The 1,153,433-nt window shown below is 38.2% G+C and overlaps 3 protein-coding genes, 2 long non-coding RNA genes and 1 other non-coding gene across 9 annotated transcripts; 5 read left to right on the plus strand and 1 right to left on the minus strand.

Moving 5' to 3' along the window:
• The first annotated feature begins 540 nt into the window (after positions 1-540).
• On the plus strand, positions 541-128,620 carry PAWR (pro-apoptotic WT1 regulator). The gene is given in 8 exon segments (XM_027543293.1): positions 541-701; positions 1,172-1,655; positions 1,658-1,843; positions 81,861-81,992; positions 93,456-93,490; positions 116,243-116,393; positions 118,712-118,816; positions 120,945-128,620. Coding segments are annotated over 7 exon segments (1,032 nt in total). The 5' UTR covers positions 541-701; positions 1,172-1,319; the 3' UTR covers positions 121,032-128,620.
• LOC113893843 lies at positions 101,137-101,272 on the plus strand. The gene has a single exon (XR_003511366.1). It is a non-coding gene; the product is annotated as a small nucleolar RNA SNORA5 (small nucleolar RNA).
• An 80,327-nt stretch (positions 128,621-208,947) lies between the features above and the next one.
• SYT1 (synaptotagmin 1) lies at positions 208,948-814,988 on the minus strand. Of its 3 annotated transcripts, XM_027543294.1 has the most exons (11): positions 814,600-814,986; positions 695,561-695,665; positions 609,923-609,981; positions 435,952-436,134; positions 377,979-378,163; positions 371,459-371,581; positions 367,049-367,216; positions 363,770-363,937; positions 316,716-316,833; positions 217,588-217,721; positions 208,948-212,022 (listed from the first exon to the last, which is right to left on the minus strand). In XM_027543294.1, the coding sequence occupies exons 4-11, from the start codon at positions 436,115-436,117 to the stop codon at positions 211,816-211,818; spliced, it is 1,269 nt and encodes a 422-aa protein (XP_027399095.1). In that variant the 5' UTR covers positions 436,118-436,134; positions 609,923-609,981; positions 695,561-695,665; positions 814,600-814,986; the 3' UTR covers positions 208,948-211,815. The 3 variants fall into 3 exon arrangements, with proteins under 3 accessions (XP_027399095.1, XP_027399096.1, XP_027399097.1); XM_027543295.1 differs by lacking the exon at positions 609,923-609,981 and having other exon boundaries at positions 814,600-814,988; XM_027543296.1 differs by lacking the exons at positions 695,561-695,665; positions 814,600-814,986 and having other exon boundaries at positions 371,459-371,572.
• Positions 227,160-259,011, plus strand: LOC113893336. 2 transcript variants are annotated; one of them, XR_003511291.1, is made up of 3 exons: positions 227,160-228,994; positions 253,137-253,257; positions 257,319-259,011. It is a non-coding gene; the product is annotated as an uncharacterized LOC113893336 (long non-coding RNA). The 2 variants fall into 2 exon arrangements; XR_003511290.1 differs by lacking the exon at positions 227,160-228,994 and adding an exon at positions 251,800-251,841.
• Positions 402,043-446,413, plus strand: LOC113893337. The gene is made up of 4 exons (XR_003511292.1): positions 402,043-402,899; positions 405,593-405,722; positions 445,874-445,974; positions 446,373-446,413. It is a non-coding gene; the product is annotated as an uncharacterized LOC113893337 (long non-coding RNA).
• Positions 814,989-836,472: 21,484 nt separating the features above from the next.
• LOC113893593 (P3 protein-like) lies at positions 836,473-837,068 on the plus strand (the record flags this gene model as incomplete). Its single annotated transcript, XM_027543505.1, has 1 exon — positions 836,473-837,068. A coding segment is annotated over one exon (486 nt), but the record flags the coding sequence as incomplete, so codon positions are not given.
• Positions 837,069-1,153,433: the final 316,365 nt, after the last annotated feature.

The raw sequence follows: 1,153,433 nt of genomic DNA on the forward strand, positions 1-1,153,433 counted from the left end.
ACTGACAATTGAAGCCCCTCCTTTCAGCCGACACTCTCACCTGAGACCACAGACATAGAAGGAGGGGGCCTGGGTTTCAGTTCTTCCTACTCTTCTGCCTGCCACCCTAGTGCATCTGAAAAGGAGGCAGCGACGAGGAAAAGAGAGGCGAGAGTCTTTTCCCATCCTGGCTAGTCAGGCCCTAAATCATCACCAGTTGATTGCCTTTTCCCCTTTAGCCAGCAGCATTTGAGATTTTTCCCTGGAAGAGGATGTCTTGTACTTAAAAGGAAGAGTGGTGGGAGACAGGAGAGGCGGAGAACGACGTGCAGGGCCTTTGGCGCTCCAGAGTCGGAGGCGCCCGGAGGTCGGACGCCGCGCGGCTGCGCGCCCAGGAATGCGTGGTTGCCGCGGCGTCCGCGGGGCTGGCGGCGGCGGGCCGGACCCGGCGTCGCGCACCTGAGCGCCGTGGGGCGGGGCGTCGGCGGGCACAGCCCCCCGCCGCGCGCCGCGCCCCTCGCGCGCCGCCTCGGTCCTTTCCGCCCGCCCTTCGGCGTCGCTCGGCTCGGCTCCTTCCCCTCCCTCCTTCCCTCCCTCCCAGCCCGGGAGAACCGCGGGCTCCGGACGGCGAGTTGGCCGTGGCTTCTCGCGCGCGGCCGCTTCGGCTCACCTGGGCGCCTGCTCCCAGCCCCGATCCTCGTCCCCCCCACAACTCCGCTCAGGTAAGGGGCCTCCGGGGCACTGCGCGCTCTCCACGCGAACCTGTGCCCCTGGACTCGGCTGGACGGCTGAGTCAGGACACGTCCCGCCTCCTCCGCGAGTCGGTCAGGGGGCTCGGCGCCTCGCCCCGCGATGGTGAGGGTGTCGGCGGCTGGCACCCTGGAGCGGAGCGAGGGCTGGAGATGCGACGGGCCGACAGGTGGCGGGTCTGGCTCGGGTCCCCCGCGACCGCCGGAGACGGGGACCCTGCCTCTCTCTTCCCCTCCAGGGGCGGCTACCGTCCGGGCCCCGCCGTGTAGGTGCGTCGGAGAAAGGCGGCGGGGTGGCGACTCGGCGACTCCTCGCCTGCGGGGCTGAGTGGGGGCGCTCTCGGGGAGGAGGGCCCTGAGGGGCGCGGCCCCGGGGCAGACCCTCGAGCCGGGCGAGGACCTCACGCTTCCCTTCCCCGCCCCCTTTTGTGTTTCCCCTGCAGACCAGCGGGTCCCGGCGGGAGGCGCAGCCGCCCCAGCGCCCGGGGGTCGTTCCCTCGCCTCCTCCGGGCGGCGGGAAGGGAGAGGCGGCGGCGGCCGGAGTCGGGGCGGGCGGCCTGAGGTGAGAGCCCGGCCGGCCCCGCTGGGAATATGGCGACCGGTGGCTACCGGACCGGCGGCGGCGGCAGCACCACAGACTTCCTGGAGGAGTGGAAGGCGAAGCGCGAGAAGATGCGCGCCAAGCAGAATCCCCCGGGCCCGGCCGCCCCCGCCGGGGGGACCGGCGACGCGGCTGGAAAGCTCCCGCCGGGGGCCCTGGGCACCTCGGCCGCCGCCGCGGCGGCCAACGAGCTCAACAACAACCTCCCGGGCGGCGGCACAGCCGCCGCCGCACCTGCCGCCCCCGGCCCCGGGGGCGTGAACTGCGCCGTGGGCCCCGCGCAGCTGAGCCGTGCCGCCCCCGGCCCGCGGCGGCCGGAGGACGAGTCCCCCCCGCCGCCGCCGCCACTTCGGGGGCAGCGCCCGCCCGGGGCGGCGAGGAGGAGCGGGACTGCGCCCCGGAGAAGAGCAAGAGCTCGGGCCCCAGCGCCAGGAAAGGCAAAGGACAGATCGAGAAGAGGAAGCTGCGGGAGAAGCGGCGATCCACCGGCGTGGTCAACATCCCCGCCGCAGAGGTGAGCCGGGCGGGGCCGCGGCCGGACCTGGGAGGGCTGCCGCCTCCTGGTCTTCTCTCTCCGGGACCCAGAGCTTTCCCCCTCGAGCCTGCACTTCTTAGCCTTTCTCTGAGTAGGCAGGCAGGGGGTGATGGAGTTTTACTCTCAACAAACGCTTCCTGGGAAGTTCCCCAACCCAGAGTCGGACACGTGCTTTTCAGGCTTCCTGGCTAAGATCTCAGACACCAGAGCCTTTTTTTTTACTGGTGGAAGGATAGCATGGGGCTTAAGAACTTGCCTACTTCGTTTCTGCTTGATCAGTTAGAAAAATTGGTGGACGGTGATGACGACGTACTCTAGTTTCCCAGGTGTCGGTCTTAAGTTATCGGATCGTTTATCTCTTCTTCCCTCTTAGCAGTGTTTAACAGCACCTGTAAAGAAAACTTGGCCTTAGCACTACCCCAGACAGCTTTATCTTTGAATGAACCCAAGATAAGTATATCCAACCTAGCATATGTACTACTTCATATATACACCAGCTGTTGGAAATAGGGCGCGCGCACGCGCGCACACACACACACACACACACACACACACACACACACACTTTTTTCCTGAGTGGTATTCTGGACAATAGGAACGCTCTAGCAACCCACAGTTCTTTTGCTCTCTCCATGTGTTGAAGTATTTGACCCTATGAATTCTGGAAAACATTTGTGGTAGGTTTGGGAATTTTTTTTGGAGCGGGGGGAGTGGTGGTTGATTTTTGTTTGTTTGTTTGTTTTTTGAGCAGTCTCATAAACATTTCTGTGGGCAGCAGCAGCATCTTCCCATTAGAATGCCTGGTGAAACTTTTTTACTTATGGTATAACAGCATTTCTCTCAACTCAACAGAACAATCGTAAACAAGTTTTTAGTTGCTTTAATAGTAACTCACCGGCTTGGGGAAGTGATTGAACAATCCTCTTTCACCCTAAGCAGTTGCATCTTTTGCTCATTGGCTGTAAGGTTTTAACCTTTTTTTTTTTTCCCCTCCTGGCCTTCTAATTTATTCAATTTTGACACACAGTAAGTAAATAGTAAGAATTCACCAACTTTAATTGTGGTTCAGATAAAAACATCTGCAATAAGTTAGGGTGTGTATCAAGCATACCAAATTTTTGAGTCTTAATATGATTTCCATACCTAGAAAATCAGTTTGTCTTTGAAGGGTGTATTTTTATGCATGTTTCAGGAAGATTTTTATCAGCCGGCAAAACTGTCCTCTGTGGTTTGCTACTTGCACAAAAGATCTGTTATTCATTAAATTGCTTTAAAAGGAATTCATGAGAGTGGTAATCAAATTTCTAGTGGTAATCAAAATTTTTTTTTAAGTTAAAAATATGAAGATTAAGGGGAAACTGAAGACAAGGCTTTGGAAAAGTTACATTCCTCAGCGTTATTTTTAAATATAGCTGATGGTCCAAATAAAATAATTTGTCATTTCCAATCTTTTCCTCATTGTTCATTTGACAGGGATCTTATTTTGGGAGATCTCTTGGCAGATTGTTAAAACTTCATTTTTTTGTCTGGCTGGATGTGCTAAAATTGTTATTTCTCAATACCTTTTTGTGTTTGTTTTTTTAACAAGGGTAATGTTTACTGGGAGAAATAAGTATGGTGTATCTTGTGAGGTCCTAAGAAACATCCTTTGTTAATTTTCGTGTTTTGGGTAAGGGAACACAGTGCTGAGAATGTAGATGACTCCCTGTTACAATTGAGTCTAATACTCTGGAATGTTTTTCGTTTGGGTGTTGGCAACTCCTAAATTTAATCTTCCTTAAAAACAAACAACCCAGGGTACCATTTTTTTGTCTGTGGAATTTGAACCTTTTTTATTGAATAGGGAATTGAGTACTGCTTTCTTTTTGTGGTAACTATGGCTCTATCTGTTTCATGCTGTAGGACCCAACAAAACATGGTAATGTTTTACCAGAGTATCTAATTAGCAGGCATGTTTTTTGAGTTCCTCCTCCCCATATTTTCAGTTTTTAAAAAAATAAAGTCTTTCAGATTATGTTAGTCATGTGCCATTTATTTCTCTTAGTAGTTTCAACATTGTAAATGCCAGTTGCTGTGGAGTTTCTTGTATAATACAGTTTAGCACTACTATTTTTTAAAGTCATATAATATTTTATGAAATTTTCAGGCATAGAAATATAAAAATATTATAAAATATTTTATAATACTATAAAATATAAGAAGATCATCAGTCAATATTCAAAAGTAGAGTTTTTATATATATATATATATATATATATATATGTATATAGTCTTGAATGACTAATCTCTTATTTTCAGGCAGTATTCCCAACCAAGTTTATATTAGTAGATTAGCATGTAACTTACATGCAGAGAGTCTGTTTTAGTGTTTGATAAACATTAAATTTCTTCAAAAGTATTTATTAAGCATCTGTGTAAAACATGTGTTGTGACTTTCATTAACTTATTTACTAATGACAGAGTAACTATAAAATTGTTACAAAAGAACTTGACAGCAGATAAAGATGATACAAGCAACTGGAAGATAGTTTTAGTAAGGAAGCAGTTCAGAATCCTGAAGTGTAGGTGGTGGGGGGATACTGCATGTGATGGCTATAATAAATGCAAATATGCAGATGCTCATTAATGAGATAAACTTCAGTTGCTCTTGTTTACTAAGTAAGAGTTTTTTTTTTTTTAACTTTTTTATAAATATTTACCTTTTCTGTTTTTTTGAGTACTAGCCCAAATTGGATAACGAATGTAACATACTGCTGATATTTTTTATACATTTATTGGATGAGCCACATATTTATTACATGTCTCTGTTCAAGGCACTATCACAAGCACTCTGGAGAAAATAAGAATAAGGCAGTGTATATTTTCAAGTAGCAAGACTGTAATCTAGGAAGAAGGCATAATTACATGAAGAAACTTAAGTACGCACTGAGTTAACAGTTTAAAAGCCATCTTAACACAGCATGTAGCTAATTGTTAATTAAAATTGTTGTCTGTTTAAAGGAAAGAGATGATGGGGCTAAGAGTAGCTATTGAGGTTGAGGGTCTTGAACTGAGACATTTCTTTACTTATATGTTTATACATATATTCACACATAAATGCATATATACCTGTTTGTATAGTTTTTTAAATGTCAAAGTGCGGTGGTTCTTAGCTGTGGCAGCGTATCAACACTATGTGAGGATATTAAATGCTTCCCCTTTGCTGATTGTTTGCCTTCTCCCTCCTTGACCCCTTACATTTAATGGGTCTGGGATGGATCCCGGGTATTAATATTTTGATAAGCTCCCCATGTGAGTCAGGATTTAGAATTATTGGGTTTCATTCTAGGGATGCAGAAATGAATAGGACACAGGCCTTGCCCACAAAAGGGTTCTTAAGTAATACAGGGAACTGTATTGAGTAGTACAGTGTTAAGTACAGGCTGTTTCCTGAGCAGGGTACCTAACTCAAGAGGGTTAGTTGGGGAAGGCTTCCTCGACGCTTTTGCCCACGTTTTCAGAGTGCTTATGAGGTTATTGCGGTTTCCCATGGATGGAGGAGCCTGGTAGGCTGCAGTCCGTGGGGTCGTGAAGAGTCGGACATGACTGAGCGACTTCCCTTTCACTTTTCACTTTCATGCATTGGACAAGGAAATGGCAACCCACTCCAGTGTTCTTGCCTGGAGAATCCCAGTGACGGGGGAGCCTGGTGGGGCTCACTATGTGTGACCGTCTATGGGGTCACACAGAGTCGGACACGACTGAAGTGACTTAGCAGCAGCAGGTGTGCATGAATGGATTAACAGAGGTGGTTTTCATAGAAAATATAATCTTTCAATAGATAGAGATCTAGCGCTGAGTCGCTTTCAGTCATGAAAACTCGTTGCTACTCCGTGGACTGTAGCCAGCAGGCTCATCTGTCTGTGGGATTCTCCAGGCAAGAATAGTGGAGTGGGTTGCCATTTCCTTCTCCAGGGGATTTTCCTGACCCAGGGATTGAACTCAAATCTCTTACATCTCCTGCATTGGCACACTGGTTCTTTACCACTTCCGCCACCTGGGAAGTCTCAGATAGAGGTCAAATGATACTAAAATTTGGATTTAAATATAAAAGTTAAAATTTATTGAAACTTAACTGTTTTCATTGTGGTCAGCTAAGTGTTTTATGTGTTGTCTTAACTAATGCTCGCGGAGAAGGCAATGGCACCCCACTCCAGTACTGTCGCCTGGAAAATCCCATGGACGGAGGAGCCTGGTGGGCTGCAGTCCATGGGGTCTCTAAGAGTCGACACGACTGAGCGACTTCACTTTCACTTTTCACTTTCATGCATTGGAGAAGGAAATGGCAACTCACTCCAGTGTTCTTGTCTGGAGAATCCCAGGGACGGGGGAGCCTGGTGGGCTGCGGTCTATGGGGTCGCACAGAGTCGGACACGACTGAAGTGACTTAGCAGCAGCAACTAATGCTCACAGCAATCCCCAGTGGTAGTTATACTGTTTTCATCCTCATTTCCAGAGGAGAAAATGGAGGCTTAGAGAGTTTAAATGACTCAAGATCACATGGGAAGTGAACAAATGGTAGAGTAGTATTTTAAAAGTTTTTGGTTTTTTGTGTACGTGTGTGTCTAGGGAAAAAGGAGTTTTAAAGAGTTAATCAGTCTTGCATTATTTAGCTTATTTCTCTAGATTTTTTTCAATAACTTTATTAGAGGTTTATCTTAAATGATTTAAACATATAAATGGGGAAAACAATGAAAGTATGAAATTGAATAGAAATTAAGGTCAAATTTGTAGGCTCAGATTTTGCTTCTAACCCTGTACTCCGTAGTTTGCTTAGCAAAATTTTGAACACTGAATCATCAGCAAAATACAAACCTGCTTTTGGCTAGCAGTCAGAAAGTGTGGATCTTTGATTTGACTTAAGTGATACCTTGTTTTTCAGTCAAGATGGGATTATAACACCTACTCCATAGTTTGAAGGAACATTTGATATATAGAAACTCTTCTAAGTGAACACAATTTAAGTGGCAATTATTCAGCATATTTATTAACCATTATATAGGACAGGTTCCACTTAGTAAGTCTTATAAATCCAGGAAGCTTAAGAAATGCCTTTTGGTATGCCCATTATATTCTAGACTGTCTACCTTTCAATGCGATGAGTCAGGGGAAGGACTAATAGTGATTCAGAGTTGGAGAAAATTGGAGTGGTGAATAGAGTAGATACAGGGTAAATACTGAGGTTTCTTAATAAGATTTTAGTCCTAGCCTTTCTAAATGTTGAGCTCATTGATAAATTGAAACATTTAGTATTATCAGAATTTTTAATGAGTTTTCTAAGCTGAGAGGCCTTTTTCCATAAAAATAATAATTATGTAGTTAAAGCAGATGATACATATGGTATGTTTATTAAGCACCCAGGCACTGATTTAAGCGCCTTATATGTATTGGTGCATTTAATTCTTACTACAGCCTATGGGGAAATGGGACAGAAAGGGCCAGTTACTTGCCTGAGGGGCAAAAGAGAATCTGTCTTCAAAGCCTGGTTCTTAAGAACTATTTTATTATATTTCACTGTATTGTATAAGTATATACCCAGTTTAAGAAATACAAAGATTATTTTATAAGAAGCTAATAAATTACTGTAGAATTTGAAAATGACCATGTTACAAAAGACAGATGAAGTGGGACTTTCTTGGAAAAATTCAAGAGCAAATAAATACATAAACAGTGGCATTAAAATTCTTATTTAAAATTTTTGTCAAGCTAGTGGCCTTACGAACGCTCTTCGTTATTTCTCCACTGGTTTACAGCACATGTGATATGGGTCAGAAAATAATTATGCTCTTTAATAGTGGTGCTGACATCTTAGAAGTTTAAAATTACTGGAAATATTAGAGTTTGAAATTTTCCAACACTTTGTTCTTTTCAAAAAGTGAGGTATAATTTACATATCATGAAATTCACCTTTTTAAGGTGTACGTCAGTGGGTTTTAGTATGTTCACAAAGTTGTGCTCTAAGTGCTTTTACATTTTCATCTTAATTTTTTATTATGTTCATAGAACCTGTGGTTTTTGTGGTAAATTTTAGCTTCCTACTCGGTAAAATGCAACAGTATTCAACAGGAGAAGTTATTAAATTAATATACTGTCTGCTTTTCCTGCATTTCACAGAGAAAATGAAATTGTAGAATCTTCTGTTTTTAGTTTCTTAAAACTTAGACCTCTACTACCACTTGTCTTTACTAGAATTTAGTATAAGAGGTACATAATTTAACTGAATGTAGTAGTTCAGCTTGTTTAAAATTTTACATATCTTTCATGGAGATCTGCAAAAAAAATTTGGGAACTTTGATTCAGAGTAAACATGGAGTTTTAGGCGATTAAACTTTAGTCTTTAGTCATTTATTACTTAAGTCAGGGTCCTAAAAGATGTGGCTGTGGATGGGGGTATCTGTACCATTATCATCTACGTTATTTATTTAAAATGCAGATTTCTGGGATCTACCTCAGGGAAGAGTTACCTGAGACTTCGTTTTAACATATGCTCACGTGATTCTTGTACTGAAGTTCAAGAACTGACTTAAATTTCTTATACTGGCTTACTGATCTGTGAAATGAAATTTATACTGATTATTTTATTAATTCATTTAATAGTCCTGTGAGATAATGTTTCTGAAAATGCTTAAGAATGACTAAATGATGAATTATAGTTATTATATAGGTATAATACATTGATAAGTAGTTGTTGATGTCTAATGGAAATTTCTTACAGGGATGTTAAACATTCTTACTTTTTCCACTTAATTAAGAACTTTATAGATATTTTAACAGAGGCAACTTGAGATACTTGGAAATTGAGAGTTTCTTAAACATCTATGTAACGTCATATATTTAGTACAAAATGTGTCTGCCTGGCTTCTTGAAGAAGCCTCGCCTACAGTAAAAACCTCTAATACTTAATGTGTAATTTGAACTTTATGTTCACTCATTTTTCTTTTTTGTATTCTTTTAAGGGAAAGTGTATGTTTGTAAATGTTTACTAATTAGTTCAAACCTTTGAAACAGGTTTTGTCCATCTTATTAAAGTATTCTCAAGTGAAGTCTTTCCCTTTTGTTTACTACTCTTACATATTTGACCTGTTGGCACCCATAACTAGCCAGTTGATTCTTAACATATTTGCTTATTGCTGAGGCAGCTTTCAGTGTAAGTCATATGCGTTTTTGTTTATAGCTGCATACAGACTGGTGTTACAGTTGAGCATCAGCCATGTATTACAGTCTCCTTAGGTTACTTACAAATATACCAGGCTCCATGTCACAATGAAGTTAGAGGAACATTTAATTTTTAAAAACAGTCAAATTATTTACTTAAAGGGTAAAAACAGCTCCAATGAGTTAGAAACTTAGCATATGAATTGGTTAATAAACATTTATTCCATGATAGTCTTTAGAAATTTCCTTCACCAGAATTGTATGGGTTACAATGTTTTTCAATAATAATTTTATTTGCTTTATAAGTTGAATTTAAAGAAAAAGGGCCATTGTGTTCTGAAAGTGAATATTTTTTAGAGTTTTGCTGAAATGAGCAGGTAGGAGAGGACTTATGTTGTAGATTACAGTTCTGTGACTGCTAAAGTTTGTTTGCAGACTTTTTTTTTTTAATTGTAAGATACTAACTGAATAAGATAAATAAGAATAATAAAATATCAGTTTGAGATACAGTTGAAAACAAGTTTTGTAATAAAATTAACTTTAAAAGATACCTTTTAATATTCAGCTAATCTTTGGGCATATAAGTGAACTACTTAATCTTATTTGTTTGAGAAATTTTCAGGTTGTATGAAATGATTTTTCTATTACTTTTGGAATTCTTTGCAGTATATTAGTAGTATTTAAAAAAAATGGAAATCTGAGTTATGAAGAGCAAAATTAACATTCAGAAGATGGTGCTTGAGAAATATGATTAAAAAATATTTTAGCTGACATAGTCAAAGAAGCTGCATTAAGTCTCAAATTCTTGACAAGACTTCTTGATATTTTATAATGCAAGCAAAAGTTGATCCGAACCAGATTTGTATAAACTTATTTTTTTTCCTCCTGCTGGTAAAAACTGTGTTAAAAAAGTAATGTGTTCTTTGTAGTTCTCCTGTGTAAATACAGAAGAAGATAGTGAAACCTGTCAACTCTTATCTTATACATTTTATTTGTTTCTAATCTTTTGTCTCCATAAAAAATGGAGCCACACTATACAGATTTGTATGTATATTTAGTCTTTCATTATGAGTACTTTTATGGTGTTATTCTTCAAAAATAAGGATGGATTTTTTAAAAAATTGGGGTAAAATACCATACAGAAGATCTTAAATCATTTTTATTCAGTGCTATTAAATACATTCAGGTTGTTGTGCAGAAATTACCACTAGCCATCCCCATGACTCTTTCATCTTATAAAATTGAAGCTGTATACTTGTTAAACAATAACTCTCCATTCTACCCTCCTTCCAGCCTCAGACAACCACCAATATACTTCTGTCTTTAGGAACAGATATGTTTGTGTGGTTTGATATTAAAATATTTAAGCATTGCTTTATTGGGAAAAGACCCTACTGTTAAACAGCTATTTATTTCTTTTCATATATTGTGTTTCCTGAATCATTCAAGAAAAATGTTTGGGTCATTCAAAGCATCTTATAGGTATGGGCACCTTCAGATAATTGTGAAGGATGCCCAGAGATTTTTTTTTTTTTAATCTCCTCTATTGCCTTTGATTTTGGTGGGACACTGAGTAGAACTGTAGTAATTACGAGTGTGTGTAAGCTGTAACTCAGCCTATAAGTTCATAAAACTCAACATGGTATGCAGAAGTCACATGATTAAATACCATAGGGCATATGGAAAAATGGAGTTTAGGGGAGTAACACTCAAAAACTTTGTCAGTGACATGTGAAAAGACAGAAACCTTGTAAGGACTAGTGCAATTTTATACATGTTAAATGGTTAAGAAATATAAAAGTACTCGAATTAATATGACATGACTTTGTAAAAGCGCTGAAGTTTGCTTATAGAAGTGGGTCTCCAAAGGGTTGCAATTTGTGAAGTGATGGAAGAAGGGTCATCTGAAGTTGGATTGAAAGTGTAACACCAGATTCAGAGGAGTGTGGCTCATAACACATGCAGTGAACTTAGCTGCATGGCGGAAGTTTGTGGTGTGTGTATTTTGTGAGTTTCTTTGCAGCTGAGTTGTGTTTTCTCTGCTTACCTAGTGTTTCTTGCAGTTGTACAGAAGCAAATGTGAAATTTGGGTTATGCTTAACTTGTTCCGTAACATACTAGTTGCTTAGGAGCAAATTGAATTTTCTAAGCAAGAGTTACAGTATGTGGTGTGTGTGTGTGTGTGTGTGTGTGTGTGTGTATGCCCATACATGTACATCTATATTTCTGTCTATATCTATATGCATGTGTGTGTGTGTGTGAGCTCAGTGTCTTGACTCTTCAACCCATGGACTGTAGCCTGCCAGGCTCCTCTGTCCATGGAATTTTTTAGGCAAGACTACTGGAGTGGATCGGCACTTCCTCCTTCAAGAGATCTTCTTGACCCAGGGATCAAACCCATGTCACTTGCATCTCCTGCATTGGCAGGCAGTTTCTTTACCACTGCACCACTTGGGAAATGCATATCTGTATGCATAATCATAAATCCGATAATCTAATATGTAAAGTCCAGGTAATGAGGTAGAGAAAGGTCTAGAACGGAGAATGCTTGTTTAAGAGTTTATACTGATTGCTAGGACACAGGTAGTGGACAAGGAAAACAGTGGATGGATTTTAGAGGTTTTTTATTGGCATTTGAAAATTACATAACTGGATGTTTTGAACTGGAAAAGTCTTTAGAGATCATCTCTTCCATACAAAAAAGTATTAATTTGGTACTCCCAGACTACTCCTAAAACTGAAGTTGTCTGTCAGCCTCACTCTTAACTCCAGCTGAGTGTTGCTCTCTCCCACCTGCCCTTCAGCTCTATCCTGGTTACTATTCAGAATCTTGCTGATTTTATTCCTTCTTCTTAAATACTCAACCTCTCTCTCTCATCTTGCCATTAAGGAATGTTCCCTTAATTCTCCTTCACCTTTCAACTTTCTTTTCTTCCTTAATTGCTCAACTTAAAGGCATTGTTTCCACCTGCCAACTCCCATTTCGCTGCTTAGTCTCACTACTTCTTAAAAATCGATTTTGCCAAGTTTGCTTGTAGCCTTATAATTGCCAAACGCGACAGCTTCTTTTCGATTTTCGTGCTACCTAACCTTTCTTTTGAGGAAGGCAATGGCACCCCACTCCAGTAGTCTTGCCTGGAAAATCCCATGGGTGGAGGAGCCTGGTGGGCTGCAGTCCATGGGGTCGCAGAGAGTCAGGCACGACTGAGTGACTTCACTTTCACTTTCCTGCATTAGAGAAGGAAATGGCAACCCACTCCAGTGTTCTTGCCTGGAGAATCCCAGGGATGGGGAAGCCTGGTGGGCTGCCATCTATGGGGTTGCACAGAGTCGGACACGACTGAAGCTACTTAGCAGCAGCAGCCTTTCTCAAGCATTTGCCTTTGTCAGTCCTCTCCCTTGGGGGCTGCAGCACTTTTGGTAGATTCTTTTTCAGTTGGTTTACTCAAAAACATTGGCCAGCCTTCTCTGGGCCCCAGGCACAGGGCTAGCTGATACAGTGAGTCACGTTATCCATTATCACCCGTCTTTAAGGAACTTCTTCTCTCAGGGATTAAAAAAAAATACTGTCTTAGTTTAGGCAGCTATCATAAGAGTATCATAGACTGGGTGGTTTATAGACAACAGAAGTTCATTTCTCACAGTTCTGGAGGCTGAGAGTCCAAAATCAAGGCTGCAGCAGAATCTGCGTTTGTTGAGGGCCTGCTTTCTAGTTCACTTGTCCTCACAGGGTGGAAGGGGATGAGGGAGATCTCTGGGGTCTTTCTTATCTGAACACTGATCCCATCCATGAGGACTCTAGCCTTGTGACCTAATCTCCTCCCCAAGGCCCCATCTTCTAGTATCACGTTGGAGTTGATGGTCCCCACCCACATAGGGATGTTAGGGAAGTACACTCACTCAGCCCATAGCAGGTAATTATCAATTTGGTGTTACAAAAACTATGATGGAGAAAAGAACAAAGTACTGAACTAGCTCAGAAAAGGGAGCCACCAGTTCTGTAAGGGAGTCAGGGAGGGCTTTATATATGGTGGCTTGACTAATGAGGGCTTCCCAAGTGCAGAGGGGACACACGAACACAAGGCCCAGAACCAGGAGATAATAGCATTATATTGTGTGCATACTGTGTGCCCAGCACTGTGCTGGGGGGTTCCTGTGCATTATTTCCTCGTCTTCGCATTAGCTCACAACACAGATTTTAAAAAATTCTTTTTTTTCTCATTTTACAAGATGAGGAAGTTCAGCCTCAGAGAAGTTGTGACTTGCCCAAAGGTTATACTGGCAAACTTGGATATGACTCCACATTTTTTTGGGTGCCAGTGCCCACATGTTGGTTATCATTGTTGGAAAGAGGGAGGGATATGTTCTAACTGAGGGAATTTTGGTGTGCAGCGAATTCATGGTTGGGAGTGAATGGAGAACACGCAGTAAGAATGATATGGACCAATTGTAACAGATCTGAATGTCACGCCGGGGAATTCAGACTTTATTCTGCTATTCTTTGTTAGTATTGTTGGCTGGGCATTTCCTTCCTTTGTCCATATCTATTTATACAATAAGTCTGACAGCTTTTGAAATAAGCTTTGCCTGCATAATTTGCAGTTATTAAGGGAATTTTCTTGTTCAGAGACAGGTACCTATTCAAGCATGGTAAACAATATAAAATCCTATAAAAATAATATGCATATAATAGAATAGTTAAATGCATATTTTCACATGGGTTTAAAAAAATGAGAGGGTAGGCTCTAAGCAAAGTTATACCAAGTGACTATTACAATAATAATTCTGTACTGAAAATAGATTTGGGGATGCCTTTGGGGAGCAGGATGGAGTGAAGATGGATGCTCTGGTGACATTAAATTGTCAGAGTCTGTTCTGAGTGTAATTATGGGGAGGTTTATAGCTTAATATGATTCCTTGGTTTAGATTTTTCCTTGTATTTCTTGTAAAAGCAGGTGTTAATTTCCATTCCCAGATTCTTTTCTAGTTCATCCTGGGATATAGATGCTTGGAATACAGGTGCTAAAGGATGGGCATCACCTTTGTCTCTTTACTGCTTATTCTTCTCTCAGCTCTACAGATGTTCCCTTTCCCCTTCCTTCTGCCTTCTCTTACTTTGAGGAAGTGCTTCTCTAAATCACATTTTAGGAGTATTTATATTTGATAATTTAAAGGTAATATCTTTTTATTGTATAAAATTTGAAATTAAACAGCCAAAATAGGATTGTGCACGTATCAGCTATAGATTACTGTTATCAATTTGACATATATTCTTTCATTTTTATTTTTATTAATTGGGATTATACCCTATATACATTTTTACAACCGATCTTTAAACTTTATATCATAAATATTATTATTCCCTTTTAAAATTTGTTTTGAAAGCAAAGATGTTAACTGCTGCATTTGGTTTTATAAATATAATTTCCACTATCCAATGATAGCTATTACTTTAGAGTTTTAATATACAATTCCTGAGGATATTTTTGGACATACACCTAAAATAAATATCTAAATCCAGACATTTAGTCATTGTACAAATATTATAAACTTTTTCTTATCAGTATAGTTTTCTTCTTTTTATTTATTTTCGGCTGTGCTGAGTCTTTGTTGCTGTGCAGGTTTCTCTCTGGTTGTGTTGAGTAGAGGCTGCTCTTCATTATGGTGCACTGGCTTCTTACTGCGATTGCTTCTCCTGTTGCAGAGCATGGGCTCTGGGGTGCCTAGGCTTTAGTAGGTGTGGCGCGTGGGCTCTGGAGCACAGGCTCCTTAGTTGTGGTACATTGGGCTTAGTTGCTCTGAAGCCTCTCTTAGATCATCTTTATATGTCAGTGAATATGTAACTGTGTTGTGATTCTTAGTGGCTATAGAATATTTCATAATTTAGATGTTTCAGTAAAGCTGCAACACATTTCACTTCCTTCTTAGTGGCTACAGAATATTTAATAATTTAGATGTTTCAGTAAAGCTGCAACACATTTCACTTCCTTAGATTATCTGTTAGACACTGAACTTGGCCTTTGGGCATTTGTGTTGCTGTATCTGTTCTGTTCTCAGCATTGCTAGGATTTGGATAAACTCTTAATTCCTTGAGAATTTGAAATCTAATTTGGAGGAATAAGGTTATATGAGATAATTTTGAAACATTTAAAACATGTATAATAAGGTGTTGAATATTGTGCCATCCTGTTGGTATAGAGAAGTGAGAGTTCCCAAAGAGGACTGAATAGTCCAGAAAATTTCATCGAGGGTGTATGATGTTTACGTTGATCTTGAAGGACTGATTAGAAATGGGCAGATGAAAAGGAGAATCATACTTCAGACTGAGAGAGAGCAGAGTGGGCTGTGGTAGAAAGGTGGGAATTAGCAGCCCTTGGGGCTTTGTTTGTTTATTTATTGGCTACGCCGTGCAGCTTGCAGTATCTTAGTTCTCCAGTCAGGATTAGAACACAGGACCTGGTGGCAAGAGCACTGAGTTCTAACCACTGGACTACCAAGGATTTCCTGGAGTAAAGGGTTTATGTTAGAAAATATGTCTCTACTTTCAAACACACAGAGTAGAAGGATGCAGATATTATAGTTGGTACTTGGATGTTACCTTCAAAGCTCTACTGTGTAGATCATTTGAAGCACTGAAGTTTATTCATAGTAATACTCCTTCTTTTTAAATTACAGGCATACTTCAGATTTTGTTCTAGATCACCATACTAAACATTGCAATGAAGCAAATCACATGGATTTTTTGGTTTCTTAGTGCATGTAAAAGTTATGAGTACACTATAGGAATACTATAGTTTCTTAGCATTATATCTTTAAAAATGTACATACCATAATTAAGTACTTAATTGCTGAAAAATGCTAACCATCTGAGCTTCCAGCAAGTCATGATTGTTCTTTGTTGGTAGAGCGTCTTGCCTCAGTATTGATGCCTGCTGAATGATCTGGGTGGTAGTTTCTGCAGATTATGGTGACTGGCAATTTCTTAAAACAAGACAATGAAGTTTGCCCCATCAGTTAACTCTTCCTTTCACTAATGATTTCTCTGTAGCATGCAATGCTGTTTCATAGCGTTTTACCCACAGAATTTCTTTCAAAGTTGGAGTAAATCTTCTCAAACCCTGCCACTGCTTTATCAACTAAGTTTATGTAAAGTCTAAATCCTTTTTTGTCATTTCAACAGTCTTCACAGCATCTTCACCAGGAGTAGATTCCATCCCAAGAAACCACTTTTCTTTGCTCATACATAAGAAGCAACTCCTTATCCGTTCCAAGTTTTTTCATGAAATTGCAGGAACTCAGTCACATCTTCAGGTTTCACTTCTAATTCTAGTTCTCTTGCTCTTTTCACCACATCTGCAGTTACTTTCTTCACTGAAATCTCCCATGGGGGTTGGCATCAACTTCTTCCAAATTCCTGTTAATGTTGGTATTTTGACCTCTTCTCGTAAATCACGAATGTTTTAAATGGCATCTGTATAGTGACTCCTTTCCAGAGATTTTCAGTGTGCACTTGGCTGCCGAGACCCATCAGAGGAATCATGTCTTATGGTAGCTATTAGTCCTTGATCCTTGGGTCGCAGAATGAATGTTGTATTGGCAGGAATGAAAATAAAATAAATCTCATTGTCCGTCTCTGTCAGAGCTCTTGGGTGACCAGGTGCATTGTCAGTGAGCAGTCATATTTTGAAAGGAATCTTCATTTCTGAGCAGTAGGTCTCAACAGTGGGCTAACCATGTTGTAAATACATGTGCTGTTATCCAGATTTTGTTGTTCCTTTTATAGAGCTCAAGGGCCCTGGGATTTTCAGAATGGTAAGTGAACACTGGTTTTAACTTCAGTCTGTATAAGCTCTGACAAGAGAGTCAGCCTGTCCTTTGAGACCAGGCACTGACCTCTTACTTCTGATTGTGAAAGTCCTTAATGGCATCTTCTTCCAGAATAAGGCTGCTTTTTTCCTTCATTGAAAATCTGTTGTTCAGCATAGCCACCTTCATTAATGAACTTAGGTAGATCTTCTGAATAAATTGCTGCAGCTTCTAAATCAGCACTTACTTGCTCTTTCACCTTATCCTTTTATGTTAGAGGGATGGCTTGCTTGCTTCAACTTCATCAGCCATCCCATGCTAGCTTTAAACTTTCTTTCTGTAGTTGCCTCACCTTAGCCTTCGTAGAATTGAAAAGAGTTAGAGCCTTGTTTTGGGTTAGGGTTTAGATTAATGAAATATTGTGGCCTGGTTTGATCTATCCAGACCACTGAAACTTTCTCCGTGTTAGCAGTAGAGCTGTTTTGTTTCCTAATCATTCAATTCACTTGAATAGCACTGTTAATTTCCTTCAAGAAGTTTTCCTTTGCATTCACAAGTTGGCTGACTGTCTAGCATGAGAAGGCTACCTTTAAGCTTGTCTTGGCTTTCAGCATTTCTTTCTCAGTAAGCTTAATCCTTCCTAACGTTTAGTTTAAAATGAGAGTCTTGGGACTATTCGTCTTACTTAAACACTTAGAAACCATTGTAGGGTTATTAACTGGCTTAATTTCAATATTGTGTCTCAGGGAATAGGGAAGCCTGAGGAGAGGGCGAGAGATAGGGGACGTGCTGGTTGGTGAAGCAGTCAAAACACACAGCATTTATCAAAGTTCATTGTCTTATATGATTGCAGTTTTATTGTTGTTCAGTTGCTCAGTTGTGTCCAACTCTTTGTGACTCCATGGATCCCAAAACATTAAAGATCATTGATCACAGATTATAACAACAAATAATGAATAAGTTTAAACTATTGTGAAAATTTCCAAAATCTGACACAGAGATAGGAAGTGAGCAAAAGCTATTGGAAAAAATGGTTCTGAAAGACTTGCTCAACTCAGGGTTGGTGAAAGAAAATGCAATATTTGCAAAGTGAGGCAAAGCAAAACAGTAAAATGAGATATGCCTGTAATAGACTGTTAAAGCTGCTTTAGTTTATAGAGAAATTGAGTAGAAAGTAGAGAATTCTCATACTCTCTCCTACTGCCTGGTTTTCCATATCATTAATGTCTTGCATTGGTGTGGCACATTTGTTACAACTGGTGACCAATGTTGATGAACCAATATTAAATAAAATCCACAGTTTACGTTACTGTTCACTCTTTGTTATACAGCTTTTATATATATAGAGAGAGAGATCATTGAATGTGTAATATCGTGTATCTACCATTGCAGTATCATAGGGAGTAGTTTGCTGCCCCCAAAATTCCTTATGCTTCACCTCCTCCTCTTCCCTGGCAACCACTAATCTATCTACTTTCTCTATAGTTTTGCCTAATCCAAATGTCATATGATTGGAATCCCGCTATGCAGTCTTTTCAGACTGGCTTCTTTGATTTTAGCAACATGCATTTAAGGTTCTAACATTTCATTTTTTAAAATCATAATAATTATATTAATTAACCTAATCACCTAAGTTACCCCAGGATGATCTGGGATAGTTATTTTCAGAGAGTCTATCTACCCTCAGCTGCCAAACATTTGTTACTAGTACAGAGTTACAGCATAAACGAGGTGATGAATCAATGTTTATCAGATGAACAGTTTTTTCAGAAGAATATGCCAGAGCTGTAGTGGAAATTCCAAAAGAGCACTAAAAATATTTTGGTTAATGATGGTATTTTCATAAAATGTGTGCAACTTCATAAGTTGTATATAAAGCCTTGAGAAAGTCCTATTGCTTATTTGATCATGTCAATTAGAATATGTTTGTTAAAATATTAATCACATTGCTTTTGCTTTCTAGTCCACATTTGTAACTTTTATGTGGTTTTTCACCAAATATCTAAACCTATGTTTTCACAGTCTGTCGAAATCTTTGACTTTCCAAAGATCCTTAGAAAGGGATGTTCATTTTTCTTACTTATTCAGTGAAGTGTCAGAAGGGTAAACAATCTAGAGCTTAAGTGCTGTTTTCTTTCCACCTGACTTCATTTCTAGATGACAGTATATTTGAATTAAGAAAGTTATTTCCACCTTCAGTATATAGAACTTAAGACCAAGTTAATTCCAGCACAAGTTGGAATCAAGATTGCCGAGAGAGGTATCAGTAACCTCAAATATGTAGATAACACCACTCTTGCAGAAAGGGAAGAGGAGTTAAGGAGCCTCTTGATGAAGGTGAAAGAGGAGAGTGAAAAAAAAAAAAAGAGGAGAGTGAAAAATTGGCTTAAAGCTCAACATTCAAAAAACTAAGATCGTGGCATCCAGTCCCATCAATTCATGGCAAATAGATGGGGAAAAAAATGGAAATAGTGAGAGACTTTATTTTCTTGGGCTTCAAAATCACTGCAGACGGTGACTGCAGCCATGAAATTAAAAGGTGCTTGCTCCTTGGAAGAGAAGCTTTGACCAACCTAGACAGCATTAAAAAGCAGAGACATTACTTTGCCAACAAAAGTCCGTCTAGTCAAAGCTATGGTTTTTCCAGTAGTCATGTGTGGATATGAGAGTTGGACCATAAAGAAGGCTGAGCATCGAAGAATTGATGCTTTTGAACTGTGGTGTTGGAGAAGACTCTTGAGAGTCTTGGACTGCAGAGAGATCAAACCAGTCCATCCTAAAGGAAATCAACCCTGAATATTCATTGGAAAGGCTGACGCAAAGCTGAAACTCCAATACTTTGGCCACCTGATGCAAAGAACTAACTCACTGGAAAAGACCCTGATGCTGGGAAAGATTGAAGGCGGGAGGAGAAAGGGACAACAGAAGATGAGATGGTTGGATGGCATCACCAACTCAATGGACATGAGTTTGAGCAAATTCTGGGAGATGGTGAAGGACAGGGAAAGCAGGTGTGCTGCAGTCCATGGGGTTGCAGAGTCAGACACGACTGAGTGGTTGAACAAGGCCTGTTTCTAGCTTATTGATTAAACCTTTCCTGTATCAATTAAATGTATCCACTTGCTTCTTCCAGAGAAGAGAGTCAATCTTGAGTTTGGTGGAATATTTTAGGTGGTAAAATGATTAGAGAAAGGGACTTTAATTACATTCCTCAAATTTTCATTTTGTTGAATCCAAGATTAAAAGAGTAAACACAAGGACTTCCCAGATGGTACAATGGATGAGAGTCTGCCTGCCAATGCAGGGGACACAGGTTTGATCCCTGGTTGGGGAAAATTCTACATCTCATAGAACAATTAACTTATGCACCACAACTGCTGAGCCCACATGCTGCAACTGCTGAAGCCTGCACTCCTAGAGCCTGTGCTCTGCAACACGAGAAACCAGCCACTGCAGTGAGAAGCCCATGCACCACGACAAAGAGTAGCCTGCATGCAGCAATGAAGACCCCGTGCAACAACAATAAAAAAAGAGAATAAAAGAGTAAAAACAAAGCAACTGTAAGCTGTACCTGCTTCTGAAATAATTATTTGAATGTAGTGTTTTCCTTTTTGACGCTTACCCTTCATTGATACACCATTTATTTTAATGTCCTCAACTCTTAGCTCATTGCTTGCTAATGCGTAATTAAGACTTTATTGAGAATGAGGCAGTTATGTCTGAATAAATGATTTTGTTTATAAATTATACTTCCTCCTGGATTCCTGCTCTAAAAATCACAAAATCTTGAAATTGACTTGAAATTGGAGTTCAGTTGATGATAACCCTTTTTTATTGTGAACTACAGTAGGTAATGTTACCCATTCCAGTAAATAGTTGAGGATAACAAATACTAGAAAATATCTGCCAAAAAATTTGTGGGCATAAGAGTCAGTTACAGTAATTGCTGTTATTTTGCAATTTTGTAAATTATTCCCTTTGTATCATTTGTGTCTCAGGAAACCATTTTTTTTTTTAATGTCAAGTGGAATTTTTTAGAATGAAACTGCATTAAAGATATTTTTAGCATTTTATAACTGACTAATTTTTCTATGAAGAGTTTCATTGTTACTGATTGGAATTTTTTGTTCAGGAGAAAAAACTTTGTAATAGAATCACATAAGATGGGCATGATAATGATAAAATATTTTGCCCATTTAGTTTTATTTTGACAAATCTAGGGACAGATTTGATAGTTTCATTTGTTGTTGTTTTTCAGTAGTCTTTATTTTTAAGAGCAGTCTTAGGGTCACAGTAAACTTGAGTGTGAATTGTAGACATTTCCCACATAGCTTCTCCCCTTCCATGTGCAGAGCTTTCCCCATTATCAACATTCCCTACCAGAGCAGTATATTCGTAAGAACTGATGAACCTACACAGACACCCTAACTCCATGGTTTACATCCTGGTTCTCTCTTGGTGTTGTAAGTTCTATGGGTTTGGGTAAGTGTATAATGTTACATATCTATCGACATAGTACTGTACAGAGCAGTTCCACTGCCCTAAAAATCATCTGTGCTCTGCCTGTACAGATCTGCTCCTGACCCTTGGCAAACACTGATCTTGCTACTGTCTCCACAGTTTTGCCTTTTCTAGTACATCATATAGGAGCAATCATGCAGTAGGTAGTCTTTTCATACTGGCTTCTTTTCTTAGGTAATAGGCATTTAAGTTTCTTCCACATCTTTTCATGGCTTGATAGGTCATATCTTTTTAGCACTGAATCATAGTCCGTTGTCTGGTTTATTTATCCATTCATCTACTGAAGGACATCTTGGTTGCTTCTGCATTTTGGCAGTTATGAATAAAGCTGTTACAAACATCCATGTGCAGGTTTTTGTGTGGACACAGTTTTCAGCTTCTTTGGGTAAATACCAAGGAGCATGATCTATAAATTATATGGTAAGACTATGTTTAGCTTTTTAAGAAACTGTCAAACTATCTTTAAGAGTGGCTGTAGTATTTCCATCAGCAATCAATAAAAGTTTCTGTTGCTCTGTATCTTCAACAGTATTTGGGGTTTTTACTGTTCCTGATTTTGACCATTCTAATAGATGTGTGATGATACCTTGTTTTAATTTATATTTCCCTGATGACTCGTAATGTGGAGCATCTTTTTATATGCTTGTTTGCCATCTGTGTATCTTTCTGATGAAGTGTCTGTTAACAGGTCTTTGGCCCATTTTTAAATTGGCTTGTTTACTTTGTTGAGCTTTAAGAGTTCTTTGCATATTTAGGATAACAGTCCTTTTTCAGACTTGTCTGTTTTTTGGCCATGCCACATGGCATGCAAGGCATCTGGGATCTTAGTTCCCTACCAGAGATGGAACCTGTGGTCCCTTCAGTGGAAGCGTGGAAGTCTTAGCCACTAGACTGCCAGGGAAGTTCTAAGATGTGTCTTTTGTAAATGTTTTCTCTCAAACTGTGATTTGTCTTCTTGTCCTCTTGACAGTGTCTTTTGCAGAGCAGAAAGTTTTAATGTCTAGTTTGTCAGTTATTTCTCTTCGTAGATTGTACCTTTGCTGTTGTATCTAAAACATCATTGCCAGGGACTTCCTGGTGGTTCACTGGTTAAGAATCTGTGCTTTCACTGCAGGGGACCCAGGTTTGATTCCTGGTCGGGAAGCTGAGATCCCATGTGCCTGGGGGCAACTAAGCCCACTTGCCACAACTCGAGTAGCCTCTGCTCACTGCGACTAGAGAGGAAAAGCCCAAGCACTGCAATTAAGATCCACTGCAGCCAAAAAAAATGTAAAAAATTAAATAAAAAAAAAAACAAGTCATTGCCAAACCCAAGGTCATCTAGAGTTTCTTCTGTGTGAGTTGTCTTCTATAGCTTTATAATTTTAAGCTTTGCATTTAGATTTGTGATGCATTTTGAGTTAATTTTAATGAAAGGTACAGGTCTGAATCTTGATTCTTTTTTTGCACGTGGATGTTGAGTTGTTACAGACCATTTTGTCTTTACTCCTTTGTCAGTTAACTGTATTTATGCGGACCTGTTTCTGGGCTCTCTGTTTCGTCTCTCCTGTTGGCCTGTTCTTTCACCGGTGCCACAGTGTCTTGATTACTGTCACTTTATACTAAGTCTTGGAGTTGGATCGTGTCAGTCCTCCAACTTTGATCCTCTTCTTCAATACTGTGTTGACTACTCTGGGTCTTTGGCCTCTCTGTATAAACTTTAGAATCAGTTTGTCAATATCATTGAAAATAATTTGCTGGTCTTTTGATTGTGCTCTCAGTGAATCCATACATGAAGTTGGAAAGAACTGAAATTTTGACAGTGTTGAATTTTTCTAATTGTGAACACAGAATATCTGTATTTAGTTATTCTGGTATCGTTTCATCTGAATTGTTTTCCTCATGTAGATGCTGTACATATTTTGTTATATACTATATATACTAAGTCACTTCAGTCGTGTCCGACTCTGTGTGACCCCATAGACGGCAGCCCACCAGGCTTCCCTGTCCATGGGATTCTCCAGGCAAGAACACTGGAGTGGGTTGCCATTTCCTTCTCCAATGCATGAAAGTGAAGTTGCTCAGTTGTGTCTGACCCTCAGCGACCCCATGGACTGCAGCCTTTTAGGCTCCTCCATCCATGGGATTTTCCAGGCGAGAGTACTGGAGTGGGGTGCCATTGCCTTCTCCAACATATTTTGTTAGATGTACCTAAATATTTCATTTTAGGGGGAGCTAATGTAAAATATTTTGTTTTTAATTTCAAATTCCACTTGTTCATTGCTGGTATATAGGAAAAGTATTGACTTTGAAAATACTAAGCATATATTCTGCAGCCTTGCTGTAATTGATCATTAGTTCTAGAGATTTTTTGATGATTCTTTCAGTTTTTATATATAGGTGATCATGTCATCTGTGAACAGTATTATTTCTTCCTTGCAAATCTGTATACATTTCATTTCCTTTTCTTACTGCATTAACTGAGATGATAGTTTGACTTTTTAAGTTTAAATTACCTGATTGCATTGTAATCTTTGAGAATAGTTTTAAAAACAGTAAGATCTCTTATTGACTATGCCAAAGCCTTTGACCGTGTGGATCACAATAAACTGTGGAAAATTCTGAAAGAGATGGGAATACCAGACCACCTGATCTGCCTCTTGAATTTGTATGCAGGTCAGGAAGCAACAGTTAGAACTGGACATGGAACAACAGACTGGTTCCAAATAGGGAAAGGAGTACGTCAAGGCTGTCACCCTGTTTGTTTAACTTCTATGCAGAGTACATCATGAGAAACGCTGGACTGGAAGAAACACAAGCTGGGATCAAGATTGCCGGGAGAAATATCAATAACCTCAGCTATGCAGATGACATCACCCTTATGGCAGGAAGTGAAGAGGAACTCAAAAGCCTCTTGATGAAAGTGAAAGTGGAGGGTGAAAAAGTTGGCTTCAAGCTCAACATTCAGAAAATGAAGATCATGGCATCCGGTCCCATCACTTCATGGGAAATAGATGGGGAAACAGTGGAAACAGTGTCAGACTTTATTTTTCTGGGCTCCAAAATCACTACAGATGGTGACTACAGCCATGAAATTAAAAGACGCTTACTCCTTGGAAGGAAAGTTATGACCAACCTAGATAGCATATTCAAGAGCAGAGACATTACTTTGCCAACAAAGGTTCGCCTAGTCAAGGCTATGGTTTTTCCTGTGGTCATGTATGGATGTGAGAGTTGGACTGTGAAGAAGGCTGAGCGCCGAAGAATTGATGCTTTTGAACTGTGGTGTTGGAGAAGACTCTTGAGAGTCCCTTGGACTGCAAAGAGAACCAACCAGTCCATTCTGAAGGAGATCAGCCCTGGGATTTCTTTGGAAGGAATGATGCTAAAGCTGAAACTCCGACACTTTGGCCACCTCATGTGAAGAGTTGACTCATTGGAAAAGACTCTGATGCTGGGAGGGATTGGGGGCAAGAGGAGAAGGGGACGACAGAGGTTGAGATGGCTGGATGGCATCACTGACTCGATGGACGTGAGTCTAGGTGAACTCTGGGAGTTGGTGATGGACAGGGAGGCCTGGCGTGCTGCGATTCACGGGGTCGCAAAGAGTTGGACATGACTGAGCGACTGATCGGATCTGATCTGATCTGAAGATCTCTTTGTAATTTATTAATTTTCCATGCATTTTTCTTTTATTTTTTATTTTTTAAATTTTTTTTTGCATTTTTCTTTTAGACTTTGCTTACATACTATCAAACATGCAAGTTTTAAAAATGTTGTTGTTAAAACTGTTTACTTTGTTAAATGGGGAAAAATAATCCAAATTTGCTTTGGTGCAAAGAATGAAACAATGTGTGATTAACAACTTTCATTTCTTTCTTGTTTAAAACAAACATCTATCTTTAGCTTTTTATGCACCCACAGCTTAAAAATACTGGCATTCTTTTTTTAGAAAAGTAATCCATTAAAAGCAAAGAATAACTGGTATTTATAGAGAATAAGTTATACAAAATTTGGTCCACTGGAGAAGGAAATGGCATACCACTTCAGTATTCTTGCCTTGAGAACCCCATGAACAGTATGAAAAGGCAAAAAGATAGGACACTGAAAGATGAACTCCACAGGGTGGTAGGTGCCCAGTATGCTACTGAAAATCAGTGGAGAAATAACTCCAAAAGAATGAAGTGACAGAACCAAAGCAAAAACAACACCCAGTTGTGGATGTGACTGGTGATAAAGCAAGGTCTGATGCTCTAAAGAGCAATATTGCATAGGAACCTGGAATGGTAGGTCTATGAATCAAGGCAAATTGGAAGTGGTCAAATAGGAGATGGAAGAGTGAACATTGACATTTTAGGAATCAAAGAACTAAAATGGACTGGAATCGGTGAATTTAATTCAGATGCCCATTATACTACATTATATCTAAGGACAAGAATCCCTTAGAAGAAGTGGAGTGGCCATCATGGTCAACAAAAGAGTCTGAAATGCAGTACTTGGATGCAATCTCAAAAATGACAGAATGATCTCTGTTCGTTTCCAAGGCAAACCATTCAGTGTCACAGTAATCCAAGTCTATGCCCCAACCAGTAATGCTGAAGAAGCTGAAGTTGAATGGTTCTGTGGAAACCTACAAGACCTTCTAAAACTAGCACCCAAAAAAGATGTCCTTTTCTTTTCTTTCTTCTTTTTTTTTTTTTAAAGATGTCCTTTTCATGATAGGGGACTGGAATGCAAAAGTAGGAAGTCGAGAAACACCTGGAGTAACAGGCAAATTTGGCCTTGGACTACAGAATGAAGTAGGGCAAAGGCTAATAGAGTTTTGCCAAGAGAACACACTGGTCATAGCAAACACCCTCTTCCAACAACACAAGAGAATACTCTATACATGGACATCACCAGATGGTCAATGCCAAAATCAGATTGATTATATTCTTTGTAGCCAAAGATGGAGAAGCTCTATACAGTCAGCCAAAACAAGACTGGGAGCTGACTGAGGCTCAGATCATGAACTCCTTATTGCCAAATTCAGACTTAAATTGAAGAGAGTGGGGAAAACCATTAGACCATCCAGGTATGACCTAAATCAAATCCCTTACAATTATACAGTGGAAGTGAGAAATAGATTTAAGGGACTAGATCTGATAGAGTGCCTGATTAACTATGGACGGAGGTTTGAGACATTGTATAGGAAACAGGGATCAAAACCATCCCCAAGAAAAAGAAATGCAGAAAGGCAAAATGGCTTTTGAGGAGGCCTTACAAATAGCTGTGAAAAGAAGAGAAGTGAAAAGAAAAGTAGAAAAGGAAAGATATACCCATTTGAATGCAGAGTTCCAAACAATAGCACGGAGAGATAAGAAAGCCTTCCTCAGTGATCAGTGCAAAGAAATAGAGGAAAACAACAGAATGGAAAAGACTAGAGATCTCTTTAAGAAAATCAGAGATACCAAGGGAACATTTCATGCAAGATGGGCACAATAAAAGACAAATGGTATGGACCTAACAAGCAGAAGATATTAAGAACAGATGGCAAGAATACACAGAAGAACTGTACAAAAAATATCTTCACGACCTAGATAATGACGATGGTGAGATCACTCACCTAGAGCCAGACATCCTGGAATGCGAAGTCAAATGGGCCTCAGGAAGCATCACTACCAACAAAGCTAGTGGAGGTGATGGAATTCCACTTGATGATGATGCTGTGAAAGTGCTGCACTCAATATGCCAGCAAATCTAGAAAACTCAGCAGTGGCTACAGGACTGGAAAAGGTCAGTTTTCATTCCAATCCCAAAGAAAGGCAATGCCAAACAATGCTCAAACTACCACACAATTGCATTCATCTCACACACTAGTAAAGTAATGCTCAAAATTCTCCCATCCAGGCTTCAGCAATACATGAACCGTGAACTTCCAGATGTTCAAGCTGGTTTTAGAAAAGGCAGAGGAACCAGAGATCAAATTGCCAACATCCGCTGGATCATCGAAAAAGCAAGAGAGTTCCAGAAAAACATCTATTTCTGCTTTCTTGACTATGCCAAAGCCTTTGACTGTGTGGATCACAATAAACTGTGGAAAATTCTGAAAGAGATGGCAATACCAGACCACCTGACCTGCCTCTTGAGAAATTTGTATGCAGGTCAGGAAGCAACAGTTAGAACTGGATATGGAACAACAGACTGGTTCCAAATAGGAAAAGGAGTCCGTCAAGGCTGTATATTGTCACCCTGCTTATTTAACTTCTATGCAGAGTACATCCTGAGAAACACTGGGCTGGATGAAGCACAAGCTGGAATCAAGATTGCCGGGAGAAATATCAATAACCTCAGATATGCAGATGACACCACCCTTATGGCAGAAAGTGAAGAACTGAAAAGCCTCTTGACAAAAGAGAAAGAGGATACTGAAAAAGTTGGCTTAAAACTTAGCATTCAGAAAACTAAGATCATGGCATCCTGTCCCATCACTTCATGGGAAATAGATGGGGAAACAGTGGAAACAGTGACTGACTTTATTTTTGGGGGCTCCCAAATCACTGCAGATCGTGATTGCAGCCATGAAATTAAAAGATGCTTACTCCTTGGAAGAAAAGTTATGACCAGCCTAGATAGCATATTCAAAAGCAGAGATATTACTTTGTCAACAAAGGTCCATCTAGTCAAGGCTACGGTTTTTCCAGTGGTCATGTATGGATGTGAGAGTTGGACTATAAAGAAAGCTGAGCCCCGAAGAATTGATTCTTTTGAACTGTGGTGTTGGGGAAGACTCTTGAGAGTCCCTTGGACTGCAAGGAGGTCCAACCAGTCCATCCTAAAGGAGATCAGTCCTGGGTGTTCTTTGGAAGGACTTATGTTGAAGCTGAAAATCCAATACTCCGGCCACCTGATGCGAAGAGCTGACTCATTTGAAAGACCCTGAATCTCGGAAAGATGAAGGTAGGAGGAGAAGGGGACGACAGAGGATGAGATGGTTGGATAGCATCACCGACTCAATGGAGATAAGTTTGAGTAAGCTCTGGGAGTTGGTGATGGACAGGGATGCCTGCCATGCTGCAGCCCATTGTGTCGCGAAGAGTTGGACACGACTGAGCGACTGAACTGAAGTTATTTAACAGTTTCGTCATACTTTTCCATTTATTACCTTATTTTTTATTTTAAAGAATGTTTGAGAGTTGTTCAACTAATAGTGCATTATCAAGATATTTGTTAGAGTTGCTTCTTTTGGAGCACTTGAAAATGAAGCCTAATTTGGGGTGATTATTGGATGGGGAGATGCTATTTAAATATGTTTCTTAGTTCTATGCTTATGATGACTGTATTTCTCAAACCAATAATAATGATATATGACCTGATGACAAGATAAAGTATTTGAAACTTGGATGATTCTGGAAGAAGAGACGTGAGCCTCGTCTATGATATGGCTTACTCTTGTCATGTGGAGAACGTTTTGAGGTTTGCATGATTCATGAATCTGTACTGCAAGTTACTTAAAATTCTATTAAAATCATAGTGCAGGAAACCATCAGTGTAATATTACTGGTCTTACATCCTTGATCTTTACGTAGCCTCCATTGGATGGGGAATCTTATATATAGCTCAAGCCAATAACTTTCAGGACTAGTCTTTCAGCACCTCTAGGACTGAAGACTTTGAGAGCAAAATGTAAAGAAGGCTCATCAAAGCCCGTATCTGAAATAGAAAAGGACGAGAGTGCATTTTTAGCGTGCACCCATTCCTTCCTTTCCATGGCTTGGTTTTGACGTTTTTCTTCCTTTCAGGGTCTTGGCCATAGCACACAATTAGAAACACATGTGTGTAAGCATGTTGGTGTTTGTATTGGAGGACACAGTATGCTTCTAGTGAGAAGTCCCCAACGTGCTGTCCAGATCCTTCTCTTTACATTTGTCCTGTCTGTAACCTTCCTTTCTTACCAGGTGTTGTTTTGTTTTGATACTCTTGGAGGTGAAGAGTTCAGAAATAAGATGCTGGAGTAACCAAAAACAAACTGTTCAGGACTACGGGCGGCTTAATGGGAAGAAATACTGGTTATAAGTATGTACCCTGTGTGTAAATATAATACCCAGGTCAATAATTTTAAACTTTGGGCAATCTTATTTCATCTATTTCCCCCAGTTTCCATTATTTGAGGCAATTCTAGAATCTTGCCACTTCATTGTAAACAGTATAAATTTATAAAGATAAGAATTCTTTAATAAAAATCACAATACCACTATTATACAAATAATTCCTTAATATCATATATCCGGTGTTCAGATTTCCATGATTATCTCATGCATGTTTTTTTACATTTTGCCCAAATAAGATCTGTAGTACAGTGCAATTGGTTGCTGCACCTCTTAAATTTCTTTTAATCTTCACATTCGTCCTCTTTTATTCTTTTGCAGTTTATTGTTTGATTAAAGCTGATTGTCCTGTGCTGACTGCATCCGCATGGTGGTGTTTAATATAATCCTCTGAATTTGTATTTCCTGTAAACACGTAGATTTTGATTTAAACTAGATGTTTGATCAGATTCATGTTCAGTTTTATTTTCTCAAGAATACTTAATAGGTAGTACTTTGTATTCCTAGGAGGATTAAAACCCTGGTCAGCTCTTACGTTAGCAGATGGTGATGAATTCCCTAGATCATCTGTCCCCAAGCTTTTTAGTTTCAGGATATCTTTATCTTCTTTGTTGTTGTTCAGTCATTCAGTTGTGTCCAACTCTTTGCAACCCTAGGGACTGCAGTCAGGCTTCCCTGTCCTTCACTATCTCCTGAAACTTGCTCAAACTCATGTCCATTGAGTCAGTGATGCCATCCAACCATATCATCCTCTGTCGGCCCCTTCTACTCCTGGCCTCAATCTTTCCCAGTGAGTTGACTCTTTGCTCAGGTGGCCGAAGTATTGGAGCTTCAGCTATAGTATCAGTCCTGTCAGTGAATATTCAGGGTTGGTTTTCTTTAGGATTGACTGGTTTGATCTCCTTGATGTCCTTGGGGCTCTCAAGAGTCTTGTCCAACACCACAGTTCAAAAGCATCAATTCTTTGGTGCTCAGCTTTCTTTATAGTCCAACTCTCACATCCATACATGACCACTGGAAAAACCACAGGTTTGACTAGACAGACCTTGGTGGGCAAGTTATGTCTCTGCTTTTTAATATACTGTCTAGATTGGTCACAGCTTTTCTTCCAAGGTGCAAGCGTCTTTTAATTACATGGCTGCAGTCAGCATCCACAGTGATTTTGGAGCCCAAGAAAATAAAGTCTCTCACTGTTTCCATTTTTTCCCCTTGTATTTGACATGAAGTGATGGGATTGGATGCCATGATCTTAGTTTTTGGAATGTGGAGTTCGAAGCCAGCTTTGTCAGTGAATTTTTATATTCTTAAAAATCATTAAAAACTCTAAGGACATTTTGTTTATTGTAAATGTTATTATATCTATTGGTGTTTACTTTATTAGAAAAAAAGCTAAAAAAATTTAGAAATGTCTGTTATTTATTTAAAAATAACAATAATAAACTCACTGTATGCTTAAATAAACATTTTCCTGAAAACTGTTTTCCAAAACAGAAAGTTAGTGAGAAGAGTGGTCTTATTTTACGTTTTTATACATCTCTTTATTGTTTGGCATAAAAGAAGATAGCTGGATTCTCACATCTGCTTTATTCTTTAGTCTGTTATGATATTACTTATGTAATCTTTGGAAACTTCATGTACACTCATGAGAGTGTGTGTGTGGGGGGGAAGTGAGTAACATCTTAGTGTCATTATAATAATACTTAGTATCACTGTAATAATATAGTCTAAAGCTGTCATTTTTCTAGTAGTCATGTATGGATGTGAAAGTTTGACCATAAAGAAGGCTGAGCGCCAAAGAGTTAACGGTCTCGAATTGTGGTGCTGGAGAAAACTCGAGAGGCCTCTGTCTGCAGTGAGATCAAATCAGTCCATCCGAAAGGAGATCAGCACTGAATATTCATTGGAAGGACTGATGCTGAACCTCCACTGCTTTGGCCACTTGATTCCAAGAGCTGACTCATTGGAGAGACCCTGATGCTGACAAAGATTGAAGGCAAAAGGAGAAGAGGGCGGCAGAGGATGAGGTGGTTAGAGAGCATCCCTGACTCAGTGGACATGAGTTAGAGCCAACTCTGGGAGATTGTGAAAGACAGGGAAGCCACGGGATCGCACAGAGTGGGACACAACAGCTGAACAACAACAACAATTATTGTAGAATATTTTTGATTCTGCACATTCTCTGAAAGGGTTTTGGGAACCCACAGGGGTTCCTTTGGACCTTGTTTTGGGGTCTGCTAGTTTATCTTCATTTTATTAGGGGGTTGCAAAATGGTGATACTCCAATTCTTATTACGTTGGAATTTGTTAGTTGGAGAGTTTTATAAATAATGCTTCTCTTTTATCACCTGTTTATTAGTAATTACCTTGAGATGTTATTTGTACAAATAAGATAGGCTCAGTGCTTGTTTCTTTCCCTTTAGAGAGATGGAAGCTTTATTGTATGTTTCACCATGTAAGAGAAAGGACCATGAAGCCCCCCTTTGTACTAATTGAAACCATTGCTTACCGTTAGAATCTCCTAGAAGGGAAGGGAAGCCCTCTGCTAATACATTTGAGTTGCCTTCTTAAATTATTAAGGTGTAGTTTGTATCTTACAGGTTGCTTATTTAGTAATATATCATATAACATTGTAATCTCTTTAAGAAACTACTAGAAGAAGCTAAAAAGGATTGAAGGCTTCCAGGGTATCTGATGCTTTGAGAAATGTGTGAAGATTAACAAGATTATGTCTGTGAATTGTTTAAAGCTGTTGTATATTGTGAGATATATTACTGTTAACTCCATAGAGGGAAGAATATAGGCTATCTTATGGAATGTTAAGTTTTGCTACAGTTAGATTTTAGAAAACTGAACTTTCTAATCTAATTCCAGAATTGCTTCCCCAATTTGAGCACTCTTGAAGTGAGACTGGGAGTTGTAAGCTGTCATAAATGATAAAATCCAGAAACTGAAACTGGAATGGAATGAAGTCTGGAGAGAGAAGATATGTGTCAGAGCAGTATAAGCAATAGATTAATTAGGCATAATAAAACTTAATTTCTTAATTCATCTTCCCCACAAATGAAAGGGGAAAGTCATCTTAATTTCTTACTTGTGTGTACTTGAGATGAAATGTAGAGTCAGTTTTCCTGTACTAAACAGTTTTTATTTTAATTGGCTTTTGGAATTTTTATGATACAATAGAAATATGTTGAGATGAGTTTATTGAGCCAACCATCTATAGATCTTAAAATATTTGGCAGTTTAAATAGCTATTTAATGTGGCCTGGAAGTGAGAAGGATGTGAGTTGAAGGATATAAGTTGAACCAAACAGAATAATCTGTCAGCAAAATAAATTTTTTCTAGTAGACTTAATGTCTTGTTTTTGGACCTGGTGAAAATTATTTTAGAGATTAAAATTTAATAGCATAGTTGTGGTTAGACGGTATCTGTTTTAGTTTTATTTGTAGACTATAAGAAAAATTTTAAAATATTTATATATATATATTTTGAATAATATTTGCATAATAATATTCAATAAATATTGAATAATATTTGTATTTATAGAAGTTCATTGAAAAAAGTTAACATTTTTTGGGAGAATCGTTTGAGTAGCCACCATTATTCCATGGAAAAATACCTGTTTGGAAAATAAATTAAATCTTTTCATTGTTTTTTTTTTTTTTTAAACTTTACATAATTGTATTAGTTTTGCCAAATATCAAAATGAATCCATCACAGGTATACATGTGCTCCCCATCCTGAACCCTCCTCCCTTAAATCTTTTCATTGTTTTAATAGTTTTTTCCCCCTTATATATTGGGGGTAATATATCAAACCTCTTTATAGTTGAACCTTATAAATGTTGTTGAATTTTGGAAAAATATTTGGTGAGCTTGTCCTTCCTTCCTGGAAGCTGAAGAATTTTCTAGTTTTTAATGAAGAATGCAGTGATTGGATGTTCACTACAAAGTTAAAATTTTTTTTGATTAAAGTAGTGAGGATGCACATTTACTATGTTTACACAATTATCAATATATGTTTGTTTTCAGTCTTTTTTTTTCTTAAAGGATAAGCTTTGGAACTTTACCAAAAAAAATGCTTACTTTGACTTTGAAATACTTTAGTATCACATTTAGAACTTTAAAATAGTTTGGTATCACATTTAGGACTTTCTTCTTAATGCTGTATTTAAAAGCTTTAAATAACTTTTGAAAAACAATATATGACCCCAAACAAGCTAATTCCATGGGTTTAAAAACGTAAACAAAAATATACTTGCAGCGCATGTTCAAGTAAATATAGATTCAATTTCTTAGTTTTTTTTTTTAATTGAGATGTAATTGACATATAATATTGTATTTGGTATGCAACATAATGATTTGATATGTATATCAATTCAAAATGATTACCACAATAAAATTAGTTATCATCCATCACTAAAAAAAAACACGTGGTATGATAGTTTATAGTAACTGATAATCTGTCTAAAAGTATGACATGACCCTAAAGGGTCAACATTTAGAGAAGACGTAAGGCAGTAAAGAACCTTTTTTGGGTTTAATTTGTTACTTTTTTGGGTTTTAATGGAGGATTTTGTAGAGGTGCAGTGAAAGACTGGGACTTCCCTAGTGGCTCAGACAGTAAAGAACTTGCCTAACACATAGTGAAAAATAGGGTCATTCTGGTCTTCCTGGGATCCCAGGTGGCACAGTGATAAAGAATTCTGCCAATTGCACCAGGAGGTGCAGGAGACATGGGTGGATCCCTAGGTCGGGCAGATCTCCTGGAGTTGGAAACGGCAACCTGCTCCAGTGTTCTTGCCTCATGGACACAGAAGCCTGGAGGGCTGCAGTCCATGGGGTCCAAAAGAGTCAGATGTGACTGAGCACCTGAGCATGCACATAGCCTTTCAAGTAAGGAAAACTTACTTCAGAAAAACACTTGGGAATTAGTTACAGCCCCAGACCTTGATTTGGTAGTCTCTAGTGACTGACTATTTAAAGGGCTGTTTTTAGCTTTGTATAGCTTTTTGAAAATAATCATTTATGAAAAACAGGTAAATAGTCCTGTTAAATTTCTTACTAAGTCTGGTTATTTTTAATAGGCAAATTTTTGTTTAGCATGTAAAATAAACTTCTTTACTATAAGCTGCTACTGCTGAATGTTCGTGTTCTCCCTAAATTTTTATATTGAAGTCTAGTCCCCAGTGTGCTGGTACCTGAAGGAGGAGTCTTTGGGAATTGATTGGGTCATGAAGATGGAGGCCTCATGAATGGGCTTAGGGCCCTATAAAGGAGGTTCTAGTGATTCACCTTGCTCCTTCCACCACGTAAGAAGAGCAGAGAGACCTTCCTCTGTGACCTGGGAAGTGGCTCTCAACAGAAGACGCAGTCTGCCCGGGCCTTGATCCTAGCCTCAAGACTGTGAGAAATGAATTTCTGTTTGTAAGTCACCTAGTCTGTGGTATTTTGTTTATGGCAGCCCAAAGGGAGTAAGACATGAACTATTATTCTCTTTGATAATTTCATATTTGCCAAGACTTAGTACTTCTCCTCGGAGAAGGCAATGGCACCCCACTCCAGTACTCTGGCCTGGAAAATCGCATGGATGGAGGAGCCTGGTAGGCTGCAGTCTGTGGGGTTGCTAAGAGTCGGACACTACTGAGCGACTTCACTTTCACTTTTCACTTTCATGCATTGGAGAAGGAAATGGCAACCCACTCCAGTGTTCTTGCCTGGAGAATCCCAGGGGCAGGGGAGCCTGGTGGGCTTCTGTCTGTGGGGTCGCACAGAGTCAGACACGACTGAAGTGACTTAGCAGCAGCAGCAGTACTTCTCTTGGAATGTTTATTTTGCATGTGCTTTGTAGTTGGATTTGCTTTTAATTTTTTAATTTATTTTATTACACTATAAACACATAGCCTAGTATAGTATGACTTTATTTCATTTATACGTTGCTGTGTCAGAAGTTCACACTAGCCTGTTTAAAACAAATTTATAAAACTTTAGTTGCCAAATAATCACTAAGGGAGATTTAGTAAGTTTAGGATAGGACCCATGAATTTGCATTTTAAAGATTGTACCAGATAATTTTGGTGAATGTGGACCACCAGCAGTACCTTTGAAAAATTCTGATTTACAGAATTTATTAATAACTTCATGTTAGCTGAAACATATTACTCAGTTTAAATCTCCAGTTTATTTATCTTGGCTTTCAAAGTTTACTTTTTAAAAGACTTCTTAGAGTTATTGGTATTTTGCCTGTGAAGATAGAGTAAGGAAGCATTAAGAAAATGTTATTTAAACAATGCTGATCCCTAATCTTAAATAATGAAAATGATATTGTGTTGTCATTGTAAATAAAAATAGCCACCACTTACTTGAGGGCTTTTACTTGACAAATATTTTAGGTAAGCACATTTAATTTATTTAACCCTAACCTTAAAAGATAGGTGAGCGAATCTCCACCTTCCTAATGAGAAATCTGCTCTTGATCAGTTTTATACAAGTAATAACTGATGTAACCAAGGTTGAAATCCATGTCTTGAAGAAAGGATAAAGGGAAGCAAGCTGAGCTGAATTCTAGTTTATCTCATCCCAGAATCCATCTTTCTTAAAAATTAGCATTGTTAATAGTTAACAATATTCAATAGTACTTATTAAGAATATTATGAAGAATAAATATTTGAAATTAATAATTCTTAATAATTATCCGTACATTCGGAGAACACAATGGCACCCCACTCCAGTATTCTTGCCTGGAAAATCCCATGGGTGGAGGAGCCTAGTAGGCTGCAGTCCATGGGGTTGCTAGGAGTCGGACACAACTGAGCGACTTCACTTTCACTTTTCACTTTCATGCACTGGAGGAGGAAATGGCAACCCACTCCAGTGTTCTTGCCTGGAGAATCCCATGGACAGGGAAGCCTGGTGGGCTGCCGTCTATGGGGTTGCACAGGGTCGGGCACAACTGAAGCGACTTAGCAGCAGTAGCAGCAGCATCCTTACATTAACAAAATTTGTATAATGAGAAAATGATGAGTAGATAGGTATTTGTTAATGTTATGTTTATGTTCCCTCTCAGATTGCTCCCTTGGTGTTTCCTTGGAACCCCAGTCACTTACTCTGAATTTACCATCTTTTTCATAGGGAATATAGAGAATGCTGAGATTCTTTTTGGTTTCCTGCCCATTTTTCCTATCTCTCTTATGATTTTAGGTGTTGATTCCACATTTTAGAATTTATCTTCTGTCCTCTGGAAATAGACATGATGGGAATGAGTGCCATTTTATGACTTGAAGTTTGCTGATGCATACATAAATGGACGTTATATGATTTGGTGTAAGCCATTGTGGATTTCTTACTCTGGAATCTGTTAAGAGTTGGGTTCTTCCTTTGATCTTAATGTGTGAATGATGCTTTTGTCTTGAAGAAAGGATAAAGGGAAGCAAGCTGAACTGAATTCTAGTTCACTTTGATGATGTGGTAGGTCCAATTAGTGATGGGCCAGGAGAAGGATGTAAGATATTAGTAATCCCAGGCTATTTTGATTTACCGATAGGGGAGATGCAGAAGAAAGGGCTAGATACATTGGAAAGATCCAGGCTAAAGACTTTAAAGATGTTTGATTTTTCTGTAGCTTTTCCCTAGCTTTCCTAATCTTTGACTTCTTTATTTGTTAGGATACATCTTAATGTAGTTATTCTGTTTAATACCACAGCCTATTTACAGGACTATTGTGAGAATCAAATGAATGTAAAGTATTTTCCCTGCAAATGATTTTTATCATCGTTCCTGTCTCAGATGTCTGGATATTTTAAGCTCTTCTTATTGACTGGGATTTTTCTGTATTTCAGATAACGTTTACTGCATTTCAGCCTCTTTTGAAAAGGTTGTTTTTTAGCTTGAGAATATTTTCTAGCATTTTTGCAAGTGGCAACATTTGGGTTTTCGTTTAGTATATTTTAATTTATTTTTACTTTTTATTGCTTTCCCATTTTACTTTGTAAATGTGATTAACCAGGCTGTATATAACCCTTCTATAATTCCCTGAATCCTGTCTCATCTGAGCCCTGCTTAAAGGTATGGCCCTTTTGACTGTAGTATCTTTTTTACTGAAGATACACAGGCTTTTCGTAACTGTTTATGGAGATAAGGGAAAGTGATGAAGGGAGGGAGCTTTAGTTTAATGTAACATGATGCAAACGCAGCATTGAACTTGGTAGTTAACAAATTTCCTAGTTCTAATAGGGCTTTAAATTTAGGTGTTACTAATACAAGAATCTGGGGGGAGTAAATAAGAAAGCTATCTTCTTAAAACTAAAAGTGAAATAGTACCTTACATGTAATGAATTGACTTTTAAGCTACATGCCCATGATAAAACTTCAAATGGTGCAGGCAACAGTGTTCCTTTCTTGTGTGCCTTCCAGAGTTACTCTACTTTTGCCAATAAATATGTATGGATATCCTAAGATTCTTTCTTTCAAGGCTGATGATGAACACTGTCATGAATTTGAAATCTTTTGTTAGTAATTTCCTAGTTAGAAATATTATGGCTAAGAGTTTGAAGTATAAGTTCTTAAGAGCAGATTTTTTTCCTTAGCTTTAAGTATATAATACAGTTACTATTTGTATTCTCCAGTTTGTAAGATTTCATCTTTTTTTCCAAGTCCAATAAAATGCTTTTTTACAGTGTTGCTATAAAGACTGCATCTGGATTTTAGGGAAGAGGTCTGGCCTAGAGATAACAGTTTGGAGGTACTCAGTCTACAGTAGTGGTTTTCGTGTTTTAGCACGTATCATCACTTGGAGATGGAGAAGGAAATGGTACCCCACTCCAGTACTCTTGCCTGGAAAATCCCATGGACAGAGGAGCGTAGTAGGCTACAGTCCATGGGGTCGCAAAGAGTCGGACACGACTGAGCGACTTCACTTCACTTCACTTGGAGAGCTTGTTATACACACATTACTGAGGTCCACCCAGTGTCCAATTCAGTAGGTCTGGGCTGGTATCCAAGAATTGCATTTCTAACTTGTTCCAAAGTAATACTGATGCTACTATGATTCCACACTTTGAGCATCAGTGATCTGTTCTGTTTAAACCATGTGAAAGTAGACAGATTGAGTTAGCTTGGGTGTAAAAGAGCTGACAGTTCTGAGGGCTGAGGCCCTTTAATTAATGGAGGCAAGGGGTGGGGTTCGGTAGGGTGAGGTGCTGCCAGGTGAAGGAGGAAAGTTCAGGTAGTAAAGTAAATGTGGAAGAAGATCTTTTGTGTTTTATCACTCTCTTGAAAGTTTCAGAATACACACAGACGCAAAGGACTTAAATTCCTAAGAAAAGAATCAGCTGGTTTAAAGAATGGTTCAGTATGTCTGCCTTGAGGGCAGAAAGAAAGGGTTGCAGTAGGGACTGTTTACTCTTTCCTCTTGGCCTGGGGAGGTTTGGCAGTTACCAAAAGCAAAGTCCTCTGAGTGTATGACAGAGGACGTGGTACCGGAGCAAAGGGCCTAGCAGAGTCTCCTAATTGTGAAGGCAGCTTGCCTGTGCTTGAATTCCAGCCATGTTTGTGAATCACTGATCCTTGTATTTGTAATGTTTTTTTTTTTAATATAATGTTAGACACAATCAGTTCAGTTCAGTCGCTCCCCATGGACTGCAGCACACCAGGCCTCCCTGACCATCACCAACTCCCAGAGATTACTCAAACTCATGTCCATTGAGTCAGTGATGCCATCCAACCATCTCATCCTCTGTCGTCCCCTTCTCCTCCTGCCCTCAATCTTTCCCAGCATCAGGGTCTTTTCAAGTGGGTCAGCTCTTCACATCGGGAGCCAAAGTATTGGAGTTTCAGCTTCAACATCAGTCCTTCCAATGAACATTGAGGACTGATTTCCTTTAGGATGGACTGGTTGGATCTCCTTGCAGTCCAAGGGGCTCTCAAGAGTCTTCTCCAACACCACAGTTCAAAAGCATCAGTTCTTCAGCACTCGGCTTTCTTTATAGTTCAACTCTCACATCCATACATGACCACTGGAAAAACCATAGCCTTGACTGGACAGACCTAGTAGAGTAAAGTAATGTCTCTGCTTTGTTGGTTAAAGTAATGTCTCTGCTTTTTAATATGCTGTCTAGGTTGGTCATAACTTTTCTTCCAAGGAGTAAGCCTCTTTTAATTTCATGGCTGCAGTCACCATCTGCAGTGATTTTGGAGCCCCAAAAATAAAGTCTGCCACTGTTAGACACAATAGGTACTCAATAAATTATAACTTTCACCAGATAATCTTTTTTTGGTTCCTGGTTTGTTGATATACCACAGAATCTTTTTTAATTTTGCTAGTATAGAGATTTATACTTTTTGTATTAATTTCTTGAATTACTCATACCCTTTTTGCATTAAGTTTTGCAGTTTTACTGTGGTACAGAATACAAGGAGAGGGAAGAAATACAGGCCTTCTCTTTTAGTGGCTTAAGCAGAACAGGTGGCGTGATGTCAGGGGTTTGCGGCCTCAGGCCAGAGGGGCTCTTTGTTGGCACCACCGCACACTGTCTCCCGGCCTAGCAGAACTGCCATAGGCAGCCGCCGAGTCCCTGAGATGGCACTAGTTGGGATACGCTGAGAGCTTAAAAGACACACAAATTTAATATTAACATTGTTTTCAAAGTCTTCCAAATCCAGTGTGTCTTTTAAAATATTAAAATATTGTATATAATTCTTTATATGAATTATATATTGAAATGATAATTTTGAGCTATTTGATTAAAATATATTATTAAAATTAATTTTCTCTGTGTTTATTTTTACTTTTTTTAATGTGGCTACTAGAAAATATAATATTGCCTGTGGCTTACATTTTGTTTCCATTTGACAGCATGGATATGGGAAGAGGAAGAGCACAGTGGAAACATCCAACTTTATGACTCTAGCATTTGTCAGTGGATGAAAGGGAAAGGAGAAGATAACTAGACAGTGAATCTTACGAAAAGATGAACACAAATCTGTTATCTTTAAATTGCTTGGCAATAGCAATTAGCATGTGTATTCAAAAGATGTAGAGACTCTTCTATAAATATTTTTGTGTGTTTTTTTTAGTGAGCATTAATTATATAAATGACTTTGGAGAGAGAAAACAGCTGTTTATTAATGTGCCCTTTCCTCAAAGAGGTGAGCCAGAGTTTTTAAAAAACAAATCAGACATTTATTCTAATTTATATAGATAAGGCTTGACAGTTTGAAGAAAATAAACATGTATTATCTGATCATATTGACCTCATTTTTGGTAATTGTAGAAACAGATTTAATGTTAATGCCACTAATAGGTTTATTATACAAACCAGTGGTACTCATACTGCCACAAGCAACTCTTGAGCAGGAGAAGACATAGTTTATATCCCAGGGGGTCTGCATGGTACTAGTATAGCTGCCCAATTCTTTGAGGTCTTCTGTACTATTCAACAGGATTCCCAGGTGCCTCAGAGGTACAGAATCCGCCTGGCAGTGCAGGAGATGACATGTTTGCTCTTTGGGTCGGGAAGATCCCCTAGAGAAGGAAATGGTAACCCACTCCCGTATTCTTGCCAGGAGAATCCCATGGACAGAGGAGCCTGACAGGCTACAGTCCGTGGGATAACAGAGTCAGACACGACTGAGGGACTGAATAGCATGTGCTATTCAACTCCTCCCACCCCCAGTCTTTGAATACATTTAGTGCTTTAGGAATAGGTCCTGTGTGTACTGTGCCTCTGTATGCCATGATGTGTATTTCCAGGAAGAGTGTGTGTACCCTCAAATAAGTACAGCTTCGAAGAAAGTAGAACTAGATCAGATCAAGTGTTCCTTGAAGGCCTCTTTTATGAGTTCTGGATATAATATAGGAGAAGATGATGCCTCTGCTTTCTTTTTTACAGTATTGAAACTATTCTTAATTGGAGGTTAATTCTGTTACACAGTGTCTCCCTCTATCCCATCACATATACAAAATTTTCTCTTATAAATGGTAAGACTAAATACTCTGTTTATAAATTGCAATTTTTAAAAACAAAATTTTAGTTAACACTTTTAGTATAGGTAAAATAACCAAATTCACCAAGTACCTAACTAGTTACAGTAATTACAAATCCGAGGACTTAATCTCTTTTAACCTCAATTTGCTCTCTTATAAAATGGGACTAATTCATCTTGGTATTGATGTATGCGTTAGTAGTAATAATGACATTGATGATAATGACAGTAGAAGTTACTACGTTTTATTACCAGACTCTCTTCCAGGCCTTGGGTGGTTGGTGTTATTACTCCTGTTTTATAAATGAAGAAATTGGCTTTATTTGGAATTCAGATCCATGCACTGTTGTTTTCCTTTAATTTACACATTAATGCCCTTGACCCCATGTTATTTAGCACACCGTTATTGTTGGGCTTCCCTGACGTACTCCTGATAGCTTACAGTGAATGGTGTCGGATTCGTGATTTCAGAAGAAGATTTAGCTTTCAGACCAGGGACCAGGCTTGGTCACTCAAGAGCTTTTGTGTAACAGAGTTTTATTAAAGTAAGAAAAGGGACAGAGGAAGCTTCTGATGTAGACATCAGAAGGGGGTGGAGAGTGCCCCCCTTGCTAGTCTTATCAAGGCTTTATATATATTTTACCAGACCCACTCCCACAACATAAGTCTTAAGATATTGGGATTAGAACTAACAGTAGAAAGATCTTACCAGACCCATGGGCTTCCCTGGTGGCTCAGTTGGTAAAGAATCCACCTGCAATGCAGGAGACCCTGGTTCTATTCCTGGGTCAGGAAGATCCCCTGGAGAAGGGAATGGCTACCCGCTCCAATATTCTTGGGCTTCCCTTGCAGCTCAGCTGGTAAAGAATTCGCCTGCAATGTGGGAGAGCTGGGTTCAATCCCTGGGTTGGGAAGATCCCCTGGAGAAGGGAATGGCTACCCACTCCAGTATTCTGGCCTGGAAAATTCCATGGACTGTATAGTCCATGGGGTCAGAGTCAGATGCAACTGAGCAACTTTCACTTTCACTATTGTTGTTTGGTCACTAAATTGTCTCTCACTCTGCGACTCCAAAGACTGTACCCTTCCAGCACACAGAGGACTCATTAAATGGTAATAAGTTAATAAATAAGCACAAAACAAAATGGCTCTAACAAAAAACACTGACGGAATAGAAAGAGTGACAGTCAAGCCAGAGGTTAAAAGGCCAAAACTTTTGCCCAAGGCCATTCTACTAGGTGGAGAAGGGCATGGGAACCCACCCCAGTCCTCTTGCCTGGAGAATCCATGGACAGAGGAGCCTGGTAGGCTGCAGTCCATGGGGTTGCAAAGAGTCGGACACGACTACAGTGACTTAGCACTCATGCACGCATTCTCCTAGGAGATAATGTATGAAAAACAGAGATTTGAGCCCGGGGATCCATTTGACTCTAAAGGCAAATGATTTCATTACTTAGAGCTTAGTTATGTTGTTCTTCAGTCGGTAAGTCGTGTCCTACTCTTTTGTGACCCCAGTAACTGTAGCCTACCAGGCTCCTCTCTCCATGGGATTTCCCAGGAAGAATATTGGGCTGGGTTGTCATTTCCTTCTCCAGAAGGTATTCCTGACCCAGCAATTAAGCCTGGGTCTCCTTCCTTGGCAGACAGATTATTTACCACTGAGCCACCTGGGAAGCCCCTAGTTATCTCTAAAATGTGGAGAATAGTTATCTGGAGTGGTTGAGTAAATTTAACTGTTAAGTGTTACTCTCTGACTCATAGATACTTAGTGACTTTTAGTGATGATGATTAAGATCATAGCTATCTAATGGTAGTATATCCATAAGGAATTCTCTTCTCTTCTTGAATTTATCACTCTTGCTGTTTAAAAATATCATCTTTATAATGATGCAAAATATTCATTGGTTTTTCTTCTTTTACTTCTAACTTTTTTGCTTTTTCTGCATTTGTTGAATTTCTATGGCTTATGCCCTCCCTATGAAATTAGATTGATGTCCAGTTACTGCCATTCTCATTAAGACTTGGACAGTTCTTTTTGCAAATACTTGTACATTTATATTGTGCTTTTGTTTTCTGTGTCTTTATACTTGTATTTCCCTCTCACCCCATTCACACTACATTCCGTGTTTTTCACAATGGTCTTTATTCAGTAAACAATATTTGGAGACTTATTATATATTCGGTATTGTGCTAGGTGATAGGGATACAGTGATGGGTTTAATAGAGTTTTTCCCTGCTTTCGAGACAACAAATATTAAATAAGTGATCATGAGTGGGATGAGTGTCACAAAAGGCTAAGAATAGGGCAGTGCGTCTTAAAGTGTGGTTTTGGGTCTAACATTATTGTCACCTGGGATCTTGTGAAAAATGCAGATTCTTGGGCTTCTCTCCAGACCTGCTGTCTTACTTAGCGAGCTCTCCAGGTAATGCTTGTGGGTGGTAGAGCTCAAAAACTTTGATGTATGCTGTTAGTAAACCGTGTAACACAGCAGAGTATTCTTATCTTCTGAGTTGATGAGGGTGGTGGTTGTGGTGTGTGCATATGAAGGCTATCCCCATGAAGTATTTTTTAAGCTGTGTTTTCTCCCATTCTCTCCCTCCTCTTTGCTTTTCTCAGTCCCAGCGCTTCTGCTGCTCATTTTTCTCTGTTATCCTGAATTGTCCTGTGGTACTTCAGTGTCTGCTTCCATTCCCGGTTTCTAACATGGTCAGGAAAGAACCAGATTCCCGTCAATGCCACATTGAAGTTTACTCTTGAAAAAAAGATTTTATTTGTGCTGTCTTCTGTTTCCTTCATTCATTTCCTCTGATCCTCCTGACTAGGGTAAACCAGCCAGAGGCTGCTCATCAGAGCTGATTGCAGAACTCCGAGTACTTGTATTTATAACCCACCATGTCTGTTGGAGAAGGGAATGGCACCCCACTCCAGTACTCTTGCCTGGAGAATCCCATGGGCAGAGGAGGCTACAGTCCATGGGGTCACAAAGAGTTGGACACGACTGTAGCGATTTAGCACCATGTCTGTGGTAGATTTGCTTTTAATGGCTAGCTATGTCTCCTAAACTGCTATCATGGGCCAGGCACTAAACATAATGAACTATATTGTCTTCAGCTTTTTTTTTTTAAACTTTATTTGTTGCACCCATGTCTAATAAAATAGTTGATTAGAAGGAATGAATCTTGGGACTTCTTGGTGGTCCATTGGCTAAGACTTGGTGCTTCCAGTATAGGGGGTCCAAGTTTGATCCCATCAGGAAACTAGATCCCACATGCCACAACTAAGACCTTGTGCAGCCAAATAAATAAAATAAGTGAGTATTTAATAATAACATGTGTGTGCTCAGTTGTGTCTGACTCTTTGAGACTGTGGACTCTAGCCCACCAGTCTCTCCTCTGTCCATGGAACTCTCCAGGTGAAAATACTGGAGTGGGTAGCCATTCCCTTCTCTAGGGGATCTTCCTGACCCAGGGATTGAACCTATGTCTTGTGCATTGGCACATTGGCACGTGGATTCTTTACCAGTGAGCCACTTGGGAAGCCCAATAATAATAATATGTCCACCCCACCCCACCCCCGCCACCATGCACGCCAAAAAAAAGAGTGAATCTTTTGTCTCCAGGCCCACCCCTCCCACCTCCGCCTTTCAGTTCAGTTCAGTCGCTCAGTCTTGTCCGACTCTTTGCGACCCCATGAACCGCAGCACATCAGGCCTCACTGTCCATCACCAACTCCCGGAGTCCACCCAAACCCACGTCCATTGAGTCTGTGATGCCATCCAACCATCTCCTCCTCTGTTATCTCCCTCTCCTCCTGCCCTCAATCTTTCCCAGCATAATCTCTCATATAATTTGTAAAACTTCTTTTGGGGAGTATGTAGTCTTTTAAACCCAAATATTCTCTTTTGTTAAATATCAGGAAAAAAATGAAAACAGGATGAGCCACTGACTCCTTACTGAAAATCACAGAAAATAACTTTTTAGAACTTCTCATGCTGTTTGTTTCATTGGTAAGTTTTTAATGAATGTCTGGTCTCAAGCTACTGTAGCTTATTTCCTTTCTCTTAAATTATATAAGAATATAATTGATGTTATGATTACAGATAGAAATGTTTGTATTTTTAAAATCAGATTTACTGTGAAATTTTTTAACATTTTAGTTTTTTCTAGAATTGGTTCATCTGGATAATAAAGTGAGCTCAGGGGCTTTCTCCAGACATTTATTACTACTGTATACATGGAGATGAAGCTCCTGAGATGAGGTAGAGAGCAGGGCAAGTGTTGTTTTTTGTTTGTTTTAAATTAAGTTTTTATTGAATTTGTTACAGTATTGCTTCTGTTGTTTATGTCTTGGTTTCTTGGCCATAGGGCGAATGAGATCTTAGCTTCCCGACCAGGGATCGAACCTGCACCCTCTGCATTGGAAGGCGAAGTGTTAACCACTAGACCAGCAGAGAAGTCCCAGGGCCAGTGTTTGTAATGATAGGAACAAATAAAGCGGGACTTCCTCGGTGGTCCAGTGGCTGAGACTCCATGCTCCCTAGTCAGGGAACTAGATCTCACATGCCCCAACTAAGACATGGCACAGCCAAATAAATAAATAATAAAAAAATAAACAGACAAATAAAGATTGCTTCTGTTTGTGAATAATAAACAGAATTTGGCCTTCTACATTGACCTATTTAATCGACTATCTAAAATGCTCCTGCTGCAAAGTATTAGAGATTTTTACCTCGAGCTTAGATTTTTATAAGTATGTTAATAGTCAAGAGACTTAACAGATGGAATTTAATAAATATTCCAAAATGAAACAAAAACAGTTACAATTCTGTCTGTGTAAACATTTTAAAGAAGCATTAAAACAGGACTACTTACTGGTATTATTTACTTTGAAGGATGACTAGTTTAGTCTCTTGGAATTTTAATGTTAGATATATAAATCTGCATTTGTTTGGAAGATAGTTCATTTAATTTACTAAATTAAATTCTTATGTGTACTGATGTGCATCTGTATATAAACATAATTTTTTATTCTAACATGAGGCAAAAAAATTTTACTCTGCTTGGTTGGCTGATAGGATGAACATAAATAACCCCATTACTCATCAAAAAAGAAAAACTGGAAGAATTTCAAGTATTTAGTTGCCTATGAAATTTAGATGGGAAGATAGACCTTCAAGTTGGACTTCCTCTCATGCTTAATGAGTATATGCATTAATAACTCTTAGCTTGAATCTGAATTAATTTCCTTTAAAAACTCAAGGACAGTTAATTACTGTTGTTTATGTTAAATATAACATATTAGTTAGGAGGGTGCCAAGGCCAGATGAAAAATAATCTACTAGCATCTAGGATTCATGATTTTTCTTAACTGTATTAACTTTAAATACATTTTTTACTGTCTTTCTAGTTAAAGAAGCATATTATCTGATCAAGGATGACTACCTTGGTGTTCTTTCTCCTGCCTTTGAGGTGCACCAACCCTGCCTCATAATCTTCTCTTTTGTACATTGAACTTTTTCGAGGATTTATCTTACATTTGACATTATAGTTTGCTCTTTCCTTGAAAGACTCCCTGAGAGAAAACTTTTTTCTTTGCTTCAGTTATGACTCATTCTCCAAGTTTCTCCTCTAATTCTTTGAACACACTCCATAATTTCTTTGCTTTATTACTTATTAAATGTTGGTGTTCTTTGTGGTCCTTTCCTAGGCCTTCTTCTGAATCTGTATATAATTGCTCAGCAATCTCAACCACTCCTGTAGCTTTAGTTCCTGTATATATGTTGATAATTTAATTTCTTTGTGGAGATAGATTGACATATGATAAACTGCATAAATTTGAAATGTACCATTTGATAAGTTTTGACATGTGTATACCCATAAAACCATTATAACAATCAAGATATTGAACACATCCATCACCCCCAAAAGTTTACCCATGATCCTTTGTAATTTCTCCCCCATCCAAGGAAACCACTGATTTACTGTCTGTTACAATAGAATATTTGGCATTTTCTAGAATTTTATATAAATGTAATCATACAGGGTATACTCTTTAAAATCTGGCTTTGAGACTTCCCTGGTGGTCCGCTGGCTAAGACTGTGCTCCCAGTGCAAAGGACTCAGGTTCAAATCCTGGTCAGGGAGCTAGATCCTACATGCCGCAACTAGGAGTTCACGTGGCACAACTGAATGTACTGCATGCTGCAGCTAAGACCTGGCTCAGCCCAAATAAATAAATACTAAAGAAAAGAATCTGGCTTCATTTAGCATAGTTGTTTGGCTTGTATTAGTTTCCCACTAATCCTTTCAGATGGGTTAGCCTCGGGGTGCATCCTCATGTGGATGCACTGGTCAGCGTTGTTGTTTAGTTGCTGAATTGTGTCTGCCGACTCTTGCAAACTCATAAACTGTAGCCTGCCAGGCTCCTCTGTCCATGGGATTCTCCACACAAGAACACCGGAATGGGTTGCTATTTCCTTCTCCAGGGGATCTTCCTAATCCAGGCATCGAAGCTGAATTTCCTGCATTGGCAGGTGGGTTCTTTACCTCTGAACTACCAGGGAAGCCTCAATGCCTAGCTTAAATCTAGAGAGGAGACCCTTCCAGGTCCCTGGAGATTTTGTGCCGTTGTATTCAGAACTCTGCTCTGCCTACTCTAGCTACCTTGGCCTTTCTGGACTCCCACATCCACTTCTTCAGTTCAGGGAGATGATTGGTCTCTGCCCAGGTTCCTTCTCACTGTGCTGTACTCTGGAGACTCTAAGAAGTAATTACAGAGTCACCCTTAGTTTTCTGTCTCTCATTATGCATTATTGTGTGCTTATAGTTACTGTCTGAAAACCATTGTTTCATGCATTTTATCTATGTTGTTGTTTCAGGCAGGCAGATAAATCTGGTCCTTGTTTCTCCAACTTGGCCAGAGTGGATGTCATTTCTGTTAATTGATGAATCTGTATTTCCAGTGCCTCTTTTTCTCTAGAGCTTAATACTTGTGTCAGTCTGCCTACTAAATGTTTCTGCTTTTTTCCCCTAAAAATATATAGTCTTCTCTGCTAAACCTTGTTCTTGTGTTCCTTAGCTTGTGAATGAATAGTACAGCCATCTACCTAGCTTTTCCAATTTACTGATATTATTATTCTGAATTACATGAATATCTTCCATATTTCCCTGCCCCACCTCCATGTCACATCCATTCATTCACTGCATGTTGTCAACTGTCGTTCCTAGATATTGCTCGGATTCATCTACTTCTCTCATATCCTAATGACTACTGTACTATTTCATGCCACTGATATCACTCATTTGGATCATGGTAGTAGCCAGAGAAAGCGATGGCACCCCACTCCAGTACTCTTGCCTGGAAAATCCCATGGACGGAGGAGCCTGGTAGGCTGCAGTCCATGGGGTCGCAAAGAGTCGGACACTACTGAGCGACTTCACTTTCACTTTTCACTTTCATGCATTGGAGAAGGAATTGGCAACCCACTCCAGTGTTCTTGCCTGGAGAATCCCAGGGACGGGGAAGCCTGGTGGGCTGCCATCTATGGGGTTGCACAGAGTTGGACACGACTGAAGCGACTTAGCAGCAGCAGCAGCAGCAGTAGCTCCTAATTAATTTATCTGCCGCCAGTCTATTCTCCATCTTGTCAGAGCTAGATTTCAAAACACAAATGCATACAATTTTCCTCTTGGAAAAGGATTTAGGAAGTCCATAATTTTTAGTGAGGTCAACATTTCCTCCAGTATCAGAGCTATGTTCAGATTTTGAGTTGCTTTCATACTTCCTTTCTGAAATTTTAAAATAATGGAAAGTAGTAATATATAATGAGGTACGGGACTTTTGGATGTCCCGCTGTCAGGATCCCTCAGATTTAATCTTATGTGCGAATCACTTGAAGCTTTTGTAAAAATGCAGATTTTGTTGAAAGTTAGGGTGAGGTGAGGTGGGATGCGGCCTGTGATTGTACTTTTTTAGCAAGAGTAAATGCATTAGAAAACTAACCGTGATGTTAAGAAATTTTAATGAAAATAAACTTGTACTTCCTTTTATTTCCTTGATTTTTTTTTCCGCTCAGTACAGCGGCAGTACTTCACGTGCTGAAACTGTTGTAGATTCCTTCAGTGTTACTGAGCAGAAAAGAAAGGGCATTTAAATATTGCAGTCCCCAGAACCTAAGTGATAATTCCCTCTCCCAAGGGGTGGTAAAGCAACACCAGAATTAGGCTTTTTGAGGAGCTTTTCATCTTAAGAGTCTTCCTTGGTTGGTTGATTTTATGGGAAGGAGGAACACGTTTTACACAGAGGAACAAGAGGGCTATCTTTGAGCCATTGTTTTAGAATTATTGCAAAGCTTTGTCTGTTATACTTGACCATAGCCTCTCTTTTTAATATATTGATTATAGGTACTACCTTATTACTGATATTCTTGTTTTTATTTTTGGCCATAGTACAACTGTTTTGGATTGGCTAGTCCAAGTGTTCCCCCCTGGGGAAGCACACACATTCTTTGCTGATACTTTAGTGAAATAGTATTTGTAATTAAGATAAAATTTAAATATAGTCACATTTAACTAAACATATTATTTATACAAATGGAGGGTGCTGCGATTGTGGGTAGACTTTCATCCATTAGTCTAATCCCTATTTTTGTGCCAATAAGGGTATTATTTCTCTGAGTCATAGTACTGGGATATTCCACTGTTATCACAAGCATCTTCTTGGTTTTCCCCATTTCTGTTCTTCAAGTACTGTCAATTTATTTTTGTTAATCTTGTTCTCTCAGGTTTGCAGTAGCTCTTCAACATGTTTGACTACTTAAATTAAGCTGATGTGACAGTTTGACTCTTACAGGAAGAGTGCATATTATTCACACAGTACCTCTAGAGTACTTGCATTTCTGCGATTTACCATGCTACGTGTAATGATCCTTTAGAACAACTTGAGTTTGTAGGCCTAAACTAAAAATTACGAATTAAATTAAGTTGCCTGTTGTCTACAATTAAAATAATTTGTCAAACAGTTTAAAAAGTAAATTAGAATTTGAAATTGATGAAAGATAGTGTTTTTTAAAAATAAATACTGATATATTCACATGAAAAGTGTTTAAGGAGTTTGAAATTGCATCAATTAAAAAAATTATCCTACTTTGTGGTAGAGAACTCTTGTAAATAGATCAGTTCAGAATTTTAAGTGATACAGTTGAAACAGGATTTTCTGCATTTGGAATATTTAATTTAGTCCCCTTTTTGCTTAAAGTAGAAATGTGATCTCATATACTGTATTGTTGTAGACAGATAACACAATAATGTGTAGAAAATTATCAAAGGATTGTTTTCATTGAGATTCTTTGTTATTTTGTGTCTTTGCTAATGATGGAGAAAATAAATGTGAAAACTCACAATAGAACCTGTTAAGTTCCTCAGAAAAGAAACTCTTTGTCAAATCCTAAATCCAATTCTTTGCTTTTAAGCCAGGTTTCCGTCCCTCACAAACTAATTTAAATCCTCCCAGGAATGCACAGTGTCCCTGCCAAAGGTTTTCTCATGGTGATTGATGAAAAGATTTGCTGCATTCTTTGTAAATACATTTTAGGGACAGGTTAACGTAGAGGTTGGAAAATGAAGTAAGTGCACGATGGTCCATATTTTTGTCTTTTTTTTTTATAATTAAACTCTTTCCAAAGAGCTTTGAAAAGACATTCCCTACAGAATCACAAATCTGAAGCTTTTTTATATAAACAATTCAGAATGACTCTCTTTGAAAACTTTTCTTTAATCAGCTCAAATACTCATATTTGTCAGGTTGTGGTCTGCATTACAAGGTATATTTAGCCAATGAGCCTCTCTGTGTTGCTTGGTGTATTAAATACTTAAATGCCACTAATGTTCTTCAAAGTTTTTTAGGGTCTTTGCAGATGTGGGCTTAAATTGTTTTTATCTTCCCTTTTTCTCTTTTTATTGTGGTAAAATACATAATACATAACATAAAATTTGCCATGTTAACTATCTTAAAATATACAGTTCAGTGCATTAAGTATATTTACATTGTCAAGCAACCACTTTTTTATTCATCTTCCCAAACTGAAACTCCATCAAACAGTAACTCCTTATTTTTCCTGCCTGCTGTCTCCTACTCCTAACAGCCACCATTCTTTCTGTCCGTGAATTTGAGTACTTCAGGTACCTCACACAAGTAGATTCATATCTACATATTTGTTCATTACTGGCTTATTTCATTTAGCATAATATCTTCAAAGTTTCATCTGTGTTGTAGCATGTGTCAGAATTTCCTTATCAAGGGTGAATAATATTCCACTGTACATCTATATGATTTTTTTGTTTATCCATTCATGGGTCAAATGACACTGAGTTGCTTCCTTTTCTTTCCTTTTGTGCTGAATTTATTATAGAACAAATTCAAGATACTGATTGTATCAGTCGCTTCTAGTGTTTTACAAAAGTGGTTCAGAAATCCACTATAGAAGGGGATCAAGGGACCTAAGCTTCAGGACTCACTCTTTCTTCCTTGATTTTTCTCATTGTCACTTGAGGCTTTACTTCGTGAGTCCAGCCTGGATTTGAGAACAGTCTGATGATCCAGCCAGATCTAAGCTGAAATACCACATGAGACAACTGTGTTGAAAGACTGAGCTGAGATAGGAAAGCCTGAGGGCTGGGATCCAGGATTCAGGCCTAGAAGGGAAAGCTTCAAATGCAAATTGTATATGTGCCATAATTTCTGTAACCAATTCTCTTTTGTTTGTAATTTGCCCTTCTTTGAAATTGTACATATTTACATCCCAATTACTTACTGTTTGTATTTTCCGAATTGCCTGTTCATGTTTATGGTATATATTCTGTTCATCACATAGCATAAAAATCTAAGTGTGAAGAAAGAAAATGACTTTAAACTTCAGATGTGAAAATTTGCTTTATTTTAAAATTTGTATTTATTTCTTGTGATTATGCTTTATTCATTTCTCAGGCATCTGGTTTTCTCTGTTCAAGATCATTTACTCTAGTATCCAAGTTTCCTAGATTTATTGGTTACAGATTCATAGCTATAAAATGTGTTTGTATTGAATTGTTTCTTCCCATGCCATACTAGCTTCATTCACATCGCTGTTCTGTAATACAGTGAAGGAGTGCTATGACGTTAAAGTTTGAATTGGGTCTCACAAGCTATTCTTCTCTGAGAACACTGGTGAGATATTATAACATGCGAATTGAATGTTTGCATAATCAAAATGGAAAAGCATGGAGTATAAAAATCAGCTTTTTGTAAATCCTAAACCAGAAAACTAACATCTAAGTCTGTTGACTAGTTTAGCTAAATCTTGACTCAGGGTATGGACTCAGTTGGAAGTACAGTAAAAAGGAGCAGATGTTGATTATGTTTAAAGTATTAGCTCAACCTTTGGGTTTTATGTGAAGGGGTAATTCAGATAATATGATCTCCCGTTGCTCTATGTAACAAGGAGATTTTAAAAGTTAAATGGAGATTGGCTTCCACTTAGGGAAGAATGCTCATCTAGAGCCAGTGGTATTTACCAACTGCGCCTGTGAAAACATTCCTTTTACCCTCAGATGCTCACTCAGCTTCCTGTTATCCAAGTGACATTATTATAGCCTTTAGTAGTCAGAGAAATTAAAAGCACATTTTAAAAGCATGAATAACAGAATCTCCCTTCAGTTTTACAGAATTACTGCTTTTTATGATAATTCAAATATCAGAGGATTTCTGAAAATGTAGAGAGTTTGTTTAACTGCTAAACTTTCTGTGACCTTTTAAAGACACAGATCATAGAATTAGAAAGCATATGTCAGTTGTTTTTGTTGTTTGGTTGAGCTGCTCAGTAATTCTGACTTCATTTAATTGAAAGTGTGACCATTTGAGAAGTTTGGGCCATTTTTTGGCTATGTTTTTTCATTGGCTGAACTATCAATGTAATTAAGTCTTCAGCTATGATAAGATGAACATATGAATATACTTTATCAAATCAAAGTTTTTTATCTGGGTACAGTACCTCTGTGGAGTGCAAAATGGAGTAAGTTTAGTTTATTGGCCATTTGCTTACCTACTAGTCTTTAGTCTTTGTTTACCTATTAGTCTTTAGTCATTTACTCTATGGATTTTTATGCAGATTTCTAAATGTTAGGAGTGTAGGAATGTAGAAAACTTTAGTATTGGGAATGTAATTCTGAAACTTAGTGGATTAATAAATATTTTTTCCCCTTATATCACACTTTTTCCTGTTCAGCTACCCTTCTTTCCCCCAACTGGAAGGATAAGTAAATTCCTTCTGAGTCTGCCTGCAATGCGGGAGATGTGGGTTTGATTCCTGGTTCGGGAAGATCCCCTGGAGAAGGGAGAGGCTACCCACTCCAGTATACTTGCCTGGAGAATTCCATGGACAGAGGAGCCTGGTGGGCTGCAGTCCATGGGGTCACAAAGAGTCAGACACGACTGAGTGACTAGCACTTTCTGAGTCTTAGAATTTTAGTTTGTAAAAGGGAGTTGTGTAAAGACTTCCTCTATTGCCTGGCTAACTCGGTGCCTAATGTGTAGTAGAAGCTCCGTAAATGATAGTTTCAGTGGGGGAAGGAATGGATGGGATGAAGTGAGAGAGTAACATTGAAGTATATACATTACCGGGTGGAAAAGAGATAGCTAGTGGGAAATTGCTGTGTAACACAGGTAGCTCAGCCTGGTGCTCTGTGACCTCCCAGATGGGTGGGATTGGCAATTGGGAGGCAGGCCTGAGAGGGGGGAGATACATGTATGCTTATGGCTGATTCACGGTTATGGCAGAAGCCAACACAACATTGTTAGACAATTATCCTTCAGTTAAAATTTAAAAAAAAAAGGTTCCGTTCAGTTCACTCACTCAGAAGTGTCTGACTCTTTGTGACCCCATGAACCACAGCACGCCAGGTCTCCCTGTCCATCACCAACTCCCAGAGTTTACCCAAACTCATGTCCATTGAGTTGGTGATGCCATCCAACCATCTCATCCTCTGTCGTCCCCTTCTCCTCCCACCTTCAGTCTTTCCCAGCATCAGGGTCTTTTCAAATGAGTCAGCTCTTCGCATCAGGTGGCCTAAGTATTGGAATTTCAGCTTCAACATCAGTCCTTCCAATGAACACCCCGGAGTGGTCTCCTTTAGGATGGACTGGTTGGATCTCCTTGCAGTCCAAGGGACTCTCAAGAGTCTTCTCCAACACCACAGTTCAAAAGCATCAATTCTTCGGTGCTCAGCTTTCTTTATAGTCCAACTCTCACATCCACGCATGACTACTGGAAAAACCATAGCCTTGACTAGACGGACCTTTGTTCACAAAATAATGTCTCTGCTTTTTAATGTGCTGTCTAGGTTGGTCATAACTTTCCTTCCAAGGAGTAAACATCTTTTAATATCATGGCTGCAGTCACCATCCGCAGTGATTTTGGAGCCCAGAAAAATAAAGTGAGCCACTTGTTTCCACTGTTTCCCCCTCTATTTGCCATGAAGTGATGGGACCAGATGCCACGATCTTAGTTTTCTGAATGTTGAGCTTTAAGCCAACTTTTTCACTCTCCTCTTTCACTTTCATCAAGAGGCTCTTTAGTCCTTCACTTTCTGCCTTAAGGGTGGTGTCATCTGCATATCTGTTATTGATATTTCTCCCGGCAGTCTTGATTCCAGCTTGTGCTTCCTCCAGCCCAGCGTTTCTCATGATGTACTCTGCATATAAGTTAAATAAGTAGGGTGATAATATACAGCCTTGATGTACTCCTTTTCCTATTTGGAACCAGTCTGTTGTTCCATGTCCAGTTCTAACTGTTGCTTCTTGACCTACATACAGATATCTCAGTAGGCAGGTCAGGTGGTCTGGTATTCCTATCTCTTTTAAGAATTTACCACAATTTGCTGTGATTCACACAGTCAGAGGCTCTGGCATTGTCAATAAAGCAGAAATAGATGTTTTTCTGGAACTCTCTTGCTTTTTCGATGATCCAGCAGATGTTTGCAATTTGATCTCTGGTTCCTCTGCGTTTTCTAAAACCGGGTTGAACATCTGGAAGTTCACGGTTCACATATTGCTGGTAGTTTCTATTAATTTAATTTACAGTTTTCCTCTTTCCTACCTTATCTAAAGTGTGAAAATTGCTCAGTCATGTCCGACTCTTTGCAACCCCATGGACCCCTGCCAGGCTCCTCTGTCCATGGAATTCTCCAGGCCAGAGTATTGGAGTGGGTATCCGTTCCCTTCTCCAGGGGATCTTCCCAACCAAGGGATTGAACCCAGGTCTCCAGCATTGCAGGCAGATTCTTTATCATCTGAGCCACCGCGGAAGCCCCTACCTTATCTAAGTGCTTTCTTATTCATGTAACCTATTTTCCAATTTTTAGAACTTTAAGCTACTATAGCTCAAAGAATACTTTCTATCTAATGCTGTATCTTGGGAAAATGTGTCTGAAAAAGCACCACTTTGTTTAACCTGTGTTATGTCAGTGTACTTCCAGAAAACTTTGCTTCCTAAAGTATATCATTAAAAATATTCCTAGAATCAGAATTGAAGGCATCTTTGGAGTTTGAAGTAATTTTCGTTTACCTGGCCTTAATTTACCATCCAGTTTAGTCATTGTCTCTGCGGTAGTATGCCTCAAAGTTTAGACATTCACATAACATCTGCTGTTTCTGCGAAGTGCTTAAGTTAATAGTTACTTAATAGTTTTTAAACTTGGCCTTAGATAAGCAATAATAGTTTTGAAGTTATAGGTTCTGTAAACTAGCTATATTATTTCTAATGTATATTAAAACAATTATATAACATTTTGTGATTGTTTAAAATTGTATTGATTTACCTTTTATTAATTGCCTGAAGTTTCCCTGACAAGATGATCATCTAGCCTCTGAATGTAATTCCCTTTCTTTCTTGTTTCTATCCCTTTCTATATAAACTTGAACATAATAAATCTTTTTTTTTTAATAGTGAAATATGGCTCTTTGGTGAACAGTGTTAGTTGCTCTGCTGCTGCTGCTAAGTCACTTTAGTCGTGTCTGATTCTGTGCAACCCCATAGATGGCAGCCCACCAGGCTTCCCCGTCCCTGGGATTCTCCAGGCAAGAACACTGGAGTGGGTTGCCATTTCCTTCTCCAGTGCATGAAAGTGAAGTTGCTCAGTCTTGTCCAGTCATGTCTGATTCTTTGCCGCCCCATGGCCTGCCAGGCTCCTCTGTCCATGGGATTTTCCAGGCAAGAATACTGGAGTGGATTGCCATTCCCTTCTCCAGGGGATCTTACCAGCCCAGGGATTGAACCTGTGTCTCCCGAATCACAGGCAGATTCTTTACTTCCTGAGCCACCAGGGAAACAGGAACCATTATAAATACTGCATACAGCTATCTGTTAAGTCTCAAAATACGGGGAATATTTAATATACTTTTTTCACTTAAATATTTTAAGATATTCACTTGGGGAAGGAGACTAGAAATACCCCTATTTTATATGTAGATTTTCCATTCTTTGCAGCCAAAGATGGCATCACCGACTCGATGGACATGAGTTTGAGTGAACTCCAGGAGTTGGTGATGGACAGGGTGGCCTGGCATGCTGTGATTCATGGGGTCTCAAAGAGTCGGACACGACTGAGCCACTGAACTGAACTGATATGTAGATTTTCACTGGTTTCAGCAGGATCCCTGCCTCACCTCCACCCTTGACTATTACTAATATCTTAGAGTCAGGCGCTTCTTTGGTTCAGTGTTTGTTCAGTTCAGTTCAGTTGCTTAGTCGTGTTCAACTCTTTGTGACCCCATGGACTGTAGCACTCCAGGCTTCCCTGTCCATCAGCAACTCCTGGAGCCTGCTCAAACTCAAGTCCATCGTGTTGTTGATGCCATCCAACTATCTCCCACCTTCAATCTTTCCCAGCATCAGGGTCTTTTCCAGTGAGTCGGTTCTTCGCATCAGGTGGCCATAGTATTGGAGTTTCAGCTTCAGCATCAGTCCTTCCAATGAATATTCAGGACTGGTTTCCTTTACAATGGACAAGTTGGATCTCCTTGCAGTCCAAAGGACTCTCAAGAGTCTTTTCCAACACCACAGTTCAAAAGCATCAATTCTTCAGTGCTTAGCTTTATTTATAGTCCAATTCTCACATTCACACATGACTACTGGAAAAACAATAGCTTTGACTAGATGAACCTTTGTTGGAAAGTAATGTCTCTGCTTTTTAATATGCTCTCTAGGTTGGTCATAGCTTTTCTTCCAAGGAGCAGGTGTCTTTTAATTTCATGACTGCAGTCACCATCTGCAGTGATTTTGGAGCCCAAAAAATAGCCTGTCACTGTTACCGCTGTTTCCCCATCTATTTCCCATGAAGTGATGGGACCAGATGCCATGATCTTAGTTTTCTGAATGTTGAGTTTTAAGGCAACTTTTTAACTCTCCTCTTTCACTTTCATCAAAAGGACTCTTTAGTTCTTCTTCACTTTCTGCCATAAGGGTGGTGTCGTCTGCACATCTAAGGTTATTGATATTTTTCCAGCAATCTTGATTCCAGCTTGTGCTTCAGTCAGCCCAACATTTTGCATGATGTACTTTGATATAAGTTAAATAAGCAGGGTGACAATATACAGCCTTGATGTACTTCTTTCCCGATTTGGAACCAGTCTGTTGTTCCATGTCTGGTTCTAACTGTTGCTTCTTGACCTGCATACAGATATCTCAGTAGGCAGGTGGTCTGGTATTCCCACCTCTTTTAAGAATTTTCCGCAGTTTGCTGTGATCCACACAATGAAAGGCTTTGGCGTAGTCAATAAAGGAGAAGTAGATGTTTTTCTGGAGTCTCTCTTGCTTTTTCGATGATCCAGCGGATGTTGGCAATTTGATCTTTGGTTCCTCTGCCTTTTCTAAATCGAGCTAGAATATCTGGAAGTTCATGGTTCACGTCCTATTGAAGCCTGGCTTGGAAAATTTTGAGTGTTTGTAGAGTAAACCTTTTCCATGGGGATAAGATAGTTGCCTGAAGAGGACAGGGAGTGGGGTGTCCTAACTCCCTCTTAAACAGACTTCTCACCATTCCCCCTGGTTTTGCCCAGTCCTCTCCCTTGCCTTTAGGGACTTCTGAACTTTCAGTTCCCAAATCTTTTCCCCAATTTCTTGGTATAATTTTTCCTCCCTTTTCTGGTTGAAATGTAGATTTCAGCTTTTTCTGCTCTGTGAAATAAGCAGTTCATCTGTATTTTAAAGCCAGAATTTAGCTGTCAGGTCTCTTTTGTCTCGATTTTTGTTGATAAGTGCTAATTTGTTTTTAAACATTTCTTCATTGTGATTTTAGTGGAAGGGAGCTGGGATTAAATATATATTTCCCAACTATCAATCGAATCTGAATTCCATGAGGAGAGAATTATTTGTCTTGTTTTTTTTTTTTTTTTGCTCCATTGCTATTTGCATGTATATGTTTGGAAGAATGAGGAATCCATTTGTTTGTATAATAAGTAGCATATTATGAAGTGCTTAATAAGCATAATTTCATTTGAATATTCTTCAATGTGGTTATAAAAACAAATGACCCTGCTTATGGTTGAAAATACTGGTACTTGGGAGGAAGTGGAACTTGCTTAAAGTTAGTGGTAGCAGATCTTGACTGCTACCCCTTGTTCTTAATTGAGACCCTGAGCTTGGTTCAACTGAAAAGCCTTTTCAATTGCTATGACCAGATCAACATTGGGCTTTGTGGGCCTTGAAATTTTTCAGAGGAACACTATTGTTGGGATAATGAACATACTGTTATGTCAGAATAGGGTTCTGAAAGTATTATACTTCGGAGAACTTTTGTATAATATTGACATTGTCAATGTTATGTTTATTGTTACCACGACCCATGTGAATTTGTTGAAGAAGCTGAGTCTTTATCATAAGAATACTATGTAGTTGTTTTCCCTATTAGGGAGAAAAGAAGATGAATTTGTGGCAGCCCAAATGAAGGCTTAGGAGTATTTTGTTCCAGAGATAGCTGCAGAGGGGCTAAACTCTGTAGACAAGAACTGGACTTCAGCTGAGCAACAGGGAGGGATGGAGAATGTTCTTTGAAAAGGTGAGGAATATTTTAGACATTTGTAGATAGAGTTAATAGAGCCTACATGGTAACTTTTATATATGGTCTTTTGAGGATAATATAGTCATTTAATGTTTCATTAAGTTTATTGGTAGTCCCCACAGAGAATGTCATCAACTTTTGCCTTTTTAGATTTACATATTATTATTTAGGGGGAAATACTTAGGCTACACATAAAATCTAGTTCTCTGTGGTAATCTAAGGAGACACCAACCGAGGTCTGCAGCAGATTGTGTCATTGATGATATGTACCCTATTTTAGATTTGTAGGAAAAAAGAGACACCCCCAATTTCAGGGACTTAAAGGAAAAAAAGGATTCCACCGTCTTTTAAAGGGTCTTAAGGTTGTTAGAAAGAAGCAACATAAAGCAGGAGGGAGATTTCTAAGTTTTATCCATATAACCCTCTGCTACCTCTCTTCTTCCCAATAAATAAAACAAGAGGCAAGGTTAAGGAAAAAAAAATTTAGTGACAGTCCCAGTGGCATTTCATTTTAGACTCAAGAAGGTTCCCAAACTTTCTCAGTTTACCACACCCCTAGTGTGCCAGTAATTCCTTCAAAGAAATACCAAATCACACCATTTATTAATACTTAGTAGTTAGGTCTAAACAGGTTAAGTATTTATGTTCTAACGACTAAATAATGAATATGAATTCTTTTACTTTTTCTTTGAAGAAAATTTTTTTTTTTTTTTTTTACTTCAGCTGAGCTGCACTGCATGTGGAATCTTAGTTCCTTGACTAGGGATCAAACCCATGGCCCCTCCAGTGGAAGCATAGAGTCCTAACCACTGGACTCCCAAGGACTTACCCCAAGAAATACTATAATTTTATTCTTAAATAGCTAAAATTTTTTTCTAATGGGATGTATACATCTTATATTAATACCAGACCACTTCTTAAAACGTAGAATGAAATGAGATGGGAACTTCTGTCATTTCATTTTACACATTTATTTTTTGTTTTGGCCATTATTTTTTTCTTTCCTTTTAAAAAATTTTTGTTTAGTTCCAGAGGCTTAGTTTTGCAAGATAATGAGTACGTGTAAAGGAATGCAGTAGGATCTAATTTGAAACTGAACTCTTTTGAGCTCGTGGCTCATACAGTGTTCCATAGATGGCACAAGTATTTGTTTCCCTTGGAGCTTGTGGGTTTACTGTACCTTAGTGTGCTGTTTGGGGACCATCGTCCCTATTTAAGGGTTATTAGAGATAGAGGGTGTAGACTCAAGTGTATTTAAAATCTAACTTTCAAGTGAAATCCTGGTCTCAATTTAGACTTCACATAAGTTGTCTTTTAGGTTTCTAGTCTTAAAGGGAAAATATATTTATAGTCAAAGTAACAAATATACAAAACTTCCTCTCTCTGCTCACAGACTTTAAAAGTTAATCATTGTTGTAAGTAAAAGTTGTTTTTTTAAACTTTCTGTAAAAGGACAATATTGAAATACTAGTTGTTTGATAAAGGGAATAGGAAAACAGCTAAGGCAAGGAGAAATGGAATTTTTGTTACCTAGTGTCCTATTTAAATCTTTTATGTAAGTGATTTGGTGAACAGTAAATGCGTTCTGAACACTGAAGGAAGGTATGTAAATGAATACTTCATGCTTGTAATTGTTAGGCATATAATTTGATCTGAACTATGTAATGGGAAAGGCATATTATTATCATTCCTTAAAAGACTTTGAAAGTAGGCTACGCAAGAACATTTTTCAGTAAATGTCAGAATTAAGACAAAATGAACTTATCATTTACTATAGACATTTTGTTTTCTGTCTCATTATAAAAGTCTGGTTCATTTCTTCTGACAATGAGTTCAAGAACTTTGGATCCTTGTAAAATAAACTGAAACTCAATGATATGGGATTTTGGCAATTTAAACCAATCTTAAATTTCAATTATAAAGAAAAGAAACCACATAATAAGCATATTTGTACTGAAGGAATGCTCTCCTTTCTAAATAATAAGTAACTATTGTTTGTCAACGTTCATTGATTCAGATGTGTGAGATTAAGCGTTATTATCTTAATATTTGTTTTTATACTAAATAGTCTGTATTTATAAAGAAGACATGGACACAAATCAAATAGTAGACCAAAAATGATCCACCTTAGTTTATGTATCTGTTATTCAGTCCAGTAGCATTGAAATTTTTCTCATATGGTTAAGATCCTAATGAAACATTTAAATATTGCTTTCTTTCTGATATTCCTTAACAGTTGAAAATATTACATGGCTCTAGCTTCTCTTCACATGTTTTAAAATAATGGTATATTATAGTTTGGTGAAATTTTCTTTCTCAGTGGCACATAAAAATAATGGTATTAGAACCGGCAATCACTTTATGGCAAATAGATGGCATCACTGACTCAATGGATGTGAGTGTAAGCAAGCTCCAGGAGTTCGTGAGGGACAGGGAGGCCTTGCATGCTGCAGTGCAGGGGGTCACAGAGAGCTGGACACACTGATTAGAACCAGACGTGGAGCAACAGACTGTTTCAAAATTGAGAAAGGAGTACGTCAGGGCTGTATATTGTCACCCTCCTTATTTAACTTCTGTACTGAGTACATCATGCGAAATACCGGACTGGATGAAGTACAGGCTGGAATCAAGATTGCTGGGAGAAATAGCAATAACCTCAGGTATGTAGATGACAGCACCCTAATGACAGAAAGTGAAGAGGAACTAAAGAGCCTCTTGATGAAGGTGAAACAAGAGAGAGAAAAGGTGCCTTAAAACTCAACATTCAAAAAACTAAGATCACAGCATTTGGTCCCATCGCTTTGTGGCAAATAAATGGGGAAACAGTAAAAACAGTGACAGGCTTTATTTTCTTGGGCTCCAAAATCATTGTGGATGGTGACCACAGCCAAGAAATTAAAAGACGCTTGCTCCTTGGAAGAAAAGCTATGACAAACCTAGAGAGCATATTAAAAAACAGAGACGTCACTTTGCTGACAAAGGTCCATGTAGTCAGAGCTGTGGTTTTTCCCGGTAGTCATGTATAGATGTGAGAGTTGGACCATAAAGAAGGCTGAGCGCTGAAGAATTGATGCTTTTGAACTGTGGTGCTGGAGAAGACTCTTGAGAGTCCCTGCAAGGAGATCAAACCAGTCAATCCTAAAGGAAATCAGTCTTGAATATTCATTGGAAGAAATGATGCTGAAGCTGAAGCTCCAGTACTTTGGCCACCTGAATTGAAGAGCTAACTCATTGGAAAAGACCTTGATGCTGGAAAGGATTGAGGCAGGAGGCAAAGGGGGCACCAGAGGATGCGACGGATGGCACCGCCGACTCAATGGACATGAGTTTGAGCAAGCTCTGGGAAATAGGAAAGTTGGTGGGCTGCAGTCCATAGGGTCCCCCGAATCGAACACAACTGACTGAACAGCAGCAACAGTGTTTTCAATCAATGGCACCTTTAGATTCAGTGAGATATTTTTCTGATCATCTGCTCCCCAGCCATTCACCCTATAGTATCTCAGATAAATGAATGTTTATGATTCCTGAAAATGCTCAGGAAAGAGTTGTTACTCAGATTCCCATGGTTAAATCATTAGACATTCTTAATCCTATTAGTAAACATTGTATAAAATACCTGCTGTATTTGAGACCCTTTTTTATAACAGTGAAAGTAAGAAACAAGCTCAGTCACACAGAATAGTAAATACGGCCTAGTGATTAAGAACGTAGGTTCTGCAGCCAACTTGTTTGTGTTTAAGTAGCAGTTCCTTCACTTGTTAGGTGTGTGACTTGAGGCAAATTGCTTGTGAGTGTATATGTGCTCAGTCATGTCCAATTCTTTGTGACTCTCTGGATTGCAGCCTGCCAGGTTCCTCTGCAAGTTGCTTAACTGCTTGCAAATGTGTAAAATAAGGATGATAATAGTTTCTATCTTACAGGGTTGTTGTCTAAATTAAAAGACTTATGCTCTGAAAAATACTTCAAACAGTGCCTGGCTTATAGTTGCTATATAAATGTCATGTTCTTGTCATTTTTGTATTTGCGTTAGCATGAATAGTGTTCTCTCTAAAAACATTTAAAAAATAGCACTTAGCTAACTTTGTATATGGAGAAGGCAGTGGCACCCCACTCCAGTGTTCTTGCCTGGAGAATCCCAGGGACGGGGGAGCCTGGTGGGCTGCTGTCTATGGGGTCGCACAGAGTTGGACACGACTGAAGCGACTTAGCAGCAGCAACAACTTTGTATAATCAGTATACTTGAGAATTAAGGACACAAATAGAGTTTGTTATTTAATGAAAGTTAAGGCAAAATGAACCTGTTTGTCTAATACGGTAATTAGACAAAACTTGTTTAAGTGTTTAGTTCTCTTTTTATTGATTCTTTTTCTAGCCACTGCCAATACAGTTCAGTTATTTCCCCTAACTTCCGACTCTTAGATGCACATACACATATACTCATAATTTCTCATCCAGGATTCCTTCCTATCGAACCATTCCAGGATTGAGTTTCTTTAAGCTGCATTCATATACTCCCGGCTGCTCAGTTCTCTCCCAGTTCCTGTATCCTCTTCGTACCCAAGATATGTGTATCCAAAGTATAAAAGAGCTTGAGAAATTGGAATCTCCTGGTCATACAGGTTGGGTTGCTTACTTGGGTCATGTTATGACTAGAAGCCCGGGATAAAGGAAGATGGTACAGCAACTAGGACTGAGTCCTTGAGTCTTGGGGCCAAGGGATGAGGGAGACATAAAAGAGTTAGGACTAAGGGAGTGCTAAGGAGAGAGAGGCTTGGTGGGTGGGGAGCATGCTACGCTCAAGTAGATTAGTTTACTTGTGAAGTTGCTCATTCATTTATTAGTATTCAGGTACCTGTAGTATGCCCACCTCTGTATTAAGTGCTAACTTAGATTCAAGATCAGTTTTAGTTTTTTTACATAGACAAAACTTTGTATTTTTCTGTGAGAGAAGCTGTTCTTAAAAACGGAAGTATATATTAGTATGAATGATTTATATGATAAATTGCTTTCAGATTGACTATTTGGGGGATGAGAGGATATGCATAGGGGATAGGTCAGTTCAGTTCAGTCGCTCAGTCGTGTCCGACTCTTTGTGACCCCATGAATCACAGCACGCCAGGCCTCCCTGTCCATCACCAACTCCCGGAGTTCACTCAGACTCACATCCAATGAGTCAGTGATGCCATCCAGCCATCTCATCCTCTGTCATCCCCTTCTCCTCCTGCCCCCAATCCCTCCCAGCATCAGAGTCTTTTCCAATGAGTCAACACTTCGCATGAGGTGGCCAAAGTACTGGAGTTTCAGCTTTGGCATCATTCCTTCCAAAGAAATCCCAGGGCTGATCTCCTTCAGAATGGACTGGTTGGATCTCCTTGCAGTCCAAGGGACTCTCAAGAGTCTTCTCCAACACCACAGTTCAAAAGCATCAATTCTTCGGCACTCAGCCTTCTTCACAGTCCAATTCTCACATCCATACATGACCACAGGAAAAACCATAGCCTTGACTAGATGGACCTTTGTTGGCAAAATAATGTCTCTGCTTTTGAATATGCTGTCTAGGTTGGTCATAACTTTCCTTCCAAGGAGTAAGCGTCTTTTAATTTCATGGCTGCAGTCACCATCTGCAGTGATTTTGGAGCCCCCCAAAATAAAGTCTGACACTGTTTCCACTGTTTCCCCATCTATTTCACATGAAGTGATGGGACGGGATGCCATGATCTTCGTTTTCTGAATGTTGAGCTTTAAGGCAACTTTTTCACTCTCCACTTTTACTTTCATCAAGAGGCTTTTGAGTTCCTCTTCACTTTCTGCCATAGGATGGTGTCATCTGCATATCTGAGGTGATTGATATTTCTCCTGGCAGTCTTGATTCCAGCTTGTGCTTCTTCCAGTCCAGCATTTCTCATGATGTACTCTGCATAGAAGTTAAATAAGCAGGGTGACAATATACAGCCTTGACGAACTCCTTTTCCTATTTGGAACCTGTCTGTTGTTCCATGTCCAGTTCTAACTGTTGCTTCCTGACCTGCATACAGATTTCTCAAGAGGCAGGTCAGGTAGTCTGGCATTCCCATTTCTTTCAGAATTTCCCACAGTTTATTGTGATCCACACAGTCAAAGGCTCTGGCATAGTCAATAAAGCAGAAATAGATGCTGTTCTGAAACTCTCTTGCTTTTTCGATGATCCAGCGGATGTTGGCAATTTGATCTCTGGTTCCTCTGCCTTTTCTAAAACCAGCTTGAACATCAGGAAATTCACGGTTCACATATTGCTGAAGCCTGGCTTGGAGAATTTTGAGCGTTACTTTCCTAGCATGTGAGATGAGTGCAATTGAGCGGTAGTTTGACAAGGAAATTTAAACAGAAATGTAAAGCTTCTTAATGGGGCTAGACAAATGCTCCTGAAGGAGAGAGAGGACTGAAAATGAGATTTATAGATGCCACATCAAAAAGCTACATTGTCTTTGTAGGACCTGTACAGAGCTTTAGCTGTACATGTGGACCCTGTACCATAATTATAACTCTCCCCATATTCTTCTCTAGGATCCCTTTTCCTATAACCTTTCCTTATTTAGTTACTTTTTAATAGTACTGACCATTGGTGGAAATTCTGGCCAAAGGAAACAGAGAAGGTGTTTGGTGGCTTTGTTTCTATAAGCAGAAAAGAGGATTCCAGGACAATTGTTCATTTTCAGAGGATTCGGTTCTATCATTCTTTTTTGTTCAAATATGTATACAAATTATTCTTCATTGTGTTTTTCCATTTCTGAATTCTCAGAGAAGCAAATTTCATTGGGGAAATCTCATCGTGTGTTAGATTGCCTTCTGTTCTATTGAATAATCTTTTTTCTCCCTGCCCCCTGAAACTTCAACAGGTGGTTTGACTATAGGAAATTCTGAGTGTTTTTATAAATACCCATACTCACAAAAGCTAGTAAGATAACTTATTTTAAAAGTTTCAGGGCTTCTGCCGATAGTCCTTTTAGAGTCATTTTAGTTTTGGGTCCTCTGAATTTATTAATCACTAGTTTTCATTCTTCAAGAGAAGGGATTTGACGCTGAGAATGATCCATATTCATTATGTAAGAGGAAAGTGTTGCTTGTTCATTGCTGAAGAAATGCGTCTTTACTGAATTTACATAGTGTTTCTCACAGTATTCTGTATACAGCGAGGTTTTGAAAATCCTGTTTCTCGTTAGAATCTGTAATGAAATTGACTGTGATTATCAGAAGTTACTTCAAACTGATTACAGATTTTTCAAAATGTATTTTTAAGCAGAAGGAATGTTTTTGAATAAAAATGAATAAATATGCTGTTAAAATTGTTGAAAAATTTTATAGGCCAGTTTTCTTGTTGTTTAGTAGCTAAGTTGAGTCCAACTCTTCCGTGAGTTGGACTACCCCATGGACTGTAGCCCAGCAGGCTCCTCCGTCCATAGGATTTCCCAGGCAAGGATACTGGTGTGGTTTACCATTTCCTTTGCCAGAGGATCTTCCCAACCTAGGGATCAAACTCGCCTCCCCTGCTTTGATAGATACTTTCTTTACCACTGAGCCATCAGGGAAGCCGTAGGACAGTCTTTGGAAAGATTTTAGGGAATTTGCATGTATATTCATTATGTTCCCATTATATAGGTGTTACTGACAAGAAGCTGAAAGATCCAGAAATAATACTGGATGAGGTCTCTGCAGTTTGGAAACTTTGAGACTTAATTAAGTAGGCAGAATTTCCAACATAAAAGGCACCAGAGCTATATATATATAGTGTATATAATCAAGAACTAGAATGAGTTAAAAATTAAGGAATTAAGAATTTATAATCTGATGTTTTACATTTGAAATAATTAGACAAGGTTTCATTTGGTAAATACAAAGCACCTACCATGCTTGTGGTTGGATTAACACAGAAGAGAAGGGAGAAAGCGATTCCAGTTGAAACAGCATTGAGCAAAGGAATCTGTACTAGTACGTACCTGTGAGGATTAAATGTAATAATCCAAATAAAGTATTAAAATAGTGCCTAGTACATTGTAAATTTCCAATAAAAGTTAGCTATTATCAGCTTGTTTACTTGTACATCTGAGTGTTCTCTGATGGGAGTTGTTATAATGATAATAAAACATTTACTAAGTTGTAATGTTGCTTTGTGCATCACTAATTTTTAGCTTTTTGTGAACCTATTTCCTTTAATCCTTAAAATTTTATGGGACATAATTATTGTCATCCCCATATTAAGATTAAAAAAACCGAAGCATAGACTAATTAAATATATTATTGCCCAAACGTCCAGGAAGTTGAAGAGTGGTCATATGGCCTCGCATGCATCATTGGATGTAGCTGAGGAAAGGTTGTGAATACTGGAGTGCTTAAGTCAGATAATGTGCTCAGTCGCGCCCAACATTTTGCAACCCCTCCGTTTGTAGCCTGCCAGGCTCCTCTGTCCATCGTATTTCCCAAGCAAGAATACTGGAATGGCTTGTCATTTCCTCCTCCAGGGTATTTTCCCAACTTAGGGATCGAACCCGGGTCTGTTGCATCTCCTGCATTGGCAGGTGAATTCTTTACTACTGAACCACCTGGGAATCCCAGTACAGAAATTTGGAACCTCTAATAAGCTGTACCGTATATTTTCGAGTATATTAAACGGGTGTGCTGTGTGCTCAGTTGTGTCCAAGTCTTTGCAACCCCATGGAGTGTAGCACATCCCAGGCTCCTCTGTCCATGGAATTCTCCAGGCAAGACTATTGGAGTAGGAAAAAGACATGAACCCATGTCTTTTGCATTGGCAGGTGGATTCTTTACCACCAACACTACCAGGGAAGCCCATGTTAAACAAGACATGTTCATAAATATGCCACCTGGATCTTTAGCTAATTTCATCTAGGCTGAGTATCTCCATCTTTCTACCCTTTGCTAAAACTTGTTTATACACATAGCCAATTACTCCCTAGCTAGGGTTTCAGAAATAAAGTGATTTTTAATTAAAAAAAAAAAAGAGAGAAATTATGGCATTGACATAAGTGACATTACTTTTAAAATATAAGCGTCAATCAAATGTTCAAAGTGTGAAAGTGTTAGTCGCTTAGTCATTGTCTGACTCTTAGGGACCCCATGGACTGTAGCCTGCCAGGCTCCTCTGTCCATGGGATTCTCCAGGCAAGAATAGAGGAGTGGGTTGCCATCCCCTTCTCCATGGGATCTTCCCAACCCAGGGATTGAACTCAGGTCTCCTCATTGCAGGCAGATTCTTTATCATCTGAGCCACCAGGATACTCTAAATGTTCACATGTATCTCTAAAATAAAAAAAGAAGAAGAAATGTTCACAGGTTTCACTATTTTTATTTTCATTTAAACCAAGTATGTTGTGAGCTGAAAATCTTAGACAAGGTGTATATCTATTGAAAGCTAAATATAGGTATTTTGCATTGTGTGTTTTCTTTGATTACTCATTGCTTCTCTGGGAGTATAATCAATAGCTTTTGAACTACTGAGCTTTAAGAGCGTGATGTTTGTTTTTCCAGCCTCAGCACTAAACTTACTAAGAACCATCGTTGATACTTTTAAGATAGAATATACTTTACGTATTTGTCTCTCTTTTTGTAGTTCCTTTTGAAGATAGTCTCTCTCCTTATTTTACTGCCTAGTTTGTTTTCCTAGCATTGTTTGTGTGACTCATGTTGAGGAATTTTTGTGGTGTAAATACCAAAGCCTAGTACTTGGAATTACTAATCATTAAAACAAATGCAGTTATGTTGAGACTTGGGTTGTAGTTAATAAAAGAAAGTGTATAGTATAAAGATTGTAGAAAGAATTTTCACCTAAAACTAGTATGATTCTGGAGTCTTTCTTACTAAGTTTGGTAACTTAAAAAATCCAGTGGGAGAATGTCAGATATTGATAGAAGATGATATTAATAAAGTTGTTATGTTCAAGTATAATTGCACAAATAATGTGTTGGATAAGACTTGCTTCTGAGTTACCTGTTTGAACAGCTAAAGGATATGCAGAGACCCTCCTCCTCACTCATTCCAAAAATTAGACAACTTCCTGAAAATATTTATGAATTAAGTTTATACAGTAGAATTGGACTTGCAGCAGTGATGAGCTTTAAATTAGTAACAGCTGATCTGTGAAAAGAAGAGACACGAAAAGCAAAGGAGAAAAGGAAAGATATAAGCATCTGAATGCAGAATTCTAGAGTAGCAAGGAAAGATAAGAAAGTCTTCCTCAGCGATCAATGCAAAGAAATAGAGGAAAACAACACAATGGGAAAGACTAGAGATCTCTTCAAGAAAATTAGAGATACCAAGGGAACATTTCATGAAAAGATGGGCTCGATAAAGGACAGAAATAGTATGGACAGAAATACCTAACAGAAACAGAAGATATTAAGAAGAGGTGGCAAAAATACACAGAAGAACTGTACAAAAAAGATCTTCACAACCAAGATAATGATGATGGTGTGATCACTCACCTAGAGCCAGACATCCTGGAAAGTGAAGTCAAGTGGGCCTTAGAAAACATCACTACAAACAAAGCTAGTGGGGGTGATGGAATTCCAGTTGAGTTATTTCAAATCCTGAAAGATGATGCTGTGAAAGTGCTGCACTCAATATGCCAGAAAATTTGGAAAACTCAGCAGTGGCCACAGGACTGGAAAAGGTCAGTTTTCATTCCAATCCCAAAGAAAGGCAATGCCAAAGAATGCTCAAACTACCGCACAGTTGCACTCATCTCACACACTAGTAAAGTAATGCTCGAAATTCTCCAAGCCAGGCTTCAGCAATACATGAACCGTGAACTCCAGATGTTCAAGCTGGTTTTAGAAAAGGCAGAGGAACCAGAGATCAAATTGCCAACATCCTCTGGATCATGGAAAAAGCAAGAGAGTTCCAGAAAAACATCTATTTCTGCTTTATTGACTATGCCAGAGCCTTTGACTGTGTGGATCACAATAAACTGTGGGAAATTCTGAAAGAGTTGGGAATACCAGACCACCTGACCTGCCTCTGAAGAAATCTGTATGCAGGTCAGGAAGCAACAGTTAGAACTGGACATGGAACAACAGACAGGTTCCAAATAGGAAAAGGAGTTCGTCAAGGCTGTATATTGTCACCCTGCTTATTTAACTTCTATGCAGAGTATGTCATGAGAAACGCTGGACTGGAAGAAGCACAAGCTGGAATCAAGATTGCCAGGAGAAATATCAATCACCTCAGATATGCAGATGACACCACCCTTATGGCAGAAAGTGAAGAAGAACTCAAAAGCCTCTTGATGAAAGTGAAAGTGGAGAGTGAAAAAGTTGACTTAAAGCTCAACATTCAGAAAACTATAAGATCATGGCATCTGGTCCCATCACTTCATGTGAAATAGATGGGGAAACAGTGGAAACAATGTCAGACTTTATTTTGGGGGGCTCCAAAATCACTGCAGATTGTGACTGCAGCCATGAAATTAAAAGACACTTACTCCTTGGAAGGAAAGTTACGACCACCCTAGATAGCATATTCAAAAGCAGAGACATTACTTTGCCAACAAAGGTCCATCTAGTCAAGGCTATGGTTTTTCCTGTGGTCATGTATGGATGTGAGAGTTGGACTATAAAGAAAGCTGAGCACCGAAGAATTGATGCTTTTGAACTGTGGTGTTGGAGAAGACTCTTGAGAGTCCCTTGGACTGCAAGGAGATCCACCCAGTCCATTCTAAAGGAGAACAGTGCTGGGTGTTCTTTGGAAGGAATGATGCCAAAGCTGAAACTCCAGTACTTTGGCCACCTCATGCGAAGAGTTGACTCACTGGAAAAGACTCTGATGTTGGGAGGGATTGAGGGCACAAGAGAAGGGGATGGCAGAGGATGAGATGGCTGGATGGCATCACTGACTTGATGGACATGAGTTTGAGTGAACTCCGGGAGATGGTGATGGACAGGGAGGCCTGGCATGCTGCAATTCATGGGGTTGCAAAGAGTCAGACACGACTGAGCCACTGAACTAAACTGAACTGATATGACAGATTGATGCCATTTTTGAAGTCTTAGGGTTTTCCTTCTGAGCTGGACCCTCAGTACTTGTCTGGAAATCCTTTACGTATTTTTAACTCAGTTTCATATTTTCCTGCAAAAAAGAGATCAGTCCTGGGTGTTCATTGGAAGGACTGATGTTGAAGCTGAAACTCCAGTACTTTGGCCACCTGATGCGAAGAGCTGACTCATTGGAAAAGACCGTGATGCTGGGAAAGATTGAGGGCAGGAGGAGAAGGGGACGAGAGAGGGTGAGATGTTGGATGGCATCACCGCCTCAATGGACATGGGTTTTGGTGGACTCCGGGAGTTGGTGATGGACAGTGAGGCCTGGTGTGCTGTGATTCATGGGGTCGCAAAGAGTCGAACGTGACTGAGCCACTGAACTGAACGTATTTTAAACTTTGAAGCCTATATCCCACTACCTCGTCCTTAACTTTTACCCATGTTTGTCAGCAGGTAAACACAGTTACTTCTCAGAGAAGCTAGAGAACCCTCAGTCAGAACTGTTTTAATATTTATTTGCCTGTATTGTCTTACTTATCTGCGTTTGAGCCATCTTGAGAGCCTCCCCTTGCGCTTTTTAGAAAAGGTTTAGCCTTTGACTTCTCCCTTGGTCCTTCCTTTCCTCTTACATATGCTACAAATATTTTAGATGCTCCACACCAAACTTCTCATCATTTCTTCTCTTTCTAAATTATCTGTGTGCCAGAATGATACCATGAACTAGAAATCCAAAAGTTGTCGTGTTACCACTGCTTACTGCTTTTCAGGTTCAGTTCATTCAGATCCCACTGCTGTTTGCCGTCTGTCCACAATTCTTATCTACTTTCATTTCCTTAGTTCTAACTCATTGCACAGCCCTGTAGTGCTCCCATTTTATAAGATCACACAGCTAATTAATGTTGTTTGGTTTCTCCAAATAATTTATACATTAATTCAAATGTATTGAAATAATTATTCTACCAGGAGAATTTGCTGTCTGGAAATGGCCAGTTTTGAGAATGAATACTATTGAAGGGAAACTGCTAGAGACAGTGTGTGTGTGTGTTAGTCACTCAGTCGTGTCCAACTCTTTGCAACCCCAGGGACTGCAGTCTGCCAGGCTCTTCTTGTCCATGGGATTTCCCAGGCAAGAATACTGGAGTGGGTGGCCATTTCCTTCTCTAGGGGATCTTCCCCACCCAGTGATCAAACCTGGGTCTCCAGCTTTGATTCTTTACTGTCTGAGCCACCAGGGAAACCCTTAATCCTATTAACTTTTAATGATAAAAATAATGTGATTTGGGCATTATCATAAATTGATCAGTAGAACATAATAGAAAGCTAAAACATAGCCATATATAGAAATACAAAGATGCCATTTTGAATTGGTGGTGCAGAGTTAGGGATTGCTTAGAGCCCCAGAGGGTGAACCTAGAACTGTTACTCATACAGCCTCCTGCCAGTGCAGGAGGGGGTTATCCATGTCTGTGACTAGAACACTTGCTTATAAAAAAAATTATTAGAATCCAGACTCACTGTACAAGAAATTAAATATGAGATGAAAAAGTTTAAAAATGAGATGGTAAAAATTAAAGTATGTGTTTACTAGGTCTTAAAGTGGGAAAAACATTTTATTAACATAAAACCACAGGAAGAAAATCCCAGAAGGAAAACTTAAACAATTAAAAGGTGAGCTAGAACAATAAATTGACAATATGCTAGACAAGGATTACCATTTTATTATATGAAGAGCTTTTGGAAATACTAAAGAAATGAATAAACCAGAATAAAAATTGAGAGAGGGTGTCAGTAACAAAAAGTGAAAATATGTAAAGAACTACATAAAGCCACTAAAAAGAGAACAGAAGTTCATCCTGCTAACTGGGATTCAGTGAAGCCATTATTTGTCTAATACGTTCGGCGAGAGTTAAAACAATCTTAATAACGGTGTGTTCAGTTGTGTCCAACTCTTTGTGACCCCATGGACTGTAGTCTGCCCAGTTCCTCTGTCCATGGAATTTTCCAGGCAAGAATACTAAAGTGGGTGGCCATTTTCTACTCCATTAGATCTTCCTGACCCAGGGATCAAACCCTTGTCTCTAGCATCTCCAGCATTGGCAGGGGATTCTTTACCACTGGGCCACCTGGGAAGGCCAGTGAGACAACCTTAATATTCTTGCAGGAAAATTTGGCAGCATGTTTAAAGAGCTATAAAAATTAGAGATGGGCACACAAATTTATTTGAAAGGCTATTTAGCTTGTATGTCCCACCACACAGATCTGATTAAATAAATCATGCTGTGTTCATAATCTAATATCATACTCTGTAGCTACTAACATTTTTGTGAAAATGAAGAGGTGGATTCCCAGGTGGCTCTAGTGGTAAAGATACCGCTGCCAACTCAGGAGACGCCTGGGTCAGGAAGATCCCCGGGTCAGGAAGATCCCCTGGAGGAGGTCATGGCATCCCACTCCAGTATTCTTCTTGGGGAAATTCCTTGGACAGAGGAGGCTGGCAGGCTATGGTCTGTGGGGTTGCAGAGTTGGATATGACTGAAGCGACTTAGCATGCACACATGATATGACTAAGTCTCAAAACAAGATGCCTACAATTATAGATTTATGGGTTTAAAAAAGAAAAAAGTTCTAGTAGAGTGATCTGTATCAAAGTGATGATGGTTGTTTATTTTAAAATAAAGGGTGATTTTTATTTTCTTTTCTCTATTTTAAAGTTTCTTATAATGTACATTAATTTTGTAATTAGAAAAAAAATGTCATTTTCTGTTTAAAAAGTAACTGTAGTTTTTAGGCTGTTATTATTATTTGTTGAGTTTGCTGAAAATGAGAGTGCTGCCTCTCTAATCATGAATGTTGTTGCTCTTCAAAGACCTTGAAACTGCTGAGCCCTGAGATCTGATGGGATCCCAGCAGGAGGTAGTATGGTTGAATTGTCCTTGCCTGAGTCATGTCTGATAGTATCAGTGTAGAATCTGTTGGTGGGCAAGGTACTTTAAAACTGTGGAAAATGAAATTCTGTTTTCATTTTCTGTTTTTTAGAGTATTATATTTTTAGGTTCTTTACAAGTAAGATTGCTTTTTTAGTCTAATGGTGCAAATTCAGCTTTTAAATGCATGAACTCAAAGTATTTATGTTGTATGTTACCAAGTTGTTAGACAGCATAACTGATTCAGTGTGATAGATGAAATTGGTTGCTAGTTTACAAAGTTAATCAGGATGTTTCATGATTAGTCTTGAAAATTTATACATTTTAATTTACCCCACTTTTTCTGGCTTGAGGCTGTGTATGTGTGTGTGTGTGTATGTGTGTGTGTGTGTGTGTGTGTGTCTACGTGTGCACGTGCATGTTTGTAGCAGTTTACAGTCATTGTATTATAGATAGATGTGACCTTTTTCAGCTACCTAATGTGAGAACCACAGTTGTTTATTTTGCTTAGTTCGTTTTACATAAAAATGCTTATATTAATTTGATCTTATTTCCGTATTCTTTTTGCTGTGCTGTAAAGGTTCTTTTGTTAACCATTTCTTGACTTAGGAGCAGAGTGGGAAGGCTAGGAAAAGCTAGGAAGAGGTTGAGTGATGACAGAGTAGTACATGCTAGATACAGGACTAATGGAGGATGGAAAAAAGTGTATTACCAAGAGGGAGGCAGATAAAGCGGCAGTGGTGCTGGCAGGATTGGCATGGTCTGTCTGAAGAAAGCAAGTGGAATCTGTCTTTAAACTCTCCTAATACCGTTCCTGGACATAGTAACTTTCATTTTGGGGAACACAGTCACTTATCCAAATTCGTGGTTTATAATTGTGTGATCCCAAATACAGAATTTTTTCCCCTCCCCTGGAGCTGTGTAGTTATTTCTTTTTTCCAAAAGCTTTGCTTAGATTGCTTAATTGATTTTCTTCTAAATGTGAAGGGAAATGAGCATGCTTTTAGAGCCACATTTGTATGATTTATGGTACATTGATACAATTAAGCTTACTTGGGTGTTTAGTTCTGTTGTAATTATGTTCCTTGTTCTGATTCATATGATGAAAATGTACTGCTATTCCCTAGTCTTAGCATCTTATAGAGAAGTAATTGTGCAAAAATTTACTGAAAAACTAGAACACGTGAAGAATTTGTATGGATTCCTTATATTAGGATCAGATGTGCATAGATCACAGAGACTGAGGCATTTGGAAAGAAAAATATGGTATTACGTTTTGGGGCGGGATTCTGAAAATTAAGGGAACTAATATTTTTAAATCGATTTTATGAACTAGTGTTTGGAGGTGAATGAATTGCTCGATTCATTTGTAAGACTCCTCACTTATGATAGGGAATAAATAAGAAAAAGGAATGTGAAGCAGTCTGTAGCTGCTGCTGCTGCTAAGTCGATTTAGTCGTGTCCGACTCTGCACGACCCCATAGACGGCAGCCCACCAGGCTCCCCTGTCCCTGGGATTCTCCAGGCAAGAACACTGGAGTGGGTTGCCATTTCCTTCTCCAGGCATGAAAGTGAAAAGTGAAAGTGAAGTCACTCAGTCGTGTCCAACTCAGCGACCCCAGGGACTGCAACCTACCAGGCTCCTCTGTCCGTGGGATTTTCCAGGCAAGAGTACTGGAGTGGGTCGCCATTGCCTTCTCCAGTCTCTAACTAGGTTTTCCAAAAACTACATAGTAGACCACACAATTTATTCTAATTATGGAAGTGTCAAAACTTGGCTTAGGCATTTATTGTATTAAAAATTAAATAATTTTTAATGCATATGACATTTTTAAAAATTGTACTTTCTTTAGTTGAATGTGCGTAGTTTCAGAAAAATAATAGCTCTGAGTGATGATTGTTGTGCTTAGGTATACCTTTACTGTCCAAGAATTCTAACTGATGTAAGTACAAAGCTCTGCTGAATATATCTCTTCTCCATATATGTAAGCACGCCAAGTCGCTTCAGTCATGTCAGACGCTTGAGACCGTATGGACTGTAACCTCCAGGCTCCTCTGTCCCTGGGATTCTCCAAGCAAGAATACTGGAGTAGATTGCCATGTGCTCCTCCAGGAGATCCTGCTGACCCAGGGATCGAACCTGCATCTCTTCTGTCTCCCCCATTGGTCAGCAGGTTCTTTACCATTAGTGTTGCCATGGAAGCCCCTCTCCATATACTAAAAGCATTTAAAAAGGTTATTGTGAAGAAAGAAAAAATAAGTTAATACATGTTGTGTTTAAAGTAGGCAAATGATACGTTGGTTGCTTTTTTCTGGATTCTTGAGTTCTGTGGGAATCTCCTTTTTAAAATTGGTAGTGAAAAGCTATTGTGAAATGGGTCTTCTTTAGTTATTTTGGTCTTTGAACTTACTAAATGTTTGATATTTTAAAAACCTTTTTTTGGACTGATAAAAATGTGTTTTATTAGTGAGTCAAATACCACAAATAGCTTTGCTGCCAGTGACATTTTCCAAAATGTTGAGCAACTTAAAAAAATTATTATTAACAAAAATGAAATATCTTATTCTCTGCTTTTAAAGGTTAGTTATCTTTTGGGGAAAAAATCCGCATGTAATTTAAAATCCTGAAACCTCTACCCCCAACACCCTCCCCCCACCCCCATAAAACGTGTTTCGGCTCAGGTAATTTTTGTGCTCCAAGATCACTGCAGATGGTGACTGCAGCCATGAAATTAAAAAACGCTCCTTGGAAGAATGACCAACCTAGGCAGCATATTAAAAAGCATAGACATTACTTTGCCAGCAAAAGTTCGTCTAAGTCTCAAAGCTGTGGTTTTTCCAGTAGTCATATATGGATGTGAGAGCTGGACTATAAAGAAAGCTGAGCACCAAAGAATTGATACTTTTGAACTGTGGTGTTGGAGAAAACTCTTTAGAGTCCCCTGGACTGCAAGGAGATCCAACCAGTCCATCCTAAAGGAAATCAGTCCTGAGCATTCATTGGAAGGACTGATGCTGAAGCTGAAACTCCAAAAGTTTGGCCACCTGATGTGAAAAGCTGACTCATTGGAAAAGACCCTGAGGCTGGGAAAGACTGAAGGCGGGTGGAGAACGGACGACAGAGGATGAGATGGTTGGATGGCATCACCGACTCAATGGACATGAGTTTGAGTAAACTCTGGGAGCTGGTGATGGACAGGGAGGCCTGGCGTGCTGCAGTCCATGAGGTCGCAGAGAGTTGGACATGGCTGAGTAACTGAACTGACTAAATTACAAATAGATTTTTCTTCTGCATGGCTGTTCAGTATTACAGTCTACGTTTGGATGGAATGTGAGTCAGTTCTTTCTTAGAGGGACTAATTTTTCAAATTATACATTTTTAAATTATGCAAGATATCCATTTCATGCTTCTGATCCATAAACAAGTAATATATATTTTAAAATTATCAACATGAGCAGAAATTCCTCCACAAAATTGCTTGCTTCTTAGGGAGTGGTATTGACTGAATAAGAATCATTGGCCAGAGAAACAGTCAAACAATAGGGAATCCTTTCACCAGGCCCAAAGATATGAAAGAACTTCAAAAACAAATAGCTTCAAGTTGAGTGAAACTTACTGGAGAAAGGTCTTTTTCAAGGAGCCAACTAAGTTTCATTCTGTAGCTGAGAAAAGCAAAATGTTAATCAGGAGGAATTCCAGAGGGCACTGAAGGATGATTTAGAAGGGAGAGGAGGGACAAAGGACTGGGTCAGATTAAGGAATGTACCGGGCAGTATGGAAAGAAGAGTCTGCCAGTGTTGGGGTGAGACCTGGGGAAGTTTGGTCTGCTGTCAGTGACTGAAATAAACATGGAAATGAGACCTGATAGAATTTCTAGAAGTCCCTTTAAAATGAAAAAAAAAAAAAAAAGTAAAAATCTTAACATATACAGAACTACAGAGTAGATGAATCTTTATATAACTATTATCCAGCTATAACAACAGTTAGCTCTTAGCTACTCCATTTGTCCTGTAACTTCCAGTAATTTTGTGTTCTGCAAGGTGACCTAAGACCCTCACAAATAATATGAAACCAGAATTCCACTGAAAAGTGCTCACTGATATTTTCTTTTTTCTTCGTTTGAACTCTGGGTTATGGTGCAGTAAATGGATTTCATGAGTGATAAATAGGTTATATGTGGTAGTTGGAAAATTGAGTTTGTGGTTTGTCTTTAAATGGCTTGGGCTGGAGTTCTTACTGCACCCCTCAACAACTTTGTGTCCTTCAGCCTCTTACTTAATTCTCATCCTCACATTCTTCTTATATAAAGTAGTACATACCTCCTGTACTTTTTGTGAAAATTACTTGTGTTTGAAGTACTAGCTGTCAGTGTTTAACAGCAGTCGACGCACCTAGATGATACTCAGTTACTAGTAGACGCTATTACTATTTTAAGTGACCAACCTGGAATTTGAATCTTGGTCTCTCAGATTCCAAATTCCAAATTCTTATAATTTTTTAATCTAACATAGAACTCATTTTAATACCTCCACTAACATTTCTTTCTTTGTGAAGTGAAAGTGTTCGTTACTTAGTTGTGTCCAACTCTTTGCAACCCCATAAACTGTAACCTGCCAGGCTCCTCTGTCCGTGGAATTTTCCAGGCAAGAGTACTGGAGTGGGTTGCCATTTCCTTCTCCAGGGATCTTCCTGACCCAGGGATTGAACCCGTGTCTCTTGCATCACCTGCATTGGCAGGTGGGTTATTTACCACTAGCACCCCCTGGGAAGCCTCTGTTGACCTCTTGTCCTGTACTCCTTTCTCTTTTCTAGCATCATAAGTCTTCATACACTTGAAATGATGAAAATTTATCATCATGTATGTAAGTTGGTGCAGCCACTATAGAAAACAGTATGGAAGTTCCTCAGTAAGCTAAAAATAGAATTACCGTATGCTCCAGCAATCCTACTCCTGGGCATATATCCAGACAAAACTATAATTCGGAAAGATACATGCACCCCTATGTTCACAGGAGCCCTATTTACAATAGCCAACACATGGAAACAAAGTAAATGCCCACCAACAGACGAATCAAGAGAGAAGATGCAGGGTGTATGCACAGTGGAATACGACACCCATCAAGTCCACTCCCAGTGGAATACTACAGTCATAAAAAAGAACAAAAGAATGCCATTTGCAGCAACATGGTGGGAGAAAAAAAAAAAACACATTTATCTGTTGGTTTGAAGAAGTCTTTTTAAAAGTCCTAAGAGAGATTCTTCTTCTAATCAATATTAATTTCTTAAACTTTGGTACCCTTTACTAGATTTCTTTTATTGAGTCTGTCTCCAACCTCAGATATATCTTTTTTTTTTTTTTTTTTTGCCCCTGCTGCATGGCTCGTGGGATCTTAGTTCCCCAACCAGGGATTGAATGTGGGCCCCAGAAGTGAAAGCACTGAGTCTTAACCACTGGATCGACAGGGAATTCCGAATATATCATTTTTCATAGGACCACATTGCCTACTGTGTTGTTTAACTAGTCTTTCCACTTTTGGTCCCTGTCCCTATTAATCAGAACTCTGAATTGCTGGTACAAGTTCCTGCCCCAAGTCAGCCTTGATCATGCTTTATTTATATTCCAGGGAATTGTATCACTAGAACATCTTTCCATGTTACGTAATGAAAAGTGCAGACTTCTAAGGCTATTTATTATCTGTATTTCTTTGTGAACAGAGCATATGCCTTTCCATTACTCGCCTCTGTCAAGAACTTTAAAGGATCTGAGATCTTAGCCTCTCACAGGCTAACAAGTTAGCCTCCTATGGGTTCATGGATCCTGGTAGAAGACACTAGTCTCCTGGGTCAGAGTCAAGAACAGTTTGTTACAGCAATAGCAGCAGCCACAATCTTATCATATTTCTTGTACCAGTTACCTAAGCCCCAGTTCCCACAGATTGAGGAGATGAGGGCCAGGTGACACCTGTACACAGTTAGCTGCATTACAGGAGGGCCCCTGAGCATTTTCTGGAATCTCAACCTACCTGTTTTTTTAATTCATCCCTTCCATTCCTTCCCCCAGCTTTCTCTCCATAACATCTTGATGTAAGACCGCGTCTCAGCAGATGCTTCTTCCATGCCCGCCGTGTGGCCCCTGTGTCTGTGAACGTGCCGCTGATTTTCTGTGTTCTCCTGTACTGTAAGCTCCAGTGACCCTTGCTTTGCACGGTGGCTTCAGTTTTTCTTTGTGCACAATATGTAAATCCTATTGCCTTTCCTGCTGTCCTGCCATTGGTATATCTCAGAGTGCCTGCAGAGAGATTATTTATTTTTTGTCTCTTATAGAACACACAAAGGCACTGTATTGGTTAAGAATGTGTTCAGTTACAAGGATTAGATGACCACCATTTCACATTGGGTGTAATGGATAGAGTTTTGTTTTCTGTTTGTGGGTTTTTTCCCGCCATGTACGAAGCCTGGAGGTAGGTAATGCAGGTGTTGCTTTCAATTTTTTAAACAGTCCTTTTTCATGCAAGCTTTTTCATATGCTCTTCCCATCATCTGAAATTCTTTTTTCTGTATTTGCAATTCCAAATTAAACTCATTTTTTAAGTTACAAGTTCTACAGAGTCTTTTGTTGGAGATTTACTCTTGAAGTGAAAATACTCATAGGTACTACTAAGGTAGAAAAAGGGCCACTATCATTGAGTTATCTATGCACATACACACATGTGCGTACACATCTTCCCATTAGATTCTGCATTCTGTGTCTGTGTGGTGTGTCTGCTGCTGCTGCTAAGTTGCTTCAGTCATGTCTGACTCTGTGCGACCCCATAGATGGCAGCCCACCAGGCTCCCCCATCCCTGGGATTCTCCAGGCAAGAACACTGGAGTGGGTTGCCATTTCCTTCTCCAATGCATGAAAGTGAAAAGGGAAAGTGAAGTCGCTCAGTCATGTCTGACTCTTAGCGACCCCATGGACCACAATCTACCAGGCTCCTCTGTCTACAGGATTTTCTAGGCAAGAGTACGGGAATGGGGTGCCATTGCCTTCTGTGTGTCTGTTATTACCCTCCAAAAAGTGCTTTAAGATACACAGTCTATGTACTTGAAGATAGAGTGATACAGAATAAATGAACCCTGGCTTTAAGCAAACCCTGTCACTAGTGGTTAGAGCCTCAAGAAAAGATGTTGACAGAGGTGTGAATGTGGAGGTTTGGGTTTTAAGTGGATAATTTAGTTTATAGGAATTAAATGCACCTGTTGTTGAAAGGAACACTTTTATTGTGTAGTTTCTGAATGCTCCATATTTCTATTTGCTATCAAATTTATCTTACGTACTTTTAATAAAAACATTTTATTAATATTATATAGAGATAAAATGAAAACTATTCTTTCTTTCAGTGCTTAGATGAATATGAAGATGACGAAGCTGGGCAGAAAGAGCGGAAACGAGAAGATGCGATTACACAACAGAACACAATGCAAAATGAGGCTGTAAGCTTGTTAGATCCAGGAAGTTCTTACCTGCTACAAGTGAGTATTTAGAAATTCTAGACTGTCACTAGCTATTTTAACAATAGTTTTTTTAAGTTACTGGTAATAATTTTTCCAATTTTATTTTAATTGCATCAGCTCCCCTGAAGTACTTTAAATGAATTTAACTATGTATTTTCCTTATGTCTAAATACCTTTTGATGTAAGCAGTATTTGGTCCTTAGATCCTGATCAATGAATATTTACTGATTAACCAAGCAGGTTTAAACAGTATCCATTGTGAAAATAACCAGGAAAAGTAATTAGCTCTTTTGCTCTTAAGTAAGGTTTAGCAGACAGTTCTGTTCTCAGCTGATATTTGCTTTAGAATTACATAGCAAGTAGAGTTGAATAACAAGTTTCTACTAAGTGAAATGTTTAAACATAATAAAACACAATATGTAGTATTGTGAATTTCCAGATACTTCAGTGTTTCTGTGTAGTTATAAAATACTTTTTAAAAGAAAATTTAGGTCAGTTTCTAATTAGCTGTTATCTTGGCTTCTTGTGGCACAGAGAATTGGAAGATGTTGGCATTGGAGTACCTCAGTTTAAAGCAGATTGCTCTGCAGAATCATTCCATGCAAACTGTCATTTGGGAATGATCTGTATATATTTAATCTTAAATTAATTTGGCGATATTTTGAGATGTTAAGCTGCTATGTTGTCTTTTCAGCGTTTTATTTTTTTTTTAATGCATTTTATTATGATACCACTTTAAAAGGGGGTTTCCAAGCAGTACATGCATCTCCCTGTTTTATTGATGAAAAAAGATGAAATATAAGGTTGTCTGTTAACTTGCAGGGTTATAATAGAAGGCATTTAACTGAGAGAGGCAAAATGTTTTGAAGTGGTTTGGATATGAATGCAAAATTTCTCTTTCCTCTTCTCTTCGAGGCAGATTTTGAGGTGGTGAATGGTAGAGTAACACGGGTTTGTCTGTTCCCCTGTATTGCAGTTGCTACTACTAGGAGAAGTAGTACCCTATTACATTAAACTATCTTTGTATCCTTTGTGTATCACAACAAAGTTGAAATGAAACCTGTACATATTCCAGGTCAAGAAATAGGCTTACTTTGTTAGGATAGAGACAGTATAGCATTTAGATTAAGAATCTAGACCTGGTTTCAGTTCTTGATCATGTCACTTAACATCAGGCAACAACTTTTGGAAAGAGAGCTGATTTATTTCTGTTGAATGAAGTCCTTACCCTTTCGAAGCTGGGGAGCTTAGTGTTTAGGTTATTCCCAGGTTTAAACCCAGATACGGAGAAGTGTCAACTGATCTGGCCTCTTGCAGTTTAACTTCTTTCCTATAGCTTTACTAGTCTCTTCCTAGATCTACCCTTCATTTCTCTCATTTTCATTTGTTTCATTAGCAATTAGGATGTGACTCACTGGTGATCGTGGTTTTAAGTATCTATTTTTCAGGCTGTGTGCTTAGGATGAAAGAGAAGCAGAGAGTCTCCCGTGGATTCCAGACTGCCACACTGAAGTGGGAATGGGAACAAGAACTCTTCTGTCTACATAGCTGGCCTCTCTCCGAGTTCCTACCTAAACTCATATTCTGTTACTCTAAGACAGGATAGATTTTATTTATAATTCCAACTTCAAAAATAGTAAATAGAAAGAAAACACTGGCATTTAAAAATACGTATTATGTATTTATGGCTGCGCTGGGTCTCCATGGCTGCATGAGGGCTTTCTCGAGTGGTGGCAAGTGGAGGCTCCTCTCTAGTTGCGGGGCAGGGGCTTCGCATTGTGGAGGCTTCTCTTGATGTAGAGCACTGGCCTGGGGTGCTCAGGCTCAGTAGTTGTGGTGAATGGACTTGGTTGCCCTGCAGCCTGTGGAATCTTCCTGGACCAGGGATTGAACCCATGTTGCCTGTATTGGCAGGCAGATTCTTAACCACTGGACCACCAAGGAAGTCTCCATTGGTTGTTTTAAGGCTTTCTTTCTTTTTTTTTTTAAACAGACCAGAGAGAAAGACTTTGTTTCTTAGCATTGTCTATGTGGTAGCACAGTTGTCAAGAATCCACCTACAGTGCAGGAGACACAAGAGACACAGGTTCCATCCCTGGGTCAGGAAGATCCCCTGGAGGAGGAAATGGCAACCCATTCTAGGATTCTTACCTGGGAAATCCCATGGGCAGAAGAGCCTGGCAGGCTACAGTCCATGGGGTCACCAAGAGTCCCGCACAGCTGAGCACACAGGGCACATGTGAATCTTCGCCATTCAGTGAAACAGATTTTTTGAAATGAAGAATGAAATGGGAACATGGATTTGGGGTAATAGTATGCTTTATGAAAGGTTAGAGTATTTTAAGTTTCTGTTTGGCTTTTTTCAAGTAATATGGAATAGTAGTAATAAAATATGAGCCTTTAAATTTTTTTCTTTCATTTTTACCTATGATTTTACACATTTTAACCATGTTTTTCCCTAGGTAGTCATGCCTAATCCTGTCAGTTTTTAAAGTAATATATTAAATCTCTGATTAAATAATACAGGATCAATGGAAAATATGAAAGATAGGAAAGTACCTTTCTTTTTGTATTTTTTAAATTGTTTATTAAATTTTAAACATTAGGCTTAATTAATTTAAAAGGAAACATATGTCACATGCTAAAAAATGCAAAAAGCATAGAAAGGAAAAAAATAGTAAAAAGTCTCTCTCACCTACCTGGTTACCTTCTTTGGAGGCGACTAGTGCTTTCTTTTGGAGAAGGAACTGGCAACCCACTCCAGTGTTCTTGCCTGGAGAATCCCAGGGACGGGGGAGCCTGGTGGGCTGCTGTCTCTGGGGTTGCACAGAGTCGGACACGACTGAAGTGACTTAGCAGCAGCAGCAGCAGCAGCAGCAGCAGTGCTTTCTTTTCTTGTACATTCTTCTCAAGGCAGTGTGTGTGTATAATATACATATTCCTAATTTTAGGTGCACTCTTGCAGCTTGTTCTTTTCATTTAATATTGTGGAGAGACTTCTGCGATAGTACATAAAGAGCTTCCTTATTATCTTTTTTTGTAACCACAGAATATTCTGTTTTATAGATGTATCATAATTTTTCTGACTTGATCATTTAGTTGAAACATGTACGTTTTTGATGCTACAAACAATGTAGTGGTAAAAACCTTTCAATATGTAAGCAACTTACAGTCTTTTGTATATGTGTGTATAAATCAGTAGGATAAAACCCTAGCACTGGAATCTCTGAGTGAAAAGGAATACATGTTTGTAATTTTGATGATATTGCCAAAATTCTCTTTGTAGGTGTTAGAGCATGAACATTTTTTTCATGTTATTCAAATCTCTTTATATATTATTTTCACTGGCATAGAATTTTTTTTTAATGTGAATAGTAGTTGACACAAATTTCCCATTAATAGGATGCCTCAGTGGTTAAACATTTTTGCTATTATAAGTACTACTGAAAGTAATATCTGTGTAAATTGAACTTGTTTTGAATTATTTTCTTTGGCCAGATTACCAGAGATAAACTTATTGGGTCAAAGGTCATAACAATTTTTAAAAATTATTTATTAGCTATCCCTCATGACTTGCGGGATTTTAGTTCCCCACCAGGGATTGAACTGGTTCTTCTTGCAGTGGAAGCACAAAATCCTAATTACTGGACCACCAGTGAAAGTGGAACTTGCTCAGTCGTGTCCAACTCTGCAACACCATGGACTATACAGTCCCTGGAATTCTCCAGGCCAGAATATTGCAGTGGGTAGCCCTTCCCTTCTCCAGGGGATCTTCCCAACCCAGGGATTGAACCCAGGTCTCCCGCATTGCAGGTGGATTCTTTACCAGCTGAATCACAAGGGACCCCCAGGGAATTCCCTATAATTCATATTTAAGACTAAAAATTTCTCAACATATTGCCTAAATTACTTATAAAGAAAAGTTTATCAGTTTATGTAATCAATAGCATTTTATGAGAGGGCATTTATGAATTTTATTTTACTTCTTTCTTTGATTCATTTATTGATTTTCCTTTTAAAACATTCTCAGGCTAACTGAAAAGTTACAAGTACTGTGTAGAGAATTTTTTTCCCCTTAAAATGTTTGAGACTAAGTTGCTAACTTGATGCCTTATTACCCCCAATACTTCCCTGTGTGTTTTCTGCAATGAAGATCTCCTGCATAACTGCAACATAGCTCTTCAAGATAGAAAATTAAAATTGACATTGACACATTTTTTTACCATCTAGTTCCTTCAGATACCATCAAGTTTCACCAATTGTCCCAATCATTTCCTAAATTATAGCAAAGGGTCTAGTTCAGAATCACATATTCTGTTTAGTTGCTGTATCTCCTTAGTTTCTAGTTTGATCCATCTTTCTTTAGCTTTCTTAATCTTAACACTTTTTAAGATTATAGGTCATTTATTTTTGTCAAACGACCTTCAGTTTGGGTTATCTACTATTTACTTCTGATGAGATTCATGTTGTGTATATCACAGAACTGACGCCGTGTTTTTCTCAGTGTGTAGTCCATCAGGTGACACATTGTTTTAATGTGTTCCGTTGCTGCTGCTGATCACTTTGGTCATGTGATTAAGGTAGTGTTTGCCAGGCTTCCCTGCTGCTGCTTAATAAGTGCTTTGTGGCTAAGTCCTCTGAGCCATGTAGATGACTTTGTCTCCATCAAACTCTCTATTCTCTGCACCCATTTGTCATCTATTTATGTCTGTATATCTGTATCAACTCACTACTCGCCATTTTATCTGATGGGTTTTACCCATTTGTATTAGCTTGATTGCCACAAATTTGGTATCTTAAAACGCCACAAATTTGGTATCTTAAAACAACACAAGTTTATCAACTTACAGTGTTTTTAGTTGGCAGTCTCATTGGACTGGTAAAACTGTGGATGGAAATCAAAGGGTAAAATCAGGACTGCATTCCTTTTTGGATGCTATAGGAGAGAATCCATTTCCTTGCCTCTTCCAGCTCTTAGCAGCTACCTGAATTCCTTGTCCCTCTTCCTTCTTCAAAGTCAAAATTGTGACTTTTCTGCTTTGCTCTATTTCCCTCTGACTTTCTGCCCCTTTCTTCCACTTTGAGTGACCATTGTGATTACAATGGGCCCATTAGATAACGCAGTACAATCTCCCTATTTAAGGTCATTGATTAGCTACCTTAATTTCCCTTTGCTGTGTAACCTAATATGTTGGAAGGTTTTAGAAATTAAGATGTGAACATCTTTGAGGGTCATTAGTCTACCTTGTTGTTCAGTTGCTAAGTCGTATCTGACTCCTTGCAGCCCCATGAACTGCAGCACACCAGGCTTCCCTGTCTTTCACTATCTCCCTGAGTTTGCTCTACCACAGCATCACTGTTTGTTTATTTTAATATTCACAGTATCCCAGATTTGGCCAGTGGGAGCCCCTGTAACCTTTTGTATCGTTTGCTGCATCTCCGTCTTTCTTAGAATACTTCTTTGTTTTCTGGTGTAATAAGGTATTGCAGACTCATCTGGAGCTTTCTTACTCCAGCCTTGAAAGCAGCTGTGTCTCTAAGGAGCCCTGATTCCTTTTATTGAAAATGATAGTATGAAGCCAAGGTCTGGGCTGTAGTTGTGTTCATGTTGTTGAGGTGTCACCGTTCCTAGTCCCGCTCTATGTACAGACCTACTTTGTGTGTCTATATGCGCATACATACGTATGCATATCTGTTTGCTGCTTACTTAGCTGTCTAGCTAGCTACATCTATTTATGCAGATATTAAAACTAATTTATACCAGTATGGCCAATTGTAATCTGATATCGCAAGGCTTAGTCTAGTATTTGTAACTCCCTTTTCTGACATTGGGTAACCTGTTTCACATTATTCTTAATATGTTTTCTTATTTATTCAGTTCCCCTGTATGTAACCTCTCTCCCATTGTCACTCCTTCCTCACGCTGATGCTTTCCTCACCGCAAATGGGTTCTGACGTCACACATTGGCTTTGCCTTCTGCATGAACACTCTTCACTTTCTTCAGGCTTGGCCATTCCCTTGTGAGGCTGCAGATACCCTCTTTCCCTGCTTGGTTCTGACTCCTCATAGCAGGTCACTCCCCCTGTGGATCCCCTGCCACCTGCTTGGCTCCTGCCGTCCCATGAGGGCTGCTCTTCCCTCAGGTCTTTCTTTGCCCTGCGCAGACTGAGACCTCATGCTGGATTACTCCTCCCTGGGGTGCCTTATCAACCTGACTGGGTTTTCACCCATTCAGGCCAGGCTACCACTCTGTGGATGCTCTCTTCATCCTATTTATTGTGGCTCTAGCACATCTCCCCTGCTCATTCCCTACAGAGATCCTCTCCACACCCTGCACAGGCTGTGAATTCTCCATGCCAGGCCGCCTCTTCGGGGGAATACCTTCTTTACCCTTATGGGCAAAACCCCCATTTTGGGCCACCCTCCTCCGTGGATGACCATCATGCCCTCACACTCTGTTTGGGGCGCTCAGTATCCCTTCATGGGGCTCCCTTTCTGACCTCTCCTCAGGCCTGATATCCTGACTTCCCTTTCCTGCATTGTCCACCTCTCGTCGTTGTGCTCAGGCTCTGATTTCTTATACCAGGCCAAGTTCCCCCGCTGTATGTACATTATGTTCGGTTTTCTTATTTTCATTTTTAAGTTATTTTATCAGTTATACCTTATAGATGTTCCATTCTTCATTCATCTTCAACTTTGTATCTTTAGTATCAATACATTGTGTATACCAGTATAGGTATTTTAATTTACTCCTGAAAGTCAGTTAACGTGGTATACCATAGTCTTATCGGGGGCTCAAATAAATTTGAATAACTTGAGTATTATTTTACTATATTCTACTGGGCCTGTATTTGTCTAATCTTATTTCACATTTGCTTTTATATTTGTTCATACTTTACAAGTTGTGATCTCCCATTGCACCTGTAAAGACAAAGTTTGTGGGATTTCCTTATTGAGCATTGTAAGCTTGAATGAAGCAGAATGTTTTATTTAAACTTACATAAACCAATTTGCTTTGCCAACATTTTCTAAGCTCTACATAGATCTTTCTCCTTTCCTTTTGTAATATAAACCATCCCATTGCAAGGAAGATTATTTTAGGAAAAGTATATTTTAAATCAGTAGTATAATAGACTTTGGAGTTATTGAAGGTCTAATTACATCGTCTTTGAAACTTTAAAGACCAGTATAATCTTAACATTTGTATTTTTTATAAGCAGTTTCAGTGATACTGAAAGTGTTTCTTCTCCCCCGCCCCTACATTTAGACTAAAATTGTCAACTTTTTAACAGTTATAGTAATTGTTATCACTGTTTGCTCAGAAGTCTTTGTGGTCCCTGAAATACAGAGGCTTATAGTTATATTTGTATAGAATTGTGTATTAATACATAGAAGCGTCAAGCATTTTCCTCCTCAAAATTGTAAGGGACTGTTCAGTTCTGTTGCTCAGTCGTGTCCGACTCTGCGACCCCATGAATTGCAGCACACCAGGCCTCCCTGTCCATCACCAACTCCCGGAGTTCACCCAGACTCACGTCCATTGAGTCAGTGATACCATGCAGCCATCTCATCCTCTGTCATCCCCTTCTCCTCCTGCCCCCAATCCCTCCCAGCATCAGAGTCTTTTCCAGTGAGTCAACTCTTCTCATGAGGTGGCCAAAGTACTGGAGTTTCAGCTTTAGCATCATTCCTTCCAAAGAAATCCCAGGGCTGATCTCCTTCAGAATGGACTGGTTGGATCTCCTTGCAGTCCAAGGAGACTCTTGAGAGTCTTCAACACCACAGTTCAAAAGCATCAATTCTTCAGCGCTCAGCCTTCTTCACAGTCCAACTCTCAAATCCATACATGACCACAGGAAAAACCATAGCCTTGACTAGACGAAGCTTTGTTGGCAAAGTAATGTCTCTGCTTTTGAATATGCTATCTAGGTTGGTCATAACTTTCCTTCTAAGGAGTAAATGTCACTGCACTATAGGTGTTGAATTTTTTTTCCCTTCTAATATTTCAGTTTTGTCTTTTTGTCAGGGTGTAAAGATGGCTTTAAACTCCCATCTCCTACATATCAGTTTTGAATACACTTGAGAAGCAGGCTGCCACCCCTCCCAATCTCTGCTGACACTAATGTAGTCTGTCTGATTTGAGGAACATTTGGTTGTTAAGCAATGAAATTTGGTACCAGAGTCACTGTGAAATAATATTTAGCTACAAAATGTATAATCTAATAAAAACAGTTTTCAAATCTGGCCAGTAAGCAATAAGCTGAGGAGTGTTGGTCTGCTTTAGAATCTTAACTTGAATATAAGTTATATAGAAATAGACTTAAATCTGATGGTTAACATATCTTGGACTTGAGCATGGAGTGGTTTGGTCAAGTATGTCTGAGTTTATAATTTTATCAGTTGTACCAGACGAGTTGTACAGAAAATACTGTAAAACTTGAGATATGTTTTAAGTGACTGTGTGCTCAGTCGCTCAAATATGTCTGACTCTTTGCAATCCCATGGACTATAGCCCGCCAGGCTCTGCTGCCCATGGAATTTTTCCAGGCAAGAATAATGAAATGGATTGCCATTTCCTACTCCAGAGGATCTTCCCTACCCAGGGATTGAACCTGCATCTCCTGCATTGGCAGGCGGATTCTTTACCACTGTGCCACCTGGGAAGTGCCTTTTAAGTGACTAGTTGTTTTTTAAAAAGCTGTAAGAAATGTAAAACATTAGTAACATACAACTTCTTCTTATTAATAGTACACTTCAATGGTGCTTTTAAGTCATTTATAGGTAGGTCAGTGTAACAGTAGTATCATGCTACTTACTGTAGTGCAGTGTTGCTAAAAACATCCTGCATTTCACATTTCTGTACAGATTAAAATTCTAATCTAAATGTGTATTAGTCTCTAGTTCTACCATGTAAGGGGAAAATGCCTACATGAAGCCTCAAATATTTTTTATTGCCAGGTTTCCATACCATTACAGTCAATATATCAGCTACATACAAATCCGTAAATGTAACAGAGGCTCTTATCATTTAGCAGTTATGCTAATTTCATTGCACTAAGAAGTAGTCTGGATAATCAGGCTATGTCATTTTTTGAAATATTTCAGTTATAACCCAAATCAGAGAGGTGTTTATGTTTTGGACCTTACTGTGTCATTAGCATCTTTTCTAGTGCATATTTAATTTAGATGGACATCCTTTAAGGTCTGTGCCTAAAGTTTTAGTTCATATATAATAAGATTAGGGAATATTATGAAAGAAAACCTTGATAAAATATCAATTGGAATACTGCTTATAAAACTTAAGGGGAAAAGTTGCATTTGAAATCATTACTTTGAGTGCATACACATAACTTTAGTATTTCTTTCTGCTTTATCTAAATACTAGGATTAAACATTTTAATCTAGTTACTGTGGTTTAAAAAATAGTTTTAAAAAACTAGATTTTATAAAGTATATTCTTTCTTATTCACTTAGAGCTATCATATTTTTGTAAATAGGAGCTCTGTTTTACATGTTTGGTGTTAGAGTACAAAGATTCATCTGTCTTATCTTTAGGGTCTCATAGTTTAATGACAGGTAGATAAGAAACTGTTTAAAGTTGACTTGCTAGGCTTTTGTTATTGTCCCTGCTATGAGATCAGTTGGTGCCCAGAGGAGGGTAAAATGTCTTTGAACCAACTGTCGGACCAAGGCTCCTCCAGGGGTGATCCTATTAAAGGGCCAGGCCCACACACATGGGCACTTCTTGTATCGTATCACCTGGTTACTTTCGAAAACTTTTTAATTCCAAGGTGGTGCTTTTTCTATAACTGTAGATTACCAGGGAAGTTATTTCTATAGGTTGTCAATATATATTTATTGCATACTGTTTATACTGAGGTTTTGGGGGAGAAAGAAAGGTGAGAGACCCCTGCTGCCCCTTTATCGCATTCCTTAAAAATGCCGTAAAGTCATATTTAAATAAGCGATGTAGGCTGTTGTGGTGTGTGCTGTGTGTGCTCAGTCGTGTCTAACTCTCTGTGACTCCATGGACTGGAGCCCACTAGGCTCCTCTGTCCATGGAATTTCCCAGGCAAGAATACTGGAGTGGGATGCCATTTGCTAGTAGGCTGCAGTAATGGGACTTTATTGATTTGGAGGAATTAAGTCAGATTTATTAAAGTTCTGCTCAGAAAATTCAGTAAATATTCTTCCACATCCTAGGTTTTTTTAAAAAAAAAAACCTTCACTGTTAATTTTAAATTATTCACCTGTTGTAAAAGAGTTTTGCTAATTGTTTTTATCACTTCTATCATTTAATCCTCACAACAACCTGGTAAAGTAGACATTGTTTTTATTCCTATTTTAGAGATGAAGAAACTGAGACTAATGGAAGTTAAATAACTTACCACAGTCTCACAGCTACTGGGTAGCCTGTCTGGTTGGAACTTGAATCTAAGTCTTAGTCATAACTGTATGACTTTTCTATCTTGTTTTTCCACATTGATACATTCTTTACCATGTAGTATTTGCTGTTTTAGGCTGGAATCTGATCATCTTCTGGGCTTCCCTAGTGGCTCACATGGTAAAGAATCTGCCTGCAATGCAGGAGATCAGGATTTGATCCCTGGGTCTGGAAGATGTCCTGGAGAAGGGAATGCCTACCCACTCCAGTATTCTTGCCTGGAAATTCCATGGACAGAGGAATCTGGTTGGCTGCAGTCCATGGGCTTGCAGAGTCAAAGACTTACTTATTTAAAAAATTAAAAAAAAAAAAATTATAGGAGTATAGTTGATTTGTAATCTGTTAATTAAGACTTATCATTTAGTTTTGACTATGTGTTAGTTGCTCAGTCGTGTCCATCTCTTTGCTACCCCATGGATTGTAGTCCCCCAGGCTCCTCCATCAATTTGATTTTCCATGGGGTTGTGAAAGAGTCCATGGGGTTGTGAAAGAGTCGGGCATGACTTAGCAACTAAATAGCAATAACAATAGTTTTCTCACCCCAGTGCTTAATATTAACTTACAGCTATCTTTTTTGGGGGGAGGTCTAGCTTAGAATCAGCATAAAAAATATTTTCTCACCTTTTATTTTTAGCTATTTTAAAAATAAGCATTAATCATTATACGTCTGTGGTGAATTGTACCCCTCCCTCCTTTTTTTTTAAACTGAGGGCATAGAAAACACTAGAAGGGGGATATGTTGTGTTTTTTAATGCTCGACTTCCAAAAAGGTTTAGATTGGTTGATGAATGATAACCCTTTAAAATATTTTTCTAAGCTTTTAAAATGTTTCCAAATTAAAGATATAATCTTTAAACAGTGATTGGTTTTGTCTGAAAAATCAAATGTAGGATATTGTTTTGTTTGATTGGCAATGTGAATTTTTAAAAGTAATGGTAATTGTTCCAACATTCTCTATCAATTGTTTTATATAACCTGGAATTGTGTGTGCTTTTACACATACCCAAACTGATATGTTGTTATTTTTACTTTACAGGAGCCATCTAGAACAGTTTCAGGCAGATACAAAAGGTAAGAATCCTTAAGTTAAGACTAAGAACATATTGTAGACATATGTGTAATGTCAGAAACTTTAATTGTCCTCTTAAAAAGAAACTGCATTGTAGGCAGACCACAACTTATTCTCACATACTCTGCAGTCTGAAAACTGCACACAGCATGGATTTGTAAAGGTTTGATGAACTTAGCAAAAGAAACAGAGTCATTTTCACTTGTGTATTTAAACACTGAAAAGATAAGTATAAACCCTGTACTAGTCAGCTTGGAATGCCATAACAAAATGCTGTAGACAGGATAGCTAAAATAGAAATTTATTTTCTCACAGTTCTGGAGGCTGTGAAGTCCAAAATCAGTCAGAGTGCCAGCATGGTCTGGTTCTCATGAGGGTTCTCTTCCTGACTCTCAGAGAACTGCCTGCTCACTGTGACCTCATGTGATGGAGAGAGTGGGTAATTTGGTCCGATTCTGTTGGTGAAGGCCTGCCTGCCAGTTGCAGACTTAACAGCTCGCCACTGTGTCCTCACGTAGTGGAAGGGGCTAGAGAGCTCTGCGGTGGCAGTGCTCTTATACACGTGCAGAAGGGCTCCAACTTTGTGACCTAGGCACCTCCCGCAGCCTCACCTCCCAGTGCCCTTACGTTGGACATTAGGGTTTCAGAATAAGAATTTGGAGGGACGCAAGCATTCAAACCATAGCAAGTCCATAGTACCACCTATTCACAATTAAATAATGCTTTTTACCAGAAAATGTGTTTGAGTGTATGTGCTTATGTATAGGAGGAAGAATGTTTGAGTGTGTGTGCTTATGTATAGGAGGAAGATCAGAATTAAGTATGAGAAGTTGTTTAACAGAGATGGCTGAAGTAGTGGTGTCCTTCCCTGTTGAAGCCATAAAGTTGCAGAAGATGTGGTCATCATGCTTGTGCTAATAATTATAGTATAATGGTAAATCTTATCAAGTCTTATAATGTCCAGGGTACTTTATGGAGATCTCATTCAATTCTTGCAACAGTTATCTTATAAAGAAGGTACTGTTGGTAAAATATTTACTTTTACTTTGTAGGTGAGGGAAATGAGACAAAGAGGTAGAATGATTTCACTGTGGTTACAGAACTAGTCAGTATGAGTCCAGATTTGAACTCAGGCAACCTGACTCCAGAACCCACATGCCTGTGCAAGACCATCTACTTAGATTTATATGTATAAAACCTCTGTTTTCCTCTGTTTTATGTTAAGTTTAAAATATATGGTTAAAAGTTGTGGTTGTTATAGTGTATATAAATAAAATATTGATTAAGAAGAGCTGTTATTTTATTATTGTTATTAAATAGAAAAGATTTAAATGTTTACTAATAAAACAATGTTTAAGAAGGCTAAGGTTATCAAGGACTAAGTAAATCTGACATGTTTGCCACTGCTGCTGCTTTTTATTTTAATTTCTGAGTAATTTTGATATAGGTATAATGAAACCTGTGATTCCTTTCAACTTCTAACATGTAAGCATTGTTTGGTAATTTTTACTTAGCATGACTAGTTTAAACTGGAAAGAATCTTTTTTTGTTTACTAGCAAGCATTGTCAATCAAAAAGCTTTGATTTGGCCCATTTGCAGGCCACATTCTCAAACCAAAGTATTTTTATCAGTTTTTGTTTTGGGAAATAAAAATGAACTTCAGTAACTTACCACATTTGTTGTATCATTCATACACATTTAGTTCTTAAGTCAGTTCAGTTCAGTTCAGTCACTCAGTCATGTCCGACTCTTTGCGACCCCATGAATCGCAGCACGCCAGGCCTCCCTATCCACCAACTCCCGGAGTTCACTCAGACTCATGTCCATCGAGTCAGTGATGCCATCCAGCCATCTCATCCTCTGTTGTCCCCTTCGCCTCCTGCCCTCAGTCCTTCCCAGCATCAGAGTCTTTTCCAATGAGTCAACTCTTCGCATGATACACCTTAAATTATAATTGGCACTTTTCAGATTTGCATTCTTTACTTAGGGTCATTAGGGGAATAATTTCCTTACAGATCTTCATCAAAAGCTTTATCATTGATCATTTATTTACCATTTATCATTGTGTTAAATCAGGAAGACAATTGATTTCACAGGGTGTATGTTTTTATTTTTAAGCTTTTTAGACCATTATTTTACTTGTGACCTGTTCGTACACTTGTTGCTTCTTTTATTTTCATAGCCTAGAACATGTGGTTTGTTACGTTTCAACTCTTAAAGGTTTAGCTATGTTTAGTACTAGTAAAAAAGTTTTTTTAAGTTACTAATTATTATTCACAAACTCATTGCGACTCAGACACAAGATAAAAAACAAACAAAATCTAGATCTGAACTTATCAATGCCTTATCTAGAGGAATTTGTTGTATTGTATATCAACAGTTAATTACATTCATTAACCTGTCAACAAGTTGCAACAAAGATTGGAGAATGTATATTTCTTGGAGAGGGTGTCTGCTGATTAATGGGGATGAAAAAAAGGAGGAATGGGCTAAAGGATGGATATTTGGCATTATATGTTAGAAAATATTTTCAGTAAACCAAATAACTTACACATATGGCTACACAAACTTAAAAAGTCATCAGAGGATATAGCCATCCACAAGATCAGTTTGTGTGTTCTTATAAATTATGAATTAAATATTAATTTTTTATTACAGTTATCAAGGATGCATTGAATTTGTTAAGCAGTGACTCTATGTAAATGAGAAGAGTAAATGACTCTTCTCATTTATGTAGAACATTTCTTAAATATTCACTGAACTCCTTTTTATAAAGCATGTTTAAATGGGGCTTCCCTGGTGATCTAGTGGTTGAGGCTTTGCGCTCCCAGTGCAGGTCCGATCCCTGATCAGGGAACTAGATCCCACGTGCCACAACTAAGAGTTTGTATGCTGCAGCTAAAGGCTCCGCATGCCACAGCAGAGGGTGCAGATCCCTGTGTGCTGCAAGTAAAACCCGACACAGCCAAGGACATAAATATTGTTTTAAAAAAAACAACTATGTTTCAATAACTTTGGAAAATTATTTGGGGGTGGGGGTCATAAAGTTTCTGAAACTTAAGGTTTAGGAAGGGTGGACCAGTGGTCATGTATTTGTGGGGGTTTTTTCTCCCCAATGTGTAATTTTCATAATAGAATGTTTCCTTAGTTAAGTTTATAGTTATCTCTTTAAGGTAATTTACTGTATTTAACATATAAGAAAAGAACATGTATGATAGCCCCTAACAGAAAAACTGAAATTTGTAACAATGAAATAGCATATATGCTGTAATATATTAATGTAAAGTTACAATATGGACATTAAACTGATGTTGTAGAAAACATTACCTATAAGAATTAATAATTATTGGAAAATTATTACCTATTTATATTAAACAAGTGGAGGGAGAGCATATAACAAAGGGTATGATAATAAAACAGTGTCTCATATAAAGTGTTCTAAACTTGAACTCTATTGACAAGCTGCTAAATTTCTATGTAAAAGAATATCATGCTTATTTCGGAGAAGAGCTATATTTTTCACCAGATTTTCAAAGGGATCTGCAATCCAAAAAGGTTATGAACTACTAATAATTGATACATTATGGAATTGTGGCTCAGCTGGTAAAGAATCCACCTGCAATACAGGAGACCTGGGTTCGATCCCTTGGTTGGGAAGATCCCCTGGAGAAGGGAAAGGCTACCCACTCCGGTAGTCTGACCTGGAGAATTCCATGGACTGTATAGTTCATGGGGTTGCAAAGAGTTGGACACAACTGAGCGACTTTCACTTTCATAACATCTGTTGTCTCTGGGTTATTGGGGTTACTGGAGAGATTGATCATGTTATCTGTTTCCCACAGTGAATGTGTACCATAACTCTAATAGAGTCTGAGAAATGACTTTTGTATTCAATTGTTGCTCTGTTTATGTGTGTGTGTTTAAAGGGAGAGAGAAAGCCTACCCATCGGGTGGGGCTATTTGGGACAGGGACTGCAGTGGTGGAGTACAGTCAGGCAGAGAGCATATTGAGAATGCAGAGGTCAGGCTGGTGCTTGTTGGTTATTTAATTAAGGATCTTACAGTTTATCCAGTACTCCTGAATATTTGATATCCTTTCTAAAAGGAGGATTTTACTCAGGAGTCTTGTGTTACTTCTAATTGTGAAACTTTAAAGTATCTTATTTTATTGTTGGCCCACACAAGGGCCAACAAGTTCCAAAGCAAGATATACCATGCAATTCTCTAGCAACATAGGAACACAGCCCTGAGCTCCAATATACAGGCTGTCCAAAGTTACTACAAAACCATAGACATCGCATAACTCATTACTGGACACTTCATTGCACTCCAGAGAGAAGAAATCCAGCTCCACCCACCAGAACACCGACACAAGCTTCCCTAACCAAGAAACCTTGACAAGCCACCTGTACAAACCCACCCACAGTGAGGAAACTCCACAATAAAGAGAACTCCACAAACTGCCAGAATACAGAAAGGACACCCCAAACTCAGCAATATAAACAAGATGAAGAGACAGAGGAATATTCAGCAGGTAAAGGAACAGGATAAATGCCCACCAAACCAAACAAAAGAGGAAGAGATAGGGAATCTACCTGATAAAGAATTCCAAATAATGATAGTGAAAATGATCTAAAATCTTGAAATCAAAATGGAATCACAGATAAATAGCCTGGAGACAAAGATTGAGAAGATGCAGGAAAGGTTTAATAAGGACCTAGAAGAAATAAAAAAGAGTCAATATATAATGAATAATGCAATAAATGAGATCAAAATCACTCTGGAGGCAACAAATAGTAGAATAACAGAGGCAGAAGATAGGATTAGTGAATTAGAAGATAGAATGGTAGAAATAAATGAATCAGAGAGGAAAAAAGAAAAACGAATTAAAAGAAATGAGGACAATCTCAGAGACCTCCAGGACAATATTAAACGCTCCAACATTCGAATCATAGGAGTCCCAGAAGAAGAAGACAAAAAGAAAGACCATGAGAAAATACTTGAGGAAATAATAGTTGAAAACTTCCCTAAAATGGGGAAGGAAATAATCACCCAAGTCCAAGAAACCCAGAGAGTCCCAAACAGGATAAACCCAAGGCGAAACACCCCAAGACACATATTAATCAAATTAACAAAGATCAAACACAAAGAACAAATATTAAAAGCAGCAGGGGAAAACAACAAATATCACACAAAGGGATTCCCATAAGGATAACAGCTGATCTTTCAATAGAAACTCTTCAGGCCAGGAGGGAATGGCAAGACACACTTAAAGTGATGAAAGAAAATAACCTACAGCCCAGATTACTGTACCCAGCAAGAATCTCATTCAAATATGAAGGAGAGATTAAAATATTGTATTTTAGTGTAAAATTCCTCTAGTTGTAATCTCATGGTGCTGCCAGTCTTGTCCTCATGGTAGTTGTAGAATAACAGTGTTTATCCCCCAACACAACACCTTCTATTCTTCCCACAGAAGATATAAAAATTCCCAGAGGGAGAAAATTTTCAGTAAACAGTGGTGTTTATCCTTGATAATACTGTTTATTCTTTTTCCTTTTCTGAACATTTCAGTTAATAACTTTGTAACTAAGGGCAGAAGAGGATTCTTTTTGGAGGTGTATTAGTTAGAGATTTGTGTTAACATTCCTGAGTAGAACGTTGCAATCTTTTTGGAGTTAATAAAACAATCTTTTATTCTGGGTATTGTGCACTGTACATATCTAGCCCTGAAAATCGGTTAAAACATTTCTGTTTTTAAAATAAACAGAGCTAAATTTGGCAATAAGAGCTAGTAACACAATTATTCACAATTATGACAGTATTCTTTACAAACATAATACATAGTAGGGATAAATGACTGATTTTTTTTTTCAGTAATATTATTTTGAATTTGTATATTATCATTTGTATAAAGCAGTAATAAGGATTTTTAATTAATAGGTTAAACTTCTTGAAATCTTATTTTAAGCTTGTATGTACATCAAGCAAATACAAACATATTAGGGTATATCCACATGTTTAGGTTTTTATTTGTAGTTGTCAGCATTGTAGTTTGTATTTGAATAATCATGTGGTTGATGCAGGTGTGTGGACTTTTTTTAAGTGAAAAGAGGCCTTTAAAAGGATTCTAGTTCTCTTTTATATATGCTGCAACTTAGGTGATAACCTTACTCTCTTGATTTTCTTTCTACCGCTCTGCTGGTATTTCCCAGTTTTATTTGTATTTCTTCCTTTCCTGTACTTATTCTTTATGTGTTGGTGTTACTCAGCACTTTGTCTTATTATTTTTGTTCTGTTTATTTGTACTAGAATTTATTTTCACACTGATGACTTCAGTTATTATATTTACCTATGCTGATGATTCCAAATCATTAGCTCCATTCCTATATAACCGACAACTTTAAAATACCTGTTTTTAGATATCATAGAAGCATCTTAAACTCAGCATGTTCAAAAGCAAACTTGTGAAGCTTAGATTTCAGTGAAAGTGAATGTGATGTTGCTCAGTTGTGTCCGACTCTTTGTGACCCTATGGACTGTAGCCTACTAGGCTCCTCTGTCCATGGGATTTTCCAGGCAAGAGTACTGGAGTGGGCTGCCATTTCCTTCTCCAGGGGATTTTCCTGACCCAGGGATCGAGCCCAGGTCTCCTGTGTTGCAGGCAGACGCTTCACCATCTGAACCATCAGGGAAGCCCTAGATTTCAGTTCAGTTCAGTTCAGTTCAGTTCAGTCGCTCAGTCGTGTCCGACTCTTTGCGACCCCATGAATTGCAGCACGCCAGGCCTCCCTGTCTATCCCCAACTCCCGGAGTTCACTCATACTCAGGTCCATCGAGTTGGTGATGCATGCCTCTCATCCTCTGTCGTTCCCTTTTCCTCCTGGCCCCAATCCCTCCCAGCATCAGGGTGTTTTCCACTGAGTCAGCTCTTTGCGTGAGGCGGCCAAAGTACTGGAGTTTCAGCTTTAGCATCAGTCCTTCCAAAGAAATCCCAGGGCTGATCTCCTTTAGAATGGACCAATTGGATCTCCTTGCAGTCTAAGGGACTCTCAAGAGTCTTCTCCAACACCACAGTTCAAAAGCATCACTTCTTCAGTGCTCAGCTTTCTTCACAGTCCAACTCTCACATCTATACATGACCACTGGAAAAACCATAGCCTTGACTAGACAGACCTTTGTTGGCAAAGTAATGTCTCTGCTTTTGAATATGCTATCTAGGTTGGTCATAACTTTCCTTCCAAGGAGTAAGCGTCTTTTAATTTCATGACTGCAGTCACCATCTGCAGTGATTTTGGAGCCCAAAAAAATAAAGTCTGACACTGTTTCCACTGTTTCCCCATCTATTTGCCATGAAGTGATGGGACCAGATGCCATGATCTTCATTTTCTGAATGTTGAGCTTTAAGCCAACTTTTTCACTCTCCTCTTTCACCTTCATCAAGAGGCTTTTTACTTTACTTTCTGCCATAAGGGTGGTGTCATCTACACATCTGAGGTTATTGATATTTCTCCCAGCAATCATAAAATCAGATGTGTTTTTACAAATTAGAAAAAATTATTTTGATGCTTTGGATTTTCAAGTGAAAATTTTAAAAACTCTGTGAGGCATCTCTTTCTGTTATAGCCATTAAAAATAAAAAATGCCCACAGTCAAGTCAAATTCAGCCCTGTTCCCGTGGTAGCAGGGGCTGGCCCGGATGACTGCCACAGCAAACTCTGCAGCTCATGGGCCCTGGGTCCCCTGCCCTGGGACCTGGGGATAAGTTTGGCTATGGACACAGTATGCCTGGTCTGGGGACTCGCTGGGGTGGGAGCAGAGGCAGGCCCTGCCCAGATGGGACATATGTTTAGTAAGCTCAGGCCTAGTTGCTATCTCGCAGGGCCTGCACTGTATGGGACCCCTGGCCCGCGGGCCATCAAGCTGACCCCTGCGGGAAAGAAAAATAAATAAATAAAAATAAAAAATGCATGCTCATCTTAGAACTGTACCTTCGAATCTTTATATTTCATAAGTTAAAATAAGTTCCTCAGAAGTAAAGAAGCATCTTCAAATTATACTTTCATTAAGAACATTATAGTCAATTTTTGTGAAAACAAAGAAAACTTACACCATAGTTAAAATGTACACTTAAAATTCTTTTCATCCCTTTATGTTCTACTTTTTGTGATACAGTAATAATATTTTAATAATACCATGTTCTAAATCATAGTATTTAATTTACATATATATTTGTATGATAAATTATATGAGTATATTATATATAATCACATATAATAGTATAAATCATAATATAAAATAGATAAATATACATACCAATGTGTATATAGTGAATAAATTTAGAAACCATTCATTGAAATTCTTCTCAAAATAGTTTTCAGTCTCCTGCTTGCTTTTCCAGTGTCATATCTTATCACTCCTATGTTTACATTTCATGCTGTAGCCATATTGGATTTTTCTGTTTCTCAATAGACCACATACTCTTTCATATTTGCACATTCTTATTCCTCTTTTAAGTCTTGAGTTTAAACATTCTTTTAATGCTGTTCAAAGTGTGGTCCTTGAACTGTTTGTTTCTAACCCATGACAAAGTAAGAATAAAACATAAAAGTAAATATTTAGAAGCCTGAATTTCATTTTGACATTGTTATCATCACACCCAGGTTCATGATAAGTGGACTCCTTTATGAACAGGATATTGACTAATTCAAGTACCATGGTACATATGTGTTTGTTGTTTTTTTTTTTAAACTTTTGCTCTAACTTTTTAGAGCAAAATTGAGGAAAAGGTACACAGGTTTCCCATCTAAACCTGTCCTCACACATGGATAGCTTCCTTCCTATAGGCAGGCGTATTTGTTACAGTTGATGAACTTACACTGACACATCGTAACCAAAGTCCCTAGTTTATGTGGTTCTCTCTTGGTGGTGTACCTTCTGTCAGATCAGATCAGATCAGATCAGTCGCTCAGTCGTGTCCGACTCTTTGCAACCCCATGAATTGCATCACGCCAGGCCTCCCTGTCCATCACCAACTCCCGGAGTTCACTCAGACTCACGTCCATCAAGTCAGTGAGGCCATCCGGCCATCTCATCCTCTGTCGTCCCCTTCTCCTCCTGCCCCCAATCCCTCCCAGCATCAGAGTCTTTTCCAATGAGTCAACTCTTCGCATGAGGTGGCCAAAGTACTGGAGTTTCAGCTTTAGCATCATTCCTTCCAAAGAAATCCCAGGGCTGATCTCCTTCAGAATGGACTGATTGGATCTCCTTGCAGTCCAAGGGACCCTCAAGAGTCTTCTCCAACACTACAGTTCAATAGCATCAATTCTTCAGCGCTCAGCCTTCTTCACAGTCCAACTCTCACATCCATACATGACCACAGGAAAAACCATAGCCTTGACTAGACGAACCTTTGTTGGCAAAGTAATGTCTCTGCTTTTGAATATTCTATCTAGGTTGGTCATAACTTTCCTTCCAAGGAGTAAGCGTCTTTTAATTTCATGGCTGCAGTCACCATCTGTAGTGATTTTGGAGCCCCAAAAAATAAAGTCTGACACTGTTTCCAGAAGTCGTGGGACCAGATGCCATGATCTTCGTTTTCTGAATGTTGAGCTTTAAGCCAACTTTTTCACTCTCCACTTTCACTTTCATCAAGAGGCTTTTGAGTTCCTCTTCACTTTCTGCCATAAGGGTGGTGTCATCTGCATATCTGAGGTGATTGATATTTCTCCAGCAATCTTGATTCCAGTTTGTGTTTCTTCGAGTCCAGCGTTTCTCATGATGTACTCTGCATAGAAGTTAAATAAGCAGGGTGACAGTATACAGCCTTGACGGACTGCTCTTCCTATTTGGAACCAGTCTGTTGTTCCCTGTCCAGTTCTAACTGTTGCTTCCTGACTTGTATACAGGTTTCTCAAGAGGCAGGTCAGGTGGTCTGATATTCCCATCTCTTTCAGAATTTTCCACAGTTTATTGTGATGCACACAGTCAAAGGCTTTGGCATAGTCAAGAAAGCAGAAATAGATGTTTTTCTGGAACTCTCTTGCTTTTTCGATGATTCAGCGGATGTTGGCAATTTGATCTCTGGTTCCTCTGCCTTTTCTAAAACCAGCTTGAACATCAGGAAGTTCACGGTTCACATATTGCTGAAGCCTGGCTTGGAGAATTTTGAGCATTACTTTACTAGTGTGTGAGATGAGTGCAATTGTGCAGTAGTTTGAGCATTCTTTGGCATTGCCTTTCTTTGGGATTGGAATGAAAACTGACCTTTTCCAGTCCTGTGGCCACTGCTGAGTTTTCCAAATTTTCTGGCATATTGAGTGCAGCACTTTCACAGCATCATCTTTCAGGATTTGGAATAGTTCAACTGGAATTCCATCACCTCCACTAGCTTTGTTCGTAGTGATGCTTTCTAAAGCCCACTTGACTTCACATTCTAGGATGTCTGGCTCTAGGTGAGTGATCACACCATCGTGATTATCTGGGTGGTGAAGATCTTTGTTGTACAGTTCTTCTGTGTATTCTTCCCACCTCTTCTTAGTATCTTCTGCTTCTGTTAGGTCCATACCATTTCTGTCCTTTATCGAGCCCATCTTTGCATGAAATGTTCCTTTGGTATCTCTGATTTTCTTGAAGAGATCCCTAGTCTTTCCTATTCTGTTGTTTTCCTCTATTTCTTTGCATTGATCGCTGAAGAAGCCTTTCTTATCTCTTCTTACTATTCTTTGGAACTCTGCATTCAGATGTTTATATCTTTCCTTTTCTCCTTTGCTTTTCACTTCTCTTCTTTTCACAGCTATTTGTAAGGCCTCCCCAGACAGCCATTTTGCTTTTTTGCATTTCTTTTCTATGGGAATAGTCTTGATCCCTGTCTCCTGTACAGTGTCACGAACCTCATTCCATAGTTCATCAGGTACTCTATCTATCAGATCTAGGCCCTTAAATCTATGTCTCACTTCCACTGTATAATCATAAGGGATTTGATTTAGGTCATACCTGAATGGTCTAGTGGTTTTCCCTACTTTGTTCAATTTAAGTCTGAATTTGGCAATAAGGAGTTCATGGTCTGAGCCACAGTCAGCTCCTGGTCTTGTTTTTGCTGACTGTATAGAGCTTCTCCATCTTTGGCTGCAAAGAATATAATCACTGATTTCAGTGTTGACCATCTGGTGATGTCCATGTATAGAGTCTGCTTTTGTGTTGTTGGAAGAGGGTGTTTGCTATGACCAGTGCATTTTCTTGGCAAAACTCTATTAGTCTTTGCCCTGCTTCATTCCGTATTCCAAGGCCAAATTTGCCTGTTACTCCAGGTGTTTCTTCCTACTTTTGCATTCCAGTCCCGTATAATGAAAAGGACATGTTTTTTGGGTGTTAGTTTTAAAAGGTCTTGTAGGTCTTCATAGAACCGTTCGACTTCAGCTTCTTCAGCGTTACTGGTTGGGGCATAGACTTGGATTACTGTGATACTGAATGGTTTGCCTTGTAAATGAACAGAGATCATTCTGTCGTTTTTGAGATTGCATCCAAGTACTGCATTTCGAACTCTTTTGTTGACCATGATGGCCACTCCATTTCTTCTGAGGGATTCCTGCCTGCAGTAGTAGATATAATGGTCATCTGAGTTAAATTCACCCATTCCAGTCCATTTCAGTTAGCTGATTCCTAGAATGTCGACATTCACTCTTGCCATCTCTTGTTTGACCACTTCCAATTTACCTTGATTCATGGACCTGACATTCCAGGTTCCTATGGAATATTGCTCTTTACAGCATCAGACCTTGCTTCTATCACTAGTTACATCCACAGCTAGGTATTGTTTTTGCTTCAGCTCCATCCCTTCATTCTTTCTGGAGTTATTTCTCCACTGATCTCCAGTAGCATATTGGGCACCTCCTGACCTGGGGAGTTCCTCTTTTAGTATCCTATCATTTTGCCTTTTCATACTGTTCATGGGGTTCTCAAGGCAAGAATACTAAAGTGGTTTGCCATTCCCTTCTCCAGTAGACCACATTCTGTCAAATCTCTTCACCATGACCTGCCCGTCTTGGGTTGCCCCACGGGCATGGCTTAGTTCATTGAGTTAGACAAGGCTGTGGTCCTAGTGTGATTAGATTGACTGTTTTCTGTGAGTATGGTTTCAGTGTGTTTGCCCTCTGATGCCCTCTTGCAACACCTACCGTCTTACTTGGGTTTCTCTTACCTTGGGCGTGGGGTATCTCTTCACGGCTGCTCCAGCAAAGCACAGCCATTGCTCCTTACCTTGGACGAGGGGTATCTCCTCACCCCTGCCCTTCTTGACCTTCAATGTGGGATAGCTCCTCTAGGCCCTCCTGCGCCCATGCAGCCACGGCTCCTTGGATGTGGGATTGGTCTTCCTGGCCACCACCCCTGGCCTCGGGCTTAGGGGCGTGGGGTAGCTCTTTCCGCCCATCGCTCCTGGCCTCGGGCTTAGGGGCATGGGGTAGCTCCTCCTGGCCGCCGGCCCTGACCTCGGACGTGGGGTAACTCCTCTTGTCACCACCCCTGACCTCAGACGCTGGGTATCTCCTCTCGGCCGCCTGCCTGACCTCGGACGCAGGGTAGCTCCTCTTGGCCATTCCTGCGCCATCGCAGTCTGGTGGTACTCTCGGCTGCTGCCCCTGACCTCAGACGTGGGGTGGCTCCTCTCGGCCGCGCTAATGTGTAATGCCATGTCTCCATCGCTATGTAAAATGATACTATGGTATGATACTGCGGTATCATTTTAGTTTCTGATCTTTTTATGCTCCATGTGCCTTTGCCACAGAGTCATATAATTGAAACCAAACAGTATATAGCCTTCTCAGCTTGGCTTCTTTCACTTAGTAATATACAATTTAAATTTCCTCCATATTGTTTCATGGTTTAATAGCCCATTTCTTTTTATGTGCTGAATAATATTCCATTTTCTGGATATACCACAGTTTATTTATCCACTTACTTATTAAAGGGCAGTGTGATTGCTCTCAAGTTTTGGCAGTTATAAATAAAGCTTCTGTAAACATCCATGCATAGGTTTGTGTGTAGACATATGTTTTCAGCTCCTTTAGATTAATACCAAGGAGCATGATCCATGGTAAGAGTATGTTTAGTTTTATAGGAAAACCACCAAAGTGTCTCAGAAGCAGCTGTACCAGTTTACATTCCAACCAGCAGTGAATAAGAGTTAATGTTGCTCTATATCCTCACCAGTGTTGATCCTGATTTTAGCCATTTTAATGTGTGTGTAGCAGTATCTGATTTTAATTTGCATTTCCCTGATTACAGATGATATGGAAAATCTTCCTATATGCTATTTCACCATCTGTATATCTTATTTTCTTATGAGGTGTCTATTAAGTTCTTTGGCTCATTTTTCAGTCTGGTGGTTTGTTATTGTTAAATTGTAGAATTATCTGTATATTTTGGATAATAGTTCTTTATCAGATATATCCTTTTGTAAATATTTTCTTCCAGGCTAGCTTGTCTTGTTCTTTTAACATTGTCTTTCACAGAGCAGAGATATTTAAAATTTTAATGAAGTTCAGCTATCAATCATGGCTTCCCAGGTGGCTCAGTGGTAAAGAATCTGCCTGCCAGTGCACGAGACGAAGGTTTGATCCCTGGGTCAGGAAGGTCTCCTGGAGAAGGAAAAGGCAACCCACTCCAGTATTCTTGCCTCGGAAATCCAATGGATAGAGGAGCCTGGTGGACTACAGTCCAAGGGGTTGCCAAAGAATCAGATACGACTTAGTGACTAAAGAGCAACAACTATCAACTATTTTTCATGGATTGTGCCTTTGATGTTTTACCTAAGAAGTCATCAGCATACCCAGAGTCTTCTGCATTTCTCCTATGTTAGTTGTCTTCTATGAGATTATATATTAATAGTTTTGCATTTTTCATTTAAGTCTTGATCCATTTTGAGTTAACTTTTGTTAAGGGTATGAGTTCTTTGTTTTATTTTTCATTGCATGCACATGTCCAGTTGTTTTCCATTTGTTGAAAAGACAGTTTTGTTCCATTATATTGCCTGTACCCCTTGTCAAAGAGTTGTGGCTTATTTATGTGAGTCTCTTTCTGCTTCTGTTGCTGTTCCATTGCTCTGTTTGTCTCTTCTTTTACCAGTACTGCACTGTCATGATTACTATAGCTTCAAACTAAGTCTTAAGTTGGGTGGTGTTAGCCCGCCAACTTTGTTAATTAATATTGTGTTGCCTATTCTGGATCTGGCCTCTCCATGTAAACTTTAGAATTAGTTTGTCAGTACCAAAAAATAGCTTGTTAGGATTTTTTTTTTTTTTTAGATTTTGAAACCAGTTTATTTAAGCTTCACAACAATGATGAAAAAGTAGAGACCAGTGGCAGTAGCAACAGATGGATGGTATAGGTGAGGGCTGAGCTTTAAGCCTTCCAGAATCACCAGGAATCAACTTTTATTTCCTATAAAGTTTCAACAGAAGAAACTTATACACCAAAAAACTCAGCTTCGAGAGATGTTCCCTTATGCAGAAATTCTGGAACCTCAGTAATGAAGATGGTTCCCACATTAATACCACAGGCTGAGTCTATTTTCCAGTGTTATGCATTTTCTTACTTTTTGTTTTTGAGTTAGTTTTCTGAGTTTAAGATTCACAGCAAAACTGCTAAGAAGGTACAGAAATTTGCCATATGCCCCTTGCCCACACAAATGTATACTGCTAAGTCGCTTCAGTCGTGTCCGACTCTGTAGACGGCAGCCCACCAGGCTCCCCCGTCCCTGGGATTCTCCAGGCAAGAACACTGGAGTAGGTTGCCATTTCCTTCTCCAGCTTGTTAGGATTTTGATTGGGCTTGCATTGAGCCAAGAGATCGATGGGAAATCAAAGTTGGGAAGAAGTGGCACGTACCAACATTGACTCTTCCTGTCCACTAACTGGTTTCTCCATTTACTTAGTTCTTCTTTGGTGTCTTTCATCAGTTTTTGTTCTTTTCCTCATATAGATGTTATACATTTTGTCAGATTTATACAGAAGTATCTCATTTTGTAGAGAGCTAATGTAAATGTGTTGTTTTAAATTTCAGATCTCACTTGTTCATTTCTAGTGTGTAGGAAAGGGATTGACTTTTGTGTATTAGCCTTATGTCTTGCAGACTAGCTATAATTACTTATTCATTTCAGGAATTTTTTTGTGTTGGTCCTTTCACATTTTCTCCATAGGTGATCATATCATCTGTGAACAAAGGCAGTTTTATCTCTTCCTTCCCCGTCTGTATACCTTTTATTTCCTTTTCTTATTGTATTACCTAGACTTCCAGTAAGATACTGAAAAGGAGTTGGTGAAGGGAGACATTCTTGCCTTGTTGATCATAGCAGGAAAGCTTTGAGTGTCTCACCACTAGGTATGATGTAGGTTTGTGTGTGTGTTTGTGTGTGTGTGTAGATATTCTTTATCAGGTTTAGGAAATTCCTTTCTGTGCTTAGTTGTATTTTTTTTTTTTTTTTAATCATATATAGATGTTATAGGCTCCTCCGTCCTTGGGAGTTTCCAGGCATGAATACTGGAGTGGGTTGCCATTTCCTTCTCCAGGGGATCTTCCCGACCCAGGGATTGAACCTGGGTCTCCCGCATTGTAGGCATTGTAGGCAGATGCTTTACCGTCCAAGCTACCAGGGAAGCCATATAGATGTTAGATTTTGTCAAATGCTTTTTCTGTGTCTGTGTGACATGTGATCCTTCTTTAGCCTGTTACTGCAATAGATTACATAATTGTGTATATGTGTGTTTTTTTAAACAGAATCAGCCTTGAATAAATGCCATTTGATTTTTGGTGGATAATTTTTTTCTATACATTCTCAAATTCAATGTGCAAATATTTTGTTGAGGATTTTTGCATCAGTGTTCATGAGAGATCTTAATCTTTATTTTTTAGTTTTCTTATGGTATCTGTCTGATTTTGGTATTAGAGTAATGCTGGCCTCATAAATTAAAATGTATTCCTGCTATTTTTACTTCTGAAAGAGATTTTAGTAATCTGTATAATTTCTTCCTTAGATTTTGGATGGATTCACTAGTGAACCCATCTGGGCCTGATACTTTCTATTTTGCAAAGTTATTAATTATTGATTTAATTTCTTTAATACATACCAGCCTATTGAAATTATTTGTTTCTTGTGTGAATTTTGGCAGATTGTAGCTTCCAAGCAATTGATCTGTTTCATCGAGGTTATCAAATTTGTGGTCAGAGTATTACTTTATTATTATTTGCATGTCCATGGAATCTTCAGTGATATCCCTCTTTCATTTCTGTTGGTAGTCTGTGTCCTCTCTTTTTCTTAGCTTGGCTATAGGCCTGTTGGTTTTGTTGATATTTTTAAAGAAATAGTTACTGGTTCTTTGATTATTCTGTATTGGTTTCTTGTTTTCAGTTTCATTAATTTCTGCTCTAGTTCTTGTTATTCTTTTATCTGCTTATTTTGGATTTAAAATGCTCTTTCTTTCCTAGTTTCCTAGGGTAGAAACTTAGAGTATTGATTTTAGATCTGTCTTTTCTAATACATGCGTTCAGTGTACACGTTCCTTTCTAAGCACTACTTTCACTGCATTCCACAGATGATAAGTTGTAAATTTTTTTTTGTTTTGTTCAAAATACTTTAAAATTTCTCTTGAGATTTCTTCTTTGACCCATGTGTTATTTAGAAGTGCATTGTTTAATCTCCATGTTATTCGGGAGTTGTCCAGTTATCTTTCTGTTATTAGTTCTGGTCTAATTCCATTGTGCTCTAAGACCAGGCACAATATGATTTCTAATCTTTTAAATTTGTGATGGTGGGTTTTATGACCCAGAGTTTGGTTTATCTTGGTCATCTTGCAAGCTAGTAAAGAATGTATATTCTGCTATGCCTGTGTTATTTTTATGTTGCTGCTGCTGCTGCTAAGTCAGTTCAGTCATGTCTGACTCTGTGTGACCCCATAGATGGCAGCCTACCAGGCCTCCCCGTCCCTGGGATTCTCCAGGCAAGAACACTGGAGTGGGTTGCCATTTCCTTCTCCAACATTTTTATGTTTGTCATTTGTAAACCAAAATGTGTAAGAATTGAAGAAAATGTGAAGATATATTTACCTTAGAAATCTTGTGTTAAATTTAATCAGACATATTCTTGTTCCATAAATAAAACAATTAAGAAGTAGACATATACTTAAAATAAATAAGTAAAAGCTAAAAATCTTTTTTTATTCTTTTCAGTTTCTGCTTTTGTTAGTATTATCTAAATCTAAGAAGTAAATTTTACATTCTTTATTTTTAATCTTAATTTACTTAGGATAAAACAAACTTTATTAGACTTTTTAAAAGAAAAGATACATCTTTTTTGAATGTGACAGAAGTAGTAGACCAAAGTATGATAATGATGGAAGTAATTTCAAAGAGATACAGACCAAAAGAGTTTGTACTTGTTTTGTTGAGAAGAAGTATCCCTCCTATAGTGAGTTCAGTTTTTAGCCATTATTGATAGGGAGGTGCTAAAACCACCCTTATGGCAGAAAGTGAAGAGGAACTCAAAAGCCTCTTGATGAAAGTAAAAGAGGAGAGTGAAAAAGTTGGCTTAAAGCTCAACATTCAGAAAACGAAGATCATGGCATCTGGTCCCATCACTTCATGGGAAGTAGATGGGGAAACAGTGGAAACAGTGTCAGACTTTATTTTTTTGGGCTCCAAAATCACTGCAGATGGCGACTGCAGCCATGAAATTAAAAGATGCTTACTCCTCGGAAGAAAAGTTATGACCAACCTAGATAGCATATTGAAAAGCAAAGACAGTACTTTGCCAACAAAGGTCCGTCTAGTCAAGGCTATGGTTTTTCCTGTGGTCATGTACGGAGAAGGCAATGGCACCCCACTCCAGTACTCTTGCCTGGAGAATCCATGGATGGAGGAGCCTGGTTGGCTGCAGTCCATGGGGTTGCTAAGAGTCAGACACGACTGAGCGACTTCACTTTCACTTTTTACTTTCACGCATTGGAGAAGGAAATGGCAATCCACTCCACTGTTCTTGCCTGGAGAATCCCAGGGACAGGGAAGCCTGGTGGGCTGCCGTCTATGGGGTCGCACAGAGTCGGACACGACTGAAGCGACTTAGCAGCAGCAGCATGTATGGATGTGAGAGCTGGACTGTGAAGAAAACTGAGCGCCAAAGAATTGATGCTTTTGAACTGTGATGTTGAAGAAGACTCTTGAGAGTCCCTTGGACTGCAAGGCGATCCAACCAGTCCATTCTAAAGGAGATCAGCCATGGGATTTCTTTGGAAGGACTGATGCTAAAGCTGAAACTCCAGTACTTTGGCCACCTCATGCGAAGAGTTGACTCATTGGAAAAGACTCTGATGCTGGGAGGGATTGGGGGCAGGAGGAGAAGGGGACGACAGAGGGTGAGATGGCTGGATGGCATCACTGACTCGATGGACGTGAGTCTGAGTGAACTCCGGGAGTTGGTGATGGACAGGGAGGCCTGGCGTGCTGCAATTCATGGGGTCACAAAGAGTAGGACACAACTGAGCGACTGAACTGAACTGAACTGAAAACCATAGTGGGATTATTTGCAGTAATGTACTGGCTGCTGAAACAATAAAACCACCAAATTTAAGTGGCATTTACATGCACGGCGTTACATTCACAACCACAAATGTCTTATTTGAAAGAAAGACTGTCACAGTTAAGAAGCTGACAGAAGCAGATCATCAGGATTTCATTAGTGTTTTGTGAGTTTCTTTTCCAGTCTGACTTCAGGTTGCTGACATTAAAAACTAGGTATGAAAAGTGAAAGATGTTTGCTGGAAGTTGTTGGATGAGTCTGTAGCAAAGTAGATAGTTCATGTAATGCTTCTCAGCTATGCCATAATTTGTTATATTTAGGGATACAGAAGACCAATTCTTTGACAAAGCAGGATAACAGGAATTTTTGTTACAGTATGATCAATACCTTGATTTTGCTGACATAACAGTAATGTGAAGAAAGAAGTTACTTTTCATTTTCTTTGTTGACAAACAGTGCTTGCTGTGAAGTATATAAAACTTTGAAGGACCAACAGATGCGGTTTGGAATGTTTGTTTGTTTTGCAGGAGTGTGTTCTGATTAGATAGAGACAGTGACAGGGAGCAGTGTTGCAGCCTGTGCCAGAGCACAGATAAATGTCTCCTGCTTTCATTGACAAAGTCTGGTTAGGCCGGCTGAGATAAACAGTCACTACAGGCATGAATTACTGAGACGCTGATACATTAAAGTTGTGGTTTAAAGAAAATTAAAAGATATGAACTGTTACCCTATGCTGACGTATACAGTGATTTTTAGAGGGAAACATTCTGACAAAAGTGTTTGACTTTTGGGATGAACTTCATGTTTTTACAAGCAAAAACCAGGTTTTATAAATCAGCTATACTTCAGTCTTCATTCTAATCCCCAAAAAAGGCAGTGCCAAAGAACACTCAAACTACCGCACAGTTGTGCTCATTTCTCATGCTAGCAAAGTAATGCTGAGAATTCTCCAAGCCAGGCTTCAATAGTACGTGAACCAAGAACTTCAGATGATCAAGCTGGATTTCGAAAAGGTAGAGGAACCAGAGATCAAATTGCCAACATCCCATCATAGAAGAAGCAAGAGAATTCCAGAAAAACATCTACTTCTGCTTCATTGACTATGCTAAAGCCTTTGACTCTGTGGATCACAACCAACTGTGGAAATTTCTGAAAGAGATGGGAATACCAGACCACCTGACCTGCCTCTTGAGAAACCTGTATGCAGGTCAGGAAGCAACAGTTGGAACTGGACATGGAACAACAGACTGGTTCCAATTAGGAAAAGGAGTCCGTCAAGGCTGTATATTGTCACCCTGCTTATTTAACTTATATACAGAGTACATCATGCAAAATGTCGGGCTGGATGAAGCCCAAGCTGGAATGAAGATAGCTAGGATAAATGTCAATAACCTCAGATACACAGATAACACCACCATTATGACCGAAATCGAAGAGGAACTAAAGAGCCTCTTGATAAAAGTGAAAGAGGAGAATGAAGAAGTTGGCCTAAAACTCAACATTCAGAAAACAAAGGTCAAGGCATCTGGTCCCATCAGTTCATGACAAATAGATGGGGAAACAATGGGAACAGTGACGGACTTATTTTCTTGGGCTTCAGAATCACTGCAGATGGTGACTGCAGCCGTGAAATTAAAAGACACTTGCTCCTTGGAAGGAAAGCTATGACAAATTTAGACAGCATATCAAAAAGCAGAGACATCACTTTGCCAACAAAGGTCCGTTAGTTAAATCTGTGATTTTTCCAGTAGTCACATATGGATGGGAGAGTTGGACCATAAAGAAGGCTGAGCGCTGAAGAATTGATGCTTTTGAACTGTGGTGTTGGAGAAGACTTTTGAGAGTCCCTTGGACAGCAAGGAGATCAAACCAGTCAATCCTAAAGGAAATCAACCCTGAATATTCATTGGAAGAACTGATGCTGAAGCTGAAGCTCCAGTACTTTGGCCACCTGACGTGAAGAGCCAACTCATTAGAAAAGACCCTAATGCTGGGAAAGATTGAAGGCAGGAGGAGGAGACGACAGAGGATGAGATGGTTGGATGACATCATTGACTAAATGGACATGAGTTTGAGCAAGCTCTGGGAGTTGGTGAAGGACAGGGAAGTCTGGCGTGCCACAGTCCATGGGATTGCAAAGAGTCAGACACGACTGAGCAACTGAACAACTAGAAATATTTCAGTTTTAAAAGAGGAAACTAGTTTGATCCCCAGCCTTTTAAATATGTGTATGAGACTTATTTGTCTGATAGCATCATTCTTTAAAAAAAAAAATGATATTAATTAGCCTTTTGTGCAAGAAAGAAATGCCATATTTTTAGTGTTACATAAAGACAAAGAAAAAAAATGAAAGTTAGAAATTTGGGGGGGAAAGATTTTTCAAATTGTTATGGTTCATTCTCCAATACATCAGTAAGTAAGTGATGATTTTAGTATTGCACATTTGCAAAATGTTATAATCCATTACCTTACAAATTTGATAAGATACACTTTGAATTTTATTTTCCATCAAAAGAAAACCCTTGCATAGGGAGTTAATGGATCAGAATTCTATTATTTTCATCAAAAATTGTCTCAGATTTAGCAATAATTTTGATAGATAAATGATTAGAACTGGCTACCAGTAAAGGATTGGGGACAAATTTTGAAAAGTGTCATTTTCTGCATAGTGGATAATAATGAGTATCCTGAGCTTGCTCAAATCGCTTTGAAGTCTCTTCTGGTCAGTATACATTGGTGAAACTAATTTTTCTATTGTGAATGCTATTAAATCATAGAGGTAGTTTAGATATACTTTACCCTTTGTGATCAGCATTGTCATCAGTCTAAGCTAGAGTAGGTTGATGAGCAAGAATGATTCTAGTCTCCACGAAAGCCCCCAGGAAGCTCTGCCTCCCAGTGTTTTTACCGTATGTAATCCTTTCCCACATCCCACGCAGGGCTGACGTGGTAGTGTGTCACTTGTGAGCTTCGGTCACAAGAGACTGCAGTGTGTCTTGGTGGTTGTGTCACTTTGTCTCTGGAAGCAGCTGTCTTGTGAACAACCCAGTAGAGAAGCCCACATACTGAGTAACTGAGGCTTTTGACCAGTTGCCGGTTTGAAACTGAGGCGTTTTGCCATCAGTCCTGTGAATGAGCTTACAGCCAAATTCTCCTCCAGACCAGGCAAGCCTTCAGATGACTGTAGTCCTGACCAACGTCTTGACTAAAACCTCATAAGAGACCCTGAAATATAAACACCCAGCTAATGTGCTTCCAGATTCCTGACCAACAGAAGCTGTCAAATAATTGTGTTGTTTCAAGCCACTAAATTTTGGCATAATTTTTTATGCAGTAATAGATAACTAATGCAAAAAAATAAGAAGGAAGCTTATTATATTAAAGACTTACATACTATTAGTTCAGAGTATGAATTGCTGTTTAATATGAAGAATTGCTATTTCACTGATAAATTTTGGTTAAATAATTAAGAATTACAAAATGACAGAAGTTGCCAGTTTGACAGCTGTTTTTAAATAATAATTGCCTATATGCATACTTCCAATGATGATGACTCATTTTCATGTAATTCTTTTTCTTGTTTATCCTATTACTGAAATATAATTTTACGGGTCTGAATCTATTGCAACATTTAGGCATACATTTTGTATGATGTTTTTCACTTTTATCTTTCCAATTCAATTCTACTTGATCTTACTAAAATATTGGCCCATGATGTAATGGAATTTAAAAATAAAAGGAGAAAGAAAGTAGTTCTTCACTACTTCACACATTTCTACTAGTCTGCATTAGGTCCCCTCTCATAGTTCTCAGAGTACCTTACGCTTAACCTTACTGTGATGGTTGTCTTGGTTTATTGTCATTGATCGTGTTCTTGTTACCGGGAAGTTCTGTGAAAGTCACAGTCCATGTCTGTGCTTCCTTGTTCCACCCTCAGTGCTCAAAACAATGTCTGGTACTTAGCAGCTTCTCAGTAGACAGATGAGTCAAAAGAATTAATTTTTTTGTATTTTTATTATATTGAAATAATGATTAACTTCTATAATTATAAATAATTTGGCTATCATAATCATGTGTCCTCAGGGGAATGGTAATTGTTTATGGTAAATAGAAAATACTCTTTGCACTCTTCCTGCTGAATATGAGGTATCTTTAAAAAAATGTGTATCTTTTTAATTTCCATAGCACAACCACCGCCTCTGAAGAAGATGTCTCAAGTAGATTTCCCCGAACAGATAGAAGTGGATTCAGCAGGTATAACAGGGATGCAAATGCTTCAGGTAATTTGGTCTCAAGTAGCAGCACATTGGAAAAGAAAATTGAAGATCTTGAAAAGGTATGAATTACAAATTATTTAAGATCTATGAAATTAATATACCATTAGGATTCCTTTTTCACTTTCATAGCAGCTGAGAGAGAAAAATTGAAATGTGTAAGGATGAGGCAGTACCAGGAAAGGGAAGAAAATGAGGGGCATGATGGGAGATACTGTTAGTGTTCATTGGTACTTGTACGTGTAGTCAAACAGCAGCTTTGAATCAGTCTTAATTATGTATTTCCTAGATGCATAGTGGCTAAGCATTTTCTGATTTCTTAGTGCTGTTCTATCCAGTTCTGTTGATGTTAAAACTTTTAGAAATGGAGTCAGTTCTTGAATTGCTTAGTATTTAATGGCTCCTCTCATTCTGCCAAGAGTTGTCTTTAATACTAATATATTGAACACAGTCTTCACCTTTGAAACGGTTGGAAGCATATGCTAGCAGTGTGTACCACTGTATGTTTATTATTACATACTCTATTCAGTTTGTAGACTTTCCTCTATGTTCTGAGTTAGAGCCTAGAGCCGCTGTGATGTCTACAACGATTTTAAGAGTAAACCTGTTTAAGAGTATCTTTGTGGCTCAGACAGTAAAGAATCGGCCTGCAATGAAGGAACTGTGGATTTCATCCCTGGGTCAGGAAGGTCCACGCTGGAGAAGGGAATGGCTACCCAGTCCAGTATTCTTGCCTGGAGAACTCAATGGACAGAGGAGCCTGACGGGCCACAGTCCATGGAGTCATCAAGAGTCGGACATGACTGAGTGACTAACACTTGAGAACATGTCAAATGAATATTGGCATTAATTTATTAACCATGGGTTTTCAAGTTTGTTCTGTAGACATTCAATCTCTAAAATTAATAATGGTGCTGAATTACTTTCTGATTGTTCAAAGCATATCTTGTTGAATTGAAATTATTCCTTGTAAGATAAAAGTTGCTTTAAGTAGAGATTGAATTTTACTCTTTTTTATAACATTATGATTATTTTTAGTTCACATTTGAACTTTAACACTAGTTTCTGTGAGTTTAAATTGAAAAACTTTAAGGGATATATAGTATACTAGTTTTCAAGTCTGTGCATGCTCAGTCGCTCAGTTGTGTCTGACTCTTTGTAACCCTTTCAACTGCTTCTCCATCCTTGGGTTTGTTAGGCAAGAATACTGCAATGGGTTGCCATTTTCTCCTCCAGGGGATCTTCCTGACCCAGGGATTGAACCTGCATCTCCTGCATTGCATGCAGATTCTTTACCTCCGAGCCATCTGGGAAGTCTTAATAGTTTTCAAGGGGGTTCATCAAAAAAGGCTTTTAAAGTTCACAGAAGTTTGGACTGAGTTGTTGGCAGCAGCAGATTAATGAGACTGTCTGACTGCTTTCCTCTGAGGTCATAAGAAAGAAGCCAAATTCTGGCTGAGACTTTTTCAGTTCGGCTTCACTTTTGCTTCTCAGATGGCTGACCCAGCCTAAAGTCCTGGATTCTAAGCAAGATTTCTCTGAAAAAGGTGTTGCATTGTTTCTTTTTGTTTGTTTGTTTTGGTTTTGGCCGTACACGGCTTGGTGGATCTCAATTTCCCCAACCAGGGATCAGACCCACACTCCCTGCAGTTAGAAGTGTAGGGTCTTAACTACTGGATGGCTGGGGAAGTCACTGCATTGTTTAAGGGGGAAAAAAGTTTAAAAGCTAATATCATTTTCAGCTCCTTCATTTTACCCATTTGTCAATTAACTGGCAGAGCCAAAAGTAAAATGGAGGATCACTATTTTTCTGTTTTCCACAGAGCAATCTCCTTATCTTAAACTTTGTGTTTTGAACAAAAGTTTTGAATTTCCTTCAGCAGGGTATTAGTCCTTTAATATTAAGAGATACTAAAGAGCTAAAGTCATTGTGCTTAATTGCTGAGCCATGTCTGACTCTTTGCAACCCTATGGACTGTAGCCCGCCAGGCTCATCTGTCCATGGGGATTCTCCAGGCAAGAAGACTGGAGTGGGTTGCCATGCCCTTAGCCAAGGGATCTTCCCAACCCAGGTCCCTGCATTGTATGCAGATCATTTACCATCTGAGCCACCAGGGAAGCCCATTTGAGTATTGGTATTTGTTAAAAACTTGGGTAAACATTGATTTAATCAGAAGTATATTTTACAATCCTGTTTCCTCTCATTCCCTGGTTCTTTTCTGTGGGATGGGTTCCTCCTTCCCTCCCCAAGTGACTTAAGAAAGTCACTGGAAATTTTCATATATCTAAGGTACTTCACCAGATTTAGTGGATGTATTCTATTTAAGATTAGAAACAACTTGTTACTTCTCAATTAATGCTTTGTAATTTTATGTACCAGGAGGTGGTAAGAGAGAGGCAAGAAAACTTAAGACTTGTGAGACTAATGCAAGATAAAGAAGAAATGATTGGAAAACTCAAAGAAGAAATTGATTTGTTAAATAGAGTGAGTACTCACATATTTCATTTTAATGGTTTTGTTTTTTCCTCTCAATTGGATGAAAATACAGAAATATGAATAAGTAATTTTATTTAATAATGTGAACTGAATAGTTCATTCCTTTGTTAATGTCACAGTAATTTGTGGTCGTCAGGACTGTCATTTCATTCCATAAACTGATTCTTCTGGCCAATTATCAGTTGTATTTATATTATTCTTCTGGGAATGGACCAGTGAATGGATTTGTTTTGTGTTTTGTTGGAGTCTGGATGTAAGAGGCAGCTTGGTCAGCACCACACATAACATGTACAACAGTACTGGCAGAGTTGCCTCAAAGAAGAACTGAAATTGCTCTTTCTTGCTATAAGAAACGCCACGTGTCTCTGTTTTTGTGGTATTTTGACCACTTTTGCCCGCCCCAGTTATACGTATTCATCCCCCATTTTAGGTTTAGCCTTACTCCAAGTTCTCTATTACTACTAGTCATAACACTTTTTCCCTTTCAGCCCTAGTATTTACTTCCTGCTTAAGAAGTAGGTATTAATGCTAGGCCATACTTAGGTAATGGTTATGAGAAGTGATTTCGTAGTTTTCCTATTTTGAAGGCTTTACATAAGATGGAGGAAAGAAATTTGTTTCAGGGGAAAAAGGAACAAATTCTTAATCCAGTCTTAACTCTAATTCTAAAAGCAGAGAAAATAGAAAGCTGCATTATGTGCAGACTCATTCTAATACAGCTCCATGGATTAACTGTAGGGTGTACAGGAGGACACTGAAACTCAGGCCGGGTATAGGAATTGCATAGTTATATGCTGAGCCAGTAATTGACCTTCAGGTATTCAATAGTGTAATTTTAAGTAAGCTCTTTCATTCTTGATGACTGCCTTTCATCTTGGTTCAGAACATGGGCATTCCTCTATTGGCTATAGAATGTGATTTAATAAAATCTGCAAATATGTTTGACTTCTGTGATGTACTGACACTGTCTTAGGCACTGTGTTTATTAAAAAGCATAACACACCTGCCTTTACAGAGTTTATAACCTAATAATGATATATGAACGTATTATTTTATCATTTAATGATAAATCTTAGATAGGTCTCAGTTGTGGTACTTTTAAAAAGGAATCTCATATCTTTATTATTGTTTTTTTTTTTTTTCAGCAAATTACTTTCCTAATATCATTTATTTAGTTTGTGAGTAAATACAAATTCTGTGTTTGTACTTTTAGAACTCAATTCAAAGACAGTATACTAAATGTATCAGAATGCTGCTGTCCAATAGTGTGCTTAGAATTCAGATTTATCTCTCCAAGTTTAGTATTTTGAATTGCAAGGGTAAATCTATAAATGTCTGCTTTTCCAACCATCAGTAAATAGTCTGCCTTGAAATCGTGTTTCTTCAAACTAAAAATTACAGTGGATTGTCTTTGTATTTATCGAGTGATTGTATTTATGGCACTGGGATTAATATAGGCAACAGAGACCTGGAATCTGATAGCTTTAAAGCTGGAGGGTAATTACATAGTGGCTTTTGCATTTTTGTAAACTCGAAAACCTTTCTCTCAACTCGGTAAGCCCCAGATCTCCTTTTCTGTATGCCTCAGTTATGTCACCTCCCCAGAGTCTCACTCCCCAACATGAACACTTGTTAAGATCACCCAAGGTGGTGGAAGTCTATATAGAACTTGTACTTGGGTCCTTCCTAATGCCTGATGTGACACACGTTTGCAGTCCGAGGCCCCAGACCTCTTACTGACTGCATATGTATTTAGCCCTCAATTTGTGGAAGGAGGGATTTTTTTTTAACTAAAGACTTGTCATTTTTTATTAGAAATTGGAAGGTTCACAACAAACAGTTCTGCTTTCTGACTTCTCTTTAAAAACTGAAAGATCTGACAAGAGCTGGCCTGCATTATCATGATGCCAGTGAGGAGTCTAAGAGTGCATGCTGCCTTTACCTGAGGCGCATATTCCTTCTGAAATTGTTTTCAGAACTAGTCCATGTATCCAAATTAATTGTTTATATGAATTATCTTTGAATGTGCATTTTGAAGTGTTTTTTTAAATCACCTTCAGAATATTTTTAAGCATTTAAAAAACGTATGTATTATTTTCCTTTTTGTTTCCTAAAGGACCTAGATGACATAGAAGATGAAAATGAACAACTAAAGCAGGAGAATAAAACTCTTTTGAAGGTTGTTGGGCAGCTAACAAGGTAGAAGATTCAAGGCTCAGTGTGGAAAAATATTTTAAAACTACTGAATGTTATGTTAATGCTAGGACAATATTCCTATCCTGTAATGCATTAAACTAACTATGTATATTTATTTCTAGAAAACAGTGGGTGTTTCTTTTCAAAATATTTCTTTGTCATTATCAGTTTCAAAAAGTATCAACCTTTTACTCCATGAATAAGTAACATCTTTTAGTTACTAAACTGGTAGGTTAGGCCTCTTTTGGTTTTGTGTGATATTCAAATACTATATGGTTTAAACTCACAACCATCTGAATATATTGCATGTATGGTAGTATGTTTTCCCCCTCGAAGAATATACCTAGTGTTTGTTTACATGAATTCAGATACTTTTGGGGGAATTACCTGCAAATGCCTTATTACTGATGTGTGCAACTTGTTATATGTTGATGATATTTCATAAAGGTCTTTGGCTACTGTCATTTTTTCTTTTAGCTTATTCTAAGCATTTAGAAGAACATGGAGTCACACTTTTATAACAGTCATCTTTAAAAAGGAAAGCTGAAAAAGTCACTTAATATCAAGTACTAGTTGGCTAAATATAAAATTGAAGAGAATACTTGAATTGTGCTATATAGTAAATTAAAATGTACTATTTTGTATTCAGATATTGAAAAAAATTTTAAATCACTTTGACTTTGGAAAAACATACAGTTGTAATTTTAATGTATAATTTCTTATGTAGGTACTCCTTTTTTTATAATTATTCCAAGGTTTATAAGTGAACATGGAATATTTTAAAGGTGGTTTATTCATCAAGCCTAAAAACTATATATAATTTCAGTGACTGTATAAGAAAAACAATTCATATTTTTAACTACATGCATTAGAATCAAACCAAAATATTTATCCACATTTAAAACATTTATATTTACAGTAACAAAGCAGTACATAAACAGAAATAGTACTGAAATATTTTGTTAGTTTCTGACTTGGCAGATAACACTGTGACACCGTTGTTCTCATATGAGAAAATTATTCCCCTACCTCAAATTTAAGGACTTTCCTCTTAACTTTGGATTTTTAAAAACAGAATTATTTTGAAGAATTATGAAAAATTTCTCTTTGATCAAATAATAATAGTATTTAGACTTGTTTTATGTTACGTTTTCATGTTGAGTAAAGAAATTGTCTCCTTTAAGATACATTAAGAATGGTCTGTCTGATGTTGAATCTCTAATAGTACAGCAGTTAATGTATGTAAATAGCTTGAATATAGTAAAATCCATTTTGGGTACCTACCGACTCTTCACTTGCTATGTCACTACATGATTCACTGTTAGAAGATAGGGAGGGAAATTGCAGAGTAAATGGTGAGTATCAGATGTTGAATTCTGAAACTCTCTTCAGTAGCCTAGATTGCACCCTCTTGCCTGCCACAGTCCCCCACTTCAGAAGTTCAGTCTTGAGTAATCATCAGAGTCACCTGGATTGCTTAAAAGGAGTTCCTAGGTTACCACTTCTAGGTAGGTTTAAGTTGAGACCTTGGATAGAATAAGCTCAACATGTGGTGATTTGGATCATAATTTCGATTTGCAGACAGCTCCTCGTGCCTCTTTCCCCCCATAACTTCCATTGGAATCACTGAAATTAACATAATTTTAGCTATCAGCATTATTTCACCCTTTAGTTTATTTAATAATTAACTTTGTCTCTGGAAAACTTCTCATATGTCCATATATATATATTTACCGAAAAGTTCATTGATAGATTACCAAACTTGATATAGTTGTAGAATTACTGCATAATGGCATCCTTTGGGAGAATATTCCCAGCGTGGGAGTAGTGGTTTGCTGCCCGCTTGTCAAAGTGGCGTGCCAGGCTCAGTCACTGGCTTTGGCTGGGAAGTCCTCATCTCCCTTTCTTTACCCTTGGATGTATGGCAGAAATATCAGTATTGCCTTGTTTCCCATCCGTAGTTTGGATATTGTGAAAATGCTGTCAGTATCCAGCTTTAAAATATATTAGTGTACTCATTCTCCAAATAAGAGAAGTATTTTGAATTTTTTGTTTAACCCATTGGGAAGTAAAGAAATATCTCATTTCCCTCTTTAAATTTATACCAGGTATTAATGCTTTTAAAGACCAAGCCGTTTAAAAATTTTCCCTTTATTTCAGTTTACCAGGAACGTTTGCAATGATGAACTTTTTACATAGTGGTACGTAGTACAGATGCAGGGAGGAGCCTGACCACTTTGGCAAAGCAGTTCATGTGCTGTCTTCCCTTCCATCCTTAAAATGTGCATATATATCACATACAGGTTTGACACTGAATGTTGAAACGCAAAGTAGGATCTGCTACAGGTTCCCTTTAAATTTTATAAAAAACATTGACATTTTTAAAAGGTTACTTAAATGTACACTATCTTAAAATACTTGACTGTTGTCAATAAAGTGTTAGTTTTTGTGAAATTATTAGTCCCATTCAGAAATATTTCTTATATTTCCTGGAAATTTGTGGCATAATAAAGCATATCCAGAGTGTATGTGTTTATGATATTATTTTCCAAACAATAAGTTTATTATCTTTAGGATAGACATGACTTGCTTCCTTGATTTCTGGCATATATTAACTTGTGAATTACTGAAGTTATCGTTTCATCTTTCTAAAATTGTTACTGATTTTATTGCACTACATTTATCTTTAGAGAGGAAGAGGAAGGCTTTCTGGTGTGTATTTCTAAGGGAATTTACTAAATGTAAATAGCTTGTCAAACCTGCTCAAGTAGCTTATGACATAGAAAATTAAGCATCAGTAGATACCTGAAGCAGTGTATCTTTTAAAATAACTTTTTAATTCCAGTAGAAAGCAGTGTATTCCTAAAGGTGAAAATCCTACCTCAATTACATGTCGTTTATATTTTCTGGATTAATCTGGATTTTTATAATTAGAAACTAAGATGTAAGTTTTAAAGTCCACTAATACTTTGTGGAAAACAATGCAAGTCAATGTAGTAGAATGTCCATATGTTCAACACTGAAAGACACAATAGGAAGGACTTTGGGTTCGATGATCAATTGGATGTCCTAGACAATATTGCTATGTATAGTGATAGTCATCTTTCGTATTTTTGTAATTCTTTGATCTTGACTCAGTACCTAGTAAGTTCATGCAGTATTGGCACTTATTTAATAACTACTCATAATGTTGTTAATAACCTGTTATAAGATTCAGGCATGTGTTTTCATCTTGCAACACAAGAAACAAACATACCAGCTTTTCACTGAGGAGAATTTATTAAGTGAGGAGGAACTAGCATTTGGGAATTAGACCTTTAAGATAACATGGTAAAGTCGGTGGTAAATGTTATTATATCTAAACCATTCCTAATATGTAACAATAAACTTTCTTTTGCACTGGAACTGTGCTCTCATGAACAAAGGACTTCCCATTGATTAGGATTGTAACTAGTATTACTTATCTGAGAACTAGTGACACTTTTCTTTTGTTGTTTTAATGAACTGAAGACATAGTACTAGTTAGACAGCAAACACTTTGCTTATCAAATCCTTCAACAAAGGCACTTCCCCCCATGCTGTTGGTTTTCTCACTGATGTATAGAAGTTGGTCTTTTGATTCTCAGTGTAGGCTTGAATCATTGCCCAAGAAAACCTGAGCCCACGTTGTTTTTTTTTAGTTTACTTAGCTAGAATCTCACAGCATATTAAAGTCATATCCCCACCCCCACCCCCAAATAATTATGTTTGAGTATGTGAAAAAGGTATGGTTACAGGGGTATGTTAAATTTTCATACTTACTCTTTTAGCAAGTATTTATTAGTCAACTGGGTATACAGTTCTAGATATTACAGAAGTTTCCAAAAAATGGACATGGACCAGCACTTATATCTAGAGTGTATAATCTGTAATGGTATATAAGTAGCAGTAGCTGGTCTAATCTGAATAGTTCATTCAAAAGTATTTTGTATTAATTATCCAGCCATTGTATTTAAGCTCTGGATAATAGGTACTGTTTAATTTGCTGCAGCATATACTGAATGGTGGAAAGACTGAACATATTGGGATGTATCTTTCCATGTTTCTTTCAGATAATTATATATTATGAAAAGAACATTTTAAAGCATTTGGAGCAGTAATGAAGTAAAAACAATTCAATGTATGTCAGATACACCCAACAGTTGATGCTATTCAAATGTGATTTTGTTAGTTTTTCTGTATACATTATTGATTACTGATTTGTTTTTAGGTATTTAAGTCTAATAAACAGTTCACATATTGGCAGTCACTTTGATAATAATAGAATATTAGTGATGATCACTTGATGGACATTTATTACATGCTTGTTTTGTTTCCCCTTCTGCATGCCTGATAGATGTATATTACTTTTTTTTGGTGAACTTGTTTCTTGAAAGTTTTGACCATGCTATTCAGGGTGTTTAATGTTATGCTTTTCTTCTAAATTTAAGTCTAAGATGTCTGCTGTTACTAGTAAAGATCATATGAAAGCTAAAATTTACTGTTTTGTTGAAAAATCAGCTAATTCAGGTTATCCAATTATTTGTAGAGAAGCATCTGATAATTTATTGATCACTTTAGTATTGTGTAGACAACTCTCATAATTCTCATTGCATAGGTTTTTACTGGGGTAGTCAACATGATAAAGATTCACTTCTAATATGCTTTGCATGGAAAATAACAAATATTCAATAAAAAAGTAAATTTTCATTTAATTTTTAACACTGGTTAATTTTTTATTCTTTCCTCTACCATCAGTAAAACCCTGACCTTGAGTTTTATTTTCAAAGTTAAAGGACAGTGCTAATATTCTAATTAACTTTTGTGCCTCTTACTGAAACAATATGTAATACTTTAAAATCTTTAGAATATTATTGTAGCAGGAATTGTGTTCTAAAAGAAAAAAATATAGTATTAATAAATCTGAATATATTTGTGGTGGGGCTTTTTGAAATAGTGAGGAAGTGTACACATAATTGTCTTTGTTTTGAAACTACACAAATAATTTCTTAATCCAAACTTGGATCTATCATCCACTAAGTCAGATGGTGGTCAAAGAATTTCAGGTCCCTTACAGTTAGAAAAGATAAGTAGAGATCTGGGAACGTAAAAATCCAGTCTGTTTGTTTGTTTGTTTGTTTTTTGTAAATGGTTTACAGAACCTTTTGCCTGATGTGTCATTCTTCATACACCTGCACGGGCTAATCGGTCTTTACTTCTAGAACTGTAGATTAATCTTCTCAGTAATGTCATAGATGTCTAACAAGTGAGCAGGCATCTTTCAGTCAGGCTGTTTAGATAATGTCTCAAGTCCTTATGTAAGAATGTGCTCCATTAGCAAGTTTATTAAAAAAATTTTGCAAAGTCTCCTAGTCTGCACTGGAACTGGAGCCCTTTATCTTAGACGTCATCAAATCCCACTCCCCCTTTTTTTTCTCTCTCTGTCTCTTCTAGATTCACTCAGTGGGTGCACACAATTCTATGAGTAGCTTTAAACTACCTACATAATTTTTTAATCTCATGCCTCTAGTTTTCTCTTCCCACTTCTACAAGAGGTTACATTTTATTTCTGGTCAGCTTCTTGGAAAGAACTATGTAATATTAAACCTTTATGTTAAAGAAACAGAAATAGTTATAATACCCTTTACAATCTCCCTCCCCCTTTTTTGGATGTCTAACCATATAAGGCTAAAAAGAAAGCAAAATGTATCTCTTAATTCTGGATCAAATGCATAATTCAGCTGTCACTTCCAAAAAACTACTGTGACTGAATAAAGATGCTTTTAATAAAGGAGAAAGCTACTTGGTGTCAGTTGAGCCATATGGAAAAAAAAAAAAAAAGAATATGATCCAGTTAGGAAAGGTAGATTTAAATCACTAAAGAAAATTATGCCAGTAATTTTCATGTTAACTGTATTCTGTGTTGAAGTATGCAAAACTACTCAGTATAAATTATAGTCAATCCATATATGATCAGCTGCTGTACATGTTTAGATATATACTATGGGACATGAAATTTACAGTGTTTATATGACCATATAGGCTTTTATCCAGGGAAATATTTGTGTTTCTTTAAAATGTAAACTATTAATATTTTCTATGATTAAAGGTAAATGATGTCATCAGTGGACATTTTAGCTTTATGGAAGCAAATTTTTAAGAAAAATAGTAGAAAGGTGTCTGATTCCTTTTATTATTCTTGTAGTGCAGAAGTATAAACAAAGATATCAGTTAGAGGCATAGGAAAGTTCATTTGAAGAACCTGCAAATCACTTTTGGTAAGAATACATTCATCTTATACAAGTGTTCAGAAAATTGGGAAAATTATAGCCTTTTGTAGCAGATTGAAAGTTTCATGTATAAGTAGTTCAGGACAGAAACATCACTAACTTGAAGTAAAATTTTGCCAGTAATTTTCACATTAACCGTATTTATTATTTGATGTAAATCAGTTAATCAGTGAAAATTGTAATTGAATGAATGGACATTTCAGAATGCTAATTAATGATCAATAGAAGCCTAAGAGTACCTCTTGTAACTCTTTTGAGAGCAGTATATCTTCAGTTTTGTTAAGCAGAGTAACTCAGTTAACAATTTGAACATAACTGTAACCCTAATTTCGTATAGGGCATCCTGAGTGGCTCAGTGGTAAAGAATCTGCCTGCCATTGCAGGAGTCTTGGGTTCGATCCCTAGGTCAGGAAGATCCCCTGGAAAAGGAAATGGCAACCCACTCCATACTTCTCTTACCTGGAGAAGTCCATGGATAGAGGAGCCCGGTAGGCTGCAGTCCATGGAATTGCAAAAGGGTCAGTCATGACCTCTAGTGCCTTAACAATTTCATATATCGTGAAAACATTTGGTGGTTAGTTACTCGGTAGCCATATATGCCAGGCATTGTGTTCAGTGCTGTATTTATTTGATTCCTTAAACTTACGCAAGAAAGAGATTGGGAGATTAATTTGCTCAAGGTGACAAAGCAGTGTTTTGTACCTTTTGCTATGACATACTTTTATGACATAATCACTGTCCTATTAAATATTTTCCCAGTGGTTCTCAGAGTCTGGTCCCCACACTGGTATCCTTGGCTTCACTTAGAAACCTGTTAGAATACAAATTCTTGGGCCCCACCCAACAACAGAATGAGGTGAGGCCCAACAATCTGTTTTAACAAGCCCTTCAAATGATTCTGATGCAGGTCAAAGCTTGCAAATTTGCATTATGCATTTCTATTTTTAAGCAAAGATCTTTGGTCTTTCTTTTGTTTTTGGACATTGTATAAGCAATATAACAAGAACTTGTGGGGGGAAAAAAGTGATCTTTTCAGTGTTGCTTATGTTGCAAAAGATTATATCAGGAAAAGCCTCAGCATGGATACTGGCAGCTTGACATAAACCTATTAGTTTAGTATTATCTCTGGAACTCAAATGAATTCTTAAGTCCAAGAGTCTGTAAATGAAATCTTTGTTTTTCTGTGTTAAGGTCGATCTCTTATTGCCTGAAGCTTTTTGGTATCAGAAATGCATTTTTGTTAAACTTTAAACCTTAATGGGAGCAAATAAATGTATGTTTCATCAGAGTTATGGGTTTGTTTTTGTTTTCTTGCGTGTACAGGTACTGTGGGGTAGTCCATAGGGAGACTGAATTTTCAATTTACTCTCTGTGGAGCCAGAAATTGAATAGCATTTTCTCCTTAATTGGCCAGTGATGGGAAATCCACAAACTTGCATCTCAATGAGTAAAGAAAATTAAAGTCTATTTGGGTTAATTGTTTTCTTATATTATGAGGTAGTTAAAGAATTACTTTTTTTTGTTTTAACTTTCTAAAAGCTCTGGAGCAGGTTTTGATGACAGAATTCTTATGAAGACATGACAGAGAGTACTCGAATACCCCCACACCCGTTTCCCTCTGTTACTAATGTCTGACATTAGTGTGGTGCATTTGTAACAACTAATGAGTCGTATTGGTGCATTATCATTTACTGAAGTTCATACTTGGTTCAAATAGTCTCACTTTTCCCCTAATGTCCTTTCTCTGTTCCAGGATCCACTCTACGGTAGCACATGACATTTAGCTGTTATTTCTCCTCCTTACACCCTAAATTCTGACAGTTTCTTAGACTTTGTTTGTTTTGATGACCTCAACAGTTCTGAGGTATTACTGGTTAGGTATTTTTCGTATCTTACTATGGACATTTCAGATATACACAAAAGGAGAAAAATTACCCAATCTTAGTTTATCTATGCCCCCTTTTTTTTTTCTTTTTTTTGCTGAGGTATTTTACAGTTAAATTTCACCTGTAAATACCTGAGTATGTGTGTCTAATAGATAAGGGCTTAAAAAATAACCACAGTATGATCATACCCAACATATTTAATGGTCATTTCTTGATATCATCTGTTTAGTTTGGATTCTCCTGGAAGGCCTGCAAGATATTTAGTGGGGAAAACACCTGTGAGGAAACATGGGGAAGGAGCTAGGGCTGGTTGGGAAACCTCGGTACAGATCTGACTGCAGCGAAGAAGAGAGGGAGGAAGGATGGTTGAGCAGGAAGTCTTCATCCACAGTGAAGTCTGAAGAAAGTTTTAGCAAGTCTTAAAAAGTCCTCCTGCCGAAGATGCTCATTCATCAGAGTACAGTCCTGCATCTTGCAGGAGTGGGCTTGCCTTTGTATTCCTGCTATGCTCCTTTGTTGGCAGGGAGTAGTCAGTAGGAAGCAGGGTCTTAGCTGAACACCGTGGCAGATTCAGATCACAGCAGCTGTCAGTTAATTACCCAGCCTACAGTAGGAGAGTAGAGAAGCCCATTTTCATGGCTGTCTCATGCTGTAATACTGTATGTTCAAATTTCTGCATATACCTCAAAAAACATTCTTTTACTGTTTATTCAAATAAAGATCCAAATGAGAGTCATTCATTGCATTTGGTTGCTATGTCTCTTAAGTCTTTTTTAACCTCTAAATTACACACACCTCCCACTTTTGTACCATTTTTCAGGTTAAAATTAGACCATTTGTCTTGTAGAATTTCTCACATTTTGGATTTGACTGATTCTGTCTTTAAGATGGTGTTAAACTTGTCCATCTATCCCCTCTGTTATCTGTAAATTGTTAATTAGATGTAAGGGAGTTTATTAGATTCAATATATACCTTTTGGGCAGTAATTTTATAGGTACTGTGTACTTCTGTTGAATCATATTAGAAGGTACATAATGTCTGGGTTGTCTCATTTTTAATGATGCTAGGACAGATGGACAGATTCAGATGTTATTAGATTGATTTCTCTATTTAAAAATTTCATAGCAACCTTTTATGTAATGGTTTTAGCAAACTTTGATAGGTATTGCAGTGATAATTTTCAGATTCTTTCATTCTCTTTACGTAAGTAGTTAGAATTCTTTAAAAAGAAACTCTTCCATCAATTACTTGGTTTCCCTAGAACATAAGGAAGGTAAGATCACATCCTTTTCCTTTATTTACCAGTTTTACAGTAATGGACCAGAGCCCAGGCAACCTCCAAAGGTAAGTCATATATTTGTTTTATGTAGTTAAAGTGTTTAATTCATTGCAATATTTTTATTGTGCCCAGATTATCTCGTATTTGGCCCCTGGGTGCCCCTTCCAAGTTGGCTTCTGTGTCCTTTTTGTCATGGATAGCCTCCTTGTTTTTTTCTGGCATTAGTTGTTCCAGTCTCATCTTGTGCATTTCCTTTTTAGAACCTGGAATTAAGAGCTACCTTTCTTTTGTAGAAAATTAAAGCCTTGATAATCATCTAAATAATCAAATGAAATAAAAACCCGAGAGCGTTTGCAGAGCTCTTAACTGTAAGAGCTGTAAGAACTTTGAAATATTTTCCAACTGGCACTTTTACTGGAAAATTTTAAAATGATGGAAAGCTCCTTGTTGCTTTGCAATTTCTCATTCATTCATTTTCTGTGCAAGTGGTAAGCAGTTCTTAGATATCTTGACTTGAAAAAAAATTTAAATCTATTCATGTCTATTAAGCATCTCAGGACGTTACTATAAAAATTAAGTTTTTTTGGTAGTTAAATCCCATTAAAATGGTGTTCAAATTAGAATGCAGCGCAGAAGTAATGTCAACATGTATAGATGTTCATTGAGTTGGATGTGAAATACAAGACAGCTTATACAATAAGGTATGCTAATAAAATCATAATAAAAGTGGTACCCAAATTGTGACTCCTCCCCCCCCCAATTAGATTTGGCCCAACAGACAGCTTATACAATAAGGTATGCTAATAAAATCATAATAAAAGTGGTACCCAAATTGTGACACACACACCGCCATTTAAATTTGGCCCAATAGACACTAAACACTTCCGTCTCTAGTCACATCTGAATGAGGGTCAGTTCTGAAGTGCAAGCCAAGTAAGTTTTCACAGCTGTTGTGAGGCAGTTGTGGTGAGGAGGAGGAGAAGGAGCGTTGGATGACGACTAGAGGCAGGTTGTGAAGTTGCCCTGTGACTGAGCCCCCAGGAGTCCTTGCTCTTTAGAGTAAAGCCTGGTTGCTGGCAGCTGTCAACCTTGGGCACCACTTGATAATGAGCATTGACAAACCTTTTCTTCTATTCCTGCCCACATCTCCATCCAGAAAGAAGGACCCTCTCTTTTCTTCCCAAATATGGAAACCACCTGTGGTGCTTGTGGTGCATGGCCTTCTCAGTGCGGGAGCGTCTCTCGTTGCAGAGAAGTGCAGGCTTTAGAGTGCAGGCTTTAGAGTGCAGGTTCAGTAGTTGTGGTACATGGATTTAGTTGCTTCACAGTATGTGGAATCTTCTCGGGACCAGGGATTGAACCTATGTCCTCTGCATTGATAGGCAGATTCTTAACCACTGGACCACCAGGGAAGTTCTAGAATTCTTGTATTTTGCATCTTGCATTGGCTCACAAATATTCATTGTATATTACTTTGTACTAGTCTCTGATTCTGGGTACTCAGTACATCACAGTGAAGTAAAAGACAAATCCTAGCCTACACGAATTTCTTTCTTTGTTGCCCCCAAGAGAATGTTGGCACAGGGTGACTGCTTCCTAGAATGTCCTTTGGAACTTTCCAAAAGATGAGAATTGAAATTCACTGATCTTTTGACAGAGAGTAACCTTAATACATATCACAGACTATAGTTTGCATCATAAAAATCATGCTGATAGGTCTAATGTTGGGGAAAGACAAATTTATTCTCCTAATTTTGAGAAATTAGGGATTTTGAGCATAAATTCATACTTCCATTCATTTAATTTGTTGTATGAATTTTTTTTGTCTCCATATCATATCCTTAATGGCCAGTGCTAGTAAGTTCTCACTGGAGGTCAGGATTCTACATTTTCCAGTACAGTCTGATCATCTGAAGCATTTGTAATTATTTCCCATTTCTGTGCTTAATTTTATAATGGATTTCCAAATATGGATCTGTATTCCTGTAGCTCATAAAATTCCCAAAGTCAACCATGGTTAAATAAAACTTCTTCTTGTGTTTTTCTTTCCTTCAGAGCTCTGCAGTTGAGGTGGAACTAAGCTACAGTGTACTTTATAAGCTTTTGGTATCTAGTTAGTTGAGAAACCTCCTGTGGTGAAATCATCATCCATTTACTTTTTTTTGCTTTTTTGTGATTGAGTGATCAGGACACTTTATCCTTTTCCTGTGATTTTTGCCTAAAGATTTATTTATTTTGGGAAGAACCTATGTAGGGGAAGTAGAACCAGTTTTGCAAGGATAAATCTTTGATTCACTTATAAACCCAGGATAGCACTTTCCCTTTTATACTTATATTTTTAAAAACACTCTTAAAGTAACTTAAATTGGTAAGAGTTATTTCCCTTTCCCAGGATATTTGAGACGTTTCTCTTATTTTGTCTCAGACAGGTTTATAACCTCTTCCTAACTTTGAAAAGGTGAATATCTCCATGTTGTTGGGGAAATAAGACTGAGAGGAGTGTTTCACCTTGAGATCACATGGTGATATAAACAGAATCAGATACCTGTCTAGTACCTGAAAATGGATGTGTCAACCACTAATAAGATTATCCTGCAACACTGGTCTGTTTAGAGAAAGGTCAGGGATCAAATAATACCATAAAGCCATGTTGTTGTTCAGTCGCTAAGTCATGTCCGACTCGGCCACCTCCTGGACTGCAGCCCACCAGGCTCCTTTGTCCATGGGATTTCTCAGGCAAGAGTACTGGAGTGGGTTGCCATTTCCTTCTCCAGGGGATCTTCCCGCCCCAGGGATCAAGTCCCAGCCTCCTCTTGGCAGGCAGATTCTGTATCATTGAGCCACCTGGGAAGCTTACTATAAAATCATAAGATAGAGGAAATCATAAAAATCATTTGAGTGGAGGGAGAATGGAAATTAACTTTTCTCCTTATCTCTCCTTATCTCTTGAGAGCATGATTTCAATTCATGTGTCCGAGGTCACTCCGGTAGTAGTGGTATAGCCAGATTCTGAATTTGAGGAGGTCTAACTTGGAAGCCAACCTTCCCAGGTGGCACTAGTGGTAAAGAACCTGCCTGCCAATGCAGGAAAGGTAAGAGACACGGGTTGGATTCCTGGGTTGGGAAGATCCCTTGGAGAAGGAAATGGCAACTCACTACACTGTTCTTGCCTAGGAAATCTCATGGACAGAGGACCCTGGCAGTCAACCGTCCATGGGGTCACAGAGTTGGACGTGACTGAAGCAACTTAGCACGTGACATGTGAACTTGGAAGCCAGCACTTCATTAGGTGGTGAAGAACCTTAGCTGCTGCCTTTGGGTGGGAAACCATGGTTCATCAGATGTTGAGTATATTTTGCCAAATAACCCTGACTATGACTGACACCAACCCTCCCTCCCCAATTCCTTCAAACAGCTCCTAAAGAGGTCTCCTCAGTCCGTTAAGGGATTAATCTCTTCTAGTTGTGCACCTCCCGTCTAATCCTTTAACCATATATGTGCATTTTGACAACAGTCTGACTCATGTGAGTGTCCCTATGAACTCCAGGTGATTCTGAGGCAGGGTTGGAGAGACTACCACACTTCAAGAAACACCTCCTTGAATTTAGAATCTGGCTATACCACTGCTCTCTGAGTAACCTCGGACACACTGCTTTATAATTTCCTCATCTGCTGCCAGGACAAACCAGTGCCTAACTTGGCTGTCTCATTCTGAAGGTTAAATGAAAATGTGATGCAGTGCCTGTTTATGACTGATGGGAGAAGAATGAAAATGAAGTACCTTTTATAGTGTGATTTTTACCAATGAAGAAATTGAGATTATAATGATTATCTTCCCTGAAATTAAGCAAAAAGGAGTCAGGAAGCTCTAATGAGTAATAAAACTGCCATCTAGTCTTACATATCTGTTTTGCTAGGGAGACTATCTGTACTCAGAAGTCCAATGGAAGTAAGTCAGAACTCTGTCCTAAAAAAGACTGTTGCACTGTGTTGATACAAATGTAACATGATCTCTATAGCCCCTGGAAAATTGTGACTACTCAAGAAACACTGAAGGAAATCTTGTTTGGAGGCAAACATATTTTAGAAAGAAAGAGCTTCTTGATTAGTTTACTTGAGAAGCTCAGACTATGATTTCTCAGTTAGCTTTCTCTTCCTTTCAAATCCCCAGGCTCAACCTGGGCCTGTTTCTCTACCAAGAAATATCTCTGCCTGGACTCCTGAACAAATATATTCCAGAGGAGTATCATTAACCGAGCTGATACGGAAACTAAACACGGTGAATCAGCTTGAGTTCAGAAAGGCTGGCAACAGGTCAGTTTCTTTTCTGTACTTCTCCTCTTGTTTTTTTCAGTGCACCTGATTACTAGAGACTGGTATGTCCTGATAGCGGAGAACAGGAAGTATATCAAAGCAAGGGGCTGTTTGTCCTCTGACCTGCTCCTGTATAACAGCAAGCAGTTTCTGTTGACTTGGATATGTGTACTGTTAATATAAGGCGGCAGAGCAGAGGAGGGCAGTTCCAGGTGTCCTACTAGGGATTTTTTTTTTATTAAGTCACTGAGGCAGAACACCACAGTGGCAACCGAAAGGGCTAGAACATCCCCAACCCCCCACCTCCTGAATTGCACAAGTTTGAAAGTAATGTTTGTCTTATGACCTAGAAAAAGAATCTTAACCGGAATGTGGGTGTTTTGTTTTTCTAGTTATATGTATGTATTTGAAATAGTACACACAGCATAATTCCTTTTGTTGTATTTTCTCCTCAGATATTATCTTGGATCTTAACGCTTGACCATTCTTACACCTAACGTACATTATTACTCAAGTAGAAAAATACTCTGCTCAGCTTAAACGTGTGTATTGTCGTAAGAAATCTGTGGAGTATAAAAACGAAAGTTTAATCTCTATTTTAATTAAGTTCAGAAATAATAGGAATGGCTTTTTTCTCCATGAATGATATTGATGAGAAAAATTAAAGCAAGTGAGAGACTTTTCAACTAAAAATATTTGGAACTTCAGTTAAATTGGTGGGAGTTATGAAAGGTAATGGGCTTCCCTGGTGGGTCAGCGGGAAAGAATCTGATTGCAGTGCAGGAGAGGCAGGAGATGTGGGTTCCCTGAGTTGGAAAGATCCCCTGGAGGAGGGCATGGCAACCCACTCCAGTATTCTTGCCTGGAGAATCCCATGACAGAGGAACCTAGCGGACTACAGTCCATAGGGTTGCAAAGAGTCAGATATGACTGAAGTGACTTAGCACGCACGCATACATAATACGGTAATATGGATTTAGATAGATGGATTACTTTGAAGGGTTAGTAAAACTTCTTAAGGATCTAGCATTTTTAAGGAATTAAATAAGATTTTTTTTAAAAAATTGAGGTCAAATATGTGTTATTCATACATGGTGAATGTAGAACTATTAGTATTATTTCCACATATGCTTTGTCTATCTACATGTTTCTTACTAATCTTTTATGGACAGTGTCTATATTTTTCAGTAGCTCTTAAGTCAATTTATAAATTTCTTTGACTAGATTACTTTTTCTGAAAGATTTTTGTGACTTTTTAGTTTTGTCTTGGGATTGAGTTCTGACCAGTATTTTTTCTTTCTCTTTCTGTAGGCCAATTTACGCATTTTCTTACCTTAATTTTGTGACTCTAAATTTTTTTTTCATGAAAATAAAATTCTAATACAGATTTCCATTGTAGCCTGCTGAATCCTGGAACTCGTAATATGATTTAAGAAAACTCACTTTCTAAACTGTAGAAAAGAAATCCATTTAGTTAACTCTTGTTTAGTCAGGTTTTTTTTGGTTTGTGGATTATCCATATTCTTTGCTCCACATTTACAGCTTTGCTTTATCTGTTTGTTTGCTTGTTAAGCATGAATAGAGAAACAGAAAGAAGCAGATCTGGTAAGATTTAGCATGGGAACTGAAAAAAAAAAAAAAACCCAACTGATGGCCAAAATAAGGCTTGGCTTGGAGCATTCTGTTGATAGTAAAAGAGAGTGTGACAGTTTTATCTTACTAGCAAACTGTGACCTGTTGATCCTGACACAGTTAGGTTATCGATCAGGGATTTTGTCCTTTGATCCTGCTGCTAAGTTACTGTGTAGCCTGTGCAAACCCATCAGTCTAATAGTGTAATAGGGAAAATGCCTACATAATTTTGGGTTCATGGTCCAAAGGGATGTTTGTAAGAGGAATTTAAAGAATTCACTGATTGTGATTATGATATTCTAGATACTATATAAGAAACCTCAAAAAAAAAAAGGTACCTTCTCTCCTAAGATATTGCTGGGCTGAAACTGGTAATGGGCTTTTTTCTCTCGCTCTTCAGAATTTGTGTAACAGTAGCACTATAGAAAATATTTTAGAGTTAATGATTTTGTTCTTCGTATACAATTTAAAGAACACTTTTTATACACATTTTATAGTGTGTAAAACTGTGTCACAGAGCTTGACTCAGAGGATTAATTAGCTGAATAATGCCGAAATGGAAACTAAAATAGTTTTCCTGATTTCCTATTCATCGAAATGACATACTCTAAATAGGAGCATTTTTGTTCTATTTATGGAAGTCTGATATACCTGTGGTCTGCTGTTACCATGTGTTTAATTTTTTTGTTTTTAGTTCAAATGGGGTGGATGGTATGTTGTTAAAGCCAAAGATTTAGGACTAAGCAGGAATCTTCTGAATCATGTGTTTGTAGCATAACAGAATCCCACTCCCTAAGTACAAACAGCCAAAAGTTAACATTTTAAACTGAACTTAGATTGAGGAAAAGTAGAAAAGCACACTGTTGAGATAGTCTTTAAGATTTTGATGCACCACCTACTGAGTGATCTTGGATGTGTCATTTCTCCTTCTTTAGCCTCCACTTCTTAATCTACAAAATACACCACATCGTAATAATATCTTTCCTGTTTCATGAAAGTGATTTTGAGGATTCAAAATACAGTGGAAGTTTGTGACATGAGCCATGACGATGTTAGTGATTTATCACTAGTATAAAACCATATGTAGCTGTTATATTAGCTCTTATATTGATAGCAAATGAAATTGACTTTATGTTAGAGGTAAATCTTATGACTTCAAAAGATTTTTTTTTTAAAGTCTAAAATCCCAGAGATGAAAAAAATCCAAAAGTTATTGGTTGCCAGAATTAAAAGGAAAGTTTTTAATTCAGCTTCTAAATTATCAAAAGATAGAAGCAGGTAAAATGTAAAGCTTATGTTCACAGGTTTCACAATGTACACAACGAATACTGAAGGCCAGAGGGGAGACGGACTTCAGTGCAGAAAAGCAAATAGTCTCCTAAAATCCCTTTTACTATAGTAAGGCCCATCAGTGTAGAGGTCTCATTGTATAACAGGTGCTCAATAAATATTTGTCCAGTGAGTGAATGAATGAATGATGAGTAAATGTACATAAATGCATCTGCTTCTCCCTTGGCTGCTTCTCCTGTTGAAAGACAATCTTTTCACATTGAAATTCCACAAGAAACTTCTTAACCAAGTCATGTGTTTGGGTCAGTCTGTTTCTAGGCTTGTTTGTGTTTTTCACATTCTTTTTTTTTTTTTGGCCTGCAATACTATTCTGTGACCTCTTTCATGAATTCCAGAAGGTCATTCAGTTGGGCCCCAAGGAAGTTAGTAAATTAAACTTGATTTGGAATGAAATACATAGGGTGTGTGGCTTGGATTGGAATCAAATTAGGTCTGGCTAATCTTATTTTGGTTTAATCTATGTGGGAAAAAATAGAAATAGAGGAAAAACAAATAAACAGAAAATAGTGGGAACTATTCTTGTATAACGATAAGCAGTTTCTGTAAGGAATAGTTCCAAGGGTCAAAACCTGAATTATTTTTATTAAAAGCTCGGGGACAAGATTCAGCAATGGAAAGGCTAACTTCTCCAGTCTTCATAGCTGGTGTTTACTTTTCTAGTTTTTCCAAGCCAGAATCTCTCAGCTTTTAAAATATGGATACTCCATACAGAAGGCATACTACTTAATATATTTCATGCTTTTTAATCTTCTCCAGGGCTCTGCAAATGGAAAAGCCCAATCTTCGGGAAACCTCAGCTACTAGGGAGGCAAAAAAAGTATCTAGTTAAATCATCCAGACTCAAGTCTTGAGCCTCTGACGCGGTCCACAGGCAAAGAAATGTTGAGAAGGTGCTCTCGATTCTTGCACTAACATAATTTCTTTAAGCTGACCTCCCTTCAGTCATTTCCAGCTTTCAATATATTGGATGACTGAAGACTTAACCTTGGTGCTCAGAGTTCAGGAAATCCCCTTTCATGGCTGGCTGAGAGCATTTGAATAAAATGGGAAACATCTTCAAAGCTACCTGGGAAGAGGAGGGTGGCAGGAAGGAGTAAGGTAAAGCCACTGAGAGTGAGAAGCCGTTTAGTCTGGAGTTCTAACTGGGGCCAGGAGTCTGAATGGGGTTGTTAAATGTTTTTTAGTATATATTTATTTGGCTGTCCTGGGTCTTGGTGGTGGCACGTAGGATCTTTATTTGGGACATGAGAATTCTTAGTTGTAGCATGTAAACTCTTAGTAATGTCATGTGGGATCTAGTTCCCTGACCAAGGATTGAACCCAGGTCCCCTATATTGGGAGTGCGGAGTCTTAAGCACTGAATCACCAGGGAAATCTGAATGAGACTGTTTCCTGAAGAAAGTTTCATGTGATTGCCTAATAAGTACTTATAAAGGAGAGAATGAAGATTTACCATTGGAGTTTCTGGAATGTAGTAATATTTGTTCTTGACAATTGAATTTCCCCTCCCATGGAAGTCAATATTTTGTTCCTTTAATAAAGCAAATTAAGTTTTCACTTTAAAAGGGGAAAGAGTCATTACTTAATTTTTCATATTTAACCTGTGGATCAAAGGGATGAATTAAGGATGACAGTAATGAAACATGGGGAGATGATGTGAAATATATCCCGTGCTTCCTACAGCATTCTAAGTACCGTCTCCCACTTGGTTGTCTGCTGTTGTTGAAGCCTTCATTTGCCTGAGTAGAGGGAAATAATAATGGTTTTTCTGTTGTCTAAAGCAGGCAGCTAGACCAAATGGTTTTGTGCAGTTCTTTTAAGAACTCAGATTAATGATTCCAAAGCAGCAAATAAATGATGGCTTTGGTTAGTTTTCCAGGAGCAGATCTAGTTAGTGACAATTTTCTAAAAGTATAAAGGATTTTTGGCTGCTTGAGCAATACTTTATTTTAAAAAATATTTTGTTAGGTAATATTTTGTGTATATATAAAATTATGCACATATATACAGTTATACATTCACTTGTAAAATACGTGGGCTTCCCTGATGCCTAAGCTGGCAAAAAACCCACCTGCAATGTGGGAGACCTGGGTTGGGAAGATCCCTTGGAAAAGGGAACAGGTACCCACTCCAGTATTCTTGGAGAAGGAAATGGCAACCCACTCCAGTGTTCTTTCCTGGAGAATCCCAGGGACGGGGGAGCCTGATGGGCTGCTGTCTATGGGGTCGCACAAAGTCGGACACGACTGAAGCGACTTAGCAGCAGCAGCCAGTATTCTGGCCTGGAGAATTTCATGGCTGTACAGGGTCACAGTGAGTTGGACACGACTGAGTGATTTTCACCTTCATACATACACTTGTAAAATACGTATTATGCACTATTGATACAGGTTTTAAAATAAAACGAAGATCCAAGTACATACAGGCCAGCTAAAGAAATAATACATTCTGTACTGTTTTAACTGGAGTACGAAGGTCTTAGCACAAATGCTGTTCCTACAGAAAGGATACCATGATTTCATTTTCTGTTTTAGGAATGAAGAGATGGTTACCATTTCGTTAGTTCAGTTCTGATATTCCCTGATAACTAGCTTTTTTTGTTTTTACAGCTTAGAAATGTAGACTTACTCCCTCAGGCACTGCTGACAATATTTTACTTAAAGTAACTGTTGAAATGGTTGGATTAAACAAGCTGCATTCTAATAAATGATATCTTTAAAGGGTTTATAAAAATATGGAGGGATACATACAGATGCCTTAAATCTTTTTTGAAACAAGGGGATGCATGAATAAAAAAGATTTTTAAATGCTCACTTTGCTAAAGTTTAAGAGAGCACATCTAGTATAATCACAACTACTCAGCATGGCAGGAAGAAGAATTAAACATTTGTCCTTATCTCTGGGTGACAGAATTCTCTTTTTTCATAGTCATATTTTCCAAACTTTGAGCATATTTGTTTTTATAATGGAAAAATCTTTTATTATCTTTATTATTTTTAATTAAAGGATGGACTTCCCTGGTGGCTCAGAGGTTAAAGCATCTGCCTGCAATGCAGGAGACCTGGGTTCGGTCCCTGGGTCGTGAAGATCCCCTGGAGAAGGAAATGGCAACCCACTCCAGTATTCCTGCCTGGAGAATCCCATGGACGGAGGAACCTGGTGGGCTACAGTCCACTGGGTCGCAAAGAGTTGGACACGACTGAACGACTTCACTCACTCACTCAAAGGATAGTTGCTTTACAATATTGTATTGGTTTCTGCCATACCACAGCACGCATCAGCCATAAGGATATGTATCTCTCCCCTCCCTCTTGAGCCTTCCTCCCACCCCCGCCCCCCGGGGTGGCAGCGCCGGGCTGAGCTCCCTGTGTCACAGCTCCCCACTAGCTCTCTATTGCATGTGTATATGTCATTGCTACTCTCACTTCATCCCACCCTCTCCTTCACCTGCTGTGTCCACAAATCCAGTCTCTACGTCTTGCCCCGCAGATAGGTTCAACAGTACCATGAAAAGCCTCTCTTATTTTTATGAAAATGCATCGATTGCTGCTGCAGTTCCATGATGCCCAGGAGCATTTCTAGTGTGCTTCTGCCACCTTGTGCTTTCTGCAACCCATTGCAGTGATCAAAGAAGGAAGAAAAGCTCTTAGGCAGGTGGGCATTTCCTTGGTGATGCATTTTCATCATGGAGGAGGATGAGGGGGGAACATTTAAGACACATGAAAGGTACATTGTGTGTGAGAGAGAGGTTTTTTTAAAGTTCTGGGGGACTGTTTACTAGATGACATCAGCATTAAAATTTTAGTTTGTGAGTAGGACCTGCAACCTGGCAAAGGAGAAGAGTAAAGACTTTGGTTTCAGTGTTGATAACAGTAAGCTCCTTAATAAGGTTTTAAAACATTTTGACACTTTGTATTCTCCTGTTTTTTAAATGTGTTCCTTTCACTTGTACGTCCAGAGCTCTAGGTAGTTTATTGTTAAATGAGCTTCTTTAAATTAAATCGCCCGCTGTGTTTACATGACTGTTATTCTCTTTTCACATTATCATTCCAGACGACATTCCATTTGTTGAGTTCCTCCAACTATTTATATGGTCTGCTGCCCTGGAGTTATGCTGAGCTCCTGCAAAGGGCATCTCACCTGGAACTTTGGCCTTCCTGCTAGAGCGTAAACAAGTCCAGTTCCATGACCTGTCTGAGGAGCTCTCACATCTTTCTTTTTAGGAATTAATTTAAATACATTTGATTTTGAAATGGTATTTAAAGAACCTGGATGCAAATGACTTATCTTTGTCATCTGAGCAAACACCTATTTCTAGGATAGTGGAAGTGTTTCCTCGTTCACTAATATATTGACAGCAGAAGGCCAGAGGCAGGCTTTTATTTACCCTTTAGACTCAACGGTTGCATTGAAGAATTATGACTTTGACTAAAAACACAGTTACAATCTTAGGAGGGCTTGAAATGTCCAGAAAAAACAAGTTTATTGAGCATCCATGACAGAACAGGCCTGGTACAAGGTTTTTTTTAATATATATAGTTATTTATGTTGTTGTTCAGTGGCTAAGTCGTGGCCTTTTGTAACCCATGGGCTGTAGAGCGCCAGGCCCCTCTATCCATGGGATTTTCCAGGCAAGAATACTGGAGTGGGTTGCCATTTCCTACTCTGAGGATCATCCTGACCTGGGGATTGAACTCACATCTCCTGCTTTGGCAGGCAGATTCTCTGAGCCACCAGGGAAACTCGCAGTTATATAGAGTTTTAAATAAAAACTGTGAGATACGTACTTTCTTCCTCCTTCCACATTTAAGGAAACTGAGCTCAGAGATGAGATGACTTACTGAGGATCAGGTAGCTTGAAAATGTCAGAGCAGGAATTTGAACTCAGTGTCCCTGCCTCCAGCTCTATAGCCAATAAAGAGCAGACTGTGTTTCCAAGGCAGACAGGCTCTTTGGTCCTGGTGCTCTGAAAAGGGAAGGCCCAGCTACAGGAAGTGGGTAGGACCCACCAGGAGGCATGTGGGCAGCTTCAGTACCGCCTCTTCAGGAGAGGGCTTCTGGCTTCCCAGCCCCGCCCAGCGTACCTTCCAGTTCTCCCTGTATGCTCAGTTCTGACTTATTTCAGAGAAATAACCTCACTAATCTCCCAGCCTCTCTGGACTCTCAATAAAGTCCAGATTCCTCGGCCTGGCCGGTTAGCCCCTCCAACCCCAGACCTCGCTTCTCTCTGCTGCCCACCACAAGCATTACTTCAGCTCACGGGACAATTCAGTGTTTACCCTCCTCAGCATCCGGCTGCTCTGCTGGTCCTAGAGTGTTGCTCATTCTTCCTCCTCTGTCCTCCTTCCTCCTACTTGTCTTTTATGGTCTCTGTTTAAAAGTCCTCCTTTCAGAAAACACTCATCAGACTGCCTTATAAATACTTCATCTTACTGAGATTTGCCACATTCCATAAAACTCACCCTTTTAAAGTGTATACAGTTCAGATGGAATCATCGCCACTATCTAATTTCAGAACATTTTCATCACCCCAGAAAAAGCCCCACACCCATCAAGCCCCTCCTCACTCCCCTATGACCCCATGCACTGGCAAGTAGCAGTTTAATGTCTGTGTCTTATGGGTTTGTCTCTTCTGGGCCTTTCATGTAAATGAAATCTCATAATATTTCTCCTTTGGTGTCTGGCTTCTTCCTTTGAGCATAATGTGTTCAGGGTTCATCCATGTAGCATGTAACAGCACTGCATTCCTTTCTATGGCGGGACATTATTCCATTTATGGAAAAGCGACATTTTGTTTATTCCTTCATCAGTCAATGAACGTTTGCATTGTTTTCTCTTTTTGGTCATTATGAACAATGCTTCTCTGCATATCTGTGTACAAGTTTTTGTCTGATCATATGTTTCTAATTTTCTTGCATGTGTACTTGTATGTTGTGCGTGCTCAGTTGCGTCAGTCATGTCCGACTCTTTGCCACCCCATGGACTGTAGTCCCCCAGACTCTGTCCATGGGATTCTCTAGGCAAGAATCCTGGAGTGGGTTGCCATGCCCTCCTCCAGGGGAGCTTCCCAACCCAGGGACCTAACCTGTGTCTCTTACTGTGTCTCCTGCACTGGCAGGCAGGGGCCTCCCAGGAGCACCACCTGGGAAGCCCGTATGGTAGCTCTGTTTTCCGCAGCAGCAGTAACGTGTTACGATTCCTGCTGGCAGTGTATGGGCGTTCTCATTTCTCCACATCCTTAACTATCATTTGTTATTTTTTTTTTCTTTCCTTTTGTTTTGTTTTAGAAGGTTACAGCCACCTTTGTAGGTGTGAAGTTATAATTGACTTTTAACTGGCTTGTTTATCTCATGACTAAACTCTATGAAGGCAAAGACTAGGCTAGATCTTACTCATTATTGTTCTCCAATGCCTAACACAGTGAGTAGTTGTGCAATTAATATCTGCAAAATGAGTGAGAAGACCCGCAGCTTAGCTGTTTGCTTTGTGTCTGTAGGTCCAGGAAAGATAGGCACTGGAATGGGAGAGACGTGCTGTGCCAGTGCACAGTTTTTACGAGGGTGCTGCAGGATTTTTATAACCTCACTAAGCAGCTGATTCCATGGCTTTAATAGTCTTACCTGAGAAACTCCCCACATGGAGAACGGCATGAGTGCTCATTTCAGCAGTTCAGAATGGGGAGAATATGCTCTGCTCAGCTCAGCTCTGCTGGCATTTTAATCTGTGATTCCAGGGAGTCTTTCTATTCCAAACACATTTTCTGAGGGCAAGTGAACATTGCCTAATGAGAAACCCATTCATTGCAAGTGAAACTGGAGAAGAAAAAGAACAAAAGTTCCTTTCCTGGAAACAGACAGACCACATTGAGTATACATTCCAAATAATACAGATGGCAGCTTGGTTGTCATGTTCTGAAACCACTCTATTTAGCCAAGTTATAGCTGGGATCTCATCTACTGTTTATCCTTTCCGAGCTCTCTGTTTTAACATGTCCTCAAATCTTGGATTTGTAAAGGTGAGCTGGAAGCAAAGAGGTGCTTCTTCCCTCATTTACTGGAGCAGGCGATGTCCTGTAAGGAAAGTGCCTGTTAAAGAAATAGCCATGGTGCCTTCTTGGTAATGTTCCTGGGGTGAGTGGGTGTGAGGGCCACAGGAGCCACCTGCAAAACTGTTGAATCGGGTCTCCACCCTTTGTCAACATTCTGCCTAGTCAGGTTTTGCTCCATCGGGAGTCATCCTCCATAGCATTTTCTTCTGTCTTTGTTTTTCTGTACTTTTTTCTCTATTCATCTGCTGTGAAACAGAGTGCCCAACCCTAGGAGCTTCCTCTTCAAATACTTTTAAATTTTGGGAGTAGTTTTCAGCTTCTATCTTCCCGTCAGTACATGTGGATTCCCAGAGTTACAAATCCTCACCCGACTCATTTCAATAAACTTTTCCTGTATTTTATTTCCCCCCCTCTAAAGTACAGTATAGACTCATGATCCTTTGAGGGAAGAGAATGGGAAAGGAGAAGAGAGACCTTTGGGAAAGTCTTAGGTAAATAGTACTGACCTTGTTTAAAGAGTGTTAATGTTATTATATGGCAGTGAAAACACAAAAGAGAAAAAAAGAAACCAAACAGCAACCTCTGTCCAAATATGGCCCACTTGAACTCTGGACAGTATTTCAGCATTGTAGGAAAATTACAGCTATCCCTCTGGCTGCAAATACTTCACCTTATCTGCCTCTGCTGACAGACTGAAGATGAGCTGGATGTTAGCAGGTGTTGGCTGTTTCCAGAAGTACAGCACCAGTGTTGGGGCAGCGATATCCATGCCCCTGCCCCAGCCCTAACCTGGTACCTCTGTTCCTCCCTGATGTATCACTTCCCCCCAGACCTTCAGTCAGTGGGTTCCTTTGCATGGCTTCTTCAAATACTAATCTCAGAAGTCAGATAGGAGCCTGTCCCCTGGGCCTCAGAGCACCAGTGGAACTCATAGGAAGGGGAATTTTGCCAAAGAAGCTCAAAGCTTCCAGCAACTTTGCTTTTCTTGGCACACTAGTAGGACTGAATCTACTGGGCTCCAGCTCACACTCCCAGTCTCCAGCAGAAACATGTCCGTCCCTCCCCCACACCTCCAACCCCCATCCCCTCGTTTGCACACATGACTAATCTACTAAATCGCTTCTGACCAGCCTCGCTTTTGAGCAAGCTGATCTTTTGCAACTTGAACACGAAGAGCAGAGTTTTGTACAAAAAAGGCTGTGCATGACTGTTTAACCGTTCATTCCTTTGAAAATTCCTTTTGTTCCTGAGGGCAGAGGAATTCCGGAATGCAGGCAGAAATTCAGGAGGACCAACATGCAAGTTGAAAGCTCCGGCTTCTGACCTGTACCACGTGGTTCAGCAAGATGGTTACAGATAGCCCGGAAACTTTCGCCCGGGCAGTTCATGCTGGGCTGGGCAGTTCATGCTGGGCTGTGCAGTGCATCTGGATGGATCCACCCCGAAGTTGTTTGTTTACAATGAGTGGAAGGAAAAGTTCTGAAACATCCTGTCACAGGATGTGCGGCCCGGCCTGCCCGAACCCTGCCGCCAGAGGAGACCCGGAACGCTTAGTGGATTAGTGACGACACTGCCCCCCAGTGGTGCGCCTGAGGCCTAGGCGAGTCAGCCGCAGGAGTCCTGCAGTTTCCCTGGGAAGTTTAGCCCGGGAAACTCCCAGCGGGTGTGTGAGAAAGGGGGCGGTGGGGGGTAGAGGCGGGAAGCGAGAGGAAAGCGAGAGGGTTCTTGCCAGTGGAGCTCGTCTCTGAGGCTCTAGTGACCGGGCTCCCGAGATCCACTTAGGGCCTCAGCGAAAACTTTTCTCCCCACCGTTCCAGCATGTGATACTAGGGAAAATCCTGATTAAAGATTCGTGCTAGGGCCCTGGGTTTTCCTCCAGCCTCGGAAGCTTCCCCTGGCCCATGTGCCTTTCCCTAACCAGGCTGAGCGGGAACCAGCTGGTGCAAAGGCTCCCCTAGACCAAACTCCCTCTGTGGCACCCTGCGTGAGTGTTTGACCAGACTCCCTCTGTGGCTCCGTCCTCCCTAATACACTGGCTGCCCTGTGCTTCCTTCCACCTTCCTTCAGATGAACTGTGGCCCAATTCCTCAGGTGCCTGTGGGCAGGAATGTTTATAGAGAGCTGCCTCAGGCCTGGGGGAATGACAGGAATGCTGAGAATTTGAGGCACTACTTTTCAGCCCTGGGGAAAGAAAGTTTGGGCCCAGAGGGAGAGGGAGGGGCTTTCGAAAACACCTAAGATCAAAATGACCTTTGGCTAAGGAACCGGCTCTGAAACCGGAGTCTCCTCCAGGAGCCCTTCTCTGGACCTGGGAACTGTTACCCCTGGGCACGGTGGTGGGGGTGGTGGCGGCTGTATAGCTGACTGTAGATATGCTGTATGTATGTGTTTACTCGATCACTCGTGTCCGACTCTCTGCAACTCTGTGGACCTAGCCCACCAGGCTCTTCTGTCTGTGGGATTCTCCAGGCAAGAATACCGGGGTGGGTTGCCATTTCCTCCTTCAGGGAATCTTCCCGCCCCAGGGATCGAACCCCGGTCTCCTGTGTCTCTGGCATGGCAGGCGGGTTCTTCACCTGCTGAGCCATTCTGCCAGCATTATGCCATAGACACACGTTAGTTGCATCCAACATAATTGGTAAACAAACTGAGGCAACGTTGTGTTGTAGCCACCAGTCTCCCTGGTTTGAGCTGTAAGTACTGTTCCTGGGTTTGCTCCATCCTGGAACTTGCCTTCATTCATGACCGGAAAGAAGGGGGGAAATGGCGATAGCTTGACTCAGAACTCGACTCAGAACTCTCACCAGAGCCTTGCTATTCACACTAACTTTTTTATTCGGTAATTTTTTTTAATGTCTTGCACTTAACTCACATAATTGTGAGAATGACCATCATGCTCTCAATCCCTTTTGTAACAATCAGAAGAATCTCACATGGGGAACGTGATTTGGTTGGTTGCTTAATGTGAGGCTCCTGTTTCAAATTTATCATCCTAGGCATGTCTGGCTCCTGAGAGTTTAAGTTTACCTTCAAACACTGCAGCCACCTCACCCCACCACCCTGGTTCGCCTTTGTCCCCATAAACATCTCCTTGGAAACATGAATGTGTTACTTAGGGTAGGAGCACTGCCCCTCACATTCAAGGAGTGCAAACATGAACATGTGTAACCAGTTTTGTGAGAATCTTTCCTTGAGCGAGGGAATAAACGTGAAAGGGTCTTTATCTTTCCCGTAATTGCTACTGTGTTCTGTCAAAACTCTTCTCCTTCTGGGTTGTGAGCGCTTTTAATGGTATCTCTTCAGGATTATAATTGCTTTTTTTTTTTAATTTACAATTCAGCAAACATTTATTAAAATTTTTCTTAAAATTTATTTAAAAAATTAATTCTGATAGAAGTATAGTTGATATGTAATATTATATGTTATTATATTGTAAGTGCTTTTTAATGTTATTTCAGCCCAATTCCATGACTTGTGTTACTCCCAGTTTATTGAAACAAGGTCACTGAAATCTTAAGACTCAGTCATGTTCATTTTAAACATTAAATTATTTTTACTTTAAAAATAATTTTCTCTTCAAAGGCCGTCTTCTCTCTGTTGCCCACATTGCTAGAGGAACCAGTCATCTTACGTGCTGAAGGGCGGGATGGGGGTCTTTGTGCCCTCACACCCCAGTGCTCTTTGCTCTGCTTGCCCCCTCTGATGTAGGAGCAGAAGATGGCAATGGCTCCTCTTAGCAGTCTGCTTCCACAGGAGGTCTGGACTCAGCTCTCCTTGCTGTAGGCTGTGGCACCTTTCTGGCCAACGCTGACTGCCCTTTGCTCGAGTCTGTGTAGAAGGAGGCAGAGCGCAGTGTCTCTGTTGGGGGGCATGTGCTGGCTCTTCAGTGGGTTCTCCAGATTTTCCCTGGCCAGGCTCCAGGTGGAGATCTCTCTCAGGTGCAGTGTTCTCCTTTAGACCATGTTACACATAGCTGCATGGGCAAGCATGATGGCCAAAGCCCAGTCACCTTCTTTGAAGTCTGTCAGAGCCAAGTGCAACCCTTGTCTTGCTGCTCCAAAGAGCCCAACTCAGCCCATCATCTTGCGCTGCCTGTCAGCTTCAGCATCTCTTTTGCTCCCCTTTCCACTCTTGCAAGGCTCAGATGTTGTGCCAGAACAATGATTTGCCAACTGTCAGACCACAGCCCTTCTCCGGTGCTCTACTTAGCAGTTGTGGTGGGAAGTGACATTTCAGCCTCAATCTTATTGTGTGGGGAGCTCAGATTGAATACTAAGTTTCTAAACAGTGAGGGGCAATGGAAGGGATGGTTGCCACTCTGCAGAATGCATTCCTCCCAAGAGGTACTCCCTGTCTCTCTCCCATTCTATTTCATCAAAGAAGTGAGTCTTCTGGCATGTTGACTATCTCCAATGCTTTTGACTTGTGGTGCTGGAAAAGACTCTTGAGAGTCCCTTTGGACCACCAGGAGATCAAACCAGTCCATTCTAAAGGTAATCAACCCTGAATAGTCATTGGAAGGACTGATGTTGAAGCTCCAATACTTTGGCTACTTGATGTGAAGATCCGACTCAGGGAAAGATTGAGAGCAGGAGGAGAATGAGGTGACAGAGGACAAGATGGTTGGATGGCATCGTTGATTCAATGGACCTAAGTTTGAGCAAACTGTGGGAGATAGTGAAGGACAGGGAAGCCTGGCGTGCTGCAGTCCATGGGGTCACAAGGAGTTGGACATGACTGAGTGACTGAACGCAACAATCCTGCATAAAGGCTTCTGTTTCCTATATCTGTGAGTTCTCAGGACATGTTTCCTGTATCTGAGTTCTCAGGACTATGGTGGGGTGAAATTTTGTTTGTTGCTACAGGCCTTCCTCAACAGTTCTTGAGCTTCAGTGGCAACAACTGTGTATCATCTAGTGATACCTTTGTTCTCGGTTCTGGTTTCATACTAGATTCAATTCGTCTGAAGTGGGACCTGAGTCTTAATAGTTAAGAAAAAAAAAAAAACTAGTGATTTTGGTTTACACGAGGGTTAGAAACTTGACGTGACCAGTGGAAGACAAAACAGGATCTGGAAGGGACCGCATGTAGAATTAATTCTCAAGTCAGGGTGGGTAGTATAGGAAAAATGTGGTTCTTGAGCTGCAACTAAAAAAAAGCAGGCCTCCTAGCAGAAAGCAGATTGAGGGATGAAGGATTTTGGGGAGGGGGCCAAGAATAGCGCTGCTGCTGCTACTGCTAAGTCACTTCAGTCGTGTCTGACCCTGTGCGACCCCATAAACAGCAGCCCACCAGGCTCCCCCGTCCATCCCTGGGATTCTCCAGGCAAGAACACTGGAGTGGGTTGCCATTTCCTTCTCCAGTGCATGAAAGTGAAAAGTGAAAGTGAAGCCGCTCAGTTGTGTCCGACTCTTGGCGACCCCATGGACTGCAGCCCACCAGGCTCCTCCATCCATGGGATTGTCCAGGCAAGAGTACTGGAGTGGGGTGCCATTGCCTTCTCCAATGCATGAAAGTAAAAAGTGAAAGTGAAGTCGCTCAGTTGTGTCCGACTCTTCTCAACCCCATGGACTGCAGCCCACCAGGCTCCTCCGCCCATGGGATTTGCCAGGCAAGAGTACTGGAGTGGGGTGCCATTGCCTTCTCCAGTGCCTGAAAGTAAAAAGTGAAAGTGAAGCCGCTCAGTTGTGTCCGACTCTTAGCGACCCCATGGACTGCAGCCCACCAGGCTCCTCCGCCCATGGGATTTGCCAGGCAAGAGTACTGGAGTGGGGTGCCATTGCCTTCTCCGGCAAGAGTACTAGTTCCCCCCAAATCTGTCTTTCTAATCATTTTGTTTTTCTTACCATCAAATACCCAATCCTACTCTTTGAAAAAGATTTATTGCTCTTGAACTGCTTCTGAGCACTGCTGACTGGGTTGCACAGGGCACTGTGTCCAAGGCCTTGCTGTCAACATGGTCCTTGTCCTATAACATAGCAGACAGTAGGAGTAGGAATAGATGTTTGCAGATAGTTATCAGACAGGGACCTCCCCTACTTCCAATGCAAAGCGTGCAGATTCGATCCCCAATAAAGGAACTGGGATCCCACATTCCTGTGGCAATAAAAACAACAAAGTTCTATAAAGCAATTATCCTTCAATTAAAAAATAAATTTAAAAATAAATAATAATCATAGATCACTCATTTTTAAAAAATGGTTATCGGACAAGCAGCAACCTCTTTGAAGAGGCTTAGCTCCTGCCTGTGAGAATGATTGCCATTAAATACGTTTTCCTTTGGCACTTAACATACGGCTACTCAGATACCTAGCTTTTTCTCCTTTCTGGACCTTCTTTTTCACCTGCTAAAACTGTAAGCCCACTGCGTAGGTGGTTGACCCCAAAGTCAGGAAGAGTGGGAACATCTCTTTTTGTGTCTCTGTTTTAGGAATGAGAAAACATTCCACTTCTTTCCATGTCTTGGTAACCGAGATTGGCTCATGTCCATTTTAGACCAGTGACTGGTAAAAGGCATGGGATTCCTGTAGGTGGATTAGTCTATTCCTGTGGAGAAGAGTCAGCATTGGAGAGTCAAGCTCCAAGAGCACTTCACTCTGCTTCTCTCTCTTACAGCACTGCTCACACAATTTTGTAGTGTTCTCTTCACTTATCTGTTTTCCCTAATAGGTCTAGACCTTGTCTTACTGATCTTTTTCTCTTCATATCCTCCTAGAATTTATAATATGGTTAGAAATATAATACCCACCTACACATGAACCATGAAGTGAAGTCGCTCAGTCGTGTCCGACTCTTTGCAACCCCATGGACTGTAGCCTACCAGGCTCCCCTGTCCATGGGATTTTCCAGGCAATAGTACTGGAGTGGATTGCCGTTTCCTTCTCCAGGGGATCTTCCAGACCCAGGGATCGAACCCGGGTCCCCCGAATTGGGAAGTCCATAGACACTTTAAATAGATACCTCACATAGTGGCACGGTTTTGTTCTTCAACTTGGGTACCCTAAAGGAATCAGCGTTATAGGCGGCCGCTATAGCAAAGACTATTGGAGATGCATTTGCACCTGGTAGATTGGCAGTAGCTTTTCCAGTCTCTCCAGCTCCCCTGAAGTTCCAGTACAGCTGGAGGTGCCTCCAGCAGTATCTTCTGCTAGCTGCATAGTCACGTGATGGTTGGTCAATCCGCCATAGATGCAGTAATGTTGATGAGGATGTTCATAAAGGCAAAGGACTTCTGAGTAAGTCTTATTGACTATTGTGTTTCCTTGAAGGTGCCTGGAGCTGCAGGCATTTGAAGGTCTCCTGTGCTGCTCTTCCTTGCTCTGGTTGGGAAGTGCAGTACTGTCATTTGAACAGCTTTTCTCAGGCATTATTGATCGGGTCTATTTGCCAGAGCACAGAATGAATAGAGACCATACTGGGCTAAATAAGACACTAAACTCAGGGCAGCATGACGGAGCTCTCAGTGGCTGAAAGAGTGTAGTACGAACAGCACTTGGCAGAGGGGGAAACATGCATCTGCCAATTATGGGGAAGACATAGAAACAGTTATTTATAAAGTGCTTTTGAGGTATAATTCAGAAAAATGGGCTTAGAATACATGCTACATGGAATGACATTAACTGTCCTAATATACCAAGTGGTGGCATAGATAACTAGTTTGGGGTGCCTGTTCTACTCGTATCTCCTTTTTCAGTTGTAAATGTATAGCCCTGCTGAAAGGATGGGTTCAGGTGGCCAGGTTTGTACCATGGAACCTACACACCTGCCCCCAAATATTGCACCAGGGATGTGGAAACCTGACCTAAGCTGAAGTAATTAGATTTTCTTAGTTTCCTAATGACCCTAAAATGATGGTCCAGTAATGTTGAGTTAGGTCCAGTACCCCAGTTGAGTTTGCCTTTGAGGGATAGAAAGCAAAAATTGTAATTTCTTAACAAGATAGAGACTTAGGGCTCCTGTGGCAGGCTACTTCATTGCCATCAGGGACTCAGGTTTCTTTTGTCCTACTGCTCTGCTGTCTTCAGCACGTGCTGCTTTCTATCCAGTGGTGTGCTGGTAAACTAGTTCTCAGGAGTGCAGTGGGGCATGGGAGTAGAAAGTCTGGACTTGTAATGTTTGCCTGATTCCTGTGTTGACAATATTCCCACTATGGCCAATATCAAGCTACCAGTGATTTAATCACTAGTTTGCAGAATTCTTGAATTTTAACAGTCTGCCCTCTTCTAGCTGGTTCTTCCTCATGGTCCAGAATGGCTGCCTCATCTCCAGCCATTAGAACTGCATTTCAACCAGTAGGGAAGAAGAAATCAAAAAGAAGAGCAAACTCCTTTCCCTTTAACGTATCTCCCAGAAGTTGTGCACAGCCCTTCCACTTAAATCTCCTTGGACAGAACTTAATCACATGACCATGTCTACTTGGGGTATGTATTGTTCTGAATTTCCATGTGCTCAGCTAAAATTTGTTTTTGTTTTTGTTTTTTTTTACTAAAGAAGAAGAAGGGAATAAATGTGGGGGAATATTAGCAGTGTCTATCACTCATCGTGACACCCAGTTCCACATCCATGACTAAGTTCATGAGGAGCAGAAGTCCACGTTAAAAAGAAGTTCATTTTCAGGAGGAGAAGAATTTAGTGGATGATAAATAGGTGGTTCCAGATAGAGAGGGAATTGCTACTTATTTTTATGTTTTGGCTGACCAGTGAGAATACTCCTTTCTCTTCTGAGTTGGAACCAGTTGAGGGACAGATAGATAAGGCAGATGGAGCTAAAGTGTCATCTTTATTACTGATTAAACTGTTTGATGAACAACCCTGCAGTAACAAAGGGTTCACTCACTTCACCGCCCAAATAAACTTACCTACCTAGTCCAAGCAGGACTGCCCAACTCTTTGCCCTGGGCACCTGCCCTTGAATGCTTCTTACAGAAGGTCCCCTTCCCCCCCCCCCCCCCCACCACCGCCCCAGCCAAAAAAAAGAACAAAAGGCTACACGAAGCATGGACTTTCTTCTCCCAAATTAACCAGACAGGTAACTGAGATTGATTGAGGGGCAGGGAGAGAAGCCATGCTATGTCCATCCATTACTAAATCATGAGGAAAAAGTGTTCCTGTCTGCTCTTTGTGACCTTTCAAACCTGTTGAGGTTTAGCCAGTCATCCTACAGTTGGTTTATATGAAATCTCTGAAATCTTATAGCTATCTCTGTTTTTTTAAACCAACACAGATGGTTTCTCTTAAAACAAAACTGTCTAATTAAGAAGTGTTACTAAAGGCCATCTTGTGTGGGTCAGACCCTGAATGCTGTAGAATTTTACAAGAAAGATTGTGAGAGAGGATTGGAGCACACAATGGGTTTTTCATGGAAGTGGTAAAACTTGAACTTGTTCTTAAAGTCTGGGCAGGATTTTGCTAGGTTGAGGGGATGGAAGTGTTTCAGTCATGGGGAATTTCACAGGGGAAATGAGAATCAGTTCAGTTCAGTAGCTCAGTCATGTCCGACTCTTTGCGACCCATGAATCGCAGCACGCCAGGCCTCCCTGTCCATCACCAACTCCCAGAGTCTATTTAAACTCATGTCCATCGAGTCGGTGATGCCATCCAGCCATCTCATCCTCTGTTGTCCCCTTCTCCTCCTGCTCCCAATCCCTCCCAGCATTAGTCTTTTCCAATGAGTCAACTCTTCGCATGAGGTGGCCAAAGTACTGGAGTTTCAGCTTAGCAACATTCCTTCCAAAAAACACCCAGGACTGATCTCCTTTAGAATGGACTGGATGGATCTCCTTGCAGTTCAAGGGAGTCTCAAGAGTCTTCTCCAACACCACAGTTCAAAAGCATCAATTCTTCGGTGCTCAGCCTTCTTCACAGTCCAACTTTCACATCCATACATGACCACAGGAAAAACCATGGCCTTGACTAGATGAACCTTTGTTGGCAAAGTAATGTCTCTGCTTTTGAACATGCTATCTAGGTTGGTCATAACTTTCCTTCCAAGGAGTAAGCGTCTTTTAATTTCATGGCTGCAGTCACCATCTACAGTGATTTTGGAGCCCAATAAAATAAAGTCTGACACTGTTTCCACTGTTTCCCCATCTATTTCCCATGAAGTGATGGGATCAGATGCCATGATCTACGTTTTCTGAATATTGAGCTTTAAGCCAACTTTTTCACTCTCCTCTTTCATCTTCATCCAGAGGCTTTTTAGTTCCTTTTCACTTTCTGCCATAAGGGTGGTGTCATCTGCATATCTGAGGTTCTTGATATTTCTCCCGGCAATCTTGATTCCAGCTTGTGTTTCTTCCAGCCCAGCGTTTCTCATGATGTACTCTGCATAGAAGTTAAATAAGCAGGGTGACAATATACAGCCTTGACGTACTCCTTTCCCTATTTGGAACAGTCTGTTGTTCCATGTCCAGTTCTAACTGTTGCTTCCTGACTTGTATACAAATTTCTCAAGAGGCCGATTAGGTGGTCTGGTATTCCTATCACTTTCAGAATTTTCCACAGTTTATTGTGATCCACACAGTCAAAGGCTTTGGCATAGTCAATAAAGCAGAAATAGATGTTTTTCTGGAACTCTTTTGCTTTTACCATGATCCAGCAGATGTTGGCAATTTGATCTCTGGTTCCTCTGCCTTTTCTGAAACCAGCTTGAACATCTGGAAGTTCACAGTTCACCTATTGCTGAAGCCTGGATGGGAGAATTTTGAGCATTAGGAGCGTGTGAGATGAATGCAATTGTGCAGTAGTTTGAGCATTCTTTGGCATTGCCTTTCTTTGGGATTGGAATGAAAACTGACCTTTTCCAGTCCTGTGGCCACTGCTGAGTTTTCCTAATTTGCTGGCATATTGAGTGCAGCACTTTCACAGCATCATCTTTCAGGATTTGAAATAGCTCAACTGGAATTCCATCACCTCCACTAGCTTTGTTCATAGTGATGCTTTCTAAGGCCCACTTGACTTCACATTCCAGGATGTCTGGCTCTAGGTCAGTGATCACACCATCGTGATTATCTGGGTCGTGAAGATCTTTTTTGTACAGTTCTTCTGTGTATTCTTGCCACCTCTTCTTAGTATCTGCTGCTTCTGTTAGGTCCATACCATTTCTGTCCTTTATCGAGTCCATCATTGCATGAAATGTTCCCTTGGTTTCTCTCATTTTCTTGAAGAAACCTCTAGTCTTTCCCATTCTTTTGTTTTCCTCTATTTCTTTGCATTGATCACTGAGCATAGGGGAATAGATATAGTTTTGTCAGTTCACTGGTGGTGTTGGTGGGAGACATATTCAGATCATATCAGCCGCTCAGTCATGTCCGACTCTTTGCGACCCCATGAATCGCAGCACACCAGGCCTCCCTGTCCATCACCAACACCCGGAGTTCACTGAGACTCACGTCCATTGAGTCAGTGATGCCATCCAGCCATCTCATCCTCTGTCATCCCCTTCTCCTCCTGCCCCCAATCCCTCCCAGCATCAGTCTTTTCCAATGAGTCAACTCTTCGCATGAGGTGGCCAAAGTACTGGAGTTTCAGCTTTAGCATCATTCCTTCCAAAGAAATCCCAGGGCTGATCTCCTTCAGAATGGACTGGTTGGATCTCCTTTCAGTCCAAGGGACTCTAAAGAGTCTTCTCCAACACCACAGTTCAAAAGCATCAATTCTTCGGTGCTCAGCCTTCTTCACAGTCCAACTTTCACATCCATACATGACCACAGGAAAAACCATGGCCTTGAATAGACGAACCTTTGTTGGCAAAGTAATGTCTCTGCTTTTGAACATGCTATCTAGGTTGGTCATAATTTTCCTTCCAAGGAGTAAGCGTCTTTTAATTTCATGGCTGCAGTCACCATCTGCGGTGATTTTGGAGCCCAGAAAAATAAAGTCTGACACTGTTTCCACTGTTTCCCCATCTATTTCCCATGAAGTGGTGGGACCGGATGCCATGATCTTCATTTTCTGAATGTTGAGCTTTAAGCCAACTTTTTCACTCTCCACTTTGACTTTCATCAAGAGGCTTTTGAGTTCCTCTTCACTTTCTGCCATAAGGGTGGTGTCATCTGCATAGCTGAGGTTCTTGATATTTCTCCCGGCAATCTTGATTCCAGCTTGTGTTTCTTCCAGCCCAGCGTTTCTCATGATGTACTCTGCATATAAGTTAAATAAACAGGGTGACAATAGACAGCCTTGACGAACTCCTTTTCCTATTTGGAACCAGTCTGTTGTTCCATGTCCAGTTCTAACTGTTGCTTCCTGACCTGCATACAAATTTCTCAAGAGGCAGATCCAGGTGGTCTGGTATTCCCATCTCTTGAAGAATTTTCCACAGTTTATTGTGATCCACACAGTCAAAGGCTTTGGCATAGTCAGGAAAGCAGAAATAGATATTTTTCTGGAACTCTCTTGCTTTTTCCATGATCCAGCGGATGTTGGCAATTTGATCTCTGGTTCATCTGCCTTTTCTAAAACCAGCTTGAACATCAGGAAATTCACGGTTCACATATTACTCAGCCATTAAAAAGAATGAGATGATGCCACTTGCAGCAATGTGGCTGGACCTAGAGATTATCATACTAAGTGAAATAAGTTCAAACAGAGCAAGACAAATATCATATGATATGATTTATGTGTGGAACTAAAAAATAATACAAATGAACTTACTTACAAAACAGAAATAGACTCAGAGACATAGAAAACTGTGGTTACGAAAGGCAGTAGCTGTCGGTGGGGGAAGAGGAGATAAATTAGGAGTTTGGAATTAACATATACTCACTACTATATATAAAATAAGTAACCAACAAGGACCCATTCTATAGCACAGGGAACTATACTCAGTATCTTGTAACAGCCTATAATGGAAAAGAATTTCAAATAGAATGTGTGAAATAGAATAAACCGTGAGTCTGTTTGCCATACACTTGTGATTAACCCAATATTGTAAATTAAGTATACTTCAATTAAAAAAAAAAGACATGGGTGGTGGTGGGGAACCATAAAGATTCTAGCTGTGGTACCTTTTGGAGACCAGTGAGAAACCAGGTTAGAAAGAGAGCTTGGGAAAACTCTAACACAGAAGTAGCTGATGGAGATAGAAGTTTGTAGCCATTGAAGAAGAACTAAATATAATGTTTTTCCCAGATTATTCTGGAGGAAAAATTACTCTTTGAATTTTTTAGCTGTACAGACCAACAGATTTTTGTTGTTGTTGTTTAATCCATTTGAAATAAATAGCCCTGACTAATACATTCCACTTACAGAATAAAGGGAACTGACTCTCAAACTTTTGTGTGCCTGGAAGACTTGTTAACATACAGATTGCTGATGGCACTTACCCCCGCACTTTCTGATGCAGTAGTTTGGGGAAGGGCTCAGAATTTTCATTTTTATAAGGTCCCTGTGATGCTGCTGCTGGTGGTCCTGGGATCACACTCTGGGAATCACTGGATGAATGAATGAATGAAGGAGAATGAATTCCCTAAGTCGTAAAATGAGAGCTTAGATGAGATCATCTCTGAAGTCTTTTTGAGTCTATGCTTCTTCTAGGTGAGAGGATAACCCATTTATAATTTTTTCCATATAGTAAAAATTTCAGTGTTTACTGAGGTTGCTTTTATCCCCTGCTTGTGAACTAATTTCACATTTTACATGTGGGCTTCCCTGGTGGCTCAGAGGTTAAAGCATCTGCCTGCAATGCGGGAGACCCGGGTTCAATCCCTGGGTCGGGAAGATCCCCTGGAGAAGGAAATGGCAACCCACTCCAGTACTGTTGCCTGGAAAATTCCATGGACTGAGGCTCCTGGTAAGCTACAGTCCATGGGGTCACAAAGAGTCGGACACGACTGAGTGACTTCACTGCACTTCATGTCATTACATAGGTGGGAATCTGAAGGCATGTGATTGGATTGGAGATGCTTTCTCAAGACAAAAGACCCTCAGAACATGGGCTTCCCACATTTTCATGGCTTCGCGCTTTTCTTTCAAGAAAAGAAAAACAGGAAAAAAAGGTAGTAGCTACTTCAAATAGTGTCCACACTACTTTCACAGATAAAAAGAGAAGGGGTGAGACTTTTCCTGTAAAGGAAAAGCACATTTGACCCAGTACTTGAAGCTTTGAAGAGCATTTACTCAAACTGTTAAAAACATTCAACCTCAAGAAAATATTTACCTGATTCATAATTGTCCAAAACTACCAGCTGGATGTCTGGCCCCAGAGGTTTGAGGCTTCCTAGGTCAAACTTAACATAGAACCACGGCAGGCTGATCCCACCACAGGTGGAGGGACTGTCGTCAACATTTGCAGCAGCAGCAGAAGCAGCAGCAAAGCTCTCCCCGCTCCGCGTGGCCTGCATACTGCTGGTTGAGTGAAGGTGGCCGACGACAGCTGTGGGCAGCCAGATGGCAAGCTCCACCGAGATTGGGGGCTTTCCAGAGTCGTACCCTGAGTGATCTTTACATGCGGCCCCACGTCAGGGAGAGGAGGCAGACAGCTGATGTATCCAAGACAACTGGATGACGGGAACACGAAGCTCTCAGCAGCAGAGGCAAGATTCTGAGGGATCAGCAGGATGATGATTTTTTTTTTTTTCTTCCTAGTAAGATGGGTTTTGTGGTTCCAGCAAATGAGGAAGTGGTTACTCTTTTTGCTGAGAACTCGCCCACATGATTTCAGCTGTGGGTGAATTCTCCCATGATCAGGAATTCTTCCATGATAAGTTAGCAACTGTGGAAAATCTAAAACCCTTGGGTCTCTGTCCTGAGCCTGGAGAACCTGATCTTTGACCCAGGTTTTTTTCAGCAAATGGAAACATGAGGGTGGAGTGGAAGGCAGACAAGTCTATCCACTCGGTCCTTCTGACTCAGGCAGGACTTGACAACATTGACCTCGCCACTGGATAGGAGTTTATTTTCTGATTTTAATTTATTTATTTTGGATAGGATTTTAAATGCTCTTCGCACTGTGACTTCCTATTTGGGATCTAGGCTGACTGATTTTATGGCTAGCTGGCTTTACAGCCAGTTCACAATCCATTCTCTCTTCCTCTTAGTCTTGACTCTCTAGTGTTCTATCTCCATCCGTTATATTGTGAATTGCTTTTCGATTAGGCTGTGTGTTACTATTCATTATATTCTGTACAGTGAATGTCCCTCACTAATATTCTCAGTCCATAGCTATGTTCTAAATCTGATCTCTTGGTTTTGAAAACATAGTTCAATTCAAAGCTTTGATTCCTATTTGTTCCCTTAGCTCCTGGAGACAGTCATCCTGGAAGCTCCTTTGTTGTTGCTCAGTCGTGTCTGACTCTGTGACCCCATGGACTGCAGCATGCCAGGCTTCCCTGTCCTTCTGTCTCCCAGAGTTTGCTCAACCTCATGTCCATTGAGTCGGTGATGCCGTCCAAACATCTCATTCTCTGTCACCCCTTTCTCTTCCTGCCCTCAGTCTTTCTTAGCATCAGGGACTTTTCCAGTGAGTCAGCTGTTTGCATCAGGTGGCCAAAGTATTGGAGCTTCAGTTTCAGCATCAGTCCTTCCAATGAATATTCAGGATTGATTTCCTTTACGATTGACTGGTTTGATCTCCTTGCAGTCCAAGGGACTCTCAAGAGTTCTCCAACACCACAGTTCAAAAGCATCAATTCTATGGTCAGCCTTCTTTATGGTCCAACTCTCCCATCCATAAATGACCACTGGAAAAACCATACCTTTGACTATATGGACCTTTGTTGGAAAAGTGATATCTCTGCTTTTTACTGTGCTGTCTAGATTTTTCATGGCTTTTCTTCCCAGGAAGAAGCATCTTTTAATTTCATGGCTGCAGTTATGCAGTCTGCAATGATTTTGGAGCCCAAGAAAATAAATTCTGTCACTGTTCCCATGGTTTCCCCATCTATTTGCCATGAAGTGATGGGATCAGATACAATGACCTTAGTTGTTTGAATGTTGAGTTTTAAGCCAACTTTTTCACTCTCTTCTTTCACCTTCATCAAGAGGCTCTTTAGTTCCTCTTCGCTTTCTGCCATAAGGGTGGTATCATCTAGGGAAGCTCCTCAGTTCAGTTCAGTTCAGTTCAGTCACTCAGTCATGTCTGACTGTTTGCTACTCCATGAATTGCAGCAAGCCAGGCCTCCCTGTCCATCACCAACTCCCGGAGTTCACCCAAACTCTTGTCCATCGAATCGATGATGCCATCTAGCCATCTCATCCTCTGTCATTTCCTTCTCCTCCTGCCTCCAATCCCTCCCAGCATCAGAGTCTTTTCCAATGAGTTACCTCTTCGCATGAGGTGGCCAAAGTATTGGAGTTTCAGCTTTAGCATCAGTCCTTCCAAAGAACACCCAGGACTAATCTCCTTTAGAATGGACTAGCTGGATCTCCTTGCAGTCCAAGGGACTCTCAAGAGTCTTCTCCAACACCACAGTTCAAAAGCATCAATTCGTTGGCTCTCAGCTTTCTTCACAGTCCAACTCTCACATCCATACATGACCACTGGAAAAACCATAGCCTTCACTAGACAGACCTTTGTTGGCAAAGTAATGTCTCTGCTTTTGAATATGCTATCTAGGTTGGTCATAACTTTTCTTCCAAGGAGTAAGTGTCTTTTAATTTTATGGCTGCAATCACCATCTGCAGTGATTTTGGAGCCCAAAAAAATAGTCTGACACTGTTTCCACTGTTTCCCCATCTATTTCCCATGAAGTGGTGGGACCAGATGCCATGATCTTCGTTTTCTGAATATTGAGCTTTAAGCCAACTTTTTCACTCTCTACTTTTCCTTTCATCAGGAGGCTTTTTAGTTCCTCTTCACTTTCTGCCATAAGGGTGGTGTCATCTGCATATATGAGGTTATTGATATTCCTCCCGGAAATCTTGATTCCAGCTTGTGCTTCCTCTAGCCCAGCGTTTCTCATGATGTACTCTGCATAGAAGTTAAATAAACAGGGTGACAATACACAGCCTTGACGTACTCCTTTTCCTATTTGGAACCAGTCTGTTTTTCCATGTCCAGTTCTAACTCTTGCTTCCTGACCTGCATACAGGTTTCTCAAGAGGCAGATCAGGTGGTCTGGTATTCCCATCTTTGAAGAATTTTCCAGAGTTTGTTGTGGTCCACACATCAAAGGCTTTGGCATAGTCAATAAAGCAGATTCTGGAACCCTCTTGCTTTTTCGATGATCCAGCGGATGTTGGCAATTTGATCTCTGGTTCTTCTGCGTTCTCTAAAACCAGCTTGATCATCTGGAAGTTCACGTTCACCTATTGCTGAAGCCTGGATGGGAGAATTTTGAGCATCACTTTACTAGTGTGTGAGATGAGTGCAATTGTGCGGTAGTTTGAGCATTCTTTGGCATTGCCTTTCTTTGGGACTGGAATGAAAACTGCCCTTTTCCAGTCCTGTGGCCACTGCTGAGTTTTCCCAATTTGCTGGCATATTGAGTGCAGCACTTTCACAGCATCATCTTCCAGGATTTGAAATAGCTCCACTGAAATTCCATCACCTCCACTAGCTTTGTTCGTAGTGATGCTTCCTAATGCCCACTTGACTTCACATTCCAGGATGTCTGGCTCTAGATGAGTGATCACACCATCATTATTATCTAGTAGAGGTTAATTTTAGTGCCAAGGAATTCAGATGTTTTCTTTAGAGGTTGTTAGGGAAAGAACTTGAGAGCAAAACAGGGACAGGAGCATGGGGGAAGGTGGAGATGAAGGGTTTGTCTTGGGTTACCTAAGATATACTCTGCCTACTTTCTAATTTCACAAAAGGTTGAAGCCTACTAATGAGTTAGTCTGATGAAAACCCCAGTGTAAAGTGGAGCCTGAATCCCACTCCTTGAAGCTAGAAAAGAGACAATTGGTATTACATCCATCAATCACAGATTAAAACTTCCTCTGAAATGGCTTTAAAATCTTTAGATGCCAAAGTGGTGGCAGCCTTGAAGCTCTTTTAGTGTTGCTGTGTTGCCAGAAACCGGGCTAAGCTTTGATTTTTGGAGACCCCGCGTTGCAGTATACTAAAGCCTCTGTGTCTGTGTGCATGCTTAGTCATTCAGGCGTGTCTGACTCCTGATGGCCCTGGGGCCCGCGGCCTGCCGGGCTCCTCCGTCCATAGGATTCTCCCAGCGAGAGCCCCGGGGCGCACTGCCACTCCCCCCCGCCCCCCCAGGTGCTCATCCTCACCCAGCGACTGAACCCAAGCCTTCTGCTCCTCCTGCACTGACAGGCAGACTCTACTGAGCCACCGGGGAGGCCTCGTATTAAATCCTGCAGTGCAGTTCAGTTGCTCAGTCGTGTCTGACTCTCTACGACCCCATGAATCGCAGCACGCCAGGCCTCCCTGTCCATCGCCAACTCCTGCAGTTCACCCAAACTCATGTCCATTGTGTCAGTGATGCCATCCAGCCATCTCATCCTCTGTCATCCCCTTCTCCTCCTGCCCCCAATCCCTCCCGGCATCAGGGTCTTTTCCAGTGAGTCAACTCTTCTCATGAGGTGGCCAGAGTATTGGAGTTTCAGCCTCAGCATCAGTCCTTCCATTGAACGCCCAGGACTGATCTCCTTTAGGATGGACTGGTTGGATCTCCTTGCAGTCCAATGGACTCTCAAGAAAGTGAAAGAGGAGAGTGAGAAAGTTGGCTTAAAGCTCAACATTCAGAAAACTAAGATCATGGCATCTGGTCCCATCACTTCTTGGGAAATAGATGGGGAAACAGTGGAAACAGTGACAGACTATTTTTTGGGGCTCCAAAATCACTGCAGATGGTAATTGCAGTCATGAAATTAAAAGACGCTTACTCCTTGGAAGGAAAGTTATGACCAACTTAGACAGCATATTAAAAACCAGAGACATTACTTTGCCAACAAAGGTTCGTCTAGTGAAGGCTATGGTTTTTCCAGTGGTCATATATGGATGTGAGAGTTGGACTGTGAAGAAAGTTGAGTGCCAAAGAATTGATGCTTTTGAACTGTGGTGTTGGAGAAGACTCTTGAGAGTCCCTTGGACTGCAAGGAGATCTGTTAAAATATTCCTAGACTTTTCTGAGAAAGATCATCAAGTCCTTTCTGTCCCTTTTCTCCTGGAAGCTGGGCCAGTTGGATATTAATTAGGTCTTTATTTGACATTCTCATAACTATTGGTAGCTTCATGAACAATCTTTTCCCCTAGGCAAGGCTTGAGGGATACCAGTTTGTGAAAATGTTCTTTTTCTTTTAAGAAAAGTTAGTACTGCCTCTGCTAGTTTCCATGGCTGCATCTCTGTGCATCTGGATATAGGAAATCATTTGCTTTTTTTTTTAAAGTAATTTTATTTGTTTATTTTGACTGTGATGGGTCATCGTTGCTGTGAGGGCATGTCTCTAGTTGGAACGAGCAAGGGCTACTTCTTAGTCATGGTGCTCAGGCTTCTCATTGCAGAGGCTTCTCTTGTTGGGGACTGCAGGCGCTAGCGCGTTGGCTCAGTCGTTGTGGCACATGGGCTCAGTTACCCCTCAACATGCGGGATTTTCTTGGATCAGAGATGGAACACTTGTTTCCTGCATTGGCAGGCAGATTCTTTACTGAGCCACCGGGGAAGCCTGAACATCATTTGCCTTTAATCGTATCATTCTGGGGTCTGGCCAGAGTGAGCTTTGTGTTCTGTATTTGTGGTTTTTATACATGTCGCAGTGTCTACTGACAGAGATACATCACTTAGAAGAGAACACTACTGAACAGTTGCAAGCCTGCAATGGAAATAAAAGAGGTGGGAAGATGGGCTAGAATGCAAACAAATTAATCAGTCACTGAGACGCCTGGGATTCATGTTTAAAATGCTTAGAGATTGTGCCACATGTAAGTAAGAATACAGCGCGTGTCATTGTTCTGCTGCTCTGTGCGTGTTTTTGCAGACCGTGCCCCTGCTGCTGCCTCCCAGTTTTCTCATTGCTCACAGGTGACACACCTTTCCTGTGTTGCTTGCCTTCCCCGTTTTTCCACAGAGTGGAGCTGTAACTGCACCGAGATGAGGCCAACAAAATTCCAGAGATCAAATGATAATGAGAACGACCACAAGTGTCTGTTTATCTATTGACAGGCGAGGGGAAAAAACTCATCAGGTTTCGTTTGAAGATCTCAGGGTGTGGAAATCAGACTTTTAGATCTTAATCCAGTGAGAATAAAAGATGAACCACCTCTCATGTCTGCTCATGACAAGTCATTTCTTTACTCTGGGAACGAATCTCATCCTCAGTGGTCTGAAATATGCCTTTCAAAGACATAAGTTGTTTGTTTTTCAGATGACGGCACCTCACAGGTGTGCTCAGCCTGGCAGGACGATAGCATCTGATATGTGGAAAAGAAGAGCCTTTCTTGTGTGTGTTGTTCAGTAAGTTGGCAAATACTTATTGATGCAGTTTGTGCCAAGAGGTGTTCTTAGTGTTCCCGAGGGTAGAGCAGAGAACTGAACAGGTGAGTCTCTGACCTTAAGGAGCTTCTACTTGAGTGGAAGGAGACAGTTAATAAAAGTTTATCCGTGCAAGAAATAAAATAGGGTCACATGTTTCAGATTGGCCTAGACTGATCAGGAAAGACCTCTGAGGAGAGACTTCTGAACTGAGGTCTGAACGTTGGGAAGAAACCAACCAACTGACAATTTTGAGGGAACAGGGGCCGAGCTCAACATGTTGGATAGAAACAAGGTCCCTGTATCGGGATGTGATAAGGGAGGAAGAAGGTAGGATGAGGTGGGAGAGGGAGGCAGGGGCTGGGTACCAAAGGCTTTAGAGGCCCTGATGAGGAGTTGGGAGTTTCTTCATGATGCCATGCGAAGTCATTGAGTGGCACAGGAACGGGGTGTGGGCTGATTTAATTGGAATAAATAATGTGGCTGCTGTGGAGAGGATGGACAAACAGGACAGGTGTGGTGGTGATGGAGAACTGTTAGTAGGCTTACACTAGGTGGGTAGCAGACGGGGAAGGGAAGAGGTCAGGTTAGAGATACTTACATATTGTAATCAGAGCTTTCAGACTATAGATGGACTGGCTGTAGGATATGAGTGAGAAGAACGGGATGGCTAGTACGTTTTTGACCCGAGCAGCTAGTAAATGGTGGTGCTGTTGGTTTTAAAGCTTCTGGTGGTTTTGGGGAGAGAGGAGAATTTGGCAGAGAAATGATACTCTGCAGAGTTCTTTTCAAATCTGCGTAAAGGACTTAAGTCTTTTTGTGCCAAGCTACTCCACTGATGTAATGAGAGATGCATTAATACTTCTAGCCTATAGGGGGCACTTTTGCATGATAGTTTGATTCCTAGTACTTCGTGATCTATAATGAATGGCCTGAGTGAAGCATTAATATCAGTAACGGGATTTCTTTAGTTAGAATTTTTCCCCCAAGACTAAAATGGTACTAAGGAAGTGAGTTGGAACTGTAATTAATTCTCTAGGCAATAGAGGACTAGCTTACAATTTTATTTTCAGTCAACTAACTGGTTTGTTTATCGGCTCCAGGACTTTTGGAATGTTAAGGGACTGATTAAAATTAGCCTTGAGGATAAGAAAATAAATACAAATAAATTCCTCACATTCTTGGAGCAAAGAATCCCCACTGAAAAGAGCAACTAGATCTAAAATGCCTGATTTTGTTGGGCTATCAGAGATGATAGATACATATATATATATGCATAATCTTTTTTTCCTATGAATATATATTTCCTATGAATATATTTCTTGCCTAGATTCACAGGGAAAGAATGATATTTCTATCTACCTATCAATCATCTCCTCCCCTGCCTTTTTCCTGTGAATATGAGACAGCAGGAACAGCCACAATTTTGAATCAAAACAACTGAACAGCATCTTGTAAGAATAATGTCTCAGTCTTCTGTCTATTTCTTCTTTCATTTTTCAGTCATTTGGTCAGTCAATAAGCATCTACTGTATTCTAAGCACTCTCTTGCCCTCTGTGGGTACAAAGACTTAGTCTACTGTTTCTTATTATCAGTTACTATGAGCCCTTTTATAGTTAAAATGAGTAATAGCAACAAGTTTAGTTTGATGGATCCTAGATGGAGAATTTTGTGTCAGATCCTGAGAGTAAGTAGACAGCATATTAAGGGGTTATCTTGAAGGCAGTGGGAACCACTGAAGCCTTCTACATGTGGAAGAGATTTGATCTAGCTTTGCACATTAGAAAGATTGCTATGGCAACAGTACAAAGATGAAAAGTAAATGAGTCTGTGTACCCGTCACCTGCTCCCAGACCTTTGCCTTCCCTTCCAGGTCACTACGTGTATATAGGCTTGGGACTTGCCACCCTTAATTAGTATATTCTGTGACTCTTAGAAAAGACAGATGCAAAATATGTGCCTTCTTGAAATTCCCTTAGTAAATGCTTCTAGATCAGAGTAAGAAAACTGCCAAACCAGTTAATAACAGTAGCTTTTAAATCTCATCATAATTGCTTTATTAGATGCTATCACCTGAGTAATTTTCCAATTCAAGGATATTTCAAGGAAAAATGTGGTTGAACTTTTACTTTACCAGTCTTTTCTTGTCTTTCCTCTAAGCCCTTTCTTATGAAGTCAAGCAAAGGAAGTAAGCTGGGTGGAGAGTATTACCTTACAACTGAAGATGTGTAGTAGAGTTCAAGTGAGGTTCCCCCCGTGGCTTAGAGACTCCTTTGCAATTAACTGTATCTGTACTTTGGCCATTCTCTATTTTGTTTTGTTTCCTTTTCTTCTTTGATCCTGAGACTTTGGTTTTCTGGAAACATCTTAGAAGCAGCCCAGTGAATTTTCTCTCTGATGGGTTATGTATCTTCCTATTTGTAGGGAATGCAGATACCATGACTCAGGGACCAGTAGCCCAGGCAGAGAAATTAGAAGGAGATGAAAAAGGAGAGATATAAATGTCCAGTTTCCACTCCACAGTACTTATGTAATATTGTCAGGGAATGAATGACAGTAAGTTGCTGTGATCATCCAATTCGTCATTCACTTCCTCAGCAGACATCTGTGGAGTACCTCATCCAGCACCCAGCAATGCCAGTTCAGCTCTTATCCTCATGGTTATTTTGGCACAGCCTTGGAGAGGGTTTGGTGCACTTATGAAGAAAAAAAAATGAGTTCCTTAAAACTTTAAAGTCATTACTGCTTTACTCTGCTAGCTTATTTAAAGATTCATTTATTAACTCACTCAGCAAATATATTTATTTTGATTAATTACTGTAGAAAAGACTATGCTAGGTTTCAGGATTCATGAAAAAAACAAAAAGATGCTGCTTTCAAAGAGCAAAGAAGCTCACTGCATTTCAGTGGTTCCCATGGTGTCAATAAACACATCACTCGAGTTACATCCAATTTAATAACCAGCAGTGGTTTGGAACACTCATTTGAAACGTCCTGGGGCTAGAATAAATAATGAATCATTATTATGAAGTGCGAGGTCCCTGGGGAGTATGATCTTCGGACTAGCCAGCGATGGGATGAAAGGCGTTTCTGGTCACTGTGGTCGTGTGAGGAGATGGCATCTGTAATAATCCACTCACAGCTCAGGGGCCACAACGGGAGACAGTGCTGCTGCCTCTCTGATATCTGCCGCGTGTTCCCAGGTCTTATTTACTGTGCTTTGCATCATCTAAACCCTCCTGATGTTTCCTCTTTGGCTGTAATGGACATTTTTTTTTTCTCCAGAAACTGTTGCCCACTGTCCCTCTCACAGAGTTGCTAACAAGTCTCACAAGTTTCAAGGCCGGAAATGAAAAACCATGTGCAAGCAGAGCAGGAAAAAAAAAATTCTGGAGTCAAGTGAGCATCAGTTCACAATATTTTTGTCTTTGTGAATCTACAAAGCATCAAAACATCCCTGCAGGGAATGTTGTGCAGGGATACTAAAGGAATAAGATCTTAGCCTTTGAAAGTTGGGAGAGGAGCTTTAGTATTGAAGGGTCTGTTGTTATTTCAGGTCTGGAGAAACCTAGAGAATTCAGAGAGATATCACCAAGATAATTAAAAAAAAAAAATAGGTTGAAGGTAGAAGATAGGGTGGGAAGAGTGTGGCTTTGAGTAACAGAGGACACGATGGCTTGTGAAGGACAGTTGTCTTGGGAGGCGAGCATGAGTGGAAGGGGAGGCAACATTGAAGCTGGTCTCCTGTGATTCTTTTTCAACATCTCTGCAAGGGCGGTTTTAGGCTCCCCCAGTATGTACCATTTCCATTGCAAAACTCATTGCATTTGAAGTGAGGTGAGTGATTCAGCTTAGAAACATGTTCTTAATAGATGTGCTACAGTCCCAGGAAGGCACATGCTTTCCAGCTCCATCCGCTTGGAATCCTGAGTAGGCTGCTTGGTGGATTTGTGTTATCTTGTTTACATTATTTCATATTCTCGTCTGCACAACTGACCTAAAGAAGCCTGTGCTGTAATTGAAAGACGAAGTAGGTAACTGTATGGGAGACACCCATATCAGGCACATGTTAGCTTTTCTACTAAATGGAAACTATTATTATCACACAGTTACAGAAGACGTTTGCAAAATCCTTATTTCCTGAAGATAGTGAAAAACTACACAGATTTTCATGAAATTGCAATATTAGATGTGATCCTGGAAGAGGTAATTTGAAAACCCTCTGTACATTCCCAACAAATACACTTTATTTTATTTCCTCAGTGTAAAATAATGTGGAGTTGACATAATTCAAAATATTTACTAGTATATAAAGTAAAATTATATCCCCTCTAATTCTATGCTTAAGGTGATCACCATGAACAGCTTGATGTATACCCTTTCATATCTTTCTCTGGTTACATGAAAAAAAAAAAAAACCCACACATACACATACGCATATATATATACTTTAAAAAAAATAGAATTATATTGTACACGTATTTTTGCTTTTTTTTTTATGTAACAATGTATCACGGACATCTTTCTATGACATCTCATGGGGTTCTATCTAGTTTTTATTTTATTTTTGTTTAAATAGCTATATAATATTCCCTAGTGTGGATATATCATTCTTTGTTCAATCAATCTCTTTCTGTTTGACTTTTAGATTGTTGCTTTTTTTTTTTTTTTTTGCTATAACAAATGATCCTGCAATGCACAACTGTGTAAGTTTTATTTTTGTAGGATTTAGTCCTAGAAATATGCATGGCTATGTCAATGCATATTTGATGTCGTAATAGGTTAGTTTTCAGAAGACATTGTTAGTTTCTGGTTAGGATTTATTTTAACTGACTTTAAACCAGTGTGTATGGCTTACATTACTGAAAAACAGCTTAAAAGAAATGGCCTATTGACCAATGAGCTAAATGGGACACCAAGTGGATAAAGTTGAAGTCTTTATTTCTCTTGAACTCTGGCAGTTACAAGATTGTCCTCTTCCTAGAGCTTGTTTCAGTAATTCTGATCCCCTGGGAACTAAATCACAGCTCTGGGAACTTTGGGATTTGCTGAGGAAGAATGTTCTTAGATGCTTTAAAGCTATGCTGGCGGCTCCAGTTAGATCGTCAGTACCTTTCAGTCAGCAGTGTCACAGAGGTAGGGGAGATGCGGTTTGGAGTGTGGTCTTTGTTCATATCCCTGAGGACTCTGTCAAGATAACCAAGGCGATTTTCTCTTGTACTTGTAACAGTGAAATCAGCTTGGAGAAAATTGGTAGCTTATTGTACTTTAGTGGGAGAAATGTAGCATGCTTAGTTATCCAACTCATATACCTGCCACCTATTGTAGGAAAATGGAATCTGAGAGCCTGTGTCATTTGCATGGTGCGGAGCAAGAGGAAAACTGGTTGTACTGTAGCTGGGGTACTGTTTCTTTGCCCTCCTAGCTCCCTTATCTCCTCTTTCAAACACTTTCACTGCCAAGTCCCTAATCCACGTCTGCACACAGAGAACGCTGCTCCACTGCCAGCACGAGGAAAGCTCTGGGGCCCTTAGAACTCTCCCCGGGCTAAAAGTGCTCCTATTAACTTGTTTGTTGATTTGTTTCTGATAAAGAGCCCTATTTTCTCTCTAGTGGCTCCAGAAGAGGAAATTAATTTCTAGTTTTGAATTCATTTTCTTCTTTATGTAAATAAAGCTTTTATAAAATATAATGCATGCACATAGTTTAAACATAAAATAATGCAAAAAGACTTATAATGGGAAATAATTTCCCCACTCCTTTCCCTGTCAGTTCTGATAGCATTGTTAACTTCTGTTTCTTCTGATGACTGCTTCCATCCCTCTAAACAGAATTCCTACACTGCTCCTTCCTTTCTTTTGTTAAAATTAATTGTATACATATATGTATACTTCACTTACATTTCCTCTTTCCTCTTTTTTCCTTCTTCCCAGTACATTTAAATCATCATTTTACAATTCTGCAATGGGTTATCATATTTAGGTTGTTTCCATGTCTAGAAAGAGAAAATCAATTCCAAGTATTTAAGCAGTAAGAAAAATGTATTTTCCCACAATAGGATGTTCCAAAATAGGTTGGCTACAAGGTTAATTAATTTAGATAATGTCTAAAAGAATATGGAAGGTCCCTTGGAAAAGGAAATGGCAACCCACTGCAGTATTCTTGCCTGGAAAATTCCATGGACAGAGGAGCCTGGCAGGCTAGAGTCCATGGAGTCACAGAGAGTCGGACATGACTGAGCAGGCATGCAAAAGAATGTGAGAGGCTGTTTCCTCCTTAATATCTTTCCCAGAAGCTCAATGCAGATTTTTCTTTCCTGTAGCTTTGGCCGAAACCAACCACATATTCACCGCTATTGGCTGACAAGGGGTGTGCAGTTATCATGATTTAGATCAATCATGATTTACCCTTGATTTTTCTGAGCGCATGATTCTAAAGAATAATGTGGACACGTGAACATGATCTGGGCTCCGCTAACAAGCCAGAAGCAGGGGGAAGGGGAGGTGGCGATGGGTCAGGCACCAGTCACGTCCACTCTAATTACCTTGGTGGCGTGAATTCCTTTTGTACCTTTAGTTGCTCCCCTGTGGGTTCCCCAGCCTTTCTCCTCCACAGTCTTCCCTTCCTTTCACTTCCCAGCATTTGTCAGCTGTGCTTTTACATCATTTGCTACCATTCACACTCTGCTGTGTATATTTAAAAAAAAAAATCTTAAAGTTTTGTGTGTAGATTGACTGACCAAAAATCAATAATCGATGTTTGCAATGCAGTATATAATTCTCTTTGAAAATCAAAATTCTATCTTCCTAGCCTACTGTGCCAGGTGCATAACGGGCATCTGTATTTGCTGAGTGAATGAATGTGCCCGAGTTACTTACAGATAGATTCTACCTGTAATGTCAAGTCCAATAGGGTGGAGAGAGGGTGCAGGAAGGGTGAGGAAAGGGATGTAGGAACATACATAAATTCGGCAACCCAGCCATCTCACATGGGGTTCTGATATGAAGGTGGTTAAAGCTACTATAGAAACAAAATCTTTGGCTTGAAGGAAGTCTCAGCTTGCATATGTAAATTGCAACTCTCTATGATTCCTCTTCTCCCCAAGAATTGGAAGAATCTTCCTTCCAAAACAGGACAGGGCATGCGTTACTGCCAGCTGGTGGGACTTTGTCCAGTTCTGGACCAGAAATCTGTGTGCAGAATAATTTCCTTTGCTCAGGGCTGGAGAACACACAGCTTTCACACAGGAGATCATACAGGCTTTCAATTAGGATTTACCTCAACAGGCCAGCTCCCTGTGATAAATGACCCACAGGGAAAGACAAATGAAGCCCTGCACTGGGCAAGCTGTTCTCTCAGAATAACTCTGCTCTCTGGGTATTGTCAGTGAGAATTCCTGGTGAGGGGAAATGGATTGTGTCCCAGGGAGAAAAAACACACAGGAGTGAGGACTGCTGTGAGAACGGTGGGTGAGGTGGCTTCAAGGAAGAATCAATAACAGATGGATGGAGAGTTAGAAATGTGAGGTTTTATAGAGGAAATCTTTGTAGCTCTAATTAGAAGCGGAATATGGACTCTGCTCAGAAGGCAGCTCTGGAATACTTGCACTCTGTTTCCCTGTTCGTGCAGTTCACATGATTTAGCATATTGGTGCGCAGAAGCCCTGGTTACACTGACGCTAATTAGAGTGTCTGTCCTCGCACCGAGTGGACCGTTTCCCCCGGCTTTGCATCTCAAGCAGTGAATGGAAGAGGGAATTTTAATGATGTCCTATTAAGGCAGCTAAACAGTGCAACAAATAGTTCTCACTTCCTCAGCTGGCATTGTTAAGAAAATAATTTGTTCTAGCGAAATTCTAGGTCCTTAACAATTGAGGGTTATTGTTGGTTCTCAGAGGACCACGGATTCAGATACCTTTTCAGGTGGATGTAGGGGGAAAGGTGGAAAATGTTTCTTTGTTTTGCACAGAGGAGAGGAATAATTCTTTTCCTCTCATTGACATTCTTTCTCCTTATGATAATTATTTTGGAATAATTTTCTCCCACCACGGGCCAACTTAGAGTAACTGTGGAAACTGAATTACATAGAAGTGGTGAGGCAAAATTCCTGCATCATTAAATTTAGAATCAGTTAATAACATGGGTTCTTCTAGCAAGTAGCCATTTAAGCAGCCTGCTGCTATTTCAAACCAAAAAAGTTTGAATTGACCCTTGAGATTCAGGGCTGTTCAATCTGGATCTTGGAACCTCTCTGAAATGGGCGCAGCTCTTCCCTGTCCCGCCTCTCTCCTTCATCTTAGGATGAGCCCGTATTAACGCTTAGATGACTAACCTCAACCTGGGCCAATTCTCTTGCCTTCCTCAGCTCCAGGCCTCAGTGTGTGGGTGAGTTGCCCGCTGGAATCTGATTGGACTTGGTGGTAGAGCAGTAGGGCCAGGGTGAATGCTATGATTCACACCATGCCAGGTTCCTTTCAGGATACATTTATCACTTGGAATCGCTGTCTCTCTGCTCTTTGTATCTGTGTCTTCACTCTCTTTTTCCTCCTTTTTATTGGTAGCCTGGGCCCTCCAGTGTCAGGCCTGACAGCAAAGAGCTCCATCCCATGATGGCGATGGCTATGTCTGCCTGAGACGGGTGGGCCGAGGCTGGAAGGAGAGCTGGAGAGGTTGCTCATCTGATATGGGTGGTGTGAAGATAGCTTCTCTGGCTCTAACTGATGGCTGAGTCAGCTCTCCTGTTAGGACCCGTCAGAAGTTTTAACCTAGTATCTCTTCTGGTTCGCTTTTTCAGTCTTTCTCCCTCCACTGGCTTCTTCCTTTAGGACCCACAGATGTGTTTTGATTTCCTTATAGTTGGCCAAGTCATAAGATATGTAGCTCAGTTGATAAAGAATCTGCCTGCAATGCAGGAGACCTGGGTTCAATCCCTGGGTTGGGAAGACCCCCTGGAGAAGGAAATGGCAACCCACTCCAGTATTCTTGCATGGAGAATCCCATGGACAGAGAAGCCTGACGGGCTACAGTCCATGGGGTTCCAAGAGTCGGACATGACTTAGCAACTAAACCACCACCATATAATTGGCCGAACCATGTTTATTTCTGTATATGCATTTATCTCTATCTCTGTCTCCATTTTCTCAACCCAAGACTCCCCAGCGCTATGGCCAACATTCTTGAGTCAAGTCTTCATATTTCATTACCCATGTACTCTTTGACCCTTTTAAATCTGTCTTCTCCCTGTAATATTTATCTGAAATGGCTTCCTTCAAGGTCACAAGCAACATTTTATATTTAAATATTTTTATTATAGAAAATGCCAAACATACATAAAAGTAGAGAGAAGGTTATTCTCATTGAATGCCTGTCGATTTCCTTTTTATAATACTTCCTTTTGTAATCATCACTCTCACACTTATCCCATTTCCATTGTAAAGTAACTAATGATGTTGGACTCTGTATCTTTAACAGAATGGTATTAAAGAAAATACAACTACCATATATCTCACTTATCAAAATGAACAATTCTTTTATATCTTCTGATTCCCAGGTATATATTTAAGTTTTTCTGTAACTAATTACCTTTTAACTGCCAATACCAATGAACTTTTGCTTTTATTCCTTTGATTTAATAGTCATAGTGGTAACATTAAACTCTGGGTATAATAATCCCCTTATCTCAATTCCAGCTGTCGTCACTTTCCCTTTTCTCAAGTGAGGATTGAGAAAATAGCCTAGATAGTCTCTGAGGTTCCTTCCAGTTCAGCTGTGTGTCTCAGAGTCTGCAATAGTTCCTCAAGGAAGCCTGCCTTCCCCAGCTTTCACCTTACCAGGTCCAATTCCTATCCAGGTGTTCCTTGAATATATATATATATATATATATATATATATATATATATTCCCTGAGGAGAGATCTCTATTGGTCTATCTACCTGTGTATTCCCATCATTGCTATTCTAGATTCCTGAATTTGTTACTTGTTTAACTGTCTGGAGAAGGGAATGGCAATCCACTCCAGTAGTCTTGCCTGGAGAATCCCCATGGACAGAGGAGCCTGGCGGGTCACAGTCCATGGGGTCGCAAAGAGTCGGACACAACTGAGCGACTAACACACGAACACTTAACTGTCTGTCACTCGTGGAGAATGGACTTCACTGGTGGTTCAAATGGTAAGGAATTCACCTGCAATGCAGGAGACCCAGGTTCGATCCCCGGATTTGGAAGATCCCCTGCATAAGGAAATGACTACCCACTCCAGTATTCCTGCCTGGAGAATTCCATGGACAGAGAAGCCTGGTGGGTTACAGTCCTTGGGTTGCAAAGAGTTAGACACGACTGAGCAATTAACACTTCCACCTCCTGGACAATGTCCTCATAGTCATTCTTGTATTTCTAGTGCCTGGTTAAATAGTACTGAACTGTCTAATTAATTCTTAATATTAACATTGCTGTTACTGATATATAGCAGTTATTGATTGCTTACTATATGTTATGTTGTATGCTAAGTGCTATGCGTGCTTTATTTCATTTAATCCTGATAACTCTTTGAATAAAGCCCCATCATCATTATTATTACTTTACAAAAGGCAGAGGAACCAAAGATCAAATTGCCAACATCTGTTGGATCATAGAAAAAGTAAGAGAGTTCCAGAAAAACATCTACTTCTGCTTTACTGACTATGCCAAAGCCTTTAACTGTGTGGATCACAACAAACTGGAAAATTCTGAAAGAGATGGGAATACCAGACCACCTGAACTGCCTCCTGAGAAATCCATATGCAGGTCAAGAAGAAACAGAACCAAACATGGAACAATGTTCCAAACTGGGAAAGGAGTATGTCAAGGCTGTAGGTTGTTACCTTGCTTATTTAACTCATATGCAGAGTATATCATGTGAAATGCTGGGCTGGATGAAGCCCAAACTGGAATCAAGATTGCTGGGAGAAATATCAATAACCTCAGATATGCAGATGACACCACCGTTATGGCAGAAAAGTGAAGAGGAACAAAAGAGCCCCTTGATGAAGGTGAAAGAGGAGAGTGCAAAACCTGGCTTGAAACTCAGCATTCAAAAAAACGAAGATTATGGCATCTGGTTCCATCACTTCATGGCAAATCAATGGGGAAACAGTGACAGACTTTATTTTCTTAAGCTCCAAAATCACTGCAGATGGTGACTGCAGCTATGAAATTAAAAGATGCTTGCTCCTTGGAAGAAAAACTACGATAAACCTAGAAGACATATTAAAAAGCAGAGACATTTCTTTGCCGACAAAGGTCCATTGAGTCAAAGCTATGGTTTTTCCAGTAGTCATGTATGGATGTGAGAGGTGGATCATAAAGAAAGCTGAGTGCCGAAAAATAGATGCTTTAGAACTATGATGCTGAAGAAGACTCTCAAGAGTCCCTTGGACAGCAAGGAGATAAAACCAGCCCATCCTAAAGGAAATCAGTCCTGAATATTCATTAGAAGGACTCTCGAGAGTCCCTTGGACAGCAAGGAGATAAAACCAGTCCATCCTAAAGGAAATCAGTCCTGAATATTCATTAGAAGGACTAATGCTGAAGCTGAAGCTCCAATACTTTTGGCCACCTAATGCAAAGAAATGACTCACTGGAAAAGACCTTGATGCTGGGAAAGATTGAAGGCAGGAAGAGAAGGGGACAACAGAGGATAAGATGGTTGGATGGCATCACTGACTCAATGGACATGAGTCTGAGCAAGCTCCAGGAGTTGGTGATCGACAGGGAAGACTTGCGTGCTGCAGTCCATGGGATCCTCAAGAATTGGACATGACTGAGCGACTGAACTGAACTGACAAGTGAAGAAGCTGAGGCTTAGTGAGGTCACGAGGCCAAGATAAGAGAAAGAGTGGAACAGAGAGGTCATATGATGTAGAGTTTTTGAGTCCCAAGTATGCTACTCCTTGACTGTGAGATTATGGATGAGCTTTGTTAGAGCCTGCAGACCTCTGCTTCTCCACTGGCAACATAAGGATTGTGACAAATCTTTGCCTTACAGAATGGTGATGACTAAATGGGGTGGTGCATTTGAAGGTGCTTGAAAGCTGTTAGGTTTGTGAGAAAATCACACATAATCTTTCAACTATAATTTACTGTTCTTATTTGCAAATAACTGCCTTCCATTCTTTCCCCTAGTCATGTAATGCACAGAGTTGTAATCATAGCATGCATTCTGTTCCGTGACCTACTTTTCCAGTTATGGACATTATTACGTTGCTATATATTTTTCCTTTTTATTGTGAAGTATATCACATACATAGAGTGTATAAAATGCATAAACATAGTTTAAAGAATAATTATAAAATGAAAAGTTGTAATACACGAACTAGATCAAAACATTACCAGCACTTTAGTAATGGATCTGTGTCCCTCTGTGGTTGTACCCTCTTTTTAAAAAATTTTAAAATTTATTTTATTTGCATTTGGCTGTGCTGGGTCTTCATTGCTGTGCCCATACTTTCTCTAGTTGCTGCGAGTAAGGGCTGCTCTGCTGTCGTGTGTGGGCTTCTCATTCCCGTGTCTTCTCTTGTTGAGGAGCACAGGGCCTAGGCGTGCAGGCTTCATAGTCGTGGCGTGAAGGCTTAGGTATCCCAAGGCATGTGGGATCTTCCGGGACCAGGGATTGAAGCCATGACCCCTGCACTGGCAGGCATATTCTCAACCACTGGACCACCAGAGAAGTCCTTGTACCCTCTTTAAAAGGTTATCCTTTTAATCTAAAGGAACCCCTGTGTTAGCTCTGTGTTCACCGTGGTGTTTCTCATTATAGCTTTATCACCTATGTGTGTATACTTCAACAACACAAGCACAAACCTAGCTGTGTAAGGAAAGAGCAATATTGCCCCTTTTAGATGAAACATAAAACATATAACTTTCTCAGAGTCCCTGAATTATAGCCTGGTCTCAGATTTCCTAAAAGTTTTTAGGAGCCCCTTTTTGGGAAGTCGTGGGGCATGGTCACGAGTGAATCCTAGGAAGCAGAGCTTGCACAGTTAGGGCGTCTGGCAGGAGTACAGATGGGCCAGGGACTGGATATATAGTAGGAAAATGTGGAGGGGAGAGAATGCTTTGTGTTCTCCACTTTGAAGCTACAATGGCCTGCTTCAGACTTTCAGGAAGACATCAAAGCAAAACGTTTCTCTAGGAAGAAATGAGTATTCCAAGCTGATCCAAGAGTCAAGGTGCAGAGTAGAGAAGAGAATCATCAAAGTGAAAGTGAAACTTTTAAGTTTAATTAGGTCCCATTTGTTTATTTTTGCTTTTATTTCCAATATTCTGGGAGGTGGGTCATAGAGGATCCTGCTGTGATGTATGTCAGAGAGTGTTTTGCCTATGTTCTCCTCTAGGAGTTTTATAGTTTCTGGTCTTACGTTGAGATCTTTAATCCATTTTGAGTTTATTTTTGTGTATGGTGTTAGAAAGTGCTCTAGTTTCATTCTTTTATAAGTGGTTGACCAGATTTCCCAGCACCACTTGTTAAAGAGATTGTCTTTAATCCATTGTATATTCTTGCCTCCTTTGTCAAAGATAAGGTGTCCATATGTGCGTGGATTTATCTCTGGGCTTTCTATTTTGTTCCATTGATCTATATTTCTGTCTTTGTGCCAGTACCATACTGTCTTGATAACTGTGGCTTTGTAGTAGAGCCTGAAGTCAGGTAGGTTGATTCCTCCAGTTCCATTCTTTTTTCTCAAGATAGCTTTGGCTATTCGAGGTTTTTTGTATTCCATACAAATTGTGAAATTATTTGTTCTAGCTCTGTAAAGAAGCTTCTGTACATCAAAGGAAATTATTAGCTAGGTGAAAAGGCAGCCTTCACAATGGGAGAAAATAATAGCAAATGAAGCAACAGACAAACAACTAATCTCAAAAATATACAAACAACTCCTACAGCTCAACTCCAGAAAAATAAATAACCCAATCAAAAAATGGGCCAAAGAACTAAATAGACCTTTCTCCAAAGAAGACATATAGATGGCTAACAAACACATGAAAAGATGCTCAACATCACTCATTATCAGAGAAATGCAAATCAAAACCACTATGAGGTACCATTTCACGCCAGTCAGAATGGCTGCGATCCAAAAGTCTACAAGCAATAAATGCTGGAGAGGGTGTGTAGAAAAGGGAACCCTCTTACACTGTTGGTGGGAATGCAAACTAGTACAGCCACTATGGAGAACAGTGTGGAGATTCCTTAAAAAACTGGAAATAGAACTGCCTTATGATCCAGCAATCCCACTGCTGGGCATACACACTGAGGAAACCAGAATTCAAAGAGACACGTGTACCCCAATGTTCATCGCAGCACTGTTTATAATAGCCAGGACATGGAAGCAACCTAGATGTCCATCAGCAGATGAATGGATAAGAAAGCAGTGGTACATATACACAATGGAGTATTACTCAGCCATTAAAAAGAATACATTTGAATCAGTTCTAATGAGGTGGATGAAACTGGAGCCTATTATACAGAGTGAAGTAAGCCAGAAAGAAAAACACCAATACAGTATACTAACACATATATATGGAATTTAGAAAGATGGTAACAATAACCCCGTGTACGAGATAGCAAAAGAGACACTGATGTATAGAACAGTCTTATGGACTCTGTTGGAGAGGGAGAGGGTGGGAAGATTTGGGAGAATGGCATTGAAACATGTATAATATCATGTATGAAATGAGTTGCCAGTCCAGGTTCGATGCACGATACTGGATGCTTGGGGCTGGTGCACTGGGATGACCCAGAGGGATGGTATGGGGAGGGAGGAGGGAGGAGGGTTCAGAATGGGGAGCACATGTATACCTGTGGCGGATTCATTTCGATGTTTGGCAAAACTAATACAATATTATAAAGTTTAAAAATAAAATTAAACTAGAAAAAAAAAAACAAGAAAAAAAAAGTGAAAGCGAAGTCGCTCAGTCGTGTCTGACTCTTTACGATCCTACAGACTGTAGTCTACCAGGCTCCTCTGTCATGGGATTGTCCAGGCAAGAGTACTGGAGTGGGTTGCCATTGCCTTCTCCAGAGGATCTTCCCGACCCAGGGATGCAACCCAGGTCTCCCGAATTGTAGGCAGACGCTTTACCATCTGAGCCACCAGGGAAGTCCCCAGAATCACCAATGCATGGTTCAAATAAGCCAAGTGTGCATGGGCAGAGGCTTTAAACCCTCAGATTATAATGATGACAGAAAGGCAGGGGGACCTTGCTAATTAACGGTAGCTCTCCACATGTCAGTGTTTTGAATAAGACTGTTCTAGTTGCTGCTCTATACTTGTTCTGTAACTATCTTCTTGGGATCTTTCTTCACTTTTCTCCTGAGAATTCCTTTTTCTTTCTTTACTTTGAATCTCCTATTTTCTCAAACCCCATGTTTTTCTCTTTTTTGGTTTACTTCGTCATTTCAGTAGAACTAATAAGTCAGTTTTACTCAATAATGGGTTAGTGGGAGTTTTGGGTTTTTTTTTTTTTTTTTGAGAACACGGATGTCTGAAAATGCCTATATCCCATCGTCTCATCTGTTTGATAGTTTGGTTGTCCTTTGAAGCCTATTCTCCAGTGTCTTCTCTCTGCCAGTGTAGCTGCTGAAATGTCCAGAGTGATAGGGATTTCTTCTCCTTTCCTGTCCTCCTCCTCCTTTCTCCCTCTCGCTCTCTGAAAACTTATAGAATCTTTTCCTTGCCCCACTGTTTTGAAGGAATGTGTACAAAAATGTTCACAATAATGTGCCTCATTCTAGGTTACTTTCACTCGCTACTGGCAGACAGTGGATCTTTTCAAGCTGGCATCTCGATTTTGGGAATGTTCCTTAATTATTTTGTGGATGATTTTCTCCTCTTTGTTTCTATGTTTCTGGAGCTTGGATTTCCTGGATTGATTCTCTTATTTTTCTTATCTTTTTCTCTTATTTCCCAGATTTTTATCTTTCTTATGTGTGATAGTGCTCAGTTCAGTCACTCAGTCGTGTCCAACTCTTGCAACCCCATGAACTGCAGCATGCCAGGCCTCCCTGTCCATCACCAACTCCTGGAGTCCACCCAAACCCATGTCCATTGATTCGGTGATGCCATCCAACCAACTCATCCTCTGTTGTCCCCTTCTCCTCCTGCCCCTAGTCTTTCCCAGCATCAGGGTCTTTTCCAATGAGTCAGCTCTTCACATTAGGTGGCCAAAGTATTGGAGTTTCAGCTTCAGCATCAGTCCTTCCAATGAACACTCAGGACTGATCTCCTTTAGGATGGACTGGTTGGATCTCCTTGCAGTCCAAGGGACTCTCAAGAGTCTTCTCCAATATCACAGTTCAAAAGCATCAATTCTCTGGTGCTCAGCTTTCTTTATAGTCCAACTCTCACATCCATACATGACCACTGGAAAAAACCATAGCCTTGACTGGATGGACCTTCGTTGACCAAGTAATGTCTCTGCTTTTCAATATGCTGTCTAGGTTGGTCATAACTTTCCTTCCAAAGAGTAAGCATTTTTTTATTTCATGGCTGCAATCACCATCTGCAGTGATTTTATAACCCAGAAAAATAAAGTCAGCTACTGTTTCCCCATCTATTTCCCATGAAGTGATGGGACCGGATGCCATGATCTTAGTTTTCTGAATGTTGAGCTTTAAGCCAACTTTTTCACTCTCCTCTTTTACCTTCATCAAGAGGCTCTTTAGTTCTTCACTTTCTGCCATAGGAAATTTCCTCAACCCTTCTATTTTTTTTTAACTTTTGGTGATCACATTTCTAACTTTCGAGAGCATTTATGCTGTTCTCTGAAGATCTCTTTTAAAAAATAGCATCCTATTTTTGTTTTATGCCCACAATATCTTATCTGATTAATAACAAATTGTTCATATGTTTTCTCTTTTTGCATCATCTCTATTTATACTAGTTCTTTTCCCCTAATTTTGTGTTTTGGGTCTCTATATTCTGTGCAGGATTGAGCATGTTTTCATATATTCAAAGTCATTTGTATTTCCCACACTCTTATTACTATCTATCCATATCTAGTATTTTAAGGTTGACAATCATTAGTATCGGCATGAATGCAGAACTCTTATTGGAGTATAAATTTATTTTGGAGAGAAAGTAGCAGTGTCTCTCAAAATTTTGAAATGTACATACCCTTTGATCAAGAATTTAGTATCAGAGAAATGCAAATTAAAGGTACATTGAGAGGTTTCTGGTCAAGAAAAAAATGAAGGGACAAGATTTAACTTGTTACCATAACTGAAAAACTGGGCAGAACCTACAAAACAATCATTTTAAGGCCTTGAATCATAGGCAGTGGGAGATATACTCCTGAGAGAAGGACAATAAACACAAAACTGCCGTGACTGTAGCAGCTCACTCCCTAGGCACTTTCTAGGCCACAGCACAGGAAGGGAACCTGGCAGTCGCAGTTAACTGGGGAGACAGAGATCGGAGTTTGGGGAGGCAATTGTTGCCAACATGGCAACAATTTGTGAGTCAGAGTTCCCTAGAGAATGGGCAGAAAGGAAGGAGACAGAGAAGGAGAGGGAGAGAGGGAGCCGCAGGAGGCCCTCCTGAGAGTTTGGCCCAGTACTAAGTGTGAAGGGGGAACTCTCTAAGAGCAGAAAAAATGACCATCAAAGGAGGAAAGCGTTTCCCTGGTGGTTCAGTGGTTAAGAATCAACCTGCCAGTGCAGGGAATGTGGGTTCAACCCCTACCCTGGGCAGATCCCACACTGCTGCGTGGTAACTAGGCCTGAGCACCACAGCTACTGGGCCCATGCAGTGCAACTGTTGAAGCCCATGCTCTGCAACAGGAGAGGCCACTGTGGTGAGACGCCCAGGCCGTGCAGCTGGAGAGTAGACCCTGCTCACCGCAACGGAGAAAGTCCATGCACAGCCACGGAGACCCAGCCCAGCCAGAACCAAATAAACAAATGAGAGAGTGAGCGAAAGTCGCTCAGTCATGTCTGACTCTTGGTGACCCCGTGGACTATACAGTCCATGGAATTCTCCAGGCCAGAATACCGGAGCGGGTAGCCTTTCACTTCTCCAGGGCAAGTTCCCAACCCAGGGATCGAACCCAGGTCTCCTGCACTGCAGGTGGATTCTTTACCAACTGAGCTATCAGGGAAGCCCAAATAAATAAATAAATCTTAAAAAAAAAAAAAAAATGAAATAGGAAGAACAATTGCTGGGATTCAAACAGGCTGGGAATAGTTCATGTTCCCACAAGCCATAGTGGAAAGACCTCATTATATACACATTGGATAGAAACCTCCAAAGAATATGATCTTAGTACTAGAACTAAATTAGCTCTTGACTAATGACTGCCCTGGATACAACTTAACAAAGCTTAAAAGTAGGTCTTAAAAGTATTCTGCTTATTCCAATAAATTACCTGTGTGTCAGAAAAATATCCAATCTTATTTAAAGGAATACATAGACTCCAGAGATGGTAGAACTAGCAGAAAAGGATACTAAAGCATCTAAATAGATACATGCCATATGTTAAAAAAGGTAGAAGAAAATATGAGTGTGTTTAGGAGAGAAATGGTAGTATAGATATGTATTCCAAAAGGAATTTTTAAAGATGAAAAGATACTGTATCTAAGATAAAAAACAGACCAGGTAGGAGTAACAGCAGGTGAGGCAATGGAGAAGACGTGTTCAGTACACTTTAAGGCAGTAACAGAAACCACCCAAAAGAAAGAGCAGGAAATGAGAAGACTAAAGAAAAAACTCAAGTAGAGCATTATGTTCTGTGGGACAATATTAAGCAGCCTAAACTTTATGTAATTGGACTTCTGGAAATAAAGGGGAAGGAGAGGGAGAAATATTCATATGGCTCTGGCCATTACCAGTCATTGGAGGGACTTTGGACAATTTCAGAGGGGCTTTTGGTGACCAAGGCCCATGCTGGACCAGGTCCAGAGTTGGAGTGCCTTGTGTGCATGGCACCGCTGTCTCTGGCAGGTCCAGGCAGCAGACTTAGAAAATTTCAGGGAAGATGCTCCAGAGCACAGGGATCCTTGAGTGGCAAGACGCAGGACAGGGTCCGCACTGGCCTCCAGTCTAATGGTGTGACTGTATCCACTACATTTTATCCCAGGGAAAAGTGCTGGGGCCCTTTTCCTTTTACGCCCAGTTGCATCTCTGCTGCTGATGGAGTGAGATGTAAATAAGGGTAATGAACTTTTATTGTATTAAGTCAGTGAGATTTCAGGGCATGTCTATGGTAGTAGCTACACAATAATTATTCAAATTAATCATTCCACTTCTTTCATGTTTTAATTACCTTTGAACTTGGGTAACCTCCAGAATGGCTAGTATCTTGTTCTGGTCTTTTTTCCTCATGCTCGTTTGAGTGTCCTCCATCCACCCACTGCACTGTGCTTTTTATAGTTCAAGAACTTCACAACACTTCTAGTTGGCTGATGGCACTTTGTTCTGGTTTCTTTATATCATTCCTGTCATTTTGGGAATTCGGGGTTAAGAAAGTAATTAAATTGTGTGCTTAATCCACCAGCTTGAGTCGATCTTCCTCTCACTGTATTAATTTGCATTTTTTGATTCCTTATAAGCCTGAACATTTCCCCATATGTTTGTTTCCTGATTACTTCCTCATTTGTGAGTTTGCTGCTCATGTCCTTTGCTTTTTCTTTATTGTGATATTCATTTATTATTAAGAATTGAGAACTGCTGCATTCAAATTTATTAATTCAAAAATGTGCCCTGTGCATTTCTGTTTCTCTTTATTTACTCATGTTGGTTCTATTCACTCTCCTCTATCCTCTGCTTGTTTAAATTGAACCCTTTGCAACATATCTGAGAGACTTCCTGTTCAGTTACAGACCCAGTCTTCAGTTATCATTCCTCCAATAGTGTCAGGCATATCTCATTTTATTTAGCTTCACTTTACTGCATTTTACAGATTCTGAGTTTTTACAGATTAAAGTTTTGTAAGCACTTTGTGGCAAGCAACTCAGTCGGCACCATTTTTCCTATAGTACCTGCTCACTTTGGGTCTTTGTATCACATTCTGCCAATTCTTGCAGTATTTCAAAGCTTTTCGTTATTATTATATTTGTTACGGTGATCTGTGATCAGTGATCTTTGGTGTTGCTATTATAATTGGGGGGGGGTGGACAAGGAGTCACACCCATGTAAGGCAGAGAACTTAGTAGATAAATGTTATATGTGTTCTGCTGCCTAGCTGTTCTTCATCTCTCTCCCTTTTCTCAGGACTCCCTGTTCCCTGGGACATATTGATATGGAAACTGGACCACTTAATAACCCTGCACTGGCTTCTAGGGGTTCAAGTAAAAAGAAGAGTCACTTAAAAGTCTTTTAAATGACTTTAAAAGAGTCATTTAAAGTCATATCTCTCACTTTAAATCAAAAGCTAGAAGCTTAGCGAAGAAGGCATGTCAGAAGACAAAAGAAAAGGTAGTCAGAAGTGCCTATTATCCAAGGTGTGAATGCAAAGGAGAAGTTCTTGAAGGAAATTAAAACTGCTGCCCCAGTGAACACACAGGTAATAGGATAGAGAAACAGCCTTATTGGTGATCTGGAAGAAGCTGTAGTGGTCTCGATGGAAGATCAAGCCAGCTACAACATTCCCTCATGCCAAAGCCTACTCCAGAGGAAGGTCCCAACTTTCTCCCCTTTTACGGAAGTTGAGAGAGGTTAGGAAACTGTGGAAGTAAAGTTTGAAGCTAGCAGAGGTGGGTTCATAAAGTTTAAGGAAAGAAGCCATTTCTATAATATAGAAGTACAGGTAAAGCAGCAAGTGCTAATATACAAGCTGCAGCAAGGTATCCAGATAATCTAGCTAAGATAATTAACAAAGTTGGCTATGGCTACACTAAACTAGGTTTTCAATGTAGACGATAAATTGAAATGTAGGTGATACATTAACGTTACGTCAACTAGATGATACATTAACTCTGTTAGAAGAAGACGGCATATAGGACTTTCATAGTTGGAGAGGAGAAGTTAATGCCTGGTTTCAAAGCATCCAAGGACAGACCAATTTTTCTTTTAGGGGCTGGTGCCTTGAAGTTGAAGCCAGTGCTCACTTACCATTCCCCTAATCCTAAGGCTCTTAAGAATTATGCTAAACCTACTCTATCTGGGCTCTATAAATGGGACAACAAAGCCTGGATGACAGCACATCTATTTACAACATTGTTTCCTGAGAATTTTAAGCCCACTGTTGAGATCTACTGCTCAGAAAACAAGCTTCTTTTCAAAATATTACTTCTTACTGACAATGCACCTGGTCACCCAAGAGCTCTGATGGAGATGTACAATGAGATTCATGTTATTTTCATGCTGCTAACACAACATTCATTGTGCAGCCTATGGATCAAGGAATAGTTTTAATTTTTAAGTTTTATTATTTAAGAAATATATTGTGTAAGGCCATAGACAGTGATTCCTCTGACGGGACTGGGCAAAGTAAATTGAAAACCTTCTGGAAAGAAGTCACTATATAGATGCCATTAAGAACATTCATGCTTCATGAGAAGAGGTATACCAACATTAACAGGAGTTTGGAAGAAGCTGATCCCAATTCCCGTGGCAGATTTCAGTGGAGAAAGTAACTGCAGATGTGGTGAAAGCAGCAAGAGAACCAGAATTAAAGGTGAAGCCTGAAGATGTGACTGAGTTGCTGCAATTTCATGATAAAACTTGAATGAATGGGGAGTTGCTTCTTATGGATGAGCAAAGAAAGTAGTTTCTTGAGATTGAATCTACTCCTGTTGAAAATGCTGTGAAGACTGTTGAAAAGACAACAAATTTAGAATATTATATAAACTTAGTTGATAAAACAGTGGCAGGGTTTGAGAGGATTAACTCCAATTTTGAAAGGAGTTCAACCATGGGTAAAATGCTTATCAAATAGCACTGATGCTACAGAGAAATAGTTTGTGAAAAGAAAAGTCAGTTGATTCAGCAAACTTCATTGTTGTCTTATTTTGACACAAAATTGCCAAACCCACCCCAGCCCTCAGCAACCACCACCCTCATCAGTCAGTAACCATCAACATTGAGGCAAGGCCCTCTTCTAGCAAAAATATTATGACTCACTAAGACCCTAGTGATGATTAGCACTTTTAGCAATAAAGTATTTTTATATTAAGGTATGTACATTGTTTTTCAAGACATAGTGCTATAAACACTTAATAGACTGCGATATATTGTAAATATAACTTTAAATATGCGTGGTACCAAAACTTTCATATGACTTGCTTTATTGTGATATTCACTTTATTATAGTGTTCTGGAACTGAACCCATGATCCCTCTGAGGTAAGGCTGTATTTGTAATGGGAATATATATTGTGTACTTATTCTCACTAGACTTCATACCATGCATTTTATCTATGTTACCATATTTAATTCTTTTTTTTAGAGTTCTATTGAATTTTTAAAAATGTTTAATTGGAGGATAATTGCTTTGCACTGTTGTGTTGGTTTCTGCCATACAACAGTATAAATCAGTCATCAGTCATATTTAATTCTTAAAACAACTTTGCAATAGTTACAATTATTAAACCTGTTTTACAGATGAGGAAACTGAGGTATAGACAGCTAAATTGCCTAAAGTTGCACAGGTGAAGTGAGATGGGACAGGGACTCAAGTCCATTCTGCCTGTTTGCAAAGCCCTTAAACACAACACCTTGCTGATTCCTTTGAATTCCTATTGTCCCTTTGGCCGTGTCACTTGCGTGCAGCATACTTAATTTATGTATAATTATTTATTTTGTGCTGTGTATAGCCTAAATTTCCTATTTGGTTGTAAACTTTTCATGGTTACCCACTTTTGCCATAGAACTGCTCTTCATAACCTCTGTGCGGATCTCAGGGATAACAAATAATAGGCCTTCAGTGAAGTTTGTTAACTGTATTAATTGTTCAGGATCACTTTGGGGTTAGTTAATTACTATTCCACATTCAAGGTCAGGAGGGGCGGCTGTGAGGAGACACCCTTCGTCCAAGGTAAGGAGCAGTGGCTCTGCTTTGCTGGAGCAGCCATGAAGAGATACCCCACGTCCAAGGTAAGAGAAACCCAAGTAAGATGGTAGGTGTTGCGAGAGGGCATCAGAGGGCAGACACACTGAAACCATAATCACAGAAAACTAGTCAATCTAATCACACTAGGACCACAGCCTTGTCTAACTCAATGAAACTAGGCCATGGCCGTGGGGCAACCCAAGACGGGCAGGTCACGGTGGAGAGATTTGACAGAATGGGGTCCACTGGAGAGGGGAATGGCAAACCACTTCAGTATTCTTGCCTTGAGAACCCCATGAACAGTATGAAAAGGCAAAATGATAGGATACTGAAAGAGGAACTCCCCAGGTCAGTAGGTGCCCAATATGCTACTGGAGATCAGTGGAGAAATAACTCCAGAAAGAATGAAGGGATGGAGCTGAAGCAAAAACAATACCCAGCTGTGGATTTGACTGGAGATAGAAGCAAGGTCCGATGCTGTAAAGAGCAATATTGCATAGGAACCTGAAATGTCAGATCCATGAATCAAGGTAAATTGGAAGTGGTCAAACAGGAGATGGCAAGAGTGAACGTCAACATTCTAGGAATCAGGGAACCAAAACGGACTGGAATGGGTGAATTTAACTCAGATGACCATTATATCTATTACTGAGGACAGGAGTCCCTTAGAAGAAATGGAGTAGCCATCATGGTCAACAAAAGTCTGAAATGCAGTACTTGGATGCAATCTCAAAACCAACAGAATGATCTCTGTTCGTTTCCAAGGCAAACCATTCAGTATCACAGTAATTCAAGTCTACGCCCCAACCAGTAACGCTGAAGAAGCTGAAGTTGAACGGTTCTATGAAGACATACAAGACCTTTTAGAACTAACACCCAAAAAAGATGTCCTTTTCATTATAGGGGACTGGAATGCAAAAGTAGGAAGTCAAGAAACACCTGTAGTAACAGGCAAATTTGGCCTTGGAATACGGAATGAAGCAAGGCAAAGGCTAATAGAGTTTTGCCAAGAAAATGCACTGGTCATAGCAAACACCCTCTTCCAACAACACAAGAGAATACTCTACACATGGACATCACCAGATGGTCAACACCGAAATCAGATTGATTATATTCTTTGCAGCCAAAGATGGAGAAGCTCTATACAGTCAACAAAAACAAGACCAAAGCTGACTGTGGCTCAGATCATGAACTCCTTATTGAAAATTCAGACTTAATTGAAGAAAGTAGGGAAAACCACTAAACCATTCAGGTATGACCTAAATCAAATCCCTTATGATTATACAGTGGAAGTGAGACGTAGATTTAAGGGCCTAGATCTGATAGATAGAGTGCCTGATGAACTATGGAATGAGGTTCGTGACACTGTACAGGAGACAGAGATCAAGACCATCCCCATGGAAAAGAAATGCAAAATGGCTGTCTGAGGAGGCCTTACAAATAGCTGTGAAAAGAAGAGAAGCGAAAAGCAAAGGAGAAAAGGAAAGATATAAGCATCTGAATGCAGAGTTCCAAAGAATAGCAAGAAGAGATAAGAAAGTCTTCTTGAGCGATCAATGCAAAGAAATAGAGGAAAATAACAGAATGGGAAAGACTAGAGCTCTCTTCAAGAAAATTAGAGATACCAAGGGAATATTTCATGCAAAGATGGGCTCGATAAAGGACAGAAATGGTATGGACCTAACAGAAGCAGAAGATACTAAGAAGAGGTGGGAAGAATACACAGAAGAACTATACAAAAAAGATCTTCACAACCAAGATAATCACGATGGTATGATCACTGACCTAGAGCCAGACATCCTGGAATGTGAAGTCAAGTGGGCTTTAGAAAGCATCACTACGAACAAAGCTAGTGGAGGTGATGGAATTCCAGTTGAGCTATTCCAAATCCTGCAAGATGATGCTGTGAAAGTGCTGCACTCAACATGCCAGCAAATTTGGAAAACTCAGCAGTGGCCACAGGACTGGAAAAGGGCAGTTTTTATTCCAATCCCAAAGAAAGGCAATGCCCAAGAATGCTCAAACTACCGCACAATTGCACTCATCTCACACACTAGTAAAGTAATGCTAAAAATTCTCCCATCCAGGCTTCAGCAATACGTAAACTGTGAACTTCCAGATGTTCAAGCTGGTTTTAGAAAAGGCAGAGGAACCAGAGATCAAATTGCCAACATCCGCTGGATCATAGAAAAAGCAAGAGAGTTCCAGAAAAATATCTATTTCTGCTTTATTGACTATGCCAAAGCCTTTGACTGTGTGGATCACAATAAACTGTGGAAAATTCTGAAAGAGATGGGAATACCAAACCACCTGATCTGCCTCTTGAGAAATCTGTATGCAGGTCAGGAAGTGACAGTTAGAACTGGACATGGAACAACAGACTGGTTCCAAATAGGAAAAGGAGTACGTCAAGGCTGTATATTGTCACCCTGCTTATTTAACTTCTATGCAAAGTACATCATGAGAAACGCTGGGCTGGAAGAAGCACAAGCTGGAATCAAGATTTCTGGGAGGAATATCAAGAACCTCATATATGCAGATGACACCACCCTTATGGCAGAAAGTGAAGAGGAACTCAAAAGCCTCTTGATGAAAGTGAAAGTGGAGAGTGGAAAAGTTGGTTTAAAGCTCATCATTCAGAAAATGATCATGGCATCTGGTCCCATCACTTCATGGGAAATAGATGGGCAAACAGTGGAAACAGTGTCAGACTTTATTTTTTGTCATCACTGCAGATGGTGACTGCAGCCATGAAATTAAAAGACGCTTACTCCTTGGAAGAAAAGTTATAGCATATTGAAAAGCAGAGATATAACTTTGCCAATAAAGGTCCGTCTAGTCAAGGCTATGGTTTTTCCAGTGGTCCTGTATGGATGTGAGAGTTGTACTGTGAAGAAAGCTGAGCACCAAAGAATTGATGCTTTTGAACTGTGGTGTTGGAGAAGACTCTTGAGAGTCCCTTGGCCTGCAAGGAGATCCAACCAGTCCATTCTGAAGGAGATCAGCCCTGGGATTTCTTTGGAAGGAATTATGCTAAGGCTGAAACTCCAGTGCTTTGGCCACCTCATGCAAAGAGTTGACTCATTGGAAAAGACTCTGATGCTGGGAGGGATTGGGGGCAGGAGGAGAAGGGGACAACAGAGGATGAGATGGCTGGATGGCATCACTGACTCGATGGACGTGAGTCTGAGTGAACTCCGGGAGTTGGTGATGGACAGGGAGGCCTCGCGTGTTGAGATTCATGGGGTCACAAAGAGTCAGACACGACTGAGCTACTGAACTGAACTGAACTGAATTACTTAATGGAGATTCTTTTTGCATGCAAATCTGAGAGGCACCTTCTTTGTATTTATCTCTGATAACTCTTGCCACACATTAACTATCACTCCTCTTTGATATGCCTCTTTTTATGGCCATTTATTTAGAAAGTCCTTATGTGACAACAATCCTTCAGCACTCCATGGAATTCCGCTTGTAATTATGAAGAACTAATATGCATGAAAGTTTCCATAAGTGGGCTTGCTTTTCTTGGCCCTTTTTCAATCAGGTGAAACTTCTTAAAAGAGCCTAGATTCTGTCTCATCAAATTTCCTCTGGTAAAAATTTTCAAGTCTCTGTAGTTACCTTTGAAAATTGCAGGGCAATTTGTCATAATGGCAAAGCAGCCTGTCTTCAATAGAACCTCTAGAGTGGCTTGGGTTATTGCCCTTCCATTCTTACAGAGACTAACAGAGTTCAATCATATCTCCTTTCCCAGCCACTGACTGTCTAAAGAAGAGAGAAAAGATTACAGTGCCATCAAGATGATGATAATACTCAGCAATTTATATCCCCTACATTTCCCCACGTATTTTAGACCTACCCATTCCACAGCATCTTCAAGGCCAGTTGTGCTGGGAACTGAGATGAAGTCCCATTTTCTCCATTCCAAAAGAACAAAGTAGAATTAAAGATATGTATCTAGATCATGGCATCCCAACAGAAGATAATAATACTTAAGGATAGTTATTGTTTTTTACAAAATATGAAATAAAACACTACAAAATCTATTTTCATTATTTAAATTATGAATAGAACTATATTTACAAATAGAATTTATAGAAGACAATTGCTACAGAGTTAAAACTAATGGTTTTGGATTCTTTGATCAATATTCAGGTTTCGAAAAACTTTTACAGACCAATTGTATATTTATTTCTAATTGCTGACCTACAGAAATTTGCAGTGTAGAGCTTGTGATGGTTATAAATAGATATATATATATATATTTTTTTGAAGGTGCAGGATGATTTTTATGGTGCACAGTTTGTGTAACTTTTTTGAAAACATGCAAAATGAAACCATGCAAACATGTTAATAGCATGTTACATGTGTAACATGTTAGTTACGTGTAAGTAACATGTAAACAACAGAAGTTTAAAAGCACAAGAGAATGATAAATAACAGATTCAGGAGGGGGCAATCTTAGTGGGGTGGGGGGCAAAAGAAATTAGGACAAGCTCATAAGGGTCTTCAAAACATTAGTCACAGAGATCTAAGTGAAAGATCCAGTGCAAATATCTGTTCAGATTCAAAAGAACTAGGGGTGGATTCTTGGGTGTTTATTATGCTTTTAAATACATATATTTTTATTGATTAATATACAATATACCTATTGCCAAGAAGGGTTTGGGGTGATATACAATAAAGTATAGGAATAATAAGTCTAAAATACAGACAACTCTTTGCAAGATAAAAATGATGGGAAATGTGTTTGTAAATGTGACTCGAATAATTAAAAGGAAATGTGATAGACAATTGCTTAAATGAGAAAGAAGTTTATTTTTCTGAAACAGAAAGAAGTTCTGGAGCCCAGGGCAGCCCCGTAATGCCTGCAGCAGACCAGGCTTCTTCCCTCTTGCTGCTTCCCTCTTCTTAGACTGTGCCTTTCAGTGTCATGGTACAAGGTGCTGGCTGCCCCTCAGTGTCGTGACTGTGTTCCAGGCAGGGAACAGAGACAGAAGCAAAAGCCTTTGTGGGCACACTGGCAGAATTTCCATGTTTGAAATAGCTTGCCTAGAAGCCATACCTAGTTACTCCTGCTTAGATTTCATTCGCTAAAACTTGGTCACAATATCACAAAGGGATGTAGATTCCATGTGTGCTTGTAACTGAAAACTTGGCCACATTGGACAAAAGGGATTTGTAAGGGCAGAAGGGAAAAATGTATATGAAAATATAACTTGCAATGTTTGTTACAGTGACTGATTTTAGTAACTGATTTTAAAAGAAGTATATCTAAAATATATATGTTCAAGTGTTCTAAAAAATTACTCACGAAAATCATGTGTTACTTTAAAGTAAAATTTTCTTGTTTCATGTCAATTATACCTCAATAATTTTGTTCTAATGTTGATAAACATTTTTTTAAAAAGGCGTCTGAGTCAAATTAGTTTGGGACTCCATAATTAAGCAGCAAGAGCCAATAACGTAATTGAAATCTGCTTGTAAATCTCCAGGGTGGAGAATAGGATGAAATAATTCCTAAACTTTTTGGCCCCAGAACTCTTCTTTTGGTTTATTTTTAAGACTAGTGTTTCTCAATTTGAGAAATGCTGAGTAGAATTTTATCTTGTGACTGACCAAGAGAAATTTTTATCTTTATTGTATCCAAAAACTTTAGTTAAACCTATCTTTAGGGTATTTTTTATGAATAGTTTTACCAGAGGAATTTTAAAGATGTTTTGAGCCATAGCAAATTCATTGGAACTCTCCCTCCTTCACATACACCACACACACACACAGAATCTTTTCCTTAAACAACCAGTCATGTCAATTTCTATCTTCTTGTTTGACATTATTATTAGTTTTTAATGGCACATGGTACTTTTTAATGGCACATGGCTCAAGAGCTGTTGGAGAAGACTCTAGGTCTAAAGACACGACTGAGTGACTAAGCACACATCTACACAGTTGTCTTCATGGCTGCTTTAGCTGTTCTTGAGCACAGCCTTTCTGGGAGTTTCTACCAAATGCCCAAGTTGTTCAACATGGTCTCTTTACTCTGACTGGCTGGAGCTCAAAATACGTCCTAGGCTCATGTGGGCTTTGGTGGTGTTCAGCTCACAGCATCCCAGTGGCTGTTCCTTCCCTGAGTATTCTTTTTGGCCCGGCCTCATGGAGTCTCATCTTGCACACACATAGTTTAGTATTTGGCCAAAAACTCAAGGGACACCTATGCAGAATTTTGGAGCTCCTTTGCTCCTTCTTTTTTTTTTTTCCTAGTACTCTGCCCTACAAATTTCAGCTGCCTCAGTAGCTATGAGCTTTGATCTCTGTTTCCTCAGTTCAGCAAGACCCCCATAATTTGTGTGGTCCCCACGTCTTTCCTTGTGGCTCAGATGGTAAAGAATCTGCCTGCAATGCAGGAGAGCCAGGTTCATTCCTTGGGTCAGGAAGATCCCCTGGAGAAGGGAATGGCAACCCACTCCAGTATTCTTGCCTGGAGAATTCCATGGTCAGAAGAGCCCTGTGGGCTACAGTCCATGGGGTTGCAAAGAGTCAGACAGAACTGAGCAGCTAACATGTATTACCCTTCTTTTAGTATCAGAGTTTCTCCAGGAAGAAACCTGAGATGGTTGTGTGATTCATCTCCTTTGTTTTCTTTTATCCACAAACTCAGTCCTGTGTATCCTGTTTTTCAATATATAAAAATAGTCACTTCAAATATTTTCTCTAGTTTTATAATTGTTCACTGGGAGAGGGTTAGTCCAGTAGCATTTACTTTCATTTATTGCTGTTGTTGTTGTTGTTCAGTTGCTAAGTTGTGTCTGACTCTTCCCGATCCCGTGGACTGTAGCACAAACTCATGTCCATTGTGTGAGTGATGTCATCCAACCATCTCATCTCATCCTCTGTCATCCCCTTCTCCCCCTACCTTCAATCTTTCCCAGTATCATGGTCTTTTCTACTGAGTTGGCTCTTCTCATCAGTGGCCAAAGTATTGGAGTTTCAGCTTCAGCATCAGTCCTTCCAATGAATATTCACGATTGATTTTCTTTGGACTTGAGTGGTTTGATCTCCTTGCAGTCCAAGGGACTCTCAAGAGTTTTCTCCAACACCACAGTTCTCCTTGCAGTCCAAGGGACTTTCAAAAGTGTTCTCCAACACCACAGCTTCCAGCCTTCTTTATGGTCCAACTCTCACATCCATACATGACTACTGGAAAAACCATAGGTTTGACTGTACATAACTTTGTCTGCAAAGTTAACATCTCTGGTCTTTAATATGCTGCCTAGGTTTGTCATAGCTTTTTCTTCCAAGGAGCAAGCGTTTATTAATTTCATGGCTGCAGTCACCATCTGCAGTGATTTTGGAGCCCAAGAAAATAAAGTCTGTCACTGTTTCCATTATTTCCCCATCTATTTGCCACAAAGTGATGGGTCCAGATGCCATGATCTTCATTTTTTGAATGTTGAGTTTTAAGACAACTTTTTCACTCTCCTCTTTCTCCTTCTTCAAGAGACTCTTCAGTTCCTCTTTGTTTTTCTGCCATAAGGGGGGTGTCATTTGCATATCTGAGGTTATTGATATTTCTTCCGGCAATCTTGATTCCAGTTTTTGCTACATCCAGCCCAGCATTTCACATGATGTACTCTGCGTGTAAGTCAAATAAGCAAGGTGACAATATACGGCCTTGACGTACTCCTTTCCCAGTTTGGAACCAGTCCATTGTTCCATGTCTGATTCTAGCTGTTGCTTCTTGACCTGCATATGATTTCTCAAGAGGCAGGTAAGGTGATCTAGTGTTCCCATCTCTTTTAAGAATTTAAAAAGTTCTTGGTTCATGTACTGTTGAAGCTTGGCTTGGAGAATTTTGAGCATTACTTTGCTAGCATGTGAGATGAGTGCAACTGTGTAGTAGTTTGAACATTCTCTGGCATTGACCTTTTTTGGGACTGGAATGAAAACTGATCTTTTCCAGTCCTGTGGCCACTGCTGAGTTTTCCAAATTTGCTGACATATTGACATATCACAGCATCATCTTGTAGGATTTGAAATAGCTCAACTAGAATTCCATCAATTCCACTAGCTTTGTTCATAGTGATGCTAAGGCCCACTTGACTTCACACTCCAAAATGTCTGGTTCTAGGTGAGTGATCACACCATCATGGTTATCTGGATCATGAAGATCTTTTTTTTTGTATAGTTCTGTGTATTCTTGCCACCTCTTCTTAATATCTTCTGCTTCTGTTAAGTCCATACTGTTTCTGTCCTTTATTTGCATGAAATGTTCCCTTGGTATCTCTAACTTTCTTGAAGAGCTCTCTAGTCTTTCCTATTCTGTTATTTTCCTCTATTTCTTTTCATTGTTCACTTAGGAAGGCTTTCTTATATCTCTTTGCTATTCTTTGAAACTCTACATTCAGATGGATATATCTTTCCTTTTCTCCTTTCCCTTTTGCTTCTCTTCTTTTCTCAGCTATTTGTAAGGCCTCCTCAGACAGCCATTTTGCCTTTTTGCATTTCTTTTCCTTGGGGATGGTTTTGATCACCACCTCTTGTACAATGTCACAAACCTCTGTCCATAGCTCTTCAGGCACTCTGTCTATCCGATCTAATCTATTTGTCACTTCTGCTGTATAGTCATAATTATGGCCAAAAGCATATGTCTGATATGAATGACTAAGGATGTGGTTTCTTATCTTTTCTGTTTTCTACCTCTCAACCACAGAGAATGAAAAAGTCAGATACTTTTCATTAAGTAAGCCTTCATCCTTTTCAACAAGGAATGGTCTGGATCCCACCTAGTCAATGAAACAGGAGGATTTCTTCTAGGGTTTTTCTGGAAAGACAGCTTAACTTTCTGATAAAAGGAGAAAGACACTAAGGGGGAGTTCTCTCTCACTGGCCTGACCTACCTCTACCTCTTGCTTCAGTTTATGAGCCCTTGATGTCTTCAGTTATGACAGCTATTTTGGATGATGAGACAACCAACCCAAGGACAGAAAGCCAACCCACTGAGGATTGTGAAGAGGAAAGATGAAAAGAGTCTGGGTGCTCAAAACAATGCTAAGGTACTAAACCAATCCTTGGACTGCCTCCCTTTGGGCTTCGTGTTAAGTCTCAACACGTTTTAAATCTCCAGTAGTTTCCGTTGTTGTTTTTATTACTTGAATCCAGAACATTCCTACCTGATGTAGAATTAAATCTTTTCTTTTCCAACTGATGAAACAGTTATAAGACCTTCTACTTTAAAAAAAAGTTTGGCAAAGCTAATACAATATTGTAAAGTTTAAAAATAAAATAAAATTTTTAAAAATGTCTATTGAAATAGCTACTTTTTCATATTCTGAATTCTTAGATGTATTTTGGTCTCTTGTGGACTTTTTATTTCATCCCATTTTTGTATCTGTGTAGTATGGTGAGTCCTTGGAAGGAAAGTTATGACCAACCTAGATAGCATATTAAAAAGCAGAGATATAACTTTGCCAACAAAGGTCCGTCTAGTCAAGGCTATGGTTTTTCCAGTGGTCATGTATGGATGTGAGAGTTGGACTGTGAAGAAGGCTGAGCGCCGAAGAATTGATGCTTTTAAACTGTGGTGTTGGAGAAGACTCTTGGGAGTTCCTTGGACTGCAAGGAGATCCAACCAGTCCATCCTAAAGGAGATCAGTCCTGGGTGTTCATTGGAGCGACTGATGCTGAAGCTGAAACTCCAGTACTTTGGCCACCTCATGTGAAGAGTTGACTCATTGGAAAAGACCCTGATGACAGGAGGGATTGGGGGCAAGAGGAAAAGGGGACTACAGAGGATGAGATGGCTGGATGGCATCACCGACTCGATGGACAAGAGTTTGGGTAAACTCCGGGAGTTGGTGATGGACAGGGAGGCTTGGCGTGCTGCAATTCATGGGGTCGCAGAGTCGGACACGACTGAGCGACTGAACTGAACTGAACTGAGTATAGTGACCATCTAACTTTTCACTGTCCGGTAGGGCAAGAGTTTCTACTGTCCTCAAATGATGAATTATGATATTTCTTTTCAACCTTAGAATACTCTTCTCGGGTCCAATTTTCTTGTAATTGATTTAGCAGAGCAACTCCTGCTTTTTATGTCTTTAAGGGTTATGAGACTAGTAACAATTGGGGAGAAAATGTAGCCATTACCTCAAGGCTTTATGGAAAGAAGATGAAGGTTGTTGGTAGTTTGAAAGTTTCTTTAAAACATGCCAGTGTTGCATACAGATAATAATGTCCTAGTGCGATGTTATTTTCAGAAGAGTAAAGCAAAGGGAACATTTACTTCAAAGTTTTGAACAGCTGTTTTCTGTATGGATTGAAAAAAATGCAATTCAAAAGTTGACATCACCATCTCTAAACACATTAGCAAATAGAGAAATGAAGTTGTACAGTAATAAAATATAACGTCCCTTTTCCCATTCTGCTTAAGTGATAGGCAATTAGTCTGCTTTCTGAGTCTCTTGATATGACAGGAGTCTGAGACAAGCAGGCCCCTTAGTTTGCTAACTGCAGCTGTCAGTTGGGAAGGATGTTTTGCTTGACAGTTGATTAGGGGTTAAATGAACTGAAAATATCAGTAATTTTGCTGCTTTTCCATTTATTGTAGCAGCAATTATCTATTTCCCCTGTCATCTCTAAAGACTAGATTTAAACAATTATCTAAGTAAGAAAAACTGATTTTGAATGGCAAAAGAGCAACTAGGATTTGAAACCACTAGCTCTTTGAGGAATGAAATTCTCATCTGAAAACTGGCTAAAGTGGTTGATAAGTCTCAAAAGATGCCTCTAGAGATCTACTAGAACTAAATAATACAGTTCTGAAAAAAATATTGAAGCACTATTATCTAGCTCATCCTTAATTATTTGGCCTAACATTACTAATTCTGAGTCAGTTAGCTTATGTATTTATTGATCAATATTTATTGAGTCTCTGTGATCAGGATATAGTCCATAGGATCGCACAGACTGGACACGATGGAACGACTGAGCACACACACACCACGTGCAAGGCACCATTCTAGGACCGAGCAAAGCAGGTGAAAGGCTCGGTGCCTAAGGACACATTTCTTTGAGAAGCAGCAGCGAATAGGGGCTTCCCTGGTGGCCCAGCATCTAGGACTCTGCGCTCCGAAGGCAGGGGGCCTAGGTTCAATCCCTGGTCAGGGAACTAGAGCCGCGTGCCACAACTAAGAGTTTGAACGTCACAACTAAAGATCTTGCATGCTGAAACTTAAAAAAAAAAAAAAAAAAGATCCTTCATGCTACCACAGAGATTGAAGTTCCCATGGGCTGCAACTGAGACCTGTTGCAGCCAAATACATAAATATTAAAAAATAAACAACCAATAAACAGATAAACAAGAAAATATTTAGTATGCCAAGCAGTGTTGTTTCATGGAGAAAAATAAAGCAGGTAGGGGCATAGAGGGTAAAGGAATGAGGATGGTGGAAGTTGGTGTTTGATTAAGGTCTTAAAATGAAGAAAGAGTTATGGGCTCAGGAGGGAATGGCAAGCACAGCAGGTGCAAAGGCCCGGAGGTGGGAGCATGTTTGGCTTGTCTGAGTAGCAGCAGAGAGGCAAGTACAAATGAGTGGTGTGAGCCAACGGGAGAGTGCTGAGTGACGAGGTCAAACCAGTAGCTGTGCTGGATCATGCCGGGTCGTGTAAAACCTGGTAAGGAATTCAGTTTTGCTTTTGAGTGAGGTGGAAAATCATTGGAGACTTTTAAGATGAAGAATGGCATGACCTGTGTGTTTTAACATGATAGTTCGGCTGCTCTATGAAAAATAAACTGAAAGAGAGAAGGATAAAATTATAGGGGCAAGTTACAGGGCTGAGTTAACCACATGCAAGACAAAGGTGACTTGGACCAGATGGGAGGGTGCTGAGAAGGGGCAGACACCGGTGATTCACAGGTAGGACTGACAGAACTGGCTGATATATTTCATGTGGGTCAGGAAACAACAAGCGTAGTCGTCGTTACCTTTGAGGTCTGGCGTCTTACTGAGATGGGGGAAAACTATACCAGCAGCAAGGTAGGATGGAGAGTGGGTTTGGTACTGGGGAAGAAAAAGGGTTCAAATAGTCATGTTACATTTGAGATGCTATTAGGCATCCAAATGAAACATTGAGTAGGTAGTTGGATAGATGAGACCAGCATTCAAAGATGAGGTCTGGGCTGGAGACAAAAAGTTTGGAGTCATCATCACGTAAACAGCATTAAAGTCACTGGGCACGATGAGAATGCAAAGAGAAGTATGAGCCCCAAGCCTGAGCCCCTTTCAAAGTTCTTAGCACTGTTATTGACTTGATTTGTAACTTTTAATAAGTCTCTTGATCTCTGTATTTCTCAATTTCTAATATCATGTTGTCCAATAAAAATATAATGTGAGCTGCAAAGGGGACCACATAGGTAACTTAAAATATTTTAGGAGTGGAGAAAAGTTTAAAAAGTGAAATTAATGTTTACTATTAAAATGAATTATAATTTTAAAAAATATTTATATTGAACAGTGTGATAGGCAGAATGATGACCCCCCAAGGATGTCCACGATCTCTGAAATGTGATATGTTTCTTACATGGCAAAGGGATTTAGCCATGATCAATGTTAAGGATGAGCTTCCCAGGTGATGCGAGTGGTAGAGTGTCTGCAGGCAATGCAGGAGGTACAGGAGACCCCGGTTCAATCCCTGGGTTGGGAAGATACCCTGCGGGAGGGTATGGCAACCCACTCTAGTATTCTTGTCTGGAGAATTCCATGGACAAAGAAGCCTGGTGGGCTACAGTCTGTAGGTTCACACAGGGTTGGACACAACGGAAGTGACTGGGCATGCATGTACCCGAGGTTAAGGACATGGAGATGAGGAGAGAGTGTTGAATTATCCAGGTGGGCCCAATTTAATCACACGAGTCCTTCAAAATGGAGAACTTTGTCTATGGTTAGAGAGAAGGAGGAAAGGTCTGCTGCATGAAACAGGGAGGCCACCAGACAAGGACTGTGGGCAACCACTTTAGCCTAATTAGACCCAGTTCAGACTTTTGAACTACAGAAAAGTAAGAATAAATTTGTGCCTTTTTGAGCCAACAAGTTTGTAATAATTTGTATGGTGGCTACAGGAAGCAAATGTATTCAACATATACCCCATGATCATTTCCAGGTGAAATCAATGTAAAAAATTATTATCAAGCTATTTCACATTAAAAAAAAAAATTATACCTAGTCTTTGGAGAAGGCAATGGCACCCCACTCCAGTACTCTTGCCTGGAAAATCCCATGGATGCAGGAGCCTGGTAGGCTGCAGTCCATGGGGTCGCTAAGAGTCGGACACAACTGAGCGACTTCACTTTCATTTCTCCCTTTCATGCATTGGAGAAGGAAATGGCAACCTACTCCAGTGTTCTTGCCTGGAGAATCCCAGGGACGGGGGAGCCTGGTAGACTACCATCTATGGGGTCACACAGAGTCAGACACAACTGAAGTGACTTAGCATAGCATAGCATAGCATAGCATAGCATACCTAGTCTTTGATATCTGACATGTATTTTTACATGTGTAGCACATCTCAGCTTGGGCTAGCCCCATTTCAAACGCTCAGCAGCCACATGTGGCTCACGTCTATCGTTTGTACGTGGGGCCTCTAACCTGTGAAGCAAGGAGAAGGCTAAACAACTGAGTACAAGGAAGACACATATGACGTTAACTTTCTGTGCCAACTCGGCTGGCTCACAATGCCCAGATATTTGATTAAATGTTATTCTGGATATTTCTGTGAAGATATTTTAGGAACAAGCTAACATTTAAATCAGTGGACTTTAAGTAAAGCAGATTACTCTCCATAATGTGAGTGGGCCTCACCCAATCAGTTGAAGACCTTAAAAATTTGATCTTCTCTAAGCAAGAACTATAGCTGTTCCATGAATCTCCACAAATGTGTGAGTGAATTCCTTAAAACCTCTCCCTCCCTTGGTCTCTCTATGCATGTGTGCCTGCTTAGTGACTCAGTCGCTTTTTGCCACCCATGGTCTGTAGCCCACCAGGCTCCTCTGTCCATGAGTTTCTCCAGGCAAGAATACCGGCGTGGGTTGCCATGCCCTCCTCTAGGGGATCATCCCAACCCAGGGATTGAACCCATGTCTTCTGGATTGCAGGAGGGTTCTCTACCATCTGAGCTACCAGGGAAGCCCCCTCTTTCCCTATATATGTACATATGCATGTGTATACACATGCATATGTACACACACATACTGTGTTAGTTCTGTGTTTCTCTGGAGGACACTTGACTTTGCATCTGAGACAAAGGAGACACAACATGTTTCTAACCCCCCTCCTGTCCCTGTGTCCAGAATCCAGAGTTTTTTTTTTTTTTTCTAATTATTTATTTATTTGGCTGTACTGGGTCTTCGTTTCTTGTGGGATCTTTAGTTGCAGCATGTGGGATCTAGTTCCCAGACTAGAGATAGAACCTGGGGTCCCTGCACTGGGAGCAGGAGTCTTAGCCACTGGACCACCAGGGAAGTCCCCCGAGTCCAGAATCTTATAGGCTAGTAGTCACTCTGGGGAAAGAAAGATGTGGATTGGGAGTGTGCAAGTGGGGCTGGAGGAGAGATATGACATCGCCTGGGAGGCAAGAAGAGGGGAACACAAGGGGAAGGGTCTGTGTGGGGACTGAGTTTGGAAAGAGAGAGTCTATTCTGTTTCAGGTAAGACAGGGTCAGAGAGGTCTGATGTGCTGTCCTGGGAATCCTGGTTTCACGTGGGCTGAAGCATTCTGAGTCCTGTCAAGGCCCAAGTGGATGAGCCCTGCATTCATTTTCCAGGATTGCTATAACAAAACAGCTCGGACCGGGAGTCTCAAACAAGACACATTTGTTTTCTCACAGTGCTGGGGCTGGCTGGGAGGTGCTGGCAGGGCTGGCCTCCTCTGAGGCCTCTCTCCTTGGCTTGCAGATGGCTGCCCCTGCACACGGCCTTCCCTCGGTGTGTGCACAGCCCTGGCGTTTCTGCATCCTAAGCGCCTTTTCTTAGAAGGACATCAGCCAGATTAGAGTAGAGCCCACCCTATGGCTCCTGGTGATGGGATCACCTCTTTAAAAGCCCTGTCTCCAAACAGAGTCCCCTTCTGCAGCACTGTGAGCTTGGGCTTCGACATATGCATTTTGAAGGAGACACAGTTCAGTCCCTAACATGACCCCACTTCAGTCTGCCTGAGACTCCCAGCCAAAGGACTAGCGCTCAGCTCAGAATAAGTATTTATTGTAAAGTGATTTTATTTGCTTATTTGGCTCTGCTGGGTCTTCACTGCTGCTTGGGGTATTCTCTAGTTGTGTGCATGGGGTCCTCTTGTTGTGGAGCCCAGGCTCTGGAGCATCCGGGATGCGGCACACAGTAGGTTCCAGATGAGTGCTCAGTTGTGGCTCCCATGGGATCTTCCCAGACCAGGGATTGAACCTGTGTCTCCTGCGTTGGTGGGTGCATTCTTTACCACTGAGCCACCCGTGGTCATGTATTAAATAAACAGGTAGAGATGATGTATGTCTTGCTGAAGAACTGGTGAAGTAAGAGAACCTTTTCAGGGTGAAGAATGCAGGCTTGGGTGATGATTCCTGGGGGTGAGGGCAGAAGAGGTCAGACGGTTTCTTCCTGGCCGTGGGACACAGGCTGGGATCATCCTGGCCGGAGGCAAAGCCAAAGCTAATGCATCGCCCAACCTATAAATGACTGTCCCGAGCCTGCCTAATTTGAGTCAGCTGAGTCTGAGTTCCGGCTCTCAGAAGCCAGCAGCACAGATTTTAGGGATATGTCAGAAAATGAGGCAACTGTGACAGTGACAGGAAATTAGCCAAGGAGCGATTGTCCCGTTCCTTTTATAATTCATAAATCATCCGACTATCTCACATTTGCTGAGGAAGCAGTGCTTTACTATTCCCAAATGTGTTCATTTTCCCCTGAATTAAAAAAAAAAAATCTTCAATATATTCAAAGGAAGTAGCGTCTCTTCAGGCATCGTTACTCTAAACAGCGCTGTTGTTTGCCTGATGGTCAGAGGCGTATGGGGCTTATGGGTGGCTGGAAGACCATAGCCTAGGCCTGAGAACCTCTGCTGCGCGTCCCAGAGACACTGCGTGGGGAACAAAACGTGACCTCCCTCTCCTTCCCCTAATTGCCCAAGTGTCTGTACACCCTGCCTTCCCTTTCCACTTCACTTAGCAACCTGTTAAGTTTCTACAATATTAACCAATCGAGGAATCTAAAGTTGTGTTAATATCTCACTGCTCTCCAAAAGAGGCTGCCTAAAATATATAGCTGCTGTTGCTGCTGCTAAGTCGCTTCAGTCGTGTCCAACTCTGTTCGACCCCATAGACGGCAGCCCACCAGGCTCCCCCGTCCCTGGGATTCTCCAGTCAAGAACACTGGAGTGGGTTGCCATTTCCTTCTCCAATGCATGAAAGTGAAAAGTGAAAGTGAAGTCACTCAGTCATGTCCGACTCTTAGCAACCCCATGGACTTCAGCCTACCAGGCTCCTCCGTCCATGGGATTTTCCAGGCAAGAGTACTGGAGTGGGGTGCCATTGCCTTCTCCGAAAATATATAGCAGAGGACTGTTTTCCCTAGCACTAAGTAGGAAGGTGAATGACTGTTGCAGGTCATTGAAAGGTGGTGCATATACTTCTGAAATTTCCTTTCTCATAGTGCTTTTGGTCAAAAGGGAAAATGACCAAGCCACTGCTGTGGCCTGACTTTGTGTCCTCAGCATCCTTTCTCTTTGGGCAGAGGTGAACCAGGACCAAAGGGTAGATAGATGCCCGTTGTTTTTGTCTGCTCAGTACCCACTTTTCTTCCTTGGTGAGGGCCCTTTGATTTTCCTTTGAGGAACTATCTCTGCTTCATCTCTGTGGCTCTTGGGCTGAGACATGACCTGCTGCTGCTGCTGCTAAGTCGCTTCAGTCATGTCCGGCTCCGTGCAACCTCATAGACGGCAGCCCACTAGGCTCCTCTGTCCCTGCGATTCTCCAGGCAAGAATACTGGAGTGGGTTGCCATTTTCTTCTCCAATGCATAAAAGTGAAAGGTGAAAGTGAAGCCACTCAGTTGTGTCCGACTCTTAGCGACCCCATGGACTGCAGCCTTCCAGGCTCCTCCGTCCATGGGATTTTCCAGGCAAGAGTACTGGAGTGGGGTGCCATTGCCTTCTCCGGAGACATGACCTATGCCTGGCCAAAGTGAACACTGCCTCACGTGGCCACAGTAGTCATCTGAGGGAGGGCACGCTCCCCAGGCATGTTGATTCGGGTCTGGGAGCTTTAGTGGCGTAATTGTGAAAGTGGCGGTCTCTACAAGTGTGCTAAGCTGGAAGAATAGAAGTTTGAAGGTGCTAGGGGCCATTGTGGAGACACTGGAACTTGACAATGAAGTACCAGTGAGAACAGAATTGGATGGGAGTGGGAGGGGTGGGAAGAAAGAGAACCATGACATTGTGTGTGGCCCTTGATCCAGCTGTTCCTCAATGGGATCATAACTTGAACTTCCTGGTTAGATGACCCAACAGTTCCTCTTGTCTCTGCCTCTTATTGTCTCTACTTCTCTCTCCCTTCCCTGCATCCCTTTCCCTCACTCTCTTTTTCCCTTAATGCAGCTTAAATTGGGTGTCTTGCAGAGGCAACTCAAACAATCCTGCCTATAAAGGTTGTCAGCCCTTTGCTGCACTCCCCTGCCATGGGAGGCAGGAAGTGACCGAGGTAAAGCAGACAGGGGAGAAGGCAGTGAGTCCTTCCTTTTTACAGTACCAAATCCTTTTTAACTTTGTGTGTGTCCTGGCAAGTGCAAGTCCACTTTGCACAGGGAAAAAGCCTTTACTGGCAAGATGCTTACTGTCAAAGAAGAAGGATGAGTGTGGGAACTTTGGGGATGCATATGGTTGGGGGCAGGGAGGAGATTAGTATAGCTGAAATGCAGGCTTTGCAATGCAGGTAACTCACGGCAGCCCCGGAACTCAGATCACACAAGTCATCAGCAGCAGGTTTGCACGGTGCCTTTATTACTGCTCCCGCTTGATGCTTCCTCCAGCATAATTATTATTCTGTATGCTTTGGAAATTTTCTTTGTACAGTTAGTATCAGGCTATTTCTCATTTTTATTTTCCTGCCTTTTTTTTTTTAACCTTCTTATTCCAAAGTCAACATCTGACTATTTTACAGTAGAGATTTGTGTGCAGCTTAAATCAGTTGCTAAACATCAAAGAGTCCTGTGCATATTAATAGAGTGTTGCAGGGAGGGGGTAACTGCACACAGGGTTGGAATTTTCAGATCTGTAATAGTCAACTTTGCATAAATGGAAGAAGAATGTGATTTCTTGCCTCTGTTTTATCAGGGGTGGCTCAGACAAGAACACCTGAATCTTAGGAGAAAGGAACTTGAGTGTTTAGAAAGTCTATGCAGTTGCTCAAAGGTTTCCTAATGTTATGGACCAAATGTTTGTGTCCCCCCGAAATTCTTATCTTGAAATCCTAACACTTAAGTGATTGTATTAAGATGGTAGGGGACCTTTGGGGTGACTAGGTTACTAGTGTGGAACCCTTATGATTAGGATTGTGCCCTGATAAAATGGACCCCAGAGAGCTCTCTCGTCCCTTCCACTGTGGGAGAATTCAGCAAGAAGACCACCTCTCACCAGACACTGAACCTGTTGGTGCCTTGACTCTGGACTTCCCAGCCTTCAGAACTGTGAGAAATAAATATATGTTGTTTAAATTACCCATCAATGGTATTCTGGTTTATAGCAGCCTACATGGACTAAGACAGGGGTCCCCACCCCCTGGGGCCACCAACTGGTTCTGGTCCATGGTTGGTTAGGAACTGGGCCACACAGCAGGATGTGAGTGGCTGGTGAAACCGAAACCACCCTCCCCTGCTCCACCCCGGTGCATGGAAAAATTTCTTCCACAAAACTGGTCCCTGGTGCTGAAAAGGTGGGGGACCATTGGACTGAGACGCCTATGTGTCGGTCCTTTGCTTGCTTTTGCTCCACCCTCATCTCCACCTCTAGGTGCTGGTTGTGCCGAAGGTGGCGGGCGCAAAGACCCAGCAGCCTGTTTCCCGGACTCCCGGCCCAGCTGGCTCTGTTGAGGTTCTGCAGGTGGGGGGCCCTGGTTGAGGTGGCAGGGAGGAGAGGGGCGGAGGGAATCCTCTTCCTATTTCCATCTTCTTTTGGCTTTCTCTAGCACGAATGAGCCAATACAGGACCCGATCTTCTGGCAGCTCTAGGCTCCAATGCAGAGCCTCTTTGTGGGTCACAACCCCAGCACTTGAGACCCTGTAGTGTTTCCATAGTAATTCCCACAGGGCCTGGCCCCTCCTCTACAGTTATGGGCTATGTTAACATCTCCATTTCGTGTTTCCAGCCTTAGGGGTGGTATGATGGGCTCAATTGTGCCCACCCCCAATTTCTGTATTGAAGTCCGAGTGCCCCAATACCTCAGAATGTGTCTGAAGAGAGGGTGCTTGAAGAAGTAATTAAGTATAAGTGGGGTCATCAGGGTGGACCCTAATTCAACATGACCCATGTCCTTATAAGAAGTTAGGACACAGACACACGTAGCAGGAAGTCCATTGAAGACACAGGGACAGGATGCCACCTACAAGCCAAGGAGAGAGATCTCGGAAGAAGCACCTTGGTCTCAGCCATCTACCTCCAAAACTGTGAGAAAGGAAACCTGTGTTGGTTAAGTCACCAGGTCACGGAATGTGAGCTGCCCCTGGGAGGATGCGTGACCTCAGGTAAGGCAGGCTTCCTGGTGGAGGGCACCGGGACTCGGCTGTGAGCTGTCAGCAGACAGTGCTTCTAGCAGATTCTACAGGCTGAAGGGGAGTGGCGATGGCCCACCAGGGAGTCCACTAGGATGGGGCTGGTGAGAGTTCTCAGGGACTCCGTGCATGTCACAGCGTCTTGAGACAAATAAACATATTTATTTGTCTGCCTTGTGTCTTGGTTGAGACATGAGGGATCTGTGTTGCCTGATGTGAGGCTCTGGCTCTCTAGTTGTGCCTGCAGGCTTGGTTACCCTGAGGCATGTGGTACCTTCAACCTGAGTCGCCTGCATTGCAAGGCAGATTCTTAACTGTTGGCCAACCAGGGAAGTCCCTTGGGATAGCATATTTGCATGTCTGCCTGAGACTGGGACCAAGTGAACCTTATGACATCATTTGTTGTCTCTGCATCACCCAGGAGAAACACAGTACACAGCAGGCACCTGATAAATATTGAATTTAGTGAAGGAGAGAGATTTACTTGTTTTACCTGGTAATCGCAATGAGCAGGGAATTTAATGTGTCCTGCTCTCCTTTGGGTTTTAAAATATCTTCTTTTTATTTTATCCCATTCTGGAGAGGCTTATGGGACTTGGGCTCTAGAGTATAAAAGAAGGACACATTTTGGGCAAAGCAGGGAGCGAGAAAGTGTACCTGGTGAACTGATGATAAATAGGAGCAGAGAAACACGTGTTGAGAATGACACTGCCCAGGAACACTGGGCAGGAACGGCCGAATGCTCTCTGGGCAGTTTTCCCTCTCCAGCCATTCTGTCGTCATAGACGCAGGGGCTGGCATTCAGGGCAAGCTTTTGTTTAGCTGCCTCTGTTTCCAGCTGGCCCCAAAGTCAGTAGGCCATGGACTCCCTACCAGGGTCAGGTAAGAAAAAGAGTTGAAAGGCAGCAACATCAACAGGAAATAAAACATTTTTATTGAATATCTGTGTAATATGTTAAGTCATTTTTAACAACAGTCAGAAAACTACTGTGGAATTCACTACACGAAATGAAACAAAATTTAAACCACCTCATCAAAAATGAAGGTAAAATACAGCTAAAGTAGTTGGCTCGCAGGCCACGAGCCATATGGCAGAAGAAAACACCCCAACATTTCTACAAGATACAGGGAAAATCCACACAGAGAAGCACTCAAGCAGGCAGTAAATATACACGAAGGCAACTAGGCTCGTTCTAGAGCATCAGATTCTAATACTTGACACAGCTCTGTCAGAAGGGTGCATGTGGCTTACTGGAGGATGAATCTCAGTCTTGCAGCAGGTTCGGTCACTGACTTGTGACAGATGTAGTACCAGCTGATTCTATGGTGACAGTGTCCCATGTCTGGCAGTGTTGCAAGAGAACGCATTAGTCGTGCTTTAATGCAAGAAATGATGTGTACTTGGCAACTCGAACCTGCTTGTTTCAAAATGTGTGTTTCGGTGCGAACAACTTAAAGCTGAATACAGTGAACTCAAATGTCAATTTCTGATATTCAAGGAACTTAAAAAAGTCAACTCCCTCGCTTTAGTAGGGGCTTATCTTTTAAATCGGAAGGAGTTTCATTTGAATCTTTTTTTTAAAGCAGATGTTTAATCTCACATCAGGACTTGTGCATTTTCTACTGTCTACTTTCTGAAAAAAGTGTGGAGCATCCACAGAAGGGAGAGGTCTTATTCTCCCTTCGTCCTTCAGGTTTATCCCAGTCCAGGACTCTGCTACAACTGGGCTGAAAGGCCAAAGGGCTGGCCTCTGCTTTGATAAGGAAAGAACTAGACAGGAATTCTAGTTCTCTCAGGAAACAGCCAGCCCTACGATTGAAGCTTTCCATTAGCCTTTTTTGAATTCTCTTTGAGGTTTTAAGAACCATGGCAAAATCCAAAAGCCTGAACGTGAGGCTAATGCTTAGCTTCCTTCCATTTTGTTTTGGTATTTTTGAAGACGGACTTTCCCTTCAGAGCATTCCTTCTCTGGCCTGGGAGTGAGAAGGAACCACAGAGGTTGGTGGGAGCAAAGGCTAGGTGCAGTGGAGATCAGAGGCTGCCCTTCGGCTAAGTGGTGGTCTGCTGCAGTGGGGATAAATATGATATATTGCACAGTGCTTGACAAAATGCTGTGTGGTCCACCTCTTGCTTTCTATCGTTCTTGTCCTATGCATAGCTTTTCGGTGCTGAGTTGGTCCTTTGTAATGAGAACTGTTTGTGCTACACACACCTTGGGCAGTGCAGTAGGAGGGAATGGCAGTATTGTTACAATATCACTAAGGAATAGATTGAGTGCTATCCACTGAGGAAACTACGTTACATGTCTAAGCACACACGGCAGTCACAGTGTTACACAGAGCAGTCCTTTAAGACTCTTATGGAATGACTAGTAGCTTCATAATAGTGCCATTTACTACATAATAACATTGAAAACATGTAAAAACTCCTCCTAAATCAAGCATCTAGTATACATAAGAGGTTGCTTCAGTTTACTAGAACTTGTTCTTGGTTGTGTTTCACCTTTTTTTTTTAATTTTAAAGGACAAATTAAAACTTATTTACGTAAAAAGAGCATATAAAAAGATCACTAGCTAACTGTCTGTTTTGGCTTTAATGGAGGTGCATTCAAAACTATGGCTAGTTATTTCCTTCCTCTTTTGATGGGATTACAATACTGTCTGTTTACCACCAAGTAATTTTGTGTCCTAAGCACAGATTGCTGTGTTAAAAATACTCTGCATTCCTTCTAATCCGGTATAATAAAATATTTTGTTATGAAGTCGATGTGCAAACCTTTGGAATCATTGTAGGTGTGACAGCTGGAACGGAATTCACAGGGTGCACGTTGTGTATGAAGGTGAGACGGAGAGCTACTTTTCTTCTTGAATAGTCAGGCAACATTTTGAAATGCCGACTTCTCTCCTCTGCTTCTTCCCACCCCTCCCATCCCTAGACAAATGCGGGTGTGTACACACACACACACACACAAACACACGCACACACGGAATACCATCAAGTCGTTACTCTATGTGCAGTAACATGGAATCATCAACCACTGGTCAGTTGCTTCTGCGAATGTCAGAGTGAAGCTCTGACTTAAGCTCTGTAGATATGCACAGACGGATACTATTCTGTTTGTGGCTGTGCTTCCTGGAGGTCAGGCTGGATGCTGCTCAGATCATGCTAGTTTGCCTGTGAAGAAATTCTACAAAATTGGATTCACCCACCAAATCTGTGGTGCAAGCGTATCTTGGTGCTCATAGGATTCAATAGAAGCTCAGGTTTAAGTTGTCCTTTAAGATGTCAGCTTCACTGTACTAGTGCCTTACAAGTTGAGATTGCTGGAATGCAGATGATACTCTATTTACCCTATAATATATTATCAGCTCTCCTATATCTCAGTCAATTTACATAGTTTAAAATAGAACATCTTATTAAAAACATCTAGATATACACAGATTAGGAAACGCTTACAACATACAAATACACAAACTAGAAATAAATCTTTAGCATACTGATATGTACAACGGTGTGATACAATAAAGAATTTCCGTCATGCTCTATCTACACATCATATTGCTTAAAAGAAGAGTAGATTTGGAGGGCAGTGGTATGATGAAGGGCTTTGGGGCTCTCTACATTTAAATTTGTGCAAATTAAAACAGGATTTGAAGTACCACTGAATTGTGTTAGGAATGCATGGCTGGAAAAACGAAAGGACCCATATTACTGAGGTATTTACAGATACTGGCTAAAGAGCACTATGTGGGCAAACACAGAAAGGCTTCTTCTCCCCTTACTTCTTGACTGCCAGCATGGCGTCAACCTCCTCCTCTACCTGCAGGGTGTGCCACTGGGCGATGGGGCGCCGGGGGTTAGCCAGCATGTCTGACCAGTGTCGCAGCTCCGCCCCGGTGCTGTTGTAGCCCACGAACACTTTGCCGATGGCATCGTTCTTGCCAATCTTGTCATAGTCCAAAACAGTTACCACCACTTGCACTTTCTGAGAGAGGACACAAAATAAACATTAATCATCCAGCTCTAGAGGTACAGTCCTACCACCAAGCTTCTTTGAGATCCAAGCAATTGGGAGATAAGAAGAACCAATCTGAAAGTACCAGGACAAGGCTGAAAATGACTTGGAACATGCACAAGTCCAGTCTTTCTTGTCATTATTACATCATCAGCATCTTCAAAATACTTAATAAATGTTTCTTTTGGCACAGTTCTAAGACTTTCATGTGAACTGCTCAGTTACATTAGATCCTGTTAACTGCTGTCATGCAGATAAGATGCTAAAGCTCAGAGGAGTTAAATCACCTGCCTGAAGTCATATAAGAAATGAGTGTTCATTTCTTATATGTTTCCGGAGTTCATCTTGTAAAATACCATGCCATGCCGCCCATGTCAACTTGTGTTCACTGTTAAATCCATTTGTTTCCATTGTTTTATCAACAAAATTTCTGACATTAATACTCAGATCATTTTTTTGGGGGGGGGTTACAGTTTTCAAAGCAACCATATACTGCAGTCCTATTTCAGGTGGGAAGAGCCAGCATAGTTTAATTTAAAACCACTGTAGAATTTCAGCTAATCGATGATTATTGTGAGTATAAAGTGTGACAATAGAGGGAAAGTCTTCAATAAGTAGTAATTAACTATATTTTTTCTCATTCATAAATTCTCTCAGTAAAAACGAAGTAACTGTGTATCCAGCATTGACATCAGATGGAAATAACCCTTTAAGCTGACAAGATTTACTCCAGTGATTCCATTAGGTTGTGAGGGTTTATTTTATTTTTTCCAAGCTTTAAACTTATTATTTTGCACTGGGGTATAGCCTATTAACAATGCTGTGATAGTTTCAGGTGAGTAGCAAAGGGACTCAGCCATACATACAAATGTATCCATTCTCCTCTAAACCCCCCTCCCATCCAGGTTGGCACATAACACTGAGCAGAGTTCCATGTGCTATACAGTAGGTCCTTGTTGGTTATCCATTTTGAATATGGCTGTGTGTTCATGACCTTCCCAAAGTCCCTGATTATCCCTTCCCCCTGGAAACCCTAAGTTTGTTTTCTAAGTCTGTTTCTTTCTGTTTGGCAAGTTCGTTTGTATCATTTCTTTTTAGATTCCACATAGAAGGGATGTCATATGATATTTCTCCTTTTGTGTGTGACTTACTTTATTCAGCATGACACTCTAGGTCCCTCCCGTTATTACAAATGGCATTATTTCCTTTTTTTTAAATGGCATTATTTCCTTGTTTTTAATGGCTGAGAAATATTGTGATGGCGTATTTAATGCCTTACTTTTTTAACTGGTCAAAGAAAATCTAGGCCAATTTGACATGAAAGAAACGCTTTCTAAAAGTACATTTTAGTTCTTTCTAAGTAACTGATTTGCTTAGTCAAAATAGGCAATGGTTCCAACCTAGAAACCAAGGGAAAATCGGGCCTCAAGACTCGTTGAAGAAGGACTCTCGAGGTCTTTCTCGGGTTGCGGCAGGAAACCCTGGGTTCCCTCGACTTGTGCCGGTGACCTCACGGAGCTTCTCAGGGTGCCTCTGAGAAGTCAGGGATACCGTTGGGTAGGGAGGGGCCTCTCGGGACTCCACTGGGTTTGGTGCAATGGAAGAGGGCCTCATCTCGAGTTGAGGCAGGAAAAGGACAAATTTAGAGTTAAGTGAAATTTATAACTTTTGGTGGCCAGAGTCAAAAGAAGCAGAAAATGTAACGATGGAAGCCAGGGCCAAATGAAGATCCTGCCCAGCTGTGGCCCTTTACTGCTCTATTGTCTGAGGATTGCACTCTGTACGAACATCCTGAGAGAGGCACCCACACAAAGCTTCAGATCAGAGAAAAATGATCACTTCTGAAAGTGGAATTGAGAATGTAGAATGCACCACACGGGCAGTAAAGGAAGCAAATTTCCATTTTGTGCAGCCGTGGATTGATTCCATTACCAAGAGAAAGACCTATTTACTGGATGGCATTTGGGACCAAGAACAGCATCATGGTGGCTCTGAGCACTTCTCCCAAGTGATTTATCTGGATGCCAGCTGGGGGCAGAGACACTAGGGGCATCATGGACAAAGGGAACAAGGGTTTTGGAGGTTGGAGTGAATAGTTGGAGTGAGTTTTGGTTTCACCTAGAAACGTATTGTGGAGAAGGAAATGGCAACCCACTCCAGTGTTCTTGCCTGGAGAATCCCAGGGACGGGGGAGCCTGGTGGGCTTCCGTCTATGGGGTCGCACAGAGTCGGACACGACTGAAGCGACTTAGCAGCAGCAGCAGCAGCAGCAGGAACGTATTGATTAGTAGCAACCAGGACAAAATATCCTTATAAGGGACTTTCCAGCTGTGTATGTAGCATATACATTTTTGGGGAGTAGAGGGATGGTTTGCTACATTTTCATGTCATTTGGGGAATCAGTATATTTTGCTTCTTTCATGTTTCATGTAGATAGAGGCAGAAAGACAGTCTTATAACCTCAGGATAAATGAAACCTAAGTCCCTATCACAGCATGTTAAATGCTCAATTATTTTCTCTTGGGAAGTGCAAAGCTTAGGTAAGCAGCCTCTTGGGGGAAAAATGAGAAAAAAGAGCAAATTGACTCAAAGAACGGAGAAGACAGGATACAGTCAAAGGCGTGCTCATTATTTTCATGCCTCATGGACTCTGTATCAGGCTCTCTCTGTCCTGACAAAATGTTATCTTCTCTGAAAGGCTGCCCCAGAAACCCAGCACACATCTTGTTTCTAATGTGCTTCATTTTTCAATACGTTTGCATTTGCTGAAATTTATAGCTGAAAAGGGACATGTATTTTTTCTTTTAATGTATAGAATTATAGCTCAAAGGAATAGATTTACAATCGGATTTTTTATTGCAATGTCCTGCCTTAAATAGTTTTGTGGAATTAAAGCACAAAATGCCAGGAGGTGTTAATTTCCATAGGACTAATGTCTCAGAACTAAAAAAAAAAAAAAAAAGAGTTCATCAAATAAATACTGCAAAATAAATTGTCAGAGAAATTTTGGATGTCTTAATTTGCCAGTGGGTCCAAAGCAGTGAGCTCACTGGTTCAGACTAGTAAACAAGTGACTGGGGACAGGGAATCTTCTGCAATGTCATTTACTTGTAGAACAGCTATGGAAAGTAAGTAAGTGTGTACAATCGGCTGCTTCTGCTGCTAAGTTGCTTCAGTCGTGTCCGACTCTGTGCGACCCCATAGATGGCAGCCCACCAGGCTTCCCCGTCCCTGGGATTCTCTAGGCAAGAACACTGGAGTGGGTTGCCACAATCTGCTGACATGCGGAAATATATATAAGAAAGGTTATATGAAAACTGTGAACTGATGTGAGGATGGTGGGATTATTGGCAGTTAAAAAACTGGCCTATATTATACAGTAGCTTCTAGCCACAGGCACTTGCTTAGTCGCTTCAGTCGTTTCCGACTCTCTGCGACCCTACGGACCATGGCCTGCCAGGCTCCTCCGTCTATGGGATTCTCCAGGCAAGAATACTGGAAGGGTTGCCGTTTCCTCCCCGACAGGTAGCTGATTAAATTTAAATAAATTAAAATTGAAGTCCCCTGTTACAGTAGTGGCTAAGGTGCTCATGGCCCACCTATGGCTGGTGGCTACCGGACTGGACAACACCGATATTCCCATCCTTACAGAGTTCTGTTGGAGCATTAGATCCATTTTCTAATAAAATGCTAATTTGAAGAGAAGGGAATATTAGTATTGTGAATAATAATGGTGGGAACCATATCCTGAGTGTTCAAATGTGCTTAACACTGTTCCAGATGCTTCTACATGCTTCTCGCTTCGCCTGGGTTCTGTTATTATTCCTGTTTTACACACGAGCCTCAGTTTCCTTTTCTTATTTAACTATTTCTTTATTGGCTGTGCTGAGTCCTCGCTGCCGCGTGCCGGCTTTCCCTAGTTCTGGCAAGCGGGGGCTGCTCGCTAGTTGTGGTGCGAGGGCGTCTCATTGCAGTGGCTGCTCTTGTCCCGGGGAACGGACTCAAGCGTGCGGCTTCAGTAGCGGCAGCTCATGGGCTTAGTTGCCCTGTGGCATGTAGAATCGTCCTGCACCAGGGATCGACCCTGTGTCCCCTGCATTGGCAGTTGGATTCTTAGCCCTTGGACCACCAGGCAAGCCCCCAGTTTCCTTATACGTATATAAAACTGGGGTAATAATGGTGCTTCTTTCACAGCATAAGGATTAAATGAGCTTATGCAGGTAAAGTGCATAAGTATGTACCTTGGGCCTATGTACAAAATAAGTATACAATAAATGTGGCTATTATATTAACTTTCTTCATGGAATAAAAGAGTGATTCATTCTTAAAGTACTGTATTTTAAGAATGGATTAAAAGTAAAAATATGCAACTGAAGACTATTTGCTGACTTTTGTGATTCTGAACCTGTAGAAAGTTCCATGCTGTAGTTTTTAATTGCCCACCCTTCATCTTTCCTTCAAGTCACAAGCAAATTTCCATAGGACTGAAAAGATAGACCCACATCAAATATTTTATAAAGTTTAAAAATAATGTTGCTTTAACCAATTTGACTCTCTGCCACCCATTAAAAGTTAGTAAAAATAGCCTATAATTAGTGGATGTGAACTTTGGATCCAATAGCCTAACTATGGACTATGAGATAAGAAAACCCAAGCATATTTAAGAATTGCTAAGTAATAAGTGAAAGTGAAAGTTGCTCAGTTGTGTCCGACTCTATGTGACCCCATGGACTATGCAGTCCATGGAAGTCTCTAAACCAGGATACTGGAGTGGGTAGCCTTTGCCTTCTCCAGGGGATCTTCCCAACCCAGGGATCGAACCCAGGTCTGCCGCATTGCAGGCAGGTTCTTTACCAGCTGAGCCACAAGGGAAGCCCTAAGTAGTAAGATTACATGCTATCTCTGTGGCTACATGTAGATCCTATTTTGAACCTATTAACTGCAAGGTCTTTTAATAGAATACTTCCAATCATAATAAATATTATCTAGCAAATTAAGGTTCCTTCTTTACAAAAATAACCATCCATTCCAACTCAGAAACAGGAATCTGAATTTAAACAATTGAAAATACAACTTGACCTAATTTTTCTACTGGTAAAAGATTAATTATGCTGCATATCTAGCATCAACCAAGATATTTCTTTTCTCACTTTTTATTTTTATTTTTTGCTACAAAGAGGTGATAATGAGAAATACTGTGGCTTGAGAGTCAAAAGTTAAAGCTCATTTTTTCTTGACCTTTTAACGGTTGTGGATGTACTTTTTGAATTAGCAGAGTTGTTCTGTTGGTGTTCTTTTTCCTACTTTATTTCTGCTCACCAGAATGCTGCTGCTTTTGCTGATGAAGCAGCGTATCCTATGCTGTGTATTTCATCATTTCCCTCTTCATGTAGCTTGAGCATCTAATGTGCGTGGAGTAAGGATGGCAGTTCAAGTAGAGACATGTGCACTGAGAGTTTACAAGGTCTGTGTGTTTAATTTATGCGGTCTGAAGAAACGAAATCGAAGGGGAAGACAAAATATGTTTAACATTACCTGGATTTGCTCAAAGGGTACTTCAAAGCTGAATGACTCATTGTAGTAGGGGTTAAGTGTATTCTTTTTAATTGTTGTCTTTTTCTTCTTCAGCCTCTTGCCATTCTGCATCAGATGAATCTTCACATAAGGATCTGAAAAATAGAAACAAAAACTTTAGGAGATCAGAGACACATATTTTAGATTATAATTGAGTTTATAAAAAGTAAGTGTTTCATATAGGAAAGTAATTGTGTAGCATATGTTTAGTATTTTTAAAAATTTCAAGTGTTTCTTGTTGAAAGATTTTAAGTAACCTATGGGCCATGTATTTTTGGTCATGATATCTCAATGTTTGTAGTTGGATTTAGGAGATGAGAGCAGTGGTGTGCTGGCAAACCTCCTTTTTGGGGAAAAAAAAAGTCTTGATGTAGCATTTGCTAATGTTCATGGTATAAATATTCTCAGCATGGCCAATTTCAAGCTAACTGTTTAACAACTGGCTTAGTAAATTCCTGAAAATTTAGCAGTTGGCTCTTGTAAGCTGGCAAGAAACCGGCTGCAGTATACCACTGCATGGAATAAAATTCTTGACAGAGAGGACAAAGGAGCCGTTTTGTTCTTTCACTTACTCATTTGCTCAAACAATAATAGGCCCTAGGGATATAGATGTAAACAAACCAGACTATCCCTGTTTTCAGGATAGAACTTCAGACTTGTGGGAGAAATAGACAATGAACTTGAAGAGAAATACATGTGAAAGTATAACTTGAGAAGAGTGCTCTGGAAGAAAAGAGCAGATTGATGTATGATAGAGACTCCCGGGGTGGTATGGTGAGGATGAGGGAGGAATGGAATCATATAGTTAGATCACTTAGGTAAGACCTTTCTGCAGAGGGAACACTGACAGTGAGATGTGAATACTGAAGGGCGAGAAGAGGCTGTGTGTCTGAGTGTGCGTGTGTGTGTGAGAGAGAGATACCCAGGATCTGTGCCAGAACATTTCTAGGTAGAAAAGAGCTTCAAGGGTTCAAGGAAAAGCGAATAAGCTGGTAGCACCCCCAAAAGTAATGAGAAAAGGAGCAGGGGAAAGATTCCCTTGGCAGTTTCCCAAGTCTCATTGCTAGGTAAGACAATGGATGGATAAGATGGTTCGCATTACTAACAGATGAATGACCCCCCTACAGGTTATCAAGAACCAATGCCCAAGTTTGATAATAAAATCTACTGTTTCCTGAAACATTTTTCCGTCTGATAGGCAATGCATGTTCATTATAGAAAAATATCAGGGGGCAATGATAAACAAAAAGAGGAAGAAATCATCCATGATTTTACTCCCCTGCCATGCCTTCCAAAATTTCTTTCCTTTCTTTCAGAACATGGAGAGCTGTAAAAAAACTTCACAGATATTCTACTCTAATGCCCATGTACTTTTAGAATGTACAGCTGCAGACCAAAGAAGGTGGTTTTTATACCCCTCTTCCAATCCTCCAGCAGAACATAACTTCTGAAGGACAGAAAATTTGTCTGCCGTACTCACTAATTGAATTTACTAAACAGTGTCCAGAAGTATTCAATTTTTGTTGAATAAATAAGTGGAACTTATTTAGGGCCTAATAATCTGGGCCTCCTTACCTTTACTTCTCTGTCTTCCCATTGCCCCAAAGCCCAGATTACTTAAATACGTGTAGTCTGCATTCTTTGTTTTTAATGTTACATCCAGTCAAGGGGCTTGCAATTAAGATTTTAATCAAAATGAAGAATATCTTTAAAAGCAGATCAAGAAATGAGAAACCATGTGTGTCAACTAAATAGTTGGTCAGTTAAAAAAAGTCCGCTGTGAATACTTGCCAATGAAGAGGAAAATGAGAAAAGCCTGCTGCTCTCAGGCAACGCTGATTTTTGGTACAGAGACCTGGCTTGCCTACCAAGCTGCCCCTCTCCTCCATCGCAGCCCCTTACACTGTATAAAGATGGTCAAGCCTCCAGTTGCACCTTGGCACTGAGAAAATACCGTGGTACTAAACACTCCCAAATCAGCGTTGATGGCTCCTATGTTCACGTGTGGAAACTCCATCAACCTAAGGCACAGGCTTTTGCAAGACAAGCATGGTGACTGTACGTTTATTCCTTTCACACAGTAAATGACCAGCAAATTCCTTGTGCATCTGCCTTTTGAGCAAGCAAATTAAAAACCAAGATCCTTTCAGATTTCAACATGATCTCTGATGTGACCAACGCCTGCAGGAGAACAAGGTGACTCAGAAAAACTGATTAGTTAGGTTCTCACTGACTGAGGGGGCCAGGTGTGAGCTAACAACTGAGTAACAGGAAAGAGTCAGTCATCTGAAGTCAGTCATCTGAACCAGCCAGAAGGAACCGTACGTGCAGAGCCCCATGCCGCTCGCCTTTCCTCCTGTTTGTGAATCAAGAAGGCAAGGGGGAGGGAGGGGGGTGGTGAGGTCAGGGATGTAACACTGTCAAAAGCAGAATCTGCCATTCCCACCCCAATTCAGAGGTATTCTATAACTTAATGACCCCTCCAGAGGGCTGGAACAGGAGCAGGTTTGGGGCAGTATGAATGGGCAGAGGGAGGCTTTGCCTTTGCAGATTCCTCCTGATACAGGCACCAAAACCACTTACTTTATAGCCAAAATTCCCAGCTTAATCATAACCAAGACTGGCAGGAACTCAAAGGTCTTTTTCTCTTTTTTTCTTCCCAGATTTATTGAGATATAGTTGACACATAACATTATGTAAGTTTAAGGTGTACAATGTGACGACTTGACGTACATATGAGAAGTGATTACCACAATAAGGTTAGTTAACACAACTGTCAGTTCACATAATTACAACTTTTTTTGGTGGTAAGAACATTTAAGCTCTACTATCTTATTAGCAACTTTCAAGTATAGAACACAACACTGTCAGCATGCTGTCCATTGGATCCCCAGAACTGACTCATCTTGTAACTAGAAGTTTGTACCCCTTGATCAACAACTCCTCACTTCCCTGGCTCCTCAGGCCCTGGCAATCACTATTCTACTTTCTGCTTCTAGGAGTCTTTCTTTTTAAAAAATAGACTCCACATCCACATAAAAGGGAGGTAATACAGCATTTGTCTTTCTCTATCTGACCTATTTCTCTTAGCATAATGCCCTTGAAGTCCATCCGTGTTGTCGTCTTTTCTCTGTGTGGCTGAATAATATTCTGTCATATCTATCACACTTTCATTATCCATGTATCAGTTGACAAACATATAGGTTGCCTACATGTCTTGGCAACTGTGAGTAATGCTGCAGAGGACATGGGACTGCAGACATCTTTTTGAGATAGTGATTTCCTTTACTTCAGATGCATACCCAGGAGTGGAATTGCTGCATCATATGGTATCTCTGTTTTTAATTTATCTCGAGGAAACTCCATACTGTTTTCCATAGTGGCTGCACCAACTTATGTTCCCACCAGCAGTGCATGAGGGTCCCCTTTTCTTCACATCTTGAGCGCTTGTACTTCTTGTCTTGCTGATGATAGCTATTCTAGTAGGTGTGGCTTTGATTTTTATTGCCCTGATTATTAGTGATGATTAGCACTGGATCTAATCATCACTAATCATCCATTTTTTCCTGGATCTGTTGGTAATTTGTGTATCTTCTCTGAAAAAATATCATTCTAACCTCTGCCTGTTTTTAATTGGATTAAAAAAAATTCTACTTTTATTTGTTGCTGTTGAGATGTATGAGTTTCTTATATATTTTGGATGTTAGCCCCTTATCTGACATATGGTTTGCAAATCTTTTATCCCACTCCACAGGTTGTCAGAAGTCCTCTTTTTCAACGTTTGTGCCTGGATTAAATCTTGACTGTCTAAGCCCAACAGCTTATGTACCCAAGGTGGTCACATTTGAGCATCTTCTTTGTCCAGCCATCCAAAGTCTTACATTAATTCTCCAATTTCTCTACTCTTCTTCATTTTCATCCACTCTTTGGCTTGATTTCATAAATGTCCTCTGGTTGAAGTCTTGCCCTTGATTCTGGTCCCTTTGGAGATGGCCCTAATCTCTTGATTAGCTCACTAGCAACTTCTTTGGGAACCTAGACCTTGCTCCTGTCTCCCTAAGTATGGCTGAGACTTCTTAATGGAAATATACCCACGTAACTATGAGATACACCCATGCTTTAAGGACACTCACACTTTTTATAGTAAGGATCGCCTCTTCTGTAAAGTAGAACTCTGCATACTTAAATTTGCTCTGTTTTAGGGACTGGTCCACAAAGCAAATCCTTGTCAGTTTAGTTTCTTAATGGTTTAGAAATCCTGGTCATTGCATGACAAGACATAATTTTATAGAAATGATAAAATAGGCAGTAATGAGACTCCTAGGGATCAAGACCATCCCCATGGAAAAGAAATGCAAAAAAGCAAAATGGCTGTCTGAGGAGGCCTTACAATTAGCTGTGAAAAGAGAAGTGAAAAGCAAAGAAGAAAAGGAAAGATATAAGCATCTGAATGCAGAGTTCCAAAGAATAGCAAGAAGGCATAAGAAAGCCTTCTTTAGCGATCAAAGCAAAGAAATAGAGGAAAACAACAGAATGGGAAAGACTAGAGATCTCTTCAAGAAAATTAGAGATACCAAGGGAACATTTCATGCAAAGATGGGCTCGATAAAGGGCAGAAATGGTATGGACCTAACAGAAGCAGAAGGTATTAAGAAGAGATGGCAAGAATACACAGAAGAACTGTACAAAAAGATCTTCATGACCCAGATAATCACGATGGTGTGATCACTGACCTAGAGCCAGACATCCTGGAATGTGAATTCAAGTGGGCCTTAGAAAGCATCACTACGAACAAAGCTAGTGGAGGTGATGGAATTCCAGTTGAGCTATTTCAAATCCTGAAAGATGATGCTGTGAAAGTGCTGCACTCAGTATGCCAGCAAATTTGGAAAACTCAGCAGTGGCCACAGGACTGGAAAAGGTCAGTTTTCATTCCAATCCCAAAGAAAGGCAATGCCCAAGAATGCTCAAACTACCGCACAGTTGCACTCATCTCACACGCTACTAAAGTAATGCTCAAAATTCTCCAAGCCAGGCATCAGTAATATGTGAACCGTGAACTTCCTGATGTTCAAGCTGGTTTTAGAAAAGGCAGAGGAACCAGAGATCAAATTGCCAACATCCGTTGGATCATGGAAAAAGCAAGAGAATTCCAGAAAAACATCTATTTCTGCTTTCTTGACTATGCCAAAGCCTTTGACTGTGTGGATCACAATAAACTGTAGAAAATTCTGAAAGAGATGGGAATACCAGACCATCTGATCTGCCTCTTGAGAAATTTGTATGCAGGTCAGGAAGCAACAGTTAGAACTGGACATGGAACAACAGACTGGTTCCAAATAGGAAAAGGAGTCCATCAAGGCTGTATATTGTCACCCTGCTTATTTAACTTCTATGCAGAGTACATCATGAGAAACGCTGGACTGGAAGAAACACAAGCTGGAATCAAGATTGCCAGGAGAAATATCCATAACCTCAGATGTGCAGATGACACCACCCTTATGGCAGAAAGTGAAGAGGAACTCAAAAGCCTCTTGATGAAAGGGAAAGTAGAGAGTGAAAAAGTTGCCTTAAAGCTCAACATTCAGAAAACAAAGATCATGGCATCCGGTCCCATCACTTCATGGGAAATAGATGGGGAAAGAGTGGAAACAGTGTCCGACTTTATTTTTTTGGGTTCCAAAATCACTGTAGATGATGACTGCAGCTATGAAATTAAAAGACGCTTATCCTTGGAAGGAAAGTTATGACCAACCTAGATAGCATATTCAAAAGCAGAGACATTACTTTGCAAACAAAGGTCTGTCTAGTCAAGGCTATGGTTTTTCCAGTGGTCCTGTATGGATGTGAGAGTTGGACTGTGAAGAAGGCTGAGCACCAAAGAACAGATGCTTTTGAACTGTGGTGTTGGAGAAGACTCTTGAGAGTCCCTTGGACTGCAAGGAGATCCAACCAGTCCATTCTAAAGGAGATCAGTCCTGAGTGTTCTTTGGAAGGAATGATGCTAAGCTGAAACTCCAGTACTTTGGCCACCTCATTCGAAGAGTTGACTCATTGGAAAAGACTCTGATGCTGGGAGGGATTGGGGGCAGGAGGAGAAGGGGACGACAGAGGATGAGATGGCTGGATGGCATCACTGACTCAATGGACGTGAGTCTGAGTGAACTCCGGGAGTTGGTGATGGATAGGGAGGCCTGGCATGCTGCAATTCATGGGGTCGCAAAGAGTCGGACACGACTGAGTGACTGAACTGAACTGAACTGAACTGAATGAGACTCCCTAACTTTGCCATTGCTCTTGAGTACAAGTACTAGATACCATGCGTGGCATCCAAATATCCATTAGGTTTTTGTAAGCCTGTAAATACCACAGGGGTATAGGCAAGCTACAAAGTTGGGCTGCTGTCCTCAGGAACTCCATATGTCTATGATTACACTGCTTATATTCTGTTCCCGGAACAAGTGCTCATGGAACCCTTCATGATCTAAATACTGACAGCCCTCCTTCAACACCATTTCAATAATCCCTATTGCTATTGAAACAGATGCAAGACTTGGGACAGTTGGCTTTTTATTTGTTTAATTTATCCTAAAAAGGGGGTGGGATCTTTTTGTTTTTCTAACTGTGGTAGAAATGAAGAGCTCTTTTCTGATATCTGTCTAGTCTCTAATAGTATATGTTTCTAACTTTTCAGTGCTAGAAAATGATGAGCTAGCATTAGAAAGAAGGTTCTTCCCGCCCAACGATAAACTGCAGTTACAAAGAGTGCAGATTCATTGCCGCATTTTGGGTGATTTTCAGGTGTATCATCTGGTCTTGTTCTCACTACCGCTACCTTCAGTCACCATTTGTCAGGCTCTCTTTTTGTCTGAAATCAGTCTAACTGAACTCTACCTCCTTCTGTCATAATAGTTGTTGTAACTTGGGAGAATTTTAGAACACTGTAGTAAAATCACCCCCAAACTTTTATATGTTGACAGTCCTCTTTCATATAAAATTTAGGTTTTTTGTTCCTAACAAAAACAATTATAGAAGGCAGAGAGATATTTCCCTCAAAAGATAGCCATATCCTAACCCTCGGAATTTGTTAATATGTCACCTTATATAGCAAAAGAGACTTTGCAAATGTAATTAAGGTTAAGGATCTTGAGATGAGAGGATTGTCTAAGAGGACCCAGTCTAGTCATGTGAGAAAACAGAGGCCCTTTTCTGGTTGTGGTCAGAAAGAAATGTAACAATAGAAGACGGGTGCAGAGACAAACCACACTGCTGGCTTTGGAGATGGGGAAAGGGGCCACCAGCCACAGAATGCAGGTCACCTCTAGAAGCTGGGCATGCACACACTGCATATTTAAAATGGATAGCCAACAGGGACCTGCTGTGCAGCACGTGAAACTCTGCTCGATGTTATGTGGCAGCCTGGATGGGAGGGGAGTCTGGGGGAGAACGGACACACTTGTGTGTCTGGCTGAGCCCCTTCACCACTCACCTGGCAGTGTCACAGCATTCTTAACTGGTTATTCCCCAAGACAAAATAAAAAGGTAAAAAAAAAAAGTTGGAAAAGGCAATGGATTCTTGCCTAAAAGGAACACAATTCTGCTGACACCTTGATTTTAGTCAAGTGAGACCTGTGTCAGACTTCTACAGAGCTATATAAACAAGTATTATTTTTAAAATTAACTTTGTGATTGTTTATCTTGGTAGCAACAGAAAAGTAATACAGCAACCAAAATTGAAGAGATAATTCTGTTGTTTATCTAGCATGGTTTGAGGATGAGAGTTTAATTTAAATAGATCTAGAAAATAATATTTTGGAAAAAACTGATATTCTTTCCAATCTCCTAAAAATTATTACACTGTTATTCAAAGCAAAATCTTTCAAAAATTTGCTTTTTTTGATTAAAATGTTAACATATAGCATGAAATCAAAAGATAATATTTATGTACAGGTGTTTTAGGGTTCTAGGTAAAATTAGTGAAAATGAAATGCTAGCTGAGAATAATTTTTAAAGTAAGATCCATTGCAAGGTTTAATATAATAATCTTCCTTTATATCTGTAGAGTGCGTGAAGGTGATATATGTACAGGCTTCCCTGGTGGCTCAGATGGTAAAGAATCTGCCTGCAGGGCAGGAGACTCAGGTTTGATCCCTGGGTTGGGAAGACCCTCAGCAGAAGGGAATGGCTACCCAATCTAGTATTCTTGCCTAGAGAATTCCATGGACAGAAGATCCTGGCAGGCTACAGTCCATGGGGTTTCAAAGAGTTGGACACGACTAAGTGACTAACACTTTCATATAAAACATGTACAATATACACAACATATATGTAACACACAAACATAACATATATATAAACATATTACATATATATGATAAATTATATAATCTCCTTTAATCCGTACAACAATCCCAGTGAAAAAACTGGGGCTTAGAAAGGCTGATTTTTTTTTCCCCAAGAATGTATACCAAGGTCTTCAGACACTGAACCTGCTGCTCTGTGTGATATTTGGAGAAATAAGTTAGCATCCTGTTTATAAGTACAGACCCTGGAGCTAAACTAACTTGAATCTTGGCTGTGCTACCAGCTGTGTAGTTTGGGCAAGTTATTTAAGCTCTTTATTCCATAGTTCCTTCACCTTAAAGTGGTGAGACTGGTCATACCTCGCTCAGAGAATTGTGAAGATTAAATTGAGTTTCTCTTTTGAAAGTTCTTCAGAATGTACTTGGCACATATTTTATTAATTATTCATATTTATTATATTGTTGTGAAAGGACTGACATCTAAGTCAGCATCTGTGTGTCAGACCCTCCCCCAAATCACTTTGTAGAACTGGTGGCCACCATTAGCAAATGGGAAAAAGTCATTCCAAGCTGACCCTAGTGCCAGATTTATTTCTGGAAAGAACACCCACGCTGAGCAACTGGTTCATTACTGAAGAATTTACTTCTGTATAAGATGAAAGAGAAGGAGTTTCTTTCTTTTCTACCTGCAGAGATGGTCTTGAGGTGTGTGATGGGAAATGAACCCAACATCCAATATTCCACATCCTCCTGTTCCTGAAGTCAAGACATCAAATGACTCAGAGCTGAGAAGGTGATCTGGAGAGTTCTACCTGCAGTCTTATTACTGTGGTTCTAGGATAGTGTGAAACAAAACTGTGATTTATGGACCTTTCTTTCCAGATATTGAGCTAATGTGGGTATACTTGGACATATTATGTATGGAGAATCTACTTTCCTGATGCTGCTCGAAATGAGGAAACAGAGAAAAGGAGGCCCTCAGCTTTGAGATTTGTTGTTGGAAATACGGTAATATCCGTTGGTTGTTGGAGAGAGGTAGTGTCTATACCTCCACTCATAATTTTTCTGTGAATTCCTTTTCATTGTGAGAAAAAAATATAGTCTGATTTCTTTCTTCTGCTTCCACCTAGTCTCCAAACTCCTGCATTCTTTTTTCCACTCTTTCCAATCTAGAGCGAAGGATAGGAAATCACGTTAAAGTTACAGTGAGAGGATTTGCTAAGACACTTATTGTACCTCACCTTGTAGACGGGAGGCTTGCAAGCACTGACTCTGCCAGGTGAAAGGAGTGTTGAGGATCCCAGGATGGTGACCAGATGAATGCTCGTGTCTCATTTCCATTTTCAGGGATGAGGATGAAGACCTCCTTTGATTGGTTAGGTGATTACTCGGTCAGTTTCAGCTTATGAGCAACTCCGAAGGTGGGAGGGTCATTCTCTGCCAGTTGGGAAGCCTCTTCTCATATGATTCGTGGGGCAGACAGCCTATGGTCTGGGGCCAATCTGTCTTTCATGGTTCCTATTCAGGTGTTAATTTTGAGCGGAAGACTTCTCACATATATCTTCACATTAAATGGTAGGAGTCTCCTTTCTGAAGGGTTTATTCCAACAACCAATTCCTAGTAGTCTGATCTGGCCCTGATGCTCCAATATTTAGCTCTAGGTGAAGTGAGCTATCACTACACATAGTCCTTCAGACTTTGCCTCCCATCCCACTCATCTCCATCTGATCCACCCTGGACACACTGAATCTGCCATCCTCTTTTGCTCAGGGAGTAAGAAGAGTGTTGACACATGGACGCCCCTATTTCCTTGCTGTTCCAGATTTCCCTACCATCCACCTTGCTTTACAAAGGCTTGGTTGACTTGATGGCTTTGTCTATGGAAGGGATGAAAATAGGGAGGTTGGGTATGGCAATCAGAAGAAACTCTAGAAGCCCTCACTCTGCCAGGTAATTCTCGATACCGCCTTAGCTGGCATTGTTGTGGACTAAATGTGTGTGCTCCCCAGATTTATATGTTAAAATCCTAACCCCTAAGTGTGATGGTATTAAGAGGTGGGGTCTTTGGGAAGTAGTTAGGTCTTGCGGGTGGAGCCTTATAAGAAGAGTCATGATCTTTCTCTATGCCACATGAAGATAGAGTGAGGGGGCAGTTGTTAACCAGGAAGAGAGCCTTTCCTAAGACCCTGACCACGCTGATCTCTCACTTTAAGTGTCTAGGACTGTGAGTAATGAATGTCTGTGGTTTAAGCCACCAAGTCGGTAGTATTCTGTCATAGCAGCCCTACCTACCTATCCACCTACCTACTCACCTATCCATCCATCCATCCATCTATCTTCTGTCTCTCTCCAAACTAAAATGACAGTCTTCCCACTAAACTCTCCCTGGGTTCCCTCTGCTTTTTCTCCAGCGTTACTGATCCTTCTTTATTTTCTCCTGTCCCTTCATCTGCCCCAAGATTCTCAAGGACAAATGTTTTCGTTTCAATCACATTTGATATTATTTTAGCACACATTTCATAGGCTTTTTCTCTGTACTCCTTTGCTCAGACACCCTGCAGTCCAACCTTATGCTTTCAATATTACTGCTACCTCAGTAAAACAGAGCTTCTGGCCACAGAGTCTGGCACTGGAATGCAATGTTTTCACCAACACTGGTGTCCCTGGCACAGTTTCAACATGTGGAGATACATTTCCAAAAAAGGATAGAGAGTAACCTTGGAGGAAGACTTTGAAACTCAGTATAAAATTCAGTAAATTGTTTTCCTTCAATTACAGGGACACAACTTGGATGAACTTTGTAGAAACATAAGCGCAGCCCACACACTGTACTATAAGGTCATAACTATAACTACCTCAGCTCTGTGATCCTTGGGACAGACACCTACTGATCTCCTCACCTCCCTGTAGGCCTGTTCTTTCGTCAGGAGTCCAGCCTGATCTGGAGCCATCTTTGATCCCTTCTCCACCTCCCATGAACGCTGGGCCACTGGGTGCTGCCCGTTTGCCTTCATCTGGTCACTCTCGTTGGTTCTGTCTTTCTAAATGTTGCCATACTCTAAAGGTAAGAAATCTAATCTCTCTTGCTACTGTACCTTCAATGTCAGACCAGTCTTCCTATAATTGTTAAAAGGGCATTTGATCCCATTTTAATGATTCTCATTAAAACCCTTTAATGACTTGCCAGTGTAAAAAAGTCATTAAAGATAGAATATCTTTCCATGTGAAAGACAGAAGGCAGGAGGAGAAGGGGATGACAGAGGATGAGATGGTTGGATGGCATCACCGACTCAATGGACCTGAGTTTGAGCAAGCTCCAGGAGATAATAAAGGACAGGGAGACCTGGCGTGCTGCAGTCCATGGGGTCACAAAGAGTTGGACATGACTGAGCAACTCAACAACAGCAGCAGCAATGTAAAACGAATTCCAAACTCGATCGTGGCATTCACAGCCCCATCCTGACTTCCATAAACCCTGTGCTGCTCTCCTGGTCGATACTTACTCTTTGTCACAGAGAATTGAAAATGCTCTGTCTTTGAACTGCCGGTCCTTCAACCTGGAATGCCCTTTCTTTCTCTTCCCCTTGTAAATGTGATTTAAAAGTCACCTCTTCCCTGAAGATTTTATTGATGATTTTCTCAGTCAGAACCTTCAGATAAACCTTTCTTTGCCTGGCAGCATTTTCTTTTGTACTGTTGCAAAGCATGCATCTCTTTCTTTTCGATATTGGAGGACTTCTGTAGTAACCCAGTAACACAAAAACAGTGTTTTTGTGGGGAAATGTGTTTTGAATTCAGAACTACTGGCTTCAGGATGAACTTTGAGGAGACTGTCTCCTTGTAAGAAGGGGGCTCTTTCCATTACTACTCCATACTCGAATGCCCATGAACATGGTCACCCCCTTCTTCCTTCAGGCAGTTCTAATGTCAAATTATGCTAACTTCATAGAAATACAATTGGAAAACAGCTGGCTGTAAGCAATGATCCTTTTGTGTGAGATATAAAGGAGCCACTAAAAGCTTTTTGCATTTACAATGAGAACTGGAAAGCAGCAGTTCAAAGCGGAATAATGCAAGACGCCTGCAGTTTTCATCTTGACAATTTTGCATAATTATACTGTCTTCTTTCTTAACGACTACAGCGACTGTGGGCCCTTGTAACCACGGCCTTTCCATTTCAACCAGAGACTTGATAAGAAATACCCTCATTTCAGCTGTTTTGTTCAATCCCTTCTGAGCCAGTACCCAGCTTCTCAGTAACTGTAGGTATCATTCCTTTTATCTTTTTCCTCTGCTGTGGATAATGCTCAGTACATTTCAACGCACAACGTTGGAAGAGGAAAGTAGCGCATTTATCAAGTACGGTCTCAAATTTCAAGTGACTGAAAACTCATTTCAAAATGGTGTAAATTGTAAAGGTAGCTTATTGACTTATATGATGGAAAAGTCCAAAAGTAAGACTGTGTGGCAAAGATTAATTGTCCCCTAAATCCTTTTCCCCCTTCTTTAAGTTTTTTAAATTAAAAAAGTTATTTTTAATTGAAGGACAATTGCTTTACAATATTGTGTTCGTTTCTGCCATACAGCAACATGAATCACGTGTATGTCCCCTCCCTCTAGAATCAGCCATAGGTACCTGTATGTCCCCTCCCTCCCGATCCCGCACCTCTAGGCGGTCACAGAGCCCTGGATTGAGTTCCCTGGGTCATAGAGCAAGCTCCCATTGGCAATCTATTTTACATATGGTACTGTATATGTTTGGAGAAGGCAATGGCACCCCACTCCAGTACTCTTGCCTGGAAAATCCTATGGACGGAGGGGCCTGGTGGGCTGCAATCCGTGGGGTCGCTAAGAGTCGGACACGACTGAGCGACTTGACTTTCCCTTTTCACTTTCATGCATTGGAGAAGGAATTGGCAACCCACTCCAGTGTTCTTGCCTGGAGACTCCCAGGGACGGGGGAGCCTAGTGGGCTGCCGTCTATGGAGTCGCACAGAGTCGGACATGACTGAAGCAACTTAGCAGCAGCAGCAGCATATATGTTTACTCTCTCCATTCATCCCACTGTCTAATTTTTTTTTACTTTGCATTTTTTAAAACAGATGTATGAAGTTTATTTATTTATTTTTGGTCATGTGATGTGGCTTGTGGGATGTTAGTTCCCCAACCAGGGGTTGAACCCATGCCCATAGCAGTGAAAGCATGGTCCTAACCACTGGACTGCCAGGGAACTCCCTCTGCTTCCTTTTTCATCAATAACTCTTTCATCTGCTGCTGCTGCTGCTAAGTCACTTCAGTCGTGTCCAACTCTGTGTGACCCCATAGTCAGCAGCCCACCAGGCTTCCCCATCCCTGGGATTCTCCAGGCAAGAACACTGAAGTGGGTTGCCATTTCCTTCTCCAATGCATGAAAGTGAAAAGTGAAAGTGAAGTCGCTCAGTCATGTCCGACTCTGTGTGACCGCATGGACTTCAGCCTACCAGGCTCCTCCGTCCATGGGATTTTCCAGTCAAGAGTACTGGAGTAGGGTGCCATTGCCTTCTCCAACTCTTTCATCAATAACTCCTTTTTCATCAATAAACTCTTAATTTTACTGAGGCACCATTTCACCCAGCTAGAAATATTTCTCCCAGCCTCTCTTACAACACAGTATGGTCCACCTAACTAACTTTTGGCTATTGGAAGGTGAATGGAAGTGATATATCTCAACTCCATAGCATATCTTTGAAACAGTGGCTCTCAGTGGGGAGCTATTTCATCCTCCAGACATTTTGCAAAATGTCTGGAGGATGAATTTACAACATTTTGCAAAAATGGAGACACTTTAGATTCTCATAACTTGGGGGACGATACAGGCATCCCCCAAGTGGGTGGGTCAAGGTCAGGGATTCTGCTAAACATCCTACAATGTACAGAACAGCTCTTAACAGTAAAGAATCACAACCTCCTAAATATCATTAGGGCTAAAATTGATAAACCCTGCCTTAAAGTAGGACTTCCCTGGTGGCTCAGATGGTAAAGAATCTGCCTGCAATGTGGGAGGGAAGACCCCCTGGAGCAGGAATAGGCAACCCACTCCAGTAGTTTTTCCTGGAGAATTCCATGGACAGAGGAGCCTGGCGGGCTTTAACATAAGGTTCATGCCCTCCACTTTTCTTTTTTTTTTTTCTTGCATCTGGAACATGGGTGTGACAGGAGGGCAGTGACCTCGCTTTTACCTTGCAATGTAAAGACAGTAGGCGGTTGGGGGACAGGACAAGATAGGAAGATCTTGGGCCCCTAAGTGACCTCACAGCCCAGATCTGCCCACTAATCTCACCCACCCACCCAACTGTGGACATGAGGGTGATGAGGAGCTTCAAAGAGCAGTCCCATCGTTTGGAGGCCCTGTGTGGTGGGATCCCTTTGGTACAGCAGTTCCATCTGCTCCCTGCTTAATGCTCCTGACTCCAGCAGGATCAGGGTCCCCGGTTCGCTTGTGTCTCTACCGTTTTCTACAGACTCCTCTGAGAGTTCCACGTGGGCCTCCTCGAGATACCCTAGGCTCTTCTCTTAAGGGTATAAATGACAGTACCAGCTTCAAGTCTCATATCACCACACGATACCATCCGAGAGGAAGAGTCTGCATCAGAATTTCCAGGAAAAGCCCCAAGTTCACTCTGATTGGACAAATACAGATGACCCTATGTTAACCCCTGTGGTGAACATATCACAGTGTGATGAGCTAGGCTAGCTTGGTCCTGAGCATCTGTCTATCCCCAAACCAATCAAGAGGTCCAGGTATCCTACCTTTGGTGTTGGGGGTAGGTGCAACTCTAGTCTAAGCCCAGCGTTAAGTATAGAAGAATATGGTGGTTCCTCAAACAGGAGTTAGAAGGCTCTTACCAAGAATGACGAGAATAGAAATCGGAGGCAACCAACCAATGTTTATTGAGTTTTTCCTAGGGTCTTGAGGATTCCATCTGTGTCTAAACTTGAAAGTGTGCATATGCTTATTTTCAGAGAGATACCCCTTCCCACTTGAGATCAAACTCCTAGGAATGAGCCCATTAAGCACTTGTATAAAGCGGTCCATGACATGAAGCTTATTTTATTTTCCCCTAGAGGAAGGCAGAAAAGTATATGTTTGTGTGTCTTACAATAGACAGATAAATCTAATTATCATTGTATTAAAAAAATAAAGTAGTCCAGCAGTATCAGAGACAGCAGAGTTAAAACATGGCAGATTTAGGATTTAGAGTTTCTCTGCCAACGGCAGCTTTTTCTTGTACGCTGATGGAGTCTTTTATCAGTAAGCCAATCATTAAGCAGTATACAAATAATTAAATAGTAATAGGGTTCACAGAACAGACAATTTCCATTCCCATCACTGGCAGTTACAACACATTTACTTGAGGGAGGTCTTTATAAATAATTTACAAGTACTTAGAGAAGACTACACGGAAGAATTTAGATGGCTTTATAGTTTAAAATGCTCCCTGTAATGGTATAGTAAGGATGCAGCATTAAAAATATATTCTGGGAAAATTTTCCTTCTGAGCCCACAATTTAAAAATGAATTTACATTAGTTAAGTGCAGTGTTTGCTAGAAGAATACAACATTACATAAGTGACTGCCACAAAGGAAAGCAGCCTCATTTTAGTGAGACATCATAAAATGGCAAAGGCTGGTTTAGTTCGTTAACGGTGGCAGAGTGCTCTGAGGAGACAAAAACATAAGTGCAAAATGCTGTTGTTGTGAATTCAATGGAAAGCATTTCTGCTTGTGAAAGAGGAAGCCTCTGAATTCCAACAATCACTTCTGTTGTTGCCAGAACGGACTGTGTGTGACTGCCAGCTTCTTGACTAAAGGTGTAGGAATGCATGTGCGAGACCTATGGAACAGGACCTAGGGAAGGAAGATTTCCCGGACACGGCGTGCTTACGGGCGTAAGAGAACAGTGTGAGGGTCAGGTCCACCCTTGGTGGAGCAAGGGCTTCACTGTGTTTGCAAAACTCAAATCTTTCCTGTTCAGTGCTGAAGGTAAAATTCTTCATCTATAATTCAACACTCTTCTTCCTGAACTTTGGAAAATCTTTCGGGAAGGGCAAACACATGAGAATAGGAATGGTAGTAATTATGTTCGATTCTTTCTGGATGACTACAGAGAGTTTCATGGAATGACCAAGTATTAACTTTATGAGCCGGTTCAAAAAACAAAAACAGCCAAAGGATTCGGCAAAACAAACAAAATTGCAAACAGCAAATTTGACTTGCCTTTTTTTTTTTTGACATTTGAGCTTAGCCTCTTATTTATGCCAGATGAAAGATCACTAGTAAGATACTTTTTTTTTTTTTCTCCTTCCTTCCTTTCCTTTCTTTTTACAATTATTAGACATTTCTACTAGATGAAATAACATTGGTAACACTGTTACTGGATAACATTGCTAAGATTTTTAAGCACATGTATTATGATATGACAATAAATGGATGCTACTCCTTAACACATAGAGAAGGTTTCCAGGTAGCTCAGTTGTGTCCAACTCTTTGGGACCCCATGGACTGTAGCCTACCAGGCTCCTCCCTCCATGGATTCTCCAGGCTCAGCCTGAGTTCAAAATACAAACAACGAGAGAACAGAGCTGCTCTTACACGTGCTGTGGCAGCAGGGCTGCGCTCTGTGGCAGGACCACGTGAGGCTCACCCAGTTCTCAGATGGCTCAGTTGGAATGGATTTCACCCTCATTAACTCCCCATTCCTTGCATGCACTTGCTTTAAAATATCTACGTGTCTTCTAGACATTCTGTTGTCCAAACATTAGAAGGTTTATGGATCGAGATTGTCTGGGATAATGGAGGGAGAGACTTGGAAATGTTCCCATGGAGAGTGGAGGAATTTCTCTCCGTGGCCTCACTTTGAACTACTTCCAGAACCTGTCAAGGGCCTGGGTCTATCTCCGAGGGAGTGGAGGCATGGTCCCTATGTTTTCTTCACTGGAAGCTGCCTCACCGCTTCTTTTTCTGCTTGAAAAAGGAAATGCATTCATGATCTCTACAAGGTTTCTTTCTCCTTCCTGCTCCCTCCTGCTTTTAAGTGACATTGTTAGCCTGTGGGCCTGGATGAACAAGGTGGCTTTCTTTCATCTCTTCTAGAGAAAGAGATACTGTTTTTAAAGACTCATAATATTGTTGATAACTCATGCTTTCCACCACTGTTTGAAGATTTTACTGTATGAATAACGCATGCCCTAGTTTTAAAAGACACAAAACTTTGAGCACCCTGGTTAGCTCTCGTTATTAAGTTTCTTTGTATGAATGTTGATTTCCTTTATCCTTCCAGAGAGATATTTCATTTTGGTTCATTGATGGCCAAATATGGTTCTGTTTTCTAAAGCTGTGACACTGTTTGAAATAAGCGGGTGCTTTGCACGTCAAGAAGATAAGTAGCTTTGCAAGGGAGATCAACTTCTATGTTGGTAATCTGGTTTTCTTACAATATTGTAGGAAGAAAATAAAAATAAACTATGACCTCAATATTATATTGCATATACGAAAATGACACGGAGTAATATAATTCTGTGGTGATTTTTACTGCTTTTTATGAAGCAAATTTGTGATTAAAGTCAATCACTGCATCTCAGTATTTCAGATCTCAGTAAAAACTCATTATAATGTTATTGTACACACTGAGTTCTTTGGAATTGACATCATCTAGGATACTTCATCCCTAATCATGGAGAAATTAGAGTTGGGGCCTTTGAGTTAGTCAGATTCTTAATACAGAAAGTTTGGTTTCTGTGGGTTGGTTTAATTCTTTTCAAGATTCCAGAGCCATACACTAAATGGCCACAGAGATGGCCCAGAGGTATAAATGTTAGGGTGACTATTTTCCCCACATTTTCCATTTTCTTGAATCACAGATATTCTGTAGGCTGACATCTTTCACTTTGATGACTTTCGGTTTAACATAAGTGGTTATTTTGGTTTTTTTCTTGACATTATTCCTTAGCTCTGTGGTATCGAATTCATTCACTTATTCATTTATCTGTTCATTTATTCACTCGGCTGCTCAGTTTCTCACTTACTGAGCCCACTAGTGTACCAGGCACTCATCTTTTAGCCAGTGTCCTGTTCAATCCTGTACTCTCATGCCTGGCACGGAGCCTGGCACATGGTAAGAATCCAGTAACATTTGCTAAATGATTGCATCAGTCAGTGAGGTATAAACACCTGTTGAGCAACTCTCAGGGAACAGGGTGTGCGCATACAGAAAACTATAGAACCCAGTTAAGAGCTCACAGTTAGTTAGAAAGGGAAGGCAGAAATTCCTGAAGAGTTTAAATCAACTCATAGCTTCTGTAGTAGGAGAGATAGTGTAAGACGGTATATGTTTTCTTGCTAAATGATTCGTATGGCGATGACTGTGAGAGGAGTTCAGAGCAGATGGACATCCTTCACTTGGTTGAAAACGCTTGGTTTGAATTCAAAGCTCTACACTCAGGGCATCCAAACAAGTGTCATAAAGAGAGAAGCCACCTTTAGTCCTAAAAATCAGCAGCTCTTATGTCCTCTTTTCCTTCCGCCTCCGCATATAGATGTACAATTTCACAAAACGCCAATACAGTGGTATTTGGATGGTGTTTATGCTCGTGTAGAGAAGCAAAAAGGCACTGGATGGATTGTCTTTCTTTGAACTTATTTTTTTTTCCTTGGCCTTTTCTAGTCTTTCTGAGCACAGTGGAATTTCATGGTTACCCTAATGTGATTTTCATAAACAGGCAATCCGTACATCTTAAGATGGTTTAAATGAAATGGAATTTTGTATGATATGCAGAATTCTACAAATAGCAGGATGCATATATACCTGCTTGTAACGTTTGCAGGGTTGAGGTTAAAACTACAAACGCAAGTGCATGTACCGCGTGTCTAAAGTGTTACATGTTGTGAAGTGAAGTGAAAGTGTTAGTCGCTTAGTTGTGTCTGATTCTTTGTGATGCCATAGGCTGTAGTCCGCCAGGCTCCTCTCTCCATGGGATTCTCCAGGCTAGAATACTGGAGTGGGTTGCCACTCCCTTCTCGAGGGGATCTTCCCGACCCAGGGATTGAACCAGGGTCTCCTGCTTTGCAGGTAGATTCGTTACCATCTGAGTCAGCAGGGAAGCCCAAGTGTTGTAAATTAAGATGCAAACTGTTAAAATACGTAGTTTCTATTCTCATATATTGACAAATAAATGTCGATAATAACCAGGCAATCCAGCTTTAAATCAAGAATTCTGAACCCTGGGGCTCAGCAGTGGAAAGAGCCTTCTTTTCCCCTCACTAAACTCCCATGGACACCCTAAGAAATTTCATATATACTTATGAGGACACCCCAGCCTGCATGTCCCGGTGTCATTCAGCAGCCCCCGAAGGCTGCTCCTCAGCCATGGGGCGTGTACCTGCCTTCAGGTGGCACCCAGAGCTTGGTCCACAGCGGAGTGCTGGCTGCACCCTGAGGGGCACATGTTCTGCTGGTCTTGAGGACCTTTTGGGGCTGCGCTGGTTCTCTGCTGCTATACGTGCTCTCCCTGGCTTCTGTGGGCAGGGGCTCCACTCTGTCGTGCTTAGTGGGCTTCTCGCTGTGGAGCACAGGCTCTGGGCACAGGGGCTCAGTAGTTGTGGCTCATGGGCTTAGCTGCCCCGTGGTTTGCAGGATCTTCCCAAACCAGGGAATGAACCTGTGTCCCCTGCGTTGGCAGGTGGATTCTTAACCACTGGACCGCCAGAGAAGTCCTTAGGGACTCTATTCCCTGGAAGAGTAGGGAGAGGAGGACCAGCGTGGGTCCTCTAAACTCTGGGTTCCAGGATAAGGTTCCTTCTTGTCCACATCTAAGGTCTGTGTTGCATATTCTTTCCAATTCTTAAAAAGCTCTTGGGCACTGTACTATTCACTCTTTATATTTTACATAAAAAAGCTCATTTATTCTCTGTGACCATCCTGAGAGATGTTTCATCACCTCCATTTTACAGCCAAGGAACCTGAAACTAAGTGATGGGACCATGGTCAGACACTTAATATTAGTGATCATAGAAACCCTGATATTAGTGATCATAGAAACCCTGTGGCTTTAAACATTCATCCTAATCTAGCATTCATAAACTCCATCAGTTTTAGACTCCATACATTGTATAAGGAAGGACGATTAAAACACGACCTAACTCCTTATATGGTTTTCAATCCAGTATTATAGTGTAACTTACATGTTCACATGTCTTAACTAGACTAACAGGCCCTGAATGATCTGGCTAATCTCTACCCCTCCATTTTCATGTCTCAGGATACCACCCCCCACACCTGCTGTTCCAGCCACACGGCCCTTTCTGCATCTTGAATACGCTGTGTTTCATGCACTTTTGGGACCGCATGCCTCCTCTTCATGCCCCTACCCTATATCTCTGTAAGCTCAGCTCTAGATCATGTCTTCACAGGAACTCTTTGACTCTCCATTTCAAAGCACTCAAAGCATTCTCCTTTTATAATCCTCATCAAGGATGACTATCATCCATGAAAAGGATGGCAAATGAGACTCAGTGAAAACAGTCGATTTATCCAACAGCCTTTCCCCTGAGTTTCTCATCAGAAATACTCTCCCAGGTGCTGCTCCAGACTGGATAGAATTTGACAGCTGAAATACCTGTAGTGAGCTAATCTCACAATTTGCCTTGGATCACCGGCATTCTGGGCATGAGCTTTCTTAGAGCAGAGGGTATAAAGTCATGACCTCTTTTTGGAGAAAGCTATTCCATATCATTCTTCAGAAGGTTATACCCTGTTTGTAAAGCAAGTTTATCTAGCAAAAGGCGGTGAAATATGGTTTTTCCCTTGGATGACCACCTGTGGTATGGATGAGGTTAGAACATGCTGTTCTCATTCCTCCCAGTTTGGTGTCAGGGTGGGAAGGATGATGAGGGTTAAATGCTAAGAACTGTCATCTCTAGGAGTGAAGATCAGAGAGCGAATATTCTAAAGGAAGTTTGTGATTTGCCTTGAAAGTGCATCCAAGGGAATGCAGAGTGAATTAATTTAGTGGAATTGTCAACCAGAGTGAGAGGTCTGCTCTTGAATCTTGAAAATATTTGGATGCTTTGGATACAAGCTTAGTTTCAAAAGGGTTAATCCTTACCCACCAGCGCAGGGTATGCAGATACTTCCAACAACTCCCAACTTGTTACTTTGTCTGAAGACCATTTTAAAGGGACAGTTAAATATCTTTGTTGAATACATGAATAAGAGGGCAGACGTTATGTTCTAAGATCATTTATGGGCTCTGATTTAAATGGAAAATCTCTCTGTGTTTTTGATACCTCTTTTAGGACATGGCATAAATGAGTCATAGGCCATCTGCCAATGAGTAACATTAATGCTTTTTAGGTAAAACCATTCCTAACAACTGTTAGATGGAGAAGTCTTACAAGATCAACTTGAATACATAATGCTAGACTTTAGGAGTTAAAATTTAGCTAAGGAATTATTCATTAAAATATCAGTGTATTTACCTCTTAAAAATATTGAAAGAGAGTTAGATTTAGTCAAATGAAAGAAAATGTTGTCACGTTGGTATTTTCAACGTGGCAGTCAGAACAGTCCAAAGAATTTAGTTAGGTAACTTATATGAATTTAATATTTGCCTTCCATTCAGGGTGATGTGACTTCAGGCTAAGGATGAGTCTATGTACAGAAATTGAAAATAAGGCCTGAATGAGTCAACTGACCTTGACTCAAGATCTTTTCTGAAAACAGACTCACTGCATATTGCTTTAAAAAAGCGAGATTCCTATGTAATCTTGCTGAAGGCCATTGTGAACATGAACAGATGAAAACTGAGTTGGAGTGTAAAAAGGTTTTGGACATTCTTAGAGGGCAAATTACAGGATGAGTGAGGCTTATTGAACATTTGTTATGTGTCCAGTGCTTGGCAAGATGATCTGAAAAGATGGTGAGAAATATGGACACATTGCTATCACCTTGGAGGAAGTTACAATGAATGAGAGTTTTCATCTGAAAACATAAGAACAAATATTAAATTTGGAAATTTAGGTCTACTGGTCCTATCTTCGATAATGCTTGGTTTATGTTATGCTGTTTTTTCCCTGCATCTTTGAAAGGTTTAATATTTATCACTGTAATTTTTAAGGTCCATATTAAAGTAGTATGAAAAATTTATCAAAAAAAGGCATTAATGGACAGGTAGGCAGAGGAACCAGAGATCAAATTGCCAACATCCGCTGGATCATGGAAAAAGCAAGAGAGTTCCAGAAAAACATCTATCTCTGCTTTATTGACTATGCCAAAGCCTTTGACTGTGTGGATCACAATAAACTGTGGGAAATTCTGAGAGAGACGGGAATACCAGACCACCTGACCTGCTTCTTGAGAAACCTATATGCAGGTCATGAGGCAACAGTTAGAACTGGACATGGAACAACAGGCTGGTTCCAAATAGGAAAAGGAGTATGTCAAGGCTGTATACTGTCACCCTGCTTATTTAACTTATATGCAGAGTACATCATGAGAAACGCTGGGCTGGAAGAAACACAAGCTGGAATCAAGATTGCTGGGAGAAATATCAATAACCTCAGATATGCAGATGACACCACCCTTATGGCAGAAAGTGAAGAGGAACTAAAAAGCCTCTTGATGAAAGTGAAAGAGGAGAGTGAAAAAGTTGGCTTAAAGCTCAACATTCAGAAAACAAAGATCATGGCATCTGGTCCCATCACTTCATGGGAAATAGATGGGGAAAGAGTGGAAACAGTGTCAGACTTTATTTTTCTGGGCTCCAAAATCACTGCAGATGGTCACTGCAGCCATGAAATTAAAAGACGCTTACACCTTGGAAGGAAAGTTAGGACCAACCTGCTGCTGCTGCTAAGTCGCTTCTGTCGTGTCCGACTCTGTGCAACCCCACAGACGGCAGCCCACCAGGCTCCTCTGTCCCTGGGATTCTCCAGGCAAGAACACTGGAGTGGGTTGCCATTTCCTCCTCCAATGTATGAAAGTGAAAGGTCAAAGTGAAGTCGCTCGGTCGTGTCCGACTCCTAGCGACCCCATGGACTGAAGCCTACCAGGCTCCTCGTCCAAGGGATTTTCCAGGCAAGAGTACTGGAGTGGGGTGCCATTGACCAACCTAGATAGCATATTAAAAAGCAGAGAGATTACTTTGCCAACAATGGTCCATCTAGTCAAGGCTATGGTTTTTCCAGTGGTCATGTATGGGTGTGAAATTTGGACTGTGAAGAAAGCTGAGCACCGAAGAATTGATGCTTTTGAACTGTGGTGTTGGAGAAAACTCTTGAGAGTCCCTTGGACTGCAGGGAGATCCAACCAGTCCATTCTAAAGGAGATCAGCGTTGGGTGTTCTTTGGAAGGAATGATGCTAAAGCTGAAACTCCAGTACTTTGGCCACCTCATGCGAAGGGTTGACTCACTGGAAAAGACTCTGATGCTGGGAGGGGTTGGGGGCAGGAGGAGAAGGGGACGACAGAGGATGAGATGGCTGGATGGCATCACTGACCTGATGGATGTGAGTTTGAGTGAACTCCAGGAGTTGGTGATGGACAGGGAGGCCTGGCATGCTGCGATTCATGGGGTCGCAAAAAGTCAGACACGACTGAGCGACTGAACTGAACTGAAGCATTGATGGACAGTGCAATGATTAATGAAAAACATTTAAACTTAAAAAGTCTATAATCACAAACATTAGTTTCATGGAAAAATGGGAAACCAAATAGAGTTTAGAGCGTGGATTTTGTGGCATATTTCTGAGCAAATCAAAACAACAGCTATCAAGTTTATTCGGGAAGTTGATTAATGGTCAATCAACTAGTTTGTAAAAATCAGTCCTTACCAACCAGCTGTCAGCCACACTCCAGCACCCCTAGAAAATCCTCAAAAAACAGAGCCCAGGGAAGAAAAAGAAACTGGGCAAATGGAAGCTATGATAACACTGCAGAGAAATCAATAGAAGCATGTCCATGCATTTCAAATTGTAGCAAGAGGGGAGATGTCTATATGCTTATTCCTCCTGTTGGGTTTACTTCCTTCTTTGCTCTTAAAGTGCTTAAGGACAACTGTCATTCCACATACACCTTTGCAAATCCTTATTACAGATAAAACCACACCACACACACACCCACCCACATCATTTCACATCTACAACATTTGTTTGTAAAGGCACTTTCAGGAAAAGAGCATCATTCCTTTGTAACGCTCTCTCTATGGTTATTTGTTTTCTGGCAATGCAGAAATTCCCCTAAATAGGTCATCATAATACTGATAATCATCTCCAAGGTAACCAGCTTTCAAGGCAACTGGCTGAGAATTACATTTCTGGTTGGGGGAAATTACATTAGAGGCATGATAGTGACACAAGAAGATGCAATCTAGTGCCATTCAAATTCCATTCTAAGTACAGCATTTATCAAGTATTTTCTCCATAGTCTGAATTAAGTGTTTTATTTGGGAGACATTTGTAGGTAATGCACAACCTCTTACTGTATACAATAAAAAGCATAAATGTTTGGTTATTTCTTCATTTAGGTTTGGCAAATAGATAGCTTTAGACACTTGGATTTTCTCATGCTGACCCAGGGCCCATACTTAGTAGAAGTCTAGAGACAGGTTTATTCTGACTTCCTGTCTCTGTCTGCTACGATTTGTGTAGGCCTTTGATATACTAAGAGGAGAGATTGGATTCTTATGGCATTGTGCAAGAAAAATCTTGAGCATAAGGTATGAAATTGAAGAACTCTTCTGACAAATGTGTTTCCTAGATATGAAGGAATCCATTTTTTAGTGTCCAGGGTAAGACTAACTCAAGTTCAAGTCCTTGAATGTTTTACAGCGAAGAGGAGCTGGCGCACCACCCAACCAAACCACTTCAGCTCGATGTTGTTTTTATCTGAGCCTTAAAATACTTGGATGATTATGAGGAAGGAGCTATTCATGGCAATCTTATATTTGCAGATCACAGGTAGAGTATTTAATTAGAGTAAAAAAGAAAAAGTTGAGGCCTCCAGCTGAATGCAATAGAGTGAAAACAGAGCATGGACTCATCCCTTCTTTCTCTCACAACTGAAAAAGTGAATGCTGGACGGATTTCTCTGGTGGTCCGGTGGTTAAGAACCTGCCTTGTGGTGCAGGGAACGCAGGTTCGACCCCTGGTCGGGGGAACTAATATCCCACATGCTGCAGAGTGGCGGGGCCCATGAGCCACGACTAAGACCCAACACAGCCAAAAACAAATAGTTTTTAAAAAGTGAGTTTCAACTCTAAGAAACACTAGTTTCATCCTCCCCAAAATAAACCAGCTGCCAAATTAGGGTGAGGAGCGCCACCTAATAGTATGGACACGGAAAACAAAGCAAAGTGTGCGTGTACACACGCCTGCAAAATGCAGGCCAAGGAAAGAGAGATTCTGGAGCAACGCAGGGTAGCTCCTAACCTTGACCTACCTCCCTGCCGCTCTGAAGCTTCACTGGCAAATTCGATGAATCGTAAGCCTTCATTATTGCCCTCAAATCTAGAGAAAGTCGAGCTGAGTTACTATTCTTATTTTTTCTCCTCTTTTGACTGAGGGGTAGGGGAATGGCTATTAGGCAGAAGTGGGCAAGTTCTTTTGGATAGCACATTATATCAGTCAAGATACTACAACGAATATAAACTCAAGAGAAAGAGAATTTTTCTCTCACTTGTTCCCAGTGCCTGGATTAGAATAATGCCTGGCAGAGAAGATGTAATCAATGTGTCAAATGATTGTGGGGAAAAAAAAAAAAAAATCCCAGTGTTCCCCTTTAGGGTGGATATGAGTCCTGGTTGTAGAGAGGGGTTCAAACAGTTCAAAACTCCTATCAAATTCCGGAGGAGAGAGGAGAATCCAGGAGTTCTAATTCACACAAATGCCATGCAGCTTTCACAGGGCCTCCCTTTCCCTTCCGTCTACAGGAAAGTGAGTGGTATTCAATAACCAAGTTCTCAAACCACAGCTCAGTGGGGAAATAAATCAGAGTCCATGGAAACGGAGTCAAGGAGAAGTCATGTACTCTAGATCAGAACAAAGAGAAGCTCTGGATAGAACAAGATAGGGGGAACAAAACTGCAGTAAATATCCAGACGTGCTAAGGCAACGCTCCCAGATAAAAACAAACAAAACTAATCAACCCTTAAGAGAAAGGAACCTGGCATGCAGAGGAATGATAAAACCCCCACTCTTAAAGAAAACATAATCCAAAGCACAAAACAGAATTCCTCAGAAGGGCTTTGTGCTATGAATCAAGTTAATGAGAACATGCACTCAGAAAAATATGAACTCAAAGATGGGATGATAGAGCAACAGGAAAGCTACAGAATTACAAAGGTTGAGGACAAAAACAGTATTATACACAATAAATAAAGATGATATGACAAGGAATGAAATAAACATGGCTGCAAAAAAGATCAGTGACCTGGAAGAAAGGCTTATAAATAAATACAAGGGGAGCAAAAGAATTAGAAGTAATAGATCGGAGTTCCAAAGCACTTAACATAATTGAGGATCCCTGAAAAAGAGCCTCCAGTAAATGCAACAGGAAAAGAATTTGCAAATATCATACAAGGAAGTATCACTGAAGACAAACCCACAGATTGAAAGTGTATACCACATTCTCGGACATATTGATAACAGAATGTTTAACATTGCAAGCATATTCCTGAACAAATAATTGAAATTCAAGAACACAGACATTCCTCAGGCATTGAAGCGGAAAAAACAAAAGTCACAGACAAGGAAGCAAAAATTAGGCTGCCCTCAACGATCTCCACAATACATTCAACACAGAAGCAATGTGTATGCCAACCAACACGTCAAGACATATTCTATCGTGAAAGAATGTCAGTCAAGGATAACAGGCAATTGGGTCTCATGAATTTCTGGTTTCAGTGATTTGGGATGATGGGGTAGCCAACCTTAGAATATCTATCCTTGCATCTTCCGAAGTGTGTCTTCTGAATTCTAATCCTGTCACGTGTTTCATGAGAAAGGGAGCTGCAGTCAGACCACTGAGAAACGCAGAGCCTTTGTCAGTCTCGCCTTAGAGATTTATAATAAAGTGTGAGAGTGTTAGTTGGTCAGTCATGTCCTACTCTTGGCAACTCCACGGACTGTAGCCCACCAGGCTCCTCTGTCCATGGAATTCTCCAGGCAAGAATACTGGAGTGGGTTGCCATTTCCCTCTCTAGGGGATCTTCCCGACCTAGGGATCCAACTCAGGTTTCCCCACATTGCAGGCAGGTTCTTTACCATCTGAGCCACCAGGCAAACCCAGAGATTTATAATACACATCAGCAAATAAATGACTCTAAGAAATTTCTGCATTAGAGAAACCTGATTTTCCTTTAAAAAAACATTCTGTAACCCAACATTTTTACTGACATAAATTTTACTCCCCAGAACATCTAATAACATCTTGCTGAAAGAGATCCCATTTGGAGAAATTTTGATCTATGATAATGGAGGGGGAAAAGATTTAATAACTCAAAACCGTAGCCAATCCAAAGCAAACCATATTTATTTGCCTACTTTCCCCCTTAAAAACAGTAATACAATTTTATCATTCATTCATTCATTCATTTTAAAGTATTGAAATTTAAAAATCCAGGTACAGGAAGAAAAAAATACTGCCAGCAGAGGGGTGACAGTCAGACCACTTTGAAAGTTCTAATAATAAACTCTCTCCTAAAGCAGCCATTTTCAATCTTTAAGTACAGCTCAATTTCACATCTGCTTTGTGGAAAGGAATGCATCTCTGAAGGCTGCGTTCCCACTATGGAACTCTGGACGTGGCAGGACTAGCTCAGTACAAGTGAGAGACATTCGAGGAGATGTACTGAATCTGAACACTTTTTTTCTTCCTTTGGGAACTAAGAACGATGTAACTAAGAAGGCAAAGGAGTACACATCTTCTATTGGAGAAGAAAGACAAAGCCACTGCTGCTTTGCAATACTTTCCCCTACTTCTCAGTAATTTTCCAATTTACATAAACAGTTTCTGACAGTGTGCAGTGCCTTCTAATTAGGTTATATACGGCTGCTGGAGAATGGTTGGAAGACTTTGCTGTCTATTCACATCCTCTCTTATGCCACTTTGAACTGGAACAAGTATTTATATTCAAGTCTGAGTTGTCTCTATTTCCCTCCCATCCTATTAGGAGAGAGATAGGTGCCGGAATGTGGAGTGAAAGGTGGGAGGAAGCTTTCGGGTTTCAGATAGTGTTATATATGTCTGTACTTGTAAGATATCACCAGGGAGCTGATGAAGATAAGAGAGCAGGTTAAGGAGTAACTAACTTAGAGAAGGTCAAAGGATTTCAAGGACTGAAGGAAGGGACCCACTAACTGGAATGCTGCAGAAACAACAGGAATCATCAGGATAGGCTGCCCCCTGCAGGACATTTAGGGAATAACACACCAGTTAAAATTAAAATGTTAAACAAAATCAGTGTTGACAAAATGTGTTCTGGTTGGGGTGTTATTTGGTAATCTCTAGAGCCGTCTATGCGGTTGCACAGAGTCGAACACGACTGAAGTGACTTAGCAGCAGCAGCAGCAGAAAAGTTGAAGAGGTACATTCCCTAAATCCCAGAAATCTCACTCTTACGTAAACATCCTAGAGATATTCGTCCATTTTTGTATCAGGAGACATGTATAGGAGTGCTCCCTGTTGCACTGTTTGTGACAGTAAGAAATTGGAAACAACCCAGATGCTCATTAACAGCAAAGTGTAAATCTTAATAGGAGTATACTCCTACCATGGAATGCTGTACAGCAATTTAAAGGTAGCAAGTTTACATTAATCAATATGAATACATCTGAATAATATAATTTGCATACATTCCTGCATGCTGCTGCTGCTGCTGCTAAGTCGCTTCAGTCATGTCCGACTCTGTGTGACCCCATAGATGGCAGCCCACCAGGCTCCCCCGTCCCTGGGATTCTCCAGGCAAGAACACTGGAATGGGTTGCCATTTCCTTCTCCAGTGCATGAAAGTGAGAAGTCAAAGTGAAGTCGCTCAGTCGTGTCCGACTCTTTACGACCCCATCCACGGACTGCAGCCTACCAGGCTCCTCCGTCCATGGGATTTCCCAGGCAAGAGTACTGGAGTGGGGTGCCATTGCCATTCCTGCATAAGGATACATAATATGACGTGTGTGTATTAGTCTCTCAGTCATGTCTGACTCTTTGTGACCCCATGGACTGTAGACCACCAAGCTCCTCTGTCCATGGAATTCTCCAGGCAACAATAGTGGAGCAGGTAGCCATTCCCTTCTCCAGGGGATCTTCCCGACCCAGGGATCCAACCCCGGTCTCCCGCATTGCAGGCAGATTCTTTACCGTCTGAGCCACCAGGGAAGCCCATGTAATATGATACCGTTTATATATATATAAAGTTTGAAAACACATGAAATACATAGAGTATGATGTCATTTATATAACTGAAGACATGCAAAAACAAAACTGTATGTGTAATAAAAACATACTCAAGAATAATGAACATAAAACATGAGACTAGGCTGAGAATCACAAACATCAAATTTAAGAAATTTGATTAACAGTTACCTCTGAGGACAGAAAGGGAGCAGAAGGACCAGAAAGGGTGCCCGAGGTGGGGTGACTATATGTGCTAAGCTTGGTTTCTCTTGTGTACTGCGTATGTAAGTATTCATTGTATTATACTTAACATTGTAAGGCCTGAAATATTTCATAAGAACAACCGAGGACCTCTGATCCAGATTTGACTAAGATGTCTGCGGTCCCTGCCCTGAGGGCCCTTTCACATTTGGTAGCATGACAATGGCACCCCACCCAGTACTCTTGCCTGGATAATCCCATGGATGGAGGAGCCTGGTAGACTGTAGTCCATGTGGTCTCTAGGAGTTGGACACGACTGAGAGACTTCACTTTCACTTTTCACTTTCATGCATTGGAGAAGGAAATGGCAACCCACTCCAGTGTTCTTGCCTGGAGAATCCCAGGGGCGGGGGAGGCTGGTGGGCTGCCGTCTATGGGGTCACACAGAGTCGGACACAACTGAAGTGACTTAGCAGCCGCAGCAGCAGCAACATGACTGCCAACACTGAGCCAGTCTGTGCTTACAAAGGTAACTGAATCCCACCTGAGGTGCCCCATGTTACCTTCAGACGCAACCCATGTGACCCCACCTGACTTGCCCGTCAATCAAGTTCCCATCTGACCCCCCCAGATGGCGTGAGCTCACCATCATGACTGAGGGGTTCATGCAGAGAGGGTTCAGGCAGAGGAGAAGCAAAGCAAGGCAGGCTGTGCAGACTTAGGAAAAAGGGAATGTGATGGAATTGGAACTGCGTGTTCCAAATGACATCAGTTTCCTTCTTTTGAAGGAAACCTCTCTGAACTTGATGAACACTGAGTGATGTGGGGGGAAATAAAGACATCCTCAGTTGTAGCACCGTGAGCGCCTGCTGCGTGAGGAAGAAGGTAAAACATCCTGGCTAGCTTGTATTTGGCTATAACGGATAAGACTCAGAGGTCAGTTAGTTGGCTGCTTAAGGTGAGGCTAGGGTCCCATTTGGAGGCCCCTGTAGGGCATTTCAAGCATCCAGTGAGGTGACATCCTCTGTCAGTGGCTGTCAACACTGGCTTCACATTTTAATCACTGGAGAGTTTGAAAAACTACTGATTCCTTGGGCCCACTCCCAGAGATTCTGAATTGGTTGGTCTGGGCTGGTGCCTTTGGTGTTTGCATTTTATAGCTGTCACTTTCCCACGATTCTACATTCATCCAGCACTGACTGCTGTGCTGCAGTTGTTGTGTCTGTGGTCCTGATAGACCCTTGAGCAACTTTCTGGGCCACTGGTTACCGTGGCTGGGAGGGTCACTGCGGGCCTATCCCAAAGACACGTAACCGAGTAATTACGATAATATGAGACGTGGAAGGTCATACATGTTCTATACTCAGGATGTAAACTGAGGACAGAGGGAGCTCCATGCAGTCCAGCTCTGGAGGAGAGGAGTTTTTGCACAGAGGGAGGGATGACTAATGTTTTTAGAGCCTTGTTGTCAGCATGGGTTTTGAGCAGCCTCAGCATGACCTGAGAACTTGATAAAAATGCAGAACTTCAGGCCCCATCCTGTTTGCTGTAGAACTTTGCTGCAGAAGACCTGCAGCAAATCTTATTTTAACAAGGTCCCCAGGAGATTCATATGGGCACGAAGGCCCGAGAAGCCCGCCCGTCCTGTGAGAGCACCACCACCCAGAGCTTTACCCGCGTGTGAAAGGGCGTGCGTGGGCTGTCTCAGCTTGGGCAGACGGTGAATGAGGAGCAAGTGCTGGCATCCGGAGAGGCAGGCCTGAGCCTGGTCACGAAGGGGCTTGTGGAGTTTTCTCAGGAATTTGGATTTCATCCTGAAGGTGGTGAGAGGCTAATTAAAGCCAATTAAGGCTTTTCAGCAGGAGAGTGGCACAGTGAGATTTTTGGTTTAGGAAGATACCACTGGCAAGAGTGGGGAGGATGGAAGGAAGGTCAGGGCAGGAGCCCAGGGGCCCAGGTTTGGGAGGCTATTACCATCACAGAGAAGTGGTGAGACCTGAACCCAGGCAGCCCTGGGGGGAAAAGATGGAGGTGGAGACAGGGGTTATCTGAGAGGCCTGAGCAACAGGACTTATCAACACTGACAACTCCTGTTTCCTTGAAAAGCCTTTTAGAAATACGTTGTATATCACTGGAAGAAGAAAACCCAATACATAAACAAACCTCAAATCAAAATTTTCAAATACCTGATCTTAAATCAAAGTAAAAGTCAAGAAAACAGGATTAGGAGGAAAACACAAGTATCCATGATGAATCGTGAAAGCAGACACTGCTGCTGCTGCTAAGTCGCTTCAGTCGTGTCTGACCCTGTGCGACCTCATAGACAGCAGCCCACCAGGCTCCCCCGTCCATCCCTGGGATTCTCTAGGCAAGAACACTGGAGCGGGTTGCCATTTCCTTCTCCAATGCATGAAAGTGAGAAATGAAAGTGAAGTCGCTCAGTCATGTCCGACTCATAGCGACCCCATGGACTGCAGCCCACCAGACTTCTCCATCCATGGGATTTTCCAGGCAAGAGTACTGGAGTGGGGTGCCATTGCCTTCTCCGAGAAGCAGATAAGACCGAATGAAAAGGTCTGTTGTTCCATTTTTCTTGTGCTGCCTCAAATGTATTAAATGGACACTTTTGATGACTGATAATTGATGTACACTTTATGATTTAATTTTAATTTAAAGACGCATTGCTGTTGTACAATTTCACAGGAAACAAAGCACAGAAAATATGTACACACACACACACGCATATATATCTCTCTCTCCAGATTTTTGTTGTATTTTTGTTGTTTATGACTACAAAGTATGGTTTCCTTACTGGCCACAAGAGAGCTGTTCTTTTCACATTTCACTGAAGGTGTAATTGTTTTCTAGAGCGTATCATACCTTTTCTACCTCCGTTTATCAGTAGCACATTGGCAAAAGAATTTGTTAGTCCCAAACTTATAAGAGCAGAAATAAATTTCCAATTGTCTGTTACTTGAAATATTAATGAGGCTGATTGTTTTTTATTCATTCTCTTAACAAAAAAAAATTGAATTCAGTCTTTTTACTTCCATTTTTACCTTTTAGTCAATAACACTAATGGTATATGAGAAGGCTTAGTTTATTATTAACTGCATTAAAAAAAAAGATATTTGATAAAACATGAAACTAAATTACCAATGCTATAATTTTTTATACCTTTGAAAATGTGATTATCTGTTATTTTATCACAAAAGCACAAAACCCTCAAATCTACTTAGAAGAGCATTCATAAATAGAAGCATCAAATGGTAATGACAATGACTGTATATGTTTCTGAGCAGTATTGGGTTGGCCAAAAAGTTCTTTTTGAGTTTTTCTGTATGATGGTATGGGAAAACACAAACAAACTTTCTGGCCAACCCAGTATTTGAACATGAGAGGAAAAGAGCGAAGGAGCTGGGCTTTTTGCCCTTGCCCTCCGCCTTGCTGCTGCCTCCTCTTTCAGGCAAACATCTACCAAACCCTTTCTTTCAGGAGACCAGAGTGGTCACGGGACCACTTCTTCAATTTCCTGACCTTGCCTCTGCTCTGTGTCTTTCTGTCTGTCTTTCTGACAAGAGCAGCTCAGACTTAACCTTCACAGTTCCCTCCTTCTCATTAGTTTACTTTCTCAGCAGAATATTCCCTAGGTTTGGAATGAAAATCCTTTAATATCTATTGACACTCCAGAAAACTAAAACACAAATGGTCTGTGGTGTCAACGGCCCTACCATTCCAGTGTAGCTGCACTACTTATGCAAACTGATCGGAGACCTCAAAAGTTCAGAGAAAGCTGAATTTGCATGCATGGCTGGGATCCTGACTGCAAATAGGCTGAGGCTTGCAGAACGAGTTCTATGGTAGCATAGCTCAGCACTTTCTACAAAGAAATCCTAAAATGTCCAGATTGTCTTTTCCGTTGACTGTTAACGGGAACATCTGGGGAGGGCAGTTTGGCAACATTTATCAGCGTTTCAAATGCACATTCCCTTCCACTCAGGGATTCTGCTTGAAAGTTTTTAGGCTGTAAATTCTCTTGCCTAAGTATCCAAGATAGCTATATATACGTGCTCAGTCGTGTCCGATTCTTCGCAACTCCAGGGACTGTAGCCTTCCCGGCTCCTCTGTCCATGGGATTATCCCAGCAAGAATATTGGAACAGTTTCAGTACTTTGCCATTTCCTCCTCCAGGGAATCTTCCTGACCCAGGGATCGAACCTGCATCTCCTGCACTGGCAGTTGGGTTCTTTACCACTGTACCACCTGGGAAGCCCAAGTATTCAAAGGTACATGTATAAGGAGATTCAGAATAATATTGTTTGTGAAGGCAAAAGCACTACATACAATCTCTATGTATCTACTACCGCTGCTGCTGCTGCTGCTGCTAAGTCGCTTCAGTCGTGTCCCACTCTGTGCGACCCCATAGACGGCAGCCCACCAGGCTCCCCCATCCCTGGGATTCTCCAGGCAAGAACACTGGAGTGGGTTGCCATTTCCTTCTTCAATGCATGAAAGTGAAAAGTGAAAATGAAGTCGCTCAGTCGTGTCCGACTCTTTGCGACCCCATGGACTACAGCTCACCAGGCTCCTCCGTCCATGGGATTTTCCAGGCAAGAGTACTGGAGTGGGGTGACCTCACCTTCTCCGGTATCTACTACTAGAGAATGATTTAAAAGTTACTGTCCATTCAGACACTAAAATGGTAGGCGATTGCTCTGTGCTCATGCGGAGACGCCTCAGTGGTAAAGCCAAGGAATGTCTTGGTGGGGCTTTACTGTTCCCTACTTCACAGCACTCCCCTTTCTTAGATATGGGCACTTGACGTTCCGTTTTATCTAAAGTGGATTACAACAGAGCTTCCAGACCTTCTGTCAGCCAGATCGCCTATGTCAAGCTCCTTCTAAATCTACATTATAGAGATATAACTATAAACATAATTACAGTTTAAAAAGTAAAAAATGTATGATGATATTTATACATAATATAGAATCTATGCATATATGCACATGGAAAATTTCTGGAAGGATTTACCTGAAACAGTGGTTATCTCTGGTTAGAAGGGTTGGCTATGGGGTTGCAGAGGGACTTTACACTTCTGGTCTGTTTTTACTGCTTTTTCATGAACACATTACTTTTATAAATTAAAAAATGAATTTAAATAAACAATTCTATATACACAAGTACATAAAATGAAAAACTGGGAAAGGCCATGGGAAAAGGGCAGTTATCTAAGTCCTGTGTGAGCAGACACCCTAACCAGGTGCCACAGATAAAACAGTCCCTGTGTCTCCTGTGGTGGTCGAGACATCAGAGGTGTGTCCGTATTGCCCATCACTGTATCCCTACCGAAGACATGGTTCCCCTACAGTCCAACTGCCACTTGATTCTTTAGGACCCTGAAGGTTTTGCCTTAAGGCTGGCAGGGGTAGCGAACATCACTTCTCCCGAGAAATCTCCTGTGATTCCTGTGGCCCTCACTGGCTCCTGTCTTCTTTTCACTCCTATTACAAAAAATTCGTTGCTTTAGGGTTGGTGCCTACCTCCCCTTTATTTATACTGACAGCATTCCTTTTCTTTCCAGGCCATTGATGGTAGGAAGAGGTCTTCAGTGTAACTACCGCTGCTCCCATCATAGTGTGCCCTGTTGCCCTGCAGACTGACTGATAGCAAATGAAGGTTTTACTTCTCTGCCAGTTTTGCAGGTAGAGCCTCTTGTGTGGCAAAGGGAGAAGATCACACAGCATGTGCCAAATTGCATATAGTGGGACATTCCTGCGCAGTAGATGCAACTGTCCTGGGAGTCTTGATTCAGGACAAAGCCTTGACCTCTTAGCATGAAGTATGTGTTCTCAGCCTGTCAACAAACATGCATGAGCATGCACGCGCGTGTGTGTACACACACACACACACACACTCAGAATCCTCATCTGCAGCCACTTCCTGCTACATACCCACACTCCTGCTTCACCAAATTATTTGTCTTCCTGGAATGCACAATGTGTTTTTATACCATGATAATAATTTATCCCAACTGTGGTTCAATGGCATCCAGAATGCAATTAACCCATATTCATTTTCTCCTTCCTTTGCATTTTGCTTAATGATGCTTAACTCTAAATAGCTTCTTCCATAGAAGGAGAAAAAAGACTCCAGGGAGACAGTTGTGAGGATGGGCAACCGCCACCGTGTCTTACAGTCTGGTGGGTTTGTAGTGTTCTGTGTTATTGCCTGCTAAATTTTCACGGGGGTGTGCTCTGTATGCGTCACTATACAACATCTAGCCTAAATTGTGAACAAAAACAAGTATTTTTTTTCTTACATGTATGGAAGAGAATTGTTTGGCTCACAGAGGAAAGGAGATAGTTGTGGTTCAATGTTAAATTTTTGGTTCTGCTGGTTGAAGATGAAGTTTATTTTTATTCCTCCTAGTTTTAGTTGCACCTTAGTATTCAGGCATGTGATTGTCTGAAGTTTTGTCCTTATGATCTAATTAGGAATTCTCCTATGGTGTTCAAGCGACCTCTTACATTAACTCTTGATTTACTAACTGGCTTCTAGACACAAAGAGAGGATTAAAAAGCTGCAGAGATAAACTGTTCCAGAATAATGTATATAACACATAAGCAAGAAAGTACCTCAATCCCATTCACAGAGAGTTTGTGTCTAAGATATGTGAAGTTCTCTGCTTAGCAAACATCAGGAAATGACACCAACATGCCAGTTTGACTGGCATGTTGTGATCTGGCTACTTATACCGCCCTAGCTTTTGACGTAGTGAAATGCCGCACGCCATCAGATACTTAAAGCCATAAAGTTGCTGGCAGCTCAGTTACAAATTTAGATAGGAAAGTATTTGGCGTGAAAATAATTAGCAGATAGATCTTGTGGTTCGCTGACTACTTAATTAAATTGGAGATCCTCTGAATATTTTTACCTGCCTCTCCACTGAGACAAGAGCTTGACAATCAACTCAAGGGAATGACTCGGCTAGGAGAAAACTCACAAGTTACATTGGAAGGACTGTCTATCAAGATCAAGGCAAAATGAACCAAGATCAGGGTGGCTTCTTTCTTAAACAACAGGAAAATAAACTGAGGTACCTTACCTGAAGTGGTCAGGTGGCCTCTTCATTGAGTGCCACTGAGATGGAAGGAAACCTCTTCTCTAATGTTGCCATTCATAAGCATACATGACTCATCAATGGGTAGGGTCTCGTTCCTTTCTGACCAGAGTTAGTACTTCCAAATTTGAGTTCACGAACCTCTTTCTCTCATGTCCTATCTTTTCACAGTAATAAAGAAGGCTACATCTAAGGCAGGGGGAAATGTTCCAATACAATGGTAATCCAAATAAAAGAAATCCAAATAAAAATGAGACTCCTAAGTTGGTTCTATCAGATTGCCAAAGACTTAAAAAAATTGTATAATGTTCATTGTTGGTCAAAGTGTGCAGTCATCTGCTAGGCTGGGAGGTAATAAGAATGTAAAATATTAATACTCTTTCTAAAGGGGAATTTGGCATGCCAAAGCCTTAAGATATGCATATCTTTGATTGGAAAATACACCTTCTAAGGTATATTTTGGATGTAATTGAGGATATGAGAAAAGATGTAGTGACAAAGATAATGATTGTGGTGGTGGTTTAGTCACTAACTTGTGTCTGATTCTTGTGACCCCATGGACTATATAGCCCGCCAGCCTCCTCTGTCCATGGGATTTCCCAGGCAAGCATACTGGAGTAGGTTGTCATTTCCTTCTCCAGGGATCTTCCCAACCCGGGAATCGAACATGGGTCTCCTGCCCTGCAGGCAGATTCTTTACCAACTGAACTATGAGGGAAGTCCTATTAATTGCAGTGTGGCTTATAATACAGAAAAATCTGAAATCACTAAAGAATTTAACAGTTGGATGTTAGTTAAATAAGCTATGGTAAAAATCACATAAAGAAATGATCTATAGGCATTTAAAACAACATTGAAAAATTACTGATGCAGAATAATGTTCACAACATACTGTTGTTAACAAAAGTAGATTAAAAATTAGCATGTTTTGTATATTCCAACTTTATAATGGAAAGTATATAGGTATACAGATGTGCATAAAGATAGGCCTAGAATCATGTACTAAAGAAATTAACCCCATTATTTCTGAGTGGTGAAATTCAAGATAGGTTAAAATTTTTTCTAATTATCTGCATTTTCAAAAATTTTATAATTTATATTTACCTTAGTGAAAACCAAAACCTACTTCTAATTAATCAATATGAATATTCATGGAGAAGCTAAGTCTTCCGTGACTGTGACGATGATAGCAAGTCAAGGAGCCTGTGGACCTACGATGGTGCCGTGTGTTGCCTGCTCCAGTCGCCCCCTCACCCCTTGGTTTTAGCACCCCAGATTTTAGGTGGGCACACTGCCAGAATAAAAAACTGCTTTTCTCAGCTTCCCTTGCAGGTAAGGTGCTCAAGACTAGATTCAGATCACTGAGACGTAAGTGGAAATACCATGTGGGACTTGAAGAATTTTCACTGAAGGGCCTGGGTTTACTTTATTTCCCCCCTTTTCCTTCTCGCATGGATGTAGCCGCTGCCACAGGGGTCCATGGCATGGAAACCACATGCAGAAGGCAGAGGATGGCAGAGGAGAAAGACAGCTGTAGGTTCCTTGCGACACATGGAGACATCATGTCAGCTCTGGACTGACGGCTTTCATTCTGCTTCATATTATAGACCCATACATTTCTACTTCCTTTAAAGCTCTGCTATTCGGGGATTTCAGTTATTTGTTGCCGTGCCCGGGCCTTACTAATATATAGACTAATTGTGTTTGTGGTTGTTGCTAACTGATCAGAACCCTTTATGGAAGGGCTTCTTACAACTGGTTGTCCAGGAAAAAAAAAAAAAAATATGGAGCATCATTAAAACCATACTTTTGATGTAATTTCTTGAATTTCTAGATGAGTCTCTCATTAGTTGATATTTTTTTGATGCAGCAGATAAGCCTATCTAGACATGATCTCAAAGGTTGATACAGCCAATTATAATAGCACTAGCTGTCAAATATAATTCTTAATTATATGAGTTAAACATTAAATGGATGTTAATGATGATAAGAATAATGACATTTTCACACCAGAGCAAATGTGGCTTTTTAAAGTACAGAAGTTTTTAATAATTGCATTTAGGAAAAAAGAGCCAATTACTAAAGGAAAGTTTATCATCTGGGATGTATTGTTAAAGGAATTTTTGCCAAATGAATATTTCTGTGAACCAACTTATGAGTTTGAGAGAAAAACTGTATTGACCTCTGAAACAATACATGGATTCTTTAGCTTCAAGTCTTATTGCTACCAAAATTAAGAGGAACAGTATAATTTCTACCATCAATGGATTCATCTATTATTCTTTTCTGGGGATTTGTAACTTATTTTCCCAGATTTCATCATTATGTGGCCAATTTAGAGAACAGTATGATTGGGTGCTTCAAGGATTTAAAGCTTGATGATGATGAAAAGTTTCTTTTGTCAGTTCTGCTTCTATAAAAAACACTCAGGCATTTCAAAATGATTTTTGAAATGGTCTGACAATATAGGCAATTAAAAAACACAAAGTTAATTCTTTCCATCCTCCAACTGTAAGACATTATTAGAAATGAAAGTGGCCGGAGTAGAAAAGAAGGAAAAAAATTTTTTAGAGAGACATCCTCTTTTTCTTTCTTTTATTTTTCTCCTTATCAATGCAAATGTTCATGTTTTCATCTCTGTAGGAATTTTTCCTCACTGCATTCCACAAGCCCAGAGAAACTCGCTGGAACTCATACAAAACCCTCTCCTGCTGCCATATTAGGAATCAAAATGTGTAGCAGAACCCTACTGCCAAGTCGAGATAATCAACAGGGAATGTCTGTGCCTTCAAGCCAAATGAGTGCGGAGAAATGATCAAGGCAGCAAAATAAATAATAAAACAGCACTGGCTTTAGATTGTGGTCTTGTTATATCCCACTCACTAATAAAGCTGTGCTGGAAATTTCTGTACCTCTTGGCTAGTCAAGTACCAGAGTCTAGTTCTGCCTCATTTTCCTGTGGATACAATACACTCTAGGTCACAAGTGTAGCAAAATGAGATAATGTATCTCTGTCTTGTTAACTGCATCAAAAAATTGTTGTGGTCTGCACACCTCCTAAATCTTCTACCTTAATACCAAACTGATTCTGCAGTACTTTAAGTTTTAGATTTTTCTTTTGCCAACTTTTGGAAAGGGCCTCTCAGTATGTGGAAGTTACCAGGAAACGATCCAGCTATCGCTTTCACTCCAACTGAAGCTGGTTGTGAGATAAGTAGTGTCTTCCTAACTTATACCCAGCACTTGGTCTATCACATACTTGACTGGAAATAAATGTTTAATTAATACATGTGACAAATTAAGAGCTGCTTCAAATCACAGCACAGTGGTTCTGGGATCCTAGTGAGGGACAGGATGGGGATTATATAGTGAGGGCTGAGCAATCATCTAGTGAATTAAACAGAGTATTGTGGAACGAACTGCCTGCTTTATGAACACAGTAATGATTACACCTGGTAACGTAATGCTAGTACGATGAGAAACTTGACCTTGCGACCACATTTCAGAAGTTTTAAAGGAGGCAGGTGTAAGAAGTGAGGAGATCAGAGAACAGAAGCTTTCATAAATCAAGACAATAGATAACAGGAGTCTGGGTGAGAGCAAAATTGTAGACTCAGGATGAAGCAAAGAATTCAGAGCTATTACAATGTAATTTGTGTGCTGTGACTCCCTGGGAAATTATAATTATCAGAGAAATAATAGACCCTTGGTCAAATTGCCTCTGGTCATATTACCTGGATGAGAAAAAGAAAATAACAAAGGGGGAAAAAAGTGGTCTAGAACATTTGAAGGTACAGGGACAAACCAACAAAAATGCTTTCCTTGTATGATTCTCGCGTGCCATAGTTTACAAGATTTCCCTGGATCTTGTCTCATTTGACACTTTGTGAAGTCTGCAAGGAGGACCTCCTTACTCCCTTAAGCCAAGTGAGGGCACAGGTTGAATCAATTCTGCTAAATAACTTGCCCAAATTCTCCGTAAGACTGTGCACTAGATCTCAAGTCCTTTCTCAAACTCCCACTAATGCCAACCTAAGATGTTGTTGGTGCCTTCTGGGGGTTCCTCCTTTCCTTCGCGATGAGACTTAGTAACAGCTCCCCAGTTTGTTTGTTTGGTTGTCAGCCTTCCATTTGAGCAATCTGTAATAGTTGCGGGAGCCCACAGCTTGGCTTTAGGGAGGTAAAGCTCTGCCCTGAATGGACAGAGAGATGGGGGTGGAATGCCTTTTGTTAGGAGGACTGGGAAATGATGCCCAGATGCCCGGGCTGCTGCTGCCATCTCCTGTTCAGAGTGTTCACCCAGATCTGCCCTAACACATGTTTCAGAAAAGGCAATGGCAACCCACTCCAGGACTCTTGCCTGGAGAATGCCAGGGATGGGGTAGCCTGGTGGGCTGCCGTCTATGGGGTTGCACAGAGTCGGACACGACTGAAGCGACTTAGCAGCAGCAGCAACACATATTTGCTGTAAATCCGAGTGCCATATCCAGGTCCATCTGATTCCAGGTGAGGCTCAGGAATATTCCTCCCTGCCTTTGAGGGTCCCTATTCAACCTGTTCTGGAGGCTGTGACTTCTGGTGGCCAGCACTGGAAGGTGGTGAGAACAGGATGAAGGGAGTGAAGGCTATTGTTTGCAGGAAGAGGGAGCGGGAAGAAGAGGTCTGCGAGGTGGAGACGTGGTCAAAGATGGAGGCAAGGAAGACGGCAAGGTGCATCTACTCTGACTGTCTTGCGTGACCCATCACTGCAACGGAAACCTCTGTGCCGGCCACGTGCAAGAGAGGCGAGGGAGCACAGAAAATCGGGTCCGCTCCTGATTTCAGGAGCAGTCATCAAAGGAGCCTCAGATGAAGCTGACCTGTCCAGATAAATCGCTTATGTGAATTCTGGTTGTATATCTCACCATCCACCGAGGCTTGGAAATAACTCACAGATGAATTCAGCTTTTTTGCTCCTGAGGCTGTAGCGTAGATTCTTAAAGGATCTGGTGAGACGCATGGCCAGAATATCTGCAGAGGCTAATGCTATGAGGGTATAGAGTATGTTTTGGGGCCAAGTGTAGCATAATATGGGCTTCCCTGGTGGCTCAGCAATAAAGAATCTGCCTGCAATGAAGGAGCCACAGGAGACGTGGGTTCGATCCCTGGGTCAGGAAGATCTCCTGGAGAGGGGAATGGCTTACTCACTCCAGTATTCTTGCCTGGAGAATCCCATGGACAGAAGAGCCTGGTGGGCTACAGTCCACCAGGTTGTCAGAGAGTCCGATATGACTGAGGCAACTTAGCTCGTTTGCATGTAGCATAGTATAAATTTGATTCTTGCTCAGAAGTGACCACTTAACAGTACTATTTCTAGGGTTTCATTTTTTAAGGAGAGTAGAATGAATTTTATGAAGATCAACCATTATAATTTAGCCTGCCATTCATGGGAATTTCATAGGCAATGTAAGGCCTCCAACCAGACAGAGGGCTATGAGACTGCTCCTGTATTTGATAAATTAGCTTTATTGGGACCCATAGTTTTGCTTTTACCCTGTAAGATCTGTACTCAGAGGTGAAGTCCCTTTGCAGTGTTGTTATCTTGCTTATCCTTGGAGGTCTGGCTTAGTTCCAATTTTAAGAGTAAAATGGATTCTGAGGCCCATTTATAAAATACGACTCAGCTTCATATATTTAAAGAAAACATACGGATTAAACAACATTTTCAGACACACTGGTTGGAAAATTTCTCAGGTGGCGTGGTTCCTGTAATCAAGAAACTTCTACAATTGTTATTCCCAAATGGCAGCCTTTCTGGTGGGCTTACTAAAAACAAATTGCTGAGCCCCACTCACAGATGCAGTAGATACTGGGTGGGGTCTGAGGATTTGCCTCTCTAACAACTTCTAGCTGTTGTTGATGCTGCTGGGCCTGGGACCACAGTTTGAGACTCACACATGTTTTTTATCAGCCTCTTCCCACCTCTTTATTTCTTCATCTCTGGATCATAACCATAGTCATTTGGGCCTGTTATGGGCTGAATTAGGTTCCCCCAGTTCATATTGTTGAGGACTTAACCCCTAGTAGTACCCCAGAATGTGACTGTATTTGGTGATGGGGTCTTTAAATAGGGAACTAAGATTAAAACAAGGGTGGGCCTCATCCAATCGAAGGCCATCATAGAGAAACGCTGACCTGTGCTGAGCGCCTGCGTTGTGTTCAGTTCACGTCTGACCCTTCGCAAGCCCACGGACTATAGTCTGCCAGGTTCCTTTGTCCGTGGTCTTTCTCAAGCAAGAATACTGGAGGGGGTTGCCGTTTCCTCCTGCAGGGGATCTTCTTAGGCCCGGAGACTGACCCCGTGTCTCCTGTGTCTCTTGCACTGGCAGGCGGGTTCTTTATCACTGAGCCCCCTGGGCGGCCCTGGCCTTTCCCAAGGAGGAGGGAATTCTGCCCACAGACTGCCTGCGGATTTTTGAGCTGCAGCATCAACTCTGCCCTGGTTCTCCAGCGTCCTGCCTACCCTGACAACCTTGAAAATTTCCTGTGAGTCAGTTACTTAAATTTTCTTTCTCTTTACACACACGTATCCATCCTACTGGTTCTGTTCCTCTGGAGCAGAGGTCTGCAACCCTTGGTACCAGCCTGTTAGGAACCAGGCCACACAGCAGGAGGTAAGCAGCAGGCAAGCAAGTAGGCGAGCAAGCTAAGCTCTCCATCACTCACATTACTGCCTGAACCATCCCCTCCCCTCCCACCCACCGTCCTTAGAAAAATTGCCTTCCACGAAACTGGTCCCTGGTGCCAAAAAGGTTGGGGACCGCTGCTCTGGAGTACCTTCATACAAGGTTTCACTCGCATTCAAGTTCTGGTTGAAGACTGAGGGTGAATCTTTTCGTAGGAGTATTTTTCGGGATACATAAAGCACTAGGAAAATGGAGCTTGCTGGCTTTCCCTGTGTCTACCTATCCCCTATCGCTTTTTATGATCGTCTGTTCGGATATGTTGAAGATTTATGATGTATGGGGATTGCTGTGTGCTCAAGAAGAGAACCTAACGGGCCCTCCGTCATGGGGACCATACTTTGCGTTGCTTTTTTAATAGTCTTTTTTGTGGTCAGTGTTATAAAAAAAACTCTCCCCCAAGTCTGACTGCTGCTTGGGACTGTGGTTTAACTGCAAGGGCTAATTCAGGCCCTTAATATGCAGGGGAGTCACGTGGAATTTCCTTGGAGTATTCAGAATGCTTTACAAATGTGTCAGCATGAGTGGCTATGGTATCTTATTACCTTCATTTTGACTTTTCCCTAAGTCCTGCCTCACACACTGAGGATTTAATGAGCTTTCACAGAGATGTCTACATCAAAACAGCCCTTGCGGAGCCATAAGCTTTACTGAGCTTGCGTGTCTCATCTTCTATTGTGGTTTTTTTCCCCTGCCTCCGGCATCCATGTGATTGAACTTAGGGGGATATTTAAGTTTGCAGCACAGAGGAGACACCTGTGAAAATCTGCCTTTTGAGGCTGCCCATCCTAGAGGGGTGTTTCTTGGGCTGCCTTGTTTTCAAGTTTGCCTCGTGAACAGAAATTAGAGCTTTCAGAATGGCTCAAACTTGAAACCCAGGCTTTATCTCCCAAAGCTGGAAACCCTGAGCTTGAGCTGAGGCTGGAAGGAAAGCTCACAACGTGTTGAGATGGCGGCACCTGCTGGTCAAGTGTGGTACGGCAGCTTGCGGGAGGCGCGGTCTTGAGGCTGCCCAGAAGCTGGTCCCTGCGGGGGCTGTGTGTAGCGGTTGTGGACGCTTTCCATGCGAGGAATGCTTACTCTCTGAGCTCGCGAGGGCTCGAACGACCCAAGCTGGAGGGTCAGTCAGTGTCAGAGGGTTCTCTGAAGGGCTTGGTGCTTCTGATAGTGCCACAGCACTCGTCTGCAAACAGTGCTGTGAGTATGTACTAGTCCACCTTTTTCTTTCTTCCTAAAAAGCTTGCGACTTCATTATTATTTTTATTTTTTTACGATGTAATTATTTTTAATGTCTAGCTTCCATGAGGTAATCTCCTCCTGAGGAGCAAAATACAATTGAAGAGTAAAATGCTTCTCACAGGACTCTCCTAGACGGCAAAGGCACTTGGAAAAGACAGGCATTCTGGAGTGGAAGGATGGGCCACCCTGGGTTTTTCCCCCCACAGGCTTTATCATCAGGAGATTTATATTACTAGCTTCATGAATGTCAAGTGAAACTGTTACAGGAATATTATAGCAATTCTTGATATGTGGTCTATATGGAAACTGATAATTGACTGCTAGTTAACAGAGTTCTTTCAAGCTAACCACCAGTGTTACATTTGCTTATGTTTGACTTCTTAAAGCATTTTGATACAGTATAATAACAATACAAAGCAGATGAGCCAAGCGGCATTAGAACCATCTTCTAGACGTGGTAACAGACACAAGAAACTGAAGAGGTTTACTGAAGGTCACGTTGTTAGGGCTGGCACCCAGGTGACATGTCCCTAACTGCTACCGTGGTGCTTCTCAGACGTGCTGGGGTGATGGCATGCATCCCTAGATTATTATGATGTCGTCTAAAGGGGTGGATGAACATATAAGGAAGTCCTACTTTTGGCTTAGAGGCTCTTCTGGGTTCGCGAATGGGCTTCACAAAACCCAAATACACTGGGGTGTTCTACAGCTGCACGGCAGTGACGCGGACAACAGTGAGTTAGGAAAGGTGGATAAGTGGCACCTGCCTTTCCACACTGTGCCTTTGGTCTCAAACCTGGTCTCGAGCATTAGATGGTCACCTGTCAGATGGCCTGGTTACCTGCAGATAAGCTGTACCGAGGTGATGAAAATGGCCTCGAAGTTCCAGAGCCCTGATTTCTGGCCCTGACCTTCCTGCAAGCACCTATCCTCTGTGTGTTTCTTTGCTTTGTGAAAAATTGAAAACCCTGCCTCCCATCTTCACTCTGGTACTTTTTGCCCGGCACACTCTGTACAAAGTACAGTTGGTAAGGGGATTAATGTAATGATGTGGAATGGCCCAGAAGTTCTAGAAGGAAGGAAAGGAAACTTGTTTTGCAGGCAGCAGGAGTCTCCTGTGTGCTGGGCATCATGCTTGCTTCTGGATATGTAGCATTTCATTTAGATCATCAATGATAGCCAGGAGGTGTAGCTGTTTGTTGCGATGGGGAAGTCATGGCTCAGCTGGGTTCTTTGCCTCAGGTCCCCAGGCCTGCGTCTCTCTCCCATGTCACACTGTGTCTGGAAACCTTAAGGAGGATCAGGCCTAGGGGAAGGAGGTTAGAGTGGGGACTCTGAAGACGATGGAAGGTCTTACTAGTGTGTTTGAAGTGAGGCTCAAGAATAGGAGGGAAGGTGGGGGACTAGGTATGTTCCACTCATCTTGGCTTTAGAGAGGAGGGTACTCGAACTCTTTGCTTTCATTTGAGTCATTGTGGTTTGTCCGGCTGTACGTAAATGTGGCGAAAGGTAAAGCTTCTCTTAAGACCTTGTTCTTTTGGATATAATAATTAGCTTAAAATGTATTCCTCAAGAAAAGCAGAGGGAGGGCAAACATCCTTTATTTCATTGGTTCTCATTACTGTCAACACCAGCATCTGCTGGGAGACTTGTGTGAAATGCAAATTCTTGAGCTCCACTCCAGAGCGCTGTGGTTGGGTGTTGGGACCAGCAATCTGTATTTTAACCAGATCGCCAGATGATTCTGAATTAACGCCCAAGTTTGAGAACCACTTCTCTACTCTGTAATATCTACTACCTGAGAATTTTAGTCTTTACTTATCTATACGTGAAAAGGTGCCTTTAAAAACAAATCATCAGCAATCATCAAATGTGCTTGCTAAGACTTAATTTATTTCTCTCCTGGTATGTAATGGAAGATAAGTGCAATACTAGGAACTGTCTGGTTATCAGAAATAAAGCCAGTGAAGGTTTTTCCCTTCCTGGCAATATAGTTGAACACTTTAATTCTAGACAAAATACACCTTCTAAATATAACGTTACATCTGAATTTTTACTTTATTTTTTATCTTATTTTCTTTGAAATTATCTCCTGAAGACAATAATTGAATTTTTAAAAAGCCAAAAATTATTCAGATAACCACAGATCACTTGTTTCAATGTCCTATGACAAAATTCACTTAAAAGATAACAATATCAAAAATACTTCTAAAAAGATTAAAGAAAGGATCAATATTTCTTCTATTTCTGTCCTATCCTAATCCCCTAAGACAAGAAATATCTTTGAAATTATAAGATTCTGGGTTTGCAAGATTTCAAAGGAGACCAATCTTGGTGGTACTGGACTGTGTGCTGATGTTGCCAGCACTGAGTAGGTAGGCAGAAACACAGCCTACCATGGCTTAATCTACATGATGAGCTGGACGGTGGTTTGTAGTAAAGGTCTGGAGAGAGACCAGCTAAAAGGGCTGTGACAGAAATATGAAGGGAATCACTGTGAAACATAAAAAATTGCCTTTCTGACTCTTCCAATATCAAGTTATCCCTTCTATTCAAACTCCACTGTTTATAAAACATGCCCATCCTATATACTTATACCTTTTTTTTTTGGAAATATTAATTTAGATAAGTTCTCCCAGAAAACTTTTCTCGTCCATAAATCCTATTTGTGTTTTGATAAATTTGTTATTGATGAAACTTTACACATGCTGATTTATAACATACATTAACATCGATGCAATCATGTTTTAAAATCTGTTTTATTCTTGGCTTCTGGAGTAGAGGGACCACATTTCATTAGATATTTTGTTCAGTGGATATGTACTGTCCCCTATCACATTGCACCATAAATAAGGCATTAAGACATATGTGCTTTTGATCCCTGTCACAAGGAAAATTGTTAAGTTGGCTGACAATACAAAGCCAGGATGAGTTAAGAGGCAAGTTAAGAATTGAACACCGTAACACAAATGGTTTTTTTAAGACAGTACTTGCTGAAAAGCCACATCTATTATTGAATACAAGATAATGATTGCTGTGAACTTGGAGTGTAGTTCTTAGTATTCTATCCACCTAAAGTGTGAAATTCCCTCAGTAACATTTGAACAGATTTCCCCTGCTAGTTCAGAGGAGCTCAGCCTCTGTTGTAGCAAGGGCCCTGCTATCCCCCGGTTCTCCTGTTCTGCGGGTCAGACTGACCTTGCATAGTGATTGCTTTCTGAGGCATAATAAATGACAAATGGAATACAATTGATAGTAACAGGGAAAATACTTTGTATTTAGAAATCAATTAGGTCAACTTTCAACTTTAAACAGCAACTCAGCATCTAATGTTTGCAGTATTAAGGTAACTTGACCTCATCCAGTTATAAGGTTAAAAAATTCACCGTGATTTTCCGAGACCCCCAGACTTGAGAGATTTCAATTCTACATCGTCATATAGAATTTACAGTTGCTAATGGAAAATACTGTGTAGGTTTTTCCTATATTGGAAACTGTTGGGATTATAACATCACATAGATGTATAAAAAGATCCTGATATAACATATAAACCATCCTGATATATTTCTCTACGAATCATATCCCCCACCCTACCTCATGTTGAAGATTTAAGACAATGGTGTATTTGATCTAAAATAATGATGAAGAAAACCATTACTTGAGATGTTTGGAGGACCAACTGGAACCTCCCTAGTACCAGGCCATCGTCATCTTACTGCAGGGAGGAAGGAAGGACACCGCCTTTCTGCAGACCCTTTCCTCAGTAGCAAGCAGAGCAATGTTCAACATTGCAGGTCTCCCCACTGTCCTCTTTTCCTCGAGAACCCTTTTGTGGCCAGCTCCCCAGTGCCACGGGATGCAAGCAAACACTGTCCCAAAGTTTCGTAGCTCCTGCAAGAACTGGCTCCTGCCTGCCTCTCAGACTTAATTCCCTTCGTGCTCTCAGGGGGGTGCCAAGGTCCAGTCACACCAGCCTTCCAGATAGTCCTCAAATATACAGCATTCCTTCCCATCTCAGGAACTTGGCACTTTCCTTGTTGCTTGGAAAACTTTCTTCCAGAGTTTCAAACGTCTCTGTTCGCCAGAGCGGTCAGCCCTCTGCAGTCACCTTCTAAATTATTCTGTAGGCTGTTTCCTTAGCATTTAATGGTATCACAAATTATCTTACTTTTCTTTGGTTTCGTTTAATTCTTCTTATCTCTCCCTACTAGAAGTAAGTCCTTGTGGGTGAATGATCATGTTAACTTGTCTAATCCCTGTATCTCTATGATAGTGCCTGCCACTAAATAAATGCTCAGTAAGTATTTGACACAGACTGTCTGAAAAATACTAGTTTTTGATCAAGCCACACAAAGTATTTGAGCTACAATTTTCTCCATTCAATCTGTGATTATATCTCTTAGCCTGGATATATATGAATTCATAAAACTTCTATTCTTTGAGCTCTATCTCATTCTCAATCAGAAAAAGAATTTAATTTCATTTTGTATAAGATTAGTATCAACTGGGGAAATTAAAGTCATTGCTTCCCGTGACCTTTAGCCAGTGAGACTGGGTATCTACATTTTAAAAATCTAAGGTGGCTATGTACGTAAAGGATTGAGAAAGACTGGAATAATAGCTTAATATTTAGATATTTAATCTTTACTTTAAAATGCTATAAAATGATCAAATATATCCTCCTATCATGTATTTAAGTAAAAAAAAAAAAAAACAGCAAGTATCAATTTAGGGCAGAAATCACATCAACCAACCTTCCTCTAGTAGGGTAACCTAGCCACCATTACAGAGATTCTTTACTGTTACCTGGAAATCTTTAGATCCTATGAAGTGTTAGACATAATAAATACCTCACTTTCTAAAGTATTAAAAGATTTGGTATAGATATGATTATAAATTATATTCCTAGATATAGTAACCAATTTAGTGTACGAAGTATTGAGTATTTTGCAGCCATAATATAACAAAGATTATCAATGGTTGACTGGGTAGACTATAAAAGTCTCCTTGAATTTAGGACTAAGGATTAATTTAGGAAAACCCGGATACTTGCTTTCTTTACTAAGTGTGGCATAGTAACAAAAATCAAGTTTACCAAAAGTTATTTTATTTTTGATATGATATGCATCAACGTAAATTGTTTTCCTCCCCATTGGTATGTTTCCTGTATCTTTTCTCCTTTCATTATATTGAGTAAAGTGTATACTATACATAGGAGAAGAAATTTCTTTCACTTCATGAATTAAAGATTACTTTTGAAGTCTATAATAAATGTGAAGCTCTCTGCTTCACTAATTAAACAACTAACCCATTCAGAGGAACTTTTGTAGTATAGACATGATTGATTGATGTCTTTTCTATAACTAGTCTTCTCTACATCTTTTTCCTGTCTACTCAGTTTGACAACTGTGTTTAATGCCTATTTTGTATTAGGTCTTTTAAAATAATCTTGGCATTAAGAAATGCTATAAAAAACTGCTGCTGCTGCTGCTAAGTCGCTTCAGTCGTGTCCGACTCTGTGCGACCCCATAGATGGCAGCCCACCAGGCTCCTCCATCCCTGGGATTCTCCAGGTGAGAACACTGGAGTGGGTTGCCATTTCCTTCTCCAAAGCAGGAAAGTGAAAAGTGAAAGTGAAGTTGCTCAGTCGTGTCCGACTCTTAGCAACCCATGGACTGCAGCCTACCAGGCTCCACGGGATTACCAGGCAAGAGTACTGGAGTGGGGTGCCATTGCTGTCTCCTATAAAAAAACTGAGTGGTGTGTAAATAGTTTTTAAACATTAGAGTTATCATGAAATTAATCTATTGAATCTTAATTCTACTGATAATTACGGAGGTAATTTAATGTAGACAGGCTAATCCATTTAATAACTAAATACACTCAACAGCAAAACAGCTCCATTGTGTAGATATGTCATTGGTAAGATGAAATTTATGGTCCAGGTGTTTTAGCATTTGAATAAGAGGAAAAATATATCATCTGTTTTAAAATGATGCAGTAGAAATCTGTTTTGATTAAGTCTAGTTAGGTATTACAGTTTATTGATGTGGGCTGAAACAAGTTTTCTTTGGCATATGCCAAACAGATCGATTCCTATCCCAATAGTCAAGCATCTTTAAATGTAATAATTGTGAAAAATATTAACTCTGATAGGAGATGTTAGAATAAAGGGTGAGTTATATGTCATTAATTTCTGATAGGTATTGATCTTGAGTTTAAATGGGTTCATATTTGGATACTGAATCATGCTGCAGACTCTTCTATTATATACAATTCATGTTAATACCTAGCTATAGACCCCTGGCATTTACTAGGTCCTTATCACCCAGCCATCTGGGCTATGTCAACAGTTCATGTATCTGTCTGATTTTAAATAATACATGTGACCAGATGTAGTGCATGAGTGTGAACTGCAGATAATATTGCTTCTCCGGTCAGCCCCTGCTAGAGCTTTCAGTTTAGTCAGAGAGAGGGGACACATTGGCATGGCGGTTGTTTCTGCCCCTCACGCTCCCAGACGCAGACACGTTACCTGACAACACAGAGATGGCACGGTGTGGCCGAGGGTCAGTGTCGGCGAGGGCTTCCCTGGTGGCTCAGCTGGTGAGGCGTCTGCCTGCAGTGCAGGAGACCTGGGTTCCATCCATGGGTTTGGAAGATCCCCTGGAGAAGGGAACGGCTACCCACTCCAGTACTTTGGCCTGGAGAATTCCCGTATCAGAGAGGGATGGGGTGGGGAAGGATGGAGACTGACAGATGTCTAAAGAAGTGCTTTCAGGATTGTCTCTCCGGACAGGGTCAAACTAGATATCCTCAGATTTCTTTAACTGGAGAGACCAATCTTGACTAAACTGACTCATTTATGTACATCAGATAAACATATATGTACATACATATTTTATGTGCATCATTAAACCAACTTACATAGGTTTGCCTCTCTTGATATTCTTTCTCTACTCTTTTTCTTCTTTATACTTCAAATACTTCAAGTACATTGTATGTTACAAGTAGGGTCATGTGGGGAGTAAAGAATTACCCTCCATCTTCCGGTCTTCATTTGCTGTAAGTTGTGAATATATTCTCACTTATGTATTAACAGTCAGCATTATTTGCTGTGTTCTTAAAATCTTTGTGCAGCTGATAGCTTTACTATAAATTATGGGCTCTATATCATTATTCTATATCATCATTTTCCTATTGCATGTAGTTTTCCCGCAATGGCGAAAAGCGATGTGGTTTTTATAGATATGTGAGAAAGACAAAGGGATGTTTTAGAAAATGGTTTGTAACTATTTGTTTTTCAAATTGCTGTCCACAAGTGCATCCCCATGGAAACTTGCCTATTTTGGGTATTTCAAACGTACATTTTTAAAAAGATTGAGAATGTGGCAGCCATGGAGATAGTCTCATGAAACAATATCTAAACGGTTCCTTTTATGGAGAAACAAACATGATTAATAGCATATTGTTATGTCTCATGTCTGCTGATCCCCACTCATTCTCCAAAGAGCATTATTTCTGCGGTGACACATGCTGATCATGTGGTGTGGATGTGGCACATTTGGAGAAGAATTTACAGTGTATACAAATTGCAGAGCTTTCAACAGTGGATTGATATTTGCCACATAGCTTACAAAATTGCTGTAGTGATGGCCTCGTTTTTATTCATGACATGTAGCATTTGGCCCATTGTCTCCCAAACCTAGCAGGAAGTTTTGAGCTTCTTGGTATTTTAAGATTCCTTGACTTCTTATCACAACAAATCAGCCACCCCAGATAAAAATAAATCCATCTATTTCTTTCCCTCATTTTCCTGACTGGTGTAATCATGTGTAATTCTTACTGTCTACTCAAAACTGTTGGGGGATCAGCTAAAGATTCTATTTTCAGTGGTTATAAAAGATAATATCTTTTCTTTGCTCTTGGCAACATCTTTTCCACATTTAGAAAACAATGAAAATGGGCCATGTTAGCTCTTGGCAATCATCCTAATACATGCTTTGGAGTTAATGACCTATGGACTGTCTCATTCTTTATTAAACTAGAGTTTTGCATTCTTAGGGGGCTTTCCAAAATTTCTGAGCACTGATTCCAGTGTCCTCCGATGTACACATTTCAGAACTGGGAAGGAATTTTCTTTTCAATTTATTTTTTTATTGAAGGATACTTGCTTTATAGAATTTTGCTGTTTTCTGTCCAACCTCAACATGAATCAGCCATCGGTATACATACATCCCCTCCTGAAAACTTCTTTTACTGTTTGTTTTCAAAAAACACTTTTGTCCTTTGTTTTGTGTTATATATTGTGAAGTTGGTGTTTCTTAGAGGGTGATTCTTCAAGACTTTGCATCAGAATAACCAGGAGTTGTTATATGCAGATACCTGAGTCTCTCTCCCAGAGATGCAGAGTCAGAATCACTGGGGTGGGTCTGGGCACCCGCATTTTTAACCACTATCCCTGGAGATTCTATAATAACACACCCTCCTGATAGAATACAACTGTTTAACCTCTGTGCCTAGGGGCTGTAACTGATCTTGAAAGTAACGACTATCACCTTGCTCCAGGTGACATAATTTGCACTGGACGGCTTGAGTGAAGCCCATGAAAGACTGAATTCAACTTAAAGAGTTTGGCAATCAAGCTAAATATCCTTGGAAACTTCCAGAGTTACATTTAGAATTGTGTCCCATGATACGTGCTGGAAGTGAGACTTGAAACTCTTCAACCATGAAGATGAGGTGGCAGCATTGTGTGGTGAGATAGCACAGGAAACCTGAATATAAACACGAAGCTGGGGTGCAGGTGGAATGACGATCACAGAGCCAGATGAGCGTGGCTTCCAGCTCTGTCTCCATAATAGTGAACAGTTACTTAAGTTCTTAAAGTTTTAGCTTCCTCATCTGCAAAATGATGAGAGTGCTTATTTTCCCACAGGAATGCTGTGAGGATTAGACCAGCTATTCTCTGTGCTACAGAGAATAGTGTAGCACAGTGTCTGACTCTTATCAAGCATTTAGCAAATGGCAGTATTTTACATTATTTAAGTGTGCTAAAAATGTTCTTCATTTCCATGGGCTGTCTAATTTAATGTAGGACTTACTAGATCTATCAGAGGACACATTACTGGGAAAAGTATAAATACCTTGTACTAGAATTTTTATAGTGGGGTATCATCAGTTCAGCATCTTTATACAGAACTATGGTTGACTATTGTGTTGTTGAAAGATGTGTTGCTATAACATATTCTATAATTTATTGAAAATATGGCTTGAGCCAGGACTGATATTTCCATACCTTAATTTCTTGCCAGGGTGTGAAATGTGAATGAGAATAACCTATTTACACAATTCTGTTGCAAGTAGACAGTCATGGAGAATAATGGGACAAATGGGATAATTTGATTTATTAAATATTTTTTATAAACATGGTATAACTAGATTTCAGGTAGCATGAATACACATCCCTAATAGCATTCAAAAATGAGTTCCTTAGGAGTTTGTTAAACAGCAAGACTTAGGTATGTCACAGGCTTAGCAGATGGAGACAGAAATCGTGTATATAAAATCATGAGTATCATGTCCTTTGTATAATTTTTATGATTTGTGCTAGAAACTGGGATTTGAAGTATCTGTTTAAGTTTTCTGTGAATAGAAAGAATATAAAAACCCTTTTTAGAAATTTCTACCACTACATGGTTTCAAGCATACAATCCTTCCCCTGAAATCAGTAGTTTTTTTTTTTTTTTTGAAGGAAGACAGTGATGTGTATATGTTGGAGAGAAAAAAGATATAAGTAAAGTGTTGAAAGATGTTGACTAAGGAACTGGAAAAATGTTGCAAGTACACTGCAGGTCCTTCCAGGCCCAGCTCCATGTACTGCCCACCTCCCCCGCAGCTACATGCAAACATGTGTAAGTATGTACACAACATAGTAGGAGAAAAAGTGTGTACTGGATGTAGAGGATCTTTTGTTTTAATGTAACAAAATGACATTAACTATTAATGAGAACTTAATGGTGAGATGTTGAAGATTTTGGATTAAATACATCACCTAAAAATGCTCTTATTATAAACAACTTCTTAAGAAAAGGGTTAAAATATATCCCCTTAATAGTATGTATTAGTCAAACCATTCTAATTCTAGCAGTTATTTGTATATTAAGTATGAACAACCTGGATCTATACATAATTAGGTATTACAGATATTATAGAAATTTCCAAGGCCATCTAATAGGCATTTTAGCCTCTCTCCTAGCAACTATTATGTGGGCATTTCTTAAGACTCTATTGACATTATAAACAACTTTAAAAATAAATCTTAATTGACATCCCCAATAGAATGCACATAGAATATTTTGTGCATCATTCTTAATAAAATGCACATATAAAAAATGGAATAATACAGAATTGATTGAAGCTAGTTAGAATTATCCTCCAAATGTCTGCTCAGCTGACATAGTTGATATTTGAAATTATTTCTCTTGTTTTTACTTTTTACAGTAATTTCATTTGATAGGTGAGCTTTCTAAACCTTATTTAATTAAAGAAGTAATAAAACCATTGATTTTAAAAATATAAGAAAGCTTAGATGTCAGTTAAATTTTTTTCATTTGAGAAATTGATGCCTGGATAAGTTACATGACTTGCCCATAGCTATGATTCGAAATCATTGTATAATCATGACTAGAACTCACTGTGGTGTTTCTCCATTGAACGTTGGTAGAAAAAAGGCAGATGTTAACTTTAGAATTACCACTAATTTCCAACCCCTTCTCTGGGCCACTGCTGTCTCTGAAAATTACTACCTCTTCAAGCAAAAGGGTATAATATGCAAAAATATTCCTTTTATGAAGGATATTAGCTAAAATATAAGAGGGTACAGATAGCAGAAGTGCTGACAGTGGAGATAACCTGCCTTTATCTCAGTTGCAGATATCTGCCGTGATTGTCATGTGTACTAACACGTATGTCTAACCATCACACAGTCACTTCCTTCATCCCCTGCAGGCAGACATCTTTATGTCAACTGCATTCAGAATGACTTTATAAAATGCTGCAATAGGTTATTCTTCCAACAGCCTGTTTTTAACGTGTGCAGTTAATGTTGAGAGAGAAGTCAAAAAGGATGAGAAGGTAGAATTATAGAGACATTGACCATGAACAGGCAGTGGGAGAAGAGAGGGAGGAAGGGGTGGGGAGCTGGACGCTGGCGCGAGGCTACTCTGCATGGCACCCACAGAGCCAGGGCTCTGGAGACTCTGGACACAGACTCCTGGGAACTGCTACCCTCAGGAAAGGGTGCTGAGAATTTTTGTAAAACATTATTAGGTTTCAGAGACTAAGGCAGCAATAGTTATTTAAAGACTCAAACACTAGGGAATTTCAGGAATGCAGAGTAGTTATTAATGTTTTCAATAGGAGTATAATAGGAAAACAGTCCATGCAACAGAAAACAAAAAGGAGGAAAAAAAACTCCCAAAGACATATTTGGGGCAGAAATGTGGCTGTTTCTAAAGAAATCTTACTGTGAACTTTTTTTGGTTGGAAATGCATTGTTTTAAAAAAAAAATATTATATATTTCTCTATAGATATATTTGGTTTGTCAAGAATCAAATACTTCTCTAAAGAGGGATGTGGCTCCTTTCTTTGGGAGTGGTTTAGAGCAATGTGGTTACCAGTGATTACCAGCAGGGTGATGGACTAGAAACCCTTATGGGTTGACTCAAGGCCCAGGATGTAACAGTGCTGATTAAAGTAGCAGTCCTGACAGCACAAAGTACATCAGAGACCGCGGCAGTGACGTTTGCCTGACTGTCTTAACCTTGGACTGGCCTGAGTTTCAGTAGCAAATTTTGTTTTCCTTTTGACTGCAGGGTTTTTCTAGCTTGTTCATGTAATGATAGGCCACTCTATCCACGCACTGAAAAGAGCTGGAAAAGCGTGGTCTCTGAAGAGGCACGAGTTGTGTGCGCTCCCACCTAAGACACCAGTGCACAGTCTGTTCTTGGCTTTCTTTCATTGAGTATGCCCATACATAACACATTTTTTCTGAAATAAAAAAAACCAGGTAATCGAATTAATACCCACGAGTGATTGACGCTCCCCTCGAATTGGTAACCTCAGCCTAATACATCAATTTATTCTAAAATACATAATTGTAGTCTGCATATGTAATCTAGCTTATAATTTTGCCATGACACCATTTGAACTCTAAATCTTGGCATTCTGCCACCAGTAATTTTGGTATCGTGACTTTAATTTTCATTGTGAGTGACTTTTTGGAGGGGTGCACATAAAGATTCAAGCTATGTTTTCAAGGCTAATCAGACTTGGAAAATCAGTGAATTATACATAAATCTTGATTGAGCACCCACACATAGACAACAAAAAGTACACAAAAAGTCCTGGGAATCCACTTCCAATAACTGATTTACATAGAACTGATTTTTGTCTTAGAGATTTGACGAAAAAGATTTTTGGACAGCTGCTTGTTCCACACGGAATCGCGGTTACCCACCCCGCCCCGTGGTCATTATACATTGCTTGGTAGGTATAACTCTTAGCAGAAAAGAGGAAACACTCAAACAACAATTCAAAGACGTCAGTATTAAACACCTATGTATAAACAGATTAGGAACACGATGTCTGTGTAACTCAGGAGAAGTCAATTAAACCTGTCATATAATAAGCGATGATGTCTTCTCACATCTGCCCACAAAACTGAATCATCTTTCATTTTTGTTTGCTGACAATGCTTCTACTCCAAGCTTGAAATGATGAGACTATGCATTAAAATCACCATGGCTCTAAGTATATGGTGTTCCAGAGCTCCCGGGATAGGGTAAAAAATGTTTGTCAAAACAACCCTGCAACTTAGCGCCACAGCATCTTCGTCCGTAACCCATATGCTTAGGCAGTGTAAAGCCACTTAAGAATTTTTGCTGAACTCACATTTTACACGTCAGTGCCAAGCTGAATAATTTTTATACTTATACGAGATACAGGCCAGTCTGGCTACAGGGTCCCTGTAGATTGATAAAGTCTGCTTATTTTAATATGAATCTGTTCAGTTAAACTTGTTTTTGATATCCCAGCATTAGAGAATTAGAGACATGGAAGAGGCTGTCTAAAGATTTTTGGCATACAAATCGAATCCTATAAAATTTGGTTTCAATTTTGTATATAAAATATGTGTTATCAAAATGTTTACACAAAAGCTTATGTATGAGCAATTGCAATAAACATATGTTTAAGAGGTGGTTACTTAAATCTGGGTATTTTCAAAGCCTGGGGACTTTCAGTTGCTGTGTTAATAGTGTTAATTCAGCATTCAGCAAAAGATACAAACATGATACATATGGAGAGTTTGCTTCAACTTCTAAAACTCAATTCCCTTTATTTATGAAAAATCTTCCATATTAAAATGACCATCTCTCAGCTTACTCTCAATGTTAAGTTTTCCAGAGGAGGGCAAATCCTCTAGTTGTATGACTATGACACAGAATTAAATAGAATTCTTTAATATAATTCGATTAAATTCTAGTTTCCATAGGGAATTCCCAAGTAATAGGTATAATCCATAAGAGGTTATATTCTTAGGAACGTTGATCATAATTGAATAGTGTTCTGGAGAGGAATTCCTCTTGTTAGCTTATCAAAATAACAAAGATAAAGAAGGATTTGCATCTTTTGGAAAGGCACACATGCTTTTCCATGTTGAGGAACTGAGAAATGCAATAGTTTATTTTCACGTGTCTGAGTAATCTAAGGATTCACTCTTTTATAAGATAGAAGACATTTGTTTTGTTGCAACAACAAAAGCCTAATTTTAAAATTCTGATCATTTGATGGTGTGTTTTGTCTAACTGTAAATTCTGTGAGGGATGACAGCAAATGTTCATAAAGATTAGAGAAGCACAAAGAGGTTTTTTCCGTTTGTTTTAGGAAAACTTTCTGAATTGAAAAAATGGATATCTTGAATAGCCATCTGTACCACACGGACGTATTTTGTTCTTGTGCCATATTGAACAGGGAGGGAGGAAATGGAAATCTGTGTGGTTTTTTTTGTTGTTGTTTTTTTTTTTTTTTTTTTTTTCCGTAAAGCAAGTTAGGACCTCTATTATGTTAGGAATAAATATTGCAAGAGCTCTGTTTAGGTGTGGATAAATTTCCCTTAGAGCATTCATATTAGACACAGAACCAGATGATCGATAGTACCAAACAGCACACAGTCTACTGGGGAGAAAATCATATTTTATAAGCAGTTCAGATGAGCTTGCATTTCTACAATACCTGAATTTCTTTAGAAATTCCAAGAAGGGACTGCACTCTGACATTTATACTTCATCACAACCCAAGAATCGCTACTCTGTGTTTGGAGTAGAAATCATTTGCCATAGTGTTGAACCATTTTTTTCCCCTTTGAATCCTTATAATCCCTTGTAACAGGGCTAAAAAGTGTTAGAACCATATCATCTTAAGATAAATCATTTCCAGAAAGGCAGAACACATGTACGTATTCAACTTTTTGATAAAGCTTCATGTTTCGTTTATTTCTTTTACTTCCTTTTCTTCTCTGAAGTCTCTAATTTTCTTTTTTTCCCCTTCTATAGATTCTTTACTATCTATGAGTAAACAGCAAGGAGAATTACCCCCGCCTCTCCTTTTCCAGGTAAAATAAGGGTGTTGGGAAAGAGTTTCTCAAGAGGATGTGGGTTTACATACTTGTGAAAATAAATTTCCTGAGGTCAGAGTTCCTTCTAAACATTATCCAGAACTGTGTAGGACCTTAAATCCAAATTCTTAGGGGGAAAAGAATCTCTTGGGGAATGTAAGTGTAGTAAAGTGTCTGGTTGTCTCCTTTAGGAAGACACTTACAGAGCAAGACAGGCAAAGACATCCCTTTCAGAAAACGCCTCCCACAGTGAGAACAGTCTCTGACTGTTCAGTCCCTTCCCTGAAGTAACAGACTCTGTGCCTGAGAATCTCTGTGTCCTATCCGTAGGAAGCTTTTCTCTAACCAGGAGTGGGTACCTTGACAACTTGAATGAAAAGTGCGTTGACTAAAATGATCTTAATAAGCATGCCTCATGACCTTCCTCCCCTGTGGTCTCATCAGTGGTCAATAAACTGGACTCATGATCCTCAATTCTTGCAGAAAAACCCATCTGTCAGAGAAGTAATTACCCAGCTAGAGGTATGCCCCTCTGAGGTGAAGCCCAGGAATCATTATAATACTCTGTAATTAGTGCTTATTATTTGATCCTTTCACGTCAGTGGTAGCAGCAAGAAAGTGCCCCTCCGCTGGACGTTCCTATCATAACAAGGCACAGAGAATATTCATGTAAAAGCTTTGCATTGTCTTCATCTTCCTTGCCATGGCAACTTAGAATCAGCTTGCTTCCAAGCAATTTGTAGCTCAACTTGCTCCCTTGACCGCAGACAGCAGACCTGCATTTCATCCAGGAGTATTGAAATCTTTAGCCTGACAACAGGTATCGGTATTATCCTGACAAAGACCTGTATGCTAAGCTCCTCATTTTTCTTTACAGGGACCAGTAGTACTTTCAGGGCTTGTTCTTGGCAGACGTTACTCTAACAGAAATTCAGAAATCAAATCCCGATTCGAAGCCCCTGCCATGCTGCGTGCTGAGATGGGGAGTGAGCACATGCTGCTGCGTCTCAGTCGGCCCTGTTACCTGGACTTTGGCTTTTGTTGCGCGGTGCTTTGTAACCACACTGGTCTTCTGTCTTCTTCAAGGGGCTCTGATAAGGAATATCTGATTATAAGAATTTGAGACAGTCTCAACTGCAGGCTTTTACAAAGTTGAAATATGCAGTTTTGCCTTTGAAGGAAGGATAGGTTACTTTGGGGAGAGCAAAAGAAAAGCACCTGTAATCCTTCAAAGGAAAACCAACGCTGTTGTGTTTTAAAGTAGAAATCAGGGAATTCAGAATAACGGTATTATAGCTTAATACAGGCCATTGATCTTCCATTTTTCAAGAAATGAAAGCTATTAAATCCTGAGAAAGTATGGTGCGGTAGCTAAGGGCATAGGCTTTAGATGACTTAGGTCTCTAAGCCATAGTTATCTCAACTGCAAAATGTTGATAATGATAGTATATATTTCCTAGAACTGCCATTGGAGTCATGGGGTAAAGACTGTCGAGTGTTGAGCACGCAGTAAGCGCAGACTTCTAGTCCTGCCACCTATTTCAATCAGACTGCATGGTGTCACACACTGGTGCCAATCCTCGTAGGGGTAGCATTCTGGGACGCACACGCACTGCTCTATCTTAGAAATCCTACATATGGGGGTTGCTCAAGCAGGTCCGGGACACTTGGGCTTTCGAATCTGGGTGCCAGGAGATAATAGGGTTGAGGGGGAAACATCTGGCAAAGTTCCACTTGGGGGAACTGTAAGGGAGGCTGCTTCTAGTTCTGCTAAACAAGCCCTCTTCACTTTTAGGAAAGCACTTGTTAGGCGTCGGGTGCAGAGAGAGGAGTGACAGGTATTTACTGATTGAATAAAGGAGCCACGTGAATAAACACGCTTGAGGAACACATTTCAAATCATATCCATCCAAAGAGTGTCTCTAAACTCCCAGCTCTGTCTGTCTTTCAGAGTATGCTAATTATTTCCTGCTGTTAATATCTGCTCAAAAGCTCCAAATGACAGGTGCCGTTACATCCTCAATTTTGGGGGGAGTTGAAGGAGTGTTATAAGAAATGCCAGGATTAGAGTTAAAATCTTACTTTAGAAGACTCCATCTGCTATGAAAATTAAAGTAAAATAGGCCAACTTGAAGTTTCCCAAAGAGGTGATATTGATTCCAGAAAGGGGTTTTAGATTCCTCCATCAGGAAGCACGACCCAAGTAGAGTTAGAAGGTGGGGTCTGCGTGACTGGTTCAGTCATTTCCCTCTCTGCTGTGAACCTGGTGAGGTGTGTGACTTCCTCACGCCGTCTTGTCAATGGGGTAAATAAGACCTGTCTCGGGTCTCTCGTGATAAGATGCCAGACTGCATGTAAACTGTTAGGCACCGCCGGTGGAAGACCTCTAATAATGGCTATTTTAAAAATTGTTATATTTCCTTTGTGTACTTTTAGTATTCTCTTAGTAAACATGCTTTTCAAAGATAGAGTTGTACTAGATGATTCTGTACACAGATATATCTATGATTAATATATTAAGAAGCAAAAGACACAGCAGAGAGATTTATTTGAAATCACAGCTTTTCAAGGTGTTTGATATTGAGTTTGGAAATAAGGATTTCAACCATTCCAAAAGCTTGGGCTAACTAGGACTTTCCATAAAACATCAGGAGGCTTTACGTGGCTTTACTGTATTATTATGTAGTTTAGACTGCTCTTTGAGATTTTAAGATAATTATCCACTCCCTTTAGTATTTTCAGAGTCCTCTAAGGACTCCTTAGAATGGTACACAGTTCGCACCTCCCAGTAACCTTCAAAAGAGCCAATTTTCCTTATTCTTTGAAAATGTACATGTCATTATCCAGAATATTTTCAACTGAGTTTTAAAAAAATGGCAGGGTTTCATTTTGTGGCAGTCTTGCTAACCTAATTAAGTAATCAAGTGATTTGTTATTTCAAGCACCATCCCATTGTCTTGCCTGCATTTTGATTAATTTTCTAAAAGATTTCTCTGCTGATATGCTTATTGGGTCTGAGGACCATTTATGAAACCATAATCTCAGAACTGAAAATGAGGATGTAACTTATCAGAAACATGACAAGGACACTAGAATTAAATTCATTTCTTTTCTCAGGAGGAAATTACCATGGAAGGATGTGGAAGGTAATTCCTTCTATATCCAGATCTTCAACTCCCACCCCCATTTTGAAAATAAACATTTTGACCCAAGCCCAATTTTTAAACATGCACTCCTTTTTGTTTTGACTTCAGAAGCCACTATCGTGACTTCCACAGATTTCCTAGTCTCTTTATGCAAGTAATTGATGTAAGAGCTTTCCCAATGTGGGCTGTTAAGTTCATCTAATGACCATTTTTAGTCATGATATTTGGTGCTTCCCCAAGTGGGGTCCTTAGCTTGGATGTGTGTGTGGGCATTCTAGCATATTCCTTGAGTTAATCACTGCTGATCTGAATTCCAATCTTTATACTTTTGTTCTTGGCATGAGTTCATGATTTAATGCTAGCTTTTCATCAAAAGCATGTGCCCAACTGTGGGTCATGTTTTCTTTTTTATAGCCAATGGGATTAATAAATTGTGCTTTTGACCTTCACAAGTGGTTCTTAGGTTGGAATGGTGTGACAATCACTGCCAAATCAGAACCTAGACTTGCTTTCAGTGCCTCATAAGCTTTATTAAACTAACATCTCATCAATTCTTTTAAAAACAGTTTCTTTACAAATACATTTCTGTAAATTTACTTAATAGACTATATAGCCCTTCCTCTTTAGTAGTAAGAACCAAAAAGATTGCTTCCAATGGACTCTTTCTCTTGGAGCATTAAGAGTTGCTATTTGTGTCACAGATTATAAAACAGTAGAAGTTTCTTGAAGCTAGGTCATTCTTGTGATATTTTTGAAGGTTGCTGGATCTGTCCCGGAGACAGGTATGGGCCAGTAAACTAGGCTTGGATTGGAAGGATTTCATAAAGGAATTAAGCCTTGAACACATTCCAGTTAGTGAGGAAAAGATTTATAGGGGAAATGAAATCTGAATTTGATCATCTGAGAGACAGGTATTGATATCTTCAGTATGGTGTGTGGCATAAGAAGTAATGCAAATCTAGGATGAGGATTACATGTGAGGATGAGAGTAAATTCCATGGCTAATGGCCTGTGTTTTCTATAGTTTTTAGTGGCTTTCAGAGTGAGATGATACGAAGAACGAGAAAGATACTCTAGCCAATAACTTTGAAATGTTCTTGATGGGATAAACACCTAGGAGTAACTGGTCATGGTTGAGATGAAGAAAAGGCAGATTTAAAAGTTAAATGGAATAGCAAGTTATAACTTTGGTTAAAGACGTACTGGATCTCTCCATTTGTTCTAATTGGTATCATAAATTAAACATGTTCCAGAGGAAGCCCATGCTGTCCACCCTCCCTGAACCTGACCTGTGCAGATTTCCCCACCCCAGGGCTCAGCAGCTCCATTCTTCATTTCTCAGGCCAAAATCCATGCCCTCATCTCTAGCTCCTCACTCTTCCATTGACACAAATCCTGTTGGCACTTCTTTCAAAATATATTCAGACTCTGACCACTTAAACAGTCCCATTTTCATTTTTCTCCTAAAAACTGATTATCTAATACACTTTGTAGTTTACTCATTTATCTTGTTTAGTGTTTCTCTCCCTCTCTAGAATATCAGCCTCATGAAAGAGAGTTGACTCTTATTCACTGCTCTATCCTTAGCCTCCAGAACTGCCTAGGATATAGTGTGCATGCCCAGTCCCTTCAGTCGTGTCTACCTCTCTGTGATCCTGTGGACCGTAGCCTGCCGGGCTCCTCTGTCCATAGGATTCTCCAGGCAAGGATACTGGAGTGGGTTGCTGTGCCCTTCTCCAGGGGATCTACCCAACCCAGGGATCGAACCTGCGTCTCTTACGTCTACCTGTATTGGCAGGAGTGTTCTTTACCACTAGGGCCACATGGGAAGCCCAAGGACATAGTAGGCATGCTTTATTTTTATGATCAACGAACAGGTAAAACTGCTATGGAAGAAGGGACAGCACACACTAGATTTAATTGATTCAACAGCAATTTTTGTGTGCTTACTATGCGCCTACTTGAATATTCAAGTATTTAAATCTTGTGTATATAGTATACATTTCACCAAAATGCTAAGTTAGCCTTAGGACTTTGGATAAAATCTATACTATATATCACAGAATACATATACATAATATACTTAGATTTATAGAATATATATTTATGGCAATGAATTTATATCTATCTATCTATCTATCTATCTATCTCCCCACTTATTTGGGTTGACAAGTTAGTAACTGAAAATTTACAAAATCTCAGGGATCTCATCACATTTGAACAGAATCTTCTTGGAAAGAACTCATTTTTAGAAATAGAATTAAATTGTCTTCTCACATACACTCTTTTCTGTTTAGTTTTAGTCAAGACTGGAGTGATGATGAAATAGGTGTTAGAATGTAATTATAAGCTCTCCTGAGAGAATGACAGCAGTTTTCTAAATAACAGATTAGTTTGTTGTATAAATTGTATAGCATTTTATCATCCTGGATATTCTCAATTTATTAATCTTAAAGGACTGTAGAACTAAAAGGAGAGAGGGAACTAAGTTGTTTATATTATAAAATAATAACTATGGGCCAATGTGGATTTTCAAAGTTAATGCCATCATATAAAAAAATCTTTTATTTTTGAATATCACAAAGACAAATTTTAACATACAATTATATACACTGTGTACCAATTCCAAATACATGTAATAGTATTTTAAAGTGACACTGAGATATCAATGTGATCTTACCTCAAGGTTGAGTCTATCAGAAACAGTCTTATTTGGTTCTTCTTCCTACTAAGGAGGATGGACTATATAGTCATTAAGTTAGTTCACAGAAATGTATTTAGAGAGAAAATAATTATTTTTAAAGAATTCATTGAAAGGTTAGTTTAATAAAGTTTATGAAGCACTAAAAGCAATCAAATCAAGGTTGACTGATTCATTTTGTATGATAAAGAATAAAATTTGTGGAGTGAACATTTTATGGCATGCTTTTGAATTTTTGAAATGTATTTTCCAATATATTATTTGCAACTGGTTGCAGAAGTATATGACTTTGAACAGTAAATACATTTTGTTTAATCTAATAGTGGCGTTTGCTATTGAAAAAAATGCTATCATATGTAAAGGAGATTAGATTTCAAGACGCAGTCATGATTTCTTGGAAAATAGAAGGATGACGGAAACTGAGGATCAAGCTTTTTAAAATCTGTGTGGCTTAAATAGTCCTATGAGTTTTTGTATTTTATCCTATCCCTAGAAGTTGTCAGTAAATAAGTAAGTGTTAGTTGCTCAGTTGTGTCTGACTCTGCCATGTCATAGACTGTAGCCCACCAGGCTCCTCTGACCATGAAATCCTCCAGGTGAGAATATTGGAATGGGTTGCCATTTCCTAGGCTTTTTTCTAGTTAGGCCATTATTACCTATACACATAATAAAAAAAAATAAAGTGGTGAAGAATTCAGCTCTTCAGAAAGTAAAAATATCAAACATGTTCTATGAATATCTCTAAAAGGATAGATTTAACAGTGCCTGGCACAGAGTTGGTGCTCAGTAGACATGTAATGAATAAATGAACTTGAATAATAAAAACAGTTTGTGTAAAAAAACCAACATGGATTTTATTGCTTTATGGTTTGCCCTGGAATAGGAGTCCTAGAAATCTTGTGATTTGATAAATCATATATAATATAACATATGTGTTATGGTATCAGGTAGTGAAATATAAAGGATTTTTGGCAGTTTAACAGGAAGTCTGCATCATTGGGATCATTCATTAAATGGGCCATTTGTCACCTTATTTCTGAGTTTAAGTTAAGACGTTAGCTTTATGCATTGTGCTTTTGGGAAGATACTGCTTCATTTCAAGTTTAGTGCAATATAAGCTAGAAAATTGCCTATTTAGATTAAAAAAAAATTCTTGAAGGAAATGCATCTCAGTAGAAGAAGTGGGGGGATTCATGTACCAAAATGTAATCAGAACTCTTTCAGAAAAACAAACTTGTTATGGATAAGATAGTTGTTCAGTTCAGTTCAGGCGCTCAGTTCAGTTCAGAGTCGTGTCCAACTCTTTGCGACCCCATGGACTGCAGAATGCCAAGCTTCCCTGTCCTTCACTATCTCCCAGAGTTTGCTCACACTCATTTCCATTGAGTCAATGATGCCATCTAACCATCTCATCCTCTGCTGTCCCCTTCTCCCCTCGCCTTCAATCTTTCCCAGCATCAGGGTCTTTTCAAAAGAGTCAGCTCTTTGCATCAGGTGGCCAAGGATTAGAGTTTCAGCTTCAACATCAGTCCTTCCAATGAATATTCAGGACTGATTTCCTTTAGGATGGACTGGTTGGTTCTCCTTGCAGTCCAAGGGACGCTCAAGAGTCTTCAGCACCACAGTTCAAAAGCATCAATTCTTCAGCACTCAGCTTTCTTTATATTCCAACTCTCACATCCATACATGACTACTTGAAAAACCATAGCCTTGACTAGATGGACCTTTGTTGGCAAAGTAATGTCTCTGCTTTTTAATATGCTGTCTGCTGCTGCTGCTGCTAAGTCGCTTCAGTAGTGTCCGACTCTGTGCGACCGCAGAAACGGCAGCCCACCAGGTTGGCCATAACTTTTCTCCCAAGGAGTAAGCATCTTTTAATTTCATGGCTGCAGTCACCATCTGCAGTGATTTTGGAGCCCAAGAAAATAAAGTCTGTCACTGTTTCCACTATTTCCCCATCTATTTGCATGTCGTGATGGGACCGGATGCCATGATCTTAGTTTTCTGAATGTTGAGCTTTAAGCCAACTTTTTCACTCTCCTCTTTCACTTTCATCAGGAGGCCCTTTAGTTCCTCTTCACTTTCTGCCATAAGGGTGGTGTCATCTGCATATCTGAGGTTATTGATATTTCTCCCAGCAATTTTGATTCCAGCTTGTGCTTCTTCCAGCCCAGGGTTTCTCATGATGTACTCTCCATAGAAGTTAAATAAGCAGGGTGACAATATACAGCCTTGACGTACTCCTTTTCCTATTTGGCACCAGTCTCTTGTTCCATGTCCAGTTTTAACTGTTGCTTCCTGAACTGCATACAGATTTCTCAAGAGGCAGGTCAGGTGGTCTAGTATTCCCATCTTTTGAAGAATTTTCCAGAGTTTGTTGTGGTCCACACAATCAAAGGCTTTGGCATAGTCGATAAAGCAGAAGTAGATATTTTTCTGGAACTCTCTTGCTTTTTTGATGATCCCACGGATGTTGGCAATTTGATCTCTTGTTCCGCTGCCTTTTCTAAAACCAGCTTGAACATCTGGAAGTTCACAGTTCACGTACCATTGAAGCCTGGCTTGGAGAAATTTGAGCATTACTTTAGTAGCATGTGAGATGAGTGCAATTGTGCGGTAGTTTGAGCATTCTTTGGCATTGCGTTTCTTTGGGATTGGAATGAAAACTGACCTTTTCCAGTCCTGTGGCCACTGCTGAGATTTCCTAATTTGCAGCATATTGAGTGCAGCACTTTCACAGCATCATCTTTCAGGATTTGAGATAGCTCAACTGGAATTCCATCACCTCCACTAGCTTTGTTCATAGTTATGCTTCCTAAGGCCCACTTGACTTCACATTCCAGGATGTCTAGTTCTAGGTGAATGATCACACCATCATGGTTATCTGGGTCGTGAAGATCTTTTTTGTATGTTTTGTGTATTTTTGCCACCTCTTCTTAATATCTTCTGCTTCTGTTAGGTCCTACCATTTCTGTCCTTTATCGAGCCCATCTTTGCATGAAATGTTTCTTGAAGAGATCTCTAGTCTTTCCCATTCTATTGTTTTCATCTATTTCTTTGCATTGATCGCCGAGGAAGGCTTTCTTATCTCTCCTTGCTATTCTTTGGAACTTTGCATTCAAATGGGTATATCTTTCCATTTCTCCTTTGCTTTTCACATCTCTTCTTTTCACAGCTATTTGTAAGGCCTCCTCAGACAGCCATTTTGCCTTTTTGAATTTATTTTTCTTGGGGATGGTCTTGATCCCTGTGTCCTGTACAATGTCACGAACCTCCGTCCATAGTTCATCAGGCAGTCTATCTATCAGATCTAGTCCCTTAAATCTATTTCTCACTTCCACTCTATAATCATAAGGGATTTGATTTAGGTCATGCCTGAATGGTCTAGTGGTTTTCCCTACTTTGTTCAAAAATGACAGAATGGTTTCTGTTCGTTTCCAAGGCAAACCATTCAATATCATGGTAATCCAAGTCTATGCCCCCATCAGTAATGCTGAAGAAACTGAAGTTCTATGAAGACCTACAAGACTTTCTAGAACTAACACCCAAAAAAGATGTCCTTTTCATTATAAGGCACTGGAATGCAAATGTAGGAAGTGAAGAAACACCTGGAGTGACAGCCAAATTTGGCCTTGGAGTACAGAATGAAGCAGGGTAAAGGCTAATAGAGTTTTGCCAAGAGAACTCACTGGTCATAGCAAACACCATCTTCCAACAACACAGAAGACTCTACACATGGACATCACCAGATGGTCAACACCAAAATCAGACTGATTATATTCTTTGCAGCCAAAGATGGAGAAGCTGTATACGGTCAGCCAACACAAGACCAGGAGCTGACTGTGGCTCAGATCATGAGCTCCTTATTGCCAAACTCAGACTTAAGTTGAAGATAGTTGTTTAGAGGACGAGTAATCATTTTTTTCTCAATGCCCTTGTCCCAAATTTTAAATACATGTTTCAACATACTTATCCTTGCCACACAAGAAGCATATATGGACTGTGATAGAATGACAAGGTAGGAGAATGTTGGCTTTGATGGAATTGTTTCATTTATTCCTTAACTACATTTGTGTACCTGCTCTGTCCAACATGATGTTAGGCACTTGGTGTACATTGGTAATAACATGTTCCTGTAAGCCAGAGGGTCATCAGTCCAACAACCAGCTAGCAATGACTAATGTTATCAGTGAAACCACCAGCAATAAGGGAAGCAAATAATGAAAAATAGCAAATGCTAGGGGAAGAATTCGGAGAAGGCAATGGCACCCCACTCCAGTACTCTTGCTTGGAAAATCCCATGGGTGGTAGAGCCTGGTAGGCTGCAGTCCATGGGGTTGCTAAGAGTCTGACACGACTGCGAGACTTCACTTTCACTTTTTACTTTCATGCATGGGAGAAAGAAATGGCAACCCACTCCAGTGTTCTTGCCTGGAGAATCCCAGGGACGGCAAAGCCTGGTGGGCTGCCGTCTATGGGGTCGCACAGAGTCAGACATGACTGAAGCGACTTAGCAGCAGCAGCAGCAGCAACAGGGGAAGAATTATCTTTGTTTTTCTTTTGCATTATAGTTTATTACAAGATTCTGAATATAGTTCCCTCTGCTATACAGTGGGACCTTGTTATCTTTTTTATATATAGTTGCTTTTATCCACTGGGATGGTAAAGAACCTGCCTGCAGTGTGGGAGACCCAGGTTTGATCCCTTGGAAAAGGGACTAGCTACCCAGTCCAGTATTCTTGCCTGGATAATTTCATGGACAGATGAGCCTGGGTGGAGGGTACAGTCCAGGGGGCTGCAAAGAGTCAAAAACAACTGAGTGACTAACACTTTAAGTTTGTATCCACTAATCCTAAACCCCTAACTTACCCTCCTCTTGTCTTTCCCCTGTGGTAACCATGCTGGTCAGAATGGCCATCATGAAAAAGTCTACAAATACTAAACGCCAGAGAGGGTTCAGAGAAATGGGAACTGTTTTTACATAGGAATTTATATTCTTACCTCCTATACTGTAGGTAGGGGTGTAAATTGGTACGACTACTATGGGAAATAGTATAGAGATTCCTTAAAAAAAATTAGAGTTGTGCCATGATCCAGCAGTCCTATTCCTGGGCATATATCTGGAGAAAAACTGTAATTCGAAAAGATCCATGCACCCCTGTGTTCAGAGCAGCACTATTTACAACAGCCAAGATGTGCATGCTCAGTCACTTCAGGCGTGTCCAACTCTTGTGACCTTATGGACTGTGGCCCATCAGGCACCTCTGTCCATGGGGATTCTCCAGGCAAGACTATTGGAGTAGGTTGCTATGCCCTCCTCCAGGGGATCTTCCAGCCTCAGGGATAGGACCTACATCTCATATCTTTCACATTGGCAGGTGGATTCTTTGCTGCTCGCACCACTTGGGTAAGCCGAGACATGATAGCAACCTAAATGTCCATCGACAGATGAATGGATAAAGATGTGTGTGTGTGTGTGTGTGTGAGAGAGAATATTACTCATTCCAGAATTCCCCACTGTTGATTATTCCAACGCAAACTCCCTGCTTAGACCCATCAATGTTTCCCTAGCACTCTGAGAGCATAAAGTTCTAGTCCCTTGATCCTGCTTTGCCTCTCTCTAATTCATTGCTCATTCTCTGCTGTAGCATTTTCATCACACTTGCCCATGGGTTTCACACAGACGTGCCTTTGCTCACACTATGCTTAGGCCTGTCCTGAGCGTCATAACCCCTCACCCAGTTCTTTCTTCAGGAAGCCCTCATGAACACACACAGTAGAGGTTATCTTCCCTTTCTCTGGCCTCAGGGCTACTGAAATTACTGCCTTTGGACCAAATCTGGCTGCTGTATTTTTTTGGAGGAGTCGGGCATGAACTAAAGAGGTTTTTACATTTTTAAAAGTTGGAAAAGAATTTAAAATATTCCATGAGATGTAAAATTATATGAAATCAAATGTCAGTGTCCCTAAGTAAAGTTTTATTAGAGGATTGTGACCTCTATTCCTAACATATTGTCTATGGGTGTTTGTGTTACAGGGGCAGAGTTGAATAGTTCCAAGAAACCAAGTGGCTTGCAAAGCCTGAAATATTTATCTTGCAGTCTTGCAAAGTCTGAAATATTTCTCTCATTCGCTAGTTAATAAATTACAATGCATTGCCCGCCTGGTTAATGAATAATCGATTTTTTTTAAGGAAGGAAAATTGAAACAACATGATATAATATCTTCTGTGGTAAAAGAAAAGAAAGGAAAAGAAAATGTAGTATGATTGGCAGATTTTTGGCATATAAACTGGAAACTTAGTTTTCTGTGGTCTTCAGTGTAGAGTTAAATGTTCTCCATAGGGAAGAAAATATTAGAATTTCTTGTTTTATTTATTTTTTTTTCTTCTAAGAATAAGACCAGGTTAGAGATTTACAAAGATTTGAGGTACAGAACCATGTGGCGCCTTTGTTTGGGCATGATCCACGGGCAGTGTTCAGGGCTCCTGTGGGGGCCGTGGGGGCTCACAGTGGAGGCGGGGGCGCCTGGGGACCCTTGCTTGGCTTGCTTATTTGCTTGCTGTGTTCTGCTATGTACTGGAGTTTATGTGAATTAAGTTATACTTATTTATGGATTATATTTAATTTTAGCCAAACTAATCCTCACAAAATGAGCATATTGCTTAAAATGATTCTTGAAAAATGAAGGTGACTTAAACTTGATAATGCAAATATATTTTACATGAGTAAAAAATAAGAATGTGACAGAACTGGTGGTTTCTAGAGTGAGCTCAGTGTCAGACATAGAGGTAAAAATGATCTATTTCACATTAGAGAAGTGGCCAAAAATCTTTTTTTTTTTTTAAATATCAGAAACTGATTTATATTTACTGTGAATCTCAATTCATAGTAAATATTGTGACTTTGTGAGGTATTTTTTCAAATTTGACACTTCTTTTTAGAACTAAGTGAAATAAACGTGTGAATTCCTGTGTCACAAGGTTAAAACAATATTTTCAATTGAGGCATATTTACTGACAGTAGTTATGGTAATAACATTGAAAGGGAGAATTATGTTTTTGTCTTTCATAAATGTAAAATGTGTATTTTATTTTTGCATAGGTTTTACTTTTTTATTTTTAAAGAAGTTCATAATGTTCATTTTATATTACTATAATAGTAGATGTATAAAATTTATAAACCTACAATAAACATGCAAGAAGAATGTGCTCCAGAAGTCTTACTAATTAGAAATCTTAAAATTGGTGTTATTAGACAATTCATTATTAGACAATGTCATTATTAGACAATTGTAAGCTGCTTAAACATTGATTGTAAAGAAGGGATAGCTTCTCCTCAGTCCTGTTCTCACTTTGATCTTCATAAAATATTTAATTGGCTTGTAAATAATTTTTTTTTTCTTTTTTTTTTTTTTTAATTTTTTTAAATTTTTTAATTTTTTTTTTTTTTTAATTTCAGGTATACACATGCTCCCCATCCTGAACCCTCCTCCCTCCCCCCTCCCCATGTAAATAATTTTTTTTGAAAAAACATTTGTTTGAGAAGAATTGCTTATAACTCTGAAGCTAGAGTCTACGGACACTGGGTGAGGGAAACCTTTAATTTCATACCTTGTTGTTTTTTCCCTAATAAATAGAATTTTTATGCTTCATTCTTTTTGAGACTATAGACTCCATATGGGGATGGACCATGTCTATTTTATTGACTGAATCTTGAGTACCCAGTGTAGGGCTTAGCCCGATGGTGATTGACTTGCTGATTATCTCTGACTTTAAAACCAGTAACAAGGAAGAGTGAGGTGAGGACCTGATCGTGTTGGACTTTCTCCCTCTCACAGGGCGACAACACATCTTGGACTGAGAAAGTGACTTAGCCTGGGAAATAAAATTTAAAATCTTCTTGTTGAAGGAATCCTCCTGTATAATCAGTAGTGTAATGTTAGTTCACGCTATTTTATACATCATTTGTTTTTTCAGACATACTGTCAACCTTCCAGAGGTTTGTTCTACATTTCCTAGTCATTCTATAAATCTACAGTGTTTTAGACTACCAGGATGGGCTCAGTTGAAGGAAATAACTACAGTATTATGCCTAAAGATGCTGTCCTTTCTATGATAGCGTAATAGGTAATCCGAGGAGTGTCAGTCGTTAGAATTGCACAATGTCATAGCTGGGCTGTGCTAATGTTCATCTATGTGTATAATTGTAATCTGGATACTTTTATTGTGACACAGTGTATTCAGTTCAACTTTTGATTCAGCTCACCTCAGTTCATATTATAAGCCCAATATGGAAGGATAAAATGAAACATTTGCATTTTCATTTTATTTCAACCCTTATGGGGCCCTACTTCAGGCAGTGCTAGATGATGGCCACACAGAAATGAATTTAGTCAGGTCTCTGGTGAAAGGAATTCAGAGAGAGCCACAGACACCTACAACGTGTGATAAGTCATGCATGGTAAGGGATAACTCTGGTGTGCCGTGGGAACAGAGAGAAAGGGATAAACAGAGTGCCTGGTGGCCCTAATGATAAAGAACTCAGTCTCGTGAATGGGGAAAGGCATTTATGGGACACCCTCAGACAGACAAGCCTGTGTTCATGAAATGCATGGACAGTACGAGGTAAAGACCAACGATGATGGGACTAGGATAATGGGGAAGTTTCCTGGAGAAGCACAGACTTAAATTGCTTCCACTCAGGCTCATTGGTTTTGCTCTTCTTGTGACTTTGTGCCAAACTGAAAAGAGGAGGAGTGAAAAAGAAAGGCAAAGGAAGCTTCTTAGCTCACACCTCTGAGGCACGACTTCTGAAATGATTAAAGGAAATTAAAACTGCCCAGGGACTCACTGGCTGCGTGTGACTGCCTTCCCACTGGGAAGCCGCAGCTCTGTTTCATGCCTGCTCTCTTCTGTATTATGTAAACTTGTGAACACTAGCCTTTTCCCTCTTCCCTGGATCTTTCTTTTTCTTTTTTAGTTGGAAAGACCATAAATTCCTTCAGGACATTATTTTCCAGCAGAAATAAGACACACACACACACACACACACACACAAGAATAAAGAGCAGCTTCTCTTTTGTTGTTCATGAGGACGTTCACTGTTTATCTGTGAAGTCTCAGGCATTTGCATGTGTTGGCATTTGCAGGCACAGTTGGACATCATTACTTTGTCAAAATAATCTATAGAGGGTATTAATTGTGAGTCAACTGATCATTTTGCAGCTCAAAAGCATTTATTATCTTCTGCGGTTGAGGTTTCTAGGTTTGGGGATTATGGCCAATTGAAATTAGTGTGCATCGTCTAGACAGTGGAATGTAGTTGGTAAGCAGACAAGCTTAGGTAACAGACGCAGCTGGGTGAGGAGCTGGAACCTGACTTCATTCCCTCTGTGACCTACAGCAAGTCTATTAATTTTACAAGCTTTTGTTTCCTCATTTGCATATGGGGAGAATCTTGACCTCATGGGATTAGGATGAAACAAGACCAAAAGTAGCATTGGCTAGATTATAGGATCCTCCTCATCATCAGTGGTAGTCCTCCATTCTCATTTTTTTATGGAAAAAAAAATACTGGTGGTTGGTGGGGATAAATGTGTTTTTAATAGATACATTCTTCCATGTGCTAATAGAGCTTTAGGCTGAGCATGATCATTAGAGCTTCAGTTATCACCTAGAATGAGACAGTCTTAGGAGATGGGGCGTCAACCTGTTAAATCCCTCCAAACCTTTGGCAGTGAGTCAGGCACCATTTCTGACCCAATGTTCTGCTAAGCTTGCCTTTAAGCCTTTGATTAGGTGCTGAAATGGAACTGACTATGAATCTCCACTGCATATACCCATGATTCCTGTTCAGATCTTCAGAGTTAACAAGAGTAAGTTCAATTATTTCCCCATGTATTTGCAGGTAGGTAACATACTGTCCTCTCTAAGTCTGTTCTTTCGTAGCTTTAGCATCTCCAATTCCTTGAATGGTTCCTTAACTGAGACTGGATCTGCCTTCTACATGACTGATTTCCCTCCAAATTTGCTTCAGAAAGTTAATATCTGTCCTCTTAACTGTGCTTCCAGAAACTAATGCGGTATTCCAGATTTCTCAGTGTAGAGTACATAAGCTGTGTTGCCAGAGTCTCATCTTTGAAATGTATAATCTCAGTTGGTAAGAAAATTATACAGCTGTTTTTACATTTCAAATTAAATGGAAATTTAAATGGTTAGGGAGGTAATGACAGGACCCATCCATACCAACAGAGGTCAAACATAAAAATCTTTGTGCACATGGACCCACTCAAGATGAAAAAAAAAAAACATCCCATTCCTATATCTTGTTTGCAAGCAAATGTTAAGTTCTAGTAGCTTTTAAAACTGGTTTCTCTTATAGCATTAAAGATGGCTAACCTAGTTTTGATTAAAAAATTTTTCAAGTGGTGATTTTAAGAATGAAAATCTATATGCTGTAATTATGTGGGAAGGTAATTTGAAAGCTGTATCTATTTATATATAAAAATCTGTAAATTTAATTTGGTTTAAGGATAGCATCTTCAGTTTTGGACTGAACTTACGTAATACTTTAATTCTATTGTGTTGAATATTATTCCAGGAATACTAAATATATCTTGATTTAAAAAAAAATAAAAGCAGCCCTGATCGAAATAGGTTTGTGGTAAGTTTTTAAACGTGAGGATCAAGCTGGAATGTACCTCCTAATCTTGTGTTTATATCTGTCTTGGCATTCTGTGAAGCTCTGACACTTTTTATCCCTGGAATATAGATAGTCTTCAGGTTTTTAGCTTCACAGAAAATGCTTCCTAAGCAATGGGTTTAACCTTGGGTCAGGCTAGCTAGCTTGAGAGAGGCACAGTTCAAAGTTACTGATGTAGGCAAATTTAGCGATTAGTTAAATAACAAATCAAAGTGACATAGAGGGATCATCTCTACTATAGCACAATTCTTCACATTTCTTCACTACTTTCTTAGTATTTTATCTGAGCTGCTTTTCCTGTTGGTAGGTAGAACCATTCATTTGATGTAAGGTGAAGGCTGCAGAGTAGAAGCATAATCCAACCAGAGTGTTCCCCATTTTTTAAAATGCCAGGATGGCCCCAACCTTGGGGATATGTTTGATACAGAAAAGGAGAATTTTAGCTAGAGGAGAACAAGCTAAAGAGAGTCAAGGGCTATAAGGATGTGGGAGTTTACATGGGTACTTCTCTTTTGGTGTTGTGGACATTTGAGAATTTGTAGAGCTAAGTTAATGGAGAAGGAAATGGCAACCCACTCCAGTATTCCTGCCTGGAGAATCCCAGGGATGGCGGAGCCTGGTGGGCTGGCGTCTATGGGGTTGCACAGAGTCGGACGCGACTGAAGCGACTTAGCAGCAGCAGCAGCAGAGCTAAGTTGAATGTTGGAATCTTGACCACTCAGTTATGCAGAAACAAAGGGCAACAAATGCTGACTCATTGTATGTACTTGGAAATAAAGGTATTCATTATTTGGAAAGACAAGGGGGAGTTGCCCTGGGACAAGGCCTTGCTCCTTCTAGTCAAGTGAACAAAGCAACACCAGGTTCCATCTTGCGGTGTTTTCATTTTACAGAGAGTTTATGCAGCTACCAGGCCTCAACTAGATAATTAAGATGACAGTCTATATTTTTATTCCTATTTGTTAGCAAGTGAACTGTATTTATCTTGGGTTGGTGATCATAAAGAACCGCTTGGAGGAGAACTCTTAGAAAATTCAAATAACTGAGTTGAAAGTGGTAGAAATACATACTTGAGAAATACACTGCTGGTCTAACTGCTTATCCGATGTGCTAGGTTTTGTGGTCAAGTACTAACAGAAGAGGGGAGCAGGCTCTGCTGGCCTTGGCATAGGTCTCCTAGAGTAGGTGAGCCCAAGAATGTGATTGCCATCCAAATAATGGAAGCACATTCTTTAAATATGTGCATTAGCCACAGAAGACTATATTTTCTAGGAACCAGGATATGGTGAGAAAAACAGTTAACCTAGAACTGTCTTTGGCTTTAGAATAACCAACACTTGCATAGTGCTGTCAAACTGGTTTCCACCTGGCGTTCCTTCATTTGCTAATACCACAGCCGTGCTATTAATACTGCAGCGGTATAAATGATCAGAATCAGAAAGGTTAAAGGCTTCAGATCCAGGTTTTCCAATGTCAGTTGCTGTTCCTTTTCTGCTGCATCCTGCGGTCTCTCAGGAGCGGGTCTGTTTATGGCTGAGTTGCAGCTCCAGTGGAGGCCGAGGAGACAGGGACAAATACTGGTATTTTCAGATGGGTCTTTATTATTAGGCTCTGCCCTGTAATAACTGTTAAATTATGCCTAAGGCATGCCTTTTGGCAAGGTCAGGGCACTATAAAGCCTTTCTGTAAAGCTAAATTCCTGTTGGGAGGCTTTTAAGGTTTTTATATTTTAATGAAGTTATTAAAATGAAAGTTCAGACTTGCATAATTCATAAGTGTTCACTGCCTCTTTTAAAATCTCTGCCACGAAACTCTTCTTAGAAATTTTTCAGTGAAATTCTTATATAAAACAAGTGCATACCTTCCAGTTAAGGTTAAAATAGATTTCTAATTATAGTAAACTGAAGTTTCCCTGTAATACAGCTTTTCAGGGCTGGTTTCCTTTATAATGTTCTCACTGCATGTAAAAAGGTACTAGAAAATTCAAGAGTATTTTCTAGATACTATACACTTGGAATTGGCAACTTTAGTATAAGCTGCTTTCAAATGTTTAAGTAGTCTTGTAGAAACTAGAAATCAAGAAATCCTTTGAAACATGTTGGTTTTGACTTTGGTAAAGGTATGCAGCATGCTTTTAATTTTTAGTGATTGTCACAGATAAATTCAACTTCTATCAAAGCAATGCTGCTGGATTGAGTGTGTTAATGGATTCAGAAACCTGCAAATATACCTGATGAAAATTTGAAAATTTACAAGCTAATGTCCTGATTTTGTGTGTAAGTATGTATATTCTTTGCAATCAATCCAGGTCGTCTTTTTAAGCAACGCATTTTTAGGTTTTGAACTTAGGGTAATTGCATCTTACTTTAAAATTGTTTCTTATTTAGAGGCATGATGAAACTGTGTAAATGTAATATTTTAACCTTTCAACAACAGGAGCCAGTAGTAGAAGCAGCAGCAAGAAAATTTTAGAAACATTAAAAAATTGGAACTTTCCCGTTTGTTTCTTTCTCTTATTGATATGTAGGAACACTTTGTATTGCAGGGATATTGATGCCTTTGCTCTCTTTCAATCTGTTGATGGGACTTGGTTTGGGAGGAACTGATATCTTGATTATATTCCTATCCAGGAACACATTATTCTATTTCGGTCTTGCTTTAAGTCCTTTGGTGAAGTTAGTTTTCTTTACAGTTATATTTATAAGGGAATTACTGAATATACTATGGTATATCCAAACAAGAGGATGTCATATAACTAGAAGAAGTAATGGCACATTTATACATACTGGCCTGGAGGAGTCTCTATTATCTACTGGTAGGTGAAAAAATATTAGAGTAATTCTGATTTTTATGATCTCATTCTTATACAATGCATATGTTATATGTACATGTATAAAATATGTAAATAAAAAACTTTAATGAGTTTCAAATTGTTCCTTTGAACTCTTTGTGAATGGAAAGGGATTAGAAGGACTAGTTTGGGGACTTAATTTTTTACCTTCCATTGAAAATTAGTGGTGGAGTTGTAAGTTATCTTAGTTTTATGAAGCTTCTCCATAATTTGAAAACTAAAGATCAAGGACAATAGTGTAACAGTGCTATGTGTGAACGCATTTGTTTAATTAATTAGGTTATGCAAGTCCATAATGCTAACAAATGGCAGCTATAACATCCGTAGATAACTGACTTCTACAGTTCCATATGAACATGTATTAGCTCTGCAAGTGTGCCATCACAAAATATGCATTTAACTCTTTTTGGTTCACATGGAACAATTAATCACACTGTCATATCGTTGGCTGACATCAGTAGTTTGAAGTCTAGAATGTTTTAAGTCAGTCTCAATAACATTGCTTTAGTTTTGAGTAAAAGCATTTTGAGATTTCCCAAGGAGATCAAATCATGTGCTCATCTCAAAGGTAAAAAGTTAACTTTGCAAGGAAACAAAGTCTTTTTTTTTTGTAGAAGAAAAAAATAATAGAAAACCTCCTAGTTTTCCTGGGAACACTAAGAATGATAGCAAAAATTAGTCTATTAGGAATTTTTGAAGGCAACCAGCTGCTATGGTCTCTTGACTTTTATAAGGAGTTAGTCTATAAAGGAGTGAAAAAGTAAGGTGATGAGCCACTGCTTTATCTGTTCACGCTGGGCTAGAGATGTGACTAGGGGACCATTTTTGTCTTTACTTCTTCACAGGAAAATGTCTTTATGACCCTCATTGAGGAATAAATATGGAAATGTGTGCATTTCTGGGTTACTCTTTTCCTTTACCTCCTGGAGAATGTCTGTTCCACTTTTTCTTTTTAAGTACTAAGGAAGTGGGGGAATAAAGGAAAAAATAAAAATCTGAAAATGACAGCTAAATTTAATTTCAAGAAAACGGTTTTGTTTCTGATCTTATTTCTTAGTTGGTATTTCTATTATAGTATTATTACTCTGATGCCAAAATAATTTCATTAAATGGAAAAAAATTAAAGTCAGATTAGTTGGAAGATAAAGGCAAAGTAAGCAGTTAGATTGGCAGAATCTTAAAATCCATAACTGATTGTTTAGGTAGGGAGGGTTGAAGTATTTCTCCCTAATATTAGTGCCAAGCCCTCTGAGAAGACAAGCATACAATCCCTGTTCTCAAGGTAGCTCATGGGACAAGCAAGTGGCAAGGCCATAAAAAGGAAGGAAAAAGAGATAAATTTATAACAAATCAGGAATAAAGGATGAAGGGACCAAACACAAACAATATATCCTTTTGAAAGTGGAAATGACTATAATAAAGTGCATTTTTTTAAAAAAAAAGATTGTTTTTGATGTTTCTATGTCTCCGAGCATCGTTATGGTATTTTGGACTTGATAGTATTTTCCATTTTTGTTACCTAACTGTTCCAGGCCTAATGGGAAACAGGCAGTTTCATGAAAGGAAGTGAAAAATAGCAAAGCCATTTGTAATATATTTTTAACATTTTAAATATAGTTAATTTAGGTGGCGCAATGGTACAGAATCTTGCAGGAGTTGCAAGAGATGCAGGTTCAGTCCCTGGGTCGGATTCCCTGAAGTAGGAAGTGGCAACCCACTCCAGTGTTCTCGCCTGGAAAATTCCCTGGACAGAGGAGTCTGGCGGGCTACAGTCCATGGTGCCACAGAGAGTAGGCCAGGAGTGAGTACACATAGTTAATTTATAACATTGACACAAATGCAATATATTTTTAATAGTTTTATTTAAAAACTAAAATAGTTTTTTTTTAAATAAATAGTTTTATCAAATACATATAGTATAGATAATAAAATCTCTTAAAGCCCACTAAACACAGTTTAAAAACAATTATTTGGGACTTCAATCCTGCCAGTGCAGTCATCGATTAAATCTGACTTTCCCTATTCATTCTGTATCCTGAATGGAAAACAGAGGATAGTGGGAATGAATGGAAACTCAGGGAAGCAAATAGAGCCATTCTAGGTTGAATCAGTGAGTTGTGCAGCTGTGGGGTCTGTTTCTGATGGTTACTCATGGAAAAGCACAGGGTCCTACAAGACAACACACAGTAAAGCTTTAGAGATTCCCCTTTCAAGCCTATAACTGAAAACAGATCCATACATTGATCTTAACCCATTCCATCTCCTACAGCAACAAGTTTTACTGCTGCTGCTGCTAAGTTGCTTCAGTTGTGTCCAACTCTGCGACCCCATAGATGGCAGCGCACCAGGCTCCCCCATCCCTGGGATTCTTCAGACAAGAACACTGAAGTGGGTTGCCATTTCCTTCTCCAGTGCATGAAAGTGAAAAGGGAAAGTGAAGTCGCTCAGTCGTGTCCAACTCTAGAGACCCCATGGACTGCAGCCTACCAGGCTCCTCCGTCCATGGAATTTTCCAGGCAAGAGCACTGGAGTGGGGTGCCATTGCCTTCTCCGACAAGTTTTACTACTCAACTATAAAGCAGCAGAGAAATTTTGGCAAAGAACTTGAGTAGAAAGGTGCCTTTGAGATGATTCTCAGTGGCCCTCCCTTTTATCTACTTTCTTTCAAGCATCAGAGTCCCTCCCTAATTCTAGCATTGTGGGATGTGACAAACAGGTAGGTCTCACTGTAGCTCAGCCTTTCATGATTCAGACTTTAATCATCTCTCTGCTCAGCTTTCCTTTTCCGTACTACAAAGTCCCAGTCTTCTAAGCCTGTCCTCACACACAGCTCCTTCATCCCTGTTTCAGCGGCCTCTCTGGCAGCTGGTCCTTTAACCCTACGCTCTTTCGGACCGTAACCACAGGCACACCACACATGGATGGGCTTTAGTCTGGGTCAAGGTAGGGCATTTTCCCCCTCTTGTATTTGTAAAATCTTCCATGACAACACCAAGCCTCTTTTTTGTAGTGGCACACTTGATAAATGTCTTCAAAGGATGACTCTAGATGACTGTTCTTGGCTTATAATTGACCCTATTATTTTTATACTCTAACACTTTTTCCTTTCAATATATTCTAAGCTTACCCACACTGAAGCTCATCTACCACACTCTGGATTACTCAACCTACTCAACAAAGATTTTTTTTATTCACTGAGCTTGGAATTTCAGTGGCTGGAAACATGTATGTTACCTTCAAAATGGAAGTTTCAAGATGACTTAGTAAAAATTCACAGCGTTTTTTGGAACTATTTCTACTTTTCCATCTGCAGATCTTTTTAACATTGTTCAGCGGCGCTCTCTTTTCTTGGTATGTTGCAATTCTAATTTCTTTGATTTTCTTATTTAAATACATAAGATTGGCTCACAGAGTCCCATAGCCTTTTATAGGGAGAGCAAGATTTCAATCAGCCATTGATACTGAGTAGCTGGTAAAACTTTTCTTTAGTCTTCCTCTAGCACCTAATTGGAGAGGGAAATGGCAACCCACTCCAGGATTTTGGCCTGCAAAATTCCATGGACAGAGGAGCCTGGCAGGCTATGGTCCTTGGGGTTCGGACATGGCTGAGCATGAGCACCTAACAGTCACTTGGGTCCCTTTGACCTGAACTTTCTTTCTTAAGGTTCCAGCAACATCCCTACTCTTCTGATACATTTGAAATTTCACCGTTTTATATCTCATCCTCTTTGGTGCATAATGAATCAATCATTAAAAATAACCTACCAATCTGTACACTGAGAAACTGACACAATCAGCCTGGAAATCCACTAATAATTTATGTCTGATCTTATGAACTCACTGATCCTGTCTTTGCTATTTAAGTCACCAAAATCCAGTTGAACAATCAATCAAATTTATTACATATTAATGGCTTCCACAGAGAAGGCAATGGCACCCCACTCCAGTACTCTTGCCTGGAAAATCCCATGGATGGAGGAGTCTAATAGGCTGCTGTCTATGGGGTCAAACAGATTGGACTCGACTGAAGTGACTTCACTTTCACTTTTCACTTTCATGCATTGGAGAAGGAAATGGCAACCCACTCCAGTGTTCTTGCCTGGATAATCCCAGGGGCAGGGGAGCCTGGTGGGCTGCTGTCTATGAGGTCGCACAGAGTTGGACACGACTGAAGTGACTTCACTTTCACTTTGGCAACCCACTCCAGTGTTCTTGCCTGGAGAATCCCAGGGGCGGGGGAGCCTGGTGGGCTGCTGTCTATGGGGTTGCACAGAGTCGGACACGACTGAAGCGACTTAGCAGCAGCAGCAGCAATGGCTTCCATGATCTAGTTTTAGTTTCAGCATAAAGCAGTGTTGGAATCAGGTAGAATTTTTGGCCATCTCTCAAACTATAACAGGTAGTTAACCATCTGTCATCCAGGTTGAACATGGTGAGAAAGAATAATGCCTGAGAAGTCATGTTTTATTCATAGAGTCTGAAGACTTCTTGGGTTGAGACCCTAAATCTGCCAAATACTGATTCTGTGACCTTGGGAAAGTTTCCTCTCTGTGCTTTACTTCTACCAATAAAATAGCATTAAAAATATTTATCTACATCATAGGGTTGTAAGTGGGAATTAAGTCAGCTCACACAGGTAAAGCGTTTAGAAGGGTATCTGGCTCACATTGTGTGGTGTGAGTGTCTGCTGTTTTCATGTGTACAGCCGAGGACTGGCATTGTGCCTGGCACTGAGTGTGTGTTCAAATGATGTTTGTCGTAAGATTGGATATGTATCTGCTGGCTAAGGGACTTATTTCAGAGTTTTGGTGCTGTTCTGAATGAATGCTTTCAGCCTGTTGTTCATATTTTCTGATGTCTGATCTAGCCCATGTCTCATGTCTGCTCTTCTCACTTCATCCAAACCAGTTAGCCCTTCAGGCATAGCATCTCTCTGTGTTTGGTGGGAAATGTGGCTGGGTCTCACATTTTTGGATGATCCAGTTTAAAGATTTGTCATTTCTTTCACAGGTCAGTTTGTTCACATCTTAGGGATTCATACTATTTTATCCATGTTGTAATTAAGCCTTTCAAAGTGTCACAGAATTTTATATTGCAACATTCAAGCCTAAAATTAGGATGAAGCCTTCTGACATCATGACCAACTTAATATGCACATTCCTATCTCGTTAGCTCAATAAGATGCCAGTTTATGCATATTGTGGCTTGACCCTGATATCATGGCCAATTAATTTGCATATCCCTATCTAATTGGCTCAAATAAGTTTTTGCCACTTTATTTGTTGGCTCAGCTCCCAGACTAGTGCCTTTTAGTCCAAATCAGTTGAATTTGAAGTGGTTTTCTTTGTCATGCTTTCAACACCAATGGAAAGACAGATAAGAGTGGTGGTCATGAATGTATAAAGAACAACCTACTGCATTTGTTTCCGGTTGGAAAAAAATTGAAGAAAAGACAATAACTTAGGTATGTGGTCAAGGTACTTTTTAGGAAAGAGGATACTGAGCTAGTTAAGAAGAAATAGGGAGTTTTTGTTTTTTGTTTTTTTCAAACTGCAGTGGATTGGGCAAGGGGTGTATTCTGTATCACTGATGAAAATTCTAACTTGGAATTTGGCTGACCTGGACCTCAGCTGAAATTATGATGTCCATGGGATTTTCCAGGCAAGAGTACTGGAGTGGGGTGCCATTGCCTTCTCCCTATTATATTTCTAGGACAGTAGAAACGAGAAGACAAACCCATGACAATGAAAAAAACATTACATTTTGAAGGAAGGAAAGGAGTGTGTGTGTGTGTGTGTGTGTGTGTGTGTGGCAGGGCTGGGGAAGCAGAACAAATCATACTGGTTTAGGCATCAGTCTGCCATAAAGTGATGGTGACTCCTCTACTACCATGCCCCTCCTTTTCTTCCTCTCCCATCATCTCCCTCAAATAGTTGGTGCCATTTGTTAAATCCATCACCCCTTCTTTTGGGACTTAAGATGCTTTGGGGACCTCTTGTATAATCCTACTCTTTGCTTTTCACAATATACATTCCCTAGTGATAAGACAGTTCTGGGGACTGGTAGGAAGAAGACTGGAGGTAGAACTTGTGGTGAAAAGTGAAAGAGAGAAAAAAATGTGCTAGATTGTGAACAGTTTCTGTTCACAATCGCCAAGACATGGAAACAATCTCAATGTCCACTGACAGATGAATGGATAATGAAGGTGTGGTACACATCTATAATGGGATACTACTCAGCCATAAAAAAGAAGGAAACAATGCCATTTGCGGCAACGTGGATGCAACTAGAGATTTTCATACTGAATGACGTAAGTCAGAAAGAGAAAGACAAACACCATATGATATTACATATGTGGAATCTAAAATATAGCACAAATGAACTTATCTACAAAACAGAAATAGACTCATAGACATAGAGAACAGATTTGTGTTTGCCAAAGGGGAGAGGGGTGGGTAAGGATGGAGTGGGAGGTTGAGGTGAGCAGATATAAGCTATTATATATAGGATGGATAAACAATGAGGTCCTATTGTGTAGCACAGGGAACTATAATATGTTCAATATCCAGAGATAAACCATAATGGAAAGGAATACAAAAAAGAATGTGTGTGTGTGTATGCACACATAGATACAACTGAATAATTTTGCTATATAGCAGAAATTAACAACATTTGCAGTTAACAACATTGTAAATAAACTGCACTTCAATTAAAAAGTTTTAAAAAGAGAACAAGTTTCTACCGCACTTTCCAACCAGTCCTCAAGTGATCTCTGAACTGACTGTACCTTGTAACCCCCTCTTCAGCATCCTGACATCAGCAGACTGCTGCAATAGGTGCATATCATTTTAGTCCTTCATATGTTTTCCCCGCACCCTCTTGCTGCCAATGGTTGGCATATTTCTGATGTTATCTTCACAATTTACGTGAACACAAACCATATGAACAGGCTGGGCTGCAAATTTTTACCTTGGTCTGCTTGCCATGGTTCCTAGCGGTACAAAAACTGAAAAATTTCAGAATAATTCTGTCCTACTTTAAGGGCAAGAGGAAAATGGAACAGTCTTTGAGATGTTCTGTGTTGGAATTGTATGACCTAGACTTCAGTCCTAGCTCTACCATTACAAATTGGGTGACTTTGAAGGTCAATACTGACAAAAGCAATGGCCAGTATTGAATGCCACCTATGTGCTAGATGTGGAGCAAGATGATGTATGTACATTATCTAGGGTCTCTAAGCTTCAATTTTCTGAGAATATTACCTTTATAACAACCTTGCAGGCCTATCTTGAGGACCACATGAGAAAAACAAGTAAGAAAAGTGAAGTGAAAGTTGCTCAGTCGTGTCCAATTCTTTGCAACCCCATGGACTATACAGTCCATGGAATTCTCCAGACCAGAATACTGGAGTGGGCAGCCTTTCCCTTCTCCAGGGGATCTTCCCAACCCAGGGAACGAACCTAGGTCTCCCGCATTGCAGGCAGATTCTTCACCAGCTGAGCCCAAGGGAAGCCCAAGAATACTGGAGTGGGTAGTGTATCCCTTCTCCAGCAGATCTTCCCAACCCAGGGATCAAACTGGGGTCTTCTGCATTTCAGGCAGATTCTTTACCAACTGAACTATCAGGGAAGCCCAGGTAAGAAAAGGTTTTCAAAATTAGAAAAGTGTTCTATAACTATGTGATAATGAGTTCCTAATACTCAAAAACAATTTTCAGATTCAAGTTAAAAAGTAGAACTTCTCTCTAAAATAGTAGACTTAAAAACTTATCACTTCCATCTTGCTGATTCAGAAGCTTTGTCTTTCCTTCTTGAAACAGGTACTCATTGGAAAACTTTCAAAATTTTGTTTATCTTGTGATATAAAGCTCAAACTGAATTTAAGAGTTTTGATATTCCTCATTAGAGCTGTACTTGGAATTCTCTTTTGGGGATGGCTAGAAAACACACACACACACACACACACACACAATCAAAACAAGCAAACCTGGGAAGAGTAATTGTATAATAACAACCAGGGCCAAGATTAGGAGCAACGTATCTAGTTATTTCTGACTTGTGAATCTACACAGGTAGAAATTTGAATATAAAAATTAGACAGGAAAAAAATGCAGAAATAGGACCTGACACCTTTAGGAATTCTCAACTCTTCTGATGCTTTCAATTTCTTAGACCTCTTTGGTATAGACTATTAATATCCCCCTAAAAATCATACATTGGAACAGAATCCCCAGTGTGATGGTATTTGGAGGCAGGACCTTTGTGAAGTGATTAGGTCTTGAGGGTCAAGCCCTCATGGATGAGATTAGTGGCCTTATAAAAGAGACCCCAAAGAGATGCACTCCTTCTACCTGTGAGGACAGAGAAAACATCTGTGTATGAACCATGAAGGAGGTTCTCATCAGACAGAACCTGTGGACACCTTAATCCTAGAAGCCTCAGCCTCCAGAACTGTGAGAAATACCTGTTTAAGAGATACTCATGTTACAGTATTCTGTTAGAGCAGCCTGAACGGGCTAAGGCACTCTTCATATTCCTACCTCAATTTTCATGAAAAGAAAATGTGTGAAGGCTGCAGAGGCATATTAAGATATGGTTACTACAGAAGGCTTGATTTATTCCCCCCTCCCAAGTACAGGGCACAAAAGCTACTCATTTCCTACTGTACTAGTTGCTCCTGAAGAACAGCCTTGCAGCCTGAAAGACTTAATATTTCAATACAAATAGTTAGATTCAGAAACTCTTGCTGTTGCTTACAAATACTTCAGAGTTGGAATAGGAAGCATCCAGGTTCAAGCCTCTACTGTAGGTAAGTGAATGGGCCAATCAAATTTGTGACTGTAAAGTAGGAGTTGGGATTTGCATTGCTAGCTATATTGGGCATATGATGGAAGCAGAATCTTTGAGCCATACATTTTGAATTAACACAGTAAAAGAGACAAACATTGACTATGTTGAAGAAAGTATGAAATTATTTTTAAACTGTTTCTATTTCTTATTTTTTCAATATTTAATTCCATACCTAGTCTTAATCTGATATTGGGTCTTGGTAAACATGGGTCTACTGATATCTTTTTGTTTGAACTGACCAGCCAATCCCATCACTGTTAAAAAATATACTGTATGTCATTTATCATCATATGTCAATTATACATCAGTAACTTTAAGTATAAAGATGGTAATTGCATTCTTATTTATGAAGCCCCAAACAGAAACAACAAACAGTAAGGGTACAGATAATTAAATAATAATGTATCCATTTCTGTTCAGTTAAGTTCAGTTGCTCAGTCATATCCTACTCTTTGCAACTTCATCGGCTACAGCACACCAGGCCTCCCTGTCCATCACTAACGCCCAGAGTTTACTCAAACGCATGTCTATCGAGTCGGTGATGCCATCCAACCATCTAATCCTCTGTTGTCCCCTTCTCCTCCTGCCTTCAATCTTTCCCAGCATCAGAGTCTTTTCCAATGAGTCAGTTCTTCACATCAGGTGGTCAAAGTATGGAGTTTCAGCTTCAGCATTAGTCCTTCCAATGAACACCCAGGACTGATCTCCTTTAGGATGGACTGGTTGGATCTCCTTGCAGTCCAAGGGACTGTCAAAAGTCTTCCCCAACACCACAGTTCAAAAGCATCAGTTCTTTGGCACTCAGCTTTCTGTAGAGTCCAACTCTCACATCCATACATGACTACTGGAAAAACCATAGCTTTCACTAGACAGACCTTTGTTGGCAAAGTAATGTCTCTGGTTTTTAATAAACTGCCTAGGTTGGTCATAACTTTTCTTCCAAGGAGCAAGCATCTTTTAATTTCATGGCTTCAGTCACCATCTGCAGTGATTTTGGAGCCCCCGCAAAATAAAGTCTGTCACTGTTTCCATTGTTTCCCCATCTGGTGATGGGACCAGATACCATGATCTTAGTTTACTGAATGCTGAGTTTTAAGCCAAATTTTTCACTCTCCTCTTTCACTTTCAATAGGAGGCTCTTCAGTTCCTCTTCCCTTTCTGCCATAAGGGTGGTGTCATCTGCATATCTGAGGTTATTGATATTTCTCCCAGCAATCTTTTTTTTTCTTATTTCTTTCTTTTTTTTTTTTTTTTTTACTTTATTTGGAGGCTAATTACTTTACAATATTGTGGTGGTTTTTCCCATACATTCACGTGAATCAGCCATGGGTGTACATGTGTTCCCCATCCTGACCCTCCCTCCCACCTCCCTCTCCATCCCATCCCTCTGGGTCATCCCAGTGTACCAGCCCTGAGCACCCTGTCTCATGCATCAAACCTGGACTGGTGATCTATTTCACATATGATAATATACATGTTTCAATGCTATTCTCTCCAATTGTCCCACCCTCATCTTCTCCCACAGAGTCCAACAATCTGTTGTTTACATCTGTGTCTCTTTTGCTGTCTCGCATATAGGGTCATTGTTACTGGTAATCTTTCTAAATTCTATATATGTGTGTTAATATACTGTATTGGTGTTTTTCTTTCTGACTGACTTCACTCTGTATACTAGGCTCCAGTTTCATCTACCTCATTAGAACTGATTCAAATGCATTCTTTTTAATGGCTGAGTAATATTGCACTGTGTATATGTACCACAGCTTTCTTATCTGTTCATCTGCCGATGGACATCTAGGTTGCTTCCATGTCCTGGCTATTATAAACAGTGCTGCGGTGAACATTGGGGTACACATATCTCTTTCAAATCTGGTTTCCTCGGTGTGTATGCCCAGCAGTGGGATTGCTGGGTCATAAGGCAGTTCTATTTCCAGTTTTTTTAAGGACTCTCCACACTGTTCTCCATAGTGGCTGTACTAGTTTGCATTCCCACCAACAGTGTAAGAGGGTTCCTTTTTCTCCACACCCTCTCCAGCATTTATTGTTTGTAGACTTTTTGATAGCATCCATTCTGACTGTCTGAGATGGTACCTCATTGTGGTTTTGATTAGCATTTCTGTGATAATGAATTATGCTGAGCATCTTTTCATGTGTTTGGTAGCCATTTGTATGTCTTCTTTGGAGAAATGTCTATTTAGTTCTTTGGCCCATTTTTTGATTGGGTCATTTATTTTTCTGGAATTGAGCTGCAGGAGTTGCTTGTATATTTTTGAGATTAATTCTTTGTCAGTTGCTTCATTTGCTATTATTTTCTCCCATTTGGAAGGCTGTCTTTTCACCTTGCTTATAGTTCCTTCATTGTGCAAAAGCTTTTAAGTTTAATTAGGTCCCATTTGATTATTTTTGCTTTTATTTCCATTGCTCTGGGAGATGGGTCATAGAGAATCCTGTTATGATTTATGTCAGAGAGTGTTTTGCCTATGTTTTCCTCTAGGATTTTTGTAGTTTCTGGTCTTACATTTAGATCTTTAATCCATTTTGAGTTTATTTTATGTATGGTGTTAGAAAGTGTTCTAGTTTTATTCTTTTACACATGATTGACCAGTTTTCCCAGCACCACTTGTTAAAGAGATTGTCTTTTCTCCATTGTATACTCTTGCCTCCTTTGTCAAAGATAAGGTGTCCATAGGTGTGTGGATTTATCTCTGGGCTTTCTATTTTGTTCCATTGATCAATATTTCTGTCTTTGTGCCAGTACCATACTGTCTCGATGACTGTTGCTTTGTAGTATAGCTTGAAGTCAGGCAGGTTGATTCCTCCAGTTCCATTCTTCTTTCTCAAGATTGCTTTGGCTATTTGAGGTTTTTTGTAATTTCATACAAATTGTGAAATTATTTGTTCTAGTTCTGTGAAAAATACTGTTGGTAGCTTGATAGGAATTGCATTGAATCTATAGATTGCTTTGGATAGTATACTCATTTTCACTATATTGATTCTTCTGATCCATGAACATGGTATATTTCTCCATCTATTTGTGTCGTCTTTGATTTCTTTCATCAGTGTTTTATAGTTTTCTATATATAGGTCTTTTGTTTCTGTAGGTAGATTTATTCTTAAGTATTTTATTCTTTTCGTCACAATGGTGAATGGAATTGTTTCCTTAATTTCTCTTTCTCTTTTCTCAATGTTAGTACATAGGAATGCAAGGGATTTCTGTGTGTTAATTTTATGTCCTGCAACTTTACTGTATTCATTGATTAGCCCTAGTAATTTTCTGGTGGAGTCTTTAGGGTTTTCTATATAGAGGATCATGTCATCTGCAGTGAGAGTTTTACTTCTTCTTTTCCAGTCTGGATTCCTTTTATTTCTTTTTCTGCTCTGATTGCTGTGGCTAAAACTTCCAAAACTATGTTGAACAGTAGTGGTGAGAGTGGGCATCCTTGTCTTGTTCCTGACTTTCCGGGAAATGTTTTCAGTTTTTCACCATTGAGGATGTTTGCTGTGAGTTTATCATATATGGCTTTTATTATGTTGAGGTATGTTCCTTCTATGCCTGCTTTCTGGAGGGGTTTTTTTTTTTTTTATCATAAATGGATGTTGAATTTTGTCAAAGGCTTTCTCTGCATCTATTGAGATAATCATATGGTTTTTATCTTTCAATTTGTAATGTGGTGTATCACATTGATTGATTTGCAAATATTGAAGAATCCTTGCATCACTGGGCTAAAGCCCACTTGGTCATGATGTATGATCTTTTTAATATGTTGTTGGATTCTGTTTGCTAGAATTTTGTTAAGGATTTTTACATCTATATTCATCAGTGATATTGGTCTGTAGTTTTCTTTTTTCTGTGGCATCTTTGTCAGGTTTTGGTATTAGGGTGATGGTGGCCTCATAGAATGAGTTTGGAAGTTTACCTTCCTCTGCAATTTTCTGGAAGATTTGAGTAGGATAGATGTTAGCTCTTCTCTAAATTTTTGGTAGAATTCAGCTGTGAAGCCATCTGGTCCTGGGCTTTTATTTGTTGGAAGATTTCTGATTACAGTTTCGATTTCTGTGCTTGTGATTGGTTTGTTAAGATTTTCCATTCCTTCCTGGTTCAGTTTTGGAAGGTTATACTTTTCTAAGAATTCATCCATTTCTTCCAAGTTGTCCATTTTATTGGCATATAGTTGTTGATAGTATTCTCTTATGATCCTTTGTATTTCTTGTTGTCTGTTGTGATTTCTCCATTTTCATTACTAATTTTGTTGATTCTTCTCCCTTTGTTTCTTGATGAGTCTGACTAATGGTTTTTCTATTTTATTTACCTTCTCAAAGAACCAGCTTTTAGCTTTGTTGATTTTTTCTATGGTCTCTTTTGTTTCTTTTGCATTTATTTCTGCCCCAATTTTTTGATTTCTTTCCTTCTACTAACCTTGGGGTTCTTTATTTCTTCCTTTTCTAGATGCTTTATGTGTAGAATTAGGTTATTCACTTGACTTTTTTCTTGTTTTTTGAGGAATCTTGTATTGCCATGAACCTTCTCCTTAGCACTGCTTTTACTGAGTCCCAAAGGTGTTGGGTTGTTGTGTTTTCATTTTCATTTGTTTCTATGAAGATTTTTATTTCTTTTTTGAATTCTTCTGTGATTTGTTGGTTATTCAGAAGCGTGTTGTTTAGCCTCCATATGTTGGAATTTTTAATAGTTTTTTTCCTGTAGTTGACATCTAATCTTACTGCATTGTGATCAGAAAGGAATGAATTGGAATGATCAGCTTGGAATGATTTCAGTGTTTTTGAATTTATCAAGGCTAGATTTATGGCCTAGGATGTGATCTATTCTGGAGAAGGTTCCGTGTGCACTTGAGAAAAATGTGAAATTCATTGTTTTTCTCCCAGCAATCTTGATTCCAGTTTGTGCTTCATCCAGTCCAGCATTTCTCATGATGTACTCTGCATATAAGTTAAATAAGCAGGGTGACAGTATACAGCCTTGACGTACTCCTTTCCTGATTTGGAACCAGTCTGTTGTTCCATATCCAGTTCTAACTGTTGCTTCCTGACCTGCATACAGATTTCTCAAGAGGCAGATCAGGTGGTCTGATATCCCCATCTTTGGAAGAATTTTCCGAGTTTGTGGTGATCCACACAGACAAAGGCTTTGGCATTGTTAATAAAGCAGAAGTAGATATTTTTCTGAAACTCTCTTGCTTTTTTGATGATCCAACAGATGTTGGCAATTTGATCTCTGGTTCCTCTGCCTTTTCTCAAACCAGCTTGGACATCTGGAAATTCATGGTTCATGTACTATTGAAGCCTGGCTTGCAGAATTTTGAGCATTACTTTGCTAGTGTGTGAGATGAGTGCAATTGTGTGGTAGTTTGAGCATTCTTTGGTGTTGCCTTTCTTTGGGATTGGAATGAAAACTGACCTTTTCCAGTCCTGTGGCCACTGCTGAGATTTCCTAATTTGCTGGCATATTGAGTGCAGCACTTTCACAGCATAATCTTTTAGGATTTGAAGTAGGTCAACTGGAATTCTATCACCTCCACAAGCTTTGTTTGTAGTGATGCTTCCTAAGGCCCACTTGACTTCACATTCCAGGATGTCTGGCTCTAGGTGAGTGATCACACTATCATGATTATCTGGGTTGTGAAGATTTTTTGGTAGTTCTTTTGTGTATTCTTGCCACCTCTTCTTAATATCTTCTGCTTCTGTTAGGTTCATACCATTTCTGTCCTTTATTGAGCCCATCTTTGTATGAAATGTTCCTTTGCTAGCTCTTGTTTCCTCGAAGAGATCTCTAGGCTTTCCCATTCTATTATTTTCCTGTATTTCTTTGCACTGATTTCTGAGGAAGGCTTTCTTATCTCTCCTTGCTATTCTTTGGAACTCTGCATTCAAATGGGTGTATCTTTCATTTTCTCCTTTGCCTTCACTTCCCTTCTTTTCACAGCTATCTGTAAGGCCTCCTCAGACAGCCATTTTGCTTTTTTGCATTTCTTTTCCTTGGGGATGGTCTTGATCCCTGTCTCCTGTACTATGTCATGAACCTCTGTCCATAGTTCATCAGGAACTCTGTCTATCATCTAATCCCTTGAATCTATTTGTCACTTTCACTGTTTAATTGTATAGGATTTGATTTAGGTCATGCCTGAATGGTCTGGTTGTTTCCTCTACTTTCTTCAATTTCAGTCTGAATTTGGCAATAAAGAGTTCATGATCTGAGCCACAGTCAGCTCTGAGTCTTGTTTTGGCTGACTGTACAGAGTTTTTCCATCTTTGGCTGCAAAGAATATAATCAGTCTAATTTCAGTATTGACCATCTAGTGATGTCCATGTATACAGTCTTGTCTTGTGTTGTTGGAAGAGGTTGTTTGCTATAATCAGTGTGTTCTCTTGGCAAAACTCTATTAGCCTTTGCCCTGCTTCATTCTGTACCCCAAGGCCAAATATGCCTGTTACTCTAGGTATCTCTTGACTTCCTACTTTTGCATTCCAGTCCCCTATAATGAAAAGGACATCTTCTTTGGGTGTTAGTTCTAGAAGATCTTGTAGGTCTTCTTAGAACCCTTCAACTTCAGCTTCTTCAGCATTACTGTTCGGGGCATAGACTTGGATTACTATGCTATGAATGGTTTGCCTTGGAAATGAACAGAGATCATTCTGTTGTTTTTGAGATTGCATCCAAGTACTGCATTTCGGACTCTTCTGTTGACTATAATGGCTACTCCATTTCTTCTAAGGGATTCTTGCCCACAGAAGTAGACATAATGGTCATCTGAGTTAAATTCACCCATTCCATTCCATTTTAGTTCACTGATTCCTAAAATGTCGACGCTCACTCTTGCCATCTCCTGTTTGACCACTTCCAATTTGCCTTGATTCATGGACCTAACATTTCATGTTGCTATGCAATGTTTACAGCATTGGACTTTACTACCATTACTAGTCACATCCACAACTCAGTGTTGTTTTTGCTTTGTCTTTGTCTCTTCACTCTTTCTGGAGTTATTTCTCCACTGTTATCCAGTAGCATATTGGGCATCTGCTGACCTGGGGCATTCATCTTTCAGTGTCCTATCTTTTTGTCTTTTCATACTGTTCATGGGGTTCTCAAGGCAAGAATACTAAAGTGATTTGCCATTCCCTTCTTCAGTGGACCAGGTTTTTTCACAATTCTCCACCATGACCCGTCTGTCTTGGGTGGCCCTACATGGCATGGCCCATAGTTTCATTGAGTTAGACAAAGCTGTGGTCCATGTGATCCGATTGGTTAGTTTTCTGTGACTGTGGTTTTCAGTCTGTCTGCCCTCTGATGGAGAAGGATAAGAGGATTAAGGAAGCTTCCTGATGGGAGAGACTGAATGAGGGGGAAAATGGGTCTTTTTCTGATGGGTGGGGCCATGCTCAGTAAATATATAATCCAATTTTCTGTTGATGTATTCATAAAATGTAATTATCCCATCAAACATTTTTTCTCCTATGAATCAAGCCATTGATCTAACTGTCCACTGGTTGCTTTCACATTTTGCATATTTAGCCCAAGATTTTATAACATTCTTAATAGAAACAATTACAGTAATATTTAGTGAGCACTTTATTGTGCTTTCATTTATTTCTCAGAATAACCTGATAAACAAGATTCTCTTAGTATTCCAACTTTACAGATAATGCAACTGAGGCTTAGGAAGCTAAAGAACTTGTCCAATGTCAAATTGCTAACAGTGGGAGACTGGGATTTAAACACTGGCAATAACCCCATTTTGGTCCCAATTTACTAGCCATTTCCAACAAATGTGTTTTGGCATTCACATTACCTGAAATGACCTCATTATGTAATTTTGGTCTCCTCGGTAGGTCAACTAACTTTGAGACAGACCATCCAAGTACTTAAAGTTATTTTAATGGTAAGTAGGTTAAACAAATTTGAAATGCAGGACTTGTTTTTTCAGGCCATAACTCCTTTCTAAATAATTCATTATTCATCCAGCAGCTCAGCTTGGTGCTACCGTCAGTGCAGGCATGGTGGGATATGTAAATACAGATCACAGTCTAGTGAGAGAAGTGTGAAGTTTGAAGGAAGTAAACAAAGTACTGGCATTTAAGAAAGAGAAAGATTTATTCCTTAGGATTCTTGGAATCCATCCAGCTAAATTGCTCTCTCTCCCAGGCACCCCTCAGGCTCACTTCCTCACCTCTCCCAGGTCATTGCCAAAAGGTCAGCTACTCAGGGGACTTTCTCTGACCACCCCCTTTAAAACCCTCCCCAGCATCTGGCATCCTACACCTCTGCTTTGCTTTCTTCATAGAACTTATCATCTCTTGGTGTACCACGTGCCTTTCGTATTTATTGGCTTCCTGTTTGTTTCCCCACATTACAACATAAGGTGCCTAAGGGCAGGGCCCTTGGGTTATTTTGGCCACTGATGTAAACCCAGTTTCAGAACAATGCATAATATAAAGTAGGGAAGCAACTGTTCAATGGATGGAGGAAATAAGACTTAAGCTGGGCCTGAAGAATGGTTAGGATTTAGCTAGACCCTGGTGGATGGAAGAGAATTCCAGGTGAAAGGCATGACTTAAGCAAAGAGTGGAGGCAGCAAATCACATAGCCTGTCCAGTGTGCTGGTCAACTTGGTTAAAATACAAAAATATGGCGGGGCATAGGCTGGACGTATCTATTACGCAGACCTATGTGCCTGTGATAATTTTACAGACAGCAGGAAGCCCATATGATTAGGACTCTTTAAGGGTATTTAGACTTTAAATACCCTTAATTTAATATTTAACAGTTCAACAAAATCATTTCAGGTAATTCAAATTTAGGGATGGAACTGGGATGAGTGGGTGGTGAAGCTAATAAACCCTGGCCAAAAAGCCCACTTTGGTTTCAGTTAACTGTTTTCGGCAAAGAGTAGTTCAACATTTGAAAGAAGAATATATTTCTTCTTTTTTATCAAGTTAGGAAGACTGAATCAGATATGACCTCTGGCCTTGCCCTTTTCATGTCACAATGTTGAATTAGTACTGTGGGTGGTACGAGTCACGCCAGGGTCCCTTCCTTCACTTGACACCCGGCAATAACCCAGCTACGCATGGGTATGACTGCAAGCCACACAGATATGTCCGGCTAGACTCAACTTTCCTTAGCTAAACCTCAAAAGTGCCTGTAGCATCTCTGATGCTGCTAGATAACAAGCGAGATGGAAGATAGAAGTCAGAGTGTCAAGAGGCACGAGCTGTGATTAACAAATATGTAACATCTACCTACATCAGTATCTATCTATGGCCATGCAAACTCATTTCTAGGACCTTGGAAGGAGACAACAAATAAGGGACCCTAACGTTTTCTTGGCTTCATGGTAGAGTTGTTTCTGGAACTCTGAAGGGTGAAAGGTGAATTGGGAGGAAGTTCAGGGGAGCATGAGATGCAGGTGAGTGAGGAGGCGGTTGGCACAGGAGTCTGAACAGAAACGTGTGAGAGTAGATACAGACAAACTACACAATGATACTTGGCTATTGAACCAAAGGAAGTGGAGAGGTCAGAGGTGTCTGAAGTCAGATGTTAGGATACTAAGTAGAACTCTGGGAGTGAAATATTCTTGTGCCTCAAAGTTTGCACATAAATTCAAAACAAGAGTATCCTCTTCTGTTTTCAGGTTCAGATATACTGTATTTATTCCGTTACTGATGCTCAAATGATCACATCTTTGGCCAGTGGAAGTCACTGCAAGGTGACTCCTAAGCCTATTGACATGAGGCTTCCTTGCTTTCTGTATGATGAGATGTTCTAGGCTTGTCTTGAATGCCTTCTGTGCCACACCTAGGATCTACCACAGAGCAAATAAACTCCATGTTCTTCTAGTGAGAAATTGCATTTCAAACCATCTCTGGTTCTAGGGATGCCTATGGCTACTGTTTATAGGCCTTTTTACTGGACAGAACCAGGACAAGGTGGATGTGTATAGACACACACATATGTGTCTGCATATATTTTGCACCTTTGGCACAATAAATACTCTACATTTTTAAAAGAAACTGCTCATTGCCTAATGGTGTGAACAAAGAAAATTTAAAGTAGTAAGTTTTTAAATGGGGTCCCAGTGACCTGAAAGAAGTAGTGCAGATTTCCTGGGTGACTTATTTATAAAGAGAAGTAAATTTAGGCACCAGGAGTATTTGGCTGACAAATTAGTGGTTCAGTACACGGAACCTTCACTTTAGCATATTTTAGCTGTTATGCTTTAGAATATAAAATCACCATGCTCCATGAGAGTGACCTTTTGAAGTTTGCGATAGTTTTATTAGAGAAAGCACTGGATAACGAGTAATGTTGGTTCTAATTCCACAGCCACAAACAGTGACAACCATAGTTCGTCTACGATGACCCTGTGCCATATCAAGAAAATTCCTCCACATTTTAAGTTATTAGAAAATATATAATTGATTTAATTACAGAGAAGAAAATAAAATCAATGGTGTTCAGCTATGGAAATGATAAATCCTTGAGTCTACTTTTCTTTTGAGCAAGAGTTTACTTCTTTGAAAACTAAAATTGGGTTGTACAGTATTTTAAATCTCAAAGTCTCTCCATTACCAACATAAGCTGTAGAGAATAAATATATTACCATGAGAGTTTACCCTCAGATTTTACTGTTCACATATATTTGAAATACTGAATGGTTAATAGAATAGTATTATTAAAAGCTACATTAGGCTATATTTGATAAATGTATCTAATATTTGTCTTTGCTTATGTAAATATAAACACTTAAATAATACCTGATACATCTCATATAAAAAAACTATTTTTCACATCATAAATGAATCTTGACCAAATATCAAAAACAAAAAAAGTGAATGAAATTATAATTGGTCATGGATGTCACCTTTCAAAAGATAAGCAAACATTTTTAGCTTTCAGTGCTATAGGATAATTGATATTTGGGTTATGAAGCAGGAAAATAGGCTTCATCTTCTCTGCCAATTCCAATAAATTGAGAGCAACTTCTGTGTTGGCATGAACTCTGAGAGTGCTTTCAGGCTCCAAGGGAAAAGAGAACAGTCACCAATGAAGGAGGGGGACATCGTGGCATGTGTGCTATGCATTTGGTGTCCACGATGAAACTGCATTAAAAAACCCCACAATAAACATCACAGACTTACCAGACAAGCCACCCACATCCATCTTCTTCAGGTTCTTTGCCTCCAGAATGACAACAGTCAGCTTGCCAGCAGTAGGTACATAGCGAAGGGAGAAGCAGATATCACCCAATTTCTCTTGCTATGAAAACCAATAAGAAAGTATAAATACTCTTTTAAATAAAGGTGAATGCAGTTTGTATATATACATTGTAAACACCTCAGGAAGGAGGATTGTCACAATTAGAATTAGAAAACTCTTACATTCACTGGCATTTACTCAGTGGTCTTCTATTCACTAAGGTATCATCAAGAGTGATTGTATCTTTCAGTTTTTAAATAGCTCATTTATGCTTTAACATTCATCAAAATACATCCATAATTCAATGGCTCAGGAGATGAGATCAAGATGACTTTTTTAGAGATTACATTCTGAATGTACTGTAGAACTCTTGGCAAATATTCATAACTTGATTAAATAGCTTTGAAAAGAGACTAGCAGTTCCCCCCACCAACCCCCCCGTAGGATCAACCTACCTCCTTTTTTTCTCTTTTTACATTTCAAATAGGATTATGTGTAATATCTAGACTTTTGGAGGAAATGGACTTGCTTTTGTGTTTCTAAACTCTATTTATTGATGAGAAATTATAAATTCCTAATAGCAGAAATGCAACAAAGTATAAGATTTTGCACTTTTAGTTTTACTCATTGAGGTCTAAATTTCTTTTTCCTTATCCTAAAATTTATAAAAATCTAAGCGATGGTTTAAAAAGTGAAATATGTAGCAATACAAAATTTCTCACATGCCCTTGAGTTATTTCATTTGGTACCATATTTCAGTTCCAAGAACATTCACCAATCCTATATTTGAGCATTTCGGAACAACTGATGGAGAGCTTGAAGTGATGATGCTATGTAGAAATTTTACCTTTTTCAGAAGACATATATAGGTTCAACTGTCTTAAATGTCTTACTCTTTAGGATAACTAAGGACTGTATTGAACACAAGCAAGATTTTTTTCATTCATATTTATAAGCATGAGAGAGGGGCAAGGGTGTAGACTCTGTTGTATTCGCAGATGCTGGAGGCACTAGAATGCTCCCTGATGTATGGGGTTAAGGATATGTAAAGAGCCTCTTGATGAAAGTGAAAGAGGAGCGTGAAAAAGTTGTCTTAAAACTCAGCTTTCAGAAAACTAAGATCATGGCATCTGGTCCCATCACTTCGTGGCAAATGGGGAAACAATGGAAACAGTGACAAACTTTATTTTTGGGGCTCCAAAATCACTGCAGATAGTGACTGCAGCCATGAAATTTAAAGATGTTTGCTCTTTGGAAGAAAAGCTATGACCAACCTAGATAGCATATTAAAAAGCAGAGACATTACTTTGTCAACAAAGGTCCGTCTAGTCAAGGCTATGGTTTTTCCAGTGGTCATGTATGGATGTGAGAGTTGGACTATGAAGAAAGCTGAGCGCAGAAGAATTGATGGTTTTGAACTGTGGTGTTGGAGAAGACTCTTGAGAGTCCCTTGGACTGCAAGGAGATCCAACCAGTCCATCCTAAAGGAGATCAGTCCTGTGTGTTCATTGGAAGGACTGTTGCTGAAGCTGAAACTCCAATACTTTGGCCACCTGATGCGAAGAGTTGACTCATTTGAAAAGACCCTGATGCTGGGAAAGATTGAGGGCCAGAGGAGAAGGGGACGACAGAGGATGAGATGGTTGGATGGCATCACAGACTTGAAGGATATGAGTTTGAGCAAGCTCTGGGAGTTGGTGATGGACAGGGAGGCCTGGCATGCTGCAGTCCATGGGGTCACAAAGAATCAAACATAACTGAGTGACTGAACTGAACTGATGGCAAATCCGGGTTTAATTTTTTGTATTTTTCCCCAGTTCCCACCTCTCCCCCAACCCCCCTGCCCCCCAGTAATTCCAAAGAAGGTAATGTAATTGTTGTGTCAGACCTCTGCAGATAGGTTTCTAACATAGGAATGAGGTATAGAAGGCCATATCCTTGGGTCTTCTCCTGTTGTATTCCTAATATGACTGCTTTTGGCCTTTTATATAACTTGACATATGTTAAGTTAGCTAAAGTAGCCAGAATCTCCACTGTGGAAATAATAGCCTAGATGTAATTCAACAACTTAAGAAAATGCAATTCCGGTTTTTGGGTATTCATTAAATCCATCTTTCAAAAAGGAAAGGGTATCTACCTGTTCTATGATTTATCTTTAGGGGAGAAGTAATATTTTCAGTGTGTGTGTGAGAGAGAGAGAAAGAGAAAAGGAGAGAGAAAAACAGAAATGGTGCTGACGCAATGCTTTTGAAAGTATCACTGAGTGTGTAGAGCCATGGTTCTTTCATTCCTTGAGTTTACACAGTGTCTTACCTATGTATCTCTTATGTTACTGAGGATTTTAATTTGGTCTTACCTGTGCAAGCCTTAATTTTCCCACATAACTATATTCTTTGAAGACAACATCATTCCCTAAATTATCACTTTCCACAAATTTTCAGAAAGGAAATACATGGAAATTTGAGATCATTCTCCTGTTTTGAATTTTCTAGGTAATACCTCCCTTTCATTAGTGTAGATAATAGAGAGTTACATATAATGTGCTAAATTCACCTGAAGTGCCTACTCACCCCTAGGAATTAATTTACACATCAGGAGAATCTAGTAGAATAAATTACTTTTCATAGCCTCTGAAAATACAGAATGGGCCTCAACAGCACAGAAATTAATACAAAGGATGGACAAATTCGTCTGAACCTTAGGAGACAAGAGAAATGTAAACGAACAAAATTGCTGTTCAGAAATGCTTGTTAGGAGGGTTGTTTTTTGCAGGATTCTGTCTATTCACCACAATAGCCTCCCTGGTGGACTCTGTTGGAGAACTGGGTTACTCTAATCATTCTAACAAGGCATTTTGACACGACTGTTCTCTCTCAAATGATACCTCTCTTCATGGCCCCAAATCTAATTCTGCAGTTTGCAGGCATCTCAGTCGTTCTAAACAGAGAGTTGTCGTAACTTCTAGTATATTTTTATTCTTCAGCCTTAAGACATATACGGAATCTTTAAGATTTTACACAGTTTCAGAAGGAAGCAGTTGCAATTTTAAAAAGCATACCTCAAGTAGAAGAACTATGTGAAGTTACCTGTAATTTTACAGCTATGGGATGGGGGAAGAATGAGTGACTGAAAGATAACATTTCAAAATGGATGTTTTGCGAGACAGGGAATTAAGGAAAAGTACTTATTTTAGCACCTTTTACAGACATACATTTAATTCATTCACTTAGGAACTTCAGCAGGTAAGATTTCATTTGCTCAAATGTCAAATTAAGCAAGCATTTTATGTTAACCAGTTGAAGTTGCTTTTCAATGCTAAATATTTTAAGCTCAGTTTACATTAGATTACTTGATGTGTCAGCATGGAACAAAGGCTTTGGACTCAATCCCGAGCTTTCTTTACTATCAGACTGCCATCAGGAAGAATGTAAACTAATACTGCTAACTGATCACCCACTAGGATATTCTCTTTTCACTTTAAGGTCGTCTTACTAAATGGATGTTCATCAGCAAACATTCCGCTCAGCTGTTTTCCTTCGTAATGCCCCTTTCTGTCAGGGTCACCAGCTAATCTGTTTCCCTTGGCCACCTTCCATTTTGCTGTCTTCCAGTCACTCAACCTGACATTGCTTGGTTTTGGTAAATGTATCTTCAAGTATATTTTGTCTTACACTTTTTTCTACCGCAGTCCTCTGCGTGACCCTGCCCTCACCACTTCCACTTCCAGTATGACTTGCATCTCTACCATCACTACCGTCATCCCACACCATGGTCTCCAATAGCACCTCTGTCCCCTCTACCTCCGTCTCACCACCGCCATCTCCACTGTGTGAGATCATGCCTTAAATACTTCTGTCATCTCTTCTGAAACTGACCAAACATTGCCATAATCTCTCCAAAGTCCAATGTCAATCACATACTAATGACAAGCTTATATTTGAAAGGCCCAAACCCATCTTCCTGTCCTTCCAGAAGCTCTATACTTGGCCCCAACTATCCAAATGTTTTCCTTCGACTTCACTACCTACTTAACTTTCAGAATATATTTTGAATTTGACATATACTTTCCATTTATAGGGTCATCATTTTTGTCCAAGAAGGGTGACCAACCATCCTGGTTTCCTCAAGACTTGACTAGTTTTAGCCTCATAAGTTCTATATCCTGGGAAACCTTGGTCCCAGGCAAACCATGACTATTGGTAACCTTCAGTCTAAATCATCATAATTCTGGATCTAGGCTTCTATAAAAGCCTCCTGACAGCGACTCTGTTTCAACTCTTGCTCTTTCCTTGACTCTTCTTCACATAAAAAGGCAGACGATCATTTTAAATTGGAACCTGCTCATGAGACGATCCTTCTCAAAGCCCTTCCATGTATTCCCATTTCACTTAAAATAATCTGGATTTCTTGTGCTATGCTATGCTAAGTCACTTCAGTCATGTCCGACTCTGTGCGACCCCATAGATGGCAGCCCACCAGGTTCCCCCGTCCCTGGGATTCTCCAGGCAAGAACACTGGACTGGGCTGCCATTTCCTTCTCCAATGCATGAAAGTGAAAAGTGAAAGTGAAGTCGCTCAGTGGTGTCCGACTCTTAGCAACCCCATGGATTGCAGCCTAACAGGCTCCTCCGTCCATGGGATTTTCCAAGCAAGAGTACTGGAGTGGGCTGCCAGAGGCTTTATATAATCTGACCCCTCCATCTCCTACCACCGTTCTCCCAACTTTACCTTCTCTCCTCCAAACCTGTTAGGCACACATGGACTCAGAGCCTTTGCTGTGCTGGAGCTCCATTAGTTTACTCAGCTTTCTGCTTAACATAACACCTCTTTAGAGAGCTTTTATATGGCCATGCTGTTGAAGAAGTCCTGCCCACTCAACACTCACACCACCTCCCCCTTGCCCTGCTTCTTTCCTATCCTGGCACATATCACCAGAAGGCCTATTCAGTTGAGGTTTTCCGCACCAGAATAGGAGACCCACAAGTGCCAGCAGACAGAGTAGAGCTGCGTAGGCCTGTTGATGGAATACGTGCAGATTCCCTGCAATCAACTATAGTCAGTGTCCTCAGTATCCACAGGTTGGGGTCTCCAGGGAAGCAAACTCAGATTTGCATGTGGGAGGTTGACCGGGATGTGTCTTTTGAATCAATACCTGTGAGAAAGTGTAGAAAGCAGAATGGTTTGGGCGAAGTGGGGCTGTGGTTTAGTCATATCAGAGGCCTCAGCTGATCCTATGGGAAGTTCTAGAGCTATGACAACTCTTCAGAGTTAATCTGAATTCTGAAGAGGGATGAGATTTTATGCTCCTAAGTCTACCAGTCTTTCTCTACATCTTGGACCAGGGGTCTCCTCAGCTGTGATGGAGATGCTGAGGAGGAGGAACTCAGTTGCTATGAGCTGTTAGCCATCAACACTCTTGGCCAGTGAAATCAGTGTTTTCATTATGGGGATGGTACAACACGGTGTGAGTGGAGGAGTCACCACAGCAATGACTGTCTTGATGAGCTCTCTTCTTTCCCCTCAGCAGATTTTTGCTTAGTTAGGGAATTCATCTACAATGACCTTAGTCCCTTATGACTAATCAAATTACCCCTAAGTATGAAGCCCTTAGTCCAAGTTCCATATCTTTAATTCAGCATCTCCATAGCACACAAGAATTCCTGCTAGTAACGCTTTATAGCCCTTAGCCAGTAGTATGGCGCCTAGAGATGATATTTTTTCTTATTCATGTGTGTGTTTCCCTCACCCTAAACTCCAGAAGAACAGGGGTGTTACCTAATAAGGCACATAATAGGGACTTAGAAATAACTGTTGGTTGATTGCATTGAAAGGAGAGCCCTACCCATCCTACTCTGTAAACAGCTTGGACACTAGTACTCAGTATAGCAACAGAGTTTCTAGTTTAACCAAGGAGTCCACCAGTGAATATATTTGGAAGTCCGTTTTTGTTGCTAGTGCTGTAGACATGGCTCTGTTAGTCCTTTCATAAAACTGGAAATGAAAACATTTCTGAAAGTACAGTTTTTATACGATAGATTCAAGACCCCATAGAGTTGCAGCCAACAGATGAGTGCTTTTGCTGATGTGATTAGCTCGTGAAGGGACCTTATTACTATTAGGAGTCTCAGCTTTGTGTGTAATTTATTTAGTCAATTGCCTTGATCACTAGGTGGAACTGCCAGTTAGTGTTAGACAGTTCCAACTGTGAGATTCAGAGAAATTAACCTGCTCTTTTAGAATATGGAGCTGACAATCAGAAAGCACCTTTGTTCTGAGCAGCTTGATAATTCTGATAATTTTAAAAGCACCCACTGAATAGAGTAGACATGAATTAAGGACTTAATATAGACAACTACATCAATATCTTTCCTTTTTGAAAAGCATTATAGATACTAGAACAGAGGTCATCTCCATTGGGTAAATAAAAAGCTTGATTAAAATGAATATTTATTTGATGGCTTTTATAGCAGCATCCATCATTTTAAGTGTAAGAAGAGGTGTTCACTTTAATGACCTTTGCAAATGAGGCCAAGTTCACATGCTTGTTGGAAATATTGTACTTTTGAATGAGTTTTAAAAAGGTACCTGAATTGGCTCAATGCTGTGACATTTTAAAAGGACATATTCTATTTATATTAATCTTCAGATTTTTCTATGTGTTAAATTGGTGATAAATCCTCTGAATAGGTTTTTCTCTGAGGTTGAGAATCTATTTAGAGGTGACAGACAAATGGCAGTCCAACACTGTCTCAAAATGAATCTGGACTCTTTGCATGTTCTCCATTTGTAAAAATACTAAGATGTCATTCATTTATAGGAAAGGTCAATGTCAGGTTTTTAATTTTAATAACATAAGGGTGGTTTTAAATATATCCTTTATGTGGTGGTATCTTTCAAATTCATTTAATTCCCATAACTCCTCTTCTACTCCTGAGGTATCTGCCAAATCAGTATTTACATTTAATGGTCCAGATGGTGACAGTGTGAAATGTTGCTGTGGATGTACCCAGGTTAAAAAGACTGAATCTGACCTAGTGTGCAAATGGACAGTGAATTGTTTAGCTGAATAAGACTATGTTATTTTAATATTTATTTTGTGAGGATACTATTTAATTTGGATTAACTTTACATTCAGTCTCATTCATTGGTTTCTTACTAAGTAATGATTGAGTTCCACCAAGACTTGTCCAGAGTCTAGTCTAGACTCCATAGATACCTAGAGGGATAGGATGACTTTAAAGAAGTTCAGGATGCCGTGGAGAGACAAATTTAAACAGAATAACAATGTTATGTGTTAGCTGCACTGAACAGGGAGCACAAATGCTCTGGCAGAAAGAGGAGAAGGTTGACGTTTCCAGGATCTAGTGACAGGACTAAGGAAGGGAGACTTTATTTGAAGATTAATATCCCCCAATAAGTAAGATCAGTTTTCCAGCCAGGAAGGTTTTCCTTCTCATGGAGGGCTGGGTGAAAGAGAGGGTAAAAGGTCTTCAGACCTGAGTTCTGCCACCAGCCACCTGGGGGTGAGGGGCAGTGTGGGGCAGGGGTGCGGTGGCAGGGGTGCAGTGCTCCAAGCAAGTTCTTCCTGCACCATTAAACTAGATGCCTCATTCCTTTTTTTCTTTCTGTGAGGATTACATGAATGAGAATCACCTGTGAGCCAAGGGGCACTCACAGTCATGGAGGAGACCAGAAAGAAGGTGACAGAAAGAGCAAGGCAGAGGCTAGCCTAGTTAAACAGAAGCTGGCAAGGGGAGAAAAGCCATTTAAAAGCAAGGTTAGGAAGGGACAGTTAGGGAGTTTGGGATGGACATGTTCACACTGATATATTTAAAATGGATAACTAACAAGGACCCACGGTATAGCATAGGGAACTCTGCTCAATGTTATGTGCAGCCTGGATGGGAGGGGAGTTTGGGGGAGAATGGGTACATGTGTATATATGGCTGAGTCCCTTCGCCGTTCTGAAACATCACAATGTTGTTAATCAGCTATGCCCCAATACAAAATAAAAACCTTAAGAAACAAACAATCGAAAGCAAGATTAGGGTGGTCAGGGGTCCAAACTCAGTTTTCCACTTCTGACTTCAGCTTGCCAAGGGGTCTGTCCATAACAAATAGGAGCCTTGAGAAAAGAAAAAAGACAAGGAAAAAAAGCTGATAAATTGAGATTTATCAATAAATTGAGACAAAGCAGTGGGGAAAAAATAGAGAAAGGAATAGAGGGGAGAAAAGAAACTTGGAAAAGAGTAAAGGGGAAAAAAGGCCAGTTTGTTTATTTTATCTTCCATTAGCAAGAGGGCAGAAGGAGGGGAAAGATAAGGAAAATCAAATAACTTGGGACTGGCGAGGAAAGAGGTGGGCGGACTTCGAGGTGTGTGTGTGTGTGTGGATTCAACAGGGATGAACTGTTGCCTAGGGAGGGCCTCGGTGCTGGGACCCCAATTATTTGTTCAACTAGGAAGAACCCAGGAGAGGTATTTGCCATAATTCAAATCCACAGAAATAAAGAGTTTGATGTGAACCTCAAATGACAGAGAAAATGGATATATTTTGTAGACTGTATTGGACGGAAAAGGACAAGATGCTGCGGTGATTTCCCCCAAGCAAAGGGAAACCAAAGCCTGTTAGTTCTCTTCAGGGTTGAAACAGGTTATAGGTCATAGGGCAATTTCATTGAAAAAAAAAAAAAAACAACTATGAAATGTTGAAGCTGCATTAATAGCAGCAGAGAGATTTAGCATTAGGATAGGGAAGCAGAATAGGCGGAAAGAGAAAGCTGTTGAGAGGAATATGAGCACTCCACTTTGCAGCCACTTTTAACCCAGAATAGAAATGCATCCTGGCTATTGCTGGAACAGTCAGAAGTGTCCTTGATATGTGTGTCAACAAATCAAAAGGCAACATGAGGAGTTAAGCAAGAAAGGAAAGTGAAGTGTTTAGGGTAGGTGGCCCCTTAGGAAGGTGGCAGTTGGGTTCTTCTGGGGGAGATGAGAAAATTATTATTGATTAAATGAGGATATTAGCATCAGTCCTACATATTATTTATAGTTCTTTGAAAATGGATTTGAACATGCACCAGAAATTTAGATAAGCTAGTAAGAAAGGGGAAGAATTAAGGTAAAAATTCCTGGAGAAGATGGCAGAGTGCCAAAATCTAGAGGCAGAATGAAATCTTACAATAGAGTACAAGAAGGCGGCAATGGCACCCCACTCCGGTACTCTTGCCTGGAAAATCCCATGGACGGAGGAGCCTGGTAGGCTGCAGTCCATGGGGTCGCGAAGAGTCGGACACGACTGAGTGACTTCACTTTCACTTCTCACTTTCATGCATTGGAGAAGGAAATGGCAACCCACTCCAGTTCTTGCCTGGAGAATCCCAGGGACGGGGGAGCCTGGTGGGCTGCCGTCTATGGGGTCACACAGAGTCGGACACGACTGAAGTGACTTAGCAGCAGCAACTTTACAATAAAGAGGAAGTGAATATTCCTGAAGGGATTGGCTCCAGGCTTCTTGATACCCACCAATAGGGGAAGAATGTCATGGGGGTTGGCGGATTGGATTGTTGGAAAGGGATGGACTGTAGGTTAGATGTGTGAGTGTGAATATATAGCAGGGGAAAAAAAGACTAAATTTTGTGACGGTTCCTGGCTCTTATGATCCACATGAGCAAGAAGAATTAAGACAGCAAAAAAGAGAGGAGTTAGGTTAAACAAAACAGCCTTTTTGGGAGACTCTTGGAAAGGGTGGTCCCACTTGAACAGATTTTTGACCATACAAAGGGCAGCCTATGAAGATGACACTAGAGGATGAAAGCCATGAATATACAGAGGAAAATGATAAAAGTATTATATAAAGATTTACTGCAGGAAATAGCACACTTACACAACAGAAATGTTACTACATGAAAGCAAAGTCATTTTGGTTTGCAGAAAATAGAACCAGAACTATTGCATATTCTTAATTGCACCATGTTCTATTGTGCTTTCAAATCTTTGCACGTCCTGCTTCCTTTGCCTGGTATAACCTCCTTCCCTTTGTTTTACTACTGGACTCCTCAGTTGTCAGCTGTCATCTCTACTGAGTCATTCCCTGGCCATGCTCAAGAGAAACTGGCTCTTCTTCCCTATTTGCATTTCAATGGCGCCTTTCCAAACTCTCAGTATAGCACTTGTAATATTGATATTCCTACAGATGTCTATTCCCTCTTTGCCTCTTTCATTAGCAAGGCTTGTATTTTCATCAGTTTGGACTAACAAAGGGTCTGCCATAATGGCAAAAAGCTGATATAAAATGAGAGGTCAAGAGTAATTGTGTTTTACTGTGGGAAAGGGACTGGATAGGGAAAATGACATTTTTTTTAGTTTGTGTACTATTGTAAGACAAATTTGGAAATAGTTGGCCAACACACTGATGGGGAAAAACGGAAAGCTATGCTAAGTGTATGAGTGACATTAAAAAAAAAATAGAACTGTCTAGCACATAGCTGATAAAAAGTTTCTTTAGGTTTAAGATATCATTTGAGTTTCTTATTAAAGGGAAAGGGAATATGGAAATAGAGTCTTGGGAATCAAGCTTTCTGGGAGAGTATACATGCCAAGGACAATGTATAAATATCATTAGTGAATAACTGGACAGGGAAAAAACATAAAAGAGTCAAAGAGAAAACAGTTCTGTTTGGGAATAGGTTTTAAAAATGATATGTGAGTAACATTGGGAATTTGGCTAGTTTGGCTGGAGAGAAACTCTAACTAGATTCATAGATTATAGTGCAACTACGTTTTCTAGTAAGAACTGGTAAGAATAAAATGAAAGAAAAGAGCTTCGAAATATTAAACCTGTACTTGAAGTATATTAATATCTTTTCTTGCTAGTTTAATATCAGTAGAATAACCATTTGAAAGTTTCTACTACTACTTTATTATTAAACATTGAGCAACTGGCTCTTGTAAAGATGCGAAAGGATCCTCATTACTTGATGATATAATAGCTAAGGTGGAATATTTGAATTTCTGAACATGTATAAATTCTAATTATGACTATGGTCATTTCCAGGGACATTATCACCCTCCTAGATGGAATGCCAGGAGAACTGTAAGGATCCCTTGAAATGAAGGAAAAAGTTCAGTCCATCTTCTGTATCACAAGCATCTTGCATCTACTTGGCAGTTGGAATGTCACTGTGGAAATAGTAATATAATCAGATTGTGGGTAATGGAAACCAACTCTTTCTCATGCACAGCCCAGTTAATTCAGTTTTCAAATAAAGATGAGACTGTATGGAGTAGCAAGTTACAGGCATATAGATTAGATATTTGAATTTAGATTTTCATCTTGGCAATGTAATTGACTTGAAGCAATGTTAAGAAATTTGCTTAGCTTGAGTTATCCCCTTCACACAACAGATCACCAGTCTCAAATGTGATAAGTGAACACCTCTAACAGCATCTACATTAATCTTAGTTTCTTAGTGAAACTGTCCCATCTGCATATTACTTCTTTTTTAGAGTTTTTGGCTTTTCTCTCTCCAATGGTGATCTGTTCTCATTCATTTCTCCTTAAAGGTTATGCAGCTAATTAGTGAATTTCTCATGTAGACCTTCAATGCATTGCATGTTGTGCTAGACTTACATAGGAAGTCAAGATTATCTCTAAGCATATTTGGAATTCAATTTGCCAAGATTTCACAAATTGTTCATTTTGCAGAAGCAATTTTGTTTCCATCTGGTTTGCCTAGGGGAAAGTTCACTGGTGTTCATTGTTAAGAAAATCAGAGCATCATTTAGGGAATTCAACGGTCCTTTGCATGGAAATGTGGATATCACTACATTACACAGTACAAAAATACAGTTTATCTGCAAATGAGTATGATATGAATTTGAATGGAAGCTGTCCTCTTCAGACAAAGAAGCACATAGGTATATCTTATTTGCTTCATTTTGAATGGATTCAGACTGACAGATGCAGTGACCCTGCTGAAATGTCAGGGTTCTTTTTTATGTAAAGGACATCTTAGATTTTTATGAGAAATGATGACTAAAAGAATTTAAGAACATGTGTTATGCAATTGTAGCTCAGGGCATTTTAAACTACAGTACTTTCCCTCTTCTATTTACAATAGCATTATGGTTTTCAACTTTTCCACATCATATTATTAATGAAGGAAACTTAGTTTCTAGAAAATGTGACTGAAAAAAATGGACTGATAAATTTTGGTCAATTTCACCAGATGATTTTTTTTTTTTATCATTTTATTAGGATGAGTTTTTATATATGATTTTCATATACGGTTTTACTATGCAATATCCTGCTACTAGAGGTCAATACAAAAAATTTTTAAGAGGATTTTTTCATATTTGAAAATCTCATAAAAGTAATTTTGCCAACACTGTACCCTAAAGTAGCTTGCAAATTTCCATGGAAATCTATTTCAGAAAAGTAGTACCATGATTGTTCAATAAATTCTGCAAAGGGACAGATGCAGAGCCTGAGGTAACCCTTATTTCCATTGCTTTGAAATGCATATTCTTGACAAATAAATGAAAAAAATTACATAAGAAAAATCACCATACAAACTTCAGATTATCCCCCAAAATCTTTCAACTAGGAGAAAGAATATGTGAAATCTAAGGGAAATCACTTCAAATTTGAAGCTAGAAAAATATGTATAAAATTGTGCTATCTGCAAAAATCCTATAGGCACTCACAGTCCTTGAATATTTGAAAAGATTTGGTTGAATATAATGAATCATAGATCATATGACTACTTTTTTGAGATAAGATAGAAGAGGCTTACAGGCTTAAGCTCATGGGAAAAAAGACAAAAATGTAAAGAAAATATGTAATAGTATTACTTTTAATTTTAATGTAATTTAAATTTAATGTAATTTATTAATGTAATTTAATTTAATGTAATTACTTTTAAATTTAATGTAATAGATTACTTTCAAATTTACCCAGAGTGAATTAAAGGCAGCAAAATGAGTCAGTGATGTCCCTTGTTGGGGTATAGGGTAAGGTGGGAAATCTTTCTGAAAGAAGTTGTATATAGCATAAATTAAGAATAACCATTTTCGTGTGAGGGTAAATTTTAACTGCTTACAGAGGTAACCAGAGACAATTTTTCCTGGTGTCATTGAGTAAGAGTTTCCTGTGCTTACAAATAAGGTATATCAGAAAGAAAAATGGATCAGAGGTTAAGTTTTTATTCCTAAAATGTGTGAGGTTCTCAAAACTGATTTTTAGAGACAATGCCATGATTAACACTGCAGTGAGACTATCGAGTTCAAATCTTGACATATCATGTCATGTCTGGTTGTGTGATCCGGGAACATTTTTAACCTTTGGGTGACTTTGTATCCTTATCAGTAGAATTGTTGCTCAGTCACTAAGTCGTGTCTGACTCTTTGCGACCCCGTGAACTGCAGCACACCAGGCTTCCCTGTCTTTCACTATCTCCCGGAGTTTGCTCAAATTCATGTCCATTGAGTCAATGATGCCATTCAACTATCTCATCCTGATAATAAACTAAATCGAAGGACTGTTGTGAGGATGAAAGAGTTAATATATGCGATGTGTATACAACAGAAACTGGCACACAGGAAGTGCTCAATTAATGTTAGTCGTCGATCAATATCAGACTGCCATTCATAGATCAGCTTCTCTAATTTGGAAGCTGGATACTTCATATAATTTATTCCATATCTTCATAGCCCTGAAATACAGGTTATCCTTATCTCCATTTCATAATTGGACAGACTGGGGCTCAGCCCTGTGGAGTAACTTTGTTAAGGTAAGATGCTCCTTCGAACCCAGAACACAGGTTTGTTAAGCCCCTGCTCTTTCTTCTTTGTGGCAAATATTGTGAAATTTTAATATTCTTTTTATATGGGGTCATTATTCAATCATATCTAAGACTAATCCAGTAAGATACTGTTAGCACGATGCTGAACTGGGAAAAAAAATTCACATGGCAGCATTTCCCTGGTGGAAGTGTTCACAGCCAGATTTTTCAACTCTAATATTATGCATCATCTGTTAAGCAATTTGTAATTGCTTTCATGTCTTCCTGAGTGTGCGGGAATCAGCGGGCTACAATTCCTGAATGACTGTCTCAAGGTCTTCCATGGATATCTGCAGACTGTTGAAATGAAAGGGTTTCTCAGAGGAGCAGAAACATGTTGAAACAAACTCCCCGCTTCTCCTTTTCGATCCTGAGGTTGTCTGAGTTAAATATATCGACTGAAAGGAGATGGATGACATCACCTTGAATCAGAAGGGGTAATAGTTAAATGTATTCTCTTCTCATAGGGATTCACTGAGGTCAAATAAGGGAAAATAGGTAAAAGGATAAGCTTTCTGTAAAAGGGAAGATAAATGCAAGAAAGGGATTATTTTAAGCAAGGAATTAGAAAAATACAAAAGTAAGCCGCCATCTCTAGACACACGACAAGTGCTATATTCTCTGGACTCACGTGGCCAGAGGTCAACAGATGTGGTACCAGGATGGCTCTGCGGCTGAGGCAGGTAGTCGAGATATAGAGCTGGTATGGTTCAGGGATGGTACCAGCTATGGTAGAGGGATGGCTCTGTTAGGCTATCGGAAGTCCAGGTGTACAGCTGGGGTCTCCGGCCAGGGAGACCTAGATTAGAAACCCTGGTTTGCCGCTGCCCAGCTGGGTGACTTTGGGCAGGTTGTTTCACCTCCCTAAGCTGCAGTTTCCTACTGGATAAAAGGGGATAATGACAGTACTGATCTCAACTGGCAGTTCTGAGGATCAAATGGGATGAGATGTATCCAAGGGCTTAGAATGATGCCTAAAACATGGTGTACGTGCACATTGCATGCTCGTTATTTTATTCTTCTCCATAACAAAATTACTAATCAGTTTTTACAACATACTATTGTTTCCATCTTCGTGTGTTCCTTACTCAGCTGGTGTCAGGGGCAGTGCCTGGCACAAAACAGACACTCGTATTTTCGTTGTATTAATGACTGGAAGGATAATGTCACACGAATGTTTATAGAATTTATTATTATTATTTGGCCACACCACTTGGCATGTGCAATCTTAATTCCCCAACCAGGGATCAAATCTGTGCCCCCGGCAGTGGAAGGCCAAGTCTTAACCGCTGGGCCACCAGGGAAGTCCTGCATGGACTGCCTTCTCTTGTCAGTCCTTTTACGAGCTGGTTCTTAGACACACAGAAGGGCCACAGACACAGCCAGCCAGCGTGGGGACTGGTCAGATGTCTGCGGAAATGCCTCCGGCTGCAGTTGGGCCCTGCCCACGGTCCTCCTTCTGCAGGGAGGCTCGGGGTCTTCTCACACCGCGGGTCTCTCAGAGTTAAAATCCGCTGAATCCTACCCTGGGATAACACATGGTTTGGATTTTGTTCCCCACTTCACCTGTCAGTGGCCTTGAGCTTGGATCAGCCCAGGAAGGAGTGGGGCTTGAAGTGGTTTATTATACTTGGCTGCTAACTGGGAGGAGTGGAAATGGAAATCAGAAGTTCCAGAGGAAGCCAGGAAATATGCCAGCTTAATGGCAAAGATGAAGGCCATTTCTTTCTTTTCTTTAGGACATTGTTTTTTTCCATCAGAGATTTCTTTTCTGAAGAAAGGACCTGGCTTTTGGCTTTATTTATAAGCAATTTAGAAAAGTACTAGATTCTTAAGGAGATGATGGAATCAGGAAAATTAAAGCAATGCAGGCTGGTAGGTATGGTACTATTTCGGAGAACATAAAATACAGTATATAAAGCATTTAAATTAAACAAGTTTGTGGTGGGGGAAAAGGAGGCTGTTAAAATGATCATAAATGGAAATGAATTGTTTTAATCAACATGTCCAAAAACAGAACTTAATGTTAGTCTTTAAAATTAGTGCATTTTTCTTTTTTTAAAAAACTAATTGGAGGTAGTTTTTGCCATACATTGACACGAATCAGTCATGGGTGTACATGTGCACCCACATTGTGAACCCCTCCCCATCCCATCCCTCTGGGTTGTCCCAGAGCACCCGCTTTGGGAGCCCTGCTTCATGAATGGAACTTGCACTGATCCTCTATTTTACATATGGTAATATACATTTTCAATGCTATTCTCTCAAATCATCCCACCCTCAGCTTCTCCCATGTAGTCCAAAATCCTGTTCTTTACATCTGTGTCTCTCTTGCTGCCTTGCAAATCGGATCATCATTACTGTCTTTCTAAATTCCATATATACACATTAATATACTATACTGGTGTTTCTCTTTATGACTTACTTCACTCTGTATAATAGGCTCCAGTTTCATCCACCTCATTAGAACTGACTCAGATGAATTCTTTTAATGGCTGAGTAATATTCCATTGTGTATATGTACCACAGTTTTCTTATCCATTTGTCTGCTGATGGACATCTAGGTTGCTTCCATGTCCTAGCTATTGTAAACAGTGCTGCGATGAACATTGGGGTGCATGTGTCTCTTTCAATTCTGGTTTTCTTGGTGTGTGTGCCCAGCAGTGGGATTGCTGGGTCATAAGGCAGTTCTATTTCCAGCTTTTTAAGGAATCACCACACTGTTCTCCATAGTGGCTGTACCAGTTTGCATTCCCACCAACAGTGTAAGAGGGTCCTCTTTTCTCCACACCCTCTCCAGCATTTATTGCTTGTAGACTTTTGGATAGCAGCCATTCTGATTGGCGTGAAATGGCACCTCATTGTGGTTTTGATTTGCATTTCTCTGATAATGAGTGATGTTGAGCATCTTCCAAGTGTTTTTTAGCCATCTGTATGTCTTCTTTGGTAGTGCATCTTTCTATAATTTCATTTATTGCCCTGTTTGCTCACTTCTCAGTTAATCAAGCTAGAACTGCAATCACTTTCCATGGCCTTCACACCCTCACGCGTCTGTCTAATTGAAAACAGAGTACTATAAATCATTTCTTCAAAACTTTTCCAAATTCTTAGTTTCACTGTCATGTGGTTTTGTGGACTCTGCCTCCTAAATGGAAGCAAGAGCCTTCAATTCACAGTCATACTGCCAAAAGATTAGCTTCCTAAACCACAGAGCTAATATGGCCACTGGCAGCTTTAATACCCTCCCGGCTCCCAGCTATCAGAATAAAACGATAGCTTCCACATTCAAGGCACTAAAATATTACCCTTATTTACTTTTCTGACTTAGCCCCTGCCTTCATCATTTTCCTCTTACATGTACTAGATCATAGCCAGATGTTGTTTCTCTTTGAAATGTCTCAAATGCTCACCCTTCTTCCCTGATTGCAAATCCTTATTCTTGACCTGCTGAATTCCTAATCATCCTTTATAACCCACCTCAAATTCACATTCTGATTATTCCTCTGAACTCCCCACCTCCAGACAGCATTATACTTTCCTCTTTGCCTATGAACTACTTGAGTAGTGATATCTAAATCATCTTTATCACCAGGGCCCAGCACAGGATGATCTGTAATAGAAACTTTTGTTGAACTGAAGAATCAGATTAATGAAAGACTTTCTTCCAAGGAGCTATTTCCTTTGCTGATGTGTTTTCACTTGAGATTGTTAAATGTAGAAGATACAGAACACAGTTGCTTATATAGGAGGCCTTTAGTACACACAGTGGATTGATGGCTGGAAAACAGGGTCTTTGTGGTTACGTGTCACAAGGAGCATAGGCTTATACTGACCTGAGTTGAAATACAGGCTGTAACTTTTAATATTCATATGACTTTGTGGGAGAGGGAGTCCCTTTACTTTTCCTTTAGGAAAGGAGGATAATATTTCCAATACTCTGTAGGACAGCTGTGGCTATTAAACAATATATATAGCTTGGAATACAGTGTTCTTAATTTTATTGAAATAAAGAGACTTTTATGTAATACAAATTTAAAAATTGGGTGGTATATCAGTAGTATTCCTGCACAGACTGGGAACAGAAACGTGTTAAGAGATACATAAAAGCTATGTAGAGGCGTATTCTTATAGATTTCTATTATCTAGTTGCTAGACTGAATTGTTAAGTTTATAGTAAGAGGAGGCACACAGCTTTCTCAAATTATTGTATTTGTTGTTTAGTCACTAAGTTGTGTCCAACTTAGTGACTTTGCTATCCCATGGACTGTAGCTCACCACACTGCTCTGTCCATGAGATTTCCCAGGCAAGAATACTGGGGTGGGTTGCCATTTCTTTCTCCAGAAACTATTATATAGTTCCTCCTTAAACTATTATTAACTATTATTAACTTCCCTGGTGGCACCCAGGTTTGATCCCTGGGTTGGGAAGATCTCCTGGAGAAAGAAATGGCAACCAGTATTCTTGCCTGGAAAATCCCATGGACAGAGGAGCCTCTTAGGCTGCAATACATGGGGTCGCTAAGAGTCGGACATGACTGAGCGACTTCACTTCACTTTAAACTATTAATTTTATATTAAACTACTATATATTATACAATATATTATATAAAATTATTATATAATTACATAATTTAATAAAATAATAATTATATAATTACATAATATAAACTAGTAGATCGTTCTTGTCTATAGTAACTATGTAACAGGGAAATAAACTATTAATTTTATATTAAACTACTATATATTATACAATATATTATATAAAATTATTATATAATTACATAATTTAATAAAATAATAATTATATAATTACATAATATAAACTAGTAGATCGTTCTTGTCTATAGTAACTATGTAACAGGGAAATCTTCATTTTCCTCATAATTTAATTTCTGGTTGCAGCTGTTCACACACTAGAGCTCGAATAGATAAAAGGCAAGATATTACACCAGCCACACTGGTCATCCTGAGATCTTTTCTTCCAAAATTCAGCATGTGTTTTTTAACTGTCTGCAGACAGCATATTTATTTATGCCAGTGGCAGGGCATGTGTGTGGGAATCTGAAGTCTCTGGAATGAACACAACCATTAGGACTTTAAAATACCACTTGACGGTCATCCATTTAAAAGCTATTACCAATCAGCTGCCTCTTGTAGGCTGAGGCGGAAAAAAAAAAAAATCTGTGGGTTGAAGACACTTGAAATCAGAGATTAGCAGGAAGATGCCCTCTCATTACCAAACAGGGAGCCAGAATGTCAAACATCTCTAGTTTCTGTAAAGACACAGTCTCTTTTCCGGATTTTTTGTAAAGGGCAAAATGAACCAAAACCAGTCTTCCCTCACTGCACCACGCTTGTGGTAGTAATATCCTGCATCTCTCTGCCTGCGCCCGCCCACCCCCACCCCCCGTGCCTGCAGAGGCAGCCCTGCTCTAATGAGTACATCTCATTCTGCTCTACCACGTTGCTCTTTCTCAACTTCTGCCTCACCATATTTGGAAATGTCATTCACATTTATATGCAGGCCAGTGCACAAACCAAAATTAATTTAACTCACAATGGCACGTTAATATTATTACTTTTGACACCATGGAAAACTTATTAACTCTAGCTTGTCACAGGCCTCTCAGACTGAATAGTTCAACTACAGCATGGAAAAAAATGTAATCTGAGCTAAAGATTTTCTGGATTGCCAGACATTGTAAAAAGTCAAAATAGTTGAGTTTTGCAATAGTCAGGCTGGGATTAACTGTCTATGAATGGCAAGAAAACCTTGGTCCCATTTTGTTGGACTGCCCTATAAAAATACTTTATGGCACAGGGATTTAGGCTTTATGTATCTTTCCCCTCTATCAACAAATATAGTCTTTGTATTTGAAAGAGGTGGTAGGGAATTTAAGTAACGGTTATTGTATAAGTTATAATAGTTCAAGAGTCCAGAAGGATGAAAATGAGAAAGGAAGCTAGTGTTCATTGCATGATTACTAGCGCTGGGTGTTCTGACATATAGCATCTTGTTACAGTAGTCTGTGATGAGTGTTTTTCTTGCTGAGCTATAATTGACCCAGTGCTACGTTTTGTATTCTCTGTCTTACACAGGAGGAAATGAAAGTGCAGAGAGGTTAGCTGACTTCTCCAAGTTTACACGAACATTAATAGCAGAGGCAGTTTGAACTGAATTCTACCAAAGACCCTCCTTGATCTGCTACCGTATAAATCAATATGAAATGATAAAATCGTAGGCCTCCCAAAAAATGGACAACCTTTCCTCTGTTTTCCATGAACTGTAGCTTTCATGGTAGTGATTTTACATACATTTTGAATTACTCAAAGCTGGCATTTACAAACAGGTCTGACCTTGGCATTGTAAAGGCAATAATAAGGTCAACAAAGTTATAACAAGTTGGCCAAAAACTCCCTTGGTATGGAAAAACCTGAGTGAACTTTTTGGCCAACCCAGTATATTTTTGGTATGAAACTAGGTGCATAACTGTGTTTTTTCCCCCCTTGTTAATCACCCAATGTGGTTTGTTGTTGTGCATCTACCAAGAATGAGGGAATATGCTTTTTTTGGTCTTTTAGGCCACGGCACAATTTTTCCCCACCAAGAATGTATATACTAAGTCGCGTCAGTCGTGTCCGACTCTGTGCGACCCCCGAGACGGCAGCCCACCAGGCTCCCCTGTTCCTGGGATTCTCCAGGCAAGAACACTGGAGTGGGTTGCCATTTCCTTCTCCAATGCAGGAAAGTGAAAAGTGAAAGTGAAAAGTGAAAGTGAAGTTGCTCAGTCGTGTCCAACTCCTAGCTACCCCATGGACTGCAGCCTACCAGGCTCCTCCGTCCATGGGGTTTTCCAGGCAAGAGTACTGGAGTGAGGAGCCATTGCCTTCTCCCAGAATGTATATATTATATCATATTCTGTCTGAAACTGTGATTTAGAAAATGACACAGTCAATACTAGGAAGTTCATTTCTTGAGCTTCTGGTAGGCCAGGCAGAAAGTCAAATCTCCTTAGCTGTCAGAGCAGGCCAAAGGTCATGTAGAGAGAAACACATGGTTCAGCCTCCCCCAGACTCAGGCTCCTCCTGCGAAGATACTGAAGTGGGATTCAGATACCACAGTGGGAAATCCATGGGTTCAGTTCAGTTCAGTCATTTAGTCGTGTCAGACTCTTTGCAACCCCGTGAACCGCAGAACGCCAGGCCTCCCTGTCCATCACCAATTCCCGGAGTTCACTCAAACCCATGTCCATTGAGTCGGTGATGCCATCCAACCATCTCATCCTCTGTCGTCCTCTTCTCTTCATGCCCTCAATCTTTCCCAGCATCAGGGTCTTTTCAAATGAGTCAGCTCTTCGCATCAGGTGGCCAAAATATTGGAGTTTCAGTTTCAACATTAGTCCTTCCAATGAACACCCAGGACTGATCTCCTTTAGGATGGATTGGTTGGATCTCCTTGCAGTCCAAGGGACTCTCAAGAGTCTTCAACACCACAGTTCAAAAGCATAAATTCTTTGGTGCTCAGCTTTCTTTACAATCCAACTCTCACATCCATACATGCCCTGGAGAAACCATAGCTTTGACTAGATGGACCTTTGTTGGCAAAGTAATGTCTCTGCTTTTTAATATGCTCTCTAGGTTGGTCATATCTTTCCTTCCAAGGAGCAAGTGTCTTCATGGCTGCAATCACCATCTGTAGTGATTTTGGAACCCAGAAAAATAAAGTCTGACACTGTTTCCATTGTTTCCCCAATGATTTGCCATGAAGTGATGGAAACAGATGCCATGGTCTTCGTTTTCTGAACGTTGAGCTTTAAGCCAACTTTTTCAGTCTCCTCTTTCACTTTCATCAAGAGGCTCTATAGTTCTTATTCACTTTCTGCCATAAGGGTAGTGTTATCTGCATATTTGAGGTTATTGATATTTCTCCTGGCAATCTTGATCCAGTTTGTGCTTCATCCAGCCCAGCGTTTCTCATGATGTACTCTGCATATAAGTTAAATAAGTAGGGTGACAATATACAGCCTTGATGTACTCCTTTTCCTATTTGGAACCAGTCTGTTGTTCCATGTCCAGTTCTAACTGTTTCTCATATAGGTTTCTCAAGAGGCAGGTCAGGTGGTCTGGTGTTCCTATCACTTTCAGAATTTTCCACAGTTTATTGTGATCCACACAGTCAAAGGCTTTGGCATAGTCAATAAAGCAGAAATAGATGTTTTTCTGGAACTCTCTTGCTTTTTCCATGATCCAGCGGATGTTGGCAATTTGATCTCTGGTTCCTCTGCCTTTTCTAAAGCCAGCTTGAACATCTGGAAGTTCACGGTTCACATATTGCTGAAGCCTGGCTTGGAGAATTTTGAGCATTACTTTAGTAACGTGTGAGATGAGAGCAATTGTGCGGTAGTTTGAGCATTCTTTGGCATTGCCTTTCTTTGGGATTGGAATGAAAACTGACCTTTTCCAGTCCTGTGGCCACTGCTGAGTTTTCCTAATTTGCTGGCATATTGAGTGCAGCACTTTCACAGTGTCATCTTTCAGTATTTGAAGTAGATCAACTGGAATTCCATCTCCTCCACTGGCTTTGTTCGTAGTGATGCTTCCTAAAGCCCACTTGACTTCACATTCCAGGATGTCTGGCTCCAAGTGAGTGATCACACCATCATGATTATCTGGGTCGTGAAGATCTTTTTTGTATAGTTCTTCTGTGTATTCTTGCCACCTCTTCTTAATATCTTCTGCTTCTGTTAGGGCCCTACCATTTCTGTCCTTTATTGAGCCCAGCTTTACTAAGTTTCATTGCAGTGGAGCAAATCTGCCAATCGCTAGAGTTTCTGGAGGTGACCAGGAGAAGGGAACGAAAAATTGATGGCTACTGAGACTAGAACGCAGCTGGCAGGAAAAATCCATGAGCTTTAAAATTCATGCTGCAGGGAAGCATTTTGAATCAATATGATTCTGTGATGGTATTTCAAAGGTATTGAAAGTTTTTAACAATTTATTTTCTGCTGCATTAACCCAAGGTATAAGTCTTGATATTTTTATTTGCCCCATTCCTTTGTGGGACATGGAAACATTCACCATAGAAACTTTTCTTTGCCAGTTAAGATTCTGTTAATGCCATACAGTTTTTGTAGCTCCTTTCAGATTTATCAGTTTGCCACTGACAAAAGATGTGATATTACACATCTCAGCTGCCACGGAAACACAGCAGGACTGCTCTCTCTGATTTTATATGTTAATCTTTCAATTTCTAATTAAGGGCAAATACTAAATGCTTTTCTGGAATAATCTAGGGGAAGATTTCTGGGGCAGAGTCATTTGGAAAAGGGAAAAGAAGAAAAAACTCATCAGCTGAATATAAATTAAAATGGAAATCCATTTCAGTATGTGGTTATTGCAGCTGGCAGGGGTCTTAAGAGCAGAGAAGTGAATGAAGGAGGGATCATGTGGGTTTACTTTCATATATATATATATATATATATATACACACACACATATATATATATTTTGTAACTCATCATGATAGAGCATTAAGAAAAAAAGCATGTGCGGAAACCAGAACATACTAGACTGAAGTTTAAAAGAGGTGATCATTTGTTACATCAAATGTGCATGAGTGTGTGCATTTATATTTATACATGTACGTTAAAAATGGGACCCAAAATACCATTTTAGCATCCTAAAACAATCTCATTTTCATAGATCCCCAAATTATTTTCATCCATATACAATTACTTGAAATACCTACAAAACGAGTATGCATGTATATATAAAATTTTATATTTAGCTTTTTCTGCTTCACTTATTAAAGCATTTTTCCATATAATTATGTCTAATGGCTAATATTCTATTAAGTAGCAGTATAATTAGCAATTTCCTTATTTCTGAGCATAGAGCCCATTATAATGTGTGAGTTATAAGTTAAAGCTGGCTTCCATGAATATGAATTTCTATGTGGTATAGACAGGACGGCCAGAGGCTCAGCTTGTTACTGCTCATTTGGAAGAACTCCACTGTGTGAGAGCTCACATCTCTGGAAAAAATATATTGCTGTGTATAACCTTCATTAAAAATAGATTTTAACCTGGTACTTAAAAAAAAAATCTACCTGGTAGAAAAGTCAACATGATATGGCTTTTGTTTTTATTGCATCTGTCTAAGTTTCCACTGAGATATGCTGCCTGTGGGCACTTGCCCAAGAAAAGTTGGCCAGGGGCTGATACATGGAAAGCTACTCAGCTAAATCAATTCTCCAGATCTATCACTGGAGTCCAGAGCTTCAGGAATCGGTTTCTGCTGTTTTTCACTGTCAGAAATTGATGAAAGAGACTAAAAACCAAAGTGCTGATACCATTGTTTGTCAAAGTAATTGCAGAGGGTACGTCCTACAGTGATTCGTCCTATGAAAATGCAGGGAGAGATTAGAAGTTAAAAAAAAAAGAGAAAGTATGTGTAAGCCTTGATTTAGATTGATGCTACAGCTCTTCCTCTTTCATGGCTTTGCTTTTTAAACACCTCCTATGATGAATCACCAGGCTGCTAGATCCCATGAGAGATCACCTTGTTTATCCCCTTACCTTGAAGCAGGATTACAAATCCATGGCCTAATTCTTATTTTTAAAAACCCTCCGGAGAGGTAGGCCCTCTGAGATAGTGTTTCAACACTGCACGCTGCCAGGAGGGTCATCTTTGGTTTCCATGCCGGAAAACACCTTTTTATTTGGACTTTAGTGGCTTCAGAAGGTCATTCTAAGCTGCCTCAAATGGATATCTTACTCCCAATTAAGAGACATTGATTATTCAGTTATTATGAGAGCCCCAAACAGGCAACTAACACAGACGCCACAACTCTGAGACTTGAGGCAAGAGAGGATTGGTTTGGAAGCACAGGGCTGTTTCCCAGTGGCGTCTAGAGAACATGAGTGCATCACAGGGATGCAAAGCAACGTTAACTACTGTTGCTGTTGTTTAGTCACTGAGTCGTGTCTGACTCTTTTGTGACTCCACGGACTGTAGCCCCGCCAGGCTCCTCTGTCCAAGGGATTTCCCAGGCAAAATACTGGAGTGAGTTGCCACTTCCTTCTCCGGGGATCTTCCCAACCCATGGATCGAACCATTGAGCCACCAGGGAAGCCCAGAATTAAGTATATTTACTGTTAAACTTGTAACAACAGAGATGATATAAATCTTAGACTTATTCCTTATTTAATCTACATTTTGGGGGACACATATGAATTTAATGAAAGTTGAAATATATGGGACACAAAAGATAATCCAGATAGATGCAGCCTTTTTTAAAAGTAAGAAAATAATCTCAGAATTATTTTAGTAGGAAGAAAAAAAAAGCATAGAAGATGTCAGAAGTTTCCATTCGGGGATCAATTACCCTTAATTTTCACAGTCTGAGAATATGTTTGAATAACTGATATCTGAAACTCTTTGGGGGATTTTTAGCTTACCATGTACAAGTCCTTGTTTAGATGTCCCAGAATTTGAGCTTGGGAAATGAACCATTTGTGTTTTCAGTTCTGAGGCCAAGTGCATGTGATTTTATGTGGAAAGAAGGCACTCAGAAGCATTTTTTTGAGAACATTGGTGGGAGGTTATGCTGAGCATGTCCCAGATGATGCTGGTGGTAAAGAACCTGCCTGTCAATGCAGGAGAAGCAAGAGACACAGGTTTGATCCCTGGGTTGGGAAGATCATCTGGAGGAGGGCATGGCAACCCACTCCTGTATTCTTGCCTGGAGAATCCTGTGGACAGAGCAGGCTGGTGGGCTACAGTCCAGTCCGTAGGGGGTTGCAAAGAGTCAGACACGACTGAATCAACTTAGCACGCATGCACATGCTGAGCATGGCAAGGGAGGTGGGCAGTGGCGGTCACCACATGGGGGCCTGGAGAGAAATAATTCACTACAGCCTCCCTGTTGGGCTCTCTGCCTCTGGTTTCTGCCTTCTGCACTGGCACTCTAATGGCTGGGCAAGCAGCTTCCTGCTCCACTTACAGGAGATCACGTGGTGTCTCGAGCATTATCTTCCTGTAGAAATGACACAAGATGAGCTGGTTTTTGCTCCTAGTTACTTAAGTTCTAGCCCAGGGCACTGAATTCATTATGTGCTAAACCTGAGGATTTGAAAGGGGGTTTGATCCTTGTGATTGTGCACTGGGTTTTTCTAAGAAATCATCCCCTGGTGACTTGTACAACAGTACATCCTGGTAAATATTAATACTTATCTCAGACACAAATCAAAGGCCCCAAACAGCAGCTTGGGCCTAAATCAACCTTGTTAAAATGCAGCTGTGTCTCATCTCTTTTCTGTCTTGAGATTCAGCACTGTGGGATACTGAGTCACAGTCACAGGGATAAACAATGTCCTTTCCTCCACCACACCAAAAAAGGAAGAAAAAGAATTCAGACTGCATGTATGCTGTTTAAACAGGCACCCTTCTGATCCTGATTGCTACTTCAGGAAAACCCTGATCCATTCTTTAAAGGTCACCACCATCGCATGCTACATTTCTTCCCTAAGTGAATCACCAGGGTCCCTTTATACTTGGCTTGAACAATTCCTAACTCCAAACCCCAGAAATTTGATTGTGTAGTCCCTACTTCACATCAGAACTTAAAAATAGAGTAAATAGTAATTAACATGGCTTTTAAGGCAAACTATTTAAATGTCTCGTCCTTACTTCCTAATTATGTGATTTCAGACAAGTTTCTGAGCCACTGTGAGTCTTGATTTCTTCATTTGCATATTTGGCTTAATATGTATACACAAGTGTGTGAGATTTCGTTGAGCTAATGTATTTAATTATTTCAGCTTTAAATTAAATTTGTAAATTGCTTTTTACCTCCCAAGGGAATGGATCAGCAATTAGAATTACAAAGTTAGGTAATTTTCGGACAGAGACCATAAATCAGCAGGTGGAAGATGCTGGATTTGTGTAGGGTGGTGTTGGTGAGAGTCAAGGTCTCTAGAAATCAACTGATGTTCTGATGCAGGAAACCAGGTCTGGCGACTGATATGAGGCTTTGGAATTCATGATTGATGGTGACAACTGCTACTGCTCAGTTATTAAAGGCTAGTTATCTTGATAAAATTCAGACCTAATATACAAGATTTCCAGGAGAAATATCAACAACCTCAAATATGCAGATGAGACCACTCTAATAGCAAAAAAGCAAAGAGGAACTAAAGAGCCTCTTGATGAAGGTGAAAGAGGAGAATGAAAAGCTCTTAGTTTGAACATGGCATCCAGTCCCATCACTTCGTGGCAGATAAATGGGGGAAAAGTGGAAACAGTGACAGACGTTATTTTCCTGGGCTCCAAAATCACTGCAGATGGTGACTGCAGCCACAAAATTAAAAGATGCTTGCTTCTTGAAGGAAAAGCTATGACAAACCTAGACAGAGTATTAAAAAGCAGAGACAACACTTTGCCAACAAAGGTCTACATAGTCAAAGCCATGGTTTTTCCAGTGGTCATGTGTGGTTGTGAGAGTTGGACCATAAAGAAGGCTGAGCACTGAAGAATTGATGCTTTCAAATTGTCGTGCTGGAGGAGACTCTTAAGAGTCGCTTGGACAGCAAGATCAAACCAGTCAATCCTATAGGAAATCAACCCTGAATATTCATTGGAAGGACTAATGCTGAAGCTCCAATACTTCGGCCACCTGATGCAAAAAACCTAATCACTGGAAAAGACCCTGATGCTGGGAAAGATAGAAGGCAGGAAGACAAGGGGATGACAGAGGATGAGATGTGGGATGGCATCACTGACTCAATGGGCATGAGTTTGAGCAAGCTCCAGGAGATAGTGAAGGACAGGAAAGCCTGGTGTGCTGCAGTCCATGGGGTCACACAGAGTCGGATGCTGCTTAGCAACTGAACAACAGCAACATACAAAGTGTTTAAAAGTTGGGCTAAGGTGTATGTGACACGGATTGAGATAATTCACATAAAGATGACATGAAAATTTCCAGGCAGGAATGCTATGACTTTATTCTTGAAAATATTAAATATTTGGAAGCCATGAAATTAAAAGATGCTTACTCCTTGGAAGGAAAGTTATGACCAACCTAGATAGCATATTCAAAAGCAGAGACATTACTTTGCCAACAAAATTCTGTCTAGTCAAGGCTATGGTTTTTCCAGTGGTCATGCATGGATGTGAGAGTTGGACTGTGAAGAAAGCTGAGCACCGAAGAACTGATGCTTTTGAACTGTGGTGTTGGAGAAGACTCTTGAGAGTCCCTTGGACTGCAAGGAGATCCAACCAGTCCATTCTAAAGGAGATCAGTTCTGGGTGTTCTTTGGAAGGAATGATGGTAAAGCTGAAACTCCAGTACTTTGGCCACCTCATGCGAAGAGCTGACTCATTGGAAAAGACTCTGATGCTGGGAGGGATTGGCGTCAGGAGGAGAAGGGGACGACAGAGGATGAGATGGCTGGATGGCATCACTGACCCAATGGACGTGAGCTTGAGTGAACTCCGGGAGTTGGTGGTGGACAGGGAGGCCTGGCATGCTGTGATTCATGGGGTGGCAGAGTCGGACACGACTGAGCAAGTCAACTGACTGAAATTGAAAACTGGAAGATAGGCACTTAGTAATCATCTGGTTTTATAAGATGTAGCTCATGCGTTTTCTCTCCCTCTTACTTTTTCTAACAGGTAGAGTTTTGAAATGGAAATCTAGGAGAATCATCGTCTTTCTTTGCATGCTCAGTTGCTCAGTCGTGACTGACTCTTTTTCTATCCCAGGGACCGTAGCTCACTTGGCTCCTCTGTCCTTGGGATTGTCTCAGCAAGAACACTGGAGTGGATATCCATTTCCTCAGCCAGGGGATCTTCCCAGCCCAAGGATTGTACCCGCTTCACTGCAGGCAGATTCTTTACTGCTGAGCCACCAGGGGAGCCCAGGAAAATGGTCAGTGCCATGTTGCTTGCAGTGCCTCATAAAGGAATCATCCATTTTTGGCAGATTCAGTGCTCTTTAAAAATTATTTTGGGAGTGACAAAAAAATTGAGAAACTCTACAGAGCTCAAAATCTTCCATCTAGGGTGAGAATAAGGAGCTTTTCTTGCTTTGTAATACACAGGGGCTTAGAAAACTCTAAGCAGAAAAAGATACTTTGTTTTACGAAGAAATTTCTCTTTTAAGATGCAAGTATACTTCATTAAACACCCTCTGGACAATGTTTCATTGATCTTTGGCATCTTAGGGATAGGTACAAGGCAGATGTCCAAATCCAAGTTCGTCATTATACCTGGTATCAGGAAAGGTGATGAAAGAGATGGAAGCAGTTACTTCCTCCTGCGGGAAACTAGTCAGGGGATGGAGTGGAACAGATGGCAAGCGGAGGAATAGAGAGCCTTGAGACAAGCATGGGAATCCTATGTGGGTCTGTCCCAGATGAACTGACAGCACAGAAACACACCCGGAAAGCTGGGGGATGGCTAAGAGGGTTGAGCATAGGGATGGGTGTCGGATCCAGGCAGGCTGTGGCAGCCCTCTCTTTGCATCGTGGAGTGGTGGCCTTGGAGTTGAGAGCGTATGAATAAGAGAAAGTGAAAAGTGTCTGCAGAGTGGGTCGTGTGTGCAGACTGAAACATCTTCCCTGTACGGGCCCTGTAACCTTGAGGCTTTGCACTCAGACCAGGTCTGAAGTTCAGGCTCCCATTAGCTGCATGCCCTCGTGCGGTTCCGTTTCTCTGAGTTTCAGCTCTTTGTCTGTCATTTGGGGATACAGAGGGTACCACCCTAGCGTGTCATTGTGAGGAATAAATGAGTGAACACAGTTAACCCAGTGTCTGCCTCATATACCAATTCAATAGATGTGAGTTTAAACACAGTTAAGATAAGTTTATGTTCTACCCCATCTTTCCAGGTAACAGAGCTTGGAAAATGCTGTCTGCCAAAAAGAAAAAGATATCATAATTTCTCCTAAAATTAGGCAATCCTACTGTGACACTCGGGTTCCATAGCCTTGATGTCATGTTCAAACATGGCCTCAGTATAGACAAAGCATCAGTACTTTGCATCAGTGCTTGGAGAGCCAATGACCTCAAAGTACACATATCTCCTCAGATTCTTGGTTAAACATTGGTGTTGATTTTTTAAAAACATTTTTTTTAATCAAGCATTTCAAAGGCTGTTGTCTACATTCCCTCTTTGTGATGTAGGCTATCCAAGAATATGTTCAAAATCAAAACATACAACTCCAGACTCTTGACCTATTTAACTATTCTAATCTCACTCTGCTGCACTCAATATGCCAGCAAATTAGGAAAACTCAGCAGTGGCCACAGGACTGGAAAAGGTCAGTTTTCATTCCAATCCCAAAGAAAGGCAATGCCAAAGAATGCTCAAACTACCACACAATTGCACTCATCTCAGATGCTAATAAAGTAATACTCAAAATTCTCCAAGCCAGACTTCAGCAATACATGAACTGTGAACTTCCAGATGTTCAAGCTGGTTTTAGAAAAGGCAGAGGAACCAGAGATCAAATTGCCAAAATCCGCTGGATCATAGAAAAAGCAAGAGAGTTCCAGAAAAACATCTATTTCTGCTTTATTGACTATGCCAAAGCCTTTGACTGTGTGGATCACAATAAACTGTAGAAAACTCTGAAAGAGATGGGAATACCAGACCACCTGACCTGCCTCTTGAGAACCCTAAATGCAGGTCAGGCAGGAAGCAACAGTTAGAACTGGACATGGAACAAGAGACTGGTTCCAAATAGGAAAAGGAGTACATCAAGGCTGTATATTGTCACCCTGCTTATTTAACTTATATGCAGAGTACATCATGAGAAACGCTGATCTGGAGGAAGCATAAGCTGGAATAAAGATTACCAGGAGAAATATCAATAACCTCAAATATGCAGATGATACCACCCTTATGGCAGAAAGTGAAGAGGAACTAAAAAGCCTCTTGGTGAAAGTGAAAGAGGAGAGTGAAAAAGTTGCCTTAAAGCTCAACATTCAGAAAACTAAGATCATGGCATCTGGTCTCATCACTTCATGGGAAATAGATGGGGAAACAGTGGAAACAGTGTCAGACTTTATCTTTTTGGGCTCGAAAATTACTGCAGATGGTGATTGCAGCCATGAAATTAAAAGATGCTTACTCCCTGGAAGGAAAGTTATGACCAACCTAGACAGCATATTCAAAAGCAGACATTACTTTGCCAACAGAGGTCCATCTAGTCAAGGCTATGGTTTTTCCAGTGGTCATGTATGGATGTGAGAGTTGGACTGTGAAGAAGGCTGAGCACCGAAGAATTGATGCTTTTGAACTGTGGAGTTGGAGAAGACTGTTGAGAGTCCCTTGGACTGCAAGGAGATCCAACCAGTTCATTCTAAAGGAGATCAGTCCTGGGTGTTCATTGGAAGGACTGATGCTGAAGCTGAAACTCCAGTACTTTGGCCACCTTATGCGAAGAGTTGACTCATTGGAAAATACTCTGATGCTGGGAGGGATTGGGGGCAGGAGGAGAAGGGGACGACAGAGGATGAGATGGCTGGATGGCATCACCGACTTGATGGACATGAGTTTGAGTGAACTCTGGGAGTTGGCGATGGACAGGGAGGCCTGGCTTGCTGTGATTCATGGGGTCGCAAAGAGTCGGACACGACTGAGTGACTGAACTCAACTTAACTGAATCTCACTCTATTTTTACTATCTGACACTGAGATACAATTAAGAATAGACAATTCTGACAGTATGCTGGTTCTTAAAAAACAGTTACCCTCTGCTCTCTTTAAACACTAGCAAATAGAACTTAGGGGAGCACCTTGTCAGAATATTGATTTATACATGTAGAAGCAACATCTTACACTGAAGATCAGTTGGCTACCTTTTGCTAAACACTCTCTTGCCATATTCCAGAGTGTTTGTGGGTTAGAAAATGAGAAGACATGACTAGAAGTATTTTTCAAACAAAGAAAATTTTTTCCCTTTTAATAGAATTGTCTGTAGGGGCCTCATACTTCACTCACAAATCCTCATCTTTACACTCCAGTGTTATCTGAAGTTTAGAAAATTGTTCTTGCATATAAACTAATTATGTTCCATACAAAAACAAAAATACTGATTTAGAAGGTACTTTCGGAAAGGATGTTGAAAGGAGGGACTAATTCTAGATGAAGGGCATCATTTCTAAGAACCTTCTTCTCTAAGTGTTTTAAAGACTGTCTGTCCGAGGCTGGGTTCCCTGTGCTCTGGGGCCTCCTCCTGCCCGACGCTCTCCTGCGTTTTCCAGGGTGGGTGCTTGCTGGCTCCTGGAGGGCAGGAAAGCGCCCAGGAGCACCCTGATAGACATGCCTGGTTCACAACCTTGCTGTGTTCCATCTCAGGGAGAAAACAGTCACATATTATTAGCAACTTGGGGGACATTTAATGTGGAGCAGAAAAGCAATCTAAATGGTTTATATGTTCCCTGAGTTCTCCTTCTGGGGAGAGAAGAGAGGAGATGAAGCTGGCAGGGGACAGCAAGTGCCAGGAGTTCTGTTTGCCGTAGACTGACAGAGTCTTCCCGTCAGTCTTCCCCAAAGCTGGGCTGCCATTCCTTTTTATCTTCAGGCACTTGAAGTCTGGAAAGGGTAGGCAAGAGTGCTGAAAGAGACTGAGACTGTCAGTGGCCCCACAGAGAGAGGAAAAGTACTCATGAAACTGTTAAATGGTACTGGAAACAGTGAATATTTTCCCCCATAAAATGGAGCAAGTGATTTTCTACTTGATGTATCTGTTTACTTTAGGAATTTATTTGGCATCAGTTAGACCTGAGTTTCCAAAATAACTTTTTCAAGGTCACATATTACCAGATTATGTTGACACGCAGTGTCTAGAATAGGCACCCATAAAGACAGAAAGTAGATGGATGGTGGCCTACGGATGAGGGTGGGGAATGGGAGTGATTACAAATGAGCACTGGGTGATGGAAATGTTCTATAATTAGGTTCTGACAGTTGGACATTTCTATAAATTTTCTAAAAATGATTGGAAAAAAACAAGAAAAATAAATTTCAAACACATAACTACCTATCATTTTACATTTTTCAACTGCATTTTACATATAAGGAAATGAGGCTCAGAGAGCTGATGGGACTCGGAGCCCAACTTCTGTCCCATTTGATCCCTACTGCATGCTTCCCTGGTGGCTCAGATGGTAAAGAATCTGCCTGCAAGGAGGGAGACCCGGGCTTGATCTCTGGGTTGGGAAGGTCTCCTGGAGAAGGGAATGGCAGCCCACTCCAGTATGCCTGCCTGGAGAATCCCATGGACAGAGGAGCTTGGAGGGCTACTGTCCATGACGGTCATAAAGAGTTGGACACGACTGAGTGACTAACATGTTCTCCTAAGAGCTAACTACTGTGATGTGCAAAAGTAGTTGACACGTTCCTTACTTACAAGGAGCTTATATTCCCGTAGACAACAAAAATGGGTAAGCAAGGCATCTTTTTACATAACAGCACTATGTGGCTGACACTTAGAGAACAGGGATGTGTGTAATGAGGTGCCAATCATACGGTACAGCAGAGAAATAGACTGTGGGGTTAAAGATCAAAGTGATGCTGAGCATTATCAGGACACCTGGTGGAGAGGAGGAGAAAACACTTGAATGCCATACAGTATCACAGTACATCCCTGTATAGGCACCAAGATACCTCGGGGGCTTTTAGATGGTAAAAAATGTTCTGCACCTTGATTGGAGAGGTGCTTATCCTGGTATGTACAGTTGTGAAGACACATTGAACTGTATACTTAATATCTGCATCTCATTATATGTCAAGTTCTACCTCAATTAAAAAAGGTGTGATGTTGCTACAAAAGACGCAGAAAAGAGCACAGAAAAGTCTGGAGGAATCTCGAGAAGCAACCATAGGAAGACAGACTGGAAAAGGGATTGGGTAGTCCTCATATTTAGAACACGGTTCTTGTGTCAGGAGAAGGAAGCTTCAAGCTTCTGACCCTACAGGAGAGAAGACTAGTGGAAAATGGCTTTGGAATCAGAAAAACAGGTGTCTTGAGTCCTGAGTTCTCACTGGCTAGCCATGTGGCCTGAGTCTGGCTTCATCTATCCAAAGGGGTCTTAGCGTTGACCTTACACTGAGGTGTGGTGCTGACGAGTGGGATCTTGGAGAAGAAGGCTCTAGTTTAAAGGGAGACTGGAAAATTTTGAGGAAATATCCCTTAACTTTGGAAATAGTAGTGGGAGAAAATTCACAGCATACCTCAGTTCTGTTTCAAATGGGGCCCCAGGCTAACCTAGATACTGTGCTTCCATGTAGAGGGTTTCAGTACCTGAAACATTTTCTTTTCTTAAAAGCAGCTTTATTGAGGTAGAATTCATACACTAGAAAATTTACCTTTTTGAAGTATACAACTGAGTGGATTTTTAGTACATTCAGAGTTGGGTAACCATCACCACTAATTTAAGAATATTTTCATCACCCCACAAAGAAACTCATAGCCATTAGCTGTCATTCCTTACTCCTCCTTGCCCGCTCTCCGCCTGCAGCTCTGAGCCGTAGGCAGCCATTAATCTGCTTTCTGTCTGTGTGGATTTGCCTATTCTGGTTTATCCATGTGTGGCACGTGTCAGTACTACATTCCTTATTTATGGCTGAATAATATTCTGTTATATGACTGCAGCATATATTGTCCAATTATTCACCAGTTGAAAGAAATTTGAGTTCTTTCCACTTCCCGGCATTTGTGAAAGTCTGGCTACGGACCTTCTTGCACAATTATCTTCTGTGTGGATATGTGTCTCTACTTTGCAGGGCAGGTGTATACGTAGGAATAGAATTGCTAGGTCATATGAGTCCTCTCTATTGAACACTTTGAGAAACTGTTAAACTGCTTCCCAAAGTGGCTAAACCCCTCAGAGATGTGTGAGGGTTTTAATTGGCGTGTGAGGGTTTAATTTGATGTGTCTTTCAATTTCACCACATCTTTGCTGACACTTGTTATCGGCAGTCTTTTTGATTTTTAGTAGATCCTGAACGTTGAGTTCTGTTTTGTGGTGTTAGAGCATAGACGTATGTGCTATGGCTTACCTACTCATATGTGCTAAGTCTTATCCTGGATTGGCCTTTGTGGTCTCTCCTAGTATCTAAGGTCTCCCATATGGGGGCTAACCTTGGATATCTTGTCTTTGATCAAAACTGGATGACAATATTCTCTGAACTGTTGCGCTGTCTCAGTCTCCTCATAAAAGAAAGAATAGAAGTCTAGTGGCCAGAGCAGTGCTTTTTCAGTGGCAAGGAGATAAGGGCTCTAATCAGTGTTTTCCATAATTTAAAAAGCCTAGTATTTATTGAGAGTTTATTAGGTGCCAAGTATTGATTAGGTGCTTTACATGATTTATTATTATTATTATTTTTGGCCATGCCACTCAGCATGTGGCAGCTTAGTTCCCTGACTAGGGGTCAAATCTGTGTCTTGAGCATTGGAAACACAGAGTCTTAATCACTGGACCAGAAGGGAGGTCCCTTTACATGAGTTATCTTTAGAGTGTATCACAACTCATGGAGGTGGGTAATATTAATCCCATTTTATAGAAGGGTTAAGTAACAAGCCTAAGGACACACTGAGAGTAAGTGGAGTCATGGGTGGACACACACTGGTTGCATCCAGGGCTAGAGCTTTTATCTACTTGAGGGGCAGTCTCATCATTAAATTAATCTACTATGCTTAATGGCTCTGTTTATCTTCAGCATTGTTTTTCTAGAAGCTTGTACAGTCCCTAGCTCACAAAAGAGGTTTAATAAATATATGTTGAAAGAATGAAGGAATAAAAGTAATTTGCAGTATGTAAGGCCGCCTCTGGTTCATAATTGGAAAGAACCTTTAGCCACATGTAAGGCAAGTAGATTTGCGTGTGTGTCTGCATGCTCCCTCTCTCCTTCTTTAATTATTTAAGTTCTTGTTTATCAGCAAGTCCTCATTCTTCTCCCTTATTCTGCAGTACAAATAGTACGGCTAAACTGCTGACATTTCATCTAATTGCAGAGTAACAGATTGTCATGGATTAAAGATTTCACAATATAAACATTTGGCCTGCTCAAAGCAAGGTAGGAGTAAAACAGAAGGTGAAAACATGTAATCTGAAGATGTCACAAACAAGATAATAAAAAAAAAAATCGTTCCAAAGCATGTGATGAACTCACTAGAAAAGATGATACTGTAAAAGATCCAGTGGGATTGGAGGACAGGACAGAACAAGACATTCTCTTGCATTGATGACACTGCTTCCCACTCAAAGTCCTCTTTGCTGTTTCAATAATAAAACAACCAGGGATAGGAAAGATGGTGCTTGTCTGTATCATTTTTCTCATTCTTCTTTTTTTCTATTTGTTCCTGTTTCAACTCCCATTCCTCACTTTCTGCTCCTCCCATCTATATTCATGAAATCCATGCTTCTGAACCACTTGGTTTTATTTAAAATTCTACTGAAAACTCTCACTTTTTATTCTTAGGAAAAAATCAAAAACAAAACTAACACCTACACTAGTTTCTATTAAAACAGATTTCCTTGGCACTAAATGTATCCAGAACTCCTATCTCTTGATGATTTTTCCCATAGTGAGGGAGCATATAATGATGTTATAATGGACATGAACTTGGGCAAACTTCAGGAGATGGTGAAGGACAGAGGCCTGGTGTGTTGCAGTCCATGGGGTCGCAAAGAGTTGGACACAACTAGATGACTGAACAGCAATAACAACAAGGATATTAGTGGCTCAAGGCATTTTGGTCAGAGTCAGAATAGAAATCTCACACGGATATCCACTTCATTACTTTACCACACTAACTATAACTGTTTTACTCAATTGGATCGTCACCTTTTAAGCTGTACTCGGAGACAACTTATGACCATTTCAATCGAAGTTACCTTTTAAAGACAGGCCAGAGGACAGAGAGATAGAGGACAGAGAAGAGAGAAGGGCAGAGAGGACAGAGAGAAGGCTGTACTGTATACTGAGAAAGACTTTTGGAGAGAGGGGCTAGAATTCAAAATATAGAGGGGTACCATATAGACAGTACAACTGGAATAATTGCATGTCCTTCCAAGATGACTTCCTTGAAGGTGGCATGAATCATGATGCATGTTTGCAAAAGAAAATGTTTATTTTAATTTGGCCACCAATTCACTTGAAAATACTTAGCACGTTGATGTTTCAGGCACAGCGCCAGGCACTGGGCATAAGAAGACAAGATTGGTAATATCTGTGGACGCACTGAGTATCAGTCAACTAAGTTGCAGTATGGTGGAGTAGAGAGAAAATGGTTTGGGAGTCGAAACTGGGTCTCTTCTGGGGCTTATTCTCTGGGAGGCACTTGACCATTACGTTTTCTGATGTGTGAAATAGGGATAGGAAGAATTACCCCACAGGACCTCACCGAGGACAACCTGAGCTAAGGTGAAAAAGGCACTTAGTAGAGTGTTTTGGCATTGAGGTGGGCCTGGCTTCCACATTCCAATTCTTATCCTGGGAAAGAACAAGTTTTACAAGCTTTACTTGGTGTCCTGAGTTTTAGGTTGATTAGTCTGACATTGTAAGGGGAAAACTGACACTGAGCTACTACGTTTGATCTATTTCTCAGAACATCTGTTCAAGCTTTCACTCCATTCCTACCCGGGCCCGTCGCCGGCTGTCTCAGCTCTGTCAATCGGCTCTTACTCATCTCTTAACTTCCAGAGGCCTTCTTAGTTTCTTTCTGCCTATTCCAATGCTGCTCAGTTTTAAAGACTAGCTCACTTTTTTCAACTCTTCCACGCATCCTCCCTGCCCATGCCTTTTCTTTGTGCCGAAAACTTATGGTCCATTTTAATTTATACCTTGAATTTGGCACTTTGTGAAGCTCCTTTTGTTCATTTGCATTATGAAATTTTACTATTATTCTTGACCATTTCTCATATGTGAATCTTAATCTTCCATTTTATGTACTTTACAGTGATAATTTCACAGGTGATATAATTTTGAATAAATGAATGGGAATTTATATTCTGTTTAGTGAAGAATTTTTTTAATGGAAAGAAAAATCCCTCTGACTTCATTAAATTCATTAGCACTCATGAGTGAGTAATAGCATCTTTTATTAATGAGTACCTTTGAACTTTAGGGCTTTGTATCCTGGGTAAGAATTCATGCTAAGTATTTGAAAATATAATGAAGAAGAAACAAAAATGCCATAGCTATTTACTGTATTTTTTTTCTTTTGCGGTGTTGCCTTTGCAATGTATTATAATATTTGAGAGAGAACATATATATGTAGATTTTAATCAGTCAAATGCTGTGAAAGAAAACTGACCAAATGTTAAAATTCCAAAATACACAGGACAAAACTTAGGAAAACTAATTTATATCAGTTTGGTTTTGATTTTTTTGTTTGTGTGTGGTTTTTTTGTTGTTGTTGTTTTGTTTTGCATTTAAATTGAATTTATAGCTACACTTCTAGGCTAAAGAGACTGAGAAACACCGTTTAAAGAAAAAGGTATGGTGATGTAGGAAGAGTGTAGGCCTCAGACCCGTGTTAGAATTTTAGCTCTGGTATTGGTTGTATGACTTTGGACAAGCTACTTAGACTTTCCTAGGCTTCATTTTTGTTTTTCCCTCATTTTGTAGCCAGATTTAATATGCCGGTTTTGAAGAATGTTGTAAGAATGTTTTTTGTGGACATACAGTAGATTCTCAGTAAATAGTAGCTTTTATTAATATTGATGTTTATAACTTAGGTAGAGAAGTTAGGTAAGCTTTTAATAAGATGAGTCTTGGAAGCTTGGAAGCTGGGCTGGGGATCCAGTGTTCTGGCTAGACAGCTGTTGAGGGGAGGGTGATGCAGAAGGTTATGGGGTGACAATGGGAAAACCACAGAAGGTCAGTTTTCAAAATGCCCAGGGTCTCTTCCTCCACTTAATTGTCTAGAGTCTAAATTTATATTTTCTAGGGAATTGACAATTTTTAAAAAAGTTCCAACTAACATATGTCTCTTGCCATCTGTTCTACAAGGCCTGAGGCATTGGCTTCTATAGTTGCTGACCTCTAACACCCCCTGAAAGGAACGCAGGTGGGAGATCAGGAATGAGGCGCTCTGTGCTCTGGGAAAACTGGCAGAACAAGGCCTTCACAGCATATTTTCAGAAAATCTTATGAACCCACATTCTTACATCTTCCCATACTTAAAGCATGAAAACCATGAATGAAGATATGTGGACCATAAAGAAGGCTGAGTTCTGAAGAACTGATGCTTTCGAACTGTGGTGCTGGAGAAGACTCTTGAGAGTCCCTTGGACTTCAAGGAGATCCAACCAGTCAATCATGAAGGAAATCAGTTCTGAATATTCATTGGAAGGACTGCTATTGAAGCTGAGGCTCCAGTACTTTGGCCACCTGATGCGAAGAGCTGACTCATTGAAAAAGACCCTGATGCTGGGAAAGACTGAGGGCAGGAGGAGAAGGGGATGACAGAGAATGAGATGGCTGGATGGCATCACTGACTCAAGGGACATGAATTTGAGCAATCAGGGAGATAGTGAAGGACAGAGAAGCCTGGCATGCTGCAGTCCATGGGGCCGCGAAGAGTTGAACACGAATTAGTGACTGAAAAACAAGGTATCTGTCCTTCGTGGTTAGCAGCAACCTTCTACAGAGATGTATCTAATGGCACAGACCCCATTCACCAAAATCACATATATACTAACCTCTCCCCTTAAGTCTCCCACCCCAGAGTTCCTCAGAGCTCTCTCAGAGGCTGGCTCTGGGGCTATAGTCCTCAGTAAATCCCCCATTAAAATTGAAACTCACAGTTCTCACACTTTGATTTCTGTTGACAAATGATATCAAATTTTCATTTGGAATCTCAGTGAAGTGAGAATTTAGTTTCATCCATTTTGTGCCTGAAAAGTCCTTTTAACTAGAAAGGCAATCAAATTACAGTCCTACACACTAGAGGGATATTTCAAGTTATCTGCTCTTTCCTATGATGATTTTAGAAACCACATCATGAAGCTTGACAATAATTATTATGCACAGCAACACAGTTATAATTGGTGATTACAATTCTGACTGAAAACTCAGAGGCAAGTAAACCGCAGCTATGGCCAAAGACATTTCAAAAAGTCAAATGCAACTCTACCTCTATGCTAATTTAAAGGGAAAGTACCACAAGTGGACGCAGAGATACTAAGTACACTAAAATATGGTCTAAATGTAACATATTAAGTTATAAATTTGACTGGAAACAAATAATCTAGATACAGTAAACATAGATTTTGTTCATATTCTTGGACTTCTCCTTGGAACTGATTCCTTCCCAATTCCCTCTGAGTAAATTTCCATGTTGCTAGCAGAGACTTAAATCAGAGCTTTAACTAAATCTTAGCCTTAAATAAAAGTTAAATTAAGCTAAGCCACAAGCTTTCCATGCATCATGGAAACTGGATAAAAAGGTTATAGGAAAAAAAAGTTACATAGAGAAAGGAGATTCTGAATAAGACTTTACCTCCATCCTCCCCAAAAATTAGTGAGAGAAAGCCATTATTTTCATGGCCATCAACAAAACAATAAGAATGATTTTGCTAAGTTTCTATTCTGCCCGCCTTTGATAGAAAATGATCCAAAAAGCGAAAGGATACTAAATCATTCTCATCGTTTGGTACTAAGATATTTTGTTGACAGGTTTTCAGAATACTTTAGACTTCATTTGTAACATAAGATAGTTATTACAACATTGACTTTAAAATGAGAGTTCTGAAATATCTCTCATGGTATAATAAACTCCTCTGCCTCATTCATTCATTTAAAATTACACCTACTGTGTGCTTGCCTCTGTGATCAAACTTGGTTTCACAGTTGGGAACAGCAGACATGGTTGTTTACAATCCAGTGGGGAAAGACAATGAATAAGTAACACATACAAATAAGTACACCTTCCTGGAATGTTATGGGTCAAAATGAGTATCTTTGTGGCCTTTCTGTGATAGATTGTGAGTGACAAGGAAGACTCTTCCTGGCTTTCATATTAAAGTTCCTGCAATTAATCTTTTATAAGAATTTCTGCTCAGGGCATTGATGTGTTGTGCAGGCGTTCTTGGAGGGCGTAAGTTACTATCTGACTGCAAAGTATACTTAGAAACAGCATGATCCTTAGGCAAAAGAGATGCTTAAGGAATAATGACCTGAGCCCATTTCAAAGGAATATCAAGTAATTTGTATAAGCTTAAAAAAAAGCTTGGCTTTTTGATTGAATCTGTAATCTCGAAATGCTTTTTTGTGAAGTAAATGTTTTTCTAATTAGGCTTAAAAATGTGAAATTTTCTTGCCAAATTGATTTTCTATTAAGGCACTAAAGTAGTTTCTCTTTCCTTCTGCTTGGGTACTAATTAAATTATGTCCCAACTTGTTTTAATTCAGCAATCAATTTTTTTTCCATTTGTACTAGATTACAGAATCTCATTTAAAAATCACTCTTTAATGAATTCTACACAAAGCAGAGGTGATGAACATCCTCTAATGGAGACAAAATTGCACTGGTCAAGTTATGAGACAGTCTTCTTCAAAAACAAAGGGGTCTGTTGCATTCTGCTGGCATCTTATGCCATTTTTAGGGGTTAAAAAGCAGTGGTGGAAGGCATGGGCTTCCCTGGTGGTACCAGTGGTAAAGGACCTGCCTGCCGATGCAGGAGATGTAAGAGACTCTGGTTCCATCCCTGGGATGCCATGGAGGACCATCCCCTCCAGTATTCTTTCCTGGAGAATCCCATGCAGGGAGCCTGGTGGGCTATGGCCCAAAGGGTCACAAAGAGTCAGATATGACTGCAGCGACTCAGCATGCACACATGCAGTGAAAGGCATATGATAAAAAACTAGGAGTACATGCTAAAATAAGGAGTCTAAATGCCTTGAAGATGTCCCTGATGCTGGGGTACAGGACTGATACAGTTTTTACAATAATCATGAATAAAATTTATTAAAAAAAGAAAATGGAATCATAAGCTATTGATCATAACATTTGAAGTAATTAAGTGAAAATGCTAAATGAATGGGTTTTTCCAAATGTTATAAGGTTGGCTTCAGGTTTGACTTGTGGGTGGCATAAATAAATATTTCTTGAATGATTAGAATGAAAAAAATTTCAAATTCATCAGGCAGTCAGAGGCTATACATGTTAGAAACCTTTTGCAAATGGAAGAACTGTATATACTGATTATAAAGGATGATTTTTGAGGCCTTAACTTGAGAAGGGGGAAAATTAAGACAATGGTTTTATGTGTAAGTGTCTCTTGAAACTCAAAGGATTTCTGTTTTAAAGAGACAAAAAGAAGAGAAAGGCTAACTGTCTTGCAAGGTCAGATTCCCTTTTTATCTGTGGGAGGTGGGAGAGTGGGTGATCCGTCTAAAAAAAAAAAAAGGCAAGTGAGCCTAACCTACTAATAAGGGGACTTGGATCATGTTAATTAGAGAAACGTTAATCAAGTCGGAATGGAAACTTTAGCAGAGAGGTTTTCTCCAGGAGCTAGAATCTTAACAATGGGAGTTGTGTGCACGTTGAGGCTCTTCTGGCACAATTCACCTTTGCAACAGCCCCTGTGCTTCAAACATGTGCTTAGTAACTTTCAGATAAGGCTCCTTTCCATTTTTTTCCTCCAAATTGCTTACACATTTAATTGCTTACTAAAATAACACATTAATTTTTTCACTTACATAATGAACACGTAATTCTTTAATTTACATAATTGCTTCATCATCTTATGACTTTTACTTTCAACAACAAAAGCCTATCCCCTTCTATCTCGGGGCTAGATTCTACTGGGTTATAATTAACCCATTTAAATCCAAGTCTCTCCTTGAACAGACTATTATGAACAGCAGTTCAGTTTCTATTCAATAGATTCCAAATCTGTTTCTTGAATTCCTTTTTCTGTCTCTCTTTGGTGTCTTTCACTCATTATGATATTAAAAAATAAGATTTAATACTTTAGAGGAAAGCAAAACAAAAAATCTTAAACAAAATTGCTCATATAAAATGCAAAAAAATTTGTTTGAAATCATGAGAACTAAAGTTAATCTAAGACTTTCATTTATTCATCCTACTTTACTTTTCTCTAAATAATGAACAGTAACATGAAAAGAGAGCACGTATCAATGAGAATAAGTAATTCTTTAGACATAAAATGTAATTGGCATCTTATTTCATTTATTAAGAGAAAGTTTATATCTGAATCTAGTCATCCAGAGATACTCTGTAAGCTAGATATCTGCTTTATAAGGTTTCCTATATCATGAGAAAAGGAAACAGTTACTCAACTGAAAACCAAAAATCATTATTCCCAAAGAGGAAAGACTCCAGAGCTTAAAAATACAGCTGTAGAATTATTTCCCATTAAAAACCTCCAGAGATATTCAATAAGTATAGTGGCAGTGAGAAAAAGAATAGAGAAATACATATAGAGGAAAGCTGCTGCTGCTGCTAAGTCACTCAGTCGTGTCTGACTCCTAGCGACCCCATGGACTGCAGCCTACCAGGCTCCTGCATCCATGGGATTTTCCAGGCCAGAGTACTGGAGTGGGGTGACATTGCCTTCTCTGATAGAGGAAAGAGTGGAGAACAAATAGGGAGATGAAAGCTTAAGAAGGAAAGGACACCAAAAAGATTGGGTAGGAAGAAAAAATGGGAGATCGCTTGCTTACTGAACATATCAAATACCAGGCCCCATGCTAGCCACGTTATACTCTATCCTACTTAATCTACAAGATAATGTTAGACCACTTTCTAGATTAAAAAAATACTGAACTTTAGAGCACATAAGTGACTTGTCTAAGGATTCGGATCTAGTAAATGTATCGATCAGGACTGAAACCTAGGAGTGTTTGATCTTAAAGGCAAAACTTTTACAGAATTTAGTCTAGCTAGCAATAAGCAAGGCAAAGATTAAAATGAGGGAGGAAAATGAGACAACACCGAACTCCATGAAAGCAGGAATGGTATCCACCCTTTTCACTTTTTTTTTTTTTAAACACTTGGCATAGTCCCAGGAATACAGCAGTACATAATAAACATCTTCATAATGAGTCATTTTGAATACGTTGAATGACAAAACCATCTTCTACAGGGAGAGAAGCCATGGAGGAAAAAAGTTATGAAAGAAACAGAGAACAGGCAAGTCAAGGGTGAGAATAAAAATGTGATTCTTTTTGGGTAATCTACCTAAAGTTGGAAATTTTAGTCAAACCTGTCAGCTTAGTGTCAAGTCTCAAACTCTGCCCATATTCAAAGAATTTAAAAAAGAAGATAATGGTTGAATGGCTTACATTTCCTAATTCACACAAAAATATTTACCAATTTTTCAGAGACCTGGTGGGGTATGGTCTTGGAATCCCATATCAGTTGACATGACCAGGTAGAGGAAGAGACATGAGCCATGCACTCTGGACAGGAGACTTGTGAAGCACAAGTGGGTCACCTCTGGGACTCACCAAAAAGCCGACCAATAATCAATTAACAAAAACCTATCAGTTAATGAATACTAATGGCCCCATTTTAGCCCTGGCCACAAGGAATTTACATGAACCATATGTGAACCATGAACTTCCAGATGTTCAAGCTGGCTTTAGAAAAGGCAGAGGAACCAGAGATCGAATTGCCAACCTCCACTGGATCATTGAAAAAGCAAGAGACTTCCAGAAAAACATCTGTTTCTGCTTTATTGACTATGCTAAAGCCTTTGATTATGTGGATCACAATAAACTGTGGAAAATTCTGAAAGAGATGGGAATACCAGACCACCTGACCTGCCTCTTGAGAAACCTATATGCAGGTCAGGAAGCAACAGTTAGAACCAGACATGGAACAACAGACTTGTTCCAAATCAGGAAAGGAGTACGTCAAGGCTGTATATTGTCACCTTGCTTATTTAACTTCTATGCAGAGTACATCATGAGAAACACTGGGCTGGAGGAAGCACAAGCTGGAATCAAGATCGCCAGGAAAAATATCAATAACCTCAGATATGCAGATGACACCACCCTTATGGCAGAAAGTGAAGAGGAACTAAAAAGCCTCTTGATGAAAGTGAAAGAGGAGAGTGAAAAAGTTGGCTTAAAACTCAGCATTCAGAAAACTTAAGATCATGGCATCTGGTTCCTTCACTTCATGGCAAATTGTTGGGGAAACAGTGGAAACAGTGACAGACTTTATTTTGGGGGGCTCCAAAATCACTGCAGATGTTGACTGCAGCCATGAAATTAAAAGACACATTCTTCTTGGAAGAAAAGTTATGACCAACTTAGACAGCAAATTAAAAAGCAGAGACATTACTTTGTCAACAAAAGTCCATCTAGTGAAAGCTATGGTTTTTCCAGTAGTCATGTATGGATGTGAGAGTTGGACTCTAAAGAAAACTGAGAGCCAAAGAATTGATGCTTTTGAACTGTGGTGTTGGAGAAGACTCTTGAGGGTCCCTTGGACTGCAAGGAGATCCAACCAGTCCATCCTAAAGGAAATCAGTACTGAATATTCATTGGAACGACTGATCCTAAAGCTAAAACTCCAATAGTTCAGCTACTTGATGCAAAGAACTGACTCATTGGAAAAAACTCTGCTGCTGGGAAAGATTGAAGGCAGGAGGAGAAGGGGACGACAGAGGATGAGAGGTTGGATGGCGTCACCGACTAGATAGACATGAGTTTTAGTAAACTCTGGGAGCTGGTGATGGACAGGAAGGACTGGCCTGCTGCAGTCCATGGGGTTGTAAAGAGTTGGACACGACTGAGCGACTGAACTGAACAAGGAATTTACACAAAGTCAAATATGCCAATAAAAGATAAAAATTCAATGAAACAGCTCACTACTTTGTTAAATGATTAGAAACATTATGTCCAATTGAGTAAATGTCACATATATTGGATATTAAAATAGATACTGGTGTACTCATCTGGAAGAACAACTTATTAAAGTTATAAAACTTAAAAACTCAATATTATCCTTGGGTGGTTCTATCCACAGTGGGGCTCAATGTATTTCAGTATCCAGGAATCTAATTTTGACTAACTTCTTTGGGTAAGTTATGTATATTTCCTTTCAAAGAAAAAGCAGAACTTAATTTTGACTTCTTTTGTCCAACCAAGAAATTATTTTAGAGCACTAATAAAATTCAATTTCAGAACGGTAGTAAACAAACTGTTCTAAACCCTTACTGAGTAATCATAATGGTCACAGAAACCTTAGATCGAAAGGATTCCCAGGTTATGGTCTTGGCTGAGTTTCTCTGAAGGCTTGGCTTGCTTTCTGATTTCCCTGGTGGCCCCAAAGTGACCAAACCTTACAAAATCCATGGGGTCTAGGGATCCTAAATGACAAAGGCAGTTGAAATCCCTTGGGTAATTATAGACTATATTAGGAACAAAAAAATGGTTGGGAAAGGAGTTGCTTTAGCAATTAAGGGAAGCTAAGAGTTGTTTGCTTTCCTGGTATTGGCCTGTTGAGACACTAGCAGAGAAAAACGCTAGTGTTAGACTGGCACAGCATAATCATAGAGAAGTTTAAATGCACTAAGGATATTGAATTTCCCGTTTTTAAATCACAGGAAAATCCTGGGCTAACCTATAAAACTGGGGAAAAACAATGTGAAGAATACTATAAAAATGAGTCATTTAAAAAATGGACTTAATATCTATCCACCTTTGTGCATTTTATTTGATGTTTTATTGTGCTCTGAAATTTTTAGGAGAAACAATGACCTGTCTGTGATATGCAGAAATAATCAACGAAAAAGTGCCATTTCATTTCTATTTAATAGCTACATAACCTGTGTAGAAAACAAAATCTTTGTAGAAAAATACAAAGGATAAGATGACTTTTTCACTGTCTTTTTAAAGAAGCACATGTGTGTGTATGTGTGTCTGGCTCCAGGGAATGATCCAAGACCTGCACAAATCTCTATTTTCCTTCAAATAAGATTCAGTGGACCTGCATACTTTTTAACGAGGTTATGCAATCCTCTGACCCTATTTTGCCAGCTGTCAGCAGCTGGAGGCCCACATTACTCACACCAGCCCACCATCTCTCAGTAGGTTAGTTTGAGAGTAGCAACTGGCGAGTCCAGCTTGTCATATTAGAAATGCTAATGTTTTTCTTACCTCTTCCTTCTCTGCACTTTGCAGATCACGCCACTCCTCAGTTACGTGACCGAAATCCACCGTGTTCATGGGGACTTTAAATTCCCCAATGATGTCATGCTTTGAGAAGCGATCAAAATCATAGACGGCCATCACCAGAGTTTTGCCACCCAATTCCGAATATGGCACCTAAATACAAAAGACCAGGATAAAATATCTGGTGACAAAAAAATGCTTAAAATGTGTTACTTTTGCATAGTGTTTAATTTTAATATTTATGTTGGATAAACAGAATAGGGAGAAAAGTAGCACTTTTTCCCCCTTAAATTGAATCATTTGACTAACTACTTGGGGCTTAAATTACTTGGGTGAAAGCGAGGGCTTACCATAGTGATTTATCACTTTCTCCCAAAGTTCTAGAAGCTGTTAGTGTTATTAATAATGGCTCCTGCTATTAGTCATGCTAGAAATATTTCAAGAGTAAAACAGGAATAAACCAAGCTGATTGCACTTGACTATATAAGGAACTTTTTCTTGAAGAATGTTTTGTTGTCATTGTTAAGTTAGATTGTCAGGGGACAGCTTACTCAGGGGTAGTTATTTCAAAAGTTCTATTAACTCTTTGAGGCCATTTGGATGCTATAGTTTAATGAAACAGCGCTTAATGAGAAGACATGCTAGGAGTCCGTAAGGATTGGAATGAAATTCACAAGGTGCCTCCCCTATTCCTTAAAATAATTTACTGATTGACAGGAGCTGACTAGAAAACTGATGTTTTGAATATCAGATTCATTATAATCTAGATCTTGAAGTTCATTCTTAGGAATGACACTCTTTAGGATGAACAGGGGCAAAAGGCCAAAAACTGATGAATTCTCCAGCTGTTCAAAAATATCTGGGACAGATGCTCTGGGCTGGGATGTTTATTAGTGACATTTTTAATATTCAGAGAAAGCAGGGCAATTCCAAGGAAGCTACACTTCAGTAACTGGGAAGAAATGCCTAATTAAGAAATTGTTTAGACTTGTATTGAAGGTTTCATCAATTTTCAGACACTTATTATTTTATCAGTGTAAATAGTTGTCTTATGCTCCAGCAAGCATTTCTCAATTAATTCCGTATATTAAGAAGGAAAGGAGAAGGAAGAATTTTTGACTGTATATATACAAGAAATTTTGTTTTTTTCCAAAGAGCTTTTGTTTTCTATCATTTGTCATCTATTAGGAATTGGGTTAAAATACTATGATTAAAAACTAGGTATAACCCATTTTCCACTTTAGAATGAAAAAGTAAACCCTTCCAAAGAGATGACTTTGAAAGAAAGAAATTAATTTTAGAGTAGAGAACTCTCAAGAGTTCTCAATGAACTCTTGAGAATTGTATCTTATTTCTGAAATTTGTCTAGATTTGTTGGTGATTGTACAAAATGACATTAGTCAAAAGCCTGAGCTGGAGGTCAGACAGGTCCAAGACTGGGTTTCCCCCTCTTCCAGCTGAAGTGCCTGGGACAAGTAAATAAACCTAGAATGATGAAAACAGTGTCTATTTCACGGGAGCTGGTTGAGGCCAAATGAATACATGTAAAGCATTTAGCACAGTGCTGGCACACAGCAGATACTTAATAAATATTTATTGTTTGAATGATAAGTAGCTCTTTCAAGTGGGCGTTTGTCGTGGAGAAAAAGAGCATTTCATTTGGGGCATGTCAAGTTCATTTTCAGTGGATTTGAACTCAATTTTAAAGCCAATCCCCTTTAAACTATTTTGCTTCCATTTAAGATGCATAATCTACAAGGCCTAAAAGGAGAAACTGGCTAGTTCTCTAGAAACAGTGGTGTATTTTTTAAATGTATGAAAATATATTGTACTTTGGCTTGATTTATGACGTGATCAACTCTCCTAAAATGAAATGGAACCTGATTAAATTTTATAGGCAATTTCAAAATCTCCTGAAGTTATAGACATTACTAGAAATTATTAGCAGGACACATTTTAAAAAAGAAATAGCATATAGATAACTTAAAACAAAGCCCCACAATATTTCAAGTAATTTAAGAATGTGCTGGCTAAACAGTGGCTAGAAACTACTGGCCTAAATTAGGATCCACACAGAGTCAAATAGAATGATTGTGATTACCTTTTGCAATATTTTTGTTTTATTTTGTTTTCATTGTACGTTCTGTGGCATATTGATCCCAACGATTAGTTTTTCTTAAACTGAGTAGTTTCAGAATGTTTCTAAAGCTACTCTACATTAACTGTCTTGGTTTAGAAACATGTAGATTTTAAATAGGATTGCTGACAACACATGAGGGATTTTTCTTGTCTTACAAACTCAAATTTTAGAGTGAGTAGAAAGTCAGTACTCTTAGAAAACTAGAAGCAAGGTTCACGAGAATGACTCACACCTGAAGTTTCATCCGTTGATTTAGGATGTTTGTTGACATGCAGTGAGTGCTATCGGTAAGGCTGGCTGGTTGGTGAGTGATTCTGAGTCTGCCTGCTGGCATATTCACAGACATGTATTGTTTTAAGGAACGCATTAAAAATTTTCATATGTTAAAGATACCAACCAAGAGACTGTTTTTATGCATGACTTCAGGTGGAGAACTACAGAGCTTGTACATACGGAGATGCCTGAAGCCCGCCAGCTACCTTTTCCTGTTATTCTGGGGCCAGAATTCCTCTTTGTTATCGTTTGTTAATTGAGGTGTCTCAACAAGATGAAGAACATCAGGGAAGAGCCAAGAGGAAAGGAAAAATGCTAGAGATGGAAAAAAAATAGGCTTCTATTCTTTTTATTTATGGATTTAGAATGTTTTCAAATACTCAAACTGGCCCTGTACACAAAGAATTTTGCAATGAGAGTAATACCTATTTGTATCATTTGAAATAATGTTGGATAGCTTACTTTATTCTGTGGTTGTGATTGGTTTTCAAAACTTGGAAACCTGGGAAAAGCCTATAATCTTTTGGCTTTATTTTAGAGAGGGGGAAACGTTCAGTTCCATGGACACACGGGAAGCTGAACTCACTTTTTGGATACAATTGACATCCGTGTTCTATGCCAGTCCACACTCTATTCTGAAATAGCTGAGCTGAATCCTATTTGGATCAAACTTAAATGCCTAATAGAGTCCTCATTACATTGAAAATAAGAATTATGAATATTCTGAGTAGAATCACTTGTGAATCTCTGAAAGTGGTCATGTGCACATGTCTGTATGTGTCACGATGAGACTGGTCTGTTCTCTAAAACAACAGAAAAAGTTCAACAGTAAATACACACACAAAAAATACCTTGAAAGTAAATTGCTCGTTGAAGACAGGATTAAGGGTCTTTCGGTGGACTTTTGTCTCAAATTTCTTCTTTTTATCGGGCAGCAGAAAAACCTTCACATAGGGATCAGAGGTGCCCCCCATGTCCAAGGCGGGCAACTCGGCAGCCTGGATGATTCCTACCAGCAGCTGAAATGAGAGGCAGGAGACGGCCAACACTGGCATTGGTAAACATGTTGGAAAAGATTGATTTGTTCACAAGGCTGCATATTGTGATTGCTCTTTTCTTCTTTGCTTTTGATAAACTTCTATTCTCTTAAGAAGCTGAACACAGAAGGCAAATGAAATGATATACTCAGACTTCAGAAACTCAATTATGACAGACGCAGGCTCTAGGAAGCCTGGTTTTAAACACAAAAGAGGCTTTTTAAAAGGTTGCTGATTACATTTAAATATGGAATTCATATTTGCAAAAGGGTTGCAATCAAATAACTTCCCAGTTGCTAAAAGCCCTTGTGTATTATTTTTCTTACCAGAGTGTGATTTGTAAGTGGAAATAAGTTGTTAAACAATCACAAGCCTGTAATTATAAAGCAGGAAAATTTTATTTTGAACCAACGCTTCAGACCAGCTAAATAGAAATTTCTTAGAAATTGGGTAGCTTTTTGAGATAAAAATAAGATCTTTGAGTTTCTATCATATTTGACCTTTACTTGTATGCTAGCTACTTCTTGTTTTAACTTAGAGTAAAATAATTATTATATATTAAATTCTGTATTTAAATATAGGACATAGGGTCAAAGAAAAATAATTTCAGATTCATCTAAAAGAAGGGGAGATTACAGTTATGGTTTTAATGCTAAGTGACTGTCTGATTTTATTCAAATACAGCAGAAATCTCTGCATTTCTTCACATCTGATTTTTCTCAGTGATACATTCCTATTTCTTATTATGAATGTGAGTGTTGACTGGCATTGTTCATGTTTTTGCAAAGGAAACAGAAGGTGTGAGTGGACTGTTCTGATGCTCTGCCATCAGTCATGCTGTGTCAACAGACTGGTTGAGATTCGTATGGGAAACAAAAGTAGACTCTTATTGTTATTCAAGGCATATACTATTCAGAAAATGCAGAATGTATAGCTTTCACATCTTCAAATGGGGTCTGAAATTTTGAGACTGTACTTTTGTCAACCAATAGGGTGGAAAAGCAATTCACCTCTTAAAAAAAGAGTCACAGCAACTTTTTACAAAATTGATCCATTGTGTGCATAAGTGCACTTTGGCCCGTTGGCTCAATTTTTAATCTGGACCAATACCCTTAAAGATTGTTATTTCCATTTTAATGTTTCAGTATCTTTGTGACATCTTCATACAACAGTAGCAATAATAATGCTGGATTGTAAGTATACAAAACATAGACAGATGGTCAAAGAATGGCTAAAATAGACATAAGCTTATAAAGACATGATTAGTAAAGCAAACAGTTTGTCTCTTGATTTGCCAAGTTGGTATTTGGAATTTGCTTTTGGTTAGCAATGTGAATAAGCGAGATTATATTCTCTCCTCCTCTCTTTTTGCAATACTTTTTCTTTGGGGCAGGGAAAGAACTAGTGATATAGCCTAAAGTCTTTTAAACTTGATCGTCTATGCTTGGAAGGTTTGGGGGCATTTTGTTGATAAGAGGTGCAATTACTTCTTCCAGCTCCCCTCTGGCTTCTGCTTGAGAGAGAAACATCACATTTTTCTCCACCGTGAAAGCTTCTTAGGGGACTTTAAGGATTGTCTTTTAGTTTTGGTAAGCAAGTGTGTATATTTGATTACAGCCTTATCTACAAAAAGTCTCAGACTTTATGTCCCATGACTCACAGGAATCATTTTATAAATCAGATTAGCTGAGAACATTCAGAAAAATAAATACAGAATATTAAATTTTATCAGGTAGAATATTATAGATGCTCAGAATGAAATACCTCCTAAAATGTGTTTGCTAGAAAGAGAATAAATACATTTGCATCATGTTTGAGTAAAAAAAAATTCAATTCTATATTCTTTTTTTTTCAGTGCTATATTCTTAAAAATATTACTTTATAAAATGTTACTTATAATACTCAAAACCAATGTAGGAGTTTCAAAATTATGACTAACGAGGATGAGGTATGCCTAGATTTCTATTGAAAAATATGAAAGTAGAATTAATTCGTAGAAAAATGTTGGATATATATATAAAAGCAGTTTGAGTGAGAGTGAGTGAGTGAAAGTCGCTCAGTTGTGTCTGACTCTTTGCGACCCCACGGACTATACAGTCCATGGAATTCTCTAGGCCAGAATACTGGAGTGGGTAGCTGTTCCCTTCTCCAGGGGGTCTTCCCAACCCAAGGATTGAACCCAGGTCTCCCGCATTGCAGGCAGATTCTTTACCAGCTGATTCACAAGGGAAGCTGCCTATATTTCTGCAAAAGATGTTTTGTGTTCAGATAACATTTGCTGACCTTGACCTTCCCTAGAATTTATAAATAATAGGCAGTTTTGCTCTTAACCAACCCCTGATAATAAAATCATGGTATAAATGATAAAAATAACCTAAAATGCCCTATTTACTTAAGTAGAAATAGTATACCTATAATTCTGTATAAATCCATACTTACAAGGCTGTATCTGTAACCAACATGCAGCTTTCTGGAAAGTAGGCTAAAATAACGAACTAGGACTTTAAGGAAGCTAATTAAATGCAATTATTTATAATATGACCATGCATATCAATACATTCTTTGTAAGGAATCCTCTGGACACTTCAAAAAGTAAAGATGTTATGTGAACTAAATAAAGCCCAGAATTTCTGCCATTACTTAGAGCTCACAGTATTACTGACTTTGGACATTAGTTACCAAAGCTGACTTTTCGTGTTTGATTTATTTATCATTTACTTCTCATCAAATTGGACATAATTAACACATGCTACAGTTAGGTAGTAACTGTATTTACATCTATCAAGTTCTTTCCCACCCTGAAAGATCAGTGAACTGATCAAACCAGAGAGATTTAAAACAAACTGGAGAGATTTAAAGCTACCCTAGTTGAAAAAGAACTGTCTTAAAGATTCTTAAGAACCTGATCTCTAACTCAGCTAATTCTTATCTAATTTTTAAAATTTCTTGAACACTTGAGAAGGTAAAGGGATATCATTATCAAAGTCATGGATCCTAGAAGGTCTTTTTAGGTAAAGAGATTTTTCTTTTTAAACATTTATCTTTGGGGTACCATGAAAACAGGGAGTTAATAAAAACTAGCTAATATTATCTGGAGAAGGTGATGGCACCCCACTCCAGTACTCTTGCCTGGAAAATCCCATGGATGGAGGAGCCTGGTAGGCTGCAGTCCATGGGGTCGCTAAGAGTCGGACACGACTGAGCGACTTCACTTTCACTTTTCACTTTCATGCATTGGAGAAGGAAATGGCAACCCACTCCAGTGTTCTTGCCTGGAGAATCCCAGGGACGGGGGAGCCTGGTGGGCTGCCGTCTATGGGGTCACACAGAGTCGGACATGACTGAAGTGACTTAGCAGCAGCAGCAGCTAATATTATCATTCATCTTGGTGGCACTTCACGACTTTTAAAGCCGGAAGGTCTGTTTTTGACACAACTTGTATGGTGGCTCAGATGGTAAAGCGTCGGCCTACCATGCGGGAGACCTGGGTTCAACCCCTGGGTTAGGAAGATCTCCTGGAGAAGGAAATAGTAACCCACTCCAGTATTCTTGCTTGAAAAATCCCATGGATGGAGGAACCTGGTAGGCTACAATCCATGGGGTGGCAAAGAGTCGGACATGACTGAACGACTTCACTTTCACTTCACTTTTATTTCGTTGTTACTTTTTAGGATGCATGCAAAGGCACTAGAATTCAGTAGCGGGTCTTTCTACTTTTCTGGAGCTGTTAACTGATTTCCTGCCAGGAGTTCTACCCGGTGTCATAGAAGGAAATGAAACTCATGGAAAGCCGATTTTTAAATCCTTGATTCCTTATCAAGCAGTTAAATTTTTTTTCAAAACTTTGGCTTAATTGATGGTCTAACTTGCCCTATTTGAAGCTAAATCCATGAATTCTGAACAAGATCGTTGTAGCTCAGGCTGAGGGATCTATGCCTAGAAACTCTCAGAATCAGTCAGATGGCTTCAAGGTAATTTGTATTCTGCCTGCCTGCTGAAAGTGCTATACTAGATATAATGGGCTGAACCCTGTGGATTCTAATTACCAGAAGTTAAATTAGCAAGTGGGAGACCACCTGTACTTAGAAATGATTTCATCAATAGCTTCGATAATTGCATTTTCCCCTTGTAGCAAATGAAATGTTTTAAGAAGTATCTTGTTTCAGTTTCTGGTTGGTATTTCAGAAAATGTAATGGAATTACAAGACATTTTCCCCCTCGGACCTGGTTATTCTGGAAATCATAATCCAGTGAGTACTGAAGTTTTCCCAGTTTCTCTTCTTCTTTGGGTTCTTCTTTCTCTTCACCATCAGTCAATCCGGTTTCAGCATCATCATCCTTCAGGGCCTATAAGCAAGGGAAGGGGGATCATATGTGAATTCAAGTGAATTTTCATCGAACCCAAATGACACTGGGCCTGTGGTTAACACTTCCAAGCTGTCAGAAGCAAGCACTGAGATGCAGGAATCTCCATTTGCCTGACACACATTCACATCTGCTGCTGACATATTTTTAAAAATTCCATTTGTGCAAGGAATTTTCCCCCCAATCAGCAAGCAACATGGAAGCAATGGAAAAAGCCCCTCAGAATATTGCAAGCAAAAAATGTAAAGTTGTTGCAAAGAAAATGTCAACTTGGTATTATATTTGACTCTGATAAAATCGCTTCTTTCTGAGGTGTGATAAACATGCTGTTAACCAGGCCAGTTTTCACATTCATGTAGTTTAAAGAGATCTACGCTAAGCACCATGTAAAACACCCTTGTTACATGCAGTGGAGTAATTTATATGAAATGTGTGGACTTTTCTTGCCTTGCTTCCTATGAAAAAGATAGTTGACTAAGTTATTCTTAGAAAAATCGTAATTTCTTATGTCTTTCATATACATTTACAGTGGTTATGGAAAAAGAGGAAAAAAGAAACATGCCACCAGCAAATGCATGTTTAGAGAAAAATCTACTCCAGTTCCATTTTAAGTTTACTGTTTTATTTTTATAACAGCTCCACAGAAAGCTAGGCTGAATTAAATTGATTTATGGGTCTATTTGATACCAAAAGGTAAAAGGAATTATGTTTGCAATTTTGTCAAACTGAACTTTGTATAAAAACTAATTTTGTGGTAACAAGCAAAAATCATGGCATAAAATTCTCAAAACTCAGTTTGGACCAGTTGAATGTTCCTTATAACCTAAAACTTAAGTGTGATGTAAATGGAAATACTAGAAAGCTCATAATTTCATAAAATTCATGCATATGTTCCCTTTATTTAAAAAATATATAATGTATTTTCCCAATACGTGTAAAAATTTTACTCAAAAAGTCATAGGCTGTAAAGATTATAAATATTAGAAGTTCTGTTTCTAGGAGTGTGCATTCTCATTGCTTTAAAGAATTAGAAAAGATAATTAGAAATCCATAAGTAATTATTCAAAGTGAAAAATGATACAGTGTTACATTTTCCTGAACACTATTGAGGTTGAAAACTTTAAAAATCTTTACATGAACCATTTGTATTTTTTCTTCTGGGGACTGCCTGTATAACATACTCTTTGCTAATTTTTCTGCTCTGTTGTTTGCCACTTAGATATCTGTAGAGACTCAATCTTTCTGCTGTTATATTGGCGAGTATTCTCTCCTAGGTTTTGGTTATGGCGTTTTCATTGCCTTGTGTGTGTGACGGAAGAATCTAACAAAATCGCAGATAAGACATATGAGTGGTGGGCTGCTTAATATCTCTGACAATGTGAAAAAAAACTCTAAACTCTTGTCAGTGATCAAATTATATCTGAGAACTCTTGTAGAACTCAAATGCAAGAAGTATAACCAGGCTTCAGAAAGGCTTCAGAGTCACTGGACCACAGGTCTACCACCAATCTCCCCACTTCTGTCCCAGATTATATAGCCTTTTTTCTCTGCTCAGAGAAAGGTTTCTGTTCACTTATCCATTTATACAGAGACCTGCAGTGATGCCTCAAAACAGCAACCTCAATCTCCGAACTGACAAGACTTTGCAATTGGGCTCTACTTATCTAACTCTAATTTGATCCTAAAAATCAGACTTGGCATCATCTTACTAGAACTCATTCGGGTGGAAAGATCGCATAAACAGAGAGCCGAACTGTAGTCAGAGATGCTTCCCATTTTGTGCTTCCTGAAACATTTCAGGAGCCTACAATGGACTTTGGAAAATTGCCATTATTACATCTGTGCAGAAACCTTTCAGAACTGGTTAGCCATACCGCATTTTATTTGGAAGTTTATACTTCATTGTCTCCTTGAATAGTAAAATGTTGATTTACCAATAGCCCAAGGCAGGAGAACAACATAATTATTTAAAAATTAATCTTTTAGCTTGAAGGTGTTGCTAATAGAAAAATAATAATAAAGTGACAAGAAAAGACTACTGAGTTTAATTGGAGGACTTGAAGCAGTGAACCCACATTGCCTTTTCAAAACCTCAGCTGTGTATAGGTCTTTAACACTGTGAAAATATGTGTTCAGAAAATGGCAATGTAGGTAATTTGCTTCCTGTAAGACTTTAATTTTTTGAATGGCAAACTACTTAATGCAGTTTTTTGCCTGAAAAAAATCTTCACACTATTCTACCATAAACATAAAAAATTTCATGGATTAAAATACTTTTTCAAATTCTCTTTCAGAACTGACAATTTACATATCATATTTCAGCTCAGTGTAATTTGAAAGGGTTGAGATATTAAATCTCCTTTTCCCTAAGTGGTTTTTACCCTAATAAAAGGTGCAAGATCATCTCTGCAATTACTCTGCATGAAATAGGGCTAAATTTTTGATAATTTCTCAGTGTCACTGTTCATCTCTGATGTGATTAAGTCTATTCTTGTGCCAAAGGCTGAGCTTAAGCAAGACATTTTCTGTACCTTTACATTAAATTGAGACCTATTAAATCAGTAGCTATTAGTAATATCTAAAGAGCAAATAGTCCCTACCCCCAACCCCTAACAAAATGCAGAGGAAAAGGCATGTAAGCCCAGAAGTTCTCAGAGTTTGATAAACTGTACTAGAAAAAACTGTGTTGGGAAAAAGATTTTGTTTTAATTGCAAAACTTTAGTGCGTATGCTTCTGGCTTGATTCAACATTCATAAGGTGCTTAGTTGTACTTGGATAAACTGTCAGAAGGTGCTTTGTCCATGCTAAGTTAAACTGTTCAGACTTGGAATTGATAAGGGACACTAAAAAGGGAGCATAAGACACTGAATTTTCTTTCTGTGCCCATCGATTAAAACTTGAGCTTTCTAATACTGTTCTCTTTAATCAGTTAGTAATGTTTAAAATGAGAACCCTTTATCTTAAAAAAAAAAAATCAATTTAGTTCAGCCTTTTGATGTGTGTCAGAATGGTACACCCTCAGCTGTGGAGCCCCAGCTGCCAGGCCACTAAATGTATCTGAGCATTGACTTAGGGATGTCTAATAGGAGAGGAAACCTACCGCAAGGGACAGTCCCGAACAGTCATGAGACACAACACAGATAGGGAGGACATAGAAGGAAGAAATAAAAATTTAAATATCCACACACAGTAGTAAAAACCATGGAGAAATGACCTCTCCAGACCTCAGACTTTGCAAGTCGATATTGCCCCTCTGTATTTTTAGTGCTTTTAAGTTTTAAACCATTAAAAACCTTTAAATATATATCCTTTGCTGTATAAAAATACTATCTATCATCACCATTTTGTTGTCATTGCAGAATATTTAAAAATTCTTCCTTGGTTATAAAATCTTATCATAGAGACATAGTCATGATTATTGAGCTTTGAATTTGTATGCATTCTTATTTGGAATGAAATGGTAAAAACGTACTGATTTCTCCTAGAGCTTAGGTATCTTAAGAAAGCGTATCTAAAATGCCTCTTACACCTGTCTACTTTCTAGATGTGAAGAGCCATGGGTTATCACTATTGCTTTCCTCATGTTTATGTCAGTATTTTGTCTAAAACTGCTTGAAAATGTAAGTAAAGAATAATTTAACCTTGTTTATGCTATTTTGAACTTGGATGATCAGATGATCACCACATGACATAGCATCTTAAAATATGTACATTTTGTTCTGATGCTTTATCCTTTCTTTTGAAAAAATGATAGAAATCGATTGGTTACTTTTATCTCCTTAAAAAGTAGCATAAGCTATTATTATATAACTATTTACCAATGGGGCCTATTTTCGATCGCTCAGAGTATAATTTCTTCTGTACATTTTATTGGTCATAAGTTAAAATAAAACCTATAAAATCCTAGTACCCAAAATGATCTACTTAAAATGATTAAAAAACACCTTTTGGATTGTTGAAATTCTAAATGCTATATTGTGATAGTAGACTGCTATAAACTATCAATGACTTCCTAGTATTTTCTTATTTGACTCATTTCTCTTCCCCTCTCATCCAAAAGACTTGGTGAGCAATGAAAAATTAACCATCGGTTCTCTGTATTTACTGTTTTTGAGATCTTGGTCATTTATCCATGTCATAACAGGGGTAATAAACACCGCTACTATGCTATAAATTACAGTCTTAGATCCTACAGAACAAATTCCACAAAGAAAAATACAAATTTATTGTCCTAGGAAGAAAGGATGTAGTAATCATTTAACATTATTTAGTGCTTTTAACTGTTAATTCTAGCATACATGAAAACCACATTTGAATTTTATTGAAGATATGAAAATGATAGTATTATATTTCCAGTTTGTTTCATAGATACAGATGAAATCCACATACAAATTACTCAGACCATCCATGTCCATCTAGATTTTTACTACATTTCATCTCCCAAATACGTTGTCTAAAGAAATCTATTAAGTCCTGCTGGTTACACAAAATGATGAAATAAGCAAGACATGATTTAAAACTCCAGCTTCTATGTAACAAATTAGCCAAAAAGAAAAATCCTTAGACATCTGTGGTTGAATATCGGTGCCTGGGCTCCTCTGGCTGTGGTTAGAAACTTTGAGAAAAACGTAACCTTTGATACTGAGCTCAGATTGAAGCTCTCTGAATGGGAATGCAAGTATTGTGTTTGTTCTATAGCTCTGAAACCAAGCAAAAGTTCAAAAATGAGCCTTTGTGAAATTGTTTTCAAGAGACATTACTGTGTCCTTGAGAAAAGTGTTGAAAACTCAAGCTGGAGAGAGGGATTAGTGTCCTGACTGTGTGGAGAACTATGAAAGTGTACTATAAACGCCCTCCTTAACTAAATTATTCTTAAGGGGATACACATATTTAAGAGTATAATTAATAGTAATACTATAAGGAGAATTTATAAAACTACCTATATATGTTGCTATTAGGGAATAAATAGAAATTTTGATTTATTTGAAGGGAAACAGTGGTAACTCAAAGTATTATCTTTGAAAAATCTTTACATTTACTTTTTATATGAAATAAGTGTTCTTTAGAAATATTCCAAAATGAATATGATTCCAAAAGAGAAGTGAAGGGGCATTTAATTATTATAACTATTAATAGCAGACTTTATTCTCAACCAAATCATCTAGTCTAGGAAAAATAGACAACTGTATAAAGCAGAGGTCCCCAACCCTGGGCCACTGACCAGACCACAGAGCAGGAGGTGAGTGGCTACTGAGCAAAGTTTCATCTGCTGCTCCACATCGCTCACAGTACTGCCTGAACCCTCCTCATCCCCATCCATGGAAAAATTGTCTTCCACAAAACTGTCCCCTGGTGCCAGAAAGGCTGGGGACTGCTGGTGTCAAGGAGCAGTCCTTAGCCTTGGGAAAATAACTCAGGCAGATGGATTTTATAACCTGCGTTATGGCTCTAACTCTCCTTAAGTGGAAGAATAAGGGTTTTGCCTTAAAATTCTACCCTGTTCTTTAGACCCAATTCATCATTCTCTTCCTTCTCTTGTATAACTCATTGTTCCTAAAGCACTCATCACTGAGCTGGATGACTGCATAGGGATGGTAGCTTTCATCATGTGTGACAAATAGCTATAAGACTCAGTATTTAATGGTGATTATGAACCGTGATAATGTTAAAAAGATGTTCTGCCCAAGAGAGAGAACAGATACTCCTTATTCTGTTTCTCAAAATCTAGACCCACTTATAATGGGTTAAACAGATGTAATAAAAATGTTTAGGTATCTTTTCAGTATGCCGGGCCTATCAAGATGGCCCTACGGTCATGGATGCCCTTTCTCGGTTTATATGCCTGGTGGTGGTGGTTTCGTGGTTTAGTTCTGAAGTTAGCTCTGACTCTAGCGACCCCATGGACTGTAGCCCACCAGGCTCCTCTGATCATGGGATTTTTCCCAGGCAAGAATACTGGAGTGGGTTGGGATCTTCCCAACCCAGGGATTGAACCCACTTCCCTGGTGGCTCAGGGGGTAAAAAATCTGCCTTCAATGCAGGAGATAGAGGTTCAATCCCTGGGTCAGGAAGATTCCCCTGGAGAAGGGAATGGCTACCCACTTTAGTATTATTGCCTAGAGAATTCCATAGACTGAGAAGAACAAATTACTTTCCAGTAGGGTAGAACTGTATATGCTTAGGAGACTGGAAAACTGCCACTTGTTTCCATTGTACTTTGGATGTTGAGCAATGACTGAAAGGATTGCAAAACATTTCTACCACACTGGAAAGTGTCTGGATATTGTTTATGTCTTCATTTGGCATGAAATAATAAACTGTCTATTCTTAAATTTTTAATAAAATAATATAAGAAGAAATATGGAGTGAATACGTTACCTGATCTTTCATGGTCTTCCCCAAGTCTTTCACATCCTTCATGTTAATGGCATTCTTCCCTCCCTTTTCCTTTCCCTTCTTCTTGTTTTTCTTTTTGAATAAGCATTTCTTACAGATACAAAAGCAGCAGGTCAGGACTAAAAGGACCGCAACTATGGCTATGGCAATTAAGGCCCATGGTGGCACTGAAAGAAAAAAAAATGTGCAGAGACTATTAATAATGAAGCATTTACATATGCAAGACCTTTCAATTCACTTGCTGTAAAGCTACTCACTCACCCATTTGTATTTAGTGAGCTCCAGGCACACTGCCGTACGTTGCTTTATCCGTGTTTCCTCTGCCTGTAGTGTATCTATCCTTTCCTCCTCACTCTTCCAGGCATGTCAGATGTCATCTCCTCTCTACAGCTTTCCCTGCTCCTCCAGGCTAGATTTTTATTGATCCATTCCTTCATTTTTTTCGGAGCATATCTCTGGAGTTTGGCTTTTGAATTTAAACCCTGGCTCCCCAGCTTACTAGGTTATGTGACTTTAGGCAAGTTCCTAACCTCTCTCTGTCTCAGTGTCTTCATCTCTTAAGATCTGGTACATATAAACAATGGAATAGTACTCAACCATAAAAAGGAATTAAATTGGGTCCTTTGTACACATGTGGATGGAGCTGGAGAGTGTCATACAGAGTGAAGTAAAAGAGAAAAGCAAATATTCTATATTAATGCAAATATGTGAAATCTAGAAAATGGTATAAATGATCTTTTTTGGAAAGCAGAAATAGAGAAACAGATGTCGAGAACAAATGTAAGGGGGAAAGGGGAGAGGTGGGAGGAACTGCAAGGTTGGGATAGACATATATATATATGATTGGTTTCATGTATAAAACAGACAACTGATAGTCTTTCTGAAGATTAAAATAAGAGGTAGTGCTTGGCACATGGCAAAAACTTAATAAATATTAGCTGCTGTTGTTACTTATCTATTAAATACTGCAGGTTCTAGTAACATGTTCTGGGCACAGTGGAAGATGTAGACATTAATAATAATAAAAAAAACAGAAAAGCAAAGCAAAATCCTAATAGCAGAGAAGGTTAGGAAGAAGGACTTGGTGCTCTGAAAGTAGATCATGGGGAGATTTACCCATACAGGGACTCTGGAAGCAGGACAGTGCTTATAAAGCCAGGCTTAGATTCAGGCTTGGCTGCTTACAGGCTGTGTGCCTGGCCAGACTGTTTAACTGTTATGGATTTCTGTTTGCCTCTCTATAATGTGAAGATAATAATGGTACCCATTTCATCTCCTTTCAAGGCTGAGTTAATAGATGGATTGTCTTAGAATGGCATCCAGCACGTAGCAAAAATTCAATGAATATTAGCTATTTTTTTAAAAAATTCAAGGCATGAGGCTAAGTATTGTGGGTGACAGAGCTCAGAATACATGTGGGAACATTAAGCATGCACATATGAAAAAGGGGGTGACAACTGACAGGATTTAGGTAAGAAAATGAGGGAAGGAAGAGAGATTTTTTTAGATAAGAGCATAGACTTCAGATTTACAGGATCTATTTAATAAAGCATATACAAATAAAGATACTCAAACATTTTTTTCTATTACAAGTTGCCCAACTATTAAAAGTAGCTCTATTTTCTCATTTGTTTTCCCCTGCATATGTGCTTATAAAAAATCAGTTCTCATGGAAACATGGAGGATTTCAGTTTGCCTAGAAAGTAATTATTTATCCATTGAGATTAATCAGGAGAAGTAGTAATTAGATTTGTCTGTTGTAATAAAAAAAAAAAAAAGACATTGGGTACTGAAATGGTAAGGAAAACTGCTGTTTTCTTCTAGTTACATAAACATCATTAGTATTAATGATTGTTGAACACAAGTCAGGAGTACTCTGATAATGTAAAAACACTTAAAAATTAACTTCTCTTCAAAACTGAGAAAATTCACTCATTTGGCTTCTTTTGCACTTAGCTTCATAGTGGAAAAGACTTACTCTGCATATTATTCTAGCTTATGAAAGACGACTAGATGTTACACACTATGGATGTCTAAAACCATAACTGCTGAAATTGTCTTTTCAGCCAAAGAAAGATTTGTGTGAAAGTTAGAGATGAGCCCTTCAGTTCAGTTGCTCAGTGGTGTCCAACTGGACTGCAGCACACCAGGCTCTCTGTCCATCACCAGCTCCTGGAGTTTACTCAAACTCATGTTCATTGAGTCAGTGATGCCATCCTACCATCTCATCCTTGGTCGTCCCCCTTTCCTCCCACCTTCAATCTTTCCCAGCATCAGGGTCTTTTCCAATGAGTCAGCTCTTCACATCAGGCGGCCAAACTATTAGAATTTCAGCTTCAGCATCAGTCTTTCCAATGAATATTCAGAACTCATTTCCTTTAGGATGGACTGGTTGGACTCCTTGCAGTCCAAGGAACCCTCAAGAATCTTCTCCAACACCACAATGCAAAAGCACCAATTCTTTGGCACTCAGCTTTGTTTATAGTCCAACTCTCACATCCGTACATGACTACTGGAAAAACCATAGCCTTGACTAGATGGACCTTTATTGGCAAAGTAATGTCTCTGCTTTTAATATGCTAAGTTGGTCATAACTTTTCTTCCAAGAAGAATGTGTCTTTTAATTTCATGGCTGCAGTCACTATCTGCAGTGATTTTGGAGCCCCCCAAAATAAAGTCTGTCACTGTTTCCGTTGTTTCCCCATCTATTTGCCATGAAATGATGGGACGGGATGCCATGATCTTAGTTTTCTGAATGTTGAGTTTTAAGCCACCTTCTTCACTCTCCTCTTTTGCTTTCATCAGGAGGCTTTTTAGTTCTTGCCTTTCTGCCATAAGGGTGGTGTCATCAGCATATCTGAGGTTATTGATATTTCTCCCGGCAATCTTGATTCCAGCTTCATCCAGCCCAGCATTTGTCATGAAACGCTGCATATGAGTTAAATAAGCAGGGTGACAATATACAGCCTTGACGTACTCCTTTTCCTATTTGGAACCAGTCTGTTGTTCCATGTCCAGTTCTAACTGTTTCTTTCTGACCTGCATATAGGTTTCTCAAGAGGCAGGTCAGGTGGTCTGGTATTCCCATCTCTCTAAGAATTTTCCATAGTTTGTTGTAAGACATATTTTCTTAGAGTTCTCTAATCTCATTAAGCAATCATATTTTTAAAAAAACATAAAGCAAGCTTATGTAACCAATGATATCATTCACAGTACTTCATTTAAAAGCCTGTAAGTCTTTTGATCTAGTTAAAACCTTGCCATGCATGAATAAGCGAGCCTATGTATTCATTACAGGCAAGACAGTATTAATAATGACCCTTCATTTTGAACCTCGTAAATTATCCTCTTAGTCGGACTTGTGTGATAGTCTCTCAGAGAGCTACATAAAACCCTCTTAAATTACCCAAGGCAAGACAGAGATCATTTGACAACCTCACAAAAAGAAAACAGCCTGTGAAAGCCAAGGAACATTATTTATAAGAGTTAGAGAGGAACAGGATTACAGGAAGAAGTTTGATATACAGTAACTTGAAGGTGAATTATAACCACTGAAAACCTTTTGGGTTTGACCTCTGTGCCATATAGTGCTGCTGTCTTCTAGAGTTGCTTTCAGCTGATCTTCTGAATAGCTTAACTTTAACTTTGAAGATGCTATATTAAACATATGAAATGAGCAAAAATTTCCTCACACTAAATTGGCATCTTTAGATAGAATTAAAGAGAAAGCCTTAATGCTATCATTTTATGTACCTGTGTGAAAACTGGGCTGAATAGTTAATTATAAAACACCAATTTAAATTAAAAGAAGTTATTGGAATTGAATTTTCATGTTAATCTTTTTCTGTTTTGTAGAGCAACTAAACCTTGAGAATTTGATAAGTTTAGTCAGAAATACTGTCCACAGTATTATTGCTTTGTCGTATTTATGAAAATAAGTTTCAATATTAGTGACCAAACCTCCTGAAATATATTTTGGATTACACCAAAAATTTACTGAAGATCTACTTATTATGGGCCAGCAGCTGTGCTACAGCTTTACATATATTATATAATCTTCACCGAAATTTTGTTCATTACTAAGCAAAGTAATAGTGGGAGAAATTGAAATATGTTTTACATCATTATTAGTTTAAAATGCACATATTATAAATGTGTACAAAGGAAAAACGCTCGTCTGGCTGTGAAGCCTACTTCATAGGACATTTTACTTTTGAAAAAAATGGACAAAATAAATAACAGCATAAGATGCTGCCAAGAGTAATTTCTTTAATATAAAATCTAGTTTCAATAAAAAATAGGCTCATCAAAATATTGCTACTGGCAGAAAGCTATCAATTTGTTTTTATTGCTACCTAAGGGTCTTTAGATCTTTTGGAGAAGACTCTTGAGAGTCCCTTGGACTGCAAGGAGATCCAACCAGTCCATTCTGAAGGAGATCAGCCCTGGGATTTCTTTGGAGCGAATGATGCTAAAGCTGAAACTCCAGTACTTTGGCCACCTCATGTGAAGAGTTGACTCATTGGAAAAGACTCTGATGCTGGGAGAGATTGGGGGCAGGAGGAGAAGGGGACGACAGAGGATGAGATGGCTGGATGGCATCACTGACTCGATGGACGTGAGTCTGAGTGAACTCCTGGAGTTGGTGATGGACAGGGAGGTCTGGCGTGCTGTGATTCATGGTGTTGTAAAGAGTCGGACACAACTGAGCGACTGAACTGAACTGAAATGAAGGATCTTTATATGGAATTTTACAACATGAATTTTAACATTTAACTTAAGGACCTTTCAGCAGAATATAATAGACTAATGGAAAAACTTTCCATTAAAAATGTTATTTTCATCTTCTAGTTAATGAATTAATCTCACATATCATTTAATCTGAAGGTAAACTGATGCACAAGAATTTAGTCAAAGTCAATTCTGTTTCTGATGTTTAGACTTTGTGGTACCCAGAATAATGACTCTTCAACAATGCCCACATTCTGTTCCCTGGAACCTCTGTATGGGTTACTCAACCGAAAAAAAAAAAAGGGACTTTTCAAATGTGATCTTGAGATAGTGAGATTATCCTGGGTTATCTGGATGGACTCATGCTCCTTGTAAGTGGGAAAGGGAGGCAAGAGTTTCAGAATCAGAGATATGTGAGGATTCTGTGCTGTTGATTTTGAAGATGGAGGAAAGGACCATGAACCAAGGAAGGCAGATGATCTCTAGAAGCTGGAAAAAGCAAGAAAATGGATCCTGTCCTACAGCATCAACTGTTGCTGACGCATCCTTTCCTGTGCCTGAACTTTAGGTTAGTTACGTGCTTGCTACTGTATTCCAGAGCTGTGTTCCCAACTGCCTAGAGCATGTTCCTTATGAACCTTTTATTATCTTCTCAAACCAGTTCAAAAACTATGTGGCTTTTGTCAGTGCTTCTATAATTTCCTGCCTCTTGGATATTGGGACCATGTGGAAATTCTAACTTCCATATGCAGCTGATTGGAGAGTCTTGTCATTTCTATTTGGATGCATTTTATTCTATTTTTTTACATATATTTTGACTTGGGAGGCCTGACATTACCTCCCATCTGATCTCCCTTCCCTTCAGTTATTGCTTCTCTCCATTTTATCTGTTCATTGTTATCAAACAAAGCTTTCTTTTTACATTTTTTATTGAAGTATAGTTGATTTACAGTGTTGTATTAGTTTCTGCTGTACAGCAGTGACTCAGTTGTACATACATGTGATATCTATTCTTCATATTCTGTTTCATTATGGTTTATCAAAGGGTGTTGAATATAGTCCCCTGTGCTATAGTAGGACCTTGTTTGTGAACAAAACTTTCGAATACATAATTTTCAGTTATTTTGTGCATAGCTTTTATAGTCCTCTGTGATTTGGCCCAGCCCATCTGTCCACCTTTCATTCTCTCTGCTCTCCTATACCCACCTGTAGTCTCATCAGACTGGACAATTTATTGGGCTTTGCTCAATTTTACCCCCATGTTTTTCTAAAGCAGATTTATTCTTTTTCAAAATGGCTGTTCTTTCCCTCTTTAGTCATTTAAATACTACTTGTTTCCCCAAGGCTCAATACAAGCCTCACTGAATGTTGACAGATTTTAAAATACAAATATTGCATATATTTGCTAAAATTCCCCTCTCTCACCTAGTGGGAAATAGGGACCATGTGGTATACACTGGGTGATCTGTTAGACTGGCATAAAAAACATAAATGATGCAAGGATAAAAAGACAAACCTATAAAAATGTATAAAAGATATTTAAAAAACTCCTTCCTACACGTGAAATTAACTTCTTGCTGACTTAAAGCTTAGCTCTTTGTAGATTATTCATGACACAAAGCAGTGATATTTAATTCAAACTTAATAAAAATGATTTGGAACCAATTAGAAATAAATTTTCATTAGCAAGTCTTCTGGTGGAGAAAAAACCCCAAACAACTATTTTCCCTTTTCAAGAGAGGCTGTTATTTTATGAGAAGTTAGCAGTTTCAAAAAGTAATTATTTAATCAAACAATTACTTACTGAGGATCTACTGTGTGTCAGACGTTTTTCTCAGGTCTGGAATACAGTGGTAAACATGGTTTCTGTAATCATGAAGCTTACTTTTGGCTTCCCAGTTGTTAAAAGTTGCTAAGTTCAGTCCTCAGTACATAATATAGTACATTTTCAGACGGAAACTGCATGGCTTAACACACTCCTGTGGACAGATTTAGAACTCCAGGGGTATGTTTATGGATGAACTCAACTAGTAAATATTCTTTCTATAATAAAAATGTAACACTCAAATTGAAAAGTCTCATTCCTCCCACCCCAGAGAGTTTTGGCCCTAAATAAATTTCTTAAATTATTACTTAAGGGAACCTGACATATACTTTAAAAGAGTAGACACTCCAAATATCCTTTTCTTCAATAGAACAAGAAATATTCTTTTTCTTAATATATGGTAAAATCAAAGATGAAAAAGGGTATTGCACAGAGTACATTTATAAAAGAGAAAATTTTAGCATGACTGATAGCAACCGTGTGTGTCAACTTTACGCTCCCAGATCTGCTCCTCAGACGTGCATCGTGCCTCAGACTTACGGTATGAGCAGTTGGTGAAAAGGGGTTTTTCTAATTTACATGGAAGGTCCTTATGGCTGAGAGGTGGCCTGCTCAAGCTCTCCTAAATTCTGAGCTCTCACCGCCAAAGAGATTTATTTTTTTGCCTTCTCTAAAATACCTGACTCAGTACTTTCTGCTTAATGGTGCTCAGTACTATCTGCTTAAGGGTGTTCAGTAAATGAAACCCACATCCCTATGCTCCTTCTTTTTCTTAAAGTTTTTCTATATTGAAGTATAATTGGTTTACAATATCATGTCAGTTTCAGGTGCACAGCAAAGTGATTCATATATATGTGTGTGTGTGTGTATGTTTATATGTATATATATATATATCTTTTTTCAATTCTTTTTCATTACAGGTTATTACATGATATTGAATATAATTCCATGTAAGACCAAGGTTTTAATCTCAAATTTTATTGCCTTTTGTTCCATCTGTTATAAAAACAAACAAAAGCAAAAAAAAAAAAAAAAAAGAAACAAATCCTCTACAGCATATAAATATTTACATACATTATTTCCCCCATTTTGAACTAGAAAAAGTGGTCACTACATTCTATCTTCTTGACCTCAAGCAGGAGGGAACTGGACAGTTCCTGAGGCCCACCATACCCCCACATTTTTTGCTGTAGGTCAGCTACTCAATTCCATGCCCTAGGCTCTGATTCTCTCCTTTATTTCTAGTTAGCTACTGCAATCGCCTAGGCTGGCAAACTTTTGGTGGATTGGCTCATTGGGTTCAAGTTTTAATCAAGGGCAAAACTTAACTGGTTTTGTCTTTCTGCCTTGATTTCACTTTCTAGGGCTGTTCTGCATTTGTTCTCCATTCCATTTCCATTAATTGTATTAAGAAACAACCTTAAAAACTTATCTCTTTTACAAGATGGATAGTATTTTCCTCTCTGGGAAATGTAAGCTTATATATTTACATCAGTCCTTGGTATTTGAGCCAAGAGCCTCAAGATACACAGGTGATATCATTGCTATGGCCACTGTAAAAATTCAGCAATATTTTAAAGAATTTTTTACCTTTCATATATCTCTATTTGTCATATGAGTGCCTCCCCACTGCCCTAAGGTCTGTGTAATTCATTTTATGAATCATTTATATAAAACCTAATTTTAACATTTATTGAAGAATTTGCCAACTTCTAGGTTTACCCCATACAAGCCATCTTTCTATATCATAATATATTGATGTAAGACGCAGAATATCATAGAAAAATAATAACTCTGCTCCTAATCAGCAAGAAAAATAACCTATATTTTTCAAGCTTTGCTTTTAGACTATAAGTAATTAGTAAAAACATAAAAGGATAATTTTTCAAAACTTGGCAAAAAAGCCTTGCATTTTAAAGATTTTCCTAAATTAAAGAATGCAAATGGCAAAAAGTTCTGAAAATATGTGAATTAATATACTCATTAACCACCTCTGGAGACAGAATGTTAAATGCAAAATTTGAAATAGTGTATGAGGTGATTCAGAATACGACTTAAGATTAAACCCACCACTCAAAGATCAGAATGAAGAATTTCTCATTATAGCCTGAAATGGCTTCAAAGATCATCCATCTTTGGCTTCTGGGTATTAAGCCTATTTTTCTTCACTCTTTAGAATGGTGGTTGTAAGCCCCCTTTGAGTTGTATTCTCCTTTTAGCATATGACTAAAGCTTTGAATTCTTGATGGGAAAGTATGTATATATATGTTTTAAAATTTCCACACAACTGGGGAAGTGTGGTACTCTTGTGGAAATCACAGTTCCCTAGATCAACAAGACCACTGGATTCTGAATTAAAAACTCCTATTCTAGAGCATCAGAATAAAACTCAAGATTAGTGAGTTAGGGAGAATATATTCTTTATTTGGTCATCTAACCTTTTATTTCTGGTGCTAGTGGTAAAAAAGAATCTTCCTACCAATGTAGGCGTACTAATCTGCCTACCAAATCTGCATATCAATATATGCCTACCAGCTGCTTACCAATGTATGCATACAATACTTTGGCCACCTGTTGGGAAGAACTGATTCATTGGAAAAGACCCTGATGCCGGGAAAGATTGAAGGCAGGAAGAGAAGGGGACAACAGAAGATGAGATGGTTGGATGGCATCACCGACTTGATGCACATGATTTTAAGTAAGCTCTGGGAGTTGGTGATGGACAGGGAAGCCTGGCGTGCTGCAGTCCATGGGGTCACAAAGAGTCAGACATGACTGAGCGACTGAACTGACTGACCAGTGTAGATGTGGGCTCAGGGAATGGCAACCTGTTCCAGTAGTCTTGGCTGGGAAATCTATGCACAGAGGAGCCTGGTGGGCTACAGTCCATGGGGTCACAAAGTGTGGGACACGACTGAGCACAACATTTCACTTATTTCTTCTTGGCAACCTGCGGTGTACTTATACAATGCTGGAAGTGGTGGCGGAAACAAAACACAGAGGAGACGGGCCCCTTTCTCCAGGAGCTTATGAAAACTAACTCCCAGGAAAAAACTGTCCGAGACAGGGGGCAGTACAAGTTAAGCACAGGAATTCACTGCATTAGATGGGCTCTGTAGGTGGCAGGTTAGAGAAGAGTAAGATAAAAGTCCTAGAGTTCAAGGATGGCTTCATCTGGGAGGTGAGTCTTGAGGTGAGCTCAGAAGCCTTCCCTGTTACACAGTGAAAATAGCATTTGGGGAATTTCAGTTTTTTCCTTCCCTCTTTCCCTTCCTGACTCCCTCCCTTCCCTCTTTGTTCTTTTCTCCTTCCTTTCCTTTGAGCTTTAGACTCCTTTTAATCAAACTTTTTACCCAGTGACTATCTTGATAAACAAAACTCTCAATAAGACACAGATATAAATCTATGTTTAGATTTTTAAAAATCATAGTAAATGGAAAGACATTTCCTTGAAGTAAACACAAATAACCTTCAGAATTGCCTTTGTTAGAACACATTTCACATTTCCTCTAACACAGTTCTGTTTAGCTTTTCAGTATGAACCCCTGACAAAAACCAAACTGGGAAATGTGTCTGTATAAATGTGCTGTAAAAATGATCCAAGTCATTGACTGGAATCAGCTGTGCTGTGATAAGTCTCAGTTGAGACCGACTCTTTGTGACCCCATGGACTGTAGCCCGCCAGGCTCCTCTGTCCATGGGGATTCTCCAGGCAAGAGTACGGGAGTGGGTTGCCATGTCTTCCTCAGGGGGATCTTCCCAACCCAGGGATCAAACCTAGGTCTCCCACTTTGCAGGTGGATTCTTTACCATCTGAGCCACCAGGGAAGCCAGGAGTCAACTAACGGTGGCTTTTTGAGGGGGATGTATTGTGTGAAACGGAGAAGGCAATGGCACCCCACTCCAGTACTCTTGCCTGGAGAATCCCAGGGACGGGGGAGCCTGGTGGGCTACCGTCTATGGGGTCGCACAGAGTCGGGCACGACTGAAGCAACTTAGCATCAGCAGCATTGTGTGAAAAATAACGTCAGAGAGAGGCTCAATCATTCATTCATCCACTTGAATGTCTATTCAATGCAGTAATTCTCAACACATTGGAGGAATAGTGAAGAAGTTTGAAAGAATTTACTTAATCAACTTACAGTCCAGTTGGGCAGATTTGATTAATAGAAGTGAAGCAATTGTGAACAATATCAGCATGTTAAATGCCAAATTAAATGGTGCCTTTTGTTAGATTCTAATTTTATATGGTCACAGCAATCTTATTCTACTTGTCTAATGAGCACTAGCTTAAAATTGCTTTTAAAAACTTTAAAACTTAATAAAATAGGAAATCAGTTTCTTTGTTCATATATGCTTAAAAAACTTAACACAAAATAAGACTTCAGTAAAATACATTGCTTTGATAGACAGGAAATCACAACCTACACATTGCTGATTTTTTCTTTTTTTAACCAGAACCTCTATTCGTTGATTTAAAATGCACTGTGCTGCTGAACAAATTCAGTCCCTGCTGACAACTGATTAAGGTCATGGATATTTCTTGCTTTAGCAAGGCTCAGTCATTACCCAAAGTTAGTTGACTCAAGGCCATTTTATCTGCACAGATATTAATCAAATAACTAATTTTATAAAATGTCTGCAATAATTGTCAGCTATCAATGATAAGGCCAAGTCATCCATATCTTCATGATATTGGACTGTCTGAAATTTGACATGGAAAATGATGTTGAGTCTTTAGGCAGAGATAAGGGCCCTGCACAACTTTCAGGGGATTTAGATAAGGCTCCAGAATCAGCTCAGGAGCTTGCTGTCTGCTGGCTCCAGGGAGAAGTGTGTTGGTAAACATGGAGGGTTGCCAGGTAAGTTGGCAGATGTGAAAGCAATTCACGGGCTAATCAGTGCTGAAGCCCTTGGAAGTTCGTAACATTTTTCAATCATGCTGTGGACAACACAATTTCCTGGTTAAAGGGAAATCCATTTATCTTGTAACATTTGCAGCATGTCTTTCTTGAGTTTTGATTTCTAAGTTCAAAACTAATAAAGAATTATGTCTCAGATTGTTCTTCCCCTAGTAGAAGCTAACTTTCTTCTTGACCTTGATATGTAAGGGCTTCAAAATAAGCATCTCTTGGATTTCAGTCCAATTAATATTTGATTTTATTTTGATGCTTTGAATTAGGTCAACCATGTATTTAATCTGTTTTCTGTTGTTGGCAAAGATGGCCAAGAAAAAAGACTATTCCAAGAATTGAACATGGCACCTGTTGTTAACTTTGGGATAATTCAATAGTTGAGAGTCTATTTGTTTCTTTACTCAGCAATTTAATATTATTAGGATGAAATACAATTATGATAAAATAATGTCAGCTAAATGGGCAGATATGTTCCCTGCTTCCCTATGCTCTTTTATAACAGAAGAAACAAACAAAAGGACCGTTGCCTTTATTATCTGCTGTTTGGAAGGATCCCCTCCTCCCCCATACTTCCTGTTTAGTATTCTAGGAGCAAACACTGCATTTTTAGAATGCCCTGTAACTTGGAGAGATTTGATTGTACTGACAGGAGAACTGTGTGGTTGCCATGCATGAGCGAAGAAGGGCAGGACTTTCGAGTCTTTCCAGTCATGAAAGGAAAGAGTCAGGTTCATTAATTCCATTACTATACAAAGTGACAGGTAGACAACAGTGAAAACAAAGCTGCTTGCTTGTCTAGCTCTCCACAGGACATTTTTTCCTTGATGATCCAACGGACTGCTGCTGCTGCAGACTACACTTATTAATTTTCCTCTCCAACTGTTGTTTTCTCTGTTTGTCTCAATCTATTTCTCCCCATGGCAGTTTTATCTGTCCAATTCTCAATTTGTAGCATTATCTTTTTGTTTCCTGGTTCTTGGATGTGAACTTCCATTTTTAGTTACAGCTCCCATGACCCTTGATTTCCTGTTTCTGGCTTTTGACAGGGTTTCCCCTATGCTGGTCAGTTGTGTATATGGTGACTTTTTATATATCTGTTTTTTTCCTTTTAATTATGATTTTTCTTCTGTGCAGAGCTCATGCTTTGAAGCACTGCAACAGTGAGCAGTTGTCAAAGTCCTGCACAGATGTTGGTTTTTGTAGTTTCTGGCAAATCTCCACTAAGAACATAGAATCCCCTTTACGCTCCTCATTAAACTCAGCTAAACTCAGTCATTTCTTCCTCTTAATGACGACCATTAGACTTCCTCCAAATGTCCACCCCCTGAGTAATACCACGCAGGGGCATTTACATTGTCTCTCATCCACATTCATTTATGCCTTCTGACTTGCATTATCACATCTTGATCCACGGTTTCTAGTATCTTTGTTATTTGTCTCTTCAACATGAAGATGCTATATGAAGAGGGATACTATTATCTTCCTTTCCGTTGCCTTCTATGAAGTATCAGTTGGTTGGGGTACATGGTAAGTCTTAAGAAATGCTTACTGAATAAATGAAAGTATAATCAGAGGCGGAGACAACCTTCTTCAAATACTTTTTACACATAGTGAGGGCCTGGCTCCTGGGACACCTTGTTGAAACTAAAACACACTCTTTATTTATTTATTTTTTTCAATTTTATTTATTATTATTTTTTTACTTTACAATATTGTGGTGGTTTTTGCCATACATTGACATGAATCCGCCATGGGTGTACACGTGTTCCCCATCCTGAACCCGCCTCCCATCTCCCTCCCCATCCCATCCCTCTGGGTCGTCCCAGTGCACCAGCCCCGAGCACCCTGTATCATGCATTGAACCTGGACTGGTGATTCGTTTCACATATGATAATATACATGTTACAATGCCATTCTCCCATATCATCCCACCCTCACCCTTTCCCACAGAGTCCAAAAGACTGTTCTATACATCTGTGTCTCTTTTGCTGTCTCACATACAGGGTTATCGTCACCATCTTTCTAAATTCCGTATATATGTGTAAAACACACACTTTAAAAAAAATTACAGATTAAATCCTGTTAAGACTTCAAAGACGTATCAACTTTTCTAGATTATTTAGAAAATCTGTGCAAGCATCCTTTATTTTTTTAATTCTAGGCAGACTATGGAAAAAGCAGCAAACTGGCTCATTTTTTCCTGTCAATTATTTTGTCTAAATAGTTTTCATGTTGTATATCCCCTTCAAAGTTTCTCTTAAAATTGTACTAGTGATGCTGATATGGTTTTCCTTTTCTTATATCAAGTCTCTGCAGTATCTCCTCATTCAACCTCTCATTTATAAAGTTCTTGCGTTTTGTGACACTTTCACATTACCTCAACTGATTTGACCCTAAAAGCCAAATTGTAGAGTAGCTAAAGTAGATACCATAAGTAGATCTCCATTTTATAGATCAGAACACTGTGGATTTGAACTATGGTTTCTATAATGTGATTTCTTTTAGAGTGGGATAATACTTAAGTCATTGGGGTTTAATTTTCATGCTCTTATATATTCTGTCATTCTATATAGAAATGAGCAAATATTCACTAAACTGCTAAGAAGAGTTTAGTTTTGTGAACATACTTATATGTTACTGTCTGGATTCTTTTGACTGAAATCATTTTTAATTGTTTATACCAAATCAATAAAATCATGTGTCAAAAGATACTGATAATAATTATAATAACTGGGCAACATCAGATATAACATAGATCATGCCATTTAAATTACCAAATCAATTTCATCAAGTTATTTAGACTTCCTGAACTTGTTTCACTATCTGTAACAAGGGAGCTGGGTGAAGCAAGGAAATAATTATATAAACTCTGATTTGTGATATGTACATTTATGACATACAGAGTACTTAGAATGGGAAATAATATGAAGGAAAGTTTAAAATGTCAGTTAGTATTATTTGCCAGCAATTCCTATTAAATTTCACAACTTAAATGCTTAAAACTTGGCTTAGAAAACAAGTTCTAAAATTTAGGTTAGATAAAAGATGAAAAACAAGTAATTTTGTATGCATTATACAACTCCCAGTATACTCAATGTTTTCTGCCTTAACACTATATTAGAATGTCAGGGTAACATTCTAAAATCAAGATTGCTGTCAAAAAAACTGAAAGGCAAAGCATTTTGGTAGTGATCAAGCTATTCATGGGTAAATAATAGAATGCATAAATCATACTCTGGGGGAGAATAAATAATAGTCCCTCAGAACTGCAGCAGCCAACAAATGGTTATGCTATTCAAATATTGCAAGCAGCATTAGGATAATATTAACTTTGTATTAATGGAAATAAACATGTACTACTTTGCATTTTCAATAATTTGTCAATCCAGCCAACACTTCCTGAGGTAAATGTTTTAATATAGCAGTAAAGAAATCAGTGGAAGGATTTTTTACTCTTTCTACTGGCAGAATGGTGGATTTTGCTTGAACTCGCTCCCCATTCTATAGTTCAACATGCTCTTGAATGCTGTTTTTCTTTCTCCTTAAAAATTAGCCAAGTATTATAAGTGATTGAAAAGCTATCTTGAATTCAGCATTATGTTCAGTAATTACTTACATACACATTTAAATTATAATGATCAATTTCTATTAAGAACAAACTTTGATCTTACACCATTTGTTTCCACTGAATAATTTATAAAACAGTTGGGTTTATTATTTCATTTAGGCAATATTATCTTCATTCATAGATGGTAAATCTGAAGTACCCAAAATAATATGACTGTCCTAAGATTCTGGGAAAAAACCATGACCCAGTCTCAAGCTCAGTCTTTTGAACATTGAGCTGTTTGTACTAATCCAATTGTTGATGATTCTTATTTCAAATCAATCAACAATGTTAGGATTTAAACTTACCTAGGATCATAATTTTTGGTCATTTACTATTTAAATCATTCCAATGTCATATTCATTTATAGAAAACCTTTATTTTCTTCTGGCTTTGCTCATTATTTTCAAGAAAATAAAGTTAGGAGCCTATAGTTTTCTTTTGATGATTTTGACTAGAATTGAAAATTAGCTGACATTATGATTTAGTAAAATAGTGAAATAGCTAGAGGACTTTCTTTGAAGATTGAAGGCTATGGAACTTAATGGAAGGGATGGCTGTGTTCCCCACCCCCGCAGTGTTTTGCTTATGTTGTAACCATCAAAGTCCGGAGAAGGCAATGGCACCCCACTCCAGTACTCTTGCCTGGAAAATCCCATGGACAGAGGAGCCTGGTGGGCTGCCATCTATGGGGTTGCACAGAGTCAGACACGACTGAGTGACTTCACTTTCACTTTTCATTTTCATGTATTGGAGAAGGAAATGGCAACCCACTCCAGTGTTCTTGCCTGGAGAATCCCAGGGACGGGGGAGCCTGGTGGGCTTCTGTCTATGGGGTTGCACAGAGTCGGACACGACTGAAGTAACTTAGCAGCAGCAGCAACCATCAAAGTCAAGATCCTGGTTGCTGTGCAAATATTGCAATGTTAACATGTACCCTTGGAGGGTCACTAAGTCCAGATACTGCCTGGAAGAAATAGAATTATCTTACTAGACAGTGGCCTTCTATGATTCTTTGGAAAAGGATAGTAGATCCATTACTTAACATATTGAGGCAAATGCCTTTCAAGCAATATAAATTTTATATTTGAAATTCATCTTAATGATTTCAAATGAAATTATACAAATTGGAGAAATCTGTGAACTGATGTGGGTAAATCTTTTTGACTAAAGGTCAAACTATTATCTCTGAAAAAAGATGTTTAAATTAAATATTGATGGACAGAAAGGAAGAAAATATAGCACTGAACACAAAACAGATCATCATAAGAAGTATCTTGAGGGGGAAAAAAAAAAAGAATGGAGAGTGTTATCTCCTTTTGAAAAAGCATCCCACTAATCTCAGAAGGATAGCTCACTGACTTAAAAGTGGCAATTGATTGCACTAAGTCATTTCTTTAATCAGTGGTCTTAGAAGTTCTATCATGCATTGAGACAACTAGAACAAAACCAGGAATGCATTTTATGGACATTGCACAAGGGGCAGCAAGTGACCCTGTGTGTGATAACTCGGGTCAGCCCCACTTTGCACCCAGGGACCCTAACGTCACCCTTGCTCCTTCTTGAAGCACATGATTCTGCCTTGTGCCTTGGTTTTCTTTTTTCCATTCACGCTGCCTCCTCTTGTGCATATAGGATAATGTGGAGGCGTCAAGAGAGGGAAGAATACAGTACAGAGTTTGGGGAAGCTATTTTGAGGTGATATGTTCTTTGGCACTTTTTCTGATTGTCTCTGAGCAGCCATCTAAATAGTGAAACGGGATAGGGGGTGGTGGGGAGCTTGTAAGTGGTCTAAGAGTTGCGTGCATTTCCAGAAGAGCTGAAGAGCCATCTCGGCTTCAACAGTGCAAAGGAGGAGGCATCAAAAGCATTTTCACCTCCTGGCTCCTCAATTGTGAGAAGGGTGTCAGTTGCTTTACTTAAGGGTTGTTTGGGTGAGAATCTTAGGTAAATTGCAAAAATACAAATGTGAAAATAATTAAGATGAGCTTAAAGAAGCAGATTGTTTTGTAAAGTTTCAGTCATCTTTGTAATTGGACATGTGGCATGATTACATAATGTTTAATGTAAAAAGTGATCTTGGCTCTGGTCCTCACCCCAGTCTACCCCAACCAAAACCAAAGATTTTACAACAGCAGATGTTAACACCTACGGCTGAGAAAATATTAGGGGAGAGCCATGAGGCTGGCGTCAGACAGAAGTGTTTTCCTTCAGGAAGATGAGATGGTGTTCATTTTGAGTGATTTTGTGGTTCTCTAGGCAAAAGTCCAACTATGGTATAAAACAAAATAGGTTTCTTGGAAAAAATGCCAAGCATAAGGAGAAAAAGTCTTGTCAACACAACTAATCAGAATCACAATTAATATACCATAATGGAAAATAAGTTTCTGACATGGCTGAAACATAATGATTATTTGATTGCTATTCTAAAGCAACACCCAAGAGTTTTACCTTTCTAAATGCGAATAGATTTGGATTAATTTTCCTCATAAAGCAGTTATTTTGGCTGCTTATATGTCAATACAATTTGATTTTTCATTAAGACAAATGTTTTTGTGTGAATTTTAATAAATGTGAAATGGAATAACTGAAACAGTAGAATCATGGAATATCAATTATAATGCTATATATTACTTCAACTCATAATGGTATACTAACAGGTAGTCGAGGTGTAGAGTCAGAGAATACTGTGTTGTAAGCACTGCTAGTCTTTTTCTTCTTTGAGCCTCTTATTTCTCTATGTGAGAAGTGGGACTAATAACACCACAGTAAGAATCGAGAACATTCCATGAGATATCACCATCTGACACTTGGCACACAGATGAAGTTTAGTAAATGCTAATTCTCTTTCCCATTTTATAGGAAAAGAAATATGTATCAAATTTTGTTCAAAAACTGTAATACTTTTCATGCAGAAAGTATTTCTTGGTAACATGTTTAAAATGATTAGACCCAAGTAATAAAACTATATGAAACCTGCTGTGCTCCCTCTAAAGATCTGGTTCTCTTTGCCTCTCAAAAATTAAAAGAAAAGAAAATTGGCCCAATGTAATTGCTACAAGTTGGAAGGAATATAGATAATTTGGAGTTAACTCAGCATCAAATAAAGAAGACATTTAAATCTTTTTAGTCAGTGGGACTTATGAGGGAATTAAGGACCTGTTTTCTGTTTTCCATGAAGGGAGAATGAACAAAAATAAACAGAATGTAACAGAGGAGATTGAACATATTGGGGTCAGAGAAGTAGAAATCTCTTAGCTTTAAGTATCGATATAGACTGAAAATTTTAAAAACAGTAGATCTTATGGACTCTGTGGGAGAGGGAGAGGGTGGAGAGATTTGGGAGAATAGCATTGAAACATGTATAATATCATGTATGAAACGAGTCGCCAGTCCAGGTTCGATGCACGGTACTGGATGCTTGGGGCTGGTGCACTGGGACGACCTAGAGGGAGGGTAGGGGAGGGAGGAGGGAGGAGGGTTCAGGATGGGGAACGCGGGTGTACCTGTGGCGGATTCATTTCGATATTTGGCAAAACTAATACAATATTGTAAAGTTTAAAAATAAAATAAAATTAAAAAAATAAAAATAAAAACTTAACTGAATCAAAAGAAAAAAAAAAAGTAGATCTGATACAGATCATGAAATCTTAGAGGCAACGAAGGCTGTCAAGAAATGATGCCTGGACATCACTTATACTGTCTCGCTGGGTTTTAAGCGTGTGGTCTTAAAGTATATTAATTCCTGTTTGAGAAACCTGCATATTAAAAAAAAATCTTGAACTGTAGTTGGTTTGCAATGTTTTTAATTTCTGCTGTACAGCAAAGTGATTCAGTTACATACATACACACATATATTTTTTATATTTTCCATTTATGATTTATCATAGGATATTGAATATATTGTTTCCTATTCTATACAGTAGGATCTTGTTTTATCCATTCTCTATAACCCCATCTATTGAATCTATTAACCGCTACTCCCACTCCCTCCCTCTCCCAGGGAAAACTGCATATTACTAGAAGACTACTGAGCACCAAGGCTTTTGGCGCCTCAAACAGGGGCAGGCAGGAGAGGGGATGTGAGGGACTGCCCACGGAGGCTCAGGCCCTAACAGTGGGGTGACCCCTGGGCCATGCTGAGTGGTTCAAGATGATTTCAGTAAGCAGAGTTTCTCCAGCTAGAGGGAATTACTAGATGATCGTCAAAGTGAAACTCTATGCTTTGACCTCATAATATGGTCAGATATTGTAATATAATAAAATTACTTCTCTTTCCCTTTAACAGGATGGCTTGAGACCTAGGTCTATGGGGAAAAATAAGATATTTCTATAAAAACAGAATATTACATTTTTCCCTTAGGAAAATGATCCAGCATTTACATATGAAGAGTCCTTAATTTCAGCTTTTGAATATTTGATCATTGAGAAGTATGGAGTAGAGGAAAATAAAATGGGATTTAGGATTTACAAGAAGGATCTCAGCCACATGAGAGAATTAAAACCTGGGAAAGGTGAGGTGCTCATGGCTTAGCACCATCCTAGGCATGAGATGCAGTTTTAGTGTAGAAAAATGGAACTACCAGAACAAAGCAGAATTTTCTCTTACCGTTCATTTTATGAACCTTGTAGAGTTGCTGTCACTTTATGGGTATCAAGACTGATTTTAAAATGCTTACATTTTGATTCCATAAATATGATTTTTTAAGCTAAATTTTATTTTTTATTGAAGTATTAGTTGATTGTACAATGTCATGTTAATTTCCGGTGTACAGCACAGTAATTCAGTTATACATAAACATATTCCTTTTCAAAGTCTTTTCCCTTGTAAGTTATTACAAAATACTGAGTATAGTTCCCTTTTCTATACAGCAGGTCCTTGTTGATTATTTTATGTACACTAGTGTGTATATATTAATTCCAAACTCCTAATTAAACCTGAATTTCTTAAGTAGCGTTGCATCCAAATGGAATTTTATGGTGTTTGTGGTTTTCTGAGGGAGCACCTTGGGCATCAGTTTCTGAAGGCATTTTGGTGTGTATGCATGTGAAGTAAGCCACCAATAAAAATTTCTTCTCAGAAGATTTCTGTACTATTAAAACTGCATTATTAAGAGTAGGAGAAAACCAACAGTCTTTGAAATTCCTTTTCTTTGCGGTTCAATGAAATAGCTTTTTTCTCTAAATGCTTATTTACTTCAACTAGTCGTGACAAGATACTCATTTAGAATACTTGCCAAATTCAAAGCATCCAAGAGAACTTGACTGAAATTGATCAAAATGAAGTAAATCCAACAGAACTATAGCAGATAAATGAGAAGTTCTACTCCGAATTTTACCAAAACAACGCTGCATTTGAATTTATCCAAGGCCATGGAAAATAAGGAACAGTGACATTAAAACAAAGAAAAATCTTTTTCCCAATTAGACTCAGCAAGTTTTGCTTTCTGGCTGTGAATCCCTGTAGGAAAAATAAGTATTTCTAAATCTTAGTTGTTTTTGCTCCTTGCCTCCTATATCTCCATATAATCAAGTCCTTTTGGAAAAGAAAGCTGAGCTTTTTAAAATGGCACAGTTATGACAGAAGTGAGAAATTCTCCTTTTACTTAATCGCTCTCTTATTTTACATGCCTCATTTAACCTTTAAGCCTACAAGTGTTAGAATATATAAAATTCAGAATATATAATAAATAGGAAATTCAATTGAATGCCAGTTATTGTGTCTATAATATATAAATACTGTGGATGTACTTTCACCTTGTTTTAAATTTAGAAGTCTGAATTACATGTTCTTGTACAACTCTAAATGTTCACTCCTGGTGTTCATATGAAAAGAAGAATTTTTCTTAATGGGAAGAATGTAAAATGATCAAATGAATACAGACAGGAGAGAGGAGAAAGAAAAATCCCAGGTTCAAATTGGCTATATGCTGAATGTTTAAATTGATTTCTACTGAACATTTCCGTCATTTTATGTGAAAGAAGTTTCCATTTTCTTCAGATTCTGTTTTCCCTTTATTGATCACTGAACTTTCACATCACCTCTCTCAAAATTTCCTTACAAATGGCTCATAATTCTGTTACTTTATGAAGTCACTTCTTTATATCTTTCCTTTCCTCATCAGTACACAATATATAGGGAATATTGTGTGTACTGTGACAGCACATGCAATTTTATATTCAGCTTTTTTCATTATGAATATTCACATGATACTACATGGACTTTAATTCTTTCCAACATTATTACAATTTAAGTCAAGCAAAAAGGAATAAAGTGTGAGGTCCATTTACCTCACACCAAGCTGAAAAACTTATAAGATGATGACTGCAGAGGCCACACAGGATCACTTCTGATTGCACTTCCTCTCTTCTCAAGAGGAAAACTCTGCATGAAGTAAAGTGTTTTTTGTTTTGTTTTTTTAAATTCCTGCCCATTTCCTTATGCTTTTACATAAGTGTTCTTAGGAACTTTGTAGACTTAACTCTTGATTCCTAAGAGAACTGCAGTAACATTATAGTGAAATCTTAACAGCAATTTGAACTTTCAGTGTTACAGTCAAATTGGCCTTCGGTTCAGTTCAGTTCAGGTTCAGTCGTGTTCAACTCTTTGCGACCTCATGAATCGCAGCACGTCAGGCCTCCCTGTCCATCACCAACTCCCAGAGTTTACTCAAATTCATGTCCATTGAGTCGGGGATGACATCCAATCATCTCATCCTCGGTTGTCCCCTTCTCCTGCCTTCAATCTTTCCTGGTATCAGGGTCTTTTCCAATGAGTCAGTTCTTTGCATCAGGTGGCCAAAGTACTGGAGTCTCAGCTTTAACATCAGTCCTTCCAATGAACACTCAGGACTGATCTCTTTTAGGATAGACTGGTTGGATCTCCTTGCAGTCCAAGGGACTCTCAAGAGTCTTCTCCAACACCACAGTTCAAAAGCATCATTTCTTCAGCACTCAGCTTTCTTCATAGTCCAACTCTCACATCCATACATGACCACTGGAAAAACCATAGCCTTGACTAGATGGACCTTTGTTGGCAAAGTAATGTCTCTACTTTTTAATATGCTGTCTAGGTTGGTCATAACTTTCCTTCCAAAGAGCAAGCATCTTCTAATTTCATGGCTGCAGTCACCATCTGCAGTGATTTTGGAGTCCAAAAAAAAAAAAAAAAAAAAGTCAGCCACTGTTTCCACTGTTTTCTCATCTATTTGCCATGAAGTGATGGGATACCATGAGCTTTGTTTTGTGAATGTTGAGCTTTAAGCCAACTTTCTCACTCTCCTCTTTCACTTTCATCAAGAGGCTCTTTAGTTCTTCCCTTTCTGCCGTAAGGGTGGTGTCATGCGCACATCTGAGGTTATTGATATTTCTCCTGGCAGTCTTGATTCCAGCTTGTGCTTCATCAAGCCCAGCATTTCTCACGATGTACTCTGCATAGAGTTAAATAAGCAAGGTGACAGTATACAGCCTTGACGTACTCCTTTTCCTATTTGGAACCAGTCTGTTGTTCCATGTCTGGTTCTAACTGTTGCTTCCTGACCTACATACAGATTTCTCAGGAAGCAGGTCAGGTGGTCTGATATTCCCATCTCTTTGAGAATTTTTCACAGTTTATTGTGATCCACACAGTCAAAGGCTTTGGCATAGTCAATAAAGCAGAAATAGATGTGTTTCTGGAACTCTCTTGCTTTTTTGATGATCTAGCGGACGTTGGCAATTTGATCTCTGGTTCCTCTGCCTTATTTAAATCCAGCTTGAACATCTGGAAGTTCACAGTTCATGTATTTTTGAAGCCTGGCTTGGAGAATTTTGAGTATTACTTTAACAGTGTGTGAGATGTTTGAGCACTTGTGCGGTAGTTTGAGCATTCTTTGGCATTGCCTTTCTTCGGGATTGGAATGAAAACTGACCTTTTCCAGTCCTGTGGCCACTGCTGAGTTTTACAAATTTGCTGGCATATTGAGTGCAGCACTTTCACAGCATCATCTTTTAGGATTTGAAGTAGCTAAAGTGGAATTCGGTCACCTCCACTAGCTTTGTTCGTAGTGATGCTTCCTAAGGCCAACTTGACTTCACATTCCAGGATGTCTGGCTCTAGGTGATTAATCACATCATCAGGATTACCTGATCGTGAACATCTTTTTTGTATAGTTCTTCTGTGTATTCTTGCCACCTCTTCTTAATATCTTCTGCTTCTGTTAGGGCCCTACCATTTCTGTCCTTTATTGTGCCCATCTTTGCATGAAATGTTCCCTTGGTATCTCTGATCTTCTTGAAAAGATCTCTAGTCTTTCCCATTTTATTGTTTTCCTCTATTTGTTTGCACTGATCTCTGAGGAAGGCTTTCTTATCTCTCCTTGGTATTCTTTGGAACTTTACATTCAAATGGGTATATCTTTCCTTTTCTTCTTTGCTTTTCGCTTCTCTTCTTTTCACAGCTATTTGTAAGGCCTCCTCAGACAGCCATTTTTCCTTTTTACATTTCTTTTTCTTGGGGATGGTTTTGATCCCTGTCTCCTGTACAATGTCACAAACCTCCGTCCATAGTTCATCAGGCACTCTGTCTATCAGATCTAGTCCCTTAAATCTATTTCTCACTTCCACTGTATAATCATAAGGGATTTGATTTAGGTCATACCTGGATGGTCTAGTAGTTTTCCCTACTTTCTTCAATTTAAGTCTGAATTTTTCCATAAGGAGTTCATGATCTGAGCCACAGTCAGCTCCCAGTCTTGTTTTTCCTGACTGTATAGAGCTTCTCCATCTTTGGCTGCAAAGAATATAATCAGTCTGATTTTGGTGTTGACCATCTGGTGATGTCCATGTGTAGAGTCTTCTCTTGTGTTGTTGAAAGAGGGTATTTGCTATGACCAGTGTGTTCTCTTGGCAAACTCTGTTAGCCTTTGCCCTGCTTCATTCTGTACTCCAAGGCCTGTTACTCCAGGTGTTTCTTGACTTCCTACTTTTGCATTCCAGTCCCCTATAATTAAAAGGACATCTTTTTTGGCCTTAAAACATGGCCTTAACAAAATCCAAGTAAATCAGAATCATTATTCTGTGGTGTTCTTAAACATGCCAATTTGTAGGTATATGAAATGTGTGTACTTTAAGCTGGTTATCTTCTGAGAAAGAGATGTCTTGTTTATTTTCATAGCAAAATAAGATAATCTCTTTTTCTATTAACTGTTTAATTTGCTTCCTCTTGAGAATTGATCCTTTTTTCCTTTTAGTAGTCTCCCTCTTAGGGAAATAAAATGCTAAACATCAGAGGAAATTCACATGTCATTGTGAACATTCGAGTTAGTTTTCTTCCTACTCTTTTGACCCACTATGTATAAAACAAGGGATTTTCATTCCAAGGCCATAACCCAGGCTATGAGAGAGGATGTGGATACGAACATCCATTTCCAAAAGTACTGGAGGTTAATAGTGAGATGCTTTTCTTTCTTTCTTGGTTCATTTAGCAGTAATGTTCCAGTGGGATGAGAACAGATTCCTGTTTTCTGTTTGTTCTGCACCAAAAGTGTGATTCGTTGCAATAACCATTGGCAGGATGGTAGATTTAGTTAGTACTAGCCATGAAACTAATATGCACTTTAACCCTTATGCATGACTGCTAATCATCAAAGTCAAGTGCCCAGCTATCACACATGCTGATTGGCAGTTTTAGAAGGATAGAAGTTGACTGTTTTTCCACATGTCAATTAATATATCTTTGTCTACAAGGTTAAAAGTGAGTTATTGTCTTATTCTAACCTTTAATACATTTTCTTCTGTTTCAGATAAAATTGAATTTTGATTCAAGCTATGAAATACCTGATAAGGTAAAATTCAACAAGGTCATTTATCTTGGCTTCAAAGTCATTTATTTTGGCTTCAAGGTCATTTATCTTGGCTATGGCCACACAGAGGCTCTTCTAACAAGTTGCTGGAAGCTATTTTCGTTAGTAAAGTGGTTTCTGGTGGAAAGAGTACTAAAGTTATACTAGCACGCTTAGACCTGAGATTTCCCAAAGTTAATTTAAAGGTGAATCACGGATATATACAGGGAAAGAGTACAGTATCCTAAAATTTAAGTTTTCTAACGTTGCCTCCCAGAGATAAAATTCAAATGTATGATAAGTAAGAAACATCAATTAATGAATAGCAGTTTTCTTTTGTATCAGGCAAAGTAACTGGCATTAAATTTTTGGAAGGGTTCCTATTGTTAAGAATCTTCTGAAAGGATACTTACTATTAGCAGTTGTGTAGATCTCTTGGATAAAAAAAATTGAGTTTGGTTTATTGACCAACCCCTTTTAAAGATCTTGGAACTGGAGCATGAGAAAAATACACATTTTCATCACCAGACTTAATCAAAATATTCAGTAGAATTCTTGCAATTTTAGCGCAGATAACTCAGAAATCACAAGTGTTGGCAAAGTATTTATGCTTGACAGGGTAATGATTTAATAATTTAAATGCCATTCTAAAGCAAGCACAATGGCAAAGAATTAAAAAAATTCCCCAGATTGCAGCTATGGGGTTCTGCAGGCCAACGAAGCCTGCAATTCTCTTTTGGGCTCCTATTTTCAACACTAAATGGTTTGCATTCCAACATTCAGAGGCAATTAAATACACCTGTGCTATCAGAAATTGGAATTGCAAATAATAGGAAGGAAAATGTGTGCTACAGGAAGGAATTCATTTTGCTGTTTCCCTTGGCATTCTGCATACTCGTGTGTTATGGAAAGACATGGAGGTCACCATCTTTTCACTTTGAACTGGAATTCATGCTGTTAAACTGTAAATTGTGGGATTTTTTCAAAGCCATAAGAGGTTGGAGAGTAGATCATCATTCTCTGGTAAGCTCTTCTCTTCCTACATCTCTCACTTTAGAGCAAAGAAAGTCACTATTTATTTTGTATTCTGGGTATATATTGTAATTCAAAATTTGAAGGTGAGATAATCATCATTTAAATAAATAGTTTCTGTAGCACATTCTTGCTATTAACATACTTTAGCATCCACCAGATTGTTAGGTATCTGCCTAACAAAGTTGCTGAGCAAGCCTATTTAGAATTCCACATTATCCACTGAAATGTAGGGAGATTTACCAGTATACCCCAGAGTCTTCTCAGTAGACTTGAAGTTCTCTCCTGGGACAATTGCATAGACAGGAAGTACAGGGGAACATCATTTTAAAAAGTGCTCTTTCAGTTTTACAAGAAGTCTTTTAGAAGGCCATTGCTCTTGGGAAATATACTCTTGGTTGCTTAGACAAACAACCCTTCTTCTTCCTTACTCTGCTAAGGCAACACTGATTTTGCTTATGTATCATGCAGAGATTAGTATACGAAAGAATAGTAGGCCCTATATAGTAATATATATAAAATAGGTAACCAGTAAGGAGCTGTATAGCACAGGGAACTCTACTCAATACTCTGTAATGGCTTATATGGGAAAAGAATTTTAAAATGAGTTTATGTATAAGTGATTCACTTTGTTCTACAGCAGAAAGTAATGAAACATTGTAAATAAACTGTATTCTAATAAAAATTAAAAAGGAAGAACAGTAGGCCCCTTCCCCAGGCTTTTGAGATGATTTACAATTGAATTAAGTCAGTTTTTGTAATTCCTTTTTTTTGGGTCACTAATTGGGCTAGAGTTGGACATAACCAGTACTCCCAATACTACTGGGTTAGCCAAAATGTTCATTTGAGTTTTTCTTAAGATCTTATGGAAAAACCCAAATAAACATTTTTGTCAACCTACTGTATGAAATGTAAGGGAAATCTGCAGGAGACGCCTGGGAAAAATGTTTTCCCTGACAGAAGAGATAGCATTAGGGGAAAAGACCCTTTCTCCCCACTATCCCCTTCCGACTGGATTGTTGTATGTATGGTGTCTGGAGCTGCCATAGCCATCTTTCAATTATGCAGAGAAGGCCAAGGGAAACTCAGAGTTCCCAGCTGTAAACTAGCTCTGGAACTGCCTAAGAGGAAAAAAAAAAAAAAAAAAAGTTGCTCAGTCATGTCCAGTTCTTTGCAACTCCATGGCTTGTAGCCCTCCAGGCTCCTCTGTCCATAGAATTCTCCAGGCAATAATACTGGAGTGGGTAGCCATTCCCATCTTCCTGACCCAGGGACTGAACCCATGTCTCCTGCATTGCAGGCAGATTCTTTACTGTCTGAGCCACCAGGGAAGCCCCCAAAGACTTTATTTTATCTGAGACACTTAAATGCTTTATTGCTTAAGTTGCTTGCATCAGTCAGCATAAGTTTAATTACGTAGCAGTAGCAAACAGTTCAAATCTCAGGGACTTAAAACAACAAGGGCTTATTTCTCATTCACGTTAGAGGTCTTTGTGTATCAGCAGGGGCTTCTGCTTATTGTAGTCACTCAAAGATCTGGGTCGATGGAGCAAGTACATCTCCAAAATTGCTGGTTTTAGTTCTAGAAGGAAGAGTTCTGAATGTTCACACATCTGAATCAAATGTTGTAGCTCAGAAGTGACACACATGACTTTCACCCACAGCCCAACCTCCCGGAACCAGGGACACAGCTCCCCCTGCACGAGGGTGAGGAAGGGCAGTCATGTCACTTCCCCTAAGGAGGGACGGCCAGAAATGCTCCGACAGTACTGACGATCCCTGCATCAAGCCAAGGTGAGAATCCTGTTATGTGCAGGAAAAAGCGACCTGAGTGTGAAAAGGGGGATGAGGCCTAAAATTTCTGAATGTTAGCAATTAGTATAAACCAGCCATTATGCTGAGTTTTGATGTATGTTAATATCTTTAATATGTACAACAATCTTAGAATGTACTATTATTCTCTGAAAAACTTTCAGAGAAGTTTCTTGCTCAAGATCATTTAGTAGATTAATGTTGATATAATGTTAACTTAGGCAGTTCAGGTGTAAAATTCAATGTTCTTAACTACCATGTCATAAATATCTAATAACTTTGCTTTTTAAATACACACACACCTATTATCTGCCAATTATCTAGCATGTTAAGAAAAAAATAAACAAGTATAGCTACCATAACACTATTGTTGGAAAAAAACAAATATTTCCTAGTGAAGTTTTATCAGTTATTATCCAGTTGCCTGAAGTCAGTATATTGGACAAACAAATTTTGAATCAATTTTCCCAAAGCATGGGAGTGGAGGCAGTTTTTCTTCCATGGTACAGAGGAGCAAAATAAATTTTATAAATTACTAAGCCTGAGGCCTCAATCACTAATAACTTGAGCTTTCCTCACCTGGGGTGAAACACAATTGAACATAATTTCCAACGTCTGTGGTAAGAAGGAAGGACCCATAGCCCAGAGCTATTCACTTGGTGGATGTTGAAATTCTATATACAAATAAACTTTAGACAAAGAATGCAGATAGCTCATATCCATGGAAGTGCGTCTAAACCCCATTTACTCTCTTGGAAGACTATTTTCCTCTTAGTGTTCATGGACTAAATGAGGAGGCATTTAGACCAGGTGATTCTGGAAGTTCAACTGGATTCAAAATATCCTTTTCTCTTATTTGAGCAAGTTCTACTTGTTTTCAGGAGAGATTGCTTCATATAAACTCCCTGAATTTGGATTTTAGAATTTAAACTGAAAATTTTTCCTCCTAAGCTTAATTTGTTGTTTGGTAAAAGTATCCCAACTCTTCCTTCCCACTGTTAAGGTGATCTTAGTGTTATTTACCCTGTCTCCTCTTCTTTAAGCATGGGTCTAAGTTGTAGGTCCGAACAAGAAGATGCCACTCCCCCAGGGCATGATGACTGGGGCACGCCTGGATACATGGTATTAAAGTAGTTAGGCCTGGAACTATTCTGACAAATAGTAGATTTAGAAAAGGCAACGCAAAGGCAGAGGTCGTCCTGTCTTCTTCAATGATATATCTCTACATTCAGAGTGATGCTGGTACATAGTAAGCGTTCAGCATGGAAAAGGCACTTATGCAGAGTTTGCTCCACTGACTGAATGTTAGCCTGAGCTGCTGGGCAGCTGCCACGTGGAAAATGCTGTTCTAGGAGGGAAGTAAAAACTGAAGAAATTCATGCTATAAGTTGAAAAGAGAGAAACCAAATTCTGATGGCATCATTTGAACTTTAGCACTCAGATATGTGGAAGCCATGGTAGGTGGGTGTTTGTTAGTTCCCAGAACCAAAAAAATCACTCTCGTGGATACAAATTAGAGTTGGATTCCACCAAAATAATGCTAATCAGCCATTTTATGTGTGAAGACTCTTCTAGCTCTGGGCTATTATGATGGAATAACCCAAATTGTAGTACCCTAAGTCACTGACTTGTACATTTTATTTATAAATATTTTATTAGAAACTACCTATACTGCAGGAATAAAAACATCTCCAGAGACATATCACAGTTGTGCATGAGAATTGCTTTCAAATTTAAAATCTTTTAAATGACTCAAGGGAGTTGATATATGTAAGAGAGCTTCACCTTGAGTATTCTAGAGATGTCCTTGATGGCAGCAGTAGGGCTATGTTTATACACTGGGATTTTATTAATTGATAAAGGGTATGTGAGAACAGCAGCTATGTGCTTTATCAAAACTGGACGATAACTCACCCCGAAAGGCAAACATACTCAGTGGTGGCCTTTTCCTTCCTGGAAGAACATCTAGGAGGACTGTGGTTATGACAAGTTCATTCTTGTCTGTAATCCTCCTTTTGCCCAGACAGTGGTATCTTTTTGTCACACACTTAGGGATTTTTTTTTTTTTATCATCCTGGCTGCATACTAGCTGTATAATTTTGAGCAAGTTAGTTTTTCTAAAATGGAAATAATAATACATGTATTATAGGATTATATGAGGATTACCTGATTTGAGTAAAGCAATATTATTACTAAATTAATAGGAACAATTATTATTATTAGAGGGTCCAGAATCCCACCTGTTTATTGTTTGGGGGCTTTAAGGCTTTCTAGCTATATATTAGTCTTATTCTGATTTGGAGATCCACTCCAGTGTCTGGGCTTCAAAACCTTAACGTTCTACTTAACATTCTAGTTCAATTCCTATAATGGGGTTTTCTTTTTCTAAGTTGCTATTGGGATGAAACAGGGATGGGGAGCCAGTGGGCTGCCGTCCATGGGGTCACACAGAGTCGGACACGACTGAAGTGACTTAGCAGCAGTAGCAGCAGCATTGGGATGAAAAGTCTTCAACTCCAATTTTTCCAGGGTAAGGAACCTAATCTCTTGCTGATCCATCCGAAAGAGTGGGAAAGATCCATCCCTCTCATTGAGCTCCTGCTATTGCCTCCTCCTCCCTGGAAGTACTCACCACTTCACTGCGCTCAATGTTTGCTGGACGTTTGCATAAATAATTGACCTTTGATCTTTCTCCACCTATCTGATTAGGGATCAAGTCCCTATATTTGCCTATGTTCCCCTGGGTCTGTCTCCTCTAGAAGACTTTGGCTTCTCACCATTTACCCTCCCAACTCTTTGGATGGATCACTTTTGGGAAAACATGAGGAAAAGGGATACGTTGCATGGTGGTCATCCTTCAAAACCTGTAAGCCTGGAAAAGTGAAAAGTCACCCAGCCCCAGGAAACATGCTTGAGAGATGGACAATATGTAAAATATATACATAAAGTGAAGTCAGCTTTTTCTGTCAAGGATCTTCTACCTCTGAAAACAGAATTAGATTTCATGCATTCTTGCTAGGTTCTCAGATTTTTTTAAATACAGTCAGTTTTTGTGTTATATTTGATCTGTCTCCTTAACTAGCTTCTTTTCAAGCCTAACTCCCAACTATGATTTGCTATCTGTCGAGGGTCTCCAGCTGACTTCAACTTCTGACCCAAAGGTGTTTGTGGTGTTTAGCAATATCTGAAATTATAAATGTTCCAGAATTAAGCCTGTCTTGCCTGCCTGTATCCCACCTGAACTGCTGTTCAGTTTTTTGTTTCTGGGGGTTTTTTTTTGCATTTTTCTAGCTATATCATCATTTCATCATTCTTCTAGTTTTATTCTTGGGTTAATTCTGCCTTCTCTGTCTTTTTTTGCCACCCATTTACATCTTATCTTCTGCCAAATTCCCCTTGATGGCATTTTTGAGACTCCAGACTGCTTCACTTTTAGAAACACCATGCTTCTCCTTGCCTTTAATATTTCATATCTGAATTGCTATGATGATTTCTAAGCAAGACGACAAGAGAGGTCTCTGGCTTTCACATTCTTTTTTCAAATACTTTTTCTTTTCCCAGAATATATGCTTTCCCCTCCAAGAATGTCAGGTGCAGTGGAGGTTCTCCATCAACTGCACAACTAAACTTCTCCTTCTCCTGAGTCCTTGTTGGCCATAACATACTTTTAAATCAGTCTATGCTGTACTCTTTATTCATCTCACTCCCCTGCCTGTTAAAAATCCTGTTGTCCATCAATGGAGAAATCTGAGTGGCATTAGTTGCGCACTGTCCTGTCCAGGTAGCTGATTCACTTGCTGCATGAGGGGGCATCCTGGATGGGATTAACGTGTTCTTTGATCACTAACTGGGTCAAGTGGGCTTGCTTCAGCCTCAGTGAACTTTGAAAATTTGATTCAACCAGTCTGACTGCCTTTTTCTAATTGTTTGACCAATAAGATCTTTATTGACTTTAATTTACTGAAATCCCACCTCAAAATGTACTTTCTTGAGGAGTGTTTTCAGCCTACAAGATGGTGCTTGCTACTTTTCTTCTGTGTGCTCTTCCAGTGCAAACTCATGGTTGCTACTATAATTCCCTGTGCTGTTTTTGATCCCCTGCCCTGGAGAGTGTCCTCCAACTCTTTGACGGTGTCTTGTTTCCTTACATGGCTGTGAGCCGTATAAGCATCCATGTCTGTGTGCTCTGAGCATCCATGGTGCTCCCTCCCCCACTGCCACTGCTGTGCATTCCAAAAGGCCACTGAGCACACGCCAGGCACTCCTTCAATACTGAGTGACCAACTCCCAGTGTGCAGGTGGCTGTAAAACACTCTGCCATGTGAGAAGGAAATATATGATCTTATTTTTTCCATTTGCTAGTGAGATGTTATTAATAATATCCCTTGTGTCCTTAATAATGCCTTATAAATTGTTTCTCTCATAGCAAAGAGTTGTGACTCATTGATTTTGTTTGTGCTATTTTTCTTTATACCCTATATATCTCAGCAATATGATTATGCTCTGTGTATGCTAACAATGTTTAAAAACAATACTGTATAGGCTAACTATATGAAAAGCATTTCTACTGAGTAAGTTGCACCACTGCTGCTGCTGCTAAGTCGCTTTAGTCGTGTCCGACTCTGTGCGACCCCAGAGACGGCAGCCCACGAGGCTCCCCATCCCTGGGATTCTCCAGGCAAGAACACTGGAGTGGGTTGCCATTTCCTTCTCCAGTGCATGAAAGTGAAAAGTCAAAGTGAAGTCGCTCAGTTGTGTCTGACCCTCAGCGACCCCATGGACTGCAGCCCAGCAGGCTCCTCCGTCCATGGGATTTTCCAGGCAAGAGTGCTGGAGTGGGGTGCCATTGCTTTCTCTGAGTTGCACCACATGAGTTGCTAATTTGCAGCTTTTGATATCTTTTTAACAACAGTGAAGCAGAAGTGCTGGTAAACGGTAGAGAGTAGAATGCATTTGGTTTATGGCCATGCAAAGAGACTTGCTAGTTTTTGACTTTGAAACACCTTTCCTGAAGTCTTAATATTTTCTCTATAACTATACTCTGGAGGTTCACAGGTGATAAAATAGTAAGTTCAATTAACTTCACTTTGCCTTATCTTTTATGACACCTGGAATTAGAGATGGATTTAAAAATTTTAAATTACACAAAAACATCTCCTTTGAAACCCTTATGGTTATTCTTTGACTTTCCAGCAAGTGTATATTGCTCATTCTATCACTTTATCCTTGTAACACCTCTAGCAAATACTCTCAGGCTTATACTGGACCTTACGTTCTAGTCACTGGGCTGGATAAGGGTGATAGAAACTAAAGCGTCATCTCAATCTTATAGAAACTCACAATAGTTGAGAAGAGGTCAACAGAGGTGACGATGATGAAAGATAGAATTCATAATTGCTTCAGAGATAAAGGTTAAAAAAAGAAATTTTGATAAATAGGAGAAAGTACAGAAGAATTGGAATGACCTCGTTATGATGGTATCATAAAGGAGGTGCAGAATTCACATATTTTGAACTGATGATGGAATGACCACCATTGTGAACCAAAGAATGGAGACAAAAATAAGGCCCTGATTGGAAAACTGGACAATCCCTTTTACACAGATTTCCTTCTTTGAATTTCTATTTCTACCGTTCAAGTCAGGCGCTTCTTACCTCCTGCCTGGAATACTTGGATCACCTCTTAATTCACATTCTTCAGGCTCTCCCTTCCCCAGTTCATTCTGCACTACAAGCCCAGAGGAAATGCCATGTGCTCTGGCCAGGTGACTTCTCTACTGAGAGTACTTCAGTAGTCCCTGGTGAGACTTGGCAATAAAGGCCTTTGATAACTGGGCTCTACTTATTGTATAGTCTTATTTCCATTTCCCATTATGAAATACATACTCAAAATTTCCAATTTTTATCATTGTTCCCCCATTCTCTCAACCTTCTCTGGGCCTAAAGTGTTAATCATCTCTGATTTTCATTCCATTTTCACTTTCCATGCTTAAAATAAAACGTTTATCATACCCACTACTCTCAACAGGACCCTTACCTTCTGAGATTGACTGATAATATGCCTTCTGGCCTTCAGAATTTATTCTTTTATAGCTTCTATAAAGTAGCATTTTCAGTGAAAGACTAGTTTGAGGTTTTCTCCTGAGTTATTCCTCAGAAAATTTTGTGTAAATATTGGTAAAAATGAACAAAATTGCAAAAGATTATCATTTTCAGAATTATTTTCTTTTTTTAACCATAATTTTTTACAGCTATATTTTTCTTAACATTCTGCTTATAAATTTCAGCACAAAAATACAATATTCTACTTGAGAAATCATAGCAAGGTGAAGGGTTATTTATAGTTGAGTTTCCAAGTAATGAGGAGGTGATATTTTTTAAAGCATGGCTTCTACACAAAGATGTAACAATTTCAGAGTCATTCCTTTGGTGAAAAAAAAAAAATCATTGCTTACACTAGATTATGTAGTTACAACAGCTGTATCTCAGTAAAAACAATTTCCAGTAACCTCATTTCCTTGCTAAGACTGCCACCTACTTCACAGACTAAGTTTTAGAATAACTTTTAAAGTGGTCTTTTCATTTTGTCATATAAGAAAAGAAACTAAAGAGAGAAATATTAGTTTAGGACAAAATCTTTTCAAAAGTAAATTTAGAATCCCAACAAGAATTAAAGTGAAATGTTTGAAAACTTGTGGGGAAAGGTAATTATAGATACCTTTAGTTTTATGATCAAATATATGTGTTTTCTGCATTAGCATACAGGAAATGAGAATTTCTATGAAGAGGGAAAAAAATGTTAAAGGGCTGTGTAAAGGAAATCAGGTGGAAGGTTCCTGAGAATCAAGGTTACCAAACAGAACAAACGCAAGCAAATTATAAAGCTAATAAGGGTGCAACGATATGTAAAGCCAATGATAGTGATGAAGACATTAACGAACGCACCTTAATTTTAGGCTTGGGAAAGAGCAGAGAACACTGGTAATTCTCAGTACTTGAAGGCAGCCTCCACTGCAGCACTTCAAACTGCAGTGAATGGTGTTGATAATGAATTGATCAGTTGCTCTAATACATTTGAGAATGTGGGATAAGAGTCCACTATGAAACTGGGTAAAACGGATAACTAATTCTTTTTCCTTTGTGATAAAAGTGTATAGTGCCATGATTCTACATCATAAACCTATACTAGATTCTTAAGCTTTATTAGGTGCAGTTTTACTTCTCACCTCCATTTTCTCCTCCCCACTTCCTTTCCCCTGCTGACTAAATCTGTATGTAAGGTTGCCTTTCCTCCTACTCCTTGTTGACCCCATTAACTTTGCTTTCCCTTCTTGAGGTAAGGATATTAGCACTTGTAGGGAGTAGACTTCTGATAATTAATACTACAAGTAAAGCCGATCATTAGCAGCAATGACACATGCCACTCTGGGATGGGCTTAGCTTCAGAGACCTCTTGCTTGGTGCTGACAAATCTTCATGGCTGCTGAGTTTGGAAATGGGGAAAAGGGATGAGATTTTCTGCCCTGCATCTCCAATTTCAGCAATCCTTGCTCCTGAATAGGGGTCTCCAATGCACTCTTGCTGCACTGATTTTGTTTTAGAATATTTTTAATAAATAGAGACACAAGAAGGATTTAACACATTTCTTATCTTATTTTACCAGAATAATTGCATCAGTGTAGGGGAAAAAAATCCTCTACCTGATGTTGTGCTTGATACTGAAATGTGAGAAAGCATGTGGCTATACTTGAGCAGTTTTTCAAATTCTATTTAACACACTTTAAAGAAAAAAAAGTCATGAAAACTGAAGAAGTAGGAAAATGATTGTCTTCAAATTTGGGGGACAAGTTAAGGGGGAAAGTGGCGAATAGCCTGTATTAGTCCATTCAGGTTGCTATAACAAAGCTATCATAGACTAGGTCACTTATAAACCACAGAAATTGGTCACAGTTCTGGAAGCAAGATCAAGGGACCAGCAGATTCTGTGTGTGGTTAGAGCCCAATTCCTGGCTTACAAACAGCTATCTTTTCATTGTATTCTCACATGGCAGAAAGAACAAGGGAGACCTCTGGGATCTCTTTTATAAGGGCACTTAAGGTTCAATCAGTAAAGACTCTGCCTGCAGTGTGGGAGACCTAGGTTTGATTCCTTGGTTGGGAAGATCTCCTGGAGGAGGGCATGGCAACCTACTCTGGTTTTCTTGCCTGGAGAATCTCCATGGACAGAGGAGCCTGGCGGTCCATGGGGTTGAAAGAGTTGGACATCACTGAGCAACTAAGCAAGCACAATCTCATTCATGAAAGCTCCACCTTCATGACTAAATTTCCTCCTAAAGGCCCACCTCCCCATACTGTCACACTGGAATTAGATATTAGCACATGAATTTGAGGAGGAGGTATGCTGTTGTTCAGTTGCCAAGTCGTGTTCAACTCTTTGTGACTCCATGGACTGCAGCTCACCAGGCGTCCTTGTCCCTCACCATCTGTCAGAGTTTGCCCAAGTTCATGTCCATAGAATGGGCGATGCCATCCAACTATCCTCTCCTCTGTTGCCTTCTTCTCCTTCTGCTCTCAATCTTTCCCAGCATCAGGGTCTTTTCCAATAAGTTGGCTCTTCCCATCAAGTAGCCGAAATATTGGAGCTTCAGCTTTAGCATCAGTCCTTCCAATGAATATTCAGGGTTGATTTCCTTTAGGATTGACTGGTCTGTTCTTGCTGTCCACAGGATTCTCGAAAGCCTTTTCCAGCAACACAGTTTGAAAGCCTCAATTCTTCAGCACTCTGCCTTCTTTATGGTCCTACTCTTGCATCCATACGTGACTACTGGAAAGACCGTAGCCTTGACTATTGTACCTTTGTTGGCAAAGTGATGTCTGTGCTTTTTAATACACTGTCTAGGTTTGTCATAGCTCTTCTTCCAAGAAGCAAGCATCTTTTAATTTTGTGGCTGTAGGTGATTTTGGAGCCCAAGAGTATAAAACCTGTTACTGTTTCCACTTTTCCCCTTCTATATGCCATGAAGTGATGGGACCAGATGCTATGATCTTCATTTTTTGAATGTGGAGTTTTAAGTCAGCTCTTTCACCCTCACAAGAGGTTCTTTAGTTCCTGTTTACTTTCTGCCATTAGAGTGGTATCATCTGCATATCTGAGGTTGTTGATATTTCTCCCAGCACTCTCAATTCCAGTTTGTAACTCGTACAGCCTGGCATTTCACATGATATGCTCTGCATATAAGTTAAATAAACAGGGTGACAATATACAGCCTTGTTGTATTCCTTTTTCAATTTTAAACCAGTCAGTTGTTCCATATAAGGTTCTAACTGTTGCATCTTAATCCACATACAGTTTTCTCAGGAGACAGGTAAGATGGTCTGGTATTCCCACTTCCTTAAAAGTTTTCCACAGTTTGTTATGATTCACACAGTTGAAGGCTTTAGCATAGTCAATGAAACAGAAGTAGGTATTTTTCTGGAATTCCTTTGCTCTAGGATCCAGCAAATGTTAGCAATTTGATCCATGGTGCCTCTGCCCTTTCTAAACCCAGCCTTTACACCTGGAAGTTCTTGACTCAAGTACTGCTGAAGCCTAGCTTGAAGGATTTTATGCATAACCTTACTAGCATGGGAAGTGAGTGCGATTGTCTGGTAGTCTGAATATTCTTTAGTACTGCCCTTCTTGGGAAGTGGGATGAAGGTTGACTTTTTCTAGTCCTGTGGCCACTGCTGGGTTTTCCAAATTTGCTGACATATTGAGTGCATCACTTTAATATCTGCACTAGGATGATGCAATAAGAGGATGTATGTGATAGGAGGGTGTACATGAGCACCCTTACACACAAGTTACTTATTACATACAACATAAGGTCTTACTATGTACAATATGTTTTGGGAGGCAAGAGCATCTTGGAAGAGTTAAGAACCTAGATGGATTTGGATTTGGTTCAAGTTACATGCCAGGATTAGTTTTGCATCCTGAGCTGCTCCTTGGCAGTTGAATGACCTTGATTGCTAAATCTCCCTACCCTTCATCTCATAGACATTATGGAAGCGGTTGATATGAACTCATTATCATTGCCAAAAGATAACCTTTGAAAAATTTGCTAGACTGAGAGTTCGGAAGGGCAAAAACTGCTTCAGCTTTCTCACTCTCTTTAACATTTCTTAGACACCAAACTATGTGTACTGAAACATCTCAACACTTCAGCTCTGCTGCTGCTAATCCTATGAAAACACACTATGTCAGTGGTGATAATGGAATGTTCCCCACCCCCCAGCCAAAAAAGAAATGAACAAGATGAGAATGAGAATTTGAATTTCCAGTTCAAATCTTCTTAATGTTATAAAAAAGTGTACACAGTAGAAATAGATACTAGAGAAAAGGAAATCCCTATTGTTTTTTAATTGAGTAAAATTATTTTGCTCTCTCTTTCACATGCTCTCGTTCCCCTTCCATATCAGTGTGGCAGAATTCTGCGGTGGCTTCCAAGACATCCCCTACCACTCTTAATACCCCACATGCACACATCCTACAGAATGCCTTCTTCATTGTGAGCAAGACTGTGATGTGATAGGTTACTTTATATGCAAGGGTGAAGGGACTTTGCCAATGCAATGAATGTCCCAAGATAGCTGATTTTGAATTAATCAAAAGGGGTACATTATCCTGGGTGTGCTTGACTTCATCAGTTGAAAGTCTTTTAAGGGAGAATTGGCCCTTCCTGATATGAGAGATATTCTTCTGCTAGCCTCAAAGATGCAGACAGTTTGTGAAAGTGATGCCTCTGGGATCTGAGGGTCTTGGTCCTACCACTGGCAAGGAACTGAATTCCTGCCAAAGATCTGAAGGAGCTCAGAAGAGGGGCCTGAGTCCCTCTTCCAGAATTCAGGGGACACATAGATTGCAATTTGGTGAGACCCTGAGTGGAGGACTCAGTTAAACTGTGCCTGGATTCTTGACCCACATAATCTGTGGGATAATAAATGTGTGCTGTTTTAAGCTTAAGTTTGTTATAAGCTTTCATGCAGCAGTAGGAAACTAATCTCTCTCTGCAAACCATTTTTTCCATATATTTATAACAGTGAAAAATAGATTACAAAACTAATTCAGTAAGTAATTATTTAGTATCTACTTTATAGGAGTAATGGGCTTCCCTGATTGATCAGATGGTAAAAAATCTGCCAGCAATGCAGAAAACTCAGGTTCAATCCCTGGGTCAGGAAGACCCCTGGAGAAGGGGATGGCTACCCTCTCCAGTATTCTTGCCTGGAGAATTCCTTGGACAGAGGAACTTGGCACGTTATAGTCCATGCAGTTGCAAAGAGTTGGACATGACTGAGTTGGACTCACACTTTCACTTTTTCACTATAGGAGCAATACATGTAAGAATGTCCATCTCCACCTCCCCTCTAAAATTTTTTAGACTAACATGGAAGCATAAGAGAAACAGCTCTAACATAAGGAAAAAACTGGCAAGTGCCAGAGTGCGAGACCTATGGAAAGAACAAGGAAAGGGAGACTCTGACCCAGGAAGTAGGAAAGCTGGCACAAACACGGTGCCATGTGGTCTCAGCAACACTTTAGAGTCAAAGCGAATCAGTCATTTGAATGTATCGGAAGGAGTTTCTAAACTCTCTAATGCTGAAGCTCTCAGTGCACTGGACCAGGTTCCCAAGTTACTGCTGTTGCCCCCACCCCCCCACACACAAAATAGGGATTTGTGGGAATACCAGGGGCATGGATATGTGATGGTCTTCAGAATTAGCCATGAAAGAGCTCGCTTTGCCTGTGCTATTGACAGTCTATGTACTTTCGTCTCACTCTGCTCTCTACCTTAACATTTATCCAGTTCCACTTCATCCTGTTAAGTGCGTGAGCTATCATCCTGTTTGGCTTGTCGTGGGAGAGGACAGTTCACATTGCTTTCACTTTCTCCCTCCACGTTCTCACTTCTTAACTCCTCACCTCACACCCTGCAAGCTGCCGTCCAATGCCAGCTCTCTAATGAAACGAGGCTTTCCAAGGTCAACAAAGAGCTCTAAATCCACAGGCCTTTTCTCAGCATAGACTTCTTTGGTTTTTTATTTCTTCTGATGGTCATGAAAGAAAAAAGAGTTTCAGTTGGACCCATACTCTGTTCTTTATAATGACCTAAAGGCTTAGGGTTGGCAGAATAAAGTATGACCTGCTTAGCCAAGCATTAAATATTCTCCAAAATGAAGTCATATGATTTCATCAAAATCATTTCAATATGTCCTGCAACTCAATCACACTAAACTGTTAACCATAAGCTCTGTGTTGGCACACACAACTCATGTTGTTCAATATGGAGTGGCTTTCCGTCCAGTTGTTTGGTTATGCAAATCCTTCTATCTCTCAAGGCATAATTCAAAAGGCACCTCTTTCTTAACTAACTCCGTCAGTTACTCCCATGCTGTTTCTCCTTCCTTTGTCCTTCACTTGCTTGTACCTTTCTTTAATACTTATTTCATTATGCCCTGTACCAGAATATATTTTGCCTAATATATTTGAGATTCTTTACCTCTTTATAAAATTAAAACCATAAATACAACAAGATTGTTATGAGGAATAATTGGTCAAATAATAACTTAATAAATAGGTGAGGTCCTGTACTAATCTCTCAAAAATATTGGTAATAATGATGACGATGGTATCTGCTCCCCTCCCCAACTATATTGAAAACATGGTAATGGTATATTGCATGCTTTCATCATTTTGATTTTCCTAAAATTCAATCAGCACACTCTGTACATTTCTTCTAAATCAAACTGGTTACTGTTTATCAGAAACTTTTTACTTAGCTTCTGTGACACTCTACACTTCTGCTTTACCCACTACTCTCTGACAGCTCATTTATCCCTTCATCAATTTCACTGTTCATCCAAGACTTTTACATTTTAAGAATTTATCATTGACTTCCCCATGCTCTGATCCCACATATTTTTACTTAGGACAATTGTCTGCTTTCACAACCTAAATTTATATGTGGTCAACTCCACAAACCTCAATTTCCAATGCTGAGCCTTCCCTTGCACTCCCTGTTCCCTACAGAGCATCACCATGAATTGACCACCCAGGTCTTCTGGAATCATGTTCATTTTCCCCTACACACCCTCAGAGCCAGTTCTGTACCTGTCAAGTGCATGTTCATTGAATCTATCACACCCGTATCTTTTGTTCCACACCAGTTTATGCTTTCATTATCTTTACTGTTCCTTCCCTTGACTCCTTCCTTCCTGGTCCCTCTCTCCAGGCTCTCCCCTTGTATTTATTCCCTCCCACCTACACATTAATGCCAGATTAATGTTCCTAAAACAAAGCTATAATTATGTTACTTCCATATTTAAATATCTTGAATGGTTCCTGGCTCCTCTTTAACAATTTAATAAAGTCTAAACTCTGTAGCCTGATATTGATGGCCCTCTCTAACCTAATTCCAAATTACAATTCCAGGCTCATCTTTGATGACTCTTCTACACATTTCTACTGCCTTACATTGCTATTGTCTCTATGCATACCTTATCTCTCCTACTAGATTATAAGAATGACTACTACTCTATTTGGTATTCTACCACCAAGCAATTCATCCATGCCACACATATTTATCTACTGCCCATCCTTCGTTTGGCACATAGTATATAGTCTAGAGTATGAAAAAATGGATCAAAGTCTGAGGTTATTTTCTGAGAACTTAAAATCTAGTAAGGAAGATATGAGCATAATACTACATAGTTGAAGATAAGTGTATTAAAAGAATAATATGGTTATTCAGCAGGAGCATTACTAGCACTTGAATTGAGCCTTAATCTTTTAGAATATAGAAGCTTGGATATGCAGAGATGAGGGTTAATGACATTTCAGATGTAGGATCCCCATGGACTGAGGTACAAAGGCAGGAAATGGAGGCATATCTCTGGGGAACAGTGGACAGTGCAGTTCAAAGAAGATGAATTGAGGCTGGAAAAGTAGGTTGAGGCTAGACTACAGAGGGTCTTAGATGACAAATAACAGAGTTCAAAAACCAGGGGGAAAGTATTAAAGGTTTCTGAGCAAGGGATTGGTCTGTTCAGAGCTGTGCTCTAGGAGGAATCATCTGTAAGATTTATATACTACAGATTGGCCAATGGGTAAAGATGACTATGGGAGCCTTTTAAGAGGCTCTAGTAATTCTAATACAGATGGAGGACCCAAATAGAGCATTAGTGGTGAGACTGGAGAGGAGAGAAGACAGCATTGGACTTGTTAATTATCTAGACGATGGAGACAAAAAATGGGAAGACTCAAAGACAATGTTAAGGTTTTTAGCTTCTGGGTAGTGTGTGTGTGTGTTTTGTTGGAGCAGGGGAAAGGCGAGTTTAGTTGGGATATACTGTCAATTGCAAATGGCATATTCAGATAAATCTTAAAAAGAGCTTTTTAAGAATGGAATTCATTGTAGTTTTGATTTGCATTTTCCTAATAGCTAAAAATGTTGAATGTCAATGATCAATTAATTAATCCTGATATGAGCTATTGGTCATGTGTATCTTCTTTCACTAAGTATCTGTTCAAATCTCTTGCTAATTTTTGTACTGGTTTGTAAAAAATTTTTAAATAAATATATTCCACAAACAACATCTTTGTCAAATATATATACTGCAGATACTCTTTCAGTCTATGACTTGATTTTTTACTTTCTTAATGGTGCCTTTCAAAAGCAGTAGTATTTGCTTTGAAAGAAGTTTAATTTATCAACTTTTTATAGTAGAGCTTTTGGTGTCGTTTAAAGCCTGCTATTGCTGGGTAGGGTAAGTGGAGAGTTAATGACCAAAGGGTACAAACTTTCAGCTAAATAAGTTCTGAGGATTGACCGTACAACCTGGTGATTATGGTTAAAATATTGTATTTCATACTTGAAATTTGCTAAGAGTAGATCTTGAATGTTCTCAGTTAAAATAAGAAATGGTGATTGCATGATGGGATTGAAGTATTAGCTAATGCTAAATTGGTAATAATTTTGTATCAAATCAATATGCTGTATAGTTTCAGTCAGTCAGTCAGTTCATTTGCTCAGTCATGTCTGACTCTTTGCAACCCCATGGACCACCGCATGCCAGGCCTCCCTGTCCATCACCAACTCCCGGAGTCTACCCAAACCCATGTCCATTGAGTCGGTGATGCCATCCAATCATCTCATCCTCTGTTGTCCCCTTCTCCTCCTACCTTCAATCTTTCCCAACATCAAAGTCTTTTCCAGTGAGTCAGTTCTTACATCAGGTGGCCAAACTATTGGAGTTTCAGCTTAAGCATCAGTCCTCCCAATGAATATTCAGGACTGATTTCCTTCAGGATGGACTGGTTGGATCTCTTGAAGTCTCTTGAAGTCCAAGAGACTCTCAAGAGTCTTCTCCAACATGACAGTTCAAAAGCATCAATTCTTTGGTGCTCAGCTTTCTTTATAGTCCAACTCTCACATCCATACATGACCACTGAAAAAACCACAGCCTTGACTAGACGGACCTTTGTTGGCAAAGTAATGTCTCTGCTTTTTAATATGCTGTCTAGGTTGGTCATAACTTTTCTTCCAAGGAGCAAGTGTCTTCATAGCTGCAATCACCATCTGCAGTGATTTTGGAGCCCAGAAAGATAAAATCTGACACTGTTTCCACTCTTTCCCCATCTATTTGCCATGAAGTGATGGGACCAGATGCCATGATCTTCATTTTCTGAATGTTGAGCTTTAAGCCAACTTTTTCACTCTCCTCTTTCACTTTCATCAAGAGGCTCTTTAGTTCTTCTTCCCTTTCTGCCATAGGGGTTTGTCATCTGCATATCTGAGGTTATTGATATTTCTCCTGGCAATCTTGATTCCAGCTTGTGCTTCTTCCAGCCCAGCGTTTCTCATGATGTACTCTGCATAGAAGTTAAATAAGTAGGGTGACAATATACAGCCTCCTTTTCCTATTTGGAACCAGTCTGCTGTCCCATGTCCAGTTCTAACTGTTGCTTTCTGACCTGCATACAGGTTTCTCAAGAGGCAGGTCTGGTGGTCTGGTATTCCCATCTCTTGAAGAATTTTCCAGTTTGTTGTGATTCACACAGTCAAAGGCTTTGGCATAATCAATAAAGCAGAAATAGATGTTTTTCTGGAACTCTCTTGCCTTTTTGATGATCCAATGGATGTTGGCAATTTGATCTCTGATTCCTCTGCCTTTTCTAAAACCAGCTTGAACATATGGAAGTTCACAGTTCACATACTGCTGAAGCCTGGCTTTGAGAATTTTAAGCACTACTTTGCTAGCGTGTGAGATGAGTGCAATTGTGTGGTAGTTTGAGCATTCTTTGGCATTGCCTTTCTTTGAAATTGGTATGAAAACTAACCTTTTCCAGTCCTGTGTCAACTGCTGAGTTTTCCAAATTTGCTGGCATATTGAGTGCAGCACTTTCACAGCATCATCTTTCAGGATTTGAAGTAGCTCAGCTGGAATTCCATCACCTCCACTAGCTTTGTTCGTAGTGATGCTTTCTAAGGCCCCCCTTGACTTCACATTCCAGGATGTCTGGCTCTAGGTGAGTGATCGCACCATCATGATTATCTGGGTCATGAAGATCTTTTTTTGTATAGTTCTTCTTTGTATTCTTGCCACCTCTTCTTAATATCTTCTGCTTCTGTTAGGTCCCTACCATTTCTGTCCTTTATTGTGCCCATCTTTGCATGAAATGTTCCCTTGGTATCTCTAATTTTCTGGAAGAGATCTCTAGTCTTTTCCATTCTGTTGTTTTCTTCTATTTCTTTGCATTGATCACTGAGGAAGGCTTTCTTATCTCTCCTTGCTATTCTTTGGAAGTTTGCATTCAAATGGGCATATTTTTCTTTTTCTTCTTTGCTTTTTGCTTTTCTTCATTTCATAGCTGTTTGTAAGGCCTCCCCAGACAGCCATTTTGCTTTTTTGCATTTCTTTTTCTTGGGGATGGTCTTGATCCCTGTCTCCTGTATAGTTTAATTGTATACAATGTTATGTTATCAATTATATTTCAATAAAGCTAGGAAAAATCAAGAACACTGAATTACCCACTACATTTTCTTCTAGGAGTTTTCTTTTTTTAATTTTTTGTTTAGATCTACAATCTGTTTTGAGTTACCATGGAAATGCACATTACAATTACAATGACATACACAATACCTGTACTACAAATGGCTAGAAAGTCCAACAATTCCAAGTGTTAGCAAGGGCACAGAGCAACTAGAACTTTTATACATCACCGGTAGGATACAAATACCACGGTCATTTTTAGGAAAAGTTTGACAATCTTTTTTATACAAAGAAAACAAATATTACATTACTACTCAGCAGTTCCTCACATAGGTACTCCCCAAGAGGAAATATAGTAAAAGTAAAAGTGTTAGTTGCTCAGTCATATGCAACTTTTTGAGACCCCATGGGTGCTCCTCTGTCCATGGAATTCTCCAAGCAAGAATAGTGGATTGGGTAACCATTCCCTTCTCCAGGGGATTTTCCTAACCCAAGGATCAAATCCGGGTCTCCTGTACTGCAGGCAGATTCTTTACTGTCTGAGCCACCAAAAGAAAACATAAGCAAAACATAAACATGTATCACCTCAAGGACTTACACAAGAATATTTTCAGCAGCTTTATTCTTAAGAGTTCCAAACTGAAAAAACCTATATTTTCATTAATCAACAATAGACTGTCGACCATAGAATGGAATGCTGAGCAATAAAAATGAATGGTTTACTTATATATAAAAGAACATGGATGAATACTAAAAACATTGGATTCAGTGAAAGAAGCCAGATGCAAGAGACTACACAGTGAATTGTTCCATTTTTATGAAATTTTTGAATAGTCAATATGAATTTATGGTGACAGAAAGCAGATCAATTATCACCTAGAACCAGGGCAGGAATTGCTAGAAAGGGACTTAGAGGCATTGTTTGGAGGGGTGATTACATTTCATATACTTGTCAAAATGTACATTTGCAATGGGTGCACCTTATTGTAAATAAACCATTCCTTAGTAAAGTGAATTTAGCAAAATGCAGGAGCTCAGTAAAGACATTAAGACTTGGAATTGAGTTTAGAGTGTGATTTAAATAAAGAGTATTGGAAGTCCTAAAATTATGAAGAAATCATAGAGGTAGATGAATGCCAAAGGCAGATCATGGGAAAGTACCTGTTAGTGACTAAAGGAGGCAGAGAGAATAAGAACGCTCAGAAAGATGATTAAAGTCTCAGGAAGCAAGAGAGAAGAGTAAGGGGAAGGTACATGACGCTGGGTGCCTGTATGAAAGGTCCACTGTCCCTGACTGAATGAACGGCCAAGTCAGGAAGTCCAGAGAGAGGCAAAGCTGCATCGAGCTCCAGTGGAGGATAAAAACAGCAGAACTGACTTTGGGAAACTGTGTTCGAGTACTTGAAGCACTAGTGAATCACTCGGTGCTCAGCTTTTAGACAGATCATTAAACTCGAACTCTTATGGAAGTACCTGAGCTTTCATATCAGCAGCATCGGTGCTAGAGTTGAAGGCTACAGAATGCAAAATAGCAAAACAGACTCTCTACTGATGAGGACCTGGAAGACAGCCAGGTAAATCACATCGCTAGAGCCACATTAGCAGGTCTGGAAAAGAAAGGTGGATGGATGACAGCCGCTGTGGAAAGCTGAGGTGACATGGAAGAGTTCCAGTCAGTGTGGGCAAAAGAAGGTTGGCAAGGCCATTCTGAAGCACCACTTCAAATGGTATCCACAGCGTGGCGTCATCAACAACTATAGCCCCTGCAGGACCAGAAGGCTGTGCTCTGTGTGGCTGATAAGTGAAACAGGGAGACTCAGAGTGTCCTGTAAACAGCTCCTCCCCAGTGAGAACCTCACAGAAGTACCCACTGCGGGAAAAGCTGCTGTAACACATTTGCCGGCATCTTTGGGCTCTCAGTGAATGCACTGGAAACTGGGCTGTGTAGCCTGGCAATCGTTAAAAGATGTGAGCTCATCTTGTTTCCTGGGCATTGCAATACAATACGTTATTTTTAAAACTGAAAGATGAAACTAGTATTAAATCCCAGGTCTCCACTTGAACAAAAATGTTTGTAGGGAGAACCGTGTACTCTGAGGACCAGTTCGGTGGCTATTTGTGTCGCAGAGCTGAATCAGACTGGCCAAAGAGAATTGATTAGTTCCTAACATTTTAATATAATGCAGACAAGGAAGAAAGAAAGCAGATGATAAAGGCTGAGTAAAGTAAAAGAGCTCTGGAGGGTCGGCGATCTTTAGTTCAATGTAACGTTGAATTTAACCTTGAATGTTACTATTGTTATTATTACACCTTTCTGTAATTACTCCTTCAGAAGTCCTTTTCTGTTTTAATAGAGATATAATTGACATATTGTATTTGTTTCAAGTGTATAACATAATGATTCAGTACGTGTGTATGTTATGAAATGATCACCCCAACAAATCTAATTAACATTCATCATATATGCAGTTACAATTTTTTTTCTCGTGATGAGTACTTTTAATATCTAATCTCTTAGCAACTTTCAAATATGCAGTACAGTATTATTAACTACAGTCACCATGCTGTAACTTACTTCCCCATTAGTCAGTCATGGTTTGACTGATTTCCTGTCTCTGGGCTCTGCCAGTCTGTCCTCTGTATCTATGACTGGAAGTCCTTTTCTTGTTAATATAATTACCTAGAATCTTTTGAGCTAAAAGAGAATAATAATTTTACCTACTATGAGCCAAGTTTTGCTGGGGTTGAGAAGATGAAAAGACAGTGTTTTGATGTAGATTGGTTGGTATTGAGAGAGGTTGGTATTAGGAAAGAAAACAGATAAGCAAACAGGAAGCAAAAATTATAAACATATGTAAAGCACAGACCTATCACAGGGGGAGAATTGCTGATGAATAGTACATCATGGGGTGGGGAGCGTGAGGACAGGAAGACCTTGAAAAAAGAATAGAGTTCTGAAGCATAACTACAAATAGTCCAGCTAGAACAGCAGGGGCCACCAAGCCATTTCCGGTAGAGGAGTGAGTTTGGGCAAAGACCTAGACTTATGCGACGATGTGGATAATAAATTCTGTAACTCCAAGGGTCTCTGTATTGCCAAAACAAACTGTGAGAGTGAATAAGTGGAGATGAGGCTGGAATGATGAGGCAAAAACAATATCATATCTTACAATGCTGTCCATGTCTTGCTAGGACACTTTAATTTAGACGTCCTTCTGGTAGAAAAGGAGATCAAATCAGTGAATCTCAAGAGAAATCAACCCTGAATACTCCTTGGAAGACTTATGCTGAAGCTGAAGCTCCAGTATTTTGGTCATCTGACTCATTGGAAAAGTCCCTGATGAGGGAAAGATTGAGGGCAGAAGGGGAAGAGAGTGTCAGAGGATGAGATGGCTGGATGGCATCACCGAGGCAATGGACATGACTTTGGGCAAACTTTAGGAGATGGTGAGGGACGTGGAAGCCTGGTGTGCTGCAGTCTATGGGGTCTCAGAGTCGGACACGACTGGGTGACTGAACAATAACAACTGGTAGAAAAATTCTGAGTCTGTAATGCTATTGAGCCCCAAAAGAAGTTAAAATGATATGCTTTATTTAGTTCCTAAGCATGGAATACCAGCCTAGAACATAGTGGGAGTTATATAAAATAAACATTAGAAGTTTATGAATTTTGAATCTGTCCCATACTATATCCAGACAACTTCCCAGAAGTAAGTACTCTGATTATCCTCATTTTACAGAGAGATTAAATGATTTGCTCAAGGTGGCATAGTAGTAACAGCAGAATTGGGACTTTGGCCCCAGGCAGACCAACTCCAGAGCTCACACTCTGGCCTTTTATTATAGCAAACAATATTCCACTAAAGCAGGTTACATTCCAATACTTTGGCCACCTGATGCGAAGAACTGACTCATTGGAAAAGACCCTGATGCTGGGAAAATTGAGGGCAGGAGGAGAAGGGGATGACAGAGGATGAGATGGTTGCATGGCATCACCGACTCAATGGACATGGGTTTGAGCAAACTCTGGAAGATAGTGAAGGACAGGGAGGCCTGGCGTGCTGTAGTCTATGGGGGTCATAAAGAGTCAGACACAACTCAGTGACTGAACAAAAACAACTAATATTGGGCCAGAGTCTCTGAGGGACTAACTCAGAATTATGGTCAAAGCCTTAAAACTTCAGGCTACTGAAGTGTACAGAAGTATTTAGGGGGTAATATTTATTTAATAGCAGTGTTTTTAATCTACTGCAGTAGTTTAGTGATTTTAAAGAATCTGATCCAAATCCTTATAAAAGAAAATTATTGTCATAAAGTTTTATTTTCAAGGCATCAAACCATGTAACTCCATAAATTAAGTCTCTCATACCCTGAGATCCTGGCTCTTTTCTGAGTTTCTTTGGACAGGTGCACACTCCTTTCCATAAATGGCATAATTATTAGTCAAATATATTTCAATTATTTGTAGCTTACTGTGGATTAAAAAACAAACAAACAAACTTGTTTGTATGTAAAAAGCTTGAAAAGGCAGAGGGTTGAAGTGATTTTGAGACTCCTCCGGGACAGTGGTTTCAGTGAAAGTGTTGCTTGGTGAGGAAATGTTTAAAAGGGCCACTGTTGTCTTCATCTTTATTTCTAAGTTATCTAAGTTCACTTAAAAGGCAGACTGGGGAGGCATGTGGACTCAGATGATAACAAGTTCAGACCTTTTATGATAATATTCTCAGGAATGAAAATCAAAACAAAGAAAAATAAAGCTGAGTGCTAAAAAGATGATGGCACACCACATGACTTCCCTCTGGTTTCTGCTTCTAAATTCTTTATCTAATTTATTGGAAACCAGCACAAACCTGACAGGTTAGCAGCGCGATTAAAGATCTACCTCGTCATTAGGGTGAGGAGAAAACAGCAGTCTCTCAGCTTCATTCGTTTTGCTGTTTTATAGATTTGCATTTGTAGTCAGACTTCCCTGAGTGAAAACACAGCCTGTATTTTGACATGCAACTGCCATGTGGTGAGAAATGTATTTAAAAATAATTTTAAACATTTATCTGCCTATTTGTACAGTATTTCAGCAAGGTGACTCCTGAGCTATTATTAATATATGTCCAAAGTATTGTTCACTTCCCTTATTTTCCTTAGGTGTGTTTACTTAATATCTTTGAAATGCTAATGGAATGTAGCTAAATCAGGTCTAGAAACTTCGCTGAGATCTTAATTCACTTGGTGGCTTAATGTGCTTAGTGTTACTCTGTATTACCTATACTTAGGAAGCTTATAAAATCTCACAGCACTAGTTCATTTTAAAGGCATGCATTTCTTGGGGGAATTTTCTGCATAATAGGCTTCCAAGAGGGAAACAAAATTCAAGGACACATTTAAACAACCTTCCTGAAATACAGCATCAGTAGCATATAATTTTGTTAGGTTTCTATATTGAATATAGGATGTTGGTAGTCAGATTACATACTTGCTCTTTAAAATCAGTATTAAAGCAATTATTTTATAATAATCCTTTTACTCATAGTATAAATAATAGATGATACAACATATCTACATAAACTTTACAAATCAATACAATGTGCTAACTATAATACAGGAGAAATAATAATTTGTATAAGTCACATTTCATTGTAAAAATCTTCAGAACTTCAAAACTTTACTTGTGTCCCAATGAAGTGATCAAATGTTTACAGTTGCTAAAAGGGATATTTGTATTTGGAGAAATAAGACAGAAATTTTGCAAAAAGTCAGGAGCAAAAGAAAGTTCAGAGGCAAACATCAGAATAAGAGCTAGAATAGTCAGCTTGTATCAGAGCCTTGCAAAAACACTTTCGCGTTGTGTCAAGTTGTTCCAGGTTCAAATCATTATAAACAGGGGTTCCTTTCTTATGCATATCCCAGGGAGACTGTGAAATATGTGCGGAATTGGGAGAGTTTTTAATTGTGTGATACTGTCTCACATGTCGGAAGATGTTTATGTTCTTGGCCCAGGGCCTGTAAATACAAGCAGCTGCCCCGCATGCCCATTTTTCAGCACACTAAAAACGGCCCAACAAATATTCACAACAGCCTGTAGAGGGCAGTGTCAACTCTGTTAAGAACCAAACTGACTTGAACTGTTTTTCCACGGTAACCATTAACACACACACACACACACACACACACACACACACACACACATACTGTATTGACACACTCTATATAAATACACACACATATTCACTTCAGGTATTCTGAGTCAGAGTTAAACTTGAGAAATGATATAACTAAATCAAAATGTTGATTGTGCATCAGCATGAAAGCATGAACATCGTGCTGTGATGAAATACCACCCTTGTCTCCAAGTGTCCTTGTCCCACACACATCCCTTCAGCATGCACTGATGGAGTCACTCCATACTGCAAAGCACTGAAAATAACCCTCATCTGCGTTGTAACTTTTTTCTCATAGATATTTCAATTCAATAGAGGCTAACAATGAATAATTTCACTTAACATCTTAGCCAGTACTTCTCTCAAGTGTGAGAAGAACTGAGTCAACAGATGAGAGCTGAAGTTGAGTCAGCGGATGATAGCTGAGAAATTAATTTCCACAATGCAGCAGACTCTAACTCTTAGTACTTTGATAGATTGTCATGGGAATAATCTATTACTATCTGAGTGAGTCCAATAAAAGAAATGCAGAAATATAAAGTGAATAAACACTTGTCTTTAAGGCCAAGGGTTAGTGTTAGTCGCTCAGTTGTGTCCAACTCTTTGCGACCCCATGGACCGTAGCCCGCCAGGCTCCTGTCTATGGGATTCTCTAGGTGAGCATACTGGAGTGGGCCGCCATTTCTTTCTCCAAGGGGAAACTCAGTTAGTATTAAACTTGTTTTCCAATTATTTAGTCATTAAGATGAATAACAAAGATGAACATCAGATATCAACCAGTGCCTCTGAATAGGCACATAGAGTCCTAAGAGTTTCTAGTCAGTTGAGATAAATAATAGTGGAGGTGATTACAGTCTTTGTGATATTCTGTGAAGGCATAATCACAAAAGTGCAGAGCTTTCTCCTGACACAGCCTGATCTACAACCTCCACCATGTGTGGCTTACTAGGCTTCAGATTTCTTATCCACAAAAGAGGGATAATAATTATTCTCTCCTAGTAGAGATTTTATAGGGCAGAATGGAGGTCGATTTCACAGAATGCACAGCCCACGCTTCCCTGCAAAGTGCTCAGTGAACACTGGCAATTGTTACAATAATTATTGTTCTTCCCATGCTACTAAGGGTTCTCCTCTTATGTTTCTTGAAAACATCTTCTTGAATTAACACTGTATTCTTGACACTAATAGATGGCAATAACATTATGTTCATTCTACAGCCCCATGAGGGAAAAAAGTACTGGACTGCATTTTTCCTCAGCTTGTAACATATTTAACCAGTTTTACCACTACTGGTTGCGGAGTTCCACTGGTGATTGCTGTGAGGAATAACATTGATACACTCACTATTTGTTCAACTCACTGTCGTCAAACCGTGTTCCATACAGTCGGGTGTCTTTGTAGTTGGCTGGTATATCTTGGGAGGGTGAGTGAGAAAGATATCTTTAACTCACCAAGACAGCTCTGCCTTGCTGTCCACAGGTTTCTGGACAATATTTCATTTGAACAAAAGGATCCTTGGCTAAAAGGTTTGAAAACGATTGCTTTCTAGATCTTAGTTTCTCCAAGCATGGCATGAGAATCACAGTATTTGGTGTAATGTTAATATCTATAATATTGTAATAACCTATACTGTTGTTTCTTGCATGGTGGCAGATACTTTCAGAGTATGCGGGATACGAATGTGTGTAAGAAACTGTACCTGCCTCTGAGCAGTTTAGATGAAGAGCTTTGAAAGCTTGCAGGATGACTCAATTCTGTTTTGGAAATGAGAGAACTTCTTGTCCAAATGGTAACATTTGAACAGGTTCTTGAGTAATTTAAAAAATGTGTCAGGGTTAATGGTCAAAGGGAATACAGGAAGAGAGAAAAGCAAATTGCCAACTGATTTGAAGCAGTCTTTTAAAGGAGATTTAACAGGACTTAAATGAATGCAGGTATGGAACTGGAGTTGCAATAGATCAGGGAGACAAGGCTAATAGTGAGATTTCTTTCCTGAATAGCTAGGGAATGAGATGGCCCAGGGAGAGCATGTAGAATAAGACTGGAACAGGATTAAAAATGGAAGCCTGTAAACTGTGACCTCTACCACTAAAGGGTAGGAAAGACAATGAAAAGGGAGGACCAGTCAATGAAAGAGAATAAGGAGGGAAGGAAGGAAGATGAGGAAATGAGATTATATTCTTAGGAAATCAAGATTTTTCAGATCATGACTGCTGATCATCATAATGATGCAGATATATCTGACCAAATGAAGGTTGAAAGTCACCCTCATAACTGTGCAAAAAGAAGTACCTGGTGACCATTTTGCCTGTACTTGATGGATGGAAATCAGAGTGGAAGGAGCTGAGTTGTTGGTGGGAGTTGAAGAAATAGATGTCAGGATTTAGGTTGTGTTTTCCACTCAGTTTGATGTAGATATGAAGGAGGAAGAGAGAACGGTGGGTGACCGAGGAGGTCAAGGAAGAAGAAAAGCGTAGCGTGTATACAGAGAAAACTGACGTTTCCGAAGCACATACGATGCATAGAATTTCACTTGCACATATGTGAACTTTGAGCACACCTATAGGCTAAAAGGAACAAGGGAGTAAGAAAATGAAATAACAAAAGAAAAGAAAATTAGAGATGATGTAAAGAGGAAACACCAAGAGGGAATTTGTCTTTCCTGGAACAGGCATCCTTGGAATGGGTTTGAAGAATATAATGCTTGAATATTTGGCTGCAGAGTTTCTGGAATTTTCTCAATTTGGGTGTCTGTCTGACCTTAACGGAGGGCTTTTCTAAAAGAGAAATAGACTCGTTAAAAACGACAGTTTGACTCTAATAATAGCTAACACTTATAGGATGCTTACTTTGTGCCAGACACTCTGCTAAGCACTTCATATGCATGGATGCCTCTAGCCAACAACTCTATATGGAGATGTTATTTTTATCCCCATTTTATACCAGAAGAAACTGAAGCACAGAAAGTTGAAGTCACATTCTCCAGGTCACATAGAATATGGCAGAGCTAAGAGCTGAACCCATGCAGTCTGTAACCAGAGCTTGTGTTTCTAAATCCTGTGTTAAACTGTCCACCCAATAGTATTTCTACATGAATTACATAACTATCCTCAGCCCACTTGGTCTTATTCTAGACTCAGAATCAAGTTTCGGCTATTTGGTTTTCTGCTGTACTTCAGGAAAGGTGCACTTGACTTCAAGAAGCTCATGAATATCAAAACCTTAATCACAGCTATTTGGATGACATGAGTTCATGCTTTACAAGCCAACCATGGCCTTAGTCATATTAAAATCAAAGTTGCAAAATAAAGAAGCATTCTGCAAAACCTTGTCTGCTTCATTTAGATAACAGTATGCAGAATGAATGGAAAGATAAAAATGCTCAGAATTTACCATTTCCTTTTCCTTTTTTAAATTTGAAACCCCTTGGTATTATGGATGATATCATCAAGCAGTTTTGTTTGAATATGCTCCGTGCTGGACTCTGCAGATTACCCAACTAATGACATACACACTCCTTGCCATTGTGACACCTCTCTTCTCTCAAGTGGGAATTTCAAGTGACAGACTAAAGCTGTTTGCTATCAATTTTGCAAAAAAACACATCTGCCAGATAACCAAGATTTAGTTCAGAGACAGAAATCAATTAATATTCTAATTTGTTACCTGTCATTAGCATCACACCATATTATGCCAAGTCAAAAGTGATAACCTTTATGTAACATATGCTCCTAAAGGAATTGGATTTAGGGAATATGATTCATTTCTGTGGAGTGTTGCTCCTGTGTATAAATCCCATTAGAAATTTCAATTACACAGGCAGTAAAAATTGTGATGGATTAAAATGAAAGTGTAAAATATGCAGTTGCACATTTATCATAAACCTGTGTGGCTGTATTTATGATTTAGTTTTTCTAGTTATTTGCCAAACCATTTAAAATTTTAGGTATTTCAGTTGTTTTTTCCCCATTAAAAAAATCAAGGAGAGAGCTAGCAGCATCGTATTTCTAAGAGATGTTACCTAGATTCTCTGACCTTCTACTATTTTAGGTTGCTGGTCAAAAGTAAATCTCCACAGAGAAAGACTGATGACCTGATCTGATTTCCAGTGCCCAAGAAAGAAATACAGGAATGCGATAGTGGCTTGGGAGGAAGGAATGAAATAAGATTAGCCAAGAGAAAGAAAAAGGGAGAGTTGCACAGATATTTTCCCGTGTTGATTCTTTTCCTGTTGATGAACAGGGAGGAAAATATAAAGTACAGATGGCGCTCAGTGGGAAAGGCTAAAAGATAAAGTTATCACTATAAATATGGAGAAAACCTATTTTTTCAATGTGAATGACACAGTCAAGCATTGAAATGATGCTTTCTTTGGTGTTAGAAATCAAATTTTAAAAATTTACTATACTTGATTTATAATGTGTTTATATCTATAGTACAGCAAGGTGATTCAGTAACACATATGTATACACTCTTTTTCATATTCCTTTCCATTATGGTTTATTACAGGGTATTGAATATAGTTCCCTGTGCCATACAGGAGGACCTTGTTTTTCACCTTAAAATTTTTTCAGATGCTTTAAATTTTCAGCCTTTTAAGGACTCAAAATCTAAGAGTGGAGGTTCAGCATGTAAGCCAAGTCAACATTGATTGATTCATTCATTCACTTGACAAATAGAAACTGAGTGCCCTATATATATTAAGGATCACCAGGGTGAAACTATGCATAAAACAGACCCAGAATTTTCCCTTCATACAGATTACCTAATTTTGAAGAGAGCCAGAACAATTTAAAAACCAGTAATAAAATACACAGCATTTCAGATGGTGCTAAGTAATCCAGTGAGAAATAAAGCAAGGGACAGAGGACAGGAAATGCTGATGGAGTTGGGATGGGGTGAATGGATTATAATTTTGAAAGCATGGTTGGGAAAGCCTAAAGAAAGTGAGAGAATGGCTATTTAATGGGGAACATGAAATCCCACTGTTGTCAACGCTGCCATTGCCTCTCATATTGTTTACCCCTTCAGAGAAGGAAATGATGCTGAAGACAAGGCAGAATACACATTTGATTTGGTGTTAGTCATTGCTTTCTCTGCTTCCCTCTAACACATTTCTTTTAAAGCAAGCGTTTTGATAAAATGGCCAAGTGAGAGTTTGCCCTCGTGATAGATGCATTTAGTTTTTGCCCTGAAGTTGTGACTTCAGAGTCATATCAAAAGTTAGCTGAATCAATCCATTAGCTCAGCAGCAGAGAAAGGAAGAGAACCCGAGAGAGCCTGTGTTTCCCCTTTAGGGCTCGCTCTACTGGACTGTCTCTACCTTCCGTAGGTTATGAATCTTCATGCTGAGAATGGAAATTACTGACAACTGTGCTAAGAGTATCTTCCAGATGTATCTGAATTCATTGAAAGTGGGCGAACAGATCAACAAGTTGTTAGTTCCAAGGAGGAGAAGATTCCTTGCAGTTTAATTCAGTGTCCTTATAGAATCTTTCTCTTATGAATTTTGTAAATCTCTCATCTAGATTATTGCAACAACCTGTTTTATTCTTTCTCCTTGTCCCCCTAAGCATACTTTCAACACAATAGCAAGAGTGAATTTTAAAGTTTTATTTATTTTTAAGCTTTTTATTTTATGTTGGAGTATAGCTGATTAACAGTTTTGTGATATTAACAGTTTCTGGTGGACAGCAAAGGGACTCAGCTATACATATACACGTGTCCATTCTCTTTCAAACTCCCCTCCCATTCAGGCTGCCTGATTTTTTTAAGAAAAGCCTACTTCAGATCATGGGATACCTCTGCTCAAAATGTTCCAAAGGCATTTTATTTCACTCAGAGTAAAATCCAGTTTCCTCAGAACAATTCACAAGGCTCCACATCTTGGAGCCTCAGGTTTGCCTTCTGCCATTCCCTACTTTGCTTTATTCTACCAAAGGCGCACTGAGTTCCTTTCTGTTCCAGGTGGATTCTTGCCTAAGGGGCCTTGTATTTCACAGGTTTTAGAACTTTCTCCTCCAGGTTTCCTTACAAAGGAAATCAGCTCAGATCATCCAAGCAAATAATAACCTTCTACCATCTACCCCTTTGCCTTTCCCACTTTATTCTCCTGTTTTCCATATATTATTTATTACTCCATGATGGACCATATACATTTGCCTCCTTATTGATTATTTTGTGAGGGCCAAAATCTGTTTCCCATTAGACACTAGATAAGTATCTGTGTGCTTAGCCACTCAGTCATGTCCAACTCTTTGCAACCCATGGGCTGTAGCCTGCCAGGCTCCTCTGTCCGTGGGATTTCCCAGGCAAGAATACTGTAGTAGGTTGACATTCCCTTCTCCAGGGGTCTTCCTGACCCTGGGATCAAACCCAGGTCTCCTGCGTTGTAGGTGCAGTCTTTACTGTCTGGGCCACCAGGGAAGCCCAGATAACTGTCGTATAGTAAATGTTTACATTTGAATAGAAAAGACCAACCTGAAATTTAAGATTTAAATTAAATGCCATTGATTGGACTTAGTGCTACACACACTCAAACTTAGGTTCAGTTTATGGTTTCTTTCCAGATGACCGCAAAGAAAATGTTAAAAATTGTGCAAACATTTTTGAAACATTAACATATGAGTGAAAGAAAACTAAACTTGTAATAATGGGAACGTATGTTTTTGCTATTGTTTAGGAATAATCTTTACAATGGAATAATTTCATAAATAAAGATGTAAAATACAGCACAACCCATAAACATTAATATTTTCTGGAGAGAGAGAGACATTGAAGAAGACAAAAAGAACCCACCTACATTAAACACAAGATGGATTTTCATTTATTAAGTATATTTAAATGCTTTAGAATACTCCATTTTCAAGACTATACCTTTTTATTTTTGAAATACTACCATTCTAACAATAAAAAAAAATCAAAGTTCTGCTTATGTTAAGAAGAATACTGCTTTTCGCTTCTAATGGGTAAATTGATTCTCAACCATATATTTTTACATGAGGAACAATATGTAATACTCACATGGAATTTTATGCAACTCATTCATAAACTTCTCCTTCAGCTTGGAGAAGGCATCCTCCTTCCCTTCCCCGGGACTGGCTGGCTCTGTGGCGTTGTGTGGCAGGACCGTCGCCACAGTGGTGACCGGCGGGGCTGCCAGCGCCTCGTGATGGCTCTCGCTCACCATCGTGGGTTCAGCTGAGACTGTGAGGGGAGGGAAGCAAAAAAAGCACAATTCAGAATGGCTTGCCTGACCTGGGTGAGAGCTATTCTAGAGATGAAAAGACAGGAGAGGGCACACCTGCTCACTGGGTAAATAGCACGTCATTAGCATATTACTTTATGTTGGCTCATGAAATATTTATAGAGCCACAGAGAAGGTTCTTCCCCAGAAGGGAAGGCCATACATAGTTATTGAAAGCATTCTCTCCTAACAATAGAATGAAACTGTCAAATCTCTTAAGTTACTTATGCAGGCAATTATTTGCTGTGTAGATTTAACTCTCTAACCCATGTCTTACTGAAATGCACATGAAAAAAATATTGACAACATACATGCTCTGTACTCTACACATTTTATGTGTTTTACAAGGAAAGATGAGATGAAATATTTATATTAAAACTGCTGATAAATGATAGCATACATTCAAAATGTTAGTCAATTTAAAAATGTTTGTAAAGAATACTATTGTAATATTGATAGTCCAAGATTCCTGAATGTTATATAGAAATTAATTTTTGAGTCTCATTTATTGATAGTATGCTTTCCTCCCAGTTTTTTTTTTTTTTTTTTTGACATTTACCATAGATAATACTGTGACCAGTAATTCACCTGTCTTGCTGGGTGAATTTTTGAAACCACTATAAATGTGACATGATTGACTATATTTATCAAAGCACTGATGATAAAATATGACTTGTCTAATTATTTTAGTTTATTTGGCTTGATTATATTATTGAACTATTTTATTAAATTTATTCGATTACTTTAAATGTTTACCTAGATGAAACTGTTGATACTGATGATACCTTAGCTTTCACATTTCATGTGACTCAGCAAGACTTCAATTACATACACACACAAATGCACACATATGCATGAAATATTTGTATGTATTAAAAAATGGATTTGTTCCTCTAGTGTGAGAATCACCAGATGTGATATGCATCATTACTTGTCTCCATAGGGTAGTTGAGGATATTTGAGGAATTATGGTTTATTGTGGGATTTAAAGGAAATGATTGTGCTAAATAAAATAACGAAGTACAACAGTGTCATCATTAAATTAAAGGTATAGTATCTGTTTCAGCTCAATTTCTGTCATGTTCTGAAAGTGGAATGTCATTCCTGGGATGAGCCTGATGTTCAGCTGATCCCTCTAACTGGGTACACACTTGTTCACAGCTTTTGTGCACACAGATATTTGGGTTCTTTCTCTTGGATTACTAAATATTTTCATATTTCCCCAGTTTATTCTGGAATGTAAAACATTTCTATATGTAAGTTGAATGGTCCAAAAGACAATAGGAAAAATAATGCATGTTAAAGAGAGTCAACATGTACAAAATGACCTGAAAGTTTATTCAGTATTTTTTGCTATTGCTGCTAAGGAAGTAAATGAATGTTTCTGTAATTTGCAAAAAAGATCCTTTTCAGACATAAGGTATACCTGGAAGGTGTTTCGTTACAAAAGGTAATATTTATAAACTTGTAAATTAGTAACCAATGATATTATCCCAACTTTTTCTGATTAAAAAAAATCAAGAAAAGATTATGCAAGAAATATACAGGCAATATTTCTTTTTAGTTAAAGTATACCATGAGAAATTAAAAAAGTCTTTTGCAAGTTATAAAGATAAAATGGGCAGTTAAGGATCTTATATACTAACAAAGACTAATTACTGAATTTATTTTTATTATTTTATATTCTGAGAGATATTGTCTGTAAATAACAAAACTAAGATAGTTACGTTGCTCTTGAAAATCCATATTTATGGAAATAAGATGCTTATGAAGAAGCATCATTTTGCTGATGTAAAAAGTAGCCAGTTATTCACTCCTGACTACTGTGATGACTTCATATTCTCATATACTTTGGTGCATGTGGCCTTGTTTGTTTATTCAGAAAAAAAATTTATGTTCTACTCAACTCTTGATAAAAAAAAAAAGCCAACAATTACTGAGGATTTGGTAAGTGGTTTAGATATAGGAAATCAGAGTTCCTACACTACTCCCATGGAGAAGGCAATGGCACCCCACTCCAGTACTCTTGCCTGGAAAATCCATGGACAGAGGAGCCTGGTAGGCTGCAGTCCATGGGATCGCTAAGAGTCGGGAATGACTGAGCGACTTCACTTTCACTTTTCACTTTCATGCATTGGAGAAGGAAATGGCAACCCACTACAGTGTTCTGGCCTGGAGAATCCCAGGGACGGGGAGCCTGGTGGGCTGCCGTCTCTGGGGTCGCACAGAGTCGGACACGACTGAAGCGACTTAGCAGCAGCAGCAGCACACTACTCCCATGAGATAAGTGTAATTAGCACCCATTTTACAGGTGAGGAGACTATGACCAGTTGGTTAATGGATAGTAGTAATTAGTGGGGTTGAGATTTGTACCTAGGTGTCCTAGCTGCTAGTATCAGAGATATGTATACTATAAGACTAAAATCTAGTAAAATTGCTTTTTGAAAGAGCTTTGGACCATAGCCCTTAGTAAGTAGTACGTTGTGTATTGTGCTCCAGTATACACACTCTTCCACTATATGTTATATTTGGAACACATTTCGCATTGGGAAACTTGTCCTTGCTATGTGTGAAAAATTCTGATATGTTCCATTCTATTCTGTTCTATTTTAGTAAATTCTAATTATGCTTATTAGCTTCACAAACCACTATTGGTTTCATAACTGTTTGGAAAATTACTATAGTAAGGGACCTGTTAAGATACAATAATACTAAACAAGGCTAATAAAAACTGAAGATGCCATTTATTAAGAATTTACTATGTGCCAAAATGCTGGCATTGATTTTTAAGTATAATATCCTCAATTTCTTCCTGAAACTCTGAAAAGTAACTTGGTCTTATTTTATAGGGGAAAAAAAAGGATTGTGAAGAGATTAAGTGACTTGTTCTACACAGATTTAGCCTGATCCAAGGTTCCTTCCACTAATCTTCTTCAATAATAACATTTAAGTGTTATTAAGCAATTAAATCACTACCGGAAAGGTATTTTATGATTTTCTTTTGAGTTGGAAAAAATTTTGCATTTCTATTTTCAAGTTTACCAGTGAATAGAAACACAAGTCACCTTACTAACAGAAAAGAGATTGATTAATTTTAGAGTTATAGTTACTGAGTTTGTTAAAGTGGAATTTAACATCTTGGAGTGTGCCAAGAGAGATATTATTGAATAGAAAAATAAATTCTCCCCCAGAAGAAAGCTGAAGGTCACAAGCAAGCAATTATAAAATATATACATATTGTCCCTGGGGGGAAAAAAAAACAGAGCTTAATTTCACAAATAGTCAAAGAACTGAAAGTTAATATATATTCATTGTAAACATGGATAAATATAGATGTGAAGGTGAGTATACAAAAATCTTGACAATGGGTAAAAGGCCATAGTTTAGGAAAATACTTTACAGAGGCCAAAGTAAGAGAACATAGTCTATAGAAGCACTCATTTATTTTTTCTAGAAATTCACAATAAAGAATTAATATAAGGATGTTTATAGTAACTTATTTGTAGTATTTTAAGACCAGAAATTACCTAACAGAGACATTAAAATTATGATAATCCATAAAATAATGTTATTAAAATTAAAGGTAAATGTTTACGAATCTGGAAATATATTACAGTATTAGATGAAAATGTGAAAGTGAAGTTGCTCAGTCTTGCCGACTCTTAGCGACCCCATGGACTGCAGCCTACCAGGCTCCTCCATCCATGGGATTTTCCAGGCAAGAGTACTGGAGTGGGGTGCCATTGCCTTCTCCCAAACATTATATAAAGTATGTCCAATTTCTCTGGATAAGATTTTTTTGTAAAAAAAAGGTTGGAAAGATATACTTAAAAATATCAACATTGTGGTAGTATATTCACTTTTTTTAATGTATGTTTACATTTTCAACATATTGTAAGCCTAAATTGTTTTAAATTATGCATAGGGAGAAAAGCTTTAAAACTGTTTTGCTCTTGAGGAAACTGTACCTTGCAAAAAGAGATTTATTTCCTAACATCAGATTTTCAAAAAAATCCTTTACGATGTAATAGAAAAAGCTAAACTGCTAGAAAGAAGGATTCAGCTACATGTTTAGCAAATATAATATGCAAAATGGTGACTGGGTAAAATAGAATGTAGAAATATTTTTAAGGTATCATGAAGGCTGATACATTTGTGGTATAAAATGAGGAAAATCAGGATTTTTGGTTGCCATGACAACTTCCCTCTGTTCCTTATATTTATTCTACTTAGTAGGACTTTAATTATGTCTATCTCTGGGTCTACAAATTGATATGGATTTCTCAGCTTATACAGTGAGATAGTCTACCAACCTGCATCAACATAATGATTTTTTTGTTGAAAGAACTATTTCTATCTGTGTTTAAGTATTGCATTTTATCATAATAGCATGCAAAATAAAAGGGCAAACAGGAGAAGAAGGTCAAAAAATATTGAAAAGTACATTATTACTAAGAAAAGTCTTTGAATGTAGAAATGCTCCAAACTGAAAGTAATTCTTGCAGAAACTATTACAGAACCCAGGAGATACCACAGAATGTATTAGTATGTATTTTTGAGGTGGAGGGCAACATGTAGTGATTTTATTCCATCAGAATGTTCTTTGACTTCCTGTAAGTGTAGGTGAAAATCCTAAGAAGATGCCCTGTGTGTCCTTCCCCCCACTTCAGAATGAGGCCTTCAGCTTCAGGGAGGGCTCTTGCCGACAACTCACAGCTGAGAAATCTCTCCTAAAGAAATGCCTTTGGCTAAAGGGAACTGCTTTGCCAAGGCTTAAACCCACTTCCCCGGGGACAGCCCACATCCAGTGCCTGGGATGCCAGTGGAAAGGTCTGTCCCCCTGTCTTAATTTGGTTCATCTCTGAAGTACCCTCTGGGATCAGCTAAAAGCTGTGGTAACTGCATGTCAGTTTCAGCAACGCTCCTTGCCTAAGCCTGCTTCCACCACTCTCTTAACATGGAAAGCATTCCCTAGTAAGCTACCTCTGACTCAGGGCAGCTTTCCAGGGAATCCAACTTATGATACCCACTCTGAAAGATTTTGGGGAAAAAAAAATGAACCACTGTCAAAAGCTTCATTTAAATTCTTTCCCAACCCAAGGATCCTTAGGCAGTAAGTGAACTCTTGCAGCATGATCAAAACCCTCTACAAGTTTGCAAATGTTTGAATTCGAGGCTTCAGGTGTACTGTCTCTCTCTTTATATACTTTCCCTTGCAGGAAGTAAGAGGACAGCCAGAGATTGTATGATCCCTGTCATGGCAGGAGAAAGGGGACTTCTGGCGACAATGCCAATAAAATGGCAAGAGAGAAAACGTTGTTTATCAGAACTTAGAGCAAATGGAGGAGAAGGCAATGGCATCCCACTCCAGTACTCTTGCCTGGAGAATCCCATGGGTGGAGGAGCCTGGTAGGCTGCAGTCCATGGGGTCGCTAAGAGTCTGACACAACTGAGCGACTTCACTTTCACTTTTCACTTTCATGCACTGGAGAAGGAAATGGCAACCCACTCCAGTGTTCTTGCCTGGAGAATCCCAGGGATGGGGGAGCCTGGTGGGCTGCCGTCTATGGGGTCGCACAGAGTCGGACACGACTGAAGTGACTCAGCAGCAGCAGAGTAAATGGAAGCATACCATGCAGCCTATCTTCATGAAACCATAAAACATACAGGGTCGTGGGCCATTTTTCTTCAAAATATTGATTCAAAATATATCCAGGTATGTCCAGATTTTACCTATTTGTTTCATCACAGCAGTCTCCTAAGAGGTGCAGGAAGAATCCTGCTTAAGAGTGTGGTTCTCAGCCAGTATCTCTCATAGGTGTCTGCAAATTGTATACAAATGCACCTGGTTAGCTTTACTTTGAAAAAAGAGTCAACATTCCTCCTCAGTCCCATAAATCCTGCTGCTGCTGCTGCTAAGTCACTTCGGTCGTGTCTGACCCTGTGTAACCTCATAGACGGCAGCCCACCAGGTTCCTCTGTCCCTGGGATTCTCCAGGCAAGAACACTGAATACTGAGATGTCCTTAATATGTGAATCCCAGTGCTTGCCCATCTGTAGCCCCTTTCCACGGGAACTTCCTGCTCACAGACTCTAATGGTGTAAAAGGATCTATGTTGATTACACCATCACCCCATGGATGCAGCAAGTTTAAGGAAGAATGAATATCTAATTCAAGAACACCTCACTTAGATGCTGGCCTGAGGCCAATGACACTCTTCAGCATGAAAAGCTGAGTGAGGCCAATAAGATTCTCTCCTTCAGGAATTGAAGCTATGAGATACCCTAAAGAAAGTGAAGCACAGAGAAGAGAAGCAGCATGCGCGCCGCCCCAGAGTTAATAAGTAAGAGTCAGGGTTCCAAAGGCAACTGATCCCAGGGCTCACGTCTGTGACCACTGTGCAGTCCTGCCCTCTGGCTGTCCTGCTTGCTTTGGCTTGGTTTTCAGTTCTTTCTGAGTTTCACTGCATAGTATCTTGCAAAAACTAATATTGATTGTAATCTGAGTACCTGTACCTTATTAATCAAGAAAGCATAATGAGAAGTAAAATCTGCTATGTGGGTTCACTAGGCTGAGTTGTTTCTGGAGTATCTGGATTTATAGCCAGAGGTGCTGAATTCTGTCACTCGGTCCGCTCTACATTCCTAACTGGATGTGTGTGGAGGAGTGAAGGCACCGACGACGCTGAGACATGGCGCCCCTATTGTGCACGTTTATCAAGGTGCCTGGGAGATGCACTGGTAGTGCAGTGATTAAAACATTCAACTGTGAATACATTTTTTTTCCCACAATACATTTTTCTCCACGTTTTTACATCTGTGAAATGAGGATTTATTTTCCTTATAATCGATGGCATCTCACTATCACTGTCAGCCAGGCCTGTGCACACCCAACTGTCTTCTTACTTCCATTGATGTTCCAGTAACAAATCATTTAAGGGCCATTTGAGGAAGAGATCTGAATCCTGGCGGTGGTCTGAAGCTTTCTATTGAAAGCTCATACACTCAAACTAGCAGAATGAGAGTCAAACAGTTAGGAAGATTTTAGAAGCACTAATGGAACAATGTTTAAAGAAATGCTTTATCAAACACTCTTGATGGCATGAAGGAAAATGGTGTGTAAGAAAAAGATGGGTATCATCAGCTCTGAGCTGAGAACAGATTTAGAAATCTTTGTAATTTATTAACCAATCTCTTTTGCTTTTATTTTCCTTATCTGAATACATGAAAATGACACAAAATAAAATCTGTCTAAGTCAATGATCATTCAAAAAGTACAAAATAAAAATTCAAGTCATATGAAACCATTTCTTGACATAGTTTGCAGTACTTTTTGTTATTGGTCTATGAAATATTGCTGCATCTTATAATTAATGGTTTCTTAGAGTACATGAAATAGACATTTCCTAAAGAATAAGAGAAAGCATGAGCATTGTTTACAAATAATATATTACAAAGTAATAAACTGTATAAAATTTTAAGCAAACCGAGTTATTCATTCCCAGAAGATAAATCACAATTATATTTAATAACTATAGTCAACACAAATTTCAGAACTAGCTAAAAGAAAAACGAATCCCTGAGCCAAATGAAAACCATATTCACTGTGACATTATTTCCCCCCTTAGATTTATAATATAGAGAATTAAAAAATGGAAGCAATACATATCCAACTCAAAACCCAAGTACTGAATTACTGTGGTAATGATACAGAAAATCAAGAATTTTTATACAAATTGAAAATTTCCCACCTATAATAGGGAAAGAAATCTTGGAAATTGGGATATCAGAGATGTTTCTAAAGCATTTAATAATAAATTCACAAATTTAACATTTTTTTTCCTAGTAATCCACATATGTACACCCATTTCTCTACTAATGAAGTTTCAAAAACTATAATTTATTTTCAAAGCATCACTCAATAACGGAGAACTTTTATAGCTTTAAAAGGCCTCCCAAGATTTTGGTAAGAATGACAGGGTCATGATCAAGAAAAGACAGTAAGAGAGCTATTTCAGATGCATCATAAAGACTTCAAGTGCATTTTGTAGTGTTTAAAAATGAGAGTTAAAGTCTCCCTTTTTAATTTTTTGATTAAAAAAGACATGAAAGCCTAGAGATGGAAAGGCAATTTTGCACGGATTAATCTGGCATAATTTTCATTAACAGTGTTTTTGTGTACAATATTAATTGAAATTACCTCTTGTGTTGTTGTTTAGTCACTAAGTTGTGTCTGACTCTTTTGTGACCCCGTGGACTGTAGCCCACCAGGCTCCTCGGTCCATGGGATTTCTCAGGCAAGAATAGTGGAGTGGGTTGCCATTTCCAGGGGATCTTCCTGACTCAGGGATAAACCCGTGTCTCCTACACTGCAGGCAGATTCTTTACCACAGAGCCAGCTGGGAACCACATCTCCTGTATACAATAAGATAAAACTCGATGCTTTTGGCAGTTTTGGAACAGACACAGGTTAATTGGATCAAGCCAACTGACTCTCAAAATGTTTTCTGTAGCAGTAACAGAATAATCATTTGGAATTCCCATTCTCCATTGCCTTGCTGAAATCTTGCTCTGAACTCTTGCTGTTTCTGAGCTGCAGCACTTGAAATAAAATGTAAGCTTGTGACTCAAAGCCCTCTTTGATCAAACAGTGTGCAAATTGTCATAGTTTTGTTACACAGGGAAGGAAAACTTTAAAATTCATCTATCCACAATTCAGATTGTGTTAAATACGATGGAAATTGCTGCAGTATCCAGTTAAAAACAGTATATTAATAAAGAAAATACCTAACACTTAATAAGCCTGTACTATTAGCAGACATTTTTTAAGAGCTTGAAACATAGCTCATTTAATGCTCACTAACTAAACCCTAGGAGTCAGGCCATAGTATGTCTTTTATAGACAAGAAACTTTACCAAAGCTTGCATAGCTAGTAAATGTTGGAACGAGGCTTTGAATTGCAACAGGGCCCATGGAATTTTGCCTCACTAATAAATAAATACATGTTGAATGAATAATTGTGCACCTAGAGTGTGTCTGGCATGATACTGGGTGCTCTAGATATTTTAAGAAGTTCGTTCACCATCTGTATGCATCCCTATGCATGTGGATACATATAGATGGTTTAAATCCAATGTGATATATGCTCACCTCATGCGAAGAGTTGACTCATTGGAAAAGACTCTGATGCTGGGAGGGATTGGGGGCAGGAGGAGAAGGGGACGACAGAGGATGAGATGGCTGGATGGCATCACTGACTCGATGGACGTGAGTCTGAGTGAACTCCGGGAGTTGGTGATGGACAGGGAGGCCTGGCGTGCTGCGATTCATGGGGTCGCAAAGAGTCGGACATGACTGATTGACTGAACTGAACTGAGAAGTGATTATGAAAGACTGAACTGAGAGGACACACCAGGTAGAAAACCACACTGGGATTTAAATATCTGTGTAGTTGGTCCTGAAGGCTAAGTTTATATACTAAATATATCGGATACGAAGTCTTAAAAAGTGATTTGGCTTATTCTTCCTGAATTCAGCCTCCATTAGTGTGCTAATGAATTCATATGGGATCTGAGACTTGAATGAACAATACACGCAACTTACCAAATAATAATAAACAAGATCATGGGTTAGCTGCTTATCTAACAGTTATTCCTTCCTTCTTATTTTGGATAAGCCATATTTTTTATTTTTTCCAGGTAACTACTACCCCTAATCCCCCGCTCCTGGGTAAATCTTACTGTCTCTGTGTCAGTCATGGTCATCCCATACTTCTTCCCAATGGATGGTTAGTACAATGGTAAGTGATCCAGTCTGGGCCTTTGTGGTGTAAGAGGAAGTCTAATGGGACTTGGAAATCTACTGGGTGATGTCTGGGAAAGTTTTTCTAACGCCTAAAAATATATGCACAGGAAGTAATTTATCTTTCATTGGTTGGTGTTATATTTGTGTGTGGCAGCTAGAACTGCTTGTAACCATGTTGTGATCATGAGAGAATCTAGTAAAGGAGAAGACGGATGCTTTAGGGGTAAAGGAGCTGAAAGCAGGGAGGAATCATGGTGCTCAGGATAGGCTGAGCTGCTGTACTATTTAACCCTACAACCACCATACCTTGGAACTTCTTGCAATGAGAGATAGTATAGTTCCTTTATAATTTAATCCATTTTGTGTTGTGTTTGGTGTTGCCTACAATCCTAGGTGTTACCAGTGGTAAAGAATCTACCTGCCAAAGTAGGAGACACAAGAGACAAAGCTTCAATCCCTGGGTCGGCAAGATCCCCTCGAGAAGGAAATGGCAACTCACTGCAGTATTCTTGCCAGGAAAATTCCATGGTCAGAGGAGCCTGGAACGCTATAGTCCATGGGATCACAAGGAGTTGGACACAGCTGCATGCATGCACACTCAGAGTCAAAAGCTAGCAATTACAAATACTTTCTAACGTGATCTCCACAATAACAAAAATGAAATATCTTCCATAGGCTTATTTTCTACTATGCCATGCTAAGGCTGCTTCCTCATATTCTTTACTGTGTGTGTATCTGACCTCTAGTTTTTGATTCTTAGTCTAGGAGACACTTATTACATTTTCTCCTAATCAGAAGAGACTCTTTCTCTACATGCCATGAATTATGGCAAAGATCATAGTCCTGCATCCTAAAGTGCTAGATAAATACAAACTGAATTGATTTGAAGTACCAGAAAATTTTGGCTTTGTCATTGGTTCTAATTTAGAAGATTTTAAAGGTTTAGGTAATCTAATTTTGTACATTTTATTCAACTTGAATGATCTATGTTCTAATATGTCCATCACTAATCAAAGTGTGTGAGTTTGGGGACATTGTACAACTGTTGATTCACTTGGAATATTATAGCAGTAAATCAGGGGGAACCAAACACTTGGAAAGCATATTTGAAAGGTAGGTACCCTAACATATCTATTACATGGCACACTCTTCAAGCGTTTCTTTGTTGTTCAGTCGCCAAGTCATGTCCGACTCTCTGCAGCCCCATGAACTGCAGCATGCCAGTTCCTTAGTGGGTTCCTTTTCTTTTGCTTCTCCTCCTCTCACATTTAAGGATCACTGTGAAAAATATGACTTTGATAAAAACTGTTATTGATAGTTTTTTTTAACCTTCATTTAGCCAGCAATTGGACTCAATGCCATTTCCATTTGAATAGTTCACTAACAGGACAGATGAATATATCACAGTTTGTAACTTAGATCTTCAAAGGAAGAATTCAGTGTAATAGTTTGATGTTGAGAAACACGACCTGCAAATATCCTCTCATTTGCATAATCAGGCATTCTGGCTTACTGACAGCAATATGTAGAGTCAAATTGCTTTTTCATTGTAGATTTAGTAATTATAGGCACTATAATTTTCTTGACATAAAGTCATTCTGTGTGTAGTCTTATCTCTTTAGGTTTTTCCCCAAGCATATGAATAACTTGATATTATGACACGATGGAAGAAAACTGAAAAGTGATCTAAAGTACTTGTCCTGAATGTGCCCATCTTCCTCTTTGAAAGCTGTGGGATGACTTACTCTCAGAATGCCATATTACAACAATTTTCTGATATTCTCAATTAAAAAGTATCTCTACCTTACTGTGAAGCAACAGATGCAGGGAAGATTTACAACTTGCCCCATTGTGTAGCTCAAGAACACTGATGTTTAGAACCTCAGGTTTATTTAAACACCTGGTTATAAACTATGATGCACTTGTTGGGAGAAAATGATATTTAGCCAAACTTTTTTTTTCATTCATGCCATTAATATGCAACTGCTTTTCCTTAAAATAGGTAATAGCAATAGCTGAATCTCAATTAATATCCAACTAAGAAGATATTTTAGAATGAGGGCACACTGTTACAGAGTCGTCACTGAATGTCATATTACAGATAAACTAACACTTTTACCAAGGTACAAGTATACTAATAGCATGAATAAAATATGAGTGCTGATTTCAATCAACTAAAAGTCACCCTGTATTATAGAAGGTGAAATAGAGAATCGAATAGGAGCTATGACTTAATGTCATTTCACTTGTTTACCAGAGATTTTATTTTTGGACATCACCTGGGGACTTTTGAAATCAAAGACCAAATCAGTGAGAAAAAATAGCAACCAAAACCAAAACAAAACCCAAACTCAAACCAAAAGACTGTGAAAGCTTTGTGCCAAACAAAGAAAGAAAAAGGATGAATACTAGCAAAGCACCACTAAAATTAATGGAGTAAAATTATAAAATTGAAGTGAAATATGAGGGTTTTTATAGCAACAACTTCAAATCACATAATATTCAAGGCTAGAAGTAGAAAGAACAGGCAAAATATAGCTCTATTAGAAACCTTCAAGCTACACAGGTGAAAATAATAACATAAAGGAAAAATAAATAAAAATGTAGGAATTAGGATGTAAAAATGATAAAATCCATTAAGGGGCAAGGAGACCTAACCCAAGAATTGAACCCAGGTCTCCCACATCAGAGGCAGATTCTTTACCATCTGAGCCTTCAGGGAAGCCTACAAGGTAAGTAGTGTAGTTAAAGGAGGAGCTTGTGAGCACACATGAGCTCGTGGATGGCCAGCTTGAGAGGGATCTCAGTTCTGACTTTTGTCTTAGCTATAAACATAAGAGCATTCTAAGCCAGTGTTTCACAAACCAGACAAAGAAGCCACAAAAAAAGAAAACTACAGGCCGATATCACTGATGAACATAGATACAAAAATCCTCATATTAAAAACATATTAATTATATCATACTAAAAAGATCTTAAAAAGATCAGACATATCCTTACAAATAGCTGTGAAAAGAAGAGAAGCGAAAAGCAAAGGAGAAAAGGAAAGATATAAGCATCTGAATGCAGAGTTCCTAAGAATAGCAAGGAGAGATAAGAAAGCCTTCCTCAGAGATCAGTGCAAAGAAATAGAGGAAAACAACAGAATGGGAAAGACTAGAGATCTCTTCAAGAAAATTAGAGATACCAAGGGAACATTTCATGCAAAGATGGGCTTGCTTGATACAGGACAGAAATCGTATGGACCTAAGAGAAGCAGAAGATATTAAGAAGAGGTAGCAAGAATACACAGGAGAACTGTACAAAAAAGAGATTCACAACCCAGATAATCATGATGGTGTGATCACTCACCTAGAGCCAGATATCCTGGAATGTGGAGTCAAGTGGGCCTTAGAAAGCATCACTATGAACAAAGCTAGTGGAGGTGATGGAATTCCAGTTGAGCTATTTCAATCCTGAAAGATGATGCTTTGAAAGTGCTGCACTCAATATGCCAGCAATTTTGCAAAACTCAGCAGTAGCCATAGGACTAGAAAAGGTCAGTTTTCATTCCAATCCCAAAGAAAGCCAATGCCAAAGAATGCTCAAATTACCACACAATTGCACTCATCTCACACGCTAGTAAAGTAATGCTCAAAATTCTCCAAGCCAGGCTTCAGCAATATGTGAACCGTGAACTTCCAGATATTCAAGCTGCTTTTAGAAAAGGCAGAGGAATCAGAGATCAAATTGCCAACATCCATTGGTTCATCAAAAAAGCAAGAAAGTTCCAGAAAAACATCTATTTCTGCTTTATTGATTATGCCAAAGCCTTTGACTGTGTGGATCACAATAAACTGTGGAAAATTCTGAAAGAGATGGGAATACCAGACCACCTGATCTGCCTCTTGAGAAATCTATATGCAGGTCAGGAAGCAACAGTTAAAATGGACATGGAATAACAGACTAGTTCCAAATAGGAAAAAGAGTACCTCAAGGCTGTATATTGTCACCCTGCTTATTTAACTTATATGCAGAGTACATATTGAGAAACGCTGGGCTGGAAGAAACACAAGCTGAAATCAAGATTGCCAGGAGAAAGATCAATAAGCTCAGATATGCAGATGTCACCACCCTTATGGCAGAAAGTGAAGAGGAACTAAAAAGCCTCTTGATGAAAGTGAAAGAGGAGAGTGAAAAAGTTGGCTTAAAGCTCAACATTCAGAAAACGAACATCATGGCATCTGGTCCCATCACTTCATGGGAAATAAATGGGGAAACAGTGTCAGACTTTATTTTTCTGGGCTCCAAAATCACTGCAAATGGTGATTGCAGCCATGAAACTAAAAGATGCTTACTCCTTGGAAGAAAAGTTATGACCAACCTAGATAGCATATTAAAAAGCAGAGATATTACTTTGCCAACAAAGGTCCGTCTAGTCAAAACCATAGTTTTTCCAGTGGTCTTGTATGGATGTGAGAGTTGGACTGTGAAGAAGGCTGAGCACCAAAGAATTGATGCTTTTGAACTGTGGTGTTGGAGAAGACTCTTGAGAGTCCCTTGGACTGCAAGGAGATCCAACCAGTCCATCCTAAAGGAGATCAGTCCTGGGTGTTCACTGGAAGGACTGATGCTAAAGCTGAAACTCCAGTACTTTGGCCACCTCATGTGAAGAGTTGACTCATTGGAAAAGACCCTGATGCTGGGAGGGATTGAGGGCAGGAGGAGAAGGGGATGACAGAGGATGAGATGGCTGGATGGCATCACTGACTTGATGGACATGAGTTTGAGTGTACTCTGGGAGTTGGTGATGGACAGGGAAGCCTGGCGTGCTGCAATTCATGGGGTTACCAAGAGTTGGACACGACTGAGTGACTGAACTGAACTGCATATGTATTAAAAAGACCATGTATTCGGAGCAAGTGGGCTTTATCCTAAGGATGCAAGCTTTCTTCAATATTTTCAAGTCAGTCAATGTGATACATCACATTAACAAACTGAAGGATAAAAACCGTACAATTATCTCAGTAGAGGCAGAGAAAGCCTTTGACAAAATTTAACACCCATTTATGATAAAAACTCTCCAAAAAGCAGGCATAGAAGGAACATACCTCAACATAATAAAAGCCATATATGATAAATCCACAGCAAACACTATCCTCAATGGTGAAAAATTGAAAACTCTTCCCCTAAAGTCAGGAACAAGACAAGGGTGCCCACTCTTACCACTACTATTCAACATTGTTTTGGAATTTTTAGCCACACAAATCAGAGAAGAGAAAAAAATAAAAGGAATCCAGATTGGAAAAGAAGTAAAATTCTCTGTTCTTAGATGACATTATGCTCTACATAGAAAACCCTAAAGACACCACCAGAAAATTACTAGAGCTAATCAATGAATATAGTAAAATTGCAGGACATAAAATTAATACAAAGAAATCCTTTGCATTCCTACACAGTAACAATGAGAAAACAGAAAGAGAAATTAAGGAAACAATCCCATTCACCATTGTGACAAAAAGAATAAAATACTTGGAATAAATCTACCTAAAGAAACAAAAGACCTATATACAGAAAACTAAAACACTGATGAAAGAAATCAAAGATAACGCAAATAGATGAAGAGATATACCATGTTCATGGATCAGAAGAATCAATATAGTGAAAATGAGTATACTTAAAGCAATCTATAGATTCAATGCAATCCCTATCAAGCTACCAATGGTATTTTTCACAGAACTAGAACAAATAATTTCACAATTTGTATGGAAATACAAAAAACCTCGAATAGCCAAAGCAATCTTGAGAAAGAAGAATGGAACAGGAGAAATCAACCTGCCTGACTTCAGACTATACTACAAAGCTACAGTCATCAAGAGAGTATAGTACTGGCACAAAGGCAGAATTATATCAGTGAAACAAAATAGAAAGCCCAGAGATAGATCCACACACCTATGGACACCTCCTCTTTGACAAAGGAGGCAAGAATATACAATGAAGAAAAGACAATCTCTTTAATAGTTGGTGCTGGGAAAACTGGTCAACCACTTGTAAAAGAATTAAACTAGAACACTTTATAACACCATACACAAAAATAAACTCAAAATGGATTAAAGACCTAACTGTAAGACCAGAAAACTCATAGAGGAAAACATAGGCAAAACACTCTCTGGCATAAATCAACAGCAAGATTGTCTATGACCCACCTCCCAGAGTAATGGAAATAAAAACAAAAATAAACAAATGAGACCTAATTAAACTTAAAAGCTTTTGCACAATGAAGTAAACTATAAGCAAGGTGAAAAGACAGCCTTTAGAATGGGAGAAAATAATAGCAAATGAAGCAACTAACAAAGAATTAATCTCAAAAATATACAAACAGCTCATTCAGCTCAATACCAGAAAAATAAATGGCCCAATCAAAAAATGGGCCAAAGAACTAAACAGACATTTTCCAAAGAAGACATACAGATGGCTAACAAACACATGAAAAGATGCTCAGCATCACTCATTATCAGAGAAAGGCAAATCAAAACCATAATGACGTACCATCTCATGCCGATCAGAATGGCTGCTATCAAAAAGTCTACAAACAATAAATGCTGCAGAAGGTTTGGGGAAAAGGGAACCCTCTTACAACGTTGGTGGGAATGCAAACTAGTACAGCCACTATGGAGAACAGTGTGGAGATTAAAAACTGGAAATAGAACTGCCATATGACCCAGAAGTCCCACTGCTGGGCATACACACTGAGGAAACCAGAATTGAAAGAGACATGTGTACTCCAATGTTCATTGCAGCACACTTTACAATAGCCAGGACATGGAAGCAACCTAGATGTCTGTCGGAAGACGAATGGATAAGAAAGTTGTGGTACACATACACGATGGAATATTACTCAGCTATTAAAAAGAACGCATTTGAATCATTTCTAATGAGGTGGTTGAAACTGGAGCTTATTATACAGAGTGAAGTAAGTCAGAAAAACACCAATACAGTATATTAATACCTATATATGGAATTTAGAAAGATGGTAATGACAGCCCTATATGTGAAACAGCAAAAGAGACACAGATAAAACGGACTTTTGGACTCTGTGGGAGAAGGCAAGGGTGGGATGATTTGAGAGAATAGCATTGAAACGTGTATATTACCATATGTGAAATAAATGGCCAGTCCAAGTTTGATGCATGAAACAGGGCACTCAAAGCTGGAGAACTGGGACAACCCAGAGGGATGTGATGGAGAGGGGGGTGGGATGAGGTTTGGGATGGGGGACACATGTACACCTGTGGCTGATTCATGTCAATGTATGGCAAAAACCACCACAATATTGTAAAGTAATTAGCCTCAAATTAATATAAATAAATTAATTTAAAAATTTAAAAAAGCCAGTGTTACCTAACTTGTTAAGAAATAATATGATAATATACAACTCATACAGTCATTATGAAATTAGATAATATGTGAATAAATATATAGCAGGCACTCAATGATAGTTATAATTGATTTAATGCAATGTTTATGATGATGATAGTGATAACTATCATCGGTAACATCATCATCATCATCATCATCATCATCATCACCATCATCTTGTCCCTGTAGCAAACATATTCCTGTTACAGAGCTAGATGCAAGGAGCGTCTCCTGCTCTGATACATGAAAGTTAACACAGTATTATTTGCATGTAGATTTTCCAGCTAGGAAAGAATGTACAAGTAAGAGATCCCTAGATGCCTAGTCCTTAAACAAATATTGGCATTCTAACTTATACATTAGTCTCTTGTGAATTGGTTAGTGTTAATTATATCAAAAGATAACTTTCAAAATCATTTTCTATCACTTTGAAGACCAGATCCTGAAATATGGTTCACTTTGTCTGTCTACCTCTCTACCTTACCACTCTCTGCTCCCACAGTAACAATTAGACTCAGAAAGAAATGAAACAATTTTTTTTTTCTGTTTCTTGATGAAGGTGTTCACCTTTCTTGGGAGTAGGATCTAAATGTACATTTCAGATTTTATCAAATGTTAAATAAAAGGGCAGCTGCTACTAAAGCAGTTTTTCAGAATTCTGTGTCAAATTGGCTGAAATTTCTGAATTTCTGCATGGCCGTGGCAAGGTTTTGTAGGAACTGAGAGGTAGGCATCCAGGCTTTCCTGGTGGCTCAGAGGTTAAAGTGTCTGCCCCCAATACGGGAGACCTGGGTTGGATCCCTGGGTCGGGAAGATCCCCTGGAGAAGGAAATGGTAACCCGCTCCAGTATTCTTGCCTGGAGAATCCCATCGATGGAGAAGCCTGGTGGGCTACAGTCCATGGGGTCGCAAAGAGTTGGACATGACTGAGCAACTTCGCTTTCACTTTCACTTTCAACTTCCACTTAGTACATATATAGGAACCACCTTTCCTCACACTGCTGCTGCTGCTAAGTCGCTTCAGTCATGTCTGACTCTGTGCGACCCCATAGACGGCAGCCCGCCAGGCTCCCCCGTCCCTGGGATTCTCCAGGCAAGAACACTGGAGTGGGTTGCCATTTCCTAACACTAGCCACTCTAATACAGCTGTAAGACCATTAGCCCCCACACCACGAGGCTTCTAGAAACCTGCTGCTTCAGAAATTAACAAGTTCTGAGAGTCAGAAAGAGCCAGGATTGGATCTAAGGATGACTCCATGGAATAATGGTTGGTCCATGTGGTAATGCTCTGGTTCCAAATTTCATTTCCTTGATTTTTTTTTTTTTTAACCTTCTCAATACTTGTATAGGTAGCTGTTTCACCAACTCAGTACTTGCCTGACTTATTAAACTATCCCCTCCAATAAGTAGAAATATGACATAGACGTGAGGGGCAGGTTCTGTTACTAAGTTAGGTAGACTGGGCCAATACATACGTGCTAGGTAAGAGTGTGGGCTCTGATGCCAGGATGTCTGTGCTTGAACCTTGTGCTGGCTGATGTTAGCGACTGGTGTGGATTTCTTCTAAACAAGGCCAGTCTTTCACCAGTTAACTCCCTTGTGAATGGAGGGGTTGACTGGGAGCTCAGTGTACCTGGTTGGAATGTACTGATGAGCAGCCTTCTCCTATAGATACCTGGGCAGGTAGTGGCAAGGTAGGCCAGCAATGACCTCCATTATCCAGGTGGGGAAGGCACGTCTGTGAAAGTGGACCCTGCTTACTTTCTAATAAAGGGCCAACTCCTGTTCTTTGTAATACCCTTTGAGGTACAGAGTGCCCTGTTCTGCTTCTCCTTTGGTGCTAACTCTTCCCAGACCCTTCCCCACATTAGTCAGCATGTTCCCGTGTAAACTGGAGTCAGTGGACTAGTTGTGAGTGGGCAATTTTCCATTAACAAATTACTCCATCGCAATTGCTCTCCAGGCAAAAGTCTTTGGTCAATTTGTTAAAATATCTGGGGCCAGTTAGGGAAAAGGGTTCTTCTCTCTGGAATGCATTTTCTTCAAGTACTTCCAATTATAGTCTTCTCAGATTTGGTGCCTTAATTAATTATTATAAAATGCTTTCTGTCTGCAGAATGTGTCCCAACTTCTGACTTGTTAAGGTGCTTTCACATTGCCCAGTTTTATGCGCTTCACCCCTTTCTTTTTTATCATTTGAATAGCTTTTGGAAGGAAGCATAAACAATCTCTGTGGTAAATATGCCACCAGGAGCATGATGAAAACATGACCACGTTTTCTTTGATATATAAAAAGACTCCTGTCCTTTATGTTGGAAATGGGGAAAAAATGAGGACTTTACAGTATTCTTGTTGCATTTCTAGAATTATATCATGATTATCTACTTATGTATTTATTTTCCTCACCAGCGTCTGAGCCTCTTGAGTTTTGGGATAGGATGGTATTTCCAATATTTGACACAAAGTCTCAATATCTACTACAGCATGGTAGAAATTTGATTGTGTTTAGGGTATATACTTACAATATTTGTAGAAGCAGATATTGTATTTCCTGGCATGAGGGAGTAAAACATATAAATAGGTACAATAGGTGAATTTGCTTGTGATTCTTCATGACTTTTCCTGAGTAGGTGTCATGAGTAGGCTCTGGATGCATTTCTAAGTTTTGCATGTTAGATCAGCTTAAGTTCAGTTTTGAAGAGAATCGGGATTAGCAGAGATGACATAGTATTTGAACAGTGAGAATGGGGCCTGTTTCAAATCCTGAGTGAATATAAATCCTATGCAATATTAGGCACAGTTTGTCATTGAATATTTTTCATCAAAAAATGCTGACAGTGAAGACAGAAGGCAGCTGGTAGACAGCAAAAGGATAGGGAGCATTCAGTGTTGAAAGAGAGATCTACAAAATCATGCTCTTATTCATGATAACAAGTAAAGAAGCCAGCCAGCATCTTGCAAAGGGTGTTAGAAGAAAAGTAGGAATCAGCTGATTCAGATGGCACTTTGTAGAAATTCATCATCAGAGACTGATTAGCGTTCTGAATGAGAAAACAGCATTCCAGATGAGGTAAGAAAGGTGTGGCATTGAAGGGGATAATTAGGACTTTGGGATTAACATGTACAACTATTGTTGTTAAGTCACTAAGTCGTGTCTGACTCTGTGACCCCATGGACTGTAGCACATCAAGCCTCTCTGTCCTTCACTATCTCCTGGAGTTTGCTCAAACTCATGTCCATTGAGTTGGTGATGCCATCCATTCATCTCATTCTCTGTCACCACCTTCTCCTCCTGACCTCAATCTTTCCCAGCATCAGAATCTTTTCCAATGAGTCGGCTCTTTGCATCAGGTGGCCAAAGTATTGGAGCTTCAGCTTCACCATCAGTCCTTCCAGTGAATATTCAGAATTGATTACCTTTGCTGTTGCTGCATCGCTTCAGTCGTGTCCAACTCTGTGCGACCCCATGGACTGCAGCCTACCAGGCTCTTCCGTCCATGGGATTTTCCAGGCAAGAGTACTGGAGTGGGTTGCCATTGCCTTCTCCCTGATTACCTTTAGGACTGACTGATTTGATCTCCTTGTTTTACAAAGGACTCTCAAGAGTCTTCACCACCACAATTCGAAAGCATCCATTGTTCGGCACTCAGTCTTCTTTATGGTCCAACTCTCATATCCATACATGACAACTGGAAAAACCATAGCTTTGACTATACAGACTTTGTCAGCAAAGTGAAGTATCTGCTTTTTTTAAAAAAAAAAATCTGGTCTAAGTTTGCTTTTCTTCCAAGGAGAAAGCATCTTTTAATCTTGTGGTTGCAGTCACTGTCCACAGTGATTTTGGAGCCAAGAAAATAAAATTTGCCACTGCTTCTACTTTTTCTGCTTCTATTTGCCATGAAGTGATGGGACCAGATGCCATGATCTTAGTTTTTTCAGTGCTGAGTTTTAAGCCAGTTTTTTTCACTCTCCTCTTTCATCCTTATCAAAAGGCTCCTTAATTCCTCTTCACTTTCTGCCATTAGAGTAGTATGATCTGCATATCCAACGTTGTTGATATTTCTCCCAGAAGTCTTAATTCCAGCTTGTGATTCATCTAGCCTGGTATTTCACATGATGTACTTTGCATAGTAAACAAGCAGGGTGACAATATACAGCCTTGACATATCCCTTCCCAATTTGGAGCCAGTCGTTGTTCCATATCCAGTTCTAACTGTTGCTTCTTCATCTGCACACAGGTTTCTCATGAGACTGGTAAGGTGGTCTGATATTCCCATCTCTTGAAGAATTTTCCACAGTTTGTTGTGATTCGCACAGTCAAAGGCTTTAGCATAGTCAATGAAGCAGAAATAGACGTTTTTAGGAAATTCCCTTGCTTTCTCCATGATCCAATGAATGTTGGCAGTTTGATCTCTGGTTTCTCTGATTTTTTCTAAACCCAACTTGTACATCTGGAAATTCTCAGTTCATGTACTGTTGAAGCCTAGCTTGGAGGATTTTGAGAATTACTTTGCTAGCATGTGAAATGAGTGCAATTGTGTGGTAGTTTGAACATTCTTTGGCATTGCCTTTCTTTGGGATTGGAATGAAAACTGACCTTTTCCAGTCCTGTGGCCACTGCTGAGCTTTCCAAATTTGTTGGCATATTGACTGCAGTACTTTAACAGCATCATCTTTTAGGATTTGAAATAGTTCAGCTGCAATTCCATCACCTCCACTAGCTTTGTTCATAGTAATGGTTCCTAAGACTCACTTGACTTCACACTTCAGGATGTCTGACCCTAGGTGAGGGATCATACCATCGTGGTTATCTGGGACATGAAGATCTTTTTTGTATAGTTCTGTGTATTCTTGCCACCTCTTCTTAATATCTTCTGCTTCTGGTAGGTCCTTGGCATTTCTGTCCTTTATTGAGCCCATCTTTGCATGAAATGTTCCCTTGCTATCTCCAGTTTTCTTGAAGAGATTTATTGTCTTTTCTGTTCTATTGTTTCCCCCTATTTCTTGGCATAGTTCACATAAGAAGGCTTTCTTATTTCTCCTTGCTATTCTCTGAAACTCTGCATTCAGATGGGTGTGTCTTTCCTTTCCTCCTTTGCCTTTTGCTTATTTTCTTTTCTCAGCTATTTGTAAGGCCTCAGACACTCATTTTGCCTTCTTGCATATCCTTTTCTTTGTATGGTTTTGGTCACTGCCTTCTGTGCAATGTTATGAGCCTCCATTCTTCAGGCACTCTGTCTAATAGATCTATTCCCTTGAATCTATTCATCACCTCCACTGTATAATCATAAGGGATTTAATTTAGGTCATACCTTAATGGCCTGTTGGTTTACCTTACTTTCTTAAATTTAAGCCTGAAATTTGAAAAAGGAGCTCATGAACTGAGCCACAGTCAGCTCCAGGTTTTGTTTTCCATCTTTGGCTGCAAAGTATATAATCAGTCTGATTTCAGTATTGACCACCTGGATGGTGTCCATGTGTAGAGTTGTCTCTTAGTGTAAACACTATTATATTAAAAATATGTAACCAACAAGGACCTATTGTATAGCATACAGGACTATCCTCAGTATTTTGTAATAAGCTATAAGAGAAAAGAATCTGAAAAAGAATGTATAAGTGTGTGTGTGTGTGTGTGTGTGTGTGTGTATATATATATACACACACACACATACATACATACAGAGAGATAGAACTGAATCACTTTCCTATAGACCTGAAGCTAACACAATATTGTAAATCAACTACACTTCAAAACAAAACAAAACAAAAACAAAAACCACCAACAACTTAGGCAACTGCAGGAGTCTACACTGCCCTTGAGGCTTCTCCTTTGGCATGGCTGGTTAAAGAATATAAACACTGCCCCAGTGAGGAAGCCAAGAAATCTGTATCAGAATGTCAGTTGATTTCAGCATGTCAGTGTCCAAGGTTTGTAGTGCAAAAAATTCACACACGCTTCCCCTTTCTTACTGCAGTCTGTCTCCATCATGCCTGGACATTTACTTGACTGCATATATAATTTATAATTGAGGCCTGAGTCTTCAGCTGTTATCAACCCAGATGGGAAGAATAGGACTGAAGTCCTTAAATTTAAGTATTTTTCTTTATGAATAGGAATGAAAGAGAGAAGAGCTGTAGCAATTTCTTCCCACATGATCAGTCTGTCATCTTTCACACATACATCTTTTTTTCTGAAGCTGTTATCTACACAGTCACTCCTTTGACTTTCCACCCATAGACATTTACACGACTGCAAATGACAAAAAGCTCACATAAATGAATGTTCAACTTGATTTAAGCATGAAATTCTAATACCATCCAGAGAGGGGTCATGCTGTTTCAAAATAATTTTTAGTGTAATTCTACAAATAAACCATTTATACCAATAAAATACTTGTTTTCTGTGTATTGCATAAAATCAATTTATATTCAAACATTTGGCTATTGCCAAATCCATGTTTTTTAGTAAGCTTAGAAACAAACTACTGTAGAGACCAACTGTGAAACATTTTTACTCTATGAAGAACAATAAAACAAATTAGAATATTTAAAAGATAGTAGAGCAATGGTGACAAGATCAGTTTGGTAGCTGTGGGTCAGCTCTAACAATTTTCTACCTCTGTTCTTAAAGCCGATATTTTTTTTTTCTTCCTAGCTCTTGATTTACTTACTCATTAATTAGAGGGACTCATAAAATTAATTACAGCACAGAAGTTGATATACGTACTAAAATATCACAGACAAGGAACATAAGTTTGCATTTTCTTTATAGTTAATTTCTAGAATTGACTTACAAAGTGGAATTTATAACACATTTCTACAAGCTTTTATTTAAAAGTTAGGAAAACTTATGTGAGATGTGATGGATTCTTCCTTGTTTTGATCTAGAAATAGATTTAATATTTAGAATTAGTTTTCTCTGTGAGTATTACCATGTTTTCTGGGTGATAGTGATGTTTTATTTGCCTGCCTTATTTCTTAGTTGTCCTATTTGTATCCAGCAGAGAGTTTTTTTTTTTTTAAGCAAGAATTTATTCATTCATCAATGTAACGGTACTACCTTTTTAAAAATGTATTTTCTCTGAGAGATTAAATTGGAGTAACTCTAGAGCATTACTCTCAGAATGTGTTTGGGTTTTAAATACTATTCGACACACACATTAACATCAGTAATTTATGTATTCCTTTATTGAGGTCTGGATAAACTAGTAGATATGTGAAACAGATCAGGGATTTGCATTCTGGGGTGAGGTAGCTTTGATCATCATTAAGTAAGGACAGGCAAATCTCCAAGCTTAAAATCTGGTAGAACTATGGCTTTGAAACTCCTCCTTATATCTTGCTTTAAAAGAAAAAGAATGTGTGTTAAAGTTCTTGAACATTTTGGTTATTTCACTGTTTTCAATGAAATGTTCTTAGCTATTTCTATTTCTGTTTTCTCATTCCCTGGACCAAAGGGACTCCCTTCTCTTGCCAGGCTCAGACTTCCAGATTATTCTGCTTGACATATGACTTTAAGTTCTCTTAGAGCTAGACGGTCACCCTTGGCCCACCTGATTTCTACCCCTACCTCGACTTTTATATGGTGATATTGCAACAGAAAAATAATCTAGAATTCTATGTGACCCCATCAAATTACATTGGCTTCAAGTTGACTTGAAGTGTATTTCTTGGGTGTATTTTCATCAATCTCATAAATCTCAGAATACTCCTATATAATGCATTTTTCTAAATACAGATATGAATTAAATATGGACTCCGAAGAAAAGATACACCAGGTTGCACTGAATGATTTGTTCCTGAAATTTCCAAGCTAAAACCTATAGAAGGGGAGTCATGGAACTACATCCTTAAATTAATAACGTAGAGCTTTTCAAGAACGCTTCAGCCACATCATGTCAAAGTGAAAATCAGCAGGTTTCCAAAACCATGAACACAACTTGACTAGTTTTGACAGTCTATTTATTAATTGCTGCCAAACTGTAATTGTTATTGCATTAATGTTGCCTATCTGCAGAAGAGCAGTGTCAGCTAAGCATCTGCCTCTGAAGTTTGAATATAAATTTATTTCTTTAGGTTTCATCACTGATCTTTAATGTTCTTAATATTTTCAGGCAATTTTATCTACAGCGTCAAATAAATTGTGGAAACTGGAACTAATTGTTTCTCCTAATTGATTAACTCTCTTACCTCCTGTTGTGTGTACAATGCATGTCATCCCGGCTGCACGCAGCAACAGGAGGGAAACTATTAATCAATCTTTGAACAATTAGTTCTGATGGGAAGATTTCTCTCCTCTGTTGAAAGGGAAAATAACCTCCTTAAAGGTTAAAGGGACACACTTCTCTGTATTTGCTGCTACAGGAGAAAATATATGGATTAGGCTGATTATTTTTCTACACAAAACTTTAATTCTCAGTTAGGGTTCCTTAAGCTTGGCAGGAGCCAGACATTATGATTAGGACCCAAATCCCTTGATATGCTGCATCATAGGTCCATGAACGTCTGTTTCCACAGCCAGCACATGTTATTGCTGTGCGTTATTTCTTGGTGTGCTTTAATTGCCAGGTTGAACAAGGGATGTGTGTTCACCAATGTATTTTCTTCACCGAACACGAGTCACATAGAAGTTGCTTAATAAATGTGTGTTAAGTAAATGTATAGCTCAGTTCGTAAAGAATCTGCCTGTAATGCAGGAGACCCCTGTTCAATGCCAGCGTGGGGAAGATCCGCTGGGAAAGGAATAGGCTACACACTCCAGTATTCTTGGGCTTCCGTTGTGGCTCAGCTGGAAAAAAATCTGCCTGCAATTCCGGAATCTGTCTGCAATGCGGGAGACCCGGGTTTGATCCCTGGGTTGGGAAGATCCCTTGGAGAAGGAAAAGGCTACCACTCCAGTATTCTGGCCTGGAGAATTCCATGGAATGTATAATCCATGGGGTCGCAAAGAGTCGGGCTTTCAAATGTACAAGTAGAATTTATTGTTTTCAAAATTAAACACTGCAGGCAATTTTAGATTTTTCATGCCACAGAAGGCAGTTCTCTACAAGAAATCCATAGACAGGACAATTCAAGTGAGATATGTTTGAACTCTTTTTCTTTTATTGGAGTATTATTGCTTGACAATGTTGTGTTATTTTCGATTGTACAGTGAAGTGAATTGGCTGTATGTATACATATATGCCCTCTGTCTTGAACGTTCCTCCTAACTTTCACCCCATCACATCCCTCTAGGTCATCACAGAGGACCCAGCTGAGCTTCCTGTGTTTTATAGCAGGTTCCCCCTAGCTATTTATTTCACACATGATACTGTACATTTGTCAGTCCTAATCTCCCAATTCATTCCCCTTCCCGCACGGTATCCATATGTTTATCCTCTAAATCTGTGTCTCTATTTCTGCTTTGTAAATAAGATCGTCTATGCCATTTTTCTAGATTCCACATACATATGTTAATATATGATATTATTTTTCTCTTTCTGACTTACTTCACTCTGTATGGCAGACTCTAGGTTCATCCACATCTCGACAAGTGACCCAGTTTTGTTCCTTTTTATGGTTGAGTAATATTCCATTGTATACATGTACTACATCTTCTTTATCCATTCATCTGTCATTGGACATAACTTTACATGAACTTATAAAAGGGGAAAAGTAAGTGATTTTTTATATTTAAAATTATATATTTATATATTTTCTACCTTAGTTCCTCTGAAGTTAGACTACAAAACAAGGTAGGTCATGTATGAAACTGAATTTGTCACATTTTAATCTGTTGTACCTGAATCTTTCCTCTATGTAAAGATGCCTTATCCTACTTAAGACATCCTTCTCTTTCCCTTTAATCAGCCCCAAAGCCTGATGATGACAATGTGATACTCTTTTTAGTTGGCAAACAGTCCCCGATGTTTCCAAGTTTCTGTATTCTCATGTTCCCCAGTTCCAGTTTATCTGCATTGTATTCTCTTATTTCAGGATTATCTCTTTTTTCTCAGGTATATGATTGTGCAAAGGATAATTTTGAATTAAGTTGGAAGACCAAATGTACTACTTAACCCAACAAAATACAGCACTCACTTTTTAATTAGTGAAATAAATATGATCATTTTGGTGGAGTGAAAAAGCAAGTTAAAAATTTTGGACTCTGAAAACATTATAGACAGGTATAGGAAAAAATGATAAAGTTAAGAGAGGAATGAAAGGGTGACAGCAAACACTTTTTCAACTGGTTTCATAGTTTCTACAAATGTAGATAAGCTACTAGTAAAGTCACATCAGGTAACCACATCTAGTGTAACAAGGAGAAAAGAGAAAATAAAGACCTAGCACGTAGAGAACAGATTTCATCACAGTCTGACATGCCCTTACAAATTAAAAGGAGTAGCCATAAATATGCAAAATGGGCTTAGTTAACAATAGGGATTTCCTCAGTAACTTGTGTTTGCATCAGGGCTTCAGGGTTAACAGAATTTGTGTTATTAAAGTTGAGCAAAGTAGCTTATTGAAATGCCACTTTTATATCTATCTTCCTGACATTAAATTCACCCAGGCAGGATTCTATTGACAATTTGACCTCAGCATTTAAGGCATTCCCAGCAGATGAGAATTGGTTTTGCCAGCTCCGTGCATCAAAACAGCTCTACAGAGCAGAAGCGGTTATTTTCACCACTGAACAACAAAGAAAGGATCAATAGATGAAAGAATGTAGTTGGCTGAATGACGCACGCACATGGGCATTTTTTTTTAAGTAATGGAAAAGAGTTTTACTTGAGTCAAACTGAGGATTGTAGCCTCAGAGACACAGATTCGAGAAGTACTTGAATTGTGTTCTGTTGGATTACACAATGGGGGAGGCTTATGTAGGCGAAACCCGAAATTGCGTGAGTTGTTAAGAATTAGGATTGGAGCTGACAAGAAGTGAGGGTGCTTGTTAAGCAAGGATTGACTGGGGTCCAAAGTGATTGCATAGCTACATGGGGGAGACGTCGAGACTAAAAGGTTGTAGCTGGTAGCTGCTAACAGATACATTTTTGAAAACGACTGCATACATGAGTATCTCCACACACACACACACACTCTCTCTCTCTCTCTCACACATACACACACACACTCACTCACACACACACACATGTGCACAAACTCATTCACACACACACTCACACACACACACACGCACAAACTCACTCACACACACACTCACACACACACACACAAACTCATTCACACACACACTCACACACACACACAAACTCACTCACACACACACACAGACACACAAACTCAAACACACACTCACTCACACATACACACACGCAAACTCACACACACACACTCACTCACACATACACACACGCAAACTCACACACACTCACACACACACTCCCTGAACCAGCAGTATCAGCCTTATTGGTAATTTATTGAAAATGTGAATTTGGAAGCCTTCCTCCAGACCTACTGAGGGCAGAATTCTGCAGGCTAGTTCAACAGACGACTGTCTAAGGCATTTTGATGCATGGTATGTATCTGCATGAGAACCACTGCAGTAGTGTTCTAATTAAACAGAGGCAACATCAACCATACTCACTCAGAAAAAAAAAAAAGCAACAATTAAAATTTTTCATACAATATGCCTGCTAGCTTGTGTGATTATTTCAATTCAGTCTCTCACTGAGAACAGTGATCTCTTTCAATGTTGTGTTAGATTGACTCAAATACAGGAAAAATTAGAATACTGAATTTTATGGTAGGCTTATTTTCAAAGGTCATTTAGACTACAGATAAAGTTTGCTTCAGATGCTCACTCTGTGTAAAACACTCCTCTTCTAAAAAATTTAAACAAATTTCAGTGGTCAGCAGAGACTTGAAAATTCAGGGTTCAACAGAAATCAGATGATTGCCATAATAAGAGTCTATGAATTATACAACCAGTTACATTTTTACTTAAATTTCAGTTTTTAAATTAGTCTGGGCATTTGATAGTTCCAATATGCTGTATGATTTACCAGACCATATAGGGATTTTAAAATATCTAAGAAATAGAGAAAAATAAAACAAAAATAAAACAAAACCAAAATGAATCCACAAAGAGCAAAATGTTCTGAAATTTGAAGTAAAGAAATAAACATATCTAAAATTAGCATCATCCATTTTTCATGTATTGAACAAACAGATACATTTTGGTCATGATATCTTGATGGATCTTAATAACAGTAAAAAAAAAATGAAAATACAGAAATAAGGAATTTAAATACTTTAAAGAGAATTTACAATAAACTCTTGGTGGGAAACACCCCTGAATTTCTGCTCTACTAAGTAATTTGCCATAATGGTAAGGGACCCAGCTACCTCCAGTTGCAGCGAATTTTCTATCTAAACTCTGTCCCCATCTAATTCTTTACTATCTCAATCATCTTAATGCTTCAAGTTCTAAGCCAATGGTTTCCTTCTCTGAGCCTGCCCACACAAAATTCATTAATTTTCCTCATGTGTCTCATATGTTCCACTGCCTAGTACATACATGTTTACACATATTCTTCTTACAGTAGCTTGTAAACTCCTTGAGTGTCTAGTAGCAGCATCATTGCATCTTCTTTAGGTCTAGAACAATTCCTGGCATAACGAGGATGTTTAAAAAGCTTTTCTTGAGCTGCTTTCCCTTTCATTTCATATGTTTTTTCTGAAGGTTGTTGGAAAGTTACAAGAACCTTTTCAGCCTGCTAAGAAACTGTTTGGGGTCCTTGGGGTAGTACCCTGATCACAGCACAGCGTAGAGTGGAATGGAATGGAGAGTCACCTGAATAGAACTGACTTTAAGGTCAGGTATGATTTGCTAGTTTGGGAGACCACAGTTTGAAAGGAATTTGTTCTACAGAATCCATTTATGTGAAGCACAGCTAGTGGTATCAACTTATTTGAAAGGAAAGAAGGACAAAAAAATACCAACACTGATTCTCTTAGAGGTCAGTGAGTGTTAATATTTGAATGCATGATAAATGGTAAATACATTCACTTTAATCAGTTCTTACACCCTGGGGGGTGATGTTGCGGGGGCAGTTACATTGGCCCTCCAGGAATGATGTCAACACAGCTGGCCCCTGAGCAAGCCAGAATGATTTCACAGAATCCATCAGCCGTAAGCAGGATCACTCAGCTTAGCCATGGGAGAAAGGCCACTTTGCCATCATCAAAAGAGGTGCCCTGTCCTCTTGTCTGTCTCTTTTTCTTTGCATTCTCTTTTCTAGATATTCACATTAGGAAACACTAAGATCGTCAATAACTGAAGCATTTCTAACTTCATCCTCATTTCTTGAGAAATAAGCATCTGAGCTTAGAATGTTTTACACATGAGATCAGAAAACAGATTCTACTCTGATACCAGGTCAACTTGGGCAATGAATAAACTAGACTGCCCTGGCGGGGTTGGCTGGTGGTTGTGTCAAAGGAACATTAAACCATGACTTTCCTTCTCCCCCTTCTTATTTGTAGCTGATGAGGAATAAGGTTTTTCCTGTTTCCATCTTTCACAATCTTTCTTTCAAGAAAACATAACTCTTCTTCCATAACTCACTCAGAGTCCTTGTGACGTCCTTCCAATATTCTCCTGCCTTCTCTCTCTTCCTCTTTCTCCTTGCTCCCTCATCTTCATGTCAAACTTTGCCAAGGTATATTTCATTTCTGTTTGTTTACCACAAGAACAATGTTAGTGATGCACATCTAAAGGGAAGAGGAAGTCATAGGATTTAAATTAACATTAGAAATACCTTTTCTTTTCCTCTCAGATCTGACAGTAATATTACCTTTTCAAGGAGGTTTTAAAAGTATCTTCAGATAAAAGGAGACTTTCTTCTGTACATCTATTGTTACATGTCTATTTGGCTTTTAGCAGTCATCCTTGTATATCTTAAGTTGTTAATTCCCATCCTCCATACTATTAATAGGTCAGCAGGTAACTCACAGGTTGATGTAAGGATTAAATGAGGAGATTCTATGTATGGGGGAAGTTCCTGGGACATGGCAATGCCCAGTACAAGTTTGACAGGCAGAAAGACAACACTTACCATTCAATTTTGAAGTCAAAATTCACATTAGAATCACAACCAGATATCTCTACCTAATCACCCTGGTATAATGAAACTCACATATCCTCATGTGTAAGTATATTGGGAGGTAGAAGAAAAGATAAATGTTGATTGCATGGCAACTAAGATATAGGATGTTACACTGTAATTAGAAATATTTCTATTAGTAGGAATCATCAGTAAAAGGAATCACCTCGTCTTTGTTCCCAAGGGTTCTCATGTACTGGAATCTAATACTTCAGAAGAAAATTTCATGTCTGTATTTTGAAACAGCGACATGGTTTGCTTTACACATGTTCCTGATAAGTGCAATTTAACAAGTGAAAAATCTACTCTAATGAGGATTTAGATAGATAGATATTTAGATCGGTATTATTGATCCCTATCTATCCATCCATCTATACCTATCATCACTGGCTTTTGCTAAAGAAATAGTAATGTGTTGAGAGACCCTGTGATTAATTTGAATTTAGCATTAACAGTTCCAAGAGTAAACAATTAATAGGATACTTGAGAAACAGAGCAAAGGGTTTACATATATTCAGTGTAAATTAGGAGCCAATAATATGTTACACAAGCAACTAAATTCCTGATCTTCTCTGCTCCAAGACTCATACTTCAATTGTTTCATTGCTAAGTGAAAGGGCTTACAGAACTTTCTGTGCAAATTAGCACAAGAAACACAAACCTTTTTGCTTTTGTAAGTACCTGCTCTCTTTGCGAAGGGAGTCAACACATCTTTTAGATGGAAATATGTAACAGATTACTCTATCAAAAGTGATTGTGGGACACAAGGTCCTGGAAAAAAGGAGCAACTGGGAGTAAAATGATCCAGTGCTATAAAAATTAGCCTTGCAAACAGAACTAATGAAAAGCTGGGCTTTTTAAGTCCATCAATCCATGATATTAGTGAATGATGGCTGTGACTGAATGAATATAAATTGCTTCTCAAATGAAGGGCATATATCAAAAGTAGCTGAAAGTCATTTCTCTGAAAGAAAGGAATTAATCTGGAGAATGAGACAGATGGTCTTTCCCAGTCTGGTGAAATGCTGCCTATGTGGACCTGGGGATTGAAATGTGGTGATTTCAAATGTCTTAATTTTCACCATCTGTAGAAAACAATGGCATTAAAACTCTGACCTTTGATATTTGAAAAGAAGGTGTGTGTGTTCTCATGTTGATGTAATTTTTTCTATGAGGCTCTTACAGGCCTTTCAACATTAGTTTCATCTATTTTTAGGTGAATTCCAGACTGGATGTTAATAGGTCTCTGAGATTCCTAAGAAACTTGATCCTTAATATGTGATTCTGAAAGGAAAGGAGGAGGTGAATAATGAGTCGTGGTTTAAAAACACTCTTTGACTCTGTGGGGTTTGTATCTTCAAAAAAGTCCACTGGCAATTTTGGAAGAGAATTAATATAAATCAAATAGGGATCATAAAAATGATTCAAGAGATGAGAGGTTTATTTTTATTAGGATCTCATGCTGCATTTAATTAGGGTTTAGAAATCTACATGGAAGCTTGAAGACTAGAGTGGAAGGCAGGATAGCATAGTGATTAAAGGAATGAACTCTAGGGGATAAACTCTTAAACACCACTTCTGGCATTATTTTTTATTTGTTTGACTGTGTGATCATCTAAGCCTTTGTTTTCTCATTGGTTAAATAAAGATAATTGTATCTTCTACACTGTGTTATTTAGAGGATTAAATGAGATTTACAAATGAAGGACGTAATGTTTGGCACATAATAAGCACTTGATAAACAAAATCAGCTATAATACAAATATCTAAAATCATATTAACATTTTTCAGTTATGCTGTTTAATGTATCTGTGATGGCTTGTAACTCTTAAAATTAAGTAATAGCTAAAAATGAATAGATGCTAACTAAGCACTTAGTCCATTTGATGCAATTCCTTCCAAGGTAGGCATGGCAGTCATCTCCATTGTAGAGATGAGAAAAGTAAGATATACACAGCTTAAATAGATTACATAAGATTACATGGCTAGCAGAGAGACACAGTCCACATTTAAGCCCTGCGACAGAAGATTGTTGCAGAACCATTAAAAATGATACTATTGAGACTCCTAATTTTAGAGGAGGAAAATAACATTCAGAAAGGCACAGTTGCTTCCAAAAGTCAGAATGCTAGTTAGTGGCAAATCAGACTAGACTTGGATTTTTGGTTTCCGACCTAGTCATCTTTATATTCAGTTAGCATTTTTTCTTTTTTAAACTTAATTAACTGCATTTAAAATTAATGGAAGTTGATGTAGCCATCATAGCCATCATAGAAGGAATAAGTCCAACTGAGAGAGAACTTTCAAATTTAGAGAATCGAGATTATAAAATTTGAGTGATTGAATACTCAGTTTTTGGTTTTCATAAGAATAGCAAAATGGGACTCTCCCTACTTCTGTATACATTTTCAAAGACTTGCAAAATTTCCAGTTACAACTCCTAGATAACTATCTCACATTCATGACTGTAGTTCTACCATTAGTGATCCATTCATTTGGGTTGATTATTTCCTTTTTTAAACTCTCTGTAGGGAGAAAAGAGCAAGCTCTCTCTGGGCGATACTATAAGATAATAAGACCCTTCCTTCAAGATAGTAAAAAAGAGTGTTAGGTAGAAAGCCACAGTGCATCCATAATGGAGATGTAGAACTGAGAAGGCAGAATGGAACAAAGGAAAATGAAGCCTTATTTACAGCTCTGCCTGAGGGTCATCCTTGTAAAAGACTTGGGATAATACATAAGTTTCCTGCTCCATGAGGATGCAATGGGAATAAAGGAAGTCAGCATAAGTGAAAAAAATATAAGCCCTTAGAAAAGGGTTCAAAATCCAAATTACATCCTTCTTTCTCCTTAAAAATCAATTCAGCATGGCTACTTTTAGAAAAAGGAAATGGCTTTTAAGTCACAGATCTGAATTCTAAAATCCAATAAAAAATCTTGTACTAAGATGTTCCAGATACATTTTTTATAAGTTTGAAATCCATTTTTCATAAGGCCTAAAATGGGAAAAAAATCTGTCAATTGGTGAATGTCTTCATTCTAAAAATATTTTGTAGTATTTTGGGCTTTTCACTATATCACATGCTATACAATCTTATAAAGCCTCCTGGATGAATAAGGGAAATGGAATAGAAAATTAAAAAAAAAAAACAGCACAGTAAATATAAACGTTACAAGACACCAAGATGGTGTGAAAAAATGATTTGCTATTGAAAAGGAGTAAACTTAATGTCTATGTACTCATTTTTGTTTTTTTTAGGATACAGCTCTTTCCCAGTGCAATCTTGATTATCTCACAGAAAGAAACGCGGAAATAATGAAACCTGACATATCCTCTAAATAATACAAATGGAAAGATTCGGGGGGTGGAAAAAGAAAGTAAAGATGAACTGGTGCCTTACAATTCGTGAACAGACACTGTGGCAGGCTGTCTGAGGAGAACCAAAATTAGATATTCGCACATATCAAGGAGGTCCTCGGTGGCTTGAAGTTTTCCTTTTGTTCATTACCAAATACATTGTCTTTGAAGGGAATTCTTATCTGCCCTTTCAGGAAGAGAGAGAAAAAACAGCCTACTAGAAAAGTGAGAAAGCTATTCGTAGGCTCCTACTAATCTTTTGTGAAGCCTCATCCGCTGTCTCCATTAGAGACTAAAAATAACACGGGCTGATACATGAATATGCAATGAAATTTTAAAGCAGTTCGCCCAACTTGGGGGGAAGATTCTCACTGTTACAATTGGGAAATTACCAAAATTAATGTGAATTTATGAAATCCTGCAGGAATTGAATCCCAGGTGCTTGTCAGCTCTTGAGATTGAGTGATAGACAGGCATGCAAACTAAAGGAAAAAGTGGAGGCGCCTCAAGCGTTGCTTTCTGGACTGTACCTGCAGCATGATGATGGGACAATTATTCCAGTGCTCCTGGAGCAGCTGCTGCTATGACCTCCTTATTATTCCCACTGTTATGCTCAATGACTTTTAAAAACCTATTTTGGGCACAGTTCCTGGGCTCTATCCAATATATATTTTTTTATTCTTCACTGGTATATTGCCACTCGAATGGGCTTAGAGAGTTATGTAAAACAAGCCAGATGGCAGCTGCTTGGGGTTTGAGAGACCTTGTGCTGTAAGGGGGTGGAGAAACAAAGAAACAAACAAACAAATCTAAAACCAAGCATAAATAAAATAATGTTTAGAAGAGGTGACTATATTTCTTGTATCTAATTAGCAAAACACTCCTAAAGTTATATGCAGAGAAGACAAATGTTAAGTAAACTCTTAAATGAGACCAGATTAGATGGTCTTTTAAGGAGGAAAACAATAATATTTGTGTTCATCATCTCCAAGAATTGGTGTGTCATCACAGCTAGAGTCTGTTAAGTATTGTAACAGAACGGCTTTTGTCTTTTTCATGCACTACGAAAACATGAAACTGACATTCACTAATTATTCATTTGCAATGAAAATGAATCTCAGACCTTAATTGCCTAGTCCTTAGAAAATGACAAATTATAATTGCAGGAGAAAGCTGGTGGGAGGAAGCGTATCCTACCGCTAATGTATTACCCTGTGGGACACCATGGGGATGGGAGAGTCCATTTTCCACTTGGCCACTTATTGTACATTTAATTTCTGAGGAATCAGCCTCTCGGAGATATTTTTACTAACTGAAATGGACTTCGTGAATAAAATTACTTCCTCTCTCTCAAAGAAAGAATTCTGAAAGTTCAGTTTCTTTTCTAGACCTGAGAAGGTAAGAAATTAGGGCATGTATCAATAAAAAAACACACATATCATAATAAGTTCCAGGAAAATGAACACAATCAATTTCAATATTCCTATTCTATTTTTGATGAAAGAAAGTGCCAAGCTCTGTGGGATTAAAACCAAAGTCTCCTAGACATTCTCCACTGTACTGTTAAAATACTTTTTACAAAATAATAGTTGATGTGCAATATAGATAAAATGCAAAGCAACTACAGGTATGATGCGTGTAAGGTGAAATCAGTACCAGGAAGTTTGAATGTGCAGAACTGATAAAGTGAGAAACTGAATTTCCTGTTATGCATTTGTAAGTATTTTACAGTTGACGTGTAAAACCCAGGCAACACTAAAAAATTACAGGTAAAGAAAGGCAAGGGTCAAGTTTGAGAAGATGTAATTGTGTGGGGATCCTTGAGCCTCAAGACAATCTTGTAGTTTTATGGAAAAGAGGACTTGAAAGGGCTTGCTGAACAAAGACAGGTGATATGGGAAATGCTCTAACAGCAATGTGAACTCTTTTTGGGGACTGAAATGTTAGACAAACACTTCAATTCCTGACATGCTGTAGGGTTGCACTTAGAATAGAAATACTTTGCTATAAAATAACTATAAAGTGATAAATGACTTGGTTAGGTGGAACTGGTTCATAATCACAGGTATTTTCAAACCATTTCTTCTATATACTTCTTTTCTACATCTTTAGTTCATACTGCTTGAAGATAGCTGGTACTATGATGATTTGTAGTAAGTCATATTTACAGCAAATTGATTTGTTCTAAACCATCAAAGTATTTTTGGAATGGGTTATTTATTTTTTACATATATTTATCTTTTATCTCCAGGGAAGGTGTTGGCTTCTTGAAGAATCAGACCAGTTCTTCCAGAATGCAAACCTGGATAATAAGATTTGCCCTGACTACTTGTTATCTGGGTATTGTGAAGAAATCTAACACAGAGGGGATGCTGGAAAGGTGGGATGGTGATTCTGTGAAATATCACAGGAGAATCATTCAGTGTGCATTCAACCTCAAAAGTACCTGAGGTGGAAATGTTACTAGAGTCAATAGGAGGACCTAGAAAAATTGTCTGGAGAAACTGAAGTGCAAGTGAATAAGTGAAATGTAAATGAAGTAGTGTTTAATTTCATTTAAATAAAACCTAGCTCAGAACCTAGCTCTTTGTCAGTCAAATGGGTGACCTCTTCGGAGCACAGGTAATTGGGGAAAAAAATAATAGAATCCAGAAATGATGTCTGAATTCTATTCTAGCTACCCACATGCAAATGTGTCCCTTTTCCTGCTCTGGACCAAGAAATCATGGGGTTTTCTAAAAAATGTACTATAGCACTCATGAGGATCAGTAACTGCAGATCAAAATGCCAGGTCATAGTGGATGGGACCTTGTTCTCCACGCTTTGGTTTTGCTAGTGAAGATGTTCTTGCTGAAAGAACAGAGCTCATGCAATTTTATGACAAGAAAGAAGACACTGAGATGGGAGACTTTTCAGAGAAAATATTCAACCTTTACTAAAAATAAATATTTTATTTATAATGTATAAGTAGTTCCTAGTGGATCTAAACTAGGTGTGCCTGTTAAGAAATTTGGAATCATTGGGGTAAAAATTACATCTCCACTCTTATACTTCTAAGACTACAAAGTATAATTATTTTACTAGGAAAACATTGAAACACAAAGTTTAAAAACCTACCTAATTTTGGCCAATTCAGACATCCTAAATACTGGATGTCATCTCTTAGATACGCTGTAAGGTGATACCGAGTTGTGTCTATAGAAGACAGTCCAGATAACCATTTAGTGGTGACAACAGCAATGGCAAAAATCTTTGTAATACTCAAATTAATCTCACTATAATCTCTAGAGTCTAAATGGTGGGATGACTTGCTGATGGCATCACCAGTTTGGGCAGTGTGAACAAATTCAAACTCAGGATTCTCCTGCCAGGTACTAGCTCAACTTATTTATTTAAGGCATCATAAAATTCAGCCCTTGAAAGGTTAAATGAGTTATCTAATGTTATGGAAGTCATAAAAGTATAAATTCCATCTGGAGTTCAGCTGTTATGTGACTTAGTTGATACCTTGCCATAGAGTTATACAGGTAAAATGATGATATTATGATCTATAAAGTTAAGAAAGCATCTAAAAGAAAGGGAAAACACAGTGAATTTTGGACTTACAACCAAGACCCCTGTGAATTTTCTACCATATGAATTATAACACTGCTAATGAATAACACGATTAACTTGCCCTTCTATTCATGAATTAAATAATAACTTCTTGGCTATTTTATAGTTGTATAACCACTGTAGGGGAAAAACAGTGATCCATGTAGGCAAAAACTGCAGAATGGTTCCTCACCCCGGGAAGTTTGTTGCTTCTGATATTTTAGGAAGATGGCTAGAATAATGGTGGCTGGTGCAGACTGATTTGGCCCTGCTGTGAGCTGCTGAGGGCACAAACACACTGGGAAAAAAAATTGTAATTTGTAGATTGTGCTTGTGCTTCTTGTTAGGAGATTCTGAAAATGAAGTTGTTTTCTATAATTATGCCCAGCAGGCACAGAACTTACCTTAGTGCTTGCTCGAAAACTTTAGTAAGCATTGGTTGACCCTGAGAACAGCTCAGGAAAACAGAAGGTACAGATCTCAATCGAATATTATATGTTTTCCCATGGAACAAAAAAGAACAGAGAAATAAACCTGAAGGGAGTCTATATGATCAGAGGTAGGAGAAAGGCTGTGGAGTAACCTGGCTTATGTCCCTCTTCTAAGAGAGAACTCAAGTCATCTGGGCCCTCTTGCCCAGAGCCTGGTCTCTCAGCCTTGGCATTGTTGACCTTGCAGATGAAATAATTCTTTAGGAGGTTGTCCTGTGCATTGCAGGAACCCTTCCCCATCAGCTGGGTCAACAAAAATGGTTACCTAACATTGCCAAAAGTTCCCCGGGGCAATATCACCCTTGGTTTTGAATCACTGGCCACGATGAACAGTTCCTCTATATAGAAGATAAATATCTTCCTAGCTGCCCAATTTAGTGCGTTCACTAAAAGCTGGTACACCCTGCACAGCATCACTCACTGCAGGTAGGACAGGTATAAGGTACAAGCTACAAACACCATATCATCTAAGCCAGTCTAGTTCATTCAGATGAAAGGTATATGCTTCTAGGGCAAAGATTTTTGTCTGGCTTGAATCTCTAATGCTTGAACAATGGCTTGCATGTGATTGGTGCACAACAAATATTTGCTGTAACTTAGGCAACAGATGTGTGATTAAATCTTGCCTACATTCCTGGCTAAAGGAATATAACATGTTTGGCTCTTATTCTGAATGATTACTATAAAGACCAGGTTACATCAGAAATTGATCTATGCCAGGTGAAACTGTAACCATTTTTTTATTGTAGAAAATATGTGTAAAAAATTTTTAGGTGCTTAAGAACAAGAAATAGAGCTGATTTCTAACAAGTAATGGATGATCATTGATGACTTAACTTAGGTCAGTTTAGACAGAATAATATGATGCAGTTTGCTTTTGGGTATTAGATTAAAAGAAAATATTTTCAGTAGAAAGGTTAAAAAGAAGGGTTAACATTTTATATTTTTAAATTATAGTTCAGATCTCTGCTTTCAGTCAGTTAAAAACTATTGTTGGATACAGTTGTTGTAATTGCCTAAGAAATACTGGCCCACAAATATTGTGATACATATTGGCCCAAGAAATACTTAGAACTACATGGCCCATTATCTGAACCTATACATAACTGTTACCTATCTATTATCTACTACCATAAATTTAATCTGAACCTATCCACATAGGTTCAGATTACCCATAACTCTCAGGCTTCATGAAATGAAATGAGCTCTTCAATATGCATTCTGCTGTTTTCACAAACCAGGAAACATATCCTCATGTGTTGTCTTCCAACTTGCTGTTTATGTCGTGAACTACTCAAATAAACCTTATGGAAGACTTTTAGGAAATCTCTAGTTTTAGGAGTTGGGACAAACTAGTGAACAAGAGGGAGAAGGAATGTTGAGGAGGAAAGCTGTGACAACAAAGGGTCCTGATAAAACTAAGCGGGGGTTTAAAGAAGAAACCAAGCAAGAGGGCCAAACATCGCAGTGAGCCTGAGAAGTAAGAGACTTCAGAATTAGAGATTAGAGGTCACTTGAAACTTTTAAAAGAACATATTTTGTTCCCTTGTTCTTTTGGCTTCTTTTGAGGCCAGATCACAAGGGCTTGATGAGAGTAAACAGAAGGTGTGATTTTTAAAACAGTGACTTTCAGAATTTTGCCATTGAAAGGACAAGAAAAAGCAATAACTCCAAGAAGGTGAAGAAAGCTGCCTTTAGAATGTGAGAGTCCTATGCATGTGTGTAGACAGAGAGCAGTTGCCAGGAGAGAGATTAGTCAATTGTAAGCTAAAAAGGAGATGATTTATGGAGCATAGCCGCAGAGGAAGAGTGTGGGCGTGTGGAAGGAAGAAGGAGAGTTAATCTTCAGGGAGAGAACGGGAAGAGTGAAAATAAAAATATTACAGGGAAGGGAGGATAGAGTTGGTATAAATACAAATTGAATGCCCTTGGTTTTCAAGTGAAGTAAAAGCTGAGGTGGTCAGCTAAAAGAACAGGAATACAGGGGTGAACTTCAGACATCTGGAACCTGGAGAAGAAGTACTGCTGAGTGGCAGAGAAAGCCGCTCCGTGTCCCTGCCACCTGCCGAGGGGAGTTGACGGTGGTTCAGTCACATGAGTTGATCTCCCACACTTTTAGTAGCTTGAGAATGGGACCTAATAAATCAGATTGTGAGATCTTAGGAAGTTTTTTAAAATACTAGAAATCTTGGAAGGTATAAAGTTGATACAGAGACTGAGAGCCCTACAAGAAAAATTAAGGCAGAAGATTATATTTTGAGTGAGAGTACCTTAAGTACTATATAGATACAGTTACACTGTAAGATGGAGAAGGCAATGGCACCCCACTCCAGTACCCTTGCCTGGAAAACCCTATGGACAGAGGAGCCTGGAAGGCTGCAGTCCATGGGGTCGCTAAGAGTTGGGCACGACTGAGCGACTTCACTTTCACTTTTCACTTTCATGCATTGGAGAAGGAAATGGCAGCCCACTCCAGTGTTCTTGCCTGGAGAATCCCAGGGATGGCAGAGCCTGGTGGGCTGCTGTCTATGGGGTCGCACAGAGTCGGAGACGACTGAAGCGACTCAGCAGCAGCAGCACACTGTAAGAAGTAACAAATGTGATGTGCATTCACTCATGTTTATGTTGTAAGTACTTCATTTTCTTCTAGTTCACAAAGATTAGCCTCCGAGATTTATTTTCACTCTAAATTTCCATTATATGGATTATTTAGCTTTATTTTACATTTTTAATTAGTCCAAGAGAAAAACAACCAAATACTACAATTTCAAAATAAACTACTTGTCCAGTTTTGTCCAGTACTACAGTCTGCTCTGTTTCTGTGTATTTATATAATATATAATAATTACAATAAATGTTGTTTAATATACAATATTACAATAAATATTGTGTAATATAAAATAATTATAAGTATTGTATAATATACAATAATTACAATAAATATTGTATAATATACAATAATATGTATTGTGTAATATACATAAATACTGTATAATATGTAAGAATATATAAATCTGCCACACATATAATTTAAATTTGAGTTTGGAATCAAGAAGTGGATGTGTAAGGAATTCCTAAACTTGCTCTACAAGATTTTTAATTGTCTAATATTATTTAAACAATTAGCACTATTAATATTTTCAGGGAGAATGAATAATTTGGTTATTTTAAGAAGTACAATGACAGAAATGAAAAGTGGCAGTACGGAGGGGAATTTGGCGGTATTTGATGAAAGTATCCCTGGTATCCTTCTAGGAATTTACCCTGAAGAGACACCTTCAAAAATACAAAACAGTATAAACAAGGTTAGTCACTGTGGCCCAATATTGAAGGAAAAACCCTTATGCCAAATTATAGATTGGTTGAGTAAATGCTGCTGTATCCATAAAATGGAGTACTATGTGTGAGTGTGTGGGCTACGTTGCTTTAGTCATGCCCGGCTCTTTGCGACCCTATGGACCATAGCCCACTAGGTTACTCTTCCATGGGATTCTCCAGGCAAGAACACTGGAGTGGTTGCCATGGCCTCCTCCAGGGGATATACCTGACCCAGGGATCAAACCTGTGTCTCTTAGGTCTCCTGCATTGACAGGCGGGTTCTTTACCGCTAAAGCCACCCAGGAAGCCCAAAATGGAGTACTATAAAGCCATAACAAATGAATAAAAGATATCTCTTTGAACTGGTATGAGTTTCAAGATGCATTGTGAAGTGATACACCTTAGTGGTACATAGTCTATGGACATAAAAGAATAGTTTAAAAGTTTTGAGGGATAGGGTGGGAAGGGAGGTGGGAAGGGGGTTCAGGATGTGGAGGACACATGGCCGGTTCATGTTGATGTATGGCAAAAACCATCACAATATTGTAAAGTGATTATACTCTAATTAAAATAAATAAATTAAAAAAAAAATCTCGAGACTGACATAGCAGGATTTTCAGTACTGTTATTGGTATAGTAATTGAAGCTTTTGTGTACTGTAGGATAGAGCAAATGAGAAATACACAGATGATGTTAGAAATTTGTGTTCTCGCAGAGGAACGTGGAGATGTGTATATGGAATGGAAAAAAGTGAAGAAGAATCCTGTGTTGTTGAACTTGACTTAGAGGTTGTAAGTTTGAATGCATTATTAATTTATTTTTTTAAATCAAGCTCTGTCTACCAAAGAGCCTAGAAGATGATATTTCAGTAAAAATGAGTATATCTTGGTTTCTAAATACCATTACCCATGGGAGGCAGAAGTCAGAATAGGACTTCTTGTGTCTAAGTCATGGGCAGGAAAGGTACATGGTGGGCTTAGAGCACCTTTTTTTTTTTTTTAAGACTGTAAGGATGACCCCACATCAACACAGATGTGTCAGAAAGACACACAGCTGGTTTTCAGGGGCCCATATTGGCCAAATTTGGTACAAAGTGAATGTGAAAAGTAAAATGATAGTAATAAATGATAAAACAGGAGTCCATGAACCCAGGGTGATACTATTAAATAAAAGGAAAAGAACTTTCTTCTTTACAGTAAAATGCTATCTCAAAATGTAGAAGTAATGATAAAATTAGAAAATCACCTTGTTCGCAATAGCCAGTATAATAAGTCATTCAAGCAGGAATCCATAGATGTTAAAACCATTTTGTAAAAGGTATCTGGGGATGTTTATTGTAAAGATTGAAGTGTGCCTTTACAATGGAGCTATTAAGGGCATTTTGGATAATTGGGGAAATTTAAATGTAGATAATATATTTGATAATATTATTGTACGTATGTTCAATTTTTAGGTGTGTGATGTTGGTATTATGAGTATGGAGGAGAGTGTTCTTGCTCTTAAGATACACAAGGAAGTAACTTAGGGATGAAGTGCGTGCATGCTAAGTCGCTTCAGTCATGTCGAATTCTCTGTGACCCTCTGGACTGTAGCCCACCAGGCTCCTCTTCCATAGGATTCTTCAGGCAAGAATACTGGTGTGGATTGCTATCCCCTTGTCCAGGGGATCTTCCTGACCCAGGGATTGAACCCACATCTCTTATATCTCCCTGAATTGGCAGGCGGGTTCTTTACCACTAGTGCCATCTGAAGTGCCTATAGCTTATTTTCACACTGCTCAATCAAAAAGTGTGTGTATACACACACACACACACACACACACACACACACACACACACAAAGCAAATGTGGCAAAAAGTTACCATTTGGCATAAGCAAAAGATATACATGTGTTCACTGTACTATTCTTTCAACTGTTTTGGTAAGCTTAAAATTTTTCCAAATGTGAAATTTAAAAAATAGTAATAACCAACCAAGCAAAAGTTAATTGTGTGAAGCAGACTGTACAGTGGTAGAATTTAATAAAAAATTTTCAGTATTAATATTGGTAAGTGTTATGGCCTATATGATTACATAAGTTAAGATCAAATGCAGTAACTCAAATGATCTATAAAGCTTCTCTATATTGATTGTTGTCATCAGCTTTGCCTCTCAGTCTCAGTAGCATTAGATCTTTTGCTAACACAGTCCTGAAAATCTTCAGACAGTTCCATCATTTATGTCAATACCACCTTCTTCTCCCAATCCATTCTTTATTTTCTTAATTGAATTTAAGCAGTCTAAGGACAAATAGTGTGAAAATAATTGACAAATAGCTCCAATCACTTAAAAAAATATAACTCAAATTGAAATGATTTAAAATATTGCATCAGTTTAACATAGCTGACTGTGGTGACACTACCCTTCCAGGTCTTTAAGAACAATATCAGATATTAATGTACATTTTCTAGGGTGGCTTAGATATGTTTATGCCTGCTGATAAAGGGACAAACCAAAAGGCCTTTTCATAGATTTCCATCAGTGAACTATTTAGTGATTGCTCATGCAATGATAAAGATGAAACTGTCACTAATCTTGCCTTTGTTTCATGAAAAGATAAAGTAGTTACCTCATAAAGCTAATTTACCATGGAGATTCAAATAATGAATTTCTGTGGCAATGGAAAATTTTATTGTCAGAGGTTTGCATGTCCCAAATCTGATGTCTCTAAAAATTACTTGAAAATACTTTTTAAAGAGATGTGCAATGAATTTGAAAGCTGTGTTTTTATAAAGATTTTGAGAGGGGCTTCTGCTAATGGCAGCTTGATTTATCCTACTTGTTAACAGCAAAATGAAAGTTTCCTGAATAAATTTGCCCATGTAAACTCAGAGACAAACTGAGACTATGTATAAGTCAAGTCAAAGTAGGTACTGCATTATTACTGTACTGAGTATTCTGTGAAGGATAAAACCCAGAACAGCAATAAAATCATAGCAGAAAATGTCCATTACTTCCCTATGATCAACCAGGCCTATGTCGCCGGTGTTATTTTCCATTGTGTTTCTATTAGGACTAAAATTGAATACAGTGTAAGGCCCATTATTTCATGGTTCCTTATTGCATTAATTTCGATAGAAGACAGGCTAAATCATGTTTCCCAGTGCATAACACATATAGAAAACAAGCTGGATGTAACTCCATTAGTTTAGAAGTGAATGACAAATCAAATCCATCCTCTGTGATTTTTTGAAGATACAATAAAATGCTTTTCATAAAAGCCTGCTGAAGTGTAGATGAATATTCACTATAAAATAAATTAAGTTCTTTTAGAGCAATGGACAGTACCTGTCACAGCAACCAAACCAGCCACTGGAGGGCACTGTCACTACATTAGAATGTGTTGCTGAGACCACATGTCTGTCTCTAAAAATTCCCACATTGGTTGCTAGCAGCAAGTGCCAATACAGTGGCTGCCAATTCCTCTTCCTAAATATAAGGTGTTGGAAGAAAGTAAATTTTCAACATCCCAAAGTAGCTTGGCAATACCAAGTTCCAGAGGACGTTATACGAATACATTATGCCATCTCCTGTTCTGTCAGCAGTTCCCTGGGGCTTCAACTCTCAAATGATTATTTCCTTAATCCTTGCTAGTGGTAGTTCCATATCCTTTTCCTATCTAGATTTTTCCTCTTCTCCAGGTGACTTAGACTCTGGCCCAGTCCCTTTTTACTGAGCCATGCACAGTATGTTATAGACTGCCTGCATTTGACTGCACCTGGTAATAAATCCTGGTGACAGATTCAAGGACTAGATCCGAGAGAGTGCCTGAAGAACTAGGGACAGAGGTTCGTGACATTGTACAGGAGGCAGTGATCAAACCATCCTCAAGAAAAAGAAATGCAAAAAGGCAAAATGGTTGTCTGAGGAGGCCTTACAAATAGCTGAGAAAAGAAAAGATGTGAAAGGCAAAGGAGAAAAGGAAAGATATACCCTTTTGAATGCAGAGTTCCAAAGCATAGCAAGGAGAGATAAGAAAGCCTTCCTCAGTGATCAATGCAAAGAAATGGAGGAAAACAACAGAACAGGAAAGATGAGCAATCTCTTCAAGAAAATTAGAGATACCAAGGGAATATTTCATGCAAAGATGGGCACAATAAAGGGCAGAAATGGTATTGACCTAAGAGAAGCAGAAGATATTACGAACAGGTGGCAAGAATATACAGATGAACTATACAAAAATGATCTTCATGACCCAGATAACCACAATGGTGTGATCACTCACCTAGAGCCAGACATCCTGGAATGCGAAGTCAAGTGGGCCTTGGGAAGCATCACTACGAACAAAGCTAGTGGAAGTGATGGAATTCCAGTTGAGCTATTTCAAATCCTAAAAGATGATGCTGTGAAAGTGCTGCTCTCACTATGCCAGCAAACTTGGAAAACTCAGCAGTGACCAAAGGTCAATTTTCATTGCAATCCCAAAGAAAGGCAATGCCAAAGAATGGTCAAACTACCACACAATCACACTTATCTCACATGCTAGCAAAGTAATGCTCAAAATTCTCTAAGCCAGGCTTGAACAGTACATGAACTGAGAACTTCCAGATGTTCAAGCTGGATTTAGAAAAGGCAGGGGAAACAGAGATCAAATTGCCAACATCCACTGGATCATCGAAAAAGCAAGAGAGTTCCAGAAAAACTTCTGCTTTATTGACTACATCAAAGCCTTTGACTGTGTGGATCACAACAAACTGGAAAATTCTTCAAGAGATGTGAATACCAGACCACCTGACTTGCCACCTGAGAAATCTGTATTCAGGTCAAGAAGCAACAGTTAAAACTGGACATGAAACAGACTGGTTCCAAGTCAGGAAAGTAGTATGTCAAGGCTGTATATTGTCACCCTGCTTATTTAACTTATATGCAGAGTACATCATGAGAAATGCTGAGCTGGATGAAGCATAAGCTGGAATCAAGTTTGCCAGGACAAATATCAGTAACCTCAGATATGCAAATGACACCACCATTATGGCAGAAAGGGAAGAAGAACTAAAGAACTTCTTGATGAAAGTGAAAGAGGAGAGAGAAAAAGTTGGCTAAAACTTAACATTCAGAAAATTAAGATCAAGGCATCGAGCCCCATCACTTCATGGCAAATAGATGGGAAAGCAATGGAAACAGTGACAGGCTTTATTATTATTTTTTTGGCTCTAATATCACTGCAGATGGTGACTGCAGCCATGAAATTGAAAGATGCTTGCTCCTTGGAAGAAAAGTTATGACCAACCTAGCCAGCATGTTGAAGAGCAGAGACATTACTTTGCCAACAAAGGTCCGTCTAGTCAGAGCTATGGTTTTTCCAGTGGTCATGCATGGATGTGAGAGTTGGACTATAAAGAAAGCTGAGCTCCGAAGAATTGATGCTTTTGAACTGTGGTGTTGGAGAAGACTCTTGAGAGTCCCTTGGACTGCAAGGAGATCCAACCAATCCATCCCAAAGGAGATCAGTCCTGGGTGTTCATTGGAAGGACTGATGCTGAAGCTGCAGCTCTAGTACTTTGGCCACTTGATGGGAAGAACTGACTCCTTGGAAAAGACCCTGATGATGGGAAAGATTGAGGGCGGGAGAAGAGGGGGACGACAGAGGATGAGATGGTTGGATGTCATCACCGACTCGACTGAAATGAGTTTGAATAATCTCCGGGAGTTGGTGATGGACAGGGAGGCCTGGTGTGCTGCAGTCCATGGGGTCGCAAACAGTTGGACACAACTGAGCAACTGAACTGAATAAATCCTCAAAACTTTCTTCTAAACTCTTACTATCTTCTATTAACTGACACCCACGTTCCTGCTGTCTCCTAGTCTCTTATTTCCCTATAAGGGCAGGAGAAAGAGTAAGCAGAGTATGTATGTCTCAGTACTACCAGAAAATTGACTACAGCACTTCCTTAAGCCACTTACATTTTCTGTACTTATGCTAGTCATTTCTTCATTATTGTCACCAACAACTTGTAGGATGGGTGTCCATCTTCCTCCACTGGCTTGTACTGCATTTTGACAACATCCTTTGAAGCATTCTTAGTGATTTCAATATCTCTGTCATTTGGCCATCAAAATTGCCTTTTTTTTTAAATTTTAATGACTTTTGTAATTATAGTATGGGTTTCATCTCTGGGCAGCACTCCACTTTCCATATTGTATGTTCCAAAATTCCTTTCGGGATAGCCTTCTGTCTTCTCTTCATTATAAAACTGTTCATTATTTTTTTCTTCATTTATTACCCCTTCTAGTGTGTGATATAGATGCAATTTCATTCATCCAGCAATTGAGCCAGAGCCACACAATATCTATTGTTAATATACTAATAATATACTATTGTGAATATACTAACAATATACTATTGTTAATATACTATTTCCATAGACTGTCACACATCTTAAATATACACTGCATTTGCTCACTAATCTTAAACACTGCGTGACTGGCTATTTTTTTGCCTCCTAAATATTAATAAAGCATCAATCATTTTAAGTTTATTAAAAATTCACCTCAATGTCAACTTTGATGGGTCCTCTTTGATGCCTGAAAATTCTTCTACTTATTTCTTCTGCATTTACTGCCAGGCTCCTCATTGGAAGCTCAGTTCATTGATCTTGCCTATCTAATTTATACTCCTTTTTAGGACATATCTCTGATACTTTCTACCACTTTAAATTGCTTTCTGTTCCTTTCAACCATCTGAGACTCTTTTTCTTTGAAGCCCTATATATGTTGTCTCCTTTAGGACAAGAACACTTATTTTTCACTTCTCATATTCCCACCAAGTGAAGGGGGACTTTCCATAGTAGCATTTAAAGGAAAAATTAAGGGAGTGATGTTCCTATTTTTTGGGCTTCTTCCTTCCGTCTATCTTTCCCAAGAGAGGAATGCCTGGCCCTATTGATAAATGTGAGGGAAGGAATTGCAAGCTCAGTTCAAGGAACTACAGTGAGGCATACATTTAAGCCCCTAATACAGTTAATATGCTCCCCAAAGCTACTATTTTGAACTTCAGTAGCTTGATTCCTCGGTCTACCTCTCATGTGGTTCTGGACTCTAGAGGGTATGCTATGAATTAATCCCCTTACATCTTAAGAGTTGATGCACCTTTTATGCCACATCATTTTATTCCTTGAGCATCTCTAGTTGCAAAAGTTTTTGGAGGGCAAGAATTCTTATTGATCTGTGACATATGTAGTAGCATCTTGACACATATTCATTGAATTAAACTGTGATGCCCATGTAGGCATCTATAATTTGAAATTCTGTGTCATTGTCAAATGATCATAGTGTTTCCAAGGAGAGACATTTCTGCCATAGGCTTAAGAAAAAATGTCTTATTCTCTAAAAAATAACTGAAAGAAATATAGGATACATCATAGACACTCCAGATTCCAAGTTTCTTAATAATGGAGAACTCTAATTCACTAGAAAAGTCATACATCCTAGATGACATTAATAATTTTTTCACTAATAAATTTAATGCAGGACATTCTAAATATCATATTAGGTTGTCAATATGTAACCCCATTCTTTAAAAAAAATTCTAGGAGAAAACAAAACAAGTAAAATTAAACAACAACAGCAAAAAACCCAGAAAAAATATCTAACTAATCTCTTCCAATTACTAAGACCTGCTTTTAAATAGACAGTAAAGTTACCTTAACCTCATACTGTCTTAACCACAGATACCGTCTTCATAAATTTTCATAATGATTTTTTTATTTCTTCACAACAAATGTCTTATCACTTAAAAAATGAAGCATTTAAAAGTGAAGTTCCAGTTTCATCCACCTCATTAGAACTGACTCAAATGCATTCTTTTTAATGGGAGAATGGCATTGAAACATGTATAATATCATGTATGAAATAAGTTGCCAGTCCAGGTTCGATGCATGATACTGGATGCTTGGGGCTGGTGCACTGGGATGACCCAGAGGGATGGTATGGGGAGGGAGTTGGGAGGAGGGTTCAGAATGGGGAACACATGTATACTTGTAGCGGATTCATTTTGATATATGGCAAAACCAATACAATATTGTAAAGTTAAAAAATAAAGTTAAATTAAAAAAAGTGAAGTTCCAAAATACTTTACATTAGATATCTAGTATGCACATTTTATGTTTTAAAAAATTTAGGATATGAAACTTTAGCAATTACTTCAAAGCATTTAGAGCCATTTTACACTGAATGATTGTACCATTCTGAAATAAAACACTGTTGTAATTTTAAAATGTCTATATCTCTATTTAGAAAAGACTTAGGAACTTAGATAATTCAGTTTGAATTTTTCAGTTTTGACAGCACTATTCTCTATTACAGAAATAAAGATATACAGATTTACATGGTGTAGTAATGAATATACCTTAAAGACCAGTGATCTCTTTATCCTACAAACCATAATAACTAGCATTTATTGAATGTTATAATACTAAATATTGAGTTAGTACTTTTTGGACAGCTCTATTATTTAGTCCCATCATTAAAATAAGAGGGGAGACATTATGTTACCCCAATCTTATAGATGAGGAGACCGAGGTTAGGAGAGACCACATAGTTTATTGAAATCACACAGCTGGCAAGGAGAATAGCCAAAATCCACATCCATGTGGTCCAGGCTCCAGAGTCCACAATTCTCCTCACTCTTCCTTATCCTTCTTCTGGAAAATCATGCAATGGTTTTGGCAGATTAACCCTCTGATGAACAAATAGTTAAATTCTGGAGGGAATATATGGAATCAGTGAGTGGGGATTACTTTGAAAGACCTATTTCATAAATGGCAATGTGACTAATATGAAGGTCAAATGACTCTTCCTTTTCTATGGTTATTTAGTAACTGCAGGAATCATCTTTGTTAATTATTGATATCCTTCTGCCACACTCCTTCTGAGAAACATAGATGGCAAAGCCCACAGCAGCTTTCAAAGGCAGCTGCTTCATCTCACACCGCCGAGACGTCAGATCTGCTTGCAGCCCTGGCAGATGAATTTCCCCCACCTTTGAGCCTTCACTGATGCTATCTTCATCCAGAGAGGCCTTCTATTTCCCTCACAGCATCTGAGAAACCTCTAAATTATTGTCCATAGATTCATGTGATAAAAATAAGCAGGTAAATAAGATTGTATATATTTCTATTTACCCCTGAAATAAATTCTTATAATTCTCTTTAATTTTTAAAACATTTTTTAAATACAAGTTTTATTTAAACTTCCAGAAATCAGGACATAAGTAATTTGTAGGAGTCCTCCAATAACCATATTTAGTGCCATTTATAATTAGATGGTGTTTGTATAAAACTGGCTATTTTACTTTATTGAGTTCTTGTGTGAAATTTTGGAGCCACAAACATTATTGCTCATATGTGGAATATTAAAAATAAAACAAAGAAATGGATGTAACCAAACAGAAACAGACTCACAGATATAGAGAAGAAACTCATGGTTACCAGTAGGGAGGTGGGAAGGGGAGGGGCAAGATAGGGGTAGAGGAATAAGAGATATAAAGCACTATATATGCAATAAAGAAGCTACAGGATATACTGTACAGTACAGGGAATGTAGCCAATGTTTTATAATAGCTTTAAATGGAGTACACCTATAAAAATATCAAATCACAAATACCAATGTTGTACATCTGAAACTAATGTAATGAGTTAAAAAAGAATTATTTTAGGAAATACTGAGTCACAGGCATTAATGGGTTAATATCGTAGGAGCTAAGGCTGACATTTTTTAGAAAGACATTTGCAAATGAAAATCACAGACTTCCTGCTGTCCCTTGATTCATCCATAATTTCACTGGGACTCTCATTTAAAAGTATCTACATTGTTGGAAATCCATTTAATTTCCCATTCACAAAAGCATTCAACTGGTGATTGCTGCAAACAGGGAAAATTGCTGCTCAAGTATTCAAGAAGTCTTAAAAAGAATATTGAAAACTTTAAAGATGAAAGAACTAATGGCCCAAAGGGATATGTGAGAGCTGTTTAGAAACTTGACTGCTGCTTATTATTGTTGAGGCCAAGTTAAAGAAGAAAATGGTATTTGCTAATTAAGGCAAATCTATTGATAATTAGCCTCTCATATTCCTTTATCTGATACACATTTCGTAAATAATAGCTAGTTGTGACCTCAAAAATCACATCCTTGTTAACTTCAAACAACATGATAATATACCCGAGCTCACATATTCTGAGGACAAAGGACTAGTCTGAAACATTTCTTTCAGTGAAAAAGAATTTAGAAAACGATATGCTATTTTCTAACCATAACCAATACTGTATTTGTTTTCCTTGTGACTATACTGAAAGCATTTAAAATGTGAAAACGAGATGTCTTTATTCTGTAAATACTAATGATGCATCAGTAAGAACTAGCAGTATTCTGTGGGAAAGGGAAAGAATAATTACATTTAGCACCGGGTATCTCATCTTTGCCAGATTGAAACATCACTTGTTGGGTTTATTAAAGTTGAAAATTCCTCTTCAAAAAACTAAAAGTAGTACGATCCAGCAGTTTCACTCCTGGGTATGTTCATTATAATGCTGAATCCTGCAACAATCCAGTAAGACAGAACTTTCCTCATTTACAGATGAGGAAACTGAAGCTCAGTGAGACAGTCTGACTATTCAACAGTCACTTGAATAAAGCTTTCCACCAGCTCTCATTGATTCTTCTAAGTTCCCTGTTTAAACAAATCACTAGATGAGTAAGAAGTTAAGTGTACACATATGTGTTAGACCTTAACATAATGTCTTAATTCTTTAATTATAATATATATTGGAATTTGGGGAATTTATAGCTAAATATTTGGTATTTGGCAATCTTGTCTTTAGTATTTATATTTTGTGAAAATAAAGAGCCATTTCGACATAGTAGGTGCAATATGTTCTGATAATACATTCTGGTACAAGCCTTTTGATACTCATGCTTCTTCACAGTATAAAATTTTGATGTTTCAAAAACAAATAAGTTTGTTGAATGAAGGGAGGAATTTTCACTTTTGTAGTATACATTTCGACTTCATTCTCCCCTCCCCACCCCACACACTCATACACTCCTACAAATCAGGGCATAGGACAATGTTTTGTACACAATTAATTCTTAATAAATAAGAATAACTGATGCTAGGTGACAGATTTAATCATCAGAGAAAAAAATTTCCTTTATATCTTGTAGAAACTCAAAGTATGCCTTGAAATAGTAAGATGTTCAAAGCCAGGATTTGTCCACCATTTCTCTGCCCTCTGCAGAGGGAAACTGTGATAGTCATTTGATGAGTACCCAAGAAAGAACTCACTTCAATTGCCTAACCTTTCTGAATAGATATTCTCATTAAACAATTTACTTTGTTATAACCATTATTTTGCCTTTACTGTATTTAATAAATAACCACTGTAACAATATACCAGCGCTTCTTTGTTCACAAAGCACTTTTACGGTGGGTCTTATTTTGTTGGAGGGTGTTCACAAAACAGCAATGTGGTAGAAATTACTTGTTTTATGTATAGAAAGTGAAAGTGAAGTCGCTCAGTTGTGTCTGACTCTTTGCGACCCCATGGACTGTAGCCTACCAGGCTCCTCTATCCATGGGATTTTCCAGGCAATAGTCCTGGAGTGGATTGCCATTTCCTTCTCCAGGGGATCTTCCCAAACTAGGGATTGAACCCGGGTCTCCCGCATCGTAGACAGACGCTTTACCATCTGAACCACCAGGGAAGTCTATGTACAGAAAAGTTAGACTCAATTTTAAATGATTTGCTGAAGGAAACAGAGCTAGTAAAACTAAGGTGTTTCCAACACTGAGTAAGAGTGTCCTTCTACTGTGCCAAAGCTGTCTCTAAAAAGTTTTCCCCTGGAATCCAACTAGCATTTGTATGGCATCTGTGGTGCTTTCATGCACATTATCTCATTGATCTCCCAAGATCTAGGGAGGTTAGGTATTTTTATACCTGTGTTGCTTCAGTTGGATTTCTGAAACTAGAAGAAGAACATGCTATCACAGGATTTAGGACTATTTGTGCTGTTACTGAATCGTTAATAGGGCATCACAAAAATAAAATTTAATGAAATTTTGGTCTAAAAAGATGACCTAGATGGCTATGCTAGGTCATAGACGCTAGGCCTAGATGGCTAATTTTTCTCCCTAAAATACTCTTGTTTGGAATAGCATCTCTGTATCCCAGATAGCCTCCATGGTTTATGCATCAATATAATGCTGTGTCTTTCCTTCATAGAATATGCTGCTGCTGCTGCTGCTAAGTCACTTCAGTCATGTCCGACTCTTTGCAACCCCATAGACGGCAGCCCACCAGGCTCCCCCATCCCTGGGATTCTCCAGGCAAGAACACTGGAGTGGGTTGCCATTGCCTTCTCTGTCATAGAATATGAAGTGACCACTATTAAAGTCAGCTTTGAATTCTGCTCTATATATTGCATTAAACTTTTATGTTCATTATTAATGCATTCTATTGCAATTACGAAGTGACTTAATAAGGTAGTATTGACCAGAATTGCATTAAAGAAACTAATTACCAGTAGAACTTTTTGTAGATTCTGACAACTGGTATACGTTTCAAAATCCTGAGTTGCCTTCTAAAGGATTATTTGTATCAAAATGATGTTTTGCAAAGACAGGTCTCACTACTCTTAAGTTTCAGAAAATATAAAAATATAACTTTTTCTCTGTAAGTACAGATCCATGTTTTGTATAATCAAGCTGGAACCCCCAAGTTGAATCTGGCACAATATCCAAATTTGATCATTGTCTTGGGGTTACCATTTCCATTTGAAAAGATAGGATAATGACTTCTTGTAAAATGTAAACAGTAAAATGATTTTGTGTAAGAAGTCAGGTAGTCAAAATGAGAAAAGGTAAAGAAAACTAATGAATTCAGTGGGTGAACTTTTAGTAAATAATTAGATTTTAGCCGGAAGCAGCTAAGGAAACTTTCCTATAATTGTTTAAAAGAAAATGTGCTTTGGTGCTCATCCTATTGCATTTGCATAATAAATATCTGAAAAACAATGGAGAAGGTGGACAATTCAGTTTCCTTTTTGTTTAAACTCATTAGTTCATAGAATAGGCTTGTAAAAGATTTTGTGCTGCAAGGATTAAAAATAAGCAGATTAATATTCACTTATTTAGGAATGGGAGTCAGGTCTTCAAATAGCAAGTGCTTGATGATAAAAGCTCTTGAGTTATTATAAGAATAAATAATTGTTCCAAATTGCCATCTTCCACTGCAATCAAGATAAATTTCTTAGGCGTCTGTTCAAAGGATAAATTTTCAGTGAAGCACATTTTAATAGAAGAGTCTTTACAGCACAACCATCTGATAAAATCAGCAACTATATCCTCCTTCAAGAATGTAGAACCTTAGAAAATTTGGAATAAGTTTAGTGAACAAAACCTTTCCAACACTATTCTGAGTTGGGTTGGCGCCCAACCTACAGAAATCTTTAATTTGTGAAAAATTCTCTCAAGATACAAATATGTAATAAATGAGGCTGTTTAAAGACCACATAAGCTATTAATCAACAGAGATGCTATCTGTTCAATTACAATTTTTAACCATAAATGTCATAAAAAGTTTAAAATTGTTTCTAAAGATAAATGCAGCAAAAATTTCATGTCCTCTCACTCCCCTTGAATGAGCTTAGATGATATCTAAGAAAAATAACATTTCTCAACACAAATTGGATATCCATGAACAAACTTTTTGAATATGGCAAAAAGCCCATTGTTATTGCTCTGCCACTTCCACAAGGATTCAGATTGAAGTTTCCTCAGTCCCTGCCTCTTATCAAAATTTGTGCCCAACTACGGAGAAGGCGATGGCACCCCACTCCAGTACTCTTGCCTGGAGAATCCCATGAACGGAGAAGCCTGGTAGGCTGCAGTCCATGGGGTCACTAAGAGTCGGGACACGACTGAGCGACTTCCCTTTCACTTTTCACTTTCATGCATTGGAGAAGGAAATGGCAACCCACTCCAGTGTTCTTGCCTGGAGAATCCCAGGGACGGAGGAGCCTGGTGGGCTTCTGTCTATGGGGTCACACAGAGTCGGGCACGACTGAAGTGACTTAGCAGCAGCAGCAGCACTTTAGCAAAGGCTAATGACAGTCAACAGGTCACTCTTCTAAAATATATGCTTTTTATTTTATATCAAAGTCTTGGCCATTAAAGGGCTCTCAGGTGGCTCAGCTGGTAAAGAATCCGCCCGCAATGCGGGAGACCTGGGTTCAATCCCTGGGTTGGGAAGATCCCCTGGAGAAGGGAACAGCTACCCCCTCCGGTATTCTGACCTGGAGAATTTCATGGACAGTATAGTCCATGGGGTCAAGAGTTGGACACGACTAAGCAACTTTCACTTCACTTAGCCTTTAAAGGGGTAAGGTAAATCTCATCAACATAAACTTAGGTAATCTACCAGAGTTCTGTCTAGATCACCATTTCCTTCTGTGCCATTTCTCATTTGTTAAATACAAAAACTGAATGTTTTTTGATCTGCTCAGAAATTAAATGTAAATCGAATTCATCCAGTTTGCAACACAATGTGTATTACTACATGCCCCCTCCCATGAGAAACTAATAGTTTCACATACTAGAAAATGGTTTACACTAAATTCCCAAAGATAAAACAAGGGGCTCACCGGCGACTGCAACCACCGAAAACAGTCATTCCTAAAGAATTCTCTTTACATTGTGTTTCTCTGTGCGTGCGTAAGAGCAAAACCGCTTCACTTGCGTCTGACTCTTTGTGACCTGATGGACTGCAGCCCACCAGGCTCCTCTGTCCATGGGATTCTCCAGGCAAGAGTACTGGTGGGTTGCCATGCCCTCCTGCTCTCCCGCAAGAGATCTTCCCCACCCAGGGACGAGACTCACGTGTCTTACGTCTCCTGCACTGGCAGGCCGGTTTTTTACCACTAGCGCCACCGGGGGAGCCCGCTGAGCATGCGCCAAAGGTTAACAGATCTGGTTCTTTCCTGTGCTGCTCACAGCAGAGGTGAGGGAGCAATTTGTGAATATCTATTCATACATACACTTTAATTTAGTGGTGCATCTGACATCTTGCGATGTTTTTGTAAAACGAATGGAAACATGAGGGCTGAAAGGACAGCCTAGTTTAGGTAAACCAATAGTTAGGGGAACACTCAAAAGCCAAAAAAGAAGAAAAAAAGTACAGCACACTGCAAATTCTGTGAAAGCTTCCAAGTTAAGTGGTTCTCCACTGCAGTGTCTTGCCATAGTAGGGATTCATCACTGACAGTAAAATATCAACAATTCTTAATTATCCACTCTACAAAATATATCTGACTTGATTACATAATTATCCTCACAAACAGGCACCATTTAGTATTTAATTCTACTCATAGGCCGTTTTCCTTTAGCTTTAATGGTGTTTAAAATAATGTATCTTATTAAAAATGGACAGTTTCACCCAGAATTTTAAGTTCGCACCTTCCCTGAAAAAAAATCTGAGGATTTGGCAATACAAGACTTTGAGGGGTTGCCACATTCTTAGATGGGGGTTCTATGCTCCACTTTGCTATAGTCTTTACCATTCTCTATGTCCTCGGTGCTGAATTCAAGCACCTTTTGCTGTTACTACATTGCTATTTTCTTATGGCAGAGAAATATTTGTTTCTATGTTTCAATCAAAAGTGGGAAAAATGAAAATAGAGTAAGAGGGTCATATTTTTCTAAGAAAAGCTTTTTGTAGAAGTGAAGAATGTCTCTTCATAGTTGAAAGAAGGGTAACAGTAACAGTGTCAGAAGCAGATGATTTGAGATAGCATTAGGAATAGATCAGCTCAAGTCTCTCAAACACTGTACTTACTTGTGTCCTCTCTAAGCATTTAGCTTTGTTACATGAGCTCTGTAAAGAAGAGGGGCAATATTGGACAGTGACAGGAAGGTGGGCTTTGTGCAGGCTGGAGTGCATTGGGAAGCAGGAGGACTTGCAAGCAAGAGTCTTAGGTTCAAATCCCCACTAAGCCACTTCCTAGAGGCGTAACCCTTTGAAACTTACTAAACCTCAGATTTTATTCATTTATGAAAAGGAGATGTGAGTATTTAAGTAAATAGTCACTCAGTCATATCCAGCTCTTTGCAATTCCATGGACTGTAGCCCACCAGGTTCCTCTGTTCATGGAATTCTCCAGGCCAGAATACTGGAGTGGGTGGCCATTTCCTTCTCCAGGAGCTCTTCCTGAACCCAGAGATTGAACCTATGTCTCCTGCATTGGCCAGTGGATTCTTTATCATCTGAGCCACCAGCCACTTCCTAGATATGTAACCCTAGGAATGTTTCTAAACCTCAGATTTTCTTCATTTATGAGATGGAGGTTTGAGTATCTCCTATGCAGCCATTTAGAAGTATTATAAATATCAGAGGTAAAATGGTCACACATATAAGCATTCAATAAATTATAGTCATTTTATCATTAAATAAGTCATTTATTATTAAATAATATTATTTTGTATCAGATAGAATTACTTCTTTCACCTAAATATAACTTACTTTCAGGTTCTATGATTAAATTGTTTCTACCATCCCTTTATATTTTTCTCTCAACAATCTTCTATACCACAGCAACAACTTTCACTATGAATAGACGACTCTCAAATTTCTCTCTCTAGATCTGACCCGTCTGCAGAAATACAGGTTATAAACTACTCTTAGGTCATTTTCACTTGCATATTCTGACAGCACTTTCAACACAGTGTATCTAGAATTGAAATTTTTCCTCATTATCATCCAAACTGTTGTACTTCTTAACTTGCCATATCATTCAATAGAACCACCTTTTCCCCACTCCTTAAACATTTTCAGCATCAAGACTGAGAAACTTTATCTTCATAGTATTTCTTGAATCCATCTCCATTCATTTATTCACAATGATTTCCCCTAGTTCAAGCCAATATTACCTCTTGGCAAGACTTTTAGGTGGCTCCATCTGCTTCCACAGTGTCACTGACCACATGACTTGGATGCTTCTTAAATTAATTTGTCCAACCCTGTCCTCTTATTTTAAACAGGAACCAGGCACTGATTCTAAATACCAGCTGACATTCCCACATGCAAGACCTATCTTTATTTCAACCTCAGCATGTCCAATATCAAACTCGTAATGCCATGGCCCAATATTTTCATAAGAAGGCTTTTGGTCAGCCTTCTTAGACCTTTAACAGCTATCCTTAAAGCTTCTTTCCTTCTTTTTCTGCATTCAGTAGGACAACAAAACCCCAAAAGTCCATTTCTAAAAGATCTTATATCCCATATTATCTTTCCCTTAATCACTATTGCCATTTACTCTCAGCATATCCATTGTATTTCTATACAACAATATTCAATAAGCATTTGTTTGGTGAATTTAGGTTCTAATGAACTCAGTGACTGGTATAAGTAATTAAACCTACTACCATCTTTCATAGATTCTAAGATGCACTCATTCTTACATTTTAACATTGGTGAAATTGGAATGCTTTTTATGATACATAGTATTTAATTGGAAGCATTTTTATTTCTTATATTTCTTAAAATCATGCACTTTAAAATCAAGGGTGCCTTGCTGAAACATGCTAATGGTTTTCTGAATACCTTCGCAGCCTCTCTCTGTTTCATCTCTTCGACTGATTTGTTGTTGTTGTTTGTAGCCAGAACAAGTCTTAAAATCAAAATGCTGACTGTGACATCTCTGCATAATCCCCAAGCTTACCTAATCTCCACATTGGATTTTTTCTCTTATTTAATCAGAATCCATGAGCCCGTACTTCAGCTTAACATTTACTTCTACTTACCTGCTTTGGGAATCTCTGCTGTCTCTGTGTTGTTTGTAGGATGAATATTCAAACTTCTTCAGCAAAATATAAAAGGCCCTTCTGCATCTCGTCCTAATGGAATTTCCCTGCCTCATTTCTTGAACACATTTTAAATGTCATTTTTATAGACTTTATCAGTTCCCTAAACAAACTGTCATGCCTCAGTATGTGGTGTATGTTTTGTCTTGAAAGACTGTTCTTTGACTAATCCAATCTATCTTTTAGAGTTCAGTTCTAACATCATCTCCCAGAAGTATTTCCTGGATGCCCTGGAGAGAGTCACTCTCTATTTTTAGTGTTCCAAAGGAGGGTGACTCATATTGTGGACTCTGGAGCCAGGCTGCCTGAGCTTGAGTCCTAGCTTCAGCTCTTGAAATAAATTAACCTGTCTGGATCTCATTTTCTCTATCAGTAAAATGGGAAAGTTAATAGCAACTGGTGGCTCAGATGGTAAAGAATCTGCCTGCAATGCAGGAGACCCAGGTTCAGTCCCTGGGTTGGAAAGATTTCCTGGAAAAGGGAAAGGCTACCCACTCCAGTATCCTTGTCTGGAGAATTCCATAGAGAGAGGAGCCAGGCAGGCTATAGCCCATGGGATCACAAAGAGTTGGGTACGACTGAGTGACAAACACACCCAAAAGGTTTGGAGAATTATATGAGTTATACATTGAAATCACTTAGGAGAGTTTCAGGGCCGTAATCAAGGTACAGATTTTAGTATAATGTTCTATAATTGCTTGCACCCCAACCCCAGTTCAAGAGTAAGTCTTGCTCTGACAGGAACAATGTCCCCTTTTCTTGGCATCTTCAACCCCCAATCTAGTTCCTGATAAATGTCCACACTCTATAAGTACTTACTGAATGAGTAGTGTCATCAGATAAACATCGAAACACAGGTTGATCATACATAGTCAATTAGGTAAGTTATTTTTTTTGCTGTGTTTCATGTACAGAGGGAATTACATATGCTTAGAGTTTCATTTAAGTAAGGGATACCTTGTCACCCGCTTTGAACAGGAAATCCTAAAACGGTGGTGGGACCGAGGCTGTGCCTGAGGTGGCTATTTAGGCTCTCACTTTCTGCCGGTCTGTCTTCTGCAGTTTTTAATTGGCCAAGGAGAATACCTGGTGTCAGGACTCCAACCAGCTGAATCAGTGCAAGGGTGAATGATAGTCATGCCTACAGAACACTGCTTTTAAAGATCACTACTAAAAGAATCCCTTGAGCAGGTCACTTTGTTTTGTGGAACAAGCCTGCCTGACAGTGGAAAGGACGGGGTCCTAAGCACAGTGGGGTGCAGAGGTGGCAGGAGATGGAATGATCTGTGATCAGGCTAGCGGTCCTACTTGAACTCGTCGTCTTCCTCTTCTCAGCGCCTTCCTCTGATGCCATGCCCTGTGCTTCCTCTCCATCAGTCTGTCTCTCTCCTGTCTGAGCCAGTCTTGGACGTGATGCTTTGGACACCTTGTGTGCCTGGCTTGGTGAGGGGAAAGGCTACCTGGAAATGCTTGTTCATGCAATTGGCTGTAATGTTTGCCAAGGAGGATCCTTTTGTGAGTGATGTCACTGCTTGCATCCTATCAGAACTTTAAGATGTGTTAACATTTTACTATTTTTATTAAATAAATGAACAAACAAACAAAAAAACAGCCTGTATTTTTCATGCAGTTTGGGGTGAGCATGGCCTCTGAAGGCAAACTACCTCAAAGCAATGAATACACACAAATAATGACCCTACAAAAGCAAACTGCTTATCAAATGAGTATCTAGGGACCTTCCCTGATAAATATGAGGCCACGTGGCCATAAAGAAAGCTGAGCTCTGAAGAACTGATGCTTTTGAACTGTGGTGTTGGAGAAGACTCTTGAGAGTCCCTTGGACTGCAAGGATATCCAACCAGTCCATCCTAAAGGAAATCAGTCCTGAATATTCATTGGAAGGACTGATGCTGAAGCTGAAACTCCAATATTTTGGCCACCTGATGCAAAGAATTGACTCATTGGAAAAGATCCTGATGCTGGGAAAGATTGAGGGCAGGAGGAGAAGGGGACGACAGAGGATGAGATGATTGGATGGCCTCACTGACTCAATGGACATGAGTTTGAGCAAGCTCTGGGAGTTGGTGAGAGACAGGGAGGCCTGGCATGCTGCAGTCGATGAGGTTGCAAAGAGTCGGACACGACTGAGCAACTGAACTGAACTAAACTGATGTGGCCTTCTGCACGGATCCTGGGCTTTACAGTTATATAGAACTACCTGAATTAGCCTCAAAATTCTGCAATTCTGCTAATTCATTTTGTAAAAGCCTACTGAGTCTTGGCTTTGCCATTCGTAAAAAAGTAATAATAGTACCCATCTTGCCTGAGGTTGTTCTTAGTGTGAGGTCGTATATGTGACACGCGTATGAAACAGTACTTGATGTCAGTATGTAATGACCAAAGGTTAGACTCACATGGATTTTAGTTTGTGGTTCCTCCGGAAATACTGGTTAGATACTGAACATAGGACTGGGTAATCGTCCCCATCCATATAACAATAGATGATTTAGCAAGCAGATCATACACTCAAGTTACCTAATTGTTACCAACTTCCCACCAAATGTTAAAAATACTCATTAAGTTCTACTCTGTAAATAGGGAGTACTTGAAAGGGGTCTGAAATCAGTAGAAGAATTCCATCTTGTTTTTCCTGCTGAAACAGAATTACCACTAGAAACTTACCAGAGAAAACTTTCTTCAATTTTCATGCCTATTTTTAAAATATGAATTAAATATTTCTAATTTTTCCAAAGAGTGCATTAATGGAATCATAACTCTGATAGACTCTTTCCTGATATATAAATTGCATTTAAAACATGATTTGTATCCTATAGAGGCATCAGCCAGTGAATCTAAGACCCTACTAAATTCACAGATTTTAAACAAAATATATACAGTTAATTTGTTGGCTAGATGAAAAGAAAGTTTTATTCTATTTTAAAAGAATACAGTGTCAACAAGGAAATTGAAGCATGTTTGGACTTTGGCTCAGAAAATGTTTATAGCAAAATATGGATTTTTTAAAATTAAATACTGGAATTCTAAAGAATCTTTACCTTTAGACATTGAATTTTTAATCAATAAGGATGAACAACATCATTTCTGATATTCTGAAACAGAGGCTAAACAACCCCTCTTGGTAAAAAACAGAGCCCATTCTAATATTGTATTATCTTTTTGATAATTCTTCCTTTGAAAAATTACAGTCTTGCTTTATTTTCATCTCTCTTTCATTTGTTTGGCCTGTCATGGCAATGAGCATTTTTTTTTTTTTTTACTATGTCCTTTAGCAAGACATTGCATATTTTAAGAAGAGCAATCTTATTTTTCCATGAACTTGATGTTCGTATCCTTTCAATTTCTAAACGTGGCTCATAAATTCAATCAAATATTTATCTTTACCTTTTCTGGCTCATCAGATCCTGAGCTCAGAGGAGTGGAATGTTGATGCCATGGCCATATGGCTATTTTATGTGGGAAGAGAGAGAATTTCTTGGCTCTTTTGTAAGTTTCTTGGTACATGGATTCAGTAATGAGTACCTCCACACTTACAGGGTAACTTCAGTCACACGGAAACAGCAATTCTCCGCACGCTTTGGTCGTCATGTTGATTCAAAGCCATATGCTTTCCCTTGCGAACTTATCTTCACAAATTCCCAAATGAAGCTATGAAGCAATTTGCCTTCAGAGTCCCCTATTCTTCAGCCATTTCACATTGTCTTCCTATAGTCACTGTGTGGTCACCACTTGGCTATCAGATGCTCCAACAGTAATATTTCCTCAGTGCTTCACTCTACAGAATTTTTCCTTTGTTCCACCAAAGTGTATTATGTAAGTCCTTAACTGGATAAAGTTTTATGATCCTTTTTTCCATTATCCCCTCCTGAGAATGATGTGGCGCATGGAGGCAGACCTCTTAGCTTGTATTTTATTCTTCTGTCCTTCAGATTCCTCATTTGTTAAAAAGGGAAGGAACAATGTACCTATGACATAGAGTTCTTCTGAGGATTAGATAAATCCTTCCTGTGAAGTTCTCAGAGAAATGTGGCAAGCCCTCAAGAAGTGTTAAATACTCTTTCAAGGTAACACTGAAATAATCTAAATTAATAGCTTTTTGGGGAGTAATTTCTCAAGTCATAACTTTTTAGTGGCGCCTTGGTATCCTTTTAAGCATTTTAACTCTGAGTTATACCATGGAAATTTAATAATGAATCAGGTTAGTATTAATACAAGCCCATAAGTCCTAGTCATACTAATGACTAGGAGAGAGTAGTTGAAGACCATATGATATAGTGAAGATATACTGGACTTCAAGTTTATAAAGTCAGAGGTTCAGTTCTCAGATTTGCCACTTAAAATTGGCTTGGATTTATAAGTTCTTTAACTTTTTGAACATCAATTTCCTTTAGTGTAAACTAGAGACTATATCATTTAGCAACAGTGATTTTTAGGTGGTACATCATTTATGTTCAGTTGATAAATATTCAACTTGGCTTCGTTTCTGAACCTTGAATATCTAGTTGAATGCATGGTTAGACCACTGAGAGAGAAATAGCACCATTGTGATAACTCACTTTAAAGAAAAACCTATGAAATTGCAAATTTTCTAAGACATTGTGGTGACAACTGAATGATATATATATTTTTTTTGAATGATATTTTTTAAAGCCAGAAAGCAAACATCATCTGTGAAGTCCACCCAACAAAGGGAAACCATTTGAAAGTCATACCATTTCAGAAAAGGAAGGATTGACCATGCTGCAAAGTTTGAACCAGCCTTCTCCTATGGCAGGATAATTTGTGCAGAAAACATATTATCTCTTCTATGCCTATGTTTATTGTTCCAGTCATAATTAATGTGTCCCTGTGGTTCATAAATTGAGTTTTTAATCATAGCCATTCTGTAACACAGATGCATTAGGGTAGTCTATTAAAAAGTGTAGCTCAATTTTTCTTTTAGATAATAAAATAGAATTTTCCTGCACTTTCAATGGATGTTTTCCCATCCATAATTTTGATGAAATCCAGGGGCATAAATTTATTGTTAAAAATTTGAGCTCAGGAAAATCTGGGCTTATTGGCATCTTTCTGATGGTAGGGGTCATAAAGACTACCTAGTTTAAAGCTTCCATTTTCCAGATGACAAAATCCTGGGAAATTAAATAATTTGGCAAATCCCCAGACCCTACCCTAGCCATGCCTCCCCAGCCTCTCCTAGTGAAGCTTCCTTTTAAGTTTGATGTATTATTAGAATTCATGTTTTGTGTTGGGCCATTGATCAAGACCTGGGACATAGGTATTTGCAGTTCATTGTCCAAATAAATCCTTTCAAGTCTTGATTTTTCTTTTATATAATTACTGAGGAGAGTCTTAAGGTTGGATGAAGCTGGGTGTATCTTCATTCACTAAAATTAATAGATTTTTCCTTTTGTAATTAACAATATCAGGATATTGATCCACTGAAATTCTTCTATTACCTACATGGAAAATTTTCACGCACTCCCCTGCTTTGATCATTGGAATTTGCTTAGTTTCCTAAAATCCTGGGTTTTTTTTCTTTGGATCAAAGTGAAGTGCAAACTGGAAAACACACTCACTGATACTATTTTAAACTTCATATTTATAAAATGTGATATTTTTAATTGCCTGAAGTTGGGATTATTCTCTCTTCCGCCCCTCCCCCGGCCCCCGCCCCATTTAGAATGTTTAGAAGATAGGAAAAAAGAGTACTTATAGGAAAGGTTGTGGATGGGATAAGGCATTTTGTAATCACTGAAAGAATTAAAACCAGAAAACAACCTGTAACTCGATTTGGGACATCCATTTCATGCCAGAAATTCGATAAGGAAGCTGTTGTTCAACAATTTCATGCAAAACTGTGCCTGAGAAAATACAGCTTGAGTATTCAAAAGGCAGGTGATGCTACATCCTCCAGAAGTTAAGTAAGCTGTTTATGAAATGATTCCTGAAGTTATTCCTATATTTTTTAAGAACAAAGCAATCATGGGAGTAAAAAATTCCCAAGAATATGCTATAGCATTCTCTTCTGTTCTTCTAGCATTCCGCTCACTGCTTCTCAACCATCTACCAAGCTTCTCTTTCTGAATGAGCAGAGTTCCTTTCTCAGCCCTGTGACTCACTGCATCTCTTGAGCTACATCTCATATACATGCCACAACCTTCAACTTTACTGATGAGCCCGAAATTCCTCTCTCCTGAGTTTCATATCATTTTCTTCCTTCTCTTGGCAGCACAACACTCATCTTTTTTTTGTACAAATGATACCATTGAATTTTGTCCTCCTAGCCTCAACTCTGCAGACCAACCAGAAATCTGGGAGTTACCTGAGATTCCATACACACCTGATCATGATGATTCTATATTCTAAGTATCTCTCCTGTCACTGCTGCTGCCAAGTCGCTTCAGTCGTGTCCGACTTTGTGCGACCCCAGAGACGGCAGCCCACTAGGCTCCCCCATCCCTGGGATTCTCCAGGCAAGAACACTGGAGTGGGATGCCGTTTCCTCCTCCAATGTAGGAAAATGAAAAGTGAAAGTGAAGTTGCTCAGTCGTGTCTGACTCTTGCGACCCCATGGACTGCAGCCCACCAGGCTCCTCCATCCATGGGATTTTCCAGGCAAGAGTACTCGAGTGGGGTGCCATTGCCTTCTCCACTCCTGTCACTAGTTCCTTTCTATTCTTAAAATCTTAGGTTCAACTCATCATCTCTCGACTGCTTCATTGCTCAAACCTAGGCAACTTCCCACTAGTTTGATTGCTAGCCAACCCAAACTTCTATTACCATTAGGGTGATACTTATAAAATTTAATGTAAACCTGTAATTTCCCTAACTGAAAACCATCAGTGGCTGACTTTTCCTCCGAATCGGTTGAAACATATTAGTTTGTTAAATGATGCCTTTCAACCTAACTCTCTTGGTTAATTAAGTAGCACATATGAATCTAAATTTACAAATTCAAATAACAAGAGATATTGCATTTCTGAATTTTCTTAAACGTACTTTAATCCTGTCTAAGCTTCTGTCCTTCTGGGCAAGTGGGAAAATCATTTAGTAAATATGGACTCTATCACCTCAAGGTTATCCCAAAGTTCCAGGGAGTGGCAGATGCCCAAATCACGGACGTTCGTCTGGTCATGATTCATCTGCTTCTCCTGGTCATCCCTGTGATGCCCAGTGTCTCAGCCAGCATGGTCTCTCAGTGGGGTTCTCACCCTAAAAGCTCTTTGCTGTCCATCCCATGCTTGAGGCACAGGAATCTTTGGTGAAGCTGACAGCCTCTGGGTCCGTAGAACAGTCCTTACTGTCATCCTAAGATACTGACAACCAGCTCTCATTATCTGTCTCAAGGAGTCTCTCTTCTTACTCTCTCCTTGTCTTCCAAAGCATGCTCCCCTTATGCTACTTTTCTTGGGACTAAACGTATTTTTTTTAGTGCATTTATAGTCTTAACAAATGCAACAAGCGCCATCAACTTCTGGCTGTTTTTCTTCCCTGGAAAGAAACAGTCTAGGCAAGGAGCAAGGAGCAGGTTACTTGCTTGATGTGCAGAAAAAGGTTAAGATGAAAATAAAAAACAGATATTCTGCATCACTGTAATTTCACACTTCTATGCATATTCTAGCCATTCCAGATAACAGCTCTGTGCTCCTTGTCACCTCTGTGTGTGCTCTGCCTGTCCTGTCCATATTTATCTGGACTTTCCTTTACAGCTTTGTTGAGTTCTCACTTAAAATTTGTCTGGTCTAGATTAAATAATAGAACATCCTATTTATACTGCTCATTCATCATTAACTCTCATTCATTCATTCAACATAAATGCATATAACAGCTGTTACATGTCAGAAATGGTGCTGGGCATTGATGATACTAAGGTGAACAAGAAAAATATATAGGTCTCTATAGAGTTTATGGTCTATCAGGAAGATAGATTTGAAAAAGTAATTGGCAAACAGAATGTGGAATAATTTTTAATAGGGGCAATTTAGTGTACTAAGGCAGTATATTATAAGGGGATAAACCTAGTTTGTTTGTCTCTGAGGCAGTAATGTTTAAGTGGACCCATAGAGCAGTCATCATACAATTTTTCAATTTTCCCTTTGTCCATCTTTTCCATTAGATTATGGGTTCTTCAAGGACCAACACAAGACTTTTCATCTCTTTCATATTAAAAAAAAGGTGTTGTATATTGCAATGATGCAAGAGAAAGTCTATTTAAAAATTATTTTATGCTACTTTCTAAATAGATATAATTTAGAAAAAAATATCATGGAAGCCTTAAAATAACATAAAACAGGTCATTTTGCTTATAGAAATTATACACAGCTAACAAGTCTTAGTAAGAAACTACCCAAAGTTGAGTTAAAAATCACTGACAGAAAAAACAAATCTGTTTTTGTCATTTCATTTGAAATTTCACACCATTATCTTTTAAGTAATACTTTCAAATAGCAATAAAACAGTATTCACTTTCAAAGATATAAAGCAAACAGATACATTCTTTCATAATAACATCTTTTTAGGTTAGAAGGGGTCTATAACTCAAAAGGTCAAATAGAAAATGTTAATGAAAATAGAATGTAGTCAAATCAAACAAAATAAGAAAATAAACCAAGCTTTTCCTTCAGGCATTGCAAATCTGATTTAAATAGTATTCTCAGAAGATTAAAGCTGCTATTTACTGAAATGTAGTTATGTTCTTATACTTATTAATCAATAATTCTCCTTTTTAACATAAGAATGCAGCATTCTTCCATATATAATAATCTAAAATTATTTACAAGGACTAATTTAAATGATCATTGAGAAGCTAATTTTTAAAACCTATACTTAACAAATAGGTTAAAAAACCTTATGAAATGAATAATTACAATTATTTAATATAGAAAGCAATGGGTAATTTCAATACTAATGTCTTAGAACCAAATTACAGATATTTTAGTGGTGATTAAACAGATCTATGATCATTACTGTTTCAAAGCTGTAGGAATTAATTTAACTTGTTGCAAATACAGACCTCGCACCCCACGTTTTTGGAAGCCACTGTGCATCATTTGTAAGAGCCAAAGATCTGTTTCCAAAGAACAATGCCCATGTACATTCTAAGGTGTGCAATCTTGATTACAGAGTGATTCTTGGACTCATGACATTCTCAACAACATAACACCTCAGAAACATTGAAATACTCTTTATTTATATGAAATTGTGTAATCTCTTCATTAGTTACCATGAAACATGTGCTTATTAACTGATCTTTCATTGAACAGGTCAAGGATAATTTGGGAAGCATTTTCTCCTAAAATTAAAAGTGACCATTGCATAATCAAATAGCAATTTAACAGTAGAATTAATTTTGCACAGTTTCATGGAAAAGAAGATTATCATTAAAAACTATTTCCATTGTCTACCGTGAATTGATTATTCCTCTCTCAGGGTCTCCAGGCTTTCACAAAGGTTTTAACAGGAGATTGGAAGGAATTTGCTGCCCACTTATGATGATGCTTCAAAAAAAAAGGTTCTTCAGAATGGATCAAAGGCTGTAATTTTCATGCCATTTCTGTTCAATTTTCTTTTCTCCTAATGTTTTCATTTTTGAAATGGCTATGATTGCAATCCAATTTTGCCCACACAGCACTGCATGCCTAAATGAACCATTTATCACAAACTCTCTGTCTTTTTGATGCTTGAGATTTTTATTTGCTTTGAAGTCTTTTTTTTTCCCCATTAATGTTTACCATTCAAGCTGCATTACAATTACCTTCAGTAATTACTACCTGTAGTGGCTTATATTATTCTATTCTCCAGATGTGGCATCAAAAGTTCCTATTTCAAACCAATTATATGTTAGTGGAATTCACCGCAACTGCACCATAATGATTCCTTTCTACATCCCTGAAAGATTATAAATTTGAGTCATCCTGACTTAAAAATACTAAAACTTTAAAATCCCTAGGGTTGATATTTCATGAGAATCTCACAGATTTTCATGAACTCATTAGATGTAAGTTCCTTTCTATCAGTTGATATTTATGAATTTTTGTGATAGTGTAGCTACGAGTACATGGCATTGAGCTACAAAGTCTAAGAACCGTAGTTGACAAACTGTTGAATTTAAGGTCTTTTAATGTAGTTTAACTTTACAAAGGCTATTTAAAATTGTCCAAACCTACGTTATAATCATCACAATCAACATTATAATAATAAACCCTTTTCCCCACTTTCAGCACTTACAAAGATAGAAGAAAAATCAGTTTGAATTTAGAGTAAAACAGGTATGGACCTTAAAGTATACACATTTCAGCTCCTTTCCTTGTCTTTTAATTTTCATGGAAATCTGCAGTTAGGGGAACAGTTAAAGTATATTTGCTAAAGACCAGTGTTTTCTTTTCATGTACTTGGAAATAAAGACATAATTGTTAAGAATAAGTATAGAATCAGCTTAGATATGCAAGAGGAGAACAGATAGTAGGCAACAGTAATTTTTGGTAATGATTGTAAAGATTCCTCTTATAATCTAATTTTACATTCTGGAGATTTATGTATTTTTTAAAATGTAGATACTATGCTATTTAGTTTTTCTCCTTTACCTTGTGGACATATGTCACAATTAAATTTTGTAACCTCTCTGCCCTGGGTCAGATCTAATAACATTCAGAAAATATTTTCTGGTGAATTTCAATAGGTTCTGACCATTTTTCTACCTTATGACTCCATAAGGCCATATTTTGAAGTTTATTAATTTCCTGAATTGCTGAAGTAGAGTCACTGATTGTCATTAGGGACATCTCCTACTAGGTTCTGTGGTACAGTCTGTCATGGGCTTGGATTCAGAACCTGATTTAAATTCCAGCTCTTTCATAATCATCTGTGTGGTCCTGAGCAAATTATTAAACTTATTTAAGCCTCAGTTTTATCTTCTATAAAGTGATGAAGACTGCAGGAGATGGTATATGGAAAAGGTCTGGCACGTAGTTCATAATCTCTCTGTGTTAGTTCTGATCATTCTAACAAACTGTTTCTTATACACAGGTTAACTTACATCCTCCTGTAACTTGCTTTGTACTTTTAAGTGTATATATGGATCTGTGTATAAAGTGTCTTTGCTGAGAGTGTGCTCAGTCTCTCTGTGGGAATTTGTGGAGGGCTAGGAGGGTGGTTAACATATTGGGCTATAAATTCTTTCATGATTAAAAGTTCTTTAGGGTCTGAAGTGGTTTTTATTTGTTGTGGTGGTTGTTTGTTTCTGCAATAATTTTCTTTTCCCTTTCCCCATAGGACCTAAAATGCTATATGCATAAAGAGAAGCAGTGTAGATAGCATAATTATATAAATCTTGACCTCTGGAGTCCAATTGTTTAAGTCTGAATCACTAGCTTTGTGATGTTTGGAAAGTTATTTAAACATTTTCTCTCTCTCTTTACTCACCTGCAAAGGAGATCTGTTGATAATGATGTCAATCTCATTGGATTTTTACCAAAAGTTTAATACATGAAAAGCATGAAAAATGATGATGCCCTCTTGCACGCTGTGAGCACACACACCTGTTGCTTATTACTAGTTCTTAAAGCACTTACATTCAGTGCGGCTAAGTAGTACTTGCCATAAACAAAATGATTTAAATGAACCCATTAAAATAAGCATTAAATATTTTTGATGAGTTCTGTGTAATTACAATCTTTAAAATTTGTGTACAACAAAATAAGGTATATGAAATCATATTTTTTTAAAAAGTTAACATTCTAAATAAAGTTAGAAAAACAGACTTTTAATGAGGATGAGCAAAAGCCATATAGATTCAGAAAATTGGGTAATGTATTATTAGGCATGTATAGTACAAATTACAGAATACTAAGTGAATTTGTTACCATCTAAAACATTTAAGGTAATGGGGAGATAAGGTCTTGATTTTTTTAAGAGTGGAGATTGTTCTGTAAAGTCAATTAATACACTGATGAAACAAATACTGAGAAAAGAAGCTCCAAAAATCCACAATGCAGAAGCCACAAGCAATTTGGGCTCTGGAAAATATACAGAAAGAATAGCATAGTTGCTTGTAGTATTGAACTTGTTAAATATAGTACAGATATTATCATTTAAAAAAAAGATGTGTAGTAAGTTGTATAGTAAACACTACATATGTTTATTGAATAGTGACTATGACTAAAATTTTCCTATTTAATAAAGATATCTCCTATGAAACTTAAGTATGAGGAATTACATTAGTCATTTTTTCAGTCTCCAGACATCAACAGTTGCAATGATGCTTAGCCAAAATGATGCATACTTGAGTTAATTGACCTGTTGTTTATTATTTCAGAAAGAGTCTGGCTATTATTTTCTCAATGCCAAGTCATTTTTTCTTCTTGAGGTATAGTTTAACTCACTCCTTCAGTTTCTATTTCCCTGCTGGGTACTTCTCCATTAAGAGAGTGGAGTTCCAATGGTGAGAAATGACTCAGCTGGAAATCCGATACATTTTGTCCACCAATATCTTTTTTAAGAGTAGTACTAGAAAATTCCCAGACATTCTTTAGATATAGATGAATTAAAAAGTAAGCTCATATTTATATTTCTAGGCCATTCATAACCATGCAAGAAATACTAAAAGGGAAGATGCACAGAGATTACTTTATCAATTGCTTATATAATGGACATTTTATCAGAATAAAATTATATCCATCTTTTCATTCCTTTCTTCACTTGTTCGATAAGTATTTTTTGTATAACTATTAAATGCCAGATACTATGCTAGACACATAGTAAGTGAATTGAGATGGAGATTGGGTAGTAAACAAGATGTATAACTATTAATACTCCCTTCATAGAACCTACAGTTTAGTTGAAGACTCAGACATTACACAAATAATTACACAATTACCTTTGTAATGGATTACACGAAGGAAGGGTTTTATCCGAGCGTTAAAGGATGAAATCCATGCAAAGTAACTTACAGGTGTGCTCATTAAGTAGGCTTGTTTAAAAATCTAAAGTATATTGTAAAGTAAAAAAAAATAATAATAATAAAAAAATAAATTTATTACAAAATAAAAAAAATAAAAATCTAAAGTGCTCATCTGGAAGTTGACATGGGAAGTTTGCTAAAGAAATTGACACTGCAGTGCGAGGCTGGGGCACTTGCAAGAGTGGTGGTGACAAATGCTGCCAAGATGGTGAGCAACACAGTAAGCAAAAGAAAGGGTAACTGAAATGAAGAAATAAGCGCCAATAAAATCATATCCCCTGTGGCATGGCTTATACAAAGATTTCATTCAATGCTGTTAATAGAACTTCTGGTGATTCTTTGGGAACTTGGTTTTATTCTTTATCATTTTGTGTGCTTTTATACAGCAATGTAGAATCTGAGTTTAATTAAATCTCCACTGTTAATTGTTGCACGGATAAGTTTCGATTTACAAAGTTTCTCTAAAACTAAATTGTACTAAATTTACTAGTTTACCTTCGAGGCTTAAGAAAGTGAATGCTTTTATTTCAACTTGCTATGTGAGAATAGAACGCAATATAACGTTTGTTGAGCAACAACCGTGGAAAACACTTGCTATGTGATTTTACGCACAAATAGGCTTCTCTGACATGGTTTCCACTCCAAAGGAGCTTTGACACAGTGCGCAATATGTGTGTATATTTGTGTTCAGGAGTCCTCCTTCTGCACACAGCTATGAGGACATGAAAAAACACAGGTGAGATTGAGAAGTATAGCACTGGGATGACCCAAGAGAGATGGTACAGGGACGGAGGTGGGAGGGGGGTTCAGGATTGGGAACACGTGTACACCCGTGGCGGATTCATGTTGATGTATGGCAAAACCAATACAATATTGTAAAGTAATTAGCCTCTAATGAAAATAAATAAATTTAAATTAAAAAAAAGCAAATAAGTAAAATAAGGACTTGACCATACAATGAAATAAAAGTCAATTGTCTTTTGAGGCAATCTAATTAAAAGTAGACATTGCAAAACCTTACACTAAGAAGCAATAGGGAATGTGAATATTATATTACGAAAGATAAATAAGCACTGGTGCTTGGATCAAAGAAGAACAATAAGTGAGAACATCTTTAGGAAAGCATGAAGATTTAAAAAAATGACTAGGTTGGCCATCAGTATATGGAAGACTGAGGGGCAGAATTATAAAGCTTGGAAGTACTCTGGGTCGTAATTAAAAATAATAGAATGGAATGAATGAAAATACAAAATTTGGTCTATCAGGAAAGGTCTTTGATAGTAAAAGTTATTGATTATGAGAGTTTTTCAAGGGTAACGGAAGGAGCTTCATCACTAGGACCTTAGAAATGAACAGGACAAAACCAGTGGTGTAGGGTAGACAGTGGGCAAGCAGGCCTGGTGACTTGTTAGGTTTTTAATTTTTGGTTTCTCTGACTTTATGGGTTTTCTACATTGCATCATTTAAGTTATGACCAGCAATGTTCTCATTGCCTCTTGTAGCAGGAATTTATTTTTTACAATATATTTGCTTTTCCATGGGCATTTCTGTTTATCAAGTTTTGGGAAACACACACCTGGAACTTGAATTAATTTTTTAGATTTCAGATCTAAGGCTCATGAATGATAGTCACAAGAGAAATGAATTGTAAAATAAGCCCAAGTAAAACTGGTTACAATTAGAGAGATTAGTCCAATTTCCTTTTGAACCCGTTCTGCAGATAATGTAGAGGCTCTCTTATTTTCAAGAGCTTTTGTATTCTGGATACTGTACCATGTACCTTTATGTGCATTATTTAGTTTAGGCCTCACTAATGTCCACCTGGGGCTTCCCAGGTGGTACTAGTGGTAAAGAAGCTGCCTACTGAGGCAAGAGACTTAAGAGACTGAAGTTTGATCTATAGGTCAGGAAGACCTCCTGGAGAAGGGAATGGCATCCCACTCCAGTATTCTTGCCTGGATAATCTCATGGGCAGAGGAGTCTGGTGGGCTACAGTCCATAGGGTCGCAAAGAGTCAGACATGACTGAAGCAACTTAGTACCAATAGTCCAATACCATGGAGTAAGGTAATGCTCTTATTTTCCTATATATGGAAGTTGGGGTTTAGAGATGTGCTGCTATCAAGGCTCTTGCTCGTTCTATGATGACTATAGGGAGAGCAGGCTGTCCAGGGCAAAGTCAGGTTCTGATACTCTTGATTACTAAGAGTACCAAGCCCTGAATACAATGGAGGACTCTGACAGGACAGGAAAATTTAGTGCCTTCAGGCTACAGCTAAATGGCATAGAGAAGTGTTTCTCATTTTGGTGGTGCAGGGAGACACAAAGGTGCTTCTATCCTGGCAAGGTAAAACAGAATTCCTCCTTGTTTAAAATGAAATCCTATTGGAAGCTTATCCCATGGATGATTTCTTGGGAGACAAGATTCTCAAAGCAAAATGAGCCCGGCTGTGAAGAGTATTGTAGCGTTCCCAGGGTTGGGTGAGCAGTTGTCATGACTCTGCAGGCGAAGGGGCCTGGTGGAAAGATCACCCCTAGTGCTCAGTCATTTGTAAGTGGAATTATATCACGTGAACTGTGGATGTCTGGGGTCTGGGGAAGTGTGCTCACAGGGACTAGTCAGAAGCCTGCTTCCCTCATCTCAATGTGGCCTGATAAAATTGTTAAGGCAGGCTCTCTTGCCTAACAGGGAGGGTCTCATTAAGGAATGTCAGGGAAGAGACTGGGGTCTGGGCCCCATATCTCTGTTCTCTGTATCACTGAAGTAGTATTTTATGTCTGCTGTTGGATGGATTATCCTTGTTAACAGGTGTTATTGACTCTGCTTTCCTGTATTCTTTCAGAATTCAAGGGAAATAACTTGGGTGCCCTGTCTATTGCCTAGTTGCAATAATAGATAGCATAATTTATTGATAAAAATTGAGAAAGAATTTGATCTACAGTAAGCAAACGGAGCTAATTTTTGAGGATAGGATAGGTCAAAGAAATGATGATGAGTGTGACATTAGCAGAAGTATATCATGCTCAAGTGTGGTGCGTTTTGTCTTCCATGACACCACTCCCAAATTCCCAACTTACAGTATTTCAGGAAATCCTACAGTAGTGCACAATTTCCCAATCATGACATGTAAAGGCTTCTCCAAATTTGTCTTCTGGCAATATGTTAACAGTTACATCCTGAATTCAGACTTCAAGCTTTTGATTTTAGAGAAATCTTTAACGTGAGCTAACATACTCTTTGAACAGTAAACTATAGGCCTGTAATCAGTATTCTCTTCTGAAAAGAAGAGAAGCAAAAAGCAAAGGAAAAGGAAAGATATAATCTGAATGCAGAGTTCCAAAGAATAGCAAGGAGAGATAAGAAAGCCTTCCTTGGCGATCAATGCAAAGAAACAGAGGAAAACAACAGAATGGGAAAGACTAGAGATCTCTTTAAGAAAATTAGAGATACCAAGGGAACATTTTCATGCAAAGATGGGCTTGATACAGGACAGAAATGGTATGGACCTAACATAAGCAGAAGATATTAAGAAGAGGTGGCAAGAATACACAGAAGAACTGTACACAAAAGATCTTCACAACCAAGATAATCACGATGGTGTGATCATTCACCTAGAGCCAGACATCCTGGAATGTGAAGTCAAGTGGGCCTTAGAAAGCATCACTACAAACAAAGCTAGTGGAGGTGATGGAATTCCAGTTGAGCTGTTTCCGTCCTGAAAGATGATGCTGTGAAAGTGCTGCACTCAATATGCCAGCAAATTTGGAAAACTCAGCAGTGGCCACAGGACTGGAAAAGGTCAGTTTTCATTCCAATCCCAAAGAAAGGCAATGCCAAAGAATGTTCAAACTACCACACAATTGCACTCATCTAATATGCTAGTAAATTAATGCTCAAAATTCTCCAAGCCAAGCTTCAGCAATATGTGAACCGTGAACTTCCAGATGTTCAAGCTGGTTTTAGAAAAGGCAGAGGAACCAGAGATCAAATTGCCAACATCTGCCGGATCATCGAAAAAGCAAGAGAGTTCCAGAAAAGCATCCATTTCTGTTTTACTGACTATGCCAAAGCCTTTGACTGTGTGAATCACAATAAACTGTGGAAAATTCTGAAAGAGATGGGAATACCAGACCACCTGACCTGCCTCTTGAGAAACCTGTATGCAGGTCAGGAAGGAACAGTTAGAACTGGACATGGAATAACAGACTGGTTCCAAATAGGAAAAGGAGTACATCAAGGCTGTATATTGTGACCCTGCTTATTTAACTTATATGCAGAGTACATCATGAGAAATACTGGGCTGGAATCAAGACTGCTGGGAGAAATATCAGTAACCTCAGATATGCAGATGACACCACCATTATGGCAGAAAGTGAAGAGGAACTAAAAAGCCTCTTGATGAAAGTGAAAGAGGAGAGTGAAATAGTTGCCTTAAAGCTCAACATTCAGAAAATGAAGATCATGGCATCTGGTCCCATCACTTCATGGGAAATAGATGGAGAAACAGTGGAAACAGTGTCAGACTTTATTTTTCTGGGCTCCAAAATCACTGCAGATGGTGAATGCAGCCATGAAATTAAAAGACGCTTACTCCTTGGAAGGAAAGTTATGACCAACCTAGATAGCATATTCAAAAGCAGAGACATTACTTTGCCAACAAAGACCTGTCTAGTCAAGGCTATGGTTTTTCCTGTGGTCATGTATGGATGTGAGAGTTGGACTGTGAAGAAAGCTGAGCGCTGAAGAATTGATGCTTTTGAAGTATGGTGTTGGAGAAGACTCTTGAGCATCCCTTGGACTGCAAGGAGATCCAACCAGTCCATCCTAAAGGATATCAGTCCTGGGTGTTCATTGGAAGGACTGATGCTGAAGCTGAAACTCCAATACTTTTACTACCTCATGTGAAGAGTTGACTCATTGGAAAAGACCCTGATGCTGGGAGGGATTGGGAGCAGGAGGAGAAGGGGACAACAGAGGATGAGATGGCTGGATGGCATCACCGACTCAATGCACATGAGTTTGGGCGAATTCTGGGAGTTGGTGATGGACAGTGAGGCCTGGAGTGCTGCGATTCATGGGGTCGCAAAGAGTCCAACACGACTGAGTGACTGAACTGAACTGAACTGAATCAGTATCTATGTAGTGGAGTTTTATTAACTATATTTTTAAGGGAAAAAGTAGAGTAGTATTTTCCAAGTTGCTTGAGCCCAACTCTCTTCCATTTGATCAGAATTTGTAATTTTTCATGAAAAATTGAAGCCTATTTTAAGGAATTTGAGAATGACTACTTGTTCTGATTTTGTTTTCAAAATAATACTCAAGATAAGATTACTAGGTTATGGGTAAAGCATGACTGAAATCTGTAGCAGTGCAAAGTTTTATTTGATTTTCTTATTTGATTATGGCACCACTCCATCAGGGCTGAGCACCCACTGCTGCTGTGATTCAATGTTCCCAATAAAAATGACAGTTGAGTTCAGAATATTAAAGTTTTAATCCCCTTATATGCTGAAGAATGACAAAACTTCAATATAACAAAGTGAGTGAGAATTTAAACTAATAAAAGCTGATACTGGGCAAATTTACTCATGCTTACCTAAAAAAGGGGCTTAATAGATTATACTATCCACACAAGTGCTGCAAAGGGCAGCACTATAAAATTCTAAAGGTATTTTAATAAATTACTTTTGAGTCTGCGTGTTATGTGTGTGTAAGTAATGCTTACTAGTATTGTTGTTCCTATAGTAACAATTCTAGCAACATGAAAAGATATTAATAAGATCGGCTCTTAAGAATCCATTTTTGACGTATCATCAGAGAAATCTATATGTTACTCTCTAGATCTAATCATTCTTTTTTTTTTTTTTTTTTTAAGAACAAGGTTTTCTCAAAATCATAGATCCATAGGTTACACAAAAACAATTTTGGGCTTGAAGTTCTGTTATTTCTGCTTCTCACTTGTCCAAGGACAACTTGAGTTTGACCTCTTATCTTAAAATGCACTTGAAGCATAGGAATATATCCTACCATGCCTACTGCAGTTTTCTGTAAGGAAAAATTATATTCCTCAAGGGCACCCCACTCCAGTACTCTTGCCCAGAAAATCCCATGGGCGGAGGAGCCTGGTAGGCTGCAGTCCATGGGGTCGCTAAGAGTCGGACACGACTGAGCGACTTCACTTCCACGCATTGGAGAAGGAAATGGCAACCCACTCCAGTGTTCTTGCCTGGAGAATCTCAGAGATGGCGGAGCCTGATGGGCTGCCATCTATGGGGTCACACAGAGTCAGACACGACTGAAGTGACTTAGCAGCAAGCAATCTGAGGCTGACAAAAATCAAATAAATGATTTTCTGATTCAGACCCTGGACCTTGGACTCATAACACAGGTACATTCAATAATAGGTGATAAAACTCTGAAAAGAATTCTGGTACTCAACTGATTAAAGCAGTGACAGTCATTTTAATTCTGCTGCTCAAGAGACAAATGAAAGTTCATATGAAATAGTGATCTGCTTACAGTGTCTTATTTCTCCTTATTTTACTGATGTTCATATTTGATTGATTAAATTTGTCTCCACCTCCAAGCATTTTGCCAAATGGAAACATTCTATTTCATCTATCTTAGTAAGTGTCTGCTTCCTGGCATGGGAGATCAATAAAAAGTGTTATTGCTAAGTCTTTCATGGTTGGTCTACATTGTAGGTTGATTTGGTTTTCTTTATTCTGGCCACATTTTCAGTATACTTAACCCAGCCAGCCATAGATTTATTTCCATCTTTAGTACCCTCTGGAAAATGTATCTATGTAAGCCCTCTCATAAAAAGATGAATAATGTAAATTTATCAAGCAGTAGCTAAGAAGAGTCTTAGTTTCTCCATGATGTTTTCGGTACTTCAGACTAGTAGAAATGAAGGTGAGCTGCTTACCTGGTACCACAGGGGCTGCTTTGAAATCTGGATGGATGTGTTGTGAGAGAGCTCTGGGGCCCCGGGCGCAGCACTGACCTGCGCTGCCTCGACAATGACCCTTTCCTGAGATACCAAACTAGACCCAGCCACTCAGGATTACTGCCTGGACACTGCTTCTCCTCTGGCTCTCAGTAATTCTGCTCAGGCGTCACGCAAGACAGCTCCTCAAGCACCTTCAAGGACATTCCCTAAGAAACTACATGCTGATTCTCTATTTCAAACTGCTGCTAGCTGAGCTGGGTCCTGATTTTTCATCAACAATATTAGAACATTGCTTTTGTGTTATCAAATGCAAAATAATCTGCATTATTCAAATAGCAAGCATTTCTCATGTTTTTCAAATGTGTTAACCTATATAGCCACAATAATATTAATGGAAGTAAATAAAATAGCTATTTTAATTAGCTATCCATTCTACTATGTCTGCCTAATGTCACATGTAACATTTCATGCATCTTCATAATAAATTTAAGAAGCAGCAAAGATACAAGTATGTGTTATTTGTACATTATCAAAGGAGTACATTTTTTAAAACAAAATCCATATGGTGCCACAAAATATTAAAATATAAAATTCCTTAGGCATAAATTAAGAAAAAAATGAAGCATAAAGTACAGATTAGTGAGACAAGGCATATATTGAATCTGATCATAGAAAACTGTCATGGAAGGGAGGTGAGGATGAATAAACCTCATAAGGAGGGGTGAAATAAATACTTGTGGAATGAAAGACATTTTGGAACTTTGATATCTGCAGGAGACAGATGGCAAAACATGCTTGCTTCCACAGATAATAGGCTTCATTTTAACAAAACTGAATAGAGACGGTAAGGCAAAAGAGCTGGTCTACTTTTTTTCAAGATGAACACTTAGGAATTGACTCCCTTGACTCTGACTGCCAGTTCATTCTGATGTCAGCAGGCTGAGCTCAGGGTGGGGCAGGGACTAGAGTCTACTGACACCAAGAAACCAGGTGGGTTCTTTTATTTTTTTTGAGAGAGGCAAAGACAGTTGTCATAGTGGTGCTGGTAATATGTAAACCTACAGACTCCTCCTCCTAAGATAGCAAGATCTTCAAATCCTTAAGGAGTCAATACAACCAGGATGCAGATCGGGGTGCTCAAACTTTAGGGTGCATGAGTCAAGTGGCAGCTCAGAGAAGTAATAGTTCTTTAGCCCCACCCTCGTAGATGATGATTCAGGAATAAATCTAGGGAGCTGTCCTGCATTTTTAAAACATTTCAGTTGACCCTGATGCATGGTAACAAGACACAGTCTTTACAAATCTGGTGGGCTTGGGTTTAAACTCATTCGTTTGCTCTGAGAACTCAATAGGCACTTAACTTTGCCTGTGGTCAGATAAATACATTTCAGAGATGTTAATCTGCTGTTATCTTCAGACCAAATTGTATATAGAAACTGCCTAGTTAAAGTGTACTAAATCAAGGAGTGTTCTAGACAAGCCAGAATTCTAGAGGCAGATATACTGTGAAGGAAACCCAATTCCTCTTTCTTTTACAGAAGCAAATGTGAGCTTCTTGGGAAAAGTTTGCAGAAGAATCTGAAGTCTATAAAGTGTGTAAATACTCCCTTAATGGAAGCACATGGGTTATTAGCCTGTGTCTTCCTGGTGTCATAGAGCCCATGTATTCAGAGACTGTGGCATAGTAAGGACTTGGCTATATTTTCAGTGCTAGCAGGACCTTCCCAGATGAAGGGAGTCTGGCAGCTGCATGCCCCTCAGGGAAGCCAGGGGCAAGAGAAAAGCCATATGCTGCCTATCTGCTCCTGCTGTGGGGAGCCGTTGCATTTCCGTTCATTTCAGCATACCTGTTAAAAAAATCAGGGACTTTCTGTAGCTTCCTGTGGTCTTTTCCTGACATTCCTAGGTCACATGAAATGGTGCATACATGGCCACACTCACTGCTGATATGTTTTGTGCCCAACTTGGTAACCGAGGCATAGAAACACTGTCACCTATTCATTCTACTCCATGGCTTGGTTAATCTGTATACCAGGTTGCTACTGGTGATATAATTCTTTGCCCTGGAGTAAACCAAAGTGGGCAATGTTTCTTGTTTCAGGGAAAGAGTAATCCTAACCAAGTCACATCAAGCACTATCTTCGTTATAATTTGGCTTTAGTAAATGCAGATGTAAATATTTAGGAATAGGTGCAATATAAAATACAAAAACATTGTAGACAGAGGATGGACCAATTCCATTTTTCTTTTTTTTTATTTTTTATTTTTTTTCAATTCCATTTTTCAAAAGCACAATTAAAATTAGATAGCTAGTGGAAGTTTACTGTATACCTCAGGGAGCTCAAATCTTGTGCTCTGTAATAACCTAGAAGGGTAGAAGGTGGGAGGGAAGTTCAAAAAGAAGGGAACATATGTTTCAGTTCAGTCACTCAGTCGTGTCCAACTCTTTGTGACCCCATGAATCGCAGCATGCCAGGCTTCCCTGTCCATCACCAACTCCCGGAGTTCACTCAAACTCATGTCCATCGAATCGGTGATGCCATCCAGCCATCTCATCCTCTGTCGTCCCCTTCTCCTCCTGCCCCCAATCCCTCCCAGCATCAGAGTCTTTTCCAATGAGTCAACTCTTCACATGAGGTGGCCAAAGTAGATTCATGTTGATATATAGCAGAAAGCAACACAATATTGCAAAATAATTATCCTCCAACTAAAAATTAATGTTAAATTTTTTTTAAAAGCACTATTAAAATCAACTCTACATATACTGAATACTTAGAAAACTGTTAATTATCAGGCATTTTTCTCTATTTGTTGTTCAGTTGCCAAGTCATGTCCAACTTTTTGTGACCCCATGGGCTGCAATACGCCAGGCTTCCCTGTCCTCCACTATCTCCCAGAGCTTGCTCAGACTCATGCATTGAGTCAGTGATGTCATCCAACCATCTCATTCTCTGTCATCCCCTTTTCCTCCTGCCTTCAATCTTTTCCAGCATCAGGGTATTTTCCAAAGAGTAGGCTCTTTGCATCAGGTGGCCAAAGTATTAACAGCAGTCCTTCCAATGAATATTCAGAATTGATTTCCTTTAGGTTTGACTGGTTTGATCTCTTTTCAGTCCAAGGGACTCTCAAGAGTCTTCTCCAGCACCACAATTTGAAAACATCAATTCTTTGGCCCTCAGGCTTCTTATGGTCCAACTCTCACATTCATACATGACTACTGGAAAAATTATAGCGTTGACAATACACACCTTTGTCAGCAGAGTGACATCTCTGCTTTTTAATACACTGTCTAGGTTTGTTATAGCTTTTCTTCCAAGGAGCAAGCATCTTTTAATTTCATGGCTGCAGTCACTGTCTGCAGTGACTTTGGAACCTGAGAAAATAAAATCTGTCACTGTTTCCACTTTTCCCCCACCTATTTGCCATGAAGTGATAGGGGACTAGATGCCATGATCTTAGTTTTTGAAATGTTGAGTTTTAAGCCAGCCTTTTCACTCTCCTCTTTCATCTTCATCAAGTTATTCCTTTAGTTCCTCTTTGCTTTCTGCCATTAGAGTGGTATCTAATGTGTATCTGAGGTTGTTGATACTTCTCCCAGCAATCTTGATTCCAGCTTGTGCTTCATCCAGCCCGGCATTTCACATGATGTACTCTGCATATAAGTTAAATAAGCAGGGTGACAATATACAGCCTTGACATCTTCCTGTCCCAATTTGGAACCAGTCTATTGTTTCATGTCCAGTTATAACTATTGCTTCTTGACCTGCATACAGGTTTCAGGAGGCAGGTAAGGTGGTCTGGTATTCCCATTTCTTTAAGAATTTTCCACAGCTTGTTGTGATCCATACAGTCAAAGGCTTTAATGTAGTCAAAGATGCATAAGTAGATGTTTTTCTGGAATTCCCTTGCTTTTTCTATGTTTCATCGGATGTTGGCAATTTAGTTTCTGGTTCCTCTGCCTTTTCTAAATCCGTCTTGAACATCTGGAAGTCCTGCGTTCACATACTGTTGAAGCCTAGCTTGAAGGATTTTGAGCATTATTTTGCTAGCATGTGAAATGAGCTCAGTTTTATAGTAGTTTGAACATTCTTTGATATTACCTTTTTTTAGGATTGGAATGAAAACTGACCTTTTCCAATCCTGTGGCCACTGCTGAGTTTTCCAAATTTTCTCCCCTACTCCAACAGAAAGGAAAATAATTCTGGAGTACTTTGTTACAGTCACAGGCTTATGTACCAGAAATGTATTCAGGGCCTCCCCAGATCATTATAGAAACATGTCATGGTCAGAAATCCTTCTTGGATGATGGAAGCTGAATGAGCAAAGAGACAGTAGTCCTTGGCCTTTTCAAGGCTGGCATATTCTAGAACAAAAGCTCTCTCATCACTGGGTCTCTGATGCTCTGCCCTCTCCCATTATTAATTTGTCAAGTTCTCAGCTCTTACTTCAGCCTTTATTGGTATCTCCAATTTCAAACCTTAAAGCTTTTAGCCTTAAACACGGGGAAAAAACAGGCTGTGAGCTACCACATGCAAGAGGCCTGGGACTAAGAACACAGACATGCTGAATATTTTTCCTACATAGATGCTGAGAGCGCTGAAACATGCCTAAGTACTTCTGGTGACGGCAGTGCTGGGCTGAGCCCTAACAGAGCCTAGGGCAAAGGAGGGACCACCAATATTGATTTCGCCTTTCCTTAAAATGTTGTTATTGTATTTATCTATCATGGACTTTTGATAAATTCTGATTTTAAAAAATTGCTTTAAATATTTACTTGATTATGGATTTTTTTGTATCATCTTAAATTTTGTATATGAAGCAATTACCTCATTCTGTTCCTTCCTGAGTGAAGGCCTTGAAAAAATAAGGTATTTAACAAATATGTATATAGATTGTGATGCAGAGGTGATACAGAATAGGGTAAAGTATAATGCATATTTACACATTGTACTTTATACATATAGTTTACAGTATGAGAAAAAAATACAATATAGTTAATGGATGTGTACCTAGTGTACAATATATATATGAAAAGGAAAACCAAATGGGAAGGAAATTATACTTATCGAGAGTCCATGACATGTATGGATGCATGGAGGCATTGTTTCTGTGAGATTTTATATATATATATAAAACCATACAATATCTATATCCTGATAGATAGCATTTAATGTATTTATCTCAACAAATATATATATATATATATATAAAATGTACATACACATATTTTCATTTAATCCATGCATTTATTTTACATGTTAAGGTGAGGAAATGATAATTTGAAGAATTTAAGTAACTTGCCCAAAGTTGCAGATCTATGAACAAGGAAGAAGTGAATAAAAGTTAGAGAGAGTGATTTGTTTGTAAATTAGGAAGTAGACTATAAATTCTAACAGACTACTACCTTTTAGTATTATTGTATTTAGAAAATACTATAAAATACTTTTCAAGCTTTCATTAAAGACCAATGATGTTTATGTCTCTTTCATTGAGCTTGAAAATATAAATTTGATGCTGAAATGTAAGTTTCTAGTGATATCTTTTTAAAATCGTAAAGATATTTTTGGCTTCAGTTGGTTTCTTAAATTATTAGTTTGAATTACTGCTTTTTTGGTAGGTTTTTTTTTTTTTGGTATGCATCTCAGCAATATTTTTAGTGAGCTATGAAATGGAAATTAAGTATTTAAGCATCAGAGAGCTTCAGAGGTAAAGTATTTATCAGTCAGTCAGTACTAGTGAAAGCTGTATAGTTATAGGTAAGATCAGGGAAATCAATATTAATTATTTACACTGCTCTATGTGTCATAATGAATGATGTGATGGTTAAATCAGTATGTGTTTGGGCTTGAAAAAGGACATGAATATCTACAATCATATTTTTATGCATCACTGCTTGCAGAGTAGAATAAACATCTCCTAATAATGTGGCAGAAAAGAAATTTGTGCAGGGGTAAAGAAATATCTATAGTTAATTCAAAAACATGATCCTCTACATAAATACCAGTGCTGGGAAAGGTCAGCCATGCTAACAAAGGGTTGATGTGATATTGAATGTATAAACAAATAAACTATAGAGTTACAACTACATTTAATCCTTATTCATCTAAGATTAAAGAATATGTCTTAAAATGTTTATGAAGTGCATATATGCATAGTTACTCAGTTGTGTCTGATTCTGCCACCCCATGGAAAACCAAAAATTAAACATGCTCAAGATCTTATTTCTACACTGATAATCTAATTTTCAATATTTTCAAAGGTATCTCGGTAGAAGCACAGTGACAAGGTAAAAGTTTACCGTCAGGGTGGAGATAGTCTTGGTTTTGGGAAAAGCTTTTGTCACATCTAATTTATGACTTAGTAGAGTTACTTAACATCTCTGAATCACGCTGCTCTTGTTTAATTGTGGGAAATGATAGCTACTTTGTGGGATAGTCATGGATATTAATGATACAGTGGATATAAAGTACCAAGTACAAAAAAAGTTCTAAGTGTAGTACCTGAAACATACCAGTCATTTAATAAATGAGAGATCTAACTTGTCATTGATGTCTTTGGATGCAAAGTAATAATACTTTGGAACAAATATTTGATATGATCTACAGAAATGACTAACCATACATTTCATATATGGAATAATGAAAATAATTGATAAGTTTTCTTGTTTCCAGATGAATAATATCTGCACTAATAAAAGTGGAGAGAAAAATCAATTTTAATATGTGAGAGAACCCATATTTAAAATTGATCAGTGCCATTATAATTAATGAAAAACACAAGAAACTTTTTTTTTTAATAAATAGAAGAGACTTACCATTTACATGTAATAACCTCATTGAACAAATTTTTTTCTTCTAACAGAAACAAATTATTGGCTAAGAAGAATTAGTTAAGAAAAACCACATGTTAGATAACATGTTAAAAATGAAAATTACATGGCCAAAATACACTGGTCATCTTCAATAATAATTGTCATTATTATAATGTTATCATTAGAAGCTTTGGAAAATAGCTTATCAGTAATGTGCAATATAAAAGAAATACTTGGAGAGTAGAGGTCTATGTGAGGTTGGGAACTAACTTACCTAGCACATTAGTTTGTGAAATTCACTGCTGGTCAAGTTTGGTAATACCAGACAGTGATTAACAAGATGACTTTGGGGTTGGCAGGTTTGGGTTTTAATCCCAGCCTCACTTCTTGTGAGCTGATGGATCTTGAACAAGTTACTTAACTTCTTCAGGGTTTTGTTTTTTCCTCTATAAAAATGGGATAAAATACCAATCTATAATATTATGTGAGTTTAACCAAGATAATGCAGTTAGCAGATGTCTGGCTGTTCATAAGAGCACAATAGATAGCAGCTGAAATGATGTCTGCTCTACTAATGAGAATGATATATTTATTTTTATAATAATGGAAAATTAAGTGATTTTCTGTCTAAATGTTAAACTTTAACATTCCCCATTTATTTTAAGCATATTTTCCAGTCTAGACTGAACTCAACCCAAGTCCCTTCAAGCAAATTTCCTGTAAGGAAATTTCCAGGCAGTGTTGTCTCAGGCTACCCGTCTGGGATTCAGAACAATGATTATGACTTGGAGTGAAAGCTTGCCACATTGATTTGCCTTCCTCCAACTGAGATATCAAAAGCTTTTAATTAGCAGCTTATTCTAATTGCTCTTGCTAGGATCTTATTTTTTCCAAAAACTCAACCACTCCAAAAGATGTCTGAAGCCCTCCATCCTTCAACTACTGCCAAGAGAATAAGCATCCACTCACTGACACCAACCCAGGTCCTGTTGACCTAAAAGTAAAGCCATGGACTGGAACAGACTGATATCCCCATAAGTGTCTTTTTTGATCAAAAGCCAAATGCTCATGTCAACCAAGGAGGTATTTGCACCCAACTCTTAATTTTCCTTATCGCAGAAAGAAAGTTGAATAGTTCTGACTATCTAATCTCACCTCCCCAGTAGATCTTAATTTCTTCTGTCTTAAACTTCCATAATGTTCAGCCTTGTTTTAGACATACGATTGATAGACATTGAACTCTTGTTACTTATTTATTGGTATCTGAGAAAAGCACAGAATAATTTTATGCTTACAAAGACACAAAGGTAGAAAAATATGTTCAAATTCAAGGTTTGAAATTTAATGAGTGAGACATATATTGCTATACTAACCAAATAATATATTACTAAAAAGAGTATATATTAAAAGAAAACAAAACCTTGAATGTAAAATAAAGGAGCATTCTAGTATAGTCTAGTATATGCAGTGTCTCTGAAAGTTGGATTTCATAGCTTCATGAAGCCACAATCAAATCTTGCTATGTTCCAATCATCAGTGTGTGCTAAAGTACAAAATCATCTTCGTTACCCTGACATTTTCCATTCGCTTCTGCTGAATTCCCAGTGAATTCTCCCAACATTCAGAAAAATGCTCCTTGGCATTTACCTTGTCATTCTGATGATGCTCTACATCCCACAAACTGACAGAAATTGTCAGGTCTCCTTTGCTTTCATGATCATTCAAACATGCCTTTGTAAACTGGAATTACTTGTAGTGATTGGTGAAAATGTTTTTTTATTATTTTCTCACACTTCCATATTGCTCAGGGAAAGGAAGATGTAATTATTCAGTTTATATATGCACAACACTGCTCTTAAAAACTTTTAAAGAGAAGGTAGATTTGGGTTTGACACCCTGCAACAAGGAAAATGGTGTTTGAGATTTGACACAATTTATTGAATCACACTGAAATCAGAATGTGGACTTTTTTTTGGGAAGAGTGGCAGGAAATTGCCAGTATTGACCAGCACGTCCAGATTCAAGAATAACGGGTAATTTCTGATACCTGAAGCCTGCAGTCTGGACACAGATGACTACCAAATCTGTGTTTCTACCAAGGCCTTTATCCTGGGCTCTGGTCTGTTCATTAGGGATTTATACCAGATGGTCTGCTATCTCGTCAAACTCCAACTTTCTTAACCTGTGCTTGTAATCTTTCTTTTCCAAACTGGTTACTCTTCAACCTTCCTACTTCTATCAAAGTTGCATCATTTCCCCAGTCACTTAGATGCAAGAACAGCGTTTAGGTGTTTCTGCACATGAATCAGCCGTTGGATTCTGTTTCTTTGTCCGTATTGCCTTTTACACACATCTCTTCTCCATTCTGGCTCGTTCCTCTGAAGTTCAGATCCATCCTTTCACCTCTGGACATAGCATCACCAAGCCAGAACAAAAGAAAACTTTTTGTTCAAGGAAGCATTTATGTTCAAGGAAACCTTTAATAATGGTTTTCTAGTAGAAAGAAAAGCTACTGCAGTAAACCCACACTCCAAATTATTGCAGTACTCAACTTTTTAACCTCAAAAGAAACAACAGGATTCTCAAATCAAAGGGAAAATAAATTTCAACTAAGTTATAGTAGTCCCATATATAGTTAGCTTTTCTGCCTCCACTTCCCTTCTTTACTTCTCTCTCTTCAATTCATTATATTCCCTTTCATCAGACATCTAACAGTCCTGTAATACATCAGTGTTTCAGGTCTTTGATGGATAAAATCAGCATTTCAAAGTGGTTTGTTGCTTTTAACTCATTTAAATAGCAGTCAAAAGAAGTAATTTTTTCCGTGTAGGTTTATTTTCGAAATTAGATTGTATGGCACTTGCAGTGTGTAAGGTCCGTGAGGCTGCGTCTCTCCTTGTTGGTCTCTGTGGTTGCATTTAGCTTATAACACATTTCAAGATCGATGTGGTTTTGTTTCAATTTAAAAACTAGTTTATACTTAACATGAAAAATAAAACAATCAAGAATCTTGGAGTTTCCAAATCTTCTTTGAAGAATCCTGGAGTTTATTAGAGCACAGTTATGGAAATACCTGGAAGAGATTGTCTCTGAGGAACTTCTGAAAGCTAATATTCTGTGACTCTGGTATATGTCGTTACCGTATACCACACACCATACATATTTATAAGATACATATATAAATCACATGGTGGGAATGAGGGAGAGAGTTATGGGAATACTGAAAGAATTACAAATCCAAAGAATTTAAAATCATCAGGACCTTAAAAGGCTACTTCCCTCCTCTGATTATTTTATAGATGAGAACATTGAGGGCCAGAGAGAAATGGAGTAATTTGTTCTTTCACTCAAAAAAGGTTATAGTCTGGCAAGATTACAATTTATCTCTGGACCGGTGTCCCATGCCCTGTCTAGGACTCAGTTAGATTAAATATGATTATTGCAACTGTGATTTGTTCTGCTCTTGCCCTATCCACGTGTGTTAAGAGCTATGAAACAACTAAGATTTTGCCCTACGTAAGTTAACAAGGGAGCCATCACAAATCCATGGATGCTGGCAGAAGACAGGAAACTCCAGGGCCAAAGACACAGGATTTCTATGCACGGCACAGCAAGCGGCGTGAGCTTCCTTTTTCAATCCCCTCTGACGGTCCGGGTCTCAGGAGGATTATGTGGATGAGCTGCACATAAGGGACTGGTGTCACAGCTGAGACGGAGGCTTAGAAAACCCGAATCTTTGGTATGATATGCAAAGAAACCAGCCTAACTTTTGCTCTGGATTGCTACCTGCCAAAGCTCTTTGCTACACAACATTCTGGAAAAGACTGAGAATCAAGGTAGCTGGTTCCTAGGCTCTCAAGAGTACCAAAACACGACACCCACAAACTGTCTTGGAGCAATAATGACTCATCTCCACTAGGTTAGTGATGACAGACAAAACAAGGCATGGGATGAAAATGACTTCCAGGTAATGGCAGTTATTCCTAGAGTGAATATGTGTTCCAGTTGCATTTGGCAAGCCCGGTATAGATCAAGCGATACTTTTTAATTTGTTTTAGCACCGTGTCTAACTCTCAATAGTGTCCTATTTTAGTATATAAATTGTATAGCCGCCTATAGTTCACTGTGGAAAAACATGCAATTTTTGAAAAACAACCCCTCTCAGATCAAAAAATTTTCCATTGATCATGACAATATGCCTAAGAATTTCTGATGAATATTAGCAAATTTCCCAGTTTTTATGAACAAAGAAAAGTTTACTTGTTTATAGAAGGGTTTCTGAGAAAGATCTTCAAATTTCCCTTAAAAGTGTTATTTGAGTTTTGTTTGTAGGTAATTCTCTCCATCTGTCCATTTGCGAGATCTGTATCCATTTGCAAAATAAAACATCTTTGAAAATGTTACACACAGATTAAATAATCTTTGATATAACTCTATATTCCACACAAAGCCCTATGACTTAAATGGAATTTTACACATTTATACTTAGATTCATTTATTAAAAAGTCTCTCTCTCCATCTGGTTATGGCATTCTGCTAACAGTAAGTCTCCTGATCTAAACTGCAAAATTTAACCCAGAGATTCCCAAACATTTTGCATTTTAGCACCATTTCAAATACTAAATTTGCAGAAACTCATAGTCAAATATGGTGAATGAGGCAGTATATTTTGCAATTGAATTTCTCCCAGAGTCCATCAACGTTTCTAGATGGGTTTAGGAAAGCACCCATGGTTGCTGCAATTCAGTTCCTTCTGTAGTGACTCTTCCTTCTCATACAGTTTTCATTGACCTGACTGCTCTCTCACAGACCCACAAGGGGCAAGTTTCATGGGCCTACTGGGTGTTTGCCTCGACATGTGTCTGTGCTTTTTGGCTCTTACTCATGGCAGACTGTGCCCTGTTCTCCACTGCATCTCACAGCCTATGATGCTTAATTTTTCATTGACCTTAATAGCATGTGTGTTTGGTTTTAGCAAAAATTAATATATGCGTTGCTGAAGTAAAAACAAAACAAAAATTGTAAAGAGTTTGTGTTTCAGACCACACCAATTGTTGTGACTCTTTAACTAACAACGTGTTTCTAAAATATTCAACCAAACTGCCCATAAAGACAAAGAAGAAAGAAGGGATATCATCAGGAAAGTCTAGGGGACTGTAACCCAAGGTCACTCTTTTCTAACATAAACTCTCATGATTTTTTTTCTTAAAAAAATGCCTTTATACCTTATTGCATTATATATTTATACCTTTATACCTTATTGCATTATATATTTATAATTTTTGAAACAAACAAAAAGTTCTTCCCAACTACTTGAAGACTACAGAATTTCTAGGAAAATGTAACAGGTTTGTCTTGTAACTTGAGAACAACGTGCTGCAGTCTGAAGATCACAGGCTTGAAATGTTAAGTTTGCTTGGTTGCAATTCAAAAGGGAGATAGGGTTCTAATAATTTCCCTCTTTATCTTGAATTCCATTCCACGATGTTTCTCATACCTTATTCATAACATGACATCCATCTATCTATCCATCCATCCAATGTACATGATTTCATCTTTCTGAATCTATTTCTGTCAACCTGTCCATCTAAGCATATGTCTACCTTTTTGTCTGTCCAGCCATCCACCCATATATGATTCTATGTCTGTCTTTCCATCCATGCATTAATTTACCTAAGTTCCATCTACATCTTTCTGCTCTCTCTCTGCCTGGCTAGACATTTAATTTCTTAAATAGCTGAATGTCAACAATTTTAACTCATATTAGTCACCCCTGCCAACATGATTCAACATTTATTCCTACAAAAGAGCTGTTCTATTGCTCTTAAGGTAATCATTGTTTTTATTCTCAGGTTTTATTCTTATATATGGCAGATTAAAGACAGCAGAAGGAAATGGCAGCCCACTCCAGTGTTCTCGCCTGGAGAATCCCAGGGACAGGGGAGCCTGGTGAGCTGTCGTCTCTGGGGTTGCACAGAATCGGACACGATTGAAGCGACCTAGCAGCAGAAGCAGCAACAGGAAACAAAAAGAGCCACACTGAGGCAGGATTTTGGTAGCACGAGAGAGCTTCATGGACTAGATCCTTCCCAGGGGAGGGCGGAAGAAAAGGAAAGGCGCATGCTGACCCGCTCTATAATAGCCATTTCCTGCCCGCTGTTCTCCCAGTCTTCAGGACAACTTTGCTGAGGACTTACCCAGAATCCTCATATCAGTCCTCTGAGCTAGGTGCTATTTTTATTCCTTTATAGTTCCTAGGTCTTATAATATTAAGTAGCTTACTCATATGCACATGGCAATAATTCTCAGACTCAGATATAATACAAATCAGGCTGGCTTCAAAGCTCTTGCTTTTAAATATTACTAAACTCTTGACCCTCCATTAATTTCATGACAGAAATAGTCCTGACTTTTTCCATATCTTTCTTGCAACCAGTGCTAAATTAAGGGAAAGTCAGATTAAGGGTAGGTTAGTCTGGCATTTTCCAGAAAACCAATGCATAAGTGGCACTAAAATAAATCTATGAATTGTAAGAAGTGGAGAAAACTGTATCAAAATTTGCTTCTGCCTCTGGGAAGAATACTCTGATGAACAGCTTCAGCATGGGGAAGAGGCTCTAAAGGATTAAGGGATTACGCTTAAGTAACAAATGTCATTTGACTACTTTGAATGGGAGGTAGGTCTAGATCATTCCTAAGCCTTTATTTGGTTGAATAGGATATAAAGCTTTGGGGCTACATTGTAGGTTAGGTGAGATAATAGATTCAATGCCAAGAGAGAACTGCCAGCAGAATGCCAACAGCCTCCTGGTGAAGTGTGGTCCTTCACCAGGGGTGGGGTCTCCCATGAATCTGAATGACACCAAGCTGTAATCAAGTAGCTTGAGTGCTAATTCTTAAGTTGAAGTCCTAAGATTTTAGTGACTTTGGTACTAACATCACAGAGCTGACAAACAGAACTCATGTAACTGGTAGACCCTACCCTAACTTCAATCTTGAGTCTAAGATACGGTAATAGAGTCACTAATCCTGTATCTCTTACTCTAGCAACCCTCCACAGCAGTTCACTTAGTGACCCAGGACATATGAGGCCCTACCTTATTCTGGGTCTAAATATACTTTTTTACCAACACCATTTTGAAGTCGTCCAGATAAGACACCCCAAATGAGGTCGTTTGACACTGCATATATAATCCTTCCAAAGTAGCTTTGTCATTGGAGTTACTTCTGTGACAATTCTAGCATATTACACCTTTAGTAGTGCCACTCTCTCTCAAGATGTGTACACACACACACACACACACACACACACAGTCTATGTATGTGTATATAAACATACACACACACACACATGAACTACCTAATAAAGATATAAGCTCTTTACTTTAAATATGCTGATATTAATTTTCTTCCTCATAATCATCTTGGGTTTGGTATCCTTTTTTTTTTTTTTTGCATGAGGGAATGGACGTTCTGAGGACTGGATTTTGTCTCTAAGATGATACAATAAGAAAGCTGCAGAGTATATTCAAACACTGGGTGTCTGCTATTCCCATTATATCGTGTTGGTGCTGGGAATTCCTCCCTAAGGCAGGCTGCATAATCTGAAAGACCATAGATTTCTGTCTATGCTTAGGGCAGAGTCAGAAATGTGAATTTGAGGTTAGCTTTGAGAATATAAGTCTTGGTCTTCAGTATATGAGGGTTTTGTTTGAAAGTTTCACAGTGACATAGTTCATGAAAACCCCATGGGGTTGTGGGAAGCATTGTATATATCAGTGTAGGTTCAGGAGCCTGGTGGACTGCAGTCCATGGGGTTGTGAAGAGTCCGACACGACTGAGCAACTTCACTTTCATTTTTCACTTTCATGCATTGGAGAAGGAAATGGCAACCCACTCCAGTGTTCTTGCCTGGAGAATCCCAGGGGTGGGGGAACCATGTGGGCTGCCGTCTATGGGGTTACACAGAGCCGGACACGACTGAAGCGACTTAGCAGCAGCAGCAGCAGGTTCTCATTAGAGTGTCTGGCATATAGTATGTGCTCGATAAATATTAGTTAAAAATATGACAAGAGCATCAATGAAAAAGAAGCAGAGTAGGGAAATATATTAATATTTCCCCATTAGCATCTGAAAGAGTCCTTAACTAGTCTTCTATTCACTTAAGGGGAAGAGTAGTGCTATTCTGGAATTTTTTCTCCTTTATTAGTTTACTGGTCAAGAATATACAGAACTTTTACTTGTTAACTTTTAAAAACTATTCTTGTTTATTTCAGGTTTATGGGGAATTGCTAATTTGAGCCCAGTGAGTCTAACAGCAAAAATGGAAAACAAAACCTATAGACACCTGCTGTCATTTAAGGAAATGTAAAATGCTTCAATTGTATTTTAGCCAGTGGGGAAAATATAGTAAAATTATATGCACAAAAGAACCAGATCTGTGCAGCAAATGTATTTCTAATGGGCTTCCCAGGTGGTTCAGTGGTAAAGAATCTGCCTGCCAATGCAGGAGCCACAGGAGATGCAGGTTCAGCCCCTGGGTCTGGAAGATCCCTTGGAGAAGGAAATGGCAACCCACTCCAGTGTTCTTGCCTGAAGAATCCCAAGGAAAGAGGAGCCTGGAGGGCTACAGTCCATGGGATTGCAGAGTCGGACATGACAGAGCACCCGTGCAGGGACTGTGTTTCTAAAATGTAACTAAATAAAATGTTTGTGTTACCATAATATAGTGCTGTGATCTCAAGCTTGAATAAGTCACTCAATCCCTGCGAGCCTCTGTTTCCTTATCTATAGAGTGGGGCTGCTCTTAGTATCTAGAGGATCAGATGAATTAACCATTACATGTTATTATTTTTAACATAATTACCTATTTTGTTTTCTATAAGATTCTTCATACTCTCCCCTATGTGATTTCTGATGTGATAGTTAAGGAATCAGAAAATCAGTTCTATAACTTTGTTAACAGGACATGTATTCTTCCCTATTTTCTCTCTCACAACTACTCCCTACACATACACCACCACCACCATTGAGATGAATACCTTCAGAACAGTGGCCTGGCCCAAAGATTTCAACTGGATGATGGCAACTGCAATGTTGAGGCAGTCAGCATCGGACACTTTTTATTTTATTTTTAAAATTTACTTTTATTTATTTATTTTTGAGCAAGTCACTTTATTCCTCTGGGGTTCAGTGTCCTCATCAGTTAAAAAAAAGGCATTAGACTAGATGACTGCCTAAGATCTCTTTCAAATCTTATATCTTTTGATATTGCAAACACCTTTTTAAATAGATGGAAGCTGAAGGTAGGAATCTAAGAACAACTGCTTTTGTTTAGTCTTAGAGCCTATTGGAAACATGGGGAATAAATGGCAGGTTGGTTTGAAGCCTCTGAAGGATATTCATTCTTTCTCCCTCATAAGTGAATTAAACACACATTGGGTGACTCTGTAGAACTTGTCTCCAAATGGAAGGAAGAAATACTATCTTGTAAAACTAGGTTCTTCTTATCATAATCCTTCATTTTTAATCAAATTGCTTATAGAAATGATGGATGTTCATGATCACCTTAGGAGATATCATCATTTATTTTTTAAAAATAGAGCAAATTAGATTAATAGTTAGAATTATTACTTGAAGGCTAGGGATGTATGGGGGAGATAAAAACAATCTTTCTCAAAATAATTAAGAATTTAATATATATGAAGTCAAGTGGGCCTTAGAAACATCATACGAACAAAGCTAGTGGAGGTGATGGAGTTCCAGTTGACCTATTTCAAATCCTAAAAGATGATGCTTTGAAAGTGCTGCACTCAATATGCCAGCAAATTTGGAAAACTCAGCAGTGGCCACAGGACTGGAAAAGGTCAGTTTTCATTCCAATCCCAAAGAAAGGCAATGCCAAATAATGCTCAAATGACTGCACAATTGCACTCATCTCACATGCTAGTAAAGTAATGCTCAAAATTCTCCAAGCCAAGCTTCAGCAATACGTGAACCGTGAACTTCCAGATGTTCAAGCTGGTTTTAGAAAAGGCAGAGGAACCAGATCAAATTGCCAACATCTGCTGGATCATGGAAAAAGCAAGAGAGTTCCAGAAAAACATCTATTTCTGCTTTATTGACTATGCCAAAGCCTTTGACTGTGTGGATCACAATGAACTGTGGAAAATTCTGGAAGAGATGGGAATACGAGACCACCTGACCTGCCTCTTGAGAAACCTATATGCAGGTCAGGAATAACAGTTAGAACTAGATATGGAACAAGAGACTGGTTCCAAATAGGAAAAGGAGTACCTCAAGGCTGTATATTGTCACCCTGCTTATTTAACTTATATGCAGAGTACATCATGTGAAATGCTGGGCTGGAAGAAGCACAAGCTGGAATCAAGATTGCCAGGAGAAATATCAATAACCTCAGATATGCAGATGACACCACCCTTATGGCAGAAAGTGAAGAGGAACTAAAAAGCCTCTTGATGAAAGTGAAAGAGGAGAGTGAAATAGTTGGCTTAAAGCTCAACATTCAGAAAATGAAGATCATGGCATCTGGTCCCATCACTTCATGGGAAATAGATGGGGAAACAGTGTCAGACTATTTTTTTGGGCTCCAAAATCACTGCAGATGGTGACTGCAGCCATGAAATTAAAAGATGCTTACTCCTTGGAAGGAAAGTTATGACCAACCTAGATAGCATATTCAAAAGCAGAGACATTACTTTGTCAACAAAAGTCTGTCTAGTCAAGGCTATGGTTTTTCCAGTGGTCACGTATGGATGTGAGAGTTGGACTGTGAAGAAAGCTGAGCACCGAAGAATTGATGCTTTTGAACTGTGGTATTGGAGAAGACTCTTGAGAGTGCCTTGAACTGCAAGGTGATCCAACCAGTCCATCATAAAGGAGATCAGTCCTGGGTGTTCATTGGAAGGACTGATGCTAAAGCTGAAACTCCAATGCTTTGGCCACCTCATGTGAAGAGTTGACTCATTGGAAAACACCCTGATGCTGGGAGGGATTGGGGTCAGGAGGAGAAGGGGATGACAGAGGATGAGATGGCTGGATGGTATCACCAACTCGATGGAGACGAGTTTGAGTAAACTCTGGGAGTTGGTGATGGACAGGGAGACCTGGCGTGCTGTGGTTCATGGGGTCACAAAGAGTCAGACATGACTGAATGACTGAACTGAACTGAACTGAACTGAAGAACTTGGTGGAAATAAAGAATCAGCTTAAATATCATCATGTCACTCAAATATTTTCATATCTCTCATTCAAACTTACCAGCCTTAATTCTAGGCAATAAAATGAATATATATGACCAGTTAAATTTTCTTTAGTTACCACATTTCAATCTGAATTAGATATAATGAAGTTCAAAATAGCCCAATTTATAGGAAAGTTTTCCAACTGAAAAACTTCTCCCAAATTAATTTTAGGAAACTAGTTAAAAATTCACACACTTGTTTGGAGTGTGAATCTTTTTGTTGACCTTGTTTCAAAGAAATTTCATATCACTTCTAGTCTTTTATATCTAATTATATGAGTGATGATGAGCTTGAAGAACGAGAATATGCTTAAGACATGTGCTATATTTCTGTAATTTGAAAGATCTTAAGAATCTGGCCAGGAAACATGATAGACAGGTATCTGCTTCAAAGAGTGCTGAAAGCAATGATCAGAGGGGAAGAGTTACATTAAAATGTGTGGCTAAAAATGAAGTTTTCTAAGTTCCCTTTCACCAAGACAGGCAGGACTTTTCATTTTTGTTTATGTCTGGTTATCATGTATTAGGAACTCAATAACTACCAGTTGCCCTGCATGGCATCTTCTATGCTGTGTATCATTCAATACCTTGGGGCTTCCCTGGTGGCTCAGATGGTAAAGCGTCTGCCTGCAATGCGGGAGACCTGGGTTCGATCCCTGGGTTGGGAAGATCCCCTGGGGAAGGAAATGGCAACCCACTCCAATACTCCTTCCTGGAAAATTCCATGGATGGAGGAGCCTGGTGGGCTGCAGTGCATGGTGGGGTCACAAAGAGTCAGACACGAATGAGTGACTTTACCTTAACATAGTATTAATACCTTAACATAGTATTAATAATTAAGCAACTAGAAGGCTTGACTTCTCTCTATAAGTTCTCTCTTTGGGACGTTAAAAAGCAGTACATGAGCTCCAGAACATTTTTTGAAAGCAGGTAACAAGAATATTTCCTTTCTGGTAGCATCTCAGATGGCTAAGTACACAAGTTTGACAGACTCATCAACCTGATCTTAAAGCTAACCCACAAATGACCTGCCTCCTGAGAAACCTGTATGCAGGTCAAGAATCAACAGTTAGAGCTGGACAAGGAACAATAGGCTGGTTCCAAATTGGGAAAGGAGTATGTCATGGCTGTATATTGTCACCTTGCTTATTTAACTTCTATGCAGAGTACATCATGAGAAATGCTGGACTGGATGAAGCACAGCTGGAATCAAGATTGCCAGGAGAAATATTAACCTCAGATATGCAGATGACACCACCCTTGTGGCTGAAAGTGAAGAAGAACTAAAAAGCCTCTTGATGAAAGTGAAAGAGGAGAGTGAAAGAGTTGGCTTAAAGCTCAACATTCAGAAAATGAAGATCATAGCATCTGGTCCCATCATTTCATGGGAAATAGATGGGGAAACAGTGGAAACAGTGTCAGACTTTATTTTTCTGGGCTCCAAAATCACCGCAAATGGTGACTACAGCCATGAAATTAAAAGACGCTTGTTCCTTGGAAGGAAAGTTATGACCAACCTAGACAGCATATTAAAAAGCAGAGATATTACTTTGCCAACAAAAGTCCATCTAGTCAAAGCTATGGTTTTTCCAGTAGTCATGTATGGATGGGAGAGTTGGACTATAAAGAAAGCTGAGTGCCAAAGAATTGATGCTTCTGAACTGTGGTGTTGGAGAAGACTCTTGAGAGTCCCTTGGACTGCAAGGTGATCCAACCAGTCCATCATAAAGGAGATCAGTCCTGGGTGTTTATGGGAAGGACTGATGCTGAAGCTGAAACTCCAATACTTTGGCCACCTCATGTGAAGAATTGACTCATTGGAAAAGACCCTGATGCTGTGAGGGACTGGGAGCAGGAGGAGAAGGGGACGACAGAGGATGAGATGGTTGAATGGCATCACTGACTTGATGGACCTGAGTTTGAGTAAATTCTGGGAGTTGGTGATGGACAGGGAGGCCTGGCGTGCTGCAGTCCATGGGGTCACAAAGAGTAGGACTCTACTGAGTGACTAAACTGAACTGATGTCATAAATAGCCAGGGAGGGGCACGAGAAGAGCTTATGGGTGATGGTGGATGCAGAGAGTGAGCATGGATTAAAGAGCCCGAAGTGGGAAGAGAAGAAAAGAGTAAACTTGAATTCACCATTACAGAGACCCTGCTTCTGAAATTAACAAAAGGCTATAGCAATATTCAATAGCAGCCTAACTTCCTTTTTAGATTTATTTGATGTCACTTGAAAGTGCATTCTACATTTTATTCCAGGTTGTTCTAGGATGTTAGAAAACCCTGTAGACAAAGCAAGTTTTTGCTTTCAATTAACATATGAGGTTGCCTGTTTCAATAGCCCCCAAACATTCATATTTCAAGTCCAGGAATGCCTGGGAAAGAGGTAGCTTGCAGCACATTTCCTGGTTTCTAAACTCAAGTGCCACATGTTGGGAATCAGGTAGGGCAGTGAGTGGTGTGGATGTGAATAGGATCCTCATGACCGGGAAATGGGTTTGCCAGAGAAGAAAAGGAAAATACAGGCTAAGAGTCATTGCAGGGAAGAGAAACTGACCCCAACTCTGGAGTGTACATGGAAGAAATGTATCGATATGGACCAAGACCCACTGTCCCATAAGGGATCATTTGAGACAACACGTAGGTGACGTCTGCTGATTTGAAGCATGCAAACTCACTACTGTAAATACTGGCTCATACTCCTGAATCATTACTTTTTGAAGAAAAAGACTTTACAAGGTCCAGCTGAACTTTCTCCTAGGTCAGGGGACTTGGGTTTCAAGGTTGACCTTGTGTAGTCATGAGTGAATCTCGATCAGATGATTCCTGGATGGCTTCCAAAGTAGAAGAGTGAAATGTTTAAGGAAAGTCTCTTCTTGGAATCACATATCTGATCACATGAAACATCACATAACTTGTTGATAAATTTTTCATATGGAGTCCCCCCTTTTTTTAATGTGTTGATTTAACTCAGCTAATGTATGTGGGGAACAGAAATGTCTTAGTGGATGTCATGTAAGTCCAGTATTACTGATAATGTGTTATTTTGAACAAGTTATATACTCTAAAACTCTGATTATTCAATTGAATTCAGAAAATATGGACACCAGGAAGCTATCCTATGCAGTTCCCTTGCAAATGATGTAATTTGCATTTAAGAAATTACATGGAAGTTAATTGCACTGTTCTCTTGAGTTGACTAGGTTCACATCACTACATAAGACATAAGAATGTTCTGACTTGGATAAATGATTTTCTTCTGTAAGTATAGGCTGCTTCTTTGTGTGCTAATATTTCCCATAAGTAGAAGAATGGGTAGGGATGTGGGGAGCTGAATTCATTGCTTTGGGGAGGCCTTTGCAAACAAATGTTGAGCTTGGTTGCCTGGCCCAGTCTCTTGGACCCAACTGCTCCGCAGCAGGCCTTTAGTATGCAGCTGGGATCTTCACTACATCTGGTTATACTGGGGATTAAGAAAGGAGGAAGGGAGAGGATATTTTCCCATCTGTGCTTTGGAGGATGCCTGATTAGTTTCTGTCTGTACACAAGGGAAGAATACAGCTACTTAAGTAATTTAGCTTAGGAAAAAAAAGTACAAGTTAACTCAGGAAGTAAAGGAATCTTCCACAATGGATTTGAAGTGTTCCTCTTTGTTTCAGCAATTTTTAGGCCTTTCAAGGTCATTTGCAAGCATACAGTTCTGCTTCCTAAGCTCAAACTGTGAGGTCATGTCAAGTCTCTAGACGTATAGATAGCAACTTCCAAATAGAAACCCCACCGTTCTAATTTTTGTAGGGGGCCAGAGGGGAATTCTTCTGATAGTGACACTTACTGAATCTTAAAGGGTGAGGAAGAAACAGCTAGAAAAAGTGAGGGTGTAGATATAGGACCTTCTAGGCTGGACGACTCTGGTGCTGGGAAAGATTGAAGGCAAAAGGAGAAGAGGGTGGCAGAGGATGAGATGGTTGGATTGCATCACCCACTCAATGGACATGAATGTGAGAAAACTCTGATAGTGAAGGACAGGGAAGCCTGGCCTGCTGCAGTCCATAGGGTTGAAAAGAGTTGGACACAACTTAGCGACTGAAAAACAACAGGCTGAAGGAATATTACAACTGAAGAAAAATCATTTATGAAAAGAAGTATAAGGAGTTGGTGTTTCTGGAGAATAAAGTGGGACTTAAGGCTGGAGAGAGATGAAGCTCTATGGGAAAAAACGTGGACCAGATCAAAGATGGACTTGGTAAGGAGCTCAGCCTGCTTTCTATAGGAAACAGCCACAGGTTTTTCAAAAGGGGCGTGGCATATTCATATTATTTATATAGATTTCTCCAGCAGTGTTGAGGGGGTGAGTCTGAGGGTAGGAGACCTTGATAAGAGAGAGTCTAGGGAAGAGACGATGATAGATGTAGTGAAGAGAGGTTAGGGAGGGTAGAGAGATGGACATAGACTCTCTTTAGTTGTACTTAGATGATACTGAGGAGGTATAATATATAGAATGATACTGGGGTAACAGAGAAAAATAGCATACACCCGTCCTCTCCTACGCTGGCTGGGTGGTGGTGTCAACCAACACTTAGGCATATAGGAGACAGAAGAGGGAAATCACTAGTGGATATCTGGAGTGGGCGGTATCTAGGGAACAAGGAAGGGCAGATATCTTAGGCAGTTAGGCCTGTAGGTATGAGGTTTGAGGTTTGAGAGAGAGGTTTCAGTGGGAAATAATGGATTTCAGAGTAATGAGAGTAAAAAGTAGCAACTGAAAGCATGCAAAGGGATGAGAGCACCCAGGAATGTGATGTACCATAGGACAACAGGGCACTCGGGACAGAAGTCTGTGGAGTTAAAGCATTTAAGGAACCAGCAAGGCATATGTGGTAAATTACTTAACTCCCTGGAAAAAAGAACTTGATTTTTGTGTCGCGAAACTTACAGATGATAACACACATACAGTGTTTGACTCAACTTTGAGGTTCACTAAATGATCCCTTGTCTTTCTAATTTCAGTACTAGGGCTGTTTGCTTTATTACACAGCAGAGATGGTAAACTGGATTAGCATTTTAAACAAGAGAAGAAGAGACAAGGAGTGCCATTTGTTTCTGCACCAATACTTGCACATGGAAACTATATGTAGACCAGGATGAAATGACTTGTCGGTTCAACTTAAGTGAAAAAAGTTTCCCTTAATACTGCATTTGAAAAATGCTTACCCTTGTGATGTACAATCAAAATCTGAAAAACCTCCATTAGACTTGTGCATACATTTCTAGAAACATTCATTTCTTCACTAAAATCATACTTTTATGATGGTATAGAGGAGCCAGAGGAGCCTGGCAGGCTACAGTCCCTAGTGTTGCCAAGAGTTGGACATGACTGAAGCAACTGAGCACCCACACACAACATGCAATTCGCAAGGGCGAGGTGATAGGCGGATTGATAATATAGTTCAAAAATAAAGGATCTTGTCAAGGAGCATTTCTATGATCATCCGATTATTTGGAATAGCAGATAAAGAAAGTCAGAGGCAAGAGCAGGGAGGTGAAACGGGCAAAGGGGAAGCTTTCCTGGCTTTGCGTTCTAGACTTGGTTACTGCATGTATCCATTTCGATATAAATTCATTTAGTAAATACAGCTATCTTAAGTTGATGATAGCCATTTGTGTAACATTCCTAAACATTTAGGCTCCAGTCCCCTAACCATGAAAATTTGGAGTTTTAAGCCGTTACCCTGAGAGTTCTATAATTTTTTCCAAAAATAAATATAAGCATTTATGATATATGGCTATCACCAACTATGCTGTAAATATGACCTAACTTTTACGTGGAATAAAGACCAGTTTGACGATCTTCTCTGTGCCACCTATATATTTTCCCTTATCTTCTCTACAGCTTTTTTTAAAAAGGATAAAAATCCAGTCCTGTGCTAAAGGCAGATCAGTTGCTTGCAGCTCTGCACCCCATGGGAGAAAATGGGGTCTCCCAGGCCCACAGCCGCTGCTGCTGACAGGGGACTGATTGCATCCGAGCTCCTGTGTTGGGAGTTTTTTGCTTGATACGAGTTTACTCCTGAAGAGTGATGGTGTGGAACTGCAGTCGGCAGTCAGCCACTGTGGAGTTGGTTGCTCCTTCTGAAATTGAAATAAATTGGCCGAGGGAATGTGCAGAACAGCAGTTGGTGAATTTAACATGGAGCACTGTGGGCCCACACGGATAATGACTGCATTATACGACAGCACAGAAAAGGAAAGGGAAAACCCACTTAAGAATATAATGGTTCTCCATATGCATCAAGGCATCAAAAATGTCAACAGACCTTTTGTATTTTAAATGCAGCAAAACAGTGTGAAGAGGGAATTTAATTAGACTACGAATGAGTTTACTGGAACCTCCATCTCTTGCTCATCTGTCTTTATACACTGCTGCTAGATTAATCTTTCTAATATAGGACTTTTAAAAAGCTACTCCCCAGATCAAGAATTTATCCTTAGTGCAGAATTAAAACACTTTAAATTTTATACCCTGGCTTTTTCATTACTCTTTATTATTCACCACTCTCTACATGCCTGTTTCTCCATTCACAAAGGTGTTCCAGATTCTAAAGAGGCCCAGAAGAGCCCTAGTTGTCACACTCATTGGGGTGGGAGAGAAGTGATGTGCCCACCAAGCTTTTAGAGATGGAATTCAGATTCAGGTATAGGTCTTAAAATACTGAGATGCACAAGAAATTCTCTTTGACCTCCTGGAGCTCAAAATTTAGTGGAAACAGATAGTAGAGCAGATATTTATGCTATAATAAAGTGAGTAGAACATACAACAAGAATTAAAAATAGGTGATGACTAAGACATTGGCTGGTTTGGGAAGAATATTATGGGAAGGACTGATGTCCTGAAAGCAGGGTTTGGATTCAGATTCTGGACTTTGGATTTGAGTTCTGACTTTGGATTCAGAAATCTGAGGTTTGAATCCTTGTTCAATCATGTTGGATGTCTTACATTAATACTCTAAGCCTGGTGTTTCTCTCTAAAGTGGGATACTTAGTAGAGAATTTTTTATTTTATGAGAGATTTTGTGTGCTCTCTTAATACATAGAGGGCTTTCCTGCTAGCCAAGGGGTATTTACCTCGATGGTAAAGACTCTGCCTGCAATGCAGGAGACTTGGGTTCGATCCCTGGGTGGGGAAGATCCCCTGGGGGAGGGCATGGCAACCCACTCCAGTATTCTTGCCTGGAGAATCCCCATGGAGAGAGGAGCCTGGCCGGCTATAGTCCATAGGGTGGCAAAGAGCTGGACAGGACTGAGCGACTAAGCAGAGCCAGTATTTTTGCCTGGAGAATCTCACGGACAGAGGAGACTGGCGGCTAAAGTCCACAGTGACACAAACAGGCAGACATGACCGAGCAACACAGCCCATGGTGATGCACAGAGGAGACACTGTTTCCTCACTAGTCGGCTAGCTTTCTTCCATTGTGCCTTGTGCACGTCACTGCCAGGGTAAAATCCCAACCACTTCTCCGAGAGAATGCTAATACCAACCCTAAATTTCTCTGGGCTTCCTGGCCTTCATGCTCCATCATTCCCCACAAACACGGTAATACTGCTAACAGCAAGAACCCCAGCAACAGCGATAGAAAACAGTAACTGCAGGCACAGACCAGAGACCAGGGTGTTTGGCTATCTCACTTGTTTTCCATAAATTATCACAGTCCTTATCGGACTCTGAGGTGGACGTTATTATTTCCATGTAAATGCCAACGGGTCTGAGATTCAAACAGTATAAATGACATTTCCAAGGTCATCTAGCTGGTCCGTGACAGATCCAGGTATCAAGAAGATCTTTCTCACTTCGGAGATTGTACACTACCGTTTTCATATCACTAGAGCCTACCTCTAGTAATATTACAAGACTGCCTTGTAATTTTCAGAGTGAGGCAAAGAGAGAAACCTTGTAGGGACTAAGTATAGATTTCACTGACTGACAGATACACGGTCTCAGAACTGCTCTAGAAATTCTCAAAGCGGCCCTAAATTGTGAAGGGCAGACTTCAGAGGGGAGCCTCGAAGGCGTGCTGAGTGACAAAAGGAGACCAGTATACTCTGTTAAAACTTTAGGGGAATTCCAGCATCTCCCAGATTCCCAACAAAAATTTTTAATTACAGTCTAAGAAAATTACTAATGTCCTCCAACATCAGTGGATCAAAAGCTATGCTGACCTTATGGTTTCTGTGGGAATAACAAAATGTTTCTGTGCATAAGTTAGCTTATTGTTTCACTCTTAAGACATTTTCAAAATCTTGCATCGAACTTGGACAAAGTCTTTGAAGAGGTGGTTAAAAATTTGTCTATCTAGTGCTGTCTTTCAGACAAAAATAGAAATATCAAGGCAAACAAATGAAAGCATTTTCAAAAGCTTCTGGGGCAAAGTCAGTGACAGGTCTCTTTATTTAATTTTGTGGTTTTGTTGTTGTTCAGAGACCATTCACTTGTGTTGAGGAAGTAGAAAGTGATTTTTTGAGAATTTAGCTGAACATAAACATAAGGAAACATTAAGAACTGTGGCATATGGGGAAAATATCTGTCTCTCTATAAGTGTAACTGAACCCTGTGGCTAACAAGAATAATTGTTGGACCTTCTCTTTAGATAGTTATTTTTTCCGGAATTATTTGCAACTCAGTCCTGCTCAGAAGTAAGGAAAATGAGCTAGACATGTTTTTGAAACTCTTTTCGGAGTTGCAATTTTATAATATTGTAATAAATTCCAAGATGACCATGGGGAGTGTGTTGTTCTACACAAGCATTTTACCGCCACTATGAATTTGCAATAATTGGAGATAATTTACTATTTTATGAAGCATAACAGAATAATTGCACCATTTTCAAATTTAGAGAGAAAAGAGTAAGAGGTCTGGGCAGAATGATAAATGATTCACAGCCTCCTGTGACTGCTTCCTTTTGAAAATGTAGAATCAATGCACATAATAACATACTCCAGTTTTTCACTTTTAAGAGATTTTCATCTTCATTTTATTAGCGGTGCCAATTTGGTGTTTTTTAGTTTGTGTGAATAATGCTGACATTTTCCATTTTAGATACACTTTTCATTTGCTTATTTGTGACATGCATATTGGCTTCACAATCGAGTAGACCTTCCCCTCAAAGACAAATCAGTGTCTTGAACAAGAAATGGACATCCATATACACCCGGCCCGCAGTATCCCAACACAGCCCATATTTAGTGAATATACTTCAAATAGCTACATTCGGTCTCAAAGAAGTGTCTCTAGTCTTGACATATGGTTGTCTCCATGGCTAAAAGTCAAATGCTGCCTGACGGAACTTCAAGGTTGGATAAAACAATAGATGAAGCACTGTAGGAGGGGTTGTTGGCCAGCTGGGTTGCTCTTTGTAACTCCAGACTTAAATCATGGTTGGGGGTAATTCCATTAGGTTCTTGCTTCCATCTAATCAAGGGACAGAGGGTCAAGCTTCTAAAAGGCATAACGCCACCTCCTCTTACCTTTGAATTATCCTCCAAGTCCAACGTTGGAATAGAGTTTCTACTATCCTAAGAGGGAAAATCTAATAGGAAGGAAAAGATTTTCCCTTGCAAGCCATAATGCATGGTTGGAGTGAATTACTGCGTTCCGTTTACTCACAGCAGTGTCTTAATCCACCAGGCTGTATGGATGCTCCTCATCTGTGTTCCCACAGTACAGGTATTTTCCTTAACAGAAACATATCGGACTCTTTTCTTGTCCCTTTCTTTCACTACATGGCTTGTTTGTTAAGGAGAGCACCATAGGATCTGTACGCTATTTATCTCCAGAATATACCATCTTCCCTGTCATGGAGTCAGAACAGGGAAAACATGGATCAAAAGAATGGATGATGGCAACAGAGATGGGGACACATGAGCATCAGAGATAATGTCTCATTTTGTGGGCTGCAAAGCACTTCATGAGCACCTATGATAAATCTGAGTACTCCATGGTTGACTCAGTCCAGAACTCCAGCAGCAGGGTTTTAGGAAGTAGGGTTAGTGGTAAGCAGATACTTCCTTAAAGCTTTATATTTCCCTGATATATAATGATGTCTTTCTTATTCACTGGAAATATTTCATAAAGTCAGTATGGAATATGAATATATGTGAAAGGAAAATAGATTATATAGTCACATATAAAATTTGGAAAGGCACTGGGTTGAATAAGGTTAAATAGGTTCTATATTTAGGTAGGATATATCAGACTTTACTGTGCTTATATGCTCTATATATCTCCAAGGAAAAAGACATACAAGTTCCCCAAATGTAACTGACAATAGAAATTTTCTTCTGTAGATCATCTCATGGAACTTATAATACAGATTTTTTTTTGCTATCCAATAATATACTGTTCATAAGCCATATCTCTTTAGTATAAAATATCTATCAGTAAAGAAATATTTATTTAAAGCTCATAAGTGCACGCTTTAATGGTATATAGCAGTAGAACAAGTATCTCCTTATTCTGTTTGATAAAGCATCATTAAGTCATGGAGGTTGAGCCCCTCAGGCATGTTGGGATATCAGTTATTAAAGTCATATTCAGTAATGTATACTATATAAATACAATTAAAATTTATGCATAGTACATAAAATATTTTGACTAATTTATATATGAAACACAAATACCCTAAATGTCTCCTTTTGAAGACAGTAATCAAAAGTGCTTGACCTTCCTGTGAAACACATTTAGGAATTGAAAGATATCTGGGCTTGCTCATTCATCAGCAGCTACCCTAGACAAGTTTATTATCTCTTTATATACTTCTGTTGGTATTCATGGACCAGTCTGAAAAACCCTTTTATTAGTCTAATTTACATGCCTTTTCCTGGTCTGCACCCTGCCAGTTTAGCTGTCACCTATAATAACTATGAAAAATTGCTGTGAGCTTCCTGCTCTTCTTCTTCTTTTAAAAAGTGCAATGGAACTTCTCTACAACTACCAAAGGGAGTTTTGTTCCAAGAAATAACAAATCTAATTTAGCTATATTGAGTTGCAATCTCTCGTCCTGATAGGCATTTTGTTTAGTATGAAAACGCATCAGTGGAGATTCTCTTAAATTTGTTTCATTTATTTTCAGGGAACATAATACAAATAAAAGAATGTATTTATTTTAGATCACCTAAATATTTTCTGTGCTATAATGGTATAATTAAATGATGCTACTTTATTATCCCTAGCTTTGAAACTTAAGTTTCTTACTGCATCCTACATATACCAGGTAGATAAATCTTACAAATCCCACCTTGAGCAATATCATGCTGCTTCTCAAAATTCTCATAAGATCCCATTTGTTGTTCAGTCCCTCACTCAAGTCTGAATCTTTGTGACGCCATGGACTGCAGCATGCCAAGCTTCCCTGTCCTTCACCATCTCCTGGAGCTTGCTCAAACTCATGCCCATTGAGTCAGTGATGCCGTTCAATCATCTCATCTTCTGTCATCCCCTTCTCTTCCAGCCTTCAATCCTTCCCAGCATCAGGGTCTTTTCCAATGAGTCAGTTCTTTGCATCAGGTGGCCAAAGTATTGGAGTTTCAGCTTCAGCATCAGTCCTTCCAATGAATATTCAGGACTGATTTCCTTTAGGATGGACTGGTTGGATCTCCTTGCAGTACAAGGGATGCTCAAGAGTGTTCTCTAACACCACAGTTCAAAAGAATCAATTTTTCAGCACTCGGCTTTCTTTATAGTCCAACTCTCACATCCACACATGTCTACTGGAAAAACCAGAGCTTTGACTAGATGGACCTTTGTTAGCACAGTAATGTCTCTGCTTTTTAATATGCTCTCTAGGTTTGTCAGAGCTTTTCTTCCAGGGAACACGCATCTTATAATTTCATGGCTGCAGTCACTATCTGCAGTGATTTTGGAGCCCCCCAAAATAAAATCTCTCACTGTTTCCCCAACTATTTGCCATGAAGTAATGGGACCATGATCTTAGTTTTTTGAATGTTGAGTTTTTAGCCAACTTTTTCACTCTCTTTCACCTTCATCAAGAGGCTGTTTTAATTCCTCTTCATTTTGTGCCATAGGGGTTGTGTCATCTGTATATCTGAGGTTATGTTTTTCCCGGCAATCTTGATTCTAGCTTGTGTTTCATGTAGCCCGGCTTTCTCATGATGTACTCTGAATATAAGTTAAATAGGCAGAGTGACTATATATAGCCTTGATGTACTCCTTTCACAATTTGGAACCAGTTCATTGTTCCATGTCTGGTTCTAACTGTTGCTTCTTGACCTGCATACAGGTTTCTTAGGAGCCGGGTAAGGTGGTCTGGTACTTCAGTCTTTTTAAGAATTTTCCACAGCTTGTTTTGATACACAGTCAAAAGCATTAGTGTACTCAGTGAAGCAGATGTTTTTCCTAGAATTCTCTTGCTTTTTCTCTCACCAAAGGATGTTGGCAATTTGATCTCTGGTTCCTTTGCCTTTTCTAAACCCAGCTTGAACACCTGGAAGTTCACAGTTCACGTTCTGTTGAAGCCTTGCTTGAAGAATTTTCAGCATTACTTGGCTAGTGTGTGAAATGAGTGCAATTGTGCAGTAGTTTGAACATCCTTTGGCATTGCTTTTCTTTGGGGTTGGAATGAAAACAGATCTTTTCCAGTCCTGTGGCCACTGATGAGTTTTCCAAATTTGCTGGCATATTGACTGCAGCACTTTAACAGCAGCATCTTTTAGGATGAGATAGCTCAGCTGGAATTCCATTACCTCCACTAGCTTTGTTCATAGTGATGCTTCACTTTGTTCATAGTGATGGAGGCCCATTTGACTTCGCACTCCAGGATGTCTGGCTCTAAGTGAGTTATCACACCATCATGGTTATCTGGGTCATGAAAATCTTTTTTGTATAGTTCTTCTGTGTATTCTTAATATCTCTTCTTAATATCTTCTGCTTCTGTTAGGTCCATACTGTTTCTGTCTTTTATTATGCCCATCTTTGCATGAAATGTTCCTTTGGTATCTCTAACTTTCTTGAAGAGATCTCTAGTCTTTCCCATTCTATTGTTACTTATCAAACTATGAATTAATTCCTTAGTCTAGCATATAAGGTCCTGACATTTCATTCTTTGTCATCCATTTCCCCCCTTTAACTCTCTGAATAAACTGATTCTCTTGAAAACATGCCCCACATGTTTCTATTATGTTGCTTTTGGCTAATGTCTCTTTATGTTCCAGAATGACTACCTTTATTTTTATTCTTTGAAGGTCAAACAACACTCTTGTTTCCTCTCAGTTTCCATCACTTCCATGAGTCTAGTCGTAATTCAACCCACTGGATTTTGCTTTCTTTTGGGAACCCACTATCCCATTTTTAAATCTTCATATGTCTAATCCATTGCACGAGGCCTGGCACATATTAGCTATTTAATTTGTCCAGTGAGCTCCTGATTCTCTTGTAGCCTCTCTTTCTTGCCTTGAGTTAAATTTATTTGCATTTTTCTCTAATCCTTTCAACTGAGCTTAAAGTTTCAAGAAGGGCAAAGATTGTATCCATTATTTACTCCTTCTGTGCTCTACAATAAACAGTTTCTAAATTAATTGAAGAAGTCTTATTTTTTCCATTAAGCTTGGAATGAAAAGTTAAAATTTTCTGTGTCATGCTATCACTTCAATGTAGTAAAACTTTTTCAGAGTGTGAAATCTAATACCTCTTATACTCCTCTTGGAGACTAAGATTTCTCATCTTAGTTATAAGGAAAACTCCAATGGACAGATTCCAAAGACATGCATTTGAGTCTGTTTTTTTTTTTTTTTTTTCCAAAAATATTTTTAATGAATATTTTTTTATTGATTTACAATGTTTTGTTAGTTTCAAATATATGGAAGAGTGATTCACCTTATATATATATTCTTTTTCACATTCTTTTCCATTTAGATTCTTATAAGATATTCAGTATAGTTTCCTGTGCTATACAGCAAATCCTTAGTGTTTACCTATTTTATATATAATGGTGTATATCAGTAATGAGTTTTGTTGCAGCACTTGTGACTTTCGACAAGTTTCTTAACTTTTATGCATTTTGATTTCCTAATTATTTAAAAATAAAAAAAAATTACACTCACTAAAGAAGTGTAACATGAAAATGAAATGTCTGAACACATGAGAAAATCATTGAAACCTGTGAGATGACTTGAAATATATTTGTTCACTAAACAAATACTTTTTGAGTGGTGAGTCTGTGGCAGGCACTGTGGTACTTGAGATAAAAATAATAGTTTTATTTTTAAAATTTATCCTACAGTAGGATGAATGAAAAACTCATTGTCTTTGGAAGGATCTGATGTTCTAGAAGAGACTAACACATAAATAGAGAATTAAAATACCATGTGTGCATGTTAGAGGGAAAGGGAGTGAGAGAGAGGAACATCGTGTGATGGGAAAGAGGTGCTGTGTGCTGGAAGGGAAAGGGCACCTAATCAAGAAGTACGTATAGGCAGGCTTCCCGGGGAAGGCAACGTGTGAGTAGAGACCTGCAGGATAAAGTTAGCCATGAACTAGGACAGAAGCAGAAAGCGTGTTCCAGGGAGAGGAAGAGTGTTTCAGACTGTATTTACATAGGTAAGGCGTGAGAGAGAATGGTGAGAAATGCTGGAGCTGGAGGTGGGTGAGCGGAGCATACAACAGCCCTCTGGATTCTGATATATTCCTCTAAAGGTGTTTCCTTCTTTGCTCCACAGCCTCCTGTCTCAAATTTTGTTAGGAATACTACTGTAGACCAAGGAGTCACCTCAGGATTTTCTTTGAAGTGAAACTAGAATTTTTTAATTTTCAGTGAGGAGCATTTAAATTCACAATATTCTTCATATTTGACTGTTACACTATAGATAGGAACAGTAACATGTTTAAAAAACAGGTAAGTTATTAACAGTTACCCATAGTGTGGCTTCCCTGGGGCTTCCCTTGTAGCTCAGCTGGTGAAGGATCTGCCTGCAATGTGGGAGACCCGTGTTCCATCCCTGGGTTGGGAAGATCCCCTCAAGAAAGGAATGGCTACCCACCCCAGTATTTTTGCCTGGAAAACTCCATGACCAGGAGCCTGGCGGGCTACAGTCCATGGGGTCACACAGAGTCGTGCCAACTGAGCGACTTTCACTTTTCATAGTATGGGTAAGCGGTAAGGAGTACTCTTTGTAGAGTTAGACCAGTGGGACCATACTCCAGCTTCATCACTTTATTCTTCCATGTCCCTGGGCAGTTCGCTTAATCATTTGACTTTAAAATGATAATGGTATTTATTTATAAAATTATTGTGAGCATTAAAGGAAATGCTTGTGATAACTAAGTATGACATCTGACACTCAGTAACAGTTCAACAATTGCTGGCTTTTGTTACTTAAAAGCCAATAAGAAGCAAGTTTCTCTGTGTTCTTCTATTTATGCTTGCTTTTCAATCATATATATGTTTAATGTTCTTTTTGGATTAGTTGATATCTATATACTTAAAACAGACTGATTTTAAATTTTATAAAATTAAAAACCCATTTTATTAATCAGTGATTTAGAAAAGTAGCAAATTTCTGATATTAATAATTAGCTTTAGAATTAAAATGTAAATATATTATACCTAAATTCACAATAAAATGTTTTCTGGATTTCCATAGATGACCGATGATTTAAAGATTAGAGTCTCCAACCAGTCACAAGAAACTAAGATCTAAATCTTATAAAAATCCGTATTTTAGAAAAGAATGGATTTATTCATAGGTTGCTATGGAACTAAGGGAAACTAGTTCTTGTTTTCAGATTCATTTTTGGTTCTTTCTATATCTTAGCACAGAGAATAAAACCAAGAGCTAATATTAGAGATCAGCCCAGTTTCTTCCCCATTGGAAAAGTTGACCTAGATCTCTACCTATTTCTTGTGTAGGACTCTGGATTCCTGGCAGTCTTCTTTCAATCTTGTTTTCATAAATGAAAAAAAAAAAGGGTGGGGGTTAAAATTTTTGTCACTTTTTATAAAATGAAGCAGAAGTCAAAAGGAAACAATAGGAAGAATTATATTACCCAGATGAAATTAAGGCAATGAAGTATCATAAGTAAAATGTAATTCAACCAAAAAATTTATTTAAGGTGATAAAAAATACTTGTCTGTAAAGTGTTCACTACATTTTTAGTAAGAAATGTTAATTTCTTTTCTCTCACATCTCATCAAGGGTCCTGTGGCAGTAGTAACATACACAGGAAAACTTGCTATAGATATTATTATTTTACTGCATCTAATACCTTACATGCAAAGAAAGATTCTGTGGTTAGGATTGGCAGTAACTAGCAACACTGAGTGGACAATGCTTCAGATACTGGACTCAAAAAAGAACAACAATTTCTCCTACAAAGTATCAGATTTTTAAAAGTAGCAAGGAAAATAAATGATACTAAGAAAGATATTTTTTAGGAAAAAACCCCTGTCTAAATACCTAACCTAAACTCCATTTTTCTACAATCTTGCTTTAAATTGACAGAATTTGCTATTTAGAGTGCTTTCTTATATAGCACCTCATTTGGGTTTCACAACACTGCCACGGGTTATCATTTTCATTTTATAGCTGAGTTGAGAACGTTTTGGTGCAAGTAAGTTACATGACCTCTTAAAAAAGATGGCAAGCAAGCAGCAGAGCAGGACATGAGATCCTGGTCTCCCATCTCAGGAGTCACACTGCTGTCCTGCACATTTACTTAAAAAACAGAGTGTCCCAAAAGTTATCTGTAAATAGATAAAGATAATAATCCTCAACATACAGGGTTTGATGATTGTGTTAATTCCTCTGAAGAGCCTAACACAGTGTCCAGAGTATGTTAATGTTAAATATTTTTAACTATTACTAATATTATTATTATTTATTTCACCAAATATCCCTATAAGAAGAAATTTGTGTATTTTCATCTCAGTTACTAGACTATTATGGGTGAACTGACTTGTGAGAGGAATTGAGGTCATAGCCATGTTTGAAGCTCACAAGTAAATTAAGAAAAAGCAGTGATTTAAGAAGTACCATCTTAAAAACATCCTAATTGATCCTAATTGCTGAATTTACATTAAACAACTTTTACTGATTTTTGAAAATGCTTTTTAGTTTTCTGATTATAAAAAGTAGTATATAAACCGTGCATAATATGTTAATATTGTAACATTTAAATATGTAAATATTATAGGAATTTTTAAAAATCCACAAAATTTGAGATGGAAAATCAAAATGCATTGTGATCTCACAGACAAGGTTTTTGCTGACCCATTTACATTTCTATAAGAAGAGTCTGGGAGGGCCTCTGTCATTTATATTATCATTCTTAAATAGTAACATTTTAAACAAAATCAAAAGGATAAATACTGTATCTATATTTCGTTTTAAATTTATTTTGTTACTTATGATAGTGAACTTTCAGTGAGATTTTTTTTTAACCAGTTAACTAATAATATTACAGTTTTTACTAGAATAAATTTAGCATTATTATTGAAATGAAATATATCTTTACATATTAAATATAGTAAGCATTCATTGTGTTATCTTAAATATTTCCCAGATTTTCATATTTTATTGTTCTAATAGTGTCTTTTAAAAACTGAAAATGATAGAAGAAAGTAAAAATCATTCCCACTTTAAAAAAATAGGAAAAAAACCCCAAAACCTCACTGCTCTATCAAGCTCTTTTAATCCCACCTAAAGTATTCTTATCAGCTTGGCAGATATCTTCATTTTTTGCTCTTTTAAGAAAATCATTAATTCTTATCTTACACAAAAAGTGATGCCACTTAGTTGTAGCCATTCTATTTTATTATTCCAGATGAATGTTAGAACCAGGTATTTAAGCTCTCAAAGTAGTCCAATCTCATATTACATAAGATTACATCAAATCTCTAAATTTAGTAAGGAAGAATTTATATTTTTATAATATTTAAGTTTCCCTTCCAATATCCCATCTACTACATCTTCCTATTTTAGTTTTTTCTTTTTAAATAAAGCTTTATAGTTTCTTTGACATAATTCCCACAAATTTTTCAGGATTATTTCTGGATATATATTTTCTTAGTTGGTAATTATTTCTGTCTTGTAACTACTCATGGGTGATACAAATTCAAGTTGCCATTTTTCAGGTATTAATATTGTGTCTAAATTCTTGCAGCTAAAATCTTTAACAATAGCTAATATATTCTTAGAGAATTTTCAGGGACTATTCTATGCAGATAAGCTTGTGCTCTGCAGATAATGATAACTTTGTCTTCTTCTAAAATAAAAGAGGGGATAAGCATGCCATGTTTCTGATTCTAACAATAATGTAAAATTTTATCAAATTCACTGATTTAATTAAGCTTTCTGGGAACAAACCTATCTTCATCATAATGGATGAATAATGTACTTTTGGAATTACTTTGTTAGTACATTTTAAATACATTTTGTACATTTAATTGTACATTTTGTGCAAATACATTTAAGTACATTTTGTATCCATCTTTATTAATAGCTGAGGTTTCATGAATTTTTGTTGTATGTTTATTCATATTGATCAAATTTTGAATCAAGAATAACAAAGGATAGCTATTTTACTCTTTTTATATTATAGAAAAAAATGTTATTACTTGAATTTAAAAATTCAATTGATAAACTTTTTGGCTCTGAAATTCTTTGATAATAATTAAAATTTCATCCTGCTTTACTGCTCTACTTACATTTCTTGGGTTAATTTTGATCATTTTTAATTTTCTACAAATGTATTTAACTGAAATTTCCAGGTTTATTAACATATACTTGGTCACAGCTTATATTTCAGTATTTTGTGTCAGTTGTTGCTCAGTTGCTAAGTGGTGTCCAATTCTTTGCGACCCTATGGACTGCAGCATGCCAGTCCTCCTTGTCTTTCACTGTCTCCTGGAGTTTGCTCAAATTCATGTCCACTGAGTTGGTGATGCTATTTAACCACCCCGTTCTCTGCCACCCTCTTCTCCTTTTGCCTTCAGTCTTTGCTATCATCAGGATCTTTTCCAATGAGTCCACTCTCTGAATCAGGTGGCCAAAGTATTGGAGCTTCATTCAACTTCAGCATCAGTCCTTCTAATGAATATTCTGGGTTGATTTCCTTTAGGATTGAATGGTTTGATCTCCTTGCACTCCAAGGGACACTCTATTTTTTAATTCCATTCATAATTTCATTTATCAAAATAAGCCTGCCTATTTGAAAGAGAAAAACTTTTTTCCCCTTTAACTTTTGTTCTAAAGAACACAATGTGAAATGTGGACATGAACAATTAGGGTATGAAACAATCTATGTCATTTTTGTTTATATTTGCTGATTTTGTTTATACTTCCCTTCTATCATGATTAAAAGTAAAGCAAGGGGAAGGGTGAAGCATTAAAAAAGGGTTTTGTGATAATACCTCATCTATTATGCATCCCTAATGCCCCCCGGGAACTGAGCCATTTAAAGAGGAAATAATTTCATTGCCTTTAGCTATTATGTCAAAGGAAAAGTTTTTTCATCCTGTTGATAGGACTTATTTTCTAGGTAGCTATGCAGGGTCTTGGAGAAGGCAATGGCACCCCACTCCAGTACTCTTGCCTGGAAAATCCCATGGACGGGGGAGCCTGGTAGGCTGCAGTCCATGGGGTTGCTGAGTCGGACACGACTGAGTGACTTCACTTTCACTTTTCACTTTCATGCACTGGAGGAGGAAATTGCAACCCACTCCAGTGTTCTTGCCTGGAGAATCCCAGGGACGGAGCCTGGTGGGCTGCCATCTATGGGGTCACACAGAGTTGGACACGACTGAAGCGACTTAGCAGCATGCAGGGTCTGACTATTTCACAACTTCCTTATGAAATGATTCTATGCTTTACAAATGGAACATTTTTAAAAAGACCTCTTCATGAGGGTTTTGTAAATAAATAAGATGTACACAAGAAAAAAAACACAGCTCAAGAATTTTACACCATTTTAAGAGTGAGAAGCATCATCAACAAGTTTTGAATGAGTTGTTTTGGCATCCTGTAAACTAAATATCTGAATAAAAGTGTTCAAGTTCATTATCTAGCTATCATTTACATACATCAATTAATGTGTAGCATCTGCCCAACGTGCTACTAGCTGTCCTTGTTCACATGGCTTCCGCCCTTTCCTGTCTCATTCCCATTCTTCTAGTTTCTTTAGTGAAATATATTTGGACACTGGGACCATGCCCTTAGCATCCTTTTCTTTTCTCTCCATTCTCTCTGGGCAGAGATATCCCACCAATAGTCAGGGCTTCAGGTACAATCTGAATGTTGATGATACTCCAACCTACATTTCCAACTGGTGCATTTCCCTTTATCTTTTTTTTGTTCTACATTTTCTCCTGCTGGCTGGATATCTTACCAGTGTGCCCACAGCTGAGTCATCTTCTGACACAAACTGGGTCCTTTCATTGTCATTTCTTCAGTTTATTCTCTTAGGCTTTGACACCTGTCCTCATTCATTTAGTCACAAAGTCCTGTCAACTTGACCTCCATAACATCTGCAATCCTTTCTGTCCTTTGGGTCTTTATTGTAGAAGTAATTAAACTACTATAGTTTGAGTGTCCAAAATATTCTGTAAACAACTGATCTATTAATCTTTCCAAAGCATAACACTTCCCCACTCAACAAATATTTAATGATTTTTTCCAGCTTAAGGGGCAGTCTGGTGGTGTGCTGGTTGATTCTGTGGACTCTGGTTTCAGTCATATTTGTAGACTTACCTTCCCTTACTCTTCTTTATTTGTTACAGTCAAGCTGGACCAAACTATATTCCCCAAATGCTCACATTTTTATTAGTGCCAAACATTTGGCTAAGCCCTTTTCATACATTATACCTATTAATACTCACTGCAAATTGTAGTGAGTACATCATTGGAGTGTAGGCATCATTGTTATTTTTGCATAAAGATGTGGAAAGTGAAGCCTGATGAAACAGGGAAGTTGGCCAATACTAACAGGAAGCAGAAGAGCTAGACCTTGAAGGCAAGCCATTTGCTTCTAAAGCACATGTGTGTTCAGTGGCTAAGTCTGAATCCTTTCTGAGCTCATGCCCAATATTTATTCAGTATTTTATTAAAATTTAGTATTCAGATTGTTGAACATTTATTGAGACATACGTTTCTAGAAAGTCCTACCTTACAAAAAAGGTCCTTTTCTCTCCTCTTTTAGCCAACTCAGTCACTATCATATTATCCTATTTTATTGTTGTAAAGAAGTTCCTGATATTGGAATTTGTTTATTAGAATGAATGAGAGTTGGGATCTAGTCAGCTTTACTCAACCATTCTGTCAAGCCTTAGAAAAAGTACATAATACAGTGTTAAATCAATAACTTTAATCAATAGAGCTTTCTATCTATCCAAAGCTGACTAATCTGTCAGTATCCAAAATAAAGCCACCACTTAAAAAAAGCAGGGAGTTCTGTATCTTCACCATTATTGCCCAGTCATACTGGTCATGGTCACTTGTTTCTTTGTGAGGTCATAACTTAGCACTATTTTATAACTATAATAAAGGAACATGCTACTTATACATTGCATATACTGTATACTGTGGGTTTTAAAATTCTACACCCTGCTACTTGGTGTGTTCCTAGAGGACAAATATGGTCTCTTACTCAGTTTTTTAAGCACCGTATTTCCTTATTTATATGCTCTCCATAGTTTCTCAGTAAATCTCTATTAAACTTTAAGAAAGAATTCTTCATAGTGTGAGGTACATTTAGAGATGAATATTTTATAGTGGATAGACCAAACTACCAAAAAAAATTTGACTTCATTGAGTGATGTCAACATAATAGTTTTGATGACAACCTATCATATAACATTGCAATATACTGCTAAGCAAAAACTATTTTCCAGTGACAATAGCCCATAATAATACACCAAAACAACAAATCCTGAGTAGGCTATTATTAAACAGTTTATTTTTCACTCTAGCAGTATTCTCATATTCTCTTCTATTTGCTGTCTCAAGTTCTTAAAATGCACTTTTGAAGTATCTGTAATGGTAAATTTATAGATCCAAGAATACTTGTACATTACTAGTGTGGGTAAGGACATTGTTTTAAGAGATCCCTATCCTCTGGTATTATTTACTGAAGATTTTAATAACTTTTTTAGCACACAGAAAAATTGCCAGGACAGATCAAACACTTTCTCAATTTGATCAGTGATCTGAGATACATGTAAATCAAGAAAGTTGAGTTGGACACTAATAGGTCACATCCTTCTCATTTCTCTGAAGATTCTAGAAGCTATTATGCATTGAACATTAATAACTACTTAAAATATGTTTTTAGTTTTCAGATAAAATAAATATTATGCTATATAGCTTGATAAAGACTATGAAAAATTCTTTATATGTACTTACAGGAAAAAATATACCTTCTGTCTACCAGATAAGATTTTAAATGACATTTTTCAACAAACAATCTTCCACTCCTAATTCCAGATTATCAGTATAAGAAAAGAAATGGATGGGTAAAACAACCAAAAAACTTGCAAAAGAAAAAACGTATCCTTTAAGAGTTTTCTTATCCTGGACTTTTACACATTTATTATTTTCATTCTTTTGAGTTTCTTTCAAAGTGTCTGTGGAAAGCAAAAATAAGAATAATCCATTTTAAAAGTAGTCTAGATGGAGGTTTAGGGATAATTTGTACTTTCTCACAGTTTTATATCTTTACAATTTTGAATGAATATATACCTTTTTACATAATAATAAAAATAAGTGCCATGACAAATAGGTGTCTGTGTTTAGGGAAAATCATATTTAGTGCCATTTAAAAGCACGAGCTCTAGAGTCATTGCTGATACTGAAATTCAACTCAAATACTGACTTGACCTTGGGCAAATTGCTATCTTCAGTTTTTATATCTATACAATTGGAATAATAATAAAATTTGCCTTCTAGTTTTTTTTTAGAATGAAATGCTACAAACAACATAAGACACTTTAGAAAATACATGACAAAGGTCAACATTCAAATTATTTCTCAGTGGAGACAAAGGGTGGGTTCCTTTCATCAATTTCATCAATTTCTACTATCCGCAGTCAGGATGTTATCTCAGAGGATAATGACCGCCGACTCAAATACATAAAATGATTCGGACATGGCTCATTTTACTATTGCAAGCCTTAATACTGTTTTATCTATATCAGGAATATAAATAACAGCCCAAGTGGTATTTTGCATATTTTTACACAAGTTACTTATGGAACGAACATTTGCAGAGTATTTTCTTTGTGACAGGCACTGTTCTAAGTGTTAAGACACTGGAAATTCAGTGGCAACAAAAAAGTAAAGATGCTTGCTTTTCTAGAGCTTACATTCCAGTCTGGAAAGAAAACACACACACACACACACACACACACAGAAGTAAACCATGATACTCCTTAAGTTCTTGGTAAATACTAGGAAAGAAAAGCAGAAGCATAATGGACAGAGAGTGGCTACATCGTACAGGCAACACTGTTTCTGATGGGTCTTTAGGCCCATCATGGAAGAGGTACACGGAAGTCTGGGTGGAGCTTTCCAAATGAGAAAGCTGCGAGTATCATGTCTTTGACTTTCAAGGGTTGCTATGTACCAGAACCAGCAAGAAGCTTGTACAGCTAAGGAGAGGGTGAGGTGGGATGGGGAGATGGAGATGGAGAGGACAGATACGTGTGCATGCACATTTGTAAGCATGGAGACTGACTTATCAATGATCTTTTATAGAATTTAGATTTTATTCATAATGTGAATGACAGCCATGAAAAGAGTGCAGGAGCAGAGAGAGATATATTATGATCAAAGAGGAGACACATTCAAGGAAACTTTTAAAAACGATGCTGATGTCAGATGAAGCATCTTCACGAACACAATCTTTATGAACATGTCACTTCAAGACTTTCAGAGGGTGCTCATTTTCAAAGGCAATAACAAATGAAAGAAATAATATGTAACATATTTCTACTTATTTATTGTGGAAAATTATATATAAATAGAAAATTTCCCATTTTAACCCTTTTAAAGTATATAGTTCTATAGCAATAAGAACACTTACATTGTGGTGCAACCACTACCATCATCTGTCTTCAGAACTTCCTCATTTTCCCCAAATGAACCTCTGGACCCATGAAACACTAACTCCTCCTCCCTCCCTTCATCTAGAAAGGGATTCTGTTCTATTTTGTCTCACAACAAGCTGTGGAAAATTCTTAAACAGATGGGAATACCGGACCACCTGACCTGCCTCCTGAAATCTGTATGCAGGTAAAGAAGCAACAGTTATAAATGGACAAGAACAACAGACTGGTTCCAAATAGGGAAAGGAGTACGTTAAGGCTGTATATTGTCACCTTGCTCATTTAAGTTATATACAGAATACATCATGAGAAATGCTGGGCTGGATGAAGCACAAGCTGGAATCAAGATTGCCGGGAGAAATATCAATAACCTCAGATATGCAGATGACACCACCCTTATGGCAGAAAGGGAAGAGGAACTAAAGAGTCTCTTGATGCAAGTGAAAGAGGAGAGTGAAAAAGTTGGCTTAAAGCTCAACATTCAGAAAACTAAGATCATGGCATTTGGTCCCATCACTTCATGTCAAATAGATGGAGAAACAGTGACAGAATTTACTTTTTAGGCACCAAAAGCACTGCAGATGGTGACTGCAGCCATGAAATTAGAAGACCCTTACTCCTTGGAAGAAAAGTTATGACCAACCTAGACAGCATATTAAAAAACAGAGACATTACTTTGCCAACAAATGTCTGTCTAGTCAAAGCTATGGTTTTTCCAGTAGCCATGTGAGAGTTGGACTATAAAGAAGGCTGAGTGCCAAAGAATTGATGCTTTTGAACTGTGGTGTTGGAGAAGACTCTTGAGAGTCCCTTGGACTGCAAGGAGATCCAACCAGTCTGTCCTAAAGGAGATCAGTCCTGAGTGTTCATTGGAAGGACTGATGCTGAAGCTGAGACTCCGATACTTTGGCCACCTGATGCGAAGAACTGACTCACTGGAAAAAACCCTGATGCTGGGAAAGATTGAGGGTGGGAGGCGAAGGGGACGACAGAGGATGAGATGGTTGGATGGCATCGCTGACTCAGTGAACATGAGTTTGAGTAAGCTCCAGGAGTTGGTGAAGGACAGGGAGGCCTGGTGTGCTGCAGTCTATGGGGTTGCAAAGAGTCGGACACGACTGAGCGATTGAACTGGACTGCATTGACCCCGGGGACTTTACGTTTGTGGAATTTACGTATGTATGTGGAAAACATACATACGTTTGTATGTTATTTCTTCTTTTGTAACTGATTTATTTCACTTGGCATAATGTCTTCAAGTTTAATCCATGTTGTAGCACATGTCAGAATTGCCTTCATTTTAAAGCTGAAGAGTTCGGTAGCAATGCATAAGACCCGGGTTTGATCCCTGAGTCGGAAGATCCCCTGGAAAAGGGGATGGCGACCCACTCCAGTATTTTTGCCTTGAGAATTCCATGGACAGAGGAGTGTGGCAGGCTTCAGCCCATGGGGTTGCCAAGAGTTGGACACGGCTGAGAGGTTAACACTTAAGGCTGAAAAACATTCCATTGTGTGTATATACAATATCTGGTTTATTCATTCATTCATTCACATTTAGGTTGCTTCTAACTTTTGGCTATTGTAAATAATGCTATGAAAATGGGTATACATATATCTGTCTTTTCCCTTTTAAGGTATGATTTATTTTTCTGGATGTTAACATTAAAATATATTATGTTGGCAATAATACAATAATCCTACTGACAAATAACCTTATTTATTCCCTTACGAACATATGAATATTGGGGAACAAGATATGATTTGATTAAGTTTACCATGGCAGTGGTCTAGAAGTAGCGTATTTATTTTTCATGCTACGACATAGTTTGATTTTTGTTTTTGACAGAGAAACTGAAAGTAACATAAAAATAAAGGATTTGTGTATAAAAATTAAGCCATTCAAATGAGAAAGAAAATGCAGCTAGTAATAGATATATACTTTATGGTTTTAAAAGAGTTAAGTATAAACAGAGTGAACTAAAACTTTAGATCAACTGATATTTTTATGAATTTTATCAGTCATTACTACATGTAATCATTCCATAAACTGACTCAGTTTTTATTTTCTGATTACAAGAATGAATCATTCTCACTCATTATCTTGTTACAGAGAAGCAGAAAATGGAGCAAATACAATAAACACTGCAACCCCATCATCAAATAAGTGTTTTGGTTTCTACCTTTTCATTATTTTTGTAGGCATACTTTCACAAGTATTTGCAAGATGAAAAAAAAAATGAAAAGTGTTAGTTGTTCAGTCATGTCTGACTCTTTGCAACCCTATGGACTGTAGCCTGCCATGGCTCCTCTGTCCATGGAGTTCTCCAGGCAGCCATTTCCTTCTCTAGGGGATCTTCCTGACCCAGGGATCAAACCCAAGTCTCCTGCACGGCAGGCAGCTTCTTCACCAGCTGAGCCATCAGGGGAGCTCTGTGTAAGATCCTTTCTTTCCTTCTCCCTACCATCCTCTTTTCATTCTACAAAAAACCAATATGTTGGGAGCATTTTTTTCCTCCTATTATTTTGACTTTTTAAGTTGTCCAGTTTTCATTGACAAACACTTAACACAAACTATGCCTGATAGTTAAGATGAGGCTTTGGGAGACAACTTGTGTGAGGTCGAAATTAACTGTGGCCCTTTCTAGCTGTGTGACCCTGGGCAAATTACTCAGCCTCTCTGTGCCTCTTTTCCTCATCCTGGAAATGGAGGTAAACCTAATACTTCATACAGTTGCTGTGAGTCTTCAATAAATTAACATTAATGCATTATTGCTTAAAACACTACCTGGCATGAAATGAGTGCTTAAATGTTGCTTACTATTATTTAACATCAAATGCATTTAAAAATTCTGTTCTATATTACATATAGATAATGTATCTTCAAGTTGCAAAATTATGGAACTTAACACTCTGACAATACTTGGGAAATATCTGTGGCATCATATGAATTACTGTGATTTTAACCCTTCAGCATATGTAAGAATCACTCGGATATTGGACAGAAATGTACCCCCGAGGTTCAGATCTGGAGGATCCGGAATAAGGTCAGAGTCTTAGTGCTGTGCCTTGCAAAAGTCGCACTAGCTACATCTCCAGCAGAACTCGATAAGCAAGCCACTGCCATGACAGAGACCAGTGTCACTGCCATTTAAATAAAATCACACAGGACAGAACTAATATTTTAAAGTGTCTGAGTGTTTGCTGTTAACAAAGACACAGATTTACAAGAAAAACTCTCACTCTTTTAGACATATTTACCAAAGATATTTATAAAAACTTTTCTTCACATTATTAGAAATAACCTATGTAATTTTTGATATTTTACTTTGTATTCATGAAGGACTCCATAATCATCCAAAAAGTTGTAATTCCATCAATGTTTCTGATTTTTGTATAATTCTTCCCTCTTTCTCAAGAGCACATTTCTATCAAACCAGATGTGTAACAACTATGTGCTTTAAATTATTAATTTTTATTCTTCACTTAAAGGATAAGATTAACCAAGCATATGTTTATTTCAAACTGCATTGTTTAAGAACTCCCGGTGGCAATGAATAAGTAATGGTCAGACAAAAAGAACATTATTGTCCTAGGGCTTTTGTGGGGAAAAACATGTTTTGTTTGTTTGTTTGTTTTGAATTAATGTATTTCTTGGTTGGTGAAAAGGACTAAGTCACATCAAAGAGAAATTAACATTTTTCTCAGGGTCAATAACAATGGATTGTGAGCCAAGTAGAAAAATTCACCTCCTGGCTGCATAGCCTTTATTTGGTAAAGTTTACATAGGTTTGTTTTTGCCAAGATTGGATGGCGCTACCGAGAATAACACTCAAGTAGAGCATTCATTTTTTTTTTTTTAATTTCCTTTCTCGTGTTCACAATGTAGAAAATTACCATCGACTGGCTTTTTGAAATGATTTCCTCATTTGTCCTTAAGTGGCCATACTAAATCTCTGAAGGACAGAAAAATCAGTACTCATACATCAGGCCAGTTGAAGCTGCTCTTCACCCAATCTATTTAGTGGGTTGTCCACCTGTTCTGAAATAACAGAGGACAGGTCACAATTTGGGGATCACACTCTGCTTAAATCTGATCTGGCATAGGAACTGCTGACTAGTCCACAGAGAGATGCAGCCCCTTGCTGGGTCCCGACAGGTGCCTGTGCTGGTGTGTGGCTCTCTCCCGCTGCCCCGTCACTGGGCGCCACCTGGCTCAGATGGTGCTGGGCAAAAGCTTCAGGATGGAAACAGCGCGTGAGCTGCCACTAGCCAGAAACTCGAGGGTTTTTACTTGGGGTAAACTGGATTCAGGGCCCCTGGTAGCTCAGTTGGTAAAGAATCCACCGGCATTGCAGGAGACCCCGGTTTGATTCCTGGGTTGGGAAGATCCCCTGGAGGAGGGCATGGCAACCCACTCCAGTATTCTTGGGTTTCCATGGTGGCTCAGGTGGTAAAGAATCCACCTGCAATGTGGGAGACCTGGGTTTGATCCCTGGGTTGGGAAGATCCCCTGGAGGAGGGCATGGCAACCCACTCCAGTATTCTTGCCTGGAGAATTCCATGGACAGAGGAGCCTGGTGGCCTATAGTCCCTGGGGTCACAAAAAGTCATAAGCACACCACAGCACAGTACAGACTGGATCCTCTGCAAAAATAATTCATTTTGAAGACTATTTAAAAATATTTAGTTTAAATGACATCTTCACAACCTAAAGATCTAGTCTACCCTTTGAGATGCGGTAATGTGATAACATGTTATGACACTGAAAGATGAACTCCCCAGGTTGGTAGGTGCCCAATATGCTACTGGAGATCAGTGGAGAAATAACACCAGAAAAAGTGAAGAGACAGAGACAAAGCAAAAACAACACCCAGTTGTGGATGTGACTGGTGATGGAAGCAAGGTCCGAAGCTGTAAAGAGCAACATTGCATAGGAACCTGGAATGTTAGGTCCATGAATCAGGGCAAATTGGAAGTGGTCAAACAGGAGATGGCAAGAGTGAACATCGACATTTTAGGAATCAATGAACTAAAATGGACTGGAATGGGTGGATTTAACTCAGATGACCATTACATCTACTGCTGTGGGCAAGAATCCCCTAGAAGAAATGGAGTAGCCATCATAGTCAACAAAAGAGCATGAAATGCAGTACTTGGATGCAATCTCAAAACAACAGAATGATCTCTGTTTGTTTCCAAGGCAAACTATTCAGTATCGTGGTAATCCAAGTCTATGTCCTGACCTGTAATGCTGAAGAAGCTGAAATTGAATGGTTCTATGAAGACCTATGAGACCTTCTAGAACTAACACCCAAAAAAGATGTCTTTTGCATTATAGGGGACTAGAATGCAAAAGTACAAAGTCAAGAAACACCTACTGTAGTAACAGGCAAATTTGGCCTTGGATACAGAATGAAGCAGGGCAAAGGCTAATAATAGAGTTCTGTCAAAAGAATGCACTGGTCATAGCAAACACCCACTTCCAACAACACAAGAGAAGACTCTACACATGGACATCACCAGATGGTCAACACCGAAATCAGACTGATTATATTCTTTGCAGCCAAAGATGGAGAAGCTCTATACAGCCAGCAAAAACAAGACTGGGAGGTGACTGTGGCTCAGATCATGAACTCCTTATGGAAAAATTCAGACTTAAATTGAAGAAAGTAGGAAAAACCACTAGATCATTCAGGTATGACCTAAATCAAATCCCTAATGATTATACAGTGGAAGTGAGAAATAGATTTAAGGGACTAGATCTGATAGATATAGTGCCTGATGAACTATGGATTGAGGTTTGTGACATTGTACAGGAGACAGGGATCAAGACCACCCCTAAGAAAAAGAAATGCAAAAAAGCAAAATGGCTGTCTGAGGAGGCCTTATAAATAGCTGTGAAAAGAAGGCGAGCCAAAAGCAAAGGAAAAAGGAAAGATATACCCATTTGAATGCAGAGTTCCAAAGAATAGCAAGAAGAGATAAGAAAGCCTTCCTTAGTGATGAGTGTAAAGAAATAGAGGAAAACAACAGAATGGGAAAGACTAGAGATCTCTTCAAAAAATGAGAGATGCCAAGGGAACATTTTATGCAAAGATGGGCTCAATAAAGCACAGAAATGGTATGGACCTAACAGAAGCAGAAGATATTAAGAAGAGGTGGCAAGAATACACAGAAGAACTGTACAAAAAAGATCTTCACGACCCAGAGATGGTGTGATCACTCACCTAGAGCCAGACATCCTGGAATGTGAAGTCAGGTGGGCCTTGAAAGCATCACTATGAACAAAGCTAGTGGAAGTGATGGAATTCCAGTTGAGCTATTTCAAATCCTGAAAGATGACGCTGTGAAAGTGCTGCACTCAATATGCCAGCAAATTTGGAAAACTCAGCAGTGGCCACAGGACTGGAAAAGGTCAGTTTTCATTCCAATTCCAAAGAAAGGCAATGCCCCAAAATACTCAAAAAACCACATAATTGCACTCATCTCATACACTAGCAAAGTAATGCTCAAATTCTCCAAGCCAGGCTTCAACAATATGTGAACCGTGAACTTCCAGATGTTCAAGCTGGTTTTAGAAAAGGCAGAGGAACCAGAGATCAAATTGCTCGCATCTGCTGGATCATCAAAAATGCAAGAGAGTTCCAGAAAAACATCTATTTCTGCTTTATTGAGTATGCCAAAGCCTTTGACTGTGTGGATCACAATAAACTGTGGAAAATTCTGAAAGAGATTGGTATACCAGACCACCTGACCTGCCTCTTGAGAAATCTGTATGCATGTCAGGAAGCAACAGTTAGAACTGGACATGGAACAACAGACTGGTTCCAAATAGGAAAAGGAGTACGTCAAGGCTGTATATTGCCACCCTGCTTATTTAACTTATATGCAGAGTACATCATGAGAAATGCTGGGCTGGATGAAGCACAAGCTGGGATGAAGATTGCCGGGAGAAATATCAATAACCTCAGATATGCAGATGACAGCACCCCTATGGCAGAAAGGGAAGAAGAACTAAAGAGCCTCTTGATGAAAGTGAAAGTGGAGAGTGAAAAAGTTGGCTTAAAGCTCAACATTCAGAAGATCATGGCATCCGGTCCCATCACTTCATGGGAAATAGATGGGAAAAAGTGGAAACAGTGACAGACTGTTTTTTCGGGCTCCAAAAATCACTGCCGTTGGTGACTGCAGCCATGAAATAAAAAGACGCTTACTCCTTGGAAGAAAAGTTATGACCAACCTAGACAGCATATTAAAAAGCAGAGACATTACTTTGCCAACAAAGGTCCATCTAATCAAGGCTATGGTTTTTCCAGTAGTCATATAGGATGTGAGAGTTGGACTACAAAGAAAGCTGAGCACTGAAGAATTGATGCTTTTGAACTGTGGTGTTGGAGAAGACTCTTGAGAGTCCCTTGGACTGCAAGGAGTTACAGCCTGTCCATCCTAAAGATCAGTCCTGAGTGTTCATTGGAAGGACTGATTTTGAAGCTGAAACTCCAATACTTTGGCCACCTGATGTGAAGAACTGACTCATTGGAAAAGACCCTGATGCTGGGAAAGATTGATGACAGGAGGAGAAGGGGACAACAGAGGATGAGATATTTGAATGGCATCACTGACTCAATGGACGTGAGTTTGAGTAAACTCTGGTAGTTGTCGAACAGGGAGGCCTGGCCTGCTGCAGTCCATGGGGTAGCAAAGAGTTGAACATGACTGAGTAACTGAACTGAACATGGTAACATTGTTTGATTTAGACAAGTTTAGATCTGGCCAATATTATTTCAGTCCCTATTGCTGGGTGTTTCATTGTTATTTCCTTCTTGTTGCCAGTATTTTGTGGTTTCCTATCCCTGGTTTTATTACTATCTTAACAAATAGCTTGTTATTAAATGCTGTTATGGAATTAACAGATTCAAGGTAATGGATAATTAGTAGGGACTGCCTTCTACTCAGTTCATTTGGAGATGACAATGTTTTGGAAGCAGTGGGGACTTTTGTGTTAGAAAGATAGTTTCAAACACACATGCCTCTGCATGTGTGAAAGTTGGTTAGCCTTTTTCAGATTCAGATTTATGTATACAACTCCATGTTAAAATCTCATTCATATAAGTAACACAAGAGGAAATGAAATAAAGAATGTGAAACTCCTATGGTTTGGCACACCCAAGAAACTTATTAAATGGTAGTTAAGATGAAACATTAAGCACAGACAGATTAAGTAAAAACATCACCAAAAAAACTGTTGAGGTGGGAAAACGAATTTTAAAAGATCATGGATGATCTACTGGATTTCAGGTGTGCATGTGTACACACACACACACATACAGGTGAGGAAAACAAGGTTCTCCTCTACTTAGTAATTAGCAATGTAACTTTGAAAGCCCTCTTTTCAATGTCTAAGCAGGATCTTTGAAAGGTAAAATTTCCATCATTACTAAATATACAGGGATAGTTGTGATATTTTTGCAATTATTCCCTGGAGAAGGCAAATAGGCCGTTTTTCAGAAGTCAAAAAGACTGCTTTCCTGCTTGAAAAGGGCTGGGTAAGGTTTTACTTGACAAGATCTTAGCTTTATTTTATGAGTGTTTTCATTTTCCAGAGGGACTTTCAAAGATTGCACAGTATCTTATAGTGATATCAGCTCCTGTGGGTATTCATAAGTAAAGGGAGAACTATGTTTCTGTAGCCCCTCAGAAAACTGCTTTTTAAGACTCCAGAGGTTTAAACCTTGTGGCTAGATGATATCAGTGATCTCTGCTAATGGACTGTCTGGCAGTCTCATACATCATTAAAAGATGAGAATACCTTACTTGAATTTTGCAAACCAGGAAAAATATATTTGAGGTCTCTCAGAATTGTGGCTGACACCCCTTAGACTAATTTAGAGGAACCAGCTCCATTCAGGGGCTCATGGACTTGACTGCAGTGGTAATGGGACAAAATTGTGCTCTTGGAACAGTCTTAAATGTTTTTGTTTCATCTCATGTTCTATCTTACTCTACACGTTCTATCTTGAGCCACTGTGTCCATACTACGACTTTCCTGCCTATGGAAAGACTCCTGAGTGTGTAACTCAGCTTAGCTCACAGGATCTTTACACCCAGCACTTTCAAAATCAGTGATATGAGCGTCCTCATGCTGATTCAGCTCCAGCCAATATCTCTTTCACTCTCTATTTGGTTTAGGACCTGGGAATTACCCTTTACTTCTGCCTTCTCCCATACTGTGTCATTAACTGATGTGGAATCTGATTTCCTGTAAATCCCTTGATTCTGTCCCAGTCTCTTAATCCTCTTACTCTGTCCCACCTCACTATGTCTATGGCAGTAGACTTTTATTGAACTTAGTACCCATGGCAATTCACCTTCTATTTTCTCTCACAGTCTTTTAGCATCAGTCAGACAGCATCTGGTCCCTTACCTTTACCACTCTTCTTTCCAGTCCCATCTAACTTCTTTATTTTCTCCAAATAAATCATAGCATCACCTTCCTCTATTCCCTTTATCATACTGCTTTTGGTAAACTTAAAATGCCTTCCCTCATTGGCAACTCTTACTTATCCTTTAAGATTCACTGAATATTACCTTTGCAGTATTCCTTGATTGACCCAGAAAAAGTCAAGGCCCTCTCCTCTGGATAATATCTACAGAGAATGGATCTTCCTTAGTAGAACTTGTCTCGTGTCCTGTCTCTCAGGAGTTTGGAAGATCCTTGTGAACCAATATACCATCTGCCTGGCAAACATGACTTTCATGAGCCTCAATACTGAAAAAGGTCAGTTTTCATTCCAATTCCAAAGAAAGGCAATGTGCCAAAGAATGCTCAAACTACCACACAATTGCACTCATCTCACACGCTAGCAAAGTAATGCTCAAAATTCTCCAAGCCAGGCTTCAACAGTACCTGAACTGTGAACTTCCAGATATTCAAGCTAGATTTAGAAAAGGCAGAGGAGCCAGAGATCAAATTGCCAACATCTGTTGGATCATCAAAAAAGCAAGAGAGTTCCAGAAAAACATCTACTTCTGCTTTAATGACTACCCAAAGTCTTTGTGTGGATCACAATAAACTGTGGAAAATTCTTAAAGAGATGGGAATACCAGACCACCTGACCTGCCTCCTGAGAAATCTGTATGCAGGTCAAAGGAGCAACAGTTACAACTGGACATGGAACAACAGACTGGTTCCAAATCAGGAAAGGAGTACATCAAGGCTCCTGTCACCCTGCTTATTTAACTTACACGCAGAGTACATCTTGCAAAATGCTGGGCTGGATGAAGCACAAGCTAGAATGCAGATGACACCACCCTTATGGCAGAAAGGGAAGAAGAACTAAAGAGCCTCTTGATGAAAGTGAAAGAGGAGAGTGAAAAAGTTGGCTTAAAGCTCAACATTCAGAAAACTAAGATCATGGTATCTGGTCCCATCACTTCATGGCAAATAGATGGGGAAACAATGGAAATAGTGAGAGACTTTATTTTCTGGGGCTCCAAAATCACTGTAGATGGTGACTGAAGCCATGAAATTAAAAGATGATAGCTCCTTGGAAGAAAATCTATGACCAACCTAGACAGCATATTAAAAAGCAGAGACATTACTTTGACAAAAAAGGTCTGTCTAGTCAAAGTTATGGTTTTTCCAGTAGTCATGTATGGATATGAGAGATGACCTATAAAGAAAGCTGAGCACCAAAGAATTGATGCTTTTGAACTGTGGTGTTGGAGAAGACTCTTGACAGTCCCTTGGACTGCAAGGAGATCAAACTAATCCATCCTAAAGGAAATCAGTCCTGAATATTCATTGGAAGGATGGATGCTGAAGCTGAAACTCCAATACTTTGGCCACCTGATACAAAGAACTGACTCATTGGAAAAGACCCTGATGTTGGGAAAGATTGAAGGCAGGAAGAGAAGGGGACAACAGAGGATGAGATGGTTGGATGGTATCACCGACTTGATGGACATGAGTTTGAGTAAGCTCTGGGAGTTGGAGAAGGACATGGAAGCCTGGGGTGCTGCAGTCCATGGGGCCACAAAGACTCAGGTACTACTGAGTGATTGAACTGAACTGAATACTGCTTAGGGTTCTCTTGTGGTGATGAGGAGCTTTGGGTTGACAGAAATGATAGGAAAGTATATGTGGTCTTATGTGAGATCAGAATAGCAGGTGGAAGAAGAATAAGAACCAAGATGAAGGCTGAGAGTTTGGAATAATTAGCACTGTACTGAAAGTGGGACTAGAGGGGAAAAAAAATAGATGTCTACACCTTTAGTCAGATTTATTCTTATCAACATTTTGAACAGCTTGTACCAACTTAAGATGACATTTATTCTGATGTCTCTGAAAACTTTAAAAAAAAAATAGATTCACTACAATAAAAATAAATTTTTTTTCTAGTGAAAAAGTACTTGTTCCATCTTCAAGAAATCTATCAGTTGCTAAAAGCAAGCAGGAGGTATAATAAATATACCCTAACTGAAATGATAAGTCTCAGAGAGAAGAAGAGACACCCCTCAGACTATTTGTCCAGCTCACCAGGGTATAGACCTGCACAAGCCAAGCTACAGAGATGACTCTCACCCTCATAGGGTGTTACCAGTTGTTGCTGGCATAATCGCATGGGGACCAATCAATGCCATACACATATTTTAATACACATGCGTTTTTCTCTGAGTTTTGAGTAAATTAAAGATAGATGAATGGGAACAGGCAAAAAAAAAACTACATCTGTGTGTTTTTCTTCAAGGAGACTACAGTTCAACGTGTCTTAAGGTGAAGTCGCTTAGTCGTGTCCCACTCTTTGTGACCCTGTGGACTGTAGCCTACCAGGCTTCTCCGTCCATAGGATTCTCCAGGCAAGAATACTGGAGTGGGTTACCATTTCCTTCTCCAGGGGATCTTCCCGACCCGGGGATCTAACCTGGGTCTACCACATTGGAGGCAGACACTTTAACCCTTGAGCCACCAGGGAAGCCTAATGTGACTTGGAGTGTAGTAAATTAAATGTAAGAGACATATTGAAATGTTGCTCTTGGCTCAGATATGAGGTGAAATAAAGAAGTAGCAGAATGCTAAGAGTTGTTGCAGGCTGTGGAAGTGAGGGCTCTCTTTCTTTTTGGAGCTAGTCAGATATCTGGAACATTCTCAGCAACTTCAAATACTCTGAAAGCATGAGTGTTTTGAATTTATACCAGAACAGACCCAGGGAACTTACCATCTTAGAGTTCCTATATGAGTATAAACCATTTCTTTTCAATTTACTCCCACAATTACTGAGTACAGACTACATGTGAGGCTCTGTGCTGGCCAGTGATAACACAAAGGTGAACAGGGTACCAGGGAATTTATAATCTAGTGGGCGAGTGAACCACATAAACAGTTAACTCAATATTATGTGATAAACGTGAAGACAACCAGGAGCATTAAAATCTTGTGGTAGTAGTAACAGCTCTGCAAAAAGACTCACCACTTAATTCAAACAGAGACATACTGAAGAGACCTAAAGTTAGACATGGCTTGAGCTGTGCACTAACACAGCTGTGGAGGAAACTTCGCAGACTTGGTTTTCAGCTTTTCATTCATTTCTGACTATTATAACTCTGGTTTTTCATACTTCAGTTCAATCTAATCAGGCTATTTCAAGCTTGTCAGAATAAAATGTCAAAAGAATATTACAACGGTGATTGGAAAGAACATAAGATTAATTTGAAGTTAAAAACTGCTGCCAATCAATTAGTAAATTGTAGCTTCAACTGTTCATCCTGGCAGTCTAGGCACTGATCCCTCCTTTCCAGTTTTAATCCTCATTATCCTTCTACTTGATGCTTCTCATTTGGAGCCTAAGAGTCTTTCTCTTTTATGAGTGTGATTTTTGCCCACCTCTCACTTTGAATCTTCAAGCCATGACAGTATCTTTCTTCATTTCATTTCTATCCCTCTTTCCTGAGCATGAATGCTCAGTTCTGTCTGACTCTTTGCAACCCTATGGACTGTAGCCCGCCAGGATTCTCTTGTCTATGGAATTCTCCAGGCAAGAATACTGGAGTGGTTTTTCCTCTCCAGGGGATCTTCCCAATGCAGGGATTGAACCCATGTCTCCTGTGTTGGCAAGCGGATTCCTTACCACTGAGCCACCTGAGAAGCCCCACATCCATCCAAGCCCCACATGCTAACCCAGGTCAATTCCTTGGTCTTTTATAATACCATATAGTCATCAATATATTTAATATTAACTTGCTTGAAAATTAAATCTTTATTTTTGCTGCCAATTTTCTTCCTCATAAATCTTCCTCCATCTCAAGAAATGCCAGCTTTGATCTACCTCCTTAGGTCAAAATTCTGGAACCTTTTCTTGAACACCACGCATCCAATCCATCAGTGAATTCTGCCTGGTAATCATCAAAATATATCCAGATTTTGACCACTTTGCTCTGCACCTTTCATCACCGCCCCTGATCCCCCAATATTGACCCAAAGCCACTATTGTCTGAATAATCTTCTAATTGTTCTTCTAATTCATCTACTCTCTCAACCCCTGCCCTTCTTCAATCTGTTCAGTGTGTAATTCTTTCAAAGCATAAGTTAGATCTCTCTTTTGCTTTAAAGTCTATTTTTTTTTCACGTTTACAAAATACCTATGCAATCTGTGTTTTTCCTCCCCCAGCAAATCTTTCAACTTCTTTTACTCTCTCCTTCTGTCTGCTCTTAGCTACGCTGTAAACTCCAAGAAGATTAGCTTTTGTTTTGCTCACAATTAGTGTTTAGAGAAGTATCTGGCATTCTCATACTGCTAGTAAGAACCAGCTTATACAACACTGATTTAGAACCAAGGACTATTTTATGTTGCTAGCATACATGATCTCATTTATGCCTCATAATAATCTTAGGAGAGGTATGATTATTATGCTAATTTTACAGATAGGGAGTTGAGGGACAGAGAGGGAGTATGTACTCAATAACTATTTGTTGAGTTATCTCATTCAGATAACAGTCACTGAGTGGGAACTCTGCAAGCCAGTTTTCCAACTTATAAGATACATATTGGTTTGTACACCTCAAGGGACTTTTATAAAAAAGAAGAAGGAATGAGTGGGTGAATATATGAAAGTGTCATTTAAACATAAAGCCCCATACATATTGTTCAGTTTCCCTAATTCAATTAGACTTTGCCAATACTTGGATCCTTCTGTTTAACAAATGACCAAAGTCTGACTTCCCATACTGCCTGTCATTATTTTACTCCTTTTTGTCTGACTCAGAGATCACTTTCTCCAGGAAGCCTTCCTTGAACTCCCATTCTCTTCTGCTGCCCCTGTAGCTACTACTTTGGGGCTTTGATGTACCTTACACATTCCTTGTTTGCTTTTCTTCCTCCTTTATCAGACCAAGAATGCTTTGAAGACACTTTGTGCCATTTACTTCTGAATTCCAAAAGTCAGGCACACGGGCAGTGCCAATTACATGCTTATTAAATGAATGGATAACCCAGTAACACATATTATGGCGGACAATTTAAAGAAATATAATAATATTTGAACCTGAATGGGCATTAAACTATATATCCAGGAAGAAAAAAAAATCTAGATTGATGGACTGAAATAAATGTCCTATTCAGATTAATCACCACATAAGCTAGTGCTTTTCCATAGAGACACGTGATACCCATCCTTCTGTTGTTTTAGTAGCTTTTCCATAAACCAGCAGTGAAGTCCCACTTGCAGTGAAAGTCAGAGAACACCCAGGAGTGTTCCAAATTTTAGAGAAGTCTTAACGGCTCTATAAAAATACCCACAGCTTAATTCAAAACAAAGAATGTAGAGGCCTAAAACTATGCAGGGCCTGACTTGTGCAGCAGCACAGCTGTGAAGGTAACTTTGCAGACTTGTGTTTCATTTTTTTCAGGTTTTCATTTATTTCTGACTTTTGTAACTCTGTTTTTTTATACTTTAGTTCAATCCTATCAAGCTATTTCAAGCTTGTCAGAATACAAAGTCAAAAGAGTATTACAATGGTGATTGGAAAGAACATAAGATTAATTTGAAGTAGAAAGAAGGCATTTTATAAATGAACGTGAAATGCCTGGAGGGCTACCAAGAATACCCGGCTATGCACTAGTTTTTCAGCTCAGATTTGCTGCACACAGCATGCCATGGCCTTGGGAGAAAACCCCATGTCAAATGTCATTGGGAGCTGCTCAGCCAGGCACATAGAAAGGCACATTGCATCAATGATATATGACAAGCCTGGTGGTGATTTTTCTGCTTCAGTGGCCAACTCGTCCAAAGTCTGGACAAGCCAACACACAAATAGTTCATAAAGAACGAGGTTGTCAGAATCATCTTTACAAGGCAGTGACTAGGATGCTTCTTTTAATGAACATTTCACATTTCCATGTAGCCAGGAATGTCTCAACCACTAAAATATCCAGAGAAGCAGATACTAAACTATTGGGGATGGAGGGAAATCTCTAACAAAAGTACCATTAGCTCAATATTCAATCTAATCTGCAGAAAAAAACTATTTCTCATCAATGTGTTTTGAGATTGCTATCTTATCCCACATTACTTTTGCATGTAACAGTACTATGTATTTCTTGAGCCCCATACAGAACAGGTATCTATGGCATTAAAGTAGGAAAAATGATGGCGGTGTAATACACATCTTGTGCCAGGTAACCGCTAGTTTGTTTTTTTTTTTTTAATACATTTGATTAATTTCATAACAGTGAAAACATCAATGATGATGGTGGTGGTGGTGGTAAATTGATCAGTAGATTATTGATCTTTTTTTTAGGCTCAAGACACTTTGCTAAGTAGTTCACATGTATTATCTTATTTAATGCTCACAACACTCTTGAGGTAGGTTATAAGGAACTAATTTTATATCAGTTAGGTAGTTTGCTCAATGTCAGACAGCTCATAATTGGAGGATCTGGGATTCAAACTGTCTTGGTCATATTTTGGGACCCTCAATTGCTCCTTAATTAATTTAATCTTAAATTAGAATTCATCTTGTCCAGTATATATTTTTTTTCCTGACTTATCTCTGGATTGTTCCAAAGTGTTCCTGGAGACATGTTAAAGGATTTGGGGAGAGTTCTCAATGTCCCCTTTTCCAGGCTCAGATGGACATATTTGACTTTGGCTTAAAATTTCAAGTAAATACACAAGTTTAGGAATCAGATGTGGGCTTTAATCCACACCTCACAACTCTCATGAGCTTCAGGCAAAATCCTGAGCCTCTTAGGTCCTGGGTCTTCTTGCATGGGATGAGAGAGTTGCTGTTTCCGGGTTATTGGAAGAGTTAAGGTATGGCAACCCACTCCAGTATTCTTGCCTGGAGAATCCCATGGACAGAGTGGACAGAGGAGGCTGCCAGGCTACAGTCTATGGGGGTACAGAGAGTCGGATAGGACTGAGCAGCTAACACTTTCAAAAGTAAATTATGGAGAGTGCTGGAGCCTAGTGGACGTTCAACTAATGCTTGTTATTAAATTACCATATCATTCCATTTTCCATCACAATATCTTCATGTCATTACGTGCTCAGACTGGAAATTTTAATATCTTGATGAATAGATTATGTGTCCTTTGACATTTATGGACAATTTATTATGGGCATAGTGCCAGCTGTTTTATATATGCTGCATTAGTACAAATTGCTTCACAATACTACTATGTAAGTGATTCCATTATCATCTTCACTTTATAGCAGAAAACTTGGCGTCTTCAGGTCTAGTAAATGGTGGCATCTGGATTCTTCCATGCTTGGTCCCAAAGCACACCACCAAGCCACTGTCCTCTTCACCTCTATGACATTTGACCTTTCTGCTCTATCTCATCCCCTGACAAACCATGGTTTTTGTTCTTGTTAAGAGGTGTGCCTGTGAACTCCCCCACTCTAATTGTGGTTTCATCAAATAAAAATAGTATTACACGGGATGTCCTCTGCCATGAATAAACAGATGCTGACCTCTCTGCATCAAGGCTGTCTCTTGTTCAGAATCAAATGTAGCACATGTAGCTATAGACTACCCTCTTTCTTTCTCCTTCCTTCCTTCTCAGCTGTAACCACCTTCCTGACATTGGTAGATGTATACATAACTTTTATATTTTATAAAATATAGAGCTCTCTGTAAACAATATATCATAGACATTTTTCAAGTTTTTATATAACTTTTTTAAAAAGGCATTTTTTACATTGAATACATTTTGACGAGTTCAAATCATTTCATACTTTTAAAAAATTCACCTTGGTGTTTCAAAATCACCTTGCCTGTTGCAATTTATTCAGGTCAGTATTTGTAGATAGAGCTCATTTGTTTTCATTTTGGCTCACTGTTGAACTGTGTGAACAAAGCTGATCCATTTACTCAGTGAAGAATAATTGGGTTGTTGCTATGTTTCGCTCTTACAATGGGAGTAGACCTGAGCATTTTTGTACATAAGTTAAAATGAAAATGTGCCTGTTTCACTGTGGAATTCACCTGGTAGGAACACGAGCGAGCCCGGGCTTGTGAGCGCGTTCAGTCTTACCAGCTGTTTTAAAGCTGCTCTCCTTTGTAGTGGCAACAAGTTTACTTCAACCAGTAATGTCTATGAGTCTTTCCCTTCCACAACTTCATTACTACCTTGGTATAAGATTAATTTGGGTCAATATCTCTTAATTGGTATCTCAGATGTTATTAGTGAGCTTTAACATCTTTTGATAATTTTATTGGCATTCTAATTTTTTCCTCAATGAAATGCCTACTCTATTGCCCATTTTTCTTCTAGGCTAATTTGATTTTTTAAAAATATATTTTCTTTGTTTTGGCTTGTCCTTTCACTTTTTAAAGTTTCTTTTTATATCATATAAGTTTTTAATCTTAGTAGGGTCATCATTGCTCTTATGGTTTTTGACTCATGATTTTACAAAAGCATGCGTTCACCAAGAAGCTGCTTAAGGCCTGGGGAAATTGGTAGACCCGGCGAGGACCACTCTTGCAGGCAGCCTCTGTTCATCCACCTCTCAAGCCAGACTTTCCCGGAATCTACCACATTCACTGGAGCCTTCCTTCAGGTCTCTTCCCCGCTGGTCCCTGCCTCTTCCTTGGTTCATGAAATAAAATCTCTTGCACGTGCTCCTTCTTTCCAGGCCCCATCAGCACATAAGCCTTTGTAACTGCTTGGGTCAGAGACAGGAGCAGCAAAGGGAATAGGGAATACCCGAGCTAGCATCTTCCCATAATAATCCAGTAGTTATTCTCAACCATTGGCCAACTTGTTTCTTCCATTGAGCTTATTCGAAGGTGTGTGTTTATATGTGTAACATATTTTACTTTTCTCACAATTCCCCAGCGGTTATTCACTTATCACTGCAGAAATGGTATTTTTTGTGTGGTGCATGTGTATATCATTTTTCCTCTTGTCTGACTTCTCTGTTCTCAGCTCCCTGAGGATATGAACCACGTCTCTTCATAGTTACACCAAGTTATGCTGGGATAGAGCGAGTATAACACAAATTTCTGTTAAGTGAATTAACAAATGAGAGACTGAATTTCGTTACAGCGTCTGGGAGGTTACTATTCTCTGTTGCTAACTGAGGCTACTTCTTGCCGACCACTGAGCCGAAGATGGGTTTATAAACCTTTGTGAAAACTGATAAACTAAAAAATACACATGCCTGGATAAAAGGCCATGTGACTTCTACTCTTAGATAATGTCTACAGAATATCAAACTTCCTTCCCCAGATCTATGTTGACTCTCCCCCAGCATTCCAGTATGTTTGAGGCCCAGGTGCCTACACTATTCATCTTGACCACAGTAGTTTCAGTGAGAAAAAGTTTAATGACAATGTATACCTTATTTCTATTTTGTAGAGATGACTGAGACACAAAGAAACCAAAGTTTTAAGGTCACAAAGTCAGCTACAGTGTAAGGAAGTAAGACGCTTATAATGGCAAACATTCCTTTATAGAGAGAGAAATGACAAAGCAGCCACTTGTGGTCTTAGAAGCTCCCAAAGAAAGCTGACAGAGAATATGTTATATCAGAGAAACAGATTATTGAAGACAATTTATAATTTGATAGGGAGAAGACGTTGTGGAATAAAAAGAGAAATCAGGACCTATTACCAGTTATGGGAGAGTGCCACATATATCGGAGAAGGCAATGGCACCCCACTCCACCCCACTCTTGCCTGGAAAATCCCATGGACGGAGGAGCCTGGTGGGCTGCAGTCCATGGGGTCGCAAAGAGTCGGACATGACTGAGCGACTTCACTTTCACTTTTCACTTTCATGCATTGGAGAAGGAAATGGCAACCCACTCCAGTGTTCTTGCCTGGAGAATCCCAGGGATGGGGGAGCCTGGTGGGGTGCCATCTCTGGGGTCGTGCAGAGTTGGACACAACTGAGGTGACTTAGCAGCAGGCCATATATATAACTTGGACAAAAAGTGAATTTGTGAGGCATAGCAATGTCCATATTGCATCATACAGGTAGTAGTATACTTTTTTCCCTTTTTGGGGTAGATTTTATACACAGGTTTTAAAATGATTGTATCTGTATGGTCTTCCCTGGAAAGGGAGTCAAAATGAGGGAGTCAAGGAGGAGGATGCACTAGGCTATATGTACAGGTTTGCACAAATATGTATATGCATACAATGATTGCCTTGACATGATACAGGACTCTTCCAATCTCTCTTATTTTTCATCTGTTTAGTCCCAGTCTTTGTCAGTTCCAATCCTACCATACTCAGATTTCTCAATGCCCAGATATATAGCTCTACCACCTAAATAGCTTGGCATCATGATTCCAAATATCCCATTGGGCTGTATCAATTTATCATCAGTCTGATCTTATCATAAAGCTACAACTTTAGATAAAGTATCAACAACCGTAGATACTCTCTTATCTTAGTCCATTGTCAAGACTTCTAAATTCCCAGGCCTATCTGTCATCCTAAACCATTTTGATAAAATGATGAGAGTGGAAATGACCAACTTGACCAGTCTAGCAGCATCCTTACGGCTGTGAGGTCGCCTCGTTGGAGCTGTGGTACCCAAGCAGAAGGCTTGAGTTGCTGCATTAAGATCCCAATGTCTTTAACATCAGTAAATCTTTCTCGTCAGCTTTTCACTTGTGAAATTTAGCTTGTGAATCTTATATATATTCAACTCCACCACCTTTTTTGTGATTTTTGTTTTGTCTTAAAAATCAAAGAAATGTATTTATATATACTGTCATCAGTCATGATTTCTTTTAGATACAGATTTAGGCTACAGGCTTTATTGTAGTGAATGGCTTTTATTTATGTTTCACAACAGAAAAATTTTAACTCTCCTTGGACTTGAAGGTTAATTAATAATAATTAAATCTATTTCTTCTAGATACCAAATCACTTAGATAAAAATAAAATGCTTTGGTTAATCATATTATGTTTATTGTTGTCAAACATTCAAATGTCCCAAGATTTTGGTACAATATAAAAAGAAATAAGTAATTTGCAGAATTTTTCTTTTTGTTGATCAACTATCATGATATATAAATGGGTAAATGTCTACATACTAAACCCTCAAGTCTGGTTTTCTGCAGGACCCAAGAATATAATCTTAAATTTGAAATGAGTATTATTAAAAATGCTTGATATCATTGAAAGAGCAGGAGATTTATTTTTGAAGTAAAAGTTTTACTTTTGTAATGATGACTCACATATGAGGAATAGAAAATATTGCAGTGTGAATTTAAGGTTCTCTTCATCCATATCAATGAGCTAACCACAAGTACTGATCTTGTTTTTAAGATATTCTCATTGAGTTGGCAAAAAGGACAGATGGCCCATTTTTCATGTCTATGCCTGTGTTCAATGTCAATAACAGTCATTATAACCTTAAGACCTAAAGTCTGTTTTATCACCAGTGTATTTCATTTTAGGGCATGTCAACAGCAAATAATTCTTTGAAATTATTGTGGTATTTAAAAAGAATAAGGTTATTCATGTTTATAACATAACATATTCCGTAGTTTCTGTAGCTTTAGAGAACAGTGCTGTAATTAAAAACAAACAAATGTAAATATCTGAAAATGTCATTTCTACTATCATATTCGGATACATTAATTTTATTTGGTTTATCTCCCTATAAAATATCTAGATAGTTAAATAACACATGACCTCAATTTCAATGAGATAATCTGAATTAGTGGGAATTTTGTTAGATAAAATGTCCTGCTCTACATTCTAAAAAATTAATCCCACAAACATATGCCAATCATCTTATAAAGTTCTAAGGTTTTTATAGCCTGGATTTAGTTAGGGCCTTTGATATATCTAATGCTTCATACATCACAGGAGCCATTTAAATCAGTCTTTAATATGGATTATGCAACAAAATAAAAATTATTACTCTATTAATCTCTGCTTCAGGGAGAGGTTAAAATCATTGGAATATCCTTCTCACATTCTTTATAGCTTATAACAATACTTTCTATAGTAATCTTATTTTTTTCCCCACTATGATTCTATGTTAAATATTTTCTATTATTTCTTTTTTTCCTCCAAATTTTGTAGAGTATTCCAAAATACCCTAAATCAGAAATGTTCAATGTTCTGGGGATTCTGAATTGTAGCCTAAATCAGTCCCCTATCAGAAAGTAATTTTTAGGTGGATCTTGTGGTAGTCTTTTAAGTCGTGTGACTTTTAATTCAATCCCTTAACATAGCTGAGTTTACTTATCGCTTTCCATTGAGTACAGTTGACTCTCTGTGAAGTTGTAACATGTGGTTTAAGTATCCAGTAGCATCCAGGGGCAAGCCAGTATACAGAAGACCTTCATAAAAATCTAAACCAGGGAATAACTCTCCTCTCTTTCCCTGTATATGCATGTGTGTATATGCACACATATACACATATATATATATGTTTCCTGGGAAAGATTGAAGGCAGGAGGACAAGGGGACAACAGAAGATGAGATGGTTGGATGGCATCACTGACTCGATGGACATGAGTTTGAACAAGCTCTGGGAGTTGGTGATGGACAGGGAAGCCTGGCGCGCTGCAGTCCATGGGGTCACAAGGAGTCGAACACAACTGAGTGACTGAACTGACTGATATATGTTTCTATATGTGTGTATGTACACATATGGCTAGCAGGTAATATTATATATTTATATTATATACACTTTACATAATTATGCAATATACAATCATATTTTATAATTGTTTTTATATGTAAATATATAATTCTTAAAAAAAATTCTGGCATAAAATAGAATCTTACAGAATATTCTGTGTTTCAAATAGTAGCTATGGGTTCTACCTTTAAAAGGCAATTTATTAGTATTAGATAAAATCATGGAAAACATGAAAGGCTTTTAGTAAAGTCATGGGTATAATTAGAACAGATTTGAGCATTGCATTATAACATCTATCTCAATTACTCCAGATGTACATAATTAATGTTATTTTTAGTAATTTTTAATTAAGCTCCTACTGTGTGTCAGACAATGAACTGAATGCTTTACATACATTTTCTATTTTCATCCTCACAATGACCCTCAAATAAGAAAGACACCAACATTCTAACTTCAGCAATAAAATAATTGGTGGGCTAGAGGGGGTAAGATCTTATAGTGGAATGGAAGGAGGTGCAGAAGCCAGAATTCAGTGCCAGCTCCGCTGACTCTGCAGTGAGCATGCTTCTCTGCAGTATGTCTCTGCCCATCAAATGGTGGTCAGAAAGTTAAGTAAGAACTGGAGAGTGACCGTAGGTGGAAAATAAGGGTAACCCTAGTTAGTGGCCCTATGAATAGCTTATAGAGATCTTAGAAAAATTTTCTTTCATGGGAAGTAAGTTTCAAAAACCAGAAATACAATGCTCAATTTTAGTTTCAAAAATATTTGTTCTATTCCTACTAACATATCAATTTGTATAGAAATACTTCAGAAAATGAACCAGAAAAAAAGTGAATAATATTTAATACTTTTTAATGATTTGAAATTTAAATGCAAGTAATTACCAGAAGAAAGCATATCAGTTTTAAAATGAGCACATTATTTCTAAAAGGGCCAGAAAGAGTGAAGTGATAATAATGAATGGCCCAAGGAATGCTTATTTAGATGTGACGTTATTTTCAAACAGCTTTTTAAAAGTCCCCTTCAGCTAACAACCTGTAAGAAAAGCAAGAACAGACTGAAAAGCAGAAAATACATAATGCTTTTGTTGAAGTTTCTGTCTTTATCTAAATAATTCTTATTTATTTCTGCAAACACTACATGGTCAACTACCTCAAAACCTTATTTAATACTATTTTATTTTAAAAGAGTAATGTTCATAAACAGTCTTGATTGCTTTCCCATTGAATGCTCAAGTTATGAAAGAGTCAAACAATTATGTAATTTCCTTTCCTATGTCAGAATGATTCAGAGTGATATTTCATCAACAAGAGGCAGTGGAAAGAAATCAGGGGGATGAAACTTGAAGCTGGAAAGCAGACCTATCCATGGGCTGTCCTGTGTACAATGACAAATCTCTGTGTGATGACTGTGGGCATCCCATGTATGCGTGGGCCAGTTGTGGAATAACCAGCAGTAGTTCAAGGCCAAAACAGCTGCATGACAGTGCTGTGTCTTTAGGTTGAGGAGCCCATTCCTGGGCTCCATTATTTAGAATCTCCCAGATAGTGTAATGGGGCTCCCCAGGTGGTGCAGTGGTAAAGAATCCGCCTGCCAATGCAGGAGATGCCTGAGATGCAGCTTCGATCCACGGCTTGGGAAGATCCGCTGGAGGAAGAAATGGTAACCCACCATAGTATCTTGCCTGGAAAGTTCCCTGGACAGAGGAGCCTGATGGGCTGCAGTCCATGGGGTTGCAAAGAGTCGGATGTCACAGAGTGTCTGAGTACACACACAGACAATGTGACTGGCTGAGTCTTCACTCTCAAATAAGTTCTTTAAACACTATTCAGTTCAGTTCAGTTCAGTCACTCAGTCGTGTCTGAATCTCTGTGACCTCATGGACTGCTGCACGCCAGGCCTTCCTGTCTATCACCATCTCCTGGAGCCTCCTCAAACTCATGTCCATTGTGTTGGTGATGCCATCCAACCATCTCATTCTCTGTCATCAACTTCTCCTCCCACCTTCAATCTTTCCCAGCATCAGGGTCTTTTCTAATGTTTTGATTCTTCGAATCAGATGGCCAAAGTATTGGAGTTTCAGCTTTAGCATCAGTTCTTCCAATGAATATTCAGGACTGATTTCCTTTAGGATAGACAGGTTGGATCTCCTTGCAGTCCAAGGGACTCTGAAGAGTCTTCTCCAACATCACAGTTCAAGAGCATCAATTCTTTGGTTCTCAGCCTTCTTTATAGTTCAACTCTCCCATCCATACATGACCACTGGAAAAACCAGAGCTTTCAATAGATCTTTGTTGGTAAAGTAATGTCTCTGCTTTTTAATATGCTGTCTAGGTTGGTCATAGCTTTTCTTCTAAGGAGCAAGCGTCTTTTAATTTTCACGTCTGCAGTCACCATCTGCAGTGATTTGGGAGCCTAAAAAAATAAAATCTGCCACTGTTTCCATTATTTCCCCATCTATTTGCCATGAAGTGATGGGACTGGATACCATGATCTTAGTTTTCTGAATGTTGAGTTTTAAGCCAACTTTTTCACTCTCCTCTTTCACTTTCATCAAGAGGCTCTTTGGTTCTTCTTCACTTTCTGCCATAAGGGTGGTGTCATCGGCATATCTGAGGTTATTGATATTTCTCCTGGCAATCTTGATTTCAGTTTGTGCTTCATCCAGCGTTTCTCATGATGTACTCTGCATAGGAGTTAAATAAGCAGGGTGACAATATACAGCCTTGATGTACTCCTTTCCTGATTTGGAACCAGTCTGTTGTTTCAAGTCCAGTTTTAACTGTTGCTTCTTGACCTGCATACAGATTTCTCAAGAGGCAGGTTAGATGGTCTGGTATTTCAATTTCTTGAAGAATGTTCCACAGTTTGTTGTGATCCACACAGTCAAAGGCTTTGGTGTAGTCAATAAAGCAGAAGTAGATGTTTTTCTGAAACTCTCTTGCTTTTTTGATGATCCAATGGATGTTGGCAATTTGATCTCTGGTTCCTCTGCTTTTTCTAAATCCAGCTTGAACATTTGGAAGTTCACAGTTCCTGTACTGTTGAAGCCTGGCTTGGAGAATTTTGATCAATACTGTGCTAGCGTGTAAGATGGGTGCAATTGTGTGGTAGTTTGAACATTATTAATATATAGGTAATTCTGGAGTGTATTTTATGATACAAATATTCCTCATGCTTAATAGTCTTATCAATAGACTCACACTGAATGTTTTACACTTGAAGCATCCAGTATGGAAAGCAAAAACAGAGGATTAGGAATCACAATTATGTTTCATCTGATCTGTTTAACCTTGAAATATCTAAAACTGTGTGTAACTCACTTCCAAATAAAGCAGTAAAGAACTGACAGGAAGAAAATAGGTAAAAATATATAAGGGGCCACAGTCCTTCTTCTTAGGAAAGTTTAGTAATCTCTCTGTTTTCAATGCTGATATAATTTGTGATTTATAATCATCAGATATATTTATTTCTAATAATCATAGTTACCTCTTCTTATGGCTTTCTGAGAAAGACATATATGACTATGAAGATAGAAATCCTGGTATAGCAAATTCATGCCTTAGATCATTTTTGTTCTCTGATTCCATAGACTTGTGTTTTATAAAGAGGAGAGGAACTGCCAAATGTGATGAATAATTGCATCACACACCACAGAGGCAGAGGTGACCTTGGAGCTCACATAGCCAGTATCCTCCTTTTCTAAATGAGGAAACTAAGACTTGGGGATTAGGTTCACAGAACTAATAGTAGACATTTTAGATTTGGAACATAAATATCAAAGCATCAGAAGCACTCTCCCATAGCAAAAAGGATATTTATGTGTTTCCTCTTGAGACCAAGTTAAACATGGCTCTGTTTACTTACATGGGGAAAGGTTCTTTGGCTACGCTTTGCATCAGACTTCAGAGGCAGACACATTTCAGGAAAAAAGAGCCAGATGTCTACCAGAGCCACGTTTGGACTAGCACAAATATGAGACATTCTAGTGGTGTAAGGGGTAAAGGCTCAAAGAGATGTAACAAAGGTGTAGAGTGGATCTGTAGACCAAAAAGAGAAATTCATGATGAAATTCAGTAAACCTTGACAACTTTGGCCAGGAAGAAAAAGATGGCATGAATCGAGAGGGAGGAAGTTGTGTTAACTCTTCTGTAAGAGTATGATTAGAAATGTCTTCAAGTTTTCAATTCTGCAAATACAGGACTCTTCTAATGCCTGGTTCTGGCAGCACATAACAATATATACATGGTTCCTCTAATTAGTGATCCTTGAGATGTGCAATATTTATAACACTTTTGGTTGGAGGGTTCAGAGTAAAGTAAGTAGAAATGGTGGACTTATTCTCACTCTGGAAAGCAAGAAATAAGGAGCAATACCCAACCGGTTCATTACTGGGCACAGGGGAGCAGCTTGGCGTTTGCCCCAGTGTCCTAGCCCGACCGCTTCCAATGAGGGCTTTCAGGGAATCACGTTCTGATTGAGTGTGAGTGTGTACCCTGAGAGCACCCGTGCTGGGGCTCAGAGGAGGCTGCTCTATCAAACAAACCACGACTTATGTCAGGAATCTTGGCAACAGCAGGACACAAGTCCAAGTGAAAAGTCAAGAAAGGGAGTCTGAGGAGTTGATTTGGGATGTCCTGGCCTCTGAGTAAGCAAACTTCAGGGATGAAGGATAATTAACTCTCTGACATTTTACTCAAAAAACTGTATCAGTAGGCAAAATGATTTAAAGACCCAGGCCAGAGATTAGAGAACAAGTGGATTTTAGAAGTGTTAATGACAAGAGATAGGTCAAGTTCCAGGTCTCTAGGGGCTGGAATATTGGGAAATTACTAAGTCAGAGATTAAGGTACAAGAATGGAGGCAGAACTGGAACATAAATGCTATACAAGTGTCCCTTTCATGAAGAGCGATTTAAATCCCTGATGTTCAAAATGGGGAGCCGTGCTGAATTCACCATTTGAGATGATGGAGACCACCTCCACGGTGAGAGATGGCAGTGTGTGGTGTGACAGAATGTGAAATGGATACTGATTTTCAAAACAAGAGTGAGATGAACAGTTGTGCGCATTAGAGTCCTGATATGTGGTGGTATTTGAAGGTTAACCGATTGCTAGTAAATCCACAGGGTCTGATGAGAGGTCTCATTAAACAAAAATACTCCCTGCGCCTCAGAGTCTGTTGCAAAATGCACAATGTGTGGAACTCTACCGTACTTATGGACTATGAATACATTATTATTTATAGATGGAAGCTGATGACTGTAATGAAAGCAGAGCATTTTAGTTAAATAAGCAAATGATTAAAATTGACAACACAAGTGTAAATAAGGCCCAGATTAATAAAGTTGCTCATTACTTTTCCTTGTAGCAGATATTACTTTGTGTTGAGTGTCCCCCTCCCCCTCAGTTCAGTTCAGTTGCTCAGTCATGTCCGACTCTTTGCAACCCCATGGACTGCAGCATGCCAGGCCTCCCTGTTCATCACCAACTTCCGGAGCCTACGCCAGTGATGCCATCCAACCATCTCATTGCTCCCCCTGTTCCACCACCCTGACTCTTAGTTCCCTGAAAACCCTACAATATTCCAGCCTCAGGGATTTATACTTACAGTCTCCTTAGCAGGAAAGCTCTTCCTTCAGGCAGTGAAGGTCACACCCTCACCTCCTTCAAGTAATCTGCTCAAAGGTCTCCTCCTTGTTGGGTCTTTCTGCCTGATCAGTGCATCGGTAAGCCTGTATTTTGGCATCATTTCCAATTCTCCTATCATTACTGTCTTTTTCATCCTAGTATTTACCACCTATGCCATGCTAATTTTGCATGTTTTATTTTCTGTCCCCCTACCTTAGGACTGTCAGATTTAGCAAATAAAAATACAAGGCACCCAGCTAAATTTGAATTTCAGGTGAAATTCAAACTAAAAACAAAATACTTTTTAGTTTGAGTGTGTCCTAAATATTGTATCAGACATTCTTGTACTACAATATTATTACTTGTCACTACTTAAACTGAAAACTCATTCACTGTATCAATATAATTATTTGTGTCCCAAATATTGCACTGCACATACTAAATGTATTGTTTATCTGAAATCCAAATTTAACAGGGCATGCTGTATATTTTCTGATGACACCTTTCTGCCCTCCTCCCGCCACCCCACCCCAGAATTTAAACTACTTGAAGACAGAAGCTTGGAACACTGTTTACTGCCACATTCCCAGTGCCTCGAACAGTGCCAGGCTCTCAAAACATATTACCAGATAATAAATTAACCATTCTATTTTCCTGAAATATTCATTTGATCCTGCCGTTCTTATCCTGGTGAAATATCGTAGGTCCCTTATTTATATAAATAAATCATACAGCAATACTGTGCTCCTGGTAGATGTCTTGCTTCTCTGTAGGGTCCAGTATACAGTCTGGAATCTGCTCAGCACAGTAAGTTTGTAATATGCAACTATAGTACACAAAAAGTTGCAAATATTTTAATGTACCATTTGTGAATTCTAGAGACTGTAGGAAACTCAAATATTACAAAATAGTGTATTTTCAGGTTGGGCATGCATTATACACATAAGTACCTTTTACAAATAAAATTTGTCCGTCTTATGTAAACATTTCTGCTTATGTGTTTTCAGATTTTGTTGCATTCCAATGATTGTCATTGAAGTTACTCTGGGAGGTCATTTTGTACCCTTCCTCAGCTGTAGGCAAGATTTCATCATCTCATTTCCTTAGTTTACCTATTTCAACAAATCACCAGTGATACTGGTCCCATAACGGCCATAATTAGTCTCTATTAGAGCCATTGTTCTTTTTCAGCCCCATCTTTAATTGCTAATTAAACCTAGTTTATCTTTTTCCTTGTTCAGAGAATCCTCTTCATCTTTAAAGACAGAATAATAATTGCTACAGATAGGAATAAAAAACTGATAACTATAAATATATAAGCTCATCTATAGACCTGTATGGATGTGAGAGTTGGACTGTGAAGAAGGCTGAGCACCGAAGAATTGATGCTTTTGAAGTGTGGTGTTGGAGAAGACTCTTGAGAGTCCCTTGGACTGCAAGGAGATCCAACCAGTCCATTCTGAAGGAGATCAGCCCTGGGATGTCTTTGGAAGGAATGATGCTAAAGCTGAAACTCCAGTACTTTGGCCACCTCATGCGAAGAGTTGACTCATTGGAGAAGACTCTGATGCTGGGAGGGATTGGGGGCAGGAGGACAAGGGGACGACAGAGGATGAGATGGCTGGATGGCATCACTGACTCGATGGACGTGAGTCTGAGTGAACTCCGGGAGTTGGTGATGGATAGGGAGGCCTGACGTGCTGCGATTCGTGGGGTCGCAAAGAGTCAGACATGACTGAGTGACTGATCTGATCTGATAGACCTGTAAACTGCAAAAAACTGAGGAATTATTTTATTGTCTGAATTTTTAATTAAACTATTATTATCTTTTAAAGCAAGGAGAACAATAATTAGTGTTTTAGTGAGTACCTAGGGTTGTGTTTTCAAAAGATATATTGAGGTCCTAGTACTAGTAAATGTGATCTTATCTGGGGGTGAGGACTTTGCAGATGTCGTTAAGATGAGATCATATTGCAGTAAAGTGCAAGTCTCTCAATCATGTCTGACTCTTTGCGACCCCATGGACTATGTAGTCCATGGAATTCTCCAGGCCAGATTACTGGAGTGGGTAGCCATTCTCTTCTCCAGGATACTGCAGTAGGGAGAGCCCTAAGTCCGATATGGTTGGTGTCCTTAGTAGAAGAAGAAAGAGACAGAGACACAGTGCGAAGACAGCCATGGAGAGACACAGGCAGAGGCTGGAATTATGCTTCTGCAAAGCAAGGGACGCCTAGGGCTACCAGAAGCTGGAGGAGGCAAGATGGGCTCTTTCCCTGGGAAGTTCTGGGGGAGCAGGGCCTAGCCAACTATTTTGTTTTTAAATTGAAGTATAGTTGATTTATAGTATTGTGTTAATTCCTTCTGTACAGCAAAGTGACTCAGTTACATATATATTTATATTTATCTATCTGTACATTCTTTTCCATTATGGTTTATCTCAGGATACTGAGTGTAGTTCTTCTCTGTGCTATACAGAAGGACGCTGTTATCAGTTCACTCTTGTAGATATCTAGCCCCCAGAACTATGAGAAAATAAATTTCTGTTTTTTAAGCCATCCAAAGTTCTGATAATTTAAGGCAGACCTAGGAGAGAAATACGGTAGACATTTAATAAACGTTTCTCTTATGGAATCCAGTTTTCTAATCTAAAATATTTACTGCCCACAAAAGTAATTACTTTTTCCCTTGTACTCTCTTAATGCAAATTATTATTATTATTATTTTTCCTTTCCATCTTTTCCAGGGCCAGGTTCACGTCACTTATTACCATAACTCCAGTGCTCCTAATAGTGTCTGGCATAAAAGATTATAAATAAAATGTTGTGAATTAACAGATTATTTTTTAAATAAGCAATGTTGATTTACAAAGGTTTCTCTACACTTTAGCCCAATAATGTACTAAAGAGTGTGCTGCTTTCAAACACTAACCCCAAACTGAACAAAGATTGAATTCCCTCTATTTTTTCATTGTTTCTCTAGTTAGGATGAATGGATTGGAATTTCAAGTCACTTGTCTTGTCCATAACGCCTCACCTTTGAGAGGCAAAACTCTCTCTGTATTCAGACTGCTCTGAGAGGGATGAAAGTCTGAGTAATCTTATATTCATGGAGCTTGAAGAATTTTCTATCACTTGCAACTGTTATCTATGTCAAGTTTTGATTAACTGAAATATGACCAAATAGTTTTTTTAAATATAATTCTTCAGTTAAATTTTCTGGAAGAAAATCAAGCTTGGGATAGAAAGAAAGAGCAAAACTTAAGCTGTTAGTGGGGAAAATAGGACTTAAAATAGAAGTGTAATCTCAAGTACAAGTATAGGTTTGCAGTAACAAAGGATGACAAATTCCTAAAATGAATTTTTTAAAAAAGTTAGAAAAAAAAGTGCAATCCAAATAATCAATTGGATTTTAAAAATTAAAGCTGAAAACCTTAATGTGACTTTTGTTGGCCTTGGGAAAATTAGCTAGCCAAGAGTTTCTTTATCATAGATTGTCAATAAGAGCAAATTACCTCTTGGGCATGGTTAGAATTTTTTGAGGTCTATAAAATATTTGAAGACAAAAACCCTATGACTAGACAGATTGTTATTCTTGCACTGATGTGTACTTAGGTTACTGACTCTGTCCGGGTCAGTCTGGATGTTATTCATTCTGTAGGTTGGCAGGCCCATTAGATAACATAGTGGGAACTGGTGAGAAGCAGCTTTCAAAAGATAGGCTATAGTTAAAATGGAAGCATTATTTTTATCTATGACACCTTAAGCATCTTTTGAAAAATTTGAGAGGATGAAAATAGAAGGCATTTTGAAAATTCTTAACACTCTTCAAAGCTGTATGTTCAAGGTTATGTTTGAGCTTCTACTTGGTATTTATTTTTCTTATTTATCATGCATTCAGTCTGTTGGACAAGGTGATATTTAATTCAGTTCTTTCTGAGTTTTCCATTTTGCTTGTCATAGCAGCACATGCATTTTTGGAAAGTATAAAAGTAAAAATTATCCTTTCACCTAGGCAATTTTTTCCCCAATTGAAATATGAAGAATTACACAATACTTATGTTTGCCAAGAGGGCTGAGTTCCAGAAAATAATTTTAACATCTGAGTATATCCACAGGTTGTATTTATCACGTATTCATTACCAGACACACTTATATATTCTTCTGTCAATGGCATGTCATGGACAAATGGTCTTTAGTAGCCATCATTCTATATAGCAGGAAACTTAAGATTCCTTTTTATAGTTTCATGTTAATTTTTAATTGTTACTGAAGCTAATGTTATAATATCCATAAATAAAATAACAAAAAAGAAAAAAAAAGTCTTAACAGTCAAATACAAACACAATTTTGGAAAAATAGGAATGTGCAAAGAATAAAAATAGGAATTAAAAAAATTAAGTAACAAAAATAAAGACGAAAAATGTGGAAATTTTTCTTAATTTTTCAAACACATTTTAAACAAGAAATTAAGTCAGTATCATGGCTTTACTTATGTACATAGTATATTTTGCAAAACCTAAAAAAAAACAGTATGTAAAAGATGTTCTTGATTGCTTTGTCTGCTTATGAATCTAAGATCTCTGCGCTTGCTGTGGTTTAACCATTTGTGAAACTCTTACCAGGTGTATTAGTGTCTGTGTTCACAGTTAAGAACACAGGCACATGTGTTCTTAGTCTCACATTGCTCATTGCCATGCAAGAGAAGATTGGGGAAAATTCATCTTCACATAACTTAAGAGACTTTATATTAAAGATAGCAACATTTAGGAACAAGATTCCAGCAAGAAGAGCTGTCACTCCAAATGAGAAATTTTAGGTTAATTTGCAGAAAGGATTTCTATTGTTGAATATTAATAAATTTGAGAATTAGTCTTTAGAGGATGACATAATATTGTCTTTAAAATGATTTTTTTTTCTATTTGTAATTGGTAAGAAGTCATACTATCTTGTATAAATATTAGGATGTGAGGTAATTATCTATATTTTCCACCTTTCATACAGTATCTCTTTCATATAGCTTTTCTGATGGAAAGCTCTTTAAAAAACCCAATCTCACAGACAAGCCAAACTGTATTTAGCATTTCTGCTTGATTTCTTGTGAATGTGGCATTAAAATGTTAGTTGAAAAAAGCTATTTTTCAAATAAAAACATACTGTACTGGCATCTGAAAGGGATGAAGACATGACACCAGGCTTTATGGAACTCACTAAAACATATGTAAACCAGGAACAAATAATATATAAGAGAACTCAGAGGTCTGGCTAAAATTAAGTACTAAGAATATTAAATGCATAAAAGAATAAAAACTATCTTTGCTAAGAATCATTTGAGCAAGTAATTGCTCTTGCTTCCGATGCTTATGTTGGCTCCCAATGGTTGGTCAAATAAAATTTTCCATAATGAACAATGATACAATTCAAACGTAAGAGTTTGTGACTAGCTGTATTTTTTACATCTGGTTACATACAGGTCTTGAAGATCATTAGTGCCTGTGAAAATAAACAACTGCAATCTGGAATTTGAAGAATTAATTTAAAACACTCGGGAGTCCATACAACATATTGTGTGCTAGTGCAGGGCACACTTTTATAAGCACAAGTCATGCGCTGCTGTCTTTAAAGGGGGGAGGGGAATCTTTGAGGATCCCTCAGGTGGCTTGAATACCCTGTTTGAAAAATCAAACAACTAAAAATCAGACTTAACAACTGAAATTATTCTATTAAAATGTTTTTCTTGTTTGATCAGTGCCAAGTGGCAGTTTTATATTCACAAGTGGTGAAATATATATATTTTTAAATTATCATTGAAATGAAAGGACAGAATTTTAAAAAAGGTCTCAAGAACTAGGAAAACTTGACCCTAGGATTCCCAATGTAACAAACACAAATAATGACAAAAGGGGGAGGCGGGGTGAAAGATTTGGAATTACAAAGGCTTGAATTCAGTTCCCCGATCTTGGATCTCGTTCTTATTAGCTTTGAAAATCATTCAGTCTTCCTGGATCTCTCCTTCTCAGTCTGTAAAACTGACATATCACTTATAGTATCATATTACTAGGCCTAGTGGGAAAATGTGGGTAAAACTCCTCACTATAGAAGTTCATACAACATGTGCATTCTCCTGGTCGTTACTGTACCAACGTACAGATGATTAGAAATACTTAGAATAGAGTAAAAGGAAAATACTTTGTCCATATGCAGTGAACACATTCAGAGAGAGGGCTTCTTTTGCTTACAAGGCATTTGTTTGTTGGACGATGTTTATGAGATTTGCAAAAAGGGATAATATTAAGACAAGAAAATCATTCCAGAGCACAACTAGCACTCGAACTGTGGAAGAATTTATCTACCTCACATATGTTAGCTATTTATCCCTAGAGTACTTTTTTTTTCAACCTCCATCACCAAAGGATTATGCCCAATTATAATTAATTCTTTAATAATGAAATTGATACCCCTTTCAAGTATTTAGACCAGATAGTAGATTAGACTACACTATAAAATATGCTTCTGAGTAATTATGACCTAATTAATTATTTTAGACAGCTTTAAAAGTTTGATTTACTAATTGGACTCTCTGAAATTGAAAGCAGAAAATAGAGCTGTCCAGCCCACCCGAGGCTTCATTCCATTTGGCACAAAACCAGAGTGAAAGTTGACTTAATTTGTGCTGTTCTGCATGGTTGGGTTTGACAAGTGTGTTTGGGTTTCATAAAATAATCAAAGGTCATTTCTGGCCTGAATTTTTGCAACTACAATCCAAGTTAATAAGAAAGAAACCCAAAATGTGCCAGGGACTCTAAGCATGATGTGAACTCCTGTCTTCCTCCTTCAGCCTTGCCCCATGGGTGTGCAGTGAGGAGATAAAAATGCAGAGGCAATGATGCCAAATGACAACTCTTCATCCTGAAATATGCAGGTATATCGCATATGCTACATCAGTTTGTACAAATATCTTCTCAGAGTCTCTGTTTGTAGCTTGGGGTGGTTTGATCTAGACGGGGACGTATGAAGAACTCTCATGAAGAACTGGGGAAGTTTAAGTGAAGCTTTACAGTCCAGGATCTAATGCCCAACTCCTGACTGCTTCCCTCTGCCTTTTTACACCACTGAGAAGAAAATGTAGTTGGCATTTGATGTTTTCCCTGGAGACCCCAAAAGTCTATATTGCAAGATCTCCTTACAAACTAACTGCTAGATAGCATCATCTGTGGCCTTGCTGGTGTTCATATCTTGCTAGTTATTTGCTTCAAAGTTCAGTTAAAGCTGCTTGGAAAAACATGGTTTTCGTACAATCTTAGATTTATAAGAAACTTTTCTCTAAGGGATTCCAAGTCAAGAAGCTTAAAGGTTAAAATAAAAATAACTTAAAATTGACTCTTAAAAATGCCTGTGTATCAGTATAGTTTCCAAATACTTCTTTTAATATTTAAATGGCATTGAAGAGCACATCTCCAAATTCTAATTCCATGGTTCCATGACTCTATTTCTTTGCTTAATACAGGAAGCTGAATTTAAGTCAACTATAAGAATTCAATACACATAAAAACTCTATTTTTGTAGGAAGGACATCTGAACGAATGGATGGTATGAGGTATATTATTTTAATAACATACAACTATCTTTAACCAACATCTATAACATTCTCTTAATATTTCAAAGACTTTTTAAAAATGCTTTCATTTAACATGTTTTTATAAACCGGGGTGAATCTCAGAACTTAACTAACTTGTCCTAGCAGAAAGGTTTCTCTGGTGTATGGATATATGATCTAAAGTTACAGTCAACTAGCTGCCTTGAAGAAATATATAAGTAACATTTATGTAGTATGTATTTCTGATCTGTCTTGGAAAGGTTTAAGGTTTTATTCAGATTTCAGAAACAGATTAAGGTGGACTATGTGGTCCTTAGTATTTCTTAGAAAACGAAAAGGTCATCAGATTGGAAAATAAAATTGCTTTATTTAAGATCTAAGCTAGTAGATTATATGAGGGAAAGCAACCAAACCAAGAGCAGCTGAAAATCATTTGTAACAAAGAGGTAAAATTATGCCTTGCCCTTCTTCAGTGCTTTTTTTTTTTTTTGTGCTCCAAGCATTGTGTGTAAAACATTATTTCATTTTATTCCTCATTAGGCCAGTGTTATTATTTCCATTGTATGAATTCAGCATTAAGGTATTTTGTTGTACAGTGGGTCAGTTGTGTCCAACTCTTTGCCATCCCATGGACTGCAACATGCCAGGCTTCCCTGTCCTTCACCATCTCCCAGAGCTTGCTCAAACTCATGTCCATTGAGTTGGTGATGCCGTCCAACCATCTCATCCTCTGTTGGCCCCTTCTCTGCCTGCCTTCAATCATTCCCAGCATCAGGGTCTTTTCCAATGAGTCAGTTCTTTGCATCAAGTGGCCAAAGTATTGGAGTTTCAGCTTCAGCATCAGTTCTTCCAATGAATATTCAGGGTTCATGTCCTTTAGGATGGACTGGTTTGATTTCCTTGCAGTCCAAGGGACTCCAACACCACAGTTCAAAAGCATCAATTCTTCAGTGCTCAGCCTTCTTTATGATCCAGCTCTCACATCCATACATGACTACTGGAAAAACCACAGCTTTAACTAGATGGACCTTTGTTGGCAAAGTAATGTCTCTGCTTTTTAATATGCTGTCTAGGTTTTTTATAGCTTTTCTTCCAAGTAGCAAGCATCTTGTAATTTCATGGCTGTAATCACCATCTACAGTGATTTTGGAGCCCAAGCAAATAAAATCTCTTACTGTTTCCCTATCTATTTGCCTTGAGGTGATTGGACTGGATGCCACGATCTTTGATTTTTGAATGTTGTTTTAATCCAGCTTTTGCACTCTCCTCTTTCAACTTCATCAAGAGGCTCTTCAGTTCCTCTTCATTTTCTGCCATAAGGGTGGTTCATCTGAATATCTGAGGTTATTGATATTTCTCCTGGCAATCTTGATTCCAGTTGTGCTTCATTTAGTCCAGCATTTCGCATGATGTCCTCTGCATAGAAGTTAAATAAGCAGGGTGACAATATACAGCCTCGATGTACCCCTTTTCCAATTTGATCTCTGGTTGCTCTGGATGTTCTCAGTTCACATACTGTTGAAGCCTAACTTGGAGAATTTGGAGCATTACTTTGCTAGCATGTGAAATATGTGCACTCATGCAGTAGTTTGAACATTCTTTGGCAATATTTAATGCAAGGGAATGCAATATTGCTTGTTACTCCTGGACACGGACTCGGCTCTCTCACCCTGGATGGTCACTGAATTTGTTTTGGGAACCAAGAGATACAACATCCTTAATCTGAAGCATAAAGATATAAATTTAAGATTTTTCTGGAATGATACTGTACAACAGTATATAAAGGGAAGCCTCTATGAGATGTAGGAGCATAGCTTTGCCACATCTGTGTGTGTGCGCATACGAGCAAGAGTGTCATCTGGGCTTTTTCGCCTGTGGACGATACATGTGCGGCAGAGTCTGTGCACACGTGTATACCCTTGAGTGTGGTCAGGATATTGTGTGTGTGGGTGATGCATGAGTGCATATGGCTGTGCATGTATGTGGTCTTTTCCTTCCACCTGATAAGCCAACTCATTTTTGTTAAATATCTATCTTGTGAATTCAGGACTTTGTTTTTTTTTTTGTAATTTTTGCAACCCTTCATCTAGAGCACTCAATTTTCCTCTTCCTGTGTATCCTCTTTCTTCCCATCTTTTTTGACTTTCTGCTCATTACTAGTTGAACCATAAGATAATAATGAATGGAAGAAAAATTCAAACCAGTTCACACAGTATCTTCTATTCCTATAAATGCATAAAGACTAGTAAATATTCCTTTCTCTTTGTGTAACATTTGACTGCCCTATAGATTTTAATAGTGGGGCACATGTTGGTTAGGTCTGATTTAGTAATTGGGAAATGATTATGACACATTTCAAGGTCTTATTATAAATTTTCAAAAATCTCTCTTGATTTTCTTTTTCTCAAGATTTATTTCTCTGTTTAATCTTGCTTTTCATGACTGCTAACTATTGCTTTTGGAATATTTATCTTTGTGTAGCAGGCAGACAGGAAGAAAAATAAAACATCAGCTTTTCATTTAAAACATTGTCTGTTTGCAGGTATTGCAAGATTTAGAACCCAGTCTCAATCATTAAGCAGAGCAATGTATCTTCTGATACTCACAGTTTACTTGTGAGTGTCCGGTTGGAAAGTATGAAGAACAGTAGAATGAGAGCATGCAACCCTTCTAGAGATGATAGAAAAACCAGAGGTTTCTTAGGATCGATGAGGGCAGGGCTGAGAAGTCAAAGCTTCAGTGTGCCTGAGCAGGAGAATGAATAGTAAATGGTGTTTCCCTGCAGAATAGTTAGTTCCTATTAGGGGCACTGGTGTCAATTCGCATAATCAGTCTCACAGATACCAAAAACGAAAACACACTCACCCTCACACATGTATAGGGTGGATTTTGCATTATTTAGGAATATTTTAATGCAGTAATTCGTAGATTGGGAGATAAAATCCTTTTGTCTTCTTATTTGGTGCATTATAAATACATATAAGAAGTCTGTTTCTAAAATTTGTTAAGGAGTGAACAAAGACCTTGCCTTCTAATAAAAGTGGAAATATTTTAGTAATGAGAACACTAAACTTCTAAATTAGTGGGAAAACAAATCTACAAGCTGACTCATAAAATTCATTTCCCTCTGTGTGAGTTCTGAAGCACTCCGGAATATTTATTTGTTCAAATAAGTGTCTTTGCTCAAAAAAAAATGTTTTGTATGTATTACTATGTGCTAGATTAAATTACTACATTGTTATTTATATCCTTGGCTTTCTTTCCTACCCCTTCCCCTCTCATTCTTTCTTCCCTTTCTTTCTCTCTTTCCCTCCTTCCCTACCTTCTCAATTTCCTTTATTCTACCATTCCTTGAGGACAGAGCTCAGAATTAGCAGAGAGTCTGGTGCTGTAGAATCCTCTGCTGTTTGCTGGGCATCGTGTTCAAAGTGCTGGACTGCTCTCTGGAATGACAGGGGTGAGGCGATGGCGAGGTCACCCTGCTGATGGCTGACTCTGCTCTTGTCTGGCATATCTGGTGCATGCTGTGGTAGATGCTCTGAGAATGTGGATGAAAGGTGGAAACTCAGCCTCGGATGAAGTTAAATCTGGAAAAGTGGGGTCACACTGTTGAGCCAAAGCTCTGGTGTTTGAATGAATAGGGAACTTTCTGAAATGATAAGTAGGGTGGTTTGTGATCCCAAGGGGGATGGGAAACAACATATGGCTTTGTTTTATATTTTTTTTCCTATTTAATCTTTAAACTTTTCGTGTGTTCTTCCCATTACCCAATTGGTACTTCCCATCCCTTACTTAATGTCAGAGAATCTGCTGTCATTGAGTCTGGAACTGCTAGTGATGAGACAGAATTGTACTTGGTATCGATTCTCCTGTCACCCACCCTTGTGGGATTCTGTAAGGTGTCCTTTCTCTCTGTGTTCGTCTATTTCCTCCGCTCCTCCCCATGTTTGTTCATGCACAGGAATGAACAGGATGCTTTGGTACATGTGGAGATATGGGAAGAGTCTGCACAGACTAGAATATCTTTATATTTCTAAACGGCAGGATGCTGTGGGCTGGGATTTCGGTAGGAGACAGTAAAAAATAGCAGCTATGTCTATAAGCTTTACACAGACTTCTTGGGCATACAATTTTGGTCTCAAAACATTATGCTTCTGCTTTAGGCAGTTATTTCCTAGCTAAGTATAATCCCCCAAATTCTTTAAGGACATCAACAGGCAAATCCTCCAATTGCCTTTACCCCTGATGAAATAGAAACATAAACCAGTAGTGGTAGAAAAGAAGTCATTATGACAAATGATGCTAACTCAACAAGGGTTCATATTTCAGCACAGGGAAATATGCAACCCACCTCTGAATCTAGAACCTCAGGATGGTCTTATAGAGAATAAGATGAAATAGAAAGTATTGATTCCAGTTCTGCAAGGGTAGAAAGAGGTACCTTATGTGAAACTGCTGTGCAAACTGTGAAGTGCTCTACAAGTAAAACAATATTACTATCATTTTAGATGCTAAAATTCAAGCATGATTAGAGAGATAGAAGTAATTATTATTATCTTGGGCAAGTGAAAATTTCTCAGAGTCTTAGTTTCCTCATTTGTAATATGGGGTAATGATACCTACCTTATAGAGTTGTCAAAATTACATATAACATGTGAAAACTGCAAGGCACAGAGCTGGCAAATAGCAGGCATTCATTAAGTGATAATTACTTTTTATTATGATTATAACAGATTTCTAAGCATCTGCAATTTTAGAAGACTCGTAAAGAAAACCTTTCTTTAAAAATTATTAATAAAACAGGTATACGTATTTCCATCTACTGTGGATTCTAGGTGCCCCCAAAATAAGAAAATATCTATGACTTTATATTTCAAGTTTCAGTCAGCATGGGGGATTTCTAAGAATGAAGTTTAAAATAGAGATGCATTGGAATGTCTGAAAGGATAAAACATAGAGAAGGAAAAAAATGACAGAAAGCACAACTGTGAGGGTAGCAGCCTCGGACCAGTGGTGATTTCAGAATGATGATGAGCTCTCACCACTCTGGTTCAGGACTGCTCCAACTTCATGCGCAGTGGGGAATCTTCTCTGCCCTTCAACATCAAATTGTACATGCATCTTATTTGTAACAGAACATTGAAAAGTCAATGAAGGCAAACCTGGTAGGCAGCTACTGCCAGAAAACGTCTGAATCAATAGGTCACTATCAGCATTGTCTTCCCCAAACAAAACACAAAACTGTATTAACCAAAAGCATGACAGCACTGGGAAATTTCCTCAGTACAGTAACTTAAGCAACATACACCTCAGGAAGTAGGGTTTCTGACCCGACAGGTCAGAAAATAGCAATGTAATGTTATTATGGATCATACTACTGAGGATCCCCTGAGAGATGGTTCTGAACAAAAGGCAAAGTCATACCCTTAAATCCTGGCTCATTTCTACAATGTGAAAACATTAACAAGCTAACAAAAATTATTTTTCTGAAGCTTAACAACTACTATTACTCTATCACTAAGGCTTCTATGCACTAAGCAGAAATAATAACAAGAACAACATGAAAACAACGGTTTTCCATTGGCTAAACTTCAAACACTTGAACTTGACCTTCATGATCTCATTCAGCCTCGACCGTCACCAACCATACCATGTGCTTGAGTAAATTCTTTAGCAATCAAAGTAGAAAACCAGCGTGGAAGTCAGCCATGTAAGGTCAAGATGGATGCCTTTTTACTCTGTAAATTTTTTCAGGCTATGCTAAGCCATATCCAACTGGATTCCAAGTATTTCTTATCTTTGTACTGTTTGTACTATGCTATCGAATTTTAGACTGTCCACCCATTCCACTAGAATGTGAATGACTCCAGGGTGGAGATGGTGTCCTGCCCTGCATATAACACCATGCAAGGCATGTGGGAGGCGGTAGTGTGAAGTGGCAGAGAGCTACAGCCCTGCATCTAGAGTTCCAACTCCTGTCACTTACCAGCTGTGAAAAGCACTTAACCTCTCTGATCCTCAGCTTCCTCATCTGTAAAAATGGTGATATAGCTTGTCTACTAGAAGATATACACAGATATAAACATGTGTATGTGTGTGTGTGTCTTGCATTCAGTAAATTCTATCTGTAAAATTACAAGCACATAAGAAACATTTGTGGAAAACATGAAAGGATGAATAGATGATTTCTTATTAAGATTCATCCAGTAATTCTTGAGCAGTGTTTCATAATACATAGATGAGTAGTTAAATGGTAGTGTTAAAAAATTTGAAGGCTATAAATTTGCATTTTTATTTTGAATCAACAGTCCTCTTCTTATCATTCTATTTAGTTTCAGAGATATGGCAATTTAAAAATACCCCTAGGTTCTCAAATTTCCTAAAGAAAAGTTCATGGATAAAAACATCAATCAGATGACTGGCTAACTCTAGTCACAGCAGTTAAAACATGGCATATTCATGACTCATACACCCTAATTATGTTAAACCTATTTCTTTTGCTGATTACCTACTCAGCTAGCTTTCTGTGATTAATTTTAGAGTTTATGACATAAAAAGATAGCTGTCCTAGAAGTCAAAAACTCATTGCATTTCTATATTTGCATCTTGTTAGGAAACAGCAAAAACATTCCACATTGGACAACACCGTTATTCAGTAAGTTATAGGATAAACAGATAAGCAATATATAGCATATACACACAACGGCTTATTATTCAGGCTTAAGAAGGATAAAAACTCTGACACATTCTGTAACGTGGATGGATTTTGAAGGCATTATACTAAGTGAAGTAAGTCAGATACAAATACTGCATGATTCCACTTTTATGAGATATCTACAGTAGTCAAATTGATAGAGAAGGTAGAATGGTGGTTTCCAGGGGCTGTGGAGAAAGGGAATGCGGAGTTATTGTTTAATGGATACGGAGTTTCAGTTTGGAAAGATGAAAAATTTCTGGAGGAGCTGGCTGGACATCAGTGTGAATGAACATAATGCCACTGAACTGGACATTTAAAAATGGTTAAAACAGCCAATTTTTATATTATATATATTTTATCACAATTTTGAAAAGGTCGAGATAAATGATGGATTTGTACAGGGCTAAAGATACAACTCTTAAAGAAAAGCTTATTGTAATGGAGTGTTTGGAGATGTGGATTAATCCAGCTTTGAGGAAAAATAAGAGGGAAGAGAGTTTTCAATAAAGCCACTGCTATGATAGACCTGAGGGAAAAAAGTAATAAGTTTGGTTAAACTAGCTCTGAGCAACTGCTCAGTCTGAGTCTGGGATACAAAGATGGTAAGCCTACTAGGTGCGGTGAGGTCATGCTCTCGTGCAGATAGAAACTCTTCAAACATCGTTTTGGTACAAGTAAGTCTGACATTTGTTTACGAGTATGGATTTTAGCACTACATAGACTCGGGTCTGTATCTGGCTCAAAAATTAAAAGACATGTTATATTAAGAAAGTTAGCTTGCCTCTCAGAATCACAGTATGCCCATTTATGAAGTAGGGGAAATTACATGTAAGTGCTCTGTGCTCTGCTTAGTTGTTCAGTTGTGTCTGACTCTTTGTGACCTCATGGACTATAGCCCACCAGGCTCTTCTGTCCATGGGGCTTCTCCAGGCAAGAATACTGGAGTGGGTTGCTATGCCCTCCTCCAGAGGATCTTCCCAGTGCAGGAATCGAACCTAGGTCTCCCATATTGCAGGCAGATTCTTTACCTTCTGAGTCACCAGGAAAGCCCTGTAAAGTGCTCAGGAGAAAGTAAGTGTTAAGGGTGACAACCATTGCTGTCAGTCCCAGGACACAGGCACGGCAGGTGCGGCCTCCTCTGCCACTTCCATAACTGCTGATAGCAGCACAGAAAGAAAATAGCATTTGTTTCATCATTACTAGTGGGGTTATTCTTGAAAACGTAATCATTATATTTATATCTAGAGTTACGGTACAAATGAAACTTTAGCATTACTTGCTTGATCTGAGTTGTCTAATGGAACAGGTGGTACAGATGGTTGTGATGGACTGAACGTTTATGTCCCTGCACAGGGCCTGTGGTTCCTGTCCCCAAGTACTTCCACCTACACCACCTGAGCTCATCATTTCAGAACTTTGCACTGTGTACAATCTCCTATGTCATTTGCTTATTTGGGTTAACAATTGTGTGTGAGGGGCTTGTGGGGAGCAGAGAGAATACAGGGTTGCTGTGAATACTCTGAGCCAGTTTTTTTCTTCTTAGAAGCTTCCCTAAACCAGCTGCGATGAGGCATGCTGACCAAGGGAAAAGCAGGGTTAGGAAATCAGAAGCTGAAACCATGTTACAGAAAAGGCAGCCGGAGAATGGAGGACGGGAAGCAGAATTACATCAGGAAAAAGGCAAAGGTTAGAAAGAGATAAGGCAATGTGGAAAGTGGCTTTACTTCTTGTTCAAATTTTGGACAGGGTCGATGGAGTGTCAGGAGAATTGCTGCTGTCTCCCTTCATTCATCCCAACCCCGCTCCTGATGCTTTGAATACAGTGGCTCAGCAGAGACTGTAGGTTTTCATAGGTTTGTTTGCGCAACTACTGAGTAAATACCCACCTCATGAAATAGAAAGAAAACATAAGAGGTGGGGGACAGCCTGTATTGTCTCCATTTTTTTCAGCTGCCTCAACAACAAATTTGGCTCTTCCTTTTGTAAAAATATATTGACAGTTGTTCAAATCTTACTGTAATTGAAAACAATGGACATATTAATAATTACACAGGTAAGCAGGCCTATCTTTTCTAGAGTTATGTGAATAGGCATAATCCAGAGAAGTTTTAAAAATCTTGCATACTAGAATACAAACCAATGCATTTTGGGCATTTGTTTAGAGACCTTATTTCCTCGGTCTGAAACATTTTGTACCAATTCATAAATACAGGCTTTGCCAGGATACTTTTGAAAGTGGAAAATAAAAACAATAGCAGGGTTAAGCAATTTGTATTATACAAGAACAGGAGATGTAAATTGCTCAAATGTACAATGGAACATATGCTGAACCATATTTTTCACATTCCAGAATAGGAATGAAATAAAATTGTCTGTAGTATGTAAAGATTAAATTTTAAGGGAAAGAGACAAACAAGATACCATGAACTACATTTTGGTGATAAATGAATTGTTATTATTAATACTGGGATATACTTACCTTTACAGGTAGAAGAGAATTTGACATAAAATGGGAGAGTGGTGTTGCTATTGCTATTCCTTGTCAGTATCATAGATATTTTTTATGATATTTGCAAAATAAAATGGTAGATATGAAATTTGCTAACAGAAAATGGTTGAGGTACTAACATGAGGAGAACCGAAAATGATTCTTTATCATGGGGGAAAATCTGCAAGATAAAAATTTTGTTATCTAAGATTTCATTGATGAAAGAGCTTTGTGATTTCAATTTTTCACATATAAAATTTTATTTAAGTTTTTAAAAGAAGAGTGTTTTATTTTTGCCATGTAGTGGCATAAACTGCCCTTAACTTTACAGTGGTGTATGTAATGTGTTTGGTATAATTTATTTCTAGAAACTTGCTTGGCCCACAGTTTGGTTAGATTTATTTTCTCTGATGAAAATGACCTCATTTGTGAGTTGAAAGGAAGGCATTTCATGGCAGGGTAGAAAGCGTTTTTGATACCCTTCATGTCAAGGTGCATCCTGATTCAATTTAAGAACCATGAAAACTGTCAAAGTGCTTCAAGTCTTACTTTTGACCTCTCTGAGAGGGACCAGTGCTATCGACCTTGTCTCATTTCAGTAGCATTTGCTTTAGGGAGGATGAGGCCTTCTAGGAGACGGCTCATGGTAGACTCCTACTGTATCAAAATCAAATTTCATCTTGCATTCAGGATTTCTAACCAGGCTTCATTCATCCTTTTCCTTCATACCTCCCTTCCTTTTTATTCCTTGCAGACTTGTGTTTTTTTAAAAATAATTCCCCTCACCTATTTCAAAGGAAATATCTTAAATAGCAATATAATACAGAAGTACTATTTGCTGGTATTGTTGTACTAACTTTTGTAATAAACATTTAATTCTGGAATTCTCACATGAAAGCCATAAAGTAGGATTTATTATTTCCATTGCAACACATGAGGACATTGAAGCAAAGAAGTTAAGTTGTCTTCCTGAGGTCTTTCAGCAAGTATGTGGCAGAAAAAGGATCTGAATGCAGCTCCTCCCTCCACTGCCAATGTTCCTAATTACCAAAATGAATAACACAACCCAAAATAATGCCCCAGTGCAGACAAATAGGTAAATAAATCTCAATGTTAGCGCCGATTAGATTTAATATTAATCACTCAGATAGCTGAGCCATTTGTTTTAAAATCTTACTAACTTTTAGACTCCACATATTTTTAAAACCACATTGCTGATTTTAAAGCAATTCCCTTTCTCTATTGTAACTATACAATTTATTTCAGAATCATGAAAGATGAGAAAATTTTCAGAACAAATAACACAAAAGACTAATATCACTGAAAGCATCCAATCAAAACTTAAAGTTTCTATCGACTTCTGCTGAATAAGTATAAGAGCTAACTTCAATGTAGTACTTAAAATTTCGGGCTCTACTAAATTGTCCTAAATCCCATTGCTAACAAAAGTGGAGCTGAGTTTTGAACACAAAGTCAGTTCCCAAAGCCAGTACAAGGCTATAATATGATTACAGAAGGCTCCTACTCAGGTGGTCTAGAAAATACCCCAAGTCATGAAATAGAGTTTAATTTTGCTTTATCATGAATAATAATGATTGTGGGAAACCCGTCTTACCCAATGTCCTAAATAAAGCAACAAAATTCTCAGTCATTTAGTAAGACAAAGTGATTCTGACCACGGTGCATCAGATGACTATCTTCCATTATGGTAAGTCAAAGTACTATTATTCTCTTTATAAAATAGACATTGCAATATTTGTAATTACTAAATAAAAGCTACTTGATTACAGAGCCTGTTCTGTGGTCACAGCTGTATTTTAACACCTGGCACAGTGTAGACCACAGACACTCACTAGCAACTACTAAAAAAGAATAATGAATAAATAAAGGAATCAATTTCCAAAATTTGACAAAACATTTTAAGGGAATAAGTCCAGATAATGTTATAAGCATAGAAATCTAAGAAGCACATCTTGTAAGCATCAACTTAATTGTCAATTAATTTACAAATAAAATGTAGAATAAATACAGTTCTTTTTCTTTAGGTGATCTTTTACACTTAAGGCTATCATTCATTTCAATTTTGGTTCTACTTTGTCTATCTAAAGATCATCTTTAATAATTAAATTCTCCTACCATGCTTTAATTTTATCATATGAGGGATAAATAGGCATGATGCAATCTAATGTTCGTGGTAAAAAGTGATAAAGTAGTATTATATGCACATTGCATATAATACTACTTTATCACTTTAATAAGTGATATATTCTTTACTTTACCTCCTCCTGCCACGCCATCACTCCTGGCTGGAAAATGAAACACGCTTTGCCTTCATCAGTTGTGAAGGGTTTACCTAAGAGTGAAAACTTGAAAAGGGGTAAATCATGCAGAGCTGAGTTCAAATGGTAACTCTGCTGCTTATTAAGTTAGGCTAACTTTATAAGGCTTTCAATTCTTGCTTTAATCATCTACAAAACCATTACAACAAAGGAGAAGTTCTTTTGATACCAAATGAAATTTAATTGTGTAAATAGTAGAGCTTCTGACACAAGCTAAACCCAGTAAGTGTTCCTTTTTCTTTCCTACTCTCTTCTTTTTTAATAATAAGTCTCTCAGAACTATGTGTGAGAAAGCTGATCAAGGTTAAGGGTAAATTGTAAATTCAAGAAAAAGGGAATTTTTTGCTGGATGACTATTATTGTCTAAAACAGATATCAATCAATAACTTTGATTTCATCAGCAATGACAGTTATAAATGAAATACTGGATTTCCAAAACAGTAAAGGCAAATTTTCACACAATAGGAAGTTGTTCTTTTTATAGAAACATAGTGTAAGGTTTTATATAACAATGTAATAATCAAAATTTATAATTATGCATCACTGTGGCAATCTAATTAGCTCTCAGAAAGTCTCAGGAAGTAGATTGGAAAAAATATTTTCATCATCCAGATATAAGAGTAGAGACTTAAAGAGATAATTGCCTAATTGTTGCTGAAGGTACACTGAGTGTATGTATCATTGTTTACCAGTAGTAATTTAGCTGTGTCATCTTGAATGTCATCACCTTCCCTGGGACTCCTCACTATGAGAGGGGGAGTTGATGAAGTCTAGATTCAAACTCAGATTCTCTAATTCTTTCTGCTATAAACATCATCCTAAATATATGACAAAATTTTTGGCAGGTAGAGAGTAGGCATTATTTATATAAATTTATATAAATTTTCATTAGAGCTTTGGTTGAAAGAAGTTTAAATTTTGAGAAGATGATATTTGAACCAGTTTAAGACCCTCAGTTTTTCTATAGAGCTTTCAATTAACATGATAGATAAGAAAAATAGTGGGTGGTTAATAAAGTCAGAGTTCTCCTTGATTCCATCACTAGATACAAGAGCATAGATAAATGACTTGTCTTACCTGCTTCTCTCTAAATGAGGATATTACAGGAGGCAAGGACTATAAAATAACATTAGACCAGATAAGTTTCTTCCATCAATCCCAATAGTATTTAAAGAGGTTTAACAAATCTAGAAAAATGTAAAGAGTTTCTAAGAAACCTTCCCGAGCATCTGATTTTTTCAAACGTATCCTCTCTGTATTATTATTTTCCAGTGTATTTAGAGTCTATAAAGAGCTGATCCATTGAGTTATTAAAAGTACCACTGAGTGTTCAGCAATTGAGAAGAAAATTATTAATATGCAATATCCAAAATTATCCTCTGTCCTTATTTTCTTAAGCACAAGAAGTTTGTGAAATACAACTACAATGTGCTCTAAAAATCTTTAGCAATATTTTATCAATTACCATTTTGTAATGATTGTTTCAAATGCAAGTTGTAAAAGTTCATTTAATAGTAATGGGCTTATAATACAAGTACATATTCTATAGATAAAAACAAGAAAAATAATCATTGTAATATACAGTCTCTTCACCTTATATCATGCTTTACTCAAAGCACTGACACCCCTTACTCATGAATTCTCTGGAGGTTAAGACATAAGGCAAAATGGCTGTCTGGGGAGGCCTTACAAATAGCTGTGAAAAAGAAGAGAAGCAAAAGGCAAAGGAGGAAAGGAAAGATATAACTATTTGAATGCAGAGTTCCAAAGAATAGCAAGGAGAGTTAAGAAAGACCTCCTCAGTGATCAGTGCAAAGAAGTAGAAAAAAACAATAGAATGGGAAAGACTAGAGATCTCTTCAAGAAAATTAGAGATACCAAGGGAACATTTCATGCAAAGATGGGCTCAATAAAGGACAGAAATGGTATAGACCTAACAGAAGCAGAAGATATTAAGAAGAGGTGGCAAGAACACACAGAAGAACTGTACAAAAAAGATCTTTATGACCCAGATAACCATAATGGTGTTATCAATCACCTAGAGCCAGACATCCTGGAATGGGAAGTCAAGTGGGCCTTAGGAAACATCACTACGAACAAAGCTAGTGGAGGTGATGGAATTCCATTTGAGCTATTTCAAATCCTAAAAGATGATGCTGTGAAAGTGCTGCACTCAATATGCCAGCAAATTTGGGAAACTCATCAGTGGCCACAGGACTGGAAAAGGTCAGTTTTCATTCCAATCCCAAAGAAAGGCAATGTCAAAGAATGCTCAAACTACCACAAAATTGCACTCATCACACATGCTAGTAAAGTAATGCTCAAAATTCTCCCAGCAAGGCTTCAACAGTATGTGAACCATGAATTTCCACATGTTCAAGCTGGTTTTAGAAAAGGCAGAGGAATCAGAGATCAAATTGCTAACATTCACTGGATCATCAAAAAGGCAAGAGAGTTCCAGAAAAACATCTATTTCTGCTGTATTGACTACACCAAAGCCTTTGACTGTGTGGATCACAACAAACTGTGGAAAATTCTGAAAGAGATGGGAATACCAGACCACCTGACCTGCCTCTTGAGAAATTTGTATGCAAGTCAGGAAGCAACAGTTAGAACTGGACATGGAACAACAGAGTGGTTCCAAATTGGGAAAGGAGTACGTCAAGGCTGTATATTGTCACCCTACTCATTTAACTTATATGCAGAGTACATCATGAAAAACGCTGGGCTGGATAAAGCACAAGCTGGAATCAAGATAGCCTGGAGAAATATCAATAACCTCAACTATGCAGATGACACCACCCTTATGGCAGAAAGGGAAGAGGAACTAAAAAGCCTCTTGATGAAAGTGAAAGAGGAGAGTGAAAAAGTTGGCTTAAAGCTCAACATTCAGAAAACTAAGATCATGGCGTCTGGTCCCATCACTTCATGGTAAATCGATGGGGAAACAGTATCAGACTTCATTTTTTTGGGCTCCAAAATCACTGCAGATGGTGACTGCAGCCATGAAATTAAAAGATGCTTGCTCCTTGGAAGGAAAGTTATGACCATCCTAGACAGCACATTAAAAAGCAGAGACATTACTTTGCCAACAAATGTCCATCTAGTCAAAGGTTTGGTTTTTCCAGTAGTCATGTGTGGATGTGAGAGTTTGACTATAAAGAAAGCTGAGCACCAAAGAATTGATGCTTTTGAACTGTGATGTTGGACAAGACTCTTGAGAGTCCCTTGGACTGCAAGGAGATCAAACCAGTCCATTCTAAAGGAGATCAGTCCTGAATATTCATTGGAAGGACTGATGTTGAAGCTGAAACTCCAATACTTTGGTCACCTGATGCAAAGAACTGACTTATTTGAAAAGACCCTGAAGCTGGAAAAGATTGAAGGTGGGAGGAGAGGGGGACGACAGAGGATGAGATGGTTGGATGGCATCACCGACTCAATGGACATGAGTTTGGGTAAACTCCGGGAGTTGGTGATGGATGGGGAGGCCTGGCGTCCTGTGGTCTATGGGGTCGCAAAGAGTCCAACATAACTGACTGAACTGACTGACTGAATATACATGTGGGCAATATCATTTTAATTCAGATTACTTTGCTTCATAACTATTTTATAGAATTTTAAAGAAATAAAATATCCTTTTTAAATTATGTACTTTGTGTAAAGTGAAGCAGCACGAGGATACTATTCAGGTAGGTAAGCAAAAGAAAATTCTTTCCCTGCCTCTCTCACACTTCAAAAACAAACAAGATAAATCACATATATATCATCATTAGCATGATTAAAGGTATTTAATCATTTAAAATTAAGATGTAATTCATGCATTAAAGTTCTTCAGGTGTTAGAAAATCTTATTATGTAAGTATAATTTGTATATATCCTAGAAAAACTACTTATGAATTTTTTTTGCATCACACATCCTTTCCATTGGATTTTATTCTATTTTGATATATATCAAGATATAGATCTATCATCTTGTTTCTTCATTTTACTTCAGTGATTCTGTTTTAGATAAATGCATCTGCAAACTCATTTCAAAACTACCAGGGTATGAAAATAGTGGTATACCATAGGTCATCAAAGTGGGTTTTGCTTTTCTATATTTATTTTTTTGCTCTTCACATATTTAAAATTTACAATTGTTACATCTAGGAAATCATTATAATATCACTAGTTCTACTAGAAAGAATGACATCAAGAATGCACTTAATTTTGTTTAATAAGAACATATTTTAGAAAAGCAATTATTACTATCAAATATTAGCTATGTAAGGAAATACAGGTCATAATTAAGCTGTGAAAAGGTTGGAAAGAAAGGTATTAATGAGATTAAGCTCCATTTTAAAGACTGTGGATAGTGGCTATTTTTTAATAATTCTAATTTAATGACTATAAACAAGCCAAGTACCTTGTTTCTGCTTAAAGTTTTGTTCGAAGTTAAAAAAATTTTGCATCACATGCAGATAATGTGAGGTACTTTGATTAAATTTTACTTATTACTTTTCTTCTTCTATAGAATTTAAAATGATATGAAGCTAGTCAAAAGATATGATGGAACCAACATAAACATTTCTGCCACATATATGTATCACAAGGATTGCCCTGGCCTCTTATCTAAGAGGATTATAGGATAAATGATTCTCAGTTTGCTCCAGTAAATTGAAATTGAGTTTTAGAAGGCTGCACTTTATTTAGTATGTTAGTTTCTTATCTTAGAAAATACCAAGGTGAACATTTCTATTAAAAAAAAAAATTAAGGTTTTCTAATTTTATAGAAGCTCTAGAATAATAATTGTCTCATTAAAACACTTACTGTTCTTTTGGAATTCTGGGGTATTTTGTTCTTTGTTTTCTTTCTTTTGGGTGTTTTTCCTAAAAGGAAACAATATGCACAGTGGTTAGGTGAATACACGTAGTGCAGAGTCATTTCATATTGTCATGAACTATAATTGCTTCATTTTATTATTTAATGTTTCTACTTAAACATCTTGCAATATATACATCCAACTACAATACAGTACCATATGCATGCTTAGTAGATACAGTATAAGATGGATAGGATAGGGATTTTAAAGTTGAAGATTTAGAGATCAAGGTTCTGTGCATAGTTTATACAGTGATTTTGTGGAAGTTATGCTATTGCCTACATTATAGTTTTTCAGTTTGAAAACTGAAATGCTAGTAATTTAGACAGACATTGTTGGAGAATGTTCTATTATTTTATTCAGTAGTCAATTACCCTCTTGCTATATTGAAAGTGAAAGTGAAGTCACTCAGTTGTGTCCGACTCTTAGCGACCCCATGGACTACAGGCCACCAGGCCCTCTGTCCATGGGATTTTCCAGGCAAGAGTACTGGAGTGGGGTGCCATTGCTATATTGAGTATCGTATAATTATTATAAATTAAACTTCTACATCTCATGTTATTCTTAGATTTTATATTTTCAGTCAAGTTAAGAGCACTTCAATATATTATACTTATTTGCCTGTTTTCCAAGGCAAATCAGGTCCAGAATTTCCTATTGTGAGTATATATATACGTACACATACTAGTGTCTATATGCATTATATCCATCTGCACACACATAGGTATATACTACTACTGGGGTAAGGAAAAAACCTCACATCATTACAGAAAGGAAAAGTTTCAGTTTAGAGAGGAAAAGTTTCAGTTTAGAGAGGAAAATTTTCAGTTTAGAGAGGAAAATTAAATCCTTCCCAAGAGTCAATATCAGGAATTGTTTTAATGTAATAAAGATTCAAGAATTTCTGATCTGGTTTGACAAGTTAGCAACTCACAAATGAACAATATCACTGCTACACAAGTACCATTTTATTATAAGTTCTCATTAGTTTTGGTCTTCCAAATATTTAGAATGAAAACCAAGAAATAGTTAAAAATAGGTTGATAATAGGCTCGTTGCTCTGTTTTATGAGTTCTCACAGTGTCTATTTTACACGTAACTATGAAAACATTATAATGCCAGAAGCTCTGGCAATTGGCTTACATAGGAACTCAGTGGAAAAGATCTGAAGTGACAGCTATATTTTCAAAGCTGCATTTAGAGCATCTGTTCAACGGTTAAGACTCCAAGGTCTCCTTTCATTTTAGTCCTGCTTGAAACTTGACTGTTTTCTAGCAAAATCCATTAGAAAGAGCAATGGTAAAACTGCATTTAGATTTACCTGACTGCCTCTTAAAATATGACTCTGAGCCACAGTCAATTTTAGATAAGCTTTGCATACATGGTTCCTGAATACTGACACTTTTCTTATGTAAAACAAAAGCTACAACAGAATGCTGTGGACATACACATTAAGGTAACACGGTGACATAAATCTCTTTGTAAGAAATATGGGGAAAAATCTGTTAGAGCAAAAGAAGGCTTTCTACTAAAAAACTAAAATATTTGACCTTATATATATTGCATGTTATTACTTACCAAGGGGCAGGCTTCCCAAAGGGATGCCGTGAAAAGATTAAACAGTTTTTGTGACTTATGAGCCATCTGCAGGGATTCGATTTCATTTTGGTCTTGTATACATATCTATCACAAGGATGAATGGGTAAGCCTGTTCTACTGTAAGGAACAAACAACTATTTTATTTTTAATCTATGTGCTGAATATGGATGTTCATAGTATTTTTCTGGTAGCTAATTTCTGTCTCTTGCATGTGTAAACATCTCTTGTTTTTAGAGGGAAAGTGTGAAAATAACATGGGAGGATTTTGTACCTCCCGTCATCTATCTGGATTTTCAGTAGTGTAATTGCTATCAGTGGGTCTAACTCAGTTTTCTGACATCAAGACTTGGTACTTTTGCATGTTATTACAATACTTTAAAAAAATAAAATGAATCTGTTTAGGTAGGTTCATTTACTTTAAAACCAAAGGCTCTTTCATGTTCTTTTTATCTAGTTTTAGAAGGCAGCTTGACATGGGGAAAAAAAAAAGAAAAATTTCTGAGACTTAGGGATTACTATTGCTCAACAGTGACTAGAAATCACTGCTAAAACCCTGTAGCCCTCATCATAATTCTATTTACAGAACTAAGTAAAATACTTAGTTCTGTATTTTATGCAGTTCATTTCTCTAGTTCATGCTTTGGGCATCATAAATACTACAAATCTGTGTTACTTGCTTTTTTTTTTTTTTTTTGAGGGGAAGGAACTAATTGCATTCACTTTAATTCTAGACATTTAAAAATACACAGCTTTTTTTTTTTTTAAGAGGACTTTTAGATTAAAAAATGACAATATTTACACCCAAACTTTAAAAAATATCTCCAGTATTTCATTCTGATGAAAATATTGATTTTAACTGAGGTTTCACTAACACAGCACAGAGCTAAATATTTATTTAGGTTTGGATTTAAGTGCTTACTGCAAATCTGTGTAACATGGCTATTTGTAAACACTATTCTTTGGCTAAAAAGGCAACAGTAGCTCTCTCCCAAGTTTTAAATTTCAAAACTGCAAAGTAGTGATAAGCTCAGAGTTCTCTTTATTTTACTATCTTCCTATAATGCCAAAACTTGCAGTCACAACAGGGCTTTACAGCTGATGTGCTGTTTCCGCAGCACAGATATTCCTATTGCTAATGGATTTTGGTAGCCATCTTTGGCTTAACTTCCTATTCTTGGAGCAGTAGTCATCCTGCAGAAATTACTTTAAAAAGAGATTCTGTCCAGGTCATTAGTGACTGAATATAAGCTTTGAAACAAAAAAGTAAAGCACAGCATGACAACTAAATGGATTACACGATTCTAGATTGGATCCTAGGCCAGTGGGAGAAAACACTTAGCTATTAAGAACGTTATCATGACAGAGGATGAAATTTGAATACGGACTACAAATTAGGTAATTGTATTATGTCAATGACATATTACCTGTGTTTGATTCTTGTTTTGTATGATGTAAGAGAATGTCCTGTACTCAGGAAATACATTGAAATATATGCTAAAGTATTTAGGATAAGTCATACCCTGTCTGCAACTTATTCTCCAATGGTTTGAAAAATATACGAACTGTGTATACACACATATAATATGATGACTGTATATATAGGTATATAATATGATGACTATATATATATATAGGTATATCATATTTTATGAGACTGAAAAAGAAACTGACATATAGGATAAAATATAAACAGTTGGTTAACTGAGGTAAAGGGCACATGAGAACTTCCTGTCCTATTCTTGCAATGTTTTATGAAAGTTTGAAACAGCAAACATGACCCCAAAAGAAAATGTAAAAATATCTATTAAAAAACTTAAATAATACAAAATGCCATTTTTCAATATGTCTATGAAACACTGCCCTGTGGCTACTCTTATTTTGTTCATTAGGCACAAGATGGTTTTATTCTGTCTGTAACTACAAAAGATAATGACATTTATCTGGATAACTATCAGGGAGTATTAGGTGATAAAAGAAAAATATTCCATCAAGTAATAGAGTAAATAAACAAATGTTCTGTAACGATGCAATCACTGTAGTTGCTGGTAGGAACAATCGGGCAACAACACAGAATATAGACTTTCTTTTAAAGGAAGATAGGAGGCCAAAAGGCCATAGTAGAGGAAGGAACATTTTCTATTTTTTTGTGTGTAACCATTGACAATCACTTAAGATGCTTAAGCCTAACAAGCCTGCCAATACAAAAGAAGCAGATATTTACCAACAAAGACTGAAGTGGGTGGGGTCAGGGGAAGGATGAAGGGTTTGCTCATTTTTTTGATGTGACATTTTGTTATACAAGTAAAAACATACTGTAAACCATTGGTTGGCAGTCAGAGTTATAACAAATCACATACTGGGTTCAACCACATTTAACATTTTCATTATACTCAAAATAATTATTTTAGAATGGGGGCCTGATAATGAGGCAAAATGGCACCAAGTCAGGAGTCAGTTTGCACCTTGAAAAGGACGATGAGAACTAATTAAATGAAAAGCTGGGGGAAGTTAATTGGGCCTGGGTGAAGATAAAGACATTATCAATGCGTGAAGAAATAAAACTTTTTAAAAAGGGATAGCAGAAAGCCACAGTGAACACAGCTAAGGGAGAAGATACCTAAAGAAACAGTGTCATGAACAGAAGTGTGCCTAGGGGAGCCTCTGTTGGCCTTCAGCTCCTAGGATTGTGCCTATCACACAAATAAATGTTTTTTGGATGAATAATATTGCATGTTGATGAAAGTAAAACTGTCTTATCTAGTGTGTGACTTTAGGCAAATCACTTAATTTATTTTGACCTCAATTACATCAGTCTTGCAGGTTAACCTTGCTCCTTTGTGTGCCATGAAATGAAAGTGTGGAAAAAGGTGATTTTCTAAGGTGCCTTCCATTTCTAAATATTTCTGTATGTAGTTCTGTCTATTAAAATGGGCAACTGTAAACATTTCTGTAGAAGAGAATAGCTAGGTATGAGTGTTAAATGATGAGAAATGGGGGTAGGAGGAGAAAAAGATGAATAAAAGAGGAATGTATTGATTTCAAGTAATGGGAAATAAATCCCATGAAAAGAAACTTTAATATAGAAGACAGAATGTAAACTGTGATTTATAGCTTTGGCATAGAAATGACATTTACATATACTATTGATAGAAGCATCCAGATGAAGAAATTTTTATCTGTTCTTATTAAAATGACTCTATACACTCTCTGCTTCCACATCTAGAGTCTCCAAGTGAATAGAAAGGGAGAGTGTTCAAAAGAAGCCATGAAATACCAGGAATTTACATAAATAGTCTTTTTCTACAAAGTCAAAGAATTGTTACTGTTCATCTGAGAAAGCTGAAGAAACTCTTAGGATCTATACTTAATTCCATGAAGAGCTATTTCATTTAAGACCCACCAGGCACAACTGTAGATACCTCCATGATGCCTTTGATGATCAACTGGCTTCCTATCATTTACAATAGCCAAGACATGAAAGCAATGTAAGTCTCCATCAATAGATAAATGGATAAAGAAAATATGGTATACATATACACAATCAAATACTACTCAGCCATTAAAAAGGATGGAATAGTGCTCTTTGCAGCAATATGAATGGACTTAGATATGATCATACTAAGTGAAGTTAAGTCAGAGAAAGACTAATATATATTGCTTATATGGGGAATCTACAATATGACACAAGTGAACCTATCTATGAAAAAGAAACAGATTCACAGGCATAGAGAACAGACTTGTAGTTGTCAAGGGGAAGGTGGGGAGGGATTGGGGGTTTGCGATTAACAACTGCACACTATTATATTTATGTATAACTGAATCCCTCTGCTATATACCAGAAACGGATATGACATTGTAAATCAACTATACTTCAATAAAACAAACTGAAGAAAACCACTCTTATATGTTTCTTTCCTACAAGCTTGTGGAGCACTTGTATTCTGTAACATAATTTAGCTCTTACTTGTTTATTTTCCCATTGCTTTCCCCAGTTTCAATACTGATTTTGAGTGGATAATTAGAGGTACATGTTTGTTTCCCTAAAATGAGGTGGTGCTTAAACATTCCTCTGTTGATGGAGATGGGCAAAGTATATTTTGAGCTCAGAATATGTACTGGAATAATGATTGCTTCAGTTCCGTCAGTTCAGTTGCTCAGTTGTGTCCAACTCTTGGTGACCCCATGAACCACAGCATGCCAGGCCTCCCTGTTCATCACCAACTCCCAGAGTTTACCCAAACTCATGTTCATTGAGTCGGCGATGCCATCCAACCATCTCATCCTCTGTCGTCCCCTTCTTTTCCTGCCTTCAATCTTTCCCAGCATCAGGGTCTTTTCAAATGAGTCAGCTCTTTGCATCAGTTGGCCAAAGTATTGGAGTTTCAGCTTCAACATCAGTCCTTCCAATGAACACGCAGGACTGATCTCCTTTAGAATGGACTGGTTGGATCTCCTTGCAGTCCAAGGCACTCGCAAGATGCTTCTCCACAGGTCAAAAGCATCAAATCTTCAGCACTCAGCTTTCTTCACAATCCAACTCTCATGTCCATCCATGACCACTGGAAAAACCATAGCCTTGACTAGACAGACCTTTGTTGGCAGAGTAATGTCTCTGCTTTTTAATATGCTTTCTAGGTTGGTCATAACTTTCCTTCCAAGGAGCAAGCATCTTTTAATTTCATGGCTGAAATCACCATCTGCAGTGATTTTGGAGCCCCCCAAAATAAAGTCTGCCACTGTTTCCCTTTTTGCCATGAAGTGATGGGACCAGATGCCATGATCTTAGTTTTCTGAATGTTGAGTTTTAAGCCAATTTTTTCACTCTCCACTTTCACTTTCATCAAGAGGCTCTTTAGTTCTTCTTCACTTTCTGCCATAAAGGTGGTTTGGTAGCTACCAAAAAATGATTTTGTGCCCATCAAGCATGGTTGATGATCCTGAGACAGCTGTGGAGACCCTACCTTGTTTTCTTATCAGCACCCATTCCTCCACACATTTTTTGCAAAGAGAATCAACTATCATATGAGGATGAAAGATGTACTGTTCTTTAACCTGAAAGGCCTAGTCAAATATCCTGAAAGGCCCCTGAAGCTATGAATTGATATTAGTTTGCCAATGAAGGCTGATTCACTTGAGAGGGGCCACTTTCCCAGCTTTGTCATAAGACAGCAGAACATGCCTTATGGTTCAATGTTCAAATCAAGACTGCTGATGGTGATGCCCCTTTAAGAAAGCTGAAGGGTTGCTGCTGGCTGAATTAGCGTCTCTTTGGGTGGCCAGGGGTATAAAAGATGAGAAAGGCTTAAGGGATAAAGAAGACACAACAAATGGACTAGTTTCAGATGGTTTTGATTTGTCTACAGATTCTGGCGCTCCAACAGTTAGAGACAGTGGAGAATATTCACATAACATAGATGCTGACATAATTGTTGGCTTTATAAACAGGAGAAGGCCACCAAATAGCTTTACAAAGGGCTCCAAAGTAGATATAAAAACTACACGTGCCCTAATAACACATGATGAAGTGACAAGAAATGAAAACAAGATGACTCAACGTCCTCAAATTTTTGAGGTTGAGTGGGAAGGGTTGGGCAGCAATTCTGGATATAGTTTTAAGATCAAAAGAGAGAAAATGACATTTGAACCTTGACTTACTGCAAATTCAAGCCCAAAGAACCATGATGTTGGGATGTATGCATGAAATTTTTACAGTTCTATGCTGATGGGCTCAGTTCAGCACCATGGAAAAATACCAAGTTGGAAGTTCAGGGCTAGAGACAAAGTGATCTTCAGTCCTTTCTATTTAATTGGGGAACAAGTATAGAGATAAAACAGAAAGTAAGCAACTTACCACGTTAAACTAGTTCCAAGACACCATCTTTGTTATCTCTTTCTTGCTGGCACATTAAAAAAAGTGTACAGATACAAACATCAATACACATTTGCTCATAGGTATCCTGGCCCTTTATATTCACATGAAAAATGCCCTCCTCAAAGATTCATTTCTGGGAAGCAGATGATTTTAAAGAGTAATTATAACTGCTATTTAATACGCTGCACTCAGCAGACTGCATATATTTATCACATTCATCTTCACAAGGACATGGTGAAGTAGGTGTTAAATCTCTATTAGCATGTGAGCAAACTTAGGTCAGCACTTATTTGGAATTAGTAAGCGGTAGAGTCAGTATCTACATTCAACTCTGCTTCAGAATTCTATTTTTCCTTTGCAACAAGGTCTCTGTAGTGTTGGAACGGACTTTGAGAATGTAGAAAATCTATTTTCTAGACATTCCTCTTCTACTTTTTTGATGTGTATCACCTGAAGCAGTTCAAATGTTTTCTGCATCTTAATGGCTTCATCTGTAAGATGGGGTAACACAATACCTACCCTAAGGAAACAAAGACTAGGTTATTTGATTTAATGAGGGATCTTTGATTTCAAAAAGTAATTGAATATGTCTAATCTCCAAAGAATAAAAAAGCCTTAAAAGTAGAAGTCTTTTCAAGGAATGTTGAATACATAACCTTTGTAAAATTCATTACTACTCCTGGAAATTTTACCTGAATAGCATTATTCCTACATTAAACAAAAGATTTCTAAATCAACAGAATCGTTTCATCTACATATAAGGATTTACTACTGCGGGATTACCTTCAAGGATATATTTATGAGATGCATAAAACATTCATCCTCCTATTTTTAACTTCAAATACCTACATAGCTCACACAAAATTAGGCAGGAAGTAAAAATGCATCATCGTGGCTGTGTAGAGATACATTTTCTAACTAGAGTCAACTGAGTGAATATCAAAGTTAAGAACTAATTGCCAAAGGGATGCCTAAAAGATGTTATGTGATGACTCAACACAAAGTTCATGTTAATTTAAACAGCCTAACTCTCAACTCTTTAATTGGACAATGTTTATTTAATCTAAAAGCTTTAGAAATTAAAAACAAAAACAAAATCCAAAAAATGTTACTTGGAGAAAACATCTTTTAAAAACTAGTTCTTAGAATTAGATGTGTGGGTATCAGAAATGGTAAGAATTTCAAAGCATAGAATGGGATTTCCCTTCTGATAATAAATGCATATGAAGTCAGAGTTTCAGAACACCAGATTCTAGATCCCCCATCAGTGGATGAAGACAAATTGATAAACAGAAAAGACCAAAAGGGAGAAGAAACTAAATAAGATACTGACTATAAGAACTAACCACTTAATTCTGATAAAACTATTTTTCTTAAAATAACCATAAATGCAATCCTATGCAGTTCTAAACTAATAATTTATACATAGATTTCAAAAATGTTGTAGAAACCTAAATATATTTGAGAGAAATGAGTATCCAATAAGTTAACATGGGGGGTATATAGTTAAGTCCTAATAAATTTTTCACTAGAGAAAGCAGTTGAGTCCTCTAGTATTAGAAATTTGGGGGAGACTTCAATAAAATTTTATGTAAAAATTTGCCATTATTTTACTTAAGTTTGAAAGAGACTTTCATTTCATTTCACCCATGAAATGATATAATGAATAGAGTATCAACAGATCAAATGAGGCTGCTTTCTCAGCTCCTACTCTTTGATCCTTTAGGTGTCTAATGGGAATGGCAACTAATTTTCACTGACAAAAGGAATACAATCAAGATTAATTCCCGAGAACTAATTCCTTAGAACAGGCAAATTCCCTTGCAGGCAGGATTCTAGGCAGGGATTATAAGGGCCTGAGTTTTAGGCCTTCTGATAGAAAACTCAAGACAACCATCTTCAATTTAAATTGAAAAATTTTTTAGAATTACATATGATACAAGTGAATTTTTACTGTGGTTCTCAGTGGTGTCACTGTGGTTTTTGCCATAGAATCCCCTAGCATTGTAATTTCCTCTTTAAGGTCATGTCATTTTTGAAAAGAAACTGATTTTATTATTATCATTTCCATCTCTTTGATATAGGGGAGACTCAGAACATAATCATACAATAATTCACTTTAAGAGACTAATGGAGTCTATGTAATATCATCTACCACATGTGGATATCTAATTTTACGAACAATCAAAACATGGACTCAAATGTCAATGTAATGAAATCATTTAACTGCTAATTATATTAAGAATAGTAAACCTGGTTGGCAGAGGTTGGGGGAAGCACAAACGCTCTCTGAGCTGAATACAAATTATAGTCTAATTGTCAATATACTGGAGGTGGTCCCATGTCAACCCACAGTTCCATTTCTCTAATAGGCAAAACTCAGCAAATGTCCTTGTATTTCTCTAGGACTATTCTAGGAGTGGCATGGAACAAATGAAGCAGAAGAAAAGGTCCCTGTCCATAGCATCCCGATCCATACATCTGTATCACAGCAGCGAGCACATCATGTTAATGATGTACTAAGCAGTGGCCTGCCATGGAGACCCAGACTCTGGCAACCGCATCTTAGGAGGCATAAGTCCTCTTGAAGGAGTTCGCTGTTAGCTCCACTACAGAGCTGCCAGGTGGGCGATTCACGAATTGGAGAACAATTATACCAAAGAAGTTCTCATCCTGCTGTAAAAGTCCCATGCCCCACAAAAGACTTCCCAACCTGGGGGTCCAGCAAACGGACTGAGTATCCCCAGAGAATCTGATCTTGAAGGTCAGAAGGATTTGATTACAGAAATTCCACAGGGCTAGGGAAACAGTCTTGGAGGGCACAAACAAAACCGTGTGTGCATCAAGACCCAGGAGAAAGGAGCAGTGATCCCAGAAGAGACTGAGCCAAACTCGCCTATGAGTTCTTGGGAGTCTCCGGCAGAGGCGTGGGTCGACAGTGGCCTGCCTAAGGGTCAGGGGCACTGACTACAACAGTCCTGAGAGGCCCCGCGTGCTGACATAAGTCCTTTTGAAGGAGGTTAACGTTACTGCCATCATACCTACCATAGTTTGGCCTCAGGTCAAAATACAGGGAGGGAAGACAGCTCCACCCATCAGCAGAAAATTTTATTAAAGACTTACTGAGCATGGCCTTGCCCACCAGAACAAGACCCAGTGTTCTCCACAGCCAGTCCCTCCCATCAGGAAGCTTGCACAAGCCTCTTATCCTCATCAATCAGAGGGCAGACAGGATGAAAACCACAATCATAGAAAACTAACCAAACTGATCACATGGACCAACCTTGCCTAATTCAATGAAACCACGAGCCATGCTGCATAGGCTCACCCTAGACAGATGGGTCATAGTGGAGAGTTCTGATAAAACGTGGCCCATTGGAAAAGGGAATGGCAAATCACTTCAGCATTCTTGCCTTGAGAACTCCAGGAACAGTATAAAAGGCAAAACGATAGGACACTGAAAGATGAACTCCCCAGGTCAGTAAGTGCCCAATATGCTACTGGAGAAGAGCAGAGAAATAGCTCTAGAAGGAATGAAAGGCTGAGCCAAAGCAGAAACAATGCCAAGTTGTGGATGTGACTGGTGGTGAAAATAAAGCCCAATGCTGGTAAAGAACAATATTGCATAGGAACCTGGAATGTTAGGTCCATGAGTCAAGGTAAATTGGAAAGGGTCAAACAGGAGATGGCAAGAGTGAACATTGACATTTTTGGAATTAGCAAACTAAAATGGACCAGAATGGGTGAATTTAATTCACATTACCATTACATCAACTACTGTGGTCAAGAATCCCTTAAAAGAAATGGACCAGCCCTCAGACAACAAAAGACTCTGAAATGCAGTGCTTGGGTGCAGTCTCAAAAGCAAAAGAATGATCTCTGCTCTTTTCCAAGGCAAACCATTCAATATCACAGTAATGCAAGTCTATGCCCTAACCACTAAGGCTGAAGAACCTTAAGTTGAATAGTTCTGTGAAGACCTACAAGATTTTCTACAATCAACACTAAAAAAAGATGTCCTTTCAATTCTGAAAGAGATGGGAATACCAGACCAGCTGATCTGCCTCTTGAAAAACCTGTATACAGGTCAGGAAGCAACAGTTAGAGCTGGACGTGGAACAACAGACTGGTTCCAAATAGGAAAAGGAGTACGTCAAGGCTGTATATTGTCACCCTGCTTATTTAATTTATATGTAGAGACATCATGAGAAACGCTGGGCTACAGGAAGCACAAGCTGGAATCAAGACTACCAGGAGAAATATCAATAACCTCAGATATGCAGATGACACCACCCTTATGGCAGAAAGTGAAGAAGAACTAAACAGCCTCTTGATGAAAGTTGAAAGAGGAGAGTGAAAAAGTTGGCTTAAAACTCAACATTCAGAAAACTAAGATCATGGCATCTGGTCCCATCACTTCATGGGAAATAGATGGGGAAACAGTGGAAACAGTGTCAGACTTTATTTTTTTGGGCTCCAAAATCACTGCAGATGATGATTGCAGCCATGAAATTAAAAGACGCTTGCTCCTTGGAAGGAAAGTTATGACCAACCTAGACAGCATATTAAAAAGCAGAGACATTACTTTGCCAACAAAGGTCCATCTAGTCAAGGCTGTGGTTTTTCCAGTGGTCATGTATGGATGTGAAAGTTGGACTGTGAAGAAAGCTGAGCGCTTTCTGTGGTGCTGGAGAAGACTCTTGCGAGTCCCTTGGACTGCAAGGAGAAGACTCTTGCGAGTCCCTTGGACTGCAAGGAGATCCAACCAGTCCATCCTAAAGGAGATCAGTCCTGGGTGTTCATTGGAGGGACTGATGCTGAAGCTGAAACTCCTGTGCATCAGGTAGTTTGGCCACCTGATGTGAAGAGCTGACTCATGAAAAGACCCTGATGCTGGGAAAGATTGAGGGCAGGAGGAGAAGGGGATGACAGAGGATGAGATGGTTGGATGGCATCACCGACTCAATGGACATGGGTTTGGGTAAACTCCAGGAGTTGGTGATGCCAGGGAGGCCTCGTGTGCTGTGGTTCATGGGGTCGTAAAGAGTCGGGCACAGCAGAGTGACTGAACTGAACTGAACTTCATTGTAGGGGACTGGAACGCTAGAGGAGGAAGTCAAGACATACTTCGAGTAACAGGCAAGTTTGGCTTTGTAGTACAAAATGAAACAGGACAAAGGCTAACAGAGTTTTGCTAAGAGAATGCACTGGTCATAGCAAACACCCTCTTCCAACAACACAAGAGAGGACTCTACACATGGACATCAACGGATGGTTGATTCTGAAATCAGATTGATTATATTCTTTTTAGGCAAAGATGGAAAAGCTGTATACAACCAGCAAAAACAAAACTGGGAGTTGACTGTAGCTCAGATTATGAACTCCTTTTTGCAAAATTCAGACTTAAATTGAAGAAAGTAGGGAAAAATCACTGGAGAAGGCAATGGCACCCCAATCCAGTACTCTTGCCTGGAAAATATGGACGGAGGAGCCTGGTGGGCTGCAGTTCATGGGGTTGCTGAGAGTCGGATACGACTGAGCCACTTCACTTTCACTTTTCACTTTCATGCATTGGAGAAGGAAATGGCAACCCACTCCAGTGTTCTTGCCTGGAGAATCCCAGGGACGGAGGAGCCTGGTGGGCTGCCATCTATGGGGTTGCACAGAGTCAGACACGACTGAAGTGACTTAGCAGTGGCAGCAGGGAAAACCACTAGGCCATTCAGGTATGACCTAAATCAAATCCCTAGGAATTATACAGTAGAAGTGAGAAATAGATCTGATAGACAGAGTGCCTGAGGAAGTATGGATGGAGGTTTGTAACACTGTACAGCAGGCAGGGATCGAAACCATCCCCAAGAAAAGCAAATGCAAAAAGTGAAAAATAGTTGTCTGAGTAGGCCTTAAAAAAGCTGAGAAAAGAAGAGAAGCAAACGGCAAAGGTTAAAAGAAAGATATACTGATCTGAATGCAGAGTTCCAGAAAATAGCAAGGAGAAATAAGAAAGCCTGCCTCAGGGATCAGTGCAAGGGAATATAGGAAAACAATAGAATGGGAAAGACTATAGATCTCTTCAAGAAAACTAGAGAAACCAAGGGAACATTTCATGTAAAGGTGGGCTCAATAGAGGACAGAATAGTAGGGACCTAACAGAAGCAGAAGATATTAAGAGGAGGTGGCAAGAATACATAGAACTATACAAAAAGATCTTAATGACCCAGATAAGCACAATGGTATGATCACTCACCTAGAGCCAGACATCCTGGAATGAGAAGTCAAGTGGGCCTTAGGAAGCATCATTATGAACAAAGCTAGTGGAGGTGATGGAATTCCAAGCGACTATTCAAATCATAAAAGATGGTGCTGTTAAAGTGCTGCACTCAATATGCTAGCAAATTTGGGAAACTCAGTAGTGCCAGGACTGGAAAAGGTCAATTTTCAGTCCAATCCCAAAGAAAGGCAATACCAAGGAATATTCAAATTACTTCACAATTGAACTCATTCCACATGCTAGCAAAGTGATGCTCAACATGCTCCAAGATAGGCTTCAACAGTACATGAACGGAGAACTTCCAGATGTTCAAGCTGGATTTAGAAAAGGCAGAGGAACCAGAGATCAACTTGCTAACATCCGTTGGATCATAGAAAAAGCAAGAGAATTCCAGAAAAATATCTGCTTCATTGACCATGCTAGAGCCTTTGACTATGTGGATCACAATAAAATGTGGAAAATTCTTAAAGAGGTGGGAATACCAGACCACCTAACTGCCTCCTGTGGAATTTGTATGCAGGTCAAGAAGCAACAGTTATAACTGGATATGGAAAAAATGCACTGGTTCCATATTGGGAAAGGAGTATGTCAAGGATGTATATTGTCACCCTGCTTATTTAATTTATATGCAGAATACATCATGTGAAATGCCGGGCTGGATAAAACACATGCTGGAATCACGATTGCCGGGAGAAATATCAACAACCTCAGACATGGAGACGCTGCTCCTGCTGCTGCTGCTAAGTCGCTTCAGTTGTGTCCGATTCTGTGCGACCCCATAGATGGCCTCCCACCAGGCTCCTCCATCCATGGGATTTTCCAGGCAAGAGTACTGGAGCGGGTTGCCATTTCCTTCTCCAGATATGCAGATAAGACCACCTTTATGTAAGAAAATGAAGAGGAACTCAAGAGCCTCTTGATGAAGGTGAAAGAGGAGCATGAAAAAGCTGGCTTAAAACTCAACATTCAAAAACAAATATGGCATCCAGTTCCATCACTTCATGGCAGATGATGGGGAAACAATGGTGACAGATTTTATATTCTAGGGCTCCAAAATCAATGTGGATGGTGACTGCAACCATGAACTTAAAAGGCACTTACTCCTTGGAAGAAAAACTATGACAAACCTAGACAGGGTATTAAAAAAGCAGAACCCTCACTTTGGAAACAAAGGTCCATATAGTAAAAGCTATGGTTTTTCCAGTAGTCATGCATGGATGTGACAGTTAGACCATAAAAAAAAGCTGAATGCTGAAGAATTGATCATTTGAAACTGTGGTGTTGGAGAAGACTCTTGAGAGTCCTTTGGATAGCAAGGAGATCAAAGCAGTCGGTCCTAAAGGAAATCAACCCTGAATATTCATTGGAAGGACTGGTGCTGAAACTGAACTCCGATACTTCGGCCACCTGATGTCAAGAGCTGGCTCATTGGAGAAGACCCTGATGCTGGGAAAGATTGAAGGCTGAAGGAGAAGAGGGCGACAGAGGTTGAAATGGTTGGATGGCATCACCGATTCAGTGGACATGAACTTGGGTAATCTCTGTGTGATACTGAGGCACAGTGAGGTCTGGTGTGCTGCAGTCCACTGGGTCCCAGAAAGTCCGACATGATGGAGCAACTGAACAACCAAGAAAGAGCAAGCCTATTTCTGTGATGTGTCTAATATAAAAACTACATGATAGGGAACTAATACGGATCATCACTTTAACAAGGAGTAAGAGGTGACCGTATGGTGAATTAGGGACATTCAAGCCTAAAATGGAAAATTCTTCTGTGTTTTCTGATCAGCTATGGAAGAGCCAATCACACATCAGGCACAGTTTACCACAACGTCAAATTTAATCTTGCTATTAAAATGATGAGCAGAAGTCTTTGCAGGAAGCATATAATAAAATTTATAAGCTGTTTAGATCAGGAAAATCCAAATGACTTTTTAAAATAGACCCTTAAGAGGAATCAAAGAACTATAGCATTCATGGTTAAATTCATTGAAAATAATATTGATATTATTTTAATTCATCTCTATTTTATCAAGGATTTATTTAGTAGGTGTTATTTATGCAAATCAAGCCTGAAAATTTAGATAAACATTTATTCTGTTATTAAATACAAATATTTTATTCTTTCTGTAATGAATAAATATGTATATATTTGTGTGTGTGTATATATATATGTATGAGCAATAGCCTCAAAAGTCTAGATGGTATTCTTGGTAGGTGAGTGTATATTAGAGGTAAGAACTGAAGTAACACTATTGGAGACATAATACATACTTGAAGAAATCTGAACCTGTTTTAGCTAAATCAAGTCACTATTTAATGATAATGAAGGTATATATCTGAGCTGACATTATCACTTTGGATCTCCACTTAAACATAAGATTTTCACTTAAGACTCTCCACTTAACATAAGACTTTGGAAGGAATGATGCTAAAGCTGAAACTCCAGTACTTTGGCCACCTCATGTGAAGAGTTGACTCATTGGAAAAGACTCTGATTCTGGGAGGGATTGGGGGCAGGAGGAGAAGGGGACGACAGAGGATGAGATGGCTGGATGGCATCACTGACTCGATGGACGTGAGTTTGGGTGAACTCCGGGAGTTGGTGATGGACAGGGAGGCCTGGCGTGCTGCGATTCATGGGGTCGCAGGGAGTCAGACACGACAGAGCGACTGAACTGAACTGAGCTGAACTGAACATAAGACTTAACATAATAAACATAAGATTCTCCACTTGAACATAATAATTGTTTCAACAATTATTCTTATTCCTTTTATTCTGTGAAAACCTCACAAAAGCATCTGATGTGTTTCCTTCATGATGTATTTTCATTTAATATATTTTGCTGATAGAATACTTTGGGCAAGGCACCTGCCAAACACTGTTCTGAATTTAAAAAATGAGAAATTCCAAGACATTTCTATCTAGAAGACAAGAGTGGGGGAGAGAGCATTAAACCTACTCAGAACTCCCACACAAAGCAATTTATAATAGGTCTCTTTGCATACAAACTAAAATCCACAGAAGTAGCGAAAGCTCCAATGGCTTCGGGTACATGGAAGATTATGTGTTTTGATGGGGAAAAGGTCTCCGAAGACCAGTTATGGAGGAGTAGGGCTATGGGGGAGGAAAAGCAATAGGCATGTTTGGTTTCTAGACAGTAGGCTGGCCGGCAGGAGAACTAAGAGAAAAAAAGGCTGGAAAAGTAGCTTGGACCATATTGTAGACAATCTTAGATTGAGATTAGAGACAGCGGCAAGGAGTAAATGCAGGCTTCTCAAGCGATGAACTGATCTTCTCAGAAGATCAACGTAGTGAAGCAAGTGTTTTAGCATTCTGCTTAGGTAATGCTCTGTTTCGTTTTTGGGCTGTAAAAATATTTGAATAAAATATAACAAAGCACTATAAGGAAAATTTTTGAAAGTGTATTAAAGGCCACAATGTTTTTATTTCTTCTGTGGAAATGTTCTTGACACTGAAATTCATGACACATGGAAGAGAAAGATATTGAATTAGAATAACAAAATGTCCTATAATTTGTTCCACGTGGCACACTCTGTACTCAAGAGGGAGAAAGAAAAGTAAATGTAGATAGTAAAGCAAGTTTGATATAAAAATTAAACAGTTTAATGTATTAATACATTAGAATTCATACTATGCAGGTTAAAAACATTGTAAATCACTGCAGATGGTGACTGCAGCCATGAAATTAAAAGACACTTACTCCTTGGAAGGAAAGTTATGACCAACCTAGAGAGCATATTCAAAAGCAGAGACATTACTTTGCCAACAAAGGTCCGTCTAGTCAAGGCTATGGTTTCTCCAGTGGTCATGTATGGATGTCAGAGTTGGACTGTGAAGAAAGCTGAGTGCCAAAGAATTGATGCTTTTGAACTGTGGTCTTGGAGAAGACTCTTGAGAGTCCCTTGGACTGCAAGGAGATCCAATTAGTCCATCCTAAAGGAGACCAGTCCAGGGTGTTCTTTGGAAGGACTGATGTTGAAGCTGAAACCTCAATACTTCGGCCACCTGATGCGAAGAGCTGACTCATTTGAAAAGACCCTGATGCTGGGAAAGATTGAGGGCAGGAGGAGAAGGGGACGACAGAGGATGAAATGGTTGGATGGCATCACCGACACAATGGACATGGGTTTGGGTAAACTCTGGGAGTTGGTGATGGACAGGGAGGCCTGGTGTGCTGCAGTTCATGGGGTTGCAAAGAGTCGGACATGACTGAGCAACTGACCTGAACTAATATTATCTTTTCCCCTTCTTTTCATTGTTTCTTTCTTTTGGCATAGTTTAACTTGAGATCCTTTGCCGGTAAGACCTGGATTCTGATGTTCTAAAGGTGAACATGGGCATGAGCTTCGACAACTTTTGATGCTCTTTTTCTATAATAACAATTTCATCTCAGTAATGCCTCTTAGGATTTTATTTTCCATCTGTGTCATGTGAAGTCATGTGAAGAACTGACTCATTGGAAAAGACTCTGATGCTGGGAAAGATTGAAGGCAGGAGGAGAAGGGGACGACAGAGGATGAAAAGGTTGGACAGCATCATCGACTTGATGGACATGAGTTTGAGGAAACTCCGGGAGTTGGTGAAGGACAGGAAAGCCTGGCGTGCTGCAGTCCATGGGTTCACAAAGAACTGGACATGACTGAGTGACTGAACTGAACTGAATAATTAATTAACTTACAATTACCAAATAACCCCCTCTGTTTACACTTAGCATATCTATATAAATAAAGCTTCACTTAAAGTTCATTAGGTAGAGAAAAGCATTACGTACATGGAAAACATTTTAGTTTCATTGATTTCACAAGTGATGTTACATTAATCATCAAGTCAGAAGTCACAAGTATTTCTGAATCTGTATGGTGGGAAGAAGGCAGCATATATGTTTAGTTTCATAGTCTGTTTTGTTTACTTCCCTTTCTGTTGCTTAATTTTGAAAAGCTTTCAAACAGTACATTTGCTCCAGCCATAAAACTTTCCAGAACCAAGTTCAGTCATTTTTTTAAACTGATTGTACAATGTAGTATACCAGCACAGTATGTAGATGAAAAAAGAAAAAAAAAAAAAAAAACACAATTTGCACTGTTGATGCTGATGTATGGAGTAATTTTCTCAGACTCTTTCAATGCAATCTGCAAATGCATTAACAAAGGCTATAAAACAAAACCAACCTGCACTACCCATAACACATGGGGCGAGATATTGAAACGTTTGAAAGCATAATTGATAGCTGCATTAGTAGAAATTACCTAGGGAAGAGAAAATATCCTACCACCATGTAGGACTTCCAAAGCCAAATATATCTTTTACAGTTTACTGAATAAGAGAATAATGTTCCAACCACTGAACATAGGAGAAAAAAAATATCTGTATGATGACTGTTAACATAAAAGACTCCTTTGAAATAACGCTCTTAGAAAATATATCACTGTTATTTTTCCATGCTGAATGACCCGAACCCCTGCTTACATTTTCTATTTCTTATTCCCATTTCAACTACTCTGTTGATCTTGAGACAAGGTCACTAGTAAAGTGCAGTTTTTACTTAAGGAAATGCATAAAATTGTCACTGAATTACCTAATCATCATGCTCTATCCATATTAGTTTATGTATATGTTTTTGAACTTTGAATTTCTAAAGCATTAGAGTGGACAGGAACATGTATTATATTACAGAATTTACACTTAGAGTTTCAGAAGGACAATGATAATACAAGAAGATTATGTTTAAAAGTACACTTTTCTATTGGAATAAAGAAATATCTGATAGGGTCTGATGGGGCTGATAGAACACACATAACTTCACAGAAAGGAAATCTGAAGTGGCTTGCGAACCAACAATAAGTTATTTTGCCAAAGTCTTCTAACACACTTTTCATGGAGACATCTTTGAGATGATGGAAATAACAATGTATTTCTATAATATTACTCGAACAAGCGAGCATTAATCTCGTCTTAAAGATCTGATGATACTCAATACACCTGGTTTGCTCCTTTATCCTCATCCAATATAGAGATCTTTATCAAGTCATACTATGTCTATACAAAGAAACAGGCAAACTGAAATGAATATAGCCTGGGGATGTATAAGGAGGTCTTTTCACCCACAGACAGGCCATCTGACCAGTTTTAATTCAGCCAGTGGTTGATGTGAATCTCATAGCTAAATTGGTCTCTCTTTATTTAAAGCAATTACAGAATAATTGGTGTGATGCTATATCTTTAAATTAATTGTTGTGAATAGAATTTATCTTAATAAAACTTCTTTTTCATGAATTTAAACAATTTAATTCTTCTGCTATAAGTTAAAATATCTATAGCATATCATGTTTTAGTTTGCTTATTCCTTGGGAAAAAAGGGAATTCTTTTTTTTCCCCAAATATTTTGGGTATGAGATCATTTAGTCATAAATTGGCTTCAAGTGTGTGTGGTTGTCACTTGTCCAAATCTTTTGGTTTTCAACTTGCTTTCTACATTGATTAAGCAAGGGTTTGATATATGTAGATGTGTAAATAACTAAAAATATACACAAAATACATCATATTTAGAGCCCCTCCAATATGACAGGCACCACTGAGAGCGGGGAATATAGCACACATCCTTATTTTCATGGAACCAATAAATCCCAATAAATACAAGGGACTGTTGCAACTCCAGATAGTAGTAATGGCTATGAAGATGAATATAGGTAAGTGGGTAAGACTTAAAAGAACTAAGCAGAAAGGCAGGAGAGGCTATTCTACCTAAAGTAGTTCCAGAAAGGCACTCCAGAAGATATTTGAACAGAGACAAAAGTAAGGGAGATAGCTGTGTGGGAACCTAGGTAAGAACTTTCTGGGTGGAGAGAATATATTTTCCTCAGACATGGAAGCACCATGTCTAGGCAGGGAAAGCTGGTTGTGATCAAGCAGCAGCAAAACAAGAAACTTAAGTTCCCCAAATACAACAGAATAAAGCATTTTCCAAATACTGAGGTGAGGTTATTGTGTGGAGAATTTCAAGAGGTTTATTAAAGGATGTCAAAGTAACACATAATTGTCCGATTCTGTGCGGGTTTTCAAGCAGTTTTAAATACACTCTAACAGCTACAAACAATCAGGGAAATACACTAGTGGTGTCAATAAAATAAAAGCACAGTGTTTTATGTAATACTAATCACTGCAGATGGTGACTGCAGCCATGAAATTAAAAGACGCTTACTCCTTGGAAAAAAAAGTTATGACCAACCTAGACAGCATATTGAAAAGCAGAGACATTACTTTGCCAACAAAGGTCCGTCTAGTCAAGGCTATGGTTTTTCCAGTGGTCATGTATGGATGTGAGAGTTGGACTGTGAAGAAAGCTGAGCGATGAAGAATTGATGCTTTTGAACTGTGGTGTTGGAGAAGACTCTTGAGAGTCCCTTGGACTGCAAGGAGATCCAACCAGTCCATTCTAAAGGAGATCAGCCCTGGGATTTCTTTGGAAGGAATGATGCTAAAGCTGAAACTCCAGTACTTTGGCCACCTCATGCAAAGAGTTGAGTCACTGGAAAAGACCCTGACGCTGGGAGGGATTGGGGGCAGGAGGAGAAGGGGACGACAGAGGATGAGATGGCTGGATGGCATCACCGACTCGATGGACGTGAGTTTGAATGAACTCCGGGAGATGATGATGGACAGGGAGGCCTGGGGTGCTGCAATTCATGGGGTCGCAAAGAGTCGGACATGACTGAGCGACTTAACTGAACTGAACGGAACTGATTGTTCAGTTGCTAAGTCATATCTGACTCTGTGACCCCATGAACTGCAGCACGCCAGGTTTCCGGTCCTTTACCATTTCCCAGAGTTTGCTCAAACTCATGTCCATTTATTTAATACACCTTGTTGTTTTTTTTCCCTAATTGCAGAATGGCATTTTCTTGTCAGGAAAGACCATGTTAAATGGATGAGAATGGGCAATCTTTTTCCCCAGCGATCAATATACAAATGCATTAAACACTCACAGAATGAAACTATTTCTGAGTGTTCACTTCCTTGTTTCTATAACCAGGACACTAAAGTCTCCTTGGTCAGGAAACAATAATAACTCTGTGTCCTTGAAATATGTTTATGTCCTTGAAATATGATTCTTATCTCAATGGGTTAATAACTTCTTTCTTGAAAGTGCTCAAACAGAAGAATAAATGCTGTAGCCAATCTGTTAAAATTAGAAGAGCAAGTGATTTTACATGCTTGAATAGTAGTATTTCCTTAAGGAATGAGAAACTAAAATAAAGCATGCATAAAATTAAATAAATATTTAAAATATCATTCTTCACTATAATATTATGCCACAACATTTATATTTCAAGGGCCTTTTCACATACCAACTTTCAGTTTCTTACATCTAGGAAGATTCATTTTGAAATAATTGCACACTTGGAGAAGGCAATGGCACCCCACTCCAGTACACTTGCCTGGAAAATCCCATGGATGGAGGAGCCTGGTAGGCTGCACTTCACTTGTATGCAGATATGAGCTACTTTAACAAAATCACAGTACATTTTCCAATAATGTATATATGCATCAATATTACCAACCTTCTTGAAAGGTCACTTACACAGGTACAAAGTTTGGCATTTAAAATAAGAAAGAAAAAGAGCTAGAGTCAGACAATCTTTATCACTTTCTACTACTTCATAGCTCTTCCACCCCCAAATATATATAAGCATATATATTTGTATACATTGCATTCATGGCAGAATAAAAAAGCTTGTATATACATGTATATTTATGTATGCATAAAAACACAGATGCACAGATATACACATATGATATACATGTTGTATGTGTATATGCATGTCTATATCTAAGTGTATATGTATCATATGATCAAGAAATCAAATTACATTTATTTTATAATGTAAAATAATATGTGAAATACACTTCAGATTTTTCTCTAGATTTGAGTCTAGAATGACTTTTCCAAGCCAAGCCATTAAACCTATATAGTTTCTAATGATTTTAAAAACAACCATTAGAAAATCGAAGGTTCAATATGATTTAAGCCTCATTTCCAGGCTTGCCAATGCTTCTATAAAGCTTAACAAGCAAATATCATTACATTTTTGCTTTGAGTTGAAGAGTTTTTGGAGTCAACTTAGAGGAAATGGAATCATGCTGATGAGGCTCGTGATTCACATTGAAGTAAGAGTAATGATGTCTCAGATTTTTTTTTTTGCCTCTAAGTAATTTCAAGGGAAAATTACTCTGAATTCAGGCTCGAGTGTTTAGTATGTGTATCATGTCAAAACACTTTGAGACAAATAAGAGGTGCCTAAATGGTAAAGCCACACATAGAACTTTGGAAAGAAAACACTTCACACATGGTATTCATAAACAGTTATTCAATTAGTATATTTACATATGGGCTTTAGCTCCTGAATGTATGAATTCTATGTGCCTCAAGAAACATTTCATGAGCATATTTTAAATAAGGGTGCTGGTAAGGTCATGCTTAAAATCTTGCATACTAGGCTTAAGCATTATATGAACCAAGAACTTCCAGATGTCCAAGATGGGTTTAGAAAAGTCAGAGGAACCAGAGATCAAATACCAACATTTATTGGATCGTAGGGAAAGTAATGGAATTCCAGAAAAACATCTACCTCTGTTTCATCGACTATGCCAAAGCCTTTGACTGTGTGGATCATGAAAAACTGTAGAAAGCTGTTAAAGAGATGGGATTATCAGACCATCTTACCTGTCTCTTGAGAAACCTGTGTGCAGTCAAGAGGCAAGAATTAGAACCCTGTATGGAACAACAGGGTTTAGGATTGAGAAAGGAGTGCAACAGGGCTGTCTGTTTTCACCCTATTTATTTAACCTATATGTTGAACACATCTTGAGAAATGAGTTACAAGCTGGAATCAAGACAGGTGAGAGAAACATCAACAACCTCAGATGTGCAGATGATACTACTCTAAAGGCAGAAAGCAAAGAGGAACTAAAGAACGTCTTGATGAGGGTGAAGGAAGAGAGTGAAAAAACCAGATTATAACAAAATATTAAAAAAAAACAACTAAGACCATGATATCTGGCCCCATTACCTAATGGCAAATAGAAAGGGAAAAGGTAGAAGCAATGACAGATTTCCTCTTCTTAGGCTCTAAAATCACTGCAGATGGTGGCTGCAGCCATGTAATCAGAGAATGATTGCTTCTTGGCAGGAAAGCTTTGACAAACCTAGACAGTGTGTTTAAAAGCAGAGACATCACTCTGCCGACAAAGGTCCATATAGTCAAGTGTATGGTCTTCTCAGTGGTCACATACGGTTGTGACAGCTGGACCAGAAAGAAGGCAGAGAGCCAAAGAATTGATGCCTTTGAACTGTGGTGCTGGAGAAGACTCCTGAGTGCCCCTGTAGAGCAAGGAGATCAAACTAGTCAGTCTTAAAGGAAACCAACCCTGAACACTCATTGGAAGGACTGATGCTGAAGCTGAAGCTCCAGTATTTTGATCATCTGATGTGAACAGCTGACTCATTGGTAAAGTCCCTGATGTTGGGAAAGATTGAGGGCAGAAGGAAAAGAGGGCATCAGAGGATGAGATGGCTGGATGGGATCACCAATACAATGGACATGAACTTGGGCAAACTCTGGGACATGTGAGTGAGGCCTGGCATGCTGCCGTCCATGAGGTCATAAAGAGTTGGACACAACTGGGTGACTGAAAACAACAAATTCTGCTTTGCAACTGACTGTCAAAAGGTCATAGTAAATGTAGGATTAAGCAGCTACTATCCTGGAGCTATTAAAAATAAAATATGTGGCAAGACTTCAAGAAGACAATACATCATCACAGAGGAACAAACGTGTGCTAAATTCTCCGTGAGCTTCATTCTCTGATCCAAATTATTTTTTAATCAATATAGCATAAAAACTATAGCATCTGTATAACAAAATATCTTTGCAGCATCCATACCCCTTGCAGATATAATAATCAAGCACAACATGGACAACAGAAAAGAAAGTAACTTCCAGGTGAGCAGGGATCTTGGCCATTTTAGTCAAACACTATTTTCTTAACACCTACAAAGTCGGCTACATGATACTTCTCAGGAAATATGTGTTGAATGAATAAATGAATGAATGAATGTTGAGACTATGCAGAAATGTATCCTACTCTGTGACTTTATGAGGTATACATACAGTATGAAAACAGTGTACGTTTAGTTAATATTTGATAATTAAATGAAGAAATGTCTCTATAGCTCTAAAATGGTAAAGATATGTTACAGATAACATACTGTCAAGTAAAATTCTGGCTTTAGATTTTAATGTGTGTGTGTTAGTCACAGTCATGTCTGACTCTTTGTGACCCCATAAGAGCCCGACCAAGTTCCTCTGTCCATGGAATTCTCCAGGCAAGAATACTGGAGTGGGTACCCATTCTCTTCTCCAGGGGATCTTCCTGACCCAGGGATCAAACTCGGGTCTCTTGCATTGTAGCAGATTAGCTTCTGTATTAACTGGATATTAATACAGCAATTAATCTTGGCCACTGAGCATGAACACCTCTACCTGTTGAATAAGCACATTCCTGGGTTCCTCTATCGATTCTGACATTAAGAAGAAAGCCTGTGACAGGTGCATTCCAATCTGTCTTTACTGTTGTTTTTGCCCTACTGTTCGCTGGCCAGGTATCTCTTTCAACCCCATTTTCCAGAAAATAAATCCTTGAGTTGTCCCTCAGTAAATGAGTCCTTTCTATCACCAACCACAATTTCCTAGAACGCTTGTCAGTGATGCAAAGCTGGGTTAGAGACCTGTGCATTTTCATCTGTTCCCCCTTCAAACTTCCTCTCTCAGCCTTTGGGAGATCAGCATTTCTACTCCTAGGTGGGGTCAGGATGCCCTTCTTGGGAAGAATCTGAAATAATTCCAGCCATAGATTAGGTAATACTATGATAACAATGAGGAATTTCCTGATACTGATAACAACACTGTGGTTATATAAGAAAATGTGCTTATTTTTAGGAAGTACACATTCAAGTATTTAGGCAAAAAGAAGCATGGTGTCTTTAACCTACAGGTATGTGGTTCAGAAAAAAAGTTTGTGTGTGTAGATTAAGCAAAGAAAGTGAAAGTGTTAGTTGCTCAGTCGTGTCCAACTCTTTGTGAACCCATAGACTGTAGCCTTCCAGGCTCCTCTGTCCATGGGATTCTCCAGGCAAGAATACTGGAGTAGGTTGCCATTTCCTTCTCCAGGGGGGCCTTCCCAACCCAGGGATGGAACTCCTGCACTGAAGGCAGATTCTTCACCATCTGAGCCACCATTGGAGTAGATGATAAAGCAAATGGCCCAGCATATGCAAAGAGTTTATGGTAATTCTTGGTAACCGTCTTGTAACTCTTCTGTCGGAGAAGGCAATGGCACAGCACTCCAGTACTCTTGCCTAGAAAATCCTATGGACAGAGGAGCCTGGTAGGCTGCAGTCCATGGGGTCGCTAAGAGTCGGATACGACTGAGCGACTTCACTTTTCACTTTCATGCATCAGAGAAGGAAATGGCAACCCACTCCAGTGTTCTTGCCTAGAGAATCCCGGGGACAGGGGAGCCTGGTGGGCTGCCGTCTCTGGGGTCGCACAGAGTCAGACATGACTGAAGTGACTTAGCAGCAGCAGCAACTCTTCTGTAGGGGTGAACATAATCATGTAATACTAAATGTATCACAATAAACTGTGGAAAATTCTGAAAGAGATGGGAATACCAGACCACTTGACCTGCCTGAGAAACCTATATGCAGGTCAGGAAGCAACAGTTAGAAACGGACATGGAACAACAGACTGTATCCAAATAGGAAAAGGAGTACATCAAGGCTGTATTTTGTCACCCTGCTTATTTAACTTATATGCAGAGTACATCATGAGAAACACTGGGCTGGAACAAGCACAAGCTGGAATCAAGACTGCCAGGAGAAATATCAATAAGCTCAGATATGCAGATGACACCATCCTTATGGCAGAAAGTGAAGAGGAACTAAAAAGCTTCTTGATGAAAGTGAAAGAGGAGAGTGAAAAAGTTGGCTTAAAGCTTAACATTCAGAAAACTAAGATCATGGCATTTGGTCCCATCACTTCATGGGAAATAGATGGGGAAACAGTGGAAAGAGTGTCAGACTTTATTTTAGGGGGCTCCAAAATCACTGCAGATAGTGATTGCAGTCATGAAATTAAAAGATGCTTACTCCTTGAAAGGAAAGTTTTGACCAACCTAGATAGCATATTAAAAGGCAGAGACGTTACTTTGCCAACAAAGGTCCATCTAGTCAAGGCTATGGTTTTTCCAGTGGTCATGTATGGATGTGAGAGTTGGACTGTGAAGAAAGCTGAGCGCCGAAGTATTGATGCTTTTGAACTGTGGTGTTGGAGAAGACTCTTGAGAGTCCCTTGAACTGCAAGGAGATCCAACCAGTCCATCCTAAAGGAGACAGTCCTGGGTGTTCATTGGAAGGATTGATGCTGAGGCTGAAACTCCAGTACTTTTGCCACCTCATGTGAAAAGTTGACTCATTGGAAAAGACCCTGACGCTGGGAGGGATTGGGGGCAGGAGGAGAATGGGATGACTGAGGATGAGATGGCTGGATGGCATTACCGACTCGATGGACATGAGTTTGGGTGAACTCTGAGCTGGTGATGGACAGGGAGGCCTGGCCTGCTGTAATTCATGGGGTTGCAAAGAGTAAGATACGACTGAGCAACTGAACTGAAATGAAATGTATTACTATGAATTATACAATATATAATAACAAAACATTTAAAGGTTTCTAAAAACAACAACTCCAGGCTGTTTCTTCAATACTTGGCCCTGAGGAAATGCTCACCATACTTGGCCCTGTCAACTTCCTTGAGTCTAGACTGCTCTCAATGAAGCCTCTTCATGCTCCTCTATCTGAAACCTGAGCCACTCACAATAGCCTACATTCTGGCTTTTCCTACCACGGGCCAGGTATCAAGTGTGAGGCCACAGAGACTCCATCATGTGAGAATCTTCAAGTGGCCTCTCTAAAGCCCCTTTTCTCCAGGTTTCCTGCAAGAGGGAAGCTATGTTTTTCCTACCTCCTACAAAGATTCAGAACATACCAACAAATATAGTTAAAGAAACTGTTCAGTTTTCACCAACCTGGCTTCTCCTACTTTGACCCTTTTATTTTATCCTGGTAAGAGAGGACATGAGTTTGAGTAAACTCTGGGAGATGGTGAAAGACAGGGAAGCCTGCCGTCCTGCAGTTGATGGGGTTGCAGAGTCAGACATAACGTAGTGACTGAACAGCAACAGAAAAAAGTATTGCCAAACTAATTTTAAAAAAATCTTTGAAAGTTTATGTCGATTACCACCCTTCACTTTGGGATGTGCAGATTTTATCATCTCCTATTTCCTTCTTGACCTTTGAGAGCTTTGCTGAAAGTAAGTAAAAGAGTTTGATTTTAAATACCTGATTATAAAGACAATTCATAAAAGACCTCTAAGAAAAGAACAATAGTTACTGATTTCCTTCTAGGACAAGATAAGTGAAAGAACAACATGGCAGCAAGGTTTTACCTAGAGATCATTTCTAGCCCTAAGACTGATGTACACATAGGTTTTCTTGTCTTTTGAAAGACAGGTTCTGTTTTGTTCAGTGAGGAGGCTTCATCTAATATGGAGGCCCTCAAATGCTTTTGGTCTCAGAACTCCTGTACTAAAAATTTATTGAGGATTCCATGAGAGCACTTATGTATGTGTTACATCTGCATATACATAACTTATTAAAAATTAAAAGTTAGAAATGTAAAATTTTATTCATTTTAAAAAACAGCAAAATAATATATAACATGTTAATATATTTAACATGCTTTAAAAAATAACTATATTCCAAAACAAAAAAAATTAGTGAAAACACTGCCATTGTCTTCAGTTCAGTTCAGTTCAGTTGCTCAGTCGTGTCCGACTCTTTGCGACCCCATGAGCTGCAGCACGCCAGGCCTCCCCGTCCATCACCAGCTCCCGCAGTTCACTCAGACTCATGTCCATCAAGTCAGTGATGCCATCCAGCCATCTCATCCTCTGTCGTCCCCTTCTCCTCCTGCCCCCAATCCCTCCTAGCATCAGGGTCTTTTCCAATGAGTCAAGTCTTCTCACGAGGTGGCCATTGTCTCACATGTTTGCAAATCTTTTTAGATTTCTTTTTTAATAGAAGGTAGCTATAAAGTCTCACGTCTGCTGCTTTGTCAATTTATTGTGTTGCTATACATCACATAACCTCTGGAAAATATTATTAGGCCATGAGATTGAAAAGGTATAAAAATAGTTTTGATTAAAATAATTTTGACCAAAACGTATAAAAATAGTCTATGATTTTGTAGACTAGGTCTTTGGCCTGCAAGGGTCCTCAGACTGTACTTTGAGAATCCCTAGCCTAAAAGACATTATTTTTGTGGTAAGAATCCTGAATTTGAATATTAGTTTGTGTCTCGACACAGTTCTAAGGCCTCAGTTGAATTATTTACCCTGTCTCAGTATATCATTGGTAAACTGAGATAATGCTTCTTCATAGGGAGTTAAATGAAATAACATATATAGAGCTTCCCCTGGAGGAGGAAATGGCAGCCCACTCCAGCATTCTTGTCTGGAAAATCCCATGAACGGAGGAGCCTGGCAGGCTACAGTCCATAGGGTTGCAAAGAGTTGGACACGACTGCAGTGACTTCATTTCACTTCACTTACTTGTTTAGATGAATCAGTCAATATTTGGTGTAAGTTTCCCCTCTGATATATCCTTCTACAAATTCATTGACACTCATAGACATATTGTCATTGTCTGTATACATTGGTTTGTGAACTTGGTAGGGTTATATTTTAGCTTTTTCCTTTTCAGTGTCCTCAGTGGGGGTGGAGGAGGACACAAAATAAATACTAATACCTACTTTATTAGAGCGCTATGATGAGAAAACAAAATGGTAGATTTTGAGATGCTTTGAAAAAGAAGGGACATTAAAATATAAGAAATGCACTTATTTGGCAAAACAATAAAAATATTAAGGAATAAGTTTGCTACCCAGACCAAATTCAACTCTTTGAAAGATGAATTATGATTAATCATTTCCTTAAAAAGTCTAGGTTTGGGAACTATACATTTTCCAAATCACTCATCCTATTTTCAAGTTGTTAAGCACACTGAAGAATAAAGTATGCTTTTCTAGGGGACAGGTGATAGCATTCTCTCTATTCTCCCATCACAAGGTAACTTTCCAATTTGGAGCAAATCGACCTCTTTGGACAGTAGTTTTCATCTTTAAAATGATTTTTTGAAGGCTTAGGTGCATCTTTTTAGCTTCCGAATTGTATAATGCTATTATTCTTTTTCTGTAAAATAATGATTGAATGTTTTAAAGAAAAGAGGTGTTTGTAGAATATCAGGCTCATCTCATCACTGCATATATATTTGTTGCTGCGTGCACAACTTTAACTGAGGGCCACTGTGGAGAACATGGAGAAAATGTACAAGGCACCTTGATAACGACCATTCTCCATACAAAGGAAAATAAGCCAGTGTCAGTGAGAGACATTCACCAGAAGAAGAAAAAGTTCCTATTTTATGGGCACATGATAGAATTTCTATCCTTTAGCTCCATTTCTTTTCTCAATAGCCCAAAACAAATTTTATAACTCAGTTGTCTCCCAGCTAAATGTGCAGCCTGCTGCAGAGATGAAAAGTTTGTGAAGCTTAACCATACAAAATAGTATACCTAAGGAGTGCCTGCATATATTTCCAGGGTTGTTTTTATAGTTGAAAGGCGCTTTGCTTCTGTTTGTTCCCCCCCCCCTTTTTTTTCCCTTTCTGCTGCAGGCTTACAAAAAGTATTAACAAAAAGAGATCTATCAAGAATAGAACAGAGAAATTGAATTGGACTGGAAAGACTAAGGTTTACATGTGCAATTATATTAAAAGTGCAGTATCCACCAGTGTTGACTGAGGATGAGACAATGTCAGAGTTTCTGATCTCATTAAAGTATTATTGCAAAACAGCATCAGTTCTTCATGGAACCATCTGGCATCCTCGTCACACTGTGTACACTGCCACCCATTAGGTCGCCTTGCTTAGCACCAGCCTTGGAGGAATTAAACACCGCAGGTTTCTTCAAAGGGCTCATAAAGTAAATCAGACTTAAACATCAGAGTGATGCATTTTCCTCAACGTGAATCCTCTCCAAAGCACAGGAAACACAGACCTATTGCTATGGACAGTTAACAGTAGGTCATATCAGAAATTTGAATTGATGACTGTGTTCATAATCCATCTATTTTTTTAACAGAAGTGGAAGAATTAGGAAAGGATGCCTGGCATGTATGTGGAATAAAATATACACACACATATGCAATATATATAACTTATTTAACATATAATGTACTGTATATTTTATATGTAATTTTCCATTATTTATATTTATTTTCTGCTAAAATTTTATGTTCCGGAAAAACAAGGAAGTTGACTTAATTTTAGCAATACATCTTATTTTCTTCTTTTTCAGAGAGGAGGCCAATTAGTGCATACTTTCATTATCCTGACAGGGAAATGTCCTGGTGTCCTGTTAATTGAAACGGACAACTTCCTAGGCTCAAAAACCTGTCAGGTGGTCTTGTTGTAGCAACATAATGCTAAGTATGGGCACAGATGAAGTGAGTCACATTTGCAACATGCTGCTGGGTAAATTGATTTAGGAAGATAGAACTTACACTTTGGAAAATAAACTGATGATCACAGAAACATACATTAAAAAACTGCTTATTCAAGCTGATGAAGAACATTCTTAGTATTAGACTTCATTTGCATTCAAGGTCACAAATACTGTGAATACCCAAGGTCAGGGAAAAAAGATAGTGCACCTTCCAAATAATTTATTTTAGATTTGAAGTGTCAGATCCCATATCAACTTAGAATGTTCTATTCATTCTCTTGCTGAATAAATTGACACTGCTTCTGTTTCTCCAAATGAGGCTTTGCATCAGCTCTCTGGGTAAGTATCCTATGGTGCAGTATATTACAGAAAAGCAATTTGTAGAGGTGTGGAGAGAAAAAAAGATTAATGTATTTTTGCATCAAGGGAAACACCTATTTGTTAAATAGGTTATGAAAATGAAACCGTTTAAGTACATATTGCAAGAATTTATTAGTATTTTGATTTCATTTGCAAATTTGGCTTCTGGTTTCTCCAGGCAAACAGTTTCCTCTTTCTCTGACATGAATGGAGTTTGGTAGGAAAAAAAATCCTGAAAGTTGTCTCCCCACTTCTTAAAAAAAAATCCAAACCCCAAACGGCATTTTGCCTAGCAAAGTTAAAAGTAACATAGGACTACCAACTGGCAGATGCTTTATCAAAAAAAAAAAAAAAGTCTCTCTTGTTGGCTACTATTGATCATTATATCTGTACTGATAGCAACTGTATTAGGTACAGACTAGGGGCTACAATGTTTGCATTTATTATGAGTCATCACTACACAAGTTTATTTACGTGGCTATATCCTCTGTAAGTTTTACAATATAATTCTGGCACTGCTGATGGTAATTCAAACTAGTTACTTTTGGAGTAACTCAAACCAGGTTTCACATTTATACAATAATTTTCAGAATTACTCCCATGTTAAATTATTTGAAAAAAACATTAGCAGAACACACATTAATGAAATATTATGCCCATATATTTATAAACTATGAGATCATATTACACTGTCTTCATCTACTGTTGGACCATAACCAGCAATCCTATAGCCCCAAATGTTTTTGATACAGGACAAGTGCTCAAAAACTACTTGCTGAATGAATAAAGGAGAGAAACAAGATATACAAGACTGTGGAATTGAGTTATAAAAAGCTCCTCAATTTAACTGACAGATGTCCTACTTTCAATAGGAATTTGATAAATAGCTACCATGTACAAAGTGCTTATTATGTGCTAAGGAGAACATTGTATCTACATTATTTCATTTAATTCTTGAAATAATTCTGTGAGGCAGGTAGTATTCTCTCATTTTAAGGATAATACAATTGTCTCAGAGACAGTCCAAGAAACTCAGACAAGGTCATGTGAAGTGAAATGAAAGTTGCTCAGTTGTGTCCAACTCTTTGCAACCGCATAGACATCCAGGGAATTATCCAGGCCAGAATACTGGAGTGGGTAGCCTTTCCCTTCTCCAGGGGATCTTCCAACCCAGGGACTGAACCCAGGTCTCCCACATTGCAGGCACATTCTTCACCAGCTGAACCAAAGGGATGCCCAAGAATACTGGAGTGGGTAGACTAACCCTTCTCCAGCAGATCTTCCTGACCCAGGCACTGAACTGGGGTCTCCTGCATTTCAGGGGGATTCTTTCCCAGCTGAGCTACCAAGGAAAAGTCATGGACCTAGCAATTCATGGAACTGATAAATAACATGTTCTGTTCAGTTCAGTTACTCAGCCGCGTCCAGCTCTTTGTGACCCCATGGACTGCAGCATGCCAGGCTTCCCTGTCCATCACCAACTCCCGAAACTTACTCAGACTCATGTACATCGAGTCAGTGATGCCATCCCACCATCTCATACATCTCAAAACACATGTATCTGTTCCAAATTATTCTAAAGAAATGCTTTAACTATCAAAATGCCCAGTCTTGGGTCTTGCTTATTGAAGTTAGGTGATGATATCCCTAAGGAGCAGTTTTTCTCCCAGCAAAGCCCTTCTGCCCAGCTCTAGACACTTCTCCACCCCCAAATAGCAACTCTTTCTCTAGGTCTTAATATGACATATATTGGCCCTTGGTTTTCACTCAAAATGTTTATCATATATAATAAATAATTTAATAAATATAAAAATTTTTGAAAAGTCATATCTTTTGCCCCAAATCTAGGCCTCCTCCCACTCCCTCCTTATTCACAGCCACCCATACTATACTATCCATCTAAATAAACACTAACAATTTTATTTTGAATCAAGTACCTTTTTTTTTTTTTTACTGTTTCTACTGACCTCTGCACTTTCTGCCTGGACATCTCCATGGTTTCCTTTATAGACTCTTCGCTAGATTCTTTCTTTTTTGTTAAACTTTTTAAACTCTTTTTTTTTTTAATTAAACTTTATTAAATTTTCTTTTTCATTAAACTTTTTATTTTGGATTGGAGTATAGCCAATTAAAAATGCTGTGATAGTTTCAAGTGAACAGCAAAGGGACTCACCACACACATACATGTATCCATTCTCCCCAAACTACATCCACCCAGGCTGCCAGATTATATCAAGCAGAGTTTCCTGAGCTATACAGTAGGTCCTTGAAGGTTATCCATTTTAAATATAGCAGTCTCTGTATGTCCTAACTTCTAACGCCTCATATTACTCCTTCTACCCATTGATAACCTTGCTGACAGTTATTTTATCAAAGTGCAATCTAATCATGGCAATTTTGTGCTTAAAAATCTTCAACAACTGAGATTCTTTAGCAGAGCATGCAGGGCTCTTAGCAATCTCTCTTTTTATATTTTCTACCTCTTCTCCCCATACTGGCTCCCAGCTCTCATGACATGTTCTGACTCTGTTGAAGTCCCTACCTACAACGTGTCATGCTCTTTCATATTTTTCAAAATAGTGTTGCACACAATGTCCACAATCCCTGCTTATCTACAAGTTCTGTTCTTAAAAAAATTTTTTTGAAAACTATTAAGCCATTACCTCTTTAGTAAAACCTTTACTTTTTTCTTTTTTTTCCCAAACTACCTACTTGAGGTTCCTTGGTTATGCATTGTCCCAATTAGACTCTCCTGGGCTTACCTGGTGACTCAGATAGTAAAGAATCTGCCTGCATTGCAGAAGACCTGGGTTCAATTCCAAGGTCAGGAAGATCTTCTGGAGAAGGGTATGGCTACCTACTCCAGTATTCTTGCCTGGAGAATTCCATGGACAGAAGAGGCTGGTGGGCTATAGTCTATGGGGTCGCAAAGAGTCAGACACAACTGAGTGACTAATACTTACTTATTCTAATTATTTCCTTACATGCCTAATTGTTTTACTAACTTGTAAGCTCAGTGAAGGTAAGAACTATGATTAGTTATTTCTGTCTTCTTAACATTTAGCACAGTGCCTGGCACAAAATATGTGCCTAATTCAAATACGTATGAAATGTACCTTAGTGCTAGAGGACATGGCAAACCACCTTGCCTGGAGAATTCCATGGACAGAGGAGCCTGGCCAGCTACAGTCAATAGGACTGCAGAGAGTTGGACACGACCGAAGTGACTTAGCATGCACGCACATGCCTTAGTGACTAAACAATAACAACACAAAATAATGAAATGTGCCTACTATAGGCACATACAGTCAAAGCTATGGTTTTCCCAGTAGTCATGTATGGATGTGACAGTTGGACCATAAGGAAGGCCGAGCAGCAAAGAATTGATGGTTTTGAACTGTGGTTCTAGAGAAGACTCTTGAGAGTCCCAGGGACAGGAAGGAGATCAAACCAGTCAATCCTAAAGGAAATCAGTCCTGAATATTCATTGGAAGGACTAGTGCTGAAGCTCCAATACTTTGGCCACCTGATGCGAAGAACTGACTCACTGGAAAAGACCCTGGTGTTGGGAAAGACTGAGGGCAAGAGAAGAAGGGGTGGCAGAGGATGAGATGGTTGGATGGTATCACTGACTCAAGGGACATGAATCTGAGCAAACACAGGAGATAGAACAGGGAAGCCTGGCATGCTGTATTTCATGGGGTTGCAAGGAGTTGGACACAAGTTAGTGACTGAACAACAGCAATGATTTCTAATATTCTCTTCTCCTTATCTGAAGTCATATTTTCCTAAGTGTAAATATCCACTATGAGAAAGCAAAACAGATCTCAGAGCTCAGCTAACTATCTTGAGGTTCTCTTTTCCAACACCTTTGGAAATACTGCAAAGTTTTAACAGAGTCATCGTACTTCCCCACCATTCCCATAAGGGATTTCAAATAAGTCAACAAACCTCACCGCTAGTAACTTCAAAAGTGGGTGAATTACACTTCATTTATTTTTAAGTGTTGATAAAAAGACACCAAGGTCTTAAAAAAAAAAAGGGGGGCGATGGAAGTAAGAGAATTGATATGAATACAATAAACCTTTGTCCTGCTCTGGGAGCAGATAATTAAAGAGACTGATGCTTTGTTACTTCAAATGTCCAAATTGATTTTAGCTAGTGGATCTATGGAGGCCTTTATCCATCATACTACCCTATCCTTCTAAAAATAATACTTTTTCCCAAATTATGTCTAGCTGGAAGTTATTTTTTTTAAATGTCACAAACTAAATAGAAGACCAAATGTTGATATTTAAATCCTAAGCATAAACAGGAACTTAACAATTGTCTCCTCCATGACATTGTTATAAAAAATTTTACTGTTTAAAAATCCATTTCAAATTAAGTTGCAGAAAGCACTGCTAACCATTTAATGCACATGGATTTGGGGATTGAGTTTTTCCCCTTTAAATTTATAAATATACTACAGGATAATATTTCTGACACCGGTGCACTTAGTAAATAATTTAATTGATTCCAGTTCTGAAAAACTGACCTCTGTGTAGCTGAAGTTGTTCTCCTTTGCCAAGTCATAAATAAAAATTCAGCAACAGTTTTCAGCTAAAGTATAATTATGACCGCTATGACAGCAGAACTGAGGACGGCTGTTTAAATAGGAACAATGTGACTCCAAAGAAAAACATAATGCTTATGGAAACATACTCAATGCAGCCTGAGTTCTAAAAACAACAAGGAAGAGATTAGAGCACTGAAGAGCCATGGATTTATTCTTTTTAGCTTTTATCTGGACATAATATGTGAGAAAATTCACTATAAATGCCGTACCTCACAGCATCACAGATGCTGTGATGGTGAAAGGATATATCTTCAATGTAATTAGTACAAAACAACTGTTTTCTTTTACTTTTTTTTTTCTTCATTACACACTCCATTTAGAATGGCAACACACAAATAAAAGATCGCAGCTATATTAGTTGAATGTGTTTTGGTGAAGGAAGAACTATCATCTGACCCAATTAATCTTGATTTGGGATAAGTGCCTGATAAATGACTTCCCAGGAAGGGAGGCACCATGGCTCATTGCCCGTCGTTTTCATCTTAGATCTGTTGTGTACTCACTGTGTGACCTTGGCAAAGTCATTTAACTTCTTACCTCTTTTTGTTGTAAAGTGTAGCTAATCCTAGCCTACCTCACTTAGCAAAAATAAACACTAACTCTGTATATTCAATAGATGTGAGTGAGAAAGATTACTGATACAAAGGATAAACGTGGTAGAAGATGACTGTATCACACAAGCCTCTGAACAAGTTGCTCTAGATAGAACCAAGAGTTTTCAAAACCTATGCACTTTCAATGAATTTATTAAACAGGTGCTATCATATTTATTTTGGTCCACTGGACAAAGATTTGCTGGCTGCCTAAAACTGGAACAATATAAATACTCTACTTTGGTCTTATTTGCTATTTAGGCTCTGATTCTTCTGGTTTAAACCATCAGCAAGGTAGTGCAGATAAAGGCAGTAAAAATATTTATCAATAAAAGACACTGCCAGCAAGACAATAGCTGGTGGCAACTGATATGCACAATAAAAAAGAGGAAAAGTAAAGATTACTCATTGTTATTTAAAATAAAGGGATAATATTACAAACATTTTAAATGGAGTCAGGTATATAAAGTACAAGCTTACATAAGAGTAAACCTATAGCTTTGAATCTTAAATTCAATATGAAGATTTTTGAATATGTTTTCAAACAAATGAAATCTTTCCCCCAAATATAGGCATGATATAGAATGGTTAGAGGGAAGAATTCTAAACACTACTCTAAATGGTATCATTTAGATGGTATCTAATGGTATCATTAGAATTTTTTGAAAAGAGTTCTAATCACATTTGCATGTAGTTTCAGCTCAGTTCAGTTCAGTCACTCAGTCATGTCCAACTCTGCGACCCCATAGACTGCAGTACGCCAGGCTTCCCTGTCCATCACCAACTCCCAGAGCTTACTCAGACTCATGTCCATAGAGTCAGTGATGCCATCCAACCATCTCATCCTCTTGTCATCCCCTTCTCCTCCTGCCTTCAATCTTTCCCAGCATCAGAGTCTTTTCCAAGGAGTCAGTTCTTCTCATCAAGTAGCCAAAGTATTGGAGTTTCAGCTTCAGCATCAGTCTTTCCAATGAATATTCAGAACTCATTTCCTTTAGGTGCAAATAGCTATACATTTATCGGTATAAAAATGTTTCCTAGTTTATTTGAACTATTTCTTAGTAAGATCTCTCAGAAGGCATATAGGCCCCTGTACAGTAAGCTCTTTGAAGCCAGGGCCAACATGCTTTTCAACATTATCTCTTTAACACTAGGATAGAGTTAACACATTGTTCTTTGGACCTCAAATGAAATGCCATTGCCTTCTTAACTAGATGGAATGTTCCTACTACAGTTTCATAGACTTCTATAATTTCCCAAATCACTCATCATACTTCTTTGTAATAAATTGATTGTTTTTCTTCTAAGTTATTAGTAAACTCTGGGAGACATTTCTACTTTATGCCCATTAGCACTGGTTATATGGAGCAGAGGACCCAGCCTTTAATAACTCATTAATTAAAAGATATATGCAGTAAATATTAAGTAAATGTTTCCATTACTAGAATACTGTGATCTCGCATACCCTCCTCTTCACCAGTAAAAAGATATTTCATTTAAGGTTTCACATGAGATGCTAAAGCAACTTTCCAGGATAATGTCAAGAAATAAACATCAAATTCTGCTAGAACTTATCAGTAATGCTTGGTATGATAGTGCCAATCTGGCCACATGTCATCATTTCTGCAGCCACAGTCCTAGTCCAAAATGCCTCTTTCCCTTGAATAGACAATCAGATAGACTTGGGAAATGAAGGCATTCTCACAGAAGCAGTCAAGAACTAGATATTAAATAAAGGTATGTTGACAGGATCTAGCTTTAGAAGAAGACTGTTTTCAATGATTGAGATAATGAAAATTTAGATAAAATGATAAAATAGTTAGGGTGAGGTACTGAAAAGAATCTTGAGTGTCCACAGGGATGGCTTAACAACTGATTGCAGAGCAAGACTCTGTAACTCTATATTGCAGAAATAGAGCAAATGTCAGTGAGAGTAAAATGATCAGGATCTAGGTATTTGGGGGGCATTAAAGGAGACACAGAGGTTGTTAATCAAGAACCCAGATTTCATAAAGAATAATTTAGCAGGCTTTCATAAGTGGGGTTTTCAAATATGACTGACTTCCCTCCTCACTTTCATATCAATTGCTCAGGTGCTTGGTCATGTCCAACTCTTTGCAACCCTGTGGACTATAGTCCGCCCAGGTCCTCTGTCCGTGGGACTCTCCAGGCAAGAATAGTGGAGTGGGTTGCCATTTCCTACCCCATTCATATCAAAAGAAGTAGCAAAAGGTATAATCTTCATGGGAAAAAAGGCAATGGGAAATGTTATTATGGACAACTTGGTCCCTGTTATGAACATATAAGAGGGCATGATTTTGAGAGGATAGTTTGTTCAGAATGGAATTAAGTATTCCATGGAAGACAACCAAAGTAAGGACATTACACATGAGAGATATTCCCCATCTTTTATTTTCTGAGAGAGGCAAGAGACAGCTAATCCAATCTTCAATTTAGAATGGGAAAAAAAAAGCATTTAATTTGTTTCTGTCCAATTTTCATCTTGTCACAGGCTCTCTTCAATTCTAATTCTATTGATTTTTCCACCTCTTTCTTCATAGTACTAGAAAATTATTGAAAGAACAGGATAAAGAAACATCAACCTACTGTAATAGGAATGCCATAGCATCCATTTAGCAATGAAAAGAAACTCAGAAAGCCTCTAGTAAGACCTCAGAATCCACACAGAAGTGTTCCACTAGGAGACACTGAAAAGCAAGTTAAGAAATCTTAGAAATATAATTAGAGTTCAGGATTGTGAATCCAGGAGAGAGCATGGTGACAGCAATGACAGCAAGTGTCATGAAGTACAAAGAATGCTTCTCTGGGCAGAGTGTTCAATATCTATGGAATAAAACACCAAATCTGGGTGAGGGAGAAAAGATGATAATGAAAAAAAGGTAGAATAAAAGGAGGGCTTCCCTGGTGGCTCAGATGGTAAAGAATCTGCCTGCAATGCAGGAGAGCTGGGTTCGATCCCTGAGTGGGAAAGATCCCCTGGAGAAGGGAATGGCTACCCACTGCAATATTCTTGCCTGGAGAACTCTGTGGACAGAGGAGCCTGGTGGGTCCATGGAGTCACAAAGAGTTGGACACAACTGAGCAACTAACACTAACAGAATAAAAGGATGCAACAAAAAGAGCTGATAATCATGGCAAATGAAGGAGGACACAGGTTAAAGCACAGAATCGCAAAATGGTTGGAAAATATAAACATTTACAGTTAATCAAATTATAAAAATAATCAAAATATCAACTGGATTTACTGTCTCATGTCAATATGCAATATACCTTACAATTAATTATTTATATTTATATACCTTATATTTATTTCAGTTCTTTTGTTTGACAGCTAACTGATCTTAGGCATTGACTTTAAAGTCTCAGCTTGTCAGGAAAATGGGAATCACTAGTTTACTTACTTCATTGGGTATTTACACTGATTAAATGAAATAAAAGATACAACTATTTATCATGGTTCCAGGAAGCAAGCAAGAACTTTATACATGTAAATTAGCATTAATAATTATGATTTGCTTTGTTGTCTTTGCTAAAACTCATCGAAATAAAAGATACAACTATTTATCATGGTTCCAGGAAGCAAGCAAGAACTTTATACATGTAAATTAGCATTAATAATTATGATTTGCTTTGTTGTCTTTGCTAAAACTCATCAATAATGAAGTGTACAGATAACCAAAGATTATTCTGGATGTCAGGGGAAAATATAGAGTTGCCTGATATTTTAGGCAATCCACAGGGTGAATGGCCTTGCATAAACTACTGAAAATTCAAAACAGATAAAAAAAATCAACAGAATCTTCATATAAATGGTAAAGATAGAGTCACTAAGATTTAAATATTGTTCTAAGAATGCACAGTATACAAATGTGGATAGATATTTATTTTCTCATGCAAAGTACTAAAAACTTGTAAAGCTTTTAAAATACCATCTTGCCTTTCACAACAGTCTTAACAGAAGTTGTCACATGATAACCAGAAAGGTATTCTTGGTGCAATTTAAACATGTAATTAAAGTGAGCAATTCAGATTTTAAATTTAATGTAAAGGCATCTAAATGGAGCAGTTATCTTTAAGTAATCTTGGGAACATAAATACATTTAAAGCAATGTTAAAGTTTCTAAAAGTTTCACTACAATGTTTTTTACCATGGAAGAAAACTGTTCTAGGGTAATATTTTCGTGTTCAAGTAGTAAAGAAGATAAATCAATAGAGTTTTTATTGAACTCCTGCTGTGGATGCTGTGGGCACTGAATACAGTGGGGCACTTATTCATAAGGACATTAGCTGGGGAAATAAGACTAACAAAAAAACAGGAGAAAACAGTGGAAGATGACACAGTCATCGTTTGGAACACCTTATGCATTCAGCCTGAGGTTCAGGTCAGGATCCGGTGAGTCATTTGTTATTCCTCTCTTTCCTTTAATCTCTATATTATCAAAACCTACCTATCCCACCTCCGCAAAATGGTCCAAATCTGACCACCCCTCCGCATCCTCATAGCCACAAGTATAAACCAAAACACCTTCACCTTTCCCTTGAATAAATGCTTTAGTTTCTTAATTCCACTCCTATTTACTTGCAACCAATATTCTCCCCAATAGACTGTATAAGCAAGTAAGTACTAGTCACTCAGTCATGTCTGACTCTTTGCGACTCTGTGGACTGTAGCCCACCAGGCTCCTCTGTCCATGGGATTCTCCAGGCAAGAATACTGGAGTGGGTTGCCATTTCCTTCTCTAAATCTCCTAATAAAGGGAAACAATCCTAAAGGAAATTAACCCTGAATATTCCTTGGAAGGACTGATGCTGAAGCTGAAGCTCTAATACTTTGGCCACCTGATGCGAAAAGCCAACCCACTAGAAAAGACCCTGATGCTGGGAAAGATTAAGAGTGGGAGAAGAAGGAGACAAGAGAGAGTGAATGGTTGAATGGCATCACTGACTCGATGGACATGAGTTTGAGCAAACTCTGGGAGATAGTGAAGGAGAGGGAAGTCTGGTGTGCTGCAGTCCACAGGGTTGCAAAGAGTCAAACACGATTGAGCAACTGAACACAACAAATGGTAAACAAAACTGACTGGAAAAAAAAAATAGAAATACCACATAAAATATGTCTTATCTTCACTCCAGGAAAATAGTTTCATGTGCCAAACTTACACATACACTTGTAAAATACATCTTCATTTTAATTTCATAACTACCTGAATTAACTGTGAGCTATACCAGCCCAGAGGACAGGGAGGTCATTGTGGCCTGAAGTAATTACAAAAGCATCTTGGAGGAGGTTGAGGGGGGGGGGACTTGAGACAGGCCTTGAATTACGACTGGATTTAAATAGCTGCTATACTTAGTCGCATAATTTCCCCTCACCTAATTTTGAGGGGAAATTTGCATCTCCTCTATGCCCAGTTTCTCCTGGCTGGCTCCCATGCCTGTCAATAGCAGCAGCCCGTTTGCTAAAAAATGGCCAACAAGGTAACTGGGAATAATTTCAAGCTGAAAACACTTGAAATGTCCACAAAAAGAAATATTAATGGGTAGAGCACCTTAAGAATACATTTGTATGGACTTTAAAAAATTTTATCTTGGCAGCTTTAAACATGTACAAAGCAACAAAATAGCTGGAGCTATATATTTACTAAAGTCAGTCATCACTGTATAACATCTTAATTACTTGCAACCAAATTGTGCTTCAAAGTTATTAATCACAGTAATTCTGTATTTCACCATATGGTTTGACATGGTTTGTTATAGGAAAAGTGGGAACTGTGTTGTAGGACTTCCCTCTTATTCTGCTCTAGAATCAAACTTACCAAAGAAAGCTGTGAAACTTTCTGAGAATATCTTCTGTGACTCTCTAATAATCCTATATAGTAAATTTTAGATAACCCCAAACAAAGCAAAAGGACAAAAGTACAAACAAAAACAGTTGGGAGAGATGTCATTTCAGGGAGTCTCAGAAGGTGGCACCAAATATTCATCTGTACTGACTGCCAAAAGTCAAGAAAAGCCAAACATACAAGCCTGCAATGTCATCATTCCCAGTAGCATGACTAGTTGTCCAGAAAGAGCATCTGTTGCCTGGAGCTCATTCACGGTCACTGCCACTTCTGCCTCCCTTGTCCCCTCATGGTACACTCCAATTACAACTTATTATGGAAGCTGCTCCTTGCATAACTGCCACCCGTTAGCCTTGCAACTTCGGCCAAACAGGTGTCAGCTGTTGGAAATTGTTGCAATGGCCAGTCCTAACCAAGTGTTCCCTTGATAACCCAGAATCCAATATCTTGATTCCCATGTCTTATGTAACTGATCTTCATATATGGGCACAAGTAAACAAAGTAATGTCTCTGCTTTTGAATATGCTGTCTAGGTTGGTCATAACTTTCCTTCCAAGGAGTAAGCGTCTTTTAATTTCATGGCTGCAGTCACCATCTGCAGTGATTTTGGAGCCCAGAAAAATAAAGTCTGACACTGTTTCCACTGTTTCCCCATCTATTTCCTATGAAGTAATGGGACCGGATGCCATGATCTTTGTTTTCTGAATGTTGAGCTTTAAGCCAACTTTTTCACTCTCCACTTTCACTTTCATCAAGAGGCTTTTGAGTTCCTCTTCACTTTCTGCCATAAGGGTGGTGTCATCTGCATATCTGAGGTTATTGATATTTCTCCCGGCAATCTTGATTCCAGCTTGTGTTTCTTCCAGTCCAGCGTTTCTCATGATGTACTCTGCATATAAGTTAAATAAACAGGGTGACAATATACAGCCTTGACGAACTCCTTTTCCTGTTTGGAACCAGTCTGTTGTTCCATGTCCAGTTCTAACTGTTGCTTCCTGACCTGCATACAAATTTCTCAAGAGGCAGATCAGGTGGTCTGGTATTCCCATCTCTTTCAGAATTATCCACAGTTTATTGTGATCCACACAGTCAAAGGCTTTGGCATAGTCAATAAAGCAGAATGTCTGGCTAGTCAAGGCTATGGTTTTTCCTGTGGTCATGTATGGATGTGAGAGTTGGACTGTGAGGAAGGCTGAACGCCGAAGAATTGACGCTTTTGAACTGTGGTGTTGGAGAAGACTCTTGAGAGTCTCTTGGACTGCAAGGAGATCCAACCAGTCCATTCTGAAGAAGATCAGCCCTGGGATTTCTTTGGAAGGAATGATTCTAAAGCTGAAACTCCAGTACTTTGGCCACCTCATGCGAAGAGTTGACTCATTGGAAAAGACTCTGATGCTGGGAGGGATTGGGGGCAGGAGGAGAAGGGGATGACAGACGATGAGATGGCTGGATGGCATCACTGACTCAATGGACATGAGTCTGAGTGAACTCCGGGAGTTGGTGATGGATAGGGAGGCCTGGCGTGCTGCGATTCATGGGGTCACAAAGAGTTGGACACGACTGAACTACTAAACTAAACTGAAACCTATCTGAGATAGAAAATCCTAAAGTAATGAATGCCATCACTTCCTCTCCAAGCTAGAATGGAAATTGGTATTTCTAGTCAATTTCAGGGCTTCTGTGGTGGCTCAGATGATAAAGAATCTGCCTGCAATGCAGGAGAACCAGGTTCAATCCCTGAGTCAGAAAAATCCCCTGGAGAAGGGAATGGCAATCCACTCCAGCATTCTTGCCTAGAGAATTCCATGGACAGAGGAAGAGTTTGTTCTTCCTGGAAAAGGATCTTAGGTGAAACACACGGCTTTTTTTGTTGTTGTTGTTTTTGTTGTTTTTTTACACAGTCTTTCCATTTCATAGGAATTAAACTGTCTAATCTTTAGACATTCTGAAAAGTATACCATCACTCTTCAATGGAAACCAATTAGAGAAAATAAAGGTAGGCAAACAGAGTGCTTCTCAAAACTACAGCATTAAACTAGGTGTCTGACATTAAACTATTAGGGCTCAGGTGTGTCCATGGTGGTAAGACCTATGTCAAGATGTAGGACTGGATTGGGACTCTCATGAAATACATACCTTCAGTGGGACCAGTCCTCAATGTGGAATGGTTTTTTAAACTAAGTGAAGGCTTTTTGAACTCTTGTTGAGTTTAATTCTCTTTCAGAATACTAATAAGAACTCAAAACAAGGGACACATACAGACTGTAAGTGAAGGGCTGGAAAAAGATATTTCATGCCAATGGAGACCAAAAAAAAGGCAAGAGTAGCAATACTTGTATCAGATAAAATAGACTTTAAAATAAAGGCTATGAAAAGAGACAAAGAAGGACACTACATAATGATCAAAGGATCAATCCAAGAAGAAGATGTAACAATTATAAATATATATGTATCCAACATAGGAGAACAAAAATATGTAAGGCTAATGCTAACAGGTATGAAAGAGGAAATTTAAAATAACACAATAATAGTGGGAGATTTTAGTACTCCACTCACACCTATGGATAGATCAACTAAACAGAAAATTAACAAGGAAACACAAAATTTAAATGACACAATGGACCAGCTAGACCTAATTGATATCTATAGGACATTTCACCCCAAGACAATTAATTTCAACTTTTTCTCAAGTGCACACGGAACCTTCTCCAGGATAGATCACATCTTGAGCCATAAATCTGGCCTTGGTAAATTCAAAAAAGTTGAAATCATTCCAATCATCTTTTATGACCACAGTGCAGAAGATTTGATCTCAATTATAGGAAAAAAACTATTAAAAATTCCAACATATGGAGGCTAAACAACATGCTTCTGAATAACTAACAAATCATAGAAGAAATCAAAATATGCATAGAAATGAATGAAAATGAAAACACAACAACCCCAAACCTATGGGACACTGTAAAAGCGGTGCTAGGGGGAAGGTTCATAGCAATACAGACTTAAGTCAAGAAACAAGAAAAAAGTCAAATAAATAACCTAACTGTATGCTTAAAGCAACTAGAAAAGGAAGAAATGAAGAACCCCAGGGTTAGTAGAAGGAAAGAAAAATTAGGGCAGAAATAAATGCAAAAGAAACAAAAGAGACCATAGCAAAAATCAACAAAGGTAAAAGCTGGTTCTTTGAGAAAATAAATAAGATTGACAAACCATTAGCTAGACTCATCAAGAAACAAAGGGAGAAGAGTCAAATCAACAAAATTAGAAATGAAAATGGAGAAATCACGACAGACAACACAGAAATACAAAGGACCATAAAAGACTACTATCAGCAACTATATGCCAATAAAATAGACAACTTGGAAGAAATGGACAAATTCTTAGAAAAGTATACCTTTCCAAAACTGAACCAGGAAGAAATAGAAGATCTTAACAGGCCCATCACAAACATGGAAATCAAAATTGTAATCAGAAATCTTCCAGCAAACAAAAGCCCAGGACCAGACAGCTTCACAGCTGAATTCTACCAAAAATTTAGAGAAGAGCTAACACCTATCTTACTCAAATTCTTCCAGAAAATTGCAAAGGAAGGTAAACTTCCAAACTCATTCTATGAGGCCACCATCACCCTAATACCAAAACCAGACAAAGATGCCACAAAAAAAGAAAATTACAGGCCAATATCACTGATGAACATAGATGCAAAAATCCTTAACAAAATTCTAGCAAACAGAATCCAACAACATATTAAAATGACCATACATCATGATCAAGTGGGCATTATCTCAGGGATGCAAGGATTCTTTAATATATGCAAATCAATCAATGTAATACATCACATTAACAAATTGAAAGATAAAAACCCTATGATTATCTCAATAGATGCAGAGAAAGCCTTTGACAAAATTTAACGTCCATTTATGATAAAAACTCTCCAGAAAGCAAGAATAGATGGAACATACCTCAACATAATAAAAGCTATATATGACAAACCCACAGCAAACATTATCCTCAATGGTGAAAAACTGAAAGCATTTCCCCTAAAGTCAGGAAAAGGCAAGGGTGCCCACTCTCACCACTACTATTCAACATAGTTTTGGAAGTTTTGGCCACAGCAATCAGAGCAGAAAAATAAATAAAAGGAATCCATATTGGAAAAGAAGAAGTAAAACTCTCACTGTTTGCAGATGACATGATCCTCTACATAGAAAACCCTAAAGACCCTATCAAAAAATTACTGGAGCTAATGAATGAATATAGTAAAGTTGCAGGATATAAAATTAATAAACAGAAATCCCTTGCAGTCCTATAAACTAACAATAAGAAAACAGAGAAATTAAGGAAATTAAGAAATTAAGGAAATTAAGTGCAATTCCATTCACCATTGCAACAAAAAGAATAAAATACTTAGGAATATATCTACCTAAAAAAACAAACGGAGAAGGCAATGGCAGCCCACTCCAGTACTCTTGCCTGGTAAATCCCATGGACGGAGGAGCCTGATAGGCTGCAGTCTATGGGGTCGCTAAGAGTCAGACACGACTGAGCGACTTCACTTTCAATTTTCACTTTCATGCATTTGAGAAGGAAATGGCAACCCACTCCAGTGTTCTTTCCTGGAGAATCCCAGGGATGGGGGAGCCTGGTGGGCTGCCATCTAGGGGGTCGCACAGAGTCGGACACGACTGAAGTGACTTAGCAGCAGCAGCAGCAGCAGCAGCAGCAGCAGCAGCAAAGAAACAAAAGACCTATATATAGAAAACTATAAAGCACTGATGAAAGAAATCAAAGAGGACACAAATGGAGAAATATACCATGTTCATGGATTGGAAGAATCAATATAGTGAAAATGAGTATACTGCCCAAAGCAATCTATAGTTCAATGCAATCCCTATCAAGCTACCAATGGTGTTTTTCACAGAACTAGAAAAAATAATTTCACAATTGGTATGGAAATACAAAAATCCTCGAATAACCAGAGCAATCTTGAGAAAGAAGAATGCAATAGGAGGAATCAACCTGCCTGACTTTAGGCTCTACTATAAAGCTACAGTCATCAAGAAAGTATGGTCTTGGCACAAAGACAGAAATATAGATCAATGGAACAAAATAGAAAGCCCAGAGATAAATCCAAGCACCTATGGACACCTTATCTTTGACAAAAAAGGCAAGAATATACAATGGAGAAAAGACAATCTCTTTAACAAGCGGTGCTGGGAAAACTGGTCAACCACGTGTAAAAGAATGAACTTAAAACTTTCTAAGTTCAGTTCAGTTCAGTTGCTCAGTCATGTTCAACTCTTTGCAACCCCATGAACTGCAGCATGCCAAGCCTCCCTGTCCATCACCAACTCCCAGAGTCCACCCAAACCCATGTCCATTGAGTCAGTGATGCCATCCAACCATCTCATCTTCTGTCTTCCCTTTCTCCTCCTGCCCTCAATCTTTCCTAGCATCAGGGTCTTTTCAAATGAGTCAGCTCTTTGCATCAGGTGGCCAAAGTATTGGAGTTTCAGCTTCAGCATCAGTCCTTCCAATGAACACTCAGGACTGATCTCCTTTAGGATGGACTGGTTGGATCTCCTTAAAGTCCAAGGGACTCTCAAGAGTCCTCCAACATCACAGTTCAAAAGCATCAATTCTTTGGCACTCAGCTTTCTTTATAGTCCAACTCTCACATCCATACATGACTACTGGAAAAACCATAGCCTTGACTAGATGGACCTTTGTTGAAAAAGTAATGTCTCTGCTTTTCAATATGCTGTCTAGGTTTGTCACAACTTTCCTTCCAAGGAGTAAGCATCTTTTATTTCATGGCTGCAGTCACCATCTGCAGTGATTTTAGAAAGAACACTTTCTAACACCATACACAAAAATAAACTCTAAATGGATTAAAGATCTAAACATAAGACCAGAAACTATAAAACTCCTAGAGGAAATCATAGGCAAAACAATCTCTGACATAAGTCACAGCAGGATCCTCTATGACCCACCTCCCAGAGTATTGGAAATAAAAGCAAAAATAAACAAATGGGACCTAATTAAACTTAAAAGCTTTTGCACAACGAAGGAAACTATAAGCAAGGTGAAAAGACAGCCTTCAGAATGAGAGAAAATAATACCAAACGAAGCAACTGACAAAGAATTAATCTCAAAAATATACAAGCAAATCCTGAAGCTCAATTCCAGAAAAATAAATGACCCAATCAAAAAATGGGCCAAAGAACTAAACAGACAGTTCTCCAAAGAAGACATACAGATGGCTAACAAATACATGAAAAGATGCTCAACATCACTCATTATCAAAGAATGCAAATCAAAACCACAATGAGGTACCATCTCACGCAGGTCAGAATGGCTGCTATCCAAAAATCTACAAACAATAAATGCTGGAGAGGGTGTGGAGAAAAGGGAACCCTCTTACACTGTTGGTGAGAATGCAAACTAGTACAGCCACTATGGAGAACAGTGTGGAGATTCCTTAAAAAACTGGAAATAGAACTGCCTTATGATCCAGCAATCCCACTGCTGGGCGTATACACTGAGGAAACCAGAATTGAAAGAAACACGTGTACCCCAATATTCATCACAGCACTTTTTACAATAGCCAGGACATCGAAGCAACCTAGATGTCCATTCGCAGACAAATGGATAAGAAAGCTGTGGTACATATACACAATGGAATATTACTCAGCTGTTAGAAAGAATGCATTTGAATCAGTTCTAATGAGATGAATGAAACTGGAGCCTGTTATACAGAGTGAAGTAAGCCTGAAAGAAAAACACCAGTACAGAATACTAACACATATATATGGAATTTAGAAAGATGGTAACAATAACCCTATATGTGAGACAGCAAAAGAGACACAGATGTACAGAACAGTCTTTTGGACTCTGTGGGAGAAGGCGAGGGTGGGACGATTTGAGAGAATATCATTGAAACATATATATTAACATATATGAAACAGATTGCTAGACCTAAAAATAAAAAATAAAAGAAAAAGAAATGAAGGCAAAAAAAAAAAAAAAAGAAACTGCTGGATTCCCTGGTGGCTCAGATATTAAAGAATCTGCCTACGATGCAGGATACCTGAGTTTAATCCCTGGGTTGGGAAGATCTTCTGGAGAAGGGAACAGCTACCCATTTCAGTATTCTTGCCTGGAGAATCCCATGGCAGAGGAGCATGGCAGGCTACAGTCCATGGGGTCGCAAAGAGTTGGACACAACTGAATGACTAAGCACACACACACGGCCATACTTGTTTATCTGTCTATTGTTTCAGTCCATAACCTCTAAGTCTAAGTTGGGGCCATGTCTACTCACTCAAAACGATCATGTAAGCTGTCTGAGATATATTAATAATAATGTTAGTGAATGAATAAAAATAATTTCTGTAGGGCTTCCTATAGGTCAGATGCTGTGATTTACATGTATTATCTCATTTAATATATATTAATATATGAAAGCCCTGTGAGAGAGACATTATAAACCTTATTTTTCCTATACAGAAACTGCACATTTTTGCATTGCAAAGACTTGCTCAGCTTCAGAACAAGTAAAAAGAAAGCTAGGACTGTGATCTATGTTTCTGTGACTTTAAAAATTCATGTTCTTTATCTTTGTGAGGGTACTTTTTCCCATTAATAAACATTTGTTTAATTATGAATATGTAAACATTTGTTTACATAAAATGAATCAAGTATTGTCAGGTTTAAACATTAAATGGTTTCAGACATTTTGTGACTTCATTCCTGTTCCCTTTCTAAAGTCTACAGTTAGCCTCTAACACATAAGGTTAGCTGGGACCCTTGAAACAAGGGGTTTTGCAAGCATAGTTTTAATGGAGGCTTGTTACTTGTTACAATGCAGAGGGCTACCAGAAAGTTTTGTTGTGCCCACACAGTAAGGATCAGATCAGATCAAATCAGATCAGTCGCTCAGTCGTGTCCGACTCTTTGCGACCCCATGAATCGCAGCACGCCAGGCCTCCCTGTCCATCACCAACTCCTGGAGTTCACTCAGACTCATGTCCATCGAGTCAGTGATGCCATCCAGCCATCTCATCCTCTGTGGTCCCCTTCTCCTCTTGCCCGCAATCCCTCCCAGCATCAGAGTCTTTTCCAATGAGTCAACTCCTTATCCTCAGTAAGGATACCAGACTCTTTATAAGATGCCATCTGTCAAGGTATTAAAGTTATGTTCTCGGAAACCCTTCTTTTCCTGGCAGTATTACACATGCAGAGTTAAGCTTCAGGTGTTTACATTCTCATCTGAAGTTAAAATGAGCATATGAACATATTAGTCATCAAACCAGCATCACTATGGAGTGGGGACAGTTTTGGATTCAGCTACTTTGAACTATCAATATATAATATGAACTATCACATATAAATATGTGACCTCGAGTCAGTTACTGAACCCCGTTCTGCCCTATTTTCTTTATCTAAATGTGGAGCTAATAAGTTTTTTTCATCATAATATTGTTGTGAAGTGAAATGACACAAAGTACTTAAAGGAAACGGGACACATTAGAAACTCGAAAAATTCTCACAACTATATTCAAATTGTATTTTGATTTTCACCCTGTATTAACAAGTGCTACTATCCTATTGAAATATACCAAACCGATAGCAATGTCAAATACCTCTCTTTAGCTCCAATCCACCAAAACAAAATAACTTAAATGTAAGATATTATTGAAAATTTGTTGAAATACAATTACTTATACTAACTAAACAATAATAATGATAAAGTTTGTATATAGTTCAGTGTTTCTCAGCAATAAATGCTTTATATCCAAATCATGTTTATTAGGCACATAAGAGAAGTCAGTACGAATTAGCTAAATTAGTTAACATATTACAATTATTAGAGAGAAGCTGCAACTGCCGTCACCTTTATATTTTATTTATTTTCAAAAAGAATGTAAATTACCTTTAAATGTCCAAATGTATTGCTTGGGAAATTTAGAAAACTGGTAACTTTCACCACAAATAGTTATAAACCAAACGAAATTAAATGAATAGAAGTATGTTTTCTTCATCACTGCTTTGCATATATAAACTACCTGTGATTGTTTTTTCTTGACTAGAATACTAGGTTAAAAAACAGGGTTCTTAGATATTTAAAAGCATAGAAATTGAATTCTTAGTGGCATCATAGTTACCTTAAAGATGAAGGTTAACTGTTAACTGTTTTATTATGGTTTCTGCCCATGGCAGTTTTTCCACATAAATGATGCTTTTTAAAATGCTGGCAATTGTTATTTTAAAACTAGATGAAAAGAGAATTAATCCTTTTAGAAGGAGTGCTGATTCAAATCTGCTAGAAAAAGAAATAGCTCTAATCTGACTTCAAAGCAGAAGAGTTTCTATAGAATTATGAAAGGGACTGTCTAATGCACTGATGAATTGAGAAGATAGATTCCACCATTGAAAAATAAAATATGAGTAGGTCACATGTTATGAAAATATCTAATGCTTCCTCAAAATTAAACGTATATATGTATTTTTAAATTCACGTGTACAAGGATCATTGTCACTCAGGACTTTGGAAGGATCTACAGCACAATGTAAATGAAAATAGAGCTTTTTATAGTCAGAAACAAAGAAACAATAGTCCCTCAATGACACATATTGGGTCTGTTTTTATTAAAATATTATTTATTTGGCTTCCCTGAATCTCTCAAATTTTTTTTCTAGTTTTGCAGTAATGTCTTAAGTTCGTATCCATTAATATTTACTAGAAATTAGAAAAGTTTATTTTACCGCCTACAACTTTGCCACCTTGGGTTTTAAATAACACATTTATTACAATCTTATTATCATTGACTAAGACAGGTGATGTATGCAAGGAGACATGAAGGTGGAAATTCAGGTGCATTGGAAGAGTGAACACTGGAAAGTCATTAAATGGATTTTGGTTTTTTATGGATCAGTTCCGAACCAGTAATTATCAAGGGACTAGATCCAGGAGATGTCACATATTGTAAACACTAAATTGTCTAGACACTGATCCCTGGGTCAAAGGCATCTATAATATTTCAGGGAAAAATTGGTATGGAGTGGAGTGTTTAGCCTGACTATCTTGGCCCCATTCCAAGTCGAGAGACTGTAGTCAGGTTTTTTTAAATCCCTGCTGTTGTTTCTTTTGGAGGCTGTACTCTCATTCAATTCCTTTCTTAAATGATTTTCCAGTATTGTTGCGTTCAGTTAAACAACTGCTGTGTTCCACTCCAGTGATGGATAAAGTGATTTCTGTGCTCAGTATAGAGTTTGTAACACAGTCCTTAGGGGGTGAACAGTACAGCACAAATGTATCTTCTACTCATTTTAAAAGAAAGCTATATACTGATCTTATTATAATAGATATGTATTTTTTAAGCCTAATACTACAGGGTTCATGCAATCATTTTCCAAAAAAGAGAATAAGAGTTCAAGCTTTGTTTAATGTTGGACCCCATTCTTCTTATCTTGCCTTACTTCAAGATAGAAGAATCCCAATGGAATGACTCAGTGAACTTGAGATTCAAGCAATACACAGTCATTAAGCAAATGGAATGTGCTTAGTGATGCTCAACTAAACTCACAGTTTGCATAGATATGGAATATAAATGAAATAAGATCAGGGCAAGAGACCAGGGCATCTCAGTAAACACAGCATGAGAACATTTTCTGTGTGGCTTGCTCACTACCTGGATACTGAACTTGAGGTTCAAAAGCCAAACTTCATTCATTGGAAAAAAAACTGTAAAGCTATGAAATGATGACACAACTTGCATTCTAAGCAAAATTTCCCCTCATAATAAGAAAAAATGACAATGTAAGAAAAAGCCAAGCAAGGAATATTTCACCTTGCAGTCACAAGTGCACTGCTATTCTTTCTGCCAAAGAAATTTCAACTTAAGGTAAACAGGTTGTTCATAAATGAAAGTTATTATAAGTAACCAGTAAGCACATGCTGGGATGAATTTTAATTCATAATTTTTCTTGCCAGAAGGGAGCACACTGCACTAACATGCTCCCCGTCCCCATGCCCCTCAAATTTACTTCATCCATGAATTTCTGCCATTCTTTTTAACTAGTGAAAGATTATGATAAAAATTATGGTAACATTGCTTTAACTTTTTCAAAAGTTTAAGGAGAAAAAAAGGCATACATATTTCTATATTTTTTTCTTTAAGGAAGGATCTGTAAACATTTCTATGCATCCTGCAACAGCAGATTTTTCCTGAAATGTTTTATTTTACTATGCAGATGATGAAAGCAGAGCACTCTCTTAACATGGAGTTAGAAAACCTTGAAATTACTAAAAGCAAAACCTCTCAGTTAATCCAGCCACTGAAATAAATCCACATACTCTGTTTATGTTTTTTAATTTTGAAGCAAGTGCCAAAAAAAGAACATTGATGTGGCTGAAGACAGTCAAAGTGAATACTCATGATAAATTTCATGTGATGAAAAGGAGATGGTCATGCTGAAACTTTTAATAAGGAATACAGTTGTCCCTTAGTATCCCAAGGAATTGGTTCCAGGACCCCTGCAGATACTGAAATCCAAGGATGCTCAAGTCCCTAATATAAACTGGCATGGTATTTGCATAAAATGGCACATACTCCCATAAACATTGAGTTGTCTATATATTACTTAAAAAATCTATGTAAATACTATGTAAATAGTTGTAAATACAATGCAAATACTATGTCAATAGTTGCTGGGGTGCAGAAAATTCAGGAGTTCTTTTTTGGAACTTTCTGGAAATTTTTTTCCGGATATTTTTAATCCACATTTGAATTCTGTGGATGCGGGGCCCTTGGATATGGAGGGCTGACTATTTGAAAATCCACATCACTTTGACAAAAATATTCTCCTCTGAAAAACAGACTTTACAATGTGCTGTTCTCCCAGGCATCATTGACACTAAGAATAGACCATAAATTGGTAGTTTAGGGTGCCTTTCAGTTCCAGCTTTTCTGAAAGCACTTCACAAAGCAATTAGTCGCATAATGGTGGTGTGCTGGCTTCTTTGCAGCCTCTCTGTAGCCACTAATAGCACACCATCCTTCCAGCCAGCAGAATGGACTGTAGAGGTGGCCGTGTAACATCTTTAGTATTCTCAACTCTGATCACATTCTCTTCTTAAACAGCATGTTTGGACTTTCTTCTTATTTATAAAACAGCTTAGAGTCAACATATGTGCTAATTAAAAAAAAATCCCTAAGCATTGATTTTTTTTAAAATCTAATTAGGATCTACAGTTGATGTCCTTTAAATCATCCATGACTGATGAAACTCCAGAATGTTTTACTGTCACTCCAGGAGCAGCTTCGGGGGCTTTTTTTCTTTTTAACTGAAGTGAACTTTATAAAGGCATTGTAAAATATCACCATTTTAGTCTATAAAATATAACATGTAAAAGAGAGGAACTGGCTACCATACTGGCAGCTTTCAGCTATTTTAAAGGTTAAATAGGAATTGTCCCTTAAACTTACTGTGATTTCTTTACACTAGAATAGTGATGAATACAGATATAGACAGTAGTAGTATTCTGACTATAAAAGGATCCTAAGGGCAAACACTTTGCAAGTCTTCACTTGTGGAATTCTTTAATGTTGCATAACTTAATTTATTTGAAATGATATCTGTTGATAATTTGGTTAAGACAACTTTAGTTTTTCTTTTCAAGCAAAGATGTATTTGGGAATTTAAGTTGGCACTTCGTGGAGTGTCCCAGTACATAGACATTTCACCAATGGACATCAAAATAAAGGGTAAATCACTTGGTCCAACAACAGTATTTTGAATTCATGAAAAGATTATAACAAAACATTTTCTATGGAAAACAAAATACCAATTGGAGTCTTTCAGCCCTAGAACAGCGTCTTTAAGGATTATTAGACAATCCAGCATCAATCTTGATTGTTTCCATTGTAGAGATGAAGTGTAATTTTCTTTCAAGGATAGAAAGCTTCATATCTTCAAAATGAAGAAGTAGTTAAGGCAGTTCTAAAAAGTGATTTTTTAAAAGACCATTTATCTTTGAAAGCAAGAGAGGTATTTTGTTTCCAAGAAGAAAGTTTACAATTTTTAATATTTCCTCTTTTTAGCTGAGGGAGAAAAATAGCACTTTCCTTTCCATTTTGCTTTGCATCTGAATCACAGCTTAGTAATGGTGAATTAATGTTGCATTACTTTTGAAATAGACCCTGTTCTATATTTTAACATACCCTAATCCAATTTAATATAGTCTGATCTCACATCAGTAATGTTTGCATTTATTTCATGTTTCAAACACTTTGCATATTTCCACAAAACCTCACTGATACATTTAAAATAGTCAGCGTTTCTCAGTATGAACTACCCAATTGTATAATCAAAATCCTGCCACCTATTAAGTGCAAGTGCTTATTTAAAACGTGTGGTGATTAGAACTTTTCTCTCAAATCACATCTTGTTGAAGCTAATGAATTCTTAGTAGGAATATTCACCAGCTTCTACATTTCAGTGATGATCCCTTTCCCTCCTTTTCACCAACATGTTGAATACATTAAGTACTAACCGTGACTGATTGCTGAAAAACCTCTGATACAGTGGCAGAGGACGGCACTGGACCCTGCATGCCACATACCCTTTCCTCTTTCAAACACACAAGCTCAAAGTCTGAATATGGGATTATTTTAATTCTAGTTGCTATTAAATACATATGTTCTGATAGATGTAAGTTTAGTCCAGGAGAGACAATTTCTGCCAGGGTGAAAGGATTATAAAAGGAAGGACACTACAAGTCATCACTGAACTTGTCCTTGGAAGGGTTGTCAGAAGCAGTTTACACCATGGTTATCCTGGTTTTGAGCATCACCATTAGTCTCCCATTTTTAGACCAAAGAATTTAAAAACATGTCAAAGATCTAGGTTCTTTAAAAATAAGCTCCAGAAAATGAAACTACAGATACACAAAATAATCTCCTTTTAGCAATCATACCATCATAACATCCAAATCACTAGCTGCTCTTCCATGGGAGGAGTTACAGGTCCAAAACACTCACAATCACAGCCAAGAGCATGTTAATGCTTTTGAATCATGCCATGGTGGGGGGAAAAAAAAACCCAGCAGATATGAATTTCACTTGGTGGTCAGCACTTAACTAAGAATATATTAAAATATATTTATTGATGAGTGGAAGAGAGGAGAACTATATAATATTAGCTGGGTCGTGTCACACTACTCATGGAGCCTTGCTGCTGTAGAACTACAATGTCATTACCCCAGAGCAGGACCTTTTTATCACCTCTTTTCATTCCACCCATCCCTTGATAAGTAATAATGTAATAGAGTGAAATTTTCTACCAACACTAAACTCAAGGGATGTACAAAATTTGGTTGGATTTTGCATATAACTAGGCAAGGCAACTTGTGTGGCAGGAGATAGGATAAATGCTTTCTGTGCACTAGCTGATTTATTTTTAAGAACTGTATCAGGAGGAAGTCCTGATTATTATCTCAGTCTTGGAGAGAAGGAAACCAAGTTTAGTGAGGTTAAACAAATCAGCAGAGGTCACAGAGCTAGAAAATGGCAGTCACGATTTGAATCAACTCCATCTAACTCACCTGAGGGGTTTTCTTCTTAAACACAGTGGTAATTCCACACTGCCTCCACACATTTCCCAAGGTCATGTTGTTGCTTAGACACTGCTTCCTGATTTCATATCTTTCAGCACGTGTTCCTCAGCACCTCCATGGGCAGCCCCGTACCAGGTATTCATTCGTTACACAGAAGACACAGTGCTGTCCGCACAGAACTTAGCGTCCAGCGGCCTCGACGAAGGCAGGCCAAGAGGGCTGGCCAAGAGGGCTGGCCTCAGATAAGGAATAAGGATGGCACTGAATTCGCACACTCGGGGTTACCTTTCAAGGACAGCAAATGAAATTTGCTTCTTAATGAAATCCTGACCCCTGTGCTCTTACCCTTCCAACCTTTGCTTCACCTATTTTAAAGGTCAATATCCATAAATTATATCCATACTTGGTCTTTATTTCAGTATTTTTATTTCTCATAGGCAAACAAAATGACTTCTAATCAAGGGCAGCACCAGGGAACCTATGAAGACAGCAAGAGGCTTTCAGGGTGCAGAGCTCTCAGATCCTGTCCTTTCCCCCCCTTTTCCTTTTAGTTTGTTATAATTCTTCTGTTCCTCTCCTTGATCTTGGGCAAAGATTTGATATGAGTCAATATCTAACTTGTTTTGACTTAAATTCACTTGACACTTCCCTGTTAAACGTGGACTCAAGCTCTGAACGTTTATGAAGTTATTTTAGGTATTCACAGCACTGAAAAGGGAGACAGGGTTGACTGAAGGGACGAGACTCAACGATCTAGAACTATTCCTCGGAGCAGCTGCTTCCTCTAACTCGTCATTAGGTTACTGAGTGAGAGGATACTCTGAACATGGTGTCCTCTGCAAAACATACACTCTTCTTCCCCCATTCTTTCCTCTGTCTCCTCTTTATCTTCCTTCCCACCCATCATCTCAACCTAACTCTACTCTTTTCTTCTCCATTTCTCTTTCCAAAATAGGGAACGAGAAAGAGGAAAAGAAATTGGAAAGTGACAGCTTTAGGGTAGAAGTCAGCCCTGGGAAGAAAGAAAATCACCTCTGTACACACTCCTGTTATATTCACTCAAGAAACTCAAGAGGAAAGGAACAATTACACATTCTCAAGCTTGTTTATGTTCCTATGCTTCACAAAGAAAAACATGAACACCTCCTCTCAAGCACAATTACTATTAGCAGCACGAATATACAACAATTTAGGCAAAATAGAAAAGCCCGAGGCTTCAGGAATAACATGATCCACAGATGTCCTTGTATTTTGATGATCTCTTCTTTTCTTTTCAGAATTCTAAGAAAATATTCATAATAGAATTCTGTTGAGTTGTCTGGGGCTTGCTGGTTGAGAACAACCACATTGTCCATAGGAATGACTCCCAAGGGCCATGTTTTTTGTTCCGAGAACAGCTTTCCTGGCTATTGACAATTAGTACAGGATAGACCCTTCACACTAAATGGAAAAGTCAAATTACTTTCCTGCTAATTTGGAATTTGAACTGAGAGATACAGGGTGCTAAGCTGTTGGATCTCTAGGAGAATTCTAGAAGCCCAGATAATATATTCTCATCACTGAGACCTCTCTCAATGCACTGGATCACATTCTCCCTAAAGTGTGAAAGCTTATTGCTTCCTTGAGTTCTGTAGATATTGCAGTGCCTTTCTGATAATATCACTGAGAGTTATGTCAGCTCAAATGGTTTCTATAGCTTGCCATTCAAAGATTCTTACTTAATACTGTGACCAGACCTATATTTAGGTCTGGTCAATCCAATCCCTGTGAACAGTCCAATCCCTGTTTCTCTGAGATTCTTTAAAACATTGCATTTCCAAAGTCACTTGTGTGAGTTTATCTGTGTTCTTTATCTTTCTCATTTATTTGATCCATTTTCTAAATTTTGCCAGACTGGATTTGGGTGGGTAGGGTAAGGAAGACAGATGGAATTGTAGGATTTGATATATGACTCTGTAGCATCCTCAACTCCTACTGTGCTTTGGGATTATTCTTACATGTGCTATTTGAAGTAATATTTAGAAACAAATCTCTTGACCATCTAGAGCATCAAAAAGCATATGATCTTTTTGAATTTTGAGGTTCTTCAATAATACCTTTTACTCTTAGCATCAAAACTAAACACTAAGGGAAGTTTAAAGCTCTTCCCTAGGGCTTTAACAAAGTTCCAGTAAAACAAAACTTTCAGAAACCTAGTAGGGTTTATATTTCATGCTTTCCTCTTAGTGTCAACATACTATAGCTTTTACTCAAAAAGAAATGTGTTTTTGCAAGGCTCCCCAATGAAATCCTGGAACCAACATTTCCCTTAGGTAGAGATCATGCTTAGTTGCATTTCCCTAAGCCCAAATTGGCTTCCCTGGTGGCTCAGAGATTAAAGCGTCTGCCTCCAATGTGGGATACCCAGGTTCGATCCCTGGGTCGGGAAGATCCCCTGGAGAAGGAAATGGCAACCCACTCCAGTATTCTTGCCTGGAGAATCCCATGGACAGAGGAGCCTGATAGGCTACAGTCCACGGGGTCGCAAAGAATCGGACACAACTGAGCTACTTCACTTTCACTTTCAAGCCCAAATTATGACAGTAGAGGTGATCAAGGAACTCTCTTGAAAGAAGCTAGTCTTTGATATGAAACAGAAAGTTATATTCATTGAAAATTATGATTAGTATCCATTTTTCATAAGTTACCAAATGCACTGAGACACGGAAACATCAAAGTGACAGCAAAAGCTGACAGAGATCCTCCAGTACTCTGAAAATAAATGACATGAAGGTGGAAAGGGGTAAAATTATACCCATAATTTTATCTGTAGACCTTTCTACAATAATAATGGATGGAAGGAGACCTGGATTATTAGGGAAACTGACACACGGAAAACAGTATGTTCAGTTCAGAAACGTCAGGCAAATTTTTGATTCTAAAAAGTGTATACTGTTACTTAGTAAATCTTTCTTTCTCAACTAAAGAATGTCAATGTAAATTAAGACTGAATCCAAATAACAGCATACAGTTCATTCAAATGGGGATTAATTTGGGGATTGGATACCCCTTGGGGCTACTTCTTACTCGGTATTCCTTTTGTTTTTCTTCTGGGGAAGCTTGGCAGCCACTGCAGGAATTATGTACCGAGTCAAAGAAGATTAGATAAAATCCTCCAGTAGGCTTTCCCAGTCTAACCTACTTGGGGGAACTAGCATAGATAGAATGTAGATATTTAACAGAAATTAATCTCTTTCGGTTATTCAGTCTTCCAATGCTTCATTCTAATACTGTCTACACTGATGTCCTAAGCTTTGCTGGCAAAATGCTGCTGTAACACAATGTCTTTGCTGCTAGAAACAAAAAGCTCTTGAGAATGCCCTTGCTTACACAGCTGCTTTAGGTGATTACATCTTTACACAGATGCTAATTACTCTCAGGAGAAAGCTGCTGAAAGCATCAGGTGAGTAACATAATCTTGCAGTGGATCCCAAAGCGTGACTTCAGGGCTATTATGTATGATGGATATTATTCCTCACTCTTGTTCAAGATCTGAACTCTTCTCTGAAGAAAGTAGGACAGATGGTAAAGCCTTTATAAATGGTATCCAGCTGATCATCAGAATGGGTTACTGAAAGTAGATATACACATTAGATTTTAGCTCATTCCAGAGTGTGGGCCCAGTTTCTACAAGACCGAAGACTCACAGCCAGCTTGACCTAGGAACTCTTGCTAACACGTCAGTCAGTGGGCCTCAGACTTCACTGTGCATTAGAGTTCCTCTGGGAAATTTTTTTTAAAGATTAATGCCCAGGCCTCAGTATGGATTAATCTGTTCAGGGTCTCAGGAGCAGAACCCAGCTGTCAGTATTTTTAAGGCTCTGCAGGTGATTATAAGTTGTAGCCAAGGTTGAGAGTCACCGCATGCTTTGCACTGCCTCGCTGTACTCAGTCTATATTTGGTGACCTCAGAGCGGTTGTGGCAGGTGGAATGGTTGATTGAAAGAAACAGCCCAAGGACTCTCTGATGGAAACAAAAGCCCTGCCACACGGGGCAGTGATGATTGGGAGCGATCATTTCAAAAACATCAACCACAGAACAAAAGACTCCCTCTGAACAAAACAAAATGAAACCCAATAACACAACTCCAAAAGTAAACATGAAAAGAGCTAGAAATAGCAACAGACGGGCTGTCCAGTGACTGTCTTATAAAAGGGCAAACTACACAGATATCTGCTTATCATTCTCCAAAAGTGAAGTAACAGTATCACAGGAACAACTGTAATGTCTTATTGATTGTGGCTATTACAGTTAAAACATTCAAGAGTCACCTGAGTGCTTCCTTAAGGTTTCAAGAAGTAGAAAGGCTTTAGGTGGCTCATTCCCACATGTGTACTCAGTCGTGTCCGACTCTGCTACCCCATGGACTGTAGCCCACCAGGCTCCTCTGTCTATGGAGTTTTCCAGGTAAGAATACTGGAGTGGCTTACCATTTCCTTCTCCATTACATTCTTACAGTAGGTCATTAGCATTAAAGATCGATTGTGAATGGATACCTACGAAAGACTAAAGGACCCTGGTAGGTTGGTTGGAGAGAGAATCTACTTAGGAGAAAGTAAATATAGGAACAATACAGGACGGGGTTGGATGATTCTAATACCAAACTGAGGCCATATTAAAAAAAAAACAACAACACACATCTTAATCGGCTATCAAGTTTTGTGTCACTTTTATGAGTGAAAACTTTGTTTTGCCACCAGCCTACTAGCAATCAGAAAAAAATATTATATGATTCCTAAAGGTCTTTTGGCTTTATCTTTGTCTTTACTACATGCCTGGTGCTCTGAACATAGTTGGAACTGAGAAAAATATTTATTAAATACACAGATGAAGAACACCATCAGCCCATATCTCATCCTGGCTGAACTCAAGGTCTGGCTACTTAAAAGAAAATGTATATCGAATCTGGGCTCCCCAGGTGGTACTACTGGTAAGAACCCACCTGCCAATGCAGAAGACCTAAGAGACGTGGGTTTGATTCCTGGGTCGAGAAGATAAGCCTGGAGAAGGAAAGGGCACCTGACTTCAGTATTTTCGCCAGGAGAATCCCATGGACAGAGGAACCTGGTAGGCTACACTCCATGGGGTCACAAAGATGTGGATACCATTGAAGTGACTTAGCATATATTGAATAGAGGATATGGTCTTTTTCAAAATTATTATTAGACTGAACTATATGAAACTACCATCTTTATAGGTCAAAATAAGTTGAAGAGCAGTTTCATATGATTCAACATATATGCTTTTTCCCCCCTTTTGTTTGCTATTTAAAGAATTTGGTGTAACAAAAATGACCACAGTCTGCTTAGTTTGAAAGCGTTTCTTTCCAGAAGCCAGATGCTATGAATGTATAACTCTCCTACAAAAACAAAAGTGGGGTCTCAGTGGAAAAGCTGAATTTCTGACCAGGCATCCATATCAGCAAGCAATATGTAAAACAGCATTTCAGGACCTGATGTCAAAGGCTTCAAGTATTCAAGGATGACTGATTTGATGCATGAACTGGATCTCATCAAGAATGTGGAAACTGATTATTCTGAAGGGAAGACTATCAAACTGACAGAAAATAAAAGTACAGATATTTGAATATGACTCTCCTTCTTTGCAAGAAGAAGATTAAGCAGCTTAGTCAATATTCAAGCACACCTGTTTGTTCTGATAAGAAATATATTTTTCCTATGATTATCTGTTCTTTCACAGTTTGAGGTCCAGGATAATTTAGGTCTGACAGTTTCCTATGCTGTTTCAGAGAACAGAGAAATCTAATACAGGCTTTAAGTCATTAGGACGCTATTGGAATAGAAGTGTTGTTGGTTGGTGCACAGGGATTTATTAGCCTATAGCAGCCATCGTGGGGCTCACAAAAAAATGTCAGAGAACAAATATCAAAGCATGAAGAGGAAACAGAATTCTCTCTGCAGTAGTCTTAGCACTAAGTATTTTGAGGAAATAGACTTTTGAGGAAGAAACATGCTTTTGAGGAAATACTCCAGGGCTTCCCTGATGGGTCAGCTGGTAAAGAATCTGCCTGCAATGCGGGAGACCTGAGTTTGATCACCAGGTTGGGAAGATCCCCTGGAGAAGAGAACAGCTACCCACTCCAGTATTCTGGCTTGGAGAATTCCATGGACTGTATAAACCATGGGTCACAAAGAGTCAGATATGACTGAGCGACTTTCTATTATTATATTATTTTGAGGAAAGGTGTCTAAAAATGGTTCTTAAATAAACTAAATAAGGATATGCTAATCTATTCACTTTCTTCTTCCAAGCACCCAACAGAATGGACATTGTGAATTTCTAAATATCACACATGGACATCTACAGCTCAGCTACTTAATGCAATGACATCAGTAAGAAATATAGTCAGTCACTATTCAGTCATACAAGGCAAACACATAACAAACAAAACTGTCAAAAGGCAATGCTAATCCTTATTGCATCTGATGTACCTTATATTTTTGATTTTGTTCTATTCTATTCCATTTAAAATAATTGTTCACAAACAACTAATCTGATTCCACGACCCATTAACAGGTCACCATCCACCATCTAATAGGCACTATTTTAAGTTACATCTTAACGGAACCTCATGCCACTGATAAATGAGAAGTCAAAATAGTTGGGGAAACCATACCTACCTTCAGTTCTTGTCTTTGGAATGGTGTTGGGAGGACCCCTTTCAATTCCTGCGTCTAAAGGACACTCTGCTAGAAAGGTCAAACACCTTGCCCAGAGTCACATGGAACTGGCAGAGATCAAATTCAGGTCCAGACAGAAGCACTTCTGAAACTTTCGAATATTCCATCCATCCACCATGATCTTCTGGTGATATTTGTTGTTTGCTGCTCTGGGGCAAAGGTAAGGAGGAGTTCTTTTCTTTTCCATATAAGTGAATCTTCCTGACCACCAGGGTGACTTTGAACTGGGGAAAGGGCAATGGCAAGAGCAGGACAATGACCTTGGTGGAGAGTTCAGTTCCTAGTCTGCATTCTGAGGCCCTAAAATCAAGGTTCCAGGAAATAATGACTCTTCATGTAATGACCCTCACTACAAAACCATCAGCCTTTCCCTCAAACGGTAATCAATTTGACAAAAACATACTTATCCACAAAACAATTCAGCATGATTTTATACAATCTATAAAAAGATTCAGTGCTTACGTATAGCTATCAGTTTTATAAATAGTATCCAAAATGATGAGATTGTGAAAACTTGTTAATCTGAGAGAGTTCATAGAAAATGCTGAATGTCTGAGTTTTTCTAATCCATTTGCAAATCAAAATGATTTCTCTAGGATTTTCTTGGATAAAAATGTCAGTTTATGATTTCAGATGAATGATGAAAAATATTCTTTCAGATAAATGATTCAAAAGGACTAAGTCTGCCCTTCCTCTAATTGCAAATTAAATTTTGCTTTCATCTGTGAAGTCCAAGGGAAATGAAATGAATTATCTAGGGGTCCACGATTTTTAAATATCTATATTAATTAATCACAGTGTTTTTGGCATTAGGTATAGACCCAGAAAAGACCTTGATTCTGGGAAAGATTGAGGGCAGGAAGAGAAGCGGGTGACAGGATCAGATGGTTGGATAGCATTACCGACTCAAGGGACATGAGCTTGAGCGAACTCTAGGAGATGATGAAGGACAAGGAAGCCTGGTGTGCTGTGCAGTCCATGGGGTTGCAAAGAGCCAGACATGACTTAGTGACTGAATAATAACAACAGACCCAGAAGACATGATCCTCTACTACTAATTTTTTAAGAAAAAGAAATCACAGGGTTACTATGGAATATAAAACATTTGAGTTAGATAGAAGGAAGTGTTTCTAAAAGATGTTGTAAGAGCCCCTTTTTAAGAAGGCTTTTACTAATTTCAAAACTGCCTGGAACTACCCTGGTGGTCCAGTGTTTAAAACCCCATGGTACCACTGGAGGAGGCATGGGTTGGCCCCTGACTGGTAAAATTCCACATGCCATGCAGTGTGGTGTGGATGAGCAAACAAAACCGGCCTAGAGTCAGGCAAGAACTACGTAACTTCTCGGCATTTCTTTTAATGTTATGTTTTTCTGCAAATATTTTAAATTTGATAATGATTTAAGATCTATTCAAATGGAGTAAATGGAGCACTAAAGAGTAGCATCTCTCCTCATTTTCATGTCATTGTTATTCATAAGTTGTTAGGTAAGAAAAATGCTGTTGTTCTGAAGTAAAAAGTAATACAAGGGACGCATACGTGAAATTATTTTATCTTAAAAGTAAAACATAGATTCTCACAAGACCCCATTCACGTGCTCTGTTTCAATCATTTATGCCTTCACGCATTTGTCACAGAGATGTTGTTCCCTGCCATTGGTGTTCTTCTTTGATACCAGGGAGTCTGACTTGCAGCATGCAACCCACGTTTCTCCCAATATTAGTTTGATACAAAAGTTGGACAGATGCTTGAATAGCGAGTACATGTGGCTGTTCCTTTGTATTTTCCTTCTTTATGACATGTGCAGAATCAAAAGCAGATAAGCTCTACACCAGCCACTGTTTTCAATATCAAGGAGACATACACAAAAGATCTGTGAACAAAATGCAATCTGACATGTCAATAAGAGACAGACTGCTGTAGGAAAGTACCAGATAATTAAATTTAAGAAGGAACCTAAATTTCGGACTTCTCACAATACAATGTGATATGGCAGACAGAGATAAGAATTTGTACTGAAAAACTCATGCAGATATCAACTCACATTGTTTTTCTCTGTAATAGAACAAATAGAACCAAGTAGCGGTATGGAAGGACAGTGTAAGCTTGATAGTCATGATTTAAATGCCAATGGATTCCTTGGATTATTAGTTTTTGACTTTGGGGGAAAAATCCTGCAATAATAGGAAAGTTGTGGCAAATATGTTTTATCACATTGCTGATTTACTTATCTCCACATCAGAGGTTATGAACTTGTTGAGGGCAATGGCCTGCCTTTTATTCATCTCTGCCAGGGTGCTTGGTGTAAGAGAGAGCCTCAGTAAGCGGATGAACAGTTAATACCGATAAGCCCTACTCACACAGATGGCCGCTGAATCGCAAGAGGCCACCTAACACATTCATATACACAAGCTCCTATTCAAATACCATCCAAAGACCCTCTACCAAAGGTGCATGCATCCTGAAACTTGTTTTTTGGAATTCAGTTTCTTCAGTTCTCTTGTGCATTTTCTAAGCTCTCCTTCCAATATTTCTGATTGTCCCATTTCTGATCCTGCAATAGTCTGTCTATCTCTTCTCTTATGCTGATTTAATCTCTCCTTTGCCTATTGATTTCATTAATTTCCAGCACAGTCCCTGAGTCAGATATGTTTACATCTGAACTCTATTATTTTTCCCCAGCAATCTTTCTCTCTCTGAGTCTCATTTATCCTAGACACGTCACGTCCCCGTTCCTGTTCATTTCACCTCACATACTACTTACAGTCTCCAACCAGGCTGTGGAACACTCAAATGCATTGATCACATTTATTTATCTGAAAAACTCTAATATCGAATTCACTTGCTGTCACTTGGCAAAGGCCGTTCAAATGATCCTTGTGATATTAACTATTCTTCCTCCCTATGTTTCGATTTATATCTTTTAGACCTATAAACCCAGAAATATAGGTATACTTTTCCCCAGGATTTTTTATTTATATCTTGGTTCATAGGGAGATGATTAATTTCAAAATTATAAAAACATAGTATGAAATTGTAGGCCATTGTTAAGACAACCCATTTCCAAATTAAGAGGCAGCAGAACACATAGGTTAAGAGTCAACAAGTATGAAAATGAATATGTATACAAATCATTACAACCATATGAAAAAGTTTCATGACTGGCTCCTCTGACATTTAGTGCCATTTTTAAATCAATTGCTATGTCTAGGAAAACACAATCTTGTACTTTCATTCAGCCTACGTTTTGAAGTAGAAAATGTAGATTATAAAGAAAGGAGGAGGTCAACTAAGCCATGAGCACTAGTAGGACAGTGACTTAAGAATGATTTCTACACGTAAAAATAATTTATTTTCCCAATCAAGGAAAAAAAATTCAACAGATGTCACTTAAAATCTTATCAGGAATCACAAAATTTGTGTATTCTTAAAGATGATAGACCCATTATTTTCAAAGTATCCTCGTTTAAAGAAGCACAAATGAATCCTGACTGTCTACCTCATAGCCCATCCTGTGATAGGTGCTGGAAGCCCAAGAAGAAAGCAGGCATCCTTGACCTAACTGAGGGTGGGGAGGAAACATTACACAGGCCCAAGCAAAAATATATACAATGTTGCATTAGTGATAACTTCTGCACAACAGAAGCAGATATTTAAATATGTATTACATATAGAGGGACTTGGTATAGATATGGATGCTCAGTAAAGTGGTCGAGGCAAGAGGCTCTAGGAAAATCAATCTGAATAGTGAAAACTGATCGGCCTCCGAAAGATCTAAAGGAGGGAATTTCCAGGCAGAAGGGCCGGGGCAAGAGCAAAAGCCCAGAGATGAGACCTTTATGGCCCGTGGCTATTATCGAGATCTGCTGAAGTTAAGTCCGTAATAAATATATGTAAAATAATGATATTCTAGGCTGTGTTTTTCCCTAAGCTAATAAGAAAACATGAAGTTACTGGAAATTACGGTGTGTGTGTGCGTATGTGTGCGTGTGTATGATTCTCATTTGTGATGACAGATAATCTTCAAGATAGCCTGTTTGTTCACGGGTTACGATATTCTTTCACTTCTGGAAGCAATGAAGTTGTAGGTGGCACTCTAGGCTAGCTGAGTATGCGGTTTCATTCTTGCAGTGGCCATATAAAAAAGGGTATTGCAGAGAAAGGGTGAAAATATTTTGAGCGTACAGTGGATATATTTTTGGTGACATCATCTTACCCTGATTTAAAAGCCAATGTCTCCTGCAGCAGACATGGATGGTTGCCTTCCTTAGACATTCTGGCATATTATTTAAGAAAATAATGATGGAACCTTGGCCAGAAGAAATGACTCACTTGTCTTGTCAATTGAGATAGTACTCTTTCCTTCTCCAGGGAAAGGGCATTTGATACTGCTCTGAACAAGAGACATTGGGGAAATCTGCTGGTGATTTTCTGGAACAAAGTTTGCTCTCCAATGAGGAGAGAGAGATAACTGGAAAAAAAAATGATCCCCCTTTCTGGCAATACAATAAATATTCTTTCATTTACCCTGCTTTCTCTGTTGGCACTGAAGACATGATGCCTGGACTGCGGCACTGACACTGCAAAAGTGGGGGAGAAACCGAGAGACGCTCCGAGGCTGACCCAGGGTTTGCATGTCAGTTATCTGCTGAGTCAGCCCAGTGCTCTCTGAAGTTAAACCTCACACGTAGACATGGCAACGTGACAACACAAATGTCAGGAGTATTTCTCTTTACGCGACTTCTGGTAAGGTGTTCTTTTATTTGCTGCCAAGAGCATCTTACTTATTACAAATATTCTTTTTATCTTTCCATCTCAGCCATTTCTCCTGGGGCCCAGCCTCTTGTATCTAATGGCCATTTTGTCATCCCTTGAAAGTCCAATGAGAATCCCAAACGTACTATATAAAACTACAGCTTTCTTTATCCTCTCTTATCTGATCCTGCTTTATTTTTTTATTTTTTTTTTTCTCGTTTCCTACATTATATTTTACATGTTTCATTGCCATTCTCCCAAATCTTCCCACCCTCTCCCTCTCCCACAGAGTCCATAAGACTGTTCTATACATCAGTGTCTCTTTTGTTGTCTCGTACACTGGGTTATTGTTACCATCTTTCTAAATTCCATATATATGCGTTAGAATACTGTATTTATGTTTTTCCTTCTGGCTTACTTCACTCTGTATAATAGGCTCCAGTTTCATCCACCTCATTAGAACTGATTCAAAAGTATTCTTTTTAATGGCTGAGTAATACTCCATTGTGTATATGTACCACAGCTTGCTTTCCTGCTTTAATTCATCTCCATCACAGTGAAAGGCTTTGCCAAATTGTTCAGGGCAAAAGTCTAGTATAATTATTTAATTTTCTTCCTCTTCTCCATAACCATTCTATCAACAAGTCATATAGGCTCTACTTTGAACACATGTCTCACATCGTTTTACTTTTCTCCTCTATACTGCTGTGAGCTTAATCAAAGCTACTAATCCTCTGATAGCTTTTGCCTGCATTGCTGCAATAACTCCTTCCTGGTCTCTCTGCCTGTGCTTTTGACACCTAAATATATCTTCTCCACAGGAACCAGAATGAATTTCTAAAGTAGTCAATCAGTTCATGGCATTTTCCCACTGAACACTCTATAATGGTTTCCCATTACACTTGGTACAAAATCCAAACTCTGCCACTTCCCACAGAAAGACACCATGAGGAAGAATACTGGAGACCAATATCTCTCAGGATTTATTGAACCAAGATTGATTGTTCTAAGTACTATCCTGCATGGCTGAAAAGTCAGACTGGTTACCAGCCCTGATTCAGTCAGTCACTTTTTGCCAGAAGTTTTTTTTTTAATTAATTTATTTTTTATTGAAGGATAATTGCTCTACAGAATTTTGCTGTTTTCATCAAACTTCAACATGAATCAGCCATAGGCATACACATATCCCTTCCCTTTTGAACCTCCCTCCCATCTCCCTCCCCATCCCCCCCTCTAGGTTGATCCAGAGCCCCTGTTTAAGTTTCCTGAGCCATACAGCAAATTCCCATTGGCTCTCTATTTTACATATGGTAATGTAAGTTTCCATGTTACTCTCTCCATACATCTCACCCTCTCCTCCCCTCTCCCCATGTCCATAAGTCTATTCTTTATGTCTGTTTTTCAGTCACTTATTAATTCATTTATCCAATAAGTATTTTTTGAACGTGTGCAAGGTGTCTGGCATTATACCTGATGTGCGTGCTCAGTCACTCAGTCATGTCTGACTTTTTGTAACCTCATGGACTGTAGCCCACCAGACTCCTCTGTCTGTGGAATTTTCTAGGCAAAGATACTAGAATGGGTTACCATTTCCTACTCCAGGGCATCTTCTCAATCAATGGATTAAAACCATGTCTCCTGTGTCTCCTGTATTCACAGAAGACTCTTAACCCCTGCGCCATCAGGGAAGGCCCATTATACCTAGTGTTGGAGAAGACTCTTGCAAGTCCCTTGGACTGCAAGGAGATCCAACCAGTCCATCCTAAAGGAAATCAGTCCTGAGTGTTCATTGGAATGACTGATGCTGAAACTCCAATACTTTGGCCACCTGTTGTGAAGAACTGACTCATTGGAAAAGACCCTGATGCTGGGAAAGATTGAAGGCAGGAGGAGAAGGGGATGACAGAGGATGAGATGGCTGGATGGCATCACTGACTCGATGGACATTAGTTTGAGTAAACTCTGGGAATTGGTGATGGACAGCAAGGCCTGGTATGCTGCAGTCCATGGGGTCGCAGTCGGACACGACTTAGTGACTTGACTGACTAACGCAAAGTGAATATCAAACAGTATCTATGCAGAGTACTATAGGCTCTGGTAAAGTTTTATATCTGTTAAAGAGCAGTAGCAGAGGGCAGGTCATGTACAGTCCTATGGATTCTAGTAAGAACCTTATATATTTGTCTGGGATTAAGATATAACTAAATTGGAGAAGGAAATGGCAACCCACTCCAGTGTTCTTGCCTGGAGAATCCCAGGGATAGGGAAGCCTGGTGGGCTGCCGTCTCTGGGATAGCACAGAGTTGGACACGACTGAAGCAACTTAGCAGCAGCAGCAGCAAATAAGAAGTGAGTAAAACAATGAATGCATACTACTTGATCCAGCCTAAGAATCTGTGTTTCTTGTTCTCTTAATATCTGAAGAGTCCAAAGTTCTGAGCATAGCCTATGAAGGCCTTTAACCAACATGAGACCTCATGATTCTACAAGGCTCAGAGCCCTCCTCATATGTTGCAGATATGTATATTTTTCATCTAGAGAAAAAAAGAGTACTATTTAGAATTAAAATATACTTTATGAATGCCTATTTAATGTGAAGAGGGCACAGACACATTAAAAGAAATAATCTCAGGTCAAAGAAAGCACAGAATGTCATTCTGAGTATCTTAGGGCTGTAGACTTAGTGCTTTTGAAAAATTTAAATAAATATAGTCACAAAATTTAAAAAAAAAAAAAAAAAAACACTACAAAAGAAAGAAATACCTCCTAAAGTCTGCCTTCACATTTGCACTGATCATGATAACATAATGCCTTTCCAGTGTTCTTTGAGGAATGCTTCCTGGCGCACACACTGTCTCTAAAGACAGACCTCAAAATGTCTTAACAAAATGCTTTGACCAACAGCAGCATTTCTGAAATCCAAGGTGACAACAGGGAAGGGCAACATTCATTTGAATATAAATTTCAGTACATGAGCTTTTTTGAAAAAAAGAAGTTTCGTTATTTCATGGTCATGCTTTATTAAATTTTAGTAGTTATTCATTCTGCATTGTGTCTTAAATTTTTAAAAAGAGAAATATCAGAAACACTAAGGCAGTTTTCCACCTATATTCAGAGACTAACAATGGTGATGGCATTTTTGGAAAAAAGAAAGCTATGTATCTAATCCTTTCTGTGTGTATGGAAAACCACTCATCATAGTCCAGAATCCTATTATAAAGAGACATATAAAAAACATATATTCAGTTTCATGAACTGAAGTTTCAGCAACCATACCAAGCAAATGGATGTTTTATATTCCACAAGCTAAAGAATGTAGTTTCAGGATATGAACAGAAATCCTTTCTTACTGTGAAAGAATTATTCGTTTCTTTTAGACGAAATCTGAATTTCATTACATATAAAAAAGAACTGTAACTATTAGAAACCTAATAACTTTTATTCTTTATAGAATTGTTGATTAATATACTTAAATTTTACTTTCTGAGCAATAAATAATAGGCAGAGGCCATTTTTAGTTATGAAATGTGTTAGCTAAATCTTTGCAAAAATTGTGGCAAGCATGTAATTGTTTCATTTTTTTAAAAAGGAAAAAAAACTATAAGCTTAAAAAGTTTTAGAGAAAACACATAGATTTCTTTGAACTGTCATATGTTCTAAAGTATCAGAGATCTACAAACTAAACGGTGTATTAAATCGCTTCAGTCGTGTCCGACTCTGTGTGACCCCATGGACAGCAGCCCACCAGGCTCCTCCGTCCACAGCATTCTCCAGGCAAGAACACTGGAGTGGGGTGCCATTTCCTTCTCCATAAAATGGCATATTAGAGATACACAAAAACAAACTGGCATAAATGTTTGACACCAATATAAATTCAATTCTATGGTAAACACAAAGATTATATTTTACAAGGTCAGATGTATGCATATAAACTGTCTTCCCTATTCCCCAGAAATATTTCTTTCAGTACAAGAATACAAACTGTCAGACTTTTGGTTTGGAAGCTCTTGCATATACAGAAGAAACTGGTGGGAGAACATTACCCTACCCACACACAACATAATGGAATCAGAGAAAATTAGATAAATATAAGACGGTAGTCCATTTGAAAAGTAGGTAGAGTCAATACAATTTTTAAAGTTTTATATAATTTTTCCTCTCTTTGTGATCTTTTAAATGTTGTCCCTCCTTCAAAGTGCTTTTACAAAGTAAAGAACAAGGATGCTGGTAAATAAAAATAGAATAACATACATTTTCCTAACCACAGAGAATTTCTATGAGTAAATACTTTTTGGAATTATTTCCTTCGTTGATTTCAGCAGACTCTGTAGGACATTTTGCATCCAAAATAAAATTGAAGCATAATGACCATAAACCAGTTTATAAAGTCTTATTCAGGGGTCTAAATTATAAAGAAAGAATTTCGTCACATCCATACTCAGAGGAAGAAGCAGTAGATTAAGAACCTCCAATATTTTTAGAATTAAAAATTGCTGAAACGACAAAGAATTTATTATCTGTTCTCCACCTGGAATGTGCCCATTGGAATTATGAGGGATGTTGAGTGGGATGACTCTGAGTCTGTTCCTGCAGGAGGACTTCCTAGAATAACATCATAGGATGAGCATTTTACCTTCTATACAACATCAAAACAACCATTAAATCCAAATGATTAATCTGGCCATTCTCCAGACTTGGCTGCTGTATTGAGAGACGCCATTTTGGAAACAGACTTTTCTTTTTTCCTGAAAGATATATATATCTATATATATATAGATATAAAGATCTGTCTCAGTTCAGTTCAGTTCAGTTTAGTCGCTCAGTCGTGTCCGACTCTTTGCCACCCCATGAATCGCAGCATGCCAGGCCTCCCTGTCCATCACCAACGCCCGGAGTTCACTCAGACTCACGTCCATCGAGTCAGTGATGCCATCCAGCCATCTCACCCTCTGTCGTCCCCTTCTTCCTCCTGCCCCCAATCCCTCCCAGCATCAGAGTCTTTTCCAATGGGTCAACTCTTCACATGAGGTGGCCAAAGTACTGGACTTTCAGCTTTAGCATCATTCCTTCCAAAGAAATCCCAGGGCTGATCTTCAGAATGGACTGGTTGGATCTCCTTGCAGTCCAAGGGACTCTCAAGAGTCTTCTCCAACACCACAGTTCAAAAGCATCAATTCTTCGGCACTCAGTCTTCTTCACAGTCCAACTCTCACATCCATACATGACCACAGGAAAAACCATAGCCTTGACTAGATGGACCTTTGTTGGCAAAGTAATGTCTCTGCTTTTCAATATGCTATCTAGGTTGGTCATAACTTTCCTTCCAAGGAGTAAGTGTCTTTTAAAGATCTGTCTATGTGTATATATATATATAACTCCCATTGCTCATTCAGTGTTGTAACAAATTTATAAAAAAGTTATAATGTTATGAAAAAACTTATATTTTACAAAGTTATAAAATAACAGCACCTAGAAAATTAAGATGTTGTACTCCTAATCTTCAGATTTATCACTCCAAGCCTTCCAAGTACAGTGTCAAAACTTATCTATAAATATTTGATAATTGAGAAGTATTCTAAAAATTTATTTCATCGTCAGGAAAAACTGTATAACTTTTTTCACAAAAGATAATTTTCTATCTTTTCAATCAATTCAAGAACAGATTTCAGCACTCCTTCTGCGGTTTCTTCAGACAGTGTGAACACATTTTGCCCTTTACGATCTTCAGTGTCCACCATTTTTTATGATGGCCTACATGTATTTTAAATTCATATTTCATGCTTCTCCGTTTCTCATTTTAACATCTTGAAATTTCTTTGCTCTCTTCTCACAAAGTGATGTCTCAAACCTTAAGTAATTCGGGTTTTGTTGCTCTTTCTAAATTTCTTTGAATTCTTTTATTTTAAAATTTATTCTATTAGAGTATAGCTGATTTACAATGTTGTGTTAATTTCTGCTGTACAGCAACATGATTAATTATACATATATATATTCTTTTTCAGATTCTTTGCCATTATAGTTTATTATAGGATAATGAATATAGTTCCCTATGTTAATTCTTGTTTTTTAAACTTTTATTGGAATACAATTGATTTATACTATTGTGTTAGTTTCAGGTATGCAGCAAAGCGAATCAAGTGTATCCACCCTTTTCTAGATCCCATAGAAGTCATTACAAAGTATTGAGTAGAGTTCCCAGTGATTGTACCCACCTTACTCTTATGTTTCTATTTGAAGATCTTAGAATGATGCTGATTTTAAAAGTAGCAAGTTTTCAACACTTCAGCTGTTCTGAGCCAGAAACTCCATTTAATTCATTACATGCTGCCAAGTCACTTCAGTGGTGTCCGACTCTGTGCGACCCCATAGACGGCAGCCCGCCAGGCTCCCCCATCCCTGGGATTCTCCAGGCAAGAACACTGGAGTGGGTTGCCATTTCCTCCTCCAATGCATGAAAGTGAAAAGTGAAAGGGAAGTTGCTCAGTCGTGTCCGACTCTAGTGACCCCATGGACTGCAGCCTACCAGGCTCCTCCATCCATGGGATTTTCTAGGCAAAAGTACTGGAGTGGGGTGCCATCGCCTTCTCCGCTAAAATGCAATAGTCTACATTTAATGATGGGTCAAGAATGATAACGATGATTTAGAAGACACATTTGAAGCTCTGTTCAGAAGAATGACAATGTTACAGATTAGATATCTGAAGAAATAAATGACGAGGACAGTGAAGCTTCTGTATTTTAGGCCAGTTAACTACCTATCAAAAGGGCACTTCTCTGATGCTATTAAAATTTCAACCTTTTGACACAGAGATATGTCAGCAATGAATTTGGTTTGTAATAATATGCCATTGATGATAATGTCTTTTTAGTTTAGTGAATCCTAGAATAACTAAGTTTTCAAGGCTGAAAACTGGGGTTTGACTAAAATCACTATATATATATGGTGGTGGTGGTTTGGTTGCTAAGTTGTGTCCCACTCTTGTGACTCCATGGACTGTAGCCTGCCAGGCTCCTCTGTCCATTGGATTCTCCAGGCAAGAATACTGGAGTGGGTTGCCATTTTCTTCTCCATATATATATATATAAATATATATATATATTTTTATATATATATATATATATATATCCATCTATATATATATATACAGTTACTCAAAATTATTTATGAGTGGTGAACTTCTTTAAGCCATTTCCCTAAAAAGGACCAATGCATTGATTTTGATCTCATTATTGATAAAAGTTTATATAAATGTGGAACTCGAGTTTGCTCCTTTCCTTCAACATACGAAATTATGTTTCGTGTTGTCATCTTGTATTTTAGTTGACGAGATATCTATTCTTTTTTTCCTTGCTTCTTTATATGCTCTTTGTTCTACCTGATTTTTAAGATCTTTGCATTATCTTTGTAGTTCTGTGGCTTTGTTAAAATATATTTGAATTTGTTTTTCCTTATCCGGTTTGCGGCTTGGAGTGATTTTCTGTATGGTATTCATAGCTGTGTGCTCAGCCACTCAGTTGTGTCCAACTTTATGTGACCCCATGGACTATAGCCTGCCAGGCTCCTCTGTCTATGGAACATTCCAGGCACGTCTTTCTTCAAATATGGAAAACTTTCAGCTATTATCTTGTAATTAATCATCTGGCATTCCTAATAGACATTAGTGTGCTTTCTCATTTTATTCCTCTATGTCTTTTAAGTTTTCCATCTCTTAACATTCTGTGTTTATTCTAGAAAAATTCTTTAGGTGCAATTCACAGTCCATTAATATACTCTTAGGTCATTTCTCTTTTTATCCTAAAAGTTTTCATTAGTTTTTTAAATTTGGAAACTGACTGTATAGCACAAGGAACTCTACTCAGTGCTCTGTGGTGACCTAAATGGGAAGGAAATCCAATAAGGAAATCCAATAAGGACTCACTTTGCTGTACAGCAGATATTAATACAACATTGGAAAGCAACTATATACCAAGGAAAAAACTATAGTTTTCTTATATTTGAGCATTTGATACTTCAAATCTACTAATTTGTTCTCATGGTGTCTTATTGTTGGTTTTTATTTCATATTTATCTATAATTTTTAAGGGACTAGTTTATGTTTTTTCATATTGTTAAGCCATCTCAAAGCTTTAGGATTCAAATGCTCTTCCTTACGGTGCCTGCTTATTCTTTATGCTGATAATTCTCATGTGGGGCTTTATCACTATTCATTAAACTGTAAACTCATTTTCAGGTTATTTTTTCCTTTGGGATTCCTATGTGCTTGGTTCAGACATGTTTCCATATAGAATTGTAGGTTTTCAGTAGTTTATATAAATTACATTTGGAGGATTCAGGCACTGTGAATAATATACAATTCAAGTCCCATACTGATATATGCCCAAGCATGGTCTTTTGATATGTCACAAGACAGCTACTTTTCCCCTCTGTTTCATCTAGATTCCTATGCAGACAAGCTCTAGTCACTTCCCTGGATCATTGGGTGCAATTTTCTTGCTGCTTCATCAAGGAGGAAGGAGCTCCTTGCTGGTCTTGAGTTTAGGTGAGAATTCCAGTTCCAGATCTCTAACCTATCTTCAGTTAGATAATTTTCCTTCCTATTGCCACAATGAATTCTCAGAAGTCTATTCTTTCATATTGATTAGACACACAGAATCCTTACTAAATTTAAAAATGGCTACTATGACTTCATCCATTGTGAAGTTCCTTCGCCAGACAGAACAACAGAGCAAAAGATTTGTTCTGATTTGTCTCAGAATCAGACATGTAGTCATTGGGAAATGCAACAAAGAAAAATTTGAGGATCAGAAATGATGCTATTAGTACCTTGGATTGTGGAGTATTTGACTCCATAATCACCACAATGTAGTCACCCTGACATTACTTAGCCCTAGCTAACAGAAGCAGAAGAGATTAAGAAGAGGTAGCAAGGATACACAGAACAACTGTACAAAAAAAATGTCTTAATGATCTGGACAAACACAATGGTATGGTCACTCACCTAGAGCCAGACATCCTGGAGTGTGAAATCAAGTTGGCCTTAGGAAGCCTTAGGAAGGCCTTACTATTTAAAACAACAACAACAACAACCACAAAAAAATAAAATAAAAAAAAGTTAGTGGGAGGTGATGGAATTCCAGCTGAGCTATTTCAAATCCTAAAAGAAGATTCTATTAATGTCCTGCAATCAATATGCCAGCAAATTTGGAAAACTAGGCAGTGGCTGCAGGAATGGAAAAGGTCACTTTTCATTCCAATCCAAGAAAGGCAATGCCAAAGAACGTTCAAACTACCATACAACTGCACTCATCTCACATGCTAGAAGGTAATACTCAAAATCCTTCAAGCTAGACTTCAACAGTTTGTGAACTGAGAACTTCCAGATATAAAAGCTGGATTTAGGCAAAGGCAGAGGAACTAGAGATCAAATTGCCAACATCAGGTTATCATTGAAAAATCAAGAAAATTTGAAAAAAAAAAAGTCTAATTTATTTTTCATTGACTATACTAAAGCCTTTGACTGTGTGGATCACAACAAACTGTGGACAATTCTGAAAGAGATGGGAATACCAGAACACCTTGCCTACATCTGGAGAAATCTGTATGCAGGTCAAGAAGCAATGGTTAAGAACCAGACATGAACAATGCACTGGTTCAAAATTGGGAAAGGAGTATGTCAAGGCTGTATAATGTGACCCTGCTCATTTAACTTGTATGCAGAGTACATCATGCGAAATGTCTGACTAGTTGAATCCCATGCTGGCATCAAGATTGCCAGGAGAAATATAAACAACTTCAGATATGCAGAGGATACCACCCTAATGGCCGAAAGCAAAGAGGAACTAAAGATGCTCTTGATCAAGGTGAAAGAGGAGAGTGAAAAAGCTGGCTTAAAACTCAACATTCAAAAAACTAAGATCATGGCATCCAGTTCTATCATTTCATAGCAAACAGATGGGGAAACAATGGAAACAGTGACAGACTTTATTTTTTTGGGCTCCAAAATCACTGCAGATGATGACTGCAGCCATGAAATTAAGAGATGATTGCTCTTCGGAAGAAACCTATGACAAACTTTGATAGTGTATTAAAAACCAGAGACATCATTTGTAGACAAAGGTCCAAAGCTATGGTTTAGACAAAGCTATGGTTTTTCCAGCAGTCATGTATATGGATGTGAGAGTTGGACCATAAAGAAGGCTGAGCACGGAAAAACTAATGCCTTCGAACTGTGGTGCTGGAGAAGACTCTTGAGAGTCCCTTGGACTGCAAGGAGATCAAGTCAGTCAATCCTAAAGGAAATCAGTCCTGAATATTCATTGGAAGGACTGTTGTTGTAGCTCCAATATTTTGGCCACTTGATGCAAAGAACTGACTCCTTGGAAAAGACCCTGATGAGGGCAGGATTGAGGGCAGGAGGAGAAGGGGGCAATAGAGGATGAGATGGTTGGATGGCATCACCAATTCAATGAATATGAGTTTGAGCAAGCTCCAGAAGATGGTGAGGGACTGGGAAACCTGGCGTGCTGCAGTCCATGGGGTCAGAAAGAGTCAGACACGAATTATCGACTGAACAACAACACAGATTAGTTTTCTCAGGCAATATAGATTTATCTAATATGTAAATTTATACATGGCATTTAAGAATTGTAAAGCCTTAAAAGAGTTAAAATAAGTGGATCGATGGATTTTAACACATGAACGACAGTAAGAATCAGTGAGATTAAAAAGAGTAAGATCATTGGAAAAAATCTGAAGGAAGAAAATGTAGATTAGAACTATTGGATGACAACTATTTTGTGGGTCTGAATATGTATGTGTTTCCTGTTAATAGTCTGCCTCTCCACTAACATGAACCCTCTATGAGAACAGAAGCCTGGACATAGTGCTTGGAAAACTGACTGGCACAGAAGGCACTGTTGATTCAATAAGTTTGTGACCCAGGCTTTATGATGGACAAGGTTTATTGCTCCAAGGGCTAGTAGAGAACAAAAATATATTGGTTGAAAACCTACGAAATGTCCAACAAGCTTATATGTGATGATAACTGGTGATATAGGACTGGTCAAGCAATTTCAAGTGTCACTTCAAAGGCAGGGAGGAACAGAAGCATTTGGGGAACTCACACAAGGTTGAGTGGCAATACCATTTTGTGGTCTTATTAAACCAGAGGTTTCATAGTGGTTTTTGAAAGTTGTGAAGCAGAGATAGAAATAACTCAAGGTAGACATTGACCATTCCTGTTCCAAGACTTTCGTTTGAATGTTGCCAATATTCCATTTTATCCTTCACTCTTGAGAATGGATTGGGAAAGAGGGATGCTTCACATTAAAAATCTCTTCAAATCTTCTTCAATGGAAAAAGAACCATTTTTTTCCCCAGTGGAATTTCTGGAGTGAAGAGGGATTTTAGGAACCTATATGATAATTTCCGTTGTGCCTCAACCTAAATAGTAATAGAGATTCTGGAAACTTTTCTTTTAGACAATTTATTTTACTAAAAATTAGAACCAATGAAATGTTATGGACACTTTTTTCAGGAAAAAAAAAAGTACTTTTTACACTGAAGATTAGCTTAGTATTGAGACTTGATCAAATCAAGAGACGCTAATGATTACAGGCCTTTATTTTGCAATTATCAAAATTTCTTTGGAGGAAGAATTTTAGTCATGAGGATATAGTTCTGTTTTCCTTTCCACCTCTACCACTTGTTCTTTAGGGTAAATAAAAGTAAAGGGGACTCAGAGCTGCTAAGACTTCCTTGACCTCCAAAGAAGAGAGGAGGAATAAGACACATATGCCCTTATTGGGGCCCCATTCCTTGGATTATCTAGACTTCATTTCACCATCCCAGGTACAGATACTCTCTGTTTCCTCAAACTATCCAAATTTAATGACTAGAAAAGCAAGACAAATAGTAAAATAGAAAATACTAAAATTCAAATAGAGCAAAATATTCTTTTTGGTCTAAAGTCTGGTCTAAAAGTAGCAAATTTAGCAAAGTACCTAAAACAAAGTAGATATTCAAGAAATACTTGGCAAATTAAAGAAAAACCTGTAGGGATAGATGCAACAAATAGGTAATAATTTTTGTCCAATTGAACATGATGCTGAATTTTTTGAAAGTCACAGAGGATAGAATACCTTAGGCAGTGGGGTCCACTAAAACCTTGAGTGGTAGCTTGAGTCACTGAGAGCAAAAGCTGTTGGTATTAGGCTATGAGACCACCAGTTCTCTCTTTTCATATCACTTGCTAATGTCCATTGAATTAATTCATGCTCACTGTCTCTGCTTAAACCTTTCTCTTGATCTGCTTTCTAAATGGATGTGAACCTACAATATGGATCGATCCACTTAAAAAACGGAATACACCTGATGCTAGTGGTAAAAGAATCTGCCTATCAATGCAGAAGACACAAGAGACACATGTACAATCCCTGGGTTGGGAAGATCATTTGGAGTCAGAAACGGCAGCCTGCTCCAGTGTTCTTGCCTGGAAAAATTTCAGGGACAGAGGAGCCAGGCAGGCCACAGTCTGTTGCAAAGAATCAAACACAACTGAGTGACTAAACATGCATACACACACATACACACACACACACACACACACACATACACACCTGTTTCCTTGAGTGATAAACAGACCATTAACAAGCATCTTCTCTACTTAATAGTAAGTTTAATACTGCTTGGGTACTTATATTTGATACCACTTGCTCCTCAAGCTCTTCTCTTCCTATCTTCTCTTCTTATACTTTTCCTCTGTTCAGAAGAATACTACTCATGTTATAGATACTATCTTGGTGTTTTACAAAAATCCCCTACCCTCTCTTTCAGTTTCTCATTTACTTATAATCAAACATGTTTTTCTTTAGTGTTCATATTCAAAGTAAACAAGTATTTAAAAATATTTTGTTTAATTGGTTTACTTTTTAGAATCACATAGTATTGTTTCCTACGATTTTCCACTTCAGAGCTGTTTCTTTTACAAATAACATAATTTGACTATAATTTTGTGGATTAAAAAAAACTGAATGTGAGCATCCAACATCATTTATAGCATCATATGTATGTGAAAATGTTTTGAGTTCTAAATATTCAACTTATAAGTTAAACTTTTTAAATACAACCCAATTAAATTGAATGTCTGCCTGTATTGTAAATGTGATTTTTAAAACCAGCTGAAAACCAGGAATATTTTATTGATAAAATGATTCTTATGAATCTGGAAGACAAATTATTCCAACTATTTCAGGACATGTTTACTTTATAAAGTCAGTACACCTGAAAACCTAAAGATTTTGATCATTGCCCCTTCTAACCTTTGTCCCAGTAGATTCTACAATGTAGGAAACAAGAATTAATTTTATAGGTCAGATAGTCTCTACAGTTTTCCTGTTAAATCTAATGTTACTTTTTTGTGCTCATCCAGTGCCAGAGTTAATCACAACATTTCCTTTCTTCATGGTTCAGAAGACAGTCCTTTGTCTCTTCTAACTTCAATGTATACTTCAGAATTTGGCATTTTAAGTTGGCAAATTGTGTCTGACATTAGGAAATTCCCTAAAACCAGATAACAGAAAAAAATATTCACTTATGAACAAATGGGGTATCCATTTATGATGGATTCATGAGCCAAAAGGGTTTTACTTAGTTGTACCAATAAATTATCTTTTGAAAGTTTGACACCCACAGGAGTTATCTCAGTGGAAAGTGTAACAAAAGTACAGACTGGAATTCTTAAAGAAATGATGCTTGTTAGACATAGCTAATATTGAAAGAATGACTTGATATTTGAAAATTTCATAAAACTAGATTCAAGTGTGAAAATAATAATTGTACAAATATGAATTTAATACACTTTACTATCACAGAGATCATTTACTATTTGGTGACAAACGTTTATCTCCTTAACATCTTTAAGATTTAATTTCAAAATATTTAAGACTCAAATGAAAGGAAAAACAGTCTAAAATCCTTTGTACAGTCCTAGGAGGCAATGGCACCCCACTCCAGTACTCTTGCCTGGAAAATCCCATGGATGGAGGAGCCTGGTGGGCTGCAGTCCATGGGGTCGCAAAGAGTCGGACACGACTGAGCAACTTCACTTTCACTTCTCACTTTCATGCATTGGAGGAGGAAATGGCAACCCACTCCAGTGTTCTTGCCTGGAGAATCCCAGGGACGGGGGAGCCTGGTGGGCTACCATCTATGGGGTCGCACAGAGTCAGACATGACTGAAGCGACTTAGCAGCAGTAGCAGCAGCAGGAAAAATAAAAATCCTTATTTGTTTTCAGTATATTCTTGTCAATTACATGTCTATAGCTTTACAATATTTTCTCTTGTCTGTCTCCTTGCCGACATATTGAAGAGTATTGCAGTGCTCTGAGATGATCTGATATACATATTTAAAATGCTGATTCTAGAGCCCATTACCAAAGATTAATGTGGAACGTAGGAATAGATATTTTCTTAGATTTGCTTCAGGCTACCTTTTGAGATGTTTCTCAAAATATTTGCAGAGTAGAAGATGAAACTGTTTCTAAAAGGCATCAAAGTAGAAGGGAACAAAATGGAAATATTTTAAGAACTGTATGGTGAGAACCACACTGTCAGAACAGCAGCAGTGTCTTTCATTATATAATGATTGAGATAACCATTATATACTCACAGTGACAATTATTACCTAGGAAACTACTTTTGAGTCCTGGTAACATGCAGTTTCAGAGTCACTTCATTTGTTTTAATAATCTATGTAGGGAAATCGTAAAAATTAGAAAAAAATGTTTCAGCAGTTACAGTGATCCTATAACATCATACTGCATTAGAGATAAGAGAAACTTCTAGTATTGCAATGGTTCATTCCCCAAAGGTGAAGAACTGTTTTATAATACAAGCCAACTGGACAGGTTTATTTAATAAGGTGATGAATTTGTAGGAGTATATCACGGTTTTATTTGTGTATGATTTTAGTATTGGAGACCTACTGTAGCCAACTTTCTAAGGAAGAAAAAATTATGGAGAACAGTGTGGAGATTCCTTAAAAAACTGGAAATAGAACTGCCTTATGATCCAGCAATCCCACTGCTAGGCATACACACTGAGGAAACCAGAAGGGAAAGAGACACGTGTACCCCAATGTTCATCGCAGCACTGTTTATAATAGCCAGGACATGGAAGCAACCTAGATGTCCATCAGCAGATGAATGGATAAGAAAGCTGTGGTACATATACACAATGGAGTATTACTCAGCCATTAAAAAGAATACATTTGAATCAGTTCTAATGAGGTGGACGAAACTGGAGCCTATTATACAGAGTGAAGTAAGCCAGAAGGAAAAACATAAATACAGTATACTAACGCATATATATGGAATTTAGAAAGATGGTAACAATAACTCTGTATACGAGACAGCAAAAGAGACACTGATGTATAGAACAGTCTTATGGACTCTGTGGGAGAGGGAGAGGGTGCGAAGATTTGGGAGAATGGCATTGAAACATGTAAAATATCATGTAGGAAACGAGTTGCCAGTCCAGGTTCGATGCACGATGCTGGATGCTTGGGGCTGGTGCACTGGACGGCCCAGAGGGATGGTATGGGGAGGGCGGAGGGAGGAGGGTTCGGGATGGGGAACACATGTATACCTGTGGCGGATTCATTTTGATATTTGGCAAAACTAATACAATTATGTAAAGTTTAAAAATAAAATAAAATTAGAAAAAAAAAAAAAAGATGCAAATAGAAGAATAAAGCCCAAGACACAGCCTCATACTATAGTATTATTTCCCCTGTATACAATGAGAATCATGTGAAAGGTGATTCTTTAGAAATCCAAAACTTCATTAACATGGTATTCCCAGTAATAATAAGTGAGATAATTTAATCACCCCCAATTTACTTCAGAGAATCTTGTTTATGACTAGTGAAAGGGTGTTCGACATGACAGACCAAAGAAGCAATTTGATTGGTTAATGAAGAATCTAAGAATGATAATTGAATTTGATGGAATTCATTAGTTAGGACATTCAAGCAGATACTTTACAACTGCAATTACGAACACTAACATATGTAATATCACAATATGATATATGTTCTTCATTGTTGAATTTGGCTTACAAGAAAGAGTAAGACATAGTGTAGCACAAAGAAACATCAGCCTGAGACAAATTCTGCCTCCACCCCCTTCCCTTACCCAAGACTGTTGCTAAAATCTCATCTGAATAGCAGGGCACAGAAGCACAGAGGCAGATGCTATGGCATATTCTTTCAGAATGCAAGGCTGCTCAAGATCATCTACAGATAATGAACCATGACAACTTTGGATCTGATAAAGTACAGAATGAGAATGGGAGAAGGCAACAATGTCATAGAGGTGGCCAGGGCCCCATCAACTAAACCAGCATGTCAAGGACATTAATACCCAGTAGTAATTTCAAAAGATATGAACGATACGATTTCCTTTACTGCCAAAAAATATTCACTTGAAATAAGAGATGCAGTCCTATAATTTTCCATACAAATGCATTTTTCTTCCACATATCACAAGATCATCAACAAAAGATACCACAGTTTCTTTTTCCATGTACCTTAGACAGCTGCAGTGCAGAGTCCAGGAATGACAGGTGACTGGTCTTCCAATCTGAAGGCAGGTGTTTGTCAAGCTCTTGCTAGTTCTCGTTTTCCTGGTTTTCCTTGAGAGAAAGAATTAAAACATTCATAAAAATGCTGGCCTGCAACTCTGTACTCACCTTCGCTACTGTGTATATAGACTTTTGCAGAGGCAACCCATTCATTATACACATCCAGCTCTAGCTTCCTTAATTCCCGGTTGCATTAGGTGCTCCAGGCTAAGAACCATGAAGTATGCATCATGCAGACATAAAGAAAAATCTAGAAGAAGAAATGTTTCAAGAAGGTGGGTCAAAAAGAATCTTGCTGCGATTTATGTCAAAGAGTGTTCCTATTTCCAGGGCAGGGAGAGAGATGCAGATGTAGAGAGTACTATTACTGACATGATTGTTCATTTTAATATCACGTTAACATGACTTCAAATTTAAAAACACTAGAGCCTTGTGGACACGGGGAAAAGAAGAGGGTGAGACAAATGGAGAGAGTAGCACTGACATATATATATACACACTACCATACGTAAAACACAGAGCTAGCGAGCAGCTGCCGTATAGCATGGGTGGCTTACTTGGCGCTCTCTGATTACCTAGAGGGGTGGGCTGGTGGGTGGGAGGGGGGATCAAGAGCGAAGGGATATATGTATACAGATAGCTGATTCACATGTGTACACAGAAACTAACACAATCTTGTAAAGCAACTGTACTCCAATTAAAAAAAAAAAAGAAAAGAAAGCAACTTTCCCCCTATTTCTTCCAACATAGCCTGTTCCATAGCATTGCTCCGGAGAGGAGAAATAGCATGTGCTGCCACAGAAGGCACCCAAAGGAATTACCTCCTGCGGGGAATTATCTCTAAGCAATTCACACTTTGTTTTGCTAACAAGACTCCTTGTTAGGATACTGGAGTGCCATTCTTCTCTGGCAGTGTTCCCCCACCTTTTAGAATTATTGAAAAGCTAACTGAGTCTATTTTGATTTGTGAATCTCTTTGTAAGCAACAGCAGCTGCAACCGTGCTAATAAAAAGGAAAGGCATGGCTATTTACCTTAGGAAGGACACTGAAACACTGCACATACAAAAGCATTTGAGTTGTGGAGGAGGTCTATCAAATATTTTCATAGTTCCCTTCCTTCCCTGCTTCTTTTGTCCTTTTCTCCTCCCTCCTTTCTTTTCAATCCTTTTTCCCCCTATTCTTTCCTTCTCTTTTTATTCTATTTTTTAATACACTTTTTATCGCATTTATATATTCTCAGAAACAGAACAACCTATCTTATATTTGAGATTTTTAAATAATGATTTTAGAATATGAAATCTCATAAGTAGCAGAGCTCATTCACAAATGTGGACACACACAGGGAGGCTTTAAGTTATCAGCTGCATCTTGTAGCTCCGATTAAGAATGGAGGTTCTGCTGATTCCAGTGGCTCTGATACTTATCAGACCATTCTGCTCTCTTTACGGTTAGAGTTTCAGTTCTCTGGAGAAAGCTAACATGGAAACACTGTTATTTGAGGATTCACATTTCCTACTACAAGTTAAATGAATGCACAATCCCCTACAGCTTTCCTTATATTCTGAATAGCATTTTATAGTTCCTCTGCCGTTATTAAGGAGTCCTCTTTGCCAACTGATGGGCCAGAATCGTTCTGTCTTACATCCATGTTGGAAAATCTTTTGGGGGTTTCCTGGGTTTGTGAAAACCTTAGTTGTTGGTTTCAAGGAAAAGAAGATGCATAAGAGAACATAATTCCTTGAGTGGCTTCTGAGCTCCATTTTGCCTGGCTGAGACAGACAAGGGAAGGCTGACTTCAGCTCAGGCTGTTCCCATTATATTTAACAAATATTAATTGAAAGGCTACTGTGGACAATTTGTTTTTGTTGGCCAGGGAGGTCTTGTGATAAAAAAAAAAAATGGGACAAGATACTTTCTTGCCTCTGAAAGAACTGGAGAGACAGATGAGAATATAAACTATTATGACAAATAGGTTAAGTGCCACAGTGGAGATTTAGGGTATGGTAGGCATTGATAAATGACTCTTCCCATCCTCAAGGATAATTCTAAGATCTCATTTGGAAAAATATAGAAAACACTTCTGTGTGTTTATGCACATTGATGAGGGTGTCCGTCACGTGGGGTGAGGGGATGGAATAATAGAGTCCAGATCTATATTGCTCTCTGCAATGATTTATTAGTTTACCCAACTGTAGCTTTTCACAATTGCATCTTCTTTCCAACAATGATTCCAAATGGCTTTTCTCACCAGAAAGCATTAAAAATCTCTCTCCCATGGCTACAAATCCCAGAAAGTATCTGATTTCTCAGAGCACAGTCCCTGGAGTCACTTTCTAAATGTTGGTGAGAATACATGAGTTAGTAATATATACCCATTTTGGAAGCCAAATAGCAAAGATTAAAAAACATCTGTCTTTGGGCCTATGAGCCTACAAGCAAGTGGTAGACTTCCAGCAGCGTCTGGGGCAGGAACAGTGTGTAACACAGATTTAAAAACAAAAGATTCAACTAGAATCATTTAGCTCAGTCACATAGTTTAAAAGGATATTACCAACTCCCATCAGAACCTACTTTACAATGTGTTACATAAAACCATGTGTTGTAAACCTAAGACACTTTTGATGGAAATTCTTTCTCTTAGAAGCAATTTTCTAAACGCTTATTCATGTCAGGCAGGGTGCAAGAGAGTGAGTGCTCATTGGCAAGCAGACAAACAGCTTCCTCTGGTGCCCGCCACACCTCAGCCCACAGAGCTTGCAGGCTAATGAAAGAGAGAGATGACAAAAACATACACACAGAGTATGTATGATACACACTTTAAATGTAATACATTTCAAAAAGGTAAAGATGCTAGGAGAGTGAGAGGAGGGGGGATTCACCCAGAATTGGTGTCCTTGCAGAAATGGCATTCAGGAATTAGCTGGATTTGCAGGTAGGGTGGAGTCAAGGGGTAGATTCCAGGCAGAATAATACAAGCTCAAGTTGTGATGCAGAGCGGAGCTTCATGTGTTTGAGAAACAAGGACGATAGAAAAGGTCAGTGCGGTTGTAATGTAGTGAGTATGGCGAGGCACGGAGGGTGTCAAGCCTGGAGGCAGGCGTGGGGCAGCCTCTGCCCATGATGTGAAGAGCCATGGAAGCCACTGAGGCATCAAACCCCTTTAGCTACTCTTTGGATAGCAGACTGAGTTGGGGGTATTTATTACTATTAAAGTGTTTTTTCTTTTACCTATTCTAAGGAGTGAAATTTATTGTATTGATTTAAAAATTAATTTTCTGACTTGCTGATGTTCAATAGGTCTAGGTAGATTTGCACTCTTAACTTCTGATTAATGTATTTTTCTTCCTAGTACTTATCATTACATACATGCTTGTCTGTTTCTTCCTCTCACCACCACCACCTCTTCAAAAATCTGTAAGAAATAGTTTCTTTTTTTTTTTCAGTTTGGTTCACTGTTGCCTAGAATATAATTTGGCTACCCCTCTATTTAGCAGTAGCTCAACAAATACATGCTGAATCTACAAATGAATAGATAATTTACAAAACTGTCTCCCAGTGCTAGCAATCATTTACTATTATTTTTATCCCGAAGTTACTTTCTTGTGAGGTCAACTTTGCATGGTAAAGTGGAGTCTATTAGACTAATAACATTGCTCCTGGTGATTCATCATTAAAAACAGTATTTATAAATATAAAAACAGCTCGTACAATTCAGTAACAAAACAAACAAACAATCCAATCGAAAGCTGGGCAGAATACCCAAGAAAACATAAAGATGTGCCAGCAGACACATGAAAAGATACTCAACTTTGCTAAGTATCAGAGAAATGCAAATCAAAACTACAATGAGGTATCTTCCGAAGCCAGTCAGCATGACCATTATCAAAAAGTCTACAAATAACAAATGCTGGAGAGGATTTGTAGAAAAGGGGCTCCTCCTACATGGCTGGTAGGAACATCAACTGGTGCAGCCAATACAAAAAGCAATATGGAGGTTCCTTAAAAAGCTAGAGTTGCCATATGATGTGGCAATACACTGGGCATATATCTGGAGAAAGCGCTAATGTGAAAAGGTGCCGGCACCCCAGTGTTCATGGCAGCACTACTTATAATGGCCAGGAAAACAAGGAAGCAACCTAAAGGTCCATCAGCAAATGAATGGATACAGACGTGGTATATGGATATACAATGGACTACTATACAGTTGTAAAAATAAGGAACTTATACCATTTGCAGCAACATGGATACCTAGAGATTACTATGCTAAGTGAAGACAAAAAGAGAAAGACAAATATTATGCGGTATCTCTTATATATGAACCATAAAATATGATATGAATGAACTTATTTAAAAACTAAAAATAGACTCAGACACAGAAAATGAATTTACAGTTACCAAAGAGGGTGCAGAAGGGATAAATTAAGAGTTTTGGATTAGCAGGTACAAAGTACTATACATAAAACAGATTACAACAAGGTCCTACTGTATAGCACAGGGAACTATATTCATTATTCTGTAATAAACCATAATGGAAAAGAATATGAAAAAATATATTAATATATGTGTGTGTGTATATATATATACACACACATACACACACACACACACACACTGAATCACCTTGCTATACACAAGAAACTAACACCACATGGTAAGTCAACTATATTTCAATTTAAAGAAGAGTATAATTGTAGCTTATGGGAAACATATAAGTAAACCAATTTGGCAAATTAAATGAATAAAAAAGATAAGGATGAGTAAGTTAACTTGAAAGCAAAATGCATTTTATCTTAATGCACTTCTTTTAGACATTTGGTTCAATCATTTTAAGATTAGACACAATTATTTTTCAGCAAATTCTCTTGATATTTTCACAAAATTCTAAATCCTTTTAGTTATTATCAATTTAGAGATAAATAAAGATAAAAGACTCTCTGGGGCTATTTATTTGACGGGAACTTATTGGGACTTCCCTCAGAGCTCAGTTGGAAAAGAATCCACCTGCATTGCAGGAGACCCCGGTTCGATTCCTGGGTTGGGAAGATCCCACCCACTCCAGTGTTCTTAGGCTTCCCTGTGGTTCAGCTGCTAAAGAATCTGCCTGCAGTGCGGGAGACCTGGGTTCAATTCCAGTATTCTGGCATGGAGAATTCCATGGACTATATAGTCCGTGGGGTCACAAAGAGTCGGACACGGCTGAAGAATTTCACTTTCACTTTAGAGGAATTTAACAAATATATCTACTTTAAATTACATAATATTAAAAGGTTATATTTTTATGATACAGATGAATTCATAAAAGCTTATAGACAAAAAATCTAATAAATTATGAATTTTAATAGACATCTCCCACAGAGTGAGATGTTTAATTTATCAATTACTGTCTTCTGTGGAACACATGTACTATAAATTTCACCAGGTTAGATACAAACTGTTTTAATATATTAAATAGCTTATATAATCTAAAGGAATGTGCTTAAGCTAAAGTTTTTCAAGAAAAACTGCCTAAGGTTGTTTGGTTATGAGCCCCTTAATTTTTACTTATGTATGCTGATTTTTTATAGTGTAATTTAAAAAGGTTAATTTGAGTACTGCTTTAATATGGAAAATTAATGTTACAGCAGTCAGTGTAAGTTAAATGGCTCAGTGAATCTAGGTAAAGAAAATATAAATGACTAGTTTATGATGCATTACTTCAGATTTTTTACTTTGTATATAAATAGATCATAGACAATATACAGCAGAATTACCCAAGACACAAAAATGTAAAGAATGATTACATTTGAATGTCCTTATGCCAAGATGCCCTGCAAGATAATTACATGGAAAAATCTTGTTTGCGACGTGCAAAGGCAAAACATAGGGGAGAAGGGAGAAGGGAGAGGTAGGCTCTTAACTGCACCAAATTTTTTCCCTGTTAAAGAAATAACAAGACAAAATGTTTGCGAATTATATTAAAAACATAGAATTCAAAAGGACTTAAGGAATTATCTAGCCCTTGATTTCGTTACCTGTTGGACTGCAAACCCCTAAAATATTACATAAAATTATAGGTATTTATGTATTTGTGCATTTTCACCAGATTCTCTAAAGGAGTCAGTGATAAAATGTTGATAAAATGTTTAGAAATAGAGATTCACCTGCCCAAGTTCTCATGGCCTATTGGTCGCTTAGTAGAAGCTGTAACTTGTGTCTTTTGATTCTCAGTCCAGTGAATAAAAGTGCCTTTTTCATTATCGACATATTTCCTTGCTATAAAACATAGTCCAAGTCAAACCAACATAGCAATTTTCTTCTAAGTATAGAATGTTAACGTAGCATAAAATACTTAGAAAAACAAGTTTTTTCTTTATTATTAGAATTAAAATTTATTTGGATTTTTTTAGAAGCAAAAAAAAAAAAAAAAAGCCAAGGGAGAATTTCTTTACCATGTTGATCAATATAGGATAAAAGCTAAAAAGAATTTTATATAATATTTCTGTGTAAGTTGATCAGAATAATGGAGTTTGAAAGCGCTGGCCCTCTTGTTTGATTTAATCCACAAAACAATGCATCTGCTTTCATCTTTTTCTTTTGAAAATTTCATCATAGACTACACTGTGAATTTTAACTACCTGTTTTTGTTCAATTGATTGTCTTCAGTTTCTCTACTCCTTTGTTAGTGAGGACAAATAAATATATTTCTTTTTTCCTTTTGCAAATGAATGTTTCTTTTTTTCTTTTGTAAATGTATTTTCAAGTTTGATTTTAAATTATTCAAAAGAGATTTGGACCTCTTCATAAGATAAATTTGGTTAGGGAAAGAATCTAGTCTAGAGATTTGCTAAAACTACCATAGTCCACATCATCTATACTTTTATGCCATGAACTATTGTTGGCCATGGTTAGTGGTATACTAATTACTAGACAACAAACTAACAACACCAGCAACACTCGACTACTGTGGTAATTTGGGTGAACTCTGACCTGAAGTACCATTTTGTAAAAGATACTGGGAGAACAGATTTATATAGAGAGCATATATATTTATTTTATATATATATAATAAATGTATTATATGAGACTCAGTTCAGTTCAGTTCAGTTGCTCAGTTGTGTCCGACTCTTTGTGACCCCATGAATTGCAGCACGCCAGGCCTCCCTGTCCATCACCAACTCCCAGAGTTCACCCAAACTCATGTCCATCCAGTCAGTGATGCCATCCAGCCATCTCATCCTCTGTCATCCCCTTCTCCTCCTGCTCCCAATCCCTCCCAGCATCAGAGTCTTTTCCAATGAGTCAACTCTTCGCATGAGGTGGCCAAAGTACTGGAGTTTCAGCTTTAGCATCACTCCTTCCAAAGAACACCCAGGACTGATCTTCTTTAGGATGGACTGGTTGGATCTTCTTGCAGTCCAAGCGACTCTCAAGAGTCTTCTCCAACACCATAGTTCAAAAGCGTCAATTCTTCAGCGCTCAGCTTTCTTCAAAGTCCAACTCTCACATCCATACATGACCACTGGAAAAACTATAGCCTTGACTAGATGGACCTTTGTTGGCAAAGTAATGTCTCTGCTTTTTAATATGCCGTCTAGCCTGGTCATAACTTTCCTGCCAAGGAGCAAGAGTCTTTTAATTTCATGGCTGCAATCACCATCTGCAGTGATTTTGGAGCCCCCAAAAATAAAGTCTGACACTGTTTCCACTGTTTCCCCATCTATTTCCCATGAGGTGATGGGACCAGATGCCATGATCTTTGTTTTCTGAATGTTGAGCTTTAAGACAACTTTTTCACTCTCCTCTTTCCGTTTCATCAAGAGGCTTTTTAATTACTCTTCACTTTCTGCCATAAAGGTGGTGTCATCTGCATATCTGAGGTTATTGATATTTCTCCCAGCAATCTTGATTCCAGCTTGTGCTTCTTCCAGCCCACTAAAGACATGTAATTAATTTTATGGCATTGATTCAGTCACAGCCTCAATTTATCACAATAACTTTAAGCATATTACCATCATTCTTAGGTTGAATAAGCCAAGAAATTAACATTTTATTCTGCACAGCTCAAGTTCTAGCAGACTTTCTTCCATGTATGAGTAGAGCAGGGAAAGAGAATGAGAAAGAATAAGAAAGAGAGAATTCATAGGCAAGGTTACAAATCTAGAGACAAAATGTTAGACTCAGCACAACACCAATATGTTCTTAGATGTTCTTTAGTTGCCTGTTTCAAAAGGGTACTCTTTCAATAAAATATTCAAAGAAGCATAATAAAAGTGTGTGCTATTAAACACGTTTGAACTTTTAAATAGTCTGAAATAATATTTATATTGTTACAATTATTTATAACTATTTTATGTATCTCACATCTGACAGGCACATTTTGGGGCTACCCTGATACTTTAAGAATCCACCTGCAATGCAGGAGACCCCAGTTCAATTCCTGGGTTGGGAAGATCCCCTGGAGAAAGCAATAGGCTACCTACTCCAGTGTTCTTGTGCTTCCCTTGTGGCTCAGCTGGTAAGGAATCCGCCTGCAATGTGGGAGACCTGGGTTTGATCCCTGGGTTGGGAAGATCCCCTGGAGAAGGGAAAGGCTACCCACTCCAGTATTCTGGCCTGGAGAATTCCATGGACTGTATAGTCCATGGGGGTCCCAAAGAGTCTGACACGACTGAGAGACTTACAATTTCACTATTTTACTATAAATCCAATTTAAGGAAAAATGATAAAATTGAAATAAAAAAACAAATCCTGTATGAAAAAAGGTTTTTTTGAGTTATATTTACAGTAAAGGGCTGAATTGAACTCTCACAGTCTTATTTTTTGGTTGACATTGGGTTCTAATTTTAGAACTTTCTAGTTATAATTCTCAATTCCTTTATCTAAAAGAAAAACATGTGTAATAAATAACAATTCTCCAGTATTGCTATTGTGAGGGCTGGATAATTTAATTCACTTGAAATGTTAGCACTTAATAAGTCTTGTTGGGTTGATGCAGATGACACCACCCTTATGGCAGAAAGTGAAGAGGAACTAAAAAGCTTCTTGATGAAACGGAAAGAGGAGAGTGAAAAAGTTGGCTTAAAGCTCAACATTCAGAAAACAAAGATCATGGCATCTGGTCCCATCACTTCATGGCAAATAGATGGGGAAACAGTGGAAACAATGTCAGATCAGACTTTATTTTTGGGGCTCCAAAACCACTGCAGATGGTGACTGTAGCCATGAAATTAAAAGACGCTTATTCCTTGGAAGGAAAGTTATGACCAACCTAGATAGCTTATTGAAAAGCAGAGACATTACTTTGCCAACAAAGGTCCATTTAGTCAAGGCTATGGTTTTCCAGTGGTCACGTATGGATGTGAGAAATGGACTGTGAAGAAAGCTGAGCACTGAAGAATTGATGCTTTTGAACTGTGTTGTTGGAGAAGACTCTTGAGAGTCCCTTGGACTGCAAGGAGATCCAATCAGTCCATCCTAAAGGAGATCAGTCCTGGGTGTTCTTTGGAAGGAGTGATGCTAAAGCTGAAACTCCAGTACTTTGGGCACCTCATGCAAAGAGTTGACTCATTGGAAAAGACTCTGATGCTGGGAGGGATTGGGGGCAGGAGGAGAAAGGGATGACATAGGATGAGATGGCTGGATGGCATCACCGAATTGATGGACATGAGTTTGGGTGAACTCTGGGAGTCAGTGATGAACAGGGAGGCCTGGCGTGCTGCGATTCACGGGGTCTCAAAGAGTCGGACACGACTGAGTGACTGAACTGAACTGAATGTTACCATTACTGCCATTATTACCCTTTTTAACAAGAAGTTAACACAATTTCAAATTTAAAAACACTACAGCCTATAGGTTCCCATTCTTGAATTCTAAAAGAACATACAATTATGGTATAATGGAATGCATGTCACTCTATTGATTGCTAATCAGTTTTTTATGCATATAATGTATTTCTTTATCTGGCCTCTAAGTCTCTTCAGGGCAAGAACTGTCTTATTAATTCATTTTTTCTTTTTCTCTTGTTGTCAATCTCTTCTTTCTTCTCTCCTTTATATCAATATATTTATAGAGCACCTACTTTGTGCTAGACACTTCTGTAGGTCTGAATTTACAGGGGCAAGTAAGGCAGATCAGCTCTCTGTGTTCATGTTGCCTAGGTTCTTGAAAAATTCAATTAATACTCTGTTACTATTGTATTAGCTAAATTCTATATCAGTGCAAATGTTGGAGCTCCAAGTAAAAAACTTAAGACATGAACAAATATATACATAGTAAACATTTTAGAAAATCTATTTAAAATTTAAGAAATTGTAAAAGATGCAAACATTCATTAAAAGGCAACAAAAATCATGAAAAATTAACTACAATAATGAAGGTTCTGTATTATTTTCCAGTAAACATGTTCAAAATTTTCATGTAAACAAGAACTAAATGAACCAGGTTATAATTGAGTCACAATAAAAACTTTTATAATTTACAAAGGAGGCTTTCTACTTTGATAAGAGTCTATAAATAAACAAATGGAGTAAATTGTAAAAAAAAAAATATGGTGTAATTTATAGAATACGTTTATTTTGAGCACAGTACTCAGTCCCAGATTTTTGGATAACACTGTCAACTGTCAGAAGAATCCATATATGAGAAAACCTATACTTAAGAAAGTACAATGTAATTGGATAAGAAAGCCTCTCTTGAAATAGCTTGTTCATGTAATAGGAATCACGAAGGTTTGAACCTAAACTTCATAAATTATCTATCCTTTTTTAAAAATGATGAATGTTTCTATGATTATTTAGGCAATAAAAAATAATATAAGTAGACAAAAATGGTATCAACTTTGAACAGTTAAATAAACTTTTGCTGCTGCTGCTTAGTCACTTGTGTCCATCTCTGTGACCCCATTGACTGTAGCCCACCAGGCTCCTCTGTTCATGAGATTTCCCAGGCAAGAATATTGGAGTGGGTTGACATTTCGTTCTCCAGGGGATCTTTCCAACCCAGGACCTGAGCCCACATCTCCTGGTTGGCAGGTGGATTCTTTACCACTGAAAAGCCCAGAATTTATCAGTTTCTTAAATCAGATATAAAATAAAATAATTTACAAAATTTTATAAATTTTAAACCAAGTCTAATTAATGACTGAACTATTATTTGTAATAAACAGATGAAATTTTAGGGCTTTAACCAAAAAATTCAAGGCACTTTAATTATTTTCTTATTTTTTAAAATATGCACATACAAATCAGTGAAATATGTTTACTTTGGAAACTCTTAGAACTTTAAGCATTGCAAATTAAGACAATGTACAAAATCATCTAAACCTACTACATTAGAATACATCTATCTCAATCTAAAGCACTATACTCAAGATAGTGTCTTGGACAAAGAGAGAAACAATCTGTCTCTCTTTGTAGAAATCCTGGATAATACAGTTATCTGGTGATGTCACTGGTCTGCAAACCTTAGGTTTCTAGTGTATTGTTGAAGGCTGGTGGTAGTATATCATTTGTCTAGTTCTATCTCATGAAAATGATAATACTATACTATTATAGCCATCTCCCACCTCATTTCTTCCCTTTCAGCAGTTTTCACATCACGGTCAAATCAAAGTTCTGGAATAGGTCAAGACACTTCCTCCAATATTCACGTGATGTATTCCTATTCCAGTTTTTGACCACGGCCCATAAGCCTTGGCTGGCCTCACCTCCCTTCCTCATCTCTGTCTTCTCCAGCTCAACAGACCATGTTCCTACCTAGGGCCGTTGCTGTTGCTCTTCTGCCACTAATGACCTTCCCTAGATATTTGCATGGCTCAGTTCCTCAGTTCATTCTAGTCCTTGATCAAGTGTCAGGAAGTCTTCCATTGCCACTGTACCCACTCCCCCTGTGTACGTTCTTTATAAGTTCAAGACCTGATATGATAGACTTTGGTTTATTTGTCCACTTGTTTATTTTGTCTCCCTCTTGCTACCACACATGAAGGCAGACATTTCTGTCTTATTCATGCCCACAGTACCAGCATGTGGAGAGTATCTGGCCTATATGAGCACTCAATAAATATTTCTTGAATGAACTGGTTCTTCGTGTTTCAGCTTAGATATTTTGTCTGCTAAAATATTACTCAATCCCATTGGCATGGCTTCCTTAATCTAGGTTAGATGTCCTGTCTAATTGAGTCTGTTGTGCTCTATGCCTGACACAGATTGGGCAAGTACTCAGTTATCTCTTAGGTACAGTGAAGATTCTTTTCGATCTATTTACTTTTCTGAATTCAGAGTAAATTAAGAAATGATATAAGATATTCTTTTCCAAATACATGGAACACTTAGAGATTCACAGATGAAATCTGCAATGAAATGGCATAGCATATAAATCCTCTTGAATTAATTTGACGCTGTTTCCTTGGGTATGGCCGTAAAATGTTCCTGCTGTATATTTCAGAGATTCCAAAATTTATTTGGGGGGAGGTAGAAGTAAGAACTATAGATCCTTAGGAGAATCTCATAACTCTTCACATAAAAATTCACACAATATATTGTTCATGCTTTTAAGAGTTCAAAGTCAACCTGAAGCTCTAAATAGACTCCTACTCTTTTGACCTTGGGTTAAGAATCTTTGTTCTTTCCTTCTGTTATTTTTGTTTTTGACCAGTTTATAAACAAGTTCATTTTTCTTCACACTAAGCCAAAATATTAATTCCACATCAACTATCCTTTTAGCCTTTACTCACTTTTCTCTTCATCATTTTCATAGTGAAGCAAAGTCGCTCAGTTGTGTCTGACTCTTTGTGACCCCATGAACGGTAGCCTACCAGGTTCATTCATGGGGTTTTCCAGGAAAGAGTACTGGAGTGGTTTGCCATTTCCTTCTCCAGAAGACCTTCCCCACCCAAGGATTGAACCAGGGTCTCCTGCGTTGTAGGCAAACGCTTTATCGTCTGAGCCACCAGGGAAGTCCAAGTGAAAAAGTCATAGTGAACTTTTCTGCATTTAATTCCATGTATCTATTCAGTTCAGGAATCTGGCTTCCTCATTCATTATATCAAAGCCATCATGCATCTCATGGATGTCAAACCGAACACCTAATTCTCAGTCTTCAGTGGTCTAAGCAGCATTCTACTATTTGAAACTGTGGTGCTGTGTCAATGCCCATACTTTTTGGTTTCTGTGGTTTTGAGTTTTATTGTAGCTTCTTTTTCTGCTTCCTCCTCACTATATTCTAGACCCAAATTTCCTCTAGATGGCTAGCTACTTATATATATCCTACTGGTACATTAAACCCACAAACCTCAAATGAAACAATGCAATTTCCCTTATATCTTTTTTCTTATTTTGTGTTCCCTGGCTTAGTATCTGATAAGAAAACTGAAATTCATCTTTGACTCAACTTAACTTCCAGTCCCATATCTGATTAAATGTCACAGATTATTGATTCTTTCCCTGAAATGTCCCTGATATTCTTTCCCTTCTATTCTTTCAGGCCACCAACTAATCCACCTCTTATCATGTTACTGCCTATATATGCTTTAGCTTCATAACTGATGTCTTCTCTTTAATATCCTGCCACTTCATTCCAAGCTCCATAGTGCCCTGACCTCTAACCTTGCTCTTTTTACAATATTAGAGTACTTTGTGTTGCTATTAAAAGACATACTTTTTTCTTCTAAATACCTCAGTTGATTGCATACAAGTCTGCTTTTACCATCAGGTTATGAATTCCTCAAGGGGAAAAATTATATTCTAACCTCTCTTATACCCTCCACAGTGACTCTTTGGGCTTCCCTGGTGGCACCAGTGGTAAAGAACCCACCTGTCAAAGCAGGAGATGCAGGAGACACAGCTTCCATCCCTGGATTGGGAAGATCTCCTGGAGTTGGAAATGGCAACCCATTCCAATATTCTTGCCTGGAAAATTCCATGGACAGAGAAGCCTGGTGGGGCTACAGTCTGTGGGGCCGCAAAGTTAGACACGACTGAGCACATTGCGATCCTTTGACCACAGTATGAACCTAATAAATATTTGATGAATTGAGCATAAGATATGTGAGAAAAAATAATTCAGAAAATATGTCATCACTGTGACAGGCTGGCCAAGATGCCCTTCTTCTCTACTTTAAAACCAGAAAATAAAACTACATCATTGTCCCTCATAGTTTATGCTCAAATATAAGCTAATATCTTACCATCCTTGGTATTTAATTTTTGAACAAGGAATTGTTTAAAAGATATACTGGAAAATTTAAAGAGAGTAGAAGCATATATTGACTTAGTAGTCATATGTAATCAGAAGTCAATGATTATTTCACTAAAAGTTCTCACAATAGTTATTAGCAAAACAAGGATTTTATGAATATTAACTTTTTGAGTGTTTTATATGTATAAAAATAACATAGGAGTAGTAAGTACTTTCTTCAATATGCTATCCAAAATATATAATATGGGATTAATTCATATACTTCAATTTTTGAACCATACCTCTGAATTCTGTCTAAGGTTCTGTAAATAAACATATGACTTACCTTGTCAGTACTTTTACTCTGACTTATCTGAAGCTAGTGATATGACAGAATGTTTGACATATATGCTGTGAAAAGCTAAAAATGTGGTGTAAGATGAAACTACTCTAGATTGGTAGGTAAAATAAATAGGCAAAATGGTGCATTAGAAAGATTGCAGGTCCTTAGAATCAGACAGGCTTGGGATTAAACTATGATTTTAACATACGCCAGCTCAGGAATCTTAAGAGAATTATTCAAATTCTTGAGTCTTCTCTTTTAAGCCATGATAATGGTACCAGCCTTAGAGTTATGAAGATAGAATGAGGAGAAATGACCAATGAATGATTAAGGTTTTTAAATACTTCTTATTCAGAAAGGATGGGCCCCCTTCTCACTTCCTGTCTTCTAACAGAACATAAAAAAGATACAGTCAAAATGCTAACTCTGATTAATTAACTAGGTTTCATTACATTCACTTATTAAAGAATATGTTTGGATGTTCTACTGGGTTCCAGAAAACATGGTCTATTTGGCAACGACTCTTACAAAAGGTGCCTGACGAGCAGCCTCAGTTCAGCTGTCAGGTCCAGGACTCACGCTGTGGGATTCCTGCCAGCTGGCTGACCCGTGTCCCACCCATGAGGGCGCTCAGGAAGTTGTTTCCTATAAAACGTAACTGAAGTAACGTTCAGTTTACCGGATAACCCTTTTAAAGATGTTAAGTGTTATGGGGACTAGAGGTAGGCTTGAGGGGAAAGCATGTACTCATTTTGGATTGAAATATCTTGTATTTGAAATACCAGGTCAACCAGACACAGAAATCTAGTAGGAAGCCAAGAGAGAAGATTAGAGACTACACTCCCCAGTACAGCAGAGGTCAGGTTCTGTTTCCTTTACTCAGGGGTACGTCTCCCTGCTCATGCTATCTGCTCAATCAGTAATAACAATGGCAACAACAATGACTCTAATAGAACCCTTATTATGAGCCAGATTATATTCCAAAGAATTTTACCGATACTTAATTATCACAACCATATGATGGAATATGAAAAACTCAGGCACACAAAAACTAAGTAATTTGCACATCTAACCAGTAAGGTAGACTGACCTCTAACCAGTAATTTAGATTGACAAAAAGAAGTTGACATTTACACCCAAGCATTTTCTCTTTAAAAATCTACACTCTAATTATCCTCTCTAGCTTGCAAAAGTAAGGAATAAAAAACAAACCAGGGAGCTTAAAATAGTCATACAATACTTAATTTCTATTTTTCAAGAAGTAATTCAGACAACAAACATTCTTTTTCAAGATATGTGAAACTTAACAGAGAGAAATAAAAATGAATAATGAAATCTTGAGAGATTTAAAATTATGAACAATGTTTTATAGTTGAGAAGTAAGATTAGGAATATTTTCTCATCTCTAATTGGGTCTCACTTCTCTTTTATTTAGTGCACATAAAATAGGTCAATTTTCTCCATAACATATCAGAATTTATTGGTATTCTACTAGTTAATAGAAAAGTATTATTACTCATATCAACATTTTAGAATTGTACAGGATTCTAAATTCTTCACACTCATTTGGTCTCAACAAAATTGTTACATAGAGAATAAAGCTCCGAAGTTATATACTTATTTTTTCTACCCTAGGAATGGAAGAAAATTCATCAGCTTCTGCAGTCCAAACACTTTTTCTTTCAAAGTAATTGTACTCACAGTTCCTCATCTTAACCAACCAAAGCTGCTATGACAGGGGACTTGGGCAATTAGAGAGTAATATTGCGAGGTTTCCATGTATCTTTTTTTCTCCTCTTAAGATTTTTGTTTTTTACCTTATTATCTCTGTCTGGCTACACTTTCACAATATCTTCCTTAGATCACAAATTGTAAAGCAGTTTTAATATCACATAGAGCATATTCACTAATACAGTTGTTACCATTCAATACAGATTTAATACATGAAGTCAATCATTCCATTTTTTGGTGAACTTTGTCTTTACCTCAAAATCTTCCAAAACTTTAGAGAGAGAATATATTACTCCTTCTCCTTTTATTATTGTATTAACTCTAAATCGGAAAAGAACATAGTTGCAGATAAAGGACTTTTTTCTCTACTAACACAATAAGAAATGTTTCAAAAATTCAGATACATGAATGTGAATCCAAAGAAGGGAATCTTTAAATTGAGTTTGAACTTTATTCTAACATAAAATTACATAAAGGGAAAACTAATGAAAAAATTTTCAAATTATCTTTTATTAGAGAGCTTCTGAGAAGAAGCTCTGTAACATCCCATTAACCATTCACTTTTTCATTCATGCTACATATATTGTGGAGCAATTATGTGCCAGGCACTGTGTTGAGATCAAAATTATAGTTAAAACTTAGTGGAGCAAGGTCTGCAGAGAAAAGGGTTCCAGGGAGTTGGCTCAGCATATGCAGAGTTTCTAATGTCCACAGAAAGCACAGTGTGAGTGGGGAGCCATAAAACTGGGAAGATAAGGAGGATCCAGACCCCGGAGGTCTTTATAGGTCATAGCAAGGACACTGAATTTTTTTTCTTAAAGTTTATAAAATCATCAAAGAGCTCTAAGTGGGATAGGAGGGGCACTAACCTAATCAGAGCTGAATTTTCAAAATGCCACTTCAGCTGTGGTGTGGTGAATACATTTCAGGAAAAGAATAATAGAAGAGTTAAGTTACACAGTTATTTATTCCCAAAACTTATTCAATAAATTCACTGTTCCTATAAACCAATTCTCTTAAAAAGCTTGAATGACAGCTTGTTTTCAGAAAATCCTGTATAGATGAGGGCTGAGAACACAGCAGGCCAACTCCCTGCTTCCTTGCCCTGAACAGATTCACAGATGCCATTTTCCCATCACCTTACAAAGCTGACATGCTTGGTTGATATAATACTATGTAATATTATATATATTTATAATATTTATAAATATATTTATAATATTATAAAGTTTATAATAAGTTATAAATTTTGAGCTAATTTTTTAATAATGTGATTCAGTTTATATTGATCATTTATAGGCTACCTAGGATAAATTCGGAGAAGGCGATGGCACCCCACTCCAGTACTCTTGCCTGGAAAATCCCATGGATGGAGGAGCCTGGTGGGCTGCGGTCCATGGGGTTGATAGGAGTCGGACACAACTGAGTGACTTTACTTTCACTTTTCGCTTTCATGCATTGGAGAAGGACATGGCAACCCACCCCAGTGTTCTTGCCTGGAGAGTCCCGGGGACGGCGGAGCCGGGTAGGCTGCTATCTCTGGGGTGGCACAGAGTCGGACACGACTGAAGTGACTTAGCAGCAGTATATTTTAAAGTAATCAGCCTCCAATTAAAATAAATAAATTTATATTTAAAAAAATAAAATGCTTTAAATACTGGCCAAAAATAATAATAATAATAATAAAGCCAACAAAAAAGGAGAAAAATCCTATAAAAGAATCCCAAACACAACCTTTTTATCTCAAAACACTTCTGTTATAGTAGATTGCTTTTGTCATAGTTTAGTGGCTAAATTGTGCCTGACTCTCCTGTGACCCCATGAACTGTAACACTCCAGGCTCCTCTGTCCATGGGATTTCCCAGGCAAGAATACTGGAGTGGTTGTCATTTCTTTCTCCAGGGGATCTTCTTGACCCAGGAATCAAACCTGCGTCTCTTGCCTTGGAAGTGAATTCTTTACCACTGAGCCACCCAGGGAAGCTCTTATCATAGATTATGTGACATTAAAAAAACACTACAATATCACATTTGGCCTCTGATTAGATCTGACTAACTTACGAGTCAAAAGGTTTTACTATGAATTTGCTAAAGTACAGCATCAGGTATGTAGTAAATGATTATGTTCACTTACCAAAAGATGAAACATCAAGCAGAAAAAAAGGGATGCAGTAGTCAACAGTTACTCCAGTTCAATTCTACAGCTTCCATCTTCTGGAAGGACGATCATTTTATCTGGTGTTAAGTGTCCTTTTGTCTAAGTAGTTCTCAAGTTGCCATTAGTAATGTGTGAGAACTGCTCATCAGTCAAGTAATGCCTACAACCACTTTCTCATTTCTCTTATATGACATACTGCTTGTGATTCAGAGAACAAGCAGACTGCTACAGGAGACAGGGTTGCAAAGATAATAACACCACTTAGGAAGACAAAGGGGATATAATCACTTCAACGAAAGATATGAAGGCAGTCAACTGGGTCAACATGAACTGCTCATAAAAATGTTGAATCACTAGAATTTAAGAGAGTAACAACTGCTTAAAGCTTGAAATAGCAAACTTAAGATAACAAAACAAGAACTAAATAGAGCACAAAATGGACCTTTGAGTATAGAAATACACACTTCGGAGAGGTAGAATGAAAAGATAAGTTTCTTTAAGGAAAACTATATAATTAATGGATTACAGATCCATTCTGGGCTATTAAAAACAGAGTTCAGTTAGTTTTATAGAGCTCTCTTCTCCACTGTCTGTTCCTTTGCCAGGATATAGGCACAGACCATAAACTAAAAGCAAGTTTTGCAGTTCAAGTATAAGCTGATGTTTTTAGTTCTACAGATAAAACCATGGCATTCCCTTTAAAATTTTTAGCTACCTTAACATTTTCTGTTGAAATTCTTCAAAAATGATCTTCACTCCTATTCACATCTGTCAGAAGCCATCCTTACCCCCACCCCGATGTACGCAGAAATCATTTTTGTGTCCCCTAGAACATTCCATGAACCTCCCTTAATGTGACACTAATGTACTGCTTTGCTCCAGCATCTTTACTTGCTGGTTTTTTTTTTTTTTTTTTTTTCAACAGATTGTGCTGTCCCAGGCAGGGAGTACATTAAGACATCTGTCCCTCACACCTGCTTTATCAAGGGATTCCATTAGTTGCTAAAGGAACTTCTTTGAGATGAAGAACTAGGTGAGAAAAACTGAGTCAGAAAGGTGTTTCTATTTTCCAGTTACATATAGTTACCTATTCACTCAAGAAATGAGCAGATCACTGTATTGCCAGTTTCTCTATATATTTAAATTAGAGCAGAAAAGGTGAGGATTCCTAAAATTTATGCCATTACTTAAAATGCTTGTTAAGAGAAAATCTGGAAATGCTAATGGTTAGAGAGAACTCTCAATGAGTGGAGTCAAACAGGGTAAAAACATAAACATAAACATAAATGTTCTCTTTTACCTTCTTTTACTTTCTTCCATGACATGCAAAACTCCCAACAAAGCATGAGTAGTAAAGTTGCCTTTTTTGTTGTTTCTTTACTAAGATGTTAGGCCATACAGTATACATAAGGGTCAAAAATTATATAAATTACTCTGAAATTATGTGCCATTTTTATTTAAAAAATGTTAAAAAAAAACCTCTGGAAAACAGTTCTTTCCAACTTGAGCTTTATATGGTTTTTCAAAATCACCAGTAGCTTTTCTTTGTTTCTTGAATCCTGTAGTTCAGACTCATTAGAACTGCTTTCTTCAGAAATGGGAACGCTTCATGTGGCCTCCCTGCTCGCAGCATAACAGGCAAATGCACTTACAGTTCCAAAGTTCTCAAAAGCATTTCAAACTGGTATCTCACTTTTCCACTGAGTTCCTCTATAGCTTATGGAGCTGGCATCGTGACTGTGGTTTTATTCGTTTCCAATAGGGTAGAACTCAGCAGTATTCCGTGATGGGTGCACATTTTCTTAAGAAGCTCTGACACCTGTTGTTCTGTGATAAGAACTAGAACCTTATTGATTGTTTCTTTTTTATGGGCCTCTTGTAAGAATTCATCCATCAGAGTTACTGCATATATTAAGCTCTCTTTTGTGTTCATATGGAAAAGTCTAATGGAATACACTCTCATTTACATTTTAGGGTAGCATAAGCAACCTGTTTGTACTAACAGATGGGTACAGAAGGATTAAAGGATGTTTGAAGCATATTACAATCAGTATTTTTATGTGAGGAAGCTTTTTGGTTATAATTACTCTTAAATAGGATTATAATTTTCATAATTCTAAGCACACATCTTAAAATGTTGTATTTGTAGTTCTATGCAATTTTATTGCAAATACATCCATAACATATATTTAACAAGAAAATCTTTCTTCCAGTTGATTCAGTGTTTTGGAACACTATTTAAGCTCCACACAATAGAGTTTATACTAGTTAATATATATAGTTTTATGTCAGTTTGTGAAACAAATTGAATAATTTGCTGAAAAGTGAGAGACTAAATTTAAAATTAACATATTATAAGAATATTTTCATATAAAATAATTTCATATTATATACAACAGACTCTTTGTCCTATAAACGTTCTTCTCAAATGATATTAAATGGATTTTAAATGTTTTCACACTAGCAAAATGATATCAAAGCATAGGGCACTTTCCTTTACTTAGATTATAGCTGCTAGTAATAAAACGCAATCACTAGAAAGAATAATATATGTTATTTTGAATGACGTTTGTTAAGTGCCTGAATTTGCCTGGTAGGGGCGAGGTACGAATTCCAACACCGGAATGAAGAAACAAACAAAAAATACAAACCAAAACCAAACAAAAACATAGCCAGAAAGTGATCAACAAACTTCTGCTATATCTGGAAACTAATTTAAATAGAGAAATTTGAAGTATCTATTGATTTCTGGGTTTCTAAGCAACAGCTCTTACATGCAATGTTCTTGTTATAGTTTGGAACTATCTGGGCCATAGAAGCATAATCCATTTATTAAAGGGTACTTGGAGAAGGGAGATAAAACTTTAACTTTCTCACAAGGAAAGATGAGAAGTACTCTCAAAAATGGCTTTTCTTTTCCTTAAAAATTACACCTTGAACAGAATTAGAAGAGGCTATGATCTCAAATGAAACTATGTAAGGATTTAGGGGATAAGGGGAAATTGAGGGAAATGAAATTGCTAAATTGTTTCTATTGATGTTTGAAAATTGTCGGAATGCTAGAATGTAAATATAAATGCAGGTTGACTAAATTGACTTTAAAATTTTAAATGATTTCCTAACCAAATAGTATGGTATAATGGTTACTTCTTTACCACATTTTGTGAGATTTTCATAATTATTTGGGAAGGATTTTTTGAAACTACCTTACAAGATTAAGATTTTCAGTGTTTTATTATTTTATTCAATGTATATAGGACTTAATTGAGTCAAAGGAAAAATGTAGTGTGTTTGGGCAAGCTCAGAGTATTTTGACTTCCAAAGAAAAGCAAAGAATATAGACTTTTCATGTCAAAAAACACAGGATCAAATTCTGGTCTCTACCCACCTACTGGCTGTTAACCATAAACAAATGACTTAACTTTTCTGAGTCCATTTAGATGCAAAATACAATTAATAAAATCAACCTCCTAGACTTTTATAAGTATTAACCTCAGTGCTTGAATATAGTAACTGCTTCAACAGTCATATTAACCACTTGTGGGCCAATGTTGCTAATACACAGCTCTCCACACTAGTTGCCAAATTCCATAAATCTGAGCCATGTTAAGTGATGAGTGTTGTCTATTACTATACAACTCTTTGATAGTACCTTGATTCCTAGGATTCCCACCACTTTGTCTTTAATGCATGTCTTAATAGCAATTTTATTAGGCCTGAAGATTAAGCACAGTAAAGTAGAAATACATTTAAATGGACTAACACTTTTTCATTCATTATGATTTGTTCATCTAACCACCATTCACTTAGAGCCTGTTCTGTGCCTGGCACTGTGCTAGGTACCAAAGTGAAAAGTCGCTCATTCGTGTTGGGCTCTTTGGGATGCCATGGACTATACAGTCCATGGCATTCTCCAGGCCAGAATACTGGAGTGGGTAGTTTATCTCTTCTCCAGATGATCTTCCCAACCCAGGGATGGAACCCAGGTCTTCTGCATTGCAGGCGGATTCTTTACCAGTTGAGCCACAAGGGAAGCCTGCTAATATGAGGAGAAGCTATGAAGAGAAATCTGCTGCCCTGCAGGCAAGTAACATCCACAGAGCAAGGACAGTTTGATTAAAGAAGTATAAGAGGTTACACAGTACAAAATAGATTTACTATTAATACTAGAGCAATTATATCAAATGTTGTGTAATCAGTGGTCATCAAGGCTGGCTATCAAGCTTACTTAAACTGGTAATTACAACTTAGCAAAAAAAAATTACTCAAGAAGTGGTTATCCTTTTACCATAATGGACTTTATGTCCCGAACAACAAAATCTTTTAAAGTGTCTGTCATTAAGAGACATGACAAACAAAAATCCCTGCAATGTTCTTAGTAAACTGTGATGCTAAGACAGTATTTTATCCATGAAAGTCCAAAGGGAACTCACCATAACAGGCAAATTTTTATTCCAATGATAATCTGTATCTTTAGAGTTCTAGAATTATTCTTTACTGAATAATTTATCAACTATATAGGAGGTCAAATCTCAATAAAAGAGTCATCTTGGAATAAACTTCTAATAAAACACGAAGCCTAAACATAAATGTCCTTGCCAATGATTAATTTTGCTAGGAAACACTTTTTTCCTCCCATTTCTAATGAGTATTTTCAATTTTAAATCATTGCCACCATTGTTTCAAGTATTGAGGATACATCCTTTAAAAACAAAAAAATGTAAATTTTCCTTGCTGAGAAAAGGAGGGAATAGAATATTAACTTACTTCATCCTCAAGGCAATTTAATAATGTAAATGCTATTACCTCCATTTTACAGATAAGGAAACTGAGGTCCAGGTAGATTAAACAAATAGCCTGTCACAGAAGAAAACAGGTGGAGGACCCAGGATTCCAACCCAAGCGGTATGCCTCCAGAATCTCTGTGCACTTTACATTAATGCTTGTGTTAAGTTGTTCCAGCTATTTCTCATAAAGTTATTTCACATTTATTAATCATACCCAGACATACAAACAAAACCAGTCACTCTAACAATGTTAGTGCTTCACAGTTAACCAGGTACTTCCTCCCACACCATATTCTCACTCAGGAAAAATAAAACCTAAGTTCAAACAGTTAAAGCAACTTCACTTTATCAAAATTTCTCATATTTATGAGTTTCCATTCTGAAATACTTTGTCATGCCACCCTGTTCTACACTGATCAATTCACTGATTTTTTAGCCAAAGAAAAATATTAATCTTAATATACATTTGATCTTTAAATTTTGAAAGACACAAGAAAATGCGATTGATCTGCTAGATAACCATGGAACAAAAAGACGTATTTCAGTGTTTCTCCTCCCTGCTCCACTGCATTCTTTATCTATACACACACGCACACACACACACACACACACACACACACACATAATGTCTGGGCGGAAAATAGAATGCATGGTCCCATAAAACTTTTTAAGATATGGTTGAAGGAAGATTGTTTTCTTCCTGGTCATTATAAAGGTGTAGTTCATTGACACCAGACTACTAATGATACAAATAAACACATACATAACCAATAAGCATTTATTTCTCCCTGAGGACCAAACAGTGCTACCTCACTCAAGATATACTGACAAAACTGGGATGCTGGGCTTGGAAAGTTAAATAAGCAACACTTTTCTCCTCTTGTGAATTTTGATCATGCTAATCATTCAGACACTACTTTAATATGATATGTTGTAGAGCATCTAGGCAACTCCTAAAATTATTGGCACTCCTAAATTATTGTTCAACACTTGGAAAAGTGTGCTTTTCCCTCAAAGTATTTGAAAATACTTTAGAAACTATTTAACTGTCATTTTATGTTGAAGCAGTATTTAAAGATAACAAGAAATACTACCTTTTTTATAGGAGAAAGGGTTTTTAAAAACTAGAAATGTGAAATTATACAATTGAAAAGAAAATCTCAAAAGGCATATGAATTCAGTGCCTGCATTCACACAGCTTTCCCATCTTCAAGGTGCAGATAAAGATTTTAATTAGGTCCCTTGAAAACTGTTTTTAACGCTAAAATAAAAATTCCATCATTACTTTCTTTTCACATAGTACTCAGGATACCATGCCTAAAATTAGGATTTAAATTCATGATTACATTGCAATAAAAGATTAGATAAATATAACGCAGGCCATACTGCATTCATTTAAGTGCATTTTAGCAAATAGGTTTTTAACATTAAGCATTCATTATTATACACATAGAGATGGGTTGTATATTTTATTTTCCCTCACTTGCTAATATTTTATAAAATCCCAAATGAAAAAAATACATATCTAAAGTTATTTATAATAACAAACATGCCATTACTGAAAAAATGCTCTAGGGTAATTATTGTATACATATCAAACTGACTGAATTCAATATTAAGAAGATATTTACATATATTCTCTCTCTCTTTTTTTTTCTTTTTTTTCTCTCTCTCTTTTAAAGCATCTTTTCCATGTCTATACTTACCATAACAAAAGATGAAGAGAATACATGTGAGATTCTTTTAATCATTATCTACTAGTCATTTTGATAATATTTAGTTATCCTCAAATATAAAAGTAATGTTAATAAATAAGCAAAATAAAAAATTCATTTATCAAATGCATGTTCATTCAACTTGCATTGCACAAATAATCTAAGTTACTGTTAGATTTAATTCTGAAGCCGTGATTTGCAGGAGTCTTGTTTTCATGGTCAAGGTGACTTCTGGATACACTGAGCGAATCCTTACACAGAACTGCACCAAAGAGAAAACAATATGTGTCAACCCTGTGGGTGGAGGTGACACACAATTTAAAATGTCTAATTACACGTTTCACCTTAGCTAAACACCCTGAAAGATGACATGATCTAATTGCAGATTAATGCATTATTTCTCTAAGGCTACAAATGAAGCAGCTAGAGGAAATCTCACACTGATTCCCTAAGTAGTCCAAGACTTATATTAAATGTCTTTGCTTGCCATATAAATATGAATAATCCTCCTGCATAGCACTGACTCCAAATAAAACTAAAATATTACTGGGCATTGAAATATCACTAAGGATTGTTTTTGAAAATTGAATAGGTAAAAATAATCCCAGGCTAGGTACCCAAAGCAAACCAGGCTAGACCTAATGAAAAATCAGATACATTGTCTTCACTCTTTCTGCTTCCTCCTTCATATTCCCTACTTCTTTCTCTTGCTCTCCATTCCTTACTTTCTCATTTTCTTGAATTTTTAATGAAATATTTTTTTTAAAAAACTTTTTTTTCTTCTGGCAATGCCTATTTGGATTTTTTTTAACTTCATACTGTGGTATGAATTTTCAAATTTCATCAAAATTTGTGCTTGCTGGATGCCTAAATTCTTTGAGACATTGCTTCTGGTGGATTATACAATTTGCCTAACTTCTCAATATAATACCTCAATTCTCTTTAAACTGGGAATGACTCTGATTTGCTTTGTTTTTAATAGTTTGCTTATGAGAGAAAAAACTTACCTCAGAATGCAGAATGTGATTCAATAAATCTATAGTCTCTCCTCTGAGAAAACCACAAATGTTGGTCTCTTTTCTTGATGGAGAAAGGAGTGTATTACCCTGAGCAATTTCCTACAACAATGGCCATTTTAAGGGACCAGAATCTACACAGTTTTCATTATGTCATTGATTGATTTTTACCCTGCAATGAAAATGAATATAAGGAAATACAGGAGTAGAATGTTGTGGGGCTAAAACCTGTATAAAAACAAACGTACAAATCAAAAACTATAGTCTAGGAATATTCCAGAATTGCCAGTAAACTAATAATGACAACAGTGCTTTTTGGTATAACTACTATACAGTATTCATCTGAATCGAGCATGAGTCATGGCATTCTGACAATCCATGCCGAATTTGAAACACACTGGAACTATAATTTATAGTACAATAGAACCTAAGTCGCAGGCACATGTAGTCCAGCCTCTTTAAATATTCTATAAATAATAGCTCAGAGAGGCACAACTGACAATGAGCAGAGGCTGGATGATGAATCATCAAGTAGTTTAAGTAAAACCCTGCCTTGATTAAACGCTTTGTTTTTAAACCACCTGCATCAGTGTCTGTTGTAGCGGGACAGATCAAATTGTTCTCGGGCTTTTTTCAAAAAAAAGCAGACAGGCTTACAAATGACAAGTTTTATCATATTATGAAACTGATGCCAAACTGAAATGCTGAGCCTGGTGTAACTGCAATTATCTGTGTTTGGGCCCAGGGTGGAGTGCCAGGCAATGCCAAATACAGGGCTGATGTACATGATCAAGCTTGTATGGCTTTGGCTTGTTGACTTGTAATTGCATTTTGGTTTTCATGGCCTGGAGAATTCATTTTTCCTGCCCTCACTTCAGGAGTCTCTTTTGTTTATCCCACCAACCAGTTACCAGATGCTGCATCGACAAAGCTAATTAGCAGAGTCTCCTTCGGAAGCTGGGGCTTGCTGAGTGTGGTCATTAGAACAGACAGAAGTGTAGAGGCTGGGGACATCCTGAATGACAAAGAAGCTCCAGCAAATGCTCCTGTAGCCAAACCACATGGTGCAGGTGGCTGTGACCACGCAACGGCAAAACGTCCACTCAGGTGAATACAAGACCTGGTCGTTTTTAATCTGGCATTTAGCATGATGCCGAATAGTGGGTTGACTAACTTGTTCATTGCCCTGAATCACAACACAGACTAAAAGAGTTTTATTTTAATGTTAACTAGACATTTTATTTAAACAGTTACAGACTGACATCACATATTAAATAATACATTTTAAACTAGTCATCTCCCCTTTCCTTTGGAGTATCCTATTTACTTTTAAAATGTTACGCTTTTAAAACTGACATTACTGTTGTCCTAAACCCTATTTAACACTACTTCTCACATGTTTTCTGTACTAAGACCCAAAATTATCACTAGGCTGTCATTTTACCTTATATCATACTTGGTATCAATTCCTTGCTCATGTCCCTTCTCTACCTGCAACCTACACTGGTGGCTTCTGGAGGAATGGAGACAGAGATGCGTTCTAATTTATCTTTTAATCACTAGAATTCAGCACAAATCCAGTAACAATTGCTTAATAAACCAATGAATGAAGTTCCTGGGCCCATAATATAATGACATATAGATAATTAGGAGATTATATTTTATCCAAAAGAAAAATCTTTGTTTTGTAAAAAAAAAAAAAAAGCAAACAAACAACAACAAAAAATTAGATGTGAACCTTTACTGTGATAACAATGGACTATACTGAACTAGGGCAAAGAGTTAATCCATAGGCGGACAGTCTGGACTTCACTGTTCTTCTGGAAAAAATACACTGCCCATTTACACAGAGGATGACCTCACATTCCATTAAAAAACAATCACCTCCAAATTAGTAAAACATGGATGAAAAATTTTATCTCTTGATGTCCATGAGTGATGTTTTATATTTAAAATTAAAAGATATAAAAACCCATCAATTCTCATGACACTATTTATGAGTTGGTTCTTTGGTGATAGTGCAGTGGCTCCTCCATCTTGGCCTGAAAGTGAAAGTTTAAGTTGCTCAGTCATGTCTGACTCTTTGCAATCCCATGAACTATACAATACATGAAATTCTCCTGGTAGAATACTGGAGTGGGTAGCCATCCCCTTCTCCAGGGACCTTCCCAAAACAGGGATCAAACCCAGGTCTCCCGCAGTGCAGGCAGATTCTTTACTGGCTGAGCCACAAGGAAAGCCCATCTTGTTCTAAGCAACTAAATTTTCTGTTACATATGTTACAGGGGAAAAAAAATGGCACCATTTTGTTCAGTACTTCTATTAATTACAAGGGCTGATCAGAAACTGTTTCTACTGTTTCTCCATCTATTTGCCATGAAGTGATGGGACCGGATGCTATGATCTTAGTTTTCTGAATGTTGAGCTTTAAGCCAACTTTCACTCTCCTCTTTCACTTTCATCAAAAGGCTCTTTAGTTCCTCCTCACTCTCTGCCATAAGGGTGGTATCTTCTGCATATCTGAGGTTATTGACATTTCTCCCAGCAATCTTGATTCCAGCTTGTGCTTCTTCCAGCCCAGTGTTCCTCATGATGTACTCTGCATAGAAGTTAAATAAGCAGGGAGACAATATACAGCCTTGATGTACTCCTTTTCCTATTTGGAACCAGTCTGTTGTTCCATGTCCAGTTCTAACTGTTGCTTCCTGACCTGCATACAGGTTTCTCAAGAGGTAGGTCAGGTGGTCTGGTATTGATGGGAGAAATATCAATAACCTCAGGTATGCAGATGACACCACACTTATGGCAGAAAGTGAAGAAGAACTAAAAAGCCTCTTGATGAAAGTGAAAGAGGAGAGTGAAAAGTTGGCTTAAAGCTCAACATTCAGAAAACTAAGATCATTGTATCCGGTCCCATCACTTCATGGCAAATAGATGGGGAAACAGTGGAAACAGTGGCTGACTTTATTTCTCTGGGCTCCAAAATCATTGCAGATGGTGAATGAAGTCATGAAGTTAAAAGGCACTTACACTTGGAAGGAAAGTTATGACCAACCTAGATAGCATATTAAAAAGCAGAGACAGTACTTTGTCAACAAAGGTCCGTCTAGTCAAGGCTATGGTTTTTCCAGTAGTCATGTATGGATGTGAGAGTCAGACTATAAAGAAAGCTAAGCACCAAAGAATTGATGCTTTTGAACCATGGTGTTGGAGAAGACACTTGAGAGTCCCTTGGACTGCAAGGAGATCCAACCAGTCCATCCTAAAGGAGATCAGTCCTTAGTGTTCATTGGAAGGACTGATGTTGAAGCTGAAACTCCAATACTTTGGCTCCCTGATGCTAAGAGCTGACTTATTTGAAAAGACCCTGATGCTTGGAAGGAGAAGTGGGTGGCAGAGTATGAGATGGTTGGATGGCATCACTGATTCAATGGACATGAGTTTGAGCAAACTCTGGGAGATGGTGAAGGACAGGGAGGCCTGGTGTGTTGCAGTCCATGGAGTCACAAACTGAGCGACTGAACTGATCAGAAACTGTTAGAACCTAAATTTCACTAGAATTTATGTTATATTATATTTATATATGTTATCATACTTCAGAAAGGGATAGTTTAAATGAAATATGGTGCATCCATTTAACGAAACATAGTAGTGTCAAAATTATAAAGTAGGCTCCTATGAATGCACACATTACTTACATCTTATATGACTGGTAAAATATTAACCTGAAGAATATTATAAAAAACACATTAATGTAAATATACATATATATGTATATTTATTTATTTATGTATTTTGAAAAGTATGAAAGGATTCACACCAAACTGAAAATTTTAGTTACTTTTAGCAGCTGTCATTCCAGAAAGGCTTTACATTTTCTCCTTTGTGTTTTTAAAATATCTGAGAGTTATGATTTCACAGAAAAATGCTGAAACATTTGTAACTTTTGAAAAAAATAATGTTATTGTGCTGCTAGGCACAAACACTGATTATAATATTCATTTACACGTTTTCTGTTCCTGTTCAAGTAGAGGCAAATTCATATCCCAAATGTTTTTATAGTTCAGATAATTCAGTGTAATTTAGGTTGCCCAGTCTCACCTCTGTGCCCTGTTCAGGCTAACGGGAGGGAAACTTCTTATCTATTGTCTCTAGAGCCTCTGTTTTTCTCAAATTCTTCCTTTTCAATGTGAGGCATAAGCCTAAAAGAGGGATTTGAAAGCCTGATGTATTTTTTTCACTCAGAAATGAATTTCCCTACCTGGTTCCTTTTAATTTTCTTCTTTTAGAGAGACTTATTTTTGCTATAACCCATCTTAGATACTTCCCTTATAGCAATCACTCAGAAACACCTGTCACTGTCAGTCAATCATGGGAATACAGACACTTAAAAGTGAATTATAAGTGAAATGGTGTTGTGATTGAAGTTTCTCAAACTGGGTATTATTTAAGGTTTTGAAAACTCAGCTGTATTATTTTGTGACAATTCATACCTTCTAAACTCACTTGGAACTATCTTGAAACCAATGGATACATTTTACTCATTATCATAGCTCTGCAAATATGACTTGGTATCATTTTAGGAAAATAAACTTTGCTTCACATTCATTATTAATGGTGAATCTTGACTATTCATAAATCTATTTATTAGTATTCCTGCAAGTATTCTGTACTTCCTCTACACCTAAAGCAACTAGAAAAGGAAGAAATGAAGAACCCCATGGTTAGTGGAGGGAAAGAAATCTTAAAAATCAGGGCAGAAATAAATGCAAAAGAAATAAAAGAGACCATAGCAAAAATCAACAAAGCCAAAAGCTGGTTCTTTGAAAGGATAAATAAAATTGACAAACCATTAGCCAGACTCATCAAGAAACAAAGGGAGAAGAATAAAATCAACAAAATTGGAAATGAAAATGGAGAAACCATGACAGACAACACAGAAATACAAAGGATCATAAGAGACTATATCAGTAACTATATGCCAATAAAATGGACAACTTGGAAGAAATGGACAAATTCTTAGAAAAGTACAACTTTCCAAAACTGGACCAGGAAGAAATAGAAAATCTTAACAGGCCCATCACAAGCATGGAAATTGAAACTGTAATCAGAAATCTTCCAGTAAACAAAAGCCCAAGACCAGACAGCTTCTCAGCTGAATTTTACCAAACATTTAGAGAAGAGTTAACACCGATCCTACTCAAACTCTTCCAGAAAATTGCAGAGGAAGGTAAACTTCCAAACTCATTCTCTGAGGCCACCATCACCCTAATACCAAAACCTGACAAAGATGCCACAAAAAAGAAAACTACAGGCCAATAACACTGATGAACATAGATGCAAAAATCCTTAACAAAATTCTAGCAAACAGAATCCAACAACATATTGAAAAGACCATGCATCATGATCAAGTGGGCTTTATCCCAGGGATGCAAGGATTCTTCAATATCCACAAATCAATCAATGTAATACACCACATTAACAAATTGAAAGATTAACAACCATACGATTATCTCAATAGATGCAGAGAAAGCCTTTGACAAAACTCAACATCCATTTATGATAAAAACCCTTCAGGAAGCAGGAATAGAAGGAACATAGCTCAACATAATAAAAACTATATATGACAAACCCACAGCAAACATTATCCTCAATGGTGAAAAACTGAAAGCATTTCCCCTAAAGTCAGGAAAAGACAAGGGTGCCCACTCTCACCACTACTATTCAACATAGTTTTGGAAGTTTTGGCCACAGAAATCAGAGCAGAAAAAGAAATAAAAGGAATCCAGATTGGACAAGAAGTAGTAAAACTCTCACTGTTTGCAGATAACATGATCCTCTTCATAGAAAACCCTAAAGACTCCACCAGAAAATTACTAGAGCTAATCAATGAATAAACTCAAATGGATTAAAGATCTAAATGTAAGACCAGAAACTACAAAACACCTAGAGGAAAACATAGGCAAAACACTCTACGACATAAACCACAGCAGGGTCCTCTATGACCCACCTCCCAGAGTATTGGAAATAAAAGCAAAAATAAACAAATGGGACCCAATTAAACTTAAAAGCTTTTGCACAACAAAGGAAACTATAAACAAGGGAAAAGACAGCCTTCAGAATGGGAGAAAATAATACCAAACGAAGCAACTGACAAAGAATTAATCTCAAAAATATACAAGCAACTCCCACAGCTCAATTCCAGAAAAATAAATGACCCAATCAAAAAATGGGCCAAAGAACTAAACAGACAATTCTCCAAAGAACGCATACAGATGGCTAACAAACACATGACAAGATGCTCAACATCACTCATTATCAGAGAAATGCAAATCAAAACCACTATGAGGTACCATCTCATGCCAGTCAGAATGGCTACTATCCAAAAGTCTATAAGCAATAAATGCTGGAGAGGGTGTGGAGAAAAGGGAACACTCTTACACTGTTGGTGGGAATGCAAACTAGTACAGCCACTATGGAGAACAGTGTGGAGATTCCTTAAAAAAATGGAAATAGAACTGCCATATGACCCAGCAATTCCACTTCTGGCATACACACTGAGGAAACCAGAATTGAAAGAGATGCTTATACTCCAATGTTCATCACAGCACTGTTTATAATAGCCAGGACACGGAAGCAACATAGATGTCCATTAGCAGACAAATGGATAAGAAAGCTATGGTACATATACACAATGGAATATTACTCAACCATTAAAAAGAATACATTTGAATCAGTTCTAATGAGGTGGATGAAACTGTAGCCTATTATACAGAGTGAAGTAAGCCAGAAAGAAAAACACCAATACAGCATATTAATGCATATATATGGAATCTAGAAAGATGGTAATGATAACCCTGTATGCGAGACAGCAAATGAGACACAGATGTATAGAACAGTCTTTTGGACTCTGTGGGAGAGGGCAAGGGTGGGATGATTTGGGAGAATGGTATTGAAACATGGATATTTTCATATGTGAAATAGATCGCCAGTCCAGGTTCGATGCAGGATACAGGATGCTTGGGGCTGGTGCACTGGGATGACCCAGAGGGATGGGATGGGGAGGGAGGTGGGAGAGGGGTTCAGGATGGGAAACACATGTACACATGGCTGATTCATGAAAATGTATGACAAAAACCACTACAATATTGTAAAGTAACTAGCCTCCAATTAAAATAAAAAATTATATATATATATATACATATAAAACTGCTTCACATTCATTATTAATGGTGACATCTTGACTAGTCATACAATCTATTTATCAGTATTGCTCCAAGTATTCTGTACTTCCAAACATATCTTCTATAGGAAAACTATTAAGACATTCTTTCCAGTATTTTTATGTCTATGGTTCCAAAAATAACTGTTCCCATGTTAGCCCAGGGATATACCACGTCTTTCTTATTATCATAGTTCTTGGCTTGGAGAGGTCATAGCCAATCACTACCTGCTGGTATAAAGAAAATGACTGAATTCAGTGGGACTAAAAATGAGGTGACCTTATTTGAGAATCTGGAATTTTACAACTGACGTACTATAATGTAAGGGGCCCTGCTATCCACTCTAGGAAAAAGGGATTCTAATTTAAACTAGGTAGGGAACATATATTTGAGATGCCAAACTGGAGATATCACGCCTTTAGTATCAGTGCATGCTATGGAAGGACCTCTGCAGTGACTATACAAGTCTCTGTCTGTCTGTGGACACAATCGTGCTTTCGGCACAAGGAGAATGAAGGGAATGTATGCTACTTAAAATGCTAATGTGCTCAGTCTAATTTAAAGTGCTGATAAGTCTATGAAAGTCTATGATAAGATGAATGGGAAATAAATTCTTGACCAGATTAGAATCTTGAAGAAACTGTCAGTCAAACACTACTTGTCATGCGTTGAGTTGATTAAATTCATATAATCTTATACATACATGAATATAATGAATGCAAATTTTACTCCATGAAGCCCAAATTAATAAACAGAATGAATATAACTTCATTTCATAGAATTATACAGAACAGATATAAAATGGCCAACAATTCAAGTATATTATATCTTTGGAATGTTTATCATTAATAACAGTGTATTTTCATTAAAATATGGGTTGTGAACTATGCTAAATACTGCAGGCATCATTAATTTTCTGTCACAGTATATAATAAAATTTAAAAAGGCAGTAAGTGACCTGACACAAGTCTTTCTTACCAGCCAGCTGTTAATTTCTAGATGAAATAATACATTCTCTCAATTATGTTTTGCCTGGGAATAAAGAAAGCAATATGACTAAACAAGAAAATTAAATATGTCATTAATTGTAGGAAATGTTATTCCATGACTAATTCCCTCATTTTGAGAGCCTTCAGTATAATTAGTTGTGGTAATACTTACTTAAAAAATTATCTGAGAAGTGCTGTTCTCACTTTTCTTAATTAAGTGGTTAAAATAATCTATAAGACCTTTCATGTATTATATTTGAATCCTTCTCTTATCACTACTGTTAAATTTATTCATTTTTATATTCGCTTTCTATGGCTCTTTAAAAGTTCCAAAAAAAAAATGAACTTGAAAATTTTACCTGATATTTTAAAACACTACTTGACTATGGGGGCTTTTTAAGATTAAAATATAAAGTACTTATTAAGACTGCTTTGTTAAGATTGGTTTATATAAAAAAGACCTAGTTAACTTATCCATATAGGAGGAAGAGAAAAATAACTCTAATGCTATCACTTTTTAGACAATATTTCTTGCAACAAGTCCAGGCTTTGCTACATTAGTGAAAATCTCCCAAGCAGTTCAATAAAGAACAACAATAATTTTAATAAACCATAGAAATAAAAAACCAAGCAAAATGGGTATCATTCTCTAAAGCCCCACCATCTGTATGAACCCTTTCTGTGGCCTGTCAGCAGTGAGAAATGATTAGCCTCAGCAATAGAAATTTTAGCACATATTTAACATTTTAATCTCTTACTTTCCCTTATGTGACTCTATTTTGCTTTTTAGATTCAAAGTTTTGCCAGACACTGTTTCATCTGGTTGAATTTGATAGTCTGTATGAGCAGTTCATGACTCTAACTAAAATTGTTTGGCTTGTTTCACAGAAAAGTCTCAATTCATCAGCCACGAGGTTTCCAATTCCAGGTCATAGTGTATAATCTAGGCTAAATGTGAGTGATGTTTCTTTTAAGAAAAGGACTTCGCCAGTAAAAAATCTCCAAGGCAATCATTTCCTTCTGCATTTTTTGGTATATTGTCACTTTGCCAAATTGCAGCCAGAAGAGAAGATAAAGAATTGAGCAGTGCATACAGACATCACCGTCTAAACCACCTTCTTGAAGGTTAATTCCTAAACCTATAACATTCCTGCTGTTTGCCAGGAAAGTAGGACTCCAGGGCAGAAGAGGAAGGAACCAAGCTGATGGGGAAAAGTGGCTGCAAATCTTTCAGAAATAGTAAAAATAGCAACAACAACAAAAAAAGATCTCACGTGGTAGTCTATCACAATATACAAACCATCCGTAGCTAATAAGTAAGTGTGGTGAAACGTTTTGGAAATAAAACTTGCAGAGTCTTCTTTTTTCAGTAGATGTAAATAATTTTTTTTTATATTCTTTATACTATGAGGCAGACTCAAAACAAATAAATATTTCTTTTTCTATGTGTTGATCAAAGCCAGGGCTTTTGTTTGTTCACCCTAAAGTAGAGATATTCTAACTCAGAATTTAATGACTTTCCAATTTGGTGAGTAAAAGTATCATTAAACAAGTACTTACTACATATTTAGTGTAAGATGTCATGGGCACTATAGAGTTACTGAGTCTAACGGTTTTAAGGGTAGGTCCTCAGATGGTAAAGAAACTGCCTGCAATGTAGGAGACCTTGGTTCGAACCCTGGGTCGGGAAGATCCCCTGAAGAAGGGAATGGCTACCCACTCCAGTATTCTTGCCTGGAGAATTCCATAGACAGAGGAGCCTGGTGGGTTACAGTCCATGGTGTTGCAAAGACTTGGACATGACTAAGCAATTAATGCAAACACACACACACACACACACACACACACACACCCTTTTTATAAATACAAGCTTTTACCCATTAAGTATTATTAGATACAGAAACTCTGTGTTCCTTTTCCTACTTTGTCTCCAGTGAGGATATGCCTAGCACATACAAGACACCCAGAAAATTCTTGTAGAAGGAATAAATGTGTCCCCTCCTTGTAGAATCTGTTGGGAATTTTCTTTTCCTTCAGATTTTAAACATTTTACTGAAAAATACATGAAAACATTTTTATGTTAGAATTCTCTAACATATAAATATACGGAATTCTCTAGTATGTAAATGGAAATCTGCTGTAACATGACATACCTGGGTTATAGCCTAAAAGCTTTTGTATGGATATGACTACCTTACAAAGGAAAAAGGTTCTGAGTTTCTCTTTGAACAAGCCTAGTGGTGATATTCAAGAGGAAGTCACCTACTTTGAACTAAATTTCTTGTATTCCGCCTCCAATCTTCTCCCACAAGATAAGAAATATTAGAAAAAATAGAAAAGCCAAGAAAGACTGCCTCCAGTTCCACGTGGGATATGGTTGTGGGAGAGAGAACAGAGGACTAAGGGCGGACAGGGAACAATTCCCCATCATTTACTCTCTCTCTCCAAACAGAAGTGATTGCCATTAATATCATTAGATCTGTGCCCAAACCCACGTTATTAGCAAAGCACAATGCTAATGTGACCAGATGATCACCAAAGACTGATGTCTTCATGTGCGTTTCACATAAGCACTGCTGGTCTCATTTCCTCAATGGGGGGTCGGGGGGTGGAGGGAAGGCTTTGCTTGGTAATGCCTGCCTAAGCACATCACCAAATAACCAGAAATTGTGCCAACTACCTGTGGTGGATTCATTTTGATATTTGGCAAAACTAATACAATTATGTAAAGTTTAAAAATAAAATAAAATTAAAAAAAAAATAAAAAGGAAAAATAGACCATCACATAACACATAAGTTAGACATGTAAGTATATATGTATGCACACATATGGATAATATATGTATATCATATGAAATAGTCTCTTACATTATGAAACAAATCCAACAGCTATATTACTGTGTTATTTCCAAATTCCTTTTTCTCTCACAAATGTCTGACTGAGCACTCTTTTTAACTTGCTTTAAGAAACTGTCAAAGGAGAATTAATGTGGTGGTAATGAACTAATGAAGTGATAGAAGCTGTCATTGTTCATTATTTTTCATGTACATATAACCAGATTTTGGCATACAGAAATTGCGGTGAAAATTTTATTTTGAATTTGAGTAGTGACTATAACATATTAAATTTCCCTAAAACTCTGCAGATTACTTGGACTAATCCTCTAATCTAACTTGAAAGATTACTTTAAGGTTTTTGAATGCTACTGATTTACCAGAGGCTTCATGAACCATGACCTTTTTCTTTAGGAAAAGTGTATTTAAAAAATAAAATTGAGCTCCAAGCAACCATCCCCAAATTTTCTGTTGTAGACTAATTTTGTCACATCAAATTTTACCTGAAGAAAGTGGAACATTAATGAAACTTGGAAATATGATTTACTTTGTTCTTATGATATTTGACCTCTATAAAATAAAAAAGGAGCCTTGAAAATGAAATAAAAGAAACAATGTGGGAATAGAGAAAAGAAATCAGCCAAAAGACTTACCATTTCTCATGATTGTCCTTACCTGCACTGAGGACAGATATAATAAAGCAAAATAGCTTCAACTAGATTTCAAAAAAAATATTAAAAACCAGCATATGCTAAGAAATGACTTAATACAGAGAATTGTGTTAAGCCTGACAACTAGCATTCAAGGACTTCTCATTAAGGTGGAGAGATGTCAAAAGCTTCTTAATACAGCTATCTATATCCATATTATAGATTTATATATGTTAATATCCTCAGTTCAGTTCAGTTCAGTGGCTCAGTTGTGTCCAACTCTTTGAGACCCCACGAACCACAGCACGCCAGGCCTCCCTATCCATCACCAACTCCCGGAGTTCACCCAAACCCATGTCCATTGAGTCAGTGATGCCATCCGACCATCTCAACCTCTGTCGTCCCCTTCTCCTCCTGCCTTCAATCTTTCCCAGCATGGGGGTCTTTTCAAATGAGTCAGTTCTTCGCATCAGGTGGCCAAAGTATTGGTGTTTCAGCTTCAACATCAGTCCTCCCTTACTAAGGAGCCAAAACTAAATGACAGATGGATATTGAGATTAGTAAAATTTTAGGGGCTTCCATGGTAGCTCAGCTGGTAAAGAATCTGCCTGCAATGCAGGAGACCCCTGTTCTCTTCCTGGGTCGGGCATTTCCCCTGGAGAAGGGATAGGTTACACACTCCATTATTTTTGGGCTTCCCTGGTGGCTCAGATGGTAAAGACTCTGCCTGTAATGCAGGAGACCTGGGTTTGATCCCTGATTTGGGAAGATTCCCTGGAGGAGGGCACAGCCAACCACACCAGTATTCTTGTCTGGAAAATCCCATGGACAGAGGAGCCTGGCCATCTACAGTACATGCGGTCACAAAGGGTCAGACATGACTGAGCAACTAAACATACAGCACGATTTCAGGAAGGAAGTAGACATTGATCTGGACTTTTAAGATCCAACATAAGAAATACTAAAAAGGACAGTCATTTTGACCATCACTGCCTTCTACTGTTAATCTCAGGGTTGCAGGAGACTGTTGTATGATGCTTATATCATGCTTGTGATAATAAATAATAACCTCTTTCTGAACACTTGTTGCTGCTGCTGCTAAGCCGCTTCAGTCATGTCCGCCGACTCTGCGCGACCCCATAGACAGCAGCCCACCAGGCTCCCCTATCCCTGGGATTCTCCAGGCAAGAACATTGGAGTGGGTTGCCATTTCCTCCTCCAATGCATGAAAGTGAAAAGTGAAAGTGAAGTTGCTCCGTCGTGTCCAACTCTTTGCTACCCCATGGACTGCAGCCCACCAGGCTCTTCCGTCCATGGGATTTTCCAGGCAAGAGTCCTGGAGTGGGGTCCAAGTCACATTTGCAATATTCTTAGTAAGTGCAGAAAGTGAATCCAGGGTTCCTATTGCTTTCATGTAACCTGAATGCCTGTGTGGAGGTTGGTTTAGGCTGGAGTTAGTTTCTCCTAGAGGAAAGGGACTGGATTAAGTATCTGGAGATCCTTCCAGCTGTGTAATTATTTTGTATTGATTTTAATTATCCACAAAGCATGAAACTGCTGAGAGCTCTGATTCCAAAGCTACTACCTAAATGTTGCAGAGTCCTACTCTTTCCCCTGCTAATTCAGTTCCCCTGTCTTTACGGGAAAATTAATGCTGCAGATAAAGCTTTAGGTAGCATTTGTCTTTTAACAGTGAAAATAAAGAACTGAAATTCCTAACAGTAAGATTCAACTTTAGAAGCTTCCTGTGTAAGTTCAAAAGGTGACTTTGATCCCAGGTGTCTAGAAAAACAAGAATATGAAAAGCCACATTCTCTTTAATAACGCATAGTTCACATTTACATTTAAATGAAATATCCTTTGAAATGCTTTCTTTTACATCAAACTATTCAACAGCTGACTTTATAAAATTTTTTTTTTTTTTTAAACCTAGTTAGAAGTTTCTTGCCACGGTAAGAAATTCAGCAGTACCACAGATCTTAAGGCATTCCATATGTTGTCATTCTTTACTTGCTCAGTTGTATCCAACTCTCTTGCGACCCCATGGACTGTAGCCTGTCAGGTCCTCTGTCCATGGAATTCTCCAGGCAAGAATACTGGAGTGGGTTACCATTTCCTCCTCCAGGAGATATTCCTGACCCAGGGATTGAACCTGTGTCTCCTGCACTGGCAGGCGGATTCTTTACCTACTGAACCCCAGGGAAGCCCACATATGTCTACATCATTCAGCAACTGCCTGATGGACGCTCTCCTGAAGCAACAGATGTTTACACACAAAACATTCTTTTTTTTTTTTTCTATAAATTCTGAGATCTACCAAGAATAGCATTAGCCAAAACACTGTTTCATTTTAGTGATTCTTCAGTAAGGTATCCTTGATTTTTGGCAATTTCTAATCTGCTAATTTGTTATCATTAGGATCTACAAAAACAACCTAGGTGTGAGTTACACAAAGATAGCAGCTGTTCCCATAATGTTACTGTGGCAGAGTTACACCGTCTGGATAGCTTAGATTTATGCCTGTGGTCCAATCTGTCAACTTCTTTCAAAATTATTTTTTAATTTGTGTTATGAGTAAATCATGAATGATGAGTCACAGGACTTCATAACATTTACTTTACTGATGAAATATTCTTTTCTAGTAAGCCTGGCATGCTTATGTGTATGTGTATCTGTGTGTACATTTTAGGATCTTTTTTTTTAATTTCCTTGCACCTGTGCAAATAGATGGAGGGTCATTATCCTAGGTGCTATGACCACAGAAGTCACAGAGTAAAAAAGGCATTATAATAGCAACAAAACACTCCAGAAGTAAATCTAGTGAACTGTGGCTAATTCATAGTTTATGGTGAGGTTTCCTTATCAGTGGAGCCACATTTCTCAATTCCTTTTCCACAACTAGCTTTATCCTATTAAACCCAGAGAGAAGGTTGAGTCTTCAGACATGGCTGACTGAGTACTAGCATGATTAGGACTTACTTCTTGAAGGCTGTCTGATGTTATATATTGATTTTGTGTCCTATTTTCCTAAAGAACTGTGCCAAAGGAGAAACAAATAGAAGGAAAAGATGGAAAGGAAGAGTGAGGGGAGAGATGCCAACGATTCAGCTGCTGTAAGAATGGCAGAAAGAAAGAAGAAAAGACAGGAGTGCAAACATGACTTTTAGTCCTTGCTCTGATTCTTTCAGTTATAGTTCAAAGACTCCCAGTTCCAAATCTTTGTATCTACTGTTAACTGCCTCACCTTCACCTCCCCTCACACGGTCAGCGTCACATTAGCTCCATAAAATTATCTCAGCAATCCCAGTCACATCTGCGCTTTCCCCAGTAACTGGAAAATCATATTTAATTACCCTCAATCGCATTCAAAATATAGGTATTAGAGACCTTTAGCTTTCAGAGAACCAAGAATTAGCTAAGTAGTTCTTTTTTATCAACATTTTAATGTTTTATTTTATTCTGAATAATGTTTCAGCTTTAGAGGACTACAGAATTTTCCAGAAAATAAGGCTTTTTGTTTAAAAGGTTCTGAAGGAGGATGAGAATTTATAATTATTACTAACTCCTTAGAAGATGGCATAAAAACACTTTATCTTTTAATTCCAGTTTGAAGGTAAGAAGCTGCTCATAAAAGAAGGTTATTCTATTTAAGTAATTGTTCAGCACAACTTACCTTAATTTACTTGTCTTTGTAAAATAACCACATCTCTCTTATATGCATCATGATGGTTCGTTCAATACAAGTACTAAAAATACTACTACTAATTATATTTCTGTGATAATCCTCTATGTAATTCCAATAATTCAAGGTATTGCATTATTGTTTGTTACTAGGATAAATATCTCTTTTATTCTCAAATTATAATATTTAAAAGCCCCAAAGGCATCCTCTCAAGAAATAAGTAGTTGGTAACAGAATAAAGAAGGGTATCAAAGCATTCTCATTGTTCTTTCCCTTTTCCAAAAGTCCAAATGAGTCACACCCATAGGTCCAGAATCAAAGACTCTTGGAGATGAAGTCCAAACTCTAATATAATCACAACATAATATACCACTCAAGTTGGTCCCCCTCAGCTTGACTAAACTTTACACAGTTTTCTTCCTGACTTGAAGCTGTCTTTGAAGCTATAACTCAAAGTTATTGTCCCTTTATCTCTCTTTTACTACTTGTACCATGCATGCACACAGTCCGACTCTGCGACCCCATGGACTGGAGCCTGCCAGGCTTTTCTGTCCATGGGATTTCCCAGACAAAAATACTGGAGTGGGTTGCCATTTCCTTCTCCAGGGGATTTTCCTGACCCAGAGATTGAAATTCCATCTTTTGTGTCTCCTGAATAGGCAGGCAGATTTTTTTTTTTTTTTTTTAACTATCGGTGCCATCTGGGAAGTCCTTTAGAAAATATATCATTGTAAAATCTTTCTCTGCTTCTGTGAAATGTAAATATCTTTAAAATGTTCTTGCCAGTTTTACAGCCCAGAAATGACTTGAAAGTCAACCCTTTCAAATCTAGACATCCAGGAAGACAATTGTTCAGTTGCTAAGTCACGTCTGACTCTTTGTCACCCCATGGACTGTAGGAAGACAGTACCTGTATCTTTCTGTGTCTGTAGGAAGGTAAGTCACTAAATTGATTCAGTTGTGTCTGACTCTTTGAGACCCTATGGACTGTAGCCCTTCAGGCTTCTCTGCCCATGGGGATTCTCCAGGCAGGAATACTGGAGTGGGTTGCCATGCCCTCATCCAGGGGATCTTCCCAACCCAGGGATCGAACAGGTGTCTGTCACATCTCCTGCATTGTCAGGTGGGTTCTTTACCACTGGTGCCACCTGGATAAACCCAATTAACAAACAAAGGTGGGTTGAGAGACTTCCATCCCACCTCTTAAAAATCTCCTGCCCTTGTTTTCCTTGGATTAGAGCTCAGACTGAGACTGGCCTCTCTTTCCTGTTGCCATAGCTTTGACTTAGGCTTGCTTATGAAAAGATCCCAGACTGGGTTCCATTCAGAGAAAATTATTTTCAACATCCATTAATAAAGAATTAACATTTACTATTACTTAGTAAACACAAAGGGCTTCCCTGGTGGCTCAGATGGTAGAGAATCTGCCTGCAATGCTGGAGACCTGGATTTGATCTCTGGAGGGGGAAGATCCTCTGGAGAAGGGAATGGCTACCCACTCCAGTATTCTTGCTTGGAGAATTCCATGGACAGAGGAGTCTGGTGGGCTACAGTCCATGGGGTCGCAAAGAGTCAGATATGACTGAGCAACTAACACACCCACCCACACACAGTAGACACAAAAGTTGGAAGAGACCCTGGTGCTGGGAAAGACTGAGGGCAAGAGAACAGCCGAAAGACTTTAGAGCAAGCTTCATGAATAATGTGACCGCTGCCACCCAGGAGACGAGATGTTTCTGGTGTCATCATAGGAAGGCCTAATCTCCCCATTTCTGTCCTGCTGTTCAGATACAGAATTCAAATTATCTAGGTCCAGAATGTACCATCTTTACATCTTACATTTTAAATTTATCTGATGTTCAATTTTAGTTAGTGTTTTTTTTTTTTTTTTTAATTCTCCCTGCCCTTAATTCACTGGAAACGGAACCAAATCTAAATTTAAAAGTCAGGCATGATTTCTATGGCATACAAGCCAGAGTATGGTCCTTTCGTCTTTCATGGCTTGGTTACCAATACGTGAAATGACTTGTTAGAATTCACAAATTCAAGATACTCTTTCCCTCCAAGAATGTAGGCTTCCTGCAGCTGCTCCTTGGGCTTATTATATTCTCCAGTTGTATATCAACTTCAGAGGAAGTCTTACATTCTTTCTGCAGTAAATTTCAGTGTGTGTGCTCAGATGCTTAATCATGTCTGACTCTTTGCAACCTCATGGACTGTAGCCTGCCAGGCTCCTCTGTCCATGGGATTCTCCAGGCAAGAATACTGGAGTGGGTTGCCATTCCCTTCTCCAGGGCGTCTTTCTGACCCAGGGATTGAACCCACATCCCTTATGTCTCCTGCATTAGCAGGCAGGTTCTTTACCACTAGCGCCATGTGGGAAGTCTCAGTGTACCTTTTTGAAAAACAGGTCATATTAATATTTAATTATAAACATATTTAGCTACTTAGATTTCTCACTTCAATATCTAGCTTTTTTTTTTTCCTTATCACATAAGCAATTAACCCATGTTTTGACTGGGTGACAGATTTTTAATTCCAGATAGGAGATAAAACCAGTGGTTTTAATATCTCAATTCCTGTTTGTTCAGATGACTTCTAGGTCTTTCACAAATGGAGTGTATTGATACCGATTTTGGGTCAGGTGGTCAAGTTAGCAACAACATTAGAAAGAGATATACTACTGCTTTTTCTCATCCACAGGATTGTCCTGAAGATCAAACATTCTATAAATTTTATTCAAACCTATTTACTCAATCAAAATGTATTCAAGGTTCTTTCACCGGAGAAACCATGGCCAATAAGAATGCAAACTATTTCCCTTATTGATTACCATCAATTTCTTCTAATAAATTTCCTGTTTCTGGAAAGAATCAAACACAAATCAGACACATTTCTTTAAATCTTAATTCCATCCCTTCCCATCTCATTTTTTTCCTCTTGAAGAAGCAAAACAAGCATTAAAAAAACTTGCCTTATAGATATGTTAAAAAAATTTCTTTGATGGAAGTTTATGAGAGTATTTATAAAGTATTAAACTATCCCTAAAATGGATTGTCTCCCAGGGGATCCAAAGCATGAGGTGGAGAATGTTTGACCCTTTCTACTGTTCCAAATGGAATCTGTACTAGAAAAATTGTAATACACTTTCCCATGGTCTTAACTTGACAATTGGCAAATAAATGGTTCTTCAGGAAACAGGATATTTAAATTTTTCTAAATCCTGCTATATTGCTAGATTCAAGGATTTAGAAGCCATAAGAATAATTTTCTTGAACTACTCTTGATGCATATGACAAAATTTTTATTTATAAAGTTATATGTACTTTTTTTCAACCTTTTTCACTTTCCCTCCCCAAACTTTACTCTTCTTTCTTCAAGTCACAGTTTCTTTGAGGCTCTCTAGCTCAACCAACAAATTCTTTTGAGAACAGTCAAACTCACAGAAGTTGACACACTGGGGTCAAGACTGCTCCAAAATTCATCACATAGATTCACTTAAACTATATGCAGCTCAACTCCAGAGCATAAAATAAGATGGGAGAAGAGAGATGAGTACATTATATATGACCTACATATATCTTCATAGGCATATCCTTAATGCAAAGAAAAGTCAAAAATATTATTGAACTTGATTGGTTAAAGAAGTTCCACAAAAATCAAACAATTTTCAATGATACTAAGAGTGATGCCTGATAACCTTTATAATTATGAAAGTCTTGATATGACAGACATTTGCTTTACATAGAATTAAAAAAAATTATTTTTACATGGGCAAGACTTTCTTAATTTTGTGTTTAAGAGTTTGTTAGCCTATAATTGAAGTAAGGAAATAAAATGAATCAGCTTTAATATAAAAACTGTTTTAGCAGAATTCAATGAACTGCCTCTTATCCAAGTCAATAGAATATATAATTTTGTATAATCTTCGATTTATATTGATAAGAATCGATAGGATTTAAATTAGAACTAAGTAGAGTTCTCATATTGTTCCCTAAAGGCAACTGAAAAAAAAAAATGAGGTCAGATAAAAAAAATAAATGGTAGCTATAAAATTAAACAAAATGTTATTTCCATGTGCTGTTAGTATTTACACAAAATTTCACGTAGTAAACTTAACTTGAAGTGGATTTTCCTTTTCAAATTAAATTGAAATCAAAATATTTTAAACTGACAGCTTAATTATAAATCACATTACCACAGGGATCCTTTTAAAATTAGTATGTTTGCAAGAGTAGGCAATTTGGGGGACAAAAATAGCTTTGTGAGTGTTTTAAAACAAACACAATTGACATTCAGTATAATCTTATACAACATCGTGACATGCCTCCCACGAATACTTCGGAGGAAACTGAGGAACAGAAAGCATAAAGGCAGCAGGCATATTCTCCTAGTTGCCACTACCAAGCTAGTGTTCAATTACTACAATTGCTTTCTCATTAGGGGGATCATTATGCTAATAAACAAATAAATAAGAGGAAACCTAACCCAACTCTAAAATTTGGATATTCAGATTAAATTCTTAAGATATTATAGATTTGGAAGAAGAATCAAGTTTGGCCTCTCTCAATTTCACAAACAGGGGCATAAATCGAAACACCACTAAGGATAAAAGAAAAAATACAAGAAACATCTGCTTCATTGACTAGTCTAAAACCTTTCACTCTATGGATCACAACAAACTGTGGAAAATTCTGAAAGCGATGGGAATACCAGACACTTTACCTGTCTCCTGAGAAACTTGTATGCAGGTCAAGAAGCAACAGTTAGAACTGGACTTGGAACATGGACTGGTTCAAAATTGGGAAAGGGGTACGTCAAGGCTGTATATTGTTACCCTGCTTATTTAACTTATAGGCGGAGTACATCATGAGAAATGCCAGGCTAGATGACTCACAAGCTGGAATAAAGATTGCCAGGAAAAATATCAATAACTTCAGGTATGCAGATGAAACCACCCTTAGGGCAGAAAGTGAAGAAGAATTAATGAGCCTCTTGATAAAGGTGAAAGAAGAGAGTGAAAAGGCTGGCTTAAAACTCAACATTCAAAAAAATAAGATCAAGGCATCTGGTCCCATCACTTCATGGCAAATAGCTGGGGGGAAAATGGAAATAGTGACAGACTTTATTTTCTTGGTCTCCAAAATCACTGCAGTGACTGCAGCCATGAAATTAGAAGATCCTTGCTCCTCAGAAGAAAAGCCCTGACAAACCCAGACAGCATATTAAAAAGCAGAGACATCACTGCCAACAAAGGCCCATATAGTCAAAGCAACAGTATTTCCAAGTAATCACGAACGGACAAGAGAGTTGGACCATAAAGAAAGCTGAGAGCTGAAGAATTGATGTTTTTGAACTGTGGTGTTGGAGAAGATTCTCGAGAATCCTGTGGACTGCAACGAGATCAAACTAGTCAGTCCTAAAGGAAACCAACCCTGAATATTCATTGGATGGACTGATGCTGAAGCTGAAGCTCCAATAAATACTTAGGCCACTTGACGCAAAGAGCCAACTCACTGGAAAAGACTCTGATGCTGGGAAAGATTGTGGGCAGGAATAGAAGTAGGTAACGGGATGAAATGGTTGGATGGCATCATTGACTCAATGGACATGAGTTTGAGCAAACTCCAAGAGAGTAAAGGACAGGGAAGCCTGGTGTGCTGCAGTCCATGGGACCTCAAAGAATCAGACATGACTGAGTGACTGAACAAGAACAACAAACACACTGGGAGACTCAGCCACACACAGACTCAGACATGATAACGTCTATAGAATCATCTTTGTCAAGCCATGTCAAATTTTGTGAATTCCTACAGAAAGTGGCTCCAGTGCTAGCTCGTCCTACATGGATGGAGAGGTGGCTCCAGAAAATAAACTCTGCTTTTACCAACATTGCTGCTGCTGCTGCTGCTAAGTTGCTTCAGTCGTATCTGACTCTGTGCAACCCCATAGACGGCGGCCCACCAGGCTCCCCCATCCCTGGGATTCTCCAGGCGAGAGCACTGGAGTGGGGTGCCATTTCCTTCTCCAATGCATGAAAGTGAAAAGTGAAAGTGAAGTCACTCAGTCGTGTCCGACTCTTCACGACCCCATGGTCTGCAGCCTACCAGGCTCCTCCGTCCATGGGATTCTCCAGGCAAGAGTACTGGAGTGGGGTGCCATTGCTTTCTCCAACATTATCTCTCCTGAAAGCTCAGTTCTCTTTTTAGTTAGATTAGGGCAGCCACTGCATGACAGGCACACTTTGCCCCCCAGAGCTCCTCTCTAGTAAAAGGCAGCATGAGATAAATCGGCCCACCTCTACTGAAGAAAGAAGGTGCCAACAAGAGACAGAACAAGTGAAACTGGTACAAGTCTGTTAGAATTCTCAAAGCAAAACTGTGATATTAACTCCCAAGATTAACAACAAATAAGCCTCCATAATGGCCACATGCTCATTCACTCACTTCCATGGCACTGATTGGAATTCTCAAGACACGGGTTGAAGTCCTCGGTTCTATGCACAGAAGCAAGCTCCAACTGGGATCTTAGTTCAAATCTGTCTTGCACGACAACTTATGCTGTGGCTTTACTTGTTAATCACTTTAGCCTTCAGCCAATGAAGAGATAAACTGAATTCAGTAGGTCAAAAGCTGGTTGTATCACTTATACCTTCTGACTGCTCAGTCCTCTACCTGGTTGGATTAGGGTAGCCATCTGCACCCCCGCAAGAGCTCTTCTCCCTCCTACAGAGAGCTACACATCAGATCAACTCTCCCACCTCTATGACAGAAAGTAGGTGCCAGCTCTACAGCATAACAAAGTTCACAGTCTTAGAAAATATTTTCACACAGTCTTAGAAAATATTTTCATTCTGTCCTTTAGCCATTTTTAGCCTATAATAGTAACAGAGACGTCAAGCACCTTTCCCAAATCTAATGACCATTTTAGGCTTCACAGCTTAGTGCTATTTCTAAAAGTTTCTTAGTCATTAGCTCTATTTTCCCCAATTCCTGACTTTTCTGTCTTCTATGTTAATTTTTCTTTAACTTCTCACCTCCCTACTCCCAGGCTAGCATTTGGTCTTGTTTGAAAATGTTTTCTGATAAATTTCCACCTGTGCCTCCAGTTTTTCAATATCAGCTTTCCTTATAGGATTTCATTCTTTTTTTACAAATAGGTATACCTAATATGAGGAGAAGGCAATGGCACCCCACTCCAGTATTCTTGCCTGGAAAATCCCATGGATGGAGGAGCCTGGAGGGCTGCAGTCCATGGGGTCGCTGAGGGTCCGACACGACTGAGTGACTTCACTTTCACTTTTCACTTTCATGCATTGGAGAAGGAAATGGCAACCCGCTCCAGTGTTCTTGCCTGGAGAATCCCAGGGATGGGGGAGCCTGGTGGGCTGCCGTCTATGGGGTCGCACAGAGTTGGACACGACTGAAGCGACTTAGCAGCAGCAGCAGCATATCTAATATGTCTCTCTCTGAATTATCAATGAGCACCTGTAAGTCAGCATAAAACTGTACATATTTAGAATAATGAAACCAGTTTCTCATAAAGATAACCTTACATAAAAATTGGATTTCTAAAGCATCCCAAGAAATTGCTGGAGTTCAGCATACAGTTAGGGACCAAAAGCAGCCTGGTGATGACAGGAGCAAGTTCCACTCAACTCACTAGCAGTAAGGACAGAAGTGGTCACATAAGGGTATATGAGAGGTCAGAAAAGAGAAATTTTCTGGATGCGGGGTGATGTACAAAAATGAGAGGCTTTGGAAGCCCTAGCCGTGGCATGGAGAACACGTGGGTTCTGAGGGGTTCCGAGGGGCTGCTGTAGTATTGACCTCATTTAGAAGATGAGACTCAGAAATATGAAAATTGGGTAATAAACAAGCAGCAAGCATCTGTATATTGCTTAAAAAAATTCCTGTGCTGGGGGGTGGGGGTGAGAGGAAGGCTCAAGAGGGAGGGGATATATGTATACTTACAGCTGATTCCCCGTGCTGTACAGCAGAGACGGACATAGCACTGTAAAGCAAATATCCTCCAACTAAAAAAAAAATCCCTGTGACACTAAAGATATATTAATGTTTTCCTACAAATGAATCAATGTTTAGCATATCTGTGCTATAGAATCACATATTAAATTTTCCATTTGAATGAAGATATTGAACAACTCTAAGTTCACACTGCTATTAACAGATGGATAAGAAAATATGTTTCTACTCTGTCAAGAATATATAAAATATATTTAATAGTAAACATCTCAGGGAGATTATCATGTTGCTGATACCTACATGGTTATTACATTTTTGCTTTTGACATATTATCTCTATTTGCTTCTCGAAAATGATTAAGATTCATAGTTATTTTTTGTTATTTATGAATTCTCTAGAAATATACTTTTGCTTTTTGTTTCTTCCATTGCTTAGTTATGCTATCATAGTAAAATTAAATTTGATTTTAAATTTTTAATGAAGTTCAATATTTTATACATAGTCATAAAAAGAAATATACAGATGTTTTATTGAGAATATATATATTTCTCCCAATGAAAGAAACACCTTACTTTTGATCCAGAAATACTATGGCAAACCTTTAACAATGAGAAGAAATCTGTTCTCTGGCTTATTTATTGAATATCATTAATTCTGTACACATAGTAGTATCACGAGTTAAGTATGCACATAACCCATGAGAAAAATGCAGCAATATTAGATGCTTTCAGAAACAAAGCTTTTTCTTCAAAGAATTACATTAAAATAAAAGTGATTCTAATGATGTAATGCTTCCTCCCCCAACTTCCTTTGTGGTGCGTGACTTCATCTAGAAACATTAGCTCTCAGAATGAGTTAAGCATGTAATCCACTCATTTCTTGAGACACACCTAAAGAGTCTTTGTTTTAACCCAGTCTGACAATTCTAACCTTCATATAGAATTACAGCTATTTTCTTCACGTGGAAGGCACCAGTGAAACGAGGTGTTACTTTATGTTTTCTACATAACTCCTCCCATAACATTATGCTTGTCCACAGACAGTAAGCATATTCTACTTTTTAAAGTAATAAGATAGGCCATTAATTAACTGGGAAACTAAACACAATTGTGTTTTGTGAGCAACTGTGATAAGGATATCAAAATAGTCTATTCCCAGTAAGACTTAAAATATCAAAACTGGATAAGAATTGTATTTGCACAGTTGCATTCCAATTTGGTTTTGCTGATGGGAAGAAAATGAATGAAATATTTAAGCAGCGTGTAACTGAAAAGGTAAAGCAATATTATTACATGAATAGCTAGATGGGACGTTTTGGAATCTAATAGGTCCAATCTAAACATTATCTTATTTATTCAACAAAAAAGTCCTATGAAGGAAGAAGAGGGTGGGATAACTCCTCTTGAATAGAATGTCTAGTAAAATTCTAATTTTTGGAAATGGTTAATGTTTCACATATTAAAAAATAAAATAGACAACATTGCTGGCAGGGACCCAAATCTAAAAACCCAAAACAGAAATATGGACAGTCATGTGTTTGTATCAAATGAATAGCATCGCCACACTGGGTGTGGGGGAGAGGGGGAGAATGCAGGTAACTTTTAAACTGTTTGGACTTTGTATATTTGGACTGTATATCCTCAGTTTGAAGACAGAAAATTCTAAACAGCTATTAAATTCTACACAGTAGGTATCTTTTTAAAGTTTATTGGTTAATGATTTTGAAACTATTTTCTATGTGTTCTAGAATTGAACAAAAAATATATTATAGATAATGAGATCTAGATTTTGTACTGTCAGAAATGGGAGTTACAAATATGGGAAAGAGGAAAGATATAATTAACTCTATGATGGTGGTTGGAAATGAACTTGAACTTGTTTGAACCTGGACCAGCATGAATTTACAACTTTTGTGATATAAATAGGAAGCAAGAAAGGTAGGAGGGGAGGAAGAAATATATATGGATATGTATGCACATACCTATATGGTGGTACACACAGCCATCTCTGCTAAAAGCCTAGAAGTAATGACACCCAGTAGCAACATGAAGTTTACCAGGCTCTAAGCTCTTGCTTTCAAAATACCTTTCCTTCACTCATATAAACCAAGGCATTTGATGAAATTAATAGTTTCAGGAGGCAGCCAGGGAAGATAAAATGTGAGTCTGAAGTGCCTTCTTATGTCAGAAATTAGGGATGTACTCAAATAATGATGGAGTCATGTCAAAAGGATATAAGGGCCAGCTTGAGGGGGGCTCTCTCTACCCAAATCTCGGACAACCAGACCATTAAAATAAATAAGGATTTGTAAGTTTCACTAGCAAACATGTTCTTGGTAGACAGAACCTTGGCTAAGAGATGAAGTGATCTAGCTTAACATGGCCATAATGGGCCAACGTAAAGGAGCAAATGGATGTCATGTGCCTCCTGATACGATGCACTACAAAGGATGTGTCATAGCTTTGTGATCACTACTGAAAGTGCACAGGTACATCTAATTAGGAGGAAACAAAGGACAAACCTAAACTGAGAAATAGTCTGCAAACTAACTGCCCGATATTTTAAAAAAAAAAAAAAATCCACGTCATGGAACAATACCAAGATTGAGAAACTGTTTCAGAGTAAAGGAGATTAAAGAGAGACGAAAATTGAATGCAAAGCATAAGATGGTATTTGCTTTGGAGATAAAAGACATTATTGGGACAACTACTGAAAACTGAATAAGGTCTGCAGATTAGATAATAGTATTATGACTAGTAAATGTTAATTTCCTGATTTAGGTAAGATAATGTCTTTATTTTTAGGAAATGCACACAAGTATTTAGAAAAAGGAAAGAGGAATCATGCCTGCAACTTACTCTTGAGTGGTTCAGGGCTTTAATCATATACAAAAAGAGACAGAGAGAGAAAAGGAAAAAAATAGAGGGGAGGAGGGAAGAAAGAAGAGAGAGAGAAAGGAAGGGAGAGAGACAAAGTAATAACCATTGGGGATTCCAAGTGAAGTGAAGATAGTAACTCTTTGTACTGTTCTTGCATTTTTTCCTATAACTCTGAAATTATATCAAATAAAAAATATTTTTTTAAAAAGGGAGATCTCTGGTGGCTCAGTGCTAAAGAATCCACTTGCAATATGGGAGACTGCCTGCAATGCAGGAGACACAGGTTTGATTCCTGGGTCAGGAAGATCCCCTGAAGAAGGAAATGGAAACCCTCTCCAGTATCCTTCCCTGGGAAATCTCATGGACAGAGGAGCCTGGCAGGCTACAGACCATGGGGTCGCAAGAGTTGGACATACCTTAGCAACCAAATCACCACCATTTTTAAAAAGCTCCATGATGGGCTTCCCTGGTGGTCCAGTGGTTAAGAATCTGCCTTGGAGTGCAAGAGATAACAGTTCGATCCCTGGTCCAGGAAGATCGTACATGCCTTGGGGCAGATGCGCCCATGTACCAAAACTAATGAGCCCACATTCTGGATGCTGTGAACCGCAACTACCGAGCCCACATGCCACAACTACTGAAGCCCGTGCACCTTAGATCCTGTGCTCCACAGCAAGAGAGGCTACCATGATGAGAAACTCGCACCCTGCAACCAGAGAAAGCCTGCAAGCAGCAATGAAAATTCAGCACAGTCCTAAATAAATAAATATTTAAAAAAAAAAAAAACAAGCTACAAGGATGTTAAAAAAAAAAAAAAGCTCAAGGCTTTTGAGTTCCTCTTCACTTTCTGCCATAAGGGTGGTGTCATCTGCATATCTGAGGTTATTGATATTTCTCCCGGCAATCTTGATTCCAGCTTGTGCTTCATCCAGTCCAGCGTTTCTCATGATGTACTCTGCATATAAGTTAAATAAGCAGGGTGACAATATGCAGCCTTGACGTACTCCTTTTCCTATTTGGAACCAGTCTGTTGTTCCACGTCCAGTTCTAACTGTTGCTTCCTGACCTGCATATAGGTTTCTCAAGAGGCAGGTCAAGTGGTCTGGTATTCCCATCTCTTTCAGAATTTTCCACAGTTTATTGTGATCCACACAGTCAAAGGTTTTGGCATCATCAATAAAGCAGAAATAGATGTTTTTCTGGAACTCTTGATTTTTCGATGATCCAGCAGATGTTGTCAATTTGATCTCTGGTTCCTCTGCCTTTTCTAAAACCAGCTTGAACATCTGGAACTTCACGGTTCATGTATTGCTGAAGCCTGGCTTGGAGAATTTTGAGCATTACTTTACTAGCTTGTGAGATGAGTGCAACTGTGCGGTAGTCTGAGCATTTTGGGGCATTGCCTTTCTTTGGGATTGGAATGAAAACTGACCTTTTCTAGTCCTGTGGCCACTGCTGAGTTTTCCCAATTAGCTGGCATATTGAGTACAACACTTTCACAGCATCATCTTTCAGGATTTGAAATAGCTCAACTGGAATTTCATCACCTCTTGTAGCTTTGTTCATAGTGATGCTTTCTAAGGCCCACTTGACTTCACATTCCAGGATGTCTGGCTCTAGGTCAGTGATCACACCATCGTGATTATCTGGGTCGTGAAGATCTTTTTTGTACAGTTCGTCTGTGTATTCTTGCCACCTCTTCTTAATATCTTCTGCTTCGGTTAGGCCCCTACCATTTCTGTCCTTTATCGAGCCCATCTTTGTGTGAAATGTTCCCTTGGTATCTCTAATTTTCTTGAAGAGATCTCTAGTCTTTCCCATTCTGTTGTTTTCCTCTATTTCTTTGCACTGATCACTGAGGAAGGCTTTCTAATCTCTCCTTGCTATTACTTGGAAATCTGCATTCAAATGGGTATATCTTTCCTTTTCTCCTTTGCTTTTCACTTCTCTTCTTTTCACAGCTATTTGTAAGGCCTACTCAAGACAGCCATTTTGCTTTTTTGCATTTCTTTTCCATTCTGCCTTAGAAATGGCTTTATAATGGTTAGCATTTATAATCCTCAAAGATAATTTACATATATCTCCTTAATAGAGACAAAGAAAATTATTTTTAAAATTTTAGAAATACATAAATTTACACTCTATGAAGTTAAATTACTTGCCGAAAGCTAAATAATCAGCAAGTGGCAGGGTCCTAGAGAGGGTCCTACTGAAGACAGGTCCTATGATTTCATGCCATGTAACTGCATTAGTTATACACGTGTTGAACACATAGTGTGTACAGGACATGCTGGTACCTGCTTGGAAAAATTATATGAACATGGAGAACTGTCTCATATATTCAGTGTAAGTGACAGCCCAGTTCAAGACCTGCAAACTGATCATAGTGTCTCATAGTTGAGAGAACTTTATTTGATTCAGAATTGCACAGAGCAAAGTCAAATAATTCTGTACCTCTCTCGGTTTGTGTAACCCTAAGGAAACTTTTATAAAGAAATATTTAGATGTAACTTTTTGATGCAAGATAAAATATATTGAAATTTATGCAGTGATCGTAAAAGATATGTTGATTTAAAAAATATTATCTCTTCTCTTCTCTTAGACCTAAGCTTCTCTTATATAGTTTTCATGAACTACAGAGACATTCAAAAAAAGTTGCTCTTTTGCTTATTTATAAAATCCAGGTATCATTTAGTTTTCACCTCATTCTCATCATCTTTTATTTTTTCCTGACCCTGTCTCTGCAGTGCTTTGTGATTCAAGCCATAGAAAAATTCCAAATAAAATTCAATAACATTGCGATAATCTCAGAAGTACCATGTAAATATACTTTGTATACCTATAAATTGATTCCAAACACCATTCATTTTTAAATATGACTATATCATGATAGCATACCCAACAAGAAGAAATCTTTTCAGGTACATACACCCTTGTAAGCATTTTTACTTATTCTATTTACCCGAACATTAGAATCATGACCTGACCTGTATATAACACATAACTGAAACTTTTTAGGACTTTTAGTGCACACAATTAGAAATTCTTGTATAGATAAAAATCTACTTTAAGGATTCAAAGAATCATTTTTAACAATCTCAATGACCATAAATTTTAGTATTTTAGACCATAAATTTAGTATTTAGTAATTATCATAAATAAATATGATATACTATTAGTATTCTCTCCTTAAATAATTTTGATTAAAAATAATAGCTAACTTCTATTTGTTGCTTTCTACCAGATACTCCAATAAGTATATCTTTTTTGCAATAGCCTTTTAAACATAGTTTCCGTTATAATATTACCATTTTATGATTAGATAACTGAAGCCATAGATAATCTGTTAGGGCCATAAAGTGAAGGAGAAATAATCTGAAATCAGGTATGTCTGACCAGAATTCCTATTATTAACTATCTCTTATACTTACTTCTACTTATTACAGCATATTAGGAAAATATATTACAGTAATAAAAGGATGAAATTAATTGTTTACAATCACACTATAATAATGACTCTAATGAACATTTTGATTAGTTTCCTTTTAATCTTATTTATTTTGTGGTCATCATAGTCTTCATTATTATGAAAGTTATATTGCTAAATAAGATGGATGCCTTTCCCTCTAAAAAGAGGAGAAAATATATATTCAATGAATAGTGCATGGATTGGAAATATGGACTCTAGAAACAGACTGCTTAAGATTGAATCTTAGTACTTTATTTATAAGTGGTACAACCTTGGATAAATTAGCTAATCTGTTTAAACTTTGATTTTCTAATCATTAAGGGTTCATTATTATCATCATTGTTCTCATCATCATATGATGTAAATTTAAATGAGATAATACAGGTAAAAGCAAAGTTCAGGGAAACGTGGAGGAGAAGAAAGAGAATTGATTTCAACTGAGAAAATCATAGAAGGCTTTGAATTGTCAACTGAGACTTTATTTATACATACAGAAGAACAACACTATTTAATAGGCTCTTTCCTCTCTTCCTCAATTAAAAAAAACATTTATGTGGGACCTATCATTAAAAATGCATATTTAGAGATCTTTAGGCTGCAAAGTTTATAAAATTACATCTGACTGCATAAAATGAAGAAATGGAAAACATGAATTTTTGAAAATTCAATTGCTTCTTGAATTTGTATAAAGAAACCTCAATGTGTTTAAGCCATTCCAATATCCCGTAGCACACATTTGTAAATAATATAGTCCTATATTTATCTATGAGGTCTATTCTGTCTTTCCATGTTCATCCGTTAAATGTCATCTATTATCTCATAAAACAACTCAGTGGCAGCTACTACAACTATAACTTTCTCTGTGACCTTGTAAACCATCTTATAAAAGTGCAGCAAACACCCTTAATAAATATTGTTCCACTAGCAAGAAGTTCTTGCCACATTATTAACCTAATCGTGGATTACCATAACTTTAGTTTGGATTTTCCTTTCAAGCCTATTAATCCAAAGAAGACAGGCTACTATCTATTATTCAAAAAATAAAAATATTTGTATGTATTTTTAAATTTAGATTTTTATAGTTAGTTTAGTAGCTTCCTCTTCCTTAGTATTTCAAAAGGACTAAATTTCATAGCTTTCTTGAGCAAAAAACATCCTGGTGGTACTCTAAAGTATATTGACACTAACATATAGTATCTGAGGCTAGCAATGTATATACAAATGATTTCACATATTGGTCTCCAGAAGAATGCATTTCTATTCTGAGCTACATAATGCATATTATTGAAATATTCCGGAGTCTTAGGAATTGTGGCATACACAGACTTTCTTGTACAGATAAAAATCTACCTTAAGAAACCTGTTCAAAGCTTTTAAGCATCACCAGAGAAATATTAACACAAATTTTTTTTTTTACTATTTCTTCCAACATCTGATGTCTAGAACATATGCCATTACTTAGCATCTAAGAAGCTTTCTACTGGAAGAAGGTGATAGAAATCTCAAAATTAGAGGTGTGTCTCCACCTGAAGAGGTTCCCTGGTGGCTCAGGGTGAAGAATCCCCCTGCCAAGCAGGAGACACAGGTTTGATCCCTGGGTTAGGAAGATCCCCTGGAGAAGGAAATGACAACCCACTCCAGTCTTCTTGCCTGCGAAATTCTATGGACAGAGGGACCTGGTGGGGCTAGAGTCCATACTATTGCAAAAGAGTAGGATACAACATAGCACCTAAACAACAATTCCACCTGACCCCAAGGGGAGCAGACAGTAACCATGCAGAGCCCTGAAAGCTTGGGTGTGGACATATACTATGGGTTATGGGCCAGTAATAGATACATCCCACTTTGGACTCTTGTATCTTAACACAGTGAGGCTAAGCTGTAAGGAGAGCTAGTGATTATTCTGAGGATAGGAAAAGAGGTGTCAAGTGTCAAGATCAAAGCCCAGGGACAAAGGCACCAGCGGAGGAGTTCCACGCACACCATCCCCTTATTCTGCCTGGTCTGGTTCTTTATTCAGCTGTCCTGGCCTCGTTCAGTGTTCAGCTTCCCCTGACGTCTTTCTCAATCTTGAATTCAGTATATTTGGGGAGTTTTTTGGTCGGTTTCCAACACATCATTAAAAAAAAAAGTTCCCTAGAGTGGGTTTCTGTTGATTGTAATCTGAAAATATTATGTTTCTATGCATCATAATGGTTTTTGATTTTTAAATTATACATGCTTCTATTACAAAAGCAATAACTTTATATTCTGTATGTTTGCATGGCACCTATAAACACAAATACTGAAATTAAAATAATCACATCATCTGTAACTCTCTACCATCTAGTAATATTCTAAAATTTTGTTTGATAATCCTTAACTCCTATTTCCACATCTCATTCTCAATTATTGTCTATCTCCCAATATCTCACTTATGGTTTTTAACAAAATGCCACCATAATATTGCCTTGAAATTTGAATTTCGATCTAATATCTCATCAACTTTTATAGAAATTGAAGGTTTTTCTTTAGCATCATTACACAGGATGCATAATATTTCCTTAAATGAATGTCCTACAATTAACTGTATAATTTTTGGCTATTCAGACTGTATGCTTTTTCCTTCCCACTATATTAATAAATAATTCTATAAGGAATATCCTTTATATGAAATTTGGCCCCAACTGATGTCTCTATGTACTGTTTTCTTTGTTTGCTTTTGTCTAGGGGGTGCTCTGGTGAATAATGCTCCATGAATAACACACCTGTGATGAGGGTCATTTGCACTGTTCAAGACAGCCTATCGGTTTAGCCACTCAAGCCTTTTCTATGTTACCAAGAGGTTTATCTCCCAAGCTTGAAAAAGGACCAAAATGTAACCCACTTGTAAGACCACAAGACAGCCCTCTCATCTCAGAGCCTGTAGCTTTTGATTCTCTCAATCATTCAGCCCTGCCCTAATATTGCTTCCCAGAAAAGCAAATTGCACAGACTTGCTGCATGAAGTGGTGCTGGCAGTTTTACAGGGAGGGACGAGGTTTGGCAGGCGACCAGGCTGGAATGGCGAGGATAGCCAGAGAGAGGCTCTTCTCGATCGGTGCTTTCTCAGTCTCTTCCATGGAGGAATCAAGCCCACTGGGAGCGCCCATGGCATCACTGTCTTATTTAAGCCAAAAAAAATTGCTACTTTTGTACATTTCTGAGATAAATTATTTTTCATAGGATTTGACATGGGAGTACTTAAAAACCTTACAGAGGACTTACAAATCTCTTAACAGCATATGGCTTTTAAAATTTCTAAAAGATGTGCGTTCAATGTTAACATGAGTTCTTAAGATATAACTATTATTTCTTTGGTCTAGCCAACAAGTGACGCTTCAGTTCTATCTCAAGCCCACCTTCTAGTTTATTTTATATTTAATATGCATCACCATGATGAAACAATCATTTGAGAAGCTAATCTGATGAGATGGGCAAGTGCATGTGTGGCTAGGTAGCCAGGGGTATTAACGCAGATATACTATTAAGTCTAGGTCCAACTTTATTCTGTGATGTTCAGGCTAATGCTAGAGTCCTGACTATAAACAACAATTGGAATTATATTCAGAAGATAGGAGGGTAAAGAAATCAAAGCCATGACTCATGAAAAACTGCCCAGAGCATAGATGGTGTGAAAAGTGAAAGTGAAGTCGCTCAGTCCTGTCTGTTTGGGACCCCATAGACTCCAGCTCCCAGTCTCCACTGTCCATGGGATTCTCCAGGCAAGAGTACTAGAGTGGGGTGCCATTCCTTCTCCAGGGGATCTTCCAGACCCAGGGATCGAACCTGGATCTCCCACATTGTAGGCAAATGCTTTTACCGTCTGAGCCACCAGGGAAGCCAGAGATGGTGTAGGAGTATGAATAAAACCATTTCAAATATTTGAAAGGCTGTTGTGTGGAATATGATTTGTTCTGTCTAGCCATAAGGGGTTGAGCTATAGGTTGAAATATAAGAAAATATTTCAACTCAATAAAAGACACAAGTTTCTAATAAAGCACGGGGTCAGTTATAACTGCTTTGAGAATTTATACTGAGACTGTGAAGAGGTTTTCCAGTTTATATTACTAGAAATAAATGAGGTGGTAAAACAATACTTAAACACAATGGTTTCATAAGTAGTAAGCGCAGAGGCTTGGACAGAGAAGAGAGTTCTAGTTGTAATTAAAAAGGGTTTTCATAGTTTCAGTGGATAAAACTTACCAAGGCACTTGTAAATAAAGAACACTATGCTCCTTCTCTATGTACATGAATAGGAAAGGAAAACTGTACAGATCAAAGGAACAGTCCAATACTAAGCAATATACTAACTATATCTGCTGGCCCATAAACAAAAACATAGAAGGGAAATGAATTTAACAGGACTGAACTTCAGAATTAGAAAAAGAGATAGATCACCTGAGGAATGTTGGTTTCAAATGGGGAGGGAGGAGGGGGGAGGGTTCAGGATGGGGAACACGTGTATACCTGTGGCGGATTCATGTTGATATATGGCAAAACCAATACAATATTGTAAAGCTAAAAAAAAAAAAAATCGAATGTGAGCCCTCCTCAAGTAATCTTTATTGAAAAAGGAATTTTGAATGACCTTTTTTGCATTACCTGTATCATCACTTACTTCATATAAGATATTTGATTTGGCCATGATTCCAATATGATTTACTAGAAAACCACACAGTTGGCTAAATAATTTATTCAGACATTTCAATGAAACTAAATAAGAGAATCTGACTCAACAGACAGGTCCTATACATGATTTCAGATCTTGTCTGGTTCACTTGGAGAGCTGAGCTACCTTATGTTTTTTTAAAAAAATAAACAACTGCAACCCAAGTCTTCCACTGGGGTTCTTTTCCTTTAGCTTTTCCTATCATATTTTTGCACAGTTTACTATTTAAATTAAAATGCTGCTGTATAGCACAGGGAGCTCAGCTCAGGGCTCTGTGATGACCATAAAAAGAGTGGGATGAAGGCTTAAAAGGGTGGGAAAATATGTACGCATATAGCTGATTCATGTTGTTGTACAGCAGAAACTAACACACAACTGTCAAGCAATTATACTCCAAAAAAAAAAAGGACTATTTCATTTAGACCCAGAGATATCTGATTAAATTTTACAATAAAACATCCCTAAAACATGGCATAATTAAATACCAAAATGCTAAATGTAGGCTTCAAAATAAATCCATTTCTGTCATATATATGAGAATCTTTAAAAATATAGAGAATTTGAGATGGAAAATGATTAGCAATGCATGAAAACCTGTTTAAAACATAATGGTTCTCTTTCTTGATGAGCTGATACAATTTTTTATAAAAGTATCTATGGTAGCAATTTAAAATCTTCAGTGCAATTGCAAAAGGACTTAAAATCTTAAAATAACTTCAGAATTACAGTCAGCATGAGTAGAAGGAAGAAACGATTTAGAAATGTAATTTGACAGAATTTGTTGTGATGTCAAATGAGAGAAAAATGGCAAGAAAATAATTTGAAAATACCCTATAAATATAGTAACAAAATAAGAGAGAAAAAAATTTCCACAAGTGCATTTCACAAACTGCAAACAGCAAAAGTTATCATTTTGAATGTTGGGCATTAATAATAGCTAAAATACCTTCTATGGCAATCCAGTTTTGTTTCTTTTTCCACCATCAGCTTATCCTAATTCTAGTTTCTTTTCATACTGTCTCACGAAGTTCTCAACATTAGGAACAAATATAGTGGAGGTGACGGAATTCCAGTTGAGCTATTTCAAATCCTAAAAGAGGCTGCTGTTAAAGTGCTGCATTTAATATGCCATAAAATGTGGAAAACTCAGCAGTGGCCACAGGACTAGAAAAAGGTCAGTTTTCATTCCAGTCCCTAAGAAAGGCAATGTCAAAGAATGCTTAAACTACCACACAATTGCACTCATCTCACACGCTAGCAAAGTAATGCTCAAATTTCTTTAAGCTAGGCTTCAACAGTACGTGAACTGAGAACTTCCAGATGTTCAAGCTGGATTTAGAAAAGGCAGCATAAACAGAGATCAAATTGCCAACACCCATTGATCACAAAAAAAGCAAAATAGTTCCAGAAAATATATCTACTTCTGTTTCATAGACTACGCCCAAGCCTTTGACTTTGAGCATTACAACAAACTGTGGAAAATTCTGAAAGAGATGGGAATACCAGACCACCTGACCTGCCTCCTGAGATCTGTAAGTAGGTCAAGAAGCAACAGTTAGAACAGGACATGGACAACGGACTGGTTCCAAATTGGGAAAGGAGTACGTTAAGGCTGTACATTGTCACCTTGCTTATTTAACTTATATGCAGAGCATATCAAGAGAAATACCAGACTGAATGAAGCATAAGCTGGAATCAAGACTGCAGGGAGAAATATCAATAACCTTAGATATGCAGATGATGCTACCTTTATGGCAGAAAGCAAAGAGGAACTGAAGAGCCTCTTGATGAAAGTAAAAGAGCAGAATGAAAAAGCTAGCTTAAAACTCAACATTAAAAAACTAAGGTCATGGCATTCTGTCCCATTACTTCATGGCAAATAGATAGGGAAACAGTGGAAACAGAGACAGACTTTATTTTCTAGGGCTCCAAAATCACTGCAGATGGTGACTCAGTTCAGTTCAATTTAGTTCAGCCACTCAGTCGTATCCGACTCTTTGCGACCCCATGAACCACAGCACGCCAGGCCTCCCTGTCCATCACCAACTCCCGGAGTCCACCCAAACTCATGTCCATCGAGTCAGCGATAACATCCAACCATCTCATGCTCTGTCGTCCCCTTCTCCTCCTGCCCTCAATCTTTCCCAGCATCAGCGTCTTTTCAAGTCAGCTCTTCGCATCAGGTGGCCAAAGTATTGGAGCTTCAGTATCAGTCCTTCCAATGAATATTCAGGACTGATTTCCTTTAGGATGGACTGGTTGGATCTCCTTGCTGTCCAAGGGACTCTCAAGGGTCTTCTCCAACACCACACTTCAAAAGCATCAATTCTTTGGCACTAAGCTTCCTTCACAGTCCAACTCTCACATCCATACATGATCACTGGGAAAACCATAGCCTTGGCTAGACGGACCTTTGTTGGCAAAGTAATGTCTCTGCTTTTAAATATGCTGTCTAGGTTGGTCATAACTTTCCTTCCAAGGTGTAAGTGTCTTTTAATTTCATGGCTGCAGTCACCATCTGCAGTGATTTTGGAGCCCCCCAAAATAAAGTCTGACACTGTTTCCCCATCTATTTCCCATGAAGTGATGGGAGCAGATGCCATGATCTTAGTTTTCTGAATGTTGAGCTTTAAGCCAACTTTTTCACTCTCCTCTTTCACTTTCATCAAGAGGCTCTTTAGTTCTTCACTTTCTGCCATAAGGGTGGCGTCATCTGCATATCTGAGCTTATTGATATTTCTCCCAGCAATCTTGATTCCAGCCTGTGCTTCCTCCAACCCAGTGTTTCTCATGATGTACTCATGAGAATATGAGTTAAATAAGCCAGGTGACAACATACAGCCTTGATGTACTCCTTTTCCTATTTGGAACCAGTCTGTTGTTCCATGTCCAGTTTTAACTGTTGCTTCCTGACCCGCCTACCGGTTTCTCAAGTCAGGTCAGGTGGTCTGGTATTCCCATCTCTTTCTGCAGCCATGAAATTAAAAGACTTCCCCCTTGGAAGTAAACCTATGACAAACCTAGACAGCATATTAAAAAGCAAAGACAGTATTTTACTGACAAAAGTCCATTTAGTCAAAGTTATGGATTTTCCAGTAGTCATGTTGGATGTGAAAGTTGAACCATAAAGAACATTGAGCACCAAAGAATTGATGCTTTTGAATTGTGGTGCTGGAGAAGAGTCTTGAGAGTCCCTTGGACTGCAAGGAGATCAAACCAGTCAATCCTAAAGGAAATTAGTCCTGAATATTCATTGGAAGGACTGATGCTGAAGCTCCAATACTTTAGCCATCTGATGCAAAGAACTGACTCATTGGAAAAGACCCTGATGCTAGGAAAGACTGAAGGCAGGAGGAGAAGGGGACAACAGAGGATGAGATGTTTGGATGGCAATACAGACTCGATGGACGTGAATTTGAGCAAGCTCCAGGAATTGGTGATGGACAGGGAAGCCAGACATGCTGTAGTCCATGGGGTCTCAAAGAGTTGGACACGACTGAGAGATTGAACTAAACTGAATTCTAGGTTCTTTAAAAAGGCCAGAAGTTTTATCATTGCAACTTGTGGTTCTCAATCTTGGCTATGCATCCGAATCACTTGGGTTTTCAATATTGTTTTGAGGGCCCTAGCTCAGACCCACTGAATCAGAGTTATAGGAGGGACCTGGAAATTAAATTTCCTGTTTGAAAACTCTCTGTAGATGCTTCTGCAGTAGGGATGTTTGGGAACCGTGGGTCTATTATTAAAATAGTCCCCTAGCTGTACTTCTATTTGCAGAAATCACTTCCTGTGTTCTAGCCAATCCGGTTTGAGACACCACTTCGATCTTCCTAAAGTGTCTCTTTAATGATAGCATTATTCTAAAACTTTCAATAGCTCATAATTGATATCCAGTCTATCTTTTTCAGGATATTACCAGTCATCTTTCAAGGTACATCTCAAAAGCCACTTCCTCTAAGATGCCCACTTTCACAACTCGTGATAAGTTATCACTACTTGTTTGGAATCCCCATTCATTCTGTATTACCCATGGGATACCAACAACCTTCACTTCTGTATTATGTGCGTACATGTTGTATTTTTGCATTAGATGACAGGTAAATTAAGGATAGTTACAGTATATTATGCATAAATGATTCACAAAGGTAGATATTTGTTTGTATGAAATAACGTATGAAAAGACATAGAAAACAAAAGAGCATTCTTGACTCAGAGTTAAATTCAGAGGTTTTATAAGCAGAAAAATAAGAACTGTCTCTGAGACAACATTTGAGTTCTATATGTCTTTAAACAGACATCACAAAGTGCAGGGAACCATACACTATCGTACATCATCCTCAGAGGTATAATTCATATGCCTATTTAAACTTATGCAAATGAGGACATTAAAGTGGAAACATATATATAACATGTGCATCAATAAAAGAAAACAAATTACTCCATAATTTGTGGCTGTTAAAGCAGGCTTGTTAAACTGCTTGGTGGCTAAGACACATGAAAACATCTGCTGCAGATGGTCACAGGTTATTATCACCATAGATTTCCAGGAACAAACCCAGGAAACGAAAACCCTTTTCTTTGTGTTTCCAGTCCCCAGTTATGCACCTCACTCTTCAATATGAACACAGCTCTTTCTTCCCACCCATGGAAATACTTTTCAGGGTACTTTACTAAAGTCTCCATTTCTTCAGACCCCCTAATCATTTCCCCAAAATCTTTTTGAAAACTGACTTGAATCTATTTTCTCAGAATTTTACTCAGGGATGAATTTTATAAGGAAGCAAAAGAATAATTAATTGAAGATTAGTGCCATCTTTTAGTGTCGAAAAAGTTACATAAGTTGTCTTACTTAAGAGTTAGAACAATATGCATGATACATAAAGATTATCTGTATTTTGCATATAAAAATCCAAAATAAGATGAATTGATATTCCCAAGGTAAGTCCAGTTTAGTGGTCCTTTCCAAAATACCCTGTTTTCTCAAAGACATTTAAATTTTTAGAGGACTCTTAGAGACACAATATTTTTTAATAGGAATACATTGCACCCTTTCAATCTCCCCACTTAGGTGACTAGTGATGCATAAGGCTAATTTATTCATCCTCTAGATCACTGATTAATAATTAATTTCAATTATTGTAAGTTTAGTCACTTTCTATATATATCGTTGTGAGTCAAGTAAATCACATATTTTACCAGATCAAATAAATATTGCAAAATACTTGATTATTATTCAATCAAAGCAAAAAACCAAACAGTGACAATAACCAAAACTCCTAAAACTCACATACTGGTAAAATTTACTTAAAGACCTGTCTGGAACAAGGAAAGAAGGAAGACTTCTGTTTTTAACAAAAATCATAACTACCATCAGCTGAGGAGATTTTTCAAATAATCTGAAAAATGTGCATAATAGAGCATTCTGCAAGCAGGCATACACTTAAAATTATTATGAGATCTAGAGAGAAAATACATAAAGTTTCTCATATATTAATAAAATATCCAATATTATGTGAAATAGAAAGTTGATACTCTTTTGAAGAAATATCATTCTTCAAACTTTAAATTTCTTCTCAAGTGTTTACTCAGCTAATGGAGAAAAAAGAATATGGTGACTTATGCTAAATTTTTTCTTTTGGCCACACCATGCAGCATACCTCACTTTAGTTCCCCAGCCAGGGATCAACCCTTGAACCCCAGTAGTGAAGCATGGAGTCCTAACCACTGGATTGTTAAGGAATTTCCTAGTCTAAAATTATCTACTGATCTAAAATGAGTATGCTTACAAATTGTATATAAAAAAAGGAAAACAATAGATAAATAAAACCTATCTTTAAAAGATAAAAAAATGAAATTTAGAATTTGGTTCCCTAAAAAATAAGCCATCACTCTTAAGATTTCTATGGGAATCAAGAGGACTTTGATTTGTATATGACAAAGTTAAGATGTTTTATTTAAGTCATCTGAGAACAGACACAGGAACACATCCTGAGAATAAACAAAAGTATTTCACTTACAGTTATAAGTAAAATTTCACTTTCTATTCTGATGTAAGTTAATATACCTAAATAGATTTGCAACATATTTTCAACCAATGGACTTTCTCACTTGTCTTTATTAATTCAAGGCATGTGTTAAAAAATGGCAGTTACTGTTTAGATGGCTACACAGTAATTCCACACGTTTGTATTTTTTTCTGCCTTAGTATATATGTGCTTGGATGTCCTGTCAATACCTGATACCTATGCTAAGTCACTTCAGTTGTTTCCGACTCTGTGCGACCCCATAGACGGCAGCCCACCAGGCTCCCCCGTCCCTGGGATTCTCCAGGCAAGAACACTGGAGTGGGTTGCCATTTCCTTCTCTAATGCATGAAAGTGAAAAGTGAAAGTGAAGTCGCTCAGTTGTGTCTGACTCTTAGCGACCCCATGGATTGCAGCCTAATAGGCTCCTCCGTCCATGGGGTTTTCCAAGCAAGAGTAGTGGAGTGGGGTGCCATTGCCTTCTCCGACCTGATTCCTAATAAGTTGCAAATTAAGCTTTTACTTATTAAAAATATCTCCCTCACAAAGTATTTTGCATGTAAAGCTCCTTTTGACTTCACATCTGATTGCCTTTCTCTGTAGCATGTTCCCAGTGATTACTGAGACTTGAGAATACTTCCATGGCCTAATGTATCTTATTTATATCTATTTCCCAAAGTCAAGGTCTAGGATCATTACAATAACCAGTGTCTCTTTATATGGTTTTTCCAGTAGTCATGTATGGATGTGAGAGTTGGAGTGTGAAGAAAGCTGAACGCCAAAGAATTGATGCTTTTGAACTGTGGTGTTGGAGAAGACTCTTGAGAGTCCCTTGGACGGCAAGGAGATCCAACTAGTCCATTCTAAAGGAGATCAGTCCTGGGTGTTCTTTGGAAGGAATGATGCTAAAGCTGAAACTCCAGTACTTTGGCCACCTCATGCGAAGAGTTGACTCATTGGAGAAGACTCTGACGCTGGGAGGGATTGGGCTAGAGGGAGAAGGGGATGACAGAGGATGAGATGGCTGGATGGCATCACCGACTTGATGCACATGAGTTTGAGTAAAGTCCAGGAGTTGGTAATGGACAGGGAGGCCTGGCGTGCTGCGATTCATGGGGTCACAAAGAATCGGACACGACTAGAGACTGAACTGAAAACTTCTAGAATAATCTTTAAATTTATTTTCTTAATAATGTTCTATTCATCACTACCTCACAGCCTTGCATTCAAAAATATCTATCACTCGCATTTTCTTAATCCCATTCTCTTCAATCTTATCTTTGTTTATTCTGATATAGCTATTCTGGTTTAGCAATTTCAGTGTTTTTATCGTTATCTCTTCATTTACCTTTACTACTTATCAGCAAATGCTTTGCGTATTATAGAACAAACATTAGGTATTCATTTCTTAAAAGGGAAAGATATAAGTAAAGAAGAAAAGAAATAAGGGAAGAAGGGGGGATGGAGTAAAGTACAATAATAAATCCATTCTCATTTTCTGAGATATTATAGCTGACTCATATCTAATATTTCATCCCTGATATTACCTTTCTTATGTACCCCAATTCTAAATTCCCTTGCACACATTCTACATAGGAAACTCAGAAATATCATAGAAACTCACCCAGGAATTCATGGAATTAGGAAGTCAGACATAGATGTCATCAATTATGCTGTACTTTGAGTCTTGTAGAAGACTTTGTGATTCTATTAATACAGTCAGTATAGTGGGCAAATATTCATCACATTCAATAATTTAGGACTCCATCATCACTAATTTGTTTAAAATAAAGAGGGAACAAGAAATAAGGCAATGGCAAAGGGGTTTCCTGGGAATTAAGTCACCTTACTTTCCCAGAAAGCCACCAACTTCATCATCACAAAGCCTTAGAGAGGTTAAAGCTGTCTACACTTATGTTCATTTTAACTTTCACTTACTCCTCACCCATCATCCTGACTTGTGGTCTCTTAAGTCCATTGAAACAATCCTTGCTGAAATTCCCAGTGATTTCCATTGTCACTAAATCTAATCAACATTTCTCAGACTTTGGGTGACATAACAGCAGTTTTTGACACAGACAATGTTTTCCCCCACTTTCAAAACATATTTCGCTGGTCATCTGTCACATTTGTCTTACACTCCTACCTCTGTGCCCCCTCTTTGTCACCTGCAGGATCATTTGTGTGTGTAGTTCAGTCACTAAGTTGTGTCCGACTCTTCTGCAACCCCATGGACTATAGTCCACCAGGCTCTTCTGTTCATGACGTTTTCCAGGCAAGAATACTGGAATAGGTTGCCATTTCCTTCTTCAGGAGATATTCTAGATGCAGGGATTGAACCCACATCCCCTTCATTGGCATACATTAAACAGTGGCGTACCTCCAAGTTCAGATTTAGCCTTTCCTTCTTTTTATTCTATGCTCTCTTTCACTTCCACAGTTTGAAAAATGACATAACACAAATGATTTCTTCTGAGCTCTAAGTCAATATATTCAATTTCCTATAAGACATCTCTTCTAGGATTTATTTCCAAACACACATTCACGTCTGAAATAAAATTCACAATCTTCCCACCCACTTGGTGCATTTTCTATCTCGATGAATAACACCCACATCCATCTAGCTGTACACGCCAGAAAACTCCTCTAGATGACAAACTAATCTATCCACATTCACCTCAGTGTCCCTTTAGTTTCCTCACAATACTGCAGCTTGGATGATCATTTAAAAATGAAAATCTGATCACCTCCCTCCCCTGCTCAACCCCTCTCAGTGGCCTCCTGTCAGTCTTGGACAAATCCTGACACGTTCTAAAAACCTTCATGGTCTCTATTTCTTTAATCTTTTCTTACAGCATATTATTAGGTCCCTGTTCTTTAGCAGCATGGCCTTTTCAGTCCTTTGCCCTCTTGTAAGAATTTGCCAGGATTCTTTCACCCATATGTATCATCAAGTTAATTTCCGCTGTGTCCTCTAGCTATCAGCTCATATGTACCTTACTCAGGAAACCCTGGCTTATCCAGAAAGGCAAAATGTGCTTATAATAAGCTCTCAGAACACTATATATCTTACTTTCTCTTGTAGCATTTTCCAGAGTTGTAACTTAACATTTTCTGTGATTATGATGTAATTACTCTTTTTCCTTTCGTAACTTACAGTTTTCATGAAGGCAAAGGCTGTGCTTGTTTTTGCTTCTCTTTGTATCCAAAATGCCTATCACATGGCAAGAAATCAATAAACACCAACTGAATAAATGAACAATGAATATTTGTGATCTGAACTGGACAGGTGTAAATATCTAGGGATTAATGCTAGTATGAGGCATGTGTGTGGTATTTAACGCTGTAAAGACTAAGTTAAAATGACATACTATCAGACTATAGAAGAATCAAAAGTAACAGGATTATATTAAGGTACGTGTTAGTTATTGAAGTACCAGCTTGGGATGATGACAATATTCAAGAATAAATACAATTTAATGATGATAATTATCTGCATTTTTTTCAGTGAGGATAATGAAGATCAAATCTCTATGTGTACTTATATCTGTATATCTAATTGGCAGAAATTACAAAAGGACTGATATTTAACTATAAGGAAATACGGCAGCAAATAAATCTGGTTAGAATGATTCTTGTAACATTCTCCGGGGATACAAGGATAAAGTATATATATGCACCTGGATTTTTTTTTCCCCCATGTGTAAAGCCTAAGCTTGTATTCATGATTTTTGGTGCAGTCAGAATTAGGTACTTAACAGGAGAAAGAACTTATATATTCTGGAAAAATTTGAAGGCAAAATCAAGATTATCTTTTCTACTTGAAAAACAAGGAAAGAGATGAAGCACAAACAATTTAGAAGCAATTCACTCTGAGAGATTTTTGTAAATGAGTGGCTGATAAGAAATAATGGCATATTCTAATCCTAGAAAGCCCTAAACCATTCATATGTTTATATAAAGTAACTGCTCACTTGGGAAATATTTATAAGTTAATGAAATTGTGAATGGGGACATGGAATCTGCATGGAGGCTAAAACAGAAGGGAAATATAATGTATGCACTGAAGGCTATACCAGTAAGATAAACATATCTTTGTCATAAAATGTAGTTTCCAAGTTTTTTCTGTCCTGAAGATTGTGAATATTTTTGGTTGACTGAAATGGCTTTAATCATACATTAATTAACTATGTTCAGATTTTAAATCAATTATTTGCAAAAATGTTTAATATTGCTCAGTGTACCAGAAACTGATTGATCCTTAGGTCAGTTCAGTCACTAAGTCATGTCCAACTCTTTGTGACCCATGGACTGCAGCATGCCAGGCTTCCCTGACCATGACCAACTCCCAGAGCTTGCTCAAACTCATGTCCATTGAGTCAGTGATGCCATCCAATCATCTCATCCTCTGTCGTCCCCTTTTCCTCCCACCTTCAATCTTTCCCAGTACCAGGGCTTTTTCCAATGAATAAGTTCTTCACATCAGGTGGCCAAAGTACTGGAGCTTCCGCTTCAGTATCAGTCCTTCCAATGAATATTCAGGACTGATTTCCTTCAGAATTGGCTGGTTGGATCTCCTTGCAGTCCAAGGGACTCTAAAGAGCTGTCTCCAACACCAAGTTCAAAATCATCAATTCTTCAGTGCTCAGCTTTCTTTATAGTCCAGCTCTCACATCCATACATGACTACTAGAGAAACCTAATGATTGATCCTAATGAAGTATTAAAACTGATTGCCTAGAAATGCCAGGTAAGAGATCCAACCCAGACATGTAGCAATTCTTCTAAGAGCCAAAACTGTAGACTCTGCCCTCAACCTAACCATGAGTCCTTCTTAATTCATTATAGTTCCAACATTTTCTTAAGCCTATTTTATTTATAGAAATAAGGAATAAAACAGGATAAACTGGAAACACTATAAAATAATGATTGGAACATGGCATAACTATGTTTTAGAGATTAGGGGAAAAAATCATGGCTTTACATTAGGAGAGGTAGTCCAAAATGATTAACACAAATTTTGGTCTAAGAATGAACTGTTGAATTCTGTTTAGCTTTGTATTGTTAAAATATGTAATCATTAAAACTAGCAGAAATGGTGGCCTGAGTTTCTGTTATCTTTGAAGTTGTACCAGGTGCCCTAAAGGCAACATTATATTTAGATATTACATAACTGGCACTCAAAAAAAAGCAATTATCTTCAAATTCTCCAAGTTTAAATATACTATTTCCACCAGAATAATGGAATAAGACAGAGTCCATGGCTTTTGAAATTACAAATTCCATGAATATTAGTTGAATGAGTAAATAGAATTTTTACAGAATTCTGAATATTGTGGATATGAGGAAAACCGAAGTTAAGAAGGGTAAAGTAATTTACTCCAGATTGAACCACTAGCCTGTGAAGTCCAAAGAACACTTACAGATTCTCTTCTTTGAGTTTCTGAAAACTCTGGCTTTCTATCACTTGCCAGGGGCAAACTGAATTTATGTATATATAAAGAGAGAGTGATTTATATCACTCGGAGAAGGCAATGGCACCCCACTCCAGTACTCTTGCCTGGAAAATCCCATGGATGGAGGAGCCTGGTGGGCTGCAGTCCATGGGGTCGCTCAGAGTCAGACACAACTGAGCAACTTCACTTTCACTTTTCCCTTTCATGCATTGGAGAAGGAAATGGCAACCCACTCCAGTGTTCTTGCCTGGAGAATCCCAGGGACGGGGGAGCCTGGTGGGCTGCCATCTATGGGGTTGCACAGAGTCGGACATGACTGAAGTAACTTAGCAGACTTAGCAGTATTGTTGTCTTTGCGTAAACAAGGAGATGAAGTAACTAAAAAAAAAAAAAAAAGACTAGTGTGATCTAAAAACTTCTACTTCTAATAAACCCAATTACTTACACATTTGGGGCATAAAATTAATTTGCATATTTTCTATCAAATGTGGCTATTGGTCTAGTAATTCTAGATATTGGAGTCAGACTTCAAGAAATGGTTGGAGAAATGCCTTTCTTCCCTCTATAGCTGAGAGGTAATTCAAATTATTCCTTCCTTTCAAAGCATTACAGACAGAAATAGACCAATGTTTTATGTAAGCAGCCATCTTGATCATTTTGCTTACGTTAAGAACTTGTGATTTTGATACTGCTTCTCTGGCTGTAAGGCATACACAAACTCACATTTTTATTTCATTTGACAAATAAAAAGTAGCTTCATGACAGTAATAACTGGGAGGCAGATCGGAGTTTCTGACCTAACTTCACAGGGTATTTTATACTTTGGCTTCAATATCATGCCTTTTGAGACTTCCATCCATACCTAAAAGGAGAATTTAGTAGTTAATACTCTAATAAGTATGAAACTTCTAGAAAGGAGGACTTCTTTGAAGATGTAAATCTCTAAGCATTATCACCTAGACTTGATCACTTTGCTAGGATCCCTTGGTCCTTTTATTAGAGAAATGTTGTTCCAAATATACATACATATACATACATAGTATTATCTTTTGATTTTACACATCCTCACGTAATTTAACTAATTTTCCATATAATACAGACAATTATGATATCATCAAGCTACTAAGTGAATCTCTTTCATTGTTCAGTCCCTAAGTCATGTCAGAGTCTTTGCGACCTCAAATACTGCAGCATGCCAGGCTCCTCTGTCCTCCACTATCTCCCAGAGTTTGCTCAAATTCTTGTTTATTGAGTCAGTGATGTTATCTAACCATTTCATCCTCTGCTGCCCCCTTCTCCTATTGCCTTCAATCCTTCCCAGCATCAGTGTCTTTTCCAATGAGTAGGCTCTTCGCATCAGGTGGCCAAAGTATCAGAACTTCAGCTTCAGCATGTCCTTCCAATGAATATTCAGGACTGAGTTCCTTTAGGATTAACTGGTTTGATCCCCTTGCTGTCCAAGTGACTCTCAAGAGTCTTCTCTAAACCACAATTCAAAAGCATCAATTCTTTGGTGCTTAGCCTTCTTTATGGTCCAACTTTCACATCTGAACATGACTACTGGAAAAACCATACCTTTGACTATATGGACTTTTGTCAGCAAAGTGATATCTGCTTTTTAATATACTATAGAGTTTTGTATCCTTTTGGGGTGGTTTTTTAATATATCATGTCTTGAAAGAAAGAATAAATGAAGACAGTCTTTTCTGCTTCTTGCCTACTCCATGAACTTGGATACCATTATTTTTCCTGTCATAAATTAATCATAATATCCAATTTCTGGAAATATATTCTTGAGTTTATGAAGCCCCTACCCCTGAACCTAAACATGAAAAGGTTTAATTCCTAATTCTGAGAGCACTTTACCATAAATATATGATTTAACAAATCAAAACACGAAAATCTAACCTTTAAATAATTTACTTCAAAGAATCAATACCAGTAGGTAGCATTAAAGTGCCAGAATTCAGCTTTTCATGTGCAGTTATGAAGTCTTCATCATCTTTGTATTCACTCCTGGCCTAAATAGGCACTCAAATCCAAGTTTAAGAGATACTGCTAAGTCTGCTGCTAAGTCGCTTCAGTCGTGTCCGACTCTGTGTGACCCCATGGACTGCAGCCTACCAGGCTTCTCCGTCCATGGGATTCTCCAGGCAAGGACACTGGAGTGGGTCCTTCTCCAGTTTAAGAGATGAGATGTAGTGAAATGGCAGAATGGCCTAGGGTAGGAACACTGTGTGCTCTGGCAGAGTGAGAACGGAGTCCAGAACACGGCTTTCTCCTGGTATGGACCCTTCCGGAACACTCCCAGTCCGATCACTACCTGCATGAAGACACACAGAGCTAATTCTGCTTGTTCTAATTTCACTTCTATGTCATTCCTCTTGCATGCTAATTTCAGTATGAGTGGGTGGCCAGGGACAACTCACACTCCTGCTGCGGTCGTCGCTTCCCCTTTTTTTTCTCAGTAGCAGTTTTCCCATTGGACATGCTCAGTATTTTATTTTTTAGTATATCTGTCTGCCTTTCACATTAGAATATAAACTCCATGAGGGCAAATATTTTTATCTGTTTTATTCACTGCTATATCTTTAGCACGCACTCTGGCACCTCACAGGTACCCATAGCTATTGGTTGAATTGTTTGAATAAATTTCCACTCATCATAAGGAAATTATTTTTACATTAGGTCTCCTTCTATTCTTTGGTATATATATACAAATGCCTAGAATAAAATTAGTTATCAGCACTTAATAGGAGTAATGTTAATCTTTTTTTTCCCCTACAGTTTAAACACCTTAATATTATTTAATGTAACTGAATTCATCCCCTATTTCCATGAAAAGAAACACTTTCTAGAGTTCTAGTTTCTAAATATACAAATTTCTTTATTTAATTCATATCTTTTACTCAGTGGCTTGATTGAGAGTATACTAAAAACACTGCTTTGAGTTTTTCAGATTCCTTGAAACAGATTACAAAGAGGAGTACTCCTAAATTATGAATATTTTTATCTTACTTCAGCAAAGGAAAAACTCATCAGTGTTTACAAATTATGAGAAACCTCCCTGGAAAAATAAAATTTCCTGGATGCAACATTTCATATAATCAGAACTATTTTTTTTCTAAATTAGAAATTTAAGTAGGTTTTATGTTATTTACAACTTTTTATAGCACTGAGAAATGCTATAATTTTTAAATCATTTAAATAGGTCAGATAATCAATTTTTCCTTTTCCAAGGTCATTTCCCTTAAAAAGAATAGGATTTCTACATTCATTTATCTTTATTTTGCTGAAACTGAAATTATAGCCAAGCAAAGCTAATCTACAGTAGGTGATATATATTAAAAGGTCAGAGATATAAAAATGAGTGGTTTACTCTTTTTCAAATTGTTCCTACTTTGAAGATTTTAATGTACAAACTGTTCTTTAAAAATATTTCAATAATTAATAACTGACAATATCATTTGCAGTTTGCTTGGAAAATATATGTATAGGGCTTGAGGCATTTTACACTTAAGTACAACATATGAAGCCTAGAAATTTTTATAAACAATTTTCAAGCTTCTTGAAACTGGTTTTAGCAATGACGTTTTGGGTTTGATGCCAAAAGCAAAGGAGCGAAAACAAACAAGTGGAATTACATTAAACTAAAAAGCTTCTGCACAGCAGAGGAAACCACCACCAAAGTGAAAACACAATCTACCAAACAGAAGAAAATATTTGCAAATCATGTATGTGTAAAGGGTTAATATTCAAAATATATGAAGAACTCATCCAACTCAACAGCAAAATATACAAATACTGTGATTAAGACATGGAAAAATATGAATAGACATTTTTCCGAGGAAGACGTACAGATCACCAACAGGCACACTCCAACATGCTTAGCAACACTAATAATCAGGGAAATGTAGAGCAAAAGCACAATGAGGTATCCTTTCACACTTTAAGAATGGCTATTATCAAAAAGACTAGAAATAACAAGTGTCAGCAAGGAAGTGGAGAAAAGGGAACACTCGTGTACTGCTGGTGGGAATGCAAATTGGTGTAGCCACTTTGGAAAACAGGATGGAGGCTCCTCAAAATATTAAAAATAGAACTAGCATATTATCTGGCAATGCTACATGTGGGTGTTTATCCAAAGAAAACCAAGACACTAAACCCAAAAGATCTATGCACCCTCATCTTCATTCCAGCGTTGTTTGCAATAGCCAAGGTATGGAAAAAGCCTAAGTGTCTATCAATGGATGACTGGATTAAAAAAATTAAAAATGTGATACAGAAGATTTTGTATAGCTATATAGTATTCAGCTATACAAAAGAAGATTTTGCGATTGGAGACAAACTATTTGGATCCTGGGTGTTATATTAAGTAAAATAGGTCAGAGAAAGACAAATACTATATGATCTCGCTTATATGTGGAAATCTAAAACAACAGAACTAGAGCAGGAACTGGCAACCCACTCCAGGATTCTTGCCTGGAGAATTTCATGGAGATAGGAGCCTGACGGGCTACAGTTCATGGGGTCACCTAAGAGTCGGACACGATGAGCCACTGAAATACACACACAGAAAACAACAAAATCAGGAACAACAAAAACAAGCTAATGGATACATAGAACAGACCGGTAGTTGCCAGAGACAGCAGGATTTGTGGGGGAGTCATTATGTGGGTCGGAGAAGGCAATGGCACCCCACTCCAGTACTCTTGCCTGGAAAATCCCATGGACGGAGGAGCCTGGTAGGCTGCCGTCTATGGGGTCGCTAGAGTCAGACACGACTGAGCGAATTCACTTTCATTTTTCACTTTCATGCATTGGAGAAGGAAATGGCAACCCACTCCAGTGTTCTTGCCTGGAGAATCCCAGGGACGGGGAAGCCTGGTGGGCTGCCGTCTATGGGGTCACACAGAGTCGGACACGACTAAAGCGATGCAGCAGCAGCAGCAGCACTATGTGGATGATGGGGGTCAAAAGGTACAAATTCCAGTCATAAGATAAATAAGTTCTGGGGATATAATGTACAACATGGGAACTATAATTTGGTAGACCATCTTAAATACGAAACTCTGAAGTCCGTTGCATATTTTCAGCCATTTTGTCTCGGCACAGTTCCATAACTAAACTACTTTGTAAAATATAATTTTACATATTTATTGAATATATTTTACTACATACAAACACAATTTCTTCAAATATCCAAAGTTATTTGCTTATAGCCTCTTCTCAATTTGGGGATGAGTGAATAATGTCTCTATGTTCCATACTTTTAATCATTTTCTAAATATTCATCATATCTTTTTCCAACTCTTGTGTTCTAGGATGGATCCCTAATTTTTGGAGTTTCTGAATTAATATTTCCATGTACCATAAATCCAACCAAATTCTTTGCACTAAAGAAGTTGCCTTTGGTCTTAAAAATTTACTTTAGGTCACTTTAAAAGGAGAGATACTTTTCTGTGAGTGCAACTCTTTCACCTTGGGACCTCACCATTAACAATTTTCTACTCAGAGAAGTTTCCCTTCCTAATTCTACTTTATATTTTTAAGCTACTTCTCCTATAGCAAAGCATCCACCTCCACACAATAGACTCAAGTTTTGTTTTTCTAAATTAAATAATCTCTGGGTCAAATCCATATTGTAAGCTTTGTAAAAGTTAACATGCAGGTTAACTTTAGATATCATTTAGGTCCTGCTAGATAAAGCTGTTGTGGAAGCAAGCATCTATCAACAATAAAAACTACTGGCATACAGCTTTATCCTGCGAGTCTCAAAAAGCATATTTTTAAGCAAATATATGGAATATTCTTGAGTTTTCTTCATCAACAAATTCTAATAAAAGAAATAATTTAATTTACTTGTTGAAAATTATAATTTCAGGTAAGCAAACTTTCAAAGAATTTGATGTTAAAAGCTGATCTATGGAGCAGTTTTTTGAGGCCCTATGAATGGCTACAGAATTTATCACCATATATGAACAATGTTTCTAATTAAGAAACTAACCAAATATCTCTTAATGTGAATTTAGTATAATTTGTGTTTTTGTCTTGTCATTTAAATATTTTTAAAAGTACTTCAAAACCTGTAAAAGTGATACTTTTATAAATTTCATCATTGATGAAAATACAAAATTTTTGGACATAGATGGATTAGTTTATTACTCTGTATAGAAGACATTATACAAAAATCTTAAAGGCAAGTAAAATAATTTTTTAAAAACATGTCAGTAAAGGAGATATAAAGAGATACTATCAAAGTATCTAATACAAAGTATCTTTATCAGCTAAAATTTGACATTTTTGTTTTAAATTAAAAAAGAATCAGAAGCTCAGAAGCTGGGGATGCTGAATGATTACTCTCATTTCCCAGAAGCAGCTAAATAACTTTGGGATTCTTAAAGAGTAACTATCTTTGAGGAAACTATTGTTCATTTTTTATATGCAGTAAAGGTCTAAAGTTGTCCCCAAATTCATAGGAGAGAAAAGAAATTTAATGCCTAACTAATAGATTCAAGGTCATGCTGAACCTAACCACTATTAAGTGAGTGATAAATTTCTTTGAAAATCTCCATTATGTTTTACCTTTAAGTATTGAAAGTAGACTTACTTTACTTATAATTAACACTTTAGTCTGTTTTTAAATTAGAAGTAGAGAGCAACTGCTTCCTCTGTTATGGTACTTAAAATACTTAGTTTGTAGATAAATGAGACAATTATCATCTTTTTTATGACTTTTAACCTTATTTTGCTATATTACTTGCATTATCTCATCTTATGTGTTTCTTTCACACATGAAAACAGAAATGGATCCATTAATTCTTTCATTTTAATAATGTAAAAAATCTGAAGAACCTGTAATCTTCCTTTAATAAAAATATATATACTGTATTTTATAAGATTTCATTAACCCAAGGAGATTTATAGAAAGATATTTGTTAATTATTCCAAATTTAAGAATGTAAATAATTTTCAAATGTCTAATGAGAAATTATTTATAAAAGATTTATCCAGTGGTTAAGACTCTGAGCTTCCACTGCAGGGGGCATGGGTTCAATCCTTGGTCTGGGAAGTAAGATCCCACATGCTCATGTGCAGCCAAAAAGTTGAATAAAGTAAAATAATTAAGAAAAAAAAATTTAGCCAATTTGGGGGAAATAGATTCTTTCTTAGACTGACATATGTAAATTGAGCTAATTGCAATGTATGAATGTTACCCTAATTTTGAAAAAGGGTTCAACTTTACTTTGGCATTCTTTATTTGTCTCGTGTGTGTGTGTGTGTGTATCTTACAAAATGATCAGCAGTGAGTTTATAGCAGAACCTGCTCATGGAAAGTGCTCAGTGAGTGGACAATACTCATCATTCTCATTATTTACAAGTTAAAACAAAAACCGAGTTAAAATACAGTTCCACTTAAACTAAAACTCTCTTTTCTCCCAACATTCCCCAAGTATTTGTGGAATTCTGTATGCTTGTCAAATGAGAATTAAAATTGAGTATGGCAGTTCCTGATTCATAGCACCACACACACCTACTACTTACACTTACAGTTTTTTAGAAAAATGCATACTATTAAATAAATGAACAATGTTCACATTTAGATTCACTGATTTACTACAAGTCAAATATAAAGATTTTCCCAGAATAGGTGGGCATTAAATACTTAGTGAGCAATTAATTTTTATATTTTTTATGGGCTAATGGTCACTCTCTTCAATTCATCTAATTTGCATAAGCTTTCCAATGGATGAATCACATTGCAAACTAATACACAATTAATTTAAGGGCTCAGTCTCCTTCAGATAGTGACTGATTTGATATTTTGTAATACTTAAAGGCAAATTTATCTAAGAAAAGATAAATGAAAATGTAATACTAGCATTTTCTATTTGTGTTTCAAATTGCAACATGAAAAATAAAGTTAATAAATTCATTTATACCAATTTTAGTTAATTAGGATTCTGACACTCTTATGATGCATAATTATTTATTGATAATTTATTGTTTTTTTTTACTAAATGGTGCAATTAATCAGATAGATCAAGTTTTGTATCATATAGATTCAGGGATATATTTTGTGATTCTTTAACAGGAATAAAGATAAAGTGGTATTTTTATGGCCACCCAGCTTAAAGAATACATGAAATTGTTTTTGTGGTTAGGAGACTCTAAAAAGTTCCTGAAATTTTTATATATAAATATATGTATAACTATTTACCTTATATATTGTCATTAAATTAACAATATATGAAATTATAGGCTATTTGTCATACAAGATTATGAGGACTGTAAATATATATATATATATATATATATACCCATGATCTACATGTAAAAATGTTCCTGCAGGTCAGAATATCCTAAACATCATTTCTTTCAGAAATTCTTGAAATTCTTATATTTGTGTATCCCTTTAACTAATTAAAACTGCAACAAATTCAGAAAATATTAAAAAATCACAATATCCTATAACACAAGTATTACAAATAAAATATTAAATATTTAGAGATGCTTTCCTAGTTTTTTGACATAAAATGCCAAAGATATATCCATGTTTACCTTTAAAGATTTATTTGAGATATAATAATTGTATATTTTACTTCCAGCTTTGAATTAATATAAAGTCTAATGTAAAGGGCTATTATCACTGTGGCTTTAATTCTGGCTATCTGTATGTCTTCTTTGGAAAATGTCTACATAGAGGAACGTCAAAAAATTGAAAAGAGAACTATCCTATTTTCCAGCAATTCTACTCTATCCTAAGAAAACAGAAACACTAATCCAGAAAGATATATGCACCTCAATATTCATAACAACTTTATTTACAATAGCTGAGAAATGGAAGCAATCTAACTATCAACAGATAAATATGGAAAATGTGGTATACAATAGAATATTACTCAGGCATTAAAAAAAAAAGAGAGAGAATGAAATTCTGCCATTTGCAACAATGTAGATGGATGTGCAGGACATTATGCTTAGTGAAATATGTGAGACAGAAAAGGACAAATACTCTATGTTATCGCTCATGCAATCTAAAAAATAAAATAAGCAAATGTATGTAACAAAACAGAAACAGACTCAGAGATATAGAGAGCAAACTAGAAGTTTCCAGTGGGGAGAGAGAAGGGGACAGGGGCAAGGTAGGGCTATGGAACCAAGAGATACAAACTACTGTGTATAAAATAAGTAACAAGGACACACTGCACAGCACAAGGAAATAGAGCCATTATTTTGTAATAATTTTAAATGGAATAAAACCTATAAAACACTTGAAAAAAATAAAGGACTATCATCAGTTCTTTGAGTTTAAAACTGATTCTCTACAATTATGTCTATAATAAACTTAGCTAACAGTATTTTTAACCCCATCTCAGCTCCTAGTAACATATACTACTAGGGTTTAAATAGTAAGGTCTGAATTTCAAGGTACCTGTTTTATGGTACAATCCCACCAGTTATTTTCAAAAAAACTCAAAACGCCAAATGTTTTATACTATTTACATATCCAAAGTTTTTTTGAGGCTTCAAATTGTCATCAACATCTTGTGATGAGTCTTTCAGAAAGGCTACAAATTCCACGACTGTCAGAGGACAGAATATTATTTTTCTGAGGGATCAGGATCAAGCAAAAGCAAATAACTAGTTATATACATAATGTTAAGATTGTTAAGTTGTTAAGTCATGTCCGACTCTTTTGCGACCCCATGGATTGTAGCCAGCTAGGATCCTCTTTCCATGGGATTTCCCTCCAGACTAGGATACTGGAGTAGGTTGCCATTGCCTTCTCCAGGGGACATACTTGATGCAGGTATCTAACCTAGGTCTCCTTCATTGGCAGGCAAATTCCTTACCAGTGAAGCCAATGTTAAGAATAAGTATCCTTACATGATCAAAGTTAAGGATTGGTTACAGCATAGAGCTAAAATGCAAAATACACTTTCAGACAAAGAGGTAAAGAAGCAACACCCACATTTCTTCTATTTTAAAGATGCTGTCTCAAGAATGGATGATGGGATGTGATCTCATTAGTACTGTGAAGGCTGAACACTTAGTAACAACCAATTGGTGCCTGAGAAGATTAGCTTGGACTGATGATCACCATTTTGTTGACAATAACATGAACAAATATTTGGACATATTTTCACAACAGCAAATTATCTCCTTCAGTTACCCTCCAATTTGTACTTGTGCTAGTTTTAACAGCTAGATTGTCTTTTTGCACAAATAATAAAGGCCTCAACCACTAAAATGAGATTCAAAAGGAGGGAAAAGCTTAGTTTTATTAATGGTGAGACAGAAATGTTAATTACAGAGGATAATGAAATATAAAAGAACTCCCTTTGCTGTCTCCAATCCCTTTTGAACTTCTCAGGGGTTTAAATATAATGTTTGCTTGGCAGTTATTCACATCTAGAAAATAAAGAAAAGGAAAAATACTACACTAAAATAAAATCTCAAAAACTCACTAGCCAACTCTAATCTTTATCAATCAAAGAAGATTATTGCCTTTGGGCAAAAATTCTTTTAAGAAGTCCAAATTCAATTTGAAGCTTCTTTTGCTAGAAAACACATAATTTTATCATCATAAAAAAATATTGATGGCTAAATGACTGAACAGAAAACATTTTTCATGACTATTCTTCCTAGTTAGAGAAGTAATGAATTAATATGTCAGTCAGATAGACATGCTTATGCATATATCCTTAAAAATAATGTGTGAAGTTTCTGTATAAGAAAAATACAGTTAAATAAGTGGATTGGATCTTATTCAATTGAAATATCTTATTATAAAAGAACTTAAAATGCAGTTGTGCAAATGTATTAAAAAGAAAATAGCATTGCCAAATGATTTTAATTGCCTTCTAGTGATCTGACTAACCACATTAAGTTAAAAATTATGTGCATTTTGACAGTGTTGAGTGTTTAAATTAAGTAACAAGAATGTATCACTAACAGAGATCTAAATGTATGTAACTTTAAAGTACAGAACAAATATTCTTTCACATAAGATTTTTTTTTCTAAAATTATACAGAAGAGCCTGACACTATGCTGTTTACAATTTTCCACTGTGCTTGGAGTACATCCCAACTCTTTTCATGGTTTTCACAGGGTGTTACTTAGAAATACCTAGCATTCTCTTCTCTCCTTTCCCCAGTATAACATGATCAAGTCAAACATGCCTCGTTTCCATCTCTCAAACACTCCCTTGGGAGCCTTTGGCTCCTCAGCCTAGAGCATCTGACACATGGCTGGCATCTTCTCATTTCAGTTCAAATAAGACTTTCTTGACTATTCACTCAAAATTAGCTGTTATCTCTCCACAGTCTCTCTCTAGACTGTTTTATTTTCCTCTGCACTTAAATCTAACATACTTCACCATATTGATTTACTCATGTACTTATTAATGGGCTTCCCAGGTGGCTCAGTGGTAAAGAATCTGCCTGCAATGCAGGAGACCCGGGTTTGATCCCTGGGTCAGGAAGATCCGCTGGAGGAGGAAATGGCAACCCACTCCAGTATTCTTGCCTGGAGAATCCCATGGACAGAGGAGCCTAGCAGGTGACAGTTCATGGGATTGCACAGAATCAGACACGACTGAGCTTATTAGCGTTTGTCTTGTCCTCCTGAACGTAAGTGTCAAGAGAACAGTATGACGTCTACTTTATTCACCAGTTGAGCCCTGGTAATAGAAGGGTGCTGGGCACAATGTCCAAATTAACATTTGCTGAATGAAATAATTAAGTAAATAAACATCCTTCCAGTTATTTTCCCTATCAAAACATTTTACCAGAAAACTACCAAAATACAGCTATCCTTATCTACTGCCTCTCTTAATCACTACCAAAGGATCAATTAACAATTTTCAATGACCAGTTATTCGATTAACTTGTTTTTTTCACATTTGTGTTTGGTTATACCATATTACAATTACAAGGTAATGATATTTTTAATTTAGATAAGGAGTCTATCTATTCATATAATTTTCTTAATCTGTGTTTTGAAAGGCATGAGATAAAAACTAGGAGCTAAATTCAATTATGTAACAAAATTAATGACTTCCTTCAAAAAGCCTTCCTATAGCAAGAATATTCTATTTTACTTATAAAAAAATATTAAGTCTAAAATTATTTTGGACTTTTTAATTACATTAAAATGAATTGATAAAAATATAAAGCATATTGAACTAAGTATATTAAAGAGAAAGTTTCACATAGTGTTTTAAAAACCAGATTCAAAAAAAACCCAATCATGTTAAGTTTGCAGATTAAATAGAGAGAATAGAACATTTTTAAGAGTTGCATTAAATTGCAAAGAGAAAAATCATCTTGGATAAGAAAAAAAACCTAAAAGGAAAAATCTTCTTGGGGAAAAATGCTAACATTTTATAAGTATATTTTTGAAACTATAAAATGGTATATGTTGTATCCATCTATACTTACATTTTATCTATATTAATATATGTTTAGTATGCCATAAATATAAAGAAAAATTGTATCTGGAGAATTTCACATAGATTTTGAAATTATAACCTTTTTTCCCAGGGTTTGTAGCTTTTCATAGTTACTTCAGTTCCCCTAATTGGCATCCTAGATTACTTAGATTTTCATATTTATTCACTCAATTATTTATTGCATTGCACTTTTAAACTTGTGCCAGGCACTGTTCTAGTTCCAGGAACACACTGGAGGATACAGAAAGTCCTTCACTAGAGACACTTATGAGGAATTCATCGATAGCCTTAAATATTAAGAGCTAAGAGAAATGGAATAAATTTTATTTTAAAATAGAGATATTTGGTGAGCATTATTGTCTAGAACTAGCCCCATGTACGAAACAATAACATATCAGAAGTTGCTAATTCAAAGACACCAAAAATGAAGTGAATCCATCTCATGTTAAGTGTTGGACACATAGTAAGCATTGCCTATTGAAGAGATGAATGAAAGGAATGAATGAAACATTTCAGTATCAACAATTTTTACCATTTTGTTTCTTAGTGAACCTGCAGTTAACTGTTGGAAAACATCCTATATTATAAATACCCAGTTTTAGCTGAAAATTTGCCAGTATCCATTTGGAAAAGATACATATTTAAAAATTGCACTTTTTCAACGTTAAAGATATAACTTCACTGCATGTGAAATTGTTGTTAAAGGTTTTCTTCTTTATTGTAAACTGTGCTCAAATTGGCCTGCAGAATAAAAAAAAAATCTGTTCTCCTATTCTCCAAAACCCAGAATACAGTGGAAAGCCAGCTGGCAGGGCCCACTGGCAGGCTGCCATTCTCATCTATGGTTGCAATGCAATCCTAGGGGAAAAAACAATCATGAATTCTGTTTAACTAGGGCCATAGAATGACAGTTCTTTCTTGATGGGCTGCGGGTCTATTACTAAGACAAACTAGATGAAAGCCATTCAAACCCTACTCTCTCTGACTCTGGGAAGATCAGAGGGCTGAGGAAATTTTGAGAATAGAGATTATGCTGTTTGTTATTCTTTAACACAGTGATAAAACAAACAGAAAGGAAAATGAGTTCCAGCACCAACTCATTATTTGACGAACACCATTTCCCCCTCAAGTTGACTGAGTTGTCTTGGTATGGTATAGGATCAACCTGTATATGAGGAAATAACAACAAAATGATAACAATCACGATAATTAGCAGTTATTGTTACCTTTTTCCAGGCATTTCTCCAAGAATATTGGTGTTTATTAAGTTATGAAATACTCCAAACAAGTCTATAGGTAGTTGTATTCTTATTCACATTTTACAGATAAGAAATAGAAGGAAGACTAAGTAATTTACTCAGGGTTAATTTGATTCCGTATAACACTTTTTCAACTGTACAGACAGGGTAAAGATTTGTAAGCTACAGTCCCTGACATTCAAGCATTCGTGAATGCCTTAGTAAATTCTTGGTTATTAAAGACAGGAATTCGGCTAGTAGGATTTTTCAGTCTGAGATGTCCCACCCCTTTGGGAGTTAAAGATGAGGAGGAAGGCTGCCTAAGCACAAGTTCCAAATGAGCTTTTATATTATATTTAGTTCATTTCCTAACTCTGAATTTCAGCTTTGCCCATGCAGAAGTGTGTGGGCTAACTCGATAAGATAAAATAACATCCTTTTTATGTGGAGTTTAAAATATAATACAAATGAGCGTATATACAAAACAGAAACACACTCACAGGTATAGAACACAAACTTGGGGTTACCAAACGGGAGACGAAAGAAGGGAGGGGCCAATGAGGGCTATGGGATTAACAGGTACAAACTATATGAAACAGATACGAAACAAGTATTTACTATATAAGACAGGGAACTAGACCCATCTTATAATTACCTATAAATGGATGTAATCTATAAGAACACTGAATTGGTAAGCTGCACACCTGAAATCAACTATACTTCAATAAAAAAATAAAAAATACCAGAGCCTCATCACTGATCAACACTGACCCTGATCAACACACTATTCCATATCTGAGAAGAAAACTTTCCCCTACCATATGTTTATTTTATAGTACACACTTATTGATAGGTAAGTATGATCTTTGTGCGATGGTAGATGAAAAACTTCAGTATAGGGTGTACTCTGTAAATATATGGATCCTTATTAGTTATAGAAAGCAAATCAGTAGGTAGGATCTAATTAAATCAGTACTGGAGCATCAATTGTCTACTCTTTTAAATGATCAAAACAAACTGCTTCATATGCTTCAACACAGCAGTCTTTTAATGCCTATTATCCTTTGTAAAATATATAAAATTACTTTCTTTTTTTTTCTTTTTGTATTCATCAAGGAGAAGTGAAGGAGAACTGATACCTTCTTTGCAAATAGTTTTTAGTATTTAATATACTTCATACTTTACACTACTTTAAATCAAAACAGAATTAATGGCTTTAGTATCTACACTATAAATGATTAGTAGAAATATCTTGAGTCCTAAATACTGTAAAGGCTCCATTTACATGAGTATATCGTTTGGGGACATCTGTCCCTAGGGGAGGGTGGTTGCTATTCACTTCAAATTAAGTTCACCTCATCTTTGTTTCAGAATGTGTGTTATGTCCTATGTTAAGCATACACTTTGGATAAAATCTGGGGTTGTCGCAGAAAAATCTGTTTTCCCAGGAGATTTACACTTGTTCCATTGACCACGTTTTCTTATTTGTTCAACAAAAAATGAAACTAAAATGCTGCTCTTTACCCTGAGGCACTTCCCTAGTTGCTTACCATGTGTTTTCACATCTCTTTTCTCTCAAGCACGTTTTTCCAATGTATTTATCTTATAAGTCCTGAGAACACACTGCACAGTCCCTAGTTAGCAGGACTGTTGAAACGGCCAGTTCTTTTGGCAAACAGGGCATAAGTGTAGCAGTCAAAGTTAGAAAAGAATAAACTCAGTTCTAACTTTACACTAAATCCTAAAGAAAAAAGATCTAGAAAGGATTTCTGTGATACTTAAGAAGTGAATTTCTCAGATTCCTTGCTTCACTTTTATATACTGCAAAGTCTCAGGCTATACTCCAGCGATGGATCCAGGTGCTTTCTGTACATCTACCTTTGAAGTCAGTATAACAGTTTCCATTTTACATTTGGGGGAAAACCTTAATGGTAAGGAAATTGCCCATTGCATGGCAACTAGACAGCTGAACTTGCCTTCTGTCCTTAGGTTTCTTTGGCCATTTTCTTTCTCCTATACCATTACATTTTTCACAAGGTCCTCAGTATAGCTGCTGCTGCTGCTGCTGCTAAGTCTCTTCAGTCGTGTCCAACTCTGTGCAACCCCATAGACAGCAGCCTACCGGGCTCCCCCGTCCCTGGGATTCTCCAGGCAAGAACACTAGAGTGGGTTGCCATTTCCTTCTCCAATGCATGAAAATGAAAAGTGAAAGTGAAGTCGCTCAGTCGTGTCCGACTCTAGCGACCCCATGGACTGCAGCCCACCAGGCCCCTCTTTCCATGGGATTTTCTAGGCAAAAGTACCGAAGTGGGGTGCCATTGCCTTCTCCGCCTCAGTAGAGCAGGAGGACTGATTTCTCTACCCTGGAACTGTAGTCAGAGAGGCCATAAACTACAGTAGTGCCCATATATTCAAATATAAAGTTAAGAAAACATTTGACACAGGTACTGTTACTCTTGCACCTTTTTTTCTTTTTGTCTTGAATAGATCAGAATTAGCTTTCCTTATTGAAATAGTTTGCACATATCACAATCATTCATTGTCGGACTTCAAATGCACGCCTCATTTAAAATATTTTGGATTTATACAAAACATGGATTAACAACTAAAGAGGTTTTCTTATAGAATACCTTCAGAAATATTTTTAAAATAAATCAATCACAGGAGAAATGAAAATGTTTCTGTGATGATAATATATTTTAGTTTAAATGAAAATGCCATTGTTCACGCCACCAACTGTGTCTTTTTTAGAGTCTTTTTATTATGTGGGAAGTACACAAATGCCAATTCTTTAGTAATTGCTATGGTAAATATTATTTTACATTAAGTTCTTAGCAGAATAAATATTATACCAAATAATTTTTTATTGTTTTATTTACCATGTTGATTACTTAATCCTCTAATCCTAAATGTCAGAAAGTAGTTTCACGAACAAACATTTTTTGCCTTTTCTCATTTTGTATTTCAAAATGATCTTGTAACTTGAAATAATCAAATCTTTTATGAATAATTCATGTCAGTCCTCAATTCAAGCTCTGATGATAAGGAATCTACCTTTAATGCAGGAGACCTGCATTTGATCCCTGGGTCGGGAAGATCCCCTGGAGAAGGGAATGGAAACCCACTCCAATATTCTTGCCTGGAGAATCCCATGGACAGAGGAGCCTGGTGGGACTACAGTCCATGGTGTCACAGAGTATCTGACATGACTGAACAACTAACAAATGTACACACACACGTCAGTACAAATTTATTTTTGTAGTATTTTATGGGATGCTATGGAAACCTAAAATTTTGACTTAAATAGTCATAACTTAAGAACTAACTCATGAGTTTTTACTATTGTCCAAGCTTTCTAATAAGCACCTAATATTAACCATCTCATTTACTCCTGACAAGTCTATGAAGAGAATACTATTATTTTGATATCCATCTGATAGTGAGGGAATGGGTCCCAGAGAAAGCAACAGAATGAGGAACTTGCCTCGTGTCACACAACTAGGAAGACATAAGGCTTGAGAGCAAGTCTCCATCAGATTAACTATTAGGCAGGAGCCAACTGTCACTAGACTAGACAAGCAGTGAAAAGCAAGAAAAAACATATTCAAGTCATACATTAAGACTAACACTGAAAATAAATATGTTCAAAGTTCAATAAACAAATCAGAGCACTTACATAGAAGAGGCAGTTGGAATAGGCTTTGAATGACAGATAGGCTTTTAACAAGTGGAGATAAGGGGGAGAGAGATTTAGGCAGAGGGAAAGCAAACAGGAGCAGTTTCAGGCATTGAGTTTTATGACACTTGGACAATTTTGAGGGCACTTTGGAGAAAAAAAAATCATAAAAGCACTAGGAATACAAAGTTAGGTGCAAAGGACATAGTCATCTCACTCATTATGGTTAGCATATCATATTTTTGCATATTTTACTTAAAAAAAATCCACTGGCAGCCGCTCTGTTCCCCCAGGATCTTGGGAGAGTCTGTGTGCATCAGAGGCCCTAAATATTAAACTCTTAAGGAGAAAAATAGAGGACATCTTATTATGTTTTGTATCATTACCTTGGTGATGACATGTGTGGGTATCTACACAGTATGCATTCATTTCCAATTTATTAACTTAGTGCACCAAAACCAAATGTTTGTCTTGGTTATCTATATAACAGGAGAGGAATCCAGTCTTTAATGTATCTTTAAAATTAGGTTTAATTTCACTTAAGAGAAATTTCTTTTCTGTAACACATTATCATCCACTGCTCAGGTTTTAGCAGAAATTAGAGTATATTAATGGAGAAGGCAATAGCACCCCACTCCAGTACTCTTGCCTGGAAAACCCCATGGATGGAGGAGCCTGCCTGGTGGACTGCAGTCCATGGGGTTGTTAAGAGTCGGACACGACTGAGTGATTTCACTTTCACTTTTCACTTTCATGCACTGGAGAAGGAAATGGTAACCTTCTCCAGTGTTCTTGCCTGGAGAATCCCAGGCAGGGATGGGGGAGCCTGGTGAGCTGCCATCTATGGGGTCGCACAGAGTCGGACACTACTGAAGCGACATAGCAGCAGCAGAGTATATTAAATTGCATTCTGGAAGGAGGCTAAATATTTTTGACTCAACTTTTCTGTAATAGCCCCAGTTAGCATGGGTTTCATGAGTATCCAGTTTTCAGGCTTATTTTTCAGGAATTCCATGAATGTTGGTACTTAGATTTTCTTCCTCTTCAATACAAATGAAGAGGAAGGTATGTACCTAGATCATCTGTCTTTAAAAATTGTGCTTAGTATTGAAATCAAATTTTGCAAACTAAAAGTTTATGTATTCTATTCAGAAATAATGCTATTGGTCGATGCTAACAACTTTACCATCAGTGTTAATCTATATGTTTTGACAATTTAGCCAATGAAAAGGAAAAAATTAGGGCAAGAATCATTCTAGTAGACTGGACGAAGTAAACTGTCATTAACTATTAATTAATTTGACTTTTGATGTTGCAAATGCCCAATAATCTGGAGTGGTTTCCATTTGCAAGCTCACATTCAGCGTGTTCATACTGGCTGCAATCATGACGGGTATCCATTTGTCTGCACAGTCCTAATAGAGCTTAGTAACACTTTTGGTGGCAATGGTCATCAGTAGATTAACCATGTTAGGTGACTTAGGTACTGGAGAAAACAAATCATAAAGAGAACACCATAATAATACATTATATGGGCTATTTTTCAATTTTAGAATTTGACTTATGTTTGTCTCTTTTTTCTCTATTAAAGTGACTTTTCTCATAATAAGACATATACGTAGCTATCTTTAACGTATTGTGAGATTTGCAAAAGTACCACCCTCTCATTGTTAACTGTCATTTCAACTTGAGATGATTTGGGGAAAGAAAATACATTGCTAAATCCAATGTGTATTTGTATCCTACAAATACCAAACACCTTTTATTCATAAGAACTGAGAAAAAAAGAATACACATCAATAGTCATTACTTCAGTGCAGTTCAGTCACTCAGTCATGTCCGACTCTTTGTGACCCATGGACTGCAGCACACCAGACCTCTCTGTCCATAACCAAATCCCGGAGTTTACCCAAACTCATGTCCATTGAGTCGGTAATGCCATCCGACCATCTCATCTCTGTCATCTCTTTCTCCTCCCACCTTCAAACTTTCCCAGCATCATGGTCTTTTCAAATGAGTCAACTCTTCGCATCAGGTGGCCAAAGTATTGAAGTTTCAGCTTCAACATCAGTCCTTCCAATGAACACTGAGGACTGATCTCTTTTAGGATGGACTGGTTCGATCTCCTTGCTGTCCAAAGGACTCTCAAGAGTCTTCTCCAATACCACAGTTCAAAAGCATCAATTCTTTGGCACTCAGCTTTCTTTATAGTCCAACTCTCACATACATACATGACCACTGGAAAAACCATAGCCTTGACTAGATGGATCTTTGTTGGCAAAGTAATGTCTCTGCTTTTTAATATGCTATCTAGGTTGGTCATAAGTTTCCTTCTGAGGAGTAAGCACATTTAATTTCATGGCTGCAGTCACCATCTGCAGTGATTTCCAAGCCCCCCCAAAATAAAGTTAGACACTGTTTCCACTGTTTCCCCATCTATTTCCCATGAAGTGATGGGACCGGATGCCATGATCTTCGTTTTCTGAATGTTGAGCTTTAAGCCAACTTTTTCACTGTCCTCTTTCACTTTAAAGAGGCTTTTTAGTTCCTCTTCACTTTCTGCCATAAGGGTGGTGTCATCTGTATATCTGAGGTTATTGATATTTCTCTCTGCAATCTTGATTCCAGCTTGTGCTCCATCGAGCCCAGTGTTTCTCATGATATGCTCTGCTTATAAGTTAAATAAAGCAGGGAGACAATATAGAGCCTTTACATACTCCTTTTCCTATTTGGAACCAGTCTGTTGTTCCATGTCCGATTCTAACTGTTGCTTCCTGATCTGCATACAGACTTCTTAGGAGGCAGGTCAGGTGGTCTGGTATTCCCATCTCTTTCAGAATTTTCCACAGTTTGTTGTGATCCACACAGTCAAAGGCTTTGGCATAGTCAAGAAAGCAGAAATAGATGTTTTTCTGGAACTCTCTTGATTTTTCAATGATTCAGCGGATATTGGCAATTTGATCTTTGGTTCCTCTGCCTTTTCTAAAACCAGCTTGACATCTGGAAGTTCACAGTTCATGTATTGCTGAAGCCTGGATTGGAGAATTTTGAGCATTACTTTACTAACGTGAGATGAGTGCAATTGTGCAGTATTTTAAGCATTCTTTGGCATTGCCTTTCTTTGGGATTGGAATGAAAACTGATCTTTTCCAGTCCTGTGGTCACTGCTGAGTTTTCCAAATTTGCTGGCATATTGAGTGCAGCACTTTCACAGCATCATCTTTTAGGATTTGAAATAGCTCAACTGGAATCCCATCACCTCCACTAGCTTTGTTCGTAATGATGCTTCCTAAGGCCCACTTGACTTCACATTCCAGGATGTCTGGCTCTAGGTCAGTGATCACACCATCGTGATTATCTGGGTCGTGAAGATCTTTTTTGTACAGTTCTGTGTATTCTTGCCACCTCTTCTTAATATCTTCTGCTTTTGTTAGGTCCATACCATTTCTGTCGTTTATCGAGCCCATCTTTGCATGAGATGTTCCCTTGGTATCTCTAATTTTCTTGAAGAGATCTCTAGTCTTTCCCATTCTGTTGTTTTCCTCTATTTCTTTGCACTGATCACTGAGGAAGGCTTTCTTATCTCTCCTTGCTATTCTTTGGAACTCTGCATTCAAATGGGTATATCTTTCCTTTTCTCCTTTGCTTTTCACTTCTCTTCTATTCACAGCTATTTGTAAGGCCTCCTCAGACAGCCCTTTTGCTTTTCTTGCATGTCTTTTACATGGGGATGGTCTTGATCCCTGTCTCCTGTACAATGCCACAAACCTCCCTCCATAGTTCATCAGGCACTCTGTCTATCAGATCTAGGCTCTTAAATCTATTTCTGACTTCCACTGTATAATTGTAAGGGATTTGATATAGGTCATACCTGAATGGTCTAGTGGTTTTCTCCACTTTCTTCAATTCAAGTATGAATTTGGTAATAAGGAGTTCATGATCTGAGCCACAGTCAGCTCCTGGTCTTGTTTTTGCTGACTGTATAGAGCTTCTCCATCTTTGGCTGCACAGAGTATAATCAATCTGATTTCATTGTTGACCATCTGGTGATATTGATGTGTAGAGTCTTCTCTTGTGTGGTTGGAAGAGGGTGTTTGCTGTGACCTGTGCATTCTCTTGGCAAAACTCTATCAGCCTTTGTCCTACTTCATTCTGTACTCCAAGGCCAAATTTTCCTGTTACTCCAGGTGTTTCTTGACTTCCTACTTTTGCATTCCAGTCCCCTATACTGTGGAGAAGGCAATGGCACCCCACTCCAGTACTCTTGCCTGGAAAAACCCATGGATAGAGGAGCCTGGTAGGCTGCAATCCACGGGTCACTAAGAGTCGGACACAACTGAGCGACTTCACTTTCACCTTTCACTTTCATGCATTGGAGAAGGCAATGGCAACCCACTCCAGTGTTCTTGCCTTGAGAATCCCAGGGACGGGGGAGCCTGGTGGCTGCCGTCTATGGGGTTGCACAAAGTCGGACACAATTGAAGCAACTTAGCAGCAGCAGCAGCAGCCCGTATAATGAAAAGAACATCTTTTTTGGGTGTTAGTTCTAAAAGGTCTTGTAGGTCTTCATAGAACTGTTGAACTTCAGCCTCTTCAGTGTTACTCGTCGGGGCATAGACTTGGATTACCGTGATATTGAATGGTTAGCCTTGGAAACGAACAGAGATCATTCTGTCATTTTTGAGATTGCATCCAAGTACTGCATTTTGGACTCTTTTGTTGACTATGACAGCTACTCCTTTTCTTCTAAGGGAATCTTGCCCACAGCAGTAGATATAATGGCCATCTGAGTTAAATTCACCCATTCCAGTCCATCTTAGTTTGCTGATTCCTAGAATGTCAATGTTCATGCTTGCCGTCTCCTGTTTGACCACTTCCAATTGCCTTGATTCATGGACCTAACATTTCAGGGTATTAAAAAAACCATATATTGCTCTTTATATGGAATGGAAAATTGCTAATTTGTAAAATTATGATACAGCTATTAACCTATTCATAGTTTTCTTGGATCTTTTATCTCTTGATTGTTTGTCACACCTAGAAAGATTTATCTTAATAATTTTCATCACTTGAGCTTAACAACACTGGCTTTGTGGATCTAAGAAGACACATATGAGATAACATGCACCTAAGTTTGAGGTTGGTTTGTTTTGGTACCCACTACCATGCTTTTAAAGGGAAAGACTGCTTAATGAATATCACTAAGAAGTGACTTGTAACCTTTCTCCTGAGCACAGTTCAAATTGTCACAGGTTTCTGGGGACATTACCATCAGTGTCCTTTTATCCCACATATTCTGAGACATATTTAAGTTTTATACCTTAAAAGGCTGTCAAAAATGCCTCCTTCCCAATATAAGTAAATACTGATTCACTGTCATTTCACAGTGGATACTTTACAATTCAGTAACATCTAGAACTTTTATTAGCTATCTTGATACATTTGGTCCAGACCCATCGCCCTTTGAGTATTAGAAACTCTTCAGTCTTTTAACTTTATTTTATAAAACGCAGCTCTAGAAGACAGCTATTTTATTTTTTAAAATATAAATTTATTTATTTTAATTGGATGTTAGGGTATTTTAACATGGAAAGCTGGATACAGAGCAGAAGTATTGAGTTTAATACTTAGGTCAGGCATTGCCTAATTTCCTATTCCTGACCAAGTCTGTTTCCTTATCTTCAAAAGGAAGATGATGATACATGATGGTGTTAGGAAATGAAGAAAAGCATGTGAAAATGCTTTGTATGTACAGTGTAAATTACAATGTATATCAGTATTGATTATGTATCATTCTCTCCTAAAATCTTGCCTTGATGTGTAGTTTTAAAAATAACTACACATCACAAGTCCATTTTGTGCCTAATGACGTGATAGATGAAAAACACAAGCAAGCAAACAAACAAACAAACAAAAAAAAACAGGAATTGGACCCTTGATCCACTTAGCAAAAAGATTTTGGTTAAGGTGGAAAGCTAAGTAACATCTATATATGTGAAGAATCAGCAAGATTAATTCCACATAAATGCAAATGTAAAATATAGTATAAGACAGTGTACTATCTATATACTTAAAATCTAGAAGTATTCATGTTAGGATCATGATTATTGTTTTATAGTTCTTATTTAGAAATATTCTAGCTGATGGCTTCTCAGTTAAGCCTTGAAGGTAGGGTGACATTTACACTGATGGAAAGGAAAGAGAGTCTAACTCTGGATAGGAGATCCGTGGTAACAGAAATGTCAGTGAGTGGAGAATGAAGATGTAAAATATGGTATAAGGAGAAGATGAAGAAAGTTTTCTGGGAAGAAGGGATAAATTTGGGGAAGAATGAGTGAGTTGGAAGATGAAGGACTGATAGCAATTGAGACAATGCAACATTTAGAAGGGAAGGGAAAGAAAAGGAGGATGGAGATAATGTGATTTGAAGGAAGAAGGTCATGAGCAGTCCAGTTTAATACAGCACTGTGACAGTCAAGTACAGATGTCTACACTCAAAAGCTACGAAATCTGAACTTCTATTTTTCTTCTAATTGGATAGACAGAAGCCTAGAAACAAAACACACTGGACCTATTTAAGAACACTAAAATAATCAGCCTAGGTCAGTGTAAGCTGCTATAATATAATTTGCTATTGAAGATCTGTACCTCATATTATTTTGAAATGGACCATAGTGTCTTTCTTCATGACAAATCATGTTGATTATTCTTATTTTACAAAAAAAAAAAAAATTCGTGAGGAATATTTAAGGTCCTCAGAATCTAAATGTTTTTAAATCTAAGAAAGATTAGCTAAAAGATACCTGCCATGAATATTTTTACTATTCAACATTTTAAACCATGGCAATATATTAATACATCATGTACTCAACATTTTTATTTATAAACAAATATAATTCAAGTAGGCTCTTCATTATCTTCCCAGACACTCTAATCAATACTACAAATTCTAAAGACTTGTTCATATTCTTTTCCCTACACATTGGAAGTCCCAGAAAACTTTAATAAATAACATTTCTAAACCCAGATGAAGTTCCAGTTCTCCCAACCAATGTGTTACTGATTTTTCTCTTCTTACATATTATACTATATATCACTTCACCCTTATTTTTATACTGTCATTTACCTGTTAATTTCACCTGTATTGTAAGCTCCTCTTCCAGAGGAATGGGTTTTATGCATTTTTTCCTCTCTTGTGGGTGCATTTTGATCTTTTTGACATCTTTACCCTTTGACAATCTGATGGAAAATATGAGCTTATACCACAAAAAAAGAAGGCATCTGCAAACATACACATGTTTCCCACATTTCAAGGAAGGGAAAAAAAAGTAAAAAGTGAAGTCGCTCAGTCGTGTCCGACTCCTTGTGACCCCATGGACTGTAGCCCACCAGGCTCCTCCATCCATGGGATTTTCCAGGCAAGAGTACTGGAGTGGGTTGCCAACCCTTCTCCAATTTCAAGGAAAATATTCTGAAATCCTTGAGGTGATATGGATTCAAGGATAATATATCCTGGATTCGTGTTTAACAAACATCCCTGGATAGAACAGGAATTCAATAAATGCTTTTTAACAGATTTAACTATAGATAACCAAGTCATTTTTTTTATTGGTTTAACAAAATTAAGTGGGCCAGGCACCTGGGGAGAAGTGGGGCAGAAAACTGATAACAGTCAGCCCAAGGAGGGGAAAGAGTAGGAGATGTAGGAGAAAAGAAAAGTGTTGACCTTAGGTATTAATCTAGCTACCACAGTCTTTCCCTAGTAAGGATTTGTTACCAAGTACACATTTATTATAGAAGAGCAGGTAGTAAAATCTGTGGATGTGGGAAACCTCAGAATACAAAATGCCTTAAAGAACCTTATGCTCTAAAGTAAAAATAGAAGTGACAGTGAGTAGGAGGAAGGAGGAGGATATGCTGGGATGCAAATCACACCCTTGGTTTCCTGATAAAGCATGACTCAGAAGCTACCAAAGATATTAACCATTACCAGGGAGAGGTATACTGAGCAATGTAAAGTGAAGAAGAGTTCAAAAAAGGTAAATGGAAAAAGTGATCTCTGAAGCATTTCAAAAAGTGAACAACTCTAACAAGATTAGTAAGAATAATAATAGCAATTATAGATACAATTATCATTTTGAAGATTTCTCCTTAAAAATGCTGCCTTTAAAAACTGTAGAATTTCTGGCTGAATGTTCATCTCATAGTAAGCAAGTAAAGAAAAATATTCCCTGATGGTTTACTGAAACAGATCATCATTATACTGACTGAAACAGATCATCACAGCTATAAGGGTTATAAATACTTTTTAATTCTGAATATGTTGGTACGAATTTGACTATGATAAGCACTACTTGGATGATGGTTAATTTTAGAGAATTATATCATAAGTCTTATAACTCTCACAACAGGCCTTCAGTAGAGTGGGTATCATTTGAAATGTTGATATTGATATATTTTTGTTTAAAATGAAATTAAATGCAAAATATTGCAAAGCATTTCATCTAAAAAAATTAAACTTGAAAAGCAGTGTCAATCCAGGTATTTTGTGGGAGATGGCTTTTAGAACCAATTTCATTTACTCTATATTCATGAACCTTAATGCTTCTCTTCCCCTAAATGTCTGAAAGTGCATTCATTAGTAAGTCTTTCAAGCAAAAAATAAATAAATAAAAAGATTTTCTTTGCCACTTTCCCAGATGCCTTGAAGTTAGACCAACTTTTATCTACTTGCCCCAAGACACAGATGACATGTATAAAATGCTAAAAGAAAAAAAAAAAGAGAGAGAGAGAGAGAGAAGAAAAAAGTGGAAGTGAAAGTATTAGTCCCTTAGTTGTCCAACTCTGCGACCCCATGGACTGTAGCCTGCCAGGCTACTCTGTCCATTAGATTATCCAGGCAAGAATACTGGAGTGGGTATTCTTCAGGGGATCTTCGCTGGAGAGGATTATTCTCCAGGGGATCTTTGGATTGCAGATTCTTTACTGTCTAAATAAAGGCTGATTCTTTACTGTCTGAGCCACCAGATATTGCAGATTCTTTACTGTCTGAGCCACCAGGAAAGCCCAAAGGGAAGGGAAAAAAACAAAAAACAAAAAACTTCTCATTTCCTAAATGGTCATAACAATGGTACACACCTCATAAAAAGTTTGAAACAGTATTAAATGAGCAATGCACTAAAATACTTGGTATAGCAACTGGCATATAATGAAAGCTCTCTACATGTAAAGAAAGCTTGCAAAGACCCCTAAAAATTTCATATTCATTCAAATATTTTCCAAATTCTTTCTATTGTAAAATACTCATAATGCAGGCAAAATAGGCAAGATTATTTTTAATTATTTTACAACTTTAAACACTTTATAATCCTTGAGATTAACATATTGCACCCTTAAACAAAGACATGGTAAATGTGATTATAGTACAGTACATTAACTGAGAACTTCCAGATGTTTAAGCTGGCTTTAGAAAAGACAGAGGAACCAGAGATCAAACTGGCAAAATCTACTGGATCATAGAAAAAGCAAGGGAATTCCAGAAAAACATTGACTACACTAAAGCCTTTAACACTGTGGATCACAACAAACTCTGGAAAATTCTGAAAGAGATGGGAATACGAGACTACCTTACCTGCCTCCTGAGAAACCTGTATGCAGGTCAAAAAGCAACAGTTAGACCCGGAGATAGAACAATGGACCAGTTCAAAATTGGGAAAGGAGTACGTCAGGCTGTATATTGCTACCCTGCTTATTTAACTTCTATGCAGGGTACATCATGAGAAATGCTGGGTTGGATGAAGGACAAGCTGGGACAAATATCAATACCCTCAGATATGCAGATGACACCACCCTAATAGCAGAAAGCAAAGAGGAACTAAAGAGCATCTTGATGAAATTGAAAGAGGAGAGTAAAAAAACTGGCTTAAAACTCAGCATTCAAAAAAACTAAAATCATGGCATCCAGTTCTATCATTTCATGGCAAATAGATGGGGAAACAGTGGAAACAGTGACAGACTTTATTTTCTTGGTCTCCAAAATTACTGCAGTTGGTAATGGCAGCCATGAAACTAAAAGATGCTTTCTCTTTGGAAGAAAAGTTATGACAAATCTAGACAGCATATTAAATAGCAGAGACATCATTTTGCCAACAAAGGTACATATAGTCAAGGCTATGGTTTTTCCAGTAGTCATGTACAGATGTGACAGTTGGACTATAAAGAAGGCTGAGTCCCCAAGAATTGATGCTTTTGAACTGTGGTGTTGGGGAAGACTATTGAGAATCCCTTGGACTGCAAGGAGATCAAACGAGTCAATCCTAAAGGAAATCAACCATAAATATTCAGTGGAAGGACTGATGCTGGAGCTAAAGCGCCAATACTTTGGCCACCTGATGAGAAGAGCTGACTCACTGGAAAAGACCTTGATGATGGGAAAGATTGAGAGCAGAAGGGGACAATAGAGGATGACATGTTTGCATGGTGTCATTGACTCAAGGGACATGAGTTTGAGTAAACTTCTGGAGATAGTGAAGGACAGGGAAGCCTGGCATGCTGCAGTTCACGGGGTTGCAAAAAGTTGGACACAACTGAGCTACTGAACAACAACAACCACATATTTAGTTCATGTTACATTAACCAAAAGTGTTAGCTCTAACTCTAACATACAAAATATATTATGTTCACTATGAAATAATCATAGTTTGTACAAAATGAAATATCATACAAGATAAATAACAGTATTTTAAAAATGTATAAAGCATTGTATATATAATGGAACATTAATTTTAAATGTGATGTATGTTTACATGTGGACATATTTATGCTTTGGGATATAAGACGCTATTAACAATGGTTGACTTTGGGAAGATAAGAAGTCACTTTCAACTCACATAGTTTTGGATTATTTTAATATTATAAATATTTTAATGAAATACTTTTTCATTTAAAAATCAAGTTAACACTATATATAAAATAGATAAACAATAAGGTCCTTGTCTAGCACAGGCAAATAAGTATATTCAATATCATATAATAAACCATAATGGAAAAGAATATGAAAAAAAAATGTGTATATACATGTGTAACTGAATCACTTTGCTGTACACCAGAAACTAACACAAGTTTGTAAATCAACTGTACTTCATTAAAGAAAAAAAATCAAGCTAAAATATTTCTTTAAAAACATTACTCTTTAGTAGCAATAAACCATATTTTTCTGTAAAAATGCCAGTTTCCAATGTAGAATATTAAACATATATTGAAGATCTATACAGAAAGAATTATTTTTCTTATTAATAGAACTTTTTCTGTGCTTTGAGTGCAATAGATATTTTTTATAAAATTGAGAAATCATTAAAAACAGGGAAGGAAGAAAAGGTGGAAAGGAGATAAAAGGAGAAAAGTAAAGCAAAAGAATGATTATCTGTTTCAAAGATAGTTAGCACTGACCCAAATAATCCAAAATACTGGCCCCATTAAAGTGGAATTGGAATAAATTAATATATAATGTGATTTACTCTTAATTTTCTATCACATTTGAATTAGCACACGTTCATTTGGAACTCAGTAGTGAGCTAGGGGGATGATTTATTCTAGAGAAGTACAGACTGATTAAAGAAAATAAATCATGTTTCACCTTGGATGAAATAAGTCAACTATAACTAATTTCAGTTCATAAAGATTCATTACCAAGGCCAAACATTGAGTTTGAAGAAAAGTAGAAATGAGAAACAAATTTTAAAAAAGATATCAACAGGATGATTCATCCAGTAATTTCCACAAAGTGTTTTAAGTTCCTACTTAGTGAAGTGTTACTGACTACAGCAAAGCCTTTGAGGGTGTGGATCACAATAAACTGTGGAAAATTCTGAAAGAGATGGGAATACCAGACCACCTAACCTGCCTCTTGAGAAATCTGTATGCAAGTCAGGAAGCAACAGTTAGAACTGGACATGGAACAACAGACTGGTTCCAAGTAGGAAAGGGAGTACGTCAAGGCTGTATACTGTCTCCCTGCTTATTTAACTTATATGCAGAGTACATCATGAGAAATGCTGGGCTGGAAGAAGCACAAGCTGGAGTCAAGATTGCCGGGAGAAGTATTAATAACCTCAGATATGCAGATGACACCACCCTTATGGCAGAAAGTGAAGAGGAACTAAAAAGCCTCTTGATGAAAGTGAAAGAAGAGAGAGAAAAAGTTGGCTTAAAGCTCAACATTCAGAAAATGAAGATCATGGCATCTTGTCCCATTACTTCATGGGAAATAGATGGGGAAACAGTGTCAGACTTTATTTCTGGGGGCTCCAAAATCACTGCAGATGGTGATTGCTGCCATGAAATTAAAAGACACTTAGTCCTTGGAAGGAAAGTTATGACCAATCTAGACAGCATATTAAAAAGCAGAGACATTACCTCGCCAACAAAGGTCTGTCTAGTCAAGGCTATGTTTTTCCACTGCAGTAGTCAGGTATGGATGTGAGAATTGGACTATAAAGAAAGCTGAGTGCTGAAGAATTAATGCTTTTGAACTGTGGTGTTGGAGAAGACTCTTGAGAGTCCCTTAGACTGCAAGGTGATCCAACTAGTCCATCCTAAAGGAGATCAGTCCTGGGTGTTCATTGGAAGGACTGATGCTGAAGCTGAAACTCCAATACTTTGGCCACCTGCTGCGAAGAGCTGACTTATTTGAAAAGACCCTGATGCTGGGAAAGATTGAGGGCAGGAGGAGAAGGGGACGACAGAGCATGAGATGGTTGGATGGTATCGCCAACTCTATGGACATGAGTTTGGGTGAACTCTGGGAGTTGGTGATGGACAGGGAGGCCTGGCGTGCTGTGGTTCATGGGGTCACAAAGAGTCGGACATGACTGAGCGACTGAACTGAACTGAACTAGTTAAGTGTTAAGCTAGATCAGTTGACACTGATGATATAATTGGAAACAATATGATAAGCATTAATTCTTCATTGTTATAATTTTATAATGTAGTGAATTATTGTTTGAAGAAAAGTATAGAAATATACACATAAATCTAAGAGATTTTTTAACACAGTCTCAGATTTTTCAGTCTCAGTAATCTCAGTATTCAGAGATTTAAAAAAATCATATCAATTTGTATTTCTGTTACAGCCTCACTATTTTATCTTTAGTTAGAAGATTTATTTTTCACTGCATTTTTTTCAAGTATTTTCTGAAAATGTGTTTTCACACCCAGAGGATGTGAAGAGCAGAGTGTTCCCATTACAAAGAAAAGAAACAAACAAGGGGAGGAAAATGATGGCATGACTTTGAGAAAATATGTTCTAAACTGGAAAAAATCCTAAGGTTAAGATTATAGCAATATATATTTAAAGCACTGTTCTATATCCCACTAAAGATTCCCTTCAATTGAATTGTTTCCTCTGTACCCTCACCTGTATGAGATGAATTTATAAATACATTTCTTCTTTAACTGCAGCTAACTATTCAACATCTTCAAACTTATACTCTACTTAGGGTTTTCCAAACTACAAAAATGTTTCAATTACTGTTCAAATCCCTTTCTACCACACAATGATTGCCAGTTCTTGACAACTCTGCCGCATTTTGAAAAGGGATATATTTAAACTCATAATATGGAAAAACTGAACCTTTACTCTCAGATCTAAAGAATAAAAATTAGTTTTAAAAAGCTGGCCACATGGCACTGCTGAGTTTACAGCGTTAGTGTCTGCCCACAGTAGACATGTCCCATGGTAACCCAAGCATAGCGAGGAGCCTGTGCCAGGGCCCTGAGGCAGGAAGAAGTCTGGAGCATTAAAACTTGACTGAAGGCCAAAGGGGCCTGCACTTGAGAATGAGAGAGATAATACGAGAAACTATTCTATTGAATAGGAGGAGCCAGATAATAAATGGACTGGAAAGTCTGAGTAAGAATAGGAGAATTGAGAAGTCAAGGTTGGTTTGATTATGATGTGGTGATGACATAGAGAAAAATAAACAGATTTAAAAGGTACCTACAAACTAAAAATAATAAAGCTATCAAATATTTTAGACCTGAGGTCAAGAGAGACAAGAAAACAAAGATGACTCCCAGGTTTCTAGACGGAAAATGGAATCATTTATTAGTATCAAAGAACTGAAAGTTTAGTTTTTCCAAGATGAATCTGAGGTGTCTTTGAGATATTCAAAGGAAAGTGAAAAGTGAAAGTGAAAGTCACTCAGTCGTGTCTTACTCTTTGCATCCCTATGGACTATGCAGTCCATGGAATTCTCCAGGTCAGAATACTGAAGTGGACAGCCTTTCCCTTCTCCAGGGAATCTTCCGAACCAAGGGATCGAACTCAGGTCTCCCACATTGAAGGCAGATTCTTTACCAGCTGAGCCACAAGAGAAGCCCAAGAATACTGAAGTGGGTGGGCTATCCTTTCTCCAGCAGATCTTCCCGAGCCAGGAATCAAACCAGGGTCTCCTGCATTGCAGGCAGATTCTTTACTAACTGAGCGATCAGGGAAGATACCCAAATAAATTTGTTAAATTGACAGTTGTATTTTATGTCAGCACTTCTGGTAAGACAGAAATGATTTCGTTCACTCACCAAACCTACAGGAGTGCTGGCATGCTTAAATACATATTCAGTGTTTGAGATTCAGGTAAAAAAGAGAAGCCTTAATTAAATAATGAACTAAGTGTCTTTTATGATAATGGAAAAGTCCCTTAGAGTGCAGCTCGTGCATGCATCGCCTCCTCTGTGAAGCCATAGCTGTCTGACTAATTGATCACTCACTCTCGCATGCTTTCAGAAAGTTTTCACTTTCCTGTTGCAGCTAATAAAAGAGGCTTCAAGAACTTGGCAACATCCTGTCCTTTCAGGCCCCTAGTATTCATAGTTATTAATGATATCCCATCACATCTCTGTATTTTCTTCCACTCTATAAAATTGTTTATCCATAACCAAAAAAGAAGTACAATATATTGACATCATTCAACTAAAAGCTATTAACAGAAGGAAACAGACTGACATGAATCTGCTTGGTTGAGAGTGACCAGTAACAGCACTGGTGCCAGATTCATTGTGAGCTTAAAACACTTGGAGAACCCATGTAGTTGGAGGCCATGTTGACTGGATCTGGCAAATGGTCTCTAAGTAGAAATTCTGTATGCCTCTTACAGGGTCAAAGTAGTTAACTGCTGATGAGAAACCATCCAGAGCTTTCCTTCTGACTGCAGTGAATTCTTAATACCGTTGTATCAATGTCATTATTTGGAGAGACAGTGTTATAAGTCACTGAAGCTCTCAACAGTATTTGTTCCTGAATGACACAAACCAGAGGATCTTCTGCCACCCCCTCCAAATACACACATACTTTTCCACAACGGTTACGCTGTACAAATAAGAAGTCAGGTTTATGTGTTTAAGTCACTGAGGCTTTTCTACTGTTTGTTACCATAGCATATCCTAACCAATCCTGACTACTTCACAGCATGGATCTGAATAAATTATGACTACTTGCTTCTTCTGTCGGAGAAGGCAATGGCACCCCACTCCAGTACTCTTGCCTGGAAAATCCCATGAACGGAGGAGCCTGGTAGGCTGCAGTCCATGGGGTCGCAAAGAGTCGGACATGACTGAGTGACTTCACTTTCACTTTTCACTTTCATGCATTGGAGAAGGAAATGGCAACCCACTCCAGTGTTCTTGTCTGGAGAATCCCAGGGATGGGGGAGCCTGGTGGGCTGCCATCTATGGGGTCACACAGAGTCGGACACGACTGAAGCGACTTAGCAGCAGCAGCAGCAGCACTTGCTTCTTTCTATAAGTGGTTGGCAGTGTCTGAGAGTTTGTGCTCTTAGATATTTTTGGGCAGATTGATGAATGACTAAAAGATTGAGGACATAATCTCCAACCTTATCCACTATCGTGAGAAAAATCACATGGGCGGTAGGAATGCCAAAGAAGCATCTCTGTGCTGAGCCACTTTAATATCTAATTCCCTTGCAGAGAAACATCATGATTAACTGCAGATCGTCTCCTGGTAGCACAGAGAGGTATCAGGGAGACCATACTGTAAAATCACCACATCACAAACTTAATGACAGATTGAGGGGGTTATACTGTTTGCTTGTTTTTATTTTTGAACACGAAACTCTAAATATTTAAGCTCAGTCTTCACTGTCGGCTCCATAGACTGGTCTCTATTCACCACTTTAAAGAAAGAAATAATCTGTCACATTTCTGTATTCTCTTCTACTCTATAAAAATGTTTATCCATAACCAAAAGAGAAGTAAAATGTATTGACACCATTGCAACAAACAAAAAGATTAATAGCATTTAGTTAAGAGCAATTAACTGAATTCCTCAGAAGATAGCAGACAAACATTAAACTGCTTGGTTGAGAGTGACCAGTAAGAGCAAGTGGTGCCAGATTCATTGCGAGCTTAAAAAACTACAGTGTAAGTTCACACAAAGTCACCTATATGTGACTACAGTTGAGAACACTATAATTTTGATCTGGGAAAGCTCTTGAATTCCATTCATTTATAGTATGATACTTTTATGTTTCAAATAAGCCACTGCAAGTTCCTGTATATCCATTATATTATACTTATGTATGCTTAATGAGATCGGAAATATACTATAATTCTTTGAAAATTGATAAACATTTTTAGGGAACTGTTTTTATTTAAAACTGCAGATTGGTGTGCTTAGTATGCTGTTACATTAACTTAACTGGTCACAACCAGTATTTTTTTTTAATGAATTAAGGGGAAAAGGAAAAGAATTGAAAAGGAGGTATCATAATACAACACCAGTAAGAAACAGTTCATAGAACTTTTGTTCATATAATGTGTATGTGTCTTTGGCAGCAAACTGTGTTTGGATGTCATTCAAAAACATTAGAAAATATAGATTTGGTGGATTAATTCACTTATTCAATAAACATTTTATGGAATGCTCTTTTCCTACTGTTTGTCAGAGTCAAAAGATGATAAAAATATATATATATATATATATATATATATATATCATTGCAAAATCTTGAAAAACTTGTAATTTTTCGTGTGATCACATACATTAAAAATCTAAATATACTACACATGCAAGTATAAATGTACAGATGTAGAAAAACAAGATATTTAGGATACAAAAGAGCCTGGTGCCCACAGGTAAGGAAAACAGAGTATATCACTTGACAAGAATGGTCCATTATAATACTTCACTATAAACCACCTCTCAGATGGGTGGTCTTGTGTGAATTTGGCAAAGAATACTTCTTCAGAAATATGTTATTATCAGCATATAATGTCTATAGGAGTTTTAAGAGGGAAAAGAGGGCCATTCAAGACTGACGCTGTAATTACTAATTCATGACTGCTGCAGCATATGGTATGCCACTGGACTACCCCTGACTGTGTTAATACGCCTCTGTAAGCGCCTAGTTTACTACTACAGACTGACCCAGGTAGACTCCGGTTATTGAGTTCTTGAAACCAAGGAATGAGACCAGATAGAGGAAAAATAATTTCTGGTTAATGCTCTGAGACCCTTGCTGTCTAAATGATAATTGACACAAAAGGATTTGTTTCTTTCTGCTTTCAGTGTTTATTTACTTTTGTGTCAAAATCAAAATTTCAGTTTTGTTGGATATAATCGAATATATACTCAGAAGGAAATTACATGGAGGAAAAAAGAACAGTGTGATTAAAAAGCCAAGGTATTCATTTAAATCTAGAGAAACCCTAAAAATTGAGGGTGGGCTGCATGTTCAATTCCCTTAGAAATGAGGGCAAAAGGAGAAAGGCTATTAAGATTTAACAAAAGATATATAGAAACTGTCTAAGGAATCTATGTCGTAAAGGAAAAGAAGTTACTCTTACAAAAGAGAAAATGGAAGATAAAAACATCTGCCTGGTAGTCACCTGAGAGAGCATTTTGAAAGTCAGGGTGGAAATAGTATGTATTCCATGACTATAATTACACAAAAAATGTTCACATGACTACATAGACTGGAAACATATTACACAGAAATAAGATGCTACATATATTTAAGTAACATTGAGGTGAAGTATGATCATCTTGTTCTGAAAATATCCTTAATAATGTGTGTAGATGGTTTTTAGTTAAAATATTAAAACAGGGTTGCACTCATGAAGCCAGTATCTTTACAACTTCAGCTGTATTTACCTTTTATCTCTTTTGTAAGTAGAATAAACTCACCCCCACTCCTCTGTCTACTATGCTCTTTTCCTGATGTTTACATAGTCTTTCATGCCTCAACTTATATATTTTTGGTTGGCCAGAGTCCCCAGTTTTACTTTATTAGCCTGTTTTATTTTGTAGTAGCATTGCTCATTATTTTAAGACTACCTTAGTTTTGTTGTTGTTTTTAGCTGTTTGTATCTTTCCCTAGAATGCTAGTTCCCTAAATGCAAGGAACATGTCTACTCTGTTCGCTTGTATATTCCCAGTACCCAGAATAGTGCCTGGCATATAACAGGCATGTCCTGGTGCTTATGAAGAAAGGTCATTATTCTCTAATAATTCCCTTTCCTTTCAGTTTGAAAAGGTAATAGTGTTTTTGTACAAATTTATTCTATTGCATCTGTATCAATACAAAAGTAGCTATGGTAATCTTAAAATAAAACTCTATATAAACTCCTGAGAACAAGGCCTCAAGCAAAACAAAAAAATTTGAGGTATTGACATATACACAGGTGGCCTTGCACATGGCTGTTGGATGGCATCACCGACTCAATGGGCATGAGTTTGAGCAAACTCCAGCAGATGGTAAAGAACAGGCAAGTCTGGTGTGGTGTAGTCCATGGGGTCTCAAAGAGTTGCACATGATTTAGCTATTAAATAAGCCCTCTGAGCTCTGAATCTAAGAGTCCTCAAATTAGTTAAGTATTTCCCTCACTGCATTAAAAAGGAGGAAGGCAAGGCAAAAGGCAAGGACCCAATTAGAGTTAAATGACACTTAACTTAGCCCTCAGCCTCTGAAATGCATTCCTTTTACACTGTTATGGTCATAGCAGTTGTTTAATTATTGACTATGTACATACCTGTTCATAAGTGACCATCAAGTCTTTCCAGTGCCACTCCTTTCTACATCCTCAACTATTAACACTATGGACCTTTCACTAGAATTCCCTGGATCTCATCCTGACCCATCAACTAAAGGTTTAGTGCTGGAAAAACCAAGGGTCCTGGAGGAGTCTGCTCCAGCATTAATGCCAGCAGGCATCCTCTGATGGTCAGCGCCCGAACCTTATGAGTTAGGTATTTGTTGTTTTGCCTGCTCTAAATTTAGTCATTTCCCTTCTTTTAACAGCAGAACTCTCTTTCTATGTGGTCGAGTGATGCTTCGTACAACTCTCAAATCCAGGGATGACACAAGGATCAGCTCAGGAAAAAAATCTTATTTCATAGCCTTCACCATAGTGATGAACTTGGGGAAAGTGACCCAAGTTGTTCCAGTCGAGATGATCCTAGACATTTTTGGGGAAGAAAAGTGTTCTCTTTATATGGGGATTTCTTATATGTCTGTAGCCACTGAGAACATTCTTGCCACTTTAAAGAAAGATCCTGATTTTAAATAAAGCAATGGCAGAGAAGCATAGAAATAAGGAGATAGGGAGGGATGGGGGTTGCGGGCTATCTTGATCATATAGCTTGATTTCCCATTTTCAGCTCTGATGAAATCCAGAATATTCCTGGATATTATGGTAACATGAGCTTTAAAATCCCTTTCTCTCTAAACCATTTTCAGTTAGATGGCTTTTTTGAAAGTTAAAGAGTTCTCCACATTTGCGTCAATTCTAAGGAGATGGATGAAACTGGAGCCTATTATACAGAGTGAGATAAGTCAGAAAGAGAAATACCAACACAGTATATTAATGCATATATATGGAATTTAGAAGGACAGAAGTGATATGGACCATATATGCAAGACAGCAAAAGAGACACAGATGTAAAGAACAGACTTTTGGACTCTGTGGGAGAAGGCAAGAGTGGGATCATTTGAGAGAATAGCATTGAAGCATGTGTATTACCATATGTGAAATAGATGACCAGTGCAAGTCGATGCATGAAGCAGAGCACTCAAAGCAGGTGCTCTGGGACAACCCAGACGGATGGGATGGGGAACGGGTTCAGGATGGGGAGACACATATATATACCCATGGCTGATTCATGTTGATGTAAGGCAAAAACCACAATATTGTTAAGTAATTAGCCTCCAATTAATGTAAATAAATTAACTTTTAAAAAAGTGAAAGAGTTCTTGACTAATAAATAAGGGTGAAGAGTGATTAGATCTGACAACAGCAGACAATTTGCAAAATCATTGCATTTCCATTCCTGGTGAAGTGAAGCTTTTATTAATAAAATATCTTACTGAGGCTCACCATGTCAGAGGAGGTCTTTATACCCAGATCTATGAGACTCCAAATTTCATGTGTTTAGCACATTGCCATAATGGTCATCTGAACTCAAACCATGAAGTACAGTTTGCTTATGGCTCTTCAACTTCTTTTGATCACTTCTATCTCCTTGCTTCCATCTGTCCTACATCTTCTACCACTAAGGAGTCTGATGATTATGATTTCTTATGGTTGAGTATTCACTCTAGAAATAGACTCTTGGCTTTGAATCCAATTCCTTCTACAGAACAGTTGTGAGACCTTAACAAGTTACTTCTTTTCCACATTTTTCTCATCTAAAAAATATAAATTTGTACCAATCTCATAAAATTCTTAGGAATGTTAAATGGAATGAAGTATAGAAAGTATATTAAAAAGTGCCTGACATAGTAAGAGTATAAGAATATGATTAACCTTTAATCATAAATTTTGGACAAATTTTGTGTTTGTCCAAAAATCTCCTATAAATACCAATCTTACATTCCAATTAATCTTGCATTCTTTCTATAAGCCTTTCCCAATTAAAATCATATTTCCTTTGAGCAGATCATCTAGAAAGTCAATTATGATAATCCACATTGCAAAGTGTACAGCTATTGGTAATCATTTCCAAATGTGCTTGATTCTTAACGTAAGAATTGTCAATTGACGGACTTCACACTAGGAAGGCATAATAACTGGGGCTTGAGTATATTCCCTGCTTAGCCATTTCCATCTTGAAATAAAGAACCAATAGATTCAACAACTTCCATCAATGTTCAGGAAACAGTGAGAAGTTGTATAAGTGCAAATGAGAAAAATAATGTGAGATGAGGTCGGAAATCTTCTAGTAAAACTACAACACACATTTCCCCATCACCTCTTTGTAGCCTCCAGGAGGTACCTTATGACTCTGTACTTTACAAATAAGGAAATACATATATAAAGATAACATTTAATATCATGGTGACATAGCAATGACTCAAGGCTAACTGAATCAAGTGACTCAGGATCAGTGACTTCCCTTATAGATTAGAGAATCATCCCTTGAACAATTTTTAAAATAAATTTATTCCAAAATTAGAGTCACAAAAGTAATGACAGTATATTAAATTGTCATTGTCTTTTCAATAGAAAGAATAAAGACTATTCAACATACAGTGAAGATATTAGATTTTTGTTTTTATTTTTCATAAGAGCAAACTAGAGAGAATTTAAAAATTTACTGGAGTTTTTCTTTATTAACCACTGAAGCTGTATGAGTCAGTAGGTGAAAATTATTAAAGGCTTCCTAAGTGTGTAATTACAGGCAGGTAACCTAACTTCTGAGTCTCCTTTAGTGCATCTGTAAAATGGAGAACCTCTTCATTATCAAAAGCATATAAGGCAATAATATTTTTTTAAATTCAGTGAGATACAACTGTCATGACAACAGTGATGTAAATATTTTCATTGGAAGAATAAAATTTGAAAAGATGCCTGAAAATACATGCTATTTGTTTGAACTTTTAAATACCACTGTCTTACCACTGGGATAATTTTTACACGGAAGTTCTCAAAAACTTTCAAATCATGGGACATTCCATTTAAGTGTGCCAAATGCACGAACAAATTACTCTCCCTTATTTATCTATACATACCTTTTGTGAAACCAATCTGAACTGTATACAAACTAAAGAGGGAAATCTCTCGGTTACTGACAAAAAAATAAATTCAGCAGGTAGAGATGAGTATGGAGTCTAGAGTACCAAGTTCCCAGTAGTTTCTAGAGTAAGGTGATTCATTAAGATATGAAGAAAAAAGTAGGAAAGAAGGAAGGAAGAAAAAGAAGGCAGGCAGGAAGGAGATAAAACAGGAAAAAAAATGGCAGGGAAGGAAGAGAATATAAGAGAATTACTGTATCGTGCCCTTAGCTGGAGAGTTGAACAAATCTTCCAGCAGTGAGTAGTAACATGCTTCAACGCATACGGGTCTGAAAATCCAGCGGTCAGAGAAACCAAACTGTTGCTTTGTGTTCAATATATAAATGATGAAACAGATTCTCAAAGGCATAACAGAACTCATCTATGCCACTCTTCCCTGAAGGAGTCGACTCTCTCCTATCATTAATATTCATTCTGTGTTATCTAGGAATGGTTCTGAGAGTACCTATGATTCTCCAGGAAAAAAAAAAATCCAAAAGCAAACAGGAACCTTGCATTTTAAGTACATTTTTTCCCCCACAATTTTAAAGCGGGCAGTTTTAAACCATTTAGGAATAGTTTGGCTTTTTGTGGCTTTTCTAGAATTATTAAACTCAACTATATCTCAAGATGATTGTTTGGCATTGTATATTTAATATTATAATTGAATAAAAATACAAAAATAGGTACATTATTTGCAATGTCACATTGTTAACTAAGCTTTCATGTACAGGAAATTCTATACAAAGACAAAAAATTCAAGCACTTTTAGGCATATAATGGTCTGGTTTATAGATATTTAAAAATAAAACTTGTGGCCTTGGATTCTGGACATTGGTTAAAATAAGATAGTGATGTTATTCTATTTAAAAAGAGATGTTAGTGCTCTAGAAATATGCTCTAATGCCCAACAGTTCACTTTATTCATTCCTCAAATCTGATAAAAATGCTACGGATTAGGCAGAAAGCCAGCCCTGTAAACCAGGATCTGGCAGACACTCCAAGCCAGAAACAGATTCCATGCTTTGCTACCTTGTCTTTCTCCTGAGAAATCGTGACAACTTTTCCTCTTAATAATCATGCTAACTCAGAGCCTGGTTGTTAGAGGAGCTTAGCTAGGCCTTGGTAACCTGTGTTGTATCATTTATCCTTGTTTCAAAGGCCATCAAGTCATTTGTCTAAAAAAAATTTGTTAATGACTTTTCCCTCGAAAATAGCAGCTTCCATATTTCAAGGGTAGAGAACAAGGACCGACCCACTGTTTATAATACACAGAATACCAGGGTGGGGGTGTGTGTGCAGAACATCATCTGGAAAAAAGATATACTTAATTGACTCTTTCTCCTTCTCAAGGAAAGGGCAAACAGTTCCAAATTGACGTTTTCATGAGTGTAGCCTGCTGCTTGCTGCTATACTGTTTATAAGTACAGTTACTTTCACATAAAATTATGTCTGAAAAAAAAGACTACCAATAATCTAGCCTAAAAGCAAGACTATGTGATGTTTCACAGTAGTATTCAGAGATTCTACAGGAGTAGGAACCAGTTCTCAGGTATCTGTGATAACCAGGATGAGGTACATGAATGCTTGAGTCTCTAACAAGACACAGGTGGACTCGGGAAGTATTAAAGCCAATCGGAAACGACTGAAGTGACTTAGCAGCAGCAGCAGCAAGTATGTGAAAATATTTTAAATAATTATTTCAGCTTTACCCACTGGTGTTAATAAGTTAAAAAGTTAGACTGATTCATGGTTTTAACAGTCTCACCTTTTGCTTGGGTCACTTGTGAGTAATCAAAAGAAATTCCATGAAAGAAAAGCTATTTTGTCAATTATGTAAAGCTTATATACATCTCACTTTGAAAGTGTTGACATGAAGTTTGTTATAGCTGAGCATGTTTTGTGTGAGTATTTCCATGTGGTTTTGCCTTCACGTTGATGAAAATATGCCAATAAATCTGAAAGTAGCAATTACTAAATCCAATTATCTGCTTCCAGCTAGAGTGAGGCTTGGGTTGGCATGCAAGGAGACTGGCCCGGAAGCGAAATGAGCCTCAGATAAAAACAGAAGGCTGTCCCCTGGAGGCCACACCCAGGGAACTGTCCCCAGAGGTGTTCGTCTGCTTTCTTCTTTATTCGCTTATGGCGTAAAAGTTGGTTGTAGTCTGGGAGGGTGTGGGAGGCCAACAAGAGATATCGTGTCTCATTTAAGCAACTGGAGTATCAGAAGGCTTTGTATTTAAATAATTCTCTGACTCTACCAGTGCTTAAATACCTATGTGCATTTTATCCTTGATTAGCTAGGTGAATGATTTAGAAAGAAAAAGAAAACACCTATTGCAGGAAACAACATATAACCCTCCTTACTTGTATAATACCCTTTGGCAAAAATAATATTGCACTGTTTGAACTCTAAGCACTTTAGAATTATAAGCAAAGCTACACTGAACAAATAGAGAAATAGCAGGTTTATTGGGATGAGGCAAGACCAAGTTTCAGTATCATACCTGGATTGAATTAATTGGATATTTTGACCAAAATTCATTCTTGACTGAGTCACTTGGTTAAATGTCTTAGGCACAGTCTGGGGGCTGCCGCAGCAGGACTGTTACCTAGCATGTGCAATGAAATGTTGTGTGACAGGGCCGCTGGGAAATTGCATTTTAACCAAACTACTTCAGAAACCAAATTATTTCACCAGATTCTTATACTAGCTGAGAAAGGCCATTCTCATTCTACATGGGAATTTTCCAGCTCCCATTTTGTACAAACAGTTAAAATATAGAAGGCATTTATTATCTTTATAAGCTTTGCAGTCTTCCAGGGCTCCTCTTCAACAAAATGACTCCGTACATGGATAACTAATATGCTCAACATACTACTAGTGAGACCAATACAGAAATGATTGATTCCTTTTTATCTACACAACGGCAAAACCCAAAATGATGAACTCTGACCTCCTCTCAATTACATTACTGGTAAGTTATGGAAACCAATGTGCCACATTCCTTCCCAGAATTGAATGTATTTGTAAAGGATCAGAATTAGTTCTAAATAATTAGAAGTTGTGGTTTAACTAAGTAGAAAAAATTATAGAAATTATAGAAATTTTTTTAAACTGCTTTGGATTTTCCAAAGACATGTCACAAAATTTCTTTCTAACACAGTATAAATGTGCTACTGTTTTTCTGACATAGGTTCCAATTTGTTTTAGAACTCTCTTAAATAACGTTTTTAAATTTGGAAAGCAAATATTTTAAAAGGAGGTTTGCTTGATATAGGACTTCTGCAATTATATTTAAAACTATAGAAATAACATCCCCAGTGCTTACTCTTCCTACAACATAGCAACATTTCTCACTGCACATTTTAAAAGTAAATAATCTAGCAAAGGTTAAAGTTTTATTCTTATACAACAAGAAAATACTGTGTGCTCTCTTACTTCCAGTAGATAACATGATTATATTTGCAATATTATTTAATATACATTTATTTTCTTATATTAACACATATGAGTAGGATGATGCTCATACATGCCCAGCTATCACAGTTCATCTTGTAGTCAATATAAAAATGGTTCTTCAAGAAAGAACACTCCGAAAATGACAGAGAAGATAAAAGAAAAACACTATTTCCTTCAGACAGGAAAAATTAAATCCTGCTTTTAAAAAATGGCCACACTTTAATGGAGAGGTTTGAATCAAGTTTGTAAAAACATTATGAAAAAATAATGCTCATTCTTAAAGAAATTACTAAAGATACCGATCGAAACCCCCTTACCTGTAAAAGCAATGATAATCATGTTGATTATATAAAAGATTAAGAACAAATTTACCTTTATGCAAATGTTGAAAGAAACAAAATCTTAGAAAGAAACTTTAATGCCCTGTTATGTCTAAATCATATGAAAATATGATTTCAGGTTATTTGTTACCTGCATATAAAAGTGTATCTTGTACTGAGAGGTTTTATTTTTTTTTCAAATCCATGATTCATATGAAAATCACTTCTTCCCTAAGCCACAGAAGAGCTGTATAAAGAGAAAGATCTATACCCCCATTAATTTTGCCTCTGGGTATTCCTAGTCTTTTCAACCGAATATATATTAAAAGCATCCCTAAGACACTGTCATCTTTCATTAAATGGTACTTTTTACAGAAGAACTTCCTAGTTTCAGCAGATTATATGCTACTGCCCAATAGTATTGAATCCTTTCAGAAAATATTACATAATATATACATATATATACACACACATACATATATATATACACACATGTGTACATACATATATTCTTAAATACTAGTTGAAATTATTTATTTGGACTGCCATATACTTTATTCCTATTTAAATAGCTTTGAACAATTTCAATGGCAAACAGTTTCAACTAGAAAGCATCTCAGACGTTAAACTTTTGATACAGATATATTTATGACAAGCAAATCATTGAAAAATTTTTAGAGTCACAGTGTTTTAGGTATTTAATTTTAGTAAGTATTAGTTTTTAGCAAAACACTTGTAAAACCCACCCCTACATTATTCTATGCCAGAGAATCTAACTTTGGTCTTGGTTTTCTGTAATATTACATCAAATTTGCTCTGTTATGTAATTACACTGTTTACTTTTGCTTTCCTTTCCCCAAATAATTTAATCACTACCATTAGGAAAAAAATATATTACGTTCCAATTTGGAATTAATGGTATCTCTTCCTAGCTATTACACATACCGGAACTCTTAAGAGCTCAAAGAATTTCAGGCTCACATAATTGTCTACGTTAAGTGTGAGATTTTTAAGATCAGATGGCTGTAAAAACCTAATTTTGGAATTCAGTATAAATTGATTTAGTATATTGAACTTAAAGGAGATGAATTGATGTTATATCTATGGTGTCATTAGGCAACTTCAAATTAGCTTTCAGATCTAACATATTCTGCATTTTGTTTATTAATCATCTAGTTCATTTTGCAAATACAATTAAGAGAAGTTACTATATTCTAGCTTTATTTTCAGTTAGCAACAAGTCTAATATGCAAATATTGTAAATACCATAACCATTTTCATATTTCTGGACTAGAACTATCTGACAATTTGACCAGACAGAATAACTAATATTCTCCATTATGAAATGAAGTTCAAAACTACTCTGCAACAATTCTCTATTGTGTTGTATTTTATAAAATTAGTATTTTAGGATTTCCCCTGTAGAGTAGCAACCTTTAGTTCTAATAAAAATACATTAAAGCCTAATTATCATATTTGCTCTGAAACATTAATAAGATTTACTAAGATATTCTTTTAAAAGGAGAAAAGATGAAGGTTGTATGAAACTGTTATCCTAGAACATTTTATGGGATGACAGGGCAATAATTTCCTACAATATATCATTTAAAGTCTTACTTTGATCCACTCACTACATATTAGAATTAGTTCTGACTTCCGGTTTACAAAGGCGTAATTTTTTTTGTAAGCATGTGAAAAACTCAATATTCATGTGCATGTCTTTTACATGTCACTGCTATAATTAACATTTGTTAAGAGTTTCAAACATAAATGTCACAAACCAAGCCCAAACTTGCAACTTTCCTAAGACACGGTGAGAAATAACCAAGTAAAATCTTAATTTGCTCACATGGAAAGCAGTCGGTTTCCTTTCTCTCTTCATGTCTAAACTTGTTAATTCAAATGTACACATGTGAGGCAATTAAACAATTGTCCTTTAGTCCTTGCAACCGAAAGGTGGCACCTCTAAAAATTAGAGTTAGCTTTCAAGAGGTACCACATTCAAAAGGAAAAAAAAAACCAAAAAACAGGCATTTAAATGTCAAAGCCTTAGAAAGAAGATCTTGTTTCTGTGACTTGAGGTTAATTCTACTGAAATAGGAAAGATAAGTGTCTCAAATGGAAAATAGTTTAGAAAATAACACCTATTACATTGACGGTAAATAAATGCAACTCTTCTCTAGATCAGTGCATAAACTTGATGACTAAAGACATGTAGTGAAAATAATACTTTCTGGGATACATAGATTAGTGTGGAAGGTCAAGCAGAGTTGAGAAAGAAGGCTCCTTTTTCTTATCCCAAGTGGACACATTAAAAAAAAAAAAGTAAGACTTGGCATTTCCTCTGGTAAATCAAAGGGGAAGATTTATCTGGACACCAACATCTGCTGATTTCTCTGCACTCATGTAGGATCCACTTGGAATGCTTTCCCATTGCATTCAACTAAGCACTTCTTTCTACCTCCTTCCATCTGACAGCCATCACTTATCTGTCTCTGATGAATAACAAGAAAGGAAAGCTTATACCACTGAGGATGCAATTAGAAATTTCTGAGGCTACCATCAAGGTTCTGTCCAGCAAGTCCTGTTCACTTAACCTATCATGCAGGCAGCCAGGGCACAGAGTTGTTTTGACATCTTTCTCTGTATTATAATAAAAGATGAAAACAAAAACATTTTTCCCATTAAGATTTTTGAAATTTGAGGCTATCTTCCTACCATTACTTTCTAAACTTTGTTCCAGTACAAGAGAATTCTTGGCCAACTGAGCTTCCATGTGCCTTCTAAATGGAGTACTAAAATTGTATAAGCATCACGTTTACATCTATTAAATATACTTATTGAAAGAAAATAAGGCAAAGCATGAATTCAATATCTGGGAAACAATGCAAACAGCAGAAAGAGAGAATGAAATCACAATTCATACACAAATGCAGCTTTAACACAAAAGTTAAATGTTTGCTTTATTTTAAAGGGTTAATCTTCAAGAAAGTCAAAATCAATACATACACAAAGCTAACTAGATTAGCTTTCTCAAAGTAGAAACCCAAGCCTCCTGATAGCATTAGTGTCACTTAAAAATGTTTTGAAACTTTATACATATACGTACATATATCTATATCTATCTATATATGTATATTGCTCCTCAACATAAGGGCCATACCAAAGAATCTCAGGAAATTAATGTTTTTTTGTTTTTTTTTTTTCCTCTATTGGAAAAGCTTCTCCAAGTTCAGACATTGCCACTGATGGACAATACCAAATAGCCCTACAGGACAGATAGAAGCAGGAAGAGTCAAATGGTGGGCACTTAAAAGCAAGAGCAATTAAGCAGTTGAAAGTGGGTTGAAACGGTGGTTTATTTTTGTTCCATTTGAAGGAATCAAGTGAGAGACACAGCCTCTTGCAAGGAGGAGATCAAGTCAAACTTGACGCTTCACCTCTCTGCACATCTTGTCTACTTCCTTTATTCAGTTTAATTGCTTTCCCTATTCTAATTTTCGCAGAGGTTGTATTCTATCTTGTTCCTTCTCCCTTGCCCTGAGCAGGAAAAAAAAAAATCTTTCTCCTTTCATCACTACCTTCCTCTTTCCTCAGAGAAAAGGCAATCCTCTCCAGGAGGAGAAAAAAGCCCTGTGCGTGCTTCGGTTGGGAGGAGGGAGAAGAGAGATTGAGAAAGGAGTTGGGGGCGGGGGGCGGTGAGGGATAGAAATTGAGGGTAGGGGGCGGAGGAGAGAAGGAAAGAAGAAGATGGGGGATGCCCAACATCAACTCCAGGCTCTGAATCACAGGCGCTGTGCTAAGTGCTTCTCCAGGAGATGCACATGTGGTCTCATTACACTGCTCACAATAGGCCACCCGGGGCTCCCTTCCCAGGTCTCAGTCTCCCCCCACCAAAACCCAAGTGTGCCGAGAAGAAAACCTTCTGGACGGATTTAAGCAAATAGGCACCACCGAGGTGACCGTGCCGCCACTCCCGCTGCCTTACCTGGAGCGGGGAACAGGAGGTGGTGCCTGCTCGCCGGTCCCTACAGCTTCCCGGGGCTGACCGGTGCACACGACTCCTTTCGCTGCCTCTGCTCTTGGAGGGGCAGCCTGCAACACAAAAGGGGGGTGTGGGTGTGGGTGTGTGGGAGGTTTTCCAGGGCCACCAGCTGGTCCCAGCTGGCCGCCCTCACCCTACACACACCCCTTCGGGGCACCAAGCCCCGCTCTCCGGGGAGCACCACCCTGGGGGCTTGCCCCAGTGCAGTCTCAAGTTGCTGCTGCCAAGTGCTGCCGCCGCCGCTGCAGGAGGAGGAGGTGGAAAGACACTGGGGGCAGTACTCGGTCTAGAGCATCCCCACACTGCAGCTTCTCCAGGAATCCCTCCAGTGAGGAGGCGGCCGCCCGTCATCTCCCAGCCCCGGCCGCCTGATTGGCTCCACCGCCGGTACGCTGAGCCAGGGAGCCAATCCGGGCTCACTAATAATAGGTGGATCCGCGCAGCCAACAGCGCCCATCCCAGTTCTGTTAGTGTCTCTCCATCCCCACAGCGGACAGGGACTTGAGGAGGGGGTTGAGGAGCGTTGGGGGAGGGCGGTCAACTCTGAGGGGGTCAGATCCCAAGGAGACGTAATCAAGGGCATCCGATAAACCCTCTGGGTAGTCACAGGAATGCCTCGCAACCTGTTCAGCAAGCCATAAGCATAGGAGAGGGAGGCAGCATAATAAAAAGCTTCCCCCCCACCCCCCCACCTCTCTCTTTTCTTTCTTTTTTTTTACTTTCAATCAAAACCTGCCCTGATACTGAGCATGCCCAGACTGCAACAGCGCCCTAGGAGTTCCGATGTGTGTGGGTTTGCAGGCTGTGGGTGTCTTAAAATGTGGGAGCCGGGAAGAAGAGACAGAAGTTTGTCTTTGGCTATTTGACCCGGAGGAGTTGTGAAAGCAAAGCAGGGCGGGGATAAGAAAGGAGTCCGCCGGAGAGTCCTCACCCTGAGCCATAGGAAGGTGGCCCTCTGGGCCACTGGAGACTGTTAATACCATTGTGTGGGTTCGGGGGTGGAAGAATAATCGGAGCCTTTCTAGACGCCTGGAGACTTTTCTTGAATCAAGGGTGCGGTGCTTGGGAGATGCCGGGATGCGGGCACGGGAAGCTCCTTCCCCTAGGTGGGGCCGGGAAGCGACTCCACCCTGCAGCGGGGGCTGCCAGGCAGAGGAGAGCGCTCTGGGAGTTTCCACTGCGGCGACCAGTAAGTTTGTAGACTTAGGTCAAGTGCGACAATGTTGGGGATGCAGTTTCTGCCAGCCCCCTCCCCCATCTCTCCACCCCTTGCCAGCGCCGTGACGACTGAAGCGTGGGTACTCCCCCTCCTTTCTCTCTTTCCCCTGAACGATTCTGCTCGGAAGTAAGAAGCTTTTCCCCTGTGAGAGCAGTGCTGACCTGATTGCCTCTAAGCTCTAGGGCAATTTATAGCTTGGTAATACGGAGAAGCCAAACTGGGAGATTCAGCGATAGGGGGCAGGGACTGCAAGCATGGCAAGGGGCGGAGCGGAACCTGGCCCCGGTAGGACCGGGTCCATTCTCTGCTCCACAGGTGCAAGGCTTCTGAAACGCAGAGAAGTTATCTCCCTCTCTCACTCACTGACCTTGTTTACTGGCCTTTGAACCCCTGTGTTTTGCTTAGAAATGCTTCCAGTTTGTGTAAACTTTGTCAATGGCTCCAATTGAGAACTCTCCTAATTGGGTTATTTTACTGAGGAGATTATCATGGCACCTCAGTTAAGGAAATAAATAGCTATCTCAATTCCCCAAACCCATCCACTTTGAACTGGAGTTTCATTAACACTGGTTTGCAAAGGTAACTGTATCAAGAATTCAATTAACAGTAACACATTTCTTCAAGTTTTTAATTAAATCTCTGCAATTTATGTAATGTTTAGGATCCTTATTCTAAGTTTAGGGGAAAAGAAGACGACACAAATTAATCGTTTTAATAACAAATACTTGTGTATTCCCCCAAATTGTAACTAAACGTAAATATTTATCTCGTATTTTTTAAAAAGTCCTCAAATCTTAAGAGTAATTTCATAGCTAGAGAAAGATAATAAATGTTAGTTTAAAATCAACTCAGGTATTTGATGAAGCAGAAAAAGAATGAGGAGGATGAAGGTGGAAGAGAAGGAGAAAAAGAAGAATCAATTACCAGTCTAACACTGCTTTCCAATAAATGTCCTCATACAAAAGGATCATATTGAAGTGAAGTGAAGTGAAGTCGCTCAGTCATTTCCGACTCTTTGCGACCCCATGGACTGTAGCCTACCAGGCTCCTCCATCCATGGGATTCTCCAGTCAAGAATACTGCAGTGGGTTGCCATTTCCTTCTCCAGATGATCTTCCTGACCCAGGCATCGAACCCAGGTCTCCCGCATTGCAGGCAGATGCTTTACATTCTGAGCCACCAAGGAAATCCTAATAAAAATCTCTATTAAAAAAAATACTCTTGGCACACTCTCTAGATTCCAGTAATTAAAAGTTGCATCTTTTTAAAAGTTGTGTCCAATAGCTGCATGTGGAAACAAGTAAATTTATTTTAGAAGAAATTAGTAAGTAGAACATGATTCCATATTAGTTATCCATTACAGATTCTGACTGTATCATTAATATCTTAGCCAATTTCTCTTCCTGTCTACTTCACATCCTATCCAATAATCAACTCTCTCTCAGTGGTCAGAATCCTAGACAACATGAATGGTGTCAGATGTTTGCATCCCAAAGTTCCTTGCAGAAGGAAGGAACTAACATTCCTGGTTAGCTGGCTAACATAAAAAATGGATTTTACAGGTACACTATGATTCACTTTAGAATAAATAGTGTTTCTGATCATGAATATTAGGAAGACTCCACTTCCGTACTGGATATTAATACACTGTAATTTTTACAGAACAAAGATTTTTATCCTTTCCTTTATTCTTATGTTTTCCCAGACTCTGGGAAGGAGCTAAAGACCTCCACCTGAGTTCACATACCATGCTATTCAGTTGCACAGGGTATATATCATCTTTGACTTTATAGCAGACTCACCTCCATTAAAAGAAAGATCAGGTCAATTGTCTTTTGTCTCTAACCAGTTTCTCAGGTACTTTTAAAATCTAGAATGCCTATGTCTTATGGTACTAACATTGAACTTATTCCCTGGTCATACAGTATTTAAATATATAAATATGTATATTTGCTATTTTAAAACTGCGTTTATTTTGTTCAATGTTTTCCTTCATCATTCTTTGCTTAAAAAACATCCTTGATCATTTTTCTGCTTCACATTTTTGCTCTGAGATCTTGTCATCATTTTCTTTATTCCTTTTTCAATGGACTCATCTATTTACTACTTTAATGTTCCCTTTGCCATCTATTTTAGGCTACGAGATCAGAATAGAAATTAAATTGGATTGGGGCACTGAGGAGAAAAGTGTGTCTTATGGCAAGAGTGGGAATTAGAGACTTTAGAAACTAGAAATTCATTAAGTGCGAACATGGCTGTCTTCTGTAGACCATAGAAAGAATAAATGAAAAAGGTACCAAGAAAATTCTCTATGTTGTTGGAAAAGCTTGTATATGCTCATTGACCAATTATACTGAAGAGTTCCATTTAATCAACACTCTCATGTACTATTAAGGTTTATATCTTTAATAACCACACTAATTGATGATACCTAAAGTATCATTTCTAAGAGTTGTGAAAAATGAAAAAATAACCAACTTTTCCATATTTTGCCTGTATAGATTTATTTTGTTTATATCAGTTCTGTTCGGTCTCTCAGTCGTGTCCGACTCCTTGCAACCCCATGAATCGCAGCACGCCAGGCCTCCCTGTCCATCACCAACTCCTGGAGTTCACTAAAACTCACATCCATCGAGTTGGTGATGCCATCCAGCCATCTCATTCTCTGTCGTCCCCTTCTTCTCCTGCCCCCAATCTCTTCCAGCTAGATTCATATTTTATTATTCTTTGAATTTTATTTCTATATATTTTCTTCCACTGCCTTTCAAGATACAGCCTTTTTCTTCCCTCTTTCCAGATGACAGGATTCATTGTTTTCTGGAACAAAAATCTGGATAGAATTTCACCTTCAACACTGTTTCAGTGATCATCAAAAATATCCCTCCAAGCCTCAGTTTCCTCATCTGTAACACAAAGGACACATACATATCTTTAGAACTTTTTGTGAGGATAAAGTAATGCAATGTACATACAGTGTTAGTTTCAACCACATAGCAAGGACTTAATGACATTAATCACTATCATTATTATCATTTCTTTTACTATTGTTTTCATTTTTCAGATTTCTAGGACATGGGACTTCCTATCTCCTAGAAATTGGGAGATCAAGTCCATTTAACATAACAGTGAGATAGACTTCTATCTCCAGAAGAAAATTAATACATGTGGTAAAAACTTGTTTATACATGAAGTGTGAATAGCCTTCTATCTTGCATGTGTTGAGCTTAGACTCTAAGTTTCTAGGAGATGAACAATTTTTAGAGAATGTGCACTTATGTATTTTGTTGTTAACACTTAACTTGTATTACTCTTCAAAATTGGCTTTCTTGGTGGCTCAGATGGTAAAAAATCTGCCTGCAATGCAGGAGACCTGGGTTCGATCCCTGGGTTGTGAAGATCCCCTGGAGAATGGAATGGTAACCCACTCCAGTATTCTTGCCTAGAGAATCCCATGGATGGAGGAGCCTGGTGGGTTATATAGTCCACGGGGTCACAAAGAGTCAGCACAACTGAGCAACTACACTTTCACTTTTTTCACTTTTTAAAATTAAGAAAAATCTATTCTTGAGCAAAAAATATGATCAGTGATGTTTTTGGTTTTTAGAAAGCAAGTGGAACCATCCACATGTTTTCAAAACACTTAAAGACAGTGGAGTCATTCATTTTGGTTTCTTTTTTCTCAAGATGTTTTGGCCTGACAGTATTGCTAATGATGTTATAGGCAATAGGTAAGGAAAAAACTATCAGAGCTGTATTGGAATTAGACAAAAAGAAATTAACCACAATGAATTTTTTTTTTAACTGGGCACCCACAGTTTTAAACAAACAGAACCTAGAATTGAAAGAGGGAAAAAGAAAATGAATACAGATGGGAATCAAGTCAAATCTTAGTCTCTAGGGTAGAGAGTAAGAGCTCTATAATTGAACTACAATACGTTACAATTTTCACAGAAAAGAAAATAAAGAGCTAGCAGTATTCAATATGGCTTTACAAAAGCCTTTTCTTAAAGTTATGGCTAAGAAAATATTGAAAATGAAAAGGAGGACAGTGACTCAAAAAGTAATATACTGTATCAGGCAGTTGAGGTTAGTAAGAAAAATAATATTTAAGCGAATCTATCTCAAGGGCAAAATAAAAGTAGTTTGAGCTAATGTTAGCCAAAGGTTTTAGAAGGAAAACCAGCAGTATGTTTTTCAAATACCCTATCACAGAAGAAATATACTGTAGCAAAAAACAAATTTGCTAATAAAGAAAGCAACATTAAATTTGATATTAAGTCCCTTTAAAATCAAGCGGAGGATTCTATTTAACTGAAAACATATGAGTATCATAGTTCAACTACTGTCTTTAATTTTTGTAAAAAAAAAAGTGTCTAGAGATTAATTACTTATTAAAATCTACAGAGAGAGTTAAGGTACGGTAAGACTGTGGAGGAAGAGTAATATTCTTTGTTTTCAACAAGCTAAAATGTTTTAATAATGTTTAGGAAAGAAACAGGACATCCACTCAGGACTTCAAAATTTGATTCTGGAATGGTGCCTAGTGTTCTGAGAGAGGGCAGGAAAACACAAATACATCTGATTTATTCTAAGACACTCCTAGAAGGGTTTTTGTAGAATGGGTTATCTGAGTTTGCTTCAATAATTTATAGGCAACCTGGTCTATTTGTCTCTAAGTTGTCTATAATTCACCTAATACTAAATTAAGCATCAGAAACTACTAGGCTCTTGAAGGAAAAAGTTCATTTATTGGCTATGGAACAAAAGTGCTAGTCGCTCAGTCATGTCTGACCCTTTGTGACCCCATGGACTGCAGCCTGCCAGGCTCCTCTGTTCATGGGATTCCCCGGGCAAGAAAACTGGAATGGGTAGCCATTCCCTTCTCCAGGGGATCTTCCCGACACATGGATTGAACCCAGGTCTCCCACATAGCAGGCAGATTCTTTACTGTCTGAGCAACCAGAGAAGCCCATTTACTGGATATTGAACAAAAAGGAAAGATAAACACAAGGTCCTCTACTTCCAGCCTTAGAATAAAAATCTCTCATGCGTTGGGAAGATCCCCTGGAGAAGGGAAAGGCTACCCACTCCAGTATTCTGGCCTGGAGAATTCCATGAACAGAGGACTGTATAGCCCATTGGGTTGCAAAGAGTCGGACACCACTGAGTGACTATCATTTTCATTTTCACTATGGAGCTGGGCATGCTTCCCTTTTGGATACTGAAGATTTCTGACAGAGATGACAAGGCCTGAGAGATTTATCTCTTGGTCTGTGAGTATGCATCCACCCCAAGGTAGTTGGAACTTTCTATGGCTGCCATGATGATGACATCTCCTGGACCAGTTATCTAGTATGTGTGTCCCTGTGTTTTCTGTCTTAAGAAAAAAATAGAGGAATAGACTTGGCTATCAGAAAGTTGGGTTTCCCTGGTGGTGCAGACAGTAAAGAATACGCCTGCAATGCAGGAGACTTGGGTTTGACCCCTGGATTGGGAAGATCCCCTCGAGGAGGCATGGCAACACACTCCAGTATCCTCCCTAAGAGAGTCCCCATGGACAGAGGAGTCTGGCGGGTTACAGTCCATTGGGTCACAAAGAGTCAGACATGACTGAGTGACTAAGCACAGCACATCAGGAAGTCAATGGGATATAACTATTAAAAATATATTTGAGAAAATTGAAACATAAATGTTCATTTGTCCAACATTGCCCAGTGTATCTCAATCCCCAGGACATGACAATGTTAAGAGAAATTTAATATGCATTAAAAATAACTTTTTAAAGGATTCCAATCCTTCTTTGAAGTGAAGTGAAGTTGCTCAGTTGTGTCCAACTCTTTGCAACCCCATGGACTGTAGCCTACCACACTCCTCCGTCCATGGGATTTTCCAGGCAAGAATACTGGAGTGGGTTGCCATTTCCTTCTCCAGAGCATCTTCCCGACCCAGGGATTGAACCCTGGTCTCCCACATTGTAGGCAGACACTTTACCGTATGAGCCACCAGGGAAATCCTTTAATAGGCTCCAAAAATAGAGTAAATGGAAAGATTTATGGATTAAGGAATAACTTAAATAACATTGATAAAACTGTCTCATCATCACCAAGAGAAATGCATGAAACCAGAACAGGAATATTTTGCCAGCCACTCTCCTTAATGAATAAGGTTACTGAGTTTTAGCTGTTGGCTTTAGAACTCTTAGAAGTGTTCATTATAAAATAGTATGCATAGTTGAAAGTTTATTAATAAAGACACCATTATATTCACCATCCAGCTTCAGAAATTAAGAACTAAAAATTACCTTTGCCACCATTCATTTGCTCTTCCTCATCTGATACTCTTTCCTACCTGCACCACCAAAGTAACCACTATCCTATATTTTTTTGTATTTACCATTATCTTCATACTCTATAGTTTTACCACACATATATATGTTAAAATTGTCATTTTTAGTTTTTACTGTTTTTGAATTTTTTATAAATACAGTTGCTCAATAATATATATTCCTTCAATACACTAGCCTGAGTACAATGAGATTTGTCCATGTAGCTGAAGTTTATTCACAATAACTCATATATTGTACTCAGTTATATGAATATGGCATTGTTTTTACCCATTCTTTTGTCTATAGATATTTGCATTGTATGCTATTACATACAGTACTTCTATGATCAGTTTCAGCCATGTCTTTTGTTCCGCACGTGCACAAGTTTCTCTTGGGTATACATCTAGAACAGGGGTCCCCAACCCCAGGGCTGCAGGCTGATACTGGTCTGTGGCCTGGTAGGAACTAGGATGCACAGCAGGAGGTGAGTCGCAGGCCAAACTAAGACCATCTCCTGGACCCCAGTCCACGGAAAAATTGTCTACCATGAAACCAGTTCCAGGTGCCACAAAGGTTGAGGACTGCTACTCCAGAGAATTCACAGAACCTATAAAATCTATTATACAAAGTTTAGTGATGATAACCCCATGTTGAGTATTCTTAACCATCACTTTAAATACGGTTTCTAAAGGAGAAAGATATCAGTGCTATATCTCAGAATATTAAAAATATTTTTTCAAAATTAGCATATTTTATAATGGCAACATGTTGGATTTTATAGAGTATTTTTGCTCATATCCTCTTAATGTCATAGTCCTCTGATTTCATTTCCATTGTTCCCACTCAACAGAGGATGAAAGAGGGTCACATTGTTTAAGAGTCTTGAAATTAAGGGTAACAGGGAGTATAATCAGGTTCTACTGACGCAGTGTCTTGTTTTACCCATTCTCCGTCTTTACTTTCTGCTTTGGTAGCAGTGGAGGATATATGGATGCCAGGCAAATCTAGAATGGAGTATCTATGGTTAGGTTCAGGGTATGGCAGTAAGCAGGAACAAAACTTGGAGCAACCAGGTGAAAATAGCCACTTTGATTCAATGATCAAACAAGTTTTTTCCAAGAGATGAAAGAACTGTGGTGGCGTTAAGTTAAAGAGTAAGAATTTAACATTGGGGGTGTTAAGATGAGCAGATGGGAAGCAGATTCTGTACATGTCAAATAGGTCAGAAGACTTAGAAATTGACTAGAGAAAGACTGTGGACTGCTTTGAGAACAGGTAGCAAAGAACCAGTAAAGCTTGAATTGACCTAAACTTTAGGAAATTAACTTCTCTATCCTGTTTCTAAAGTAATAAGTTAGATATTTTTTCATAAGAGAGGGGCTGTAGTAAAAAATTAAAGTGTGTACAATTGATGTTTCTATGATTTGACTTTAAATAATGTGTCTGCAAGATGCAGCTTTCTTAGGTTATTTATCAAAATGAGGCTGAGTGTTTTGACATTGTTGTTGTTCAGTCACTCAGTCGGTCTGACTCTTGGTGATCCCATGGACTACAGCACATCAGGCTTCCCTGTCCTTCACCATCTCCTGGAGCTTACTCAAACTCATGTCCACTGAACTGGTGATGCCATCCAACCATCTCATCCTCTGTCATCCCTTTCTCCTCCTGCCTTCAATCTTTCCCAGCATCAGGGTCTTTTCCAATGAGTCAGTTCTTCACATCAGTTGGCCAAAGTATTGGAGCTTCAGCTCCAGCATCAGTCCTACCAATGAATATTCAGGACTAATTTCCTTTAGGATTGATTGGTTTGATCTACTTGTAGTCCAAGGGACTCTCAAGAGTCGTCTCAACACCACAGTTCAAAAGCATCAATCCTTCAATGCTCAGCCTTCTTTATGATCCAACTCTCACATCCATTCATGACTACTGGAAAAACCATAGCTTTGACTAGACAGACATTTGTTGACAAAGTAATGTCTCTGCTTTTTAACATGCTGTCTAGGTTGGTCACAGCTTTTCTTCTAAGGAGCAAGCATCTTTTAATTTCATGGCTGCAGTCACCATCTGCAGTGATTTTGGAACCCAAAAAAATAAAGTGTGTCACTGTTTCCATTGTTTCCCCATATATTTGCCATGAAATGATGGGGCCGAATGCCATGATGTTCATTTTTTGAATGTTGAGTTTTAATCCAACTTTTTCACTCTCCTCTTTTGCCTTCATCAAGAGGTTCTTTAGTTCCTCTTTGGAATAACTGTAAAATATTCATGATGAAAGAATTAAGAACTTCATATAATCTATTTAATGATTTTTGCTTATAGTTGTTTTATTCTTTTCAAAATGTCTCCATTTCCTTGCTTAATCATTTCCTAGGGTTACTCAACTGAACAATCGAAATGTTTATACTTTCACTTTAACTGCAGAGTTTTCAAAATGTTAAAAAAATGAACTAGAATTTTTATTTAATCTCAATTAGGATAGATGTATTTAATCTCAAACTTAATGTATGGGACTTTAAGTTTTATACAATACTTTATATTTTTGTAGCATTTATCTTTTTGTAAACACATACTGAATACTGCTAATGTAAAAATGACTGAGCAATCTAGATTGATAATATGCACAGAAATGGAAAGAAATTTCAATTTTAAACAAAATAAATTTTTACAATTTAATTTCAGTGCTTTTCCCCTTTAAATAATTTTCTAAAACAAGTATTTCTTCATGAACTGCCTCAAGTCTCAATTCTGATATTTTCCAGGCAATGAATAAGGTAGAAAATTATTTCATATCTTTTCTATATTAAAAATGTCTTCCCCTGAATGCCTCACAATATTTTTTGTTGTTTGCACTTTGAAAAGTTGTTAGAGGTTTAAGTTATTTAGCCTTTATAATTACAAGCTTAGGGTTCATAAGGACTTAACAGACGAAGTTTATGGAGAGATGACTGGAAATTTCTGCCTGCCTTCTTATTTCTGTAGGTCTGCAGCCAAGGGTCTTGTTATGGGTCATTGAGCATTATTGAGAAAGAGAACTGGACATGGAAATAGATGCAAGAACTATGCAAGCTAAAAACTATCAAGTTCTTTCTGTTCCATATAATATGCCAGGTTCTATTTGATACCATGTCTAAACATTATGACCTTCAGGGAACAATACCTACAATTTGACTTCTGTCTTCCATATGTCACACAGGTACCTCTAGACCAACTCTATTTAGGCATTAGGCATAGAAGAAGATTCTGGAAAATGGACTAATCTAAAATGGACATGGACACAGAATAATAAATTTATAGATAAAATTCAATACCAATGTTAATGAAAATTGACAAGCTGATTAAAAATTTGTATGGAGGTAAAAATATTTATTGTTTGTGTGAGGTTTTCAGACATTTGATAGAGTTGAGTAGGTTTGTAAGATTAGATATGGAACTTGCTATAGATATGAAATATCTATATGATATGAAACTTGCTATATTAGATATTAAATATTAGAAACTGCTATAAAGATATGAAACTTGCTATAATGTCTCATACTCAAAACTATATGATATTGGTATAAGAACAAATAGATCTAAAAGTAGAGTCCAGAAACATTCTCACATATAAACAGTCACCTGATTTATAAGAAAGGAACATCTATAATTCACTGGGGGAAAGGATTTATTTTCAACAAATGATGCCACACCAACTAAATATATTTATTCAATTGAGTAATTGGAAATAGATCATAGCCACAAATGTGAAAAGTAAAACAGTAAATCTTCTGGAATAAAGTATAGGAGAAAAACTTCATCAGCCTGAAGTGGCAAATAATTATTAAATAAAACACAGAAATAGCTAACCATTAATGGGAAGATTGATATAATGGACTTCATTAAATTAAGAACTTCTCATCAAAGACAACAATCAAACAGTGAAAAGGCAGATCACAAACAGAGAAATCATTGGTAATGCATATATCTGACAAAAGAATTAAATTCAGAACACTTAAGGAATCCCTATGCTCTTAGAATGAATTAGTAACTATGAAGGAAAATACAAATCAAGTTCATCAATATTAAAAAACTATTCAAAGGAAAATTAAGAAACTAAACAGGCAAGACACATACTGGGAAATATTACTCACAAATATCTTGTTTGTATCCAGAATATACTAACAATTCCCATGACAGAATAATAAAGACAGCTAAACAATTCAAAAATTGTGGACAGATGCTTCACATAGTATGAATGGATAATAAGTACATGAAAACATGTGCATATCATTAGTGTACAGAAAATTCAAATTAAAAAAGAGTTAGATATCCCAACAAAACCTGTTAATAAAGCAAAGTACAAGAGCAGATGACTTTCCTGATTAATCAAAATTTTACAGAATTACCTTAAAATCTTTGTCAAATGTGTTTCAAAAATCAAAAGAGGAGAAAACACCTTCTTCACATATTCATTGAGGCTAGCCTGACAAAAAGCCAAGAAAAAATGTCCTTTTCATCATAAGGGGCTGGAATAGAAACATAGGAAGTCGGGAAATACCTACAGTAACAGGCAAGATGGCCTTGGAGTACAAAATGAAGCTGGGCAGAGGCTAACAGAGTTTTGCCAAAAGAACGCACTGGTCATACAAAGTAAACACCCTCTGCCAACAACACAAGAGATGACTCTACCAGATGGTCAATACTGAAATCAGGTTGATTATACTCTCTGCAGCCGAAGATGGAGAAGTTCTATACAGTCAGCAAAAACAAGACCGGGAGCTGACTGTGGCTCAGATCATGAACTCCTTATTGCCAAATTCAGACTTAAATTGAACAAAGTAGGGCCATACAGGTATGACCTAAATCAAATCCCTTAAGGTTATACAGTGAAAGTGACACACAGATTCAAGGGATTAGATCTGATAGAGTTCCTGAAGAACTATGGATGGAGGTTCATGACATTGTACATGAGGTGTTGATCAAGACTATCCCCAAGAAAAAGGAATGCAAAAAGGCAAAATGGTTGTCTGAGGAGGCCTTACAAATAGCTCAGAAAAGAAGAGAAGCTAAAGACAAAGGATAAAAGGAAAGATATACCCATCTGAATCCAGAGTTCCAAAGAATAGCAAAGAGAGATAAGAAAGCCTTTCTTAGTGATCAATGCAAAGAAATAAAGGAAAACAATAGAATGGGAAAGACTAGAGATCTCTTCAAGAAAATTAGAGATACCAAGGGAACATCTCATGCAAAGATGGGCACAATAAAACACAGAAATGGTATGGACCTAAGAGAAGCAGAAGACATTAAGAAGAGGTGGAAAAAATACACAGAACTATTGAAAAAAAAATCTTAATGACACAGATAACCATGATGCTGTGATTACTCACCTAGAGCCAGACATCCTGAAATGCTAAGTCAAGTGGGCCTTAAGAAGCATCACTACAAACAAAGCTAGTGGAGGTGATGAATTCCAGTTGAGGTATTTTAAGTCCTAAAAGATGACGCTGTGAAAGTGCTTCACTCAATATGCCAGCAAATTTGGAAAATTCAGCTGTGGTCACAGAACTGGAATAGGTCAGCTTTCATCCCAGTCCCAAAGAAAGGCAATGCCAAATAATGTTCAAACTACCACACAATTGCACTCATCTCACAGGCTAGCAAAGTAATGCTCAAAGTTTTCCAAGCCAGGCTTCAACAGTATGCGAACGGAGAACTTCCAGATATTCAAGCTGGATTTAGAAAAGGCAGAGGAACCAGAGTTCAAATTGCCAATATCTGTTGGATCATACAAAAAGCAAGAGAGTTCTAGAAAAACATCTACTTCTGCTTTATTGACTATGCCAAAGCCTTTGACAGTGTGGATCACAACAAACTGTGGAAAATTCTTCAAGAGGTGGGAATACCAGACCACCTAATCTGCCTCCTGAGAAATCTGTATGCAGGTCAAGAAGAAACAGTTGGAATTGGACATGGAACAGTGGACTGATTCCAAATTGGAGAAGGGAGTACATCAAGGTTGTATATTGTCACCCTGCTTATTTAACTTCTATGCAGAGTACATCATGCAAAATGCTGGGCTGGATTAAGCACAAACTGGAACCAAGACTGCCGGGAGAAATATCAATAATCTCACATATGCAGATGACACCACCCTTATGGTAGCAAGTAAAGAGAAACTAAAGAGCTTCTTGGTGAAGGTGAAAAAGGAGAGTGAAAAAGCTGTCTTAAAACTCAACATTCAAAAAATGAAGATCGTGGCATCTGGTCCCATCACTTCATGGCAAATAGATGGGGAAACAGTGGAAACAGTGACAGACTTTATTTTTTTGGGCTCCAAAATCACTGCAGATGGTGACTGCAGCCATGAAATTAAAAGACATTTGCTCCTTGGAAGAAAAGCCATGACCAACCTAGACAGCATATTAAAAAGCAGAGACATTACATTGCCAACAAATGTCTGTCTAGTCAAAACTATGGTTTTTCCAGTAGTCATGTATGGATGTGAGAGTTGGACGATAAAGAAAGCTGAGTGCTGAAGAACTGATGCCTTTGAACTGTGGTATTGGAGAAGACTCATGAGAGTCCCTTGGACTGCAAGGAGATCCAACCAGTCCATCCTAAAGGAAATCAGTCCTGAATATTCATTCGAAGAACTGATGCTGACATTCCAATACTTCGGCTATCTGACTGGAAGAATTGACTCATTGGAAAAGACCCTGATGCTGGGAAAGATTGAAGGCAGGAAGAGAAGGGGATGGTAGAGGATGAGATGGTTGGATGGCATTACCGACTCGATGGACATGAGTTTGAGCAAGCTCCAGGACTTGGTGATGGACAGGGAAGCCTGGCATGCTGCAGCCCACGGGGTCACAAAGAGTTGGACATGACTAAACAACTGAACTAAACTGACAAAAAGCCAAAGACATCACAAGAAAAGTACTGACCAATATCTCTAATGAACACAGATGCAAAAGTCCTGGATAACATACCGGTAAACTGAATCTAATATCTATTAAAGGATTTAACACCATAACAAATTGGGATTTATTCCATGAATGTAAGAGGGATCTAACATGAAAAATCAATATAATAGTATCCTTATGAAGGAAAGTTAAAAAAAAAAATGGTCATCTCAATTGAAGCACAAAAACACTTCACAGAATCTAGTCCATTTTATGATGATGTGCTCATTTGCATCCAACTATTGGTAACCCCTTGGACTATAGCCCACTAGGCTCCTCTGCCATCTGATTTTCCAGTCACCAATGCTTGATTAGGGTGCTATTTCCTACTCCACGGGATCTCCTGTCCCAGAGATCAAACCCACATCCTTGCATCTCCTGCATTGGCAGGTGGATTCTTGACCACTAGTGCCACCCAGGAACCCCGTTTCATGATGACAACATTAAGCAATCTAGAAATAGAAGGATCTTACTCAACAAGATAAAGGGCACTTATGAATAACCCACATCTAGCATAACTGTCAATGGTGAAATACTGAAAGCTTTTCCCTTAATGAGAAAAAAGAAAATGATTTCACTTTTGCACTTCTATTGAACACTGTACTGGAAGTCATAGCTAGAGTATTTAGGCCAGAAAAATACTAAAAGTCATCCACATGGCAATAGAATAAATAACTAAATATATTCTCAGATAACAGGATCTTTTGTATATAAAATCTTAAAGAATGCACATTATAACTGATAAAGGAATAAGCAAATTCAGGAAAGTTAGAGGATATAATATCAACACACAATATTTGTGTATCTATACATTATCAAAGAAAACTTGCACTTCAAAAACAATGAAACTTGCTGAAAAAATAGAAAAAGCTTAAATAAATGTAAAGACATCTCATGTTCATGAATTGTAAGATTTAATTTTGTTAAAATGGCAGCACTCCCCAAAGTGATGTATGGAATCAATGAAATCTCTATCAAAATCCAATGACCATATTGCCGAAAGGGAAACATGATTATAACGTTACCATGGGACTGCAAGGGACTCTGAAAAGTCAAGGCAATCATACTTCCTGACTGCAAAACTAACGACAAAGCTACAGTAATCAAAACAATGGCATTGGAGGAGGAGATCAAGATGGTGGAGTAATAGGATATGGAGCTCCCCTTCTTCCCACAGATATATCAAAAATACGTCTACATATGAAACGACTCTCACCAAACATCCACTGAATGCCAGCACAAGACCTCAGACTTCCAAAAGGGCAGACAATCTCTGAGTAACTGAGTAGGTCAAAAGAAAAAGGAAGGGGAAAAATGAGAGGAATCAGGATGGGCCCTGTGCCTCTGGGAGGGAGCTGTGAAGGACGAAAGATTTCCATACACTGGGAAGTCCCCTCACTGGTGGGGACAGAGAGGGAGCTTTGGAAAAGAGAAGAGCTCGAAGAAGAGCACAGCAACAGAGAGCAAAGTGGAGAGAGACTTGCACAGAGGGTCTGTGCCTGAGATGCTTGTCCAGTGGGGTGGTGGGGGCTGGGTACTGAGCTTGGTTTCAGAGGTCAGACCCAGTGAAAGGACTGGGGTTGACTGTGTGAAGATAGCCCATGGGTGCTAGATGTAGTGTACCACAAATGAGGGAGTCTGGGAAGAAGCCTGGGCCTATCAGAAGGCAAGGGACCATTGTTCTGGACTGTAGGAGGAGGGCGGTGGACTTGCCACAGGAGGTTCTTTCTCTGTGTGCTCATAGGCTGCAGGACACTGCCTACAGGGGTGAGCATGATCTGTGACTATCATCTTGGACCCCAGAGGCCAGTGTAGACTGTCCTTGCTGTTTCCACTCAGGGGCCTATGAGCAAGTGCAGGTCCAGGGCCAACTTCCCTGGAGAGTGCATGTGCATCCCAGCCTGCTACAATTTCCTCTTCCACTAGAGATTTCAGGACACAAAATTAATGCACAGAAATCTCTTGCATTCCTATAGACTAACAATGAAAGATCAGAAAGAGAAATTAGGAACCAATCCCATTTATCATTGCAATTTCATTTATTCCTAGGTAGTGTAAAAGTACCTATTGACTCACTGGAAAAGACTCTGATGCTGGGAGGGATTGGGGGCAGGAGGAGAAGGGGACAATAGAGGATGAGATGGCTGGATGGCATCACTGACTCGATGGACGTGAGTCTGAGTGAACTCCAGGAGTTGGTGATGGACAGGGAGGCCTGGCGTGCTGCGATTCATGGGGTCGCAAAGAGTCGGACACGACTGAGCGACTGAACTGAACTGAACTGAAGGAGGTAAAACACCTGTACTTGTTACAGGAAAGAGTCAATTCTGACTCCATGATGGATCTGTTTCATTGACTTTAACTTTGGTTTCTCATTGCTTTTGTTATTATAATTATACATAATGACCTGCCTCAGGGAACTCTGGACCTCTGCTTGAAGGGGTAACACAGCCCATTCCTGAGGTTGGCCATTCTGGAAGATGTTTGCAAAATAATGGTCTTTACTCCTTCAACTCCTCCCTCTCTCTGTATTATGAAGGAATCCGGCATCCTGTGATATGTTTGTTTTGAGACATTAGTCTGCCATCTTCTCAGCCAGCCAGCTTTCTGAGTAACGTTGTATTCCTTGCCTCAACATCTAGCCTCTCAGTTAAGTTGCCTGCCATGCAGCGAGCTGACGGAGCTTGGACTTAGTAACAGATTTAGAAAACTATAAGATACTGATGAAAGAAATTAAAAAATAAATGACACAAACAGGTGGAAAGATATACCATGTTCTTTGATAGAAAAAAGTCAATATTATAAAAATGACTATACTACCCAAAGCAATCCACAGATTCAATGCAATCCCTATCAAATTACCAATGGCAACTTTCACAGAATTAGAACAAAAAAGTTTTACAGTTTGTATGGAAGCACTAAAGATACTGTTTGTATGGAAACACTAAAGATACTGAATAGCCAAAGCAATCTTGAGAAAGAGAAATGGAGATGGAGGAATCAGGCTCCCTGACTTCAGACTATACTACAAAGCTATAGTAATCAAGACAATATGGTAGTGAAACAAAAGCAAAGATATAGATCAATGCAAAGAGATAGAAAGCGCAGAGATAAACCCACATGCCTATGGGCACCTTATCTTTGATAAAGGAGACAAGAATATACAATGGAGACAAGACAGTCTTTTCAATAAGTGATGCTGGGAAAACTGGACAGGTACATATAAAAGAATGAAATTAGAACACTCCCTAACCCTATACATAAAAATAAACTCAAAATGGATTAAATACCTAAATGTAAGGTTGTTCTACTCCTAAATGTAAGAATTCTATAAAACTCTTAGAGGAAAGCATAGGCAGAACCCTCTATGGCATAAATCACAACAATATAATTTGACCCATCTCCTATAGTAATGAAAATAAAAACAAACAAACTAAAAAAAACAAAAAACAAAAAACAAATGGGACCTAATTTAATTTAAAAGCACAGCAAAGGAAACCATAAATAAGACAAAAAGACAACCCTCAGAATGGGAGAAAATATTTGCAAATGAACAACTAACAAGGGGTTAATCTCCAAGATATAGAAACAGCTCGTGCTCAATATAAAAACACAAAAAAACAAATCAATAACCTAATCAAAAAATGGGCAGAAGACCTATATAAGACATTTCTCTAAAGAAGACATACAGATGGCCAACAAACACATGAAATGATGCTCATCATCACTAATTATCAAAGAAATGCAAACCAAAACTACAATGAACTTTGTAGTTTTGTAGCCTCACACCAGTCAGAATGGCCATCATCAAAAAATCTGCAAACGAATGCTAAAGAGGGTGTGGAGAAAAGAGAATCCACTTATACTGTTGATGGTAATATAAATTGGTCCAGCCACTATGGAGAACATTATGGGGATTCCTTGAACAACTGAAAAATAGAACTATCATATGACCCAGCGATACTACTCCTGGGCATTTTCCCAGAAAAAAACATAATTCAAAAAGATACATGTAACCCAATGGTCACGGCAGCAATATTTACAATAGCCATTTAGGTTACAAAAGCAACATAAATGTCCATCAAAAGAGGGATGGGATAAAAAAGATGTGGCGTGTGTGTGTGCTCAGTCACTCAGTCAAATTTTGTTCCTTTAACAGCTGAGTAACAGTTGAATATAGGTATTCAATGGGATATTACTTGACTATAAGAAGGGGTGAAATTGTGCCATTTGCAAATATGTGGATGGGCCTAGAGACTGTCATATAGAGTGAAGTAAGTCAGAAAAAGAAAAACAAATATCAAATAATGTTGCTTATATGCACAATCTAGAAAAATGATACAGATGAATTTATTTGCAAAGTGGAAACAGAAACAGACAGAGAACAAACATGGACACCAAGGTGGGAAAGGGTGGGATGAATTAGGAGACTGAGACTGACATATACACAATTATGGAGTATATATAAAATAGAGAACTAATGAGAACCCACTGTATAGCACAGAGAACTTTACTCAGTGTCCTTTGGTGACCTAAATGAGAAGGCAATTAAAAAAAGAGGAGATATATTTATACATATGGCTGTTTCACTTTGCTTACAGCAGAAACTAGCATAACATTGTTAAGCACTATACTGTGATACAAATTAACTTTAAAAAAAGGCACTGGCATAAGGGTAGCTTGTAAACCAATGACACAGACTTGAGAGTACAGAAATAAGTCAAATACCTATGGCCAACTAAATTTTAACAAGGGTGCCAAGAACATTTAATAAGGAAAGAGAGAGTATTTTCAATGAATGGTCTGGGAATACTGTACCTCACGCCATATATAAAAATAAACTCAAAACACTTCATAGTCCTAAAATTAAGAGCTAAAACTCTTAGAACAAAACAAGTAAATCTTCATGATCTTGGACTTGGCAATGATTTCTTCAGTTCAGATTAGTCGCTCAGTCGTGTCTGACTCTTTGCAACCCCATGAATCGCAGCACGCCAGGCCTCCCTGTCCATCACCAACTCCCGGAGTTCACCCAGACTCACATCCATCGATTCAGTGATGCCATCCAGCCATCTCATCCTCTGTCGTCCCCTTCTCCTCCTGCCCCCAATTCCTCCCAGCATCACAGTCTTTTCCAATGACTCAACTCTTCGCATGAGGTGGCCAAAGTACTGGAGTTTCAGCTTTAGCATCATTCCTTCCAAAGACATCCCAGGGCTGATTTCCTTCAGAATGGACTGGTTGGATCTCCCTGCAATCCAAGGGACTCTCAAGAGTCTTCTCCAACACCACACTTCAAAAGCATCAATTCTTTGGCATGCAGCCTTCTTCACATTCCACTCTCACATCCATACATGACCACAGGAAAAACCATAGCCTTGACTAGACGGACCTTTGTTGGCAAAGTAACGTCTCTGCTTTTGAATATGCTATCTAGGTTGGTCATAACTTTCCTTCCAAGGAGTAAGCGTCTTTTAATTTCATGGCTGCAGTCACCATCTGCAGTGATTTTGGAGCCCAAAAAAAGTCTGACACTGTTTCCACTGTTTCCCCATCTATTTCCCATGAAGTGATGGGACCAGATGCCATGATCTTCGTTTTCTGAAAGTTGAGATTTAAGCCAACTTTTTCACTCTCCACTTTCACTTTCATCAAGAGGCTTTTGAGTTCTTCTTCACTTTCTGCCATAAGGGTGATGTCATCTGCATATCTGAGGTTATTGATATTTCTCCCAGCAATCTTGATTCCAGTTTGTGTTTCTTCCAGTCCAGCGTTTCTCATGATGTACTCTGCATATAAGTTAAATAAGCAGGGTGACAATATACAGCCTTGATGTACTCCTTTTCCTATTTGGAACCAGTCTGTTGTTCCATGTCCAGTTCTAACTGTTGCTTCCTGACCTGTATACAAATTTCTCAAGAGGCAGATCAGGTGGTCTGGTATTCCCATCTCTTTCAGAATTTTCCACAGTTTATTGTGATCCACACAGTCAAAGGCTTTGGCATAGTCAATAAAGCAGAAATAGATGTTTTTCTGGAACTCTCTTGCTTTTTCCATGATCCAGCAGATGTTGGCAATTTGATCTCTGGTTCCTCTGCCTTTTCTAAAACCAGCTTGAACATCTGGAAGTTCACGGTTCACATATTGCTGAAGCCTGGCTTGGAGAATTTTGAGCATTACTTTACTAGCGTGTGAGATGAGTGCAATTGTGCAGTAGTTTGAGCATTCTTTGGCATTGCCTTTCTTTGGAATTTGAATGAAAACTGACCTTTTCCAGTCCTGTGGCCATTGCTGAGTTTTCCAAATATGCTGGCATATTGATTGCAGCCCTTTCACAGCATCATCTTTCAGGATTTGAAAGAGCTCAACTGGAATTCCATCACCTCCACTAGCTTTGTTCGTAATGATGCTTTCTAAGGCCCACTTGACTTCACATTCCAGGATGTCTGGCTCTAGGTCAGTGATCACACCATTGTGATTATCTGGGTCATGAAGATCTTTTTTGTACAGTTCTTCTGTGTATTCTTGCCACCTCTTCTTAATCTCTTCTGCTTCTGTTAGGTCCATACCATTTCTGTCCTTTATCAAGCCCATCTTTGCATGAAATATTCACTTGGTATCTCTAATTTTCTTGAAGAGATCTCTAGTCTTTCCCATTCTGTTGTTTTCTTCTATTTCTTTGCATTGATCGCTGAAGAAAGCTTTCTTATCTCTTCTTGCTATTTTTGGAACTCTGCATTCAGATACTTATATCTTTCCTTTTCTCCTTTGCTTTTTGCTTCTCTTCTTTTCACAGCTATTTGTAAGGCCTCCCCAGACAGCCATTTTACTTTTTTGCATTTCTTTTCCATGGGAATGGTCTTGATCCCTGTCTCCTGTACAATGTCACGAACCTCATTCCATAGTTCATCAGGCACTCTATCTATCAGATCTAGGCCCTTAAATTAATTTCTCACTTCCACTGTATAATCATAAGGGATTTGATTTAGGTCTTACCTGAATGGTCTAGTGGTTTTCCCTACTTTCTTCAATTTAAGTCTGAATTTGGCAATAAGGAGTTCATGATCTGAGCCACAGTCAGCTCCAGGTCTTGTTTTTGCTGATTGTATAGAGCTTCTCCATCTTTGGCTGCAAAGAATATAATCAATCTGATTTCGGTGTTGACCATCTGGTGATGTCCATGTATAGAGTCTTCTCTTGTGTTGTTGGAAGAGGGTGTTTGTTATGACCAGTGCATTTTCTTGGCAAAACTCTGTTAGTCTTTGCCCTGCTTCATTCCGTATTCCAAGGCCAAATTTGCCTGTTACTCCAGGTGTTTCTTGACTTCCTAACTCCATGTGCCCATTTCCAAGATCCTGGGGACCCTGCTGTTCATTGCCATCCCCATTGCAGCAGGCGTGGTAGTCAAGTCCAAGCTCCCCAAGTTCTCGCAGCTGCTGCTACATGTCATCAAGCCCTTCAGCTTTGTGCTGCTCCTGGGTGGCCTCTTCCTGGCCTACCGCATGGGGGTCTTCATCCTGGCAGGCGTCAGGCTACCCATCGTGTTGGTGGGCTTCACGGTGCCCCTGGTCAGCCTCCTGGTGGGCTACGGCCTGGCCACGTGCCTGAAGCTGCCAGTGGCACAGTGGCGGACTGTCAGCATCGAGGTTGGGGTGCATAACAGCCTGCTGGCCTTGGCCATGCTGCAGCTGTCCCTCCGCTGCCTCCAGGCTGACTACGCCTCCCAGGCCCCTTTCCTTGTGGCACTTAGCGGCACCTCGGAGATGCTGGCCTTAGTAATTGGCCACTTTATCTATAGCAGCGTGTGCGCCGTTCCCTGAGGCCCCCTGGGTCAAGCTTTCACCAGGCACCCCTAGCCCCCAACCTCCACCAACTGTCCCCACCATTCTTGTGTACCAAAGGCCTTTAGTTCTCATGCACTATGCACTCAGAAAAAAAAACCCAGGCTTATTTTTTTTACTCGTTTTTTATTCTCCAGCTTTCAGTGCCAAAGAGGCCATGCTGAATTCTGTAGACGGGCACTGCCCAGAAAATGTATTTCAATAAAACAGAAGCAAGCTTGAAAAAAAAAAAAAAAAGTCACCTATAATGAAAAGGACATCTTTTTTGGGTGTTAGTTCTAAAAGGTCTTGTAGGTCTTCATAGGACCTTTCAACCTAAGCTTCTTCAGTGTTACTGGTTGGGGCAAAGACTTGGATTACTGTGATATTGAATGGTTTGCCTTGGAAACGAACAGAGATCATTCCGTCATTTTTGAGATTGCATCCAAGTACTGCATTTCGGACTCTTTTGTTGACCATGATGGCTACTCCATTTCTTCTGAGAGATTCCTGCCTGCAGTAGTAGATATAATGGTCATCTGAGTTAAATTCACCCATCACCTGTGACTGGTGCGCTAAGCGCAGGCGGCTGCGACCAGTGTGCTAAGTGTGGCCGAGAGGAGCTACCCCACGTCCGAGGTCAGGGGCAGAAGCTGGGAGGTCCCCACGCCTGAAGGGCGGCGGCCAAGAGGAGTTACCCCACGTCCGAGGTGAAGGGCAGTGGCTGAGAGTGCCAGGCTGTGATGGCGTAGGAACAGCCTAGAGGAGCTACCCCGCGTTCGAGGTCAGGGGCAGCGACGAGAGGAGTCACCCCGCATCCAAGGTCGGGGCAGCGGCCAGGAGGAGCAACCCACGCCGGAGGCCAGGGGCGGCAGCCAGGAGGACCAACCCCATGTCCAAGGAGCAGTGGCTGCGCGGGCGCAGGAGGGCCTAGAGGAGCTATGCCACGTTGAAGGTCAGGGAGGGCGGCAGTAAGGAGTTAACCCTCGTTCAAGGTAAGGAGCAGCGGCTGCGCTTGGCTGGAGCAGCCGCAAAGAGATACCCCACACCCAAGGTAAGAGAAACCCAAATAAGATGGTTGGTGTTGCAAGAGGGCATCAGAGGGCAGACCCACTGAAATCATACTCACAGAAAACTAGTCAATCTAATCACACTAGGACCACAGCCTTGTCTAACTCAATGAAACTAAGCCATGCCCGTGGGGCAACCCAAGATGGGCGGGTCATGGTGGAGAGATCTGACAGAATGTGGTCCACTGGAGAAGGGAATGGCAAACCACTTCAGTATTCTTGCCTTGAGAACCCCATGAACAGTATGAAAAGGCAAAATGATAGGATACTGAAAGAAGAACTCCCCAGGTCAATAGGTGCCCAATATGCTACTGGAGATCAGTGGAGAAATAACTCCAGAAAGAATGAAGGGATGGAGTCAAAGCAAAAAGAATACCCAGCTGTGGATGTGACTGGTGATAGAAGCAAGGTCCGATGCTGTAAAGAGCAATGATTGCTTAGATATACATAAAGAGCATAAGCAATAAAAGATAACAGATAAATCAGATTTTATCAAAATTTATTTTGTTCATTAAAAGACACTATCAAGAGATCTCAGACAACCCACAAATTGGTTGAAAACGTTTTCAAGTCATATAGTTTATCAGGGTCGTTAGTATCCAATATATATATATAATATTTACAACTTACCAACAAAAAGACAAGCAACCCAATTAAAAATGGGCAAAAAATTAAATACATATTTTTCCAAAAGGAGGTATACAAATTGCCAAAAAACTTATCAGAAGTACTGAATATCATCAGTCATTTAGTAACTTAGGACCACAATGATACAACAACTCATATCCAATGGAAAAGGAAAAAAGTGAAAATAAATGTTGGCAAGAGAGTGGAGAAATTTTAACCTTCATACACTGCTGGTGCGCGTGTGCTCAGTCAGTTCAGTCATGTCGGACTCTCTGTGGCCCTATGGACTGAAGTCCACAAGACGCCTTTGTCCATGGGATTTTCCAGGCAAGAATACTGGAGTGAGTTTCTGTTTCCTCCTCCAGGGGATTTTCTCCACCCAGGGATTGAACCTGTGTTTCTTAACTCTCTTGCATTGGCAGATGGGTTCTTTACCACTAAGTGCCACCTGGGAAGCCTGTACACTGCTGGTGGGAATATCAAATAGTGCAGCTGCTCTGAATCCAGTTTGTCAGTTTCTCAATAAGTACAACAGAGTTGCCACATGACCCGGTAACTCTACACCTAGATAAATACGCAAAAGAATGGAACACAGATATTCAAATAAATGCCTACACAAAACATTCATAGCAGCACTATTCACAATAGTGAAAATACAACTCAAATTTCCATCAACAGATGAATGGATATTGTGGTGTGTGTGTATAAAATGGAATAGTGTTCATCCATGAAAACTACTGAAGTACTGATACATGCTACAACACGAATAAAACTTGAAAACATTATGCTAAATGAAAGGAATCAGACCGAAAAGAAAATGTATTTTATGATTTCATTTATATGAAATGCCCAGAAGAGTTAAATCCGTACAGACACAAAGCACATTAGTCACTCCCAGAGACTAAGGAGAGCGATGAGTAAAGAGTTACGGCTTAATAGGTATAGAGTTTCCTTTTGTTTATTTGATTTTTAATTACTTTTTTTTTGTTACTGAAGTATAGTTGAATTACAGTGGTGTATTAATTTTCTTAGGGTTTTCTTTTGGATTGATGATAACTTTCTGGAACTAGATAGTGGAAATAATTGAATAACATTGTGGAAGTACAGAATGCCACTGAATCATACACTTTAAAATGGTTAAGATAGTGAATGTTATATGTTTATGTTATGTTGTATATATGTTTTGCCACATTTTTAAAATCAGTGAAGAAAATACAGATGATTCCATGTGCCCAGAGGGAGAGAAGGAAGCAAGAGAATGACACTGTTTTACGTGTTTAGAATATCACTTGATTTATGTGTGCAGTAGGGCTAAGAGGGATCAAAGAAATAGTTTTGGAACATGCATTCTAATTGAATATTTATGGGGTGCTGGCCTGAAGTTTTTTAAGGGAGTTGCTTTGCTGTTTAGCATCTATATAGGAAGTGTACTAATTCATTTTTATACTGAATCTAACTTTTTTGACCCCGAAGTTAAATCTGACACATTTTCAGGAATCTCAGTAGAGATGCCCCTCCTTGATAAAATATCAGTGTATAACCTCTGTCTCCACAATATTAAACAAATTAAGTCTGAGCAGGAATGCTGAGGTCTTTTTATTCTGTTTTTGTTTTTTGTTTTACATTACAACTTTATTTCTTTAGCTTCCCCATATAATTCTTTACTCACAGAGGCTTCTACATTTTCTAATTTTCTTTCAGAATTGTGGTGTCCAGCACCATGCAAGCTCTGATTGCAGTTAAAGAGCTCCTTAAATCCAAGTTACTTTAGAACATTTACTTCTGGGCTATTTTAAAGTTATTTTAACTTAATTATACATCTTCTAGACGTATAGGTTCCAGCTTTCCAGGACTATATAGATGTGGTATATTGTATTTGATGAGACTCAGGAAAAGATGGAGCAATATACATATGCCAATTTCTCTGTGTAACTATAGGTTCATTTTTAAAGCATGAGAATGATGTCTTTTCTAGTCTTTTAAAATGCATATGGAAAAAAAATGCATATGAATGTTTGTACTGAAGAGATTTCATTGCTCTCAAATACATACCAGTGCAGGAGTTCACTTCTCTTGCTTTCATTCCAATGGACTGTAGAAAGTTTTCCAATTCAAAATTACTATAAAAGCATTTACTAGGATAAGATCTTCAGGCATATTCTTTAACAAGTTCTCCCTTTTCATGTACACGATAAAAACTTCTGTTGTTAAAAATATTGATAATCTTTCTCATTTCTTCACTATACATATCACATAAATGCTTTTCCTATATGTTTCAGAATTCTAAAACGATGTAAATGATTTGATTAACTTCTATTTCCACCTCATTTCATAGAATATAAAATTCCATGTGATTATGAAACTATGCACTTTATATTTAGCCTCTCAAATAAACAGATTCACTATTTAATCATCTAAGAGCAATAGAGAAATTACAATTTAGTGAGCATCATTAAGTGATGAGACTATGCACATTTAATACTTTATTTCACTTAATAAAATGTCAGTATAACATAAAGTGGAAGATATTGATATTATAAATTATTTAAGACTTAGAATAATAAAGCCATGATTCTTGAATAGGTACTTTTATTTGAATTTGGAAAACTTCACTTATAATACAAAATTTATGTAATTTATATATTGGTAAAATCTAAAGTATATCAATAAAAACCCCTTGAAACACATGTTCTTTTATTTATAAATTTTTAAAAAAGACATACACATTAAGTTGCAACACAACATGAGGAAAGAAGCAAAGTTAAAAAGGTAAAAATTAAAAAATATATATTTTCAGGAAAAGTAGCAATAGCAGAAATATTTTAGTCAAATATAAATAATTTTAGGTTTTCAAGTGATACAACACTGTAGACATTTCAATAAAAGATTAAATGAATGTTGTACATGAAAAGATAATAATTCAATACAGCAACTGGAAGAATAACTAATTTGTCTCATATATTAAGAGCATTTTGATTTTCTCTAAAATAGTTTAATCAACGTTGTTAGACAGCTTTTTATTATTTAGAAATTGTGTAAATAATCAAACAAAATGATACCTCATGAAATCAGGAGTCCCCTCCGCCCACCCCCATGTGTAAGAGAAGGAATCCACTTGTAGATAAAGGAGAATATTCCTCTGGGATAAACCTCCAAGGAACTAAAATTAAGAATGTCAAGAAAGTTTTTAAGCAATATCAACAAAAATGAGAGAATAAATTTCATGGGTATAATTCTGAACTCCCTTACTGTGACTTTTATTATTAAGTTTAATAATCTTTTTTTTTAAAGAAACAAATATTTTTCTTTTCCTTTTATTTTAATTGGAGGCTAATTACTTTACAATATTGTATTGGTTTTGCCATACATCAACATGAATCCGCCACAGGTGTACATGTGTTCCCAATCCTGAACCCCCCTTCTACCTCCCTCCCCATACCACCCCTCTGGGTCATCCCAGTGCACCAGCCCCAAGCATCCTGTATCCTGGATCAAACCTGGACTGGCCATTTGTTTCTTATATGATATTATACATGTTTCAATGCCATTCTCCCAAATCATACCCCCCCCCGCCCCCACCCCACAGAGTCCAAAAGACTGTTCTATACATCTGTGTCTCTTTTGCTGTCTCACATACAGGGTTATCATTACCATCTTTCTAAATTCCATATATATGCATTAGTATACTGTATTGGTGTTTTTCTTTCTGGCTTACTTCACTCTGTATAATAGGCTCCAGTTTCATCCACCTCATTAGAACTGATACAAATGTATTCTTTTTAATGGCTGAGTAATACTCCATTGTGTATATGTACCATAGCTTTCTTTTCCATTCATCTGCTGATGGACATCTAGGTTGCTTCCATGTCCTGGCTATTATAAAGAGTGCTGCAAGGAACATTGGGGTACACATATCTCTTTCAATTCTGGTTTCCTCAGTGTGTATGCCCAGCAGTGGGATTGCTGGGTCGTATGGCAGTTCTATTTCCAGTTTTTTAAGGAATCTCCACACTGTTCTCCATAGTGGTTGTACTAGTTTGGGTTTCCACCAACAGTGTAAGAGGGTTCCCTTTTCTCCACACCCTCTCCAGCATTTATTGCTTGTAGACTTTTGAATCGCAACCATTCTGACTGGTGTGAAACGGTACCTCATTGTGGTTTTGATTTGCATTTCTCTGATAATGAGTGATGTTGAGAATCTTTTCATGTGTTTGTTAGCCATCTGTATGTCTTCTTTGGAGAAATGTCTATTTAGTTCCTTGGCCCATTTTTTGATTTGGTCATTTATTTTTCTGGAATTGAGCTGTAGGAGTTGCTTGTATATTTTTGAGATTAGTTGTTTGTCAGTTGCTTCATTTGCTATTATTTTCTCCTATTCTGAAGGCTGTCTTTTCATCTTGCTTATAGTTTCTTTTGTTGTGCAGAAGCTTTTAATTTTAATTAGTTCCCATTTCTTTGTTTTTGCTTTTATTTCCAATATTCTGGGAGGTGGGTCATAGAGGATCCTGCTGTGATTTATGTCAGAGAGTGTTTTGCCTATGTTCTCCTCTAAGAGTTTTATAGTTTCTGGTCTTACGTTGAGATCTTTAATCCATTTTGAGTTTATTTTTGTGTATAGTGTTAGAAAGTGTTCTAGTTTCATTCTTTTACAAGTGGTTGATCAGTTTTCCCAGCACCACTTGTTAAAGAGATTGTCTTTTCTCCATTGTATATTCTTGCCTCCTTTGTCAAAGATAAGGTGTCCATAGGTGTGTGGGTTTATCTCTGGGCTTTCTATTTTGTTCCATTGGTCTATATTTCTGTCTTTGTGCCAGTACCATACTGTCTTGATGACTGTGGCTTTGTAGTAGAGCCTGAAGTCAGGCAGGTTGATTCCTCCAGTTCCATTTTTCTTTCTCAAGATAGCTTTGGCTATTCGAAGTTTTTTGTATTTCCATACAAATTGTGAGATTATTTGTTCTAGCTCTGTGAAAAATACCATTGGTAGCTTGATAGGGATTGCATTGAATCTATAAATTGCTTTGGGTAGTATACTCATTTTCACTATATTGATTCTTCCAATCCATGAACATGGTATATTTCTCCATCTATTAGTGTCCTCTTTGATTTCTTTCACCAGTGTTTTATAGTTTTCTATATATAGGTCTTTAGTTTCTTTAGGTAGATATATTCCTAAGTATTTTATTCTTTTCATTGCAATGGTTAATGGGATTGTTTCCTTAATTTCTCCTTCTATTTTCTCATTATTAGTGTATAGGAATGCAAGGGATTTCTGTGTGTTGATTTTATATCCTGAAACTTTACTATAATCATTGATTAGTTCTAGTAATTTTCTGGTGGAGTCTTTAGGGTTTTCTATGCAGAGGATCATGTCATCTGCAAACAGTGAGAGTTTTACTTCTTCTTTTCCAATTTGAATTCCTTTTATTTCTTTTTCTTCTCTGATTGCTGTGGCCAAAACTTCCAAAACTGTGTTGAATAGTAGTGGTGAAAGTGGACATCCTTGTCTTGTTCCTGACTTTAGGGGAAATGCTTTCAGTTTTTCACCATTGAGGATAATGTTTGCTGTGGGTTTGTCATATATAGCTTTTATTATGTTGAGGTATGTTCCTTCTATTCCTGCTTTCTGGAGAGTTTTTATCATAAATGGGTGTTGAATTTTGTCAAAGACTTTCTCTGCATCTATTGAGATAATCATATGGCTTTTATCTTTCAATTTGTTAATGTGGTGTATTACATTGATTGATTTGCAGATATTGAAGAATCCTTGCATCACTGGGATAAAGCCCTCTTGGTCATGATGTATGATCTTTTTAATGTATTGTTGGATTCTGATTGCTAGAATTTTGTTAAGAATTTTTGCATCTATGTTCATCAATGATATTGGCCTTTAGTTTTCTTTTTTTTGTGGCATCTTTGTCAGGTTTTGGTATTAGTGTGATGGTGGAAGAAATTGACAAATTCTTAGAAAAGTACAACTTTCCAAAACTGAACCAGGAAGAAATAGAAAATCTTAACAGACCCATCACAATCACAGAAGTTGAAACTGTAATCAGAAATCTTCCAGCAAACAAAAACCCAGGTCCAGACAGCTTCACAGTTGAATTCTATCAAAAATTTAGAGAAGCGCTAACACCTATCATACTCAAACTCTTCCAGAAAATAATTCTTTTAAGAAGTAACATAGAAAAAAATTCAGTGGAGAAATAATAATTTTCTAAAATTATCTGGAATCAAAAGTAAGTTAGGCATTAAATGAAATGTTAATTCTATAAGAGATCTGAGATCAGATCAAGTGTCTTTTCAACCAGAAGAGTATAAAACTGGAAATCAATTACAAGAAGAAAACTGGAAAATTCAAAAAAAAATGTGAGATTAAACAACATACTCCTGAAGAACCAATGAGTCAAAGAAGAAATCAAATAGGAAATGAATAAAAAAACTCGATACAAATGAAAATGGAAAGACAACAACCAAAACTTATGGGATACAACAAAAGCAGTTCTTTGAGGAAAGTTCATAGCAAAAAAAAAAAAAAATGCATACATTAAGAAACAAGAAAGATCTCATAAAAATGATGCAACTTTGCACCTCAAGGAACTAGAAGAACAACAGACTGAGATCAAAGTTAGTAGAAGGAAGAAAATAATAGAAATCATAGTGGAAATAGAGACTACAAAGGCAATGAAACTAAAAGTTGTGTTTTATTTAAAGGAATAAACATGAACAAACCTTTAGCTAGACTCACCAAGAAGGAAAAGAGAGAAAAGACTTAAATAGAATTCAGAAATGAAAGAGAGCTGTTACAACTGATACCACAGAAATACTAAGGATCTTAAAAGACTACTACAAACAATAAAATGCTAAAAATTTGAAGTACTTTTGCCTCCTGTGCAAGTATAAGGAATGTCATCTGTTGTTAATCAGAATCCTGGCACTTCTTGTATTTTGTTCAAAATAGATATATTTCTTTTTCCTTTTATTCAAAATAGATATAATAAAAAATTTCTAAGTAGAAAATTTTGGAATTACTAAAATTCTTTCAAATGAGTAATCTTTGACTTTACATTACATGCGATGTGCTCTAAGAAAATAATTTCATATATGTATAAGATAGATGTATAAGAATTTTCATCACAGACATTCTTTTTAATAGTGAAAAATTTGGAGTGCTATGAAAACCTATCAAAATAGAGTTGGTTAAGTAGACTGTGGTATATGTACACGTGACAGACTACACAGTAATATTTAAAATACAATTATAAGATTTTATGGTATACAATGTTACATAAAATAGTATGTATTACTTGCTTTACCACAGCTATATGAAGAAGATGGTTATTATTATTTTCCAACACAGACATGAATTTCAAGAGAGTTATGCAATTTGTCTTGTGTTCTGTAATAACTAAATGGCAGCTCTATATTTGAAAACTAGGACATTTGAATCTAGGGACAATGATTTGGTCACTAGGCTACTGAATTCTCCCTACGTTTATTGACAGGAAATATATCCTTAATATATTACTTAATTACCAATTATTCAGGATAAAAATTGGAAAAGTGAAATATATAGCTACATCTTAAAATATTTCCAGTAACTATATCTGAGAGCAAGGATTTATAGTAATTCCAATTTATTATATTTTTTCTTTCATCTTTTTCTAACTTTCTATAATATTTGTATTCAGTTAGAAAATATAATATTCATACATATAAAATATTCTCCATGTATTGGTAAATAATGAGTGTATGAGGAAAAATAAAATAAAGAATAACACATTCACTCATATAAATACATCTGAACAGTTATTCGCTAAAATATTAATAGGTTTTATATTTAAATGCTAGGTTTCAGAACAAATTTCTTATCTTTTATGTATATTTTATTTCCTCTTTAGTGACAATGGTACATAAGTGATAAAAGTACGAAGAAAATTTAAAATAAAAATATGAAACAATGTACTTTGCTTGTACTGGGTACCCAGTGTTTGAGGTTATGATAGTGGCAGGATGGAAACGCAACTATAAGCCTTTCTATCCCTACAGCAACGTAAACTGCTTAAGTAGTACACAGATAATTTAAGGATGATATAGTCAGTGTTCTCAGAGGAAGCGATTTTCATTCCCTTACCACAGCTGCATAAAGGACAACTCTCAACCACCTGCAAAAATTTCTTTAAAGTATATCCTAGGAGAATCTCAGCATGCAACTTAGCAGCTTTCTCTTTAAGTGTTTCTTCATAAAGCAAAGAGAAACAGCCACTCATTGGACTTGAAACTTTTAAGAATCCATATAAGGGAAGAAACACTGTTTTATGCTAAACTAAGCTCAAAATGTGTCTTTTTGAGTAATCTGAACACATGACCCTAAGAAATGAATTTTGTAAATATGAATAGATGGCATGTATATTCTTTTAATCCCAAATCAAATCTCACATCTTCTAACTGTATTTTATTGGGAAAGATCATAGAGCTGGATAATCACAATGACACAAAATGAAAACTTTAGCTAACATTAATCTCGCTAGATTAGCTAGACAATTAGTTTATCTTTAAACAATGTTGTTAAATCTGGTGTAGTCCATGTTCCCTTTGTCACTTTTCTTACTAACACTAGAGAAATAAATTAATAATTCATTTTGAGTTATTTCTTAGAGGACCAGAATCAATGACTGAGAACTATTACTACACAAAGTCAAAAATGTCATTGAGAATGACTGTGACTTCACAATATTCCTTATCATCATGTTTATTAAAGCATTCATTAAAAGTCCATCATGCTAATTTAACAGGGAAAATCTAATAGATTGCCACTGGATAGCTTCCACTAAATTAATGTAGGAGAATAATAATCAGAGCCTTAGCCGTTGTCATTAAGAAATAAAAACTGTAATGAAATTAATTGCAAGCAGAAATCAATGACACTATTAATAAGTGAGATTAAACCTGTAAGACAAAATTTAGTAAAATTTTTGGTTCTCATTTTTTCCTTATAATTCATTGCTATTGTGGTCTCAGTGTTAGTTAATGCATCTTACTCATTATATTGTAATTTGAACTTGTATACACTAATTTGAAGTGCTATAGGGGCAAATGATTCCTGTTTCATTCCTTCTGAATGTGTTCATAAGATATCACATTTCCTCCTTATTCCTCTGGTGGCAGACTCTTTTTTAGGGGTGGCTGGCCCAGTGCAAAACTTCCAAGTTGGTAAATTAGTCTATTTCTGTGAGTTCAGTGAGCAAAACAATTTTGATTCTTCCATTATATCCTTCCTCTTAACTTTTATTGGCAGTAAAGGAGATACTTTGATTCTTCTTCTACTGGCCTTTTATCTTGCTTCCTAATTAATCTAGGATCAAGGCAGTGAAGGAAGGTACTCTATTTGGCTTCATCAAGGAACCTAACCTAGAGCACTTTATGTATTGTGTTGTTAGCCATTTTATCTTCATCTTTCCTATGGTGACCATTTCATATTTGGGAAAAAAATGATTACAAATCAGGAGAAACTCAATTATTTTTTTTAATGAGTATAGGATTCAATGAATTAACAAATAGCATAAAGTCAATATATTGTATATAACTGACTATCATCAATCCGTAGCATTTATTAAGTGTTTGGTATTTTATGGAGGACTAGCATAAAAACAAATAAGACTTAAGTGACATCAACAAGAAGGCAGAATAGGAATCCCTGGACTTCCCTACCACTGGCATACAAATTCAACAGCAATACACAGATAAATTCCCTTTGTGAGAAATCCAGAAACTAGTTGAGGGGCTTCTGCAGTCTGCACAAGTACAAAGCCAGTTACATCAAAACTGGCAGAAAAACAAGAAATCCTCTTGCCATAATCCTTTATCTGAAACAGTGCCATAAAATTGAGAGGAAAACCCCAACTTCCAGCTTACTCATAAGGAAAGAAATAATTAGACAACACATACAGTAGCCCAACTTTTTTGGGTGCTTCCCAAGGGACTGGCTTTTACCTCACATATCTCAGAACACTGAGAGGATAAACATATGCTAGACCTCTGGGACCATGGAAAACAAAGGCAGCGATTTAAACTAAAATTCATACACTCAGCACAGCTACTCAAGCTTAACACAAAACATGTGGGAGTCAAGAGCTGCCACCCCACCTCCTAGATTCTCTCTAGGAAAGAAAAGATTTGGATCACACATTCAGCTCTAGCAATCTCTCCAGTTACTACCAAAGGGATTGACTTCCATCTCTTCTGTTTAAGGGTACCTAAGAACAAAAATGGTTATTTGTACTAAGAAATGTTCATGGCATCCGGTCCCATCACTTCATGGGAAATAGATGGAGAAACACTGGAAACAGTGTCAGACTTTATTTTTTGGGGCTCCAAAATCACTGCAGATCGTGACTGCAGCCATGAAATTAGAAGACGTTTACTCCTTGGAAGGAAAGTTAGGACGAACCTAGATAGCATATTCAAAAGCAGAGACATTATTTTGCCAACAAAGGTCCATCTAGTCAAGGCTTTGGTTTTTCCTGTGGTCATGTATGGATGTGAGAATTGGAATGTGAAGAAGGCTGAGCGCTGAAGAATTGATGCTTTTGAACTGTGGTGTTGGAGAAGACTCTTGAGAGTCCCTTGGACTGCAAGGAGATCCAACCAGTTCATTCTGAAGGAGATCAGTCCTGGGATTTCTTTGGAAGGAATGATGCTAAAGCTGAAACTCCAGTACTTTGGCCACCTCATGCAAAGAGTTGACTCATTGGAAAAGACTCTGATGCTGGGAGGGATTGGGGGCAGGAGGAGAAGGGGACGATAGAGGATGAGATGGCTGGATGGCATTACTGACTCGATGGACGTGAGTCTGGGTGAACCTGGGAGTTGGTGATGGACAGGGAGGCCTGGAGTGCTGCGATTCATGGGGTCGCAGAGAGTCAGACAGGACTGAGCGACTGAACTGAAGAACAAAAATGGTTGTTTGGACTAAGAAATATTTTAAAGGACAACAGAAGTTCTAGCTGGCTTGACTAGTCAATATCATCTTTTGCAGAAGGCCAGTGTTAAAGACAGAGAGCTGGAGATATATATATATATATATATATATCTCCATATATATATATATATATATATATGTTTTCTGTATAGCTAACAACACAATTAGTTAAAGGAAATGAAGAAATATGGAGCTAAGTTGAAAAACAGGACAAGGTAGAATTTCCCAAACCAGCCCTAATGAAGTGAAGATATATGAATTATCTGATAGTACAATAATGCATGAGTAAGTGGAGGATTTCAACAAAACCATACATCTATAAGAAGAACCACATATTACATATGGAGTTTAACAGTACAATGACTGAACTGAAAATCTCAACAGAGGAGTTCAACAACAAACTAGAGCAAGCAGAATAAAGAATTAGCAACTTGAAGACAGGTCATTTGAAATTAGCCAGTCAGAGGAGCAGAAAACAGAGAGAGGGAAGAATGCTTTTATGGGATTCCAAAAAGATGATCAATATACACTATATTATGCAAGTCCCAGAAGAAGAATATAGACAGAAAACAGAAAACAATTAACAAAATAGCAATATTAAATTGACTTACTTCCCTATTATTAATTTCTTTAAATGTAAATAAATTAAACTCTTCAGTCAAAAGGCATAAAGTGGCTGAGTGGATTAAGGAAACAAAAATAAAACAGAAAGAAGCAAGATCCAACTGTGTACTGATTACAGGAGACTCACTTTACATTTATGGACATGCATAGGCTGGGAGGAAAAAAGAATGGAAAAATATAGTCCATGCAAATAAAAACCAAAAGAGAGCAAGAGTAGCTACACTTATATCACATAAAAATGATTTCAGGTAAAAATTGTTACAAGAGATAAGTATATTAAATGACAATTAAAAGGTCAACTCAATAGGAACATATAACAGTTATAAATATATATGTGTCCACATCAAAAAATACAGAAAATATTTCTGAACTAAAGTAGCAAATGGGCAGCAACACAGTAAGAATAGGAGGATATCACACTTTCAATAATGGATAGAACAACTGAACAAAATACCAATACAGAAAGAACAAACAACACTGTAGACTAAATCAGTAACATGCAAGTTGGGCCTGGGGTACAAAATGCAGCAGGGAAAAAGCCAACAGACTTTTGCCAAGAGAATGCACTGGTCACAGCAAACACCATCTTCCAACAACGAAGAGATTAGGCTGATTATATTCTTTGCAGCTGAAGATGGAGAAGCTCTATAGAGTCAACAAAAAGAAGACAAGGAGCTGGCTGGGGCTCAGATCACGAGCTCATTACTGCAAAATTCAGACTTAAAAAACTGTAGAGAAAAGCACTAGGCCATTCAGGTATGATCTAAATCAGATCCCTTATGATTATACAGTGGAAGTGACAAATAGATTCAAAGGATTAGATATAATAGAGTGCATGAAAAGCAATGCATGAAGGTTTGTAATATTGTATAGGAGGTGGTGACCAAAATCATCCCCAAGATAGATATGAAATGAGGCAAAATGGTTGTCTGAGGATGCCTTACATGAAACTGAGGAAAGAAGAGACGTGAAAGGCTGAGGAGAAAAGGAAAGATATGTCCATCTGAATGCAGAGTTCCAGAAAATAGCAAGGAGAGATAAGAAAGCCTTCCTCAGTGACCATTCCAAAGAAATAGAGGAAAACAATACAATGGGAAAGACTAGAGATCTCTTCAAGAAAATTAAGATACCAAGGGAACATTTCATGAAAGATGGGCACACACACATACACAAAGACAGAAACAGTGCAGATCTAACAGAAGCAGAAGATATTAAGAAGAGGGGGCAAGAATATAAAAAATGTACAAAAAAGATCTTAAAGACTCGGATACCATGATGGTGTGGGCATTAACCTAGAGCCAGACATCCTGGTGTGTGAAGTCAAGCGGGCCTTCAGTTCAGCACAGTTTAGTTGCTCAGCTGTGTCCGACTCTTGGCAACCTGATGGACTGCACCTCTCCAGGCTTCCATGTCCATCACCAACTCCTGGTGCATACTCAAACTCATGTCCATCGAGTCAGTGATGCCATCCAACCACCTCATCTTCAGTCGTCCTCTTCTTCTCCCACCTTCAATCTTGCACAACATCAGGGGCTTTTCCTATGAGTCAGTTCTTTGCAACAGGTGCCCAAATTATTGGAGTTTCAGCTTCCCTGGTGACTCAGATGGTAAAGCGTCTGCCTACAATGTGGGAGACTGGGTTCGATCCCAGCATTGGAAAGAGCCTCTGGAGAAGGAAATGACAGCCCACTGCAATACTCTTGCCTGGAAAATCCCATGGACGGAGGAATCTGGTAGGCTACAGTCCATGGGGTCACAAAGAGTCGGACACTACTGAGCGACTTCACTAACAGCTTCAGCATCAATCCTTCCAATGAATATTCAGGACTGGTTTCCTCTAGGATGGACTGGTTGGATCTCCTTGCTATCCAAGGGATTCTCAAGAGTCTTCTCCAACACCACAGTTCAAAAGCAACAGTTCTTTGGCACTCAGCTTTCTTTATAGTCCAGTTCTCACATCCATACATGACTACTGGAAAGCCCATAGCTTTGACTAGATGGATATTTGTTGGCAAAGTAACATCTCTGCTTTTTAATACACTGTCTAGGTTGGTCATAACTTTTCTTCCAAGGAGCAAATATCTTTTAATTTCATGGCTGCAGTCACCATCTGCAGTGATTTTGGAGCCCCAAAATAAAGTCTGTCTGTCACTATTTCCATTGTTTCCCCATATATTTGCAATGAATTGATGGGACCAGATGCCATGATCTTAGCTTTCTGAAAGTTGAATTTAAGCCAACTTTTCAGTCTCCTCTTTCAATTTCATCAAGAGTCTCTTTAGTTCTTCTTCACTTTCTGCCATAAGTGTGGTGTCATCTGCATATCTGAGGTTATTGATATTTCTTCAGGAAATCTTGATTCCAGCTTGTGCTTCATCCAGCCCAGCGCTTTTCATGATGTACTCTGCATATAAGTTAAATAAGCAGGGTGACAATATACAGCCTTGATGTACTCCTTTTTCTATTTGGGACCAATCTGTTGTTCCATGTCCAGTTCTAACTGTTGCTTCCTGACCTGCATATAGATTTTTTCAGGAGGCAGGTCAGGTGGTCTGGTATTCCCATCTCTTTCAGATTTTTCCACAGTTTGTTGTGATCCACACAATCAAAGGCTTTGGCATAGTCAATAAAACAAAAATAGATGTTTTTCTGGAACTCTCTTGATTTTTCTATAATCCAGCAGATGTTGGCAATTTGATCTCTGGTTCCTCTTCCTTTTCTAAATCCAGCCTAAACATCTGGAAGTTCATGGTTCACGTAGTGTTGAAGACTTGCTTGGAGAATTTTGAGCATGACTTTGCTAGGGTGTAAGATGAATGCAATTGTGCACTAGATTGAACATTCTTTGGCATTGCCTTTCTTTGGGATTGGAATGAAAACTGACCTTTTCCAGTCCTGTGGCCACTGCTGAGTTTTCCAAATTTGCTGGCATATTGAGTGCAGCACTTTCACAGCATCATCTTTCAGGATTTGAAATAGCTCAACTGGAATTCCATTACCTCCACCAGCTTTGTTCATAGTGATGCTTCCTAAGGCCCACTTGACTTCACATTCCATATGTCTGGCTCTAGGTGAGTAATCACACCATCCTGGTTATCTTGGTCATATAGATCTTTTTTGTATAGTTCTTCTGTGTATTCTTGTCACCTCTTCTTAATCTCTTCTGCTTCTGTTAGGTCCAAATACCATTTCTGTCCTTTATCGAGCCCATCTTTGCATGAAATGTTCCCTTGGTATCTCTAATTTTCTTGAAGAGATCTCTAGTCTTTCCCATTCTATTGTTTTCTTCTATTTCTTTGTATTGATCAGTGAGGAAGTCTTTCTTGCTATTATCTTATTTTGCTATTCTTTGAAACTCTGCATTCAGATGTGTATATCTTTCCTTTTCTCCTTTGCCTTTGCTTCGCTTCTTTTCTCAGCTATTTGGAACATCTCCTCAGACAACCATTTTGCCTTCTTGCATTTCTTTTTCTTGGGGACGGTCTTGTTCACTGCGTCCTGCACAATGTCATGAACCTCTGTCCATAGTTCTTCAGGCACTTTGTCTATCAGATCTAATCCCTTGAATCTATATGTCAGTCCCACTGTATAATCTTAAGGGATTTTATTTAGGTCATACCTGAATGGTATAGCGGTTTCCCCTACTTTCTTCAATTTAAGTCTGAATTTGGCAATAAAGAGTTCATGATCTAAGCCACAGTCAGCTCCCGGTTTGTCTTTGCTGACTGTAGTTTTTCACCTTTGGCTGCAAAGAATATAATCAGTTTAATTTTGGTATTGGCCATCTAGTGATGTCCGTGTCGTTTCTTCTCTTGTGTTGTTGCAAGAGGTTGTATGCTATGACCAGTGAAGAGAAAACTCTGTCTTTGCCCTGCTTCATTTTGTATGCCAAGGCCAAAGTTGTCTGTTACTCCAGGTATCTCTTGACTTCCTCCTTTTTCATTCCAGTCCCCTATAATGAAAAGGACATATTTGGGGGATGTTGGTTCTTGAAGGTCTTGTAGGCCTTCATAGAACCGTTAACTTCAGCTTCTTCAGCATTACTGGTTGGTTCATAGACTTGGATTACTGTTATATTGAATGGTTTGCCTTGGAAACAGAGATCATTCTGTCATTTTTGAGATTGTACCCAAGAACTGCAATTTGGACTCTTTTGTTGACTATGAGGGCTACTTCATTTCTTCTAAGGGATTGTTGTCCACAGTAGTAGATATAATGGTCATCTGAGTTAAATTCACCCATTCCAGTCCATTTTAGTTCACCGATTCCTAAAATGTCAATGTTCACTCTTGACATCTCTTGTTTGACTCTTTCCAATTTACCTTGATTCATGGACCTAACATTCCAAGTTCCTATGCAGTACTGTTCTTTACAGCATTGGACTTTACTTCCATCACCAGTCACATCCACAACATGACATTGTGTTTGCTGTTGCTCTGCATCTTCCTTCTTTCTGGAGTTATTTCTTCAATGATCTCCAGTAGCATATTGGGCACCTACTGACCTGGGGAGTTCATTTTCAGTGTCCTATCTGTTTGCCTTTCATACTGTTCATGGGGTTCTCAAGGCAAGAATACGGATGTGCTTTGCCATTCCCTTCTCCAGTGGACCACGTTTTGTCAGAACTCTCCACCATGACCCACCCGTCTTGGGTGGCCCTACATGGCATGGCTCATAATTAAACAAGTCATTGAGTTAAAAAAGTCGATGAGTTAAACAAGTGATCACTGTGGTCCATGTGGTCCATTTGATTAGTTTTCTGTGACTGTGGTTTCCATTCTGTCTGCCCTCCGAGGGTTAAGGATCAGAGGCTTAAGGAAGCCTCCTGAAGAGAGAGACTGACTAGGGGAAACTGGGTCTTGTTCTGATGGGCAGGGCTATGCTCAGTAAATCTTTAATCCGTTTTTCTGTTGATAGGTGGGGCTGTGTTCCCTCCCCATTGTTTGACTGGAGACCAAACTATGGTAGAGATAATGAAGTTAATGGCGACTTCCTTCAAAAGGTCCAGTGCATGCAATGCCGCATTCAGTGCCCCGGACCCTGCTGCAGGCCACTGCAATCCACACCTCTGCCAGAGACTCCTGGACACTGGCAGGCAAGTCTGGGTCCCCCTCTTGTGGGGTCACTGCCCCTTTCTCCTGGGTCCTAGTGCACACAGGGTTTTGTTTGTACCCTCCAAGAGTCTGTTCCCCCAGTCCTGTGTAAGTTCTGGCCACTCTATGGTGGGATTAATGGTGACCTCCTCCAAGAGGGCTTATGCCATACCCAGGTATGCTGCACCCAGAGCCCCTACCCTGCAGCAGTCCACTGCTGACCTGTACCTCCTCAGGAGACACTACTTACTCAAAGGCAGGTCTGACTCAGTCTTTGTGAGGTCTCCTGGTACTCACAAGGTTTTGTTGGAGCCCTTTGAGCATCTCTGGTGGGTATGGGGTTGGGGTATTTCACCCCTTGCACGGTCTTGCTGGGGCTTCTCCTTTGCCCTTGGATGTGGGATATCTTTTTTTGGTGGGATCCAACATTCTCCTGTCGATGGTTGTTCAGCAGTGAGTTGCAATTCTGGAATTCTCACAGGAGAAGATAAGCGCACATCCTTCTACTCCACCATCTTGGTTTGTATTGGGTTGATTCCAGTATTCTGACCTGGAGAATTCCATGGACTGTATAGTCCATGGTGTCACAAAGAGTCGGACACGATTGAGCAACTTTCACTTTCTCTTTAACATAGCATTGTTTGTTACCATTCTCTCTCCCTCTCTCTTTCAATACTCCTTTTACTTACTCACCTAAAAGCACTTTTCTTCCATGACTCCTTTAATTAATCTTTTTCTAAGAAGTTGGTATCTTTTTCTTTTCAACCTATTCAACTGCTTCCTTCTTAAGAATTATTCCACATTTCATAAGTAGAAGACTGACAAAACTCAACTGAGTTATTATTCCCAGGTGAAGGCTGGTTAAACCAGGAGGTGCTAGTGGTAAAGAATCCACCTGCCAATGCAGGAGATATAAGAGATGTGGGTTCGATCCCTTCATCAGTAAAATCCCCTGGAGAAGAACATGGCAACCCACTTCAGTATTCTTGCCTGGAGAATCCCATGGACAGAGGAGCCTGGCGAGTTATGGTCCGTAGTGTCTCAAAGAGTCAGACACAACTGAAGTGACTTAGCATAGCACACAGCACAGACTAGGGGTAGATTCTTGATCCAACTGGGTTATATAAACTCCTCTGCTGTTTTGAGATCAAAATTCAGAATCCTAGCTAGTCTCTGATGCTAATTACACTGAGTAGATGTGAAAACAGATACTGAAAGAAAACTAAACTTCTAATCAGAAGCCAGACTGCAGAAAAGGAAGAGCTGGAAAAAGAGAAGAGTGGAACAAAGAGTCCTTGACACTGCCAGCTTTCCAGTTCCTGGGGCTAGTCCTTAGACCTGGCTGAATTTCCATGTCTTCTGTTCTCTGAGATACTTTTGTATCTTTATGAGATATTTTCTTGTTAATTAATTGTAGTACAGTTGTGGGGAGACTGCATAACCTTAGTCAAAAGAATCCTGACATGGAATTTCTTTTTCTTTTGACTCTTCCTCAAGCTCTTCTTTTACTTCCTCTCTTTGCCATTTCTGATATTGCCCCCCCACACCCCCATCTCTTTTCAGGATTGAGAAAGTCCGCTTTACTAACAGTTTTCTCTTCTTTCCCTGTTGCCTTGTCCTTCTATTTAGTATTTATATCTCTTTTTCTACTTTTCCATCTATGTTTTCCTCCTAATGGTACTTCTGACCCTTTTCTGCCCATTCTTAACATAATTCTCCTCTATCATTTCTAGGTCTGTTCTCATTTCATTGCTTTCTTTTTCTTTCTCTTTCACCATTGTCCATTCTTGAATCTAATGTGTCTCCAATTTGACGCTTGTACCTGTACCCAAATCTTTCTTTAAGGCTTTTTAAGCTCTGAAACTTCCCACCTATGTGAGATAGAAACCTATAATTCTATGTTACTAAAAAACAAAACTGAAGGAAAAAGCTGTTTCATCTCAAAATATAAAAACATGCTATACACAAAAACATATGTAAATATTGTACGAATTTTTCTTATCGAGACAACTTACCAAAATCTATTTCATTTTTCTTTTCAGTGAAAGAAAATTAAACAGACCTCAAGTGCTTCAGGGTCAATATATCATGATTTTATTAAAGCATGCAGACCAAAATTATCAGCTTGTACTATGTGAAAATCTGATAAATAAGGTTTAATCTTGTCCTCAGTTAAAAACCCCACCATCTAAATTGTCCTTCATTGTTCTCCTTACACAAGTTAAAATATGCAGATGAGTGAAATTTCGATGAAGGTAATGTTTATAGTCATTTCTGGGTTAAAGAACAAGATTTATTTCACTTTATGGGAATGTATTTCCTGACATTTGTCTTATTGAATTATTATCAAAATGCTGTAGTTTTAAATATGGGAACTTTCCCAGGAATACAGACTGTAAATGATTATACAAACATCTAAGCAAAGGCAATCTCCATTATGCACCCCGGCTGTCAGAAATCCTTTGCAGTTTACATTTTGTTGAATATAACAGGTTTCTGTCTGCTGGAATTCCATAGGAAAATTTGAATAGTTTTATAAGTATAAAAACATATAGGTATGCTGTTGCCAATAATTTGAACTCAAAGAGATGAACCTGTTTGAATCATTCCCATGGACTTTCATTTTCTTTTATCAATAGATTATGAAAATTTTGCTAGCCAATATAGAACAAAAGTTGGGTTTCAGATTCATGATCTCTAACATACCATATAAGAAAACTGGCCTGAGTAATCATATAATTCTCTGAGCCTCTATATGTCAACCATAAGTCAAATATGCTTGTTTCGCTACTGCTAATAAGGTATAAGGTTATAAATTCTTCATGCTAATTGTTGCTGGGGAGTGACTAGGATATGACATGAAATTATTTAGGTTTTAGTTTACTGATTTTCATGCATGCATAAAATATTCAAAAAGACTTGCAATAAAAAGCTTTATGCATTGAATTTTAGAATCATTATTTCATTCAGGTGTCTGTTCAAATATCTCCTCCTCAGAATCCAAATTCAGCTTGTCTAAATAAGAACTTCCCTATTACCATTTATACCCATATCTTGCCTTAGTGTGTTTATAGATATATGACCCCTTTAAAAGTGTGGACAGTTATCTGTTTACTGTTCCTTTCCCAGCTATAACATTGGCTTCACAAAGGAAGGGATTCTGCCTTCTTTAGTCCCAACTGTGTTTCCTTGCCAGAAAAGACTCTTTCTTGGTGAATGAACGAATCATAGAACTAGCTATAATGATAAAAAAAAAAAAAAAAGATGAAAGTAAAATAAGAAGAGATGAAAGTAAATCAAATGAGTCACAAAGGAATGATTGTTAAATAATCTAGTATAGATACATAACTTAAATGATGAACAGGATGGCTACTTTGCAGTAAACGTTTTTTTGTTTCATTTTGGGGGGATAACATTACATGAATAAGTCAGGACCAGAATTTTATAATCCAATATAATCAACACAGTGTAAATTATACCTGGGGGGAAAAAGACTGAGAAGAAACACCCCCAAATATTCCTAGAACATGTTTCTGGGTGAAGACATAATGAATTTTATTTCTAAATATTTTGCAATTATTATTTATCACCTGTACTCAGAAGAAATAAGGCAAAAAGGCAGAAAAAAAATTAAAGTAGTGATTGAGAATTGACTATTAGAGACTGACAGATTAGCTAACATGCCAAAACATGTAATATGAAGACTTTAACAACTAATAATAGTCCATGATGTCTTTTGAGTATTCATTATGTGCAGGTATCCTTTGAAGTCTTTATATAAACAAAAAATTGCCTAGTTCTTTCTAATTACCAAATGAGGTCAGTATTATTATTGTTGTTGTTGTTATTAATACTACTACTATTATTTCTATTGTATAAATATAACCCAGAGAGGTTACACTACTTCCCAAAGTTATCCAGCTAAGAGATGGTGGGCCTGGAATTTAAAGTCAAGGTGTTAGTCTTTCAGTTGTGTCTGACTCTTTGCAACTCCATGGACTGTAGCGCCACCAGGCTCCTCCATACATGGGATTTCACAGGCAAGAATACTGGAGTGGGTTGCCATTTCCTTCTCCAGGTTTCTTCCTGGCCCAAGGATTGAACCCAGGTCTCCGGCATTGCAGGCAGATTCTTTACCACCTGAGCCACCAGGGAAGCTTATATATTTAAACCCTTGTCTAATTCAGGGTCTTAAAAATAAGAAAGGAAATAGTTGATATAAAAATGAGAATAAATAACAAAACATCATTTAATTCATAAATTCTTATTTAGTGCTTTTCAAAATAAAGTAGTATAAAATGTATTGTTTACTACTTGAAATGGCTCATTGGGGGTTTAGTCAAACATACAAAGCAATCTTGAGTATTTGGACATAAATGTGCAAGCTGCTGCTACAGTGTAAATTGGTGAGCTACAAGACACATATTATGTTATAATTATAGTCTTTTGATAACATACCAGGCTACTATGAATGGCAAGTGGCCTTAATAACTCAGAAATCTGTATGTAAAGAAATCTCATTGAGTCTCATCTTTTTTAATTTTTTGTTTTAACATGTACAATATTTTTATGGATTTGAGTCTAGATGACATTTGGAAGTGGTCTGAAAACTCTTCTATTTTTAATTTATATTTAAATCTATATTTAATATATTTAATATAAATTTATATATAGTTAAATATAGATTTAAATAATTATAATTATATATATATAAATTAAATATAATATATGATATATATTAAATATATATCATATATTATGTATAATATATAATTAAATAATTAAATTAAATATAATAAATTAAATATTTAATATAATATATAAATTATATGTTTAAATATATATATATTTAAATCTATATTTAAAAAATATAAACCCTTTGGAATTAAATGGCTTGGGTTTGAACTCAAATGAACATTTTTCTCTAGGATAGTTTTCATGAGGCACTACACACAGAACAGATGTATGCTGGAAGCTTAGGTAAGAGGATTTAATATTTCTCTAATGTTCAGAATATAGGCCATTGTGGTTCCATAAAGCTAAGTAACCCAATTGTCATTTTCAAAATTTAGAATTCCAGGTATTTATGACTTATTAATTATAATAAATGGGTTAATTATATAACTATAAAAGTGACTGAAGTCACAGCTGACAGCTGAAAATGCCTTTACAAAACAATATACCCAATTCTGTTCTCAGTGAAAACAGTTCAGGAAATTTAATTTAGGATGCCAGGTGGCACAATAGGTTATACATTAACTTGTCCCCTCTGGAAAATTAAATTTGAATTTGGCTCTGGTCACAAATGAAATGAGTCATTTGGTACATGCCACTAAGGATACTCACAGAAAGCCAAAATGACATTTCATTGAAAAATCACCTGTTAAGAAAAATATCTGCAGTCACTGGGGAATTTTCAAGAAAAATGAACAAGTGCTAAGGCAAAGTGAATGGGATCTAAGGCCTATTGTAGATTGTAGCCTTGCTGGAAGTCTGGAGGAAGGATCATGCTGTGAAATTTATGAGTTTATATGCAGAGAGAAAACCTTAATTTTTAGCCTGTACTTCCTGCTTTCCCCAGTTTCTAGATCCGAGGAGATTATTCACTTATGCCCAAAGAAAAGTTTCCTTTTTCCCTTGTCACAGGTTTAGTCAAATGTCATTTTGTATTGAATTATCAAGGATTACTGAGCTCACTGCAAGAAATCATCTAATTGTGATTTTGAACCATATGTTTCAATCTTCCTGTTCTTTCAGATAAGTAAACAATACAATGAATGAATTGTGTTCTCTCCTTATTAGGGATCGAAGAAAATGTAGAGTTGACAGACTTCAAAGATAATAGTTTTTGCATTAAGACTTGTTCTTTTCACTGTTTCATTCTTGTCCATAAAATAATCAACACAGCAAGAATGTGGAGAGATGATGAGATTAATAAGAGAGCAATAAAATTCCCAACGTAAACAATAAAAGCTCAGTCCATTCATATTCACTACTGGAGAAATAAAGTATAAAAGTTCTAAAATCACAGTAATTGCTCATGTTTCAAGTACTAATTACTGGATTCTAAAAAGACATTTTTAATTCTTTGTTTTGAGGCCTACAAACTATTTCTTTCTGCTCAAAGTAATATCCAGACCCATACTTAATTATTCCGTGACTGTTGTCAGGCCTCTTCCTGATAGTTGACACTTTCACAGTCTGAGTGGGCTTAGGCATCTTAGCTGTCAGGCCTGAGCGTGCAGGGGCAAACCAAGGGAACCTTTAGCTTACAGTCTTCCCTCAGCAGGCAGATCTCAGACCATTATACCCGTCACTGAAGAGAGGTTATGATAAAAATTTATAGCATGACTAAGTTATGTTAATGACCAAAATTTATTCACAGGATCCCTGAATTTTATTCCCAACAGTACTTGCTAGATGAAGGTCCTTGTTTAGCAATCTTATGAGACCTTAAACAAGGGACAAACCTCACTGTAAGTAGATTAAGACAATTGGGTCATGCAGCAAGATCTTAAAAAAAAAAAAGGTCATAGGATTTGCATATGTTAATATATCCTTCCTTAGTGTAAACATGCAAATGTATCTTTATAGAAAAAAATGCACTGGCCTTCTGGTAAACCTTACTTAGGCACAATGGCCCTAGATTTATTAATAATCTCTATGCACATAGAAAGGAGAAATTATTGCAATTGGGATGATTGGAAAAAAAAACAATAGCAAAACTCAATAAATATACATACATAAAAATGGATATATTCAATTCCTCTACAGAAAAGAAGAAAAAAAAACTTTATAAGCTTAGCTTCTGTCTTCTCTATGGCCTAACAGAAAATTAGCTCCTTGTACACTATTTTATGTTTTTTTCTTTTATTATCTTGGGAAGCCTAAAAACTAAAAATTATTGCCAGTTTTATGTGATAACACCTAGACCTATATTCTCTAGCAAGGGCACAATAAATACAAATAACAAGGAACTCTTGCTGAAATGTTCAAATGTAATGGATGAAATTATTGCTATTATTATTTTGCTTTGATTATTTTCAGATTTGTAAAATCTGACAAGGAGACTGGCAATTGTGAAAACAAAGACAGAACTTGCAATATGTATTGATGCGCCATCTCACTTCTAAGAGATAGGCACTGAGTTTGAGCCACTGTAAACAAAATTTTCTTAGGCTTCTGCACGATCATATATTTCTATCTTAGTCTGGAGACAAATTCCACTTTTCAATGATAGGTATAAAACCTTTCAATTTACTATCTATTTATCAAATGACAAATTGAAAAGCAAGTGGCAGTTTTATGAAATGTTAAATCCAGTCTTACTTTTTCAGAACTTCTTTTGTTACCTTTAAAATAGAATTCCAAACATAACCAGAATCTGTGAAAACACTTTAAAATCAATGGCGAATAGAAAATTAGGTCTGTGGAACTTTCAGAATACATTTCCTTAGCCATGCTGCTGCTGCTAAGTCGCTTCAGTCGTGTCCGACTCTGTGCGACCCCGTAGATGGCAGCCCACCAGGCTCCCCCGTCCCTGGGATTCTCCAGGCAAGAACACTGGAGTGGGTTGCCATTTCCTTCTCCAATGCATGAAACTGAAAAGTGAAAGTGAAGTCGCTCAGTCATGTCCGACTCTTTGCGACCCCATGGACTGTAGCCTACCAGGCTCCTCTGTCCATGGGATTTTCCAGGCAAGAGTAATGGAGTGGGGTGCCATTGCCTTCTCCATTCCTTAGCCATACCATTATAGAAACTGTTTCTCAGGATTGGAAAGACTATATCAGACCTGAGTTGGGATTTATTTAAGGTTAACATTGTAATGAGAACACAATATCACTATATTGTATTTTCTTACAATTCTCAGATTTATGACTCAATTAATGGGAAAATTCTATCAATGTCTTTATTTTTGATGACTTTGTTTCAATAGACCTCTAATTTGTAAAATACACTTCTGATTGTATGTTTTTAAAGGTTATTTGAGCTTACTATAGCACAATTGGATCATAGAATTCATCAATTTAAACTCCTTCAATGAATACTTATGGCTTTTAGGGTAAAAAACCACGTGTGCATACACATATTTCTTTTAGGGTTCTTAGTTATAAGCACCAAACCACTCTATTTTAAGGAAGAAAAGATTTTTCTGTTGGAGTGCCCATGCTAATAATGGATAGCTAATGGAGAGACTTGGAAGACACAGACATAAGGGAAGGCTAGTGCCATATGCTCTGTCGTGTCTGACTCTTTGCAACCCTATGGTCTGTAGTCCGCCAGGCTCCTCTGTCCGTGGGATTCTCCAGGAAAGAACACTGGAGTGGGTCGCCATTTCTTCTTCCAGGGGATCTTCTGGACCCAGGGATCGAAACTGTAACTTCTGTATCTTCTGTACCACAGGTAGATTCTTTACCCCTGAGCCACTAGGGAAGCTCATATTTGGCAGAGTTTTGAATACAATTTCAACGAGTAAATAATTGTAAAATATTTGTAAAATACTCATTAATATTTGTAAAATATTTAGAGCAGGGGTGAATGCATAGGAAGATCTATATGTATATTTGCTAAATAAAATATATACCCAGGAATTTTTTTGTCTGGACACAGTCACAGGTAACTTTTAACAAATACTAATCATTTTATCCAAAGAATAGCAAGGAGAGATAAGAAAGCCTTCCTCAGTGATCAGTGCAAAGAAGTAGAAAAAAACAATAGAATGGGAAACACTAGAGATCTCTTCAAGAAAATTAGAGATACCAAGGGAACATTTCATGCAAAGATGGGCTCAATAAAGGACAGAAATGGTATGGACCTAACAGAAGCAGAAGATATTAAGAAGAGATGACAAGAATACACAGAAGAACTGTACAAAAAAGATCTTATGATCCAGATAATCACAATGGTGTGATCACTCACCTAGAGCCAGACATATGGAATGTGAAGTCAAGTGGGACTTAGGAAACATCACTGTGAACAAAGCTAATGGAGGTGATGGAATTCCAGTTGACCTATTTCAAATCCTAAAAGATGATGCTGTGAAAGTGCTGCACTCAATATGCCAGCAAATTTGGAAAACTCAGCAGTGGCCACAGGACTGGAAAAGGTCAGTTTTCATTCCAATCCCAAAGAAAGGCAATGCCAAGGAAAGCTCAAACTACTGCACAATTGCACTCATCTCACACACTAGTAAAGTAATGCTCAAAATTCTCCAAGCCAGGCTTTAGCAATACATGAACCGTGAACTTCCAGATGTTCAAGCTGGTTTTAGAAAAGGCAGAGGAACCAGAGATCAAATTGCCAACATCCACTGGATCATACAAAAAGCAAGAGAGTTCCAGAAAAACATCTATTTCTGCTTTATTGACTATGCCAAAGCCTTTGGCTGTGTGGATCACAATAAAGTGTGGAAAATTCTGAAAGAATCACCTGACCTGCCTCTTGAGAAACCTATATGCAGTCAGGAAGCAACAGTTAGAACTGGACATGGAACAACAGGTTGGTTCCAAATAGGAAAAGGAGTACATCAAGGCTGTATATTGTCACCCTGCTTATTTAACTTATATGCAGAGTACATCATGATAAATGCTGGGCTGGAAGAAGCACAAGCTGGAATCAAGATTGCCAGGAGAAATATCAATAACCTCAGATATGCAGATGACACCATCTTTATGGCAGAAAGTGAAGAGGAACTAAAAAGCCACTTGAGGAAAGTAAAATAGGAGAGTGAAAAAGTTGGCTTAAAGCTCAACATTCAGAAAATGAAGAACATTCAAAAAAAGAAAGATCCTTTCTTTGGCATGTGGTCCCATCACTTCATGGCAAATAGATGGGGAAACAGTGGAAACAGTGTCAGACTTCATTTTTTTGGGCTCCAAAATTACTGCAGATGGTGACTGCAGCCATGAAATTAAAAGATGCTTACTCATTGGAAGAAAAGTTATGACGAACCTAGATAGCATATTGAAAAGCAGAGACATTACTTTGCCAACAAAGGTCCGTCTAGTCAAGGCTATGGTTTTTCCAATGGTCATGTATGGATGCAAGATTTGGACTGTGAAGAAGGCTGAGCACCAAAGAATTGATGCTTTTGAACTGTGGTGTTGGAGAAGACTCTTGAGAGTCCCTTGGACTGCAAGGAGATCCAACCAGTCCATTCTAAAGGAGATCAGCTCTGGGATTTCTTTGGAAGGAATGATGTTAAAGCTGAAACTCCAGTACTTTGGCCACCTCATGTGAGGAGTTGACTCATTGGAAAAGACTGTGATGCTGGGAGGGATTGGGGGCAGGAGGAGAAGGGGACGACAGAGGATGAGATGGCTGGATGGTATCACTGACTTGATGGACGAGAGTCTGAATCTACTCCGGGAGTTGGTAATGGACAGGGAGGCCTGGAGTGCTGCGATTCATGGGGTCGCAAAGAGTTGGGCATGACTGAGCGACTGAACTGAACTGAACTGAAGGACTCAATACTCACCAAATGATTAAATGAATTAATGGAATTCACAATATCTGTCCTCCAATTTAGATTCTATTTTTTGATCTATTAAATTTTTTCCTAGCATTTACACATACTTTTGGATATTAGCAAGAAAACAGGATTCAAACTTCCCACTACCTCACTTCATTTAAATCTATTTTCTAATGTTTTGCTTTTCTGTAATCAATGAATGCTAAATTATTTACTCTTTTTACTCAAACCAATACTGTAATGTAGAAATTTTATTGGTGATTACACATGCATGAGGGCAGGATCTTTGTGTTTTTATGTCACTGTATGTATTCATACCTACCGCCATGAAAATGCTTGGTAAACACATGAAGTTGGAACCATAAAAGGCCCTGAATAGCCAAATCAGTCTTGAGAAAGAAGAAGAAAGCTGAAGGCATCACAGTCCTTGACTTCACATGATGTTACAAAGCTACAGTGATCAAAACCATATAATATCAGGATAGAAACAGACACATAGATTTTACACAATGAAACAATAGAAAACCCAGAAATAAATTCACACATATATGCTCAATTGATTTCTGATGAAGGATCTAAGCATATATAATTGCAGAAGGACAGTGTTTTCAGTAAATAATGCTGGGAAAACTGAACAGCCACATGCAAAAGAATGAAACTGAAGCACTATCTTATTCAAAACACAAAATTAACTTAAAATGAATTAAGATTTAAATATATGACCTGAGACCATAAAATGCTCAGAAGAAAACACAGGCAACAAGCTTTTTGACATCGATCTTAGTGAAGTTTTTTTTTTTTTGACACCAAAACAAAGCAACATAAGCAAAAATAATCAAGTGGTACTACCTTAAACCGAAAAGCTTCTGTGTAGCAAAGGAAAGCATCACCAAAATAAGAAGGCAACCTACTGAATGAGAGAAAATATTTGGAAACAATGTATCTGATAAAGGATTAATATTCAAACTATACAATAACTCATACAACTCAATAGCAAAAATAACTCAAATAATCTGATTTAAAAATGGGCAGAGGTTGAACAGAAATTGTTCCAAAGACATACAGCTGGCCAAGGGGTACGTGAAAAATGGTTCAATATCACTAGTCATGAAGGAAATGCAAATCAAAGCCACAGTAAGATATTACTTCACACCTGTCAGAACAACTGTTCTCAAAACTAGAAATCATGAGTGTGAGTGAGGATATGGAGAGACAGGAGCCCTTCTGCACTGTTGGTGGGAATGTAGATTGGTACAATCACTATAGAAAACAGGATGGAGATTACTAAAAAATTAAAAATAGAAATACCGTATAACTCAGCAATTGCACTTTTAAAAATAACTCAAAGATATAGACACCCCCATGACCACTGTAACATCATTTAGAATAACCAAGACAAAACCTGTGTCTGTTGATGGATAAATGACCAAAGAAGATGTGGTTTATATAGACAATGGAATATTATTCAGCCTAAAAAAGAATGAAACATTGCCATCTGTATTAACATGGATGGGCTTCAAGGGTGACTGATACGTCAGACAGAGAAAGATAAATACCATATAATCACACTTATATTTGGAATCTAAAAAAAGAAACAAAAATTTAGCTTACAGATACAAAGAATTAATTGGTGGCTGTCAGAGGAAGGGGATGTTGGGTGAGTGAAATGAATGAAGGAAGGTGTCAAAAGATACAAACTCCTAGTTATAAAATAAATGCTACAGGATGTAACATATAGCATGAGGGTTATAGTTAATAATATTCTATTTTATATTTGAAAGTTGCAAGAGAGTAGACCATAAGAGCTTTCATCACATGAAAAAATATTATAACAATGAATGGTGATGGATGTTAAGTAGACAGTGTGGTCATTTCACAATATACACAAATATTGAATAAATATGCTGTATGTAATGAAACCAACATAAAGTTACATATCAATTATATCTCAAAAGCCTAGTAAATATAATATATACAATCAAAAAATATTTTAAGTGACCAAATGTAAGAATTAGAGAAATATGTGGGGGAAATTTGCCTGCATCTACTTCAATATAAGCAACGTTTTCTCTCCCATAAGCATTCGAGGAAGGGAAACTCTCCTCTAAGTTGCTGGGGGAGTGGGATGATAGCCATATTCAAGAATATGAAAGGACAAAATGTGTCAATTATCACATAGTGTCTTGAAGCTTTCTGCCAGCCTCAGAATTTAAATCTTTTCACATTTACATATTACATTTCTTCTCTAGGTTGTTCCCTTAGGAAATTCCTCCAAAAATATCAATTCTGGGAAGTAATATGTTATGGAAAATGCAGTCTTTTTCATTTGAACTACATAATATCTGTGCACTTACCAGTCCCAGGTGTGGAATTACATTTTCTAGATTTTTGCTAGAGTTAGCTTAATTATCAGACCAATCTGAATTCATTTATAGCATGCTCTAAAGAAAAGTCAGAGAGTACTGCTCTGAAGTTTTACCGGAGCGTTTTCTTTCCTGGTTTGTATTTTATTGATTTTTTTTTTGATTAATCATGGAGATGATCTATAGCATAAGTGATATTTTTGATACAAATTCAGGCTATAAGAGGTGAATTTAATTTTAATTCACTTTATCTATAGTTATTCATGCATTTATTCACTCAGCACAAATTTACTGAGTACTTACAATGCGCCAGAAATAATGGTATCAACACACAATGGTGAATGGAATTTTAAGAAAAACTGTGACAAAATCAATTGGTATGTAATATCCTTACTCACTTACTTGAAATATGATTCCTAGAAAAAGAATAACTTATCTCTGGTATGTAATAAAAGTTATCCATATGAACTTCAATATTCATTTCAGAAAATAGTCATCATTTTTTAATTTGCTGAAAGTTTGTACAGTTATGTCTCACTCAACACCTCAGAAACTGTCAAAAGTATAATTACAGCATTTTAGAGAGGTAGCTAATCTTAGAGACAATTCAGTCAGAAAACTCAAAATGCAATTTCAAAGTTTAATGATTTGCCTGTTTATTCACATGTTAAAGGTGGAGGCAACATAAGGCCCAGGTATAATGAATCTTAATTCATCCTATTTTTATGACACCATAATGTAGATATTTTCCACCATAGGAACTCAGTTTTTTTCACTTAACATCATTCATATGTTAAAATACAGCACAGAACTAATTTCTACATCATAGACTGATTTCTACTGTAGACTGCTGTTCACTGAAATCTATTCGCTCTTCTTCCTAGGCATGCAAATTGACTACAGGCCTCACCCTTCCTTACAGTTAGGTGTGAACATGTCCCTGAATTCTAGCAATGGGATAAAATGGAAATATTCTGTGCCATATCAGGGACTAGGATTAAGCAGATGGGTGGCTAGGTCTACACACTTTCTTTCTCCAATGGCTGGCTGCAAATGATAACAAGAGTGTGCAGTATAGAAGGAAGAGATGAAAGAACTCTGGGTCTCCTAATTAGTGCTTAAAGAAGAACTTGCTGGAGTCCAGGATTCACCCCCCTGTGAACTGCTAAATGAGTATGAAATACATTTCTTTTCTTCTTTTTAGTTCTACCAGTTTATTGCTACCAACCCATCTCCCTCCACCTTTGTGCACATGTGCTCAGTCATGTAACCCCATGGACTGCAGCCTGCCAGGCTCCTCTATCCATGGACTTTTCCAGGCAAGAATACTGGAGTGGGTTGCCATTTCCTAAATTTCTTTTGAACCTTTGTCACTAGAATTTTGTTGATCAATTGATTTATTTCTGCAGTTTTTGCATCACACATCATTTAGGATTCTTAAAAACTTCTTGGAATATGAATATTTAAGCATCTGAATATTAAGCATTGTATAGAATAAAAATTCTATATAATGAAAATTCATGCAACTGTGTTTGCAGGGAGAGTCTAGGTGAAAAAAGGGAAACTGATTTTGATATAAAATGAACATATAAGTGTAATTTTAAGTATAGAAATAGCTCTATTTAGACATAGTAACTATTTCATGACTGATTTGAGAGCTAAGAAGTTTTAAAGCCATATAGGAAGTGCCAGTATAAATCTATTAAGTTATTTTTAAAATTTGTCCCTTGTCAACTCTTATGAAACTGTGAGTGAGTGTCTGCCAAGAAATGAAGAGGAGCTTTAATTACATTTCTCAATGGATAAAGGATGCAATAAGATTATGTTTCTCATTTCATAATCACATGCACTAAAAAAAACAATGGGCTAACATTTATTCTCCAATGGTTTTAGTTCAAAAATGTTTTAGTCTATTTTTCTCCATAAACTGTACTCATTCCTTATATGCTACATTTTTCTGCCATGGTAGAGATAAGTACTTATATCAGAAAGCTTTAAAGAATTATTTATCATTATTTTAATGAGCAATTAAAGTACAAAAATATACATGTACATTTATGTGTAATATTGGCTCAGATGGTGAAGAATCTGCCTGCAATGCAGAAGACCCAGGCTCAGCCCCTGAATTGTGCAGACATCCCGGAGAAGGGAATGAGTATCCACTCCAGGATCCTTGCCTGGAGAATTCCACGGACAGAGGAGCCTGGCGGGCTACAGTCCAGGGTGTCGCAAAGAGCTGGACATGACTGAGCAACTAACACAAATACTGTAGTAATATACCATACGAAATAAAACACATGCATGTATATGTTTGTATATATATGTGTGAGTGTGTGTGTGTACACACATACACATGCTACAGGGAATTTTTCTGGGCAGAATAGTTCACAGTAGTCGTTTGTAACCACACACAAACATCTATCGTGTTGTTTCTGCTTCATATTTCAAAAATTCAACGAAATAGTAATAAAAACAATAAAATGTAACACAGTTACTAATTTTATCATTTTCTTTAAAAGATATTTCAAAAATCTGGAAAGATTAAAACAGAAAATTCAAACGTGCAATATCATCTTGAAATAAACACATATCTAAAAAGTAATATCCGGTTATTGTTATTTCAGTTTGTGATAAAAATATCAAGGTTTTCCAAAGCTGTGTTCTTCTCCACTGTACTTAAGAGCAAGAATGAGATGAGTAATAAATTCTAGTTCATTAAACACATTATTGTTGTCAGTACTCAGTGCACTTTTGTTTGGTTATTTTTGTATATTTTAATAATGTTAATAAATTTAATAATGTAATAAGCACCAAAAAACTCACCAAGGAAAATCTAAGTCATTTTGCCAACGTTTTAGTTTCTGATGGATTTCATGACTTTTTTTTTTAATATATATATCACCATTTTCTTTTTCTTTTACTCTTTTTTCTTTTCTTTGGGGTATACTCTATAATAATTAAATTTTTTTCTGATACATGTTGAATTCATTTATTCTGATGTCCCTACCATTCTCATATAAATATTTAAGGCTATAAGATTTCCATAAAGCATGTGTTTTGCTGAATTCTGCAGGTTTTTATAAGTACTGTTTTTACAATCATTCATTTCTATGGAAACTATAATCAGTCTAATTGAGGTATAGGCTCAATTATAGTCAATTTTAAGGGAATTGTATTAAATTTTGAGACAAATATATGTAGTCATATAACTACCACTATAATGACTACATAGAACATCTCTATCATCCCAAGATTACATCATGCTTTTTTGCAGTAATTCCCCTCCACACATCCACTTCAAGCTTGGCAATTAGTGATTATTAAATGTGCCTTTGTGGAATTTTATATAAGCAAAATTATGTAGCAGATGATTTTTTTTTATCTCAAGCTTCTTTGTTTTACTAAGCACGATTTCTTTACCCGTTCACCAGTTGACAGACATTTGGGCTGTTTAGTTTGTAGGCTTTATGAATAAAACTTAATGAACTTTCACATGCAAGTCTTTTTCTGTTTTGTGACTGCTTTTATTTTTTCCTTGATAGCTATTTATTTTAAATATCGCAGTCCTGCTGGTCCCATGGTTAAGACCCCATGCTCCCAAAGCAGTGGGCACAAGTTTGATCCCTGATTGGGGAACTAAGACATTTCAAGCCACATGGCACAGCCAACTGTTAATCAATCTATCATGTACAAGTTTTTGAGTGGACATATATTCTTTCTCCTTCATGAATACCCTAGGATTACTGGTAAACACACATGTGTGAAGTGTGTGTTTACCTTTATATAAATGAACTGGCAAAATATATACTAATGTGGAAACCATACCAGTAATATTTGAGCATTCCAGTTCTACTTTCTCACAGGTACTTGTTACCAATTTCTTTCATTTTACCCATAGTAGTGTAGTTATAATAGCATTACATAGTTAAATTTGTATTTCCCAAATACGTAATGGTGTTGAGTATCTTTTACTGCACTGACTGGGCATTCATACAACTTCTTTTGTCTATTCTATTTAAACAAAATTACTAGAATTTTTTAAAATTCCGTTTTCTCAGAAATTGACCAACAAACATAGAAAACAAACATAGTTATGATGAAGAGAGGAGGGATAAATAAGGAGTTTGGGATTAGAATACATAACTAACAAGGGAGTTAGAATACATAACTAACAAGGACTTACTGTATAACACAGGTGATTCTCCTCAATATTTTATAATACCTATAAGGGAAAACAATCTGAAAAGGAATATATACATATATAACTGAATCACTTTAATGTACACCTGAAGCTAACACAACATTGTAAATGAACTGTACTTCAATTAAACAAATAAATATTAAAAATAAAATATTATAAACTTCAGTTTTCTAGTCACACTTGTCACATTTCAAGTGTGACATGCAAAAATACAAACTATAAACTGGGAGAAAAGATTTGAAAACAAAAATCTGATAAAATATTTATTCAACACGGATTTGGAAGTCCTAGTTATGGCAGTCAGAGAAGAAAAAGAAATAAAAGGAATCTAGATTGGAAAAGAAGTAAAACTCTCGCTATTTGCAGATGGAATGATACTATACATAGAACACCCTAAAGATATCATCAGAAAACCACTAGAGCTAATCAGTGAATTTAGCAAAGTGGCAGGATACAAAATCAGTACATAGAATCCCTACACACTAACAATTTCAGAAAGAAATTAAGGAGTCAATTCATTTACCACTGAAACAGAAAGAATAAAATACCTAAGAATAAATCTACCTAAGGAGACAAAAGAGCTGTATACAGAAAACTATGACACTGATAAAAGAAAAGAAGACAACATAAACAGGTGGAGGGATATTTGATGTTCCTGGGTTGGAAGAATCAATATTGTGAAAATGACGATACTAACAAATGTAATCTATAGATTCAATGCAGTGCCTATCAAATTACCAATGGCATTTACAGAACTAGAGCAAAAAAAAAAAATTCATAGTTCATATGAAACACAAAGACTGAACAGCCATAGCAATTTTGAGAGAGAAGAATGGAGCTGGAGAAATCAACCTTCCTGACTTCAGACTATACTACAAAGCTATAGTCATCAAGACATCAAGTCATCAAGACATCAAGTCATCTAGACAGTATGGTAATGGCAGAACAATAGAAATATAGACCAATGGAACAAGATAGGAAGTCCAGAGATAAACTCATGCATCTATGGATACCTTACTATTGACAGAGCAGGCAAGAATATACAATGGGGCAAAGATATTTTCTTCAATAAATGCTTCTGGGAAAACTGGACAGCTATGTGTAAAAAAATGAAATTAGAACACTCCTAACACTATACACAAAGATAAACTCAAAATGGATCAAAGATCTAAATGTAAGACCAGAAACTGTAAAACTCTTAGAGGAAAACATAGGCAGAACACTCGATGACATAAATCACAGCAAGATCCTCTATGACCCACTTCCTAGAGTAATGGGAATGAAAACAAGAATAAACAAGTGGGACCTAATTAAAGCTAAAAGCTTTTGCACAGCAAAGAAAACTATAAATAAGGTGAAAAGATAACCCTCAGAATTGGAGAAAATAATAGCAAATGAAACAACTGATAAAGGATTAATTTAAAAAAAAAATACAAGCAGTTCATATAACTCAATACCAGAAAAACAAACAACCCAAGCAAAAAGTGGGGAAAATACCTAAACAGACATTTCTCCAAAGAAGACATACAGATGGTTAACAAACTCATGAAAAGATCTCAACATTGCTCATTATTCAGTTCAGTTCAGTTGATCAATCGTGTCCGACTCTTTGTGACCCCATGAATCTCAGCACTCCAGGCCTCCCTGTCCATCACCAACTCTGGGAGTTTACCCAAACTCATGTACATCGAGTCGGCAATGCCATCCAGCCATCTCATCCTCTGTTGTCCCCTTCTCCTCCTCCCTCCCAGCATCAGAGACTTTTCCAACGAGTCAACTCTTCGCATGAGGTGGCCAAAGTATTGGAGTTTCAGCTTCAACATCAGTCCCTCCAATGAACACCCAGGGCTGATTTCCCTTAGGATGGACTGGTTGGATCTTCTTACAGTCCAAGGGACTCTCAAGAGTCTTCTCCAACACCACAGTTCAAAAGCATCCATTCTTCGGCACTCAGCTTTCTTCACAGTCCAACTCTCACATCCATACATGACCACTGGAAAAACCATAGCCTTGACAAGACAGACCTTTGTTGGCAAAGTAATGTCTCTGCTTTTTAATGGTTGGTCATAACATTCTTTCCAGGGAGTAAACGTCTTTTAATTTCCTGGCTGCAATCACCATCTGCAGTGATTTTGGAGCCCCCCAAAATAAAGTCTGACACTGTTTCCACTGTTTCCCCATCTATTTGCCATGAAGTGATAGGACCAGATGCCATGATCTTAGTTTCCTGAATGTTGAGGTTTAAGCCAACTTTTCCACTCTCCTCTTTCACTTTCATCAAGAGGCTTTTTAGTTCCTCTTCACTTTCTGCCATAAGAGTGCTCATTATTAGAGAAATGCAATTCAAAATTACAATGAGATATCACCTCTGGTCAGAATGGCCACCATCAAAATAATCTATCAACAATAAATGCTGGAGAGAGTGTGGAGAAAATGGAAAGCTCTTGCTGTTGGTGGGAATGTACGAATGTACATACAGTGCATACAGCCACTATGGAGATTTTCCAGTAGTCATGTATGGATGTGGGAGTTGGACTATAAAGAAAGCTGAGCACTGAAGAATTGATGCTTTTGAACTGTGGTGTTGGAGAAGACTCTTGAGAGTCCCTTGGACTGCAAGGAGATCCAACCAGTCCATCCTAAAGGAGATCAGTCCTGGGTGTTTATTGTAAGGTCTGCTATTGAAGCTGAAACTCCAATACTTTGGCCACCTGATGCGAAGAGTTGACTCATTTGAAAAGACCCTGATGCTGAGAAAGATTGAGGGCAGGAGGAGAAGGGGATGAAAGAGGAGGAGATAATTGGATGGCATCACGGACTCAATGGACATGAGTTTGGGTGGACTCCGGGAGTTGGTGATGGACAGGGAGGCCTGGTGTGTTGAGATTCATGGGGTCGCAAAGGGTCGGACATGACTGAGTGACTGAACTGAACTGGTGGAGATCAACATGGAGATTCCTTTAAAAGCTAGGAATAAAACCACCATATTATGCAACAATCCCACTACTAGGCATATACCCTGAGGTAACCAAAATTGAAAAAGACACATGTACCCCAACGTTCATTACAGCTGTATTTACAATAGCTAGTACATGGAAGCAACCTAGATGTCCTCAACAGATGAATGGATAAAGAAACTGTGGCATGTGTACACAATGGAATATTACTCAGCCATAAAAAGGAATGCATTTGAGTCAGTTCTAATGAGGCAGATGAACCTAAAGCCTATTATACAGAGTGATGTAAGTCATAAAGAGAAAAGCAAATATCATATACTAACACATAAGTCTCATATATGGAATATAGAGAGATGGTATTGATGAACCTATCTGCAGAACAGGAATGGAAACACAGACAGTGTGAACAAACTTATGGGCATGGCTTCAGGGGGAGGAAGGAAAGGTATGGATAGAATAACATGGAAACATGCATTACCATATGTAAAATAGATAGCCAAAGGGAAATCGCCGTATGACTCAGGGAAATCAAACTGGGGCTCCGTAACAAGGTAGATGGGTGTGATGGGGAGGGAGGTGGGAGAGATGTTCAAGTGGGAGGGGACATGGGTAAACCTATGGCTGATTCATACTGATGTTTGGTAGAAACCAATACAATACTGTAAATCAATTATCCTTCTTTTAAAAATAAACAAATTTTAAAAAATATGATAAAATATTTTAATATAGAACATATAAATAACTCACAACTCAATAAAAAGTGAATCAACCTAGTTTAAACAACAGGAAAAGTTTTGAACAGACACTTCACACAAGAAGTTTTATTCATATGAATTTCTTCATTTTCTAAGTAACTTAGTTTCACCTTACCTTGATATATTTTGGACTTGACCCTTTCAAGTTAATTTTTGTAGGAACAAAGATAGACAGTTTTAATAAAAAGAGCAGGTGTTCTTTTATGTCAGAATTTTTAACATTTAGTTCTATTATTGTTTTGTTTCTAGATCTTTTTCTGATTTTAAGTATGTTGGATCTCCTGTATCTTTTTTTTTCATAATTTAATCTTTTCTCTCAGATTTCATTTTTATTCCTTTATTTTCTGTATCTATCAGTGTGTCTTCAGTCATATTTTCTCTCCTGTGGATACTTTCATCTCAAAATTTATTTTTTAGTTGATTTTCTGTTTTCTTCAATTAATTTCATGAATATTTTGTTTTCCATTTTGCTTTGAATTTCTGATTTATCATGGTAAACCTTATCTGTGACAATTAATTAGGTTTAATTCATACTGATGTTATGCACCAGTTTTTCTTTGCTTTGTGCTTTGGGGTATTTCTTCAACTGAAAAAAATTCATTTTTTACTTTATCTTTTCTTTTCACACTGGCTATTTATGACTAATTGGTTCCTTTTACTGTTCTTGATAAGCCTTGTAATATTTTTCTGGACCAGTAATAATGAATTATTCTATGGATGGAGGATAAAAGAGTTTGTGTGATTTCATCTATTAGTTTGAGATTACCTCCAGAATAAAGGACATTTAACAAATGGTGTGTTGGGAGAGGTTGATTTTTGATTTTATATTGCCCAGTGAGCTCATTTGCCTTCAGAATATTTGCTATTTGTCAATGATGTGGGAAGGCAATGACAGCTCCAAACAGCTGAGGGAAAAACAGCAAATGAACCCTGAGGTTGAAGACTCAGAGTCATCAGAGAACCAGAGGCAACTCACTTTTTACTACTTAGAATCAGAAAAGACTTATCCTTTCTCCCAACAAGACAACTTTAGGAGGAGATCCTATTTAGCTTTAATCAGTCCATTAAGTTAAGAAAAGGATGGGTGGGGAAGAATTGCATAAATTTGGTTATTTTAATCTATTTTTATCACATTCTTAAATACATAGGACTTCCAATTTTACTCCAAACAAATCCCTGAGAGTACCCTAGGTCATTGCCAATGTCAGGTAGGCACCATTTGCCCAAAGTCATTGGCAAGGAGAAGCAACAACATAATCCCATTTGTTCTTTTTTTCAGTTTTATGTTTTTGCAGCACTGCAATGTCCCAAGCCCAAAATTCTACACCCTGCCTTGTCCTCCAAACCTTGATAAGACACACTACTTCAAAACAGAACACTAGAAGCTTGGTGTGTTTTTTTGTTTGTTTTGTTTTCCATTAATGAGAGTTTTCTATTTATCACCCCACACTGACCTCACAGGAGGAAACCAGCCAAGGTATTATATAAGCACTAAAACAGTACTCTTACAAAATGAAAACATTGAATTCCTGTAACATGTGTGAAGAGTTCCTACAACTAACATAATTCTGAAACTTTTATGAGAACAATTTATTTGGATTTCTTTTAATAAGAGAAATTCTTAATGGAGGTAAGCCTTATAAATTCTGAAATTTTCATCTTTCAGATGATTTTAGATGGAAAAGATGCTTATTTGGCTAACATATGTGCCTTAGTAGGTAATTTTGGCAATTAAGTTTTAAATTATATTTTCTTTTATTAGAGTAAATTATTAACTCAAATTTTAAAAGTATATGTAGAGGTAAGGAAAAACAACGCTTTTTGGAGACTTAGAAGTTAATAAATTTTTGTTTTACTGAGGCACAAAATGAACTACAAAACAACTGGTATTACTTTGTATATAAATATTTGTTTAACAAAAGATTTTAAATTTGGATCAAAGATTCAAATAGGAGTATTTCAGGTATAAATATATAAACCAGATAGACAATCTCAGATTTGTTCATAGTTTCTTATGAGATTTTTCATCCTTGGTTTCTTCTGGATGCTATCTAAAGGAGCAAAATCTTCTGTTTTGGGAATTAAATACTTAAAGATGTAAATATAACAAAGGATGGCAGTAATTCAGTTTATGTACACATGTCATTTTCCTGCTAAATCCATGAATAGTGAATGAGAAAATACCAGCATGGCAAACTAGGCAATAGGAATCTGGCAATGAGCCATATAACACACTAGAGAATTTACCTAATGGTCTAGAATCTCAATATACATAGCAAAGATAAAACTATCTCTAAAACTCCCGGGTAGAATTCTTGAATAGAATATTTCATTAAGAGAATAGTTGGCATTATCTTAGAAGGCTTCTTAAGTCAGTTTAAGTGAAATTTTGTATGCGTAAATCAGGAGGGGTTGAAGATTTTCAATAAAATGGAGTTTTTTTTTTTTTTTTTATAACTTTCTAATCTGAAATAGAGAATAAGTTAAAAGACTGGAGCAGGTATAAAGTTTTATAGACCATAGTGCAATGTCGGCTACCTTTCAGAGAACCATACATCTCTATTTTATAATCCATTCTCTAAGGGCCTTGGGATTTCAGATAAATTTAAATAAATCAGCCTTGAGTTTTCAGACAGAATTAGAGAACCTATGATTTATGGCCCACTCAGACTTGGACCTGTAATAGTGTAATGACAAAGTAGGAGAGAATTTGAGATGAATGTCAGCTAAGATTACACTTAAAACTCATGCTCAGTTGGGTCTTGTCCATGGGGTATGCTCTTTGTAGCTTTGTTTTATCAGTGTATCAAAAGACACTTATGTTTTATAGAACCTTTCAAAATTTATTACTTTCACAAAGGAAAAAATACATATAAATTGAAAAAAATTCTGTGTACTGATTTGAAGCCCACACTAAGGTTTAAAAGGTAAAATCAAAATATTATTTTATCTTGTGCTCTATCAACCTTGTTTTAAAATTTATATTTTTGGCTTAAACTAGAATCCAGCACTTCAGAGATTAAAATTTTGTTGGCATGGTCATCATATTGAATTACTCTGAAGGTGACTGGCTAGAGTTTTTTTCCCACCACTGTTTTTTGTATTCAGTATATACAATTTTCAATCGGGAATATAACTGAGAGATGATGGAGTAATTAACTTTCCTCAGTTTGCAATAGTAAACAAGGTATTTTGCTATATTTTACATTTCTGATAGAGTAATAACAGGTACATAGTTGTCTGAGGGCACAATATATCAGACTGGGCACAGTATCAGATTACACATGAATGAAGTAAGGCAATGACTTTTAAGAATTTAAATACTGCTAATTTCAAAAATAAATCCATTAATCAAAATATATTTTAAAACATAAAACTCTCCAGAAAGCAGGAATAGAAGGAACATACCTCAACATAATAAAAGCTATATATGACAAACCCACAGCAAACATTATCCTCAATGGTGAAAAATTGAAAGCATTTCCTCTAAAGTCAGGAACAAGACAAGGGTGCCCACTTTCACCATTACTATTCAACATAGTTTTGGAAGTTTTGGCCACAGCAATCAGAGCAGAAAAAGAAATAAAAGGAATCCAAATTGGAAAAGAAGAAGTAAAACTCTATTTGCAGATGACATGATCCTCTACATAGAAAACCCTAAAGAGTCCACCAGAAAATTACTAGAAATAATCAATGACTATAGTAAAGTTGCAGGATATAAAATCAACACACAGAAATCCCTTGCATTCCTATACACTAATAATGAGAAAACAGAAAGAGAAATTAAGGAAACAATTCCATTCACCATTGCAACGGAAAGAATAAAATACTTAGGAATATATCTACCTAAAGAAACTAAAGACCTATATATAGAAAACTATAAAACATGACTAAATGAATTTCATAGAAATTCTGTGAAATAGAGAAAGATATGAGGAATAAAAACAATATTATATCTAATCTCACTTTCTAGCTCCCCAAACCCTCAGCATATACAATATTATTTTGGTGTATTAATTTCCAGCATTTTATATGTTCATATATGTATTTACATTTGAAATTGGAATTACTTATGATTATGGAAGTATTGTATCTTGCTTTTGTTTATTTTAGATGATTTAAAAAACATTTTCCCTTATCATCCAATATTCTTCCACTGAATTTTAAGATTAACATAGTAGTTTGTGATATATATATATATTATATATGTATGTAGCATTATTTGTTTATTAAAATAAACGTGATTCTCTTCCACTACACACAATGTAGTGAGCTATATACATGAATATCAGTTGATGATGTTATGACTTTTACTAGAGAGTTAGAAATCTGAATAAATAAAAGAAAACTTAAACTTTGTTATAAGTTTTAAATAAGAGAAAAAATGAAGAAAGACATGATATGAAAACAAGACCTAGAAATTAATGATGTCTATAAAGAGATACATTTAAGTCCCAAATTAAAGGAATTAATGTACTCATGTTGCATTATTTCACTAAATAGAGTTAAAATTGAGTTTTTAAATATCCTTTTAGTGTCTCAAACTAACTTAACTAAGTTTAAGCCATATATGCATAGTTTAAGTATTTTGATTTATTTGCACATTTTAATTCAAATGATAATTTTCCATATGGTTATGCAATTTTTATTGTGTTCCAGATGTGACATGCAAATTAAATTACTTTCACATTATGCTCTATAATTAGACATTAATAGAAAAAAATTCTGTTATTTCTCATTTTGTAGCTCTCATTGAAAGGTAAAAATTTTAAGGAAACATTAATAAGCTTTTAATAAATAAGTTTCTGCTAATTAAGATTGCCTTTTCAGTTAAATAACATAAGGGGGTAGAAACAATCCTTGAGTAAAGCATGTAAATTCACTCCTAAAAGCAAACTGAAATACAGCTGTATATGAGAGAGAAGAAATTAATCTGGTACTTATGAGAGAAGGAGGAGAGAATAAATTTTTTTCATAAATTTTGTTGGAAATTTCATCAGATGTTGGTTCTGATTTTTTAGATTTTTGAGGTTGTCAGTACATTGGACCACAGAAAGTCAAAGACTAATCATAAGCTATTAAAAAATATATATATATATATATATACACACACAGATATATATATAAAGCAGATGAATTAAATATACCCATAATTTCCATTAATCACTGAAGTACATTTTCTTTTAGCTTTCTTACTAATATTATTATATCTTGTACTCTTAACCTTAGACAGTTCTATATACCTCATTTTTCAAGGTAAGTATAAATATAAGAATAAGTTTAGAATTTAAATATATAGTTTTAAAGGATATATAACTCTCCTTACACCAATGGTCAGATCATCTGCACATAAAATCAACAAGGAAACATCAACTTAAGTGTCACATTAGACCAGACAGACTTAATAAATATATAAATACACACACACACACACACATACACAGAGTTTCCTCCCCAAACAGCAGAATACTTATATTTTCAAGCACACAGGGAACCTTCTTCAGGAAGGATCACACACTAGGCCACAAAACAAATCTTAATAATTTTAAGAAGACTGAAATTATATCAAAGATTTTTTCTGACCTTAAGAGTGTGAAACTAAAAATAAATTACAAGGAGAAAACTGAAAATTTATCAAATATATACAGGTTAAATAACATCCAACTGAGTTATTCATCCGACCAAGAATCAAAGAGGAAAACAAAAGAGAAATAAAAATAATTTTGAGAAAAAAGAAAATGAAAATGCAATATAACAAAATTAATGGGAATGCAGCAAAAGTAGTTCTAAGAGGAAAATTTCTAGCAATACATGTTCAGCTCAGGAAACAAGAAAAATCTCAAATAAACATCTGAAGTTTACTCTTCAAGGAACTAGAAAAAGAAATGAAAGCCCATATGAAAAGAAAAGAAAAAACAAACACCAGAACAGAAATAAATAAAATAGAGACTAAAAAAGTCAACAGAGAAAAACCATTGAAACCAAGAGCTGGGTTTTTTTTGGAAAATTAAACAAAATAGACAAACTATCAGCTAGATTCACCAATATAAAGAGAGAGGGCTAAATAAGTAAAATCAGAAATCACAGAGAAGACATTACAATAGATATCACAGATCAAGGATAAGAGACTACTATACACATTTATATACCAAAATTGAGCTTTGTAAAATGAATGCATACATTCCCAGAAACATACAGCCTTTTCAACTGAAACACGAAGAAAGAAAATCTGAACAGACTGCTTACTAGCAAGGAGAGTGAATCAGTAATAAAAAAAATAAATAAAAAGACTGACTCCCAACAAAACAACTCCAGAACCAGACAGTTTCACTCATGTATTCTATCAAACATTCAAATAAGAATTAATACCAAGCAAAAATACCAAAAGTATTCTAATTCCAAATAAGAATTAATTCTTCTCAAACTCCTCCAAAAATAGAAGGGAATTCTTCCAAATGCACATTACAAGGGCAGCATTATTCTAATACCAAAACTAGATGAGGATACCACAGAAAATTAAATGATAATATCTTTTTTGAATACAAACTAAAAATCCCCAACAAAATTTTAGCAAACTAAATTCAACAATACATTAAAAGGATCATACACTATGATCAAGTAGGATTTATTCTAAGGATCAAAGATAGTTCAATATCTACAGATCAATTAATGGGATACATCACATTAACAAAATGAAAAATGAAAATGACATGACCATCTCAATAAATGCATAAAAAGCATCTAACAAAATTCAACATTCGTTTATGATAAATACTCTCAATAAATGGGGATATGGAGCAAATGTACCTCAACATAATAACAGGCTATATATGAGAAGTCCACAGCTAACATCATACTCAAGGCTAAAACCTGAAAACTTTTCCTCTAAGATCAGGAATAAGACAAAAATGTCCACATGTGCTGTTTTTATTGTCATAGTATGGGAAACCCTAGCCAGAGCAAGTACACAAGAAAAAGTAATAAAAGGCATCCAAATCAGAAAGGAAAAAAGTAAAATTATCCCTATTTGGAAAAAGAAGCAACAGTTAGAACCAGACATGGAGCAACAGACTGGTTCAAAATTTGGAAAGGAGTACATCAAGGCTTTATATTGTTACCCTGCTTATTTAACTTACATGCAGTGTACATCATGTAAAAATGCTGGGCTAGATGAATCACAAGCTGGAATTAAGACTGTCAGGAGAAATATCAACAACCTAAGACATGCAGATGATACCACTCTAATGGCAGAAAATGAAGGGGAATTCAAGAGCCTTTTGATAACAGTGAAGGAGGAAAATGAAAAAGCTGACTTAAAACTCAGCATTCAGAAAGCTAAGTTCATGGCATTCAGTCCCATCACTTCCTGGCAAACAGACAGGGAAAAATTGGAAGCAGTGACAGTTCTTCTTTTTGGGGGCTCCAAAATCACTGCAGACAGCGGGTGCAGCCATAAAATTAAAAGCTGCTTGCTCTTTGAAAGGAAAGCTATGATAAACCTAGACATCATATTAAAAAACAGAGACATCACTTTGCCGACAAAGGTCTGCATAGTCAAAGCTATGGTTTTTCCAGTAGTCATGTACAGATGTGAGAGTTGGATCATAAAGAAGGCTGAGCACCAAAGAATTGATGCTTTCAAATTGTGGTGCTGAAGCAGACTCTTGAAATTCCTTTGGACAGCAAGGTGATCAAACCAGTTAATCCTAAAGGCAATCAACTCTGAATATTCATTGGAAGGACGGTTGCTGAAGCTTCAATACTTTGGTTAGCTAATGCGAAGAGCTGACTCATTGGAAAAGACCATGATGCTGGGAAAGATTGAAAGCAAAAGGGGAAGAGGGCAGCAGAGGATAAGATGTTTAAATAGCATCATGGATTTCAGTTCAGTTCAGTTCAGTCCTGTCCGACTCATTGCGACTCCATGAATCGCAGCACGCCAGGCCTCTCTGTCCATCACCAACTCCCGGAGTTCACTCAGACTCATGCCCATTGAGGCAGTGATGCCATCCAGCCATCTCATCCTCTGTCGTCCCCTTCTCCTCCTGCCCCAATCCCTCCCAGCATCAGAGTCTTTTCCAACGAGTCAACTCTTCACATGAGGTGGACAAAGTACTGGAGTTTCAGCTCTAGCATCATTCCTTCCAAAGAAATCCCAGGGCTGATCTTCAGAATGGACTGGTTGGATCTCCTTGCAGTCCAAGGGACTCTTAAGAGTCTTCTCCAAAACCACAGTTCAAAAGCATCAATTCTTCGGTGCTCAGCTTTCTTCACAGTCCAACTCTCACATCCATACACTGGAAAAACCATAGCCTTGACTAGATGGACCTTTGTTGGCAAAGTAATGTCTCTGCTTTTCAATATGCCATCTAGGTTGGTCATAACTTTTCTTCCAAGGAGTAAGCGTCTTTTAATTTCATGGCTGCAGTCACCATCTGCAGTGATTTTGGAGCCCCAAAAAATAAAGTCTGACACTGTCTCCCCATCTATTTCCCATGAAGTGATGGGACCAGATGCCACATGGATGTTAATTTGAGCAAACTCTTGGAGACAGTGGAAGATGGAGGAGCCTGGCATGTGACAGTCCATGAGGTCACAAAGAGTCATACATGACTTAGTGACTGAACAAGAACAACTGCATAAAAAGTCAATCATTCAATCTGTCATTCAATATATCTTTGGTTAAAAGAATATAGAACCTGAGGCTAGCCTGGTGGCTCAATGGTAAAGAATCTACCTGCCAATGCAGGAGACATGGGTTTGATCCCTGATCCAAGAAGGTCCCACATGCTGTGGAACAAGAAAGTCCTGTGTGCCTCACCTATGGAGTCTATGCTCTAGAGCCTGGGAGCCACAACTACTGAGCCCGTTAGCCACAATTACTGAAGCTTGCTTGCTCTAGAGTCCCTATTCTGCAACAAGCCACTGCAGAGCCCCTGCTCTGCAACAAGAGAAGCCACAGCAATGAGAAGCCTGCACGCTGCAACTAGAGAGGAGCCACCACTTGCTGCAACTGGAGAAAAGCCCGTGCAACAACGAAGACCCAGCACAGCCAAAAATTTTAAAAAATAAAATAATAAAAGTATATACATCTCCAGAATCAAATCTATGTGTCATTTTAAATATACACATTCTGTCCTTAAAACTCCCCCAACTATATTCACTTTGAGCAATGAACAGTGGCTATGGGTTAAATACAATCCTCCTCATATATTTAATATGGTAGGTGCTCTATAACTCAATAACAACTCCAAATTTGTGCACAAATTTGGAATTGAATTTTTCTGTATGCACAGCTGGATTCATAATGCATGACTATTTATAAATAACTTAGATACACAAAAATGCAAGGATAATTTTTAGATGATCTTGATATTCAAACCTTAAGCTGGTGACCCAAGTGGCATCATCCTGCCCCATCAGTAATCAGTATCCACTATAATCTTCTGGGCCAATTGCTTTAAAATATATTATTTTGTGCAGTTTAGAAAGGATTTTTGTCATACAATAAAGTCTTCTCATGTGACAAAATAAGAGTTAAGTATTATGATACATCGGAGAAGGCAATGGCACCCCCACTCCAGTACTTTTGCCTAGAAAATCCCATGGGCGGAGGAGCCTGGTAGGCTGCAGTCCACGGGGTCGCTGAGGGTTGGACACGACTGACGGACTTCACTTTCACTTTTCACTTTCATGCATTGGAGAAGGAAATGGCAACCCACTCCAGTATTCTTGCCTGGAAAAGCCCAGGGACAGGGGAGCCTGGTGGGCTGCCGTCTATGGGTTGCACAGAGTCGGACACGACTGAAGCGACTTAGCAGCAGCGGCAGCAGCATTATGATACATCGACGTGACTTTGAGTGAACTCCAGGAGTTGGTGATGGACAGGGAGGCCTGGGGTGCTGTGATTCATGGAGTCGCAAAGAGTTGGACACGACTGAGCGCCTGAACTGAACTGAACTGAACTGATTATGATACAGAATCCGGGAGGGGAAAAAGCAATGTTTTATACAAAGGAATAAGCTTTTGTCATATGTTGAGTGAAGAAATGTTTTTGTTTAGTTGTTTATATGTTGCAGACCATTTGGAGCATAGGTTAACTGAAAATTCATTTTATACATTTTATACTTTTAAAGTACAATTAATAATTTATATTTGAAAACATTCATTATATATGAAAAACAAATTTGTCCAAGAGCTCCTCGGCCTGCACTTCATCTGCTCAATGGAGAGCCTGTTGGCATCAGTTATTGTGGACGGTTTGCAGAAGACCATCCCAAATCCCTAGCAATCACTGGATATCCTCCAGAATCAGCCTCAATTTAAGCATGAAGGAGAATTAATGCAGAGGTTCCCTCCAGCTCCTAAGCTCTGAGCATTTAATCACTGCTTTGGCTCTGCCGAGGGCAATCAGCGCATCAGAGCTGTGACTCATCCATGAGTGAGCCGAGTCTGGTATAGACCTGGATGGATGAGAGCTTAATTATACTCTTGTCTTTTTCACAACAGGAGCAACCAGTATATTTAGAGTCCTCTGCACTGTCTGAGGTCATATTTGATTTACTGACCTGAAGATGAAAAACTTCCAATATGAATAGCCAACTCATGAAATAGCTAGTCTCTCCTTTTTTCTCCATCTCTTCCTATTCTTATTGATGGTGGGTAAGATTTCATCTTAAATATCTCTAACATTTTTTTTATTTGAAGTTTATGGAAATGAAACTGTATTTCTCTCTTGCTTTTCTTTACATCTTAGATTGCCTCAATTTCTTTTTCCAGTATGAACTCATTAAATTTCCTGATTTTAGGTCAATACATCTGTTGATACTAGAGATCACTTAGTTCAAGTCATATAACTGCCAAATGTGTTCTTTCAAGGTTTACTACTGGTACCTTGCAACTCTGAAAGTCTGGACAGTTTTAAGAGGCATATATAGATTTTCCAACATAGTACAATGATTTTCTATAGTGAGTTTGCATCTAATCTGATGTTCGCTATCCTAAATTATTTATCCTAAACTATCCTAAATTATTTCAATCTCCACAAAAATTTCTATGAGATAATTTTTTGTCATCTCCATTTAATAAATCTGAAAAGAAAGACTTTGATTTTATGAGATTCAAAAAGCCAGGCCCCAAAATCAAGTAAGTGGTGGACCACAGAGTGAATCCATGTCCCATGATCTTAATCAATAGTACATACTACCTCACACACACAAAAAGGTATATACTGAAAGCTATGAAAATATTTAGATAGGCTGTCTTAAAATAGTTAAATTCTCTAAAACCAAAATATATTTTCTGTGTCTAATATGAGGCAATCCATTGAGAGTTTTTAAGAGTTTAGATTTAACTATAATCTTTTATATAAGAGCCAGATCTTTAGCTGAATCAATTTTTATCAGACTCTATGATGATTTGACAGTGTTCAACATAGCTAAACTAATAATGTATATCAATGATCTTTAGTCTGTATTTTGAAAAATCTTTATCAAATATGAGACTACAATCTTGTGACAAAAATATAGTACTGAGATCCATTACTTCACACATCGTCAAATGGAAATCCTGGTGGATATTTTATTCTTGAGATTTCTCAATGTAAGTTTTCAAGATATTAAGCAGCCTAATTATTTTCAAAAGTAGATCTGTGCAGTAAGAGCAACAGGAATATAATTTTAGAATTAGTCTATTTTCACATTTGTTCTATAGCACAGATTTTAGAACACACTTGAAATGTGGAACTTGTAAAAACACTTTAGTCTTACCATCTTATCAAAATGAAATAAGCCCGTGTCTATACCCACACTTGTAATGGAGAATTCCCCAAAGCATCCTGAATTGTCCGCCTAGTTGGGCATTTCTACCATGCGTAATAATTTTTTTAATTCCAAAAATTTCACATTATGATTTGACCAAAATTCCTGGAAGAATTAGGTGTATGTTCAAATTGATAACCATTTTTCTATGTTTATATTTAACTGTCCATTCCTGGACAGTTGTGGCCCCTCTTTTTGTATGTAAGATTTCACATATAATAAAGGGAAGTGAGCACATCAAATAACTGGAGGCTCTGATTCATGGTGCAGGCCTTTGACACAGACCTGACTGAGTGACCATTTGTGTGATCACCTTCACAACTTCAAAGAACTGGAGTCTTTAAGGGTTCATATCTTCCCATCTTGTTTTGTGTATCAGTTCAGTCGCTCAGTCATGTCTGACTCTTTGCGACCCCACGGACTGCAGCACGCCAGGCTTCCCTGTCCATCACCCACTCCCGGAGCCTACTCAAACTCACGTCCATTGAGTTGGTGATGCCATCCTATCATCTCATCCTCTGTCACCCTTTTCTCCTCCTGCCTTTAATCTTTCCCAGCATCAGGATCTTTTCCAATGAGTAAGTTCTTTGCATCAGGTTGACAAAGTATCAGAGTTTCAGCTTCAGCATCAGTCCTTCCAATGAATATTCAGGATTCATTTCCTTTAGGATGGACCAGTTGGATCTCCTTGCAGTCCAAAGGACTCTCAAGAGTCTTCTCCAACACCACAGTTCAAAAGCATCAATTCTTCAGTACTCAGCTTTCTTCATAGTCCAGCTCTCACATCCATGCATGACTACTGGAAAAACCATAGCTTTGGCTAGATGGACATTTGTTGGCAAATGTTTTAATATGCTGTCTAGGTTGGTCATAGCTTTCCTTCCAAGGAGCAAGCGTCTTTGAATTCCATGGCTGCAGTCACCTTCTGCAGTGATTTTGAAGCCCAAGAAAACGAAGTCTCTCACTGTTTCTGTTGTTTCCCCATCTATTTGCCATGAACTGATGGGACTAGATGCCATGATCTTAGTTTTTTGAATGTTGAGTTTTGAGCCAGGTTTTTCACTCTCCTCTTTCAATTTTATCAAGAGGCTCTTTAGTTCTTTGCTTTCTGCCATAAGGGTGGTGTCATCTGCATATCTGATATTTCTCCTGGCAATCTTGATTTAGCTTGTGCTTCATCCAGCCTGGCAGTTCGCATGATATACTCTGCACATAAGTTAAATAAGCAGGGTGACAATGACGTACTTGATGTACTCCTTTCCCAGTTTGGAACCAGTCTGTTGTTCCATGTCCGATTCTAACTGCTACTTCTTGATCTGCATACAGATTTCTCAGGAGGCAGGTCAGGTGGTCTGGTATTTCCATCTCTTTAAGAATTTTTCATAGTTTGTTGTGATCCACACTGTCAAAGGCTTTGGCATAGTCAATAAAGAAGAAGTAAATGTTTTATGTATAGGTCCAACTAAAATAATGACTGATAATAGTGGACTATCCTATGAGTTTGTAACCACAGACAGAAACTACTTCTGTTGTACACATTCCTGTGTGTAGGGATCATAGGCCTTATTTATGCCTTAACATATGTGACTGTGTCTAAGAAATACTACATCTTTCCATACAGTCTTAAACAGTTTACCTTGGGAACTGAATTCACATGAACAGTCTAAGGTGATTTAAAAGTTGTGTTGTTGAAGAAAAGAGCAGGTTGATATATTGATACAACACAGTTTTCAATATTTATCCAAACCAAATATATTGCTGATCCTGTTCACAGTACCAGTTGTCTTGCTGTATCTCATCGTGAGCACTGTTTGTTGAACCCATGGTAGACAAGGTGTGAGTGGAGAAGCTGGAAGAAAACTCAAGGAGCCGTGGGAACTGCAGATGCGGTTATTCTCTTCTGGCAGCAGACATGCTACATTCTCTAGTCTCTTGGGTGACCCAACGGGACACAGCAACGCCATTGCTTTTTTAGGTGGAGCTCATACAGGCTTACCCCAAAGTAGCCCGTGACCAAGTGAGTACCTTGTGACGCGCATGCCCAGTGCTATAAATGAGCTCGGCTGTTACGTAGTCATTATTTACAAAACGTGGGGTGAGAGACCTTGAACACGACATCTCGGCTATTTTGCTCTCTCCTCACACCAACCCAAATGTTATTTGTGTAACTGGACTATTCATCCCATCCCAAACAAATTAGTCTACTTCCTGTATTGTCACCACTTTCACCCCTTTGGAGGAATAGAGAAACGGAAAACATAGCAGTTACCCTAATCTAGTCTTTATTTTAATTATGTACCAATTTAATCACGACTCATGATAGCAATCATAACTCATGGACTTTCCTGGCGGCTCAGATGGTAAAGCATCTGCCTACAATGCAGGAGACCCGGGTTCAATCCCTGCATCGGGAAGATCACCTTAAAAAGGAAATGGCAACCCATTCCAGTATTCTTGCCTGGAAAATCCCATGGACGGAGTCTGGTAGGCTACATACAGTCCATGGGGTCACAAAGAGTCAGACACGACTGAGCCACTTCACTTTTCTTTCATGATAGCAATAGGATTCTTAACCATTACCTTCAGAAAGTAGAGTATGATTTTCCCCCAAACCATTTGCTTATTCTTGTCATCATTCTTTTATTATTCCAGTGCTTGAAATTCTGATACAAAGATGTATTTTTAAGTGTTCTTGTTCTTGGAAAAACATCAGTAGGCTCCCAGCAAATCTCTTAAAGCAATGAAACTGCATTCAGATTTTGCATTAAAATGACAGATGAAAGGAGACAGACACTGATGCAGTACAGGAGCAAGGCAGCCAGGTGCTTAGTAAGGATTATCTTTGCTAATTTAAAAAGGAGAGGGGTGGAGGGGAAGCTGCGCACATCAGCCTAAAACCAGGAACAGAAACCCATTGAATTCAAGCTGTGTCATGTACTCTATCACTGCCTTGCACGAGCCACCATTCCTTCCTCCTCTACCTTATCCTTCTATTTCTTCAGTTTCCACCCACATGAATTGTTGCTACCACCTATTCTCCTCCAAGGGAGACAGGAGGGTGGACTGGCAGCTTCAGCTCTCTGGAGAGCTGGTGCAGCGCCAGTGCTGGAAATGAGCTCACTGTGAGTGCTGAATACCTTCTGAGCACTGAGATTTCACCCTGTGCTAACATGCTTGCAGTTCCATATCTGAGGCTCTGTGTGATTACAAATGTTTAACAGGCTAGTAAGTTTACCTGTAGGAAATATCTGTAGAAGCTATATTTTAGAATGATTTCTAAATGTCTTTTTTTTCTTTTCTGAAAAACAGGACAGCATTCAGAGGCTATTCACTTGTAATAGGATAATGACAGATAGCTATTTATTTCTAAAGCTTCTGGAACTAGCTTTTAAGGAGAGCAATTAAAAATGCACCCACAACAGAATAAGAATGTACACTGATAGTACCAGGAACTTGATTTTATTTTCTTTTCCTACATTCCATATGTGTACCAGGCTCCTTGCATCCTCCTCTCCAAGGGTCTTTGAACGATATTCTTTTAGTTACAAAGTGTCATCCTGAACATAAAAGGTGTGACAGTAAAATAACAAAGACAATTACTAACAAACACCACAATGAGTGCTGACCTTCTAAGAACGCACTCTGGGAGACTATGCTAATTATAATGAAGCTACCCTGGCTTGAAATCTTTTCCAGAATTCTCTTCTGGAATTGTGTTCAGAGAGCCTGTTTTACAAATCACCTAAGAAAATGAATTTCATTACCTTGTGGTCACACCTTGTCTATTCTCTCTCCTGTGAATGCACTCAGGATGGGTTTTAAAACTGAGATGTTTCATAACAGTTTTGAATTTGATGGGAGAGCATTTGTTACCAAGAGAACTTACCAGTTTCTGATTTTTAAAAAAAAACAGAATCTCTTTTTTCAAGTATTCATGAACTGCTTATTGAATTTCAACAAGAAGTTCATGAATTGTTCAGCATCTAGCAAGACTGATTAAATAATATCTAGACCATTTCCATAGAAATGAACTTATTATTGTTAGCAACTTCCAGTATTTTCACATGGTAGGTCAAAATAAAATAATGTTTTAAGAACTCATGAAAAGTATGTTTCTTCAGTTTTCAAAAGTTCTACAAAATGAGACACCTACCCTGGGGTGAAAACTCATAGTTAACTCTATCAGCTTCCCTCCTGATCCCCCACCCTCCAAAAAATGAAATGCACAAAACTGAAAAACTACAATTAAAAATAAAATAATGGTTTCTTGGTTTTGACTATAATAACCACAGTAAAGAAAAATAAAAATGGATTCTTCAGCTGCATATGCATAACTCAATCATAGCCACTATAAAGCTCTTAATTTAAAAACAATACAAACACCATTCTTCCTCCTCAGTACCCCAGATTACCTCTTATTTTATGGCAGAAAAGCATCACTAACCCCTACTTGAACTGACATGGAAACCATATGCAGAAACCTACTGAGACTCAAGGATTTTCCCACAACACCCCTACTGCCCTAGTGGAATATGGTATGGTATGGTTTATTGTTTTAATTATCACTTAATGTTCACCTTCTGATTGTTTCTAGTCATAGAAGTGGAATAAAGATACTTTCTGTGTACTGAGCTTTGCCATCTTTTAGTAGAAATAAAGGACGAGAACTCAATAATTCCTTTTGTAATGATTCCAAATACTCAAAACAGTTAATCTTTCATTTATCATCTTTCAGTATCTCAGTGTTCAACTCTCTTTAGGATCTTTCTACTCAAAGTGGGAAATAATCAGTAACACCTTCATCACTTGGGAGTTTGTTAGAAACAAAAAATCCCAGACACACTTTAGACCTATTCGATCAAACCCTGCCTTTCAACAATATAGCCAACTTAACTATGCAATTTAATTTTTGTGATACACCGCCCTAGGATACAGAAAACTGTGGTTGAATTTTGATTCGACCTTTGTGACTGATCAACTGAGGATCATATTCCTTATACATAGGATGAGAATGATATGTCTATAGTTTTTTATACACACAGTTTGGCATTTAACAAGGTCTCCTCCACTCTTCCCCTAGGTAACCAGAACATTCCTTCATGTCCTATTGGGATTCCCCTAATCTCCTAGCAGCATATCTACTGATAATATTTATTCCTCAGAATATTATATCTGACAAAAGTCTGCTCCATAGTCAAGCAGAGCTGGATTTCAAATCTGATGCTACCTCTAGGAAGATTTTTAATGACGGTTAAATGAAATAATTTAAAATGTTGAGCAGTTTTTCTGAGATAGAATAACATTTCAACAGTTCAGTTCAAATGAATAGGAATTTGCTCTAAACCAATTGAACGAAATGAATACTACATTGTTTTGTTTGTGTAAAACCAGTAGAATCTGCTTCTAAAGATTTAACTCATTGACCAGAGTTTGATGAGCTTCTCAAAGGTGTACATGTTTTCTATTAAGTGAGGGTAGCAGCTGTCTATGGGGTCACACAGAGTCGGACACAACTGAAGCGACTTAGCAGCAGCAGCAGCAGCAGCTAGTCTTTAGCATGTATTGGATATGAAGGCCTTTTGAACCAATTATTTAATTCCTTGGTTATCTGGCCACATCATTTTTCACTGTCCTTTATTTCCCTCTTTCAAGTATCTAATTCTCACACAATAGTTAACTTTCCACGCCTTCATGGAAAAAAAAAATTCATTGAAAGTAAATGCTGGTTCTTTGAAAGATAAACAAAATGGACAAACTATATACTAGATTCATCAAGAGATATAGAGAAGCCTAAATAAATCAGAAATGAAAGAGATGCTATAACTGATACTGCAGTTATTCAAAACATTATAAGAAACTACTACGAACAATTATATACCAACAAAATGGACAAAACAGAAGAAATAGATACATTCCAAGAAATATACAACCTACCAAGACTGAATCCTGAAGAAACAGAAAGTCTGAACAGACAAATAACTAATAAGGAAATTAAATCAGTAATCAAAAACCTTTCAACAAACAAAAGCCCAGGATTGGATTTCTTCTCTGGTAAACTCTACCACATATTCAAAGAAGAATTAACACTAGCCATTCTCAAACTCTTTCAAAAACAGAGGAGGAGGGAATGCTTTCAAACTCATATCATACAGCCAGAATTACCCTGATACTGAAACCAGACCAGAATGCCACAAGACAAGAAAATTACAGAGCAATATCACTGTTGAATACAGGTGCAAAATTCTCAAAGTATTAGCAAATTGACTTCAGGTCAGATCAGATCAGATCTGTCACTTGGTCATGTCCGACCCTTTGCGACCCCATGAATCGCAGCACGCCAGGCCTTCCTGTCTATCACCAACTCCCGGAGTTCACTCAGACTCACATCCATAGAGTCAGTGATGCCATCCAGCCATCTCATCCTCTGTCTTCCCCTTCTCCTCCTGCCCCCAATCCCTCCCAGCATCAGAGTCTTTTCCAATGAGTCAACTCTTCGCATGAGGTGGACAAAGTACTGGAGTTTCAGCTTTAGCATCATTCCTTCCAAAGAAATCCCAGGGCTGATCTCCTTCAGAATGGACTGGTTGGATCTCCTTGCAGTCCAAGGGACTCTTAAGAGTCTTCTCCAACACCACAGTTCAAAAGCATCAATTCTTCGGTGCTCAGCCTTCTTCACAGTCCAACTCTCACATCCATACATGACCACAGGAAAAACCATAGCCTTGACTAGACGGACCTTTGTTGGCAAAGTAATGTCTCTGCTTTTGAATATGCTATCTAGGTTGGTCATAACTTTCCTTCCAAGGAGTAAGCGTCTTTTAATTTCATGGCTGCAGTCACCATCTGTAGTGATTTTGGAGCCCAGAAAAATAAAGTCTGACACTGTTTCCACTGTTTCCCCATCTATTTGCCATGAAATGGTGGGACTGGATGGCATGATCTTCGTTTTCAACAATACGCTAAAAGGATTATGTACCACGATCAAGTGAGATTTATTCCATGGATGCAAGGATGGTTCAGTAAAAGATTGATCAAAATCAGTCAATGTGGTATACCACATTAACAAAAAAGAAAAAATAATACAATCATCTCCATAGATGCAGAAAAAGCATTTGAAAATATTCAACATCCATTTATGATAAAAACTCTCAACAAAGTGGATATAGAGGGAAGTACAATGTGACAAAGGCCATGTATAAGAAGCCCACAGGTAAAACCATACTCGATGGTGAAAAACTGAAAACTTTTCCCCGATTACCAGGGGCAATACAAGGATTCCCACTCTTTCCACTTTAATTCACATAGTATTGGATGTCCCAGCCAGAGCATATAGGCAAGAAAAGGTAAGGAAAGGCATCCAAATCAGAAAGGAAGAATTAAAACTGTCACTATTTGCAGAGGATATAATACTACATATAGAAAACCCTAGGAGTCCATCAAAGAACATAAGACTAATTAATTTACTCAGAAAAATTTCAGGATCTTACATCAGTATAAAGAAATCTGTCATGTTTCTATACATGAATAAGAAACTAGAAAGAAAAATCAAGCAAACAACCCCATTTACAATTGCTTCAAAAAGAATAAAATACCTAGGAATCATTTAACCAAGAGGTGAAAGATTTGTACACTGAAGCTATGACACTGATAAAAGAAATTGAAGAAAATGCAAATAAATGATATTCTGTGTTCATGAGTTATAAATATTAATACTGTTAAAATGTTTGTACTACCCAAATAGTGTACAGATTCAATGCAATCCCTGTCAAAATTCCAGTGTCATTTTTCACAGATTTAGAACAAACCATCCTGAAATGTGTACAGAACCACTAAAGACCTTGAACATGCTAAGAGTAGCCTAAGGAATCTCGGGAAAGAAGAACAAAGCTGGAGACTTTGTGCTCTCTGATTTAAAATATATTACAAAGCTATAGTAATCAAAATGGCATTGGCATATAAAAAAGACTCACAGATCAATGGAACAGAATAAAGGGCCCAGAAATAAACCTATGTATAAACAGTCAATTCATATTAAAAAGAAAATCAATGGAGGGAAAATTACCTTTTCAGAGACAATATTGGGGAAACTGGACAGCCACATACAAGAGAATGAAACTCAACCACTATTTAACATCACACACACACACAACTTAAAATGGGCTAAAGATTTGAATGTAACATTTAAAACCATAAACTTCTAGAAGAAAATATAGGTGGAAAACTTCTTGACATGTAGCCCTCCAGGTATATGTGGAATGTTCAGTGCTGAGTTCTGAATTCTAATCCTAGTTTTCTTAACAGGTAGAGACTACCGATTTAAAAAAAAAATTTTTTTTTCATAGCTTGTGCTTGGTTTCTCATCTTTTGTCCCATTTAGCTTTGAAATTCGGCAAGTATCTCAAATAAAAACTGACGAGTATTGGTATCAGTTCTCTGTACCACCCATCTGACTGAGATATCTGCCCCTTATGTTTTCTTTTTGTCTTTATATTCCCAGAAAGCAGCCTGTGCTGTTTCTCTACCTATTAGTAGAGGCCTTTTCTCTGGGTTTGTCCTTCTGCCTCACATTTAAAATCGTGAGAAAATGAAAGAGCTATAACATATTGGTTGGTTTAACCTCCATAATTGTTTATTTCTCAATGATTATGTCAACAAAATTCTCAGTTGTTCTTCAGTGTCTATAATTTTTAAATATATTAAAAAAAAATCAGACTTCTCTTTTTGTTCTCTTGTGGAACATTTTTGTGTTACAAGATACCCTGTCTTAGCCAAAATTAGAAGTCCATTTATGTAGCACTTTTTCTAGTGTATAGGTTTGTTTAATTTTCTGGTGCAAGGAGTTTATCTGTGTTGTTCATCATTGTATTCCAAATGCCTATCTTCTGTAACCATATCATAATAGGAACTCAACAAATCTGTATTGAATGAATGGATATACAGTGCCCACATAAAATATGTATGTCCGAGATAAAATCCATCTACTCCTTTCTTTCCTTTTATTGTCAAAAGTAGGTAAGGCAGGCTTAGAAACTAAAGCTCTCAATGTTGGGAATCAGAGGAACCATGTTAAATTTATCTTCTCTGACAATCAGATTTCATTATCTATAAATGCATTTACTCTCTTAGTATCTTGTTCCAAAAGTGAAATGGCACAATATTTGTAAAGAAGCTTTTAAATCTCAGAGTCAACCATCAGTTGTATTTCATTCCTCCATATCACACAAAGAACAGCTCTACAATCTGTTTTCATTGAAAAGTCCAAGTTAATTAGAAAGAGGGAAAGTAAAAGTAATGCATAAAATATCTCTTTCTGGTTTCTACTAACAATATCCACTTTTTCTGTGTTTAAATTCAGTTTTGCTTAGGCTGTAGAAACATGGGAAGAACTGATTTTACAATGACTGAATTACAGCACTGGTGCAGTGATAAGGTGAAAGAGCTGATCCAGTCATTCTGAATGGCCCATGGGATTTTATAAAACAAAAAGACCTATTTAAATTAGAGACACTTGAAAGATCTCTGATTTTAATCATGATGGGTGATCACAGTAGACTCAATGCTTATTAATTCAAAATCTAATTTTTCTATTTCATTGTTGGAAGTTCCTCTCCCCTCCCCGCCTTTGGTCACTGGCAATCTGTGAAGAAGGAATAGTTATCCTTCACAGACTTAGACCCATGGGGAGCTGTACTGGTAGAAAATATAAGTTTATATTCTGCTTATACTTCTACTGATAAACAGTCCTTGAAGCAAAATAATCCTTTACAGTCCAATATGGAGGATTATCAAGAGAAAAAGTCATTTTTATATCCACTGAACTGAACTGAAAATTATAGGCAGATGATGTGATCCAGACACCAGTAATTTCTAGTTCTTCAAAGAATGAATTAAGTTTAAAATAAATGAAAGATTAATATGAAACTAAATCTTTCACTGATGTAGCTTGCTTCAGAATCTTTTCATAACAAAAATATTTTGCTTATTTTAATAAATGAATAAATTCATTTTTAAAATCCAATACACTTTTACTCAGAATCTATTATATGGCATTAAAACTAGTGATAAATTAAAACAAGCAAAAGTACGTATCTTTTTCAAATCTTGAGAACTGATTCCAAAAGCAATGTTTCAAGTATGTATATATGATATCAGTGAAACTTCATTTCTAATTTCTTTTGGGCTATCAAATTTTTGTCTAGAAGCAAAATAATGTTCTTTTAAAATAAAATAAAAAACATTTCCTCTTATTATGGTAATATAAGGTCAAAATTTCAAACCACATATACCTTGATATATGTTAGAAAAACGTTCACATTATCAGTATTGCCTTTTATGCATTTAACTACTGACATTATATATTTAACAAATTTCTTTCTAATTCAATTGGGAAGGAAGTACATCAAGGCTATATATTGTCACCCTGCTTATTTAACTTATATGCAGAGTACATCATGTGAAATGCTGGGCTGGATGAATCACAAGCTGGAGTTAAGATTGCTGGGAGAAATATCAACAACCTAAGATATGCAGATGATAACACTCTAATGGCAGAAAGTGAAGAGGAAATAAGGAGCCTTTTAGTGAAGGTGAAAGAAGAGGGTGAAAAAGCTGGCTTAAAATTCAACATTCAAAAAACTAAGATCATGGCATCCAGTCCCATCAAATAGATGGCAAATCAATGAGGAAACAATGGAAACAGTGACAGACTTTATTTTCTTGAGCTCCAAAATCACTGCTGATGGTGACTGCAACCATGAAATTAAAAAATGCTTTCTCCTTGGAAGAAAAGCTATGACAGACCTAGATAGCATATTAAAAAGCAGAGACATCACTTTGCCAACAAAGGACCGTATAGTCAAAGCCACGGGTTTTCCAGTAGTAATGTATGATGTGAGAGTTGGACCATAAAGAAGGCTGAGTGCTGAAGAATTGATCCTTTCCAATCGTGGTGCAAGAGAAGACTCTTGAGAGTCCCTAGGAGAGCAAGGAGATCAAACCAGTCCATCCTAAAGGAAATCAAGCATGAATAGTCATTGGAAGAACTGATGCTGAACCTGAAGCTCCAATACTTTGGCTACCTGATGCAAAGAGCTGACTCTTTGGAAAAAGACCCTGATGCTGGGAAAGATTCAGGGCAGGAGGAGAAAGGGGTGACAGAGGATGAAATGTTTGTATGGCATCACTGACTCAATGGACACTGAGTTTGAGCAACTGTGAGACAGGGAAGCCTGGCATGCTGCAGTCCGTGGGGTCACAAAGAGGTGACGTTACTTAGTGACTGAATAGCAACATACTAATTCACATACACTTTCCAGTACTCATACATTCCTTTGACTAAATCACTTAACATTATTTAGTTATCTAAGCTCCATAAAAACTTACTGTTAGAAAATATAATCTCCAATGCAGAATACTTTAAAAGATAATTTTATATAGCTAAACTAGTTTTCTTTTTTTTTTAAACTATGCAAAATCTAATTTTATTTTATGTTTAAACTTTACAATATTGTATTGGTTTTGCCAAATATCGAAATGAATCCACCACAAGTATACACGTGTTCCCCATCCTGAACCCTCCTCCCTCCTCCCTCCCCATACCATCCCTCTGGGTCGTCCCAGTGCACCAGTCCCAAGCATCCAGTATCGTGCATCAAACCTGGACTGGGGACTCGTTTCATATATGATATTATACGTGTTTCAATGCCATTCTCCCAAATCATCCCACCCTCTCCCTCTCCCACAGAGTCCAAAAGACTGTTCTATACATCAGTGTCTCTTTTGCTGTCTCGTATACAGGGTTATTGTTACCATCTTTCTAAATTCCATATATATGCGTTAGTATACTGTATTGGTGTTTTTCTTTCTGGCTTACTTCACTCTGTATAATAGGCTCCAGTTTCATCTACCTCATTAGAACTGATTCAAATGTATTCTTTTTAATGGCTGAGTAATACTCCATTGTGTATATGTACCACAGCTTTTCTATCCATTCATCTGCTGATGGACATCTAGGTTGCTTCCATGTCCTGGCTATTATAAACAGTGCTGTGATGAACATTGGGGTACATGTGTCTCTTTCAATTCTGGTTTCCTCAGTGTGTATGCCCAGCAGTGGGATTGCTGGGTCATAAGGCAGTTCTATTTCCAGTTTCTTAAGGAATCTCCACACTGTTCTCCATAGTGGCTGTACTAGTTTGCATTCCCACCAACAGTGTAAGAGGGTTCCCTTTTCTCCACACCCTCTCTAGCATTTATTGCTTGTAGACTTTAGGAGCTAAACTAGTTTTCTATGTAAAATTACTTTCATTAGAAATATTATTTCCTAATTTTCTTTTACTAATGATTTAGAGTAAAATTAGAATAATCTCTTTTGATTAGCACTTTTTTTTCTGTGTGATAAGGTTAAAAATTATAACTAAGTGATTTAAAGCATCAGGTGAATGGCCACTAGAAACTTTTTCAGGCATGATAAGTGTGGTTATATAAGGGATGTAATATTGGTAAGTGAAATTTATCTCATGAGATATTTCATGAATATATTTATATCTCATGATGTATGTTCAGATGAACATACTCTTCATTATTTTTGAAGCATATAAGAAAGATAATTGAAAAAGAAGCAATAAGTTTTATAAGCAGAAAAATAAATCCCGAGAGATACAACAAAATACTACTATTGAACTACCTCAATTAATGAGGGATAGTCTAACAAGCAGTTCATTCATATTGAAAAAATAGGGATTTAACTGACATATAAAAATCTCCCATGATGATAAGGATAATCGGTTACTGAAATGTGTTTCTAAGAATTCTGTTGGAATTCCCACTTTTAAAGTGGGCATGCATAATTGGATAACACAAAAAGTACCCAGTAGTAAACTTTAGGATAGACTGGTTCTCTCTTACAATAATGGACAGTCAGTATCATATTTAAACTCAACTCTGAAAGCATTCTCACAATAATTTGGCTAAGAAGACCATTTTAAAAAGGAGATTGATAGCACTTATCTTGTCAGATCTTAGACATATAGTATAGACAAAATAATTAAAATTCATAATTTATTGTGTAAATTTTTAAGTAGTATAAAGCATAGCTTCTCCAACTTTTTTTTTCCTTTAAGATGTCATGAAAAGATAGGAAAAGAAAATTATCATGTTGAAAAAGAGAGACTCAAAGTCAACCTGCTGGCAGATTCGGTGAAGAATTTCCAGTAACCAAAAAAGCAATAAATTTTAATTAAGAATAAATCAGTACAGTGACCTAAAAAAGATGTGAACATTTTCACCTTAAAGAAAGTAGATACGCCTTTCCCTTATTTCCCAAAGTGATCTACCGTTCAGTCCAAAAATATAAGATTTGTAACAAAAATATTGGAATAGTAATTATATTCAATGACTTTTTCATCAAACCATTTAATCTCCACTGTTCTACAGGTATCTGTTTTTAAAAATTATCTAGTGATTACTTTTGTAAATAAATGTAAGAAAATATGAATATATTACTAGTATATTTCTTGCACAAAAGATAGCATACCATGTAAATTGTTTGGCATCTTCCCTTTTTTTACTCTGCAGTATATCCTGGAAATTACTACATATCAATTTATTCAGATATTCATCATTCTATTTTGCAGCTACAATGTATTAATATTTGATGGTGTAGACAGAAAATAACTATTCAATAAGTCCCCAACTGAAGGATATGAGCCATTTTCAATACTTTTACACTATAAATAATGCTACAATGAATAGCTATTTGCCCTAATAATTTTATGCTTTTACTGGTACATCTTAGGAATAGATGCCTGGAAAAGTACTTGCCAGTGAACTGGTAAATGCCAGCAACTTTTCTAGGTCTTGCCACGTTTTTCATCATAAGTGTTGAGCCATTTTGCATTCCCATCAGCAATGACTAGACCTTCCTGTTTCCACACAACAGGGTTTATTATCAAATTTGTAGGTTTTTATCAAAGAGCTTAGGAATAAGATTTTAATGATTATTTGCATTATCATGAATAAGATTTTCTGTCTCTTCACATGTTTAAGAGTTATTTTCATTTCTTCCTCTCTGAATAATTTACATTAGAACAATTAACATTTTCTGTTTAGATGGCGAAAGACAGGGGAGCCTGGCATGCTGCAGTCCGTGGGGTTGCAAAGATATGGACATGATTTACTGACTGAACAACAAATAGTCCTCAAATAACGTTCCTCAGTATGTAATTATAATTTTTATTTATTAGTGTTTTCTAGAAAGCAAGTTTTAATGTACTCAAGTCTAGTAATGGTTTAAGTCATAATTAAAAGTGCTTCCCTTTCTCTGGTTCTAAAACAATTTGCCCCTGCTTTCTTTGAGCACACAATAGTTTTAAGTTTCCAAATTCTCACCTCTAATCCATTTGGAATTTATTGTGCAGTAAGGTGTGATAGTAATCCAGTTTTATCTCTTCACAAATGACTACTAGTTACAACAATCTTTAGCAGAAGGTTTGTATTTCTTCATATTTTTGAGATGCCTCATTGGAGAGTGAATAAAAAATTATAAACATGCATGAAGAATAAATAACAGGAATAATATTAACAGAAATTAGGAAAATTGTTTTAATTAAAATAGGAATTAAGTATACAGATAAATGGGAACCACTATGCTCCCATCAAAATTATGTAAGATCCATAACAAAATATGTCCTGCAAAAGTTTTAAATTTCAAAAGGATGGGCCTGTTTCAACACCTATAAACCATGGACAAAAATGAAGTAGTTTTGAATTTAAAGATGTCAAAAAGGCCCTGGATTTACTGTTAAAGATATTGAGCAAATAAGTTTAAAATTCAAGAATTTTATAAAGAACCAAGTCTTCCATGCCAGAAGAGAGTGAAATTCTCAGTGATATACGAGGGTTCAGGAAACATACCACCTATGTGTTTTTTAAAATATACTATTCACAACACACAAAATACACACATTAAAAATTTAAGATGTTCTTGTTATTTTTAATGAATACTTCAACATGATATATGCATCAGATATTTTGCCAAAAAATGGGGTTAGCTGATGATCAAAACAGAAGTTGACCTTGTCTTCATGGAGCATTACAGAGAAAAATACATGAACTTATAACCTTTAAAAAAAGAGGCTTGTATTATAAAAGAACTTTTTAAAGTTTTAATACAGTTTGGTTCTTGACTTTGGGGATTCATTCAATTTGTCAAGCTTTTCTCATGTAGGTTGGATAGATATTTGTTTTGACTGTCTATTTTTCCTAAGGGAAAATGTGATTTTGAGCCACATGCTTAGTCTTACAACTCACATGAAATTTTCTGTCTTTTTAAGAACTCACTTAAAATTACTGTGCTAAAGATAAAAAGATAAACTAAACAAACAAAAAAATATTCAGTTCAGTTCAGTCGCTCAGTTGTGTTAGACTCTTTGCAACCCCATGAATCGCAGCACACCAGGCCTCCCTGTCCATCACAAACTCCCGGGTTCACTCAAGCACAGTCCATTGAGTTGGTGATGCCATCCAGCCACCTCATCTTCTGGTGTCCCCTTCTCCTCCTGCCCCCAATCCCTCCCAATATCAGAGTCCTTTCCAATGAGACAACTCTTCACATGAGGTGGTCAAAGTACTGGAGTTTCAGCTTCAGTATCATTCCCTCCAAAGAAATCCCAGGACTGATCTCCTTCAGAATGGACTAGTTGGATCTCCTTGCAGTCCAAGGGACTCTCAAGAGTCTTCTCCAACACCACAGTTCAAAAGCATCAATTCTTCGGTGCTCAGCTTTCTTCACAGTCCAACTCTCACATCCATACATGACCACTGGAAAAACCATAGCCTTGACTAGATGGACCTTTGTTGGCAAAGTAATGTCTCTGCTTTTGAATATGCTATCTAGGTTGGTCATAACTTTCCTTCCAAGGAGTAAGCGTCTTTTAATTTCATGGCTGCAATCACCATCTGCAGTGGTTTTGGAGCCCCCAAAAATAAAGTCTGACACTGTTTCCACTGTTTCCCGATCTATTTCCCATGAAGTGATGGGACCAGATGCCATGATCTTAGTTTTCTGAAATTTGAGCTTAAAGTCAACTTTTTCACTCTCCTCTTTCACTTTCATCAAGAGGCTTTTGAGTTCCTCTTCACTTTCTGCCATAAGGGTGGTGTCATCTGCATATCTGAGCTTATTGAGATGCTCCTGTCAATCTTGATTCCAGATTGTGCTTCTTCCAGCCCAGCATTTCTCATGATGTATTCTGCATATAAGTTAAATAAACAGGGTGACAATATACAGCCTTGACATAATCCTTTTTCTATTTGGAACCAGTCTGTTGTTCCATGTCCAGTTCTAACTGTTGCTTCCTGACCTGCATACAGGTTTCTCAAGAGGCAGGTCAGGTGGTCTGGTATTCCCATCTCTTTCAGAATTTTCCACACTTTATTGTGATCCACACAGTCAAAGGCTTTGGCATAGTCAATAAAGCAGAAATAGATGTTTTTCTAGAACACTCTTCCTTTTTCCATGATCCAGCAGTTGTTGGCAATTTCATCTCTGGTTCCTCTGCCTTTTCTAAAACCAGCTTGAACATCTGGAAGTTCACGGTTCATGTATTACTGAAACCTGGCTTGGAGAATTTTGAGCATTAGTTTACTAGCATGTTAGATAAGTGCAACTGTGCCATGGCTTGAGCATTCTTTGGCATTGTCTTTCTTTGGGATTGGAATGAAAACTGACCTTTTCCAGTCCTGTGGCCACTGCTGAGTTTTCCAAAATTGCTGGCATATTGAGTGCAGCACTTACACAACATCATCTTTCAGGATTTGAAATATCTCAACTGGAATTCCATCACCTCCACTAGCTTTGTTCATAGTCATGCTTTCTAAGGCCCACTTGACTTCACATTCCAGGATGTCTGACTCTAGGTCAGTGATCACACCATCGTGATTATCTGGGACGTGAAGATCTTTTTTGTACAGTTCTTCTGTGTATTCGTGCCACCTCTTCTTAATGTCTTCTGCTTCTGTTAGGTCCATACCATTTCTGTCCTTTATCGAGCCCATCTTTGCATGAAATGTTCCCTTGGTATCTCTAATTTTCTTGAAGAGATCTCTAGTCTTTCCCATTCTGTTGTTTTCCTCTATTTCTTTGTATTGATTGCTGAGGAAGTCTTTCTCATCTCTCCTTGCTATTCTTTGGACCTCTCCATTCAGATGCTTATGTCTTTCCTTTTCTCCTTTGCTTTTTGCTTCTCTTCTTTTCACAGCTATTTGTTAGCCCTCCGCTGATAGCCATTTTGCTTTTCTGCATTTCTTTTCCATGGTGATGGTCTTGATCTCTGTCTCCTGTACAATGTCATGAATCTCTGTCCATAGTTCATTAGTCACTCTATGGATCAGATTTAGTCCCTTAAATCTATTTCTCACTTCCACTGTATAATCATAAGGGATTTGTTTAGGTCATACCTGAATGGTCTAGTGGTTTTCCTTACTTTCTTCAATTTAAGTCTGAATTTGGCAATAAGGAGTTCATGATTTGAGCCACAGTCAGCTCCTGATCTTGTTTTTGCTGACTGTATAGAGCTTCTCAATCTTTGGCTGCAAAGAATATAATCAATCTGATTTTGGTGTTGATCATCTGGTGATGTCAATGTGTAGAATCTTCTCTTGTGTTGTTGGAAGAGGGTGTTTGCTATGACCTGTGTGTTCTCTTGGCAAAACTATTAACCTTTGCCCTGCTTCATTCCGTATTCCAAGGCTAAATTTGCCCGTTACCCCAGGTGTTTCTTGACTTCCTACTTCTGCATTCCAGTCCCGTATAATGAAAAGGACATCTTTTTTGGGTGTTAGTTCTAAAAGGTCTTGAAGATCTTCATAGAACCGTTCAACTTCAGCTTCTTCAGCATTACTCTTGGGGCATAAACTTGGATTACTGTGATATTGAATGGAATTATACTGTCTCCAGAAAGGCAATTCTTGACCAAGAAAACCTTTGTTCCTTTGTTGATCATTGTTCAAACCATATATGAAATAATCTCAAGTATGTACAGTAAAAGTCTCAGAGGGAGGAGCCAAGATGGCGGAGGAGTAGGACGGGGAGAACACTTTCTCCCCCACAAATTCATCAAAAGAGCATTTAAAGGTTGAGTAAATTCCACAAAACAACTTCTGAATGCTGGCAGAGGACATCAGGCACCCAGAAAAGCAACCCAACTCTTCGAAAGGAGGTAGAAAAAAATATTAAAGACAAAAAAAGAGACAAAAGAGGGAAGGACGGAGTTCCGTCCCGGGAATGGAGTCTTAAAAAGAGAGAAGTTTCCAAACACCAGGAAACCTTCTCACTGCTGAATCTGTGCCAAGCTTTGGAAGCACAGAGGGCAACATAACAGGGAGAAAAAATAAATAAACAATTAAAACTCGCAGATTGCGAGCCCTACAGTAACTCCCCCAGCGGAGAAGCAGCTCAGACGCCTGCATCCGCCATTAGCAAGCGGGGGCTGGGCAGGGAGGCGCGGCGCGGGCTGCATCGCTGAGAGTAAGAATCTGACCTGAATACCCTGAGCGCTATCTGAGCGAAATAATTTGGGTTAGCAAACCAGACTGTGGGATATCTACCACGCGAAAAGCCAGCCCCAACCTAAGACACCGCCAGGCCTGCGCACGGAACAAAGGACTGAACAGAGATAGCCGGCTGCAGACCTTCCCCCTCCGGTGACAGGCAGCCAGAGCCGGAAGGGGGCAATCGCAGCCCGAGAGAGACATTATCTATAAAACTGTAAGCAGGCTTCTTTGCTAACTAAAACTTCTTGGGGGTCTGGACGGTCAACATCTGCCTGAGAAGGTGCGCCGGTTTTACACCCAGATAACCTAGTGGCAGGGAGGCAATAAGTCGCAGCATTGGCGCTCGCCAAACACCTCATCATCTGAGCTGCTCAGACCTGGGAAGACCACAAAACGCAGGCCCAACTGAGTCTGTGCCTCTGAGGACTACCCGAGTGCCTGAACCTGAGCGGCTTGGACCTGGGAGGTGCATGCAACCCAGGGCCGGCCTCGGATTGTTCCCAGCGGAACAACCTAGAGCCCGAGCAGTGTGGGCAGGGAGGCTACACGCGCCGTGAGCGGGGACAGACCCAGTGTGGCTGAGGCACTAGGAGCTCACGCCAGTGTTATTTGTTTGCAGCATCCCTCCCTACCTCCCCACAGCGTGACCAAACAAGTAAGCCTAAAAAAAAAAAAAAAAAAGTTTCCTCCACCGTCCCCTTTGTGTCAGGGCGGAAACCAGATACTGAAGAAACTAGCAAACAGAAGAAGATATAACAGAGGGAAACGCCTTGGAAGCTACAGGCAATAGATCAAAACCCTGTGGTTACTATGGACTACATAGGAAGGGGCATATAGATCTTGAGAAATATAAGTCAGACCAAGGAACTAGCCAAAAATGAACTGAACCCACAATACCCACAACAAAACCAAGAAAGTCCTAGATATATTTTTATTATTTTTACGATCATTTTTTTAATTAAAAAAAAATTAAGTCCTCTATTGTTCCTTTAATTTTCACTTTTATAACCTATTACTTTGCAAAAAAAAAAAAAAAGACCCTATTTTTTTTCTTCTTCAGCAAACTTCATATATATATATTTTATAATTTTTTGACCTTGTTTTTTTTTTTTTTCTTCTTTTCTTTAACATTGTATTTTTGAAATTCCAAACTCTAGATTTTTAATTTTAGCTTTTTGGTATATGTTATCAATTTTGTACCTATAGTTTTTTTATAATTTCTGTGACATTTTTTTTTCTTCTTCTCTGTTTCTTTCTCTTCTTCTTTTATATAACATTGTATATCTGAAATTCCAAACTCTATTCTAGATTTTTAATTTATGCTTTTTGGTATTTGATATCAATTTTGTACCTGTATTTTCTTTATAATTTTTGCGACATTGTTGGTTTTTGTTTGTTTTCTCTCTTTCTTTTTCTTTTTTTTTTTTTTTAACATTGTATTTTTGAAATTCCAAACTCTACTCTAGATTTTTAATTTTTTGCTTTTTGGTATTAGTTATCAATTTTGTACCTGTACTTTCTTTATAATTTTCGCGACCTTGTTTGTTTCTTTTGTTCGTTTTTTCTCTCTTTCTTTTCCTTCTTCTTTTCTTTAACATCGTATTTTTGAAATTCCAAACTCTACTCTAGATTTTTAATTTTTGCTTTCTGGTATTAGTTATCAATTTTGTACCTGTACTTTCTTTATAATTTTCGCGACCTTGTTTGTTTTTTTTGTTCGTTTTTTCTTTCTTTTCCTTCTTCTTTTCTTTAACATCGTATTTTTGAAATTCCAAACTCTACTCTAGATTTTTAATTTTTGCTTTTATGTATTTGTTACCAATTTTGTACCTTTAAGGACCCAATCTTCAGGACCCATTTTTCACTAGGGAGCGAGATTACTGGCTTGACTGCTCTCTCTCCCTTTGGACTCTCCTTTTTCTCCACCAGGTCGCCTGTGTCTCCTCCCTAACCCCTCTCTACTCTACCCAACTCTGTGAATTTCTGTGTGTTCCAGATGGTGGAGAACACTTAGGGAACTGATTACTGGCTGGATCTGTCTCCCTCCTTTTCATTCCCCCCTTTTATCCTTCTGGCCACCTCTATCATCTTCCTCCTTCTTCTCTTCTCTGTATAGCTCTGTGAACATCTCTGAGTGGTCCAGTTGTGGAGTGCACATAAGGAAGTGACTACTGGCTAGCCCACTCTCTCCACTATTGATTCCACCTCATCTCATTTGGGTCACCTCTAACTCCCTCCTCCCTCTTCTCTTCTCCATGTAACCCTGTGAACGTCTCTGAGTGACCCTCACAGTAGAGAAACTTTTCATCTTTAATGTAGATGTTTTATCAATGGTGCTGTATAGAAGGAGAAGTTTTGAAACTACTGTAAACATAAGACCAATAACCGGAAGCAGGAGACTTAAGTCCAAACCCTGACTCCAGGGAACTCCTGACTCCAAGGAACATTAATTGACAGGAGCTCATCAAATGCCTCCATACCGACACTGAAACCAAGCACCACACAAGGGCCAATAAGTTCCAGGGCAAGACATACCAAGCAAATTCTCCAGCAACAAAGGAACACAGCCCTGAGCTTCAAGATACAGGCTGCCCAAGTCACCCCAAAACTATAGACATCTCATAACTCATTACTGGACATTTCACTGCACTCCAGAGAGAAGAAATACAGCTCCACCCACCAGAACACTGACACAAGCTTCCCTAACCAGGAAACCTTGACAAGCCACCAGTACAAACCCACACACAGTGAGGAAACAATAAAGAGAACTCCACAAACTGCCAGAATACAGAAAGGACACCCCAAACTCAGCAATTTTAACAAGATGAAGAGACAGAGGAATACTCAGCAGATAAAGGAACAGGATAAATGCCCACCAAACCAAACAAAAGAGGAAGAGATAGGGAATCTACCTGATAAAGAATTCCAAATAATGATAGTGAAATTAATCCAAAATCTTGAAATTAAAATGGAATCACAGATAAATAGCCTGGAGACAAGAATTGAGAAGATGCAAGAAAGGTTTAACAAGGACCTAGAAGAAATAAAAAAGAGTCAATATATAATGAATAATGCAATAAATGAAATTAAAAACACTCTGGAGGCAACAAATAGTAGAATAACAGAGGCAGAAGATAGGATTAGTGAATTAGAAGATAGAATGGTATAAATAAATGAATCAGAGAGGATAAAAGAAAAACGAATTAAAAGAAATGAGGACAATCTCAGAGACCTCCAGGACAATATTAAACGCTACAACATTCGAATCATAGGGGTTCCAGAAGAAGAAGACAAAAAGAAAGACCATGAGAAAATACTTGAGGAGATAATAGTTGAAAACTTCCCTAAAATGGGGAAGGAAATAATCACCCAAGTCCAAGAAACCCAGAGAGTCCCAAACAGGATAAACCCAAGGAGAAACACCCCAAGACACATATTAATCAAATTAACAAAGATCAAACACAAAGAACAAATATTAAAAGCAGCAAGGGAAAAACAACAAATAACACACAAGGGAATTCCCATAAGGATAACAGCTGATCTTTCAATAGAAACTCTTCAAGCCAGGAGGGAATGGCAAGACATACTTAAAATGATGAAAGAAAATAACCTACAGCCCAGATTATTGTACCCAGCAAGGATCTCATTCAAGTATGAAGGAGAAATCAAAAGCTTTTCAGATAAGCAAAAGCTGAGAGAATTCTGCACCACCAAACCAGCTCTCCAACAAATACTAAAGGATATTCTCTAGACAGGAAACACAAAAACGATAAACTCGAACCCAAAACAATAAAGTAAATGGCAACGGGATCATACTTATCAGTAATTACCTTAAACGTAAATGGGTTCAATGCCCCAACCAAAAGACAAAGACTGGCTGAATGGAATACAAAAACAAGACCCCTACATATGTTGTCTACAAGAGACCCACCTCAAAACAGGGGACACATACAGACTGAAAGTGAAGGGCTGGAAAAAGATTTTCCATGCAAATAGGGACCAAAAGAAAGCAGGAGTAGCAATACTCATATCAGATAAAATAGACTTTAAAACAAAGACTGTGAAAAGAGACAAAGAAGGTCACTACATAATGATCAAAGGATCAATCCCAGAAGAAGATATAACAATTATAAATATATATGCACCCAACACGGGAGCACCGCAGTATGTAAGACAAATGCTAACAAGTATGAAAGGAGAAATTAACAATAACACAATAATAGTGGGAGACTTTAATACCCCACTTACACTTATGGATAGATCAACTAAACAGAAAATTAACAAGGAAACACAAACTTTAAATGATACAATAGACCAGTTAGACCTAATTGATATCTATAGGACATTTCATCCCAAAACAATGAATTTCACCTTTTTCTCAAGCGCACATGGAACCTTCTCCAGGATAGATCACATCCTGGGCCATAAAGCTAGCCTTGGTAAATTCAAAAAATAGAAATCATTCCAAGCATCTTTTCTGACCACAATGCAGTAAGATTAGATCTCAATTACAGGAGAAAAACTATTAAAAATTCCAACATATGGAGGCTGAACAACACGCTGCTGAATAACCAACAAATCACAGAAGAAATCAAAAAAGAAATCAAAATTTGCATAGAAATGAATGAAAATGAAAACACAACAACCCCAAACCTGTGGGATACTGTAAAAGCAGTGTTAAGGGGAAAGTTCATAGCAATACAGGCATACCTCAAGAAACAAGAAAAAAGTCAAATAAATAACCTAACTCTACACCTAAAGCAACTAGAAAAGGAAGAAATGAAGAACCCCAGGGTTAGTAGAAGGAAAGAAATCTTAAAAATTAGAGCAGAAATAAATGCAAAAGAAACAAAAGAGACCATAGCAAAAATCAACAAAACCAAAAGCTGGTTCTTTGAAAGGATAAATAAAATTGACAAACCATTAGCCAGACTCATCAAGAAACAAAGGGAGAAAAATCAAATCAACAAAATTAGAAACGAAAATGGAGAGATCACAACAGACAACACAGAAATACAAAGGATCATAAGAAACTACTATCAACAATTATATGCCAATAAAATGGTCAACGTGGAAGAAATGGACAAATTCTTAGAAAAGTACAACTTTCCAAAACTCGACCAGGAAGAAATAGAAAACCTTAACAGACCCATCACAAGCATGGAAATTGAAACTGTAATCAAAAATCTCCCAGCAAACAAACGCCCCGGTCCAGACGGCTTCACAGCTGAATTCTACCAAAAATTTAGAGAAGAGCTAACACCTATCCTGCTCAAACTCTTCCAGAAAATTGCAGAGGAAGGTAAACTTCCAAACTCATTCTATGAGGCCACCATCACCCTAATACCAAAACCTGACAAAGATCCCACAAAAAAAGAAAACTACAGGCCAATATCACTGATGAACATAGATGCAAAAATCCTTAACAAAATTCTAGCAATCAGAATCCAACAACACATTAAAAAGATCATACACCATGATCAAGTGGGCTTTATCCCAGGGATGCAAGGATTCTTCAATATCCGCAAATCAATCAATGTAATACACCACATTAACAAATTGAAAAATAAAAACCATATGATTATCTCAATAGATGCAGAGAAAGCCTTTGACAAAATTCAACACCCATTTATGATAAGAACTCTCCAGAAAGCAGGAATAGAAGGAACATACCTCAACATAATAAAAGCTATATATGACAAACCCACAGCAAACATTATCCTCAATGGTGAAAAATTGAAAGCATTTCCTCTAAAGTCAGGAACAAGACAAGGGTGCCCACTTTCACCATTACTATTCAACATAGTTTTGGAAGTTTTGGCCACAGCAATCAGAGCAGAAAAAGAAATAAAAGGAATCCAAATTGGAAAAGAAGAAGTAAAACTCTCACTATTTGCAGATGACATGATCCTCTACATAGAAAACCCTAAAGACTCCACCAGAAAATTACTAGAAATAATCAATGACTATTGTAAAGTTGCAGGATATAAAATCAACACACAGAAATCCCTTGCATTCCTATACACTAATAATGAAAAAACAGAAAGAGAAATTAAGGAAACAATTCCATTCACCATTGCAACGGAAAGAATAAAATACTTAGGAATATATCTACCTAAAGAAACTAAAGACCTATATATAGAAAACTATAAAACACTGGTGAAAGAAATCAAAGAGGACACTAATAGATGGAGAAATATACCATGTTCATGGATTGGAAGAATCAATATAGTGAAAATGAGTATACTACCCAAAGCAATTTATAGATTCAATGCAATCCCTATCAAGCTACCAACAGTATTCTTCACAGAGCTAGAACAAATAATTTCACAATTTGTATGGAAATACAAAAAACCTCGAATAGCCAAAGCGATCTTGAGAAAAGAATGGAACTGGAGGAATCAACCTACTTGACTTCAGGCTCTACTACAAAGCCACAGTTATCAAGACAGTATGGTACTGGCACAAAGACAGAAATATAGATCAATGGAACAAAATAGAAAGCCCAGAGATAAATCCACGCACATATGGACACCTTATCTTTGACAAAGGAGGCAAGAATATACAATGGATTAAAGACAATCTCTTTAACAAGTGGTGCTGGGAAATCTGGTCAACCACTTGTAAAAGAATGAAACTAGAACACTTTCTAACACCATATACAAAAATAAACTCAAAATGGATTAAAGATCTCAATGTAAGACCAGAAACTATAAAACTCCTAGAGGAGACCAGAAACTATAAAACTCCTAGAGGAGAACATAGGCAAAACACTCTCTGACATACATCACAGCAGGATCCTCTATGACCCACCTCCCAGAATATTGGAAATAAAAGCAAAAACAAACAAATGGGACCTAATTAACCTTAAAAGCTTCTGCACATCAAAGGAAACTATTAGCAAGGTGAAAAGACAGCCTTCAGAATGGGAGAAAATAATAGCAAATGAAGCAACTGACAAACAACTAATCTCAAAAATATACAAGCAACTCCTACAGCTCAACTCCAGAAAAATAAATGACCCAATCAAAAAATGGGCCAAAGAACTAAATAGACATTTCTCCAAAGAAGACGTACAGATGGCTAACAAACACATGAAAAGATGCTCAACATCACTCATTATCAGAGAAATGCAAATCAAAACCACTATGAGGTACCATTTCACACCAGTCAGAATGGCTGCGATCCAAAAGTCTACAAATAATAAATGCTGGAGAGGGTGTGGAGAAAAGGGAACCCTCTTACACTGTTGGTGGGAATGCAAACTAGTACAGCCACTATGGAGAACAGTGTGGAGATTCCTTAAAAAACTGGAAATAGAACTGCCATACGACCCAGCAATCCCACTGCTGGGCATACACACTGAGGAAACCAGAAGGGAAAGAGACACGTGTACCCCAATGTTCATCGCAGCACTGTTTATAATAGCCAGGACATGGAAGCAACCTAGATGTCCATCAGCAGATGAATGGATAAGAAAGCTTTGGTACATATACACAATGGAGTATTACTCAGCCATTAAAAAGAATACATTTGAATCAGTTCTAATGAGGTGGATGAAACTGGAGCCTATTATACAGAGTGAAGTAAGCCAGAAGGAAAAACATCAATACAGTATACTAACGCATGTATATGGAATTTAGAAAGATGGTAACAATAACCCGGTGTACGAGACAGCAAAAGAGACACTGATGTATAGAACAGTCTTATGGACTCTGTGGGAGAGGGAGAGGGTGGGAAGATTTGGGAGAATGACATTGAAACATGTAAAATATCATGTAAGAAACGAGTTGCCAGTCCAGGTTCGATGCACGATACTGGATGCTTGGGGCTAGTGCACTGGGATGACCCAGAGGGATGGTATGGGGAGGGAGGAGGGAGGAGGCTTCAGGATGGGGAACACATGTATACCTGTGGCGGATTCATTTTGCTATTTGGCAAAACTAATACAATTATGTAAGTTTAAAAATAAAATAAAATTTAAAAAAAATAATAAAGTAAAAGTCTCTACAAAAGAGAAGACAATTATTTTAAGAGTCTCTTTGTTATGGTGGCGAGCCTACTGTAACTAATATAATGTGACATTAGCATTCTTACTGTACAAAGATCTCTTTCATATTTATAAGTGACCTATTAGAACCTATTTTATAAAAAGATCAAGGACCTGGAAATATCATTTATAAACACCAAGTTAAATCATGTTCCACCTCACTTGGAGAAAATTCAAATTTACTCAAATGATGCAGTTTTTAGAATATCAAAATGAAAAAAATTCATGTTCATAAATTTGAGCGTATACTTCTATTCATATGTTTCTTAGGCATTACCTTCAGTACACGGATATAGCTATTTCGATAAAAGTGCAACTAAAACATTGCATAAAATAAGTGCTTTTGATCTGTATAAGATGTTTTTATTAGAATACAGATGGATGTAACTCCATACCAGATTTCCACAGAAATGGCCTAAAAGAAGAAAAAAAAATATGGAGGATGATTTTATAGTAGCAAAAAGGCCAGTCTTATGCAGCTTTAGTGAATCTATATTAATTATGCAGGCAGAATGAGCTTCTTATATGAAAGCACAGATCCAGGAGAAGCAATAAGGAAGACATTCATAACTTCATTGGAAGAAGGCAATGGCACCCCACTCCAGTACTCTTGCCTGGAAAATCCCATGGATGGAGCAGCCTGGAAGGCTGCAATCCATGGGGTCGCTAAGAGACACGACTGAGCGACTAACACTTTCACTTTTCACTTTCATGCACTGGAGAAGGAAATGGCAACCCACTCCAGTGTTCTTGCCTTGAGAATCCCAGGGACAGAGGAGCCTTGTGGGCTGCCGTCTACAGGGTCACACAAAGTCAGACACGACTGAAGTGACTAGCAGCAGCAGCAGCAGCATAACTTCATTACTGACCACTGCAGATTTGAAGCAGAGGACACTTGTTCTTGAGACCAGCTCATGCAAGATAGAAGAAGTTTAAACTTGCATATAATACAGCTCTCAGAATGAGAAACAGAATAGATGGATTATAAGCAGTGATCAAATAAATGCAAGATGAAAACACCACTAACCTGAAAAAGGTCCTTCAACTTCTTTGCAAAGCAATTTTAACTAAGGTAAAGAGACACAAATCCTAGACAAAGTCTGGTAATAAAAAGATACAGGCAAAACAAAACAAAACTGTACCAATATACTTAGAACCCAAATCAGATTTTCAGCAGGTATCTGTGCAATACTGAATACCTAAAAAAGAGAAAAGTTTTAAAGTAAAAAGATTGCACTTTTGAAAATATTTATTCAACCAAATTGTCATTCTTTTTCAAAGATAAAGCCAAGTCCTTCTCAGACATTAGGAGGCCAATATACTTTCTGTAAAAAATTAATCAAAGAGATACTTCAATTGACTGAGAGATAAATGACATGAGGGATGGAAGAACAAAGAGATTGTGATTTTAAAGGATTTCAGTTGAGACATAGAAGCAACGAATTCAGTTTAAAAATTAATTCCTGTGGCTAAAATTAATGCAAACATTAAACATTGTTCTTTGTAGGAAAGTAAATAAATTTAAAAATATGAATATAATACACTTTCCAGATAACATTAACAAAAATAGAAGTTAAACATAAGCAGAAAAACTAGTCCTGTTACTTATGAAAATAAATAGATCTAGATTTTAAAATATAGGTAAGTCTATTAAAGTCCTGCCAGTTTATTGAAAAAAATAAAACTGTAGGATGGAAAGATTGAAATAGACTTTTTCATACTCCGGCTCCCAAATACCACCTAGAGTTCATAGATTTTTCAGTCACTCTCCAATATTGACTAAAAGCCTCATTTTCTAATTTAGAGAGTCTGCTTTGATATAAAGCAAATGCTGATTTCCTCTTTCCTTTCAAAGCTTCTTTTCTTTTCCCCTCACTTCTTTTCTTCTGAACCCACCAAGTGGAAAGGGGATGTCTTGCCAAATGTGGCTCCCTTCTCCTCTAGCTAAGCCAGCCCCCAGCAGGAGCGGGAAGTTCCCAGGACTCACAACTTAGTGTGACAGCTGCTACTCTAGTCCAGCAACCTGGAACTGTGCTCATGTCTGATATGTAAATCTGGCTGTATTTGCTTTTTCTGCCTGTGGGGTGCTTCTGCAGGCTCTTGGAGATCCTATCGCTGCACGCCGCCCCCCCCCCCCCCCCCCCAGCATCCTGATCTGTGCAGTGCTGCTTCCAAGGACCGGTTTTGGCCTTCCCACTGTCCTGCCCTCAGGAGGACCTCCCTACAGGGATCCGATCACTGGGTTTGTTCCCCGTCTGGGAGGACTCTCACCTAACTTCCTTTCTCGGAAGTTTCCACAGGAAAACTCACAGCCAGACTCTGAACCTCAGTGCTTCCGCACGTCTCCCTCACATCTGTCACTCCAGGCTTCTCCAGCCCACCTCTGGCCTTTAGACGTTTTTCCAGGCATGTCACGGGGCATCAGTTGCAGTGCCTTTCTAAATCCAGGACACGTGTCAGTCTTTCCAAACGTGCTCTTGGAAACTTTCATTCTTAGTGGGAGGGAATGACCATCTGTGGCTACAGAAGAAAGGAAGACTCCATAGAATTCTTTATCCTCCTCAGAGTAACTATCTTCTGTAAAGAATTCTTAGCTCTTGCTCACATAATTTGTGGTGGGAGATTTATTAACAGTAGCAGAACCAATTTGGACACCTCTCTTGCATGTTCTTCCTGACAGTTCTATATCTAAAATGACAGGTTACCTTGAGCTGATTGTTCTCACATTTGAGGTCACATTTTAGAACAAAACAGCCTTGAACATTCTCCTACATACTTAAAGGCCTCGAGTATTTGGCATAAATCTTCTAACCTCAGTCCCACCTACTCCAAGCAATTTGGCTACAGCGGCTTTCTTTCAGTAAATCTTAAGTACCTGCTCTTTCCTCTTCCTACAACACTATTCTCTTAAATCTCTTGAGTGGCTGGATATTCATTCAGTTCAGTCGCTCAGTCGTGGCTGACTCTTTGCAACCCCATGAATCACAGCACGCCAGGCCTCCCTGTCCATCACCATCTCCCCGATTCACTCAAACTCACGTCCATCGAGTTGGTGATGCCATCCAGCCATCTCATCCTCTGTCGTCCCCTTTTCCTCCTGTCTCCAATCCCTCCAAGCATCAGTCTTTTCCAATGAGTCAACTCTTCGCATGAAGTGGCCAAAGTACTGGAGTTTCAGCGTTAGCATCATTCCTTCCAAAGAAATCCCAGGGCTGATCTCCTTTAGAATGGACTGGTTGGATCTCCTTGCAGTCCAAGGGACTCTCAAGAGTCTTCTCCAACAACACAGTTCAAAAGCATCAATTCTTTGGTGCTCAGCCTTCTTCATAGTCCAACTCTCACATCCATACATGACAACTGGAAAAACCATAGCCTTGACTAGACAGACCTTTGTTGGCAAAGTAATGTCTCTGCTTTTCAATATGCCATCTAAGTTGGTCATAACTTTCTTTCCAAGAAGTAAGTGTTTTTTAATTTCATGGCTGCAGTCACCATCTTCAGTGATTTTGGAGCCCAGAAAAATAAAGTCTGATGCTGTTTCCACCCTTTCCCCATCTATTTCCCATGAAGTGATGGGACCAGATGCCATGATCTTTGTTTTCTAAATGTTGAGCTTTAAGCCAACTTTTTCACTCTCCTCTTTCACTTTCATCAAGAGGCTTTTTAGTTCCTCTTCACTTTCTGCCATAAGGGTGGTGTCATCTGCATGTCATCTGCATGAGGTTATTGATATTTCTCCTGGCAATCTTGATTCCAGCTTGTGCTTCTTCCAGCCCAGTGTTTCTCATGATGTACTCTGCATATAAGTTAAATAAGCAGGGTGACAATATACAGCCTTGACGTACTCCTTTTCCTATTTGGAACCAGTCTGTTGTTCCATGTCCAGTTCTAACTGTTGCTTCCTGACCTGCATATAGATTTCTCAAGAGGCAGGTCAGGATATTCATACAGAAAGAAGCAATTGCTTAGAGAAACCTTCCCTGCTCGCTTATTTAGAATATCTCATATCCCCTTTATCTCATTTGATTGCTTTACTGTCTCCATGGAGCTTAATAATATTTAGAATATGATCTGCCTCTTCCCACATGAAGGTAAATTCCAGGGAAGTAACAACCTTGGATATATTTCACACCACTCTCTCCCCAGAGACTAGAAAGCTGCCTACTTGAGGCTGTGTACCAATAGACAGACTTTATGGAATAAAAAGTTAAAATAGAACAAAGTCTAGAATATAAAAGAATGGTATATTCTGTATAAAAGAGAAAATCAACAAAGAACTGGGAGAAAGAAGTAAAAAAAAAATGTCAAAGTATAGGTAAAATTTACTAGGCAAGTATAAACTTGAGGAAACAGATATACAAATATTAAAAGTTGACAACTTCCACTGAGTAGGTATACAGATAAAAAGGGAAAGCCAAAATTAATACAGACCTTCATTATCTTTTAGTGTCAAATATCAAAGCAACAAAGATGGTACCATGAGATAAGAAAACGAGTTCAGTAAGAGCAGGAATTTTTGGATTTATCTTTTTAATTAACTATGATATCCACAGTGGAAAAGGCAACCCACTTCAGTATTCTTGCCTGGGAAATCCCATGTTCAGAGGAGCTTGGTGGGCTACAGTCGAGGGAGTTGCAAAAGAGCTGAATATGACTTAGCAACTAAACAACAACAACAAAAATCCATAGTACGAAGAAAAATGCCTGGAATATGATGGGCATTCAGTAAATATTTGGTGAATGAATGAATGACTCAATTTAAAGCAAACACTTATTATAGACTCAATAAAAATTGAAAAAAAAAAGTGATGGTAGTTGCACTGTTAAAGTATCATTCAAAGCACGGGCAGACCAATTAGGCAAAAGAGGTACATTGATGGGAGTTTACAATAATGTGATCATAATTAAGATTAATATTACTTTGCAAATACCTTTGATTCTTTCACAGTTCTCTTTTTTTGTGTATTTACCTGGAACAATCACAATTGTGACATTTTCATGTATTTTTTGAATGAATTTAGTAATATTATTGTGTAATGAATAAATTATTAACATAGATTGATTCAAATTAAATATTTAACCTTGCAAGGGAAGAATATATACTTTTGCAAATATTTACATACTTTATTATAAACCAGGCTATGCTTAATAAGGGTGCTTCCCAGATGGCTCAGTGGTAAAGAGTCCACTATCAATGTAGGAGACACAGGAGATGCAGGTTCAATCCCTGGGTTGGGAAGATCCCCTGGAGAAGGAAATGACAACCCATTCCAGCACTCTTGCCTGGAGAAATTCATTGTCAGAGGAGTCTGGTGGACTCCATGGGGTCTCAGAGTTGGACATGACTGAGCAACTGAGCACAGCATACACTTAATGAATATTTTAATCAGCTCTTAAATGTAATAATATCAACTCATTATCAAATTACAAATACAGTAATATCAAATTACTGTAACAAACTAGGTATTAATGAAAAAATTTAAATAAAAAACATTCATTCACTATCAAATTAAAAAAAGAAAGTCTCAATTATTGTTTCAAAGGAGAAGCAAAAACACAGAATTTGAAAAACAAATTGTTAATAAAAAAGCACAAATTATGTAGTAAAATCTACACTTAAGAGCTAATCATATATGCTTAAGTTATTATATTACTTAATAATTAAGGAAAAATATGTTAATAATCATTCAGTTCAGCATTCTAGAAAAGGAACCACAAATGGAAGTACAGAAATAAAAACTTTCCCTAGCTTTATTCACATTTATATTGGTATATATTTTGCAATGTCTATTCATTACATAGTCATACAATTACAAAAGCAATACAGTAAATAGATAAATGAGTATGCGAGATCAGCTTTTATATCTACAGTATACTAGTGCTTCTAAATCACTGTCCCACAAAGCCTTGATTTATAGTATATTTATAGCTATGTTTTTGTGTGATGGTAAAGTACTTATGTTCAAGTATGTTTGGGAAATTTCAAACTGAACAAAAATAAGGAGATATTTTGACTAGGAATTTTCAGATCAGATAAGTTATGGCATACTGCTGATTTCTAATTTCCCTGTTACACTGTATGAATTTATTTTATTAAGGAACATTTCTTTCTTGGCACATTTCTTGGCAAATGCATGCATGCATGTCTAACTCTTTTGAGACCCTATGGACTGTAGCCCGCCAGGCTCCTCTGCCCATGGGGATTCTCCCAGCAAGAACCCTGGAGTAGGTTTCCATGTCCTCCTCCAGGGGATCTTCCCAACCCAGGGATCGAACCCAGGTCTTCTGCATTGCAGGCAGATTCTTTACCACTGAGCCACTTGGGAATCTTGTTTCTTGGCACATCTGTTATCAATTCCTGAATCCAGTATCTCCAAAAGCCCATTTTATGCTATTATTATATATTCTAAGATTTTATTAAACTGGTGATTTTCTAGGAAAACATACAAGGACCAAAATTGAATACAGAACAAACTGTATCAATAATAATGGAATAAATAAAAAGTTAAAGAATTGCAATCAGAGCAGGCAATGACCACAGACCATTTAATAAATGACCTTTTCAATCATTTTAGATAAAAAGTCAGTAAAATATGCCAGGAAATAGAAAATATTGGTTGTTTCTCTGTTAATTTTATAAGTTTTAAATCTGTTAATTTTATAAATCAGTGCTTACCACTGATACACAAATGTATCAAAGATACCAATATCTATCTCTTTGGTGAAATCCAACACCAAATAAAATATCCAGCAGTATAGTGAAAAAAAAAAAGAAACTTTGACAAAGTAAGATTACTTATCACACATTTAAAGATTGCTTGTGCTTTACAAAATGCATACATATAAATCATCCTATCAATGATTCAGAGAAAAAAAATGGCTTAGTAATCACATTTATCTAATCCAGCCATGAACAACATCAACTCTAATGTTAGATTGTAATTCCTGACATTCTCCCAGGAGTCTTGTCTAGTCACTTTGCATAAATGGCTTTGTAGTTTGCTTTGATAAGCATTTCATCTAGCTTCTAGAATTATGAGCATGAGATCATCTGAAGTACGTTTTTTTAATAAAGTTGCACATGAAGATGTTGGTAAAAATCTTTTAGTTACTAAAATCTTTCATTTTAAAATCTTTCTCCTTTATCTGATCTCTTTATGGTATTTCTACTTTGGGTGGTCATTTTTCCTTTTAAATGAACAAAACTAACTCATACTCATGTGTGATAAACAGTAACATAAAGAACAAGTTGAAAGATTGAGGCAGGAGGAGAAGGGGATAACAGAGGATGAGATGATTGGATGGCATCACTGACTCAATGGACACGAATCTGAGTAAACTCTGGGAGTTGGTGATGGACAGGAAAGCCTGGCATGCTGCAGTCCATGGAGTCACAAAGGGTTGGACACGACTGAGAGAATGAACTGAACTGATGAATAAAATAATTAAAATCTATATTCATTGTTACCTTCCCAATGTAAGATTACCCACTTAGGGATTACAATAAAAAATGTGAGTCAGAAGCTTTAAAACTTTCATGCCCTACCAAGATGGTACATTTGGAATTTAGAAGTAATGAAAATAAAAATTTGTCTTTAATTTTCTACCTCACTTTTGTGAGATGGATTTTATTCATTTTTAAATATATCAGAGACATTTATCTGAGGAAACATAAGAGTCAATATAAAGTTCATGCTATGCAAATATGCTCTTCTATCTGGGAAGGCTGAAGCTATAAAGTTCCTGTTGAGATTAGCATAGTCCCAACATTTCAGACTTTAGAGAAAGCTAGGAAGTGAGAAGACTGAACTACAATAAATATCAAAAAGGTCAATTATAAGCCTTGATCCAGTATCTTTCTGGAAGATTACTGCTCCTAAATCTCCCACTTGGCCAACTGGCATACTGGTACATGAATTTTTGTCATTACAAGGAAGAGATTTTTGTTTCCTACATAGGAAGTTACTAGGATTTTAGTATTTTTTTGTCCACCCAACTCATCCATCCAGTCATTCATTTAGTCAGTCAGCCGGTCATATATCAACAGGGTGTACACATAGAAGAATTAATATGGCTGAATACGCAAAAAAAGAAAGCCAAAGAGTATCTACAATAATAAGGACAAAATATTGCAGATGAAAAACACCATTCCACCCAGTCTTTATCTAATAAAACATAGTATTTGTCAATGTATTTCTGTTGGAATGCATGAGCATCATAAATTGTAAAGGAAAGAACACTACCCCTGAGTATCAGAAGATATAATTACATTTCTTGAGCAAACTGTGTGCCTGTCTTTAATATAAAGGTGCTATCAGAGTACACGATTAAATGTGGTACCTCTGTAAGAATCCATTTGAGAAATCTTTCTCTGATGTTGGGATGAAAAAACTTGCTCGCTCGTTTGTTCTCCATCTAGGTTCTTTCTCAGTGTTACAGATACTGTGGTCACTTTTCTTTCTTTATTTTCTAGGAATCTCATAGCCATATTTGTGGCTCCTTTATCATGATTTTAGATTTTAATTCTTTGATCTAAACTTCATTTCTCCTTATCCTTGATGAAATAATCTATTTTTACTCTATCCCGATGTTCACATTTCTACAATCTTTATAAAAAAGAGGCTTTTGAAATGAAGTGTGGCAAAAAAAAAATAAAAACCCGCAGAGCCTTCCTATCCTTTGCCCTCTACTTTCCCCTATTTCCACATCATTATGTTATTTAGAAACTGCAGTAGCCTCTGCAGGCTTTCCAAGTGGTGGAGTGGTAAAGAATCTGCCTGCCGATGCAGGAGACACAGGAGACAGGTTCCTTCCCTGGGTTGGGAAGATCCCCTGGAGGAGGAAATAGCGACCAACTCCAGTATTCTTGCCTAAAAAATCCCACGGACAGAGGAGCCTGATGAGCTACAGCCTATGGGGTTGCAGAGTCAGACATGACTGAGCGACTGAGTATGCACACATGTATGTAGCCTCCAAAACAATGTCCTCTTCACTAGGTTGTCTTTATATCACCCTCTGTAACACTACTCCTCTATCATCATCCTAATTCTTTTAACTTACCACTCCAATATTTAATATCTCTCTTTACTACTCTATTGCTATAGAATATAATTACTATCCTTCAAGGAGTTTCTAAACTGTAAACTGATTTTTAATTAACAACAGTATGCTTCATGAAAAATACTATAAAAAGTGAAAGTCACTCAGTCACATCCAGCTCTTTGCAACCCCGTGGACTATATGGTCCATGGAATTCTCTAGGCCAGAATGTTGGAGTGGGTAGCCGTTCCCTTCTCCAGGGGATCTTCCCAATCCAGGAGTTGAATCCAGGTCTCCGGCATTACAGGCGGATTCTATACCAGCTGAGCCACCAGGAAGACCAAGAATACTGGAGTGGGTAGCCTATCTCTTCTCCAGTGGACCTTCCTGACCCAGGAATCAAACCAGGGTTCTCCTGCATTGCAGACAGATTCTTTACCAGTTCAGCTACCAGGGAAGCCTGAAAACACACACACACACACACCAAACACACACACACACCAAACACACACACACACCAAACACACACACACACCAAAGCTAAAAATTGGGACATATGTGCATTATCTTGGAACAAAATATTTTAAGAGTGGAGAAAAATATTTTATAAATACCAATTATTATCATTATACAATATAGTGTAAAAGCTAAATGATAAGAGGCCCCTAATGAAGACTAGACTTGCTGCTTCTGCAAACAACTAGAAAACTGGACAAAATAGTAGAGAAAACTGCTTACATATATCCTTCTCAAGAGAAGGGAGACACACCAGATTTGGTCTTGTTTTATGCCTGTAGAATAAGGCAATGGCACCCCACTCCAGTACTCTTACTTAGAAAATCCCATGGACAGAGGAGACTGGTAGGCTGCGGTCCATGGGGCTGTGAAGAGTCGGCCACGACTAAGTGACTTCACTTTCACTTTCATTCATTGGAGAAGGAAATGGCAACCCACTCCAGTGTTCTTGCCTGGAGAATCCCAGGGACGGGGGAGCCTGGTGGGCTGCCGTCTATGGGGTTGCACAGAGTCGGACACAACTGAAGTGACTTAGCAGCAGCAGCAGCAGCAGTCTCTTTCTAGATTATGCTACAAGAAGATGGGTTTAAGTAGAGCACAGAAGTCTTGCTAAGTTGAGAGAGCAGATATCAGAGATGTTACTGAAGTAGCCAGAATTTACTGAAAAAAATTTTGAGCAGAGAACCAAAAGGAGAAAGCTGCTCAGAGATATGGGCACAGAGTCTACATATAGGTTCCCACATGTCCTTGGCTGAGACCTGTCAAATCTATGTTCAAATGAGTAAAACTAAAGCAATTCACACACACACACACACAACAGTCTGACAAGTTAAAATTAATTATCTGATAGTAATTGATCTTACTAAGCAAAATCTGATACCCTTCAAGGAGAAAACATTCAAATTGTCTACAGCATCATCATCACAATACCATAATATAATTTAAAAGCATTTTTTCTAATTTTTTAAATCCATTTATACCCATTTCATAGCCACTTAGTCTTGTTTGGTACAACTAGATTTAAAATTGCTATGTTTTAATTGGCAACTTATTTTTTACTTAAAATAGTATTCTTCAAAACAGAAACATCATGAAATTTGAAACACAGAAAATGAAATTCTTACATATATCTACCGTTAGAGAAAATTATAAAAATAAACCATGTTTTTTAAAAACTTGGGTCGTATTCTGGACAAACATTTGTTTTCATTGTGGCAAAATTTTTGTCTGTGCAAAATAGAAGTCTTCAAAGTTTAATCCTACGCATTTTCATGAATGTACATAGAACCATATAAGAAATATCCCAATAAAAGTATAGAATATTTCCATCATTCCAACAGGTTTATTTTACTACCCTTCAAGTAAATTTCTCTCCTCATATTTTTACTGATAATACATTTTTGAATTTCATATCAAACATACCATATAGTACATATATTTTTGTCTGGTTTCTTTCACTCAAGTACTGTTTTTGAGATGTATGTATGCTTTGCATTTACATGGTGCTCAGATTTTTTTATTATTAAGTAGTGCTCTATCTTATGAATGAAAATAATTTTTATCCACCGTCTTGGTAAATGGTATTTGAGTTGTTTCCAAGTTTTGGCAATTACAAATATTAGCAAAAAAAAAAAAAAAGTCACTGCTAACATGTTTCCCAAAATGATTATATCATTTAGGCCTTTCACCTGAAGTATGTGAGTAACCTCTTGTTCCATGTTCATGAAACTTTTGACAATAGCAGCTTTTAAATTTTAACTGCATGTGATATAAAGTTTAGCATAAGTGACATTTAGTCAATAGTGTTGGCAAAACCATCACCACTACAGTTCCAGAATATTTTCATCACTCCAAAAGGAAACCCCAATCCCAGTTTTCATCACTCCAAAAGGAAACCCCAATCCCAGTAGTCATTTCTTATTCTTCCCCTCACCCTGAATTATTTTTTTTTTGGTGCAGTATCTCTCTTTCTTTTTATTGAACTCCCAAGTATACAAAAATGCAATTGAAGTGAAATTTTAGTTATTTAGATATTCTTTATCAGTCTGATAAAATTAGATTTATAAATTAAATAACATTGTGTAATAGTCACACAGTTGAAAGACTAATTTAGTTCCAATTAAAGGAATTACTATGCATTATAGCTTAGTTTTCTCTTTAGGTGATGAGAGTCCAGAATATATCGAAAGTACCAGAATTCAAAACTCCCAAGGAGCCTTCCTTAATCTTTGGCTTTTTCTTCCATTACCTTTCTCAACCTTTCTTCTCCAGCATCTTAACGTTTAATGGCTATATTTTCTCTGTTGCCCAGAGCTCATCTGATTTGAAAAGTATAGACAGAGACTAGCCTAGGTACCTGTGCTAAGAGGCCTCCAAACGCAAATAAAATTAGACCACATCTAGTCTATTCCAGAGCAGTCAGTATTTTCATTCTACAGAAAGTATTGATGCAAATACTTCCACCTTTGAGGTGTGGGCGATAATGGAAAATTTTCAAATGTTTTTACAAATTCTTTGACTCTGTTATATCAACAAATAAAATCTAATCCCATCCCCCCCCCTTTTTTTTGACTATAGTCAGTCAACTTTAGTGACTTGTTTCTAATAAATGGAATAAAGTGGACTAATATCACATGCCTACTGAAGCAGGACCATTTAAACTGAGACAGCTTCCACCAGTTCTCTCACTTAGAGAGGTTATCCTTAAGAACCAGCTACCAAGAAATGAAGAGGCCCACATAGAGAAGTTACATGTGTGTCCTCTGATAACAGCAGCTGGCTGAGGTTCCAGTCAACAATTATCAAGCAGCAGATATTTAATAAAAAAAAAATCTTCAAAAAACTATGAATAAAAGTATACTGCATTTTTTATATTCTTTACATAAAGAATTTATACAAAAATCATACAGATAGCATTATATCTAATGATCAGAAACTGGACATTTTCCTTACTAGATCAGAAATTATGCAAGAATATTTTCTCCCACTATTGGATTTCTAGAATTACTATGTAATATAGGTTGCTGAAATATCACTTATTCACATCTTGATCTGTAGATTCAATGCCATTCCAGTTAAATTCCCAGCAAGCTATTTCTTAGACAGACTTATTCTAAAGTTTATATGAAAAGAAAAAAGACCTATGATAGATAACAATACCAAAGAACAAAGTTAACCATCTCATACTACTTGATTTCAAGATCAATTATAAAGCTACATTAATCAGGATAGAAGCATTGGAAGAAAAATAAGACACAAATCAATGAAACAGATGCACACATAGTTAACTAGTCCTTGATAATAATACAGATAATATTTAATGGAGAAATAATCATCTTTTCAACAAAAGCAACTCCAAGTAAATATGCAAAATATTGCCTAAACACAGACCTTATATCTCACAAAAAATTAACTCAAAATGGGTCACATACCTTAATGTGAAATTTCTGATGGAAACATAAAATAGTATCTACATGAACTTAGACTAACAATTAGCTTTCAAATATGATACCAATCGTATGATGCGTGAAATTCAAAAGAAATAAAGACGTACTTCATTAAAAATTTTTCTAAAAATGAAATTTTGTTGAGAGAATGAAAAAATTAGTTGCTAAGAGAAAATATTTACAAAACACATATTTGATAAAAGATTTGTATTCAAAATACACCAAGAACTATTAACACTCAGTAATTATAAAACTAAGATCATGGCATCTGGTCCCATCACTTCATGGCAAATAGATGGGGAAACAGTGGAAACAATGGCTGACTTTATTTTTCTGGGCTCCAAAATTACTGTAGATGGTGACTGCCGCCATGAACTTAAAAGACACTTACTCCTTGGAAGGAAAGTTATACCAACCTAGATACAATATTCAAAAGCAGAGACATTACTTTGCCAACAAAGATCCGTCTAGTCAAGGCCATGGTTTTTCCAGTGGTCATGTATGGATGTGAGATTTGGACTATAAAGAAAGCTGAGCACGGAAGAACTGATGTTTTTGAATTAGGGTATTTGAGAAGACTCTTGAGAGTTCCTTGGACTGCAAGGAGATCCAACCAGTCCATCTTAAAGGAAATCAGTCCTGAATACTCATTGGAAGGAGTGATGCTGAAGGTGAAACTCCAATACTCTGGCCACCTAATGCAAAGAACTGACTCATTTAAAAATACGCTGATGATGGGAAAGATTGAGCAGAAGGGGACATCAGAGGATGAGATGGTTGGATGGCATCATCGACTCAATGGACATGAGTTTGAGTAAACTCTGGGAGTTGGTGATGGACAGGGAAGCCTGGCATGCTGTAGTCCATGGGGTCGCAAAGAGTCAGACACGACTGAGCGACTGAACTGAACTGAAAAGGTATAAACAGACATATCATCAAAGAAGATACAAAAATGGCAACCTAGTATCTTAAAAAGCTTCCACATCACCTGCCTTTAGGGAACTGCAAATTGAAACAGCAGTGAGATAATTCTCTATATCTATTACAATGGCCAAAATCTGAAAACAATGACAATACCAATATTTTTAAAATGAAGAACAACAAGAACTCTCATTTACTACTATGGTGATATAAAATGGTATAATGACTTAGAAGATGGGTTGGCAGTTTCTTACAAAAGTAAATATAGTCTTACCATATAATCCTACTGCCATGATTCTATATATTTATTCAATTGATTTGAAAACCTGCTGCTGCCGCTAAGTCGCTTCAGTAGTGTCCGACTCTTAGCAACTCCACGGACTGTAGCCTACCAGGCTCCTCTGTCCATGGGATTTTCCAGGCAAGAGTACTGGAGTGGGTTGCCATTGCCTTCTCCAGATTTGAAAACCTATGCCTATACAAAAACCTGCAGATGTTTATGGCAAATTTATTCATAATTTTCCAAGCTGGAAGCAACCAAGATGTCCTATAAGAGATGAACAGGTAAAGTATATCTATATAATATCATTTAGCAATAAAAAATGAGTTATCAAGCCATACAGAACATAAATCGATCTTAAATGAATATTGCTAGTAAAATAAACCAGTCTGAGCCATACAGAAGACAGAAAATAGCAGAATTCTCTAAAGCAATATCCATCAAAAATTAATTAATTAAAAAGAATAGTCTGAGAAAGCTACATAAACTATGATACCAACTACACAACATTCTGGAAAGGCAAAAGTACATCATGGGTTGTCAGGAGTTCAAGAGATAGGGGTTGCAATAGATGAAGTACAGGAAATCCGGGAGTGATTAAACTGCTCTGTGAGACTCTTTAATGGTAAGTACAGGACATCAAGCATTTGTTAAAACCCACAGAACTTTACAGCACAAACAGTGAACCTCAAAGTATGCAAATATTTGTGAGGTTATTCAGGGGTTTAGGGGAGTCATGGGATGAAATGCTAAATGTGACCAGAACATTTTAACTATATTACAGCTATATGAAACCATGTCACTGAATGGTATGGAAGAACAATTTGATGAGCTAAGTAACGTTGGAAATGAGCGGAGTATATTCCACTAAGGGAAAAAAGAGCTGTACATAGTACTGTAGTTTAGTTGATAAAATTGTTTCCCATGGGCATATGTATTAGTAATTCTGAACCCACTTTATTTGTACGCAGGAGCTAAGCAATCAAGGAAATGTTAGGGGATGGTAGGAGTAAGCTTTCTCAGTGTTGGAATGGGAAGTTATAGATTAGGGAAAGAAAGCTAGATTAGACTTGAGACATCAGTATCAATTCATAGTTAGTATAGATATAGATAACTGAAAATAAAAACATGTGCATATTCATAGGTTAGTACACAAATATGTGCCTCCATGCTGTGTCAGCTGAAAGACCCTAGAAATAATAATGCCCTACTAGCAACAAGAATACCTAGCACCTAGACTTTGGACCTCAATAAAAGAGACAAGAGAAAAGGATGGTTCTTACAATGGCACAGGAAGTATATAAACAAGACTAGAGCATCTTATAATTCCAGAAAGTAAGAAAGCCCTAAAAAAAAGAAAAAAAAATACCACAATTATGAGGATAAGTCAAGGGAATCAGGAGTCATCTCAAAGAGTTCTCTATATCCAAAATGGAAAAGCTTGAGAAACAAAGTAAACCAAGCAGTATTATACTATAATCCAAAGTATAAAACAAATATGCATGAGTCCATAAAAATCACTAGGGATTGAGTAATAAATGAAAGAGAAAAATAGATGACTTTCAAGTAACTTATGTAGATACTCTGCCCTTAAGGAGGCATAAAATCATAATTTCCCAGTCCTTAAGTGTGAACTACACACACTGACTTTCTTCCAGAGGGTATATAATGAAAGGGAGGGGAAAACATACCTCAAGCAGATGATCAAGATTAAACTGGTAGGAAGAATACTACTGGCCTCTGTGATGTATATGTTGTAGGCCCTGGAACATGTGGATATGTTATGTTACATGGCAAAGGCAAATTAAGGGTGCAGTTGGAATTAAGTTTTCTAATGAGCTGACCTTAAGATAAGGGAGATATTCTTGTATTATTCAGATGGACCTAATGTAATCACAAGAGCCCTTAAAAATGGAAGAGGGAGACAGAAGAGGAGTCAGAAGAAGATGTGACTGTGCATAAAGGCACTGAGGAGTGTAGCATTGCTGAATGTGAAGGCGGGGGAAAGGGGCTAGGAGTCAAGAAACAAGGAAAGCCTCTAGAAGTTGGAATGGCAAGAAAACAGATGCTACCCCAGAGCCTACAAAAAAAAAAAAAAAATACAGTTCCTGTGACATCTTGATTTTAGCCCAGTAAGACCAATGTTGGATTTGTAAATGATAGAAACAGAAGGTAATATTTTCTTGTTTCTTAAGCTTCTAAAGTTTGTGGTGATTCATTACAGCAAAACTAGAAAATGAACAAAGCTAACATCAACAATAGGAAGCCACACTGGCAATATGCGCCTGTGACATTCTGTGATGAGAACGGCATGTCATCTCTGCGGTGTCACCCTCAGAACATATTACCCCAGTCTAACAATGAGAAACTCATCAAACAAATAGCAAGTTAAGCATATTATACACAAACACCTGACCAACAATTCCTGGAAATTACAAGGTCATCAAAAGTAAAGGAAGTCTGAGAAACTCTTGAGGCCAAGAGGAGTTTAAGGAGACATGAGCATGTATGCAATGTAATGTGTTATCTAGAATGAAATGCTGAAACAGAAAAAAGGACATTAGGATAAAACTGAGAAGATCTGAGCACATGATAGTTCAGCACTTTAGCTGATACTAATATATCAATATCGATTCATTACTTGTGACAAAAGTACTATACTAATGTAAGATGTAATAGGAATGGAAACTGGGTATGGAGTATTCAGGAACTGTTTACTATCTTTGCAAAAAATTCGTAAATATAAAATTGTTATCTAACAAAAAGTTGATTTTAAAAAAGAAGCCTTTGAGATGACTCGAATTCTAGACACTGTCTGACTTCTGTGACATGAGTGATCCTAAGGGAGAGAAACTTGACTAAGATCAACTCCAGAACTCTGAGAGACACTATTTCTTTTTAAATGTTGTTTTTAATACCATCAGATTCAACATGGTTTGTTTTGCAGAAATAGATAAAGGGAACAATCTCGAAAACTAAGAAATGTCCTTTGCACCCCTTTCCCTGACCCTCACTAAGCTCTCCTCTGCAAAGGTGGCTAGGCTTCACAGAGATGGGCTCTTTAAAACAGACCTGAATCATGTCACTCTGGGCAGTCTCCTCGTTTTTCTATTTTGAGGTGAGTGTTCTATAAACTAAAATCAATTCTGCTGATTATGAGTAAGACAGTATAGTTTTTACTAACTGTTCTGTTTTGAATCTTAAATAAAAGCCATCATCTTCTTATACATACAAAAATAGCAATAGTAAAAGCCAACCCATTTAGTGAGTGCGTATTTTATGCCATGATCTATATCTATATCTATATCTATATATATATAATACACATAATGACATTCAATCCTACAGCTCCGTGATGAACCTACCTATACTGGTTACCTTATAGATGATGAAACCAAGACTCTGAGAAATTAGGTAACTTCTTAAAGTTGCACAACTGGTAGGCACGGCAGGAAGACCTGTAACTAGATGATTTGACTCCACAATCCATGTAGTAAGTAACACAATACCCTTCCAACTAACAAACAAGCCATCTGTACCACCTGGACTGCATAAACACTGAAAACAAAGAAACCAGAATTATCACTTCATGGCAAAGAGATGGGGAAACAATGGAATCAGTGACAGACTTTCTTATTCACCTCCCAAATCATTGCAGGTGGGGACTGCAGTCATGAAATTAGAAGACACTTGCTCCATGGAAGAAAAGCTATGACAAACCTGGACAGCATATTAAAAAGCAAAGCAGAGACATTACTTTGTTGACAAAGGTCTGTCTAATCAAAGCTATGGTTTTTCCAGTATATGTGAGAGTTGAACCATAGAGAAGGCTGAGCACTGAAGAACTGATGCTTTTGAACTATGGTGTTGGAGAAAACTCTTAAAGAATCCCTTGGACTGCAAGGAGATCCAACCAGTCGATCCTAAAGTGAAATCAACCCTGAATATTCATTGGAAAGACTGGTACTGAAATTGAAGCTCCAGTACTTGGATCACCTTATGCCAAGAGTTGACTCATTAGAAAAGCCCTGACACTGGGAAAGAGAAGAGAAGGGGATGACAGAGGATGAGATGGTTGGCACCACTAATTCAATGGACATGAGTTTTAGCAAGCTCTGGGAAACGGTGAAGGAAAGGAAGCCTGGTGTGCTGCAGTCCATGGGATGGCAAAGAGTCAGACATGACTGAGAGACTGAAAAACACCAAAAGACTTATTCCAGGATCTTAGAGATCAAGCCTTCCTTCATACCCCATCCTCAGATACCACCTTAAATTCCTCTATTCTTGACACCTGTCTTTTCTTGTAAACTTATTCCCATATTTTCTGTGCTTTCTCTCCCTACTCCATTTTTCTCACTGTTCCCTTCTAATTCTTCCCTTTTGCCTCTGGAATGACCCTTTCATGGTCAACAGATTTTCCTACTTACTCAACTCTCTCACAGCTTGCTAACTCCATTCAGCTTAGTTTCTCTCATCACTGATAAAAATTTTATTGGTGGTAATGATGATAGTGATTATTGTCAAATTATAACTTGGTGTTAATAACCCTCTCTTGAGATTTGTGATATCCATTGATATACATCTGCACAATCTTGTTATCTTTCCTGAATACCATTATTTACCATCCTGGTAAAATCTATAGCCATTGAAGGCCGTGGTGGGCTGACCCAGGTGTGGCTCTCTCCAGCCTCTAGACTTGGAATTTCTTCATCTCCTTAACTCAAGAGCCTGCAACTATTGTTTACAGAGGTCACCCACATGCACAGTCAAATATTAGCTACTGCTGATTTTTCTCAAAAGTTCTGCCTCCAAATTGCAAGTTTTAATAATCCATTTTCTTAATACCTTTTTTGAGGGGCTTCAACTATACTCTTGTAACAGTATCAATGATGTTGCTTTTGTTTGATCTTTTATAATTATTTGGAAAAACAAGCAATGTCAGTGCTCGAATCTTGAATATTTCTAAGATTCTATCTTCCCATCTTCTCTGCAATTCTCAATACAGTTGAGAGAAAGTGACTTAATTGTGTCATTTTTTTGTCACTGTAAATTTACAGTCCTCCCAAACTTCTTGGAAATCTCTGCATATGACAGAGTTGGCTCCCTTTGCTATTCCTCAGGGCTTAATTATACCTCCATATAAACTAGAGATTCTCTATGGCCTTCTAAAATGTTCCTCAAAATGTTATAGATGCTCACAGAGAATTTTGATATAACCTGCCACCTCTATTCCATAAACAAGGTGATGAGTAAACTTACCTGGAATGATTCTGGCTATGTATTTTCTTACTCATAGATTACTATTTTCAGACATTTTTTCAAATGCTTTGTAAGAATTTCAACACTTAGTCATCATGAGAATCTATCAAGATATATATCATTACCATTTTCAGATGAGGAAAAGGGATTAGAGATCATAGCTCAGGTCATATAGAATATGCGTATCAGTGTTCAGAGTTGAACTCTTCCAACATTAAATTATGCTTTGGTGCACCATGCCTCTTGTCTCAGCAGTCTCAAACGCATGTCAAGTGTATTTTTGTCCTGGTCATTCCAATGTAAATGTAGAGCTGGCTGCATTTCTCTGCAGCAGAGAAAAAGAGAGCATTTGCAGGCTTGGGGGAAATCATTCTGACATTTTCAAGTTTTAGCAAAGTTTCAGACTCCACATGTTTCAAAGCACTTGGAAAGTTATCCTCTGCATTTTTTTGAGAGCTGCACAACAACATCGAAAGAGCAGAGGCTCAAAGTCTGCAGTAGCCCTGAGGAGGCACAGATCTCTGAGATTCTGACAGGAGACTGACTTTCTGAGCTGAGCAAAAATTAAGAACTGTGGAGTATTCACCTTCTCATCCCTCTTGTCCCTTCTGTTTTCAATGCCCTGATGATTCGATTCAGATTAGGTAAACCTCATCAGGTTAAAGGAATCGGTCCATGGCCAATTACTAACTTGATGACAACATGGCTTGTTGATAGCAGGATCACCGGATCAACCAGCCATCACAGGTTACTACATACTTTCTTTAAAATGAATTCTCTTATTTAGTTTAATGAACTATTTCTGAGGAGACAGGTAGAAATTTCACCGTATTACTGAGAAAAGTTTATGTATTGGGAAAGAACCCTTTCTACAAAAACTGAATTATATTTAAAAATGTGAAATGTGTGCTCTGCACACAGACACTGAGTTTTCTTCAGGCCAGCCTTCAAAAACTTAACCACATTCTTGCTTTTGAAATGTGGTTTTGTTTTTGTTTTTTCTTTCAGGTAATAAAAGTTTAACCAGAACAACAGCAACAAACCAATGGGTCCAGAGAATCAAAATCCAGTTTGAGAGGCAACTGCTTTCTGTTTTTTTCCCCCCCCATAACATAATTTTTAGCACCTTTCTGTTTTTTACACTTTGGTGAATATATTAGTTCAATACATACTTGCCTAATTTTTTCCCATATAAATCTACCACTTTCAAAGTTTGCACAGACATAATCTCATTTCTTACACAACAAGCATAACTTGATTTGTATTTCGTATTCTCATGTGAGACTACAGTTACTTTTTTTAAATTAACTTATCCTTTATTGAGTTGTTTAAACATATTAGTTACTATATTTTCATCTTTGTAAATTCTGATCTTCTAGATAAGTTTAAAGAAATTTTAACATTTTATACATTGTCATGTTAAAGCATGCAGCAGAAAGACATTCTTGCTATAACATTTTCAAACAGTTCTCTGAATTGATACTGGAAGGTTTTGGTCATTTGTGAATCTGATTCTTAAACTTTGGAGTGCACCAGAAATGCACTAAAAATTGAGGTGCCTTTTGAGACTGCAAGAGATGGAGACTCGAGCATTTATATGTTAAACAACCATCACAGGGGACTCTGTAGCTTATGAAGTCTGAGATCCAGTGCACTGTCAGATTTTTTTCAAATTCTCTCTCAACAGCTTTGAGTTTATTATGTGTCACTTTCATTATGTTTTGAGCAAATGAATGAGAACAAAAAATGCTATACTAGCTCTTGAGCTCTTGGAAAACTTTTGCCCAAGAATAAAACTTTTAATGTGAGCCTATCTAGTCCATTGGGATGGGTAGTCATCTGATGGTGACACACAGAGAATGACTGACAAAATTAACAGGGAAAGTTTTTATTAAAATGATTACCCTACTGCCTAAATTGATGACAACATGTAATTTTCTTCTTTGTAGCCCTCACTATAATTTGCTTGATTTAGTTCACTAAGAGAAAAGTTATATTTTTCTATGATCACTGTAGCAACATCAAAAGAAGGTGCTTTCATGTTGTAAGCATTTTATAATGCCAACCAAAAGGCATATCCTTAACAGGAAGAAACCAAAAGGTTAGTTTCAACTATGATCATCCTATGCTTGTGATGACTTGAGTGATCCTGCTCAGATCATAAAGAAGATACAAAACACACTCCTCCTACACATGCCAACCAGTGAGAGAGATACCCTGCTCTTTAAATGTTCCAGTCCTTAAAATAGATATTTCTAAAGATCAGCCTTGGAACTCAGAATTCACAGTCCCAACTTCCTTATAAAAAAATTACTAAGATAACTCTCACTGTATTTATATTTTTCCTGAGTCCTTGGTACCCCTCCTTGGCATTGGTCTAATGCCAAGAATATACTTCTCTATTCCTAAACTCTGGGTTTCCTCAAGGATAAAGGCAATGCATCCTATAGAGATAAAGTTGATTTCTGAGGCCATATGATTCTCAAGGAGAGAAATACATCCTTTACCTCTAAATCTAACCATATCATTTTCCACCTTAAAATCCATGTGCTATCTCCTTAGCATAAAATTAAAGCTCCACAATATGGCTTAAGCCTATCTACAAACTTTTCTTCCTCTTTCTCCAGTTTTATCTCCTATGGTTTTTGTCTTCCACCTGAAAAGTCAGGGCCACAGTAACCTGTCTGTAGCTTCGTGAACATTCCATTTTGCTTCTTTTCTCATTGCTCATGCTCTCTCTGTAGTATATGTCCTCAGGTTCTGAAGCCTAACTTCCTTCTGAAACTTTTAATTTTACAGCTCAGAAAAGGCATATAATAAGAATCATCCTTGGGTTTCAGGCTAGGTTACCTGATATGCCCTACAGTTCCAGAATACTTTGTGTACATCCTGCCAGAATGGATTTCACTTTTTAAAAAATTTTATTCCTTTCCCATCACACTGACCTATTATTGATGGATAGGAAATATGTCTAATTCATCTTGAAAATGTCTAAAAATAGTCTCAGAGTTGACCCTCAATAAATTTTGAATAAGGGAATAAATGGATATTTCTAACTCCTAAAGAGGAGATACAATAAACCTATGGGTTTATTCAGAATGCAGATACATAGGCCCATATTTTATCTATTAAAACTGAACATCAGGGTGTGGGGCCTGTAATGTGGCTTTTATTAGCTGTTCAGGTGATTTAGACATACATTATATTTTGAGAAGAGTAAGTCAAGACATTTCTAAGCCTTTCTCTGAGGAAGTTATTATTTACTCAAGTATCAATCTACATAACTAAATGATAAATGTAATCAAAATTATTATGGGCTGAATGAATCACCAACACAACACTTATTTTTAAAATCCTTTAATGTTTTAAAGATTTATCCCAGGGAGCTGTTTATTTCTTCAACCAGGGCAGAAGTGTGAAAGATTTCTTCACAGTTCTTCTAATTATACAATCACACCATCAACGATGTAAAATGAATCAATACTGCAATGCTGTTTCAGTACACAGCTTTTGGAAGAAATGTACTATGAAGCTAGGCTACACTGTCAATTTAAAACAAAACAGCCTAGACTGAAATGAAACAGAGCATCTCAAAATCAAACACAGAAAGGTGGTATTCTATTTTTTCCTCCTGTCATCCCCAGAAAAGGAGATACAAGAGCTTATACGGGATCACTCAGTATCATTTTTAATATTTAAGTTTACTCTTTTTAATGAGATGTTATCACACAACATTCTCCTTATTTCCATTAAAATCTATTTTAAAAATAAAACCTTGGCATTCTACATTTTTCATTCCATTTTTAGAAAATAAGTGTAACTAGAAATTGGGTTGGAATGTTTCCTTAGTCTTATGTGATCTTTCATTTTTGCAGCCCAACCTACATTTCCCTATGATCAATCAAGAAAAGTGCAGGAATAATGCAAGAGTCTGCCACGGTCAAAATACAAATTCTTCAAAAGAATTCAGGATAGATAGAACTTTGCTGAGAAGTAACAGTGGAAACAGTGTCAGACTTTATTTTGGGGGGCTCCAAAATCACTGAAGATGGTGATTGCAGCCATGAAATTCAAAGATGCTTACTCCTTGGAAGGAAAGTTATGACCAAACTAGATAGCACATTAAAAAGCAGAGATATTACTTTGCTAACAAAGGCCCATCTAGTCAAGGCTATGGTTTTTCCTGTGGTCATGTATGGATGTGAGAATTGGACTGTGAAGAAAGCTGAGTGCCGAAGAATTGATGCTTTTGAACTGTGGTGTTGGAGAAGACTCTTGAGAGTCCCTTGGACTGCAAGGAGATCCAACCAGTCCATCCTAAAGAGACCAGTCCTGGGTGTTCATTGGAAGGACTGATGCTAAAGATATTACTTTGCCAACAAAGGCCCATCCAGTCAAGGCTATGGTTTTTCCAGTGGTCATGTATGGATGTGAGAGTTGGACTGTGAAGAAAGCTGAGCACTGAAGAATTGATGTTTTTGATGCTTTTGTTGGAAAAGACTCTCGAGAGTCCCTTGGGCTGCAAGGAGATCCAACCAGTCCATCCTAAAGGAGATCATTCCTGGGTGTTCATTGGAAGGACTGATGCTGAAGCTGAAACTCCAATACTTTGGCCACCTCATGCAAATTATTGACTAATTGGAAAAGACCCTGATGCTGGGAGGGATTGGGGGCAGGAGGAGAAGGGGACGACAGAGGATGAGATGGCTGGATGGCATCACTGACTCAATGCACATGAGTTTGGATCAACTGCGGGAGTTGGTGATGGACAGGAAGGCCTGATGTGCTGTGATTCATGGGGTCACAAAGAGTCGGACATGACTGAGCGACTGAACTGAACATTTATGAACTGATACAGTTCATTTATTTAATGAAAAGTCAGAGGATGTGGGTCACATGGGAAAGCTGTACCAAACTAGGTATGATCTTGTTTGTAATTTACCCACAAGTGACTTTTGAAAGACAAGAAAGATTCCCACTGTAATTGGTGAGAATTTCAATAAAAAGGAAGACATTTCTACAACAATGATTACATCCTAATGAAAAGCCAAATATGTTAGCACGTATGATATTCCTAAGATAATTAACACTACTGTTTCAATGAACTTTGGTTTAGAGTTTATTTGGAAAGGAAACTGTCTTGGTGCAATCATGCAAAATGTTATTTGAACAAGGGATAAACCATTTTGCTAAAAGAGTAGGAAGGTAACAGACATGGAAAAATGGTATCTATGTTGGAATCTGTATTTCTTAAGTGCTGTCTATGTATCAGACAATGTCAGTGCTTTAGACCAGGACTTGATTTAACAGCTATACCATTCTGGTATGTATTATCATCACGAAAATTTACAGATGTTGAATCTAGGCATCACAAAATCAGTACTTGGCACAGAAAGACTCAGAATCCAAGTGAATCTAACTCTGAAGCACAGCCTTTTCCCCCTACACCATAGTTTACAGATCATGGATTTGCAGTCACTTTGACCCTCATGGTGTCTACCTTCTTGTCTCCAATGATCACCAATCTCTCCAACTGACTTGTTAATTATGCCTTCCATTCTCTTTCTTTCCCAATTCAGTATTTGGCAATTCTGTTGAACTGTAAGACTAAAAACAGCAATAATATTAAATACATTATAGTTCCCTTTGATTTGCAAATCACTTCAACTAGAAAACCTTAAAATTGGTAATTAATAGCAATGGGAGTCCTGAAATATATTTGCTTTTGTAAAAATGTTAAAAGATCATTTAGCACCTCCAGAACACCTTATTATTAAATGTTTGGAGCGATCTTGTGTTGGCCTAACAGACATAACCTTATACACAGCTTAAGGGTAAGGAGATCTCATTTTATCTTTTCTTTCATTATTTATCTTATCAATATAATCATATAATTTAATACCAATGTCATAATCCAACAGTATAAAGACATAGGAAAAAAGACTCTTTCTTCCTTCTGCCTCTGTACCTCCCTTTTTTTCTTTCCTATCTTTTTCTTTCTTTCCTTTTTGCTCTTTCTCAAAGAGTGAATGAATATCCTCTGTGTTCTATACCCCATTTTAAGCAAGGACCTACTGTTGTTGTTCAGTTAGTGTCATGGCTAACTCTTTGTGACCCCATGGACTGTATCCCGCCATGTTCCTCTGTCCTGCAACATCTCCCAGAGTCTCCTCAAATTCATCTCCATTGAGTTGGTGATGTATCACATCTTCAGGGAAGTCCTATGGTGCAGCAGTAAAGAATCTGCCTGCAACGCAGGAGACATGGGTTCAATCCCTGGGTAGAGAAGATTTCCCGGAGAATGAAATGGCAACCCACTCCAGTATTCTTGCCTGGGAAATGCCATGGACAGAGGAGCCTGGCAGGCTATGGTCCATGGAGTCACAAAAGAGTCAGATATCACTTAGTGACTACATACACACACATATAGATAACAAGAGTCTACTCTATAGCACAGGGAATTATACTCAACATTTTGAAATAATATATAAGAGAAAAAAATTCTGAAAAAAAATATATAAAATTGATTCATTGTGCTGTCCACCAGAAACTAACACAACATTGTAAATTCATCAATAAAAATAAATATGTAAATAAACTTTTTTGAGTTTTATGCTTGAGGAAAAACTTCATATTGAGCAGCAGAGAAAGTCTGACTTTGCAGTAAGCTGGGCTACAGATCATGGGGTCTCAAAGATTTGGACATGACTGAGTGGAAAAGGCAATGGCAGCCCACTCCAGTACTCTTGCCTGGAAAATCCCATGGAGGGAGGAGCCTGCTAGGCTGCAGTCTATGTGGTCGCTAAGGGTCGGACACGACTGAGCGACTTCACTTTCACTTTTCACTTTCATGCACTGGAGAAGGAAATGGCAACCCATTCCAGTGTTCTTGCCTGGAGAATCCCAGGGACGGGGGAAGAGTCCAACATGACTGAAGGCTTAACAGCAGCAGCAGAATGACTAAACTGCAATGAGCAAGAACCTGGAATAGTGAACAAAGGAAAGACCCAGACTTCAAGGAACTTTCATTCTAGTGGAATTTTACTCATATAAAATTAGAAATAAATTTCTGTTTATATCTTTACTTTTAAATTTTACATATTTTTTCAGAAGATCAACATGCAAAATGATATCTATGAGTACTCTTAATAATACTGTTACTTATATTGAGATAAATTGAATGCTAGTCTCATGACTGAAGGAGTGAGATCTATCCTACTACCCCTATTTCCATAAGACATAGCACAGTTCATGTTTAACTTAACTGGCATTCCCTAACTATATCCATGAACTTAGGAAGTTTGTGCCTGGGGTTGAGCTTTTTAGTACAGTATCCACTATCTATGTGTTATATTCAAATTTATATTTAAATTGTTTAATAATTAATAAAATGTAAAATGTAGTACTTCAACTACATTTCCACTAATTAATAGCCACATCTTTCTATTGTCTACTCTATTTGACAATGCAGAGAACATCATTACTATTGTTATAACCATTGGAAAGCACCACCATAAAATTCTACAACTAAAATTGATGTCTATTGTTGGTCCAAATTGGTAATTTTCACTGTTAGAAGAAATATAATTTAGGCAACACTAGTTAATAAATCCTTTGAGAACAGGGAACAGATGTTAAATTTCATCAAATCAATTAAGATGATTACAGCTTTTTAAAAAATAAATTCTCTTAAACTTCAGTGTATCATGTATTTAATAAAGATACTTTTTCTAAAATGTTAGTCATTCTTGCATTTCAAGTACAAGTACAATTTGTTGGTAGCATTTCATTGTGCTGTGTGAAATCCTGAGATTTTTTTCAGGAATGTACCCCCTATGCCTTACATTAAATATAATAGTTTATTTTTTGTATAGTATGTTAAGAGTGCATATCAAACCATTTTTAGCTTTCAAAATTAGTTCTAGGAAGATTTAATCTTTTTTAATGTTATGGGACACGCTATATACCTAAACAACCTATTCAAAAATTTTGGTCTGGTACCTATTTTAGCATTTTAAATGGTTAATTGATACAAATACATTTTCAAGTCAACTTTCATAGTTTATACTTTCCTAGAAAATTGCCTTCAGCTGGGCTTCCCAAGTGGCACTAATGGTAAAGAACCCACCAGCCAATGCAGGTGAGACCTAAGACTTGCCGGTTCAATCCCTGGGTCAGGAAGATCCCCTGGAGTAAGGGAATGGCAATCCACTCCAATACTCTTGCCTGGAGAATCCCATGGACAGAGGAGAGTCAGACACGACTGAAACAACTTGGCAAGGCACAGCACTGAAAGACAACTGCCACATTTATTGAAAATGTCCCAGTGTATTAGAGGAAAGTTTCCTTTTATCCTTTGAAAAGCTTCATTGAATTTTAATGTTATTCTCATTCTTGATGTATAACTTCAGCTGTGTCTTCTCTTTTTCTGAAATATCTTGTCTGAATTTGGATTTACTTACAAATTCTAATGTACTTCTAAGTTTAAGTAATTTTTAATTTAAAATGTTGATGACTTAAAAAAAAAACTTTTGGAGCTGAGTGTTTATTATTTCATGTTGAATAAAATAAGCATTTTCATTGTGTGTTTTCCTCATAAAATTCAGTTCTTCAGTTACATTAGTCATATTTCAAATATTCAGTAATATGCATTTCTAGTGGCTACCACATGGAACAGTGAAGAGAACATTTCCATCATTGTGGAAAGCTCAAATTAGATGCTATTACTAATAATTTACTATTAAACTTGATGTCCATCGCTGCCCAAATATTCTCAATTACATCTCATAAATTTTCACATGCAATGTTCTAAAACAAAATGAGTAGTTGGTTTGTGTAATTTGGAAATTATTTTTTTCTGCAATTGAGAAAATTGTATTTTAAAGTTTAGGTAATTACTTTTTAAATAAATTTAAATGTATATTCTTGGAGAAGGAAATGGCAATCCACTCCAGCATTCTTGCCTTGAGAATCCTATGGACAGAGGAGTCCATGGAGTCACAAAGAGTAGGACATGACTGAGTGACTAACACACAATTTATATTCTAGTGTTATGTTACTATGGTCAGAGAATGGGGTTAGTTAGCAACTTTGGGAAGTTTTCTAAACTGTTCTCTCTAGCTTGGAATGAGACTTTTTTGTTTGTTCTATAATTGTTGCATCAACATTAAAAACAATGCTCTATGAGCATGTAATCTCTGTTCACAGAGTAAAATGTTAAATATCTTACAGATACATTTTTTAAAAATTGTAGTAATACAGTAAACTTCCAGATTATCTCATTTAAAGGCTCTACTAATCTTTTTTTTTCCCCTCAGGGCGCCTACAATTCTCTATAGCTACTTGCGAAAAACATACTTTCTTTTTTAAGAACTGACTCTTAGTCCCCTGAGGGATCCTCCAAGGATGGTGGAGAGACAGTGTATACTCTACTCCCTGGGACACTAAATAAGTAGTCAATACTAAACTATGGGCATTTAGAGGACTCATGACCCGAATATTTCGAACCATATGTACAATCCACAATTTGAGAAGGGTTTTTACTTTCTACATTTTTCTTTTAAACTGCAAAGTTCTCTTTAAATTTCTAAGCCACTTTTGTCTTAGTGGAAGGAGGCTATGTCATTTGAAAAGGGGTAAGAATTGATGCTTTTGAACTGTGGTGTTGGAGAAGACTCTTGAGAGTCCCTTGGACTACAAGGAGATCCAACCAGTCCATCCTAAAGGAGATCAATCCTGGGTGTTCTTTGGAAGGACTGATGCTAAAGCTGGAACTCCAATACTTTGGCTACCTCATGCAAAGAGTTGACTCATTGGAAAAGACTCTGATGCTGGGAAAGATTGGGGACAGGAGGAGAAGGGGATGACAGAGGATGAGATGGCTGGATGGCATCACGGACTCAACAGACGTGAGTTTGAGTGAACTCCGGGAGTTGGTGATGGACAGAGAGGCCTGGCGTGCTGCGATTCATGGGATTGCAAAGAGTCGGACACGACTGAGCAACTGAACTGAACTGAACTCCCAATAGCTATTATCTGCTTAAAAATTGAACACATTTTCCTGGGCTGAGACTGTTTGACCATCTTTTTGTAATGATATAGTAGGTAGTCCCACATTAGGAAAGGGAAGGAAGTCTAAAACCCATTGCAATTGTATTTACTCTGTTGCTTAATACAAGATTGTTGTTGTTGAGTTGCTAAATCATGTCTGACTCTTTTGTGACCCCATGGACTGTAGCCTGCCAGGCTCCTCTGTCCATAGAATTTCAAAGCAATACTGCTGGAAAGAGTTGCCATTTTCTTCTCCAGGGGATCTTCCTGACCCAGGAATCAAACCTATTGGCAGGTGGACTGTTAATCTATTTTATACATAGTAGTGTATATATGGGCTTCCCTGGTTGCTCAGATGGTAAAGAATCCACCTACAATGGCTGGCGGGCTACAGTTCATGGTGGTCACAAAGAGTCAGACACAATTGAGAGACTAACACTCACTTTGCATTTTCAGTGTATGTATGCCTTCCGAATCTCCCAATCCATCCCACCACCAACCCTTTCCACCCTTGGTCTCCACACGTTTGTTCTCTCCATTTGTGTCTCTCTTTCAGCTTTGAAAATAACTTCAATGCTCATGATTCTTTAAGCCATTTCCCTCTCTTATTATTTCTCTCTTCCTGGAAGATTTTAGAAGTTACTTATATGCTTGTAGACTATCTGGCATAAAACTGGAGAAAGCTTCAACTCTCAAACAGGTATTCCTGTACCTGGTCCTGAATTTGTTTCTAACTGGCTGTGGGTTGTATTTTTCCTCTTTGTATCTTAGTTGCATTGTTTGCAAAAAGGAAGGAAATGCATGTATCTTAGAGTTGTGATAAACATGAGATCATTTATAGGAAAATATCCAGCACCTAGTTCAACATTTTCATCCTCTTTGGTCATATTCTTCCATTATTCTAACAGATTTTCAATGTCTAGAGAGAATATCACAGTACACAAGTCTCATGAAATATCAACTGGTTTTAACTCAGTTCAGGCAAAATTTTTTCTACATACTTCTGCAGCAATAAAAAATGATATTTAAATGGAAGACTTTAGAAAAAAGCAGGACTGAAAGTGATTCAAATAAGTATATTATGGTAAGCTTGTAATGAGACTGTTTTGGACTTTTGTTTACTACTTTCTCACTGTGAAAGAAAATAAACTAACCAGACTAGAACCTTTATTGAATTAAATTATTCTACTTCTAAAGGCTATTAGGAAGTTTTATGCTGACTTCACACTTGGCTCAATGGTCACAGTAATGAGAATTCCTCTGAAGAATATAAAGACTCTCAATCTATGAGAAGATAAATATGTTAAGTTTAGGAGATGTCACTGACTAATTTTCCATGAGAATTTCCTACATTTTAACTAGGAAAAATAGCCTTGAAAATGTTTAAATTATTCACATGGATGACATAAAATATATTTTATATAAAGTTAATAGAAAATTATTAGATGAAGAGCAATGTTTTCAGTTTCAGTTTTTTTGAGATCTTTTCTTAAAAGGTAGGGCTTCCCTGGTGGCTCAGACAGTAAAGAATCCTCCTGCAACGTGCAAGACCTGGGTTTGATCCCAGGATTGGGAAAATACCCTGGAGAAGGGATAGGCTACCCACTCAAGTATGCTGGCCTGGAGAATTTCATGGACAGAGGAGCCTGGCAGGCTACAGTCCAAGAGGTTGCAAAGAGTCGGACACAACCAAGCAACTTTCACTTAGCAGCATGGTTTACTGGTTAACTGCGTTTATGCACAAGTCAGGCTTTATGGGTTGAACAATAGTTCCACCCTTTACTAGGATAAAACATGAATCTCCTTGTGTCTCAGGGAGCTCATCTGTACAAATGGATAAGAAGGGAGCAAACACGAGAGATACTATCAAGGAGCTGATACAGCATCTGCTGCTAAGTCACTTCAGTCGTGTCCGACTCTGTGCAATCCCACAGACGGCAGCCCACCAGGCTCCGCCATCCCTGGGATTCTCCAGGCAAGAACACTGGAGTGGGTTGCCATTTCCTTCTCCAATGCATGAAAGTGAAAAGTGAAAGTGAAGTTGCTCAGTCGTGACGCCATGGACTGCAGCCCACCAGGCTCCTCTGTCCATGGGATTTTCCAGGCAAGAGTACTGGAGTGGGGTGCCATTGCCTTCTCCAATACAGCATCTAGTAAGTGATAAATAAAATGGCTTTGGAAGTCAATGGCAGTGGAGAAGCAGTGTGTAGTGCAGCAGAGGAAATACCACAGGCCTGGACCCAGGCAGCCACAGCCCAGGCTCTGATCTGGCCAGGAGCTTCCTATGTGATGGTGCAAGGCTGGCTTCATTTCTCTGGGATCTAATTTTCCCATCTGGAATTAGCTCTGAATTTCAAAATTCCATGAGCTATTGATTTTTAACACTAGGGGAATAAGCTGGTTGAATCAAAATCTGACGTGTATTCAACATCTGTTCTTAGAACCCACAGTTAAAGAACTGAAATAAATGTGGAAAGTCACAGGGCTGTAACAGTCAGGATTATATTCAGAAGAACATATTAACAAATATATCATATTCTGGCAGAGGCTGAAATCTACTGCAGGTTGCTATGCTGTGCTTCTTCGCTCAGTGGTGTCCAACTCTTTGCAACCTCAAGGATGGTAGCCCATCAGGCTCCTCTGTCCACGGAGGACAGGCTGCTCTTGTCCATTCTCCAGGCAAGAATTCTGGACTGGATTGCCATTCCCTCCTCCAGGGGATTGAATATAGACTGATTCTAATTGGTTTCTAGGCTAGTAATCATAATATATATATATATACACACACACACACATATATATACATTTACATACATACACACATATATAAATGTAGTTTGAGATATATTTTCTTAGCATGGTTATCTTTAGATATAATCAACTTTGAAGTTTATATAAAGTCTTTATGTAAAGACAAACTAGAATTTTGTTTTGTTGTTAAGAAGAGATGTCTTACCCTGATTTAAATTATATTGGGAGATGAAATCAATAAACTGATTATAGTAAACCAGCTACATTTTCCAGGAAGCCTACTTAGGACTAATGTAAAGAAAAACACATTTAGCATAGATTTTTAAAAGGCCAACTTTTTGTTCTTGCATATGTTTACATATGCTGTTTCCATTCTGCCCCCAAATGAACAATTATATGAGCCAGAAGAACCCATCTCGTCTGCACTGTTACACTTTCCTTGCTCCTATTATAGAATTATCTGGGAAGATGATGAAATACTGCTCACTACTAAGTGATTTATGTCTATATGGCCATTTATCATTAGAGGTAATTGCGGCTTGGTGTAGAGCCTGAAGTCTTAGTGTAATTCTGTGTTAGCAGGGGATCTTGGCAATATAGGCTTTCTGTGTCCACCATCCTTTCATCCCACCTTTCTGGTATTTTCCATCTTAGCAAACGGAAACATCTATCTAAGCACAAACTGAAAGTCTGAGTCATTCTTGACACTGCCCTCCTTTTCACCACCTCTCGTACGTTCAATCTAGCACTAAATCTTTTATATTTTATCTTAAATATTTCTTGAATACTTCTATTTCCGTGTCTCTAACGCACCCACCTAACCCAACCTGTCACTGTTTGTCTTCTGTCCTACTTGTCATCTCTAAGTACCTTCTCTTCACTCACACTTTCCCTAACCCAGTCTCCACCATTAAATGACTTCTTTTGTTCTTAGGCTAAGGCGCAATAACCTCCATACGACTGATTGCTTCTAATAGAGTATTGTCTCTCCATCTCTTTTGCTTCACATATACACATCCTCAGGAATGTCTTCCCATTTGGTTGCCTCCTGGAATAGTATTTATTGCACAGTGTATTCATATATTCATTTCTGTAGAGATTTCATTAAGGTCTAGCTCTCTGTTACTATGCAAATTCCCTGAGAGCCCCCATTCATGCCTGCTGTCACAAGCCTTTTTTTTTTTATGTCCAGCCATCATCTGTCCAAAGCACAGTTTGAAGCACAATTGGTACTGGATATATTTTGAATGAATAAATGGATAAATGAAGGAATGATTGCTAATGTTATAAACAGTTTTCTGGCTCATGACTCAGCTTTTGACTAAGATACCTTTTACTAATTGATTTCAGGGGAAAACGAGAATCAACTGGACACATCTAAATAACCTGTATAAAATATTCCATGTCATTATTTTTGTTTTGGTGCTTCCATCTGTCAATGTTAATTAAGTGATTAGGGTACTTTTCATTATTTAAATTTATTTCTTATCATCCTAATGTAGGCCAAATTTCCTCAGAAGTTGTGAGTGTTAGCTTAAAACTTCCTTTAGGCTATAAGGATGCAATTATACTGTATATTATGAAGTGTTAAATAATCATATACAATTTTTATTTAGACTTACTGCTTTTCTTCCAGCCTTCTTATACTCAAGTTTATTTTTCTTATTTTTTTCCAACTGTAAGCTCACATTAAGGGAGCCAAATAATAAATTTCCACTAGATACTTCACATATGCTCCTCACACAATATTACTCAAAAACAAACTTGCAAGTAGGCGTCTATTCTTTGGAGGCAGCACCCTAACAGATTGTTGAGTCAAACCAGAAGCTTTCTTTTCTCCCATTCCTCTCCCATCATCCTCATTTCTCTTATTCCCTCTTCTCCTCTCCCCGTTTTGGCTTTGCTTCCCCACCTCCTCCCAACCTGTTCTCAGAGCTTCCCCTCACGCCGTCTCTACACTTTTGCCAGGCTACTCTCCTTCCCTCAACCTGCTCGGTACACACAGACACGTCTCGCTTAGCTGCAAATGCAGGTAACTTGTTCTTCCCACCGTTTTTCTCAGTCACACTGCACACTTGGTCTGTTTTCCCTGGTTCCTTACACGTAGTTGTTGACCTCGCACTTCTTATCACACGTGCCACGTACAGATTTAGTCCTGCTCTCTCACTTGCTAGCTATGTGACTTTGGGTTCTGTGCCTCTGTGACTGTATAGTAGTTTTCTCTACTAGAAATCAGACATTATAACGGTATTCAGAAACAGGGGCTCTGCACTAACACAATTTAAGGGACTGCTTAAAAAATGATACTACAAAACTGAGAGTAAAAATTGGTGCAAGGCTGTTACTAATTGAGAATATGAGAAGAAACCAAATTAAAGTACAGCTTATTAAAACCTGATTCAGACCATAATATCACAAAAAATGAAGAAATAAAGCAATATTTGCATTCGTTAACTAATACTACTTTACAAGACATTTTGCCTGCAAAATTTGGCTGCAAACTTACTGATCTGATGGTGCTATCTTTCTATGATGGCAACTTTGTAAATAATTTTCGATAGAGAGAACTGAAAAAGACTTTAGTATTCCTACCGGAGTAGATTGAAAATTTTATTAATAGTTTAGAAATAGTTGTTTCAGATTTATAACCTATTACTGGCAATATTGGAGAAGGAAATGGCAACCCACTCCAGTATCCTCGCCATGGATGGTGAAGCCTGGCAGGTTACAGTCCGTGAGGTCGCAGAGTCAGACATGACTGAGCGACTTCACTTTCACTTCGTTCACTGGCAATATCACATAGATTTTTAAGAATCACTATCTAATTTGGGAAAACATTTGTCGTGTTTGGGAAAACATCATGTCATACATGGAAGTCTCTTCCGTGTATGTGCTATAAGATACAAAGGGTTTTTCATAGACTGCCTCTGTATTTTTCCAACCCTGTTCCTCCCTCATTCTCCATACACTTCTTGGGCTGGAAGTCATAGAAGCCACTTATACCCTAATGCTATCTTTCATTCAGTATCTTATAGGTTGAGACAGAGCACCTCAAATCACCTTAAATTAATTCATAATTAATATGCTAGATGGGGTCACAAAGAGTGGGACATGACTGAGTGACTGAACTGAACTGAATGCTATCTTCCGTTCAGGATCTTACAGGTTGTGCATGGAGCATCTCAGATCCCCTTAAATTAATTCATAATTAATATGCTACAAGGGCTTCCCAGGGAGTGCTAGTGATAAAGAATCCATCTGCCAGTGCAGGAGACCCAAGAGATGCAGGTTGGATCTCTGGGTCAGGAAGATTCCCTGGAGTAGGAAATGGTAACCCATTCCAGTATTCTTGCCTGGAATATTCCATGGACAGAGGAGCCTTGTGAGCTACAGCCCATGGGACCACAAAGACTTGGACATGACTGAGCACAATATGTTACCAATAAAATCAGTTTTTAAACTATTCTATGGTGAATAAGTCTATATTAAGGTAATAAGAAATATACTCAAAATAACAAAATGAAAAATATTGTCAGTCTGTCTTATTTCAAGAGTCATGGAAAAAATACATATGCGTGTTCAGAATGTTCTAATAATTAACACCTAGAGTTTACTGTATGACAGGCACTCTTCTAAACACTTTATATGAGTAGTAATCCTTTCTATTACCCTATGTGGTAAGTGGTTTTGCATTCCCACTTTACAGATGAAGAAATCGAGGCCTGGCTATTTTTATCATATTTAATCTCTACAGTGCATGCTATTTTTCTCTTTTAAATGGATCATAAGAATTTTACATACCATTCTATATAAAGTAAAATGGTAAAAATCTACTTGAGATAATTCAAGATCACTTTTCAAAGACAAAAGTACAGGTAAAGTGACTAGATACACTTCACTTCTTTTTTAAACTTCACTAAACTTTGAAGGTTTGATTTAGCTATATTTGGAAGTTCATGCCAGAAAAATATTACATGGAATGTATTGCTTAAAAATAACCTGGTATCTATAGTACACAAATGTCAGCCAGGAATCAGAGCTCCAGAGTGGGCTAAGCTCTACTGACCTTCCTCTCAATCTCTTTTTGGCAAAACCAATACAATATTGTAAAGTAAAAAAAATAAAAAATAAAAATCTTGGTTTCAAAAAATTAAAAAAAAAATAAAATCTTCGCTTTGCTTGGAGATGTAGGTCAAAGATTTCTTCTTTGTAACCTGTCTCTCCACTCACCTAAAGGAGGTTGATTATGACCCACTTAAGTCATACTTGTATCTTGTATAAACAAAACTCTGTTAGACATAGTCAGAAGACTATTTGATTATATGTGCTTTTTTTAAAAATTTTCCTGTAAATATAAACTGCTATAACTCAGGGATCTTTTCTATTTGTCTTAGTGCTAGAACCAAGCAAAGTACTCAACAATTAGATGTCAAATAAATCAACAAATATTGGAGGAGAGCTTTGGAATTCAACCTTTACAAGACAAAGCATTCTAGTTATTTGAAAATTATGTGGTAAAAAAGGGTTGAGAATTTCACATGAAAATTTTTCTGTATTATTTTCTTGAGGATTGATTTATGGATTCTTAAATGACAAATGAATCCAATCTGACTCAAACAAGTTTTGTTAGAACAAGCATGTAAATTTGCACATTTGGAAAGCACTGCTATTTTTATTCTTTCCTACTACCTTTACAAATCCTATGCCTTTTGAATACTTTTATACAAGTGATGATACCACTTATGAACAGGAAACTAACACAGACTTATTTGAGCATCTCTATAATATACTTTTGACTTTAAATTCAATAAATTGTTTCAAAAGTATCTTTGACGATTTCTTTGGTGGTCTTCTATGTATCATAGACTAGCAATTATGAATTTGCCTTATTTTTATGATAGCCCTATCTTTTTTTCACATTATTTACAACTCATATTTTATTTTTTACTTATATTTCATATTTTTATACAGATATTACTTTAAAAGTTTAGAACTAGACAGTCATATTACCCACTTCAATTCAACAAAGTTGCAGTGTTATAATCAGCTAATGAAAGCTATTAAGCAGCATGTAATACAATTGAGTTTATGCTTGAGAAGATCAGCCTGAGCGTTTTATGGATGATAAAACTGGAGGGGACGAGAGGCCAATTACAAGCTTATTTTATTTATTTATGTATTTTCTGACCTGGCAGGCAACAGTCCATGGGGTCACAGAGTTGGACACAACTGAGCAACTAACACTAGAGTTGATTTAAGATATTGTGTTAATCTCTGCTATACAGCAAAGTGAATTGGTTACATGTGTACATATATCCACTCTTGTTTTAGATTATTTTCCCATATAGGTCATATGGAGTATTGAGAAGAGTTCCCTGTGCTATATAGTAGGTCCTTCTTTGTTGCCTATTTTATATAAATATTAGCATGTATAAATAACTCCCCTGGTGGCTCAGATGGTAAAGAATATTCCTGCAATGCAGGAAACCTGGGTTCATTCCCTGGGTCAGGAAGATCCCCTGGAAAAGGGAAAGGCTACCCACTCCAGTGCTCTTGCCTGGAGAATTCCATGGACAGAGGAGCCTGGCAGGTTGCACTACATGGGGTCATAAAGAATTGGACACAACTGAGAGACTAACACAGACACACACTGTGTATAAAAGTTAAGGTTAAAGATGAAGAGTCTTGAACCATAGCAATTGTGGCCAGGATGAAAAATAAAACATGGATTCTAGAGAGGTTAGGACTTCCCTGGTTTCTCAGATGGTAAAGTGTCTGCCTACAATGCTGGAGGCCCAGGTTCAAGCCCTGGGTTGGGAAGATCCCCTGGAGAAGGAAATGGCAACCCACTCCAGTATTAACTGGAGAATCCCATGGACAGAGGAGCCTTGTAGGCTACAGTCCATGGGGTCGCAAAGAGTGGGACATGACCGAACGACTTCACGTTCACTTTCTTTCTAGAGAGGTTATAAAAGAAGAGAAATAGACCTTTGGATCCCAGCCATTCTGACTGGCGTGAAATGTACCTCATTGTGGTTTTGATTTGCATTTCTCTGATAATGAGTGATGTTGAGCATCTTTTCATGTGTTTGTTAGCCATCTGTATGTCTTCTTTGGAGAAATGTCTGCTTAGTTCTTTAGCCCATTTTTTGATTGGGTCATTTATTTTTCTTGAATTGAGCTGCAGGAGTTGCTTGTATATTTTTGAGATTAGTTCTTTGTCAGTTGCTTCATTTGCTATTATTTTCTCCCATTCCGAACACTGTCTTTTCACCTTGTTTACAGTTTCCTTTGTTGTGCAGAAGCTTTTAATTTTAATTAGGTCCCATTTGTTTATTTTTGCTTTTATTTCCAATATTCTGGGAGGTGGGTCATAGAGGATCCTGCTGTGATTTATGTTGGAGAGTGTTTTGCCTATGTTCTCCTCTAGGAGTTTTATAGTTTCTGGTCTTATGTTTAGATGTTTAATCCATTTTGATGCTATCCAAAAGTCTACAAGCAATAAATGCTGGAGAGGGTGTGGAGAAAAGGGAACCCTCTTACACTGTTGGTGGGAATGCAAACTAGTACAGCCACTATGGAGAACAGTGTGGAGATTCCTTAAAAAACTGGAAATAGAACTGCCTTATGACCCAGCAATCCCACTGCTGGGCATACACACTGAGAAAACCAGAATTGAAAGAGACACGTGTACCCCAATGTTCATCACAGCACTGTTTATAATAGCCAGGACATGGAAGCAACCTAGATGTCCATCAGCAGATGAATGGATAAGAAAGCAGTGGTACATATACACAATGGAGTATTACTCAGCCATTAAAAAGAATACACTTGTATCAGTTCTAATGAGGTGGATGAAACTGGAGCCTATTATACAGAGTAAAATAAGCCAGAAAGAAAAACACCAATACAGTATACTAACACATATATATGGAATTTAGAAAGATGGTAATGATAACCCTGTATGCAAGACAGCAAAAGTGACACAGATGTATAGAACAGTCTTTTGGACTCTGTGGGAGAAGGAGAGGGTGGGATGATTTGGGAGAATGGCATTGAAACATGTATAATATCATATAAGAAATGAATCGCCAGTCCAGGTTCGATGCAGGATACAGGATGCTTGGGGCTGGTGCACTGGGATGACCCAGAGGGATAGGATGGGGAGGGAGGTGTGAGGGGGGTTCAGGATTGGGAACACGTGTACACCCGTGGCAGATTCATGTTGATGTATGGCAAAACCAATACAATATTGTAAAGTAATTAGCCTCCAATTAAAATAAATAAATTTATAATAAAAAAAAGAAAAGAAATAAAGAGATTTGGGGGCTGACTGCTTGGATGGGATTTTTTTTTTTTTTTTTTTAAGTAACTGGAGTTATGAAAATGAGTTTGGTTTTGGCAGGCTTTTGAGCTAACACATCTCAGCCTGCAGTGAAGAAATTAACAACGTGGGGCTCAAGGCACAGAGGTCATGTTTTGGTTCATTTGTGTAACCCTTAGTGACCAGGTAGATGTACAAAGTGAGAGGCGGAAAAGCTGCCAAGTTTCTGGTTTGGATTTCTACTAGGTTGTGACACAAATTTTTACGTTCACTAGAAAAATTAACAGCGCCTAGTGGATGTTCAAAATTATTTATAAGTATTGTTTTATCAATAATAGAGAGCTCAGAAATAAGATTTTGGCAGATTTGAATGAATGATTCTAGAACAATTGCTAGTATTATTGAGTAATTACTATTTTTAGCATTGCCCCCAGAGCTTTTGATGCAGTACTTTATTTAATCTGCAGAACTCTATGAGAACAGTACTATTATGGTCTTCATTTATATATGAGAAAGTTGTGGAGAAGAGAAGTTAACAGCTAGTAATTAATATGGAGATGTTTTGAGCCCTAAGTTCTTAAAGGTGAAATTTAACATGTCCATACAGTATGCAGCTATAGTAACAAATAAAGGAGATTACTGCAACCAGGAGTAAGATGAAACAGTATTTACTGTAGTTGAGAATACTTAGTAACATGATTTATTCAACTCTCCAAGACTGTCCATAGGCCTGGGTGCTATGCTACATATTGAGAACACAGAACTATAGAAAACATGGTCCTTACATACTATCTATGCATTGGGGAATTCTGAGACTTACAGAAGTAATAAGATGAAATAGTCAAAATTTTTTGAACACTCCCCATGCTCTGATCAATCATAAAGATTATTTTTATTATTTGCAGCCTTCATTCATCATTTATTTAACACAAATTTATTGAATACCAACCATGAGCCAGACAATCTGCTGGATGTTGGGGAAATGAAAGTATATAGGAAAAACTAAGTTAAGTCAGGTTTATTGCAAATAACCAGGAATTACAAAGAACAGTTTGTAATTTTTCTGTTTTTTTATTTTTTTAGATTATATAATTGATGATCAGATATGTTAGAATTTCCCAGCATCACAGAACTTTTAACCGATAAGGCTAGGACTTGAATCAAGGTCACTCATCTATGAAAGTACAGCTGACTCAGTATGTATTGAGAGGTTGCTGTGTTTCAGATCATAAGTACAGCAGTGGATAAGATAAAGAAGATAAACATAGGTCATATCCTTTTGAAAAATATAGTTCTATCCAGTGCTCCTTAACCTAAATATTAGTGTTGTTGTTTAGTTGCTAACTTGTTTCCAACTCTTGCGACTCCATGGACTGTATGTAGCCTGCCAGGCTCCTCTGTCCATGGAATTCTCCAGGCAAGAATACTGAAGTGGGTTGCCATTTCCTCCTCTGGGGGATTCCTGACCCAGGGATCAAACCCACATCTCCTATATGGCAGGTGGATTCTGCACCGCTGAGCCACCGGGGAAGCACAAGTATTAGTATCAGATCAGATCAGTTGCTCAGTCGTGTCCGACTCTTTGCCACCCCATGAATTGCAGCACGCCAGGCCTCCCTGTCCATCACCAACTCCTGGAGTTCACTGAGACTCACGTCCATCGAGTCAGTGATGTCATCCAGCCATCTCATCCTCTGTTGTCCCCTTCTCCTCCTGCCCCCAATCCCTCCCAGCATCAGAGTCTTTTCCAATGAGTCAACTCTTTGCATGAGGTGGACAAAGTACTGGTTTCAGCTTTAGCATCATTCCTTCCAAAGAAATCCCAGGGCTGATCTCCTTCAGAATGGACTGGTTGGATCTCCTTGCAGTCCAAGGGACTCTCAAGAGTCTTCTCCAACACCACAGTTCAAAAGCATCAATTCTTTTGGCGCTCAGCCTTCTTCACAGTCCAACTCTCACATCCATACATGACCACAGGAAAAACCATAGTCTTGACTAGACGAACCTTTGTTGGCAAAGTAATGTCTCTGCTTTTGAATATGCTATCTAGGTTGGTCATAACTTTCCTTCCAAGGAGTAAGCATCTTTTAATTTCATGGCTGCAGTCACCATCTGTAGTGATTTTGGAGCCCAGAAAAATAAAGTCTGACACTGTTTCCACTGTTTCCCATGAAGTGATGGGACCAGATGCCATGATCTTTGTTTTCTGAATGTTGAGCTTTAAGCCAACATTTAAGTATCAGTATAGGTCCAAAAAACTGGAAACTATAGTGAATAATATAGGACAATGAGTAAATTTAGAGGGCTGTAAAAGAAGTTAGAGTTTTTAAAGAAGCTGGTGATCAGAAGCAACTGCTAGGCAATGTACAATAGTTTGACGTTGTTCAAGGAGCAAAAAACAAAGAGCCTTGCTGTCTCCCTTCAGTGCCTCCTATCAAGAGAATCTAACTAGAAAGAAACCAGAAATCTAACTAGAAACTAGAAACCACAAGAGAAATGTGGTTTGCAGAGTCCCAGGCCAGAGTATCATAGACCAAAGGTCTAGATGGTAGGTGTGGAGCTGAGAGACAATAGGGAGCTGACAGACATGCCCCATATCAGAGGGAATATCATCAGAAATTTATGAAATTTTGGGTCCAGGCAAGGTGGTAGAAACTACGCAATCCAGCGTGCTTCTTTTTCAAATGAGAAAAGTGAGGTCCAAGGGAACTGACTGTCTTGTAAATGGTTATACCACCTGTAAGCATGAGAGTCAGGAAAGGAATCTAGATTTTCTTATTTTGCATTTCCCTGAAATTTCTGCTATTCAACGCTATCTCTAAGGACAATGAACAAATTGATGGTCAATGTTCTCCAAGGTGAACAAGAGAATCTTTAAAGGATGCAACAGATGAAGAATTGATATAATGGACAATTCTTATATCTTACCAATGTAAAAATAAATTATTGCCTAATTATTTTAATATGAGAGCAAACTTCTAGAATTTAGGGAACAGATGATAGTGTATTTTTTTCTGTTTCTTAAATTCTATTCTTCTGGTTTCAAATTAAGTATCACTCAGAGATTAAACATCCAGGATTTTTTAATGATTTTCGTGTAATTTTACATTTTTTTGATGTTATTTGATAATTTAGTTCTATTCAGTGATTCTCAGGTATGAGATTCTCACTAAGAGGGAATGCACAGGGCAAAGAATGTTAAAGTGACACAGCCTGCTTCTTCATTCCTTAATCTCAAAGTACACTGTGCTGATTGAATTGCCATGGACACAGTGTTTTTAATCTGGGCATAGAAAGCTGGTTGATGAGCAACTATGCTCCAGCAGTATCTCCTCCTTTTTGCAGAATCACTCGGACAATAAGGAATCCGCCTGCCATGCAGGAGAATTGATGCTTTTGAACTGTGCTTTTGAACTCTCTTGAGAGTCCCTTGCACTGCAAGGAGATCCAACCAGTTCTTCCTAAGGGAAATCAGTCCTGAATATTCATTGGAAGGACTGATGCTGAAACTCCAATACTTTGGCCACCTGATATGAAGAACTGACTCATTTGAAAAGGCCCTGATGCTGGGAAATATTGGGGGCAGGAAGAGAAGGGGACAACAGAGGATGAGGTGGTTGGATGGCATCACTGACTCAATGGATAAGAGTTTGAGTAAACTCTGGAAGTTGGTGATGGACAGGGAGGCCTGGCATGCTGCAGTCTATGGAGTCACAAAGAGTAGGACACGACTGAGCGACTGAACTGACTGACTGACTACAATGCAGAAAACCTGGGTTCAAGCCTTGGGTTGGAAAGATCCCCTGGAGAAGGAAATGGCAACTCATCCCTGTATTCTTGCCTGGGAAACACCATGGACAGAGGAGCCTGGCAGACTGCAGTCCATGGGGTAGCAGAGAAACGGACATGACTGAGCCACTAAGCCCACACACTGCAGAGTTAAGCCAAATCATAGGTCTCTGTGAGTTACAGCTTGTTTGACTAGCCCAGATTTGTGCAACCTTGAAAGTCTGTGAGAATGTATGTTTTGCAAAGATGTGGTTGTTTTCACAGATATGCTTTTGAATAAAGATACCTACACCTCAAGCCCTCTTTAATCCATTTTATGTAAGGTATAACAAATCCCACAAAACATTAAAACTACAAGGATTTACTGATTCACATTGCCGGGGTTTTTGTTTGGGCATTTTTCTTAAGTGATCTTTTGATGTCAAAGTCTTTTGTTTAATTCACTCAATAAGAGCTGGCTTTTCCTTTCAAAGGTTTAAAATGAAAATGGCATTTAATTTTAGCACTTTCTTATCTTGGCATAAAGCTGAACTTTGGCAATTCAGAAATGTTTTATCTTCAAAAAGCAAAGATTCTAGAAATTTAAGCAGCTGTACCAACTGATTTCATTGATAAAACCATACACTTACACACTGATTAACTTTTTTTTTTTCCTGAGAAGAGTTGTTCTAAAGCAACAATTAATAAACCAATTTGGGAAGCTGCTCAGTTTTACAAGGTGGACTTTTCCCATGAATACTGATCATTCATAAATGATGTACCAAATATTCACATTAAGCTAGGGAAAAAATCATCTAATTTTACATCCATGATCAAAGGATGATGGTTACTTTAGAGAATATGCATTATGGGTCAGCTCAAACTTTGCATTTAGGTTTGATTTAATTATTTAGGTTTGATTTAAACACTGTTTAAGCAGCAAAATAAAAATCAAATTAAGTGGTAGAATCATTTGTATAGTACAATGAATCTCTTATTGCGTGGCCTTTGCTATTCAAAAGAAAAATCCAAATAGTCTTAGAATCAGGAAAAAAAAATTCTCATTGAAATCTTTTTCCTCTAGACATATTCTCTAGCTTCTAATGAAATCTTGTATTTATCACAGAGAGATTAATTATTTTCAGCATCAGAAATTCCTGAGTTGTCAAGATTACTGCAAAGATAGAATAGTGCATTAGCTAAAATAGAGCACCATTAGGTGCTCAAAAATGTAAAGGTAAAGGAGAATTCTAGAAATGAGTAAGGAAAGAAAGAATATGGGAAATGAAGCAAAATCAAGTAGATAAATTATAGATGTTAACACAGCTACATGGCAGGTGAGAATAAGGTGAGTCTTAACTCAATCATGAGTGAGTTATTCAATATCAAATAAATATCCTATTAGGTAATAGGAATCTAAAACAGCGATTTCAATTTGTGGGTATTCTCCAACTACTAGATATGGTTACTTTTTTCATTTTGAAACTAAAATATCCTTTTGTTCCTACTCAAAACTTTTGGTCACTTTAATAAAAAAGAAATACCCTGTGATTTAAAAACTCTGCTTTAAAACTGTTTCCATAGGCAAAACGTACAGAGATGAAACAGGATTTTTCTTGTGAATCACAAAAAAATAGAAAAATAATTTTGATGCCAAGGCTAATGAATGCTATTACTGACCACAGCCTTTCATTTGAAGATATAATGAATCACTGTTGCCTCAGATCTTTCTGTTCAAATATCAGCTTGTCTTGTCTTGTGCTTGTGTTCAGTTGTGTCCAACTCTTTGCAACCCTTGGGCTGTAGACCGCCAGGCTCTTCTGTTCATGGGATTTTTTAGGCAAGAGTGCTAGAGTGGGTTCTATTTCCTCTTATAGGAGCTCTTCCCAACCCAAGAATCAAACTCACGTCCCCCGTGTCTCCCGCATTGCAGGCAGATTCTTTACCTGCTGAGCTATTGGGGAAAGATCATAGTGGCTTTCTATTCATTAAACACTTTTACAAATGCTTAGCAATGCAAGCATAGATTTTGGAATACAGTTATTTAATTTATTAATTCTGTAATCTTGAAAAGTATCAGCCCTTCTGATAATCTGTTTCCTTATCTATAGAATGGAGTTAGTGATAGCTACCCTTTTATAAGTGTTGTGAGAAACAACTTATTAAATATTACGTGCACAGTATTTCTTCTAATTATTGCAATTCATCAAATATGTTCTTTTTTTCCCCAAGGAGCAGGAGAGAAAGGGATAAGTATGGAGACCAGATTGTAATTAAACTATTACAAAGCTATACTATTAGTACATTTTATTAAATTAAAGGTGATTTGATAATTAGCACTGTTTGGCAGAAAGATTTTAGTAGGCTAAAAATAACATTTATTTCAGATGTCCATCTGTCAAAATAGATTGTCTAACAGTTACTTACACATTCTTAAAGCTGCTAAGTGTAACTTTATGCATCATGAGAAACTGGTCCGAGAGATGGCAGCATGACTCAGTAGTAACAACGCTGACCACCATCACAGCAGTGGTTATTAATACTTACTGAACATGAGATGTGCCATGTACTTTTATAAGTGTTTTACATTATTATCTCATATGATTTACACAACAGTCCTGTGAGACAGCGATGATTAGTATTACTGTTTTACAGCATAGAGAAGTTAGTGAGAGACCTAGGGTCCTACAGCTAGTGGAGTAACACAATCAAGGCCTGAATCCGGGGAACCTTGACTCCAGATCCTGCTTTGGTGTCCTAGGATCGTCGGATGGACAACAAGACCTCCACACTGCCAGAAAACGTCTCCAAATTAGACTGAGCTAAAAAGGTCAAAGTGGTAAGGACATTGTCCACCTTCTTGGACTCAGATGCAATGGTTTTCTCACATAAAGCTGTGTATACTTCATTCAAATTATGAAAAATTCTAACAAAAATATGTAGTATATACTTAACTTCCACCCAACATCTTTTAATATTTAGAATATTTAACAAGGATTATGACAGCAATCACCAGGTGAGTCCTTGAGGACCTACTGTTTTCCTCATGAACCCTCAATCTTGCTGCAGTCTTGACAGGATGGACAAATGTGTTGGGGGGAGATCCTAACACATTTGAGAGGGTCAGGTTTGTGGCTCTTTTTCTTTCAATACTCACGTATCTCAAACATCTGGCATGACTGAAAATTGTGCATATTTGCTGAAAATTGGGCTAACTGACATCTGTTTGTACATGTATTGTTTAGTCAAATTATGAGAATAAAAAGCTTACTGCTTATAAAATTGCATAATAAAGACTAAGTAATGACATTGTTTTGTGAACTCAGGTATCGGTGCTTTGAACCATTTGAAAAAGGGAAAGAAGGAAACCTCTGGAATCAGAAAAGAATTGTGTAAGTAAGCCTGCTGTAAAGAAAATCTAGTTTTTAAAGACTCCTTGGAGATCACAAAACTGCAGTATGGTATAAGATGCACACCATCTGAAATCTTTTTTACTACAGCAGCTACTTTACATTGTGTCTCTGGCCTCGTGGGAACTATAAGTAGGCATGTGTGGGATCAATTATTTGTTTATGACCACATGCAATCTAAATAAAGACAATCATTGCTGTACAATAGTTATTACTACTATGATAAACATCAGTATCTACTATAGAGTAGGAACAAATATGATACTCATAGAACAATTTTCCTGGAGAGAGGTTTAAAAATTAATATTCCAATCGAGACATAAAGAGGCATAACAACATAAAATAATAAAGGAATATGATTTTGCCTCTGATTAAAGAGACAGAGAGTGTGAGGTCTTGGAGAAAAGATCACTGCATGAACTTAAAGATAGTTGGGATTGTTAAGAAATTTAAAATTTAATGTTTTCAACATCAAAGAGTAAAAGACAAATAAAACTAGCATTGTGTTAGCTTAAATATTTTAATAGTAAAGCATGACTATTTTATTTTAGTATATAGGTACATAGTGCACAGAACTGTATACAATTAAAATAACTACAATCTAGACAGCATATTAAAAAGCAGAGATATTACTTTGCCAACAAAGATCCATCTAGTCAAAGCTATGGTTTTTCCAGGTGTCATGTATGGATAAGAGAGTTGGACTATAAAGAAAGCTGAGCACTGAAGAACTGATGCTTTTAAACTACGGTGTTGGAGAAGACTCTTGAGAGTCCCTTGGACTGCAAGGAGATCTACCCAATCCATCCTAAAGGAAATCAGTCCTGAATATTCATTGGAAGGACTGATGCTGAAGCTGAAACTCTAATACTTTGGCCACCTAATGTGAAGAGCTGACTCACTGGAAAAGACCCTGATGCTGGGAAAGATTGAAGGTGAGAGGAGAAGGGGACAACAGAGGATGAGATGGTTGGATGGCATCACTGACTTAATGGGCATGAGTCTGAGTAGATTCTGGGAGTTGGTAATGGACAGGGAGGCCTGGTGTGCTGCAGTCCATGGGGTCACAAAGAGTCGGAAATGACTGAGTGACTGAACTGAACTGACTGAAATAACTGCAGCCCTTCACCCAGTTGCTAAGCTATTTCCTAGAAAAAGCAACTCATTTTCTCCGCCTTTTATCTAAATATCTGTATGTGCACATGCACACACATCCAGAAATGAAGATTCAATCAGAAAAGAGCAAATTATGAGGGAAACTTTAAGAAAGAATGGATAATATTAGCATTTCAAAGGGAATTAAAAAACTTGAGTGAAATAATATTATCCCTTTATTTATATTAAAGATAATTTGGGTTATGAAGAGACTGATTAGCAAGGGTCAAGAAAAAATGTAGGGTATGTAAAGGATTGCCAAAAATTTTAATTCTTTTATCAAAGTTGATTCTTTTAAAATAGTTAGAGCATGCAATTCACCTAGTGTTTTTCACACATAGTGACATAAATCTCAAATACTTCTGCAAACTATGTATTATTAGTCATAATTTATTGATGATGAACTGAGCCTTGGAGGACATGATCAACTTCTTAAGTTTGTACATTTAATGATGGAAAAGCCAAGTTTTGAGTTCTATTTGTCTAATTCCTAAGCCCATATTTCCCCATTAAAATGTATTAATTTTCTCCTAATTTTGAGAGAGAGAATTCAAAAAACATTTAAAAAGTACCAAATTTAGATCCAGGGTAAAAACACATAAGGAATTTGTTTTAGGTGATATACATTGAAGAGGATTAAGTACATAGTGTGCTAATGTTAAGATCATACTTTCAATTTCATTTTATATGGAAAAGTAATTTCTATCATTGCTAGATTTATGTATTCCCCTCCCCTCATCTCTATATAGAGCTATTTCTCAGCTAAAAGTTTATTGTAATGTACTAAATTAGAAATTATTGCCTATGTACCAGAGATTTTGAAACAAACAATAAAACCATGCTCCAAAGATGAAGAGACATTGCTAAACTAGAAGAAATATAAAATACAGTGAGGCACATGAACTGAACTTTTGTGCACATGCTGAAAATTTATGTTGGGCCTCCATGAAGTTCTCTCCCTTTCTTAAAAATAGCCACAGAAGAGAAGAAAAACCCACCCTCCAACTCACTCCTCAACCCTGTGGATTTCAGTAAGATTATATTTTATATAATATATAAATTATATTTTATTTTTTATAAATTATAAAATTTATAATTTTAGAAGGAAAGAGATCTGCTACAGTGATTTTGCAAATATAGACAAATTACTATATTTCTAGAGAAATAAAAATAGCTATATAGTGTGCTGTGGAAAGTCCAACAAACTTTATTGTGAGGGGTAAACTGACTCTGGCATTTTGAAAACTAAGGGGGAAAGCCCATCTTATACTTCATTTAAGAACACAATTACATACAATGGAATGTTGCTGCTAAGTCGCTTCAGTCGTGTCCGACTCTGTGTGACCCCACGGACGGCAGCCCACCAGGCTCCCCCGTCCCTGGGATTCTCCAGGCAAGAACACTGGAGTGGGCTGCCATTGCCTTCTCCAACAATGGAATGTTATTGAGCCATAAAAAAGAATGAAATAATGCCATTTGCAGTAATGTGGCTAGACCAACAGATCATACTAATTGAAATAAGATAAAGACAAATACCACATGATACCACTTACACATAGAATCTAAATATGATACATATAAACTTATTTTACAAAACAGAAACAGACTCATAGACCTAGAGAACAGACTTCTGGTTACAGAAGCAGGGGAAAAAGAAATTGGGAATTTGAGACTAATAAATGCACATTACTATAGATAAAATAAACAACAAGGACCTACTGTATGGCACAGAGAACTGTATTCAATACCTTATAATCATCTATAATGGAAAGAAATTTGAAATAGATAAATATACCAACAATCACTTTGCTATATACCTACCTGGTGCTGCTAAGGCGCTTCAGTCGTGTCCGACTTTGTGAGACCCCAGAGACGGCAGCCCACCACTCTCCCCTGTCCCTGGGATTCTCCAGGCAAGGACACTTGAGTGGCTTGCCATTTCCTTCTCCAATATACCTACCTAAAATACTGTAAATCAACTATACCTCAATTTTTAAAGATCTAAAAACACACACACACACACACAAATATATAATTACCTAGAGTTAAATAAATTCATTCTATAAAGCTTCTTTAATTAAAATTGTAACTTGAATAGCTTCAGACCTAGAGACAGAATCCCCATCCTATTTCCAGAGAAGGAAGAGAGACACAGATGTAGAGAATAGACATGCTGTGGATACAGAGGGGAAAGGAGAGGGAGCGATTAATTGGGATATTGGGACTGACATATATACACTAACATGTGTAAAACAGCTAGCTAGTGGGAACTTGCTATAAAGCACAGAAAGCTCTGCTTAGTGCTCTATGATGACCTAGATGGGTGGGATGCGGGTGGGGTGGGAGGGAGGTCTAAGAGGAAGGGATATTAATATACTTTGAAATGTGGCTTATAAAAGATTAATTTGAATGATCAAAGATAGACAATGGAACATTTGTTATAATGTACTTTTCATAGGGAAATCATTATCTCCATAAAATACTTCAAGTAAGACTTTGTTTTGTGGAAAACTTTCAAAACAATTTTTCTATATGATGTACATAGATGACTTAAGACAGAAAAACAAAAAAGTTGTATAATAAGTTAAACTTTCCATGGAAACTTCTAAGATCTAAGTGCTTTAAGAGGTTTAACTACATTATGATGAAAGTTCTAGGAGACAGAGTATCACAAATGACCGATAATTCACACTTTTACTGAGACCTCCTGCTCCAAAAAAATGAACTTACTATTTAGTCCCTTGATAATTAGCTCCTATTGTCAAAGATTCAGTTACAATTTGAAAAGATAATCCTAAACGTCAAGAACCATGCCGTCTTATAAATAAGGATGATATTTAAGAAGAAAAGTATGTAGTGTTACAAAGAAAGGAAAATGTTTTTGTGCTGCATTTACTATTAAAATATCTTATATCTTACTCACATGCTTATTCTTCTATATGAAAGATACCTTCTATTTATTATGAATGCTGTTACCCCCTATTTCCCCTTGTTAAACACTAACAAATTTTTAAGTAATACCTCAGAGCTATAAGGCACCCCACTCCAGTACTCTTGCCTAGAAAATCCCATGGACGAAGGAGCCTCGTGGGATGCAGTCCATGGAGTCGCTAAGAGTCAGACACGACTTCACTTTCACTTTCACTTTCCACTTTTCACTATCATGCATTGGAGGAGGAAATAGCAACCCACTCCAGTGTTCTTGCCTGGAGAATCCCAGGGACGGGGGAGCCTGGTGGGCTGCCGTCTACGGGTTGCACAGAGTCGGACACGACTGCAGAGACTTAGCAGCAGCAGCAGCAGCAGCAGAGCTATAAGTAAGCTATTGAAGAGGAAAATTAGAGCATATATAAGAAATCCTGTTTATTGTTTGGTGTCAGATGAAGAGAGGTCTCCAAATTATGATTTTTTTCCTAAATTTATTATATTTACTAATTGAATCCTTGAGATTACATTCGTGTATATTCAGTAATTACTACACTATATAATTCAGGCCTGCCATTTAGGTAAGCAGCCACTTCAGACCAAATCAAAGACTTACTAACAATTGGGAGATATATTGCTAAACTGAGTGATAAACAAAACAGCAGGCAGAGCTCCTATGTAAAACAACTTGGGAAAAACAGCTAGTTGTGAATTTTAAAATAGCACAGGATTTAACAACTTAATTCTCAAAGATAAGTCAACAATTCCACTTAGCACTTCATTTTGATCTGTGCTTTGATGCTAGCTTCTATCTATATTGATCTTGCTACATTTTACTAAAGAGCTTGTAAAAATCATCAAACCAGTCAATCCTAAAGGAAATCAACTCTGAATATTCATTGGAAGGTGTGTTGCTGAAGCTCCAATACTTTGGCCACCTGATGCGAGGAGACAACTCATTGGAAAAACCCTGATGTTGGGAAAGATGGAAGGCAAAAAGAGAAGGGGGTGGCAGAGGATGAAATGGTTAGACACCATCACTGACTCAATGGACATGAATTTGAACAAACTCCAGGAGACAGTGGAGGACTGAAGAGCCTGGCATGCAACTAACAGTCCACGAGGCTGCAAAGAGTTGGCCATGACTTAGAGATTGAAGAACAACAATGTAAAGCCATCAGTTGTGCAAACAGAATAGAAATAATTCAGTTAGCCATAGACATGAAATACAGTTTTTAAGGGTTTAGGTTAACCCAGTAAAGGAACACACAAATTTAAGTAAAATAGACTCATAGTTATAAGTCATAAATATAGGGGAGGGGAAAGAGTAGAATGTTATGGACTTAATTGTGTCGCCCCAAAATTCATATGTTGAAGAACTAATTACCAACATAACTACATTTGGAAATAGGGCCTTTAAGGAGCTGATTAAGGTTAAACGTTGTCATAAGTGTGGGGACCTAATCAGACTGGTGTCCTCATGAGAAGACAGGGAACAGAGATGCTCACAGGCAGAAAGCGAAGGTCATGCAAGGACCGCAAGAAGGCAGCCAGCTGTAAGCCAAGGTGAGAGGCCTCAGGACAAACCTCCTCCTGACCTCCTTGACTTCAGAGCTGTGAGTCAGCAATTTTCTGTTGTTTGAGCCATCCAGTCTATGTTTCTTTAATTTTTATTTATTTATTTTTAACCATTTATTTATTACATTTATTATTATTATTATTATTATTATTATTTTTACTTTACAATATTGTATTGGTTTTGCCATACATCAACATGAATCCACCACAGGTGTACACATGTTCCCCTTCCTGAACCCCCCTCCCACCTCCCTCCCTGTACCATCCCTCTGGGTCATCCCAGTGCACCAGCCCCAAGCATCCTGTATCCTGCATCGAACCTGGACTGGCGATTTGTTTCTTATATGATATTATACATGTTTCAATGCCATTCTCCCAAATCATGCCACCCTCTCCCTCTCCCCGCAGAGTCCAAAAGACTGTTCTATACATCTGTGTCTCTTTTGCTGTCTCGCATACAGGGTTATCATTACCATCTTTCTAAATTCCATATATATGCGTTAGTATACTGTATTGGTGTTTTTCTTTCTGGCTTACTTAACTCTGTATAATAGGCTCCAGTTTCATCTACCTCATTAGAACTGATTCAAAAGTTTTTTTTAATTAATATTCTGGCAGACCTACTGAAATAATGTACCTCCCCCACAAATCATACTTTTGCATCTTTGTAATCCTATCCCAGCCTCTCACCCCATTCTCTGTCAACCATTGATTTTTAATGCCACTATAGTTTGTGTGCATTTTACAGAACTTTATATAAGTGAAATCATACAGATTATTCATTTTCTGTTTGGCTTCTTTAACTCAATATAATTATTTTCTAATTCATTCATGTTCTAGCCTTGGATCAATAGTTCGTTCCTTTTTATTATATGTATATATCTCAGTTTATCCACTCATCTTTTGATCGATACTTACATTGCTTTTGGCTATAACAAATAAAGCTGTGCAGTCTTATGGATATATGTTTTTATTTCTCTTGGGTAAATACCTACAAGATGTCAGAGAATGTTTAATTTTTAAGCAACTGCCAAACTGATTTCCAAAATGGCTGAAATTTAAAGAGAGATGCCATTTATGATAGCCTCAAAATATGAATACTTAAGGATAAATCTCACAAGATATGAAAAATCTGAAAACTTTTGAAGGTTGCTGAGAAGCATTAGACCTAATAGAGAGAAATACATTCTATGGAGGAAGGAAGATTCGGTAATTTAAGATGCCAGTTCTTACCAAACTGATCTATCAATTTCACATAATCCTAATCAAAACTGAAGAGGTAATTTTGTAGATTGAAAAATTAATCCTAGGACTTATAGAGAAATGCAAAAAACCTAGAATAGCAAATAAGCTTGAAATAATTGGAAGACTAATGCTACCTAACTTCTAAAACTACAACATACAAGACAGTGTGACATTGGTATAAAGATAGACAAAAAGATCAATGGAACAAAATGGAAAGTCAGAAACAGTCCCACACATATATGGACCGTTATTGTCAGAGATGCAAATTGAATTGAAAAAAAAAAAAAAGATAATTTTTAGGAATGCCAAATGAAGACCACATTTACCAACACTGATTTTTAATATTAACAAATTATTACATGCATTTAAATTGACTATTATGTTGGTAATAAGTTGCATGTCAATTTAAATGAAGAAGGCTAGAGGACTGCAGAAACAAGGTGGAAAATAGCAATTATAATTTTGTTAAGCAGTAAATGCTACCACCATGTCCTTGCTGTTAAAGTCATTCAAACAAAAAAGTTCTTTAAATTCCATGTTGGAAAGTACAGAACAGGGCATTTCAGGCAAAAGGAAATCAGCAAGGCATTTCATCAGTTCCTTCTTTATACCTCTCTGGGCTCTCATTTCCTCCTGTCTGGCTTATTGCAATAGCCATCTCAATGGCCTTCTAGCTGGTGAGATCTCCTGCCTTCAATCCATTCTATTCACAGCCACTGTGTTAATTTCCCCCAAACACCCAATTTTTGATGCCAATCTTTTGATCAAATGACCTAAGGCAGCAATTTTAGAAAATGTTACTACAGTTTGGGCAATATTAAAAGTTGTTCCTCAAAAAAGTTTTGCAAATACATTTGGAAAATAAGGTTTTAATAAACTATGTTTGTGTGGAACTTAAGATTTTAAGAGGCTAATACATGAAATGAATCTTCAAAGTGGGAATGAGAAAGGATGTAGAACGCATTGATTTTGGAACATCCAGCTGGGAAAAGCTGACATAAAATAAAGACAGTGTGGTGGTTATTTCACAATGTATACATGTTATCAAATCATCAAGTTGTAAACCTTAAATTAAAAAAATTTTGAATTGCCACTGTATCTCAAAATTGGGGGAAAAAAGAAATGCGTGAAGAATCCACACACAAAATCAAAGTTGGAAGGTTTAAGATTACTGTTAAAACATCTATTTTACTGCTATGTACTACTAATAAGTGATGATTTAAATTTCAAAACTAACACAATTAAACTGTAACTAATAGAAATAGAACATAAAATTTGAAACATATTTTAAATTTTTTATAATGAAAACACATTGCTGAGAGAAATATAATAGGATATTTTTTAAAAATCAGAGCTATACCATAATCATAGATTGAAAGACACATTATTGCCTCAAGTCAATTCTCCACAATTTGACTTACAATTCATCACAATCCCAATCAAAACCTCAGACTTTATTGGGTAGGGATTGACAGGATAATTCTAAAATTTATATATAAATGCAAAGAACAAATAATTCTGCAAAAGTAAAACAAAGTTGGAGGAACTATACTAGCAGATTTCAAGACTTACTATCAGGTTGGCCAGAGAGTTCATTCAATTTTTACACACAATATTATGAAAAACCCAAATTAACTTCTTGGCCAACCCAATACTAAAGTAGAGTAATCTAGACAGTGTAGCACTGGTGCAAAATTGAAAGTCTAGAAAAGCTGTCATCTATACACTGCCAATTGCTTTTTGACAAAGGCAATTTTCAATGGGGTGGGAAAAGTCTTTTCAATACACAATGGAGTATTACTCAGCCATTAAAAAGAATACATTTGAATCAGTTCTAATGAGGTGGATGAAACTGGAGCCTATTATACAGAGTGAAGTAAGCCAGAAAGAAAAACACCAATACAGTATACTAACGCATATATATGGAATTTAGAAAGATGGTAACAATAACCCTGTGTACGAGACAGCAAAAGAGACACTGATGTATAGATCAGTCTTATGGCCTCTGTGGGAGAGGGAGAGGGTGGGGAGATTTGGGAGAATGGCATTGAAACATGTATAATATCATGTATGAAATGAGTCACCAGTCCAAGTTCGATGCACGATACTGGATGCTTGGGGCTGGTGCACTGGGACGACCCAAAGGGATGGTATGGGGAGGGAGGAGGGAGGGGGGTTCAGGATGGGGAACACGTGTATACCTGTGGTGGATTCATTTTGATATTTGGCAAAACCAATACAATATTGTAAAGTTTAAAAATAAAATAAAATTAAAAAAAAAAGAAAGAATGCTGGAGCAATTGTTTTTCTACATACAAAACAATACAAAATAATGACTCTAGACCCTTACCTCATACCATATACAATACTTTACTTGAAATGAATCATCTCTCTATTTGTAAGAACTAGGACATAAAGATTTTCTAGGAAACACTGGAAAACATTAGTGACTTTATATAACAAAAAGATCTCTTAGGAAAAAAGGAACTATATAACAATCAATAAATGAAACTTCTTCAAAATTACAAACTTCTCTTCAAAATCAGTTGTTAAGGCAATGAAAAGTCAAGCCACAAAGGAGACAATACCTACAAACAGCTGGAAAATAATCTGAATAAAAATAAAAATATTCCACAACTCAATGATAAAAATAGATCAAATATTTGAATGGCCACCTCAAAGAAGATTTACTAATACCAAGTAAACACAAGAAGAAATGTTCAAGATTCTTAGTCATCAGTAAAGTACCAATTTAAAAACACAAAGTGATACCACAGAACTCCCACTTGAAACACTAAAATTAGGAAAACTGGCCCAAAACAAGTGTTTGTGAGAATGTAAAACGATTGGCACTCAGACTGCTAGTGGTAACAGTCTTAGAAAATTAAACACAAAACTACTTTATGGCATATCACAACATGAGAGATTCTTTTTTTTTTTAATTTTATTTTAAACTTTACATAATTGTATTAGTTTTGCCAAATATCAAAATGAATCCGCCACAGGAGAGATTCTTAAAAATGCTCAGGGAAAAATTCCCCATTTTCTTTCCCCCACGTACATTATACAATCATATGATTGCATAATGGCATTGTATGGTGGGACTAATTACCATCATGTCTATAATTATTTTAAGTAAAATTCTAGAAAATACAAATTCACATATAATTACAGAAGGAAGAACAGCGGTTATTTGGGGCTGGAGTGGTGGAAAAGTTGGACTACAGGAGAGCACTAAGGGAACTTAAAGAATTCATGGAAGTGTCTGTTATTTTACCTGTGGTGATGATTTACACACACACACACACACACACACACGAGTGGGTGATGAAAAGTGAAAGTGTTATTTCCTCAGTCGTGTCCAACTCTTTGTGACCCCCATGACTGTAACCCGCCACCAGGCTCCTCTGTCCATGGAATTTTCCAGGCAAGAATACTGGGGTGGGAGCCCTGGTCTCCCACATTGCAGGCAGATTCTGTACCATCTGAGCCACCAGGGAAGCCCCATACAAGCACGCGCACGCACACACACACACACACTCATACAGACACTCACACACACACTCACACTCAGTTATGTTGAAATTTATCACATTTCAATATGAACACGTTATTAAATATCAATTACACCACAATAAAGCTATTTTTTAACCTACACAAGGGAATAAAGGTAATATTTCTCAACTTGGAATTCCTTGCTCTCTACAATCTGACCAGTCTGAAAATATTCTAATGACAATGGCCAATACTTGCTGATCTGAGGTCTGAACGTGGCCTGGCTAAGTATTTCTCCTCCTTTACAATTTTATTATGTTTTTGCCTCCTAGAACTGCTGCTGCTGCTGCTGCTAAATCGCTTCAGTCATGTCCGACTCTGTGCAACCCAATAGATGGCAGCCCACCAGGCTCCCCTGCCCCTGGGATTCCCCAGGCAAGAACACTGGAGTGGGTTGCCATTTTCTTCTGCAATGTATGAAAGTGAAAAGTGAAAGGGAAGTCACTCGGTTGTGTCGGACTCTTCGTGACCCCATGGACTGCAGCCCACTAGGCTCCTCCGTCCATGGGATTTTCCAGGCAAGAGTACTGGAGTGGGGTGCCATTGCCTTCTCCACCTAGAACTGTGGGATTAAGAAAAAAAAAAAGTCTTCAGAGTTTAGTTATTTCACCAAGATAAATCGTGGTGTTAAATTTTCCTAGAACACAATCTAAATATGTACTGATCTAGGTATTAAGTGATTCCAGGAATTATTCCTTTATCGTGTCTTTGGAAGTCTTTCAGCATTTCTTTGAAAGTATTTTCTGTATTTATCTGGGGATTGTAATCTTCATTATGTGCCCACCCCACAAATATCAACTACATCATCATCTATATTGACCAAGACAACTTGAACCTCTCTCTCAGGTTGACTAAACTTTAGACTGGTTTTATCCTGCCTCTGACCTCTGTCTCACCTGCCTTACAAAATCCAGATGGCCTAGCCATAGAGGCCTCTCTCCTCCAATTACTGAGGGCATTTCCTTTAGAAAACTTATCATTATAAATTTTTTCTCTATTCCTTTGTGATTTAACTCTTTTTAGAAGTTTCTTGCTGGTTTTGTAACTCAAAGACCTGGGAGTCATCTCTTCAAAATGTAATAAACAAGGGAGACAGCATCCCTCTGTCTCAGTTTCTGTGGGAGAGGAGGAGCTTAACTTGCCTCACTCCAATTATGAGACTATCTTGTGACGATGGTATGATAAAATGGTCTGTGGTCCCCCAAACTCACTCTCTCACCCCTTCTATCAGCCAAGTTCAGCTTAGACTGCATTTCCCTCTTTTTCCCCTATTACAATAGCACTGAATAAAGTCCTCTTCACCTATTTAACTTTGTATCACACATTTTTTGCATTGCCAATATCTCTTTTCCCTTTCCCTCAGTGTATTCATATATTCCTCATGCCTGCCTGGCAAGCTAGAGTGAACACTAAAAAGATTTGTTCTTTTTTAGTATGATTTTGAAATTGTCTATTTTAATTTAAATGTTCATTCTGCTAGCTCCTTTTCCAATTGATAATTTGGTATTTTGCATCTTACCCTTTGATGTCTTTAACCTGAAAGGGTAAAGCAATTCTTTTCCTATAATTCTAAAATGTGTTTAAGTGAATGCATTTACCTAAAATTGCAGTATGTCTTTACATAAAACATGGATATCTCCTTTCATTTTGGTGAAGAACTTTCACATTAACTTCACATGGCATTTACTTTTAATTTTGCTATTAGAAATATTCCCACTGAGGTTCATAATTGTCCCTAAATGTTGTACAGAGATTCTCCTTTTTCTTTCCTACCTCTTATCATGGTATCACTTCAATATTTTAAAGGCTTCAATGTTATTGCATTATTTCCTTCCTCCAATTAATAGGCTTATTCAGCTTTTGGGAGCAGTGGATACTAAAGGAGACAGGGCAGCAGGCAGCTAACTTCTTTCAACTTTTCCTACAGATTTATTGAATTTCATTTCCCATTGGTATCATGGCCATTTAAGTGTATGTCAGGATGAGATCTTCATTTCTAGGTTTTTGGGAGTGAATACCATCTTGGAAAAAGTTCGATCTAATGTGATTTTCTATAGCTCATAGAATTTTCTATTGAATCTTTAACACAGAATGTCTTTGTTGACCCAAAATGTCTTCACAATGTCATTCCATTGTTTATCCTTGACTCAACTATAATTACAATCTCTCCTCTTCCTTTAAATGAAATTCCTGCTTATCTTTTGTTTTGCTTACTCTTCTTCTCATTCTACAGAATGAGAGTGAATCCATAAATATATCCCACTATTAACCTCCAAAAGTGAAAGTCAGTCGTGTCTAACTCTTTGCGACCACATGGACTATACAGTCCATGGAATTCTCCAGGCCAGCATACTGGAATGGATAGCCTTTCCCTTCTCCAGGGGATCTTCCCCACCCACCCAGGGATCAGACCCTGGTCTCCCATATTGCAGATGGATTCTTTACCAGCTGAGCCACCAGGGAAGCCGAAGAATACTGGAGTGGGCACCCTATCCATTCTCCAGCAGATCTTCCCGACCCAGGAATTGAACTGGGGTCTCCTGCATTGCAGGCAGATTCTTTACCAGCTGAGCCACCAGGGAAGTCCCTATTAACCTCCAAGCAAGAACATTTAGTGGCATTATTCAGAATGTTCCCATCCACCATCTAAACCCCTTATCATCCTTAGGATTATAGGTAATACTTATTGCAGTGTAGAGTACTTCATCTAAACTCCATGTTATACAGCATATAACCTATGCAATTTGAAGTATAGCTTTACTGCCACTATTTAGTTCTGGTATACATATGCAGTGTACATCCAATTTGAGGCTGTTTTTCTTCTTTGAAAGAGATTAATGCATTGTAGACGTTGCCAACTTTCTTGCAAGTCTTCCCAGATTAGCATTAAAATAACATTCAAATGTGCTCTGTGCAGCAAACACAACATTTGATCAATTCATGAGACATGATTAGCACCCATTTGCCTAATCTCTTTTAATAATTTGACAGTTGATACCCCTCTAACAAGTCTCTCTGCTTCAGCTCTTATTCCCCTGTTCAGTTTATTTTCAGCAGAGCAGCCAAAATTCTTCTGCTAAAATGAAAGGCACATCATATTGTTCCCCCACTCAAAATCCTCCGGTAGTTTATATTTCATGATTAAGTCTCAAGGTTCCTATTATGAAATATAAGCACCTTCATGGCCCAAGTTCCCTTTATGTCTCTAACCTCATCTCCTACACTTTCTCCCTAGTTCACACGAGTTGACACAACCTTGTCGAGGCCCCCAGTACTCCCCCCTCAAGCCATTTGCTTTGCCTCTTCCCCAGTTTAGTCCCTTTAGACTAAGATTCAACTTCTCAGAAGACTTTTTGTTAACAGTATGTATTTTATATCTTAGCCCAATTTATTTTTATTTATTTAACTTTTTGGCCACGTGGCATGTGGGATCTTAGTTCCCGATCAGAGATTGACCCTGCGACCCCCACAGTGCAAGTGCAGAGTCTTAACCAACAGACTACCAGGGAAGTCCCTCAGACTTCCATGACCACCCTGTACCGTCTAACCTTCTTTCCTGTCTCTCATCTCCCTTGGCACTTGCTGCTGCTACTGCTGCTAAGTCACTTCAGTCGTGTCCGACTCTGTGCGGCCCCAGAGATGGCAGCCCACCAGGCTCCCCCGTCCCTGGGATTCTCCAGGCAAGAACACTGGAGTGGGTTGCCATTTCCTTCTCCAATGCATGAAAGTGAAAATGAAGTCACTCAGTCGTGTCCGACTCTTCACAGCCCCACGGATTGCAGCCCACCAGGCTCCTCCACCCGTGGGATTTTCCAGGCAAGAGTACTGGAGTGGGGTGCCATTGCCTTTTCTACCCTTGGCACTTACAGTCTATTTATTTATCTTGCTTATCATGTTATCTTCCCATGAAACTCTAAGTTCCACATGGGCGAGGCTCTTGTCTGACTTGTTCATGTCACATCCCCAGGGCTCAGAGCAATGTGGCTGCTGTGAGTGGAATGTTTATGTTCTCCCAAATTCATATGTTATATCTCTAACCCATATTGATTGTGGCTTTAGGAAGTGGAACCTTTAGGATGTAATTAGGTTTCAATTAGGTCATGAGAGAGGAACCCAAGAGGAGGCTCAGTATTCTTATAAGAAGGGAAGAGACACCCTGGAGCTTCTTCCTTCTGCCATGTGAGCAAGAAGGCAGTCATCTGAAAATCAGAAAAAGGACTCTTGCCAGACACAAACATGCTGCTATCCTGATCTCAGACTTCTAGCTTCCAGAACTGTGAGAAAATAAGTATCTGTAATTCAAGCCACACACACTATGGTATTTAGTTATGGGAGCCCAAGCTCACTAAATTACTGGCCCATAACTAATAATTAACAGTTGAATGAGTATATGAATAGATCAGGGTCTAGAAAGAAAGGACCCTGATGGCTTGGGTCTGGGGACCTTCTCTCCAGACAGGAGAATTCAGCTGTCACAAATCAAGATGACCCATGCTATCCAAATTGGTGGTAAAAATAAAATCAGTAATCTAGAAATATTATTGACAGTGTTCAGTGTAGCATATATCTCATAGAAATACTCTAGTGTACTGATTTTAAGGGCAGATTGCAGAGCTGGAATGCCTGGGTTGAATCTTCAGCTTGGCCACTTACAAATAACTTGTGCAAGTTACCTAATCTCTTGTAAGTAATTTGCAAAATGGATAGAGAAGTAATACCTGCCTCACAAAACACCCTCTGACATAAGTTGTACCAATGTTTTCTCAGGTCAGTCTCCAAAGACAATATAAATAAAGACGACAATAAACAAATGGGACCTAATCAAACTTAGAAAGCGGTTGCACAGCAAATGAAACCATAAACAAAAAGACAATTTGTGGACTGGAAGAAAATATTGGCAAATGATACAACAGGGCTTAATCTCCAAAATATATAAACAGCTCAAATAATTCAATAACAACAACAAAAAATCCAATTAAAAACTGTATAGAAGACCTGAATAGACGATTCTTCAATTAAGATATACAGATGGCCAACAGGCATATGAAAAGATGCTCATCATCACTAATTATTAGAGAAATGCAAGTCAAAACTGCAATGAGGCATCACCTTACACCAGTCAGAATGGTCATCATTAAAAATTCTATAAATAATAAATGCTGGAAAGGATATGGAGAAAAAGGAACACTCCTACACTGTTGGTAGGTATGGACAATGGTGCAGCTGCTATGAAAATGGTATGGAAGTTTCTCCAGAAACTAAAACTAGAGTTGGCATGGAATCTAGCAATCCCACGCCTGGGTATATACCCAGACAAAGCTTTAATTCAAAAAGATACACGCACTGCTGTGTTCATAGCAGCACTACTTACAATAGCCAAAACATGGAAACAACCTATATGTCCATCAACAGATGAATGGATAAAGATGATGTGGTGTATATATACACACACAGCAACATGCATGAACCTAGAAGATATCATTCTAAGTGAGGTTAGTCAGAAAGAGAAAGGCAAGTACTACAGGGTATCATTTATATGTGGAATCTAAAATATGACATAAATGAACACATCTATGAGACAGAAAAGACTCATAGACCTAGACAACAGACTTACTGTTGCCAAAGGGGAGGAGTATGTGGAAGGGAAGGACTGAGAATTTGGGATTAGTAGATACAAATTATCATGTATAGGATGGATAAATAACAAGGTCCTACCATTTGATATCCTATAATAGACCTAATGGAAAAGAGACTTCCCTCATGGCTCAGATGGTAAAGTGTCTGTCTACAACGCGGGAGACCCGGGTTGTAATGGAAAAGAATATGAAAAGTAATATGCACAATATATATTTATAATTAAATCACTTTGCTGTACAGCAGAAATTAACAAAACACTGCAAATCAACTGTACTTCAGAAAAAAAAATAATACCTGCTTCACAGAATTATGAAGATTACAAAACTTCATGTATGGGAGTATTTAAATTTAGGCTACATATTTACTGCCCAGTAGATATTGGATCATGTTTACTGCTGTGAAGTTGCTCAGTTTTATTCAAGAATTCACAACTAAGATATGTCTCTAAGCAAAATGGCTACCATTTTCAAAGCCTCCTAGCTTTATATCCCCTTTTCTGATGACCAAATTTGTACATAATGGCAAAACTCATTCTTTAAAAGGAAGGGAAAATTGCATTTTAACCTTCAAAAATTAAAAGCCATTATTTCTTCCTGATACTCTCAAATCTCTCAAAGGTCACAACTGCCTAGATCTAAAACCAGATGAAATCTGAGGCTTGGATCAGATCAGATCAGTTGCTCAGTCGTGTCCGACTCTTTACGACCCCATGAATTGCAGCACGCCAGGCCTCCCTGTCCATCACCAACTCCTGGAGTTCACTCAGACTCATGTCCATCGAGTCAGCGATGCCATCCAGCCATCTCATTCTCTGTCGTCCCCTTCTCCTCCTGCCCCCAATCCCTCCCAGCATCAGAGTCTCTTCCAATGAGTCAACTCTTCGCATGAGGTGGCCAAAGTACTGGAGTTTCAGCTTTAGCATCATTCCTTCCAAAGACATCCCAGGGCTGATCTCCTTCAGAATGGACTGGTTGGATCTCCTTTCAGTCCAAGGGACTCTCAAGAGTCTTCTCCAACACCACAGTTCAAAAGCATCAATTCTTCAGCACTCAGCCTTCTTCACAGTCCAACTCTCACATCCATACATGACCGCAGGAAAAACCATAGCCTTGACTAGCCGGAACTTTGTTGGCAAAGTAATGTCTCTGCTTTCGAATATGCTATCTAGGTAGGTCATAACTCTCCTTCCAAGAAGTAAGCGTTTTTTAATTTCATGGCTGCAGTCACCATCTGTAGTGATTTTGGAGCCCAGAAAAATAAAGTGTTTTTTTCTGACACTGTTTCCACTGTTTCCTCATCTATTTCCTATGAAGTGGTGGGACCAGATGCCATGATCTTCATTTTCTGAATGTTGAGCTTTAAGCCAACTTTTTCACTCTCCACATTCACTTTCATCAAGAGGCTTTTGAGTTCCTCTTCACTTTCTGCCATAAGGGTGGTGTCATTTGCATATCTGAGGTTATTGATATTTCTCCCAGCAATCTTGATTCCAGTTTGTGTTTCTTCCAGTCCAGCATTTCTCATGATGTACTCTGCATATAAGTTAAATAAACAGGGTGACAATATACAGCCTTGACGAACTCCTTTCCCTATTTGGAACCAGTCTGTTGTTCCATGTCCAGTTTTAACTGTTGCTTCCTGACCTGCATACAAATTTCTCAAGAGACAGATCAGGTGTTCTGGTATTCCTATCTCTTTCAGAATTTTCCACAGTTTATTGTGATCCACACAGTCAAAGGCTTTGGCATAGTCGATAAAGCAGAAATAGATGTTTTTCTGGAACTCTTTTGCTTTTTCCATGATCCAGCAGATGTTGGCAATTTGATCTCTGGTTCCTCTGCCTTTTCTAATACCAGCTTGAACATCAGGAAGTTCAAGGTTCACATATTGCTGAAGCCTGGTTTGGAGAATTTTGAGCGTTACTTTACTAGCATGTGAGATGAGTGCAATTGTGCGGTAGTTTGAGCATTCTTTGGCATTGCCTTTCTTTGGGATTGGAATGAAAACTGACCTTTTCCAGTCGTGTGGCCACTGCTGAGTTTTCCAAATTTGCTGGCATATTGAGTGAAGCACTTTCACAGCATCATCTTTCAGGATTTGGAATAGCTCAGCTGGAATTCTATCACCTCCACTAGCTTTGTTCGTAGTGATGCTTTCTAAGGCCCACTTGACTTCACATTCCAGGATGTCTGGCTCTAGGTCAGTGATCACACCATTGTGATTATCTGGGTCATGAAGGACTTCCTTATAATAAAATTATTCCTTTTTCTTCCCTTTGTGATGAGCAACAAGTACAATCACACAATCAGAATATTAAAACTATCAAAGGAATAGAGTTCATATAGGTCACACTCATTTCTCTGATGAGCAAATTGAAGTTTCAGTAGATGTTTCATAATGGATGCTTAACATATAACTCTTAGGGTTTAATCTAAATCCTATTACATTAAGAAGAAATAACTCAGAGAAGAAAACTTTCTACTTGCTTAGACCAAAACTCAAATGGTTTCAGCATGAGTAGGCTTAAAATTTCAATATATACAATAGTACTTAAATGCTAGAGAATACTCAAACATTTGTGAATAGGACAACTGGATAAATACATCTTGAACACATGTGTTTTAAATGAAGCCTGATGTGTCTATGCATAAACACAGTTGCATTTAACATCACAAGAAGAGTACATCACTTTCACAAATTAACTTTCTGCCTTTACATGAAGATCATGACCCCAAATAAAAAAGTAGCCTATGATTTTTATATTGAGTATTTGATAAATAAAAATAATTTTCAAACATCTGTATCTCCATGCATGTAAGCAATTTACCATTATGATCTCTATGATTTCAGTTTTACCTAACTAAAATGAACCATCTAAAGAAAATGCGTGTAATTAATTAACTGAAGAGAAGTTATTTTTGGTATCTTTTTTGGCACTGATCACTTATTAGTCACACTGAGGACCTACTATCCACAACTGACATAACTGAATCTCACAAAAACTATTCTGCTCTTTACCTATTCAAAAATTTGCTCCAAATTTTAGGCTGCTATTTCTCTCACTTGCTTTCTTTCTCTACCCATGTTTCCTTCCCCTTGTAGAAATTGATATGCATAGTGTGACAGTGCCTTTAGCCAACACACTACTCATATCAAAAGGAAATTGCTCTTATTCTTATGAATGTTTGGCAAAAATACCTGCTAGGAAAGCTTATTTCCTTTTATTGGGATGCCTGAATTCTAAGCAGTAAACAGCAGTCACTGAATTATTTTTAAAATGGCAGCACTTAAACATTTATAATTCTTTAGAAGACCTTGGGAATACTATAAGGCTGATTTTTCAGGCCAGAGATTTATGTATTCATTTTCTAATTAGCAGGTATCATTTGCTGGTGTGTGCATGTTCAGTCATGTTTGACTCTTTTGTGACCCCATGCACTGTAGACTGCCAAGATCCTCTGTTCATTGGATTTCCCCAGCAAGAATACTGGAATGGGTTGCCATTTCCTCCTCCAGGGGATCTTCCGTACCTGGGCAATCAAACCTGGGTCTCCTGCATTGTAGGTGGATTCTTTACCACTGAGTCACCATCATTTGCTCTAAAACCCAAATTAATATTCAGTAGCTCCTCATCCAAACACTATCGCATTTGCAAATGTCTGTGTAATATTGATGAGGCTAAAACCAGTGGGTTAGTTTTTTAAGAAACAGTCATATTTTATATCAAGTAGCTGTTTAAGTATATTTTTATATGCAGTAATAACACTTATGCATCATCCTCAATTGAATCCCACTTCCCAAGCATCAACTTCTTCCTAGATTGGCTGAGTGCATGAGGTCTATTGAGCCATTAGCTTTTACTGAGGTGTAGAGGAGTAGCAGTCCCTACAGAATAGAGAATTAACTCTTGCCCTGTAGCAAAGCTTTTTCCTGGTTTCCCTTCACAATGGGATTCCTTTAACCATGCCTTGTTCTAATGAAACCAGAGTAAAGTGGCAGTCAGAAGAAGAAAATGAAATCTATTGAAATGAAATCATCACATGAGTCTGGCTTTAGCTTCTCACAATAGGGTGATCTGAGATGATTAATCTTCAATGACAGACCTCCTCTGGGGGCGTCCATGGAAATTCCTCTAGTATTAAAGTACACATGTCCTAAAATGGAAGTAATAGCTGTCATTCATGAGAAGATTTTTTAAATGCTCTGGCTACCCACTCTAGGATTCTTGTCTGGAGAATTCCATGAACAGAGGAGCCTGGCAGGCTACAGTCCATAGGGTCACAAAGAGTTGGACAGGGCTGAGCGACTAACAGAAAGGTGTAATGTATGAAACATGAATCTTGAAAGTAAAGTAAAAGTGTTTGTCTCTCAGTAGTGCCTGACTCTTTGTGACCCCATGGACTGGAGCCCACCAGGCTCATCTGCCCATGGAATTCTCCAGGCAAGTATACTGGAGTGGGTAGCCATTCCATTCTCCAAGGAATCTTCCCAACCAAAGGACTAAGCCCAGGTCTCCCACATTGCAGGCAGATTCTTAACCATCTAAGCCACCAGAGAAACCCTGACATGATTAATCTTCAATAATACACCTCCCTCTGGAGGTCCATGGAAATTCCTCTGAGTACTAAAGCACACATGTTCTAAAATGGAAGTAACAGCTGCCATTTATGAAAAGGTTTTCTCAATATTACCTAAGAAGATGTAGTATCTGATACCAGTAAGGAGACTTCTACTACAAGGTAAGTGGCAAAGGATTTGAAAGACATTTTTCTCTTGCACAATAAAAATAAGAAAAAAAAATGAGATTAAATAAAAACCATAGTTCTCTGTGGAATTAGGAAAAAGCATTTGCAAAGAAACCTTGATAAGCTGAATTCCAGGGAATAATTCAGCCTTCATAGTTGAACAGAGTATGATGTATCTTCTACAGAGTTCCTAGAAATATGTATAGATTGAGAACAGAATTCTAAAACCTGTAATCCAATTTCCACTTTAAAAAGCTAGACAACAACAAAAAACAACAAACTAAACTGGTTGGATGGCATCACCAACTCAATGGACATGAGTTTGGGTAGACTCCGGGAGTTGGTGATGGACAGGGAGTCCTGGCATGCTGCAGTCCATGGGGTCATAAAGAATCGGATGTGACTGAGGGACTAAACTGAACTGAAACTGAAACCCAAAGTAAGCAGATGGGAGAAAATAACAAAAAAACAGAAAATTATAGAATAGAAAAAAAAAATCACACTAAAAGCCAATTTTTAGTGTGAGAGAAAAACAAAAAGATAACAAAGAGAAGGACAAAGAAAAAAACAAAATTGATAAATCTATCAGTTTACAATGAACAAACATAAGAGAAAAAAATTGCCAATATCAGGAATAGAGGAAGAAATTATTATAGATTCTACAGGCACTAAGAAAATAATAAAGAAATACTATGAACAATCTTATATCAATAAATTTGACAATTCACATGCAATTGACAGATTCCTTGAAAAATACATTATCAAAACTAATCCAATAGCCTTACACCTATTCCATGACTTGAATTCATAATTTAAAATTGTCCCACAAGTAAAACCTTAGACCCACATGTTGAATTCTCTACCACATTTAAGAAATTATATAGTCATTTCAATAGGAGTATTTGATCATATTCCATGACCATTCATGATTAAAATCCTCAGCAAAGTGAGAGTCTAAGGAAAATTCTTCAATCTAATAAAGAGCACCTTGAGAAAAAAAAAAAATCTACAGTCAACATCATAGTTAACGATTAAGTACTTTACTTTCTAAGGGAACCAGGCAAGTTTGTTTGTTCTCAATAGTTCTACAGACACTGTGATGGAGTTCCCATTTGGGGCAATAAGACAAGAAAAAAAAAAAAAAATATATATATATATATATGTGTGTGTGTGTGTGTGTGTGTGTGTGTGTGTATGGTTAAGATTAAAAAGGAAAATTGAAATGTAGTTTTCATAGACAACTTCATAGTAAATTTTAAAACTCTATTAAAAATGCTATAACTACTAAGCAAATTATCAGTTCATAAGACAGAGGAGCCTGGCAGGCTACAGTCCATGGGGTCACAAGAGTTGGACAAGACTTAGTGACTAAACCACCACCATCAAGACAATATACAAAAATTAATTGCATTGTTATAGACTATGACCAGTTGGATAATGAAACAAAATAATCATTCTTAATATCAGAAAGAGTAGATAAATTTAGTAAGAATATTTTATATCTCTACACTGAAAAACTATGAAACAAAAATGAAGGAAACTAAGGAAAAAATAAATTGGGAACTACTAATTAATTGGATGACTCAACCTCATTAATATGTCAATCAAAACCCTGGTAAGTAGCCTCCTTCTTTCCTCATCTCTCCCTGCCTACCTCAGGTAGAAATAAAAACAAGCTAATTCTAAAGAGATCCAACCAGTCCATTCTGAAGGAGATCAGCCCTGGGATTTCTTTGGAAGGAATGATGCTAAAGCTGAAACTCCAGTACTTTGGCCACCTCATGCGAAGAGTTGACTCATTGGAAAAGACTCTGATGCTGGGAGGGATTGGGGGCAGGAGGAGAAGGGGACGACAGAGGGTGAGATGGCTGGATGGCATCACCGACTCTCTGGACATGAGTTTGAATAAACTCTGGGAGTTGGTGATGGACAGGGAGACCTGGTGTGCTGCAATTCATGGGGTTGCAGAGTCAGACATGACTGAGTGACTGAACTGAACTGAATTCTAAAGTATGTATGAAATTATTAAATGCAAAGAACATCAAATACCTGAAACACTCATGAAAGGACACACCTACACTACTTGATTTTACAACTTACTCTTGAATAATGACAGTCAAAATGGTATGGTGTGGTATAAAGATTGATAAATAGGTCAGTAGAACATAATAGAGAGTCCAGAAACAGACAAACAGATATGGTCAAAGGATTTTTCACAAAGTGGCCAAGCAATTCTATGGGAGAAGGAAAATTTTCAAAAAATTATCTGCAACAACTTATATCCACATGAAAAATAATGACCCCTAGCTCCTATCTTGTATATACACAAAATTTCAAAATTAATAGGCGAATGCATTCACTATCTTGGGGTAGCAAAGATTTCTTAGAACTAAAAAGGCAATAAACATGAAATGATAAACTGGACATCAAAATTATAAATTTCTTCTCTTTAAAAGACAATATTAAAAATAAGCCACAGATTCAAATTTACATATTTACATATCTATTATACATAATCATGTATACTTTTATATAATTGTTGCACATCTCAATAAATTTGCAAACAACTCAAAAAATAGACAAAAGGTTTGAATGGACACTTCACAAAAGAAGTTGTGTAAAACAATAAGCATATAAAGAGATGCTTATCATCACTAGTAATCAGTGGAATCAAATTAAAACCAAAAATTAAGACTCACTAGGATGGCTAAAATTATAAACAATTCCAAGTGTTATTGAAATGTACAATTGGAACTCTCATACACTGCAAAGAGGTGTAAAATCTTACAATTTCTTTAACAAACAGATTGGCAGTTTCTTATAAATTCAAGCATATAACAAGGCATGTGAGCAAGCGATGCCACTCATAAATTTCTACCGAAGAGAAATGAAAAGATAGGTCTACAAAAGATTTGTCTAAGAATTTTCACAATAGATTTATAATAGCCAAAAATGTGGGAGTTGGGTATAGGATAGGGGTGGAAATGTCCATCAACAGGTGACTGTACAAATTTTAGAATATTTATATATTCATCTAATGGAGTGCCATTCAACAATGAAAATTAACTTACTGTTGACACTTTCAATACCACTGATTAATCTTTAAAACACGATGAGCAGAGGAGGTCAAACACAAAAATGTATACATTATACGAAGCTTAAGAACAGCAAACTAACTATGGTGTTGGAAATCAGCAAAGTGGCTGTTCAGGTGGGGAATTGCCTGAAAAGAATACAAAAAAAGTAGGATGATGAAAGTTTTCTTTATGTGGACTGGGGGGTGTTTATACTGGTGTATTTGTTTGTCAAAACACATACTATATAGTTAAGAACTGTGCATTAATTATATAAATTCTGCCCACAAAACATTTAAAAGTTCTGGTTAATATTCTTTCCTTTTTTCATCTTCTATCTCACTGAACACTATCACTAAGGAGGAAATGTAGGAAGTGAGTACAGGGTCAAATACAGGTTCATAGTGTCTTCTCTCAGTGTTTCCTCCTTTGGTCTCTCAATAATTTAGTTAGTGCTGAATACAATGTCCAGCACATATTAAGCATTTTTAAGTACTAGGCATAAAAATTCCATTCATATATGATTCCTACACCCTGTTTAAGGTCTGAAAATATAGCATTAATTTATCGGGATAAACTCTACCCCAGCCAGCTCATATCAGTTTGTGAATTCCTACTAAATTTTTTTAAACAATGTGTCACCAAACTTCTTAGATTCTCTTTGTTTGTTTCTGGAGGTAGTTCGGTGTAAAAGAATGAGTATCTTAAGTTAATTCTTTGGACTGACCAAATCTGACTGCTGTTTCTGTATCTCTATCAGAAGCTGTCCTATGACCTCCCTTTTGGTAAATGTGGGGTGCACACACACATCAGTCCTGAGACTGGAAAGAGGCAAGGGCAAGGTGTGAAACACCCACGTACTAGCCTACCCTGGTAGCTCAGTTGGTGAAGAACCTGCCTACAGTGCAGGAGACCCAGGTTTGACCCCTGGGTTGGGAAGATCCCCTGGAGGAAGAAATGGCAACCCACTCCCATATTCTTGTCTGGAGAATCCTATGGACAGAGGACCCTGGCAGGCTGCAGTCCATGGGGTCCCCCGAGTTGGTCACAACCTAGTAACTAAACCACCACCATTTTAAGTTTTGCCATAAAAGTTATCATGGCCATTACAATTGTGTGAGGGTAGTGGGGAGATGCCATTACAAATTTTAAGCAGGAGAAAGACAAGTTCAGTCTTGCCTTAAGAGACCTCACTATGGTCACAATGTGAGAAAAGACTTAAGGATGAGATATTGTGTCGGGGTCCAGCTCCGGTGGATCCAGGGAATTCGAAGCGGGGACGGCGACGGCGAGGATCAGGAAACAATTGCTTAATTAAACGTCAATCAAGGATATAAAGAGTGGTTAAATAAGGATAGCTCAGTGAGGAAATTCAGTGGAGAAAAGAGGCTGAATAATTCAGCCAGAAGGTGAGAGAAAGAACAACATGGGGAGACCAAGCTTCGGTGAACAAGGCCCACACTTTATTTTCCAAAGCAGTTTTTATACCTTAAATTATACATAGAGGATAATGGGGGAAAGGGTAGAGTCATGCAGTAAGCCAGGCTTTCTTCCTGCAAACTTATCATATGCAAAAGTTTAGGTGATTTGCATCATCTTCTGGCCCAGAGGCCTGTTAACATTTTAAGACCCTTTCTTCAGAAAACTTCTTTTTCTCTAAAGGTGATTAGTCAGGCGCCACCCTCCAAAAGCATTAAAGTTGCATTCCTACAGGGCAAAGGTGGGGTGGGCTATAACAAGAAAAAGAATTAACTCAAGGGTCCAAGGTTACAAACATTAAAGCTACTATTTACACCAATTATATTAATCAATACACTGCCAGGGACACAGCAGGTAAGGGATACGGAAACGTAGCAGCAAACATTGGCTCAACAAGTGAAAAACCCTTCACCAATACAATTTCTAATCAATCTTTTAACTGCTCAAAGGAATCTGTATTTAGACAGTTTAGAACATCTCATGCCTCTCACGGTTGTGAACTAAAACACTCTTGTCATGCCCAGGACAGCCCCCCGTAAAGTCAGAGGTGTAGGTGAGAGCACAAAGCAGTAAAGTAGGCAGACTCTGGTTTTGGGGGTAGATGCTTGAGAATTTCCAGGGGTACTCCTGAGGCTCGATCCGGCCTTTGTGTATGCCGAACCTCCTTCCTCATGACCTTTGCCACGGGCGGAGTTCCTCACCCTGGCTCCCAGCAATATTGAAAATAGACCACTTTAAGGTTATGATACTCAGTCAAGATGTCACAAGGGACTAAATTAAATCAGGGGATTGAACTGGTGCTGTGAAAAATGTTATTAAGGAAGAAAAATATGTAAGAGGTGACAACAGAAGTTACAGACAAAACAATTTTCTAGGATGTTTCATAGGCTTTTGGCTTGAATGATTGATCCTTTCCAATGACAGAATATAAAAAAAGGAAAACATTATCTACCTGGGATAGGCGTTCAGTTCAGTGCTGGACTATTGAGTTTCAAATGACTGTGGGATATCCCATGGAGGTTTATACCAAGTCACTGGTTGGTTCAAAGTATAGCAGAGAAAGCTGACCTGGAATTGGTCTGTTTACCTGCTTGTAAATGGCAGTTGAAGCTGCTCAGGTCATCTAAGGGGGATACAGAATGAATAGCAGTGGGACAAAGAAACAATACTGAATAACTTGGACTTTTAAATGATTAAGAAAGAGATAAGCCCATAATAAACGTCCTAGAAAGAGCAACCAAATAAAGTAGGAGGAAGATCAGGAATATTGCTACAAAACTCAAAGGAGAAATCTGCAGAGAAAGTCACCCTGTGCTGCACGTTGGCTGATTAGCCTTCACAAGGGACATTACGAAAGCAGATCCATTCAGCCCAGATCATACTTAACGGACCACTTGGTAGGAAATGTTATCTAGTAGAAAGGAGAAACAGAGATATAGAATTCTTACCATGGTTGAACCTAAATCCACAAGGTTCTTTCTTTAATATCCCATTTGGTTATATGGATAAGTTATCTTCAACATGCCACCATGACCCAATCAACTGGGAAACTGCTACCTCCATTTTACAAAGAACTAACTTAGAGAAATTGAATAAACTACCTAGGTTTTAAGTGACAGTAAGGATTTGAAATAAGTCTAAGTCCAAGCCTTTTTCTACTACATTAAGACACAGCATCTCTATTACCTCTACCACCATTATTTATGTATTTTTTAAAGAAGAGGAGCTCAGTAAAAACAGGAAGTCTGGCAGAGGGAATTGCAAATATTGGAACCTGCAAATTGCAAGTCAAAACATTATCATGTATTCTTTCTTCATAATAATAATGAGCCTTGGGAGGGGATACCAAAATTGATGCCAATCATCTTTGTCTTTCCTTTAGACACAGCTCACAATTACTGAGTACTTGAGCAGCGGCCAAAATAGTTTTAATCACTTTACATGTTATGAACTCCTTTAATCCTCCAACAGTGCTACAAGATAGGTTTTATTACTTTTTCAGCCATGGAGAGGAGGACACTAAAACCGGAAGGGTTGTGCCCAAGTACGCTTCCACAGCTGCTACTGAGTGTATGTAGGCAGCAAATCTGGGATTCTGATCTAGGCAGTCTAGAATGTGACTGTACTCAAAAGAGCAAAGTCACGCTGTGTAATGAGCATTCAGGGAGACCTGGGAGAACTGCCTGGACTCATCTGCCTCAGAACAGTATCCAGATGTTGCTCTGCCTGAAGTTCATCATCAGAGTTTTTTTCCTTTGGGATAAGTTTTGCTTGTTCCAAACTTCATCCATCAATATCAACTCACTTTTAACTTGGTGTGAATTAGATTAAAAAAAAAAAAAGAGGCAGCTGGCATTGGAGCTAACCAGTGATGTGTAGAACGGAGGGTCAAAAATGAAGAGATGAAGGTGAGATGTTTGCCTAGGGCTTTTCCTGCTCAAACAGTTGCTCATAAACAGATAAGAAGGGAGTGGCAAAGACTCCTTCAACCCTCATTCTGCTTGGTAGATTCTAGACCGGGCCATGGTCAAGAAGACACTTGCTTTTGCTTAACTGAAACAGGGAAGATCGACCAAGCGATCCACAATTACAACACCCTGGGATTCACCGGCTGCCTCTCCAGAGTCCAGTTCAACCAAATTGCTCCTCTCAAGGCGGCCTTGAGGCAGACCAGTGCCTCAGCTCACGTGCGCATCCAGGGCGAGCTGGTGGAATCCAACTGCAGGGCCTCCCCGCTCACCCTGTCACCCATGTCGTCTGCCACCAACCCCTGGCACTGGGACCACCTGGATTCAGCCAGTGCTAATTTTCCGTATAACCCAGGACAAGGCCAGGCCATAAGAAATGGAGTCAACAGAAACTTGGCCATCATCGGAGGGGTCATTGCGTGGTGATCTTCACCATTCTCTGCACCTTGGTCTTCCTCATTCACTACATGTTCCGTCACAAGGGCACCTAGCACATCAACCAGGTGAAGGGCGTGGAGTCTGCCGAGAGTGCCGATGCCGCCATCATGAACAATGACCCCAACTTCACAGATACCATCCACGGGAGCAAAAAGGAATGGCGCATTTGAGGGGCGGCTCTTTGGCTCAGGGAAGTGGGGGACGGGGGCTGGCGGAGCCTGACCAGGGAGGAGGGCAAGGGACGGAAGCACCCTACTTCATACTTCTGAGAACACCCTGCAGATATCAGCACAAGCCGGGGGAGGCAAGCGACGGCAAACTCCTGGAGACTGACGGCCACACACACACACACACACAAAAACAACTTTTTTATATTTCTTTATAGCTGAGTTTCCCCTTCTGTATCAAAACAAAATAATACAAAAATTGCTTTTAGAGTTTAAGTGATGGTCAACATTTGTAGGTACGAAAGTGGAGAGTGAAAAAGTTGGCTTAAAGCTCAACATTCAGAAAACGAAGATCACGGCATCCGGTCCCATCACTTAATGGGAAATAGATGGGGAAATAGTGGAAACAGTGTCAGACTTTATTTTTTCGGGCTCCAAAATCACTGCAGATGGTGACTGCAGTCATGAAATAAAAAGATGCTTACTCCTTGAAAGGAAAGTTATGACCAACCTAGATAGCATGTTGAAAAGCAGAGACATTACTTTTCCAACAAAGGTCCGTCTAGTCAAGCCTATGGTTTTTCCTGTGGTCATGTATGGATGTGAGAGTTGGACTGTGAAGAAGGCTGAGCACCAAAGAATTGATGCTTTGAACTGTGGTGTTGGAGAAGACTCTTGAGAGTCCCTTGGACTGCAAGGAGATCCAACCAGTCCATTCTAAAGGAGATCAGCCCTGGGATTTCTTTGGAAGAAATGATGCTAGAGCTGAAACTCCAGTATTTTGGCCACTTCACGCGAAGAGTTGACTCATTGGAAAAGACTCTGATGCTGGGAGGGACTGAGAGCAAGAGGAGAAGGGGACGACAGAGGATGAGATGGCTGGATGGCATCACTGAGTCGATGGACATGAGTCTGAGTGAACTCCGGGAGTTGGTGATGGACAGGGAGGCCTGGCGTGCTGCGATTCATGGGGTCGCAAAGAGTTGGACATGACTGAACGACTGATCTCCCTCTTGTGTGACAGAACCATCAGGACAACACAGAGAAGCTTTCAGACCCAGGGGAAGCTGTCCCCTATTGGATTGCTGGTTTTACTTTGGATCAGATTCTACGCTATTACACTGCTCCATGTCTGTAGTGTTACACCTATCTGGTGTCTATAACACTCAGCTACAATACCTGGTGATCAGCCAAGACAAAGGGTTTTCCCTCTGCTTTAACTACAAGATACTAGGTTAGACTGTATGTATGTGTAAGCACCATGGTGAGGAATTAGATCCAGATGTTGAGATGTATTGGCCCTGTGTCTTTTATGGTTGGTATCAGGAGAGTGAACACTTCTTAGAGAATGCGTAAGTTAGGTTGCTCTTCTTATTTTGCTTTATCTGGTCTTTATGCGCCTGTGACAAGATCCTAGCAGACAGTGTCTCTGAATGGATGGACCAAAATAAAGCCAAGTTGTGATTGTGGAAAAAAAAAAAAAGAAGGGAGTGGCAAAACTCAGCCCCAAAATTCAAGTTTCCATTTTAGCTGTTAATCTATCCAAAAGAGCAAAACTTCTGTCCCTTTTTATTTGCTTTACTACTTAAGTTTCCTAAGTGTGGGGGCATACATATTCACCTTGATTTAATATTCTGCTTCTGAGATTGGATTTTTGGCAAACCATGACCAATTACCTTTGGTCTCTAGGAAGCAAAATAACAGTGTCCATAGATCTATAGACTTCAGCTGCAAAATCAAAGGAAGCCCATAAAGTCTGACTGGTTGTTCATAGTTAACTAAGAAAGGAAATGGTCCAATTTGCCAAATAAGAAAACATGATCTGTGCCTTCAAATGTGTATCTGCCAAAATAGAGCATGAACAAATCCTATTATCAGTGTTCTGAAAATGATTCAGCTGTATCCTTTATGCCTTTTTTAACATCTTTTTGTCATTTTGGTTTTCTCTGCCACTCCTACTTGGAAAGAGGAAAAGAAAAAAAGAATCAAGATAAAAAAATTCACCCAAATCCTTTTAACAATTAATAGCTGTAGGAAGGTTTTTTTTTTTTTTTTTCTTTTGTTTGTTATGTTTTGCTAGGTAGAAACTGCAAATGTTGATTTAAAATAAGACTGTTAAATCTTCAAAACATTTCTTCTATATATCTAATATCATAAAAAACCAAAAGACAGATTTCCAAGTGGGCGAGAAAAATTTTCAGGTTTGGGAAATGACATCTTAAATTATATCTGTGATTCAAAATTTTATTGTGTTTTCTAGTAAAATCATTGTTATTCTTCAAGGAGTGAGGATGAAGTTAAAGAATGCATTTCATTAAGCAGTAAAACTGACTATGGCAAAGTAACCAGAAAGTATTTCCTCATCAGAGCTATTTTCACCAAAAGTAAAGGCACACACTTTTACTTAATTGGCTGTATCCATTTAATCTTTAAAGCTAATGGCTCATTGGCCTGCACCTTCTTCAACTTCTACAGTAAGACCAAGGCTGCATGGGCAACACAAGAAACAGGAAGAAGATGGCCCTTCCATTGGTGGCAAAAGCTCTGAAGCCATTTATATCTGGACAAAGATGTGTAGTATCTATCCTAACATTTTCCCAACTTCCCTACGGAGCTATGTTCTGATTTTCTTGCTCTAGCTAAGCTATTATTACTGTTAATGTTCTTGTCAGTAACTCAGATTAACAAAGTTAAAATATAACGATACAAAGAAAACAATTACAAAGTGATTTCTAACTTTAAGACTAGCAATACCACCATTATGAATTGGAAGTCCAAACAGAAACATGTCTTTCTCTGCTTAAAATCCTCCAGTGGCTCCCATATTGCTTATAGGATAAAGTCCAAATTCCTTACCATGCCATTTAATGCTTTTTATAATCTATCTGCTACCAACTTTCCTAGTCTCACCCCTTCCATCACCTTACTCTGACCATCAACTATTACTAGAGAAAGCATTTGGCTTTTCCTGGAGCAGTGGAAGCATGACACTGGAGCGACTTTGAGGAGATACTCTATGTCCAAGGGCAAAGGAGAAGCCCCAGGAAGATGGTAGGAGGGGTGAAATTGCATTTAGAGTCAAGCCCCATAGCTGCCAGAGATGCTCAGATGGCTCAAACATACCTTGTGCACAACAGGACACAGAAACCCCACAGAGACCCCCAGAACTGTGTCTGAGTGTCTCCTGTGGAGGTACACGTCAGCAGTGGACTGCTTCAGGGACAGGGGCTCTGGGTGCAATAGATCTGGGTATGGCACAAGCCCTCTTAGAGGAGGTCACCATTAACCCCACCATAGAGCTGCCAGAACTTACACAGGACTGGGGAAACAGACTGTTGGAAGGCACAAACAGAACCTTGTGTGCACCAGGACCCAGGAGAAAGGAGCAGTGACCCCACAAGAGATGGACCCAGACTTGCCCATGAGTGACCAGGAGTCTCCAGAAGAGTTGTGGGTTGGCAGTGGCCTGCTGCAGGGCTGGAGGCACTGAGTGCAGCAGTGCTGGCATGGGACCTTCTGAAGGAGATCACCATTATCTTCTTTACCTCCACTGTAGTTTGGCCTCTGGTCAAATAAATGGGAGGGAACACAGGCCCGCCCATCAACATAAAATTAGATTAAAGATTTACTGAGCATGGCCCCGCCCATCAGAACAAGACTCAGTTTCTCCCTCAGTCAATCTCTCTCAGCAGGAAGCTTCCATAAGCCTCTTATCCTTGTCCATCAGAGGGCAGACAGAAAGAAAACCAGAATCACAGAAAAGTAAGCAATGTGATCACATTGACCACAACCTTGTCTAACTCATAGAAACTATGAGCCATGCCCTGTGGGGCCACCCAAGATGGACAGGTCATGGTGGAGAGTTCTGACAAAACATGGTCCACTGGAGAAGGGAATGGCAAATCACTTTAGTATTCTTGCCTTGAGAACCCCAAAAACAGTATGAAAAGGCAAAAAGATAGGACACTGAAAGACGAACGCCCCAGTTCAGTAGGTGCCCAATATGCTATGGGAGATCAGTGGAGAAATAACTCCAGAAAGAATGAAGAGATGGAACCAAAGCAGAAACAAAACCCAATTGTGGATGTAACTGGTGATGGAAGTAAAATCAATGCTGTAAAGAGCAATATTGCATAGGAACCTGGAATGTTAAGTCCATGAATCAAGGCAGATTGGAAGTGGTCAAACAGGAGATGGGAAGAGTGAAGATTGACATCTTAGGAATCAGCAAACTGAAATGGACTGGAATGGGTGAATTTAACTCAGATGATCATTATATCTACTACTGTGGGCAAGAATCCCTTAGAAGAAATGGAGTATCCATCATAGTCAACAAAAGAGTCCAAATTGCAGTACTTGGATGCAATCTCAAAAACGACAGAATGATCTCTGTTCGTTTCCAAGGCAAACCAGTCAATATCACGGTAATCCAAGTCTATGCCCTGACCAGTAAGGCTGAAGAACCTGAAGTTGAATGGTACTATGAAGACCTACAAGACCTTCTAGAACTAACACCCCCAAAAGATGTCCATTTCATATGGGGGACTGGAATGCAAAAGTAGGAAGTCAAGAAACACCTGGAGTAACAGGCAAATTTGGCCTTGGCACAGAATGAAGCAGGGTAAAGGCTAATAGAGTTTTGTCAAAAGAACACACTGGCCATAGCAAACACCCTCTTCCAGCAACACAAGAGAAGACTCTACACATGGACATCACCAGATGGTCAATACTGAAATCAGCTGGATTATATTCTTTGCAGCCAAAGATGGAGAAGCTCTATACAGTCAGCAAAAACAAGACTAGGAGCTGACTGTGGCTCAGATCATGAACTCCTTATTGCCAAATTCAGACTTACATTGAAGAAAGTAGGGAAAACCACTAGACCATTCAGGTATGACCTAAACCAAATCCCTTATGACTATACAGTGGAAGTGACAAATAGATTCAAGGGATTAGATCTGATAGACAGAGTGCCTGAACAGCTATGGATGGAGGTTCATGACATTGTACAGGAGGCAGGGATCAAGACCATCCCCAAGGAAAAGAAATGTAAAAAGGCAAAATGATTGCCTGAGGAGGCCTTACAAATAGCTGTGAAAAGAAGAGAAGCATAAAGCAAAGGAGAAAAGGAAAGATATACCCATTTGAATGCAGAGTTCCAAAGAGTAGCAAGGAGAGATAAAGCCTTCCTCAGTGATCAGTGCAAAGAAATAGAGGAAAACAATAGAATGGGAAAGATTAGAGATCTCTTCAAGAAAATTAAAGATATATATGGAATTTAGAAAGATGATAACAATAACCCTGTGTACGAGACAGCAAAAGAGACACTGATGTATGGAACAGTCTTATGGACTCTGTGGGAGAGGGAGGGGGGGGAAGATTTGGGAGAATGGCATTGAAACATGTAAAATATCATGTATGAAACGAGATGCCAGTCCAGGTTCAATGCACGATACTGGATGCTTGGGGCTAGTGCACTGGGACGACCCAGAGGGATGGTATGGGGAGGGAGGAGGAAGGAGGGTTCAGGATGGGGAGCACATGTATACCTGTGATGGATTCATTTTGATATTTGGCAAAACTAATACAATTATGTAAAGTTTAAAAATAAAATAAAATTTAAAAAAAAATTAAAGATACCAAGGGAACATTTCATGCAAAGACGGGCACAATGAAGAACAGAAATGGTATGGACCTAACAGAAACAGAAGATACTAAGAAGAGGTGGCAACAATACACAGAAGAAATATATTTAAAAAGTTCTTCATGATCCAGATAATCATGATGGTATGATCACTGACCTAGAGCCATACTTCCTGGAATGCTAAGTCAAGTGGGCCTTAGGAAGCATCACTACGAACAAAGCTAGTAGAGGTGATGGAATTGCAGTTGAGCTATTTCAAATCCTAAAAGATGATGCTATGAAAGTGCTGCACTCAATATGCCAGCAAATTTGGAAAACTCAACCCTGGCCACAGGACTGGAAATTGTCAGTTTCCATTCCAATTCCAAAGAAAGGCAATGCCAAAGAATGCTCAGACGACCACACAATTGCACTCATCTCACATGCTAGCAACATAATGCTCAGAATTCTCCAAGCCAGGCTTCAAAAGTATGTGATCCATGAACTTCCATATATTCAAGCTGGATTTAGAAATGGCAGAGGAACCAGAGACCAAATTGCCAACATTCGCTGGATCATCGAAAAAGCAAGAGAGTTCCAGAAAATCATCTACTTCTGCTTTATTGACTACCTTAAAGCCTTTGACCGTGTGGATCACAACAAACTCAGAAAAATTCTTCAAGAGATGGGAATATCAGACAACCTGATCTGCCTCCTGAGAAAGCTGTATGCAGGTCGTGAAGCAACAGTTAAAACTGGACTTGGAATAGCAGACTGGTTCCAAATTGGGAAAGGAGTACGTTAAGGCTGTATATTGTCACCCTGCTTATTTAACTTATATGCAGAGTACATCATGAGAAATGCTTGGCTGGATGAAAGCACAAGCTGGAATCAAGATTGCCGGGAGAAATATCAACAATCTCAGATATGCAGATGATGACACCACCCTTACGACAGAAAGCGAAGAACTGAAGAGCCTCTTGATGAAAGTGAAAGAGGAGAGGGAAATGGGTGCCTTAAAATTCAACATTCAAAAACTAAGATCATGGCATCTGATCCCATCATTTCATGGCAAATAGATGGGGAAACAATGGAAACAGTGACAGACTATTTTTTGGGGCTCCAAAATCACTGCAGTTGGTAACTGTGGCCATGAAATTAAAGACACTTGCTCCCTGGGAAAAGAGTTATGACCAACCTAGACAGCATATTAAAAAGCAGAGACATTACTTTGCCAACAAAGGTACGTCTAGTCAAAGTTATGGTTTTTCTAGTAGTCATGTATGGATGTGGGAGCTGGACTATAAAGAAGGCTGATCCTTGAAGAACTGATGCTTTTGAACTGTAGTTTTGGAGGATACTCTTGAGAGTCCCTTGGACTTCAAGGAGATCCAACCAGTCCATCCTAAAGGAAACCATTCCTGAATATTCATTGGAAGGACTGATGCTGAAGCTGAAACTCCAATACTTTGGCCACCTGATGCAAAGAACTGACTCATTTGAAAAGACCCTGATGCTGGGAAAGATTGAAGGTGATAGGAGAAGGGGATGACACAGGATGAGATAGTTGTATAGCATCACTAACTCAATGGACATGAATTTGAGCAAACTCCAGGAATTGGTGATGGACAGGGAGGCCTGGCGAGCTGCAGTCCATGGGCTCGCATAGTGTTGGACACGATGTATGACTGAACTGAACTAACTCTGACTATCTACTACAACTAGAGGAAGTATTTGGCTCCTCCTGGAGCAGATCATGTACTTTTACTGTCCCGCCTTTATGTATGCTGTGCTTAGTCGCTCAGGTCTGTCTGACTCTTTTGACCCCATGGGCTGCTGCCTGCCAGGCTCCTCTGTCCATGGGGCTTCTCCAGGGAAGAATACTGGAGTGGGTTGGCATGCCCTTCTCAAGTCCTTTGTACATAGCTTCTGCTAAATAAAGTCCTGCTGGTGAAAAGAAAAGCATCACCTGGTAACTAAAAGAACATGGGCTCTGCTATTATACCACCAGGGTATAAATGCTGGCCACATCACATATTAACAGTGTGATTTTATTTGAAGCCTGCCTCTCAATTTTCTTATCTACAAAATTAAGGAAATCGTTAGGCTTCTCTCATGGGACTGTTAATTCTCATGAAAATCTTAGCAGGGTACTTCTCTGCTAAGTGATACTTTTTTGAATTAATCATGTGTTTTGAATTATTTTATTTATGCCTCTTTTTATTATGTTTACTCATAGCGTGTCAATTTAGACATAATTGGTGTTTGTGTCTTGATAACCTTTGCAACAAAAGTACCTAAAACAGTACCTAAACAGTACCTAAAGCATTGTAACATACTTACAATGATTTATTTTATGCCAAATATAGCTATGCTGCTGCTGCTAAGTCGCTTCAGTCGTGTCTGACTCTGTGGGACCCCATAGACGGCAGCCCACCAGGCTCCCCCGTCCCTGGGATTCTCCAGGCAAGAATACTGAAGTGGGTTGCCATTTCCTTCTCCAATGCATGAAAGTGAAAAGTGAAAGGGAAGTCGCTCAGTCATGTCCGACTCTTAGCAAACCCATGGACTACAACCTACCAGGCTCCTCCATCTATGGGATTTTCCAGGCAAGAGTACTAGAGTGGGGTGCCATTACCTTCTCTGAAATATAGCTACAGTATCGTATTATTTTTAAGAAAAAATAAAACCATATTGCTATGATTGTGATATTTAAATTATCAGGGATGTATGTGCCCAAAAGAACTCCTAGGTTAATTATCAAGTTATTTGGGATTATCTCAGAGTGATTTCAGCTTTCCTGCTGGCACAGATGGTGAAGAATCTGCCCACAATGAGGTCTGATTCCTGGGTTGGAAGATCCCCTGGAGGAAGGCATGGCAATCCACAACAGTATTCTTGCTTGGAGAATCCCCATGGACACAGGAGCCTGGTGGGCACAGACCATGAGGTTGCAAAGAGTCAGACGTGACTGAGCACAAGCACAGAGAGATGGCATTATGATTTTTATTTTTTCTTTTTGTTTTTCTGTATTGTCAAATTACATATGATACTATTGATATGAAGATAGTATAAATATTTAAAGTTGTATTTTATTATTAGAATTTATTCATGATAAGAATATTTAACATGAGATCTAACCTCAACAAAGTCTTAAGTGTATGATGTGTTATTATTGATTACAGATATAGTATTGTATAGCAGATTCCTAGAGCTTATTCACTTTGCTTAACTAAACTATATTCCCTTTAATTGTTAACTCTTCATTTCTCCCTACCCCTAGTTTCTGGCAATCACCATTCTTGTCTTTTGTTCTATTAATTGGACTATTTTATATACCTAACTTAAGTGGACATACAGTATTTGTGTTCGTGTGACTGACTTATTTTTCTTAGCCTAATGTCCTCAACATTCACCCATGTTGTTGCATATTGCAAAATTTCACTCTTTTTCAAGGCTGGGTAGTATTCCACCATATGTATATACCACACTTCCTTTATTCATTCTAGCAATGAACATTTAGGTTGTTAGATCTTGAGTATTGTGAATATTGTTACAATGAACCTGAGAATGTGAATATGTATAGAATGAAAGTATTTATGAACTATAAATCTGAGAAGAGAGTTAATTTCCAAACACATAAGAAAATGATCCAAGCATTGGAAATGTTTTTAAATTTTGACTCATTGGAGCCTAAATTATCAATACAATCAAGTTAAAGAGGTTAATGAGCTGGATGGGGGAATTGAGTCTATAATTTTCTTGGAATTGTGGCCAGCCATGAATTATTATTCCTATTTCACTTCAAATTATGATTGCCCCATTCCCTGAAGCAGGTATATTTTTTTACTAGCCTGACACTACAGTTTACAAACTGTAACTATAGTAAAACTTAAGCTTATAAATGGAACAAAGAGAGGAGAAACCATCTAAGCTGAAAAGAAAGAGTAAAGTATCTTTTGGAGCTAACTGGAGAAGTTAGAAGAGAAGGGGTGGTGGGAAGTTGGAGAAACTCATACTGGGATGAATGAGCTGTTAATGAGGACACACAGGGAAATGCAGAGAGATGCAGTGACTTTGACCCCTGGACCGTGTCCATCATCTTTAATGATTCCTCTCCCTTGTTTCCACTCCTACTTTTTCTGTTTTTCCTTTTACTTCATGGAATGCCTTTGAATTTTCTTCTTCTTTTGTAACATTCTTACTCTGTACTTCTCTATTCTCCTCAACTCTTTGAATTCTCCTTCTCATGCTCAGCTGATGCCGCTGATGGGGTACCATTATTATTTGCAGTTACCAACCCAGCCTTTTTTATCTTTTTCTTTCTTTCTTGTTATAACAGAAAAATAACTTCTCTACCTGTGCTTATAATCCCATCTGTTTTCCTCTCAAATACTTGTTGTTTCATTTACTACTTACTCTTTTTCAAATCTGACCTTTCTATCAGCTCCTTCCAATTAGCATTTTAACATGATTATATTTTATCTATATTAAAAACCAATTAGACAAAAACCTTGCCTCATTTATCACACCATGGTCTTTTCTCCTCACTGCTCTAACTTTTTTTCCATTATACAGTCAAACTTAGCAATGATCAAAAAGTTGCTTATGCTCAATATCTCAGCATCTTCATCTCTTGTTTACTTCTTAGTAGGCTTCAGTTCAGCTTTCTAGTCCCCTGGAACTGCTCTTACCGAGTTCACCGATGGGCTCCATGTTACTCAGTCAAATGGATGTCTCCAAAGTTCTGGTTTCAAAACTCAGCTGCACTTGATACAGCTGATGACTCCTTTTTATTAGTAATACTTTCTGCCCTTGCTTTCATGATACCACCTCTCCAGATTTTATTCCAGTGTCCCTGTCCCCTTGTTCTCACTATCAGTTCTTCCTATTGAACTCTACTATTAAATGCTTGAAAATATCAAGAGCCTCTTCTAGATTCTCTTCTAATTCTACACCTTTTCATCTATGGAATGACATGCGCTTCCATGACTTCACTTATAATCTGAGAGCTGTATTTCTAGAGCTCTCACATTGCTTCCGATTTCAAGATTCTCATACCCAGCCATCTGTTTGACATTTGGATAGCTCACAGTCATCTCAGATTTAATATGTACAAAAACTCTACTCACTCTGTAAATGACACTATTTTCTACCCAATTCAAGCTAAAAACCTGGCAGACTGTTCTCTCTCTCTTCCACTCACATCCACTTAATCACTTACTATTGATGATTCTACCTTATAAATGTCTCTCAAGTGCATCCACCTCATTCTAGCCTCGCTGCTAATAATATTTTCTAAGTCATAAGCATTTCTATTATATTACTATAATAATAGCCTTTTAACTGGCCTCCAGAATTTCTCTTCTTAACCCATTCCTTCTTGGGTATTACCAAACTCCCGTGACTACCATCAAGCATGAAGCCCTACAATGTACTATTGTGAATTCAATTATGAGCATGAGATCTGCTACATATCAATTTATAGCCTTGCTAGGGATGGTGGGTAATGGTGGTTGTGGTGCAGATGAAGATATACAGATTATTTGATGAATAGTAACTTCACATCTAATTCAATGTCTCACATGGTTTTGGAGCAGAATAACCAATGACCTTCAGGCTATTGTAATTCCATTTAGATATTGAAAATCAAACTCATTCTCTTCTGTCTCCAGATATACCACCACCAAAATAGGCATTGTCTTATTGAATCTTTGTAACAACTCTGTTACCAAAAAAAAAAAAAAAAGGAATAATTATTCAACCTTTAAGAGTGCAGAATTAATGTTTGTAAAGCAGATTGGAAAATTAACCAGTGTCTCATTTCATGTTTGTCTCTGTTCAGAGCAAGAACCTACAACCTTTGTGTGGATGGCATGTGTGGGGCGAGGTTTTGTTCACAGGTAGAACTGGAATCTTCCGTAGTTACAGGTCATTTGTGTTTTTAAGTATGTAGAGGCAGGGTGCTCATAATGCTGGTGGTGGTATAACCTAACTTAGTAAAATTTTAAAGCTGATGAGAACATGGAGATGATTCGGTTCAACATTCCAGTTGGAAAGACAAGAAATTCAAGTTGAAAGGTTAGAGGATTTAATTTGCCTGAAATGACACAATAAGCTTTTGTGAGAGCTGGGACCCAGATCTGACTCTAACTTTCAGTGCAATCCTAGTCAAATACTCAAGCCTCCCAGTTTTATTTCAAGCTTCTTTACCTTAGAAAATAATTCTCCATACATTTCTTTGAAATTGCAAGCTTGTCATGTGAGCTTTTAATACATTTAAATATTGTGAAATCCAACTTGAAGGGGTTTATTTAAATTTATCTTGAGACTTTCACTGTTTACGTATGCAGAAGATGATAATTGACAAACTCCAGGGTGTCAGGAACAGATTAATGACATTAATAAAATAAAAAGAGTCAGGAAGTGATACTGAATGACAAGAATCTGGCTGGGGCTGGTTGTCTAACTAAATCAAGTCCAGACTTAAGGCAAACAAACAAAAGGCCAGGCCCAGAAACAGAGTGCTAAGTGGGTTAGAGATTCTGACGGAAAAGGCAGTGCTCTGGCTGGCTGCCAGAGAAAGAAGCGTTTGGGTGCATTGAAAGGCTCCTCAGAATGTCTGGATGACTCAGTGGCTCCTGTCTTCTCCAATCTACTTCATGTTAAAGAACTGCACCCCTTTTTGTGCCCTCATGGTGTATTTCCAGGGTTCGTTCATTGATAATTTTGGTAAACAAGCCAAGAGAATATATCCTTTGACTGTAGTCATTACATTGTTAACCTTTTTCAAGGAACCCAAGGATCTAGTTCGATGATACTTATCCAACCTCTTCTCACTGGCCATTGCTCTTGTGGAGTGTCTGTCTTTCAAGGACCTGAAGCCAACATTTAACCTAATTTGAGGGCCCTTCCCCCTATTCCTCTCCATCTCCTCTTCTGAAAAGGGAAAGAAGACGAGACCTCAAGATGATTCAAGTCAGCAAAGAACAAAAGGACCAATCAAGTTAGCCTTTCAGGCTTAAACCACCCTCATTCCAGATGTGGCAGTTGTCTCCTGTTTCACAGCTCTAAAGTTTGTCTGTTTTACAAGTATAATTCAGATGGCCTGAGGTTAGGACAATACAGGTTGGGCATAGAGGTGATTAGTCATGTTGGACAAGCTTGATGAGGAAATAATGGGAGTGTGCTATTGGGTACCAGATTTTTAAGCTTAGAGGCTTCCAGATTGATCGCTTTTTCAATAAAGACAGTCAAAAAATTGACTATGTAGTCTTAGTCACAGTAATACTTTTAAGAGGATCATATAGATAGATATGATCGTAGATGCTGAGATTTTTCATGAGTCAGTGTGATGTTCATTTTCCTTCATGTGTGACTTTCAGCTAAGTTAATAATGGTTTAGGTAGACTCTGTGTCGAGTTGCCTGAATTTTAGTCATATGTTAATTTACCATTTATTTAAAGTGGTGGAACTTCCCCACTATTGGCAGAAGCATGGAGGTCACTAGAACCCTGAGGAGGGGCAGCTCACCCAGCGTGCAAGGTCAGGGAAGACTTCCAAAAGAAGGTGGCACATGAGATGTTTTTGGTTTGAGGAAAAAACACAGATAAATATGAATTTTTAAGAGGAGTGAATTGAACCATTGTACATTGGAAATAGGGAGGCTCATGGTTCAATTTTTAATACACCAAATAACAATATAATTCCTTTGCTAAAGAGGATCTGACATTCTTTTAATGATGATATCAGGATTTAAAAAGTTTGACTAAAACAAGGTGTTAATTAGGAACTTGATCTATAATTATTTAAAGAGATGGTAGAAATGGAAAATATTGGGGGAAAATGATCATAATTCTATAGCACTTTGAAATTCTTCTTACCAAGGCTTTCTCCAGTATGGAGGGGGTAGTTAACAGCTATAAAATATCAAAATAAGATATAAATGCATAGTGCTTCACGGGATAAGGATACTTAAAATGAGTAATCATGTTGCAGACTTCAAGAGAAGACTCTACACATGGACATCACCAGATGGTCAATACCGAAATCAGATTGATTATATTACTTGCAGTGAGAGAGAGAGAAGCTCTCTACAGTCAGCAAAAACAAGACTGGGAGCTGACTGCAGCACAGATCATGAACTCCTTATTGCCAAATTCAGACATAAATTGAAGAAAGTAAGGAAACCACTAGACCATTCAGGTATGACCTAAACCAAAGCCCTTATGACTATACAGTGGAAGTGACAAATAGATTCAAGGGATTAGATCTGACTGAGTACCTGAAGAACTATGGACGGAGGTTTGTGACATTGTACAGGAGGCAGGGATCAAGACCATCCCCAAAGAAAAGAAATGCAAAAAGGCAAAATGGCTGTCTGAGGAGGCCTCACAAATAGCTGAGAATAGAAGAGAAGGGAAAGACAAAGGAGAAAAGGAAAGATATACCCATTTGAATGCAGAGTTCCAAAGAATAGCAAGGAGAGATAAGAAAGCCTTTCTCAGTGATCAATGCAAAGAAATAGAGGAAGACATTAGAATAGGAAAGACTAGAGATCTCTTCAAGAAAATTAGAGATACCAAGGGAACATTTCATGCAAAGATGGGCACAATGAAGAACAGAAATGGTATGGCCCTAACAGAAGCAGAAAGAAGGGGTGGCAAAAATACATAGAACTATATAAAAAATATCTTCAAGACCCAGATAATCACAATGATGTGATCATTCACCTAGATCCAGACATCCTGGAATGTGAAGTCAAGGGGGCCCTAGAAGCATCACTATGAACAAAGCTAGTGGAGGTGATGGAATTCCAGTTGAGCTATTTCAAATTCTGAAAGATGACGCTATGAAAGTGTTGCACTCAATATGCCAGCAAATTCGGAAAATTCAGCAGTGGCCAAGGGCTGGAAAAGGTCAGTTTTAATTCCACTTCCAAAGAAAGGCAATGCAAAAGAATGCTCAAACTACCACACAATTGTACTCATCTCACAGGCTAGTAAACTAATGCTCAAAATTCTCCAAGCCAGGTTTAAACAGTACTGTGATCCATGAACTTCCAGATATTCAACCTGGGTTTAGAAAAGGCAGAGGAACCAGAGATCAAATTGCCAGCATCTGTTGGATCATCAAAAAAGCAAGAGAGCTCCAGAAAAATATCTACTTCTGCTTTATTGACTGCACTAAAGCCTTTGACTGTGTGGATCACAACAAACTCTGGAAAATCCTTAAAGTGATGGGAATACCAGACCACCTGACCTGCCTCTTGAGAAATCTGTATGCAGGTCAGGAAGCAACATTTAGAACTAGACATGGAACAACAGACAGGATCCAAATCAGGAAAGGAGTACATCAAGGCCTTATATTGTCACCCTGCTTACTTAACTTATATGCAGAGTACATCCTGAGAAATGCTTGGCTGGATGAAGCACAAGCTGAAATCAAGATTGCCAGGAGAAAAATCAAGAACCTCAGATATACAGATGACACCACCCTTGTGGCAGAAAGCGAAGAAGAACTAAAGAGCCTCTTGATGAAAGTGAGAGTGCAGAAGGAAAAAGTTGGCTTAAAACTCAACATTCAGAAAAGTAAGATCATGGCATCTGGTCCCATCACTTCATGGCAAAGAGATGGGGAAACAATGGAAACAGTGAAAGACTTCCTTTTTGGGGGCTTCAAAATCACTGCAGATGGTAACTATGGCCATGAAATTAAAGGACACTTACTCCTTGGAAGGAAAGTTATGACCAAACTAGATACCATATTGAAAAGCAGAGACATTACTTTGCCAACAAAGGTCCGTCTAGTCAAAGTTATGGTTTTTCCAGTGGCCAGGTATGGATGTGAGAGTTGGACTGTGAAATAGCTGAGTGCTGAAGAATTGATGCTTTTGAACTGTGGTGTTGGAGGAGATTCTTGAGAGTCCCTTGGACTTCAAGGAGATCCAACCAGTCCATTCTAAAGATGAGTCCTGGGTGTTCTCTGGAAGGGCTGATGCTGAAGCTGAAACTTCAATACTTTGGCCACCTGATGTGAAGAGCTGACTCACTTGAAAAGACCCTGATGCTGAGAAAGATTGAAGGTGGGAGGAGAAGGGGACATCAGAGGATGAGAGGGCTGGATGGCATCACTGACTCAATGGACATGAGTTTGAGCAAACTCCAGGAATTGGTGATTGACAGGGAGGCCTGTTGGGCTGCCGTCCTTGGGATCCCAAGGAGTTGGACACGACTGAGCGACTGAACTGAACTGATTCCTTCAATTAGGTGTATTTTGCTATAAAAACATGCAATTTTGCCTTCCTTTTAGAATAAACTGGCCAAAGAAGACTTAGATGAGCCTGCTAAGCAAAATAATATACAGTAGTTTAAACTTAAATGTATATCAGAAGTCATAGGATTTGTTAGGAGGCTAGTCTGAAACAACATACATAGATCTTTTGAGTACTTATGTTAAATATCCACCTTACAATAATGACAATGATAATAATGATTTTACTGATGATGTACAACTATAATATTTTAAGCATTCAGAACCTTAATTTTCAACATTAGAAGAAAGTAACAGAACTAGTTTAAAGTGAAATGTTTAAAGCTGCATAGGGTTTAAGGAGCTACTTATTGTATCAGGCATTTATGATTATTCATCTGCTGAGTAGGTCATAGAAGGTGTTATACCCAGAGTGCTGATTGCAGATGATAATTACATTAATCACTCTTACTTTTACAAATATAATCCCCTGCCACACTCATTGAAATAAAAGGTCAGATATTTTCTACTATAAAATTCATCCATGCAAGAAATTTGAGAGGAAAAATAGACCCAATTAAAGATATAAAGACAAAAGCAATGAATCTCCCTTCACATAAAAACAGCCACAATTAATGTCTGTTGTGCATTCTGGTTTTCTCTATGTGATGCTGTTTTTGATTAATGAGCTATAAAGTGTTATATTCATACTGTATGAAGAATTTAGTATACTTTTAAAAACTGTCATAAGCATTTTATATATTACAGTATTTTAAATGAATATGAACATCAATTTTTAGAGTTGTATGAGATTACATTAAGAGGATGTCTATCCACTTGGTATTACTAAATATTTTTATGTTGCCTCCAATCTTTCATTTGTATAAATAACACTGGAACACATGTACTTAATTCCTTTCTATACTTATTTTTTTGGCTTAGAAGAACTCTGTAAAAATAGGTAAAAAGAACTGCCTTCCAAAATACTTATATTTAAATTCTAATCAGTAAAATACTAGAAAGCATTTTTTCTAATAATATGTAGGAAAACTATTGAATTTTTATGCCATTTTAATCAAATATTTTAGGCATATATGCATTACATGAAAAATAAAACACTCTTGCCATTTCTAAGAATTATATTTACTGTTTCTATTTTCAGTTCTGACCATGCTATTGATCAGAGGTTCCAAATTATTGCTAGAGGTATATATGGGTTATTGTGTCAAAATATCACATTCTGGCTTAAGAAAACCTGAGTTGAAAATGTGAGTGTGATCATATCACACAGAAGCTTGGCCAAATTGCAAAACACCTTGAGTTATAGGGTTTGTTCATTTGTTGATAAAGTAGGGCTAACATTAGCTACGTTAAAAGATAAATGTAGGATTAAAATAGACCTTTATAAGAGACCGGGCTGTAGACGTTCAGCAAGTGGTTACTAGTGACTTCCCTGGTGGCCCAGTCATTAAGACTTTGCCTTCAAATGAAGCGGGTGAGGGCTCCAACTCTGGTGGGGAAGGTAAGACCCCACATCCCCCATGGCCAAAAAACCCAGAACATAACAGAAGCAATATTGTAACAAATTCAATCAAGACCTTAAAAATGGTCCATGTGCACTCTCTTACCACTTGCCATGTCTGGGCTTGAATATTGATTCACAAGGTCGTCTGGAAACCCCACAAGGATATAGCAAAACCTTTGTCAGCCTGGGTCCCTGAATGACTGTGTCAAGTAGAACTCTTTCTTTCTCTGATTCCAGTTGCCATGTATTTGAGTGAGACACTGTGATAACCCTAGACTGCAGGATTTATCTGTTACACGTTTAAGGTTTATTTATACCTATAAAGAAACTGGTATTAGAAATGGTGTTCAGTTCAGCCACTCAGCCGTGTCTGACTCTTTGCATCCCCATGGACTGCAGGACATCAGGCTTCCCTGCCCTACACCAACTACCAGAGCTTGCTCAAAGTCATGGTGATCTCATCAGTGATGCCATCCATCCATTTCATCCTCTGTGGTCCCCTTCTCCTCCTGCCTTCAATCTTTCCCAGCATCAGGGTCTTTTCTAAGGAGTCAGTTCTTTGCATCAAGGCTGAAGTATTGAGTTTCAGCTTCAGCATCAGTCCTTCCAATGAATATTCAGGACTGATTTCCATTAGGATGGACTGGTTGATCTCCTTGCAGTCCAAGGGACTCTCAAGAGTCTTCTCCAACACCACAGTTCAAAAGCATCAATTCTTCAGTGCCCAGCTTTGTTTACAGTCCAACTCTCACATCCATACATGACTACTGGAAAAACCATAGCTTTGACTAGACAGACCTTTGTTGGCAAAGTAATGTCTCTGCTTTTTATATGCTGTCTAGGTTTGTCATAGTTTTCTCCCAAGAAGCAAGTGTCTTAATTTCATGGCTACAATCACCATCTGCAGTGATTTTGGAGACCCAAAAAATAAAGTTTCCCCCACAGTCAGTCTCTCCCATCAGGGAGCTTCCATAAGCCAATGAAAACCACAATCACAGAAAACTAATCAAACTGATCATGTGGACCACAGCCTTGTCTAATTCAGTGAAACAATGAGCCATGCCATGTAGGGCCACCCAAGATGGACAGGTCATGGTGGAGAGTTCTGACAAAATGTGGCCCACTGGAGAATGGAATGGCAAACCACTTCAGTATTCTTGCCTTGAGAACCACATGAACAGTATGAAAAGGCAAAAAGATATGACACTGAAAGATAAACTCCCCTGGTCAGTAGGTACCCAATATGCTACTGGAAAAGAGTGGAGAAATAACTCCAGAAAGAATGAAGAGACAAAGCCAAAGTGAAAACAATGCTAGCTGTGGATGTGTCTGGTGATGGAAGTAAAGTCTGATGCTGTAAAGAGCAATATTGCATAGGAACCTGGAATGTGAGGTCCATGAGTCAAGGCAAATTGGAAGTGGTCAAACAGGAGATGGCAAGAGTGAACATTGACATTTTAGAACTCAGTGAACTAAAATGGACTGAAATGGGTGAATTTAACTCAGATGACCATTGTATCTACTATTGTGGGCAAGAAGCCCTTAGAAGAAATGGAGCAGCCCTCATAGTAAAAAAAAAAAAAAAAAAAAAAGTCTGATATGCAGTACTTGGATGCAATCTCAAAAACAACAGAATGATTTCTGTTCATTTCCAAGGCAAACCATTCAATATCACAGTAATCCAAGTCTATGCCCCAACCAGTAATGCTGAAGAAGCTGAACGATTCTATGAAGATGTACAAGACCTTTTAGAACTAGCATCCCCCAAAAAGAAATGATGTATTATCATTTAAAAGACAAAAACCACAAACTAAAGTGGCCCTGGCATGGTAGTTGTATAGTGGGAAAGCTGTTGCTCCCTGTGCCAGGGACAAAATGTTATATTAAACTGTCACACATAATGATTTGGAAAGCTTGCCATAGCTCTTAGGAGAAAGGATGAAAATAGGAGAGACACTTTAGCAAGCATTAGATTGAAAGAGATCAAGCACTGGTCAGTTTGCAAAGTCAGCAAATCTTGAATGTTGCAGGTGGCTACCCAGAAATTCAGCTGAAAAAAGTTTGCCATCTTCTATACATGGTTTCCATTTTCCCTGGATCTTAACAAGTTGCTGAGAAGGGAAGAGAGAAAAAGTGCTTATGAGAGGTGGCCCCCTATCTAGGGGATGCGTCCAGAAGTGGGAGAAGACACTTCAACCAGCATTGGTCTGCAGTCAGTCAGATGCCTCTTTCCTCCATTCTGTGTAGCTATAAAAATCAAGCTCTCAGCCGGACTGTTGCTTTCCAGAAAAAACTCTACTCCAACAAAAGAGAATCAACATTTTTGCTGGACAGATAGCTAATTCCACTGTTGCCATTAGCCTAAGCCTCTAGTATCTCAGAATTTCTCTATTACAAAGATACTGCTTACTTTAAACAATAGGTTTGGGTTTATTTCTGTCATGACCAACACGTGTGACCCCATGGATTGTAGCCCACCAGGTTCCTCTGTCCATGGGATTTCCCAGGCAAGAATATTGGAGTGGGTCGCTATTTCCTTCTCCAGGGGACCTTCCCAACCCAGCGATTGAACTCAGGTCTCCTGCACTTCAGGCACTTTTTACTGACTGAGCCACCAGGGAAGTTGCAATTTATATCCAACAATATAGAATCTATATTGGAATTTTTATCAGCTAGTCAGTAATAGAGGGTAATAATTGCAAAGACAGCCAATCTATCCTAGCATATTAGTACCAGTGTTGAAGGGAACAGGATCATGGGCCAGTGTCAATGGGACTTGTTTCTGTTTGGTAAAGGGAGCTCAGGTACCTGGTTCCCAATTCCCAGCTCTTCCTCTGTGGCTGTATCTGGTTTACTCGTTGACTTTGTGATTCTCCTGGCTATGCTGTCTTTCTCAGCCCCCAGGGATCTCACAGTCTGTTCATGCTGGGCTTTTGCATCTTCTATACTTGAGTAGTCCCTTATAGTTGGCACTGTAAATGGGTTTTTCCCAAACATCTATACTCAGATTTGTTCACGATTTTATAATCAGACTTGATGATAGCAATAAACAGAAGGTCTAAGTGTAGGATGTATAAAGGAAACTAGGTCTTTAAAAGTATGAGTTTTCCATGAACTTAAGAATTCTCAGGATTGGGAACACGTGTACACCCGTGGCGGATTCATGCTGATGTATGGCAAAACCAATACAATACTGTAAAGTAATTAGCCTCTAATTAAAATAAATAAAATTAAATTAAAAAAAATTCTTTAAAAAAAACAAATTTTTTCAAAGAAATGGTCCTTCTATTGGAGAAAAAAAACTAAAGCTCCATTAGGTGCTGTTGCTTTGACAAATTTAATAGTCCTAGGCTGACAGACAGGAGGCAGCTGCTCATGTACTTGAAATACACAGCTGGTGTGCCAGAACTGACATCTTCCTTTTTTGCTACCCTTGGCTTCATTAACCTTCAGAACGCCTTTTATCCCTCTGTCTTAAACTAATTTTATTACTCCCTTAAGAGTCTGGCATGAGCAACAGAACATGAGCTATGTCTGTAATTGTGTTAACCAATTAGGTTATTTAACGGAGGCCTAAAGTTTACCCCCAATTTTAGATGTGTATGGAGGTAAAAATTGGAGCATTTCATCTTAGCTAATGTGATACAGGTTCCCAGTATATCTTTTTCCTTAGGTTCAAATACATTTTGTTCAACCTGCATGAAGTATATTGCCATAATTCCTAATGGTGCCATATATTTCAGCTTTCCTAAAAGCACATTGGCAGAGAAGGCAATGGCACCCCACTCCAGTCCTCTTGCCTGGAAAACCCCATGGACGGAGGAGCCTGGTAGGCTGCAGTCCATGGGGTCCAACAGAGTCGGACACGACTGAGCGACTTGACTTTCACTTTTCACTTTCGTGCATTGGAGAAGGAAATGGCAACCCACTCCAGTGTTCTTGCCTGGAGAATCCCAGGGACAGGGGAGCCTGGTGGGCTGCCATCTATGGGGTCACACAAGTCAGACCCGACTGAAGTGACTTAGCAGCAAAAGCACATTGGAAAAATGGAGTGGAGTTTCTCCTCCACAACATTAATACTGTATTATCAAGGCTTAAAAATATGACTTAATTTAGTAACATTTTACATTTAAATATGGTCCACTATTTACCTATGCAAATAAGAATATTGCAGAGAACTAGTTAGGAAGAAAAATATCACATAGCACTGGAAAACCTCTGAGTATTCCAACTCTTTATTTACTCTGTTCAGTGAAATTCTATTCCTAATCCTTGCTCCCAAGTACTTTTTCTAGCTATCCTGAAAATTCCTCTTTTCCCCCAGTTTTATTTGCATAGTGAATATATCTCAATGGTAGTCAATTGAGTGTATTATGAAATAGAATTCAATCAACAGGCTTGATCCTTAAACAAAAACTTGACTTATGCATGGAGAAATTGCTTTGCAGGTGTTTCTGTCTGTCTCTGTCACTATTTGGCAGCAGATTACAAGGTATTTTGGTTAAGAATGTGAGGTTTGTTCAGTTTTTGGCAGGGGATAATTTTACAATGTAACATCTATATCTCACTGAGAGTGGGTCAGGAAACATCCTTAAATATGAAGATCACAAACAACTTTCTCCCCTTTCCTAACAATAGAAACATGCATTAGAATAGCTAGGAACTTTAAAAAATTATTTCAATTTTTCCTTTAATTATTTCTTTTAGTTATATTAATGCCTTACATTTTATTACTTTTTGTTTTTTATACTTTTGCCCTACATTTCATGCTCATAGCACTTTCCACTGTAGCAATAGTTAATATGTTCACTTTCCACTCAAAAAAAAAAAAAAAAAATGTTCCTTTTGTGACAGGCACACATACCTCTGGGATAGACTACCGTAACCAGTGAGTGCTCAGCTTTGTCAGCCAAGAAGGCCATTTTAATTCATAAGGCTTGTCATTTATCAGAAAGTAATCTATACCTCCTGATTGTCTTTTTCTATCATATTATTATTATTTCTTTGTAGGCATTCAGACCTAGTAGTCCCAATCTAGGAACCAAACTTACATAAAGCTGGATTAAGTCATCTGTTGATGGTATGATTTCTGGGTGAACAGGGCCCAGGGGCCCTAAAATATACTTCTCTCTCCTGCTCACTGGTGCCTGAAGGTAATTCCCTAGAGTGTCATTATTTTCACTTATGGTTTCTTGGTCTCTGTTAACATGCAAACAGCCCTGGAAGCACAGAGATTTGTATTTTGTACCTATATGCATGATATTTTAGTATCTTTTTATGCCTGGGTTTCACTATTTAAGAATTAAGACTTTGAGGGGACTGGGAAGGTTTAGAGCAAGTAAATACCGTAACACTGCTCTGTTTCAACAAAGTTATGTGCTGAAGTTTAGGATCTTGTTTTCTAGTGACATAATTTTATATATATATAACTAGTCATTGTACCCACTGGCCACTAAATAACATAATTTAATTGAATGCAGAGAGAATTCCAGTAGGAAGCAAAAGCATTCTGCCATTTCCTTAAGCTGGAAAGAAAGCATTACATTCAGATGCTAAATTGTGACAGACGTTTCTAGTGGCATATGGCTCTTTGGAAGCCTTCCCTGTTTGGGAAACTGGCAGTTCTGAAGTCACCTCTGGTTGGTCACATGGCTAGCTTGCTGATGGACTGTCTAAAGCTTCCAGCAGACTTTTAGAATCATCAAAACACATTTGATTCACACTGAATCTTTGGTGTCACTCTGAGCAATGGAGTTACTTCCTTCTATCAGAGCAAAAGTGCCTAAAAGCTTAGTGTGAGACCTAGATGAGTATTTTTCTTTTTAAATATCAGAGCCCTCCTCCCCAATTTCCATTAAGCATCAGATATCCAAATAGTCTTCCCTTACATGGAGGTATCAAGACAGATATCTGAACTCAGCTGGTAATAATTGGGCCGGAAACTACTTCCCTCCTGAATTATCTCATAGAAGAGCCTAAATAAACCTTTCTACTTCAGCCCAATTCACTTCAAGAGAAGAGCTTTTCACAGCTGTGTGGCTCATGAGGCCCTGGGGACTCAACTGCACAGTATGTTCAAGTTCTCTGTGCAAAATCCAACTGAGAGAAAATTCTGGAAGTATAACAAGTCTTAATGATGTAAGATGTTTCTCAGAGGGTAATTTGTAAGCAGGTCAACATCCTTACCTTTGGAAACAAATGATGTCAGTTCTCATTTGCACCAAATGTTTATTTCATCATTTGCTTTATGGCTAAATATTGGGCTATAGTGTTAAATCAATGAATAGGGTAGCAGTACACATAAAATAGTGTGGCAAATTTGTATTATTACAAATTACAAATATATGTAAGATTTTGGGTTTTTTCCTTTTTAGAAGAAAAATTTTACTTTTTTTATATGCATTTTTCCCCCATAGAAGTTTAAACAGCTCTGTAGTCCAAAGATAATTGCAAGTCACTAGCTCAGAACTTGTCGGTAAATTTTAGGCTAGATAAGTATTTGCAAATGAAGAGGTTCCAGTGGACAGAGTTCCTTTGAAACCTCAGAAAGAATGAGTCTTTTTCTGGCTTTGTCACAATGCAAATTAACAATTTTGAATGAGTTCCATAACTTCATTAGACCTCTGTTTATTCATCCGTCAGTTGGGTGTTAAAGTTGTTAACTCAGATTTCTTGGAAGGCTAAAATAAGATTAAAGAAGTAAAGATACTTTAATTTGTTAAATGTCATTATCTTAAATGTACATTATGTATATTATACATCATTAGCAAATCACTTTTGATTATTTAATCAGTACATGACTAGTCCTAAACCTAGTTATGCCTCTCAGTCAGACCTCATCTGGATCTAATCTATGCATAAAAAAAGCATACCAAAATCTGCAATCAGAAAACCTGAGCTCTAGTTTCCAAAAGATTGACTTCCAGCCATGAGCCTTTATTCTTCTGAGCCTCAGTTTCTATCTCAAAAAAAGTATCATAATAATAGTACTTGTCTCCCAGGGGTATTATAAGGAATGAATGAGTTTTTGAGTTGGTGTATAAGCATATATACATTCAATATATTTTGTAATTTATGAAGTGTTAGTCTAATCATAATTATAAAACCACTTAAACTTTTATTAAAGTACCCACTCCTCACAATGTATTTCATGACATCATGGTGAGAGTATAATAGACATAAATCAACAAGAGCAGTTGAAAACAAAATTTAGCCTCCAGACAACCATATAGTGTATTTCATTCTCTGGCAATATTTTTAGCTTTCATTGTATTTTAAGCTTCTGAGTTTGAAAAATGAGAGCTAGTTTACATGAAATTTCAAAAGTACCCTGATCTTGAATAGTGGATAAGGCAATGGCACCCCACTCCATAGGTTTTATGCTTAAAATTCCATTCTGTAGAAAAACAGTTACAAAAAACCCACTTGAAATCAGTTGTTATGTTTGAGGAGATGATTTTCATTTGAAGCACATTGCTTAAATACTACCTCTGAGTAGTAGACAGATTGTAGATTAAAATTTTTAACCCTTCTATGGACAAATGCACATAAGAAAATGTCTCTAAGTTTTCAGATTAACTGTAAATCTTCAGTGGTTTATACATATGTTTAGCCATCCACATCCAGAAAATTTCTAGTTGTTTTTCTACAAGGTCAAGCTTAATGCTGGGTTTATAATGTAAATACTTTTTACAGCTTTATTAAGAAAGCGAAAAAGTAAACAAGATGCATCAATGACAATAAATGACAGAATAAAAAGTAGTTAATTTTGTTCTCTTCATTTGCCAATTTCTCTATTTCCTGCCAGCGATCAAGTCCCTCTATTTTCTTGCCTCAAAGAATTTTACAGAACTGAAAACAGCATTATTTTAGAAGAAAAATTTTCTCTCCCTGATAGAAGTGTAAACTTAGCCTAACAGGGGAGAGGGGCAAGGAGAGCTTCAGGCACATGGAAAATAATTTCCTTATCCTGCAGGTCACAGTGGAGAGGCATGCCTGCGCGGCCATGCACAGGCCCCAGGGATTCAGTGGGGACGACCACGCTTGCAGCTGGAGAGGCAGAAGGCCAGGCTTGGGAAGGTCAGACCTTGGCAGAGATGTCAGGGCCAAGTCTTAAAATGTACTTTCTGCTACTGATGGCACATTTTCACCAAGACTCCTATGCTTTTACTGTTCCTGACAGGACACAGAACAACAAAAAGGAAAACCCACCACCAGAAGCAACCTATTTTACACATAAATGATTCATCAATACATCAATATACAATATATATTACAGAATATATACTTCTTCCACTAAGAATTCAGGCTTTATATGTACATCTAAACGTATAGATACAGATATATTAATATATTTAAAGTATATTCAAATAAAATCTTTTGGAAGATGATTGGGAGATAACTCACTGTTCTAAAACCTGGTCAATAAAAGAATCAAAGACTTTTATTCTGAGTATCTTGTCTGGAGATGACTTGGACATGAAGATTTTGTTAAGTTCCTTGGTGATGCTATTATGTAACCAAGTTTGAGAACTACAATTCTAGATATAACTGTGAGTTTACATGATATCACGAAGTACAGAGGAACATGGCAAATGACATCATGAAGATGAAATTAGAAACATCCTAAATGTGAGATGCTCTACAATCACGTCTCTAAGTGTGGCCTACACAGCTCTGGCACTAGATAGGAGGAAGCTTGTTAGAAATACAGACTCTCAGGCCTTGACCTAGACCTACTGACTCAGAATCTGCATTTTAACATGATTCTCATGTTATTCATAGGCACATTAATATCTGTTCATATGAATATAGCTCATACAAGCTAGCTGTTTAAAAAGCACTTGCTCATTTAGAAATAATTGGGAAAATTTGAACTGAATGATAACATTAAGAAATCTGAGACATTGTAAGGTCTTATAAAAATAGAGAACATTTATCTTTCAGTGATACATAATAAGTTATGTATACATAATAAGTTATTAATGGATTAAAGGTGATGAAGTTTAGGATTTGCATCAGAATAGTTCATAAGGAGAGGAGGAAAACAGACAGGGTATAGATGAGAAGATTAGACATACTGGTAATAGGAGGTTCATAACATTATTCTCTTTGATTCCAAGTATTGCTTAAAGTTTTCCATTATAGTAAGTTTCTTTTATAAAGGATATTAAATGATTGCTCATGTTCTACAACAACAAAAAAATTTTTTTATAAATACTAGTTTATCTGTAATGCAGCACCTGAGCAATGTATTGAAATTTTTGACTTAAAAATTCTAGTTAAGTTTGTTTCCCTCCAAAATCTGTGCTTGTACTTCGTCCCGTCTCCATAATACTCAAAGGCCTGGCAGAACATGCTTCACACTCATTCCGTGTATAGAAAGTGCCAAGCATTGTATTATGCTTTAGACTTTCACAGGAAGTAACAAGAAATGGAAAAGAAAAAAATAAACATAAATACTGTAATAATATTCATAATATAATAATGTAAGCAGAGTCTTAGGACAGGTAAGAGGAAATATTTTGGCCATGGACATACACATGTTTCAGAGAAGGAAAGGCATTTGGGAGGTTTATCATTTGAGGGTTGGTAGGTATTATTTCAGTATTCTTGCCTTGAGGACCCCATGAACAGTATGAAAAGGCAAAAAGATAGGACACTGAAAGATGAACTCCCCAGGTCAGTAGGTGCCCAATATGCTACTGGAGATCAGTGGAGAAAAAATTCCAGAAAGAATGAAGAGACAGACCCAAAGCAAAAACAACACCCAGTTGTGGATGTTCTGACTGGTGATGGAAGCAAGGTCTGATGCTGTAAAGAGCAAATATTGCATAGGAACCTGGAATGTTAGGTTCATGAATCAAGACAAATTGGAAGTGGTCGAACAGGAGATGGCAAGAGTGAATGTCGCCAATACTTTGGCCACCTGATGCAAAGAACTGACTCATTTGAAAAGACCTTGATGCTGAGAAAGATTGAGGGCAAGAGGAGAAGGGGACAACAGAGGATGAGATGGTTGGATGGCATCACCGACTCAATGGACATGAGTTTGGGTAAACTCCAGGAACTGGCAATTGACAGGGAGCCTGGCATGCTGCAGTCCATGGGATCACAAGGAGTCGGACATGGCTGAGCGACTGAGCTGAACTGAGGTATGATTTCCTAGATTATGGGATCAGTATGGACAGAAACAGGAAACTGTGAAAAAGCCTGGAATACTCCTAGATAGTAATAACCCAGTATGGAAGGAAAAATGAACATGGCGGTGAAGTGCCACGTATATGATCACGAAGCGATGGGAGCCAGGAGAGAACGGTAGATTTCAACTGTCTTACCCAGCATGCTAACTCATGCTTCAGTGCAATGTGCAGTACCTAGTAAAAGAATGGACAGCTGGATCCTGAGGTGAATTAGGAACCAAGAGATATGTTCAATGTTGGTGGCATGATTGTAGTTTTGGAAAAAATAGCAATGGCAACAGTGTAGACAACAGTCTAGACACAAACAGCTGAAGAGTAGAACAGAAGGCTCCTCTAATAGCTTAAGGGAGTAACTGCTACCTCTTTACCTATGCTAAAGATAAAGAGGTAGCAGGATGAGTGGACATCAGCTTTTAAGCATATTTCTGAATAGGAATTAGCAGGACATGGTGACTGGATGGGACCGTGACCAAAAGGAAACGGTAATTGATGACTTTGTTTTAACATGTAAGACTGGATTTACAATACACTTTACTGCAGCAAAGGAAAAGTACAAAAGCTTTTCCTTGAAGAAGGACTGATAAATTCTGTTTTGAACAAGTTAAGTCTGAGATGCCTGAGGTCAGCATTGGAATGATAAATCTGGAGCTATCTAAGGACTTCAGAAAACTTGCGTGGGAGGCCTTTGCATATAAAACAAATCATAATACTGAAAAGGTGATAGCTAAATTTCACTGAATTCTTTAGAGCTAGACACTCAATATATTTCATCTGGATGACAACTGAAGTCACAGGGGTGGATAGAAAATAAATCACCGGAGAGAGGAAAAAGGAACTAACAGGACCTAGAATTTGAAATTCCTTGTTGCTAACTGCAATCTCCATCATGATTCCTTTCCCATTTTGATGCTTGCAAAACACTAGTTGCCTCCTTTCCCTGCATTCTCAGATCCCTCCCTCTCCTTTTTCTATGAGACTATAACCCCTTCTAGACTATTGCCTCTTAACTTAATTGGGTTTCTTAGACCCATCTTTTAGCAATGGGTCTGAAAATTCCTAAGAATTCCTCCTTCCAGAATCCAAAGTGCATCATTCATTTTTCTCCATTTCCAAATATTAAATGCTCACTATTGTAACAAAATGTCTAAGCACTGTGTGAGTTTGTACCTTTATTTTATATTCATCTATTTCAACAAGCCCTATTTAAATCCCTCCATATGGAGAAGAAATACAGCAAAATTGAAATAAATTCCCTATTTTCATGAGGGGGAGATATTTATCATAAACATTAAGAATAAATAAGATGGTGGAAAGTGCTATGAAGAATCAAGCAGGATAGGGAAATGGAAAGTGGAATAGGTGTGCTGTATAATAAGAATGTGTGTAGCGGCATGTGTGTGTGTATACAATTCTAGTTTGAAGAGGCTTGTTAGAGCCATATTCTCTGATAAGGAGCCTCTTTCTGGCTGCCTCTTATACCCACCTACTAACTGTTGGACACGGAACAACAGACTGGTTCCAAATAGGGAAAGGAGTACGTCAAGACTGTATATTATTACTCTGCTTATTTAACTTATATGCAGAGTACATCATGAGAAACACTGGGCTGGAAAAAGCACAAGCTGGAATCAAGATTGCCAGGAGAAATATCATAACCTCAGATATGCAGATGACACCACCCTTATGGCAGAAAGTGAAGAGGAACTAAAAAGCCTCTTGATGAAAGTGAAAGAGGAGAGTGAAAAAGTTCGCTTAAAGCCCAACATTCAGAAAAATAAGATCATGGCATCTGGTCCCATCACTTCATGGGAAATAGATGGGAAAACAGTGGAAACAGTGTCAGACTTTATTTTGGGGGGCTCCAAAATCACTGAAGATGGTGACTGCAGCCATGAAATTCAAAGATGCTTACTCCTTGGAAGGAAAGTTATGCCCAACCTAGATAGCATATTGAAAAGCAGAGATATTACTTTGCCAACAAAGGTCCATCTAGTCAAGGCTATGGTTTTTTCAGTGGTCATGTATGGATGTGAGAGTTAGACTGTGAAGAAAGCTGAGCACTGAAGAACTGATGCTTTTGAACTGTGATGTTGGAGAAGACTCTTGAGAGTCCCTTGGGCTGCAAGGAGATCCAGCCAGCCCATCCTAAAGGAGACCAGTCCCAGGTGTTTACTGGAAAGACTGATGCTGAAGCTGAAACTCCAATACTTCGGCCACCTCATGCGAAGAGATGACTCATTGGAAAAGACCCTGATGCTGGGAGGGATTGGGGGCAGGAGGAGAAGGGGACGACAGAGGATGAGATGGCTGGATGGCATCACCAACTTGATGGACATGAGTTTGAGTAAACTCCAGGGCAGTTGGTGATGGACAGGGAGGTCTGGCGTGCTGCGATTCATGGGGTCGCAAAGAGTCAGACACGACTGAGGTACTGAACTGAACTGTTCACATTATAAAATGTCCAAAGGATATCTGGCACTACTTTCTCCATAATTTTGTCAATGTTAATAATTTGTGTGGATTCCTCTTTTACCATTATGCCTAACATTATCAAAATTCAATTTTAAAATCTACTTTTACTCTGCAGAGTTCTGGACCCCAACTATCAACCACACGAGAGAAGTTTTTACCTGGTAATTTTGTAAGTTCCTCAAATAGAAATGCAAAATGATCCTTTTTCCTGATTCAACTGTCTTTCTTCCAGTTTGCTTTATAAATGACTACCACCATTTTCTGAGTCACTCAGGGTAAAGTCAAGTGCAATTCCCATTCCTTATATTACATTTACTTTACATCAGTTTTCACATTTAAAAATTTTCTTGAGCTTCTCATCCAGTAGCACCACTTACTCTTCACGTCTCTCTCTCTTTAGTCACTAAGTCGTGTCCGACTCTTGCAACCCCAAGGACTGTAGCTTGCCAGGCTCCTCTGTCCATGGGATTCTCCAGGCAACGATAATGGAGTGGGCTGCCATTTATGACAAAACACTACTCTGGGGCAGAGGCAGACTCCCAGGCATGAAGGGTCTGGGGAGTCACATGAAATCACGTTCCCTTTATCCCACAAGCATCAAGGAGCCAGTGAAGGGTCTGGACAGGGCACGGTCCATTATATGTTAAGCTGAGAATACTCCAGAGGTAGTATTGACAGATTCAAGTTTGAGCATATGTATTATTTTCCAATTTCTCCTGCCATTCCTGTCATTCTCATCATCAGGACTAACCATTGGTATAAACTTTGCTACTGGCATTTCATTAGTTCATCAAGATTCTGTGCTAAGTCCACCCTCTTTATGAAAACTTAACAATCCTACATGGAAAAAAAAAAAAAAACTCTCTTCCTCAGATAACTAATGTTTTCAGATTTTGTTTTCTACCCTCATGGTGGTTATGATTACTATTGTGTCTTATTTACTGATCTATGTGTTTAATCTTCCAAACTAGGTTATCATTTCATTAGACACAGGATTATTTCATATTCTCTCAAACCTAATTCAGTATTATGTTCATATGAGAGAGTCAAAGGATATTGGTACATTGGGCTAATATTTATAAACTATAGCAAATTAAAGATAGTTCAAACAAGAGTCATATATAAATATAATTATGTGAAAGCTAAAATTAAAATTGTTACACTATTTAGACTTGTTCTAGATCAACTAACACTTGTAACTGAGGTTCTCAAGAGAAAAATAACCATGGGGAGAAGTATTCACAGAATGTTTTTATTCCAAGCTGGCGCTCCATCTTAAAATCTCAAAGCAATTCCCTAGTGAAACAGATTGGCACAGGTTAACTTGTTAGCCTTCTCAAAATAAAAACAGACAAACAGGGAGGGAATGCAAACAAGACAGAGCATTCCTGTCCAGAGCAAACCTCGGAGAGCCATTCTATTTTGGAGGTAATATGGGAGTCAAAGAGTGTAGGGGAGGGTGGGGAGGAGAGAAGAGGGAGGAAAGAAAGATATACAATAGAATAACTCGGCTACTCAAGGGAAAAACAACTCCCTCTGTCCTTTTTTTTCCCCTCATTATTCTTTTAGTAATTGCATTAAAAAAATAGGGAAGAGAGATCGCCCTCACATACACTGAATTTTTTACCCCTTTATTTGCAAAGTTCAACCGATTACCATAATGGGCAATAAAATTTCAAGAGTTTGGTTCACAGCAGTGATTGCCTTTCTTGGGGTTGTGAGCCAGGGATATGATAGGAAGGGCTGCTCCTCTCAACTTGCCTCAATGAACTCAGATTCTCCGCTTCCCCTTATGTTTGGTTGGGGGGAGGGTGGGGACTTCAGTTCTCTCATCCTCGAAGTTCTGGGTTTTCTAGGGTGAGACTCTTGATGGGCAATTTAGGGAAGCATTGGTCATGTGTCTAAATCTGTGTCCTTGTGGGCTTCACAGTGACTGAGTGAGAGTTCAAGTCACAAAGTTCTCAGGCGGGTGTGAGGCTGAGCAAAGAGTGATTGTAGTGAGAGTTGGGTTTATTTAAGATTTGAAGTAAAGTGAGAAAGTAGTCTGGACTTTGCATTATTGCTAGCTTGCCATTCTAGTATTCTTGGTGATGAGACAATCTGAATTTTTCTGGAAAAATGTGATCAATATTCGACAGTGGTATCTCAAAGTTCTGGATTAATTATGTCAACTCCAGGCTTTGCTTTAATCTGGCTTCACAGAGCTAAGGAATACAGATTAGTTACCTTGGACTCTACTGAAATATTTATTTATGTTTTCAATTCTGACCCTCTTCCTAAATTTCTCAAACAGCAATTATACCAGCAAGTCTTACCAAAAAGGAATTTTATAAAATTAATTGAAGTTTTACTAGGTAATCTTTCTCCTGTTGCTTTTTTCTTCTCTATTAGAAATTTATAGCATTTGCGGAAAAATATCAGTACTATAAGAAAGTAGAAGTATTTCCACACGCTCTAATGTTGAACTAACCTGGCCCCTATTAGCCTTAGGTTTGCTCAGAAGTCAAGCATCTGAGATACAGAAGACATAAGAAAAGATAAGAAGTGTATTTCCAAAGACAAAAATGTAAGACTGCTTTTCTTCTTTCAAGAAGCAGCTACTCAAGAACCCTTAAATTCTCTCCAATATCGTTGGCCTTTAAAACTTAATTTCTTGGAAAAGAAAATGAAAGACGTCTGCTTTGCAAATTTAAGAAAACCATTTGGGGATGTGTGGGAGGCGAGTGACACATCAGGGCTTCTCTTATGGGCCTCAGTGCAGTGGGTTCCAGGCTCCGTGAGGAAGGGAGTCCTTCCCTTCCTTCTCCATCCAGATGGCTTCCTTTTTAAGGATGAGAAAATCATTTTTGCTTTACCATTGGCTAACAGTAGAATTTATTGTAACACATTACCTGCTCCTTGTAGGGTGGGAAGAAGAGAGTGCCTGTAACAGGCTCTCCGGTGACATCCCATTCAAAGCAGAGGCCCACAGAACACTGAGTAAACTGGATGTGTTGCGAGAACCATCCGTGATGGGAAGTGGAAAGTACCAGGACCAAGCACGGCTCATGGGGCTTCCTGAGAAACCTCATAGTCACAGCACTTACAAGAAGTGTTTCTGATATATAAAGAATGCATACAGCTCAACAGAAAAAACACAAGCCAATTTAAAAAATGAGACTATCTGAACAGACATTTTTTCCAAAGAAGGCACACAGATGGCTGAGAGGTACATGAAAAGATGCTCAATATTACTAATCAAGGAAATACAAATTTAAAACCATAACACAATAATCTAACATGTGTCAGGTTAACTTTTACCCATCTGAATACACAAAAATCAGTCTATGGTTTTAGAAGTGGATCAGGAATAATCATGGCAGAATCCCACACTCAAGCAGCAAACACATATGACAGGAAACCATTATTAAACTATCTTTATATAATGAGTACCTTAGGTTCTGGCTCAAGATGGTGAGGTAAAGAGGTCTCGAACTCACCTCTTCCCATAGTTACACTAAATGTACAGTTACATATGGAAAACTATCCTATGGAGTGGGGGAGAAAATCTAAGAAATTCACAGAGCAAATCCATATCTGGCCAAAGAGAAAAAAGCTCAAATACATGGAAGTAGTTAGAAAAGGCTGAGACCTTAATCTCACCAAAACTGCCACCACCCAGCATTGCCAGGCAGAGTCAGGAAGGAACTCAAACCTGAAGCTTCTACCTGAGGACAAACGGCTTCATCCCACACATTAAGCACCTCAACTTTTAGGACCTTCCCCTGAGAGGTGAAGCCCCAAAACATCTAGCTTGTAAACCAATAGGGCTCATGCCCATGAGACTAATGGGGCTGTGGTGAATGAGAAATAATTCATCTGTCCCTAGGGCCTGGGACAGATGATGCTGTTTGAAAAGGGCCCAGATTTTATGAGAAAGAGGCTCATTTGTTATGTGTGATGATGGATGTTTACTAGACTTGTTGTGGTGACTGCTTCACAATCGCTTCACAGTATATACATTTAATCATTATAGTTGCACACCAGAAACTAATTTAGCATTATGTCAATTATAACTCAATTTAAAAAAGCTGGGCCTGAGCAACACAGAGTAAATGCAGAGTCATCCACTGAGACAGAAACAACCTGGAGAGGAACGGGGAGGATGTGACTAAGGCTTCTTTTCTGAGATGCCTGCTAGACATCAAAAGCGGTAGGTAAATGAGGCCAGGCTTAAAGAATAGGTCAGAGACAGTTATAAGTTTTGGACCCATTTTCTTTGTGATAACATTTTAGAGTCATGGGGTAAATGTTATCACCCAGGGAGTGAGCATGATAAAGTATGTACAGACATCTCTTTTAAGGACTTTTGCTATAAGAAAAGCTTTCAGAAAAGTAGCTGCCTACGCACATTCACAGAACACCTGTGATGTGTGGTGACCTGTACATAATCATATAGGTCTCAGGTGATGGGAAAAGCCATTATTTGAAATGTAAAAAGCTTTTTCTCTTAAGGAATATAATATCCAAGGCCAGCATCCCCAGCTCTAGTTTTCCTCCAATTACATCACACAGTTTTCTAGACAAAATTAATAGTTTCCAGTTCAGAATGATCTCTGACAAGAAGATTCTAAGACAACCTCTCTCAGCCGATCACTAAGATATCCATAAAGTCAGTTTTTTAAAAAAATGATTCACAACTTTGGAAACCAAGACTATCAGAAAACATAACAGAATGTAAGAGGAATCAGCACAAATTATTACTTAAATTGAACAACAGCAGGGAAAACTCACAGAGCACAGCTCGATTTTACTCCGAGTTAAAATTAAATATAAAAGGGAGATCAAACTTGAGAATGCCATGGACAGAACAGTGTAAGTCACATAAAGAAAATGAAAATCTAGCTTATTTCATGAACATAAGGAAAACTTAATTTAGGTTATTTCTTATAAACCCCCCTGAATATCATAAAAGAAATTGAAGTCACCTTCCCACAAAATGATATGAAATAATCACTGTGAACCAATCCCTTACTGTCTGGAAAACCCCCACTGTAATAACCCATCATTATAAATATCCAACAACTACCACATTTTCACTTTATAGTCCATCCTGTAACTTCATGCCCCCGAGGTTCACATAGTTTTCATGTTTGGAGGCTCCCAGTTTACTAACTATTCTTATATGTACCATAAACTCTTATTTCATACTATTTATTGATGTGGTAGTTTAAATTTTGCTATCTCTGGATTTTTTCTGACAATAGATAATTTAATAAAATGTATTTCTTCTGATTTCTAGATAAAAATGGCACAATAAAAACAGATATTTACTTTTGCTCCCTCATGAATTCTTACTGAAACTATAGGATGGACTTTAAGACTTAAGACCAAAAGGAAGAGGAGAAGACAGACCACACACAATTTTTAAAAAGATAACATAAAGAGAAAAGAGTCAACTTACTCATTTGACTCCAGCATCCTGGCTCTCAAAGCAACTGCAGGGAAGGCTGAGAAACAGGCCAATTTATACTACAGATAATATTAAGTATTGGCTGCACCTGAGGCTCTGACATAGCAGTGTTTGTGCCTTATCCCATTCTCCACTTGGTGCAGTTGGATGCTTTTACTGCTTCCATCCTGTGAGAGAGAAGATTCGTTCTATGAAAACAGTTAAACATTCTTCAGACCAGGAAAAGTTAGGCACAGTTAAAGTTAGAAATACTATACTAACAATAAGTGAATTAAATGAATATTTACATGCAGAATACTGAGTTCCCATCAACTGTCTACATGTGAGAATGAAAACTGGAAACTCTTAGATGAAAACTTGGGTGTAAATCTTCAAAACTTCAAAACGTGGGAGTAAATCTTCATAACTTTTCATGAAGTGTAAAACTTCATAACTTCATAATTAGATAGTGACTTCATAGGTATGACATCAAATACACAAGATCTGTTAAATCTTTTTTCAATCATCTAGTTTACTGAGTTGACTTTTTTTCTAGGGCCTGGGCCTAGATTGTTATAGTTTCCACATTTTATTTATTCTTCACCTTTTTTCAGTCTCAGCATTACTTCCTCTTACCATCATGCTACATCCTCCTATATATTCAAATGCAACCCAACCTTCTACCTCATGTAGTTTCTTCTTTAATCAAAACTATTTATTGATCACATGGTTTGTGTAATTCATTGTTCTATACTAGGAAATAGCACCAATGAGTAAGATACTGTCTCTGCCTGCAAGAAGCATATAGCTTGTCAAGAAAGAATTAACAATTATGGTGTAAACAGTGAAGAAGAGAGACAGCAGCCAACATTCATGGACCACCTGTATCTGCCAGGCACATTTTGGGTTCCAGACAACCCTGTGAAATCAAGTTTTTTCACCCTTACACTAGGAGAAGTGGAAGTTTAGAAAGATTGGATAACTTGATCACACAGCTAGCAACTCATCCCCAACAGTCTGTGTGAGCCCAAAGCTTCCCATTATACCATGATGAGATGAAAACATCACCCAGCAAACTTGCCTCTTTCAATTCCCTACCATATTTTTTTCTGTGCCATATATATGGCATTTATCATGCACTGGATTAATGATTATTTCTTATATTTACTCAGAAAATAATTGCTTGAATACCTGCAAACTTCTTGACATTGGACCAGGTGCTAAGAAATACAACATGACAAAATCCTTGCCTTCAAGACACTCCCAGTCTAGTGTGAGAGGAAGACAGTTATAGCGACATTTACCAGTATATTGAGGATTCCATTAGAGTGATGGTCCTGCTTTGAAATGTCAAAAGCCTCTGTCACCTCCAATCTCTGTACTGGTTCACCCTCTACAGAACCTAATCCTTCTTGGCATGGCTACGTTGGGGCTTCTTTGGAGAAGATTAGATAGGGGTACCCAACTCTGCCTTAAGGTATCAGAGAAGGTTTACTTCGTGGGGGATTATTTAAACAAAATTTTAAAAGATGACTAGAAGAACAAGGGATGAAAGTGCATTCCAGGGTGAAACAGAATCACGGGTAAACACAGTTATGAGATGGTAGGACATGAAATCCAGAATCTGCTCAGGGTGGAAGTGGTAAGAAATGGGACTGGAAACATAATCACAATCATTATTCTGGGTAGCTTTAAGAAACTGATATCTTCGCCCCAATCAAGAACACTTACATCAGGAGCCTGGCAGGGCCAGGGGAGAGGGGCTCAGTGAGGAGAAAAGACGTGGCACTGGACTTAAGAAAAAAAAAATTCACCAGAGGGATTCTGCTGAGCATTCATGGTTGAGAATCAGTGCTGCAGGCAAAGGGCAAACAAGTAAGCTTAGGAAACAGAAGGCATGACCACATTTGTGCTTAGGCAAAGCATTCTGATGACAGTGCAAAAAATAAACTGAAGGGTGTACAGTAGGAGACAACAGATGCAGTAAGAATTTGTTATAATGGTCCACACAAGAGATGATCAGCCCTTAACATGACTTTGCATTCCTTTTGGCCTTTATGTTAGAGAGACTGCAAACACGTTATCTGATGGTTTCCTGTCACACTGGTTTCCCCAATGACTTTTTGACTAGTGCAGTGTAGATAACATAGTAATATTTGTTGAATCAAAGCATTTCATAACAAAACAAAGGTTAACACTGATGAAAAAATAAAATAAAAATTATCTTTTGAAAAATGTATTTCATGGAACTTCCCTGTCAGTCCAGTGGTTAAGGTTTCACCATTCAGTGCAAGGGTTGTGGGTCTGATCCCTGGTCAGGGAGCTAAGCTTCCACAGGCCTTGCAGCCAAAACATAAAATGGAAGCAATGTAGTAACAAACTCAATAAAGATTTTAAAAATGGTTCATGTCAAAAAAAAATCTTAAAAAAATTAAAGTGTCTTTCATGACCATAACACATAATATAATGCATGCTCTTCCAAAAACCATGAAAAAGGCATGCCAATACCAACAAGAGAATTAAAATGAATCTTTGGTCTACCTCTTTAAGATATGCATTTTGGTTAGTTCCTCTTCTCTGGTTACTAGTCACATAGTTGATATTATTTTCTACTTAACTGGAAAAACTAACTCATGTTATAAGCAATTTTTCTACATCATTAAAAGCTCTTGATCATGCTTACTTAGAAGATCACATAATATGACATACTATAATTTACCAGTATTTTCTCAGTTGTTGGACATTTAGATGGTTTCTAGTTTTTTACTATTGTAGGAGATGACCATATTTGACAAAACTTTTGCTTGAATTTCTGGTTATTTCTTTAGATTGGATGTTAAGAAATGAATTTATTACAGAAAAGAGAAAGAATGTTTTGAAGGATTTTGATAAATATTGAAAACTTGTTTTCCTTGGAGCTTTTCCAATGTCCATTCCTCCCAACCAAGTAATTGATTTAATTTTTACCTACAACCTTGCCAGAATTATGTATTTTCATATTTTTGCACTAAGTGTTAAGGAATATAAAAGAAAAATCCCCCAAATCCTTGCTTGCTTTCATTATGCTCTTGGTCTATTGTGAGAGACAGGTTAGTGAAAGTGAAGTGAAGTTGCTCAGTCGTGTCTGATGAAGGGACATACAAAAAAAAAAAAAGGTACTGTGGACTTTTACAGAGTGATGCTTCTACTTTTTTTTTTTTTTCAAGATTGTGATTATTTTATTTTTTAAATTTAGAATGTATTTATTTTAATTAGAGGCTAATTACTTTACTATATTGTACTGGTTTTGCTATACATCAACATGAATCTGCCAGGGGTGTACACGTGTTCCCAATCCTGAAACCCCCCTCCCACCTCCCTCCCCATACCATCCCTCTGGGTCATCCCAGTTCACCAGCCCCAAGCATTGAACCTGGACTGGCAATTCGTTTCTTATATGATATTATACATGTTTCAATGCCATTCTCCCAAATCATTCCCCCTACCCCCCATAGAGTCCAAAAGACTGTTCTATACATCTGTGTCTTTTTTGCTGTCTCGCATACAGGGTTATTGTTACCATCTTTCTAAATTCCATATATATGCATTAGTATACTGTATTGGTGTTGTTCTTTCTGGCTTACTTCACTCTGTATAATAGGCTCCAGTTTCATCCACCTCATTAGAACTGATTCAAATGTATTCTTTTTAATGGCTGAGTAATACTCCATTGTGTATATGTACCAAAGCTTTCTTATCCATTCATCTGCTGATGGACATCTAGGTTGCTTCCATGTCCTGGCTATTATAAACAGTGCTGCGATGAACATTGGGGTACACGTGTCTCTTTCAATTCTGGTTTCCTCAGTGTGTATGCCCAGCAGTGGGATTGTTGGGTCGTATAGCAGTTTTATTTCCAGTTTTTTAAGGAATCTCCACACTGTTCTCCATAGTGGCTGTACTAGTTTGCATTCCCACCAACAGTGTAAGAGGGTTCCCATTTCTCCACATCCTCTCCAGCATTTATTGCTTGTACTAATAATGAGAAAATAGAAAGAGAAATTAAGGAAACAATCCCATTCACCATTAATGAAAAGAATAAAATACTTAGGAACTCCAGGAGTTGGTGATGGACAGGGAGGCCTGGCATGCTGTGATTCATGGGGTCACAAAGAGTCAGACATGACTGATTGACTGAGCTGAACTGAACTGAAAGAAACTAAAGACCTATATATATATAAAACTATAAAACACTGGTGAAAGAAATCAAAGAGGACACTAACAGATGGAGAAATATACCATGTTCAGGGATTAGAAGAATCAATATAGTGAAAATGGGTATACTACCCAAAGCAATCTATAGATTCAATGCAATCCCTATCAAGCTACCAACGGTATTTTTCACAGAGCTAGAACAAATAATTTCACAATTTGTATGGAAATACAAAAAACCTTGAATAGCCAAAGCTATCTTGAAGAAGAAGAATGGAACTGGAGGAATCAACCTGCCTGACTTCAGGCTCTACTACAAAGCCACAGTCATCAAGACAGTATGGTACTGGCACAAGGACAGAAATATAGATCAATGGAACAAAATAGAAAGCCCAGGGATAAACCCACGCACCTATGGACACCTTATCTTTACAAAGGAGGCAAGAATATACAATGGAGAAAAGACAATCTCTTTAACAAGTGGTGCTGGGAAAACTGGTCAACCTCTTGTAAAATAATGAAACTAGAACACTTTCTAACACTATACACAAAAATAAACTCAAAATGGATTAAAGATCTAAACATAAGACCAGAAACTATAAAAATCTTAGAGGAGAACATAGGCAAAACACTCTCCGACATAAATCACAGCAGGATCCTCTATGACCCACCTCCCAGAATACTGGAAATAAAAGCTTCTACTTTTGATTTTCCAAATTCTCCATCATTTCCCATTTCTGTGTAGTGGTCCATCTAGCTGTAGCAATGAAACTTTATATGCCTGAATATATTTGGATTCATTTGAAGCAGAGTGGTAGGTGATAATATATTGCATTATTTTAATTTTTACTAGTGTGATATACAATTTTGATCATTTTTAAATTGTGTATTCCACTTTTATAAATTATATGATATATAGTTTTCAAATTCTAAATGTACAAGTGTGGGACTTTTTGCCTGGATTTACATCAGGTGATTCATACTTTTTTATTCTCATTCTCAAGATATTTAAATGTATTAATATAAAACAGCCAACTTCATCATTATTTATTTTAAAATTGTATCTGTATATCTTTACATAATCTGTCTCCACATATTTTCTGCTTCATATTAATTGGATTTTTCAGAATTTTGCTTTTTAAACTTAATGGATAATTTTTTTAATTGTACTCATTTTCAGTATACTAATTTAGGGTTTGTTGATACTATTATTTAGGACTTTCATTTTACCACATGAAACTGAGTTTCGAATATTCACATTCTAGCTTCTTAGTTGAATAGCTTTTCCTTTTTATTAATTATGTATTTGAAGATTGCAATTTACATCTATTTTTAAAATCATGACATTTTAAAGTTCAGGGAAAAAAGCATAGAGAATAACATGGCATGCCTACACATAATTATCATTTAGTTATGTCAATTTTTTTTATCTTGGCAATACTTTCTATAGATAATTTTTAAGAAATAAAAAATGACTATTAGTTTGCTACAACTGCCTACCAAGGTACCCCAAACCAGGTGACTTAAGAAGAGAAATTTATCATTTCACAGTTCTGATTAACATTTTATTAACATTTTCCCAATGTTATTATTTGGGATGGATGTGTTTATAATTTGAGAGTGTTCCATATTCATTCTGGATCCTTCGTATTTCACATATCTTCTCTCCATTAATGGCTTCTCTTAACTCTTCACTCATGGGGGTTGTTGTTTTGCCTTTTTTTTTTTTTTCTTTTTCCTATGGGTATGTGGTACAAAAACCTTTCATTTTAATTAGGCAATGTGAAACTTTAAAATGATGTGTATTATTTGGGGCATTTTCTAAAAGAAAAAAACCTTCTGTAGAAATTGTGTCAATTGGATTTAAAGCCTTGAAAACACTTGAAAAACTCAGCAATAAAAAGGACACAAGTTTTGTGTGTATAAGTGTATGCGCATGTGTAAACACAACACGAGTGCACACAAATATTTGCTACAGTTCAGAATCTGTTTTAATGAATTTTACATTTGGATAAGCAGTGATCTTGACAGTATTTTTTTAGTGATCCATTCTTTCCACACTGATTGTTCATGTTATCTTATTCATACTTCAACTTTCTAAATGAATGAGGATCCATCTCTAGGCTCACTATTCTGGTTCTTTGCTGTATTTATTGTCTTACTATTTAAGACAACCAAGTTTTCTTAATCACTAGGGCATTTTAAAAGTAAATTTTGCTATTTGCAGGAAAAATCATATTTTGTTGTCTTTCAAAATTACCTGAGCTTCCCCTGGTCTTTTGTACATGTATATGCACATGGAACAACAGACTGGTTCCAAATAGGAAAAGGAGTACATCAAGGCTGTATATTGTCACCCTGCTTATTTAACTTATATGCAGAGTACATCATGAGAAACGCTGGACTGGAAGAAACACAAGCTGGAATCAAGATTGCCGGGAGAAATATCAATAACCTCAGATATGCAGATGACACCACCCTTATGGCAGAAAGTGAAGAGGAACTAAAAAGCCTCTTGATGAAAGTGAATGTGGAGAGTTAAAAAGTTGGCTTAAAGCCCAACATTCAGAAAATGAAGATCATGGCATCTGGTCCCATCACTTCATGGGAATAGATGGCGAAACAGTGGAAAAAGTGTCAGACTTTATTTTGGGGGGCTCCAAAATCACTGCAGATGGTGACTGCAGCCATGAAATTCAAAGACGCTTACTCCTTGGAAGGAAAGTTATGACCAACCTAGATAGTGTATTCAAAAGCAGAGATATTACTTTGCCAACAAAGGTCCGTCTAGTCAAGGCTATGGTTTTTCCTGTGGTCATGTATGGATGTGAGAGTTGGACTGTGAAGAAGGCTGAGTGCCGAAGAATTGATGCTTTTGAACTGTAGTGTTGGAGAAGACTCTTAAGAGTCCCTTGGACTGAAAGGAGATCCAACCAGTCCATTCTGAAGATCAGCCCTGGGATTTCTTTGGAAGGAATGATGCTAAAGCTGAAACTCCAGTACTTTGGCCACCTCATGCGAAGAGTTGATTCATTTGGAAAGGACTCTGATGCTGGGAGGGATTGGGGACAGGAGGAGAAGGGTACGACAGAGGATGAGATGGCTGGATGGCATCACTGACTCGATGAACATGAGTCTGAGTGAACTGCGGGAGTTGGTGATGGACAGGGAGGCCTGGCATGCTATGATTCATGGGGTCACAAAGAGTCGTACACGACTGAGCGACTGAACTGACTGACTGATGCTTTCTTGAGTCAGCTTGCTCCTGCTGAAAACTCTTGCTGGAATGTTGATTGGAAAGTATTGGCTTTTTGCTTATTTGAGGATGATTTGAGCTAACCAAGTTAGAGATTTTCTAACCATTACATTTTATAATTTCCATTTACTTGGGTGTTCTTTTATGCTCCTCAGTGTTTTAAAACTTTCCCCACATATTCTTGAATATATTGTCAGATTTATTTGTATGTAACATAAGATTCCGGAGAAGGTGATGGCACCCAACTCCAGTACTCTTGCCTGGAAAATCCCATGGATGGAGGAGCCTGGTAGACTGCAGTCCATGGGGTCACTAAGAGTCGGACACGACTGAGTGACTTCATTTTCACGTTCACGCATTGGAGAAGGAAATGGCAACCCACTCCAGTGTTCTTGCCTGGAGAATCCCAGGGATGGGGGAGCCTGCTGAGCTGCTGTCTATGGGGTCGCACAGAGTCGGACACGACTGAAGGGACTTAGCAGCAGCAGCAACATAAGATTCTGTGAATATTGTGTATGTCTTTTTCTTCTCTTGTGTTTCCTGCCTAGAGAAGTTCCTTTAGCACTTCTTGTAGAGCTGGTTTGGTGGTGATGAATACTCTTAACTTTTCCTTATCTGGAAAGCTTTTGACTTCCCTATCAAATCTGAATGAGAGTCTTGCTCAAGGGTCTTCCTTCTCTAGGCAGGAAACACAAGAAAGGAAACAAACCCAAAACAATTAAGAAAATGGTAACATATTGATAATCACCTTAAATATAAATGGATTAAACGCACTAACAAAAAGACATAGACTTGTTGGGAAGATGAAAGTGTGTGCATGTATGCACTTCCACTTACCACATCACTCTGTTTAACTCCCAAAATTGTATGTAATTATTTATACTGTTAGGTTAATCATGTTTCCATTAAGGCTTGCGACTGTAATGATCTTTTATTTTTTGTCTGGCTATTGATTGTGAAAACTGATAAACATTTTTTACTATTGTGATTATGTAACTATTATCTGCCTAATGCCATTGTATCATGACTGGTCAACAGAAAATAATAGAATTTGCAGGGACGCCTGGCGTGCTAAAGTACATGGGGTTGCAAAGAGACAAGACAGAGCAATTGAACTGAACTGTATCACTAAAACTATCATTTAACAGAAAAATCTCGTCATCACACTTTAAAATTCAGATGTATATCAGAATTATTTTGGAATTTTTGAAAAATGCATATGCTTAGGTGTTGATATTCTCCAAAGCTTCAGATGTGTTTCTAGTAACCAGCCATGTTTAAAAACTAGACTGTATAATAATGTTTTACTTTTATTTAGTTTGTTTCACTTTTGCTATTTCATATTAGTGCTCCCATTTCATTTAGTTTGTCTTCCAATTTTTCCATCTTTTTTTTGTGAGTGTGCTTGTTCTTTCTCAAGCCTTTATCAAGCATAGTAGAAAAGTTTTCTCATCAGTTCAGTTCAGTTGTTCAGTCATGTCCGACTCTTTGCAACCCCATGAATCGCAGCACGCCAGGCCTCCCTGTCCATCACAAACTCCCGCAGTTCACTCAGACTCACGTCCATCAGGTCAGTGATGCCATCCAGCCATCTCATCCTCTGTCGTCCCCTTCTCCTCCTGCCCCCAATCCCTCCAAGCATCAGAGTCTTTTCCAATGAGTCAACTCCTTGCATGAAGTGGCAAAAGTACTGGAGTTTCAGCTTTAGCATCATTCCTTCCAAAGAAATCCCAGGGCTGATCTCCTTCAGAATGGACTGGTTGGATCTCCTTGCAGTCCAAGGGACTTTCAAGAGTCTTCTCCAACACCACAGTTCAAAAGCATCAATTCTTCGACGCTCAGCCTTCTTCACAGTCCAACTCTCACATCCATACATGACCACAGGAAAAACCATAGTAGAAAAGTTTTTGCATACATGTATATAAATAGTATATATAATATATACACGTATTTTAGGAAACTTATGAATTTTTGCCTAGCTAAAAAATTTATGATATTTTGATTCCACATGTTTGATTTAGTATGAGAGAATGCTAGATTTCTAATTTATATTCACTCAAAACTTTGATATAGTTCCACATATTTTGGCATGTAGTAAACTGCTAGAAGTCTAAAAAGTTTATTATCTTAATGACTTAAAGACAAAAGAACTGAATGAGGCTTGAAACTTCTAATCCAGTTCTGAGTATATGAAGAAATACTATATCATAAAAACCCAAAACAAAATAGGAAATTAACATGTGATACAGTATTATTAACCAAAATACATTTTTTCTTCAAATTTCACAAAGTTTTATGCTAGTGTCCATTATTTGTTTTTATACCTTATTCAAGATTCCACATTGTATTTAGTTGCATTGAGAAGCTTCAGCTGCATACAACAAGTTCTGATATATTCTCTTTTCATTTTTATTCTGTTACAAATATTTTCTTATTTTCCTTGTTATGGCTTCTTAGATACATCCACTTAAAAGTGGATATCTAGTCTCAAAATACATGGGGTTTTTAAAGTATATTTATTATTAATTTTTCATTTAAAAGCTTTCCTTTCTGCAATCCCCCCCTGTATCTGATGCAAAGAAGTGACTTATTTGAAAAGACCTTGATGCTGGGAGAGATTGAAGGTGGGAGGGGAAGGGGATGACAGAGGATGAGATGGTTGGATGGCATCACCGACTCAATGGACATGAGTTTGAGTAAACTCCAGGAGCTGGTTGGAGCAGGCGATGGCACCCCACTCCAGTACTCTTGCCTGGAAAATCCCATGGATGGAGGAGCCTGGTAGGCTGCGGTCCATAGGGTTGCGAAGAGTCCGACACGACTGAGTGACTTCACTTTCACTTTTCACTTTCATGCATTGGAAAAGGCAATGGCAACCCACTCCAGTGTTCTTGCCTGGAGAATCCCAGGGACAGGGGAGCCTGGTGGGCTGCCGTCTATGGGGTCGCACAGAGTCGGACACGACTGAAGCGACTTAGCAGCAGCAGCAGCAGCAGCTGGGAGTTGGTGAGGGACAGGGAGGCCTGCTTGCTGCAGTCCATGGGGTTGCAAAGAGTTGGACACGACTGAACGACTGAACTGAACTGAAATTTATTGAGGTTTCCCATGGCTAAGTCAAATATCTCTCTTGGTAAAAGTCACATTACACTTGAAAATATGTGGTTTATTTTCAAATATCTTTTGATATTGATTTCTAACGTAATTCCACAGTGATAAGAGAATAGACTCTATATGATTTCAATACCATGAAATTTTTACACCTTGTTTTATGTCCCTGAATATGTTCCAGTGTCTCCTAGTTTATGGGAACTTGAATAGAATTTGTATCCTACTGTTGTGTGAAAGTAGGGAAAACCACTAGACCATTCAGGTATGACCTAAATCAAATCCTTTATGATTATACAGTGGAAGTGAGAAATAGATGTAAGGGCCTAGATCTGATAGATACAGTGCCTGATGAACTATGGAATGAGGTTCATGACATTGTACAGGAGACAGGGATCAAGACCATTCCCATGGAAAAGAAATGCAAAAAAGCAAAATGGCTGTCTGGGGAGGCCTTACAAATAGCTGTGAAAGAAGAGAAGCGAAAAGCAAAGGAGCAAAGGAAAGATTTAAGCATCTGAATGCAGAGTTCCAAAGAATAGGAAGAAGAGATAAGAAAGCCTTCTTCAGCGATCAGTGCAAAGAAATAGAGGAAAACAACAGAATGGGAAAGACTAGAGATATCTTCAAGAAAATTAGAGATACAAAGCGAACATTTCATGCAAAGATGAGCTCAATAAAGGACAGAAATGGTATGGACCTAACAGAAGCAGAAGATATTAAGAAGAGGTGGCAAGAATACACAGAAGAACTATACAAAAAAGATCTTCATGACCCAGATAATCACGATGGTATGATCACTGACCTAGAGCCAGACATCCTGGAATGTGAAGTCAAGTGGGCCTTAGAAAGCATCACTACAAACAAAGCTAGTGGAGGTGATGGAATTCCAGTTGAGCTCTTTCAAGTCCTGAAAGATGATGCTGTGAAAGTACTGCACTCAATATGCCAGAAAATTTGGAAAAGTCAGCAGTGGCCACAGGACTGGAAAAGGTCAGTTTTCATTCCAATCCCAAAGAAAGGCAATGCCAGAAATTCTCAAACTACCGCTCAATTGCACTCATCTCACATGCTAGTAAAGTAATGCTCAAAATTCTCCAAGCCAGGCTTCAGCAATATGTGAACCGTGAACTTCCTGATGTTCAAGCTGGTTTTAGAAAAGGCAGAGGAACCAGAGATCAAATTGCCAACATCTGCTGGATCATGGAAAAAGCAAGAGAGTTCCAGAAAAGCATCTATTTCTGCTTTATTGACTATGCCAAAGCCTTTGACTGTGTGGATCACAATAAACTGTGGAAAATTCTGAAAGAGATGGGAATGCAGAGACATTACTTTGCCAACAAAGGTTCGTCTAGTCAAGGCTATGGTTTTTCCAGTGGTCATGTATGGATGTGAGAGTTGGACTGTGAAGAAGGCTGAGCGCCAAAGAATTGATGCTTTTTAACTGTGTGTTGGAGAAGACTCTTGAGAGTCCCTTGGACTGCAAGGAGATCCAACCAGTCCATTCTGAAGGAGATCAGCCCTGGGATGTCTTTGGAAGGAATGATGCTAAAGCTGAAACTCCAGTACTTTGGCCACCTCATGCGAAGAGTTGACTCACTGGAAAAGACTCTGATGCTGGGAGGGATTGGGGGCAGGAGGAGAAGGGGACGACAGAGGATGAGATGGCTGGATGGCATCACTGACTCGATGAACCTGAGTCTGAGTGAACTGCGGGAGTTGGTGATGGACAGGGAGGCCTGGCGTGCTGCAATTCATGGGGTCGCAAAGAGTCGGACAGGACTGAGTAACTGAACTGAACTGAACTGTTGTGTGAAAATTGTATAAATCTTCATTATGTTGAATTTGTTTATAGTGTTTTCCAGGTGACTATATCCTTTTACTTTTCTCTATATTCACTTTACTAATTTTTAAGAGTTTGATAATGAAACACACTAAGAATCTTAATTTATCTACTTAAAAAAATAATGGTAATATATAGTGGAATTTACTTTGCTCTCTATCTACTAAGTCTCCAGTAAATGTATAAATACTTTCATAACTTAAAAAAAATTTAAAAAAGAAAGCACAAAAATATCTGTGAATAGTATTATTTCAATTATTTTTTCTAGTTTGATTATTATTCCTGTATAGAAAAATTATTAATTTTTACATTTTGATATAAATTTTTTGATCTAAAAAAGTTCTTGCTGAATTTTTTTAATAATTATAACAGTTTATATAAGTTCCTCTGGATTTTCTATGAACACAACTAAAATGCAGTTGAATTTTTAACACAATCATTTGTACCAATATTTTAAGTGATGAGTTTAATGCTTACTTATATTATGATTAATTATATGTTTACTTCTTATGCCTTCTGGTTGCTTGATAAAATTTTGTCACCTCCCTCCCACCATTCTGCGTTCACCTGCTGCTCAGAGAGCTACAGATTCTATTTCTAATTTTTGTTGTTCTTTAAAACATTCCTACTTAATTATAAATTATAAATGTTAATGCATTTAAAGTTCTACTACTTTTTACAATGCAAAAAACAAAATTATTTTTGCAAACCATTGAAAATTTTAGCTATACTTTTTAAAATACAAAATTATCACTATTTTACAATTCATTTACAAATAATTTGTCATATGTTCAACATTTTTTCTACTTGCTGGTTTGACTTTTTTTATTAAAAAATTGTTTAATATTTTTTTCTGAATGAACTTAAGCTTGCTAAGACTGAAAATATATTTTCCTGTGCTCATAATTTATAATTTATCAAGCTATAATATTTCAGTTTCACAATTATTGTCTCTCAGCCTTTTGAGGGAATACTTCTTGCTTTTTTCTTCTTATATCTGTTGGTTTTCTAATATTTCATTTGTCGGTAACTTGAATTTACTCTGTTGCCTTTCCAAGATTTGTCTCTGTATCTCTGATGTTCTCAGGTACCAAAACTGCATGTTAAGGCATGACTTTACCCTTAGTTAGGTGAATTTTAAGTCTGAGAACCTGAGTCTTTAATTTGGGTAATTTTGCAATATTTAGCTACTTAAATATTGCTTCTTTACTATTTCTTCTACTCTTTTATTCAGGAATTCTAATTCCTGTTAGATTTTTGGTGGAGCTTTTCAAGTTATCTTTCAAATCATTTAAGTCTTCTGTCTCTCTGTGCTGAATAGCTGGTACCATACGCTAATTCTCCAGGATTAAGGCAGATGGGATATTTCTTTCAGTGAATATAATTTCCTTTAGGTCTAACTGCTTTTCCTTCATACACACTTAATCTCACTTCCTTTCTGCCTACTTTTATTTTGTAATTTCTTATTCATTTTAATGATGGTTCACATACCATTACTTCATATGTGTCTTTCAGAATATTAAATATACATGCTTAAAATTTTCACGGACTAGTCCACAACATTAATCTCACCTGCAGTGACATTCCAAAGAGGGAGGGTTGGGGAGGGACAGTGGGAGTATCTATGTTACAGGCAACAAGGGGTTATACTGACTCTTGAGACTTAAAAAAAAAATTTTTTTTAATGACTTCAATTTATTCTGCTTTTTTATCATCGCCAAGGTCTAGCATTTCCAAACAATATCAATGAGAATGACCAAGAGGTCCTTAACATTTCCCTCGGCTTGATTAAACCTTAGACAAGTTTCTTCCTGACCATAATAAGCTCCTGACCTGCAGAGTATCTCCCCTTTGATGAAAATTTTCTCCCAGCCTCTTGCCATTTTTACAACCTAGAAATGTCTCAAGAACCTGGGACTCATCTCTTTGAAATGTAATCATCAAGAAAGATGGCACTCCTATCTCTTAGTCTCTGTGGGATGGTAGGAATCTAACTTTGATAGGAACCAATTAGCACACACAAATAGGCTAATCACATTGCCCAAGCTCCCCTTAATCCAACGCCTTTTAGTATTTTTCCATTAGCTCACACAATGTTTAAAACATCTCCCATCTTTTGTTTCAGTGGAGTTTAGCTCAAGCTCTCTCCTTTATTGTAATTCTCATGAATAAAGTCTTCTTTGTCTGTTTAACTCTGTGTAGTATAATTATTCTTTGACAGTTCAAAGTACTCTGATCCACAGTCACCTGGAGTAATCTACGATTCTTATTAAATGAGATTACATTCCAATCACTGGCTGCATTTGTCTTTCTTCATGCAAGGTATTCTCTTACCATTAGTTTCCAGGGCTGCTGTTGTAATGTGCTAATTACCTACTATATCCGTTTATCTCTTATTCCTTAGTATTTAGTTGAGTGTCAGTATATCCAATTAAGATAGTGCCTCGAAGGCAGCATTGGCCAGAGGACTAAACTTCAGACAATGTGATGTAAGTAGAAGTTAGGAGGGTCTACTCCATGTGTGTGTGTGTGTGTGTGTGTGTGTGTATGTGTGTATGTGTTAGTTGCTCAGTTGTATCTGACTCTTTGGGACACCATGAACTGTAGCCTGCGAGGCTCCTATCTCCATGGAGTTCTCCAGGCACATATACTGGAATGAGTAGCCATCCCCTTCTCCAGGTGATCTGCCCAATCCAGGGATCGAACTCAGATCTCCCACATTGCAGGCAGATTGTTTATCATCTGAGCCAAGAGGGAAGCCCACTCCTTCCATATGTGTATGTAGTTATATAGTAATACACACAGTTCCATATGAGCTTCCCAGGTGGTGCTAATGTAAAGCATCTGCCTGCCAATGCAGGAGGCACAGGAGTTGAGGGTTCGATCCCTGGGTCAGGAAGATCCACTGGAGAAGGAAATGGCAACCCACTTCAATATTCTTGCCTAGAGAATTCCACGGTCAGAGGAGCCTGGAGGGCTATAGTTCATAGGGTCGCAAAGAGTCAGACACTACTGAGGTGAGTTCACATGTACACACTCCTTAACTTACCTTTCCTGACAGATGGAGAAATCCCACCTTATTTGTTGTTATTCTTGTTTAGTCACTAGGTCGTGTCTGACTCTTTGCAACCCCATGAGCTGCAGCCAGCCTTCCCTGTCCTTCACTATCTCTCGGAGCTTGCTCAAACTCATGTCCATTCAGTCGGTGATGGCATCCAACCACCTCATCATCTGTCACCCCCTTCTCTTCCTGCCCTCAGTCTTTCCCAGCTTCAGGGTCTTTTCCAATTAGTCAGCTCTTCACATCAGGTGACCAAAGTATTGAAGCTTCAGCTTCAGCATCAGTTCTTCCAGTGAAAATTCAGGGTTTATTTCCTTTAAGATTGACTGGTTTGAGCTCTTTGCAGTCCAAGGGACTCTCAAGTCTTCCCCAGCACCACAATTTGAAAACATCAATTCTTTATGGTCTAACTCTCACATTCATTCATGACTACTGGAAAAACCATGGCTTTGACTATATGAATCTTTGTTTGCAAAATGACATTTCTACTTTTTAATATGCTGTCTAGGTTTGTCATAGCTTTTCTTCCAAGGTGCAAGCATCTTTTAATTTTATGGCTGAGTCACCTTGTTGAATTGACTCTAAGTTTTCTGTTATGTTCAGCTAAGCTTAAACCTTCAGTAACAGAGCTTCCATCATCTAACCTGCCACAAAGAATTACTGATTTAGGGAAAAAGAATTGCCTTTTGAAGAAACAGTACTGTTTTGTGGCAGATGGTGACATGAGCTTGGGCCACTGAATAGGACTCTCAGTGATGCAGTTCCTCACCAGTTAGTCAATATTCCTTCCCAGAGCTTACAAAGCATTGATTTTACACTTACTTTTCAAATACCTAACATCAACCTAGATCAGAACTCACCAGGTGTTTTTGTTGTTGTTGTTGTTTTAAGACAAAATTAAACACACAAAGAGCTGTAGATCTACACACTGACAGTAAAAAGAGAGGGACACAATAGTAGCAGAATGAATCTAGAGTGAAAAAAAGAGGCCTATCAGATGGACCCCAGAGTGGCACTGTACGCCGTAATGGAGCCTGTTAGCTTGTAATCATATCAACTCATTATCGTGCATTACAAGGTATTTTAAAATGCTATTTTCTTTCTGGATAGACAGTAGTGCTTTTGCCCAATTCCCTCTAGCAGTCACAGATGTGCAGGTGCATAACGCTGCATGCTCAAATTTCCAACCATGAGGCAGAGTACCGAGAATAATTCACATGGACTGATCAGCAGGCTTATGTGTTTTTCCCATATATATATATATTGGAAATTTTCTTCATCCCATATCTTGGTTTCATATTTTGTGGTTAACTAGCTTTCTTTCTATGTTTCTGCCCTCAAGTGAAGAAGTACTATTTCAAATATTAAGCCTATTGATATTAACTAATATTAATTTACAAAACCCAGTTACTGCTGACTGTTTGAAACTCAACTCAATTACTTCATACTTACCAGTGTAAGAATTTGGAGACCACCTTACCAGACCTCCATCAAATTTGGTTTTTAATAGAAAAAGAAGCAACTAAAAAGCATACATACCATCACTTCCAATCCATATTTATGAAAGTGTGTTTTAGTGAAAATTTTAGTTTACAAGATACTGCAAACTAGAACTTTGGAATAAAAAAGAATAGTTATATCCTAATAAAGATATTTATTATTTTTAAATTACACTGCTAAAAATCATATATATATATATATGTATACACACACACACATATATATATAATCAACCCTATATAATGATCAATATTATCTCTAACAAAATATCTGATAGGAAGTCTATGTATCAAAGAGAAGACTCATGAATCAGAATTTGGATTTACTAAGATACAGGGTAGTCCATGGTCTCCTGATGTCTTTGGAGGATCTTCCTTTGAACCCAAAGACTCTCCCACATGCCTACATGATGTCTTATTTTTGAAATGTCACTGTTTGCTGAGGGATATCAAAGTAGCTCACTGAATCAGCAGGAAGACTAGAAAAACTCCCCAAAGAAATAGAGGGAATTAAGGTTCAATGAAGATTTAGCCACGGACACGTACACTTAGGATTGTGTGGCAGATTATATTATGCTCTCAATTCTCCATTCCCTTCTAATAACATTATACATTCACACCCTTGCCATAGTCTCTTGTTTGAAAAAGTGTATTTCCCGGCCTCCTGACTTTGGACTTGGCCATGTGACTTGCTGTACCCAATTGGATATTAGTGGGCATGATAGAGCAAACGCTTGCAAAAAGTGCATTTACCAGGCATGCTACTATCGCAGAAAACATGAGCCATATGGAGAAATCCTAAATGCTAGGCATGGCCTGGAGCCAAGTTCAGCCATGCACAGTCAAGATCAGCTGAGCCCCAGTTAACATGCAACGCATGAGTGAGAAGCAAATGCTTCTGTTGTATGCCACTGAGATTTCTATCATAGTTTATTGTGAGTATAAGCTGAATGATACAGGAAAACAATGGCCCCAGTACTACTGGTCACTGATGGCCATAGATGCTGTTTAAAATAGCAATAGATATCCCTCTACTATTCTGATTTTCCCCTTAATTTCCCAGAAAAAATTGGGTAATTATATATCAAAAGGTAATATAGCTCCTTCTGCTTTCATGGAAGCAAGTGAGGTCATTTCCCAAATACATAAGTGTTATGCCAAAACAGGAAGGGTGTTCTGATACTGGATAGCCAAGACAACAGAAATACACTACAATTACCCCCAAAAAAGACATAAGCATGCAAAAGAATCCCAATTTAGGAAGATAAAGACTAACAGTGCAACATTTTCAAAAGATGTTCCTTAATACTTAATAAGTATTAACCAAAACAATAGCTCAATGTTTATTTTTAAAATCTGGAGTATAAAAGAAAATTTGCCATCTTTCATTCAGGTTTTTCTCTGAGCCTTTAAAATATATAATTTCATAAACACACACACAGACAACCTTTTTGTGACTTTGCTAAGTAACAAAAGACATATTCGTAGCAGTCCCTAAGTTTGATCAATGACCTGTTTTTTTGGCATTTCATATGTGATGTGTTTTATTTGTGCCTGATAATACAAACTGAGAAATACTATTAGAGGAAATCACAAAGTACTTTTGGATACAAGGAAATAGTGACTAATTGTGTCTGCCAAGAGTTGCATTTAGAGAGGGATTCTTGTGAGCAGAATCTAGAATGAGGCATAGGAATTTTCCAGGGCAACTTTTGAGAGAAGAGCATTTCAAGTACAGGAAAGACAGTCTAATATGAAAGACAGATATATAATGAAGTACTTGAAAATTTCAGACAAGCGAGGATGGTGGAAGTTTAGATGTTTGTGATGGTGGATACAGCAAAGGCAATAAGTAAAGGCACTCTGGTGTGGTGCTTAAGAGCATGGACTTTAGCCTTCAGCACACCAGAGTAACTGGCTCTGTGAACCTGGGCAAAAGCAGTTACTTCTCCCTGTCCCAGCTTCTTGAATTATGAGGTACTAAACTTGATGGCACATTCAAAGAATGCCAAGCAATTCCAATAGGCTGCAGTAAAGCATGGGAGGTAGGGAAGGGTAAGTAAGGAATATATACTGGAAAAATCCTCAAAAATATAGCTGATTGAATATACACTCTGAGTCAGGTACTTCTCTGAACAGTTTATACACATAAACTAATTTATCTTCAAAATAATCACGAAGGTAGATACTATACTTTGCCTCATTACAATTGAGGGAATTGGAGCACAGAGATATTAAGTAATTGACTCAAAGTTACACAATTAGTAAATTGCAGAACTGAATTCGTTGCTCTGGTCACCGTGTTCCAGAGTCCATGCTTCTAACCACTATGCCAGTGCCTTTCAAAGTAATTTTGTTAATCTCAATCCACAGCAAGAAATGTGTTTCATGTCATAAATTACTGTATGTGTGTGGATTTCAATTCCACAAAATTACAATTATCCTTACTAAGTGTGATTTATGTAGATGTTTCTATTCTAGTATAATCTACTTAATTATTTTAGAACTATTGGTCAAAGTAAAAGGATAAATTTATTTTGGAACCATTTGATCATAGTCTACTATGTGAATAATACTGCACTTTGTCCTAATTTGCATCCCTTTGAAGGAATTTAGAATTTACTCTACAAAAAGAGAGAGAGAAAATGAAGGGCTTAAAACAAGGGACTAATCCAATCAGATAATGTGGTTTAAAAATATCATCCCCAATAGTGTGGATGTTAAATTGGAGAGAGTTGGCATTGGAAGGAACAAACCTACTTAAGAGATTTTTTTAATATTAAAAAATAAAATAAAGCATGGAGAGCAGGAGACAGAAAATACAACAAAAGGACATGACAGAGTGACTCATTAAATCCAGAAGATGAAACAGGAGTGAGTGGAGGGCAACTCCCATATTTCCAATTTTATTATGCAAGAAGATGAATATAAAGATAAATAGCTCTCTGTCACCATTTAACATTATATCATTTTCCCTAAGCAACAAGTTTATTCCATATGTATTCTACTTGATCTGTAATTCATTTACTCCTTCATACATTAATTCAACAAATATTAGCCCCTGCTCTAGGGCAGGTTTTGGTTTAGCTGCCTGGTGGAAAAAATTACAAAGGGAAGTGGAATAGGGAATGTGAGGATGGGGGTGGGAGCTCAAAATCTTAAATTGGATGGGGAGAGAAGCCTCCTGAGGAAAGTGAGACTTGAATAATAACCTGTAAGATGTCAGGCAGTGGGTCTTATATTTCAGAATATTTTTTAAGTTCCACCATCTTTGATACTTCAATTTTCCTGATTTTATTCATGTTAATTTTTATTGCTCTCTTTTTAGGTGACCCTTCTCCTTCTATTTGACCAAAAGTATTGAATGCATATATAACAGCTGACTATTGGAAAAGGCCCTGATGCTGGGAAAGATTGATAGCAAAAGGAGAAAAGGGCAGCAGAGGATGAGATGGTTGGATGGCATCACTGACTCAATGGACATGAGTTTGAGCAAGCTCCAGGAGATAGTGAAGGACAGGGAAGCCTGATTTGCTGCAGTCCACAGGGTCGCAGAGAGTTGGACACAACTTAGTGACTGAACAACAACAACAAATTGAATATATAAAGTATATATTATTAACCAAGCATTGAAATAAATCGCTTTATAAATATTATATAATTTAATCACCAAAACCTTTGAAATTTTAATTTTATTATTCCCATTTACAGATGAAAAAAACAGTTGCTTAGATGCTTACGTAATATGCTTGAACTCACAGAGCTAGTGTAAGAGGAGAATTTCATCTCTAACTACAAAGATTTAACCTTTGCAGGTCTTAGCCATTATTATATATATATTGATTTGTTTATGTAGGCACACCTCAATTTTATCATGTTTATAGATATTGTGATTTTTGCAAATTCAAGGTGGATGGAAAACTTGCATTGAGCAAGCCTATCAGCCTGTCAATTTTCTAACACTAGCTCACATCTGTGTGTAACATTTTAGTAATTCTTACAATATCTCAAACTTTCTCTTTATTATGATCATGGTGATCTGTGATCAGTGATCTTTGAACTCACTATTGCAATTGTTTTGGGGTACTGTGAATGGCACCAATATAAAAAAGACAAACAATCTTTAAGTGTGTCTGTTCTGACTGCTCCATTGACCCAGTCTCTCTCCCTCTCCTTGGAACTCCCTACTCCCTGGGTCACAAAAATACTGAAATTAGGTCAGTTAACAGTCCTACAATGGCCTCTTAGTGTTCAAGTGAATGAAGACTTGCATATCTCTCACTTTCAATCAAAAGTTAGAAATGATTAGTCTTAGTGAGGAAGCCATGTTGAAGGCTGAGATAGGCTGAAAGCTAGGCCTCTTGTGTCTAGTTAGCTAAGCTGTGAATGCAAAGGTAATGTTCTTCAAAGAAACTACTATTGCAGTGAACACACAAATGATAAGAAATGGAAACAGCCTTATTGCTGACATGGGGAAAGTTTCAGTCATCTGGAGAGATCAAACCAGCCACAACATTCCCTTAGGCCAAAGCCAAGCTCAGAGAAAGGCCTCAGCTTTATTTAATTCTATGAAGGCTGAGAGAGGGGAGGAAGCTGTGAAAGAAGAGCTTGAAGCCAGCAGAGGAGGGTTCATGAGGTTTAAGGAAAGAATCCATCTCCATAACATCAAAGTGCAAGGGGAAGCAGCAAGTGATAATGTAGAAGCAAGTTATCCAGGTATAGCTAACATCATGAATGAAGGTGGTTACTCTGAACAACAGATTTCCATGTAGAAAAAAAAAAAAACATCCTTATATTGGAAGAAGAAGCCATCTCGACTTGCAAAAGGAGAGAGGAAAAACCAATGCCTAACTTCAAAGCATCAAAAGACAGGGTTGCCTCTCTTGTTAGGGACTAATGCATCTGGTGACTTGACGTTGAAGCCAATGCTTGTTTACCATTCCCCAAATCCTAGGACCCATCAGAGTTAAGCTAAATCTACTCTGCCTGTTTTCTACAAATGGAACAACAAAGCTCAGATGATGTATATCTGTTGACAACATTGTTTACTGAATATTTTAAGCCCACTATTGAGACCCACTGCTCAGAAAAAAAAAAAAGACTTTTCAAACTATAACTGCTCATTGACAATGTGCATGGTCACTCAAGAGCTCTGGTGGCAATGTAAATAAGATTAATATTGTTTTCATGCTGCAAAGATAACATCTATTCTGCAGCCCATGGATCAAGGAGTAAATTTGGCTTTCAAGTCTTATTATTTAACAAACACATTTTGTGAGGCTGCCATAGCTTGGGATTCCTCTGATGGATCTGGGCAAAGTCCACTGAGCCTTTTTGGGAAGGATTCACCATTCCAGATGCCAATAAACACATTCATGGGTCATCAAAATAGCAACATTAACAAGAGTTTAGAAGAAGTTGATTCCAACCCTCATGGATGACTTCAGGAAGTTCAAGATTTCAGTGGAGGAAATAACTAAAGATGTGGCAGAAGTAGCAAGAGAACTAAAGTTAGAAGTGGAACCTGAAGATGTTACTGAGTTGTGTAATCTCACAATAAAGAACTGAGCTGCTTCCTTATGGCTGAACAAAGGAAGTGGTTTCTTGAGATGAAATCTACCTGGTGAAGATGCTGTGAAAATAACTGAAATGACAACAGAGGATTTAGAATATTACATAAACTGAATTGATAAAACAGCAGTAGGGTTTGAGAGGATTGACTCCAATTTGGAAAGATGTTCTGCTGCTGCTGCTGCTGCTAAGTCACTTCAGTCGTGTCTGACTCTGTGCAACCCCATAGATGGCAGCCCACCAGGCCCCCCCGTCCCTGGGATTCTCCAGGCAAGAACACTGGAGTGGGTTGCCATTTCCTTCTCCAATGGAAAGATGTTCTACTGTGGGTGAAATGCTATCAAACAGCATTGCATGCCACAAGGGAGTCATTCATGAAAGGAAGAGCCAATCAGTGTGGCAAACATTATTGTCTTATTTTAAGAAATTGCTACCCCTACTTCAGCAACCACCACCCTAAACAATCAGCAGCCACCAACATGGAGGCAAGATCCACCAGGAGCAAAAGGATTATGACTCGCTGAAGACTTAGATGAGGGCTGGAATTTTGGGAATCAAAATATTTTTAATTAGGGAATGTATTTTTTCTTTTAGGCATAAAGCCTAAGAAGGCATAAATTCTTTTAAGCATAAAGCTATTGCACACTTGATAGATGATAGCATAAGGTAAATACAATTTTTATATGCATTGGGAAACAAAAAAATTCTTGTGACTCACTTTATTATGGTGGTCTGGAACTGAACCTGTAATAATCCTGAGGTATATCTGTATTTGTTTATTTGAAAATCTTAATTTATTTGTAAATTTCATCTTAGTTTACTTGTATAACACTTCAGGTCTTACTAATTGGAACTGTTTGTACTTGTAGAGTCAAAATTTCATATCTGATCATCTGATATTCTTGAACTGTATTTATTTTAAGATTATTGAGGCAGAAGGATTATCATACTTTTTATTAAAATATTTTATTGCTGAAGTCCAAGGCATATTTCTAACTATCTTTCTTTGCTATTATGAATTTCACAATGATATAGTCCTTTCCCGTGAAAGGACCCAATACTATATAGGTGAGTAAGTATGGACCACTCTATAGTGACCCTGGCTAAGACCACAGTGAGTACAAAAATAGATCATTAGAAGGCTGATGGGAATAGAAATCTAAAATCCTGTGTATGCGTTCCTGAATGCGTTAGTAGAATATTGTTTAGAAATGCAACAGCCTACTTTTAACTTTGAAATTTAATAATCAGAAAACAAAATGAGATTTAACAAGCAACAGCTGCTCTGGAACTATGTCTCAGGTGTTCGGAATGAATCCCTGCATCTTATAAGAATACTGTCTGAAAGAATGTGATGAAAGGTGCTGGAGAGGGTAGTCACACCTTTGTAAATCAAGAGTAAATCAATGTAGAAAAAAAAATCACAGGAAGGAGATAAGAAAGGATAACTTATAAGGAAGGAGATGTTCTGAAAAGATAAACTTCCCAATGCTGGCAATGCTGCTTTGAACTCCTCAGATATGACCACTTTAACATTTCAGTAATTAACAGTACCATTGGAGCAAACGTGTACAATGTGGAACATACAGAGTATTGAGACCTAGAAATGCTTGTCAATATGTAATGCAAGGCAGATTTTTAACAACTTTGCAGTCTGTATTTTTAACAATTCCATCGGTGATAAATTATCATTTCATCTGTTTTCCTACTTGAATTCAACGTAGAAGCTGCGTTCATTGTTTCCACTGTCTTTTTGCAAATTTATAATCAAAATCAATCACGATGTATCGGATACTCTCATTTTAGTGGAATCAGTAGTTTTTGAATGTCACTGGTACATCTGCCTTCTTAATTTATTAGTAGATGTTTATTAAGAAATTGAGGACTTTTTTCTTTAAAGAAATACAAGAAGGTAAGAAAAGTTCAAAAATCATCTCTGATCTCTGGAGGAAAAGAAATGTGTGCATGTGTGTGTGGAGGAGGACGGACTAGCCATCCTGGAAAGTAGACGTACCTACTGCTCAAAACTTGGTGTGGGATGACATATGATCTTCCACAGTTGAGCCTTTGAGCCTCTTCAAAGTCTGTGGCTGCCAAGGGGCAATGATCTGAATGTTTTCATGTTTTGTTCCCCAGTCTATCTCCACATGGAAAACTCTTCATAAACACAACGACCCGACTTACCAAGTCAGGCAGCATTTTGCATACATTTAAAAAATAGGTAGTTTAATTGCCTATTTGCATTTTTTTTGCATTATACTTTTAGAAGCTTCAGCTTGAGGCTTGTGTGTTTACAAATATATGCCTTATACTTAATAAGTATGCCCTTCACATTATAAATTCTTGAAAACATTTGCTGAGTGAATACATCAGTAGCAACTAGCACTCAAGGTCACAGACGTAGATGGCACCATGATCTCAGAGAATTTTTTCCTGGTAGTCTGTGGCACATCCTAAAGATCTGGCTTCCTGAGTCCATTTTTCTGTTTCATGGAGTGAATTGTTTGTTTTATTATTAAATAATTTCCATTAAATTATTTTATTATTCACATTACTTCATTTGAAATGTCTCCAACTTTGTGAAATCTTAGCCAGCTTCTCCCTCTGTTTTCCATACATGGAATCTCTCTCTCCCTCATGCCTGTTTTCCTAGGACACTTAAATTATTTCAGTAGTACAGCATTGATCAGATTGTACTGTGGTTGCTTGTTCCTATGACCACCTATTACATTAATCTGTTACTCTTTTGAGGCTTTTATAATTTTCTTTCAGTCTCCAGCTTTAAAACAGGGTTGGACACATGTGTTAATCATCTCTCTATTTTTTTTAAAATTTAATTACTAATGGGCCAAAACCCCCAGGTTTGGGAAGAAGTGTCTTTTATCTTTTTACTGTTAAATGGTATAATGGAGAGCCCCAGCTTCAGGTGTAACAAGAGATATACGCTTTAGGAAGCACGTGGTTCTTAGCAATTAGAAATCCCCAGAGTATCATAGAGGACTATAGGGCATTCCTTGAAATGTACCTGCCAGTTGTAAAGTAACCATCTAAGAAGCCTGAGAGTCACTGTTATGTTCCCAGCTCCCTCTGAGCATCTTCTTTTGCATGGTTACCTCTTAACCAGAGGACACCTGAATCAATAAAGAATTGACACCAGCTATAAATGAATTCAGGAAAGACTGGCCAGCACCCCATGATCTTTGCAAACTTTCATGTGTGTTTTCAACTGTTTTTTCATAGACATATTTCCATGTTTCCCAATGTGTTTTTGAAACATTTGTTCCAGAGTATGCCAAGAGCTGTCATTTACAAAAAGACTTCATGATTAAGTGAATTTGGAGAATGAAGGGTAAATTAAAATAAAGCAAAGCAAAACAAAACAAAACATAGAATCTTGAATTAGGATTTTCCACAGCTTCTAATATCCAAATAAAGCCTGAATTTTCAGGGGAAATAATATGGAATGTTTTTAAACAAGCATTGAACCAATGAAATGTAGTATTTTTAACTTTTGTGATACAATTGTCAGAATACACTTTTATGAAATATGAATCAATATCACTAAAATTTTCCTACTGCTAGGTATTCTTCTCAAATATTTATCCTATTTGTATATATACCACTTCCTGCATAACTCAGATATGGAGAGAAGACCAGGAACTCTTCCTCAACTGGTGTTAATGGCATTCTAAGACATGCCACATGAATACTTTCTGTAATTAAATTTTAAATTAATATATCAGTTCAAAGGTAATTGCCACATGCAAAAATTTTTATGCTAATGTACAAATCCAAATTGATTAGATTTTCAAATAATATTATGTGATTATATGTTCCCCTTTTATTTCTTTGTCCTTTTCAGAATCAACCTGTGATATCCTTAAATATATACTCTTACCACAGTAAAGGCTCAAATTTAGAAATATGAGATGCAAATTAGCAAATGTATAACAATAAAAAATGTGAAATGTGCTTGTGGTAATGCATGAAAAATAATTCTGGCTAAAATCTCAGCTCTCATCTAACTTCTCAACACATAGAAAAAGTTAATGAAAGTGATTTCAGAATTTTGCTCTATGAACAAGGATACTTTACATTTATTTTCCAAGCTACTATGTAATTGTACTTATATTTCATTATGTGCAGTTCTTATGTCTTACTTTTACTCAGCAAGAATTCATATTCTTACAATTCTGGGACTGTGTAATATCACTGTGCTATATATCAGAATAAATGGCAGAATAATACAATAAAATGGTTGATAAACTAGAAAATAGAAACATGACCAATTGCTAGAGATTTATTAAGCCAACTATTTTTAGCAAAAAATTAATATTTCACTAAGTAAAAAAGAAAAGATTGAACCAAAATTCATTCCTTAGATATTGCACAGATATATGCTTCAATGTGGTAAAGTCAATGAAATTTATTGAAAAAATGTCATGTGAGGTTATTTGCTAACTTATTAACAAGATACTGGTTGTCTCTTTAAAGAGAGGAGTGGTCCTAAGATGGCCGAGGAATAGAAGGGGGAGACCACTTTCTCCCCCACAAATTTATTGAAAGATCATTTGAATGCTGAGCAAATTCCACAAAACAACTTCTGAAAGCTGACAGTGGACACCAGGCACCCAGAAATGCAGCACATTGTCTTTGAAAGGAGGTAGGACAAAATATAAAAGATAAAAAGAGAGACAAAAAAGTTAGGGATGGAGACCCATCCCAGGGAGGGAGTCGTGAAAGAGGAGAAGTTTCCAAACACCAGCGGGTCTGTGGGGAGTTTTGGAATCTCAGAGGGCAACATAACTGGGAGGAAAAATACATACATAAATAAATAAAACCCACAGATTATCCGCCTAGATAGCATATTGAAAAGCAGAGACGTTACTTTGCCAACAAACGTCCGTTTAGTCAAGGCTATGGTTTTTCCAGTGGTCATGTATGGATGTGAGAGTTGGACTGTGAAGAAGGCTGAGAGCCAAAGAATTGGTGCTTTTGAACTGTGGTGTTGGAGAAGACTCTTGAGAGTCCCTCGGACTGCAAGGAGATCCAACCAGTCCATTCTAAAGGAAATCAGCCCTGGGTGTTCTTTGGAAGGAATGATGCTAAAGCTGAAACTCCAATACTTTGGCCACCTCATGAGACGAGTTGACTCGTTGGAAAAGACTCTGCTGCTGGGAGGGATTGGGGGCAGGAGGAAAAGGACAACAGAGGATGAGATGGCTGGATGGCATCACCGACTCGATGGACATGAGTTTGAGTGAACTCTGGGAGATGGTGATGGACAGGGAGGCCTGGCGTGCTGCAATTCATGGGGTCGCAAAGAGTTGGACACGACTGAGCGACTGAACTGAACTGAACTGAGCCTGAATGCCCTGAGGACAATCTGAGGGAGCTAACATGAGATAGCAACCCAAACTGTGGGATAGCCAGAGAGAGAACATTTTCACAAAAAGCTCTAACCTAAGGCAATGCTGGCCCGCTCACAGAACAAAGGACTGAGCAAATACCAAAGGAGAGCTGGCCAGCTGCGGATTGGCCCATCCCCCTCCCGCCCAGAGGCAGAGAGGCAGGTGGGCAACAGCCCTAGCCAGAAAGGGGCAATCTGGGCCCCAGAGACAGCATCATCCTCTACCAAATTGTGAGCAGGCTCCCAGTTGCTAACCAAGTCTTCCTGGGATCCTGGATGGTTGACACCCTCCAGGAGGGTCACAACTAGAGATCAGCTCCCCAGAGGAGACACATAGCACATCTGAGATGGCGGTCCCTCTGCACACCCAGGAAACTGAGCAGCTGGGACTGGGGAGGCGATAAGAGGCACTGCCCACCTGGGCAGTGTGCGCTTGCCAAGCACCCGGTCGCCTGAGCTGCTCAGACCTGGAAAGGGCACAAAACGCAGGCTCAACCAAGTCTGTGTCTTTGTGGAGTACCCGAGAACCTGAACCTGAGTGGCTTATACCTGGGAAGTGCACGAAACCCAAGGCCTGCTTTAGACAGTTCTCCTGCAGAGCAACCTGGAGACTGAGCAGTGTAGACCGGGAAAGCCGTGAGCAGGGGCAAACCCAGTGTGGCCCAGGCACTGCGAGCACTCCCTACACACGCCAGTGATAGTTGTTTGTGGTGTTCCTCGCTCCCCACAGCACAACTGAACAAGTAAGCCTAAATAAGTGACCACCTCCACTGCCTTGCATCAGGGTGGAAATTAGACACTGAAGAAACTTGCAAATAGAGGAAGCCAAAATAAACAAAGAAGAGGGAACTGCTCTGGAAGTGACAGGTGCAACAGATTAAAACCCTGTAGTTAGCAATGAATACACTGGAAGGGGCCTATAGACCTTGAGAAGAAGTATAAGCTGGAACAAGGAACTATCTGAAACTGAACTGACTCCACACTGCCTTCAACAGCTCCAGAGAAATTCCTAGATCTATTTTACTATTATCATTTTTTTTTAATTTTTAAATTTTTTTTAACTTTAAGTCCTTTATTACTCTTTTAATTTTCATTTTTATAACCCACCAGTACTGGTTTCTTTGTTTTATTTTTTCCTTGCCTTTTCTGCTGATAACAAAAATAAATGGTTTGGTAACTGCTAAGTATTGTGAATATAATCAATCTGATTTCGGTGTTGACCATCTGGTGATGTCCATGTATAGAGTCTTCTCTTGTGTTGTTAGAAGAGGGTGTTTGCTATGACCAGTGCATTTTCTTGGCAAAACTCTATTAGTCTTTGCCCTGCTTCATTCCATATTCCAAGGCCAAATTTGCCTGTTACTCCAGGTGTTTCTTGACTTCCTACTTTTGCATTCCAGTCCCCTATAATGAAAAGGACATCTTTTTGGGGGTGTTAGTTCTAAAAGGTCTTGTAGGTCTTCATAGAACCGTTCAACTTCAGCTTCTTCAGCATTACTGGTTGGGGCATAGACTTGGATTACTGTGATAATGAATGGTTTGCCTTGGAAACGAACAGAGATCATTCTGTCGTTTTTGAAATTGCACCCAAGTACTGCATTTTGGACTCTTTTGTTGACCATGATGGCTACTCCATTTCTTCTGAGGGATTCCTGCCCACAGTAGTAGATATAATGGTCATCTGAGTTAAATTCACCCTTTCCAGTCCATTTTAGTTCGCTGATTCCTAGAATGTCTTGCCATCTCTTGTTTGACCCCTTCCAATTTGCCTTGATTCACAGACCTGACATTCCAGGTTCCTATGCAATATTGCTCTTTACAGCATCGGACCTTGCTTCTATCACCAGTCACATCCACAGCTGGGTATTGTTTTTGCTTTGGCCCCGCCCCTTCATTCTTTCTGGAGTTATTTCTCCACTGATCTCTAGTAGCATATTGGGCACCTACTGACCTGGGGAGTTTCTCTTTCAGTATCCTATCATTTTGCCTTTCATACTGTTCATTGGGTTCTCAAGGCAAGAATACTGAAGTTGTTTGCCATTCCCTTCTCCAGTGGACCACATTCTGTCAGATCTCTCCACCATGACCCGCCCATCTTGGGTTCCCCACAGGCATGGCTTAGTTTCATTGAGTTAGACAAGGCTGTGGTCCTAGTGTGATAGAAGACAAAAAGAAAGGCCATGAGAAAATACTTGACGAGATAATAGTTGAAAACTTCCCTAAAATGGGGAAGAAAATAGCCACTCAAGTCCAAGAAACCCAGAGAGTCCCAAACAGGATAAACCCAAGGCAAAACACCCCAAGACACATATTAATCAAATTAACAAAGATCAAACACAAAGAACAAATATTAAAAGCAGCAAGGGAAAAACAACAAATAACACACAAGGGGATTCCCATAAGGATAACAGCTGATCTTTCAATAGAAACTCTTCAGGCCAGAAGGGAATGGCAGGGCATACTTAAAGTGATGAAAGAGAAAAATCTACAACCAAGATTACTGTACTCAGCAAGGATCTCATTTAAATATGAAGGAGAAATCAAAAAGCTTTACAGACAAGCAAAAGCTGATAGAATTCAGCACCACCAAACCAGCTCTTCAACAAGTGCTAAAGGATCTTCTCTAGACAGGAAACACAGAAACAGTGTATAAACTCGAAACCAAAACAACAAAGTAAATGGCAACAGGATCATACTTCTCAATAATTACCTTAAATGTAAGTTGGTTTAATGCCCCAACCAAAAGACAAAGACTGGCTGAATGGATACAAAAACAAGACCCTTATATATGCTGTCTACAAGAGACCCACCTCAAACAAGGCACACATATAGACTGAAAGTGAAGGGCTGGAAAAAAAAGATATTTCATGCAAATGGAGACCAAAAGACAGCAGGAGTAGCAATACTCATATCAGATAAAATAGACTTTGAAATAAAGTCTGTGAAAAGAGACAAAGAAGGACATTACATAATGATCAAAGGATCAATCCAAGAAGAAGATATAACGTTATAAATATATGTGCACCTACATAGGAGCACTGCAATATGTAAGGCAAAGGCTAACAAGTATGAAAGGGTAAATGAACAGTAACACAATAATAGTGGGAGTCTTTAATACCCCACTCACACCTATGGATAGATCAGCTAAACAGATTATTAGCAAGGAAAGACAAACTTTAAATGATACAATGGACCAGTTAGACCTTATTGATATCTATAGGACATTTCACCCCAAAACAATGAATTTCACCTTTTTCTCAAATGCTCATGGAACCTTCTCCAGGATAGATCACATCCTGGGCCATAAATCTAGCCTTGGTAAATTAAAAAAAAGAAAGAAAGAAAGAAAGAAAGAAGTCATTTCAAGCATCTTTTCTGATCACAAGGCAGTAAGATTAGATGTCAACTACAGGGGAAAAAAAACTATTACAAATACGAACATATGGAGGCTAAACAACACGCTTCTGAATAACCAACAAATCACAGAAGAAATCAAAAAGAAATCAAAATATGCATAGAAACAAAACACAAAAAACACAAAACCTATGGAACTCAGTAAAAAGAGTGTTAAGGGGAAGGTTCATAGCAATACAAGCTTACCTCAAGAAATAGGAGAAAACTCAGATAAATAACCTAACTCTACACCTAGAGCTGGAGAAGGCAATGGCACCCCACTCCAGTACTCTTGCCTGGAAAATCCCATGGATGGAGGAGCCTGGTAGGCTCCAGACCATAGGGTCGCAAAGAGTCAGACACGACTGAGTGACTTCACTTTCACTTTTCCCTTTCATGCACTGGAGAAGGAAATGGCAACCCACTCCAGTGTTCTTGCCTGGAGAATCCCTGGGATGGGGGAGCCTGGTGGGCCACCGTCTATGGGGTCGCACAGAGTCGGACACGACTGAAGCGACTTAGCAGCAGCAGCAGTAGCAGCACACCTAGAGCAACTAGAAAAGGAAGAAATGAGGAACCCCAGGGTTAGTAGAAGGAAAGAAATCATAAAAATTAGGGCAGAAATAAATGAAAAAGAAACAAAGGAGACCATAGCAAAAATCAACAAAGCTAAAAGCTGGTTCTTTGAGTAAATAAAATAGACAAACCACTAGCCAGACTCATCAAAAAAAATAAGGAAGAAGAATCAAATCAATAAAATTCAAAATGCAAATGGAGAAATCACAACAGACAACACAGAAATACAAAGGATCATAAGGGACTACTATCAGCAACTATATGCCAATAAAATGGACAACTTGGAAGAAATGGACAAATTTTTAGAAAAGTCTAACTTTCCAAAATGGAACCAGGAAGAAATAGAAAATCTTAACAGACCAATCAGAAGCACGGAAATCGAAACTGTAATCAGAAATCTTCCAGCAAACAAAAGCCCAGGACCAAATGGCTTCACAGCTGAATTCTACCAAAAATTTAGAGAAGAGCTAACACCTATCTTACTCAAATTCTTCCAGAAAACTGCAGAGGAAGGTAAACTTCCAAACTCATTCTATGAGGCCACCATCACCCTAATACCAAAATCAGACAAAGATGCCACCAAAAAAAGAAAACTACAGGCCAATATCACTACTAAACATAGATGCAAAAATCCTTAACCAAATTCTAGCAAACAGAATCCAACAACATATGAAAAAGATCATACATCATGACCAAGTGTGCTTTATCCCAGGGATGAAAGGATTCTTCAATATCCACAAATCAATCAACGTAATACACCACATTAACAAATTGAAAGATAAAAACCATATGATTATCTCAATGTATGAAGTCACTCAGTCGTGTCTGACTCTTTGCAACCCCATGGACTGCAGCCTACCAGGCTACTCTGTCCATGGATTTTTCCAGGCAAGAGTACCAGAGTGGGTTTCCATTTCCTTCTCCAGGGGATCTTCCTAACCCAGGTATTGAGCCTGGGTCTCACACATTGTAGGCAGATTCCTTACTCTCTGAGCCACCAGGGAAGCTGCAGAGAAAACCTTTGACAAAATTCAACATGCATTTATGATTAAAAAAAAAAAAAACAAACAAAAACCTCCAGAAAGCAGGCATAAAAGTAACATACCTCAACATAATAAAAGCCATATATGATAAACCCACAGCAAACATTATCCTCAATGGTGAAAAATTGAAAGCATTTCCCCTAAAGTCAGGAACAAGAAAAGGTTGCCCACTCTCACCACTACTATTTAACACAGTTTTGGAAGTTTTAGCCACAGAAATCAGAGAATAAAAAGAAATAAAAGGAATCCAGATTGGAAAAGAAGTAAAACACTCACTGTTTGCAGATGACATGATCCTCTACATAGAAAACCCTAAAGACACCACCAGAAAATTACTAGAGCTAATCAATGAATATAGTAAAGTTGCAGGATATAAAATTAATACATAGAAATCCCTTGCATTCCTATACACTAACAAAGAGAAAACAGAAAAAGAAATTAAGGAAACAGTTCCTTTCACCATTGCAATGAAAAGAATAAAATACTTAGGAATATATCTATCTAAAGAAATAAAAGACCTATATATAGAAAACCATAAAACACTGATGAAAGAAATCAAAGATGACACAAATAGATGGAGAAATATACCATGTTCATGGATGGGAAGAATCAATATAGTGAAAATGACTATACTACCCATGGCAATCTATAGATTCAATGCAATCCCTATCAAGTTACCAACAGTATTTTTCAGAGAACTAGAACAAATAATTTCACAATTTGTATGGAAATACAAAAAACGTCAAATAGCCAAAGCAATATTAAGAAAGAAGAATGGAACTGGAAGAATGAACCTGCCTGACTTCAGGCTATACTACAAAGCTACAGTCATCAAGACAGTATGGTACTGGCACAAAGACAGAAATATAGATCATTGGAACAAAATAGAAAGCCAAGAGATATATTCACACACCTATGGACACGTTATCTTTGACAAAGGATTTTGTATACAAGAATATACAATGGAGAAAAGACAATCTCTTTAACAAGTGGTGCTGGGGAAACTGGTCAACCACTTGTAAAAGAATGAAACTCGAATACTTTCAAACACCATACACAAAAATAACCTCAAAATGGATTAAAGATCTAAACATAAGACCAGAAACTATAAAAATCTTAGAGGAGAACATAGGCAAAACACTCTCTGACATAAATCACAGCAGGATCCTCTATGACCCACCTCCCAGAATAATGGAAATAAAAGCAAAATAAACAAATGGGACCTAATTAAACTTAAAAGCTTTTGCACAATGAAGGAAACTATAAGCAAGCTGAAAAGACAGCCTTCAGAATGGGAGAAAATAATAGCAAACGAAGCAACTGACAAATAATTAATCTCAAAAATATACAAGCAGTTCCTGCAGCTCAATTCCAGAAAAATAAACGATCCAATAAAAAAAAATGGGCCAAAGAACTAAACAGACATTTCTCCAAAGAAGACATATGGTACCATCTCACGCCAGTCAGAATGGCTGTGATCCAAAAGTCTACAAACAATAAATGCTGGAGAGCATGTGGAAAAAAGAGACCCCTCTTACATTGTTGGTGGGAATGCAAACTAGTACAGCCAGTACAGAGAACAGTTTGGAGATTACTTACAAAACTGGAAATAGAACTGCCATATGACCCAGCAATCCCACTGGTGGCATACACACCAGGAAGCCAGAATTGAAAGAGACACATGTACCCCAATGTTCATCGCAGCAATGTTTACAATAGCCAGGACATGGAAGCAACCTAGATGTCCATCAGCAGATGAATGGATAAGAAGTCTGTGGTACATATACACAATGGAATATTACTCAGCCATTAAAAAGAATGCATTTCAATCAGTTCTAACGAGGTGGATGAAACTGGAGCCTATTATCCAGGGTGAAGTCAGAAAGAAAAACACCAATACAGTATACTAATGCATATATATGGAATTTAGAAAGATGGTAACCATGACCCTATATGTGAGACAGCAAAAGAGACACAGATGTTAAAACAGTCTTTTGGACTCTGTGGGAGAAGGCAAGGGTGGGATGATTTGAGAGAATAGCATTTAAAAATGTATATGTGAAACAGATTGCTAGTCCAGGTTCGATGCATGAGACAGGGTGCTCAGGGCTGATGCACTGGGATGACCCTGAGGGGGATGGGAAGGGACGTGGGAGGGGGGTTCAGGATGGGAAACACATGCACACTCATGGCTGATTCATGTCAATGTATGGCAAAAACCACTACAATACTGTAAAGTAATTAGCCTCCAATTAAAATAAATAAATAAATTTTTAAAAATAAATAAAATGAGGTGTATTTTCTCTTTAGTTGTCTAAGGTTATGTTATAAAGAAGAAAAATATTATTCTTCAATGTTTATATTTTTAAAATGTGTCATAATTAAATGCCATAGTAATTTAATGTATCACATTAAGATGCAGAAAATATCAAAATAATTCAAATCCCAAGTTAATAGAATAAATCTTGAAATTGATATGTTTATACACAAAAATTTATATTACTATATTTCCTTAGGCTTTCAAAAACCTGTGCTATATTACATTTTCATTTTCTTCAGTTCCAATTTGCTGACATCTTTTTTAAAAGAAATTTGCTTACAAGCTTTGGCTCTTGGCATCCGTATAGTTGGGTATGAAACATCTCCACTCTGAATGAGCAGGAGACAGAGCTGCTCACATCCACAGCTGGAATGGAGCTGCTTCTATATAAATGGGAAGTAGCAGCTGCAGGGAACATAAATTGTGTCACTGATTTGATTTTGCAAAGCAAACACATTCTTCGTGCCATGATTTAGCTTGCTAATTAAGCGTTCCATAATTAAAAGAACTTTGGAAGAAAATAATTCTGGATTAAACTCAACTTCTACACCTTCTGAGATCTCCTTATAACATTTTCCACATTTTCAAAACCAGTATAACTCAGACTGAATGCCTTCAACAAGAGGATGATTTGCAAATAATGCCCCTTTGGGTAAATGCGTCTGGTGTCAGACTTTTATTACAATTGAATAAATAGTGAAGTTGAACAGGAGAATATCACTCTATGACGCCTGCATCTTGAGAACTATGCAAATGAAAAGCAGTACATTTCCTCTTGTTTTGTTCCAGGTATCAGCAAACTTTTTCTATAAAGGGCCATACCAAATATCTCAGACTTTGTGTGTCATAAGCTTTATGGTGCAACTATTCAATGTTTCCTTTTAGGGGGAAAGCAACTATAGACAATATGCAAATAAATGGGCATGTCTATGTTCCAATAAAACTTTATTTACAAAAACAGGTAATGGGTCAGAATTGCGAATCTTGGTCTATTTAATTCTCAAAAATGAAAGTCAATGATAACCTAAGCAGTATTAGTAAATATGACATCATGTTGTAAAACCAACACTGTGTTACATGTAATTCATACCTGATATATGTTATACAGAGAGGGAATCCTCATACATAGTAGGTAACATCATGTGTGTATGTGTATATATATGTGCAAATGCATATGTATAGTTAGAGACAGAGAAAATTATACATACATAACACATTTTGTAAAGTATGTGTGAAATAGGAGAATAGAAAATTATGGAAGAAGTTGAATCTTGACTAATAATGTAATGCTGCTAAGTTGCATCAGTCGTGTCTGACTCTGTGCAACCCCATAGATGGCAGCCCACCAGGATCCCCCATTCCTGGGATTCTCCAGGCAAGAACACTGGAGTGGGTTGCCATTTCCTTCTCCAATGCATGAAAGTGAAAGTGAAGTCGCTCAGTCGTGTCCGACTCCTAGTGACCCCATGGACTGCAGCGCACCAGGCTCCTCCGTTCATGGGATTTTCCAGGCAAGAGTACTGGAGTGGGGTGCCATTTTCTTCTCCCAATAATGTAATAAGAACAACTATATGAGAAAATTGATGACTTATGTAGGGGCTTCCCTTGTGGCTCAGCTGGTAAAGAATCTGCCTGCAATGCAGGAGACCTGGATTCAATACCTGGGTTGGGACGATCCCCTGGAGACGGGAAAGGCTACCCACTCCAGTATTCTGGCCTGGAGAATTCCATGGACTGTATAGTCCATGGGGTCGTAAAGAAGTGGACACAACTGAGCAACTTTCACTTCACTTCACATTTGTTTGTAATTTGTATGTAGAAGTTTAATCAATTCAACATATATGCTGAGTATTTTTATGAGTTGAAAACTCTTCTATTATTAATCGAAATGAAATAAATCATGCTTTCTTTTAGAAGCTCAGCTTAGAGTTGACATGTATGCATATATCATAACCAGGAAAATCTTAATATAAACACATAGGTATACTATAATATATATCACATTATATTGTAAAAATACTTATATGTGCATGTATGTGTGTGCATATATACATGCATATATATATATATACATACACACATGTATATACCTATGTGTGTATATATATAATGTGAAATATATATATATCTCACATTAATAGTACAGACAACAAACATTATTGAAATTGGGAAAGAAGAGAATAGTGAGCAGTGTGATGGGATGAAAGGCCTTTAAAGAAAGACTTTAAGCTTTAAAATTGACTTTGAAATATGAACAAATGGACTAGATTTATGTTAGCAAGAGGGGGATATAGTTTTAGGTGCTGCAGAACACTGAGCCCAGGTAATTGGTAGGAAATGTTAAGCTGAGCTAATGTGAGAGATAAGCTTATTTTTATTGTTCTTTCTTTTAAATGATTTTTGATGTGAACCATTTTAAAGTCTTTATTGAATTTGTTATAATATTGCTTCTGGTTTATTGTTTGGGGTTTTGGGCCTGAGGCACGTGGCATCTTAGCTCCTTGACCAGGGGCAGAACCTAACACCTCCTGCCCTGGACGGTGAAGTCTTAACCACTGGACTACTACAGAAGGCCCAAGATTTTCAAGATTATATTGGAGCGCAACTGGAAAAAAGCCTTGAATATCAGATAAAGTTTTAACTTTATTTTGTAACCAATGTAGAACTAGTTCTTAACCAGAGAAGCACCTTAATGAAACTACTTTCCAAGGTGATTCCTCCAGGACATTGTAAACTGTGATGATCCCAGAAGGTGTCAGAGGACACTGAAGCTGACAGGGGAGGTGGTTCCAAAGTGGGTGGAGAGAGACAGAAACGGTGTGTTGGCAAAGCCAGTGAAACTGAAGAGGTATGTCACTGAGCTAGACTAGAGCAACTATCATATAAACATCTGGCATTCCCATTTGCTTAATGCACATATACTATTATGAGCCAAAGAACACACTAAGCAGTGACACTTTTACTCACATTCATATGTTTTATCTTAAACAAATGATAGAACTTGCTAAATGACTGGGACTTTGACATGAAATGTCTATCACAACACACCAATAGTTGTTTAAGGAAAAATAGCCTCAACAACTTCAAAGACAGTTTGGAATCAAGCAAACTGAAGAAATGCTAACAACTTTTTTAAAAGAGTCTTTAAAGCCGGACTTGTTGCGAGGACAATACTGTGTGTAATGAATCTCCTTACCAGGGATGCTTCTGGCTCAGGGTCTCTTCTGTTTCCTCTGCACCTGGGGTGTTCAAACTGCTCAGCATCCATCCCTCTCTTCATTCAGGACCCAGCTCAAATGACTGCCCCTGACCACACGCCCAATCTCAGCCAGTCACTCTTCCACTACTTTCTATTGTTCCACTTTATATTTTTTCACAATTTTACAAAACTATATAAAGTTATTTGCATTCTGCTTTTCCATGGTCTTTGGGTATGTATTTTTTGACAATGGGGACATTGCCTTACTCTGCTATTCCTGTATCTCTGGTACCTGGAACAGAACTTGGCCCATATAAAGCACTCAATACATATGAACCAAATGAGAAAATGAGTGATTAAATTTAAGAATAACTGTGCACATAAACAGACTTGATCATTTCCTGTTACCACTGGCCCCATCAGTAGCCTAAGTCCCCATCACGTAAGTGGGTATATCTCCTATTTCTCTTGAGATTCTAACCTCCCGTTTCAAATAGTCTCTACACACTGAAGAGAAGTATATCTTACGAAACCCCCGCTGTGATCAAGACAGTTTATAGAATTGAAGGTCTCCCCCTCATGTTAAATAGAACTGAAAGTACTCATCCATTAATCATTAAAGCTTAAACTATAAATTATAAAGCTCTCAGAAGTGTTCCTTGGCAGCTATCTAGTGTCATTTCCTAAGATTTCAATCTACTTTTCTCAGTCAAGCTGCTTTCTTGAAGGTTGCCTGCAAACTCTAGAGACATTCTTTTTTAAATTTTTAGTTGGATTATAACTGCCTTACAATATTGTGTTAGTTCCTGCCATACATCAACGTGAATCAGCCATAGGTTTACATATGTCCCCTCCCTCTTAAACTGCCCTCCCACCTCCCACCCCATCCCACCCCTCTACGATGTCACAGTCCTCTCTCTGTGCTTTTACATGGACTATTACTAATGCACAAAAGACATTTTCCATTCAAATTCACTCATCCAAACCCTGCGAAGCATTCACAGACCATCTCAAGTAACTTATACTCCATGAAATCTTCTCTGATCTATTATATGCTTTGCCTTCATTCTTGAATTAAACACTTCTTTAAATGGTTTCTCTAGCAATGTTTTAGGGTCACTCTACAAATATTTTGCCTTCACACTGAATTTTTAAACATCACAGGTGAATCAATTTTGGGGAATTACAAGGAAAATATTTCTCTTCTACTCTGCAAGGAATCTACCACAATGAATAATGCTTATTTATAACTACTTCTTAAATTCAATTATAATTAATTAAAATTTTTGCTTACATTTTTGAATCTGGATTTTTTTTAAATACACATATTTATATGCACACCTCAGAAATGAAAATACCTCTGTACCACAATTTAACATGTGTAAGGATCATTCCTTCTCCAAGTTCTACCATTGAGAGTGCCTTTTGGGACACAGTTGCATTCAGTTTATGGCACTTAACACTACTTGTATCTTTGCCTCTTTGCCCACAGGGTGATCTCCTTCAGTTTGTTCTGCTAGAAGCAAACTGGTTTAATTTGCTCCTACTAGTTGCTCCACAGCTGTGTCACATCATGGTACCCGGTGCCAGAGCAGGCTTTATTCTCTATTGCTTCTGCTTCCCAAGTAACAAACTGTATCACTTCCTGACATATCATAGATGTTTGACAATCTTTTCTTTTTACAATCTAACCCCGGAACACATGCAACAGAGTTGAATTGTACCGAGTACTTGTGATTACACAAGTACAGTGATAACACACTGTATTTTTAAAGTCATGTTGGCTCCTATATTGCCATTTTATCTTACACAAGTCTTATAATTTCTTTGGATGTCATACTTCAGAGGAAAAGTTTTCTCAACATCTTCTAAGAGTCATAGATTGTGGATAATATCTTCCTCACTACATTTGTAGTTTGGTGTCCCTGCTCGGTCAATGATGCTTGTTTATGTTTTATTCTTTCCAGTTTTTTTGTAACAATTAATTAATTCTTCTATGTAGCAACACTTGGTGACTTTTAAGATTACTAGTAAGAATATAAATGCAAATTTATTCTCTTCAGTCTATGTATGTTTCATACTTAATTTCATGGTTTGTGGTTGCTTGAATTTTTTACACAGTATACTTGTGGCGGATTCATTTTGATATTTGGCAAAACTAATACAATTATGTAAACTTTAAAAATAAAATAAAATTTAAAAAAATAAAAAATAAATAAATAAAATAAACTATTCAAAAAAAATAAACAAAAAAATAAAAAAATAAAAATAAAATCCCATCAAATCCCTGAACAAACCAAGTTTCAATCCTTGCTTCCATCACTGAATATATATACTACCCTTAATTAAATAGGACAAGATGGGCTGTACACACATACTCTAATTCACTTAATATCAGCAAAGGATTGTATTCTGTTTTCTTGCAAGACACTTTAGGCATTAGAGTATTCCTCTAAAAAGCCAAACCACTTCCAGAACTCAGACCTATTCTTGATAACAGTTTATGAAAGTCATGGATATAACTGAGAGATTTTTATAGGGTTCTTTGCTTTTTATTGTAAAGCAAATATGACACTTTCTCTTTTAAACTATTTTCTCAAGAAGTACAGTGAATCTAGATACAAGAATTAGGAGGTAAGAATAGAGATATATAAACTAAGTAGCTGTGGCAGTAGGTTCATCACTAGTCATGGCTGACTCCTTGCAACCCCACGGACTGTAGCCCCCCAGGCTCCTCTGTCCATGGAATTCTCCAGGAAAGAATACTGGAGTGGGTAGTCCTCCAGGAGATCTTCTCAACCCACAGATCTCCTGCACAGCAGGCAGATTCTTTACCACTGAGCCACCAGGGAATCCCCAAATATAAACTAAACATCCATGTAATGGAGTGACTAATCCAGAAGGAATTCCACCAAGATTTTTCCGTGGATGAAAATTTCAAAGTGGTGGCATAGAGTGGAAGACCATACGATAATAAAGGAAAAGATAAAACATTTTAAGCAGCTTTTCCTCCTCCTGTTATACATTCCATTCTGAAATGTTTTTGGGCAAGAGAAAATTATAAACAATATCATGAACATACCAGCTAGTTTAAGTACAGCATGTAATTCTGTCATTTCACCCTCTCCTTTAAAGAAAACATTTAACAAAATATTTTATCTGTAATTCTCAGACACATTTTATTCTTTTACTATCCCTAAAAAAGTCTTTATTCAATATAGTTTGTGAAATACATCAATGTTAGTATATGTGGCTCTAAGATATTTATTTGTACTGCTACACAGTATTACATTATATTATACTACCTTTATTTGTGACTATTATAACATTGCTACTGTAATATTGCTGCATGTAATATTTCTACATGTAATATTATACATGCATATCTGTCTCCTTGTGCAAACAGCTTTCTAAAGTATATAATTAGAAATGGAATTTCATAGGCTAAATTCATTTTTTATTTGCTAGTTAGTGTATAATCAACTTTTTCTCAAAGGAGGCTATAACAGACAGATTTGGGTCAGAGTGTGATTTTCCTTCATCCACCTTTTTGAATCACTAGAGTATTTATTTTGGCCAGTTTGGTGTAAAATTAGATATGACTGTGGTTTCAATTCAGATTCCCATTGTATTAATGCAATTGATAATCTTTTCATAATATTTGTGGGCTTGGGGCTCTCTCTTCCAACAAAATGTATATTTTGCCCTCATTTCCGGAAAACATTTTTTGTTATGAATTTGGACATGTGTTTCATATAATCTATGCACTAATCCTTTGTCAGTTACATGTATTGCAACATTTTTTCCTGTATCTACATGTATCTGTCACATTTCATGAATTGAACTATCTTTTCTTTCATGGTTACTGCTTTTTAAATCTTACATATTCTTTCCTAACAAAAGCTATTGTGGTATTTTTCTACAAATTTTTGTGTCCATGCTTTTATTTTTAATCAATCTGCAATTTGTGTGTGTCTTGAACGTGGGATGCTAACTAGGTTTCTTTTCCATATGATTAACCAGTTGACTAACAGACAATTTTTACTAAACAGTCTGTCCTTTCTTCTTAATCTATAGGGTTTCTGCTGTCATAAATCAAGTTTTGAAAGATGCATGGATGTGCTTTGCTCATAATGAGTCTTGATATCTTATAATAAATATATTAGAATAAATCTAGTAACTGAATACTCTCATCACCTTTTATTCTTTTACAAGATTGATATTTCCAAACTCATTCTATTAATATGAGGCCACAATCAGCCTGATACCAAAACCAAAGATATCATAAAAAATACAATTATAGGCCAATATCACTGATAAACATAGATGCCAACATTCTCAACAAAATACTAGCTACATATAAAACAATGAAACTAGAATATTCTCTAACACCACACACAAAGTAAAGTCAAAACGTATTAAAGAACTAAATGTAAGAACAAATGCTATAAAACTTTTAGAGGAAAACATAAGCAGGACACTTGATGACATAAATCATAGCAATGTCTTTTTGGGTCCACCTCTATAGTTGCTGTTGTAATGAAAATAAAAATAAACAAATGGGACGTAATTAAAATTAAAAACTTATGTATGTGATAGGAAGCCATAAACACAATGAAAAGACAACCTACAAAATGGGAGAAAATATTTCAAACAGAGTGACCAACAAGGGATTAATCTTCAAAATATACAAATAGTTCATGCACCTCAATGTCAAAAAAAAAGAAACAACCCAATCAAAAAATGGGCAGAAGATCTAAGTAGACATTTTTCCAAAGAAGGTCTACAGATGGCCAAAAAGCACATTAAAAGGCAATGAACATCATAAATCACTAGAGGAAATGCAAATCAAACCTACAATGGGTATCACCTCACACTTGTTCAGAATGAGAATCATGAAAAAAATCTACAAACAATAAATGTTGGAGAGGGTGTGGAGAAAAGGGAACCCTCTTTACACGACTGGTAGAAATGTAAATTGGTACAACCACTGTGGAGAACAGCACAGAGATTCCTTTAAAAACTAAAAATAGAACCACCCTATGATGGAGTAATCCCACTCCTGAGCATATATTCAGAGAAAATCATAATTTGAAAAGATACATGTATCCCAATGTTCACAGCAGCAGTTTTTACAACAAAACACAAGACATGGAAGCAACCTAAGAATGAAGAGTGGTGCATATAAATAATGGAATATTAGCCACAAAAAGAACAAAATAATGTTATTTACTTCAGCATGGATGGACATGGAAATTGTCATACTAAGTGACGTAATTCAGACAAAAAAATATCATACATTATCACTTAGATGTCAATTTTTTAAAAAGTGACACAAATTAACTCATTTACAAAACAGAAACAGACTCAGACTTCAAAACAAACTTATGGTTACCAAATGGGAATGGTAAGCATTAGGGATGGTTTAGGATAAAAGAGGGATTAACTAGGAGTTTGGAATTAACATATACACACTACTACATATAAAGTGAGTGAAGTGAAGTCGCGTAGTCGTGTCCAACTCTTTGCGACCCCATGGACTGTAACCTATCAGGCTCCTCCATCCATGGGATTTTCCAGGCAAGAATACTGGAGTGGGTTGCCTTTCCCTTCTCCAGGGGATCTTCCCGACCCAGGGATCAAACCCAGGTCTCCTGCATGGCATGCAGACGCTTTACCGTATGAGCCACCAGGGAAGCTACATATGAAATAGATAATCAACAAGGACCTACAGTATAGCACAGGGAAATACATTCAGTATTCTGTAATAATCTACATGGAAGAAAAGTCTGGAGAATATATAAGTGAAAGTGTTACTTGCTCAGTTCTGTCCAACTTTTTGAGACCCCATGGACTGTTGCCTGCCAGGTTCATCTGTCCATGGAATTCTCCAGGCAAAAATACTGCAATGAGTGGCCATTCCCTTCTCCATGAGCTGTTCCAGAACCAGAGATGGAACCCCGTTAATCTTGCGTCTCCTGCGCTGGCAGGAAGATTCTTTACCATCTGCACCATTATCCATATGTGTGACTCCCCAGGTGGTGTGATGGTAATGAATCTGCCTGCCAATCAGGAGATGCAAGGGGCATGTGTTTGATCCCTGGGTCTGGAAGATCTCCTGGAGTAGAAAATGGCAACTCTCTCCAGTATTCTTGTCTTGTATTGCACTGAAAAAATAATTGTTATGTTTGAGTTCTTCTACCCACTAATGTGCTTTATATCTCTACTATTTTAAAAGTTATTTTAATGACTTTAAATAAAGTATTTTTTATACAGATCACAATCATCACTTGCATTTATATCTAGATATTTCATATTTTTGTTCCTAGTGTAAGTGACCTTTACAAATTATACTTTCTAAAAGTTATGTAGAAAAGCCATTGATTCATCTATGTCAATTTTATAAACAGCCAAACTGCTTTATTTCTATATTCAATACTTTTTAGATAGTTTTGAAACTTCTGTGTGATCACAACTGATCTGTGGATGATTATAACTTTTCTTCGTTTGCAGTTTTTATTCTCCTTCTCTACTTCACCTTCATTTTTGTGCTCACCAGTAGTTTCCATCACAGACAGAATTAAAATGGAGAAAAAAGACCTCATTGCCCTACTCTTTTTTTTTAATATTGTATTGGTTTTGCCATACCTACTCTTAACTTTAAAGGAAATACTTAACAAATTTTGTCAGTGATATTCTTTAATTTTAAGTAGTTTTCCTTTATCAGAGTAAGAAATTGTAAATCTCTTTCAAGTTTAATGGAATATTATTTTATCATTAATGTTTAATATTAATGAGTGCTAAATTGTATCAAATGTTTTTCATCAGTCTGTTGAGATGGTCATATTGTTATTCATTTCAACATCAATGTGCAGAATTACACTGATAGAATTTCTAACATTTTTGCATTTTGGTGATAAACCCACCTGTGTGTGATACATTAATCTATTTTACACATAGTCAAAATGAATTTAACAATAATTATTTCAAATTTTTGTATGTCTCTACAAACTATATTTACTTATAATTTTCTCTCTTACTTTCTGCCTTGTCATCAAGATCATACTGATTTCATAAGAATTTGTGAATATTACTTCTCTTTATCTAATCTATACTATTAGATCTCTGTACTATGGACATTTGTTTGAATTCATTTGTTAAATAATACAGGCCTAGTAGTTTAATATGCATAGTATCTGATGGATAGCTTTATAGCTACTAATTAATGTGACTAAATTTCCTTATTGATCAAAAATATACCCAGAACTTCTTTTGTAGTCACTGGTAAACTATGGCCAAAGGGAAAAAATCCAACCTGTTGCCTATCTTCATAAATAAAGGTTTGTGAAACAGAGCCAGTCCCACTCATGTACATATTATCTTTGAGGCATTCATACTAAAAATAGCCAAGCTGAAAAGTTAGGACAGATTACTTAAGTTACAAAGTATACTTACTATTTAGCCTTACTATTTAGCCCTTTGCAGGAAAAGTTCATCCAGAGATGATAAAATGCCAATTAACATTTACTGAAATTATTATCAATAATAGTATCAATATTTGTTTTACGTATTATCGTCATTATCATGAGGGAAGTTTGTGCTTTCCTGGGTTGGACATAGAAAGGATAGAATCGTAAGTGGTAAAGTTCTTACTTGACTGCTGATGTCATGAGCTGGCTTCAGGTTCTATGAGCTTGTCCAATATTTGAAACTACTCTCTCATATGAAACATTTTTGTACATTCTTCAGAAATCCCCCTTTTCTGGGGCTATTATCTGCATTTCCCTTGATTTCCAAGTGATGTACTATCAGCTCACTTTTTTAGTGTTTCTACAATCAGCAGCTATCTAGCAATGCCAGTTAGATTTCTTCCTCTTTGTACAGTATCATATATAAACCCATGCTGCTGTGCTCACTTACAATTATTAACACAGTTGGTCATATATTATTTTCCACAACCTGGTAATAATGAAGCAGTAGTTCACTTTAGCTTCTACCATCAAATAAGCCATCTCTGGCTTTTTTAAAGTAACATTTTTCCATTTTGTTTTTAATTGAAGTATAGTTTATTTATAATATTTTGTTAATTTCAGATGTATAGAAGAGTAATTCATATATATATACACTTAAGGTTATTTTCTATTATAAGTTATCACAAGGTATTAAATATTGTTCCCTGTTATATAGCAAATCCTTGTTGATTATCTTTTTCAGATATTACAGCTTCTATCTGTTAATGCCACACTCCTAGTTTACCCCTTCCAACCTCCCTTTCCCCATTGAATTTGTTTTCTATGTGAATCTGTTTTATGTTTTGTACATAAATTCAATTGTAGTACTTCTTAGATGCCAGGTACAACCGATATCATATAATGCTTATCTTTCTCTGTCTGACTTACCACACTTAATACGGTATTCTCTAGGCCCATCCATGTTTCTGAAAATGGTAATATTTCATTCTTTTTTAAAGCAATCATGAGGAAAAAGAACAAAGCTGCAAGCATAATTCTCCCAGACTTTAGTCAATAGTACAGTATTGATTACAGTAATCAAAATAAGCATGGTATTGGCACAAAAATGGGACAGAATAGAGAGCTCACAAGTAAACTCACCCACCTACAGTCAATTAATCTATAACAAAGAAGGCAAGAATATACAATGGAGAAAAAAATAGTCTCTTCAGCAAGTCGAGTCTGAAAAGCTGGACATTCTCATGTAAATCAATGAACTTGGGATGCGCCCTCACACCATATACAACAGTAAACTCAAAATGGTTTAAAGACCTAAGACATGGCACCATAAATCTCCTAGAAGAGAATACAGACAAACATTCTCAGACATAAGTTGCAGCAATACTATCTTAGATCAGTCTCCCAATGCAAAACAAAATCAAAATTAAACAAATGGGACCTAATTAAACTTAAAAGCTTTGGATAGAAAAGGAAGCCAACAAAATGAAAAGACAATCTATGGAATAGGAGGAAAATACTTCCAGATGATGTGACTGGCAAGGGGTTAATATCCAAAATATACAGATAGCTTGTACACCTCAATATCAGAAAGCAAACAACCAAAAAAAGTGCAGAAGACCTAAATAGATTATTTCACCAAAGAAGACATACAGATGGCTAACAGGCACATGAAAAGGTGCTTAGCAAAGCTAATTATCAGAGAAATGCAAATCAAAACCACTATAGGGTATCATCTCACACCTGTCAGATTGGCTATTCTCAAAAAGTGTATAAATATTAAATACCAGAAATGGTATGGAGAAAAAAGGAACCCTCCTACAATGTTGGTGAGGATGTAAATTGGCACAGCTACTATAGAGAACAGTATGGAGGTGTTTAAAAATCTAAAAATACAGCTAATATACTATCCAATAATCCCACCCCTGGGTATATATCTGGAAAAGATGAAAATTCTAATTTGGAGAGATATTCATGGTAGCACTAGCTAAGACACACAAACATCCCAAATGCCTATCAACAAATAATGTGTTTAAGACATGGTACCTGCAAACAATGGAATATTACTTAGTCATTTCTTGTTCTTGATATTTTCCAAAGGGGATTTAGGAGACAAATGTTTTCTAAATTAATCCTGCGGAAGCCATTCTTTTTTCTTGGGCTTTGGTGATGGATCAATAGTCCTATCCATTCTCTTTCTGAGAGTGGGGTTCCTAGCATAGCTTATGAGAAAGAAATTCTTCCAAAAATAACTCTCACTCTCAATTATTTTATAACCTTGATATATGTGACAGTTAAGAGTATTTCACTAATTCTCAGAAAACAATTTTGAAATTTACACATAAGCCTTTGGTACCTAACAGCCACCAGCTTATGGTGGCTCAGACAAAATTAGATGAATCTCATTTACACAGATCATTTTACTGACTGACCTAACTGTGCGACAAGGCACGTGTGAGTCCAGATCTCCAACTTATTGCCACAGTAGCTGATGATTTTTCAAATTAGAAACTGCCTTCTGGCATAGCTCTGTTCTTTGAAAAGTATCTCTGATATAATTGTGAAGATTGAATGAGACAACATGTATGATAGTTACTTTTACAATGCCTGGCACAGAGAGGAGATAAAATAAATGCATGTTTCTTTTCCCTGACTTCTCCGGTGGCTCAGATGGTAAAGCGTCTGCCTACAATGTGGGAGACCCTTCTCCTGGAGAAGGGAATGGCAACCCACTCCAGTATTCTCGCCTGGAAAATCCCACGGACAGAGAAGCCTATTAGGCTGCAATCCATGGGGTCGCAAAGAGTTGGACACAACTGAGTGACTTTACTTTCACTTTTCTTTCCCTTAATGCACATAATTAAAATGCCAAACTACTATATCAGAAGTCTCAAATTTAAACTCTATCTGCTGAATTACCCGCATGATGATAACTTACTAGAACTTGGTATAAGAAACTCCCTTTGACAAGACCTTTAACTCCAGGTCATCAGTTTTCACCAACAAGCCTTACACACTGCCTTATCTGGCCAACTCAGATATATATTTACACTTGAAAACTTTGTCTTTATTACATTTACCAATAAGATCCAAAATTCCCTTTCTGTCTGTTCACTACTAAAATCACCATAGCATTGTACTTGATTATACAGCTTAAATTCCAGTTGAGCTATTTCAAATCCTAAAAGATGATGCTGTGAAAGTGCTGCACTCAATATGACAGCAAATTTGGAAAACTCAGCAGTGGCCACAGGACTGGAAAAGGTCAGTTTTCATTCAAATCCCAAGGAAAGGCAATGCCAAAGAATGCTCAAACTACCACACAATTGAACTCACCTCACATGCTAGTAAAGTAATGCACAAAATTCTCCAAGCCAGGCTTCAACAATATATGAACCATGAACTTCCAGATGTTCAAGCTGGTTTTAGAAAAGGCAGAGGAACCAGAGATCAAATTGACAACATCGGCTGGATCATCAAAAAATCAAGAGAGTTCTAGAAAAACATCTATTTCTGCTTTATTGACTATGCCAAAGACTTTGACTGTGTGGATCACAACAAACTCTGGAAAATTCTTAAAGAAATGGGAATACCAGACCACCTGACCTGCTTCTTGAGAAATCTGTATGCAGGTCAGGAAGGAACAGTTAGAACTGGACATGGAACAACAGACTAGTTCCAAATGGGAAAAGGAGTATGTCAAGGCTGTATATTGTCACCCTGCTTATTTAACTTATATGTAGAGTACATCATGAGAAACGCTGGACTGGAAGAAACACAAGCTGGAATCAAGATTGCCAGGAGAAATATCAATAACCTCAGATATGCAGATGACACCACCGTTATGGCAGAAAGCAAAGAACTAAAAAGCCTCTTGATGAAAGTGAAAGAGGAGAGTTAAAAAGTTGGCTTAAGGTTCAACATTCAGAAAACGAAGATCATGGCATCCGGTCCCATAACTTCATGGCAAATAGATGGGGAAACAGGGGAAACACTGTCAGACTTTATTTTGGGGGGCTCCAAAATCACTGCAGATGGTGACTGCAGCCATGAAATTAAAAGATGCTTGCTCCTTGGAAGAAAAGCTGTGACCAACCTAGACAGGATATTAAAAATCAGAGACATCACTTAGCCAACAAAGCTATAGGTTTTCCAGTAGTCATGTATGGATGTGAGAGTTAGACTATAATGAAAGCTGAGCACGGAAGAATTGATGCTTTTGAACTGTGGTTTTGGAGAAGACTCTTGAGAGTCCCTTGGACTGCAAGCAGATCCAACCAGTCCATGCTAATGGAGATCAGTCCTGAGTGTTCATTGGAAGGACTGATGTTGAAGCTGAAACTCCAATACTTTGGCCACCTGATGTGAAGAGCTGACTCATTGGAAAAGACCCTGATGCTGGGAGGGATTGAAAGCGGGAGGAGAAGGGGACAACCCAGGGTGAGACGGTTGGATGGCATCACCGACACAAAGGAGATGAGTTTGAGTAAACTCCGGGAGTTGGTGATGGACAGGAAGGCCTGGTGTGCTGCAGTCCATGTGGTCGCAAAGAGTCGGACATGACTGAGCGACTGAACTGAACTGATACAGCTTAAAAGTGTGCCTGAAGTTCCCATCTACAACATGCTCCTGGCTACCTCTGCCTTCATTTCATACCTCTCCTCTATCTTTCATTGTAATATCCAAGTTGGTCTCTGCTATTCCTTGAACATAGCAAGTCAGAACAATCTCAGGATGTCTCAATTTCTAGTGCCTCTGAATAGACCATATTTCTCCCGTATATCAGCCTAGTTTCTCCCAATACTTCTAGGTTCCTGTCAAAATGGAAGCATCACCTTCACAGAGAGACTTCCCTGACCATGCTGTCTGAAATAGTTCTCTCTACTATTCTGACACTCTGGTTTTTCTCCAGAGTAGTTATTACTACTTTATCTTATGCATACTTATTTAATGTTGACTGAGGTTCTCAATAGAATGTAAGCTTCAAAAGAACAAGCTGCCATGGGCAGTACCTGGACTAGAGCATAGAATTTAACAAGTGCTCAATATATATGTGCCACTGGTGTTTTTAACTGAGATATGACTATCATTGGAGAAGGCAATGGCATCCCACTCCAGTACTCTTGCCTGGGAAATCCCATGGACAGAGGAGCCTGGTAGGCAGCAGTGCATGGGGTTGCTAAGAGTCGGATTCGACTGAGCAGCTTCACTTTCACTTTTCACTTTCATGCATTGGAGAAGGAAATGACAACCCACTCCATTGTTCTTGCCTGGAGAATCCTAGGGATGGGGGAGCCTGGTGGGCTGCTGTCTATGGGGTCTCACAGAGTCAGACACGACTGAAGTGACTTAGCAGCAGCAGCAGCATGATTATCATATGACACTGTATTAGTTTTAGGTACACAACATAGTGGTTTAATGCATGTATATATTGCCAAATGATTACTGTAGTAAGTTTTGTTAACTATCACAACTCAGTTAAAATTCTTTTTCTTGTGATAAGAACTTTTAAGATTAACTCTTTTAGCAATGCTCAAACATACAAAATGCAGTATAATAAACTATAGTCCTAATGCAGTAAATTATAACCACAGGGCTTATTTATTTTTATTATTGAAAATTTGTACCTTCTGACCACCTTCAACTCACTTTACCCACCCCCCATCTGTCCCTCTGGCAACCACAAATCTGTTCTCTATATCTAGAAGTTCAGTCCCGGGGTTTTGTTTTTTGATTCCACATATAAATGAGATCATATTGTAATTGCCTTTGTCTGACTTATTTCACTTGAGATTTATTTTACTTAGCCTCACCTTCCATCCACGTTGTAAAAAATGATAACTTTCCTTTTAGTGGTTGAATAATATTCCATCTTATATATGCACTTTTTCCATATGCATACATCCATTGATGAATGCTTAGGTTGTTTTATTGGTTGATTAGCCAGTTAATTAAAAATACTTCTGTGGATAATACAGAGACAATGTCAAGAGTATGTCATGGTTGCGATTATGTGACAGTGATGGAGACTGTGATACATGAGTTTATGTTAAGTCAAATGGATTCAGAAGATAAGCCTTGAACACAGTTCCTTCTATAACTTTTAATAAGGCCTAAAATAAGGAAGAGAATAAAACTTCTGACTTCTGTGATGGCTAATTTTATGTATCAACTTTGTTAGGTCACAGTGCCCAGATATTTATTCAACGTTTCTGGATGTTTATGTGAGGATTTTTTTTAGATGAGATTAACATTTAAATTCATGGATTTTTGAGTATAGCAGACTACCCTCCATCATGTGGGCATGACTCAGCCAATCAGTTAAAGACTGTAATACAATAAAGACACCTCTCCCACCAAAACAGGGGGTTTTACCAGCAGACTGCCTTTGTACTTGAACTTCACATTGATTCTACACTGGGTCTTCAGCCTGCTGGACCACTCAGGAGATTGGTAAAAAAAGCTGACTGCAATGCAGGAGACCTGAGTTCAATCCCTGGGTTGGGAAGATCCCCTTCTATCCACTCCAGTATTCCTGCCTGGAGAATTCCTTGGACAGAGGAACCTGATAGCTTACAGACCATGAGGTTGCAAAGAGTCAGACACGACTGAGTAACTAACACACAACACACACACAACAGCTGCCGTAATCACATGAGCCAATAACTTAAAATCAATTTCTCTCTCTGTGTAAAAATAAATATGTGTATATATAAAAGGTATGTGTGTATACATATATAAAAGACATATATAAAATGAACAATATAGCTTCCAAAATGGAAACAACTTAAGTATCTAGAATTAACATTTAACACAAAAATTTCATATATTTATGCTCTGTAGCTCACATGAGACTTAAGTACTTTTGAACGACCTGTAAGTGAAAAAATAAATTAAGGGGGAAATGTAAAGAATCAAACCATGTTAATAATGAAGATAGGTCTATTCAACCACACAGATTAAAGGTCTCTATACTGAAACTCTGATTTTAATGCTATATATATCTTGTCCTAAAATAATTTATTTTCCAATAAAGTAATTTATTTCTCAATGACATAGTAATAGCAGCAGCTTCAGTTCTATATGGTATTACACATTATTACCTGGATTAAGAATCTAGTGCTCAGATGGCCCCGAGAGTCTGCCATGCAGAAGAATAAAAAAGAGAGAAGAGAAGAGAAGAAAAAACAGCCATAGGCCTCCAACTACAGCATCGGAAGGAGTTCAGCTAATGAAGAAGATAGAGTCATAGATACATTGGGAAGCAAGATGGGTGGATTGAAGATTGGATGCTTATAATCATATTAATTCCTTTCCATATTCAGAAGAGGTAGAAGTAAAAATGTGCTACGATGAAATCTGTTCTAAAGGTCTAGGATTTCCTCAGTGCCCCTCATCCCATGAAGGCTGCTAGTGGGCAGCACAAAAGGGAAAGCTGCCTGGGGTAGCCTCACCCTGTAGTAAATGTGACTCGAGCAATATCTCAAATTCTCATCAGTTACATTAAAAAGTTTTTCCTCTCTTGAGGATGAACCAGGAAAGAAAAAGGTCACCTCTGTTCTACAGAACATACATGGGTTAGAATATAGAGAAGAAAGCAACAAGCAATTATTAAAACATGCAAATCCCTCATAATCACAAGGAATGATAAGGGGAGAAAAGACATTATGTTGTCACAGAGGTAAGGAATGAAGGAAGAGTATTGTACCTTGGAGCAAGAGAGAGTTTAATGAGGAAGAAATGATTAATAGTCAGGAATGATACTGAAAGGTTGAAGATAATAAGAAAAGGTCACTGGTGATTATATGTCTAAATTTTATGACCTATGAAGGGTTATAACATTAATTTTTGAGACCACTGGGTCAATTCTAAATAATTCTAGAATATGCAAAGCCTAGCATGGCATTTATTTACAGAAATCAAATTTCTGAAATAAACTTACATTCAGCAAGCCTTCCCATGAAAGAAAAATGTTTGTGCTAACATGAAGCTAAGATAGAGGTTTTTAAGAACCACATTTATATTCCAAATTTTTACAAATACATTTATTACTTCATATTAAAGAGATTCTCCATCTTGTTTCTTCTTTCCCAGAAATCCCTGATTTATCTTGAATGTAATATATATAAAGACGAGGCTGCTTCTTTCAGAAAACTTAATCTGAACTTCTGCACTCACAGAACACTTTGGTCTTGAATCAAATAGAATTTAATTATTCCTCCAACCTGGAACCGTTTCTTGTCTATTTTTGGACCCATATTTATTTTTTTAATATTGACAATGAGAAGTACTGGGTATTTTGTTTGTTTGTTTGTTTGGGCCTTACCACATGGCTTCAATTATTTAGAATTGACCTGGTGGTCTCAAAAATTAATGTTATAACCCTTCATGGGTCATAAAATTTAGACATATAATCACCAACTCAATGATCTTTTCTTTTTATCTTCAACCTTTCAGCAACATTCCTGACTATTAATCATTTCTTCTTCATTAAACTCTCTCTTGCCCCAAGGTACAATACTCTTCCTTCATTCCTTACCTCTGTGATGACATAATGTCTTTTTTCCCCCTTATCACTCCTTGCAGGATCTCAACTCCCTAACCAGGAATCAAACCCAGGTCCTCGGTAGTGAAAGCTCAGAGTCCTAACCTCTGGGTCACCAGGGAATTCCCTGGACTTAAACTCCAGCAATATTTCTAACAGAGCAGTTAAATAATGCATATTTATTGAGTAAATAAAATGAATGAATGATGATCAAGTCATTCGGAAAACAAACATAAAACATGCTACCATTGTTATATTTTGACTCTAGCTTGGGGCATCAAGCTTATAGAGGTAAAATCCATAGAACAAAATAACATACATGGAAAAAATAGTACGAACTGAGCAGAGGGACAGAGAATCAAAATTAACAGAATAGGACTATGGTTACTCAGGGAAGACTTCCTGAGGGAAACCAATTTCAAAGCTAATTGCAAAGACTTTGGCAGGCATGGAAAAGAAGTCTATGTGGGAGTGTGTACTTTTGGAAATAAGGAGAATATCCAAGACTGCCAAAGAAAGAGGAGCAGATACTTAAAGCTAGTTTCATGAAAAACAAAAAAAGTTACACAGAGGAAAGCAAGCCAATCTACTTGAATGGATTGAAGAGTGTCTGTTTGCTGGTGCAACAGCAGCAAAGATCAGCTGGAGAGAACCACTGAGGTTACCAGGCTCAAGAGTTTAGATTTAATATGGTAGGCACCAGGGTGCTCTGCCCTGAGGGTCCTTGAGTAGGAATGACATGATGAAAATGGTGCTTGAGAAAGATTATTCCTGCAGCAGGGGGTCAATAGCCTAAAACTCGAAAGGGGAACATTTACACCTACCACATTCACCAAAACATTACGCTCTGCCAGCCTCACAGACCTCAGTGATTATAAGAGATTATTTTTGAAGGCCCTGGACTTTTGGTGGCATATTTTGCTTATGATCTTTGCCAAGGGATTTCTTGTCTCTTTCTTTTCTCTTATCTTTTTACTTTAACAAATGCCCTGCTGCTGACAAAGATAGGGTCCACAATCATTTATCTTCTGCTGCCTGTGGCAGGTTGATGAAAACAGTTGCATTTTAAGCTACTTCTGTGTGTTTCCTTGATGGTGACTTCAGCTGTGACAGGGGCATTAACCTTAGGGGTGAGGAAACAATTCTTACTTCATGCTTTCTCAGCTCAGAGCTTCTCCTCAGCAGGGAGAAAGCAAATCACGTACATTATTTGAAGCAATTTTGTGATTTATCCACTGGGTACTGACCTACAATCAAGTGAACTTTGCTTAAAACCTCTGAATGGATTTTTAACTGCTGCTGTGGGGCGAAGGGAGACATATTCACGCATCCACCTTCTCAAAAGCAAACTTCTCTAAAAAAAATTGTCCAAAAAGCCAGAGTGTGCTATATCTTTAACCTTAAATTGACCTATATCCAGTTTTAAAAATAGAGTAAATTCTCATTTTATTTCTTAAAATTAGATGCTAGTTGCATATGCACACCAAATACAATGGAGAGGGGATTCCTTGAATTTGGTTTCCTCAAAATTTATGTCACAGACTTAAACACCATTTTATAAATGGATACTAAAAAATAAAAAATATTGAATTATTTTCTATGCTTGTCCAAATGGATCTTACCAGAGAATTTCAACTGGAGATGATTTAAGAAACTCACATCTAGATTACTGATGAAGTTATCAAATTATGCTTAAAAGTATAGAGTTCTGTCTCACTAACAACTTATTTGATTGCAAAATGATGAATCAAATTGATGAATTTAATGATTAATCAATTTTTCATTAATACATTTAAAATGAGAATACATTTTATCCTACCCTTGACTTCAAAGCAATGGTTTACTACCTCCTGGGAATTACTGATCTGACACTCTTTGATCTCATGTCAATGATTTACTCTTTCTCTTAAAAAAAAAAAAAAAAAAGAACATGAATTAAAAACATTTCTTTAACTAAAATTTATTTTTGATACTTTGAAGATGGAGACCTTTTAGGATGGCATATTACAGGGTTGACTATCAGGGCCACTGTGAAGTGGCATAGCTACTTTACAGCAGGATATTTCTGGGCAATGTGTCAGACTGCCAATTTCAGAGGGTGCCGTGTAGAGTAGGGCCTGGCAGTCAGCAGTTGAAGAGGAAAATGCTAGGACAGTGAAAACTGACAGCCATATAATCCAGAATTGCTTCTCCACACTGTCAGTGGTAAATTTTATGATTACCTGAGTGATGGGCTAAAGGACTGAATAAATGAGGACTTAACAAGAGCAGAAAGACTCTATGTAGAAGGAATACCTCACTCCTAACAATGCCAAAAGAAGGGTTCTGACCAGGAGTTCTGATCACAGGCATAAGAACTGGCCTGGAATCTTGGAAGTAATAACAACAGGCAATAATTAGTTAATGCTTACTCTCTGCCGTATATTGCTCCAATGGCTTCACAGGGATTATAACTCAATTCCTATAATCAACCTATGAGGGAGATATTTTATCACTGTCACTTTTTTTTATGAATAGGGAAACTGGGGTACAGAAAAATTAAGTAACTGGCCCTAAGATTATACAACTATTAAAGGATGGAGAAGAATGTGAAACTAAATATTACAAAATATAATATATTTACAGTATGTTAAAAAAATAACATGTGATATTAAAAAAAGAATTATGTGCATTTATATGTATATTAAAATAGGCTGTCTGAAATGTATTAACAATAAAAAAGAAATTTATATTCAGTATGAGGATGTCTGCATATTAAATATGTATATTTATATAGAAGTGAAATGAACTGAAAGTCACTCAGTTGTGTCTGACTCTGCAACACCATGGACTGTAGCCTGCCAGCCTGCTGGGCTCCTCTGTCCAAGGAATTCTCCAGGCCAAAATACTGGAGTGGGTAGCCTATCCATTATTCAGCTCATCTTCCCAACCCAGGAATTGAACCAGGGTCTCCTGCATTGCAGGTAGATTCTTTAGTAGCTGAGCTATCAGGAAAGCCTAAATATATAGAAAGATATATTAATTGAAACATTAATTTTATGATAAATATATTTATGTATAATAGAATCTTAATTTAAAAATTAAAATACAGTTGATATACAATATTATGTTAGTTTCAAATATACTACATAATGATGTGAAATTTACAAATATTATGAAATGATCACAAGTCTAGTAAACCATGTGTCATTATGACAATTGTTGTTTAGTCACTCAATTATGTCTGACACTTTGTGACTCCAAGACTGTAGCCCACCAGTAGCTCCTCTGTTCATGGGATTCTCTAGGCAAGAATACTGGAGTGGGTTTCCATTTCCTTCTCCACATTATTACAATACAATTGACCACATTCCTTATGCTATATATTATATCTCTGTGACTTAATTATCATATACTGAAGGTTTGCACCTCTTAATCCCCTGATACAAACTTATCTCCCTCCTTTTCGACAACCTTCATTTGTTCTCTGTATCTTTGAGTTCATTTTTGTTTTGTTTTGTTTGTTCTGTTTTTTAGATTCTACATGTAAGTGAGACCATGTGGTATTTCTTTCTCTATCTGACTTACTCCACTTAGCATAAAACCCTCTAGATACATCTATTGTCACATACTTTGGGTTATTTTTAACAGCTGAGTAATATTCCATTGTGAAGTCATGGAAGGAGGTAAGCTCAGAGTTTTTCTACTTCATCATTTTGTCCACACATCAAGATATTTATTACTTTGTAAAGTATCAAAAATCTGAGCTGCATTATTTTCTGCTGCTGAGCAGAAAGTGAAACTTTAAATGATGACCTTGGATAATCAGCTAAGATTTCCTAGCAAAGGGTTGAAGACACAGCCAGTTTCTCCTTGCTGCATTTAGTTAATATGAGAAAGAATAGAAAAATTTTTAAAGGAACTGTTAAATTCCTGTTTTAAGTTCTGAAACAGGGCCAAGGTCTGACTACACTAAGTTTGCTGGAGAGATTAGACATGCAGCTCATGCAACCAATCAACCACTGAAGCAGAAACACTGCTGGCTTGGATTAAAGAGGGGCAGAGATGAGATGACATGAAAAAGGGTTTTGGGATTCTAGGACTTTACAGGCGGGATATGGGCCAAGAGAGCCACTCAGCTGTGAACACCTGTTAACCTTTAGGAAAACGAAAGGACAATGCTAAATATAGCTCAGAGGTGTGCAGGGCTGCTGCTGCCAACATGGAACCAGAGAGCTCAGGTCCTGGGTGCTGAGCCATCTTCTCTATTAGAGAGAATAGAGCTACTACTGAGGGATCAGAGGAAAGGGCCACCTCTCAAATCTCAACTGAAAAATAGACATGATATTTGAATAGAGATACTACCTAAGAAGAAATGTGGATAGCATATGTCAACACGGAAGATACTCAACATTATTAGTCTTTTGTTGTTGTTTAGTTGCTAAGTCATGCCTGACACTTTTGGGACCCCAAAATCACACTGAGATTTACCAAGCCAAACTTAATAGTGTGGCTAAAACTAAAAAGGTTGATTAAACCCAAAGTTAATGAGGATATGAATGAATTGGAAATTCATAAACTGCTTATGGGAATATCAGATGCTACAAGCACTTTGAAAAGTCATTTGGCAAATTTCATTTTAAAAGTTACAGATAGGGAGGCAGTCCTAAGAAGGCGGAGGAATAGGATGGTGAGACCATTTTCTCCCCCACAAATTCATCCAAAGAACATTTAAATGCTGAGTAAATTCCACAAAACAACTTCTGAATGCCAGCAGAGGACATCAGGCACCCAGAAAAGCAGCCCAGTGTCTTTGAAAGGAGGTGATTTATCAATGGTGCTGTATAGATGGAGAAGTCTTGAGACTACTGTAAAAATAAGACTGAAAACTAGAAGCAGGAAGCTTAAGTCCAAATCCTGAGAACACCAGAGAACTCCTGACTCCAGGGAACATTAATCGACAGGAGCTCATCAAATGCCTCCATACCTACACTGAAACCAAGCACCACCCAAGGGCCAACAAGTTCCAGAGCAAGACATAACACACAAATTCTCCAGCAACACAGGAACACAGCCCTGAGCTTCAATATGCAGGCTGCCCAAAGTTACTCCAAACCCACTGACATCTCATAACTCATTACTGGACACTTCATTGTACTCCAGAGAGAAGAAATCCAGCTCCATCCACCAGAACACCAGCACAAGCTTCCCTAACCAGGAAACATTGACAAGCCACCTGTATAACCCCACCCACAGCGAGGAAACTCCACAATAAAGAGAACTCCACAAACTGCCAGAATACAGAAAGGCCACCCCAAACACAGCAAGATGAAGAGACAAAGGAATACCCAGCAGGCAAAGGAACAGGATAAATGCCCACCAAACAAAACAAAAGAGGACAAGATAGGGAATCTACCTGATAAAGAATTCCGAATAATGATAGTGAAATTGATCCAAAATCTTGAAATCAAAATGGAATCACAGATAAATAGCCTGGAGACAAGGATTGAGAAGATGCAAGAAAGGTTTAACAAGGACCTAGAAGAAATAAAAAAGAGTCAATATATAATGAATAATGCAATAAGTGAAATCAAAAACACTCTAGAGGCAACAAATAGTAGAATAATGGAGGCAGAAAATATGATTAGTGAAATAGAAGATAGAATGGTAGAAATAAATGAACCAGAGAGGAAAAAAGAAAAATGAATTAAAAGAAATGAGGACAATCTCAGAGACCTCCAGGACAATATTAAATGCCCCAACATTCAAATCATAGGAATCCCAGAATAAGAAGACAAAAAGAAAGACCATGAGAAAATACTTGAGGAGATAATAGTTGAAAACTTCCCCAAAATGGGGAAGGAAATAATCACCCAAGTCCAAGAAACCCAGAGAGTCCCAAACAGGATAAACCCAAGGCGAAACACCCCAAGACACATATTAATCAAATTAACAAAGATCAAACACAAAGAACAAATATTAAAAGCAGCAGGGGAAAACAACAAATAACACACAAGGGGATTCTCATAAGGATAACAGCTGATCTTTCAATAGAAACTCTTCAAGCCAGGAGGGAATGGCAAGACATATTTAAAATGATGAAAGAAAATAACCTACAGCCCAGATTATTGGATCTCACTCAAATATGAAGGAGAAATCAAAAGCTTCACAGACAAGCAAAAGCTGAGAGAATTCAGCACCACCAAACCAGCTCTCCAACAAATACTAAAGGAGATTCTCTAGACAGGAGACACAAAAAGGGTGTATAAACTCGAACACAAAACAATAAAATAAATGGCAATGGGATCATACTTATCAATAATTACCTTAAACATAAATGGGTTGAATGCCCCAACCAAAAGACAAAGACTGGCTGAATGGAAACAAAAACAAGACCCCTATATATGTTGTCTACAAGAGACCCACCTCAAAACAGGGGAAACATACAGACTGAAAGTGAAGGGCTGGAAAAAGATATTCCACACAAATAGAGACCAAAGGAAAGCAGGAGTAGCAATACTCATATCAGATAAAATAGACTTTAAAACAAAGGCTGTGAAAAGAGACAAAGAAGGTCACTACATAATGATCAAAGGATCAATCCAAGAAGAAGATATAACAATTATAAATATATATATGCACCCAACATAGGAGCATCACAATATGTAAGACAAATGCTAACAAGTATGAAAGGGGAAATGAACAATAACACAATAATAGTGGGAGACTTTAATACCCTACTCACACCTATGGATAGATCAACTAAACAGAAAATTAGTAAGGAAATACAAACTTTAAATGATACACTAGACCAGTTAGACCTAATTGATATCGATAGGACATTTCACCCCAAAACAATGAATTTCACCTTTTTCTCAAGCACACATGGAACCTTCTCCAGGATAGGTCACATCTGGGCCATAAATCTAGCCTTGGTAAATTTTTAAAAATTGAAATTATTCCAAGCATCTTTTCTGACCACAATGCAGTAAGATTAGATCTCAATTACAGGAGAAAAACTGTTAAAAATTCCAACATATGGAGGCTGAATAACACGCTGCTGAATAACCAACAAATCACAGAAGAAATAAAAAAAGAAATCAAAATATGCATAGAAATGAATGAAAATGAAAACACAACAACCCCAAAACTGTGGGATACTGTAAAAGCAGTGTTAAGGGGAAAGTTCATAGCAATACAGGCATACCTCAAGAAACAAGAAAAAAGTCAAATAAATAACCTAACTCTACACCTAAAGCAACTAGAAAAGGAAGAAATGAACTCCAGGGTTAGTAAAAGGAAAAAAATCTTAAAAATTAGGGCAGAAATAAACGCAAAAGAAACAAAAGAGACCATAGCAAAAATCAACAAAGCCAAAAGCTGGTTCTTTGAAAGGATAAATAAAATTGACAAAACCATTAGCCAGACTCATCAAGAAACAAAGGGAGAAAAATCAAATAAATAAAATTAGAAATGAAAATGGAGAGATCACAACAGACAACCAAGAATACAAAGGATCATAAGAGACTACTATCAGTAATTATATGCCAATAAAATGGACAACTTGGAAGAAATGGACAAATTTTTAGAAAAGTACAACTTTCCTAAACTGAACCAGGAAGAAATAGAAAATCTTAACAGACCCATCACAAGCACAGAAATTGAAACTGTAATCAGAAATCTTCCAGCAAACAAAAGCCCAGGTCCAGACGGCTTCACAGCTGAATTCTACCAAAAATTTAGAGAAGAGCTCACACCTATCCTACTCAAACTCTTCCAGAAAATTGCAGAGGAAGGTAAACTTTCAAACACATTCTATGAGGCCACCATCACCCTAATACCAAAACCTGACAAAGATGCCACAAAAAAAGAAAACTATAGGCTAATATCACTGATGAACATAGATGCAAAAATCCTTAAAAAAATTCTAGCAATCAGAATCCAATAACACATTAAAAAGATCATACATCATGACCAAGTGGGCTTTATCCTACGGATGCAAGGATTCTTCAATATCCGCAAATCAATCAATGTAATACACCACATTAACAAATTGAAAAAATAAAAGCCATATGATTATCTCAATAGATGCAGAGAAAGCCTTTGACAAATTTCAACATCCATTTATGATAAAAACTCTCCAGAAAGCAGGAATCAAAGGAACATACCTCAACATAATAAAAGCTATATATGACAAACCCACAGCAAACATTGTCCTCAATGGTGAAAAATTGAAAGCATTTCCCCTAAAGTCAGGAACAAGACAAGGGTGCCCACTTTCACCACTACTATTTAACACAGTTTTGGAAGTTTTGTTCACAGCAGTCAGAGCAGAAAAAGAAATAAAAGGGATCCAAATTGGAAAAGAAGAAGTAAAACTCTCAGTGTTTGCAGATGACATGATCCTCTAACGTAGAAAACCCTAAAGACTCCACGAAAAAATTACTACAGCTAATCGATGAGTATAGTAAAGTTGCAGGATATAAAATCAACACATAGAAATCCTTTGCATTCCTATGCACTAACAAAGAGAAAATAGAAAGAGAAATTAAGGAAACAATTCCATTCACCATTGCAATGAAAAGAATAAAATACTTAGGAATATATCTACCTAAAGAAACTAAAGACCTATATGTAGAAAACTGTAAAACACTAGTGAAAGAAATCAAAGAGGACATTAATAGATGGAGAAATATACCATGTTCATGGATTGGAAGAATCAATATAGTGAAAATGAGTATACTACCCAAAGCAATCTATAGATTCAATGCAATCCTTATCAAGCTACCAATGGTATTTTTCACAGAGCTAGAACAAATAATTTCACAATTTGTATGGAAATACAAAAAACCTCGAATAGCCAAAGCAATCTTGAGAAAGAAGAATGGAACTGGAGGAATTAACCTCCCTGACTCAGGCTCTACTACAAAGCCATAGTCATCAAGACAGTATGGTATTGGCACAAAGACAGAAATATAGATCAATGGAACAAAATAGAAAGCCCAGAGATAAACCCATGCACCTATGGACACCTTATCTTTACAAAGGAGGCAAGAATATACAATGGATTAAAGACAATCTCTTTAACAAGTGGTGCTGGGAAAACTGGTCAACCACTTGTAAAAGAATGAAACTAGAACACTTTCTAACACCATACACAAAAATAAACTCAAAATGGATTAAAGATCTAGACGTAAGACCAGAAACTATAAAACTCTCAGAGGAGAACATAGGCAAAACACTCTCTGACATAAATCACAGCAGGATCCTCTATGACCCACCTCCCAGAATATTGGAAAGAAAAGGAAAAATAAACAAATGGGACCTAATTAAACTTAAAAGCTTCTGCACAACAAAGGAAACTATTAGCAAGGTGAAAAGGCAGCCTTCAGAATGGGAGAAAATAATAGCAAATGAAGCAACTGACAAACAACTAATCTCAAAAATATACAAGCAACTCCTACAGCTCAATTCCAGAAAAATAAACGACCCAATCAAAAAATGGGCCAAAGAACTAAATAGACATTTCTCCAAAGAAGCCATACAGATGGATAACAAACACATGAAAAGATGTTCAATATCACTCATTATCAGAGAAATGCAAATCAAAACCACTATGAGATACCATTTCACACCAGTCAGAATGGCTGTGATCCAAAAGTCTACAAATAATAAATGCTGGAGAGGGTGTGGAGAAAAGGGAACCCTCTTACACTGTTGGTGGGAATGCAAACTAGTACAGCCACTATGGAGAACAGTGTGGAGATTCCTTAAAAAACTGGAAATAGAACTGCCTTATGATCCAGCAATCCCACTGCTGGGCATACACACTGAGGAAACCAGAAGGGAAAGAGACACGTGTACCCCAATGTTCATCGCAGCACTGGTTCTAATAGCCAGGACATGGAAGCAACCTAGATGTCCATCAGCAGATGAATGGATAAGAAAGCAGTGGTACATATACACAATGGAGTATTACTCAGCCATTAAAAAGAATACATTTGAATCAGTTCTAATGAGGTGGATGAAACTGGAGCCTATTATACAGAGTGAAGTAAGCCAGAAAGAAAAACACCAATACAGTATACTAATGCATACATATGGAATTTAGAAAGATGGTAATGATAACCCTGTATGTGAGACAGCAAAAGAGACACAGATGTATAGAACAGTTTTCTGGACTCTGTGGGAGGGTGAGGGTGGGATGATTTGGGAGAATGGCATTGAAACATGTATATTATCATATAAGAAATGAATCGCCAGTCCAGGTTTGATATAGGATGCTTGGGGCTGGTACACTGGTATGACCCAGAAGGATGGTACGGGGAGGGAAGTGGGAGGGGGCTTCAGGATGGGAAACACGCATACACCTAGGGGTGGATTCATGTTGATGTGTGGCAGAACCAATACAATATTGTGAAGTAAAAAAATAATAATAATAAAATAAAGCAGTGAAGTGAAAAAATAAAAATAAAAAAATAATAAAAGTTACACATAACACCTACCATATAGCCCAGTCTTTCCTAGGTATTTACCCAAGAGAGAGGAAAAAAAAAAAAAAGCCTAAGTCCATACAAGGATTTGTACATGAATACTCATAGCATCCAACTGGAAACAATTCTGAAGTCCATCAGTAGATGAATAATAGATAAACTGGGGTATGTTCATATAATGGAATGTTGCTCGGCAGGAAAAAAGAATGAACTATATATGATACACACTCAGACATGCCCTAATCTTAAAATAGCTAAGCTAAGTGAAAGCAAGCAAAGAATACATCTCTCCAGAATTCCATTTATACAAACCATATAAAATGGGAACTACAGTGCCAGAAAGCAGATAAGTGGTTACTCTGAGCTGGGCACTAGCGGGCAAGAATTACAAATGATCAAGAGAAAACTTTTTGAGTGACTGATTTGTCTGTGTGTTGATTGTAGTGGTAGTTTTATGGATACACACAAATATAAAAATGTATCGATCTATACACTTTAGTATATGTGATATACTATATATCAGGTATACCTCAATAAAGCTGTTAAAAATATATTAGGTGAATTTCCCCATCTCATTAATTATTTTTCTAAACATCCTGCATGATATATTACCACATGTATAAATCATAATTTATATATTCTCCTAGTTATTTAAAAATATTTTACTTAATATTTTATCTTATATATTTTAATATAATGAACAAAATATACACTGGAAGTTGCTTTTCATATTTAGAGAATCTAGCAGTTATTTCACAATGGATATAGAAAAATAGCTGTATATTTGGGGATAGAGTCTTTTTCTTCTTTCTCAATACAATTTTTTAAATCTTTGTTAGTGGTGGTTGAAATTGAAGCATAATGAAACAGATATTTGAGAAACATTTGTTAAATAGTTATGTGTGGCAGAGATTGTGAGGACAAATTTTGAACTATGTTCTAACTTCTTGCTGGGGATACATTAAAACTATATTTCCAAATGTTCTTGAACTTTTAGGTGAGGCTACATGATGAAGTTTTGTGGTCAGTGGATTGTTACAAATAAAAGTGATCATGCCATCTTCAGGGGTAGGCATATGCATTTTCTAATGTCATCGTCTATGCTGCTTTTCCTGGTTTGCTACCTGGATATGATGTACCTACTGGAGGACTCAAAAGCCTCACAGGATGATGTGACCATCAACACAAACAGCCCAGGTTCCTAAATGACATGGAGCATATAGCCTTTCCTCTCCCAACCAATTCACAATAATTTATTACAGAAAGGAAAATAAGCCCTCCTGTACTAAGTCACTGAGATTTAGAAATCGTGTGCTTTAGCAGTTAGCATATGGTGACTGGGGCTTCCCTGGTGGTGCAGGGGTAAAGAATCTGTCTGCCAATGCAGGAGACATGGGTTTGATCCTTGGGTCTGGAAGATCCCTTGGAGGAGGTAATAGCAATGCACGCCAGTATTCTTGCCTGGAAAATCCCATGGACAGAGGAGCCTGGTGGGCTACAGGGGGTTAAAAAAGGGTCAGACAAGACTTAGTGACTAAACAACAGCAATAACATAGTGACTAAATATACCTTTGTTGTGGATACCATATACTAAATGAATATATGATTATATTTAAAAATGGATGAGGTTAGCCCAAAAGAGAATTACAAAGCAAGTCTAAGATATATGAAGTGAATTTTGGTTTACTTTTTACCATTTCAGGTATTTTTTGCTTCTTCTCATTTCAATGCTATAAAAGATATCAAATGCGTGTGGATAAACAGGAGGATAAAGGTGATATAAATACATTCAGCAAGAAACAATGCTGACTTTAAAGATGTCAGGGAATCAAGTTTAAAATGACTTGTAAAGCAGGAATAAACAGAAGGGGCACAGTTGTTGAGATGATATAAATAAGAAGTTAGACATATTTGAAATGAAAGTCACTCAGTTGTGTCCGACTCTTTGTGACCCATGGACTGTACAGTCCATGGAATTTTCCAGGCCAGAATACTGGTATGCGTAGCCGTTCCCTTCTCCAGGGAGTCTTCCCAACCCAGGGATTGAACCCAGGTCTCCCGCATTGCAGGCGGATTGTTTACCAGCTCAGCCACAAGGGAAGCCCAAGAATACTGGAGTGGGTAGCCTATCCTTTCTCTAACGGATCTTCCTGACTCAGGAACCAAACCGGGGTCTCCTGCATTGCCTGTAGATTCTTTACCAGCTGAGCTACCAGGGAAGCCCATTAGACATGTTTAAAGTTACTTATATGTTTGTTTTCTCCAACTTAAGTTTTGTTTGCTTTATCAAGCTAAGTAGAATCCATTTAACTTTTATTATCCATGAAATATACTAATCCGTAGTAACTTCTACAAAATTCTACAACTCCCCTTTCAGAAGGACTGTGACCTTCTCAGATATACATGATCACTGTTGTATTCCTAGCAACTTGGTTGTTATTTCTCACTTTCCAAAGGAACACACAGTTTAAATGTGAAGTACTTCCTGTCTGTGGCTTGTTTTTCCTAGTCGGTAGCTCTGCAAAACTCTCCAGTGCCCATACTGAGGTAAGGAGTTACCCTCAGCAGTTATTGGTCAGTTGTATGTGACCCCACACTTACAGGGCCTGAACCACATAAGGCTTTTTAATTTCCTGATACCTAAACATTCAATGCAGAGAAGCTTTTGAATACAGTCTAGGATTTCTCTACAGAATGTCACTCTGCCAATCAGTTCAGGTACTCATAGAAATAACCACGATATCATACTAAGGGCATTAGATCTAGTCAATTTAAGCTGGAGACTTACTCTGCCATTTACTTGCATGTAAACTTGGAGGGACTTACTAATGTAAGCCTTTTCAATTTCTGAACTATAGAATTTTGATTATAACTTACAAAATAATAGACACATTTTAATTACACTGTTTAATAAATATAAAATATGTAAGACAACTACTAGGCATTCAGAAAAGATTTCATTATTCTTTTGCAGATATAGAAGAAGCCTTCTAGAATCTTCCTTCTCAGTAAGTGCCAAGGGTCTTTCAGATTGAGATACTAGGATAGTGTGGGAGTTATCCAATCAGATCCAGTTTGGACCCCAAGCATCAGCATTAGGAACCAAGTCAAAATTAGCATCATGCTGGTAGAATCTGCCTCATAAACCTACATGATATGATGTGCATAAATTAAAAATATATATTAAATAACATGAATTTGGAATATTAATATGAAAGTTACTCTAATATTAAACAAAATTAAACTAAATTAAATGTGAATGCCCTTCTTATATTAGGTATATGATTCTTCCTGTTCAGGATACCAATTGTATTAATTGTGGCCAACTTTGCATATTCTTATTACTTTATCATGCCTTGGATATAGGTGGGTTTGTTGTTCTTATTAGAGTTACACAACTGCACTACCAAACTCAACTGCAATTGGCATATGTATATTTTAGTGGAATGAGGACTGAAAGAAAAAAATGTCTGCTATTTATTAACTACAGGCAATACTTGTTCATTGCTTCAGATTTCAGAGAGGGATTTTTTTCCCCAGTACTTAAAAGTTAGGCTTGGATACTGAAAGGTTGTTGTTGAATCACGCGAATACACCGGGATTCTTGGCCCCCGGAGGAGAAGAATTCAATCCGGGGCCAGAGACGAGGCTTGATCGCTCAGAGCTTTTGTGTAGTAAAGTTTTATTAAAGTATAAAGGAGATAGAGAAAGCTTCTGACATAGGCATCAGAAGGGGGCAGAAAGAGTACCCGCTTGCTAGTGTTAATAATGAGGTTATATAATCCAAAGAATGTCTGGAGGTTGTAAAGACCTCCTCCGACCTACTCCCATAATTTACATTTTAAGATAACACTGTCCTCAGGCAAGATACATCCTTGTAAAGACCAGGTATACTCCCATAATTAACTTTTTAAAATAACAGAAGGTTGAATCCAAAGACTGTCCTTAGGCAGGGTACATTATTGGTATATAATCCTAAGGAATGTGGAGAAAGAAAAAAGTTTGTCCTTTCTTCCTCCTTGAGAATTCCAGACCCCTCTCTCTTTGGGGACCCCTAGACTCCCTATCAACCTGCCTAGGAACTGACTCTCTCAATACTTAAATCCTTATTTTCAAAATAACAATAAGCAAATGCAGGATACAGGACGCTTGGGGCTGGTGCACTGGGATGACCCAGAGGGATGGTATGGGGAGAGAGGTGGGAGGGGGGGTTCAGGAAGGGGAACACGTGGAACCTGTGGCAGATTCATGTTGATGTATGGCAAAACCTATACAATATTGTAAAGTAATTAGCCTCTAATTAAAATAAATAAATTTAAAAAAAAAAGCAATAAGCAAAGACCTTGTGGTCAGCTCCAGTATTCTTGCCTGGAGAATCCTATAGACAGAGGATCCTGGCAGGCTATAGTTCACGGACTTGCACAGAGTCGAACACAACTGAGTGGCTAACACAACACTGTGGTCAACTGCTTCATACATACGTTTGCTTGTACATTTGCAAAGATTTTTATATCCATACTGCTTGCTTGAGGGATAAAATGTCAATAACAATTTGAAAGGAGTATATTCTATGACCAACTGGAATTGATCTCACAAAATTATTCACACTTGTACACAAAGATATTTGTATAAGAATGAGCAATGTATCATCAGCACTAAATATTAAAAAATACAATTGCACACAACCCTATGGACCATAGCCCACCAGGCTCCTCTGTCCATGGATTCTCCAGGCAAGAACACTGAAGTGGGTTTCCATTTCTACCTCCAGGGGATCCTCCTGACCCAGGGATCAAATTCACATCTCTTTCGGTTCCTGCATTAATAGGCAGCTTCTTTACCAATAGTACCACCTGGGAATCCCCAAAACAGCATGGTATTGCACAAAAACATACATAAAAATCAATGGAACAGAAAAGAGAGCCAGAAATAAACCCATGTATCTATGGATAATTAGTCTTTGACAAAAGAGACAAGAATATACAGTGGGAAAAAGACAGTCTCTTCAGCAGGTGGTGTTGGGAAATTTGGACAGGTACATGTAAATCAATGAAGTTAGAACACACTCTTACAAAATATACAACATCAAAAAAATCCTCTCAAAATGGCTTAAATACTTAGGCATGAGACATGGCACCATAAAACTCTTACTCCTAGAAGAGAACATAGGCAAAACAGTCTCTGACATAAAGAGTATCAATGTTTTCTTAGGTCAGCCTCACAAGGCAAAATAATTAAAAACAAAAATACATAAATGAGACCTAATTAAATTCATAAGCTTTTACAGAGCAAATGAAACCATAAAGAAAACAAAACAAACACACAAAAAATGAAAACTACGAACTGGGAGAAAATATTTGCAAATGATGTGACCAACAGGGACTTAATGTCAAATATATACAAACAGCTCCTTCAATTCAATATCAAAAAAACCAAACAACCCAATCAAAAAGAATATTTAGACATTTTCCCAAAGCACATGTACAGATAGCCAATAGGCACATGAAAAGAAAGTCATCATTACTAATAATTAGAGAAATGCAAATCAAGACTACAATGAGGTACAACCTCACACCAGTTATAACGCGTGCATGCTTAGTAACTTAGTATAGTTCAGATCAGTCGCTCAGTCATGTCCGACTCTTTGCGACCCCATGAATCCCAGCACGCCAGGCCTCCCTGTCCATCACCAACTCCCGGAGTTCACCCAAACTCATGTGCATTGAGTCGGTGATGCCATCCAGCCATCTCATCCTCTGTTGTCCCCTTCTCCTCCTGCCCTCAATCCCTCCCAGCATCAGGCTCTTTTCCAATGAGTCAACTCTTCGTATGAGGTGGCCAAAGTACTGGAGTTTCAGCTTCAGCATCAGTCCTTCCAATGAACACCCAGGACTGATCTCCTTCAGAATGCACTGGTTGGATCTCCTTGCAGTCCAAGGGACTCTCAAGAGTCTTCTCCAACACCACAGTTCAAAAGCATCAATTCTTCAGTGCTCACCTTTCTTCACAGTCCAACTCTCACATCCATACAAGACCACTGGAAAAACTATAGCCTTGACTAGACGGACCTTTGTAGGCAATGTAATGTCTCTGCTTTTGAATATGCTATCTAGGTTGGTCATAACTTTCCTTCCAAGGAGTAAGCATCTTTTAATTTCATGGCTGCAGTCACCATCTGCAGTGATTTTGGAGGCTCCCAAAATAAAGTCTGACACTGTTTCCACTGTTTCCTATCTATTTCCCATGAAGTGATGGGGCCAGATGCCATGATCTTAGCTTTCTGAATGTTGAGATTTAAGCCAACTTTTTCACTCTCCTCTTTCACTTTCATGAAGAGGCTTCTTAGTTCCACTTCACTTTCTGCCATAAGGGTGGTGTCATCTGCATATCTGAGGTTATTGATATTTCTCCTGGCAATCTTGATTCCAGCTTGTGCTTCTTCCAGCCCAGGGTTTCTCATGATGTACTCTGCATATAAGTTAAATAAGCAGGGTGACAATATACAGCCTTGACGTACTGCTTTTCCTATTTGGAACCAGTCTGTTGTTCCATGTCCGGTTCTAACTGTTGCTTCCTGACCTGCATATAGGTTTCTCAAGAGGCAGATCAAGTGGTCTGGTATTCCCATCTCTTTCAGAATTTTCCACAGTTTATTATGATCTACACAGTTAAAGGCTTTGGCATAGTCAATAAAGCAGAAATAGATGTTTTTCTGGAACTCTTTTGCTTTTTTGATGATTCAGCAGGTGTTGGCAATTTGATCTCTGGTTCCTCTTTTCTAAAACCAGCTTGAGCATCTGGAAGTTCATGGTTCACATACTGCTGAGGCCTGGCTTGGAGAATTTTGAGCATTACTTTATTAGCATATGCTGCTCTGCTGCTAAGTCACTTCAGTCGTGTCCGACTCTGTGTGACCCCACAGACAGAAGCTCACAAGGCTCCCCAGTCCCTGGGATTCTCCAGGCAAGAACACTGGAGTGGGTTGCCATTTCCTCCTTCAATGCATGAAAATGAAAAGTGAAAGTGAAGTCGCTCGGTTGTATTCAACTCTTTGCGACCGCATGGACTGCAGCCTACCAGGCTTCTCTGTCCATGGAATTTTCCAGGAAAGAGTACTGGAGTGGAGTGCCATCACCTTCTTAATTATTAGCATACGAGATGAGTGCAATTGTGCGGTAGTTTGAGCATTCTCTGGCATTGCCTTTCTTTGGGATTGGAATGAAAACTGACCTTTTCCAGTCTTGTGGCCACTGCTGAATTTTCCAAATTTGCTGGCATATTGAGTGCAGCACTTTCACAGCATCATCTTTCAGGATTTGAAATAGCTCAACTGGAATTCCATCACCTCCACAAGCTTTATTCGTAATGATGTTAAGGCCCACTTGACTTCACATTCCAGGATGTCTGGCTCTAGGTCAGTGATCACACCATCGTGATTATCTGGGTCATGAAGATCTTTTTTGTACAGTTCTTCTGTGTATTCTTGCACCTCTTCTTAATATCTTCTGCTTCTGTTAGGTCCATACCATTTCTGTCCTTTATCGAGCCCATCTTTGCATGAAATGTTCCCTTGGTATCTCTAATTCTCTTGAAGTGATCTCTAGTCTTTCCCATTCTGTCGTTTTCCTCTATTTCTTTGCATTGATTGCTGAAGAAGGCTTTCTTATCTCTCCTTGCTCTTCTTTGGAACTCTGCATTCAGATGCTTATATCTTTCCTTTTCTCCTTTGCTTTTCACTTCTCTTCTTTTCACAGCTATTTGTAAGGCCTCCTCAGACAGCCATTTTGCTTTTTTGCATTTCTTTTCCATGGGGATGGTCTTGATCCCTGTCTCCTGTATAATGTCATGAACCTCTGTCCATAGTTCATAAGGCTCTCTGTCTATTAGATCTAGCCCCTTAAATCTATTTCTCACTCATTTGATTTAGGTCATACCTGAGTGGTCTAGTAATTTTCCCCACTTTCTTCAATTTAAGTCTGAATTTGGCAATAAGGAGTTCATGATCTGAGCCACAGTCAGCTACTGGTTTTGTTTTTGCTGACTATATAGAGCTTCTCCATCCTTGGCTGCAAGTATATAATCACTCTGATTTCGGTGTTGACCATCTGGTGATGTCCATATGTAGAGTCTTCTCTTTTTTGTTGGAAGTGGGCATTTGCTATGACCAGTACATTCTCCTGGCAAAACTCTATTAGCCTTTGCCCTGCTTCATTCCATATTCCAAGGCCAAATTTGCCTGTTACTCCAGGTGTTTCTTGACTTCCTACTTTTGTATTCCAGTCCCCTATAATGAGGACATCTTTTCTGGGTGTTAGTTCTAAAAGGTCTTGTAGGTCTTCATAGAACCGTTTGACTTCAGCTTCTTCAGCGTTACTGGTTGGGCATACATAAGCTTGGATTATCGTGATATTGAATGGTTTGCCTTGGAAACGAACAGAGATCATCTGTTGTTTTTGAGATTGCATCCAAGTACCTCATTTTGGAATCTTTTGTTGACCATGATGGCTACTCCATTTCTTCTAAGGGATTCCTGCCCACAGGAGTAGATATAATGGTCATCTGAGTTAAATTCACCCTTTCCAGTCCATTTTAGTTTGCTTGTTCCTAGAATGTCGACGTTCACTCTTGCCTTCTCCTGTTTGACCATTTCCAATTTGCCTTGACTTATGGACCTGACATTCCAGGTTCCTATGCAATATTGCTCTTTACAGCATCGGACCTTGATTCTATCACCAGTCACATCCACAACTGGGTATTGTTTTTGTTTTGGCTCCATCCCTTCAGTCTTCCTGGAGTTATTTCTCCACTGATCTCCAGTAGCATATTGGGCACCTACCGACCCGTGGAGTTCCCCTTTCAGTATCCCATAATTTTGCCATTTCATACTGTTCGTGGGGTTCTCAAGGCAAGAGTCATGAAGTGGTTTGCCATTCCCTTCTCCAGTGGACCACAGTCTGTCAGACCTCTCTACCATGACCTTCCCATCTTGGGTGGCCTCACATGGCATGGCTTAGTTTCACTGAGTTAGAGAAGGCTATGGTCATGTGATCAGATTGGCTAGTTTTCTGTGAGTATGGTTTCAGTGTGTCTGCCCTCTGATACTCTCTCTCACCACCTACCATCTTACTTGGATTTGTCTTACCTTGGACGTGGGGTATCTCTTCACAGATGCTCCAGCAAAGTGCAGCCGCTGCTCCTTACCTTGGACAAGGGGTATCTCCTCACGGCCGCCCCTCCTGACATTGAACATGGAGTAATTCCTCTTGGCCCTCCTGCGCCCATGCAGCCGCCACTCCTTGGACGTGGGGTTGCTCCTCTCGGCCGCTGCCCTGACCTCCGGCATGGGGTAGCTCATCTTGGCTGCCGCCCCTGACCTCAGACATGGGGTAGCTCCTCTCGGCCGCTCCTGTGCCAATGAAGCCTGGTACTCTTGGTCACCACCCCTGACCTTGGGTGAGGGATAGCCCCTCTCGGCCATGCTTCTGCGTGGTTCATCGCAGTTATATCCAACCCTTTGCCACCCCATGGACTGCAACCTCCCAGGCTCCATTGGAATTCTCCAGGCAAGAATACTGGAGTGGGTTGCCATGCCCTCCTCCAGGGGATCTTTCCAACCCAGGGAATGAACCCAGGTCTCCCGCATTGCAGGTGGATTCTTTACCATCTGAGCCAAGAGGGAAGCCCCCAATTATAATGGTCATCATTAAAAAGTCTGTAAGTAATAAATGCTAGAGAGGGTGTGGAGAAAAGGGAACCCTCTTACTCTGTCAGTGGGAATGTAAATTGATGAGGCACTATGGAAAACTACAGTTTCCTGAAAGAAAAAAAAAATAGAATTGCCATAGGATCCAGAAATCCCACTCCCACACATATACCCAGATTAAAACTATGATGATTCGAAAAGATACATGTACTGCTATGTTCTTAGCAGCACTATCTACAATAGCTGAGACATAAAAATGACCTAAATGTTCAATAAATAAGATGTTGAACATAGAGAATAGAACACTAACCATCAAAAAAGCATGAAATATGTCATTTGCAGCAGCATGGATGCAACTAAGATGATCATACTAAGTGAAATAAGTCAAAAAGAGAAAGACAGGTAGCATATGATATCACTTAAATGTGGAATCTAAACTATGACACAAACGAAGCTATCAATGAAAGAGAAATGGACTCTTAGACATAGAAAACAGATTTGTGGTTGCCTAAGGGAAAGAAGACGGGAAGGGAAGGATCAGGAGTTTGGGATTAGCAGATGCAAAGTATTATTTATATGATGGATAAGCAACAAGGTCACAGGGAACTATATTCAATATCCTGTGATAAACAATAAAGGAAAAGAACATATATGATAACATAGTTGCTTTATTGTACAGCAGAAATTAAACACAACAAGGTAAGTCAATTACACTTCAATAAAATAAAAAACATGAAACACAAAAGAACAGAGAAAGTAATCATTTCACAATAAATTAGACTTTTAACCTGTTCAGTTCAGTTCAGTTCAGTCGCTCAGTTGTGTCTGACTCTTTGCAACCCCATGAATTACAGCACGCCAGGCCTCCCTGTCCATCACCATCTCCCGGAGCTCACTCAAACTCACATCCATAGAGTCGGTGATGCCATCCAGCCATCTCATCCTCTGTCGTCCCCTTCTCCTCCTGCCCTCAATCCCTCCCAGCATCAGGCTCTTTTCCAATGAGTCAACTCTTCGCATCAGGTGACCAAAGTACTGGACTTTCAGCTTTAGCATCGTTCCTTCCAAAGAACACCCAGGGCTGATCTCCTTTAGAATGGACTGGTTGGCTCTCCTTGCAGTCCAAGGGACTCTCAAGAGTCTTCTCCAACACCACAGTTCAAAAGCATCAATTCTTCAGCGCTCAGCTTTCTTCACAGTCCAACTCTCACATCCATACATGACCACTGGAAAAACCATAGCCCTGACTAGACGGACCTTTGTTGGCAAAATAATGTCTCTGCTTTTCAATATGCTATCTAGGTTAGTCGTAACTTTCCTTCCAAGGAGTAAGCGTATTTTAATTTCATGGCTGCAATCACCATCTGTAATTAGTATAGGAAAAAGGAGTCCAAAATAGTGGTGGCTAAAAGACAAAGAAAGGAAAAAGACCCTGAAAATAGAAGAAAGGTCCGAGGACCAGAGTGAGAACCTCAGGTGAAACACACAGCCCTCCTGGCTAGCCCAACTTACATAGGGCAGGCTCAGGGGGAGGAGAAAAAACATATAAAAAGAGGAGCCAAGACTGAGCCTCTTCTCTTCACATCTTTTGGGTTGGCCCACCCTCACAACTCAAGCATGTATTTTCCTTTGCTTGCCAAATAAAACTGAAGTGTAACTGAGCTGTAACACTGGACCACCGCTTCAAATTTTTGCTGCGGCAGGACAGAACTGAGGAAATTACACACTGCTCCGACAAACCGATTTGATTCAGTTCAGTTCACTTCAGTCACTCAGTCGTGTACAACTCTTTGTGACCCCATGGACTGCAGCACACCAGGCCTCCCTGTCCATCACCAACTCCCAGAGCTTGCTCAAACTCGTGTCCATTGAGTCGGTGATGCCATCCAACCATCTCATCCCCTGTCATCCCCTTCTCTTCCTGCCTTCAACCTTTCCCAGCATCAAAGTTTTTAAATAAGTCAGTTCTTCACATCAGGTGGCCAAAGTATTGGAGTTTCAGCTTCAACATCAGTCCTTCCAATGAATATTCAGGGCTGATTCCCTTTAGGATGGACTAGTTGGATCTCCTTGCAATCCAAGGGACTCTCAAGAGTCTTGTCCAACACCACAGTTCAAAAGCATCAGCTCTTCAGTGCTCAGCTTTCTTTATAGTCCAACTCTCACATCAATACTTGACTACCGAAAAAACCGTAGCTTTGACTAGAGAGACCTTTGTTGTCAAAGTAATGTCTGCTTTTAAATATGCTGTCTGCTGCTGCTGCTAAGTCGCTTCAGTCGTGTCCGACTCTGTGCGACCCCATAGATGGCAGCCCACCAGGTGCCGCCAACCCCCCTCCCCTGTCCCTGGGATTCTCCAGGCAAGAACACTGGAGTGGGTTGCCATTTCCTTCTCCAATAAATATGCTGTCTAGGTTGGTCATAACTTTTCTTTCATGGAACAAGCATTTTTTAATTTCATGGCTGCAGTCACCATCTGCAGTGATTTTGGAGACCCCCAAAATAAAGTCTGTCACTGTTTCCATTGCTTCCCCATTTATTTGCCATGAATTATGGGACCAGATGCCATGATCTTAGTTTTCTGAATATTGAGCTGTAAGCCAACTTTTTCACTCTCCTCTTTCATTTTCATCAAGAGGCTTTTGAGTTCCTCTTCCCTTTCTGCCATAAGGGTGGTGTCATCTGCATATCTGAGGTTATTGATATTTCTACTGGCAATCTTGATTCATTTAATTAAAATACCTTTATATATATATATATATATATATATATATATATACACACACATACACACACACACACACACACACATATATATATATATTCAGGAACTACTGAGTATAAGAAAATGAATAGAGAATGATAAAGAAAAAAGTTGAAAATTGACCCTCTGTGGATTTGCATCCTCATGCTTAAACTTCAAAATATACCCTTGGCCTGCAATTATATTTAGTTTCTTCTTTCTCAATCACCATGATTTAAACACCTCCACAGGACTCATCTCTATCCCTTATTTCCTGTGAAAATCAGGCTTGCTTGTCCAACTGTTTATTGGTACACATCTGAAATGTATCTCTGTCACCTTAAAACATATTCAAAACTAAACTTTTCACCTTTCTTCACAATATTCCTGTTGCTTTCCTTATACAGGTATGTTCATTACTCTATCAAGTCCTCAAACATACCAGGTTCAAGACCAGGAATTCTCTTTGATCTCTTCCTTGACTCTAATACCTGAACAGCTTTCAAATCCTGCCAGTTCCACCTTTGAAATATTAATTAGTCATAGCCTCTCCCTATTGCTAATGTCACTACCTTAGCCAAGTTCCAATTACATTCACCACCAGTCTTTTGAAACCCCTCTGAATCAGTTTTCCAGTTATCCATTTATTGCTGCTCACTTCATTGGTATTAAGCATCTAACAAGTAAAAGTGAAAGCACTTAGTAAGCAACTGGTTTTTGCAAGATTATACTTAGATACTGAGGAATTAAAGGCAAATGAATCACAGACCCTACCTTTTCATAAATCTGATCATGTTCGTTACATTTCCCCAAATATTAAGACTTACTGATTTCTCCCTAAGTAGTTCCAATTCTTTCTTAAATATTGAAGTCCTCTCCATGCAGCTATGGAGCTTTTTTTCCTCTCAAATAACCTTTATTTTCAAATTTAACATTTGAAAGTACTAGGTAGACAGAGCTTGGAGAAGGAAATGGCAACCCACTCCAGTATTCTTGCCTGGAGAATGCCAGGGACAGAGGAGCCTGGTGGGCTGCCGTCTGTGGGGTCGCACAGAGTTGGACATAACTGATGTGGCTTACCAGCAGGTAGACAGAGCAACAGAGAAGGCAATGGCAGGCCACTCCAGTACTCTTGCCTAGAAAATCCCATGGACGGAGGAGCCTGGTAGGCTGCAGTCCATGGGGTCGCAAAGAGTTGGACACGACTGAGCGATTTCACTTTTACTTTTCACTTTCACACATTGGAGAAGGAAATGGCAACCCACTCCAGTGTTCTTGCCTGGAGAATCCCAGGGACGGGGAAGCCTGGTGGGCTGCCGTCTACGGGGTCACACAGAGTCAGACACGACTGAAGCGACTTAGAAGCAGCAGCAGACAGAGCAAATCAAATCCACTACAAGGATAAGCAGGCTTTCAGAGACACTATTACCAGAACTCCTCACCAATCCTGCCAAACTCTCTCCCTTCTATCTCTCTCTCTTTTTTTTTTTTTTTTAATTTTTTTTTATCCTTCTCTCTCTCTTGACCAGAGTCAGCTGGGCCCAGCTCAGCTTCACTGCCTCTCTCAACACCCCCTTCGTGCTTCAGAACAAAAGTCTGGTTTGGTTTTGTTCATGTGCCTGATGGAGAGAAAACTTAAAGACTGAGAACATATTCACCACCTCTTAAAGTTCAAATGAGAATATTTTTAATTTTAGATAAGGTCAAGCTCTTCCCTCAGGAAGAAACAAGGATCCAGACACTGTCCTACAGAATCCTCCTCCAGTCAGACTGCTCTACCAGCTTGCAGCTCTTCATACTCCCTGCTGTCCTGTTTTGCCTGGTGATATTCTCACTCCCTGCAGAGAAGCTTCCTTTCTTATCTGCAAATCCAAATCCTCAAATTGAGCTCAAGGTCTGCTTGCCCACTAAATCTTCTCTGATTGCTCAACTGAATATAATACTTGGCAATACCACACTTTTGATGGCACCTTTTATCTGGCAATTACAATTTTACAGTGTATTTAGTTCTTTAAATACAAATCATATTTTGCTATTCAACTATCATGCACTTTATGGAAAGATTCACATTTCATTCTATGGATGTAACTCCTTGGATGTACTAAATTTGCTTTTAAAGTAAATAAACATAGTTTCCATTAGAAAATAAATTGTATTTAAATAGCTTATTGAAAAAGAAAATAATCCTCTTCCTCTCTAACATTGACTTTCTTGAATTTTACCTCCTTTCCAACTAGGAATTGTGCTTAGTGATGGAAATTTTCAATCACTTCCTAAATTATATATATATATATATATATATATATATATATATATAAAGCCTCCATTAAAATGATCAAAACCAAGATTTCCTTAATGCAAATGCTTGATATATGAACTTTTGACCAAGTAATATAAGGAATGAAATTAACCATTCATTAGATGAGAACACAGCAAGCATCTTGAAATGAAAAGTTTTGATAGTATTTTTGCTCACTTTTCAGATCTCTCTCATCTAGTATAAGTTTTTAATAAAGAGATGTTTTACAAAAGAAACTCTCCACCCTCATTTTTCAAGTCAGATATAAAAGAGATCTTCCTTCACTTTGCCTAATGCATAGCCAGTGAAGAAAAAGAACATTCTACTTCTATCTAATGCTTTTAAAAGGCTGGGCTCCCTAAGCAGGATTGCTAAACTAGAAGACTAGCTGTCATGCAGCAGCCTGAGTTTAAATTCTGATCCACCTTCCTGTTTCTAACTTGTGAAACAAATATATTTCCAGCAGGAAGCTTCAGGCTTCTCCCTCTTTGTGAGCACCTCTAATAAAGCAGGAGCTGTGAGAGAATTTTTGTGCCTGCTTCTCAGTACAACTGCTGCATATATCCTGTTGTGTACAAGAGACTCCCGGAATCTACACTGCTTTCTGAGCATATGACTTCACGAGCCTGGACCTCTAGGATGGAAAGTCACAATAAGAAAAAGGAGATTTCTAATATGAGTGATGTTTCTCAAACACCTGAAGATTTAAGGTCATCTAATAGGCCTTGGGCAATTGTTTGTAAAGAAACAATATCTTTATCAACAAAAGGGAAATGAAGCAGAAGACACAAAGAGTTTTTCTTGCACTTGAATGAAATGTCATTGCAAATAGCTTGGGAGATAAACAAAACTGGAATCGAGACCTGCATTTGTTGCACTACAATGACATAATCTCTACAAACTTACGTTTCTTCAATTGCAAAATGCATATAATCGTGTTACCTAAATACAGTTATGACAATTAAATGTGATAATTGATACAATGTACCTAGCACTTGTCTTGGTACTTTCTCTAAAACTATTAGCATTGTGAATATTTATCATTTAAAATAGAAGCTTCTTGCAGCAGATGTTGACCACCTAAACAATCACTGCACTTTATGTTGTCTTATATCCTGAATTTGTATATATTTCTACCCTCTCCCACTATATCCATATGGCCGAGTAAACCTAACTTCACCCCTCAACTCTATCAGTGGGTCTGATTTGTGTCAGAATAATTCCCTTCAAGCAGTCAGATGCTGGCTAATGATAATCTCTCCTCAGAGGTTAATCAGAAGCTCTAGAGGCTGATTTTTCTTGCTCACAAGAGAGAGGTGCAGAAAGCCTCTCTTTTTATACCTGTGATACGAGCACAGAGGCATGTAACCTTGTGTGCTATATTGGCAGTCATCCTATCACCATGAGGAGTCGTCCAGGAAACCAACCTCAGGATGAAGCCAAGGTCAAAGCACACAGACAGGGCAACATATTGTTCTTGATGACATCGTCACATCACTGGATCAGTAAGCCTCCCCCTACAACGTATTTTGGTAATATTGTTGCTTAGTTGCTCAGTCGTATATGACTCTTGGTGACCCCATGGACTGCAGCATGCCAGGCTTCCCTCTCCTTCACTATCTCATGAAATTTGCTCAAACTCATGTGCATTGGATCGATGATGCCATCCAACCATCTCATCCTCTGTTGCCCCTTTTCCTTCTGCCCTCAGTCATTCCCAGCATCAGGGTCTTTTCCAATGTGTCAGCTCTTCATATCAGGTGGCCGAAGTATTGGAGTTTCAGCTTCAGCATCAGTCCTTTCAATGACTATTCAGGGTTGATTTTCTTTAGGATGGACTGTTTTGATCTCCTTGCAGTCCAAGGGACTTTCAAGAGTCTTCTCCAGAACCACAATTTGAAAGCATCAGTTGATCAGTGCTTGGCTTTCTTTATGGTCCAACTCCCACATCCGTACATGACTACTGGAAAAACCACTGCTTTGACTATACAGTTCTTTGTCAGCAAAGTAATGCCTCTGCTTTTTATTTAGTACACTGTTTAGGTTGGTCATAACTTTTCTTCCAAGGAGCAAGCGTCTTTTAATTTCATGGCTGCAGTCATCATCCACAGTGTTTTTGGAGTCTAAGAAAATAGTCGGTCACTGTTTCCATTTATTTCCCCATCTATTTGCCATGAAGTGATGAGACTGCATGCCATGATCTTCATTTTCTGAATGTTGTTTTAAGCCACCTTTTCACTCTCCTGTTCTGCTTTCATCAAGAGGCTCTTTAGCTCCTCTTTGCTTTCTGCCATTAGGGTGATGTCATCTGCATATTTAAGGTTATTGATATTTCTCCCAGCAATCTTGATTCCAGCTTGAATTTAATCCAGCCTGGCATTTTGTATAGTGTACTCTGCATATAAGTTAACGAATTTCTTCATTGTTTAAACTACTTTGATTTTTTTTTTAATTTATTGCAGCAGGGTAGAGAATGGAGAATCTCATTTTTAAACAATGGGTTCAATAATTGTTTTAAACAATTTCATCTTTAAGTCCATTTCCAATTTGCAGTCAGAGAATCAGTGAAAGATATTCTCAGTTTCTCCTGACAATTATACTGTAGTGAGGAGGAAATCTGAAGAGGGGGGTAGGTCAATTGTGTGCAATTTGTGAAAAATTCCTAACAATTTCTCTGTATCCCATAATTATTTACTGTTCATACAGATATCTTAAAAGTCATTTGCTTGAGAAGTCCTAAAATGTGAGGCACATAGCTTTCTTAAGTTTTCTACATGACTTTCCCCATAAAAAATAAATGAATGACATTTCTACATAACTTTTCCCTGACTTTTTTCATGAAAAAGCAAAAACAAATGAACAGCATTTCATCACTCTTGCAGTATAACCTCATCTCTCCCATAGACTTAGTTATTATTTACACTGATCGTTTTCAAATGTTATCCCTCTCCAGACTTCTTTTGAATTGCAACACTATACATTTATCTGCCTCCTGAAAATTTTTACTGACAATTTGACAATTTAAATCTATTGCCCAAAGTCAATATCATTTTTTTTCTCCAAAACTTAATCTCTCTTCTGTTATCCCTTTCTCAGTTAGTGCTACTGTTATTCATTCAATATCTCAAGTTATTCTATAATCTTTCCAGATGCTTCCTTGTCACCAACCTCCAAGAATAACCAAGTACTGTCAACTATATCAGCTTATCATCTCCTGTGGTTATCTTCTTTCCAGCTTTTCTACCACTTCTGCTGAAATAAAGTTTTCATCATTTGGGGCTTATCTATCAAATTATGCTTCTAATTTGTCAGATTGTCTCTAGTGTCTTTTTTCTTGCACTTATCACCTACAGTGTTACCAACTTTTCATTCACCAAACCAGTCATCATGCCATTTTCTGCACCCCATTACCTCATGAGAATATCTAAATAAGACAAGTTTTTAAAATGATCTATGCCTGGTTAACTTCACAACTTCAACTCTTATAGGCCCTCACCAAACACTTTTCACACTGTTCTTTCTTAGGCAACAACTATCTCTAAATTGACCTCTGTACCATTTAATTGCTAAGCTACTCTGCCTAGATCGTGAAATCGTATTTGTCCTGCATATATATCATTTAGCTGAGTAATGACATGTAGCTATAGTGAGGTTGTCTATACTTTCTTCTTAAATTAAAAATGAATGGAGGACTTCCAAAATTGTTAGAAAAGATAGAAAAACCCATAGTGAATCAACCAAAAATGAGAAAAATTTGAGTAGTGTTCATATGTTCATACATTAATAAAAGAAAATTGATAAATTAACCTAAAAATTTTTACTCTAAAAGTATTCTGAAATATAATTTGCCTTTCCTCAACAAAACCTTGACCTCAACACAGAATCTGATTTTAGGAATACATGCTTTTTCTTGATGATTTATGTACAAAGGAACCAAAGAAATGAAAAGGATCAGATACGAACACTTAGACTATTGATTAGCTTATTGTTTGCTGCCAGATCACTTCTTTTTCTTTCTGTGCTGTGCTTAGCCACTCAGTCATGTCCGACTCTTTGTGACCCCATGAACTGTAGCCTGCTAGGCTCCTTTGTCCATGGGGATTCTCCAGGCAAGAATACTGGAATGGGTTGACATGCCCTCCTCCAGGGGATCTTCCCAACCCAGGGATAGAACCCAGGTATCCCACATCATAAGGGGATTCTTTACTCTCTGAGCAACCAGGGAAGCCTTTTCCTTCTATAGGGGATTTGAAAAATTATTTTAAAACTATGGACTCTAAAGACTAACTATGTGAATGTAAATTTGAAGTGAGTTTTTACAGAATGCACTTTAGAGAGCCTACATATTCAAGTGATATTTATCTGGCAAAATATGCAACCAAATTAATTTGCTTAAAACATCTATGGAATTGCCCTTTTAAAATTCTCCTGGTCAGATCCCAACCCCAAAAGGAACTAGCATTAATTACATATTCCAGAAATACATTTATTTAACCAAACACCATTTTCTTTTCATTCATGGAACTGGAGCAGGTTGCCATGCCCTTCTACAGGGAATCTTCCTGACCTAGGGATTGAACTCATGTCTCTTACATCTCCTGCACTGGCAAGTAGGTTCTTTATCACTAGCACCACCTGGGAAACCCAAGTCATGGAACAGATATCCAGTATTAATCTACTCTGTGTCTCAGTGGGGTTAAAATAGTGATCCAAAGGGACAGAAATTCTTGGTTTCTGGATGATTATCTTCTAATGATGCTTAATATCTGCCTCATCTCTTCTGCTCCCTGCTGCTGCTGCTGCTGCTAAGTCACTTCAGTCGTGTACAACTCTGTACGACCCCATAGATGGCAGCCCACCAGGCTCCCCCGTCCCTGGGATTCTCAAGGCAAGAACACTGGAGTGGGTTGCCATGTCCTCCTCCAATGCATGAAAGTGAAAAGTGAAAGTGAAGTTGCTCAGTCGTGTCCGACTCTTAGCGACCCCATGGACTGCGGCCCACCAGGCTCCTCCGTCCATGGGATTTTCCAGGCAAGAGTACTGGAGTGAGGTGCCATGGCCTTCTCTGAGTCCTCATTAAACATACAGGCACATACATGTACACATTCATATTGGGTGGGGTGTGGAGAGAGCTGATATTGGCACCCTGAAGTTAAGGAAATCAATACATTTATATTGGTTGATAAAAGTTTATGATTTTTTTAACTAGCCATGAAATTTGAATTACTGTTGCTGTTCAACTTTAGAAATAGGTTTCTTTATGCATAAGAGTATTCACTGTGACTAAGAAAGGTAAGAGAATAGTCATTTTTTGTCAATTGCTATAATCCTCATACATTTAAAACCTAATAGGTTAATACTTGTGTCTTTTACTTTTATTTACATTATCAATTCAAATATTTCATTAGCCTAGAATAAGAGCTTTCAGTTCTGGTGACCCTGTGGTTGATGATGTTATGTTGATAATACTGTCCAAGTATTTCCTGACACATAATAATGAGAAAGTGTGCAAAACTGTGGTAGTTATTAATTGCCTGTGTAATACAGTAGTTGGTCCTTTAACCGAAGCTGATTGAGTTAATAATTGAATATTTGAAATGATGACTCACAGTTGACTTTCTCTATGTGTTTGAATTTACCATGGTAACCAGGAATTGGTTTTGTCACTGTGTTGTATATTGCTTTAAATTAAACTGATGGGATTAATAACTGAATGGCAATTATAAAAGCTGTACAGCTGATATTTCATTATCTTGGTTATTTTCTATCTATTATGCTCACATACAGACTCTATAACTTCCCATCTGCCTATTATCATCAACAAAGCAAGAGGTTATGCCTGTTAATCCTCACATATCTTAATTAATGCACTAATGTGGACATCATTTTTACATTTTCATTATTTTAATTCTAAAAAATACTTGAGAAGCTATAGTGTTGAAATGTTTATATTTATATAAAGATATTAAGAATTAAGAGTAGCTTACTATCAGTTCAGTTCAGTTCAGTCGCTCAGTCGTGTCTGACTCTTTGCAACCCCATGAATCGCAGCACGCCAGGCCTCCCTGTCCATCACCAACTCCCGGAGTTCACTCAGACTCACGTCCATTGAGTCAGTGATAATTTTTGTTACCTTATCTTTTCTTTGAAGGGATAACAGATTTATTTCGAAACATCACATAAATGTATATATTCGCTTTTTGTAAAATAGTGGTATCACCATTGTTTCATGGGCTAGGAAACAGAGGATTACTTTTTAAATATATTATTTGCCCCAGTTTGTCAGTAATAGAGCAGAGAGCAAAGGGAAAACTGTCTATTTGACTTATTTCCAGTTTACCTTTTGTAGATTTCTTTCTGTCAGGCACTTCCAGAATACCTTCTGAAGGTCACATTTTTCATCCTGTTTTAAAACTTTAAATGACTTTCCATTACCTATATGAGTTCTCCCAGTCTTTGACATTCAATGCCCTACATAATCCCTCAATTTTATTTATATTTTTTAAGTTGAACTAAATAATAGCAAAGATATTAGAGGATGTATTTTCTAAAAATAACCTTATTATCAATATGGAGAATGAATTGGGGAGAAACTGGAGGCAAGCAAGCTGGCTAGATTCTAATATTAGTTCAGGTGAGACAAAATAAATAGGGTTTACAAAAAGACAGGCAAACCTCTTGGGACATGCACTCTTTAACTGTAGGGTTTAATACAGTAAACATTATGGGGTATTGGATGCGATATAACTAATTTGTTTAAGGAAGTCTTAATCCTGTGGTCATTTCATAGCTGGAGCCCCTTTGCTCTATGCCAAAAGACCTGTGTCGTTATTCCTGTGAACACAAGCCATCTGATGAATGTACATTAACAAGTCACAAAAGTATCCAGCAAGAACAGCAATTACACACCTTACTACAAAACCAAGAAATGTTCATTTTAAATCTCACTATACTTTGGTCAGACTGTATTAGAATTATGTTTGTTTGCTTGTTTTTTTGGGGGGGGGTAAGTTTCTTTTATTTATTTATCTTTTGGATTGTTGTTGTTGCAAGTGCAAAATTTCAGGTGGTCAATTAAAGATTCATGTTTAAGTGAAAACTCCATAAGTAACTCAGTTTGTTCAAGTTAGTTTCAACAGGTTATTCTTGAGGACTCACTGCATTCAAGGTATAAAGTATGGCTGATGGAACTGTTTTGACTTGAAAAATGAGATACTGAATTGGGGCGGGGGGGTGGAAGTGTCCTAAGAACTGACTTTTACTTTCTGAAAGAAGTATGTGTTCTCTTTTGTACTAGACCCTAAATTCAGAAGCAATGAATGAAAGCTGTCCAATGGCAACTGTCAGTTTAATACTAAGAAAGAACTTAACAAGTTAGAAATATCTAAAAATCAAATAGATGATAGTGTGCCAATCTCTGTTTAATCAGAGAAAGAATGGGCTCTTTTTTTTATTTTTCACACTTTAGTGATCTGCATTCATACGCTGAGTGGAAGTTTGGGTTAAATTATATCTAGGCTTATTCTATCCATGGTAACATATGCCAGAGAAGAGAATGGAAAACTAGGGGTTTCAATATCTGGTCCTGGTTGTGATATTTATTAGCTGATTGAATTAGGCCAGGTCCTTCAAGTCTTAAATTCCTTCATCTTTCTATTAAAGAAGCCATTTCCCTAAAAATAAATTAATGGTATTATATTCATACCTGAGAGAAAGAAAAGAATTCAACTGTTAAGAAAAAAAAAAAAAAAACCAAGGAAAAGGATACTCATTTGGATATATCTTCATAATGAATTTTTACTAGAATACTTTTAATTATAACTGAGCTATTCACAGATGTACTAGCATTCTATATATGTGACAAGCAATGGTATTAATACAAAATAATTTCAAGCAATTCATAATTGGGTTATCTAAAGAGATTCATTTCTGTACCTCCACATTTTTAAATTCCAGAAGGGCTTCTCATTTTAATAAAATGTCAAGTAAATTTATTTCATTTTTATACACACATCCATGTATATCTTAATTGGATTTATGCCTCAGGGTTCTCATCAAAGATCAATTAAAAACATTAATCATCTGATCTGAACTACCATCTAAGGAACATGAAATTAGCCTTTTCTTAGGTTCTTCATTTACTATTTTTTAGAACTACCTCTATTTCTATGGATTTATTCCGTTAAACTTCTGTGTTATCTCTGCAAAGAACTCAAACCACTTCAATAAGGCAATTTTATATTAAAATCATAACTGTTATTTACAATAGCTATCATGATTTCTGCTCTTTTGTTCAGTGGAGAGATGTGTTCTTTTAAGAATATCAGTGATTTCTCTAATCCCAGGCCATTGTCTAAGACTTGAGGGTGTTCATTCCAGAAATAAACAGGATTTGTCACAGTTCATTTCTCTGTTGCATCTTTAGGGAAATAGCACTTTAGTGCTAGAAAAGATAAAGCTGAGTGGAAAAAAAATTTTCAAATGTTAGTAGGCCCAAAGTCATCTAACCTAGGAAGAAGGTCTGAAGGGAAATAAATCTCCCCGACCCTCTCCATCACTGAGCTCAGATCTCCTGTGACCCTGGTTAGTGTATAGGTAAGGGGGGTTTCTGTGCACCTTGAGTGGAATATTTTGCACTGAAATTATATTCAATTTCACTCAACCTTAATCATCTAGAGGTATCAAGAGAATACTTTTAGAGTCAGACTGAGGGGAATGGACAACTCCCAGACAAAAGTGATATTTGAGGCAATTATTTGTTAACTACTTTGACCACCTCTTCTCTTATAATATATAATCTTTGAATGTCAACTACAAATTGGCACTTGCCTTCTACCTGTACAAGGATTAAATCATGTATTGCTGCGGCTGCTGATTTTTAACACCCCCTGAAAAGAGTTTGGGGTGGAGAGCAGAAAAGAGGCACTCTGCTGGGGCAGGGGTGAGGGAGACTGGCAGGATAGGCTTTCAGAGAGGTATTTTCAAGAGCCAATTTTATGAGCCCAAATTCTTATACTGCCTCATATTTATAAAAGCACTAAAATTCTTCATGGTGATGGCTGTTCCTCATGACTAGCAGAAACCTTCTGGAAAAATTGTACTGGATTGCATGTATTCTCCCTTCACCAAAATCTCAAATATACTACCTTCTCCCCTGCCTCTTTGGAGCAGTTTCACAGAGCTAGCTGAGCCGCTGTCTCCCAAGCTGCAATCCTCATTGCCCCAAACAAAACTTAGCTTGCTGCTCTCCTGTTGCACATTTTGGTCAACAGATATATGCAAAACGTATTTTCACATGTTTGATAACCAAGATTTAGAACTCTGTATTATTAATCAGAAGACAATATGACTAGTTTATATTTGTGTATTGTTTGTTCATGTGACTTTATATACACCATCTTGATTTGTGTCTGATGAAATGTTTTTAGTTACACAACAGAGTCCCAATAGCCTGATTTTTCTGAGCTCAAGAAAGTGTGCTACATAGTTATGAAGCAAAGTAGTGAAAGCCAAGCAATTTACGGAATGACAAAACAAGGACAGTAACAGTAATGTCATTAGAGACCAATATATAATGTTTACTTACCATACATAAAGCACTGGCTGTAAATCCCCATTCCAGATCTGGATCAAGATGTAGCAATGAGATTTTGAACCACATATTGCAGCATACACAATTATTAAAGGTAGTAGGGCCAGTTGGTTTTAAATTTAATAAATCATCTAATATTTAACGGGAGTTTTTCTACAAGTGAAGCCACCTCGGAATTAGAAAGCAAAAATAAGTGATAAACAATATTCTAAATAGCATGTAATTTAATATTTTATACTTTTCCTTTTCTTATAAAAGAAGGACCACAAAACTAAGCCTTTTATAACAGGACTGCCCTTTACTTCCCCACTTTCAGAATTAGAGCATCATTTCTTATTGGATGTTCAGTATAATGCAAGTTACACTGGAAAGAATGAATATTGATTGCATCCCCAAATTTCATTTTCTCCTTTTTTTTTTTGCCAAGAGTAGCCCTCTTAACATTTAAGGACTTCCCCTCTTTGCATTTGTGCCCTGCATTTTATTGGGATTGACAGAATAATTCATGAGTATTTGACCAAATCTATATTGCTGAGAATTGCAATATATTATAAGAGATCCTGAAAAAGTTTCTTTCTTCTTTGGTTGTATGGTGTACTATTCTGAGGTCAAGAGCAGATACTTGAAGAGGATGAAGCAGAAGTGAAAGTCTTAATGGAACCACACCCTCTCTTTGGCCTTTTTTTGGATATAATTTAAGTCTCTCTCTCTCTTTTTTTTTTTAAGTGAAGTGACTTGAATTTTGTATTGGCTGAAAATATATCAGACTAAGTGATATTGTGAAGAATCCAATTTAGAGAGTGTTGGTGGACTCCTCTGGCAGCTGCAACTTTTATTAATTGTGATATTAATTTGCCTCTATAATATAATATGATGTGAGAATTATGTTGGCACCTCAGCATAAATTTTAAATTCCTCTGTTCCATACTGTAAGTTCCAAAAAGGTAAAAAATATTTCTCTTTGGTGTACTGCCAATGATGCTAAACTAATACAGTTTGGGGCACAGAGTAGATGTTGACTGAATCTTCACAAAAAGAACGGAATAAGGAAGAGAGGGAGGAGGAAGGGGAAAAAGTAGGCCCACCACTTTTCCTAGTTCAGAGCTAGAGAATAACTACAGAAAGCTAGATTATTGTGAATGCTTTAAAATCAGGATAAGAACTATACAAAAGCACAAAGAATACCCATCATGATTTTCTTAAATATTACTTTGGAATATATTCTCTTTGAATAAAAACAAAAAGCTCATAAAATTTTAAAACAAAATAAAAGTCAAATAAAATTTAAAAAATTTTTTAACAAAATAAAAGTCAAATAAAAGTCAAAATTAAAATATTCTAGATAGTCAACCTGGATGCTTAAAATATATACAAATTTATGCTTCTTGTTTTTCTAAAATGAGATATAATACATATGAATTACAAAAGCTGCATTCTACATTAAAAACTGTACTTGACTTGGGATAATGGGATTATCAGCTACTTCAGATTTCAAAATTCTCAGAGTAAATAGGACTATATTCTTAAAATCCAGTTTCAAACCTTCAAAGTACATTATTTTAATTTACCTTCTTTCTTTTACAAGAAAAGGATACTCAACTATGTCATCACTTCTCTACTTGTGATTCTTGAAATGATATTCATCTAAATAACATAGGACACATATTGCTTTAACTCGATCTACAATAACTTCCTGCAAAGAAGGCTTATAACTCCTAATGACCTGATTATGAACTGTATAAACATATATTCAAACTTTATTTTCTCCCGTAAGATGAGAAACCCTTGGGGATGTTTGAACATTTACTAAGATTCAAGTTTTGAGACATTCTTATCAAAATAGGGTTAATTAAACACACCAAGATTCTCTTCTGTACACAGTTCCTTTAGAACACTACTTGAAACACAAATGTCATTTACTTTTAAAATATCTGAAGGTTTCTGAAAGTCTAGGAAGATATCAGCATATAAAAACAGCACTGATCATATGATGTGTATATCAGTACTATCCAACAGAACTTTTTCCAGTGATGGAAATGTTTTGCATTTTCTAGTACTCTAGGCACTAGTCAGACAGAGAGCTAGGACATAGAATGTGGCTAGTGTGGCTGAGTAGTTGAATTTTATTTAATTAATTTATATTAAAGTAGTCACATGACTAAGTGATGGCTGCAGTGGGAAGCACATGTAGTTAATGAGAGTCTCAGTCTTTGGAGCCAAACACTGTTTTCTCTCTCCCTCTTATCTTTGTTCTACATTAACGTCCCCTTTTTTCTCTTTGTTCCCTTTCTATTCTTCACTCTAAATATTGTACAGCACAACTTTATATGTGTTATCTGTTGAGTCAGGAAAAAGAGTAAACCTAAAATAAATCTAAGTCATAGGTTTTCTTTTTCTGAGCATTTAAAATTGAGTTGGGGAGTTGTGTATATGTGTGCAAACATCATATATATTTACATACATACACATAGGCATGTAAAATATATATATATATATATATATATCCTGATTACATCAAATAATTTTGTACATAATGTCAGAGGAATAGAAGATTACTGTAATCAGAGTATCTTGATATGGCTGAAGCAGGGAGTTGTTCAAATGCCTCTTTAAGAATAAATTTAGAAAAGTATTCAAGGTTTAGATCATAGTAAACCTCAAAATAAATTCCATTTTTACTCACTGGACAATAGAAAAATACTTAAGAGTTTGAAACTAGATTATAACATGTTTTATCTTTATAAGATTATTCTGGGACCATTGATCTGTCTTCTAATAAGATAGTGTACTTCAACTGTCTCTACATTATGTTACAATTATCTTTGTATATATCAATTTTATCAACTAGAATCCAAAAAGTATTAAGAGAAGAAATGATTCTTATTTTTTCTAGTCATGATGTCAGACTCATAGTAAGTACTCACAAGCTATTATAAATTATTTATTGGATTCAGGTACATTCAAAACTAGAAATACTTATGTAAATCTCAAATAGTTTCAAAAACTGTTTAGCCTAAAATTCCAGTTTTTTTCCTTTGCTCCTTTTTTATAGTAATAGCTAGAATGTACTTCTCATTTTTGTAATTAAGTATTTCATCTTTTATTCAGTATCTGCAAAGTGAATTTTAATTTGGGGTACAAATAGAGAAATCAGAGTCTAAATTTGCTGATCATAGAGGATGGTCTTCCTTTTAACACCGTCCGTTCATTCCTGGTTCAAATTACAGATACAGGAAAATCGGTTCTCTTCTCAGATATTAGGGACTTGAAGATTCCTTTTGGTCAAAAAGATACAATTGAAATACACAAGCCAGATTAAAGAAAGCCAAGGAGGTCATCACTATCCCTTCTGCCAACAGTAGACAAGTGAATATAGCTGAGCAGAGGTATTTGACATTTCAATTCTACCTTGACTATCTGAAACACAGCATTCACATGAACAATGTGCTCTCTTCAGTAATGGCTCTTCATCTCTTAGTTTTTATGCAGATTTCTATGCTAGCTAAAATGGTACCATCTTTTTTGTTTCCCTCGTAAATCCAGACTTATGTGAGCCTCAGCTCCTAAACAAAGACCAGTAACATCTCAGGCCTGTCAACAGTCAGACAGCCAAAGTAGGTCCATATAACAACACAAGGGAAACACCTTGATTAGTGTAGAACAGCAGGGAAATGGATCCTCAAAGAATTCAAATCAGAGATGTCAAGCAAGTAGATTAGAAAATATAATAATATTAAGCAGGGGTTTCCATGACTAAACAGAGATAAGTATCTCTCAACAGTAGGTGATGCAATGCACAAAACATGCAAAATAAAATTGCTCCCAAAGTATATTTCTTATACCCTGATGATAATGTTTTGGAATTTCTCAGGATCACTTTTAAAGAATGCAGAAAATGTATAAAGAATAATTCATGATACTTGCCTTAAGGGAAATCACAGTCCAAAAACTGAGTCAGATATGCAAACCTTAATCATTCATGTGATAATTCAGGTTTTGTAACAGTTACATACAGGATTTACTGAAGGCTGTAGAGGGAGTTGATTACCTAAATGCTTCTAGGCAGGAAAGACAGTAGGGAGGGCTTCGGAGAAAAAGGAGGTGTTAGTTGTTTGATGGATGAATAATGACTTTTCAAGTGATAAGGGGAAAAGTATTTTAGACAGTAAAAGCAAACTGCACAAAGGCATAAGGGTATATATACCTCAAGAAGCATCTGCTGAATTCCAAGTAGGTTCATGTACTAAGCTGTAAAGTGAGGCAACAGAGGAGAGAACATGAACTTCGATGTAAGACAAGCTCACAGCACTGACCCACCACTCAGTAGCTGGTTATTTCAGATCATATTAAAGAACTTATCTGAGTTTTATTTGTTAGAAGAAAGGAATAGTAATTTCTGTGTGATCTTCTGGGGAAGACGAAACAAAAGAGCCGTCCAAACTGCTTTCACAGGAGGTAAATAAGATGTTCCATCTAGCACAGTTGTTACTACCATCTTCAGCACTGTACTCACCTTCAGACTGGGGAAGTAGGCTCTTGGAAGGCCAGTGTTCTACATTGACTATATATGCAGGACACATTTAAAGACTTATAAGAGAGAAAAACAAACATGCAATTGTTTTAGGAAAATCATTCTGACAGCATCCCAGAAAATGGGAAGGACTAAGTCTGAAATCAGGAGAAACAGTGGGAACACAGGGGCAGTAACCCTGTAAACATGAGCACAAAACTGAGGCGCTAAGTACAGAACTGACAGGCTAGGTGTTGAGATGAGGGGAGGAGGTGTTACCATGCTTATTTTTTCCCTTCTCTCTTCCCCCTTGCAAAGCTTTAGTGGTTTATGAAAGGCTTCTGACACAAAATCACCATTGAAGTTGCTGTGGTTACAGTGAGAAGGAAGAAAACATGGTGGATCTTTTCTTCCTATCCCATTCTGAAAACAGTAATTTTATCACACTATATTTCAGAATGTTGTGTTATAGTTAATCTTCTGCCAGGAAAGTTTTCTGTTCTGGCTTTCCAAGAAAATATAAGGAATAACAGGAAGCCTGTCACTCAAACTTTACCTCTTGCACTCATCCAAGATATTGAAGTCAGTACATAATGTGTGATAAAGAGCTTCAAGTGATGCAACACTGAAGAAGAAACAGTCGACAATACATGAACATGTTTGTCGGGCACCGCCATTGTCACTCAGAGCAATATAACTATAAAAATTCTGTCATAACCAGCACTATTTCCTTATCAAAAATGTTTAATTTTCAGAAAGCAGCAATATAACACAGACTTTTAAGGAAGATCACACATTTCTTCCTCTAAGCCTGCTTTAAGTTTTAGTTGATTATACTTTGTTTAAATTCACAGCATTTCTTAGTTACTATATTTGACTCATACTGTTCATATGGTTCCTGGGGTTCTGAAGGCAAGAATACTGAAGTGGTTTGCCATTCCCTTCTCCAGTGGACCACGTTTTGTCAGAACTCTCCACCGTGACCTGTCCGTCTTGGGTGGCCTTACACAGCGTGGCTCATAGTTTCATTGAGTTAGACAAGGCTGTGGTCCACGTGATCAGACTGGTTAGTTTTCTGTGATTGTGGTTTTCAGTCTGTTTGCCCTCTGATGGAGAAGGGTAAGAGGTTTATGGAAGCTCCCTGATGGGAGAGATTGAATGAGGGGAAACTGGGTCTTGTTCTGATGGGTGGGGCCATGCTCAGTAAATCTTTAACCCAATTTTCTCTTCAAGGGTGGAGCTGTGTTCCCTCCATGTTATTTACCTGGGCCGAACTATGGTGGAGGTAATGAAGATAATGGTGACCTCCTTCAATAGGTCCCATGCAAGTACTGCTACACTCAGTGCCCCAACCCTGCAGCAGCTCACCGCCGACCCACACCTCTGCTGGAGACTCCTGAACACTCCTGGGCAAGTCTGGGTCAGTCTCTTATGGCATCACTGCTCCTTTCTCCTAGGCCCTGGTGCACACAAGGTTCTGTTTGTGCCCTCCAAGAGTCTATTGCCCAGTCCTGTGTAAGTTCAGGCAGCTCTATGGTGGGGTTAATGGCGACCTCCTCCAAGAGGGCTTATGCCATACCCAAGTCATGGCACCCAGAGCCCCAGCCCCTGTGGCAGTCCACTGCTGACCTGTACCTCCTCAGGAGACACCCAAACACAGTTCTGTCTCAGTCTCTGGGGTCCCTGGGTCTTGGTGCACACAAGGTTTGTCTGAGCACACGGAGCATCTCTGGTGGGAATGGGGTGTGATTCTAAACGTGAATTTGCCCCTCCTACAGTCTTGTTCGGGCTTCTCCTTTGCCCTTGGACGTGGGGTATCTCTTCACAGCCACTCCAGCACCAGGCAGCCCCGCATGAACTCCCCAGGTCGGTAGGTGCCCAATATACTATGGGAGATCAGTGGAGAAATAACCTCAAAAAGAATAAAGACACAGAACCAAAGCAAAAACAACACCCAGGTGTGGATGTGACTGGTGATAGAAGCAAAGTCTGATGCCTTAAAGAGCAATATTGCATAGGAACCTGGAATGTTAGGTCCATTCAGTTCAGCTCAGTTGCACAGTCATGTCTGAGTCTCTATGACCCCACGGACCACAGCATGCAGGGCCTCCCTGCCCATCACCATCTCCCGGAGTTTACCCAAACTCATCTCCATTGACTTGGTTATGCCATCCAACCATCTCATCCTCTGTCATCCCCTTCTGCTCTTGCCTTCAATCTTTCCCAGCATCAGAGTTTTTTCAAATGAGTCAGCTCTTCACATCAAGTGGCCAAAGTATTGGAGTTTCAGCTTCAACATCAGTCCTTCCAGTGAACACTCAGGACTGATCTCCTTTAGGAGGGACTGGTTGGATCTCCTTGCAGTCCAAGGGACTCTCAAGAGTCTTCCAACACTGCAGTTCAAAAGCATCAATTCTTCAGCGCTCAGCTTTCTTTATAGTTCAACTCTCACATCCATACATGACCACTGGAAAAACCATAGCCTTGACGAGACAAAAGGAGATGACAAGAGTGACTGTTGACATTTAAGGAATCAGTGAACTAAAATGGACTAGAATGGGTGGATTTAACTCAGATGACCATTTTATCTACTAATGTGGGTAAGAATCCCTTACAAGAAATGGAGTAGCCCACACAGTCAACAGAAGAGTCTGAAATGCAGTACTTGGATGCAATCTCAAAAATGACAGAATGATCTCTGTTCATTTCCAAGGCAAACCATTCAATGTCACAGTAATCCAAGTCTAAGCTCTGATCAGTACTGCTGAAAAAGCTGAAGTTGAATGGTTCTTTGAAGACCTACAAGACCTTCTAGAACTAACACCCAAGAAAGATGTCCTTTTCATTATAGGGGACTGGAATGCAAAAGTAGAAAGTCAAGAAACAACTAGAGTAAGAGGCAAATTTGGCCTTGGAGTGTGGAATGAAGCAGGGCAAAGGCTAATAGAGTTTTCCCAACAGAACTCACTGGTCATAGCAAACACTCTCTTCCAATAACACAAGAGAAGACTCTACACAAGGACATCACCAGATAGTCAATACCAAAATCAGATTCATTATATTATTTGCAGCCAAAGATGGGGAAGCTCTATACAGTCAGAAAAAACAAGACCAGTAGCTGACTGTGGCTCAGATTATGAACTCCTTATTGCCAAATTCAGACTTAAATTGAAGACAGTAGGGAAAACCACTAGACCATTCAGGTATGATCTAAATCAAATACCTTACAATCATACAGTGGAAGTGAGAAATAGATTCAAGGGATTAGATCTGATAGACAGAGTGCCTGAAGAACTATGGACAGAGGTTTGTGACATTGTAGAGTAGACAGGGATCAAGACCATTCCCAACAAAAAGAAAGGCAAAAAAAAAAAAAAAAGGCTGTCTGAGAAGGACTTACAAATAGCTGTGAAAAAGAAGAGAAGTGAAAAGCAAAGGAGAAAAGGAAAGATATGCCCATTTGAATGAAAAGTTCTGAAGAATAGCAAGGAAAAATAAGAAAGCCTTCCTCAGTGATCAATGCAAAGAAATAGAGGAAGACAATAGAATGGGAAAGACTAGAGAACTCGTCAAGAAAATTGGAGATACTTAGGGAACATTTCATGCAAAGATGGGCTAGATAAAGGACAGAAATGGTAGGGACCTAACAGAGCAGAAGATATTAAGAAGAGGTGGCAAGAATACACAGAAAAACTGTACAAAAAAGATCTTCACAACCAATTAATCACGACGGTGTGATCACTCACCTAGAACCAGACATCCTGGAATATGAAGTCAAGTGGGCCTTAGGAAGCATCACTAGGAACAAAGCTAGTGGAGGTGATGGAATTCCAGTTGAACTATTTCAAATCCTAAAAGATGATGCTGTGAGGAGTGCTTCACTCAATATGCCAGCAAATTTGGAAAACTCAGCAGTGACCACAGGACTGGAAAAGGTCCGTTTTCATCCCAGTCCCAAAGAAAAGCAGTGTCAAAGATTGCTCAAGCTACCTCACAATTGCACTCATGTCACATGCTAGTAAATTAATGCTCAAAATTCTCCAAGCCAGGCTTCACCAGTACATGAACTATGAACTTCCAGATGTTCAAGCTGGATTTAGAAAAGACAGAGGAACCAGAGATCAAATTGCCAACATCTGATGGATCATCGAAAAAGCAAGAAAGTTCCAGAAAAACATCTATTTCTGATTTATTGACTATGCCAAAGCCTTTGTGTGGATTACAACAAACTGTGGAAAGTTCTTAAAGGGATGTGAATACCAGACCACCTGACCTGTCCCTTGGGAAATCTGTGTGCAGATCAGGAAGCAACAGTTAGAACTGGACATGGAACAACAGACTGGTTCCAAATCGGGAAAGGAGTATATCAAGGCTGTATATTGTCACTGTCCTTATTTAACTTACATGCAGAGTATATCATGAGAAACGCTGGGCTGGATGAATTAATTGTACAAGTTGGAATCAAGATTGCCGAGAGAAATATCAATAACCTCAGATATGCAGATGATACCCCCCTTATGGCAGAAAGTGAAGAGGAACTAAAAAGCCTCTTGAGGAAAGTGAAAGAGGAGAGTGAAAAAGTTGGCTTAAAGCTCAGCATTCAGAAAACTAAGATCATGGCATCTGGTCCCATAATTCATGGCAAATAGATGGGGAAACAGTGGAAACAGTGACAGATTTTATTTTGGGGGGCTCCAAAATCACTGCAGATGGTAACTGCAGCCATGAAATTAAAAGATGCTTACTCCTTGGAAGGAAAGTTATGACCAACCTAGACAACATATTAAAAAGCAGAGACATTACTTTGCCAACAAAAGTCCACCTAGTCAAAGCTATGGTTTTTCTAGTAGTCTTGTATGGATGTGAGAGTTGGACTATAAAGAAGGCTGAGCACCGAAGAATTGATGTTTTTGAACTGTGGTGTTGGAGAAGACTCTTGAGAGTCCCGTGGACTACAAGGAGATCTAACCAGTCCATCCTAAAGGAGATCAGTCCTGAATATTCATTGGAAGGACTGATGTTGAAGTTGAAATTCCAATACTTTGGCCACCTGATGTGAAGAACTAACTCATATAAATAGACCCTGATGCTGGGAAAAATTGAAGGCAGGAGGAGAAGGGGATGACAGAGGGTGAGATGGTTGGATGGCATCACCGACTCAATGGACATGAATCTGAGTAAACTCGGGGAGTTGGTGATAGACAGGGAGGCCTGGCGTGCTGCAGTCCATGGGGTTGAAAAGAGTCAGACATGGCTGAGCAGGTGAACTGACTGACTGATATTTCTATTCAATGGGGCACAGTTGCTAGAAGCAGTAAACATTTGCTCCTTGGAAGAAAAGCTATGACAAACCTAGACAGTGTGTTAAAAAGCAGAGACATCACTTTGCCACCAAAGGTCCTTATAGTCAAAGCTATGGTTTTTCCAGTAGTCATGTTATGGATGTGAGAGTTGGACCAATAAGAACACTGAGAGCTAAAAAATTTATGCTTTCAAACTGTGGTGCTGGAAAAGATTCTTGGGAGTCCCAAGCAAGGAGATCAAACCAGTTAATCCTAAAGGAAATCAACCCTGAATATTCATTGGAAGGACTGCTGCTGAAGTTGACGCTCCAATACTTTGGACACCTGTTGAGAAGAGCCAGTTCATTGGAAAAGATCTGATGCTGGGAAAAGTTGAGGGCAGGAGGAGGAGGGGATGACAGAGGATGAGATGGTTGGATCTCATACTGACTAATGGGCATGAGTTTGAGAAAATTCCAGGAGATAGTGAAGGACAAGGAAGGCTGGCATGCTGTAGTCCATGGGGTTGCAAAGAGTTGGACATGACTGAGTGACTGAAAAATAGCAACAATACATTATCACATAAGACTGACTTTGCCTATTTTATTTTTACTGTCTTTGCTCCCAAAATGCTTATAATCTAATAGCAGGGCAGACTGTTGGAAACTAAGTGCAAATATTGGAGAAAATGTATATATTATATACATATTATATTTTATAAATATAGTATATATTTTATATTTTTTCATTCTCCCTATAGATATTTGAGGTTTGTTTATTCCTCTTTAATTTAAATGTTTTGTTACTGTATTATCCAAAACTAATTCAGCTTTTTTCTACCACCATCATTGAATTAGGCAGTCCTGCTGATGGGATGTGTAACACACCATAAGAAAATAATTTTGAGATGGTTTAAATTCATACTTGTGAAAATTAATGACTGTGTAAGGAGAAAAACATGCTTCCAGTAAAGAAGCAAACACAGAGATAATTAGAGAGCATTCAATAATATAAAATTAATATTTTATGACTCATATTCATGTTCTTCCATTTGATGATTGTTTCAAAGCTTAGTAAAGGATATGTTACCAATTAGTTACTTTCTAAATTACATTCAACTGAAAAAGAAACTGTCAAACAACTGAAAAAATTGTAGGTGATATAGAATATTTTCATGTAATAAGAGGTATTTCTTATGACATAAGCAAGATTTCTCTTGGTTCCAAAAATCTTATTATACCAAAATGTCATCAGTCTCAAATTTATATTCCCTATGTATGAAAAAAAAAATGCTGAGAAAAAATAATTATTTCCAGCTACTCTCTGGACTCTATGAATGAGGTAGGTATGAATATAAGAATTTATTTAAATTTCTTGATTTAAGCAATACATATGAAATTATATAAAGGCAAAGGTAAATATCATCTGACATACACACCCCTTATTTCCACTCCCATAGAACTATGAGACTGTCATTGTTAAATATTCTCATGAATTAAGATTCTCACACCTCCTCTTTTTTTTGACTAGTCAGTGCACATAGACCTGGGGAGAAAAAAATGGCAACCATTTTTCCTGGAGAAAAAAACAGCAACTCATTCTGGTATTCTTGCCTGGGGAAAACCGTGGACAGAGAAGCCTGGCAGGCAACATGGGGCTGTAAAGAGTCAGTTCAGTTTAGTCGTTCAATCGTATCCGACTCTTTGTGACCCCATGAATCGCAGCAGCCAGGCCTCCCTGTCCATCACCAACTCCCGGAGTTCACTCAGACTCACATCCAGAGAGTCGGTGATGCCATCCAGCCATCCCATCCTCTGTCGTTCCCTTCTCCTCCTGCCCCCAATCCCTCCCAGCATCACAGTCTTTTCCAATGAGTTAACTCTTCTCATGAGGTGGCCAAAGGATTGGAGTTTCAGCCTCAGCATTAGTCCTTCCAGTGAAGGACTGGTCTCCTTTAGAATGGACTGGTTGGATCTCCTTGCAGTCCAAGGAACTCTCAAGAGTCTTGTCCAACATCACAGCTCAAGCATTAATTCTTCAGCGCTCAGCTTTCTTTATAGTCCAACTCTCACATCCATACATGACCACTGGAAAAACCATAGCCTTGACTAGACCTTTTGTTGGCAAAGTAATGTCTCTGCTTGTCAATATGCAGTCTAGGTTGGTCATAACTTTCCTTCCAAGAATTAAGTGTCTTTTAATTTCATGGCTGCAGTCACTATCTGCAGTGATTTTGGAGCCCCCCAAAATAAAGTCTGACACTGTTTCCACTGTTTCCCCATCTATTTGCCATGAATTATGGGACCAGATGCCATGATCTTAGTTTTCTGAATGTTGAGCCAACTTTTTCACTCTCCTCTTTCACTTTCCTCAAGAGGCTTTTTAGTTCCTTTTCACTTTCTGCCATAAGGGTGGTGTCATCTGCATATCTGAGGTTACTGATATTTCTCCCGGAAATCTTGATTCCATCTTGTGTTTCTTCCAGTCTAGCATTTCATGATGTACTCTGCAAAGAAGTTAAATAAGCAGGGTGACAATATACAGCCTTGATGTACTCCTTTTCCTATTTGGAACCAGTCTGTTGTTCCATGTCCTGTTCTAACTGTGGCTTCCTTACCTGCACACAGATTTCCCAAGGGGCAGGTCAGGTGGTCTGTTATTCCCATCTCTTTCAGAATTTTCCACAGTTTATTGTGATCCACACAGTCAAAGGATTTGGCATAGTCAGTAAAGCAGAAATAGATGTTTTTCTGGAACTTTCTTGCTTTTTCCATGATCCAACGGATGTTGGCAATTTGATATCTGGTTCCTCTGCCTTTTCTAAAACCAGCTTGAACATCAGGAAGTTCACGGTTCACATACTGCTGAAGCCTGGCTTGGAGAATTTTGAGCATTACTTTACTAGTGTGTGAGATGAATGAAATTGTGCAGTAGTTTGAGCATTCTTTGGCATGCCTTTCTTTGGAATTGGAATGAAAACTGACCTTTTCCAGTCCTGTGGCCACTGCTGACTTTTCCAAATTTGCTGGCATATTGAGTGCAGCACTTTCACAGCATCATCTTTCAGGATTTGAAAGAGCTCAAGTGGAATTCCATCACCTCCCCTAGCTTTGTTCATAGTGATGCTTTCTAAGGGCCACTTGACTTCACATTCCAGGATGTCTGGCTCTAGGTCAGTGATCACACCATCGTGATTATCTTTGTCATGAAGATTTTTTTGTACAGTTCTTCTGTGTATTCTTGCACCTCTTCTTAATATCTTCTGCTTCTGTTAGGTCCATACCATTTCTGTCCTTTATCGAGCCCATCTTTGCATGAAATGTTCCCTTGGCAACTCTAATTTTCTTGAAGTGATCTCTAGTCTTTCCCATTCTGTTGTTTCCCTCTATTTCTTTACACTGATCGCTGAGGAAGGCTTTCTTATCTCTTCTTGCTATTCTTTGGAACTCTGCATTCAGATGCTTATATCTTTCCTTTTCTCCTTTGCTTTTCATTTCTCTTCTTTTCACAGCTGTTTGTAAAGCCTCCTCAGACAGCTATTTTGCTTTTTTCCATTTCTTTTCCATGGGGATGGTCTTCATCCCTGTCTCCTGTACAATGTCATGAACCTCCGTCCATCATTCATCAGGTACTCTGTCTATCAGATCTAGTCCCTTAAAACAATTTCCCACTTCCACTGTATAATCATAAGGAATTTGACTTAGGTCATAACTAAGTGGTCTATTGGTTTTCCCCACTTTCTTCAATTTAAGTCTGAATTTGGCAGTAAGGTGCTCATGATCTGAGCCACAGTCACCTCCTGGTCTTGTTTTTGCTCACTGTATAGAGCTTCTTCATCTTTGGCTGCAAAGAATATAATCAATCTGATTTCAGTGTTGACCATCAGGTGATGTCCATGTGCAGAGTCTTCTCTTGTGTTGTTAGAAGAGGGTGTTTGCTATGACCAGTGCATTCTCTTGGCAGAACTCTATTAGACTTTTCCCTGTTTCATTCCGTATTCTCAGGCCAAATTTGCCTGTAACTCCAGGTGTTTCTTGACTTCCTACTTTTGCATTCCAGTCCCCTATAATGAAAAGAACATCTTTTTTGGGTGGTAGTTCTAGAAGGCCTTGTAGGTCTTCATAGAACCATTCAACTTCAGCTTCTTCAGCATTACGGGTTGGGGCATAGGCTTGGATTACCGTGATATTGAATGGTTTGCCTTGGAAACAAACAGAGATCATTCTGTTGTTTTTGAGATTGCATCCAAGTACTGCATTTCATACTCTTTCATTGACCATGACGGCTACTCCCTTTATTCTAAGGGATTCCTGCCCACAGTAGTAGATATATCGGTCATATGAGTTAAATTCACCCATTCCAGTCAAGTTTAGTTCACTGATTCCTAGAGTGCCGACATTCACTCTTGCCATCTCCTGTTTGACCACTTCCAATTTGCCTTGATTCACGGACCTAACATTCCAGGTTTCTATGCAATATTGCTCTTTACAGCATCAGACCTTGCTTCTATTACCAGTCCCATCGACAACTGGGTATTGTTCTTTGTTTGGCTCCATCCCTTCAGTCTTTCTGAAGTTATTTCTCCACTGATCTCCTGTAGCATTTTGGGCACCTACCGACCTGGGAAGTTACTCTTTCAGTATCCTATCATTTTGCCTTTTCATACTGTTCATGGGGTTCTCAAGGCAAAAATACTGAAGTGGTTTTCCATTCCCTTCTCCAGTGGACCACATTCTGTCAGACCCCTCCACTATGAACCACCTGTCTTGGGTGGCCCCACATGCGATGGCTTAGTTTCACTGAGTTAGACAAGGCTGTGGTCTATGTAATCAGATTGGCTAGTTTTCTGTGATTGTGGTTTCAGTGTGTCTGCCCTCTGATGCCCTCTTGCAACACCTACCGTCTTACTTGGGTTTCTCTTACCTTGGACGTGGGGTATCTCTTCACGGCTGCTCCAGCAAAGAGCACCTGCTGCTCCTTACCTTGGATGAGGGTTATCTCCTCACCACTGCCCCTCCTGACCCTGAATGTGGAGTAGCTCCTCTCAGCCCTCCTGGGCCCATGCAGCCACTGCTCCTTGGTCGTGGGGTTGTTTCTCTGGGCCACTGTCCTTGACCTCGGGTGTGGGGTAGCTCCTTTTGGCTGCTCCTGTGCCATCGCAGCCTGGTGCTCTCGGTGGCCGCCCCTGACCTTGGGCGTTGGGTAGCTCCTCTCGGCCGCACTTCTGCGCAGACACTACTAAATGAAACGCATAAAATTTTATATAAATTGTGATCATTTACACAATGTTCATACTATTTTCTTTTACATAGGTGCCTCATATTCTTTATTGCTTCTGTTTCCTCCCTCTATATCTCACCTTCACCACAGTCCTAACCAAAGTTGTAGGTAGTGTGTTGAAATTATCTTAGTATAAAAAAATCTCTATTTTCTGTGCTGGTAGAGACATATACTCATAGGTAAACTTGCATGGGATATTTTACATTATATAGAAGGGTATATTCAGAGTAACTGTCACGTCTCTCTGTGCATTTTTCACTCATCAATAACTTCTGAAAATTGCAAATCACTCCAGGTTATCTGAGTTAAATGGCTCCATAACATTCTATGTTGTAAATGTACCTTTATATATTTCACCCACATTACATGATTCTAACTTTATGAAATCATAATAGCATTTTAACTTTTAAAAGATTTTGAGATACTGATTTAGTAAAGCATTTTCTCAGGTTCTCATGTTTGAACCCTTCTTTCCCTTGTACTGATCTCTAAGAAAACCCTTCTCTTAACTCAGCCTGGGAGTGAAAGTAAAGGGAAAGTACACAATTTCAAAAGTAAATAAAACATTCACAGATAAGCTTGAGTTGACTGCAATCAAATTTCATCTCAAAAATTTTATGACTCAATTTAAAATTTCATTGATGTGAAATGAAAAAAAAAAAAGTTACTTAGCATACATTTCAAAAAGTTCCAGGAGCAATTTAAATGTTTGAAGTCTGGCATCACAAGGTGCCAGGAAGTCCTTTCTGAAATTCCTCTTCTCTTCATGTTAGATTCTTGGCTTATTTGCATTTAACTTTAAACTACTACCATCACATTAATGGAGGAAATTGAGTTAATTGAGTTAATAGGATTCTAATTGTTTTATTAATTGCTAAAATCACAAGTTTGATGTAAAATTATATATCCATAATTTACTAATGTTTCAAAGGGGATTGTTCATGGTGTACAGAATTAAAAGTATGCATGTTGGGCATTACAAAGAAGTTACCTGGTTCTATAATTCTGTCTCTGCCACTGACTATTTGAATAAATTTAGGCAGAGTATCTGTCCTCCATCTATAAGCTGAATCAACTCTATCAGTTGTGAGAGTAAAATCAAGTAAGATATATGAGTCTGTTTCACATATCTACAAATAGTAAATAGAGAATAACATTTTCATGAAGTAATCATTGCAGAACAGACATAAGAAAACTATTAACCTTCCATTCATTCATTTAACAAATATATTCTGAATATTTCTAGATACCATAAATGAAACTAGAACTAAAAACAGAGTAGGCCAAACAATAATGAATAAAGAAAAGTATTTCCCTTCAAGAAGAACTTCTGTGTCATATGTGTATATACAATGTTATAGAAATTTAAATCCCTTTTAAGGGATTATAAGGAGCTATACCCAAAGAGGTGTGTGCTTATGCAAAACTAGAAGCAAAGTTTCATTCAGTCAGATGGAATAAAATCAAAGCTCGAAACATTGACAAGGATAATTTACTTAAGCTCTCTTGAGCCTTTCTTCAAATGTAAAAATAGGGAAATTAACACTTTTCTTACAGTGTTATTTTAATAACAAAATTAAAAGATAATAGCTACCCATCCATGCATCTACTTATCTATTCATCCATCTATCCATGCCATATACTGGAAAATAAATGGATCATTCTTCCTTTCTATATATATTTTTAATTCTTAGATTAACATTTCTCAAATGTGATTATTTCAAAAAAGCATCAAAATTCTTTCTTGTGCACGGAGATGAAAAAGGCCTTAGTTGGATTTCCTGACACATATTTTCTTTTTTTTTTTTTCTCATTTGTTCACAAACCTTTATTGATAACTTTGCTGGGTTCTGTGGGAGGGAATCAATTAACAAAAATAAAGGGACATCATTGCCAACAAGTGGAACAACTGGACACATATACACACACATATATAAATCATTCAGTGCACAATTATATTTTAACACAGCAGCAACCTCAAAGTCAATGTTACTTCCACCTTACTTCCAGCATGTGTTAAGTTGCCATATCACATTTTATATTTTGCTTACTTATTTGTTTATTTATTTATGACTGCTCTATTCATCTTAAGATGTCAGCAATGGCTTGTGGGGCCTCACATAGTATGTGATCACACTTTAAGTACGTTGCAATGTCCTTTCTATGTTACACGGCTTCTGCCATATTTTCCTCTATTTTTGTTCCTTGTCTGACACACATTTTCATGATTTGGTAGCACTGAGCACAGTGAAAGTGTTGGTTGCTCAGTCATGTCTGATTCTTTGTGACCCCATGGACCGTTAGCCTGCCAGGCTCCTCTGTCCATGGGATTTTACAGGCGAGAATACTGGAGTGGGTTGCCACGCCTTTTTTTCAAAGGATTTTCCTGACCCAGGAATCAAACCCACGTCTCCTGAATTGTAGGCAGATTCTTTACCGTGTAAGCTACCAGGGTCACAGTAGTCATTTCAGTTTAGGTTTTCTAAGTGACTTAATCGCATCCTATGTAAAGACTTTTCTTTTATGTTACAGAAAAAAAAATTATTTTAATTTTCAAATGCTAGGTAGATATACCAATGGAAATATTTTACAAGCTTAAATTTTGTCTAAAGCTTTGGTGTCTATGTTGAACCACTGTCCCTCTAAAGTTCATCTAAGAGGGATAAAAAAGGCCCCACAGCTGCATGAAGGGATCTTGGATATAAGTAGAAAGAATTGGAGATACTGAGGGAGAAGCCAGTAAGTCTTTAATATATTGGGGAAAGGGGATGAACATGATCAGATTTCTGAAAAGATAGGGTCTGTGGTCCATTTGGCTTTAATTCTGCAGTATCTAAGTATAGTCCTGCAAAACCAGTTGCTTACTGTTTTCATTTTTAGACAGCTTTTATCAATGGACATGATGAAGTGAATGGGGGAAAAAAAAGGTAAGAAAAATTATGTAAAGGAGTTGTAAGAGACTGATGGTGAACGTAAACAACCCTTGACTAGTTCAGTGATGTTGGCAATGGGAAGACACTATGACTAGTATTTCAAAGGTAGTACTGATAGGATTTGAAAACTACTTGGCTATTAGATAAAAGAAGAGAAAAAAGAGAATTCCTAGTTTTGAACCTGGGCTTCAAAAAATATTTTAGATTGAGTGAATTAGAACACAAATATCAATGTGTATTTAATTCAGCTAAGATAGCACCTACAGAAAAACTTATATAAGCATCTGTATCAGAAAATAGGAAAGGTCTAAGATTTCTAACTTCTCATATTTACAATCTAGAAAAAGAAAAGCAAACTAAACATAAAACAAGAAGAAGTAATAAAACAAAACATAAAAAAATAATCCAGAACATGTTTCTTTGAAAGAGCCATAAAATTAATGTACCTCTAGCCACACTAATTTTTAAAAAGGAAAAGTTATAAACTACAATACTAGAAATGAAAGGGGGGCTATCCTTACAAATCTTACAGCCATTAGAAGCTTATAATAGGAAAATACTTTCATCAACTCTATACCAATAACTTTGACAACTAAGGTGGAAAGGAGAGTACCAAGAGCCCGGCCGTTGGCCTCAGTCAGCTCCCAGAGGGAATCCTGTTTCATCCACTTGCTTGAAGTTTGTCCTCGGATGAGGTACTTAATTTTCCTAAGCCTCATCTGAAACTTGAGGAGTCAAACCACAGGTCTCAAAGGTTTATTCTGAAAATTCAATGAGATCTTGAGATCATTCGGATAAAGCACAGAGGAAGGTATATAGTAAATGCTAAATGAATGATATCAATATATGATTATCATTTTATTGTTTTTACTGCTACTAAAGTAGGAAATGGCAACCCACTCCAGTATGCTTACCTGGGAAATCCCATGGACAGAAGAGCCTGGTGGGCTACAATCCATGGGGTCACAAAGAGTCATACACGACTGAGCACAAAGCACAACAACAGAAAACACCCAAATCCCAATAGGCTGTCAAGATACAATAACATCCATATCCTGGTTTGCCTATTCCTGTGTGTGCGTGCATGCATGCTAAGTCACTTCAGTCATACCCAACTCTTTGCAACTCTATGGACTGTAGCTTACCAAGCTCCTCTGTCCATGGGATTCTCCAGGCAAGAAATTCAGGAGTGGGTTGCCATGCCCTTCTCCAGGGGATCTTCCTGACTCAGGGATCGAACTCATCTCTTATATCTACTGCATTGGCAAGCAGGTTCTTTATCACTAGGGCCACCTTGGAAGCCCCTGTCTATTCTATTCTTACCTCCAACTTGAGAAGAGGCACCCTGCTATCACCAGTGCTCACCAAGTAAACCCTAACAAGACCTGGTGGTATTTTTGCACACATTTCAAAAAGGGACTACCTCTTAGATGACAAACCCTAAGACAGCATTCATGTTGACCAAGCAAATCACACACCAGAATTCTTTATATGCTCACCTAATGGCCAAGTGTCTTTGAACAAGGCAAGAATTTCAGAAACATACAGATGTTTAGAAGGTGTCCTGTGTCCTTCGTGGCACCGTGAGACAAAATGGGCCACAGCAAAACCTTTGCATTAGTCACTGCCTCTCCAGTTATATGCCCATGTACAAACAAAAGGATTGCTATTCTTTGTCATTTGAGCCTAGGACTTGGGGCCAAAGGAGGACAAGTTGCTCATGGGGGAAGGTGTTTTGGGAAGTGCAAACTGCCCCAGAAAATACTACATTCTCTAACGTCAGAAGGCGGAAGGAGACCAGGGATTCTTGAAGAAGCACAAGCCCCTCAAGAATGTACAAGCATTCTTGTACAGGAGCAGGGCTGGGTGAGGGAGGTGAGGAAGGAAGTGAAGGGCAAGAGGGAATAGCCGTGGGGGCAGGATTCTGAGAGGGAGCAGAGTGGTAAGATTTCCATTTGGATGACAATGTGTAGAATCTGAAGAGCAAAAGAAAAACATACTATGTGACATTTATTGATGCTAATCCAGATTTCAATTTATATTTTACATTAGATGGTATTATGCGTATGTATAGTAGTGTCATAATATAAAATCAATCCTAGATTTTTGACATTTTATTGTTTCTTAAAGTTGAATGCACAACGTATTAAAAGTAAAATATTTTTCCTCAAAAAAGTTATTACTTTGATGTATCTTTCATCCACTGGTGTCCTAAAATTTCAGAGCATAACTACTTTAGAAAAAATTAAAAATACACAAACGTATGTGTACAAAATTCATCCATGAAACCATTTCATCTGCATTAAATCCAAAGGCACAGCAGACCTGGGACCCAGCAGTTCAGCCCTGTCTTTCCTTCCCCTCTTTGCCGTGGCTCTGCAGAGGTCCCTTCCTAGTAGTTTGATGTACGAGTCTCTCACCAAACCTGGCTCTCAACCAGCTACTCTGGACTTGTTTCAGTTGCATTATCTTCTGTCCCAACCAACCTCACTCTCATCTCCCCTTTTCTTTTTCTTCCATATTAGAAGGAAAACAAAACCCTCTCTTGCTACTCTGATCCTATCTGATACTACTACATGGTATTTTGCTTTCCATTAGTATCTACATTTATTATACTTCTTGCTACCATGGCAACTAACCACTTATAGTAAAATCCTAGATACCAGGTTTCTCATTTTCAACAGATAATCTGCATTGTGCACTTTTTCTCCCTCCCCATTTTAGGCCCGAAAACCTCAGTATAATCGAACCTGTATTTCTCTAACAGAATCTCCCTCTCTCTCTCTCTTTTTTTTATTACCTTTTTTGAGTAACAATAAATGTATTTATAAAATAGCATCAAGTTTTTAAACAAACAGGAAAAAAGATATTCCTAAACACTTTCACTTTTTGCTTCCAGGAAAGGCAGTGCAGGGGTCCCTTTGATTACTAAAAACAAATAACTTGTGACTTCTGGAAATTGTACAACTGTCTTTATGTTACAATAACATGAGGACTTTTAAAACTAGCACTGTGACTTATTTTGGGGTTTTAGTTTGATAAATAACCTTATGCAATCTGCTATGGTGACGTAAGCACAGGCCACTTAGAGATAGAATTTAATTCGTTTCATGTAAGACAACTTATACAACTTTCTCCAAAATTTTACTGAAATTCAACCAGTTTATTTTATAGAATTTTATTTCATTTATTCATATAATACATATCCTATCTAGTCAGCTATGACGAAATGACCTTTCCCATTGCAGAGTCTTTGTGTCCCACGATTTGACTTACGAGCTAGGATTTCAGTAGTTTTGTTTTCCAAGAAGTACAATAGTTTATCTTTACCCACAGAGGAGAGACAAGCAGAATTCTTCAAAATGATGTGAGCTTTCAGAGCAAATAGCCTCTTCTGAGGAAATGGTTTATATGGACAAGAGAGATGATTGGATTTTTACAAAGAACTATGAAGCCATTTACCATAAAAGAGAAAAAAATAGGAGCACAAGGAAACTGTAATTTAGGCTTATATAATAAAATACAAAGGACAGTGAAGTAATAAACTAAAGTTATATACAAAACAATGCCAAGAGTATGCCTAGGATAACTAGAATATGTAGCTTTAGAGTTTGAATGTTTTCTAAACTTTCAAACAACTTTTTAAAAAGAGAAATATATTGTGAATTTATAAATTTCTATGTCATCAGAAAAACACAATTTCTGTCAACTTTGAGTAGATATTTATACTGCATACTATCTAAACATCTAGCTTTTATTCAAATCAATATTCTTGCTGTTTTTATGCACAATGTCAAGCAATCTGAAGTTTCCAATTATCTTACTTGACTCATTGGAAAAGACTCTGATGCTGGGAGGGATTGGGGGCAGGAGGAGAAGGGCATGACAGAGGATGAGATGGCTGGATGGCATCACTGACTCGATGGATGTGAGTTTGGGTGAACTCTGGGAGTTGGTGATGGACAGGGAGGCCCGGCGTGCTGCGATTCATGGGGTTGCAAAGAGTCGGACACGACTGAGCGACTGAAATGAACTGACTGATGGAGTATCTGTGTGTGGAAATTTCCTACCTTTTAAGGTCAGGGGTCATGACAGAAATCAGTGTAGTTTGGCACATTTAGTGTTTATTTTTGTCTAGTCTAAGACATGGCCTTCCTTACCTGTCAAATCCTCAAATATTAATCAGCAAGGACCTTGGATAAATCAATGCATTTTCATACCTTCTTTTATTCTACTGTATAATGAAAAATCCTTGCAATAACTACCTTACCCTCTTCCTAATAAAATTTTCATTTCAATTATAGGTTATTCTTATTTTGGAAATTTTTGTATACACTTATGTCAAACCAAGATTTTCTATAATGATACCAGACATGGTTGTGCTGGTAGAAGGATAAGTGGGTTTGAAGGCATAATGCACAAAGACAGACATGGTTTAGCACAACTGACTTTCCACTTGGATATCAAGTGCAAAAGTGTAGTTGAACATGCTCTGGAAAGAATATGGTTTCTCATCACTTCTTCCTAGTTTCACTCTAAAAGAAACACAAATTTAATGGATCACATTTCCTATACTGGGACACACTAGAGTTGTTGGGAGTGAAAGTTTCCAAAGGAAAAGGATTACAATGTAACTCATAATCAGGTAGAAGTGGTCTCTTCTTTCCCATTATTTCAAAGGGACTGAACTGACAAACTCGAATCAGTTTTCTTTCTTCCCTTTCCTGTGGCAGGGAATCATTTAACAAATACTTGTTGTTCAATAATGATTAGAAAGGCATGATTATAATTCAATATCCTTACAAGTGTACTGCTAATGGAGATAAGCTGGGGGGCGGGGAGGGTGGTTGTGGGGGGAAGTATGGAGAGACAGATAGTAAGAAAGATCAGTCTATCGTATTGAGAGCTTTCCTAGTGTTTTAGTGCTAACCCTGATACTAGTGCCCTTCATTTTGACTAAAGAGTTTTCTTCATAGAGGAAAAAAAAAAAAACTATCAAAAATCACAAGATTGAGATTAATAAATGAGAAAAATGTTCCCATATCTGTGAAAATTCTTGTGATCACTTTTTTTTTTTTTCCTTCCAGTATTGCTGAGATATAATTGACATATAGTACTGTACAAATTTAAGGTGTACAGCATGATTTGCCTTACAAACATCATGAAATGTTTATCACAAGTTCTGTAAACATTTATCATCTTATATTGATAAAAAATTAAAGAACTAGTAAAAAGATATTTTCCCTTGTGATGAGAACTCTTAGAATTTACTTTCTTAACAAGTATCATATATAAAATATAGCGTGTAAATTATATTTATCATGTTGTATATTACACCCTTAGTATTTATTTATCCTTACAGCTGGAAGTTTGCACCTTTGGACCACCTTTATCCTACTCCCCCCTCTCCCTACTCTCCACTCCCAGTAACCACAATTCTTATGTTTTTCTATGAGTTTGTTATTTTCACTTGTTTGTTTTGAAGTATAATTGACCTAAAACACTATGTGATTTGATATTTCTATACATTTCAAAATGATCACCATGTTTAAGTCCAGTTATGATCTGTCACACGACTAAGATATGATATACTTAGGGACTATATTTTCCACAGTGTACATTTCACACCTGTTATTCATTTATTTTGCAACTGAAAGTTTTTACTTCTTATTATCCTCACCTCCTTTCCTCCCCCACACCCCTCTCCTCTGACAGTCACTAGTTCTCTGCATCTACAGTTCTGTTTCTGGTTTGTTATGTTTGTTCATTTGTTGTTTTTCACATTCTACACACAAGTAAAATCATACAGTGTCTTTCTCTTAACTTGTTTCACTTAGCATAATACCCTCTAGTTTCATCTGTGTTGTCACAATGGCTAAATGTTACTTTTTTATTGCCAAATAATATTTCACTGTCTGTGTGTATATTGCATGCATGAGTGCTCGGTTGCTCAGTCATGTCAGACCCTGCAGAATGCAGGCTCTTCTGGCCATGGGATTTTCCTGGCAAAATTACTAGAGTAGGTTGTCATTTTCATCTCCAGGGGATCTTCCTGACCCAGGGATCAAACCGGGTAGGAGGTCTCCTTCATTACAAGTGGATTCTTTATCAACTGAGCCATATCACTTCTTCTTTATCCCTTTGTCTGTAGGTGGGAACTTAGACAGCTTCCATACCTTGGCTACTGTAAATAGTGCTGCAATAAACATGGGGGTACATATATCTTTTCTAATTAGTGTTTTTGTTTTCTTTGGATATATACTCAGGTGTCAAATTGCTGGATTAAATGGTATGCCTAACCCACCAATGGGAGAAGGCGATGGCACCCCACTCCAGTACTCTTGCCTGGAAAGTCCCATGGACGGAGGAGCCTGGTGGGCTATAGTCCATGGGGTCGCTAAGAGTTGGACACGACTGAACGACTTCACTTTCGCTTTTCACTTTCCTGCATTGGAGAAGGAAATAGCAACCCACTCCAGTGTTCTTGCCTGGAGAATCCCAGGGATGGGGGAGCCTGGTGGGCTGCCGTCTCTGGGGTCGCACAGAGTCGGGCACGCCTGAAGCGACTTAGCAGCAGCAACCCACCAATACTGCACGGGGTTTCCCTTTCTCCATATCCACACCAACACTTATTGTTTGTCTTTTGGATAGTAACCATTGTGATAGGTGAGAGGTGATATCTCACCATGGTTTTGATTTGCATTTCCCTCATGATTAATGATATTGAACATCTTTTATGTGCCAGTTGGACATCTATATGCCTTCTTTGCAAAAATGTCTATCCTGACCCTCTGCCCATTTTCAAATAACTTTTTTTTTATGTTAATATGAGTTCTTTGTATATTTTGTATATTAACCCCTTATCAGATAATATTGCTTGCAAATATTTTCTCCTTTGTGGATAGTTTGCTTCACTGTGGAGAAGCTATTTAGTTTGTTGTAGTTCCATTTGTTTATTTTTGCTTATGTTTCCTTTGCCTGAGAAGACATATCCAAAAAATGTATGTAACTAAGACTGATACCAAGGAGCATACTGCCCATGTTTTCTTCTAGAACTTGTATGGTCTCAGATCTTACACTAAGTATGTAATGCATTTTGAATTTATTTTTGCTTGAGATATTAGAAAGTCATTCAGCTTGATTCTTTTGCATGGAGCAGTCTAGTTTTCCCAATACCATGTATTGAAAAAGATGTCTTTCCCTGTTGTATATTATTGCCTCCTATGTAATAGATTAATCACCTAAATAAGCGTGGCCTCATTTCCGGTCTCTCTGTTTCATTGATCTATGCGTTTGTATTGGCCCAGTACCATGTGGTTTGATTATTGTATCTTTGCTGTATAGTCTGAAATCAGGGAGTATGATACCTCCATTTTGATCTTCTGTCTAAAGATTATTTTAGCTATTTGGGGATTTTTGCGTTTTCATGAACTGAATACTTCCAGATGTTCAAGTTGGATTTAGGAAAGGCAGAGGAACCAGAGTTCAAATTGCCAACATCCACTGGATCATAGAAAAGACAAGAGAATTCCAGAAAAACATTTATTTCTGCTTCATTGACTATGCTAAAGCCTGTGATAGTGTGGATCACAACAAACTGTGGAAAGTTCTTAAAGAGATGGGGATACCTGACCACCTTGCCCGCCTCCTGAGAAATCTGTATTCAGGTCAGGAAGCAACAATTAGAACCAGATATGGAACAACAGACTGGTTCAAAATTGGGAAAGGAGTACATCAAGGCTGTATGCTGTCATCCAGCTTATTTAACTTATATTCAGAGGACATCATATGAAATGCCAGGTTGGATGAAGCACAAGCTAGAATCAAGATGAAGGGAGAAATATCAATAACCTCAGATACGCAGATGACACCACCTTATGGCAGAAAGCAAAGAGGAACTAAAGAGGCTCTTAATGAAGGTGAAAGAGGAGAGTGAAAAAACTGGTTTAAAATTCAACATTTAAAAACCTAAGATCATGGCATCTGGTCCCATCACTTCGTGGCAAATAGATGGGGAAACATTGGAAATAGTGACAGACTTTATTTTCTTGGGCTGCAAAATCACTGCAGGTGGTGACTGCAACCATGAAATTAAATGACACTTGAATCTATGACCAACCTAGATAGCATATTAAAAAGCAGAGACATTACTTTGCCAACAAAGGTCTGTATAGTTAAAGCTATGGTTTTTTCCAGTAATTATGTATGGATGTGAGAGTTGGACCATAAAGAAAGTTGAGCATCGAAGAATTGGTGCTTTTGAACTGTCATGTTGGAGAAGATTCTTGAGAGTCCCTTAGATTGCAAGGAGATCAAACCAGTCCATTGTAAAGGAATTCAGTCCTGAATATTCATTGGCAGGACTGATGCTGAAGCTGAAGCTCCAATGCTTTGGCCACCTGATGAGAAGAGCCAACTCATTAGAAAACACCCTGATACTGGGAAAGATTGAAGGCAGGAGGAGAAAGGGACAACAGAGGATAAGATAGTTGGATGGCATCACTGACCCAGTGGACAGGGGTTTGAGCAAGCTCCAGGAGATAGTTAAGGACAGGGAAGCCTGACATACAGCAGTCCATGGGTTTGCAAAGAGTCAGAAAAGAATGAGCGACTGAACAACAACAGTTTGTAGAATTATTTGCTCTAGTTCTGTGAAAAATGCCACTGACACTTTGACAGGGACTGCAATGAATCTGTAGATTGACTTGTGTAGTGTAGTCATTTTAATAATAGTAATCCTTCCAGCCGATGAACAAGATACATTTTTCCATTGTTTGTGTCATCTTCAATTTGTTTAATCAATGTCTTACAGTTTTCCAAGTACAGGCCTTCAACCTCTTTAGTTAGATTTATTGCTGGGCATTTTATTCCTTTTCAGGCAACTGTAATTGGGACTGTTTCTTTAATTTTTCTTTTATAGATTATTATTAATGTATAGAAATACAATAGATGTATGCATCTTGTATCCTGTAACTTTTCTGAATTTATTGATGAGTTCTAGTGGTTTTGGGGTGGCGTCTTTAGGCAAACATCATTGGCAGACAGTGATAGTTCTACTTTTTCCATTCCATTTTAGATTTCCTTTTATTTAACATTTTGGTCTAATTGCTGTAGCTACAACTTTTAATACCATGTTGAATAAAAGTGGAAAGAGCAGTTATCCTTGTGTTTTTGCTTATCCTAGTGATCAGGTCAATGATCAGTGATAAGGTGAATGATGTCAGATTCCTGATCTTGGAAGAAGAAGATTTAACTTTGGAACTAGGGACCAGGCTGGATCACTCAGGAGTTTTTGTATAGCAGAGTTTTATTAAAGTTTAAAAAGGTCCAGAGGAAGCTTCTGACACAGACACCAGAAGGGGAACAGAGAGTGCCCCTCTCACTAGTCTAAGCAAGGGATCTATATACTTTTAATTGATCATTACAATAAATCAGGGCTTCCCTGATAGCTCAGTTAGTAAAGAATCGTCCTGCAATGCAGGAGACCTAGGTTCGATTTCTGGGTCAGGAAGATCCACTGGGGAAGGGATAGGCTAGCCACACCAGTATTCTTGGGCTTCCCTTGTGGCTCAGCTGGTAAAGAATTCACCTGCAATGAGGGAAACCTGGGTTAGATCCCTGGGTTGGGAAGATCCCCTGAAGAAGGGAAAGGCTACCCACTCCAGTATTCTGGCCTGGACAATAAATCAAAAGAATGTCTCAAGGTTGTAAAGATCTTACCAGACCCAATCCCACAATTTACATTCTAAGATAACAAGATTAGAACTTAACAATAGAAAGATCTTACCAGACCCACTCCCATAATATACATTTTAAGTTAACAGGATTAGTTAGAAGGTTTCCAAGAAGGAGAAACTGTCCTCAAGCAGAATACACTGTTGTTATATAATCCTTACTAAGGAACATAGAAAAAAAAGTTTGTCCTTTCCTCTTCCTTGAGAATTCCAGACCCCTATCTCCTCCTTGAGAGCCCCAGACCCCTTTCTCCTCCTCCGGGGCTTCTTATCAACCTGCGAGGAATTGACTCTCTCACTAGAAGAAATGCTTTCAGCTTTTCTCTACTGAATACAATGTAAGTTATGGGCTTTCCATATATAGCCTTTTTTCAGTAGAGATATGTTCTTTCTACACTGACTTGTTGAGAGTTGTTTATTAATTTTTTTAATCATAGATGGATGCTGAATTTTGTCAAAAGCTTTTTCTGCATCTGTTGAGATGATCCTGTGATTTTATTCTTCAATTTGTTAATGTGGTGTATCCTATTGTTTTGAGTTTTGGATAATAAACCATCCTGGCACCCCTGTGATAAATCTCATTTGATCATGGAAGAGTATTCCTTTTAGTGCATTATTGAATTCAGTTTGCTAATATTTTTTTGAGGATTTTGGCCTCTATGTTTATCAGTGATATTGGCCTGTAACCCTCTTATCACTTCCTTTTTTCACAGGTAGTCTTAAACTCTTTATTGAACCCCTACTACATGCTAGAACTTTTAATATAGTGGTTCTAAACAAGCTTACTATTTAGAATGGGGAAAAGAACATATTTTCATATAAATAAATAAGTACATGATTATAAATTGTGCTAATGAAGCTAAAAAAAAAAAAAAGAGTAGAAGCTGAGAAGAAAGCCTGCTTAGATAAGAGGTCAGGGTAAACCACACTGTGGCTACAGCATTTACACCAAGCCTGAAGGGTGAGAGGAGAGAGCCATGCGGACAGCATGACAAGAGCAGCCCAGGGAGAGAGAGGAGCCCAGATAAGAGTCTGAGTTAAGAAAAGTCTTGAAATGACCAAGAACCTAAAAAACCCATGCAGTTGGAGCAAAATAATCAATAAGAAAAGTATTGGAAGTGATTTGCGAGATAAAGACCATGTTAAGGAATTTTAGCTATGTTAAATGCAACAGAAAGCCCTTCAACATTTTTGAGAGAGTTTAATATCTTTGGCCACATTGTTTACTTACTTGAGTACAAATAATGTAGTTGTATAACTTCCAGAACATATCCATCCCACTTTCCTTAAGTGGGATGAGGTTCTTTTAAGCTGTCTTAAATGACTAACAGAGATTGAATGAACCAAAAGAAAAAATACTGTTAACTCTACCATTCACTGGTCTATTATGGAGAAAACTTGTCTTCAGAAGAGAATTTAGCAGACTTTTCATTTTCTGCACCATTATACTCTTTCACTGTATAAAACAGAGACATCAATATATTTATGTATGATGTGTGCTGTGGAAGTATTTAAAGTATTGACCATATTTTTATCTCCCAGATATGTGGTCCTAAAATACATACACGTACTAGTCTCTCTCCATAGCCCCACTCCTTGCTCAAGGCACCTTAGTAATTTCCAAAATGCTAACCAGGGCCACAAATCATATTCTAAGCCTGATTACCACATTTTCCTGAGTAGCACAAATTAGAATAATACTTATTAAATAGCAGTTATCACAGTTATCACTGTTCAATTCAATTCCTCCTAACAGCAATTGCAATGAAAGAGACATTTTAAACTTTTAAGCAAGCCATATTTTCTGGGAGATTTTGTGTTTATCCAAATCTTCTATCAAACCACAAATTTCCCATAATTTTTCCCTAGACTTAAAAGTAGAAAAGACATCTAAATAGTTTTTTTGAAATGTCAGAAGAAATTCTCCTAGGAAAGGACAGATGGAACATGTATCAGCAGGTTATAGACTGTACCTAATTTTGAATATGTAATAATAAGTGCTAAATATAATTAAAAGCTAAAGTGAGACAGAAAAATAACATCTTGGAGTAAGGATCAGGAATCCCATTTTCTGTTGCTGCTATGTGGTCACATTTCCCATAGAGCATGAAAACATGAAATTCTTAAGCATCTCACTGTAACATTAATAAATGATGCTCCAAACCTTGTCCCTGGAGAGGTCATTCAATCTTTAACACTGAACAGTTTGGCTTTTGTCAAATGAAAACAGATCATTAGATGATTAAATGCAAGCGTGTGCATGCACCCTAGTGGGTGGTTTATTTGTATTTTGTTTCCAACCTTCCCCGAATCCTTTTACATAATAGAGGCAGAATAAAACACACTGTAGTCCCACTGGACCATCCCTAACACTTAATATGTTACACTTTTCTAAGAAATCAGGACACTATGAGACTGATTTGAACTGCTGCATTTGACCCCTTTGCAGAACACATCCCCTCAGTCTTCTCTTCATGTAACCTGTACTTGGCTTATATTTAGCATTTAGCTAGGGCAAGCTGGCCAAGAACATTGCTTTTTAGAGCTCTTTGGCTGAAGACTGCCTTAAGAATCTCAATTCGGCTTTGACATTCAGACCTTGGAAAAAGCAGTAAATTCCACATCTTTAGTCTTATCATTCGATATGTATCCCTTTGGAGCTGGTACTAAAGAAGCCCTGAATGAAAGTCAAAGACAGATGCTTCCCACACATCTCACTTGACTGCTTAAAAAAAGAATTATTTCACACAAGAAGCTGTTCAGTTGACAGAGATCGATAAAATAGAAGCATAAAATCTATCTTCCTGTTCAACCAAATGGCTAACAATAATTAACATGGGGGACATAAGAATACTTCAGATGCCTACAGTTTTGTTTTAGAGGTCAAAAGAGAAGTGTGTGAAAGATTTGATATTCCAGGGTTGGGGACAGTCTTGTTTTGTGGTCAATCGACACATAATTCATCAAAGTTAGCTGGCAATATCTTGCATGTGAAGCTCTGCAGAACAACTTTCTGCCCCCTAGATTGAAAATATTTGAGAAGGGAATAAGATCTGTTGGCATATGAGAACAATGGTAAATTCAACAAGTTCAATGGTAATTTCAATAGGACAGTTCACCAGCTGTATGAAAGTGTTTGGTTGGGAGATTAGAATTGGAAAAAGCCAGAGTTAGAGGGGTCATTCAAACAAAAGGGAACTGTATCTCTATATTACATATTTATTGGCTATTTCCTGTGCGATTTGACTGGATTCTCCCACAAAACAGGCATTGTATGTTGGCCTGTGTGTAAAAAAGTAACAAATAAATTGGAACTTGAAATTTAAATGTATTTTTCTTTGTTAGTAAGTATAGAGGTTTATTGAGTTGCCTTAAGTCTGATTTCTAGCAACCAGAAATTGGTGGGGGCCTCAGTTAACAGATGTAACTCCCAGAGAACTTGATTTGTTTTTGCTGGTATTTGAAGTTACTATTACTTCCCCAAGGTAGGACAATTAAATAACTCTCTTTCTTAACCATATAGAATATATTTTGTTCATAATCTTTTCATAAACACAAGACCTAGTTATGAGGATAGTAGAAGAGGAAGATATTGACATATTTATATTTTTATTTAAAAATTGCTCAGTGAATGCTTGACACAAAGTAGGTACAAGGCCAGGCACCTCAGATTCAAAGCTGGGGTCTTGTATAAGAGATAACAGTAATGGAGAATTCTAATTGGTCTCATTTAGTAGCTAGGATCAGTGATTCAGAAAATTCACTCAACTGAATTTAAGAAGAAACATGTATTGTAAGGATATATTTATTGTTAATGCTAATTATAATATATATCCTTATTATACATTCTCTCTCTATAAATATATGCACTATACATATGCAATTTGATACTTTCTAATAGTGTATACACACACATCATGCACAAAGGGATGCAAACACAGCTGTAGCCTGCCAGGTTCCTCAGTCCATGGGATTTTCCAGGCAAGAATACTGGAGTAGGTTACCATTTCCTTTATACATATGCACATGCTGCTGCTAAGTCGCTTCAGTCGTGTCCGACTCTGTGCGACCCCATAGACGGAAGCCCACTGGGCTCCCCCGTCCCTGGGATTCTCCAGGCAGGAACACTGGAGTGGGTTGCCATTTCCTTCTCCATGCATGAAAGTGAGAAGTGAAAGTGAAGTTGCTCAGTCGTGTCCGACTCTTAGCGACCCCATGGACTACAGCCTACCAGGCTCCTCTGCCCATGGGATTTTCCAGGCAAGAGTACTGGAGTGGGGTGCCATTGCCCTCTCTGATATATGTACATAAAGCCATATATTAATATATACAAACCAGGAATTGAAGAGGCAGCCTATAGCTCATCTCTACTTTGCTCTTTCCCTCTCCCCTTCCTTCCTTCTCTCCTTCCCTCTCTCTGTCTACTCTCTAAGCATATACTCTTCCATTCTTCCTTGGTCTACTGAAGTCTTTATCTTCTATGCTTCTTCCATATCCTTTCAAACTTTTAGCTTCTATGAAGCTTTGAATCCATTAACCCACACAATAGACATTTCCTAAACACATAATATGTGCAGGCACAGTGCATGAAACATTGAAAATAAATTATAGGACTATAAAACAGAAATTGCACTGGATTTGTTAAAAAAAAATGAGAAGACAAGTATTATTTGAGCTGCTGAAGTAGGGGAAGGACTTCGGTACAGAACTGAACTCAACTCCATTATCAAAAGGCAGGAGAGTTTTTAAGCACTGGGGTGAGCTAGTTGAAAATACTAGATGAAGTTAAGGGGAAGTTGGTCAACGTGATTATGCTGTCTGTGTTTGCTTGTTGAAAGATGTTAGGCTCCTACCCTCCCACAGAAGAAGAGGAGACAGTAGTTCTAGTTTTCTTGGTGACTACATTTCAAAGGGGTGGCTCCCAGGTCCTTAAGAAAACTATCCCTCAGTTGTAAAACTGCTAATAGACTTTGAAAATTTACATCTCAAAGAATTTAGTTTCAAGTTTTCTAAAGTAAAATTTCTTTTTTTTTTTTTTTTTTTGTGGTTTAATTCAGGTTTAATTTTTAAATGTTCTTAAGTTTATACTTGAAGATTTTCTTTGCTACATGATACAGTATTTTAAAATTTTTTTTTTTATTTATTTTTTTTTTAATTTTATTTTATTTTTAAACTTTACATAATTGTATTAGTTTTGACAAATATCAAAATGAATCCACCACAGGTATACATGTGTTCCCCATCCTGAACCCTCCTCCCTCCTCCCTCCCCATACCATCCCTCTGGGTCGTCCCAGTGCACTAGCCCCAAGCATCCAGTATTGTGGATCGAACCTGGACTGGCAACTCGTTTCTTACATGATATTTTACATGTTACAATGTCATTCTCCCAAATCTTCCCACCCTCTCCCTCTCCCACAGAGTCCATAAGACTGTTCTATACATCAGTGTCTCTTTTGCTAAAGTAAAATTTCTAAGAAAAGGGAGGTCAGCGTCCTATAGTCAGGAATAAGTTTGCCTCAAATTTAGTTTCACTGAGAGAAACATTTAAGACTGTATTAGTCAGAGATACAGCAGGCAAAAACATTAGGCAAAATTCCAGCCTACATGAAGCTTATATTTTAGGAGCCTATAATAATAACAGATAAACAAAGTTTAAGTAAATCAATAAAAGTGTATGTCTGATTATGTTGTATGATTCTAAAGCAGGGAGAAAGGCATGGGTCACACTGGGTAAGGGGTAGTTCCATCTCAGTAGGGATTCACAGACTTTGTCACTAATAAAGGAACCTTCATTTTGAGCAAAGTTCTGAAGGGAATATGATTAACCTAGGAAATATTTAAGGGAAGAGAATTCCAGGCAGAGGTGAGAATGAGCATGAAAATCCCTGAGTCAGGAGCATACTTGATGGGAGTCCCAAGACTCAGGAGGAAGGCAGAAGAGATGAAATCTGGGAGATAACAGAGAGGAAACACAACAGACCCTGTAAGGACCTTGAGATCCCAGCAAGGACTTTAATTTTCATTTTGCAAGAGAGGGCTACAAAGCAAGGATAATAATAGCCTTTGACTAACTTTATAAAATGACTACTCTGGCTACTGCATTAACAAAAGTTTTGTTGTGATAGAGACATGTAGAGGCTGGGAGACATTCTGTTAACTTTATCTAGGAGACATTTGGAATCTGGAGTTGAGGGCAGTGGTATGAATCAGAGATGAAAATGTGTGCCTCATCAGTGTATAGACGTGTTATAGGATCACCTGAGTGGATGAGTATACTAACAGAGCCAGTATAGACAAAAGAAAGAATTACCTTGATGGATGATAATGAGGAGAAAACAGAAGCTCCAAAGGAGGATGAGAGAGGTAGAGGGTAACCTGGTGACTGCGATTTTCTGAAGGACAGGGGAAGAAAGTATTTGAAGGTAGAATACTCGACCACCTTTATACTCAGAGGTATAGCACCTCTGAATTGTCAAGAAAAAAGGTGACAGAAATTTCACTTCTAAAGTGGTAGAGTAAAAGCTTGATTACAGCAGTTCAGGAAAGTAGAGAACTCTATGAAAGTAGAGTCTCTATCTGTTAGAGACTATTTTATTCTGGAAATTTTTTCCATAAATGGAAGATGAGAAATAAGACAATAGCTAAAAGGAGATGCAGATTCAGACATACATTTGTATGTTTAAGACAACGATTTATCAGAAGGGGAAAAAGATAATGTAGGAGAAAAAGGAGAGAACTGCTAGGCTAGTGTTCTTGAATAAACGAGAGGCTGGGATTGAGTGCATCGGGGAATGGGTGGGCCTTCAGTAAGCATGGTCAGTTAGTACACCTGTGGTAAACGTAGGGAGGCAGGGTTTATGGGCACAGATGGAAGCGGATGAGTAGATACGGAGATAGGGACTTTTTGTAAAATACTCGTAGAAATTCTTTCAACTTCAGGGTATGATTCAGTTCTTTCCAATTCAATTTGGCCAGAGAATCTCAGCAGCCTAGCTCAAATGTTCCTACTTGGTTATGCCGCTCATCCTAAGGCACAGATCACAGAGCATCTTTTGGCTTAGCTGGCTCCCTGTCAGCGGAACATTCTTGGTCTGAAGACCTCGCCAGGAGAACAGAATTAGTGGTCCAAGTCACAGAGTTTTACACAGCAGGGATTCAGGGGGAATAGTTTCTCTTGGAAGAATATATGACTAGCAGGTTCTGTGAATATATCTTACCTTACGAAAAAAAGACATAAACACAAATAGAGGTATCAAAGTGCTGTGTGGGCTATGACACAGGATACAGAGCCTAAATAAACTTAGGAGAAGAGCAAGTCATAAGAGAATAACATCACAGAAGAGAGTCTGGAAGGATTATTGCTAATTGTCAGAAAGATAGCCCAGAAATAGGAAAAATGGAGCCATTAAATATAGATATATCATATTTGAGGAACTAACTGCAAGTTGCTCAACACAGCAGGTGCATAAGGGGTGGGATGAGGCTGAGAGAATGAATGAGAAGTCAAGTTAGTAAGAAATTAAGAGGTGAGAGCATAAAGAGCCTTAATACCCACTCCAAAGACTTAGGACTTCATATTCATATTGCACACAGCAAGTCATATTAGCATCTAATGAAGAATTTGCACCCTCCTGAATCAGAATGGAGGCTAACCTGTAGGTGAGAGAGACCAGGGACTATTTGGAAAAATCCAGAAGAGAAAGGATAAGGATTGACCCTGAAATGGGAACAGAAAGGCTGAGAGCTGAGGAATAATGTGAGAGATTTCTTGGCCAGGGACAGGACAGGGTCTACAGTGACTGCATCCGTGTGAGCCTGAACCACATATATGTGCTTAAAACATGGAGCTTCGCAGAATAAACACAGTGACCAAAGCATCTTACTTGAGAATGTCTGCTTACCTAAAAGAATTCACAATACATAAAAAATTACCCATATATATTATTGTTTAGAATTTAGGCTCCAAACAAATATTACAAGAAATTCTTATAAACTCAGACAATGTTATAGACTCAATTTTATCTAATTCTTTTGATATTAAAATAGAAAACATCAATGGGGTAACCTTGCAAGACTATTTAGTGATAATGATCATATTTAATATATTTTGAGATGGCATCTGCATTTTCTTTCAATACTCACAGTATTTCTCTGGAGCAAGTAATGATACTCCATTTTACAGATGAGAAGTCAGACACAGAGTGGTTAAAAAAAAAAAAAAAAAACTTGTTCAAGCTAATAATTGGTATATATAGTAATTCTTTTCTGATATAGATACTAATAAGCCTGAGTCCTAGTGTTTGAGTAACTAACTTTCTAAAAGGAAGAGATTGGTATATAAATAAATGAAATTATGTTAGGTCAATGCTAAAAGTAAGTGCAAAGCACACATGGTAGAAGCTCAAGGAGGAAGGGATTATCTTAATAATATTTTAATAATAAAATATAAAATAAAAATCAGGTACATTTCACAAATCTTGGCCAAAAAATGAGCAAAGCTGATGTGAGGTATGGTAGGTTAGATTAGGCCAGAGCAGACTGGAGGTTGGTAGGACAGGAAGGTAGGCTGCAGCTTATAAGGGGTTTTATTAAAAGTCAAGACAGCAGTTCTCAAAGTATGGTCTATGGACCTCTGGAGTCCCCAAGACTCTTTCAGGGTGTTTCATAATGTTAAAACAGATTTTGTTTGGAAGATATTTTCTTGAAAATGAGCAAAGCGAATCTGTCATTGTGAGGTAACAACTACTAGTATTTGTTACCAATGACAAAATTCAAATTTTAGAGAAAATCAGGATTTTAGGAAACTCGTATCTGCCAGCTTCCTAGTGTACAACATTTTAAAATGAGATTCGGGATGGTATCAATGAATGTGATTTCTTGATATTCTACAGGGAAGTGCATCAGCTTTTGGAATAACCTTAGTGAACCAATATTTTTCATATAACCAAAACATGGTATTATAAGATCACACTTGGGTCAAAACAGCCTTATGGACTCTGTGGGAGAGGGAGAGGGTGGGAAGATTTGGGAGAATGGCATTGAAACATGTAAAATATCATGTATGAAACGAGATGCCAGTCCAGGTTCGATGCACGATACTGGATGCTTGGGGCTAGTGCACTGGGACGACCCAGAGGGATGGTATGGGGAGGGAGGAGGGAGGAGGGTTCAGGATGGGGAACACATGTATACCTGTGGTGGATTCATTTTGATATTTGGCAAAACTAATACAATTATGTAAAGATTAAAAATAAAATAAAATTTAAAAAAAAGAGAGAAATACCAAAAAATAAATAAATAAATAAAGTGCTGAGACACCAGAGAAGCCCTTTTCAAGTGCAAGTTAGACCAACAGACTGTAATTTAAGAGTCAAAAAAAGAGTCATGGATATCATTTAAGGTCATATATTTCAAATACTTGTAAGAAACTACCATTTGTTGAGATCTGGTGTAATATCAAAGAAGAATATTCACAATTTTCTGAAAGAGACTACTGAAATAGTCCTTCATTCCCAACTACGTATTTCTGTGAGGTATGATTTTTCTCACATATTTCAACCAAAACAACACATCACAATAGGCTGAATGCAGAAGCAGACAGTGGACTTCTACTAAGCTAAACATTGAACACTGATTTACAAAAATACACAATGCCACTCTGCTCACCATTTCGTTTTTGTCTGAGAAAATGTATCATTTTCTCATAAAAATGCATTACTTATGTTAATATATAATAGATATAGAGTATTTTAAATGAATTAATAAATAATTGCCTCAGTTTCCATTTCTATCACAGTAAATACACATGGGTTTGACCTCCATAAACAAAAGCTTTTGGAGGTCATCGATAAATTTTAAGGACATAAAGAGGTCAGGAGATCAAAAAGTTTGGAACCAGTGTACTAAGTAAGCTGGGAAGTTTTATTTACGGCAATGAGTAGAAAAATAGATTTGTATTTAGAGCATGACTCAGTAAGCAGGCTGGAAATAAACTAGGAGAAACTATCGCCTTGGTGAAAGTTTGTGAGGTTTATCTTCTAAATAAAATTTGGAAGAGAGGTTATTTTCTGATTTCAATTACTAAACAGATTTAAATCCGGTACAAAATGTTCTATCCTATACCAATTCTCACTCTAGCGTAAATGGTTTTGAAGGTTTTAATATATTCATTACACTTAAGAAAAAAATAGTTAAGTAACAATAAAATTCACTGCAGATGCACAACAGCGAAAAAATGAAGAAGAGAGTGGAAACTGTTCTGATATCTTAAGGGTGTTCATGTGGAAGAAGAATTAAAGTTATCTGCTCCAGTGAGCATAATGAGTTCCAGTGGTCGGAATTGGCAGGGAGGCAGATTTCAGAACTTTGTGACAATTAGAACTGTTGAAAAACAGAATGAACTGTCTAATTTGGCTGTTAACTCCTTGAAAATAACTACTATTCGTGATGCTGACTTCATACAAGCCACTTTGTTAGGTACTTGATGTGGTATCAGTCCATTTAATTCTTATAGTAACCCAGTGGTTACTAAGTGGTAGGTATGGTTACATCCTTGGGTCCCGTTTTAGAAATTAGGAAACAAACCTAATTGTTTCACTCTTCACTGACTTTCCCAAGGTTACTCAGCAAGCAAAAGGCAAAGCCAGGGTTCAAATTCAGGACCCCTGATTCTCCCCATCAGGACTCTTGCCACCAGCCTTTCCATGGAATATGTGACAGCATCTATGAAGGATATTGTGAAAGAGTGGATTAAAAGCTTTATGAGATTCATTTTAAACACTAAGATTTTTTAACAGCTTGGGGAAGGGACTTTGCCATTTGTATTCTCAAAACTTTTCACAATGCCTGGAGCATAGTTTATTTTTAATAAGTATGTGTTAAATTAGTAAATGAAAACTTCATGATTGTAAAATTAAAAGAGATGAAAAGCACTATTTAGAAAAGTTATGTTATTTTTAATCATCCCAATGATTAAGAGTTGTAATTGGTGCATTTCAATATTACTTGGTCTAAGCTAAAAACAACTGAAAACCAATAGCAGTGTTGAAAACCCGTCAGTTCCTCAATTCCACATAGATATGACCTTGGGCCCCGGGAAAACAAGTCTTTTGGTGTTTTATTATATTGTTTTTGCATGTTGGACTGGT

The sequence above is a fragment of the Bos indicus x Bos taurus genome, chromosome 5, assembly GCF_003369695.1.
Source record: "Bos indicus x Bos taurus breed Angus x Brahman F1 hybrid chromosome 5, Bos_hybrid_MaternalHap_v2.0, whole genome shotgun sequence".
In the NCBI taxonomy this organism is placed as follows: Eukaryota; Metazoa; Chordata; class Mammalia; order Artiodactyla; family Bovidae; genus Bos; species Bos indicus x Bos taurus.

Excerpts from the sequence above, each read along its gene's own strand:
- SYT1 (XM_027543295.1), bottom strand. The coding sequence starts at position 436,117 with ATGGTGAGCGAGAGCCATCACGAGGCGCTGGCAGCCCCGCCGGTCACC. Across the intron at positions 371,582-377,978 it reads GGAAGACCATGAAAGATCAG|GCCCTGAAGGATGATGATGC; the intron begins GTAACGTATTCA and ends CCTTGCTTATAG. Across the intron at positions 363,938-367,048 it reads ACGAGCAATTTACTTTCAAG|GTGCCATATTCGGAATTGGG; the intron begins GTATTTTTTGTG and ends TTTTGTATTTAG.